This window comes from Drosophila melanogaster, chromosome 2L (assembly GCF_000001215.4).
Source record: "Drosophila melanogaster chromosome 2L".
In the NCBI taxonomy this organism is placed as follows: Eukaryota; Metazoa; Arthropoda; class Insecta; order Diptera; family Drosophilidae; genus Drosophila; species Drosophila melanogaster.
Window position 1 is genome coordinate 17,033,374 of NT_033779.5, and position 1,044,145 is coordinate 18,077,518.

The 1,044,145-nt window shown below is 39.9% G+C and overlaps 67 protein-coding genes, 35 long non-coding RNA genes, 3 other non-coding genes and 1 pseudogene across 185 annotated transcripts, besides 24 other annotated features; 55 read left to right on the forward strand and 51 right to left on the reverse strand.

Moving 5' to 3' along the window:
* Positions 1–9,107: 9,107 nt before the first annotated feature.
* lncRNA:CR43802 (long non-coding RNA:CR43802) lies at positions 9,108–9,792 on the reverse strand. 2 transcript variants are annotated; one of them, NR_073794.1, is made up of 2 exons: positions 9,671–9,792; positions 9,108–9,564 (listed from the first exon to the last, which is right to left on the reverse strand). It is a non-coding gene; the product is annotated as a long non-coding RNA:CR43802 (long non-coding RNA). The 2 variants fall into 2 exon arrangements; NR_073795.1 differs by having other exon boundaries at positions 9,108–9,792.
* Positions 9,793–13,787: 3,995 nt separating this feature from the next.
* On the reverse strand, positions 13,788–14,908 carry CG15136 (uncharacterized protein). 2 transcript variants are annotated; one of them, NM_001273595.1, is made up of 3 exons: positions 14,756–14,908; positions 14,398–14,692; positions 13,788–14,236 (listed from the first exon to the last, which is right to left on the reverse strand). In NM_001273595.1, the coding sequence occupies exons 2-3, from the start codon at positions 14,606–14,608 to the stop codon at positions 13,875–13,877; spliced, it is 573 nt and encodes a 190-aa protein (NP_001260524.1). In that variant the 5' UTR covers positions 14,609–14,692; positions 14,756–14,908; the 3' UTR covers positions 13,788–13,874. The 2 variants fall into 2 exon arrangements, with proteins under 2 accessions (NP_001260524.1, NP_609827.1); NM_135983.2 differs by lacking the exon at positions 14,756–14,908 and having other exon boundaries at positions 14,398–14,695.
* A 37,368-nt stretch (positions 14,909–52,276) lies between these two features.
* On the forward strand, positions 52,277–53,046 carry lncRNA:CR43819 (long non-coding RNA:CR43819). 2 transcript variants are annotated; one of them, NR_124320.1, is made up of 2 exons: positions 52,277–52,439; positions 52,491–53,046. It is a non-coding gene; the product is annotated as a long non-coding RNA:CR43819 (long non-coding RNA). The 2 variants fall into 2 exon arrangements; NR_073796.1 differs by having other exon boundaries at positions 52,491–52,797.
* Positions 53,047–54,267: 1,221 nt separating this feature from the next.
* On the forward strand, positions 54,268–55,813 carry CG12620 (uncharacterized protein). 2 transcript variants are annotated; one of them, NM_001273596.1, is made up of 1 exon: positions 54,268–55,813. In NM_001273596.1, the coding sequence occupies exon 1, from the start codon at positions 54,352–54,354 to the stop codon at positions 55,213–55,215; it is 864 nt and encodes a 287-aa protein (NP_001260525.1). In that variant the 5' UTR covers positions 54,268–54,351; the 3' UTR covers positions 55,216–55,813. The 2 variants fall into 2 exon arrangements, with proteins under 2 accessions (NP_001260525.1, NP_609828.2); NM_135984.2 differs by having other exon boundaries at positions 54,268–55,451.
* Positions 55,814–71,771: 15,958 nt separating this feature from the next.
* Positions 71,772–72,314, forward strand: lncRNA:CR45448 (long non-coding RNA:CR45448). Its single transcript, NR_124321.1, has one exon. It is a non-coding gene; the product is annotated as a long non-coding RNA:CR45448 (long non-coding RNA).
* Positions 72,315–89,933: 17,619 nt separating this feature from the next.
* Positions 89,934–92,588, reverse strand: CG31784 (uncharacterized protein). The gene is made up of 3 exons (NM_165203.2): positions 90,772–92,588; positions 90,613–90,709; positions 89,934–90,481 (listed from the first exon to the last, which is right to left on the reverse strand). Exons 1-3 carry the CDS (start codon positions 92,500–92,502, stop codon positions 90,018–90,020), a joined length of 2,292 nt encoding a protein of 763 aa, NP_724035.2. The 5' UTR covers positions 92,503–92,588; the 3' UTR covers positions 89,934–90,017.
* A 5,062-nt stretch (positions 92,589–97,650) lies between these two features.
* On the forward strand, positions 97,651–139,745 carry CG34106 (uncharacterized protein). Of its 2 annotated transcripts, NM_001299079.1 has the most exons (7): positions 97,651–98,251; positions 100,110–100,443; positions 125,169–125,377; positions 128,488–128,623; positions 136,441–136,703; positions 136,764–136,887; positions 136,956–139,745. In NM_001299079.1, the coding sequence occupies exon 7, from the start codon at positions 138,107–138,109 to the stop codon at positions 138,473–138,475; it is 369 nt and encodes a 122-aa protein (NP_001286008.1). In that variant the 5' UTR covers positions 97,651–98,251; positions 100,110–100,443; positions 125,169–125,377; positions 128,488–128,623; positions 136,441–136,703; positions 136,764–136,887; positions 136,956–138,106; the 3' UTR covers positions 138,476–139,745. The 2 variants fall into 2 exon arrangements, with proteins under 2 accessions (NP_001286008.1, NP_001036365.1); NM_001042900.2 differs by lacking the exons at positions 97,651–98,251; positions 100,110–100,443; positions 125,169–125,377; ... (1 more) ...; positions 136,441–136,703; positions 136,764–136,887 and having other exon boundaries at positions 138,039–138,594.
* beat-IIIa (beaten path IIIa) lies at positions 97,651–139,745 on the forward strand. 2 transcript variants are annotated; one of them, NM_135985.6, is made up of 7 exons: positions 97,651–98,251; positions 100,110–100,443; positions 125,169–125,377; positions 128,488–128,623; positions 136,441–136,703; positions 136,764–136,887; positions 136,956–139,745. In NM_135985.6, exons 2-7 carry the CDS (start codon positions 100,245–100,247, stop codon positions 137,054–137,056), a joined length of 1,032 nt encoding a protein of 343 aa, NP_609829.5. In that variant the 5' UTR covers positions 97,651–98,251; positions 100,110–100,244; the 3' UTR covers positions 137,057–139,745. The 2 variants fall into 2 exon arrangements, with proteins under 2 accessions (NP_609829.5, NP_001188828.1); NM_001201899.2 differs by having other exon boundaries at positions 97,651–97,852; positions 136,956–137,144.
* Positions 111,012–118,626: a mobile genetic element.
* Positions 134,245–134,430: a mobile genetic element.
* Positions 139,746–140,107: 362 nt separating the features above from the next.
* On the forward strand, positions 140,108–140,732 carry CG34169 (uncharacterized protein). The gene has a single exon (NM_001103700.2). It carries the CDS (start codon positions 140,224–140,226, stop codon positions 140,596–140,598), a length of 375 nt encoding a protein of 124 aa, NP_001097170.1. The 5' UTR covers positions 140,108–140,223; the 3' UTR covers positions 140,599–140,732.
* Positions 140,733–141,920: 1,188 nt separating this feature from the next.
* Positions 141,921–141,981: a mobile genetic element.
* Positions 141,982–142,389: 408 nt separating this feature from the next.
* On the forward strand, positions 142,390–143,012 carry CR44394 (annotated as a pseudogene).
* Positions 143,013–143,244: 232 nt separating this feature from the next.
* Positions 143,245–144,548, forward strand: Gr36a (Gustatory receptor 36a; the record flags this gene model as incomplete). Its single annotated transcript, NM_165205.2, has 3 exons — positions 143,245–143,512; positions 143,584–144,338; positions 144,396–144,548. The coding sequence occupies 3 exons, from the start codon at positions 143,245–143,247 to the stop codon at positions 144,546–144,548; spliced, it is 1,176 nt and encodes a 391-aa protein (NP_724038.2).
* An 850-nt stretch (positions 144,549–145,398) lies between these two features.
* Gr36b (Gustatory receptor 36b) lies at positions 145,399–146,691 on the forward strand (the record flags this gene model as incomplete). The annotated part of the gene is made up of 3 exons (NM_165206.1): positions 145,399–145,675; positions 145,726–146,480; positions 146,539–146,691. The coding sequence occupies exons 1-3, from the start codon at positions 145,408–145,410 to the stop codon at positions 146,689–146,691; spliced, it is 1,176 nt and encodes a 391-aa protein (NP_724039.1). The 5' UTR covers positions 145,399–145,407.
* A 273-nt stretch (positions 146,692–146,964) lies between these two features.
* On the forward strand, positions 146,965–148,259 carry Gr36c (Gustatory receptor 36c; the record flags this gene model as incomplete). Its single annotated transcript, NM_165207.1, has 3 exons — positions 146,965–147,232; positions 147,299–148,050; positions 148,107–148,259. The coding sequence occupies 3 exons, from the start codon at positions 146,965–146,967 to the stop codon at positions 148,257–148,259; spliced, it is 1,173 nt and encodes a 390-aa protein (NP_724040.1).
* Positions 148,260–148,564: 305 nt separating this feature from the next.
* Grl36a (Gustatory receptor-like 36a) lies at positions 148,565–150,281 on the forward strand (the record flags this gene model as incomplete). Its single annotated transcript, NM_165208.1, has 3 exons — positions 148,565–149,218; positions 149,652–150,062; positions 150,114–150,281. The coding sequence occupies 3 exons, from the start codon at positions 148,565–148,567 to the stop codon at positions 150,279–150,281; spliced, it is 1,233 nt and encodes a 410-aa protein (NP_724041.1).
* A 3,982-nt stretch (positions 150,282–154,263) lies between these two features.
* On the reverse strand, positions 154,264–227,361 carry beat-IIIc (beaten path IIIc). 2 transcript variants are annotated; one of them, NM_135986.3, is made up of 7 exons: positions 226,977–227,361; positions 218,136–218,242; positions 163,502–163,713; positions 160,152–160,287; positions 157,461–157,726; positions 156,924–157,059; positions 154,264–156,857 (listed from the first exon to the last, which is right to left on the reverse strand). In NM_135986.3, the coding sequence occupies exons 2-7, from the start codon at positions 218,188–218,190 to the stop codon at positions 156,577–156,579; spliced, it is 1,086 nt and encodes a 361-aa protein (NP_609830.2). In that variant the 5' UTR covers positions 218,191–218,242; positions 226,977–227,361; the 3' UTR covers positions 154,264–156,576. The 2 variants fall into 2 exon arrangements, with proteins under 2 accessions (NP_609830.2, NP_724042.1); NM_165209.2 differs by having other exon boundaries at positions 156,457–157,059.
* Positions 165,844–167,249: a mobile genetic element.
* lncRNA:CR44396 (long non-coding RNA:CR44396) lies at positions 212,483–213,244 on the reverse strand. The gene has a single exon (NR_124322.1). It is a non-coding gene; the product is annotated as a long non-coding RNA:CR44396 (long non-coding RNA).
* lncRNA:CR44395 (long non-coding RNA:CR44395) lies at positions 213,788–214,283 on the forward strand. The gene has a single exon (NR_124323.1). It is a non-coding gene; the product is annotated as a long non-coding RNA:CR44395 (long non-coding RNA).
* Positions 227,362–239,889: 12,528 nt separating the features above from the next.
* Positions 239,890–244,588: a mobile genetic element.
* A 2,273-nt stretch (positions 244,589–246,861) lies between these two features.
* Positions 246,862–247,163, forward strand: lncRNA:CR45729 (long non-coding RNA:CR45729). Its single transcript, NR_124324.1, has one exon. It is a non-coding gene; the product is annotated as a long non-coding RNA:CR45729 (long non-coding RNA).
* A 5,703-nt stretch (positions 247,164–252,866) lies between these two features.
* Positions 252,867–254,290, forward strand: CG15140 (uncharacterized protein). Its single transcript, NM_001103701.3, has 3 exons — positions 252,867–252,984; positions 253,040–253,192; positions 253,296–254,290. Exons 1-3 carry the CDS (start codon positions 252,921–252,923, stop codon positions 254,084–254,086), a joined length of 1,008 nt encoding a protein of 335 aa, NP_001097171.2. The 5' UTR covers positions 252,867–252,920; the 3' UTR covers positions 254,087–254,290.
* A 3,411-nt stretch (positions 254,291–257,701) lies between these two features.
* CG6380 (uncharacterized protein) lies at positions 257,702–258,829 on the reverse strand. 2 transcript variants are annotated; one of them, NM_001299080.1, is made up of 1 exon: positions 257,702–258,829. In NM_001299080.1, the coding sequence occupies exon 1, from the start codon at positions 258,733–258,735 to the stop codon at positions 257,854–257,856; it is 882 nt and encodes a 293-aa protein (NP_001286009.1). In that variant the 5' UTR covers positions 258,736–258,829; the 3' UTR covers positions 257,702–257,853. The 2 variants fall into 2 exon arrangements, with proteins under 2 accessions (NP_001286009.1, NP_609833.1); NM_135989.2 differs by having other exon boundaries at positions 257,761–258,829.
* A 19,265-nt stretch (positions 258,830–278,094) lies between these two features.
* Positions 278,095–278,447, reverse strand: CG34170 (uncharacterized protein). Of its 2 annotated transcripts, none has more exons than NM_001299081.1 (1): positions 278,095–278,447. In NM_001299081.1, exon 1 carries the CDS (start codon positions 278,384–278,386, stop codon positions 278,198–278,200), a length of 189 nt encoding a protein of 62 aa, NP_001286010.1. In that variant the 5' UTR covers positions 278,387–278,447; the 3' UTR covers positions 278,095–278,197. The 2 variants fall into 2 exon arrangements, with proteins under 2 accessions (NP_001286010.1, NP_001097172.1); NM_001103702.1 differs by having other exon boundaries at positions 278,134–278,447.
* A 7,256-nt stretch (positions 278,448–285,703) lies between these two features.
* Positions 285,704–285,935, reverse strand: lncRNA:CR45696 (long non-coding RNA:CR45696). Its single transcript, NR_124325.1, has one exon. It is a non-coding gene; the product is annotated as a long non-coding RNA:CR45696 (long non-coding RNA).
* Positions 285,936–286,876: 941 nt separating this feature from the next.
* On the reverse strand, positions 286,877–287,339 carry CG45691 (uncharacterized protein). The gene has a single exon (NM_001299082.1). The coding sequence runs from the start codon at positions 287,155–287,157 to the stop codon at positions 286,945–286,947; it is 213 nt and encodes a 70-aa protein (NP_001286011.1). The 5' UTR covers positions 287,158–287,339; the 3' UTR covers positions 286,877–286,944.
* Positions 287,340–302,229: 14,890 nt separating this feature from the next.
* Positions 302,230–303,335: a mobile genetic element.
* A 17,021-nt stretch (positions 303,336–320,356) lies between these two features.
* On the reverse strand, positions 320,357–321,295 carry lncRNA:CR43239 (long non-coding RNA:CR43239). Of its 3 annotated transcripts, none has more exons than NR_124326.1 (2): positions 321,150–321,295; positions 320,357–321,079 (listed from the first exon to the last, which is right to left on the reverse strand). It is a non-coding gene; the product is annotated as a long non-coding RNA:CR43239 (long non-coding RNA). The 3 variants fall into 3 exon arrangements; NR_124327.1 differs by having other exon boundaries at positions 320,482–321,079; NR_047983.1 differs by having other exon boundaries at positions 320,530–321,079; positions 321,145–321,295.
* Positions 321,296–321,503: 208 nt separating this feature from the next.
* Positions 321,504–322,150, forward strand: lncRNA:CR44345 (long non-coding RNA:CR44345). The gene has a single exon (NR_124328.1). It is a non-coding gene; the product is annotated as a long non-coding RNA:CR44345 (long non-coding RNA).
* Positions 322,151–327,665: 5,515 nt separating this feature from the next.
* On the forward strand, positions 327,666–328,138 carry lncRNA:CR44346 (long non-coding RNA:CR44346). Its single transcript, NR_124329.1, has 2 exons — positions 327,666–327,691; positions 327,751–328,138. It is a non-coding gene; the product is annotated as a long non-coding RNA:CR44346 (long non-coding RNA).
* A 235-nt stretch (positions 328,139–328,373) lies between these two features.
* Positions 328,374–328,767: a mobile genetic element.
* Positions 328,768–330,122: 1,355 nt separating this feature from the next.
* On the forward strand, positions 330,123–330,978 carry CG31804 (uncharacterized protein). Its single transcript, NM_165211.2, has one exon. It carries the CDS (start codon positions 330,224–330,226, stop codon positions 330,860–330,862), a length of 639 nt encoding a protein of 212 aa, NP_724045.1. The 5' UTR covers positions 330,123–330,223; the 3' UTR covers positions 330,863–330,978.
* A 3,159-nt stretch (positions 330,979–334,137) lies between these two features.
* Positions 334,138–350,742, reverse strand: Lrch (Leucine-rich-repeats and calponin homology domain protein). Of its 3 annotated transcripts, NM_135990.3 has the most exons (8): positions 350,097–350,742; positions 340,858–341,375; positions 340,206–340,783; positions 339,532–340,144; positions 339,335–339,472; positions 339,192–339,269; positions 337,470–338,447; positions 334,138–335,015 (listed from the first exon to the last, which is right to left on the reverse strand). In NM_135990.3, the coding sequence occupies exons 1-8, from the start codon at positions 350,407–350,409 to the stop codon at positions 334,824–334,826; spliced, it is 3,408 nt and encodes a 1,135-aa protein (NP_609834.2). In that variant the 5' UTR covers positions 350,410–350,742; the 3' UTR covers positions 334,138–334,823. The 3 variants fall into 3 exon arrangements, with proteins under 3 accessions (NP_609834.2, NP_724046.1, NP_001286012.1); NM_165212.2 differs by lacking the exon at positions 337,470–338,447; NM_001299083.1 differs by lacking the exon at positions 334,138–335,015 and having other exon boundaries at positions 335,369–338,447.
* Positions 350,743–351,326: 584 nt separating this feature from the next.
* Positions 351,327–376,325, forward strand: CLIP-190 (Cytoplasmic linker protein 190). Of its 15 annotated transcripts, none has more exons than NM_165213.5 (17): positions 351,327–351,466; positions 352,071–352,122; positions 352,188–352,522; positions 361,057–361,119; positions 367,023–367,178; positions 367,239–367,454; positions 367,520–367,685; positions 367,740–367,917; positions 368,146–368,208; positions 369,002–369,112; positions 371,357–371,467; positions 371,983–372,049; positions 372,112–373,568; positions 373,623–375,452; positions 375,520–375,650; positions 375,718–375,926; positions 375,986–376,325. In NM_165213.5, the coding sequence occupies exons 3-17, from the start codon at positions 352,258–352,260 to the stop codon at positions 376,030–376,032; spliced, it is 5,070 nt and encodes a 1,689-aa protein (NP_724047.2). In that variant the 5' UTR covers positions 351,327–351,466; positions 352,071–352,122; positions 352,188–352,257; the 3' UTR covers positions 376,033–376,325. The 15 variants fall into 15 exon arrangements, with proteins under 15 accessions (NP_724047.2, NP_001137833.2, NP_001368962.1 ...); NM_165214.2 differs by lacking the exons at positions 351,327–351,466; positions 352,071–352,122; positions 352,188–352,522 and adding exons at positions 355,968–356,157; positions 365,224–365,343; positions 365,481–365,522 and having other exon boundaries at positions 368,143–368,208; NM_001382176.1 differs by lacking the exon at positions 351,327–351,466 and having other exon boundaries at positions 351,642–352,122; positions 368,143–368,208; positions 369,002–369,427.
* Polr2J (RNA polymerase II subunit J) lies at positions 376,325–377,033 on the reverse strand. Its single transcript, NM_135992.4, has 4 exons — positions 376,879–377,033; positions 376,715–376,804; positions 376,483–376,657; positions 376,325–376,420 (listed from the first exon to the last, which is right to left on the reverse strand). Exons 1-4 carry the CDS (start codon positions 376,929–376,931, stop codon positions 376,385–376,387), a joined length of 354 nt encoding a protein of 117 aa, NP_609836.1. The 5' UTR covers positions 376,932–377,033; the 3' UTR covers positions 376,325–376,384.
* A 234-nt stretch (positions 377,034–377,267) lies between these two features.
* Positions 377,268–380,126, forward strand: CG15141 (uncharacterized protein). The gene is made up of 2 exons (NM_135993.4): positions 377,268–378,245; positions 379,422–380,126. Exons 1-2 carry the CDS (start codon positions 377,408–377,410, stop codon positions 379,796–379,798), a joined length of 1,215 nt encoding a protein of 404 aa, NP_609837.1. The 5' UTR covers positions 377,268–377,407; the 3' UTR covers positions 379,799–380,126.
* On the reverse strand, positions 378,276–379,260 carry Rsph9 (Radial spoke head protein 9). The gene is made up of 2 exons (NM_165215.1): positions 378,867–379,260; positions 378,276–378,810 (listed from the first exon to the last, which is right to left on the reverse strand). The coding sequence occupies exons 1-2, from the start codon at positions 379,212–379,214 to the stop codon at positions 378,313–378,315; spliced, it is 846 nt and encodes a 281-aa protein (NP_724049.1). The 5' UTR covers positions 379,215–379,260; the 3' UTR covers positions 378,276–378,312.
* On the reverse strand, positions 379,875–399,788 carry Dif (Dorsal-related immunity factor). 4 transcript variants are annotated; one of them, NM_001169528.1, is made up of 7 exons: positions 399,485–399,788; positions 386,693–386,740; positions 385,115–385,705; positions 384,619–385,001; positions 384,198–384,273; positions 381,908–382,015; positions 379,875–380,959 (listed from the first exon to the last, which is right to left on the reverse strand). In NM_001169528.1, the coding sequence occupies exons 2-7, from the start codon at positions 386,718–386,720 to the stop codon at positions 380,142–380,144; spliced, it is 2,004 nt and encodes a 667-aa protein (NP_001162999.1). In that variant the 5' UTR covers positions 386,721–386,740; positions 399,485–399,788; the 3' UTR covers positions 379,875–380,141. The 4 variants fall into 4 exon arrangements, with proteins under 4 accessions (NP_001162999.1, NP_724050.1, NP_523589.2 ...); NM_165216.3 differs by lacking the exon at positions 399,485–399,788 and adding an exon at positions 394,635–394,826; NM_078865.4 differs by lacking the exon at positions 399,485–399,788 and adding an exon at positions 394,283–394,826.
* lncRNA:CR44409 (long non-coding RNA:CR44409) lies at positions 396,333–396,784 on the forward strand. Its single transcript, NR_124330.1, has one exon. It is a non-coding gene; the product is annotated as a long non-coding RNA:CR44409 (long non-coding RNA).
* Positions 398,698–398,745: a mobile genetic element.
* Positions 399,789–400,488: 700 nt separating the features above from the next.
* On the forward strand, positions 400,489–402,427 carry CG5043 (uncharacterized protein). The gene is made up of 4 exons (NM_135994.2): positions 400,489–400,761; positions 400,825–401,371; positions 401,430–401,896; positions 401,957–402,427. The coding sequence occupies exons 1-4, from the start codon at positions 400,601–400,603 to the stop codon at positions 402,279–402,281; spliced, it is 1,500 nt and encodes a 499-aa protein (NP_609838.1). The 5' UTR covers positions 400,489–400,600; the 3' UTR covers positions 402,282–402,427.
* Positions 402,428–402,517: 90 nt separating this feature from the next.
* On the reverse strand, positions 402,518–403,227 carry CG33928 (uncharacterized protein; the record flags this gene model as incomplete). The annotated part of the gene is made up of 4 exons (NM_001032105.1): positions 402,518–402,673; positions 402,733–402,897; positions 402,954–403,112; positions 403,165–403,227. 4 exons carry the CDS (start codon positions 403,225–403,227, stop codon positions 402,518–402,520), a joined length of 543 nt encoding a protein of 180 aa, NP_001027276.1.
* A 229-nt stretch (positions 403,228–403,456) lies between these two features.
* Positions 403,457–416,991, reverse strand: dl (dorsal). 6 transcript variants are annotated; one of them, NM_165217.3, is made up of 10 exons: positions 416,847–416,991; positions 415,923–415,995; positions 409,279–409,632; positions 409,031–409,209; positions 408,567–408,961; positions 408,428–408,506; positions 405,817–405,924; positions 404,777–404,839; positions 404,046–404,644; positions 403,457–403,950 (listed from the first exon to the last, which is right to left on the reverse strand). In NM_165217.3, the coding sequence occupies exons 3-10, from the start codon at positions 409,611–409,613 to the stop codon at positions 403,675–403,677; spliced, it is 2,034 nt and encodes a 677-aa protein (NP_724052.1). In that variant the 5' UTR covers positions 409,614–409,632; positions 415,923–415,995; positions 416,847–416,991; the 3' UTR covers positions 403,457–403,674. The 6 variants fall into 6 exon arrangements, with proteins under 6 accessions (NP_724052.1, NP_724053.1, NP_001163001.1 ...); NM_165218.3 differs by having other exon boundaries at positions 416,503–416,991; NM_001169530.1 differs by lacking the exons at positions 415,923–415,995; positions 416,847–416,991 and adding an exon at positions 414,905–415,137.
* Positions 416,992–417,120: 129 nt separating this feature from the next.
* lncRNA:CR46204 (long non-coding RNA:CR46204) lies at positions 417,121–419,011 on the forward strand. Its single transcript, NR_133085.1, has one exon. It is a non-coding gene; the product is annotated as a long non-coding RNA:CR46204 (long non-coding RNA).
* Positions 419,012–419,550: 539 nt separating this feature from the next.
* Positions 419,551–425,402, forward strand: CG5050 (uncharacterized protein). 2 transcript variants are annotated; one of them, NM_135995.4, is made up of 4 exons: positions 419,551–420,064; positions 420,142–420,351; positions 420,511–420,800; positions 425,103–425,402. In NM_135995.4, the coding sequence occupies exons 1-4, from the start codon at positions 419,852–419,854 to the stop codon at positions 425,371–425,373; spliced, it is 984 nt and encodes a 327-aa protein (NP_609839.2). In that variant the 5' UTR covers positions 419,551–419,851; the 3' UTR covers positions 425,374–425,402. The 2 variants fall into 2 exon arrangements, with proteins under 2 accessions (NP_609839.2, NP_001246056.1); NM_001259127.2 differs by having other exon boundaries at positions 419,726–420,064.
* SPH93 (Serine protease homolog 93) lies at positions 420,890–422,550 on the reverse strand. The gene is made up of 2 exons (NM_135996.4): positions 422,353–422,550; positions 420,890–422,278 (listed from the first exon to the last, which is right to left on the reverse strand). Exons 1-2 carry the CDS (start codon positions 422,521–422,523, stop codon positions 420,965–420,967), a joined length of 1,485 nt encoding a protein of 494 aa, NP_609840.1. The 5' UTR covers positions 422,524–422,550; the 3' UTR covers positions 420,890–420,964.
* On the reverse strand, positions 423,297–424,671 carry CG18563 (uncharacterized protein). Its single transcript, NM_135997.3, has 3 exons — positions 424,497–424,671; positions 424,383–424,433; positions 423,297–424,321 (listed from the first exon to the last, which is right to left on the reverse strand). The coding sequence occupies exons 1-3, from the start codon at positions 424,650–424,652 to the stop codon at positions 423,389–423,391; spliced, it is 1,140 nt and encodes a 379-aa protein (NP_609841.2). The 5' UTR covers positions 424,653–424,671; the 3' UTR covers positions 423,297–423,388.
* Positions 424,798–425,008: a mobile genetic element.
* An 829-nt stretch (positions 425,403–426,231) lies between the features above and the next one.
* BicD (Bicaudal D) lies at positions 426,232–439,842 on the reverse strand. Of its 4 annotated transcripts, none has more exons than NM_165220.3 (8): positions 438,724–439,842; positions 430,817–431,182; positions 430,615–430,752; positions 429,659–430,509; positions 429,365–429,582; positions 429,056–429,310; positions 428,795–428,969; positions 427,444–428,470 (listed from the first exon to the last, which is right to left on the reverse strand). In NM_165220.3, the coding sequence occupies exons 1-8, from the start codon at positions 438,949–438,951 to the stop codon at positions 428,353–428,355; spliced, it is 2,349 nt and encodes a 782-aa protein (NP_724056.1). In that variant the 5' UTR covers positions 438,952–439,842; the 3' UTR covers positions 427,444–428,352. The 4 variants fall into 3 exon arrangements, with proteins under 4 accessions (NP_001260530.1, NP_724056.1, NP_001260531.1 ...); NM_001273601.1 differs by having other exon boundaries at positions 426,232–428,470; NM_001259128.2 differs by having other exon boundaries at positions 428,025–428,470; positions 428,658–428,969.
* Sgt (small glutamine-rich tetratricopeptide containing protein) lies at positions 438,230–441,400 on the forward strand. 2 transcript variants are annotated; one of them, NM_001259129.2, is made up of 2 exons: positions 438,230–438,479; positions 440,188–441,400. In NM_001259129.2, exon 2 carries the CDS (start codon positions 440,215–440,217, stop codon positions 441,208–441,210), a length of 996 nt encoding a protein of 331 aa, NP_001246058.1. In that variant the 5' UTR covers positions 438,230–438,479; positions 440,188–440,214; the 3' UTR covers positions 441,211–441,400. The 2 variants fall into 2 exon arrangements, with proteins under 2 accessions (NP_001246058.1, NP_609842.1); NM_135998.3 differs by lacking the exon at positions 438,230–438,479 and having other exon boundaries at positions 440,117–441,400.
* A 138-nt stretch (positions 441,401–441,538) lies between these two features.
* cass (cassowary) lies at positions 441,539–444,515 on the reverse strand. Its single transcript, NM_058106.5, has 7 exons — positions 444,276–444,515; positions 444,026–444,187; positions 443,320–443,853; positions 443,044–443,244; positions 442,786–442,988; positions 442,537–442,723; positions 441,539–442,469 (listed from the first exon to the last, which is right to left on the reverse strand). The coding sequence occupies exons 1-7, from the start codon at positions 444,342–444,344 to the stop codon at positions 442,215–442,217; spliced, it is 1,611 nt and encodes a 536-aa protein (NP_477454.1). The 5' UTR covers positions 444,345–444,515; the 3' UTR covers positions 441,539–442,214.
* A 553-nt stretch (positions 444,516–445,068) lies between these two features.
* fws (four way stop) lies at positions 445,069–447,656 on the reverse strand. Of its 5 annotated transcripts, none has more exons than NM_001259130.2 (4): positions 447,600–447,656; positions 446,923–447,546; positions 445,799–446,869; positions 445,069–445,740 (listed from the first exon to the last, which is right to left on the reverse strand). In NM_001259130.2, exons 2-4 carry the CDS (start codon positions 447,526–447,528, stop codon positions 445,162–445,164), a joined length of 2,256 nt encoding a protein of 751 aa, NP_001246059.1. In that variant the 5' UTR covers positions 447,529–447,546; positions 447,600–447,656; the 3' UTR covers positions 445,069–445,161. The 5 variants fall into 5 exon arrangements, with proteins under 5 accessions (NP_001246059.1, NP_724058.1, NP_001286015.1 ...); NM_165221.3 differs by having other exon boundaries at positions 447,596–447,656; NM_001299086.1 differs by having other exon boundaries at positions 447,596–447,626.
* A 201-nt stretch (positions 447,657–447,857) lies between these two features.
* On the forward strand, positions 447,858–448,664 carry Lamtor3 (Late endosomal/lysosomal adaptor, MAPK and MTOR activator 3). 2 transcript variants are annotated; one of them, NM_001259133.2, is made up of 2 exons: positions 447,858–448,004; positions 448,083–448,664. In NM_001259133.2, the coding sequence occupies exons 1-2, from the start codon at positions 447,961–447,963 to the stop codon at positions 448,411–448,413; spliced, it is 375 nt and encodes a 124-aa protein (NP_001246062.1). In that variant the 5' UTR covers positions 447,858–447,960; the 3' UTR covers positions 448,414–448,664. The 2 variants fall into 2 exon arrangements, with proteins under 2 accessions (NP_001246062.1, NP_609843.1); NM_135999.4 differs by having other exon boundaries at positions 448,083–448,483.
* On the reverse strand, positions 448,615–450,934 carry GCS2beta (Glucosidase 2 beta subunit). Of its 2 annotated transcripts, none has more exons than NM_136000.3 (2): positions 449,783–450,934; positions 448,615–449,717 (listed from the first exon to the last, which is right to left on the reverse strand). In NM_136000.3, the coding sequence occupies exons 1-2, from the start codon at positions 450,783–450,785 to the stop codon at positions 449,074–449,076; spliced, it is 1,647 nt and encodes a 548-aa protein (NP_609844.1). In that variant the 5' UTR covers positions 450,786–450,934; the 3' UTR covers positions 448,615–449,073. The 2 variants fall into 2 exon arrangements, with proteins under 2 accessions (NP_609844.1, NP_001246063.1); NM_001259134.2 differs by having other exon boundaries at positions 448,825–449,717.
* Positions 450,935–451,127: 193 nt separating this feature from the next.
* On the forward strand, positions 451,128–452,251 carry CG5131 (uncharacterized protein). The gene is made up of 2 exons (NM_136001.2): positions 451,128–451,855; positions 451,929–452,251. The coding sequence occupies exons 1-2, from the start codon at positions 451,205–451,207 to the stop codon at positions 452,127–452,129; spliced, it is 852 nt and encodes a 283-aa protein (NP_609845.1). The 5' UTR covers positions 451,128–451,204; the 3' UTR covers positions 452,130–452,251.
* Positions 452,252–452,383: 132 nt separating this feature from the next.
* Positions 452,384–452,992, forward strand: CG43221 (uncharacterized protein). Its single transcript, NM_001347767.1, has 3 exons — positions 452,384–452,478; positions 452,589–452,846; positions 452,924–452,992. The coding sequence occupies exons 1-2, from the start codon at positions 452,418–452,420 to the stop codon at positions 452,630–452,632; spliced, it is 105 nt and encodes a 34-aa protein (NP_001334741.1). The 5' UTR covers positions 452,384–452,417; the 3' UTR covers positions 452,633–452,846; positions 452,924–452,992.
* CG43645 (uncharacterized protein) lies at positions 452,384–452,992 on the forward strand. The gene is made up of 3 exons (NM_001347768.1): positions 452,384–452,478; positions 452,589–452,846; positions 452,924–452,992. Exons 2-3 carry the CDS (start codon positions 452,780–452,782, stop codon positions 452,965–452,967), a joined length of 111 nt encoding a protein of 36 aa, NP_001334742.1. The 5' UTR covers positions 452,384–452,478; positions 452,589–452,779; the 3' UTR covers positions 452,968–452,992.
* A 198-nt stretch (positions 452,993–453,190) lies between these two features.
* On the forward strand, positions 453,191–453,428 carry CG43220 (uncharacterized protein). The gene is made up of 2 exons (NM_001273604.2): positions 453,191–453,281; positions 453,357–453,428. Exons 1-2 carry the CDS (start codon positions 453,224–453,226, stop codon positions 453,404–453,406), a joined length of 108 nt encoding a protein of 35 aa, NP_001260533.1. The 5' UTR covers positions 453,191–453,223; the 3' UTR covers positions 453,407–453,428.
* Positions 453,429–453,432: 4 nt separating this feature from the next.
* Positions 453,433–463,835, reverse strand: qua (quail). Of its 3 annotated transcripts, none has more exons than NM_165222.2 (7): positions 463,362–463,835; positions 456,320–456,529; positions 456,058–456,260; positions 455,084–455,996; positions 454,029–455,027; positions 453,767–453,964; positions 453,433–453,701 (listed from the first exon to the last, which is right to left on the reverse strand). In NM_165222.2, the coding sequence occupies exons 1-7, from the start codon at positions 463,386–463,388 to the stop codon at positions 453,588–453,590; spliced, it is 2,664 nt and encodes an 887-aa protein (NP_724060.1). In that variant the 5' UTR covers positions 463,389–463,835; the 3' UTR covers positions 453,433–453,587. The 3 variants fall into 3 exon arrangements, with proteins under 3 accessions (NP_724060.1, NP_724061.1, NP_001246066.1); NM_165223.3 differs by lacking the exon at positions 463,362–463,835 and adding an exon at positions 458,429–458,942; NM_001259137.2 differs by lacking the exon at positions 463,362–463,835 and adding an exon at positions 458,429–458,942 and having other exon boundaries at positions 455,084–456,008.
* On the forward strand, positions 463,638–464,324 carry asRNA:CR45715 (antisense RNA:CR45715). The gene has a single exon (NR_124331.1).
* A 296-nt stretch (positions 464,325–464,620) lies between these two features.
* Positions 464,621–465,448, reverse strand: CG15142 (uncharacterized protein). Its single transcript, NM_136002.3, has 2 exons — positions 465,002–465,448; positions 464,621–464,946 (listed from the first exon to the last, which is right to left on the reverse strand). The coding sequence occupies exons 1-2, from the start codon at positions 465,387–465,389 to the stop codon at positions 464,714–464,716; spliced, it is 621 nt and encodes a 206-aa protein (NP_609846.1). The 5' UTR covers positions 465,390–465,448; the 3' UTR covers positions 464,621–464,713.
* Positions 465,449–465,894: 446 nt separating this feature from the next.
* On the reverse strand, positions 465,895–467,733 carry mEFTs (mitochondrial translation elongation factor Ts). Its single transcript, NM_136003.5, has 3 exons — positions 467,119–467,733; positions 466,662–466,910; positions 465,895–466,556 (listed from the first exon to the last, which is right to left on the reverse strand). Exons 1-3 carry the CDS (start codon positions 467,293–467,295, stop codon positions 466,026–466,028), a joined length of 957 nt encoding a protein of 318 aa, NP_609847.1. The 5' UTR covers positions 467,296–467,733; the 3' UTR covers positions 465,895–466,025.
* A 294-nt stretch (positions 467,734–468,027) lies between these two features.
* Dhc36C (Dynein heavy chain at 36C) lies at positions 468,028–492,142 on the forward strand. Of its 2 annotated transcripts, none has more exons than NM_001382179.1 (23): positions 468,028–468,626; positions 468,689–468,913; positions 470,607–470,769; positions 470,871–471,104; positions 471,168–472,747; positions 472,812–472,934; positions 473,208–473,361; positions 473,502–474,797; positions 474,857–475,303; positions 475,371–475,484; positions 475,553–477,066; positions 477,189–477,975; positions 478,053–478,235; positions 478,450–478,796; positions 478,862–479,701; positions 479,768–480,133; positions 483,174–483,461; positions 483,530–483,945; positions 484,004–484,182; positions 485,196–486,572; positions 486,869–487,241; positions 491,358–491,509; positions 491,575–492,142. In NM_001382179.1, the coding sequence occupies exons 1-23, from the start codon at positions 468,094–468,096 to the stop codon at positions 492,079–492,081; spliced, it is 12,198 nt and encodes a 4,065-aa protein (NP_001369131.1). In that variant the 5' UTR covers positions 468,028–468,093; the 3' UTR covers positions 492,082–492,142. The 2 variants fall into 2 exon arrangements, with proteins under 2 accessions (NP_001369131.1, NP_523591.2); NM_078867.4 differs by having other exon boundaries at positions 486,992–487,241.
* Positions 487,289–487,363: a mobile genetic element.
* Positions 487,519–491,176, reverse strand: CG15143 (uncharacterized protein). Its single transcript, NM_136004.2, has 3 exons — positions 490,956–491,176; positions 490,634–490,871; positions 487,519–490,572 (listed from the first exon to the last, which is right to left on the reverse strand). The coding sequence occupies exons 1-3, from the start codon at positions 491,146–491,148 to the stop codon at positions 487,545–487,547; spliced, it is 3,459 nt and encodes a 1,152-aa protein (NP_609848.1). The 5' UTR covers positions 491,149–491,176; the 3' UTR covers positions 487,519–487,544.
* Positions 492,143–492,211: 69 nt separating the features above from the next.
* Positions 492,212–495,749, reverse strand: CG15144 (uncharacterized protein). The gene is made up of 4 exons (NM_136005.4): positions 495,346–495,749; positions 495,186–495,293; positions 494,885–495,119; positions 492,212–494,826 (listed from the first exon to the last, which is right to left on the reverse strand). The coding sequence occupies exons 1-4, from the start codon at positions 495,620–495,622 to the stop codon at positions 492,330–492,332; spliced, it is 3,117 nt and encodes a 1,038-aa protein (NP_609849.2). The 5' UTR covers positions 495,623–495,749; the 3' UTR covers positions 492,212–492,329.
* Positions 495,750–495,937: 188 nt separating this feature from the next.
* On the reverse strand, positions 495,938–498,861 carry CG15145 (uncharacterized protein; the record flags this gene model as incomplete). Its single annotated transcript, NM_136006.3, has 3 exons — positions 495,938–498,260; positions 498,333–498,570; positions 498,636–498,861. 3 exons carry the CDS (start codon positions 498,859–498,861, stop codon positions 496,094–496,096), a joined length of 2,631 nt encoding a protein of 876 aa, NP_609850.2. The 3' UTR covers positions 495,938–496,093.
* A 9,619-nt stretch (positions 498,862–508,480) lies between these two features.
* lncRNA:CR43304 (long non-coding RNA:CR43304) lies at positions 508,481–509,010 on the forward strand. The gene is made up of 2 exons (NR_047984.1): positions 508,481–508,561; positions 508,623–509,010. It is a non-coding gene; the product is annotated as a long non-coding RNA:CR43304 (long non-coding RNA).
* Positions 509,011–513,811: 4,801 nt separating this feature from the next.
* lncRNA:CR45697 (long non-coding RNA:CR45697) lies at positions 513,812–514,476 on the forward strand. The gene has a single exon (NR_124332.1). It is a non-coding gene; the product is annotated as a long non-coding RNA:CR45697 (long non-coding RNA).
* A 6,504-nt stretch (positions 514,477–520,980) lies between these two features.
* Positions 520,981–522,392, reverse strand: CG7094 (uncharacterized protein). The gene has a single exon (NM_136007.3). It carries the CDS (start codon positions 522,236–522,238, stop codon positions 521,066–521,068), a length of 1,173 nt encoding a protein of 390 aa, NP_609851.2. The 5' UTR covers positions 522,239–522,392; the 3' UTR covers positions 520,981–521,065.
* A 227-nt stretch (positions 522,393–522,619) lies between these two features.
* Positions 522,620–522,672: a mobile genetic element.
* A 4,767-nt stretch (positions 522,673–527,439) lies between these two features.
* Positions 527,440–533,178, forward strand: lncRNA:CR45919 (long non-coding RNA:CR45919). 2 transcript variants are annotated; one of them, NR_133086.1, is made up of 1 exon: positions 527,440–533,178. It is a non-coding gene; the product is annotated as a long non-coding RNA:CR45919 (long non-coding RNA). The 2 variants fall into 2 exon arrangements; NR_133087.1 differs by having other exon boundaries at positions 532,734–533,178.
* On the forward strand, positions 532,997–533,096 carry mir-124 (mir-124 stem loop). The gene has a single exon (NR_047985.1). It is a non-coding gene; the product is annotated as a mir-124 precursor RNA (primary transcript).
* Positions 533,179–534,129: 951 nt separating the features above from the next.
* Positions 534,130–534,192: a mobile genetic element.
* Positions 534,193–541,236: 7,044 nt separating this feature from the next.
* Positions 541,237–541,329, forward strand: mir-287 (mir-287 stem loop). The gene has a single exon (NR_047987.1). It is a non-coding gene; the product is annotated as a mir-287 precursor RNA (primary transcript).
* A 449-nt stretch (positions 541,330–541,778) lies between these two features.
* Positions 541,779–542,117, reverse strand: lncRNA:CR45358 (long non-coding RNA:CR45358). The gene has a single exon (NR_124333.1). It is a non-coding gene; the product is annotated as a long non-coding RNA:CR45358 (long non-coding RNA).
* A 3,987-nt stretch (positions 542,118–546,104) lies between these two features.
* Positions 546,105–546,633, forward strand: lncRNA:CR45698 (long non-coding RNA:CR45698). The gene has a single exon (NR_124334.1). It is a non-coding gene; the product is annotated as a long non-coding RNA:CR45698 (long non-coding RNA).
* Positions 546,634–550,535: 3,902 nt separating this feature from the next.
* Positions 550,536–551,095, forward strand: lncRNA:CR45111 (long non-coding RNA:CR45111). Its single transcript, NR_124335.1, has one exon. It is a non-coding gene; the product is annotated as a long non-coding RNA:CR45111 (long non-coding RNA).
* Positions 551,096–551,351: 256 nt separating this feature from the next.
* On the reverse strand, positions 551,352–551,722 carry lncRNA:CR45112 (long non-coding RNA:CR45112). The gene has a single exon (NR_124336.1). It is a non-coding gene; the product is annotated as a long non-coding RNA:CR45112 (long non-coding RNA).
* A 3,107-nt stretch (positions 551,723–554,829) lies between these two features.
* Positions 554,830–555,347, reverse strand: lncRNA:CR44411 (long non-coding RNA:CR44411). 2 transcript variants are annotated; one of them, NR_124337.1, is made up of 1 exon: positions 554,830–555,297. It is a non-coding gene; the product is annotated as a long non-coding RNA:CR44411 (long non-coding RNA). The 2 variants fall into 2 exon arrangements; NR_124338.1 differs by having other exon boundaries at positions 555,059–555,347.
* Positions 555,348–555,810: 463 nt separating this feature from the next.
* Oli (Olig family) lies at positions 555,811–557,894 on the forward strand. 4 transcript variants are annotated; one of them, NM_001299088.1, is made up of 3 exons: positions 555,811–556,206; positions 556,839–557,438; positions 557,499–557,894. In NM_001299088.1, the coding sequence occupies exons 2-3, from the start codon at positions 556,867–556,869 to the stop codon at positions 557,623–557,625; spliced, it is 699 nt and encodes a 232-aa protein (NP_001286017.1). In that variant the 5' UTR covers positions 555,811–556,206; positions 556,839–556,866; the 3' UTR covers positions 557,626–557,894. The 4 variants fall into 4 exon arrangements, with proteins under 4 accessions (NP_001286017.1, NP_001188830.1, NP_523592.1 ...); NM_001201901.2 differs by having other exon boundaries at positions 556,029–556,206; NM_078868.3 differs by having other exon boundaries at positions 556,029–557,438.
* On the reverse strand, positions 556,098–556,327 carry lncRNA:CR44410 (long non-coding RNA:CR44410). Its single transcript, NR_124339.1, has one exon. It is a non-coding gene; the product is annotated as a long non-coding RNA:CR44410 (long non-coding RNA).
* Positions 557,895–557,941: 47 nt separating the features above from the next.
* On the reverse strand, positions 557,942–558,926 carry CG6870 (uncharacterized protein). 2 transcript variants are annotated; one of them, NM_001299089.1, is made up of 1 exon: positions 557,942–558,926. In NM_001299089.1, exon 1 carries the CDS (start codon positions 558,736–558,738, stop codon positions 558,325–558,327), a length of 414 nt encoding a protein of 137 aa, NP_001286018.1. In that variant the 5' UTR covers positions 558,739–558,926; the 3' UTR covers positions 557,942–558,324. The 2 variants fall into 2 exon arrangements, with proteins under 2 accessions (NP_001286018.1, NP_609852.1); NM_136008.4 differs by having other exon boundaries at positions 558,075–558,926.
* Positions 558,887–571,014, forward strand: Sytalpha (Synaptotagmin alpha). 4 transcript variants are annotated; one of them, NM_001201903.1, is made up of 6 exons: positions 558,887–558,960; positions 567,568–567,775; positions 568,080–568,470; positions 568,539–568,773; positions 568,833–569,330; positions 569,743–570,267. In NM_001201903.1, the coding sequence occupies exons 1-6, from the start codon at positions 558,951–558,953 to the stop codon at positions 569,913–569,915; spliced, it is 1,515 nt and encodes a 504-aa protein (NP_001188832.1). In that variant the 5' UTR covers positions 558,887–558,950; the 3' UTR covers positions 569,916–570,267. The 4 variants fall into 4 exon arrangements, with proteins under 4 accessions (NP_001188832.1, NP_609853.1, NP_001286019.1 ...); NM_136009.2 differs by lacking the exon at positions 558,887–558,960 and adding an exon at positions 559,491–559,670; NM_001299090.1 differs by lacking the exon at positions 558,887–558,960 and adding an exon at positions 561,292–561,623 and having other exon boundaries at positions 569,743–571,014.
* A 2,077-nt stretch (positions 571,015–573,091) lies between these two features.
* lncRNA:CR44412 (long non-coding RNA:CR44412) lies at positions 573,092–573,887 on the reverse strand. The gene has a single exon (NR_124340.1). It is a non-coding gene; the product is annotated as a long non-coding RNA:CR44412 (long non-coding RNA).
* A 17,837-nt stretch (positions 573,888–591,724) lies between these two features.
* lncRNA:CR44413 (long non-coding RNA:CR44413) lies at positions 591,725–592,317 on the reverse strand. Its single transcript, NR_124341.1, has one exon. It is a non-coding gene; the product is annotated as a long non-coding RNA:CR44413 (long non-coding RNA).
* A 55-nt stretch (positions 592,318–592,372) lies between these two features.
* Positions 592,373–593,008, reverse strand: CG15147 (uncharacterized protein). The gene has a single exon (NM_136010.3). The coding sequence runs from the start codon at positions 592,843–592,845 to the stop codon at positions 592,405–592,407; it is 441 nt and encodes a 146-aa protein (NP_609854.1). The 5' UTR covers positions 592,846–593,008; the 3' UTR covers positions 592,373–592,404.
* Positions 593,009–594,485: 1,477 nt separating this feature from the next.
* On the forward strand, positions 594,486–595,016 carry CG43054 (uncharacterized protein). The gene has a single exon (NM_001259139.1). The coding sequence runs from the start codon at positions 594,528–594,530 to the stop codon at positions 594,936–594,938; it is 411 nt and encodes a 136-aa protein (NP_001246068.1). The 5' UTR covers positions 594,486–594,527; the 3' UTR covers positions 594,939–595,016.
* A 16,058-nt stretch (positions 595,017–611,074) lies between these two features.
* On the reverse strand, positions 611,075–611,471 carry lncRNA:CR45699 (long non-coding RNA:CR45699). Its single transcript, NR_124342.1, has one exon. It is a non-coding gene; the product is annotated as a long non-coding RNA:CR45699 (long non-coding RNA).
* Positions 611,472–613,679: 2,208 nt separating this feature from the next.
* Positions 613,680–744,967, reverse strand: CadN (Cadherin-N). Of its 12 annotated transcripts, NM_165227.3 has the most exons (24): positions 744,842–744,967; positions 744,053–744,426; positions 727,919–727,982; positions 704,591–706,340; positions 687,281–687,731; positions 686,552–686,768; positions 685,543–686,328; positions 684,721–684,954; positions 684,470–684,661; positions 680,933–681,123; positions 677,847–678,036; positions 676,066–676,248; positions 674,661–674,847; positions 634,594–634,737; positions 634,329–634,444; positions 633,239–633,403; positions 630,714–630,851; positions 627,583–628,906; positions 623,940–626,241; positions 623,690–623,860; positions 622,296–622,537; positions 617,906–618,118; positions 617,610–617,780; positions 613,680–617,132 (listed from the first exon to the last, which is right to left on the reverse strand). In NM_165227.3, exons 4-24 carry the CDS (start codon positions 706,143–706,145, stop codon positions 617,011–617,013), a joined length of 9,294 nt encoding a protein of 3,097 aa, NP_724071.1. In that variant the 5' UTR covers positions 706,146–706,340; positions 727,919–727,982; positions 744,053–744,426; positions 744,842–744,967; the 3' UTR covers positions 613,680–617,010. The 12 variants fall into 12 exon arrangements, with proteins under 12 accessions (NP_724071.1, NP_001027280.1, NP_001027278.1 ...); NM_001032109.3 differs by lacking the exons at positions 633,239–633,403; positions 680,933–681,123; positions 727,919–727,982; positions 744,053–744,426; positions 744,842–744,967 and adding exons at positions 632,006–632,167; positions 682,350–682,540; positions 683,305–683,316; positions 718,566–718,973; NM_001032107.3 differs by lacking the exons at positions 622,296–622,537; positions 680,933–681,123; positions 727,919–727,982; positions 744,053–744,426; positions 744,842–744,967 and adding exons at positions 619,294–619,532; positions 682,350–682,540; positions 683,305–683,316; positions 718,566–718,973.
* Positions 654,169–658,876: a mobile genetic element.
* On the forward strand, positions 671,308–672,769 carry CG43231 (uncharacterized protein). The gene is made up of 4 exons (NM_001259140.2): positions 671,308–671,537; positions 671,600–671,829; positions 671,889–672,460; positions 672,622–672,769. The coding sequence occupies exons 1-2, from the start codon at positions 671,469–671,471 to the stop codon at positions 671,696–671,698; spliced, it is 168 nt and encodes a 55-aa protein (NP_001246069.1). The 5' UTR covers positions 671,308–671,468; the 3' UTR covers positions 671,699–671,829; positions 671,889–672,460; positions 672,622–672,769.
* Positions 694,531–695,936: a mobile genetic element.
* A 5,285-nt stretch (positions 744,968–750,252) lies between the features above and the next one.
* Positions 750,253–750,337: a mobile genetic element.
* Positions 750,338–753,597: 3,260 nt separating this feature from the next.
* CadN2 (Cadherin-N2) lies at positions 753,598–841,874 on the reverse strand. Of its 2 annotated transcripts, NM_136011.4 has the most exons (15): positions 841,855–841,874; positions 830,564–831,312; positions 794,048–794,510; positions 782,201–782,344; positions 777,450–777,565; positions 775,865–776,029; positions 772,995–773,132; positions 769,704–770,124; positions 768,324–769,232; positions 763,975–766,300; positions 763,380–763,550; positions 761,100–761,341; positions 755,962–756,183; positions 755,710–755,883; positions 753,598–755,251 (listed from the first exon to the last, which is right to left on the reverse strand). In NM_136011.4, the coding sequence occupies exons 3-15, from the start codon at positions 794,097–794,099 to the stop codon at positions 754,932–754,934; spliced, it is 5,400 nt and encodes a 1,799-aa protein (NP_609855.3). In that variant the 5' UTR covers positions 794,100–794,510; positions 830,564–831,312; positions 841,855–841,874; the 3' UTR covers positions 753,598–754,931. The 2 variants fall into 2 exon arrangements, with proteins under 2 accessions (NP_609855.3, NP_001036368.2); NM_001042903.4 differs by lacking the exons at positions 830,564–831,312; positions 841,855–841,874 and adding an exon at positions 810,161–810,235.
* On the forward strand, positions 759,039–760,321 carry lncRNA:CR43419 (long non-coding RNA:CR43419). Its single transcript, NR_047989.1, has one exon. It is a non-coding gene; the product is annotated as a long non-coding RNA:CR43419 (long non-coding RNA).
* CG42830 (uncharacterized protein) lies at positions 778,580–779,299 on the reverse strand. Its single transcript, NM_001201905.2, has one exon. It carries the CDS (start codon positions 779,229–779,231, stop codon positions 778,668–778,670), a length of 564 nt encoding a protein of 187 aa, NP_001188834.1. The 5' UTR covers positions 779,232–779,299; the 3' UTR covers positions 778,580–778,667.
* Positions 786,605–791,749: a mobile genetic element.
* Positions 841,875–860,438: 18,564 nt separating the features above from the next.
* Positions 860,439–861,361, forward strand: lncRNA:CR43420 (long non-coding RNA:CR43420). Its single transcript, NR_047990.1, has one exon. It is a non-coding gene; the product is annotated as a long non-coding RNA:CR43420 (long non-coding RNA).
* Positions 861,362–868,433: 7,072 nt separating this feature from the next.
* lncRNA:CR45332 (long non-coding RNA:CR45332) lies at positions 868,434–869,318 on the reverse strand. The gene has a single exon (NR_124343.1). It is a non-coding gene; the product is annotated as a long non-coding RNA:CR45332 (long non-coding RNA).
* Positions 869,319–869,404: 86 nt separating this feature from the next.
* Positions 869,405–869,700, reverse strand: lncRNA:CR45333 (long non-coding RNA:CR45333). Its single transcript, NR_124344.1, has one exon. It is a non-coding gene; the product is annotated as a long non-coding RNA:CR45333 (long non-coding RNA).
* An 8,938-nt stretch (positions 869,701–878,638) lies between these two features.
* Positions 878,639–880,761: a mobile genetic element.
* Positions 880,762–880,991: 230 nt separating this feature from the next.
* On the reverse strand, positions 880,992–881,650 carry CG43271 (uncharacterized protein). 4 transcript variants are annotated; one of them, NM_001259141.2, is made up of 2 exons: positions 881,578–881,650; positions 881,120–881,395 (listed from the first exon to the last, which is right to left on the reverse strand). In NM_001259141.2, the coding sequence occupies exon 2, from the start codon at positions 881,296–881,298 to the stop codon at positions 881,179–881,181; it is 120 nt and encodes a 39-aa protein (NP_001246070.1). In that variant the 5' UTR covers positions 881,299–881,395; positions 881,578–881,650; the 3' UTR covers positions 881,120–881,178. The 4 variants fall into 4 exon arrangements, with proteins under 4 accessions (NP_001286020.1, NP_001246070.1, NP_001246071.1 ...); NM_001259142.2 differs by having other exon boundaries at positions 881,120–881,425; NM_001259143.2 differs by having other exon boundaries at positions 881,120–881,462.
* A 3,528-nt stretch (positions 881,651–885,178) lies between these two features.
* On the reverse strand, positions 885,179–885,758 carry lncRNA:CR43274 (long non-coding RNA:CR43274). The gene is made up of 2 exons (NR_047991.1): positions 885,739–885,758; positions 885,179–885,677 (listed from the first exon to the last, which is right to left on the reverse strand). It is a non-coding gene; the product is annotated as a long non-coding RNA:CR43274 (long non-coding RNA).
* A 5,196-nt stretch (positions 885,759–890,954) lies between these two features.
* Positions 890,955–890,999: a mobile genetic element.
* A 14,646-nt stretch (positions 891,000–905,645) lies between these two features.
* On the reverse strand, positions 905,646–906,342 carry lncRNA:CR44399 (long non-coding RNA:CR44399). Its single transcript, NR_124345.1, has 2 exons — positions 906,108–906,342; positions 905,646–905,972 (listed from the first exon to the last, which is right to left on the reverse strand). It is a non-coding gene; the product is annotated as a long non-coding RNA:CR44399 (long non-coding RNA).
* A 1,605-nt stretch (positions 906,343–907,947) lies between these two features.
* Positions 907,948–908,055: a mobile genetic element.
* A 6,718-nt stretch (positions 908,056–914,773) lies between these two features.
* lncRNA:CR44398 (long non-coding RNA:CR44398) lies at positions 914,774–918,367 on the reverse strand. Its single transcript, NR_124346.1, has 2 exons — positions 918,248–918,367; positions 914,774–915,474 (listed from the first exon to the last, which is right to left on the reverse strand). It is a non-coding gene; the product is annotated as a long non-coding RNA:CR44398 (long non-coding RNA).
* On the reverse strand, positions 916,742–918,367 carry lncRNA:CR44397 (long non-coding RNA:CR44397). The gene is made up of 2 exons (NR_124347.1): positions 918,248–918,367; positions 916,742–917,681 (listed from the first exon to the last, which is right to left on the reverse strand). It is a non-coding gene; the product is annotated as a long non-coding RNA:CR44397 (long non-coding RNA).
* A 263-nt stretch (positions 918,368–918,630) lies between these two features.
* Positions 918,631–920,036: a mobile genetic element.
* Positions 920,037–929,251: 9,215 nt separating this feature from the next.
* Positions 929,252–949,099, reverse strand: btv (beethoven; the record flags this gene model as incomplete). Its single annotated transcript, NM_001042904.4, has 25 exons — positions 929,252–929,643; positions 930,771–931,076; positions 931,136–932,514; positions 932,576–933,876; positions 933,942–935,271; positions 935,344–935,799; positions 936,301–936,403; positions 936,463–936,576; positions 936,792–936,908; positions 936,984–937,911; positions 937,969–938,103; positions 938,165–938,290; positions 941,626–942,515; positions 942,790–942,972; positions 943,190–943,873; positions 943,944–944,210; positions 944,273–944,489; positions 944,547–946,456; positions 946,510–946,933; positions 947,000–947,528; positions 947,581–948,041; positions 948,094–948,223; positions 948,305–948,389; positions 948,676–948,992; positions 949,063–949,099. The coding sequence occupies 25 exons, from the start codon at positions 949,097–949,099 to the stop codon at positions 929,362–929,364; spliced, it is 12,711 nt and encodes a 4,236-aa protein (NP_001036369.3). The 3' UTR covers positions 929,252–929,361.
* On the forward strand, positions 930,006–941,495 carry CG5674 (uncharacterized protein). 4 transcript variants are annotated; one of them, NM_136012.5, is made up of 4 exons: positions 930,006–930,232; positions 935,999–936,145; positions 938,499–938,630; positions 938,890–941,495. In NM_136012.5, the coding sequence occupies exons 1-4, from the start codon at positions 930,173–930,175 to the stop codon at positions 940,018–940,020; spliced, it is 1,470 nt and encodes a 489-aa protein (NP_609856.4). In that variant the 5' UTR covers positions 930,006–930,172; the 3' UTR covers positions 940,021–941,495. The 4 variants fall into 4 exon arrangements, with proteins under 4 accessions (NP_609856.4, NP_724077.1, NP_001286021.1 ...); NM_165232.2 differs by having other exon boundaries at positions 938,499–941,495; NM_001299092.1 differs by lacking the exon at positions 938,499–938,630.
* Positions 940,261–940,726: a mobile genetic element.
* Positions 949,100–953,025: 3,926 nt separating the features above from the next.
* On the forward strand, positions 953,026–955,246 carry CG5681 (uncharacterized protein). Its single transcript, NM_136014.3, has 2 exons — positions 953,026–953,091; positions 953,145–955,246. Exon 2 carries the CDS (start codon positions 953,155–953,157, stop codon positions 954,760–954,762), a length of 1,608 nt encoding a protein of 535 aa, NP_609858.1. The 5' UTR covers positions 953,026–953,091; positions 953,145–953,154; the 3' UTR covers positions 954,763–955,246.
* Positions 955,247–957,044: 1,798 nt separating this feature from the next.
* Prosbeta5R2 (Proteasome beta5 subunit-related 2) lies at positions 957,045–958,578 on the forward strand. Of its 2 annotated transcripts, none has more exons than NM_001299093.1 (1): positions 957,045–958,578. In NM_001299093.1, exon 1 carries the CDS (start codon positions 957,126–957,128, stop codon positions 957,963–957,965), a length of 840 nt encoding a protein of 279 aa, NP_001286022.1. In that variant the 5' UTR covers positions 957,045–957,125; the 3' UTR covers positions 957,966–958,578. The 2 variants fall into 2 exon arrangements, with proteins under 2 accessions (NP_001286022.1, NP_724081.1); NM_165234.3 differs by having other exon boundaries at positions 957,045–958,126.
* Positions 958,579–960,165: 1,587 nt separating this feature from the next.
* On the reverse strand, positions 960,166–960,910 carry lncRNA:CR44767 (long non-coding RNA:CR44767). Its single transcript, NR_124348.1, has one exon. It is a non-coding gene; the product is annotated as a long non-coding RNA:CR44767 (long non-coding RNA).
* Positions 960,911–966,430: 5,520 nt separating this feature from the next.
* Positions 966,431–966,501: a mobile genetic element.
* Positions 966,502–969,473: 2,972 nt separating this feature from the next.
* lncRNA:CR44604 (long non-coding RNA:CR44604) lies at positions 969,474–969,710 on the forward strand. The gene has a single exon (NR_124349.1). It is a non-coding gene; the product is annotated as a long non-coding RNA:CR44604 (long non-coding RNA).
* A 284-nt stretch (positions 969,711–969,994) lies between these two features.
* Positions 969,995–970,243, forward strand: lncRNA:CR44605 (long non-coding RNA:CR44605). The gene has a single exon (NR_124350.1). It is a non-coding gene; the product is annotated as a long non-coding RNA:CR44605 (long non-coding RNA).
* Positions 970,244–973,253: 3,010 nt separating this feature from the next.
* Positions 973,254–973,843, forward strand: CG5693 (uncharacterized protein). The gene has a single exon (NM_144325.3). The coding sequence runs from the start codon at positions 973,410–973,412 to the stop codon at positions 973,626–973,628; it is 219 nt and encodes a 72-aa protein (NP_652582.1). The 5' UTR covers positions 973,254–973,409; the 3' UTR covers positions 973,629–973,843.
* Positions 973,844–973,986: 143 nt separating this feature from the next.
* On the forward strand, positions 973,987–974,469 carry CG42659 (uncharacterized protein). The gene is made up of 2 exons (NM_001201906.2): positions 973,987–974,120; positions 974,175–974,469. Exon 2 carries the CDS (start codon positions 974,195–974,197, stop codon positions 974,342–974,344), a length of 150 nt encoding a protein of 49 aa, NP_001188835.1. The 5' UTR covers positions 973,987–974,120; positions 974,175–974,194; the 3' UTR covers positions 974,345–974,469.
* Positions 974,470–974,561: 92 nt separating this feature from the next.
* CG42634 (uncharacterized protein) lies at positions 974,562–975,589 on the forward strand. Its single transcript, NM_001169531.1, has one exon. It carries the CDS (start codon positions 974,621–974,623, stop codon positions 974,963–974,965), a length of 345 nt encoding a protein of 114 aa, NP_001163002.1. The 5' UTR covers positions 974,562–974,620; the 3' UTR covers positions 974,966–975,589.
* CG42635 (uncharacterized protein) lies at positions 974,562–975,589 on the forward strand. Of its 2 annotated transcripts, none has more exons than NM_136015.2 (1): positions 974,562–975,589. In NM_136015.2, exon 1 carries the CDS (start codon positions 975,055–975,057, stop codon positions 975,451–975,453), a length of 399 nt encoding a protein of 132 aa, NP_609859.2. In that variant the 5' UTR covers positions 974,562–975,054; the 3' UTR covers positions 975,454–975,589. The 2 variants fall into 2 exon arrangements, with proteins under 2 accessions (NP_609859.2, NP_001286023.1); NM_001299094.1 differs by having other exon boundaries at positions 974,953–975,589.
* Positions 975,580–976,321, forward strand: CG31740 (uncharacterized protein). Its single transcript, NM_165235.3, has 2 exons — positions 975,580–975,725; positions 975,862–976,321. Exon 2 carries the CDS (start codon positions 975,935–975,937, stop codon positions 976,118–976,120), a length of 186 nt encoding a protein of 61 aa, NP_724084.1. The 5' UTR covers positions 975,580–975,725; positions 975,862–975,934; the 3' UTR covers positions 976,121–976,321.
* elfless lies at positions 976,270–978,102 on the reverse strand. 2 transcript variants are annotated; one of them, NM_001169532.1, is made up of 4 exons: positions 977,890–978,102; positions 977,705–977,833; positions 977,561–977,638; positions 976,270–977,492 (listed from the first exon to the last, which is right to left on the reverse strand). In NM_001169532.1, exons 1-4 carry the CDS (start codon positions 978,001–978,003, stop codon positions 977,124–977,126), a joined length of 690 nt encoding a protein of 229 aa, NP_001163003.1. In that variant the 5' UTR covers positions 978,004–978,102; the 3' UTR covers positions 976,270–977,123. The 2 variants fall into 2 exon arrangements, with proteins under 2 accessions (NP_001163003.1, NP_609860.2); NM_136016.4 differs by having other exon boundaries at positions 976,537–977,492.
* Positions 978,103–978,371: 269 nt separating this feature from the next.
* Positions 978,372–978,772: a mobile genetic element.
* Positions 978,773–979,006: 234 nt separating this feature from the next.
* rdo (reduced ocelli) lies at positions 979,007–1,036,873 on the forward strand. 2 transcript variants are annotated; one of them, NM_001299095.1, is made up of 15 exons: positions 979,007–979,659; positions 993,582–993,628; positions 1,000,391–1,000,411; positions 1,018,088–1,018,220; positions 1,028,989–1,029,189; positions 1,030,432–1,030,559; positions 1,031,261–1,031,404; positions 1,031,479–1,031,583; positions 1,031,655–1,031,781; positions 1,031,887–1,032,083; positions 1,032,154–1,032,357; positions 1,033,403–1,033,549; positions 1,033,694–1,033,856; positions 1,034,268–1,034,399; positions 1,035,428–1,036,873. In NM_001299095.1, exons 4-15 carry the CDS (start codon positions 1,018,088–1,018,090, stop codon positions 1,036,018–1,036,020), a joined length of 2,274 nt encoding a protein of 757 aa, NP_001286024.1. In that variant the 5' UTR covers positions 979,007–979,659; positions 993,582–993,628; positions 1,000,391–1,000,411; the 3' UTR covers positions 1,036,021–1,036,873. The 2 variants fall into 2 exon arrangements, with proteins under 2 accessions (NP_001286024.1, NP_609861.1); NM_136017.3 differs by having other exon boundaries at positions 1,032,202–1,032,357.
* Positions 1,018,558–1,027,646: a mobile genetic element.
* Positions 1,036,874–1,044,145: the final 7,272 nt, after the last annotated feature.

Here is a 1,044,145-nt window from a genome sequence, read left to right on the forward strand (position 1 = left end):
AGAAATGCAACATTGTTTTAATCTCTTTCGCATTTAACGCAAATTGCTTAGCATTAAGGCGCTTGCCAGAAACACCCGCAAAAGAGGAAAAGGAAAGCGAAAGAAGAAAATTCGTGGAAAAGCGAGCAAACGCTTGAGGTTTTCCGAGCTCGTTTTTGGCTTAGACAGACAACGAGTGCAATAATTCGAATTTAAGTATTTTTTATGATCTGCACAGCTTGTATTCCCTCTCTGTCTGTCCGCTATTCAATTGTAGCTTATCTCCATCCTTTTCTCTGCCCCTGTTTTGTGCAGCTCTTTGCATATGCAGATTTTCCCACTGTATGTACTTTTCCCATGTGTCCGTGCAAGGGCGAGCAAGGACTTTTGTTACGGGTTAATCAGTTGGGTTTGATGACACGCATTTGCGGTGTCCAAAATGGAAATGAAAACTTTGTCCTTGGAGTTGTGGGCATTTAAGGGATTATTCGAAATTATGATGCGCTTGAACTGTCTTAGCTCAGCTTATGCAGTGTGATGAAAGAGGCAAACAATTCGAAAAATACTTTAAGGCTTATATGTAAGCGGCTGACCTGATTTCATATACCTAAAAAAAGATATATAAGATATATAAGAATAACAATTCCAAATGCGTAATCCGTTTCACATGGATTTTAAAAACTGTATCAACTGGGGAAAGTCTTTTAGCAGCGTGCACTGAAACATTTAACAATGTTCAAACATGCCCGCACTCATATTTTAAGCTTTTGCATTCCCCCATAAATTCCAACATTTTTAGTAGCTATTTTACTCATCTACCGCTCTTAGTTTTTGCGTTTTTTTTTTTTTTTTGTTCAAGAATTTTTCTTTTTAATTTGTCTGAAGCGCGCTCGCGTTCGCTCACACGCAACTAACCTCGTTAAGCAAGTTGAGCTGGCGAAATGCCACCTGCCCACCTGCCACACTTTCACCTGCCTGCAAATGCCGCATGCCACACACCTGTCCTGACTCTTAGCTGAGCTGCCACTTGCAAGTTGCTTTCCTTACGTCGTTTAGCACTAGTGTGGTAAATATGGGCGCTTTCTAGCCAAGTTCGAGGACATTTATAGCCAAATAAGTAAATTTAAAAAGTTATTTCTAAAAACAGTTATATTTATGTATTTATTTAATGAAAATATTTAATGTCTCGAATCCAATTCCTCAGTTTCTCCCTACTTTAAACTCATACGGCTATTTCTTCTTTATTATCTGTGCATATTATTTATATACAAGTTGGACTTGGCTATTTCTTGGCACCACTGTTGTGTAAACCTTGGCATTAACACTTTGTCATGTTTGCCCAATGCTCTCTGAACCCACTCTAAACCCATGACCTCGGTTTCTGTCTCGAAGGGGGCTTACAGAATGCGTGCGAATTTGGATGGCAGGCACCAATTAGTGTTGGCCATAATGCTGCTTCTAAGCGAAAATGAAGGGAAAGATTTGATATAACTTAAGGCGGCCGTCTTTGATTTCGTTAAGGTTGATGGATTTCCTGCTATTCCGCATTGGTTTTGTGCTCCACAAAATATTTATTTATACATTTATTGCTTGGCACAGCAATCAATTGCTGTGGCCAAGAATAAATAAAGCTTAATTGCGTAGGAGTCGCACACAAAAAGAGGGGAATGGAAAGGGAAAAGGATTTGGCATGCGGGCACACATCGAAAACCATTTAAAGGTTATCCCGGGCATTATTTTATCAAAGGGAATTAACACGCATAACAACAACAGGGAGAGCGCAAGATCGACAGCACTGCTTTTGTTCCCTTATCAACGATTGCAGCAGTAAAAACCGCGCAGAAACACTTTGAAAAATCTATAGAAGAACTCAAGAATATAAGCCAAATTAAACGAATGTTTATGGGTTTTGCTATAAGTTTCTAAGAATATCTATTCACAAATGCGCATTGAAGTCGCTTGCAGGCTTTTGTTTAACAAAAATATATGTTCACTACTAAATGTTTGGCTTGATAGTTAAAGCTTCAATTTTTTTTACAGTGCAGCGAGGTCGCCCGCATTGCGTGTATGTGCAGTAAACGCAGCGTGGGCTTCGAAGCCCCGAGCCAAAGCCCCTAGAGTGGGGTCTGCAATAAAAGCTGAAATAAATATTTACCTTCCCACCCCTATTTTCACGCCCCCTTTTGCGTTCGATGGGTAACTGTGTACCTGTCATGGTGCTGCTTTAGGTAAATGGATTTGTCTAGATTAAACACCTTGTTGTTTTGGCTTAGAAAGAATCCGAAACTACGCGAATGACCAAAACGGGGATTGAAGCTTTCACGCAGATATAAAACAAACACAAATCAGGTTGATAAGGGTCAAATGGTCAAAGGTCGTAAGATTCTTGGGACTAGTCTGCTTAACTTTTTCTTTTCAGTGTAACATTCCAAAACAACAATAAATTACCAAAAACAGCAGAATTTTTCATGATTTCAAGTTTTTTTTTTTAAATAACGTATACGCCACGTTGGACAGACCAACCTTGAAGCCTAAAATTTAAAACGAATATTTTCCCATTCCTTTATATTCTTCTGTCTACATTCATTCCCAGTTATTTTATTTGCATTACTCATACGCCCCGTGAGACAAGTGCCAATCTGCAGTCAATTTGCAACAATTTTTCATGTCTCAGCCATTTTTTCTAAGTTTAGATCATACTTAAGTTGTCATAAGCAGATGCCTCCGCCCCCAAACCAGAGGCGTGGCCATCAAGGCCATTGGGCATGTGATATGTGGATATCCTTGTTTCGGTCTCTCGGTCTCCGGCTCCGCTACAAATTGATCATAATCTGTAAGCCATTTATCTTGCCAACACAAGCATCGGGAATGGATCTGAGTTTCGGAGGGGATGGCTTCCGGGGGGATTGACAGCGGCGGCTCAAGATGAATGACCAGAGATGCTCATCGCACGATTGGGCAGCAGCATCGTCGCCATGAATGACACCGTCGGAATAGATGGCTTTGTTTGAGCAGATGAATTGCCTGGCGCACACCCAGTCTGTTCTGCAGCCCCATACCCCTACCTTTTCCAAATATATATAAGTCCTCTTTTGACCCACCAAACCGATTTGTTTCGGGTGTTTTGGTTTTTTGTTTAGTTTATGGTTTGTTGCGGCAATGTGCTAATTTAGCAATTTGTTTATCGATTTTGTTTTTGGCTTGCTTGGTGATTCACAGTGTTAAGTGGCCAATAATCAAAATCACTTAAGCCAATGTGTTTGGATTGTTGGAGCCTAACACAGATGATGCTATAGCAAGCCAAAAGCAGGAAAATCTGATTTAAAGTGGACTACAAATAAGAAATAATAATAATAACTACAAATAATGGGAGCTAGTAACTAAAAAATATTACAAAAATACCGATACATGGACATGATTCTTTGTTTATAGAATTCAAATTAAACATTTCGTTGCAAAGGAAATCTGAAATAACTTTTTCATTTCTTTGTTATTTGTTAAGCAAATATGCATCTATGTTTGTTCATTGGCCATTGTTCTATGAAATCATATGCCAATTAGTTTATGGAAAAGGAGCATGTAGGAAAAATAACCACTATCACACATACATTACGAAAAATCAGCAGATGAAATAAAGTCATTATTCCACAACATTTACTGCAATTTGCGTTGTTTTTCGACTGCGGCACGTGTTGGTTATGCCATTCCGGATTGCCAAAGGTTAACCAGCATGTCGCATGTCGCTCTTGGATGCCGCATTTTCCCTATTTTGCCATTTGCGATTTGCCACTTAAAGTCACAGCTCCTTGACCCGATCACACCCCGGGCCACATTTGTGCGACACAAATTTCTTGCACAAGAAAACAAAGTAATACGGACAGAGGGTGGTGGCCTGAATCACGGGGGGCAATCGTTTTATGAGCACGCCATGCACATATTGATCAAGTGACAGGCTGGCTGAGTGACAAGCAAACTGGGTCTCCTATGCTTATTATGCAAATATGCAGGCCAAATTGATTTGCTGCGGAGGAGGCGGATCAAAAATGGGGGCGGTTACTACTCGCAACTGTGTCAGCAGGATGGAAAACAAAACGCGGCGTATGCGCAATTTCTCTCAACAACAAAACTCACCGCAAAATGTATGCAAATATCTGACATATACATGGAAGGAAGACAGAAGGCATACGCCATACGCCACGTAAACAATATAGCGAAGTGCTAGGCGCAAAATTGAAAAGAAATTGAAAATATATTATATAAAAGCGCACATATATTTGCAGATAAATCGCACAGCCAGCGGGCATCACCTGAGTGAATATGTGCGGGCTGCGAAATCTCAGATTAAACTAATTTTTGGCTTGTTGCTTTGGCGCCCGCTTCTGAAGTTGCCTTTGAATATTTAATAAGCCCAGGAAGGAAGATGCCAGCCAACGAAAGAAACAACACAGGAAGTGAAATGTAAAACAGTGGGCGCCACATGGAAAACACTGTGGGCAACAAAAACGGACAGTATTTTAGTGCATACTCTACATTTTCGGGCTATGATAGAATAGGTATTGCGAAAGCATAAATGAGTTTGATCTCAATGATGTATTTTTACAGTTTTTGTGTTTATGTAAGCAGCCCAAACGGAAAATGTGAAAATAGCTCACAGAAAACACTTCCTTTCCCAGCGAAATAACCAAAAAATTCCGCAACCCAGTTTAGAATTTTTTGACCAAACTTCAAAGAGAAAATGCTCAACCGAAAATTTGTAGAGCACACCACACACTCCCACTCGATTGTCCTGAGGGAAATATGAATGAACTCGGCGGAAAAGCGGAAAAACCAAAGAGAACCAAGGTGAATACTACTTCCACTTCCAGTCCGTAGCCGTGGGTCTCTTTTAGCCATGGCCATGGCCTCTCGCCCGGCTGGAATTTTCATGGCCATAAAGGGACCTCGTTTTGTACACGAAAATAATTTGTTCACAAATTATTGAACGCACAAAACGAGTACAGTGCGTTTCGGGAGTCTATTGGCGTTTGTTATTTCACATATAAGTAATATTAATTTTATATTAAGTTTAAGGTTATTGCATTATATTATTATTTTATTTTTTTTTTAATATATTGTTTAAGCATTTTATCAGTCAAATATATATTTTTAAACAGTTGCAACCATAAGGTCTGCGTTAAAATCGTTTGTCAGTTAGCTAAAAAATAATAATGAAAATGAAAGAAAAACCAAGGCACAAGTGTGGCCTAAAACTAGAGCCGCACAGACACTTTTTCGATTAGAAGTTTTTGTCGCCGCTTCGAAATAGAAATAAAGTTGGGCGGGCAGCCATTGTGCCCCGCCCCTGGCCAGCAACCGATGTCCTGTCTTCTGTCCGTCTCCAAGTCCGTGTCCTGTGACCACCTACACAATTTCAACTTAATGACACAACAATCACGAATGCCATAAAACATTTTCCATACCAACGTTATATATGTACCATATATGTGGACGTGTGCGTCCACATATATCAGTCCACATATGTACGTATATATTTCGGGTTTTCAAAACTATTTTCGCTGAATGCCGATCGAAACGCAGAGAAATTTTTGCTGCTGCTTTTAAGGTTGTTACTCTCGAATGGGATACCTAAACAAAATGATTACAAAAAATCACAGCAAATATTACAATTACATTGAAATTCTTAATATGTATAGATCTTTTAAAGCATCTTGTGTAAAGTACACTTACTGTACTTAAAATGTGCTTCATAAAAAAGAAATTGGCAATTAATGGGTAATTTATTTGTTTAAAATTATTATTATATCATAGACTTTTATTATATGCCAGGGGATTAATTTTGAGATGTTTTCATATTCGAATCTAAAAACCGGCAATACAGACTGCCTTGTTTAGATTTTTAGCTTTGTTCAGCCTCTGGGCCCCCGCAAAAGTTTTTCTATTATATTCAAATTAAACTTTGTCGCTACCTGTCGGAATTGTTTTGCTGGCCCGGGTCAAATTTGTTTTATTGCAAAGCGAACAAAATGTTGCACACGTTAGATATTTGATGGCCGTCTGCCTCTAATGGGACTTGTTGGCCGTGACTTGTGGCACGTTCCATCATTAAATTCAGAAAACGGGCCTGCTCTCTTAAAAGCGTCATTAATACGTGGCCACAGCCAGTTCAGGCGCACTTCCTAGCCATTTATTTTGTTCATTTAATAATAAATTTTCTCTGCACCTGAGCTGGGTAGTCCGAGTCCAGAGCAAGGACTTGGTGCGCCTTGTGCATTTTAGCAAGTTATCAAGCTCTTGACTGTAATTCTATTTATTGCTTGCATTTGCCATGCCAAGCACTTCTCGGCCACGAGAAGAAAAGTCCTGGCAAAGGCCTGGTTCGGCTGGCATAAATGCGCTACTCAGTCGGGCATCTTGGGGACTCGAATGCCAGTTAACATTCTCCAGAGATCTATGCGCTGAAAATAAAATAATGAAGATAGAAATGTTCGCGCACGGCAAGTAGCAAAATACCTTGCTCGGAATATAGGTCTCTGCATAGCTATCGAGCTTAGAGAATTATTTTAGGAACTTTTAATTTTAAATATAACATTTTATATGAGAAATGTTTACCTGTCCGCAAAACCATCAAACCTTTCTCCGTTAGCACACGTTAGCACGTGCAGTAAATACCAAGTAGTATTTCACATTTTCGAACACTTCCTAGAATGTTTACTGCCCTTTTCGGGGACATCTGTAGGAGATATTCGCTGTTGGCCAAGTCTTTATGTTGAGCCCAAGGCCAAGAAGCCGCAGACTGCTAATGTGGCCATTGCAGCTGCTGCAGCTGCAATTTTAACGGCCTTTTCCTCTAATTTCTCTGCAGTTGGCCATTTTCCGGGTGCGGGCTTAGCACTTGCGCTTTTCTGGGTGGTAAACTGGTGAGGGAAAAACCGGGGGAAATGGAATGGAAACATAGACATAGACGACTGGCAGCGTCAGAAGTTTATTTAGTTGGCGAGGCGATGCCTCTTCTCCACTCTCACAGAGTTACACTGACAGCCGTCGTCCATATTTCTTATTGATTTATCTGTTAATTAAAATTCTTAGCACGTAACTGGGTGTGTATGGGTGGGGCTGTGGCCCACGGATATGCTTCTATATACATACTATATACATACAGCATGTACAGTGCCACACCACCCTCAGTTACGAATACAGATGCAGACAGGCAACACGAAATGCATTTCAACTGCTTGTCTTCAAATTGCAATGCCAATGTCTCTGCATCTGTATGGGTGCCGCTGTCTCAGTTTGTGCGTTTCTGTGTGGGTGAGTAAGACATACGGGTTGCCTTTTAATTTGATCAAATCCACCCATACCACACATACAGGAATAAACGTGGTGCTGAGGGGTATTTCGGGTGCGCTGTCGTCGCATTTTATTTGATTGATTTCTCAAAAACACAAGCCCAGCCAGCGCAACAATAAATAACTTTGCTACACAACTTTCATTTGCTGACAATGCAATGTTGTCAATCCCAAAAATAAGTGCAAAAACTAAGTCTTGTTTGACCAGCCGCATTGCTATATACCCTACTATTTGTAAAAGAATTTTTAATAACAAGATAAAGATAACGCTGGAGTATGTGTTACCCAAAGTTAGATCCTGTATTAACACCCTACACGCTTATTATTACCGAATGATTGTAACCACTTTTTTCTGAAACCACTTTCGCTGTGGGTCCTCCCTACTCCAGTAAACTCTCCTAGATAACTATCGACTCCTTCCTCTGCCAGACATTCCTGGGCACTCGCCGCTGGATGTGTAAAGAGCTATCTATGGCCGCATCATCTACGGGCGAGTTGCTACCAAACGGTGACACAGACAGGCAGACGACAGAGACATAAGCATATTACAATATTACACTGTCACCGGAAATGGCTTTAACGGCAACAACAACCAAATACAGATGGAAAAAAAGCCAGGGAAAACTAGGGGGGAAATAAAAGAAAAGGCAAGCAGATTGTATGCGACAAATGGGAGATAATGTAGCTGGTGAGTGGGGACCTCGAGATGTGGGATGGCATGGGATATGGTTTGAGATCTGGGACCTGAACCGAAACCAAACCAAACCAAAACGAAACGAAACGATACGAAAGACGGTCTATGTCTGAGTGGCATTATTTTAACATTTTATGCTGGCACAACGAAAATCTGACAGTTGACTAGCGCAGAAAATATGCTCACAGGGATACACGAACTTACACACACTTGTGTACATGTTTGTTGTAATATGGAAAGAAGCGGAGAAAAATTGCTGCCGGAAACGGGGACGCAAAAGTGTTAAGCGAAGCCCAGAAGCATGAGGAGGAATTCCTTTTGTGCCCCGGCGTTGATATTCAATCAGCGGCACTCATATATTCATCATCACCATGAGCTATCCCCACAGTCCCATTCCCAAACATATATACACATATCCACATACATCTCTGCAGGGACGATCCACCTAGGCTGTCATAATTGACAAACCAGCTCACGTAGTGAATCAGTGATGAATGTTTTTATGCTTATTGTTGAGTTCACTGAGCGAAATGAGTTGTTTGTCTGTCCGTCCGTCCGTCCGTCAGTGTGCTCACGTATGTGTAAATGGGTGGGCATTAGCTCGCTTCAGCAGGTGGGCGGAGTGGGTGATGGGCGTGGCTGAGGGTTGAACTAACAGCACGTGCTGCCCTTACACTGCGGAAAGGGGAGCATTCTCGCACACATGCAATGAGGGGAAGTCCATATGGGCTGTATTCCGAACAGGCTTACAAATTACTTAGTTTCCGATATTTCTAAATATGGCGAAATGATAATTAGCGGAAAATATTCTACAATCAATAAAAAAACCATAGTGAGCTAGAAACTTTTTTAAAAATTTAATTTCCGTTATTTTCATAATATTCTGAACACTTAATTAATTCTTAGTACAAACTTTAATGCCAATGTCCTTAACGATTTACAAGTTTCGAGTACAAGTCTGCCATAATCACCCACTTAATTTCGATTCGTTCCATGGCATAAAATTACCCTCTCAAATTATGGAACCGCGACCGAAATAAATTATGGCTAATTTAAAATATTTTTATTTTATTTATTTTTTTTTTTTTGACTGACTCAAGGGCTTCAAAGCAACCGAGGAAATAAAAACCGCAGAGTGAATGCCAGGGCTGCAGCCACAAAAACTCACAGGCCAATGAAATGCAATGCAATGGTGTGGTTGTTGAATTTCGCATTTGGCCAAAAGGCAATGGAAATTATTAACATTCATAGATGAATGACAGTCATTGGCTGCGGTTCGAGTTTCACTGGGTTTCGGGGAGTCGCAATAAATTAGGTTGATTGCTGTGGGGATTCGCAAATGTACGGGCAAAGTGCAATGGTTAAGCCCTCTGGATTCCTGGCGGGTGATTTTCCTCCTCTTTTTTTTTGCACCAGGAAATTGTTTGTTTTGCGGTCACTTGAATTTCTCAAAAAGCGAATCAACTCTTTGGGTGTTTGATTACCAGTGTGAGCCGCCAGGCCATCATCAATTATTCGGCGAGAACGTCATCAGCGGCGTCGGGCCTTGAGGATATATACAAGAGGAGCAGGACAACGGGCAGCTCACCGAAGGCGAGCAACAATTGCAATAATTAGCGAATGATTTAAAACCGTCAGTAATCATCATTACCGTTGTCGTCGCGGTTGTCGTCTCCTTTTCCCGCTTTCCACACTTGAAAACACAAAATGATAGTTCAGTATTATAACATTTTTTTGGATAACAAAAACAAGATTTTAAACAAACTTTTTAAAATGTAATTCGAAGAATAAGAAGTCAGTAAAAATATATCAATTAAATTACGTAACTTTAAAACATTGCTCAGACATATAGCACAAGGTATCTGTGCTACTACAATGGTTTTATTTTTGTTATTCCAAACCAGATTTTTAACTGATTTTTTTTCAGTGTATTTTGATTAACAAAGAACGAGGACAGGTCATTCCGAACTGAACCGAGTCGAACAAACCGCTGACGACCGCAGGCATTTCATTTTAGCTCGTGAAATTTTCAAGTGAAAATTTCGTTTGCGGCTCGCACTAATGACGATAAATTGCGTCGCCATCGCACAGGGCACTATAAATAAGTTTTGCTCGGCAAGGCCCGACTTTTGACCCCGATTTAGGCCAAAAACGGGACAGGTGCACCCCATCAAGAAACGGTTTAAAAATGCTGCGCAATGCGTTCCTGCTTTCCAACTGGATGTAATTTCAATTTATCACATTTCAAGAGGAAGGGAACTTAACCATTGGTCAAAGGAGTATATCGTAGTATATAGTATATCATAGAGTGCAGGTAGATTTGGATAAACCCTTTTTGATATATTGTCGAGAGAAGCATGGTTGTGAACTAAAGGCTTTTTCAGATTGTTTCATAGTAGATAATATTTGCTATTCTAAAGTGGTGTTTGAAAAATAGCAGTATAGCTTTCGTATGCGTCAACTATTACAATATATTTTGGTCTGTCAACCTGTTGCCAAAATTCTGAAATGTCAGCTCGCCCACGATATGAAATATGTGTACATGTGTGTGTGAGGTGAAAAGTAGAAAACTGAGAACAGTTGAGTGGAAATTGCACAGTTGAGAAAAGTTGGGAACATCGATAATATATTTCATATTGGAAAACCAAGAGCAACGCACCCGATAGGAAAAACTTGGTAAATACTAAAACTCGCTGCCTGGAACCCTTTACGCACATCCACACCAACTAGACCGCAAGCACAGATATACAGATGAGGTCAAGCGATTAGGAATGCCGAAATTAATATAATTGATCCAAATGTTTATATGTCTTCAAGTAAATTTGGAGAAAAGCAGCTAGAAATGTGCAATGCTGACTAACAAATTTTTTTTTAAGTATTTTAAGTAAATGTGTGCTTTATAACAGACATGGATAGACTAGAACCCTTAGAATGTTAACCCTACTTTTGAGTTCTATTCTTTCGACTTCAGCTGTCCCTACGTGTATCCATGAAATTCAAACAAATGGCAAAGTTAAATTTGAAAATAATAGAAAAACTTTCCGCAGTCACTCTGGCAAGCGGCAACAACAATAGCAATAACAGCAGTAAAAGCAACAACGAACAAACAATAACAATAATGCAACTAAAATGAAACTATTTCGAGTGAAATAAATCTGTTAGAATGTGCAAAACTCCACTGCCAGCGCATTGCGGCTTGCATTTTTCGAAACGGACTCCAAACCGGAGATGTTTGCAGGGGGTGGCGATGGGTGGTGGGGTGGAAGTCCTCATGGGAGCCAAAGGGGGCGTGGCAGCAGCAACTGGAAGTGGAATCATTTTTATTGCCAAACGTGTTTGTTGCTCAATTTAACTAAAAGTGCTGCCAACTAAAAGAGAGAGGTGGATAAAGGAGTAGAGTGGCAAAAGTGAAAAAGGACCGAGGGAAAAGTCCCTTCGAAAACAGGCAGGAAAAGTATCCTACAAAATCTGTTGGGCTTGTGAGGCAAATAAGCCTTGAAAAACTATCGATTATCTAAGAATGTAATGCTGTGTACATATAATCCCAATTTTTATTATCTTGACAAATAGTTTATTAATATTAAAAATCTTATTTAAACCAGTTCGATCGATTTTTGGTAATAAATTATTTTTAAGGTATATTGTTTGAATTCAAATGGCCTAAGATACCTAAAAATCACACAGGATACTTAGCCAATACTAAAAACTGCAAGACAAGACAAACTTTTGTTGGTCATTGAACTGATTGCCATTTTAGCCGTTGCCATATCGTGGCATAAATATCACAAAATGAATTTATTTATAGGTGCATAAAGACAACCCGACTGTGTGCACTGCACTTATGTGTGGATATTTATTGCAGGCATTGTTTGCCCATATTCCTGTGTTGTCTATTTATTTGCCGCCTTCCGTTTTGTCATTGTGTTTATTTGGGACTTTCTTTTTCTGGCCCAATCCGTTCTGTTTTGTTTTGGTGATTTGAAATCGATGCATAAATAATGGTTTATGCCAGCGGCTTTGGTTTCTCCTGATTTTAACATTTCATGAGAGTCCCATACCGTGCGTTACGCAATGGGAATGTTATTATATATAATGTTTATCATATATAATGAAAAATAAATAAGTGAACACTACAATTTCTTGAATCGTAATATTCTTGTTGCAAAGTACTTATATTTTCGAAACGTACTGTCCTTCAGACGACGATAAGGGCGGAAAATCACAGAAATATGACAAACTTTTTCAATTGCACAATATACGGGCATAAATTTTATGCAATAAATAGCAACCTAAAACAAGCCAACAAAAAGGCTCGGAAAAAAGGACAAAGTTGCAGTCGAAAACGGGCTAAAACAAAAGATTGCCAAATCAACAATCAGGCAAAAGGGCGCGAAAGATCGTGAAAAGTTTTAGCCGCTTTCGTGACGTTTGCCAATTGCTGAATTCTCGATTCCAATGACAATCGCCCCAGGGCGAAACAACAACAACGGGGAGAGTAATAGTGGCAAAAACAAGGTGATGGCACGCCCACTTAGCCAGCTGCCAGTTCAACGCGCCCAAAAAGGGCAAAAGGAGCGAACGGGTTTCGTCGCTTACGTGACTTGTTTCATAAACAAACAGAAGGCGCAGAAAATTGGCACAAAATTGCCAAGCGAATCCTTGCCAAAGGACCAAAAATTGGGGGGCCCAGGTGTATGGTCCGGCACCTCCATTCGACTCCTTTTGCTCACATGTCCCGCTGACATTGAGCGGCGTGAAAGTTTCGCCCATGGAGAAGCTCCATTGGCAATTTGGCACTTTTGCATACGAGTTGGTAATTGTTTCCGCCAAGCATTTGTGCAGCTGCAGATGGGACTGCACTGCGTGTCCTTTTCGCCGCGCTTATCATTCAAAAGTCGTGGGCAGCTGCGTTATCCGTGGCTCGGGACATCAGACATCGGGGTACGGACAGCTCTAAATGAGACATTGCAAGGACACGAAAGTTTTCTCATTACTAGACACACACTCCAGCACCCAAACGCCTTATGAGTTTTCCTTCCTTATCCAAAAATTGAGTAAAACTAAAATAATCAAGAAACGAAAAAAATGAAAAGTTGTCGCCACTTTGCTAACAGACAATGCAAAAGTGTGCAGTCTAAGAAAATGTTCGAACTTTATTTGGACGAGTAAAAAAACGCTAGTTTAAATGAAAATTTAATTTGCATAGCCACTCGTATTTGAAAGTGAAGGTGTTTTTTAAATTCCACATGTTATTTTATTGAGTTTAAAAATTAGTTATTTAAGCCCGTACTATTTTCAGTGGTAGTTAAATCTGAAGGCAGTCCTGCTGCCATGCTACCCATAGACAGGTGAATCAAGCTTTCAGCTGCCATCCAGCGAGGAGAATTCTGCGTGCGGCAAAAGTTTTCATGCATATTCAACATCATTAGAAAGTCAGGACAAAGTAGCTGAAGGCAGAAAGGCAAGAGCCTTCGTGGAAAGTAAAACAAACCCGTTTAGGGCGCTAAAATGTAGGCTATAAATTATGTCATAGGTATAGTCGACCTTTCTCCACGGAGCTTCCTTTCTTCCAGTCTGCCGTAAGTGGGCTTGAAAGGAGTGCATTTAGAAAGTTCTGAAAAGCGTCTTAATTGCAACGACGTTGGAAAATACCTGTAGAATTTAATTCTTCGCGCTGGAAGCGTATTAAATTCAGAAAAAATGTAATTACTTACTAAAAGGGAAATCCCTTATAAGCACCTATGGTATAGGAAAAAAATACACAAATTGAGAGAGTAAGGAAGCAATTTACTGAGTTGCATGTAGGTGTGAAAACAAATGGAAAATAAATATATAAATTTGCCATTCCGTGGGACCTACATGACCAGACAGCACTTTTTGGCCGGTCTGGCGGAGTGGCGATTCTGAAAGCCATTCCTTTTTTCCTCATCTAAAGGTTCCTCCACATCACCCACAGTTTCGCGAACTTCCATTGCCTGGCTAACTGATGTGCTTCCTAGCTTGGGATCATAGGACTCGGCTCCGATATTCATGGCCTGGACTTCGTCAAACTCCAGTTCGCCAACCTCCTCCTCGCCAGGATCCAGGCTGTAAACGAAACCCGGATGGCGCAGACCCTGCTGCTGCTGGATGCTGGCCTCACGCCAGATGGACTCGTAACGGGGCTCGTAGCATATGTCCTCCGAGGTTGCCGTACTCCACCGGGTGTACGTAGATACTGCATGGGTATTAAATTTATAAATCCATCAGGAAATTAAAAAGAAATAAATAAATGCACAATACTAAAAACCTATGCAAGTCAAAGCATAATATATATAAAGGGCTTCAAAATACAATATATATTGTTTTAAATAAACATTATTTCCTTTCCGTACTTACACTCATCAAATAGCTTTTTGGCCACCTGGCTGGCCTTGAAGTCGGGCACAAACACAGGTGCGTTGGGGTTTAGGCGTCGGTCCAGCGGTCGGCTAACGACGGGGGGCGTGTCGCCCGCGGCGGGCGGAGGGCAGCTGCCAGGAGTCGAATGGGCGTCACCCACTTCCCCTGCAAGTTCGCTGGTCGATGCGGTGGCGGTGTCCTTCAACATGGTCAGCAGAGCACTTAACACTTGAATAGTTTTTCAAATCTACATTTGAGTTCCGGCCGGACGATTTCAAGTAGCTTTTCTATTCTGCTTAAATGCTCAGTTGACAATTATGGCAGGGCAAACTACCTGATTATTTGATTTTCTTACCGGTATTCAGTGCCAAATATTAATGAATGACCAAAGACAGCCGCTTCCAAAATATTTTGCCAAAACTTTGGTATTGGCCGATTTTTGCTATGAGGGTGTTTATCTCTCAACGTTTGTCTTCACGAAGTAATTTGTGTTCCTACTATTTTTAATGCTTGGCCTTTGAAATTTAATTGGATAAGTAATGAAAAGTCAACTACGATTAAAGCTACACTATTATTTACATACACAATTTATGATTGCAGAACGTACAACTCAATTAAATAGAAAACTATTTCAAAAAAAGTAAGTTAACCATGCTCCTTTGTCCCGATTCCTTGTAATTTCTTTGAAATGTCAAAGGTTATTTACCTCCATTCAATTTCTGTTAGATTGTTATTTTGAGGATTTATGGGTTTATCCATCTTATTGGGGCTTAACCCGAAAACTGCTTCAAATCCATGCATGCCATAATTCGATTTCATAAATTTGATTCCACTTTCAACTGTCATGTTTGCTCCGCTTTTCTCGTTGCAAATAAAGTTTGACTTTTAATTAAATGGCCGAACTTACAATAATTTTAATAAGCCGTATAAATAAATTATAACAAATTTCACACAAAGTGAGATAAAATTGCCTAAAACTCATCCTGACATTCCATCTTGCTGGTGCGTGTGTGTCAAATTTAATTTTGTGAATACCGCAAATTGACAAATATTTTCGTTTGGCCAACAAGAAGAAGACCAAAAGCACCCAGCACTCTAATTCAATCTGGCTGGTGTATTTTAATTGATTTGCGCTAAAATTTATTGATTTCATTTTGTCAACAGTTGTTGCCAGATGAACCGCAAAGAACGCCTGAAAACCTCAGACCCATTCACCCATTCAGCCATTTGCCCAACTTGAGCTCATTATGGCAGCTTCAGCCCCCTTGGAACCCAATATTTGCATTCATTTTGTGTGTGTGCTAATTTGCATGTGCGAGTGTGTTAAAACATAAATTAGTTGACTCTGCCGACACACCCACACAATCGAATAAAATAAAGAGAAAGGGGTTAGAGAAAGTTTCAACCGAGAACCGAGAATTTATTGCCAATTCATTGCATTCGCGCTGCTGTATCGAGCGATTTCGCTAACCGAACAAATAGCGGTTTTAACTGTTTTTAGTTAATTGCGCAAATTACTTGCGCTAATTTATTGGCCATTTTGTGGAATAGACAAGGTTTTTCAGCTTATAGGTTTAGTCCGACTAATTTGTTAGTTTCTGAAGGGATGTTTTTTTTTTTTTTGACTTCTTATTCTATACATTTTGTGTAAAAAAATACCATGTAGTTCTTCCTGTTTCAATAACACTATTAAGCCATTTGACAATTATCTTCGACAGTCATAAATCCGTTAAATTAAATAAAAGGCCAAAGTTTATTTAGCTACTCAATCAGGGACACAAACAACACTCAAATTGTTGGACAGTTTCAGATTCAAATGGCAAGCGGTGGTCGAAGGGCAAAGTAAATAGATGAAACGAAGTCTTCGCACTTTTGTAAAGTTGCTGCTCAGTGTTGGCGTATTTCCCTTGAAGGAGTAACGTATCATATCTTTTATTCAGCTTTGAATGAAGAAGTCATGTCAGAATATGCCTCAGATATAAACCGTTAATATAAAAACGAATAATATTAAATTGTATTATATTACATTATATTATTTGTGAAGGGAAAGTAGCCAAGATGACAGCTCTGGTCGCTCAGCAGTCAGTCAGTCACCCACTTGGTCAGTCACATGGGCTGCACATTCAAGTGTCACTGATTTGAGGATAAGCACTTCACAGGCAACTTGATAGCCCCCCAATCCGGACCCCCTCCATATATATATGTATATACATATATCTTTGTGTATGTATGTATGCTGTAGTGGCATTGGAGCGGTTGTGCCGTGTTCCGACGGGTTGCTTGGTTGCCTGGCCAGTCAGCCGTGGTCGGGAAATATCACAGCAGTACTCTCTCTCATTCGAGGGCCACTCGTGCAAAGCGAACTAATTTGAATGTATAAAATCAGCAGCACTGCCGGGAAGCCCCACAGGGACAGACATACATATCCGCAATAATATATATAAAGGGACAGCAGATAGACAAACTGACTGACTAACTGACTGGTCGAATGACTGGCCATGGAGAGTGATGAAAACAAAGGCCATCATTAAGCGTTCCATCTTTGAGCGGCTTTAATTGATGTGCGTTAAATCGTTGACAAACTTGATTAGGAAGGCCAAAAGGGGTTATTTTTTTATTTGTTAAATTGCATAAATAAATTTCATTAGGCTGTAAGTGTCTTGAGCTCAATTATGAAATAGAAATTCGTTTTTATACCAATTATACTGCAAATAGCTTTTCTTCTGTGTGAACAATTTCTTGGAAACTAACATTTAAACGAATTGAACGTACTATTAGAAATGAAATATTGAATATTATTTAGGTTTTTTTGTCATGCATCCAAATATAGTCTAGACTCTCATATTTGCTTTTAACCCTTTACCCACGTTTTCCCTAGATGTTCATTTGGTCCGTTAGACCCGCTTTTCCGACTTCCCATATTTTTTATCGCCCGCCTAAGCAAACACACATAGACAAGGTGTCCAAATTACTGCCGGTTGTTGGTGTAGTCTTGCCACATGTTTTTGCTGTTGCAGCAGGGTTGCTGGTGTCGTTGCTTGGTGTCAGTGTTGCCACCTTGTTGGCGAAAGCAACTGCAAAAACAAGAAAAGCTAGAAAAGTCTCTATAACCGAAGCAGAAACCACTCTTACCTAAAAAAAAACTAATTTTAAAAACGGCACTATAAACTTTGGAAAATATTAAAAAGAAGGTTTAAAACAATTATACATATATTTAAATCACTTTAAAGGCTATTAAAATGAAGATGGCTTTAAAAGATTAAAACTCCTGCTGTTAGGGTATAGGAAGAGAAAACAGCGACTCAAACAGTTGCAAATGTTGCATTTGCATGCATGGCCAGTCGGCAGCAAATTTCACCTGTCCCCTTGCACTCCTCTTCACACCCCAAACCATCGTCCTGGCCACATCCATCGGCTGGCCAGTTCGGGTGAGCGTTGTCGTTGCCATTTAGACAAGTGACATATGTGCCAGGCACAGGTGAAAGGGGCCGGAGAAAGGGGAGAAAGCGAACGAGAGAGACAGCTCATGCAACATGCAAAATAGTGTGTCAGAAAGGAAAGCCGACTCGTCTCTGTTTGCCCCCCGGACAGGCCACACGCCCCTTCTCACCTTCTCGCCACCCACCCAGATCTCCTGCATCCTGCAGAGAGGGAAAGGATGTCGCCGTCTCCATATGAGAATAGTGCCTGCAGTCCCGTATCAGAAAGCTTCCTAGTAAGTTTGCTCCCATATGAAGTTAGTCTTAATGATCTGCTATTGATCAAATTACAAAACTACTTCATAACTAGTTTGAATTTCTGTTTCAGTTTGAGTTGATTATTAAATAAAGGTATCCTTCTAAGGAGATGGCATGGATATCTACGTTACTTCGGCTTTCAGGCACTAGGATTAAAATATATATATATAAAAAACTTTAAAGATGTAAATGTGGGCTTAACAGTTTAGTATATATTTAATACATTTTTTTGCAATGCCACTGAGGAAAGTTGACGCTTTGGCAGTGTGCAAATTGCAGGAAGTAACGTACGCCAAACAAACAGGGCGACAAACAAACAAACGAGCAAAACTAAACAACAAACTCGTGTGCGAATCTTTAGTTTCGCCTCGTTTCTGTGTGAGAGTGTGGGCTTTTTTCGCAGCTGTTGGTCCTTGTTTTTGACACAGTTCAGGGGAGCAGTCAGCGTTATATTCGTGTCTTTCTTTTTGCCATTTTGCACTCTGCTCTGTTGTTGGCTTCCGCTTTTAGTTGCAATTAAACAAGCCAGTGCACCGCACAGACAGAAAGGCAGAAATGCAGAAGGACATCGCTCATCAGTGCAATGTCCAATTTGCATGCATCGCTCCCTGGTTCCTTCACTTCGCCAAAGCCATACGGGTTGTATCCCTCTGAATCTCTTGTTGTAACTCACAATCAGATGCACGAGCTGTACGGGAAAAGGGAGCTGAAGTGGCTTAAATTGAATAAAAATGATGGTGGGACCTAGTAAAATCACTTTAAAGTTTACTTTAAGATTTTTGCAGTCTAAGAAAGGAACTTGAGCTAGATAAATATGCTCTATTTCCATTGCATAATTGGTTTTCAAATATTTTTTTATTATTATAATAAATATGTTTCATTTTACAAGCTAATAATGAAATTATCTGAATTCTTTAATTTACACTCATAACTATATTTATTACACATTCATACTCACATCCTTTCATCGCTTTCAGATACTTAAGTTCCTAAATATTTCAGCAAGGTATTTTTTTGACAAATTTTAACTGAACCAATGAATGGTACTTGCACTCAGTGCTCTGATAATTGAATGATTATCAATTACGCCGTTCAGCCACCGATATTAAAACTCAATCAAAATTTGACATACGTCGATTAGCGCCCGGCTCAGCAGTTATAGCTTTTATCGACACTCCCCGAACTTTTTCCCAAAGAAAAAACCGTGAACAGTAAATATTTACCTATAAACATTTTTTAAGCGTTTTATGTTTGAACAGCAGTTGCCATGACAAAATGTATGCAAGCCTTTATGCATATACATGTGGGTAAAAAGTCAAGGCGTAGCCGGGACGCATTTCTTCTTTTTCTCCCTGGTGCGACAAAAATTAAATTAAACATTTTTTATGCCTTCGATCCGCTGGGGTATCCTGCGGCGTTTCGGGGCAAATAAATTTCTGTATCGCATGACATATGCATCAAGGTGGAGGTTTGGGGCCGCTCCTGTCGCAGCTGTCAATAAGTGCGTCGAGTTGACGTTAAAAATCAGGCATTAAAATATGCCGTTAAAAATGCAGATACATTTCCAACGGAACGGAAAGCGGACTTGGGGTCCCTGCCCCCTTTGTTAATGCACTTCATAAGCCACAGCTGCTAGTGATGCGGTGCCACTTGCATATGGCAAGTGAATTTAATGCCGTACAAAGCAAACTTTGTATCGATTTCGGGCACCCACACTATATGGTCCATGCACCTTAGCCTTCGAATTTCACAAGCCCTTGCTGCCAAAAGTTTTGGCTTGAATTTAATTTGTTGTAAAGTTTCGGATGAGCAGAAAGATGAGATCTGGGGGTACCGAAACGTACACGATAGGGTCTTCAAATGTGTGCATAAATACGTATATATATAAACGAGGGCGGATCCCTCAGAAATAAGTGGGGAATATTATAAAGTATAAGCCAATATTTAGCCTTACAAGCCTTTACAAAAAAGGCTACGAATATAGCAAAGTCTATAACCTTTATCAGGGAATTTCCCATTCATTTTGTTAATTTTTACTTATTTGCATCGGAAGAAAATATATTAATGCAAGGCCAAATAACCGATCACAAACTTCTAGTACAGCCACCCTCTTTGATCTTTCTATATGAGGAGAGCAACTTCAATTTGGGCAGCGCTAAGTTTGTGGAAAGGCGGGGCAAAAGTTTTTAAATAGTTACACAAACTGCAAAACGCTTTTCATTTTGCGTTCGGGATGGCAAAACGGATTTACGGAGCATTTGGACCAAGCATTTTGGCCGCTGCCATTGCACTTGGATTTCGATTTGGGTGCACAAAAGTACACAGAAGTTTTATGAAAGAAAATGAAATGAAAATCCGGTTGCAATCCCTCAAAGCTTCGTAAACTAAGAAAATCTTTAGTTTTTGGCTTTAAGCTTGCGGCAACAATTAAATGGGAATAAGCTGAAAAGAAAATACGATTTCCGGCTTGGAATCCTTTGACAAAACACTTTCTGGAAGCACAGAAAACAGGGAAAATCAATTTGGAACTGTGAGGGATTTTCCACTCCGAAATTGTTTCAAACAGGTTCACTCCTCAGGAAACCCATATCGTGATAAGGGCGAGCCACAAAAATTAATAAAATAATAATTAGATGTGTCAAAGTTTTCCGAAAGTAATTAATTATAATTATATAGACAAAACTTGTCCAAATCATAAATACACACATGGCAGCCCATTCTCTCTATTCTTCATAGAAGTACAGTGGTACTTAGCTAAAGAAAGTTTCTAAATTTATACTAGTTTAAAGCGAAACACGCTATTAATCGATATGTTAAGTAAGTTAAAATAATTTGTATTGGGTTTCTAACCACATGCCAGCTTAAAATAGTAATGGAACCTTTTCCAGAAAATAGCGTATTCTTATCTCCGAATTTTTTTTATGGTCGAGAAAAGCAATTTATACGTGTCTCTATATTTGTAAAAAAATATCTTGGCAAATTCATTAGAAAAAATCTAAAACTGTTCCAAACCAAACGCGTATTGTATATACCCTCTTTGTTAGCTATATAAGAAAGCCATTATTCTCGGTATTACAAAAACGTTTCTTACTCACACTCTTCTTTTGGGTCACCCAACCAATCTATCAGTTAATAAAAATATGACAGCAGTGAGGTAAGGGATAGTGTGGAAAGGTTGATCCCTAGGAGCAGATTGAAAAATAATAAATCATAAGAAACAAATTCAGGACACCGGTGGCAAACCGAAACTTAAAGCCAGGACATAAAGAGCACCTGTGTGGGTGTCTGTGTCTCCTGCGAACAGCAGCTGGCAACAATTCGCTACGTGCCTCTCGTGCTCGTCCTGTAAACTATTATCCTCGCCCAAAAAATTTATAACAAAAGTGAAGCCAAGGGGAAAACGATGGGAAGAGTCAGTGGAGGACTTTGTTCTGTTCATGTGTGTGCCAAATGAGTTTAATCACCTTGCTGAAAGTTGAAGAAGATACGAGAAAAAGGGATTTACAGGGAAACACGACTAAAAAGAAATTATGATTTGTTAGTCAAACGATATCACTTGTTCCTTATATTAAACACGATTAGTTAGTACTATTACTCAGTAAATAAAACTGTTCGGCAGAGAAAACTCTGAAAAAAATATACATTAATTTATTTGTGAGCTTTCACTGTACTTGCATCCTCTTACGAGCATTTCCTTCAAAAGATAGTTGACATACTTTCTGAAGGCGTTGTAATTGAAGTGTTGCTTAAACAAAAGCTAAAACTTAAATTGCTGCGAAATTGTCTGTGCCAAGATGCTCCACCGCCCTCCCCCGTGGAAAACGGCTAACGTTAGCCTTTTTTAGAAGTTTCTTTTTCGTTAGTTCTTGGCTGCCACTCGAGTTGGTGGCCCGACTCCAAAGGATCAGCAGGATATGGAGCCGGAGTTGGAGGAGCAACATTTATGGCGTCGGATCGCTGCTTAACTGTTCCGAGTGCCACTTGACTGACGCAATGCTTTGACCAAGTAGCGGGTGACAAGCCAAGCGCCTTTGTGGCTGTCACCCCTTCCACCGTGCACCACCTCCTTTTTTTGGCGGAGCTGCCTTCAACTCCACACATAAGTGCACTTCCATGGCGCCACAGAGACTGCAACAAAGTTGCTTTTGCCACGAATGCGACAGTGGTTGCAAATTCGAGCTCAGTTGCTCGCTAGAGAACTTCAGCCGGTGACCTTGAGTGGGTGCTTAAGGTGCCAGCTGAAGAGCTTATTTCATAAGGAGGTTTTTTTCTCGAGTGCCTTATGTATAATATATAAATAGTTAAAAAGACTTAAGCCACGCCATCTCTAATGGAAACCTTGCTTGTATAATATTTAAGCTACTGATCCATTTTCTTAGGAGGTGACATTTTACTTCTCAACTTTCAGCATACAAAGAAATTCCTTAAGGCTCAGGCACACTACTGAATCTTCAGTTGAATATAAACATAAAAATAAATAACTAATAGTTTGCAACCACTATGCAGCGGCTGAGTCTTCTCCCACGACATCGACGATGGGCACTTTGTCAAAATGTTTCCCCCTCCCTTTTGCTGTTTGCCAAATTAAATCTAAACCATCGGCCACAAAAGCGCAACATCTCAGCCAACTTGAACGATTGGAGCAGTGGGTTCGTGCTATTTGGACGGCTGGAACGACCCATTCGCACAAGTGTGTACAGTTGTGCTCGCAGACAACTATCGATTGGCCTGGCTTAAAGGCGCAGATGTAGCCAAGTCAAAGATGCCAGGGGTGGAAAAATAAGAAAAAATAAACTTTTGCTAATACAATAATAAAAAGTTACTACGTGCAGTGTTGCAGGAAGCTGGAAAGACAGAATGGGAGTGAGTTGGGAAAACCAAGCAAAAATAATATAAAAAATTTAAGTAAAAACTTTTCTCCTCTTTCACACTCGCTGAGAAGTTGGCAGAAACTTTTACTTAACGTTAACCTTAAAGGTGGGAACAGCGGGCGACAGTAGGCGTGGCGGATTAGTGTTGCCACGACACTGATTAGATTTATCAGCCAGTCGAGTTGCACATAATGAACGGCAGTGGCAAAGGGGGTTGGCAGGCATCTGCAGCAACTTATGCAAAAATCCAGTGCAACAATCAAAATTCAATCAGACAGCGACACCGCAACAGTTGCCACCACTTGCGGCAGCAACAGTTGTCAATTGCCAGTGGCACATGGCGGCACCCGAGGCGTATGCGTAATGTGCGCACGGAGAAAATATATCGCCAACTTACTTCAACTCAAATTTTAAAAAATTACATTTTTTCAGCCGCCTGAAAATAATTAAATATTATAAGCCTAAAGAAATAAAAGAATATTAGCTTTTATATATAACGAGGTCAACTTAGTTGAGCTTAATAAAAATATTAATAACAAAATATTTTTTATTTAAAAGTATAGCAATTTCTTTAAGTGTTTCTATGGACGAGCTCAATGCAGTAGTTACATGACAGCGAAACATGGACAGTAATGAGTGGAAAACAGCAGTGAGTGGCAGCGGCTGATGTTTGTTATTGGATTAGGGCAGAAAACTGGCACAAGAATTGCGTTTCTCTGTCGAAATCGAAGGGGAATCCATAAATGGGGTCCGAAAGTCATATGTATGGTCTTACTTTAACCGACATTCCATTACACACATCTGCAATCAAAATGCAAAGGCCTTACTGCCCTCCTTTTTACAATATCTCACAAATATCACGCGTCCAAATCATAAATGAGCCATAAATAACACATTGCCATCTAAAGTCGTAAACACATACAGAACAAACAGAAGATGTGTTGGCAGAAAAGTCAGTATGTGATTTAAAGAAACATAGCCATTCGAATACCCTGCGATGTTTAAGGGATATATTTAACTAACAATACTTTTTTTCATCAATTTCTTTTTTAAGATTTATTTGATTACTAAATTTAATGATACTAAATTATATTGATATTATATTTAAAAAAAAAAAACGAATACTAATTTTTCTCTTTTAAGAAGATTTAATACATTTTTGTTCAGAATTCTTTCTCTAGTGCAGATGTACCCCAACATTTTTCAAATGAATGTATATGCATACAGCGTTACTTATGACCGGGACCAATACGTTTATAGATGACGAAGCTGGCTGAAACGTGCTTGAAACACTGTTGTATCTTTGGTTTCTGCATATGTTTTGCGATGTTTTTCCTCTCCAGGCGATTTTTAAACTCCACACCCTTCAGACATACCCGAGCATCCCCTTGAAAGCTTTGCTTTTGTTGTTTTCTGGCACAGCACAGGCAGTTGCTTGTTGATAAAATTTAATCATATTACACATATTTCGCTCTTTACGGTCTGTTACCCCAATATGGCCCCTGGTTTTTTGGGGGTTGCATGTTGGCCCATGCATGCTGGAAGTATTTACTCTTGTTTACAGTTGTGCACGCCGACGAGAATGGCCAAAAATATCAAATTTAAAATTAATGCCTTAAGGATATTATTCATAAAATTCGTGTGAGTGATGTGGAACACGGAGAGTGAGAGGTACATACGCTAAAAATAGCAAAACTGCTGCATGGCTTAACGAATAATAACGAATCTTTTTCGCTTTCTCCACTAACAATTTCTCTTCATATTTGTACATGTATATTTTCCCCAAACCAGCCTTTTCGCCACCACTGTTGTAATTGCCCTGCGGCATTTGGCGGGTTGAAGTCTTGCCAGCAACCGCAAGAGTTTATTGTATGCTATAAATTTAATGCAACAAACCATTTGACCGAGGCAAACCCAAGCTGACAATGGGAGAAAGGAAAAGGAAGGCAACGGAGGATGGTGTAATAAATAAAATCAAAAGCTTCAATGCTAACATAATTTTAGTTACTAAAATATAGATCTAAAATTTAAAGTAGTAAAACGTTTTGTTAAATAAATAGCATTTATAATTCATTGAATCTTGTTCTATCCTATGCCAATCTTATTTTGTGACTATAGATCGAAAATTTAAAGTAGTAATGCGTTTTGTTGAATAAATAGCATTTCTAATTTATTGAATTTTTTTCTATGCTATGTCAATCTTATTTTGTGACTACAGGTAATAATTTATAGCGTCGACTATTACATACCACTTCCTATGTTAATGTAAAGCACGATGCACATAACGCACAATAAAGGCGACGGATAATGTCGACTATCATTACCCCGTACCCTGATAGTTATGTGCATATTTCGCATAAGGAGAGCCTATGTCCAAACTCTATCCTAACCCAAACCAATTTATAAACTGCTCGCACACACTCATATTTTGCCCACCTGCCAAAAATTTCTTTGGGGACAGGCCAGGCGATCGGTTTAATACCTTCACCTTCTTTCGTGTTGAGGTGCTAATTTATTTTGGTCGCGTGTGCGTCTCAAAACTCTTGGGAGCAAAGAACCAGGTAAATGGAAAAGGACCAAAGCACCAAAGGACTTAGAAGCTTTTCTGCTAATTATGAAAATGGATGCGACGGAACTTCTACTTCAGCTCGAAAAAACTGTGATGAGTTGAATGATTGTATTGCAATCATGGAATCGCAAAGGTCAGAGGACATCATCTGCTAACAACACAAATTTCGAATTAATTAAATTCTTTGCCCTCATTTTCCACTATCATGGCAATTTATAATTTCATCGACTGTTTTGCGTACAGATTTTTAATTGCTAAATATTTGCAGCTTGCGTACATAATTTGTTATATATTAACTGCGAACAAAGAAAAGTGGAGTGGGTGTAAGGGTCGAGAAAATAATGAGCGAAATATTTGGAAAATGCAAATTAATTATGCTAGACATGTATTTGTTTAAGTTATCTAATTAGACTCGAACGCAATTCATTTTCAATTGTTTTGTCGACATTTGCATTCGAATATTTATGGTAAAACTCATTTAATTTAATATACTACAAATTGCCAGCTTTTTTGGCCATTTTGTTGTGTGCTCTCCTGTGTGATTAAGAGGATTAGCATTTTTTTGGTTTGACAATTAGATAAATTAAAAAACGATTTTACAAAAATTCTATTGAAAAGTAGGTTTGTTGCTTGATCTAATAGTACTGCAAATCGTATTTTAATAACGAATTTGTTAAGCAAAACATTTTTTATAAAGGTCATAAATATATAAAGCGCACTTCAATTACTAAACTGTATTTAAATTTAATTGATTACCCTCTCAGAATACACACTTTTCATTGCCATCCCGATTTTCCCATCTAATTAGCATTTGTTTAAGTTTAAATTCAAATTTGGACTTTGCCGCTGCAGAAAAATTGGCCAGACCCATAAATTTAATTAGTTTGAGCCACGCTCACTGCGGTCTGGAGGTCAGAGGCAGCAGGCTTTTGGCCAAGCAGATGGCAGAGTCACGGCCACGGAAGAGGAGCCACATGCATACACGTTCGCTGTGCCGAAACTTTGCCAAATTAGCTCAAAGTTCAAACATTTTCCAGGACAAGGAGAAAGAGGGTGCCAGCAGCAAGCTGGCCAAACAAAAAAAAAAAAAAAAAAAAACAAGCAAACACCAAGTCAATTATTAAAAATAATTACTTTAGCCCAAGTTCCTATAGCGAAATTTTCATATTTTTAAACTTCATTTTTATATTTTGTTACTTTCTTCTCTGAAAAGTCTGGAGTGCGTTAAAGCTTTTGTAAATAGGAAGCCATCGAATTCTACTGGGAATGTCATTATTCGTTAAAGTCATCTACCCTGTAAAAACATATTTTTTTACCGGTTACTGAATTAATTCAATATTTAAAATTTCGTAATTTATTTTCTAAATTAAAGGGTAAATTCTGGTTGGTACTTTTTAAGGAGTATCACTGTTCTGTTGTCTTCAGAAGTTTTTGTATTTTTTTTTCGAATCTAAGCTTTTGCGGCTTGGGCTCATTTTAGCTCAAAAAGTGTCCAAAACGAGTGGCATTCAAAATACGAAATACCTTAAAACACGGTCAGCCCGTCGGCCACACCCACTCCATCCCCTTCCCACCCACTGGCGCCACGCCCACTCCGGCAAAAAGGCAGACAACTTACGCCATTTGTTATTTATAAAAGATTAAACCGCAAAAAAGCCAAAGGGGAAGCCATGGAGGGGAGATGGCGGTGGTAGCAAATATATAGAGACCCTGTTGGATGGTAATTACACTGGAGAAAAACTAAGACACAGCGGGCCTTACCTACTGAATTAAGCTGTAGACTGTAAATCATCTGATGAAAAAGTATAACAGTTTATCTTTCTCTTATTTAAATATAATTAAAATTTCGGATTTTTGTTACTAACTCTGTTTTACCTGCTTGTTTTCACCAGTGTGTAGAATCGTTTTATCTGTTTCATGTGCTTGCCAACCGCAAAAGGCGATGACCAAAAGGAAAAAGAAAGCGAAATTATAATAATATTTAACTAAATATGCCTACTGTTGGTGGTATGGTCGGCGGGCCACTTGATTGTGCTCTTCTGTGTGTGTGTGTGTGTGTGTTTGGCTTTATTTATGGCCGCGTCCCTAATTGAATTGCAGTTTATTTGAGCCCCAGAGCAGCGAGCTACTTGAACAAAAGCGCTGGCCCGCCGCCCTGGCCACAATTTTTTAATTAACTTTCTGCGCGACCGAAAGGTAATTTCTGCTCCTGTTTGAGTGTATATGTAGTGGACCAAAATGATTTATACGAAACAATTATCAGTTTAAATGGCGTATTGAAATTTCTGCACAAAAGTTCCACCACCTGAAAAGTGCCCTGGCATCGGGCTTTAATTTTATTATGCCGTCCAAGCTAACGAGATTAAAAAGTTTTGCCAACGCCTGTCACAGCTGCTGGGGAAATGGGCCTGGCTGGGGAAAATCAGTTGGAAAAGTGTGTGTGCGAAAGCGGGAAAATTCAGAGGGCTAACTCAAAGTGTTTGCGATAGTTGCAGCTGAGAGCTAAGAGCTGCAAGCTGCGTTGCATTAGACGTGAAACTGCGGGAGGGGTGGTTAAAAACTTGTTGCTGAAATGAAATGGCAACGGCCATTAGCAAAAGTTGCCAAAGGAGGAGTGCACTTTCCGCGCCCGCAGCCACAATAAATCAAAGTTGAAATATGCAAACATCCCATGCAAATCAAATAAAAGCCAAAGCCACGCAAATAAAAGACAAGCGCCAGCCGAACTAATAGAAAACCCAGGACCCAATTCGATTGCAGCTGCCAACCCAAAAAAAAAAAAAAAACCAAGTGGATCTAGTGTGGCACAAAAACCGAAGGAAAACGTATGTATATATCCATGTATATTTCGGGAAAGTAAAAACAAGAAGCGGTCCATAAAAACGCCCACGCTGCGGCGGTGGGCGTGGTCGGCAGCAATCGGCGTAAAAGGCGGGAATGCGCGGGATGAAGAAATCAATTTGGTTTGATATCATACTCAAATTAAAGCAAATTGCGATTGGGACTTTGATTTCGATCTGTGCTCTCTGAATGTTGCAGTTGATGTTTAAATATCCCAATGTGCCGAACGAAAAAAGTATATGTTTATGCTACTGTTGGAATGTTCACAGTGGAAAGTAAATGTAAATACATTTAAAGTGTTTGTACATTTGGGAAACCGAAAACAAATCGCTTCCTCTGACTCCCCTTCTCATTTTTCATTTATGATCATCATTTATTGATAGTTTTTCCCATCAATTGCAACTAATAGTTATCCTCAAAGCAACATCAATTTCAATCCGAATTGAATGGCGGAAAAGTGCTGCCAAAATTTGTGAAAAAATGTAGGACAAATAAATGCTCACTGCGGTCAACTAAAACATGCAAATGGAATGGGAATATGTAAGGGGAAAACTAAAGCTGTATCCCATATCCTAGTCGTGTTTATTTTATGATACAATATTAAAGCAAAGTTTGTGAACATTATGTGTGTATGTGCATTCGCAAAATTAAATGCCATAAAATGCACCAGACGAGAGGAGCTGCAGCGGCACAGACATGTGCAGATTGGGGGGCCACCAACATATTTTAGCGACAAAACAATTAAAACTGCATGCTGAGCGAACTGCGAGAGGCATCTGCCTTTGGCCGCCCACCCCGCATCCGGGGGCGAAATGAGCAGTTTCCGCCTGGCAGGGGGCGTGGCCGGGGCTGACACAAAAAAAGTAATCGAAAAATTAGAATTTAATATTAATATTTCGAAGGAGCTGAAAGAAATATGTATGTAAGTGTTAAATAAATATTTTTATAATGCCTAGGTATAGATTATTTAAAACAACTAAGTGGAATAAAAATTGTATTGTAATATATAATATGTTTTCACTGCGTTACTTCTGGTTAGACTTAAGTCCCTCGTGAAATATTTAATTTGCATAGTCTCTCAACTTTTTCTCGCAGTGCAGGACAGTGGGTAGGGCAGATGCAGCTTTGGCACGGAGTGTCACGTTTGCGAGCCATAAATTTCGCATTATTGCGCGCGTATCCGTGCATAGATTTTCATGCACATTTGCTTAATAAAACCCAGACTCCCGCCATTTCCAACCACCCACAAATCCGCACGAAAGCTAAACAAAAAACACCAAAATCCAACTGAAAAAAAAGTGTAAATCAAACGAGTGCCAGCGCACCAGCGAGCGAGGCCAACGACGACAAAAACAAAATTTTGATGGCCCACATGGCGTATGCTTAACCACATCCGACTACACACTTCCGCGCATTTGGCGCTGGCCCTGAAAACCGCCACCGCTCTGGATTGCTAACAAATGACTCAACGGGGCTGCGCCCTGGGATGAAAGGGGTGTCCTTTTTTGGGTCTGCGGGGGCGGATGCCGTCCTGATTGCATATACATACGTACATAACATATTAGTAGTGACTCATTTCGCATGCCCATTTATAATCCCTCCGAGAGGTTGTTCCAATTTCCAGTTGTGGCAAGTGCGGGTTAAAGAAAAGCGATTAAAAAGGCACTCAAGCTTCACTTAATTTCTTTAGTGTTTTTTTCAATACTTCATATTGAATTTTGCAATAAAATGCAATAACAAACAATTAACTATTAATACTTACGCTATGAAAACAATAGCTATGAAAATAATAGCTCAAATTAATTTAATGTTTGAAATATTTAAAAAATTTTTTATTTTTAATAACCTTTATTTTTAAAATAAGTTTAAAAATTGTATTAGGTATTTGGCTTTAGATACTCAACTTCTTGTTTGTACGATGAGAAGAGGTTGCAGCGCATGACGCCGCCACATTAAATCACCACATCAGCACTTGGATTTTCCGAGTGCAGCTGGTCAACATATTCAAGTTGAAAACAAATTAAGTAGGCTTAGAACGGGAAGCTGCCAGCGGAGTGTTCTGTTCTGTGTTCTGTGTCAGCTGCGGTCAAAGAGCGCCCATTAGTAGACCGCCAAAAATGAAATCTATACGTGCGACGCCTTTGATTAGACGCGACTCAAACGCAGGACGCAGGACGGCAGAGGACATGTAGTTTTATGCCTCTCCATTGAAACCCTACACCCAGAATAGAGTCCTGGCTCCCGATGCCTTGGCTCAAACACATGAGAGCTCAGCACTTCAAAGGGTTGGTAATCACATGACCCTCGGGCATCGGCTTTTGTCTCCACAACCGTCCGCGAGATACACTGAAAAACAAAGTTGAACTAATTATTTATCTAAATGTAAACATTTATAATTATCAGCATACTTTAAAAAACAGTCGTCAAAATTCCAACTATTTTAATTATCTTTTTACCAGAATTTGTGTGAACTTGCTTCTTGGAAGCCCTGTTTGCAAAACAGTTTTTGACAGTGCACCCCGTTGTACGTGTAATTGGTGCAAGTAGGCTGCCATCGGGCATTCGGGGCATGCACCTAAGGGCCACGTAAGCTCTGCAACACAGATACTCACGCACGAGGTCGCATCCAGCCGGTGGCCATTGTGAGTTCTGTTGTCGGCGACATGTTTTCTTTATGCATCGGAGTTGCTGTCGACGGGAATGGAGCTGGAATGCCGTCCATCCATTAAGCCAAATGCTCACTTCATTGGCACGCAGACGAGGCGAATGGGAAACAATCAATGCTGCGATTGAACTGGAAGTTGGGCAATTTCTCACTATTTGCCACATTTTTGGCAGTCTAAAACCAGTGAAATATTCTTAGAAAATATCTATTTATAATGATCAAATTATTTCTTACATGAATAGTTTGTTTAGAAAAGAAACCCATTCTTGCGGATGTGAAAATGTAAATACATTTGGAAAATTTCTTAAGTAATTGCCGATCATCAAACATCTTGTTCTGTAACGATTTATTCTGAAAACAATTTATATATGCATCTCTTTTCTTTTTGATGCAAACTGTCTGGAAACTTTCGACAATCATGACAAAAGTTAAAAATTCCCAAAGTAAACCAAACATTTTCTCAATTGTTGATAAAGTTCCGAAAAATAGTTGGGAAAGCAGGCCGTAAAAATGGCCAATGGAAATTTGTCCGGCAGCGAGAAAGATAGAAATATGGGCGAACAATTTTAAATATTGGCGAGGCCCGCAGCTAATAGTTCCCTAATGGCGGCAACTTTGTGCCACCCCCAAGGTCAACTACATGCGCCAGATAACCCTCGAAAAATCTGAGCAAAAAGCGCCGCATTTTTTTCTATTACTTTTTGGCCGGAATATGCTGACACTTGCAGTCGCGTCCAGCGATGGCTGCCAGCAACAATTTTTAGTTTATCACACGTGCCAAATTGTGCGGCCACCTCCTGCGGCGACGGGAGCGGCAGAAGGATAAGCAGAGGAAGAGCGGCCCCAGGACGACAAACGTGCAGCGGTATACGTGAGCAAGAGCTACGAAGGGGGTCGACCCCAAAAACTGTTGGCCAGCTCTCAGCGGTACTGAGAAAAAACCTGTTTCTAATAAGTTATTAACAAGATTATTTAGAATAGTTATAAGGAAATTGGTAAATTGAAATGCACTCGTACTTTTATTCGATATATACATAATTATTTTTTATTTAAAATTTATTTCATTTAATATGTTAATTTTATATCGAAATAAACAAGTCACAATTTTTCCAGGTGCACCACCCGATCAGAACGCATTTCCACTTTTGATTTATGCAGCGGAGTTCAATGCAAAAAGTCAACTTTTGCTTGGCCTGGTGTGGCCATAAAGAACATAATTTATGTCGCTCACTGATGGCTTTCCATGCGCTTAGGAGTTGAGTGCTTCTATGGGGTGTTGGCTCTCACACTCGGCGCTCCCCCCTGCCATACAAATCCCCTTTCCAAACCCCATCCCCATCCCCATCCCTATTCCATCCCCTAGTGCCCCCATCCGTGTCTTCCATTCTGGCAATTGAATCGCTGGACCCCAAAGCAGGCACAAAGCGAATTGACCGGAAACGGGCCTAATTGACTCGACTTTTTCTGTTCTTTTCAACGGTTCTTTTATTTGGGAAATTGAAGTGCATTAGCCTATGTCCTTAGAGTTATTATTACAATGGACGATGACTTCAATTTGATTGGGACCATATTTTAGTCATACTCTAAACGTATCAAGGTTGTTGAACCATAACCAGAGATAGCAAGTCAATAAGTTGTGTTGTATGAAATAAATAAATAAAATAAAATGGGGCACGTCATCAGGTATTTAACAGTTACATTTAGATTTTAAGTTTTATTTTTGTATAAAATTTTTATGGGAATTCGTATGCACTTCTTGTAGGTGATTTTATTAGCCAACAATCGACAGAGCAGGTAATTTTATGAGCCAATAGGCGACAGAGCATTGCCGATTTCACTGTTGAAATTCATTTCACATTTGCGCTATTCTTGTGGTGGGTAAGTTATTCTTTGAGACGAGTTTCTGTTTTTGTTGTTACCTTTTTATTTAGCCATTTTCATTGTTATGCGATTTTGTGGGCCATATTATTGTTAAGGTTGCAGCTTGACGGGTTGCCCTAGCATCCTGCCATCGTCGTCGCCCATCTTCGTTTATGTAATTTAATTCAATGTACCGTTTCAAATTGAATCTGTGAAAAGCTGCGCAAAGAAAAATAAGCTTCACAACGGACTAACGGAAATTTCCATTAGCCGAGGAAAAGCAAAGTATCACAAAAGCCAAAAGCCCGAGATGGAAGTCAGGTGCAGGTCGTGTCTCCCCCTTGTGGCATCCGATTTAATTGAGCAGCGGACGGGAAATATATTTCATTTTTTCCGATTCCAGGTAATGGGAAAGTGGAGATGGATCCTTAAAGGATGTTTAAATCTTTTATTTGTCTTCAATATCCATCGTTGTTTTGCGCCAGTCCTTGCGTAAAGACATTTATATCTATGTGTATTATGAATGTAAAAAAAATATATATAGAAATTCAGAAACGATACAAAATATGGAGTATAAAAATTTAAATGACTCCCTAAATAAAAATACCATTAGAGTCACACACAATTTTCTCACCAATTGAGAGGAACCAGACACACACATGCTCAGGAAGCACTTAAAACTAAAACTGAACTGAGGGAAATTAATTGCAATAAACGTGGCGAAGAAGTTTTCGGCGAACGAGGAGGAGTAGCTGAGGATACCGGAGCATGAGAAGCCGTTTTGCCGGCAGGACGACTTGGTCGAAACTAATGAAGTGTCGCAATGGGATAATTAAGCTTTTAATCGCCGTGTCTGCAGCGGTGTTAGTGGGTGGCTAATTCCATCTGAGCCACCAGCCAAGAGCCATGAGCCATAATCTTTGAGCCATGAAATTCGGGAGAGCGTGCTAACGCTCTTAGTTTGGGCAGTGTAATTAGTGTTTTATGATCGATTTGTGTTCACACATGAAACCATAATTCAATTTGGCCCCACTTTAAAATGCTTAATGGCTGTGCGTCAAGTGGGCTTACAGTTAATTCTTGTTCCTTTTTGTGAGCGAAACTTGTGTGCTAGCGATTGTAAGTTTTTGTGGCCCAGGCGGCTGAGAGCCAAGTTAAACAGTTGGCCAAACAAACAGGCGGCCAAAATACACAAATACTGACACAGCCCAACACACTGGAAAATTTGCAGAACAGGAAAAACAACTTCTTTTAACAAGTTCAAGACTCCAGGAACCATGTACCAGGAACCAGCGCCATCGCCCTTAATTCGTGAGCAGGGCCAAAGTCTCTTTGCCAAGATAAACAGAAGAGGGGAAGACTCGATTGCATCGGGGATTTGGAACTGAGGATCGGGAAAGTGGCAGCAAAAGACTCCACAGAAAGCTGCCGGTGAGTGGTTATAGTAAAAACCGCAACGAAAAGCTTTGATCACAAAGGAAACTAATCAAAAAGTGCAATAAATACCAAAACGCAACAAGATACTCTAATATAGAGGAGTTCTTTACTCTGAAATTAGGAGTGCCAGGGAGAAATTCTAAATTCTTTTGGCATTCATTTGAAATTGCCACGAAAAAAAAAAAAAAAAATAGTGCGTCTGCTTCTATAAAATCATTCTTAATTTTAACCAATCTTTTATGTAGTTTCCCGTGATCTTAAATATGATCTTTCCCGTTTTTAAAATAGAAGATAAGACGAACATGGTCAGATCGACTGCAAGTTGCATACTCTTAAACGAATTAAGTATACACTTTTACTCAGTATGGGCCACAGTACACGGCACCCCGCATGTTAAACAACGGCTCACGGAATTCCCTGACAATTCTAACCCATAATAAATCTTTAAATAAATCTTTTACATTCTTTGTCATCGCAAAAGCAGTTCTCTGTAAGAGTTCACGCACTACAATAGAAAGAGAAGCATACCAAGCCACACAAATAAACATGGGTTCAGGCTTGAAGGACATAAAGCTTATTGTTTTGCTTGGCTTAAAACTGAAATGTTGATATAAATTAATTAATCTCAAAAGGGGTCACATGGTCACAATATACAGAGAGTTTAGTGTCTTGGGAACAAATGTGCTGGATACCGAAATGAAAATTAATAGAGCAAAAGTTTTTAACAATTTGTACAAATTTGCAACTGAATTTTTGGCATGCTCCTCAGAGACATTAAAATGGCAATAAATATTTCAATTGCCTATTAAACGATAACAATTAATTTCTTAAGCAAAATATGGATATTTATCCACTTTGCTTAAATTGTTTGCATTTAATTTATCACATATTTTTAAAAATTTCTTGAAATTTAAATAGGAAAATTTACACAAACGGTCGGTAAGGACAAATGGTCGCGATTGATATGCTACTAATTAAGAGAATTTAAGCAAGATCTTGTTCCTAGGAGAAGAACATCAATTTTAAAGCTCGATTTATCTATTATAATTTATTGGATAAATTGTAATTCTACACTGTGCCTTATATAGTTTACTAACCTATCGCGAACCTGATATCCTGCCAACTAATTGGTGAAATGGTCTTTAAAACTTGTGAATAATTTAATTGTTGGTGAAACGCGACGTTGATGCGACAATGGGTTATCCAGAAACAATAGCAGCACATCAGTCGTCTCTTTCTAAGCGACTGTGTACTCAATAAACAAAATACACCATGGCAAATGGACCCTAATATATGCAATTAAAACACAACATTTTGGGCTTATTATGCGCACAGCACTCCCTCGTGTCTATATTACTCACCACCTCATCTCAATATTCATTGGCCAGCCACCAACAATGGGTATTATTTAACGTGACCCATGTTGTTACTGCTGCCTGTTTGCCAACTGTGGCCAAATCAATTAAAAATTACGTATACGCACTGCAAATATTTGAAAGGGTCTGCCGCTTATTTGCACAGGCACACACAATTTCCAGATTTGCACAGAATTTGGCGACGAATAAGTCCAGCCGTAGGCGGGTATTTAAATAATCAGAAAAGGGACACGGTGAAATATATTTATTTATAAAATTATATATACAATTTAAGTGTGAAAAGTATAATAACACACCATGGCATTTGATTAAATCCCATTTAATCAATTCTGGCAAGATTACTCTCGTGCGGCAATATATTTTATGTCAATTAAAAAGCAGCATATTTGGCAGATTTCGGTTGCTTTCCCATGATTTTTTATATGGTGCATTAAATACGTGTAAATATTTTCACTAGCCATCAACTGAAATAAACTCTTCTTAGCTAGAAGCAAGTGCATAAATGCCAGGAAAAACTGCTGAAAAAATACAGAACTTTGCCAACAGCAACAATCGCGAAAGGTGTGTGGGAGTTTGTTTGTTTCCGTGAATGTCACAACTTTCTGATGTCTGAGTAGAACTGCGATTGCAACTGTGACTGTGTGTGTGTGTCTATCTCAGAAGGTTTTTCCTACTCATCTGCATCTCCTGCGACTTTCCCGTCCGTCTCATTTTCCTTGCTGACACAAAAGTTTAAAGCAAATATGCAATGCGCTTGCCAAGCCAAGCCGTGCTTCGTGGTATGCAGCAAACATCAACAACATTTTCCCGCTTTCCATGAGAAGCGGGAACAACGGAAAAATACCGCCCCCTGCTGAAAAAACAAGCAAATGAAAATGGAAATTAGGGAGCAGAGAATGCAGATGCACTACGCAGCAGTTTAACTTAATTTGTTGACGCTGTTCATTCTTTTCTTGGCGAAATCGGTAAAGAATTAATCAAGTCAAGTTTCGCACACTCAAGTAAGGTATTAAGGTGTATATTCTTTGGGAAACACCTAGCAAATCTGTAAAGCAGACATTTGGGTAGTAATCAAATAACGTAAATTATAGAATTTTTTAGTAGCCTATATTATGTATAGTATTTTATTTGTATTTTATTTGTATATTATATGTATATTATTTGGGGTGGTACTTAAGAAAACAAACCTGATAATATGATAAGCCAAAAAATGTGATCTTTATTACATAATTAGCATGAGTCAAAATATATGACTTTCCAATAGTTTTTTTTTTTTTCAACAGCAATGAATTAGGTATTACAATTTTCTTCCCGAATGGAAACAATTTTGTAAGCCCCTCTTAAAAATGAACTACTACATTTGTAGGGTATTTGACTAAAACTGAGAATGAACTTGTGCATTTATCTTGACGCCAGACGCCAGAGCAGTCAAGTTTGGCTGGCTGATTGCAGCCGCAGAGCAGCTCGCAGTGGGAAAATGCCGGATACGGGGAGTGTGGGCGCTAAGATATATGTGCGTGCGTATGTGTGTGGGATGGAAAGCGTGGGAAATGGCAGCGAACGAATGGCAAAGTCTTGCAATATTTTCTGTGACATTTATATCTCACCCGCCAGGACTCGCTGGCATTTAAAAATTTATGCAATAAAGTTTGTCCGGCATGTGTGTGTATGTGTGTGGATGTATGCGAATACTTTTTAGACTTTTGGCTAAGAGATTTTCGACACTTTGCCATGGTCAACTTTGCTGAAGGTCAAGTTAAGCGAGAGAGGAACCAAGGAAAAGTCTTCGAATTTCTTAATTATTTCGAACGAAAAGATGGTGGTCGGGGCGCGGAGGGCAGGTACTGGCCATTTGGCTGGCCTGCCAAATAAATCAGCCAAGCACTTGACAGACGCACTGAAGTTACTAATTTAATTTACATTTTTAATTTATTTTTGCGCTGAGCTTTTCTTTTGCCTCGCTGGTTCTGGCTCTAGCTGTTCCCCTGATTCTTTTCCCGTCAAGTGAATAAGTAATGAATTTACAACTTCTTGAGAATTCTCAAATTAAAAACAATAAGACAAGTACACCGATTGCGTATACAAATGGCACCGACTATGGAAGCGACGAGAAAGTAGGAACAGGTGCTGGTTTTGCATATAGATTTCGGGCGAATGACTAATTAAAAACGGTTGGGGGCGTGGCACAGTTAGTCAGCACAAACACAAAACAGGCAGGAATTGAATTAAGAAGAATGCACTTGCGAAAAAATTTCCCAGAATATAAGCATGTTTGATGAATTGGTGAATAACTATTTGGACTACAAAGTGAAATACATATTTTTGTTATATATTTACAAGAATTTAATCAGATTCTAGGTCAAGCATTTCTTATTTATATTGAGTGGGATAATAAACAAACATTTTTCTAGATCTTAAACTTCCATATACGAGGACATTGCCCCTTGTTCTTATTCTTCGGCCTGCGCTTCTCCTCTTGTTGTTTTTGGACAATCATTGCTGATGTCCTTCCCTTTCCCACTAACCTTTTCGTCCTCGGTCACTGTCATTTGCACCTCTTACACTTTACACTTGCAAAAATGTCGGCCACAGAGCTTCATGCATATGCAAATTGCATTTGCTCGGCACACGGTCGCTGACTCTTTCACACACACACACAATAGTCGTCCTTCTCTCTACCCACATCTCATCGCAGTTTGCTCCTGTCCAAAGTGCAGCTGAGATTGAGGCAAGGTCCACCTGACTTGATCAGTGCAAGAGCAAGGCTCGTGTTTTCAACTCCCCATCTTTTCTGCTTTTTCTTTCATCTTCCTGCGACCCAGAAATTCGCACTAAAATGGTCCAGCTCCCTTCAGTTGGAAGTCAATTTCAGTTAGTCGCAAACATTGGCTATGGGACTTGCCAAGGATTTCAAATGAAGAAATTAACAGTAAAATAAGCACCTCAGTTATTAGACTACTATAAGCAGTTCTCTTCCAGAATAAGTAAATATCACGCATACGTCATGTTGTACAGATTGCAATCAATTAGAACAACAGAACTCCCTTGACCCACACGTTTCAATTCTCTTTCCGCCTCGTTAATGAAATGGGTCACTTGACCTTGCTTTCGACATTTCAACGGCCTGAAGAAAAAAAAAAACAGAATTTTCCTAAAAAAACAAAACCCCTGATACTTGTTAAACAGTTTTTGATTGCAGCCAACTCCATGAAAGTAAAGAATCCAAAGTTAGATGAAGGCAAAACACTGCGTAAAATCAGAGAGCATAAAAATTAACTTTGTTAAGAAAGTGCGGTAATTTTTTGCTGAAATGTCCATTGGGCAGAGTTCAGCAAAAAGGTTTATGAAAAACACTTCAGTTAAGGGTATGGCATAACAAAAAGGGAGGCCACAAGGAAAAAATACACAAAATGAAAATTAAACGATGTTTAAAATTACTTTCTCATCAAACTCTTTACGCACTCGTGGGTTCTGAGTGGGAAGTAGGTGTTCTGTCCATGATTCTGTTTTACCTTCATTATGCACCTCAGACAAATTTTTTCCACCTTCTATAGGTCGGCTTCAGTAACCATTTTTGAACTTTTCGAACAGTTTAAAGTAGGCTAAAAATGATAAAATGAATATGAATAGTTACGTTGCGATTACCGCTCAACTATAGCTTGCTGGGAAATCTTATATTATTACAGATTAGTTTGAATTCTTATTTTTCTTTTCTGTAATTCTTCACAATTATCACTTTCATTTACATATCATAGGTAGCCGCTGACCCCGCGTTTAAATCAAATTATGGTACTTGACTGTGTGTCTTTCTCTCCATTTCCTTTGTGGGTCTTTATTTGCTTTTGTTAAATTAAATTTTTTAATTAAGCTGCGTTTCTGGGGTTGCGCTGGGCTTCTGTGCTTTCTTTTTTTTTTGTCATTCGGTGTTATTTTATTGGGACCGTCGACATTAAAATGTTAATGAAGCCGCATTAACATATGACGGTCATAAAAAGGTATTAGCTTGGACAAACACACGGTGACGCACACACACACACACAGCCATATGAGCTCATGCAGCTAGTGCAGAAATGTGAGGGGAGGGGCGGAACACACCTGAATTTAACAGCAACTACCCGCTGACCGCTTGATCCTGCCCAAGTCCTTTCCCGCTGACTTTCACAGTCCTGTCATTCTCTGTCCCTTCGCCAGCTGCTTTCGTCCTTCGTTCCGCCTTGTGCTGCATAATCCCCTTAAATGGACACGTTAAAAAATCAACTGCAACATTTTAAGCGAAATAAATCATTTTAAAGAAGGGGGAAGTCTTACCTAAATATATTTAAAGCCCGTCTAAATGTACATACCAATCAAATAACATTGTTAATCAATATAGGTTGTGTGGAATTTTTTTTCCAGTGGACAAGCACACAGGGTGCTGGATAAGAGGGGGTGGAGCCCAGGGTGCCATTGAGTTTAGGACCCGCACACATGCTGACAGACCCCACTTACAGTCCGATGGTGGCCAAATGGCATAAAGTTGAAATAAAAGTTGACTGGCTGCGGCTGCTCCAGAATTTGGACCTGGAGCTAAAGCTGAAGCTGGAACCTGGCGGTGTATCTGCTGGATATCCCACCTTGGCATTAGCATAACCATTGCCATTTCGGGTGATGGGAAATCGCAGTGTTTTTGGGCTCTGGCAAATGTCACCGCAATAGTTGCAAGTCTCGCTTTGCTGTTGGGTCCTTTTTGGGGATCAGCGTTGTCAGGACAACGATCAGGGTCGAGATGCTCTTAAGTGACCGAGACCCAGCCGTGAACATGAAAGCGGTCTTATCTTCAGAAATTACAAAGGATTAAAAAGGGGGACGATAAAAAGTTATGGTTTTAGAAGTTGTCAAATAAAATTCAATTTAATTTCCCTCCAAATATAATCCTGAGATTGCTATTCTTAGCTTTCAAATTCCAAATAAGATTATTAGCTCTGATCTATGTGATGACAAACAAAACAAACAATGTAAAAATCCAGGGATGATTTTCTTATATTTAATGATTTCTTTTGCAAACTTTTTCTCAATTATAAGGTATTTTTAAAGTGCCTTAGAGATTCTAAAAATCACACATGCTTTGTTATTTTCGCATTTGCTCCTCTAGTTGGGCAAGTTAATTTGTGGTTTTTGCTAAGCCCGAAAATTCTTCGCATATTTGAGTAAGAAGTTGCACCAAAAGAAAAGCGGCTGTAAAAATTTTGTTTATTTTTCCCTCACTAGCATTTATATTTATACGCACATAAATTTCGCTGCTCCTGGCAGAGCTTACATTTTTATGCATGGTAAATGCCGGGCCAAAACGTCGCTAATAAGTTGGCCCAGATCGGGACAAAGCCGTCGTATATATTCCATCCAAAACTATTCCGCCCATATACAAACTCTGCGAAATACCCATCGCACACATTTCACGCATTTTGATATGCAAACAAAATGCACTGAATAAAGCAGCCGCACATGGCACAAAAGGTTGGCCAACAAAAACTCCACTGGTGAAATGCAAAAAACAGGTGGGGTAGGTAACAAAATAAAAAACGTATAGAACGAATGGTAAAAACCGTCGAAATTTGCACGTGAACACAAAGAAGCAATTTAACAAAAAGCAAATGGCAAATAGTACAGCAGCAACTGCAAAAATGCACTCAGAGAAAAATGTGAATAAAACATAACAAGATTTCTAGTAAGCAGACCAAAATAAAGATTTACATACAATATATTATTTTTCTTCTTTCATAATTTTTGATTAAATTATAGATATACAATTTACCTATTTTATTTCATTTAATTTATTTAATAAAGTTAGTAGTTTTTATAAATTTCTCCGTCTGTCAGCAGGTGCAACAGGATGGCTTCCATAATGCATAAAGTGCACATGAGTTGGGGAGTCTACGTCCCTCACTTCTGTCTCTGAGTTGTTTATTAAAAGTATAAACAAAAGACTCTCGCAGGGAGCAACAAAAGGCTGAGCTTGGCTTGTGTTGTTACTTTTTAGTGCAAACTGCATAATTTATAAATGTGTTCCACGGCTGATGGATGGATAAAAGTAAGGCATCGCATCAGTATGTTGTGATATTTGCACGAAGGCATTGCATAGAAATATGCAAATATTGGGAAACTTGTTAGCAGACTGTTTCAAAGAATATGGCCACCGAAGCGTATATTGTGTAGTCCTTTACTTAGAGTATTTTGAAGGGTCTTTTATTATTTTATTTCAAAATAATTCTCCTTTGCTTTTAATTTATTTTAGGGCCCTATAATGAACACTGTAAAGCGCACTGCACCGATCAACACCCACAAAAGCAATTAATTTCCTCCTTTTCTCGTATACCGCAAAGTGAAACTTGTGCAGTTTGTCAACAGAAAGCCGAACGCAATCCCAGTAACTGGGGAAGATGACGTCGCAGGGAAAGGAATAACAAACAATATTTTGCAATAAACAAGTAAAATCAATTTCCCTTACTAGAGCAGGCAATCAAGCTACGAGATCACGCGACACGAACACGCTTATTAACCCACGGTGCCCTTTATTTTTCATTTACCACCAATTTCCCAACGTTGGTGGTCGGGACATTTTATGCACGCTTTATAGGTAGAAAAAATGGAAAAATCATTGTCACCTGATAAAGCAGCTCTGAGAAAATACCAATTCGATCGGTAATGAGACTTCAGCTCACTTGTTGCCAGCTTTCTATCTGTACGCAGCTATTATGTGACTTCTCCGCCTTTCCTTACGCTCATTAGCCAAAAGAATTCATTAAATGAAAAAAACACTGACAACTGCCAGATTCAAATAATAATATAAAAGAGGGGAGATAAAAAGGCAAAAGCCAAGTGACACAGAAGCGACGGCAACAAATTAAAAGCCATAAAAGGCATCAAATTATGTGACGCACTTCTGGGTGTTGCCACAAGCGGAAAAGCTGGTAGTGGGCAGAATGGGTGGTGGAGTGGAGGTCGGAAGGTGGAGAAGGGGAAGGCCAAGCCAAGGCAGCCTATTTGTTAACCCCAGCGTGCCGGCAAACAAAGTTTTTCAATTTCAGACGCATAATAAGGCGACACAAAGAGGCACAACGGAGGATGGGATCAAAAAAAAAAAAAGTAGAGGAAGCGCTTACATTGAATGAGTAACACATCTTAGTAGAAGTATAACTACCCTTGCGGTAATCATTTGTTGATGTGCATACAAAAAACTAAAATGTAAATTCAGAGACAAATATCTTTTCGAAGTAACTTAAGTAGGGAAGAATTTTGAACTTATTTTCGATTACATTTTTTATATTAAAATCTATTTGAAGCCCAAGGACCTTCTCTAAGGGTAGAACGACCAAAAGGACAAGGTAGACTGGTACAAGGGCATAGCGAGTGCCGTCGTCGTCTCAGAGGAAAATGAAATTATGAATGTGCGTTTGGCAACAACCGCACCCCAGACACCCACGCAGACCGACCTCACCTGGCGCACGCCACCCACTTCCACCCTCCTGGTACCTGACTCCCTACGCCCGCCCATCCAACCATTCCAGCCCCACCGGTGTGGGGTGTGCTCATTTTTCTGTCAAGGTGTCATAAATGACGCGACGTTGGCGGTACCGCCATTGCCATCGCATGCGTGTAAGTAAAATAAATGAGGCTCGGCACAAAGGCATCAGCAGCGATGGAAAACTGAGGGGGGCTGGCAACAGCCGAGTGGAACAAAAGCTAAATGAATGACACAAACCACAGAGCAACAGTGCCAAAAAAGAACGGCTACCGTGGTAATTAAATAGGCACAGAAATACCCTCTAAAATTAAGTCAAAATTATACGCAAAATTCTAAAGAGACTAGTGCACCTACGTTTTCAAATAACATTTTAATTCAATAATAAACAGATAATAATGCCCTAATTTATAAATCATTATTGAAAAACTATTTATGAACAGTAAACATGTATTTTTAATTGGTTGTATTTAGTAGTCTAATTAATTGGTTAATTAAACTCTTGTTCGTAAATAAATCTTTCCTATTCCCATAGCACACTCCATTGCACTGAATTACTGGGTACGAAATATCAGGTATTATGCCAGAAAGGTCATGGCGTACTGCCATTTTATTTATGACATTATTTGCATACGCTCAAATGTACGCCAAACATTTTTCAAGTCCAAAATAAAATAAGTAAATTTAATTAAAAAGATTTTTGTTCGTTTTGCGCTGTTGCAATTTAAACATGACATGGATTTGGCAGGCCAAAAATAACCAAAAGCCAAGGATGATCCTGATTTGGGTATATATTTTTGGCATGCGATGATTGACTCTGTAGATTTTATGAATGAAATTAGGCCCCATTTCGCACATTGAAAGTATATCAAATTTTTATGAATTAACCTACAAAATTACCTACCTACGTAGCAAGCGCAGTAAACAAGTCTGAAGAATCTTAACTGCGTATTTGTTATTCAAAATTATCGTCCATATGCCCGAACTCATCTCCTTCGGAAAACCCTTCAAAAAGCAGACAGCGAACGATGCTCGAAAAGAAATCCAATTTAATGACTGTGAAGCAGCCCCTGCGGAATCTTCAGGAACCCCACTCAATCGATGGACACCCGTTGCACGATGACTTGTGCTGGTAGGTGATGCACTGAAAAAAATCATTACTTACAAGTATTTGCGCGCTTACTTCTACAGTACAATCAGTACAACTTTACGAAATCCTACAATATAATCATTTTCTTTTATTAAAATATTTATAAGCTGAATTATTCAATTTTTTTGAGTGCGAAAACATTTTTTAAGTTCTGCCCGCCCTTTCCATTTGGAATTCAAAGTCCGCGTCTTTGTTTTCATTGTGGCTGTCACTTTGGACGCGGAGCCACGTTAATGGCAAGTGTAAAATGCTTTAAGCCAAGACCAAGACCTCCATCACCAAAGGAAAACGGAAGGACACAGTGAAAAGTGGCAAAGCAGACCGACGTGAAGCGTCGTTGGGAGCAAAAAAGAGTTTAATTAACACGAAAATGGTTTCAATTACATAAAATTACGTTTCCTTGCAGTGATGTTGCCATTGTAGTGGTCCCTTTCCTTGCCTTTCTCCGCCTTTCTCCACCCGGCGTAAATGAGCTAAGGGCAATGCAGTGGGTGTGGATCTGTGGGGCGGGGGCGAAGTGGGGGCGTGGCCCAGTTGATTTGGGCACGGAGATTTATTGGGCGTCAGTTGAGCAAATTAGTCGAAATTGTCAGTTAAGGCAGTTGAAAAAGTTGCGACTGGTGGACTTTCAGCGGAGTTTTACGATGGTGGACGTAAAGTTCTTATCGAACGGGAAAATCTTGGACAGGGAAGGACATGAATTCTTAATATAATTATTTTTAATTAAATATAATATTTTTAAATATTTTTCTTTCGATATAAGCACGCATTCAAATCTCTAAAAAGTTTACATTTTCTAACAAACTTTAATGCTTGTACGCTTTAATCTGGCAAAGCACTTCGTCCGACATTCAATTCGACTGGAATTTTTTCCTGCTCGTTATCTGAAAAATTCCGGGTCGTGGTCTGTTTGCCATTATTGACACATTAATCAAACAATGGACAAGTACTTTCAATTTATTTTCCGCCATCATTTTAAAGCGCTTCCACTCGCCAAACAAAGCACAGACATTCCCGGCGAGAGTTCAGAGCTCTTCGGTGACCTCGGCCTATGACAGAATGGAGGGCAGGATCCGAGGGGCTGGAGCTGGAGCGGAGGTTGGGGCTGCCCTTTCTGCAGATTAGCTATCATTATAAATATTGACCGACTGACTGGAGGGACAGGACGGACTGCAGACACGACACTGGGATCGACGCATTGCATACGACAAATTAGGTTGATTGCTTGGAGTCCAAGTACCTGCCCCTGTCAGCATTTCAATTAAGCCGTGCTCTCTGCGCTCTACTTTTTTCTTTACTTAATTTGATTCATCTATTTTGATAGCCGGCCTGAAGTGGGTGGAATGAAGGTATCGCGAGTGCGGCGGAGCCCGGCATTTGTGTGCGATTTGGGTTTGCATATTTTAGCGCTATTTCTGTCGCATAACTTAACCGAGGCGGTGTGTGCAAAAATAGCAACAAATGCCACATACTTTTGGCTTAATAGTCATAAATTTCCTTTGTTCCATTTCTTGTGCCTAGGAGCGAGCCGTAAACTCCGGATCTCCTTTCTGTTGTTGGTTTGCCCTGCTCTGACCCCAAAAAACAGAAGAGGGAATATTTCTGCGTTCCACAGCTGATTTTATACAGCAAGTAAGTCGGGTAGCGTAATTCTAATAGGACATTTTTAAGGTAGTCCATGCTATTTTTATAAGCTAGGTATAATTTGAGGCTTCATAGTTTGTTTTGTTAAATAAAAGGTTCGCATCAATAATTAGATTTTATCAATAATATATTTATACATTTTTTGTAATCCCTTAATTTATAGAAACGATTTCTAAGCATATAGTAAAGACGTTCGTAAGTGCCCTTTTAAGTGTATTTTTTTTTACTCCCCTAGTCATTTACATTTAGTTGACTTTTGTTTGCGCTCGACAAAAATTTAACGCCACATATTTTATATGTGAACATTCATCACATTGCATTGCAATTGAATTTGCATTTTTCCAGGACCAAAACACGCCATTCCATTTCCACCCCTAATAAAACACACTCATGAACACATTTATTAGAGGGCAGCCCCGAAATGTAGGCAATGGTTTTTGCATTTACATTCTAATCAGCTATTAAACTACAATTATTTAGTACAACAAAAAGAAAAGCTTGGGAGTACACACATAGCTTCCCGTGCAAGCCATAAATTAAATCACTGCGTTCTGACCTCGGGGGCGTGTGTAATTGATTTTGAATGGACACGCCCCCTGGTCGAAGTTACGGTTCCCGCCCACTCCGGTTCACAGCTAGTTCAACAAGTTTTCAATTGAAATTGCTGTTAAATATTGATCTCTATTTACTTGTTTTGCGTACTGCAACAGTTTGTTTAGCTAATGGATCGTTTACCTTTTAAAGGTCGACGGAAATCATCATTTAAATGAAATAGCTTTACTGGCAAATAAATGTAAGCTCAAAAAAGATATTCCCTCTCATTTAGTTTCAATTAAGCATGGAGCTTTATATAAACAATATAGAAGTGTGGTAGGCCTTTGAGATAACTTTCCTTTTAGTTGCTTTTACAAAAATTATTTATGTCTTCCATCAAAGCAAAAATAATTATTTTAATTTCATTCAGGAACTGCAGTATTTCAACTAGTTTATATAAAATAGGATGTTTAAATGGCCCCTGGTTTGTGTAATATATGTTTTATGTTTTGTTATAATATTTTAATTGGGTCACTGCATATTTTTTCCTTCATAATTTTTGTAAAGTATCTGAGCTAAAAAACTCACTTAATTATGAAAATTAACAATTAATTGTCTGCATATTAAATTGTTTTTGCTCTAAGCTCACAGAAATAATTGGCCTAGCTTCAATGCGTGCCATGGAGATCAAGTGACCCGGACAAACACACGCCGGAGGATTTTCACGGAGGCGGGGAAAAATTCCTTAGCGCTTTGTCTCCCATCGGACATTCTCGTGGGCATTTAAATTTTGTGAAGCAGCCATAAATTATGCGCTTTATCAGCGATAAAAGTAAATACAGTTGTTGCTACAAACACGCCTATTGGGAGGCGGCAGGCTTACCTGTCTTGCCTGGCCCGCCCCCCTACAAATCCCCACCCGGGAGGACCCCACCTGCCCTTAGCTTTCCCTATTGGGTCAACTGTCCCCTGGAATGCGTATATAAAGCATGGGGAAACGATATTCTTCGGGCTTCCACTCTGAAATACCCTACAATGATTTTAATGAAACCGGAATTGTTTATTTCTAAAACATGATCTACTCAGTTGTTAACTTTTCCTTAGTAAAAGCCAATGAAAATGTTGCTCTTTTCTAACAGCAAAACTTCCTAAAACCTCTTGAATATGTAGTTAATTTTAGCATATTCGTTTGTAGCTCTTTAGAAATGTCCAGGGTACGAAAAGCGAGAGTGCCAGTTGAACCGTCGACATATAAATGAATAATTCAAAGTGTCCTGCAACGGTGTCCTGTGTCGAGCGTAATGCGTAAAGCACGCAAAAGATTACACATACCAGGGCGCCGCATAGTGTGCGTGCGTATCGGTGTGAGTGCGTATCCGAGCGTGTGAGTGTGTGAGTGTAGTTAAGGCTTTATCTGAGGGGTGCCAAACCAGAGACACCCTACAAAGGCAACAACAGCATGCGACAAATATTTAACATTGGCATATTTTTCACACACACACACAAACGCACCAGGAGCGGTATCCGAACAAAAGGCCTTCGGCCCACCTCACGCCCATCGTCGTCTGCCTCCTCACACGCCCCACCTGGCTTATGCATGTTTTATCTTGCCCACGTGGAATTTGCGTGCGTTTAAACGTTTTCGATAAGGTTTCGCTTTTAACCCGCAGACGTTGCCCCAGCCTCGAATTCACCCCCCGCACACACACACACATACACACCGAAAGCTTGACTTGTTTATGCCCTTGTGTATGTGTGTGTGACTGCAGCCCGGTAGGTGTGAGTGTGTGTCTGGCATATTTGTATATGCGTGTTAAGACCTCGGCTGATAAAAATGCCTTTGGTTAAGCATTTTCACCCTTTGACCCCTTGGGGTAGGCATGCATAACATACAATCCCGAGCCCAATGGCAAAATATTTTCCTTGGTGGGGCATTGGAGCATTAAAGATTTTCAAAAGATTTCCCGCATTTTATGGGGTTAAGCGGTGGCAATTGACATGGAACGTTCACCTTAAAGCATTTTTAAACATTTCATTAATATACTATTACTACTTAGCAAGTAGTGAAACAAACGAACTGTTTAATACAGATTGCGGATTATTCTGCTATGTTAAAAATGTTAACCATCTGAATTTAGTACTTGCCTTTTTCCTGCAGTGTAAAACTATTTTTCTTGACTTGACTTACCCGAGGCATTTAACATTTATCAATCCCTCTTTAACAATACTTTTAAAATACCATAAAACAAAGGCCGTGTACACCCAATTTTATTTTAAACTTTAAATAAATCCCCACGAAAATATGGCCCCCAAAATGTACACAGCCTGGAGGAGCGCCATAAAGCGGGTTAAGCAATTGCTATCGACATGGAGCGTCTGCAGTGGAGTTTCCGCGATTGCCCCCCCCTTTTTCGGAAAGTCGTATCGCACATCGGGATCAGGGGCTGGGCAGCGCTGGCTTCGTGTTATTAAACGCGGATTAAGTGGCGGACCCGGGACCCGGGACCTGAACCGCACCGAAACCACAACCAGAAAACCGACCAGACGACCCCGGCCAGACTCCGTGGCTTGCATGTGCATAAATTATAATGCGACGCTTCCTGCCAAATACGCCCCTCTTTTCTGAATGGGACTGCGCACTCCATCTCCATCGCCATCGCCATTGGAATCGCCAACGCCATCGCCATCGCCATCGCGTCCTCCGTCTCCAACTCCATCCGCAGGCTCTGCTTACTTTTACATAGTCCAATTTATCGTTACTTTGTTTGGCACACAATTTTATGCTTAATATGTGATGGCGGCACTCGCATATGGGGCTCTACACTAAAAAAAAAATGCCTAAACGCACATATACAATGATGAACATTTTCATGAATGTAATCATATATAATATGCTTAATTAGCACCTACTGCTTAAATTTAAAGATATATTTGAGGATACAAACAGAAGAGGCATTATAAATGCATTTCTTTCTGCATAGCGCAGTCTACATCAAAGCTGCTGCCATGGCTCATTCCTGCTCCTCGCTCTGGTCACGGCTTCTCCTATCGAAGCACATGCAATATTTAAATTGCAGTCATGGCCGTAGCTACTCCATATCCATAACCGTATCTGGAGCTGGGTATCTGGTATCTGGTGTGTGCCACCCATCTGAACCAAACTCGTATCGCTCCCCGTCCGTTGACATGGCCAACGGCCCTGGCATTGATCGGAACCCAGAAAAGGGCCCCGAACCATGCAGAGTCACAACTGCATAAATTTACCACCGACTTTGCAGTTATCATAAGGAAAATGTGCAGGAAAACGTCATCTGCATGCCATTCTCACAAATAAGTAGCTGACTGGAAGTGCAAAACTATATATACAGAAACTGTTTCTAAAAAAATGTCAAAGCTTATGGAAAAAATATTTTATACATTTCCTAGTTTATTCCGCAGACTGATTTTGTTTATAAGAAATTGAAATGATTTTAGCAAGGCTATATTGTCTTCACATTTAATATAAACATTGGTTCAGTGAGAATCGGCAAGTGCCAAAAACACTTTGCTGCAACTTCTGCCGCCTGCATTTGAAAACTAATTTAACGTAATGAAAAGCCAATCGGATGATCAACAAGCAAATATAAATACGTTGTAGACTAGATGGTTTTTCACTTTGCCGACTCAGTTTGCACTGAGTTTGCACGAAAATGGCACTTCAGCCGAAGGACGAAGGATGACCAAGCTCTTCAGTGGTCAAACAATTGATTCATGCTATTGAAGTTGCATAAATTTGGGACTGAAGCTTCGCTTCGCATCCATTCGGTTCGATTCAATTTCCCCCTGGCAGTTGCATGTCACAAACGCTAAAACAACATGCACTTAAAAAAGCCAGGATATCTTCCTCAGTCCCCTGACAACCCCTTCTAATGGACGTCGGTCTGTGTGTGTGTGTGTGTTTGTTTTGTTGAGAAAATAAACAAAATGCTTGTTGATATTTTGTGGCAGCCAATGAAGCAAACAACTTTCTGTCCATCCGTTTGTCTTGTGTGTGTCCATAGCATCCGTTGGCCTGCAGCGGAATCGGTAAAATCAACAAGACCCCGGATCCACAGCAAAATGGGATGGAGCATGGATAGGTTGGTCGCTTCATTCTAAAAGCTGCTTCCATTTGCCGCATAATTGCAAACAAAAGCGGAAAATATGTGTGCCAATCGGTCGAGATCGAGCTCACAGTTCACAGCTCAATTTCAAGTAGAATTCGAGCTGAACAGTGATATCTAATTTCACTTGCCACCTTTATGAACCTCAAGCCTCAAACACTCCGCTCCAAAGTAACCGATGAAGTATTCAAAAATTACATTGTCTCAGGTGGCAATTCACTTGAAGAACAGTGGGATCAAGGCACAGAATAAGCAAATAATATTTAAGTATCATTTATTTACACTCGCATTCTTTAAAAGTCTAGGGAAATTTATATAGAAAAAGATAGTTCTAATGATAAAGCAACCAAATTACTGAAAGGACTTTTCTCAACCCTTGGAAGTTTTGGATATCCCAGGAAACCCAGAAACATTGTACCCACATCAAAGATGTTGAGTCCCCGCCAGATTGAAACCCTTACCAAGTGTTCCACATCCAATTGCCACCATTGTTGGCGACAGATTTTAGCCGCTTGTTAGTGGCTAACAGTGCCGTACACAAATACACACACCGAGAGCTGGGTTAGCATCGAATCCTTGTCACATGCTGGGCTACACCTTGAACCCGGAGACCCGCGTGCGATGGATATTTTTCTGCGGCATTTTCCGATTTTCCCGCTTTTCCAACAAAGCATCGTTTACGGGAGCAACCGCAGCGCCGGCACAAGGTAACCTGCACACACATCCCGACCGTATAAACCATATAAATAAACAAAGCTCTGGCCGTCGTTCATCGTCCGGCGTCCCTACGCACTTTGTCGTGGAGCGAGAAACGAGAGGCAACTGTCGAAACTGTCAGGATGTCAAATAAGCGACAGTGGGTGGCAGACAGCAGGAAGTGCGGTGGCTCCGAGTCCAAACCCAACGCAGTGCAGAGGAGAGTAGTACAGGACCAGAACCAGAACCAGAGGCGGTATCAGGATCAGCAGAAGGACCACAACCACCCTAGGCATATTTATTGGAAATCTGAAACAGCTCGGGTGTCGACACTGCGAGAAATAAGTTACTTCTTTTCACTATAAAACCGATTTTGTATGCTTTGCTTATGTGGGATTCTTCACACAGCTTATTGGCTTAAATTATATAAATGCAGGAATAATTAGTCATTTTTACTTTGTTTATATATTTGCTAAATGTTTTTACTATGAATAATGTCGTTAATTAAGTTTCTTCATAAAATGGATAGTAAAATATTCTTAAAATAATTCTCCAAGTGCTCCTCTTACACCCACTCCAGTGGCGAACACTCCTGACCATGTATCCGTGTCCGGCATCGGGCACGAAGAATTTGTTACATGAAATTGTTAACGGGCTGAAGCCGATGCCTCGACTCGACTGCGTTTGATGCCTTTTGCTGATATATGGCCAACCTTTGACATCCTTTAAACGAGCAACATGATGCTCTAGATTATGGCCAGGAGATTGGCCCGACTTTTCCCCGTTGACTCCTCGGTTTGCCCGGATTGTCTCACTTGGGCGATACGTCAATGTGACAGTTTGATAATTTATTTTGTTCAAATTTTGTTTTTCCTTCGCTGGGGAAAAGAGCGCTTAAATAAGTTATCAACGTGGACCGACGGCCATGTAAATGGCAGCACGTAAATGAATGAAATTATTTTGCAACAAATTAAGGCAAATTTATGCGTCAAGGCGACAGGACAGGGGATTCGAGATGGGTAAGGGAGATGGGATCCTGGAAGCCTTGTAACAGGAAACACAATCCACAGGCGAACAAACAAAAGCGAAAACGGAACAGCACGAGGCGAAACGAAACGAAACGAAACCAACAAACAAACAAACAATGAAACGAAAAACGACAGCCTCGAAGAGTGAAAAGCGACGAGTTTTCCTTCACCGAAATCTGAGCAAGGCTTTGTGCAACAAAGTGAAGAACCCGGCTGCCCCTTTTCCGCATTTACAAATCCCCCCACCCCTTTAACGGGTCTAACTGCGTCCGCTCTGCACTTGTACACATCCTGACATACACATATATATTTTTTATTTCCCAGCCAAGTGAGGCTGGAATCAAATGTCAATAGAGAGTACATTTCATTCGGTCGGGTGACTGGGTTTTTCTGCCCAGCGCCACCCACTTTTCAGTTCCCCGCATTGTAGCTGTCACAGTGTTTGTTTGCGGATTTGAAGCTTTTCCTCTTTGCAACGCGCTTTTTTGCCACGCCTGCCGTTGTCCTTTATCGAAGGAGCGGCTTGAGTATTACGAACTGAATGCAACACCTCGATATTCTCGATACCTTATTTAATCTCATCGGCATTATCAAAATGAATCCACTTATCTGCTTTCATACTTTTTGGAATATTAATATAGTTTCTTGTATTTAAGAAATAAAATGTGTCAATCAATGTATTGCTTTTCTTAAAGAAATTTTTCCAATTTAATTTATATTTTTTTGGGAAATCGTCACCTAGAGCATTTCGAGTTCGTGTGGCCTTCCTCAAGGATCTCTAATCTGCTTTCTGGTTCGGATTCTGGTTTTATTTCCGGGCATCCTCCGATGCTGTCCGCCCCTTTGCCCGCCCACCGACTAGATGCTTTGGACTTGCTTTTTATTTGCACGGAAATGTATAATTTTTCCGAGTCAAATGTAAATACTTTTAGCGTATTTTTGTGGGATTCATCGCCTTGAATTTTTTGTGACTGGGGGCCTGGGGCGTGGCACATGCAAATGACACGCCTGATGCTGCGTAAATAATTTTAGCGCTCTCTCTTTTGGCATAAAATGCTAAATAAACATTTTATTCTTGGCAGAATTCCTTCTTCGAATGTGGGTCAAATGGAGTGTCCATAAAAGGCGCTTTTATCCCAAAACCAGATGCCGAAAATACAGTTTAATTGTATGCATATTGGCTGCGGTTCCGTTTGAGTTGGTGGAAACGTCACGTTTCAACAGCTCAATTTTCGGTTTTGCGATACGCGAAGAAACTTTTGCAATCCAATTAAATTCATCGCAAGTCGAAATCTCGTTTTGACAATTTATGCATCCTTGTGAGACGCCACAGGCATATTTATTCCCATCGATGGCTAGACAATGACGCCTGCGGTCCAATAAATAACCGTCCTTTTGACACAATCGAAATTGGCTCGCAAACAAATTTCTTTTGTCGAGATATCGCCCTTTTTTTTGTGCCCACTCGCACCAGAGGTTAAACACTTAACCCGCGTTGTGGGAAAAATGTGACATCAAATTATGGAACGTAGGCAAATCGCGGCCGTTATCAAAAAATGTAGTAGCCATGGTAGCCAGACTGAAGTCCACGATATGGTTTGATTAAGCGAAGTCGTGGGGTAAATTTACAAGAAAAAAACGAAACGCAAATGAGAGCGTCAAATATATTAAGGCATTTGCATTGGAAGTATTATATTATTTTTCTAATGATCATGATTAAAATGAATTACTGAATTTTTTCCGATATAAGGCTAAGCTAGTTAACATAGATTAAAACATCAAAGCTAACACATCTAGTTCAGTCTGGGCAGAAATAAAACTTAAACGTATAAACATTTTATATATCCCAAAAATAAGAAGTAGAACCTAAAAAAAAAAAACAAACACATTTTGTCTTATAACCATGACGACTAAAAGAACAAGGTTCGATAAAATGAACCTGGGAGTACCCGTTCACTCGGACCCCTATGAAGTGGAAAATGAATCGGCCTCGTCAATAAAAAGAGAAACCGGCGAGAAGGTCATGTCTCATAAGGAGCTAATGGAAAAACTGCATAAGGAGGTGAAGCTCACGACGCCGGACTTCTTCGCCCATGATCCATCCTGCAGCTCGGACGACTCCGAAGATTTCGAATTCCTGGAGACTATCAAAGAGCGAGCCAGACGCATATCCTTCGTACGACGCCGAAAGCTGCACTACACTGAGTTCTCAACGGTCGAGTTGGCCAGGCGTCTGATCCGCGAGGAGTTCACAGAGTCATCGGAGAGTCAACTAAGCGTGGATGATGAACATATCTCCGAGATCGCCGAAGAGGAGTGTCCGCCCTGCGGCACAGACTCCGACGACTTACTTCCGTACTTCCAATACGATCGGGCTACAGACCAATCGATGATTTCCGACGACAGTCTGCCAAAGGAGGATCCCGAGCCCGGATTCCATCCCGCCCATCATTGCTATAATAAGCTTATAAGCCAGACTCCTGATCCGCCGATAGTGTACGTTCCCGCGGAACCAGAACCGCAACCGGAACCGCAACCGGAACCGCCAGTGGAACCGCGACCGGAACCGGAACCAGAACCAGAACCGGAAACAGTACTACCACCAACTGCTCCGGAAGTCATTGATAAAACAGCTCCAGAAGAAGAAAAACACACTAGGGTCCTTGACCGTGGCGAAAATATTGACCTAAAGAATTTGAGCGCCATACAGAAAAACATAAGTTCGAGTGTGAAAAAACATACTGGTCAAAAAACGCGAAATTTATAAACTTAAATTGATTGATGCAATTGATGTATATGGGATCCCATTTCTCATTGTGCATTAGATTAGTGTTGCCTAAATTAAGAAAATGTTTCGTTGGCTGGAAATCAAAATCCAATCCGTATAGCCCAAATGCTGCGAATGTTTTTACTTCATATTCCAGAAGTTATATAAGGCTTTATTTTAATCGTAAAGTCAAATAAACCCATATTCGTAAATGCATACAAGCTAATGTAGACACCAAATAACCGTAATCGCCTCTGATCTCAAATGACTCCATCAACGCTCTCTTTCCCCAGCGCAGCTTTAAAAATATAGTTTTCTCGACCCGGAGACCGCACAATTATTTGGGCCATAAAGGACAAAACCCGCACTAGCGCACACATGAAGGGACGGAGGACATTCAAAGGGATAACTAAGTGTGCACGATAATGACGCCTAACGGGTTCCATTCTTCTCCTTGCTTTTTTTTGCGTGGGTGGATACTAGGAAGATGAGACAATAAGGAGCTAGAAGGACAATGTGCTGAAATTATTTCAAAAGTCTTTGTGTGCGATGAAATTCCGTAAAATACAGCCATTTTGTATTGGCCTTTTAATTTAATAAAATTATTACTCTTAGGGATAATATGGATTGGTTTTAAGTTTACTTTCTGTAATATGTAATTAATATTTAGTTAGTTCAATTCATAAACAAGAATTATGGTATTTTCATTCATCACAATAATTGTCAAGCAAGTGCCGATTTCAATTCTTTTGTTTGTTTTCAGATCTGTATGAGCTCAACTTACATTACAATATTTCATTTATTATCCATACCCATTTTTTTCATTTATGCAAGCCAACATGGCTTTGTAGCCTGTGCGTGTAAATGTTTTTGATTCTTTTAAAATATTTTAATTACGGAAGTTTACACATACTATTTCTTTCTTTTGTTTTCTTTTTTGTGTCGGTCATGTTTTCCCTTTCGATACCGGTCATTGTTTTGTTTAATTTTTGTATACACGTTAAATATGTATAGTGATAAGAATTGTGCAAGTTTTGTTTGAAAAAACTGCCACGTCCGTCGGTAACTCTCTTACCTCCATGAGCTAAAAAACAATTTACAGCCTACACTTTTGAAAACCGAGTCAATTACTCTCCAATTATATTCGATATCGGATAGGCGAAGAGCCACAGTATCTTGTTTTCTCTGGACATGTTAAACCTAACTTAAATTTTAAGAGATGCAATATAAATATAAGTTTAACATCAAATTTAATGCCGATATATAACTTCAAATCTAGCAGTATCTTGTGTGGCACATCACTTTGGTGGTGTAGCAATTAAATTCGTCGGACTTAATAGCGTTTTCATTTAAGTAATCTTCAACAATTTCAACCCAGACGTTCTCGATTTTTGGCCAATTTGGCGTTCCTTTCGGCCATGAAATGGAAATAAATATCACGTCATACGATCTGCAGCAAAATCGTCATTCGCCTAATGAAGACTTTGTTGTCTATGAAGGCTAAAGCTGGAAATGTCTAGACATTCTCGGTTGCTTGAACCCCTCAGCTGTGGATGCAGTCCCAGCTGCTGCCCGTCTGGAGTTAAAAAACAAGTCGAAGAGATTGTAATCCCTACTTTAGTATACTACAGCACTTTTATGACATTTAATTGCCGTTTGCTTTTAGTCCACACACACGCTTCTTTTCTCGAAAGTTTGTTTTTAAAAGGGATACAAGGCTAAATAAGTATTGAAAAGCGAGTGCAGCTGACCTTTCCTTAAATTGACCTTAAATTGAAGCAAGCAATTCTCTATTAAGTGATGTGAAGAGAATCCTGTAACTTGGCACACCTCAAACAAACCAAATTAAAATTAAATGTATTTTAGGTCATCGCAATGTGCTGAAATTAATCTTTAGCATGGCAATTTGGTTAATTTTTTATGGGGCCCACAAAGTGACACGTCATGCCGGCAAATCAAGCGAAGTGGTCTGCAAGTGCCTGGTCCTAATCATCATCCAAACATTGTGGCCAGTCATCGTGACTTATGTCAACCCGTTCAAGTGTGTCCCTGCTAGAGTCCTTGCATGTACATGCCTCGTGTAGCAAGGATACAAAGCAATTGTTCACCGCAATCGGCGGCATTTGGAGTGCTTTAGACTTAATGTGCGTCGAGGGGAGCCAACTGCAATCGGCATTCGTCGATGGCAATCGAAGTTTCTAGCGATAGGTGATCGGTAATCAAGGATGGAATGAGTTCCCATGACTGTTTTGCATTTGAAGTGGCTTCATGTTGCTTTGTTGCTCTAGATAGAACTGCTTAGTAATTCAATTAAATGCCTAATTAATATTAAGTATTTTTGCGGCTTTGTAACACATTTATTTGAATTTACGACTTCCATTTTTTTTAGTTTTTTATTAAATTTATATGTAATGATATCATAAGCGGTAGACCAAATCCCCCAAATGCCACCTTGATTGATTGAGTGATTGATTGACCTTATTTGTAAGCACTCATGGGACAGTTTACCCTTTTGACCAACTGCCATCGAGCGTGAAGCTGTCAAAACGTGGCTATGGAACGGAGCGGACGGTATCCATAAAATATGGCTTAAAGCCAGGCATCACGTGCCATGAGTGTTGACCCCAAAAGAAAACCGAAAATCATAACTCAATGTCGGGCTAACCAAGTGCAAAGCGCGAAATTAGTTTACACTTGAACTCGTACAGTCCGCCCACCTGGTTTTCCTTTTGCACTTTTTCGACTCCACACCCACGGCTTTCCACCAGCTCTCGTCGGCCTTCTTTTTGCTGCAGTGGCAGTTGCAGTGGCAGTGGCAGTCGCAGTCGCAGTCGCATTCGTGTTCATGCATAAACAAAATGGCTGCTGCAACAACCGGAAACTGACAGCAAACGACATTTGCGATATGCATCATATGTCTCCCAGCTTTTCCGCCCGACCCACCCCCTGTTTTTCCGCTGTCATTTTCGTTGATGCGGGGGCTGGGGGGTCGGCTACTTGGCATATTTCTGTCGTGTCATTGTTCCTTGTGCGTCTTTTTGTGCAGCTGCTCCGGCTCATGCCCCTTGTTTTTCCCAGCGAACACCCCTTTTACCCAGCCCAACTCTTCACTGTCTGCGACTGTTAGCCTTGCAGGTGCAATTATGACGGCGGGCATCGCATCGGTGTCTCTGTCTTTCGTGGAAAACAGCCAGTGGGCGATGGGGTGAAAAAACAGTGGGCTGTATGTTGTTGGCGAGGGGGTGTGTATGACAGTGTCAGCGACACATAAACATTATATCATCAGGCAACTTTTTGTAACTGTCATAAAATTCCAGCAACAGCAAACAGGGATGGCCTCTCACAGCTCATCAGTCAACTGCCTGTATACCCTTACAGTTTTAGTAAAATTCGGTTGAATATAGAATCTTTGATGCAATAATAGCAAGTTGCATTCAATTGTGACTCTACTCATATGGAAATAATATTCATTTAAATTTAAACGGAGGGCATTTCTTAGATTTCCATGAATTTTGTAAGGTAATTATTTAATGAGTTGTTTATACTTTCTTACATTTTTTTCTATGCTCATGCATAAGTATATTGACTTTAAAAGCTTTCGTTGGTGTTAATAGTAAAGGGCTCGTAATTTTTAAAACCATTCACATGCTTACTATATCCAAATGGGAAGAGAAATTTGAACAAGTTTGAAACAAATGAATGTTGAGTGAAACAGAAACAACGTCAAGAAAAGCAGAGCAGATATCCTGATTCAGCTAAGAATACAGGAATTACTTGACAGAAGCTAAAACAATTTTTATTTTAAAATTTTTTACTCATTTGAAATGTTAATTAACATAACGCAAGATTTGGATTCATTTGAACTAACATCTTAACTATATCTAACTAACTAACTACTTATATCTAAAAATTTTAAAATTTAAAAACCTTTAAGCTAGTGACTACTGTACGGTGGAAACTTGTGCCCCTGTTGTTCCAATTTCTGTAGCTTCTTTTGACGTTCCACTGCTTCTGTTTCTGCATTTCCGGCTGCTGTCGCTGCTGTTGCTGCTGCTGCTGCTGCTGCTAAGCCGGCGTAGTAAATCCTTAAACACCATACCGCCCAACAAGCCCTACGCCCCCCCCCCTCCCCATCCACTACATGTCATGGCTCTAATGAGCTGTATGTGTGTGAATGTGTTCGAGAATGTTGCATTGTTGTTGACGTTTCAGCTGGCATATGATGCTTGTTAGTGAGTTTTTCTCATTGCTGTTGTGCTTCTTGCGCTGGTTGCCCCTTTCCATGGGCCAGTGTGTGATGCTCCGGTCTGGGTTGAAATATTTTCATGAGTTTTGACAGTAATGTGTCGCAATGGCTGTCGCACTGTCTTGTTGCAGCGCCATCTAGCGACGGAATGTCCGGAAAGAGAATGCAACAAAAAAGTCACATAGAGGATGTTTCCATTTTCAATTTGTTTACTCTGATACAAATAAATTATTGAAACATACAAATAACACAAATGATGTAAATAGTGTGTTAGAAATTTTGAAAATTACGGAGTTTGAAAGCCCGTTCCAACTTTATGCTTCAACTATTTTGAAAACGGCGAATGCTGGAACACCATTATGGGGGCTAGCAAAGGCAGAGTAAAATGGAGGTGATTGTGACATTAGAGGGGGCAAAAAGACTGGGCCATGTTGGAATACCGCTGCCGTCGCGAGTGTTTAAGCGTTGATTACACTTTCGTGTTTGGGCGTTGCTTGTCACTTGTCTCTTGCTCCTGTACAAGTTACTCAGCTCCATTGTTTTTCCGGCTGTTGTTGCTCTAGTTGGTAGTTGTTCATTTGCCACATCTGTCTGCATTTGCATGTTGGTTGTGCTCAACGAGATTGTCGCCTCCTTCGTCCTCCTCCAGCTGCGTTTTTCATCCATATGCAGGCGGAAGTGTATACATGTGTACGCCTGCATGTTTTATGACTTTTATGTTAAATAAAGTATAAGTGCACGTATTGATATTTTATGAATATATTTGTTAAGATTCTTTACAATTGTAGCAAACTTATAGGAAGTATTTGTGCATACATCTAAATTTAATCAGTCTTTAATTAACTCAAAAATTTTTAATGTTCAACTATGCACAAAAGTTGTATATTTGATATGTAAATAATAATTACAAACTAAACTGGCTTCCGATTCAATAGTTGAAGGAAATGAACTAGTTTCGGTTTTTTGCTTATTTAATTATACGAATAACGTCACTAGCAAACGCAGAGAAACCATTCAAAGCTTAGGAGAATGAAATGGTTAAAGTTTAATTAATAGTCTGAAACCAACATAGATCAAATTGAAATTTAGTTTTATTATTAAGAATATGATTGAAAAAATTTAATTGTCTATAATCGCTCGGCTTTGTAATATATACACATAGTTTTTTTTTTTAATTCCCAAAAGACAGAATAAAATAATTAAATCGTGTATGCTTAAAGGGATGCAATAAATACATCAACAATTCATGATTATTTGATATAAATAATTGCATTTTGTTATGTGCCAAATTAAAATGAAATGCCATCATCATTTCTGATGGCATGTCAAATGTTGGGCATTAAGTTTTCAACCGAACCAAACCGAACTCCCTCGACGAGAACGACTGGCTGACTGACTGGTGGGCCACAAATCTTGCGTCAGCGTCTGGTGTTGATTGCCACAATGGGTATTCTGCAGCCTAGGACTCAGACTCGGATTCACATTCGGATCCACACCCACCACATGCCCACTGTGCAGGAGAGAGAAACAGTCGGAACAGGCGATATTTCATGTACATGCCATATATCAATGTCACTTTACTTTGGCAAACAGTTTCAGTTAATACACAATCAATGTACCAATGTGTTATCAATAATAAATTGCTGGCGATTTATCAGTCAATGCAGCAAGGAAAACAACAACATCAGGCAGGAGTTACTCTACCAAAAGCGAATAGTTCAATTCTAGCCAAAGTCTTAACTTAACAGGGGAGATAACGGCCAAATTCACACGGAGGTTGATTTTAATGCCATCGAACGGGCGATACCCATGAATTTGTCTCCGAAATGTAAGTACAAAATGCAAGATTTTTCTTATAAATAATAAAATGGTGCTTCATCCAAATATCCTTGTATAATTTGCTAATAGTAGTTCGCTGATAAACCTTTAGGTTTTATCAATATTCAGAGGGTCGGATAAATATATTCATGTATTTATCTCCTAAGATTTTTTTCTCTTAGTGGGTGAATCAAGCGATTCAGCCGAGATATACGATATTCCTCTGAGAATGTGGGGAAAAATATGGTGAGTCCAAGGGGAACTTTGCCCATCCCATCCTCCCATCCTCGTCTCTCAACCGCTGGCCACACACGAAAGTCAAACATAAATCGCTCTACCATTCCCATTACTTCGCTTACTCCATCTCAACTCCGCCTGCTCTCCTTTACTCCTTGTAAAAATTATGGCCTTACGTGTGTGTGCAGAGAAAAACATAAAGGTTTAAAAACATATGGTTCTTTATATTGCTACAAATTTATAATTGAAATATTCCAAGTTAATTGTATTTTTATTGCACAAATTTGTTTTATTATTTAAACAATAAATGTGAGGTAATTAAAAGTATTTATTCATTGTTAAAAGCACGTTTAAAACTTGAACTGCTCACACCATTTATGCCCACCCGATTTCAAGACGTTGTGTGCATATCTTCAATTCTAATTTTTTTTTGCCAGTGTTTTTGTGTGTGCAAGTTATGCGCAGCATGCAAAACTGTGCACGTGCTCGGATGAAGTGTATAAATGTGCTGGTGGCGAATGGTCCCTTGCCAGCCGGTGGAAAATGCTCCCAGCCCCGCCCTCTTTTCCACACCGCCATCGCCATCGCCCTTTTCCGCCTCCGTTGGTTGACTGCTTCACCGTTCCTTCGACAATGCGAGTCATGCGGTGGACTCATATCGGATGACAATTAGGCCCTGGTCATCAATTCCAAGTGCACAAGCGATAAATCTTTGGTAATTTGTATCTGTATGTGTGGCTCTTCATCTCCCTGTCTCCCTCTAAAGGGAAAGCGACGTATGTGTGTGTGAGTGTGGGCTATGGCTATGGCAGGTTAAGTGCCGGCAACTCTGACTAAATGTGGTTTACCAAAAATGGAAATATTCGTTCTCGTTGGCGGTCTAATTGAAATTTTTTCCCATTTATGGTTTTTATAAATTTTGTTCTGGGAACAAATTGGCGGTCGACTCGAATAATGAAAGTTCACTTTATCATAGCTATTTGGTAACACTTTAGGAAGCCACAGATTCACCATAAAAATCTCCCTAAATTTGTGCGACTATTCTAAATGAAAATGTATATATTTCACAAAAATGTGTTTTAAATCACTAAAGGGTGTAACTGGTGTTGAAAGTTGTTGAAACACATAAAATGCATCTAAGAATGACAGCCCAGAGAGTTAAGAATTAAAGAATCAAGATTATGTTGCTATCACTGTCAACTGAGAATGCCACTCGAGAATTGATGACAATCTAATTTGGTGCCATTGCAACATTTGGCACTGTGTGAATATTTTATCTGTCTCTTTACAGACGGCCAGCCACAAAGCTTTAATTTAAATAATTAATAAATTATAATGCTGGTCCGGCTGAGTGACTGCTCCCTGTTGGGAGCGGAAGCCGGCTAAAAGTTTCTCATTAAACAAATATTTTCACAGCAGTTAAAATTTATGTTGCCAGCTAGACGCAAACACTGGGTAAATATATGTGGAAAATTTATGCGACGTTGGCCAGGCCAAACTGCAGCGGGTGCAGTGCAGTGTAAACAGGGGCGCTGTGGAGGCGGGAAGGGGCTTAGGACAAGGACATGCCAAAGGACACACATACACATAATGCAAACATGTGACTTCCGCATGCGGTGCAAACACTTACGCACACTCCACCCCCGGTGCATTCATAAAGTTGCTCCCATAGTTGTTAACAACTCGAGCCAGTCTGTGGATGTCCTTGTGTCCTTTCCAACCGCTTGTAGCTGGGCTTGTATGGCCAGGACCCCCTGGAAACCCTTTCAGCCCACACCCTTTTGCCAGCGGATGAGTTTGGGGTTAAAGCAGCATAATGTGAAATAACTTATTGCCCTTAAAATGTCATTTATGTCAACGGTAAGATAAGTTACCCATACGCACTGTAGGCCCGCACACCCCAGACACACACACACACTCACTCACTTCCGTTTTGTGTTATTCTCTCCGCCTGGCGGGCTTCTGACAACAATTAAAGTCAACAGGAAATGTGACACATTTACTTTTGGTAATATAATATTTTCAATTATTTAGCATAAGTGCATTGCACATCATACACATCATACACATCTTCACAATGTCTACGCTTTGGCTACCATTTAAGAAAGTTTATTAGGCTGCGTAAGAAGATGGTAATACATAATAAAAAAAAAATGTAATTTAATTGGCGACATCTTTGGCTTACATTATTTTAGTTATAATATGAGATATTATACAGTAAACTAATTTAATTTAATAATTATTAAGATACAACTTTTAGTTAAATGCCTTTTCAATATATTTTTATTTTTTTATATATATATTTTCATTTGTTACATATTAATAAAGTTATATTATAATTATTAGTTATATTATTATATATTAATTAAGTTAGCTAAAATATTATTTATATATAAATTGTCCTTTTCAAGAGCATTTTAATGTGCGGCTTTTGTTGAACAAGTTTTCTTCTTGTTGCTTGAAATTCAACACATGTTTTGTGTTTTACCATTCGAAATATCCTGCGGCATTTTCCAAAAACTAATTAGCTGCCTTGTTACAGCTTCACTCACAAACACATTCGAACAATAACAAGATTTTCCGTTCTCCTCAACGTCGACATACTGCATTCTGTGCTGAGTGCGGTTTCCATTTTCATAGCATTACACAATTTGCTGTTCGTGTCTGTGTATGTGTAAAGGCCAGTTACGCTTTCATGAGCACAATGAACCATTTTATTCAAGTGTAAAGTATCGACTGTTATCAAATAATACGTATTTCATTGCAATTTTCTCATTTATTTATTCATTAATTGACCTTATTATTTTTCTAGTTCAATCAAAATTCTTGTCTATATTTATGAAGGTTATTAGGTTCATATGGTGAAATGTTGTTTGCTTGTTCTCATTGACATTGCTCTATGATTCACAGCAATCTGATAATAAGTTTATATGAACACACTAAACTACCAATATATGTAGATGCTTATCAGCCATTTAACCCAATAGAATTCTAAGCACGCAAATCCCACACACTCATTTAAATATCCAAAAAGTATAACAAATACAGCGAAAAGCAACAAAACCATTCACGCATTTTGCCAAACTAGAAAATCATCAAAAAAAAAAAAAAAAAAAAAAATTAAACCCAAACACATTACCCACAATTAGGTGGGATAGAAAACGAGGGTTTTGGTGTCTAGGTATACGGTGTCTAAACACATGTAAAATGCGCTCAGGAAGCGACATTGATAGAGGCAATTAACAGCTCGACACGCCATATTTCCTGTATGAATACGAATATTTATTCCAGCCACGGAAGAGTCGGGGTACTGTAAAAATTAGTTTGTTGTTTCATAATACAAAGACAGTGATTTAAATTAGCAATAATTGAGCAAAGTCATATAAGTTTATTTGTCTTATACGCTCAATGTGCATACTTATTGTATGCAAATATTTCTTTTAATTACATATCTGTCAATATGTTACAGCAAATGTTTTCAGTGCAGGAAAGCGAACGTCGACAGAACAAATACCAAAAATTTGGACACATAATTAAAAATACAAAAGCATAAAGAGAGGCCAGGAAGCGGCCTGCTAATGGCTGTCGATGGCGATTAATTTATTGTTATTGCTTAGGTAAACAAAAGGCGCCAGAATCGAAATTACAGACCATCCTTGGCGAGGGGCCATATTATTAGTAAACCAAATGCATAGCCATAAATTACCGCTCAGCGAGATGGCCGAATGAATCTTGAGAGCAAAAACTTGGACCACAAAGTCAGATATGTAATGAAAATCGCTTGGTTGTAGCTGCCGAATGTAGATGGGACAGGACGAGGTCCTTGTGGTTCAGCCATAGACTGGCCAGGCGTGCGTGGCCGCGCCCAAAAAAATAGCGCTATGAATTGCTCGTGCGGTCGCATATTTTATTTGGTCAGTTCTCCCCGACTCCATTTCAATCAGCATCCGAAGAGTGCTTGCTTAATATTTTATTTCGATTTTCATATCCGTCTGGGCTGCGGGCTTCGTATGTTTGAAATCAGCTTAAACCTAAGAAGAAACATTGGAATTGGTATTAATGAAAACGATTAAGTGCATTTCAAATCCTTCCACTTAACACAGATTTTGAGTAATCTGTAATTTATTTAAGCGTGTATTGTCTGAAGCTCTGACCAATGCTTTCACTTACTTATAGCATTAAGCTATTGTCCCAACTCCTTTCCTTCCCAGAACAACCAACAATCGCCCTAAAGCGTGCCTCTTTCGAAAAAGCCATCTATTTTCTTAGCTTACTTCGATTACTATGGAGTGGAGTTCCAGGGAAAATGTGGGTGTGGATGTGTGTGTGTGTTTGTGTCCAAGGTGTTTTAATTAATTAGCTTTTTGTTTTTATGCCGGCGCTCTCTTGCTGTGTTGCTTCACCTCCTCGATAGCGTTTTTACGACAATGCGCGACTAATTTGTGTAAATTAAATTTATCGACCAGAAAATGCCACAGCAGCCGGATTCCCCTCAGCCATTTTCCTACCCCTTTTCCAACGAACCACTCTCACTTAAATTAATCATACGCAGTGGGGTCCGGAACGCAATGCAGCTGAAATTTGGGTCAGCTTTCTTCTTCCCCTGGCTTTGAATTCGTTTTTGGCTTTTTTCGACCCGATTTTCGTTTGTTTTGTTCTCTGATGTTTTCGATTTCCATCCGGGGTGCGTTAAGCATACGCAATGTGGTGCGGCTGCAGTTGAAGCTGACCTGCTCATCATGCGCCCCGCCCCTCCGCCACTCTACCAAGTGTTGGCCATTTAATGGCCGAAACCGTAAACAGGCAGACTTACGAAATAGCCTGGCAAGTGCCCACTAAAGCCGAACTTCTTTTTATTCTCACCTTTTGCTGGGCCTGGCCCCATGCCAGAATGGCCCCCCACTTTATTGCCCCTTCCCCGGACACTCATGCACTTTCATTAAGTTTAATTAAATTCTCACTTTGTAAATGTCAATGCACAAAAACACATAGAACTACGAGCGAAGGACTTTCCACAGGCCGCTGGAAGGTGTTCTTTCGAAATGAAAACGAATAGATGATTCTCTGGAATAATTGTTTAATATATTCCAAATTTTTTAATATAGAGCTAAAGAAGTTTTCACGATAGCTATTTAAAAAGACTAGTTAACAAATGAAGTAGGAAGAATAGATTCACGTGCAACATAATAAAAAACTTATACGCTTGGTGGGGTGTCGTTCAGGGATGATACTATTTTAAGTTTTCAATATGATATATATGTAATAACCTATACACCTCTATTACCCTGCATTTACTTTGCGACAAGCTGAGAAAATTTATAGCCCTCGAGCATGGCGACAAAAATCTTTCGCCAAGCGGGCACAAATAACAACACGTTGTGGATTTTTATTCAGTTTTCGTACTGCCGCTCTGTGCTTTTTTGCGTTATTTTTGGTTCATTTTGCAGACATTGTTGGCTTTTAATTTGGCCAGCACGCAAAGGCAACAAAAGGTAACGGCTAACGGCTTATTATGCAACAAAAGTTTTCTATTTCGGTTGGTACTTCTAGCCGGTTCTCTCGTCATTCGCTTTGCTTTATTAATTTTTGCGTATTTTTCATGGGAATTTTCACAGGCAGCCAAAGGCCAAATAAATTCAAGTCAAAAATTCTGCCATAAACTTAATCATAAATAATTCAAAATAAACTTGGGCAGCGTTTTCAATGTGTGTGTGTGTGTGAGTATTTTCGTGCTAGGATATTAACCCCAATTGCGCTTGGCACTTGCCGGGTTGCCCCGAGCTGTTTTCCCATTTCACTGCCCTCCTGCTTTTCCTCCACTTATTTTTTTAAGTGTTTTCTTTAAGCGCCATAATCAGGCGCAGCGGGCAAAAGGAGAGCAATGTGGAGAATGCGCGGTACAGAGAACACGCAAATATGCAAATATATATGCCACATACATGTGTGTGCGAGTCCTGGAGTTTTCGTTGTATGTGTGGGGTATAAATTTAGCGGAATGTTTGAGCTTCTTCTATGTTTTTGGTTCCGCTTCTTCTGCTCCTTAAGCTGCTTAGAAGGCCGCCAAGGGGCTAAGCAAACAACAAGCTTCGACTACTCGCACGATACCCTGTGATGCGGCGGGAATAAGAGGGCTTGCTAAGCTGAAAGGTGAACAAATAACAATTTCATCTCTAAAATATTTTGATCTCTTATGCTGGTTTTTCAGTTACACTTCAGATGGTAATTTTCAGTTGGGCATTGATTTTTTATGACTTACATTTTGTAATGTGTATGTTTATATTTTAGCTCTCCAATTAAAAGGAAAACTTTTCCATTTGTTGTATTGGGTATTCTCTCTTCTTGAGACCTTAACTTAGCAGGCATTTTCATGTACTTCTTGCTTAGCATGCCCGCCTGCACGTTGTATTTTTTCTTGACTGGTTGGTGTATTGTATTCTGAGTTGTATTTTCGGCCTATGCATGTTTAAAATTTTATGTTTGCCAATGTGTTTGGCATAAAAGCGCGCCCTCCTTGAGCCGTGAAGTCAGTGTGTCTTGTTGTCTATGCCAATGTTTGGCACCATGTGGCATGCGGCAACATGCGCCGTGCATATAAATTCCCGATCAGCTGGCTGGCACTTTTTGGTGAATTCTTTAAATTCTTGAGTTTCTTTTTTGATTTGATTTTTGTTAAAATTTTATCGCTGTAATTAATACCTGACTAATTTAATGCGGTCATAAGCTTTGATCTCGCTGTGACCTTTGCCCAGTAAAATGTCTTAAAACTGTCAACGCACTCTGACCAGCAAATGCCCGAATTATGATGTCAACTTGGGAGTCAACACACACAGCAAAAAGCGACACATGTGAAACATTCAGACCTTTGACAATCCCTAACCACCCACGGAAACACCCAGCCACACGTTCATTAATCATTACCAAAAGCTGAGCAATGTTGTCGTCGTTGGCCTCAAATTTAGCTTGGTATAATTGTCATGCATGCCGCATAAGGACTCAAGAGAGGAGACAAGGACTCCGGCAGGACGAAAAAATGTATTTTATTTCGTGTTAAATTATAAATATAAAAAATATAAATGTTAAAAATAAATACTTTTATGATATGTGTGGGAGAGTGCGTGGGCCTAAATGTTAGTTCTGATGAGGCCAATGAACCATTTTTTGTTCGTTTGCAATTTCGCAGAACAGCAAATACCTTCATGATTAAACTTAAATATTTATTTGAGTGGCTCCCAATAATGGGAATGTGAAACACTCAACGTGCTGTGTAAAAATAGTTTTTTTTTTTTTTTCAATTGTAATATTTTATTAAAAAAAGTAGTAGAAAAATTGTAGTGAGCTTACAACCAGTAATTTTAGATGGTAAGTAAAGAAAAGAAAATTTCAATTGAGCTTGGATCATTTTTTTATATTATAATAAAAATAATAATAATGGTCAGAAAAATATGTATCAATTTGCTTTATATTAGCGGGTAAATTATTTGCCCGCTCAATAAAAAAACCTCGCAATTGGCCTGGTTTATTCACATTGTTCTCCAAGGCCGCTTAAATCAGCCTCGAATAAGCCCAATCGACACTCCAATCGAGACTAAAGGAAAGTCGAAGTTTAAAATCCGAAATGTGCTCACAAAGTCGGAGAAACGAGGTAAAACGAGAGCAAAGCCGAGGCAGAGAGAGACCCAATTCGGGACGTATTCTCTCTCCAAGCCGCTCTCCTTTTTCTCTAGAGAAGCTTTTGGTATTGGAACACGCTTAGTTGAGACAAGCGGCAATGAAACGCGACTCTGCTCCGATTATCGCGACTCTTCCTTAATAATCGCTTTGCCAAAAACCAAACTTCCTTCGGTTTTTATATTTCAGTTGCTGCACTAAAAAACACATATATCATATCAATAGAGATTTTGGATTTATAAAACATCTAAAGAAATATGCGCTTTATTTTATAGGCCAGCTTAGAGTAGAATTTAAATTATGTAATTATTTACTGCCTTTCATTATTTAGTATACTCAAAAGTATTTTATTGTTTCAAAGATTGTATTTTTTAAACTTAAAATGTATTCAAACGTTTAACATTTCTGTACCTTATCGCTATTATATTAAAGTGTTTAAATACTATTAATTTAAAATATGTACCTTGTTGTCAAAAATTTGGATTTGAAATTGGGATTTGGAAGTTTCGAACTTGGGATTTTACGATTTTCTTAAGAAAATATGAATTATTTTCAGTGTTCTGCAGCACGGCAGGTAACCAGGCTAAGTCTTCGTTTTTTGGCCCAGAAATATATTCACTTAATGCACGCCCGTGTCCGTTTTGCTTGATGCGCCACGTTCTCAGTTGGCTGCCCCAAAAAACCTCTTCCCCTCGACAAACATTTTTTGGGATTGTGCAGTGTATTTGTGTTTGTTTGTGTGTGTGTGTGTGTGTTCTGACGGTACCGTTAACGCGTGACTTCGAGTGCCCTTAATGCTGTAAATGAATATTTAATGTTAAAAGCACTTGTCGAAAATGCAGCAGTAACGATGCCAGCAGTAGTAGCCTCAGCAGTAGGACCAACAACTGCAGCCAGGCTTGGTTAACAGGAAAAGGGGAGGAAAAATGGGAGGAAAACGGCGGGAAAATAGGGGAAAATGGGCGGGGAATGGTCGGAAGAGGGGTGCGGGAACTGGGGTCCTTGTGTGCCGCTTCACTTAACGAGCAAGTTGATTTTAAATTGTTTTTGCAATTGGAGCATGCGATTAAATATAAATAGTGGCAGTCCAGTCCGGACCAACTTTAAAGGCCCCTTTTGCAAATTACCCTTAACTTTGACTGGCCCTCTATTCCGCTGTCTTTTTCCCGCTTTTCCAAGGCCCTTGGCCGGCTGACATAAATAATGTCGGGTAGGCCCAGAATGGGCTCTGTTTCTTGATAGTGCTCAGAAAAAAATTGTAAACAATTTTATACAAAACAAAAGAATATTTCCCATTTCGTTATAAAGCACTTAGATGTTCTGAATGAATACATTCGTTCAAAAATTCCTGCTTTATTTCTCAATTTCAAATATGTTCTAGTAAATAGCAATCACATAAATATTTAAAAAAGATTTTCAATTTATTTTATTTAAATCGAATAGAGAGTTTGGTTTTGTCCTAAGTTTCTTGCATTGTCTATTGTGCTTTTGACCCTAGTCCAATCGAATTTCTGAGTGTAGCTCTGCCACTTAACGTTGTTTGAGACTAATGTTTATAAACCGCTTAATTATTCACTTGGCCTTTTCAACCCGCCGTCGTTTTTCACCCCGCATTTTCATACTTTTCCCTTGTTTTGCCGGTGCGTGAGTCAGTCTCTGTCTTGGGTTGCCTCGTGGCACGCAAAACAAATTGACACAAAGGCTCAGATTTTGCGGTGTTAAGTCGAGGCCGCATAAATCACGGTACTCTGGTAGTCTCAGCCCTTGTATTTTTCCTTAAGCAGTTCTGCTCTATATTTCATAATTTTCCCCAGCCCATGGCTCATGTCTTTTTTGGGCTAATGAAAAATTCGCAGCTGAAAGGGCACTCATTTAGGCCGATATAAATAAAGCTAAGGGAAATTAGTGGTAGAAAGAGGGGAAAAAGGGTGCGGGCTAAGTGTCTGGCATTAAAGTTATCAGTTCACCCTCGTTTTGCTTCTCGCAATGATAACCATGGCTGCTTAGTTGCAAAGCAGGCTATGAAAATTTTAGAGAAATATAAATGGCGTCCTGGGAAGGATATCCGGTAATGTTCTCAGTTTTGCTCCTAAGGACGCTTACATAATTTCCATTTCACCCATCTATTAGTACTACGGAGAACTATCCCATTTCAAACACAAACGTGAGACTCCTTGCCTCTTCCCATACACTCCTTTCCACTGTCCTGCGAACAATCTCAGCACTTTCGAAGAGCTCTCCTCCTGCCGGAGGTTCTTCACATCATAACGGGTCTCATGCTCGGCTGCAAATTCGCAATTGTAAATGCAACACGCACGCGGCCAATTGGCAGCATGTCAACTCAACTCAAGCTCAGCTCAGCTTGAGTTAAAATTTATTTGTTACAACAGGAGGAGAGTTGATATAATGGCCATGGGGATACACTCTGAAAATTCTATCGGAGCTTGGAATCCAAATAGAAATGCATATACATATGCATACCAGCATTACAATAAAAGCCTCTCAGCATCCGTATAGTATTTTGTGTTAAATTACTATCAATGTTAAATTGAGCAAATAGCTACAAGCAAGCTGTGGGATCTAGAAAATTTAATTATAAAATGTTTGGGTTTCTAAAACACGTTATATAATTTTATTCCAAATTGGTGATTGTGGTTTCCGAGGCACAGCTTCAACTTGGAGTGTGGCGCCATCCCGTCAGTCATTGTGTGGTAGACTAAATATAAACTGCACTCCAAATGACGGGGCAACTTCTGTCTCCGCTCGCATATGTGTGTGCGTTCCATTTTGCCTCGCTGTCAGCGCAATTGCTGTCATTGCACTTAACGCACTTGCGCCCATTCAGGGGCGGTTGGCTAGGAGGGGGTCGTCAGAATACTGGGTGCCAGACGGGGGAGGCAGCATCCTCATCCAGCGGCAACTGGCTGCAATTATGGCGTCTCAATGCGTTTTGTGCGTGGCTTCGGCAGTGAGACTGGAAGCCTGCCGCTGCATATTTGCAGCACCAGACGAACTAAGAGCAGAGTAGAAAAATACACTGAACAAAATGCGGTTCTGCAAACCAAGTACATAAATTTTATTAAGACTGTGGAAAATATTGATCTCTAAGCACGATCTATATCCTAAGCTTTGACTTAATAAAAATGCGAATTCTTCAGACTTAAATAGTTCCTTTTTGTATTATAAAATACTATTATAAATATACTTATGACTATCTTAACTTACAATTGTCATAGACATAGATCGCCTTATACGGCTGGCTTTCGGTGTAAAAGGAGAGTGAGAATGAGAGGTTAAAGCGGAATGCGAGAGAGGATAGCACTTTGTGGAAGGGAGATCGACGCAGGGACAATGGCGGACAAAAGCGTTTTGCCCAGACACAAAAGCTTTGAATGCCCACGGGGCAGCCATTAGCCTAATAATGCCATGCACCAACACACATGCAGAAGGACTGCCACTCGCATGCACACGACACCCACACAAAGGTACAGTGGTAGAAAATATAATCATGATGGTTTCTAAAATATACTGTAAATAAAAAAAATGTTATCTTCTTTCTCTGTATAGTTTAGGTATAAAACTATAAGTTTAATGTTTATAACATTTTTATATTTAAACTAAATAAGCCTAAATTACTGATTATGTTATCAAAAATTCACCTTTATACTATATTTACGCACTATTCAATTTGTTACAACATTTGTGTTGCACTGTGTGGTGTGTGTGGCAAGTTGACACTGCGTGCATAGGCGAGTGGCCAGGGCTGTCACGTGTGCAGCATGGCCACAATAACAACACCGGCAATGCCACAATAGTTGCAACAAACAGTCGGCTGTGAGTGGAAGTGAGAGGGCATGAAAGCATAGAGGGAGATAGACGCATGGACAGACAGACAGCGTGATGAACGTCGCCTCAGCTTCGTTACAATTAACATAAATAATAGCAAAGTGGTCGCTTGCTGTCGCTGTTCTCGTTATTCCCTTTGTTGCTGCTGAAAAGTGGAAATATATTTTTCACTTTTCATTTCTAATTATGACGCCGGGGACATGCCCCAAATGCCACAAACAAAATGTTTTGTATTCAGCATTTTGTAGTGCGGCCACAGAGTGAAAGGTGCGTTAAATTTGTTAAATGGATATTCATGGTAATTACTTTCGATAAACTCCTTGTTTTGTGGCTCTGCATAGCCCTGATAAAATTGTAAACAATTTAGTGTACAAACTTTTATTTAATCTATAGGAAAAATGTGGAAAAGTTACATTTCTCATCTATAGGTACTTGTTTTAAAAAATATTTAATAGCATTCTCTATCAATTTGGTTTTATCGTGCTAATTAACAAATTATCATTCTAATATATTAGTTAATTTTCAATGCTGCTCAACTTATATAAAAAATATTACAACCATGAAAATTATTTTGGAAACTATGAAATAAAGTAGGTTTTTTTAATTCTTACGCTGTTTACAATGTGACATCAATTTTTTTACTCTTTTCGATTTCGATTTCGGGGGCTACCTAATCTTAAAGCCAATCTGGATTGCCCCGCCGAGGAATTCTCCTCGAAAGCCGACCAAGAAACATTTTCGTCGGCAAACTGTCAAACTCCCTTTGAAGCCCGGCAGCAGTCAAAAGCTTTACTGCTTCTCCTCCCGAAGTGCCCCCGCGAACCATCCATTCCGCACCCATCCCTCAAAATGTGTGTGGCAACGTATGGTGGAAGCATTTTGTGGCATTCCGTTGCTGATGCAGTAACAGCAGCTTACGTTACGTATACGCAACGTCTGAGGTTTGGCAATAAAATTGCACATTGTTGTGCTTAACTTGTTGTTGCTGCTGTGGAAATTCCAACCATTGCTAGATTTATACGTTCCAGTCCGCTTAAGTGGTAGTCAGACATTGGTTTTAGGGTCCAGCTCCCTCCCTTTTCGTTATTTTGTCCCCTGAATAAGACGGCTTTATAAGTCTAGACGGGATGGAGTTGGGTGAGCTTGGTGACATTCAAATGCCGAGTTAAATTTGCAGCCAGCTGCCAAGATTTATGCGGACTGGCATCTTCTACCGAATTCCCCAAGTACCCATACCTACCAGGGTCAAGCATAGTTTTTGGGGCAGAGAGAGAAAAACGCAAACTTTCTGCCAACATTTCCTGCACATAAAATAAAAAAACATAAAATTCAGCTGTCTTGTGCTATATATATTTATATATATAAATTTTTCTTTCGGCCAGATTATTGAGCAAGTTTTCTGGTATTTTGAGCACAACTTATGGTGCAAAAATTGAATTGAATTGGGTACTCGGGCACAGGCTCAAGAGCAGAAACAGGACCCGACCGGAGTTCCTCGTGCCAACTTCCTACTAACAGCAAAATTGGGGAAAAGGAAGTCGCAGACCGTGCAAACCAAAACTTTTCTGCTTTTACACTCAACTTCCTTTCCACACACAAAATTTGTTTAATTAAAATTTTTGTGCAAAATCTGTAAATTGTTTTTGGTTCGTTTCGTTTGCTCATCGCTTTCACCCGCCAGCCACCCTCTGCCTTTTCCTTTCCATAAAAAAAATAGTTTTTACATTACATAAAATTATTGCCGCCAACCATGAAAATTGCTTAATTGCATAAGACTGGGAAATGGAGCTAAGGATTGTTTTGCAACTATTTACTTACTGACACTGCAAGTGTTTCAGTTATAATTAGAATGAAACCAAGCCTGATAGCCTAAGAACTCGTCTTAAACGTTCCCCTTGATTATACAAGTTCATCACGCATATTATATTTGGATCACATTTAAAATTTAAAGTTGTACCTTCATAAGTTTTTTTTTTTAAATTTTAAAACTTTATTGGAATATTCTGTATATGTTTTAAGATAAATGTTTCTTCCTTAAAAGGGTCATTTATAGTTATATTCAATTTCCAATTCCACACCTTTGCCGTTTGTTTATATGTAAATTTGACATCCTTTATCATCAATTATTCACTAATCCGCACATAATATACCCGTAGTTGTACAATTGTGACACGAACTGTCAACAGTCTTTGTTATTTCCCCCGGACAGTTCACCGAATACCACAGAAAATCCATCAATTTATTATGCGAAACGTGGGAGAATTGCTAGATGTAGATGTGGAAACTATCCGCAAAATTCCCCCGAAAATTGACAACGCACAAAATTATTCAAGTCAATGAACAATTTAATTTATCATTAATATAAAATCCGACAAAAGCGTGGATCCAACGAGAGGGGAAGTGTCGCCCTGGCGTGCTGCCATCGCATGGCACTTGAGCCAAACTCATATATCATCTTCTCTGGGATCTGCTAGCGAATGACAGGAAACCGAACCGCTCCGAAGGAAGCTGAATTGAACTGGAGCCGACCTGACCCCGACTCGCATTTTGCTCTGGCTCGTCGACCATTTTTCTAATATGTTTGATTTTACTTTCAAATGGGTAACATCCCCTGTTAACCACCCTCCGCATCCTACCCCCACTGACCGCAAAACTTGCTGGCATCAGCAGCATACACTTAAAGAAATATGTTAAGAACTCAATATGGCTTCATTACATTTGTTACTAAGTTATGAGATTTGTTGTTCACGATAGTCAATTAAATTATGTTAATTGGGTTAAATTTTTTTGATTGTAGAATATATGTTATTATAGCAACATTTTTCTATTATACAAGTAGAAAAATTAAGCGATATGGTAAACTTTTCATATCTAACTTAAATATAATTTTTATTTATAAAGAAGTGTTCTCTGTGCAAGAGATGCCGAGCAGCCAGGAGAAGTCCGACCATTAATACTCAATTGGCTGTGCTTCCCGTGTGGATTGTGGTCGTGGTTGTAACCTCACATCCGCTGGTCTGGCTCCGCACAATCCCCGATGGCCAGGAAGGTCCTCCTATCTATTCTGTGGTATACTCTGCTGCATTGGCTGCCGTCGTCATCTTTGTCGTCTTGTGCTGACACTTGAATTGAATCGAAATTGGTTATTAGCAATTCTTACAAGAATCCCAACGAGCAACGGGAGAAATGCAGAGAAATCATGAGGTAGTGGGCGAATCAGATGAGGAACGATGCTGGCCGGCTTGCTTTACTGCTTTTCTGCCTTCCTGCTTGGCCGAATCACTTGAAAAGCGAATATGTTGACAAAAATGAAATTGGACAAGTTCGTAGGAAGGTGTGCGGTTACGCCCAGGTGAGATTTGCCCTATTTCAAGAGACTTTAAAGATGATAGATAAACTAATTTATTTTTCAACAAATACAGGATATTTTTAGAGATTTGTACAGATACAAAGTTATTATTTTCGACTAAGTTTATAGTCTCAACAAGCGCAGTGCAATCATAACTAATCTGGATCACAAGTCTGTATAAATCCCTACGATTCAGGACAACACTTACTAAGATGCCATTAATGTATATATAAAGAGAGACATGTGCGGACGGATGTGGACGTGTGTGTTTCTGCTACGCAATATTTATTTGCCACCTCATTTTTTATGGCCGCAAGCTCAGTGCGAGATGGCGAACAAAGCCTGCCAATGGCAAGTCAACTTCTGCCAGTTTGATAGCCGCTCCGTGTCAATGCAAACAATGCAGTGGATAACACCGCGCAGGAGCAGGGGGCGTGGCCGGAAAGCCGGAAAGGGGGCGGTGGCAGGATAACAGGAAGCATCGAACAGAGAGCGGACATATCAATGGTTATTTGGGGGCAAAATGAAATCGTTTCTGCGAATATGTACATTGGCATAGCTATGATCACGGATTTAATAAAATCTTAAAAGAAATGAATGTGTTTGAGTAAAAAGTTGTTGTTTACATAAATTTAAAAATTGTGTTGTCAAAAAATGTTAGAAAATAATATTTATACTCAAAGTACAAGATAAAAGTACATCTATATTTTATGTTTTGTGGATCACATAAACTCAAGTTTAGAATTTGTTGTATTCCCTAAGTAACTAGTTGCTATTTTTTTGAACACCGGTGTAGGTGTGCCAGTTGCGTTTCCGTGGAATGGCAGCTATGTTTACGATTCGATCGCATTCACACACGATTTTGATTTTGATTTGTTTGCAGAAAACTGGAGAGAGTGCATTCGCTCGGAATATCTAAGTTTTGTCGGCTTCGAGTTCCACAGACGAGGCTCCTGCTTCTGGCTCAGTGGGTTCCTGCTGATGCTCGCACAAAAGCCAGCTACGAATCGCATGCTTTATGCATAAATAAACAAATCACTGAAATCAAAAACATTGGAAATGACTTCAAAACTCAGCTCAATGTGCATCCAAGGACGAGTATGCGTTCGTATTCGCATTCGCATCGAAATGCAGTCGTTAGCCATGTTTGCTCAACGTTTTTCTCGCTTTCTTATTCTACTTTTGATATGTTACCACTTCCTGCTATTTATTTTGCTTCCTTTTGAGCGATTTAATTTTGCTAACTACAGGTATAGTGTGTTAAAAAAATTAGTGTACAATTCAGAAAGCAGTCCAAATATTTATAATATAATATAAGACCAAATGCAAACCTCATGCATACAAACTTGCATATTTAGCTCATTATTATTGTCGGGTTTGCATAATTATACGCATTCGAGATCACAGACGTCATAAAATTATTAGCACTTTCAACGGGTGCAGTCTGTAATTGGAAACTCATGTTAATGACTTTCACTCTTTCGCCAAAGCCAAATGAAGGTTATGCTTTGGCCTTCCGCCCATTACTTCCATTTACCCCCTTTCCATAGCCTTACCACTTACATATATCCATGCATATTCATGGGGCCGACTCACATACGGCCCAAACGAAGTTGGCCCAATCATCATCCAATTAGAACTGTAAAATTATACTAATTACAACTTTGAAATTAGAAATATGCAAATCACAGGGGCGCTCCCTTCGTCTCTGTTATGTCTAGAGCAGAGCTTGGCATGATTAAAAATTTCATCAAAAGCGTATAATTCTTGGTGTATGACCGAGCGAATGTCCGTGAGAGCTGCATATATTTGCTTAAATTATATTGACATCCGACGGTCGTCGTGCAAGGATACGGATACGTCTGCAAGACTCCTGATAAGTGAGCAAACCCAAAGCGAAGGCCATCAAAAAGTATGCGCTTGGAGAATCAGCCAAGCGGACTCACATACGGCCACTGAGGGAGGGCCATACTCGTGAAAGCCAAGCCAAGACCGTAATGCATAAATTATGACTGAGAGATGGCGCACAAGTTGCAAACTATAGTATATCATTATAAAAGCCAAATGAGATCCAATTTTTGAAAGCTACCAACATTTGTTTAAGCAAGAACTGTCCTCAAATTCGAATAGTCCATATACTGTACTCTATATGCAATACTCCTACTTTCAAAAGCGAAATTTGAATGAATTAAAACTAAATACTGAAACTTGGTGCTCTATACTAAATGTCGTGCAACTTTTCCTGTTCGAGATATTATCAATAATCAAAGGCAATCACTGAAGATACATATGAAAACAATTAGTTAAAAACTGTTCACATAAATTTTTAAACGTTTAGTAGTCAAACTTAAAAATATGTAGTTGACGTATAATATAAATTTAAAAGGATCTGCGTTTGGCAGTTCCAGAAAAAAGAGTTTGAAAAATATTGAGGAAAAGGTTAAGCTTAATGATAATTGTTCACTAATTGTAATGCATTTTAGCCAGCTGCACTCCAAGGGTCACCTTTGAATTACTCCTTAGACACTGTATGATGTGAGTAGTTCTGAAGATGTTATCCTCAAAAGGCTTCCATTTTCCTTTTTGGCCTGACAATTTCCATCTAAGCATTTCTTGATCATTTTCCAATTGACAGCCCGCAGCTGTTGCGCCGGCGTTTCCTGGCTGCCTGTTTTCGAATTGTCGAATTAAAAAGGAAAAATGTTGAATTTGATTAGCGAAGCGTTAAAGAAAAAGACACACAGTCCCGAAAGGAAAAAAGGAGGCAGCTAAGAAGGCCAAAGATAATGAGCCAGTGTTGAGGCGTCGTTTAAGCGAAACTTTTCGCCCTCCGTTTTTCCTCTGTACTCAAGCCGAACTAACGGCAGTTGTCAGGACTCCAGGGATTCGAATTCGCAAATGGTCAGGGATTCCGTAAATGTGTTAAAAAAACACATATAGTCAATAATATATATTTATGAATTTTATCTTATCTTATCTAATAAACTTTTGGGTACATAGTATATTCTTATTCATTTTTAGGGATAACAAAACATTTGTTTTAAACGATGAAAAAAGGTTAATACGTTTTGACCCATCCCTGGTCAAATAGTTAGTCAGCCGAGCAAGAGGCATCTCCCATTGGCAGTTACACACTGAGTACATGAGCAACTGCAGCTGCTATTCCGGCCACGCCCCAAAGGGCTTCGAAAAAAGAGGGAATATGGAATGAGTAGTTCGCTTCTTTAGTGGATAATTTTGTAATTATTTAACTTAATGGAAAACAAACTTAATTTTCAGCAGCGGCGAAGAAAGGAGGGCTTATAGAAAAAGTTAGCCAAATATAAAACACCAGTTCAACCCTGCACGTGATACAACCCTGTGCGGGATGAGACGACCTGCCAACTTGTTGTAAATGAAAACTATACTTTATTCGATTAGTTGGCTTGAGTGCTAGGAGTTTATTCAGCCGAAAGACAGCAGAAGACTGGCATGTTTTGTGCTTATCCCGAATGAACGAATTAAGCTGTTATTCTGTTTCACTATTTGTCTGCTGGTCAGTCGGAGGCTATGGCTAATTGACGGGCCCTAAAAGAATCGGTTAAGAAGCGGCAGGCGGAGCTATCGAAAAGTGCAACTCTTGCCAGCCAACTTATTGCGCAAAGTTCAAAGGTTGCCATAATGAAAAGCGAACGGAAAATTGATAATCCCCTTGCCCTTTCATAACCCCCAGGACGTTCTAGAGCGGATAAAGTTTTGCGTGCTGTCTGAGATCTTTGGTTATTAAGTGCTGCAAAAGTTCCCAGCCCCGAAAATGATAATTGGGCATTGAGAAGAAAGCCCCCCAAGATCCCCCGAACTCCACTGTCGAAAGCTGCATAATTAACACAAAATAATGATAAAGTTCATGGCGAGCCGCGCTTTTCCCAATCGCAACCCATTCAATTAAGTAAGTGTTCCCTTCTCAAGTTTCTGCGCGGCGAGAGATTTACAGCAAAACTTGGTGGGAGTTGCATTTTCTGTGGCTAACTGAAGTCGCGATTGGATTGCAGGCAGTTTGGACGGCATCCGCATTCTGGATAGCTCTTTTGGCAGTTTTCATCCTGATGGGTTTTCGGTTTATTGTGCCAGGGGGGCAGTGATGGCGGTACAATGGACCACTGAACGGAAATTGTTCAATAATCAGCTTTGGCCAGCTTAAGCCATTTGAAAATGTGCCTGTGGGGGGAAATATCCCAGGATGCCATCATGCAGTGAGAAATGTGTGGATGTGAGGTCGATAATATTTTGGTAAGAACATTTCAAATTTTTATCATCTACAAAAAAATATATTCCTTACAGACTATATATTTATTTGAATTTGTTCTGTAAATAAATAGAATATTTTATTTTTTCCAAGAAATCTATATTTTGCACGGACTTTATTTTTAATTCTTGCCTACTGAGTAAATTACAAACTTATAATTAAATCCCAGAATTAAATCTTAAAACAATACAATGCCGAAACCGCAATGGGCGAAAATCCAATTAAGACGTAGGTAAACAGAAATGCAAATGTTGGATATATTGGACAAAAAGAGGTAAGAACGAGCAAAGACAAAAGTATGTTTACAAGAAAATGGGCAAAATAAGTTCCCGCTTTTCCATATTTGCACTCATTTGTTCTTGCATATATTTATTTAGTCGATGGCAATTAAAGTCGCGCTTTGCAAATTAAATGAAACCATTTGCGCTCATTTCAAGCAGAATAAAATAATGCAAACTCTAATTTATACGAAACTGCGCGTATGCCAAACTGCGACCTCCTTTCAGCACTTGTTTTTCTTATTTTTCGTTAATTTAGCTTGCCTTTTTTTGTGTAGCCATTTTTTATTTTAGTTGACTTCTACTTTTTAAAATCAAAGCGAGCAAGCGCGGGCTAGGGTCGGGGCCAGTCCATTCCATTTTCAACTAAATAAATAAAAAGTGAATTTTTAATTAAAAGTTAAGTGGCAACTCATTTAAATTAATGTTGACTCAAGCGTCATAGCAAAACAGTTGGAGAGTCAAGCGTTGAAAATGGGGAAAGTGCGGGAATTCCAGGCGTTGGGTGGATGGTTCAAACAAAAAAAAAAAAAGGAAGAAAAATGCAAGGGGTTGAGGACGTCGGTTCCGCTCCTTAATAAGCATTATGCACCACAGGACCTTGACTGGAAAAACGCAAAGAAAGCTACAGAAGAAGGCAATACGCAATGAAGCAGTTAATGTAACACTGAACCCATTTTGAGGGATATTATAAATAATTTAACCACATAACTGCAGTGAAAATTATTTTAATATGTTACTTTTTGAAATAAAGAGTATCAGCAGTGAAATTACACGTTTATATATGTTAAATACCTAGAGTATTTATTGCACAATCGATTTAAGTAATTCACTGCCCCCTTTGAATCGAAATATTTAAGCTCCGGAACGATGTCCTCCCATGATTAGGAATCAGAGATTATAGAGACTCTAATGCCGACTGAAAATTGCTGCAAATTTGTTTGATGATCATGTGTTAATTTTGACTGCCAGACATGGCCAATTAATTACAATTGATGCCTCGAACACACACAGGTGCAGCTGGGAACGCTGGCCGGGTTGTCAGAAGTTGTCAACTCACTGTCCACGCATATTAAATTTGTTTGCCGAGGTTTATTGAACTGTTTGTCACCCGGGTACGGGTCCACTTGGACTACCGACTGCTCCCCAATTGCAATTGATGTATTTACGTCCGTTTGCAATTTGCTACGTGTGCATGGAATATAGATTTTGCACCCAAATTGTTCCAACGATGGATGCAGTCAACCGATTTCGGTTCCGAGCCGAATCCCAGACTCAGCCATTCACTCATTTTGGAAGTAAAGTCCCATTGCGTGCACTGAGATCCATTTTGGATTGTAAATTTTAATAATTTATATATTTAAATAGATTTTATATTCACTGTTGGTGCATCACAGTACTGGCTATATAAAGGCTAATTTTAGTGTTACTTATCAGCTCAAAAATAATGTCGGTACTGTAAAGATAAGTAATTGAAAAAATTGATTAAAAATTTATTTTAGTTCTTTGTAATAAACATGTCGGTTTCAATGAAGTAGTAAAGTGGCTGTTTAGCAACGAGGTTGCTATGAAGTAATAATTATTTACTTTATTTTTAAAACATACCTGACAACATGTTTTGAGGTTTTTTCACTGTTCAATCGAAGCACTATTTTCATATACGTGTACGTATTAGCAATTTGGTAGTTTGGGAGTTCGATGGCCCCTTCTATAAATTTCTTCTACCAGCTTGTTGTATTGGTTTAATTTCATCATCAAACCATCTGGTGCATTTAAATTTTCCCACCTTCCCAGCACTTTTCCCTCCGGCTGCCTGTGTGCTTTGGAGAGAGTTTCCCCAGCTCAGTCAATATTATTGATCAGGCGTCAAATTTTGGGAGGTTGAGTCAGAGTCGGTTGCACACACAAATTGTGGCAAATTTTCATAGTTCGGTCTATCCGCACAATACACTCCCCGTGGGTGCTGCAAGTATAGGAAAATGAGGAGCAGCCATTAGCAGGAATAGCTATCCTCCTCGATGAGAGACGTACGAGCAATTAGCATTGGCCGGGAGTCGAAGAAATCAATGCCAAGCGGTATTGATAGGGTTTCCAGTGGGGCTTTGCTGCAGATGATGATGATGAATTTAAAGCTCTTATTTGCTTTGGCAGAGGACATTGTATAGATGTTTTACACATTTCAGCTGAACGTTTTTCCAGTAATTTACAAAAAACTATTTTTTTGGAAAGGTCAGTGCCTTAAAAACTTACAAGTATCTACAAAATTTGTATGTAGGGAAAGCTCTGCCAGGCCAACTTCTATTACTCATTTATCATCGTGCTAACGAACTACATATTTGGAAAAACTAAAGCCACCCCAGTCGATACCAGAATACTTGAGAGCCGACGATTTTGTTGGACTTTCTATTGCGTAGTGGTAGTAAAAATGAGTTGCCATTTTTTTGCTCTATTAATTTTTGTTGCCTATAACTAGTCGAGCCCCGAGGCCTGAGCCCAAAGCCTTAAAGCCTGTAAAATTTAATTGGAGGAAAGTGAAACGGGGCAGAGGAAAACGGCGGAAGTAGAGAGTGGGGAATAGAAATAAAGTGAGGCATGCTAGACCACTTCCGCACGCACACACAGACGCTAGGGGAATTCGCCATGGCGCTTATTAATAAAACAGCAAATAGCAGAAAGAAACAGACTATAAAGTTCCATTATAGTGCGGAATATATAGTGCCTTAAGTACTCTTTGAATATGTATTCAGATGAACTGAGATTATTATACTATATATAAACAATCATTCCACTTAGCTTGTTTCATTTTTATTTTATTAATTTTTATAACGATATTTAATATATAAATTACATTTTTCTTTTGCATCATTAAAATATTAGACCGGAAAGAAACCTTTTAATTGATCTTGTATTATTTATACGAATTTTAAAAATGTATATTACACATTTTAAGGAATGCTTTTTTTCATTCTGTTGCTCCATTTCTTTTTCATTAATTAAAATGTGCTCTAAGGATTTAAAAAATTGAAAAAAATGTAAGCACTATGCAAAAAAAAAAAGAAGCCGTAGAAAGAAGAGCGAAAAAAGAATAAGCGTAATGTTCTGCGGCATTTTCATATAAGCCATATTTTCAATAACCGAGAGGAGAAAGCAGCGCAAACTGACAAAGTTTCTTGTGCTTTTCGCAACTTTCTTCTGCTCATCCCGCCCACTTTTCCGCCTCCCTTCCCTTTTTCCTTTTGCGAATGCCTTTTGCTGTTCGCCTTGGTTTTCCTATTATTTGCGCATTTTATTTCCATTGAACATTTCATTGACACTTTGACAGCAGCATTGACATTTGCGTGACTCGGGTGATTAGAATATGCGCCTTCCAGCTTGCTTTCTCCCCCAATTTCACTCCAATTGGCTGTTTATTTTGGCCTTCGTTCTTATTATGCTCGACTTAGTTTTCATTGCTGCGCCATAAAATTGCTAGCAAAATTAGAGTGTGCAATTAATTTTATTTCTTCTGCATTGAAAGTAAGTCAGTTTAGAAGTGTTAAAATTGCTTAAAAAATGTTGGGCACCAATTTTAAAGAGTTGTTAAATTATAAAAATATAGTTTTGCCTCCTACTCATATAAAAAGCTTATATTAAGAAAGGGTTTCCAATTATGAAAAATAAAATGTTGTTGGTTTCGGTTACATTTTTGAACCAGAAAAGTTCTTAACTCTTACAGGATGCGCTTATACTCTCCGGGACGACAGATAAAAGTATTCGTTTGCAGGAAATGTTTAAAAAATGTCTTTATTCAGTGCAGAAATCTTTTAGTTGGCTATTACGAGGAAATAATCCATTTATGTTTTGGCAGGATCAAATTTATGAAAACACGGATCTTTTAAAAATGTTGCATTCATAAGTTAACATATGGCTCGCTGCTCCACACATATTTTTAGATGTGCTTTATTAAAGGGCTAATTTATTTTGTTTTCAAAATAAAAAGAAACTCTACAATTTCTTAAGAAAATTTTTACCTGATTGATTTATCGTCGAATGCCTGCACCTCTTTGCACATGTGCACTTCTCGCATTGTGGCAAGGAATTTATTTGGCTTGCAATGCGAATCGCTTTTCTTGTCGCATCGTGTCTGCTGGCTAATGCATGCACATCTATATAACCGAGAATATACGAAAAGCGATCCAACCTGTGCCCGAGATAAACGACTGTTGCTTAAAGCCCTTGATGTGACAATTTTCATACTTGATAGCCCGTTCGGTTTATCTTTTCCCCGAATTCTGCAGGATATTTGCTGTTGTCGAAGGTAAAAGTTTTTGCATTTCACTAGCAGTTTTAAATTTAGACTTTCCTCACGGTTATGGCAGCAACTTTGGCACTTAGAACAGCGTTCCAAAAAACGTGTTCTTGCCAGCTTATTTTATTTTTTTCCACAGAAAAATGTGCTTCTAAAATCGCTTATACTCTAAGTCAGATTTCATCTGTTGCTGTTTATTTATTTTTCCAGCTTATTTATTTTTTTCACAGAAAAATGTGCTTCCAGAATCGCTTATTCTCTAATTCAGCTTTCAAATCAATAATTTTCCAGATCGAAATAATGACCAATACAGCGGACAACGGTTAGAAACGCATTTATATCAAACTTTTTCAATGTTAATTATTAATTATTTCATATCCTAGTTATTCAAAAATGAAAACTTAGCTGCACCTTAATAAGTGTAACTAAAATTTAAGCATTGGCTTGTCCAGTAGTGTCAACTGATAAGCTGCCTATTTGAATTCCCATCAAGTAATTGCTGAGCACCCTACAAAGTTGAATGCTTCCAGATGTGTCATGAACCCAAGAACTGTCATTACTCCACCACCCCATAGCTAATCCACTGACATAACCCACCATCTACCATCCATCTATCCATCGACCCGTCATTCGAGCCATTCATCCGGACACCCATCCATGAGATCCATCTCTTGTTAGCTCTAAACACAATTGAATGACAGACAAAAGACATTGGTAGAATGCAGTTTGAATATTACGTATACGCCACGTGGTCCCCCTGACATAGTGACTGACTGTTCGTCTGCTTTTGCACTTTAGTTTTTTGCCGCCATTCCGCCATTATTTTCTTTATCGTACAAAGCCTCAGGCATTTAATTGAACAAGTGAGCACTTTATTAAAATGTCACTCAACTGAGTTTAGTGCGATATATGTAAAAACTAAAGGTGGAATGAGGTGAGCATAGGATGGCGATGGTGCCAAAGGACGAGTGCGGCAATGGACGTCGACGTGGTCTGTGCAAATTTCATTACAGTGGTGTCAGGCCTTTTGACAGCCAGTTTCACCTACATTTAGCGCAGTCCTGGCAACAGCAAATAATGACGAAAATTTCGAATTTCGGCTACTCTAAATAATATTGCTTCAATAAGTCGTAAATTAGTAAACTTAGCAAGTTGTTGGTAAAAAAAGTTTATAACTAACAAGTAAAGTAAATCAATAGTATTATATCTGTTTTAACAAACATTTGTATATAGAGTATAGTGTATAATATAAAATAATACCACAGATATATGGCTTAATCTCGTTATTAATTTTAACCATGAACCTATAAATACAATTTTATTGACAACAGTGAAGAAATGCTACCGTTGCCAAGATGAAAAACAAAAATGTTGTTTTTTTATATGCACCTCGTTAGAAATAATATACCCTCTATGCTCACCTATTACCACGTATAAAAAACTACATAAACAGCAACAATAACAGGAACGGGAGCAGTTGCAGTCACGGATGCCGCAGTCGACTGCATTTAGCGTATGCATATTTAATATTTCCCATGCAAGTTGCAAGTTGCAAGTTTCAAGCGAAACGAAACGAAACAACAACCGAAACTCCAGAAACTCTCCAGCCAAAGCCAAGGAAAAAAATGATGAAAAAAAGGGTTGCGAACTGGAGTTGGAAAAAAAGGGAACACAGCTCATACTCGTATATCATTTGACCCTGCTGTAGAAGTTGCCCCCATATCCTTCTACCCCGTTTCCCGCTAACAAGAGGCAAACAACAGGAAAACCAAAAGAGTGAAAGAGCGAAAAAAAGTTTTGAAATGAAAAAGCAGTCAGCATATGAAATGAGTTTATTACTCAAAATGCTCCGCTCCGTGTTTATATGTGTGTGCTAGAGGGTTTGTGCGGCACGCTTTAAGTGGCATGCACCACGAGGTGGCCATTGGGGGCGTGGCAGCCAAAAGAAAGGGCTGACGTTCTTCCTCGTCCTGCTGACGAAGCCACCGCGAGCTACAGGCAATAGTTAGCTAGATTTATTTATAAATAATTTCTAAGCATAAATCGCTGCGCAGCTTAATCAAATTTGCAACTGACAGTGAGTGGCAAAGGTTTATGACTACGTCACCAAATCCTTGTGAAAGTTGGTATAAAGAACTTTATGTTTTTTATTACAGTTTTTAGTAGTACAGAAAAGCAATTGTAATTGTAATGTTTGTTTATAAGTTAACTCTACTTAGTGTACGTATAATTTGTAATGGTATTGAAGGGAGGGTCTCCATTAGCATTCCATTTTCATTAATATTACCATTCCTTCTTTTTAGTGTTTCAATTTCCCACGCATTGTAACCATTCTACCCTGTTTCCCCTACTCCTGTAACTCTCTCTATAGCGAAAACACTTACAGCAGGATAATCATCTGCATTTCGCTGTCAGGAAGGGATATGCAGCGCAAGGGAAATGCTCCAAAAATACCTAAATGCGTTAATTGAGCGCGACATTTGCTGAAACTACAGCATTATATAATGCAAAGCAGAAACGCCAATGGCGGATGCGTTGGCAGCGGATGTAGAGCAGCGGAAATTGGCTTATAGATGCCGGGCCATAGATATGTAGCTATTTAGCCCCGCCTTCCGTTCCACCAAATTGCGGATTGAAGAGGCACATTCCTACTTGCATCGCATATGTCCAACATAAATGCATTTGTGTGTCATCCTGTTAGTGTGTGAGTGTGCCGCTGAGTACCTCAAATTGCTTTCAGTGGGCAAAAGTATGCCGCCGTCAAGATTATGCAGAGGGTCAATCGAAAAGTTGCGAAAACAAAATAGAAAACTATTGTAAAATCGGCAAAAACAATTTAGGAGAATTTAAAAGACATATAAATTTAATTTTTGTAATAAGTTCTTAATTATGTGATACACGCGAATCAATTATTAATGTTTTCAATTTTAAATAAGCAAGCATTTGCATTTTTCAAAAAACTTTTTTTTTCTTAATTATTCATCGAATTGACGGACACAAATAAATGTCTTAGTCTCCTGTCTTGTTTTTCAACGATTTCCCTAAGCGCATTAGCTTTAGTTTCTAGAATTTTTTCTTAGCTTCCACTTGGCCGGCGAGGCCAAAGTTGGTTTTACCAAAGGAGCAAAGTGGTAAAAAATGGAAAAAAAAAATTGGCAGAAGGTCGCTTCTCTGCATTAGCTGGTCTGCAAGCGGCTCAAGTGCAAAATCGAATTTAGCTAACGAAATTTCATCTGGCTTGCCAAGAATGCCGTTCCATCCTTCTTGAACTATTCCACCTTACGTGTGCAAGTCCCTTTAACTCTTTAGCCCGTACGAGTCCGTCTAAAAAAATCCAACTTTTCTAACCCCTCTTAACAGCAGCCGACGATGGCGATAAGCGCTTGGAACATGCGTGCTAAAAACACACATAAGGACACCCTTACCAAAATCTATGCACTAAAAATATTTCAAATTCTACAGCTCTGCTAAAAAAACCTTATGATAACTTTGTACGTCATCATTAAAATCTTCATAAAATTAAAATACAAATGGGAAATACTATATATGAGATTACAATAAACAGGACATGTGAATCTATCAGACAACATTTCTCCCAGTGTAAGCATGCACCTGTGTTCCCCTAATGTTGGTTACAAAATCAAAAAAAAAAAATCTAAACTGAAGGAAGGTTTTGGGTGGGAGATGGGGAGCCATGGGCCAGAGCTGCTTAGTTCGGGGTCAAAGGGTGCTGCAAATTCAGCTGGAGCAGCAGCATCAGCACCTTTGCCATTAACCCAACTCGGTTGGTTTTGGTTCGGTTTTTGCTGGGTGCTGGTGCTTCCTCTTTTTTGCTATTAGTTTTCGCCACATGTTTGTGTGCGCCTGCAGCACCACCCCACCGAAAGACCCCCACTCGACAACCTTGCCTCGAACATACCTGTTCGTTTTTTGTTTTAAGTGCAACATGAAATGTGCATACCAAGGAGCAGGCCAAACCAGACACGGACTTCAGCCTGGACAGACTCCGAGAATCCCCTTTTCCCAACCTAATCCCTTCTACCTCCACGCACCACCTTGCCCCACCAGACGCCTCCTGCCCCATCCAACGGCTCATCTGCGTTTTGCTTGGCTCATCCTTAGATGCTACTTCCAATTCACCACTGACTAATACACTCCCAGTGGTTGCACCTATAGATATACGGCTGTGTGGCGACTATGTATCCAATGTTTTCGTAGTTTTGTTGTAGGGCCCAGAAACTAAGATATATGGCAGCTGCCAAAAGATGCAAAACATGGCTTTACCTTACATATGTTTTATACAGTGCTCCACAAAACTTTCTAAGCCCCAAGCTTGATACTCTAAACACCCAACATAAATTTATGCATATTGTATTCATCTTATAAGTTTGCCAAATAGTTATGTACGAATTTGACTGCAGAGTATTGTATTTAACTAGATGAAAATTAAGTAAAATGCTTGAATACTTTTTAGCACTACTTTTCATGACAGCAGGCTGAACATGTCCTGCTGCGTGGCTTCGTATGCACCATTTAGCGAAAAGGGAATTGAGGTCCTGCGCATGTATCTCTGACAGCTGCTGGAAGTGAATTCCCCTGCAAATTAAAACCGCCAACAGTTAAATTTGGCGATATCAGAATAGTTGTGAAGTATGAAAGTCCGCACTAATCAAGCTTGACTTTCCAGAACTTTACGTCGAACTATGAGTCGTTAGGCATTTATTGTGTATATATCTTATGTATTATAAATGAACCTTAACAAATAAAGAAATTGACCCTAGAATATGCTACCTTCTTATTACACTGAGGCTCTTGTTACTTAGCCGACTTAAGGACATGGAGGCAAGACTCAGTTTGGTTCTGAGTGACGTGCTTATCGTTTTGATATGGGTGTCCACCTCTGATAACCTTTCCTCGAGGCGAAGGTGTTCGTGGCGGAGCTTCCTGACCACCAATCGCTTGCTCTGCAAATGATTCACGGTTGCATCGTAGTCCAGCAACAAATCCGGATAATGCATCAAACAGCCGGCTCTTTTAAGTTTGAGTATCTTTTTCTTCACCCACTCGTGCTTTACCATTTCCCTGTAATGACGAGCTCTGAGGTCCTTTTCAAGCTTTTGCTGCGTTCTTAGCTTTGATTTCATATTATTCAGCAGTTCCTCGTTTATTTTCTTCTTGTTCTTCAAGTGGGCTAACGCATGGACGTCATAGGTTTTGCGGTCGCGAAACCGCTTAAGTTCTAATTCCTTTTCTATAAATACAAAAATAAATTACCGAGTATCTTATAACATAAATTATGTATCTTCAATTAAGGATAAAATATTTTGTAAAAGCGATCAATGCAAAAATAGATTAAATTCTAAATGATGTAAAAAGACTTACCTTTAATTTTAAGCCTCAGAGCGTTGTTTCGGGCTTGATTAGAAATATATTCAAGGACACGGAGGCCATCTCCAAGATTTTCCAATTTTTCGGATTTCTAATATGATGAAAAGAATATAGTGCCAAAAAAATAAATACAAAAACAAGATAAGCTCTTACGTTTTTTAGGGCCTGCAAACGATGCTGAACAAAAAGCAATTCCTTTCGTACGTCGGATGTTTCATCGCGAGTCTTGTTCATTTTTTTGAGGAGGTCATTCACGACAATTGTTATGCGATCAAGGCCTTCCTTGCAAAGAGTTTCCCTGACCTTCGCTTCAAATTTGGCTATTATCTGGGCATCCAAAGCACGGGCTTCTTCCTCCTTCTCGATTAAAGTGTTGACTTGTTTAACACTTAACTTTTCAGTCAGCTGCACTTGCTCCAAACGATTATCAAGCTCTACCAGAGCAGACATCAGCCTTTCGCGGTTAATCGTGTCGATTTGCTTGTCCTCGCTAACTAAGGAAAACTCCTTACGCCTTACATAGTAATCTGCGACGCTCCTCTCGAGAGCCTGATTGCGATGCATTTCATATTGATAGTCGATAACCAGTAGATACAGCTCCTCCAGCATTTTTTCTTTGTCTAGCAGTCGCCTCAATCGGACGGAAGTTCTTTCGTCATACTTGACCACTTCATTTATTAATCCGGTGAGGAATTGCTCAACCATCGCTACATTAGTCATATGAATCTCATTAAATAAATCCGATGTGGAAGCGTCCAAGATTGTCGACCTAATCTGGATGCTAAGTAAATGGCCACTTATATCATTATCTTGGCTTTCTTCTGGCACAATATCATTATAGATTTCCTCGTCAGTTTCGATTAAAGATTCGCTACTGATCTCTAGACTGTGTGTTTTTTGGTCTAAATTTTCGGTGTACTCATCCTCCACTTGGAGATCCGCGAAAGAGTCCGGTTCTTTCTGATCTCTGTCATTCTTGACCGCTGGTAAAACTTTTTCCTTCTCTTTGATCAACTGTATACTTTCAACACTTTCACTAGCAGAGAGGTTGTTTATATCAGGTAGACTACCAAATATTTCCAAAAACCTTATTCTTTCAGATTGTTTCTTATCCTCCGGATCTTCGACATCACTTTCTTGGTCCGATACAGTAAACTCTTTTTCAGTTTCGAATTCCGATAAAATACTAGTTAACCCTTTTTTTGAATCAGAATCCGAAGTGGTGTTAAAATATATTGAACTTAAGGACTCTGATGATTCGACAATCTGCACCTGCACATTGTGAGAATCTGCCAGGGAATTCTGTACTATTTCAGCTATTTTAGGCTTCTTAGGTTTTAAAAGAAATATTCTATGAGCACCCCAGAATCCACTTTTGTTTGCGGGTAGCATATTACTGCTCGTCCTGGTTCTAGATCTTCGCGAACTTGTGGAAGTTCTGGATAGAACGGAGGTGTTCGATCCCATGGACATTACACTCGACCGATTTCCAGGAGAGTCAAAAAGGTAATTTCTAGAGAAACGGTCACGGAAAAAGAATTTCCGTGACGTTTCTTTGGAGCTTACCAAAGATTTCTGGCTCTTTGCGATCGTTGGTAAAATGGCCTGGGATGGAACCGCCTGTTGAGGCTTTTTAGCCACTTTACGTGGTTTATTTTCAACCGTTGTCTTTGTAATCCTTTGAGGTTTTGATTTTTTTTGCTGTCTTAATACTTCTTTGGTTACATCTTTAGACTCTTTTTTTGCGACTAAGGTCTCCTCGGTTTTTTCCTTCATAGCGATATCATAACCAATCCAGACAGTTGATCCGATTCTCGATGTTGGTTCGTTGTCTGTGGAAAATGCCGATGCCCGTGAAAATGAGGTTCTTTGAATTATACTCATGGTGGGGTTAATAACAAAGCTCAAAATAAAACAAGGAAACGAGAAAGAACTACAAAATAAATACTGGAAAAAAAAAACGAGAACTTCGACGCAACGAAAACGAAAGTGTTTGATATTTAGATAAAAGGCATCTTAAAAAAATTAAAACGGTTCATAACTTAACGATTGGATCATACCATTTTGCACTGCACCTTTTAATCCAAACAGAATCCATGACATCATATCTGTTTCGAATGGATGGGCGGAAAAGGAAAGGCATATGCAAGTTATTCCTTTTTTGGCTGACTATCGTGTTACCCACTTTTACCCCCGAGGAAGCTGCATGTTGTTGGTTAATATCATCACTCATGTATGCCGCATACTAAAGAGAATTTATCATGTCTGTTGCTGCCCCTGCTGCCCCTACTGCTGCTGTTGATGCAGCCATAAAAAATAGAAAAAACTAGTGAGAAGGACTCGGAAGTACAGGCCGGCCTGGATAAGGGACCCGCGGGGATCAAGGTTCCAGGCTTTTGGGCTTTCGTCTGCATTGCTTAGCTACGAGCTGTGGCGCCTGGCATTGTCGCTCAAGTGTTTCGGCAAACTGGCTTGCCTTCTGTAAGGCAAGCTGTGCCGAGAGTAAGGTGGCAAGCAGTTTCAGGACTGAAGGGAGCGGTCTGAAGGATATCTGTCTCTATAGGGGATGGGGTAGCAAGTTGTCGTTGGATCCTGACAGACTAGCCTTATTGAGCAGGGAGTAAAGTGGAAAGATTGTCCACGGATAAAATGAACAAATATTTTCAATCATAAATATAGTGATGGTCATATTTTGCTAATCGAATTATTGACACGTACGCAGAGTACCCTTTATATATAATATTTTTACTTACCAACGGTAGGTAATTAAAATTAGTTTTCATGGTATTTTGCACCACTTACAAAAATTATATTTGTACCATATATAAAAAAATGTACAGTTCTTTTAGAATATGAAGTGGAAAAAAGTAATTAGTTGATTAAGTTGTATTGCTCTGTAGAGTACTTTCAATTCGCCGCCTTTTTTTATGCCTTAGTTTAGTTTGATGTTGCTGCCACGGCTGCTGAATATTCGCAAATTCGTTTACGTTTACCTAGTCACCTCCCCTTTTTACCTTTTCCCTCCGGGCGACCACCATCAGCTAAGTAGATTTGGGCTACCTGCATGCAGCTATGCTGCAGCGTTTAAGTGGGTATATAGTATATTCCTTTTTTTCCTTCGTGGTGCGGGAGGGAAATGGGTTTTCGGTGCTCTTCTCTTTTCCCAGGACTTCTGGCAAATTGCCTAAAACTTTCTTTATATTTGATGTAATGAATTCCAGCGAAAAAGAGAGGCAGCTAGATTTGCGATTGCCAGAAAGAGTGGACCAGAAAAAGTAGCAAGGACGAAAATGTGATGGAAAGCAGAAAAAACACAACGGCGGCCAAAACAGAGTGTTGCATACATTGCGTATGCGTAATGTGTTACAGATACTCCACATACGCCACGATGTCTGGGCGTGTGTGCGAGTTCCGTTTCCGCAATTAAAATGTTGATTACATGAAGTACGACTGCCGCTTGTTTGTTTCCCTTGTGCCACGCCCCCATTTTACCCATCCGATGCTGTGGGAGCCACAAAGGAAAACGGAAATTATGTGTAGATGCGGGCGTTGGCGCTTAGCTGAGCTTTTCATTCGGCATTAACAACGCAGTGGTAAAATGGCAGCGGTGAAGGCAGCCACAATAAGCAGCGACCATAAATTGCAAACATTTGGCTTTTTTGCGATAAGCAATCCGTTGGCAAAAGGAAGGGGGAGCAGCGAGTTTAATGACCTACCTAGATTACTAAAGCCCAGATAAGCGATAAGTGGGAATACACTACAGTCAAAACATGGAATGTCTTAAAATACCAAAAAGTGCCCTTACACGAAGCCTTCAATTAGGAAGTTTTATTATTGAATTTAATGCTGGAGACTGCTCGCGAGACAACACATAATTGAATAATTTAGTTTGTTTCGATTTATTAGCTTGATTGCTCTTGATTCAAAATTAGTGAATAAAGAACGAATTTTATTTCTATAATATATTGTAGGTAAGAACAGAAGTCTGAATGCAGCATGTTTACTCTTCTCAACATAAAAAAAGAAGACTGCTGCTATGGCTGAAAATAGCACGCTTTACACCGTAATTAAATCAATCATACGACCTGTTGGTAAAGAGGCCAAGACAGAAACAGAAGTGAAAGGAGCAGCCGAAAAAAAAGCGGGGAGGCAACTGGCGTGACGAAGGTAACGCCCCCGAATACACCTGGAGAAATTCCCGCCCCAGAGCCCCCTGCCCGGCCAACGAACACCTTGCTTAGCATAAATGAATATTTATAATTCAAACGCCTTTTGCCCATACTTTTTCCTTCTGTATGCAAAACAGCGGCGGCGACTGAAGATCCGCAAAGTGCTTTTTTCGAAGACTGGAATACGAAAGAGGGAGACAGGGTGTAAGAGTGTAAGGGGGAGAGAAAAGAATAATTTTTTATGAATATTTATTTGTTTTTACAAAATCGAAGTTATGCATTTGCTGCTCGCTCTTTTCTTTTGCTGGAAATAATGCTCTGTTGGACACGTACCCTGCCCCGAAGTGGCATCAAAGTTTTCCCAGCTTCGACTGCTGAAAGGTGCGTAAGACAATTTAATTTATTTGATGCATTAAAGCAGAAATATTAACGCTATAAATCAATGAGTACAAAAGTTTTTCCCCTCCTTTTTTTCTCGTTCTCTTGCTGTTCTTGTTTAAGTGTATTTCGTATTAATTTATGAGTGTGCCCTTAACCCTACCCCCAACCCCATATTCACTCCCTTTGGGCCAGGCCGAAAACATTTCTTTTGCGCGAATTTTTTATGACAGCTGCGCGTAAAGTTATCACACGTAAATTCAGCTTGGTGGAGAGAGCCTACTTTAAAGGCCATCAATGGGTAACAATACAATACGACAGTTTCGTATTGATAAATACCTTTAAGGTAAGATATACAGTTCAGCTAATAAGAAGAACTGAATTTTAATTGGCTCTCTTTGGGTTTACTTCAAATCAAGAATCTCCCCTCTTGACTCGTTTCATTTACGATTTCACTCGAAATCCAATCTACACGCTCTTGTTGAGAAAAGATGAGAACATAAAATCTAGCAATATGAAATATTAGCAAATAACTTAAAGTGCATTTAGAGACTTCTATATTTCTCTTAGTGCTTTTATTGGTTGGAGGATTTGCTATGCAGGCCACAAATGTTTCTGACTGGGAATGGAATCTCCTTTAGGGCTACCTAAGCTAGACTGAACCATTAGCTAAGCACACAGAGAGGAGAGCTAAATACTCCTTCTAGCCCCTTAACCCTCTCGTAGCGTTGTCCCATTTGAAAGCCACATAAGCTTAAAAATTTCAAGTGCTGCACCGATTTCAACCCGGCACAGAAATGAAGTGAAATGCCACTGTCCCGGAGAGAGTTTCCAGTTGGAATAGAAGCTGTAGTACCAGGCAAATGCAGACAAAAAAATATCTAGTTACTAAAGGAGTTAAACTTGAGTTTGTGTATATGGTATTACTTTTAGTTTTCATAGTATTCATACATTAAATTAAAGTAATGCAGTGGTAGTCAAAATCCATCACGCGTTACTCAATGTAGGGAAGGTTAAGTAGGAGGAAAAATGTATTTAACATTTTAAAGTTATAGGGATTGCTGTAAATGTCCTTGCGTCATATTAATAAAACTGCACCACAGTAGCTACTTCGAACTCCATACTATACTTGTGTTCAAAAACTCTGTGCCGTCAACCAGTACTGGTTGTATTCGCTCTAACTAACCTAGTATAACTTTTTACTGTACGACAAACGCGTATAAAAGTACTTGAAATAAATAGAAAACTGATAAATTTAAACTTGTTTCTTATATGCAACTTTTCTAAGTGTTTTAAGGTCAACATTTGCATGTGGAAGGGCGGAAGGGCAGGAAACTCAAAGGAAGGAAGCTCGTCGGAAAACCAGGGTTAAACCTTTAAAAGGTCTACAGTTTGTAATGTTCTTAACGCACTTTTAAATTTGTCATGCAAAACGAAACTTTAACTCGATTAATGCGCAAAAAGTTCAATTATTTGCATTATTTTTCATTTTCAATTTGAATTCCATTTTTGCTCATTGTCATTGCTGGTGGGCAAACAAAAGTCGCTCATTTAACCCGAATCCCCTCGTTCAGTTGTGTGCATCGCATAGATAAAGTCATATATCAGGGATAATTTTAAAAACCCTTTCGCACCACCCCCCTCCCCCTGCTCTGACGTCATCAGTTGGAGTTTGGCTTTCTGGTCTGTTGGTTCATTAAATATTGTGATAATTTTTCATATTTATTTTTAAGTGGTTTACAGTGACAGTGAAATTTACATTTTATTTCATTAAGCAAAGCGCCATTTATATTTGATTCTCGGGCCAACTCTCATTTGAGCTTATACATTCGCATTTATTTATTTGCATATACAATTTTATTTGTCCTTCGTTTAATGGCGTTTAATTGAGCACCAGAAAACAATGTGCAAATTAATTGCATTGCCTCGCTAGCCTTGAAATTTGGTTAAGTCAATAGTGCGTGGGAACAACGACACGAGGTTACGAGCTTGAAATAAATTTTCATTCCGAAATTAATAATGTTCTCAGCATTTATTGTATTTATATATTTCGATAGCTTATTAAAATTCTATCAATTATAAACTGAAGTATTATTAGTAATTATTCGAAAAAACATGATTTGTATAAGTAGCCCTGAAACTAAAATAGCTAACAGCATTTCGTATACTAGGAAAATCCCCGTAAGGTTCGCAATAATTGTGGCAGACTGTATGCGGTGTTGGCTAAATGTTATGCTATTGTAAGCCATAAATGTTTCAGCACATTTCCCTATGTATGCCATACCACACATTCTAATAATTTATAGGAAAGTTTCGATGTTAAAAACACGCCACTGTTATCTGAAACAATTGGAAATGGTACAAACAAGCATAAGGAGAGAGCAGGAGAGCAAAACGAGCTTTTTCTCTTGCGCTTTGCTACGTCGAAGGACATTCCCCCAAGAAGCTTCCAGTGCTGGCCAAGTGAGGGCGCCACCCGCGTGTTAGGCACTGTGAGCATGAGTTTTTTTTAGTCGCTATTTCAACTTTGAAGTGAACGCACGTCATTTTTGTCGCGCGCGTTGTTACAATCCCCTCTTTGTGAAGGAGCCAAACGAAACCCGAAACTGAAAACTGAGCCAATCGAATAACACGCACACTTTCAAATTTTGTGCATGTGCGTGTGCGAGAGCGAGCGGTCACTAAAAGTAATAACGTGTTTACAAAAAAGTAGGAATGCCCCGTAATACTCTCAAATAAAAACGAAAGAGTGCAAGTGTGGCGGCAATAATAACAAAAACGTATTCAATGAAAATGTGAGCAAGTGCAGGTCGTGGAAATGAAAAATCTTTGAGCCCCCGCTCGAAATGCCGCATTTGTTGCGTGCCGAAAACATTTGTCAGGCATTTGTTGTTATTGCTGGGAAAACTGAGAAAACTGTTGCGGTTGCGGTTAATTAAAACGCGAAAAGTGGAACACAAGGAGTAATCATCTGGCGACCCCAAAACTAACAAAAATTAAAAATAGTCGAGCCAACCGAAAAAGTGGAGAAACCAAAAACTGAACCTTGTAAGAGCGAGGCCTTAGCTTTTTCATCGTCAGTTTTTGTAGTTGGTTTGCCATTCCTTTAAATAAAAAAGTAAACAGTTTGGTTTTATGGTATTAAGTGAGCATTTTTTTTTTTAGAAATATTATGATAGATGTATGAAGGAAGGTTACATTCCCAAACAACTTTTGTATATAAAAAAAAACGTTCTAGCAAAACATTATTTTTGTAACAATAGCTAAAAACTGAAAAATGTAGTATACAAAGTAATTAAGTTGAATGACTGACATGATCTGATTTGTTTTGCATTCCAGCATACAGTCTATGTAATTATTAAAGCGGTATCCTTAAAGACGTAAGACCGAAACACGGCGGCTTTATTTTCCTGATTCGGGCCAAGAACTTCAACTTAAAAACTCGACACCATAAATTTCACATTCAGCCAGAGAGCATTTTAATCTTTAATTATATTTTGTATTTTTTTTTTTCACTTTTTGCCGCTATTGCCATCTCCCTTGTTTAGCTTCTACTTCAATTTAGGCTAATTATGTTGCTTGGGCGTGTTGGAATAGATATAGTGTCCTGTATATAAGGCGGGGTCCTGACCATTTATTCAGTACTGCCTGCTTTTGGGCGTCCCACTTTCCAGAGTTGTTGGTTCTGTGGGTGTACGCGATTTTATTGTTGCTGTAATTTAAACAACAGCTGCTGATGTTGTTGCTTTATTATCTGCACCTGACTTGTTGGCTATTTATTTGTGTTTATCCAGCCATTGTTGGCTTTAAACAAAGTGAAATGCCAAAAAAAGGGAATTAATCGGAAAAAATTGAATATTATTGCTATCTGTCGTGGAATGACAGTATATTTATAAATATTTGTTAATTGTTCGTGCTGTCACTGGATTTGCAAATGCCCATAAATCATTTCCAGCATTCGTGTAATGTGGGCGTGTGTAATTTCTAAAAGTACGTGTTTTATTGACTTTTAATGAGAAATACCAAATGGATCGAGAAGTTAAAAAATATATTTTCATAGTTTATTTTGTTGAAAGGGAACTTTACAAAGACTTCAAACGTCATTTAAAATGTTTCTAATCTCATGTTTTTAATTTCATAGATGCATGTTGAAATGTTTTTCATTATTGCACTGATCACAATTCAAATCTGGTTGCCCGCATGTTATTGAACCTTAATTGCTGTCATAAATAAAATAACAATTTGGAAACGAATAACCCTATTACCAATAAATTTCGATTTAACGTATGTTTGAGATGAGGCCATAATTTTGCCAATCTTGACATATGAGTTGTTCCCAGTGGCTCGACCCCAATCCGCAACCAAATTCCTGGTATTTCATTTAATAAACAGCGCCTAACTAGCTTATGATAATTGCACAGCTAGCTGCGCGTGCTTAGTTTGGATTATAAATAAGTATCGTGGTTAGGCACTTGAAGGATTGTGGCTTACTAAAATTAAAGCAATTGGCATATTGTATGTCACCGTTTAAATGAAAAAAAAAGGCGACCTTTTAGTGAATTTCCAACGCCGCTTTTGCTGTTAGTCACCATCTTCAATTGCCTGGCAAGCGTTTTCCTGACGCTCTAAATCAACCAAAGGGTTAAGGAGCGAGCGGCAACTGGATTTTGAATTTATGTGGCAAGGTCTTTCCTTCGTTTTCCGCTTTTCCACGCTTTTTCCGCCGCAGAACCGAGAAAAGGCTGCTGTGTAATTAATCTTTTCCCAAAATGCTTGAAAATTTATGTCTTTAACTTGACTGCAGTGCCGCTCTATATGATGGAAGCAGCAAAATGGGGCGGGGAGCCTCAGGTCCTTTAATAGTTTTTGCCTTTAACTTGCCCGTTGTTTTTGTTCGCGTCGCGATTAAAAGTGATTAATAGCCAACATTTTATTACCGCACAGAGGCAGCAGTATAGGGGGTGCCCCAAAACAACAACTTAATGTCCAAATGAAATAAGTGAAAATTTCACACCGAAATTAATAAAGACATTAGTGCGTGTGGGCGTGGCTCATTTGGGGCATTTAACGGAAGCCAAGATGTGTGCGGAGGATCCATTCACCCAGCACCAGCTGCCGCACCACCATAAAACCGAGCACCACCAATGCCACCAACAGCTGCGAATGAATATGGAGCAACAGGACGGAACTCCAGGAGCGAGAAAATCGGCCACAGCAAGGACGGCGGCTACGAGTTTGCAGATCTGGTATATCCTACATGTGATACTAGTCCTAATCGGTGAGTTATAAATCTCCCTCCCTATATGTATGCATATACAAAAGGTTCTTTTGGGCACCATTTAAAATGGGTCATAATTAATGCCAGGCCGGGGATGTGGGCATCTTTTTTGCATTTATCTAAAAATTCTGGGGGATTTATCTAAGCACAAATGGCAAAAGTGTTCCTTAGTCGGCATTAATTTATAGATGGGATCTAATTAAACAAGTGTACCCCTGAGTTCCAGTAAAGGGATTTCTTCTGCTTGCCAGCAGGGAAAGTATTTAATATTGCAATTTTACGGGTAAGTTCTGGTCACACATTTTTTTGTCAAATCTAATTAAAAGCTAATTTAAGTAATCAAAAAAACTCTTTTACCAAACAAAGAAATTAACAAAGAAATTTTCTCTTTATTCCATTTACTTCTCAAGAACTTTCAAGTGAAGTAACAAATATCTTAAATGTTTCCCCAGCATTTCTCAGAAAATCTGACGCCAAACAAGAAGTTTACGCATTTCATACTCAAACATTTTTACAGAATTCTTTGTGTGGACGGAAATCCAGCTCCCTCAAAACAAATTCCTGGGAAAATCCCAAGAAAAACAATCAACAAATTGAAAGCCAAAGACCAAAACAATCGAACAAGTCCATTGGCGAAAGACAAAAGCGGCGACAATAACAAATTGGAGCACGCAGACGGAATAGAAATTAATAAATTTGCCAAGAAGTCCCCACTCAGGATTACTTGTTTGTTATTAGAGGGGACCTCGGAATTCTATTATTTTTACTCTACAAACATAATATTTACAATCCAGAGCTAGGTATTTGTAATTTGAAAAAATGCTTGCCTTAAAAATATTTGTTAAATAAATTGCATCATATTTGTCAGTACTATTTCTAGGATGAAATATTTATATTATGAAATATATACAGCCATACACATGTTTTGAAGAGTAATATTTCTTGTATATATTTTTTATCTTTATTACTTTCAATCATCTGTGGCGCTGCTTTTGTCGCATTTTTCGAGTTCAAGCCAGTTAAGTTGACATTTCCGGCAGGGCAGAAACGTGATGGGGTTTCTAATAGGGGTGGCGTAAAAGTAGAGGGGCGAAAAAGTGAGTGGAAAGACTGTAACTGTCTTTTCATTATTTTCAAATCATATCACAAAGGGCAGAGCACAAAGATGGGAATGCTGAGCAGCGGAAACGGATATGGAGCCAAGTGAATGCTTGCACACCAGCGGGGATCCTTGCAGGTCCTGCGGCTCTCCCTATATCCGCCTCTTTCCCTATCCTGGCTCTCTGCCTTCCCCTGTGTGGGTGCGTTGGCTTAATTCAATGTCTCATTTGCATACATTAAAATGTCACATTTTACATGTCGTTTGAGCGTCTCGCCTTAAGCCTAACAGCAGTAACAGCATCCGCAGCAGAAGCCAACGTCAGTTAGCGTTAAGGATACTCCCTGGGAGCCTAAGAGCCATCCTGGCATCGGGAAATCCAAAGGCGCCACCCACCGCCCACTCCTACACATAAACTACATTAGCAATCGGAGCAGCCGAAGGCAGCCATGTAAAAATGGCTTAACGCGCAAATCTTTCAACTAAACATTAATCCTAATGGTTTTCAATTTTGTTGCGCCTTCTGTGGCAAGTCAAGTTCGCGTCTCCTTATTTGCCAGTCTGTTTTTTCTTTTCATTTTTTTTTTTTTTTTGTTTTGTATTTTACTCAACCCATACCTACTACTTTTCATTTTTGGCGCTCTGACTTCGACTCTGGTTGTGGGTCCTGCTTTGCATGTTAATACGCTCTTTGATATTGCCGAGCAGCGCCTGCAGCCTGATTGCTTCTGACAGCGTCCCCCGAAAACGCCCACCACCCCCAGGCTAACTGTAAATATGAAATTCGTTTAAATTTCATTGGAAACTCAGCTCGTTCCCATTGAATTTAGCGAAAATAATGACCGAACTCAAATAAAAAAGCTCCACCTGCTTTAGCTCTCCTACTTATTATATTGATACATCCACATATATCTATAGATATCCCTATGCCGGCCACCCCCTCATTAGAGGGTAACACAATTTCGCATTAATCAAGTCGAGCCCACGTAGAAATCGCCCTTGACTCAGTACACACAAAATAAAGAGAAAAAATCAACAGGGGTCTAAATAATGATACGAAGGACGTGGGTCTCTCCCTCTCTTTTATATGTATATTTCCTGGCAATCGATGTCGATTTAATTTTTTTAAGGAACATTTTTCAAATATCATATCATTCGTGAAAAGCTTCACAAGTTTGATTAACAAACTCTGATTAGTTCTGAGAAAAAAATATCAAAGTAAGAATGCCGGCATAGATTTTGCATGCCCATATAAGTATGCTATATAATTTTCTCTCTTTAACTTAGTACCAAACACTGCAGTGCACTGGTTTCATATGCTGATGCTAATTTTTTAAAAGATATTCAACATTTAATAAGTATTTCAAGGTCCAATGTTCATATATGCAAAAAATATACCATGCGGATAATGCATATGTGGGCATTACGGCCTACGTAAGGACACACTTATATCTCTGTGGTGTACATAGCCCCTCGTCCATACACTGCCATTAAATTGTTGCCGGCAAGCTGAGCATAAGCTCAAGTATGCTTAAATGTATGTTTAAATAAAACTGTGTCGCCGCAATGGCCAAAGCGACTGAGTCTCTGTGTGGCTAAGTGTTTTTTCCCCCACTTTGTGTTTGCTTTGATTATTCACACACGCACACTCCGATTGTTGCAATAGATGGGAAACATATACAGTCACATTCGTATCAATGTCCTGTGTTTGCGAGACAAAAACATTTTGAGCCACTAAGCTTTTGTTGAAGTTTATCTCTGCATTTGGGCAATTGATGAAAGCTCCTCGATTGTTTCTATTTTCTTTGCTCATTGTTGTTTTTTCACTTTCGTTTATTGACGTTGACATAAGCAGCAGGTGCCCAGCATTCAAATAAATCAGAGGGGTAGTGCAAACTGTAATCCGAAAGCATCCGTACATATTTCATGGCACTTTTCGTTGACATGACAGCATTTTTTTTTGGAACAAATTGCATAAAATGTGTTTGGTGTCTCATTTAAAAGCACTAAACGTAAATATTAAATTCGTCATGGATCTAAATTACCGTATTTTCCAGAGTATCGTTTTCGGCTCGTTCCTAGCTGATCAGTTTCACAAAAAGGAAAACTCGACTGAAATCCAATAGGTACCATTGTTATTGAAATTCTATTGATAATTAGTTGTTAGATAACTAAATATACTTTACCTCTACATTTTCTGAAATTCAATACTTAATATGGACAACATTTTGTGATTTCAATAAAATAAAATCTCTAAAAGGCAAAAAAAAAAACTCAGGACAAAGCAAACAGTTTGGGACCCAGTTTTTCGGTTCAGTTCGGTTCAATTTGGTCCGATCCGCTCAGAAAACGCCCCCTAACCAAATTGAAACAAAATAAAAGTGCCCGGAGTTGACTTTTTTTGGCATTTTGTGTGTGTCTTTATTGAAATCATTAGAGCGCGGAGAGAGAACAAAAAGTGTATATATATTTGGGATACGGTAGGACTTTGGCATTAATGTCTGACGAGGCTCAGACGAACGACCGACAGACGCCTATTAATCATGCAGACTTTACGTTCCATTAAGCAGTCAAGGACTAGAATTTAGGGGGGTATGAAGAAATAAGACAGAAGAAGATGGAAATGTGTGAGGGATTTCCCAAAAAATGTTAGAAGCATTATTTCTCGACTTGGTCGGATTACGTTTGGGTCAAACCAGAAACATGCCTAAATAAACTGTCTAAATTACCAGGGTCAAAGGCATCATGATACCCTCTAATCCATGAAGAATTGAAACGTTCGCCATAAAGTTATATTAAAATTTTTGAAAGAAATAAATAAATTTCTTAAATATTTATTTTTAATGATGTTTAATTGTAAGTACTTATGCGTCGTTTTAGCATAATAGATGACTTTATATATTCTACTTAATTAAAATATTTTATAGTATTTTATAAGAATAATTGCATTCTTTTAAATCCTCTCCCTGAAAGAGATTTACCCCTTCATCGTCGGAACTCAATATCCTGCACCTCTGTCTTCTCAATTTTCCACCCAACTGATGGGGAACGTGTAAAGGTTTAAAGTGTGGGCAACTGGAGGGAAAAAGTAGACAGAAAAACGGAAAAGCGCAAACATTGCGCAGCAAACAAAGTCAGTGGCCATTTGCTTGTTCTGCTCCCAACTCCTGGCTCCTAATGGCCAAAATATTGTATTACAACAAATTGTGCATCTGGCCCGTAAATAAAAAGAGCAAGCCAAAACGGGCCGAAAACACCCTTTAAAACGGACCTCGAAACGGTCCTTGTGGTCCTCCCCTCTGGCTCCTCATCATCAGCTGCTGCTGCTAACGATATGGAAAATTTATCAAAAAATCTAAGGGGCCGGCAACAACATGACACCGTCTGACCGTTCGTCCAGGCATAAAATAATCAGCACAGTCAAGGATCCACAGGATGGGTGCGGGAAATTGGGAGGAAATTGTGCGGAGGGCGTAGGAAAAGGCAAATGTTGGGCTAAAAGGCTTTCCAGGTTAGACCTCGTGGCAACAACCTCAATCTCATGGGCGTTGATGGCCAGCAAATTGATTTTGATTCGCAGTCAGAAATTATCAAATGTGCAAATCGAGTGGAGAAATCTGTGTGAGGCATTGGGATCAGGAATGGAAGATTAATAAGGATACAATGTCTGATAAGGGTCCAAAATCAAGAGCATAAAGTGTTGTGTGGCAGATAAAATTTCTCCCATTTTTTTTTTTTTTAATTTTTACATTTAATTTATGGCACGGGCAACAATAAGTCTTACTGAACGTTTTTAAATTCCTTTTGTCTAAAATTTAATTCAAACGCTTTCGCATAAAAATATTTTTAGTTTAGTTAGCCTTATTTTTAATGTACCAGTGGTATTGCATATGTCAATAATGAAATTTAATAAAAAAAAAGGTTAATAAGATATTTCCGTGGTGAGTTTAAACCTTAACTGTATGCATTTGTTTTACACATCCAAGCTCCTTGACCTTCTGACTATTTTTAAATGTTATATGCACTCTGCGGAAGAAAGCACTTGATTAGGAGAAAGAGCAGGCAACCGAAAGTAAAGGCTTGGGACTTTCGGACGGAGAGAGTGTGGGTGTGTGAGTAAATAAGACGCTCACACCCACAATCAAAGCTTCGGCTGAGTCGTGTAAGCCGCTCACCAAAGCGTAAAGACAATTCAATCGATGGCAAATACCCATACAATCACACTCTTGGTAAGTTCCCTGCTCACATTGGACCAAAGTGTTTGAAATATTTTCACTTGTGTCATTTCCTCGAACACATTCCCACGGAAGTTTAGGGATGGGCTCGTGTCTGGCCAAGGAAACATTACTTACATGTGCCTGCAACTCGAGCTGATTTATTCACGCATCGCTTGCCACGCCCCCCGCCTGTCACGCGCCCATCGCTGCCAAGACGCTCTCGAGAATGGCCATGGAAAATGGCAAATGGCAAATGGCAGCTCAAAGTTGGTTTTTCGCTCTACTTTGTGGTGGCGGCTCAAGGATGTGTTGTGAAAGTGGTCATTATAATAATTTCATTAAATTTTATAAAATCATATAATGAATATTGTATAATGAACTGTAGGCTGACAATAACAATATACTATATAATACGCATGCTAACTGCTCAGATATAAATTTAAGTCAGGGTATTTGTTTGTCTATGTCCTGGCTCATCTCTCCTCGGATCTTTTCCTGTGTTAGGTGCCTGCAGTGGATTTTTGGCACTCACTGTGCAGCGCAAATAGAGCGGAAAAATTCCGCCTCCGGTGGCTGCTTTGCTTTCGCCATTGCCCGTCTCGCTGTTTCCAAAGTGAAAGTTGCAGGGGAAAGTTTGCCATTTGAGTGGACCAGAGAGTACTGAGCCCTCGTAATTTATTTGGGCCGCTGGTAATCAATGCCTCCACTGAGTGTGCGGATGGGTTAAGCTTATCGCATCCGCTTTTGGGTCTGCTCCGTGGTCTTCAAGTTGTAAAGTGGCCAAAAAAGGACGAATAGAGGGAGTGGGGGCGGTTGAGAGACAGATTTATGGGCGCCAGTTGAAAGGTCACTGCAAATGGTCGATTTGTGGCCCTTACTACCACGGCTTTCCAACAGAATTTATGACGAACATGCTGCAACATCCTGTTAACATACCCATTTGCATATCCACATGCACATGAGCACATTCGCTGGTCTCCTGCAAAAGAAAAAGCGAAAGAGTAGCGTCACATCCATAACAATAAAGTCGCATTAGCAGCTGGGCCAGCTACAAAACAATGCTAGCCGAAATGGTTAGCTAAATTATAACCATCATATTAATGGTTATTTTCTTTTTATTTTTCTCTGCCGCACAAAACCGAGAGCTCAGCACAAAAATCGCCGCACAAATGATGCTCAAGATGGCCAACAGCAATAACAGCATGACAAAAAATGCTTAGATTGTCAGGACAAGTACTTTCGGCATCGGCCATAGTGGTCTTTAGATGTGCTTTTTGCCAGCTTTGAACTTACATTATTGTTACTATTTAATGATACCTAAATATTATTATTATTTAATATTACTATTAAGGTTGAGACAAGTAAATAGAATTAAATTTTTTGTATGGTCGCAGCTTGATTCTACTTTGTTATTACCAGCACATAATTGAAAGTAATACTTCGCTTATCAATAAAATTTAACTGCTATCCAGCTGCATATGTGCCCTCTGGCCTGTGGGTAGGGTATTCATAAATTTATATCAAAATGCGCAGCACTTGTGTGCAGTTGTCGCCGCCACAAAGTAAAGAGAAAAGCTGGGAAAAGCGCATAATGGTGGGGAAAAGCGGTGAAAAGCGGGGAAAAGCGGGGAAACTGCCAATGGCCTCAATGAGCGTTTGAGTGTGTGTATGTGTGCTAAAGTGCAGGCGAGTGAGTGGGCATGCAGCTGCTTTCATTATGACAGGAAAATTTCGCATCCACTTTCCCTGCTCCTGCTTAACTTTCCTTTTCTACTTTTTGCGCGACTCCCAGAGTCGGCGCTTTTTGCTGCTTTTGCTGCTTTGTGCATATCATAAAATTTTAATTGAATTCTGACATTTTACCATGCGGGAATGGGAGTAGAGATTACACCGAACTTTACAGCTGTCAATAACTTTGATGTCGCCGAAAGTCTCTTTGCTCTCTTTTATTTATTACACGCCCGCAGATGCCCCGTTTCGTTATATTCGGTGGAAAATGGGCGAACTACTTTTCGGCTTTTGGCGTTGTTAACATTTCATTTCTGCCGCATTTCATTTCGCCTGCGATGCGTTTTATGAATTCAGTTATTCCGTTGGCTGCATATTCAATTTTTTATTCGCTTTCCCACCGCAGCTTGGCATCTCCTTTATCCGCTCAAACCGCCCCTTGGCTTTTCCTGGATTAATTTGGCTCTGTTGGAGGAAAAAAGAAAGCAACATTTCCCTGACACTTTTAATGCAATTTTAATATGCGCGCGCAGCTTTATAAAATATTCAATATTCCCAGTCTTTTCAGAGTCTGCTCTCTTTGCTGGTTAAAAGTTAATTACCATCCATATTTATTTGTTCTGTACTTAATAAATTCAATGAATGGAAAAAAAAACGCGAATTTCCATTTAGTTAAAAAGTCTCAAAGAGGTCGAATATTTAAATTAAATTCAATCTTCGAATGCAAATTGAAAATCTATGAAATTCTCTCTCATTAAGATGATGATTAAAAAAATTAATAAAAAATTGCTTCGCAGAAGCTGGTTGCTGATATTGTCGAAAATATCTTTTAAAACAATCAGATATCTCTTCAGATCCATTTGTGAAACCCATACACACATACCATCCATTAATATAAATATATATTTTAGTATGCATTTGGCGGCTAATTAAAATAACGCAATGAAAGAAAGGACACTCGAACTCCAGAAGAAGTGATATCAAAATGTAAAATAAAAGCAAAGTAAAGGAAACAAAAATCATAAAAACAATAACCAAAAGTAATCAAAAAGTGGAGCACTTTACTTTTGTTTGTCCTTACCACACAGGGAAAATAAAGTGGGGTAACAAAAAGGGGGGCGTCCGTCCTGGCAGATGTTTTTATAGCTCATAAATTCGTAAGATGCTGTGCGGAATTGCCAAGAAGCGGAGAAAGCGTCTAAAACCATGGCGAAAAGGACGAAACGGGCCACAAAACATCAGAATTCATTGGCCTCTGCCAAGTTTTGTTTATCCTTTCGCTGCCTTGGCATATAAACGCTTCCTCTGCCTTGGCTTTCCCCAGCCAAATCAATACAAAATTGATGAATACAAATGATCATAAAAAACAATAAAAGGCAATGCCAAAAAGCAGCTGTATCTTACAGGGTGGCTGGTCCTGTCCTGATTTGGTTATAAAAATCCCAGCCACGTATTTGCTCTGTTCTGCTTTCGTTGCCAACAATGTGGGCGGAAATTGGGACTGGAGCGAATCGAAGGTTTCCAGATAGATGCACTTTCGATTATTCATATAAGACTCCATATAATGACAATCAGCCACTCATTTGAAATTAATTTCGCGGAATAAATCAGCAACTCAAAGATGAGTGAGAGAAAAACACGCTGAAAATTTGGGTGGATAACGACTTTAACTTGAGCTTCTCGCTTGTCTGCAATTGGCATCTATGGCAACTCTCGTGGAGAATCCGAGAAATGGAAAGGTCTCGGAAAAGGGAGCCACATTCAACCTGCTTGATTTCAAACGTATCGTTATCTAAAAGAATAAAAAAGTATAGTATATAGGGACACAACTCTCATACACAAGCAAAAATTTACTCCTGCGTACAAAATTATAATTTTCTGCAGTCGAAATCATTAATTATCATAATTAATATAAACATAAACAAATCTTTCAAAACGCGTAGCATTCGGTACTGCAACTTACAACATAAATTAAACATAAAAGCAAACTTTCTTATTTGCAATGTTTCTGATAAGGAATTTCTTTTTCAAGTGTTGCCACAAGAGAAAGTAACCGAGTGATAGCAAATATATGCATAAACACAAACACCATCCCGAAAATCAAACACACACAACTCACAGATGTCTATGGCGGGAAATTGATTTCAATCAATCACGTGTTGTGATTACTTTGCTAGCAAGCGATTCCCATCTGTAAAGGCCATTAGCAATAATTTACTTAAGGGCTTCAAGGCAGTCGAAGGCACAAGTGTCAACTGGTTAATAGAAGGCTTTTGTGGTCGGAATTTTTGCGGATCGGTTCTGTGGTTAAAAGTAAAGAGCTTATATTAAAGAGCTTCCATATGACGCTAAAAGAAATTTATGCTTCTAAAATTATTTCATTTTTTGGTTCTTATTAAACTTATTAAACTGCAGAGTGCTAATGACCTGACCCTTTTCTCTATTGATTCCCTATTCCTTTTTCAGATGCAGATGCAATTTCATAACTCCCCTGTTCCCTCTTTTCAACTGGCTTCTTTGTTGGCGCTTCCATTCCTTTTTATGATAAATTGATTGATATTTGAATTTAATGATAAGCTTTCTGCGAGACGATGAGAAATCAAAAAGGGGAAAGGAACCCAGACGACCAGTTGGCAATTCAATTTTCCTGGCCTTCATTTTTCAACTTCAACGACAGTGGCAGCCGCGTGTCTGTGGCTCCTGCCTCATGGCTTGCGGAATATGCAAATTCTTTGCCACAATTTTCCCCAGCACTTTTTGTTTTTATCCTGTTGCTGTTGTCGAAGTCGTCTTTGATAAGCAAACTTTTGCACTGATAATGATATTTTTATAGTGCGTTGACGAGCTCGAAAAGCATTAGAAGAAAAGGCCTGAGCTATTTGATGTTAGGGCTAAAATTCAAAACAGGAACACCAACGCCTGAGAGAGATGTATTATAAATAACTGTGTATAATTTTGTTGCTTTGCGTTTAACTATATGTAATTTCTAAACCAGGCCGAATATAGGCAAAGTACCTTTTTTGTCGCCGTATCAGGACGCTGAAAAAACTATCGACCATTTGCAGCCATACCGACGATTTGCAATCGATTTATAGGCCAATTTGCATAATCATTAACTTCACATGCCGCCACACAAACACACATGCAACATCCACACACTTTGTGCCAATAACTTTTACTTACACAAACAGCGACGTCGAAAAAAAAGAAGGTTGGCATACAATTTTGCTTGAATTTTTTATGTGAAATTGATTTTCCCTAACGCATTGCGGCTGCTTACCCCCATTTGTTCCCTCTGCCACGCCTCTTCAACTTGCGCCCCAGTCGATCTCCGCCCACATTTGGATATGTCATGTATACTTACCTTTATCGGTTGATTTTTTCAGAAGTCGAAGTCTGCTTAGAAATTTTTTGGAATAAGAAAAGTTGTGTGGAACTGCAGGTATATAAAAATTCATTTCAAATTGATTTAAACATAAAGGTTAGATATAAGCATATTTATACATATACATATATATAATACAAGTTAACGCAAGTTCCACTTGCATCAGGGTTCTCGGCACTCGCTGCCGCATACCTCACCTTGATATGACAACCAACATGCTGTGGTTCTCCAAATAATAGTCAAGATAGTTAAGAGGGTTCGAGTTTACGATTAGCTTTATTTTAAGATTCAGTTCGCGATCTGCTAGCGGTTCCGTTATGTGTCCGTTCGACACTGGGGCCTCTTCTCCCGCCCCGCTGCTTTTATATCCGCTTCCCCCGTTGACCCCTCACCCTGAGTGCGACCAACGGCACTTGTTCCGAATGCACACATACACAAACATGTTCCTAGACAGGCCCCGAGTCGCCTGCTGACGGGGCCCGAAAACACGAGAGCCGAGCGCTGGTGAGTCCTGACGAAGATCGCAAGAAGAGGGTTCGTAACTTACACGAACATGTTACTAGACAGGCCCCGAGTCGCCTGCTGACGGGGCCCGAAAACACGAGAGCCGAGCGCTGGTGAGTCCTGACGAAGAGCGCAAGAAGAGGGTTCTTAACTCCTCCCCCCTCAAGATCTGCGTCCCGCAGATTAGTGAGCCTTGTTCAGCTCGGTTTGGCCCAATGCTTCTAAGTTTGCGGCAATCTCGCGGACATCGGGCATGCCTTTGGTGGACATCAGCTTCTTCCATAGGAAATAAAAGCCTAGGAATATGCAGATTGCGAGTGCCGCCTCGGTGAGAAGAGAGGCTAGTAGCTCACTCGCCATGTTGGACATCTTTTCCAAATTCTTCATGCTCACGTCGTGGACGTATTCCAGAGAAAGTTGAAAGTTGCTGGCCGTTATGTGGCTCAACACGGCCGGCATCGCCATTAGATGACTGACCGAGTAACTGGAATAGTTTTGACCGTTGACCATTATCGTCTCATTGTCGAATTGGATGATAAAGGAGCCGATCAGGTCGTAGTTCTCTGCAGCCGTTCTTAGAGTTCCGTTGAAGTTGGTCAGGAGGAGCATTCCATCGTCGACTTGCTTAACCACTCGTTGGTTACTTCAGTAGCCGAGGGATACAGCTAGCCTCCTCCAGTTTTTGCAGTTCCTCGAAGCCGTCGCTTGCGCGGCCAAGACGGCGTTCCAATCAGCAGCATCTGGAGATCCAGCTACCCATTTCCAAGCCGACCCCAGCCAGTCCAGTGAGCGGGATTTGCGCCGCATGCAGAAATCGCGCTTACAAAAAGACAATTCGTAAATATCTGGTCGTCTAAGTTGTTCTAAGACTACGTAGTGTGTGGGGGTACGGTACATTTTGTGTACTTATATTTTTATTTTTTTATATTTCTTATTTCTTATTTCTTATAATCTGTATTTTTTTATATTATTTTTTTTATAGTTTTTTTTGTATTTCTTTTTGTATTTCTTAACTCATTTTTTTTTTTTTTTTTTTTTTTTTTTTTTTTTTTATTAATGTTTTTTTTATATAGGGTATGCATGGGTGGAATATTTCATTAGCTGCCACAACGTACTTTTATTACTTTCGTTATTCTTTTTCGCGTTTCTTTTTTAAATGTGAAAGCCACGTCTCAATTTCTTAGATCAGATTTGTGGAAAATTTTTCCTGATCTGGTTTTAACTGTTACCTTGTTGTCTTCCTGTACCTTTTCGCATCTGAACCTCGCTTTTTCCTTTGTTTTTATTTGCTTATTTGCAACAAAAACTTCATCTCCCGGCCCATAAGACTTTGGCTCGTCCCTATTTTTATTCCGAGCCATATTACCTCTAATTTGCTTATACTCAATTAAGCCCTTGATGTCCTCTAAAGTCTGCCGCCGGAAATCTGTCAGACCCTGATAGTTTACCCTTGACGAGCGGTCGAAAAAAACGTCTGCTGGTTTTCGATTCGTTACCGAGTGAACGGAAGTGTTGTAGCGGTCCACTGCTATGTGTACCAGCTCAACGGGTTTGAAGGTAGGGAGCTCATCTTTAAGGCAACGATAAATTTCTAGGAACGTAGAGTGGAATCTCTCGACTTGACCATTTACTTCGCTCTTCTGGGTTGGAGCATAATACAGATCGATATCTAGAGACCGAAGATAGTTGAGCACTGTGGGGCATAACAACCCTCGCTCGTTATCCGAAACCAAGACCTTAGGGGCGGTGAAGTAATGTAGGGCCTCCACCAAAGTTTCTCGCAAATGCACAGATGCTTTTGACTGCAGATGGAAAAGTTTGGCAAACTTGCTAAATTTGTCAATACAACTTAGGTATAACCTTTTTTCGAGCGCAAAAATGTCGATGTGAAGTATTTCACATGGGTAGTTAGGAATTGGCGTAGGTTGTAGGTTTGGTTTGTTAGGGTGTCTCTCGTACTTGTAGAGTTTGCAACACTGACATGAGGAAGTTTGCAGACGGATCGTACTGGACATTCGCGGGAAATAATATTTTTCTAAAAGTTGGAGACGAATCTCCGTAGGGCCCCTATGTGCTCTACGGTGTTCTTTTTCAATTATTTCACAAATTTCCTCTGCGCCAGACACGTCCGCCACTAGGCGCTGCGTTATCCGAATTTTGTATAAAAGAAAATTCGCTAAGCAGATGGACTGAAAGCGTTGCAAATGTGCTTCCGGGATTTTGACGCCGTTAATTATTACAGGTCGTAGACACGATTGTAACGAGTTGGTTAAATCGGCAAGTGATCCGTCTTTGAGAGGAATCAGATGGCGAGTATAACCTGGGAACGGGTGCTCGCATAAGTATTTTGACCTGGTTGTGTCAAAAATGAGTTGATTCTTGAAAACGTTGATTGGAGATTCAACGTGGGGAATCAATCGTGAACTGTCATGTAAAGCGCTATGGGCAGTAGCCAAAGACTGCATGTCATCCTCGGGATTAGCATCTAAATCGGTGCTCAACTGGTTAAGCTGAGGCGGAATGCGTGAAAGCGCGTCAGCCACCACATTAGATTTCCCAGGCTTGTAGATGAGTTCGCAGTTGTATTCCTCTATACGAGCCTTCCAGCGTTTTAGCTTCGCATTGAAATTTCTGTTGCCTAGGGCAAACGTTAGAGGTTGATGGTCAGTATATACTTTAATAGTACCAGCGCCATATAAGTAAGCCCGAAGATTGTCCAATGACCAAATTATCGCGAGCATTTCCTTTTCGATAGTAGCGTAGTTTTCCTCCGTCTTATTTAATGAACGGGAAATGTACGCTATCGGCCTATCTCTACCCTGGTCGTCCTGTGAGAGGACAGCTCCGATGGCCCAGTTAGAAGCGTCCGTGGTTAGATGGAAAGGTTTAGTGAAACATGGGAACGCCAGTATTTCAGAAGAACAGAGAATTGATTTTAAATCATTAAAAGACTGTAGGGCCGTCTCGTCTAATGTAATTGGCACTTTGCTTGATTGTGAAGACTTTATATTAGCGTACAATCCACGCGTCAAGTTTGTAAGGGGCTTTGCTACCTTCGCATAGTCCTGAATGAACTTCCTGTAGTACGAGGTCATGCCTAGAAATCTTTTTAACTCCTTAACAGAGGTCGGAGGAGGCATTTCGCTAATCGCTCTGACCTTTTTCGGATCTGCCTTAATGCCATCGGCCGTGACGATATATCCTAAAAATCCTACCTGCGTGTCTAAAAAATGCGACTTCTCAAGGTTCACTTGGAGGTTAGCTTTTGATAAACTCGCTAATACCAATCGGAGATTTTTCCAGTGTGTGTCATAATCTTCACTGAAGACGATGATATCGTCAATATAAACGTAGCAGACCTTGCCAATATGCTCGCGCAAAATATCATCGATCATTCTTTGGAAGATTGCAGGTGCATTCTTCAAACCGAATGGTAGACGGAGGAACTCGTACTTTCCATTTAGAGTAGAGAAAGCTGTCTTTGGAATGTCGCTTTCCTTCATGTGGATTTGATGGAATCCAGAAGTCAAATCTAGGGTGGTAAAGTATTTGGCATTGCCAAGGCTGGCTAGCGTAGCGTTTATATCTGGGATGGGGTAAGTGTCGGGTATGGTGACGGTATTTAACCGCTTGAAATCGACTACCATGCGATATTGTTTTTCTCCGTTTGGTTTAGGTTTCTTCGGGACTATCCAGATAGGGGAATTGTAAGGGCTATTAGAGGGTCGAATTATACCGTCCTGCAGCAGTTCATCGATTTGACGTTCGACTTCTCCGCGCATGTTGACTGGGTAAGGATAACTTTTAGCATAGATCGGGTCTTGTGTGTTTGTCCGGATTTCAGCCTTGACGGCCGTCTCCACGGACATTCCAGATAAGGGGGGCTCGAAGATGCGGGGAAATTCCCCGAGAAGGGAATTCAAAATTTCTTGTGTACCATCTGGGTGTTCGGCGGCGAGTAGCGGGTTAACGTTTATTGAAGCTCTCGCCAAAAGAGGGATTTTAATTCCTGGGGTTATTATCAAACAATTGTTTTTCCTATCCACTATGGCTTTTAAGTCTTTGAGAGTATCGTCGCCAATGATACCATCAAAGGAATGTAAATTCGGTAGTACGAAAAAGGTAATATCCGAGTCGTTCCCTAGTGGTTTGAAGAATTTACCAACTAGGCGGTGCGTTATCATGATGTTACCCGCAGCGGACAGTACGGAGAAGGGTTTACGGACTGTGGTACACCCGGCTGCAAGTCTTCGGCTAATAAAGTTTTTGTTCGCCCCCGTGTCGATCAAAAACTTCAGCCTTTCTCCCCTCTCCGTAGCATACTCTAAGTACGGTACACTGGAGAGGCGTTGGTCATAAAATTTGCCCCTCCCTCAGTCTCAAGGTTATGTGGAGCATCTGTAACTCCTTCCACGTTTTTCTGCGGAGGATAATTGTTGCTTCTCTCGACAGCTTGAGACTCGTCATCATAGTAACCCTCGTGTGAACGTCCTTGGTTATCTCCACTAGCCGCCGGGGCTAGCGGGGGTGGTGCCAATTCCATGTGGTACAATCTTTGTGCCTTTTGGAATGGGTTGTTTCCTTCGGACATTCTCTTAATACCGGAGCCTTCTTCCTGGCGACCACTGTATCCTGATTGGTAAGATTGACCCGACCGATTGGATTCCATTTTTATGGCCTGTCTAGGACCCTGAGTTCTGTAGGAGTTTTGCGAAAATCTGCCTGAACCAGGAGAAAAAGGGGTTCGGAACGGTGGCCTGGCCTGATGTTGATATGGGCCTGCGAATCTTGGGGCACCTGACGGTTGATAGTTCTGAGCTGTGAAATTTCTTGACATTACATTCTGCAATCCCATACAAAAAGAGTAAGCCTCTGGTAGATTCTTCGGGCTGCGGACAAGTAAGTGTTTGGAACAATCTCTCCCCACTCCTCGGATAAAAACATCCAAAGCCTTGTCTCTATAGGTTTCTATCAAAGCGTTGACTACTTCACGAGGGTGGTTTCTGGCCTTCAAGTTATTTAAGATCAACGAGAGATGGCCATTAACGTCCATATAGAACCTATCTAGTGGTCTAGAACCTTGGCACATAGCGCCAAGCTCATGCTCAAGCGTACGTAAGTCTCGTTTGTCTGCGTAATGCAGCGCCAAGACTCGTTTTATGTCGTCCCAATCGTCGTCTTGGACGCCATAGGCCGCCAAGGCCATGTCGGCGTGTCCCCTTATTTTCTGTCTAATATGCAAGACAATTGCCCTATACAGGGGTCTGGTTTTAATCAAGTCATATTCGGTCAGTATTGACTGTGCCCTGTTTATCCAAGACAGGTAAGCCTCCTGCCGTCCTTCGAACGCCTGCAGTTCTTTGACGCAGTCAGGGAGGACCGATATCTCTCTCAGCTCATACTCGGTGCGTGCGCGCACCAGGGGTTGCGGTTGGTCGACCGTAGGGTCAGCGTTCCCGCGCTCCTGTTCTAAAATAGCCAACCTATCATTATTTTTCTTAATATCTTCCTTAATGCCTGTCACCACGTTGGTCAGGGCATTGAGGGACTCGCTAAGAGCACGCAGGGTCTCTTCCATTTTGATTTTTAGTTTGCGTTGGAAAGATGCAGGAAGCTTTCAAGGCAACAGAATTCGTTATTACTTTACGGAAATGTGAGACAACGGTTTTAACCCGATAAAAAAGAATATCTGTTCTTCTTTGCTTTTTCTTTATTTCTCTAAATTTAGCAAATATGGCAATAAAGTTTAATGAAATATTTCACTCACCCTTGTATGCTCTTTATTAGTTTTCGTCGTTTAGGTTGTACCCCTACAGCATGAATATTCTATTGGGATAAGTAAAAAAAGGTGAATTAGTGTATTGTAGAGAATTTTTATTCATTTCGTTTCGGGAAATTGGGGAAATTGTACTATACTTGTTTTCCTTTGAATTGTGGTGTTGTGCATGTGTTTATACAATTTTTGTGCGCTATTCCATTTTGCAATATTTTTTCCTTGCGTGCGTGCTGTTACAGTTTTTTATTGATGACCTCTAATTTATTTCGGCACTGGGCACGGTGGTTCCGTAGTATCCCTTTTGGCTGGTTGCCTACTAAGGTACGGCCGCCACACAACTTGTTGGGCGGTTTTTTTTTTTTGGGTGCATTCCACACCACTTAACGTATCCAACAAGCTGCCACACACCACCTTATCACTCTGGGCGCTCATATTACTCGTACTGCCGCAGGTAAACTGCTGCAATGGTTAATTATTGGTTTATTATACACAATCTTTTGCACTCGCGAATTGGCAAGGAGAGAAAAAAAAAATTTTCCCACAAGCCGTACCGCCGCAGTGGGTTGATCGTGTTTTAATTATGTTATAGGTATCGTACAACTTTTGCGCTCGGCATGGGCGACGTGGCGTCCTCCGGTAGCGGGTCGTTGTTTTATTAATTTAAATTAGGTCTTGGCGCAACATAGGTTTACATTTTTATTTTAGAAATTTTACACCTTTTATTGAATTATGCAATATTTGTTGCGCCCCGGGATGGGCGTAGTTCCCCCCGGCAGCGGGTAATTGCTATTTTATCATTTTATACACAGCTCACGCAGCACTTCTTTTTCATTTATGGATTTCAGATCTTAATCTGACTTATGCACACCACCACTATTTTTACGCACAAATTTCCACAATTTTTTCGTATCACTTTTATCGGCCGGACATTGCCGGTCCCTGTTCGGGCGCCAGTTAACGCAAGTTCCACTTGCATCAGGGTTCTCGGCACTCGCTGCCGCATACCTCACCTTGATATGACAACCAACATGCTGTGGTTCTCCAAATAATAGTCAAGATAGTTAAGAGGGTTCGAGTTTACGATTAGCTTTATTTTAAGATTCAGTTCGCGATCTGCTAGCGGTTCCGTTATGTGTCCGTTCGACACTGGGGCCTCTTCTCCCGCCCCGCTGCTTTTATATCCGCTTCCCCCGTTGACCCCTCACCCTGAGTGCGACCAACGGCACTTGTTCCGAATGCACACATACACAAACATGTTCCTAGACAGGCCCCGAGTCGCCTGCTGACGGGGCCCGAAAACACGAGAGCCGAGCGCTGGTGAGTCCTGACGAAGATCGCAAGAAGAGGGTTCGTAACTTACACGAACATGTTACTAGACAGGCCCCGAGTCGCCTGCTGACGGGGCCCGAAAACACGAGAGCCGAGCGCTGGTGAGTCCTGACGAAGAGCGCAAGAAGAGGGTTCTTAACTTACATATATGCATATATTTATTTCAATCGCGTTGTGTGGAAATCGATTTTTCCAAGTGATATCCCAAGAAAACAAGACACAACCGTTTGAAAAGAGAAAGTTTGTCATAAATTCCTATACTTTCACCTGACTACGAAAATTGCTTAAACTCGTGATGGTCAAAGTCCGTTTTGGCCTCATTAAAGCGCCTCCGGTCAGAGCCGGGCCACTGAATTATTTATAATACTCTCGACCGGTCCAAGACGTCGTATATCCCTTGGCATGGTAATATGCCACGGCCAAATTGTCTTTATAGTATATATATACACCTCCCTCTGAGGTGAGTGTCCGTCCCCTGGGGCTGGTCGGCGAAAGTTGAATAGGAAGTTCCTCAAATTATGCCAGAAGCAGTCAGAAATACAAAAAAAGGGAAGGAAAGTAAAGAAAATTGGTTGGTAGGAAGCGTGCTTATGGCCTTTTATTTTAAATTCTCTGCTATATGTTCGGGCACATATTCTATGGCCGTCTGGAAGCTAATATTTTAGCTCAACTTTCGGCCGCTGCCTCAAGGCATAGGAAATTTTTTCGGTGCTATTCGAAAGAAGCTTGAATTGGGAGCGGTAATCAAATATTAATGTGGCTAGGAAGGAAGTCCAAGAAGGATGTGCAATAAGTGGGACGTATGTTAATTGAGGCTCAGTGGTGAAATTTGCAAGAGTGTGATGGTCCAACTTTTTGAATAAATAATGACAAGTTGCATACACGATGATCAATTAGGAGGGAAATTCTGAAATTATTTAAGCAAACTGTAAAACATCTAGTTGAAAAAAAACCAGCGAATAATTATGTTATAACACTTATGTATCTTTAATGTAATTAATATATGCGTAAGCTGTTTAGTATTCACCCCTTAAAGAACTTAAACCGATTTTCATCTTATGTTACTCGCGAGCCCTGTCTTGTTCTCCTTGACTGCATAATTCATATGGCAAAGGGACGGGGCCAAAGGAAAAGTTGCCTTGGCTGTTAGTTGGCTCAAAGAACCAGGCACTTGGCATCGCCTTAAGCCGTCTTTTCAGCGCCGCAAATTGCATTTAGCGCATTAATTTGACGCCTTCGCTGCGCCTCGGGACTACGGAGCAGTTAACCCCGCCACCCATTTAATTATAACCCCAGATGATCTAGGTCCTGCTTCTCTGAGCATTGTTTCCTTTTCATTTGGGCCAGAGGCTAGGCCACCGCCCAATTGAAATATTACCATTTGATAAGTAAGTGAGCTCCGGGGATATGTCAGGGTTGCCAATTCTGCTTCTTTTTCGGCAATGTTAAAAAAATGTTATCGGAAAATGAACTGTAAAAAATGTATTTTAATCAATTGGCTTAATTCTTTCATTATTATTAATGCAAACATTTTATAAATATTGTTTCTAACAAAATAAGAAATATTTCATGAATAGCCTTTCATGGATGCCAAATTTTGCAACATGGTTTATAAATTTTAAGGTATTCAGTTAATATCTTTGAATATTGTTCATAATTTTGGCATTCATTGCCTTCGCATACTTCTCATATCCAACGCGACTTCCGTTGGCTGGCTTTTGGTCCTCGCTCCGCGAGCTTTGATGTCTTGCGGTTGCTTTTCCGCCCCGGAAAATCTCCCACGGGAAAGGGGCCGGGGCACCCTGACCCCAAGCCAAGCGCGGAAATTGTGCGCCGCAATCTCTTAAGACCGGCGACAAATATACCTGGCCTGGCATCGGAGGAGGTTTGGGATTTTGGGGCGGGGAGCCGGAGCTTTAGGCATTACCATGATTTAACATCAACTTCTGGGCTTTTGTCGTCTACTCTCGGATGTCTGCGGGTTAAACGATGCGAGTGAACTCAGGTAGAAGAGGACACGCCGCTCGTAAATAATTAATCTGGCCGCAAAGTGCGATTATCAAAGTGTTGGAAAAATGTTAAATAGCTCCCCAGGGCAGCGATGCGGCCGACAACATTAAAATGTGGCGAAAGTTTGGCCCGAAGCACTCGAAAAATATTTTTGAACCATGAAAAAGATTTACAGAAAATCAATGACAATCGTGCAAACTTGTTAATGAAATTAAATGTAATTTTAAATTATATGCACAATTACGTTCAATATGTATCAACTGCTTAGTTATATCTGATTCAAAGAATCCACATTTATTTTCCTAACTTTCTAAATCGGAGTGTATCCTTGTCAGTCGCGTCTTTCAGGACATTTGCCCGCTGACCACTAAACTTGGAGTTCTTGATATTTTTTGACTGCTCCAGTTGATGTTTTTCAATTATGCAAATAAAGGGATTAATTTGTAGCGCAAAAGGGACGTTGTGTGGGTGGGAATGGTAGACACTGGAAATTGTTTTAAAGAATGCGCCAGGCGCTGATAAAAGTTTGTCTCACGCCGCCTCCTTCCATTTTCTTTCGCCCGAGATACCAAACTGTGCGACAACTATAAAAATTTCAATTACGAAAAAGGGATACAGACTTTTCTCAAGGATGAACACCAAAAGGAAGGTGGAGGTGGAAGTATGGGGTTGTCAGGAACAACTTCCAAAATTGACTTCATTAAAGTCGAAACAATTTTTGGGCTTGTGTAATGTGAAAAAAAAGGGTATTATGTTCTGCAACCAGTATGATGTGCACCTAGCTGGTATGGTGTTTTATCAAACTAAGGCTTTATGAGTATACTTCGATTTCAAAGATTTGAAAACTTTTTCTAGGTGAAAAGGCTTATTCAGTGAAACATGAATGCAATGCTGCGCTTCATTTAATTTTATTTCCCTTCAAACTTGGTTGGTGTCAATTTCAGCTTCGTGATATTGTATTTTTTGAGGGCTGTTGTGTTTCTGGCTGCCTAACATTTGTTTTACCCCTTTTAGCCCCCACTTTATTTGCTGTTTCAATTGTCAGTTGAGCTGGAAGTGGCTGTTGAGTATTAGGTCTAAATGGGGAATTGCTAAAATTCCGGCGAAAAGGGGACGAAACGCCATCAAGGAACTCTTTATGGTGATATGGTGAGAATGGCGGAGTTGGAACCCTGAAAAAAGAGGGGTTATGTTGTGGGGGCGTTGCACAAATTAAACCCGAATGAAAATTAAACGATGCATGAAATTACTTTCCTTCTTTTTTAACTTTTCTTCCTGCTGTGTTCGTTGTCGTAGGCAAATTTTCTACTACTCCCCTTAATTTTCCCTCCCGCTCGTTTGCCTTTCTTCGACTTTAGCTTTAGCTTTTGGCTTTTGACTTTGAGTGGATCGGGTTCTTTCTTCCATTTTGCACACGCAGTGGCGTAGCTATGGGGCTTTACAGCAATGCATCCTTGAAGAATCTAAAGACCTTTGTATAAATGCCGAATAATTTTGGATGTCCATGTATTTTGATTTTCAGTACACAACTTCCCTACAATTTAATTTTAATTAGTATAAGTTCTTTAAACCCTTTTCTTTACTAAATCCCCAGTTAGACACTGAGCTTCACTTCGTTTCGAGTTTCCTTGCCGTTCTGTTGGCTTTTTTAATTTTTAATGTGCAGTCAGTTGTTGTTTCTGTAGTCTGCAGTAGAAAAAAGGACACACTCCATTTACGCAAAGGGTCCTGCACCGCCAGTGCCAAAAAGAGAGGGCTGGAAGGCAGAGAGAGTAACAAAGAGGGTGGAATGTCCCAGGCCAATTTGCAAAGTCAAATGCCAGTCAACTGCAATTAAGGCGCTAAAACCGCAAGGCGTATTCCAACAGGACATGGGTGAGCCGGTCTTAAATTACCAGGATCATGCATTGTACTTTGTACATATAGAAATTTTAAATTTAAATTATACTTGTTAAAATAATGCCAATTGGTCTTCAAGATTTTTATGCAGTAAGCTTAAAACATCGTATATATAATTATCAAATATTATTGTATTAAATATGCATTTATGTTTCATAAAATTGTATAATTTGCTTAAGATTCTAATCCATTCGCTGGAATACTTCAATCGTAAAGTTACTTTGTAAAATATTCTGAAACCTTAAAATGTATACGACAGTGCTTTGCTTCCTCTTGTACACTGACACAAATCCTTAGCTTATTAGCACATTTTATGGCACCATCTACTCCATTTATTCGCCTTTTTCTGCTGTTGGGTTAACAAAAATATGCCGACACGGAAATGAATTTATAATGCATGATGTTTGTTGTTCCTGCCGATTTGTATTTGGGGCTATAAAATATTCGAGCCCAAAAAAGAGCGGACTGCATGTGCGCTTTTGTGTGTCTGTGTGCCTGTGGAACAGCAAAAAGGCAAACAACTAACTCATTTTGTGGCTGCCGTCGCCGCCTCTTCTTTCCTTTATGCCAATTGTCTGCCACCAACACACGGACACCCATACATACGCACACACTATAAGGGCAACACACACGTGCAAGCAAACAAGCTCAAAGCATTCAACGTATTTTTTATTGAAGGCGCGGCTGCGATTTTGATTCCGATTGCAAATCCGCTGCTCTCTCTTTTTGCGTTCCCTTACTTTGTCTCTTTCTGTGCACTGGGAAAAATGTCAGTCTTGTCTCCTGGTTTTGAAGAAGCATGTATCCTCTGAATAGTAAATCAAATGCTCTATATAGAACGCAAACAAAGTGGTAACTTCTTTAGATCAGATTAGAAAAAAGTTATCAAAAATAGTTTTAAGAATGCATATAAGAAGCTTGTTTTGTGCCTAGCATACCTGACATAATGGCCAGGTAAGATTACACATACGCCCTGGTGTCAGATTTGACTTGAATAATAATTTCAGATTTGGCACCTATTTTTTGGAGTGTCTTGCTGCCCTACTTGTCCACATTGTTCAATACTACAGATGCCACTGTGCCAATGTCTCTGTGTGCATGACCTCCGGCTCGGGTTTTTGCGTTGGGCGTCTGACAGCTCAATATATTCGCCATTTGTCGCTGTGAAAACCACACACTCTGTCTCCCCCTTAGGTGATGTTTCCTGCTCCCCTCACAAGTTGTCATAGAAAGGTGGCACGCTGAGTGCCGCAAAACTGTTGAACGATGCCATAGACAAGAGGATCTCCTGAACTAGCGACACCCACCATCACAAAATATCCAGAAATAAACAAATATAACAATGAAAAATATTATTTAAAAATATTCATAATGCATAATAGAATTTCAAACAATTTTTCTATGCATTTCTTTGAGTAAAGTAAAAATTATACGTAAATCCATCATATTTATCACAAGAGTCCGCCGTTTTCGTCCTTAAATTCGCATTTACTGGTTCGCCAATTTAACTGATCGTGCAAGCTACACATTTCCGTGTAGTAATTCATTGGCCTTATCAGGTAACCACTGTACCTCTAGTTCCTTGCGCATGAGTCCCTTTCCGTTCCTTTCCTATCCGTAACTTTCCCTTCGCTTATTCGTGATGTTGTTGTTGGAGCGGCGAATGCAGGAAAATCAATTTCGTTCTCCATTTGCAGTTGGCAATTTGCATAATAAGGTCGTTTGGCGCAATTTGCATGTGAATGTGATAAATTCAATGGCGGCGCTGCACGTTACACCGCACACACCCACACACATGCATATACATATGCGTCTGAGGAGTAGTGTCTGTGCTGGTGTGCGTGAGTATTTGTTTTTCCCGCTTTCCCACAGAAAGAACTCACTTTTTCACGTTTGACGTTTGGAAAAATGAAAAGTGTAGCGGTATATTAAATAAGTGGGCGTGACCCCACCCACACAGCTGCAAATGTAACGGTTAGCGTCCTGGCGCGGTTACGGGTACCGCTAGACCTTCGGGGACTCACCGAAAAGCCGCCAAAATGTCGCCAAAGGCAAATATGGGGATATGTGCCAGGTTCTGCTGTTTGTGATTTAAAAGCTTTTGGCTCTGTTTGGGTTTGATTACCCTTCTTCGGGGTATAATTCTTTTTTCGCCGAGCAAAGGTGTTTTAAATAAAAAAAAAATTAAATATCGCCAAAGCTAAACTAATAAACCAAACGGGTTATTTTCTTTTTTAATCAAATAAATTAAATCATTTATAGATACAAATCCTAAAATATGATTATTTAAGAGCAATCCCTAGATCTCTAGACGTAAAACAAGATTAAATGGATTTTTGTGTTTTGAAAAATGGCAAATTATGCATGTAGGGTATGGAAATTCCACTTGCAAATGCCATTTTACTGGGACTTTTGAGTTTTTGGCGCATGTATTTTAGTTTCGCCTTACACGTGAGTTGTGGACTGCAGTGACGTGCACTGGATTTCCCCGGGATCTAGTAGCCGGAGTCCAGCAGGGCAAGTACAAATTCATATGAGAGGGCTGCAAAAGGTTTTTTGTGTTTGCCTTCTGGCCATTTTGGTGGAAAAATATGGCCAGCTGGAATCATAACAGTTGAAATATGAAAGTGGGTTAGGGCATACGAATTAAGGGGATAACTTTGGTGCACTTGCAGTTGAGAATGCGAATGGAAATGGCATCATCTCGGGGGAATCCATTAAAAATAATTTCACCACACTAACATTCGTTTCTATTTCTTTCAAAAACGCTAATTGCAGACATTAGCAGCTCGCTGACAATGACCGAGGTGAAGATACCCAATCACATAATGCGCCTGAAGAGCGCCACTCTGGGCTGCCGTTACGCCCTCGACGGGGAGTCCTTGTACTCGGTGAAGTGGTATAAGGACGGGCACGAGATCTACCGCTATGTGCCACGCGATAAGCCCCCCGGACAGTCCTTCCCCCTGCCCGGAGTCAACATCGATGTAAGTCCACCGCAACAGGATATTGAAAATAAATTTCTTATTTGCTGATACAAAAAAAAAAATTAAATACACTAAAACTTAATTTTATTAAGGTTTTTAAAGCTTTTGAACTTCACTGCAATTAAAGGCAACATTATCGTTTTATTGTAATGCAATATCTTTATTTATTTATTTATTTAAGTGCCATATGAAGACGCTTTTATCAATCATATAAAGATACTTTAAATATTTCAAATTTAAGACTTTTAGATTTTAGTTTCTAGACAACTGCTTATTCTGCTGAATTCGTAAGGTCACATTTGCCACAAAACAATATAATAACATGGAAGAAGTTTTTCTCCCAGTGCGTATTGAAAACAGCAACAGGTGTTGCTTATCTAAAAAAAAAGGAAGCGGAAAAATTTAATTTAAAATTTTATTACACTTTATGGCGCTGATTTTGTGGAGGGAGGGGCTGTTGCTTTGAATTTAGTGTTACGACCCGATCATAATGATTATTTCAAAACATGTAATTGCCACAATGGCGAGGGAAGCTCTTTCTGCGCTTTTCGCAAGATTTCCACCCGCTTTCGCTCCCCTGTTTTCATTCTGCTTGTTGCTGATTACGTCTTCGCTGGAATGAAAATTGCTGCCACGTAGTTTTGCCATTTAACTTTAATTTAATGTGTATGTAACCTTCCTTAGTTTCCCATAAAAATGTGTGTCTGGTTGGGTTGTTTTCTGCCCCGCCAACCATCCATTTTCAGTTCCCCTTCCTAGCCAAGCTAAGGTCACGTGTTGGTCTGCTTGCCTTGCGATCGAAAAGGTTAACGGAAATCACTTAAAGCTGTCAATATAGCAGACAAAGTTGATATCCCTTTGCTGGCCCTCTTAACTTCGTGCGGCTCTAATAATAATAATTTGCCAAAAGCACTTAAGTGCGTCTACTCTGTAAGACGAGCAGTCAAAGCAAAATGAGTCTAAGAAATTGCGAGAGCACTGTGGAAAAAATGGTATTGTTATCGAAAAATCTTTCATAATTGATTAATACTATAAAGATAATACGAATTTTGCATACTATGTGCAGAGCATATCCATACTATAAATTCTTTGAAGTCATAACTTCTGCTTCTTATTTTAAGAAAGCTATTATTCTCTCAGTGCGTAGAGAAGCAAATCCCGTCAATTGTCGAGGCTAACGTGGCGTATGAGCAATGTGCCAGCGTGTTTTATGGCCTGTGTGCGTGTGGCCAAGCGGCTGGAAAGGGAAAATCGGAAAATTCAAGTAAATGGGGCAAGGAGAGGGAAAGGAAGCTAAAGAAAAACGCTAGCTAAGGGAGACTCCTTTAGTGGAAGCATAATGCGTAATGCGGCATAATTTTCTTTTGGTTTCAATGCCTGCATTTCGTCGCCGCCCTCTCGAAAAGGGTTGAAGGTCGAGTTGAGTGGAGGGAAATGATTAGAACAGAAGACGGGCTCTCTGGGCTATAATAATGATTGTTGTGGTATGGCTGGGAAAAGAGCTTGATAAGCATTTTCATGTGAGCTTTCGTTGTACTGAATAAAGTAATTACTTTATTTTATGAAGGATCTCTGTTGGAAATATAACCATAGGCTTGCAACCTTTTATAGTAGTAGTACTTTATATTAGGGATAGCTCAATTATCATTTTCCTGTCAGAAATCGCTAAGTATTTTAAAGAGTTTTCCCATAATGTCCTATTATTTAGTATAAAGACGTTATGCAAAAGACTTTTTACATTACAAAAATACTTGGTCCAATGTAAATATGTTTTTTTCTATGGTAGCATCTTCTCTGTTATTCAAACTTGGTCCCTCATTTATTTGTTGGCCACTTCAATCAGGGCACATAAACAAGGTTAGGGCCCTGATTCTTTTTAGCCAAACCAAATTTGGAATTACAAATAACAACTTCAATCTGCAGTCATGAGCGAAACGGCGTCGACGAGAAAGCAATAAAGGGAGACTGCAATTTGAATTGCGGTAAGATTTGGTTTTTTGGCTAGCACTGCCATTCCTCCCACCACAACTTTTCCCAACCCCCTTTACGGTCCTGTGGAAAACGACCCCCTGAGCTAAATTTTTCTAGGGGGTGCTGACAACTTGAGCGTGGCGAAAGAATTGGCAAAAAGACGAAGACGCAGCTGAAGAATGGGTAGAAGAATCGGCTTAAGTACTGCCAAGAAGGCAACAAACAAAAGCCAGTCCACAGTCATTGTAGAGGACCAAAGGGCCAGCCATGGGTTAAGGGAGGTGGGGTGGTGCTGGGACAGCTGAAAACAAGCAACAAACCAAAAATAATGTTGAACGTGACTTTTGTGATTGTTTACGCCGGTGAAAAGGAGTGGAGTGGGTGGAAGGAATTGTGACCGGGAAAAGCACAAAGCGAGAGCAAAGAATTTTCATAAAAATTTGCTCGAATCAAATGAAACTTTCTTCCCGCATGTGTGTGCGATAATAAAAGTGCAACTTAAAGAACTTGACTTGACTGCAATTGTTGCCCTGGGAAAATGAAAAAGCCAGTACAGGAAAAACTGTGCGAGTGACTTTTACAACATACCGCCCTCGCATGCGTATCTTCTATCTTTTATTCAGGCCCTTGTGCGATTGTTTCTAGATATTTCATTTTCATTTGCTTGTTTGGTTTTTCGGTCTTGGCTCTTCCGACTTTTTGGTTTATGACTTTTGCTTTCCTTTTGCTTGGCGTTTTCTTGCGTTGCGGCCCTTGAGAAAATTACATTTTTCACCCACAGTGTAGCTAAACTAATAATAAACTGCCTTTCCCATCATCAATCTTCATTTTGCCTAGAATTTGTGAATGTTAAAAATCATCCATAGAAAAATCTTCAACTCTAATTGCGTTTGATTTTATGTCGATTCATTGCCATGTAATTTATCTCGTTTGGGTGTTTAGCTGAAAAACAAACTGAATTTAATGCCGTTTGCATTAAAGTTCTTGCTTTATTTGAGAGATACTGAAAAATGTAGCGCACGAATTGATGATGTCTTTTTTGGGGCTATGAAGTATATTCGCAATTATTTAATTCAAGCACCCATATTTTTTCAACGTCCGAATACTTACGGAAATCCATATTCCTTTCTTTCTTATAGCTGCGTAACTCCTCGGACACCCAGATTCTCCTGCGCCGCGTTACCCTCCAGAGTTCCGGACTTTATCGGTGCGAGGTGTCCGGCGAGGCGCCCGCATTCAACACCGTATCCGAGTCGGAGACCATGACCGTTGTGGGTGAGTTTAACATAAGGGCGCTGCATAAATGCTGGTGGAATGCGAATGCAAATTATCGGGGAGGGGGTATTCAAAAGGCGAGGCACTTGGACATCGGGCGACAGCAGAAAATTTAATTAAAATGCTAATAGTGCCGGGCAGCAAACAATGTTGTGAATGACAGTGGCAAGTGATGCGGCATCAGAAGTTGCAGGGAGCAGAATGCTGGATGCTGAGTTATCCCGAAAGTGCAACATAATTGCTGGGAGTGGATAAAGAGCGGAGATGCCCGAGGCCAGCCGACAAGGATTGACAGCGGCAAGTTAAAGGATAACGGCCAAGGACTCCTGCTTCTGTCACCGGGCTGAAAAACTCGATGCGAGGCAAAACCATTTAAGAGCGCACGCAAGGCAGCCGAAATCTGAGGCTGCTGAATGTAAATTGCATGCAGGTTGTCAGCTCCCTGTCAAGCAGTCTTTGATGGCCTTCCCCCTTTTATAAAAACCAGTGCCACACAAGAATACCCATTTTCATATGGGGAGTGTTATATTGAGGTGAAAGGCAAAGTGGCAAGACAGACCCGTCTCGAATTGGATACTTAAGCAGATGCCTTTTAAAGATGGAGAAAAATACTTCAGCTTTAAGAACCCGATTTAAAAATATTATGTCTTAAAATTCTTTTGTTTAAGCGATTTAAAACCAACTTAAAGAAAAAATAGTAAAGCTTTGGAATTTTGTGGGACTCTGAGACCTTCAATGCCGCGATTTTGCAAAGCTTTATAGAATTAATATTTTTATACCAAAATTAATTACCTTTAGGAAAATATAAATTTAAATAAAAATTAACATTTGAAAGTATTGCATCAAAATAATTCTATTGTAAATCTAATAAAAGCAAATACCATACTGGCTTAGTTTCTCAAATAACTCGTTCTTGAGGTTGCATTAATCATCTTAATGAAATTAAATTCCATGCGCTTCCCCACGACACCTTAAAGCGACTGCCTCCTGCAGGTGGTGCAGATCCTGATGGTGTTTCACCTGGTCGAGGTTGCAGCACGCCGGTCTCCGGTCGCTAGTCTCCACTCTCCAGTTTCAGTCGCAGTCCGTAAATGGAATTCATGCAACATGGCAATGCGTTGCAAATGGCATTGTCGAGTCGTCTCAACTCCCAGGCTCCTTGTAAACTCACTCACTTTTCTCTTGTTCGCTGCTTTTTAAAGGATTTCATCCTGCACTTGTTTCTTTTCGCTTTTCTTCTCATTTCGCCTTGGCAACCCTAGACTCTTCGTAGTCCTGCTCCTGTCCCCATTTCCACACTTGGTTTTTTTGTGCCTCCACACTCTTAATACAACTGCATAATCTAAGCAAACAATTGAAATAGAATTTTTGCAGTCGCAGTCGACGTCGACGCAGTGCCAACAAAAGGCGCACATGTGTGTACAGTGAAGGGGCGTGGTCATGGGCTGAAGTGGGCGGAGCCCGGGTGCCATTGTCATCGCATTTTTGAAGTAAAATTATGTTTTCATGTCCGACTTCCAAGTGGGTAAAAACGGGACTAAGACAAAGGCGCCATCTGGCGGAGGCTGGCTTGCAGAAAAAGATCGTTTATCCTATCACCATTTACATATGTGAAGGATAACGAGTACACTCCAGAAAAGAGTATAAAGTCATACTTTTTTTCAAATAAATCATATTTTTTGATATCATAAAAACTTTGCATTATATTTTTCCGAGAATGTCCTTTTTGTTTGTTAAAGGTTGTATAGGCCCTTAAATGTTTAGTTGAATGGATATTCGGCAAGATTTTTTTCTCCGCACTTGCCCTCTTAAGCTCATACTTTGTCTCACTCCACATCCAATTCATGAAAGTTTTCACACAACCCAATCAAGTTTGCCGAACGCGCCTGAAGTTAATCACAAATTTATAAACTCATAAAAGAATCAAACGGTTATCAGTATGGGCAGCACCAGAAGCAGTGACTAAGCATGGGAATCCCCTTGGGGACACCGAAGCACAACCACCGAAATCATCAATGGAAGCCGCCATCCTCGGGGCAGGAACCTGCATTAACTTATGGCAGCAAGAAGCAGGACATCGCCAAGAAAGGCGACCACGCCCTCGCCCACTCTAAGCACATTTCATGCTGATTTTCCTTTGGGCTATTCCCTTAGCTCACTCTCGAAATCCCCTCACATCTGCCCTTTTCCTTCTTATTTCAGAAGACGCATTGGAATGCCGGGGAAATGGGAAATGGTTTTGCATATTAAACAATGTGTCTGGGCAGCCAAATTGAACGATATTCGAACCGAAGTTATAAAAGAAAAGCACAAAAAAATATAGGGCACAAAGAAAGTGGGATGCACAAATCTAGAGGAGTACAGTGGTCATTGGTTACTCGAAAATCTGGAATACGTAGAATATCGAATGAAACAATTTAGTAATCCAAGCTTATTCCACGTTTATAATAAGTATATTAAAATAAACATTTTTTTCATTGGTACTTTCATTTCATTTAAGCCGTCGAATTATTTTATAAAAGTCAACTGTGGAGTTGCACATCGAAATAAAATAAGGAAGAACACAGTATTAGGTGGCAGTATGGATGAATGAGTCTGGTTGAGTGGGATGTAGCCTCATCATCGAGAACTGTGTCAGCAGCATCATAGAAAGGGAGTTCAGGGAAGTAGGAGTAAGAGGTTGCGAAGAGGGATTTTTGTCCTGCTAATGCAAGTGAGCCATGAAATATGCTCCAGTGAAAGCCGATTTTTCCCGAAGGGAGTTGACAATGTTAATTTGGCGATCGTAAAGCGTCAGCGAAAGCATTTCAGTTCAAGTATGAGGATGATGTATAAAGTTCAAGCTTACTCCGTTTCAAAGTTTGGTTTTGTTTAATTTGCTACATTTAAACTTGTTTTTCTAAGGCAATAAACATAAACGATTTTAAAGATATTACTAAAATAGAATTGAGATATTCAGAAATTAGGCCTTAACTTTTAGAAACTGTGTGTGCCCTAAACTGTAATGAGCTCCTTGCCTTTGGCCTCTTTTGGATAATTTACAGCTCATTAGGGTGACCAGGCCAAGGAGCAATAATAAATATTATGGCAGAGTGCCGCCCCCAGCTTCCTGCGCCACAAAGTTCGCTCATAGCTCATAAAAATCACATTTAACTTTGCTTGCCAGTGGGAGGTTGCCTGCGATTGTAAGTAAAGGGTCTTGTTCCAGGACCTTTATGCAGGCAATTGCTTTTTTATATTGTAAAATCGATAAGCGATCACATTATGTGTATGTCTGTGCATGAAAGTGTCCGAGAAGAAGGGGTCTCCGAAAAAAAAGGGAAAAGGAAGAGGAGCGAAGGAACTCAGCGGGAAAAGTGAGTTATATGTGTGTTTGTCCTTTAAAGTGCACTTAACCATAAATTCAGAAACAGGATGAGGACCCAGAGAGACACCCAGGACATCGTGCGGAGAGAGCAGGACATCTGCGAAGCGTTGAGAGCCTTGCGTGCTCATTAATTATAAAACAACGCGAGATACGCAACAAATGCACTCGGACAAGAAACTCGTTTATTTAAGCTTGTACCAAAATAAAATTTAACAAAAGCATGTTTAGGTTATCGGAATAAGTCATTTAAATATTGCAGTTGAGCATTGAACTCGTATTCGTACATAGTAATATAACAAAAATAAGATAAGAACGTTTCGATGACGAACTCCGAATTTTTTCAAGTGTATAAACACACATAACGAGGAATCGGAGAGTCCGATGCAGATGAGGATACGGAAGAGCCGCGGAAGTAACGGTAACTGTAATGTTGTCTTAACTCAAACATGCCGCAACTGAACCGAAGGATCCAGCTGAAAGGGAAAAGGACTCGACTCGTATCGTGCATTAAAAATCGTTGCCATATGCAAAATTAAAGATAACAAACGAGAAATGTCACGGGAGTAACGGGAATCGGAGGGAATGGGAATGGACGGAATGAAACGGAGCATGAAGTGGTTGGGACAAGGGAAATGAAACGGATGTGCAGTGGGAAGTGGCACGAAGAACTCGAGTTCCGAATGAAGTTCAGCCGCGTTATCCTTTAAATTCAGAGACTCACGTACATTTTTCCTATTTTTAAGAACATAAACACGTTTTCTGACTTCTATAATTAAACACAAGATTTACACAATCAATCTTCAAATCAATCTTCATTAATTTAATAAATGCTAAAGAAAATATTAATAGTTTACTGAGGCTAAGGACATGTGAATAAAAGAAATCCCATTTATATTTTACCAAGACGTCATGAATACCGCTGTACCTTGGAATGACTATTTCGCATAATTTTATTGCACATATATTTACATATAATTTTATAAAGGACCACTGTGACCTGCATCTCCATTGAATTTATTTAATATAATGAAGTGTAAATCATTTCGGAAAATGTTTATTAAAATTTTCAAGATGGAGATAAGCTCAAAGAAATGCCAAAAAATTGAGATTTTAGAACAAGCTCTAAAGAAGAGAGAAAAAAACACTTAAGCGAAATGCTCAACATGTGCATAATCCACACTAACACACACCCCACAGCAATGGGTCCTTTGCAAATGGAGCAGGTGAATGCCTAGAGGGGTGCCACTGCATGCCAGCCCCTCGTCCTCACAATCCTCATTGCCAAAATCCCAACCACCTGACCTGGCTTATCACCTGCTAAGAAGAAGCTGCCAAGTGCGCTTCGAGCGAAAAGGAGGGGCGGTTTCAGGTGGTCGGTTGGTTGGCTGGTAACAAAAAATATACCGCAGCGTATTAAAAGAAGACCCCCAACTGAGCAGGAAAGTCATGCAAAAAAAACCTAGATAGACACCCACTTACAGTGCTCACTGTAGTTGCTTCCATTGCTCTGAATATGCTTACTCTTCTCTGACATGGGAAACATTATTTACGAAGAATTTGGAACACATAATGAAACTATTTGTACATTTTCACTATCTATACATTTGCATTAATCGCTTGCCTTTTCTTAATAATTGCGTGTAATTCACCCTTTATGTTAAACACAACCTAATATTTTAATAAAATATTGAAGGGTATTTTAAAATGTACTTCCCAAATCTAGAAAATGGCTATTTTTGCTGTGACTATTCTAGGTATTTGTTGTTGCTGCTGGGGAAGTGCTTTAGACACTTATTTTCTTGTTTTTTTTTTTACCGACCACTGCACAAAAGGTGTCCTCCGCACTATTTTTTCCCACCACTCTCCTTTTGCGGCAACAGAAACTGCTTAGTCATAGGAAAATACCGAAAATATACTTGAAGCATGTGGCTATTCGACATTCGGCCATTTCCCTTTTAGCTTTTAGTTTTCGGCTTATTGCAGGTCCTGTGACCTGAGGGTTTTCCTCCCCATCTGCACACATTTCTCCTCATCTGGCTGGATTGCCCCCAGTTTGCCCTCCTCCTTTTGTGTGTCCTTTATCGTTGCGTGCTAAGTCTGGCCAAAATAAATTGCCAACTCATACAGACATACGTGTCCTTTTTTCCACGAACCTCTCTCTTTCCACGGTTTTGTCTCCATAGATTTATGCCGCAATATAAAATTTAAGTGCGACAATATGGCGATGACTTAAAAAATGCTCACATAATATATACAGTATAATTCGCTTAGCTGCATCGATAGTTAGCTGCATCGGCAAGATATCTGCATTATTTTTCCATTTTTTTGTGTGAATAGAAAATAGAAAATAGAAAAAAAAAAATTAAGTTAGCTGCATTTTTAAGTTACCTGCATCGAGGCATTGTGCAAAGTACTCGAGGCAGCTAAGCGAATTATACTGTATAAACAATTATCCCAACATAACCCCAAATACAAGCAGGTGACCTGAGATTTAAAGCAAGGCAATGCAACGAGTTTCGGTAGCAAATATATTTGGGAGGTAATAAATATCTGGCTAAGATAAAGTTGAATTTATTCAGTCATCCATTAATTTAGGTTCGGATTTTCTTTTTTGGCAGGTCAAAATAAATTGAAGAATTTCGGGCAGTTCTCTGTTGGCAGGCCAATTCTTGTGTTTAAATTCAAATTATTACACTGTTTACATACTACACAAAAGTAATTCTTTAAATGCATAGAAAACATCAAATAAAAACAAGAAGTAAACTAGTTTTATGTCATTGTTTTTGTCGACTGCAGCTGCTCTCTAGGAAAGAATGAAACCATGAAATTATATTTTCAATCTGTCCGAATGCGTTTATCAAAAATACATTTCTCCAAGCTGGATTTACAGACTTCACCAAAGCTGGCCTTTATAGGTTCCTTCTATCCTTCCCATACCAACTATTACCCCATTCTTCTCCAGAAAGTCAGTTGCTTGGAGAAAATTAAGTTTACATGGGAGAGAGCAGAGCCAAAGCAAAGTAAACTTCACTTTATAAATTACAAATAAGCAAACGGGAGAGGGAAATGCAATCCCGAAAAAAGGACAACCTGACCAGGACGCATACACTGAGAATATATATTATAATCTCATTGAAAGCAAAACTAACTCCAAGTACTTAATTGATTTTTGCCTAAAACTGGTTAGGATGGCTTATTAGTTTCACGTTTTATTATTTATATCTCAAGCCAAAATATTATTCTTCTTAGGTAACTAAAACATATATATTCGATTGCATTTTACTATTCCAAGTGCAAGAACTTATTCAAACTGGACATAACAAAAAACAAACACAGCCGACAATTCGCAGAGAAAATTAATTTTTTGGAAACCATTAAAAATTAATTCTCTTTCATGAGTTACATACTCACTTACTAAAGCCGCAATGTTATGAGGAAGAAAATTCCCCTTCTCAATTTTTCTGGTTTTTGGCATGAACGAATATTTTTAATGCATACAGAAAACACTCGAGTTAGATGAGGATGAGGTTTGCAGATATAGGGGACATGGGCAGCTCCTAAGGAGGAGCCCTGATTCTACTCCTGTTCCCACTTGACTTGGTTTTTATTTCTGTACACGTTATGTGAAGAAGGATAAAACAGACAGAGTGAGTTGTAAAAGACAATGGATAGGGTTGATGTTGTAGTTTCGTACAAACCTATAGGTATTCAGGCAGATTTAGATGTAATTTAACAAATTGCTTTTGACTTTGGATTTATGTGAACATCTCAAATGATGTCTGAGCTTAAAATGTTGTTTCTAATCTTGAATTCTTTCGTTTTTATTTTTGGCAATGATTTCTTTTGTATCTTTGGTTTGACTGGGAAGTAGGCCCAAAGACGATATTAATACATGATGGACATAGGCCCTGCCCCAAAACCATCACCATTACAAAAAGACCCTCAAATACACTTACATGGGCAGGAAGAAAATTGCATCAAACACTTGCACACACATGGCCAAATAAACTTTGAATAAGCATTTCGTATGCCCAAAACGAAAGTTCTTTCTCTTATTCAGCTTTGTTATGGGCACCATCTTCCCTCCCAATTTCACATCTAGCCGCACTCGCCTGGCGAAAATCTGCACATAAATCTTGGAAATGCCTTGCCAGCCTCCATGAGGAAAGTACCCTCGCCACCGTACTCCCTAATTTTACTTTTGGGGCAGTGGGGCAAATAAGCGATGCTGCATATAAAATAATAAAAGGGTGGGAGGATGTGGATGGGAAAGTGGAGAACGTGGCCAGAAATACCCAGCTACCCAGTTCTATATAAACATCTTAGACAAATATTATAAAAATTGTACATATAAATGCGATTTGAATTCATTTCCGAATAAAGTCATAATAGATTGTATAAACATTTGTATACTGTGCCACAAATACTGAATATTCTTTTGCCATTTCAGTGACCCCCAACCACGGACCGAAAATAACAGGTGGCCAGCCGCGCTACCAAATTGGAGACATCGTTCGGGTTAACTGCACCTCATCGCCGTCCAAGCCCGTCTGTCACCTCAGTTGGCTAATAAATGGGGAACCGGTGCAAAAGACACACCTTCGGCAATACGACAAGGTGGTGGTGAATCGAGATGGGTTGGAGATGGCTCGCTTGGGGCTGGAGTTCCGGGTGAGGTCCTTCCACTTTAAGCACGGCGACATGAAGTTAAAGGTAGATTGCAATAAAATTTGGATGAATGTCTTGCACTAATCGTATTCCATTTTTCCGCAGTGCGTGGCCAAGATCAGCTCACTGTATCTGCAAAGCAACGAGGAGAGTGTGGAAAGCGATCGCCAGCATCGGGCCCCGGCATTGGAATCTCGGGAGACGGTAGCAGCCAAGTCCAGCACGATTGGTATATCCACAAATATTAAATATACGTTTTTTTTTAAGGAACGCCTAGCTAATATTTTGTATTTTCAGCTGCCGCCTGTTCAAAACTGCCATCAAGCCTGATTGTCTCACTGCCTCCTGTTCTCCTGCTGCTGCTGTTTCAAAATTGGAACTGGCCACGAAATAGTTAACTCTTTCAAAATTAGGATCTCAAAAACTGAAGCCCATTAACTAGCAGAGCCGTTCGTAAAAGCAGACATATCCTACGCCAAAAACTTTAAGACAGAAACCAAAGGATTAATTTATATAATAACCTTTGGTTTAATTCAAAATTCAATCGATGTATGTGTGCATGAACAAGGGGATACATATATGTATTACCTAATTAAGAGCCAGATATTACACTTGAATATCGAAATGGTAACTACTTAACGCGAGCATTTAAGCAGAGGCTAAGAAATTGTAAATAATTATTCGTAGTATTAGGCAATTGTATGTAGTTTTAAGAAATTGTTGTTTAGGCAAATCATTCGTTGATCTTATGTGATATTTTCTTCATTTTGAAAGCGATAGGAAGTAAAACCGTGTAGAAAATGATTTTCATTCAACGTATTTGATTTAATTTTGAAAATCCTTTATCCAATCCAATTTATCATCCATTTCGGGCATATCAAAAGCAACAAAACATTTCGATTGTAAAAAACATATTCGCACTTTGATCTACATACCAAGACAAGTCTACAACTTAACCCAACACAATTTTTCATTAACTTAAGATTTTAAGCAAATGTAAGAAAATTGTAAAGCAAAAAGTCTAAACTTTATAGAATTAAAACAATGAAAACCCAAAGTAATATCAGCCAGAAAGTAATGTAAGCTAAGACTAAGCAAAAACTTGCATTTGCATTCCAAAAATTCCTCAAAGAGAAAGATTATGAATAAGTATTTTCATCAGAAAGCTGTAAATAGCCAGACAAGAAGCCAAGGATTGCACAAGTTAAAAACTTTAAAATTTGGCAGAAGTCCTGATATAAGCGTGTATGTAACTGAATGTAATCAGTTTAATCAGTGCCAAGCTGAGAAATGTCAATGGGGTCATTTCAAAATTCAACTTATAAAATATTGTAGGAAACGAAACTATGCCTGATTGTTTTTAATCATTCCTGAGAACAGTTTGCGTCTCACACACACCGTTTCGTTAGTTTGTTAAAAAAGAACTTACACATCCTAGTTTAAGTCAGATGTATGACCAGGTGATATTCACAGCTGAACTCTTGCACCACAGAACTGTGGGCAGCCAAATCGAGGAGACACGGCGCCATTGGGAGGAGCGGTGCTCTTGGTTTCCGGCTGCCCAAAGGAATATGGCATCAAGGTGTTCAGAAATTTACAAGGAGAGTCTTGAAAAATACGGCAACGATTACTACGAGTTCTATGCCAATAGGAATCGTCTGAAGGAAGAACACAGAGTTAATACCAAGTCTTATAAACGTCGGGAAAGAAGAAGGTCCCACAGGCCAATGGACCACTTAAAAGACTATAGGGTGTCACCAACTTCAAACGGGGAGTACGGAAGTGTTCGGCCAATGCTTCTCCTTCAATGGCTTTAGAAAACTGAAAGCATAAAATTTTAAAGTTTGAAAAAATAGTATGATAGTATAAATAAACATGTAAGCAACCTTACGGAGATAAGGTGTATTGACCTTAAATAAAACAAACTGTAGAAAAGAAAAATGAAAAGATTTCAGCTATGTTTTCAGTAACTGACATTGGTTATTTTTAAATATTCAATTGTATTATGCCTAGATTTCAATTTCAATTTCAAGGAGTCTTTTAAAATTAAATTCTCTTTTAAAAAAGTAGAAACGCCACTTTAAAACGTTTTAAAGGTAAACGAAGGCATTTTCCTTTAAACACATTTATAAAAAGACCAAAATCATGTAGGACAATTTTTGCGTTTGCGAAAAAATGAAATAAAAAACAGTTGAGGCTAGTCATTCTCTCCAATGAGTATCATTATATTTTCCCCTTGAGAAATTAGCCGCTTGCATGATACAAATCCGTTGGCTTATGCTAATTTGGCTCAAACTGAGTCAGAGTTCCCCAAAGTCTGATATCAAGCAGTTTGTGGCGAAATAAAAAGGTGGAAATTGTCGGAGACATGCAAAATGCGAAAACGCGCAACAAACCGCAATCGAATGCATTCAAGTCCAAACAGAGTAACCAAGCAGCTAACAAAAGGCCAAAAGCAGTTCATGACTCATGCGATGACTGGGGTTTCCATATGGTAAGGAACATTGCATGTCTGCCGGACTCACCTGGGCGTGAGAAATGCAATCCAATGGCTCATTTGCATACAAAGCCGTTCGATTGTGGGCCAAAGGCACAGAGGCGATGGCTACAAATGGCCCACAAACAGCTGCTGGTCTGCCCCGAAAATTTATCTCAGACATCTCAGCTTGGCATTGATCGACTGGCAAGGGGCGTAAACCCCATACAACTTAGCCAAAATGAATGTTTCTTGTACATAGCCAGCGATGTTTGAACTCAAGTTTACTTAGGATCTAAGCGAAAGAAATCCTCGGCAACTCTGTAAGCTAATCTACATCTAAATCTAAGCAAATCTTGTGCGTGTTGTAAATTCAAAAATAAAACATAACTAAATCAAACCAAGAGGCGGAAAAAATCCTTGTCGGTTTTAGCTAAGTAAAAAAAAAACTAACCTTCCTTCATTAACCTTCATCAATGAACTTTGTTAATACTTTAGTTTACCATTTATTTGTAAGTATTGGAAAATCAAATGTTTGACAAAGAAAGTAAAAACAAGATAGTTTGTAAAACTGAACATGAAAATGAAAAATAAATTAAGTCCAGAAAAGCAAGCAAAATGAAGCGTCTTTTTATTAATTGCGATCGCATTTCCGTTTCTGGTTAGCATTTTATCAAATTTGTATGCCTATCGCGACTTTAACATAAAATACGTCCAAATCAAAGGATTAATATTCCATTAAAATTAAATATAGGACCCTTAAGTTTGGTTAAATGAACATTTATTTAATTATGTGTGTAAGTTTATTTTCTTGATCTAATTTTTTACAATTATTGCTTGCTTTAATAGACAATAACATATTTTAGATATTTTGTTAAGTACTGGAATCAGACGTCATAAAGAATTTGTGGATACTAGACTACTAGTTTGACCTTCGAAACAAAACAGGCCTTTATTTGCCTGTCTGTTTTGTATTTAATCCTTTTCCATAAGCTAGATCATAAAATGTCTTGCTAAAAACTAAAAAGTGTATATTTTTAATGGTTATATTATCCCCTTCATTCTGAGTTGACTTTTTTCTAATCGAAGATGAAAGAGTACAGTGAGGTGATTTTTGTGGATCAGCTAAAGCACTTCCGCGTTGTGGCCAGTCAAATTGATAAGACTCGCATTACCTGGGAGAAAAATAGCGCCTGGTTTGCAGATGCCCAAAGGGAGAATTACTCCCGATACGCGTCCATTTACGCCGAAAGTAGGGAAACATACGGAGATAAAATGTATGGATACTACGCCAGGAGAAACCGTCTTCGATCAGAGTACTCTGTCAAGTCCGAGGCGGCGACACGCCAAGAAATCCGTTACGAAAATGAATCCATGGCCCACTTGAAAGATTATAAGTACTCCGAGACGACCAATGGCGAATATGGCAGGGTGCGCCCATCGGCATTATTTTTCTGTTTCTAAATTAGTTTCGAGTTACGGGTTATATGTTCTATTTAAAAATCTGTAAAATCCATTTCAAAACTATTCCACCTTTTTCCACCTTTGTAAATAAGTCCGTCTTAAATATTGAAATATAATTGTATATCTTTAGCTACATACTTCGCAGAACATTAAAATGTCTTGGGTACATCTTTTCTACACCTGTTGATATAACTTCATCTGAAATTGTCGAAGTGTCTCTAAAATTTATGGATCAAACATTTAGGCATTTAACAACTATAGACACTAAAAATTGCAGTAAGCCAATGGATAACCATGGAAATGGCATTGCAGAGAGGGGAATTTGCGAAGGGTTTGTGGCGTGTTTTAAATTAATTTTATATACGATTTGCCCGTCCCAGGACGGCACTTTGGCGGAACTGCCAAGCACTTGGCTCGTAAATTGGTAATGTTTGTAAGCCCGGTTTTATGGGTCGGCGGTGGGCCAGACTGTTTACCATAATTACCTGTTTATAATTAATTAAAATGCAATAAGCGTAAATTTGATAAAAGTGCCACGCACATGCTTACGCTGCAGCTGTAATTGGGGGAGAGTATTATTTTCGTACAAATACGCCTTAAATTAAAAAATAATTTGATGGGTGATATTTACACGTCCACGTAATAAGAGAATGTGTTAAAAGTTCAGTTAGATTATTTTCCAGTAGAAGAATTATAACTATCGCAAAGTTATTGTTATTCAGAATTGAAAGTTAAATTTTCAAGTGTTTAAATTTAAATAAGATTAAAACAATCAACTAAATTACAATCGAATAGATAACTCGCATTAATGGGGGGGTCGGACTGAATGAATAAATTAACAAAGGGCCGGCTCTTCTAAATAAGTTTAGTTCTAAACCGCTTGAATATGCAGCATAAACACATTGGCTAATGTAATTACCATTTCATTGTGTGTTTGTTGCTTTTCTCCCTCACGATGCACGCTTATTGACCATGAATAACGAAGGGATATGCAACACGAACTGCACTAACGCCACTCGTTTACCCTTTTCAACCCACCGGATACCATGATTCATTGCGTGAGTGTGCATAGGTAGGTGTGAGGCTAAAGTGCAGCTACTTTTGATTTATGACACCAATACTTGAAAGGGCTATGACACATCCTTGCTCCTAGGTGGAGCTGTTATGGTGGGTTTTATATGTTCAAAACATTACGGTTTTCTGATAATGCAATACATTTCTAAAATATTTGTTGAAATGTTACTGTAACCGTCTTTCAATTGGATGCTTGGGAATACATCAAAATTCAATCAGATGCATATTATTTATTTATTTATTACCAGTGGCAAAAAGTTGTTTGCCAAATCGATAGACATTTACAAGACTAATACCAAAATATAAAAATATCCAAATTATTTTTTATTTTTATAAATATATTCAAATATTTTTCAATTTTTTTTTTAAATTTGTTAAAGTAGGCGTGGCAACAATTAATTACTATACTATATAAAGAACAAGAATATATATACTTCATAGGCTTTGAGTACCTTAACCCATAACAAACTTTATAGGCTATTAAGAATAGTTGTTTCATTAAAGGTCAAAATACTGTTAGCCTAAAATACGTTTCCATCAATGCCATTACATTATCCCAAATAGAGAACTAATAGATGATGGAAGAGGAAACAATACGGACTTTCTATAAAAAATGGAAAGCGCGACTGCTTAAGTGGTCTTCTTTGGTCTGCGCTGTAGTATTTTATATGTACCGTAAGACTTTCGATTACTTTAAATACTTTTTTTTTATTTTAGATATACGTACAGGAGTGGAACCCTTCTTCAGATTCTTCAACAGTTAAATCTATATTCAAGGATTGGCATTGTTTACCGGGGCATGCAGCTACTTTGGCTGCCGTTGGCAAGTGTTATTTTCTCCGACATTTTGATGCTAGTGACAAATTGGGCATTTGTCATATGATGTTTCCTATTCGATAACTTTGCCGAGGGAGGCGATTGTAATTGGAAATATGGAATACCCGTTACCGCCGCCCAGGCCACGTAATTACTTATTTTGTTTCTTGGTCTGTGTAACGATTGATTGGCTCTACAGCAGTGCTTTCTTAGATTGCAACTTCTGAATCTAAGCTTAAAGGGCCAAGATCAGCTGGATCAGACCTTCGCATGGGATGTAAATAATCTGGTGGGTGTGGAACAAAGTGTCTTACTCTATTTATATACTCCTTCCACCACAGCAAACTTACTTTGATCTCCAATCGTGGACCCAGCCGATCAGGAATCAGATTATAAGCGTTAACCAGGAATGCGGATGTTCGTTTGTACTTGACTTCTTTTTTTGCGCACTTCTAAACGCCCTGGGCTGTGTGCAGTATAGAATATCCATGAACATTCATTCGTTCTACTTCTTATACAACATACCTTAAACTGATATAGAACACGTATTTGGCTCTAAAAAAAATTTAAAAATTTACTAAAACACCTTCGGACCGAACTTACTCAGACAATGTGAAATGGAGCCTTATAGCACCACATTTTGTGAAAGCTCAATATATCAAGGATATCAGCAGTAATAAGTATTTGTCTACGTCAGTATATTAAATTAATTAGCCTTGGTGAAACCGAAATAGAGAATTATTTCAGTTAACGGAAATGTTTGACTGGGTCGGTTTGTTGTTAAAGGTACTCTACTACTATGGGCAGATCATTGGACTTATCAACTTCGAAATTGACTGGCAAAGAGGTCGTGTCGTTGCAGCCCAAAGAGGCATTCTTTTCGCAATCGCAATTAACGTCTTAATTTGCATGGTGCTGCTTTTGCAAATATCCAAGAAATTCAATCTCGATGTGTACTTCGGTAGGGCTAACCAGCTGCATCAATATGTGATCATCGTGATGGTCTCACTGAGGATGGCTTCAGGTCGCGAAACTCATTACACTATATTTATAGAACCACCTATTTAAGATTTTTTAATTGACATTTTTTTTTAGGAATTTCTGCAATTCTCAACAGATGGCGTCAGCGAGCACAACTAATGCGCCTTGTTGAATGTGTACTTCGGCTATTTCTGAAAAAACCGCATGTAAAGCAAATGTCCCGATGGGCAATTCTGGTAAAGTTCTCTGTAGGTGTCGTCAGCAATTTCCTACAAATGGCCATCTCTATGGAATCATTGGATCGCTTGGGGTTCAACGAATTCGTGGGAATGGCTTCGGATTTCTGGATGTCGGCCATTATAAATATGGCCATATCACAACACTATTTGGTAATACTTTTCGTTCGAGCCTATTACCATTTGCTCAAGACAGAGGTGCGGCAGGCGATCCATGAAAGCCAAATGTTAAGTGAGATTTACCCACGGAGAGCGGCTTTCATGACCAAGTGTTGTTACTTGGCTGATCGAATAGATAATATAGCAAAACTTCAGAATCAACTGCAATCGATTGTGACCCAGTTGAACCAAGTGTTTGGCATCCAAGGGATAATGGTTTATGGCGGATACTATATATTCTCAGTAGCTACAACTTACATAACGTACAGTTTAGCTATAAATGGTATAGAAGAACTGCACTTGAGTGTCAGAGCAGCGGCACTGGTATTTAGTTGGTTTTTATTCTACTACACGAGTGCAATACTAAATCTGTTTGTTATGCTCAAACTCTTCGATGATCACAAGGAGATGGAACGGATACTAGAAGAGAGAACTCTGTTTACTTCCGCCTTGGATGTCCGCTTGGAGCAATCCGTAAGTTTCTATCCGACTATAACCGAATTGAAGTATCGAGATCTCGTACTTTCACAGTTTGAAAGCATTCAATTGCAGCTAATTAGAAACCCGTTGAAAATTGAAGTATTGGATATATTTACCATTACTCGCAGTTCATCTGCTGCCATGATTGGATCTATAATAACGAATTCGATATTTCTTATTCAATACGATATGGAATATTTTTAAAAAATGTTAAAAAAAGTAAAATAATAAAAAATTGATTTTGTGGTTGGTTTATTCCGTTTCTCAGCCAGTGAAAAGTGCGAACGAGAAATTTCAAGATTTTATTAGTAATCGCTAGAAATTGGAAAAAAAAACAATAAAATGAAAAAATAATACGAAAAAATTCAAACGTTTGGGTGTCCTAGTTTTGGGTGTCCTAGTTTGGTTTGCGGGCGTTAGAAGGGGAGTGACAAAGTATTCTTAGCAAAACATATAAAGCACCGAAAATATATTCACAACATATTCTAAGCGTGGAAGGCGGCTAGTGGGCATTAAAAAGGGCGTGGGAACATCTGTAATCAGCATACATAATCTCAACTTTCTAAGCTTTATAGATCCTGAGATCAAGGCCTTGATACGGACTGACGGACGGACGGACGGACATGACCAGATCGACTCAGCCTGATCCTGATTTAGGATAATTCATAGGCTTGCACATCTAGTATGCCATTGCATTCTACGAGTAACGGGAATAGAAACAAAACACTTTTAAGCTCTTATAGTGCCCGAGATCAAAAACATCATACGGATCAATGGACAAGGCTGCTGGTTGCGATCACGAAGATATATAAGTTACAGTGCTACAAGTTACATAATTTTTAACGAACCTAGTAGAAACTGGGATAAAAATATACAAAAATCAAGTTAAATAATCCTATTGTATTTCACCAAAATGTTTGCACGTTTTGTCCATTACCTGTTTTTTATTTGTGTACGCCTCGTTGACAATCTGAACTCAAAATCTGAACTAGATATCAGATTATTGTTGTTATAGACATAAGCTAATTAACATGCTTGCCAACTGTCGACTCAGTTTTACGAAATGGTCGATTGGGTCGTGTTGTTGCTGAAGGCAGTCCACATATACTGCTACTTGATAGGATTAAGTAACTTTGAGTTCGATTGCCGAACAGGACGCGTATTTAAATCAAGGCGATGTACTATCTACGCCTTCATGGCCAACATCTTTATTTTGATTACAATAATTTATAATTTTACCGCTCATGGTGATACCAATTTACTTTTTCAAAGCGCAAATAAGCTGCATGAATATGTTATCATCATAATGTCCGGCCTCAAGATCGTGGCGGGTAAAATTCTATAAAATTTCTGTTCTCAAGACTGATTATATATTTTTTAGGGCTCATTACGGTGCTTAATAGATGGCTTCAGCGTGGCCAAATGATGCAGCTAGTTAAAGACGTTATCCGTCTATATATGATCAATCCGCAGTTAAAGAGTATGATTCGCTGGGGAATTCTATTGAAAGCTTTCATTAGTTTTGCAATAGAGCTCCTTCAAGTGACACTCTCCGTGGATGCATTGGACCGCCAAGGAACAGCGGAAATGATGGGCTTGCTTGTAAAATTATGCGTTTCGTTCATTATGAATTTGGCCATATCACAGCATTTTTTGGTAATACTTTTAATTCGGGCACAATATCGGATTATGAACGCAAAGCTGCGAATGGTGATCGAGGAAAGCAGGAGGTTGAGTTTCCTGCAGCTCCGAAATGGAGCTTTTATGACGAGATGCTGCTATCTATCTGATCAGTTGGAAGATATAGGTGAGGTTCAGAGCCAACTACAATCGATGGTGGGTCAACTTGATGAGGTATTTGGCATGCAAGGGCTTATGGCTTATAGTGAGTACTACCTATCCATTGTGGGTACATCTTACATGTCGTATAGCATTTATAAATATGGCCCGCATAATCTGAAACTATCAGCTAAGACCTCGATCATTGTCTGCATTTTGATAACCCTATTTTACCTTGATGCCTTGGTCAACTGCAACAATATGCTACGTGTGTTGGACCATCACAAGGATTTTTTGGGTCTATTGGAGGAACGAACTGTGTTTGCTTCCAGCTTGGACATTCGACTGGAGGAATCCGTAAGCTATAATCCAATATGTTAACAATTTTTTGAAATATACACTTACTACCTTTCAGTTTGAAAGTCTACAGTTGCAACTAGCTCGAAACCCATTAAAAATTAATGTAATGGGTATGTTCCCTATCACGCGTGGCTCAACTGCGGCTATGTGTGCTTCTGTTATAGTGAATTCGATATTTCTAATTCAATTTGACATGGAATTCTTTTGAGTGGAATATTATTTAAGACATTTTGACATTGGGCTTAATTCTGGAGCTATCTTTACAATTAATCGCGTAGTATAAAAATATCATGTTTGTTTGCAAATATAAAGAATATTTCCATATTATCTGACCTTTATCATATAATTACTCTGTTTGGTTCAACCAGTCTGTCCAATCTTATCAGAATATCTCTTTCGAAATGAGTATATTACGCTTGGAGTTAAATTATTTCCACATCAAGGCAAACCACATTGTGGACACTTTCAGTTCGTAAAAATAATGGACTTGGAAAGTTTTTTGTTGGGAGCGGTTTACTACTATGGACTCTTCATCGGTCTCAGTAACTTTGAGTTCGACTGGAACACAGGACGTGTATTTACAAAAAAATGGAGTACTTTGTACGCAATTGCGTTGGATTCTTGTATATTTGCACTATATATTTATCACTGGACCGGAAACACAAACATTGTTAATGCAATTTTCGGCAGAGCAAACATGTTGCACGAATATGTTGTCGCCATATTGACCGGACTTAGAATTGTTACTGGTAGCAAAAAACGAATTCAAAAATCCGTTGGATAATTTAAGTGATTAATTCCCGTTGTATTTGTAGGCCTTTTCACACTGATTCTCAGATGGTACCAGCGTTGCAAGATGATGGATTTGGCGTCAAAAGTGGTCCGAATGTATGTAGCTAGGCCGCAGGTAAGGAGAATGTCTCGCTGGGGCATTCTCACCAAGTTTATTTTTGGTTCTATCACCGATGGCCTCCAAATGGCCATGGTCTTGAGTGCAATGGGGAGTGTGGACTCTCAATTCTACCTGGGACTGGGCTTGCAGTACTGGATGTTTGTCATTCTCAACATGGCTATGATGCAGCAACACATGATAATGCTTTTCGTTCGGACACAGTTCCAGCTCATTAATACGGAACTGCGTCAGGTGATCGATGAAGCCAAGGATCTGCTCTTAAGTCCCCGGCATCAGGGAGTTTTCATGACCAAGTGTTGTTCGTTGGCGGATCAGATAGAGAATATAGCAAGAATTCAGAGCCAACTGCAGACGATTATGAACCAAATGGAAGAAGTATTCGGCATTCAGGGGGCCATGACCTATGGGGGCTACTACTTGTCCTCGGTTGGCACCTGTTACTTGGCATATAGTATCCTCAAGCATGGCTATGAGAATTTGAGCATGACACTGAGTACTGTAATCCTGGCGTACTCTTGGTGTTTTTTTTACTACCTTGATGGTATGCTCAATTTATCGGTCATGCTCCACGTACAGGATGACTACTGGGAAATGCTACAAATACTCGGGAAGCGGACAATATTCGTTGGCTTGGATGTCCGCCTCGAAGAAGCCGTGAGTACATGAAGTTGTAGATTTTGATTTTTATAACAAAGATTTCTTACCGACAGTTTGAGAACCTTAATTTGCAGTTGATACGAAATCCGTTAAAAATAACGGTTGTTAAGTTATATGATGTAACTCGCAGCAATACAATGGCCATGTTCGGAAACCTGATTACGCATTCAATTTTTTTAATTCAGTATGATATTGAACATTTTTAAGTTAGTCATTCATTTAATTCACAACAATGTAAATGAATGTTTACAATATTTTTCTTCGTTAAAAAACAAAGCTTATTGAAGATATTGAATACGTTGTATTAACTGTACTGTTAACAATATAGAAGCAGACATTAGTTGATTATATTTTCAAGTAATGGTTGCTAGTTGATTGGTGATATGAGTAAAGCGAATATATTGAGGTTGGGTAATTACACGGTCATAACTTCCAGTTCTCACTCCACTCACTCCCACTGACAGCCATTATGAATCAACCGGGCACATAGGACTCATTCAGTGGTTCTATAATGCCAGAGAAGAAGGGTCACGAAATCCCTTTGAGAAATTCCCGTAAAAAGTGGCTATCCCATCTTTTACGATGGTCAGTATCCTCTATTTGCTGGATCTCATATATCATTTATCGCGGCGTGGTGGTTGGGCAAATGAAGTTCGATCCGAGAAATAGAAAAATGATCATACACCCTCGGAATATTTGGACCAAGCGGATTTCTCTGCTCCTTAAAATATTGGCAATGTTATGGGATTATTATTTCATTCAATATTTATGTAGCGCGATTCTTCCGATATTTTCAAACAAATCAGAAAGGTTTTTTAATAATCTGATAGAGGCAATTGCAGTTCAACTATCGCTTTGGAATACCGCTCGCCTATATTCTTGGCTGAATAGCCTATCCTGGAATCGCTCATTTGTGGATCGCGTGAATGACGTAATCCGGTTGAACGGTCATTTAAAATCAATTCTCGGACCACTATCCTTGGATAGTATCTCGCTGTTGATCCTTTACGTAGTGCATTTGCAATTTACTGTGCTGCAGACGATTAATCATCCTTATATGATACCGATGGTAAACACCCTGCTGCTGGGGTTAATTTGCAATGTCTATGTGGCTTACCAAATGCTTCTGCTATCTTGGATAGCTGCTATCAATAATTTTTTAAAGGTAAGAAAAAACCATAGCCACAATAAAGATTTATACCCGTTACTCAAAGAATAAAAGCGTATACTATATTTGAATGTATGTTACATGAGGAAAGATGCATTTCCGACCCTATATCGTATATAAACATACATACTATATACTTTCTTTTTGAGGATTACTAGCGGTGTCGATTTGCCAATGCTCGTCTGTCTGTCTGTCTATCTGTCCGTATGTCTGTCCTTCTGCCCGTTGTCCGTCTGTCTATCTAACCGTATGACGCTGTGATCTCGGGATCTAAAACACTAGGAAGTTGAGATTAAGCAGACTCTATTGAAGCACGATTGTTTAAAAACGCCGTGTGCTTGTTGCTTGTTATATTTTTAATTTAAAATTGGTAAATCGACTGTAGCAGACTATCCTGTTTCTGTCTATGATTTATGATTTATGATTGCAGTACTCCCAACCGGAGCAGCAGCCAAACAGAAAGCAGCGAAAGAACCTCCTTCGGCTGCTGCGGATCTATGCAAAAATCAGTAATGTCCACCAGGATATCAAAGTGCTCTGGCTTCCAGTGGCAAGCATGCTCTTCTCGAACATTGTTGAGCTAGTGCGAAATTGGTCATACATTATCGAATGGATATTTTTCCACCGCCGTAAAACTGTGATGCAGAAATGGAGCTTTATTTTCTGGAAATATCTGGGCGGCGGACTTGCCCCTTTGTTGAGGATGCTACTAATTGGTCTTTGTAATGACCGTTTGGTTCAAATGCAGGATTTTCTCAATTTACAGCTTCTGATAATCGATCTGAGACATACAAAATTTAAGCAGTTGGATGGGAACTTTGTCAGTCAGTTCAAAAGTCTGGTAAGTGTACATTAAAGGATCTTCTTAAAAATCTACAGCCCTTTGTTGCAGCAAACCTGTTTTGATCTTCAATTAAGAGCACAACCCATTAGGAATCAAATTATGAGTCTGAATCAGGAGTGCGGATGTCCTTTCGCACTGGATTTCTTCTTCTGTACCGTGCTAAATTCCATTAGCTGCGTTCAGTATAAAATGGCAAATGAAATTAATAACGACTGAAGTGAAATGAACAGAGAAATGTAAAGGTTTGCTTATAAATAATTGATAAACAAAACTGGCAAACTAGTTAAGTAAGTTTTATAAATTATATGAATGTCGAAACATTCAATTCCATACACAGACACAAATGAAAAAATGTCAAATTAAATTGTTACAGCACACAATTGTATTTGCCACAAATTGCCTTTGGCTAAAATAGAGTAATTTAATTTGAATGTGATTTATATTTCACTACGAATGACAATCAAATAATGTATTGTTGAAACGGAGAGAATGGTGACTTTAATTTATATTTTGGCGTTTCGATGCGATACGAACTAACCAGACTGGCTGCCAATGTCAGGAAAAGTTTGCCATTTTCCATTGCGCTGGTTCTTTTTTTCGAATTTCATTTGTTTGAGCTTGAGCTGTGGCCAGCGCACATAAATTTCAATTAACATAAATTTAATGCCAGCACACAAAGTTTGGCCAACAAACTCGGCCAGCAGGGAGAGCATTTTCAATTATTGTCTGGTGCATAAAAGTTAGCTTTTGCAGCCCTCAACCCTCCGAAAATAGAGTCTCCTGTTTTCAACCCAGCAAGTGCAGCTTTTCCGGATCTAATGCACTTGACTTCTAAGTGAGGTTAAAGGGGTGGGCGGGGCACGCCTCGTTAAGCCGCATATAGCAAATGGTCAGAGGCAAAGCAAATTGCTGAAAGGCGCTTATGCAAAGCGATCAAAATGCGAGGCGACATAAACACAAGACGAGAGGAGAAAATCCAACCCCGAGGCAGTAAAACCAATTTGAAATTGTTATTTTAAGCGAGAGTAAATCGCAAAGAAAGGATTCAGTGTGGGTTGAGGTCGTAAAAAATCAAATATCGGCAAAGTCTTAGGATGGCGTCAACCATTTGCGGTTAGATAAGCAAAGGCTGGCAACTTTTCCTTTGTTTAGATATATGAAAATTGCCAAAACACATCGCTCCACCTCTTCTCCGGTTGGCCATAAAAATTCCAGGTAACGAAATGTATCCTGATTAAATCAGCGCATGTGCGGGTCTTCTGTTTTAAGGTTCGATTTTGAGAGTTGGGTCCGGCTGCAAATCTTTGGAAGCCAATAAAAATGGCCAACATAATGAGCCAAGCAAGTGCCAAGTCGATAAAATGTAAATTGGAAGAACTGATTTTATGGGCGGCATGATTTTTTGGGTTACGCATGCAGATTTTTTTTTTTTTTGGAAGGGTATGGAATAAGTGTTAAAGACTTTAAAGCCTGTAATTGCTATCGGATGCTCAGGTTGTTAAAATAGCTAGATCCCAAATAATCACCGATTTTAGTCACTTGAAGTATTATTAAATTGTTGACCATATTAAAGACGCAATGCCATGCAGAAATATCAATACTTTTCTGCTGTTTCCTGAATTTGCTGGAATTTTCACCAACACGTAACTGCAATGACACGAAATCATTTCCATTTGCCCGGACAAAACGGCTTTTAATGGCACGAACCGGGGAACATCTAAGGTCTACTGCCGCCTGTATGCCAGAAGTGTAGAAATGCTGGCCAGAATCTATATAATTTACGGCCCCGGCAATCCCGAATGATGTGCCAGAAATTGCAGGCAGCACAACGGACTGGCCAAAACAGCAACTGACGGAAAGGCAGCAATTTTTTATTTATTTTTATGAGTAATTTGTTCGTTGCCACGCATTTTTATGGCAATGCAGGAAATATGATTGTAGCCAATGCCGTTCCGTCTATGGCTTTATTGTGTTTTTCGCATTTCAGGAGCGGATTTCTATTGTGGAAGTTTTTCGATACAAGCTGTACGCTACCAAATGGCAAAAGGAATATTTATTGTGTAAAGAGCACAATAATAATAATTTGTATATATTTTTTTCCACAAAGTTTTCAGCAAATCTGTTAGTGTCAGTTTAAGGCCACAAGTGTTGACTTTTAAAATTCCTGGCCATACTTTACTGCCCCCTGGCGCACCTGAAAGATGCGTAAAGGCCAAGAGCCAAGGTGTGTGGGGCGACGCAAGAGATGAAAACAGAGTAAACAAAAGGCAATTACGCAACAGTGGCAAGGACAATGACGATGCCAACCCATGCTAGAGAGGACAGATAAGCTGCACCAGCAACGCAAATACCAAGGACAACAAAACCAGGGACAGCCACACCAATGGACAGCTGTTGAAGTGGCACGTAATCTGGCAATGGGGCGTGGCCAATGGACAGTGGCAGACACTTTTATTGCAAATCATTTCAAAAGCTGCAAATGCTAACAACACTACAAGACGACAACTCCGAATGGCAACAAATAATGGCAGCCGGCAACATGACATTGTGTGATGATTGTGGCCCCCCATTTTACCCTCAGTTTCCTCGAGCTGCATGGAAAGCGATTCAAGGTGCAATCATCCTGTCTGTCTGCCACTGACAATTCAAGTCGATAGGGTAATGGATAAACCATTTCGAGATCTTTGGTATGGATTGAAAATGATTTAATGGGTTTTTCGCACTGATTGGATTGGTTTGATTTCAGAGAGGTCACATTAGCGCTTAAACTAAAACAACAAAAACAATAAAAAAAAAGAGGCAAATTTGTATCTTATATTTCCAATACATTTTTTTCCTAACTGGGGTAAATCTTGTCAAAGGCCCCGTCTAGAAAATTTCTTCCCCAGCCAAATGTCTCTCAAGCTCACACCCCAAATGGCATATTCCTTCCAATTGAACGAGCCCAATTAAACTTTCGGGCATATCGGCATCAGTTTTTAACAGCTTTCCTCGCCCACTTGAGTAACTCTCCGCCCCCCATTTGAATGAGCAGCTTAACTTATCATTGTGTGTGTGTGTGTGGGGGGGGGGGGCGACAGGTGAGAGGAGGCAATCGAAAAGTTTACCTGTGCCGCAAATTGATGCCTTCTTATCTGTGCGAAATCAAACATGAAACTTTTAAGCCTCAGACAATTGGCCTTAATATGCCAGAAGTATCTTCCAGATAACTGGCGATGACATCAAGAACTACAGATTAAGTGGGTCTGGAATAATGGCTACCGAAATAGGGAATTAGCTTGGGTGTATTAGCATTTCCCGGAAAATCTTCATGCTGTTTTCATTAGATCGCAAATCTGATTTATGTGACATTTGATGGCAAATATACCAGGTGGGCACATTTGCGGCCATTTGTCGGCTAGCTAATAAATCTGCTCAGTCCTTTTATCCAGCATCGTACATCCGCAACACTTATAATTTGTTTGGCTTTGTCCTCGGTATTTATCAAATGTTCTTATTTCGTTGGCAGCTTATTAGTGAAGTCCGGCGAGGAAAAAGCTAAGGTGCGACTTACGGCTAAGTCCGTAGATATTTTCTACTTATTGTGCTGCTTCGTTCGTGCTGTGCTTTGGGTTTTTTTTTTTTGTTTGGGTTGGTACCGTTTTATGCGAAAGTTGTTTGAATAGGTTTCCGAAATTTAAGAAAAGGTATTTCTTATTTTCACGTGATTTTAAAGATTTCGTAGACAATTTTAGACAATCTTCTTAAATTAACACCTTGTTTAAACTATATACAAATACAAATACTACGCATTCCTGGGACTGTCTATTTTTTGGCATTTCTATTATTTTGGTAACTGCTCTTATTTTACTGCTAAATGTTTTGTGCCCTGTTCGCTCTTCCGGTCTCGATTACTTTTTTATTTGTCGTTGGAGGTTGTTGTCACGTTCGGCGAGAACATTTTCACGTATTTGAAATATTTTCTTAAAATTACCCAGTTTTCTTTGTGTTGCATCTAACCAAAATAAAAGGAAAAACTGAAAGTATCTTCCTACAATGCGATAGGGTAACTTGTCCTGGGTTTGCGAAATAATTGAAGCTGACTTAATTTGGAAGGACAAATTCCGTGTGAACTAAAAATACTAAGTGTGTGAACTTACTGATAGTATCCATTCTTAAATTATAGACAATTTAATGCGATTGAAAACAAAGATTATTTGTGATTTTGAAACAAATATGTTTTATTAATGAATTTCCACTCGTTTACTTCACAATTCTTCGTTCAGTTTTTGATCGCATGCGAGTAATTTCGCAAATTGAATGAGGCTTAAAGATATTTACAGAGACGTCTGCCCTTTGTCTGGCATTTAAATTCAGTTGAAGTTACTTTATGGCATTTGATTTGAGTTGAGTTGTAAATAATTCCTATTTGCTTACATGGCAGCTTTAAGGTTTGAATTGTTTACGGTTTCACATAGAGTTTATCGTATAGAGTTGAATGCATTTTGCTTTTTATTTTCTTGCCTTTTAATACATCTAAAAGTTGTTATTTAAATACACAAATAATTTACACTTACAATTACCACACATTTATTTTTTTTTTTTTGTGTTTCGAATTAACGTTAATGCAATTTATAGTTTTTTTTTTTAGTACTTTTGCATTGTTTTCATCTTTTTTATGCTTAGTAGTTTTCTTGTTAATTGCTATTAATGGCATCGATATTAAATAAGATTTAAAAATCAGTTACAGTTGACAACAATGCAGATTCTGTATATGTGTGTTTAATGTATACTATATCTATATTTTAATCCCCATTCGCACACACATTCACCAATGCAGGCCCCCACAATTGTACTCAATTACCATTTGAATGTTCGCTCATCGATATTTAAATGTGTAATTTATATATTTTTATCTTTTGTTTTTCGCTTATAATTAAAATTGGCTCTGGCTTTTGTTTTCTTTCGTTCCATGATTTTGTGTTGCTGCTGCTGACGTCTTAACTCTAATTTAGTTAGCTCGTAATCATATTTACACACAGAATTTATGGACATCAAAGGGCAAAAAAGTATGGATTCCATGGACAAATCGCCTTTATATTTACACAATAAAATCCAATACATTTCATTTCATTTCATTTGATTTCGTTTCATTTCACTTAATTTCACTTACGAATTGAGTTCAACTATGTTTTTAAGGCTTCATCACAATCAGTTTGCTATTGTTTAAATTTGCGTTCATTACTCATGCTCCTTTGACTCTTGCTATTGTTTTTAATATTTGGCTAACTAAACGGTTTACATTTCCTCTGGATGATGGCTAAGTCGAACCCGGAATGTTATTAGTTTTATTTTCAAAAAGGATCAAACACACACAGAAGCACGCACGCGTTTTAGTTAATACCCATTAAGACTTTGGCAATTCATATAAATGTACGATATGTTTTTGTTAGTTTTAAGACTTTTCCAACAGTCACCAAGTTGTAATTCCTAACTTTGATTAGTTTTTCTCTCTTTTCTTTAATTTTTTTGTTTAATTTAAAATTAAGTGCTTTTTGGTTTGTTTTTTTGTGATTCCTTATCGGTAGCATTCATTACGTTTATCTAATTACAATTTTACATTGTTTAATGCATGCTCAACGAACAACGAAATTTTATAGACAAATCATCTAATCAAAGAAGACATTTAGGTTGTTTCGGTTGAATTCGAGTGACAGTTATACACTGCGTAACGAAAGTATAGCGCGTTGAAATTATTTTATCATACACTAAACATACGGTCAGATATCAAAAATTTAATTTAATTGGTATATAAGTTTATATTAACAATTTATTTGTTTCCATATTATTCAGACATGCCAAATGAAGTTCACATACTTTCGTAACGCACTGTATACTTCACAAAATATTCACCATGTGTTTTGCTTAAAATTCCCCTTCATCATCGCTTAGCTAAAACAATCTTAACGATATTTTTCCTACATATTAATTTATGGTTACTCATATTTTTATATTCTGTTAAACTCGTATTTTGCCTTGACCAACTTTTATGGAAGGATTTTCCATTCACTTTTGCTCTGTTCCTTTCGTGTGATATTTAAATTCTGTTTTGTGTGTGAATGAGCTTAACCATTAATAACATACAATACAGATACATAAATATATATATTAAACATTAACTATTTACAGTTGGATTTTTCATTCGACACAGGCTTTAACATTCCTAAGAGAGTTAAAACATTAGCACGCTTTTTCATATACAATTTTTCTCATTCTCAGACAAGTAAATGTAATTTATTCTCTAGATAGGGTTTGTTTCAAATTAAATTCATGAAAGCTTTTGTTAACGGCATAAAGAAATTAGCTGCATTTCTTTCGTTTTGCTTGAATTACTTTTTTTTTTTTTTTTTTTGTTCATTTCCTGTTTTTGATTCTCAGTGAGTTTCTTTATTTTCTATGCAAAGCGAAGACGGAAAAATCGGTGAAAAGTGTGTGTTGTGGAGGGAAATAGCCGCCTTGTGGCTTAATGCAGCTACCGTGCAGTCAATGCAATTTTCTCCAGCTGCGTTGCGGATTTTCCGTGACTCGTCCTGCGATTTTCCTCCTTGCGGCCAGCCAGCAACTCTCTCGCCTGCTGAGTTTCTTTCGTTATCCCAATCCCTCCAGGCGCTGTCCGATCCATGGATATTTTATCTGTATCTATATCTCTCGTGATTCCCTGCGCCAGGGTTGCCATCACCATCACCGCCAGCGCCACCGGAAGGAGGACGAGTGGCGTGATTGGTGTGGAGGGCGCTGAAGCCGTGGAACTGGCTGCATTTGGTTGGACGAACAAGAGCGATAAGATTTTGGTCACAAATAATTCCCGGTAAGACGTACCTTGGACGGGATCGGCGCGTGAGTTGCTGGCGTAGACCGTTTCCCGGGACTCGAGCACCGGCGCCTTCTGCGGCCGGTCGCCCTCCACGGACTCCTCGTTGCACCTCCAGTACACGGTCGACAATTCGGCTATGCACTGCAAGATCCAACAGATTTGAGGTTAGCTAGCTGAGAGTACGAAACACTATCGAACTTGCGTAACTCCAAAACAGTCAAAATCAATCTAACGAACTTTTGGTTTTACCTTCGAACGGAAACTAATATTTAATGCACACGGGACATAAAAATAATATTTTTTGGTAGAAAAACCTTTTAAAAACTAAAATTAAAGTTTTAGTATTTCACTGTAATCAAGAAAATATATATATAAAAATAGAATAAATTATAATACGACTTTTTTAACTGTGCACATCGAAAATGTAATATCACCATTTGTAAGTTTACATAATCTACCCGAACCAAATTCTACATTGTTTTTGAGACTGTTTTGAGGCACAAGAGTCCGACAGTTGAGTTTAGTTAAGTTGTTCAACTCACCTTTAGTTTCATGTTGCCTTTGCGAAAGTGTTTCTGTTCCACCCGGAATTGAAGGCCCAGCACAGAAGTTTCTAGACCATCTCGTCCCGATACAATTGTGTCGTATTTGCGGAGTTTCTGCTGCTCAACTGGCTCTCCATTCACTTGCCAGGATAGTTTCACAGCAGGCTTGGAACGTCCTGCGGTGCAATTAACCCGAACATAGTCTCCGATTTGGTAACGCGGTCGTCCACCGCTGATTTTCGGTGATCCTTCGTCCGGAAGATCTAAAAATCGAATGGAAATATGAGAAAAACTTCAGTTTTATAGCTGCCAACGAAACGGAAATTTCATTTACGGCCGCAGACCTTTGGCGGTGACTGTGGCTAGCGAGAGATTGTAACTGAATTTTGCAATAAACCTAAGCCACCACAGAAACAACAAGGGAACAGGGACCGCTGCAAAGGGACAACAAACTCAACGGAGCGCAGCCGGAAATTCAATAAAAGTTCCAGCCGTTGATGCACTGACGGACTTTGGATAAAATTGCAAACGGGAAAACAAAAAGCCAAATGCAATGAAATCAAGGAAACCAATAAACACTGTCTAGCCAAAGTGTCAACACTCTGCAAAAGTGATGAAAAATAATTATGGGTACATTTCAAATTTACTGGATAGTAAAAATTTAATTATTTGTAAAACATACGGTTTAAATTCAAACAACATGAAGAAATAATTTGATGATTTTAGAAATATTATTATTACTTAATATTATTACTGAGACAGCACAGTTTCCCGCTACTTTTTATCACCGTACACCCAAAACAAATCAAAGTCTGACCGAGCAGTTAAAATGGCCCTAAAAAGATCCCTGAGAATCTCTATGGATCTCCGGGCTCTGCAAAACGGAAACGGAAATGGTTTCGACTTGTTGTTGTTTGCCAAAGGGGCCCCGAAAAAGGCATCTGTGGGCGAGTTCCTGAATGCCGTGGTGTGGCTGCCGATGGTGGGCGGTGAGTTGTGAGTTGTGAGCCGTGGCATATGCCCAGCCCGTTCTGCTGCCGAAGCTTTTAAAAACTTTGATTGAAAGCCAAACAGAGCCAGCCGGGATGGGACCGCAGTATGAGCAGAAGCAGCAACAAAACATCCGAAAGCCAGAAACAAAAGCACAACAAAAGCCCTCGTTTAGAACAAAGACAGAGTCCACGTTAAACAATAAAAGGGAGACAGCCATTGCAAAAAAAGGGGGTGGTGCGAGGGTGAGGGGGCGTGTTGACACGCCCACGCAAAAGTTTTATAATTGAACAAACGAAATGTCAACGCCAGTTCAAAGCGCTCCCCATTGCAAGTGTAGTGATGAGTGGGTGTAGTACACTGGCAAAAAATTGTACACACAAAATGAGAAGCCAACCTAAATTTAATGTTTACATCTATCAGAAAAGTTTGAAAGTTGATGCTCGCATTATCTTCTTAACAACTAATTAGGTAACCATCTACCGTTTCTGAGATATAATTTATTTATAGAATTTATTTATAGAATATATATGATGGTTTTTCATAGGAGTGTATTTCAAACATTGCCATTGCTGTTAATTAACTATAGTTTTATACATAGATGTGTCGCCGATATAACAATTCTTGGTAAACAAAGCAGTGAAAACTATTTTCTGTGCAAAATGTGGGTCGATGGATGATAATAACGCGCACCTTAAAGTTCCGGCTTCACTTGACGTTTTGTTTGCGCATTCAGTTTTGCGGCGGCGTCTTGATAACATTTTTGGCATTGCCCTGCAGGAATTTTGGCCAAGACAAGAGCCACAGGAGCCAGAGACAGACAACCTCCAAAATTGAGTTAAACCGTTAAGCTTTGGCAAGTTTTGCCCGGGGTGAAAGTGGGAGTCCGGATGAAGTTCAGTAAGCTTATTTGGCATTAGAAGCATGAAATCAAATGAAGCCTGTCAAATGCACTGCAAATGCTTTTGACTAAGTAAACACAATTCCGATTGAATAAAGCTGATTGGGCCAGGCTGCTGGAATCAGTTGGAGTTACCAATTTAGTTAGGGGGTAAGTAAATGAACGAGGCCAAGGCCAAGCTTAGGACATTTGGGTGACGATTAATGGGGTTAGTGTATTTACCTGATCAGATTCCTTGCTTAAAGGGAAACTTTTTGCAGGAATGCTGGGAAAAGTTTTAGCAATGTCCCATTTTAGTCCGTTTGCTCAGTTGAATTTTATTATTTAAATTTTACTTGTAATTTCTGAAAGCTTTTTAATTAGTCTTTTTCTTTCCCTGCACTAACCTTATAGTCATTTTTGCAGTTAATAAATTCTTCAAATTCACCTCGGTGCTTGAGTGTATATGTGTTCAATAGGTTGGGAGCACATAATATAAGATGTCTGAAAAAGTCAAGACGCCCCTCAGACCATGGGCTAAGAACCGAATTGTGCTCGTAAAGGGTTAATACTGTCATCCTGTGACAAGTTCCAAGAGTAAAAGTCAAAGTCAACGTCAGTTGGCCACCGACAGGACCCCGTTTCCCACTTTTAGCCACAGCATCTGGACCACCAGCAGTCAGCGCCAAATGGCCGCAATTTCTAATTAGAGTTATAAGTTTTCGCCCGACGCCCAGCTAGCCATATACATGTATATGTACTACACTACTCTGGGTGGAAAAGCAACTGGAGAATATATATATATATATGCTACTTACACGCAACAATCATGTCGCCGTGCTCGGTGACCGTTTGGAAGGAGGGTGCCTCACCAGAAACTTCGCACCGGAAGCGGCCCGCCGACTGCAGATTGACGTTGCGCAGCGTAACAATCGCGTCGCTCGAGTTGTGTAACTGCAATTAAAAACGAGAGCAGAAAATAACGGTCAGAAGTTGGGAAAATATCGGATGGGAAAGTAGTTTTTGGCAAATATCGTATGCTCTTTGCACTGCAATCTGCAGAATAGGTTAATATATATCGCCTAAAATGAAGACACAGGAAAACAAAACATTTCTTACTGCCTAAAACAATCAAATATAATTGTTTATATTATTTTTTATAAAAAAAACTTTGAAATACTTATAGATTTCACTATTTGTTTGTAAAAATAAATCTATTTAATAATTCTATAGGTAGAGTAGGGTATTAAGAATAGAGTATATGGGGAAAGACTTTGTTGAATCGAGAGAAATTGTTGAATGATGGGGACGCTGGTTAAAATTAATGTAACGAAAAGTGGGAAAAAGTTGCAGCTGCCCCGCACAAACCCCCCTTTCAGTGGAGCTCTGGGCGTTGTCATTGGCAGTTTCAATACCATCAGCCAGAGGCGTTGGTGAAGGGGGTTTGTCAAGAGTGAGGGGCTCCTGCAGCCACTTTGGACGTTAAATTAACGTAATTGCTTTTGAAAATTGCCGCAGCTTCGCTTGATTTCAAGCTGGCCCTCGTTTTCTTGCCCTTCTTGTTCCTTGTTTTTTCGTAAATGCCTTTTAAATGTCCGAGATGTCCAAGCCTCTCGTGCACCTTAAGAAATAGGGTTCCTCGAAGGGTCAGCGCTGAATGTCAGACCGAAAAAGGGTTAGGCAAATATTTCACTTGAACTTAAAGCCATTAAATCCGGGTCTAAATGTGAGCGAGGCTATGGGGGAGGGATAAGGAGATCAGCTGCGTGTTGTTTAACCCCAGGAAACCCCACATCACCCACACTTTGTTATCTGGCCAAGCAGAAAAGTGCACTTTGTTATCTTTTATTGCGCATTCTTTGCCGGCCCGACCCCTCCTCCATGTTGTTTTAACCTAATTTATAGTTTACCACACAAACACACGGATATGCCAGAGAGTTGAGCTCAGGTAAACTGCACGTCTAAGTCCTAAGTTGGCCGGAGTAACAGCCAACTATTGGCCAACTGCAATAAAACAAGCTAAAACAGCAGCAGAAGACCCCTTGCGCACACATATATCTCCCCGCCGCAGTCACTCAAATCGATTATGCTAAAACAATATCCAGCAAATGGAGCTGGAGCACACACAACCGCTTCAATTGGTTATCGCTAACTGGCATCTTCTGTGAGTCCCATCGTAGTCCCCCTCTTCTGCAACATCAAAAAGTTTACCGCCAAGCGGCGAAAAGAACAGCGCACAGTGGGGTGCGCTGGTAAATTGAGTGCTAGAAATACTGTGTCTATTAAGAGGTGATAAAGAAATTCGGAGTTCTCATTTAATTAGTAGTATAGAGCCTCAAAGTCCTTAAGCACATTTTAATTGAATTACTGCGTTTTAAAAAATAAGTATTTTTTAGCTATATTTTAACACGCTAAAAGGCACCCAAGAATTCCCATAAATGTCACTATTATCTCTGCTTCGATTCCACCATAATTTTCCCAAATTTGGATTGAAATCCAACCCAACTTCTTCGCCCTTTCATTCGTTTAGACCGCAATATTTCTCTAATCCACTGTAGTGCCGAACGGAAATCGTTTAGTGGTAATGTGTAGCGTGGATCGCAGAGTGTGGAATTTTCTGCGGCGAGGGCAACGCGCTTTATGGACACTCCGTCGACCACGCCCTCTACCGGCAGCAAACGCAAAAGCGCAACTTGAAATATTTATTGCACTTAACGAGCGACAGGGTCTGGACTGTGTGGTAAGGGGGGTGCATGCATGGGAAAGCAGATTTCACTTTTTCGGTGGCCAACTAGAGGAAAATGCGGGAAAATGTGAAATCCTATGGCAAGGAAAAGCGAGCGTGGCATGTCGAATGTAACCATCAACTGACTGCGATTGTCTGCTCACGTGCTTATCCGAAACTCGTTTCTCCACCCCTAGCACCCACTCATCCAATTTCACCCACAGCATACCCTGCTCTGCATTTCCAGGGGGCTTGGGGGGGCCTCTGTGGGTTAACGTCTAGTGCATTGTTACGTGCCAAAGTTTTAGTGGCTAAAATAATGGAGCAACGCCTGAAGAAGTGCCCTACACTCATTCTATTTTTGCGGTCGATTAAACAGTTCGATCTGCGAATGTTTTATCTAACTTGGCATATGTTTGACAAGCTATCTGTATCTGCTTCCAGAGCTCTTAACTGGGCTTCAAGCGTTTCACGATGCTCAAGTGAAATAGAATTCGTAATGCCGTGGACGAAGAAAATTCAGGGCAAATTTGACTAAAACTTCGTTATATCTTGGGAATTGTATGTACCTAGGATATATGTTATATGTTTTTAGGTAGTTTGACAGCATAAAGTACAGAATACCACGCAGATAACTGAAGGCGAAGTTTTGGCATTGAAAAGTTTTTAAACTACTATCGTGTGTTATGTATAATAATCTTAAAGAACTGAACTTTAGGCGGTTTCTAAACATCGCTGTCATTTCAGTTTCGTGTTATTCACCAATTTCGGCTTATTTCAGAGCTATCTGCGCACGTTATGTAATTAGTTTAAAAGGTCTTTATTTCATTAATCCGTAAATACTTTTAAATTCTCTCATTTTCTATTTTCATTTCAAGACCAAGAACAGGCCCAGTTCCCTGCCTTACTATTCAAGCCGAAAACCAAGTGTAGAACTTCTTTTGTCCCTTAGTTCTTCTCCCAAAGTTTTTGCACTGGAGATATCGCATTGTCTAAAGAGACAAGGACTCCTATACTTTCCTTTCGCCAAATCACCTTTGCCACAGCACGAAACAATTTCCCAAACATTGCGGAAAAAATAGATGTGATGTACACAGGAAAAAAAAGAGGGAATAGGGTTAAAAAAATTGGATATAATGTGTTTTTTTAAGAATATTAAAATTGAGTGGTAAAGGAGAAAACGTAAATATAAAAAATGTTTAAGTGATGGCACGAGTTAATTAATTATTTCAAGTGTGTGTAACTAGACTTTCTGCGCATGTGAAGCTATAGAAAAAAAGAGAAAAGCTGGCTGCTGACTGCATTGTTCTTTCGGCAGCAACCACAAAAGTATGCAACGCTGTTTGTAATGTTTAGTTTTAGTACGACACCAACACCAACAGCATCAGAAACTTTGTTTAGTTCGTTTCCCCAGTAATAATAGGATATATACGGAGTACTCACATCGACGTTAACACCAGGCAGCAGGAACGTTTGGGCAGGCGGCATATCCCTCGGCACATAGCGGTAGAACTCGTTGCCATCCTTGTACCATTTCACGGAGTAGAGGGCCTCGCCATCCAGATCGTAAAGACACTCCAACTGCGCCGCGGTACCCTTAATCACGTACATCGGAATGCGAACCTCGGTCAGTCTCAGCCCAGCAACGCGGAAATCTGCGATAAAATAAATGAAAGGAAAGCAAACGAATTAAGGCGGAGTTAAAACAAAGATTGGCACGAGGTACCGGGTATATGGGAATGGGTGAGGTATACGTAGTGTATAAAATATCATTTGGCTTAATGCTTATCACAAACATATACTTTTTTACATTGCTAATTAATAATGATTTTTTGGGGCACATTCTTAATTAAATGTCTTCTGGAGTAGAGTAGAGTATATCTTCATGAAATTCTTGCTGATAGAGTACATCACATAACATCTTTCGGATTCGTTGAAAAAGTCAGTATAAGTAAACCTTTTAAATATGTTTTTTGCAGGTGCTTAAAAACTTTAATTGACGGTGGCATGCGAACGGAGGACGCCTGATTGATTTATGTAGCTGGAAATTTTTAATTAATTACCAAAGTTTATTTTCACTGGAGCCCGTGTCAACTGACCAGCAAAATGACCGATGGACGCACCCCAAACCCTTTGGTGCATAATGTATACTTTATATAATTTATAAAAAACATTTTACCCATTTTATCGGAAACTCTTCGTTCGTTTAATTTGTTAAAGTGCTTTGCAACAGAGTGGTTACGTGCTGTAAATTATATTATACATATTAATAAGTCAATGCGTTGACAGGAAATGATGTTTTGCTATGGCGACAGGATTGAGATTCATTCATTCATTTATAGTTGGGCAGACAGAAAACTTCTGTGGCGCACTGTGGTTTTGTCCACATCGCCCGACGACTTATGTATTTCGGGTCTTGTAGCATTTTATGGCAAACTTGTTTATTGTCAATATTGACAATGATACAAACTCAATCACTGTGGGTGGGGCAGAGATACACAGTGTTGGAATATATGGGATATATACACACTCACGCCCACCCACTCTCTTCGACGGGTCCCACATTATTACTACACCCGAGGCAGACTTTTGCAGCCCACAGTTTTCCTTGCCTTTTCTCCAATCGTTGCACATTACAAGTGTAATAAAATGTGAGAGGATATTATTGTCCACACAGGCAAGGGAAAGCCAAGACCTTCACTAGTCCATATCAATCTCAATGACAACATCTGTATCTATATCCTTATCTTTATCTATACTCATGGCTATGACTGGCAATTGTTGTCGCTCAGATGAGTTGCCTTGAGTTGAGTGCATCGTCATATATATATAGAATAGAAACACTTTTCGAGCTAAAATATGATGAGAGACACTTTGACAACAAGTTTTTCACTGATTTTCAATTAACTTATGGATGAGCTATTCAAACTGATGGAATTAGAAGAAGGAAGGAAGGCGAAATATCAATCTACAAATAGGATCTGTATAAAGCAAAGAATTGAAAGTGAAGATAAAAAGTCAAAAAGAGTCGGAAAAAACAGTGCAGAAATTATAATTCTAAATTATTTAACAAACTAATGGTTTTTTTTATTAAATTCAGAAAAGTTCAGCTGGGTTTTATAAATGTTTATATGATAGAGATAAGGTTCATTATAAAAGAATACATAAATTGCTTACATTAAAGAGGAAGAACAAACTTACCAACAGGATTGCCAATGAACATAAATGGCGAACCTGCCAGGATATTCAAAGTCGAGTATGTACGGCAATATAAATGTGTACTTGTAACCATGGAAATACAAACACCCACAGGTGAGAGAATACAGAGTACTTAAAGCAGCCACTTGCAGCAAGTACTTTGCCACAATTTGCAGGAAAAGTTGCAACAAATGACATTCTGCTTTGGAGAGAAAGAGTGGCAAGACGAAGGAGAAAAGGGATGTAGGGGCCAAAGGACATTAATGAGACTGCACGGGTGAAGTTTTTGGTAGAGATTCTCTCCGCAAGCACCATGTCCTCTATGAGAAATAAACTCCTTTGCTGGCCAGCATCCAAAACAAAGAAAAATGCGCATGAGGAAAAGGTAAAATAAATACAGAAGCGCAGAATAAACAGAAAAACTTTTTATTTGATTTTCCAGGGAATTTAGGTTACAAGCTCCCCATCTTCGTGCTCTGCTCTCATTAATTCTGCTTAAGAGTCGAACACCAAATGGAACTGTGACGCAAAAGCAGTGGCATTGCCAAAAAATGTACTACAGTCATGTCCCTAGAAAGTATTAGTACCAGAGAACTGCAGCCCGCCACTCGCACTCTACGTCCACCCGATAAACACTCGGTACTCTAGGCACCCCGTTTTTTTTGACACCCTACTTGCGGCAACACAAAATACTCGAGTGTTTTACCGACGTTGTGTTTTTGTTACGAGTAAAAAAACCACCCGAGGCCTGCTGCGCAAGAGCCGTATGGGTGAGTGGACGCACAGTCAACGATCGGCCGCAGGTCATTTTTTGTATGCGGGCTGCAGTTCTCTGGTCATTTTTTGTACGCCTAAAATTTGTATGGGTGGAAGCGTGACGGGTATAAGAAATGAAGGGTAAAAGGGAATACCCAAGAAAATTTTTGTGCTCATGTCTTTGCTCTTTGATGGACTCAATGGGTGCCTCCCATTTCAAACACATAAAGTAATTGCAATTAAAGACGGCATTTGTTGATTTTTACGTTTTTTAATGTCTCAATCTAAATAATAAAAACATAGTGGGCTTAAAAAGTATCTATTAAATATAAGGACTTAATGTTGTTGGATCAGGTAGTAAGTCATCGACGTCTACCTGTTCCCCATAGATAGCGCCGATTTGTAGGAAAAACTTCACCAAATTTTTAAATCCGGCTCCGGTTACTGCAGAAAACGGCCGACAATCTTGGACAACCCATTGGGTGCATTTTTCAATAGCTACTTTCTTGTCGTTTTCCGAAACAATTTTTAATTCCGTTGGTCGTCTTAATGTTAGACAACATTTATGGCGGGATAAATTGGAGGTGTTTTTGTGTAAAAATTTGAGCACTTTCTGGCATTGCCTGCAGAACAGCCATCCGTCCAGAACAGTTTCATCTTCCTTTAAAATGTCACATAAAATGCTCCAAATAACACTTTTTCCTTTATGTTTATTGGCAACTGAGTATGTTCCATTGTTAATTTTATTTTTAACGAAATCAGCCGCTTCTGCCATTATTGTGACCTTTTCCTTTGGCTTCCAAATAATACTGAATCCTAACAAGCTAGTAATTGCATCGTAAAAAACAAAAAAGGGGCAATTAACAGCCGAGACACTGGACCAAAGACACAAGAACTCAACAATCATTATGTATGGCGCCATTTGACTCGACTACCTACGAGACCACTCGAGTATTTTTGGAAACACCCGAGTATTTTTGGAAACACCCATGTGTTTAACGGTATACCCACAAGTGTTTTTCTCACTCATCCCTTTTTAGGCACTGTGTGAGCGGCACCCGCGACGCAAAACACCGTATTGATTCGGGTGCGCACACAACGGGGTGTCTTGTCTGCATGTTCAGATTTATACTGTGTGTTTGTAAGTACCCGCGATGTGCGTGGCGAGTAGCACCCGCACACAAAATTGTAGGGTGTGAGTCGAGTGGTAAAAAAGTGCCACCCTTGCAGTTCTCTGATTAGTACCACAAAGGGTGTATATTTAAATTTCTTAGGGTAACATTAATAATAAAGTTAATTTACTTAGGGTCTACCTTTAATTTGACATTAGTCCTAAAATATATGAACAATTCTGGTTTTTTATATTTTTTTTTAGATAAAATAAATAATCATTTGTTGGTAATTTTCTGAGTAGCTTTGAAATAAAATCCTATATTTTGAGTCGAGCGAAACTGATTGCTTCTTAACGATCAGAAATTCGAATGAGATTTTGGACAATATAAACTCATGTTAAATCGTAGTATATTTCGAGGTACTACTGTAACCATCAGAAGGCGCACCCGAACAGCTGAAGCATCAATAGAGGTAGCAGCAGTTTCAGCAAAAGTTTCGCTTTTGGGTAATTTTAGTAACTTTGTCATTTGGGCGCCTTGACACACTCACCAACCCACTTAATATACGCTAACACAGGCACACCCATACACACACTTCACGTGCAGAATGTCAACAGAGCACACAATAGCTGTTCTCGCATCCTTTGGTTCTTGCCGGAGTTGAAGTTCGGGTTTGAGTGAAATTAATATGCTCAGGCTGAGACCTTTGCCAAGTCAAAAATCAATTTCCCGTTCACTCACACTTTCAGAAAAATATCCAAGGCGCAAATAAAATTCTGCAAAATTTCTTCAATAATTCCTTAATAAATAGTGTAGCAAATATTTATTGAAATTTTCAAGTAATTTTGAATTTCACCTAAAATGCTAGATATATCATTTTTTGACTGTGCATTGGCTTGGGAAAAAGTGAATTTCGTTCACTTTTGCTGTTGCTGCCTTTTCTTCTGTCAACTTTTTCTGTGGGCGACAAAAGTTTCCTTTCATACTTCATTGGGGTTAAGTGATTAAATTTGCAAAGGACACAAAAATACCCAGAAATATTCGTATTCGCTGTAACTAAAGGAGGGAGCCAAAGCCAAATGGGGAATAGAAAGAAGAGTAAACTTTCTCACATATGACACGAGAATATATGCGGGATCTACCTCCTCTCATATGAATCCTTTCCAAATATTATAGTATGCCACGCGTGCATAGTTCCCAACAAGTCGAAACTTTTAATGGCAAATGGTTTCACACTGCGCGTTTAATGGTCCGTGGAGTAGGGTGAAACATCGATATTAACGTTCAAGTAAGTAAAAAGAAATAGAAATATATTAGTGAACACATTATTCAATGCCACTTTATTGTTAAACACCAAAGTAACCGTTCCTGCCCACTGTGGATGTTAATAGGCGACAAATCATGTTCGATTCCGTTTCGCCTGTGGGAATACTCTCCAAAATGTCCAAAGCTCATCTGTTGCTGCAGCGCCCCCTGGCGGTGCTTGTTTAAGCTGTCATCGGTGTCGTTGGTCCTGAATTTTTGCGTGATGGGCGGGGAGCTCCATGGCTTGGGGCAGGTCCCTGTATCCGTATCGTTACACTATTGCCGGACATCTTTAATCTTTGGCAAAAAGTTAGCATCGTTAGGGAGATGGCCTTTTTCTAAGGTCGAGCCCCTTTTTCCTCCTATTTGTCTGTTTTACCCTGTATTCCCTGGTCTTCTCTCTCCCTATCTCCTAGCCTGCAGGATACCCCTCTTTTTTTTGGGACCTCGGGGCCGGTTCAGGCTTAATATCCGCTGCCAACGCCATTGTTGTTGCTGCTCTTTGGTTTATTAGTAGTTCGTGCCAGGACACCAAGGATGCCAGGACGCCAGGATACCAGGGCAGTAGATGAACATGGCCGGCAGCCGAAGCTGTTTGCCTATGTAAATGTCTGCACATGACTCGGGACTGTGGACCATCCTCATCCGCATTCTCATCCTGCCAGCCAGGACAAACAATGGCAGTGCGTGTGCATGGTCCTGGCTCGACTCCTTCGGCTTGCACACTGTGGCCAGTGCCCGAGGTAGCAATATTTGCTTTCTCCGCTCTCATCATTTGCATATAATGGCTCTGTAAAAGTTCATAAGGATCTGGCCAGGATACGGCGTTCGGTGATGCGGGGCCATGCCTGCAATTCGATTGCGGAATTTAATAAAAACCCGTTGCAGGCCATGCATTCCCTGGGATTGAAAAATACTACATAGAAGCTCTGCCATAGCAGGAATATACATTTGGCCAGCATAATCTAAACTAACTGAGCCAAACTGAATTGAGAAAGTGTTGAAAGGAAACCATAGCCATTTTTACGGCACAAATATTTTGACCAGCTCAGATTCTGAATAAGCCAAGCTATCTGTTTCTGGCCCCTCTGGGATGGGCAAATATTCGCGATTCCCGTTTCGGCTGACTTTAATGTGCCTGAAGCCGAGGGGCGGCAACTGGCTTGGGGGCGTGCCAGGCAGCGCAACAATTACTTCAGCCCTCCCCAGGGCAACATCAAAAACAGGGTGGGGCTGGGGAAAAAAAACGGCTGAGCGGAAAATTGTATGGAAAATGGAAAGAAAACAAGGCGAAATGATGATTAGGGAAGGGGACTGGGCAACTGGACCCGGAAGTGGGTTTGGGACTCCGCAGGGCCTCGGTGCAAATGGAGGTTAAACTGGACCGTAACTGTAAGGTGCCCTCTCCACCAAATATTCAACCTGCCCCTCAGCTGCATAAATATTAAATTGCTGAGACAATAAGATAAGAATACGGCCTGGACTTGATTTGGGCCAGGGAATATAAGAAAAGGGGCGTGCCATTCTATATCTATAATTTCGCAGGAGGGATGGCTTTTAAATTTGTGTGCAATTTTGCTGGCATGCGATTTTTGCGGTTCATCGAAGGGAAAAGCTATAGAAGCACTAATTGGCTTTGGATTCTATTGATTTTTTAATTATAATTTAATTTTCGCTAGGACAAGCCGTTTCTTCAATTTTACACATTACACATTAATTTTCCGTTGTACAATTTCTTGCATTTCTATTATCATTATTATATTTTGCTTCTTCCAAAAAAATCCAATCTTATGTTTCCTATTTTTCTTATATTTTTTTGGTATGGGTAATCCCTTTCCCTATGATCATTTTCATGAGCATCATCCTCCGTGAATATCAATAAACCCAGAGCGTGGACCAGCTATATATTCGTGCCTTTGTCCATATTTATCGATAAACCATGATTTACGCTCATTATTTGCTTTAGCCACCGACACACAGACACTAAGGACGAGTCTATGTGCAATTGTGTCGGTGCTAAGCAATTTTCTCACACATCAATGCCAACAGCAACTGAATGAGTAGAAGCAACTGAATCAACAAGGGGTACAACAACTGAAACGGCCAACAGGGGCGTCATTTGAGTAACGCCATTATATTCATTAGCAGCACACACAATCACATTTCGGTACACTGCAAAAAATTGCTATTATAAGGGTGTGATATTTTTTAAGATTAAATAAACTATGTAACCATGAATTAGACAACAAGTAGGCATATGAAAAAAAAAACTTGTAATCCACCTGAGAGTAAGCAACAGTTTTTCTTTCTCTGCAGCCAGAGGCTCAGTAACCAAATTGTTGCTATTGTCATGCATTGCACATTTCTCTTTCTATATGCCATTTTAGCTTCCTTCCATTGAAGCGATTATACTTATACATATGTGTGGGTGAGCTGGTTTTTCTTTCCTTTGGCTGTGTTTATTTTGGGGTCTTTCCTCCCACCGCCATCACCGAATTTTCCATCTATCCTTCTCAGTTGCTGAAGTTTGTTTGCTCCACTGTGTTTTCTTTTTGTTGCTGCTGTTGTTGTGTTATTTTCGCTGACTGGCGTCAGTAATTTGCTCCTTATTGAGATGTTTGTTTATTTACCGAGCAATTTGTATTCATTGTGTGGCTCAAAGGGCGTGGGAAGGGGGGTCCAAGGGGCGCTGTATCAGCCAAGTTTACGATGTGCTTCTGTGTTGGCCTTGGTAAGTTATAGTTTCCGCAACTCATTTGGCCGCTTCAGTTGGTTGGAATTGATTTTTATGCCGCCATCAGCTGGTCGGCAGTCCGTTGGCGTTCTTTTGGCCAATTTAATTGTTTATTTTGGTGGTTTTCTCTTTGCGGAGAGAAAGATTAAGCCTGACCATTAGCTTAGCTGAGTTAATTTATTTGCAATTAGTGGGATTTTTTTCAGGCCCTCAAAGGATGAGCATTTGGTTTGGTGTGTTGCCTTTGAATCTGTTCCAGGGATTTATAAACAGTTACCTTAAACTCATGATAACCATCTTTTTATTTTGCCACCCCTGCGCTCCCTCTTAATTTATATACAAATGAGCTCTGGGGCTTAAGCTAAGCCAAAAGTTTTCACTTGAAATTGTCCAACAAAAATGGTTGCAACTCTATGTAATATGCAATTCGCATAATACAACACCCGAAACTTTTGCTGCACTTGAACTTTGGGCTGTGTGTGAGAGGGACAGCTACCGGGTGGCCGAAAGAGAGGCGTATACAGGTGTGGTACGAAAGGGGCAGAGTTGCACACGTCGCCTCTGGGCCGAAACTGAAACATTTTGCTAATGGAGCTTAAAATTTATGTAAGCTATTGTCGAGCTCTAGCCCGGCATGCCCCGATTGCAACTCCCTCTCGCCCATCGTCCATGTCATGCATGCATAAGTGCAGTGGAGCAGTGATGGGTTGATGTTCAAAGGGGGTCAGCAAAAACATATTGCATACTTTTGTGCATGCAAGCTGAAAATTAAAAGCGCTTACGTTGGCACAAAAAACAGGAGGGAAAAGCCAAGGAACAGGATGAAACCGAATAACGACAAACGAGAAGCAAATGAAACGAATATGCGTAGCCAATGCACAACCTACCCACCCCACCCTATTCACAACCCCTTGCCGGAAAATGAAGCTGTCTGGAAATGCGATTTCCCACTACCAACCGCTATTCTCCCTCATCAAGGAAACCGCAGTGACTGCGAAAAAAGGAATTTATAATTCGCGGTTATTAATGACGAGCTCCAAGTCGAGCCACAGGGAATTACAGTCATCACTCGCTAACTGAATCGAATTAAAAAAATTGCTGTCTTGCGTTATGTGTTAATTCGAATAACATATTGGTAACAAATCTATATTAAATTGTGTAACTGTGTTTTATTTAGCGAATAAATAACTAAAATTAATTTTAATTCGTTTTAGAAATCACATAATTTTGAAATTACAAAGATGTAATTTATTTTTGTGAAAACTCTTCTACGGTTTTAGGATTATATCCGTTATAATGAGGCTATGCAGCAATCTAGAAAGGAAAACTGAGAAGGGTGAAACAGACTTATAACAGCTTTTGACTTTTGTCTGCTTCTCTGGCATTTTTTGTTTTTCTTACGACTTTTGGCACGAACTGCAGCTGCTGATGCTGATGATACTGATGCTGATGACGATGCTGACGATAATGTCCCCGATTTGCCACATGAATACAAATACAACAAAGGAGCCGTGGAGACACTGAGCTCACCCCAGTTCTCTATAGGGACAGGAATAATTTAGTGCTTTGGTGGATAAATGTTTCAGTTAAAATTTAGCAATTCGTTGCAGATTCAAGTGAAAACCCAAGCGGGTATGAGTCCAGAGGGCAGCAGCCCGAATCCAGGGAAATTGCTGAATTTTTTATCCCGCTCTTCCACTCAAACACACACACACAATCAAAGCTGGAATCACACAAATACAAAGGATGGCCGGAGTTATCCCTTCATTCCGCTTTTTTCTCGCTACTTGGAGTAATTACTCTCCGGATCCTGCTTAAGCCATTTGTTTGACTTGAAATTTATCAGGATATCGCCTGGGCCCTTACTAAAATGCACAAAAATGTTGTATCTTATTTCAGTGGAGAGTGGAATTAAACGAGGAAGCCAAAGAAAAAGCAACAATTATTAATCTATAGAAATCGACTGGCTGGCAGTTCGAAATTGGCCGAACACTGGACAATAAAGTTGTGAGAAAACCTTTTGTAGAAAGTGAAACTAATATAACTTTAAAGCATATAAGCCTAATTTATATACTTATAATTTGAATTCGTCATATCAATTAGTCACACCTTATGAGTAAATACATCTTTCTAATTTAGCCACAAAGTACCTAAAGCACATTCCATAAAATCTATGTTGTTCACAATGGAATAGCGTACTCCAATCAGATTCGGGGATTCAACTGGATGCGACTGGAATTCCTGTTGCTCAGTGTAAGGAAAGGGCATTTGCGGTAACCCCAAGGCCCCAGATAGCCATCAGGATTCGGTAAATCGGAGGCGGGGCCATCGAGGAAGTGCGTCTTGTCGCTGGCTGCTTATTGAGGCTTAGATCCGATTTGCCAAAAGACAAGCCGCCCATGAAATTGTTTGTTTATTGAAAAATGATTATAAGGGGAGCCACAAAAGGACACAATCGGCGAAGGAGGGGGTTTTACCAAAAGGAGGATTTGTGTAAGAGCCACAGACAAGAAACCGATACCAAAACAGAGAACAAAGGCAACAGTAGCAGGAGTCACAGCAAAAAACAAGCAATCGGTACAGTGAGCGAATAAATAACAAGTAAATGAAATTTAAAGTACCTACGTTCGGTTTTACAAAGTTTGTAGTATATGTATCTTAATAATTAATTTTCTGCAGATTCAAGAAATATGTAAAATATTATCTATATATGGATTTAGCTAATATTAAGTAATGTTTGAAAAAATGTAAATGGGTTGTGGACTATTTTTCAAAAAGATTTATTCGCAAGCCGAAACAGTGCTCAATATCATTATGTTTTTAATAACCATGAATGTAGTTAATAAATATTTCTTGCAGTGCACGATGTCGGGTGGCTGACAAGCGATGCGATTAAGCGATAACCCGACAGCGAACCTTAAGCCGCCAAATGGTCTGTGAATGTTGGAATGCTGCCCAAGTCCCCGATTTCCGAGCTCCCCCTGGATGCTCAGTCCTACGTTTTCTTGACTGTGGGCTTTTGTCGGCTTTTGGGGCATATTATCATTTTTGAAATCAATCTGTTTACAAGGCATAAAAGTGTATGCCTACAGATGTAGTATGTATATTTCACTCTCATTCTCTTGCTCTCTGATTGTATTCTGATTGCTTTGTCGCTGTTTGAAAAATCGCTTGTTGATTTTTCCATTTCGTCCTTAGAATCTTTCTTTTTTTTTTTGCCTCTTTTCCCACTTTATCTGTGGCACTATAAATTTGTTTTTATTTTCAGCTGATGAGTGGTTTATGTGTGTGCGTGCTAGCGAGAGTATCTGTGCGAATGAGTCGAGTGCTTGTGCCACAAAAGGCGGCGACTGTTGCTGTTTGTGTGCATTGATTGAGTGCATTGAGTTGTTGAAGTTTGTTGCCAACAGTTTTCCCCGACCGTGCCTCATCCCCTTGTCCCCTCATAAACAACTGTTGGCCAAAAAAGTTTTCTGCCTTTTTGCGGTTTTGTGATATGGCCAACAAACAAAAGCACGCACAAATAGGAAAAACTGAAATCGAGGAAAGTGGGAAAAAATGTTGACAACAGATTGCATTGGTCCATGTTTAAATGGTTCAAAAAGGCTACAAAAGCTGGGTGGGAAAAGCGTGTGCGAAAAAAGAAGGCTCCGCGGAAAAAAAAGGACAAATTTCTGCCTGTTGAACAAGGGTTGGTATATAAGTTGCCCTACAAAACAACAAAGCTTTTCTGCCTAACAATGATATAGGAACGTAAAAGTGATCACACGAAAAAAAATGGTAAATAGAATTATGAAAAAAAATATAAATTTTGGAAAAAGGATATCGTTTTTCCCCTCTTCCTCTTCAGACGGAGATGAAAAATATTTGCAAAATTGCCCAATAAGATAAATTCCTTTTTTATATTTTTTAGCTGCTAAATGTGCTTAAATTTGTCTAATATGAATATTTTTCAAATTATTTGAAGTCAGGGAAACACGTTGAGATATAAGCAGCAACTGTGAGGAAAACACACCCAATGCCATAAAGCACAAAGGTCACACCCGATTGCAATGCACCTTGCCCACACACTCCACCACAATTTGCATCAAAAGTTCAAAAGTCGTGAAAAGGAAAACCCTAAAGGGAGAAGACTGTCGGACATTAAGGAATATGCGGCGCCAAGGGTCTACGATTACCGCAACCCAACCCTGAGCCCCAGTCCGCCGACACCCTTTGTCGTCATGAAATGACAGTTGCTCACCTCCTGACTAATTGTATTAGATAAATTGTGAAACCTTAATCATGTAGACGCCTCCGTCTTTACTTGGCTTTCGTCCAATACCCCCGATTCCTGTCATCAAGAAAGTGCAGTGGGAAATAAATGTATGTATATGTGGCCACGTTCACTACGTATGGGGAAAAGCGAGGGAACAGGCTGAGTGACATTGCTCCCCTGAGGTCTTTTGGTTGAAAATTTGCCGTGTGCATTGAAAATTATACGTCTTCGGGGCTCATCCTTCCCATTCTCGGGCGGAGTAATCTTCTTGAGCTGTACAAATATGGAATTTTAGCAATGGGTGAATACTTTTAGAGCCCAGTGTAGAGCCTTCGATAAATACATAAATATAAGCTTTAAGTTCAAATCTTACAAAATACGAATACAGATTACATTTTAGTTACTATTAGTCTTTTTAGATTTATAATTGATACAACAAATTCATTAAGGGGTATCAAAGGATTCATTTTGTATAACTTATTCCCCCAGACCTCTTTGCTTTAAGCTTGTCTTGGTTTTATATTGCAGTCGTCTTGCCTTTGTCTTTGGTCCCATTTCCCACCTGCCCTCTGCCACGCCCCTTCTCCTTTTCCACCCATGCTGTGGGCTTTATTCAATTTCAAGTTTCACTTTACTGCTCTCTTCTCCCCATTTCGCTTTGGTTTTGTTCTGGGTTTGTCTTTTCCTGTTTTATATTTAACTTCTCGGTTTACCTTTTTTCTTATTTAATTAATTTCACTGCCTGTCTGAATGTGTGAGTGGGCGCTGAGTGGTCCTGTGTGGGTAGCAGTGTGTTGGACAGGACCAAAGGCCCTTTGGCCTATGACTGAGAATCCGTGCTGCGGGACAAAAAAATGAATTGTATTTGAGCTACCTTTATTTCTCACTGCCGCTCTGCAGCGTCCCTTTTTTTGGTCGCTCTTTAATGTTTTTATTGTGCATAGTTGGTAATTGAAACTTTCTTCCTCACCCTTAAACATAAGATTTAATTTTAATTATGAAATAATATTGTCATATAATATTATGCAAATTTTGAGTTGCTTTTTGTTTGTTTGTAACTACCCTCATTTATCATTAATCGTCAGTAGTTTCGCTCGGGGTATTCAAGTTTATCAAATGTTACTGCAAAAATCCCATAAATTATGCAAATTTTTAATGATCATCAGGGGAAGGATTAGGCGAGGTGGGGGAAAGCCTTTTCACTGCCAATTAGAGAGTGTCTCAAGGCTTCCAGCTGTCGCAGCTATGTGGCAGTCGACATCCGCCCACCATTTTGGCCCACAATTAAAACATAAAAGTCACTCATACGTCATGTAGGCGGCCTGCCCATCAGTCTACTTGCTGTGTGCTCGTGTGGGTGTGTTTTGTGAGCGTTTATGGCATTTGTGCACAGCAGGGACTCCTGCTGATATGCCACCACCCCACTTTTCCGGTCCGCCCTCATCAGTAAACTGCGGTTACAGGCGTAACAGAAATTGTTGCCTACTTTTGTGGGCCGCTCAACGTGGAAAATACAAACAAACAAATAACGCAACAAACGTCGAATGCAAATAGAGAGAGAGGAACGTCCCACAACATAATTTATGGGCGTTTGTCCCGCTAAAATATTCGCTAACATTTTGTTTGGCACATCAAATTACAAGAAATTTATGTACATGCAAAACATTATAGTTAAAAATAAATGATTTTTGTGTTTAGCTTGCTAGAAATGTTCAATTGGTGGCATTTTAATTAACCTTTCAATTGTTTATGCATCTAATGGTTTGACATTGATGCATTTGTTATTTGTTAATCTTTCGCTGAAAATGTGTTGTTTAAATGGAAAGCTTAAAAAAAATTATGAATCAAAATTGGTGTTTGGCCACTAATTTATTTTAAATTCATTCATAAAATAACGAGCCAGCACTTGACGTTTAAATTTAATTTGAACATTAGTTATTTCTCTTTCAATAATGAAGTTAACAATACAAATTCGAAGTACTTCCGGTTTTGAACAAAACTCCATTTGTTATGATTTAATTTATTATTCCATTTGAATTCAATTTGTGTATAAAACATCTAATTAATTAACACAAAACATATTTTCGCGTATTAGATAGATATCAGCTATTATAGTTTTTAATCTGGAACTATTTTGTGCAGCTTAAAAATATATTATTAAATTTTATTTTTACCAGCTTCGGTCAATTTCAATTATCCATTTGTGTTTTGTGGGTTTTTAATGCATAATTTATACTTCATTCCCATGGTGCCTGTCCCACATTACGATATTTTATTTATATGCCAGAATTTTTCCCCATTTTTGTTTGTTTTGCTGTAATAGCAGCACACGCATGTCCTCTTTCCGTTTTTTAACCCCTCTCACCATTTTTGTTTGCTTTAGCCTTACAACGAAATATAATTTGCGCATTTCTCCTCCGTCTCGCCCCGCTTTTTTTTTTTTTTGTACTCCTGGAGGAGCGACAACTTCTTTCACTTCCGCTATGCGACGGCACTTTTCCTTGGGAAACGGAGAGCGGTGCAGTGTGTGTTTTACTATGTAAATGTGTGAAATTGCTACGCGTCGTATGAAAATTCCCACATGAGGCGCCACACGAGACTCGGCAGCCAGTTCGTTCCCTTTCGCTCGCTCTGTTTGCCTTTTGTTATTATTATTTCCCTTAGCCTTCAACCTTTTCACCTCCTAGCGTGGGAGTCGCTGAGTGGAAAGCCTCTCTGCACTTTAAAAAAAGGGGTATTTCAAATAATAATGTTTAGTTTAAGGTATCCAACCTCATATCAAATAATTTAATAAAAAGTTTTGCCTCACATATAAAAATTTTAAAAATATTCCAACGCTTTGATTTCTTTAAATATAATAAAGTCGTTATGACCTTGATTTCAAAAGAAAAGTTTCACTGCCATTATTCAGTACTTTAAGAAATTTTCGTTTTTAATTTTATTTTGCCGTGTAGCGTCGTTAGTTTTATTTCATATTTTTTGTCCTTCTTGTTCTTTACTTTATGATTATTATTGTTGGCGCTGCTTTTGCACAGAAGTAAATATGAACGTCTCGCCTCGGGCTAAATATGTTGTAACTATAAAAATGCTCGTTGTTGTCTCACTGGTGCTGTTGCTGTTGTTTGTGTGTGAATTATTACTAAGGCAAACTTTTAGCAGTCACTGTGCCAAGGGGGTAAACATCGAAATGCGTTTAAGTCGACTGCACGTTGGCCCGGGGTTTCCCAGATCTTAACTCCTTTTCTGGATTATTTTTCCCTTTCGTCTTCGAGTCGAGTCCCTTATTTAGTGCATTCTGCTGTTGCTTCGCTTTGAGACCCTTCGCTCCTTACTTAAACTAAAGGCTCCCTTTTCTGATCCTGTTCTCCGTGAGAGAAGTCTAAGCGGTTTAGGTTGCAACTGTGGCATTCAAATGAAAGCTGACAGCTCGCGACGAGTCAAAGTTCAACAGACTGGGACGGGGTGGGCGGTGAGTAGTTTGTGGGCGGGGCACATTTGTTTGCTCTTACATTACAGCGGAGCGCACAAAAGATGGAAGCAAACAGACACTGCAAATCCCTCAGGAGAATCGCACTCTGAGCTCAGCCACGCCCACTTGATATCCTAAAAACAAGGGCGACAGTGTCTCAAATACTTCTCTAAGAATTTACCCAATGCATGTGTCGGTGTCTACGTTTGTGTTTGCGCGCGTGTGTGTGTGGGTAAAGCAACATCAGCTCATCAAGTGTCTAAAAGAGAGCATAGTGAAGTGGGAAGGCTAAAAAAAAGGAAAATGGGAAATATAAAGGAAAAGAAAAGCGAACTGGGAGCTCAAAACGCTGCAGGGCGGCATGAAAATGTTCAAGTGTGTAAAATGTTGAAATTGCATAATATTTTTTCACACACACTCTCGTAAAAACAAACGAAGGGATAGACAAGGATCTGGCTGCCTTATTGTCGCCAGACGCTTATCGGGTTAAGAAAAGTAATACCATCGTGGCTTATTCGGGGCACTTGAGCTGACTGATACCCTTGAAAAAGTGTAAGCCAAAAAATAGGGAACTTTACATACTTCGAGGAATTTCGAGATTCTTAAATACAAAACCAAATATACATACCCAAGAAGTTGTATTTATAAAGATTTGATTTATATAACTGACAACTTCCTCAGAATGTATTCTAAGCATTTACCTATTTATGTGTTACTATTATGTAGAATGTATTAGCATTATTAAACATTTTTTAAATTAAAAATTTTATCAAATAAAAGTACGACTGTTGTTCCCTCCTTTAGAACTAAATTAAGCTGAAATTATTTTGAATAAATTCTTTAAAAGGTAATAGGATTAACCAGTATACCCCACTCTCCTGTTAGTGACAATAACTGACTGAGGCGAAAGCAAAACAACTTGCCAGTTTCAAGAACCGCTGCGAGCTGTGCGACATAATCAGACGACATCGTCAAAGGGGTGGGGAAAGGGTTGATGGGGGGCTGGAAAATTGTTCGTAGGGGGGCAAAATTGAGGGGCAGCTGAAGCTGAAGAGCAAAATTGCAGTAAAAAAGGCAACTCAAGTGCGCAGCCCTTAAATGAGGAAAGTTTAATGCTTTCATAAGCACAACAAATCCTAAAACAAACCCCTCTAACCCGCTTTTAACTCCTCCTACCACCACACCTCTGAGCAAAGCTACCAGCTTCGACTTTTTTATACAGAGAACCGACCAAGTGAAAAATAGACGAACACTGCGTGGCGCCTTTTTCCTGGCATATCTCGCCGTTTTATGAGCCAGCTCTATTCTTCTCGCCCCATCTCTTTCCCTAACTTCCCTCTCACTGCCACCACTAAGATTTTTGATGCGGCTGCTGCAGGTATAAAAATCAAGAGTTTGTTGTCTTTGGCTGCGGGGCAATAATTTTCCCTCCATTTCTTGCATTTCTTGCCTCCATCGAGACCAGCCCCTTCCTTCTTATATTACCCCTAGCCATCGCCTTCATCCTTTCGCAATGAAAGTGCACAAGTTTTGCGCTTAATGGGTCATTTGTCTTTTTTTATAGGATTTACGAGCGCATTTCTGGGGGCGCCCAGGTAATGGTATTAGTACCAGAATTAGGCAGGAAAATTTCTAAGGGCATACAGGACCTGGTTTTCTGCACATCATTCAATTCATTATGGCACTGTGTATTCCAATTAATGGCATACTTTTTGGCTGGACGGGAAATTCGGCGGAACAATTGTGATTTAATGTGGATAAAAACGCGAACTAGAACAATTTCTATTTGCTTTTGGTTTTTTGCTTATAATTAATGTTCTATCAAAAATTAAAAATAAATGGCTGGAGATTTCAAAAATGAAAATATGTTGCGCAAAGTGCCTAAAGCATTTGATAGCAATTAGCAACTAATTTATGGGGTGATCTTAATTTATTTCAATGATTTTTTAATTTTGGCAAACATCTAAATTTAATCCTTTCCTCGTGCCACGGTTATATTTCATTCATTTCAATTTAGGGGCAATCCACAGAGAAGAATATGCATGCCGAAGCGTTTTAAGCCAAATCAATTAGAATGCACAGCTCGTCCACCTAGCCACAAACAATTTGGCCACGCCTAATGACCAAAAAGGCGTGGCATGGGCGTTGGGTGGCTGCAGGTGGTGGATTCCCACCCCCGCAACCACAATTAAACGCACGCAAATGGCGAGCCACACACATAAAACAAAAAAATTGCTGAGCAGAAATTATGGTCTTAAGTAAAAATTAAAGGCGAGCTTAACGAGCTCTCCACCTATAATTTTTTTTTCTGGCGAAGCTGGAAAATTGATGCAGCTGACAGCAGAAGAAGAAGAAACAGCCGAAGAGCGCCATTAAAATGCAGGAGATGGAAAAGTTGGCGGAAGGAAAAGCGAGGAAGACCGAAGTGGATATTAAAAGTACACGCAGCAAAGAGCAAACGAAATAATCATAATTTCAGCTAATAAATTTTATATATTGCCCCCTTGCTTTACCCCTCGAAAAATGACCAACGCCACGTAGGGATACACTGTACATATATATAATGTATATCCTGCTGAATCGGCTCGATTGCTGCCGCTTGTGTGGTCATAAAACTTGAAGAGTTTTTCCTTTACTTTATCACGTGTGTAAAAGTCTAAGCTGACAAAGGAGCTAAGTGAAAAGCAGAAATTAAAATTTAAGCATTTCCTTTGGTCTTGCTGCTACAAAATTAACTGTCATGAAAAAACTCTGAGGGGAAAACAAAATTGTTCGGTAAAGCTATTCAAACACGGAAAAGACCCGACTTCAAGATACTCTATATTCAATCAAAAGGATTGCTAGGGGTTTGAAATTGTTAGACACAACTAATTAATATTAAATTTCTCGTTTTATTTCCCTTTATAAGCTGACTCGGCATTAGAGTCCTTCAGTTGTCGTTGTGTCTGTGTTGATATCTATGTGTAGTGCCAAGGTATTGGTGCCTATGCACGTCGGTGTGCGTTTTGCCTTGGTGCACGCCAAAATGCAAAATGTTACGTTTCATAAATTCCGCTGCTTTAATTACAAAATTTGACTTTGGCTGCTGCTGTTGCTGTTGCAGGGATCCCCCGGCTCCATCTCCTGTCCTGCAGCAGAGCGGTGAATCCCACGCACACAGGGCCGCCAGAGGAGGTGAAAGTGGGGACTCCTGGGGGCTAGAGACTCCTCGGCACTTGGCTGGGCATTCACTCTAACGGCATGTAATTAGTGTGGCTCTATTAAAAGGCACCGCCTGTGCAGCAGCAGGAGCAGCTAAAAGGAGGAATATACTAGGTTTTTGCTTCGTTTCATGGAAATTAGTGTTTTAATGTATGCTAAATGCGGCCATTATCCTGTCATGTCCTTAGCCAGCAACTCTCAACAACAATTGGCTAGCAGATCCAATGACATTAGGGATTCAAGTCCCAGCAACATAATACATCCAACCGATGGGCCCTCGTTTCTGCCTTACTAAGGCAGCATTAATCCCAGCTAACTCATTATAAATAGTTTTCAATTAGCAGGTACTTCTCTCTCTCTCTCTCTCTCTCTCTCTCTTTCTCGAAAAGCAATTGCCTGGTAATTGACTTTGGTAGGCGTGGCCATTTCTAATTAACCGGACTATTGTTGGGTGGCCAATTGCCATTGATAAGGCCGCCAAAGTCAAGAGTCACCGCATCTTGCGGCAGAAGCCCACAACTCAATGTGGTAACCAGCGCGCCAGTTGTGGTTTGTGAACTAAATACAAGTATTTGTTGTTGTTTTACGACGAATTACTACTACTAATTAGTAGTTAAAAAATATTAATGGTTAAGGTTAATGTTTAACTAAACGACAGCTTAAATAAATGGTTCGCAGTTTTATTTGCACAAACTCCTATGTGCTTCTGTTGATTCTTCATAGAATTGAAATTTAAGAATATTTTTATTCGTCACCCAATTTAATAAAATAAATTCAATGATTATGCAAATAAGTCTATATATAAGCTTATGTTTTTTCGTTGAATTGCTTAATCCCCTGAAAATCTCAATAGAATTCCCGTTGAATGTCAATGCGCATTGCAAATTCACTGAATTCCGAATTATCTCACAGTCTGATGCTCTATGACTATGTCACAAAAGAATTTTTTCTCTTATTTTATGCCAATGTATGACAAGTTGCAAGTGCGCAACAAGCTGCAACAATTGGAATAGCATCCCAGGGAGGATTTCTCCGAGGACTCCGAGGGGGAAATTGTTGTCTCAATGCATCCCACGGAACAGGATGAAAATGGGGGACAGGCTGTCTGAGCTTGGAAGATGCCCAACTGGCGATAAGCTAGAAAAATCAAGAGGAAAAGCCGGAAAAGCGTACAGCTTGGTGGCGGTTGGGCTAAATGAAATATTTATGGAAATGGCCAAAGCAGGAGCGAATGAGGAATGTGTGTGTCCACAGCCAAATAGAGATATCCACTGCAGTGTGCACAGTCCCCTCTTTATGGGCATTGCCTTGCCACACAGATGCGGCCACAACAAAATAGCGAGCAGAAATTTTATTTATGAGCCAAAAGTGCCAAACGGAATTATGGACACTTGGCAGACTGCTTCTGAGCCGAAGCAATTGGCCAATAGCTGTCAATATTTAAATGCGAGGGGGGCGGAGAAATAGACTGTTGAGTGGGCTCCACTCAGCTAAAAGAGTTTAGAAAAATTATTTATTTGGATTTAATTTAAAAAAATGGCTTAATGAAAATGCAAAATTAATGAAAGTCAAGGTGATTCGTTTTCAAGCTGATTCCTGCGGAATATAGCGTTGTGTGCCCATGATATGCTTACTTCATTTTTGTCAGTGGACTATAATGCAGTTGCGACCCTGACTCTGCCTCTGATTTAGACTGCGTCTCCTTTGCTCGACTTCTCCGCACTTCTCGGTTCGCCGTTTTCAAGTCTCCGTCTTTTATGCTCCGTTTGACTGCCTCGCTGTCTGTTGCAGATAAGATACACTGCACACCCAGATACACACGCACACACACACACATTCGGATTTGGGGGCAACTGCGTTCCCTAAGTAGCAAAAACTTCAGCTCGGATCATTTCCAGCTACTTCATTCATTACGGGAAAAATACATATTTTTTGCGCTGTCTTTTGTCAGTTTAAGAATATACTGTGTGAAGGGGAGGAACGGGAGAGCTCGGGGCTGCGATATTCCTTTTCTTTTTTTTTTGGTAGGGAATCAATTTTAATTGATTTATGGCTCAGAGTGTTTTTTCGACTTGGGTCAGAGTCAAGTGCTTGGCACCGAAACGGGCACTGCAACTGTGGCTCCTTGATTGACAGGCTTCTCTGTGGGGTCTCGCGGTGATCTGAACCACCACTGACGCACTTTCTCAGTCCCAGAAACCCCCTTGAAAACCCCCCTTTTCGGACACCCTTGACAGCTGGCTTCTACCGGAGATTAGTGACGCATAAAGTTGCATCTTAATTGCACTTGAGCATTACGGGTGTTGATACTTGACCTAGGAGGGAAGTCGGAAAAATATATTGTGAGTTTCAGAGATATCAGCAAGAGCCTTAAGTGCTCGTTGCTGAGTATCTCTTAAGTTCGAAAGTGTAAAGACCCCATTGTGATAAGGAATTTGAGAATGTTCTGTGCTATGATCAATAGAATAGAGCGTGCTGTTATTTTCGAAAATATTTGTTCATATGTGTAGAAAAGCTATATACGCATGCGAACACATCACCAACACACAAATTCCAAGGAGGGATTTTTAGGAAGAAATGCCAAGAATGGAGAACTACAATAATTCCTTGTACTTAGTTAGCAAATCTCTCCGCCTGGCCTTCACTATAGCCACATCTTTCTTTTTCCAGCACAGTAGTATGCCATTTGGATCCACAACCTTCCATATTCGAGGTGGATAAAAAAAAACAACTGGAAGTAGAAAAAGGCATGGAGCCAAGAAAAGTCCGACATTTCGTCGCATGTTAACTTTGTTGACAACACAAATTAACACTCATAAAAGTTCTTCTCAGCCAACGAGAATTTATATGAATACTTTTTGTTCAAAACAACAATAAAGAAAAGGATGAAAAAAAGGGGGGAAAGTGGAAAAGGCGTTGCAGTTCTTGCACTTTCCTACATTGCAATTTCGTCTAATTGACGCATTTCGTGGCCTGACAAGCATCCACAAGATACTTGTACACAGACACACACACTGGCACGCAACTTGATTTGGGAAATGCTGGAAAAACTAGGCGATAAAGGGGTAGATGTGAGGGGAGAGGGCGATATGGAGGCTGGTTAGCGGTCATGCTGGCAACTGTAATTGAAAATGTCTTACGCTTGTCGAACCGCAAGACAGAATACGCATACAAACACACACAAAACGGAACGGATAAACACGGATACGAGAACACACACACAATAATACACTTACACAAACACAGATGCACGTACTTTGCTCAGCTATTTTTAGCTTTTCTTGTGAGCTAAAAAGGAAAAAAAACTAAAATGGAACGGATTAAGGGCTCTGAGATAGGAATTAAGGTACCTAGTGTTTTACTCGAGTCAAATAAGAATGAAAACTATTTCTGTCATTTTCGACTATAATTACATAGTTTTAATTAAGTGTTCTAGGGCCAAATTTTTTACTTTCTAGATAAACTTCATTATTTTTTTCCAAGTAAGTGAAGTATCGCTTTATTAAAATTTGGTTTCTTGAAACATCATACCCCAAATATGTGGAAAAATATTAATTGAATTGAGTTTTGTATGGTCAGTATAATCTTTGAAAGACCGATACTACCTAGCAAAATTACAAAGCCGCCTACGAGGGTACCAAATAAGCCCCGAAAAAGCAACTAGCTCTGCGTCGACGAAGTAAAATCGCTGGAAGAGGCGAAAATGAGCGTCGAGCTTCAAAATGACAGGACAGAGAGGCGGAGAAAAAGAGGAATCCCTTCCGCACGCCACGCGCAGTGTTGCCAACTTGTTTATCTGTCGACTGCACATAGCCTCCGGAAAACCGAAACCGAAGGAAAAAAGTTGGAATTTGGGAAGACCCATGATGACCCGAACACGGACTCTCCGTCGCATCGTAATTGCCCCATGGTAAGAGACAATCCCAGGACAGAATCAGAAGCGGATACCCAGGAGCAGCTTTGGCAACTTCATTTGCACCGATCCTAAGCCACCAGGAATTCCCACATCCTCCCCATACCATTTCGCCCAGTCACGTCATTTTGATGTCTGCAACAGTTTCTTCCTCCATTTTCCTGCCAGTTTGGGATGCAACTGGCTTCAGAGATGAGGTCAACTAGTTGACACTTTTTGCGCCTTCGCCTTGTGGCGTGTTTTGTGGCAATTTCCTGAATTAGACAAGCGGCATCCAGGGGCCTTCAGATGGAAAGGGAATCCAGGCCATCTTGACAGACTTGAGACCGTGCAAATATGCGGAACAGTCAAGCCAAGGCACCAAATTGATTTCTATCTTAATAAAGTTGAAACGCAACACAAAAATGCCAAGAAAAAATGAATTAAATGGGCGTCAAAGGCGAGACAAATACGCAAGAGAAGCCAAGCAGTTCATCAGTTAATAAATTCTTCTTTGAATTAACTTAATGGCTGCACCTCCAATTTTGTTTTATTATACCATGGTGGCTAATTCGAAGAAAAACATCTAATCATAAATCAACACAATTCTTCAAAATTTATGCTACCCTTTAGTCGACCTGTTTGTATAAAGATCAAAATAGAAACTAAGTACTTGATTTGCAATCATAATCAATAGTATTATCATGGAATCTATTTAGTCGCTTTTTTATTTCCTCGTCATTTTTCCATTTGTTTTGTTATTGTTGATATATATACATATATAGTAAATGATAAACTTTCATCTAGGGTAGCTTTAGGTCAACATCCTACTAGCTCAAGTTCTCTAAATTTCTTCCATTGAATTTCATAATTTATTATTAATTGGTTTTGGGCTCTGACCGACAATAGGAATTCATGGGGGAGTTACATGACCAACGAAACCAGTTCAATGAACATTTCAATTAACAGGAACAATTGGAACGAGAAAGGCCAGGGCAAACAAGAGGAACATATTGATCAAATCACAATCAAAAGCAAATAAAAATCGAAATTGCACATAAAATTTGATGCAATTTTATGGCCCAAAATGAAAGTCCCAGAGGAAATAGGAATGAGGAATCCAGAGATTGGAATTATTGTTGCGTGTGAAAATGAAACAATGAAATGACCGCAAAAGGGACTAAATCGGGGAAGGGAGTCCGAACAGAATTGACATTTACGCTAAATTCGAAATGGGAAAATGCGGTGGGGGTAACAGCGAACAGGAAACAGGGAATGTTCAGAATTGTGGGCGTCCAAAACAAACACTGTATTATAGTTTGTAATCGTTTTTCGATTTAATAGCCGAAGTCCCTAGCTCGCAATGGGAACTGGGAATTGCAGACGGCAGACAGGAACATAGACGACCAGGGTTGCCAACTTCATTTGCAGGGGGGCTGTCGTGGGGGTGGCAAATAGTGGTGGTAAACAGAAATGTCTGTTGCATGAGACAGTCAAAAAACATGATGGTTGGTAAGCGCCCATTGATTGAAAATGGAAATACCCTTACAATGTTCATGTCAAGAATAAAAAATAATAACGGAGCTACATTTTTATTATTTGTAAGTATGAGAAATTTAATTTTCTTATAGAATATAAGTGAAATTAAATCTTCCAATTGATTTTTTGGATAAGGAGTGCCAATAAAAATGCCCCCAAAGTTGGAAGAATTCTCTTAATCTTCAGTGTGCGAAGGGTATACCAATGGTTTTTACCTTCCCCCCAGCAGTGTGTACAGTTGACATCCTTTGGGCCAGAAAAGCTCTTCGGGGGATTCCCATTTTGGGCCTTAAATGAGTTTGCGTCCCCAGTGTGTTTGTGTGGGTGGGATTGGTAAGAGATTGTATGTGACTGTATGTGTGTATGGTGGAGGTCTAACAAGGTCCGCACGCTAATGTATTTCACGCTCGGGTGGCCATCGTTCAAAGTGGACAAACGGGGGCCTACTACTGCAATAAGAGGAGGACGGACTGTCAGCCCAAATAAAGAGAGCAATTAAAGCGTATTGACCATGAGGAATTTATAATTGAAACACAAAAGCGAAAGCCAAATAAGTTAGAGCCCAAATCCGCTCGGAAGGTCAGCAAATTAAGGGAAATCGGAGAGGGTCCGAATTTGATCTGCCTCTGGCCTTCCCACCCATAGTGTCATCTTCGCCCTCAGGGTCACGTGTTTGCTGTATCAAGTCCGACATCAAATGTGTTTCGGTTATGGTCATTTCACCCACCCTCTAATCTCTGGACAACCCCTGACCTGTGACCCCTGACCCCTCAATAGAGCCGTTAATGCCTTTGAAACAGATGTTTTCAATTCGAATTCGATTCCATTCTTTTGTTTTCTTTCAGGCTACTTCCACATCAGCAGCTGTGGGAGGTTTGCAACTGGACGATACTTCTGTGGGGGAAATTTCGGGAAACTAATAGTGAATTACTGCATGCGAGGGATGATTTAATAAAATATTTAAAGCTACAAACAAAATTTGACAAATACAGAATTTCTACATGTGGAAAGATAAGTATTAAATGTTACGCTCCAGATTAAAAAAGTTCTTAACCTGATATCATGTTCTTATGATAAATAAAAACATAGCATATATAAATTCATAATCTTATTAATTTATTTACTATATCTGTAATTTAAATGATTCGAAATATTGAGAAAATTAACATTTCCTATAATTTATTTAATGTACATTATACAGCCTGCATCGTTATCCCAAGGAGTCACAGCCAACAAAACTGCTCAAGCAAACGAAGGCAAACCAATATTAGAGATATATGCATCTATAATTGCTCAATTCAAAGCCAAACATTCGGGTTCAAGCTAGGCAGCTGTTTGTTTGTATACGGTCCCAGCACGAGACACCTGGTGAACTCGGCCAGGTAGCAGGTAGCTGGTAGCTGGTAAGCAATATCAATAAACTAGGTCCTTTCGGGCACATCCAGCTGAGGAAAGCGGGACTGATAAACAGGCAGACGACGAGGGGCCACGTGCTGATTAATTCATTAAGGATTAATGATCAGCACATGGGAAACAGGCTCGATGCAGGACATCTATTGAGGAACAGCTGACTGCTGGCGGGCATATGCGAAGCTCCCAAATTGTGTAATGGCCAGTCAAATTGTTATTTTATGTGGCATCATCATAATAAGCGCATTACCACGAAGGCAAAGGGAATATTGTCTGTGCATTTAAGGATATACATTAGCAGTGGCACACACGTCACAAAATTCCCAGAGCAGTCATATGGAAAACTACGCACGTCCAACTGGGCAAAAGGAAAGAGGAAAGGAAGGATTCTCACAGGTCCCAGTTGTAGCTGTCATTGAGACGATGCCTTGGGGACATTGAACCCTACTTGTGCTGCTCGGCTTCCTGGAAAATCCTATTTTTTGGCTTAGTGTTGCCAAAATTACAACTCACAGTTTAGATAAATTCGTATTTTCTTCCTCTACCCCTAAGATAATATATAGTTAGCTGGAAAATATCTAGGTTAACAGAATTTTTGAGTAACTTGGTCGGGACGCGTGCCGAGAGTTCCCAGGCTCAAAGGTGCAGACGCGTGTGTTTCAACTGAAAATAGATTCCTGGATATATTTCAAGAGCGAAGGCGAACTTCGACCCTTCGCCAGTCGAGCATCAAAAATTATAAACATTTTTTAAAACACTTGCCAGGGAATTTATAGCCCCAGCTACGTGATGCGGTCACGCATCAATTTTCTAGTAGCTTCATCATCCTTGCGACGACAGTTTCCATTTAATAAACTTTCCTTGTGTCAGTTTCAATAAGGGCGGTCAAAGTTCACGTCAAGTTTGAGGGGTCAAATTGAATCGCATACATATATACCAAAGCGATTGCGTTTAACTGGACCGATGAGTACGAGTAGTTACTATGTATATAAAGACAATATTTTAGATTCCCCTACCTTTAAGAAGGTACAACCATTTTCCTGCAGTTTACTTTAAAAACGTTTGTGGATTATTTATACGCATAGTACTATAAACTTAACTCCATCTGCCTATTTTATTATTAGATTGCTTAATGCCGGTCAACAGAACTCTCCACAGATTACACGTCATTACACGGAATCGATGGCTCAGAATGGATCACGGGACCCGCTCAGGTTTATTTACATTAAAACATCATCAACATGTTTATATCAACATCAAACTCATTTTACGCATCACCAAACTTTGCGTAATCCTTTGATCCTATAAGGCGCCCGGCACCCACGAAAAAGGTCGGAAAACAAAATCAGTTCCAATCCGAATCCAAAAGGCCCATGTGGCGTCCAAGTACTAGGGGCGGGGCTGGCTGAAAAAGGGTTTCATATGTCCCGACGACCTCCGGTTGTTGTCACAAATCCGAAATAAATCAGTTAACTTCCCGAGTCAAGGGCTTGTTAATTTGAAATTTATACGAAAAACAATTTAAGCATTCCAAGCGAAAATGTTGCCCCGAAATTGGATATGAATCCCTGTCTATCGCCCTTGCTATTTTGCTATTGGATGGGTCCTTGTGTGTGACCTTGAGTGGTGTAAAGTGTTGGGATAGGTCTCTACAACTGAGTGGAATCTGGTTCGCAGACTAAAATGTAAGGTGCGGAAAATGTTCTTAAAATGTGTAGAATTTTTCGGGTTGAATTGGTTTATTAATGATAAAGATCAAAGTTAAGAAATTTAGGTAGATACAAATATCTAAACTTATGATTTGAGTCCTAATAAGCTTTTCGCTAAGGAAAATTTCCAGATATTTCCAGATATTAAGTATCAAGCTAACTAGATACCGCAATTGTAGGAAAACTTCTTGGTGATTAAGGCAAATACATATATTTAGGCCACACACCACATACTCAACTAAATTCTCCGAAAAATGTCAAACTTTTGCTCAACCATTTATCTATGGTATTGCACTTTGAGAAAATGTTGTATTTTGCCAAACTTCCACACATTTCCCTAATGAACCGACCCCAAACCCTTGGCTACAAATATTTGTCTTCGAGATACCAGACGCACATACTCCTACATGATTTGACATTCTGTGGAGACGAAGTTTCGAGGCACCTGGATGTGACTGGAGCCACAAAACTGAGCAAACTTGACAGTTTCAATTAGCCCAACCATCTCTTTCTGGCTTTCAGTGGTGCCGTAAGGATTCCGCAGTCTCATTACGAAATATTTAATCATATTTCAAGGCAGGGAATGCTCAAACAATGCAAACAAATGTGCAAAACCACAGCCATCAGATGCACCAGATGCAGGGATTCGGGGATGCAAGGATACATGGTTACAGATGCAGGGAAACACGGATACAATGGAATGATTCGAGTGTATTTGCCAGTTGGCAATAATATCAAATTGCACTCGACTTGCTTTCCCTGAGGAAAGTGTATCCAGGGGATACACAAATATCCTGCAAATGCCAGCAAATGTGCAAACATCCCCGCCTCAGCCTTCTCTCTATCCCTTGGCAAACGTTATCCAAGACTTTTTGCAGCCGGGTTAAGTTCTTCCCACTTCAACGTATATATGTATATTTCTAGGACCATTCTCCTCTTGGCTCAGCATTTTTACTCCACACGAGCCACTCGTGTTGACAAAGTTTGTTTCTTGTTATTTGATATGCTGCGCGGTTATTTGATAATAACAGCTGTCTGCGGAGGCGGCAAGGGGGCGAGGCAATCGGTGTAGGGATCCTCCTGAGTAGCTGTCCCATAATATCAATCGAAGTCCTGCTGATGAGGCATTCAATTGTTTGCCAACTGATTGTGCGACTGACTTTGAGTACGGAAATTCCATGCTAAAATGGAAATGGGAATGGTGGTTTTCAGAGTTGTGAGGATGAAAAACCGAGAAAATGTAATTCACTTTTGTCTTTGACTGAAACTACCAACCCGAATGAAGTCTTAAAGCCTTATTATCACGCTCACTAATTTCGTTAAACCAATCATATTTAAGCATCGCTTTTCTTTCATTATTTACTTAACTCTTTATAATTTTAATTCAAGATAGAGTAAAATTGTTTCTGTTCTTTAAAAGATGACATTTAATAAGTATATCATCATAAAGTGCGACGGCGATGAGTTTTGAAAAACAGTGTCACTCCGGTTTGTAACTTATATCAGATCAGTTTTAATAGCGTCTTAACTTTGCATTGAATTTAACATTCCGTTTTCTGTCAATTAAATTCAATTGAAATTAAATTAATTTTGAATCTTCGCCTTTCGACATTTTCCACATTTCGCCAAAACTCAAAGTCGGTGCAGGAGAGAGAGCCACTTAAGCCCCAATTTAGACCAAATACAGAACCGAATGACGGGCAAAGGCACTGCTCTGACCAAAATCAATAGGTCTGGGCAAGAGCTTGACTTGTCTTAACCACCATAAGATATATCCATTGATGTCCGATGACCGGCAACAAACTTCGTTCTGGTTCACAGTGAAAGGCAAATCTCATTTGCACTTTCTGTTTTGCTACTGTCGCAACATTAGAAATGCATTTGGGTGGTTTGGTATGTAAATAATTCATGGCTACCATAGGCCAACATACATATGTGCCGTCAGCTTAGCATATATGTCTGGGGACAGTGAAGTCTCCACCAGGTGGACAGTTGAGGTGACTAGATCAATCATTTGTTGGTCGACTTCAAGTTGAAATGTACATAAATAAATTCGATTATTAAGCTGATGGGATTAATCCGAAACCATTAAATATTGTTTATAAGATCGTGTTTCTATGCCATCCATATTAGAGCTATGTAAACTTATACATATATGAACATATTAAATTAAAAATTAAAAAAAATATATTTTTTTCTGAGTTCACCTCTGTTTTCACTTTTCATTTCTCCAGTTCACTCTTCGCCCCCTAACATTTTCCTCTTCGCCACTCAATGTTCTTTCTTTCTGCCATCGATTGACATAGTTCCACTTCTAATGGATTTTTTCACGCCAACGACAACGACACAGTTGTTCACAGGGCACAAAGAAGTTGAGTGTTTTCCCTGTTTACCTTATTTCGGAAGATGGTAGAAGTCGATGGGTGGGTGGGTGTTTGGAAAAGTTCTCGGCGACTTACCTGAAAAACAAAGAAAAGTGAAAGAATAAGAGAAATGTTGATTAAAGTTGCAGCTAAGCTCAAAGTTAGAAATTACATTTAAAGTTCGAGATTAAGTTGAAGCTCTTTTCATTATACATTGAGTGGGTTAATTGTGAAGGAAATCTAAAATAAGTTAGATATAACTTCATTTTATTAACCAAACTATATATTATATGTATCAGTAAGCTGTGGTTTCTTTTTCAGTAATATATTCGAATTTATTTCGGAGAAACAAATATTTAATGAACCCCAATTATCATGGATTGCCACAAGGGCATCTTTTTAAGCTCTTCTTCAACAATTTTCTATTTGTGTCTTTGAGTGACGTTTAGAACAGAACACTGATATATTTATGGCCTAGTTGAAATGAAAAAGTCATATTTTAAGAACAGGGACTTATCAGCGATGGCTGATTTCTAATTGGAAATGAAACACAGATAGGAATACTTAGGTACGGAAAGTCTAGTTTATCGCAGCTGTAATCTGTCAGATGGAGAAGTCAGTTGGGGTCGCCCCAAGATGGTTTAGTCGTTGTAAGAAATGCACTTGGCCATCTAAGAGTTCCCCTAGTTGCTTCTCGTGTTTTGTTATTAAACCCGACAGTTTTATTTGTCGGCAGCACGCCCATCTCGTTTCCGAAGAGTTGGGATGCTCTTTCCATACTTATGACACTTTTTCCAGTACGTACATATATTTTATTTTACATTTTCCCCGCTCCCTTTTCGCTTTTGACACATGTCATGTGTACGCCACGCCCTCAGGGTAAAAGGAGGGGGGTTCGGGATGCTTCCGATGCACAAGTGTGCAAGACAATTGATTTTTTGTTGTCTGCCCTCAAATCTATAAAAATAAGCTCCGATTTCACTTCCCGGGAAAGGGGGAAAGTGCATGGCGGGAAAAACAGCACGGTGGTTGCTCGGAAAAGGGGGAAAAGTGTTGAAAATTGAGTTGAAGTGTTTTCGGTCGGGATTTTGACATTGGCATTTGCAGAGCGATCAATTTTTCAGTAGTTGTTTTCCGAAAGACCTTAGTAAAAGAGAAAGTAATGGATGTATAATATTTATCAAAATTAAAATTCTATAAATTTCTACAAATGTGGTTTGTTCTTAGTTATAGTGAATGCTGTCACTGAGAGATTTTCTTTTCTTAATCAGGAAAACAGGGAGTAAGTGCATCAGTTGGGATCTACACCCACTTTCAAAGACCATTCCCCGCCACTTAGACTCTTCGAATCCCCCTTGTTTTTATTGTCAGTTTTATGAGGCAAGTCGGACGCCTCTGGGAGGCTGCCGTAGTTTTTAAATGCTCTCACCGATCAACGGTTAATGCCGCCGGGAAAATTGGGGGAAACTTTTGAGAGGTGCCGCACTTTTCTCACCTTGCCGATTCATTTCGTTTCATTTGGGGTTTTTCCCCGTTCCGTTTTCCTCTGGTTCTTCATTCCCATTTTTTTTATTTTTTTTGGGTCACTTGCGGCCCTTTGCCTATTAACTTTTTGTGGTCGACGACATCCGTTGAACGTTGACAAAATTAGAAATACGTGGGCGGAGCTTGACTTGGTGTCAAATGAATTAATAACATAAAGATGTCAAAGCTTAATTATCATAAATAGGCAAATGACAACAAATATTAGACGATCCATTTGTTGCTCCTAATTTGAAAATGCAAAAATGGAGATGCTCCTGGCCCAAGTTACATGCCTAATTATATATCTGTATATTTCGATATATCTTTTAATGGCTGCTCATTAGTTGAAATTGGCTTGACACTAATTCGCTGGCGTGGCAATCAAATTTATGAAATTACAACGCCTCTCTTTCTATCGCCCATTTTCCCCTCGCTTTTCCGCTCGCTGGATTTCTAATTAATTTGTTGGCGTTGCCATGAATTAATTAATAATGTGAAATCAAATGACGCTGATTGTTGTTTTTTGGTTCAGGCTTTAGAAGGTGTAACAAATCGAAATGGCTATATTTTTTTTGTGGCATTTATTCGCTTTAGTGAAGGGGCAAATGATGGGATTTTCTTTTTGTGTGGTTATCAATAACAAAATAAATAAATTCAATTGGACTTAAATGGTTGTTTTGTCACTTTTGCTAATGGTGAGCTTTTTTATAATGCACATTTTGCTTTCCACTTGCGCTTTTTATATGGAACTATACTCTATTCTGAATATTTTATTTATAGGAGCTAAGTCCCATTGCATTATTAGCTTAATTTTTGTATTTTCCCTTTTCCATTAAATTGAGCATCAAATCGAAAAAATTACGAAGCGAAAAGTTTGTTAGTTTTATTTTGATGTGTCCGCCCCTAGGGCTTAATCATTAAAATTCACTTTGCGCCTGCTTTAATATCAAATCTTCGGAACCGTAACGAAAACTGGAACTGTGGATCTGAAGGGGTGGTGTTATAGTAGTTGAGCATATGCTGGCTGCTCGGGGAGAATTATGTGGCGCAAAATAATAAAAGAAGAAACTAACGCAGGCAAATTTATGCGTTGTGAAAAGTTTTTTCCTTTGCAGTTGGCTGCCAGAAGACACAGCATACTTATGGCACCCAGTGTCCAGCCTTTAAATGGAGTTTTTACTTATTTTTCGGTTTTTTCTTTTTTTTTTTTTTTGGAGGCCCGGCAAATACATTTTTTTCGGCCCCACTCTGCCTTTTATTCTCGACTTTTCCCCTTCTCCGTGGCAAAATGAGGCGCAACGAAGCGTATGACAAACAGATTTTTCTCAAACACAAATCTGTGCGCTGAAAAGAAAAGCAAGGAAAAGAAAAGAAAAGGCGCTGGCGAAGGCAAGAAAAAGTGTAGGAATTTCCATAAAATTAGAATAACAGCAGCCGGAGCTGCGAAGTCGGCAGAGGCAGCGGCAGTGATTCTTTACCGCCGACGGACAGTCCCAAAATTTATGAGCAGCTCCAAAAAAGAAAATATGCAAGGACCAAAAACAAGAACGAGAACGAAAAATGTGCACGGCCTAGAAAAACGCACTGCTAAAAAGTCATACAAGAATTAATATGACTATAAATTTCTTAGCTTATAATTCATTAAATTTATTATGATATAAAGCAAATAGTTGCATTACAGGCAATAGGCATTACCATTTAACCCGCATTTAGTCGCTGATATTTCCATAAATTAATGCATTCTTTTCCAGATTTCCATAATAAATGTCGGCATTCAAAACGTTTTGTCTTATTTGTTTGTAACGAAGTTAATACAACTAAGACTTAAACGCTTTTAAAACTCTTTATCCGAGTTCAAACTTTTTTTCCAGTGCAGCCACACTAGCAGCGATGTAAAAAACCAAGCGCAACGCCGAAAGAGACAAGAAAATTGTGTAAAAAATAATTGAAGTCGAATCTGCGACAGATTTTACACACGCACGACTGTTGAAAAATCGGGGTGGCCAGGAGTTTGCTGGGTGGCAAATAAAATATTAGGGAAAAGACAAAACCCTTTTTTGTCATCCGCCAACCCCGCCCCCTGCCAGTTCTAGTAGTTCTGTCCCCGGAGGATTTTTTTATTCGCGGAATGCTGAATTTTTTATTTTTCAATTTGTTCAGCGCCAAGTTCTGTGGGAGAGCTTACGGTAAGTAATTTATCTTGACAGTGGCGGCTCAGTCGAGTCCTTGTGTGTACGCTTTTGTCCAGGGGAAAATCATTTTTTATTAAATTAATTTACCTAATTGCATTTTTGGCAAGGATATTTACAAAACTATATTTCTGACTTTATTTAGTTTTCAGCGAAAAAATATAACATCTATTACCAATTAGGTCCGCAACTTGTAAGAACTATCTTTGAATACAATTTAGGCAGAATTAGTTTTAAACGCAAAATATTTAATTTAATTTTTCAAACATATCTCAAACACTTATTTTTGATTATTTTCCAATAAACAAGTCATATTTTCGGTGCGATCCTTAACTGTATTGCTTATATTGCATTCCGCTATTTGACACTTAAGCACAGCACAATTTTTCCTCACCACGCAGTTTTTCACTCCGTTTCCGACTCTACTTTTTTTTTGGTTATTTTATTTAAAAGCCTTTTTGTTATAGTGCTATGTTGCTTGTGGAATTTGTTGGTGATATTTGCTGTGGTCTAGCTATTTCCCACCGCTCTATCTTTTCTTTTTGCGCGCAATTGGAATTACAAATTTTTTATTACTTTGCCAGCGACACTTTTTCAGGTTTTTTAGTTGTGGGTTTCTACGAGTGTGTGTGTGTGTTTTTTCATAAATCTCCAAATTGAGATTTATGTTAGTTTTGCATATTTTAGCCATGTCCGTGAGCGGTTAGCAGCGCCCGCAAAAGGACGAAGCCAGAAGCTTTAAAACTTTTAGTTTTTCGCTGTGAGGTGAAGTGGAAGGGGATTAATAAATTAGTTTGCGGTCGAATTGTCGCTCTTCTGGCCTTAACTTTTTGATTGCCTTTGGCGGTTAGCTGACAGATGGCCAGCAATTAGTTGTTTTGGGAGTCCAAAGTGGTTTCCATTGTGCAGTGCGAATTTTAAGTTGAATAACTTTGAGGAAATTTGTCAATTGAGTATGAATTGCTCCAGTTAGAAAATGTTGTATTTGAATTTTGATATATCGATTTTTTAACTATTATAGGTGTACTTCGTAATCATGCCAATAAAACAAATTGCTAAAGCTCTGGAACGATTTCCACAAGATGATTTAGACATTCAAACTGTTTTCAATATTTATGCAAAGCTTAATCCACTGTCAGAACTTGAGCTCATCGCATAAACATAAGTATTTCTATCGGGACACGCCCACTCCGCTGGCAAATCCATAAAATCCTCCAAAAGCTACCAGATGTTTTCCTGACGCAATGGAAATTCGAGGCAGAGGAAACTGCGGAGCGAGAGGCCTAATAATCTGTACGATTTGCCTTTTCGCCTTTTGCCAAGAGATTTATTACCGCCTCGTTGCGGATAAGAGAAGTGCAAAGACGGACTGAGATGGGGGACTGTATAAGATGAATATACGACTTGGACACTTGTCTCCTTGTTTATGAATTTCTGGTGTCGCATCCACTGCAATGAAGTCATTTTGGGACACTTCTGTTTTGGGCTGCTGCCGTCTCTGCTGATTTGGATATTTATCATTATTTCTTTTATGACGCCATGTGATACAATATTTATGTGCTGCGAGGGCTGGCCAAAGAGTTATGGCCGGCATTTGACATTGACACTATTGCATATATTATGGGGGACTCAGGCAGATTCAACCCTTTGTCAATTACTAGGGAGAAAAATCCAATCTCATTATGAGCTGTCAGTTGGGCAGGCCAATCAACGATGCCATTTGGATCTAATTTGATGAGAAGCCCACAATCAGTTATCTCCCCGCTCCCAACCGCCTGATTGATTTAAATAATATGGGAAGGAAAGTACGTTGGCTGGCATAAGACAGCTTGACAAATCTGTTGGAAGCTCGGAAAACTATTAGCATACGGGGGCTTACATATGTGAGCGGTCCCTCGATAAGAACCCCTCTCAGCCGGCTCAGCCAGAGGCCCCCCAAGGCGCTGACAAAAAAAAGTTTCAGACAAGTTAATCATTTGCGGGATATTATCAATCCATTTTGGGGTTTTACCCAAACGTTTTTCACTACCCTCAAATAACGACGGGGGATAAATGAAATTGTGATTCAATTTGTTTGGCGCTTAAGTAATTTGATGAATAAAAGGTTTTGCATGCCTGTCATAAATTTGCGAGGGATTGTGTTTTTTTAATATATATCATTAATGTGTTTCCGCCTAAGCTTCAATCTTTACAAATGTATTTATGTACCATCAATAAATTTAAAGAGTGAAAGTATTAAAATATTTATATTCATAAGGTATATTAGAGTATCTGCACTTTAGGGTGGTAAATCTAGGATAGTCTTACCCGTGCGTTTGTTTTATCCGAACTCCCCCCGATCCTTTCTCATCTCGGCAGATGGAATTCGGATTAGTTTGTAGTTTCCCTCTGCGTGTGTGGGATTTGGGCACATCATTACAGAAAACTCCCAGGCGTAAGCTGGGACTCGTGCTTGGGACCGACCTTTCTTGCAATATGCGGTGTATATTTTGGGGGTGAATAAAATTCAGGGGAGCCAAGAGCGAAAGAGGGAGGCTGCTACTACGGCAACCATAATAAAGCTTATAACACTTTGCATTTACTACACTAATGCAAATACAATAGAACGATGTGAGCAATGTCCATATGAGGATGAGGTTCACTTAAAGAAAGTAGCTCCCGAAAATGGAAACTAGGTCAATAATGTTACTTTGGAGTAAAATTAGTTAATTCCAAGCGCAGAATTACCTATCTATTATTTTTATGACACAATTCTTCCATTTTAGTATTCAATCAAATAGTTTAGCCCAACCTGTTGACCATTTCGCGCAGTGTACGCGCATTGAGCGTGTGCTTTGCATCCCATTTCGACTTCAATTATGCCCACATATGTCGGTTGAGGCACAAAATTTGTTTAAGCTTCACTATGGGATTAAAATTTGCAACTCAACGAATAGGGCGCAGGATCATGGCTATGGCTGGGAACCGGGACCCGGGCAAGGATCCAGCTCCACGACCAAGGTCCAGGACCCCTGACTGTGCCCGTGTGTGTGTGGGTGTGTTGGCTTAGATAGCTTCGCTTGGCTTGGGCCATTTGGTTACTGCGGTCTTGGAAGTTTACTGCGGCTGACTCTGTGGCCCAGTGCTGGGTTAATAGCCGGTATTAGGCTGTGGGATTTCCTTCAAGAACCTACTGGCCCCATGCAATGCGAATTGAACTCATTACGGCTAAAGGGGATTGAGATTGGCTTATTGTTCTCGTCCAGATCGAGTAACAGGTAACAATTCATGTCAAATTAACAGAAATAGTTTCTGGGATATGAAATGTACCTCGAAGACTTTAAAATGCAAAATTATACTGCTGTGTTAAGAAATGATTTTAAATAACATAAAGGAATTATCTTTACTTTTATACCAAGAGATATAAAGTATTTATTTGGTGCAATACTAAACAAATATGCAACTACCATGATACCCATTTTTTTTTTAGCTTTTTAGTGTTTTAAAACTAACAAACCTTTCTTATTTTTGTTTTCTCTCTTTGCCTTTTCCAATTTCTGCCACATGAATTATAATGTGATTTGAATTTGCCGCCGTATGCTTGGCACTTTTTGTTTAACCCCCTCGAAGCCCCTTTAACCCCTTTAGGCAACATTTTGTGCTGATTTCACACTTTAAGCCTTTGCCACAGTGTGGCACTCAACAAGATGATTTATGGCTGGCAAACGAGAGAACCAGAAACGGGAAAAGAACGCCGGTTCGCAAAAGTATGCAACATAAAAAAATAGGTTATAAGTGGGTGAAAGTGTAGTGACAAAGGGTGAGGAGAGGGTGTGTGCACAGAGAGAAATTTACCTTCTTATTTCATTTAAAATAAAAAACAAACATTAATGTATTTGTCTGATTGTTGGTAGTCTATCTTAGGCAAAATCTTCTTCATATTGTAGTTTTTTACACTTGGAATGGAAGCACAATATATTCGTATTAAAAAGGAATTTGTTGTGCAGAAGTCGGCGGAATGTCGACTGCAAGTCACTTAAAAATGGCTCAGCAAAAGGTGAAACACACACAGCTGCGGACATTGCCGAAATGCACTTAAAATGCAAGAAAGAAAAGCAGAGTGAATGCAACAGCAGCAAGCAGGGAAACAAGCAGAAACAGCAGAGCAAACAGCATCAGCAGGAAAAACAACAAAAATTAAAGCAGCATGGGAATAAAGGAAAGGAAAAGAGGAGACACGAGAAAATTGGTATAAAAAAAGCAGCAGCATCAACACATCTGCAAAACGGCTGTAAGATCCCTACTACCCGCTTCACAACAGTGACAGCTAAAAAAAACAGCAACAAGGCCAGGGGAATTTATAAAAAAAATCAAAAATGCATTCCGGAAAAGAAAGAATGCCCCGTAAAGAAGGAGATAGAATTTGCCACCTCAACCGTGGCAGCACTAAAATAAAACAATCTATGCAGGTAGGAGAATATAAATTACTTTAAAAACTTTAACTTGAAGGCGCCCAAGCTAGACTCGAGACATATACACAAAGATGGGCATATATATACTCCGCACAAGTGATATTCGAAAGGTGTATGTGTGTGCGGGGGAGTTTGGAGTGCCATAAGCAAACACTTTCCAGTGCATTTAAAGTGCGGCACAAACAGCAACAGCAGCTACTTCAGCACTCGCTCGGCTTTTCCGACTTTTCCGACCAAGCCGTGTGCCGTTAGGCCCAGACACCCACTTCATTCGCCCATTGTCCGCCCGCCACGCCCCCTCTTGGCACTTACAGCGCTTGTTGCCAATAATATTTACACTAAAAAGTGTGCAACACTTTTACAAAAGGATAGAAAAATATTGCAACTGAGAAAAGTGCAACAGTTTTCTGTCGTAGACAGAAAAGAGAAAATACGGGCCACGAGAAGTAGACAAAAATTGCGGAAACGGATTCCGGCTGTGCCAAGTTTTGTGCTCGAGCAACAGTTAGCAACATTTTGTGCCTAAATATTTTCCAGCTAAAAGATTCCGGAAAAGCTGTTACTATCTTCATGGCACACCCACTAAAACCCTGATGCTGTTGCTGTTGAAAAACTCTCTCCTCCGCAAAGCTGGCTAATTTTGGGACCTAATTTGTGTCATCCTGTTTGTAAAAGTTCAGTATCCCTCTGCCTATAACCCTCTCTCTTTCACTTCATGTATCTTCGTCTCTATCTGGTTGAGTTGGTTTTCTGCCTCATGTGGTGAGCCAGTGGATAATTCGCAGTTGTGTATGGAAATGGAAATGAAAGCCAGTTGAGGGAAGACAGTAATTATCCCATCTACTGGTAAGTAAGAGATCCGGATAGGATTTAAGGAGGTTTGATTAGCTTTTAATACCTTCCGGTTATCTGTAACAATAGTTTCGAATTCTACTAAGGTCAAACAGTATCTTCATCATTTAGTATAAGTGTTTTTAGATACTTACATTCGTATTAAATTACGAAACAATTGAATAATTTAAACATCTTAATTGTATAAATGATTTAGTGACTAACCGAAATTCCTTATTGCCTTTTTTTCGTTTTTACTCCCCTCAAATAGTAGTATGTTTTCCATTTTATCTCTTTATAAAACAACTGACATGTGTGCTTTACTTTTCGCAAATATCATTCGTTTATTTTGATATATGTTTGCAATATGACTTGCTTCGATTTCATGGCAACTCAAAGCCAAAATAAAAGAAACCTCACATTTTTCACACGCCATTCGTTTTCAATAAGTTGCAACTCCCGGAATTAGGGAAGCCCGAAAACATTGATGCACATGTGCGTAGGAAAATACATTTTTTTGTATATGAATGTAAATAAATACGAGCATAAAGCCCAACTGGAAAGTCACGCTGACTTTCGCTAACCCAACGAAAAAAAGTTTGTGTAATGCGAGGCGTAAATTGTTCGCAGTCAGCTATGAATATCCAACATTCTCCCGCCATTTTTTTCTTTTTCTTTACGATCCCTCTGCTAACGAATTGAACTACCAGACAACTCCACCTTTTTCGCGTTTCGGATTCCGGAGCAGCCTCAACAGATTGCGGCAACTTTGTGACGTTGCGAAAAGGCAAAAAATAAAGATCCAAATGGGGCAAAAAAAAAAAAAAAATTGAATGCTCGAAAAACCCCAAGGAAGGTGAAAAAGTTGAGGAAATATAAGTAAAGCATTCGCCCATATAGGTTGGCGCTGAGCTTCATGTGTGCGGGAAGATGTTGGCTACTATAAAAATTACTTTGTTTGCCAGCAGCATCTCCTTCGTCGTGCAATTTTATTGAGCCTCGAACAGTGGATGCCAAAAGTTTGCAAGGACAGCGCCGTGCTGGAAATCTCAGTCAGTTTGGGACCGACCGAGATTTCTCAGTTGTATTGGGCTAGTTTGCCATATTATTTTTTCCTCTTTATTGCCCCATGTATACTTATATGTGAGTATATAAACCAAAATCGTAAAAGTGATTTTGTGACGATTCAGCGATTTTTCGGTACAGGTTCTAGTACAGTCGTCTTTGCTGGCAAATGGGGATGGGGTCTTGTTAGTGAAGAGAAATGGTTCAACTACCGCCAGGTGATTGAAGAGAAATGGAGCTTTTGGGGATCGCAGGGAATGTTTTTCGGGACTCGAATAGTTTGGCTTAAAGAGTTGCCAGTGGGAGAGATATTGCGGTCATAAAGCTGAGATTGTTTCAGTTGCTATCTTTTCGATATTTCGACGTGAATGTGATGGGGATAATCTTAAGGAGTGGGGTAACGCAATTGCTACACGCAAAATTTCTATTTATTTTACAAAACTCAAGTTTTTTCGTTTGTAAAAAGCTCTCTGAAATGCTTGTATTAATGCTCAGTTTTTGCTAAAATCATGACACGTTCAGTGCCCATTTGGTTGCATTTTTCTCTGACTCTGTATTTCCTTCCTTGCAACACACATCTGACCTTGACTGGTTTCATTTCAGTTCACTTTTGCCATTTGACTGCACCACGGTCGTCTAATTAACCCATTCGGGGTTAAGTCAACTTCAATTTAACCCAACCCAGCTCTGGTGCTCCCCCGTTTTTTAAACTTTCCCTCTTTCTCTCAATTTGTTTTTTTACTTTTTGCTTGCCTTGGGTCATGGCACATATGTTTTTAATTATAACTTCTGCACTCACTGCTCGTCGAACCAACTCAGACATTGCTGAATTCCCCTTGTTTGGCTCACACTTTTTTATGGCTTCTGAGCCAAGGGGCTTTGTTCCACATTTTACTCTTTCTCCGGACTTTTTCTGCGTCCTTTCTTTGGGGCTGCTATAATTTTTTGCAAATTTATGTTGCATTACATTCACAACAAACGAGACATTTTATAGCAGATCATCAATCAATTTGTCAGCTTTTCTGGGGAAGTCTTTTGCCCGCTCTCCCGATCAGGGTCTGGACCACGCCCCACATGTGATTAAGCATTTGGGCCCGGCAGCCATCCGAACATAAACCTATTTATAATACGGCCGGGAACCGGGAACAGCAGCCGGAATATACTATAAAATATAATTTTATGGCAGTGAAAACCACAGGCGCCTCGGGCCAAAAAAGAACCAACAAAAACCTTGGATGAATGGTGGTAGAAAAATACGGGAGCAGTACGCTGCAGTTGCCATGCGTTGGCAAACTTTTGCCACATTAATTTTAGCCGCAAAAAATACGTCTCGTTGACGGAGTCTGTGAATGTTGCCGCTGTGCATGTTGCATGCTGCATGCTGCATGTTGCCGCCTTGACAAAGGCAAATAAAGCGAGTTGCTGCTGCTGCCACAGAATGAAGACAAATGGCAGCCTGCTGAAAGCTGTGTAAAGTGTGTGCCGAGTGTAATTAGACAAACATTTGGTCGGGCCAAGAGCGAGGCCAATTGCTAATTGCCTCAATCAACAAAAGTTTCTATATTTACGCCAGAGACAAAGTTGACAAAAATTGTTTTTTAATATGAGCGCTGGCAACTAAGAACATGCAAACAAGCTCGAAAAATAATTAGTAAGTTAAATTTGACTCCCTTCGCAGTATAATGAGATGAATATTGTGATGTATCTTCTATATAAATACATGAATTTTATTTGAAAGTCCCATTGCTTATTTTACCTCACACGGATTGTCTGTCCTTTAATGCGTTTACAAATATATTGTTTACATTTTTTTCTGTGTACTGAAAATTGCACACTTGCCGCCTTCCGCGTTTTCATGCTGCTGATCATTTTTGTCGCATTCTGCGTTAATGACAACCGACAAGCGACGAAGCGCGGCTGTTTCTAATTGTTTTAGCACTCCCGTCGGCTGGAAAAGCGGGGAAAATTAGAAGGAAATTGGAGTGCAGCAGCTATTGTTAATGGATATTTGGCCCGTCTGCGGCCGGGCAAGTTCAATTTTTCGGTAAAGTGTTAATTACACCAGGCAACGACAAATTTTGAAAGATTCCTCCGTGCCAGCTGACAAATCATTTGTTGCGGCCTGGACATTCCGGGGGTAAGTCATTTGATGTCCAGAGACTGCGGTTTTAGCCACCCCAGACCTGCGACATTTGACAAATGTGGACCAGACACGGCCAGAGAAATTTGGTGAGAATTAAGCCACAGGGAACAGCGGGGCAAAATTATTGGGGAAATGGGGTGAAAATGCTCTCGATGAGGAAGCAATGAAAATTCTCGACTTGCTCTCGGCGGCCCAATTTAATTGCTGTTGGCGAAGTGGATGCTGATGAGCTTGACGCTTATTTCTTGTTGCCAGAGTGCTAATGCTGTTTATGTTGCTGATTTTCCTGCAACAGTTGTTACTGCCATGTTCGTTGTTAGTGACTGCCACCTAATGCATAGAGAAATATTTCTGCAGCTTTGGCAAATAAAAGTGCCTGTCTATAACCTTATAAATATTTTCAAGAACCAAATTAATTGTAGTTTATCTTCCGATTTAACTTTTATGCTGGTGAACATTCATATTTCATAAAAAATTCATAATAACTCAGTTTCTTTTTGTGTTATTATAATTTTAGTTGTTAATAAATTCGTTTAACCAATTCCTGAGTTTGTTCATATAATAGTGAACAAATATTGCAGATAGTTGCTCAATATTTACGTCCGTCACAGCTCATTCATCCATAACCATCCAGTGACAGATACTTATATAAGATACATAGCGCATTTGATCACACTTGCAGCATGGCTATTCACTCAACAGCAGGCAGGCAGCTTGGAGTGGCCTTAAATCGTAGTCACGTTGCCAGCATTGTGATAATTGCGTCTAATAACTTTTGATGGCTGTAATTAATCCCCAGTGGCGACCCGCCTCTGACCTCCGTTCCCAATCCATCACGCCACCAAAGGATGTCAACGATGCGGAGGAGGAGCAGCAGCAGGAGCAGCACATCATCATCTCGGGCGATTCTGTCAGCCATGAAATTGACACGTCTTTGGTATTAAGTGGCACATTGAATAGTCCAAATTAATACCCGTGCTTCATGGTTGTTATACGCGTTGTTCAACCGTGTTGTTCAATAGCAGGTCCGGTCAATACACTTAGTTAGCGTCAGCAAGTGAAAACCACGAATGGGATTATACTTCGGTTTCTTTAGAAGAGAGCTAATACCCTAGACTGAGTTCATTGAATAATTCAATGTACATTCACATAGACAGTCCTAAGCTACAGATACTTAAAATCAAAATAACATTTTAAGCAATTGTATATATATTTGCCAACCCACACCGTTATACCTGAGTTATTTACACAGAAGAAACGCTAGAAATAGTCCATAAAATGGTTTATCTTTCAGCGATATCTTTTCCATGCGATTTCGAAAGAACAAAAGATCTTCAAAGACTCCTGGCTATTCTTTCGCCATTGTCTTGTAATTTCTGCACTTTCCAAAGCAATTAAATCGAGGGCGCAACCCTCTCGAGGGGGCGGGGCACAACAGACGACTAGGTGGGTGGGTGGTTCCTTCATCTGGGCTAGAGAAATGAACATAAAGTGAGCAAATGTGCCATAAATTAAAACTAAATGCCGACCGACGCTGTCAAAGGCAGAAAAACGTGAAGACGAGCGGCGACTGCAGTCGCAGTTAAGATTAACGCACACACGCATCCGCCACGCCCACAGAGGGGCGTTGACACCCACACACATACGGTTAGATATACACCCATACAGAGGAAGTCTCATAGATGTCAAGCATTGGTCGCAATGATTTACGGTTTCGCATAGGGGAAAATTGCGCATACGACGCGTTGCCGCCACTAAGAATTTGTTTGTCCATTTTTTTCGCTTTTACTCTCTGCTGCTGTTCGCTCATAAATTCTACGCAGGAAAAGTATTTCAATGCAAACGAGAGTTGACGTTTCAAAAAAGAATTCGCTTCCTAGAATACCCTTTAAGCTTATCTAGAAATTGTTGTTTTTATAAGGCACAAGAGATAATATTTTGCATACCATCTAGTTTTACATTTCATTCAGCTATTTGTTGTTATATTTCCCAATCTTTAAAATAATAAGCTTCCATTGAAATAGATGAAAATTCTGCTTATTATCACTTTTGGAGAGTACAAGATGAAGATACATTGTTCTTTGCAATTAAATTCAGCCTACGTGAAAAACTCTGACGCTCTGGGTGGTCGGCTCTGCATCTTTGTGGCACTTTTTGGTGGCGACACTTGGCAGACATTTGGTCATTTGTTGGCACAGCTTGTTGCAGGCTGCAAAGTGAGGAAAAGTACAGAAAAACCGGGCAGACGTTGGAAAAAAGTTTGCGCCACATCATCTTGTTAGCATTTTGTCAGCCGAGTTGTCACATTCGCTTTAGCGAGAGATCTTCAATGCTTCGTCCGCAACAAGTTGACAACAACTACAGTGAGGGAAACGCGGCTGAGAAGGGGCTGGAAAATGAGGAGGGAATTCGGTCGGGCCGTGGAGTCTTACGGTGCACTGGGTTTCCTTTGCACACTTTCACCCCTATCCCGCATGCACTTTACGCCTCACTTGACTTACATTCGGGGCAACGACAACCGGAGATGAAAACGCCTCCGCCTTGTATTTCCCTTTTAACCGCACCCTTTCAGAACCCCACCACCATCCCCTTCCGTCGTCGCGAAAAATCTTTAATTGTCGCGCAATTTTCCAGTTACTGCATTTGTCGCTTCGCCCGCTTCTCACACTTGCCATGTGCCCTCCTTAAAATTGCCAAGGAATCCATGTATTCATTCATTTGTCCAACGTTATGCACAGTGGGCTAGACTGCACAAATATCGAACTAAAGAATAATTTAAATGACATATTTTAAGACACGAATTACCATCTATTATTAACATGATTATTAGAAAAATGCCGTTATTTAATGTATGCTTCCCTACTTTTTACTCACATTCTATTGGACCTCTCCCGAAACTTAAACTTTTATTAATGCCTTATATCGCTTCTGCAATTAAATTCTCATAATATTTAAATATATTTTATGGCCTCTAATCACTGTTGGGCCATTGGCTGAGTTTAATTTTATGCTCTGCCATAAAGATTGTGGCAATCACCTGGCATTTTTCACGATCTTCATAGGGGGATGCTTAGAATTAATTGGAACTAAAATTCTGAAGAAAATTCCAAAGAGAATATAAAAGCCAGGGCCATATTTTTAAATAATTCCGCATAAATTCCAGTGATCCACTGTGCCCATTCAGTCAACCATTCATTCATTCATTCATTCTTGGTTCCCATTCGGGATTCTCATCTTTCGCAACTTGTCCCTCGCTTTCTGCTGGTTGCTTTCATTTGGGGCGCCACTTTCCGATGCAAGTGATATGCCTCCTGACCCCCAGAGCACGCCCTCTTTGTGGCCACGCCCACTGCAACTACCAATTAGGTGGGCAGAAGATGGTTGCAGTTTCAATTAAGAGAATTAATTGCGTGTGCGGCAGTCAGTTTGAAGAGTCTCTAAAAAGAGAAAAACTGTCGAAGAATGAGAACTCCCGGCTGGTTGGTCTAGATAAGTGACACTTATCTAAATACATATTTACCTGTCTACTGGATAGAGTGGGCAAGGAAATATTTCGCTCGAGGAGGAAAAACTTTGTATGCAGCCCGCATATTGTCAAAAGCGGAAATTGCAGGAAGCTGCAGATTTTTATCGATGCCAGTTGACAGGCGCCAGTAGCAGCACTCGAAGGAAGTTTAGCTGAGCACTATGTATACAATCCACCCAAAGCACCACCTGCTCCACCCACTGGGTATGGGAAAAGTCAGAAGAACTTTCCCAACCATTGCTTCCGTTCATTTTCAGACGTTGTGACGAAACCGGAACAAAAAAGTCCAAGAGAATTCCAATTAGGGAAGATCAAAGATCCAGAAATCAGAAAATACCACCAGCATAAACACAGGCAAATTATCGAGGGAAAAGCCAAGCGTGGGGTACACTATAGAAAACCCATTAAATTTAGTCAATCGATAAACGAAGTCACAAGTTTTTCATCATCAATGGTGCAACCAAGTGGCAGCCGAAAAAAACAATTCCTAAAAAGCCTTGCGCCATAAAAAATACACTTTACGATCCTCACGCAAACTATAAAGCTAAAACAGCAGACAGAGATAGCATCGCAACACGAAAGAGATGGCGATATACACACACATAGGTGGCCAGAGCAGCGACGCATTGCGAGTGTCAATGGTGATGTAAAGTGTCACTTAAAACGCGCTCAATATTTGATGGCCCGAAGACAAAATTGAGCCACCTCCGCAATGCAAATGAAGAAGAGATACGGTTAGGTTAAAAGTTGGTTCGGAACACTTTTTCCTACTGATTTCCTCCGCTTTTGGACAGTTGCAGTAAAAGCTTAAAGTCATTATCAAACTAAACGCAAATGTTGAAAAATTTTGGATTTTGTATTACATTTAAAACCGATTTTCCATGAAATACAGTGAATATAGCTAAGTTCATTGTGCAAATCGTAACCACACCGCACGCATACTTCACTTACAAAGTGGAAGACCTCCACCATGCCATCGATTCCCAGGAAAGCTAAGAAAAACCCTTTAAAAGATCTTCGGGCGAACAACGTGAACGCATTATAAAAATGTTTTACGATGCTGAACCCAAAACGGGCGAGCTGAAGAACAAAACAACAGAATAAATGCTGAAAAGCGAAGCGGAGCGAGTTTTATTATGTCGTCGAACGTTGGCGAGATAAGGTCAGTTTTCGGGGGCGGGGTGGAGAAGTGGTGGACAGGGGAAAGGGGATTGGTTGGGGAATTGAAGTAATGGGGCGGGGGGACTGGGGCCAAAGAGCAGGAGCCCAGTGGATTGACCGCTTTGCATGTCGCGCGCTGCATTAAGCGAAACCGAAAACAAAGCGATGACAGCAGTACGGAAAAGTAGGGGAATGAATAGTGCACTGGAAAAAATCAGGTAATTAACAAAGGCTTATAACAAAGCAATAGATAACTTCCATGATCTCTTTAAAATAAACTTTAAATGGGTATCATATATGAGTGGAATCAATTATGGTAGTTCAATTTACTCAGTGATAGAATGGATAATATTAATAATAATAATATTTATTGGTATTTGAATTACTCTCAGTGTATTGTGAGCAAGGGGCTGGAGAACTTAGTGGAGAAACGTTGTTAAGGGACGGAACGCAGTGCTGAGAATCGAGGAGCGACGTCTGGACATGAGCGCCAACATGAATCGCTGACGGCGACAGCTTAATGGATATGGATATGTGGTATATGGATGTGTATTCCATGTAGATCTGCCGCCTCTCAGATACTAAAAAAATAAGTGAAAATACGCGAGCTTAGTTCTACTCTATAAGCCTTCGATTTCATTGGGATGGCGAAGAAAGAGAGTTCTTAAGTTGGGTCGGCTTAAAGTAACATTCCGATATTGGTAATACATATTAGAACACCACTTAAAGCGCCACAAAATAGTATTCAAGTTTAATAAAAGCACCAAAAACAATATTATACATTCATAAATACCCATAAATACATTTGGGATTTTGGTTATGCAAAAATGACTTCATAAATATTGCAGAATGCATATGCATGCAATGGCGAAATATTGGACAGAATTTTTATTCAAATATTGCAACATTTTTTAGTCAAATTAAACAAATGTATAGAATATATTATCCCCTTCATGTGTATCAATATTGACGTTTGATTTTCAACGCAAAATCAAATTGCTTGAATGCTAAATAGTTTTTCCCCATCGCTATTTAGGATAAATTATTATTTGGATATTTATTGGGAAGTATTTATACATGAGTACTTCTTTATTAGAGGGTATTTAACCAGTGTTATGCGCACAACATTCTCCACGCTAAACCCTTTCTATTTCGTTGGTATTTTTATATTTTTTGCCCGCTCCCTATATATTTCAATTCCATTATCAAGTTTAATGCTCGGACCAGCGGTTTACTTAGCGGTTGGCCAGACGAAAATAAAAACATAGAGCCAAAGGTCTCCCGCCGGCGATGACCTTTTCAGAAGATATCGAACTCCAGGGGTCTTTTTCCACCAGCCCGTATGTGAGGCGCCGTCCAGAGCATTTTCCATGTTGTTGTTTCAGTTGCTTGTTGGGCAATTCAATTGAATGTTTGCGGCTGGACGACAACTGGCAACTCATCAAAGCCACGTCATCGTCCTTTTTTTCATTTTTGCAGAGGAGGCCGCAGGGGTTGGAGAGTGTCCACGATTTAACGATGGCTGATCATATGCAACAGCGGCAGCACATCGCATCGCATCGCCAATGAGCAAGTAAAAATAACAATAAACAGCAGACTTTCAACAGCAACTTCCACAGTGGCAAATTGAGTTGTTTGTTGTTGTTTTTTTTTTTTTTTTTTTTTTTTTTGTTGTTCGGTTGTTTTTACTCAATTTTGTTTGTATTTTCACATTAAGAATGCGACGCAGCTGTTGAAGAAGGTTAATTGTTGTTCTTGCCGCCGACGTTGTCATCGATATTGATTATGATATTTTTTAATGGAAGGCTGAAAGATGAAAGGCCCCAAGAGATGAAAGAAACTTCATCGCGATTGGGGCACACAATAACGCAGCGACATGTGTGTGTGTGAGTGTGTGCGAACATTTAATTACCCGGTTAAAAAATATTAAAATATTGATAAATCAAGCGCACAAATTGCTTAACGTATGCAATCAAGGCGAGGACAAAAGGCGAATGGATAAGATTTCTGCAATGAACATTGACATAATTTTCAATTAACTTTATCAAAACTTTTTGATAATCCTGATGAGTTATGTTCCGTATTTAAGCCCAATTGCATTTTTTCTTCATACCTTTAATAAAGTCTAAACAAGTTTTTGAGCTTGAAAATGATTTTACAATTTGCTGCAACTTAATTACGGCAGGAAAATGAAAACAAAATAGCTCAGCTAGCTATTTTGATAAATTGTATTTACTTATTGTCCTTTTCGGGCGCTTTTAACAGCTTTACATTCACTGGAAATGTGGCACAACCAGGTTGCGCCGCATGCCACGCCCCCTGCCCAGGGCAGCCGCCCACCGCCAGCCATTCCATTGATGCCCACCGTAAGTGCACAACAATTCGCTGGCCAACAACTTTGAACAACAGCGCCCACAACTGGCACACTCACACAAAGGCGGCGATAACAACGATAACATTTTAGCACATAAATTACAAATGCATGAAAAATTTTATATCCGTGTTGTGCACTTTTGGTTTTAGTTTTTTTTTTTTATTTGTCTTTTAACCTTTTTGTCCAGGTTTCCTTTTTCATTGTTTTTGCTTTTAGGTTTCTGCTTTTGGCGGTAAACGCAACGAATGTTGCTGCTGCCATTTATGTTGCTGTTGTGCCAGCAACATGCAACGCTTGCCGGCAGTCGGGCAAAAGTTGGACAGATATCGCACATACATCCATGTACGAGTATACATATGCACCTGGATCTGGAATGGGATTGAGGTTCACCCAGAATTGTCCGCAAAAGGTGGCGGCAAAGGTGCAGTGCGGTCAATGCGTTATTTGCAATTCATTGCTGCCATGGGAATCCGAATGCGAAAAAGCAGGAAGGTGGTGGGTGGCGAAGCAGACGGAGCTAGCCAAACGACAGAGGAGCGCACCGTTCATGGTCCGCTTTCAGCTTTATGGCTTAATTTTTGGGGCTGCCGCTCCTGCTGTTGCTTTGCTATTGCAGTGCTCCTTGTGCCACACATTTCGCAGGCAATTTAAATGCTAATCAATTTGGCGCGTTTAACGCTCCGCCAGCAACATGGCAATCTGCCCCACATGCCAGCAAATCCAATCCAGCCACCCACCACATCGAAACACAGCATTGCACACAATTCAAACAAACAAGTCGCCAGAATTATGAAAGGCAGCGAATTTTGCACAGGGCCCAAAGCAGCAGCCAAATGAAATAATAATCACTGGCTAGGGAAATAAATATGGACTGGGAATGGAAAAAGGCCAGAGACGCGAAAATTGCACTGGAGCAGGAAAATCTTGGGCACTAAATTATAGTTCATTCAATAATTTCGTTAGTTTGATCAGAAATACAAATACAAATTTCAACTAATTCCAAAAAAAATTTAATTTAAATCTGAGTAATATATTTTTCAAACTAACCATAGCCTTCTGTGTCTGTGTTTGCTTTTTCTAAACCCCACCAGAAAACACAACCGGAAAAGCATAGAGAGTGGGAAAATAGTGCCAACTGGACAGAGAAAAGTTATGAGCGATGTGCAGGCTGAAAAAATGCAACACGTAGCATTTGAATAAAATGTGCGAGTAAAAATTTGGCCCACTAGAGAGCGGTGTATTTTTTGATAAGCGGAACGAGTGTGGAAGCTATAGATAACGGACTCAAAAAAAAAAATATAGAACAAACTTTTGATTTATGGCTGCGGTTCGGAGATTTGTAGATGCAAACATAAACCGAAATCGAAATCAGTAGTACACTCCAAAGCGAGCACTGATTGTTGTAAAAATTACAAAACAAATTAAAAAAGTATTTGAAAATCCGGAATCTATTGTATCCCCCGTGAAAATGTTGTCAATGATTTTGAAAATCAGCGTGCCTCTAAGAAAAAGTTTTAATATAAATGATATAAAAAGACCAGCAGCAGATGGAGTAAAGTAATAGAAAAAAAACAGAACCAAGATAAGATAAAATTTCATTATGTCGATTTTGTGGATTTTTCTATGTAAAGAGAAAACTGTTGGGGGAAAAAATGGCGAAAAAATGTGGAAAAATAGGAAGCTCGAATGGCTGCAAGTGGCTCAAAAAGTGCCTCAAGATGTGGCAACATTGGTCCAGGACAGCAGTTACTTTGCATCTTTTAAGCACTGCTACTCGGACGGGACACAAGGATAAAAAAGCAATGTCAGTGGGAAGATTGAAGGTAAAGGGATAAAGAAGTTTTCATTGGTTTCGGCTGCGGGCTGATGCAGCTGAAGCAGCTTCAGGTATTCGCTCATCCTTTTTATCCAGGCTCATCAAAATCATTCATTTGCATGAAGCCAAATTGCCAAGCTGGAAGCCAGGAATTGAGTTGAGCTGATAAGGATTTTTATGGAATGTTAGAGATGCCTTTAAAGATTATGATACGAGGGCATACGATTTATGAGATATTTAAAAGAAATAGCTTGGATTTCTTAAGTCAAGATCTTTAAAGTCTCAAAAAGTTCAGTAGAGTTAAAATTATTTTTGTTTTTCACTATTTTTTCGTGAATTTTATATTTTCTAGTTTATACACTCAACTGATATGATTCCTAATAAAAATGTCATTAAAGTGTCTAATAATTCTTTTGAAGTTGATGAATTGTGTCGGCAGATTATAGAATTTTATTGGAGACCTTTGTCATAGTTATAATCTCGGGAAGTACATAATAATTACAACATTTTATTGGATTTCTGTGCCGTAAAATGTTGTTCGGTGGTATTAGAAATATGATTCAAAAAGCTAATCTAAAAGGTTTCCTTTTGAAAAACTGTTAGGCAAAGGAGAGTTTTCTTGAAGATCTTTCCCCGTGTTTAATTTGCCAACCCGAGTCCTGATTTCGCCACCCCTTTCTTCACATTCTAAACCCCAACCGCTCACAAACCACAAAAACCCCCTTGGGTTTATCCGCTTTAAATTTGTGTTTATCTGGGCACACGACTCGATTAATTTCTGTGTGGTTGGTGAGAGGGGAGAGGGCTGAGGAAAGGACTAAGGCGGCCGGGCGTGTATTTAATTGCCAAGGACAATTAAAAACAATTTTGCAGGCACAAAAGAGTTGGCGATAAATTTAATTGGCCCGCTACCGTTACGCCCATTGATTATTTTTGGTGCGGTGGGCGTGGCAGAGCACCAAGGAGCACTTTTCACACCTAGTGACAAGGTGTTCAGGGTTGCCATCGGGCTGCCCAAAGAAATCGGGTGGATGTAGATGTGGCTGAGTTCTTCTGTTTGGTTTTCCGCTGGAATGGGCGGCAATTTATGCGGCTGTCAGTTGCAGGGGCAGCTTGGATTTTTATTGGCACCCGGCACGCAGCCAGAACTTCCTCTCAAGTAATTGCATCGAGCACATAAATCAATTGAATTGCATTTTCATGCGACAAGTTTGGCCAACCCTCGATTGTCTGCAAGTGAAGTGAAAGCCAAAAGTACTAGTTTTCCTCCAGGGCCTGCCTCTCATCTTTTTTAGCTGGCCCTCGAGCGTGGCGTAATCAATTGAAATAGCATGCAATGCGTCACTGGCAGAACCAAAGCCCCACCAAGTTCGATTCCAAATCGAAGTCAACCCCCTTTAGAAATGTGTGGATTATACTCCCTTGTTTTCGATGGGACACGTAGAAAGATTATCGTCGACTTCGTTTATGGCTTATCAAATTAAATGATTAATGTTTCCCTATGTTTCCTCCTTCGCTGGAAAATGTCATCAACAGTTTCCAGCTTGGCTTTTTCAATTTTATTTCTTTTCTTGGAGTTAAAATGTTTTTCGTGTTGTGGTTGTCAGTTTGGTTTAACTTTCTTTCAACATTTTATTGAGAAAGTTTTGTTTGTGGCGACCTTTATGCTTAGTCTAGATTTGTGGCTGGCAAAATTGTTTCCAAGTATTTAGTGTCAATAAGATCCAAGGAATTAAAACTAACCGAAGGTGTCGTGTTTATTGGAAGTGCTCTTGGTTGGCAGTTTTGATTGCTGGATTATCTTGTGAACGCAGTTGGAAACTCTTCTTCTCTCCCCATTTGCTGCATGTCATTTTATATCTATTATATTAGGAGCCATATCGTTTCCACTTAAATTCATTAATTTGTCAGTCACTGGGTCAATTTACTATATATAAATATATTTTTTCCTTTACTCCACATTATCCCTTTCACTCTCATCATCCAATCATGGTTTCACTGCTCCTGCGACGCACTCAAAATTCTCAAAATTCCATCAGCTAAAGTTCCCACTATCCGCCCATCTCATGATCCACACACACACACAGACACACACGCACAAACACACACATCACATTAATCAGTCAGGATGGACAGTGGGACGGACAGGCGAATACGCACTCAAAAGTATAACTCATCAGGGCACAAATTACAAAGACAAACGATGACTGACAACCGCAAGGCTTTTTCGGCTCCCGAACGGATGGGTGGGGAGTTTGGTCGGGGTCACCACTTAGCACCCACAATCCACAGAGATGCAGCTGAAGTCGTGGGGGCAGGGGCAGGGGCATGGTCCGAGGGGCAGGGACACGAGCGTTTTTGTTAATTAAACAAATGCCGCAGTGACATGTGCACATCACGAGCGATGTGATGACTTTGCCGGGGTTTTGGTTTGGGCCGCTGCGGTTTATGCATCTGCATTCGTGATGGTGGTATGCATGTGCACCATATAGGGTCGGAAAGTCGGATAGTTGGGTGTTTGGGTGGTTTGGCTGGCTTGGATGGCTTGGGTGGCTTGGATGGCTTGGGTGGCTCGGTGGTGCTGAATACAGTACCCACTGACAATTCCGCTTGACAAAAGCGCACACAAATAACGGAGGAAAACAGGCGACATCGCTGACAATGGCTCCGCATGCAATTTAATTTATTTCAATTGCAACGGAATTATTACGACAGACGACAAAGTGCCGTCGCAGAGCAATTTACCCAGAATCCCTGGGTGTTCCACTCCTTCGTTTCACCCAGCTTTAGCCCAAATACGCAGCTTCTTTATCGCTTTTTTAGAGAATTGTTAATAAACAAATTCATGTGCGAAGAAAGTAAGCGCAGTCAGCGTCGATTTCAATTAAACAGACTCGTGGCTCCCGTTGCCCACTCAAGCTGATAATGACCACAGTGGCGTTGGGTGGGGATTTATGAGTGGGGTCTTATGGCTTTTTGAGCCAAAAAAACTAACACAGCTTTAGAACTTCGTTTAATTCGGCCCCCAATGGGAAGCAGCTTAATGAGTGTTGTTAAATATCAATTTTAGCTAGCAAATTCCAAAGTTATTGTTATATCACTTTAAAAAATATATGAAAATAATAACAAGTGTTTCTAACAATTAAGTGTTTTCAGTGTTTACTTTAACTATAAGCTAATATTAATTTATTTTAAATAAAGAATTATCATAAATTACTTTAGTATGCGATAAATCGTGATAAATATATCGTGATATGATTGCGTGATATTTGCTTCGTATAAACTCATCATGTAAAGCTAATGATTGATTAGTTGTACATATATTTTTATAGAAGCCCCTTTTCATATCTTAACTTTGATCAATTTCAGTGTACTCAAACTCATCGTAACGTACCCATTTAAGACACCCAATTCCCGCTGCCAATTCCCAACTGCAATTTTGCAATTCCGACCCATCGTGGGTGGTACGGGGCATTCAGTTTCGCCATTGTTGATATCGTTGTTGTTGCTGAGGCAACAAAACACTTTTATTTTTTGTGTTGTTATTGCAGTTTTTGTTGTTGTTTTGCTTGGCCAGTTTCAAGTGTAAATTAATTTATGAGGCACGCCATGGAGCCGGCGCCCGAGTTGCGGTCACCGACGGCCCCCTCAAAACCGCCCATGAACGTTGGTGAGGGGGGCGGTTAGTGGGGAAATGTCAGGCCGAGTGTGAAATTTCATATTTGAATACTCGCCAAAACGTTGACAAATGAAGTCTGCATAATTGGCTAACATTTGGTCACGGAGTTTGAGTGCCTTTTATGAATTTGAATACACGCTAGAAATAATCTGATTTATTGGCATGGAAGTCAGACAGATATATTCATTTTTGCTTATGGTGAATTAGAAGAGAAGTAGTATAGTAACTTCCATATTGTATTCCTACTTTAGCAATGTAAGCATGTTTAAGTTTAATACGTTGTTAAAGCAGGAATGTGGAATTATTTTAGAAACCCATGTTTTTAGTGTAGCTATGAAACAAACGGATACAATTTGCGTTGATTTAACTCACCTTTCAGTGTGCCGATGAAAAACAGAGCGGCCAGCAAACTGAGATGGCCAAACATGTTGATTGTTGGCGGATTTATGTTTCGAATGGCTTCCTGCTCCTTCTGATATCTGCAATGGTAGAAGATGAAAAAAGGAATGAATATGTAAATAATCATTTATTGCAGCAGACGCGCCCGTGAGCCAGTCGCTATAAGTGACAGCAATTTGTTTGATTGTTTGGTCTGCATAATAGAGATATTTCTGTGAGAGTAGGGGGTTTCGAGTAGGGGGCCCAACCCTGGAAAAAAAACAGAAAAAAACAAGTACGGAAGAACGCCAGATGTCACCTGTGATCAGTTACCTGTTACCTGTAACCAGTCACCGGTTCACTGTCATCATTCAAATGTCATTTTCCTAAAGGGGGCGGGCCACAAATTGCCGATTGACACGCCACCTGACGCTAATCAAAACTACACATGCACTTTTGGGGGCCAGGGGCCTTCGGTTCGTTTTCCCCCTCCCCGCAGCAATTAAGCTTGGTTTTGTGTTTTGGGCCTGCTAAATTTTCATTACTGTGGCCATTGTCTGACCCAGGAACTGGGGGAATTTGAATTCGATTTGGAGCCATTGGTAAGCCCACGTTCTCCACACAATTCCCCTTTTCCAATCGCTCGATGATTGTCATCGTAGGTGTGACTAATTGTTGGTCATTTATCTTCTTTGCTTTCTTCTCGAATTTGATTTTTTCTGTGTTCCTCTGGCCTCTTTGTTTTTCGGTTTTCCATGGAAGTCATGAATAATTTCCGTTCTAAATGGAAAGGCTGGGCTTTTCCTTTCTTCCCGTCTTCTTGTGTGTCTCTAATTGATAGATAATTGAAGGTCTTGGTGGGCAAAGGCGAGGACTGATCAATTGGCTGTATATAAGGCACCAGATGAATGAATCCCCCTGCTTGAGTGATGTATAAGATGGACTTAAGTTGATCATGCATGGTAATTTCATCGATGGGATGATGTCACTTCGGGATTGATTGGCTACGTAGTCTTTAAAAGGCTTTAATGGATATATGAGTAAACACTGATTTGGTTTTCTAAATCATATTTTTTTTCTACAAAAGGTTGGTATTTTGTGGGCAGATAGAATATTATTGTCATTTTTCTGAGTTAAGTTTAAAATTTGCAAATCGATCACTTTCGATTAAAATATAATCTTATAATTAAAATTGAAACATTTAACTATAAATTGATTTAGTTATCAATTCATAAAATAACACATTTTTGGACAATTTATTAAATTGTATGCAGACAACCAATCTATGTATACCTTCAAATACGTTGCAATGTGTCATGTGCTACCAAAGAGATATCTAAAATCTGTGACACCAAGTTTCATATATAAATCTCATGTGGGTCACTAAAACTTTTTGATTGACAAATGCAGAAGACATTTATGGTGCGGATAGAATAAAATCAAATAAATTAGAGCCTCGAATGACTGTCAGAAAATTGTTTGCATGCAGATGTAAGCTTGGGCAATTCCACCAAAGTGAACTCCAACTAGAATCTGACTATCCGGTCTGTAATGTGACTTGCATATCCGTGTATCTTTTGTATCCTTCTATCTGGGTTCCCCTTATCCGCTTCCTTTGTATCTGTTCGCTGCCACCGTAAACAAGTCGGCAAAGACCGACTGCCATGGGCAACCGCCCCGCCCCCAATGGCAGGTGGACTTCCCGCCCCCCTAGACAGGTGCACAAAACGGAGCCCTAACATAGTCACACACGTCTCATTTTCCCTTCGCTTTTCGCTCCTGCTTATACACATATACATATATATATCTTTTTTCGGTTGCTGGCAAACTAATTTCAAAGCAAATGCGATACTGTCGCAAGTGACTGAGACCACTCCCCAGCCTGTTGTTGGGTTTCCTCCGGTGGTTCAGGTGGTTCAGGTGGCTCAAGTTGGGAGTGGTGCTTGTATGTCACTCTGTCAGCGATACCCTTACTCAGATGAGTCCTTGGTGACCTCAAGTGTTGGTAAAAGTCGAGGTTAGATTCTTATTCGTAGGGGGTTTGATATAAAAATGGTATGTGCGAACAAATTGTTTAAATATTTGTCTGAATCATTTAGTTTTGACAGGTAAAGCATTCAACATTTATGTTTATTTTGTATGAAACATAATTCTTGTTGTAAATTTATGTGTATAAACTCGTCGTTATATTTTTTCAGTGAACTGGAACAGAAGTCTAATCACAAAAAGGGATCTTTAACTTTAAGACACTCATGTGCTTTCATTTGTGTCTGCTCATTTACGTAATTTTCCCATAAAGTGGCGAAAAGTGTAATCGAAGGAATGAGTAGAAAGTATTGCTCGGGAAAATAAAATGGCTCAACTGCACTAACAATCAGTAATTAGATTGCAAAATGTATGGGCAAAAATAAAATTGGAATTTTTTTTCAATGGAAAAATCATTTGAAAGCAGAAAAAAGGGAAATGTATACATTTCCTTGTGACAAATGCTCATTACGGTCGAAGCTCGAAATAAGACAAAAGGAAACTCCCTACTACTCGGAAAATAGACGAATCATACTCGACAACTTTCGCTTTTTCTCTATCGAGGTTTGCACCAGCTCCGAGACCTTTGCACCAGAATTGTGTGAAAATTCTATGGAAAATGAAAAGTTACCTTATTCTCCACCCCTGCCATTTTGCCCTTGGCTATGGAAAATTGAAAAGTTATCAATTACCGTTCCATTTTGAGTGATTGAGTCTCCCAATATACGCCCACTTTGAAATGAAAGTCTAGCATATGCCAAAAATGCTTTGTTTTTCTCGGTTTTCCTCCGCCCATCTTACATTTTCCGAGCTTCTTTGGCTCAGGTTACAATTTCATGGCCCAGGGCGAATGGAGGTAATTGAATTTTGGTTTTTGGCCAAGCGGCTGATAAAGTGGGGATGACGAATAATGTTCAAATTACCAAACGAAAAAAAAATTCCTTAGCTGGATTAAGGTAGTAATTATTTGAGGTTATTGCTAGCTAAGAGTCAAAATCGTAGAATACTGTTGATTTGAATACGCTTTTGTTAACTAATTATATTTACTCATATATATTTATTATATATTTATATATATATTATATTTTGGTAACTTTTCGTAGTACTGAAAGATCTGAAAGATGCATCTTTATAACTTGCAACAAATCAAATCCAAAGCCAAATGCTAATACAAATTATCCCAAAACAGGGGCACTTAATTCGATTCACCCACTGAACCACTTGACATGATTGAAGTCAGATCAAATTGCCCAAATAAAAACCAACATAATTACGATGATGGGAATTAATTAAAAAGTTCGTACAATAAATCCCAAAAATTATTTATATCGATAGGGAAACGCAAGAATTCCATTGCGAGGCCAAATAAAGAGGAATGTGTTTTTTAGAATCTATTATGTTTGTGTGGGAGGGCCACTTGCCGCGTTGCCAAATCGATTTCAAAACTTCATAAACAACCCGGGCAAAGAATCCCCCTTCGGCAAGATTTGAGAAATCTACGCTCGACCAATAAACTGAAAACAACAAAATCAGCGCCACAGAGAATCCAAATTCATAAACAACAAAGCTGCAGTTTGTGCGCCTTAATTTGTTTATTTTGTGCTAAAGAGCAACACGCATCGAGTGCCATAAAAAATCAACAGGCAGCATTAAACAAAAAAACGCGTAGTGGCAGGGGCAAACTTACAGAATTTATAAACTGTGCAAACTATGGCCGAGAGGCGGCCATAAAAAAGGCAAAAACGGAGTCGAAAGGGAATATTTATGCAAACGTCAATTGGGCTGCAATTGAATTGAGCCACGAGGCATGGCGCATAAGGAATGAAACATGAGGCACGAGGCACGTACTTTCAGATGCCTCATCGAAAAGCGGGATCTGTGAAATACCCATTGCGAAAAGAGTTGTTCTGGGTATGGTTTGTTTTAGTGAACATCTAACCATTTATGAACATGTTGATATGGAAAAAATAGCGATCTAATTTATCTAATTTTAATTATTGCAACGTTTTCATATATCACAAATTGTATTGATATCAATCTATCAAAAATGAAGGCATCTAAAAAATACATTTATACGTTTACCTATGTTTAGCTGTTAAAAAATGAATGCCTTTATGTTTTAAATTGCGTTTATTATATGTACTTTGGGTAAAAACTAACCCTGCCTTTGTGATACCAAATTGCATATAATTAAAACTAGCCAATAAATGTCACCATTCACATTGTTTGTCGTTGAATGTAGCAATTTTAATTGCCTGCTAATTTCCAACACAGAGCATTTCCAATTCGTTCGATGAGCTTTCGTTTGTATCTTTTATTAGATACTCCTCCGTCTGCCCTCTAAATTGATATACAAGTCAGACAACGTGACGTATGAGTGATGATGCGTGTGCGTCTCCTTTGCACCGCCCCCTCATCACCACCCACCATGTAAACATTCAATTCGATGGTAGCAGCATATGATTGCCATATTTGCCATAGCGCCAGTTCCGAAAAGTGTTCGATAAATGGGAAATTAGGTTGCAACGACGCCGGCGCCAATTCAAAAAAAAAAAAATTTTAAAAATACAATCGGAAAACGAAAAGAGTTTTCACTGGCACTTGTTTATGGCCGTAGAAACCACTTGAGGCTGTTTGGAAAATCCCCCCTTTTCTCCCACCCCTTGCCTCCTTTAATAGCCAGCGTTTGATTGACTGACGAGCGAACGAGTTGAATGATTGCCTGCTGCACATATTGATTTGCATCTACTGGATCGCCCATTTGCCGTAATTTGCCTTACACAATGCCATAATTTATTTGATTGATATGCCATATATGCGCACAGTGTATATGTGTCATCTCTCCACATATATATCGCATGAATTTTAAAATTATTTGCCTTGGCTTCTCGCCATTTGTTTGCCGCTAATTTGACTGTCAATCAATCGGTGAATGCAAAAGTTTTTTCTGGGCCATATAAATATTTTTCCGTTTGTAAATTCGCTATATATAAATACACAATTCCCCATTTGTTCGGTAAAATTTGCCGACGTTCATTGTTTGATTTCAGTTATGTTCAGCATACAGATTGGGACTTAAAATCAATATTATTTTCTGGCATTAAGCAAATAATACTTTTAATTTTTTTATCTCTCTTTACATGAAATGGATCACTTTGTTTTAGGCATTGTTTGCCTATCAATTATTCATACATATGATAATATTTTTTAACGCTTCGTACTATGTCAAGTGCTTAAAGTCTAAAAGTGAGAATCAATGGAAATTAATGAAAATTTGCAAAATTCAGATAAAAGCTTTTGAAAATCAACCTAACTTTCTTGTTTTATTTAGAATACGTAAAAAATCATAAGTCATTTTCAATCAATTCCGGACCGCCCACTTTATGCATACATTTTTCATTACATTTCAGAGTTGTATATTTTTAATAAATTCTATAACCGATTTCCATGGAGAGTAGAGGGCTCAAATTAATTGTGAGACATTCGAGAGCAGGAGTCAATTTCCAAACAAATTTTACCGAAGAAGCCAAAACAATGATTTTATTTAACTTGGGCCCTGGCCATCTCAATTGGGAATATGCCATAAATTTACAGAAAAATGGAAAACAGGACAGGAAAAATACGATTTAACTGTGAAAAATTTATATTTGTGTGTGTCTTCACTTTTTGGCCCGTAGCACAGTCGTCATCATCATCGCCTTGGCCATCATTTATTCATGACAATTTTGCTTCTCTCAGCTGCATCCTAGAAATACGTAGTGAAAACGGAGTCACAACTATGCCGGTTGCTTTTAGGTGAATTTTCCTGCAAATGAAAAACCCACTCATCGATAATGCAGACGAAAAACCGCAGCGAAACAGGGGTTGAGGAAATGTAAAGCAATTTTCATCCCATAACTGAGTAAGGAATATGCCTTTATTTTTTGGCCAGACAAGCACAGTTGGAGTTTGGTTTTTGGGGCAGAGATTCCCATTCTGAAGCCCAAAAAAAGCGTATTTTCCATAACTTCAGCTAGTTGACAGGGGGAAGCCCAAAATTTAAACTGTGCAAATGAGTTGGCCACAAAATGTCAGTTACAGACACCTCACCAAACTTTTTTCCCCTTTTACGAACCGCAAACGCGACGAAATTTTTGGGGGAAGAAAACGCATAGAAGGAGTTGGTTAACGTTTTCTTTTCCCCCCATCGTGCAAATAAAATCAATCAATTTTCGGTCTGGCAAGTGGCAGTAGCAACCAGTGGAAGCAGCGGCAAAGCAGTTTTCTAAGTGCTCTTCCGACACCGAAATCTATTTGCCAAGGTGATGACAAAAAGTGTGGAGACAGGGAGTGGAAAATGGGAAAAGTATTGCTGATGGCGACGACTGGTTATATGTTCTTTAGGAGATCCGTAGAAAAGCAGGATGCGCTCAAATTATTAGTTAAATAGTGCTAAAGGTGATTGTTGAACAATTGGGAACAACCAAAAATTTGGCTATCGGTTTACACCACTTTATTAATCCTTTTGTAAATTAACTAAAACATTTCAAAATATTTTTCTTTAAGTTACTTGAATACTTTGTATTTACTGAAATACAACATTACTATGATCTTTATATGTGCTTACGTATTTGGTTCATTAACTAGAATATACTTTTCTGTGCTCACATCGATAATTTACTGTATTCAAACTGTTCCCATTGAGACGATACTCCTTAATAAGTCATCGATTTCCATGGCAGTCGATACAGACCCACTTTCGAGTACGGTTCCGTAATTAATAGAATCAACTGGAGAGCAAACCCTCAAGTGTTGAATGATTTAGCAGGCCCTTCCCCCGCCTCTATCTGATTTCACCAGCGGAAAGCGGCGTTGAATTTTCATTAACAAAAACCGCAATGGGAATGGGAACACAGAGTTTTCGAGCCCTGTGTCGATTTCTGTGTAATGCCCGAAAATAAAAATCAATCAACACGTTCGCTTAATAGACCATCGACTCTGTGCTCAGATGTAAATGTATCTGCAAGATACATCTTCGAGTATAAGTATTGCACAAAGACAAATTGCTTTTGTCTCTAATTTTAACACGACTTTGACGGGCTCTTCTTCTCTCAACTTTGCCTTAATTTGTTTGCCGTGGGAGTGGAAAAATGTTCACACGGTTAAGATTTTTTTTTTTGTCTTTAATTTTGTCTATGTTTTGCTTGAGTTCGGTCTGGAATTGATTGGCGCACGTTTTGCGCGTGGCTAAGCAAAAAAGGGAAAACATAAATAAATACAAAGGAAAACTTTACTCAATAAGCAAAAAACCAGCGAGAGTACAAGTACACAAATTTTTTATGGGGGCTCCTCACGAAAAATGCATTTCGAAAAATTTCACATTTACATTTGGGGTTTTTCACCGCTCTGCTTTATCTTCTTCGGGTTCAATCTTTATTGAATGTCTGCCCGGCGTCTCCAACTTCTTATATTTTTTGGAGGCAACAGCACTTTGTGGGTGCTTAAAACAGCTGACAGGCCCCACTGACAGATTGATGTATGTTGATTCTCCCTTCTGCCGGCTCCCTGCCTCTGGTGAATATTTTCCACACTCTTAATGAAAATATTTCTGTTTGTGCTATTTTCATTTGACTTTGCGGCCTGTTCGAAGATTTATGTCTTTGGCGGGATTTTCGCCCGTCTTTAACCTGAGTTAATTTTTATTGGGGAGGCTAATAGGACACGCACCTAAGTCGTTGACGTTTGGGCCTCATTTGACATATTTTCTCTTAGACAGAGTGTTTTACACATTTCGGATTTGCTTAACTAAGGAAAAGGTCAATATCGGCATTAAAGCATTTAAATGAAAGCCAAGCGAAGTGATCGACATCTTAGGACTAGTACCAATTTTGCATCTATGGGAAACTTCAAGGGAAGGATCCAAAGATGCCCTTTGGGAAAAATAATACTTTTGACTGACTGCATCGATATATTTAATACATAGAAACAGCGTGGATAATAATAATAATCCAATATTATCAGTTTCTCAGATACCAGCAGCACCTATTATTTTACTTGACTTCATAGCAGTCGAAATTGTATTATTAGGTGTCTCTGGAGTGTTATATTTATACGAATAGATTATTAATTTTCACTTAATTTTATTTAGTATTTTTTAAGTATCTGTTAATATTTCAACCTTTAACTTTTCCCTAAGCAAATATATTTTTGTTACTCTCAAACCTATATAAAGAACATTCTCATATGATCAACAAAGCCTTTGTTAATCAACAGTTTAAAGAAATATTCCAATCAGTTTCGAAACTTAAGCCTCCGATTTATAGAACAATCTTAAGCTAAACTTCCCCTCAGATTAAACCGTTTAGACAGTTGTAAATTTATTCAAATCCATTGACAGTTGCATGATATATTCCCGCCAAGGATTTTGCCAATTTTAAACCCATTTTCCGCCGCACCCAAAAGGCAAAGCAAAACTGGATGAACGCATAAACAAATATGCCAAAAACATAGTAAAAAAATTGTGTGCAAAATCTCGCGCGCTTTCGGAAAAATAAACAAAGCTAAAGGAAAACCCACAAAAAATGATTTGGATCCATTTGCTGACCCAAAAAAAGGAGCGCAAAAAGGATAGCCTCTGGAGGTGGAGATTGCCGGTAGCTTGAGGGGGCGTGGCAGTCACCCAGATGGTGGGTTTTATTGTTTATCTTAGTGAGAAAATATTTGTTTATTTGCACAAAGACTCCTTTTTTGTTGTTCACTTATTTTACGTTTTGCATAAATATTTTTACATTCCGAAATTGGTATTGTTTTATTTCGTCGTGCTGCACTTACTTTATATGACTTTTTTGAAAGCCTCTGATTTTTCTTCCTTTTCAAGATGCCGATTAAGTTAAACACCTTTATCTCGATCACTTGGTTTTGTTTTACTGCTGTTTTCCCGCTGTTTATCAGCTGCTTTCGATCATATTTCGTTTGAAAACATCTTGGAAACGATTTTTTTAAATTCCAACTGTTAAACTTATGCACTTTTCAATCCACTAATCCACGAGTGGTGGACTTAGGGGGTTTTGTGGGGTTTCTTTGCTTTGTTGTTAAATTTTTTTGTTGACCGGTCACACGCACTCTCACACACAGATGACACTCAGGGCAACAGTACCGTTAATCCAAGCGTCCGTGACCTGCGATCCGTTACAATGCTCGCGTCGAAATAGACTAAACGTATCTTTCAGATACATTCGCTTTCCGTTTTTCGTGTCCAGACGAAACCGTTCGTGTCGTGGGACCGAAGTTGCGACGATGCCCGCCGACAGCACACGAAGTAGCGCCCTCTTGTGGATTTTATGTGTAACCTCAGTCTTATACGGCTTAACAGTGTTCTAACAGCACAAATTCGATGCAAAATTTCTGAAGAGGAGAATCAAACAGAAACATGCAATATCTTCGCATGGAACACGTTCAGGTTTGAATCAAACTAGGGAGAAAAACAACGAATTATCAAAGTATTTGATTTTTATGGTTCTATATATTTAATTTTGATATATTTATATTGGAATCGGAAATGGAAAAGAACTAACATCAAATAATTCGACGAAATAAACAAATTCGATTTTACTTTAATTAGTGGAATGATGTAAATAAATAAATGAACATATGTTTATAGAGAAAAAAATATTTCTTACTTTTGAACGTAGCATTGAATTAAATCGATTTATGCCTCTCGATGCGTACTTTAAGGTGGAATATGGAAATCCTGCATCACCGGCCAGAACAGCTCCAAATATTGAAATCCTTGCTTTCGCATTTTCAATCCAAATTCTACTAAGCTACTCCTCCGCCAAATAGCATTGAAATACAATGAAATTTGTTTTTGGAAGATTCTGAATTTTTGTATAGTTCCAGTTCTTGGAAACCTGATCAAATGTCGGCAAAATGTGGGTGGTTAGTTAATCAGTTAGCAAATAAACCAGTGCCAACTTGGCACAAAAACCAGTCAGTTGACAGTGTCAGTTATAATATCTACCTACTTCAAAAACGTGTGGGTAGACGCAGGGCAGGGATAATGAGAAAATTATGATACGATTGACTTTGATGAATCTTTGAGTATAAGCCGGTAATGAATATGTATATACTGAACAAAAATTTGTTAAACTATACAAGCAATACATTAACTTTTATTCACATTCAATTTCAAATTAGTCGTATATATAGGGAAATTTTTCTTATGTTGACTAATTGTTTAACGAAAAGGATACCAGTCTTGCTACAAGTCCGATCGATCAAGCATGAACATGACCGACAAAATATTTGTCCTGCCGTTTTATGACCTCACTGATAAACAGGTAGTCCTTATGGGTTGTTTAAGAAACACGCACAGCACTAGGTAGAAATGCAGATGTTCTTATTTACTTACAAACAAAACAATGAATACGAAAAGCGATAAAAGCGAGTCTTTCAAGAAAAAGTACTCTTTTAAAAACGAAGTGACAAAAAGATATTTTTATTAATTGATAAATAAAGCGTAGTTTATAAATATTATAAATATATATAAATTATTTGTACAGAATAGGGGATAAACATCTTACATTTCTTACTTAGTTCAAGTTCCTACAAGAATGAAAATCCAACGCTGGTGCATAAACTCAGCCACTTAATGAAGCACCTTCGCAACCGGTGCCCCAAGAACCGAGGCGATTGCCATCTTGCCCCCGAATTCCCCATTGAGACATGCCGCAAGAAAATCTCCTGACCATATCTACTTATAATGTAAATAGCGGCACGCCCATAAAACAATTTGCCCCGTCTTACAAATAACCCTAGCAAAAGGCAGCAACAAATTTAACATTTAATTGTATTAACAGGCCCAGACATACAAGAAAGGGAGGGGCATATATAAATATCTAAGGGGCATGGGTAATCCCAGGCAAAACCAAATCCGGACGCGTGTCCAGTTTGTTGTTGTTTGCTTAGACAGTTTAGGGCCCGCACAAAGGGCCAATACAAAAAGGGGCTATAAGGCTAAGAAAACAAGCCGAGAAGGCCGAGATTGGAACAGGAAGGAGAGATAGGGAGGGGGAGGAGTTTCCCGCTTTGATTGATGATTTTATGACATTGTTTACTCGAGTGATGATGAGAAGAGTAAGCAGATAGCCGGCCATACCATCCTTTGTGTCCTTTCAAGACGGTGTCGAGTGAGGCTCGCTCCTCGGACCCTCCTAATAATTTCCCCAGCCCCCACGACACTCTCTCCCGCTTTTATGGTCCTTCCCCGGAATGCTATCAATCTTTTGCTTATTAGGGATAATATTACAATTACTTGTAAGTGAGATAAGCCCCAGGGCAGCCGAGAGTCCTTAGTCGGAGCTGGGACTCGGATTTATCCGGGCTCGCCTCGGGTTAAGTGCTCAAGTGGTCTCGCTTTGATCTCGGGATGTGTGCGATTGTGTTGTGTAAACAGATATCAGTTCAAGTGAAGAAGTCAAATGATTGACAAGACGAGTAGGAAAAGATCTTCAAAAGGAATAGTGCTCTCTTCGTGGAAGAACGGATTCGAGGCGCCTGGGGTGACTGTTCTGAAAGAAACATGCCGCCACCTAGACTCAAATTCATTGAATTTCAAAATTGAAAACTACATTTTTTAGAACTTCAATATTTAATACATATACAAATGCTAAATATTTTTATTCATAGTATTTGGTTTTAAAGTTGCTTATATTATAACTACATCTTGAGCTTGTTCTTTATATTATTAACTTTCATAATTAGTTCCTCTTTGCCACTGATCTTTTGTTTTTTTCCACCACCTTTCCTCGGCATCTTTTAAACTACAGAAAGTAAGCTGCCAGAACCTTTGCGACTCCTCTCACCTGTCTCATCTCAGCTCAACCTGTTTCAATTTAGTCATAAACTCGGGCGCACACATATACCTGCAGTCAGGAACACCCGCAGGTTTCAGTTGGGCGCTGTGTTTTGTGTTCCGTCGGTTTGGTCAGGAAGCCAGCTGGTTCCATGGTCACTACACTACGCCGCCGCATGTCCTTTATCCTTTTGTCCTGGCCTGCTTTGATGATAAATTAGACAGCGGGATGTGGGACAAGGGAGGGGCAGACAGCATTTGCGGCTCTTTAGTTGGCCTCACTGGCGTTTACCTTTCTTTCGCCTTTCTTCTCCTGGATCCCCTTCATTTTTTATTGCTTTATTATGGTCTTCCAGTCGGAGTCCGGTCTCTTTCTAAGGACCTCTTTGCCAGTTGATGTGTGTTTGTGCCTGAGCAGAAGTAACGGAGCCGATGAGTGGTTACATCACCAGCTAATGGCTCTCTAACTGTCCGGGGAATTTGTCAGCCTTCTTCTTTCGGACATCTGATTTAATTCAATTAAACATTTAAACTTAAATAAATAGTATTTGACCCAACCAGTATAATAAAATGTTGTCGAAGACCACCGCAACCAGTGCTACCTAAGCTTAATTTGTTAAATAATAATTGAAACATAAAAACAGCAACATTAAATAGTATTTCAGTGGCACGTTTAAATGCAAGTAAGATCAAATAAAAGCATTATATTTCTCGCATTTTAAAGGACTGCCGGCAAGTGATCCACACGACACGTGTCATGGAAGAAGAGCCCCGTAGACGAATTCCCCGTTTATTCTCGATTTCAGCTGCTCTCTTCCCTTGGCAATAAAGAAAAAATAGATCAGCCTTGAACCTAGGAACAATAAAAATTAAACCACGTATTCGATTCGTGCCAGGACTTATTCGCCCCGAAAAGGGGATGGATTTGGTATTTGAACACATGTCAAGCTGTCAATGTTTATCTATTTGGGGAAGGTGCCTATCTCTTCTGTCGCACTTTCAACTCTCCACGTGAAGTGGCAGCCGTGAATTGAGGATTATCGGGCGTCTTCTTGATTTATGGTCAGGCAAACACACACCGAATGTACCAAAATTCGAGTCAAAATGTGATTGAAAACTGATAAGCCACACAGGATTGCCTTTGGGGGAGTGACTTGGAAGGGGGCGGGCGCTTCAGAGGTGCAATGGGGGCATAAAGTGGGTGTTAAAGGGTTGCAAAGGGGGTTATTAGTGTAACTGTCAGCTGGGCGAAAGTGTTGAGTGCACGTCCATCAAACTTGGTCTGCGGTCAGTGGACTGGGATTGGCATTGGGTATTTCACAGGAAGGCACTGCGAAGCTCCTGGAGTTTGTCATGTCCAGTTGAGACTGTACATAGACAAAAAGACTAACTAATCGTTAGTTCACTTCTCTGTGACAGAAGAATCATGCTACAGATTTTAGCTCAATTAATCGTCAAATTTACAACTAATAAAAGTAAATAGTTGCAATAATGCTTTAATTAAGATTATTATATTATTTTGATTTTCATCTGGAATCGAAAAATGTCTACAACATTTTCATTACTTAATTTGAAATGTTGATGAACAGAGATATAATAGTTCGAGATAGAATTCCAAATAAGTGATTAATAGTTGAGCTTGATGGATTTTCTGTGTAGCAGTGTTTGATCGGTGCAGAATATGACATTTTCCAGTGCACCATGTGGGTAAGCAATGCTGATGCCTTAATTTACCACTAATTTGTGCTTATCTCGCCGCATTCCCCTGACGACTTAGTGCCACATGCTACGCCCGACTTGGGCGGCACTTGGAGCTGCAGCAGAGGTATGGGAACGGGGGTTCCTTGGGGAAGCTCCACTTGCAACCGATGCAAATCGCTTTCGCAACGCCTGTTTATGGGAAATTGCACTCGGGTGAGCAGTCTGGAGGCCGACCGACCAAGCTACAATTCTGAAACTGGACTTCTCTCAAGCATTTATCGAGGCTAAGGAATTTGGGTATTTCTGAGAACCGAATAGGCTTTGGGACAACTTGGAACTATTCCTAACACGCAGATCTTAAAAACTGCCTTTAAATACATATTAACAGTTTAAAGACTTCTTATTAAATATGTAATTAATTTTCCCTCAAGTGGGAACTTAACTTAAATATAATTAAACATGTATCATTCATGTTAGCGCAAATATTCCCATTTTAATTCATGAGCCAGATTTGAAATAATAGCGAGGTAACAAACAAAACATAAGCCAGTTCCACTTAGGGGAACCGTTTGCAAACACTTAAACGTATTTGAGGCATTAAGTGCCTTTGTTTAGTTTTCCGAATAAGCCTTTTAATCAACTTTATTAATATTAATAAGCCGGAGAGCAGGCAACACGGAGAGGCGAGAAACAATGCTAAAACATTCGTCAACAATTATACAATTACACTCCAGGCCAAATTGGCCGGAGAGAAGCTGAGGAACGGAGCTCTTAATGGTAATTCACTTAAATAATCATTAGTCAAACCATTTCAGGGGCCAGCCAGAAGAACCCTTTCTCCGGCAACCGCAAAAAGTGGAATAATGTGGGGAATAATGTATTCTTTTTGTTCGTCTTGTTGTTTTGCCTCTTATTTATAGCTCGAAACTCGGCCTGGAATTGTATTTTATGCTTTCGGGGTTGATTGCTGGTCCAGAGCTTTGGTTTTGTGTAAGGTTCGGGCCTTGAATTCTGGCCACTTCAATTGAAATTCAAGTGCTCACTTCATTTCCACTTAATTTTTGACGCTGCGACGCGTTGGACTCAATCAAAATAATAAAAACAACAGCGGTTTCCCTGAGGAATAACAGGCAACCCGCTTCCTTTGGACCGGATCCTTTTCATGATTTTTAAAGTTTTTGAAAATATACTTCTGGCATACGAGCTAGCTTTCTAAAAGAAAATTAAAATATTTACCACATACAACATATGTATAAATATATATATATATTTATATGTGTGTATAGTTCTAAATTACCGCATTTAGGGGAAGCATGCATGTCATATTCCATTTGGGTGCAGCTCGTATCACAAAACCAAGTTGCATTCGATTCGCCATGAGTAAGTAAACACTTTTTCCTCAATTTTCTTAGGGCAGCAATTATTCAATTATTTCAAAAGCCATAACCACCCCAGAAAACCCCAACAAAGGCGCTTTTGTTCTCATTATCATCAACATTGGACTCGTGCTGATTCCTGGCCGTCCAGACAAACACTTTTCCTTTCCTTGATTGTGTGCATTCGCCACTCTCAAGGACACGGACACATACTCACACTCGTGTGGGCTGACTAACCACAGACACGCCCACAGCTGTAGCCGCCCCTCCTCCAGTTTTCCATTTTCCAGGGCCAAAGGCACGCGACAGACCAAATGACTCAGCAATTGTAAAGTTCAACAAACCTGGGGGATTGACCATAAAACTATAAAAACATAAAAACCAAACGAGAATAAAAAAAAAACACTGTGAGGAATGGAAAAGCAGGAATCTAAATAGTGGCAAGCATGCATTGGGAATTGACATTTATGACCCGGCATAAAAACCATATTTGTGCCGACCTGACCATGTGTTGTGTGGGCCAGCTTGGCTTTCGGCCTGGCTTGATACCTCGTCCTGGTCACGCGTCTGTCTGAGTTTTCCTCCCCTTGGTTTCTTGCTCAGCGCGCTGGATGTGGATGACTACCGTCGGCGAAAGTGAAAAATTTGCCCAGGAACTAGCATATAAATGAGGTCAACATTCGAATTCGCATCACCCTGGAAAAAGTGTTAGGCAAGAACAAAATAGTATCGTCTTGTCGAATCATTTTGTTAAGACTTAAATAAAAAATTCAGTATGATTATAGTTATAAAAAATCCAGTTTTAAGATCAAACATATCTTAAATATTTAAATTATTTTAAAATTTATTTAGATAAAAACAATTTTTTGAACCATATTTGATATACCCAAAAATTGTAAGTATTAGGTATCTCGAGAAACTACAACACAATTCATATTTAAGCAGGACAGTACACAATGAAGCTGAACTGAAAAAAAAGAACTCGGACTGCAAATTGTGTGAGTGATAAAAAGAGGGTGCGAGTGAGAGGAGAGTATTGTGGAAGTGGGAAAGGGCATATGACGTGCCGACAGGGTGTGTTATGTCTCTGTGTACCCCCACTCCCTGCCATCTCCCACACTCCTTTTCCTCTTGTACTGTTGCCATGGCATTGCAGACTTAATTAATTTCAGCACGCAAAAAGCTGCAACTGCCACTCAAAAGTTATTCATTATAATTCAAATGATTCATGACAACAAAATGCACAAATTGAACCATAATTTTTTCTCGACTTCTCTCATTGTGGTTTTCACTTGGGGTGTAAGTGCATAAAAGGTGAGTAAACTAAATTAGCAGATAATGTTCAGCATTGAGTATATAACACAACATGTAACTATAAATTAAACACACATTTTCTATTCATCCAAGAAAAGTTAAGGATTTTGAATACAAGTGTTAAAGCAAAACTCAATAACTGTCCTCAAGTAAAATGATATACCAGTCTTTGGCGATCATTTTCATCCATCATTTCGTATTACACAACATGTGCAAAATTACAATATATAAAAAAAAACACCAAACTAAAAGCGTAGCAAGGGGTAGCACATTTTTACGGTAATTTAGTGCAAAGGCTTGACCAGACCCAAACCAAAAAAAAATATATGAAAAGGTGTTCAACACCCGACATTTGTTCAGCTTCGGTAGCGACGGCAGCTGCCACTGAAATTAAATCCTCCAATCAATTTAAAACTCAACGAAAATAAGAGAGAAAAAGTTAAATCCACGAGGGTAACCGGTTCTTATGCAAAGCAGCTTGCATGTCGACGAGTCCAAGGGATCCCCTTTTCGCTTCCTCACTCTCTTTTCCCGGAGACCAGTCCCCAGTCCCCAGTCCCCAGTCTCCAGACTTCAGTCCCCATGTCTCTGTCTCTGGTGCAGCAAAAAGGTGTTTGTGTGCCGACAACGGCAACAATAAAAACCAATCATGGCCAACAACAAGCTGAACAACAATTGCCAACAGGCGACGGAATACATTTGTGCACCTGATGATCCGTGGCCAAGACGCGTGCCAAATGTGACAACAAAGGATGTGAATGCACATCGATGGTTGTCTGCTGAACGAGGGGGGAGGAAGGCAATCCCATGAAGGAGGTAGTAAAGAGCACCCCCCTCACAGAAAGGGGTATGTGCAACATATGTCTGGTGGAAATCGAAAGTCGAACCCTCGGTAGCAGGTTTTCCCACTCCTTGACAGGAATATATAAAGGCAATAAAACCCCACCAAACTAGTGGCTGATGATTATTGCTCATGGGGTGCTACAGATTTGAATGCATTTTCAGACTATCACAGAACTTTGAGTGTTGCAGATAAGTACTGCAAAAAAAGTTGAAGAAACTAGTCGGTAGCTGTGTTCTGCACTGAAAAAGCTGAGATATATAATTATATGCGTTAAGGGATGCCTTTAAAAGTATGTACTCTATAAAGTATATATATTCTTGATCAGAATTATTAGATTCGATATGAACTCGGGAACTATAAAACTAGGGCCACGCCCACCAGCCGCTAATATTTTTTGTGTTTTATATTTGTCTTGCCGAACCAATATCTCTATGATGTGTTTGTTTTAGCATTGCAAAATATATTTCCATTTTATTTCCATTTTAATATAATTACTGTCGATTGACAGCTTATTTGCTAGAATAATTGCTTCCATTTAAGAAAAAGTCGATTTAAATCAAGCGTATGTATATATTGAATTTGTACGCAGTTATGAATTATGAACTCGTTATAATAACAAGGTTTTTTTTTTGCCTAAACGGTTCTAATTTACATTTATGGACTGAACGACCCATCTTCTAAAAATATGTAACCGAAATATACAAAACTAATTATCGTTTAGTTTTATCTTAACAAATTTTATGAAAATGTTTATAGCACTAATTGCTAATCAGTACACCCTTATAAAAATAATAGTGCAAAAATATTTTCAATTTGTGCCAGTTAATTACAAATATTTTTTTTATTTGTTTTTGTTATGGTTATGACAATATACGAAATTAATTAATCTGTTTGGTTTTCAATTAATTGCGTGTGCTACCTTTTGGCGGCTCACCTGGCAACTGTAATAATATTAAAATACATTACGCATTCACGGCTAGCAGCGATTCGTAGTGAAAAGTTTGCAACATTAACGAACCATTAACAAGTTGAGGCCAATAAATTTTTATTATGGCCAATTAAAAGCAAATAAAATCGGCAACAAGACGGTATAAAAAATGGGCACAAATGCCCAACAAATTTCGATTAGTCGAGCGGGGCGAGAACTTAAGTCCGTGTGTGTGTGCTTTGGTTTTTGTCGTGTAGTAGGCCACGCCCACTTGCCCCATCCCTCCACCATACCCACAACATCGTCCCAATATCCCCTCTCATCAACTCCACTTACACATTTGCGCCGCAAAATGTTGCCACTGTTCGCCGTTGCAGCACGTTGCATTGATTTATTGCGGCTGAATTAGAAGTCAGCAGATAACGAGCCACGAGCGGCCCGCCGGAGGAAGAGGAAGAGGAGCGGCGGTCCAGAGCGGACGGTGGTGGTCTAAGAAGAGGCAGGGGCGGCCGTATCAGCGGACGGAGCAGCCGAGGCACTGCCATTGTTCTAGATACAAAATAGGCGGCAGTTTTGGAACTGGACACCATGGGACCGACAGTCCAAAGTGTGATAAAAACGGCATAAAAAAAAATTAAAATAAAATGCAGTAGCGAGAAAGTTAATATTATGTTAAAAAAAATACTAGTAATTTGAAAATAAAAAAAAAAAAACAAGTTAAATAAAACAATGATAATTGAGAAGGAAATTTTAAACCTACAATAATTGAAAGCTTCTTTCTAATTATATTACACCAATATTACACACGCGATTTATCAGAAAGTTTTTTAATTAAATTAATTACACGTGTAATTCTATATGCATGTTAGTTATGTCATGTTTATTCTTTTCCCATGATAATTTTTCATGAAATGGACAAACAGAAATCCTAGGCAAGCTGAATTAGCTGATCTAGATTTTAGTTTCGAACTTATAAATATTGTAGTATAGTTAGGTAGTTGGAAACAAAGTTTTAAGATTTAATAATAATATGTACGATCGCTTTTCTCTACACATGTCTCGAAAAAGACTCCACACTTACCTGAACTAAATAGCAAAAACAAAAAAAAAAAAGAATTTAGTCCTATAGTTTTTAGCCAACCCACACCGAATCACACCCATGGTTTTTGACCCGGGACTAGACTCTCTGGCATCGTTGGCCCGAAGCAACTTAATACGCACGCGTAATCGTATATTTATTTAAATTTATTGCCGCCAGCTAGAAATTTAGCTACCGTGGAGCTCCAACTCTCTCTCTCTGTCTTTTTGGAAATTGGTGAAGGGGGAAAAGTGGGGGAAATTGTGAAGTTAAGGGAGATCGTTGGCCACTAAAGTGAATTTCTTTTGTGCGCTCTCGACGCGTCTACGTGCAGCATAAGAAATATTCAATTAATCACACTTTATGGTTTAGTTGAACATTTGTTGCAATTTTTCTTGCTTTGCTCTTGACGCTTTATTACAATTGTTATTTGCCCCTGGCTGCTTGACCCCTTGTGTTTCTTGTTCTGACCATGTTTCCAACTTGTAAGCAATTAAATTGGTGAGTATGTGAGGACCAAAGGATGGGATTGTGAGCATGACTTTCAGCTTTGCTTAATTAATTGCACTCAGCTCTAAAGCTTCAGCTCCTACACAGTATCCTCTGCTCGGAGTCCTCCTGTCTCATTCTCATGTCCACTTTGGTATTTATTCTGCTCGGTTTTAAGACATTAAGCATTTGCGAGAAATACGATTAGAGCTACTTGGCCAAAAGCGAGGGCTTGGAGTGTGTGGACTGCGTGTGGATGGCATTCTGATTCGCAATGAAGTTGGCAACACTATTTTTTGCACTTCCTAATAGCAATTGAATCGATTGCACGATTTAAGAGCAACTGCAAAAAGTATATTTGATTAATATCAAAGTTTCTAAGCTTCCCATAATTGTTCTTCCATGTTTTCCACGAAATGAAAGCACTTTTTTTCCCCCGCTTCTTAGGCTGTCATAAATAAGGTATTTTAATAAGCCTCAATCGAACAATGAAATATCGAAGTTTCCATTTGCTCAAAGTCTGATTATGCAGCCAAGTAGCAGGAGATGTGGGCTAACTGAGTGCCTCAACATTTCCGAACCGAGGGCTTGTAAAACTGTCGCGTGAATCACGCTAACGTGCTAATTTCCCTCTTTTTCGCCAGCTGCCCAAGTCCCTTTTCCAAGCCCCCGGATGAATTGCACAATTTTCGTGCGGTTTGCTATATGTTTCTATAATTTTTTGCGGGTGCTGCCAGACCGCGCCTAATTAGGCCCCGCTAATGGCAACAGTCGCGCAGTCTCAGCTGCAAGTCACGAATCGCCTATTTAGGCCCAATAGCCTCCTGTCCAATTCATTCCCCTTCATTTCCCCACTCAGTCTGAGTTGGCAGATTTTTGCCGCCCCATAATGTTTGATTTGCATGAAATTCGATCAAGAAAAAAATGGACAAAAAAAAGAAAGTGAGAAAAGAAATTTTCTGGCAAAAGTAAACACAACAATACACAAATTTACAGGGTTGTGTAAATGACAATGTATGCATTAAAAAAATTCTAAAATTATTAGGAAAATATTTACTGAAATATTTTTGAATACATTGCCATTTTAACAAATAAGAAATTGCGCTTACACAGCTTTAACGTTTATCATTCCACACCTCCTATTTCCTTGTGTGAATGGGAAATATTATGCTTGTTTTATCGAGTTTACTGAACAATGAATTGTTGAAATCGCTTTATGAAATATGCATTCTGATTAATATTGATGGGCGTTAGCCAAAGTTCGAGGGATAAGGCAAAGGAATTTTGCTTTTATTATAATGGAAAATTCCAAATAAATGCACAGCAAATGGAATCGAAAAACGCTTTGAATTAGTTTTACTGGTTAATAAATCAAATATTAAACAGAAGAATATTTACAAAAGCAGTAATGTACTATTTCTACATAATTGACTTTAATTCAAATATTTTGTTAATGTTGAAATCAGGATAGCAATGAAGCTGCCACATTTTCCTTTATCTCCCCGACATTTTCCATTGTTGATTGACATTAAACCAATTTTGTGCGCATATTGATATGTTTATTGACAAACTGTGGAAACTGATGTGATGTGTACGGAATTTTTTCGTTAAGAATTTTACCCTTCAATTTTACCCTTGCGTTTGGGAGCTTGCGAGGATCTTATATTGTAATAAACTAAATGTTCAAATATTCATTTTTGTTCGAGCTTTTGATATTCATAAGGCGTATTAAATCTGTATGCTAGCGGTATAAACAAATGCTCATTTAAGGAGTTTATAAAAATAATCAAAATGTATTGTATATTAAACATATGTTAATTTTAAAATTTTCTTTAATTATTTCTTTTATTGTTAGGATATATATAGTACCTATTTTTAAAGCCCATGTACTTCCTGGAAACTGTGTTTAAGCGGATTAAAGGGTGTTAAGTGGTTCCGCATTCCTGAATCCATGCCTCCTTGTTTATTTGTGGCAACCTGGCTTCGATTGCGATGGAGTCAAGGCAGACTGAATAAATCAAATTACCGGGGGGAATGCTGGCAGCATTGGATCGGTCTTTTAATTGCGCAACAAACATTTACAATTGTTGCCTGTCTTGACTTAACCAATGCCGAAACTGGGAGGTGAAATTTCAGTCTGGCAAAGAGATATTTTTTTTTTTTTTTTTTTTTTTTTTTTATTTTACTTTGCTTTTATTTATTGAATCTTCTTGTATAAGAACTAACAATAAGTTTAAAAATCTTAACTATAACAAGTATTTTTTGAACAGTTGTATTATTTTTCCAACTGTTCTATGTTTAAACGGCCCTAATAATTTATTCGCTGGGTTGGTAGGTCCTTTCGCCGGAGACGGGAACGGCTGCTGAGCTGGATTAGACCTCGCGCTAGGTGGTTGGGGTGCGTGTGAAGCTTGCTATGGTATTTTTCCTTAAGTTCCGTGATTGCGTTGGTAACTGATGGGATATTTAAGTCTCTTTGGATGTTTTCACTCCGAACGTACCACGGTGCCCCAGTGATGGTTCTCAGAATCTTTGATTGTGCTCGCTGAATGATGTCAATATTGCTGTTGCTGGCATTGCCCCATAACTGTGAGCCATAGGTCCAGATTGGTTTCAATATAGAATTGTAGAGCAAGACCTTGTGATCTAGGCTGAGCGGAGAACCAGAGTTGATGAGCCAGTGTAAGTTGTTGGCTTTGAGTTTAAGTTGGGTTTTTTTGGCTTCAATGTGCCTGCGCCATGTGAGTCTTCTGTCTAGGTGTACTCCTAGGTACGTTACCTCGTCTGCTTTCGGGAGTGGTATGCTGTTCAACAAGAGCGGAGGACAGTCTTGTCTGTTTAGCGTAAACGTCACGTGCTTGCATTTTTGCTCGTTTACTTTTATTCGCCAGTCAGAGAGCCACTTCTCAATGTCGATGAGGTACAGTGCCAACTGTGCTGTAGCTTGGATAGGGGACCTTGAACGGCTAAGGATAGCTGTATCGTCGGCAAATGTGGATACCGTTAAGCGACTATTTGTAGGGATGTCGGCTGTATAGATGAGGTATAAGGTTGGCCCAAGAACGCTGCCTTGGGGGACTCCAGCCTCAATTGTATGAACAGTGGAAGTGGCAGTGTTGCACCGCACTGCAAACTTTCTGTCATAGAGGTAAGACTTTAGAAGTTTGTGTGTGCTTTCGGGTAGGGATGTTTTAATTTTAAACATTAGGCCGTCGAGCCAGACTTTGTCGAATGCTTGGGATACGTCTAAAAATACTGCTGTACAGTATTCGCGATATTCAAATGCAGTTCTTATTTCCGTTGTAATACGATTCACCTGTTCAATGGTTCCGTGGCTTTCGCGAAATCCAAATTGGTGGGCTGGGATTATATTGTGGTATATCAGATGTTGATTAAGTCGGATCAGCAGGCATTTTTCGAATAGTTTCGAAATGCATGAGAGTAGACTTATTGGTCTGTAAGATGAAGCAACTGTGTGGTTCTTACCAGGCTTTGGAATCATTATGATCTTCATCATCTTCCATCGTTGTGGAAAGTAACCAAGTTTGGTGATGGCATTAAAGAGCTTGGTTATGTAGCGAACTGCAGAATGTGGCAGCTGGATGATCATTTCCGGTGTTATAAGGTCGTAGCCGGGGGATTTTTTCGGGCTGAGATTGTCTTTGATTATTTTAGTTATTTCTTTAGGACGAAACACAATTGGGGTGTGTTGCTGATGGCGGTTTACGGGATAGGACGGTAGCGCGAATGTGCTAGTAGCCTGGTTTGGCGTGAACACATTTTGTAGGTGAGCGGCAAATGTGTTGGCTCTGTCTTCATCACTACGGGCCCAGCCACCTGATGAATTCCTTATCGGCAAAACGGTTTCAGTCGGTGGGCGAAGAGTTGAGTGGGCTCGCCACAGTGACTTTTGTTTTGTGCCTGTTGGTGTGAGTTGCTCTATGTATCGGCGCTGATCGTCGTCCTCTTCTTGTTTCAGAGCGTTGGCCAGTTTCCGTGTGGCTACTTTTAGCTTTTGTTTTGCAGTTGGGGATCTGGAAGATTGCCATTCTCTGCGTAAGCGACGTTTTACGTGGACGAGTTGCTCGATTTGTACGTTGGTCTTTTTTGAATTAATTGTATTATTTGTTATTTTGGGTGTTGCAGTAAGAGCTGCTGCAGTAAGGATGGATTGCAATGCACACGTGCAGCTCTCTATATCAGATTCAGTATTGAGTTTTGGGCTTAGCTCAATATGTGAACTTATATATTTTTTATACCTGAGCCAGTTTGTTTTGCTAGAGGTCAATCTGGTTGGTGGTTTCACGTTTTCTGCGTATCGGCGGAGGTGAATTAGTACAGGCGAGTGATCAGATGAGAGATCCGGCAGACATTCAGCTTTAACCAAACTGCGGGAAATATTTTTCGTAACTGCGAAGTCGATCAGGTCTGGCAGCTTATTGAGGTCTGATGGCCAGTATGTAGGACTCCCGGGGGAAACATGGTCAAGTTTATTAGTGGCTTTTATTATCGTCTTATAAAGCTGTTTTCCTTTTGGGTTCACAAGTCGCGATCCCCAGTGAGTATGTTTAGCGTTGTAGTCGCCTGCTGCAATGAAGTGTGGCCCTAGTGCTTGGAAGAAATCCAGGAATTGAGCTTCTAATACTGTGAAACGGGGGGGGCAGTATACGGCCGCTAGTGTAAGGAGAGTGTTGTCATCCAGCTGAATGTTGATAGATGTGGCCTGAAGATGATTTTCCGCAAATTCTTTGTAAAAGTGGTGCTTCATACGGTTCCTTATGAGTATGGCGGTGCCACCGTGTGCTTTTCCGTCGGGATGATTTGTACCGTAGAAATGGTAGTCTCTTATTTGAAAATTGTATTTGCTTGTGAGATGAGTTTCCGAAAGAAGCATTACGTCGATATGCTTCTCATGTAGGAATTGAGCTAGCTCAAGTTTGCGCTGTGAGACGCCATTGGCGTTCCACGTAGCTATGCGTAAGGTAGCCATTATTTATTTGATTGTTGGGCTACAAGCATTTGTATCAAAAGGTTTTGATTACGCATCATGTCTTGAATGGTGGTCTTCATAAATGTCATAAATTCCATCATGCTCTGTTGTAAGGCTTGCATCATAGCTTCAGTTTTTGTTTCCTGCTGCGCAGCTGGGTGATAGTTTTGTTGTGTGTCTAATTTTGTGTGCACTTCATGTGGAGTTCGGGAGTTTTGGGTTGGAGGCGTCATACCTGATTTTAAAACGTTAGCAAATGTTGTCTTGTTAGTGTTGAATGTAGGCCAGGGAGCGAAACTAGCTGCTTTCGAGAAAATTACTTCAGGATTTGTCTCTGATGGTATCAGGGTAGCTGATCCTTGGTGTGCCCGCGCCGTGTTCATTCTTTTGTGAAGACGGATTTTCAGCTCTTTGTAGATTGGACAGCCTCTGTAGTTTGCTGTGTGATTGCCCCCGCAGTTATTACATTTTTTCTCGCATGCATTTTCTTTGTTAATTTGACACTGTTTGGAGTCGTGGAGATCTCCACAGACTACGCACACCGGGCGAAGTGTACAATATGACCTCGTGTGGCCATACTCTTGGCAGTTTGTACATTGTACAGGAGCGTTGCGTTTGTGCGGCTCTTCTACCGTGATCCTACGGTGCAAAAGGAGCTGGAGTTTGTAAATTGGGTGAACCTCGTTTTTTCTAGGAGGCTTGTTTTCTGGTTCAAGCTCAATCTTGAAGAGTGGTTGGGGCTGCCTGTTTCTGTTTTTGATATTGAACACGTTTTTGGCGTAAAATCCCTTTTCCTTTAGCGCCTCAGTTATCTCTTCGGGCGTAACATCAGACTCAATGCCCTTCAGGACTACTTGCAGGCCCTTGCTGCTTTTAAGCTGGTAGGTGTAGAAGCCTATTTTTTGTGCGGTAAAATAGTTTGTGACTTTTCTGTAGTCGTCCTCCGTTTTCGTCTGAAGTTTGATTTCGTTGATAGAACCTCTTACGAGGGGAGTTATATGAAAGCTATCTTTCCCAATAAGGCCAATCAAAGTAGTTACAAGACGGCTTGTGCTCTTCTCGCGGATGTATATTGGCGGAGGCTTTGTTTTCTTCGGTTCGATATCAACGGATCCCAGCGGCACGTCCTCAGCGGTATCTACCAGCAAGGCAAATCTGTTGGTATTTGCAGGGGCTACATTTTTGATCAAGGTAGAGTTATCGCGTGTATTTTTCGGCTTGTTTCCCAAATCTGAATTTTCCGGGCTGAGCTTTCGCTTTATTGTAATGTAGCGGTCCATTCCAGTCTGCCAGGTCGACCCAGCTTTTTTGTTTACGTTTTCGTTTTGTTTTGCTGGCAGTGCAGCAGTACCGTTTATTGCTAGCGGTTTTGCTTTCGCTGACTTAGTCAGACCGTGAGCGGGTGCAGCCGATGACGAGGCAGAGCGGGCTGCCGGTCCCTCTCCAGCTGTTGTTGTTGGAGGTAGCGGGGCTTCTGTCGGAGCCAATAGAGCGGGAGAGCAGGAGCGCGCTCTTTCTTGATTTGTTGGTAGAAGAAGGTTTCCTGGGCTATGGGTTATTGACCGCTCGATGTCTGCGTTTGGGATTGTCGGTGAGACGTAGGAGAAGTACGCGTTGTTGCGCTGAATTGAGAGTCGGCGTTCGTCATGCTCGCGCTGACGCTGGGCGCGAGTGTCATTCTGACTCATAGTTTTATTATTTAAGATAACAATTCACTATGTATTTAAGCGATCTTGCATCGCATAGAGCGTCTCTTTCGCTTTCAGATTTTTTATTTAGTTTATTTTATTTGGCGTTCACTTCACTCAAAACAACCGATTTTGTGCGGAGCACGATAAAAACGTCTTCACACGTCGGCGATCGAATTTATATCAAAGAGAGCAAAGAGATATGAAAAAGCCAAATGGCCAGACGCCGCATAAATTGCCATGAAGTGCAAAAGTTAAGGCTCATTAATCATAAATTTTAAGGCCTTCCGCTCGCTCCTGAAGCTGCGTGGGTGGTTTTCTGGTGGGTTGAGTGGGTGCAAAAAAAAAAAAAAAGACAGAGGGAACTGTAAATTGTTTGGTATTAGTATGCGATTCTCCTTTCCCTCAGTAGTCTGAATCCTCCATTTCCCTCATCATATGCCAGACTTTTCCGTTGTCAGAGGCTCAGCGCTTTTAAGGATTAACATGTAAGTGGCAGAAAAAGTTAGCACAATGAATGTAAATAAATAAAATAATTGATGGCCTGCTGGAAGTAAGGGTTACGCAGATATATCTGCTAACAGATGGATCTATAAATAAGAGAAATGTGTGTAAGAAAGTGAAATATTAAGGGAGCTTTTTATAGGTTTAACTTTTGTTCGGTGATGCATCATACAACACGACAGGTAATAAACCAATCAACACAAAAATATACCTTAAGAATTGGAGTAGGATCAACTCTACTACTATTCTTCCTATTTGCTTACACTGGACAACTCCCTCATCATTAAATACTTCAGACCCCTTATTAAGCTATTCATTTCAAACGCATTCCTTTTTGCACTTCAATTTTCTAGTAAATGAATTGTAGATTAAAGGAATGTCAACATTCTTTGGGTTTATATTTCATATCGTGGGGCCTAAGGGAGTGGCGCGGATGGGATGGGCGTGTTCAAATTGAGTAACTTCATCAACTTTCTCTTTCCATCAAAGGCAACCCAGGCCGAGCTCGCACAGCGGGAACTCTAACCACTCGAAAGGACCCACTCACCCACACACATCCACACTTTTTACATGGCTTATTTAGCATAATTACAGTCCATTACCTGGTCACGCTGTCCCACTCTAAAGTTTCCTGGCCCCCACCTCGTCCTCGAGGGTTAGGCAAATTGCCGGCAGGCAGGGTTTCGGCCAGAGGTGCCATATGTTGTCAAATGGAAGTGGCATGCTGACCAAAATGGCCAGCCGACACCACCAAGCCCTCGGCCAGCGCCCCTGGGCGCACTTTTTTACGTTGGGAAAATGTAAATTTAATGAGAGAGTCGCAGCATTGCAACGGAGAAATATTTAGCAAACATTATTTACATCAAAATGCGGCAACAGCTGCCACAAACAGCCAAAAGCGAGGAGGCGGAAGTGGGATGGTTGCAAGTGAAATGCAGGGAACGGAATTCAATATAGGGGCGTGCTCGAAATTAATCACGAACAGGAGAATTATGAAATGTGTGTCCCATAAACTAAAAGAGTCTACTGCACCAAATGTTGTTAGAGAAAAAATAAAGCATTAAATATTTGTAAGCAATTTTGTTGACAATAACTTTTATAAAGAAAGAAAAACGCGCAACAAATATTTAACAAAATTTAATTTATCATTTATTTTTTCCACGGCCACGCACCCTTTTAACCACTCACAATAACTCAATTGGCAGCCTGATATTTGCTCAAAGTCAACTGCGGTCAGTTGGTCAATCAAAGGGTCAAATGCTCACATCACTGGTCAAGTTGGTCTAGCGTTTGACATTGGCTATGCTTTTTAGCCAGTTTAATTAAAATGCAAGTAGGCAATTTATATACACTTCGGGTGCCGCGCAGGACCAAAATAGAAGGGAAAACAAACTGGGGAATCGGTTGGGATGGAGTGGAAAAACGGAGTGGCAAACGAGGAAAAGAAGGGGGACAACTGTGTGCGGCCATTAGGCCGGGTCTTTTTGATTTATGTTTTTACACGCTTAAATGAACTGTGGGCTCCAGAGCTCTCGGCTCTCGCCACTCGACCAATCCTCCCCATGGAAAATTTTTGCACATGAATGAGTTAAACTTTCCAAAGCACAAAAAAAAACAAAATAAAAATGGAAAGCTTGTTTAAAAGCGGAAAATATTTTTGCACCAAAGATGGAAGCGATTAAAGATTCGTTTGCCATCCAATTTGCCCAATAATCCCATCGAATTGGCCAGAAGAGAGGGTTAAGAGGGTTATGGTGGTTTTTAAAATAAAATCGTATAACACATATTGCTTTAAAATGGCAGTTCGTCCTATCGATTCGCGTAATAAACCCGATAAGTATATACAAATTCCAAGGCTAAAACACTTAACTTAAAATAATCCAAACGTCTTTTTATAATTCGAAGGCTACATAAGTCGAGCAATAAAGCAGACGTTACCCATGCGATTGATGTCATTTAAAACTCCTTGGCCAAGCCATCCAAACGAAGTGAAATACACGATTATTTATTCGGCATTTTTGTGTTTTGTTTTTCTTTTCTTTTCACCCTCAGCACGCAACTGCTGCCTGACCTCTGACCTCCACCCACTCCCAAATCGAATAGGAATCGATCGATTCAGGGGAGAAACGCAGCGAAACGAGCCAAAATGCATTGTCAAACTATCGAATTCTTAAATTGCAACTGACAATCAAGTCACGTGCAGCACACTAAACTAAGGCACGGAAACACAAAAAAAGTGGTTGGTGATGCATTTAGAAATGGGATTTTTAGGGGATGTATTGACCTCTGAATAAATTCCATTTGTACGAAATTCTTTGAAAAGTGAAATATACTTGTTAAATAAAGATTTACATTATTACAAAATAGTAAAAGACGATAATAGTACATTAATTCCTAAATTATTAGTTTTAATAATGCACGCATATGCTTCTGCTATAAATTATATGTGCTATATATGTGTTATAACACAAATTATATGAAAGGTATACGTGCGTTAACTTTTTGTGGAAATAATGAATTTTGTATTTACCTAATCAACTTTGTTGATTGCGGGGCATTCAAAATGGGTTCGCTTGACCAAAAAGCAAACAAACAAAAACGACACGAAGCCAACAGAGCGAAAAAACACTTCCAAGGGCAGCGAAGCCACTTTCATTTTGCGGCTGAGTAAAGTTTCCAATTTGCACTGAGATATTTAAACTCTAATTAAAATGCAGAAACGCTGGCCCAGGAAGTAGGGGAAGCCAGCAGGCTGCACTCATTCTTATTTAGATAAACAACTTTAACTCAATTTGCAGCAGCTGCCCCGAAAAAATATTTACACAGGTCTAATTGAATTTTCAATTAAGACACGCTGCAAATGCCTGGCGAAAACTTAGCAAAAAGTCGAAAAAAAGTCCCGAGAAAATGAAAACGAATCCCGAAGCTAGCCAAATGAGGCATACAACAAATATTAAGCATACGCCGTGTGCAACCGCAAAAGCACCAAGAGAGAGAGAGAAAAAAAGGAGCGAGGATGTAGAACCAGTAAAGGAAATCCATTAGCCAAAATGTGCAAATATAAAAGCGAGGATCTCCGGTTGCATAGCTACCTATTTGAGCCTAGGCGCAAATGAAACCAACGACATGCAAATAAACAAGTTCCCTACACATACTCCTGCCGAAAAAATATGTAGTATCCAAAAAATAACCAAACAAAAAAGAATATGGGGGGTAGAAAAATGAAAGCCCGACGAAGCAAAATGCGCCATCAACAGTCAGATTTGCATGTCGCTGCTGGAGGGAAGGGGTTTTGGTAGGGGTCCCTGTGGGGGCGGTGGTGTACAGTGTGAAAGGCTTGAAGTGGAGTGGTGCGGCGGTGGATCAGTGGGTGCTGCCGAGTTGCGCACCATTTTGTAGCTAAAGAGAGAAAATTTAAAATAAAATAAAATTCGGATTTATAGGAATATTTATTATTTTTAAAATGTATTTGGCGTGAAAAGGATATAGTTAAAAGATAATGTTCTGGATGGACAAGAAAACAAAAATATATTATATTAAAATTGTACTTTAGATAAAAATTATTTCGAAAATATTTTTCATCCAACTTATACTCTCGCAAACAAATAAACCTTAGTAAAAAAGAAACTTGCGATTCTGAGCGCATAGGAAACAGGTTCGTAGTATATCCTTTCTTGCTAAGCTATAAAGTAGCTGAAAATGCAGCATCCTGCGAGAACACACACACGGGGCTAGCCATAGAAGTTTACAAGTGCGAAATTGCATTTCATGAAAGTGTCCTTGGCTTTACTATGAGAACACACATTGGTTCTTTTTCTACGTTCGTATTTTGTTTGTTGTTGTTTAACTTTTTGTTGGAGGTGATTCACTCTCTTTTTTTCCTGTGCAGCCTTAGTCGCCGCCAACGCTTTTTAAATTCACTTATTCAAATTTCTTTTAGGCGACCATACACACACACACACACACACACACACACACACAGACAGAGATGCCCACAAACACGGTCGCAGGAAGAGGCACATGCATTGTTTGGACATGTCACGTGCATAACGAATTTGTTACCGAAATCTGTTTTTGATTTAGTGAACAGCTTGCACTTTTTCAGCGCTCCTTCCTTGCCATCGTTTTTGCGCTCTGACATTTTTTGTGTTGATCTGAGAACTTGAAATAAATTGAATTTGTCAGAACTCAGCCTGGAGGCGGCGCAAAAAGGTGCACTATTATTGATGATTTGTGGACGGTGGAAGTTAGCCCCTAGACGGGACAACTATGTTGCAACAATATTTGAATATTAAAATGTCTAAGCATTTTGTATAATATTAAAATGTGCAATGTCAATTTATATATAGATTATTTAAAATCTTAAAAAGTATGAAAAATTATGCAAAAAGTATGCAAAAGACTTGTATACCCTTAACTCGAAAAGTAAAAGGGTATAATAGATTCATTGCAAAGCATGCAATATGTTTAAAAAAGCGATACAACTATTCTTGATTTGGATTAATAGGCGATTCAATCTGGCCAAGTAGCTCTGTCCGTCCGTATTTCCGTCTGTCTATCCGTATGAATGCAGGGAATGTGGTAACTATAAAAACTATATTAGACATGCAGGCATCATTGACGAACACATTTTTCATTCTTTGTTTTATTATTTGCCTTTCAAATTCCTATCAATATTCTAACAAAATTTTGGAATCTCCGTCATTCACCGATGAACTGAATTAAAGCATTCTGTCCATATATGTAGGTGTGTAACGTGTGTAAAGGACGCTACCATAAGTTGTGAGAAGAATTATTTAATTGATATCTCATTAAAAAATAATTTTATACAAATTTCAATCAATCAAATGAAATATATATACATTTTCCGTCTTTTAAGTCTACAGATAAATACATAATTTTAAGCTTTATATTTACAACTCATTTTATTGAAGGGTACTTATAATTCTTTTTAAGCCGTATTTGTAAAGGAAAACGTTGAAAAAACTTTCCCGCATTAATGGCTTGTCCAAAACTGCTTAACTGGTAATCAAGAGCTTTTGGACGAAAACTTTTTTGGCTTGAATCAAATCAGCATTTTTGGCGGTCTGATTAATGTGCTTGTGTCCAGAAATCAATCAATTCGTCGAACAAAGTTCGCCCACTCGTTTGCTTAGATTTTTATTACCTTCTCTGACGATCTGTGCCTTTAATTTCTGGCTTCTTCTCCCATTTTGCGTAGAGTGGAGTGTAAATGCGGCACGAGTGGACCTAATTAACACGTCCATACATCAATCATCTGGCCAGCGAAGGCAGAAGAGTTCAGCGATGCGGATTATTGTGCGTAAATTACTCAGCTGGTCCGGCAATTTGGGCGATGGGTGGCGGCGATGGGTGGAAAAAAGGGGGGTGCGGACACGTGACCTTTGCCCCGGGCTTTAAGCTCGCTTTAAGTTTTTCGCCAACGTCATTGTCGTGGTCTGTCATGTTAAGTTTCCTTTTGGCTTGAAAACTTGTTCCCATGCTAAACTGTCAGTTTGCATTTTGTTGCACGCAGCATTGGATGGTTTTTGGGGGAAGGGGTGGTGGCAGTTCATAGGGGGGCGTCTAAATGGTAGGGGCGTGGCAGCGTGATGGGGTCAGCCCGAAGCTGCTGCTGCGTCGCTTATAAATGACATGACATCAAAGCGTAACAAGCGGCACTAAATCTAAACGATGCACGCATACATGTACAACGCTCAGATTGATACACTGGAAATAAAAGTTATTGTATTTAAATTTTTAATGCATATTCATATTTAAATATTTACTGGAAAGGGAACAGTAACCACTACTCTTTATGCAAAAGAATCTGAGAAAAACAAATATAAATTAGTTTATAGAAATATGCAATGCCATCATTTAACTCTTAATTAATGTGTAAAGAATTTTTCTGATTAAGTGGCTTTGGATACTGATATTTCCAAGTGCACGACTTTCACACGAGCACAGACGCACACTCGCAGACGGACAGCTGTCGAGCTGTTAAGTCTCCGGCGGACAGAAAGGATGAGTCCGCCCGGTTTGCTGGCAAAAGGGGGTGTGGTCGAGCGACTATTTTGTGCGGCTGCTTTGGGTTCTGGCTTTAGTGGCTTGTTGTGTTTTATTTTTTTCTGTTTTAAATTGGCGCGAAAAATTAATGAAACTGAATTCAAATTTTTTGCTTCCGCCCAGGGAGTTTGATATTTTTTGTCACACCAAAAATACATCAAAAAAATAAATTATCACATATGAAGTACATATTAAGCTTAAACAGAACTATCACAAAAAACAAATGAAGAAACAAAAACATCGATGAGCGCCGTTTTTCAGGTAAAAATTGAAATTTTAACGCCATAAAATCAATAAAAATATTTCCGCCAATAACCTTTTGCCAGCCAAACACAAATAATTCGTGTTTATATTTGTTTTAGTCAACGCGCATAAATTTAATGGGAAGCACTTGAACGAAAAATGGCTTAAATTATGGCTGTTTTATATAAAGTGTCAGGTTTGCTCTCTGTATCGTATACGTATGTGTTTTATGTCCTTTTGTAGCTTAACTCGTTTTCATCAGAGAGCTGCGCAAACAAACGTTGACCAGCATGACTGGAATTTTGGTTTGAAAAATTCTTTTGCAGCGAACAGAATGTTTGAAAACAAAAAGTGTAATAAAATGTATTGGGAAAAGGGGGAAAACAAAACCATTCTATGACCAGGTCCACTCAGTCAGCAATGGTTTGTGTTGAAGAGAAAATCAAATATTGTAGAATAATGAAAGTATTTTCGAATCTGTACGTGTTTGTTTTTTTTATTCAATTGTTCGTTAAACTTGTTTCAGAATCCCCTTTTTCTGCATTGCATTGCCTTTCAAAGGGTTACATTTATCTTTATATTATCCGTTACATTACATTTTTTTAAATAGTTGCCAAAACAAAAGCCAGCAGAACTTTTTAATGCGTTTTTTAATGGAAAATAAAACCCTTTTACACCATGCCAATTACCAATGTTATTATTACTATACACAAATATATACTTAACAGAAATAAAATAAAATTTTGAAGAAGAATACTAATTTCTTGAAGAAAATTATAAACAATGTCGACTGCAGTAACTTAGCTTCCGCATTCCTTCAAGTGAAAGTTTTAACGCGCAGTTCCGGTTCAAGTTGTGAATTATAACACCATTGTGGGACAGATATATATATATATTTAAGGATGATGTATACATTCTTGGGGCTGCAAACTTTTTCAACTGGGCAAAAAGTTGAGGCCGTGCTATACCAAAGTAGTTTAGCCATGGGATTTTGGCACTTCTTGTAGCCAGGAAATGTTTACATATGCGCATAAAGATGCAGCTACATATTCCACACTTTTCTTTTTTTTTTAACATTTCGTGAACTAAACTTTTCCGACATCCATGGAAGATACCCAAGTGTCGGAGGCCAGAATAAAACTTTGTTTCATTTGTTATGCTCGTAAATTGTGGACTGTGAGGCCATGGAAATCTCATTTTCGCTAAGTAGGCAGTTGACATTGCAGGAAAGCATATCTAGTACGATATGTTTGAGAACAAAAGAGAACACCATAGACGACACGACTTTCAAATACCTTTCAAATAAGTTTTTAAATTCACCCGGACATGACCAGATCAACTCAGTTAGTGGTCCAGATCCAGAAAATATCCCAACACTTAAAAAGTCATTACCCATGAATTGCTTCAATAATGTATTAGTTGTGTTTTATTTAATGCTATATTTTAATAAGCAATTTTAGAAGCTAATGAAATATGTATCCATAAAATTCAATTAATATTCCGTGACTATCAGAAAACGTGGCTCAATTAATCAGTAGCATTAATTTAAAACGGCTTAATGTTTTCATTTGGTAAATTTATTTTAACAGAATCAATTAGTAAGCCTTTTCATGCATGCTGGTCACAAATGTATAAAAATGAGGGAGCTTTTGAAGCTGAGTTCAAAAGAAAAGTTTAAGTGGAAAGACAAAGTCGAAAATGGCGCAACTTTTTAGTATATGCCTACTAATAGCAACAGTGGTCAATGTTCACGGATTTTCGAGTAAATATTTAAAAATAAAAAGCCCGCATTGGATTATTTTTTGTTATTCAAACAGAATACGGACGTGACTGCCGGGATATTTTATGTGCTCCTGGTCAGAAGTGTATTATATCCAGAGATCCCTGTTCAGGATCAAATAAACTTGAAAATACTCAATGCGGGAAGTATCCCACTTGTGTAATGCACAACCATTACTCCTCTACTTCAGGTTCGTATTTTATCCCCATTCAAGAACGAGTATCTTCATCATAACGATGATCACATATATTTAATGTTATTAATAAGTTATTGTGATGTAAATTTTCTTGAAGGTGAAACCCTGGAGCGTGGAAAACGTCAGGCTAACCAGCAAGGATATGGAATGGGTGGCAGTGGAATGGGACGGCCCAATGGAATGAATAACGGAGGAAACGGTGGTAATGGAATGGGTGGTCAATATGGAAACGGAATGGGTGGACAGAACAGAAATGGAATGGGTGGTCAGTATGGGAACGGAATGGGTGGACAGAATGGAAATGGTATGGGTGGCAATGGAATGAGAGGAAACGGAATGGGTCCAGGTGGAATGGGCGGTCGAGGAGGGAACGGCAATGGAATGGGACAAGGAGGAATGGGTGGTAATGGAATGGGTTCCGGTGGTATGGGCGGAAATGGAATGGGTGGAAACGGTATGGGTGGAAACGGTATGGGTGGAAACGGTATGGGTGGTAATGGAATGGGTCCAGGTGGGATGGGAGGAAACGGAATGGGTGGTAATGGACTGGGTCCAGGTGGGATGGGAGGAAACGGAATGGGTCCTGGAGGAATGGGTGGTAATGGAATGGGAGGACAGGGCGGCTATAACGGTCGATGGGGACAAAACGGAATGGGTGGACCAAATGGAATGGGAGGTCGCAATGGAATGGGTAGGCCAAATGGAATGGGTGGACCACCCGGTGGGCAAAATGGAATGGGTGGACCACCTGGTGGTCCAAACGGAATGGGACCAGGCAACTGGCAAGGCAATAACAATTGGGGAAATGGAAATAATGGGAATGGTAGTAACCGATATGGGGGCAATAGCTACAGCACTACACCTACAACAACAACGGATGGCTGGTAACCAGAAACATGCACCGAGGAGAATGGGATATACATATATTCCTATGGTGTACTTTTATTTAGTTTTATTGTATTCCTTTTCAATGTAATAAATTGAGTTATGCAATTAGCGGAATTTAAATTTTTAATTATACATGGTAATTCAAAGAAAATATTGTCGCAGGCACACACATTATTTCTCATTACACCAACACATAAGCCATTTAAATTGACATTTTTAAGATTCCATTGTATTTAGCTTTAAAAACCCAGTTTTTAAATGTTTAACAGGCTTGCTTCTTTTCACCCCTAAACGCTTTAAATAATCATTGATTCCAATTTGTAGATAATTTGTGCGAAAATATTAAAATATTCATGCGTGCTTGAAAGATAATTATGTATTAAACATGAAAGAGGAGTGACGAAGCTGGGGTTAAATTTTCCACAGCTGCGGTATTTTAAGCAAACAAGTCACGCCAATCCTTTAGGAAGGGGGACAGCTGGCTTTCTAATAGATTGCCTTATCCTTTAATTGATTACGAATAAAAACAAACAGAGAAAGACAGAAAGTAGTAGGGGAAAACAGGACTAAAAGGACATTTTTCCGGTTCTTATCCTGACTACGTGCTCGCTCTTTGCCTGCGTGCATTTCCATATTTGTTTAGGCGAAGTAGGAAAAAAAAGGTGACCTGCGTGGCCGTGACCTCTAGCTCGTGACACCCCCATTCTAAATCCTTACCCACTCCGAAGTCCTTTCAGTTTTTTGTTTGACCAGGTGCACCAAAAAAAAAAACAACAAATTTAAAACTACATAAATCTTTATTAGCTTTTCCAGCTAGTTTGGTGGAAAAAGAGAAAATTTGAGAGGCAATCAATTAAACAGTGTCACTTGCTGGCCACATTTGCAACACTATATTTACATGACAGAGACAGGGAGAAAAGAAAACTAAAGGGAGAGCCAAAATCCAGCTCCTAATGATGATACGCCGTATCTAAAAAAAAAAATCCGGACCACTTTCTGCTGGCTTTTAACCCGTTGATGTTTTTAAATCGTTCTTATAGCAGTGTAAGTATCTAAATAAGAAAATAAATATTATAATAATGCATAGTTTCAGTCATAATAACAAGGCCCAATTTGCCTTAAAGCTTAAGAAGTCAGGCCATCCATTAATTCAATAAACCGCAGCAAAAGTGGTTTTAAACAGCTATGAGCTACGATGATTGATGCATCAATAAAGTGGCAACCAGAACCCCTCCTTACAGTATATACCCCATTCATTTAGCCATCTAAGCTGCTTTGTTGTCTCCTCTCGAAAATCCATTGGCATTCAATTTTCAAGGCTGCTGCCATGGGTTAACGTTGGCCATCGCCAGGCAATCCATTTATTCCTCGGCCGAGGATGTGCTCGGTGTTCAGTGCTTGGTGCTCTGGGTGCCAGCGATGGGCCATTTTATAATTTATCAAAATGAAAATTGATGCCCCAGCGAAGCAAGTGCAGCTCAATCCCCATTTTCCCTGGCAAAAAAGCCCATCCCCCTGGGATTTTCTTGCGTGCTGCACTTGCAACGTGAGATGACGGAATGAGGATTGTGTACGGAATGGAGAAAGGAGCGCAGCGGAGATGCCGCATGCCACACGAAATGCCATCGCAAATAGCGAAAATGCTTTCGCAAATATTTAGCCGAACTTTTTTAGCGACACGCGTTCAGGTCGAGGTCTGTCTGTAAAGTGGGCAGCTGCTTTAAAGCAGCTCCTTTTTCTTGGCCTCACTTTTCAACCAGTTTCAGTGTTTTTTTTAATGCCCTGTAGCTTCGTGGGTTGAATAGTTTCGGTTAAGTGAAATGATTTCAAAAATGATTCTTTACGTTAAATTTGTATTATTATATGTAAAATAAATACGATTCATCTTAAGATCACTGCTTTTAACTGAACTTAAAAGGACCTAATCTCTAAAATGTAATCATTTACGTGTATGGTTAGAATTTGTACAGTAAAATATTCCAAAAATTTGATTAAGTTGTATTGTAAAATTGTTAGGGAATCTTGTCGCTTATATAGCTTCATCTGCCAGCCAACTTGCAAAATATATATGTATGTATATTCCTTTTTTCTTGGCCACCAGCATTTATGCCAGTTAAGTTGTTGGCCAGTTCGTGACTGCTGGCGGCCTTTATTTGCGCTTGCATTTTCATTTGTGAGTGTAAATAGCATTAAAAATAATTTTCCGGCTTAAAAACGCTCCACACGAACGGAACAGCCAGAAGTGGCAAGGAAGGAGAAAGTGGTCGAAAGGAGGAAAGATAGAGAAGAAAGGGAGCGAAGGAGAGCTGACAGCCGGACGGGCTTATGCACTTAATGAAATGTACACGGCAATTGTTACGGAGACCAAGCCGGAGACGGAGATGCCAAGAAGAACCGGACTGGAGAGTCCGGAGAAGATGGAAAAACGGACGGAGACAGAGATGCTGCGACCATCAATTGCAGCCAACTTAAATTTCACTTCGGACATCACTTCTGACCAAATGGCAAGTTCGCATTAAATGGCTTCACGGGGCTAACGATGCTGCCAACGGGTTAAGCCATCCATGTTGTTTGTCCAATTTAAGTGTTTTTCGGTTTAAATCCACTTAAAAGCCTTGAGTTAAGGATCAACAATTAAATGTCTTGCAAATGGAAAGCTTCGCTGAAGGTGGGAAAATAATGGGCGCTTTCCTTAATGGTAAATGCATTTAATAAATTGTCAATATTGAAATAAGTTCTCAAATGGTACAATACAATTGTACAGCCATAGTTTACATATTGACAGAGAAATGCCTAATCTGTGCTAAGACCAAACATCTCTAAATAAAATGCTTGACCTTAACGTTTAAGTTTTATTTACAAGATCAACGTTACTTAACGTATTTGCCTTTACTCATTTTCTTCTCCGAAAGTATTTGCAAATAAATCTAATTGAAATCTATTCAATGATAACATGGCCCCATAAATATTCATGACACTTCCCCCAACCACCATCCGGTTTTGTGTTGTCCTTTCATTTGCAAGCGAATTGACCGAAGCTTAATAATAATAAAACTGAACTGCTACGGCATTTAATGGCTAAATTAAACATTTTGCATAATTATTTCAAGTGATTCTGCAGTTGTAATATCCGAGGAATTATCTTAAAGGGCAGAAATCAGTTTTCTTCACAATTGGAATGGCCAGAGCATGAAATCAGAATGAAAGCGATTGGCCGGAAGGAAAACTCTTCGGTTGCCTAGACTGTCAAAAGGAATTTTCAATCACAAAACAAAATGCCAAAATAAGTTAAACTCTGGCTGTGTATCCTTGTATCTAGCTTCGGCCGAATGATGATTACCGTTAGGACATTGCGTAATTAAATATTCCCCAGACCAGTGAACTTTCGGAAGCAAAGTATTAATAGATGGGGAGCAAATGAAGGTTAGTGGGTTAATCATATCAACATCTCAGCAATTAGCCTGGCCAGTGGTACTTAGAATTTTCCTATAATTTCCTTAGCAACTTAGACGAGGCACGAACAGGAGTGGAATGACCGAAAGTTATTGGACACAATTTTTGTGATTGAGTAATTAAAGATATTTATCCTTGAGTAAAAACCATTAGGCAACATTTGTTAAAAGCTTCTTCTACAAAAGAGTGTAGATAGATGTAGTGTAATAGATACTTTCTGTCAAATGCATACACAAGTTTTAATCCCCAATGGTTTGTTATAATTACAAGTTTCTTTAATATAACTTTGCAATTTTTAACACTACTGAATGATTTCAGCGGGTCTCTTTCTTAGAAGTGCCAGGACGATTATCAGGGTTGGATTTACATATACGAGCAGGAGTAGGCTTCTCGGACGTTATTTTCAGTGAACTCTTGTGTTCATGTAGATTTTGGGTTTGAGTCGGAACAACCGAAGGGTATGGGACGCGAGGCTCGCGACTTGGTTCATCATCGTTGACCGATGGCATTCGATGCAAGTGCGTTAAAGAGGCCAATTCTTCCGGCTCTGCTTTGCTAAAGAGCTCGGCCTTCAGTTTTTGGTAGCAGTGATGGCTGGGGGAGAAACCTGGTTCAGGCTCAGAATGATCTGATATCCTGTATTCGGATTGACTTTCAGAATATGAGTATTTTGTTTGCGTCAAGTTGCTTGCTTCGCCGTCGAGTTGATTGTTTTCACTGCACGCTTCACAAGATTCCATTCCCCCTTCGCAGTGAATATTAAACTCTGAACTGGTCAACTCGGCAAACTCGTCGGCTATAAGACGTCGAGCCAGTGGAACCGAATAGAACTCCTTGTAATGCACTTTTCGCCGCCTCTCAAACTCCATTCTACGCACTTTTTCCTCTACAGACTCGGGAAAGTCCTCATCCGCCGAGGATTCTTCTGAGTCTCCTTCGATGCCAAATGCCGGCATTTCTGACTTTGATGTGTGTCTCAACTTTTCGATCAGGGCATTTGTATCCAACTCCTTTGGCAAATCCTCCTCAAAGACGAAGGGTGTCTTTGGTTCGTCGATGATCATGTGGCCGTAGTCCTTACCAGCCGGGTGGAACGTGGCCAGTATGTTGACCTCATCAAATTTGGCTGCCTTCAGGCTAAATTGCGCACTATTGTTTCCCGACTTCAGGATGCCCTTTACTTGGTCCCCATCCATTCTTGTTTGTAGCTATGTGTAGTTTTGGCCTTTGAAAGGAACTAATTACCGAACTAAAATGTATTAGTGTAAACTTGTGTGTGCCCTATATGGCTTATAATATTTAACTGATAAAATACATTGTCATCGTCAAAAAATATATAAAAATCGTGGGCTCCTTTTCTTGGAAGATTATTGTATAACTTCATTACATTCGCGTACAATTTTTTATTTTATTTTTAATTTATTATCATAAATCTCTCTATGAACTCTGCACTCAAATTACTCTGTTTAACATTTTAAATTGGGATCTAATTATGTAGTAGAAGGTATGCCTGCTTCAAGTCACATATTATCTTCTTATATTCGATTTTAAAATTACTTTATTTATTGTTACCATACATATTAAATTTGTATGTTTACGTATGTTGTTTAAATGCTGCTTAGTGGAGTTTCAAATTCATTGTTACTCCATCATTATTCTCTGGTAAATTAAGCCAAACATGTTTATTAATTATAAATTAAGTCCTTGTCTCCGTATCGAGCAAATACCCAACCCCTAATCTCGGATAATACCAAATCTCCGATCAGACTGTGGACGGATTCACTTTCAAAATATCAAGTGGTTTTCCTGCTGCAATCTCGAAGTAATCCCTGTTGCCATTGCTACTGTTGTTTTTGTGTTGAGGATGTCAAGAACTCGATGTGTTTGTGTGTGGATGAATGTATTCGGTACTCCAATCGAGATACTTCATAATCCGCGGGAGCAGTTTCCAATCGCAGCCATCGAAACCACAAAGTAAACTCATTTTGACGTGTTCAAAATGGGGTTTTGCCGCCCGTTGGATGGAATGATAGGGGGTTTTGTAAAGCGGAGTCAGAGCAAGGCTTCATTATTGATGCGCCATAGTGGAGTTTTTGTTATTGATGTAAACATATTCATCACAAACATGTTACCTCCGATACGGACGAAAACGTGGAAAATGGGGGAAGTGGGGGCGGTAAATCAAGTGATGATAAGAGGCGTGGGGCAACCAATGCAGTTGTGGCAGTTGCAGTTCGCTCTGTGGCAGCTGCCACTTCAAATAACTTCACTGCACACCGTTTTTCCCGCTTTCTCCCGCTTTTCCAAAGGGAAAAGTGAGGGAGTGCCGCATGTGAAGAGGGGCTAGAGGTCACGGAGCGCTGTATTGGGAATTGATTGCAGCACATTATTTCACAATTTTGCCAGCAAATAAACAAGCCTTTGCCGGAGTACGTTCAGATACGAGCCCAGACACCGCGAGAAAAAATGCGTAAAAATATTAAAGCACGATGCCTTTAATATTTTTATATTAATATTAATATATTTTAAGGGGAGAGACAATATTATCAGTTTCCGTTTATCTGATGGAATGACTAATTAGGTATATATTATTCAAAATGTATATTACTAAAAATTATAAGCTAAATCCGTTTTCTCGCTGTGTAGATCCCCGATACGCTTGCACGCATGTGACGAGCGGATGCTTATAAGCACAGTGGATGCGACAAAACAGCAGCATAAAAGTGACGATGACGAGGATATGTCCTCCTTCACTTGTTCCTCCACGCGATGATGACGTTGCGATGTTGTGTCCTGTTGCGAGGTGAAGATGATGATGATCATCAACATCATGATGATGGAGATATAGGCGATGCCGGCAAACAGTCAACAACTGTTTTTCAGCTGCAGTTTTCCTGCCATGTTTGATTGCCTCTCTGTCGGAGACGAAATGCGATGTTGATGCGGCTAGGAAATTTTTCCTTCGATTTACGAAATTGCAGTTGCCCCGATTGCATTTCTTATGTGCATCAATCGCAACAATGTGCAGTGCCGGCAGGATGTGTGCATTGCGTATCCGCAACTGTGTATCTGTGTTCGAGTGTCTGCGTATATGTGTGTGTATCCGAGTATCTGAGTATCCGTATCCGAGGCTCTGTCTGTGCAAATTCTACGTGCAACGCGCCGCATACATATGCGCATAAATAACAGCTGTGAGGTGAGAAAATCGAACGTGGGCAAGGAGCCTTCCTTGCATCCACATATCAACAGGATTTTATGGCAAAATCATAAATTTTCCTCGACTCTTTCGGCTCTCGTCTTCCGCTATGCAATGCAACATCCGTTTCCGCAAGAAGTTGCATCGAAACGCCCCACACATTCGGCATACAGTGAACTATGAAAAGGCTAGCCGTCTTTGTCTTTTTTCCTCAACTGTACAGTCAATCTTGGATTGAGAAATTACACGGTACTTAAAATATAAATGTTTTGACACTATAAGTAAAATTTATAAACATATTTGTTGCATCAGTAAATCAAATTTGAATGCATTTGAAGGTTATTGAATGCAAAGGTTATTGCAGACCTTGATTGCGTGAAAAGAAATATTATTTATTTGGACTACTTTTAAACTTTCCACATATTTTTGAGCTATTCCAAATTTACAAGCCATTAATAATTATGTTTACTCTCAGGTCTTTTGGAAGATTCCACCTAATCCCTTCCCGCATTCTCACATCGCTTTTATTAATGACAGGATCCTTTACGTGTCCATCGATGAGATCTACCACTGTATTCCAATTGGAAGCGCAAACGGTTATGCATATTTATTAAAAACTGTCTGCTGCGATTAAAAGCCAATCAGACCAATTGCAAATTCCTTTTATTGGCCTACCACCCCTCCCTCTTTATTCATTTCGGTCTCTATCCCCCACACTCCCCCCAACAGGCTGTACTTTATAAATATTTAAAATTTAATTTTTGCATTTCCACACACACAGCCCAGTGCCTATCTCTTTTTCTCCCACTCAGTGTACGCTTGAATGTTGGTTTTGCAGTTTGGGTCTTTGGACCTGTACAATTGTGGAATGCAAGGTATACACAACTTGTGAAAATAACAAATTGGTAAATGTATAATATCTTAAATTTAGCATTGCCTACGAATGAATTATTATTTACATTCTCTTAAAACCACAAACCACATATATATATATATATATATATTATAGATAATCTTTAACAATGCCTAACAGCTTAGTCCCCGCAGTTGGTTGTGAGGAACCAGATAGTCGTTAAAGTCTACACATAATTTTTGCAGTAAGATTAAAATGAGTTCACCCTCTACCCCCTTCCGATCCCACTTACTGCCTTTGCCTGCGTTGCAATCGAAGCGTGAAACGTTCCAAAAGGCAAACACGTTGAGCGCAAATGTACCGCGTTTCCCTTTTGAGCCACCACCCACTGCTCCACCCACTGCACCACCCTCCAAAGAACTCACAGCCAAAACCAAACCAATACCAGGATCACCTGCAATACCGTTGTGTTTGCCTGCCTGCAAGTGTGTGTGTGTATGTGTGTGCTGGCAGTTAGCTAGAGCTTGACAGCTTGGCAAACAGTTAAATAAAGTTGGCATCTCTATACCGAAATCCTCCCCAAACCCGTTCTTCTCCCCTTTTAGTGTGTTAGCCTGATTATTATACTCTACACATCGGAGAGAGTGTTTTCCATTTGGCTATCGAGTTAGTTTGGGATTCAATTTGACTTCCATTGAAAGGGGCCAAAGTTGAATTCGGCTACAGTCTTCATTGACGCAAATGAAATTTTCTTTTCGGAACAATGAGAAAAATTCAAAAGTGCATAAGGTTTTTGTTGCACAAAATATGCTTTCGTTAAAAGTTTGACTCTTCAGCTTCTTTCTTGTTTGCATTATGATATTGGTAATTGAAATAGGAAATATTATTGAAAAAAAACAAACTGATTATTTCCTATCTCATGTAACATACGTAGTGGACTTAGTATCTCCCGTGTGCTAATTTGATTTGGTTTTGACAACATTGATAAGCTTACCAAAATAGTTGTTTTTTTACATGGTTAAGCTGAACTGAAATTCAATTAAAATGGTGTAAACAACGTCATGGGAACCAACAGCATTTGATGAGCTAATGATCAATGAACTATATTGAAAAAAGTATATTAATTAGCTGCAGCCAAAAAAAGTTTAATTGACGTTATCTTTAAATAGTTTGTGAGTGCAGCGAATAAAGTTACTCAGAATCCATATACGTTACCTTGCTGACTGGTTCAATTAATTTTGTAATATTTTTACACACACTCTCCAAGAATGCACAACCAACTTAATTATCAGGCACTTCTCGGTAATATTACAATTTCATGACAATGACACAATGGGGCAGCTAATGAATATGAATTACACGAGTTTCATTCCTTTGGCCCGTTGGCCCCTTTCCCTGAATTTGTTTGTCCAAGGAGCAAACACGAAGGCAGCGACAAGAGCAGCAACAAACAAAGACACAAACAAACAACAAGCCGAACAAGACAACTGCAAACAAACACCGAGCTGATTGTGCGACAAACAGAGAGGTGGATAGTCGCCCAGAAAGAGACGGTCACAGACTTACCCACTTATGTGAGGCAGGAAAACTTATGCGACAAAGTTTCACCTACCCACCAAAGTCTGCTGTCCTTTTACATAAACTTCATGGTACTTTCTGCGAGTTACTTCACTGTCTTCTCTCCCGACTTACACACACTCGCGTTTTGTCCTCGAACCGAAGCAAACTTCATGGCACAAAACTCACATAAATTACATGCGCACAAGCAGAAGTCACCAAATGTCAAATGCAGCAAAAGCAACAAAAAAAATGGAATACGCACCAACAAAAAATAAAACCTAAATTGCAGGCAAGCTGCAGATGAAAGGGAATAAGCGCATTGCACTTTAAGAAATTAACCAAGCATATGTATTTGGAGTAACTACAGTTTTAGGTTAATAATTTAACCAAATGAAATTTATATTTAAATAAAATATATCTTTATGAAATCAATCAGAGAAAAGTTATTAGTTTGTTTTTAATAACATTTAGAGGTGTTTAAAAGTACGTAGTACAAAAATGACTGATCTTAAAAGATATTGTAACATACTTTTATACCCTATTAATAATTAAGAAAATAAACTTTTATTACAATCATAAAACTGGTTCCTATTTAAGAAAATTTCATGTTCCCACAAATAAAAGCAAGAAAATTGGTTTAATCTGAAATTGTTTTTATTTTTTACCAATTTTTTAGGAAATTCTTTTAAATAAAATATACAAGTAATCCTTACAGTAGAGTCATTGCCATCCGCCAAGGTCCAGGCAAACTTTCTGCTAAAGGAAATGCGGCCAATTTGTTGACGCTGCACTTCTTCCCTTTTGGAAAACCCCCTTTTCCACCCATTTTCCGCTATCGCGGCCTTCAAACCTGACAGTCGCCGTGGGCGCTGCAAAAATGAATAGAAAAATGACAGCAAAAAAGGAAAATATGACCAAACGAAAAGCGAATCATCGCGCAACAATATAAAACGTTAACTATGATTTATGACACAGGCAAAGGTTCCATCTCGAAATTGCCCTCTTTTTGTTATGGAAAGTTTAAATATTGGAAATATTTTTTTGTTCGAGTAAGGATTATATGGCACACATTAAATGTAGGAAAACAAATTATATCGTTTATCATGGGTAAAAATTGTTTCTTAATGGATGTAAATTGTGTGATTTTTAGGGCACTTCATTTTTTCAAATAAATTTGTGTGTATATTTATTCTTGGCCAAGACTTCTATCAGAGTCGATCTGTCCATCGTACGTCTACATTTCGTGACCATTCAAATCTAGAAACTTAGTCATAGTTTTGTTGTTTTAGATAAAACAAAAAATGGAAATAGTTTGTTTGAAATGTATAATTACTAAGAGTTACTGGGAATGCCGAAGCTAGCACCCTTTAATGTTAAAACTTTCTTAATTTGTCAGCACGTTTTGATGTTTCAATGGAAATGCTCATTGCCACTATTAGTATTTGCATCCATTATTTCGATAATCGAAAGCTGTTTTCCGATGGATGGACTTGACTTCTCCATTTACTGTTATCCATTTACCATCAAAATTAAAATCGGCAAGTTGATTGGCATTGGCAAAAAGGAAAGGAGCACTAGATGCCTTCGATGCTCATCTCAAATGCCTATTTTTTGGTCCATGTAATGAAACACTCAGGATGGAATGTGGTCGGAATGAATGGCCCAGAGTTAGGGTTCTGGCTGAAATGAAAAATCATGCAAATGAGTTTAGGAGCAAAATGGCTAGCGGCCGAAAAGCAAACCAAACGAGATGGAGTGTTGGGTTGGATGTTGAGATGCACTCGCGTATCTCTTTAAAAGCCCCATCTAGTCCTCAATGTTGGAAATAATGGTATCGAAAAAGAGATTCAATTCACAATTTACGTTTATCTATGGGTCGACACTTTAGATGCCCTGTTGATGCATTTATAAAAAGTGATAAGGAATATAATAATATTTTGTTAAATAATGTACATAGCGAGCTTTGTCTTAAGCTGGCACTTATAATGTTGGAAGAAGTTGAATTCCCTAAATTTATAATTAGGCTCTTAATTAAGACACTCTTAAACTAAAACCGAAAAACGTTAAAAAGGAGCAAGAGTTGGCATAGATAAGCCAAAGGGAGTAACTTTATGAAGACGAGGAAATAACCAATTATGAGCAGAACGTTGGAGCCGAAAATGTGAACTCAAATGCTCTGCAACTGGGCGTGCGAATGCAATTTACTTACCACGGCAAAAAGATTCGACCAAAGACGGGGGAAATGGTTGGTTAACTGACGAACTATCTCCGGCCAGATTTGCAGTCAGAATCCTTGCAGATGCCTGCACTTCAACGGCTTTTTGGTAGTCAAACAGAAGCCTGGGGCTGATTTTCTTCCATCTCTTTTACTTTCTCCACTGCTTTCGCCTTCTTTCTTTGTCGTAGGAAAGTTTAACAAGAGTTGGCCACAACAATTGTAATTAAAACCAACGCAAAGTCAAAGCAGATAAATATCTTCCTTAAAACAACAAATTTATTAAAGTGGACTAGTTTAGGAAGAATTTACTTGTCATTTTCCTAGGTCGCGAGTTTTGACTGAAAATTTTGAATATTTTAACTAACTCAAAAGATTAATTTAAAGTGGCTTTTAGAAGCTCAGCACGTATATTTTGTGTTTTATTAACATTATAATTCCATGCACATTGTGAACTCATTGTCTATAATTACTGCATCAAATGAACTTAAAACCGCCATTTTTAAAAGTGTGGTTGTATAAAGCTTTAACTGTTGCTAGATGTTTTTTTTTTCCGGAATTATAACCACTTCACCAATCCCTGTTCCTACTTTTCATCCTGGCACCTTCGGTAACCCCGACTAACCTTATGGAATGACCAACTGGGGAGCTGCCATAATACAATTTATACGACAACACTTTAGTGCAAAGTTTATGCCCAGTGTTTACAACGTGCCATAAAAGCCGGACAATGCGTGGTCCAAAAGGGGGTGGTGAAAGTGGGCTGAAAGAGGCGTGAGAGAGGGATGAAAGAGCGGTGAAAGGTGTTGATTTTGGAGGGGGGAAATATATGGTGGTTAGTTGGGCGCGTAACAAGTGCAGTTCGTATAAGTGGTGCGGTTCGGAATAGGAGTTCATTGCCATTCTGGGTTAATTTTCCCTTCTCACCATCTTGCCATCTCATTCTGCAACACTTGCACCATCTCTTTCCCCCAACCGCCTGCCGTCCTGCTGACGGCCATTGATGCCCTCTTGTTTGTCGCCTGAAATTGGCAGCTACTAAAAACGAAGTAATAAACTAACTCCAGCACACATACTCTGTGGATTTTTGCGGCTAAATACGGTTATGGCTTATGGGATATGGTCCACCCCAAATAATAACAAATATGGGGATTTTACAACACCAACCCCGATCCCCGCCGACGAGTCGTTTTTAATGCTTCTGACAAGTGTGCGTTGTCATTGTGTGTGAATCGGGATTAAACTTCGTCTGGGGATTATTTAAACACATATAGTCCGAGCTGAAATAAACTGAACTGATTTTCAGTCTAGCCAAAAGTTAGACAGGCTATTAAATGTAAGCAAAAGTTGGCAAAGAGGATCATCTGGGTGCACTTTGGGATCAATTAATCTGTTTGTGAGTTGTTAAACAGGTGTTTTTTTAATTCATATAAAATAATTTTTGAACTTACAAATGGCTTAAACTTGACAGTAACAACCTTTCATATAAAATTAAAAAATGAAAAAATTGGCAGTTATAAAGTTAATTTGATGAGTGTTAAAACATTTGGTAGGAGATTTAACTATACAAGCTTTGTCTTTTTGGAAGGAATTCTTTTATTAATCCATATTAAATTTAAATTTTGGATTGAAGCAAGTGAAGCTAATAGTTTAACATGAGGAAGGAAGGAAACAAAACAATTTAAAACATGTATGTATGGAATAAATAGAATACAACCACAGAAGAATTTCAAACGAATGCGAAATCTCACAGATCTTTTTTTAGGGATAAGAATATCACTTCATAGTGATAGATGGGTGGTTTTCCCACATTTCCACCCACACGAACTGAAGCTAATTGAGATGACAAACGCCAAACACATCGCTCCATCAGGGAGCCAGTGCAGCGAGTTAGAAATTGCTCTACTGCTTTTCCAATTTCTGGCTTTTCCTGCTTTTTGGCTTTTCGCTGCGCTGTCTTTGCTCGACTTGAGTTCCACATTTCGGGACCTCTTTTCCATTTTCTCGTCCAATGGTGGTTCGTGGTCGTCCTGAAAAGTTCTTGAACGGAAACGGACTCCGAGGGAGTGGCAGCCTCATCGCGAGTGACTCGATTTCCACTTGAGTAAACATTAACGTGCCGGACGCTCCATTGAAATTCAAGCGAGCAATTCATTTCCACTTAATTTTCAACGCTCTTTTTTTACGAAATTTATTCTTTTTTCTTCTTGTCTGGCTATTCCTTTCGGGCTTCCTGATTTTTGTCATTTCCCTTTTGGACTCTGTTGGTTTTTTTAAGCTTGTTCTTCTTTTTTTTTTTTTGAACGAAATGTGTCGCAAATTAGTCTGAAGTGTCTCTCCAAAGGCAAATTTATGAAAACTTTGAGGGGCAAATCGTGTAATTTGTGGCACTCTGAGTGGTCAAATTGAAATCAATTAAATGCGGTCCGGCACGTGTCAGTTTTAAGATTTGATTAGCTTCCGTTTCGGTTAGCGTTTCGATTAAAATTAATGGGCTTCGAAAGGAAAACTCGATTGCCACATTTTCTCTGAGTATAACATAAATTTTCCGGCCCCAATTAAGAACGGCTGGGGGCTAGAACGTATCAATTATTTGCTTGAGCAAACGATTACACGAAGCATCTGTGGAATACATTTTCCCATTGAGCACTGTTTTTCTAGCTGATGTTCCAGCAATTGTTGGGCGACAAATAGCTAATTAAATTTCTTCTTTAAGGCCCAGGGCTAGTTTGCTTCTTTGGTCTAATTGTCACCTGGCCGAGCCAATTGATTAATTGGAGTCTGAAAATTAGCAAGCCTAAAGCGACCGCAGGCCCTTTTAGTAGGCTCTTGGTTTGATTACATTTTCAATTTTCGGTGAAATTAACAAATCATTTGAGCGGCTCTTGAGGCCTTGTAATGGTTGGATAGTGGTTAAATGTTAATTTCCATTTTAAAGGAAGGGGGAAATCATTGCTAAGTAAACGAAGGTGATTAGAAACTCTAATGTTTGTCTACAAAACAAGTTGATTATGATTATATGGATTGTGTTTCTGAAGCTCTTAAGAGCAATCCCGTGTCTTAATTTACAAAGTTTGCTTTCAACTGAATTATTTATATTACCATTTAGCAAGTATGTAAATCCTTTGCTATTCCTTTCGGATAATAACAATTCCATCAACCTAATTATTTTCAAAGCTGGCAGAACTGAGAGAATTTTCGCACTATATTTTGAGCTAACTTTTGACCACCAAAATTTTAGAAGGAAAAGGGGACAGCTATTTCCAAAAGCAGCCGGCACTTTGAAATGCTTTTGAAAATGGGCTCGAAAAACTTTTGATTTACTGTAGGTAAATGTTATTGTAGCCTGCCGCAGCTGCCACTGAAGTTCTGACGATGTTGCTGCTTTTGCTGTTGTTATTTAGCAAAACTTTTCACTGCAAGTTGAGTTAATTTGTATTCTCAACTCAATTGCAAAAGTTTAACCGAGCAAAAGATTTATAAAGTTTATATGCAATAACAAGTCAAAAGGCTTTGGCAGTGTGGAAAATCACTAGCAGTTGGAAAAGCGCCACCAGTAACTGCAGAATACGAGTTCCTGGCGAAAAACAATAAACAAAGATGACTGGCGTTGCCGATTCGGGTGCAATAAGTTTTCCCGCAATAGAGATGAACACATCAAAGGATCAAGGAAATTCATGGAAATCCAACCGAACGTAATGACCCACTGAATACTTATCACGTATAAATATTGTTGGACAGCAAAAGATCTGAGAAAAAACAGCTTTAATTAATCGAAAATAAAATATTTCATGTATATTTTTAAAATGTTAAGCGTGTAAATATTTTCTTTTGTTTTTTACTTTACTGACATTTTACATTTACATTTTAAAAATAAACTATTCGAAAATAGGTGGTACAGCAAGTGAACAGTTCAGCTAATACTACCCCACTTATTGTCTGCCAAAAGGCCAAGAAGCAACGAACAGAGAAAGCTAGTAAAAGGACGGCAAGCTGGAGGCATTTGCAATCAGCTTTTGATAAGCAGCAAATGGCCAGTCAAATGATAACGAGTCCGATTCCCATTTCCAATCGATGCTACCACTCCTCCACTCAGGACGACATAATAACCGAGCTCGATTGGAGGCAGAAAAAGTAGCAGACGATTCGCCGTCGGTTGACTTTTATGCCACTTACTGCACCCGAAGGACGATGCAAAATGAAGGAAAGGGAACGGGAGGGCAGTGAAAGGCAGCAAAATTAGTTTGGCCTGCGGCTAAAAAGTCAATTTTCATAACAATTTCCGACTCTCATAATGAAGCTTCGGTTTTTGTTGTCGATTTTACTGCGCCAAAGAGGCAGCGAGATAGAAGGAAGTGCGGCGGGAAAACAACCATGGAAAATAGAGTTCTATTTTAGGTTCGATTATCCTGTGCATTAAAACAAAACAACACGGAACTTAATAAGTAGGCAACTAACGTAACATGAATTTACGGAATGCCTAAAAGTAATGGTTCCAGTTTAAAATATATAATCATAATCTAATTTAAGCCCTAAAAAGGAATAATTATTTTACTATTGTCCCACTTTCACATTAAATGCAAATCGCACCATATGTTAAAGCCAAAATCCTTGTTGTTCCACGATTTTGTTCCATGAATTATTTTCCAGTTCCTCATTTGTTTCGCCCATTATTCAAATACAGGGGCGTGGCACTGAGCTCTCCTTGATTTAACGTGCAGCTGCGACTACTGTCACAAGGTTTTCCACGCTAGTTTTTCACTATTTACACGCTTTTTTTGTTTGCTACGCTGCCTTTATAAAATATGCATTTGCAGCATTATTAAAAATGGAAGGCGCATTGTTAGGGTTCCTGTTTGTGTAGGTGGCATTGAAACGGTGAAGAAAAGTTTGCAGTTGCAATTTTGCTGGCGGCACACGCGGCGTATGGGTAATGTCGGCTCTGCATATGCATAAAAGATTTGGACCCGTTCGAAATTGCTGCAGCATAATTTCGCATAAATTCCGTTGACATTTTTTAATCTATGTTGAAAGTTTTCGTACATATCCGCTCGTTGTCCCGTATATATGTATTTATTTCTCCATTTGCATAAATCCCAATTGCATTGCACTTTTGCCTTCTTCGGTGTCTCAATGGCCAAATAAAATATCTTCGCTTTCGCCGCTTGGCTCTTAAGATGCTCAGCTGGCTGCACTTTAGCCCCAGCCAACAACTCCTTCTCTGGCTCTCAGGATTCATAAAATGTGTATGAAGCGTGCAAAATGTTTTAAATTTATTACAATAAGACGAGCTGGAGTCGCGTCTCTGGGTCGTGGAACGCAAATGCGACATAAAACGCTAAAAGATAAAGCAAACTTAGCCAAGAAGCACGGCGGAAATCCGGAATGAGAAGGAAATTCGCAATGCTCTAAAATAAATAAGGCAGCTAAATAGGATAATTCTTAATGTGCATACCGAATGGAATGAGATAGTTTCATGTTTTCATGTTAAAACTTTTAACCACTGTAAACTACAAATGATTTTAACTTGTTTAAAAAGTAAAATATTTAAAATATATTTTTTTAATCCATGCATTTATAATTTCGTTCGATTCGCATTAGTGGTGAAATGAATTAATTAGTATATCATTCACTGCGTTATGTTTAATCATACAGCACTATACTCTCCTTCCTCCATTTTACTTTTAAAAGAGTATTGAGAATTCATGAACGATGATAATATAAAATAAACTGAGGGCAGATAGCTATTCCGATTGGGTCTGGCCACTTTTTATGCGCTCCTTAAAGTGCGTCGTATAAAAATGACGACGCATGGAGGAATGTGTGTGCACAGGTGACCCAAACCGTTCCGCCATCTACCTTAACCCAACACGACCTTTCTCTGTCCTCTTCAACGGTGCTGAATGCAATGCGAGTGACAACACTCGAGGCAAGTTGGGGAAAGTGGGCGTGGAGAGTGGGCGGTGGGGTCACGTGAAGGTGGAAACTGATACATGTCGCTTGTTCTGCGTTTATGGGCCAAAGGCAAAAGTGCGTGAGTGGATGTGAGTATGTACAGGGGTCACTATAGTATAAGGAAATACCATGATCATTTAGGCAAGAATGGGAAAAACGATATGGAAACATTGCCAAACCCAAATGAAAGCGGTAAATATTATAAATATGCTATAAATACATATTTAACTTAACATTGTAAGACATTGCCAAACAATTAACACTTAAAACCTTTAATTTATAAATAAAATGAATTAAGTACACATCGAACAGTTCTTATTTCGAGAAATTACTGTTGCTCATATTTCGGTTTCCATCGTGTTCGTTGTTTTATTTGCCAGTTTTCTCTGCGTCTGTTCATCAGCGGCAAGTCCGCAATGCCTCAACTTTCCATCTGCACGTTCCTCCCTTCAAACGCATTTATTACAATGCTTTTGGGCCACTTTTTTCCGGCCTTTTAACTGAAAAATTGGCACGGCGCATCGCCTGGCATGCAAAGCAGCCGTTTCGTTTTTTTTTCTTTATTTAGCCACCCAGTTTTTCTCCCGTTTCTTTGTTGTGCCGCTGCTCCTGGCATTGTCAGTTGGCCACGCGCTCATCCTGACATGGCTCAAAAGTCGAGGGCTGAGTGTGGTGTGGTCGTGGGTCGTGGGTCCCGTCGCCGGCAGTGATGTGGTCTGCTTAGCAGCACCGAAATACTCATCGGAATGCCACAAATCAGCCCAACATTTCAATAAGGCACCCTACATGCTCCTCTTAAAGATAACCTAAAATATTGTTAAGAAATAACTTGGACTCTTGGAGCTTGCATTAAAAACGTATTATCGTTATTTTCATTAACATTAAGTACGCTTTAAGGTCAATCTCAGATTCTATTAGGTTTAATCGTAGGGCATTTGTATTGTTTATCATCGAAGCATGTCCGCTTGACCACTCACTTTCACTCTCGAATGCTCATTGAAGTGTGTTCAAAATCAATTAATGGCATGTCTTGTTGCTCAAAGTTTGGTTTTGGCCAGAGGCAAAGATTCACGCATGGCTTCGGATTGTGTCAAGTGCAAAGCAAACAAAACTTCAGCCAGCGACCCAAAAAGGGGCAAATCAATTTCCTCATCCTTCGGTGCTCTGATTTCCATTCCCTTTGATAATGAGATCAAAACATCCAATATACAAATAGTTCATTCGGTTCAGGTTAGGTCAATATTTGACTCGTTTTCAGCCACAACATACAACACAATATTTCATGCCGCAGCGCTCGAATGGACCTTGGACTTTTCCCTTTTTTTAATTTTTTTTTTTTTTTTTGGAAAGGACTTCTCCAACTCCTCTGGCACTGTTCTGTTGTTTGCCTTGGTTCACTGAGTAGCCGCAGAAATTTCATTAAGTTCATCTTGCTGCCAGTGTATGGATGACAAAGGGAATGGGTTAAATGGAAGCCAAAGCGACCCCGAAAAATATGCAAAACTGCAAAGGAAGGCGGAGTCTCCGGAAATATATTGTATCCCCAGGGAAGCCGAACTGCAGCTTTGTCGAGTTGCAAGATGGAGATGCCACACTGAGGGTATTAAGTGAGATAGAGTTCTCTTAAAGAATTTTAGTTCGGAATGTTTTTAATATGTTTAATAAACAGCGAAACATTAAATATACCAAGAAAATATAATAGAGTTTTGAGTACTCATAAGGTTTGGTACTCCAGGCTCAAAAGCATTTCCAGGAAACTTTCTTGTCGTGTTCTTTGGGATCTTCTTCGAAATTCCTTTAATATCCCTAAGTCCGCTCAAGTGTCCCGGAAACTCGCGACGCACTCATTAAACATGCCGAACCCGAAACGGATTCGCAGCAGAATCTGAATCCGGCTCTCAAATGCGGCCAACTGTTGCTGGAACTCAGCTGGGGACTTGCTGCAGTGACAGGTCGCACTTTTGGACCAATTATACGGTTTGTTAACACACAAAACAGGCAAAATGTAATTACACTTTCTGCATTCAGGGAGCGGAGCAAGAAAGCCGATGCCGCCTTTCGAAATCCGATTTAATATTGTTAACTGTGTGCAAAACTTTGTCGTTTCATTTTGGCAATTTCACTTGGAGCCTTGAATGCACGCAACAAGATACGACTATGCAAATGTCGGAGACGTTTGGCAAATGCAAATTGCAATAGCAGCCCCTACTAATGCAATTCCGCGCACTTCGCCCCTCCCAGGCATCCGAATACCCCTCAACATAAAGCCGCTTTAATACCCTCCAACTAATGAGCCTACATTAAGGAAATTCGAGAACGCAGCAATTTCGGAGGTGACACCTGCTGCGGATACACTGTGCAAATAAGAAGTGAAGTAAAGTTATGATGTAAACATTGGTATAAGATCAAATATATTGATTATTTATGTACAACGATATACTATAAATGTAGTTTTATTTGGTATATTTATAAAACTACAAAAATATTTCGAATACATATGTAATTTATTATCGCTCCTTGAATAAAAGTAACTTACAATATATGCTTTCGTGTGGCAGTCGAAGACAGCTTGGCGTAGGAGAGCATTGCAGTTTGTCACGTAATTTATTAAAATGCTATACACACATAAACGGAGGGGGCGTGGTCGCTGGGGAGGGGCGGCAGATTGAGCTTAGAGGGACAATTGGCGTAATCATCGTTATGTCATCGTCATAATCAGCGATGCCATTGTATATGCCTCGCCAGCAGCTCATTGATTTGCAATTATGGAACGTGCTACATTTGGGAAGGCGGTACGGATATCGCCCCAATCCTTCCGATGGAAAGGGGTTTGCCACCGACCCCCTCTCATTGCGGTTTAATTTAAATCCGAATTGCGCATTATTCGGCAATAAAACCATTAAATTGGTCGCTTTTGTTTAAGTAATCAAATTAAATTGCTTTGGCGGCTTTACAGGTGGTATACGTATTTTGCCTTAATCTCTTAAACTAGCATTAAAAGTTGCACTAGATTTGAAAGTTGAGTCTACGAAGCAAATATATATATTTTCAATAAAAAGTCATTAATACATAATTTTTTTAAAAATGTTTATTTTACAACATTTTGTTAAAGATATGACCCCCAAAGCCTCAACTTTAATGCCATGAATTCGTTTTGCTTTCCGTGGCTTTTTGTCGCCATATTACAATGCTTAATTTTATTGCTCGCTTTTATTGTTGTAATTTTGTGAAATCTTCGCCTGTTCTCAGCTTCTTTCGCTGCTGCTGCTTTCTTATGTTAAAAAACTTTTGCAATTGTGTGCGACTTGCTATCTGCGTCGCCATTGTTGTGTCTGTGTGTGCGGTTATAAAAATTAGCCTCATTTTGTTTGGCTTTTGTGCTCTTCTTACCATTTCAAGGAACGCGGGGGGTGGCCCTGCAGTAAATCAAAAGTTGAAAATTATAATAAAGTCACTTTTGCTCTTGCTATATCATGTGCCACCTCCCGAAAACCATAGCTACCCCCGCCCATTCTATCTCCATCTGTCTCTGCTCAAGTTTTATCAAGTTCAGTTGCAGCAGAAGCCACAAAAAACTTATTTTCTCGTGCTGGTGTGGCTAATAAAAAGCCAAAACAATTTAGATTAACTGTAAATTGTGTTATTTTGTTTAGCCAGTGAGTGGATTTGTAGTCCTGGTTGCTGTAGCTGTTCGTAATGCTCGTTTGAGCTGGTAATTTGTGACTGCCCCGAGAAGTAGGCAACACTTTTGAAAGCCCTGCCAAAAAGGAAGTCCATTCACAAAACTCCAGGCTGTAAACGCTAAAAATCAGCTTGCAAAGGGGCGTGGTGGCTACCAGCAGCTGCCATTGGGATAAATTATGCTTGAATAATTACAAGAAACATGAACAAGCTAATTTTTAATGGGTCGAATAATATGAATCGAGCGAAATGCACAGAGGCTTGCTACAAAAATAAGTTACTCAGATAAACCCAATCAAAATATGTTCTGTTTAATATTTACTTAAATTCATTTATGATCGACTATAATCGAGCAATTTTTAAAAAGTATTGAGAGAAACAATTATAATTAACGTAGCTTTCATTACCAAACTCTTTAAGCGACCCTTGGTAGTTTTGCATTGGAAAACAGAGGACTTGACTTCCGTAAATTTCTTGGGCTTCCTCCTCCGAGTCTCCGAATCGCTCGTCCTGTGACATTTGACTTGCTTTCGGGGCTGCTTCTTTGTCTACGAAATCGGTTGAAATGGCCACTCAATGCGCTCTGTTAATTTTGCTTCACAAATGAAACTGGGACTGTGGGCAAGGGCTTAGGCCGAGCTATCACTAAATGCGCTTGAATTATTTATAAAAGGCATATTCATGAGCACTGGCGCACTACCAGCAAGGTAAGTGGGTGACTGTGAATCCATGGGATTGGGAATGGGAATGGGCATGGAACCTGGGGAAACGGAAATGTTAACTAGTTTGAGCAGAAGCGAAGCTGCTTGACAATGGCATTAGAATGTCGAAAAGTTTTAGCCCGGCAACCGCTTACTCACTCAATTAGCACGGTCAGTTCTCCAGCTTTTTATGCAAATCTCTGTGGGTGGCAAAATTCGTAATGGGGGCGTGGCAATGAGAGCCATTAGATGGTACATCAACTGTACATTAACTTGTCTGTTTTTGTTTCATTAGCAAGGACAGCAAAAGGCGAACACTTGGAAAAAATAGGCCCTGTGAATCAAATTCTTCCATTTATTTTATTTAATTTATAGTTGCTTAAATTTTATTGAGACTAAATCGTAACTAAGCTAAGTAAATGCTTGCCTATAAATATTTAAATTGTAAATGTATCTACATTAAGCTTTATATATAAAAGATAAATCCGAATTTCAATAAAAAATTAAAAAGTATTTTTTAACTTTACTTACGAGCTATTTCAAATTTAATTATAAAATCATGTACATTTTGAGACCTATCTCTTTCCTAGTGTAGGTGACTTTGGAGGACTGGCCCATATCCTGCGGCTTCTTAAGTCCCACGTCCTGGCAGCTTGACAGCGGCAGCATCAACTGAAGTTGCAACAGCAGGAGGCGACCACAAGCCTTTAACAATGGCCGGCTAGGACCAAAGGCGAAACCGAGGCAGAAATAATAGGGGACAAGGCGGAATTGCGAGAATGTTATTTGGCTTTTGCATATGGAACGAATGATGATGGCACTTTCAGTGGATTGCCTGAATATCGAGTGCGTATGAAAGATGAAACGCACGAGGCAAAAAGGAGCAATAAAATAACAAGAAATATGGCCAATCGATGAATAGTGGTAGGTGCACTAAAAGTGCAAGGTAAACAACCAAAGAAAAGGATACACGAACGAAGAGAGTGAAAAGGTAGATCAACTTGCAATATCCATAGGAAAAATTTAATTCTTTAAAAGAGTTTTTAATTAAAAGTCACCGCTTATTAAAGAAGTGTGCCTAAATATTTTTCATCACGATTTACTGTTTCATATTTACTGTTTCAAATATACCTAAACGTAATTTGTTAATCACTTAACAAACGAGTGGTATTTTAACCCAAACGCTTCGGTGCAATATGACATTTCTGGCGGGCATCACTTAATCCCCACTGAACATCCCCTGAATTTCCGCCCACCACCCACTTTTTGGCTTTGTGCTTTGCAAATATTTGTTTATGCATCGCTACCTTGACTTCGCTTTTCCCACTCCGCTACATATGTATGCATTTTCCTCCGTACAGTTGTGCATGAAATGTTTAAATACGTTGAGTCCCTAAATCAGGTCACAAATATAAAACATTAGATTACGAATGGGATTTTACAACTGGAAGTTAAATCCCTAAAATAATTCAAATTATAAATAAATTGATGGTTAAAGCGCATCTTCTTATTACATACTAATTGAACTATAATTATATAGTATAATTGTTATAATTTTATAACAAATACTTTAATTTTAGGCCGTGCTGTACTTGTTTGTCATAATCAAATACACTTCCACGTTGGCAAAGGGAGGACCATAAAAGTTAAGTAAATATATAAACACGATTCGGTTTACGCCTGCCTGCCCGTCAGCCTCTTTATTATTGTTGGTTGTTGAATGTTGTTGCTGGTGATGTTATTGATATACGTGAACATATATATATATATATATATATATCAATATATCAATACATATCTGTGCCGCACACACGTAAATCAAAATGTTTGTAAGTTGAGTAAACAACATTGGAAATCAGTTATGTTGTACTGCATTATAAACTACCCAATAAATGACCCCCGTGACTTTTAACGCCAGTGCACTTTGTCTGTAGATTCGAAAAACGTGAATTTCCATTTTCTTTTTTATGCGCTGAACTTTTTTTGTAATTTTTACGATAAATTGCGCGTGAATGATGCATAAATCAAACGAAGTTGAGGCATTTTATATACGAGAGTGTATATGAGCTCTGTCAAATGTATCGACCGAGTAAAAATTTACATAGCATCCGTTTTGGGTCCATCAAGCAGTGATAAATATGTAGGTGCATGGTAATAAGAGCCGGCAGAAAAATATGCACATGCATTTTTAACAACGATTTAAGGATGAATTTCATGAAAATCGAGCTTGATGAATAAAAATATCAATTTGGATTGACGGAATTACGGGATTTCATTTGAGAGACAACTCAAAGAGCTTTGTATGTGAAGGAGAGCTCATAAAGAATATATAACACGCTAATGAATGCATTACACAACTTTTTTTTTGGATCCAACTTTAATCTTTAATGGAATAAAAGGGTTTTTTTTAACAAAATCAAAAGATTTATGTGTACTTTTTTTTAAATTACTTTTTATTTATGACACATTTATGTAGAATTGTCCACATTTAGGGGGATTATGACGTCGGATCTATTCGCTCCCGATTTATATGAAAGTAGGCGAGAAAAATTATGAAGACGGCCAATCCGACGAGTCCGCACCAGAAGCCAAAGGATCCGCAATTGAATCCATCCCGGTATACCTCGCAAATGTCCCCGCCAACAATCAGATTCAGCTTATCCTTAACGCCAGGTGATCCAGCCATGGAATATTTTTCCGGCTCCCCAAATTTAAGCCACAAATTTTGAAGTTTTTCTAAAGGCCGAGAGTAATGTGTGGGCCACAGGCTCCTGGGATTAGGATTCGTGTACGCCGTGCCTCATCGGAAAAGTACGCTAACAATGATGAATCATCATGGAGGGCAACAGGATATGCCTGCAACGTAATTGAATTTAGTGCTAATGATGGCATTGACGATAGCACATAATATTCGGCATTAATTCAAGCAGACATTAATTGATTGATTATTTGATTGCATTATTGTCAATATCACAATTGCAATTTGGTCGCTCCGCTTCAACGGGTCGTCCTGTGTATCTGTATCCTGGGTGTCCGTCGAGCGCGACACATTCGCGAAATTGAATGTTTGTCATCAGGCCAACAACATTGATAATAATAATTTAGCACAATTTACACGATGACAGCCATAATTAATCGATGCAATCGTGCCTTCAAATAGCAGTTGAAACGGGGCTTATTATGGGCACTGGAAATAAAAACGAACTGGTGTATATACTTAAATTGTTTGCATAAAAAACAACAAAAATTTACATTTAACGTAATATTTCGGGAAATTATAAAAGAGCTTCTCAAAATAATTATTTTAGTTACCATTGTATTCGCAGGACACCGCAAATTGTTTGTAATAAAGATTTCACCTGAAGTCCATTCATTTTCATGTTAATTCACTGGCCTTCCTGTAGCAGGTGAATATTTGACTTAAGAGCCGGATAAAACTTGCGTTTTGCTAAAGAAAAGACGAGGGAAATATTTAATTTACATTTAACTTTCTGCCGCCCCTTTCCACTCAGCAATTATGTGGCCCGAGGAGATTCTAAGCGAAATTTTGTGCGCCCTGCAATTATACAAAAATTCTTCTTGGTCTCGTTTCTTTCTCGTATTGCATTATTCATGGGCAGGGGCTAAGCAAATTAAAAGCCAGCTTCCCAGCCCAGCTGGCCAAATAATTGTTTGAAGTTCGCTCTTGGCCTGGCCTGTAATCTGCCGCAGTTTTGGCCACTAATTTCGCCCTGAGACAAAACCGCCTACCGAAAAGAGTACTCCGCAAGCACTAAGCTCAATTGAAATTGCTTCTGGGATAGGGAGGCAAGAAGGAAGACTGCTCGAAATGCCGTAGAGTAATTGAAATATTGGCAGCGAGCTCAACTCGTAAATTATGCACTCGAATCCAAGCATAAAAAAAAAAAAAAAACGAGGGAATACTCACAACAGTTCGCTGTGTAAACTAAAGATAGGGAAAGAGCCAACTTTCCTGAGATTCCCTTTAATTTATAATTTATCAGTTTTGTGCTTTTGAAGCTGTTTTTGGCTGCCCAACAAGAAAACTTTGATTGCGGTAATTAGCAAATTGTGCAACTCTCTCAAGGTCCACTCCCCCTTTTACCTCTTCTACCTGGAAGGCAACAAAATGGTGGTACAAAGTTTGAGTGAAAATGTATATGTTAAACTGCATTACAACATTTAATTAAATATTTAACTAAAAGGGGCAAGTTGTTGGAAATTTTGTATGCGTAAAAGTGTGCTACGAATTACAACAATTACATTTACAAAACCTTTGTAATTGACTTTTTATCAATGCTTTACATATCCCATATATTATAAGCAAACTAGCTTCTTAAACTACCTTTTTATTTTCAGTTGTGTAGTGGGAGTTCAACTAAAGTTGTGTGAAAAGGGTAAGCCGGGTAAACCAATTTGCTCAGGGTCCCTAACATATCTGCCAGAATATATGTATATCGCACAATGAAATTGCCTATGTGGCAATATAGTTTCCTGCCATATATGTATGTAGCTACTGCAGCAGGGAACATCAATTTTGTTTCCCTCCGCCCGGCTTTTATTATTGTTACTTCGAGGCTGCCACAATCCGATGCCCAACCCCTGCTGCGTTTTTGCCAGGTAAAAACCTAAGCTAAGCAAACATACAAAAAAGTGTTAGTATGCTCAACGCGACTTTCGCCACCACATAACCACATACCCCACCCAGTCCCATCGTTCTGGCCATCACAAAATGTCCTTTTAGCAAAGGACATATACACACATGCGTATGTAAAAATTTTCGACGTGATGTAAATTTCTATTGAATGCTGAATGGGCAGAAAAAATAGCTTTAATGGTCTTTTGGCCAGCCAAAGCGAATAGGAGATCCGGCATATAGGATCCCGGACAAAAGACCAGGAACCGAGGGCCATCAGAATGGTCGACATTTGAATGAATTGTCGTTGAAATCGGTTGACCAGGTGATACCGTGCGGTTGGGCACCCAATACTGTTCTACATATGCCAACTGTTTGACTGCCTGATTATTTGCTGAATAATAACCAGGAATCAAACTGAAAGCTTGCAGTTTGAGATGAGGTGAGAAATACAAGGATGGGATTTGGCAAGCCAATAAAGATACGTTTACTGATTGCCTAATATAATTTCAAAGTCTAAATCGCTTTGTCGGGGGAGTGAATTTATAAGTTTATACCCTTGAAAGCAAATACAAATTTAATTTACTATAAACGTTATTTCATCGATTTAAATTTTACATTTGAGGTACAACAATCCCATTTAAATAATAACCCATATTATTCTGTTTATCTCAGCCTTTTAATTGATACTATACACATAACAAACACTTCAAAAATGGTTTTCGTTTCTGAAACACTGCCATAATACCATTCAAAATAAGTGCATTAGGCATTCAACCAAGTTAAATGGTGAACAAAAACACATGTCGGCAAATCTATCAATGCCAAAACAGACCAATCAATTTATCCGATTTTCCCGCCGACACTTTCCCCATTTCCATCACTCAAAAAGCACTTTAAACCATTTACGTTTCGTCATAATTGCAAATTCCGTTATCAGATCATCACGAATAAACACAGACACTGGCACACAGGAAACATGACCTTTATCAAATCAAACTTAATTCCCATGAAATACGCATCAGCTGCGTGCAACATCGTTGACCTTGCGCCCCATGCAAATCAGCATAAAACTGAAAGCCAGTGAAAATTCCACACAATAACAGGACAAATAAATCGAGAGATAGAGCAAAAAATAAAACACAGCGTGACATGTCATTATTGGGACTTTGACAGGCAAATTCCAAAATTCAAATATTCCAAATCGATGCGATTGGGAGGGCGAACATTGTGGGATCAGTGTCCGTGTGTATTTTGTGGAACTCGGCGAAAATATTTGAATATGTATGGTGAATTGTACTTTTGCATAATTTGGCATGTAAAACATCTACAACAACAATTCGAAGCTAGATGAAAAACGTGCTGTTGGGTCAGAGGGAAAATTATGGAAATATTGCATCATGTGCCGTATGCCTGGAAAATTGTGCGGCTTTTCTATTTTGATTGCAGTTGATTGTTGTTTCAAACATAATACCCTGGTGATTGTGCCTCCCATCGAGCATCGAGTGTTTTCACTCTTTTTCTGCAAAATAGAATTTCGAACTGCATGAACTGTAGAGCTAATAAGTTAGCGGAAGTCAGGCTCTCTAAATTTCATTTAAATTATTCAAACATTATATATTATTCAATTTTAGGTATCAAACATTTTTAACAATTCCTTTTAAGCAATTGCCCTCGAATATCGAGACTGATACGGGGTTTGCTTAGACATCTTGTATTGTGGCTGCACCATAATTATGTATACATGCATGTAAAATAAGAAGTAATACCAAATATGGATTGCACTCATGCAGCAAAGGTTCGGTTTTTTACCTGCCCCACGGCGAGCTCGTTGTTTATGTTTTGGTGTCAGGGAGCAAAGTGCAGTTGCTTGTGTATGCAAATATGCCAAGTTTAGAATGCGATTTCGAGTGCCCGAGCATTATGGCCCATAGCCATAAATGCATGTAATGGTCACTTAAATACAACCAAATATTTCTCTTACTAACGTGCAGTGCTTCCAAGAAATGTAACTATAGTAATACAATTTACGTAAATTGTATTGTTATTGTTTAGCTCCTTTAGCCCTACGCATATGAAACGCACCTTCAATGCCTTTTTACCTTAGCTTGTTGTCAGCTTGCTTACACATTTATCTTGTGCAAACATTTTGTTGTCATATTTATTTATCAACAAGCACCTGAATGCGGCAAACTTCTTTGGCGACGTCTCAAAACAGCGTAACAGAATATAATTCCATTCTCCTTAAAATTTATGTCAGCTGAGATACATACAATACATATGTACTGCGCATATAAGAAAATGTGGAAAATCGGAATGTAATCTCCAGAAAAGTATGTTCGCTTTTGCACAAAATTTAAGGTGAACATACTGGCTTAAAGTTGTCTTCAGGCTTTTGTTTATTTCAATAAAAAAGCAATTTATAAAACCAGGTTCGCGTGATCTGCGACTGAAATTCCCGTTTCCCACCAGCCGCCTACCTGAGTTATGCAAATATCTATGCCGCAACCGAAAAGTGCGTCTGTCATATGGGTCATAAAAGACACTTTTTATTGCTCATTCGACAATATGGCTGCACCCAGGACTCTCCTTTTTTGATGCCAAATCTAAATAATTTGGCAATTTCGTGCTGATTTTATTACAAGCCACAAAAGGGCAGACATTAAATGGTACCTAAAAAATGATAGCCAGCCAAGAACGCAAGTTCCAACGAAGACGTGTCACGGCGATAAGGTTTGATTAAAAATGTCCCATGTCATACATGGCGTATGAGCAATCTTTATCAAGTGCAGGGCAAACAAAAAGTACATTATGTACATTCGTTTAATTAACTTATCTGTCCCCCCTAAAATGCATATTTAGAATAAAGATTTTCTCCGAAATCTCAAGAATTATTTGAAATATTACTTATATAGAAATTAAACAGTTTTCAAGCAAAGCTACAAGAAATTTAATGTCTACGCTAAGTGAAATCCAAATTATTTTGTACAAGCTAGATGTTATAGACACTTTATTTGCTCTTCATTAAAATCAAGCCTGAGTTAAGCATTTTTAAAAGGCTTTTTAACGAAAAAAACTTAACATTTTCATTTTATTGCAGATAAAAATAAATGCTAGAACGTGTTCATAAATTAATTTTATCTCTTCCAGGGAGACATTTCAAGTGACTTTTCATCCTGCACTTCTTTTATTTTGTATCCAAAACTTTTCCCCATCCGGCTGATTAAACTTTGCTACTGCACTTCACTGAAGTGCAAGACAAGATGGAAGAAAAACTGCATGCGGTTGACTTAATTGCAGACATAAATTTATGCCGGTGGGCTACACGAATACCTGGGGCAAAAGACTATAACTTTTTCGGAAAGAAGGAAAATTAAATTTTTAGCAACTGCAACTTTGTTGTGGAAAATTGTTTAATTTGTATGCCATTTAACTAGCAAGGTTCAAACAAATTGAATGCACAAAAGAACATTTTTCAATGATATTTCTTTTTAATTATAAAATAACTTTTAGAAATGTTTTTTTGTTTGGGCCAACAGGCTGGACAGGAATAACAAGTGGCATTGTTACTGCACTCTGTATCTCTGTATCTGGTCGCAATTGATGGCCATGCCGTGTAATTAGCCACAAATTGTTTAGGCCCAGTTGAACAGGACACATTTACTGAACGGAGAAGGGATACATACATGGAGACGGTGATAAGAGAGAGGATGGAGGCGGGAAATGACACGAATGGAGCGGAAACCGAAATTTGTGTGCGCAAAACCAAAAGATGACACAATTTTGGGTTCCACTAAAGTGCTTTGGCTTGGGCATGTATTTTTCGTATCAGAGATGAGCATGTTACATTAACTATTGTACAAAAATCGAAGAGTTAAAGAAAAAGCATTTAATGATTGGGTATTTATGTTATAAAACTGAAAATATTAAAGACATAAATAACAATCACGAGTATTATTTTATGTCGTGAGTCTTCGCTCACGTGGTCAACTCTAGAGTGCATGTTAATCCTCTTCCCCCTTCTCAGTTTGTCCCAGCCCTCGTTTTAGCCACCTATCTACCGCCGCAATGAAGTAGGCTGCCCATGTCCTGGCAAATTAAAATAAAATTTCTGTCCCATTTTTATTTGGTCGGTTCTTTCGGGCTTAGTCTGACCAACAAAATAATTTTTGCGTGTGTGTTTGGGACTTGCAACTTGTCGCCGCAAAATGAATTGAACTTTTATGGCTAATGACGTTGCACGTTGCAAGCGGCATGCTGCATGGCACACGTGTCGTATAGGCAATTACATAACATTTTCCGGGGACTTGTCCAACTTGTAATGCAGAGCGCTACTCCATCGAAGGGAAAAAGTGCAGAAGAAGAGCTGGAAGTGGCAACACATTTTGAGTTTCCACATTTGGGAATAGAAAATAAAAAACTTTTTTTACGAAATGTTTTTTAATATTTAAATATTTAAATTACACAATTTCTTTAAATATAATCTATAATTGAAATATCAGTTCGGATTAACAATCAAAATAGGTTTTATACCACCCATTTTGAGCATAAAACTTGGACCTTTATATTTGCTTTTCGGTTCACAAAACTGTTACGAGATTAAAATTTTGCACATGACTCTGATATTATATTAAACATAAAACAATTTTTGGTATCCAATGAAAATATTTTTGGTCTTCTGCCCTGGCTGGGAAGTGGAGGAAAAATTGCTAATAAATTGCATTGAAATGTTGCGCATACGCAACGTGGCACAAGCGAAAGACAAACAAGTTTGCTCTTCGGCCACATCCTTGCGTCCTTCGTCCTGTCTGTCTCTCTGTGTGCGTAACAGGTGCAGTGTGAACAGCAGAAGATGGAGAGGAGATAGAAACTGAGTTTTGTTGCCGTCTCGACTGCTGCTGCTTTTGCTGTTGATGCTGCCACAACTCAATTTATTTCAACATGTACTTTTGCAACAATGAATTTCACTTTAGTTGCTAATGGATTTCTCATAGAAGGCAGTCGGGTTGCAGTAGTAGTAGCTGTATACTGAAAGAAATAAATTCATTTGTTAAGTTAAGTTAAATAAGAAGTGAAATATTTTGTAAATTAGATTATAAGTAAAATTTTACGAATTGTAGAATTGGAATACGAAAAGTTCTTTTAAAATATTTTACATATACACGAATACAAAAATATAATTATTTTTCTTATTTAAAATTCTTTAATTTTAAGCAAATTAACTTATTGTATAACCAACTATAAGTAATAAGTAATATTAAGTAATAAATGGAGTGATATAAAAGCATTTTTCGAATGATACTTTAAAACTTGTATTTAGAAATAAAATAAGGAAAACATGCTGAAAATCATGATCTTAATAAAAATAAAATTCTTTTTAACGGTGGCTTTTTCCCTCAGTGTGTTGCGTGGTTGTGTTAATATCAGTAGTTGTGCCCGTTTGCCGCCCCGTAAGGTTAAATTTTTTTCGGGTCAGCTGCTAAGGAACTGCGTCGAGTCCTTGTCCTTTCGCTCCTGTCTTCGGTGTCCTTGTGTCTGCGGTAATGCATTTTGTTTGCTCGGCTGCAGCAACGCACCCACAATGACAAATGAAAGTTGACGCACTGCCTTATTGAGACAAACGAGGAGGGACTATAAAAAGGACGACGAGTATACATAAGTGCTGCCTTTTCTGCTCTGGCTATAATCATGCAAATTACCGAAAGGTTGCCACAAAATAAGCACTTTCTCAATCCTGCAGTAGAGTAATTAGAAATGCACCGACGGAATAAGAATGGGCCCAGAGGCAAGACTGCTTTCACCAATTTCTTGTCTATTTTTTTTCTTTCGCCGGCAGGAGAACACTTAATTAATTTTCTTTTAAATTACATTTGCCTGGACACTTGTATCAACATTGTCCTGCCATTGTCCTGCCATTGTCCTGCCCACGACTGATGCTCATTTCGAAGCCGCCAGACCGGCATTCAATTCATTGTTGACTCGATAGAGTAAACTCAGCTCCAGCTCTTGTTTCTGGTCTTATTTCGTTGCTGAAACAGCAACAATTGCATTTGCATAGACTGGCAGGACATTGTTCTTGCAGCTAAGGACACTTGAAGTTGTCTTAGTTTCTGTTTCAGGCTCTCTGCCAATTGCCCGAAAATTCAGTTAACAATTGCGTATTACATGGCTGGCAATTTCGAAAGCATCGGTTTGGGTTAAGTTAAGAAAGGATTGTAAATTCAGCTGGAAAAATAAATGTTTCCAATAGGCTTTGGAGGACTTTAAATACAAATCGTTTGAATTTTAGTTAAATTGATTGCACTAAGGATAAAGAACTCCTTAATTCAGCGATATATTATGTATTGATTTTTCTTATACTAAATAAAAATTTATCAATGGCTTTAGTTGACTTTACTAACCTACTTTTTTGTACTGACTGATCTGCCTTGTTAGCCTCAAGTGTGTCGTAGTATCTTATAATTTCTAATCTTATTCCTGTAATTTGCCCAATCATTAAACGCTTATAGTCCATACTTAAGTGAATTAATAGCGCACTCACTGCAAAACTCTCTCACCCTCAGCTGCATTTAATTTTCACCCATTTTGGGAGACAATTTCAGTGCATTTCACTGCGGGATATTCATCAGACCGCAGTTTCCGCTTGTTGCTCTCCAGGTGATTTCCCCTCCATTCCGGTCTCTTACCGTTGTTGTTGTTGTTGTTGCTTGTGTGTGGCAGGAACCACTTTTGCCGTTGCTGTTATTGTTGTAGCTGTTCTTGCTATTGCTATTGCCATTGCTATTGCTGGTTGGTGGCGACTCCTTAGTTACACATGACATGTGTCAGGTGCAATCAAATACGGTTTCAAAGCTTAAACGCTTTTGGCGCAATGCGTGAGAATTTCAAACGGTTTTCGGTTGCCACAGGAGCAGCCATTGCCTCACGTGTCCCAAATTGTAGGCTCGCAGGGCCATCTCCTCGTATCCCCCGTATTCCAGTCCAATATTTACTTTTGTGGCATTGCTTACTAATTGAATTTATGTACAAAATTTCGAAACAAAAGTTTGTTTGCCTCAAAGGAGGCGAAATGTGGCGAAAGGAGGTTTGTATAAGGTGGGATTTCGAAGAAAAGGCAACACATGTGTGCGATTGAAATCAGTTTTGGCAGTCGCTGCCTTACCATCCCTCCCATTTCCTTGCCACATTTTCACAGCTTCTCTTTGGGGTTTCCCCATTCTACCAAGGACATTTTAAAACAATTTGTTCGCTTAATTTCGAGACATGTAAAGTTTTTTAATTGTGGACAAATTGGCAACAATTTCAAGGGAGCAAAAAGAGAATGCCACAGAGACAAATTTAACTCGACCATTAATTACTCAGTAATATCCAACACATATAAATATTATCTTTAATTAAATACTTAGGGAAAATATGCCCCAAAAATTGCTAAGCACATTGGAATAAAGATAACCATATATTTTATTTTATGTCATCCTTTTACATTTCTTTTCAAACGTGCGTGAAAATCATATACCCCACAGATTTTACACAGAAAGCCGACATTGGAAAGTCGTTGCCAAATTCGGCGTCACATGTTGCACTTCTCAGCCTGCCATAATTGCTCCTAATTGAAATGCGAAACCCGCCACGAAACTGAAGAGAAATGCCAGGCATTCAATTCGAGGCAAAGTTCCCCAATTTGCTTGCAATTATTCAAAGGACTCATGTGTCTTAATATAAATTTATGTTCAAGCGTTGCAACCGAGAAAAATACTAATTTGCACTTGGGAAATGTGAGCAATGTGTGGGTGAGAAAAACCGCAATGGGGAGGTATGTCCTTGTGTTAAATGGGATTTTTATGCAACACCAAGCTGACCACAAGATGCTGCTCACACACACACACACACACTCCCTCACACAGATTGTGGCTTCAACACACGACTCCTGGAGGATTCTATTGCCGTAAAGCTCATTATGGACTCGAGGAAATTGCATCTAACGCTTAATTAATGCTCGGCTTACAACATGCGTCAGCAGACATCAAAAGCATTATTTTCCGGCTGACATTGTTATGGTTCTAAGTTTCCATTGCACTCCACCCCGCCGAGCCCCTTCACTTTCCATGTTTACCCCACTTGCCAATTGTAAACAGAGTCTAGAGTCAACTTTTGTGGCTTGACGTGTTTGCGAGTGCGTTAGATTAAGCTCGACTGAAGCTGGGAAAAGAGCAAAACAAATATGAACAGGGAGTTGGGTAACTGCAAAATAAATTGCAGTTTTGAAAGTGGAATAGTTCTCTAGCTGGAAATAAATTAGCATTACCAAGACCAATTCTATAAGGGAATCCGTAAAACTGAATAGGAAAGTAAATAAGAATGCTTTCAAGCTAATGGTTGATTTTCACTTAAGAATATCATTATCATTATTATTATATCTGAATACCTTTTGAACAAGGCACAAATAGTTTAAAAAAATATTTCAAACATATGAACAAATTGCCATTCCACAATTTACGTTCTAAGAAATCAGCAATACCTTTATCCTCTGACATGAAGTCATATATTAAGACTATTACTAGTTCCTACATTACTGTGTGGACGTAAGGTTTATCCAAGTTGAAATGTCCTTGCAGTGTCCTCATGCTGATGCTGATGATGATGACGATGACTTGGACTTGACTGCAGTGACTTGGCGATGGCTTCTGGGCCTCACTTCCACTTAAACTTAGCGGTGAAGTCGGCCTCGCAAGTGAAAACCCTATGGAAATTGTGTTTTGGGTGCTTTGCGGGGCGGTAAGGAGCTCGGGGGATCCATGTTAAGTGTGTCATTGAGGCAAGGGATTGGTCTGAAATGAGAGGACGAGTTGAACAGAGCATGTCCTTGCCGTCGCATGAACTTTTAATTTACAGCTGCGCCTCTTCTTTTTTTTTCCCTTTTTCCTCGTTGATTTAATTTATTATGCAAATGTTTGCGCGGGCAAGACATCGAGTTGCTCTCGCTTGCCTTTTTTTCATATCATCATAATTTAAGGAGAGAGCTACCGAAAAAATGTAGGCAAACAACTTCTTAGTTATACTCTAAAATTTGCAAGCATGATTTTGTACAATATTATTAGAACTAGCGTTTAAGCTATTATGATAGATTCTAACTTAAAAATCCTAAAGCTATGTTTATAAATCTATCTATATTTTAATAGGTAAAATATGCATTGCAAAACATAAACAAAAGTTTTCATTTGCATTTAATTATAAAATGTTGTCTAGCTATTATACCCTTTAGAAGGGTAACCAAAGCTGGCGCCTAAGTGAGCGCCACAACAAATGACGGCAATGTCAAAATTTTCTCACCTCGATTTTTCATCTCATTTAGAGCAGCCGTAAGACGAAGACATGTGTGTGCTCACTTGTGTTTGTGTTCGGGTTTATCAGTCACATAATGCCAGCATGCTGACATCATAACTTATAACTTGATAAATAACTATATGTGTTATCCCTCTTATCCCTTTTTCGGGAGCTCCCTTTGCAGACAAATGACTTGACTGAAAGCGAGACCCTGAAAATGAAGGGGGTGGAAATGGGGGGTTGAAAAATATTTATCCCTCTGTCATTGTGTGTGTGTTAAGTTTATCTCCATCTTTTTTTGTCTGGAGCGTTTTTCAGCTTCTTTTTCTGTTTGATATTCAGTCACGAGGCTCCATCATTTTTTATGCCCATTTGTTGATTCTTCGTTTTTATCTTTAGTTTCGTAATTACTTGGATAATATTTTGGTGCATACCGAAATATTTAAAAACGGCTCAAGTAATTGTAAGTGTCAGTATAACAATGCAGTATTTCAGTTAAAGATAAATATTTCCTCACATTATTTAAACTGCTCAGTTAAATTTTCCTGCGCTCGTTGATGCGTGGTGGGAAAGTTCAGAGCCAGACAACGTGACGTATGATCGTTGGCATGATATGTGGCCACAATGAACTCAACCTTGCCTTTTCAACGCCCACTCCAATCCCGTTCCACGGCCTTTTTGCTCGCTCTCCACCCATCAGCGGCACATGCCACGAATGTGAATAAAATATTGAAAAATATTTTACACATCAGCTTTGGACATGGCCGAGCTAAAAACAGGTTGCACATGCAGTTAAGGTCCTCATGCATCCTTCAACACAAACAAACGGCCAACACGTACACATACTCCTGTTTTCCTTCTTCAACGTGTATGAGTGCTTGTGAAGGATTCTATGTAATTCAAACACAGTGCATTATATCAGTTTTAAATGGGCGAGTACCTTCAAATGGATACGATTAGCTCAATTGAAGCAGAAGCAAAATATAGCACAATAAATATTTAATACATATATATCCAAATATTGTTTAAGCTATACTGGACTATCCGAAAGCTGGCAAAGAAATATGAACAATATTATTTTCGTAATGTGAAAATAGTCCATTTGAGACCGAGTGAAAGTCTTCTGGCTGAATTCTGGTAGCCAAGTTTAAATGAGCCCTGGGCCGAGATTTGACCTGGCCAACTTTTAATCCGTCTGATATAAGTGACTCGGGCGGAAAACAATGCACTACGTAGTTATAAAATATGCAGAAACATTAAAATGTTTTTTCACTACTCTTCGAGGGTAGTGGGAACTAATGAAATGAGTTAGTTATGCTCGGGGATTGTGCATTTTCCGAGCATTTTTCATAATTGCCCGTTTCAAAGGCAAATGAAAATTGCCAAACAACAGGAAAGTTTTCCCTTAACCCCAATGGATATTGCGATACTTTCAATAGACGTAGTAAAAAGGGGGCGGCAAAATAAACAGTATTAAAAAGTTTCCATTCTAGTTCAGTCACTGGCTCGCACTCTTTCTCTTAATGGAATCCACTTAAATGTGTTTTCCAATTAAAAAACTTTTTTCCTACACTTGAACATTTTCGAGCATGTGCGAAAATCTTTTATGCGAATTGCATTCGGCATAAGGCAACAGTCAGGGAAAGAGAGAAGGGGTGGCAAAAACGAGAAGTCCGCCACAGAAACCTAATGAAAAGTGATTACAAACATGATAGATAAATGCTGACTTGCCACAGCAGACCGAGACTACTCGGTGTTCGCCTCCATTCAACACTCCATTTCGCCGGGACTTTTTCCTCTCCAGTTCAGTTTCTTGAGCAGAACATCTTTCGGCTTGGCATTTGCCACTAAATGGTCAAATAAACTTTTTGGCACTGCTATCGCTGTAATGAACTTCTTAAGAGCTTTTCCCTTCTACCCCTCTCTCTCTCTCACTCTCTGCCATTGTCGTTCGCCCCTATCTGGCTTTAAACTTAATGAAAATCCATTAAAAAGTCCCACATTGTTGTGGCATCGCCCGGAATTATCTTACTTTCGTGAGTCTGCCTCTCTATCGCTTCTCCGATTCTCCCAGCATTTCTCTTCTCGGTGTCGCGCACGTGCTCAACGTGACGTATGCGTAATGTGCTTCTGCATGACTTGAGTTGTGCGCTAGTGGTTTCTTTTACCTTGCAGCGGGCCATTTGCCAACCATCCACCGAAAATTGCAGCCAAATAAGCCAAATGGCTGAACAGGTTCAAGGCGAAAGCAGATTAATCGTAAAAAATAGATCAAGAAAACAAGAAGAGATTTACGAGTGGGTCCAAAATCATTTGAAGGCGTAAACGCTGAAAGTCAAAAGCAATATCAAAGGACCCAATATTAAAATGTTTTTTATTGTTTGATTATTCTTAGAAGCATAACTTTAAGGCAAAGTATATTATTAAGGAATCTGTATATTTTACAAGGACACCATTTTCGACCTTTCAACAAATTTTCTGGCCAAAGTATCATAAAGCCAACGGGAAGCTCGGAAATGCTCCAAGTGAATATTGAATATATGTCCAAATGCTTGAAAGGCAATACCGCCATTTTTTTACGCACCATTTCAATATTTTCGAGCAGACTTTAGGGGCTTTCAGTTACACACTTCTCCTCGCACACCCTTAAAAACCTTTTGCACAGATTCAAGGATCAAAAACAAAGGGCGAATCATTCACTTTGAAGCTGCTGTAAGCACCCTGAAGTGTCCTTTTCGTCGGCCATTTCACCGGAATCGTTTTCCCAAGGTATGAGATTTAAATCAATGAAACACACATAAAACCAATAAAAAACTTTAAAGCCCTAAAAATGTCAAATGCATTTGGTATCCAACGTATGAAATATGAAATTGTTTTTCCCAGGACAAGAAGATTGGAAAAAGGCAAACAAGCAGTCGTAAGCTGCAATTTATTGAAAAAAAGGACACAGCAAGTTGTATGTCTTGCAGTGAATTTAGCTCATTTTTAACTTTTGGGTCAATACATTGATAAATATTTCGTATTTGTCGAGTAAATATTGGCCAGATTTCCGAACAAGGTAAAAGCTGATATCGCATAAATTTCGTAACTTTTGTTTAACTTTTGCAAGAGCCCTCTCAAGCTGCTCAAGGACTTTAAGAGAAGTACAAACTTCGAAATGGCAATCTCGTTTAGTTCGTATCTTCTGGCCCTCATAACGATGGCAAACATGCCACCTTGCCATCACTCCCCTATACTCAATCTCATTTCGGCATAATCGAACCGCTTGCCAGGTATATCCCCTCCATCGCTCTGTCAATATTGATGCTGATGCATTGCCAAATACCGCTGAAGATGTCGCTAAACTGTTGCACTCAAGGTAATCGAGGCGAGGGGCTCGGAAAGTTAAGCGAGACAAGCGGAAATGACAAACAGTGCAGCGGACAAGGACACCAATGCAACTTGCATGCCAAAAGCATACCCAAACCAACCTGGCGTCGAAGGACACTGCCCGAAATGGACTGAGACGTAAAATGAGTGGAGATGGAAATATTCACCATGTTAAAGTAAAAAGGAGAAGCTGACAGCGAGTAATTCAAAACTGGCTTATATAAAGGTGATACTTATGACCAAACCTAAGCGCCCTATATATACATATTTGTATATAACCATATAGTAACTCGACTTTACCTGCTTCCTCTTAGTAACAAAATACCCTCACATTTTTGTCAGTGCTTCCATTCAACTGACACTTGGATCCTTTGCTGCACAGTGTAGTTTCGTTTGGCCTGCGCAACCTGACCCCAAAGACATTGCCAAAGGGTAGCTACGCCGCAGCCCCATGGCGCCAATGCTCCACCCATTGAAGGGACACCCCGTCGCGGAACCGCAGAATCTGCTCTTCCTTGGCTAACCTGAGACAGGTACAACACTCACAGCTGCAAACACAAAACATCCACACTCAGGCACACAGGAGGCTCAAGAGTTTCAGGTAAATTTACTTTAATCACTGTTAAGTGCAAAGGGTGGGTGATGGGTAGAAGGGGTGGTGAGGTGGGGGTGGTCGGAAGCGGGCAGCGAAGAGAGCAAAACACTTCAAAGAACGGACTGGCTTTTGTGTTATGGTAATTACTGGTGTCACAGCAACAACAACAACAACAACAGCAAAAGCGAAAAATTCACACAGAAAAAAAGTACCTGCCCGCTTTTATTTTAATTAAGTTGAATATAATTTGCACGTCGCTAAAACAAAAAGAATGGATAACATTTGTAGTTACAGAATCAGAATTTCGATACCAATATTATGTTTTCTTGAACAACAAACTTTCTTTAGATTAAACGCGTAATTCAATTAACTGAAATCAAGTGGACAAAAAGCTTTTCTGCAATACCAGCAATTGTTTTCGTATGAAGAAATTAACAACCAATATGAGTGAGTTTTAGCTCTGTGTACAGCAGCAACAGCTATGGAAAAAGTCACAGCTTTGAGTGCACACTCGTATATCCTTTGAGCGGCTTCCTGCGTACCCATGCGACGAACGCCGTCCCTTTCCCGCCAGCCCCTAAGCCATCCATCCTCACCTTAGCTTGAAATTAAAAACCAACAGTGGCCAAGGCCCAGTGGAAAGTGGAAAGTCTCAGTGCCCGCTTAACCTACAATAACAAGCAAAGTCTTGTTGACATTTTCCCCATAATTACCCGTGCGCAAAGTGAAACCAAATTGTTGATTTTATTTTGCATTATGGGAGTCGTTTTTTTTTTTTGCCATCGTCATCCGCATTTTAAATTATATGCCAGGGAGCTTACTGCAGTTCTTTGATAGCTAAAAGCTGCTGAAACTTCATTTATTCTGTTTGTCACCGAGGAATTTGACATTGGTTCGGGCCTCACAAGAGCTCCAGAATTTAACATAGATTGGGGTTTCACATGATTGCTGGTTTAACATTACTGTTAAACATTAACATTACTGTTTAACATTACCTGTTGCAGGCCCGTAACATTGCCTGGAATGTCTTACCCCTAAGAAGAGTTCATTCTGTGGAAGTTACAGGGGTTGTTCCGGCTGTAAGCTAGCAGGGAATGTTGTCACAGGTTCTCCTCTTAATCGGACTTCTGTTAGGCCTCCTTCTGTTAATTTAGCAGATGTCCTTTACAATAATGAAGGGAGGAGATGCAACCTCATTGCCATACTGTTGACATTTATGTCCCCTTCTCCCTGCTAAAACAATTTCATACGTTTTTATTTTGACTTCATATTCTAAATAAATAATAAACACTTTTTCAATATATCCATTCTTGAATTAAAGCAACTTAGCAACAATTAAATATTACCCTTAATTCAGCAGACAAGATTTTTGTACACTTTGTTAAACGATTTTATTTATGGAGTCCAAATTATTAAATTAATCAGCCGTAACAATAGACACCCTTATTTGCAGTAATTTTAATTAATTAATAAAAATGAACTGTAAAGTGTTCTATTTTAGACTGAAATGAAAATTCCCCAAAAACCAGGATAATAAAAGTATAACATGTACAATAGAGCATAGTGGTATAAGCCACTGCTAGCGGAAATGCATTTAAAAATTATACGAAGAGGCGGCAATGAAGGTGGGTACGTGTGTGTTACGCACAGAAACCCCAAACGGATCAGGAAAAACAGATGGGAAAGGTGGTGGAGCGTCATGAGTGGTATCCTACCAAGGGTGGACCACCCGCTGCCGTATCCATATTTGCATAATGGCTGTGCTGTTTCAAAAACTTGCTAAACACTCTTGATAGACAAGATAAAACACAGTGCTTGCCATTTTTGCGCATAATTTATGTTGGGCGGAGCATTCTCGGCAGGACGTCGGAAGAAGAAGCTGTGCATTTTTCACCTTCTCCGTGGGCGGCTCTTTTATGCGGGCGTGTCGTAGGATTCCGACTCCATGCAATGATTTCACTTATTTTAATTAGTTCAACATTTTCCAGCTGCGAGATTTTTGCGGCTTACACGTGGAACTGCCTCATTGTGCACTGGTCCTCGGCATTAATTAAGTGTACGAATTTTCGGGATAATCATCACCCTTTGCATACATCTCATATATGGGATTCCGCTTGCTTGGTAAGTGACACTAGGCGTTTTGAGCCCAAGCATCTGGTATGAACTTCAATAAATTAGTAGCTTATACTAAAATGTTTCGTTGAGCATATTAAATCAGCAAATAATATTTACTTTGTATTGAAAAGAAACAATAATTAAACTGGCAATTTTTCAAATATTTCTGGTAGCTCTTTAATAATTAATCTTCGATTAATTGCTGGTTCTATTAACCAATTGTATAAATTACACACGTAATAAAAAATGCCAAAGAATGAGAAAGAAAAGAATTGATATTATAAATAAATGTTGTTTGACCGCTTAAAAAAAACCATTTAAAAGGCTGCAAAACTTGAAACGCACAGGAATAACTTTCGATAAGTTTGGTTATTCGCCTGTTTGATTTTGATTTTATTTGGCATTATTCTGTGTCAAGTTCATTTCACAGCCATGTTTCTATGCACGCCGAACAATGAAGGCGAGGGCATATTTATTTTGATTGAAAAATAAATTGAATTGATGAATTTATTATGAAAGCATAGACGGGCGACACAATGGCATTGGCAACGCTTCCTAGTCCCAGTCCTTACCATCCCACGCACTCTGCTGCCACTGGCAGGCATCTCCAATTTGGTGCAGTGAAAATTTACAATATTATTTCACCCCTCCAGCCATGCCGAAACTCCTCCCTTTGACACTTGCACAAAGCAAACTTAAAATTTGATGATTTCTCGTTTGTCGCCGCTCTTGGCTCTATTCAAGCCGAAGTAAGGCCAATGAATATTTACTTTAAGCGCCTTATACGATGCTTTTTATATGCAGATTTGTGTTTACAAGCCCGCCCAGCCGAATAAACATTGAGCCACTTGTACAACACGTGTAATTCCATCGAGTTTATTTGCCTAATCACAAATTCAATATGGCAAAGTGTATTGGAACAAATGCGAAGTGCTAAACATATTTTTTGGCCAAAATGTCTTCTCACTTATGTTTATCGCATTAATGACAAAAGCTGTCGCCTTGGGTAATTGGTTTTCGAATTTGAAAGTAGGCCATTTTAGAAAGTGTTTTATAAGTCTGGTGAGTTTATAATTGGCAGTCATATAAAACCAATCTCAAGAAACTTTTTTATTAGCTGCGAATGCACTAAAACAGCAAGCTTCGATATTATTGAATTTTTGGAATTTTATACTCTGGCCTTCTGCATATATTGACCAACTCAATGACCTGCAGCTACTACAAAATGTTGCAGTTCAAAAGGCTACAACAGCTGCAACAATAATAACAATATCAAGTGTGCGTACTTTATGACTTGACCTGAACCAGTTGTTGACATTTTGTAGTCTGCACACTAACCATGCAAACTATAAATATATATATAAAATATTTGCAAGGGAATGCTATTTAAAGTAACTGAAAGAACTAAATGGATATGCAATAATTTATAGCCATCGAGTGTAAAATACCTACATAAACCTAAGCTTATATGTATTCTTTTTGTTCCCTTTTTTTATTTTTTAGTGGTCTTGAACAAAGTCCTTTCATCTGGTCAATGTTAATAGTCACTTTTATTTCAGCTGAAGCATTTGTTTATGCATGAATTTTCCGAATCTTTCTTAGCCCTGTGTAAGTCTCTGATTTTGCCTTACTTTTGAGTAAATAATTGTTGTGGTTAAGTGAATTAAAATTGCTCCGGCCATTTTCGTATTTACAGAAGCGAAATAAAGTATTTGAAAATTGTGCTCTTCCGTTTTGTGTTTGCATTTTAAACTGTTAACTTTGATCCTTGAACTATGCTGAAGGAACTACAAGAATCCAGCAACAATGATGCAACTAAAACGTGTTTGTTGTAATAACATTTGTGCTTCCTTTTTCTCCATTTGGCCAGACGGCTTTTGTTGCCTTTGCTGGTTGCAGCAGCTTTGTTGATGTTGAATTTTGCAGGGAAAATGCGCTTAAAATCTTTACTTATGGTTTCCCAAGGCAAACACACAGACTTCCAAGGAGACAGTAAAAATCTCAGCAGGGGGAGACTGAAAATTGTTATAGAGCGGTCGGGGCGTTGTTCAAAATGTGCAAAAAGGGTGGTGAGCAAACACATATTGCGCATATGCCATGTTAACCGAAAGCTTGGCTCCATTGTCAACAGCTGTTTGCTGTCTTAGTCCTGGTCACGGCTCCCCTGATCCTCTGTCTTCCCTCTCTTTCTCCGGCCGTTCAACCTCTCTGTCGCTCTGTGCGCTCCTCTATCTCTCTAGCTCTTTCTGTCCAAGTTTTTAATGACAAATGACATGAGCTGTGGACGGTCTCTGGCTTCTCTATTAGACTCGAGCCCAGATTACACTGTAAGCAATAGTAATTACTTCGTATTATTTTTTTAAAAAATTCGATGATTCCATATCTAAAAATTTGTAGCAAATAAATATTTAATTTTTAATTTGTATACATTTTTATGTTTTTCTCAGTGTAGATACGTTCTGCACAGATTCTCCCATCTTTCTCTTCGTCATTGCTTGCATTGCTCTTTCCTGCTTCCATATGCATAGATGAATAACCTTCCCTCAACCCGCAAAAAAAATGTAATGAAACATAAGAGACAACAACAACAACAGCAGCAGCAAGTTTTGAAGATGTCTTGTCCTGCATCCTGCATGTGTGTGAGTGCGGTCCTGTGACAGTATGCATAAATTGTCTAGAGGAAGACAGCTGAGATTGATTTGCAGGCGACAGTTGCTAGTTGCTGCTGCTGTTGCTGCTGCTAATGTTGATGTTTTCCCTGACGTTGTTGCTGCACCCATGTTGCAGTTGCTAATGCTGATACACACAGAAAAAATTGATGACAAATTCAATAACACCATTTTTAGTGGCGGAAACATTGCTTTATACATTATGTCACATTACAAGCAAATTAATTTTTAAGTAATTTGTCATTAAAAAGATTAAGGTTTTAACATATAATTGACACCTACAAGAAACATATTTTTTTCATTAAAATTTAAACACTTCTATGTTATAGAAAAACCTCAAAAGAATATATTGTAAGCAAACAATATTGCAATCATATTTAATAAATTTATATATACATTTATTTAGGTTCCCTTTTGAAATTTCTTTGAATACAAAACAGTTTGGCCTCAAATTCATTGTTCATTTAATTACTCCTTTTTTGCTGTGGTCCGCTTGTTGTTATTCTAGCACACTTCCCGCATCCCTTGACCAACATTGAAATTAGAAAATTTAAATTCACATGCTTTCCATTGCCGCCTGAAAATGTTTTCATTTCATTTTATTCATTTTTCACTCAAGTTATTTTAAGCAACAAGAAACAAGCGAAGCCGTAAAAGAAAGTCGAAATTTGCATTTGCCAAGCAATTTCAATGGAATTTAACTTGGACAAGATATGAGAGAAAAATGGGAATAAAATTGATTAAATTGTCTGCAGTTTAGCCAGTAAATTCAATAGACACCCCAGCCCGTTTGCCTTCACACTATCAGCCGGGGAAATTATTAAAAAACGATTTTGTGGCAAGAGCTACGGGGCGGGGTTGTAAATAGGGCTCTTGCCACATCGTTGGTTTTTATGGTTTCGCGCACGCACAGAACTTTTGCGAAAACAGGCAGCACCACCAATCGCAAAAGGAGCAACAAGACCCACACCAAAGCCAGTTACTACCAGCAAACAACATCGGCAACTTTCTCTCTTCGAAAGTTCCCAGCTTAGTTAGTAGGAAATGTTCATTATGTTCGGTAATCATTGGTAACGAGGGGAGCCATTTGTTGTTCTCATGAAATAAAATGAAATACATTGAAACAAATGTAGAATGTATTATTTTTGTTAATATAGTTTCTAGATTATATTTCAATTTTTAGTTTATTATATATATTGTTTATATATATAGCATATTATATTAACTGCTACACTTGTACAATTATTCCAATATTTTGTACATTGCAGTATTTGCATCTGAACGTCAGCAACATTCTGCACACCGGCTGCATTAGGGGCAGCAATTGCATTTGAGGTTTCAGCCATTATTCTGAAACACCAACAGAAAACTTTTAACCAAACTTTCGGAGTAGGCCACACCGAACCGCAGGCTTTCCCAATTCAATTGGTGGTTAAAGACTGAACAGCCGAACGAATATGCAGGCGAGCCAAATCAGAGAATGAAAATGCCTTTCATGCGGTGCAGGACTAACGAGAGGAGGGGATAATAAACCCAGGCCGAGTGCCACATTAAGTGGCACATAATTGCTTAATCTCTGCGGCTCTTACACGACATTGTAATAATTTATTTGACAACACCCGTCCGCCCCCCAACCCTTTTCGGGTAGCCCAGAGACACGAAAATTAAAACGAAAATTTTTCAGAGCCGAGACAACGACGACAACGTCAAGGCAAATTATGCAGTCAGCATGTCCCCGGGCAGGACTGTAAAAAGGGGTTAACAATACAACAATTTTCATTCCACTTTTTCTCTTTTTTTGGTGAGGGTCAGTAGAGGATTTATGGTTAGCCCAGAAGCGGCTGCTAGTCGGCATGAATCAGAATTCAGCTGTGGGGCCAGGTCTCTAGCCAACAGGGACTAGAGTTTGCAGTTTCGAGTTCACATTTTTGTGCAATTTTTGTGAGGATAACTTAAGCCGGTCGAACTGAAACATTGAGTATACGTAATATATGCAAAAGGAGTGCTAACGAGAAATCATCGTTGTTCAAAAACGTATTGACCATATCGAGCAATGTCTAAAAGTTTCCTTAGCCATTGAGACTGATGAATAAGTTTCTAATTAAATTATTAATTAACCAAATGTGCCAGTTTTCAGCGACGTGTTGAGTGTCAATTTTAGGACTTATCACTAATTACGTCTGCTTCTTTAAAAGGAAACAATAACACAAGTGCATTTCTATGTCATCTACATACATGGACATCGAAGTGAGTCTATTTACACCTAATCAATGTAATATTGAAATGAAGTTGACACACACGGGTGCACTGCACACACATTGACATAGAAATAGGATGTCTTGAGTTTGCTGTTACCTCTGTTTATGAAAGTGCACTTGTGTGCGTTTGCGTTACTTACAAATATGCTGCATAATTGCGGGCGCATTTGGAAGATTAATGGATTTTAATTAGAAAACGACCAAATAGGCAGCCGGAATCTTTGGCATTGGCGACCATAAATTTACCAGCTCATGATTGATTGATTGACCAATGCTTGCTCTATTATCATAATATTAAATAATCTGTATCTGGTGCCGAACATTACTGGCCATTTAAATTCCGGCTTTTGGTTTAATGATAGCAAGCGACTGCATTGGGTTGGTTTTTAATATCGGCTGTCTTGCTTTTGAGTTGTTTACCTTCCCCATATCCATTGCTCTTCCTTATTCCATCATTTAATTACAAAATCAAAAGCTGTCAACACATACACTGAAAGTATATTGAAATTTAAATTTATTTGAATTTAATTTGCCAAGCGATAAAACATGACTTACACCGTTAATGATATTCAAATATAATTATATTTTAATTTTCGAGTAACATTTATCTTGCTAAGGTCACTAGGGTCTTAACACAATATTTTCTGCAGTGTAACCCCAACGACGGTATTCTTTTGAACGAATTTTCCGATGCTCTGCGTGTGACAGGCGGATGCCTAAGGCGTTTATCTATGTAACATGATGATATCGCTTTTTTGCCTTTTCCCGCTTTTGACGTGGGCGTGGCACAGACACCCACACACGCAAATTTACACACGCACACTTAGCAAGTGCCGACAGGAGTATAAAATATTCAACCAACGCTGCCGTTGCACTTTTGATATATCGTTTCGAGTATGTGTCGCGTTTATTTACACAAACCGAACTTCCAACGGAGTCGGAAAAGTTTCGGAAACCCGACACAAAAAGCAGCAGCGAAAAAGTGGCTAAAAACCATGTTCATATTTTCAATATGATGTCATGTCAATAACAGTTACCAGTATATTACCACTCACTGCTTTTTTTTTATTTTTACCACCCACTTTTCCCACACACCAGCGTCTGCATACCTGAAAATATCAAAGGCATGGAGAAATTGATGTTATATTAAGTTCCCAGGAGCTTAAAACGTGGATCCTCCTGCAATGCGCTTCCAATTGAGGGAATGTCTGCTGCAAGATAGCAACCAGGACGAGAACGAGTTGCAATTCTTTTAGACTTGATGAGCTCAGGGAATTTTCTTCAGGGAATGAACAGGTTTGTTGCCTAATTATCGAGTAAATCCAGCTAAAAATAAATTACAGAAAATCGTTAACTATGATTTGAATTACTTGTAAATGCATAAAACTAATTAAAAACCAAATCAAATTGGCGTCGGCAAAGTAACGGCAGCTTAGCTCCCAGAAGTCAAGGGTTTGCGTTTCTATTCTTAAGAATATATTTTTAATTACCCATTAAAATTATATCTGATTTGATAAATAAATCATAGAAATGTTTTCTATGTAAAGATATGATATGTAAAAGCAAAGACACTAGAATAACAAGATGCGTAACGGCCATACATTGGTTTGGCACTATGCAGCCACTTTTTTGGTGACGGCCAAAATTGCTCTCTTTCTGCTCGCTCACGCTGAGAACATAAGAAATCTAAAAATAGAATTTGCTTGCTTGTGTGAGTAAAAACAAGAGACGAGAACGCGTATATGTGTGCGTGTTGTGCTAGAAGACGATTTTCGGGCCGAAATCAATTCTGATCAAAGAAATGAATTTACATTGTACATATTAGAGTAGTTTTTTGCCAATTTCGTAGCAATATGATGAAATAAAATAATTTTTAAAAATTCGCGCCCTTCTTATTATAATTTTAAAGCTGTTTAAATTTGTTTGTTAAAATCGCCGCTCGAATTATCTACCGTTTACACATTTATATTTATGTTTAATTCTAATTTGTCCCTCATCTGACAATTTTTTAAAAGCTAAATATTTTTTTTGAAACACTTTTAATGTTAATGTTACATCATATTAAGTCAAATGATTTAATAAATATACTAAATAATTAAATATGATAACTGTTTATTGCAAAAGTAATATCAAAGACACTAGAATTATTCTAGTTTCTTTGCTTTGGTCATATTTTGAGGCACGAAGTGCGGACACAAGCACTCAACAATCATTGCCTTATTAATTTTTCACACGTCGCAAGATGAATACTCTAATGAGAAATATTCTTATATAAAGTCATTTTTGAAATTTATTTTTGTGATAATATGTACATAGATTTGGCTATTTCTAACCTATTTTCAAATAATAATAACGTTAAGGCAATGCAAAACAAGAATTTTTCGCATGGTGCCAATTGATCAAAAATAATATAGATTTAAAGTCTAAGAACTTCTACGGTGAAGGGCATATTTTGTCAAATTTACAATGCATGAGCATACGTGTGCACACATAAAGTTGTCTGCTATCACTGTATGCGTAGAAAAGAGCGGTTCGCTGTAGCGCTCTTCGCTCTCTCGCTCTCTAACAAAAATTCGAGAGAGCCTGGAGCCACCTCTAGAGCCACGGCCAAAAAATTGTGTGCCAAAAAATCGTATGGCGTTACGCATCTTGTTATTCTAGTGTCTTTGGTAAAAGTATAGATGTGCAACTAAAACCCTTTTTTTTTGAGCCCAAGTCGGCAATCAACTGAATGGGAAGAAAAAAGCGCCCATCAAGAAGTGTTTGAAAAGTTGATCAAAAGCAGCAGACTTGCTTACCGTTAGGACCTCCAATAGAGTTTTGCACCTTACCAACGATTACTTGTTGTATTTTTCACAAACGCACCGTTTGCCAAAGGACCGCCGTTTGTCAGCCACAAAGTGGGAAACGCTACAAGCGCCAAATATTTCACAAACACCAACGAACACCAAAGAAAGGCACAAGTGAGAATCCAGTTGCTGGAACTTACATAGTTACAGTAAAAAAAAAAGAAGAAAAAAGATAATAAACATATAATTATTGTAAAGTTTATTGACTGAGATATATTTATTCTTAGAAAAAGTGTACATATGGAACCATATTATTGCCCAACTTAAAACAATGTTCTTCAGCATAGCCATCGTACAATTTTTCGTGATTTGATAGTAGTGTAGGCTTGTTTATTTGCATCGCCCAAACAGTTCGTTTCAAGGCTAGCCAACGGGAAAACTAGAGAAGCGGGGGATGCAAGATTTTCCTTTTTTTTGGACGGCAGCCAAAAGAAAAGCGCAACACAAATACGCATATCAAATTTCTTACCAGCGCAAACAGCAAACGGAGAAAAGCGTAGAGCCGAAGCGAGAGAGAAAGTGTGTAAATGCAGGACATTTCGAAAAAAAAATGGAGGAGCTCACACACACGAACACACACGAGTTGCATTTAAATGTGTTTGTGTGTGTCCGCACTCAAAGGACTTTTGACTTTGCGTGCAACTGAGCATATGAGCGTGATTTCTGCATTTGAGCTTTGCTGGGCATAAACGAAAGTGTGGCAAGGGGATTCAAAGGATGCCCAGGGCCTGACTGTCCAGTTTGGATTCATCTCCGCTTTCCTCGCCCCTTGACTATGCCACTCTTTTCCGGGCAGCAGAAAAAAGCCTGCTGAAATTTCAAGCACTTCAGCATACACAGAGAGAAAATATCTTTGTTGTGGGTTTGATTTGAGGTATTTACCTCAAATATCTATTTATAAATTCCACTGAATAAATTTATAGTATATTTTTAGACTTATTTTAAATGAATTGTATTTAAATTAACATTGTATTAAATACAACCTATTAATAGTACAATAAATGCTATATGTATTAAAAGCAATTCAACATTTTTAATTGAATATCAGACAGTAAAAAATATAGAAAAAAGTAGTTGGAACACCTCTGATTCCAGGACGTGAGCGTTTGGCGTAGTCTTACACAAAGATTTACGTACAAAATGTTGACACAAAGTGCGTCAAAGTGGAATTGCATTTCGTATGTAACTTGAGTATGCTCTTTTGTTAACACGATGACGATGCTGATGATTTGGGTGATGATGAAAAAGATGATGATGCTGCGCCACGCCCATGCATTTTCCACTTGTCAGCCTCCTCTACCAACGTCCCAAATTACGGGAATTTTTAACAAGGCATAACTCTGGGCCACACACACAGTCGCCCAAGTGGTTTCCCTGATTCTCAAAATACTGTTGACTGTTGCATCGGTCGGTGCAAATATCAAACGACATTTTTGCACTCAAAAGTGTTGAGAAAAAATGCAAAGAAATTCCAATTGTCCGAATGCCAAACACATGCCAATTTCATGCAAGGAAAATTATGAATAAAATTTGCAACCCAGCTTAACAAGTTTTTAGGTGTATTGTGTTTAAAATAAAGTTTTTTAAGAATTATTTTATTTAAATTGTCGGATATCAATAACAAAAAGTGGAAAATTATTTAAATAGTTTTTTTTAATTTAGCCGTTTAAAGTGTTGTTTACATTCCTTAGAAGAGAAATAAAGAATTTCCTCTTATGGCTTATTCTATTATTGGCTTGAATAACTAAAAAAAAAATATATGTACAAAAAAAAATACAAAATCTCCCTCCTCCCATTAAATACTTAAACATTTCGCCGTGATAAATGCATCTGAAATAATGCGCTGGTCTAGACTATCCTTCAAGCTTAAGCCCAGAATTCTCCACCTACTCTCTCTCTTTCCACTTCCACTTCCACTTTCGTCCTTGTTTGTGCATTAACCCTTGGACTTAGCAGACTCCTTTAGACACCTTGGAAGTTTTTACCTTTTTTCCTTTCTGTGTGTGTATGTTTGTATAGAGAAGGCGACGTAATTACGGCAAACGGACGCCCAGGGGCACCGCCCACTCCTATTGCGCACCCACTCTTACATTTTTCAGCACTTAAGTGGCCTTAAACACCTGCTGATGCTGCTTGTTGCAGGTGCAACATTGTTGCAGTTGTTAGTTGTGTCATGTCCTCTGTAGTTTCTGTCCTGCTTGTAGCAGCCATTAGTGCTGCACCTAAACACAAAGCAAGGGTACTTCTTATTAAAAAAAAATTAAGCATGTTTTTATTCTTTAAAAAGTTAGCAAAAAGTATTTTATTACTTCTCACATGAGAGTTATTCAAAGTATGGTTTCCAAATTTATTTATGAAAACTGCTTAAGCTTAATCAATTTAGTTCTCTAACCCTCAGTATCATTGCTTTGATGGATATTTGTTTTCAGTGCAGTTAAAATCCAAAGCGAACTCTACGTGACCATAAATAAAATTGACAAATGTGGTTTGGGTTTTTTTCTAGTTGTAGGTTGGTAATATTTCCTGGATTGCCAACCGCATTTCGTGCGAAATTCGCTAAATTAAGTTTGCTTTCGCTGACAAAAAAATTATTATGCAAATCGTGGAGTGGAATATTTTAGCAAATTATGTATTCTATATCGCGATTAGCTTGAGGCAAACTCAATTAGTTTAAATGCAAATCGCTCGAAAGGCGAAAGACGTCGAAATCGGAAAAGAAAAGTCGTACGAAGATAATGATTGGATTATCATTTTCATTATCGTCCCTTTTTTTGGTTCTTAAGAGCGAAGTGAGTGGAATTTTTGATTTCGCCGGCGGCAGCCAGTTGTAAGTACATTCGATAATCGCACAGCTTTTGTTTAAAAGCTTACATAACATTTAATTTGATTGCTGCATACGCTCAGACGCTCAAACGGCCATGAAAACATATTGAGCAGCAGCAACAAAAGGCAGCAATAGCCTCCATAAAAGGCGGGTTTATTAGCTTCCATACAAACACATTCGTAGTGGGAGTTTTGAGTGGGTGGAAAATCTGGGGAGGAACTGAGGCGGACGGAGAACCTCCGGCAATACAACAAACGGCAGGAAACAAAGTGGCCTAAAAGCACATCAGCCAACAGAAGCAGGCACTCGAACTGGAACTCGTTCAGGTGACAAAAGTTTCATAGTTTTAAAGTATCATGTCTTTTGCCTTAAAGAGATCTAGATCGAGATTACCAAAATCACAAAGATACATTTATTTTATTCTATAAGAAAATAAATTGTTAAAACTCTGACAAATAGTATTTGAGATAATTGCGATTAAGCCGTTTATTAAAAAAAATATTATGATAAAAAATATGAAATATATTTTTGCCACCTTTTGTTGGCTGTACGACAATCCAACGCATGAACGACAATCAAATACTTGCGCATACATACCCACACACATGCGCCACACACACACACGCAGATAGGTATAAGCACATACAATTCAATTTCCTCAAAATGCTGTATTTATTATTTCCTCATTGCATTTGGCGATGACGTCGGTGGAGTTGGTCCGTAAATCGGAACAGTTAAGCAACCGAGACGTTAAATCGGGGGAATGCGGCTAACAGAGGAGCTCACACATGCACAGCTGGGGTCAAAATATAAGTTACTTGACTTGATTTTAGGTAATTATATTAAGTACTTTTATAAATTAATAGGACGAAATATCCGTTGTAAATTAGCATAACTTAAAAATGTAATATTTCAAACAGTCCTACATTTCTCCACCGAATTCACCTCAGCTGTATTTATGAAATTTGACAATATTGTTGGCATACAAAAGGCAACATCCGCGCAGGTAAGGAAGACAGACATAGTCTGTGGGCGAAGTAAAAGGGGCAGGGGGCGGGGTGACTGGCAGAAGCAAGATCCTGTGTGCAAGGCTTTCATGCTTTAAACAATGCGATAAAATGGTATTAGTCACGTTAAATTGAATTTATTTAAGCGCGCTTTTAGGCGCACCAGCGGACAAGGCTCTTTTAAGCTCCCTGTCTCGCTCTCACCCCCTTTCGCTATCTCGCTCCCTCGCTTTCCTTACGGCTCTGTGTGTGTGCGCTTGTTTTGTATTTGTATGCGAGAGTTAAGCCTCATTGTCAGCATATCCTTTGAGTGTTTTATGTTGCAGCAGAGCTTGCTGGCTTCAATTGCTACCTGAGCTTATCTCACCGTGGTGCTATCTCCCTTTGCCTGTATCCGCCGCCCTCTCACTCTTTCCACCTCTCTATTAAATACGAAAATTATGCAAATTATGCGGCCTTATTAGATTTATTTGTGGCTTTCACAAATACCTGTGCATGTGTGAGCGTTGGCTTTTTTCCGCTTTTCACTGTTTTAAGTAACTCCCACAGGGATATACATGTAGTGTTTGCGGGAAAAATGAGAGAGAGAGGCCAAATAATAGGCGTGTTGGTCGAAAGAGAGGGGAGACAGGGCGCGAAAGAGACGGCGTGTGTTCGCTGGCTATTGGGGAGCCGGGAAATGATTTACGCGCTCCGACTGCGACCAACAACGCTTATGAGACAGTGAATTATGACTGCCGGTGGCGGTGACATTCTTTTGTGGGCGTGGCGGGTGGTGGGCGGAAAAGAGAGGTTAAAGAAGACTTTAACTATTTAATACTTTCTCTTAAATGCCTCTATAAGTAAATTCCGGTAGGCATTAACCAGATGACTTTAACTATTTAATACGAAAATATTAATTTAAATGTTTCCGTTTTTTTGTTTTTAAATAACGTTAGTGTTGAACAATATATATATAGTACGTCGAATTTTTTATGACTTTTAAGCCATGTTAACTGATCAATTTTCCTTGACGAAAAATTTTGGTAACTTGAATACTATTCCCAGCTAAGTTTCAAATTCCTTGACTTCCACTCGCATCTATGCAAATAATTCTCTCGGAATGCAAGCGGCTCCGACAAAGAAACATCCCAAATGTAAATCCCACAAAAAAAATGTGTGTTGATCAAGTGCAAATGCCCAACACAGCCACTAAACCATTGCAACACATATGTATGCACATGTGCGTATTGGAGAGCGGAAAATGCAATTGAATGGGGGGCGAAAAACGGAAACAACAGTAAAAAAGGATTAAACCATGTTGTAATTGTTTTGGTCTGCATCGGCTTTAGTATCTGTCTCTTTCTGGTCAGCCCTTCCCTCTCTATCTCGCACTCTGTCTGTTGGGTGCACAGTTGCTCTTGCATAAATATTTAAAATTTAATTGAAATTGCGTTTGCTGTGTGCCATCGAGGCGGACTGTTGGATTTCGGGTTTTGGGGTTCGCTGAAGATCAAAAGACAAGCGTTTGGCAGTTGTGGAAATCAACGCCCGAGAGCTAGTCATACACTGAGGGAAATAGGACGGTTTTCCGTCCCCTGGAGCGCCCAAAACTGTAGACGAGGGGTGGAGATATCCCCTTATAGTCGCTGCTAGCAACGAATCGACCTTGTTTACGGGTGTCCGGACTCTTCCAAAAACACACCGCCACCGATGGTTCTACAGTGATAACTTTACAGAAAAAAATAAAAAACTAAAAATTCATTAAAACAAATTTACCTTGTTTAAATAGAATAGTAAAAATTTGGCTATTGCCTTTATGTAAGTTGTTAACAAATCTAATAAAAATTGTAACTTCTATTGAGCTATCAAGGCAGTAATATTTAATGAAAACAACGTTTTTCCGAATGCTTTAATTTTCGCACTGCCAAGCTTAACCTTTACCGCCCAAATGCGCTTCCTTTTCGGCGAAAGGCAAAGGCAAAGGCAAACGAAGTCCTGCATGCTAGATACTGCGACACACAGTGCGTATGCGTTATACGGCTTGTTATTTATCTGCAGCCCATTGCTCTCGAGGCCATCGTTGCCGTCGCAGGCACTCCGATGCCAATAAACAGGACCTAAAGAGACGGGGTCCATGATGTCCAAATGGTGGCGGGGGCGTGGTTGTGCGGCGGCACTCAAGGGCGTTTAATTGAATGTACGTGACATGGCACGAGCCCTGAATGGATCGGCATCGAATGGAATGCCGCCGTAGACACATTAACAGTGGCAGTGTGTCTGACCCACCTTGACATCGTTCCATTGTTGCTGCAGTGCAGGTTGCCCGCTGCAGGTTGCTGGTCGGCAACCAGCTGTGCATGTTGCATGTTGCTGCTGTGCCTGCTCCATCTGCCGGCCATAAATCAATGCAAATTACACTTGCCAATGCTCAGGACGCCTTTGCATTTTCTCCTTACCAGCTTTGTGTCGTCCCTCGATGCTTAACACATGCTTCTACGGGAAGCTGGCGGTTTAACGAGATGATACTGGGCTGTAATTATGTTGTAAGTCAAGGAGCGCATAATAAAAGTACGATTCAATCGGTTGAACATGTTAAAACTTTTAAAATTTCTTAAATATAATAAAAATATTTTAAATTTTTGAAGAATATGGTAGATTTTAAAAGTAAAATAAGCAAGAGCAACTTATATTATTGTAATATAATTTTAAACTTAAAAATGTAAATACTTCGAGTACTAAAAAATTGGTCAATTTTGATGGTCGACGCACTTCCTATGTTAATTTTTCATCACAACTCGCACAGTTTTGCATTTTAATCACTCACTCAAAGAATGCTTACAATGATATAATCTTTTCGGTGGCCCCTGTGCGTCCTTGGACTCCCTTTGCATATATATGTGTGCATATGCTGATGCAAATATGCTGTTCCATGGGTTGTGTGTGTTTGTGTGTGTGTGTGCGAGTGCAATTCCCATGCATGTTCAACATGATTAATTTCTGTAATAACTCGATTGGAATCACGCGCCAGCAGCAACTTTTCCATCACGCATTCCACCAACATATACATACCCACTCACATACCAATCCAACGTTTACATTTGTATGCAGATATAGAGATATATGTGCATGTCCCTAGTGGCCACATCCACGTCCCGTTTTTCGACGAATACGTGAGGACGATCGCAGGTCATGGTCATGACCATAAAGTGTTTCCCAAGGATTACTGGGGAATAGATTTCTTTGGTTTTATCATAATAAAAAAAACTAGATAAACTAGATGCTTAAGTAAGTATATTAAAGTTCACGGATAACTAACAAAATAAGCAGACTTAAATCCTAATAAGTTTTAAGTTACAATCTTTATAGGTTTTGGATTTTTTGTTCATAGCTTTGCATTTATAAATAATAAATTAATAAATAATCAATGAATATTTTCAAGACTAGCCAAAAGGGAATATTTCCGACATGTATGCCAATTTTTCTACTACGCCCCTGAAGAACGAGACTGTGCTCCTTTACTCTACACTTTGGCGGCATTTAGTATTTGACTGCAGCCAGTCAAGCGAGCAGGGTTGGGGGATGGAACCCCATCCCCCAGGGGGGGATTGGTCGCCCATGCTCTAGTTAAGTAATTTGCATCCACATCGAGAAGCCCCTTTTGCCAGGAATCAGCCTCCCACCCATCATGCAGTTCAATAAGTTTTAATGCACTTAATTAATTCCCTGTGCGCTGGAGAGAGACAGAGAAGCGAAGTGCGAAGGAGACAGCAACGTTTGCCATTTCAAATTGGATTTGAAAAATATATATATTTTTTTGCTCTTGCTGGAGTTTGTCAACAACATTAGCATTCCTTGCACTCAGATCAACTCCACCACTCAGTCTGTTTACCTAATTTAAGTTATTCTAATTCAATTAGTTCATCGTCTAATTAATCGCATTCGTCAGGGTTGCCATCCTTCAATTTATATTTCTCTTCCTCGCTTTCAAGTCAAATGGAAAATGCAATTTAGTTGGGTAAATATGATGGAAAGGATGCATGTTGTAGATCCAGACGATTGCCGGATGTTTGTTCAGCGCGTAAAGCATGTGAAAAAGCAGTGGAGATGATTGAGGAATATGATAATACCTTAATTACATTTCAGATACTATTTGCTTAAAACGTAGTGAATAGTTTCAGCGCTACTATGTGAGCGCTTGATAATTAAAAAATGGAAGCAAAATGGAAGTCTCCAATTGATTTTGGGTATTTAAAAATTATAATAATTACTTTTGAATAAAGCTTCAACTCAAACCATTCGAAAGATATGCGTAAATTTTTCAAGTTTTGTATTCAATTAAAAAAGGTATCTATAAAATATGTATATTCTCCCCGTTCAGCAGGAGCGGAAAATGAATGTTTGCCTGTCATTGCCTTATTTCCACCACAGACGGAAATGACCAGTGGCAAATAAGGGACGCGGATGAGTCTGGCCAAATCTCTTCGTGCAATTCAATTCCCCGAGCTTTCCCGGCCCGGCTTTGCTTAAATTAAAAGCAAAGTCAGACTCGACTGCGAGTACAAATTGCAGGAGAAGCGTTTATTTGTCATAGGATTTGGCCGGCCAGCCAAGCAGCGACCAAAAGCGGAGTGGCAGGAAAAGCGGCGAAAATATAGAAAAAGGGGGAAAATCGGAACGGCAGCAAAGCAACAATACAAACACAGAGCATTGACAGGCACACCGAAAGGAATATCGCGAAAAAAGGTGACCCGCTGGGTGGCAGGTGGGTGGTTGGTGGCTGGTCGGAAAACCCGATATCCCGCCATGGCCACAGCGGTTAGCAGTGGCGATGACTTAACGGATTTTCAATCTCAGTCGCTGCTCCCCCATTTCCCCCGACATTTCTGCTCGCCTTCGCAGGACTCAGCGCCAGCTGAGGTTGGCCAACAGGTCAGCAGAGTGTTTAGGGTGAATGCGGAATTGGTAACAGTTTAGGTTGTATTCAGAGCATCTCATGATATTTAAGCAGTAAATTTGAAAATAATATTTTCACTATTCGTATGTAGAATAATTAATTACCAAAATTATTTTTTACTGCAGAATATTACAATTCTTTCAAAAATATCTTATTCGAACATTTAAGGTATAGTTTTAAAATTAGCTATTCTGTGCACCTTATATTACAAGGTATTTCAGAGCCTTAACGTGGAATGAATCTTGATCGGCCACCGTTACTGTAACGGTTACGGCTGCTGGCCACTTTGCAGCCGATATTTATATTTATTTTATTTTCTTTACTACCCGGCTCCTCCGCTGGGCCAGTCCACCCTTTTTGTTGTATTTACACTGGACAGCGCTTGTTTGTTTGTTTGTTTGTTTGTCTGCTCGTCTGTCGCTTTCTCTGTTTACTGGCAACTTTTACTACGGATGGGTGGAGAGATGGACAGTGGGTGCCGACGGGGTGTTACATCCGCAATGCATTTCCTTGCGGAGTTAAAATAAATTGCGAATAGTAAAAACCACCAATAAATTGTCATTTCCGTAAGAGGGATATTACATTTTTTAAATTTATGAGCTTGTGTGGACTTTTAACAGCAACCAAAAAAAAAAGTACTATAATAAAATAAAAACAGGGGAAAAAGTCAGTGTAACCAATGTTTGCATGTCCAGAGTTTTCAGTGGCTCCGAAAAGTTAAATCGAAACGGATGTTGCGAAAAAATAATGGCAATAACTTTCAACCTTTTTCCGCTCGAACTTCAATTGGCGAAAACTTCAATCCGCCGAAATTCTAATTAACTGATAAACAAAAAGTTGTCTGCGTGACCAGCCCACCAGCCAATCCTTAGGACTGGCCTTTGGCCTCCGGGGAAAATGGAATATTATTCATATCAATTGACATTGTGCAAATTGCCAAAAAAGCTGCTGCAGACAGCGCGGATCAGACGCTGAAAAAAGGTTCGACAACATGGCGTATGTGTTATATGCAACAAACACAGAGCGGAAAAACCGACTGCAACCATAACAAATTATAATAAAGTTTATCGATTAATGTGTAAAACAAGGGGCAACCACTTACCATCCCACTATCATTTTCCGCCCCCGTCGTCCGCAATCGAAAATGGCATAGTCATGTAATAATTTTCCATATGCTCCCCTCCCACATTTGACTTTCCAGCGCAAATTCCCCTCCTCTGACCGACAAGCGGTTTTCATGGCAAATTTATGTTTGACCAACATAATTTTTTTTTTTTTGCTTGGCAAGCAATCGATAAACGGTAAAAGGTCACTTTAGATTTTTAATGATTTTGTATACATGCTGCAAAGTCATTATGTAGATCAAATTAAAATGCAAATATCCTTTAGTTTTTTCATGGGAAATTTTAGAATATCAGAAATTGTAAATTTTAAACATGATAAATGAATTTATTTGTTAATGTTGCCCTCGCCATATTTAAAGCAAATAAATTGTTATCTTTGTAAACCAAGTTTCTGGTTTTATTAAAGAGTTACTTCTCTAACTAAGTGCTATAACTATTTTCAATTCTTAAATTTTAAATAAACCTAAATTTAAAGGGAAAAGGTATTTCGATCACCTAAAAAATATTTCCCGTTTCTGTTTTGTGTACTTTCTGCGGTTTTTGCAGCAATTTTCATTTTGACATCTCTTTTGCCCCAAAACCCACTTTCCCACCTTCTTTTTTTCGATGCAAAACTCGTAGATTATTATTTGTACATTTACCAATGCAAGGCGTGTGTGCTTGTGTGTGTGTGCAGGTTATTTGTGTGCTCTGTAGTTGTTGTTGTTTGTGTTATTGCCGTTGCGGGTTGGCAATTTGCATGTGGTTATGCGCAAATTTCATTGTTAAGCGCCGAAGCCAAAGCCATGCAAAGGGCAATTGCAGCAGCTCAGTTGAGAGCAGGTGTTCGCACGCAGGACAAACAAACGGCTAAAAGGACTGACGGCAACAAAAAAAACGAATGCATAAAAAAATTGTCCCCGGCGAAGGACAAATACTCTAGGGAAAATAATAATTTTTAATGAAAGAAAAGGATTTTGAAGCAATCAAATACAACTAAATAACATTCCCACTTGAGAGTCAAGTAATATGCACTACCGCAAATATGTAATACATACTTTAGTTATATTTTGTTTTTAAAAGTATTGAGAGCAATAATAACATTTTTAGCTTTCATCATTATTTTATTATATTATTATTTGAGCACTTTATTATCATTTTATGTGACCACGTATATCTGTTTCATAATAAGCTCATTCTGTGTGTGTTTATTTTTAATTTTATTAAATTAATTAACTCACTATTAACATAGCATGCAGAAAGTCAAATTTCGATTTTAAATCGACACACAAGTTTTGAACCAAACAAACAGCTAGTAGCAAGAGGCTAAAGCCTCGGAAAACTAATGAAAAACTACCGGTTTTCATTTGCAATAAGCTGTGGCGACGAATCCGCACTTTTTCCATATTTACGATAAGTTTTCGGAGTTGCAGCTCCAGTTTCAGCCAAATCTATGCTCCCACCACTCGAAATATGAATATTCATTCTGCAATTTGTGCATTAGTGTTGGCTGTAGGTGTTTTTGTAGTACTAGCTGTTGGTATTGCAGCTGTGGTAATTAGGTGCTAATGTTTGCCGTGTAGCGGGAGGGAGGGAGAGAGGAAGAGTATGCAATAGGAGAGGGAGATGGCCATACAGTGCATGTAATTGGATGCGTCAGATTGCAAGCTAATTATAGGCAATGCAAATACAAATACCGGCAAACCGCCGAAACTCATCCGATTAAACACGTACTTCCACCACCCCACGATGCTTCCCATAGCTTCAAGGCAGTTAGGGATGTTCCTTTTTTTTTTTGGAAGGTGTATATATTTATATCCAAACTAATAGCTGGTTATAAATCTGGCAGCGCGGACCGCCTTAAGCCAAAGAATAAAAGCATAAAAGTTTTCACGATAAATTTCACAAACAAACACCTGAGATACATCATTAGATTAAACGCAAAAGATACCACGAAATGAAAACAGGCGGGAAAAGGAAGACACAAAGAGGTTGGCTCGAAAAATCACAAGGGGGATGAGATTAGCTTTTCCGTACAGTGGTTCACGAGACACAAATTTTTAAATAATTATTCATCATTTTCAAAGTTAACTAATATAAATTTCTTCCAAAAATATATTGAATAAATCAAATTCCCATATGGTTGTCACTTCTATTCAATTTTCTATTTTGATTTTAAATTAAATTGGTTTTCTCAACAGTCATATGATCCGCAAAATTGTTAAAACCAATTCTTAACTATTTTAGATATTTAATCATTATTTGTATTGTTTTTTCTAAGTCCATTAGCGAGATCACTGCTAGAGATTTACCTGTAAGTTTTCCATACCCGCGATACAGCTCCTGTTTTTCCTACCACAATTTTCCACTGCGACCTGGCAAGCTCATTAGTGAAAAATTACTTTGCGGTGACTTATGTCATTTTGCATGAATTTGTATTTGTGCTTTTGTTTCTCGCAGCTCCCGTGCTATTTTTGTTGGCTTTTACGCTGTGGCTGTTTTGCATTTGTGGCTTGCGGTTGGTCTTGGCAAAGAAATGGTTGGCCATGAATCATCATCTGCATCATTTGGCCGACAAAGACACCGAGAGACACTGAGACGACAGTGAGGGGCAAATCCTTTGCCGGATTTTAAAGACAGCCAATTTTACCCCTCGGTTACGTGCTGCAATTGCAAGGATGTCAAGCAAGGCTTTGTGTGACTTTTGGCATGCAAATCATTGAATGAAATGCCAAACGCTCGGAGATTTCCCACTCATACTTTTTTTTTCAACCATATAAAATGTAAATTTAATGAAGCCCGTAAATACGCCGACATACGCGTCATGAAATATTATTAACGCTGATGTTGCTGTTGCGGCTGGTAATTAAAAAATTGCTCATACGTCACGTGAGCCAATCTCTCTTGTTTTAATGTTTTTTCATAAATGTTACGCATACGTTGCACCATGGGTGGCTGAAGTCAGCACTCAAATGTCAACAGTAAATGGTGAAATTTAATAAAACACAAAAATGAGCAGCCACCAGAATGAAAAATTAAAAATTATAAAACACCCTGCGGACGCAGGCGAAAAAATTGTATTTATATTTCATCAGGCATTTAAACACTTTTACGGAGTGTCAAATCTTTCTGTTGACGCTTTAAGCCGGAGGACTTAAAATCCTGTGCAGATAAGATAAAAAATCTCGTTAATTTGTTGCGTTACTTGGTCATATTTATCTATAAAATAAATATGTTTCTATATCAGTGAATGACCCAAAAGCGTTCTCTTAAAACGAGTAAAGCCCTCAAATATGTATATATTATTTTTATTGCTTTCTATTCGTAACAGAATTATAAAAAAATTAATTTAAGAATTTAAGGCTCTTTAAACTAGTTTTATGGAGTCAGTTTCAAATCAATTGTAGACTTTTTAAAACAATTCATTGTTGAGTACTCACTTATGTACATATGTATATATTATAGGCCAATTTAATTCTGCAATAATTCTGGTTTTCGCAAAGCAAAACTCTGCAATTGACATTTTTGCGTTTGGGATCGGGTTAAATAAATTAAATTGTTACATGATAATCGCAGAAAAATAAAACAAATAAATTGAGATAGAGATAAAAACAAGAATTGCCAGACCAAACGTTACATCAATGAGGAATTTCAGTGTGTGCAAATTAAATTAAAATGCCAGCGCGCAAAATGCTGGCAAAAGAAATGTATTTTCTTGTTAGTTTTTTGCTGTTGTTATTTGATATGTGAGTGAGTGTGCGAGTGTGGTTACTGGTTTGGCCAGCAGATGGGTATGAAAAAAAATAGAGGAGCAGTACTGAAAATGGCAGTAGGAGTGGCAATAGTAGCCGCGGCACGCTTCATATTGCTCACGCGCTTCGCTTCGCTTCTATTGAAGCAAAGGACGAAGGACGAGCTCTCCTTTTGCCACCCAAGCCCTTCCCCTTCAGTATTTTCATCAGCGCAGCGAGCACACCGCGTTGTCATTTATCAAAAAAGCTAAAAGAATATATTTGCATTCTGAAATATGGCATTTTTATGCATTGGTGTGTTGCATTTTGCAAAACGGCAACAACATCCAGCATCCCTTCGTCCTTCCAGAATGAAAAAATTTCATATGAAATACGAATTCATAAGGCGAGAAATACGTGTGTGCCTGTGTTAGTTTGCGGTGAGCGTTGTGTATACGCCACGTTGCTCGCAATTTATTCAGACATTCACTTACATATAACCACATAAACACACACTCACACCCACACACTCGTTACATCAACGCACACCAACACAATCTCATACATTTGCTTAATACTCGCCGGAAAGAAAGTTTTGCCTTAAGTGCATTGGCCAGTCCTTCGCAAAACTGATGACTGACTGAGATGCGAACTCTGAAATGTTCTATGGCAACAAATTTGATGGCGTGATCTTCTGTGCGTTTTGCAAGTATAATTATGAAACATACTTATATAATGATCTTTAACTAAGGATTCTCGATTGCATTTCATTTCCTTCGGCCATTCATACAATATATCTTTTTTATCAGTACACATAAAATAATGTTATAACAACATGAATTTTCTGAATCATTTATATTAAAAGACTTAACATTTTGTTTATTCTAATAGATTTTCCTTGTCATTTATTATCATTAAGAAACAATTGTGACTTCCCAGCAACAAAAACATTTGCCTTAACAAGTTGCTGAGCATAAATTAACATTGGACAGCCAACTAGTTCAATGCGATTGTAGATGAAGCTGTTCCACAAAATATTCCCCCAGCCACGGATAAAGACAGAAATGGCTGGCATAAAATACAAAGCTTAATGCTTTAATAAAATGCCTCATGGGCTTACATATTCGCACACATGTTATTCAATTGCCAGCAGGCGGAAGGAGATCCTCTGGCTACGCCAACAAATTAAGCATTGACTACCGCTACAACTACAGTGTCCTGCGAAAGAGATGGATGCTGGACGCAAGAAAGGGACAGCGAAATGGAGCACATGGAGCACATGAAGCACGGCCAGCGGCACATGCAGCAGCACTTTAAGCACAGGTCGGACTTAACACCCCCCAACCACTCGTCTGAGTTCTTCTTGCCCAACTCCGGCCCGTAACCAACCACCTGCCAAAGTTACATTTTACTTGGCCAACTGTATTTCCAGTGGCCACCCGATACCCAGCAGGCGAAAAGTATGCCACATAGTTTTTCCAACATAATTTAAGCAATGAAAATGTACTGCATTATGCAAATAATAAAAAGGATGATGATTAATATATTTGTTATTATATTTTTTTATAGAAAGGATTAGTTTCCAAACTATTTTATATCTTCACACTTTATTAATATATTATTCCGATTTTATGTAATGTCTATTCATATTTATTAATAAGCTTACTATTATATCTATATATTACAAAATAGAAACTTTAAGGCGCCCATTACTTTTCCCAACCAATATTTTTCCCGTTTACTACTTTATGCTTGTTCGTTTTCCCTTCTACTTTACTCTTGGCATCTGCTGGGCAATACTTTTTTCCGATGTTTACTAATTAACCGAAACATGCGCTCCTTGTAGTTACGCCTTACTTTGCCACTTCCCTTTGTTTCGCCCACATGAGCAAGTGTTAGTGCGTGTCCTGAAATGTGCACATGTATGTATGTGTGCGTGGCATTGATGAAAGGCCTGGCCAAAATTCCAGCATCGGCTCTGTGTCTGTATTATTTTGCAATTAAGAATCTTCGCCTCAAAGCAACGCCCATATTCTTTTGGCTTAACAGAAAAGAAAAAAAGGAGCAGGGAAATCCAAAAGGAAGCAGCCATTTATTGGCTTTAAGGCTTTTGGCCGACTGGCATTACTCATTTCGCAGTCGATGTTTTCCTCTATATAGGTTTTGTCCGGCAAACACTTTAATTGCAAATTTCTCGTTGCGCATACGCCCCGTGTGTCCGCTGTTAATGAGCTGATAATGAATTTATTAAATTTACTACTCGTTTGCATTTTATAGTCCAGTCGATAGATAAATTAACTGTTCGTTTGCATTTTTTGTGGCGTTTGCTACTATTGTAATGAGCCAGCGAAATTATTTATTTATTATTTATGCAGAGACGAGCCATGTAAATTAATCCGAGTGTTGGTTCACATTTCGCCATATACAGGATGTTAATTTATGCACTTTGTTTAATAACTTTAATGGTGCTATAAAGAAGGGAACAGCAAATTTGTGCGATCCATAAATCATTGCCATTTACACGAATGGACAACCCGCTGCACAAAGGCAAAAAGAAAACGATATATATGTTTCAAGAGCTAAAACACTTATGTACATCAAGCTAAATTATCAATGCACTCTGCGAGATTTTAAAATTAAATAAAATGGGTAGGCATCTTTTTGTATCTACTATTAAAAACGGGAAATTCTGATGTGAGAAACTCAAAGCACAATATATATAATATATAAACAACGATACAAACAAAATAATTGTATATAGGATTGTATATTATATTTTATTGCCCATCAATATACGCTAATCTACAGCCTGGTTGTGGTTTTCCGGCTCGGGCATTCAATACATAAAATAAAATATGAGCAAAGCATTAAATGAAATACAAATTAGGTGAATTTATATTGATTTATTTATATGCATATATATGTATGTACTATTTCTGCACACTTTTAACTTTTAATCCGGTGTATTTTACCAGACCTGCGTTATGCCACAAAATTTGTAAGCATTTAATGCTAATTAATTTTAAATGCAATTAACTGCAGTGCTTGATTTGTTACTAACTGCATTTTTTATAGAAATAACAACATTTATACATCAAATTATATTATAAATAAATATGCATTTTAATTGCCGTTTTATTTGGCCTAGCTTAAAGCGCAACAATTAACGGCGTGATGTGCATTGATACTCATCTTTCTGGCCTCAAATGGCAGTTAAAATGTTGATTTGATTGGTTCAGTGAACTGTAACGTGATGTTTGTGGCCAAATAGTTGTGGCCTTTTATTCTGAATTGATACATTTGTTTATGCAGAGGTGAAACAAATTGTGAATATATATCGTGATTGAGATATCTGCAGGCGTCTTATTAAAATATCTTGATCGAGCACTTGGATTGACAAGGTAGTCGAACTTAAATATATTTCTTGATTTATTGTTTACTTCACATTACAAATTATGCGATTATTTCTATCATACAAAAAACCAACAGACAGGAAATAAATATTAAATGACGACAAGTGTTATGGGCAGCAATCTCCAAACCCGGCACAACGTGGATCACACATTCCAAAGGTCGTTGAAATTCTTGCAAGTATTGCTAGAATCCAAAAAGAGCTTCGGTGGGTCTCCATAATTTTGAAACCTAATATGAACTGATTTTTTGATAAGACACTACAATTTATAAAAAAAGTGTACTTCGTATTCAAAGGCAATTACGATTTTTAGCATATCTAACCGGAACAATTAATTTCGCTTGACTTATAGTTTAAGTATTTCAAAACTTAACCGGCGTGTCTGAATCGAATTGGTATAGTCATTTTAGTAAAGTTACGATGTTCAAATACTCAAGAGCAGCAAAGTGAAAACAAATTGCCAAAAGAGGGCAATTAACTTATTTATTGTTTCCATTTAACAGGTTCTCCCTGTGCACAGACATGATCTTACATAATCCTTAAAAAGAAGGCTAAAAAAAGGCATAAATATTAAAAAAATTAGAATTGAAAAAAAATGAATGAATGAAAAAGTTACCTCACAATGTTAAACATTTTTATGTAGACAAAGGAGAGGAAATGTGCATTGGCTTGCAATGATTAAAAATATTGCGAAAGTGGCAAGAAAAAAGGAGGACCTCTTAATAGACCACATTTTTTTATGTTAATAGCTAAAAACGCGATGATATACACTTGAATCACGAATGGGAAACATATACCAAGGCTACAGTATTTATAGATGACACAATGAACTAATTGATGTGTTTCAAAATGTAATCGAGACCGGCAAGGCGTTTCAAATTTTATAATAACATGGTTGAACTTTTAAAAAAATCCACTTTAAAGTATTTTTTTTTTTTTGTAGCTTAAAATTAAAAATTAAAAAGACATTTGGCGTATGCCTTGCATTCGTGTACATTGTTAAGATTACGACTACTATCGATTTGCGATTGAATTTTAATTCCATTCTGTGGCTTTATTAATCAGAGTATGTTGTTTTAACGTCACACACACACTACCACAAAAGGGCATTATGTCCATTGTTGGGCAAATATATAGACAATGGGCAAATGCCCTTGTTCAAGGTATCAACCTTATCTGCAGCATAATAATAAGCAGCAACCCACTCCAATTCGTTCTGCGTTTATTATTTATTTATTTAAAAATTTCCGCCTAGTCTCCGCTACGCTATACGCTCTATTCAGGGCTCTCTTTGTGGTCCAACCTTTTTAGCCACTTTCGTTTTAATGTAATCAAATGAACGTGCCTCGCATTATTCTGCTGCCAATAAATTTCACGAGGCAAATAGATGAGGATTGGATACCGGTCCCCCATGCTTGTTGGATACTACTTTTCGGGGGTCTTTTCCACCCACGGGATTTCAGCGTCCTGCATTGCGAAATGGTAGTGAGAATAATAGTAATACATACTGGATTCCAACGATAAAGTAATTTTTTTAATTTTGATTAAATGACATTGAAAAAATACGACCTCATTTTTATAGATTAAAAAGCAATTATTTCAATGTATTCAATAAAGCCACTAAAACATTGTTCATTTCTAAGTGTGAACATATTAAATCAGGTAATATTAAATGAGTTGGTCAATGCCTTGTTTCCCCATCTTACGAAAACTTAAGTGTTCCTAAGCTAATAATTTCAGAACTATTTTTCTCAGTGAATATTCCCCCGACTCTTGGCCAACTCCCACGAACAATAACAATGAGCTAGCTTCGATTCTCAGTTGCTGTTGTGGAAACGCCTTTTCTTTTGGCCAACGTGTAAAATTGAAAAATTCTCTCAAGTAGCCGGCAACAGGGGAAAGAAAAGAAAACCGCAGGGTCCTCGAAAAGGTCAGGCGGTGGGGAGTAGTGGGTGGTAGGGTGTCCTGGGAGGAGGTGGTCGCCTCTTATATAATTGAAAGGGACAACACGTCGAGTCGAGGCTATTAGGTTCGCTTTCTGCGCCGCTGCTGCGCCCTTTATCATTGCTCTTGAGACTCGGCGGCTAATGGATTTCAGTTCCACTCCCTCCAGATACAGAGAGATATTGTATTTATGTATGTACTTTTTTTTGGTCTTTATGTATTTATGTATTTATTTTCACTTACAGTCCAAGTACTCGAAACGGCAAAGTAAACAATACCAAACAACATTTCAATTCACATATCCGTAGAGCGGTTCAACGGCTTCCCCTAAAAGCACACCTCACCGCCCTCTAAACTGTAGTGAACTGGTCATGGTAAATATGCAAAATAGCTGAGAGGGAAATATTTCTATTATTTATTAACTCACACTCCCTCTATTTGCATTCGTCTGTCCCTAACACCGATAAGGGAACTAAGAGAGGTGAAGGCACAACGAAGCGTACGAAATGTGTTTAGAGGAAGTTTCCATTTTTTTTTTTGTGATTTTTCCTCTTTTGTATATTTTTCATATTTTACACTTAGCCAGAGTCGAGAGACAGGATCAAGCTGTGTCCCTTTCGTGCCACTCGATGCGCTATAGGCAATTTTGTGGGGCATCCAAAAACTTGTAAAATTAAATTATACGCTTACACATTCCGATTTTACATCATCACAAATTATACAAGTTACAAAGTATGGTCCAGCAAGAGAATATCTTATCATCAGGCCTTTCATCTAGCCAAACAGTCGTATACGCAATATGCATTTTTTCCACTCTAATAATCTCAAAAAATAATATAATAAAATAAAACTAGGTTTTATCTAGACATTTCCAATTTTTTTAATTATAATATATATATTAATAATAAATATTATAACTTAATGATAGCATTTGACTGGAAGAAGTGGCTTACTTAAAAAATCGCTTTTAAATCCTTTTCCAACAATACCCACAATATAATGAAAATCTAAAGTTTAAAATCTTTTTCTTTAGATGCAAAAAAGTGTGCTAGAAAAACGGAAATGCCGCGCTCACGCACACACTCAAAGAAAAAGATTGAGCAGAAAGTAAGAGTGTGTGCGTGCAACAACATTGTAGAGCAGCTTCCATTTTTGTGTTTAGAACTCTCAATTGAATCTTGATGCACGTGCCCTGGAACAGAGCCCAAATATAATTCCGGGGCGGACATTGCGATGGCATCGCATTCTCGGCATCCCCGGTCCCAAAGGATACAGGGTACTTTCTCCATGCCTTTGCCACACGCATCCCAATTTATTGGATGGAGCAAGGGGACGGTGGAATGCCGAGGGGGTTGGCAATGGCCCAATGGGTTTTTCTTGTTCTTGTTTCATTCATAATAATTTTTATTATGGGTCATCGGCCATTTGTTTAACGCTATCCACATGCGAAGAAAGGGTGTTCTGGTGGTTAAGTGGCTACAGCCCCAGGGCTCAGGCCCATTTCATTCAGTCCATCTATTAGAGAAAATGTATCCTGGGTGCGTTTTCACATTTTTTCTCCTCTTTTGCTGTTCTTCAATGTTTTTATTTTCTTTATTTTGCATATTTTCATATTATTTGTTTTATTTATGGGTCCATGACTCTGATAAATGGCCGCAACTTCATCCTTCGTCCTGCCCACCTATCAACGTGTTGATGTGATTTCTTTTCTTCACTGGATACCCCTTAAAGTTTGTCCACGTTGGTTTGCCAATCTCGAGACATGGCATAAAAAACTCACAGAGATTTCTTTAGTTACCTTAAATTTAATAGTCATCAACAATTTGATAACTAACTTTATTTTAGGGAACGTATTTTGAATGACAGTTTCTTGTTTGATTACTTATAAAACCAATCATTAGATATAGGTAAAAACACAGAGTATCATAACTTTGATCCTGTTGATCCATTCGTCCATTTTATCTACGTTTTTTTTTCTCCAAAAATTATTTAAATTTCTTATGCAGGCCCTCGTACAAAAAGTGATAGACGGAATGGAACAGGATACAAAGAAGGGTGAGAAGTACATGTGGGTCGGCGGTAGCAAATTGATAGATGTGCTGTCCGTCCGTTTCGAGGACCCAAAAGTGGCAGCTGCTCGTTGTCTACACAAGAATTATGATGGCTAATAACAGGTCTAAGTGGTTGCTCTACGGTGTTCCATCAAAAATCGCATACAGCTGCTAACCGAAAAATGCAATTGATTCGACAGTTGGTGATGGTTTTTGGCCATGGGATAAATCAAATATGAGAGTGCAGTGCACAAATGAGTGAGCCATATGATTTATCGTGCTTGAAGCGATGGATCGCTGTTTACATTTTGCCGTAGATTACTTTTGGTCAGACGCAATTAAATTGAGCTTGATCCAGCATCAGAGCGAGGGCCCCAGTTTATATCAGGTTATTTATTTATTTTTTTTTGTTGGTTGATTGTTCTGGGTGCAGATGTCAGGACATCCTGGTTTTGCTCCTCTCGTTGCAGAGATTCCACCCCTTTTGCATCCTGCCATGGTTCATCACGCTCGGCTACGTTTTCATTTTGGTTCAGTGTGCAGCGCAAAACTTTTCCCTATGACAAAGTTTGTATCTGCGGATGCTCCTATCCTAACAGCCTTTCGTTGCGAGTGTTTTATTTAATTTCCAGCACGCGGCCATTCGCAATTGCAATTCAAATTCACATTGCAACGGAATTTTCGAGGGGCGACGTGGGCGTTGTAATTCGGCGGCGTGGAGGAGTGTGGGCGTGGCTGGGGTTTTGGCTTACTAACTTCCTCCTCAATTTTTGGTCCATCAAAGCCACTGACGGAGCTGAAATTGAATAGCTGTCGTGGGTTTTTGGAAAGCAGTTTGGTTTTTAGTTAAGCGCAGCTTCTAATAAATTACTTTATTGATTGATTGAGTTAAAGGGTGTAGCAAGCATAGCTAAGAAATATTAAATTCCGAAAGAAATTCATAAAATAAGTGGGGATAAAATGCAACAAACTTAACTTTAACTTCTCAGATTTTTTTTAAATAGTAAGCTAAAAAGTAAATTTCAAAAATAGAAAGAATACCAGTATGACCAGATCGTCTAGCATATATTTTTGCGTCATAGGGTTGACAACTCTTTTTCCAACCTATTACTTATAAGCCAAAAACGCTCCACGTTGGGCGCCACTTGTTTACATTTATCCGTTCAGTGTGCTGATGGTAAACCATTCGGATAACTATTTGTTTAGTAGCACGTCAAACTGGTACGCCAAAGGTTATGTATGACCTAATTGATTTTATCCAAAATAGGCTAACAATTTCTGTTGAATATGTAATTATGTGGTTTTATTTTAACTGACTCGCAACCGCTTCGCTTAGGCAATTTGCAATTGTCTAGCTGAGCGACAGGCGGCAATTAAACGTAGCCGTGCCCCAGGCGTAGAAGCAAAATGAAAATGTACCAAGTAAAATGGAGAGGATTGTTTAGCGGAAAGTTGTCAGCGCTTTGAAGCATTATCATCGTGTCTTGTCTTCTCCTGTGGCAATTCCATTGAATGTCCGCAGTCAGCCCACAATCTGTTTGTCTATATATACCTGATGATACTCCGCTTTTCGCATCCATTCGGGAAACTCCATGAACATTTTCCCCCACTCATACCCAACTGCAGTGTGTATGTGTATGTGTGTGCGTGCTGGCAAATATGCCCTGAGTCTGTTTGCTCTTGTTGCGCTTTAATTTATGCCATCCAGCAGCAGTAGAAACAGCTCCTGTGGATGCACTCTACTGTTTTCCACCAGTTTTTTTCCTCTTTCCCCTCAAAACCTTCCTCAGTTTGTCTGTTTGGTGAAGCAAAACCTATTTTCTTTGCAGCTGATTGCATTTTATAGCATTGCAACCTGTCAGACTAACAGCTTCAAACTCTCGACTCCTTTGGCCCAGGAATTTTCAGCTACACAACACAACACCCGATCCCCCCTTCTTTTTGGCCAGTATCGCCAGCCGTGCTCTATGAATTTTTTAGCACCCCTCGCGTGCTGCTGAAAGAGCAAAAAAAAAGAGGCGAAAGACCAGGCGGGTCAGGCAGTAAAATAAATAAAAGTTTATTTAGCGTAAAACCTGCAGTTTCGGTACACTTAACTAAAAATAAAATTAATCACTTGTATAGTAAAATTCGATGACATGTTCATAGTTAAGTTAAGAAATCCGAGAAATAGCAAAGCATTTAATGTAAGACCCCGCTTTGTATTTGAACAGCTTACTTAAATCCCGCAAATAAGTGTTATACTAAATTAAACTTAAATATTTGTGATATTTTACTGATTGAAAAATAATCTTTAAAAGTTTATATCAAACTTAAGTAGCCAGATCCTAACACATTGTATTTAAATCCATTATCCGAATTGCCACACGCTTTTTGTGTGCACCTAAGCATTTATTTGAAATGTATATTTGCTCACCTGGCTTCGGCAGACTCCAAATTTATAGGCACAACTCGCGTAACGATTCGTGTGGCAGTTTTTCCGCTTTTAGCCATAATTTGGCTTCTATTGTTTTAGACCTGCGGCCACTTTTTCTGACACGAATTTGTATTTCTTTTTTAACCCGTCACCCTCTGAATTCACCCTCTTTGTGTGCCAAGTGGCGTTATGCGATTCAAGTTGCGTTTAATAGTTAATGCAAAGCTTTTAAGCACCCAACAGCAGTCAACAACAACATGGCAAAAAAATACAAAAATAAATAGAGGAAAAATAGGAAAAACTAGTGGGCGAAACTCAAAGTTTCCTATACCCTTGAATTGGTTTGTAACGAGTTTAAGAAGGTGGGAAGAATCGTTTTAATTTGTTTAATAAAATACGTTAATTGACTAATAGTACAATCGTAATAAGCAAAAAAAAAAAGAGCTTTTAACCATAAGAAGCTTACACGTACTTATATGCATTGTAATTTAAGCGTCTTTGTTTTTAGTTCAGTTCACTACATTAAGCGTAATAGTAAGTAAGTGCCCCCTAATTTTTATTTTCTCGCTATATGTACATTACTAATACTTCTCTACGGCTTTTTATAATGCCCATATACCCGCTTCTTTTCACCTTTTATCGCTCAACTGGCTCTAACTGTTGGAATTAAATTTTTAGGATTTTCGTTTGCAGACTGGGAGTGGGAAATTCTCGTCGTTTTGCACTGCAACAAGGCGAAACAAGTGCGGCATGTAATTACATTAGCTTTTATTTCTATTATGCGCTCATAACGTATTTTTTATTAATGCAGCGTTCCATTAAAGAAATTAATGGCGAACAAAAAATAAGGGTGCTGCAAGCTGGACCTGGCGAGAAAATCGAAAAGAGGGCTTGGGTGGGTAATTAAAAATGATCGGAAAGTTGAGCCAACATAATGATGTGCTTAGCACAAGTAGAGTGCAGCTGCCCGGTTGCCAGTTCCGTGCCCATTGCCCAGTGAAAATGATTTGCTCATTGGGCAGAAGAGATGACGATGACCCAACAAGTTGTTGAGTGCTCAAGGACCTGTGCCAATATTTGGGTCAACAAGTTGGAGCTCACATCTGGAGTACACAAAAGCAATAAAAATGGGGCAAGAACTAAAGGTGAACAAGGATAGATGAGGTGCATTTGAACTACATATATGTATGCTCTAGTGCAAAGTACACACACTTATTCACAATATAACTCATATTTGTACACCTTTAAAGTAATAATATACAGCTGGCGTTATTAAACAAATTTAAATAGCGTAAAGTTTCAGTACAAATGCAGGTTAATTAAGATTGCCCATCCTATTCAAGTTAAAAATAAATTTAAAAGCTTAGCTTTAGTTCAACTTCTCTATTATTGTAATGCTTCATAGTTCAACACTTTAGCAATTGAATATAAATCAAAAGAGAATTCTATAGTCAAGTTCCCCGACTACCAGATACCCGTTACTCAGCTAGTGAGAATGCGTGGTGGTGGCAAAATGTTTTCTGCAAATCGACAGAAAATTAGTTAGTTTTGGGCGGTTTTAGGGAGTTAGAGTGGGTGTGGCCAAAAGTTTTTTTGACTAGATCGACTCGGCTATTGATATTGATCAAGAATACCTTTTATATATATATATATAAAATATATATATATATATATATATATAACATATATATATATATATATATATATATATACAATTATACATATACATATATTATGTATATATACATATATATGTACTTTAAAAAATCGGAAACGATTCCTTTTGCCTGTTACATACTTTTCAACGAATCTTTGAGTAAGGGATATAATGACCCTACGAAAACTATATCTTTAGCATTTAATTTATTTTTCATAACCCACAATATGCAGTCGCCCCACTGCAGCAAAACCAGAAAAAATCAAAGCTGAAAAAACACTAAAGAATATTTAAGCGGAATCTGCAATGGACCTACCATTATTATACACCAAAAAAATCCATTTCTTTTAATAGACAATATTCGCCTCGCACATTGATATTCAAAAATTTTTTATAAACTGGGCGAAGTTTATTAAAAAAAGGATGATGGCAATCCCCCTTTTCTGAGTGTCGCCGGGTGGCCAGCCAATATTTTATTCATTTCATTTTGACATAAACTGTGAAAAGTGCGGTGATAGAAAGAATTGTTCAATTTTTAGTTATTGTAAACGATCGGCCAAGTGTAAAAATGGTTTTCAGTTCGACTTTGAGTTTATTAAAATTTCTTGTCCGTCGCATTTCACTATTGTTATGAAACGTCGAAGTTTTGCAAGCGAACGAGTGCGAAAACAGAAATTTTAGATATTTTCCATTGATAATTAAAGAAACCGACTGAAGCTGAAAATTGACTGCGAAATGGAAAACTGATTTTAGATTGGAAATTAAAAAAAATCTTAAGAATCAAATACTTTAGTTATTGAAAACAATTTAAAGGGCTCATGATGGATTATAGAGCACTTACAACTAACTAATACAACAAAAATCATTTATGTTTGTGTCTTAAATTTGTCTATATAATATATATTATATAGCTTCATATACATATGTCATAGGAACACATCCCTGAATATTGATGCTCATTGATTAATCGGATAAATTAACAAAAAATATACTTTCTCAACTGCTTTTAAGTTAATTTCGTCCTAAACACTCTTCCTAATCAGCCTTACTAACTAAATAAGCTTCTTATTGGCAGACAGATATTTCGAGGAAATTGGTATATAGGTATATATAGGCGATGCTGTAGTTGGCAGCTTGAAACTTGGCCCAAAGCAACTTGGCCCGTCAAAAGTTTTTAGGCGGAGCATCAATGCTATCGTCATTTTGCTTTGACTGCGCACATGATTATTACACGCGCTCATACACACTCTTTCACCCACATACACATATACACATACATATACCGTTTATACCCACACACTGACAGATAAACACATGCAAACTTTGGGCCAAAAAACTTGCCGCAAAAAGTTTTTAAGTAAACGGAGGGAGGAAAGGCGTAGAGGGTACGAAAAAATTAAACTAAAAACCAAACTTTAACTTAATGAAAATGCAATATTTGCGAGGGTTGTGGGTGGCCAAACTTTTCCTGCCTGCTGGCAATTTATGCACCAACGTAGGCCAAGTCAAGAAAATCAAAAAGAAATCAAGTTTCACTCTTCAGTGTCCCTGATTTATTCCATACACAATCAAAATCTGAAGTGTAGTAAGATTTTCAAAAGGGCGAAAAAGGCAAATTCTCTTGATTATGGCAGAAAAAAATAGTTCGAACGATGGACAGTACTTCCTTCAATCGAAACATTTTATCGATTTTAGACAGAACGAAACGGACACAGTGGATTCGGCTATGGATGTAGCTACCAGGCAAAGTGCATCCACCAAAAAGAAGATACATATCCACCAAGGACTAGGATCTAGAAAAACGTCAAAGAATATTAAACGGAAAATGTCGAAAGCTAGTCAAGACCTGAAAAGAACTTCTAAAACTGCCGCGAAACCACAGAAGCAAAGGTTATCACAGAGTTTTAAAAAAAGAAATATTCCGGAAAAAAAATTTGACAAGTTCCCGCAGGCGGGAGTTTCCCGAAAGCAGGATGGCAAATTCCGAACCATAACTATCAAAAAGGAAGCACAATGTCGTCTGCGAACTGCCTTAAAATTACTGGATATCCTTGAAGGGAAATATGATGACAGTGATAGAGAATGTTCGTTGGATTCTAAATCCTTACATGGTTCAGTAAAAAGAAATACCCGTCGATTGCAGACTATGCAGGATCTCCCACCCAGGGATTTCTTTGGTCTTTGCAGGGATTGCCGATCACGATGCAGAAATTGTGGCAGACGTCCTTCGGCTGTCCTTATGGCAAGACGTAAAAGATATTCATAAGGAAAATTAAGACTTTGATATGTCACAAAATGAATGATAAGCCCGTAGAAGTCGTATCTCTAAATTTGGTTGTCCTAATAAGTTTATAGCAAATATATAGCTTTTCCCTACAAAGTAACACAATTATATTCTTGAGTCAGCCAAAATAGTTGCTACACACTAGGAAGAGAATTTCGCATCTTTTGTGTCATCCCCAAACACACAGATACTTTTTATGCGTCTCACAGCAAACAGTTTCTTTTTCGTAGAGACTTGTCTAGGGGAGTTGGAAAAAAGGGCGCCGGGATAATCCAAATCTCATTACGCGCAAGTCGTACTTAAGATTAAAAATAATTATTTCAATTTCTGTGCCAGGCCATCGTCACGTAGTCGCACAGGTGGGTGCTTGGAGGGCGGTTGGTGAGAGCGGTCGGGAAAAAAAGTGAAAATTCAATTAGAATGCGCCAACTTCATGTGAACAGGCAGCCAGGCGAGTCTAACTGTCTGGCTATGGAGACGGCGTCCCTCTGTCTGGCAGCCTTCCCAAAATGCAGTGGCGGCATGTTTTATTACAGGTGGGTGCCGCAGTGGGTGGAAAATGGGGTGGAAAGTGGTGTGGAAAGTGGGGCGGAGTGGGTGGTGCTGGTTGTAGAAGAGCGGTAAGGCAGAGATCCACCATCGCGTAATCCTTTTGCCAGCCTGCGAGCAACCACAATAATTTGATTTTACTTTGCTTTAACTTCATGAAAAAGTTTCAAGTTTTTTTGCCACACACACACATACACACACTCACACCTCTGCCTGCTGCTTCTGATAAAGTTTTTAATTTTGCAGCTGAAACTCATTTAGCGCAACGAAAGTGCGAAACTGCGCCGGCATCAGAGGATGATACGTGTTTTAGGATCGTCTGCTGCATATTTAATGGGGTCTGCGTATCCCCCAAAAAAGGCATTTTAAAGACCCCCTCTTACACACAAACCTATATATATATTATATATATTATTTTTTGTATTATTTAAATTTTGCCTACACTCTGGCCCAAGGCGTAATGAAAGCCAGAAAATCAACTGAGTTGGAACTTTGGCCAAACAAATTTTAGCATGAAATTGCTACACGAACCGGATAAATACACAATCTACAAAAATTCATCTTCATTATAATGCCTGGTGGGGATGGAGTGGTTTGGAATGCATTTAAATAGGGCATAGTCAAGTGAAAATTCGGCGGCTATTAGGCCACAAACAAATTAAAATTGTTATATACTCTTGGTATGAATAAAATTAAAGGATTAAACTTTGCAATGATTTCGAATAATTAAATTATAGCTGAATATACATTTCAAAAGTGTATTAAGTGTAAATCAATGTAGGAGCTATATTTACATAGCTTACATACTCATCTGGCTTGGATTTTCAGTGTTTCATTGTAATATTTTCTGGCAACTAAATTAATAATTAAAAGTATATTTTGTGGATAGGAACAATCAAATTTCTTTGGTTTGTTTTCTTCAACCTAATTTCCAAAAATCATTTCGAATCGAATGAGTACAAATCCACATCAAACACTCTAAATTGTCATTTGGCAAAAGCTGTCGTCGTGATTGCGTTTTCTAGTTTACTTTTGATTGAATCCAAGTTCAATTCGTGGTGCTACTGAATTCCTGGTCAAAAGGAAATCGTTTTTCGGAACACAATAGTCGAAAAGCTATCCCTTGGCCAAGGTAAAATATTTTCTGATTGCTAAAAACAATGAAATGCAATTTTTTTCGCCCACAAAAAGAACAGCCAAACATTTCTACCCCTCGTCTTGGTCTTTCGAAAAGCAATTCTATTTGATGCGGTGGTAAAAGTGTTTGAATTTGAATTAATAGGATTAGAACGAAATGACTTTCAATGGGGGTAAATATATTAAAGTGCTTTTTGCCATCGAATTGAATGCAAATGTTGATTCTGTTTCGTTTCTCAAAAGGGCTGTGAGCAAACGCACAAGAATACACTCAGCTGACAGAGTTGATATAGGAGCAATCAGATTAGTTGGCTAAAAAATATTTCCGCATGTAGCAGCAGCAGTGGAAGTCATTTTAATTATCTCAATTCCCCAGGGCGCAGTTCAACTAATTGCCCTCTCCTGAGGCGTTATTCCAGCGGAGGGGTTGTGGAGTTGTTCAGATGTCACAATTAAACTATGGCCCCAGCCGAGGGACACCAAAAATTCCGCCCATAGCACTGAAAGAATTTTTGAAAAATAATTACTTTAGTTCTGGTTATAAAACGAAAGTTATTTTACATATTCGCATATTAATATGTTCATATTAAGAGCCACATGTATTGCCATATTATCATAAATTAATGTTTAAAATCAATGAAAAGAGCAATAAATTAAAAGAATTAAAACACCAGAAAAAACAATGGTTGTTAATTGATTTTGTTATTGAAGCTATTGATTGACATTTTAGGCCTAAAATAGATAAAGTTTTTTCTAAGTGCACCGCCACACTTTTGGGCCGCTTTGTTCCTTTGCCTTATCAGTGGCTCAAAATGGCAAAAACTGCCGGAGTGCCCCTAATAGGAAACCACAAAAAAAGTCCTGAACCAACTGAAGTTCGGAAGAAGGCGCGTGTTGTTTTGTCATGGAAAAAATTAGGCATTCCGTGCGAAATGTAGATACGAGATAATCATTTTAATAAATTTCACAGTGATAAATGACTCGACTTCCCCACTTTCTCTTGCCCACGTCCTTTTATTTGTCCTGTGCCCTTGCTCCTTGCCGTAGGCGTAAATTAGTAATAGGTGCTACTTAGGTTATGTCCTGACTAATTGATGAGACACAAACATCTGAAAACTTCAGATACATAACTACATACACACAAGCATTAAGCTATCGCACTCAACCATTACTAAATAATTTAAAAAAATAAAATGCTTGCATACAAAAGTGTTACCATTATTTAAAAACTACTTTATCGGAGAACGTTTTTTTCATCCATAGTTCTGCAGTTAACTTTGCCAACATTTCACTTACCAAAATGACTGCCATTGGAGCAGCTGCTAAACAAAACTGGCGGATGTGTCGAGTGTTTTTAATTTTCGCTTGAGCGGTTTTGGTTCCGCTTATAGCTCCCAACCCCCAAAAAGTCAATTGTTTGTTTGGCGCATTATGCAAATTATGAAACTACAAAAGAAAACTTTCAGGATTTTTACGCCATTTTTTTGTTGGGCCCCAGCTGTTGACATTTGCTGCCAATTTTCGGTGAGCAGGCAAGCAAAAATATTTCCCCAGATTAAAAGAAAATAGTTCTTACGTATGACAATTTTCCTCCGCTTTATTTGATATATGTTTATATAGTATTTGTATATTCCAAGACTTAGGGGTCTAGTACAATTCGATTCGTATCGTAGAAATGATGCAGCGCCGGTAGAAAATGTTTACCACAGTTAATCGTAGATCTACATCTAAGCTACATAATAAATATGCCATAATAATAATTCGATAAATATCTAAATATTTGGATGTTCATATGTGATTCATACTTAAAACAGTATTCAATATGCAACTAATCGCTAGTCGTAATTTTGGCCCGATATTTCGCTCGTATGGGTGTGATGGGAAAAGTTTAACAAAAAACTAGCTGACGATTGTAGCACATACATAATTAAATCTAAACAATTGCACAAAACAAAAACTCGCATAAATAACTTGTGACTTGTGTGATTTGATTCGATATATGTTCGATTGTTTTGTGATCTATGTATTTTGGTTTCTTTAAGTGTTCCTTGTGAGTGTTGTTGTGTATTTACATAAATGAACTACGAACCTAGAAAAATGAGTGAGATATAAGTATTAACAAATCATACATTTGGCATGTATTTTATGTAAGTGTGTATATGGCGGCCATTAGGAAACCCATTTTGCCAACTCATCCAGATATGAGCGGAATATCCTAGAGTTCCGATTCAACATCCATGTCCTGTTTCCACCGATTTTAGGCCAATGGCGTTGGCGACATTGTGGCACGTGTCGTTCTGGTAGGCGACTTGGTGGGCGTGGCTGCTCCACTGCTGTTGCCACTGCCGCAGCCACCATTTCCATGAAGCCGGAAAAGCTCACCCACCGTAATGGCCACTTGGACGGCACCTTTACCCTCCAGCACGTCGGCAGCGCAGCAAATTAGATTCTACAAAAATAAGATTTACACAAATACATTAAGTTTTCATTGTGTGGTTGAGAAAATTTTGGAAATCCTCCTTTGTATTTTGGGAACAGGCGTTTAGCACAGAAAGTGTTATTACTTCACTACGGAAGTAATTTTCATTGAATGATTCTATTCGAAGTATATAACTTTGTGTTAATAAAACCCAACCGTATTTTAAAGTTTTAATTTAATCCGAAAAATTTAAAAATAAAGTTTCCTAAAGTACTGGTACTCCACAGTTTGTAAGCAACTGCATCATGTTTCGGACAAATAATTAGTTGGTTTGAGTCTTGGCTCAGACACAATTGTTATAAAACTGTAAACGTTTAGTTTTTGGTATATTTGTCGTATATTTTGCTCTTTGATTTCACTTGTATATATAGCGCTTATTTGACATTTTGTGCTTAAATTTAAATGCAACGGGGTTCATTTTCATTTGGTTTGGAAGTATGCGAATGGAATATTCCACTGACAAATGTTGACAAAAAGTTTTGGCTTTAATTTGCATTTTGGAGATTTCTTATATATTTTTAGGTATATATGCATGTTAAATACGTGTTGATTTTCATAAAAAATGTATGACTGATTACAGCTGCCTCAATGCTTTGTCTTCCCTTCAATAATTTTGTTAGACAAAATATATATTTCTGATTTTAGACGCTAGATAAATATATATGTTTATCTTTTACTTCTGAGTGTTGGAGATTGTGTTTCTTTTAGAAATTTGATTAGATTTCATTTTTCATCGTTTAAGTACAATAGTATGCCTAAATTAATAAACTATTAATAATGTTAGGAATGTTGTTAGCACATTATGATGTTGGGTCATGTGTGATCTTGGTTGCAAATTAAATTGATAGAGAAAAGCGTCGTTTTAGTTGAAAAATTATTGCTTTTTAGAAGGAGAGATTGTAATAGATCATTTGGGCAGACAAGACTGTCGCCGCTCTTCATTCAAAGGCACTGTTTTGTGATTATTATTTATATTTAAGTGGTCGTTTCTATATGAAAGTGTGCGCATTTAAATTGATTCAGAAAAGAAAGTTATGTTTGGTGATGCAGTTTTAAAATATTCACATATTTATGTATTTTGACACAATTATTTTGTTATATATTAAAAACAATGCTGCAATGCACTTGACAAAATAGACTTTTCTCTAACTTCTCTCTGGTCAAACGAATCCTTTTCAAACGGCTACATTGGTTGGCTATAGTTTTATGTCTTCATTTATAACTGCTACAACTATTTTGAGTGTCCCTGCTTCAAGTAAAACCACACAGCTTCACCTTCCTCCAGTAGCTCCATCCTTACACTTACTACAAGAGTTAGCTGTCCATCAAACTGTAACAAGTCTCTTTCCTGCTCTTCATCCTAATCTTCAAACTGGTACATGTATATCGTATCTTTTCTATCTCTACCATAATTGATTTTCTTTATAAATAGAACTTAAATCGATTCAGTTTCGTTGTAACTTAGGTCAATCATACTTTGAATGGTTTGCACAAATTTAGTGAAATGAAGCGCATTGTTAAGTGTTTTTGTTTTCAGTTCAGCACGTTTTGAGGCGTGGCTAAGCAAATGTAAATTTCGAAATTGTTTCTTTAATTCTAAATCCAATTTAGAGTTCAATAGCTTGTACATGAACTAGGAATATGTGGTTACTCGGGGGGTATTTATAAATCGGCTCTATTTCAATTATTTTCTACAGGTATGCACAATCGAAGTCGTTGAAAGGTAGCTTTGCTTATAGTCGAGTTATATGTAGGTGATATAAAAATAAATATGTACTTATGAAATGCTAAATATAGTTCAATTTGTAGTATACATATAAATAATATAAATATGATATATATATTAATGTTTAGTCCGGAGATTATTATAAAATCTATTAAATTAAAACAGTCATTATTAGTCATAGTCATCATAGTCATAAAGTATTTGTGAATGTTACTTATTTTCATTAAAATAGTTTTGAATGTAAAACATAAATATAGAAAAGGTTTTTTTTGAAAGGAACTTTGGGTTTAAACGCAAAAGGAGCATTTGTAATTTCTGGAACTTATATTTGAACTATTCAATAAGAATATATTTTATATATGATTGTGCACACCCTTAAATAATCATACAGAAATAGGAGCCAAATATTGATTTGAAGTCTTTGCGTTTCCTCTCATTAAATGCCTCAATGTGTTCTGCTTGTCTTTTGGGGAATTTCAATTTCTTAGGCTAAAAATTAGGTATCGAATGTTTCATAAATATGGGACGTAATCCTAAGCAGTAAACAAAAGCAGCCTCAAGAACTCACTACCCAGTGGAAAAGCGCAAAAGCAGCTCTCTTAACTCTATTGTTTTTAGATCTTAACTCTACTGGCAAACCAAGGCGATAATAAAATCAAGCTGTACTATATAGACTAGCCAGGCAGCGGGAAAAATACCAGCCAGAGGAAGGTGGCGATGAAAACGCATGACAGGATCACTGTCAATGTATGGGAATCGTGCTTTAATATCGAAGATCCAGCTTCGTTGGTTTTTGCTTTTATTTTCTGCTCAAGCTCGAGTTCCTTGGTTTTCTCCTTCGGCAAATAGATGCTGAAGACCTCCAGCTTTGGTTTTCCACTCTTCTGCTGTTCGAAGAACTCGATCCGCTTGCTGATGGCTTCCTTGGTCGCGTTGCCCAGTGCGGCTGCATCCTTCAAGTCCTCTGATTTTGGCTGGTAAGGGTCCTCCTCTTGCTTTTCGTCTATTATTTGATAATGGCCCGCCGGTCCTGCGGCGGCCACATCGTGCTCATTCTCCACAATCGTATGCAACATTCTATTGTTATTATTGCCCTGAAAGTTATGCTGACCATGGGCACTTAGCAGATTGTGTTTTATTTTTTCATATGTCTTTTGCTTCGCCTTCAGCAGCATTTGACCCACTGTCGCTAGTTGCTGCTGCCGCTTGCCTATATCATCATCACGATCCTCAACCCCATCATCATTTTCAGCCCTCGGCAGGCCATTCTCATACAAAACGTGCTCTAGCTGCTGCTGTTGCTGCTGCAACAGCAACATCTGTTCTTGCTGTTGGCTGCAGGTAGTTGGCTCACTGAATTGCTCTTGCTCGAAGTGTTGCTGCTCCAGCTGAAGCTGAAGATGATGATGAAGCTGCTGATGATACGGATTTTCATCCATGGCAATCAGAGCGGACACTGTGCGCAGTAGGGCCAATGCATTGGGCACTCTATTAATATGGTTGCTGCTGCTGTTGCAATCGTCGCTGCATTGCAGGTGGCTGCTGTCATTGCTGCGGCTGATGCTGCCATCATCTTGGACATAAACATCAGCATCATAGTCATCGTCAGCACGTGGCAATTGTGGTTGTTGCGGTTCAATTTGTGGCACAACATCTTCGCAGGAGCAAATCAACTCCTGCAACCAACACCAATAACAGATGCATCAGTTTCTTGTTTGTATTCTTGGGTATTTTATGTGGGTGTATGTGTTTGTGTGTGTTTTTGTGTGTGTTGGGGTTCAATTACACTTAAATCTAAACTAAAGTTGTCTAGGACAAAAAGCGAATGGAAAGCACTCAGGATATTAAAGCATTCAACCAACGCCACCTTGAACCATTAAGCTAAACCATAACTTGAACTACAGAAGAAACATATTCAGAGTACAGTGCATTTTGAGTGAATTAAAAAAGATTAACTTTAATTTCAGTCAATTTCAACACGAGTATTTCAATAAATTGTCTACAACAAGAAAGGAAGCAAACTTCGGCTGGTCGAATAGAAACCTTGAATGATCTAAGGCTATTATTTTGAATTAATCCCTAAATTTGTATCAATTAGAAAACAATCTGATCACAAACATCGAAGGTAAATTTTTTTACATTTACTTTTCGATTAATTCTATAATTTTATATTATATAGTGATCCGATCACACTCATTCCGACCCATATTCTACCTTAAATAGAAAAACGACTGCAATACTATGAGACTAGTGCGCGTAAAAACGAACAGACAGACAGATTTGATTTCTGCAGGGTATAAAAGTATTTTTTAATAATAATTTATTTAACTCCCTTTCGAGATATTTAAATTATCTCCTTTGACTTTCACATTTCAAAATGCACTATACTTCTATGACAGAAAACAAAATGTTCTACGCACCTCATCTACGCCAATGCGTCGACACGCCTCCAGAAAGTTATCCACATTCCGCCGGCACCTGGCCATTGTCAACTTATTCTAAAATGCAGAAAACACAATAAATATTAATATAAAAACCTAAAAGGAAATCCGATAACACTTACGACACCGGGAGATGGCACATGAATGCTGGCCACTGATCGCGGACGCACATAGTTGGCCAAATGACACAGTATAACCCCATCCGTCAGAGCAGAGGCAATATCCACAGGCAACGTCATCTTGAGACGCGTCTCAATGATCTGTACAAGCAGCAAGGTAAACTATCTTTCTGATTTCCAAAAATTCTGCCCACACTTACAGTTCTCAGCTGTGACATCAACTCAGTCTCCTCCCTTTGGCGATCAAACTCCCGGCGCATGGTGAAGCTCAGCTTCTCCGCGGGGATGTCATGGTTCCAGGTCACCGAACGATGCGTCTTTACTGTGCCAAGTTTGGTGGTTGAGCTGACTGGGGATTTAATGGTGGTGCTACTGACTATTCCCACTGTTGTTTGGACTCCTCCACCATTGGACGTATTAAATTTGCTTGTGCCATTCTTCATGGGACTCTGTGGCTTAACGTAGCCCAAACAATCCGATGAATTTGCGGAGCGAATGTCGGATGTGGATGCTGGCTTTATTTCTGTAATCCGAGAGGGAATCACCTTCTGGATGGGTTTCTTTGGTATAACAACATCATCGACTCCATTTCCGTTCGCGCTTCCATTTCCATTCCCATTGTGACCAATTTGGTTGCTATTCTGTTTCATAATAGACTTTGGCAGTGTGTTCGAGGAAGATCCGTTTGAAATGCTCGGCGGTGACGGAGAAAGATCCTCGTCGTCATTGGGACTGTGGTTGGCATTCGGATGCTTTTGCTTATAGACGCTGATCTCCTGGTTGCGCTGCTGCTTAAGGGCCTCCTTGTACTCCCTGTTATTCGTAAAGAAATTCGTAAATTAAAAATGGATGAGCACAATTGCAGTGTACTTACTTGTAGGTCTGAATATTGCCAAGACCTTTTCCGGATCTTCCATTGGCGTGGTGAACAGTGCGCTCCTGGTGGTCCAGCATTATGTCATCGTCCTGATCTGGCGACGATCCATTACTGGAGCTATTCGAGTGTGCATAGCTTAACTTGCAGGGCGATGCTGTGGGACTCAAGGTGAGACTCTCATCCACAATGGTGCTAGTGCTGGAGGTAAGGGATGCGTCCATTAGATCCGCTTGCGAATGAACCGCACTTGGCAGCGTCCTGGGCAAAGTGGCTGCTGTCGAATTGGAAACACAATGCAGCGGTGAATCCGTTTTCGATTTAGTAGGAGCATCGTGCGACCAGCGCTTGTCCAAACCATCGCTGGTGTTGTAACCCGAGTCGACTTGATGCCTCCGCTGGTTGTTAGTGCTGCCAGTGGTGCTAGCTTCAAGAACATTGCCGCTGGAATTATGTCGAGGAGCTCTTCGCAATGTGGTGTACCCATCGTAGTTGCCACCTGACCGGGATCCCTTCTCGTCCTTGGTGGCCTGCGTTTCCAAAAACTTGAACACGTGCACCAGGCCGCGCATGCATAGCTGTAAGGTATGAAGCAAAGGTAATTTTTAAGAATATGTATTATATATGCATAAGAATTATAATATAAACTTACGCTTGCTGGAGGCGAGGTCAGAGGATTGTTCTCTAGCTGAAGCTCTACCAAAGTGCTCATGTGACGAATCTCGAGAGGCAGGCTAGCGATCTTGTTGTTGCTCACGTCCAGTGATATCAAACTCAAACAGGTAAGCTCTCTGGGCAGATACAGCAAGTGATTGCTTCTCAACGAGAGCGAGCGCAGGGATCTTAGCTCACCCAGACGAGCGGGTAGATTGGCCAACTGATTATACGAAGCATCCAGATCGGTCAGTGTCTGATCCAATCGACCCAGTTCATCTGGTAACGAAGTCAATCGATTGTTGGAAACCAGCAGAACCTGAAGAGGCAGGAAACAAATCTCGCGTGGCAGCGAGGACAACTGATTGCTGCGCAAATCTAAATAGGTCAACGATGATAGCTGCTTCACCGATTCCGGAATGCTGCGAATCGTATTGTGATACAGTAGCAGGGTCTCTAGGAAGGCAAACGTAGTCACTTCCTCGGGCAGCTCGGCAAATCTATTCCGGGAAAGATCTGTAAATGGAAGAAGCAGAGGGCATATATTAATTTGAATCCAGCTGAGGGATGTGGAGTGAACCCGAACCCTTGTTCCATTTGACACGCACTTCCATTTCCATTTGCACTCCACGCCACAGTGGAGCGCCTGACCTCAATCTGCCGGCAATTTGATTCGCCCCATTCCAGCCAACAGGAAGAGTAATGCTAATAAGGCCGCGTTACTCGACTTTCGAATGCCCTCTGGTGTATTCGATTTATTTATATTGTTTTATGGAATTAGATCAAATAATAACTAATCAAAAGAAAGAAGCGCACAGAGATTTGTTTTGTCCTTGGGGAATGTCGAAGATTTGGAAATCCCAGCATACCCTTTGGCATACCGGAGAGAATTTCAAAAAGTGGGCAAGTGCGTTCGGAGTGGGCAATTAATTTACTAAATGAATTTGCATGCAAAATGAGCGCAAACAGCACGAAAACTGCGACTTTGTGGGGGAGCGGTTATGAATAAATCAACCAAAAAAGAAGGAAAATGAAAAATACTGCGGCGGACAGGCAGGAGGTGAAATATATGTGTTAATTTTTAATTCAATTTACATTTTACATTAATATTTGTTGTGCTTAAAATGACGATTGTCGCCTTAATCAAATTACAAATTGGATTTTAATAATTTAAAAGACAACGTTAAATTGTGAACAAAGAAATGATAAATTGGGCAGATCGGTATAAGTGTTTTCTTCTTTTTGAAATATATGGATCTCAAGGATAATTCTTATATTTGGGTTTCTACACCCGGACGATAGAGTTTAGTTCGTGTTCCTTTAAATTTTGCGGCTGCTTGTCTCAGTCGCATACACGTTATGCTTGGGATATTTATTATCAATATGATCCGATATTGCCAATATCCCATATGAGGCCACTTGTTTTGAAGTTAGTTCCAAGAAAATTCAGTTTGTTAGGGGAACGAGATAGATTTCGATTAGCGGATGTAGTGCGTTTATTCCGAACCAGCTGGCCCACGATGGCATCCATTAGACAAAACTAGAAGGCAGCGGAGGAGATTGGGCAGATAGATCAGAAGGCTGTTGGTAAATAGCCCCATACAGGTCTATAAAATTTTTGATGTTACTTTCAATTACAACAAGGCATATTCAAATGGTAGAAATTCAGTATGTAAATTTGAATAATGCGGCCTGTCTGCTGGTCTACACTTCACCTTCTTCAAGTAGTTAAAGTACTTGGCAAACAGTGCGTATGAAGTTGGTGAATTTTAATAGCCATATCGTAAAAATTAACGACCCGCGGACCAGTCTGCCATTACCTCCTCACCTTCCTTCGGGCGCATTTTACGCAACTTGCCAAAAACACAGTGGAAACCAGAAATGAGCAACCAAAACTGGCTAGCCTGAATAAGTGACTGAATGATTGACTGACTGAATAACTGACTGCGGACTGGCGACAGCTGCGAACTGATTTACGCACGGGGGGAGTCACTGAGACTAGACATTGTAGACTATGCACATATATCTTCCTGCGAACAAAGGCGCTGAATGAATGGGAACTTGACTTCGGTAGCATCTAGACATTAACCTGCCACATGGAGAGCTCCTACTGCTGTTGCATACAATATGAGCTCACAGTGATGCAACAGTTCTACACTAACAGAAAAGGTAAACTTAAGAACTTTAAATTATGTGTGTCTTCTAAATGATTTAATGCAGATTCTCGATTAAGAAAACAACGTAGATTTGCAGCACTAAATTAAAAACTATAACATATATACTATAACATACATATATAGTTAGAAAGTTACATCTAGAAAAGAGTTGCATTGCCACTTCTTGCCACATATTTTCTACGAGTGCATTATCCTTTTTGTGTTGCATCCTGTTAAGTTGAATAAACCCTTGCCGGCCAATGACGTCGGGGTGGGATGGCTTGGGTTGAAAAGTTGTTCGAGGATGCGGAAATTGGATTTCCCTGATGCGGAGGCATCAATTTAGGACGAAATGGGACACCAGGACCGACTTTGTACTTTGAACCTGCGGGCCCGTGACGAAGATATTTTTTATCTCGAGCGACACCTGCTCAATTCTGCTTTCACTGGCAATTTTCCAAGAGTTTCCACTCTATTTCCCCGCTCATTCCCCCCTTTTTTTTCTGGCCCCAGCTGGCTTTTGGCCAACTTCAACGCAATGCGACAGGCGAAAATTTGTCTTTTACGTCTCGCACAATAAATCAAATTGTTTGACACGCCGAAAAAATGCAAAGTGCCATCATTGTTTTGTTTGCCTCTCTTAATACTCGCGTTACTTTTTAATTTTCATTTTTATTTGCCCGCCTGAGGCTCACCAAACCATAATGTCATAAATACTGCAGAAATTGTCCTCGGACCACGCAGGCATTTCATCCAACCTAAAAAAAAAATAGGGTGCGCCTGGGGATTCGAAACAAACATGGATTCGAGCAACGCCCAAAGTCAACTTTGCCAACTTCGGCGCACGCATGGCAATGGAGCAATTTGATGATGTAAGTGGAGCAGGGAACGTCTCGGTTATGACGCTCCTTGGAGGTAATGGGGATTCAAGCAATTGCATTTGCATAAATTCCTCTAGAAAACTGAATAAGCGCGTGGAAATTAAAGGTAAATGACAGCAATGTCGATTTAGTCATTTCTTAGTTCAGACCACCCATATTGAACTGCCTATTTTCATACATACGTAGCAGCTGATTGTTGCAATATATTTACAGTTTTATGATTGAAGGGATTAGGCCATAAAATGATAGATATGAGGATAAAGATATGGTATATGGTATACGGTATCAGTTTGATAAGGAACCTACTTTGATAAGCTTTGTTAAATGATATTTCAATATTTCAAAAACCTATCAAGAGGATCGATGAGTGTGGATTTCTAAAAATAAGTAATATAAATATAATTTCTTGCTACTGAAACTCTCAACCTTAAAAGTTCATATCCAAACATACCCCGGAGCTGGTAAAAAAGTTTATACCACACAAAAATAACCCCCCATGTGGCAGACATTGAGTGGCATTTCCATTTTGAAGGGCGTGGGCCCAAACCGGAAGAAGCAAAAAATTAAATTGATGGCGCTCCAACTGTATTGGCAAATGGAGCTTTATATCGTTGCCCTCAGCTGTTTCGTTTTTGGTAACGTTTTGGTCTAGCCATGTGGGCGGCGGATTCTCCACCAGGCTAGAATGGACCTGGAGCACGTTACCCATACCGTCGCTACTTTATTTGGCTTGCGTGGTATTTTATTTTGACTTTGCCGAATATGAATATGTATATGGATGTGGAAGCCTCTGCATGTCTGTACATTGATATTGACTGACCATTATGAAAACGAAGGGGCACAAACGGGCACAGTGGATTCTATTGATGGATTTATTGAAATTAATTTGTCTGAGTGTTATTGCTAAATTGGTGGGCCTTAAGTGGGGCGATGGGAATATGAATCATTATGCATAGGGCAGGAGAAAATTATTGGGTGCTCTGCAAACATATGCTGGAACAGGAAGCAAACTATATATATTTACATAACTGGGAGCCACACATAAATGCTGATAAGCCACTAAACCAATATTCACATTCCTTAAACTTTTTTTTTATCGCATAACATTTTCCCAGAATCAAAACATAGGCAATTCTTTTAGACTCGAAACCCCAAACGAGCCACTTAGCAATAAAGTTTTGTTTATTTATATTACACTCTGTGGAATTGTATTGAAAACCACTTGAGAAGCACTCTCATATATAGGGCAATGTCCCAACTATGTATGTGCGCACATCGAACTAATCAAAAAAAATAATATGGAAAATCGCATTGGGCTCTTGCCCCATCGATTGATTACTTTTTGATATTGAAAGCTGGAAGCACTCAAAACACAGATACACACATGTTTAGATAGATAGATACCGATTTTAATTCCCAACACAAACACACACGCCTACTTCCCTAGAAAATTGTGTTCTGTTCCACTTTGTTTATTTTAGACACTGCAATTTCGCGCAGCATTTCTTCTTCATCGCCGGTCTGTTCTTTATGCCCATTTAATCACAGAGCAAACATTGGAAATCTGTGTTGGCCAAGTGTAAACATCCAGGAAAACAAATATTTAACAAATATTTGGAAGCAGCTATGAATTCGTTGTTTTTCTTGCTGCTGCTGATTAATGTTTTTCTTCCAAATTCAAAGTGTAACAGCTGTGTTTTTCTAAGTCACAAACAAACAAGGGAATAAAAGGTTTTCCTCACAGTATTACCTCGTACGTAAAAGACTCTTGATATTTTGACATTTTATTTTTTACCATTTTGATTGAGCACATTTAACATACTAAATATGGGTTTTCGGTAATTATAAAATATTCCCAATAGATATAGCTAATAATCCATTACAGCGCGTGCCCACTGTAAGCAATGCTTGTAATCAGATCTATCTTTTGTTCTCTTAGATTCTCTTTTATGAGCGCGTGCTGTGCACAGCAATTAAGAAACTAGAAACGTTGGCCCGTCGCCTGTTAAATAATGCTTACATTTATAAATTAATGGAAATGACTCAATGCATAATTCGCGGTTATCTGTGTCAAGTTTGTACTGCCCTCAATTTGCTAAGATATGTACATAGATGCATACATATATATAAATAAATACGAACATATACATACAGCTACATAAGTCGTTCAACTGCAGATAAGCAAGCGTGGAGACAAGCAAATTGCATTTATCGCTGAAATAATAATGTTATTTTTAAACCGCAATAAGCAGAATGAGGGTGCATTTAAAAATGGATATAATATAAGGGGTACGTCGTGATCCATATGCAATGGCCAGGAATTGTGTATGTACACATGTAGTTTCTATTCATTGAATAATTTGTTTACCAAGAAGCTTTCAACGAGGCATAATATTAGTGTGGGAAAGCCAATTCCAAAATATTCCCAGTAACTTTTGGCACTTTCCACCTAAAATACGAAATATTTCTGTGGGAAGGTTGCCTTTGAAATGAAGATAGTGTTTTTTGATCAATAGTCAGTAATACATTTCCTTTGACATATCAATTTCTTGGGTATTTATTTCAGAACCGATTTTCTGGGAAGTACTTTATCATGATACCATCGCTAAGTCCGATGATTTTTTTTATGTTTTCCTTTCTGCATTGTGCATGCAAGCCATGAACCGTGCAGTTTGACAGCCACTGAAGATAAGCGACGTGCTGCGGCGGTCACATTTCCTCTTTTGTCTGCTGCAGACGGAGAATAAATAGCAATAAAAGTACAAAAAACCAGACTAGCTGTCTTTTTATGCTCCATCATATTTACAATGCAAACAACAAATATACGCGTCGGATACACACGACAAAAGCATTTCCCCTCGCTCTATAAGTTTGCTGTTGTTTTGTTTGCCGGTACTTTGACTTCCCCAAACAGAAAAGATTTCTTGTTCTCGGTCACTTGGCAGACGTTTTGTTCAGTCTGGAAAAAAGAGTATTGTGACTAAAAGAAAATGCAATCCAAGTGTATACTAAAAAAGCTTATGAACCCCTGCTTGCTATTAATGATATGAATTATTGTTTTGACGTAAAATATGAACCTCTCAATTTCGTAACAGTTACCAGGCTGCAATTACAGTTTTGTTATTAAATAAATAAATATTATTAAAAATTCAAACTTTGCCAGAGCTTAATATTGTTTATCGGTATTTTTAAACAAATCGAAGCTAAATGGACAAGTAAGGAAACGAAACTGCTTTTTTATAGTATGACACTGTGGATCCACTTAGTAACGATGGACACCAGGGGATTCCTTTTTTTGTGACAAATTGATCCAAAAGATTCTAAACGGCCTTTTTATGGCTATAAAATATCCAAGGGAGCGCCACTGTTAAACCGCTCAGTAACGAAGGACACCAGACGATCATTGCTGCTACATTTCCATACATATATATATATTTATTTTGAGTGAGTTTGTTATATTCTGAAACAGTTTTCGCTAAACTCCCTGTTTATGGCTATAAAAAGTCCAAGTGGGCAGCACCTTTGTCAGCTGCTGATTCCTAAGCCGGCGCCAACTTTGCGGTCTGCGCAGCTGCTGTTGCTGCTGCGAGTTGAAGTTGCTGCTGCATGTTGCTGCCGCTGCTGCTGCTGTTGCTACCTTCTTGCATTTGCTTGGGCTTCTCTTCTCACAATTTCTGCTGAGGCCAGCTGCAATTTTGTACCCGTTTTGCGCTTTTTCCTTCTCGATGCAATTACTTTAAACAATTTCCTGCTGTTGATTTTTCGCTTCACTCGATTGACTCTTTCTTGTGCCGTCCTTTGTCTAGGTTTTTGTTTATGGTTCTGTTTGATTTGCGTGACACGCGTGTTAATTAAACGCCCCAAAGGAATGCACAAAAGTGTGGCTACCTCCCACCCACACCGCAACAACAAATGATTTTAGGAAATGCTGACAGGCGCCTGCCCATTCCCCTTAATTTCATGCCATTTCGGGGGTTGCAAATGGCATGCGTGCAAATAAAGAAAAAAGAAAAATGGTCGGTGTATACACCCCCCCCCCCTCCCACATTTTTTCTGTTTCAGTTTCTTTGACTTTCTTTTGCTTTAGAATCATCGATTTCTTGGAAACTCGAAACCCTTGTGGTTGCAAGCCATTAAGGCTAAGAGCCGTTGCCACCTCTTAAAGTCCACCGCCCCCACTTGCGAAAACCCTTCGCCGAGGGTGGCTTCATTGTTCTCGAAGAGGCAATTTGTAGAGGTTCTTCGCTAGGGTGTATTTACAAATATTTTCCCCAAAGATTAACCCCTAACGAGAGGTTCAGCGTATCTCAATATTCCCCCTGTTTTCTATTTTCCACATGTCCATTCACACCAAAAATCCAGCATTTTAATTAGTAATTAGTCACGCCTTCGCAGTCGATGACTCAATTGCTGGTGAGAAAACGCATGAAACTTATTCGAAAATGAACGAAAAACCGGAAGCTCGTTGGCTCTCCATGTGGGGAAGGGTTTTCCAAAGAAGAAGGGATCGTTTCCCCATTTCGAACAAATAGCGCGTGGCCATAAGTCACGGATTGTCACAGCTTAATTCGAAAATCAAGTCACGTAGGCGGAAAACGGGGAGCGGAGTGGATTGGAAGGAAATTAAAAATATGTTTCCTAGGTTAGGGGGAGATTAAGTTTTATCTCTTTAAACACTTCTAGTATCCTAAATTTAATTGAAACCTTCCGAAATTTGTTACGTACTCTTTTCAATATCGAAGTGCATTGTTCAATTCAGTTTCATTAATTAGTCAATTTATGTTTGCTTTATAAAAATGTAATTTTAATTGAATTAATGGTAGACAAACTGAGAATTTTGTTTATTTTTGTTGCTCTTCAATTCCGGTATTATCCATCATCCAAGGCACTGGCTAAGTGGAATTTTTATTGAATTCTTTCCCTATTCTTTTACCAAATTAGTTTTCAATTTATGACACAATTTATTTTTATCTCTCTTCCACGGCAATTAATCTTCGCAGTCCAAAAATAAAAAGTTTCCTTCTATTCCAGACATTTCCACCGAAAATACATCAAAATACAGTGCGTCCTCTGAAAGGTGACATTCCACGTTCATAATAAGTCTTAAAATTAATAATAACATCTCATAGTTGGAATTTACTTTGTGTAAGTAATTAAAAGAAATAAACTAAAATAATTTTGTAGTTTATAATCTGTCTCGTTTCAATGAACATAATCTTCGATCTGTGAAGTATTGTTAGATGGAAAATTGCCATATCTCGCTTTTTCAGCGATTAGAATGACAACTAACCTTATCTACGTATCCTTTCGCCTTTCAGAGCGTTTACTGTATGTGTATACAACAAACACAAGTGAAAATCGATGAGAGACATGTCCCGTTGTGAGAACATCTGTTCGAGGGTAGCAGCAGCTGTGAGAGGGGGCGGGGTCCTGCGAGAGGGCGGTGAATTTTCTGGGTGGGTATTTCCCATTTACTATTTCTCCGCTGGTGCATATTTTTTGGTCCTAACAAAAACGAAAGTTGGTTGAACTTCGACAAAATTTTCGTGCCGGCTGCGGCGAAAATAAAAATAAATAAGGATAACACGAATAGTGCAAAGTGGCGAAGAGCGAATAACGGCGGTAATTATTGTCCTTGAGCGCAGTCCGAAAAGGGAGAGAATGGGAGAGCCGCAGAGAGAAAGAGCAGCTGATGGGAGGACAGAAAAGGAGGAAAAGGATGAACCTCCGACGGCTGCTGCAAATTATTGATTTTCAAGCAACAAAAGGAAAATTCGCCACTGCAATGGAGATGGAAAAACTTCGTTAGCTCACCGGCAACAAACCTCCTTTGCTTAAATGCCGCACCCTAAAGGTATACACATACGCCAAACATTTTCGATAAGCAACTAATTTAATTGCTTTATCAGTACTTGTACATATGTAAACTCTACTTTTACTTTTTCTGACGTCAAAAGAAAACTTTATAACTAACAATTTTCTAATCAACTTTAATACCATTTAACTTTGTAATATAAAAATGTATGCTTTTTCCAATAAAATGTTATTAACTTCGTACATTAAGTATTATTAAGAACAGTTTAAACTTTACTTAGGAAGTAATGAAAACCCAATTTTTTCCGGAGCTACGAAACCGGCTTGAAGAACACCTTTTCTTTGTTCTCCCTTACGAATATACACTATACAATAGCGGTACGCACCTGCGATGACAGTGTCGGTAAGTGAGTACTTCGTTCCAGTCCTGGGAAAGTCCTTCAGCTTGCGATTGGTCAGGATCAGTTCGCCGCTGAAGTGCGCTTCTTCCAGGATTCTTTCCAGGGAGCGCGTCAGCTGGGAATGACTAAGCAGGGCAGACGAGGTGGAGGAGGAGGTGTTTCCAGCGTGGCCTATTCCAGATCCCGATCCTGTTCCAGATCCTGGAAGGGAAGCCGACCCGCTGCCGATGGCGCTGCCAGCGGCGCTGCCGACGCCGACTGCGACGCTATGTAGGCGTTGGTAAACCGTTGCTGCCATTTCCCGTGTAGGCGTGGCGACACTTCCACACACTTGCACACACACACGCACGCGCTAAACTATCACACCGATAAGGAAACGGAGTGAAGTGCCGAAAGAAACCGAAACTGGAAACTAAATTTGCTCTATTGAAACGCACGCATCTCGATTATTTTTCATTTAGTGTACGTCTTCTTGGCTCATTGATAAGATTTCTCGGAATTGGATTTTCCTTTTGCGGCTTCCTTCTTGCTTCCTCTTCTTTGCCTCCTCGCACACACGCGCACTCACACACGCACAAGCTCACGCAGCAGACGAGCGACAGTGCACAACGAAAATCGAAAAACAACTGAATCGGTTTATGGGATGCTACTTGGGCAGCGCTGGAAACGTTGCTGTTAGTTTAAAATCGGCGTGCCTTTGAGTACTATCGATAAAATACCACAGTGCGCCGATGATACACTGGCTCCATTTTTATCGCAATTCGAAATGTCAACAATCTTACATTTTATAATGTAATGTAATGTTTGTTTATTCAGAATGATCTACCGTTTAGCATTTGCCCCTTCAAATTTAGGGCATTATTAGATTACTGAGTCGTTATTACACCGAAACATTTCATATAACTACTTAAAGAAAAAATGAACAAATGACCAGGTAACCTGGTATTGGAACCCGGCAATAAACTGGTTGAATATTAAAAAACCATGTTAGACTAAATTATAAATTCGTTAATTTGTCAGTTGTGTGGGCTCAGATCACAAATCTGAATAAGCTCAGCGACGCTTCCATTATTGGTGACATAATTTCATATTTTACATATTTATATTCACGAATAAATATTCGCCAATTTCCTACAGGGTGTTTTTGTATGACCGCATTACTCTAAAAATACCTCGGGAAAATATAGCCGCAACTATCGATTGGCGCGCTGCACTGGAGCTGTGCTACCATCGCTAACTCAGTGCAACAACAAAATTCCAACGCAACGCCAACTAAGTGCAAAAAAAATCTAAAATTTGTGTAAAATTGTAAAATCCCAATCGCGTATATTTCTAAATCGTATTCGCACAGCACAGTATGTAAAGCACTCCAGTTTATTTAAGTACTGTGTGTGTGTGCGGTAAACACACACCAATAAGAGTGCGTTTTCGCGTCCCTTTTCCCACCCTCTTCTAATGGTTCCCTCTTCTATAACTGTGTCAAATCAGCAGCAACAATAAAATATAGAACAGAGCTACAGCGTGCGTGTGTGTGTGTGTGAAATGCACAAATTGATAAGCAATTTGATTCAATTTAATCTTGTTTAAGTCTGATGAATATCAGCGCAAGCAGCCCAACACAAAATTATAAATAAAAAGTTACGAATTTATATAAATAGAATACCCTTGAGTGATTTTGTTAGTCGCATAAAATTAATTCAATACATATTTGTGTTCCGCATTTTTTGAAAATATAACGAAGTTCTGGCCAACGAGAGCAACAACAAAAAGCGGTCTTGTTTGTTTTTCAAGCTCAACGAAAAAAAGAAGAAAAGAAATCTGCTCTCAGTCAGCTGTTTTAAAGCAGCCGCCTAAGTGCGAGTGAGATAGCTGCCTGCGCGCCAAAATAAAGCAACAACAAAAGTGGAACAGTGGTTCAAAACCTAGCTAAAAATAAAAAAAATCCATTTATTTTTGTAGCAAAAATATAAAATAAAAGCAAATTAAGCGAATTATACATATATTTGTTAAGGTAAGTGATCAGCATTCCATTTATTTTACCAAAAATTATTCTTTTGCACTTGTTTTTCCCCCAAGTTTTTTAAATCGTTTACTTTTAATACGCGTGTGTCCTAATAAGTGAAGATTATTAAGAATAAAGTAAAAAATGAGTGATGATACGAGCGCTTCGGGCGGGACAAGTGCCCCTTTTCCATCGCCAGTTACTGCGGACCCGGAACCAGGAGCCACTGCCTCCAAATTACCGGGTCCCATCAGATCCAATATTCCCACGCCCGCTACTTCTGGTACCGGAATCCCGCAGCCCAGCAAAATGAAGGCACCATCTAGTTTTGGATCGACGGGTTCTGTTTCCAAAATCGGAAGACCGTGCTGCAATCACACAACTCCCAAATCCGGTCCACCACCAAGAGGTAAGTCTAATCGCATTGTGCAACAACGCAAACCAGTTAGTATTATTGCTCAAAGCAAATATGTTACTAAGAGCAGTATTTTTGAAAGTAGTTAAAGGTCTTAATTATCCCCTGGGTTTAATTATCATCCATTTTACAAGCTAGAATTTAAAGCAAGATGAAATTAAAACACATCTGAACACCAATGGGAATTCAACCAGAGCCCCTTTGAAAATCTTGTCAGTGCATTGTCACATACATATTAACATCTTAACAAAGAACATTAATTTCACAATTCAAGAAAAGGGGTTTTTACCGATTTCCACTTTTATACGCGAGTTCTTCACTTATAAAACAGTTGGAAGAAGTCTGATAATTGAATTGCTCTCCGGAAAATATCGCAGTAAAATATGTTTCAATAGTATAGCCCACCACTATACTATCACCAAGTACTCATGAAGGTTAATATTAAAAAATGTACCCACATTCAAATGGGAAAACAGAAACCCAAAAAGAATGGTGAGTTTAAATAATGCACTTTTAAGTTTGACATTGTAAAGGGGTCATTTCATCAAGTTTACTTACTCTCTACCCTCAATACCCGAGATTTGACTACTTTTGTGTTTGCATCTTTGGCTCAAGCAAGTCAAGCATCCGCCTACATATATATATGTGCACCCACAAGATGTAGATTGCTGTATACTATAAGCGAATGCAATGATCTAATGGAAACGATGACAGACCCACTCACTTGCTAAATATATACATACATATACGCTGACCCCACCCCATTTGAGTGCACTTTTTGCACTACATTGAACTTGCAATTATTTCGGCGAGAACTCGCGTAGTTAGTGTAAATTCTTCTCTAAAGAGAAACCATTAATAATTCCCAGCGTCAACTGTTTCGTTTGGTAAACAAATGCTTCACTTCTTTCAATTATTTAATCGTTTTGAAACACCAACGCACAATTCAAAAATAAACAAAACAAATTGCCGCCCACTCTTAACTCTCGATCATAATTATAGAGCTGCCCCGAAAAGTGTTTTTGGTAAGGAGAATTATGGCCAATTAGGCAAGTGCTGCTACCATTTAATTGATCCGCCCAATGTGGCTCATTTCAGGCACGTAACCGCACCGCAGTCGTCAACATACGACGACCCACTGGCCCATATAGCAAACGATCTGCCAAACGATCCATGGATCGATTGACGGGTTTTCTATTTCGCCGGCACACACGTTCCATATCCGATTGACAGTCGCAATGCAACCGCAAAATCGTAGAAATTTATTCCCTGTAAATTTACCCAAAAACACAAAAATTTGTAATGTTTAGGGTTACAGAAAAAACTGAGTCACGAGGTGTATTTAATTTGCATCCATAGAAATAGTTTACACGGCGCTATGTGCACTGTGATCATTTAGATTATCACTTTGTATTAGATTGGTTTTGTAACTAGTTTGTTTGCCCATTTATACATTATTTTTAAAATCGTTTATTGGTCGTTTATTGCACATAATTATTAAACCTATTTCAGAAATTAAGCTGTTTGCTTGGCTCAATGAAAGTCCAGTTTGTTTTGATAGCTCCGAATTTTTTGCTTTAGTACATTTAAATTTCTACGCTGATTTGTTTCAAATACGCCAGTGTTGATCGCCATATCAAAGAGATTATTCCGCATTTTGCCAATTATTAACGAAAACGAAGTGATATACCGCATGTCCCAAATAGTTGAACTACTTTAGTCAATTAGTAGTTTATGCGACGCGCTGCTTAAAACCAAATCCGTTCCAAGCGCCTGAGCGCCTTGATCCGCTGCCCAGATCAGCTTTCTAAAATCTCTCCTAGCATTCTGGAACGGACTGTTTGACTATCTGCCAAGAGACCCGTCATTTGGCCCGCCATACTCAATGCCAAAAGTCTGCGAAAATCTACTCAGCTCAAATGCGACCGAGAAAACCTGGCGACCGGCCGGCAATCTATCTCTACGTCGTCGTTCCCTAATTGAATTTGTTCTGGCGATGACACAGAAAACGTACTCAAAACGTATCTTCTAGCTTGTTCGTGAGCTCAGATCTTTTGAGGTGTTTTTGCGCTGCGCATTTGATGCCGGGTTCCGTTCTCAGTCGATCTGATATGAAAATTGCGGTCGTGGTGCTCGTGGATGAGCTTATGTCACTTTTATTGGTTTCGATCGGAAACAAAAGTGAAGTGAGCCTCTCTCCCACCCATAAAAACGGAAAGCTCATTTGTCTTCGCATTAAGATTGAATCGAAAACGCGTTCGGGATTGACGTCCAATGGATGAGCATCGTCTGGCGGGGGATTACTCCATTCGATTCTAGATTGAGCCCAGTTCTGTTTACATCACCGACTCCGTGGGAGAGTCAATATTGATGTTATGATTAACCACTTTTTGTCTCACTTATTTGACTTCACATCATTAAGTCGTTGAAATCTTTATAATTGAAGACACGTGTTGCATATTTAAGCTGAAAACGTCTCGGGTTTCAGCCAACAGAAAACAGTATCTTCTCTTAAAAGGAATATATATACATATTCGATTTGATAAGTTATGTATTTGTTATAGTTTAGAAAATTTTATTAAATACGTGTTTCAATATTTCAATGCGCTTTTTTGTGCATTGTCTTAAAAGCTGATTCATAGATGAATCTAAAGATAATTGATTCTGATTAACTGGCATTTAGTCTCTGGAATTCATTGTTACAATCTCGTCAAGCAATTCTTAAATTGTTTTCCTACGTGTAAACTTTATATATAATTAGACACAACCCGGCGTTTAAAAACTTTATCGAATCTTTCAATAGCCACTTCAAACATCTTTAAAGAAAAAATAATAATTTTCCAAAACTTACATACTTTTTTATAATAAATTTCACTGCTTATAAATATTTATATTTTATGAAATATATAAGGTCACATAAGATTTCTTCCAAGTCGAAATCCAAAACATATTTGCCTATTAATTATTGAATACAACAAGAACATATTTTTTAGAGTTTTCAAAGCCAATATGGATTGTTAAAAAAACCCAAAAAGTGAAATTCCATTTTTTCGAACTCTTGCTTAGTTATTTTCATGCATTTACTGCACTTGTGATTAGAGTGCTAAAAACCATTGAGCGATCGATCCATATGGTATCGAAGAAAGGGAAAATAAAATTGCAGCCATGTGGCAATTCTTTGTTTGCCGGATTAACTCACTTTGCGTGTCCGTGCAAAAGTCGAAAATAAAAACATTTTTTTACGGCTCTTATTTTTACGCGACGTTTATTCAATAAAAACACCGAGAGTGCGGAGCTATTGCCACAGTGTCTGCTATTAAACTCTGGCCAACAAAGCTTCGGCACCGGATTGGCAATCGGCTTCGCCGCTCTCTCGCTGCGAAAAAAAAGTATCTCAAAGTTTGCGCTGACTTCGCTTCGCGATTGGCTCTCGACGTTCAGTTACTTGAACGACTTTTCGCGAGGCGGACGTGTTTCAGACGCGGAATTGCAACTCAGATGGCAACCAATTGAACTTGATCGGCTCTATACTATAGCTTATATAGTGAACACGCAAACGAAATTGAAAATCCAAAATAGAAGCCAACTTTAACAGAGAGACTTACTTATTGTTATACAACTCACAAAAGGTGATTTGGTGTGCCAGCAAATTACGAATGTCGTTATTTAAATTGGAAATTTCCAATTAAAATATAAGGCTTTTAAAAAAGAACTGTAAAGGCATAAGTTATGTGAACCTTTTTCTACGTCCTTGTCGATGCCCTAAAAGGATTCGAGTTTACTGCAGTGCAAGATATTTTTGGAAACTTTTCGTTTTTCATATTTCTGGCGACAGCCTTTGACCTTGGCTTGGTCTGGTTGATAACCAATTGTTAATCAAATTTATTCTTTTGTTCCTATGTGAAACTTTGCTTTGGTTGTGGCCTCATAAATATTTATTTAATTTCGTGTCTTAGACAAACCTAGAAATTTTCCAATTTTTTTGTTTAATGTGGTTTTATTGAGTTTAAAGATAAGATACAGCGTTAATTGATATCTCTGTTCTAAATTATAACATGCTTAGATCCTTATCATTTAACCGATTTTGTTGGGCTTGGCCCATTTATGACTGCACAATTTAATGACAGCGATATTTCGGTCAATGAATAGTTTTATTCCTGTTTTGGACTAGATTTTATCAGAAAGCCTTGGTTTTTTAAATATAATAGGTGTATTTAAAGCGCATAAAAATAAAACTTGATAATTATCAGAAGAAACGACTTCAAAGGCTGGGTGTGGGCCTTGGCATTTGTACTTTTGGGCCTTTCCATTAGCCATTGCCGGTGTACTGAGATCGTAGCTAATTACGGATTTTCCGCTGGCATCCGCATTTTCCTGTTTGCAAGTACTTACATAAGTAAATTGACGCACAAAAACTTGTAAATGGGCTGTGAGCACGTGTCCCCAACCTCTCTCTCATTGAAATGTCGGCTAAATCGCCGAGATAACCTTAAGGCATTCTATATCTCCGATATCTACGATAAACTCTAAGCGACAACAAAAGTTTATTTGCCGAAACGGCAATAACAAAGTTCGGTTGCGGATTGTATTGAAAAGTTGCGGTTAACCGCTAATTAGATATACAAATTTGCTATTGCTGATTCGTATTTTGACTGAAAGAGACACAAACGTTGATCGGTCTAAAAATACGTACATATATATGCGAAATGGAATGACTTTCACAGCGGCAATATTTGCATATTGCCTAAGACTTTGATTTTTAGTGCAATTTGCTTTTTTTTTCTGTGTTTGTTTGTGGTTTTTGGGGCTCGGCGTTGACGTCTTATTGCCAAATCTACTGGGCTTCCACTGGCGGCCAACACCATATGCAAATTTCAATTTTTTTATTTAGTTGTCTGCAGCTAACTTTCTTTCCGTTTTGTGGCTTTCTTTTCACTGCCACGTTCCGTTCGTATAACGCACATTTTGTCGCTCAATTGTTTGAGTCATTTTGGACCAGGCCAAGTTGCTTGCTGTCATTTGCCTTGGCATTGTTATTGCTAACTGGTATTTTATCAGCTGTTATTATTATTTTGGTTCTGTTGTTGATAAGGAGAACACATTTTTATTTTGGATTCCATTCACACTTCCACTGACTGCGACATTGCCAGCCCAAAACTCTTCAACTTTTGCTGTTGCCACGCTATCTTTGAATTAGAACTGACCGGTGAGATTCTCACATTATTTCGCTAGGTAGTGAAATTGTTACTCATTTAAGATGTTGATTTTTCCCGAAATAAGAGAGAATCAAGATGCCAGTTATCTTGCTGGAATGTGTACTTGAAAATGGAGGAATTTGAGCTAAAATCTGATTACCATATCTGTTAAAGATATTTTTTTAGAATGATTAGGGCTTGAAAAAATATGAATACGTTTACCCATATATTTTTTATATTCAATATTTCTTTTTCATATTCATCTGTAAAAATTTGTATATAGCTTATTATTTGTAATACTCAGCATTTGTAGGTAAATAAATATGGATAGTAAATAAAGCATCTTATACAGTTTAAACGTAAAAGCTGATTATTAGTAAATTTTAAAAAAGTTTCGCGGCTGCTGCTGCTTACACAAATGGAATGCAAATATGGAGACTTTGTATTTAGAACCAGATATTCACATAAAGATTACACAATCCACCTGCAAAAACTTGTGGGCGTGTGGGAGCGATGTCATAAAGCCTTTTGAAGGCATCACCTTGACAGACTGATCATCCCATCTGTCAAACTGGGATACATACCCATATCTTTATATATTTAACACTAACTTCCGAACACATTCTATATACTTTTATATATTTGCTGTGGATCCCGCCACCGGCAATAATGATCTGTCGTCATTCAACTCAATTTAGTCGGTTTGTTTACACAATTTTATTGTTGCCGTTTGTTATATTTGATTTGATATTTATATATATATATGCTTTTGAAGCTCCCCAATGAGCTCAGCTTGGTATTTGTTCTAGAACTATTGGCATAGACAGGGCAACCTTTCGTGGGTGGTATATGTGGCGTATGAGTAATGCGCGATGCTGTATGATCACGTATACGCACCTTTGCGCCCAGCTAATTTGCATTGCACTTTGTATGACACTCATTTAGGAGCATTTAATTGCGGTAAATTTTCCCCGCCTAATTGCGTTTCACACGCCTCGAAAATGATTTTTTTTTATTTATTGTTTCGCCGGTTTTCTTTGCTTTTCCGCTGGCGGCACCTTTTATTTTTATTTTCACTGACTTCGCCGGCAATTAAATTACCGTTTCTTTGACTAAACACAAATCGGTAATGAAAAGAGAAAAAATTGGAAAAGGTGTAACCACCTTTGGTTAATTAATTTTTATGGTCCGCACCCGGTTTCTTTTTTTCGATTATGAAATGATATTTCATTTTGCACCTGTTTTGCTTGAAAATCTTTTCAAATGATTTATTGTCACAACTGAGTGAACCAAAGTCTTTCTGTGGCTTTTCGTGTAAACAAACCCATTATTGCCTTCATTTCTGTTTCGCTATTTTTTTTTTTTCGTTAGCTTAGTTTTGGCCAGCATATTTGTTTGTTTTCTTTGTTGAGATACTTTTCTGCGTCTAATGAATTTACGGACTACAATATTTTCGTAAGCTTAATGGAAGTGTTCATTAAGAAATGTGAATGGACCATAGAACGTAATTTGTTTTTTTTTTCTAAGGAATTACAATTTTAACAAACTAAGGAATACATCTTTTAACATTTCCTTCTTTGATCATATATTCCTGGTTTGATCAAATAGCTGCCCAAATGCTTAACAAATAAAAATTAAACAACAATTTTAATCACTTTTTCCTCATTTTTGTGGCTATTTTTTGTGTTCACCATTTTTGCCCATTGTTTTGCTTACACTTCAGTGCTTTTAATTATTTCGTTTGCAATAAAAGAACAGCAAAAGCAAAAGTCAAATAAATTAACACGTCACTTACACAATTCTCGGACCGAACACTTAAGTCTCGCTTGGAATAGCCTCAAGTGCTAAGTTAAAATGTTCAACAGAAATGCGTACTTTAATATATTTTTTTGTAGTAAACAATTTAATGATTTTTGCTCAAGGGCCTTAAATGTATAAATGAGGTATAGAGAATTAGGAGAAAACGTTTTCGTATCCTGAAATCTTAAGATTTGTGCTCAAAATATAAACAAATACTAACTAAAGTAAAAAAAAAAATCAATACCAACTCCACGATAGCCAAATTGAGTTGATGGATGATGGGCTCTCCTTTAATTATGACATTAATGTCCATTTTGAACTTTTAAATACAGTTATGAATTGCGACACGCCCACTTGTTTAGTTTTGCGATCGAGCGATCCATCGATATAAATTCCAATCGGAATTATGCGTGGGTTGCACAACCGCAATATTTTATGGCAACTGACCAAATACAAACCAAATTACTTTCAGCATTCTTCGCAGTGGCTCTTTAGCCATAAGTTTCTGAAGAGTCTCTTTTATATTTTTAAAAAAGCAAACAAACAATAATTAAGTTGTTTTTGCTGCTTATCTCAAGATCGACAACACACGCGTCCGTTGGAATATTAATTATTCACAAATAAAACATAAAAACTCTCAAGTTGCTTATTTGCCTAACTTACCTCGTTAGGTGGTTAATTATGGGTATGCTAAATAAATATTAATTGCAGGTGGAAAAGTCAAATGTCATATCGAGTTTGAAATTCTGTCTTTTCTTTTTTTTTTTGTAGGTCATTAAGTAGTGTCTAGTTTCGTTCTCTCAAAGGAACTTGTTTCTTCTTTTAGATTTTGCATAATATTGATGGATTGCTTTTGGTAAAATGCAAATTTATGTTGCTGAAACGTCTTCAAGTTGTGTTGCCGAGGGAAATTCTATAAAATCAATTTTATATTCATTGAGTATTGTGGATCAGGACTGCGCGTCTAACTTGACGACTTTGATGACATATTTATAGCAAACTCTTTATTTATTTAGACGTTTAAAACCAATTTATTTAAAAATCAAATTTATGTTTATACCCGTATAAACGAATTTTTAATTCGTCAGAAATGCCACAAAAGAGTGAAAAATGTTGTAGATAACTGAAGATATTTGAGTCTGCGGAAACGGTTTGCAAAGCTGCCTATAAGTTTTATTTTTTCGAAGCCATTCCGAGAAAACCTTCACCGAACACTCTCCCAGTTATCTAATCTCTTTAAAATGAAATAAGACTTTGTTCGGGGTGGGGAGGTTGGTCTGCCAGAGCGACCCATAGCTAATTGCCACTTTGCACTTTACATTTTCTTTTGCCTTTTATTTTACACATATTTTGTTGGCTAAGCTGAGCTTTCTTGGCCCGTTACCATGGCCTGAATTCGCTCGGCTTAGCCCTTAGCTGTAATTATAATTTAATTTTAAGTTAATATTTTGTGTGCTGTTTAATTTGTCATGCTCACTTTGCGTTCCTTGCGCTTGTTTTTTTCTTTTTTTATGTTTTTCATTTTATTTTTAGAAGCCACCAGCATGAGTCGTGAAAGCGATGACAATTTAAGTTCGATCAATTCGGCTTATACAGGTAAATATGTTTTTACGTTTCACTTATATTTTTTCTTATGCATTCATTTGTTATTTTAACTTGGCTACTGCTCAATGCGTTTCATTTAATCTCTTCCCATGACATTATTAATTTACAATTAATATTCAATTAATTGCTTGTTGATGTGGGGGCGAAATTAACACATCTGTGCGAACACCTTTTTGGGCATAACATTAATCGTATCGGAATTTGATGAAAATTGCTTGCAAGACTTAACGACGTCATAACAATATCGATGAATTTTATATTTTATATAAACTAAACAATTTAAAACACATTAACACGTGAAAAATTCGAAACAGTACAGTATTCTGAAGAAAGTACCTATGAACGAGTTATACTTTTAGGCTAAAACGAACTGAATATATTATATTATATCTATAACCTAGTTGAAGCACACTTTATAAATGGAACTGTATACCTCTAGACATAATAATAATAATATATCTTATCAGACGTGTTTATTTATATCGACCCAGTAATCATTTCCTTTTAATTGACATTTCGAATACCTCAATGTAGTTTGTGTTAACCCTGAAAAACACACTGTTCCTTCCTCCCATCACTTTTGGTTCAGTGATCTCCCAACGAACAACAGGCATTTCATTGCCTTATCTACTTGTGTATGCAACATCTTCCCTCAGATAGTGAAAATGTCAAGTCAAGTCTCACGATCTCTGACAGCTCACAGATAGTATCTATTTACCAATCAAAGACATATCAAACCGTCAACCGTAATCAGTCATAATTTTAATCGTTTCTTACCTTAGCCGTAGGCCAACTTCATTAGGCTTAAGTCGTCTTTGTAGTTCCTGTGCTCATTGGAATGTTCATTCAACTGTTTGCCCTTCTGCCACATGTGTTTTTATTGTTTCGCATTCGAAACACGTTCTAAACTTAAACAAATTTTAATTGTAATGCGAAATACGCGACTCGACCAGACGCCCAACCGGATTTTTTTTTTTTTTGGGTATTTACTATATAGTATATGGTATACATCTATAATTAATAATATATGGGACACGCCTTTAAGCGATCAGCTCGATTAGCTCACGTAAGCATCTTCATCTGGAAAACCAGTTTTCTATTTGGTGAAATTCTAGTTTGTCGCACAAAGATTCCTGTTGAAAACATTTAGCATTTAAAGTAATGACAATTAAATATTCAGATATATGCATTGTCGATGCAATTATTGTGTGCCCAGAACAATGAGCAAAAATTAATTTAATTGAGATAAAAAATGTTAGAGCAGGCACAGTAGCCACATTTTAGCGCGAATGTATAACAATTGGAATATGTGAATACACTAATTTAAGATGCCAGGAAGTACAAAGATACAATCAGTGCTTTTAAGTAAATTACTTTCAGACACACCCCTGAATAAATGTTGTATTTATAAACGTGCTATATTTACCCAGATTGCTTCGCTCACTGTAAGCTTCACTGTAACCACTCGTGCAGTTCAGTGGAAATGTTAGTTCAGCCCACAGTGATCAGGACTTAGAGATCGCCAATCAGCAGCTAATAATCGGTTTTCGTCGGCATTTTCCACAGAGACTCGCAGATGGATTTGCATCTAACATGCCGAAAAGTCATGTAAGTCATGCGCAGTCCGAGTTGTGGGGTTGTGAAAAACTACTCGACATGTGGGTAGCCAAAGCTGCAGGAAAACTGGCAGAAATTGGTTAAAAAGCAGTAAAATATATATAAATATATATTTAGCTAGGAAATAAACTGAATTCAAAGAACATTCAGGCTTACCTTAAGGAAGCTTTAATAGATAGTTTTAGTTACAATTTTCAGCGTGAGTAGCAAACTTTTATTGCCGTGCAAAAACCCACATTATAGCCACTTACGAATCGCTCAGAACTGCATTGCAACCTACACAGGGAGCTATTATCGATGAGGATGGCGGTGCACGGAGCTGCACAGTTTAGTTTAATTAAATGTTGTTTAATCATCTCAGAAGATAATGTGCTATTGACATGACCAGCACTGTTGGCTCTGTTGGCTGATTTATCGCCGGTCAGCGCGCGATCGATCCGCCATAAATGGCTGGCGAAATATTTGTTTTCGATTTCAACGTATCTCCCTGGCTGCTTCATTTTGGCCAGAATCGTGAGCAAAGTGGGTCGCAGCCAGGCCCGGGTTGCCTTTTGGCCAAGTCAAGTCAACTATTGACGGCGCCACACTCCACTTGGCGTTGGCCGGGTGAGCGGTGCTCTTTGATGATTCATCTGTCAGATACATGAGTTCATTAGCAGCACTGACACTGAATGTCAACTGCAAGGAAATTGTTTGTCATCTAGGTGCGTGCGTATTTTTAGAATGACGACTTTTCACAGTTAAATGTTGCAAATTAAGTGCGGCGGGGGAAAGGTGTTTCAATTAGCGAAGGTAAAGTCAAGACTGATTTATTGCCTGGCATTGGTTGCTTGTTTTTCCAGCCATTACATAAAATACGAACACAGAACATCAAAGCCAGTGTTAAGTGAAAGTTTGCAAAATAATTGTTAAAAACAAAAAAGGGAACCACTCACCAAAATACACAACAACAAACTGTTACAACGCCCAATTGTGATAATTAAAAAAAAAAAGTTGTTACGAGCATGTAGGATACGGAAAATACTACCGTCATGATAATAGCAAATAATAACAAATTGTCTTGCACGATCGGCGAACGGTAGCGAATGCCAGCGTATATCTGTCAGATACAATATACTCACAATTGAACCTTGAAGCCGTCTGGTCTGGCCAACTCATGTCATGTCACGGCTGGGCCAACGCAATCGGTTGATTAGCCAAAAGCAGTGGCCCACGAGATATAAAGCCGGTACGAAGTCTTCTTCAACACACTCGTACTCAAGCAGAGCATATCTGGCGTAGATTACAAGTGAAGAAAAATTAAAAAAAAAAAGAAAAGGGGAAAATAAACGCAATTTCAACTGGCAAAAACACAATTAACTACACGACGTAGACACGCTGGGGTTTTCATAGCGCACAACTGAAGATGACGCTAGTGCACAGGAAAAAAAAATTGGAATTATTAAAGTTGAAATATAGTGAAATACCTTACTACATAGACATAATATAAAATTAAACTTTCATGTTATTAGTTTGCCAATTGCTTTTTTTTCTGTGCATTAAAAAGTAAGCGGAAACCGAGTTCGTGCAATTGATAAATTGAAATCTTTTCTCGATCTCCTTCCTTTTCGGCAGCATTTCTTTTGTCCGCTGCAATTGTGTTTTTAAATCCGCTGCTGTCTGTCATTCAATGGCTTTGAAAACGTTACCAAACTGTCGACAATTTAATTGATTTATGCTCTTATAGCTCTTTCTCGTGCAGTTTTGCCAAAAGTATGAATTGATTTTGAAAGTTGCTGTGAAAAGAGGCACAATAAGTTACACATCAATATCAATAAAGAATTGGACACAGACAATTTAGGGAAAGAAAGAAAGGGATTTTTAAGAGATTTTTACAATGGTTTATTTATTCCTAAAATGAATTTATGGCACGTCATGTTAGCTTTTTTCTCGTAATTTAAAATAAAAAACGTAAATTGAGGTAACTTTTTATTTGGAGAAATTTTATTAACGTGTTTTATAAAAATCATATAGCAAGCACACGCCAAACTCTTTCTCTCTACTCAAGCCATACTTATAGATACATACATATATTTCGAGCTTAATAACATCTCAGATTACCGTTCGCCTTTTTTTTGTGCTGGCATCTAACCTTTACCACAACTGCTTGCGGCCAAGATCTTATTAAAGACAAGAAACCTTAGCACACAAGCTGCCAAAAAACTTTCACAACCCAAAACAGCAAATTGGGCTTAACACAAATGCGCTAATTTTTAACCAATATTTATATATATCTATATATATATACATAATATACATATATAACAAAAGGGGAAATGTCAGGAAAAACTTGCTGCACAGCTTGCTCAGTTAACACCCACAAAACACAGCGAAATGCTAAACAATTGCAATGCATTTTATGGAAATTCGGGGCGACTTCGTGTAAAGATGTATATGTATGTACATTTTTGTATATCTACAAACCCGTCCTGTCTATAGATCTCTATCAAGAGACTGTCAGGCGCTTTACGCGATCTTCGCTCTCACCCACACCCGACTGGGATCGCTTTTCGCCCGCTAGACGCTCGCTAAAATCGGAGGCTGGAAGTCGCGCATCTTGTAAGTTATTAGCCCGCCATCGCCATTGTGCCAGTCGCATGTATCTTTAAATGGTATTTCGTATCTGTATCTGTATCTGTATATTTTCTGTTTGTTTGTTTTGCTTTCGTTACTGCTTGTTGTTTTCCAACGCCAAGATGATTATTATCTAGAAGCCACTGGGCGGCGTCGCAGCTCAGGTAAGCATTCGCTACGATTGTGAGTGGACATAAATGCAACGCACAGGATTTTGTAACGGGGGAACTTTGTGGCAAATCATGTTTTATAACTAATTTATTCTTTTTTTTTTTTTTTTGTTTACGTGTACTGCAAATATCTTTGCTGTGTCTTGTATCTGCAGAGCGTGTCTGGTTCTAGCCATTTGCGCAGGTGGCTGGCTTTTATGCATCTAGGCCAGTTGCTCGCTCCTTAAATAGTCATTCTGCAGAAACGTTAAGAGCGCAACTTTATGGCCAAACTGTCGAAATAATTCCCATGCAGATGGCATATATCTCGGCATCTTCGGTAGCTCCAAGTATTGTCAAACTAACAAGGCCTAATGAGCCACTGCAAACGTGTTTAAGTTTACCTCTCACTGTGGGCGTAATTGCGCCTCTAATGAGCCATTGCTGTGACAATATTTACACTGAATTAATGTATCAAGTCAAGGTCTTTATAGGGTTAACTATGCGCATTTTGTTTAATGGTTGCCAAATTAAATTGGCCAAGTTTGTAGATTAATGAATTTGGGGCAAAATCGTTACGCTTTTAATGCTAATCAAATTGATGAGGAAACGTAATCCGTGAAAAATATGAAAAATTATTTAAGTAAATGGGGAACATTTTGAACAAGATTTGCTTAGCTTATTACTTTTTGGGCTTATGTTAATTTTAGTGAAGGGATTTGATTGGGGAAAGGTAAATTAAGATAAAATATTGTCTATTAGTTATATATAAAGTAAAAAATGAATAGAATGGCACGTGTTTTGTAACACCCAGTTGTTTTGTTTTTCTTTTTAAATGTTAAACATGATATGCAATTGACATTTAAAATAAAACACCAATTTATTTTACATGAACTGAAGTGTAATGTCACTGAAATGCAGTTTGAGTTCATTTTCAGCAACGGCAATGGGAAAATTATGAGCAAGTTGCCATATCTAATAGATGTGGGTGGATGCAGTCAACAGCAAAATGAAATTAACTGACACGACAGCCAAACTTGGCAAAATGTTGTTATGACTTCACTGAGCTGCATGCAAGTTTTATTTAGCTTTTTAATCCGCTTGTTTCCTGTAATTTTCCACTTAATGGTTTTCCCTCAGACACAGTAAATATAAATGGGTAATTTAAAAGTGAAATCGGAGAGAATTCATTGCCACTTATAGCATAGAAGTGGAATATCGAACAGCTTGCAAATGTCAAGTTTACAATGCTAAAATCCGTCTAAATAATTTATATTCATTATGCGGGGGATCGTTCTCAATGGTTTTCCATTGAGCAGGCGATATGCAAATATGCCAAATGACATCATACCCAAGTGGAACACAGATAAAAAATGAACTGTATTGGAGAGATAAATGAAAACGCAGTCTAGCCAATTTTAGGATTTTTTTTTTAGACAGTATTTTGATTGATGACTTAACAGTTGATACTAATGGGACCCCCCAACTTGATATTATTGCTTTCCCATCGAACAGATAACAGCAGCGCCGTGCTGACAGCAAACACAGAGCAGTTCATCATTGGACAGCGGGTTTGGCTGGGTGGCACTCGTCCCGGACAGATTGCCTTCATTGGAGACACACACTTTGCTGCTGGCGAATGGGCGGGTGTTGTCCTTGACGAGCCTAATGGTAAGAATGGTCCTTACTCTCTCTCTTAAAGGCCCTATTAAAAGTCTATGCTTTTGCTAGGTAAAAACGATGGCTGTGTGTCGGGCAAAAGGTACTTCCAGTGCGAGCCGAAACGAGGCATTTTCTCACGCCTCACACGTCTTACCACATATCCCTTGGCCGGAGCCCAGACTCCGACCTCTCCATTGGCCAAAAGCTCCCCAGACAGATCGCGCACAGTTTCTCCAACTGCGAGTATTCGCAGCTCTATGCTTCGCAGTCCCGGCATTGGAGGCAGTAAGTTATTGGATCTACGAAATGGATGAAGTGCACAATCTCTACAAAAACTTGTCTATTTTTAGAGAATGGAATGGCTGTGGGCGATCGTGTGATTGTCTCTTCTGGATTTGGTAGTCGTCCTGGTATCTTACGCTATTTGGGAGAGACACAGTTTGCTCCCGGCAACTGGTGCGGTGTGGAATTGGATGAGCCTAGCGGCAAAAACGATGGAACTGTCGATGATATCAGGTATACCCATGAAAATTTATGAGATCCAAGTGCGCTGATCCATCCCCATTGCAGATACTTTGAGTGCAAGCCCAAGTACGGGGTGTTTGTACCTATTGCGAAGGTTTCACTGTCGCCGTCGTCCAAGAAAACGCGTCTTTCCAGGACCGGATCAAGGGAGTCGCTCACCTCGATTGGCACCATGAACAGCATCGCCACCACGGCCACGTCGCGCATGCGCATGAATGCTCAGGTATAAGCGGTGACCTCGAAAGGATCACCCTCACCACCCAGTTCTCCCACAGAAAGAACACCCACAGTACCTTAAAAAAAAAAAGCAAACACAAATACCGTTTAAAGTTCTGGTTCTGTTCTTTGTTAATTTTTATATTTTACCCATTAACCTACCTGTTACTTTTTATTTGAGCCCTTTTACTAACGCGTTCCACATCTAATCGCAAATCCCTTCCGTTCCTAGCAGCGCAAGTCGAGCACGCCCGTTAAGCCAATTTTAGCGACGCCGAAAAGCCAATTTTCCATGCAGGTATGCTAACTCATCTACAAGATCCACAAATAAATTGTATGGTATTCGCTGTTGGTTTTTCCTTTTCGCTCTTAAAAACTATTCGTTTGCCGAGCTGTAGTCGCTGTTAGCAAACCCAATCCATTAACGTTAAAATTTTGCAAAATATTGTACGCAGAATTAATGGTTTGGCTATTAAATTAGGTTAAACAAAAAATGTATAAAGATTTTGACGTTAATGGATCTGTGCCCTCTTCTGTATAATTGTGGTTTAACCCTTAGTTTGTAAGCATTTAACTAACATAATACACACTAACCCACACAAAACACAACACAAAAGACACACCCCAAAAACAAAAAAAAACTCCCACCAAAACAAACTATGTAAATTAATAATAAATTTATGCCTATTAAGTCTCAATGCATTTTATTATGTCATGTGTTTGAGTTGGTTTATATATATCACAATGTACAATAAAAATATTTAAATACTTCCTGCACGCTTTCGCTGTTCAAGTGTTGATTGTTCAATGTTTTTGTTAAATTTGCTTCTATTTGCATGTGTGTGCGTTCGCTGTCGCCGGTAGAAGGTAAAGCAACAATAAATTAATGAGTGTTTTTGCAACCAGCCCCGCACCCTATACACCTGTACTACATACACCCACACTATATATGTATCCGAATCTGTATCTATATCGTCTCGTATCTCTCTACTTCTTGTGTATCGTTATTTGTGTGCCTAGGCATTTCATAAAAGCTTGCTTTGTCCTCTCTGTGCTCTGTTTATTTTTTGGTCGATCGATCGACATTGTAGGATCTGCTGCGCGAGAAGCAACAACATGTGGAGAAGCTGATGGTGGAGCGCGACCTGGACCGCGAGGATGCCCAGAACCAGGCGCTGCAGCTGCAGAAGAACATCAACGAGGTAATTATCTTCACCGACACCATGTACGCACCGCTGCCCTATGCGGACAGATCGCGACCCTATCGACCCTCCAAGAAGTCGAGGGTTAAGGTTCCACAGCAACAACACATTTGGGTGCCCACCACCCTGAGCAGCAGCATTACCACCAGTACCAGTACTAGACCAACCATAGCAGCAGCAACAGCAGCAGCAGCAGCAGCAGCAGCATGCAACAGACAGCCCCTGCAGCAGCAGCAACAGCCGCATCTGCATCAGAAGCAGCAGCAGGCCAAGCCAAAGAAAGTTTGGTTTTGCGATAAAAAGAAACTCTTTCCAGTTGGCTGACTTCGCGGCTGATTCGGGCCCAGTTTGCAATGTTTGCTCATTCATTTGTGCAGTTTCGGTTTCGATTAATTGTGTTTTGTTTTTGTTTGATTTTATTTTTGCATTGCACCCGCGCTCTGGCTGTTTACAAAACAAACACACACAACCATTTTCTCGTTTTCACACAGCTGTTTTTTTTTATGATTTTACCCATCATTGTCTTGTGTTTATTTGTTGTTGATTTAACTCAAACTCATCTAATTTTTGGCACGTTACGTTTTATGTTTTGTTCTTTAACCACAGTGAAGACACTCAACTCATTCCCAATTGCCAGTCATTTTCCCAAATTGATTCATCAAATTAACTTGAAACGCTGAGAAGAGTACAAATTTCATAAGTTTAACTAGGCATGAAAGGTTTTGGGGGTTCAACAGCATTTAACTCGGTCAAAATTTAAAATAACAATGGGTTAAGGTTATTGCTGATATGTATACAAACGAAATTGATTTTACATCAACTTGTATACATACATTTTATAATAATTATTATTCTTTTTGCATTTTGTGCTGGCGCAAAATTTTTTATTTACCAATAACTTGCATCTGCGAAGATTGAATATGCATAAGATAACAAAATAAGTTTTCATGGGTTCATCTCAGTTCAGATACACAGATTTCTACACTTAAATTATCATATACGCAATCTCGAAATTACAGCAAGAAAAACGCAAAAACAACCTATTGTTAATTATTTGCATTCTTAATTATATACGTTAGCACTTTTGCACTGTTTGCTTATCCGCACAGTGCGTTTGGAGAAAAAAAGCTAGCGCACACAATTATACCCTATTATTGTTTCCTAAATTTGAAGAAGGGACTGTTTACTTTTATGTGCTTTTCGCAACCGCTTTGGGGCTTTTCTAGAAGACGACTGTCTTGTGGGATGATTGAGTTTTGTGCTTTCTGTTTGGTTTTGTTTTCAATAAATTGTTTGTGTTTATATTTATATGCGGATACGTGTTAGACTTTTCTATTTGTCGAGCGCACTTTGAGTTTGAGTGTTAAATTAGCAACAAAATTATCACCTGAAATTCCCGGTCCCAGCCACACCAAATCCATATTTTCCTGCCTTTCTCATCCACTGATCAAGCTATCCATCCTTTTTAACGCAAAACCAAAAAGATAATCTGACTACCAATTTGAACAAAATTAGGCTGGTCCTTAAGAGTTGAAATTCTGTTTGCACAAGACTATTTTTGTATGATTCTTATAGCAAATACTGATCGAAGCGGATCGCTGGAGACGCCTGATAGCGAGACACAGCATAAAGGTATCCGATCTGCGACGCGAGTTCCGCGGCTGGTCCGGAAAACACGAGAGTCACTGCATCCTGCACAGTGTCCTCACACCGCTGCGCATCAAGTAGAAATCCGGATGAGAGGAATGGGCGACCATAGTGCTCAAAACTATTCGATTCGACGATTTTTGAATTACATTTCTTTGCACCGAGAAAGGAACCACTGAAGACAAAGTTGAAGTCTGCACAGCGTTTTAAGCTGATACAACCAAATAAAGAATTAAAGATCTTTAAAATAATGAAAAAAGGAAACCATAAAAAAAAACGAAAGCCAATCGAAAAACCAAAACGAATAAAGTTAACTTAAATGGTTTGATTGGCGTAAAAATATCAAAAACGAAATTAAAAAGATAAAAAAAACGGTTAATGGAAAAGTTGACTGACAATTTTCGATTCTTTTGACGAAAGCGAATTTTTCTTGCTGTTGGTTTAGTTATTACGATATACACTTAAATACTATATATATGAAGAAAAATACACTAACAATATGCAAAACATTTTTACAATCTCCCAATGTTGTTTTATTTATGGTTTTAACTTGCGTGCTAATTTCCTTTCCTATTTCTTTGACCCCTCGATCCTCAGCTAAAAGCAAGAATCGTTGAATTGGAGTCGGCATTGGACAATGAACGAAAGAAAACTGAAGAATTGCAGTGCTCCATAGACGAAGCCCAGTTTTGTGGCGATGAATTGAATGTAAGGACAAACAGAAGTCGTGTCTGGAAATGTACATTGTTGGGTTAAAAAGTTGATGTTCGATAGAATTTTTAGTTTACTATATTTGCTCTTATTAAAGTTTAGCTTGATATATTTGTTAATATTGAGAATCGTTAAACTGATTGTTAAATTCTGAAATCAACAAGGAAAAATCTCAAACTAAGCTTATCGTTCGTTTTAATGCGTTTTTCAAGCTATTGCATTTGCTGGATCCAAAAGTATGCTATATAAATATTGACTTTTGTAAGCGAAAAACAAACTCTAAAAATTATTGCATGCGGCTCAGTATTACTGAGTATTAATACAATAGAATATGACGAACTAGTCAATAAAATATTTAATATTCCAATTAAAATATAATATGTTACTGTTATTAAATGGAAAACGCATATATCTTCCGGGAAATAAATGAATAGAGCAAGTCAATGTACATTTCCATGCACTGAGAATAAAACTAGGCCCCCTATACTAATAATATAATTCCTATATAATAGGCTCAGTCACAGGTTTACAAGGAAAAAATCCATGATCTGGAGTCAAAAATCACAAAACTGGTGTCCGGTAAGGAATAACAATTAAAATTCCAAGTGAAAATGCTTAATACCTTGATGCATCCTCCTTAGCCACGCCAAGCCTACAAAGTATACTACCGCCCGATCTACCTTCAGACGATGGTGCTTTGCAGGAGGAAATCGCCAAGCTGCAGGAAAAGATGACCATTCAGCAGAAGGAGGTTGAATCTCGGATTGCGGAACAGCTGGAGGAGGAGCAGCGGTTGAGGGAAAATGTAAAGTACCTTAATGAGCAAATCGCCACTCTACAGTCCGAGTTGGTGTCCAAAGATGAGGCCCTGGAGAAATTCTCCCTCTCGGAATGTGGCATCGAGAATCTCCGAAGGGAACTCGAACTTCTCAAGGAGGAGAACGAAAAGCAAGCTCAGGAGGCTCAGGCTGAGTTCACCCGAAAACTAGCCGAAAAATCCGTAGAGGTGTTAAGATTAAGCTCTGAATTGCAAAACTTGAAGGCAACATCCGATTCCCTGGAAAGCGAAAGGGTTAACAAAACCGACGAATGTGAAATTCTTCAAACCGAAGTACGAATGCGGGATGAGCAAATCAGAGAGCTAAACCAACAACTCGATGAGGTTACCACACAACTAAATGTACAAAAAGCGGATAGTTCTGCTCTGGATGATATGCTTCGATTGCAAAAGGAGGGTACTGAAGAAAAATCTACTCTTTTAGAGAAAACCGAAAAGGAGCTAGTTCAAAGCAAAGAACAAGCTGCGAAAACTCTAAATGATAAGGAACAACTTGAAAAACAGATATCAGATTTAAAGCAATTGGCGGAACAAGAAAAACTAGTCAGGGAAATGACTGAAAATGCAATCAATCAAATACAACTAGAAAAAGAATCCATAGAACAGCAATTGGCTTTAAAACAAAACGAACTTGAGGACTTCCAAAAGAAACAGTCAGAATCGGAAGTTCATCTTCAGGAAATCAAAGCTCAGAACACGCAGAAGGATTTTGAATTAGTTGAATCTGGTGAGTCCCTTAAAAAACTGCAACAGCAATTGGAGCAGAAAACTTTGGGTCATGAAAAACTGCAAGCTGCTTTGGAAGAACTAAAGAAAGAAAAGGAAACGATCATAAAGGAAAAGGAGCAGGAGCTCCAGCAGCTCCAAAGCAAGTCAGCTGAATCCGAAAGTGCTTTAAAAGTCGTACAAGTACAACTAGAGCAACTCCAGCAACAGGCTGCCGCATCTGGAGAAGAGGGATCCAAAACTGTGGCCAAATTGCACGATGAGATTAGTCAGCTTAAGTCCCAAGCTGAAGAAACTCAGTCCGAGTTAAAATCCACCCAATCCAACTTGGAAGCCAAAAGCAAACAATTGGAGGCAGCAAATGGCAGCCTAGAAGAGGAAGCCAAGAAGTCAGGCCATCTGCTGGAACAGATTACCAAACTTAAATCTGAAGTAGGGGAGACGCAGGCAGCTCTCAGTTCATGTCATACGGATGTGGAATCCAAAACTAAGCAACTTGAAGCCGCAAATGCAGCTCTGGAGAAGGTCAACAAGGTAAGTCTGTGAAATAAACGACGATATAGTTATTGTCATTCTTTAATTAAACAGGAATACGCGGAATCCCGAGCGGAGGCTTCTGATCTGCAAGATAAGGTGAAGGAGATCACCGATACGCTACATGCTGAGCTTCAAGCTGAACGATCGTCCTCCAGTGCTCTCCATACTAAGCTGTCCAAGTTCTCGGATGAAATAGCTACCGGCCACAAGGAACTGACCAGCAAAGCCGATGCCTGGAGCCAGGAGATGCTGCAAAAAGAGAAGGAACTACAGGAGCTGCGACAGCAACTTCAAGATAGTCAAGACTCTCAAACAAAGCTGAAAGCAGAGGGAGAGCGGAAAGAAAAGTCTTTCGAGGAATCTATAAAGAATCTTCAGGAAGAAGTCACTAAGGCCAAGACGGAGAATCTAGAGCTAAGCACTGGCACACAGACGACCATAAAGGACCTGCAGGAGCGACTGGAAATCACCAATGCTGAGCTCCAGCACAAGGAAAAAATGGCAAGCGAAGATGCGCAGAAGATTGCCGACCTTAAGACCCTTGTGGAAGCCATCCAGGTGGCTAATGCCAATATATCAGCTACAAATGCGGAGCTCTCCACTGTATTGGAAGTTCTTCAGGCGGAGAAGAGTGAAACAAATCACATATTCGAGCTCTTTGAAATGGAAGCCGATATGAACTCAGAGCGGTTGATCGAAAAAGTTACTGGGATTAAGGAGGAACTAAAGGAAACCCATCTGCAACTGGATGAGCGACAGAAAAAGTTCGAGGAGTTGGAGGAGAAATTGAAGCAAGCTCAGCAAAGTGAACAAAAGTTGCAACAGGAGTCTCAGACTTCCAAGGAGAAACTTACGGAAATACAACAATCCTTGCAAGAACTCCAAGATTCTGTAAAGCAAAAGGAAGAACTTGTCCAGAACTTGGAAGAAAAGGTTAGGGAAAGCAGTTCCATCATAGAAGCGCAGAACACGAAACTAAATGAAAGCAATGTTCAGTTGGAAAACAAAACTTCTTGTTTAAAGGAAACCCAAGATCAATTGCTAGAGTCACAGAAGAAGGAGAAACAATTGCAGGAAGAGGCTGCCAAACTTTCCGGTGAGCTGCAGCAAGTGCAAGAGGCCAATGGAGACATAAAGGATTCCCTAGTAAAAGTAGAGGAACTAGTAAAGGTGTTGGAGGAAAAACTCCAAGCAGCCACCTCCCAGTTGGATGCCCAACAAGCCACAAATAAGGAACTCCAGGAGTTGCTGGTTAAATCTCAAGAAAACGAGGGAAATCTGCAAGGAGAATCTTTGGCAGTCACTGAGAAACTACAACAACTGGAGCAAGCAAATGGGGAGCTTAAGGAGGCTCTGTGTCAAAAAGAGAATGGCCTTAAAGAACTTCAGGGCAAACTTGATGAAAGTAATACTGTATTAGAAAGTCAAAAGAAGAGCCACAACGAAATTCAGGATAAGTTAGAACAGGCCCAGCAAAAGGAGAGGACTCTTCAAGAGGAAACATCCAAGTTGGCGGAGCAACTGAGCCAATTAAAGCAGGCTAATGAAGAGCTCCAGAAATCCCTTCAGCAAAAGCAGTTACTTTTGGAAAAGGGTAATGAATTCGACACCCAGCTGGCAGAATATCAGAAAGTCATTGATGAGATGGATGATGCGGCTTCCGTTAAATCCGCGCTGCTGGAACAGCTACAAAATAGAGTTGCGGAACTGGAGACCGCACTCCGTCAAGCCAACGATGCCCAAAAGACTGCTTATCTGGAGACTAAGGAACTGAGGCGCCAGCTGGAATCGCTGGAACTGGAGAAGTCGAGGGAGGTTCTGAGCCTAAAGGCTCAGATGAATGGTGCGAGCAGTAGGTCCGGAAAGGGTGATGAAGTGGAGGTGGGTTTCTTTTTTTTAAGCTAATATTTTATATATTTTGCAAACAATGGGCCTTGTCAATTTCCAGTCACTGGACATCGAAACCAGTCTTGCCAAGATTAACTTCCTGAACTCAATTATTGCTGACATGCAGCAGAAGAATGATGCACTCAAGGCAAAGGTGCAGACCCTTGAAACCTTGCCAATGGATTTCACCAAGTGAGTTAAATTCTTTTTCATCTCGGTCGAAGCATTTTCGTTCATAAATGTATATAATATATTTAAGACCTCATGCCTTCGATGCCCTGACAAAGCGGAAACCGGCTCCCAGACTTTTCTGCGACATCTGCGATGAGTTTGATCAGCACGATACGGAGGATTGTCCAATCCAGGGAAGCGAAGATCAAGACTACTCCACACCGTCATCCGAGTCCAACAACAACGAGAAGGAGCGGAAGCTGCCGGCACCCAGGAAATACTGTGATTCCTGCGAGGGTGAGTAAAATAAAATATCAAATTTTACTGACATTTAACAATGTTTTTCCCAATTACAGTTTTTGGCCACGATACGAGCGAATGTGCCGATGATGAAACCTATTAGTTAGCTCTAGTTAAATTCTATTATTTCCATTTTACTTTGTTTTAGACTCTATAGCATAACCATATTGCGAGATCTATCAGATGAGATACTTTTACCTCAGCAGAGCTTCACTCAATCACACAAAGAAATTTCTCTACTTAAAATTGTGATCTTGCGTTATGCACACATCCATGGATAGTAGTCTATTTTAAATTGTTTTTATTTATTGAATGCGATTCGTGGCAAACACACAATCGGTTGTTTTCGTAATTTTTGAGTGTAAACATAGTGTAAAAAATAAAATCAAGAACGTGGAAGAAGAAGCTTTTATTGGGTTTTCATAAGACTAAGGAATTAATTGGTAATTATATGATTAATCGCCGCCCTCCTTCTTCTCCTTGATGGCGTCCTGAAATCAGAGAAACATGGATATTAAAGAAATGTTTCGAGGACGTTTTGTGCAGGTAATACTTTGAAACGCTCTTCGAAGAGAGATAATTCTGCTAGAAGATCGGTTATGGCGTTCATGAATGCTTCCTGCGGAGAATAATCGGCCGTAGTCTGGATGCGGATGACGAACTTGTGCTCCAGAGGATGCGGAACCTTGTAGCCGGCAAACAGAACATTGGGATCCTTCAGCAGTTGGCTGCAGGCAAGAATGCAAATTTAATGTGTAATCAGACGGGCTTGTTGGCCAACATACTTGCGGATCATGTTGCCCAGCGTGTGATCCTCTTTGTTTATGGTGAATATAGCCGCATTGGTCACTTTGGTGTCCAGTTCCTTGATGATTCTGCAGCCGCGCCATAACAAACATAAAAACGGGTTAAAGGTGGTCATTCGGAGTAGTCTGTTTTCTTTACTCACTTTTTCTCGCCTTCATAGAGCAGAAATGACTCAAAGGTAGGTGGTGCGTTCATTTTGATGTCTTACTTTTCGTTAGTTACTGCAAAACTTATAAATTGTTTATTAAAATCAGCAGCACGCTCAGCAAAATTCTCCGGTACAGTGTTGACTAACGCCCAAGTGCAACACAAGCTAAAGTAGCTATATCTAGCAAAAAGTAGCTAGAACGCCTAGCTAATTTATTTTAGTATTTTATAAATCATTTTTAATGTGAGCATCTATTAAATAAAATAAAACTTGTACTTTGAATTTGAAAATAATTTAATTTGCTTATGTTTTTTGGTCATTAAATAAATAGCTTAATCACTTCTTGCAACCAACACTGGCAGCCGATACCTATCGCATAGACAAGCTGTTGTGGGCCATCCCTAGGTTTCGGTGGTTGAATTATTTGCAAATTTTTATCCAATCGCGCCAAACGCTGCGCATTCCGCCACTTTCGAGAAACTGACACGAAGCCAAGCTAAAAATACATTATTAAACAGCTGACATGAGCGAGTCGAATGCCACAGATGGTGTCCACGAGGTTGAGGAGTCCAATCCGCTGGAGCAGTCGACCATTACGATGCTAGATGTCCTGGAACAGGAAAAGGAGCTGGAGGACGAGTACGCCGCAGTGCTGGGCGCCTCCGATGAGAAGTCGTGCACTTACGCCAAGGGCCCCATCGGCCGACAGGCTCTGTACTCGTGCCTCACTTGTTGCCCCGAGGCGCGCGAGGATCTGGACAAGGCCGCAGGAGTCTGCTTGGCCTGCTCCTATCGCTGTCACGAGCACCACGAACTGGTGGAGCTCTATACTAAGCGGAATTTCCGCTGCGATTGTCCCACCCAGCGTCTGGGCAAGTGCTCCCTGAACCCACAAGTCGAGGGCGTTCAACCACGTAACGTGGGCAATCTGTATAACCAGAACTTCCAGGGGCTGTACTGCAAGTGCAAGCGACCCTATCCCGATCCCGATCGCACCGTTGAGGAGGTTATGCTGCAGTGCGCCATCTGCGAGGACTGGTTCCACTTGCCGCACATGAAAGCGCCCGGCGCCAGCGACAAGTGGCTGGATGTCTGCAGCGAAATGATTTGCGATGGCTGCATGGATGCCAAACCCTTCCTAAAGGACTACACTGGATTAGCCCTGCAGCCTGTGCTAGAAGATGCGAAGGAGGACAAGCCGGAGGCTGACGATAGCCAGCTGAAGAACGAGTTGGACCGCAGCATCTGCGATATCATGAAAGTTCCTGAAGGTGAATCTCAGCCAGACGAAGGCGAACCCAGCCAGAAGCGCGCCAAACTGGACGATTGTCGTCGGCCCAAACCAACCAAGGAGCATCAGGGTGAGTAAATTAATATAGATATACATGCGTATGCTCAAAAAAAAAACATATTTATGCAAAAGCAACCTTAATACATGAAAAGCAAGTCAAAGTTCTTCTTGCCATCGCCCAAGTAAAGGAAACCATGCTTGTGGGAGTTGATTTTGTGAAAGAATGTCATGCCCAACCAAAGGCACGACTTGATTATTACCAAACCCTCGTTCCGTTGCATATTCAGGGCAAAAGCCTGACACAGTGGTATTACGCAGTCAATGGTGTCCAGAAAGTCAATAGCATAGTTATAGTCGCTCCTCTTGGCCAAATTGACTTTGAGATCATTGCGGGGCAGGCGATAGAGCTGGTAATATGATTGGTTGTCGATCTGCAAGTCATTCAGTCCACGAAACATCTGGTTGGGTATAACACGACCATCGGTCATCTTGTAAAAGGCTCCGCGTGGGCAAATGGCACACTCCTCTGTTATAATAAACACAATGGCTGCCAGCCGTTCCTCCTCCTTAAGCTTGACCACTTCAGGGCGGCTGATACCAGCCACCTGATTGCCTACGATGTCAAAAGTGGGGTCCTGTGTGCGTACAATATCAGAAAAACCACCACCACATTTACGTACTATCAACTCACCAGCTTAACGTAGGTCATCAGGCTGGGATCTCCTATAAATGGCTCCCTTGCCAATATAGTCGCCTGAAATATCTTGGGGCTCTGTACGAACGGCAGCAACTGCCATTGGAACTGGTCCAGACTGTAGAAATACTTGCGATCCTTGAGACAGTCATTAGTGTAGCCAAAGGCAATGTAGTAATCGTTCTTGGTGGCCGTAATGCGACCCCAAAGATACATGCCCGTAAAACGATTGTCATTTTGTAAAGCGATCAGCGAGTTTTCAATCAAGATGCGCTGCTCCGGCGACAGCTTCATGCCGCAGTACATTAGGCAGTCGAGGCCCTCGGTGAAGAACTCCAAATTCATGACGAAAGTATCTTAGCAATTTATATGTGAAGTGTTGAAATAAAATATGGATTTAAGTGCTGAGAGTATTTGAAAGAAAACTCAGAACCGTAAAAAAAAATATGTTAGCGGAATGGATTTTTAATTACATGGCATGCATAAATCAGCACAAACTCTTTGAACTGCCAATTTCCCCCATTTATTCATCTCTACCCTTTCTCTTTCAAGGAGCTGCTTTCTGGACAAATGACTGGCGAAAATCACTCTGTCAGTGCTCCGAATGCCTGTCGCTTTACAAGGAACTTGCCGTGGAGTTTCTGCTGGATGTCGAGGATTCGGCTAAGACGTACGAGGAGCGCGGCATGAAGCGGGCTGAAGAGAATTCCAGTTATGAGCAAGGAATCCGGGCACTGGCCTCCATTGACCGGACACAGCAAATCGATGCGATTACCGAATACAATCGCATGAAGGACAAGCTAAAGGAATACCTGCAGGCATTCGCCGCCAGCAAGAAGGTAGTGACCGAGGAGGATATCAATCGGTTCTTTGCCGGCATGCGCAATGAGAACAATGCCAACCTGGGTCAGCCCTATTTCTGTCGCTAAACAGTTAGCACTCTATATTACTCTAGTATTACCCACATTCCCCCATGAAAGCGAAACATACATACATACATCATGTAAATTCTAAAGTTATATTTTATTTAAACAATAATCATTTTCAATTCACTTTTGTCAATAACGAAAAGTCGTAACAAGGCATCGGGCAATGAGATTCGCATTTCCCTCATTAAATTTATGTACATTGCGGTAAAATAGAATTATATAAGACAGGTTTTGTGTTGAAGTTCATTTTGGATTGAGACCTTTTTACATGTAGCTCTAATTGGTTAATTTCCGATATATTTTATGAAATATATGTACACTAGTATTTAGCAAAGTTTGTTGTTCATTTGAATGGCTGAATTCCCAAGCTATTGAGTTCTGCCTCAATGTCCTGGATAAGTTCGCTGGTGTCAATGGGCGCCATGCCTATGCTGCTGGAAATTAGATCACTAAACGATTGGGTGGGTTCATCTGCTGGAGGTTGCTGCTCCTGTGGCTGCTGTTGCTGTTGGTACTGCGACTGTTCTGGATGGGATTGGGCCAGATATGGAATGGACTCTGGCTGCAATTGCGGCAGGAACTGCTGAGTCTGTTGATATACCTGTTTAATGCCAAAATTTCCTTGTGGCGGTATGCTTATGGCACTCATTTTCTGACTTAAAAAGTCATTGTTATTGTTATTAATTAGTACATTGTTGTTATTATTGATTGGTGTCATAGAGCCACCACTGAAATGGGTAGGACTACAGCCGTTTACCGGAAAGTTTGAATTCTCCGGCAGATACATATGGTTATTCCTCTGTCCGATTTGAAACGGCGGAATGCTATCCACTGTACTGCAATTGGACGAAGGCGATGCGAAATTCCCATTAAATGTGAAGTTTGTGGCATCTGGCAAATAAAGATGAGTTTGATTTTGCCCCATTTGCATCGGCGGAATACTATCCACTGTACTGCAGTTGGATCGAGGCGAAGCGAAATTGCGTTCCACTGATGGACACTGGCTACTCTGGCTATCCACATCCATGAATCCATTCTCCATCTTGATATCCTGCACAAAATTGGGACTTCCGCCGGGAAACATCAAAGGCATACCAGGCGACACCTGTGTCTGCGGTGTTGTGGTCGCAATTTGTGGCTTGGAAAATATCGTATACTGGCCTAGAAAATAAATAAAAAGTTGTTAGCCTTGTGTTTCCAGTATTAACGAGAAAAGCGTTTCAAAACTTAAAATGCTTTTATTAAGATAAGCATAATTAAGATAAAACTCAGGTAAAACTAAAGCAATTTGCGAGAACTCAAAAGGGACAACAGCAGCAAGCCACAACATCAACCTGCCTTGGCAGTATCAACTTACATTATTTGATGTCCAACTTTGGTGGCAAAAATGGAGTTTGATGGAAACTAGACAAAAATTGGAAGGGTAGACACATTTTCGGTTGTCCGAATACTTAAAGATACCCTTGCCATTCAAACCTTTTGCTTATTTTAATAAACTTTTTTAGAGATTGGTGATCTAATAACTTTTAATTAATAAGATGAAAAATTGAAGTCGCAGCAAAAGTTTTTTAAAGTTTAAATAGTACGTATAAAATAATATAAATATTATTAAATATAATTTATTGTTAACGGACGAATATAATCGCTAGTTAAACATTTAACTATAACATTATTTTTTGATTTCTTTACAGGCAAGAGCATTTTAAAATTTTAAGAAATTGCAAAATAGTTCAATGCCACGACTTTTACGAAAATCTTTTATTCATTAATATTGAATACAATAAGAACGGGTGAAACAAACATTTTTCTATTCGAACGGTCTATATATTCATTAATGGGGTTCTTCGACTACAACGTTACATTTCCCAACAATTCTGGGACGGACAACAACTTTATCCATTGGTCCACAAGGTATTCAATCCTGTACTATCAATAGTGAATTTTCAGCAAACATTTTTGCTAGTCAATATAAATAACACCATCGAGTGATGAGTTTGTGTATTTTTGTGTGGTTAATGAGTTTTTCTAGGAACTGCACAGATGAAATGCTTCTATAAAGAAACCCAGTCCCGGCACCAGTATAAATGCGGAAAATTCGTGAAAACTTACTGGAGGTTTTAACCTGCTTGGATGGATGTAAATTGGTGCTCATGAGACTGCGCTTTAGGCTTTCAACTGTTTTTTGGGCAACACGGCGATTGTGTTTGGTTAGGAGTTCTACAAAGATATTTAAATTTTATGTCGATTAAAAAAAGATACGTATACAATTGAATTTGGTGAGCGATCGATCTCAGGGGTTCTTAGCTAGAAATTTGTGTAATCATTATAATTAATACTGAAACAAAAAGACGACTAGAAAAGTTTAATTTGTTGGTGCAGTTGTGTGTTTTGCTGTTAAGCACTAACTAATGCTAGGGTTTTGGTTAACTGATTCGATTATAAATCCGCACATTTAAGAAAATATCTCGTTATCCCATTTTGTCTTCAAATCAGTTATCCGTAACCCAATTCATCTACTCCAAGCCATTTGCCTCCGCCAGCCGCCGTGCTATTTCATCCGCACTCAAAAAATCGGTCGTATCCACTCCACCAGTTGCTGCTCCACCTTCGCCGCACTCCCCGCCAAATGGTGGTTCCGGACTTTTGCTGGTGTACAAAGCAAAGTGTTCCGCCTCGGAGAGATCCACACTGGGATCCAGCACAACACCATAGGCTCCCTCGCACAGATTCTTGATGCTCTGCCTGTCGGCGATGGCAATCAATTCCATATTGCCGTCACTTATGGGAATATCCGCCAGTTGCAGAGTGCTCAGGGTCTTCCTATCCAGCGGTCGACCGTAACTAAGGGTGCTGGCATTCGAGTAGCTCTCCGGTCGTAGCAAACTGTTCTCGCTATCGCCTCCCTTCAATGGTATGTGAATAACATCCGCATCCAGGTGGGCAGGTCTTTTACCCGATACACTGCTCGAACTACGACCGACTGGCTTGCCATTTCGACCCTCACTTTTTCCCAGTGGCTGCATCGATCTTGTGGAGCTGCGATTGGGATCTCCCAGGGAAAAGTGCGCAACGCTTGGTTCCCTACTGCCGGTGGGTGTTGTGGCTTTCGATCCCCCTGGTAGTTGCTTATTGGGGCTGCCACCAGGTGTCAGAGATTCTTCGTCATCCGTCTTGCTCCTTCGGCGAGAAAAGAATCTCGAGAAGAATCCCTGACGCTTCTTTGGCGAAGCACTGGGCGTCGGTTGCCTTTTGGTGGGACTTTGATCAGGGGTTCGCATTATAATTATAGGCGAAGGTGTAGTTCTATTGGAGCTTAGGCTGCCGTTTCGCGAGCGGCTCACAGAAATTGAATCACTGACAGCACTCAGATCCTGGGAGTTTCTCTGCGGTTTCGGTGGTAAGGGAGGTAATCTCTGATCTGAAACTGGGGAAGGAGTTCGAGGTGGCAATGGCAGGGGCGGTGAGGCTGGGGGCGTGGCTGGTGTCTGAGCAGCGTTCACTTTGATCCTGGGAGCTGGTGGATTTGTCAGCACCACCAGTTCGTCATCATCTAGCTGACCAAACGGATTGGTGGGTGGATAAATGGGGGCTGCTTGTTTGCTTTCTTTGGGCAATCCTATGTCTATGGGATTATTAAAGGCTATTTGTAGGCTCGTATATGTGGCTGTCTCATCGAAGTTTTCATCTAAATCCATAGAGGCCTGGGCACTGGCTGAAACCATTTCCGGTTCTTTTTCATTTTCCGGTAGCTCTTTCACGGCCGGATTCTCGAGGGTATCCCTGCGAGAACCATTGGCCAAAAGACCGTGGGCTTCCTCGTCCAACTGGTTCGTTATGGTCGTATTGGCTGTCAAGCTGCTGACATTGGTAAATGCTGTTTGGGCCGTGCTATTCGATAGGGATTGCGTGTCCCCGTTCTCCACCGTCAGGCTATCCGTTCTCTCGAACTCGCTGCTCTTCATCCACTCGGTGATTGTTTCCACATTGGACAGGGGTCGCGATTGCAGCTGCGGATGCTGCAGAATCTCCTCCATCGGCGTGGACGTCTGGGTGCAGTCATCGGCCAGTTGGGGCAACAATTGCGGAACCTCCAGCTCTATTTCCATATCTGGTTCGTTATCGTTATCCGTGTACTCGGTGACAGTGCCACCATCCATTTCGTGCGATTCACCCCTCTGACGCATTTGCATTTTCTTGACGGCTATCTCGAATTCGTTGAGAGTTCCCGAACTCTGTTGGTCATCGGATGAAACCGTGTTATTATCCTCCTCCAGATCCATCGGTGGGCACGAGTATTTCGTGGCCGTCGTTTCGCTGTCTAGGGAAAGGATCTGCTGGAACACGTCCAGTTCCTGGCGGCGTTTCAACTTTCGCTGTAGCCGGGCAAAGGTTACTGTACCTGGATTCGGGTAGTACTCGAACGGCAGTGGGGCACTCGTCGCTCCATCCGAGGGTCTCACTAGTTTCAGCTCCACCTGGAAGGGGGGAAAAAGTGGAGTTAGTTCTATTTCATTCGTGCAAAAAATTTAAACTCGGAAAATTAATGTTTTCGGAAGTACAAGTATTCGATTAATGGTACTTAGAGCGCAAATGCTATTTTCAGTTTATTTTACGTTATTAAATTTGTTTTTTTTTTATTGTAACCATTGATACATATGGAAAATCCGTTGTGTGCAGCATCGAGAAGTGCTCTATTTTATTCATTAATTGCACTTTTTAAATTGCCGCTCGACATGCACATGTCAATTCAGTCACTTTTAGATAACAGAGATAAGTTTAAATAAAGTATTGAAATTATTTATTTAAAAAACTGAACTCACATTAACACTTTGTGTGATCTCGGTGTTCCTGTAGCGCGGCGTCTTAAAAGCTATGGCCATCTGTTTGAACACGTCCGTGGGTTGGAACTCTGCGTTGGCGAACCACGTCTCCCGTCCATCCTTGTCCGTCTCATAGAATCGCACCTCGATGTCGTCCTTGGCAATCTTCTCGCACAGCATGATGATCTCGTCGCCGCCGTTCGCAGTGGCCGCGCAACTGCACAGCCGGGTGATGGTCAGTTCGCTGCTCTTGCCGTAAATCGGTGAGGATACGATGGGATCCAGGGGCACTTTTGAGTTGCCCACTGTGATGAAGGCCTGGTAGCAGAGGCGCAACTCATACCGATTGATCTTGTCGATCTGGTCCTTGTGATCGAATTTGGCTGAAAGGAAAGTATAGTTACTAAAATAATAGTAGGAACTATTATAGTTTGAATTGCAGGAGGTATCATATAGTTTTAACATCCTTAAGTAAAGTGTTAATAAGATGACTCACCATTGAAGGGATCGATGTTTCTCCTTTCCCTCTCCACCAGCGAGTCGCGCATCTCCAGCTTCTTGGCGCACTGTATGCCCACTTTTTGGAGCACCAGCCGCCGCTCCTCTGGCGGCAATTTCTTTTGGTAGATGCCCGACTTGCAGGCATCCGCCTCCTCCTTGCTGACCAGCCAGTGGGGATGCTGGCGGAAGGGCTCGTCGCTCGTCACACAGGAGACCACGATGATGACGGGTCCATCGTAGTTGCACACTTCGATGGTGGGAAAGGTCTTGCCCGTTTCCGAGCTGGAGTTCATGCCCGGAATCGAACCGGCGGTGCGACCCTCGCATTTGTAGCGAAAGCGGATTATATTGCTTGTCGGCTCCTCCACGATACGCAGGTGGGGACCACTTCTTGCACTTGGCTCGGGCAGATTCTGATTCATATTCTGATTCTGCAGGTGGAGCGGAATGTGCGACGGCATTACCGGCAGGGAAGTCGACTGCGATAATATGTGATGTGCAGCACCGCCTCCGCCAACAGCTCCTGCCACACTGCCTCCGCCGGTGGCGCCACCATTCAACTCCATGCTGGCATTGATAATTTCCTCTGAGGAAGGTAAGTATTAAGCAGAAATCAATAAGTCAGCGTGCCAGAAACAATTTAGCTTAGGCTAAGGAAGAGAACTAGGGAAAAGCGAGCTCCAAACGCCCTCCAAGATTAAATAGAGTGCCCGTGCATACCAATTTGCTCAGACAACCAGGTAACCACCCTTCTTAGGAAAGTACAATTTGATGTTAAATATTTTAAATAAATGTTGTATCATGAAAATTGAATTTTCTTTTTAGATTGGTATATCTTTAAGATTGATATTAAAAAAATTAAAATTGATATTATATCATATTTACTACAAGTAAGTAAAGTTTTATGCCTGGTTTTTGTCAAGAAAGTATTATGAATGGTAAATACCGCTCAGAATACTACAAATTCTTAAAGTGCTTCGAAAACTGAACTATTACAAGTTTTTATTCGTCTATCCGAGAAAACATAATTTACCCTGCTGAATCGAAATGGAAAAGTGAAATTGCGGATAATTTGTATCCATCAGATACGCATGTATGAGGGGCATTAGGTTGCCATTGTTCATTGCGGAAGGGTGATGGCTCGAAGGCTTCCTTCTTCCATTTCAATTCAACTTTGTTTTTGCCAGATGTCGACTATGCGATGACGAGGTCTGACGTCAAAACTTGCGCAGCTATTTGCTAGTCTTATTATGCCACTTTTTCGATATTTGTTGTTGCTGCTGCTGGCGTTTTATTCCGATGGCAACAGCAACACCAAAGTATCTATAGCCAGGCCCAGAGCAATAACAATATTCAATTAGCCACTAAAAATTCCCCACAAATCTGATGCTTTCTGGATGGGCTAATTAGGCGCATTGTCGATTGACTTATGCCCACAGATTATTCATTACCCCGAGCTCTTGCTCTATATTTTTTTTAACCCATAATGGGAATTAAGGGGGCTCTAGATGGGGCTAGGGTAATATTAATTGGGGTTAGTATGTGCCATCAATTTATGGGTGTTTGTACATACGTATATCGCCGAAAGCCTCCTCAAACATTGGATTACACAGTTGATTGCCTGAAAAATAAAGCAGTGTGATAGATTGTCATTAACTTTTGCATTAAGCTGTTGTATGTACATACATATATATATAATGATAGATTATATTACATACATAGCATTTGCTTTGCCTGTACAATATATTCTGATGGATTTTTCAATTTGACATATTCAATCATCGTCTATGTTTTACAAGCATTGTCAAAATATATACATCATCACATTTTAGCTATCACATATGTGAGGAATAAATCATTATTTACGGAAAAGATTACTAAAGGTATAATTATCTCTTCAATCATTTTAATTTGAGATGTGACGCCGCCTAGATTAAGTTGCTAATCTTAATTCCGTTTATTCCACTTGTGTTAAGTAGGTACTTATAGTTTATTGAGGTGGGCGAACGCCCAAAACTTTAGCAAGAACTCAAAGTACACTGGGATTTTCAAAATCCATCCTTGATCTGATTTATTGAGCAGAAAAACCCCATTTCCATCGGCCAAGTTATTATCGGTGTGATTTTTTCTTTACCAGGTTGTGACCGATAAGAAAATCTGTGGCGGCTTGGTGATAATCAACAAAAGGTGTTACTGGAAATCTCTCAGTATACCTTTGGGTTGCTTATTGGTGATAACCCTATCAAAAGGTATACAAGTTTACTTCCAGGAAAATTAATAGAGCCATCTAGGCCTTGTGTTCCGGTTATCAATTTAGCCGATTTTGTTTTCGATTTGATTTAACCAATTCTTGTATTTAATTAAGTTTTTAAGGGATGTATTCCACATTAAATTCTCTTCTTACAAAAATACTATTTTTACGTTACTTATTGCTAAAAAAAAACTTAATTTGTATTATGTATTTGTATTATGTATCTTCACTTAAGAGCATAAACTTATATAATCAGTTGTATGGACCTTGTAAGCTCAGAGTCCTTGGCTTATAATGAAGTCAAGCATATGTCTTTACCACTAACGATTTCCCTTAGCCTTCGTCCTTTTTTATGTAGGTATGTGTTCAAAAAACAGCTACTGTCGCATCGATCAAGGTTATCATTGTTAGTCGCTTGTTGGGGATAATAACAATGTCGGTGTAATGTGTATTTAATAGCCGTAGACTATAAAAAGGCCAAACAAGTCATTCTCTGAGACACATTTTCCCAATTTCGCTCTACATTCCGGCACTGCAGTCAACACATGCCGAAAGTATTTTGCATTTTCTGCACATAACTCAACTTTTCAACAAAAGAAGAACACACACTCGAGCACTGAGAGATAAAATCCAGCAAGAAGTCATCGCTTGGGACAGCCTATTTGTCTGAATGCCAAACATTGGCGTCGAGCACACAAGCATACGAAAACACTGCGCGAAAAAAAAGGAATTTAAGGAATTTAATTTATTAAAAATTAAACACTAAATCAAGCCACGAAAAACTTTTAAAAGGCGAACACAAGTTTTTAAAGAATAAAATTTTCTAAAAAAGTTATAAAGATTTTATATAATAGTGGTGGGATTAAGAACTTAAATTAATAATTTAAATAGGAATATATGTTCCTAATCATCAAGGTTTTATTAAGAAAAATTTTAATTACTTGTTGTTCATTGTTTTGAACACTTAGTTATTTTGTTCAGTGCAGGCACCTATACAAAGACATTCGCACACACGTGGGGGCTTGATAAATTTGCATATGTTAATTTTGTTTACATTTATAGCCTTGCAAAAACAATTTGTCCGCCACTGGATTTGCCTTTGTTGTTGCTGTCATTGTGTTGTTTTTTTTTTGTCTGTTTTGGTTCTTTTGCAATTCACACCACTTGCTTACACTCACACTTCCACAAGGAGGGCATGTCCTCTAAATTTGTTTACGAACCGCATGACGCTTTATAGGTCCACCCTCTCCACCCCCTGAAAAAAAACCCACTTCCCCGCCCCAGGACGGTCAACCCCCTTCACGTGTGTCGAACATCTAAGCTGAGTAATAAGCAAATGCGGCCACAAGAAAAATAATATTGAGCCTTTTAAGTAAAGATAAAGTAAATTTGTATATTATTTGTACAAATACGCGTTTCTATATGCTAAAAAGGATTTCTCATATGCTTAAGCCCTAATGAAAGAACAAGTTAGGCAGTAAGGATTTACTTTGTTACAAAAAGAATACTCTAGGTGTTTAATTTTAAAGCACAGAAATTGTATTAGAACTCTTTTTTAAATATATTTTCTAATTTGGGTATCGCAACTTTTTTCTTCAGTGTAGCAGACGACGTGGGGCAAATGACATCAGGAAACTTTTAAGTATTTGGCGCTAGCTGCGGCTTAACTGCCACTGACAGCAGCAGCATCGCTTTTACCCAACTCGCTAATCTCTCTTACACACAGCATTACACACACCACCATACAAGCGGCAACAGGACGAGCATTAAGGATGTCCTGGCGTGAAGGGGTGATTGGGGTCATTTCAGCGGTACCGTTTAAATTTTTATGCAAAAGGGGTGGCAAAAAGCTAAACCGTATCGATTGTCCTGCTTATGGGCATAAATAATAAAGGAACTCAAGTGTGACACACGCAATTTGAACGTAAAATTGGCTTTTCCAAGAAACTTTTAAATTCATTAAATATAGGGCATATAGTAAAGTATGGATAACAATCAGGAGCAATTTATTCATTAAGCCCCATTCCAAAACTTAATCCTGACAGTCATTAGTGGCCTGAGGGTAAAGTGTTCCTAAAATAGCAAAACAGGCTAATGGGGAAGCTAATTGACTTAGATCCGGCGCAAAGGAAATAAATATAGAATTTTAAGTCTACCAATTAGTCCTTTAAACAAAGATTTTGTCAAAAGCGGTCTGTATAGATGAGTATATTGGGCTTTATTTTATTGGAAAGATTGTAAAAATAACTTTTCAAGAGATTTCTACATTCTCTTCGATTGTAGCATATTTATTTTTCCTTTTTTCATTCTTAATCAATCTTCGAAAAATGTAAATATTTCAAACATCAATATTCTTAAAGCGTTTTTGCCTTGCTCTTTGGATTTGTTTTTTAGATTTCATTAAGTGCCACAAACGCAAAAAGCTTTCCAAAGCGCCTAATTGCTTGGTTCATCTCCTCAGGACCTTCGCCCACCATTTTTCTCGTCTAGCTTCAAGTTTCTTCTTCAATTTGGGAAAATCTTAAGCTGAATAATACTTTAAGACAGCCGGGGCTACCAACTCTCAACGAGAAAAAGAAAAAAAAACCGCTACGCACAAATTTAATTCGCATTTAGGCTCAAGTGAGGTGGACGGGGCTGAACGTGGAGGGTTGGAAAAATTCTGGTGGCATAAATCAGAGCTACAAATTGATGCATAAATAAAGCGAACAAGAAAGGATGTCGCCAGCCGAATAAAAAGTGAGCAAGGTAAAAGAAATTGTTAATTAAATGTTGTCAAAAATAGACGTCATCGGGAATGAAAATGTCGGTTTTGAGTTACGATAGAATCGCTGGATCGTCGTCTATCTATCTGAAAAGTAATGATGGCAATGTGACACACTCACACACACACACATATTTCAGTAGCTAGAACCTTGTCACGTGCCCAATCGATTGGAAAATCGCGTTCTGAACCGAAAATAAACACACAGCTAAATAGGAGAATATAATGGAATGGGTGGCACTGGGGGAGTGCTTTTGCCGGAATATGATGAGATGGGATGGCTAGAATCCCAAAAACTCGCACACACACACAGACACACACACGACATTCACTCACCGATGGCCTAATCACACCCAGTCGCACACACAAAATTCAACATCAAACGCAGACAACTGGCCCCAATCCATCCCCAAGATTCAACCATTTGGCACCTCAAGTACGCAGGCTGACATGTGTGCCTGCCTGGTCCTGCCGTTGTCCTGAGTGCCTTGCATTATATTCGGTATGTGCACAAAAAATTAAATTCAAATAAAAACTTTCTCCACAGCACCAATTTTGCCTGTCGTCGTCGAAAATGAAAAAAACGAAGAGAAGGCAAACGTCCCCAACCCCGGAAAATCAATAAGCGCTGGAAATTATGATTTTCCTCTAGTTCTTTGACAGTGTCCTTCACTTGGGCCATGCCCCCGCTGTCATTTGCAGGAAATCCATTTGGCTTTCTATATGCACGGCATATATAAATAACTAATGTTTGTTTACTCCTAGATCCGAAGTTTACTGAGGTCACAATCGATTGAATTTGTTTGCTAACGCAAACAACATTTTAGATGGCTATGCTATTTATATGACACTTGTTCAGGTGTAAAACAATATTTACTGCAAAGTATGCAAATCTTATTTGATATAAATCAGATATTTTAAAACTTATTATGACCTCAAAAACACATAGTAAATGTATAGGTTGTTATTTTTATATGATTTTGGAGAACTTCAGCGAATATTTGGCTAGTTTCTATCGTAATATAATTTTCGGCTTAACATAATCGAATTCTTAGAAATTCTTTTTCTTCTTATTCTTATAGCTCCATAATCTTTTATACAAAAATTGATTTTAGTACGCAGCTTAAATCGCTTCCAGTTTAATGAAGGCACGCTAACCAATGGCTAAGCTTCTTTTGCTGATAAGCTTATCAATAAGTAATTCCCAGCTAATTATGAATCAAATTCGACTAAGTTAGGAGCTAAAAGTTCGAAGCTTTGAATGGGAATAAAACGATATTTGTCACATTTGACAGCAATTATGAAGAAAATAAGTAAATAGTACAACGACGAAAACGATAAACACGAAATAATATATAATCTCCGACGGTGTCAACTTTTATTAGGGCAATTTTGAATGGTCGAATGCTCGAATCGTTTGCTATTTTTATTTTGTGTGCCGTGTTACTTGAAAAATCATAATGTATAAAACTAATTAAAAGGTAATTAATTCGGTTACATCTAGGTTGGCTTCGCTCATCACCACCCATTTGCAGTCAAAAGTTAAATTGTACAGCCAATCGATTTTCATTGCCTTTCAAGCAAATCAAAGGAAACATTTTTGCAGTCAAGTAAATAATGCCCGAGCACCCCAAAAACATTCCCAGAATGCCGAGCCAGACCACATCGCACCAGACCTCATTTACCCAAGCGTTGGAGCCATTTCCATTCTAATGGCCAAGACAAATCGTTCGTACGTACATTCGCTTTCAGCCAAGAAAAACGACCGACACGCGATGGCCGAAAATTGGAGGAAACCGCAGCATTTAATTATTTTGCTATAAAACTTTTCACGATTCAATCAATTCAGATTCGGTACAACATGGCGTATGCGTAATGGGATTCAGCTATATTTTTCCCCGCATTGTTTGTAAAATTGTGTGGTGGCGTGAATTGTTTGTAGAACTTGGGCTTTGGTTGGCGATGTAAATGTGAATGACAGATCATTTTAAAGTTTAGTTGGTTTTTGTTCATGCGGAAAATGAAAAGAAATATATATAAGGTATAGTACTCAATCTCACGCCGGGTTATCAGGGAGACTAGAATATAAAGCCCCGCTGGGATTTTCTTCTTGCTGATTAAAGTTCAAGTCTTATCAGTTAATTGAAATAAGTTCAAAGCAATTGCATTTGCTCTCTTGGGTTTTCCGAAAAAGTGTACAAGTATTCAATAAACTGATCAAGCTGAATTGACTCTTGAAAACAAACATAATTAGTATAAGTTTGTTATATTATTTTACAGTAAAAATAGTTTTGAATCGATTACTGGTGGGTGAAAATACTATAGCTTACATGAAGCTTCTCATTGTGTATTCTTTAAATTTTAATTTAAATTTTAATTTAAAGAATAAGTAATTCAAAGGTTTCTGATAATTCTTAGCAACATATATTTAACCAGCTCTATCCAGAGTTCATCGTTTTGACCGTTTCTCAATTGTTTACCAATTAGACTTGCACCCTACACACAAATGTGTGTACAGGCTGTGACCTTCCTTCTCCCGCTGGCATTTAATTTACAATAACTTTCAATTCGGAAACAAGTCTGCTTAATACAATTGGCAAAGTTATAGCTAGACTGCGACTTTATACTGTATGTAAGCAATCGCACACACATGGACCAAAAGGTGTGAAAAGTGCGGACTTTGTTTGTGTTTTATTTTCTACAATTACCGAAAACAATTCCGCTGCCGTTGGCATCATCGGTTCATCGCCCAATACAAGTTAGATAGCTGCTGGCTGGGAGCAGATAAATCGATATTTGAGTAAGTTTTGACCATGACTGTTCCATTTCATTCTATTTTTATGGATTCCGAAACGGCCAAATGGCCGAATGTTTTGCGTGCGGATAAGGCAAAAGTCTTAAAGACTTTATGCCATTTCGTGTCTTTCGATTGCAGTTTCAGTTCCACGGTTCAGGTTGTATATTCCTTTGATTACAAATGAAATAAACGAAATCTTCCAGATGCCACCGCAAATTTTTATAAACTTTTGCCGTGCCGATTTCAGTTGTAAAAATATTTACATTTTGTTAATATAAATATTTGCATTTGCTTCGATTTTTTTTTTTTTGACCATTGAATTCCTCTTCTTTTTGGCTCCTCTTGAGCAGATTTTCTTTCACATTTGGAAAGTTATTTAAAGACTAACTGAGTAGCTATATTCTTCCAATTTTTTATATCAACGCCTAAATTATTTCCAATACAACAGCTTGAAATGTGAAAACGTCACAAACAGCTTTGGCACTATAATTTTGAGATAAGAGTTATAATGTTTATAATTGCATACATTATTGCTCTTGGGAGGAAATGTCTACTCTAGGGTGCAGTTCCGGCATATGTTATGTGCAAATGTACAAATCTGAACCAGTATGTTAATGATTTTTCGTAGTCGACCAATAAAACAAGAAAGAAACACTGGGACTACTAGTAAATGTCGTACTGAGTGTTATTCTCTTTTAATAAATCGCAGTCAACCGCCTTTCTTGTTTTCATTTGCATATATTATACGCCTGTTGGGTTGCAAAACTGCAGTTACACTAGCAGAAATATATATTTGCTGATAAGCAAAAACATACCATATTTTAATAAATATTTACGAAGTATTGCACAAAGTCTATATTTAATGTATTGATATAGCTATGCCTATAATCTTTCGGGTGTTTAGGTTCAAATCAAACAGGAAGTAGATTAAAGAAGTCACAAAAATATTTAAAATATTTCCCGCATGGACAAAAAAAACAAAATAAAAATAATACACTAAAAATTAAAATTTTTTGTCGTTTTTTTTTGCGATTACGCAGTCTAGTGAACCCGGCCGTATTCCCGTTTTTCACTTCACTATTAATAAATACAAATTTCATTACACGTGGCATTAGATAAGTAATTGCCCGCATCGGAAAATTGTGTACTTATTTATGTATCTGGGATTAAAATTTATGAATTCCGCCGAGTTGCTGGCACGTAGTTTTTTGCAGTGCCATTGCAATCGAACCTGACACGGGAAGCTGTCTGTACCTAAGTTTCTAAAGCCGCCTTCTGGACCGGGGACTTTACAAACTACGCCTTAAGCTAGCTAGCTGACTATAGTTTCAGAAAATTTATTATAGCTAACCTTTTATGGTGTAGTAGGTAGGCTGCTTTAAATGCTTGATTAAATTTGGATTCTCGATCCGAATGCACTGGGTCAGACAGAAATCGAATTAGCTCTTTGTTGTGTTGACACGTGTAATTGATTAAATTTGTCTTTTATGATTGACTGGTTTTCGGTTTATGTGTCGGACTTATCGCGCGCGACTCACAAAAGGCGCGCCAAAAAAATTATGAAGAAATTGAAAACAAAAACAAAAGTTGCTCCCACAAGCGACGTTGTTGCTCCGCTCATGTATTTTACTTTTGAGTTTTGTTTAATTTTTGCTATTGACACTGCAGCCGCCTGTTTAGAGCGGACATTGATTTATACACACATCTGTAGTTTACGTTGTAGTTGTCGTGCTTCGTATAATTAACCAATACACTGGCAGCTATATAGTCGCGTGCGACTTGCACAATATGCGTTATATGTACATCTATATGTATATATATATGTATGGATATCTATGTGTGAACAAGTCGGCGCTTCACGTCCGTCGGCGGCCAAGTTCAGATTGAAACTGAGCGGTTCGCTTCACACTCGGCTGCAAGAGAGCTTCGGAATGGCTTCGATAGCTCAGGCTCCATTCTCAGCTGTTCGCTCTCTGCGATCGCATGCATTCGGTTCGTATACTTGATACGTATACGTGATACGTATACGTGATAAAAAGTTACCGCTGCTGATATGATGGTTGCTGATCGCAACTGACGGAGGGTGCCAATATCTGTTTTTATTTTCGAAACTGCTTCACTTTTCCTTTATTTATTTTCATTTCCGTTGTGCGTACTCAATGTTTCGTTCTCTCTAATGTATTTGTGTTCAAGTGCGTTCCTATGACGCCATCGAGCAGAAAAAATGGTTATAGATTTTTAAGTGGATTTGGAAAAGTGTTGAGATTTTTATAACGCTCTGCAGGTGTTCCAATTTCGATTTTCGGCTATAAGTAAACATTGATTCCCTTACAAAAAAATGTGTACTTTTTGCTGGGAATGAAAATTTATTGTTATGAATGGTTTGGAAATATCATAAAAATTCAAAATACCTAAGATGTTATTTCACATGAACTCTTTTCTCATTAAAAATTCGTTTAAAATAGTGCACAGGTTTCTGGACAAATCAAGATCAAAGGTTTATTATAAGATCAGATAGGAGGAAAAGTTTTTCTTTATGTGAATCATTCGCCATTCTGGAATGAGAAGCCGAAAAAAATCGACAACTATTAGCCAGATGCATAACAATAGATCTATTTATCTAATATAGGTATGACAGCTGAATGTTTTTATTGATTTTCCCAGGAATTGACAGACCTGAAACGAGTTCGACCCTCGGCAAATGTAAATTATAAAATCCATACAACGTTGCTAATTCACGCCAACAAAATTCCCAAATGAGACCGAAAAAAGATTCGCCAACGTCTAAGGTCGAACTGAGTTATTAACTCAATTTTTGGCTTCTGTTCCATAGACAGATTTTAGTCATTGAAATAAACACAAGTGCAGACCAAACACGTAGGGGAAAAATATTTGCAGTTAACATTGCCAATCGGGTGGAAATATTTCATTATTGTTGTGCATGAATGAAAATAGTATAATTTATTTCTGCTAGCCCACGAAAATTTCGAACTAAAAACACAGTTTTCATGTAGCGTGGGCTCGTCTGCGGACAAAATGCATTTTGGGAGCAAATTTCCCGGCCGCAATTTACATCTATATAGGATTGCAACAAAGCCAAGAATACCTCAGGACGTGCAAAAATAAACTAAACTATTTCAGCTCTGGGGTTTGAGAAATTTTAAGTTAGGAAAACAGATATTTATTTATTTAGCAATTTATTGAGCAAATATGAATATTTAGATATAGATGAAAATATAGTACGACAATTTGTATAACTTTTTGAACATGTTATTATCAAATTTACAATTGTAATCCACACTTTTATTCTATTATTTTAAAATTTCTTGCTCTTTATGGCTAGGGATCACTGTAGAAGGATTTTAGTTGCGATTGTGCTTTTAGCCATACATGTATGACAAATGCCCCATGACGTAGTAGCCACTTTCAGTAAACATATCAGACGTCACAGAAATCTCCAACTCTTTATTAAGCTCCCCGAAGAAGAAGAGAAGAAAAAAAGGGGGAGAAGTCAAAGACTCTACCCCCGCCCAAACAACTCCCCCTGCAATTCTGGCACATTTGCGCTTCAAGGTCACGCGCGTGAGCGGGAACGAGAGGGAGAGAGAGAGCGAGGAAGAGAGAATGCAGAAAAACAAAGCCAAGCCCCAAAGAAATCGTGGAAGGGGGTGGAAGGGGGCGAAGGGGGCTTGACGGCGGAGCGCATAGTTGAGCAACCACTTGTTGTTGCTGCCGCTTTTATTGCTCCTCTTCAGCCAGCGCCAGTTTAAGGCCACCAAATATGCACTGGGAGAAACAAATAGCACATACATCTTAACAAAAAACACTTAAAGATTATAGATTTCTGGATATTAAATGGCCTATTGAATTAAGTGACAAATAATATCTAAAGTGGATTTTGTTGCATTTGTTGGTTTAGTATTTTATTAAAATATTAATTTTAACATTTTCTTTAAAGGCATATTTTATCAGATGCCTGAAGCATGTAAATTTAAAAAAAATAATTTATTATAAGGTGAATAGTGTTAAAAAATGCGAAATAGAAAACAGATCTACAGCTTTTTCACAGTGATTGAATTAAGTCGAAAGGTCTGCGCCGCCCTCAAAAGAGGTAAAGAAACAAAGCGCGTAGTGCATTAACATTCAAGACATTCGGCTGACGAATAATGGTGATAAGCAAAGGAAGGGGACGAAGGGGAGCCGTATCAATAACACGAACAGCCAAGTTACCGACGAACTCGAAATGTTTGAGTAGCAGAAAAGCCATGATACAAAAAAATGACTCAGCCTAGTTCAGCGAATTCAAATGCTCTTCTGCAGTCAATATATACTTGCTAAATTGCACTAAATTCTATAATGACGAGTTATATATTTGATAAGGTACTTTGATATATATATAAAGCAAACAAACAAAAGCGAATAAAAGAGAGGTAGATTTAATTGCTAGAAATGTATATCTACGGTCAGTAATAAGACACTTAATTAAAGTGTAATTTCCTTTTCTAAAACCCACTATTTTGAAAAGCTTGGCGGAAAGAAAACACTCTACGAATTGGCAAAACTTTTGCGAAGCATAAGAGAAGAAAACGTTAAGCTATAACAAAAAACCTGTCCGTCTGCCTTGTCTTTGGCTTTTGGCTTTGCAGCACTTGATTGGCTTTTGGATTCCCCGAATCGTCGATGAATCATCGCCTCACCTATATACATACATACGTATACGTAATTTCTGCGGCTCACCAAACACAATTGTGCCGCTCGCACACAATCACTTTCAATTGGGGCCTTATTTGTGTGTTTGTGTGTGTGTGTTTGGGTGTTTGCCCATGCGGAAATCTGCTGAGAGGAAAGCGCTGGGAGAGCTCCACCGAGATCATCTGCTCCGGAGAGTGGGAAATTTTGGATTGCCATTCCAGTTCCCAGTCCACTCACTCTGCCTCACCGCATTACATAATTGGTAACTGCAGGAGTTGTTTACAAGGCGATGGAGTTCCGCATGCAATGTGCAGATTTTGTTACCAATCAGGGGTATGCTGTTTCTTGCAGGTGCAAGAGAAGTAAAGTAAATTTGTAAAAAAAAATTTAAGCATAACTTTATTAAACGAAAATATATATTTTTGTTGTTTAAGCTAGGTACTATACAATGTTATTAGTCTTTTTTGAGTTCAATTGTTAGTACATAAATTTTTTATTGAACATGATATCTCTTTCTTAGCATTTCGAGATTTCTTGACTTGGTTAAATAAATTTCTCCCTGTGCACGCATCTTTTTGGTAACCATATCAAGGTTGTCTGATCCCAAGTCTCGAACTCCATCATTTCACCAGTTTAGGTAATGCAAACACAAATGGCGAGATACACTACTTTTTTGTTGTTTTAGTCTTTTACGGAATGAAGAACAACACCATCTTCAGAAAAACAACAAGAGAGAGAGCAAACACTGTTAATTAATTAATGTGTCAGCGTTTAATAAAGCAAGAGTCGTGTGGTCTCGATGTGGATTAAAACATATTGCCATTTTCAATGGAGCAGAAACTGAAAGCGAATCCTCAATTGCAAATGCAATTGTTAAGTCTTATAGAATTTGCTTTTGTGCATGGCTGCTTACTTTTTTGCGGTCCAGGAATGTGAATTTATTGTTCAAAGGTCAGCTCTGTGGCTTTGGAATAGACATTTTGTAAACGCCCCTCATTTTTCAAAAAATTAAATTACATCCTTTAATAGAATGCTAGATAACAAAAATGACATTGATGCAATAACACGGTATAACCAAACCAATGTATGGCCGTTACGCATCTTGTTATTCTAGTGTCTTTGGTATAACACTTTCAATCAGAAACAGGTGGAAACAGGTCGTTTACTTTGTACATTTTTAAGTGTTCAACATAAAAAAAAAATCAATAATAATATCCAATAATACAACCTCATATTTTAAAATGAAACATATTTTATAATTCAATTTATTTATTTACCTTAAATATTAAATTTTTTCCGTGTTGGAATTCAACGCTAGAACATAAAAAATGCACTGCATACAAGCTAAATTACACAAATGCTAGTTTCTCGGTAGTATTATCTATTTATAGGCTAATCGATTTAAAATGTTAGAACGGCAGTTAAAACGTTTTACTTTTAAACTCTTAATAATGCATTTAATTTCCTAGAATTGGACAACGAGAATTCTCGGAAACAGAGGCGCGCGCCGTTTCGATAAAATTGATCCCAGTTAACACGTCAGTATCTTAATATTGGCTTTAATAGTGTGCCAGACTAAGCCGCAAAACAGGTCACTAGTAAATGACGCTGATTTGGTAAACGATCAAATGATGATTTAATATTTGTAATCAAGTAACTTTTTCCCCAAGACGTAAGCACCTGGGAACCAAGATCAAAACTGAGTAAGATCCCGGGAGACCTGTTTGGGCTTTAATGGGTCCGCTGGGATAAACCCAATTTCATTGATGTTCTGGCTTAGGCGAATACGCTCTTAATTATTTATAAACAAAACGGAATTTTGTAATCGAACAGCGCTAGATTATTTATAGCCAAAACTCACCTAAATCAGAATTTCCAGACGTGGCAATAATTCAATATGCTTTGTTTGATTTTCGATATTTACTTGAGACTTTCGAATTTTTATGTTCGTTTGGAATATTTCGCACGTTCACACAGCTACACTTTGAGCACTTTAAATGATATTTTTTTTCAGCTGAATTTATTTAGATTAAATATTCAATGGTTTTGTATTTCGCTTTTAATTGGACGTTACTTTTTCGAAATCGTATTTGTTGGTCGAATTTTTCGAGGTGGATTTTTTGAGGAGGCGAAGAACCGTTTGCCAGCAGCGCCGAACAGTTAATGAAGCCGCCGACGCCTTGGCCACCACGCAGAGTAGCCTTTCGCCCACCACCCCCCCCCTGCATTACCGCCATCGAACCACCCAGCCACCCCAAAAAGCCAAAAACAACAGCGTACCAAGTTGTCGTAGGGCCGAAAGCTTTTTCTGCCTGCGCACATGCCGCCCAGTGGTGGGTTTTTCAACAAAAAAAAAAGCTTTTCGTGGTGAACTCGGTTCGAACGCACATTTGGCGCGAAACGTAGCGGAAACTGTGGCCCCAGGGAAAATGAGCCGCAAAATGAGAAGGCGGAAGCCGCTACCGCATCATTTTCCTTACAATGTGTGAGAACCAAACCGGATGTGCTAACTTAGTGGTCGGGGGACCTCTCAGCAGGATATCGTTTGCCTTTGAAGCCAATACTTATTTGCTGGACCGAAATTTCCGCTATGACATTACAAATGAATGGTTATATTTTTAGAGAAAATCTTAATGTAATAAGTAAATATAGATTATTATTTTTTTCACAGTGCATCGGAATTGAATTGACTAATAAGTATTTTGCAAATATGATTATATAATGAAAATTAGGAATTTTGTTTATGTAATATATTTTCTAGGCATATCCGTAAAACTTTTGTTCAAAGCGAAACATAAAGAACAATATGTATACTAACTTTAAGTAGGCACATCTATTGACTTCATCAGATGCTTCGAGTGCTTCTATAGCTTGAAATCAGTTTTCCTATTGACTTCTATTCGTCTTGAGCAATATACAAAAGTTCTTGTCAGCTTCATCGTTTCTTTACAAGTTAAAAAATTTTATTTTTCTCAGTATGTTTCCGAAAAGTCCACGAATTCGCCAGGTCAACCAGGCTGGTTTGACCAGAATCCCTCAGAAGGGATCGCCCAGAACCCTTTACTCCAAATCACTTCTTTCTGCACAGGCAAAGAAGCGCCGCATTTTGGGACAGCGGAACTTGAAGAAGGATAATGCGTGAGTGAAGAAATTTATGATTTTCACTTTTTTTGCGTTTATCAGTGTGTAAATCGCTATTAGCTCAGTAGACAAAAACAAGCAACAGTTGCAAAAAATACCCGAGACGGGCCTACTCACACCCTCCTCCTCGGACAACTCCTTGACCACCACAGGGTCTAGCTCTGGCCAATCTAGCTGTTCGGCTATGGCAAAGACCAGTTTGCTCCGAGAGCCCACCTCCTTGACCCCCTATTTGACTCTCAAGCGTCAGCAGACCTCGACATTGATTAATTTTCGGGTGCGCAAATCGCTTTCTCAAATGGATTTCAAGGAGGCGCGTCGCACGGGAAACTATCAGTTGGTGGCCCATGTGGGATCGCCCAGAAAGTCTGTTCAGCAAATGTCGCAGAAAGTCGATGGCGATTTGGGATTGGAGGCCAATATGGCCAAGTTGCTGCTTCAGGACAATGCACTAATTGAAGGTGAGATGAGCTTTGTGGTTGGTCCAGATCAGGATGCCCGAGTGGCCAGCTTGAGAATCTTTAACACCATTATGCTACACGCTTGGCGCAGGAGGCGGGAGGAGGTTCGTCAGCTGACCGATCAGGTGGAGGACTACAAGAAAAGTGTATGATACTTAATGTTTTTAAATTGAAAATCTCTTTACTTAAGTCCTGATCCTGCAGTTGGTTAAAAATCGCAACCAATTGCATGTCTACAATTCGCTCTTCTCCGTGGAGAAGCGTCGCAATGAAACCTTAAATGATCAGCTTAGGCAGTCCTATCGCGAAAATGCTCAGACGAAACTCTCCTACGAGGAACTAAATGCCGTGCTGGTGCAGATCAGAAACGAAAAGGAGAAGCTTGCCGAAGAGGTGGCAACCAAGGATCGGGATATTGAGAATCTCCAGGAAATGCAGCAGCAACTGAAGAGCGAACTCTTTCAGGTGCATGGCCAACAGGGACAGCAGCTTGAGGAGTTGACCCGGTTGCAGCGCGAGTACCAGGAGAGCCAAACCGCTCAGGATGAACTGCTCCGCCAACTGAATCTGCTCCGAATCGAACTGGCCCTTAAGAGTGACTTTGTTGACCAGTTACGCGACAGCTTGGCCAAAGTGCAGGATCTCAAGCGGGGATCTGATGAGCAGTTCAGGTGAGGAGAGCTTATATCCTAATTGGGGTTTCATAATTACCTAAGAATCGAATCCATTAGCAAATTGCTTGAACAAACGTTAAAACTAGAGCAAGCGATCGCAGAAAAGGAGGAGCAACTGGTTACCCTCCAGAATTGCTTGGCCGCCACCTTGGGCCAAAGGATTCGCCAATGCTTCGCCCAAAGTCAGGCCTATCAGCATGCCACCTATCGCATGCTGCACTTTGTAGCCCACTATATGCTACCAGGTACTCCGCCTCCAGGACCTTCGCTTCCAGGAGCCGTTAACAGGCTGAAGGGCTTTTTTGTACGCGGCTCGCAAAATGAATTGAACAATGAAGATAGTTTTAAAGATCTGCAGGAGGGCGACAAAGGCAAAGATTAGGAAAAATGCACCTAAAAGTTATTTTTATTTTGTTGTTTATTGTTCATATTTTTTGTTTAGACTTGCAATTTTTCTTTGTGATTTATATTGCTCCTTAAATCATTTTTGATTGTATTGTTCGAAATATGAAATAAATAATATTTAATAAAAAACATAAATAATATACATATAACATATACATATATTACATATAATATAAAATTAAAAACACAATTCATACCGTTTATTTTATTACATTACGTAAACGAGAAGTGGACTCTAACAATGGCTCGATTTTTGCCATTTGTAAACCAGTTGCTATTGAATACATAATCGCCCTCGGGAAGCGGTACGTATTTAGTAAACTGTTGGTTTACAAAGTGGGTGGGCAGCTTATCCACAATAATGTCGTGCTGAAAAATATCTCAGAAATTGGTTAAGATCAATATTACTTACATTCGAAAATGCTTACTGTATAGGGACAAGAATGGTTGATGTTTGAGTAGGGTTTAAATAAGGCAAAGAGAAATAAAACCATGGGATTTCCGACATTTGCGACCATCTTGCAGCCATCAAAGGTAAAATTTTGGTTAAAGGGCATTAGACCATTTGATCGCTTGTGCAACCCCAGATTCACCTAAAAGTGGTACTCATTTATTAAAATGGTTGGCATACAAAATGTCTATATCGCACCGTAAAATGATGTACTGGTATCTTATAAAGCCGAACCTTGACCGATAGGTATTTGTAAGTGCGATTCGTAGCCTTTAGAAAGCAATATTCAAAATCACTGAATTTTTTGTCCATCGAAGTACATTTTATATTGGTAAATTCGATACGACTACTTTCCACCTTAAAAACAAAACAATTAGGCAAGCTTTTGTGCACTGTTAATTGCACTTACCAAATGCATTTGAAAAAACATAAAATATATAACACCTGCTATCGTGATGCACTGGAAATTCATCTTAGCCTACGTTCCAGATTTCACAACGGCGTCGATACGAGTTTTAGGTAGAACTGAAACTAACTACTTTGCTCAAAGCCAATAAACATTTATTATGACAAAGGCTAATTAAAATTCAATTATATGCGCGGCATCATTATTAACCGATTTAAATAAATTCGCTGATTAGTGTGGATCTTTATAACAGTATTAACAAAAAAAATTTAATTTGCAATAAGATCGATTAATTGTTGTACTTTCTGCTAAAACGATTAATTTATTCATATTTAAAAAACCTTACTTCCTACAAAAACACATTACATTTCGCCTTAAGACTAGTTATTACAGCACTAAACAATCATTTAGACGACGACCAGGTCGGTTAGATTTAATTATACAACATTATCATATCATCATCCTACTGACTCCTCCGTTCTTGCTCTGCTCTGGTTCGTTGTGAAAAAGGTATTACGTGGATATGGACAGGTTCGATATCTGCAGATCTTCCGAATTGAGGCGCAGTATCTGCTGATCCTCTGAGTTTATGTGCACCAACTGCCCGCTATCGAAGCTAAGCAGATTGCTGAGCGTTGGCCCATTATTATCCGCTTGATTGCCAGCGGTATTATTATTGTTATTATTGTTATTAAGGTTGGCATTGTTGTTGGTGGGCGCAGTATTGTCGTACTGCTGCTGCTGCTGCTGCTGAAGCTGCTGCTGCTGATGAAGCGTATGCTGATTGTGCTGCAAGATGGAAGGTTTCATGTTCAGAAATAGTCATATTTTTTTTCTTTTTTGTTCCAAGTATTTCAAAATTGATATCTTGCTTCTTAACCCACCAGATGATTTGTGGTCAGGTTCCACTGCAGATTGTTGGCGTTGCCAGGACCTCCGCCCGATGTCAGCAGGTTGTGCATGGTGAAGGGATTGTTGAGATTGCTGAGATTATTGCTATTGCCGTTGGCAGGTGCTGCTCCTGTCGCAGTTGCTGCCGCTGCTGCAACAGCTGCCGCCGAGAATTTACTTTCCCAGCTATTGCCGCCAGGATTGCCAAAGGGATTGGCATGAAATTGCAAGGACTGTTGCTGTTGCTGCTGCTGCTGCTGCTGCTGCTGTTGGTGTTGCTGCTGGTGCTGATGCTGGTGCTGTTGCTGCTGCTGCTGATGCTGCTGCTGCTGGGCAAGGACCTGCTGGGCAAACGGATTGTAGTTGCTCCCCAGATCAGTTGCTCCATATTGCTGCTGTTGCTGTTGCTGCTGTGGATGGTTGGGCGACATCAGTTGCTGCTGGCCATTGGTGGGCGTGACCGCGGAGGCCATGTTGTAGGGCGAGGGCGTGCTGTTGTGGTTGTAGTTGCTCGATGGCGACAGCGGCTGCGGCGAGGGTGTGAGCTCAGGAGGCGCCCGATAAGAAAGCCCAAAGGGTTGTGGCGAGGTATCTACAAAGCGAAGCGAGCCGTTTTTAATAATAATCAGTCGAAATTCCATTTACACTTTTAAAGTAGGCCATTTGATGTTTATGGAAGTTTTAACTAGGTTTTTTTTTTGTAGTTTTAGTGTATAAAACTCACCTCTTGGTTCCGTTTTAATGGGCGGTATGTTTTGTGTATTCCAGCAATTCATGTTAGTTTGTCCTACAATAAAACCAGCAATCAAAAATAAAAAGTTAACAAATCAAGCAGAACGTGTAAAGCAAACAATATAAAAACCAAAGATTGAAGTAAACCATAAAAGATTAGATAGTATTTAGATTCGTTAGTGCGGCGTACAGATTAAAAACTCTGCCTGGGCAATGGGAAACAATTAAAAATATCGCTGTTTTTGATAAAAACTAAATAAGCAAAATAATAAAATGTAATCATGCATATAAATTTCCGAAATAAAACAAAAAAGGTCAAAGACTGAAATGAACTGTTTTGAACTCCGATAAAGACTTACTCAGAACTGTAAACTCTTCTTGGAAGTAAGAAATCCTAGAGCAAAACTTACTTCAACCTATAAACAGTTCCTTTTTAATAAAATAAACTTTACTTTTTTTTTTTGAATTTTTCTTGATTTTTTTTTTTTGTTTTATTAAGCTACAATATTTTATACAAAATATTTTTACCAAACTCTTAATTTTTCGTATATAAAAATATCAAATATTCTTCGCATGTAAACGAGTAGAAAAGCGACAAAAATTTCATATTGATTTCGAATCAATCTCTCATTTTCTTGACTATAATTTCGACTAATCATGTAAATCAATATATAAATATAGTGGGGACATTACCCCCCTTTACGTAGATTTCATGGTGTTCTGGGTGAGTGGATTTGTGCATTGATTGAGTGCTTTCTAATAGTTTCTAAAAGAGTCTATTCGAGTAATACGTCATCGGGGGCGATGATTTGTTAAGTAGTCTTTGGTATACCGAAGAAAACATCAAATATATATGATGCTATTTGACTAGGTAGGATTCAGTTAGATGTCTAGCATCCATCTCAAAACAAAGTATGTGTACCCAAGTGGATTCAAACACATGGGAAAAAATCGACTCAAAGTCGCGACAGACACAATAGAGGATAGAGAAGACCGACACCAGTTTGGGAAAAATCTCAACAGTCAACTTACTGCCATCCTGGTGGTCATTCTGCAATTGCTGTTTCTGCTGCTGCTGGAGCAGCAGGTGCATGGGATCACCGCCAGTCTTCTGACGTTTCCGCCTCAAGTGCGCTGGATCTATAAGACAAAATATACACACCGTGTTGTAGGTACATATGATCGGGTTTTCGGTTTCAATTTAAACAATATATTCGATTCCATTGGGAAATCTTACGCTACTCTGAAAATTGAGTGATTTCGCTTAAATACAATAGTTAGGTTGGCCCCTTCAAATGGGCCACCTGGACAACAAACAAATCATTGGGTTTGACCCATTTCTTTGGGGTCTTTTGCCTGGTATCACTTACAAATTATTTTGGGGATACTTTTAGCACAATTATTAATTATAAAACAAATACAAATTCATTAAGGTACTGAAGACATTGCGCTCCAGCCGGCCTTACAACAAGTGGACAATTTGTGGCGCCAGAGTTAATGGAAACAGATTCCGAGAAATACAATGCAATTTCCACTGGCTTGAAGCCAACTTGCTTCGTTATTGGGTTTCGTTCGAGGATTTTCCTCGGTTCGTTTGCCTATAAAGAATATAAACAATCAAATCAACAAATCTAGATGCCATTTGCCGCAGCCAATCGCTTGGCCACCTCATCCGGCGTTAAAATCTCGCCAGCATCCACGGGAGCATAGTAGGCGGAGGTCTCGTCAAATTCACTGGCCGCCGCAAGTGGCGGAATACTCGTGTACAGGGCAAAGTGCTCGGCCTCGGTCAGATCCAAATTGGGGTCCAGTTGGACATTGAAGTGACCCTCTATGGAGCTGACCAAATTGTGTAGACTTTGTCGATCGGCAATGGCAACCAGTTCCATTCCGCCCTCACTAATTGGTATGTCAGCCAGCTGTAGTGCAGATGCAGTGCGTCTATCCAACCCAGCTCCCACCGAAATCGTACTGGATTGGGAGTAGCCCTCGGTTCGCTGTTGCTGTGGCAAACTATTGACACTGTCACCTTTCAGCGGTATATGCACCACATCAGCATTCAGGTAGGCGGGTCTCTTTCCGGAAACACTGCTCACACTCCTGCCCACGGGCTTGGTCAGCTTTGATCCTGGTTTCTTGGCCTTGACAGGACTGGATTTGGCAGGCGCTGGATTCGAGATGAACGGGGCAGCTGACTTGGAGGAGCGCAGCGATGCCCTCATCGGGTCTTGCATGTTAAAGTGACCTATACTTGGCTCCCTGCTATTTGCCTTGGAATCCAATATAGAGCTGTTCTCCTGCCCCTGGGCCAAATCTGGTTTGCTCTTGCGGCGCGAAAAAAGCTTCGAAAAGAATCCCGGCTTCTTCTGCCTGGGCAGTGTATTAAAGTTCGGGTTCTTTGGAGCAGGTGGGAGTCTTTTGTTTAGAGGAGACTCGCCTGTAGATGGCTTGGTCTGAACCGTATTGGCCTCGATTGATCGATTCTCAGCATTGCTGTCCTGCTTTCGAATTCTTTTCGGTGGCAATGGGGGCAACTTATCCTCTTCTGGTGGATATTGAATTGTTAGAATTGCCGGCGGGACTGGAGGAACTGGTCGCATCGGAGTCTCCGGCTTGCGGGCCTGAGAGTTCACCTCGACGGGATCGTAATGCTGATGGGCATCTTCGGGAGCGCATTGCGACATGGGCGGAGTTGGAGGCATTATATCATCCATGGGTATGAGGACGGGATTCTTGAAGGCAATCTGTAAGCTTGTGTAGGTGGCAGCGTCATCGAAGCTATCCTCCACCTGCAGCGGCGCACGACCCTGAAGTCCCGCCAACTCATTTTGTATGGTATTCTTGTACGTATCCCTCTGAACTTTGAAGTCCGTGTATATCTCATCCAGTTCGGCCACGGTCTCAAGGAGTTCGTCAAGGGTCTTATCTGCCTTGGATATCTCAAGGGCGGAGTCCAAAACATCTGCCTCAGCAGTGGGACTGGGCTCATGGACTTGCTGTTCAATCTCACTGGACTTCATCCACTCGGTGATCTTATCGTTGGCCGTCAAAGGACGTGGCTCCAACTGCTGACCCAAATCCAGTTGCTCCAGTTCTCGTACCTTTTCATCGATAATGGTGTCAATCTCTTTTTCCTGCTCGGATCGCAGGCGATGGGCCTCGGCTTCTGCATGGGCATCCGCCGCCTCCATGTCCTCGGGAATATGATCTGAGGTGTGATCGGGCAAGTGATCTATAGCCTGATCGAACGATTGCTGCGCTGGTAGTTCCTGATCCTGTTGCATCGGTTCTTCGAGCTGAAAAGATTGCTGCTGTTCTAGTTGTTGTAAATATTGTTCCTGCTGTAATGATTGCTCTTGTGTATATTGCTCTTGTTGCAATGATTGCTCTTGAGTATATTGCTCCTGTTGCACTGACTGCTCTTGCTCAAGAGCTGGCTCTGATTGCTGAGATTCCTCATGATTAAATTCCATTTCCGAAGGTATCTCACGTTGCACATCTATTTTCGGTGTATCCAAATCGATAACCTCAATCGTTGGCGGCTGCACTTCCCGTTTGGCGTCCAACCTGAGGATCTGCTGAAAGAGATCTTCGTCCGGCTTCCGCTTGAGGTGCCGATGAAGATTCCAGAATGTATGTTTACCTGAGTCCATTGGCACGTACTCGAAGGGCAGGGCCTCGCTGGTAACTCCATCCGAGGGACGTCGCAGTTGAATAAAAACCTAATGGAACATAGTTTCTTTTAAGAGCTGAGGAATCCTTCTTGATAAGCTTTAACGCACCTTGGCGGGCTCTGTGATGTCCAGGGTATGATAGCGCGGCGTCTTAAAGGTAATGGCAGTCTGCTTGTGGACATCCGTGTGCTGGAAGTCACCAAAGGCCTCCCAAACACTCTGGCCATTCTTCTCCTCAAAGAATCGCACGGAGATGTCCTCCTTGGCCACCTTCTCGCAGAGCAGGATGATCTGGGTGTTGCCGAAAACGGTGGCCGAGCAGCTACACAGCCGGCAGATGACCAGGTCGGACATGGCCTTCTTATCGAAGATGGGCTCCGAAACTACCGGCGGCAGTGGCGAGGTGAATCGACCCTTCTGCTCGCTCTCCATGAATACTTGAAAGCACAATCGCACCGAATTCAGATCTATGCTCGAGGGCTGGAAACGATGCGAAAAGCCAGCTAAAGAAAGCAAATGCAAAGGGTTAAACTTTAAGGCTAACAATTTTTGTGTTGTACAAGACCACCTACTCTTAAACGGATCCACACGGATCTCCTCGCGCGCCTTGAGCGCCGCCTCAATGTCCTTCTTTTTGACACACTGGATACCCAAGTTACTGAACACCGCTCGCATTGTCTCACTGTTGATCTCCAGTGTACAGACGCCCTTCTTGCAGCCCTCCTTGCCAACTAAATTGTGGGGATGAGGACTGAAATGGGAAAGGGAACACAATTATTTAATTATTTTATACCTACATATATATGTATCCTTAACTCACCGATATGGCGTATCCTTTGTGACGCAGGAGACAACAACTACGGCGCGTCCCTTGTAGCCCACAATTTCGATTGTCGGATAGGTCTTGTTCTCCGGCGTAGAGTTCACGCCCGGAATGGATCCCGCCGAGCGTCCCTCGCACTCGTAGCGAAACCTTAGCGCCTTTCCTGCCGGTTGTTCGGTGATCTTTACGTAGGGCTTCTTTCGCACATTTTTCGTGGACTGTGCCAATTGCTGCTGCTGCTGGGCGGGCAGGCCGTTGTAGTTGAGGCTCTGTTGGCCATCAACTGCTGGACCCTGCCCAGGAGCGGCTCCATTGTTCTGGTTCGGAAACATTACGTGGCCAAAATATTATCTAAAAATTAAATAAGAGTAGCATACGTTAGAAATGTAATATTTTTATAAATAATAGATAAGTATTTTAACTAGATTCATTGCAAAGAATAAGAATATATATTCTTGATAAGATATAGTTGATCTCTGACAAGTGGCCGGCTGTTTGTCTGTAAATGGAATGGAACTCAGGAACTATCAATGTCGACTCTTGTTTCGCTTTTTAATCGTTGTTTTGCCAATTCTTATTGATATTTCAAATAAATTTGAAAATTTCTGGCTCGCTTAGGAACAAGTTTTTAAATATATGGTCTTCGTTAATCGTGAGCATACAATATCAACATGTGTTTCAAGATCTCACACTAACTTTTCTTATGGGATCAACAGAATTCCTCATTTTAGAAATAAAAATATTAATGCAAAGATTTGCATTTATTGTTGTTGAAATTTTGGTAATACTTCTGTGAATTAATGCATATATTGCTTTTGAGTTGATGTAATCCACTAGAATAGACACTTTTGTTACAAAGCCAGTGCCGTCTGATTTAAAGTTATGGCCAATGGCAAACGAGGAACAATTCCTTGGCAAGCAGCAAATCGAAGGCCCCCAGACACGACAAACGATGACGACGCCGATCGAAAATAAAGCCTCCAAGACTCGTGCAGTGTGATCTGCTATATAAGTAAGATTCTCCTGACCACAGGCTATGACGAACCGAACCGTAAAACGTCTGGCAGCTAACGGAAAAGGTGGAAAACTCTCCCGCAGACCCGTCTTTTCAGCGTGGGTGGTCCGTATTGCCGTCTGCGATAGATGGCATTAATTACAATATTTTAGGGGTCATTAGAAAAATTGTATATTTTCATAATTCTCATCGGCATGTGATGCATGTGCAGTGGGTGCGTTTTTGCGATATGTTTTTCATTTTGGCCGGGTCCGGCCCCGGTCTGGTCCGGTGTAGTCCGGCTAAAGGTCCGGACGCCTTGTTTAAAAATAACATTTTGCGTAACGCGGCCACAAAGCGACAAAAACTCTGCCTCCCCATATATATCAGGTGGTATATATAGGTGTATATATATCGATACATATACATAGATCGCCTCGCAGACTGGCCTCCCCGGAGCTGGGATGGCATTATATTTTGTTTTATTTTTCGCAAGATTGGAGCAATTCAAACAAAACATTTTATCAATGATGCCGCGGCGAATTGTCAACGAAACGAGTCGTCGTTCAGTCGGGTCGATCATTTCAATACGCACTAAGTTCTACTAGATATATATATGAAGACTAAGTTGCTGTGTGACCTCAGAGTTTGTTCTCTGATCATGTCTAGACATTGGTCTGCCGTTGACAAAAGACGTCAATGGCTAAAAAAAAAAAAAAAAAAGAACTAATGCCCGTGCATTGGTCCCAACCAAACTTGGCTGATTTGTCGGGGGAAAAAGGAGAGGAAGCCAGGAAACGTGTGCCAATTCTGTTGATACATACAAGTATATGGAAATTTAGGAAACTTATATGCCTTACACGAAAAAATATGACCGAAGATTGATACCATAAAAAAAGATTTCGTTTTCGTGCCATAAACATCATTGTCATCAAGATTAAAATAATATTATCATTAGCAGTTTAATCTTTAAAATGAACACAAACTTAAATTCAAACAAATGATAAACATAGTCGATAGCAGTGATTCATTCCTAGTGCGATTAATAATATATCTATAATATATAATATATTTAAAAGATCGTAGTTTTTCTTAAGACTTCGTCTTACTTTCCTTTGCATTTGTTTTAGCTTATCAAAATATATACGTATTCCATTCACATCTGTTTTATTTCTAGAGGAATTTGGTCTACCAATCGAAGTTTCGCAGCTGCCAAAGGCTTTTTGTGCGTCAACTAGAAATACATATTTTCCTTATAAATCATGTCCAATGGAGGGACAGTGGTCAAAATTACATATTCAATGGACACAGCAGCAAACCGATAAACTTTATACAAGATATAGTATAAGAAATGAGGACATTTTCCACGCGCCGTTATTTCACAAATTAGCTTTGCCTTGAAAATCAATTGTTGAGGACAAAAACCAATCAGCGTGCACAAAAATATTGGGGTAGTATTACGTCATGAAATAATTTCAGTTTTGGCGAATATGAAAAGCTAGTTGGACAGAAGCCAGCAAATGTAATACAAATGCAATCCAGTTCATATAAATATTACACATGCGTATTTATCTTTGTTTCATTTATGAGAATTGATCACCTTTCAGTTATCACGGCCAAACTTTGATGGTAAAAACTTCACCACACAGATAAGATCGCAAATTTTCGGATATTAACTAAGTTTTATTATTTATTAATTCTAATGTTGACAACACAAGTTGATTAATTTACGAGTTGTTTATAATTTATAGTTTATAACTATATGATCCGTTTTTTATTGTAGATGGTAGCTTTGGTTTTTAAACTGAGCACCTATGTATATATTCGTATCTATAGGTGCTACCGAGAGAAATGTTCTTGTAGAACCGATCAAACACACGCGGAAAACGTCTTGAGTACTCGCCAAATGTCTGAACACTGAACTGAGAAAATGTTTTTGAGAAGAAACACAGAATTCTTTATGCACGCCTGCCTGGCAAAAGTTTTCTCGTCGAGCTTTCTGCTATTTTTATTTTCACTAATATTTTAAAAATGTATTTTCTTAACATTTTTTTTGCTTGTGTATGGATGTGTATTTGTATCTTGTCATGAATTTATGGCTTTTGCTTGCAAGGAATTTTCTCTTTCGACGAGCAAGTTGTCCCCATTTTTGAGCAAAAAAATACTCAGACTTCCTTTACTACGTAGCACGTCGCAAGAAAATGGAAATTCAAACTTAATTTCCGATGTCAATAAACTTTAGCTGGCAATTGTGTAAACAAATTGAAATTATTGAGATTGGACTCGAGTTTTATTGACTCGTAGGCAATTGAATCTAATGTTAATAAAAGGTTGCTACTTTGTACTACAATACAATGTAAAATATGTACAATAATGAATTTGTTAACTTTGTGCTTATATTTGCCGGGTGATAAATTCGAGCAATTAAAATTTAAAACAAAAAACTAATCAAAATCGGCAATTTCCTAGAACATAACATTGTCACTTTTTCCAATTGACTATGTGTTGGCCCCAACAAAATGAGTCACCTTTCATTAAGTGGAAATAACCGAATCGCACAAAATGCGCCCAATCTAATCAAAAGATGCAAAGGTAGCTAAAAATTAACATAAAATGCATTAGCAGAGGATTGTTTGTTTTTGCAGTGAATATAAACACACATTATACAAGTACATTTGTTTGTGTATCTATAGTAGGCATTTGGTTTTAGGCTTTGGCATTTCCGTTTCAATATCCACGGCAAAAACGAAAGGAAAATTCGCCACTTGTCACCGTTCAATCTGCCTTGAGCACTTGGCGCCAGTTGAGAAAGCTCTCTAATGAGTTTGCAAAACCCAATTATACGATCTATGCTGGGCAGAGGATATATAGGATATATGTTAATATGAAGATATGCCTCTGCCAGAATGAATGGATTGCATTATATTCGTACCCAGAGATTTTTGAAAACAAAATATCTCGATTTTGACTGGGACACGAATTTCCACGAAACACAATGAGTCACAAAACAAATTTCTTGCTATGTATGTATATTGAAATATATTGAAATATGCAAGGAATTCGCTCGTGTGCCACCCACTGTTTGGCAAGAATCATTCACTAACTACGTGACTTTCTCATTGAGAACAAGGTATGGAACTGAACGAGAATAGGTCAGTTACCCTGAAAATTAAATCTAATATTTTGAGGATATCAAAATACTGGAAATTCCCATAGTTTCAATCGATTAACCAATTTAATATGTCATTCAAAGGCTAACAAGAATTATACTGCCACCGAATTTAATTGCAATACACTATTTACGATGGTTTCATCCGCAGCTATATTGAGATTAGAACCATTTGCAACCACACAAATTTGCCACCGTTTATTCCCGTCAGATAGAACCTGCGGCATTCAGACTGATAACGCTCAGGTGTTGAGCGTAGAAAATCCGAAAAAAAAACTCAAAGATAACCAAAAGTAAGATAAGAATATAAAAATAAATCTAAATGACGATGGCCTGAGAATGTATCGATAGATGGTTTTTGGTTTAAGTGTTTTGCAGGGGAGTTATATTGGAATTTCCTATGGTTTTGCCCTTCGTTTGCTCAAAACAATAAATAATTTATTTGATTAGCTATTAATTTTCACCATGTCTTGCAAAAATCCACACGATAAATTCAAAAGAAAAAAGTCTATGCTGTTAAGCCATAAAATGAATTAATAAAATAACGTTCTACTCGTTCAACGATAACTACTTTTGGCGAAAAATAAAAAAAAAAGGTAAGTAAACAAAATAAAATGAACATTTCGTTTCGATCATTTAACATGCTAATTTTATGCAATTTCCAATAGCAAAGACACACAGAAAAAAGTTCTTTTGGCGCCAGCACCACAAATTAAGATTAAGATCAACATCAAAGCATCAGAAGCAGCCAAAAATTCCTCAGTGAAACGGGTTCCGCAAAAAAAAAAAAAACAAGAACTCCAGACAGACAAATGTTTTTTAACGATCGTTGGCGTCAAGCAATTTACAGCTCAAATAAAAATAAATAACCGATATGCTGACAAATCGATGGAACTAGTTGCCAAAAGCTATGTTTTGTATCGTATGAATACAAGTCCATTATCCTTATTTTCCACACCAAACAATGTTTGTTAAATTAGCCGATCAGGGATTATTGTGCACATGTGACTTCCGGCAAAAATGCAGATACATATCTTATCCGTATCTCCAATTATAACGGCCACGATCTTTCTTATCGAGTGGTTTAAATGATATTCGCCTAAAATAGAATCCCTATTGATTGATGATTTGCATAGCGGAGGGCCTTACCCACAGCCAGATCGTGTATCAATCATGACTCGGATTTAGCATACGGGGAAACTACCAGTAGATATAACCAATATTATCTATTGACTTGGCCTTAGATCTCTGTTAGCACACAAATCTCTACTCGAGCTTTGTAAATCGCCGATGACTTGCTGGAAACGAGTTGAGCGATTTTAGCGCTTTGATTTTCTTTGGTCCCGGAGACGAGAGTCTGATGTTATGAGTCAGCACACGGTTTGCATTTAACTTGGTTGCACTTTTCGAGTTTACACCGTATTAGCAGCTAAAAGCATTTCTTCATTCTTCATAATTACCTGCGAATCAAACCAAGAACCAGTGAACACTCATGACGAATTCGGTTTCACTTTTTGCTTTTATTTGGGCCACAAAACGCACACTAACCGCAGTTTGTTCTTTCAAAATGGTACTTTTCAAATTATTACTTAAAAATAATATCGAACCGTTAGGGAATTTTAAAAATATTTAATAAAAATAAAAGAATGTTAGCGCAAACACGACCGCAGGCGCATCGAGTCGATCTTAGAATGAAACAATTGAAAACCTCTCCGGCGTATTTGAGTGGCAGCAAAAAATAAATAAATACAAGGGGCAAAAGCTTTTCCACGAGCCCCACCCCCTCTGGGCCCCACGGCCCCCCTCGCCCACCCACGTGCCCGTAAGAAACTTTCATTTATGGCGACGTCGAAAAGCCACTGCGACTGCGCTGCCATGTACACAGGTGTTTCGGTTGTATTATTTAAGTTTATCGTTTGCATTCACCGTAGATTATTTAATACGCAGGTGGATAATTGCCACCCAAAAAACACAACAACAACAACTGCGGTTACACTACAAAGGATTGAATACGTTCTAATAGTTTTTTTTTAACATCTTAACTATTATTTGTCATGCAGAAATTGTGAGCTATTACAAATCTTAGCATCCAGGAATTTTAAACATTGTCAAAATGTTAAAACTATTTAGGATGAAAAATATTAATATGCGAGAAAAGTGACCAGTCTTGGTTTATCAAACCTTAAAAGTGTGAATAATGGTTGATAAATCACGATGTTGTTGCTGTAAACATTGTTCCGAAACGATAAGGCGTCCAATGACTCAATAAGGTTATATTTTTAATATGTTTAATGCAAGATGCGTTTCTTTGTAATGACATTTTGCGTCTTTGGAAGCAATAGTTGTGTACATATTTATTAAAATATCAAGACCCTTCTCGCAAAACGCAGCCATTAGGATTTTCCACCGCACTTTATTAATCCGTGCAATCAATGTTCAGAATCAATAAATTAAGCTAGGCTCTATAGGGGGACTCACCTAAGTCAAGGAGTGATCTGAAATCTCGCTTATATGCATTGATATCACTGGGTTTGCTAAGTAAATCGGACACCTGAAATTCAACGCGAACCAATTAGTACACTTTTATGTACATTATTTGTTAAGTTTCTTATTGTGTTAATTGGAAAATTAGTCCGTTGCACAGCGAGCTAAATAAGCCATTTATTTATAGTTGAGAAATATGGCGCTTTTTTCATGTTAATGTTAACACATACACAAGCACGCACGGCAGGAACCGGTTTATTTATTATTTTTTATATATAAATAATTTATTCTTCCCTCCCTTTCTCACTCACTCTCTCTCTCTCTCTCTTTCTGATTCTTCTTATTTTATTCTTTTTTAACTTTTGCGCGCGCACAAAGCGGGTGCGATAATATCGATAATAACGACAAAAACAACGGATGGGGGAGAACAGTTCGAACAGAAACTAATGAAAAGTTAAGAAATCGAAGTCCGAAGAAAGAGAGAGTGGGCAAAGAGCGCGAGAGAGCGCGTGACGTCGATTTTTTCTAGGGAATTCCGGGCTTTATGCTTATGCGATCATCGACGTACGACTACCTTTTGTTTTTGTTTTTCGATTTATTCGATTTATAATTTAGGGTAATTTGTTATCGCGCTCTGCCCTCCATTTTCTTTGGTTATTCTTGCGATGTTTGTGGTTAAAGTGTCGATGTGCCGTGTAATCTAATCGGTAAACGTTCAGTTTTAATAGAAATTATCAATACGTGCGCCGAGTTTTTTATTTTTGTTTTTTCCTCCGTTATATTGGTGGGTCTCTTTTTTTTGTCACTCGTAATACGAAAAAGCAAGTGAAACTTGCTTAGAGCTCAATTGAATTTATGCGTTTTTATGCAGCTCTTTTACTTTTCGTTTTATTTTTATCTACTGGTATTTCAACCTGCCTTCGAGCTCCAGAAGAGCGAAAGAGAGCGGAAGCTTAAAGCACAGCGAAAAAGGTAAATAAGGCACAATTTGGAGGTGGAGATAAAATACCCGTAACACACGCACTACCAACCGATCTCGACGCCCGCGATTTGAACACTAACTGCCCACCAAGAAGAAACAGGCGAGCCAAACTTTCAATACCGTATGCGCCACTGAAAAATACCGCAAAACTTGCAGATCGCGAAGCTTTCAACGGAGTTAAGTAGTCGGCCCCAAGCTCTGCTCTTTGCAGTCTCGACTTAAGCTCAGAAGAGAGACAATCCGAAGAGCCTAGCTTGGCGAAGAGTGCGAGATCAGCATGTGCTGAGTCACGTACGATTGAAGTTTTCCACTTGCGACTTATAGCTTACAGATGTCCACATCTTCCACAAATCCGAGTTTCGAGGAATACGCGATGATTGCATAAAGGCGAAACAATATATACATACATATAATATAAATGTTTTTATCTGACTGATACCGATTAGTAGGAATGCAGGCCAGTTGTTTCTTTCAAAAGCTTTTAAAATGTGTCACCTTTTAAATCTATAACACGTATTATATTGAAGGAATACCTAATTAATTGAAAATGCATATCTTTTTATTAGGAGCATCCCAAAGGAATCGGAAAATATAAATATTTTGTTTTTCTTAAATATTGAGAATTCAACTGTATGGTAACCAATCATCAAGAATTCGATTTTCAATGTGAGATTCGTTTAAATAGCCGAATATTCCAACTATATATGCATATTTACGAAAAGTAAAATATAAATGGAAAAAATAACTTCCGTCATTTATCTCAGTGTCTTTCACATGTGACTCATCTCCACGAGCGACTGCCTCCGAAAAGCTTTTTCAGCTTTTATGAATGAAACAGCACGGTGAGCACTAACTATCTGTGTGTGTGGCTGCGAGCTATCCATTTAAGACCCCACTCCCACCCATGCGGTTGGGGGGTCTGAATCAGCGTACGATTCCTGGAAAAAGGATAATATCCTGCGCCGGCATTTGTTGTGGCATTAATTTCCACTGCGGCAGAGTCTCAATGCCGTGACTCACTTGCTTCGTGCTCAGCATTCCGGAGCAGCTTTCACTTTCCGGGCGGAGGACCTCTGACATTCAAGACGGCTTGTTACGCGGAATTTGATAATATTGCTGATTCACCTTCTGGGGAAATGGGGGTCAGTACAGTTGATAATTGAATACATCGCTTAAAAAGTGGTCGCACGTTAGATAAGGATTTTTATGTTTTGGGTTTTTCAGCTAATTAAACCAAATTATTAAATATGAACGATGAATAGAAAATATAATTGTCACATTATTTGGAAAACGAAATATTATCAGTTTGAAATACATGCGAAAGAACCAGGTAGTATTTTTATAATTTCATGACAAAATTACAAATAAGTACTAAATGTTCCTATTTTATTACTGTGAAAAATTTATAAGTAAATAAGAATAAAAATAATATTAATTAAAGTTGGATGGTCGGTGACACAAAATCCACATGCTTAAGTTCTTCCCAATACTACGTACATATGCATAAAAAAGGACTTTCCGCCATTATCGTAAATCGTTATCAAAACCACACTGGCACGAAGGTCATGCCACCTGGTAAACATACATACATACATAAGTGCACGTGAGCTAAGCGCAAATAAATAGGAATTATGTCAAATGTTAGTATTGAAATTCCACATCAATTGCCATCGCCGCCCGTGGAATTGGAGTGGGGGAATTGCGGGACTAAGTCAACTCGCAATGTCTTGATGGCACGAACGTAGAACAACAACCCGGTTAATGGAGTCCAGACATCGATCAAACAATGGTGAATGGAGAAGCTCCCACTCCCACAAGGCCGGCAACCAATTGCAGCGGGTTTTCCACGAAAATCACGCGATATTCGTCCAGTCCCGCGAGGTAATTTTTAATGGATCCTGCCCCCTTATAAGCTGACACGTGCTGGGGCAGTCATTTTCATGTACATACACATATGTACATTTGCACCCCGTGTATACGACATTATTGATTTTTTCCGGTTGTCGGACTTTCGCCTTAAACTCTTTGAACTTCCTGTGGCACGTGTCCTTGACAGCGGTGGGGCAACTAACCCAACAATGTTGTCGGTGTCCCATTCAATGTGAAGGTAAGAGCGAAGTTGCTACTTACCCCCATAGCTACATGCTAAGTCACTAAAATTTCTTTCAGTGTACAGCTAACCACGCCCCTGCCCCAAGGTCCTTGCTCAAGTTGTGGCAGCCAGTTCGTCTGGTATTTCAGTCAATGAGTTGCATAAGCAAATCGACGATTTTAAAAGAGCCATCAGCGATTTACAAAACAACGTAAAAAATAATTCTTTAAAAATGATTGTACACAACAAGTCTATATGTACATATGTATGTACATACATAGATGTGTGTGCAAGATCTATATAATTAAAAAAACAAACACATAACAAGCTAATAAAACAATATATTTTTCCTCATTAAAAATTGATTGATAAAGACACAGTTCCAGGAAATCTGTGCATATACTCCATTAAAAGCTATTTACATTTTATTTTACGAGAATAAGAGAATTTCAAGTAATTAAGTTTAATAATTAAATAGGAATAAGGGTATTTTATAAGTGAAAGGGTATTTCAAGGACAGTATTGCTTTCGACACAGTAGGGCAACCTGAAAATCCTTGAGAACCATTCGAGTGTGCGTGCAAATCGCCAGTTAACCCCTGATGTCCTTGGCCGATTCCACGTATTTGTTGCGAAAAAAGCAAGGAAAGCTAAAGATTTAACTTTTATACACTGAGGTAGCGTTGATTAAAACTTCATTATATTTCCAGCCTTTTTTCGAAGTGGCAAACTATTCAGTAGGGAATGTAAGGCCAATTTTCGTATATTTTTTAATTTGGTATAGCAAACGCAAACGCTATACAAGAAAATTTAAGTTTTTTTTTTAACACTTTAATACACGGCTGAATTAATGGATAGACAAGGTGTTCATAATAGCTATGGGTCAATAGCGAAAGACGCAATAGATGAGCAACGGATGGTGCTATCGATGCCACAACTGTCCATCCAGAGGAAATCCGTTACAAGCATGAAGTTATTCACCATGGTGGTGTTGCACTCGTGGCGCCAACGCCGAAAGGAGGTTCGTGAACTCAAAGAGATGGTGCAACACCTCCAGGATAGCGTTAGTATTGATGGTTTTAACAATTTGTTTATACGAATTATACGTATAGGATTATGTTACTCACCACTTTCTTCCAGTCCATGAAGACCAAAAACGAACTGCACGTATGTGGCACATTGATGCGTGTGGAGGAAAAACGAAACAGGGAACTTCAAATAAAGCTTAAGCTATCGACGATGAGCATTGACCAAGTAAGGTCCTCCTGTGAATCTCTTGTCAACTCGGTCCGTGACCTCACAACAGAGAAAAGGCGATTGGAAACCGATTTGGAACAGCGCTTGCAGGAGGTTAGTAGAATTATTTAGGATTATATGAAAGTACTAAACGAATTCATTTTTCCTTCAACTTAATTAATAAGTATCACTTCTTCATACTAACAAGCATACTTTTTGCAGCTGTGTCTATATTATTATAGAAAATTGATATAAATGTTTCCTAATTTGCAGTACAATGAGCTGGAGGAAGTATCTGACAAAACCAAACGGCTGCTCTTCAGCGCCTACGTGGAACAATCTAGCCTGCAAAAGCAACTAGCTGAGGAGCAGCGTACGACGCAGAGATTGCAGGCGGAAAAGGACCAGCTAATCCAGGAAGTGATACTGGCGGAGGGCAGAGATAACAAGTACCGCCAGGTGCGGGAATGGTACCAGCGTGTACTGCACAAAAAGGAGGTGTGCATTTACAACCTGGGAAGGAGATTGCATATGCTGGAGGAGCAACTGTTTGACATTAATGAGTAAGATTATTTATGCTCATGCTCATTATCGTTATACTTTCCCATCTGTATAACGAATAACACAGCACTATTACAATAACAATTTCTTTGCATTACTGTGCACTTTAATGTACACTTTTAAGCGCTTTTATCATTTATTGCATCATGTCGTTCCTTTTGACATATCACCCACTCCTGTAATCGAAGGGCAGCAGCTTCTCGGTAATCCAATTTGTAAACTTGGACACCTCCGTATATATGGCCGGAATGCCCTCCTGCCCGCACCCAACGCCCCAGTTTACTATTCCAGCCTGCTCGTACACACCAGAGTTCTCCCCTCCGATTGAACAGAATAGGGCCGATCCTCCATCACCGGTGCAGGTATCGCGGCCTAACTCGCCTCCGGCGCAAATGATGTTCTTGGGCAGCTCAAATTTAGCGCCCAACCTGGTCGACCTCAAGAACTTCTCGCAAACATTTCGATTTACCACGAGCAACTGAACTTTCTTCAGGACGGTGGAGTATCGTTGATCCTCGTATCTCATTTTTCCCCAACCGGCCACCGTGCAACGACGTCCTGCGAACGATTTATTTGGTGTAGGCAAACAGATAGTTCTGATGTGATCATTCAGTTTGAAGGGCGAATTTAGGAAAAGTAACGCCAAGTTGTTGGCACCTGATTTGAAGTCAAATCCTTCATGGATTACTGCCCTTTCAACTTCGCGCTGCTCAGACAAAAATATCTCTCGATCGGATTTTAAGTCCCAATCGCCGGCCCTGACCACAAGTTCGGTTTCGATTGTAATTACCCGGTGAGCTACTGTTAGAACGACATTTGGTTGAATCAGGGATCCGCCAGCCAAGTACTGTCCATTGTGAAAAATAGCAACAGCCCAGGGATATTGAGCTGGTCGTGCTTGATCAATGGTTATTCCTTCTACCATTTGCAAGCCATTTGCGTTGCTCATGCCGCAACTTGGTGACAAAAGCTCTGAGCTTCCAACATTGGTAGTCGGGTTCCCTCCGTTGTTTGTTGGATTTCCAAAATTGGTAGTCGGGTTCCCTCCGTTGTTTGTTGGATTTCCAACGTTGGTTGTTGGATACCCACCGTTGTTTGCTGGATACCCACCGTTGTTTGCTGGATACCCACCGTTGTTTACTGGATACCCACCGTTGTTTACTGGATACCCACCGTTGTTTGATGGATACCCACCGTTGTTTGATGGATACCCACCGTTGTTTACTGGATACCCACCGTTGTTTACTGGATACCCACCGTTGGGTGTTGTATACCCGCCGTTGTTCGGTTCGGTTGCTGGATTCCTTTCGTTGTTGGTTGGACGCCCACTGAAGTCGTTGATTTCCTTTACTTGTGACTCAATGGTATTTGGGCGATCTCTAGTGAGTTCGCGTGTAGGCGATAGTTGTGCATTTATTCCGTTTACTCCAACCTTATCATCTTCGGGGCCATTTGGTTCAATTAAAACCGTACCTCCAGGCTTTTATCCGTCATAGAAAATTTGCACTTAGTCAAGCTAACAATAAATCGCATTCAACAATTGTATAAGCTTACCTTTCGTAGAACTGCACAGCAAATTTTGGTATTGCCGCAATTACTGGAGCGGTAATCAAATGTTGGTTCCTCATACAAACAAAAATTCCGGGTAACGCAAGTATGTCGACAGGCATTGCCCATAAGGACACTTGCTAAGAGTAGAGTTCCGATTGCCCAACAATGCTTCATGTTTGCTTCAGAAAACTGAGTGAACGAACGGCTGGCAGTGGGTATCATTATATTTCTTTGCTGAGCAGCTTAAAAGCTTATCAGCCGACAAAGATGTATTCGAAGTACATATGTACATGTACATATGTACATGCATATGCACATAAATTGTGTTATTCCCAAAGATTGCACAGAAAACGCTTAAGTTAAGAGATTGCGAAAGAGATATTTCCGAATTCTTTGGAAATATCCATTAAAGTTTTCAAAAAAAATGTTCAGATTAATTAAACTGGTAACGATCATTCCCAGGACTATACATATATATCTCACAGGATTTGATACGCTTAATTCTAGCTGTTACATACCTTTTAACTAATCGAGTTATGTATCTACCCTTTACCTTTTCGAGTAACGTGACCTGTATAACACGTAATAAAGTTTCAATATAAAAAAAATTTTTTTTTTATGTACGCATATATAAAAAAAAAACATAAAGAGGAAAGAACTACAAATATGCGTACAAAAGAATTATCATCTGAAATATGTACACATTTATATACATAACACTGACCTTAGGATGCATGGATTATCGCCGAGTGAAATGCCTATTTTTTTTCCAATTTGGGATTTTCCTAGCCACTGTCGATTTGTACTATTTTTCCTATTTTTTTGTAAATATTTAAAGCTATATAAATGCAACGCTATATATTCAGCTGAATATTATGGACATCGATTTAAAAATCTTTGCTAATATCGTCTCAAAAACCTTTTTTAATGAAAAAATTTTTAAATTTGATTTTGATTAAAAATTCATTTATTTTGTATATTTATACAATAATGCATAATCACAATCTTAATGAAGAATTGATGTAATAATCTTTAAGCGTTAGCCAAAGTATGCTATCCTATTATAAATCCAACTTCTGAACATTGCCACATTGGTGTAGATTCCCGGGAGGTCCAATCCACACCCCATGCCCCAGGCGACGATCCCAGCCTGCTCGAAGACGTGTGGATTCTCATCTCCGAGGGAGCAGAACAATGCATAACCTCCACCGCCAAAGCAGAAATCCCGGTTTATTTCACTTCGGGCGCAAATCAGACTCGGATGAAGATCAAAATTCCTGCCCAAAGTTGTATTTCTAAACTGAGCCACGCATGTCGTTCTGTCCAACACGGTTAACTCTAATTTCTTTATAATTCTCATACGGCTTTGATCATGGGAACTCACCAAGTCCCAACCGGCAACCGTACAGCGACGTCCCTCGAACGACGCTTGTCGGCTTGGCAACGTCAATACTCCAATGCGATCGTTTAGCACGAACGGTGTTTTTACGAAAATAAGAGCCACATTATTAATACCCGACTGAAAAATGAATCCTTCATGTCTCACAATCCTTTCAACAACGCGCTCCTCATACTGAATGGGTTCATTTGTTGTGTTCATGACAAACTCGCCGGCCCTAACCACAATTCTATCTTCATTCATTTTGTTCATTGTGTTGTGGGCTGCCGTTAGGATCACTTTTGGACTAATTAGTGAGCCGCCGGTCAAGTAAACTTCTTCGTAAAATAGGGCTACCACCCAGGAATATAGACCAGTCGTATTGCACCTGCCTCCTGGCTGTGTCCGTTCAGTTGGCTTTGGTTGCTCAGCTTGCGCACCATCATTTGTTGGGGCGCCCGATCCTTTAAGTGGCCAATAAGTAATGGGTACATCAGGTTCCGTAGAAACATTGTTTTGGGGCTCACTTGAGACTGTTGGTCTCGTTGGAAAATAGATAAAGGTTGGTATGTTTTCCTCTTCTGTAGAAGATGACTGAAAAGTTGAAAATTTAATATTAAACAGATTCAATTGCAATTTAAAATAATAAGCATACTGCAGACTCAGAATCGGATTCCTCATTCGGTCCGCTAGGGATATAAGGACTCTGCAAATTATGAAATATTAATTCCAAATCTGCGTACAGGGATTCTAATCAAAATATATACACCTTTATGATAATGTCACAACAGACGTGATTAAATGGGCAACTATTTAGTTTTCGACTTAGTATTAAGCACTTCTCCATAGGGACACAATACCTACAGGCTTCGCCCGAAAGGACGCAGAATAAAAGAATAGCTGCTGTGGCCACGATCGATCCCATGTTTGCTCGGGATGATTAAATTGACTGAGAGATAGAGCAAGCTTTCCGATGCTTTAGTACACTTTATATTATATTAAGTCTTATCAGTTACAAAAAAAAAAAAAAACAATATGTGAAAAGGAATTTCTGTAAACATTTTTCGAAATTTTTTCATAATTTTATAAGTCTTGTAAATTTTTATCGATTTGCAAAAAAAAAGCTTTTTGCCACGCCCAATCTAACGAGATTTCGCCGCCGAAATCTAAATTTTTTCTCATTTTATTCCCAGAATAATGATGAACTTTCGCATTCGCATTCACATTAGCTGAGTAACGGGTATCTGATACTCGGGGAACTCGACTGTAGCATTCTCTCTTGTTATATTTTTATCGTTTTGTTTAAATTATATGCTATAATTATATGCTTATATGCTATAGGCTAATCTAATTCTTATTCACTTTCCTACTTAAGGCACACTGGAGAATTGGAACAATTGCGTGAGAGTGCTCAACAAATGTCGAACGAAATCACAGAGTTGCGCCAGGAGATCAACCGAAATCGCAACGGTGTCTTCGGTGATTCCTGCTGTCGCCTCGGACTCGGACGCCTCCACGACCATGTGATTGCGCCCTTTCAAGGCAACCATATCTGGATAAAACTTCGACGCTATTCCTTTAACGTGATATATTTGTTTGCTTTGTATCTGCTGCCTGGAATGTCTCTCAAATATCGTCAAAACTAAACCTAATTAAATAAACTTTCTATAAAAATATTTTCAAACAGTTACCAAATTAATGTAATCCCCAATAATCCCCCAATAATTCCCCTATTATGGGGGAAGAGTCACAGTGCTGTTTGCGTTGGAATCGTTTGTGGTTTTCTGAAACCTATGTTAACATGCAAATGACTATTGTTAACTTGCTTAACTTTTTTTTTTTTAGTGTAATGATAAGGTAAGCCTATGGTGGGTGTTTGTAGAGCTTGACACAGAACTTTAAAACATATTTTAGTCATTGCAACTGGGTCTTTAAGGTTCTACTTAAAGGAAATCAGCTAGAAATTTACAAATTATAAATTAAGAACTTTAAAAGTAATAGAGAGATAACTTTTCCCTAACAAATGCGTAAATAATTAAATAATATATAAATAATAAATAACAAACAGAAATTGAATACGCTATCAATGCCTTTTTTATAGGCTTATTAAACTTTGGCTTTAGCAATTTTTGGAACGTCAATTAATATTGATAAGCTAAACAAAAAAATGTATAAGGTCGTTTCTGGGTATTGGTATTGGGTAGGCTAACACTAGAATATTAGAATACTAATATATTTTATACTCTTATTGTTAAATAAAATAGTTGGTGGCCTAAAAGAACACCTACTATACATATACATAAGATATATTAAGACGTCACTTTGAACGGCAGTCCACGTAGTAACGAAGCGCACCAGGAGTGTACGAAGGCTTTGATGGTAAAATCATAGTGATACACGAATCGAAAGATTGTTTTTTTTTTTACCTTTTTAAGAAGAGTTTTTGTTTCATTTTATATATAACGCAGATTCCAAAAAATAACATTAAGAAAACAATCTAAGCTCATATTTGCTAGTTTGTTTATTTTCACATATTTTGCAATGAGTATTTTGTATAATTTATATATATTTCTGGGCTATCCCTTGCACACTCGGTTGCATTTTTCATATGTCCACAGTTACCACATGCAAAGTTATTGCAGTTTGCCGGCATTTTATCATAAAACTTACATTAAATATCCTTCAAATCTTAAATTCAATTGCTTCACTATTACACTCATTCGTAATCCATCGTTTGGGAAATAGAAAACTATTTGCTTTGCTTCCACTTTACTTCGTTTCTGGCTATCCATAATCTCTAATTGAAATACTCTAGTCTCGAGTTAATTTTATGATTTATGTAGTACGCATATTGGCTATCAATACTTTGGCTTGTTGGATCGATGTATGAGTTGAATGTGATTCTCGGACTTTTGCTTGGACACGAAACTTAAAGTGAGTTGTTTCATTCGTTCGTTATTGGTTCAGTGAGTTGCGTAAATAGACTTTGTATTTTTCATTTGTTCGCAAAAAGGGACGGTAAAAATTACAATAAAATCATTTGAAATATGTATGCAACTTGTTTTGTTCGCTTGCTTCTTTCTCATTCGAAATATCAACTGACTTCAATGTGTATATAAATATATTTACAATTAATTAGATCCTCGCTTTTCTGGCGCGTTGCATACTTTTGTATAGGCAACTCCAAAGAGTTAATATGTGAATGCAATGAATGGACGTAGTGTGTATCAGTATGTGTGTCTCAGTGTTTATTTAAATATAAATTCAATTTAATGGCTCGGTAATTTACACAATATACGATCTTGTATATATAAAAATTTCATGTAGAATAATATCGATATTTTCCGATTGACAACGAAAACATCAAGAACCCAAAACGATGCAACCAGGTTTTTAGGTTTTAGGCTTTTTTGAGGGTGGATTAATTTAAAAACTACTACCGAAAGTGCTCTGGCTGATATCTCTACCTTTTATGTTCAATTAGCTACTATAATAATATCCTTTAAACTTTAACGCTATTCTTGCTATTCTTATGTTGGTTAAGCTGCTGGTAATCACCATAGTTATTTAATTCTGGTTTAAACATATCATCAAAGCAAAAATAATGATTTCTCTGCGGGTTAAACGTAATGTAATGTTAAATGTAAATGTAAGTGTAAAAATTGAACGGAAATCCGCCCATAAATTTTATAAATAAAAAGAAACTAAAGTATTTTCTTGCTCAATTTTGTTGCGTTGCAATTTATTAATTGTATTAAATAATAATGCACAAATCATAAGTTATGTTTGCAATTAATGCTAAATAAGACGCAAAAACTTAGTTTTTCTCAATTGCAAATTATAATTAATTACCTACAATTTCTTCATTTCATGGCGACCAAATGCCGCTCAATAAATACAAAAATCTTCATCATCTATCTGAATCGTCTTTGAGACGTAGCCTGGTGCTACTTTAGGTTCAATGGCTGCAAGCCATGCGGGTAATATACATTTCGAGCAAAAATCTGATGACTTGATTTTTACGTACATATTTGTTGGCCAATTAGCTTAAACTGGACCTTGGAAAAATACTTTTAATTATCGGGTTGGCCAATTAATGCATGTTTCAGTTGCCAATATCAATACCATCTGTTCAACATCAATTTGTGTATCTTTTTAGTTTGTCAATTTATTCGCTTGCGCACAGCGTTGTTAACAAAAATCAAAAAATCATCGCGACAAAATTCAGATCAAACCAATCAGGCGTCTTTAAGACAAGTACGCCATTGGTGTATAGAAAAATACGATGCTTTACGTTATTGTTTAATCTTCCTTAAAGTTTTTCTTTTTTGTTTTTAATTAAATTAAATGGACGTTTAAGTAACTAACCGTTAATAACCGTTTGTTGCTCCCTTGCCTAACACAAAACTTTCATCTAACTAAACTTTCAATAAATACAAGTACAATACAAACAAACATAGTTATAGTAGTTGGATACAGCTGGGATATAGCTTCGTTCTCAAATACGTTCGCAGTATATCATGTGGTTTTGGGAATCTCTCATTTCCGCAGGAACTCCAACGACTTTACAACTTAAGCAAAGTATAAACCAAAGCTAGAAGTTTACGCTGCACGCTGATCTTATGTTAGAATGGATTGGCGTTACTGCTTGCTGGATTCCTGCTCGAAGGTCTCGTGCTGAAGGAGGACTTGCCGCTCGTGCCACGCTGGGCTGGCATCGGCCGACGGACGTGACGCATTTCGCTGTTGGGAGTGAATACAGGACATTTGTTAGTTGTTAATTGGGAACATACATTTAATAATTTAAGCTAGATCAAATTAAAATATTAATCAGCGCACAACGGTTTCTCTTGGGGTTAGGCGGATTCCAGCAGCATGTTAGCAGGCGAGCGTGCATGCAACAAAATTTCTGCCACTTGCAGGGGCTTACCAATTGCTGGATTCTTAAGGAAGTTTCAGGGGAAAACAAGGATATTGGGTGCCCTAATCAATAAAAGGATGTATGTGTTTTTGCTTGTCACTACGAGTGGTGATGCAGCTGACGTTTAACGACCCAAGTGCACCCACCGGTCCATTTCCATCTCCTCGAGTCGCTGAGTGAGTGCCAGCTTCTGCTGGACAGCCAAGCGCAACAGCTGATTTAGAGTCTTTTTCTCCTCCTCTGCTGCCTCCAATTGGCGGTTGAGATCGTCCACCTGGGTCACATACTCCTCGCATCGAGCGGCGAACATGGCACGCAGGCCTACAAAAATTGGCAATCATTGTAAGTATATATAAATCATTTCGCATAGAAGACTATAGTGGCCAAACTATCTCTCAGATACTTACTTGAGAATGTGGCAGCATCCTCCTTAAGAAGCCTGAGCTCATTACGTAGCTTGGACATGGTGTCGCTGACAATGATCTTCTCGTTCTCATACTTGGACTTGAGATTGGTCAGTGCCACCTCAGCGGTTTGCTTGTTTGACTTGAGCACGTTGCGCAGAGTTCCAATCTGCTCGCGCTTCACGGACAGCAAACTCTTCAACTTGACTATCTGCTCCTGCAGTTCCTCCATCTCCTCTGTGTTAACCTTCTCCAGTGCTGAAATATATCCAATTTAATAGAAATTTCGATAGCTTTAAAGCAACCACTTACCGTCGCCACCCTCGGAGCGGATTTTGTGTTTATTCATATCAATGGTATGCTCAACAGCCGTCTTCAGATACTTGATCTGATCACTGACTGTATCCACGTACTTCTTAATTTCCACGGAATCCGCCAACCCTTGCAGATCCTCGACGATCTGGGGCTTGGCAATAAAGACATCCGATTTGAATTGCGACTGGATGGCAGTCAAAGAATCGTTTTCGAAGCTGGAAATGGTTAGGTTAAAAGTTCAACAATAAGTCATATTATAAGTTAAAAAGATTTTATATCCATTTCACTTGCCTCATGTCATCGGTCTTATGATCGAGCAGAACACGCGTCGGTGTCTCTCCGTTGACTGTGCAAACTAGGTGATACAGCTGCGCCAGATCGTCGCTTAAGGCCACCAATGTACTGCGAGCTGAGCCCAGACTTTGGCCAGCGTTTTGCGAGATGTGCGTAAGAGTTTGAACATCGCTCTGCAGGTCCAGTGACTTTTGTTCCGTAGCAAGAAGCTTGTTCTTAAGGTTGGTCACCTCGTTGCGCAGCGTAGTGGTGGCGTCCGTATAGTTGAGTCCCTTCTGAAGTTCAGCAATGTCAGTCTTAAGGCCATCGATCTCCTTGGCGGAGAGCGTAAACCAGTTGGCGTACTGCGAGATTAACGCTCGCAGCTGCTGCTCCAGTTCATCCTTCTTCTGGCCACCTTCCTTGCCCTGCTCCTTCACATCGATCTGCTTCTTTAGCTGGACTAGAGCATCGACATGGGCCGCAAGAAGAGCCAGACGAGACATAAAGTTCTGCAGCTCGTTTTGTGACTTGTCCAGACTCGTCTGAGCTTCCCTTAAATTCGCCGTCAGATGAGTCTTCTCACTTTCCATGCTCTCCAACTGCTTCTCCAGTTTCTTTAGTTCGTTCAGATGAATCTCCGAAAAGAGATCACATTTGGTGCCGTCAGGAGATTTAAGTTCGGTGCTCAGGTCAGCCTCCAGACGCTTAAGAGCCAGATTTTCCTCCTCACCGTCCGAGTTGTTGCTGGCGTTGTCTTCCATGTTGCTGCGTATGCTGTAGGCGAGGTTGCTGATGTGGTACATAGACTCACGGTTCAAGTGGCCATCCAGTTCCTTCTTCAATGCATATTTCGCCTCACGTTCACCCTATTATATAAGCAAATTAAATATTTTAGAGAATCTAATGTTTACAGGAGAGTTTTTGGAGAGGTAAAATATATTATTTATCTATTTCTATTGAAGTATATTTACCTGTAAGGTCTCTAGCGCTTCCTCCATTTGTTTTTCGGCAATTTTTTTAAGATTGGCGAGCTCATCGACCTGTTGATTCAACAGCTCAACTTCTTCAGTGAGACGACGGATCTCGTGTTTGGCACCTTCAAATTCCACCTGGAAAGTGTAGGCAAATTGTCATAGGAAACTTTGAACCAACTGTGTTGTATTCAGACTGTACCTGTGAGCTGCGCAGGCTGGAGACCTGCTTTTGCAGCGATATGTTCTCCTCCTCCAGCTCCGAGTATTCGCTAAGCATACGCGTCTCCCGGAACTTAAGGTCCTTCAGCTCGGACTTGAGGCGTAGGCGATCCGCCTCGCTGTCGCTCTTGTCCCGCCCAAAATCCGAGTTCTCCTGCAGCATCCTATCGCGCTCATTGCGAACCCTTTCCAACTCATGGCGCAGTTGCTTAAGCTCGTTCTCCAGATCAAATATCTGGAGGTTGAGCGATGTCTCCCTAGCTGCGGATTCGTTCAGCAGAGCGTCCTCCTGCTCGATGCCCGTCTTGTTGGTCACTTTCTGTGAGGTTTGAAACTTGGTCAGCGCCTGGAAAAATCAAAAAAAAAAAAAAATAGTGGGAGTCCATTTGAGTAACTGTGCGGAAAGCAAAGTAATCATAAAAGTTTCCTGCCTGCCCACCGAATGCCGGCGATTTTATTGCAGTCATTTGCATGCCCCACAACACAAGGGTAGAAATTTGGGGGCGTTGGCCACTGGGGAAGCGCACCAGTCTGCCTGCCCTGCATTTCATTACGTTTTTTTTTTTTTATTAAATTCCCTATCTGAGATGCTCTTGCTAAAGGTATGACCGGACTGAGAAGTGTAATATAAATTGATTTATTTTTAATTATAAAATTACATTATGTTCAATATATCTTAAATATTTAATTCATATTTCGTTTTTTATCCTTCGTTTAGATATCCTTGTTAGTCCAGATGCGCCACTGGGAATAGGAGATGCCTTAGTCCGCAATTATTGGATTTTGTTAATTGCGACTGTCTCGCTGTGGGTCGTGTTATAACCGCCCAAGAGCGCATAAAGGTTAACGGCGACCAGGGGCACACCCAGGATTATGAGCCTGCGAAGGTAAACACGAATACAGAATGTTTATGGGGCCGGCGGACCAAGCCCTTAACTGGTCGCTGGAGACCGTGTCCATATGGACAGTCGGGCGTGGTGAAGTGGTTCGTGGGGGTATATAATCCTGTGGCGGCTTTAATTGAAATCTCAACCCCTAACGATGCCGCCGCTCGTCCGGATTTTATTTTGAATGGCGTCCATTTGGAGTACGTGCTTCGCAAGTTCTAGCATCATCATCATTATCAAAACTGTGCCCAAACGTAAGTCTCAAGTGGCACGAGTGGAATGACCACGATTCACGGATTTCGCCAAACGGAAACTGCATCAAGTCCTGGGAAAAACTTTCTTTTGGCGTAACTCTCTAAATGCCGTGTAATTAGCAAGCAGGCGGCAAACAAACTAGTCTCAGTTTCCACGCCGCATCCTTAACCCCTTGATAAGCTACCGAGTTCCCATCTCCTCTTTTCATTTCTCTTCCCCTTCCCTTCCATTACCCCTTCACTCTTTTCGGTTCTAGCCATATAATTATCGTTGTGCGACGTCAGTCGCCTTTCTTGTTGTTTTTGCAATCTCAATTTGACAATCACACACCCACAAAGTAAACCCAAAAACCCCGCATTCAACCCACTTTGAGCCAAGTGCATTTCGTTAATTAGTGTAATCCGAAGAAGAAGAGCGAGTAGGGGAGGGGGGAGGGGTGGAGGGGATTGGGAAGCGGATGGGCTGTATTACAAGAGAAAGCAAACAAAAGGCCAAGGCGGTTCCAAAGCCTCGGATGGAATTTCAGCTGCCTAAAGCTGTCACACATTCATGCAACTAAATTGCAAGGCGCCTCTTAAATTAGAAAGAGACGGCCAAGCAGAGGTGGAGGGAGACGGGACGAGAGATGCAGTGCAGCGTGTGATAATCATGATTGGTTATTGAAAAAGTGTTAAGACGAAGATACTTTTGTATTAACTTTATTTAGTTCAGCTAAATTTCTTTCAGTGCCATAGTTTACCTAGTGACGCCATCTATCGGGCATGGGCCGACAACAAATGACGGCATAAACTTTATGCAAATTAGAAAAGATTTTTAATTAACTTGCGTAAATATTAACACAGTTCACAGAGGCCAGACAAGAGCAGAGCAACCGCACGCCACTTGGCATAGGCCAGACACCGGGTCTGCTCCTCCTGCCCTCCTCCTCTTCTCTCAGTCATCCCCCATCTGAGCAACCAACCCCACTTTGTATCTGGTGGATTGCTGCACAGTGGGTATGTGGTTGCGATTAGAATGAAAGAGGAGTGTCCGTTCAAATAGCCTACGTACACACAAAAAAATGAATGTTAAAAATGAAAAAATCATGAATTTTTGAATAAATCGTAACTATTCATTTAAAAACACATATAACCATGTAACACCCGTCTCTACATATTACATAAACATCCAAACTATATACCAACAATTATCACGGATAAGTTTTTTCCAGTGCATGTGCGGATACAGATGGCCTCCTCGCAGCAGCAAAAGCAGCTGTTGCCATCAGTTCTCCGGATGACTGCAATGGAACTCCTCCTGGTCGGGGCCACTAAAAATAGAGCAGATTGCCCACATTATGGCGCCGATGAGCTGAATTTTGGAGCGCACTGTGTGTGTGTGGTGTGTGAGAGCACTTAGGTGGCAGGACCACAGTATAAACAACAACAGCACCAACGAGACGTCGAGGGGCGAGACTATAACAATTTCCTCCTGGTCACAAATGTGGGTGGCTCGGTCGGGATTCCCGCTGTTTACTCCCCAATGCTGATAAAGTATGCCATGAATGACTGAACAGATTGTGTCGAGCGGGGGCGAGATGGATGGGCGACACCACGCCCAGTTCGTTAAATGGCAGCTTCACTCTCATGGAACGCAGGCGAATTTAAATGTGAAAAAGCCTGCAAATGCAGTAATAACCGATTTGCACAGCGGACAAAAGCTGGGCTAAAGGTTTAGGATTTTTGTTGAATAAAATTAACAAAATGATTTGTTGAATTTCTAAGTATCAATGATAGTGAAAATTAATTGAAATACGCAAAAGCCTTCGCTGTATAAATATTTCTCAATGACTTCAAGTTCTTTAAACTAACAACCTAGTGTGACCTATTTTTTTTTTGCAGTGCACCCCTTTTTGTAGGCTGTGCGCAATTTTGAACACAACGCACATGCAAACAATGAGAGCCCAAAAAAAATAGAGAATGGGAAATGGAAAATGGAAAATGTGAGAACGGCGCATTTGTAGCCATCATGTCAATGCACGAGCTTGACACTCGGTCTGAATTTGAAATGTCGCCTAAATCGACAAAGAAACGGCGGCCAGAAAAACGACGAAAACTGCAGGCGGAAAATGGGAAAACCTGTGTGCGTGCAAATGCTGATGCTGCGAAAATTTTGCAGCCAAGGGAACTCAAATTACGCTCTTAACGAAATGGGAATGCCCGAATATGCCGGTTTTCAAGGGGTAAAAAACAAGGAAAGCTGCAAAAAATACCCCTTATGAATTTCACACTAACAAGATGCAAAGGAAATCTAGTTAAAAGCAATGGCACCCGCGAGTGTGCTAACAATAAAACTGAATTTGGAAAAGAGGTTTTTTAAATAGAAATTTAAAGTTTAAATTCCAAGTTCCTCGGTGTCACTTTTAAGTGTGTATATACTTTATCTCAGTTCAATGATAATGACTTGATTATATTCTTTTGTAATAAGCAAATAACCGATTATTACAAAAAGCTGAATATTAAAATCAATAAATATCATTAAGTAAAAAGCATAAGTATTTAAGAATAAACGTAAACGAAAAATAAGCAGCGTTCAAAAGTAACCAGATGAAATATTCCACAAAAAGTAGACTGACTACATAATAACGTGCTTCGAACATCATCAGGAAATGCGAAATGGACGCAGCGGGCCATGGGAAATCCTTGAAAGCGCGGAACTATAAAAAGGCATAATAACCATTTGCTCCTGCTGCGAGTATCTGTGCCTGTGTTGTTGCATAATATACACAGTGTGCATACATACTTATATCCTGGGCAAATTTCTCAAGCGCATTTAAGAGCCAATAGTAAGTCAGTGCAGAGCTTTCCACGACGTGTTGATGGCGGCGACGGTTCATCCTTTTTGCGAGCTCATTGCATCTGGCAGTGCTCCAATTCCCCGCAGAGCCTTTGGCTGGGGCCAAAAAGTTTACGCAAATAAATTGCAGCGTCATTATGCAGCAGGACGAGAATGCTGCGCTGGAAAACTGCAATTGTCACAACAGTTTTACCCTTGCATCCGTGCCCAGATTTTCGCTCATCATCATCATCATCATCGTCCTCGACGACGTCGTCGTCAGAAAAGTACAAGTCTGTGTGTGCATTTACATTTTCATTGCTGGCAATTCATTGGGGAAAATCGGAGGAGGAGCCATTGCGGAAAAGCGGGCGGAGATGGCCTCAGTTGGCGGGAAATACAACACTTTTTTCCCCACTCATTTCCCTTCAGCCAGGCCAGACGACAGCGACGGAAACATGTTTTGTCAGTGCTCAAGCGGCGCATTTAACCCTTGCCAGCCCCGCTTAACCCATTCGTTGCGACCCCGGCCGCCATTGTGGCTATTGCAGTTGCTCCTGTCCGGGAGTTGCCGCTCCTCCTCCTCCGCTGACTGCCAGTTTGATTGCCATAGAATTGCAATTTGCGCCAAAAGAACAGAGCATCAGTGTCAAATCATTGTACATATTTTCTTTTTTTTTTTTGTGTGTTTCTTGCTCATACCCACTCCGTTTCCTCTGGGCGCTGGCTTTCATGTTGCCGCTACGATTCTAATTGTTATTGTCTAGCTTGGATTTGAAAAGGATAAAGGGCATTTGGCAGGACTCACAAGACCGTAAATTAGGAAGGCATTTGGGCAAAGTGTCGGAGGAGGATTTAGATTACTCCTTTGATTATCGTAATGATGCAAAAGGTAAACATTTGTCTGCTTTACATTATATATTTCCAACTGATTTAATTCTTATTGAATTAATTATATTCTACCAAAAGAATTCATAAATTTTTAAGACCATTCAACAAACTTTAACAAGTTTTGTAAAAAACTCGGTCCAACCGCAAACAAAAACCTGAACAAATAATGCCATTAATTATTAAATTTGTGTTAAAAACTTTTTGGGGCGGAAAGTAGCAAAGTCAGGCCAGCCGCAGCAGAATGCCAAACTACGCTGCGCTCTGGAATGTGACCAACGGACGACGGGATGTCCTTGGCGGTGGCGCCATGTGAGCCATGATATATGGCCACCACCCGCACCCAAAAACCCATTCACATGCGCCCACAAAACAGGACACATCGTCCATATTACGTGGCGTACACGTGTTGTTTCCACTGCATCGTTCGTCGCTCGTTTTATGGCCCTTGTTTCGGTGCCTTTTAATTGCCGCAGTTACAATCGCCCGAACAACAACGTGTTTTCCCGCCCCATCCACATCCACATCCACATCCATTTCCACATCCAGCTAACTGAATAAATTGCCAAATGCGGCTGACAGTTTCGACCGTCCGACGTCTCGAAAACTGGGTAAATATTTGTATTGCGGTCCTGCAGTTGCAATTGCCAATTTGCAGTCACAGTGATGGCAACGAAATTAGCACTTCCCTAATTGGACTTACCAGCAGATTGCATTAATTCTGGTTTTAAAATCCAGGATACTCCATGCAAATACATAACACATTTACCCTTTAATTTAGGAGTAATAATAAAAGTAAAGAAGATGGCATCGACTACCTTTTAAAGGATATCTCATATATCTCATTCGATGAACCAAGTTCTTAACCATATTATAAGAAACCATCCTCTTAGCTACCTATAAATAAACCCCCTAAACATGACTTCAGTTTAATCGAAATTCTATTGCATTAAAACGCAGTCGATGGGAAAATTTTTTGCGCCTGGGGCTCTTTGGAAAATACCCAGTTAATTTCAGTAAGCTAATTTCCAACCCAAGACGGAAACTTGGCCCTCCTTCGCTGCCGTCTGCCCGCTGATTTATGTCACTTTATGCTGGGGTCGCCCGAGGCAGATATCTTGATTGCAAGTGGAAATATGTCGCCCAGTCTCCACATAGCTTCCTTTAAACCTCACCCCTTTTTTTACACTTTTGTGGGGACACAGAAAATGCCCGCAGTGACGTGGTCGTCGACGTTGCTATTATTTTTTTTGTAATTTTTAAGCATCCATTATAAATGTGTGTGTGTGGGTGGAGGGTTCTTTTGGCCTCGCACTCATTTTTTTATTTGTGTTCTCGTAAAAGTTCAGTTGAGTTCAAATCCAACAAGCTGGAAACTATCAAGCTACGTTACAAGTGCACTGCCACCTGTCCAACAATTAATTGGCAGGCTTTTTGTTCGAAGCGCATAAAAATGCATGCGCATATACGTATTACGCACATACATATGCCCATTTGTAAAAAAGGTGTTACCGCCTGCATTGTGTGTGTGCGTGTGTGCAGGTGTTAACGCCCCCGTAGGATTTTAATTCCAGCTAACTTTTGTTAGCCCCATGGTTAATGGAACTTTAATTGCACTGTTTGCTAATTGGGGATACTTAAAGAATATGAACTATATGTTTACACCAAAATCAAATCTAAAAATAACAAATGATTTTGTTAATTTGCGTAATACAGTAAACATGTGTATAATTGTTCTGATCTTTATTTAACCAGTTGTATTTACTGTATGCTTTATTTACCCTTCTCCAACAAAATCGGCCTAAACCAACGTTTTCTTTTGGCAACAAGCAAAACAAACCAAAAAGGAAGCTTGTTGGGACACCAGTCGGAAAAAGCCAAAGCACGAAATGATAATAGACGGCTGAATGAGTATAGACTGCTTCCCCCATTTGATTTTTACCGAGGAAAGGACACAACTTTTCCCTGCCGTCTGGTAATGCAGTTCAGAGCCCGACAATCCACGGCCTGTGAAAATTCCAGAGGAAATGCCAGGCGATGACGAGGACTAATTGGAAAGGAAGGTTGGTGGTAAGAAGAAAAGGAGGAGTTGGATGTGGAAGTGGAGGTAGTTGGGCACTGAATAAAGGTGCAAAATGAAATGGCAAGAGTAGATTGGCCGTGCTGCAATCGGCCAACTGAAAGCTGAGATAATTTTTATAGGCCAAAACAATGTTTATGCCAAATTGAGCGTGATCAGTGGAGACAAGATAAAGATAAAAAAACAAAGAAAACATAATTTTGAAACAATGAAATAATTCTGCCAGCCAAATGCATTTTAAATGTTTAAGTGTTTTCAATCAAATCAAATGAGAATGCTATAGTGTTAACTTTAAAGATCGCTTTATGATTTGAACAACACATATCATCTAGGATCACTAGAATAATGGCATCGCATGGCTTTTTTTGGCCTTTATACTGACGGACAGAAGGACACTTGGCTAGCGATTATGATCTATGATAAACATACATAAATACTTTTTGCGGTCGTAAAGGCTTTCTTTCAGCTGTTAAGTTGTGTTTTTCATTTTTTAGTTTATTTATTGTTTTGTTTAGCGGACTGAATAGTATCTTCAATCGACCCAAGCGGTTCCACTGTATTTAAAGGTATACAAAACAACAGCACGTGACCATATGGCCAAGCCAGTTTCCGATTTCATGATCAGAGAGCGAATCCCAATTATTTCTGCTAGACCAGACCAGACGGACTTTGCAGAGCGATAGGTAGACTCGCCGAAAGAGAGTCAAACTGGCCAACAGGTGAGCGAGTTAGTTTGCCAGCAAGACAAATTGTTGGCCGTTGTGGAAAGGTTTTCTCTGTCTAAATATGTAGGTGTGTGTGCCCCAAGGTGTGTGTGAGTACGCGAGTGGGCCAGCTGGGCGATAAGCGGCGACTGCTTGGAAACAGATCGAAAAACATAGCAACAGAGGGGGCCAAATTGGCGGGTTACTATATAACCCATTGGAGCATTTAAAAACTGCGAAGAATTGTAGGCAAACTTACCTCCTGTGTGATGTCCAGTTCGTGGCGCGTGTTGTCGTAGAGCGTCTCCAGTTCCTCGCACTTCTGCTGCAGGGCGGACTTCTCCTCCAGCAGGGACAGTCCGTACTGGGCGGACTGGGCGCTGGCGGAGGACACCTGGTCCAGTTCGCGCGTGAGGCGCTCCACCTCCATTTGCAGGTCTTGCACGGATTGGTCCGCCGATGGGCCGTTGTTGCTGGCGCTGGACATGATGATGGATGGATGGTGTCCTTAGTGGTCGGGGGAGGGGGTGATGGTGTGGGTGTTGGTGGACGGTACAGCTGCCCGTGGGCAGGTGAATCTCCTCGTTGTTGCTGTTGATGCTTCTATCCTGGGCGGAATCTTTTCGATACAATTTTATGTTTTGGAGGGAAATCGATAGAAGTCGATTTGTATATGCCGCACTGTTTTGTTGTACTTCAGTGCTTTTTTTAAAATAATTTTTTTTATCGAAACCCCACACTCACACAACTCCACTCGCGGTGTGCTTTTTGCGTGTGTGTGCGTGCGTTTCACCTTTTCTCTTTTCCGTTTGAATGCGAACGTGTGTGTGTGTGTGTGGAATGGTATCGCTGCGGGTTTTCTCCTCTCTTCACTCACCGCGCTAAATTAGTAAATTAAACAGCGCTTAATGGCCAATTAACCGTGGGCTTTTAACGGCAAATAATTCTGCACTATATTTATATATGCCTGTAAGTCACACACACACACCAGCGCACTGCCGTACGCACACATAGGCGCGTATAAAACAGTTGGCAGCAGAAACTGAAAACGCAGCGCAGGAAGTTGTTTCAATTAACTCGAAAAGAAACAGCCGAAATGACATCACACAATTTCCCCTTTCCTTTCGTTCGCTGGCAAAGTGGGAGTTTTTCCCATTTTCCCTGCACTTTCCCCGTTCGCACGACTGCTCTTCGCGTATTCTCGTTATCCGTTGCACAATTGCGGCGTAGACGGCTAAATGCGGTATATATCAGGCCCAATCGCTGCGGTCGTCGATGGAGTCGAAATTTTCAAGCAAGTGCAAAAACAAAATTTTGTCCGCAATCACGTCGATTCTTGGCAATGTTTGTGACGGAATTTCAGTGCGACCGCAGGCAAAACTTTCGATAATGCGGAGAGGTGTGGAGAAAAGCGTTAAGAATGCGCTTAGCTCGGACCCAAACCTCGCGTTGGTAATAATAATCGCGTTTCCACTACTAAGGGTATGATTTTATTTAAAATGCTTGAAGCAACAGATTTATTTTTATATAAAAATATATAATATAAATATAATTTAAGCTGAAACCAAAGTTTGTAAACAGCGTCAGCATTTCCCATACTATCAGAATGTTCGATATATGTCTCAAAAGTTATCGGGCCATGTAGCACATCGATACTCGATTTTATATTCACATTTCGCCTAATCACATTTACTTTTCAACTTGTCTGTCGATCGAAATTAAGCGAACAGAAATCTAAAGCATAACCAAAATGCCGGACGCAGTGCAGCAGAGTTTCGTGCGTAGCTTCATTGACTACCTGAAGAAGCAGGGGGACGTGATGTCGCCGGACCAGACCGAAAGCATCGAGGTGGCGATCCAGTGCCTGCAGGCGGCCTTTGACTTGGGCGATGATGTGGAGGCAGCGCCGGCTGCGGCTGGTGAGGAGCAGGCCACCACACAGAGCAGCAGCACTGCGAGCGCACCGGACGATGATGCGGTGGCCAGCGGAAGTGCTGGTATCGGCGCCGCCGCCGCCGCCGTTCCCAATAACATTGACATGTTCGAGCTCTTCCAGTCGCTGTATACAGAACGCAATCCGGAATCCCTGGCCCTGGCCGAATCCATCAAGAACGAGGGCAACCGGCTGATGAAGGAGAACAAGTACAATGAAGCACTGCTGCAGTACAATCGTGCCATCGCCTTCGATCCCAAGAATCCGATCTTCTACTGCAATCGGGCTGCGGCCCACATCCGGCTGGGTGAGAACGAACGCGCCGTAACCGATTGCAAGTCCGCCCTGGTGTACAACAACAACTACAGCAAGGCGTACTGCCGCCTGGGCGTGGCGTACTCCAACATGGGCAATTTCGAGAAGGCGGAACAGGCCTACGCCAAGGCCATCGAGCTGGAACCGGACAACGAGGTGTACAAGAGCAACCTGGAAGCGGCCAGAAACGCCAGGAACCAGCCGCCCCAAACGGGGCGATTAAGGGAAGACCTAATCAACATGCTGTCCCAGCCAATGGTTAGGAATTTGTTCAACAACGCCGAGATCGACGTGGAGCAGCTGCTGTCGATGCTTCAGAATCCAATGATCATGAACACCATTCGCCAGCAGTTCGGCGGCGGCAATGCCCCGACCCTGCCCAATGACATGGTGCAAATGATCTATAACATGACCAGCCAATTGACTGGCTTTCCCAATTCGAACGCAAATCCTGGCAATGAACAGCAGCCGGGCAATCAGCCACCACCGAGCACCTAGAAGTGGATAGAATCCCGATCCCCGATCCCTGCCTGGATCGGCGGCACACAGATTAAGTTGTTAAGCTGAAACTATAAATGTATTTATAATGTTTAAATGGCTTCTATTACGCATACATACATACATACATATACATTTTTATCCAATGGAAATAAATAAATGACCGTGCAAATTGCCGCTGTTCCAATCGAATTTTCAATGAATATTAAATATATATATTATAATGCCTCATATATTTTTCTAGTTGCCCGTCGTTAACAAAATTAAACAAGTATATCACACAGTGCATGTAATTTAATGTTGCTTTTATTGAATTCAAGAAATGTATGCTAGGGGTTTTTTTTTTGCTGATTTGCATCTCTAAATGGTACAATTGTTAATTTGATATTACATGTCAAATAAAAACTAATGGGTTTAAAACAAATGCCGATCTGTCGCAAACAGTTTGTCGCTTGAAAATCATTATCTTCAAAGCGGTCAACTTGAAAGTAGGTTTTATATTGATATTCGTTCACTTGGTTATTGGTATAATCTTATATTTATGCGTTTGACAGAATTGAAGGTAAAAACAGGAGTGATATAAATTTCAAACAATGCCAGCGCCTTTCTTTTGGGAAATGTATGAAAAGAAGGCGTGGCGTGTTTTGGAAAATTGCACAAGTACTTTAGCGAAAACAAATGTTATAACGAAAATAATAAAAGCAATGCGTGAGTGTATGAGTAAAATGGATGTAAAAATGTTGCATTTAATTTCCATGAAAATATGTTGCGCTGAAAGGAGACAAAGGGGAGAAAGTTAAATGAAAATTGCACGGAATACTCACCACTTTCGTTTTGTTTCCTTTAAAATTGCTTGGCTGCAGCATCGCAACAGTTGTGTTTATTCTGCTCGCATCCAATATCTTGTTTTTGTTTTTTTTTTTTTTGTATGTCTACGGACTAGGGACAAACCATTCAAGTGAAGTGTTCTTTGCTGCTCTTCTGCCTCACGATTGATTCTTTACTTAGTACTTGTTGAATCGCCTGTTTCTGTAGCCTCCACCGCTGCCGCCACCGCCGCCGCCGCCACGTTGTCTCGTGCGATTGTTGTTTCCGTAGCTCTGGTTGACCTTGTTGGAGTATTTTCCAGATGGCGGCGAGTAAAACTTCTGATCGTTGGATGGCCGCGATTTCTTCTCTGGCTCCTGATCCTTATCCTTGCCGTTAGCAGCGGCTTTCTCCCCAAAAGTGATGGGTGCATGACGCTTGCCCAGCTTGTTCTGAACGCACAAGAATATTGCATTGTTTATAAATATATCAGCTGTAAGAGATAACTTGTGTGCTTACATTTTTTGGCACAATCCAGGAGAGCACAATGTCATGTTTGAATATGGGCGGTGAATGAAATAGATCCCGGATCAGAATGTTGATGTTTGATGTCGTCTTCAGTGCCGTCTGCTTCAGTTGGTTCTCCTCCGTTTTGAGCTCCTCTCCCGTCTTGCCTTTGAGCGACTCCTCCAGTTTCTTAATATAACTACAAGGCAAGTATTATAAAATAAATTATGTAAACAGAATAAAATTTTTGCAAGAACCTACCCCTGTGTTCCCCTTGCAAGATATTGCAATCTAGCTCGAAAGTCTTTTAGTTTCTCTGCATCCTCGACGAAACTTAAACTATTTGGATGATTTTTTCCAAGAGTGTGCAATGCGTACAGTAAGCACTCGGCGTGCGAAAACTGAAACGAGGGCGGTGTATCTCCCAGATCCTCGTCACTCAGCTTTGGCAAAGGCATGTATTCCTGGAAATTGTTTACATGTTATTCGCTCAATTTCGAATGTACCAAGTACACTTACCAGCAATACATTGTAGACTGCATTAATCCGTTCGCTGGCATTGTCCAGCTTGTCTGTGTTGGTTATCATCTCGGCGAATACCTTTAGTAATCTAAGTTGGATTTGATCTTGCGAAACTGCAGTGGCGATCATGTTCCAGGTCTTGATGGGCAACAGTTTATCGCAAACGTGAGCCACGAAGGCCGTGGATTTGATGGTTTTCTATAGGAATGGCAAGAGATTCGATTTAAATGCTCGCCAGGGGTTCGATTTCATGTGCAGCTATTGGAAACTTACCGAAAAGTAAGGAGCCGCAGCAGAGGCGCACTGAATGAATCGCTCCACCACCTCGTCGTCGACGGCTATGATGTCCGCGTCTGTGTTATTTAGCTCCGCCTGCTCCGTGGCCAGCTTGACGAGCTCGGCGTGTCCCGTGATGGTGCTTCCCAGTTTGGTGGCTCCCAGAATTGTCATGCACAGATGAAACTCATCGGCAGTGACATCCTGCAAAGCCTTTTTGATCTCCTCCACGATATAGTCCTCGATTTCCTTGGTAATAACTGTGGGACCCATGGTCAGCAGCTTGGTGGCAATGAACTTGAGGCAGCGCTCCCTTGTCGTTTCATCCCCAGTGGAGATTTGCTGAAACAATCCGGCGATGGAGCTCTTGGTGTCCAATTTTATGATGGCCAGCAGTGAGTTGTTGACCTGCTGGAGTTCTGTGGGATCGTCCAGGATTAACAGCTGGGCCAGAGTATCACCCACTCGGATGGTAGCATCTGCGTTTCCCTGGCACAGTTTCGGCAGATCTTTGATGGCCTGGCGGCGGATCTACAAGGATGATAAAGATATTTAGTTTGTGGAATATGTGGGATATCTTAAGCTGTCAAGATACGGAGCAGGATTACAGGGGATTTCGATTTATTTACACACATCAGCTGCATACAGGCCAAAAATTCCGAGCCTATTGTATCAGCTGGGTAACTTTATGGCACCCACTCACCTGTGTGTCGTCATCCTCGCACAAATCAAACTGCGCGTCTATGGCTGTGTCGGCCAAATCCGGAAAGTGTTTGAAGAAGTTACCAATGAACTGCGATGCCAGGCGCTTCTCCTTCGACGTGCCCTTCACGGCCTTGAGTATCTCTTTATATTCATCCACATGCTGCAATTCGAAAAAAACATGCATATATATATTAGACCATGTATCATATACCGTTTTTTTTTCGGCACGTTTTGCAATGGCGGCATACTTCGGATATTTTATCGCCCGCCTCGGACAGAATCTCGTAGCATTTGTACAGTCGCTCTATGTTGTCCATCTTCTTGGCCAGTGGTACGCACTATATTTGCAGAGGTTTCAAGCGTCTATAGTTTACTTTACACAGTTTTCGTTGCAGTTAAATTGGATGACAGCGTTTCTCAAATGAGAGTTTTTCACGTTGCAAACAAAATGGTGAGCACGGGGGAGTGACCAGATCTCGAGACAGTAAAAACCCAGATGGATATCGATATACCGTTGGGAAAAATTTGTACTACCGTTATTCAGAATACACATCGATAGTTAGAACAAGTTATTAGTACCGTTATTCTGAATACGCATCGATAGTTTAAAAAAGTTATTACTACCGTTGTTTTGAATGCCTATTTCAAATCGATATAAATGTGAAAAATATATAAATACCGATATTCCGGAGGAACTATTTCCAAACGATGTAGTGATATATTTTTATTTGAAATCCTCTTAATGTTAATGACGAATAAGTAAGAATTATTCTTTTAATACGAAACATCTTCCAAAATGTGTCTTTTGAGTAAGTACCAGTATCATTTATATTAACCATGGAATTCCATTTATTCATATAGCGCCAGCCAAAACTGCCTACCAAAATTAATTTAATCAAATGACAATATGACACAACCTCGCATAATTTCAATTTTAAGCCTCTAGCCTCAAGTTCTCACTGCTATCATTATTCCACTCAATAAGTTATTCTAAGAAACTCATTAGCTTCATTTAGCGGAAGGAACTGAGTACAATGATTTAATAGAAGGATGCCATGCATATGTTTATTCCAAACATATTCGTGCTCTTACATACATACATACATAGTTCTAGATACATAATACATTAGACATTTATGGAAGTGCCTTTAAGGCCTGTTCAAAATAATCTACCATCATGGGGTAAACTTCGTCGTACTGCTGAATGTTCTTTCGCCTGGCATTGTCCCGATACCGTTGCAGTGCCCCCGAGATCAGCTCTAGTTTCTCCCGTTCAGCCGTGTGCCCATCCAGCCATTCGATCAGCCGCTCATTGGACCAGTTGGCCGTCGTGTGTGGCGACTGCAGATCTGCTCCAGCGTGTCCGAAGAGCAGCAACAGCACTATGTAACTGGGCACTAGAGAGTCCTCGCCGATTGTCTGCTTGACCAGCTCCTCGGCCGTTTGGACGATCAGCAAGGACATGGCTCTTAGCAGACGCGACGGCTTTCCCAGCTCGGCGAGATTTGGGCAAAGAGGTTTCAACGCCTGTTCCATGTGTTGACAGTCTTGCTTCAAACGCTGCCTTCCGCAGGAGCTTAAAGGTCGCAGAATGCACACATTGTGCAGGAAGAGCTCAATGCAACGTTTGGCCAACTCGTGTCCGCACTTTTTCGTCATCTGCTTGTCATCGAACAGGGCGATGTGATGCGACCAGGATCGGTTGACGAACTCCTAATAGTTTGATTGAGACATATGACTAGCCAAGTATTACATTCAAATTCCCACCCACCTGCAGTTCCTTCATGTACATCGACGGACCTGTGGTAGACATCCTCTCCGAATTCAATCCCGGCTCCCTGTGCATACTCAATACAATGATGCTAATGGTCGTGATAATCGACTCCATTATCTGCTGTAGAATGGTGCCGATCAGTAAATCAGCCTGTTCCAAGGATCGGGATATAATCTCCCTAGCTGTTCCCGGTGTCTTTTCAAAGTGCACATGAAGATCACTGAGCATGCGACGCACTGAATCCTTATAGTAGAACAGAACATTCGCCAGCTGGGTGTTTTGCTGCTGCTGCAGATTGGGCAGATCCACGACCTGCTTGGAATCAGCTCCCAGCTTGATTTGAGCCTCTAGTTTTGTGCACAACTCTTTTCCACAGGCCGCAAATACATTTGCTATGGCATTCGTGAGACGGGAATCGATCAAAGCAGCACTGAGCTCCGTTGATGCCACACGAATAAAGTTGTCCACCGTTTCGTTGCCGGGCAAATCGACTCCCGCCAGACATGCCTTAAAGTTGGCAGCACACTTGCTAACGTAACCCACTTCCAGGGGAGCAAATAGTTCGTTGTCAAACTGAAACTCGCCATGCAGACGCTGCTCCAAGCCACGAGCGGAGGTCAGGAGCTTTGAGAGCCCCTCCTGAAGGGTCTGCGTAACATGCTGGGGGCATTCGTCAAAGGATTTTCGCAGGAGCTGCTGCACCTGCTGCCAAAAACGCTGCGGAATGCACTGATCCGATGATTCTGATGTATAGCCAAACTGGTTGATCTGCTCGAGAGCCGTTTTCAGCAGCTTGATTTGCGTGCAAGTCTCAAAAAGTTCATCATAGAGCAGCCAATGAAGAGACTTCCAGAACTTGGCACGGAAGTTTTGAGTGGTTGTCAACTGGGGAGTTTTTCCTGGTCCCCTCGAGGGAGCAGGTTTGCTCACATTGTGCGTCGGGGACTTGTTCAGCACAGATATATCGTTGCCAGCAAAGCACTCTTTCAGAGATTGCTCCATGTCGGCAATAAAGGTGGCCAATAGGTTATCCAGCGATTTTTCCAGCGTATTGAAATTCATAAAGATCTAAGGAATAAGAACTCTTAGGTATATGCTAGAAAAATGTTTGTTATATCCACCTTCAAGGCATTAACCACTTGGTTTTCATTGCGCTCCTGGAGCCCAGTGACCAACTGCATCTGCGTGAGGTTCCTTATCTTCTGAGCAGAGCTGATCACATAAGCTCGCTCCTGCTGGATAAAATCAATGTCCTTTAGCTCCTTATCTTCGATGAGTTGGCCCAACTCAAAGTGGATTTCGGCCAGGCGTAGGACATCCTTGGTCGCTTTTAGTTTGGCCGTGAGGCTCAGCAATGTTCCAGCCGAGCGGAGTAGGTGACTGACATCGTGCAGACGCCCTAGCACTTGCGTTTGGTTCTCCACCTGCTGGTACTGCGTGTCCACCTGGTTCTTCAGCCGGTGCCCAGTTTCCCTGACCCGCTGCACATCCTCGGCGAGCGCGTTTAAAGCCGCATCGAAGCGCCCAGCGTGGGTGGCCTGCTGCAGTAGAGCTCCGTGCTTGTCGCGCACCTGCTGGTGCAGCTCCTCCTTCGTGTTCTGCAGTTGCTTGGACAGCTCCTGGATTTGCTGGCCAATGGTCAGGTGCGACATGGATGCGGTAAAGTCATTATCATCCGAATCCGCTGCGTTTGGGGTCTTTGTCGCTACCGGGTCTCCAGTCACCATGATGCAGAAGGTTTTAATCTATGGTAATACGAATTATAAGCTGGTATTACACTTTTATTTCCATTACTTGCAGCAATTTTACGTATTGCAAACAAACTGTTTTTCCACGCAACCAAAAACAGGCTGTAATCGATAAATTTCCAGTTGAGCGGGGATTGAATTTTTTGAAGGGGTTTCTAAAAAACTATATAAAGTATTGCGTGATAGCTTAATAATATAATATTTAAATAATAATGTTAAAAACTAGCCGCATCCTTTTTCCGCTTGCTGAAAATATTTTACTTCGACCGCCGACTACGCCCCTGCCACATGAACTTATCGATAACTTGAGGCAGCTGTTGCTCACTTTGTTTTGTGTAAATAATTGGATGCGGAGAAAAACGTATTATTATTGCCATACCTTCTCTAGTCTTTCGCTTTAACAAATTTTCCATGTCGGACGACATCAAGAAGTATTTAGACGGCCTGCTGCAAAAGTAAATATTCCACAGGAAAGGCTGTTCCCAATATGATTAACTTATAATTTTTCCCCCATTCCCCGATTTACACAAAAGGGTCAGCGGGCTGTACGTTATTCAGATTACGGATCGCGACGGAGTGCCCCTCCTGCGGGTTAGCCAGGAGAAGAACGTGGACTTCGCCCTGATGCCCTCGTTCATACCCACATTCACCACCGCCTGCGATCAGGCCAGCAAACTGGGATTGGGCAGAAACAAGACCATCATCTCCATGTACTCCAATTACCAGGTGGTCCAGATGAACAAGCTGCCGCTCATCCTGACCTTTGTGGGCGCGGAGAACTGTAACACGGGACACATTCTCGCACTGGAGCACCAGGTCGATGGCTATTTGGAGGACATTAAACAGGCTGTCACCGAGGCCTAAAGTTAGTCTACCTTGTAATATGCATATTTTTAATATTTACTAAATGTTTATACATACATACTTTATTGAGAACAGAATGAGTTTTTAAAAATCTCAACTCACCATTGTACTATTCCGGGAATTTATTTCATATCCTGCGAAGGGTGATCTCAAAGATGAACAAAGTTCCGAGTCCTCCGTTTTGGCAACAATATCAAATATGCAAACTATTGACACTTTATTTAAAATGAAAAATTCTTGCTGCCTAAAATGTGTACATTCAATTAAATTTCTTCATATAGTTTCTCAATTATAATATACTTTTCCCTATACCTTGAAATCGTCTGTGCTCAAGTATCACGAAAGTAAAATATTTGTATGTTTGAGCTCAAGGAAACCGACTTTAAATCAACATTTTCATTCAGTGATGTTATCTGTTTTAAAAATACTAGGTGTTTACACTTTATTCAGAATGAAACTTGATGTACTTTTTGCTTAAATGCATATACTGAGTTAATTAGCTACAATTCTTGATGGTTTTCCTGCTGCAGTTTGGGAATGATCTCGACAAAATTGATATTCTCCTTTAAAACTAAAATACAATCCCCAAATCTCTGGTCTACGCATGCCAAGCATTCACATTTCTCTGCGGCTCATCCTCATCGTCGATTGTTGAACATTTCAGAGTTCGTCGTGCAGATTCTCCGATTCGGACTGGAAAGCTTCGCTGTCGCAGGCGGCGGGAGTTTCGAATTCAAAGTAGTATTCACAGCGATTGGGCTCGCTGACGGCAGTGATTTTGGGTTCCAGGGCACAACTAATGTTGATGATGGCCGAACGGTTTGGACCATTCCAGCAGGCAGCACCATTGGTGTACTTTTGTTGGGAATATTGCTTTGGCTCTCCACTCCATTTGTCCCAGCGACCCAGCGTGGTTTCAGGCCCACCGCTCCTCGACTTCTGGGAGGCCCGATCGAAGGGACAAAGGGTGTACACATACTCCCGATCTTCGAAATTGTAGCACTGGCCATCGTGCACGGCCCACTCCTCGGTCAGGCCGTAGCCCTTGTTGTTCTGGTCGTCGATCTCGTTAACCTCCTGCTGAATCTCGCGCAGGCTGCGCTCCACTTCCTCGAGAGCATTTCGCGCCTCATTGGCCTGCTGGATCAAACGCTGCGTCTCCGGATCGTAGTTAGGTGGCGTGGCTTCTTCCGCATCCGGAGAGGCTTCGCCAACGCCCACATCGGGTTCCTCATCATCGTACTGATCCTCCTCACCCTCTTCGTCGGCTTCAATATCATCATCGCCGGCGAGTTCAGCTTGTTCTGGAATAGGAAGAAAAAGAAATCAGAACTCAAAGAGTAAGAAATAGTATTCCTATTATCATTACCTTCGCTTAGCTTTGGTGGAGTGGGCTGGATCGACTCGGTGGTGACCTCTGGCTGCTGGGCAACTTCCTCCGGCTGCGGCGGCTGGAACAGACCCTCGGCCAGCATTTGCAGAGACTTAATACGCGGCCAGGCCAGCGTTACGAAAGCATCTAGATCCACTCGTTCGCGCTCGTCCAGGAAGTACTTGGCCTCCTCCACAGTTACCACGCCGTTGCGATCTCTGTCCAGATTCATGTCGACCATCAGTTCGGTAACTTCGACGAAGCCATCTTTGTTGGTGTCGTAGCGCACAAAGGTGAGCGTGGCCTCTTGGCGCATCTGTTGCGGCTCCCGCTCCGCCTGTGCGGTGTCAGCATCCACCTCGCGCTGTTGCTCCTTAAAGATTTCAATGGCTTCTGCCTCTAGAGCCTCAGCGGTTTGCTTGAGCTGCTCCTTTTCGGCGCGCAGCAGTTCCTGTTCCTTGCGTCGTTGATCTAGCTCAAGGCGGCGCGCCTCTCGCTCGGCCCTCATCTGCTTGCCACGGGTAATCATCTCCTGTCGCCGCTCAGCTCCACGTTTGTGCAGCTCCGCTGCATTCCGCCTTTGGACAGCCGCCGCTGCTCCGAGTTCCAAGCAGGTATTCGGGCAACCGACCGTCTCTGACTCGTCACTGCCATCGCAGCAGTCACAGATGCCGTCCTGCACCTGCGAACTGGGTATATTTACCGGCTGGTGGCCTTTGTTCACACAATGGAACTGGCCCTGCGGACAGGCCGCAGTGCCAGGTTCATCGCTTCCATCCGCACAGTCGCAGTAATCGTCGTTGATGTGGGAGAAGGGTATGGTGCGGCTGCCATCCAAGCAGGTCCAACTGTTTTCGCCCGCCCGAGGTTGGTACAGTGAAGCCTTGGCCAGCGGAACACCCAGCGGACGTGGAACTTCGCTGGCAGAGCCTACGTTGGTGGCCACCAGGGCCAGCAGGAGCGGTATTAGCAGCACTTGGCTAAGTTGCAAGCTTTGCATTTTGGCTGTGCTCAGTACTACTCCTAATTAATCTTCTAATTTGAGTTGCCTCCCGAGTGCTGTAAATCTTACGTGGAATTTGCTATGGTTTTTTACGAATCGTAAAATGCCGGTGCAGCACTATCGATGGCAATAGAGACAACTATCGATAGCAACGGGCAGTGGCGGGATTTGAAATGGCCGAAGGGATTTCGTTTGTATGACCGACACGGGGAAATTGGTTTGCTTATTTTAATTTGATTAAATTCCTTGAAAATTTCACGTATTATGTTATGATGCAGAATTACTTTCGCGCTGGTTTTTAGCACCTGACCACTGCACTGCTGACCAACTGTCTTTTCGGCAGTGTGGCAACGCTGCCAAATCAGCTGCCGGTTTGTTATTTAACAAAAGTGGAGGATCATAGAGCCCATAAAATAATGGAGTTCCTGACTAAAGTGTGGGCCAAAGAGGCAACAGCGCCCGAGGCAATAGAAGCCATCACCGGCGCAGCGCAAGAAAAACAAAATGCAAAGACTGAAAAAGCATCTGCCAGTAAGGAGACGAGCACCGAAGAAACCACCACTGCTCAAAAGGATTGGGGCTACGACCTTTATCCGGAGCGAAGGGGCGAAACCTTCAAGCCCAAATGGACACGAGTCCTGTTCGGCTTGGAGGGGCAGGAGAACATTGATCGTTTCAAGTGCGAGGAGAATGTGTACTGGTGTGTCAAAAATGGTCCGCTGGTCAAACTGATGATGGGAGCACTGAAAAGTTCCGGTTGTCCCATCGATCTGCGCCGACACATCTCATGCGAGGTGTGCGACCCCACAGTCACCGGCGGTTACGATCCCAAGCTCAACCAGATCGTGGTCTGCCAGAATATGGCCAGGAACAAGAGCATGGTCCATGGAGTGCTAACGCACGAGATGATTCACATGTTCGACTACTGCAATAACGACATGGACTTCCGCAACGTGGACCACCTGGCCTGCACAGAGATCAGGGCGGCAAACCTGGCGCATTGCTCCTTCTTGAGCGCCATGTTCCAAGGAGATGCCTCGCCATTTAATGTCAAGGAAGCGCATCAGGTGGCTTTCTTATATATTTTTATTAACCAAATGCTTAAGAAACTGAATCCAAATCTATTCTTCTTTTTTTCAGAACTGCGTCAAGTCCAAAGCCCTAGCTTCCGTGCTCGCTGTTCGCAATATTAGCAAAGCAGATGCCGTCGCTGCTGTGGAACGTGTCTTTCCCAAATGCTATGCAGACTTGGAGCCCATTGGCCGGAGAATCCGTCGCAATTCCACGGACCAGCAGAAGGCTTACATGGAGGCACCCATGTATGGCTATGATGTATATTAAATTGCTTTATATATGCCTTTTCTTTTTTAAGTACCCACCCCCACACAATGTTAAATAAAACTATGTTTTAAGCTCGGGACATTTTGAATGTCACACGGCCAGACGGTTTTATATTTAAACCTAATCGCTTGGTTATTTATTAAATTATGTACGATTAGCCATGAAATGTATCAAGTTCATGAGATAAATTCAATTAGTACTATATACCCAGCAGCTAAAACGTATATAAAACATGCTGTTAAGACTGATGCTTTTAGTTTAAGTTGCAAGAGCAGCAGGAGCAAAGGCATGGAGGATTGTGAAATAATTGGAATGATATTCGAAATCATTGGGGATATGCTGTTTGGCAGTAAGTGGGAGGACATGGGAGAAGTGGAGCTGGATAAGTAGTAAAAAAAAAGCGGACATTATAGTCAATTTATCAATAAATAAAGAGGAAATCACTTCATATTATTGCAGGTGATACCTCATCAGATGATGATTACGATGAGTCGAGCACCTAGATTATTATTATTTTAATAATCCGCGAACCTAATAGAAGTTATCAAATGGATTAATCCAAATAAACCATACAAAGTATAATTAACCTTTGAAATAATGCTATAAATACAAAACGAAAATTGTGAAACTACCAAAGTACAACCAACAATATGGACTGTTGTGAGCTGCCGGAAATATTTTTGAGCTTCCTCAACGACCTTTTCTTCTCAGACATAAGTAATGAATTTGTAATGCTATCAAAACAGGGCTTTTTAATCATATTACTATTTTATTTTCATTTTTTGTTTGTAAAGCTGATGCGGAGTACTTGGGCGATTATTACGACAACTACAATTGAAATAGACCAGCGATCGTGAGCAAATAAAAAATTTGATATGAGCATTTACCTTTAAAAGCTTTTCAATACACAAATGTGTACTCGTATATTTGTCCCATTTCTGACCCAGATCATGCAATCATTTCTGATTCGAATTAAGTCCGAATTGGTTGAGCGTTTTTGGTCATGGCTCATTAAAGGGGTCTGGGTCAAAACCGATCTCGAGCGGTAATGTCATTGTACTTCGTTACAAAACGCTGACAACACCGGATCGAAAATGTTTTGGGATCTGCTTGGTGGAATTTTCGAGTTTCTTTTCGGGCTCTTGTTTCCTAGTAAGTTTCGTAGTGACTCAATATTAACTTCAATGGCCATGTATTTACCTATTATTTACCTATTTTTGCCACCAGGTTCTGGTAGTGGGGATGAGCCAGACTCCGAGGAGGTCGAAACCACTTGATGGCCTACATATAAGTTAATATATTTATATTTCATGTTTTTGCTTTATTATATCTACGTAAAATGTGTATGTTTAACATAAATTGCTTCAACAGTTACTACCTCTTCATAGTATTCATTGTGTTGCAATTGAGGATATGTACAGTGCGCACTCGTTACACGCATTTCAACATGTTTATAATCTAAAAAAGCTTGAATTGCTTTTTCAGCTCCATTTTCTTCCATTTCGGCAGCTCGTCAAATTCATAAAAGGACATATTAAACACTGACACAAAATCATCGTGTGTTAGGTGAACCTGCGGTTGGAAAACAGCGTTTTAAAAAAAGGAGATATTCGCATTCTATGTTTAGTTGAACCCACCTCCCTCTTGAGCGGATTAATATCTGGTGGCAGCATATCCATTTCCTGGATGAGCACGGTTAATGGATACTTTTTGTGACCATCAAAGTCCTTCTGTCTGTTGTTCAGGATTAGAGCCGATCCTTCGCTTGCGAAGCAACAATTGCTGGTCACTTTATTTCCCAGATCCTTGCGCATTTTCTCGTAGGAATGGAAGTTCTAAAGTTATACAAAATAAGTTGGTTAACATTTGAAATCTTGGAGCCCTTTTGTTATGGATTACCTTGCCGTAATCGTTTTGCCAGGACTCGAAGAATCCCTTGAAAACATTTGGCTCCTGAAACTGCCTGACCACGGCCAACGCTGTCGCTGATCTGCGTCCGAATGGAGCATTTTGGACATAACTTTGGGCAATCGCTGTGTAGCGTTCCTGGTTTGGGGCCTGCGATCCCAGCCAGACGTAGGTGAGGCTCCCAGTGTCCAGAATATAGGTGCAATCCGAACTGAGATCCTGCTGATCGAATCCGAGAATCTCCTCGTATCTCAGCGAACTCTGTTGCCACCATACCAGAAATAGTTGTACAGGAGGTCTCGGTTTACTCGGAACACTGGTGTTTAGGTAACAATTATTGCTGAGAGTGGGTGAAATGTTACCACCATTGGAGCTACCATTGCACATGCTGCCGGCGCCACTGCTGCTACTGGTGCTGCTGGAACATGAGTTCCCATTTCCGTTGATCACTAGAGTTTGGTTGAAGTACATGGCCACCGATTGCCAGAACTCCTTACTTTCCTTGCCTTCGAGGACCAGAGAGTTTTCCCCCATCAGAGCTCCCACTGCTTTGGCCATCTCGCGGGCATCTCCCGTGCTACTTTGCCCGCACCACACCCAAACATGATTCGTTTTGATCACATAGCAATCTTTGGAGCTGATCGATGACAGATGTGTCTCCTCCACAGCCTTGGCATTGTAGCTAGCATCGCCATAAACTTTCAGCAGAAAGGTGTCCAGCAAGGCATTGGAGTTACCATTGTAAGGCATCTCGGTACGCTGACCGCGCCTGATAATAAGTTTTCCCTCGAAGATCTGAAGGAAGTGCGGTGGTTCATCGAACTCATAGAGCTGTACAAACATTCCAGGCTCCTTGAGCCCATCAAAACTGGCCTTGGCGAACTTGTCCGCCCGGGAAATGGACTCTACAGAGGCCTCCGAACCATTCCACTGGTAGATGATTGTTTTAATGCCAACGGAGGCCAAATCTGCGGGAACAACGGTGGCGCACTGAAGATGAAGTGAATTTATTGGATTGTACACAGAACTTAAGCTTATTATCTTACCTGCACGCTGTACTTGACCACGAAACTGGCATTGGTGGTGAACACAACCGTTTTTGAGATGGGCACCTCTTGCACCTGATCTCCGAAGACACGATAGATTACTCTTTCACCCCTGCCATCATCAACGAGCTGTGTATCTGCAGCCATTTTAGGGCGTTCGCATAGGGAATGGGCATCTAGCTTTCCAAACTTTGTGGACACTGGCTTATGTCCCCTGGTGTTCTCCTGCCAAACATTTAACCAGTTGGCAAAGAGACGCTTAAACTCCACGGGCTCGTGACCCTCGAGGACACGCACCACCAACGTATTATCCGGATATTTCTTCTTTTTAACAAAAGCTCTCCCATTTCCCATGGCAGAAAGGGCATCTGCCTGCGGTGCCTGGCCTCCTACCCACAACCAAATACTCTGGCCGTAGTTGTCCAGTAAATAGACTCCATGGGCATCGCTTAGATCATCTTTTGCTGGCATGCCCACATCCAATTGATCCAGGTGCAGCCTTCCCCGTTGATTGCACTTATAGATGCGGAACTTATTGCTATTGTAGTCGGCGTATTCGCTGACCAACTGACTGGCCTGACAGACCATGCGTTTCTTTAGCGGAAGCATGGTGTTCCACAGCTCCTTGTGCTCCTGGGACATGGCCTGCTCATATCCATCATCGACTATAGTGATTGGCGATCCACTGCAGTGCTTTTGGACCCAGTCGAGGGCACTTCGTCGTTCAATTCCTGAACTGGAGCGCCCTATCCAGACGTAGGTAAGATTATCCGTTTGCAGGACCATTACGTAATCCGAGTTAAAGTGCGACCAATCGATGGTGGCCACCTCAATGGATCGCAACCATTTGCGGGCGTACAATTGAAAAAGTCGTGGCCTCTGGGGCGCGCTTATTAGTGCTCCCGATCGAACACTGAAACGAAATCTGTATTATTTCCCTTCCCAGCGAGAGAGAACAGAGAACTTTAACTCACTCGTAACCCTTCTTGAAATACGAAAGGAATCTCGCACTCTCCAGATTCTGGGTCTCTCGGTAAATAGAGGATATGTTTCCCAGATACGAGTCCAGCTCCTGGATTTTATGAACAACATTGGATCGATTCTGCTCGCTAACATTCTTGCCCAGCCAGTAGTGGATATATCGCTCAAGACTCACATTCGGCTTCTGTTCGCGTGTCTGTAAACATGAGCATTAGTTAAAACCTTGCTGAAACACAAGCCAAACCAACTACTTACGATGGTTTCGTGATTGGCATAATGCCCCGACAAACTTGCTGCATAGATAATGTAGGCGCAGCTATCGTAGAAGGTGCCATAATGTGATCTTTGTACCGCCTCCAGGCGATCCTCGTCTATCTTCCAAATCGCAAAGGTAATCGCATGTTTAGCCACCTTCCGAAATGTGGCATCCACCTTTAAGTCCGGAATGGTGTTGGGACGGATCTCCTTAAATATGTAAATATGTAAATAAGATTTTTAGATCGTTCAATTGAATTTAATGCTATTTAATGGTATATTATGATGTTACGTATTCTATTTAATATGTTATGAAGGGAACACAGTCGTATGATGATTTAATTTACTAATTTAGTCCGAAAATAGAGTTCAAAATTACATGGGAAAAAGACACTCCTTTTCTTGGCTACTTTTCTCGATTTTCCTGAGATTATGCACTTCAACTTAAAGGCACGCAACTCGAACCAATCGAATAAGTCAGGTTTATTAAACGAAATTTCATGTGCAATTACCATTCAGTGCTCCCGTTTTCACTGCAAGTTGGTGACAATGTCACAATCAGGTTGCATGAACAGCACTTGCCACGACATTGAACACCTTTCAAACGATCGCCAATTGTTGCTGTCATGAGACACTTGAGACACAACGCCAAGGATAAAGAAATTGCTCAAAACTAGCAAAAGAAAAATGAAAACCAGAAACCCCAAACCCGAACCCGTCTGCAGAAGTGCTCTGCATCCGATTGGAGGAGGCGCAAGTGATAGTGAAAACCAAAAGTGAACAGGGGCGGGCCGTGAACCACATCCAACCACATCACGTTGGTGGTGCAGCCAGTTTTTGTTGGCCGCCGTCGAACATTAGGTTTTTATTTATTTATGGAACGCAGCAAAGTGGAAAGTGGTTGCATATACGCATACAATAGGCACAGACGCACTGCATCTTCATCTTCATCTTCATTTCAATCGTGATCTCGGCTAGCGGTTTGGGGTCAATAGGCAGGCTGCCTCTTTGGCTAATTAATGTTTTGACATCGGAGTCTGGTGTGCCGCGTTTCATTTGTGATTACATGGTGGCGTGCTCAGTGACCAAAGACGAGTTCATGCTTCGCCTGGCAGCGTTTGCTACTCCCACCAAATGACATTTCATGGAAATCACAATAGTTAATGACTGCCTTTTACTGGGTCTGCTCATAAATAAGCAATGCATAAAATGCGCTGCACACACCACATAACATAAAAGCATTTTAATTGTCGCCTGCGCGAATGGTGAAATAACTCGGATTACTTTAACTGGGCGCTTGGGTTAACCAGGTTTTCCAGCTCTCTGGCTCCATCATGATTGATTGATCTTCGCTGCCGACAGCTAAACTACATTTGTCATGCTCTCTCACAAAAAGTCAATTTTCTCTGTCAAGCGCTTAGCAAATTATAACATTTTTTTTTAAACTTTGTTTTCAGCAGAGACTTTCACAGCCGCCAATTATCAGCATTAATCTAAGCGAAAGCTGATCGCCGAAATGTTCTGAATAGAATGTTAAAAATAATTTCAGATACCCATCTATCTTAAGACAGCTATTGTGTTAAATTTTTACTTTCCTTGCGGTAAGGCTATTAACTTGATGGATGATGCTCAAAAGTTTAATTGCTGGCCATCGATGGTTTTAAACATTTGAAGAATTTGGACCACACTTACTTTTACTGCACAAGGTATGAAAATTTAGAAGTTCATTTGGAAATCGAACCCTTTTTTTTTTACTTAAGGAAGAAGTATTGAGTATTACAAGGAATTATACATTAATTTTAAATTTGCCGCAAGTGATTTGCCCAATTGATTTAATCAAATAAAAGACTGTCAATTTCCTTGCGAAAATCTTTATTAATTTCCCCCCTAATAATGGTGTCAACAAATCTCTTACAAGACCTGGGCAAACACCATCGTCAGGCGCTAAAATTGATTGTAATTGATAAACAAATAATTGCCAGCTCGTAATTAACAGCTGAAACTTGCTAAATAAACTTGTATAGGCTGGCCAAGATACTGGTAAATATAGGAGAGCTGATGGGAGAGATTCGAGACGCGAAATATGCATAATGAAAAGCCTGTAGTTACCGTTTCTTTTGGTGACAGCGATAGCTCCATGTGCGCGGATGTATCTGTATCTGAAAGATACAGCACAGCTGCCTTGAACTAGTTTTGATTTGTCTCCCCCTCCCCACAAAACCGATGGCAATTCCGATGGAAGCCGGCAGCAGCGCAGCTCAAAGTGAAATCCTTGCGAGTTTTCGTTTTGCCAGCGCTTTTGAAAAGCGAATGTCGCTGCCGCACACTCACTTCAAAAACACACACGCAGCAGCGTTTTGAGAGCGATCGGTTCGCTCAAAAAATCACGATACATAAAATTCGAAAAAAATTTTGAATGGGGGTGTTGATATCCCAAAAAACGTAGCCAAAATAGAGGCGAAACTGAAAGTTAAGCCAAATGCTAGCCTGGATTCGATTCAATTCGATTCGTTTTCGTTTTAACAGACACTCGCGATTCGCGTTCTTTTTTTTCCACAGCAGATTTTCCCGAGTCTCTTGCGAAGCGTCTTTGCCAGCAGAAAGCCAACTGCAGACTGGCCGCCTCGAAATGCCGCGCTCCAAGTTTATGGCCAGGCCAGCTTTGGTGTATCGCTGTACAACAGCTTCGAGCCAAATGAGCAAGTGGGAAGCACCACCAGCGACTGACTGTGTGACTCAGAAATGAATGAAAATTATCAGTTAGATTGTCGGTTTTCCTCTCCACAACCTTTCAGTTTCCAACCGAACTGGCTGAGAAAAGCAGAAAGCGCAGCGCACTTTGTTGCGGTTTCTTGGCCGTTTCCTTAACTTGGCCTGGCTCATGCTCTTGGTCTTGGGCCAACGAAACTCTGAGCTCTGAGTTCTGGGCTAAAGGCTAAGGGGAACAGGCTGGCAAACGGGGTCTAAACAAATTCTTACGGGGTGTTTGCTAATTCCTTCTATTAGCTCTCTGCGGATTAACAATTGCTTGTGTGAGCGAGTTTTGCTGGCTCCATCAGCTAATGGCAGGAGTTTGATATCAAAGGGTTTCAGAAATGTGTTGAAAAATCATAAGTGAAATTGCTAGTTCATTCATTTATGTTTGCATTTTTGCATAAAGCTTGAACTTTATTCAAAAATATGTGAACTATAGCATTAAAGTTCGTTAAGGAATATGTAAGTATGCATTAAATGCGTAAAAAACCTTTTTAGAACTAGTAACATTCGATGCTCCATTAATAGAGCATTGATTCTTCTACCAGGTGAACTCCACTTCATCGTTTTGTATCCAGAAACTGACTCCACACTTTCTGCTGCACCGACATTCTCCGCAGGCAATCAAGCACAAACAGTGGAGCTCGGCTGGCGGGGAAGTACTTATGTCCACATCGGTGTTGTACATTCCATCGATTTGCATCTCTCGGGTTTCCTACGGCTTTTGTCAACCGAGCTGACGCGCTCGACTGGCTTGAGTCCTCACTTTTATGATTTATGTTTGGAGATTGGCAGACGGTCATTTGATGGCCATAATTAACACGACTGGAGGGCGATTTTGGGGATCGAGGATGGGGTGTACCAACTGCGCCGGAGAAATGTGGTTAAATTATTTCGGGGGAACAATTTGGCAGCGATTTGTTTAGCAATTCAGAGCCGAGTTTCGACTCAATTAAGTCGAAAATGTCTTGTGTATGACTCGGTAATGAGTCGAAATGGTTTTCCAGTGTGTTCCAAAGCGTGAATGACACTAATGGGTCTGGCCCAGAGAACCGTGTATCTGTGTATCTTTGTAGCTTTGTATCTTCGTATCTGCGTATCCACATATCCACGTATCCGCATCTTGGCAAGACAATGCGATGCCTTTCAAAACCAACCAAAAAACACAACTCTCTTTGCTAGCCATGTTTCATGTTTCCATGATGTTTTTTCCCCAACTCTGGCCAACTCAAAACTCTGACAAGTTCAATCAACCGTTGAGGTTGAGGCGTGAACTGGGGAAATGGCGAGAAACATAACTAAAAAATGAAAGCAATTGTATATGAAAATGTAAATTGTAAATGCAAAGCATTTTTTTTTGTATACAGCTGAAAATGTGCGACTTTTAGCATGATGAAAAATTGCAATTTACGATTTATGATAATTACACACGTCAACCCGCAACAAGACGAACGACCAGGCCAATTGACTTTTCCTTTTAAGCCGAAAAAAAGGCAGCAAACCATTTGATTGTTGTTTGCCTCTCTCATTGTTGCGAGAAACACATTAAGACCATTTTGTGGCCACACGCGACATTTACGTAAAGTCTGGAAAAGCGTCTGAAAAGCGCCACAATAATGCAACATCGACTTGTGGCATTTTCATTTTCCGCAACTGCCAACGGGAAACGGCCAGCCGGCAAAGTACCGCTTTTGAATCTTATTTTTTTTTTATTTTTTCTCTCATTGTTTTCCAATGTTTTCCTCTAGCGGTGATTGTGCCAATGGATCTTTGCTCTTTTCCAGCCTTTTCATTAGCCAATTCTGAAGATGGCCAAGGAATGGCAAGCATGCTGCTGTCAGTGGCCACTCGATCTTCGGGCTAAAAGCAGACCACATTAATTGCCAGCCGCTCCAGATCCAGATTCTGGTCTAGATTCAGGTCCCAGACAGACTCCTCTCAATGGGGGGAATCTCCACTGGCAGTTTGAGGCATGATCGATGTATTGTTAAGTGGAGGTGGGTTGGAAATATTATGCCATATATCACTGACGAAAAACGATTTTTACATGACATTTTAAATATATACCCGACACTTGATAAAGACATAAAAAACGTATAACTTAACATAACTCACACATAACGGGATGGCTAGCAACTGAACAATTAAAAGTTGTATCTATACAAGTTACAGCATTTATTTTCTGTATTTTAATAGATACTTATAGTTAAGCTTAAAGGAAATAACTTATATTAACCATATTTCTTTATAATTTCTTTATAATTACAGATTTCAAACAAGATAAATAGAATATACATATATTTTTAAAATTATTTTTAGGCCAAATTAGCTTACGTTGCGCGATAGACAAGTAAATCAAGATGTTTAGCAAAGAAATACCTAATTAAAGTAAAGCTATGTTAAGGATTTATATTTCCAGGAAAAGAAGATCGTTGCAACAACGCTCTTTTTAATTGGACTTCTTGCCACCTGTAGCCTTTTATGAGGCCAAACACGTCGGCAGATCGGATGGCAAAATCCGAATATCAATAACAATAACAGGTGTTTTGACTGGCTGGCAGTGCTTTTGATTTAGCATTAATAAATGGTTAATTAGCTGCGATAGGCGGGAACAAAGCTGGAGACCACAAATCATAATAGTTTTGAAAGGCGTTCGATCTTTGGATTGAAATCGAATTGGATTTTCCACAGCCGCATTCGAGTTATGCTGCGCTTTTCACGAAGTAGCTACCGCAAATGTTGTTTTCCAGTTTTTTTTGTCGTTTTTGTTTCCCCGCTTTTTGTTTGCCACTCGAAACCGCAATTTGGTATTGTAGGCTTCCCACGCCAAAAAAATAAAATAAAAAAAAAGTTAAGTGTGGGTGAATTAAGCACGAAGAGTTCAAAAATAATTTCTTCATTCAAATCGTAGGAAGTGAAAAGTTGGACAACAATTGCGCTGGAAGCTGAGCATTTTGGGAGTCATAAGCAAATAAATCCAGCCTAACGGTTACTTAACTGTTACTTAACATGCAATTAACCCTCAGTTAAAAACTGAATAATGCAAATATAACCAGATTCGGTTCGGGTTCAGCTGCGCTGAGATAATATATTTAACAAAAAAAAAAAAAAATAACACAAAGATACAGAAACACAAACACAGCAGATGTGCTGCAATAACTTTCTAACTAAGGGGTCATTCGTCTTAATTATCACACGACGACTGGGAAAAGCGTTTGCATGGAAATTCATTAGGCAGGCCCTTAAAAGATAGCCGGGCTATAATCATAATCTGTAGCACTGAACCAACCACTGTCCATCGGCCAAGACCAAGATTCAAAACAAAATTAGTGGGGAAAAAGCCATAAAAAACATAAAGAAAGCTGCGGACGGGTTGGGCCACCAGTTGCGTAGAAATTCTTCCCACCTTTATGGGTTTGTTTGGCTTTATATGTAGATGCTGCTTCTTCGGTTTCGTGCTAATGCGTCGTTGTTCTCCCAAGATCTCGTTTCTGTTCTGACATTTGATCACCGGAAGCTATCTTCAAGCATCGCCAGAAGCCCGCTTAATTACGCATAATCTCTTTTGGGGTCACCACATCTCGGGGTCTCCAGCTGGGCGCCACGAATGAATCCATTTTCGTTGTGCATTTCATTAGTCTTGGTCCGAATCCATTTGAAATTGGTTTACCATTTCCCGTATAACATTTTCTTTGTTTGGAGTGCGACGTTTAGACACGTATTTTGTGTGCCGCTTGTCTTTCGAAGATATGGTAAATTGGTATCCAATATCCATCGTCTCGAATTGAACGGAAAGTGAAGATACACGAAGTGTGCTCTTAATTATCTGTTTGTCCCAGCTCACTTTTATTCTTGGAACAGTAGTGAATCTGCAATTAATTGATTCGAAGATGCAAGGTCGGGAGTGCTGAGCTCTTATCAGAGACATTACCTTGATAGACTTGATAACACCTGTGGCATGTTGATGCAATAATTAATATGAATTTAATGCGTAAGAAGATGTCGAATGATTTAAGGATAAATTCATTTTAGCACGATCAAGTTATCAATTTGGCTTAAAGTTCACTTCCTTATCCTCGTGCACCCTTTGAGTTACCACTGTACTTCAAGTTAGCACTAAATATCCTTTGTATGTACATATGTATGTAGATTTGATTACCTAACTTTAATCGATTTCAGCTTCAGCTGCATATGCATCTCGCCAGCGCAGATTTCTGCCGCAAAGCGCTTAATTAATTATTTCGCGCCATAAAATGTGGCAACACCTATTTAATTAATTTGCACTCACCTGCTTGATGAAATTAAACGGCGGCATTTTTGTGGTCCAATTTGCGGCTGCGCTACAATGCAAATTAGAGTATTCGCTTGTTTCTTTTTTGTGTAGAAATGGAATGGGGCAGGTGCAATTGTTGTTGCAACTCCAAAAGCAAACAATCTAATTAACTTTTTCGCACTTCGCGGACTATTTGTTGTGTTTATGGCTGTCACCTTTTTGGCATTCGCTTTGTTTGGCCGCCTTTTTTTGCAATTCGCTTTCGCGCGCTTCTTCGCACAGTTTACCGTTAGTGGGAAAAAGAGAGCGCCACACAAGTGATAACGCGTCTTTTGGCACTGCAACTTTATTTGCGCACTTTCCAAACAAATTAACCCGAATTAACGTCAAGCGGAAGTCAAACAAAAGGATATAGTCGTGCGATCCGCTCGCTGATCGGTGGCATTAACGTCTAACTTAACCCGTGAAAAGTCGACTGGCGACTGAACGTGAAAAACTTCAATTGAAGCGCTCCGATCGCAGTTACATACATGCATACATACGTACTTAAGTGTAACATACAGACATACACATGTACATGTACTTGCTATGTATGTATGCTTCTCTGCCGACGTCGGTGAATGTGACCCTTTCGAGTTCCACTTTGACCATGGCCAACATTTGAAAGGGTATGCTCGACCATTGGGTCGGCTTAATTATAAATATGTACGTAGGTAACAATTATAAGTGTTTGTACACCAACGGAATGAGAAAGAGTTGGATAATTACAGTTGCCAGGCATTAGTTGCAAATTCCAGATGTGGAAAGTGCATGTCTGCAAAATAATAAATACTGACTAACAGGTTTGAATTGGTAGGAATTTCAATCATCAACGGAAATGTTATACAAATTTTAACTTACATGTGTGCATAACACATTCTTTAAAAACAATAAGAATACTTACATAGTAAATATACATACGTGCAAAGGGATGAACATAGGAACATAGATATTTAAAAAAGTGATGTACGAATGTGCATCAGATCATTGGTAAGTACCCCATTTCGTATGAGTTCAATAATTGATTAAACCAATTACAGGATATCAACAGTTGGTTAGCATTCTCCACATCCATGTGGACAAGTTTCGCGCTTCGCTGCTCGCTTGTGTCAGAATGCCGGCTACTACTATCGCCGTCACATGGCCATAGTATTTGGCTATTCCAAAACCATCGCCCCACCATCATAGTCGTACCCATAAACAGCGAGGCTTCCCAGAACTCCCCGATGGCTTTTGTTATTCTAGTCTTTTATTGTCGTGGCACTCGCAATCCCGGAGAGGTGTCGTTAACAATGCAGAGATGTACATACGTACATATGCACATGACGTCACACTTGGCCTGGGGCACCCTGGAAGTCAGTCTGATCGGTCTCCTCCTCTGCCTGCTGCAGGAGCTGAAGACACTGGCGCACCTTCAGCCTGGCATGGGCTATATCGCGCTGCATGCGCTCCTTGGGTGCCCTTAAACCCGCCATCGTGGTCGGCACATTGGTGCGCATTTCCCCCAGGACATTGAGTAGATCGGAGTACTTGTCCACTATGTTGGCGTTCTCATCGAGACCTGCAAAGTGTGGGGTCTTAACCACTACTATTGTTACATTTATCAATTTGCTTACCTATAGATGTGCCAAACAGATCGGAGTCGATGCCAAAACCACCTCCTCCTCCGTTTGCCGCCGACATTATTTGCAACTGGGCCTGCATGTACTTGGTGTACTCCAGTTTGGCCATCACCTCCTTGTACTCGTTGGCGTAGGCAAGTGCGGCGCTGTTTGTCTGCTGCCTGTTGCGCAGCATCATCGCTGCATTCGCAGTGGAGCTACTGCCAGCAGAAGCGGCTCCACTCACCCTCGTTATCTCCACTTGTGGCACATGCGTCTTGATTGCTAGCTCCTGGTTGGTGTCCATTGCTGGCTCCTCGTCCGCCTTGGGGCGCGATGGCACGGCCGTGACGGTTATGTCGCTGTACCTGGAGCGGAAGGATTCAATGTCCAGGTAGTCCATTTTGGCGATTGAATCTCTAACGACGATCGATGGTTGATAATGAAAGGGATTTATTTGACAGGCCTACTTAGTAGCTAATATTTCAGTGCTGCAAATTTCTTAGGGCTGGAAAACCATTTCTTCTATTTTGATTTTCCTCCCTGGCCAAATCTACTCGTACTCCCATTTCCTTAACATGAGCCCCAAGCAAGTGGCATACCCAACCCTCACTTGGTTTTTGCCTTTGCCCCCAAAGCTAAAAACCTTTCTTTTTGCTCTTTCTTTTGGGCTATCGCATGACCAAGTGGGTAATTACGGGAAGCAGAACAAAAAAACACGTTTGTAAACAGTTCATTCTGCTGGCGTTGTCCATTCGCCCGTTCTTCCCGCGGGTTCCACTGCTTCAGCGACCGGAAGCCGCTCAAGCGTGCTTCCCGTTCTGCGCAGGCGCATTCTCCTTGGTCACCCCAATTTTTTGCCATGACTCATGGGGTATGGCGTATTCAAATAAGAGAGGTGGAGATCTGATCGTAATGGTTGTTTTACTTGTTTTACATGCAAATTTTGACCAGAACATTGTCCAGAATTTCGGTTTTAACAATCTTCAGCTGTTGTGCTAATAACAATTTAGTGTTCTAGACTCTGCTTAATGGCTAGTTAATTGCTGCTCTGGTGCTGCGAGCGAATGATCGCCTCCAGGCTGCGTTCCGTGTGCTCTCCGCACTCGAAGCGATGGTAGTCGACGATCTCGCAGTTGTGCTCCTGCAAAGCCTCGCCCACCGTCTTGTCCGCATCGAGCAGATACTCCTGGTGAATCAGGCACGTCTCATCGTCCTTGTTCTCCGCCGGCTTGTCCTTGTCATATTCGCCGATCTTTGTCGGCTTCATGCCCACGATTTGCTGGCAAATGCTCTTGTGAAACTCAAAGTCCAGCAGGGGGTGCGTGGATCGGTAGGCTACGATCGCTCCGTACTTGCCCACCTGGGTGATGCCTTCCGTGGTGCCCACATTGGTGGGTGCGGGATGGGCGTAGCCCACCAGCTTCAGGTCGTTGTTAGCCTTAAAGCACAATGCGCGCCGGATGGTGGCATTCTCCCCGATGGCGCCGATCAGCAGAGCCAGGTGGTCGCCCAACGTGCGTCCCTCCTCCGTGCGCAAGTTTCTGAGGGCGTCCGCATCAAAGCCAAGCTGAAAGGATATGCACATTCTTTAATTAGCAATTTCTTTAGGAATGGATGCAAAACCGGTTCTGATCCAAATATTGTGTACATTTCCCATAAAAATCTCGCTCACCTTCCACAGATCTCCATCGAAGTCCGTCAAGTCCGTGTATTGCAGACACATGCAGGCGACGTGGTCAACGAACCGCTTGAAGGTATCGTTCCTGGCTACGAAATCCGTCTCGCAATTCAGCTCGACCATGGCGCCCCGGTTTCCGCGGATGAGCACTCCAATCAGACCATGTGCAGTGGCTCGATCTGCGACCTTGGTGGCCTTCGACCAGCCGAGGGTCTGGGCCTGCTCGTGCAGCCACTTTTCAGCCTGCAAGAGCGAGATGATGGCAAGGTGAGTTGATTAGCACAGATGTGTTTTGATCACAAAGGAGTTTGCATGCGGTGCAGCTATATATATTACATAATAATATAGAAAAATCAGCAATTTTTCAAAATGTAGAGATCCCCATTTCGTGCTCTTTGTAATGGAAAGCTCACTGCACCGCTTGCAATAAAACTATTAGCCAACTACCCACCAATCCGACGTCGTTGTTGTGCTTCTCCAGCGCCTTCTTGCAATTGGCGAAGGTGTATCCGGTTTTCTTCCTCAGCGCCGCCAGGGCACTCTTCTCCAGGCCACCGGATCCGCCAGAGCCGGCATAAAGCTGCCGCGTGGAGTGAAGTGCGCGTGTGAAAAACCTTTGTAGCAGCATTTTTCCAAAAAATTTCCGAAATTTACTGGGAGGCCAAAATGATTTCTAGCGTGATTTGTGTGCGAATTGAATTGTTGCTCTTTGCCTGCTGTCAAGGGCAACTCGCCGGCTTGTTTGTTTTTCCGTTTTCCGACCTGTCGCTATGTAGTAGTTGCCCGGAAAATCAATTCATTCTAAACAACGGAAAAGCCTGTGTGAGATTTGCATTTGTTTTCAACTCCTTCGTATGTTCGCTTCGGTTCAAGAAAAATTAATCGCGTTGCGGCGCGAATAAATCCAAAGCGAGTGTGGTGCCTCGATAGGTGAACGACTGGTAAGCGTCGATAGTTTAGTTTTCGGCTTTTCTGTGTGCTTAATTCGAGCAATTAATTTTGAAACTGAAAATTTTGACAATTTTCCGTGTTGCACAATTCGGCTGTTAGGGATGGCAAAAAAGCCGGTAGGGCGCGTGTGCGGAGAACAGCTGTTGCGAAGCGACTATCGATAGTGGCGACGCTATCGTTGGCCAAATGACGTTTAGTGGATGTTACAACCTATTACCGGTTACAACCGATTCGAAATGGATTGAAACCAAATATTTAAAACTTAAACCTAATAAATAGTTTTTTTTTTAATTCTGGCGCACGTAGTTATTTTCTTAATTAATATTTTAGTGTTTTTTTTTACTTTAAATAGTACTTTGATTAATAACTCGGCGGGATACAATCGTTTTATGTTTCAAAAACAATTATTGAAAACAATTTTCATTTTCTGTAGTCACATTTTGATTCGAACGTTGAACCGATTTCAGGCTTCAACATGCAGGGCAGACAGAATCCGAATCGGGAGTTCAGCATCCCCAGCTTCACGTCCATATGCGGCGGTCGCCGCCTATGCGAGAAGTCGAAGATGCTGTACACGCGACCCAAGCCGGATGTGCTGCAGAGCATCCTGCAGTCAAAGGCCAATCCGGAGTACAAGTCGCGTCGCCTGTGGTACGAACTGAACATGCCGGAATGCGCCAGCTCCCTGCTGGACGGCAAGATGAAATCCGACCTGCCGGACAACATACTCTGCGCGAAGAAACAGCAGAAGAAACGCCAGAAGAAGCGTGAGAGCGGCGTGGCCAAGGCCAACTACATGACCATGCGACTGGAGCGGGAGCACTTCCGCCGCAAGCTGGTGGAGCTCATCCTGCACATGGACGACGACCAGGATCCCGAGCTGGCCGCCCAGTGCGCCGTACCCTTTCCCGACCAGGAGGAGCGCGAGATTCTGCGATATTACTATTACATCAAGCATGGCATTGACACCATTCACGTGTCGCCGTTGAGCAAGAAGATCCTCAAGAGGTGCGTTCCACTGAACACTTTCAAATGTATCTGCTTTTTTGCTAACTGCTTTCCGTCTGCAGGATAACCGATCTTGTGCCACCACTGCTCTACAAGTGGCAGACGGCACTCAATGAAAACATAGCCGAAGTCCGGGCGGACTACGTGTTCGCCATGAAGAAGGCCGTTGTGGACTTCGTCCTGCGGCACACGGTCCTCGATCGCCTAACCAAGGAGGGCGTGGGTGGCAAATACGACACCGCCGAGCGGCGGGAGGTGCAATCCATGACGAACTTTTGGCGCTATCGGTGAGTCTCCATGATGCTAATGTCAAATTCGATAAAAGTCTTCGATTTCTATTCGATAAATGGCAAATGAAACTTTTGATCCGTTAAAAGTGTATAATCCAGGCAGAATATAGAAACATTTTTCACGTTTTTCGTTAGCTTTTTCTATGCAAAAAAAAAAAAGAAAAAAATACAGCAATGCAGATGAAATTGCAACTTCTCTTAAGCCAAATGGATTTTGAGAGGCAAAATCAGAGTAGCGTAATTGATATTGAAATGCATGCGTTGTTTGGTTCGACAAAGTTGAAAAACCAATGCAAGCGAAGGGCGGGAATTTAAAGTTAGAAACTTCCGAGCGTGTGGGAAATTCAAATTTTTTAATTAAAATAAATTACACCCGCACCAAGTGCCACGTAAATTGTGCGCATTGTAAAAAGGGAGGCAGGCGGCAGGCAGGCAGGCAAAAAAAAAAAAAAATGGGTAAAAGAAAAAGTTGCTATAATTGAATGCGAGTGTGTTGTGTGTAACTTGCCTGTAACCGCCAGCAACGCATTTGGCGCAAAAAAAGCGTGCAATTGACATGCAATTACGCCCAACCAAACTGGATCACGCCCCCACATATGGACTTTTATATTCACGGATGCCTTGGCTTTATTGCGGATTAAAAAAACGAAATGAATTGCCCTTTGAGTCGACCGCGCGCGAAATCTTATGAAAATAACTGACAAAGTTGTCTTGCCAGGGGGGGTGGGGGGTGAAAGGCGTTAAGAAAATAAGGAAAATAACGAAAATAACGAAAGTCGTGCGACATTATTAAAAGCTTCTTGCGATTGGGGGGAAAACGCGAGAAATCGCTTTGCGGCGTGCCAAAAACTTTTTAACCGCACTTTTTGAACTACAATGCCGCGGAAATGGAAAAGTGGAAAAGGCTGTGTGTGGAAATGGAAGCAACAGAAAGTTAAGTCCTCCTGTGTATTGGTTTGACATTTGATGAGCAACAGCATCTCCAGCAGCTGGAGAAGATTTGGGTGGCTCGACATAAATTTGCAAAAAGGATATGCTTAAAAATGAATTGTACTTGTTTGTGGCATCAACAAGGGAGTTTCGCGATTTTGGGGCCACCATCTCGTTCTGTCTATTGTGGAAAACATCCAACAACTTGGGTTATCTGCTGCAAAGTTGAACAATGGACCCATTAGCGGGCATGATTGATCTCCAATTTATCACGGAAGTTATCACTTTGTAGTATATAATTGGGATGAATACGTTGCTGTTCGCTGCACTTAATACATTTGAAAATGTTTTAGTTTAAAGGCGATTTTGGTATTTCAATCTACCTTCTTCATCACGTCTTTTTTGGTTCCAAACTGGGTCGAAGGAGCATCCATCGATGTACAGGTCCGCGTGAGGTTTGCTAATTTATTGCCTTCGAGCATTTGGCATCATTAAGAAGGGCCTTTGGATGCTTTTTGTGATTCGGGGATTCGATGGTTGGGTGGTTAGGTGGTTGCCCGCTGGGTGCTCCTGTGGCTGGGCGGTTGCGGTTGCCTGCACTGTTTAATGGGCTGTGACGGAATAGCTGGAGTGAAAAGTTTCCCTTGGTCTCGAGATAATTTGCATAAAAAGACGGTACTAACTGTGGTCGCCATCGCCTCATCTCCATCTTTATACCCATACCCATACCCATACCCATGGCATACAATTTATCCCGCAGCTACGACGAGAACCGCAATGTCCTGATGAAGACGCTCTTTTGCATACATCGAAGTGTGGCCAGCATCTTGGAGCTGTGGAGCATGAAATATAAGGATAAGTCCCTCATCGACAGCAAGGAGTTGGCCAAAGTCGAGAGTCCCTTTTCATTATTCACATTTGTGGTAAGATTAATTTATTGGGCTTATCGAGTAGTTCATTTTTGAATATAGTCTTTGGTTATTAATATATTTAATATATATCTGCGTATTTTACTCCTTATCAGTACTTGTGCGGTTCCCATATCGATAATGGAAAGACTCTGCTGGAGGAGAGCTGGTATGGTGAGATACACTCCTCATTGCTGAAGGCTAGCAAACGTGGACAGCTTCCGGACATTCGGCGTTTTACTCTGGTTAAACGATTCTTTAACTGCGTGGCCGCTTTGATGACTCAACAACTGGAGGACATATGCATCAGGAGTCTGAAGGAGTACGCCGACTTTATATGCGATTATGGGGTGAGAATTGTGAATGGTAAACATTAAGAAAAAGTCAAATAATACTCAAAATATCTTATCTAGCACTCGAATCCCGGATTTGAGATTTCTGTGATGCTGGCCGACGAAGACACCATACAATTCAATCCCAGCTTCTCGAAAGTCCAGAGTGAATTGCTTCGTGTCATCGATTCGATCATGCTGAGCATACAAATGCTGCCCCGCATCGAGAGCAAACTATATACCGATCTAATCGTCTCGAAGAAGATCTTCCTCACACCCACAGTGCCCGAAAGTATTGTTCAGGAGACGAAGAATCGGATATGCGCCATGTTGGAGGAGCAGCGCATCGGTCCAGAGCTGCGACTGCAGGACTTTGATCCATTCATTGATCTAATCAATGGAAGCGATGCTGAGCGGGTGGGAAACTTCATGGAAAGTGATGCCACCTTCGAACAGTATGCGGATATGGTGTACGAGTACAAGGAGAAGGAGGATCGCATTGCCAAGGAGGTGTGGGCTGTCATCCGGATGGGTTTCTACGAGTTTCACAGGGATAAGTTCATCACACATCTGGAGAGCTTGTGCAGGCAGTTGCAGTTGGATTTGCTGGCTAGAATGGTGACCGATCAACAGGCTAGGATCACTCGATTGGGCAAAGAGTACGATGCCATTGCTAAGAAGGCCCTAACTGTGCCCAAGGACACGGCCGAATTGATGCAACTGAAGGCCTATGTGGTTCATGCCGAAGAGAATCTAGTGCCAGAGATGGAGGCGAGATTGAAAGTGAATATGAGCGAAATTCTCTGGCTTATGGATCATACTTTGTACTCCCCGCTGGAGATCAAGAACAACAGTAACTCCTTTCAGTGGTATCTGAAGCTTCCGTCCATTTTCGAGCAACATCGTGCGATTATTGCCGAGAAGGTGATCGAGTACCAGGAACTGCTCAAAAAACGCATCGAGCTCTTCCGACGCGAACTGCAAAATTACTACGAACAGGTGCAAACGTACGACACGTGGGGCGACATTAAGCAGCTTTCTAGGTACAAGAAGCGGGCTGGGGTGCTGGATCAGAGATTAGTGCAGGCCATGGAAACGATTGATCAAATTAATGAAGAGGAAACGTCCTATGGCTGGGATCTATCCCAGTATCCCATGAGAAAGAAAGCCCATGACCAGCTTAAGCCGTATAAAACACTTTTCGATGCAGGACAGGACTTCATGGACAAGTGGGACCTGTGGATGCATTCTCAAGTGGGCTCCTTCGATCCCGACGAGATCGATGGCGATGTGTCCAACTTCTATCGCATCATCCAGAAACTAGATAAACAGATGGGCGATCATCCCATTACGATGCAGCTAATTCAGGATGTCAAGGCGCAAATCGAAGCCTTCCGCGAGCACATGCCCATTATAAATACGCTGGGCAATCCAGGCATGAAGGCACGTCATTGGGAGCTGGTATCCGAGATTATTGGCTTCCCCATTAAGGTGTCGCCCGAACTGACGCTGGAGAAGATTATCGAGTACCAGCTGGACGAGTATGTGCCCAAGTTCGAGGCCATCTCGGAGAGCGCCACCAAGGAGAACAATTTGGAGAGGGCAATGGCCAAGATGGTCAACGAGTGGGAAGGTGTAGAGTTCTCCATTTCGCCATACAGGTGAGTAGCATTTACCTTTCTGCCAGGTGGGGGATACGGCCTATAATTGAAATGCCACCCGCAGGGATTCCGGCACATTCAAACTGGCTGCCGTGGATGACATCCAAATACTGCTGGACGATCAAATCATCAAGACGCAGACGATGAAGAGTTCACCCTACATCAAACCGTTCGAGGCGGACATTATGTAAGTGAATCGATTTGGGTAGTCATCTGAAAAAATTTAAGGCTTTGACGGATTCCGGGAAAGTTTATTTACTTTTATGTCCAAAGGCAGAGGAAAATTTGCCTTCCACTCGTATTTGCTATTTCTCAAAAAACGACTTCAAATTCATTTGTTTACCGCAGTAGAGTAATAAGGATTCGGGTTGTTACGTATTTTTGTTTCACCTCTTTGTTGAACCGTCAGTGTCAGCGGCAGACGAGCCACACGTCGCTAATCTTTGTTGTCCCTTTGCAGCAAGTGGGAGGCCAAGCTCATGCTGCTCCAGGAGATCCTGGACGAGTGGCTGCGCGTGCAGGCCACCTGGATGTATCTGGAGCCCATCTTCAGCAGTCCTGACATACAGCAGCAGATGCCAGAGGAGGGCCGGCGTTTCAGTGCCGTGGATAAGGTGAGTTTGCCACAACTCACTTCCTTTGACATTGCTGAAAAAGAGGAAAAGTGGGTTGTAGTTAAATTTTGTTGTTTCGCCACGAATTTTCATTAGATTATAATATTTAAGCAATGATAATTAATCCCTTTATTTTACAGATTTGGAAAGAGCTAATGAAGCAAGTGTCGCAGGATCCCAAAGTTATGGTTGTGGTGCAAATCGACAAGATGAATGACAAGCTGAAGAAGGCGTACAGTCTGCTGGAGGTAATTCAGAAGGGTCTGAACGCCTACCTGGAGAAGAAACGTCTCTACTTCCCAAGATTCTTCTTCCTCTCCAACGACGAACTACTGGAGATCCTGTCGGAGACAAAGGATCCGACTCGTGTGCAAATACACTTGAAGAAGTGTTTCGAAGGCATTGCCACGCTAAATTTTACCGAGGAGCTGGACGTGACAGCGATGAGATCCTCCGAGCGTGAGGAAGTCACTTTGGTGGACGTTATCTCGACCTCCAAGGCACGCGGACAGGTGGAGAAGTGGCTGCTGGAACTAGAGATCGATATGAAGAAGAGCGTTCACCACAAAGTGTCAGAGGCGTTCTACAGTTACTTGAAGATGTTGCGTCATGTTTGGGTGCTAACCTGGCCGGGCCAGTGCGTTCAGTCCATCTCGCTCACGTACTGGACTCTGGAAATCACCGAGTGTTTCGAGAGCGAGGAGCCTAAGGAGAATCTGGCCAAGTATCTGCAGAAATGCGTCTTGCAGATCAACAAGATTGTGGATTTGGTGCGTGGCGACCTTAATACCCAGAATCGTATCACATTGGGCGCCCTGGTAGTGTTGGATGTCCATGCCCGTGACGTCCTGGCCGAAATTGTGGCTAATCAAGTTGAAGATCTGCAAGATTTCCAGTGGCTATGTCAATTGCGCTACTATTGGGAGGATAATAATCTGGATACGAGGATGATAAACTGCTCGTTGCCGTATGGCTATGAATATTTGGGAAACACCCCACGACTGGTGGTTACTCCACTCACAGATCGTTGCTATCGTACCCTGTTCGCTGCCTTGAATCTGCATTTGGGTGGTGCGCCTGAAGGTCCTGCCGGCACTGGCAAAACGGAGACCACCAAGGATCTGGCCAAGGCTGTTGCCAAACAATGTGTGGTATTTAATTGTTCGGATGGTTTGGATTACCTCGCTTTGGGTAAGTTCTTTAAGGGGCTGGCATCTTGCGGTGCATGGTCCTGCTTCGATGAGTTCAACCGAATCGATCTGGAGGTGCTCTCTGTGGTGGCACAGCAGATCTTGACCATTCAGCGTGGCATCAACTCGGGCAGCCCCACGTTGGTCTTCGAAGGCACCACTTTGACACTGGATCCTACTTGTGCTGTGTTCATTACCATGAATCCTGGTTACGCCGGACGTTCTGAGTTGCCCGATAACCTCAAGGTAAGACTTTAGATTTCAACTTATCACTTTTATATAACTAACATATTGTGGCGTTCTAGGCTCTCTTCCGTTCGGTGGCCATGATGGTGCCGGATTATGCCCTGATCTCGGAGATTGAGCTGTACTCTTATGGTTTCCTGACCGCCAAACCGCTGTCCGTTAAGATTGTGGCCACATATCGCCTGTGTTCCGAGCAGTTGAGTACACAGTGCCACTACGATTATGGCATGAGAGCCGTAAAGTCGGTGCTGAAAGCAGCCGGTGCTTTGAAACTTCGCTATCGGGATGAGAACGAGGATATCCTGGTGTTGCGCTCCATTAAGGATGTAAATTTGCCCAAGTTTCTTAACCAGGATATTCCCCTGTTCCAGGGCATCACCTCTGATCTGTTTCCTGGAACAGTTTTGCCGGAAGCGGACTACGTACTATTCAATAAATGTACACAGATGGCTTGTGAAAGACAAAATAAGCAGTGCACTCCATTTGTGCTGGAGAAGGTGCAACAGGTGCGTAATTCAGTCAATTGGACAATCCATTGAAGATCCACCACTTATATCGGTGTTATGCCTTTAGTTGTATGAGATGATAGTGGTGCGGCATGGTCTTATGTTGGTGGGTTATCCATTTGGGGGCAAGACAACCACATATCGCGTCCTAGCGGAGGCCTTGGAGTGTATGGAGAAAACGGTTCGTTAGTACATTTCACGTTTGATTTGGGGAAACATTAACTATTTTAATTCTATTTATGTCTCAAGGATGGTTCCGAAAACAAAGCTATTTACACGGTGATAAACCCAAAGGCCATTACAATGGGTCAGCTGTATGGGCAATTTGATGCAGTGTCCCACGAGTGGAGTGATGGAATCCTGGCGGTGAACTATCGTATCTTTGCTATATCAGATTCACCAGATCGGAAGTGGCTCATTTTCGATGGTCCAGTTGATGCGATTTGGATCGAAAACATGAATACCGTGCTGGATGACAATAAGAAATTGTGTCTGATGTCCGGTGAGATTATCCAGCTATCAAATACCACAAACTTGGTGTTTGAACCCATGGACTTGGAGGTGGCCTCGCCAGCTACGGTCTCGCGCTGTGGAATGATCTATCTGGAGCCCAGTTCGTTGGGTTGGGAGCCCTTAGTGGCCTCTTGGAAGAATACTCTTCCCGCGGCCTTCCATACGGTCAGCAAGCAACTGATATCGATGCTCATCTCTCGGTTTTGTCCTATTCTCTTGTTTATTCTGCGCAAAAGTCTAAAGGAAATTGCACCCACCTCGGATGCGAATCTGATGGTCAGCCTAATGAACTTCTTTGAGTGTTTTATAGATGACTTTCGGGATGAGAAGTATGTGGCTAATGTTTCCGACTTGGATTTTCGAGCCCAAACGGAGGGAATATTCCTATTCTCGTGTATTTGGTCGCTTGGCGGTTCATTGGATGCGGACAGCAGGGAGAAGTTCAATATAATATTTAGAGCATTGATGGAGAAGACATTCCCACAGAGTCTATATGATACGTATGGCGTGCCCGAGGATCTTTATGTGGAGTCCTTGGCCAAGCCATTCATATTCCCAATTCCCAAACAAGGATCCGTGTTCGATTATAGGTATATAAAGGAGGGAAAAGGCAAATGGAAACCCTGGCAGGATGATGTTAACTCCGCTCCACCGATTCCACGAGATATACCTGTCAATCAGATAATCATCCAGACCAACGAAAGTGTCCGCATCGGAGCTGTTTTAGACTTGCTTAATCGTCACGGAAAGCCCATTATGTTGGTGGGTCCAACCGGAACTGGCAAAAGTGTCTATGTGATCGATTATATGCTCAAGAAGATGGACTTATCCTTTTACAAACCCTTGCTGATCAGCTTTTCTGCGCAGACATCCGCTAATCAAACGCAGGACATTATCATGTCCAAGCTGGACAAGCGTCGCAAAGGAGTCTTTGGTCCACCTCTCAACAGCCGTTTTGTGATCTTCGTGGATGATGTCTCGATGCCGCTGAAGGAGAACTACGGAGCCCAGCCACCAATTGAACTCTTGCGAATGATGCTCGATCACATGATGTGGTACGATCGCAAGAACATCGTGCCCATGAAGCTAATCGACTTGCAGATGATCGTGGCGATGGGACCTCCATCGACCGGCAACACGGTGACTCCTCGTTTCCAACGCTTCTTCAACGTGATATCCATTGATGATTTTAACAATGATATATTGAATACCATCTTCAGTAAGATTGTGCTGTGGCATCTGGACACGAGGTAAGATGGGTGTATAAACAACAATTGTCTGTCCGATTAATGAATTTTAAACTTCGGTGTCCGAAGTTCTCGTCTTAAAATATATCCTTTAATCCATTTTCCCTCAACTCAAACCAACCCAGGGGCTTTTCCAAGGAGTTCGATCCTTGTATTGACGAGATCGTAGGCGCCACCCTGACCATATACAATGACGCCAAATTGAATCTGCTCCCCACACCGGCTAAATCCCACTATCTCTTCAATCTGCGCGATTTCTCGAGGGTTATACAGGGTGTCCTGCTGTCCGTTCCCGAAGCAACTGAAGATGTCAACTCCATGAGGCGACTGTGGGTGCACGAGGTGTTGAGAGTGTATGGGGATCGATTGGTTGAAGATGCCGATCGCAGCTGGCTGTTTGAGAATATCTGCAGCACGGTGAAATCGTGCTTCAATACGGACCCCTCTCGCCTCTTCGGTCGCCTTGTGGAGAAGGACAAATCCCTGCAGGAGTCCGATTTCCGTCAGTTGATCTACTGTGACTTTACCAATCCCAAGGCGGATACCAAGAACTATGTGGAGGTGCAGGACCTGGAGGAGTTGCGCCGTGTGGTGGAGGCATATCTGGTGGAGTACAACAACATGTCGAAGAAACCCATGAATCTGGTGCTTTTCCGTTTCGCCATCGAGCATTTGTCGCGCATATGCCGCATCATAAAGCAGCCGAGGAGTCATGCTCTACTCATCGGGGTTGGTGGCTCCGGACGCCAGAGCTTGACTCGATTGGCTTCGCATATATGCGACTATGAGCTGTTCCAGGTGGAAATCACGCGATTGTATGGGCCGTACGAGTACCACGAGGACATCAAGGCGATCCTACGCAAAATTGGGGCATCCGAGATGCACGGCGTTTTCCTCTTTACGGACGTTCAGGTGGGGAACCGCAATTGGCAAATCCGACTGTGTCCTGGGCTTTCCTTGGTCTCGCTAACTCTTTTAGACTCTTACAGATCAAAGATGAATCCTTCCTGGAGGACATTAGCAATTTACTGAACTCCGGTGAGGTGCCCAATCTCTTCACCAACGAGGAGAAGATCGAGGTGCAGGAGAAGATGGCCCAAATCGACAAGCAGAGAGATAAGGCCGTACAGACGGATGGCAGTCCAGTGGCGCTGTTTAACTTTTTTGTCACGGTGGGGTCTTCTGACAAAATCTACATAACCTTTCTATTCCACCCATTACTTATTTTATCTTTGAGAAAAGTTTTCAAAGCTCCAAAATTAGATCTGTGTTATTGGTGCAACGAAAACTAACATAATATTGAGTAGTTCTTCATTTCCATTGCGCAATTCTTTATCATTGTGACTCACATCGACTAATAAGTTATAATTTTTCCTGCTAATACAGACTTGTAAGGATCAGCTACATATTGTATTGGCCATGTCCCCTATTGGAGATGCGTTGCGAAACCGCATACGAAAATTCCCCTCGATCGTCAATTGCTGCACTATTGATTGGTTCCAGTCCTGGCCAGAGGATGCACTACTGGCCGTCTCGACACGCTTCCTGGCCAGCGAGGATCTCACCGCCCTGGAGCGTCGCACAGCCATTGACATGTGCATGGAATTCCACACGTCAACTCAAGAGCTTTCCGCAAAGTTTTTCTCAAGACTGCATCGGTACAACTATGTGACCCCCACTTCGTATCTGGAGTTGATCCAGACCTTTAAGGCACTGCTCAGTCAAAAGAGAAAGTGAGTGTGAATGTGGGGGGAGGGGTATTATCATATATTATTCATGAAATTCATATTCGCTTTAGCAACATTACAAATAATCGGAATCGCTACTTGACCGGCATTTCCCAGCTAGACATTGCTGCCCAGCAAGTCGCTGTGATGCAGGAGCAACTGATCGCCTTGGAGCCCAAATTGAAGGAAGCCTCAGAGATCGTGGCTGAACAGGTGGCCAAGGTGACGGCCGATAGCAAACTGGCGGAGGAGCAGCGTGAAATTGTGAAGCTCGATGAGAGCGCGGCCAAGGAGCAGGCTGCTGTAGCCCAAGAGATCAAGGACGAATGCGACGCCAAGCTGGGAGAAGCGCTGCCCATTCTGGAATCTGCTTTGGCCGCTTTAAATACTCTAACCACAGCGGATATTGCGGTGGTCAAGACCATGAAGAGTCCACCAATTGGTGTAAGGATTGTCATGGAGGCGGTTTGCATCCTCAAGGACGTGAAGCCCGATAAGGTGCCGAATCCAAGTGGCTTGGGCACCGTGGAGGACTACTGGGGTCCCTCGAAGCGTGTTCTCAGCGATATGAAGTTCCTGGACAGTCTGCTCAATTTCGACAAGGATAACATTCCGGTCGAGGTGATGAAGAAGTTGGCGCAACGCATACTCAGCAACGAAGCCTTTGATCCCGATAAGATTAAGAGCGCGTCCACGGCTTGCGAAGGTCTGTGCCGTTGGGTTATTGCGCTGACCAAGTACGATGTGGTGGCCAAGATTGTGGCGCCCAAGAAATTGGCTTTGGCCGAGGCCGAGGCCACCTATAATGCGGCCATGAAGACGCTCAACGAAAAACTGGCCATGTTGGCCAAAGTGGAGGCCAACCTGGCCGCCATCCAGAAGATTCTCGACGAGCAGCTGCGGCAATATGGGTAAGTCTAACATTGATTTAGTTATGCTAGTTATGTGTAAGCCACTGGTTAACTTACACCTTTTAGCATTTTGCTGGCGGAGCACGAGGCTTGCACCAAAAAGCTCCAGCGAGCACAGGAGCTCATCTCTGGCTTGGGTGGCGAAAGGACCCGTTGGTCTGAGACGGCCAAAATGCTGCAGGCCAGCTTTAAGAGTGTAACCGGCGACGTTCTCATCTCATCTGGCGTGGTTTCCTATCTGGGCCCCTTCACCATCGACTTTCGGGTGGATCAGATTCGCAAGTGGGTGACCAAGTGCCTTAATTTCGGCGTAACATGCACAGCTGATTTCCAATTGGCCGTCGTCCTCGGCGAACCTGTCGAAATACGATTCTGGAACATATGCGGTCTGCCAACGGATGCGTTCTCCATTGAGAGTGCGATTATGATGAAGTGAGTATAAATATTTGAATAATTTAAATTTAAAACTTTTGATTTACACTCATCAATCATAAAGCGTAACTTTCAAGGTGAGCTTGCTTTTGGATAGATATGTATTTGAAAATCTATAGCTAAAATTTGTATCCAAGTGCCACTATAACCACAAGCTATGGCAACAGCTGGCAAGGGCCACTTGGTAAATCCCCCGTGGTGATCGCTAAGCCAGCTATCGCATCAATTAAACAACCTGACACGGTAATTATAGTCCTGCCTCCTGCACGTCAGCGGCACAGAAGTTCCGAGTCCACGAACGGCTTCTGTATTTCTTTTTCGTTTTCTAATTACAAAACATGAAACGTTAGAATTCACGCGTATTAGGAAAATTAAAGATACGCCTCGTGCGGACGCGGGTGGAGGATGTGAGAACGGCACCGGATGCTGCACAGGACCGCGAACTGGAACGGAATCGGGTGCGGGGGTGGGGGGGATTCGGGAGTGGAGGTTTCGGGAATGGGTATGAAAACAGTAGCAGTGGGGGTAGGTGTTTAGGTGGAAAAGGGGGAGGGCTGCATGCGCGCATTAAGCAGCGTACCCGCATGTGGCTAAAAGGACTCGTTGCCAGGACACGCCATCTCGGTGGTGGTGGTGGCTGCTGTGCCAGCCAAAGGTACAAAGGGCACAATAAACCGAGATGGTATGCACTGCAAAAAACGATACTAGATGCGTCTTTATTTTCATTTTATTCAATTCAATTTGAAAGAATTAACACGTTTTATTATATATCATTTCATTTGATCATTTAATTGAGCCAATAGAAAAGTTTATTACTTTTTTTATCTCCAATATCTGGCTTTTAAAAGTTATTTTTTTCCGTGTACAGTGGGGAGGGGGCAGGGAGGCTGGCAGGCAGAATTTTCATGTTTGATGCGTGTATTACGCATCTGGTGAGTTTCTCGGAGGTCAGGGAACGGGCCACATGCCACTCAACGACGCTCCTTTCGATTTAATAAAGGAAATTCCTGGCCGCTATCCACGAAAGTGTTCAAAGTAATTTGGAGCATGCCCGAAAATACCTGAGGGTCCCTGGGTTTCCTCGAAGGGAGTGGCATATGCGGGCAGCAAGGAGGGTAACTCCAGCATTCAGCATCCAGAATCTAGATTCTAGAATCGCCTTGTATAAGCAATTGATTAATGTGCGCCCAGAGCGGATTAGGTTTAATTTCTATACAGCCGGAGGGGTAGCTGCGATGCTATGCGATGGCTTTCAACGATTGCACATCCTTGGGGATTTGTTCTCTAGTTTCTGGGCCTTTGTCTATCCCGTCTGTCTATATAGACGAATTTGTATTTGCACTTGGCAAATATCCGGAGAGCCACCCTGTTGGCTGGAATATCCTGTTGTCCTTACTATTAACATTCATTTGCCTAATATTTCGGGTGACACGTAGCACATATGGTGACCTCCGCACCATTCTCGCATCCTTTCGAGCATCGTAAAATGCGATGGCTGTGTATTGGGTATCAGGTGTATCAGCCATGTTTTCCATTTCGGCCAGCGGGTTTTTAGGATACTGTGAAACTTGAGGGCCGTGCCTTTGATTAAATAATGTTAATTTGAAAAAGGCAAAACAATTTGTAGAAGAACGTCCATTTTGAGACCCTTTGGGTGCTTGAATTTTAAGTAATGGTAAAGAGTTGGGGGCGGGCATGTTTTACGTTAAATAGTTGCAAATAAGATGAATCGAATTGAGCTTAATATTAAGTGGTTTCAGCTTGAAAAAGAATGAATATAAGACAATATAAACGATTTTGTAGATCGCTAAAAGATTTGCGCTTTTCATTTTGTCACCAAATCTCTATCCAAATCCCCAAACTCCATTTACCAGACTCTCAACCGGCTTACAATGCAAGTTGTGTTGCATTTTTAACAGTTTTCCAACTATTTGCCGGGAAATTTTCGCTTTTATTTTGGGACAGAAACTTGTATCGCTTCCAATCCCAGCTCTTTATTCCTCCCTGGCGATGCGCTTTGAACTTTAACCGGGTATTCACATGGACGACCACCGACTACCACCGTGCTCCCACAGACTCCATGGCGTTTCTATTGTATTCCGTGTCCTGGCTGGCACATCGCGTGGAATGCGCTGTTCGAAAAAAAAATTGGTGGCGCTTTTATTTTTGCTTTTGGATTTTTGGATACATGTGCCGACTGTGGCGACGGCGAAGGCATATTGGTCTTTTGTTTTTCCATCAAATATTTTTCATTCATCAAGTTTTCAATTTACAAAAATGTTCATTCATTCGCACGAGCAATTTGTATTCGGTGTGAATTTGTCATGTGTTGGCTGCTCCTGCTGCAACTTTTTCCTGTTTTTCCCGCTTCTTCTCTATTTTTCCTTGTGTCCCGTTTTCCACTTCCATGTATTTTTCCACTCTGGCTGTGAGTTATCGCATCAGTTAAATGTGTATATGTATGTATGTATGTATGTAACCGGCACACCCAACAGCCGCAATCGAAGTATACATACATGTATATTTATTTGAATCAGGGGCTTAGTCAGCGAAATTTATGCGCTTTATGTGAAATTTGGTTATAATAACCCTTATTGAAAACTTTAGAACTAGAAGATGAATTCATTCGTTCAACAATATTATATAATATTTAAAAAATCTATTCTTTATAAGTGGAAAAGAGGAGATCCCTTTTTCCAGGGACTCTGCCCAAAGTCCTTTTGTGATATAGTTCTGTTTGTGGCTTAACGTTCGCATGATGTATTGGCATGATTGAAGCCAGAGGTTTTGCTCCCATTTCAAACCCACAAAGCGCACATATACCACCGAGTAATGCGAGCAGAAAATATATATACATATTTCTTTAGCATTATTTACGCTTATGAATTATTGACGTAAATATTGAATGTGTATTTCTGTGGTATTTTATTTTTTAATATTCCAACTCCAACTAACTGATGAGCTTGTTGCGGTGACAAATTGTTTGCTTTGTTTCGCTTAAAGTTCGTATGATAAGCAAGCTGATTGAAATGATTTGCAGAAACGCTCGTCGTTGGCCCCTGATGATTGACCCACAAGGACAGGCGAACAAATGGATCAAGAACTATGAGAAGAACAACAAACTCTGCGTGATTCGGCTCAATCAAGCGGATTACACACGTGTCATGGAGAATGCCATACAGTTTGGTCTGCCGGTGTTATTGGAAAACATTGGCGAGGAATTGGATCCCGTCTTGGAGTCGGTGCTCCAAAAGACGCTTTTCAAGCAGGGCGGAGCGCTCTGCATAAAACTGGGCGACTCTGTTATTGAGTATAATCATAGCTTCAGGTCAGTACCATTTTAAGTTGATAGAAATTGAAATTGAAGATTTTACCGAGTAAATTGTCTTGTTACAGATTCTATATGACAACTAAACTGAGAAATCCACACTATCTGCCCGAGGTGGCGGTTAAGGTTACCTTGCTGAACTTTATGATCACCACTCAGGGATTACAGGATCAATTGTTGGGCATTACGGTGGCTAGGGAACGACCTGATTTGGAGGCGGAGAAGAATAACCTGATAGTCCAGGGTGCCGATAACAAACGGATGTTGAAGGAGACTGAAGACCAGATTCTGGAAGTACTCTCATCGGCTGAGAATATTCTGGAGGACGAGACTGCCGTTCAGATTCTGAGCTCAGCCAAGGCATTGGCGAATGATATTAGTGAGAAGCAGGTCATCACAGAGGCCACCGAAAAGCAGATCGATATCGCACGATTAAGTTACGTGCCTATAGCCGAGCACTCAACTATATTGTTCTTTACTATAGGTGAGACATTTTATTCATTCATTCTGTTCTGCTAGTACAACCATGTTTTTTTTCACAGTGGAACTGGCCAACATCGATCCCATGTACCAGTACAGTCTGGTTTGGTTCGTCAACCTGTACATGTCATCCATTGATAATACGGAGAAAGTGGACGACATAGCGGCGCGTTTGTTGGATCTGCGAAATCACTTCACCTACAGCCTCTATGTCAACATTTGTCGCAGTCTCTTCGAGCGTGTGAGTGCCCATTGGATTAACGCAATTATCGTCCGATTATTCATCCGCTGTCCAGTTACCTGGACCTTTAGCCTCGTTAGTCCCGTAATTGCGCATAATCTGATAATGTGACATTTGAAGCGTGGTCCTTTGCGTTTCATTTGCTTTGTGGCTGAGCATCCTGCTCAGCTTGACTTGGCTTGGCTTGACTTGACTTGACTGCTTTAAAAATAATATTTAAGCATTATTGCTCCACAACTACACGGTACTGTGATGCCACTTCAGCGGACAATGCAGTTGAAGCAGTTGTCGTAACTGAAAACTGTGTGCTTACTGTGGATAGACTTCATAAAATTCTCAGGGAAAAATATTTGAACAAATTAACATATATTTATGAATAATTAGCATCAAATCAAATTTAAATCGAGAAGGAATTTTCTCCAGTGATATCACCAGTTTTCAATGTGTGTACGTTTCTTTTCGATTCGTTTAAAGCCACTGTGCAGCTGCTTGAATAATGTTATTACATTGCTGGTGCAATCAAAGGATGTGCCTAGCCAAAGGAAGCTGGGGCAAAAGGGAAATAGTAATCCAAACAAGTTTCTAGCTAGCTTTATGCTGTTTTCAGTCAATTATGCCATGGCCTTTGCCCGTCCCTTAACCTTTGCCATCGCCTCCTGTGGCGAACCTTCCATCAGGTAACCTTTGATCCCCAGCTTTTAATTTTCTTGCGCACAAATAAAAAAAACCAAGTGAATTGCCATCGCAGCAGCTTGGCCTCGGAAATGCTTTGATTTTGGCGGGCAACCTTTCCGTGTAACCCATTTAATGTGAAATTGAGCCTCTAAGCCCTGACCCTGAAAGATCCCAATCACATTACATCGGCTTTTTGTCCCTTACCCAATTATACATTTAGAGAAAACTATTAGTACTTCTGACTTCCATGAAAATCCATTCCTTACATTAGAAATATTATTAGTTAGATAACATTTTAATTTCCGAGTGTAACGAAATGTTTTCCACTTTGAACACAGGATAAGCTGCTGTTTTCGCTCATATTGAACATCAACATGATGAAGCACGACAATCGGATTGACAATGCCGAATGGATGTTTCTGCTGACTGGAGGCGTTGGCTTGGAGAATCCGTATAAGAATCCAACCACCTGGCTGGGCGTCCAGAATTGGGATGAGCTCTGTCGCCTGACCAATTTGACCAATTTTAAGGGCCTACGCGAGGACTTCAATGAAAATTCGGCTCAATGGAAACCATTCTTTGATTCGAAGTCGCCGCAGGATAATAAGGACATACCAAAGTCCTGGGACAACCGAGTGAGCGTATTTCAGAAACTTTTGCTACTCCGCGTCTTTCGGCCGGATAAACTGGTTCCGGCTGTGTTAAATTTTGTAAGCGGAGAACTGGGTGAACGATTTGTGGACCCGCCTCAATTCGATTTGATGGCTTCGTTTGCTGACTCCCATTGCTGTGTGCCCTTGATATTTATATTGACCCCTGGCTCGGATCCGACGGCCACACTCCTAAAGTTTGCCGAGGATCAGGGCTTCGGCACGAATCGATTGTTCTCGCTGTCCTTGGGTCAGGGTCAGGGCCCCATTGCCATGAAGATGATAGATGAAGGCGTCAAAATGGGTAATTGGGTGGTGTTGCAAAATTGCCATCTGGCAGCTAGTTTCATGCCCTTGCTGGAGAAGATCTGCGAGAACCTCTTGCCAGATGCAACGCATCCAGACTTCAGGCTGTGGCTCACCTCATATCCGGCGGATCACTTTCCGGTTGTGGTCCTGCAGAATGGCATTAAGATGACCAATGAACCGCCAAAGGGCTTGCGATCCAACATTCTGCGCTCGATGATCAGTGATCCGATCAGCGATCCGGAGTGGTATGAGTCCTGCACACAGCCAAGGATCTTCAAGCAGCTGATATACTCGCTGTGCTTCTTCCATGCGGTTATTCAGGAGAGAAGATACTTTGGACCGATCGGCTGGAATATTCCCTACGAGTTCAACGAAACTGATCTCAGGATATCCCTGATGCAACTGAGGATGTTCCTCAACCAATACGAGACTGTTAACTATGATGCGTTGCGATATTTGACGGGCGAGTGCAATTACGGAGGACGAGTTACGGATGACTGGGATCGTCGCACGCTGAAAACCATTCTAGATAAGTTTTATTGTCCCGCTGTTATAGATTTAGAGACCCCATACTATCTAGATGAAACGGGTCTGTACTATGTGCCGGTGTTCAAGGAGGTGGATTTGTATCTAAACTTCACGAGAGATCTGCCACAGATCTCGGCTCCTGCCATTTTCGGATTCCATGCCAACGCGGACATCATGAAGGACCAAAAGGAGACAGACATGTTACTATCACACACTCTGCTCACGCAGGTGAGTACAACAATTTTGGTGGTGGAGAAACAGAATTTTGGCTTGTGTATAGTTTTGCTAATTGTTATTCTGAATGTTGAATATTTTTGCTTTGTATTTGCCTGCTTCGCTTTAAAAGGAACGTTGGGTAAGTCATTTTAGAGTTAAACGAAATACATAGAATAATCGGTACGCTTTTGTTGTTACACTTTGCCCAGGACCTCTATGATCGACGCGTAAGTACTGGCTAGTCCTAAATGCTTTAACATTTCAAACAGCTACTTTAATATTCCCTTGTTTGACACGCTGCGCTTTAGAAATTGGAGAAAAAACAAAGGGTTTATGTAGAAACGCTTAGTAGACGCTTTCCAGAAAACCTTTCCCTACCCACTTATCCCACCTGTCCTCCCTTCCTTGCCCTGTACCAAATGTCCTTGAAGGATACTAGTGCCTCCTCAGATGACAGTGGTGGTTCCAAGGCACTAACTCCCGAAGAGGTTGTCACAAATGTGGCAACCGATATTCTGGACAAGTTGCCAAAGCTATTCGACCGCGATGCGGCCCTGCTAAAGTATCCCACTCTCTACCACCAAAGCATGAACACGGTGCTCGTTCAGGAGATGGTGCGCTTTAATGTCCTGCTGAACACGATCCGAACTAGCCTTATCACGCTGCGAAAGGGAATCAAGGGTGAGTAAGCCATTTTATTTATGATACCCTTGCAGATATCGTAATGATTTTTCTATCGATATGCCAAACAAAAATTTCAACTAGCTATATAATGGGTATCTGATAGTCGAAGAACTCGACTACTTTTTGTTTTTATTTTCATCAAAACTTTATAAAGTACCCCTATCGTTCCTACTAATACATTTCAGATAAATCATTATACAATTACACCGAAATAAATCAAAATATACATTTATTTTGGCAATTTGTTTATGACAGATTGTTCACTTCTAAGATTCTCTTTTCAGCACACATTTTTAGTTTTTATTCAGATTCTGGTACAATATTATCTATGTTCTCAGCGGTTTTGTCCTTAATTTGGATATGGTTCTTGCTCACGGAGCCAATATATCTTTCCTCAACTTCATATTGATCGGTTATGGATTTATTTCTAGGCCTTTTAGAAGAATGCGATCCTTTCTCAGATTTAATCGGTTCGACTGTTGAATTTCTGACCCCCGACGAACGTACGGGTGGGATAAAGGACTCCCGTTCTGGCCAGAGCAAAAGTTCGGATCCCGGTTCGTCTTCGAGATCCGGTCCGAGTTCGGCATCCAGTCCGAGTTCGGCTTCCGGTCTGTTTAGAGGCTCAAGATTGAACTCGACTACCGAGCGCATTTCCCTAGACGTTTCCTTTTCTTGGTCTAAATCGTTTGTTGTTGTGTTTGTATCGTTGGTTATTATACTACTAGTACCCAAGGAAGTGGTGGGTATTACATTCTCAGAAACTAATTCAGTAACCGGCTTTAATTCAACTGAAGGGGAGTCTCTAGTTTTCGCTTCACCAGGAGATGGGGTGGTTAAGCTTTCTAATTTTAATGGAGATGAATCCAGTGGTTTTAAATTCTCTTCTTCTGGTTGCTTATCGTGCGATTCAGATGCTGATGAAATCCTCGTCCTCAATTCCATTGTCGACAGAATTTTATGAAATGATACCTTCGGCGAGTCTATATCAGTCCCTGTAATTTCAGAAAACTCTGAAGCTGGCAATTCAAATTTTTCTTCCTCGTCATTATCTATCGGAAGTTTTGATACATCAACGTTAGAATTTTTTTCTTCCTCACTGGGAAGCATTACTCTATAGCCCCTGCCGACAAATGATCCCAATTTTGAGGCATGCGAAACATCGAGAGTGCTTCTAAGACTGAACAAATCACTTGGTGTCGTCGTTGGAAGTGGCATTGGATTGAATATTTGAGATCTTAGAAATATGTCGCTGTCAGATGGTATTTCACCCGCCAGGGGATTATCAAAGTTTTGTAAATTTCTTGTAATATTGTCTTCTTTGCGTTTTCTTAATATGTTTAACAACTGTTTTTTTTCAAATTCTGATCCTGGCTGTGAGGTAGCATTTTCGGTATGAAAGTTTTCCATCTCGCGTATATTGTCCATGTGATGAATGTAATTATGAGAGACAGTAGGGCAGAGCTCGATTAGTTGTGATGGCCTCACGGCTGGAGGATTTTCAGACTTGTCAAATATGCCTGCGAACACGTCGTCAAATAGATCATTATAGTTTTCGTTAACAATACGCTCATTTTCTTGAAGCCAACGATCGCCAGGAACTGCCTGTCGTATGATCTTTCTTATGATGGCATGAGCTTCGCGCCAGGAAGTTTTTTGTGGGGTTTCACTTTCGCTGTCAGTGGACATCAGATACAAATCGTTGTCGATTAGGCGATCTATGAGATCACTCGTTAAAGTACATCCTATATCAAACGGATCTAGTTCATTCCACACCTTTGGGAAAATCACATCCTCCAATACGTACTGGGCGATCAGGGAATTCTCGTAGCGCTGCAGAATATTGTTCATATTCGGTGAAATCATGTCATTCAACATTATTCGTAGTGGCACATAGGTAAGGGGGTTTTGGATCAACTTAAAGCTCTCTAGCCATCGCAATATATCCGCATCGATCTTTTTGGCCAATTCACTCACTGTCTCGCCAGCAAGGCCATCGGCCATGCCGTACATATCAGAGCTCAGAATGTTGGCAAAATACTTATTGGAGATCTCATTGTTGACCACATTGCAATGTTGGAAAAGCTCCTCGTACAACAATCTCAATTCGTTCTCCTTCTGTCGCAGACCGGCTTCGGCGGCCTCGCGTCTCCAGCGTTCCTTTTGGGCCATAATCGAGAAGAAGTGAAGCCTTCGCAGCTCCGAAAGTCGGGTCATCTCCTCCGAGAGGAACTGCATCACCCAACCCACGTAGGTGCCCTCATAAATGTTCAACATGTGCTCCATTTCTTCGCGCTTCCTGTCGTTCTTCAAATGCGATAGTGTGGTCTCTGAGACTTTGTTCGTCCCCGGCTTTGCGTGTGGTGAAAAGGATCCGTAAGCTCGCGATTTACGATATTCCTCATCAGAATCGCTCCTTTCGTACAAGTCAGTTAGATAGGCCAGGGTTATTTGGGATGCCGCTCTACCCAATTCGGGTTTTCTTCGCCGTACTAGACATTTTGGTTCTTCTCTCTCCGCATTGGCCTGTGTTCTTAGGCCTTTCAGAGATTCGAAGAGCTTTTGTAGATTGTCTTCCTTGCAGAAGTTCCGCTCATATTCCTTGTCATACTTTTTGGGCTTGGACCAATCCTTAAGCTTTCTAAACGGACATTTGAAGTCGGTATTGTTGATTCGCTTCTCTAAGTCATCGATTCTCATATCGAAGGCTTTTTGTGCTGTTTTGGACACAAAGTTGCGACGCGCCGGATCCACGCCGTATCTTAAAAGCGGAGCGTAGAACTCCGAGCTGGGTGATCCCAACGCGTACATGGGACTTTGCTTCTCCCACCTTCGCGGATTCTTCGTAAGTTGGAACTCCATTCGGCGCATTCCCCGTTGGAACTCGATCTCGTTTTTTCGCAAACCCGCCTGACGTCGCTTCTCGATTCGCTCGCAGGCTGTTTCGATTCGAGTCTTTGAAGCGGTGTGCATCTCCTTCTCCCGCTTATCAAACATTTTAATCACGATCTGGAGACGCATCATCTGGCACTCTTGAATGTCCTCCTCACGCTGTATCCACTGCTCCCATTCAATGGCCTCCAAAATCTCCTTGAGCTCTGTTTTTATCGCCACTTTCCTGGCGTCTTGAAGTAGGTTTTTGAAGTGAATCTTTAGGGCATCACTAAAGGCCCATCGTTTCCTGGCGCGTTCCAGAATCTCAACTTCATGGAGTCCCGGTCGATTTGCTACTGGGAATATAGATGGCAGGGAAAACAGTTCCAAGGTTTCAACGCTGTTTGCTTCAAAAATCTCCGGCAAATAAGCCATTGTCTGCGCAGAGGATTCTCTAACAAATACGTATAGTTATATTAAATTATAAATTAGTATTTAGTTCACTTGGAGTTTACCTGTAAAGCGTCTGCGTGATCTTATTCTTAAACGGTCGTGCGTCCTTGTTCTTAGCAAAGAAATCACATTTGTGCCTTAAATCCTTTTTCGTCACTACCCTGGGGCTCATCTTGACCTCATGGGTGTTCACTGTAGTATCTTGTTCGGTAAGAAATCGGTATCCCGGAGCTTTGAACTGACACTCGCTGTCGGTGCGAGGCAATTTTCCAACATTGCGCTGTGCTGGGTCATTCTCACCTAGAAAAAGGATCATCAAATTATTGAAAGTAATACTTGTGTTATACCTTTTCAATCCAATTTCAATTTCTTAACATTAAATACCTCCTGTGATCCGCAGATCTACCGAGCTGTTGATCAGACAAGATGATAGGCCACGTTCAGTAAGATTTTCAGATTTGGAAGTGCTCTTTTTCCGTTTGATATTATCCTCTTTTTGTCTCGGTGATTGTAACCTGTCCTCCTGAAGAATCCTAAACTTAACATGCCTATCGAGTCGTGTATTGTGTTTGGACATTGTGTTTTTTTTTATATTTTTATATTTTGTATAAGTGTAGTTTTTATGTGGGTTTTGATGAGTATTGTGTCAGCAAATGGGTTTCATATTTAATTAATTTTGAATTCTAATTTCAGTGGGCTACTAAGTTAACTTATTCATATTAAGTATTAGTATGATTGTTTATTAAATACTTGTGTATTATTAAAAAATTAACTTTTCACCAACAGGTTTGGTTGTAATGTCTCCTGCTGTTGAGGCCGTTTACAAGTCCGTCCTAATAGCCAAAATACCTGCAATGTGGGCTGGAAAATCGTACCCAAGTCTAAAGCCATTGGGCAGTTATGTGACCGATTTTTTGCGCCGCCTTGAGTTTTTGCAGGTAAGTGATATGGAAAGTACGCAGCAATACAAAATAAAAAAACATGTTTTTAACTTTTATTGTAGCACTGGTTTGATCATGGAGCTCCTTCCACCTTTTGGCTATCTGGATTTTTTTTCACTCAGGCCTTTTTAACCGGTGCCCAGCAGAACTATGCGCGAAAGTATGTCATATCCATAGATCTTCTGGCCTTCGATTACGAAGTTCTCACGGTGGAAGAGCCGCAAAGGCAGGGATTATCGGGACCCGAGGATGGCGTCTTTGTGTATGGCATTTTCCTAGAGGGTGCACGATGGGATCGCACTGGAAAGTATCTAGCCGAGTCCCGGCCAAGGGAACTGTTTGATACGATGCCATTGATTTGGCTAAAACCGCTCAAGCGCGTCGATCTGCCGGAGCGTCATAACTATCTGTGTCCCATGTACAAGACTGCCGAACGTCGAGGAGTATTGTCCACCACTGGTCATAGTACCAACTTTGTGGTGGCCATGTTGCTACTCTGCAATCCGAATACTCCAGTCTCACATTGGATTATTCGCGGCACGGCTTTGTTGTGCCAGCTGAGTTTCTAGGGATTGTACATTACTTTCGATTGAACTAAATATATTTTTTAAGGTCTGCTTGAGGCTCATTAAGTAAGAAATATTTTGAAGAGGTGTCACTTGAAAATCACTTCCCCAAAAACATGCGAGCTAAATAAATATATTTTACCACTATTATTATTTGGTATTATTTTCAATAATAATTTTTTTTTATGTATGCGTATGAAAGTAACGAAAAGCTCCGTTGCCCAGGAAATTGAAAGATGGAATTTGAAAATTTATCTGAATTTAAAGACCTGCGATTCTTTGGTGGAGTAAACCACGACCTCTTCGGCCATATCGGTATGCTCTTCCTCAAATTCTTCGCCAATTATGGATTCTAAGTCGTCAGATTCCCTTCCCGAATTTTCAGATACATTCTCTTGTTCTGGTTCTGCATCTTCAACTTTTTCCTGGTCTACGTTGATGAATTCATTGAAATTGTCCGATCTAACTTCTTCGTCTTTACTTTCAAAGGCCTCCTCTTCGGCTGAAGGCGAACGCTGAATAATCGAGGAACCTCGCAGATCTTTTAGATTATTGTCGTACTCGGTAATATCAACAGTACTTATGATGGAACATAATTCAGGCTCTGGCACCGGAGACACACTGTTAAGGAGTTCCGCATTTTGGAGCACTTCGTTTTTGATATAGTCGTCAAATAATTCGTATTCATTTGCAGACATCTTCACTTTCTCCCCAGTTCTCTCCAACTTTTTGGTTATCTTATCTTCTTTAATTTTTTTAATGAGCGATAGGAATTGCATTCGTAGAATATTAGCATTCTCCAATGACTCCGATTGGGACGACTCCAACTTTTCCAAAGGAACTCTACTTGGAATCTCGTGAGGGAGGAAGGCATACGATTTACTTGCACAAAGGTGCAAAAGTTCGGTGCCCCGAACTGGTTCCGGATTTTCGATGCCAAATAGGATCTGGGCAAACACATCGTCAAACAGGCTGCTAAAGGTTTCGGTGACAATCCTCTCGTTTTCCTCCTTCCAGCGTCTACCCGGAACAGCTTGGCGAATGAGCTTTCGTATGATGGCATGGGACTCTGTCCAGGAGGCTCCATGTCCAGAATCGCTTTCGCTGTCCGATGAGAACAAAAACAGATCGTTGTCAATAAGGCGATCGATCAGATCACTGGTCAAAGTGCTGGCAATATCGAATGGCTCGAGTTCCTGCCACAAATTGTAGAAGATCACGTCCTCTACAATGTACTGGACAATCAGGGATGTCTCGTAGCGCCGTAGCGTAGCGCCCATATCCGGTGAGACCATGTCCTGCAGCATGAGACGAAGTGGGGTGAAATTGAGTGGATTCTGGATCAGTTTGAAGGACTCCAGCCACCTCTCTATGTCCGCATCGATTTGCTTAGCCAGCTCGGTAATAGTTTCGGCTGTCTCCTCCTCCACCATGTTGCCCACATCGGTGGTCAATATGGTGTCGGCATATTTCTCAGCAATCTCACTGTGCACTGAATTTGTAAACTGAAACATCTCCTCGTAGAGCATTCTCATGCAGTTCTCCTTCTGCCTCAATCCCGCTTCCGCTGCTTCACGGCGCCAGCGCTCCTTTTGTGCCAGGATGCAAAAGAAGTGCAGCTTGCGCTGCTCCTTCAATCGTTGCATTTCATCTGCCAGGAACTGCATCATTGTGCCAACATAACTGCCTTCGTATGAGCATATCAGTGTCTCCAAATATTCGCGCCTAATGACAGAGCCCCTAACTAACTTCTCAGCTCTTTGTGGGGCCATTTTTTTGATTGTTGTCTTGGTGCTACGTAATCCCTCGGAAAGTTCCACAAAGCGTGATTTGCGAGCTTGCCAATTGTAGTTGCGATATGAATCGGTGGAACTGGAACTAGATGTGCGATGCTCAATTCGCAATCGTGTCTTCAGGCACTGCGGTGGCTCCTTTGCCATGTCGGCCTGCGTTCTCAATGTCTTCAAGGACTCGTACAGCCTTTGGAGATTGCCATCATTGCAGAAGTTGCGTTCATACTCTCTATCGTACTCCTTGGGCTTGGACCACTCCTTCAGCTTGCTGAAGGGGCACTGCACATTGCGCATGTTCACCCGCTTTTCCAGTTCATCGATCCTCATGTCGAATGCTTTGCGTCCAGTGTTGGATTCAAAGCATCTTCGGGCTGGATCAACACCATACCTTATCAGTGGGCCGTAGAACTCGGAGCACGGTGATCCAAGTGCCTGCATGGGGCTCTGTTTCTCCCACTTTCGAGCGGTTTTAGCCAACTGAATGTTGTTGCGTCGCATTCCCCGCTGGTATTCAATTTCGTTCTTGCGCAGACCATCCTGCCGACGCTTTTCTATTTGCTGTACGGACTTTTCAATTCGAGCCTTGGAGGCGTTGTGCATTTCCTTCTCTCTTTTGTCAAACATCTTGATCACGATTTCCAGGCGCATCATCTGGCACTGCTGTATGTCCTCCTCGCGCTGTATCCACTGCTCCCATTCGAAGGCTTCCAGAATCTCCTTGTACTGCGTTTTGATAGACACTTCCCTCGCCTCACAAAGAAGTCGTTTAAAGTTATCCTTCAGTGCCTTACTGAATTTCCATCGTCGACGGGCCCGCTCCAAAAACTCCACCTCATGCAATCCCGGTGGCTTGTCGCCTGGCAGCAATTTGGCCAGTGTATAAAGCTCAAAAGTTTCCGACTTGTCCTTGTTCAGTATTTCAGGTAAAAAGGCCAAAGTCTGCGCAGAAGATTCCCTAAATACGACAAGTTGATATTATATGGGTTCAGTGATCTTTCCTTTCTTTGTGCTACCTATAGAGGGTTTGTGTCGCCTCATCCTTGAATGGTCGATTGTCCACATATTTCGGAAAGAAGTCGCACTTGTTCTTCAACTCCTTTCTTATAGGCTTTGCGTTCAGCTTGACTTCCTGAGTGGTAAAATCCGAATGGGGTTTCTGCAGAAAAAAGATTCCGGGCTCGTTGAACTTGCACTCGCTGTCGGTTCGTGGTAATTTGCCAACATCTCGCGCCGCTGGATTATTTGTACCTGGACATTTTTTAAATATAATCGTTTTTACTAAAAAAAAGGCAATCTTATTCAGGATAAACCCACCAGCCGATAATCGAGAGTCTTGGCATTTTGTGCATGACGTCTTCAAATGGCTTTTGCTGTCGGTTCGATGGAGTTTTTCCGCCGTAATCTCTGTTGGGTTGTTGGCTCCTGGAAAAACGGATGTCTAATAAACGACCACTTTATATCCGGGTGTACCCACCGCTGGCTAATCGGGTATCCGAGGACCTGGTGATCAAACAGGACGTTAGGCCCTGACCAATATTCTGCTCGTTATCCTTGTTTCTGGTCGACTCCCCAATACTCCTCTGTTTGCCATGGGTAAATGTGACACGTTTTTTTTGCTTTAAAGTGTCCTCTTTTTTAACCGTAGGTGGCTTTAGTACTGTCGTCGAACTAATGGGCATGAGCTCCCTATTTTCGCGTATGAACTGTAGTATTCTTTCCCTGCGCAATCGTTTTTCCTTTGCCGAGGGCATTTTTACCTTATGTTGTGTTTGAATATCTCTTTAATATCTTTTTGTATTTTTTTTTTTGTGTGCCTAGGGTTTTTGTTAGAAGAGTGCTTAGTTTTTTAGTTATATAAGTAGCTTACTATGTTAAACTAACCAGCTTGTCCTTATGCCCGAGCCCTATTGGATTGTCGGTAAGTCGGTCAATCTGGAGCAAATATTATTCGCCAGGCAACCAATTTGCTGCTAGGGAGCCACTTTGTTTGTTGGCCAATCGATAGGCGGCTCATAAGAACTAGTTGTAAAATCGGAAATCAAATCAAATCGCAATCTATAAGATGTACATATGGCCCGATATTTATTAAAAATATACATAACGTAGATGGTTGTAAGACAAATTACAAAAAAATATGAGCCTATCTTATTATAAGCTAAAGTTCCTTATTTTCCTTTGTTTTTCTTCTGTAAAATTCTGAATATTTTCATGATATCCATTAGTTATTCCTGGGATGAACTTTGACTCTTACAATCTGGTAACCATGGCCAAGGATCGTCTTCGGCGTCGGAATCTGTTCCAATAAACTTCGATGCCAAAGAATTTTGTGGACTTCCTTTGTAGATTTCATCTGAGAAGAAACCCTTAACTGTGCTACTACTATTTTTTCTTTCAAGGCTTAACAATTGTCTTTTAATTATCTTCGTACTGGGATCGTAACTGAAATCAGATTCAGTTTGTGGTAGTTGTTGCCAAACACCTTTTTCCAATCGAAAATTGGCGCTGCTGGTAAGGTTTTCATGCGAATATGCTCGATGCACCACAACTGGCTCAATTCTTGATGGCGCTTCAAATTTTTGCAAAATTTCATCAAATACACTGTCCAGCAGATCAATATAGTTTTCATAAACTATTCGTTCGGCTTCTTCCTTCCAACGTCTGCCAGGCACCGATTGTCGAATAAGTTTTCGAATTATGGCATGAGCTTCGTACCAGCCAGTTTTCTGTGGCGTTTCGCTTTCACTATCCGATGAGAACAAATACAGATCGTTGTCGATGAGTCGATCGATAAGATCGCTAGTCAGTGTGCTGGATATATCAAAGGGTTCGAGTGCCTTCCAAATTCCATCAAAGACCACATCTTCCACTATGTACTGCACAATCATGGTAGCCTCATAACGCTGCAGAGCAGCATTCAGATCCGGACAGACCATGTCGTGCAGCATCAATCGAAGTGGAATATAGTTGAGGGGATTTTGTATCAGCTTGAAACTCTCGAGCCATCGTTCGATGTCCATATCAATTTGCTTGGCCATTTCCGTGACCGCTTCCGCCGCCTCGTTGGCAGCCATATAACCCAGATCGTCGGTCAGAATGCTGTGCACATACTGATCACTGACATCGGTGCTAACCGCATTTGTATACTGGAACATCTCCTCGTAGAGCAGCCTAATGCTGTTCTCCTTCTGCCTCAGGCCCGCCTCGGCTGCTTCAAGTTGCCAGCGTTTTTTACTCGCCAATAGGGAGAAGAAGTGCAGACGGCGTTGCTCCTTCAGGCGATTCATTTCGTCGGTGAGGAACTGCATCATGTAACCAATCATACTGCCTTCGTAGGCCAAAATCATGCTTTTCAGGTCGTTTTTCTGCACATCCCTGGCAAGTTTTTGGGCGTACTCGGAACTTAGCTGATTTTTCTGTTCTTGAACAGCTTTCTGTTGTGTGGGTCTTGACGTTGATCGTGCGGTGTACGCATTTCTCTCATAGAGATTGGTATAGCTTTTAGGTTGTACCAGTGACATCCTGGACCGTAGGTTTGGTGTATGTTTAAATAGTAATTTAAGACAATCGGGCTTGGGCTGCTGCCCTCCATCGGTGACTCTTAGTGTCCTCAGCAAATGGTAGAGCTCATCCAGATGCTCCTCATTGCAGAAACGATTCTCTATTTCAGCGATCCGTTGCTTGGGCTGCGACCATTGCTTCAATTTGGCGAATGGACACTCAATTATTTGCATATTAATTTGCTTTTCAAGCTCGTCGATTCTCATGTTAAATGCGCGTGTATTAGTGACCGAGTTGAAGTTTCGACGGTTTGGATCCACTCCGTATCTCATGGGTGGCGCATAGAAATCGGAGCAAGGCGATCCCAGGGAGTACATGGGTTTCTGCTTCTGCCACTTTATCGAGGTCTTGGCCAACTGTTTGCTAATGCGGCGCATACCACGCTGATACTCGATTTCATTCTTACGCAATGCCTCCTTTCGCCGCTTCTCGATCAGTTCGCATCCTTGTTCAATACGCGTCTTGGAGGCGGCATGCATTTCCCTCTCCCTCTTATCGAACATCTTGATCACGATCTCTAGCCGCATCATCTGGCACTCCTGGATCCTCTCCTCTCGCTCCATCCAGTGCTCCCATTCGAAAGCTTCCGTCATGGTCTTGTACTGATTAAAGTCAAGCTTCTGGCCATGACGTCGTTGCTGGTTAATCTTCAACTTCAGTGCATCCAAGAATTTATGACGCCTACGAGCCCGCTCGAAAACTTCCACTTCGTACAGACCCGGAGGCTTATCGCCCGGCAGAACCGAGGGCAGTATGAACAGTTCTAGGGTACGGGCTTCATCATCATCATAGATTTCTGGCAAATAGGCCAAGGTCTGCGCCGAGGATTCCCTAGGGATAGGTTTGAGTAATACCATCTTTATATATATATATATATATATATATATACTTAAATTTCTTTACCTATATAGCGTCTGAGTGGTTTCATCCTTGAATGGCGACGGGTCCATATATTTCGGAAAGTAATCGCATTTATTCTTCAATTCTAACCGTTTCGGCTTGGTGGGCTTTAGGTAAACTTCCTGGCAGCTGATGTTTGCATTTCGTCCTTTTAGAAAAAATACACCCGGTGCATTAAATTGGCATTCGTCATCGTCGCGTGGCTGCTTTCCAGTTCTTCGGACAACAGGGTTATTCTCGCCTTAGAAAATACAAATTTTCCAGCTTTTAAAAAAATAAATGTTCCTAAAAACAACAGACACTCACCGGCTGCCAATCGCTGATCCTGTAAAGAAGTTGCAATTATACATGATTTGAGATTCTTTTTCGTATATCCTGTCTCATTTTGAAGTGATTTCTTTTGAATAGCAGGAGTTTTTTTCTTTGGGACTTCAACAGGCTGGCATTCTCGATTTTCTTGAAGAAACTTAAGTATCCGTTCCGTTCGTTCCGCCGCTAAAATCTTTTCTTTGGCCAGCTTACGTTTTCGCATTTTCAAAGTGCATACTTTGTTGAAATTGATTTCTCATTTAGGAGTAGTTTGTGTAGCCTACTGTTGCTCACATTCATTAGACTTCATTTACTTTATGAAACCCATATAATTATTTATTTTATTTTGCTTAAAATTGCCTTATTCCTTAATGGGATTAACTCATCAATATCAATTTGAGTCATTGAAATAGTCCGAAAATTTCCCCTCGGTCTGAAGTCCGGGTTAGAAATCGAGGGCAATGGTAAGATTTATACAAATGACCCCAAATGGGTTAGCTTCCTTAAAACCTGACCCACCACCTCGACAGGACGTTAATCATTTATTATCCGACATGTCTGTGATTATTTAGCTTTTTGTCTTGGCCCGGCTATAACTCATTTTCTTTGCAGGCTTTAAATTTTTTAAGTCATTGAAAATGGTTCTTGCATCGCCCGATTTTCCCCCCGCCGAGGGCGCAACTAATTTTGTGTAATAATTTATGAGCGAAGTTTGCTCGGGGCTCGGGTAGAAGAAAATACTTTTCGATAAGAAGTGCTTTTGACGATTAAGCGCAACACTTGAGCAAGTTGTGAGGCGTAAATTGTTGTTTTTTCAGTCCCAGCTCGAGGGCTTTAAACATTGATGGTTCTTTTGTGGGCAATTTAGGACTATTCTTGTTTTGGCGAAAGTTTCTCGGAAAGGCGAAAGGCACATATTTGGGGGAATCGTTTGAAAACTTGACCCATTTTGTCAGCTTCGCAGATTGCCAACTTTTAATTGGCATCAATTTTTATCAAGTCCGGAACCGATGTTCGCTCAGCGGTGCAATTGCGAACTCATGTTCGAGCTTAGGAGGCACATTAATTATGGCTTGAAAACCTCATCTCCGTCCGCCTGCACTTCGCCATTAATTACCTTTACTAAGCATTTGGGCCATTTATCAGACTCGGCTCTGTTCTGATTTTCCTGCTCGGTACAGGGTATCACGGCACTCTTCGTCGCCTGCGTGACCCCATCAAAAATAATGATCCTAATTAGGCAACAAAAGCTTTTTCGGCAAACACTTGAGCCGATTAGTGCCAATGTCTGAATCTGGCAACCCTCCTTTTGTGTTACACGTATTTTAAAAGGACACTCGCAACTACGTCAACTTTAAAAAATGTATTCATGACGAATAAGACAGTTTTTAGGTACTTATGTGCATATTTATTTGTATAATCATATGCAAAAGAATGACACATTTACCAAAACAAGCTGTAATGGAAGTCCACTTAACAGGGCAAAATAGACACTAAGTCAAACGCAGCAGATTCCATTTTATAACAATTTCGAATTATAAAAGAACTCAGTTCAATGATAACAAGGTGTAAAGAAGATAAATTGATTTAGTAATTTTATAAAATACGAAAGATAAATTTTTATGAAAGTAAACTTTGAAGTACTCCTTTTATTGCAAATAAGCCTGCAAGTCCTTTGATGCGAAGAGCCTTTGGAAGGAGCAGCAGTCTATCATCGGTTTCCTTTGTTGGCTAACTCTTCTAGCCGAACTTTTTTCCAAAGTTCATTAAAATCGAAGAGGAAAGAAACCCTGCAATCTCTGGCTAACTAAAATTAGTTCTACGCTTGCTTTTCTCCATTTTCACTCGCTTCTGGAAAGGAGGAGCTTTTCTATTTTCATTTTTCAAATAATGCGTATTTATGAGTAAACAATGAAATTATATTTACTCTTGCTGTGTCAATATTTGCATGCAATTAATTTTCCCATCCTCGGCGGCAGCAGCATAAGCAGGGTGCCCACCAGCCATCATAAACCATGACGAGCGAGCAGTGAAAAATCAAAACCAAACGAAGCATGGAGCGAGGGCAAAGTGCCGTAACGTGTGCAGAGAGCCGCACTTTTCCGGGATCCTGGAAAATTCTAACCCACCCCACCACTCGCACTCACAGCCACACCCACAACCTCACACCCACAGTGTCCTTGCTGTTGGGTCTGCCGCAATTTACTTTAAAAGTATTGCTAACGAAGGAATCGAAGACGAGTGGCTTGGCATCGACTTTGTTTTTTGTTGCTTCTGTTATTTTCGTATCCTGACGCTGATGATGGGCGATGATAACGAGATGCTCCGCTAAAGTTTGCCAAGTTTGTGGCATCTCCTCCTTTTGGCGCATCCTTTGTGGCGGCTCCGGAAAGTTCGGGCTAATGCCAGCCACATTTTGCTTTCCCTTAAAAAACTTCGTTTGCATGCTTTCGACTTTTTTAATTAAATCTTCGGGCAGAAGACAAATAGAATTGGCCAAAGTGCGGCTGAATATTGAGAAATGTTGGCAGAAACCACCACCATCGCCAGTCAGAACCAAGGAAACAGTGAACTCCTTCCAAAAAATGAAGCCATTAAACTATATCCAACTCGTTTCGCTTAATGGCCAGGCCGTTTAAATTTCCAGGCCTCGTCGGAAAAGAACAACAAGAAAAGGGATCTCAGGGATTCTCTTGGCTTCATTTTATGTTATCAAAAATATTTTCAGGCACTTAAATTAATTTATAGCTCAACGGCCTGCCCTTAAAAGACTAAATATCAATATATTTCCTTTTGCTACGGTTCTCTTATCAGAAGCGCAACAATGGGAGTTTAAATATCAATCAAAATTACTGAGGCATTTCTGATCTTAGATGTGGATTAGTATATGTTTATGAATGTCCTGCAGCGCATTGATTGGAATTCTGTTTTATCTTCATTAATTTCAATTTAATTCGAGCTTTTTACACGGTTACATCCGCCCAATGTAAAACTCGTTTTCACTACACCCCTGTTTTTGCCTAAATTAATGTTCTCAGCGCAAAAAATTGTAAATCAATATTTATTGTAATGCCCGTTGCGTGTGTATGCCTTCAGCTTAATGGGTATTTCGATAATTTGTTGTATTAAAGAAAAGTGAAAATTCCAAGAACTTAAATGTGCAAGAAAATGTCATAATAAATAATAGCATAATTAGTTCTAAGTTTGAATGTCAAACTCTGAAAATATGTCGTTTAAAACAACACATTTTATGTTATCCCAGGAAAGTGATTCAAACTTAAGGGTATACAATATTCGACCCATATCCGGTTAATCCCTAGATATTGCCTTATATTGTGGTTTTTTGGGATGTTGGCTTTTGTGGTGTTTTGCCCTTCGCGCGTATGTCGTAAAATTTATGACTCGAAATGTTTTGGCATTACTTTCGGGCGGTATATCTGCGCCAAGGTGGGCGTCTCGTTAGGCGTGGCATCTGGTGGGGGGCGGGCCAGCCCCTTCCTTGCATTTTACTCTCGATATGGGACGGGCATAAAAAACAGCGACCATATTTATATATGAAAATTTGTTTAGATTTATGCAGAGAAATTTGCATTTTTTATGCTTGTGCTGCTGTTCTGAATTGTTTTGGGTATAGAAGGGATTTGGATTTGAGTATTCCATCGGCCATATTGTCGGTGTGCCATTTATCAACTACTTCGCTTCGCAGGCAACTTTTTGGGGCCAAACATAAAATTGCACTTATGCAGGCAGCACCAGCAGCAGCGAAGCAACCAATCTAACCATAACCAACCAGCCATAACCAAAGCCCAGCCAAGTGCATGTGGGCTGCTCCCCCTAATCCCAGATCCTTTTTCGTCCTTTTGCAGAAAAACTATTCTCGCATTCGGAGCGCACATCTTGAGTTGCTTGGTTGGTTGGTTGGTTGGTTGGTTGGTTGGGTATTTGTGTGTGTTTTCGGCCGGGGAGAATAGTTGGCGGCAACTTCCCAACCCCAAAGTCTGAAAACCACATAAATTGCTTTAGCACCAAAGGGATTTGTGTCAAAATCAGACCAAAACAGCCAGCTCAAAGACAAGAAGCCTTCACTCCGCTTATCCGGAGTGCTGTCTATAAGAAAAAGTGCCCATGGATTTATGATGAAGCCGCTATTCCCTTCATAAGGCTTGGCAGATTTTAGTGTGGACTGAAATACCCCTGAGATTGTGATAGTCCCATTGAAATTTATAATTTGAAAAAGTAGTTTTTAACACACTTAAGTAAAAACGTTCTGTTGATTTTCGATTGTAAAGTGCTGTGTTGGATTAAAACTAGGGTAAGTTAAATTAGGAAATGTTGTTTTATTGAGTCAGGTTTTATTTAATCGACGTTATTTGTACTAAGCATGCATATCGATGATTTTCCCAGGTCGCATAACCTTTAATCCATTTTTCAACAAAAAACATGTTCGTTATCCTTATTTTCGCCAACTCATCCAACTTCATTTGAAATGTATGAGACCCTCGCTAATGGCATCGCCGAAAAAGGGAATTCATGGCAAAGTTTTGCCTTAATTTTAAGCATTTGCTGTTGCTACTCCAGCCAGAAAGTTTTTCCACTTCAATGAGCGAAGGCAGAAAAAGCGGCACACACATATGTGCGAATATCCTGGATGAACATGCATGTTCATATATATAAACATATATATATATATATATATATATATATATATATATAGGGCTTTTGCGGCTGTGCACGCCCTAGCAAATCAGCTTACAACTTAAATTGAGGCACTTTCGTTTAGCTTCACTTTGCATGGTCGGTTCATTGCCGCATATCCTTGAGTGGTTCGGAGGCCTTTTTGGCAAAGGCGGCAGGATGTGGAGATGTGAAGTTGTGGAGTTGAAAGGAAGCAAACAAACCGCCGGTGGCACAATTTAGTTCCTCAGGGAAAAGCTAAAGTTTTCCCCCTGTTGTTGCGTTTCGTTTTTCTCCATTTGTGCAAGAGAACTTTTCACTTGCTCTATTTACCAGGATATTTCCTTTCTGACCACCCCATGTGTACATGTGTGTATAAGTATTAGAAATAAATCAAGGGATTTTTGGGATTTCGGTTTTTTGCTATGCTTCGCTTCGTTCGTTGATTTCTGTATGCCCTTTCCATCGCTTTTCCGACCAGATCTCAGGTTTTTCCCAGCGGGGCATTAGTTTGGAAAATTGTTTTGACCACCGCAGGCAGGCCTAGGCAACATCTTGCTGTGTTTTTCTTTGGTGGTCAAAGCTGTTACACAAATACCATGCAATTACAGGCGCTTTTTCTTGAAACGTCAAAGCAATTTTATTTACTCAACAATTAAATGAAAGTTGGCTTTACATTTTCACAGTTGATTGCCGCTTTCAACTACTACTTCAATTGGTACGTTATAGTCTATTCATATAAATGTTTCTGCAACTGTTACAGATCTATTCCATTACGAAAATAATTAGAAGCATTGGCTTGTTCGAGCAAATTGAATAGAACAATTTGGGCAACGACTAGTTTCTGTTAGTAGTAATTAAATATATTTAATTAAACATACCCATTTGATATGCCTTTAATGTACTCAAATTAATTTGGGAAAAGCACATGTTTCCTCCCCAGCAAAGTGCATCCAAACTGACTAAACATATTAGCCAGAATGAAATTCCTTAGCACAACATTTCCAACATTTCCAAATCGTGAACCACCAGTGCATTAAACTAATTACAGGACTCGAAATGGCGAAATAAGGGACAAGCATACCAGTGCTGTGTTAACTATCGAATTGATTTGATCCGATCGAATGTGACTTTGGTGTTTTGTGTTAATTAAAGCAACATTTGGCGCTAGTTTGCCCCATGCTTAATCAACCGAAAAGCCAAGAGAACCGAACCAGAGAACCAGAGCTTCTGTGCATTATTGATAATTTGCCGAATGTCAAGGCATGTCTAATTAGCGGATGTGGGGTGATGTGGGATCGTAATTGTGGGGGCGGTGCTCTGCAGCTTGTCTTTGATGTTTGCGGAATGTTCTTTGACAAATGTGGTTAATTAAATGTACTCACATTTTACCAGGATTATTTCAAACAGTTCAACTCGTCGCCGCTGCTTGTGCGGGAATGAGCGGGAAAATTGTTTTGTTTGTTTTTATCATATCAGCAAAAACAAAGTGTGACAGATACCAGCAGAAAAAATACTACTGTTCAAACTTATGAAATTAATGAAAAACAGTAGCATTTCAATGCTTGCCATTGCAAAGGACATTGTGGGTGCTTTGGAGCGTAAAATTCAGTACGGGAAAGGGATAATTGCGCACATTTCAAAATGAATTACTGACAGTACGAAATATGAGTACTTTTTGCCCGAGGGCGTGGTCGCTGAACATGTATTACAAATTGAAATCTAATTCGCGAAATATTTAGCTGGAATGAACAATGGTTAGCGGCGTCCAAATTAATTAGTTGGTAATTAAATCCGTGCCTGACCAACACATTGGCCCGAAACTCGGACTGAAAATAAACGCTTTCGTGGCCAACGATGCGTATGCACGATAAGTGTGCCGAAATGTTTTAAATGTTGACAAGCACAACAAATTAATAAATTTATCTCACTATCGAATGGCAAAGATCTCTATATTCAAAGAAGTTGTAAGTTTTATTTATAATGATTAATGAATTACAACATTATTTACTAATTAAGCTAGCAATTTGCGAACTAATCAAGCCATAATGGCTTGAATCAATGACAGTTAAATAAAAGTTGTGTTTAATTACAAAGCTACTTCGATTAGTGGTTTTTCAAACGCATGAAATTGCGCAGCCAAATGGAATAGATGGAAAAATCGAATTTAATTCGCTTGACTTGGTCAACCGAAAATGCCGAAAATTAAGTCATATGTTTCAGTTCCCACCTATTGAACCCATTTGTAGCCGCTCGCCATGGCCATTAAGCCCTCACACCAGCGGATGAAATCAAATTAAATGAAAATTTTTAGCTATGCCTCGCTCGCTTCTAATGCCAGCAGACAAACGAAATGGAATAAATCAAATATGTCCGTGGACCATCGTCCACTCGACCAGAGCCGCCGAATGCTGTTCAAATCAAACGGACTGTCGGCCAGCATTTGACATTTAATTAAATAAGGATCGCAGTTGGTCCTGGTGAATTGAGGATATACATATACATATATATGTATATATATATATAGATTTTGAGGTGCGGCGGGAAGAGTAAGTGCATAACTTTTCCACCTACATTTTGGAGCATGTTGGCCCTTTTTGTTTATTTGCTCAACTTTTTTCATTTATTTGCCATGCTGGTCACAGCTGCGTGAGTGCGCACTTCCTTGGTAATATTTTTTGCCCTTTTCCCCCGCTTTTTTTTCTTTCCTCCCCAGGTTGCTTGTGCTTTGTGACAGCTCATAAAATGTGAGCGACACGCATTAAAAGTGTATGCCCCTCAGTGTGGCGAGGGTGTTCCAAGGATTTGACACTGAGGAATGGCCTTTGGGGGACTCCAGCTCCTGCTCCTACTCCTCGTCCAGGTCCTGGGCTGCCACTGCTGGCCGGGGCAATATTATGATGAGCCTGCAAAGAGCAATATGAAAATGAGGAAAAGCAGTGCACACTGGCGCCGCGGGCCTCGAGCACAAAAAAGGTCCTGGTCTTGGCGAAAGATATGTCCTAATAATCAGAAAGCCTGGGGCCAACGACTAATGCCGCCTGTAAAAGCGAATTGAGCGCACTAAATAGTCCAGGCATTTATTTAATTGAAATCTGTGCCGGGGCCCCCAATTTAATGTTGACTCATGTATCACGGCGACCAGGCGGGGATATTAAATTTGCACAGGATTATCTAAATATGGCAGCAGGAAACAAGAGGCCTTAAGGATGACCTTAAAGCCATGCCGGGAATTTAAGATAACATAACAATTACATGCAATTTGGATCTGTACGCACTCATTTCCAGAATTTCCCGCCATTTTCGAGCATCCGGACTTTATTTTATATTAATTATCGCTTTATTGAAAGACGGGATTTTTGGTGTTTTATTTTTATTTCATTCACATTTGTATGGCATGTCCTGGCAGCCATTTTGTGCGCAATTAAATTGCGTAAGCGTTTATTGCTCCCGGGCGTATATGGATTTTATTCGTGTGTTATGCTTTCAGCGAATTTATTTTTATTTTTAATTGGTTTCGTTGCTGTTGGATTTGTACTTTGTGTTTTTATTTCGGACCCATAATGAGCCGGTTGCCATGCAGCATTAATGAGCATTGCGCTCACACTCCGATTAAGAGGGCATTTTCGCCGCACAGCCATCCATCCGGCCATCGAAGAACTGGTTTAAATGAAGTGTTGCTTCATTAAATATGAAAATTAATGCAATTTATTTTGATTAAATATTCATTCCGTTGCAATTCCTAAAAGTTATCCAATACTCGGGTGCATCCATGTATAAACATATTATCCATAATGTCGGCAATCATTTGCGAAGTATGATTTGCCTACGCAAGCGGAAAGACATTTGAGTCAAGATCATTAAAAATATATTTTACGTAGGTGTACAAAAAACAGAGTTTGAATTCTGCGGCGTACTCATGTAACTCTAAAAAATGTTGCCAGCCTTGAATACATTTAATCTTTTCAAAGAGAAAAATATAAATAGTACTCGATTATTTCGATTGATTTTAGTGCTACGATAAGTAGTGCTCTTAATTTTTCCCTTTATTGTGTGCCAGGATTGTATATAAATTTATGCAAATACTTTCAATAAAATAACTTTGTCATGTAAATTTTTTGGGCACCACCAAAAGTTGACTTTTTACCATTTTTTTGTTTGACACATTAATCAAAGGCCAGCGCGGTGGGGAAAGCTCTGAACACAAAAAAAAAATTGGATCCCTTCTTAAAGCTGTGACCATGTCCAATTGCCCAGTTTCCAAGGAAACTGTTTTATTGAGAAGCATATAAAAAGTGTCCCTTTGACGCGGCACAAAAGGCCAGGGGCTGCGGCAGAGAATCGAGGAATGAGTCTGATCCCCGGACCCAATCGAGTAATCCAAGCCCTATTAAGGCCCACGGCGATGTGACTGACTATATGTATGTATGTATGTATCTGACAACTGTCACCAGTTCGATTCGTGCCATCGCCACCCCCCTGCCAACCAAAGTAGCAGCATTATCATCAACTGCAGGAGGCTGGCAACCCCTTTTTGATTTTTTCGTTGTCTATCAACCCGTGCTGGTTGCACAACCCCCGCCAGATTATGAAATGCAAAACTAGATTTCGAAAACTTGCTTTTATGTTTATGTTTAAATTTAAGTCCTCCTCGGCTCGAGATAATAACAAAAGCGGGATTTAAATTTTTTTTGCTTTTTTTTTCGGCCAAGGCTGGCCCTTTAATGCCCCGAAGTTACCCGGGTAGCTATAATGGTGCTGTACCCGTACCACACGCTTTATGTGCTCAACTTGTGGTCCCGGTTGGGTGCTGCAAATAATATGGTGATTCCGATGATGCTGCTCGCTGTGTAATTTGCCTTTAGCTGCAGAGATTCTGTTTAAAGCGTGGACAAGTTACAGTGGAACAAATGTCGGATATAATGGATCGAATGGGTGCAAGAAGTATTTGTGAGCAATGTTTGTTATCATAAAAGCAATACAATATTTAATATAGCCTCCAAGTTGGTCGGCAAAAGGTGATTATGTAAATTAAATTAACATTTTCAAAACAGTAATATTGTATTAAATAAGCTGTCTCTGTTTCTTTTTGCCACTGTAGACTGCAATCCACACTCCAGAACCTAATTAAATTCAGTTCACAGTCTCGTTATGCTTCGCCTCGCCTGTCGTTTCAAATTTCCTCTAGTGCTTTTCCTCTATTCAATATATTATTTTGTATTCTGGTTAGTTGATATTTCAGGGCGTGGGTAAGTTTCATATGCAGCTGCTGCAGCCACCTTACAATTCCTCACAATCTTTGCTCTTCAGCTGGCTTCGTCGTGGTGAGGAAAAGCTAAGAAAAAGGGAACCTTTTTTAAAAGGTATTCCAGTGCAGACCACACTTATAATAATGCTGTGGACTGAAGTAACATAGTAAAAACAAGAGATACCGCTATTCCCACCGTGGTTTCCATGTACCGCCGTGTCCCTAGATGTCCTGCCGTGTCCTGCCGTTATGTCCCACCGTGTACCGTCATATCCCGCTGGGTCGCGCCATGTACCGCCTTGTCCCGCCTAGTATTTCGCCTTGTGTTCCGCGTGGTGTCCCCTTTTTAACGAATCTAGTAAACCCTTTTACTCTATGTGAAATTCAAATTTTGTCTAGAATTTATAAATACAAAATTGGATTGTGCGAATTTCTAAAGTTCTGAATGCTAAGAAAGTGCAGTTTCTTGTTGCCTTTAACTCTTTTTTACAGCTTATATTTATTAATAAATTTTTACTTAACAACGAACTGCAAACATTCGAAGTGTTGTTTCTACCAATTGCCCGAAAGTAAGCAGAGATAATTTTTTACCGTGCTAGCGGAGCGAGTGGTAATGCAGGCACCCACACACATCCTGCTGGGGGTCGTGGCCCTGGACCGAAAGCAAGGTGCCACCCGCTGCCCAGCACCACCTCCCACCCCCAAACCCTCAGCGCCCAACCTCCAACTCAGTCACCCCCGCTGCTCCTTCGGCTGTAATCACGTTGCTGCACAACGTCGACGTTTACTTTTTGACTGCCAGAGGCAATTGCTTTATTAAGAGTTTCTGCTCTACTTGATACAAGGAACCCGTCCTCACCCCAAAATCCATCCAGCTACCCCCCTTGCCAAACCGTCAGCAGCCCGCCTCTTCTTACACATTTGCACCCTGCAAATGGCTGTCTGTTTGTGCCACAGTCGCTGTGTGTGCGTGTGTGTGTGCGTTGGTAGGGCTTAATCTTACTTAGTTAACTTTAAATTAAATCTTGATATTCACATATCGTTGCCTCAGCCTTCAACCTTCAGCCCGTTCTGCACCCTTGTGATATCCTTTTTGTGGGTGGTGGTGGTACAACATGGCGTTGTTTTAATGTGCACATGCCGCTGCACTTGTGTATGCGTATGTATGTGTGTGCATGCGTATGTGTGTCTGCTGTTTGTGTGATGCCAATTTTAATGTGGTCTCGGGTTCGGGTTCACCCTTCGCAGTCCAAAAACTGACGGGGGCGCTCGGCCAACTCATGTTTTTGCCATCAGGCAGACAATTTCACATTTTACTTCATTTTATTTCACTTTTTTTCACTTTTTTTACAATACATGTGGGCATTATGAGTGCGCTAGAGCAGGTTTCGAGTGGGTGTGTGTGTGTGAGCGCGAGGAGCGGTAACCATAGAAATTTTATTTAATATTTTTTTAATGAGCATGCTAAAAATTTAATACATTTTCGCACAGGCGGCGTCTGTTCCGTTTTCACCATTTTTCGCTACACTTTCTTCACATTTTAAGGGGTAGTTGAGGGATGATGGAATAGTCAATACGTTTGCCTAATGCAATATATGCTAGGTTATGGCGTTGCATTTATTGTAACCAAAAACAAAGCATGGCTAATAAACCACTTAATTTACGAACTATTATAATTAGGGTATTTAACGATCGAGTGTTCCGATTTGCCATCGTGTTACTTTATTTTAATTTGTATTTTTGGGTTTTGCATTTTTATTACATTCTCGTATTGCCTGCATACTTTCCTATGGATGCCTGCGTGGATTCGGGACCGAGGTTTTTGGGGTTTCTGGTTAATGTAAAGTTTTGGCCCAGCAATTTTCGTTCGCTGGCATGTCAGTTATTTAAATATATATTCTTTTGCCCGGTATTCCCCAAAAACTAAAGGCTGCACGAGAAAACTTGAATTAAACAATGTGTGGAAATATAAATTGGTTGTGTTTGAGTGGGGGAAAATATTACGTGGGGGTGCAGTGAAAGCGAACATAATTATTTATTCTGTGAGGAGAAGAGTAAACTTTATGGTAATTATATTAGGGTTACTCGTTTGGAGTATCTGCCACTGCAAATACGAATCTAGCTAATGAATAATCAGAAATTGTAGGTTGCTTAAAATGATGATATGTGGTGCGTGGAGTTCACTGAAAATATTTGAAGATTTCATTGTGGAGTGTGTTCAATTTGAAAAGCTGAATTGGGTGGTTAAGGTCTGTAGGTATATATTGTCAATTTATTTAAGTCCCTTAAAACTTCTCCGTTAGATTAGGTTATTTAATTATTAAGTACTCAGAAAATTTGTAGCTCGTCAAATGCAAGAAAATTAAGTTGTAAATGACTCCTGCGACTTTTCAGATGCCTTAAATTGATTTATTCGGCTCTTTTGTTCGATTTCTCATCTGCCTGTCAATTGGCTCCTGAATTTTCCATTTTTCTTTTGAATTGATGGCTTGGAATAGGAATAGGGAATGTCTCGCTCGATTGTGCTAAGCTCGTTAGATTGCTGTCAGCCTGCGATATGTACACTTTCAGCTTAATGCCAGCATCTAACACATGCATTACATTAAAACCATTTAATTGACACATCGATGGGGGCGTGACGATATAGAAAAGCAGCAAGTAACACCTACAGAGGACCATTGTTAACATCGACGGCGCTCCCTGCTTCTTATCCTATTTTTCCTGAAAGTTGAAAGCAATTTCTTCAATGGCAGCAAATTTGTTGCCAACAATTTGAAACGCTCATTTGCTGAGGCATTCAGAGACCTCATTTGAAGCTGCTGCAAGTGAAAGCAGGGAAAAGCTAAGGAAAAGGGAAAACGGAAAATGGAAAATAGAAGAACTGAACCTGTAGTGAAACGTAATGCAATGGCAATCGGAATCGGAATGCGAATGGGTGTGGGTTTGGATGTGGGAAGTGTAACGGAATGAGTCACGTAGCAAAAACATTGCTGCTCACTGTGAAAAAAATATAATGAATACTATTTAATAGTGACAAATTTCCATTGTTTTTTTAATTACAAAGAAAATAATTCTTAAAATATAAATATAATATAAAAGAGTTTATTTTGAGGCTTTAGTGTTTACTTCAGACTAAGTGTAAACATATTGTAATTGTAAAAATTGGAAAATTAAAAATCCATATAGCCTGTTTTCTTTACTGTGCAGCCAGCACAGCCAACCCACCTATTGACGCCTCTAGTGGCTGTGCAATTTCTTGTAAAAGTGCTCAATGAATCGAAATTAATTAGTAAGGGAAGCTGAAGCAAACCAACAAAGCAAACGAAGGACCCACAAGTAGAAAAAAAATCACAGAAAGCTTCAACAAATTGTAACCTGAAGGAAACTGACTAGAAGGACGAAAAATTAAGATTTCCTTTTTATTATAACCATTTTTGCCGTTGCCCCCATTTCCATCTCCGCACGCATAGCGTTTCTACACATTTCTTCCTTAAGTTGGCTTTTCTCGATTTCGTTTTTGGGTCTGGTTTGAGGACATTTTACACATTGCCAGCGCTTTGAAGTGTGAAAATTTAATTAAATTCAGCTGGCGAAGGACAAAAAAAAAAAAAAAATAGAATTAGCGGTGGGGCAGAAAGAAATAAACTAGGCGACAACACAATTTCCAACGAGACGAGGGTGCTGCGTGTGCTAGAAATTCGCACTTAATTAGAAATGCGATTACCGGGTCTTAGCTGACTTCTGCACTCTTTCCCGGTTGGCACTTTTTTTCTAAGTAAATTAAATTCTTGCGCCCCATTTGGGACACATAAATTTTGCTGGCCATGAAGTTTGGCAGTAGCCGTTTATTATGTATAGCACTTAACGCCGATATACAAATAAATATGTTTTTATTATTTTGGCTGGGAAAGTTAAGCCAAAGAGTGTGGAAATGGAATCTATATATGTATGTGTGCACCAAAATTTACAATAATAAACTTGAAAACAAAAATAGCTAATAAATATAAATAATAAAGTTCTTTCACTTTCTTTTTATATAATATTACCTATTAAGAGCGAATTTATTTAATTTTAAAAACAGGATATCTATAACTTATAACTGACAAAGGACTGAAAACTGAAAAGACTGTAACTGTAAAGAGATCAAAGTTTCGGTGTTTTACTAAAAATTGTTATTATTCCGTAGACTTCCGTTTTTTTGTTTTTAGTAAATAATTATTTCGTATGTATAATATTTATTATGTATGCCTTCAAAAGTTAGCTTCCTAGCTTTGTTTTAATTTTATGTTGTCTTTTTTAAACTGACCATATTGTACCGCCAAACTACTATTAAATATGTGCCCAAATGGGTCCGCAAGGCAAGTCTAAAACTCATGTTTATTTGCATACTTTAACGAGATTTTTCATCGCATTTGGCTAGTTTCAACTTTTCTGTTAATTCTTTGCCATATTTACAGTCAACAACAATTATTGTCAATGGCTGACCAACATCCTGCGTAGCATAAAAAATTTCCACTCGACTGCCTTCGAGGGTTTCCGTTTCGTAGCTGTTATTACTTCCATACCAGCTTGTGGTATTTTCTTATCCTGGCCCAAAAGTGAGGGACGAAAAGCTTGCTGCTGGACGGGAATGGCAAAAGTTATTCGGCAGCAATCTAAATTACTAATGCCACTAACTAGCGAAGTCGGTTGGGTACTTCATATGGAACGGCCGGAGTTTGGGTCGCCATCTTCATCTCCTCCAGGGCCCTTAGGCAATGGCCAAGAGGCACTTATTTTTATTAACTTTTTGGCAACCAAGTGCACTTGAAAGTCGGTTGTTTTGCTGGGTATGTGTGTGGGTACTTTTCCAACTGGCTGTTGCCATGTGTACTTCGTCTCCTTGGACCGGCAGCTTTTTGTTCTGGATTCTTGCTTGGCCAAAATAAGTGTAAATTGTAAATATTTTTTTTAAATACGTAAGTGAGCTTCTCTTAGAAACGAAAATTTGAAATGGGATTACATTGATAGCTAACGAAAGATGAATTTTGGTTTTTATTTCCATCAATTTTTGGCAAGCGAAAAATTTCATATCGTTCATGTGGCATTTAAAGATGCCTACATAAGCAAAATTTTACTGCTGCAAAACCAAAATTGTGTCTCATATCGATGAAACTTTTTGGCTGACTTATGCAGAAAGTTACCTGAGTCATCAGGTAACCTCAACTGTGATGCTCACTGAAAAGGCAGATGATTGCTTTGATTCGGTTTAGAATAGAGGGTATATCACTTCCTTTCTGTCATGTGACAATTTCATATTTTGAACGAAATTTATATTTCGTTTAGAACATTACGTTTTCAAATATTTCAAGCAATTAAGGAAATTACAAGAATGTAATTAAAAATTCTATACATATTCTCTTTAAATATAGGTAAAAGTTGTTTAACTTTATTGGAATATTTCTGTGGCTTTCTGTGAATTGAAAGTCACCTGTTCTTTTTCGATCGCAATATTGGAATAAAATTGTCAAAAAATACTCTGTGCGTTTGGACGAGAAGTGCAGGCAGATGGGAACAGAAAGCTCGTAGGACATGGTCTCCATTTGCTATCGCCCCCATTTGTGTGTTTTTCACCGCCCACTCTTTTGGCAATTCGACTGGCAAAAAGCTGAAATTGAAAACTCAAAGTACATGGAACGGTATTGCCATTATGGGCGCCACTGACATGCATATGTGCGGAAAATGTTCAAACATTTTGTTGCCCGTTTTCATGGAGAGTGGAGCTGTAGAAGGATGCCATATTCGGCTGGCAAGCAAACATTCAATTAAAGCATACTTTTGAACGCCACAAAATGGCGTCGCAGCTTTTCACGCTGCACCATGGGGCCAACCACCACTTTCGTTATTATAAACAACATTATAAACAAGTTCAGCTTCAAGAATATACAGATTAAAATTTACAAATTTAGTCTTTTTAATATATTTCTTGCGTGTTTACTACTATAACTAAAATTGGAACTTATAGCCTACCCTTTTTGTAGGAACTACTATGTACTACTGATTCGTAAGGCTATGTGAATATTATTAATTTAATCAAGCTGCAGTTGTTGTTTTCTTTTTTAAGTTCTTTTAATTCTTGAATAAAAATTAAATAGTCTATCTATATAGGTTTGAAAATACAATTCATTTTAAAACTGCAGTCCAAACGTTAAAGCCTGACTATAGTTCCTTTAACCTTGTAGACTGGTGTTCTGTTAACAACTACTACAACATATTTGATTAACGTTTCGGCTATCTATTATTTTTGGTCCCATAGTGCACGGTTGCTGTTTTGTAGGGACAACTCGCTTGCTATAAATTCACGCTTTGTAGTAACTCTTTTATTCTATTACTCTAAGCAAAGAAACTGTTGTATTGACTGGCATGGAATGACTAAGTTGATATTTCCATTTAATTACTGCGATGTATTTATAAAACCAGTTTAAAAAGATTTGACTTAAGCTTGGAGCCCAATTTCAGCTCGTGCATATAATAATTATCATTTTTCTGCTGGATTTTTTTCTTCTACCCTACTTCTATGAATTTAAAAATATTTTAAGTAGGTCCTTGAAAGAAACAGTGCCAGTATACTATAGTATACGAGCTTTTGTTGTTACGTATTAGCTGTAGCTTTTTTTTGTTGGTAGGGCATTATAACTTCATTGTTAGAAGAACTTATTTTGGGTCTCTATCAGTGCAATGGAAGCAGAAAAACAAGTAGAAAATATAAGCCACTCATAGGTGAAGACTTGTTTGGGTTTGTCTGCGCATCAGCTTGTGTTTTGTGCACTTCAAAAAGTATAATATATTAAATATAATTATACAAAAATCTTATGAAGCTTAAAAACATAGGTATACAAACCTAACATATTTATCATGTTGTATGTAAATGATGATCAAAGAAAACATATTTTTCTTTAAAAGAATGCAACGAATTTTCCTTTCTGTGTGCATGTGGGAAAGTGTTTACATTCTGTTGTTGCAGTTGCCACTAATAGTTGTGGAGGTCGTACAACATTGTTGCTGCTGTGTCTTGGGCCGGCACTTCGATCAAAGTTGGTTAGCAACTGGAATCGGCTTGGCTTTGCTTTGCCGTTTAGTTTTCGCACTGCTCCTGAATCCGAATCTGTATCTGTGTGAGGCGGCTCACCATGCTTGTGTGCTTGCCATGGCGGAAACTTGCCAGGCAATTTCCGCTTTAAGTACCATTAAATTCGTATTCGTTTTAATGAGCTCTCAACATGATGCCCCCTTCGGCGGAACGTCTCTATATTTTTCAGACAGACAGACAGTCAGTCAGTCAGTCATCCGCATTCGCATCCTCATCTGGGCCATCGTTTAATGACATTCGATTCGTGTGTACCATGCCTGCACCATGCTGAGTCTGCTCTTTGTTTAGACAGCATGAGACTGTTTCGGAATCCCCTTTGCTTTACGACCACTTTGATGGGCTTTTCGTTTAATTTCGCACAATTTTCGACCAGTCAACGGTGAAATCTGCTTAAGGTGCACGCCACGTTGTGTTTTTGCGTGGGGATAGCTCAGTGCGCAACAGTATTGAATATCGAGGGGAGCAATGTATTTTAAGATGAAACGGTTATCATTAGAAATGAATAAAATGAATATGAACGAATGAAATGAAAGAAAATGAATATACCTAGGGTCTTTACAAATATCACTTTTATTTATTTACAAATATAATTCACCTAGTTTATGTTTTCAGTGTGCAGGTGAGCCGCAAATCGATTATTTAGCAAATACCTCATGAGTACAGAACGACACAATAGCTGTGGGTAAACCAATTAATTTTCATGTCTTGGCCACGTCTTAACATTGCGCATACGCCGCGTTACACATAATTACTTTGCTTTTACTCGCAAAATACCCGATAAATAATTCAGAGCGCATGTGAAACTAAAAACAGGAAACATAGCAAGTTCAGATTCCCAACAAAGAACCTGAATCGCAGAAGTTCGGTTCGTGCTTGCGACTTATCTGGCCAAATGGATTATGCTGCAGCATTTTTGGTGCAGCTCAAAGCAGGCTGAGTGGTAGTTTCGCCCACTTTTTGAAAATCCCCATCTATTAGTGCCAGTAAAAGCAATTATTTGAGTGGAAACTTCGGGGCTACCGCTGAAAGTTAAGAGCAACTCCAACAACTGCGGCGGCTGGCTTGCTTTTGGCTTGGCATTATCTCTCCTTGCCGTTTCGTGTATTTAGTTAATGCTGAATATAGGAGTAAGTGCTGCTAAAGTAGGGCTGGCACAGCAACTTTACAACCTGCTCTATGGCTTTGAACTTAACCAGTTCACTGGTGATGCTAATGGCTTACCTTTGCGGATGCGGTTGACGGAAGCTTTGTCAAATGGATTAGTTTCTGCAATTTTTCAGCTCAACACTTTGGTCGGATTAAGTTGTATGGGAGACAAGGCTATCCATGATGGCCGAGCAACTGATTTCTAATGGACATTCACCGACAACGGACATAATTCGCTCATATATTAAAGGGGATTTTTGCGGGCTTGATAAGCTCGTTTGTGTGGGCTGTAAAATATTTATTAAGCGACAAGCAATAAAGTAAAATTAATGGGTATTCTTTAAATATGTTGTGATTTTAAATTTGTATTTAAATGGAAGTCAAATATTAATTTTACTGAATCTGTTTGCTGTATACACGTTTATTAAATTGTTGATAGTGGAACGGAATGAATTGGAGCTTTCCTTTTTTTTTAGCATATGTTGTAGGAGACTACCGGACTATTAGAAACCCCATTTTATGAAAGGCGGTCGATTAAAATAATATTAAATGCATTCATAATTGACCAGTGCTTAGTTCAGCATACCAGAAGTGAATATAGATGGCGCCACAGCAAAGAAATCAGCTGTTGAAAACAGCTGTTGCACGCACAAAAAAAGTTTATCTACAATGAAAAGTTTTTCCCTTGACACAAATATTTTAATTTCTTTTGAACCAAAGCGTTTTTCCTCATTCTGCAAAATGAGTTTTACTGAGTGTGGTTTGTATTATTTGTTTGTGACTGCCAAAACTAACAAAAAATCGTCTTGTCACCTTAATACCGTCAAAATGTAAGTCATCTTACTAATATATTTTTCTGATAAAATGAATGCAGCAGAACGTATTCATGAAATAGATAGATGAATTTTGTGCGATTTTGGGAGAACATACATTCTTTAATTCAGAGTAATGTCAGCTAAAAGGTAGTTAAACAAGGCTGTTGCTGAATTGTTTCATTAATGTGTTAGTTTTGCGGTTATTATATGTAAAATAATTTAATATGCAATCAATAGGAAATAATCTATACGAGAACATTTATTTTTTGCATGGACCAGAAAAAGCTATCGAAATAGAAAATTCGCTATACAAAATTAGTTGATTAAATATATTAAGAATAATAAATATATAAGAACGGTGACATACCTACATTTTTTAGTAACACAAAAGATATGTGCTCGTGTTGGACAGTAAAATGGATTAGTTTAATTTTAGAATTTGGTTAACAGAGGGTAGGCAGAAATCTGGCAACTCTGGCCTAAAAACAGTATTCCCAACGCAGTGAAGAGAATGGGCTTTTGTGGGTCAATGACAATCTTCTTCTTAAAGCTGTTTTCCGTGTATAAAAGTATATTGTGTCAAAACACAGCGAAACCACATTCTGGAAGCTTTGGTTGTAAGAAAAGCCTAGGCCACGTGTAACGAGAGCGACACCAATTAATAGTCCAGGTATGGTGGCCTATTGGCCACGATTGTGAACACCTTAAGCGGTAGTGTGTACATCTGGAATTTTGACAGCTACCGTAGGTATTCACAAGCCGGGTCCTTAACACATCGCTTATAATACTTTTAATTTAGGTCATTTAGAAACGTAAACCAGAGGTCAGAATTTGAACACCATCAGGCACACGCAGACTCCATACCTGAGTTGCATTCACACTTTAAATAATCTCCTACAGTACGTTGTAAACCAACGTGGGAAGGCCTTCATCACAGTTACAACGACAGGGTGAGTGCATAATGTGTTAGCCTTGATATTGGTTACCGATAAGTGCAAGACAAGACATATCTTAAATTTGAACCTCATAAGTAACAATGAGACGGTTATTCAGATTAGAGTTAATTGATTGGTCATCTAATTCGATTGTTTAAGCTAAATTTCTAAACTTTAAATTTTTTAAGTAAATACTGAAGTACGGCCCGCTTAAGTAGCCATGATACAAAAAAGAACAAAGTAAAAGAGATCATAGACTAGAATTGTAAGTTTACTAGTATGCACCCAGAAATTGAATGGTATACACAAGTAGGTGTTGCGGAAGATTTGTTTAATTAAACATGAATTTTTTACGTTTTGAACATTAACATAGTGTCTATGATATTATGAAGTAGTGACGGATAAATGTCTCCTTCATAGCACAAAAGGGTAATCTTATCATGTTTGGGAGCTCTCACATAGACATTCGCACCGAAGGGCTCATATGTAGGGTGGGTTAAGACGCGATTTCTACGAACAACATCGTATTAGAAGCGCAGATAGGGAGCAATATCAATTTTAAGTCTCTATTCAAATTACGCTCCCCACTTTAAAAAATATTAGGCAAGAATTTCCTATATGTATCGTGTAGGTGCCCATTGCTAATTTTTGAACGAAGGTCGTCCGGCCATCCGAAGGAAACGAGGATCATCAGGGAATAGCTCCGAGAAGTAAGTTAAGTTCTTACTCAGGAGAAGCGAGGAAATGTGTGGCACATTACAGTGTCCAACATTTAAGCTCACATTTCTCATGACTTTTGCAATTTCGAGTCCAGGCAATTTATATTCCATAGACGGCATACCCATTCCCAACTATTTGCCTTTCAAGTGCAAAACGCTGGAAATTGTCACATCGAATTGGACAAACTTTGAGCAGGCGAATGGCATTCACGTAGACACATTCACTCGGCAAATTAAATAAACACCTCTTTTAGCATTCATACAACGAAATGTGCAATTACATTACCGACTAGGAGTATCGTTTTGTCCCGGAAAGGTGTGGCAGCTGCCTGGTCTCCTGGCTTTGAAATTTCCATAACATTCGGTTCACCTGTCGGTGAAGCAATTTATCATATGCTGACATGCCAACTGTCACTGTCAGAATACGCGAAAGGTATCGGAAATGAAACGGAGGAAAGTCAAGGAACCAGCCACAATGTCTGGCATTTTGTCCTCCACTCGCCACTTGTCGAATGGCTTTATTAGCCACGTTGTCCGGGATTTTTAACTATTTCCCCATTGGTATTTGCAATATTCCATGTTTCGCAACGCGCTGTATACTTCCATTTTTCCTTTATCTACTGTTTGTCATGTCAACTATGCACCCAGCTCAAGACAACACTTAATTATGTTTTCTGTTTCTCTGAAAACTTTCGCAACATGAGAAAATCGGAGGATGAGAGCAAAAAAATTACTCCAAATGGCAAAATGATTCCGGCGCTGTTTTCTCCTTTTGCTGCTGCATCATAAATTATTGAAGTTGCCAGTCTGTCATAGCCATGTAGTTATATTTCCGTCCCTCTTCATTTCCAGCTGCCTTCTCTTTCGTCTCCTCTATCTCCATCTCTGTCTCAGTTCTGCAGCTGAGAATTTAATTTGCACCAGGTGCCAAGTCGCGACCCCGTCTTTAAGCAAAGCCATCGTAGCAAGAATATATAGAAAATAAAACGAAACTTTTCCACTTATTTTTGCTGCCACAAAAACGGACAAGAGAGGAAACTAATAAAATGCTTTTTTTTCTTTGCGGTTTCCACTACTATAAAATTTATTTTGTTTTCGCATAACTCGAGCATGTTTTCCCCACTTTTCTGTCCGCCACTCAATAAATAAGTAGCGTAAATAAACCCACCTCCTTTTTGGCCAGCTTTTCTCGAGAGGTAAAAAACTTTCGGTTGGCAGCTTTGTCCCGTTTACATGACAATTTGACAGTTTATTAAGTTTCCAGAGTCTTGTCAGCGGAAAAGGGTAGGGTTTTCCATCCTAATGGAAAACTTAGAATGGAGTGGAGCTCTCCCAGGACACCGAAGTAAGCCATGAACTATTCAATTGACTCGAGTGTCTAAGGGGTATTTCATAAAGCGTTGATTGCCACATAATTACGTTCAAGGGTAAAATCCATAAGTGGAGTGTCGCAAATTGCGCGATTGTAAAACTTTGTGTTTCTTGATTGGTTTTTACCTGCACGGCTATTTTTATATCTGGGAAAAGCCAAAAGATGTAGCGAAATAAAAAAGTTTGGTCATGACAAGTATAAAGTGCTGAGACCATTCAATACTTAATTGTAATTTATTGAAAAAATACCTGAAATGGGGAAAGGTTCAATTTTGGAAATAAACCAAAATAAAACCACTACAAGTGGGGTTTTTAAAAGATTTATTTGCGAAATAAAACCACTCCAACATGAAGTAGTAAACTTTAAAATGGAAATAATTTTGTTATATGTTACTTTCGCTTGCTAATGCCTCCATCGCCAATGCGATCATATCGGTTTGTTAGATGTCCATTAGAGCACTTTGCCTGTTGGGTGGAAGTTTTGTGCAGTCGATCCAGCTCCAAATCCTTGTGCCGCTCCTTGTCCCGCTGAGGCTCACAACCCCGTTCCCCATCCCGTTTGCGGACCTCTTCTCGTTCCGATTCCAGAATCTGTTCCCTGCTGCGGCAGATTTGATCCTTTTGCTGCTGCAAGGCAGTCCAGTCATATATATAGTCGTAATGATGATTCAGTGAGCGGAAAAGTATGCGGAATATCTGGCGAAGATAAGTGTGATCCGGCGGCTCCTTGAAACCAAGATTCCTGACATAGGTCATAAGCAGGCAAAATTCGGAGGGAAATCCTTTGCAGAGCTGAGCGATCGTGACGCTTGTCTTTTTCTCCAATATCTTCTCGTACTTTTGCTTCTTGTTGGCGGCCGTAATACCCTGCCAGGGTAACTTTCCCAGATTGAAGTACATCAAACAATAGGACATGGACTCCATGTCATCCCGACGGGATTGCTCAACGCCTATCTGTGCATTTATAGAGGCATAGCGAACAGTACCAGTTAGATTCCGATCCGTGCGGTATGGTATATGAATCTCTGACTCTATGTCCTTGTATCTCTTGGACAGGCCAAAATCGATGAGGTACAGCTTGTTGCAGTGGCGATCCAGACCCATTAGGAAGTTATCTGGTTTAATGTCACGATGAATGAACCCACGTTCGTGGACACACTCAATTCGCATTAGCAGCTGGTCTGTCAACATGAGTACGGTCTTCAGCGAGAATCGGCGTTTGCAGAGGTTAAAAAGTTCTTCTAGGGAAGGACCTAATAGGTCCATAACCATGGCATTATAGTTCTTCTCGCATCCATAATGAAGTAGAGTCGGGAAGCCCGGACAGCGGGCCAGCTGTTCGTACACTTTCGCCTCGTATATCAGCTGCGGGTACTTGGCATCGTTCTTCTCCACCTTAATGGCCACCTCGGATCCATCCGTGATGCTTAGTCCGAGATATATATCGCCGAAGGACCCGGACCCAATGGGCTTTACCAGCCGATATTTTCCCCCGATCAACAGCTTCTCCAGATGAAGAGATGCATTACGAACTTTCCCATTTGTTGCTTCTTGTTTTGCCATTGTTATGGCTTTCAGATTCTCGCCTCAATGTCTTCTCTGAAGTATTTTTGGAGCCCTGTGAGACTTATCTTTATTAATTTTCTTTGAGAACTGTACTACGATTTTGACATTTAAGGCATTTTGTGACTTTACTGCCTTGGACAAAATTTGCTGTTCGATATTTTATCCAGCCACTCTGACTAAATAGTAAAAGCCACACTTAAAAAAGTACCAGAAAATAACGACAGAACGAATACAGTTTGGCAGGAAAATTTAAAATCAAACATTTTTTAAATGTGTTGGCGTGACAAATTATGAGCGGATGTTATAGTGGGCGTTTTAACATTCTGACCATTGAAGAATAAAGAATCTGCAGCTTAGTCCTCCACTTTTCGACGACCACGATGTTCACACGATCAGACCTACTCGGCTATATCCTGATCAAGAATATATATACTCTATGCTTCAAATAAATTATACCCTTTTGATCTTTAAGTAATTGGCAAAAAGATTGTAAAATATATAAACATTTGCCACTATCTGAGTGCATTTTGACCTTCGATAAAGATATACATAACTTATGAAGAATACAATTTACTCACTGCATGTACCGAACGAACAAATTTCTTACTAAAAAATGGAATCAACAGCTTAATTCGGAAATTAAATATGAAATGTGGTAATGTAAAATTTAATATATAAAAGCGCCATCATTTTAATGGAACTAAGCTGGATATAAATATGAAAGTAGATCATTAGCTTAGCAGTTTGGGGAGAGAAAGAAAGATAGAAGTATGGTAGAGAGTCCATGCAGAGAGTGAAAATTAAGCGCTACTAAATGTAAATAAACAATGAACAAACACACGCAAAATAAAGCATTTACAAAGCCGCTTACAATCAACATAATGATCCTGATGGTGATGATGATGATGGTGATGATGATGGTGATGGTGATGGTGTCTCTGAAGTGTTTGTGTTGGTGGTGGTGGTAGTGTGGGTGGGTGGGTTTGGGTATGTGTGAGTAAAGACAATGCCCGGACCGAACAAAGCAACTTAAATGCAGCTGTGTGTGTATGTGTTTGGGCAGGTGCATTAAATGCTATTACCGCTGCTCCTCTTCTCAACCCATTCCATTTCGCCTCAAAGGCAGAAGCACCTTTCACTTGGCAACGTCCATTGTTAATAATTTTGAAGACAAAAGGCCACACTAAAACAATAACTAAGCACGCATTAAGTAGTAAGTAAGTAGATGACAATGCCCTGGAACCAACAACATCAAGTGGGTGGTGGGGTGGTGTCTCACTCTGGCGCAAGATGAGTAAAACAGGATTGGGCTGAATGGCCAAAGAAGTTAGTTACGTGCGCACAAAAGTGCTTTTGCCCAAAAATGTAGGAAATAGACATAAAAGCCAAAACGAAGCAGCACAAGTACCAAGAAGCTGCTGCAAACGACGAAGACGTGGCAGCAAATAAAATAAAACAAATATAATGAGATTTCGTGCACCGGCTAGAGCAGCAGCCAAATAGCACTCGCAAAAATAAAATAAACAAATAGTAAATAGTTTATGAAGGCATAAAGTACAAATTAAAACTGTATAAGATATTGGTAAGACTAAGATATTTTCAACCTCTTTTAACAGCGAAAAAGAGAAGGATCATGGTGTTTAATATTTATAATAATATTTCATTTGTACTTATTTATTTCGTTTTTTAGCTAAATAATTAATTCACTTATTTTTCTGAATATGAGATAATATAATGTGCGTGTTTCAATTACTATTGTTATTTAAAGACAAACTTTCCCCTGAATTTAACATCGAAAATAACACAGATTTTTAAGTTGATAAAATCGTACAACAAACAGAACGAAAGCATGTACACAAATGCATAATATAGGTTTTCTCGCAGTGGTGAAAAGCATAGCATACTTATCAGCGCAGGCAGCAGCGCAAAGATGGCGTCGCCCGCTATCTTTTGCCCGTCTTCTTTGGCGAGCGTCTTTGTGTGCGTTGGCTCACGCTCACAACAACAACTAAATTTATTTTAGTTTTAACTATTTGCCCGGGACAAACGGCGAAAAAGCTACGCCAAAAGTAATGCGTTGTCGTTGCATCTGTAACTGTGCCTGTGTGTTTCGGGCCAAAGTATTTGACACACACAAACAAAGCTTGCTCACACATACGCAGACACATTTTCACTTTTCACAAAACGTAGGGTACAAAAGCCGGCTGAGGACAAAGGATATTATAAATTACATACCAAGTTTTCTCTTTTTTATCCTGTTTTTTTTATTCTTTCGGCCTCGTCGCCTATCCGTGTGTGTGTGTGTGAGTTTAGTGGGTGTGTGTAATTTGGTGTGTTATTGTTGCTGTTTCTGTTGTTGCCGTTTTACACTGGTTTCCATTTTTTGTCGTCGCCCGTCCACCGCTCGTCGTGTTATTATAATTTTAGCAGTTTATTTTCTCTTAATTCCATTTCTCTGTTTATGTGCTTACACACTTGTTCAACTTAAATATAGCCTAGTGCAGGGTGTTCTTGTTATCCATTGAACATTCTTCAATTAATCATTTTTCATGTCAACCGTTTGTAAATGTAATAAAACATTTTCTTATAATTATTTTAATTGCATTTATATTGTACAAGATTATAATATATATATATATGATATGCTGTATAAAGAATTATTACTTCATATGAATTTTTGAAATGAAAAGCTTAACAAATTTAAAGCCATACATTGAATAATAAGGTTTCCTATTTTTTGTTTGTGTTGCTGAAAAACACCCTGTTTTCTAGCAATCAAACAAGGGCAGCAGCAACACCAACAACAACAGCAGCAGCAGCAACAACAATGTGAAGCACAAAAAAGTGGTTACCCCGCACAGTCAAAAGTCTGCTCGTCTGGACAGATTGGACGGACATTATTGCTGCTGCTCGCGTCGCTGCCGCAGTCGCTGTCGCAGTTGGCGCAGTAGCAGCAGTCGAGGATGTTGCTGCTGGCAGCGACTGTACCAAACGTAGTACGCAAACAACACTCACACAGATGCCGAGAGCAGAGAGTTTTGTATGTACAGACGTGCAATACATACAGATGGCGATGGCGGCATATGGCAACATTCCACGCGCTCACTCAATGCCGCTCTGCAGCATCAAAAGCACAGCGGGAACAGCAACAACAGCTGTGGCAGCAGCAACAGGAACAACAGCGACATCAACAGCGGGGCAACATTTGGGGAAGCAGCAATTGCAGCAACAATAACGGACAAAGTACAACAAAAGAGGAAGTCAAATCTTTAATAAATTAACTAGAACTTTAACAAGAGCAGAAGCCATAACAGCAATAAATGATAGCAGCCGCAATAACAGCGAAAACGTCGGCATAGAATATTTCCCAGCAGCAACATTATCATAAACAAATATGAACAACAAAAAGATACCTAAAGCAGCATCAACAACAGCAATGTTAGCAGCAACAGAAACAACAGCGAAACAAACATCAAAGAGAACAGCAAAAGCAACTGAAAAAGAGCAACAAAAGAGGAAATTCAATGGAAATCTTTGGGAAAACCAAAAACAATCTATATCAGTAAAAACATTTAATACAGCAGCTACATCGAAATAAAAAATCCTTAACGTCTACAACTTTTGCAAGAACACCCGCAATAACAGCTGCAACAGAAGCAACGTCAGCAATGTAAAGCAACAACTACACCGGCGACATCAGCAGCAAGAGCAACAACAACAGCTAAGCTAACAGGCCAGTGAATTTTCATACATTTTCGGGAACCACCACCACACACACACAGCTGAAGCAACAACAGCACCACCCCGTCAACCCTCCCCCCCCCTCCAATTCCATCCTCACAGAAAATCAGTTTTATTTTTTTGTGCTTCCAGAAGTGGGGTTGGTTTTCCTGTGGTACGTCCCAGAGGCACAGCCGCAGCCTCTGTCGGGACTATAAAAAGGGATTTTTATTATGCTGCTGCCGTAGCTTTTGCTTTTGCTTTTCTGTTGCTCTTGCTGCTGCTGCTGCTGCTGTTTGTGTGTTGATGCTGCTGCTGTTATCTCTGTTGGCAGAGTTTTCTCTCACCTTGGTGTTTGTAGGTAAAAGCCAGAGATACCAGAGTAACTTTCCTCCAGCTTCGCACGAGTGTCTGTATGTATAGTATGTGTGCATATAGTTAAAGCGCTCCTTTTTGAGTGCTTGTTTGGTTTAAGTTTGTTGTTTAAGCTGCGGTTTTTGAAGAGGTTGAAATACACTTTAGTGGGATTTTTAAAATAAGTTATATAAGGGAGAGGGTGTGAAAGTTTTATCGTTAGATAGATTATGTTTGAAAGATTCATTTTCAAAAAAGCAGAAGAAAACATTGCCTAGTCGAAATATTGTTAAAATCCTAACAATTTTATTGCTAATTAATATTTACAATTTTTAAATGATCGAAATTCCTACATTAATACTTCGATTTAAGAGAGAATGACTTTCGATCCCAAAATTGACAATCCCTTTATCATACAAGTCTGTTAGAATTCCATTAGGCTTTTTTCCATTTCGCCAGTATTCCGAAAACCCAATAAATCTATTTTATTCGACTTTCAAAAATAGTAAAAGAAAGCTATAAAAGTGCCCTTCTGTCGATTTCCCTTTAAAATAACACACTCGAAATATTTGAGTCAGTCTCGATTGAAGGAAGCTTCCACTCAAATCTAAAGCCGGCAGCAACAGTCTGCTTGTGTATGTACATGCACGTCTCACACAGATACAGACACACACACACAGAGCGTTGGCCAGCATCAGGAGGAGTACATAAGTATCTATGTAATAAAGAGTACCAGGCCCAGGATGAGGCCCAGGATGGCAGAGCTTGCCAGTGCCACCACCCCTCGGAAAACAGGACACTATTGGGATTAAGTCGACGGCGGCAGCGGTACACTGGGCGTGTGTGTGTGTGAGTTTGGGCTTGAGTGTGTGAGTGAACAGGATGCTGCGAGCGTATTTTGTATTATTTTGTTTTTGCCTTTTGCCATTTTGTACATAAATCACCAGCAGCGAACTGAGGCTGCGAGCTGCGGACTGAGAACGCCAGGATGCTGCTGCGCAGCTGCTGCTCTGCTCTGCTCGCAGGATACGTCTGTGTGTGTGCGGTGTGGGTAACAGTGTGAGTGCGAATGTGCCGCCATTTGGAATTTTTCGAAATTGGGGTTCGCTACAACAAACGCATTTCGTAGTAGACGTTTAGGCGTCAACTAGTGCGCTTGGTGCTGCGCTTACACGTAAAGCACGCTCTGCTGAGGAGAACGCTGAATTTGAATCTTCAGAGGCCCAGGCTGAGACTGAGTCCTGCCAGGACCTCCTACACCACTAAACAACGACGGCGACAGCGACCAACTAACACCCAAACGTCGAGACCCACACTCAACAGTAAAGCTTAATTTAAACAAAGACCATTAAATACATATTTCAAGTGACAGACTTGCATTTCGACAGCCACACTATTTTTTAAAAGATCCTAACATAATCTATAGAATTCAACGATACAAAAAGTGATAATGGTGTGCCAAAAATTCAAAATAAATTGATATAAAAGTGTCGAGGCCCAATGCCAAAATATGGAAATGGCCAAGAGCTCTCTCTGCTAAATAACTAAATCAGTAATTGATTTTAATGCGTTTTTCGAAAATGTGCGCGTTATATAAAATATTTCCATGGGTATGTACTTGATGTTGTAATGGAATATACGTCTTCTATGTAATGAAAATTTTTGATGTGTCCTTTGATGTCAATGTCGTTGTTATTTTCGTTATTGTCGTTGTTAAATATTGTCCGAAGCAAAGCAACAAAAATATCAGACCCTTTGACCACGATAAAGAGTAATGATGATATTGAGTGAGTATGAACGATATTTTATATAAGTCAATTACAATTAGACTAGTTTTAAGTTCTAGAAGATAAGTTTTTAAGTTTAATTTTAATTGACAAACCAAAATATTAACTTCAATTGGCAAAGAATCTCAATTTATTAATCGTCTTTAAGCACACGATTTTTCTGATAAAAATGAGTTTCCGCAAAGGTCAACAAGGTTATCTAACCGTTCGTAATGTTTGTAGTCACGTAGCTACCTTCAGAGAATTCTTATATAATAATAATAGGGGTTCTCGGAATGGAGATCTCTAATGACCCAAAGAAAAAAAGTTTCTTGATCAAACGAAATTTGCTGCTGGAATTACAAATCAAATGTTGTCCAAGCGGCTGGGAAAGAAATCAAGTATACGTCCAAGGGAAAACAGCAGAAACGGAAAAGTGCAAACAGAAAAGTTTCAACGAGCTGAATTTGTACAACTCATCAAATATTCCTTAGCCGGGGCCTGTGTGGGCGTGTGTTGAAACTACGGCAACTACAGGGCCAGCAAGGACAGCGCCCAGCACAGAGGACATCGGCAACGCCGAGTCCTTCTGTTTCGAGGGAATGAAAGGTTGCCAGTGGGGAGCGGGCAGCATGTCGTAAAATCGAGTTCATCGTGAATTCGAAACGAGAAGCCACAAACAGCAGGCAACCCTGCGAATCTCAAGCACTCGCAGGATGCTGGCTATCCTTGCAAACACTCACACACACACACACACACACACAAAGTACTCCCACATACACCAACAGACCGACTCACACACCAACACACTGAAGCGAGTGTCATGCGTCGTACGCGATGTCAAGGACCGCACCCAAAAAACTTTTTTCTCGCAACGCGAATTTCTGACGAGCTCTGAGCTCTGATGGACGGATGGATGGGTTTTGGGTGCCGCCAATGCCAATGATTTGTAGGAGCAGCTTCTCCTTTCGCGGAGTGTGCACTGAACGAAATTGTGGTTCAAAGTCGGAGGGTTTAAGATTTTCAAAAGTATTTTCATATACACTCATTTATTCAAATAGGAATTGGACTAATTCTGTGAATTTCAATGTGATGATGAAAGGAAAGTGATTAATTTAAAATGAATATTTTTATTAGAGATTTCACATATAAGATTTAGACAAGTTAATTAATAGGAAGTGATAAAATACATAATTTTTAGGATACAATGGTGAAGGGTTAAAAATTAAGTTCAACAAAGAAATTATTTGTTAGGGATTTCTATATTATACAAATTTGTATAAATATATTTTTTATGCTTTAATAGTGTGGTGTTTTTAAACGATATGCTTAAATTATTTTGATGAAATTAAATAATGTTTTAATAATATATACATATTAGTATATAATTTGAAGGTACATTCCCGATTTTTGTAGTGCATACGCGAGTATTATTCGGCAAGTTACGTTAGTTAGCGGAAGGAAACAACATTTTGATGTGTCTCACAGCCTTCGTCTGCGAAGCCAAGGAATTTTGTTCTTTCCATAAAAACACAAGAGTGAATAAAATGCGAGATTCCCGTGTTTTATTATCCTGCGCACACTTTATTCAGCCGGCTCTTCGTTATCTCTTACGCTCGGCTAGCGTACAAATATGTTCTGGCTACGTTTTTTGCTCGTTTTTCCGACTCTTCAGGGGAAGCTGGTTTTTACGAGTGCCTAGCCATCACGGGTTCATTCGCGCTGCTTTTTTGTCCAATTCGTTTTTGGTTGTCTGCACTTGTTAGGACCTAGCTTTGTGCGTGTACAGCAAATGGCTTTCATGCACTTTTTGTCAGGTAGAAAATAGTTCTATTCAGTTCGCTTTGAGCAAAAAGTTCTTCAAGTCCTTCCATGTTTTGGCTTTTTGTAAGCTTAAAGATGGGAAAAAGTCCAGAGGACAGATGGGTTTTTGAAAAAAAATATGACAAGATTTAAAATACACGTGGGTATCTTAAACAAGCTTTCGAGTTTTGTAATATTTTAGATTAGATATTTGTTGCGAGAAAATCACTACTAAATAAATAGTATTTCAAATAATTGCGCTACAATAAGAAAAGTCTTACCTTAAGTAGTCGCCACATTTGTTTCTGTAGCGGTTTGTGTTTCTTTACCTTATTTTCACAAAATCGATCATCACTTTATTGTGGAGCATTAAATTAGTCGTGCAAATATTTACATATAATGAATTGCTTAAAATAAGGGCAAGAAAAAATCTATAAGATAAGCGCTATGACCTCTAACACTTTCATCCTTTCGCACGGCAAACAAGCTGGCTGACATGTGAACATCCTTTCCTTTAGACATTGCTCCTCTGGGTGTCCTGCTGCCTGTCTGAGGCAATAAAAGCCAGAAGAGGACGCAAAGCAGAAGCGAAACCATTGACATTAAAATCATGCATAAGTGCTCATATGGCGGCAATGCGACAGTGATGATGCCACCAGGAACTACAACAAAGGGGGCTAATTGCCAGGCATTGAAATAAAGTGACAGTGGGGCAGACAGTGAAAGAGAAAAGGGAGCCGCTTTAAAAATGCCATAAAAACCCATTGGGAGAATAGTCCTTTCCTTATCGACGATTAAAAAAGGCAAACATAGAACACATACTTTTAGAGCAAAATAATCAAGGATATGTATTTTTAAAATTATTTTAATATTTTACTAAACGAATAATACAGTAAATCATAATTCCAACTTTAAGTTATGGAGATTTTTTTTATGAATATACAACAAACCTGGTTTGAAATTTTTAAAGTCAAAACGGAGCTTACCTTAGAGAAGAATTTTAAAATGTTTGAAACTCTAAATTATTTAAAACAAATAATATATCTTCGTTAGTTCTTATTAAAATATAAATACCTTTAAGCTGATTTAATAAATTAATATGTACTAAATTTAATCCCAATTTATATGTATAAGTCTTGCATAACATAAATATAGCAAAAACCCGTTATGAGAAATCTATGATCTCATCGTTCGCGTCGCTGGGTTATTGCCATTACATATGCATATTTTATTTTTGTATCTTTTGTATCTTGCCCAATGAAGCGAATTCTAGGGCGGCTGGCAATCGATAAATGCCATCAAAAAAATATGAAATGCCGCTGACAGACGAAGCGAATAACTTAAATAGCTACAGCGAGGACATAGGGTAAAATCTATGAAGCCAAGGCTGCTGGGAGTTTGTCAGCTGTTTTAATTTCCATTCATTGGCACGAAGGCAGCTGGCTGACACTTTCCACAGCTGATTGCATGCAATTTTCATTGTCGCCGCTTTGGGCGCCAAATGCGATGCAGGAAAAACGCTCAGGGGCAGATTTTCCCTCAACCTATTGTCCCTTCAATGTGAATGTGTGTCACGGGCCACGGGGTCCACCGTTTTCTTTACGGCCGCCTATTCAGCTTGCTGTTTGCCGATCAGCTGCTGCAAGACAACAATGCACACAATGCCGCTTTATTTTCCATCCCCATCCCCATTTTCCACTCCAGCCGCCTTCTGTCCTCTGTGCGATTTTCCTCTGTTGTGCATTTTCCAGATGCAACCGGGATTTCTATCGGTCTGTGTGACTGATTCGCCGTTTCGGTGTGTGTGAGAGCGTTTGAAAAAGGGATATCGATCGGAAAAGCGATTACACTTTGATTTATAGCTGATTAATTATTCACAAATGTGACTAATATGGCTGAATAAATAATATATTCAGCAAATTGTTTGAGAATAAAAAAAGTAGTATTTTTTAAGAACTCATTATACTTAAAAGGAGTGGGAAACCAGAACTAGGTATATCAATATTTTTGTAACGAACACAATTCATCATACGCAAATTTTCATCTATAAAAGATTTATATACCACATTAATTTTATAGTATAGTATTTCGATACAGATATTAAAGTATTAGGCAATGACATTCATAAGAACATTAATATATTATTTGAATATATAATGTAGTACAAAAAGTAGCTATTTTGTTATCTTACCATAAGGACCATATACCATATCAGATTAATTATAATTCGCATAGAGTAAGCTTAAATTTCGTTTAATATCCAAACCACCAATTTAGCTTTATCAATGTATTACAATCAGCTCAAAACCAACTTAACGGCAGCCCAACAATATGAGACTGTAAACATAATGACATCGCGGCATCCGCGGGCTCAATCACCTTTGACGCTGTACAGCTGCCACCATTGGTGGCGAGGGGTAAATCACGGTTCGCATTCGATGAGGAGACGGGCGCATAAACAGGATATAAAAAGTGCATTGGCAGCGCTATAAAAAAAAAAAACAGAACGCAAAAGGATACACACGACTCCCATTCAGATACGCACACAGATGAACATAATCGTAAAATCAGCAAGGATAACAAATATGCCAGGCAATCGGTGAATGAAACCCACTGGCAGCTGGCCCGCCAGGACGAGAACGCAAATTGAGCTAAAACCGGATTTCTGGCCTAAACTCAGAGAGCGAAAGAGAGCGAGCGTGAGTCTGTGATCTCCCTGGAAGAGGATCGCGAGCGTGATCCTGTTACCGTTCATCCCCTAAATGTGCCCTACACTTTCCATCCCGAACGTGAGTACTTAAGGACATGCCCGGTATCGGGGTTCTTGTATCGCAGCGCATTCGCCAATCCGGGCAGTTCGATCGCGACTTTGGTGCCGCACGGATCACCATTCTGGGTGATTTCAAATATTAAAGTTTGAAATAGAAGAAAAAAAACATTTAAAAGGAAGATCGTGAGAGTTCAAACCGGTTCGGTTCTCGGTTTCACTTTCGTTCGGTGACCTCATGCGGCTTCGATTCGGTCAAGGATATTCTCGCCATTGGATATTATCGCAACTTCAGTGAGTTTCGTTGTTACATTGCATAACGACATAAAGCCCAAGTGTCCTTCGTCATTTGGTACGTTTTTCTCCTGGTATCCACTGTAGGCCTATATGTATTTCCACCATAAGGCACGCGGTGAATGCCAAGAGCGAACGCAGTTCTACAAATTACTCATACCCAATAATAGACAGAAAGTGTTTAAAAGCCTGAAATCATAATAGACAAATTTGAAATAATAAAGAAATTTGCGAAAAGTGTTTAAAATTACTTATGTGGAATCATTGTAACCAACAAAAAACACATACTTTTGTAATATTTACTAAATAGAAAGATTATTTTAAAATTTTCAACTAATATATATAAAAATGTATTTTCAAAATTGTAAGTGCTAAACCGTAAAAGCTTTCAAAACCTACATAACAAATTTTACACGAACAAAAATTGTAAATATTAAAAGGAATAAAATGTATCGCTACTAACTTATAAATGTTAGATTTTTAATTCCCACTCGGTTAACAAGAGAAATAACTTTCATAAGGTACTTATGCTGAAAATCACAAGTTAGTTAAGTATAAGAAATAATGTAAATATGAACCATCAAAGTAAAGAGGAGGAGAACTTTTCCTTTTTCCTTCTTCAGTTGTTATAAATTAGATGGCTTAAAATCCCAAACGCCCCATCCAAGGTAAGAGCTTTTCTTGCCGTAGATTTATTATTAAATCGCTGGCATAACTTAGAGGATGGCGTCTAAAAAATGCGAGGAAGCTCAGCCAAGCAAGCGAGCGAAGCGAGATTAAAATTTCTTTAGCGGAAATTAATTTAACGTCAGCTACATGCAAAATCCGTCGCACAAATATGCATTAGACGGGGCTTAGTGCAGCTGGCAGGACAACGAGATGGGATGAGAATCTACGACCGTGCTAGGACAACCCCAGGTGGGAGAAGGCGTGGCACATCCGCCCATATTTACACCCACCTGCCACCCATAAAGTGAACGAATGACGCTGTCAAGCTTCTAAGTTGTCAAAGGAATGAGCAGCCAAGAAGGAGCAGCACAGTTGGTAAGTAGGAAGGGCGCTTCAAACTTCCAGGGCGTTTCGTACTTAAAGTGCACACAACTAAGCGCAAGATACAAAATATTTAGAATTATAAATCTTGTCAATAATCCAAAGCTTGGCAAAAAAAAAAACCGAAAAACTGATTAAAAAAAGATATTACTATATTGGAGTTCATCGACTATCGGATACCCGTTAATAAGCTAGTGAAAGATGTGCATAACTTTATAAAGATTATAATACCCTTTTCGAGTTTGGATGCTGTTATATTTACTTTTAATGAATTTTATACAGGAATGGGGGCGACCAAGTTTTGCTTAGCATATTTATAGAAATATGTTTTGTCATAGCGAGAGAAACGGACAAGACATATAATAAAACTAATGAAAAAGAAATCAGTATTTTTCATATCCTGATCAAGATTATATATTTTATAGGGCGTAAGCTTCTGTCTAACTACTACATACTTTATAACGAATCTGGTATACCCTTTTACTTCACGATTTACGCGTATAAAAAGTAAAAACAACAATCTAAAGCGCTGCGACTTAGTAAGTGATAGGTGGAATGGGTTTAGAAGTCTTGCAAAAGTTTTACTTAGTTACACATACGAGGCCACACCCACACGCATACAGACTAATGCACACACACGCATCAGTGCAATTTGTTCCCTTCCTTGCGCTTTTCTACGCGCTTCTCAGATTCGCATATCCTTGCATAAATACACTGACTTCGTTGTTATCAGTCTTGGCACGATTTCGATTTACTTTTAAGGGCCTCTTAAGAATTCGGTATTAAAAGCAAGTTATCTTTGTAGTAAAGTTACAATATTTATAATTGCACATTTTGCATTACGTCTACCTATCAAAAATTGTAAAAATCAAAATATATAAGACAATTTAAGAGCTTAAATAATGAGCTGAGCTTAAATTGGTTCGAGTCCAAAGATTACAACAGTAATTATTTTTATATATTTAAATTCGTACTTCGTTCTTCTAAGCCACATACATTTGAAAATTATTAATTTGGATTTGGTGTGTTCGTTTTTTTCTAACTTTAAGAATTTCTCGTAGTGTTTGTTTTTCCACCCACACAGATGCTACAACACACAAAAATAGGTGTACATGTGTGTGTCTGTGTGACTGCTTGCCTGAGGGATTTATGCAGTAGTCGTTGCTGTTTTTGCTTTTCCTTGGGCCTTACCGCTTTGGCATGCAAATTTGTTTGCATGGAAATGAAGGCTGACTCGCATTTCGCATTTCACTTCTCGGCTCCCCGGTCTCCGGTTTAGTTCTCAGTTTACAGATTCCAGTCCTGGCTCCTTCCGCTCCTTTTCAGAGGCAGGACTCGCTGAGCACTCGGGCGTATGCGTTCCATTTCGCATATGCATAAAATGCTCCAGCATTTGGGAGTTTGCAGAGTTTTCTGTTTGTTTTTTGGTCCCCGGGCAACTCGACTGGCTCCTTTGTGTCTCTGGGATCCAGTGGCAGCTTTAGCTTATGCTGATCCACATGGGTTGCTCTCTTTTTGGGGTTGTGAAAACGCAATAACCGTTCAATGTAGATTACGCACTGGATCCCCAGAGCAAGCTAAGTTCATAAACTGACAATCGATCGAAACGAATGGAAAAGAACAAAAAATATGAATATTCTAGAATAAATTAAGAACTCATTCTTAAAATCGCCTAGTTTTGAATACATATAGAGAGATTTTATGTGTTTTTATTGAAAACCTTTAGCTTAACTCTAGTTTCGTACGAAATTTGCAGCCGTTCTCCTTTTATCTTAATGAACGGCTTCTGGTTGCGTCAAATCACTTTGCGAACAATTGCACGTCGATAAGTTGTTCCACACAAACTTTGCAAGTTGCACTCATGGAAAATTTTCGACAGCTAACTATGGAGGAGGATTTCTCAACCAATTTTCCCTCCTGCCTGCTGGTTATGTATGCTTTAACCCACCCACGCCCCAAGGCAACCACATTTTGATTGGCATTTGCATAAGCAGTTCAATGCATTTCCATTGCGGCCCAGAATGGTTTAGGATCTGACTTCCTCCACGGCGGTTGGAGTGCCCTAACCAATGGCATTTTGGAGCATATGTGGTGCTGTGTGCAGTGTTTGCATAGTCCTGGTATCCCTGCACACATAGTTATTGCCGTTTATGAATACGGAGACCATTTGATTTGGCCATGCATGAAAATGCACACTCATAAGAGCGGAAATTGAAAATATATAAATTTTGCACACAGGCGCATAAGGGCCACTGGATATTGCATTTTCTGGCTGTGAAAAATATACCATTTCGACGTGCCTATAATTAAGATGGCTTACAAGTGAATGGGAGCGGCCGGATATTCCTTTTGATATGTCTGCCAAGACCGGGCCGAATTATGAAGAGTTTTTGAAATAAATTCTCGATTGAATCGAATGAGCGTGCATCAAATGAAAATGGAAATTGCAATGGGCGGATTCCTTTGATGTAGCTCAATAATTTCCTTACAAAATAAATCGCATATTTGCATAAGAGAAAATTTACATTTTCCGCCTGTCTCTGGCAAACGATTGAATTTCATCCATTAATACGAAATAGGATGAGTGAAGTTAACACATATACATATGTGTAGCTTCAAAGAAAGTAATTTGGCATATTAATATTAATTTTCATGGCTTTTGGCTAAGTAGATATTCCAATTAAAACTAATTGAATTCTGCCGTGGATAAATGGATAAGATATATTCAAGGCAATCAAATTGAGAGGAAAGCCGAATCAAAATTTAAGCCGCATGCATGTGTGGCATGTGCGGCTCAAAACAATAAACCCAGAAAAGCCCGTGCCGAAAAATAAATCATAAAAGTTCCGTTCTTGCCATTAAAAGTAGTCGAATAAAAGCAGAACTGCAAGCTAAGCTAAAAAGGCTTACGACTTTGTTCTGCCCAATGTCAGACCAGCAACACCAAAATGTATCTCGTAACCCCTCGCAAAAATCTAATAACACGGGGGGCATAAGAGGAATTTCGCACACATTTTCCGAGTAACAAGCTGCGTTTCCCATTACTCTACAATAAATCTGTGCATGCAATGAAATGTAACACGAGATATTGAATCCTGCAGTGGGGGGGGCCAAAGGGCAAAAGGACTCTCTGAGCTGCTCCTGCTGCCGTAGAGATAAAGAAAAGTGGCAGCAAATGCGGAAGAATAATGCGACAGCACGAACAACAGGCGTGTGGTGTTGGCATGGGTTTCGGGTGGCTGGCTTACAATGGCGGAAAATATAGGAAAATGCTCGGAATATATAGGCTGGAGGCACACCCAGATTCCACTTTCCAGAGCCCAAAGACAATGCAACGCCCGCAACATGGAAAGGCAACAATTGCAATGCAGCATCTAATATTTTATGCGTAAGAGCAATTCAGCTCTCCATCCATAAGCGAATGGATGTGGAACACTCGGGCATACTCTTCCCCAGATTCGTATTGTTTTACTTCTTCTTTGGATTGCTACTGGATTTGCAATCCATTAATATTTGCATATTAAAACCACGCGGTTTCGGCAAGACAAAATACTCAAGGCGGATATGTACATATGTAAAATGTCAAATTTGAGGAATTTTTAGTCGAAATGACTTTCAAATGTATGTTAGAAAGTGGCAGACAGGATGCTTTCAAGTAGGCGGATTTTATAAGTATTTGCTACAGCTTCTGCATCATTAAGTTAATATCCAAATTCGTAACCAATGTCATATAATACAAAATTATTTTGTATATCATAAGTATATTCTCGTACGTAAATATCATAAAAACAAACTTAATTCTGAAGAGCAGTCGCTTGATTATGTATTGCCTTCTGTCCAGTCTAGAATTTCTTTTAAAAACCCAATAAGAGTATGTCCTGTATGTATGCCACATATGCCACTCCTTTTATTTGCAACAACAATTTCTTCTTAACATGATTGTGCAAGTTTCCATTAAGGGAATTAGTTGCAAAATAATAAAAGCGGCCAGGACACAGTCTTCGAATGCCACAACGTGAACACACCCAATAAAGGATGCTTCGCTCTTCCATATAAAAATGTCTATATATGCCAGTGGATGTGTGCTTGCTTGGCTGATTTATAGAAGGTGACAGATGTGGGCACCGAGTGATAACAAGCTTTTCCCTCTTTCGGCACAAAATTCTATCCATTGCTTGCTAGACAAAGGCAGCCACTGGAAAAATGCCTTTAGTTTGGTGTTGGAAATTTTCCTCTTTACCACTCAGTGGGAATAAAAAGACAGCCACGGAGAACGGCGAACGGGGAATGGGGCTAAAATGCTGAAAAGGGGGCCAAAAAGAATTGGCCCCGGCTGTCGGCTCTCGGTTCGCTTTTATAGTAACAGCTGCAACTGACGGGCATGAAAAGTGGTTTTTGGAGCGCGCAAATACTAGAAAATGTTGGCAACGCCTTGGCCACGGACTGCTAAAAATATATAGAAAAAGAAAAGTGCCGAAGAGTGTGGAAATATTTTTCACAGTTCTACTATAAATTAAAGCAATGACGCCAACGCCGACATCGTCTTTCACATGTGACTGGCTCCCTCGGTCTGGGCGCTAAAGTTCATACCGAAATTTATTTTTATTTTATTATCAGCGGAAGTCCGTTGGGAAAAATAAAAAACTGATAGACCGCATGTGTAAGTGAAGTATAACCAAAAAGTTATTTTTTTTTTCAAAAACTTCCCATTTATTTTCTTAACTCTTTATCTTACTATGAAGTTATTTAAAACCTGAAAATGTTCACAATTTTGGTGCATTTTTAAAAGTTAATTTAACATGTCATAGAGCTGATCATGGTTTATTAATAAACATGTATATGTTGGTTCAGAAAGCCTTTATGATTTTAATGATTATCATATATCTGCTAATTTTCTTAATACCTAGATTGGCTATCACTTCGTATAAATATCTTCAGTGATTTTGCAAAATGCAATCATTGCTAGTGCCGTTATCGTATTCCAAACAGAAAACTCATTAGCTTATTACTACTAAGTCTCAAGTATCAATATTTAAAGCGAGCTTCATTTTACATTTATGTACGAATCAGTCTTCGTTGGATTTCTCATCATTATAGTAATAAGTACCTCGTTTACGCTCTCTGTTGACAAACTAATTTGCTTTATAATAGTGTACACAATTGTTTTAAAGTTCTCTTACCCGTCCCATAAATATTTTCCAATCAATTTGCCAGAGAGCGCAGCAGAAAATTTCAGGAAAAACTTTTACAACAACCATAAATTGACCAAATGTTGTAGAATTGGCTCTGCAGGCAACAATTTAATTTATTAAAATTGGCCAACTAACTGCCACAACTAGGCTGCAGTTTTTCTAAAAGTGCTGCGGCGGAAATTCAACAATTTCAATTTTATTAATTGCCTTTCAAAAACACGCAAAACCATTGGAAAAATAATTTAATTTAATGAAAGGGCCGAGCCCAGCAATAAAACCATACGAAAATGGCATTTAAAGAGTGAACAATGAAACGCTTATTTTTCATTTACAAATCATTAAAAAAAAGAGACAGAGACATGGCAATTAAATTCAGTGAAGCTTAATGAGGCTGTTGGAATGGATTCACTACCAATATCACATGGCAGGCACAGCAGCAGCTGAAAAGCAAAACGAATTTTCCTGCGAAAAATTGGCAACGTTGCATTTCCATTTTCGTATCCTTGGGGTGGTGGCCCTGTTGATTTCATTTCATTTAGTCGACTCAATGCAGCTTTTTGTCGTTGCATTTGGCTGTCTGAACATTTGTTGTTTGCCGTTCTATATGTGCATTTTACACTCAAGAAATGGATGGTCTTACTTTCAGAGTAGCAATGGCAGAATTTCTGATGAACTATTATGTGTATATTAACTTATTAAAATATTCGTCAAGCGAAGAAATAAATCATTGAACATTAATCTTTTATAATAAATACGTTTTTAATTCTTTAGAATTTAAAACGTATTTTAAGCCTGGTTTTTTTAAGTGTATAAATTCGTTTCTTGTTTTTCGTCGCTTTTGTTGTTTTCGCGCCACACCAACGCGAAAACGTTACGCGCAATGGCCACAACAATGGCGGCCATCGCGTTGCGATTTAAGTGCCTTTGTATTGGTGTTTCCAATGGCGTCTGGCCGGCCATTAGTATGCCAGAAACAACGACCGCATCGAGCGGTGTTCTCACACCTTCACAGCCACGGCACACACACAAACACAGGCAGAGATACAGATCGATTGGCGGAGCAACATGTCTGTGGAAAATTATTTATAAATAAATCGGAATGCTTCTAAATTATTAATTGCTCATTGGGAATCAATCCATCTGATAACATATATATTCCACTTTTTTGTATTTCCAACGAATATATACAGACAGCTAATCTGCGTGTTACTGATTTCATCACTTCGAAATTCATGAAAATAATTCTTTACTTGTTACTCATTCATAGATTGCCCAAATAAATATGCAGCGTAATATGAAAAACATGGCAAGGAAATGAATTGCAATCAAAGCTGCAGGACAAATGGAAATCATAAAAAATTACTGGGAAATAAAAACAACTTTCATTTATCAATTTAGCAGAATTTTGCTTTGACCTCATTTTATAATCTTATTGTTGCTACCACTTAAAGAAAGTCATCAGCCCTTTACCGCAACTTATACACTGATGTTCGCTCTTTTTACCAGCAATGAAACACGCTGGCAGAAGCATCATTATCTTGGCCATAATAAATCGCTCGGCATCAGCATGCTGCAAACGTATTTCCGTGGGGATGTCCCGGACCTGACCAGCAGCAGTTAGATAGATGGCTGTGATGGACCATCGCAGTCCTGGAGTGGAAACGGTCCAAACAATGGTTCGACTTGACCAAGTGGCTTTGCCGAGAAATCGAAACAGGACAAGAGGCAAACATCATGCCAAAGTGGACAAAAAAAAAGCCAAAATGAAAGAGAATTCAAATGCCCAAAACGACGAGAAGAAAGACTCAGAGAGCGGTGTATGAACCCCAAAACCCTTGGGGTTCGCTGCTCCTCCATTGTGCCACCCCGACCCACATTTTTTTTTTGGCATTCACATCCCCCGCCACTCACCAGTGGTAGCAAAAAAAAAAAACCGGCAAAAAGCAACAACCGGTAAAATCGAATGTTCACTTTGCACACAGACACACAGATACCCAGTCCCTAATGGCTCACTCCCACACAATGTATGTATGTAAGCCCACTCACAGAGGACGCCGGGGATGTATGGGTGTGTAGGGTCTGAAATTTTGCACACATTTACAATAATTGTAAATGTGTTGAAAATCGTTTGCACGACTGTGAGCAAAACACGTCGGAGAAGAAATTACTCTCTCGCTGTGTACGTGTGTGTGGGTTAGTGTATGCCTGTATTTGCTCATTTGTTAAGGGGAAATGGCCTTTGTCTGTCTTCAGCTGGTGTGTGCGGGTGTGTGGGTGTGCTTGGGGACCTGTGTGTGTGTCCGTTGGCCGTGAGCGCAGCCATGTTTTTTCCAGCAAGGCAAATGGCGCAGGCGCCATTGCTTACACTGGCAGAAATTTTATAAAGTGTTTTGTAGTATATTTTAAAAAGGGGAATTGCAGATTCTGATTAGTAATAAGTCCATTGCCATTTCCATTCCATTTATCATAAAATTTGTATTATTTTTATAATAAGAATACTAATAGATAAACTTAAATTTTCATATAATAATATAATTTAAACTACATCCACAAATATTTTAATGTATAAAACATTTAATTTGTCCCTTACGATTGCATACGTTTATAAAGAGAATTAAATACATTTTATTTCATTTTTACATTTATATAGAATTTGTCTTATCGGAAATCTTCAATCCCTCTTCTTCTATTTTGCAACTAATCAAACTTTAAATCTTGTTTGGCACTTGAGCTCTTCAGTTCCCAGGTCGACTGAAATGTTACTTTTTCCAACAGTTTTGCCAACTTGCACGAGGCAGGGCGAACAATGTTGAAGCCGGCAACCACTTGAGAGTCGCCCAGGACCCATGACAGGATAATGGAAAGGATAGGATAGGATAGGATTGGATGTAGAGGTGTACCTGGCAACGGCAACGGCGAGACATCTCTGCGGCGGGCTGTACATGGCAACGGCTTTTATAGCCCTCACAGCCACGGCTCAAACCCCACTTGTCGGTCTGCGCACAACATGGCGTATGGGCAACGCACACAAATGCTCTCGTTGGCATGGCAACCTTGACTACCTGGTGCTCATGCCCTGGCAGCTTAACCTCATCAGTCTCTCCGGTCTGCGGTCGCAGCTGCAAATATGCCGCATCCACCTACGAGTCCTTGAGTCCTTTTTGGGATGCTTTTGCTGACGCTGATGTTGTTCCTGCTGCTCCTGCTGCCATTTGCCATTTTTCGTTTTCGTGTGCAGACTTTGGGTTTTAATGGATCGATGAGTGCTCTGCTGGCTGGTTGGCTTGCTTGTGGCATGTCATCCTTTTTATTTTTTTTGGAGTCCAAAAAGTTTTCTTTGCCGCGGGATGGCTTCTTATGTGCTAAATTTTGTTTGCCTTTACCCATAGTATATAGCAACATTATGTATGTACGTAAATAGGAGGCCCGTTGACAGGCATTTGTTTATTAGATTTTCTTGGGTGCCAAGATGCGGTCAGGTAACAATTTTGTAGGTTAGCTGGTTACCAAAGCTTCGAGTGGCTTAGCCAAGATTTAAATCGACAGTATGATAGCGCTTATTTGAACTGTGCAATTTTCACTTGAATGGCTCAGCAAATAGAATCTATTTTAAAATTGAGATTCATTTGTTTGTCCTTTGCTTAAGCAGGGCAAACATGCAACAGAATAAATAAGCCTGGTCAAGAATACAAAAGATTCTATCCAGTACATTTTGGCCCTGACATGTGCATGCAGTTAGTTCTAGTCTCAGACTACTTTTCCCTTCTTATTGGACATGCAAACACGCACACAGCTGTGTGTGTAGTAAGTTTATGCTCTTTATTGCAAAAATATTTATTCAGTAAGTTTCTGTTCATATATCTGTTGGCTCGCTGTTTGCCGTTTGAACTATATGGCAGAAGTATTTTTAATATGCGCAAATAAATATTGAACTATGAGCAACAAGGCAGGACTCGGACAGCTGGCGTTTGTGAGATGCAAAGATACAAGGAATATCAAATTTGCTTGCTCTGAGGATTTATGCGACGGGGAAAAAAAGAGAATGGCTTAGTAGTTGGGCGTTGTGAAGGTATATAATAAAGCTTAAATAGTGTACGCCAAGAGCAATTATTTTGTTCTTGGAAACAAAATATTTTTACTTAAGCTCTTTAATATATTTACATAATATAATAATATAAAACTATTTCGACAATCGTATATTTTTGAGCACTCGTTATTAAACGTTATAAAATTCTCTTGAAACTGCTATTATACTCATACTGAAAATGAGAAATTGGCAGCTCTAGTCAGAACCTAATTAGAAAACGTTCTCTCTTTAACACGAAAAACTTTTGTGCTGAACTAAAAGCGCCAATTGACGGCAACATTTTCAATTTGTCTAACGAGTTGGTGCGGGCCAAAAGTTTTGCCCATAAGCCAGCCCACATGTGGCAAGGCTGCTTTCCCAACGTCACAAAGCCATCAAATGCATAAAGGCTTAGCGGCCGGGAGTTTTTACCCCACATGCTGCATCCTTTACTAATGGAAAACAATTTCCGAACATTGCGAATTTTGCGCGCTAATGAAGTGCGGCAGTCGCCCCACCAATACGCCAATATTTCAGCCCAGCAATTAAAAAAGAATATTTTCATAAACAATTATTAATTTCCATAGCTTGTTTTTGCTTTTTTTTTTTTGGCTGTCGTTTCTCAATGATGCTTTGTACTCTGACTGCATATAAATTGGCTTAATTCGCAGAAAATGGCAGAGCTGAATCACAACAGCCCGAAGACCAGGAATCCCATCTGCAGCATCGGCACATCGCCATCATCATCATCTGCTGCTATTGCTGCTGCTGCTGCTGTTGCTGCTGCTGTTGCTACTGTTGCTGGTGCAGCAGCAACATCTACGTTGACAACAGCGACAACAAGAACAATGGCTGGGGAAATATATGTGGGATGTGTCGAGAAAAACTTTGCAAATGAATAATCCACAATTGTGTGTCGGAGCACAAATTGCTATTGTTGCTTGCAGCCAGTCAAGAAATGAATCTGCATGAGTTCAGCACAAACAAGTCGAAAATGAAAGTACTCTAAAGTACTTAAAAACAGAAGGTTCAAATTCTTTAAAACACAAAAAAGAGAGCTGAAGAACTTGAATCTTCGTAATTAATGTGTTTACTTAAATGAAACAATTTGCAATTGAAATCTTATTCAATGAGTGGGAAGTACGTATAAATACTTATTCAAGAATTTGTTGAATATTGAGGCAATTGCTACTGTATTTGTTCATCTGTCATTCTGCTTCAAAAATACCACCATACCGCATTGAAGTTATTCAGTGATAGACATGCATTGTTATTGTTTTTGCAACTGGCATGCTCAAGTGGAAAAAAGCATTGCGTATACGCCCGAGTGCACTTGGCAATAATAATTTGAGCTACCATGGCAGACAAATACACAGAATAGATGGACAGACTGACAGCAGGTAGGTGGCACACACATAGGTGGTGAGCACATTTCATCAGCAGTCCGTACTGCGACATAAATCACCAATGGCTAAACAACTACTTCTACGCACACCCACAACAAAAGTGCACTTAAAAAAAAGAAGAAAGTGAAACCTTTTGAAAAAGAGACATACGAATTGATGAAACAATGCCTTATTTTATTTACTTACTGCAATATTCTGCAGTTTTCCTTGTAGTTTAAATTTATAATAAGCAGATCATTTACAAAAGTAGTTGTAATTTTTTCCTGTGAACGGTACATACTCTAAGCTAAATCGCCGTCATGGCAACTCAGAAGATGGAAGATATACATATGCAGCTCAGGGATAGATGGGCGGACCTCTTTGTTGAGTGACTGCTGCTAAGCTCGAGGCTTTTGCTGCGTTTATTGCCAAGGCGAAGGTGCGGTCGGAAGTAGCCACCCCTCGGCTTTTGGCCAACTGCTGTGTCCTTTGTATGCGAACATCCTCGCACACGTTCGCGTCAATCAATAAATAAATGCGAGCATGGACATGCAAATCCTCAGGCTGTACAGGCTTTCCTCCAAGTTGGCAATTGTAAAATGGCATTAGGACTAAGCCTCTCAGCTAGATGGACTTCTCAATTTTATCCTTCTGCTGTTAATGCGTTTCAGGTAAATTAGTTGCCTTGGAGGTCAGGATATTGTGCGTTGAGCTGCCGCACATTGTTTGTAAGTTACGCAAGGATACCCTTTTTAATAACTTGTCTTTAGAATGCGTGAACAAAGCCTGATTGATTTTGCTTGGTTACGAGATTCAATAGGATTTGGCCAAACTAAATTTCCGAATTGTGAGAAGCAGAACAAAAGCAATTTCTTTTGAGTTTATTAAGATAAGCAAAGTTTATTACAGCAGTTTAAGAAACTGCTTAGATGTCGAAAGTGAACATGATTTAAGACTTTGCCAATTCTCGAAAACAAACACAACTGAACATCTGTTAAAAAAAGATTTTAACTTCAAGTATATTTCTCAGACACCTCCAGCAACAATTATGTATATAAATTTTCCAATTACGAAAACTTTTTCAATTTAATACCAATATAAAGGAGAAACTTCTCTTCAATAGTTCTTGCCAACTGTTTGTTGTCAGAAAATCATAAAATCAAATGCTGCCCGATCGAGGCACAACTTTCGCGAAAGAAAAATACAATTTGGAAATTTTATTACACACTTTCCATTCTGTCAGTTTGTGCGGAGAGCTGCGACAGCAGCCGGCGAAGTCCTTTGCCTGCAAATATCATATCGTAAAATGGAAATGAAATTAAACGCTGAACATTATTTATGACGCTGTGCATATCGAATGGCCAAAGGACGAGCGGCGGCTGCCGCCGCTGCTCCAGATGCACCCTTTATTATTGGAAATGGAACGCACCACCTTGGCCGCGAGCTACGTGCAGGGATTCGAGAGGAATTTACTTTGTTTTCCATTTACATTCGCCTGGCACTTTGTTCGCTTGTTCATTTTTTCACTATTATTTTGTGTCTAATTTGCATATCGTCCGCGCTTCCTGATTCTGATCCTGACATGCGCCGCCGTGCCATTATCTACGTCCCTGGGAAAGGGCCATCCCTCGTCCTGACAGCCTCCACCGAAATTTGTTGCCTTACGAAAGACTCGCCGTTCTATGTGCATCTGCATCGCTGCACCGCGTCCTTCTGCTCTTACTGCTTCATTTAAAGTTTATTCGGCAACTTCAAGTGAAAAGTTAAGTCAACTTTTTGGTCCGCCCCAGCGGCCCGCTTCGAATTGGAGAAGAACACAAAATGCCATTTCCGTTTCCGGTAACTTTTGCCCCAAGAACAAAGCCAAAGATGAAGTAAGAAATGTTTTACAGGGGACTACGTTATAAAACGAGAGTTTGATACTCTGAAAGAACATAATTTTTTAATATGTAAATATATGTATAATACCATAGTTAGTTTTTTAACCATGAAGCTTTTTAAAATAATAGCGAAATTAACACGCTTATTTAGATTAAACAAAACTCGCACATGTACATATTATCTTCCATAAAAAGTTTTCACTTAAATTAGCATAAGAACATAATTAATTTAACTTTTTATTATGGTTACAATGGTTACATAGCTCATATGTAATTGTGCTGATTGTATATTATTTAGTTCTTCATATTTTTTTAATCCAAAGCATTTAAATTAATATTTGGAAAATAAACAAATAATAAGCTGAATTAACCCTTTTACGTAGGAGTCGAAATAGTTGGCGTACTCAAAGAAGGGGAATCATACTAAATATTGCCCCAAAATTCCATTCAAACAAAGCCCCACCCTTTCGCTCCATAAATTCCACTCAAATAATATTTGCGATTGTTGTGGAGCTCATTAGTAGCTTGTAGGAACAGACAGGACAACTAAAAGCTATGGGCGTGCAAGTGCGGCAAAGGAACAACCGGAAGCTGTGGGCGAGATGCCACGCCCAGGATATCCAGGAAAGACTTTGTACTTCATCCACACGTGCGAGCAACTCGGGATCAAGTTGGGACCTGGCATTAAGCGCTCTCCTGGGCGCCCAATCCCAGCCCACTCCACACCTGTTGTGCGTGAGTCGACGGGACTTTGAGTTTGGAGGGGCGGCTTAACTTATGACTGCTGAAAAAGTTGCCTCGCTACATAAATTAAATTAGAAGTTGCCCGTGAGGACGTGTGGATCCGATATTACGTTTATGCTGCGACATTCATGAGTTCGTAAAGTGCCATATTGGGAAAAATGTTTAAAATAGTTGCTTACAGTAAACTCAGGTTTATTTGTTAGTGAAAATAAAAACAAATGCGCTTTTAAACCTCTCCTTTTTATTTTAAAATAATTTTCTCGCATAAACATTGAGTATTGGATTCTTTCCTTTTTTATTTTTTTGTTACGAGACTGCTTCTTGCGGTTGACATTCATTTGTGGAAATTTATGTTAATTAGAATTGAATTTCGACGCATGCAAAGTTTCGGTGCTCGACATCGTCGCTCGTTCCTCATTTGATTCAATTTATCTGGGCCTGTCAAAGAACGACAAAGGAAAAAGGACTCAAGTGCGCGGAGGTGTCCTTTTGCAAAACTTATTTTTCTTCTCTTTTTTCTTTCTGACGTTGGTATTATGTCGTCATTCCAGAGTTTCTTTTGCTCGAACGTCAAAAAGTTTCCACAGGGTTTTCATATTTTGCGGTTGTGTCGTAATGATTTGTGGAATTTCTTTATTATACGAATATTTTGCACTTCGGCTGTTTGGCTTTTGTGGCTTGTTATATCCATCAGTTAGATACAAAGCCAGATTTGTATTTTTAGCAGAATTGTCAATTTGGAGTGTCAGTTAATAAGCCTCATTTGTGAAAACAGTTGCACCACATTCGAAGGCATCAACCACCTTAAGGAAATGCAAACGAGACAAGCATAAAATTCCCAACATCAAGTTGCAGTCTTCGAATGAGGAGATCTTTGATACGGACATACAGATCGCCAATTTCTCTGGAGGAGGTGGTTACCTGGAACATATACCATAAGGACGATCACCAGCCAACAGAGGATGACCTTGTTTAAGCTCATCCTGGCTGCCGATTGCCTAAAAGTCAGGGGAACATATTTCAGCTCATCCTGGCTGCCAACTAAAAAGTGCCCTCATCCACTTTGTTGTCGGCCTTTCACTGGACCAAAATTGAGTTCAAACGGCTGGCGTTAGCAAAAAAGGCGAAGACTTTCCGTATTTTAGCTTAACTTAAACACAACTTGCCTTGTCATCATAATCGACAATATTTTTGATTGGTGGCAAATAAACCATTTAAAACGACTAAAACTTTTATGTACTTAAATCCGAGAATGAAATAAAAAACGAAATAGATTTTTGCTTTGCTATCAAATGTTAAGGAAGTGGTACAAGTTAAGATCCTTTAAGGCCTACTTCAGATTTTGAAATTCACTTGAAATTGTAAAATATTCTACCCCTCGTTAAAGTCGCTTCCTGTTTTAATTTGCTGCATATTCTAAAATGTAAATGGCGTTGGGTGAACTTACAATGCAACATTTTCGTTGTATTTTTTCCCACTTTTGCAGTTACAATATTTTTCTCATTCATTTTTTCTACTACTACAACTACTATTTTTCCAAAGCATAATCAGTGGAGGGGCTACAAACAAACTGAGTGAACCGGGAAAGCATACAGATGAAGAATGTACATAAAAAAAAAGACTAGAGAGTAGACGCTCAACGCCGAGAAGAACCCAACTTCGCTTGTGCGCATAATTTTCCTGAACGCTCCCGGCTCCGCTTTTCTCGGCTTTTCTCCGATGCCGGACCTGCAGGAAATGGCAGCTATTAGCATTTGACTGCTTCACTGATGATGTTAACGATGCCAGCCAGCGACCAAAAGTCCATCTCTCTCCAACCGACCGAAAGTCCGGAGTCCTGGGACACGAATATGGCATGGTATGGGTGTACAGAATGCTATATGCACATAAAGTTTTAAGTCCGAGCGGAATGGGGAAGTGGAAATTCGAGGAGCAGGACAAAGTCGTCGCCGGTCGGCAGGCAGCATTTATATTTATTATTGCACATTTTATGCGCTCGACTGCACAATAAAATAAATGAGAATCATTCAAAATGCAAAAATGGAACCCAAGAAATTGCGCATTTATGCCGAAATTATTTTGATGTCTTCCCCTTAACTCTGGGCGAAATGAAATGGAGGGCCAAAGCGACTCATGCCTCATGTGGCCAAATAATTGCTGACGTGACACATTTAACTAGACCAAGATGGATTCCCTTAATGATCTCCCAGGGAGGCGGCACGTAAGCGGATGCAATCAAAATTCCATTTGGCGAAGCGCCGAGAAACGCACAATCAGTCATTAACAGTATTCCACCACACCTCCGCTATCCAAACAAAAAATAACAAAAAAAAAAAAAAAACAAGAAAGAAAAGCGAAAACTAAACAAAATTTGAGGCGGCTCCGTCCGTCAGGAACACACGTACATTCAATTCAATTGAAGATGTGACTGATGCTGGACTACAACCGAGGGGATTTGCTGCACTGAGCGGAAATGTTGGCTAAAATATGCAATCTGAGCTAATGAAGTGAAGTGAAGTGTGAGTGAATACTACTCATGTCATGTTAGATTAACTTATAATCGTAATGTATATTACTACCTCGAATGCCTTTTAATGTACTTTCATTCCCAATACTGGTGATCTTTTCAATTTTTTTTTAAGTGTAACGACTCTACTGGGCTCTGGCAGTTTGAGTAGCTCTGGTGGTTACTAGCTTCCGTCCAGCGAAGCGGCCCAGTTCCACCCCACGTCTAATCAACGTCAGCGCAACAATTTGTTATGAATCCCTGGCTCAGCCGCTGTCACATCGACGCTCTGCTGCACGCTGGCCATTAATGGATGTCGTGGGTGTAGCACAGTCTGATGCTAAGGCGTCCTGATTAAAGGATATCGGAGCTTGAAGCTGCCAGTATCGAAAAGCAATTTGGAGTAGATTTAGCTTTGACCAACACAGCCAAATATGTATGTCCTATAATTCGAACAACTTGAACGAAAAATTGTTACATATATTTCCCATTTTAAACTGAATTCAAAGTGCTACCCTGCATTTCAACAAAAAATCTTTGATTCTAAACAATAAAATCAGCAAAATATAAACTGCATAAATTTTTAGAAGATCAAGTTATAAACAACAACAAACAAGTGTAAGCCAGATTTTTATTTCAAGTGCAATCCAACTTTTCGACCGGCGGCAGGATCTCATTTGAAAAATATTCCCATGGGAAAGCAGGAGGCTCGAAATTCAGCTGGGAATCGAATTTCCCCCGGCCGTGCATTATTCAATATCTCGGCACAGAAATCAGCCGGCGATGCACACCTCTTCCGAATTGGGAAGTCTGGCCTAATCGCAGTGCTGTGCTGAAAGCATTAGGAACAAGGACACATCATTAGAGCCGGCCCAGCCATTTGCTGCAGACTGTCATCCCACAGTCGAGCAGCATCCACCCAGCAAACAAGGACAACAGCCGGGAGGAGTGCATAATTCATCAAAATCAGCAACAGGAACGGAATCGAACAAAAGTTGACTCTCCCAAGGACGGGGTGATGGAAATCGTGCCGGGGGTGTACATAAGTGTACTATATCGAATGGCTTCTGCCGTTACCTGGACTACGATTGTAATTGCAGGCCATGGCTGCCTTTTGGTTAGGGGCATAATCAAAAATGCGTGTGCACCACTCGGCCGAACGACGCATAATCCCAAATCGCACCGAGGGGCATCAGCAACATCGGCTTTAGTACACTTTGAAAAATAGCTAGCTAATTAATTCAAATTAATTGATAAAGCTAACGGAACTTGAAGTCCTTCTTGCGAAAGAAGGAAGCTACTAAACGATACAGAAGGTACACGTTATAATGTTTCGGAAATAGAGAATATAATAGTATTCCTTTTCAATCTGAAATAGCCCATGTGACTTTGGTATACACATTATATTATATTATAATATATTATATTATAAACTAAGTTTATATAAAGCCTTTATATAAGTATGATGTTACTTACTTTTATTATATTCTTTTGTTATTATATATCATATAACTTTATTAAATAGTATTAATTTGTATATAACATGCAAAAATATGGACTTGAAGACACCTGTAAATTGTTTTATTTAATGATTATGATTTATGATTTCTATTTGTGTAGTCCAGAGACCCTGAGGTGACTCAGCTGACATTTATCGAGCTGTACTTGGGCATTGTTGGGTCCATCCAGACTGCGTCTCCTCCTACTGATCCACCCACGGACCATCGTCCTTCGTCCTGTGCCCTCGGCCCTCGCATCAAAGTTGTGCCCTTTGTTTTCGCCTGGTTCCCGGTTGCGTGGTCCTTTCTGTGTCCTGTGCGTGGTGGTCCGGGCCTGCGATTTTTTTTGTGTTTTTGTTCCATCCTGTTTCTGCTTTTGGTGTTCGGTTTGGACTCGAGCTCTTCTTTTTCGACTTCCACACGGCCACCCTGCTCCCTTTTTGTTTGTGTAACATTCCATATCCATTTGCAACAACGCGCGCAAAACAACAAAAAAAAAGAGAAGCGAACAGAATAAAGAACCGAAGGGAAACCGACAAACAACCCCTTTTCCACCCTTGGGGGTGGTGCCGAATCCTCAGACTCGTCCTCCGCCCCAGCATCAGCAGCATTTTAATTCGAATTGGTATTGCTCCGGCACTGTTATTGTTGTTTTGTAGCTGGCTTACCACCCCAATCCCCTCTCTCTGGAAAAGTCCTGGGTTCAGGTTCACCCTCGCTGTTTGGTTTCCATTTGATGCTGATAAATTGTAAGTACGCCTGGGTGGGCAGCGGGGTGTTAAGGATTCGCACTGCGGAGGAAGTTGCATACATCGCATAATTTGATAAAATATTGCACGCTTCGCCCTTTGTCTGAAATTATTATTATTTCGCTTCTTTTTTTATTTTTGGTTGTACGCAGAGCGCATATGATGGGCATTAGATGTAATCAATAAGAGCTCGACGCAATCCATTCAGTTCGGCTAATGGATGAGAAATCCTATCAAAGTGGCGAAATCAAATTCTGTGCGTTACAGTTTCCTTTTTTCCGAGCCACGTTTTGTGTGCAAATCGGTAATAATTTAGAGTGTGATGGCTTTCACGGGAATTACATTAAAACAAAGCGAACCGCACAGTATTTTGGGATTTATTCCAAAGCGGTATACTTTTGTAGAACCTATACTAAGAATCTGTGGGTAACTTGCATCAATATGAACAATTAAAGATGAAAATCTGAGCAAGTTACGTCTAAGGTTAGAAAATCATGGACTTTTATCAATTTTTGCACACAAAGCCGACATCAAATCTTTCCTTTTCTGACATACCAATAAAACAAAATCTTCCAATTGCTTTTTGTATTTTGCCTTTGTTAGCTTAAATGGGCCAAGTTTATCTTGGCTTGAAGAACTTGCGGCAAATGGCAAATGGCGAAAGGGCATCAAGCCTGTCAAGCCGGAAATGAGCGATAAATATATCTTCATTCGCTTCTTATTTTGAACGCAAGTCGGCAGCGATTTCCCCAGCGTACAATTGGCACATTTTTTGTATTTCGTTGACGTCTGCCAATAAAAGTAACAAAATAAAATATGGCACTGCCAGGAGTGCGTTCGTGTGTGTGCGTGTGTGTGTGACTGTGGCCTGGGGATCGGAAGTGCTACCTTGAAAACGATACGCTGGGGAATCATTAGGCGAACCGTCATGGCTGCCATAAATATTGCCAATATAACGAAAGCACATCGATAATAAGGTTAGGAAGCCATGCTCGTATATCCAGGAATCAACTGAATCTCCGAAGAGAGGACAAGCCAGGGCGGAGGGCAGAAAAAGCCTCTTCATAAATGTGCCCAATTGGTTTTTCAACAATAAAATGCTAATGATTGATTCACATTGCCCCATGGAGTGCCGTTAGTTCGAGCCAAGGCCCCACAGAGCCAAGGATTCTATGGTTTTGTCTAATTTGCGCATACCCAAACATTAAATTGGGGTTTTCAGGCTTTTGCATTTGTAATTTTGCCTGACGAAAAAGTCAGGGTTGTAAGTTGTCTAAAGCTCGAATGAAAGATACCTTAAAACTAAAGTTCAAAAGCATTTTCCATGATATTTACTGTGATATATTAAAAAACTGCATTAATAGTTAAAAAGTACATTGAATAATTTAATAAAATTAGTTAACAGCGTCACAAAATGAATAGAGCCACTTATGTCCATACCCGCGGTGGCTTAGTTCGAGGGTCATCCATTAACCCATGACAACCCTTTGACGGATCACGAGGTACGAGCCAAAAAATCCCTGGGCTGGCCATTTACAATTGGTCCGCAGTGCGGAACCTAAGCTAATGATGACTGGCATGCACAAATGTACAAATCTTAATTATGCAAATCACGGTCGCGCATAAATTATGCAAATTATAATGAAATTCCTCATTGCCTTTGCCGGACCTGGGATCCGGGAACCCGGATACGGAACAGCGACAAATGCCCATATATATGTATATGGATTGATAAAAATGTGGCCATAAAATGAAAAAACCGAAAATTTAAATTTCGGCTGGCCCGGGGTTGAAAAGTCGAAATGATTGTGTTGGCCGTAGCTGAAGCGCCGTAAATTGCAATGTAAATGCTGCATATATAAACTGAATTAGTCCCAGAACAATTACAACAAGGGAGAGTGCACTGCGATTGCAAATATACCCGATTCCGATCCCGAGCCCGAAACCCAAAAAAAAAAAAAACTCTCACAATCACGCAGCAAATGGTGCATTGCCTAGAGGGGCTGTCCAGATTCCGGATTTCATTGAAAATAATGGCATACGGTGACTGCTGCCCCGAACATCTGACACAATAATTTTCCCTACGAAAGGAGGGAAGCGCAAACAAAGGCCAAATGGAAAAGTTGCCAGCGCAAATTATTAAATTTATCATGCGCGAAGTCATTAGGTCTGTCGCCCGTGCTCGTAGTTTGACTTATTCTAAGGACTAAACGACTGCAGGCAGCTCCACGCACACACACTCCGCCACTTATACATAAATGTCCTGCGAGGCCCGAAGTGTGGAAAGTCATTAGTGGGCATTGCAGTTGACAGGAGGATGGAGATGCTGGCTTTGGATAATAAACATCTGCTTTAGCTATGGAACTTGTAAAATAACAAAGTTTATAACTTTAAAAGAGGCATCTTCGAAAAATTATTTCAAATTTTGACTTAACAATTTACAAGTCGATAAAAAAAAGAATGTTCACAGATTTTTTCGATTAAATTTTATTATTAAAAAAATTCTCTATTGATTGATTTTAAATATTTATCAGAGCAGCACTAACAAAGAATCTTCATCGGACGACTTTTTAAAAAAATGTTTGATTTTCATGATAATTTTGTTAGGTTGTCATTTAAACAGCGGATTTCTAAATATTTCAAAAAATATTTCAATTGAAAAACACTCTTATAATACTCTTAATTGAAAAATGTGTCCTTTTATATTTAAATTAATAAAAATATACCCACACCCAAAGATTGCTTAAAACTAATAAATACAATCAAATAAATAAATATGTGGCCTAGATCTGCCTAGCACTTCCTATCATTTTCCATACCTTTTTCTAGCTTATGCCTTTGCCAACGAAAATATTTGGCATGTGCCATTTATGGCATTGTTCCAGCTTTGAACAATGCGATACCATAATTTCCAGGCAACTCGCAAACGCACAAACTCGCTCACGTAGAGAATGCCATGCAGATGCGGCATCCTCTGAGCTATGCTGTATATGGGCATATAGGCGAAATACTAGGATGCACGGGCTATGGACGGCTATTCGTGGTCCTTGTTCCTCGTTCAACCCCCTAGGACAGGAATCCAGGACTGGCCAGGCGGCCCAGGATCAGCAGGCAGTGAGCATGTGATTAGATTCAGTTTCAATGGAAATTGAAATCACAGACAAAGGAGCGGACCCGGCGGATTCAGGGTGCGAGGGGTGGTGATGGGCCATCAGGGTTGAAAAGGAGCGAAGCGATAAAAATCCTGAACAACAAGAAAAGTGAATTTTCGGACAGGCAGGGCAAAGGCATTAAAAACTTCATACACTTGTAAAAAATTTGACTGCACTAAATAATATTCAACAATTAAATGCAACTTTGAGAGATAACAAAAGTTTTTGGTTTTCGTTACAATCAAGTGTGGTTATAGTTAATTATTACTTAACCAATTGAAAAATGCAGACTTTTATTTAATATACAAAATAATGATTAATAATGAATAGATTATTAATTAGTATGATTTTATACCATTTTTAAATGCAAATATGTAATTGTTAACTTTTCAATAGCAGATTAGATTTATGTTAGAAATTATTATTATTTTGTGTAGGGTATATCTGATGCTATATGTTATGTTTCAAAAAGGTTTCGATCATTAGTAATCATTTTTTTTTCTTAGTGCTGAAACTGTGACTCATTCACCTTTGTGAGTATTGGTAATAATCGTGCTGTATGTATTGGTGTGGATGCTGCATTATGCGAAGCCCAACCACTAAACGTCAACCACCGGCGTCGACACCCGACCCACATTTTATATAGTGGCTCATAATATTCCTTCTGCAGAAAGAGATTAACACCAAACGGCGACGGTGGCGTCGGTGGCAAAAAGTTTATAATCATCCTCGCTGACAGAGCGAAAGAGACGGGCGATTGGAAAGCATAGGCGGAGGCAGGGAGAGAGAGAGAGAGAGTGAGCGGAGAAAATCGGAAAATCGTTATGCGACTACTATAACCCACCACAAAATCGCGGTCGTCTCTGTTGTTGCCGGGCACCTCACACTCGCGCATCGATTCCGATTGCGATTCAGGATCTGAATTTTTTGCCTGGTTTGTGGTGCGTGCGATTTTTAAAAATGTTTAAATCCGCAATTTCTTTCTCCGTGCTCTGTGCTCTTCGTCCCCTTCGTACACCGGCGAACTTGTGATTTGTGGTTAATTTAAATTAATAATCTTTTAAGTGTGTCATGAATTAACTGCAAGTTAAATAAAGTGCTGCGTCGATTTTGCATATTTTATAATCCATTTCGTTGGGTTAATAATTGCCAAATTTATTATTTATATATATTGACGTATAATTTTAAAGTTTATTGTTTTCTGAAGTGCTGCGCTCCTAAATAAATTTAATGCCGCTAAAATTGTATTCGCCATGAAACATCATATTAAACCATCCCTTAAATTGGACTACTACACAGCGCCACCTATGAAAAGCTTTGATAAGCTTATATTCATCTTGTTAATCTGACTACCGCGTAATATTTTGGCTTTGAATTTCCGAAAGGCTTAACGATTATTTTGCTTTAATTAAATTTAAGGAATACCTGACAGACGTTTGCAATTTGTTAAACCATTTCGGGTTAAAACACAAAACAGATGCTCCACCTATAAAAAGCTTTGCTAACCTATTAAATACATAAAATTCCGACAGATGGCGCTACCGAACAGCTGAGCATACGAGTATTCACCCCTATTTTTTAGTTTTCTTATGCAACCCTGCATCATAATAACTTTGATTTGCAAGGACTACCCTAAAAGATTACACATCCCTTCAACCTTTTTTTCACAGCTGGAAAAGTCCCATAAAATACAAAAAAATGGATCCCTCGAATCTTGCTTTTGGTTTTCCCGGTCTCCCCAACCACGGACACATGCCAATACCTCCTACAGCCAATATGCTTGGTGGCCAGCATCCAGCACCCACCGCCAGCCCACCACAAAGCGTCCCCGGCCGTCGGACGCCACTTGGATCGGTTGGTCTGGGTGGTTTCTATGCCCAGGGAATGGGCATGTCCCAGCAGCCACCGACGGATGAGAACAAACCAGGGCCCAGTGCTCCGGAGAAGCCATTGAGTCCCACGGCCGCCGCCATCGCAGCCATTGCCATCAGTGGTGGCACCACCACGGTGGCCGTGTCCAGTGGTGGCGCCAGCGGAAGTGGCTCCAACAGTGGCAAGCAGAAAAACCGCCAGGGAAAGACGGTAAGGCTGAACATAAATGCCCGGGAACGACGAAGGATGCACGATTTGAATGATGCCCTTGATGAGCTGAGAAGTGTGATTCCCTATGCCCATTCGCCTTCTGTGCGAAAGCTGTCGAAAATAGCCACCTTGCTGCTGGCTAAGAACTACATTCTGATGCAGCAAAATGCTCTCGAGGAGTTGAGAAGGTAACGTAGTTCATTACCACGCTCAATAGGAATTATTAACATATATGCTTTTACTTTTAGACTTTTGGCCTATATACAAAGCACCACGGGAGCAGCGCCACTGGATTTGGGTGCATTTCCGGCGGCTGCCAAGTTGCAGGCTCTTCTTCAAGGACCTCACAACGAACCACCGACTAGCAGCAGTTAAATAGGAGTGGGGGCCACCATAAACTATGGTTCAACTGATAAGCAATCCATTAATGAGCAATACTTTTAAGTCAATTGGAAAGCAAATGCCAAATACTTGTGTACTAGTCAGACGAAAGGAGGTTGATAAGGAGCCTCTTATCAGAGCAGCCAAGTGAAAATCTGTTCAGTGATATTTATTTTTGTCATAAGCATTTCTTATTTATGCATTTACCCAATGTCAACCAATATGTGTAAGATGAATATTACCGAATAAAGTATTATTGAAGTAGAAAGTATGTCGTTGGAAAAGGGTTTGGTCATTTAGGTTTACCCATCAGCACTGATAGAAGCCTGTCATTTTTCAGAATCATCAAACAAACAAACAAAATAAGAGTTTCAAATACTCAAACACGCCCAACCCAACCAACCATTTATAGTCATCAGATAACAAACATCAAAGAGCACAATCAAATTTAAAATAATATAATCTTAGATCCGTTTCAAGTCTTGGCAAAAATATTTAACATATAAATATACATACATAGTTGTCTGTATGGTTTTTGATGATTAAGCAAAAGCCGTTTAGCGGAATTCGAAATAAGCGGATTACAACTAGAAAACTAGTCGATGAATACTCTAAAAATATATATATATATAGACATATACGACATGGAGGACGGCGGCGAAGGCGATCGGTGCAAAATCGGCTGGCATTATATTATTCCGGTATGCCCAGGGACAAAACCTTGTTTTTGCCAGTGCGAAAAATGTGCTGCTTGGTGGGCAGTTGACCGATCAAGAAATCCTTCATCATTTCGATGGCATCCCCCGAGTGTCCTGTGCCATGGAAGGCGATGGTGGCATCTCGCCCTGCGTGATCCATAATGACGTCGTCGCCGCCGGGATGATCCCTTAGAAAGTGTGTCACATCGTAGACCCTATCGTAGATTACCACCCAGCAATCGTCGAAGCTGTCGTGCTGGGCCACCTCCTCCAATGCGATCTCCGGCAGATCTTCCAGTTTTAAACGTTCCTTTTTGCTTGGTACAACGACCACCTGATTACTGGACTTTCCATGTCCCAAGGGCACAATTCTCAGCGATTGCAAGAGGTTCGTCAACGCGGATGACATGTTGTAAGTATGCAATTACTTTCACTTTTACTAATATTTGATACAACGATTTGTAATGCCGCCCGATCACTTCAGACAGCCGGCAATCGATTCAAGTTGAGTTCTGCTTGGTCGGCTTCAGTTCCAGTTTTACTTGGGGTCTTGAGTGTCTTTCGTGTGCAGCCACCGGTACTGGAGTGTCATTCATGCCTTGGATTGTAATCGTTTTATAAATGACAACACGTGAGTCGATCGATGGAGCCGACAGCATGGTGATAAGACTTCGTGTCCAGAGAAGCGAAGCTCTTATAGATCGGTTTCTATATAATATATAATTATATATATATATATACATATATGTATGTTCAACCGAACTGGTTTGCATCTACATATGTTCATGGGAGGGCTAGGCATTGCACTGAGATTGCGAGATTTTGCAATAATGTTTTGTGGTCACTCGTACTCATATGAGTCAATTTCCGAATATGCTCGTAAAGACGAGCATAAATTATATATTTCTCTGTTAATCGGATTGCTCAGTGAGCTAATTACTTGCTACCTTATAAATTTAATGGGCCAGCAATTATTAAAAGGGAGACATTTAACGCGCCTATCAGCATTACAATTGATTTATTGGCACAAGTCAAACGTGCATCGGGCGAATCAATTACGTCTACTCGAACCGTTTGATCGCCAGTCATTAAGGCAATCAAAATAAATTTTGGGTTAATAGCCTGGAGTTATTTACTTTTAATACTTAAATGCGTTTTAAGTTTGCCAAAAATCACGATTTGTGTCAAGCCACGTTTGTTCTAAATTCTAATGGGAACAGAGATAATGACTTCAATATTATCGCTCACTACAACTTTGAACTTGAAATTGGAATGGATTCGGAAATTATGCCACGCTTTTGAACTATTTGAACCATGGGAATGATTTTAATTTTACATGGAGTGAGTACGTTTAATCAATAATTATTACGAAACTAAAGATCTGATGAAATTATTCAGACTATTTAATTTCCCATTTATTAAATTCCAGACAGAACGCCATTCACTAATTCTGTACATTGTATTGTATAAATAGAAAATATTGCAAAGCTAAGGAAATAGTTCAAACTACGCAATATAAAACATAAATATTATTCAAGTAAAAACAACAAGAAATTATTTCTAAATAATAACTTTTAAGACGTCACGATTCAATTGTTATTGATCATTTATTATTTTCAATTGAGTTCAAGTTTGATGTGTGGTTTTAACAAGATTTGGTAATCTAATATGCTAGCATCTCAGTGTTAAGATCAGCATTATCACGTTAAGTAATTAACCGCAAAAATATTCAAAGTCGTAACTGAACGAGCTCTTTAAATGGGCTAAACCATTTGACTTTGACTTTGAGGTTTACATGAACTAGGTGTATCCATATTAAATATCTATTGATGGTTAGAAAAAGCCTGCGAATAGCATTGCTAATAAAAGGCAGAATATATTTCAGTTCTAAGAGGTTATCATTCTAAGTGTGCGTGATTGCGTACATTTTTGAAAAAAACGCGAATCTTTCTTCGACAAGAATATTTGAATAATTGCCTAGTGTTATCAGAGTAGTCTAGAAATATGTAGGGGAAGAGATTATAATTTAGTTCTGGCGATTTTTTGCAAAAATGTTAAGATAAGGCTGAATAAGTACTAAGTACTTTCAAAACCATTGTCAAGTCCACGGACGGAATTAAAAGTGACTATTCATTGGTCTTTTCTTGTATTTGTATTTAAAGTTTATTAGCTATATCACTTCTAAAATAAGAATAAATCAAAGTTCAACGAAGTCCGAATATTATAAGTTATATTTTCTTTTTTACCATAATCAAATTTTGGCAAAACAGGGAAAAGAAGCAATACAAATATTTAAATAGATAACGACAAGAATTGCAATTCATTATAAATAAATACAATAAATATTTAAAAAGTATTATATAAATAAATCAACAGTCAGGATTATATGCATGTTTCTTAAGTAAACACAATGATTCTGAAAATAATATTATATGAGTCGTACAAATTTATATATTTCTTTTCATATATAGAAATAGGTGGCAACGCCCAATGTAACGGAAATGCTAAAAAGCTTCTTGAAAACATAAGCTTTTGGGAAAGGTTAACCGATTCGGATTTCGCGGGCTTTTTTCTAAAATTGGCCAGCTGTTGCTCTTTGGGAAGCTTTTGTATAAAAAAAGGCTTTTCCTTCCGGTAGTTGGATTACTTTTTGGCTAAAACGGGTGGCCAATATTTAATTATTACTTCCTTATATTGGTATATTAAGTATGCAAATAAATTTTATTTCGAAAGACACTTTTTTAAACTAGGGATTTTAACGGACATTTCCGTCAGGGACTCGAAGTTTCCCATTTGCATTTGTGTGGTGTTTCCATCAGCCCATCTGTGTTTTGGGTGCGAAAGTGTGAGTGTGATGGAACATGACATCGGGTAACTGCGTGTAATTTTTGGTGAACAACAACACAGTCGAGTTTCAGCAACGCTCTGGCCAAGTTGTTAAGGCGCGTGAATAAAAAAAAAAGCGAAAATTCAACCGCTTCCAGTTATCTCTTTACTTGGCTAAATTTATTTGATGTAATTGACCAATGTGAGCAGGGGATTATTGAGTTAAAAATTAATAAAAGCCCGCTAATACGGAAATTGCTTCGAAAACTCGTTAACAACACGCACAATATGCATGCCACTGTGTAGAGCAAATTGCGCATACGCCACGTTGAACTGTCGTATTCGTATTCGTATTCGGGATTTCGTAAACATATTGTTGCGGTAAATTGCATGCAGCAATTTCAATAAGAAAATTGTTTGCACAGTTTTTGTTCGGCTTTGTGTCACCGATTTGCAAATATTTAAGGGGTAAGTGCTGACACAGCTGTTTGATCCATGTGAACTCAATTTGCATACAAATTCGATGTTATAATCTGCGAAAATAGTTAAGTCACGTTTCGAAAACAAGCCATTCAATATTTAATGGTTTTTACTTGCTTTGAAGTCAACTGAAATCTTCATTGAACAATGGTTTCGTCGAGCGAATGTAATACGAACTTGTTGAACCAGTAAATTGATTTTCTAGACCAAAAAGAAAGTGTAAGCTGGCAAACTTTTATTGTTAAAGTTTAGCGAATGTATTTTCCTTTGTAAATTGCCTTGTAAAAAGTTCTGTCCAAGGTTCTGAAGAAATACTTTGAGTGAAATAGTTTAATAATGCAACATAAATTGAGGGGAGTTTTCGATCTTTTCCAATTCTCACAGGAGTTGCCAGACAAAACTATAGTCATTTCCTAAAAGTTTACTTCAATACGTTCGCTTATTATTGTAAAAGGAAAAATTTTAATTTCCTTGTGCCGCACTTTGCTTTTAAAGTCCCTTCCATTTTACATTTTAGCGGAACCTTAAATACGATAGGCTCATAAAAGCATGGCATAATAAGTAATATGATATCAGAAAATGATCCACATCCTTTGATCCCAATCAGATTTGTAGAAAATTGTTTGCTTTGGAAAATGAGCTAACCTCTCGAGCATTCACCGCGCCAGAAATGATTGCTGATTGAAACGATTGCATTGCGTATACGCCACGTGGAACACGTTGTGCATTCGGCGTGATAAATTCCTTCAAAGCATTGGTATTTTAATGTAATTAGTTCACAGCGTTTGTAAAACGTACTCCAAACATGTACGGGATCCTTTTCTCAATTTGCCCTATTCCGTTTGAAAAGACTGTGAGAATTTCGTTCGGAATTCCTCAGCCGCGGGCTGTTTAACCTGGTGGAGAAGCCAGGACACGTTGGCCACGCTGGCAGCCACTCAAACACAACAACCATGTCCTTGAAACATCCGTGTGTGGCCGTGACTCTCGACCTCCATTCCGTAGCCGAATCGAGCGACCTTCGTCATATATATTCTCTGCCTGGAATATTGCGTGTCAGTCAGTCAACAGGCTGCACTAAAGAAATGCATTTATTATAGACATCTCTGGGTGCCGTAAAGCCATGAATATTTATCCCATGTCCGAAGATTGATGCATTTTTAATGCAAAAACGTCGCCAGAAGCCACAGGAAAAATTGACGAGGCCATAAAGAAGCTCACAGCCAGCCATGTTTGTTAACTTGTTGAGTTATTGGCAGCTCTTTAGCCTGTGACCCACCACCATTGGTTCCTTTATGTACCCACATTGGCAGCCGAGCAGGTTTCCCTTTGTTCCAAACCCAAGTATTAATATCACACTTATTATTTCCGTAGCCCACGCCAGGACATGTTTCTTCTTTTATTTTTCTTTTTTTTGCCATCCGAAGAGCGCATGTAAACATTTTCCGTTGTTTACTTCTTGGGCATTTTCAGCGTTTTAATGAGCGTTTTATTGTTTATTTTTATGCTACCGCCCTTAGACTGGAGGCGCATAACTTTGGGTCACTTTATTAAATTGCTGTTTATCTTGCTTTCGCCAGTTTCTCTCTTATATTTTTTATTTTCAATATTTTCTGTGTCCCGCCGGTCGGATCCCATGGTTTAATGGCCTGTGGCGAATTGACATATGGTTGTTGATTTTAATGGGATCTTTTATTCCACTTTTATCGCATATAGCTTTGGCTTTGGCGTGTTTTTAAATGAGAGTGAAAGGATTGGCAGGATTCTGCTGCTGAATGACTTACACATGCTATCTATAGTTGATCTTTGACTTTTAAAATGTCATGTAGTAGTAGAGCAACCTTTTTTTTGCTTATACACTTATTGAATGTGCATTAGCATCAACAACATTAACATCACAGCAACTATGCTGTGACTTTCGGCTTAAATTTCACTTTTAAATATGTGTATCATAAGAATTCGGTTAGTTTTAGAAATCGAGGCAAACTAATCATTATTTTCTCTAATCGAAACTTTGCAAAAGGAATAAAACTCTAGTATCAAGTTATTTTCTCTTCTCAAGAAGTTTATTAATCATTTTATGCCTTCGCCCGGGTTCCTTGGCAATTCTCAGCTGCTTATAGTACATCCCTTTTATCCCCGCCATAAGCTATAAATATTCATTGATGGCTAATTAGCAGGGACGGCGATGGGGTCAGCATCCAATTGCCCTGTTGATCCCATTGACATTGAGGACCACAACTGGCGATGCCATTGGCGGCAGATAATCAACTCGAATAACAAAAACAGACGCGTTACGGGCACTCAAAGGGGGCAACACGAAGATGATAATGATGTTGCCGATGTGGACAAACTAGCGCCTCGAATGTGTCATTATGGCGCGTATTACAAATTGCTGATGCCTGATTATTGACGGGCAGGACCTCCGGATCCTGGAGGACATTGTGGCCCTCGTGCCGTGTATATTAGTTTAGCTTGTGCTGCTTGTTTATGCAAACCGAAGGTTTTTCATCTGTTGCTCCAGGGACCGTATATAAACTGCACTGGATGTTTTGAAACGAAATGAAACTTCCACGCAGGTGAGGAAGGACACGAGCTAATGGATTCCAGGTCTGCCGGAGCCTTCATAAGCTTGGTTATGCAACTGGGCAGAGTTTATAAAACACAAACAGACAAAATCAATAAGAGAAAGTGAAAGTTGCTAAAAAATAACATTGCAAAAAAGTCCATATCTTAAATAAAATATACAGATAACTTTCATTTATGTCAACTTGCATTATTTTGCATAGAATTGCCTAGCTTCTGGCGGCTTATGTTTTCCTATTTTTTTTTTTAGAAAAATAATTAAATTGCAGTTCCTTTTCCACGATTGCCTGTTGCCATATTTTTTCTGAGTGCAATTGTTTGCAATTGCCATTGTTTTGTCCTAGTCTCCTTTGTCTAGTGCAATCCAGGATAGCAGCAACACGCGCATTCTCGTGGATGCGATGTCGTAATCTAATTACTGTTGCCAGGGACAGGTGTGCAACCAGTTCCCGGCCAATGTTTCCGCAATGCTCTACGACAGGATAAGCCAAACAATGGCTGAGGAAGGCCGGAAGGATAAAAGGATAGGGGCAAAGTACTTCCGGAAGTCAAAGGAAATGAATGTTTAGCTTATAAAATGAGCTGGTTTGTGCAAGTTTAGCTACTTCCGCTAAATCAAAACATTTTGCCATGTGAACAGGCGTAAGATTTTTTAGTACGAAGTAAAATGACTTGCTCTTTTCTTTATTTTAAAGAGTCTTTTTCAACAAAAAATATCTTTATGAGGGACTTATCCCTAGCAAACTCCCCTGGCAACAGAATAATAGGGTGTTTGCCTTGCTGACTACTGCAATTGTCCACATTCTTTGCAAAAGCAGCAGGGCGTGGATTTGAACTGGCAGCTGGGGCCATTCCTCGAGCTTTTGAGTCACAAAACACTTCATTAGACTAATGAGCATAATTTGCCATAATTGCGCAATTCAAAGGCACTGCGACCGTTGAAAGGCATCTTAATCTATTATTTTTTTTTTTTTAGCGCGAATGATGAAATTGCTAACCAAAGCTGGGTGAAATCACGGGAATGAGCTGGCCCACACACCCACCGTTTTCCCATGCATTCAATGAACCATTCAGCTGGTTTTATCGATTAGATAAACTTAATTTTAGTCGCTCGGTCCACACATTAGGGGACTTGGAGGGACGCGTTTCTGGCCTTGACTTTGCTGCGACGCAAACAAAATCGCAGGCGGAAGTAGTGCGGTCTTATCTAGGGGTTCCAGCGAAAAGTGAAAATGTGCACGATAATGCCGCAAAATGATTTACAAAGCCAACCGAATACCAAAACCAGACAGTCGGGCCAAAAGGGGGCCTAAGCGCGGTTTTTGTATTAAAATTTATGACAGGAGCAATAAATCCCTATGCCCACAGGCCCACACACGTGTGAAAGATGCATGTGGGCAAATACCAGGCCCAGTAAACCGGCGGCAGATTTTTTAAAATACCCTTTTTAGGGCACTTAGCTAACATAAGCTATAAAAATGGATTCGCGAAATAATTCGCCTATTCCAAACACAGCTTTTGAGTTTTAATTTTTCTAAATGATTTAAAGGACTGACTGACTGAGACTTAAGTATTATTTGACAATCTTTTCATTTCTTAACCTTTTTTGGAATTTATTGTACAATATCACAAAACCCGTTTTAAGTAAGGGTAGGACATTTTGAGCGAGCTGCGAGTGTCAGGATATGACCTGACATTCACATCCTGACACTCGCGCAGGCGGCACAGAAGGACACCTCGACTGACTGAATATTCTGACTGATGATGTGGGGTGCGGCAGTGCGATCTGCTCAATTTGACATTGATTGGGTTATGTGTGATTTACAAAAGCGAGGAGTCGCCTATGTGGAAAAACGGCAGGTGATATCAGCTGGCTGGCATTTTGCCATATTTCTCGGTGGATTTAGGGGCGATTGACTGGGAAATTGATTTCACTGGAAATGTCTACACAAAGCGCTTAAATGCTACTCCACGAATTTCAGCTAATTTACAGCACTGTCTACTGCCATTCCAGCTTCCAGCTTCGCAACTGTCAAAGTTTAAATTAAAACTAATTTCATAAATTTTCCAAACAGCCACATTAAGGCCCAAGCACACTTGTTTGCACATAAGGGCACATAAATCATTTTCCGCAGATTTTCCAAGTAACTAAGAGATAGAAGAAGGGAAACAGGGAATTGAACCCGCATACACACCTCATGCAATTGCCATAAAAGAAACCGTAGACCCAAAACAAAAGTTAGACGTAAATAAATAATGAGCGAAAAGTAAATTTGCAGAAATTGGACAGAAAAAGCGGTGAGGGTGAGGAACGAAAAGGGTCAGAGGTATGGAATGAAACGCAGGACTCATCCAAAGGTGGCTTTCAAATATAAATATACTAATTAATTAACAAGTCTCGGCTATACATTTTTGCTTTTTCAACAGACAACACTTCATCTTGTTGGCAGTTCTCTGCGCTCTTTACATTATTTGTACACAGAAAATTCTTATGATAATATCGAAAAATACAAATTTTCTTTTAAAATTGGAACATAATTGCACAATTTATAATTGTAACTTTATATACTATTTGGCTGAAATTCCTTAAAATATTTCTGGTTTTATTGTAAGGATTTTTTCTTTTTAATTCCATTATGATGATTAGGTAACTCTTTGACTTAGTGTCATTTTCAGATCTCATGTCTGCATCTCTACTTTAATGAATTAAAGAATAAACAGTTTTCTTCCTTTTTACGTCTAATAAACCTTTAGAAAAAGCGCAACTATAAAACTGTTTAGTGCTGAAGGAGGTTTAGCGACGTACATTCTACGTCAGTTTTTTGTTTTAAGTGTGTGTGTAATTTGGCGGATTTTGTAGAACTTCTTGGGATGAGGGTCACCTGGCAGTTTGCTCGGTTAATTGCGAACTAACCGAGGAAGAGCCGCCTTTATGGCAATTTTGTGTGGTTGCGGTCGGAGAAAGACAAAGCACGGCACCTCAATTAGCCTCCTGGTGGATCCTTGAAGCTGGTGGGTAGCTGTGGGCACGTGCCGGTGGTCAGGATTCTGCGGTGCCGATGCCCCACAAGCAGCACCACCTTAAGCCGGTCAATTAATAACCCACAAAGCCAGGGACCGGAGAAGATGAATGTCGAACGTGGGGCCCCAAGCTTTGATTTATTTATGAGACACACATCCCGAGGTCCAGACTTGCTAATGAATGTTTTATGGGTAGATTGGGTATCATTAGGCAGGTGGAGAGATGACAACGCGGGGTCAGGCCGAGTAATTGACCCGCATTACCATCTCATATGTTTTGGAGTAAGCAGAGACTATATTCATTCACATTACTTCTTCATTCCAGATTCACTCTCAGCCGGAGAAATGGACATTGTCATACGTGAGGAGGACATTTCTTTGGCCCAAATTGGCGTCTATGCCTCTGTGTCCTTTCTCGTTGTTTCTGCAGTTGGGGCAGCGCTGTATACCACCTGCTCAAAACGCTATCGCCTGAACTGGTTCGAACAAAATCTCCTGGAGTCCGCCAACGAAAAGGATGAAGATCAGCAAAGGTGAGTGTCCAATGAAATTGATGAGGGAGCTTGCTTAAATGCTTACTGTATAGGAAAATCTTAAATAATACAAATGAAAAGAGAAAGGCTAAAACAATTCTTACTCTCAGCAAAAATGTATTTTGGTGGTGTTGCGTTTTCTTTTCTTTTATATTATTTTTCTCTTCACCCAAAGGAATACTTTAATTTGGAAAAAATTCGTTTGACAAACCTACTTAAAAGCTGTTCCAGCATCAGTTCGTGTTGTAGGGGCACCCTTGGTGGTACTAACCTTTAAAAAATTGTTTTCGTTTCGCCCAAACAGGGAGGCTTTGGTTGCCGGTGCCGTGGGCTACAATGTGGACAACGTGAACGAGGTACCGCGTGGGAAATACAGCAGCGGAAATGCCGGTAACCTCAGCCCCACCTCTCTGAAAAGCGAGGACAATGACCCGGCCTTTTGGGTGCCGGCTTCAGTCACCTCCACGGCAGCCATCCAGCAACAAGTGTCCAATACCACCGAGGAGTCCGCACCGCCAACATCACCCACCGGGAGCCTGAAGTCAAACACCTTGTCCTACTGTTCCACCACCTCCGTGCCAATCGCGAGATCTGATAAGCATGTGGTCCTTGCTATGCATCCGAGCCGTCCCAGAGTTTCCTCTATGAACGCCAAGCTGGATCACACCAAAATCGACATGACCTTGTATAGAAGTGTGAGTGAAGAGGACTTTCTCATTTTAAAATCATGTATTTTATGTTTTTTATTTTTATTATTTGTTAGCATTCTCAGCCGAAGACTATCAATCCAGTTTCACTCAACGAAGTTCGGGGTAATTTGCATGTGAGTCTTGGCTACGATCCAGTTGGAGGATTGCTAAATGTTCGACTCCTGGAGGCCCAGAATCTGCAACCGAGGCAATTTAGTGGAACTGCCGACCCATATGCCAAAGTCCGCTTGCTGCCGGATAAAAAGAACTTTTGGCAGACGCGTATACACAAGAGGACCCTGAATCCAGGTAAATGCTTTAAAATATTTGTATTGGGATTTTACGTTAACATCCAAGCCCCTTCGCAGTTTTCGACGAGCAGTTTGTTTTTGAGGTAACAGCCGGAGTAATTGACAAGCGTACTGTGGAAATTTTACTATACGACTTTGATGCTTATTCCCGGCACGTTTGCATCGGAGGAAGTAAGCTACATTTGGCCAACTTGGATCTCAGCGAGCAATTGAAGTTGTGGACTCCTCTTAGTTCTGCCTCGGCCCAAGATATGAAGGTGGATTTGGGCGATATAATGGTGTCCCTAGCCTATTTGCCATCAGCGGAGCGTTTGATGGTCGTCCTTATCAAGGCACGAAACCTGCGGATTGTCGACGATGCCCGGAACTCCTCGGACCCTTATGTAAAGGTAACCCTCCTCGGTCCCGGTGGCAAAAAGATAAAGAAACGCAAGACGGGCGTTCAAAGGGGCACCCTGAACCCAGTCTATAATGAGGCTCTTGCTTTCGATGTGGCCAAGGAGACTTTAAAAAACTGTGTACTAGAATTCACCGTAGTCCACGATGGCCTATTGGGTAAGCAGAGTTTTTACAATCGTTGTATGTTTGTTTTTTCCATTTACCTGGCTGTTAATTGTTTTACTTTATTGATTTTTTTTTAATTATTTCGTTTTACTTTATTTTTATTGTCTATTTAGTTGCCTTTAATTTGGTTTAAGTTTCTTCGACTCTAAAATTGTTTCCTATCTTGTTGGATTGCTTATAGAATAATGTTATTATGTATCATATTTTATTATAATGATTTTTTCTTCAAAAAATGTTTGAAATCAGTTTACAGTTTCCTAAATTCAAACTTCATATCATTGTAGAATTGGCCTTAATATTTCAACACTGTATTTTTAAACAAAAATTAATAGAATATCTTTTATGGATATATAATATTATAATATATTGCAATTTTAGTTAAGAATAAATATTTTTTTTGCAGGATCAAGTGAAATATTAGGACGAACTCTCATTGGAAACTCTCCGGAAGTACGCACCGAGGAAAAAATATTTTTTGAAGAAGTTTTTCGTGCCAAAAATGCTACGGCTCAATGGGTTCCACTGCAAGAACCGGCAAACAATTTGGCCACATCGGCCAAAAGTTCAAAGAACTAGAGTTTTGTATTATTGTAAAGGTATTTTTTTCAGTATTTCCACAGATGTCATCCTTATTTCTAAGGATGTGTGTGTACTCGGTTGCAGGCGATAAAAAAATACCAAAATATCCTTTTGCCTTGTGTCTCAAAAGAGACATCGATGGTGGCTGTCTTGGATGCGTGTAGAAATGTGAATGAAGTGAATATCCAAACCTTTTTTGTGTTAGCACTGTCATGTTAATAACATTTAAAGATTCTGTAATGCGAAAGAACGAGCCACTTATTAAAACAAGAAATTATATATATTATTCTGTGTATATATACGCTTTAACGATCGGAAGATAATATATTTAAAACTTCGTCAACTTTTCTCCGATCGAGCTTTTGCAATTAACTCTCAAAAATAAACGAATGAACCAAATACCGAATGTGGAAATTGGGAAACCGTTTTTAAAATACTTAAAGCATTATGAAAAGTGTAATGGTCCTTTCTTTATATTCGCGTAAGCTACTCCTATTATTGTGAATATAGCGGCACAAGTATATCATATATATAATGTATAACAAGAACTTGGCAACTTGTTAATCAAAAAATTTAATGAAATAAGGGAACTTGCAGGGATACGTAATAAGAAGGATATAGAGCTGAAACAAAATGTCACAATAAGTGACAAATAGTTTCAAACGAGGTCAAATATAACTCAATGAATGTGCTTTGTACGGTATCAATTAAAAAAGAAAATATATATTTAATATACATTTTATGTGTCAGAAATGTCAAGATGTACCTAAAATAAAAATTATTACCTTGAGCAAATTACCGAAACAATATAGAACGCAAGTGATGATTTTTTAAATATTTGATTTTATTTTAAGTTACGAAATGGTTTCAGGGCACAGAGGGCACAAAAATAATAGAATTCTAGTTTTTTTCTCACATTATAAGAATTTGTTGTATATTATAAAGATGCACAGCAAGTATAAAAATTTGTAGCCAAAAAACAGGATTCTTATATGCATTAATATTAATGTAGTGATTATAGTAACTTTTGTCTATATAGTAGATTTAGTTTAAAGGCACTATGTATTTCATAATCGCAAAATACCTATACTTATCCATGTGAAATAAAGTTCTTAGATCTTAGAAAATAAATTTGTTTTTCTTTGCTATTGAACCTTAGATTTGGGCTACATTCAGTGCACGTTGGGGTTAATTATCAAACTTTCCCCTGACCAAACGTAAATTAATTTCAGGCATCAACTTCAAACGCTAGAGGTTTCCATTTCTGTGGAACGAAACCAAAGAAATCCCTTTCCCCATTTACCCTTTTTCGTGGACATTGAGCCTTAAATTTTTTGGTGGGCGAAGCGAACTTGTTGGCCAAGTTGGCGTGCAAAAAAGAAAAGTTTCCGGCAAACCCGTTAACTAATTTTCTAAAATTGACTGATAAATCCGCCGGGAGCTACGACGGGCAACGCTACATTGGCTGTTAAAGCAGCCATGCAGGACATGCCCCAGGTCCTGCGAACTGTTGCAGCTCCCGTCTGTGTCTGTATAAGTTCACCGTAAATTTCCTTTTCAATCAAAATGTGCTTTCATTCAATTTGAAAGGTAGTGGCGGGCATAAGTAGCCCTAACCATGTCGACGGGGGTGTGGAAAACCGAAGGAAAAGCTACAAAGGCATCGATGAGCGGGTGCCAGAAATTGGTGGCGTTGGAAGGGAATCGAGATGGTTTGGTGCATATAAAGAAAAATTGGAGGATTTGTAAAATAATATTAATATTTTATTAGAGCCTTACGCACCTAGATATATAAATCCAAATTAAATATTTGAAATATTAATTTTTGAAAGTGACCAGCTTAATAACTTTTTTTAGCAATGATATGGCAATTTTTTAAAAATGTTCGCAATATTTTTGACAGTGATAATCTAAGTTCTGCTAAACGACACCGTGCATATTCGTCTTGGTTTCTAAAAAAGTCCACAACTACATAACGAAGGAAACCCGAAAGCGATTCAAACCCAAACTGACCGATAGTCGATTCAAAATGGACTCAAAGATAAAAGCGGTAAACAGGGCAAGGATAGATAAATTATTTGCTTGCCATTTCCCTATGTGTTCAAACTTTTCCCACTTCCCAGTTTTCCTTAAAGTTTCTTCAATCGGTTACAATGCTCTTTTAAGTTGTGGCCAAGGTTGTTGGTTAAATTGGTTAAAATGGAAACTAATCGAAAAGAATTTGAAAATATTTAATTGAAATGGAGCTACTAAGATCTATTGGTAAATAGGCCCAATATGATACCTTTTCATATAAAATATCAAAAGGTATAAAGGAATTAAAAATATTTTCCTGCATTACTTTCAATTAGATTGCAGTTTTGAAATATTTTAACAGTATGCGCTGTAATCTCTGTCGAACTTTTTGCATGTGCAACGTTTGTTTTTGTTTTATATGTGAATCAATGTCGGAGGATCGAATTCTGTTCTCATAACGCATTCGCTTTACAATGCATATCAGATTATGTACATATCTGATTTATTGATGGACTCTGTCTGCCAATTGTCGCTACTTGTGAAATTTTTCACTCTATTCGCTTGCAATCGCAATCGGATTCCTTTCGAGCAGCAGCTATCAATTTTTCACCGATAATGCTTCGCATCAAAGTCAGTTGGCAATAAACTGGAAATGCGACTAACGAGTAAATTTAATTTTTAATTTCGTCGCACTCTTTGTCTATCTCAATGCCATTTGGTCTCTGCATCATTTCGCTTTTATTTGCTACTGCATTCCCAGTCGCCTTTTCCCCCTCCACAGTCATGAGTCCTCGGTTCTGGCCAGTTTCAAAAGCTTGTCAGCGGAAAACGTAAACTAACGACAATTTCGTTTTCTTATTTACACAATCAATTTCGTGCTTTTGTGATCCACGGGCGAGGGCAGGCCGGAGTGAAGAAGAAGAACCACAGCGAGTCCTTCTGCAAGATCTCCTTGCACATCCTTCTTGCCGAGCGACATTGCGTGTGAATGTGAATACACATCCGCCATATCTCTGGACTTTCCTCTGCAATACTCTTACAAATGGGGTGTACTGACTACTGCATAGATAATAATTCTGCATTTCGAAAACTTATATCTACTATAAATACATCTAATGCTAGTACTACATGCTAATATAAATATAAATGCGTTTTTTCTTAGTTGAAAAATGTTATTTTCGGTTTCATTTGTCCTATAAATCAAATTAAATCCTTTTTTTATCAGTTCTGATCTTTGGAGGGTATCTCATCCTCAACGCCTAAAGGGCATCCAAAACTGCGACCCATCGATCAGGAATTCTCTTTTTGTTTTCTGGACTCGGCACTCCCGTTGTATCCTTAAGTTTCATTGCCGTCTAGCTTTAGATTCGGCAGTGGCTATGGCAATGGCGTGGCACTACCTACAACTAGCTACTGTTGCTTTGCTCTTGCTGCTGCCGTTAGTGCCGCGAGGGAAATTGTCGTCAAAGTGGAAAAAATGTCACATTGTTGTTCTAGCCGTCATGGAGATGAGGGTGGGCATTGGGTGGCTTGGGTGGTTTGGGTGTTTTGGAGCCAGTCCCAGACTTGCCACACGTTGCATGTGTGTTGCAGTGGCAGTAATAGTTCTAGTTTCGTTTTGCTTTCCTTTCGATGGTCCCTTCTTCCGCTTATCCACCTCTTTCTTTTCCTCTCCTCTCCTTTATTTTCATTTTTTTTATCCTCCTTTTGATGTTGACCGCATTCGTTGGATCGTTTCGCTGGCTGAGTTCGCTTTTTGGGGGTCTGCCTTTATTGTTTATGCAACTGTCAGCAGTTTTCGCTTCTCGTTCGACCCAAGTTTTTCCAATCTCCTACTCAGCCCCGCCCCCTGGCAGATTTCCCTGGCTATAAACGAGTGTGTGTTGGTTGGTGTATGTAGGTGTTTGCTTTGTATCTCTGTGCGACTTCCATATTTGTTGTCATTTCGAATTGTTTCAATGACTTTTGACAGCGAGCAGATTAGCTCGGCGACGCCTTCGCCGAATTTTCCACCAATAGCCAACCCGTTTTTCAATAGTCGGGGGAAATCAGAGGTGTATATTAGGATCATTCTTCAATGCAATGGAGAAAAAGCTCAGCGTATTGAGATTTAATGGATTTCGTGGGATCACCTTATATAAGTTTTTCTTGCTCTTAGATTGATTGAAATGGATAGCTATTTAATGGGTTGTTTTATAAAGGAGCAACCGTAAAACTTATTTGAGACACTTATTTGTTTTATAAAGGAGCAACCGTAAAACTTATTTGAGACACGAGGAACATGAATTTATATGCTGTGTATGCTTAAAATCTACAAGTTAATGCGTGAAAATATTTCTAATACTAAGCTTCCTATGCAATAAACTCAGTCTTCTTATAGCACAAGTCTATTTATATTTCCGCTACCATTTCGGGCACCAATTTGCCGCAAAACCAAAGGGGGAACATTCCGGTAACAGTTGCGAAATAAACCAATTATAAAAAAGCCATTTCGCAGTGTGCACGCAAGCTTAAACTAAAAAGCACCGATACGAAATTAAATTAATTATTTTCAGCTAAGCAATGTCACATGCGGTGGCTCGATGCGGCCCATCAATAAACAAAATTTATGGAAACCGCCGACACGGTAGCCTAGGGGTATTGGGTACAGCAAAAAGATGAACAAAGCCAATTAAAGATGGACCCCAGCCCCATTAAATGGGGTCCAAAACAATGTCCCTGGCGAGCCTGGCGAAAGCCGAACCGAAATTTCAGCCACCCAATCAGCATATTTAAATTGTGTTGTGTTTGGTGATTGAAATGCATGAAGTACGACAACGTAAATAGGACAACGCACCACCAGTTAGAAGGACAGCACACACATCGAACTGTTCGAAGGACACATTGGCAAACATGAATTTTTACCATGTCGGTGACTCTGCGGCTGCGGGTTTCACCCGAAAGCTCCTTGCCCTGCCTCCTTTACGGATTCTCCGTTTTCCATCTCCCGATGGCGACAACATCCACACTTTAATGGCCAACAGCGCTCTCAAATCGGTTGCCATTCCACTGCACAGTGGCAAGCACTGGCTATCCGTTCTAAATATTGCACATATATTCAAATCAGCTATCTATCAAGCATTCCATTTAAACGGAGGCCATGAAAACTCTCATGACGGCGGACATTGTTATGCAAGAAAAGTCAAATAAATGTGTACTACTCCTACTACATTTAAGAACGCACCTTGGGGACCACCTATATATTTCTCTCCGTGTATCTATACTCATTCCGGTTCCGATTCCCATTGCCATTGCCGTTCCGATTTCGATTCCGATTCGTCGTCGTCAGAGATCGATGCTGGTCAGCAGTTTCGTTTTGATTGTGCGATTTTCTACTTTGCTGTGCATTTTTCCTTTCATTCATGCTGTTTTCCTCCATTTTTCCGCTTTTTTCCCACCGCTATTTCCGGATGCGCATTTCTTTTTATCTTGTGTTGCATTTCCAGCGGTCAGCCGCTGTAGAACTCTAATTGCTCGGCAGTGGCCAACACATGCGAAGGTGGCCTATCCATTTTTTAGATGCGCTCAAATCGCTGGAATATTGTTTTTCGCTGGTTTTTTTTTTACGCGCGACTCTGACGAGCCAGGGACACTGCGGTAAAAATAAGTCCCTGCAGAAAGTCGGCGTGGGCACTTAAAGCCATCCATTCTTAATTGGAATTTAGGCGAAAAACCGTAAATATTATTGTCGTGGGCCCGGAAGGAAATCTGGCTATTATGAAAGGACCGCACGTTTTCAATTCGGACGCCAGTCTGCACTGTTCGAGTGCAGATATTGGAGCTTCGAGTGGTTTATGGCAGGAATCGTGCGGATACAACAGAGTCGAAAATTGCCCCTGGCAGGATGCACATGGTTCAATGGAGGACCATCAGGGTTCTACGAGAGTGCCGCAATAGGATTTGAAGCGGATGTGGCGGCATCGCATATCAAACGCGATATATATACATTTATAGGCCGTCTTCTGAAGCCATGTGCTACGTTTTTTTTTTTTTTACCACAGTAAGTTAATAAGACATCCAAAACAAAACTGTAACAGTACAAAACTCTCAGAAATATTGAGGTTTAAGGTGTAGATCGAGAAGAATTAGTATTTGCAATTCATATTTCAAGGAATCCTTACTTAAAATTCCTTGAAAGTCTAGAAATTTAATTGCATGAATATGCACCTATATATGTAATTATAATGATCGTTATGTACGCCCATCTTGTTGTTCTGATTAGTGGTACACAACACAACGGCATTTCGAGCAGAAGCTGAAATCATTGTCACATTCGCCTGACGACACGCCCCTCAAAAGTGAAGTGGGCGGTGGGTGTTTGGGCGTAGGACATCCAGAGAACATTTGTAGTTTGCATTTTGCAGATGTGATGTGGATGGCCAGGCAGAAGCAAACATGCCAAGTCGCAGCGCTGGAAATCTTAACGTGATTTAAGCCACGAAACGGGTGAAAGGAATGAAATGAGGAGGATTGCGGCGGGGCTAAAAGGAGGTGCTGCGGCTGACAGAGAACGATGGAGGAGCAAGCGAAGTAAGGAGCACGAAGGAATGGCATTTGGTGGCCACTCAATTGGCACGTCATGGGGCCAAAAGAGGAGGGAAAGTGACAGGATCGCTTGCCTACCAATACACTACAAATGTGGCTGACACAGCTTGTTCCGTTGAGATATACTTTGTATCTTTTAATAAGGATATAAAAAAAAATTAACTAAACTTATATTCCTTATGAGTGTCATTTTAATTTTGTTAGAATATATGAAGAGAATCGATTAAACTATATTTTTTATTTATTATCACTACCTCTTATCTTTTGATTTTTTGGGGACTGCTTCTTTTTATCGGTGTACTTGCTTGACTTCATTCTGATGTTTTGACAATGGCTCTGCTGCTGATGTGGGGTGTTGCCGTTGCAGTTGCTGCTGCTGCTGCTGCTGCAGTTGCAATTGCTGTTGCCGTGGTAGCTGCCGTCTCGAATCGCAGCCAAACGGACTCAGTACCCTAATCAGCAGCAGCCATGCAATACCGCTCTGACTTTGATGCACTCACTATTTATGTGCATACCCATGAAGGGGGCGAATTGCCACGCCCCCCCAGGCAACAACCGTCCTGCCTTTAGATCGGCACTCCTTGGAAATTGCACGTGACACAAATAGGTAATTGCACTTTGGGCAAAAGTGTGACACGCAGACATCATTCAATGGAGATCAAGGAGCGGTGCGGATAATGTGGACAGCGGTGCTCCGGTTGCGGCTCCTGCTCCTGACACTCCGGCAGGCAATATGTTTTCTTTAGCGAGGAAAAGCACTCAATTGTCCGATGGATTTCCCATTTTCCGAGCCAAGCACTCCAGTCCCGAGCTGAAGAAGATTAGGCCTTGGCTGTGTAATCAAGTATAAATGCATGTCTATGTTAAGTTGCTCTTAAAGTTTGTCAAGCGCTTCACGAACGTAAATAGTTTTGGCACAGGGAATTGGAATTTAATCAAGTCATTTATTAAATTTTAATATAATATTTCCCGACAAATATTTCTTTCATTAAACTTGCTAAGTAGGTCAGGTCAGGTGTAGTTTAATTCCACTGGAATTTGGGATGCACAAAGTTTAAAGTTGTTCGACAACTGTGGTCAAGTTATGAAACATTCACTCAATAATTCACTGAAACACAAGCCAATTGCATTAAATCCGCTATTAGCTGTTGCACACAAACAATACACCTCGGTGCACGTTCAATGTCAAAGTTATGCAATCCTCCGCAAATCCTTCCACCCATCTGCACATAGCCCCACCAGAGTGTTCCTTCCTTATCGTAATTTAGCCACCTGCCGCACCTGTCGCCACGCATTTTCCCTCGGCCTTGTCACCGAATTGTTCCAGTTTGTTATCAGGCCGACTCTTGCACATTTGGGCGGGCCAACACCTAATACAACCCAAAATGGCCAAAACAGGCGCCTACACAATGGCACAATGGCACTGCGATTTGTGTTTAACAATTTGTAGTTCGTGTTTTGCTTGTCGCCGCAAGCGTTGCTGATTTCACTTATCGCGCCTCGCCCACGCGGAAATTCCCGTGAAAACAAGCAAATACATTGGCCAAACACTTGCAAAATTATTTTCACAATTTTGGTACTGTTTCTATAACTGTCCAGTACCTAAATACGAACGAAGATGCTTCGAATTTTCACCTTAAAAATATTAAGAAAGTAATTGTTACAAAATTACAAAGAAATATGACTTTTTAGAAATACTTATAGAAATTATAACTGAATTTTTGCTTACTGTTTCTTATACACTCTTAGTTTTACCTGTAATTATTTTTTTTTATTAATTTATTTATAATTAATTTTATATTTTTTCGACTGCAGAGAACAATAACAGAAAGGACGGTTGACATGGCTACTGTAGTCACAGTTCAAAATGCGTTCAAAACGTCAATGTTGCTGTTGCATTTACTGGGCGCACTTTTTGGGTGTGATATTTATAATAAATATTTGCTAGCCAAGGGTGATGTGCCGCTCTATTATTATCTGATGTATCAATATTGAAACATTTATTGAAATTAAAACAATTTGAAGAAAAACATGAAAGAATGCTGTTGTAGAATTTCTCTAATAACAGATACCCATGTTGTCAAAATATTGTTTGCATATGTAAAAAAACTGAAAAGGAAAAATAAATAAAAATCAAAACAATTTTCAAAAGTGTTAGCAGTTTTGGGCGTCCTGTGACGAAATGTTCTGAAATGAAATTGAGCTTTTTTTAAGTATCTACAATATGTATGCATAGGAAAAACATTCTAGCTCTTGTAGTTCGCAAAGAGACTAAAACACATGGCCAGATTGAATCGAGTAGTTTTACTATGCAAACAACGGATATAATGAGTATCTTTTTAATACGCTTCTTCTTGAATTGAATTATAACTATACTATACTACTTTAACTTCTGACTTTCACAAGACACAGGCACCGCATTCCAACAGCTGTATGTTATTTTTTAATTTCAAGCTTAGTTGAAACTTGCTGTTTGCACTCATATTTGCAAATAATAACTTTGGGCCCACGTTTCAAAGGACGGCTCTTAATTGCATACGCTGCAAGGAAAACAGCGCGGAAATGTGGAAATGGTTTGATTAGGCGTGCCCCGGGCGCTGCAATCTTCCGCAGCTTGATTAATAAATGTCGCGCTTTTGTGGCCCGTCGACAAATATTGCCGGATTGGGCCAAAATCACCAGCAAGCCACCCAAATGCCCGCCCAGCCACCAAACCCAACCACAGCAGCAGCCAGCGATTTCCTGTCAATAAGCCTTGTCAGCAACATGAAATTAACGCTATTCAAGCCTGGAGGGCGCCATGCAAGGAATTCTTTCACATTGCGACAAATGTCTGGCTGCTGAATCCGAATTCTCGACTCTGACACTTTCAATCAGTCCGCCAAGGATTCCCATTCCCGTTCGCACTCCCCCCTCTGACAACCATGGTGGGAATGCCAATGCCGCTCAATAAATGTCATTACATTGTCAAGTGCATATTAGCGCCATAATTGAACGGCGTGAGCAGAATTTTCCCCGCCACTCTGCGCAACTTGAGGAAATAAAGAAAAGTGTAGTTATAAATGTGAAAGAGTTCTCTTTATGGTGAAGTAACTAACAACTAAGAAACGGGAAGAAACTCACTTCACTTTCTTTTACTTTCAGATAATATTTCTGTTAATGTACTAAAGATAAAGAAAAACTTTACAGACTTTGAAAGATTAGTTTTAAAGTGAAAACAAATTATTAAATTACCTTTAATAAGATGTAATTAGAGCAAGTAATCAAATTGTGAACTTAAGTAGGATCTTTTATTTTCATTAATTTATATCATTTGTATGAAAGTATTCATTGTTTCCTATAAATTCCAATCATATTAGTTAACTTATTGAAATATTAAAACTTTATTATGTCCAAAGGTGTTGTTATTGACACCTAATTAATGAAAACGCGAGTACACGGGCGTTTAGCCAATTTGAAATCAAAGCAGTTGAAGCCCCGACTAATTAACTGAAATTCACAAAGTAAAGACCATGGCAAATATAAGCAAACCACTTGTTTGACTTTTGCAAATTAATTATTTAATTTAAAGTAAACATTTTGAAAGTACACAACTGAGTAGACAAGGCCAATTAAAATTGGCCGGAAAGTGACTGGCAGACGGTGTGCGATGGAAACAGCAAAAAAAAAAAAAAAAAAAAAACAGTCAAAAACAAAATGTTTGCGCAAACGAATTGTAAAACAGAATATGAGCAAATTTGCCATCAGCAACTTAAGACAGAATTTTTATGCGAGAAATGAGCGCAAACAATGTGCGTTGTCCATTTCCTCTGGTCTGGTCTGGTCTGGTTGGCCGGAATTCTCGCATTTTCCGGCTGAACGCTTGCAGACCAAAACTGAATTTATAAACCAAAAATGCATGATAGCCGAAGCCCCCCGTTTCCCCTCTCCCACGCTTGTCTGCGGCTTTTGCGGCTGTTGTGGCGACGTCCTAGCCACAGCAACAACAAAACGGCAAAAAACGAGATAGAGCAACTAAAGCCACCAGAATTATCATTACGGCGGCAAAAATCTCTTGGCAGTTTTCCGGACTTTCACGCTGCCATCCGTTTTATTTCACATTTGCCGTTTTGCGGGAGCTCAATTTTTTCAATTTTTAGTTTATTCCGAGGCGAACGATAAAATTGGGTGGGCGTGGCCTCTGGCCAGTAAAAAAACAAAAAAAAAAAAAAAAAGACTGAAATACGCCCAAAATTATTAGTCGAGCTCTCATCTTTTTCGCGTCTTCTCCACCGGCTTGTGTTTTATGGCCCACTCGCCAAGAGCCAACTGAATGCGGGTAACTGAACTTGCAGCTGGCCGAGGATGGGAAATTCATTTAGCGAATTAAATCGATGGGAAAATACGCTATTCCAAAGTTTTTGCGTTGCCAACGAAATACTTTCGTCTTTTTTTTTTTTGAAAAAGTCATTCACTTGTATGTATGGAAGTTTTTGATTTAGTTAAAGTAGAAATGTTTGGCTAATTATAATCGTCATCTTAAGCTGTTGCTGCGACGTAAATGCATCGAAAAATACTCTTTCCATTCGTGGATACAACAATTTCTCATTGCACTGGAATTTATGGCTATCGGCCGCCGAGGCTAGCAAACATTGAACGAGAAAAAATGTTTTGCCAAGCAAACAAAACAGAGCACATGGAATCATAACTTGGCATCATTATACTAGGGGAAGAAATGGGCGGACCCCCCCGATATATGTACATACATAGATATATATATCCAGGCAGTTGTGAGCTCTTGAACTTATAGTGCACTGTGTTGCCTTTTTTCGAATGTTTTGCCTTTTTCGTTGCCGTCTTGTTGTAGTACTGCAGATTTATGTTTTATGACCAAAAAGTGTCTACCATTTTGGGCTAGAGATGGTGATGGAGAGTGTTCTAGGAGTCTGGCTGGCCGCAAAAAAAATGCAAAAGTAACTCATGTCCAGGCTGATGGAAAAATGCGAGAAGGAACTCTTGAGAGTAAACGATTGGTCATTCATAGGCATTTATACAAGTTCAAGTAAGAGCAGAAATGTACACGAATTTTTTTCTAATCTCAGTCGTGTATATTATTAGACATACCTTTCGTGTCAACCAAAATTTTGATTGGATGATGAAATACACAAAATTTGTGTTCTTTATCTCTTGGAATTGCAATAACCGCTTACAGTTGTAAGCGAATTAAGCCTTAATCATCTTATTGGTTTCAAAATAAACACTCTCTACCTTTCATTTCCAGAGCCTTTTCCCTTTCAAAATCACCTTACCACTTTGACTTTGAGTGTGATTTTGCTTGGCGTTTTCGTGTGCTCCCCCTTTCGGAAATGCTACTGCCATTCCATTTAAATACGCATATCATTTGTACTGCCATAAGAGGAATGTTCCTTCTCATTCTCAGTGAACGAGCCCCACATTCACGTTCCCGTTCCCCAGTTACCAAATGAGCTTAAGCTAACAGGGTTTTGTGGATTTTCCAGCATTACGGCCTGGCATGTAATCGTATAGCAGGCGAAGGGTGCGTGGCTAAGTAGCCTCCCAGCCACCCACCACCCACAGCCCATCGCCCATCGCCCACATGTGTTGTGACTGTCTCGTCTGCTTTTGAGAGCCTGTGAAAATTGCTAAAGTATTGCTAAACTCATTTCCTAATGTCAATGGGAGGCGAAGAGATTGAGTGGGTAATAAAGAGTGAAAGCGAATTTGAAATGCTCTTTAACGAAGTGTTGCGTTTTGAACTAAGCAACTTTTATTTGTCTATAATTTAGTTACAATATTGCTATACATTTACAAATAATAATCCTAGTTCAATAATTATATTCAGTAATAAGTATTAATAAAGTTAGAGTGTTTAAGTTTGTGGCACAGTAATAAGAGATGGAGTTTCGAGTAAGGACACCCTTTGCATATCCCTGATTTATATGCGGATCTCGCCGGGAGCGCCTTGCATCTGCATGTTTTCGATTATTTGTTTGCCTCAAATGTGTTTATTGGTCTCGGCACATAATAAAATTATTTATTGCAGTATAAAAAGTATAAAATGAGAGGAAAATACAAATGCCCGTAATCATTTTTCGCTGAGGCATCTACGTGTCGCTGCTCATGTTCCTTTTCAATTTGCATTCGCATGTTGCCCCATAAATACATAAAAGCCATGCCAAACAAAATAAATAAAATTAAAATAAAAATTTATAAAAGCAAGTGTGCCGGGGCGTGGCAAAGGGGAAGTTCAGGATTTACTTTACACATGTGTGTGTGTGTGTGTGTGTGTGTGAATTGCGATGGGTGGTTTTATTGTTTATCAATATAAAGCTCGTAAAATACCTGAACGGAGCAGCAAACCTGGCTGAATGTGCCTGTGTGTTTGTTAGAGATGAGCGATTTATGTGGCAAAGGTTATTCCGGAGGAGCAAAAATGGGGAGACATGTTATAAAGTGAGATCACTAGGAGATTATCTGATTATGCGAGTAAGATTGCTTACGGATTTGCTGCTTATTGAACTCATAAAGTGTGATATTGTTAAATATATACTCTTGTTATCCAATTTTATTATTACTTGAGTATGTTTTGGTTTAAGGCACAGTTAAAAGTATGGCCTGTATATTTATACGGATTATGTTCTAAAACAACATTCTTTTGCTTAAGAGACTTTTTAGGAAATCCCAACAACTTTCTTAATTTAGTTAGGCTTGCATTATGTATTACTATCAAATTTTTCCCAAGTGTGACTTTCATGAAATGTATTAATCCTTGTTCGTCCCCTTTACATAATTGAAAAATTTCTAATGGCCTTTTCAGGTTTATTGGGCACATACGTCGTTGAATATGTAAAAGCCAGCTCAAAAAGTCGGCCTAAAGAGAATAAGACGCTTTTATACACTTGCAATCCATGAATATACCCCTTTGGGTTCTTTCGGTTGGCTTTGGGCCATGCGTTATGCTCATTTGACGCTGCCAGCGACTGTTGCTGTTTTGTTTGGCCTGCCTCTGAAATATAGTTACACAAAATGTTGTTGCATACTTTTGCGGCAAGGAGTCGGGAAAGTCCTTTGTTTCCCGGCTCGCTCCGTCACATTTCGCCGAGTGTGTGTGCGTTATAATTCTAGTTTATGCCTGGGGGCGTCATTCACATAAAGTGCTTATGCGTCTATGTCGCTTTGTCATTTGCCTCCCACTCGGTCTACTTTGGTGTAAATAATATTAGCACTAAACAGACGACAACAGTGGAGAGCCGGGGGATACCAGCTCACTGGTATGCATATGCAGGAGCACCCGGATCCATTCCATTGCCATGAGAGACCCCGTCGGAAGATGACGGGCCATGACGGACCATGGCTGGGGATCTAAGTACATATAGCCCCGGAGCAATAAACTTTTCATTAGCAAGTCAGTTTGTTGTTTGCTGTGACAAAAGGCTTTAAATGGTACAGTAGCGACTCGATATAGTTATCGGGGATTTTGCTTTATAGTGCCATATAGTTTAAAAATATATTGCTGCATATGTTTAGACATCTTATATCTAAATAATAAAGAAGATAAATATTGGCAAATTTATTCGACAAAAAATTAAAAATATTTATTAATTATTTAGATTATGAATCGTTGAATGGCTGGTACTTTAAAATGTTTTTGGATACATGAAAATTATAATTGGCTAACTTCTACTGTGCTTAAGTGCGAAACTCTTGCCACGCAGCAGCGACATAAATTTGTCAAAGGTTTTTGCCCTGCTCCTTTTTATGCGATGCAGCGCAGGGACTATAATTGTTTTATGTTCTTTTCGTTTTTACTGTCCGCAAATAACTATTACCGCGCAAATGGAGTGTGCCTAGGCAGAAAGTAGGCGTGGCATCGTGATATGTTTACTGAAATTTTAGGCTCTACAGTAAAGGAGAAACTTGGCTTTAAATGTTATGGAAAACCACAATAAAACAGAGACTTTGCCGGAATTGTTGAAATTAGTTGAAGGACTAAGCTAATTACCAACTGCCTTTTCGTGTTGAAAACAGTTTTCCTCCAGTTTCCCCTCCGATTTCCGTTTCCTCGATTTCCTCTGCTATCTGGGCAAAGCACTCTTCAGATCATTTGAATAAGCTCTAGTCAAGTCGCGAAAATTTGCAATGCTAACCCATGTAGGTTTGCCAACCCAAACAAGAATGTATTCCACAGTGGGGTGATAATTGGTTTTTGGAAAAACGTGAGTTTACAGAAAATATAGTAAACAAGTTTTTTTTAGATACCAAGAATATTTTTATATGACCTCGTACTTTTTTAACCTATTCGATTGCCACTTTGTTAATATGTTCATACTATAAATGGATCATTATTAACTGTAATCCTTTTTATTTAAAATTATAAAGCTTTATGCCAATAAATAGACTTAAAGTCAATTTTTCCAAAGAATAAATTTAAACAATCCAGAGAAAAAAAAAACAAATCAAATTGCATAATCCGAACCACTGTTCACAGACATATGCAAATGTATATGCAAATACAGAAAGAGCACACGCAACTCATTTTTTTCGCTTTTCCAATCCTTTTTTTGCCTTTTGTTAGGAATTTTTTTTTTGCTCTTGTCGTAGTTCGATTAAATTTTTTTGGCTTCGTTTGATTGCGCAAACATTATGGATTTTGTTATGCATGCGGATCGAAATGGATGGGGGAGTTCAGGATGTGCAAAACTCTCTCTAATGCCGATGATGATTGTGTTGTTGGTCGCTGCGTAGTCCTTGTTGCAAATTCAACAAATTTCTCATCTCGTGTCGATTGCGAAAATTTCACCGAAAACGTCAGGTAAGTTTTACCTTTTCATTCATTTTCCAGCTCTCTTGATTTACGCAGCATACGAGAGCAGAAGTTTTGCAATCGGGATAATAAGCTTTTCCATTTTACTAATTAGCTGGCGAATTCAAGTGATTTTCACTGGGCAGATTAGGTCGGGCTCCAAGGTTATAAGCTGCATTTGGAGGGCCTGCAACTCAATCTCACCGAAAGATGGTAAGTAATTTGCAGCAAGATCTGTACTTAATTTCACTTTGGCTAATGGGGGCTGAAGTCAGGGGCGCCTGTCCAGGGTTAACCTGCCTCAAAGAGGCCTCGACCAACTCAGAGACTCGACAATCCGCCATCCTCGTAACATTTTATGTCGCATAGTTTTCCCACACACACACACATAGAGAGACACCCACTTACTCTTGCATATATGCATAAAGGTGGGTGTGTGTGTTATGTGGAAGGCATCTCAAATGGCGTCTCATTGTTGTTGCTCTCGTGTTTTGCCCTTGTCGCGATTGCTAAAATCAAAAAAGGGACGAAAAGCAGGATAGGCGGCCTACTTAATACTCTTTTATTGTCTAACAACATTTTCTTGGTTTAACGGATTGTTCTTTTCATTATAACGTACAGGAACTTATGCTTCTAGGACCGAATTGTGTTTGTCGATGTAAACTAATATTATTGGCACCCACATAAAAGGAAGTTTCGAAACAAAAAGAGTATAAGTTGAAATCAGGAGCTGCGAGGTATTTTTCCGTTTTTTTTGGTTACCACAAACATTCCAAAGGCATCGTCACGACTTGCTCTTGTTCTTGTCGCTGCTCAGAGTGCCATTGCCATTTTATGAATAATTCATATCCACACATAGAACCACCAGTAAGGTGGTGTGGCAGTCAAAAAAAAAGGAGAGGCAACCACACGCATTCATTTTCATATTGACACTCGTAGCGGCAGGCATTGAGTCCTCCAAATCCAGGCGCGGCACCCTCGGTGGCAGATCCTCGTCAACGATTTTGGCGACATCATTGTCTCCTGGTTGTGTGTCCTTTGTCTACGCCCAGCCTACACCCCGGCCCTTGTTTAGGTTGTCATTCTTAAAGCCTGGCCAGAAAAAATGCCAATGGAAGTCAAGAAAAAGGGACAAAACCACTGAAAACAAACTTTCAATCTAGAAAAGGCGTCTACAGAAAAAAAAAGGAAAATGGGACAAAGGCTCTAATCCAACTTGCAATATTTATATTGTTAATTAATTATTTATTCTTTATTAAGTTAAAATAACCAAATAATAACCTGTATTTTTAAGTTACCCAGGAAAGGCTTTATTTATGCCAGCCGTGTGGTATCCTATTTTTTCGCCAGTGTTTTGGTCCTTCATCTTGTTTGGTCATCAGCGATGGCTTCATTAGACACTCTCACTCACTTACAATCACTTACAGTCATGCCACGTCCTCCACTTCGCCCATATTGAAGTTGTTTCTTTTGTTTTGCACTTGCATATCCGTCCGGCATGGGCATCCTTTTTATCCTGCTTCTGCTCCTGCTCGCACCCCTGCTGTTTGCTTACTGCTTTTCCTCACTGCTTCGCCTTGGGCAAAAGTGATGCTAATCGGCAATTGGCCGCGGCGTCGTTATGTGGCTGCCGGTAACTGTTTTTGTTGCCACTATCGCTGGCCGTATCTTGCTGCCAAATTCGCTGATTCACGTAATTTGCCGCGACTGCAGCAGCGACAACGGCCAAAAGCCACGGCCAACAACCAAAGCCAAAGCCGTAGCCAATGTGTTGTCTCTCCCGCCACTATACACTACAAAACCTAGCCGGAAAAGTGCAGGAAAAGTGGATTAGGCTTGTGCACGAAAGTTGTTTTTCCGCAGGTTTCTCCCATTAAGAGTATCATACATTCGTTGCTATTTTCCAGCCATTTGCTGCCATTGTTTTGCAGCTAAATGAATCTTAAACAGCAACGTGAGCAACACACAGATACGAAAAGCTAACACACACATCCACTCAGCAGCGGGTTTAAAGTATCTTTTTCTTCTATTGTTTCTGGGTTTTCCTCGTACTTTTCATTGGGACTCCCTTTGTTGTTGGCTTTTTGCTTAGATCTTCGATGACTGAGCTGAATTCATAATCTGTTTCTCTGGCTTGGGAATTTGGGACGGTTTGTTGGCCAGGAAGTGACAATAAAAAGGTGCAGCAATATAATCGCCAAATCATATTTAAGATTAAGTCATTATCGGGACAATGGCAGACCGTGATTGAAATATAATTAAATCAGGACTGGAGTCTATGGGAAAAACAGGATTTATTAGTCGGTCTTTCCTTCACAATTAAATGAAAACCCATAAAAAACATTCGAGTTAGGCTAAACTTTAAAAATTACTATAAAAACTAGAGAAGATAATATCATTAAAATCCCAAGTTGCTTACTTTTGCTTTATGCATAATCTATCTTGAAACATTTCAATGCAAATGTGTGTTGCAAACCGGAAAAACTCCGGGCGAAAACAAATGATTTATGGCATCACGTGCTTTGGTCTTGTATTTGTTTTCAACAAAAATTACTGACCTATGGCCAAGTAATGGAAAAACGAACCTTATGTTGTGATGTTAAGAAGTTGAAGCTGCCGAGATATGTTAAAACTAACAGTGAAAGAGCTGGGAGAACTCTTAAAATTACTAACAGCTAACTAACAGTTAAAAGAAAGAGAATCGTGGCTAACAGAGCATGCTCTTTGGGAATTTTACTCTTTGGAAACAATGTTATCCCTCTTCATTTTTAAGGCTGTTAAGTCTGCACTGTTGGCGGTACAAGAGTGTTAGGCTAATGGCCAAAATGCAGCATAAATCACAGAAGTCGAGGATGTCGACAGCAATGCGGTTGCATTGCGATGCCACCGCCTCCCACAAGCCACCACCCACTGAAACTGCCCCAAATGTGCATTTAAACTAGCAAGGGAGCCACCCCACACCACACACACACTTTGTTCGCACAACTGCAATGTCATTTCTATGCACAATGAATGCATAAATCATTAACAAGCGCTCTTCGCTCGCCGCAAAATAATAACAATAATGCTAAAAACTGCAACGAAACCGCTGCAGCCACAATGCCCATGTGGAGGCAACCCAATCAGCACTAAGCCACTTCCCCTTCCACTTCCACATCCGCATCATCGCCAAAAACAAAAAACACCGCCCCTTTGGAGGTTGCATGTGCAACCAATTACAGTCGTTTCCGGCAATCAGTTTTTAGCGCCTGAAATTTCGCATCCACGCGGGTCCTGCAAGCCGAGTATAGTTGTAATCACTTTTGAAATTTCAAATTTCAATTCGATTCTCGCCGCAGCATCGATGCCGTCACGCCCCCGAGTTGAGCACTTAAAATTTATGTTGCCATCCATAGATCATGACGGAATGACACTTGGACAGGACCAGTTGTAGTTGTTGTCGTTGTCATATTTGTGCGTGTGTTTGTGGCGAATCCTTTGGGGAATCGGATAGCCCGACATTTGGAACAGCGATAAAGGATTGACATTGGGATTGCTCGAAATATATGGCTCTGCTTTTTAAAACAACCATTTGGCTGCTCACGAAGTGGCTCAATAGCAGATATCAATTTACATTATGGCTCATATTACACAAAGGCTAAATTAGTAAACACAATTTAAAATTGTATTTATTGCTATATTGGCTAACCCGTTTTGCATTTATACGATTTTCATCTAATTAGGTTGATAGCCAAAAACTATGATAGTTACAATACAGTTCAATGAACTTTGTCGTAAATAAATATTTTCATATTCAAATAATTCAATTTACAGAATTTACATTTTAATATTAAATTTATAAAAGTTGATCAAATTCGGATTGCATTTTTTCCGCATCAATATAAGTAAATATTTATATTGCGCTGCTGGCACAACCTCCACTTTAAGCTGAGCGATTCCAATTTAAGGACATCACCCTGGGAATTCGATGCCGATGCATCTCAATATGTCTTGGCCATCAGAAAAAGCCTCACGGTTGACTGCCAGAGATTGCGAAACTTGTCAGTCGGTCAGCAGTGTTCGAGTGACCTTTTCGATTCGCTCACCTTGGCCGCGCCCAACCACCCATTTTTGGTCTGGAAAAATGTCAAAATTGGTATTTGCATTCTGGGCATATGGCGAATTCCTGGCTGCTTTTAATTGAAATCGAAATTGACTTTGCGGCGACTTTCTGTTCGGTTATTTTTTATTTGAAACACTTGATGGTTCAAATAATGGATGCCAGTATTACGAAAGATTTAAAACAACGCTGACTAAAGCGGAATTATAATCGCGGTCAAAGTGCGGCATGTATCAACGCTAACTCTCTTAATTAAGCCAGTGGACTGCCAACAATTCTGATTATTGTTATCGGAACACCATCAAAATCCCCCGAATATTGCACAATGCAAACATCGCGCAACAGACAAAATCTGACGCACAAAAAAAAAAATTGTATGAAATTCAATGCCAATTAGCCAGCTCACAACTTTCCCTCTTTGTGCAGTCGCTTAAAAATATTTGGCATCTATAAATTGTATTCTATTGCTGAAAACCGTTTCCGTTGTTCAAAATGCGATCAATTTGTATTGTGCTATTTTCCGTCATACATTAATGAATATGAAAGAAAAATAAATTAACTTTTTAAAACGGATTGAGTGATTGACCTGAATTTGAAAATATAAGTACTTATTTAATTAAGTGAGTGTTTTGGGGCTTGAACGTTCTCTAGCTTAATTAAATGCCTGGAATGGTATGCTGTGTAAATTCTTGCAAGGATTGATCTGTATGACGTCAAAGAAAAATGATAACCAACAAGGGTTTTCCAAATTGATTAATGGGGTCAGTTGAAAATTGCGCATGCAGTGCAACAAAATTGAAAAGGAGAAACGTCTAAGCCAGAAACCAATCACTTATCATTTGTTGCAGCTGCAAAAAGTGTTGAGCACTAATTGAATGTCATCAGGACCATCGACAATGTCAATTTGAAATATTATTAAAATCATTTTACATGCACTTTGCACTTTTTCCATGCAAAATCTAGGGAGCTGCTGTCCAAGAAGCGTAGCAAAGGCTCTTAGCTGACTGGCAAAATGTGCGTAAACAGCATAAAGCTCGCCTTCCTCTCATTCTTTCTATTAAATTTCGTTTTTTTATTCATTTTTTACACTTCTATTTCAAATATTTGCAGTAGAAGCAAAAATGTAAATGACACCAAGTATATTAAAACAGCGAAAAAGGAGTGTCAATAAAAAAAAAGACAGTTGCGATAAATGAAATCCGATTTACTGACATTGAATTATCTCTCTTGAATTTATCTCATAAGTATGGCATCATCATAAGTTAAAGCTCAAACTTTAAGGAGAACGTGATTCTCTGGCTCTCAAAAATCCTGCAGACTCCTACAAAGTCAGCATCATTTTTTTTTTTTTTTTGGCAGCAGCTTTGGCAGCCAGACACCAACAAAATGCGCCATTTGTGTTAACTATACTGACACTGAAACCGAAAGCCAAAAATGCTAAAACAAAAGAATGTAAGAGAGAAAGTCAACCGCCAACAAAGAAAAGCAACTCCAGAGACGCTTTACTTATAATGAAGTTCATTTACTTTGGAGGAAAATGGAAAATAAAAAGGGCACACACAAACGATTTAGTTTCATGTTCCGTTGGCTGGCGGAAGGAAAAGCTGCGAGCACCATATACTACTACTGGTGCAATGCCTTCGCGGCCTTTGCTGTTTGCTATTGTTTTAGCTGTTGTTGGTTGCAAGATTAATATGCTGCCGTTTTCCACTACTTATGCTGCCTTTCAGGACCAGGCCGGCACGTCCTGTCAGGACTCACACACGAAGTGGCGAACAGTGAAGGTTGGCGTTGTTCGGATCGACGATACTTACAGAAATTGATATTCAATTTTCTGAAATGTTCAATAGCATATTTTTAACCAAAGTTAATAGCTAATAGCTAATTGCATCGATTCGATTACAACCTTGTTTCGTAGAAAGTTTGCTTAACTTTATCGCATCGTGCGTGCATCTATTTAGGATGAAGGTCACTATGCTGACCTCCGAAAATGCTGAACTTTTCGAGAACATTATAATTTTTGTTTAAAAATAAATTTGTTTTTTTTAAGAGTTTTTTAAATATATAAGTAATGTACGCTTAGTACATTTCTATGGACACACATATTTTTGATGCCACTGTAGCTGCGTATCCTTCGGCGACTGTGTGTGCTTCCTAGTTAAATGAGTATGCGTGTGCTGCTAGTGTGTATGTGTATGTGTGTGTGAGTGCATACAATGCGTATGCTGAAAACTTAAGTCACGAAAGCAGACGCTCTGGCAAAGGCGATCCGTCAGGCTGCGAAATACTTTGGCAACGAAAATATTATACAACTACTACAAGGGTAGGGATTTATTGTGCTTTTTTCCCTTGAAATGCACCGCCCCTGCTACCTTTTAATGTCCTTTCCCCTTGCCATCCGTTCACAGCAGACCTCTATCGCCCACTGTGTGCTCACCGAGATGCAATGAAGCCGAAATGCAGCACTCAACTTGAGCTCCTGTCGCTCCTTCAAAGATCCCTGCAACGAGGCGAAAATCTTAACTGGCAACTCCCCCGGCGAAAATGAGCAGGAAATGTGCAAAGGGGGTGGGGGGTGGGGTTCGAAGGTCCTTCGGTGCCTCCTGCAATTTTCATTTGCATCTTCTGGCGCTGCCATAACTGCCGCCTGTACGCAGTTACACATCACACTTTAGTTCCGCCAAGTGGATTTTCCTCCGGCGCAGAGTTTGTCTTTTCATTAGTTTCGGGGTTTATTGTTATCTTTGGTGCCTGCCTAGAAACGAAATTCACTTGGCTGCAGATTTTGCAGATTAACCAAAAAATGAGCGGGATAATGAAGCCTGACCTTTCGGTGGTCTTTTGTCTTTTACATTAACTTTAATTTTACTTTAGATTTGGGCTTAAAGGGCTATTTTAAGCTATGACTGCTTTGTTTGCTGAATTAAAATGAATAATACAATTCAAGATCTTGCAAGTGTGTTGGTTTATTATTGTAATATTTACTAGGTATTATTTAACACATTTTTTATAGTCCTCGTCCTTGGTCGACTGCCTTCGTTGTGCCGCAAATTGGTTAGCATCCGCCGATGTGATTCCTTGTGCGGATCCCTCAGTTTGAGGGCGAAACAAACTGGGGTGAGAATGTCGTCCACATGGGGAACCTTCGATGCACTGGGCATCCGCCTTAGTCCAGTCCATACACTTTGACGGGCCGTGGAATCATCGGTTGGTTGCGGAGCAATAGCAACCTCAAAGGATCCATCTTCGGGCGGGCCTTTGTCGTTGATCCTTAGCTGGAGCTTAACCCTTGGCTGAATGGCCCTCAGAGCCTCCGCCAGCGAAGAATGGAGGTGCAGGGCTCGCTTGCGATAAGTTTGACGATAACGGCAGTGGTCAATGTAGAGCACCGGCTGGAGTGGATCCAGTGGCCTTTTGTCGGGCATCTCTGGGAGGCAGATGGACACAGGTAAACAGGTGGAAATCTTGGGCGGACCACAGACCACGGACTTCAGCGAGCAGCAGGCATGGCAGGATGTGGGAGACAATCCCGGTCGAGGAGCTGAATCTGGGGTTCAGAGGTTTGACACAATTCTCCTGGGCAGCTTCAAGCCTCCAGCTTATCGGCGACCAGATAACCTGGCCGATGGAGGATATGGGGCGCCCTCATAAATCAAATAAAAGAGCGTATCTGACAAATAAATCTTCGAGGACGAAGCAGGCTCGCAAAAAGAACATGCAAATGCGCATGAAATATGCAAAAGCCGCAAGCCTTAAAATAAATACAAAAATTAAATCAACCAACAGAGCTATACAGTGGTCTTTAGATAGAGGTAACAAGACACGAAATGAGATATACAAAGTACATAAGAGTTATTTCCGATCAAAAGTGAAAGCTATATTCATACAGAATGACAAAAAGTGGGCATTCATCTATGTACGAGTATCATGCAATTTGCGAGAATGTGTTTCAAGAGAAAGTGCATTCTATGGCAAATGCAATGTGATGAGTAATTAATTTGAAAAGTGGACAAAAAATCCGTAATTTTCTAGTAATTACTGTACGTCTAGTATATTGTCCAGTTTTTGCTGACATTTTGACCTGCGGCGACGTGAAAAAAAGAAAATAAAGAAGATTTTTTCTGCAAAATTTACCAGGCTAAAGAGTAAAGAGCAGAGCATGCCAAACGCACAGGCACGGCCAAATAGAATACAGCGCACAAAAAGGAAGCCAAATGAAAAAAGGAAAATGTATATTTTAATAAACCGAACACAAAGCAGCGTAGGAAAAGTCGAGCGCCTCATTTCCCAGCACCACCCACTGAGCCACAGCCACCGAGTGTCGAGCCAGCGGCAAGGTTAGCCAGTTCATTCATTCGGTCTTATTCACAGTTATTGAAAGTAGAGCAGCGCCGCTGCTTCTCGAATAATATGGAAATAAATAAATGTAAGTCCCGGCCACATGATAATAACCAAGGGTTAGAGGTCGGAACGTGAGCCACCGACCCACAGCCGATGACAGTTGACAGACGACGAACACGACGACTACGACTTGAATCCAAATTCGAATCCCGCCGCAAATCCCTGGGAAAATATATTCACCATGTCTTGGGGTTTGGGGTCTTGGATACGGCTCTTCTGCTCCCTCTGATTGGATCAACATACTTAGTTTGTGTTGGCAAAATACCCAACAAATAGTCATGGGAATGCCCTCGACTTTCGCTTTAAGTTGCTCAGGTAGTTTATCGCAAACATTTGCCTTCGCCTTTCAATTTTGGGCTTAGTGAATGTCAAGAAATTTAAAACTCAAGATTTATGGGAGCTTACTCGAATTCTATTTCTAAAGGGGTCAAATGGTATTACATAAAAAAGGCTTAGTATAAAAAAGATTAAGATTGGATGCATATTGGTATGTATTATATTAAAAAAAGGCTTACTATTAAAAGGATTAAGATTGGGTGCATATTAGTATGTATGCATGTTTTTATGGATTCAGCATCAGTTAAGTCAAAGCTATTACCACTCAGATAAATAAAAAAAAAAATAACAAAGCACCAATTGTCACTGATAAATTCATCGACATTGGAAATCAAATTTATTTTTGTACTTCTAAAAATACTGAGACGAAATGAATTGGTTCAATAATATATGCGAGGAAAGTCGCTTAAAGTTTTTTCCCAATCTTCAAACAGTCAAAGCTAAGCGTAAATACGAAATTGGCCTGATGAGCGCAGATGAGTGCTATAGTTTCATAAAGAAAAACCTGAAGTCCAGAAATGTTGTAGAAGAAGAAATGTTGTGGAAAGTCCCCATAATTCTTGTGTGTATCGGCTGCATAATAGTCATACTATTTGCATTTTGTTTCGCATTTCAGTGTGTGATAACAAAGGTAAAGACCGCCAAAGTGCCAAAGCGTTTCGATTTCGACATTTGTGAAGCTGAAAAACCAAAAGCCCAACCAATCCACAAGGCCAGCCAAATTGATCACCCAAAGAAAGGAACAAATTGCTGTACTTGTTTAAAATCAAATCTACTTTGAAGTTGTGTTAACTGAATTTTCTATATATATGTATATAAAAATTATAATTATAATTATATATGAAGTCTAGTTATATGCAAGAAATATGTTTTTTCTTTTTTAAATCAAAATGTAATTTCTTCTGACTAGAATTCATTAAATATTTCCTTTATTGTGATTAATTTACCTGGCAAGTCATCGATAAATTTCTTATATTTTCAGCTGTCACACTCATTATGATAATTGCTGCCCCTTTGGCCAGGACGCCCAAAGTGAGCAACTTTCCGCTCGTCAGCTGAACTTATAGATGGCCGAGTAATCTGGCCAGTGGCCTCGCCCCATTTGTCAATGCTCGTGGTGGTGCAACTCCTGCAATTGCCACAGGGCTGTGGCATGGCCTTCAACCTTCAGCTTTACTTATTCATTTTCGGCTGGGATTTTCTTTGGCCCCTGCTTTTTTCCAGCTTGCCACAAATTGGCCAATGCGTTTGTTCGGGCAGCCAGAAGTTGCCGGGGATTAAAAAACGCTTTGCATGCCAGCGGCAAAAAGATTGGGCGTAGAAGGGGGCGGGAATTGAACTAGGGCGGTGTGGCAAGTGAAATGCGTATAAGAATTTGTGAAAATTATTTTCGCCGCACGGCTGGCCGAGGCTTGATTAAATTTCTGAACAAACGAGTCCGGCGGGCATAAAACGAATCCGCATTATTTATAAAATATTCGCCAAATAAATGAGTTTCCATTGATACACAAACATAGATGGCCGCTCATCGGGGGATTTCCCCAGCGTACCAGATATATACTATATATATATATATATATACTCTCCAATTTAGTCTTGGTTGTATTTTATTTATTTCAATTATGAAAAGTTTCTGCCGCCGGCGTGTTGCCCGAAAGAATGCCCTCAGAATAAAAAAGGAAGGAAAAGCGAAAAGCAAAGTCTCAAATGGGATTTTTTCCTTTAAATTCACTTAAGCCCTCCCTCTAGTATCTGCTTTTATATTTTGCTCGCATTTTATTTGAGCGGACGTGGGGTAAACAAACATTAACTGCTCAATTGTTTTCAACGCGCTGCTTTGTCCTGAATTGATGAGCTTTAAATTGTTCGGCCATCGCCACCAACCACCGCACGCCACCTGCTTCTTAATAATCCCCACTTCGCCCGGTTTTATTGCCCCACCCCGACGCCCTCTCCATTGCCGCAATTTATTCATAATCAAGAGAATTAGCCTAATTGGTATGTCAGTCGAATCACCCAAGGCGTTTATTTAGTTTTATAGGCGTTCTAGAGCTTTTTTTCGTTTGAAACATTCTCTTTCATAATTAAGTTATTAAAAATTAAACATTTTTTAAAGTTCAAATTTGGGAAGAAGTTGACTGATTTTTATTACGAATTTCTTAATAGATGTAATTAAGTAAATCTCTCAAACCGCTTCAGCAGGGAAAATCTATTGTGGGAACATCACTCGCAGTATTTTTTAATGCTTTCTGCCCAGTAACCAGAACAATGTATTCCATTAGCCTCTGTTATATTTGCTTGGGGCTTTTGCACTCGTTGTCTTCAACAGGTAAAGCGTTTTTACGCTTTATTTTCCGTCTGCTGCCTTGTATTCATAATTAAATATTTTCCTTTCAATTTTCATAAAACTTTAAGTGCCTAGCATTCCCCTTTTTTCGCCGCCTCATTGTTATTATTAAAGAGTGTTGTTTATCTTTAATTAGCAGTTTGTTCATGGCTTTCGCGCAAGAGTGGGGCTGACTTAATGGCCAATTGTAATGGCCGGGGAATGGTTTTGAGTGGAGGAGATATCTATCTGCCTGTGATATGATTAAATGCCTTATTATTGCATTGAATTATCGCACAGATGCAGCCATTAGAAGTTAACGTTTGGCCAGCGGGTACTATTGCTTGCGGTTAATCACCGACCAGACCAAACCACAAGCTCTATAGAATTTTACTTTGGTTTCAGGTCAAGTCATCCACCAACAACTGAGGTCAGCATTTTGCGGACAGAAATTCTAAACACGTCCGCCAAAACTATGTATTCTTGTCGGTTGTGTGATCAATGGCAGAACTATTTACACTTTAATGTGGAAAGTCATGGAAGAAACATTTTAAAATTGCATGTATCAACAAGTAGGGCGTATGTATTGACTTTCTCCGAAGGCGATAATGTGCAGCCACATTTCGACCAAACACAATTAGAATAAATATTATTAAACGTTCACTAAAGTTTGCGCATAAATCCGGTTAACATCCGATTTGGGCCACAGTTGATGTTGGCCTGCCCATGTTTTTCGTGGCAGTTCCAACATTTTATTAGTTTGCCACTCGGTCTCATCTTGTTTTTCTGACGTATTTTTCCTTGCCTTTGGCAGATGCGTCCTTGTTTGCCAGCGCTCTAGTGATTTTAGTTTGAATTTTACGTGCCCATCAAAATGATTATGGGCACGCACACAGTGGGGAAAGCCCCAGTGCCGAACCGACACACTACCATACAGATTTCGGTTCCATCTTGTTAAGGTATTCATGCACTTCATTAGGAGCCTCGTGTATCGTGTATCTGTGTATCTATTGGGTTGCACGTAGCATTCTGTTGGGTGAGTGTGCGCATCATATGTAGCTGTGTGCGGTTGTCGCCTGGGACACTGATGTTTACCGCTCGGCAAAGTCGTTTTAATTAAAGTTTGTGCAGGCATTGAAATTATGTACCATTACACTTTTATGCATATTCAGCTGTGTGCGACAGTGATGTCACTCCTTACGCATATGAAGAAGTTAGGATACGAGTAAACAAATTACTAATACGTTGTGGTTCAGGGCAAAAAGTTAGGATCTTACATCGAAATAATATATGTAGAATATACAGATCGACGGCCTACAATATATGTAAAATGAAATTTATTTAATAATTATTGGTTTTCAACATGAACTCAGAGTATATTATTTACAAATTAAGAAGGAAAGATGTATAAATTGTTGTAATATCTAAATGTTCTATGAACTTGCTAGTTGCTGTGATTATGGAGCGTAGGTAAATGTTACTGGAAGAATCGAGTGTGAGTGACATCGAGTTCAAACCACAAAGTTTCGGTCGTTCGTGGATGTTGTGTTGCTGTTATCGGTTTTGCCTACCGAGAAATTAGTTGTATAGTTTCGCTGCGCATTAAGCCGATTAAAAGTTTTCCTATCAACAGTATTGTAATTGCAACAAGTTGCTTAAATTTCATTTTTGGTGCGAGGCGAGAATGCTTAATGAAGTGACGGCAATGTGAATGCATTTATGAGAGAAAAAGTGTGTTTATATTAGTCCCTTAATTAAACAGAACTGGTATGCTTTGAAGGGTCATATTAAATTGACTCAACTCATAAAACAAATAAATTTCGAAAATAAATAAAATTTTATTGGACCTCAATTCTTTATTTCAGAAATGCTGCGAAGCTATTTATACACATTTTGGGAATTACATAAAATATCATTTAAGCTTGTACATCATTTAGCTTAAACCTTGAGAAACACTTACAACAATTGTTTCATTTGCCCAGACACTTTTCCATTTTTATGGATTTCCCTAGGCGACCGTTTTCGACATTGAACTTTCTGCTATTGCGAAAAATACCAAATAATTGTCGAATTTCCAGAAAACTTCTTGACTTCAAATTGAAGGTAAGTGCGGAAATGAAGATTTCCTTTACTCAAATCGATGGGGAATATACTCAACATGAAATGCGGCAGACCGCTGCAACCGAACAAAAGTGTGGAAAATCCGGTCCGAAAACAATTGGCGGAAAAATGTCAAAAACCACATCGATTGTGGAGACAGGGGACGAAAGGTGGGGCTTTCTGCACGCTGTGGCAGGACAATTCCAGTTTGTAGTTTGCATTTATGCCGTTCCGACGGCCGTTGGCATTGGTAATAACCCCAAGTAAATTCCAATGCAGGAAATGCACAGAAATGCATAAATTCACCCACGCACACAGACGCAAAACAGAACAAACGACGAGAATTTGCAATTGCATTATAATTTGTTGTTGGCCAGACGGCGCGCTATTGTTGCATGTTGCACTTGCCCAGAAAAGTATGCAACATGCCGATGACAAAAGCCTGTGTCCTGCGTGTGTGCCTCCACATTGGCTTGCTGTTTTTGGCTTTTGGGCTGCTCTGCGATAGCATTATTAATGCATAACTCTGGCTGCTGTGGCACCGGGGAATTCCCGCATTCACTGCCACTGCTACCACTGCCACACCCCTCTTTTACCACCCTGTGTTAATTAGCCCGTTGCTGTTTGGACAGCCCTGCAGGCAAAGAGCTGATATATGCCCCAAAAGTTGCACTCACAATAGCACTGAAGAAGTGTAATTAAGGCCATCGGCGATTGAGATACGAATCATTCGCTGTAAGTACGCACTGTATGGCCATTAGGGATTTCAGAACGCAGTCTATGACTGCACAGAGAGAACTCAAGGACAACTAGATAGTGATAGAAACTATATGTGTAAGTTTAAGATAAGCTCAACTTACCACTTAAAGAGGAAAATTTAATGTCTAAACATGAATTTGTGGCATTGCTTTAAGTCAAGTGCTCAGTTTTTCGGCTTTCTCTTTCACTAACATCCTTTCTAGTCCTTGCCAGCACACAAACACACACACACACACACACACATGCCCCTTTCGTGGAACGTGCTGGAGTAATTGTGTTTGTGGGACAGGCGCGGAGCATAAAAGTACAATTTATATGCTCAAATGACTTTATGATGCAACCCGGCAACGCAAAATCCTGGCGAAAAACCAGTAGCAAAGTGTTGAAAAACAACATCAGCCGCAACAACAAGGGCAAACTCTGAGCACGTGAATTGTTTACATGTGATAGAGATTAATCCATCAACACAAAAAGTGGTAGCTGCCACAAGAAGATGGCGACGAAGCCGTAGACAAGTCCTCTCAACGGGAGGTCCTGGGAATTTCAAGAACTGCACAGGGTACAAAAGAGCGCACCGAAGAAAACTCAATTAAAGGCTTTCACGGTTACCCTTAATTATGGCTATCGTAAAGGAAAACTTAATCAACAACCTCGTCGTCTTTTTTAATAAAGCATTTTTTTAGCACCCACATTTATTTCGCATATTTTTCTGTTTGGCACATGCAAATGCTGGCATTCAGTTGTGGCTCATCATAAACACAAGTATTCATGGCTCTGCGGTCCGAAAAAGTCAAAGTTCACTTAAGGTCCTTGAGCGCTTCTGTGTATCTCCACCGACAATTCTATTTTTTCGTTAAGATACTTTAGCTTTAAGTGCGGTTGGATTATACAAACTTTTTGTTTAAATGTATTTTTCGCCAACTCGGTTCACTTAACTTTATTAAGTAATGTTTATTAAAAAAATTATGAGAATTATCGTAAATAAATAAAGTACTATGTATGACGTTCGTACAATTTAAATTTGTGCTTAAAATGAATGTTTCATCATTAGTATATTACTCCTTTTTAATAGGGCATACAATTAGTTAGCAATAAAAGTCCGTAACGTGGGTTTTTCGTTTGAACTTTTATATATTTTTTTTTAACTGCGGTAATTCAACTTTACATGGATTTTCCCATTTTCAGATTTATTAGTTGAAGCTGGGAGTTTAAAACCAGGAAAATAACATCATTTTTTCTAAGCCGGTTTATGCATATGTGAAAGATATGTAAATTCGAGACGAATGCACAGAGGTTCAGTAGTAGTTGGTCGACGAGTTTTTTTCCTGCTAACCATGAATATTCAGTTTGCGTTAAAACCAACTGGCAGAGTGCTTTAAAACAAAACCCAATGTAATATTTTAAAGAGATGGTTTGAGGACAGAACTAGGCCCACGAACGATTTAACCGCATAATTTGCAATGACAAACGAGGTCGCTCCGAGTGCGCACAATTACACAGACATCGTTGAGTAGTTGGGCGGATGCACTGAAAAAAATTAAAGTTATACCTCCACATTTGTCTATAAATTGGTTTATTTTCTAGCAATGAAAGGCAATGTCACCGATGTTACGAGTAAAAATGGATTGCAAATATAGTGTAGGACAATTTGAATGCCCAAAGAAATTGTTTTCAACTTCCCCTTGTACATTACAAAATATATAGAATGCTTTTTTTTCAGTGAGCTGAACAGTGGGAGTGTGTGGTTAAGGTCGACCTTTGGACAACCGCCCGACAAGCGGCGACGGATGAACCTCTTGTCCTTCTGTCCGTGGAGGAAACACAAGCTCACAGATGCCGACGCAGACAAATGACAAGCAAGACACAGTGAGTCGCAAAAGTACGCCTCTTGTCCGGGGACTTGAGCTAGTTAACCCGCAGATAGTGGGCGAAGGGCGGTGGGCGTGCCCCATGGGTCACAACCTTTGTTATGTGACCTGTGAGCACAATCAACACGGCAGTGGGCATTATATTCACAATCAATATGCGCAATTGAACGCGCATGATTGTTGTGATTTGTGATGCTCTGTTGAACAGCAGGTATCCTGCCCTAGTATCCTTGGTCATCAGAATGGAAAAATTCCAGTTCAATCCAATTATTTCAAGCCAGTTGCATATAAATGCTCATTCACAGCAGGTGTGTGCTAACCATGTTTGATATGGTTGGTTTTTGACTAACTTAATATTAATAATGCATTGTTCGGCATAAAATATAGTGAAGAGATGCTATACAAAGAATAAATTTGTAATCATTAAATAAATTTAATAGGTGCTCGGTATATTTTCAAACGGGAAAGGGATCAACACCTTTCTGTTAACACCATCTTCAACATGTTTTGGTGTGGCAATTAAAGAGCTGGAACAGTGTAACAATATTTCACCCAATGGCTTAACCCTTGCCCTTTCATCGCCAACGCGGCATCCACGAAATTCGTTATCCATGAACTGCAAGCCGTCAAGAGTGTCAACAAAATGTTTCGAGTACGCTGCTCATGATAAATGATCCCCAGCTCCAGAAGCGTTTCCACTGCTCCTGGCAGACTACTCGCCGTTTAATCTGCACGTCAGCAAACTTCTGACAAGTTACATATCACAGGACTCAGAACACAGGGCAACAGTTGGTTCAAGTTCACCAGGAAGGCAACCGAGCAGCCTGACTTCAGCTTAAAGTTGCGAAGCACAAACTAAATGTTTGCCCAGCTGGATGCTAATTCTGAAGCCTAAAAGGTAATTGAACGGAGGCCGACAAAATATGCACGATGTTGCAAATGGCCAGAAGAGGCCAAGAGGTCAACCATCCACTTGAGCTTCGAACTTGATGGTCGAAAAGAGTTGGGCCATGGCAATACAAAGAGGACTAGGGCTTTGAAAGTTTTAACTTTTGGCCGCAGTGTAGCTTGCGGCACACACACACACACAGAGTGAATGGTATTTTTTATTAGATTTGCCGTCAGTCTGGAGGCTCTGGAGCCTTAGCCGGAATTTATCAAATTTTACGCAAGTAACTTTTGGGTTTTTCGTTTTTCTCCTCGGCTTGGGTTTGGTTGGTAACGTAAATATGCCTTTGTGTTAACTAAGCTGAAAATACAAAAAGGGTGCAAAAGGGGATAGCTCAGTGACGTTGCGGGAATGCACTTGCGAATATCGAGTGCCAATCTAGACGACGTCGACAACGACGGCTGCACACATAATGCAACCCAAACACACAGAATGAATATATATACCAGGCACCTCGATGACGTGAAAAGTAGCAAAGCAGTCGGCAAATTTTAACGAAAGTTTTCCAGCACACGCTCCGCAATAACATGAAACTGAAGTTGTTGCATATAGTATAACATACAATTTATACATTTTAAAGATACTAGCAAATTTCATTTATTTATTTTAGAAGTAATATAATTTAAGGGAGCCTCGACCCATTGTTTTAAATAACAAGAATTCAATTTTATTTATTTTTCAGTACATTCCAATTAGTTGCACATCGTTTCATGTGTTATTGCACACATTAATTAACTTCAAATAGAAATAAAATTGCACAGGGGAGCACTAAATCTTTCCCCACTGTAGCATTGCAGCGTGCAACGCTCAACAGCCAATAGAATGCACCAGTCAGCTGCAGGATCAAATACCAACCTTTCCGGAAAGCATCACACTCGCCACCCTTGGCCGCACTTGGGTTGCAAAAATATTTTTCTATAATAGTTTTTGGAGTATCAAACTCGGCAGCTAATGCGAAAAGTTTGCTACAAAGATTGCAACAAAAGGCGTGGCCAGAATGCAGAAGGTCGAGAATGCAATTGGGGGAGTTTCCCTTTTGAGCTGGGTCGTGGAAATTGGGGGGGTTAATGACGAGTTCTTTTCCCATTCCGCCCAGCTGAAAGTGCCAGCAACTTTGTGGCGAAGCAACTGATTTGCATACCTTTAGATGCTAAAAGCTTTTCGCCGGGCCACACAAACACACTCGAGGACACCTGTTGGCATTGGAAGAACGCCTTCGTGGCCGTTGCGTTATTCAAATGCTTGGCCAAATGTCAAATGTGCAATTCATTTGAAGGGAAAGAGAGAGAAAAAGGACATGGTAAATAAAATGGCGGGCTAAAAAGAAAAGTTTTCCTTCTCCACTTTGGCACTATTAAAGTGCAACAAATAATTTGATATGCAGCCAGATGGGGCAAAGTTGCAACATTTATTTAGTTAGTTAAGCGTGTGCCTCGCGTCCTTCTTATTTATTTCCCCACTCCCTCCCTTCCCCCCTTCCCCCCTTCCGGCACCACCACTCGCATCGCATTCTCGTAAATCAGTAAAATTTATTGCGAAAGCTACAGCAAAAGGCGCGCACATGTTGTCCAATTTAATGTTTGCGCAATTTTTCGACGGAATTTTACAAAACATATTTCAGTTTAGTTTGCGCTCACGTTTCCCTCAATATAATTTATTTGCAAATCTAACGCGCAGATATAGTGCAGATAGAAAACAAATGAAATTGTAGTAAGTTGAAATTATAAATTGAGATGCAATGTCACACAGAAAGAAATAAACCATTCAAACTGAGTTATATTCCGATCAAAAGATAGTCCTGAGTCTTAAAGGTTGAAAAATTCTCAAAAGTATTTTCTATTGCTATTATGCATTAACATAAAAGACAGCTCTAGTCGAATAGCTAGACAATCAGATACCCGTTAAATGCAATCATGTAAGGGAGATGAAGATATGCAAGTAACAAAGCGAGTACATTATAAAGTGCACAGGAGCTCCACCTCATTCATTTCATATCATTTTTTTCCAGTTCAGATATATAAAAGGGCATAATAATAATTATAATAAATTATTTAATTGTAAAAACCTACAGGTGGACATTAATATTTTTGGAGTGTACATTGCAATTCGCAACATTTTCAATTGGAAATGCCAATGCTATGTGTGTAAACAATATGTAAGGTTCTCCTATGGATATTGATTGGAATTTGATTTTTAATGACAAATCAACAAAACTAAATGAGAAAACAAATTATTCTACGTAGACAAGTTTTTTAATATATTAAGGAATTCAAATAAATAGCTGTGATTAGAATGCAGCCATTGAAATCCCAGCCATTTAAAACTTTGCCATGCACTTCTCCCCTTTTTGGGGAAAAATCAGAAAACTTTCTTAAACTTTTCTTGCCGAGCCCTTTCAATTTGTCCCCCAACACACGTCTAAATTATAACACCATTTGGGTAATTACACTTTTTGAGTGTTTTAGCTTTGCCAAAAACGTGAAACGGATATTACCAACTTCGTTGCACTCCCCCTTTAGGAAATGTTTTCGGCGACAAAACAAATTAAAACTCCATAAAAGTGGATACATATTTTATGCTGTTGCTGCTGGTGCCGCCCGTTGTTATTGTTATTATGCTCGTTATTTGAACAAATGTTTTTGCAATATAAAGCCTGGCGGTGGAACATTTCGTGTGTGCCTTCCAACAACGCCTGGGAAAAGTTAATGTAGCAGCTAAAATGAAATCTAATAAAATAACGACAGCACCAGCCACTAATAATACGAAAAGCGCTGGATAGAGGGGAACCGGTGCAGAAATGGCCAAACAAGTGTTAAAATGTTTTCAAATTAGTTTTCGCCTATGGAACAGAAAGCAACAATAGCACCAGGAGCTAAAACGCAACTGTGGCTCATTTTGTGCCAAAATCCTTTCGGATGCAAAGCCCGTTCTCTGCGCCGCTATCTTTCCTTGTTGTGGTATAGGTGCCTGTGTCTATTCCAGTGGTACAGAACTAATTAAATTCGTTATTAATTTATTGCCGTATTTTCCACAGTTGTTGCCAGACTGTCGTTAACCCATTCCTCGTATGTGTTGACATTAAAAAGCAAGAGGACATAATGTGGCCATGGAAAAACAAGTGGAGTTTCGAATAAGGTTAAACGAGGTGTTACTGTTGGGGAGACTATATTTTAAAAAAAATTGCGGTTGGCTCTAAGGGAGGCTATATTTTTAATAAGCTTTAAACCATTTCATATTTATTATATAAAATTAAATGTTTACCACATCATTTCTAAGTGACGATTTTAGCATCAGCTGTTTCAGAGGTTTTAAAACAATGTTCGTATCTTCTAGCTGCGTTAAGGTTTTGTCGAAGCCTTGAATTGTGTTTCAAATACTAATTAGTTTTTCAAATTTGATTTTCATTTTTTCTACCTATTACTCCCGAGTAGAAGGTTATATCAGATTTGTGAGAAATTTGTAACAGGTAGATGAGAGAGGTTTCGGACCCTATAAAATATATATATTCTCTTGACACAAGCCTAGTTGTTCTGCCCATGTAAGTTTGTCCTCATTCTTTCCGATAGTCTGTCTGTAAGTTTGTCAGTCTGTATTTTTCATTAATATCTTAGTCTTCTTCGCCTTCACACTTGCCGGGTAAGGGGTATCTGGTAGTCGCAATACTTTAATATCTCGTGTTATTTGACTAAAATTCTGTTCCATCCTTTTGGTGGCAAAACCTTAACGAAAGTAAGCTTTTGGATTCCCCCACCACCCGGAGTCCAAAGAGCGTAAAGGAGTTATTCCTAAAAACAATAAAATACAAGCAGAGCAGTTGAACAAACTATAAGTAATCAGTTGGCCAGACGAAGAGATTCACCGAGTAGTTGGGTCGATAGGATGAAGGAGGAGAACCACAATTTAGCATTCACCTGCTGCTTTTATTTCCGTTTCCGTTCTGCGGTAACTGCTTCTTATTGATTTCTGCTCCTGCTGCGGCTGCGGCTGCTTCTGCTGCTGCCTTTGCCCCACCGAAAATGCTCCTGCCACTTTCTGCAGCACATGTTGTGCGAATTGAAATAGTTATGACAGGCCACGTGGCGTATGCGCAACGAGCGACGCAAAAATTACCATATAAATGGATTACAGAATATGGAAGCACGGGGGCGGGGGTTTGGAAATAGAGTGCGGCGGATAGGATGCAGAAAAAAAAACGAAATAACACCGAGCAAAACGCCGCAAACGTTTTTCCAATTTGCCAAACGGAAATCATTTTCTTATTAAAGTTGCAGCCCGTTTGCAGGCGAACTGAATCAGCCGCCTCAACTACCAATAACCAGCGTCATCATCGTCGACAGTTTTGTGGCTGATTAGCTTCGAGACTCTTTGCCACATTAGCGCCACTTTTACTGTCAACTCAAAAGGAATTATGACCCTGGCAGGCGGAACCGGCAAGTTTTCCCAGCGAGCTGCGGAAATTGCACACTAAATGACAAGCCAAGTATTTATGATTATGCCTTTTGCTCAAAGGATTGGAGGGCGAACAAGTAGACTCTTCTCTGGCAAAGACAGGATCATGAAATATTAGTTGGGGCGAAATGCTCTCTTTTGGTTGGCTATAAACCTAAATTGTCTGAGAACTGAATGTCAGTGCATATAGGCAATATAATTCGATTTGCATCGGAAGTGTACGGCAATGAGATATACGACTTTACTTTTCATCAATTCTAATGTACGGATAAGTAGGGTAATATTAAGCAAGATATAAGGCATCGAAAAAAGACTGTATATTTTGAAATGGCAATAAAAAGTTAAAGAAATTCTATAAACTGCTTCGTAAATGCAAAGCCCTGAAATTGTTGTAGAACCTAGATTATGAGTTCCCCTCCGTTTCTATTAAAGCCACTTGGAATAAAATTTCTTTCAATTAAATGTAGTTAAAGAAGCAAACACATACACATTAAGGCCGGCACGTACTCTTAATGACTTGGCCAAGTGCAGTTGTAGCAGCAGCACATATTGAACTAAAACAGCAACAACAAAGCTAGTTCGGCGGGAGAAAATAGGAAAATGTTGGGGAAATGGCGGAGAAAAGGCGGCCACTTGTTCGAAAGTGCAGTATAAATTCCGACTGCAAATGTTGCCGAGTGCGGACGCCACTGACCTGACCCGTTTCACACGCCAAATTGCATCGCTGCACACACGAAAAGCGCGGCGAGGGGGTCGGAAAAGCTAAGTGGAAGGGGCGTGATAAGCGGGTGGGAAAACGAGGAAAGCGGGTGCTGGAGCGCCCAGGGGTCAGCTGGCCGCTCACAAACTCATTTTTCAGCATTAAAAGCACATGGATTTCATGGTGCATATCCTTTTCCACCTTTGCAGCCATTGTGTCATTGTGTGCGGCTGACTTCCGCGTCTTTTTGGCAGTCAACTTCTCCGTGCACAATTAAATCGCCTCGCAATTATTATTTCCCCGTAGTAACTTCTCTTCCCTGTTAATGAAATTTACGTGATTTTTATGGAGTGCAAAGCGCGAGGCGGCTTGGTGTAAAAGGGCAAACACATAAAAGGATATCATACATCAGAAGCTCAAGTTTTCGTCTCCTTCGATGGGCGCAAATGTCACGTGTTTCCTGTCACGGAAGCGTGGGTGAATCGCATCCAACATCGGCAGGTGACATGCGCCCCAGTGGACAGGTAAATATTTGCTTCCAAATGAGATTACGACATTTGGTTGGAAAGTGGGAAAAGGGCTACAGGAAAAGGAAAAAAGAGTAAGTCATAAAAAAATGATAAATATTAATCTTAAATGTCCTACAAAATATAAAATAATTTTAAAGAAACTTTTACTTTACTTTATTCACCAAGATCAATTAATGAAAATAATCACTTTAATCTTTCATTCTTCCCGTTCCATTGCGAAACTTAATCCCTTAGCACTTCTGCCATTTCTCGGCCATCACAACAGGGAATTCAGATGATTCGTAATATTTTTCGCTTCTTATGCTAATGAGAAAACTGCCTTTTTAAATTACGAAACATAAAGAAAACAGAAACCGTACATATATATGAGCATATAATTTAAAAAGGGGGAGAAAATTCAGACAGCAATAAACTTTTGTTGCTGCAATCCATTTACCGACCCGGTTTGCCATATAGCCAAGATATATGAATACGACTGCCGGGCAGTTATGGGGCTACTCAGAGCGAGTCCCTTTGGCCATGGCTACTTTATGGAAATTAATCAGCGCAATTATGACTCGGCAGTAATGCAATTTGCGAAATGAGAAGCGATACAGTGGCGCACAAAAGCGAAAAAAAAAACTATTAAAGCAGAAGCAAAAGCCAATGAAATTGAAAGATACGCAGGTGTTGGTATAAGGTTTTAAATTTAAGTGCTGTATATAAAGGGCCTTCATCGCATACATGGCGATAATCGATAACCAACGAAAAATATTAATTTTATTTTCCAGAGTCCACCTTTGAAGGGACGCTTGGCATATCCTTTTGCCACCGCGTCCATTTAGCATAAATACGCAATGACAACTTGCGCACACAGAAATTTCAGTAAAATTGGCTTCCTTGGCTTGCGAGTATGTTTGGATGGGCGAGAGAAACAAATTTCACTTCGTTTATTTGCAGACAAAGGAAATTCTGAAATGGTTCTTTATATATAAAATTTTGTTTAATTTAATAATTGAATCTTTAACTTTAAATAGTTTAATGAAATATTTTTACAATCAAGAGCTATTGTACTTACTGTTGAATATTTGATGACCAATGCTTAATACTTCGTATTGTAATTTGGATTAACTTTTATTATAATTTTTTTTCGATGCCTGGACGCGCTCTTCTGGCCTCGAAAAGTGAGGCATTTATTATGTCCTTTCGGTCGCTCGGACCCCGTCAAAAGGCCTGCCAAAGAGTTTATCAGCAAGGAGCGTAACGCAGTGGGTTTTCTTCCTTGCCGGTTCCCCTTTTTTTTTCGTCCTTTTTAGCCCCGATTCCGATTCGCAGACTTTCCACCTCGCTTTCCCTTGTTCCAACTCTTCCGTTGCCCATTGATACTGTATACTGATTGCACTTGGTGTTGCCGTTGCAACTCCTGTTGTTGGTTCGGTCGTTCTCGCCTTTGGGGCTTTACTGTACGCGCTTAAGGCTAACGCAGACATATGCAACGGTCCCCGGATCCAGGAGCCAGAATGCAGGACCCACTGCTCTGGCAGTCTTTCATTAAAATTTGTTCGCTGTTGGCTTTTATTAAATGAATATCCATCCACCGCCCGACGGGGGGAAAATCTCTTCCGCAAATGGAAAGCAATCAGAAAATGTTACCGTTGTCTGAGCACATACATTTAAATTACTCGAAAGGGTTGAGCGTGGGGACATTGTGCTGAAAATTACTCAAAGTGAAAAGAAACGTGATCTCCAGTGTGGGGGTGGCTGTTTTTCTTAAGGTTCTTATTGCTATTATTTGTTTCGCAGAACCTCTTAATGGATTCCGATATTGACAGGAATTCAAGGCAATTTCCCGTCGCAACAGGGACTATGGAAATCCATTAAAATCTGATTTTGGCTTCGCTAAGTGGCTGCATTATTAAATGGCATAATCTCTATTACGTGGGTAAGATAATAAGAGCTTACTGCACCGACAATCTTCTTAGAAAGGATATTAGTTTCGGTGAAAAGCTGTGTGGTGAAATGGAGTGATGAGTTGCACCAGCATATTTAATGGAAATACTTTTATTATGACACCAAAGAAGTCTCAACGGGGCTTTGGTACATCTTTACAAACAGTCAATATAAACAATTTAAATCAAGAGAACATTATTATGAATAGAGTTATCTTACTCCGGTATAACAACTCAAATTTCAATTTGCATAGTGCAGCTCTAGAATGCCTAGCTTTATCCTATGCCTACTGCAATGCGGCTATAAGGGCTTAGTCGGTATTGAGCCATCACTTAATATATACTAATAAACTAATCCCTTGTCCAAGACACCGATTCCGTTAACCGTTCTAGACAACAGCAGTCAGAGGCATTAAATGTTGACCCGGACACCGGGGAGACCATCAATTTAAATAAGTGGATGTGTGGGATGTGTGACCCAAAGCTGTAGGAACCAAAGATACCAATTAATTTCTGAAATGGCGGTTAACCGCCTGACATGCTGATCTCTGTCTGTTTGAGTTGGAGAAATCTCAGCCGGAGCCTTGGTTTTTGTGCCCCCGATTTGTTTTATTCCCTAATGCAATTAAAACAAGCTTAAGCCCGCCTCTTTCGGCTCAATTAGATGGCTCACAGACGTGCTCGACGACAGTTTATGCAAATTTCCACAGCAGGACCGAACAATCAACATTTTTGGCGGTCCACTCAAGAGCTGTAGTCTGCCTGCGAGCCCAAGTATTTGCGTATGGCCAAACAGGATATTTCTCATTCGTGCCACGATGGAATCCGAAGGCTTTCCCACATTCATTAAGTAATTTGTAGCCACAAAATTTAATATGTTTCTAAAGCGATCCGCCCTCTTTATTTAATGCTTGTCAACCAGCGTCCGTTGTCCCTTTTTCTTTATAACTTTTTTTCCTGCCGTAGTTGGGCAACCCTTTTGACCTTTGATTGACTGACAAGTTGACCCTAACGACCAACCGCAAGAGGTCATGGTGTGCAGAAATGCTGGGACAATCAAATTGAGCCCGATTAGGATTTAAATTGCTTAACTTTTCCAGCGTTTCATTTTCTGAGCCCACGCATTTTCAGGGTATTTCGAGTATTTCCGTGACGTATTCTTAAACATATTCTTATGTACTTTGGCAGTCAAAAAAAGTGATGATATATTTAATTTTTAAATAAAATATTATTTCTCATAGAATGCATGTGTAATTTTGAATATTAATTTAGTTTAATACACTGTGTTAAGGTAAATGCCATTTTTTGCCACCTATTAAAGAAAATTGTTAATTTTTTGTTGTGTACACATATTGCTAAACATTTTTTGAAATCTATTCTCAGCCATCTGGCCTGGAGCTGTCAGCTACTGCTTTCACTTTCACCATTTGCATGTGTTGATTTTCGCTTTTGGGCTAAAACATGTTCGGCTTTCCCCTTACTGCTTTCGTTTTTCTGGGTTTTTCGTTCAAGATTTTCCGGTGTGTCAGGAGATTTGTACGAGTTGCGCTGGCTGCTTTTTCCGCAGTTTGACTTTGTTGTCTTGGAGCGATTCATTTCATTTGCGAACGGCAAATTGTGCGTGTTGACTGTAGGAAATGAATGTCATCCATGTGACATGTTGGCAAAATATTGAAATATGTGGGCGGCACGAAACAAAGTCGGAATCTGGGCCCGGTTCAAATATACATATGTAGATGACATGTGCTTATCTAGTGCGCATATTTACTGCATGCTTTCGGGCGCAAAATCGCATTTGAAAATGCCTTTATTTGGTATTCCTCTTTGAAGTGCAAATATGATAAGTATCATTCGGCATGAATGAGATTAAATCAGTGGCCAAATATCCGCAAATGCGATTCATATGTCTCGCTGGTGTACCAATTTAAAAGCTTACCCATCACTCGCTTGCTAAATTCCATTCAAAGCTGCCCAGAGCGATTTCATAAACTGCAGCACTTATCTAAAAAATACCGGCATTTTGGCCGCCTTCGCTGTTTTACTATAGTAGGCAGCCAAAATCGGAAAATTCTCGCCCTTAACAACCTACCATAAAAGAGACCCCACACACAAAACCGAGCGCCGAAAGCCCAAAGCGGAAACTGAAACTGAAACGTTCAGCGGGCTCATCAAACTGTTTTTTTCAGCTCAAAATCAATACAAAGTGCACAACAAAAATTTATAAAACATGCATTAACTATATGCACGTTCTTGAATGACTTGCGTTGGTAAAACTATATTGAAAAAAGGAAAATGGCTAGAGATACAATTTTTGCATAAATAATTATTTCCCTTGAACTATATGAATTTTGTGTTATAATTTGACCAGAATTGTGTCCTCGAAATTAATTTAAGACTTTTAAATCTTTAAATATCTACTCTGCGTATTGGATATTTTTTCAAGTGTTTTCTAGAAAGGCCATAACCAGAAGTTTTTACTGCAAATGAGCCAGAGCAACATGCCCTTGCAGAAGGGAGGAAAAATCCGAAACGAAATGGAAAGTTCGATAGTATGAGGGTCGTGGAGCAACAAGCGAAACTTATTAGATGAGATAAACGAGCGGCTCTTGTCAGCGCGAAATTCATAAATTTCACAGCCCAAAAACAAAACCCATAAGTACCAGTGAGTGGGGGGTGAAAACAAACAAAACCGAAAGCTTGACAATGAAATTGGACGGGAGACATTTTGTTCGAACTGTGGAAAAAGTAGGGGGAATTGCGATGGAAAGGGTTGGCCAATAAATCGACAGCTGCAAAGAGACGGCTAAACAAATTGTTTAGCTAAAAATAGTCCGCACAAATTGTGGCTTATAAATTGTGCTCAAAGTGAATGTTTGCATATACAATCTCTCCTTGCCACTCGCACCACTTGGCGTATGCGCAATTTGTTTTGGCGCCTTAAACAATTGTTGGAACGTGCCAAGAGCCGGCAAAAAGGGCAAGACAAATGTTCAACAGGGAGCAATAATATTGGAAATTTGATGCCGCACTGGAAAATGTTGGGAAAGAAAATCTGCTGCCCTCCCTCCCTCCACATATATTTGCCTTTGTGGTTTTCGTTCGCTTCTGTGGATAGCAAAAAAAGGAAATTGTATTCGGGGCCAAAAGCAAAGGCCAAATCCATTTACAAAACGTACCGTCTTTCTTTGCTAAATCAGAGAAGGGATGTTCGTCTGTATATTCTTTTCTCGGGAAAAGTGTTTCCTTCTATTGTGCGCTTTGTGTTTATAGTTACTGCTGGTTAAGTTTGCTGATAGCGATAGTGTGTTAGCAGACGAAGGACACACATCCAGGCCAAATAAGGATATACTCTGATCCTGAGAGTGTCTGCCCGCGGCTTCGAGCTTGTCTGTCTCAACATTTACATTGACGTAATATTAGTTTCATTTGTAACAATGCAATATGTAATATACAAATAAACAAATAGCACTGTTAGTCAGAGATACCTGGAAATTGGAAAGGCCATTGTGGTATTAAGATAACAAAGGATTACTGTCTAAGAGGCACAAACATATTTACATTTGCTTCAAGGGAACTTAAAATGCCCAAGCCAAGAGTTCAAATTTATGCGAATGAAGATGTCTTTAGGAGTAAAGCATACATAAATCATTTTTATAGAATTATTAGTTGTATTTTATAAAAAGGGGACAAAATTAACTCTTTAGTATTTAAGAAACCACTAACGAGCCAATCTATTTCTTGGGTTTGGCAATTTATAAATATAAATCAACCGAAATGAAATAAGTCATTCTGAACAAATACATTTCATTTAAAATAGGCGACGAATAAAAGTTTGTTTTGTTGAAGGTCTTCAACAGCATTGCCCCCAGCTTATTTTACCATACATTTAATAAATACACAATACACCATTTTTCTTTCCATATAACGTTACAGATTCTTTATTTATTTTTTATTCCTTCTTTTTGTTTGCTTTCCACTTTTCTTTTTGTGTGTTTTTTGCTTTTATAATAATTCCTCGTTTAATATAATTGCATTTCTTGATGTTGTCTATGAGTGAGTGTGTATATGTCAATGTGTTTGTGTGTGTGTATGTCGTGTATAGGTTTCTTAACTAAATATTTTCCCCATTTTCCTCAAGTGGAGCGTGATTAGCTTACAAGTTTTCACGCCTTTTCTCTGTCGCTTACTTAATTAGCATTTTTATCATTTTCGATACTGACACAATTGATTTGTTAGTTTTTCCAGCAGTTTGCTATGCTCTTGTTTTATCATTATTACTCGTAATTTATTCATAATTTCTTTTTTTAATACTAGTTTCCGTTTGCATTTTCTTTTTTGTGTATATTAAAGGGATTTTACATAGTAATGTACTTATATGCAAATTTATCTAAAACTGCATTCAAATCGGTTTTTTTTTTTGTTTTCTGCCTTCGCATTTTCATTTGTTTTAGTATGTGTATCTGTTTTGCATTTTATTAGACTGAACGGGATTTACGATTCATAGAGGAGATTCGGTTTTTGTTAGCCGCTTGTTTTCGGGTTGGTAAAAAATGCATACATTATAAATACATAGTTATCAAATAGTATGATTCTTGCATCGCATGTATGGGTCTGTCTAACTGTCAGTCTGTCGGCGTGTTCATTTGTGTTTGTTGTAAATGTATTTCGCATTATATATGTATGTGTCTGTGCATTATTCAGTATATAGTATATGTTTCTAACTTACGTTACAAAATATATAACAAATATGTGTAAATGAGTATATAATTCACTTGCCATTCTACTAATTTGGTTTTTGTTCTGTGTGTGTTCTTTTCCAGCTGGTATAAATATAAAATATCGCCCGGTTCTTTTGTTTGCTGTTTATCTGAATGTCTACAATTTAAAATGTTTGCATTGTTTAATGTTTGTTTTGTGGTTGTTTGAGATTTTTTTCGTTTCCGTTGGCTGTTCGACCTATACATATATAAATGCAAAATTTATTCATAGTCAGATGCGTCAGCAAGAAGGCCAAATGAAAAGTTCAGAGCGCTAAAGAAAAGCGAAAGCGAAAAATGAACGGTTCGTTGAATTAACCTCACGAGTCCCTGCGAAACTAAACCCTAATTTTGGCAGTGTTCTGTGTGTTTCTCAATCTGCGGCCATGCTGTACCGTACCGCACTGTACTGCACTAAGCAGGCAAATCATGCAAAATGGCTTCGTTTATTCGTAAATGGCTACTTCGAGTTAAGGTTCGATTTAACAATTAATGTGCTTTAAAATTTCTATGAATTTTCTCAAACAAGTACAGCAGAGAAGTGTATTATTATTTATTTCGCTGTATGGTTTAACAATTACGTTAAAATCTTTGCACTTTTCAATAGTCAACTTTTGTTGCAGTTTTGTTAGATTTTTCTCCGTTTCCATTCGTTATATGTATATGGTAGGTTTTTCTTAAGTAGTCTTCATAAACTTTCTTCTGTGGTAGTAGGGAATAAATCGAATACCAAAAATTGTGTCGTGTTTTTTGTCTGCTAAAGTCTGTAAAATTAAGAAACTAAAAATAATAGGATCGTATTCGCGGCCATGCTACCTAGAAAACTGTATGAACTAGGCAGATTTTATATATATTTCTTGCTATGTACTTACGGTTCTCTACAATCTGTTATAGGGAAACTGCGTTTCTGGCTTAGTTTTTCTGGCTGACTGTTGCAAATTTAATCAAACACACGAATTCAACTTAAAAAACAACATTTATTATGTGTGGGTCTATGCAACAACAAATGAAGAATAATAAAAATTTGCGACCACTGTCGATCGACTAAGGTTTCAGCAAACAAATGACAAAAAAAGATGAATCTGCAAAATGCTTGCTTTGTTGTGTGGAAAAAGTTTGTGTTTAAATGCAGTTAGTTTTGGGTTTATGTATATGGAGGATTTTATTTGTTTTTATTTCAATGTATTTTTTCTCTGTAGTTGAAATGACTTAATATTATTTTAGGTTTTGCTACCAATTTGATTTGGTTTAATATTGTTGTATCTGTGTGTTTCTTTGTATACGTGCTAAAACTAATAATATATACAATGTAAAATACTTTTCCATTTTTTCATCATTAATATATATCATTTGTTTTCTTTTGAAGTATTCATTTTAATTATATCAATTGCGCTAAGTTCATCTAAAGGTAATTTTTCGTTTTCTTATTTTTTTTTTTACTTTTTCTTTTACTCTTTTGCTTGATTCGCTTTTATGAAGTTTTAGCATAGGTTTTCTGCTTTAGAATATTTTTTAGGAGTACTTTCTTCCTGGAATTTGGCCAGGTTTTGCCGATTGTGGTTTACTTTAATTGAATCATACACAATGTGACAAATTGCGAAACGCCCGTGGGTTGCAGTTAAAAATTTCGTAATGCTTTATATGTTAATATATATATATGTATATATATGTTTCGTGTTTTTAATGTATGTATATACTTGTTATGATGGAACGAAAACAGTCTTTGGGTATTCCTTTATATAAGTTTTAATTCTGTTTAATCGTAATCCTTAAAAAGTAATGCGAAATAAAAATTGTTTAACTTAACGTATCCATAAATTAAAGGCGTTGAGAATTGTTCTGGCTTAACCACTAAATGACTCTCACATGCGTCACAAACTTATAAACATAAAATGCCTAAAATAATAATTACAACTTAAAATAATATGCACAATAAATCGGTTTGAGAATTAAAGTTATAAATTCATAAGCGCTCCTAAACTAAACTTTGGTATGCTCTCTCCTACATCATACAAATCTCTATCCTCAATTTTTAGTTTTATTTCGTTCATAACTTGCCCCGCAAAAAATGCTGGAAAAAGTGCGACCGTAACCGTTTTCGGTTTACCGGTTGCCCTAACAACTAAATCTCATTATCGTAATTGTTTAAATTTAAATGCTGATGAAATATTTTTACAAATGTCATTTTACGTGTCATAATATGTGTTTGATTTCACTTCCACTTCCCTTCCCCTATTTTAGTTTTCTAGTTCTTAGTTTCCATTTACGTAGAGAGTTCTGCCAACTTCAGCATTGAGATGCTTCTTTGGTTGCGCTTTCTTTGTGTGTGTGTGAGTTTCCCTCGGGAGTGGGGCTTCATTTCGTTTTAAATGCAACTTTGTATCTACTAACAGTTTTTAGTTTGTTCATCTAGGTATCCGCATCGGATTTGGATTCGGTCTCTCCCTTCTCCCCACTCTATTCCTCATCACTGCTCGCTCCACCAGCTTACAATTCTAGTTCGGTATTGTGGGGATTGGGCGCCTCGGGTCCATACATGTTGGCCAGCTTGTCGAAGCGCGGCCCCCAGGCTCCGAGGTAGTCATACTCCTGCTGCTCGTCATCAGTTCCTGCAAAAATTACGAATATTCACACACACAAAAATCCATGTTTAGTCTAAGCATTCTAGCAAATGTTGCAGATTATTGTTTTTTAACATTCTTAACATTTCTCTAAGACCATGGCAAGTATTATTGTTTAGGACTTTGGATATTAAAAAAAAAAAAATTTAACTCAATTAAGTATTCTTTTCCACAGTGTAGTCAAAATCGAAGAGTGAACAGCCATTTTTGGTTTCATATTTCTCCTAGATCTACACCCAATATTCAGCTGTATCTGAGAAACGCTGGCCTGGAAATGTCAAAAAGTTGATGAGTAAACAACGAACCGAGCGCTCTAGCTTTCAGCTGCTCGTTTGAGTGCTTTTCTACTTATTAGTAGCCTACTTTTTGGGGCTTCTCAGGCTTTTCGGTTCTAGTTTCGTGACTAAACGGCTGCATAATGGGTGCAAAAACTAGTCTTAAAGTAAAATATTTTTGCAGGCCTACCTGAAGCCAACGAGCTGAGCGATCCAGCTGTGCTGCCGCCGCCCTCGTACGCGTAGTTCCTCAAGTCGTCGAAAGGTGGCGCATTTGGATCACCATCGGCGCGCTTTTTATGCTCCTCGATGAACATGCCCACATTGGGCTCCTGACCTGGCATTAAGGTCATGACGGGATCTGAAAAAAGGAGGCGTTAAAAATAAAACCATTATTCAACTTAATATTCGAAATTTTTAAATGCTCTTAAAAATTTTTTAATTGTAATTTAAAGTGTGGAGGGGAAACCATTCACGTAAACTTACACATAATTGGCATTTTCATGGGCGCCAGCTCAGGTGGCATTGGCCCTCCAATTGGTATCTGCAGAGGTGTGATATCAAAGGCCGTCATATCATCCTCGCCGCCTCCCTCGTCGTCATAGTTGATGATATTCTCGCGCACATCGTCATCGGGACCCGGATATTTGATATGCGCTTCACGGCGACGATTGTATACGACGAACACCAAGACGAGTACTGCGAATAGTTAAAATTCAACAATATTAAAATGCAATTTCCCCTCAAATAGTGCCCTCCTTCTGTATGCAACAACAACTCCTTCGGTTTACAAGGTGCATCATACAACGCTTAATTTAACATGCAGAACAATTTCAGTTATACTTCTCTTCGACGGCGGAAAAGCGGGTCCAAGCATTTTCGTGCGCTATCAGCTGGCAGAAAAATTCTTAATTAAATTGTATAACCAGAGCGGAATAGAGCAGAAACACGGAAAAAAAGAATAGGGAAAACGAAACGAAAAGAAACCTAAAACAATATTGCCAACATTGTCCCAGTTTTCTGGTCAACAGCAAATCAAGCTGCAGACGACTTGAATCCGCTGTCTTCTATAGTATTTCTAATTTGGCCAGCGCGCTTTTCAGCATATTGCGAAACGCAGACAGCATCTGTTGCACGGGAAAACCCTGGGAAAACAAAAAGTTTTTGGGCATTTCGAGTCGTAGAAACTGCCGCCACAACTTGAAGTTGACGTTAAGTAATTTGCTGCGGCTTCTTCGTTCCTAGAAAGTTGGATTTTTTCTGTTTTTCTTGCCTTTCGCCAGCTGGCCAGCATGTAATTGCAATTATTGCGTTAGTCAAATACGCATTCGCAATGCCGAAATATTATTCTTTTCCAACAATGTTTAATTTATACTTGGATTCTTTTGCAGTCACGCCCCAATCGATATGCAAAAATATTTCGCTGACCATCCAATAAACTTTAATTGAAAGAAGGACTTTTGTTGTGTTATTTAATTTACGGAAATGACTTTTGACATGTTTGCTTGCTGGGATCCGTCGTTTCCGGTCATTGCAGATTGCTGATTGTAAGACTTAATTAATTTTATGGCTTACGCGCAATGCCATCAATATTTAAAGGACAGATACACGTCTGATCAAACTTTTAATTGGCACAAGAAAACCAAAGAAATCGAATGAGCTAAAGTGCAATATTAATGTAAATACTGCCTTGGATACGTGTTATATAATAAATAAAATATTAGGTAATTATTTCATGCAATTGATATATTGAATAGTTATTCGGTAGTTTAAGTTTTACCACTCTCTTGAGCTATTCAAGCCTTAAAAGTTCGATTTAATTCAGCAATTCGTTGGTTCCACACCTCTTTTTTAGTTCCTCAGTATGTACTTACGTATCAGAGTGCCCAGGCAGAGCGCCAGGGCGACAATAAAATCACGGGATGGCGTCAATACACCGGAGGCCAATAACTCCAGTTCGCAATGCATGCCGGTGAAGCCCATGGGGCAATGGCACTCGTACTTCTTTGGAGGATGATGATCGCGACAGCGACCCCCGTTGCGGCAGGGGAACAGTAGGCACTCGTTGTCGTTGACACAGGTGCTGCCCGAGCTTTTGTAGCCCGCCGGACAGCTGCAGGACGAGCCCCGAAAAAGTTACGTATACGAGTGGTTGGTTGGTCGGTTGTTTTGGTGGATGTGGGGTGTACAGGATGTGTGGGTGTGTCGAGTGTGTTGAAAAAATAAAAGAAATTATTTAAAATTTGTTTCCATCATGCTGGAGTGTGATGTGTGGGTGTGTCTTGGATAAAGTTCCTCCATATTGTCACACTGAGAAAAATAAACGTCCTAGAATCAGGAATTAAAGCTAAAATAATTTTCAAAGCTCCCAATAATTACTGCTACTCTTACATTTCCAACTTTTTGATGCAAGTAATACAAAAATTTTAGGGGTTTTTCATACAATCTATGGAACATTATTCCTGATTTTAGATGTTAATATTTTCTCAGTGCTTACTTGTTTTCTTGTTCGTTTCAATAGTTTTGAGAAAAGTGTGAAAAACTGTCAAAAAGTCTTTTTAAACGTTCGTTGCAACTTTACCATTTTTCCTATTTTTTCGTAGTAGCTATTATTTTACGCTTTGTGAGTTTTTAGTTCAGTTTTTGGTCGTGTTACAAACTTTTTGCATTTGCATTTCGCATGGCCCTTCATCGAGTTCCCCATCCTAACACGCATTTTAAGTGCTGTTTTTTACAATTTTTGTTTCCCTTTATGATTATTATGTAACAGATTTTGTTTCCCTGGTTGGAATTGAATAAAGTTTTACTCTAGCTGCATTCTTGGCATAAGTTGAATTTCATTTTATTTTGTCTCACATTTTGTTGTTGTTTTTTTTTTTTATCTCAGTCCTTAAGTTTGTTTTGATTAGTTTTGGGAAACGCACTCACACTCGATCTTCCAGAAGCAGAGGGATAAAAACTTTGCAGTGTCACTTGTTTTTGTGAATTGAGGTGTGAAATTGCCAAGGGAGATTTCTAGGACTCAAGGCTGCAGTAATTGAGATGCATGGGAAATTTTCTATGTTTTGTTTCGCAAAAATTCTAAATCTCTGACCCTAAAAAATGGGTCTTGTACAATTTCAGCTAAATAAAGATCACCGTAATTTAACTAAATTCTTAGTTTTGCTACTTGTTTAAAACTCCCATCTATCAATCTGCAATGGACATTTTACTTCGATCAGAATAGAAAGGAATCGAAAATTTGTTTACACTTCGGTTTCTTTTCTTCACAGCTCCTATAAAATTCATGGCTATTGGGCGACTTTTTTGCAAGCACCATTGAATACTTTTCAAATACAGACTGTAGTCACTTTTGATATATTGATTATTGGCAAACGCCATTGCTTAACCATTGAATGCTGCACAGCGGGACAGCAGAAAAAAAGGAGCAAACAAGTTAAAAGGCGAGGATAGAGTAAATACCTCAAAAGCAGCAAGAAACTTTCACACTAAATCAACGCCAGTTGAAAAGTTAAGTCAGGGATAGTTTTTTCCAACTCTTGGCTGCTCCTCGTAGCCTTCGATTGCTCCCAAGTGCACAGTTTAAGCCCATCAGTAGTGAGTAAGGTACTTGATAATTTCTACGAAATTTTCGTCTATGAAGTTTGCCATATTTTACGTCATTTAGTTTCAGCTGATGTTGGAACGGGCACGAAATAATTTCCGCGGTTGCTTGCTTTTGAAACGTTAAGCAAAGTTGGCATATAAATGGAGCTGAGCTATAAGCCTGAAACTGGCATTTTTCTGGCTGTTTACACACGTAGCCGGCATTTAACGTAAGAAGTCGAGAAGTAGGGGGCGAAATAAAGCAAATGCAAACGTAGTAAATCCTCGCGAGGCATTGCCGAAATGGAACTGGCAGCTTCTTAGTGCCACTTTCCAACCTGCTCCTTTGAGCTGTCTGATCATCCTGTCCTCCCAAGTCTGTATTTATCTGTTTTTTTTTTTTTTTTGTATATAGACTCGTATAAGGTGGGCGGATTTCGAGCATCGTGATTTCTCGAAATGCCAAAGCTAACAACTGCAATTGCTCTTGCTCGGTTTTGGGTGGCTTGCCCTTGTCTCCTCATGGACAACTTGTATCTCTGACTGCACATTTGTTAACTTACCTGAAGGGCATTTCAGGTCTTGTTCATTCTCTTGGCTGAGTGCATTTTGAAAAGTGTGTGGGGCGAATAGTTGGCAGAGTGTAGCGCAAAAACTAAATGGACAGTGTACTTTATAGAGACGGCGTCCAAATGAAATACTCGTGCTTGGCAAGAAGTAAGTCACAAATTCATTAAATATTCGGTACATACATACCTTCATTTAGTTACATAAAATATTTACACACACAAACAGAGGGAATAATACTAGGCATATTGAGTGGAAGGCTGAACGGAAAACGTGCCAAAAACAAATATTCAGAATGGTATGGAAATGAAATCATAGTTTGATGAATATGGAAATGCCTTTTTGAATGGGTTAAATGTGAGCGGATATATTGAAAGCCATGTGCCAAATATATAAATTTTCATTAAAGGTAAATTCGGTGATCCGTGATTTTGATGCCGAATGATTGGATTTATAAATGATAGAGCATGAGATGATCAAATAAAACCAAAGTGCATAGGGGCCTTTGAAATGTCGAATTGATGGTAAAATGAAATGGAATTTGCATGAAATTGACTGCGACTAGCTAATTAACTTTGAAAAACGTAACAACATAGACACTAAAACGCTAAGCATTCGCTAAAGCACTAATTGCTTGATTATAACTAAAAGTTGTTGTCGCATATTTCGAGTATATATTTCGATTTTGTGGAGGAAATTTTTTTTTCTATGGTTCGATGCTCACTCAGTATGATCAAAAGGCAGACCAAAATCGCCGCCAGGGCGCCCATGCTGAGTTTTAAGGTCTGACCCTCCTGCACCAGTTCGCAATTCTCGCCCCAAAATCCATCTGGACATATGCAACGATATCGGAGTCGGGGCTCGAGATTGATGCATGTGGCACCGTTCATGCAGGGCATATCGAGGCATTCGTTGCGATCCATACAGCCCTTGGAATCGGGTGACATAATGCGTCCTTCGCCGCAACTAGTTCGATTCGAGTTTTAATTACCATTATTTTAAAATTATTTATTCGAAATTGAGTTATTCGGATAAATGGGAAAAGAAATTGGGCAACCGAAAATTCAAGTATCGAATGGATGTTCCAATTGAGTGATGGATAATTAACACATTTGAGACAGGTCCACGTTATGTCAGATAATTATGCGCAATGTTTACCTAATAATATTTATTTATGTTTTTTTTTTTTGCACCGCAAATGCTTATGAAATATCAAAAACGACAGATTCGATCCTTAATGTGTAATAGAGCTCTCCGGAAAGAGAACAAACTTCCTACAGTATACTGTTGACCACTTAAAAAAGTAATTTTAAAATCCCTAGTGACTTCTCTGACTTCTCCCAACGGGCGTGTTTTTCCCTATTTAACACTGATTGATTTGCCCTGACCAAAAGCTTGAAGCCAACAAGTATGAAGTGTGTTGTGTGTGTGTTTAAGAAAGATAAGCAAAGTAGTTGTACCTGTGCTAAGCATGTTGCTGTTGCTCTGTGTGTGTAGGAAAACAAAAGCGTGAATATGTACATACAAGGACCATTGCAAGCCGGACAAATGCTCTTTGCTCCCGGATCTGGATTCTCGAACCGACTTTAACTCGAAGTCAAAGCGAAATCGGAAACGTAAGCCTAAGCCGATTGATTTGTCACGCAACGTTTAGTGCCAATCACTAACTGACTTTTGTGCCATGTGTGTGGTGTTCAACGGGTGTGGTGGTGTTCAACTGAATCTCCGGCACGAGGTCCTTTGACGAGCAGTTTCAGCAAGCTTTTTTCCGGACTCTGCTCCTCCTACCGTGTATTCTCCTATTTTTTGTGCACCCCCTTTAATTGATTAAGCCTATCAAATGTAAGCCCTGCGCTTGCTTATCAAAAGCTGGCGATTTGTTTTCCTTTTTGCAACTTTTTTGTGGTATTGGTTTTGGGGTTTTTCTTATCGCCATTTTGGCTTACGGGAAATTTGAGGTTCTACCCTTTTTTGTTGGTTTGTAAATGTTATGTGAAAGTACAGTCCGAACGGTCAATTTATTTAAATGGTATGAATTTTTCTTTTTTTGATTGATGAGAAACGAAAAGCAGTGGGTGGATTTCATAAGATGAAATGGTAAGCTGATAAGAAACTTACGTGCACTCGTAGACATTCCACAGGTCTACGCACTCGAACGGATCGGGGCAAATCACGTTGGAGCATGGTTTATTCGAAGGACAACCCTTCTCCAGATTCCTGGCCATGGTAGCCTGTCCCCACTGAGTACCATTCATCGCCGGTGGCAATGGCAGGTGTTTGCCTTCGAGACTGTAAATAGATAATAGTAAGGTGGAAGAAGCAATTAATTAGGAATCAATTTACTTTTCTGATTAATAAGGACACTCACCGTATATCATCGAGACAGCTCTTTTGGTAATCGGCGTACACTTCAAAGGTTCTCACTCCGGTGTATTCAGCTTTGCCGCCCGCATAGACACCCTCTTGCTTGTCCACCAACAGCCACTGATGTCCCACGAACTCAAAGGTCTCGTTATAACGACGACCCTCTCCACCATCCAATTCCAGGGTAGCAGCTGAGCCATATCGATTTACCTTCACCACATGCCATTGGCCATCGTTTACTACTATGGCATTTAGCCAGAGATCCTTTTCTTCAGTGCGCAGAGAGTTCAGATTGTAACGGAAGTGCAGATGACCATCCTTGATCTCAAGGATTCCGTATTCCCGATTGTGCTGATCGCTAACTCGGAAAAGTTCGCCGTACTCCTCTCTTGTCCGGAATCTTAGCTGGACTTGCGTGCTGAATCGATCGGGCTCGAAACTCAGAGCATATTTAACATAACTCTGGGCCTTGAAGGTAGTGGGTATTGTAGGGATATTACAGGCCGGACCTGTCCATCCTGGTCGACAATGGCAACGAGCTTCGGACAAGGATCCAACACAATTTCCGTGCTCCCAGCAGCGAGCTGTGGTTTCAGTTTGAGCACAAACTTCCTCGGTTTGAGGACAACCCGCGACGCTATTTCTCGACAATCCAGGATGGGCCAGATCATAGAGTTTTGAGTTATGCACCAAATTTCTGATGCAGCCATCAAATCCCTTGGCCGTGGGCATATAGTGCCAGAAGTACAGACTCTGATCGAACTGTTCCCGATATAGGCCACCCACTTGCAGAGGAGCATTAACGTTGAGGTACTCATTAAATGGCGGAATTTGTCCTCTCGCCTGGCAGGACATGTCATCGAATTCCGGCGGAGTGCCATCCTCCATTTCGGCAATCTCTGCTGATTTGCAAAAGTCGACAACCATACGAATGCTTTCGGTATCCCAAAACAGATCGATTCTATGCCATTCACCGTCGTCCAAAGTCTTCTTCGTCTTCACCCTCAGCTCCAAAGTTCCCGAACCAAAGTCGATAAGCAGTCTAGGATAACCTCGCTCCAATTCCAGGGCAATGAAATCTGAGATGAGCGTCTCATCTCGTTCTGGAGGAACAATTGGACCGTTGTAGATGATTAAGCCGTCGGGTTTTCGGGTAATAAACTCCAGACTTAAATGCGATTCATCGCACATTTCCAAGGGAGGATACCAGGCCCAACCGTTTCCACGGAAACTGCGAGTGGTTTGCTGACACCTGGGTCCCGTGTATCCCACAGGACACGAGCAGTGAGGACCAAATCTGGTGTCCACACAGCGACCACCATTATGACAGGGTGTGGTTCGACAGGATTCTGGTTTGGTGAAATTGCGAGCACCACAAGTACAGTCAGCAATGGTATCCACACGAACACCGACCAAGGCAGTTTTGTTGGCGTTAACCATATAGGGCAGAGGACTGATTTCCAGCGAGTTTGTGCAACTGCCCTCGCACATTTGGTTCTCATACAGACACTCATCGATGCCCACCATGGTGATATTAATGCCCACATCCTTTTCGATCTCCTCGCGGTGCATCAGTACAATTCCATTTAGCCTAACTGGTTTATAGTAAGGAGATCCATGTGCGGAAAACCTAACGTCCGTTAGAGGCGGATGTTTCCTCTTCAATTGCACACTGAATATATCCACATTTTCCCTTTCAGTGTTTAGCAAGTCAGCCAGCTTATCCCTAAAACGATCCATCTTCGAGCGGCTCATGCTTTGGGTTCTGTAGTTCCAGACTCGAATAAAGTCCTCATCCGAAATGCCTGATAGACGTACGGATCCCGAGTTTACAACAGCTTCATGGGGAATTTCTCTCACTGTAACCGTAACATTGGCTGGTATATCGGTTTGAGTGTGCTTCCTATCGTAGACCTTGAACCTGAGATGATAGCGTCCTTCACGAGTTCCTGCTCGCATCGTTACCATGCCGGAATCTTCATCCAACTTGAATCTTGGATGCTCCATGGCCTCCCAATAGAACTTCTTGTCGGGCAGATCCCAATCATCCAAATCGTAGACATAGACCCGTCCAATCGGAGTGTCTGGCGATTGTCCTTGGTAGTTGTAAACGAAGATGTCCTTAGATCCTGGCTGCATTTTGTTGTCGTTCACGTCGCCAATTATGACGGTCAGAGTACTAGTTCCAGTCATTGCCGGGGAACCATGGTCTTTGATTACAATAGGAATCATATATTCCTTTTGCTGCTCGCGATCGAAGGATCTTAGGGACGATATCACAGCCATGCCATCACCGTTGGCACCCTCTGTAAATTGCAAGTAAATTTATAATGGATTAGAATAGATATCCTTAAGTCCTCCTTTCTGCATTGAAAGGCTCCAAGGAAAGACCTTCCTAAAAAAGTGTATCTACAGGTGAATAAACTACCAATTCTCGGTCATATAAGTGCCTAAGGCCCAGTCCAAATCCAGTTGATATTCAGGACTTCAAAGGCATTTGCCAGTTAGCCGTGAGCTCTGACAACTAACCAACCCAAAAACTAAGCTCTTTTATTAGCCAGCACGTTTTCCCTTCCACCTGATTGCAGATGCAACTTGTGCAATAGCCCATTTGTTGTAATTACGCCTTTGAGCCAACAAGTGTTAGGTCTGGACGTCCGGAGGAAAGTAAACTATTGCCCCGGAGGGGAAAAACCCCAAGAGAACCGGCGGAGAACGCACAGTTGAAATGTATTTTTAAAGACACTCCATGGTGTGTTTTTAGGCAAATTGTATGCAAATAGGAGTCTGGAAAAGCCTTCTGCTCCCCTGGCCAACCAACGTTTGCATAAAGTCACAGAATCGTAGTTGTCCGGACTCCACGAAAGCCCCAAACATGCCTGCCCCTTCCACTTCCCAGCTGAGGCTTCCGAATTGGATTGCCACCCACACAAATTGTGAATGCTGGGCCACTTTTTTTGCTCTTCACTTCTTGGCTTTGCGAAGGGAGCTGCGATGCATACATATGGAGTTTGGATTTTACGGCAGACTCTGCATGGTGTAATTTCATTGAAAACTTGTGCATTTGCCATTTTATTTGGCGCCCAGGTGGGTGAATCTTCTGCGTTTGCCTTGCTTATATTATTTAAATTTTCATGTGCGATGCGGTTTACGGTTTCCGTTCTATGGCCAAAGATTCCTGGCTATTCATTTCGGACTTCCTCTACGAGGTAATTGCATTTGTATGCCATTGTTAGCTTTCAGTGACACCGACCACAACCCTCTTCCGTTCCGCTCAATACTTGGCAAGAAAAATTCAATACAGGCACACACAAAAAATACAAAAATAACTAAGAGTGTTACGCTGGTGCATTGTTTATGCTTTGACCCAAATGTTTGGCTAACTTTTTCATTGAGGATGGGAAAGTTTTGGTCTGTAACTATTTTTAGGTCCCTACCACCTCTTCATGTTGAGTATGTGCCGCAATTTACATGTAATTGGTTGCAATTTGGAAGTCAGATAGAAGCGAAGTATTATTTCGGCTAAAAGAGCACATTAATTTGAATGAATTTATTACTTAGGTTATGAAAACTTCATTGCCCATTGGTAAGCTAAAGTGTCCTGATAAGATTTGCTTTAAGTAATTGTATATATAAGAAATACTCACTTTGATCCTGTTCCACCTTGAAGGAAGCTCGGATGATGTCATCTGCACTGGGGTCCAAACGGAACTGGAATGGCGGGCCATTGCTCTTGGAGCGATCGTCATCATCGGTGGCCAGGATTTCAACCACTTTACGTGGAGGAACATGCTCGGGCAGAACCGGCCTGTAATCCTTGAGGAATTTGGGAGCATTGTCGTTGATATCCTGGACGATGACTGTTAGTGTGGCAGTGGCGGTTTTCGGCGGAGAACCATCGTCGATGGCCAGGATCTTAACTTGGTGACGAGGAACTACTTCGCGGTCCAGCGAACGTTGAATGGTAACTGAACCATTCTGGTTAATGGCAAACTGGCGCTGACGGTCCGAAGATCGATCGATCGAATAGGATACCTTACTCTTGCCACCCTGATCCGGATCGGTTGCCTTGAACTTTTCGAGTTCGGTGCCAACTTTCGTGTCCTCGAATACAGAAACCTCCACATTGGCCCGTTCGAAATGCGGCTTATTGTCGTTGATGTCCCTCAGTTTTACCACAACCCAGGAGTAGGCCACGTGGTATTTGTCATTGTCGTTGTCCTCGCCCTTATCGTTCACTTGGATGCGGAAACGGAAGCCATTGCTCTGCAGCTGATCCTCGTAGTCCAGGGGCTGTACGATTTTCAGCGAACCAGTACCGTCGTTATTCCGCACCATGGTGAACTTATCGGCGCCATAGCCACTGTTGTCGATAACTTTGTACTGGAACTTGTTCGTCTCGTCTTCATCGTGTACGGTAACGGTTAAAATGGGCATTTCCGGCAAGGCCGTACCATCCGTTTCGTCCACTTCCGTAAACCATTCGTCCTTCGTAAACTGCGGCGGCATATCGTTGATGTCCTTAACCCGTATAGAGGCCGTCCCCGTCCCCTTTAACCCCCCGCCATCCATCGCCACAACTTGTATAGAATAATCCGGAGTTCTCTCGCGATCCAAACAGCAAACGGCGGTCTTTATCACACCCGTATCGGGTTCGATTTCAAAAATGGGGGAGCCCGTCTCCTCCTCAATCACGTTCTTTTCGATGGAGTACACCAGCCGCGCATTGGAACCCTCATTGGGATCGTCATAGTCCACGGCTGTCATGGTCATCACAACCATGCCGGCGGTTCCGTTCTCAGTCACGTTGCCAAAGTATACGCCCTGTGGGAAAATGGGGGCATTATCGTTGATATCCTTCAGATTGACCTGGACATCCGCATATCCCACGAGTCCTTCGCCGCCCTCGTCCTGGGCGAATACAGTGAAACGCCATTGGGGGCGTCCATTGGGTTGATCGCGATCCAGAGGCTATAAAGGCATCGAAATAAAAGTGTGAGCTAAAGTGTAAAGCGCTGTTATGGGTTAAAATACGCAGGGGGCTTTGCGTAATTTTAGCTGTCATAAACGCAAGACCGATTAACATCGGGCGGGGCGAGCATAACATTGTTGTGGGTTAAGAGTTACACCATCTTTAACCCATGAAATTATCCCTTTACACAATGTTGGGGAAGCCACAAAAAAGGGATGGGAAGCCTGTACCTGTCCCTGATGTTGATTGTGACTTTGATATGCATTCACAGCAGCCTGAGTGATGGGTTTCGGTCCCACCTGGGTCCCATCCTAAGCCCCCACAACGCCCATCCTACCCTCACATACGTATGCAAATAATAAAATGCGCAAGCGATTTTAATCAGTACTTTGTATCTGTTGGCTGCAGGCAACCCTTGGATATTGCCCCAAACTCTTGTTAGCAAATCGCAGCCCCACGACCCCTTAAAACTCCAACATCGTTAACCCCCGACGACATGTGACAGGCACAGCGGACCGACAACAAGAGGAGTCTTTCATGGTGCTGACATTGGATTTGTCGTAAAAAAAAAAATTTGTGTACGAGGCGCCAACAACAAAAAACGGTGTGTATAAATAATTGTGTTGATGGATTACACCGTAGGATACTCTGGAGAAATATGCTAAAGCCTATGTGGAACAGGATAAGAGATAAAAGTGCATTCACCATAAGGTTACCTACTCAAATGCGATGAAGGACACGTTTTCATATTTTTATTTATTTTATTTGGTTACCAAAACGCTTTCAGGTTTGACTAAAATCCAGAGCAACCTAAAATTCTCCGAAAATACCCCTTAAGTGCGGAATAAAAGAAAAATATGTACACATAATCCCTGCGTAGTCATCGCTTTAATTTGCATGACAAATTTGCCAACATTGTTATGACATATTCAATTTAAGGGATTAGTTGTGAGTGGGTCACATCCTGTGGACTCCGATCCGCACCCCAGCAAAAAAAAAAAAATGCGGTACAGCTGTTTGGTATCCCTTATCAAGTTCTCCTCCCGCCACTTTTATAAAATTGTATTCACGTCGAGAGAGATAGTCCTTGGACTAAAATGGCCGAATTCGTGCGGCACGAATGTTATTCGTTTAATTTTATTTTTAGCTGGACGCATGGGAATTTCATTTAATTTGACTTTGGCGTTTTTGGGACTACACTAGAGTTAAGTGAAATTTTCCAACTCGCATGTGGCGAGGGATTTTCAATTGTGATTTGGTAATTAGTTTCCATTTTCTTTCAATTGGTGCGGCTTTTAGTGGGCCATTTCAAGAGCAGCAGCACCTGGACGCAGAGTAAATTGTTCAGTGCCTTTTCATTTCAAATGAATTATTTATTTCGTTTTAAAATCTGCGAGACCTTCAGGGTCATCAGTCAATTCCTCCGCCTCGAGGAATCCATTTAAGCAATTTATTTAATAGTGCAATGAGACTCCCTGCCTTCGTCCACTAACTGCAACTTAAATGTGAAATAATGAGCACGTAGACAGATTCGAACGTTTGCATTTTGTGGGAATTGCGATTGATTCGAAAGCGGGCTTAAGTGCACATTGATGGGGCTTAATCAGCGAGAGCATATTTCGGAATTTCACCATTATTTTCCGTTTCAGACCAGCTGCGGCCTTGGCCAACATGGATTTTTAAATACCGCATTTTATTTATATATTTATTATGCATGCGAGCATTTTTTCACAGCGGCCATTGGCAATTTGTTAATGCTTAAATTAAGAGCCAAGCACTGCGGCATTGTTTTCGCTGATGACTTACCTTTAGTACGAATATTTCGCCGGTGGTGCGGTTGATGTCGAATTTGCTATTGGCTGGATTATCCGGATCAATGCCCTGGCCCGTGAGGAAGTACACGATGTTCTGGGGACGATCCTTGTCGCCATCTGTGGCCGTAACCTGTTCATTCAGCGCGGCAAATAAATACACATATTAATTATTGATTGTTGGTAAAGTGGAGAAAAAAAATTGAAAAACGTTAAGTAAACAAGCAAAAAGACCGAATTAAGTAGTACAGAAATAAGATAAACATGCCATGCAAAAACTACTTAAAAACAAAACTATTTATGCTTTGGTTAGTTTAGATGAGTGTGATTTGTAAGTGCGTTTATTTTTCCCACTTTTCAGCCGTAGTTTTCAATGGTATTTATTTACTTTAATTACCATTCTGACTTTTTTAGCCGCTTTTCAATGGATTATGATTTGTTTGCATAGTGCTTTCAGGTATTAAGTTTGGTCAGTGAAAAATATTGTTGTTAGAAGTGAGTGAGCGAGCACAAAATCAATGGTAAATAAAATATTAAAATATTATTTGCGTATGGTTAGTAAAATGTAAATACAAACAAAGAAAGAAAAGTGCTGACTGATTGATTTTAATTCCCTTTGTTGGCTCTAAGCGCCAACTATGTCCATTTTAATTAAATTAGTTGGGCGCCAGCTAGCCACAAGTGAAACGTGGTAAAACCACAACAGAAAATCTGAGCGGGTCAAGCTTAATCGTGCAAATGTGTGGCATTAATACTTAAAGAGCATATTGAATTTAATTAGCAGCTTTTGGTAGCAAACAGAAATGGCTAATGGAAAGCACATATGTGCGATAAATAAAATACGAAAAGTTTGCGCCATATTTACGAATGCTATTAAAGACCGCAGGGAATATTTTAGTAACAGAATCAATTTTTCGTTAAAGTCCACCCCACCCACTACTAATTGTTCTGCTTGCATTTCAAATGCCAGGCTATGCACCTTTAATGGTGCACCTCAATGCCCAGTGGAATTCCCGTTTCAATTTATACAATTACCGCTGAATGGGTTTTAATAAATTCGAATACTACACCTTGCTCGCGGAGATTATTCATTATGTTTACGTATTATTATGGCTGGTTTACACAAAGTTTACATGGCAAATGAGACTGAATGAGATTTCGGGTTGTTGGGTTAAATTAATTGTTACGTGGTGGAGGAGCGGCTTTGTTTGTTTGCCTTATGCTATATATTTCGTGTTCGGTATGATTTTATGTACAGGACTCGGAAATGGTAAATAATATAGCGACCTGCATAATGGTAAAGGGCGTGTTGGTCATTCCCTCGTCGAGAGTTCGCTCATAGGATGTCTGCGGGAATTGCGGTGGAAGATCGTTGACGTCGCGCACATTTATGACGATTGTTGTTTGATTTTCATTCAAACTGTCCGAGGCAACCAATTTCAGTTCGTACTTTATGCAAACATTAAATAAAATATATGGCCAACGGAAAATTGGTGCAGGGAAGAGAACAAAAACAAAAAATGGTAAAAACAACGAAATTAAACAATAAATATAAAATGCACATAAATTACGAAGAGAACATAAAAGTATTGATTAAAATCATATGAAAGCTCGCTGTTCAATTTACAAGTGGGCAAGATGAATCCAGCGAATATCTTGTAAGCGGGTTTCCACTCTTGACTTGATGGCTTATTTGCATATTTCACGTTCAATGGCTCGCTTGCTTACTCATTAAATGGCGATAAATTAATTGACTTTTTCAATTATGCATTAAAAAGTGCATAGCAGTTTGAAGGTGTGTATGTTAATCGACACGTTTCCAAGTCATCTTCAATTTTAAACATAATTTATCGTAGCCCGCTTAATGATAAATCAATAGTATTACCATACTTTTTCTGCAAACCGCAATTTAAATGTTTTATGTGTGCGCACTTGGTAAATAAATTTTATACGTTTTTTATAGGCCACATTTTACAGGCCATGTCCACTTGAAAATGGACAGCATTTTTTAATTGTTCAATTACTTTTCGTCATATTTTTTCACCGGCCCTAAATCAATCGAAAAAGCGGGGAATGGAACAACATGCAAATGGCTTCAAATATGTGGCATTCTTTTGAACTTAAAAAATATATTGGTTTGTCAATGTAAAAACTTTTAAAATGAACCAACATAAATTTGAGTTCATTAATATTGCAAAGCAGTAAATGCCTTTAACATGTCAACAATTTGTTGTGTAAAAAGAGGTGAAAATGGTTTTTAGGCTTTTCACATCATTAAAATAAATATTGGCAGGAATAATTACTAGGAACTAGGAAATATTTTGGCCCAAAAGCACTTCACTCTAACATTCTATGTGTATCTTTTGTGCAATAAAGTGTGGATCAGGCAGTTTTCGGGACGGGGAACAACTTGAAAACGAAAACTCAACACATGCAATAAAATCTAGCTGAATAAAAACTCTACTGAACAAAACAAAAGTTGTGAGCTAGTTTCGTATTCATTTTGTTTCATTCATTGACCTGCAAGACGCGTTTGGGCAAATTACGATCGTCCTCTTCGGTAATCTGGGTGCGATAAGTGGGTCGCTCAAAAACGGGGGGATTATCGTTAACATCCTTGACGTGGATTATCACGGTGGTGTAGTTCTCCTTCAAATTGTCGGAGGCGGCCAAACGGAGTTCATACTGAACGCACAGAGAAAAACGTATTATTTATACTCATCGAATGGAATTTCAATACCTAAGATATTAGATCTTTTTAACGAGTGTTTCAGCTCTTTCAAGGCTGTGCACCTAACTCTTATGAATTGTATATTTAAGTATGTCACTATTTATTATTTTATGCATTTTCTACTTAATATTAAACTTCATTCTTTAAATAAATGGAAATATTTGCATGCTTCGTTGGAGAAAGTTTCCCTAGTCGCGTTTCAATTAAAGACACGAAAATTGAATGGCTGACTGAGTTTGCACTTGGCCAATTGTTCGAATTGCAATTCAATTAATGGTTGGCCATCCACTTTCTTGCCTTTGGTATTTGTCTTTTCGACAGCAGCTCGTGTAACAAAACTTGTTTGAACTTTTAAATATTTAAGCAGCCTCGCGGTGTGCGAAGCGTGTAAATTGAAATTCAAAGGGAGAGCGAGTTTCTTAATGAATTTTATAGTTGGTCCAGATTAGAATGGCCTTAATGCTCGGTTGGCCAGTGAAATGGAGTTCTCTTGTGGGTTTTCTAGGGATCTTTCTTCTACTTTCTTCATGGACACTTCAATTGACTCTTTAATCTTTTTCCTCTTTTTCTGTTTTTAAGTAAAATCTACCCTTGAAGTTTAAGAAAAAAATTTTTGTACTTCGGGAATGTTATATTGTAATCCCTGCTTGGCCCTATGTATTCTCTCAGCTTTCCAATGACATAAACAAATCTCACAGTTGACTAAGCCCGCAACGCTTATGTCGTAAATATATCTGAGCTGCGAAAGAACGTTTGTCGATTACAGAGGAGTCCTCTACGGGCTTCCACTTTGCATTTTTCATTTTTTGTAAACGCGCGGTTTCTGTGTTTCCATTTTTTTCTTGCTTTTTTTTTCTTTTTTTTTGGTTTTTTACTTACCCGGCGTCGAGTTTCGTAATCTAAAGCGCCAGCTACATAAATGGCACCCGTCATATTTTTAACCGCAAAAGCGCCGCCAATGTTGCCGCTTGTAATTTCATAGCGGATACGTGAGGCTGTGGGCGAAGGACGAAGGACGAATTCGGGAAAAGAAGGAGAATAGGGACAGAGAAAAATGTGTGTGTAAGATAATAATTGCGGAATTTTTGGAAGCATTTTTTTTTTTTTTTTTTTTTTTGAGCATCCAGAGGGGCCCTCTACTTACACTCGTCGTGATCCTTGGCCGTTACAGTGAGCACTGTGTGTTGAATGTCCTCGTTCTCGTCCACTTCGGCCTCGTACAGCGATTTGTCGAAATAAGGCGGGTTATCGTTTTTATCGGCGATGCCAATGCGTATGAATTTGGTGACTGTTAATGGGCAAAGGGGCGGAAAAAACACCATTTCGCTCGGTTAAATTTCTCGTTTTCAATTTGACACTCAAGACCGGTTGGTACTTCGCAATTATCACGTACTAGACACAATGAGGAAAACTTTTCCTCTGCCAGACAGGGCAACAATTTGACGCCTCTCATTGGGGCGACGAACAATTTGTTTGTCTTTTATTTAAGGCTATATTCCCTATTTTCCTTGCTTCTTATGCGTGGGAGATTCAAACGCGTTTCGCATACTAAGCAGCTGGGGATATTTTGAACTTCCGATTTTTATTTGCATGTGCGATGATGTAATTTATTTGATATTCATGGATTTTACTGTTGATCACAGAATTGAGTAAGCAGTAATGCGGTCGCAAATGAATTCAAGCGAAATTTTATATTCAGCCCATTTAAGCCTCTTGTCTTGAGTACTCAATCGCATAATTAACTATTATTACCTCTGGTAATGTTAGACAACACCTATTGTAGCTGCTAAAATTGCTACGAATTCACCCAAATTAAATTCAAATTGCCCCAAAAAGACCTCTCATTCTGCTCGAGTTGAGTCCAAGTATTCAGGTGATTGAATATGCCATGGCGGGTAAATAGAACAAGGAAAACTCCAAGTGGAGTACAATATTTGTGGGCGGAGGGATGGACAAACAAAGCCAGTGACAATGAGACATATCAGTGAGCAGAGATGTCAGGCAGGCAGTAAATTACATATATCATTTATAATTGCAGCAATAACAATGCTGAACAGAGCCAGTGCGTTTTAATTAAATAAATGCAAAGACCATTGGACCAAAGGAAAACCTGAAGAGTACACACAAATCTATGGCAACAGATGCGACCAAACTTTGCCGCTTAACAGCCCATTTAGAACTTGAGAACTGCACAGTGGGAATTTGGGATAACATTTAAATTCAATTATGATTCCACAGGGAATATTAAATTTTAATATTAATATGCATACATTTTTATATCTGCAGATATAATCTTTAAAGTGTGTCTATGACGATTTCGATGAAATGTTTAATCAAACTTTTAATCAAACTTTTAATCAAACTTTGTGATATTTTCTCTCAGTTCAATGGCAGCTCGACACAAATGTTTCTGTTTATCAATTTACTTAGCAATCCTGAGAAGGACAACAGTGGAAAACTTTCTCTTGTGCCTGCGTTGTTTGTGTTTCGGTTTATAATTTAGCTGCCTTGACTGGGCACTATCTGTGTGCAAGAATTATGCACATTTGCTGGCGCTGCAGGTTGACAACTCCCATTGCAGTCGGGCTCACATGGCGTATGTGTGATAAGTTCCTTGCCCTGCATGCAATCCAACCGTGGCGCTTAAATTAGCAAATGTTTGTGACCAATTTTGAATTAAATTTATTGCAAAACATTGCTAATTGCCAACTCGGCTGTGGCTTGCTTTCTATGTGACGACATTTTAATTAAAACTTGGCAAAATCCTGTTGCTAGGCTGGCATTAAATGCAAATAATATCCAGCGTATTTATCAACATTTATGCTTTTGTCAAAGACCTTGCATTTGCCAGATGAAAATTTTTGTATTCCCATTTTTGTGTGTTCTGAAAACTCAAAGGGGTTTTGTTATACCCACGCTGGATTTTACTAATTAACCAAGATGCGTTATTAAAAATAATGACATTCAAAGCGATATTGTATAATAATGCTTCGAAACCAGAAATTGAGTTTTTTTGTCCCCAATTGTGGCACTTTCATATAATTAATAAGTGGTATGTTATTAGCAGGACATCTAAAAGTTTAGTTTGTAAAAATCCTTCAAATTTTACAAAGACTTTCCTCGCAGTAATTTCTGACTGACTTTATAACGCCAAAAATCAATTTACCTGTATGCAGATGAGGTGAGTTTCCGCTGAACAATAATATACACAATAAATATATAAAAATTTCACATTGCCTCATATATATTTTTGACGCAGATTTTTTCCGCATGCCATCCACTTCTTTGAGTTCTTCGTGCACGGATAAATGAAATTTTATGAGTTTTTATTAAGCACATTGCCGGGATGTGTGGAATTTAAAGCGCAATATAAGCGAAATATAATGTACGGGGTTAAACATTTTACAATAAAGAAAATACCCGGGGCAAAGTCAAAAGTTAACCCAATTTGGAAAGCTTTTATCCTTTCGCCTTTATCGGCTTACGAGGCGAAGCCCAGCCCTTGAAATACTTTATCTATTTATCTAACACCAATTTTATTGCATTCTTCAACCCGACCGCACTCCCATAAACTAACTCGAAATCAAATAGAAGATATCCCATTGAGCTTTCCAGCTTTCTGACACACATTCGCCCACTGACACACAACGAATTTGATGGTGAATTGTGTGTGCAATGTTTGGACAGCTGTTGGGGATTCCCCTTTGGGCTGTGGAGAGGTTGCGGGCTCCTTTTTCTCCAGGATCTCGAGTCCTTTGTGCAGCCTTGCGAGTTGACATTGAAGCAATTTGGGTTAACTGCAGCCGAGTGGCGAAATCAAAGTCATCTTTATCACATATTTAACTCGAGCAAAATGTGTCACATTCGCTTTCTCTTTACCGAATAAATAGTGTTCAATAAATACGGATATTTCTTCTCCTTTTTTTTGCGCCCGAAAAGCTGCCACGCTTAGCTGCACAAATGCCACATGCCACGCCCCCCTCCAATTCGAGTGTCATAAATTTATGCGCTATTTTCGCTTGTTCAGGCATTCCGCCATCCAAACATATTTATATATGTATATGCACTACGTGATGTGGCACAATGTCAAAATCAAAGACGCCATATTTTTCCCCAGCTTTCCTTAACAGTTTTCCTTTGCATCCCATTCCATTTTTTCGCTCTGCTCTTCTTTGGCGAGGCAAAGTTTATCGACGAGTTTCGCACTTGAATGAATTTTAACGATATTAAACAGCGAAAAGAAAAAAAGAAAATAAACAATTACAGGAGTCGGGAAAAATACTCGTATGAGGATTCCCTCAGCATCGGGACTTTAAGTTGTCTTGCCGGTTTAAGATATAGTTCAATTTTAATCAAACTCACGAAAAATGAGGCTATTTTGGTTTCAATTTCACTTTTACTGTATCACTTTCATTGCTTACTTAAGGTAAAAACTAATTGGCCGATGCAGTTTTCTCTTGCCCATTTCATTTTATGATCGCCGCCGTTGCAAGTGCAACACAATGTACGATATAAAAGGAAATCACTGACCATCCGCATCCGCTTGTGTGGTATGGGCCATTAATGGCGCTTAATGTGGCCAGGCTATAAAGAGAAGCTAACTGCATGTCCGAAGCTAATGCCAGCGAAGGGGAAACTGTGGCATCTAAATTGTTGCAAAAATATTTTATTGCAATTCTTAAGCCCCAGCTCGTAAAAACTTGTTCAACTGCATTTTGTCGCTTGGCTGCTGGTGGTTCTGTTGATTTTTTTATGATTGTGGTCTGTCTGTCAGTTTTCCTGTCTGCCCCACTGACTGGCAGCTGTTCCCTGCTGTTCGTCCTTCGTCCTTGGATTCAAAAAAGATGTATAAATATAAATGCACCACATGCGAGGTCTTCAACAATGTTTCTGCGGTTCAGTCGGATATTTGTGGGCCTGCCTGTGTCATGTGTATATGATTGTCCTGTTTGTGGTTATTGAGGTTTTTCTTTCGCACATCACCGAATTTTGTGTGTTCACACTTTTTCCAATTATCGACTAATTTGCGCCACCGAAAAGATTCCAGTGGGCACTTTTTAATTAGTTTAAATGCCAGTCAGGCACAGCCGCAAAAAAGCCATTAAAATCAATTGACAGGGAAGGCCGGGAAACACCTACTCCGGTACCCGAAAAGTCAACAAGAAAATGCTGTCACGTACTAACAGCAAATTTATGAACCCAAAATTTGGCAGGACATTAATTGATAAAGAATAATAAGAAGTGTATATATTGGGCCCAGGTGGATGATAAATTGTCCCGTTAAAAATCCCCTTCACATTTTCTTTAAGAAATTGAAACACGAAACTGAATACAAAATAGCAATGGGCGATCAAAATAACATTTTGGACAGCCCAACGATGCTGGCGACAAGAGGCAAACGAGTTTTCCTGGGGGCTTGTTGCGGTTTTTGTGGCCAGCAGAAGGAAAGTGAGAATAAGAAACATTTCTCCCTTTGCTGATGACAGTTGGCCCAAAGATGGGGCCAGAATCGTGTACCCGCCTCCGGAACAGTTGTCATTGCAGTTGTATCTGCTGCATACGATTGTACAATTACCAAATGGCCATAATTCTGTTCTGACCAAAAACTAGTGACCCTGTTCTTGCACTTGACTTGTTTATGCTGGTCTCAGTCTCCAGCGAATTTATGCGGACAACAGTAGCAGCTTTTGCATAATGAATGACCAAAATGGGTTGGCCATTTGGGGGACCAGTATGGGGCCCTCACAATTGCCAGTTGTCGCCACTCGAGCGGGATTCGTTTTCAGTTTCGACATCGCAAATTGACTGCCAGAAAACTTCGCCCAGCTGTCAATAGAGTTTAAGAAAAATCAGCTAGAACTTTTCAACACTCTGGCGAAATGTTATTAAATATAAAAACCTTTTAGGATCGTTATTATTAACGATAGATATATTTTCATAAAGGCGGGGTTAGAATTAAACATCTTTAAATCCAAAATAAAAAATATTTTTAAATCCCAAATTCACTTTTAGAAAACCCATATCAATGTTAAAGTGTAACATATTCCTTAGGTATTTTTCTTATTTAAGGCTAAAAACGGTTCTTCTTTAAAAGTAATATTCCCAGTGTTCTGGCAAAGCAGCTCTCAAGTGTCGCTAAACTACGTCAAGTGGACAAAGTGCTATATCACCGGAAACTTGCCATTGCACCTGCTGCCTTTTTGGGCCAAGGGACGACTAATCATCCTGAAAGGACAGCGGCGGAAAGTTGCGGCCCTCTTGTCATAGTTTAAATTATGTGCGCAACTTTGGCCAAACTTTTAATAGCATCCACAGCTTGCCAATCGAACGGTGTAAACATGTCGAGCATTTTAGCCCGTTCCCTCCATTACGGCATATGCTCAATAATTGGCTACACTATCCCTCAAAAACGGGTACGGAAAAGCGAATAGTTGGCCGAAATGCGTGCCTCGCATTCGGAAGTCTCTTTCCGAGGTAAATGAGTTTTCCACCGCATCGCAGTGAAGCATTAAATTGTATCTCTCGAGCGAAACTTTCAACGCAACTGTCCAAGAATATTCCAGAGTTTTCATCAAGTATTCCAAGTAAAAGCGACAGGTGGACGCGGCCAGACGAAATAAACCAATTTAAGTTTCTGGCCACGATGAATACTTTAAAGGCTGTCAATTCCCAGACAATGAACCCAGAGCTCTAGAGCGGGCGAGATGGGGAAAAGTGGCCAACAAATTAGGAGCTCATTAATAAAAATTACTGGCCTGGCTCTTTGTCAAGCCAATGTTGCAGCTCTTCAGCATTCTCTCGAGACTCAATGGCGAATGTCTGTCGGCAATGACAGACACCAATAACATCAGTAGCATCTCAGACGGCATGGTATTGTATACACAAATGGAGATAATTATCCTGCTCGAACGGCCATTAGGGATCGAGTGGCTGGCAATGCTAAGGACGGCATTCAGCGTTTGATAAACTCAAATTAATTACATTGATTTATGCAATTCCAGGCATGCGAGACCAGAGTCACGCGTGACTTATCGACACTTGTCGCTGGAGTGACACGTAGCTTGGAATTTTTGCAGAAATAAGGCAGGACGAAGGACGCAGGACTCCGGCATCAATCAATTTTTTGCAGCAATTTATCAAACTATTTCGCTGCGATACGATTTAAATTGTTGCCTAGTTTTGCGGCGGCACGTCCGCAAATTGCTTATTTTACTCTAGACGTTTTCTCTGTATTTATGTGACCCGAGTGCGCTGCTATTGTCCTGAATGCATACACTCGTCAAAAATAATTGCATTTATTGTTATTGAAGCTAGATCTTTAGTTGGATTTTTTGATAAATTCATTTCAACTGTGTGTGATTGTATTATAATATTTGCTGAACACAAATAATGAATTTTATACATAACTACTGTTTTTCAGTATACAATTTGATAATCTTCAACTTTCTTCAAGTGCACGCTTATATTTACTTCACTTTTTGCGAAAAATCACATCAACAATGTCGTGCGCATGTTTTGTCAATAATATTTTCCATTTGATTGATGTTCTTGCCATAAAAACCATTGAAATGTGCTTCACATGGAGATCGAATATGGCAGGGGTGAAGCCATCGATGGGGAAACATCGGTGTACATATATAAAGGATATCCTATGCGGGATGTTGGATGCAGGATGTGTGCGGAGTGTTCATAAAACGTCTCCAGACTTTGGTCCTGTCTGTGCGGCACTGTTACTTTCCACTAGCAGCTGGTGCTGCGAATGAACAATGTTTTGGCTTTTATGGTCGCAAATTCATTGTTGTTGCGACGAAGGCTTCGCCTGTATCTACATCGGCCAACTATAAATATTGTTTATGTCCCTTGCGGTCGGAGCCGAATTACACAATGTTTGTTGCGTCTACAATTTCTGGTGTTTATGTTAGTTCGCCACCTAAGCATAAAATTGTACTAAAGGTTGGGCTTACGTGCAGTTATCCAAAAAGCTGATATCAAAAAAAATTTCAAACAAATCGAACTGCAAAAGAGCTTAAAAGCTATGCATGGCACCTGTTTAACCTTTATTTGAGCTATCGAACATTAGACATAAGGGTTCTCCGTGTGAGTCAACTGTTTTTTTGCCACTCAAATCCAAAATCAAATATGCAATCCCCAAATAGAAGAATATTCATTTCGTATGAATATGGCAAACAATTCCAATGACACGCCAAAATTCCTTTGCAACGGAAGCATGGCTTATCTGGGGCACACGGATTTATAGATATTATATTTCTCTATTCATCTACCTATTCCCATTCCTATTCCCATTTCTATTTTGTTTCAAATATGTGCAATGAACTTATTTGTGTAACAGAAACAATGGGGCACATAGAGCTAAAATGCTAGTTAGTCGGCTCCAAAATATTTGTTTTTCATATTTGATCTCACTTGCTCTTGTTGGGCTTATATATTTCATTGGCAGTTTTGGTCGCGGAAATGGAAATGTAAGATATGTATGTAGAACTATGTTCAGATTTCCATTTCCATCCGTTGACCGTTCAGTTTTGCGTAAAAATTAAAGTGTCAGCATCGGGTAGTGTACCACCTGGCGTATGCGCAATGTTTTCCGAATTCGGTCCTTACTGTGTGTGTTATATTTTCCTTTTGGCCAGAACACAAATATACTTGCTATCTTTGTGTGTGAGTGTGGACCACAACAGTCATGCATATTTTTTTTAGGAATTCTGTATTCCTTGCAACTATCGGTAGTTCGTTTCCATTGTGTTTTATTGACCCTAGCACATGAAAGTTTCCGGCTTTCCTTCACTTCCCTTTACATTCCTTGTTTTCTTTATAAGCAGCTTAAAGTTGAAGGGGATTGCACATAAAGTTAACTTCCCCGAACTTTAGCGTCAAAGTAATTAAAGTTTCTGCTCGATGCGGTCAAACGAAGTACCAACCTTACCTTAGTGCGGTTTTTATAGAGGAGTTGCGATGGGAAGTGCTTTTAGTTTACCTGCAATCAAACGTAAGAACGGGAAATTAGATTCAGTTACAGATCAAATAGTAAGAATAGAATCAATAGCTTACGATTATAATTGATGTTCTCTTTAAATAACTAAAATCTAAGCCAGGCAAGGCTAAGGATAAAGATATCAACATCTGCATCTGCATATTTGCATATTGGGATATTCATATTTCCTCAGCCTATTTCAATTACGTGCAACATCTTATATAAGCTTATATATAATTTTAATTTTTATATATAATATTTCCCTTCCTTGGGATTTCTATCCAAAAACTAAGTACAGACGAAGCTGTGTTAATTCAGGACCTTTACATTGGGTGTAATTACAGGTCAACTTGTATAAAATGCACTTTAGTGAAATGAATTTCCATTACGTGCCTATGAATAACATAAAACATTTTTGTTCAACATCAGGAAGTCTGCGCTTGACATTAGACACTCTTTGTGGTGTTAGATTGTTCGCTTTTGTATCGTAAATTAAATTTTCCGCAACATAAAAGCTGTCCCAAATCAGGTTTTTTATTCACACATTTGTTTCAATTATCAGGTACTGGTTTTCTTTCCTATTTCGTTTTCCAACTCGTCATGTTAAGTAAATCAGAAGCAAAGCTGAGATTATTCCAGAGTTGCATAATCTGAGCTTGACGTGAGCGACAATGCCAACAATGGTAACAAAAGTGACAATGAAAAGCAGGAAAGCGGGAAATTCCACTGCCAGGATAAGACAGGATGGAAAAAAGTGCTGCGTAATCAGATTAAAAGTGCGAAAAAGGAAAAGAGCTTTGGCTTTGTAAGAACGATTTCTGATTCACCTTTTCCACCGCTTAAGTCTGGGTTTGTTTGTTATGTGACCCAATTAGTTCGGACTGAGGAATTGGGTTTTCACTAACGTCTATGTTTGCTGCAAGTTGCGCGGCAACATTTATGGTGTGCCTGGGGACCATTTGCCATTTTCAACTGTATTTCATTAACTTTTATTTGTTTTAATTATCGCCTCAAAAATAAATAGAAAACAACGCTCATTTTCATTTAACCGGAATGGCCAACAGAAGATAGCGAGAGTAGCGTGAACGAGACGGACGTCTACTGTGTCGCTAAGCCAGCTTCATCCTAAGCAACAACAAAAAAGGGCAAAAAAATATAAAGCTAGCGAAATAGCATAAAATATTGTAGAACAGCGCTCTCTGTTGCATTTTAATTACATTTGCATAAGATGCAGCTTATCTGCCCCTTGCCATGCTTCGTTGCAGTTTTCAGTTTGCGCAAGGCGGGAGCACTAAAACCATTCGATATATATAAAGTCTGTTTCCTCTGACTATTTAATGTCCTTTAAACTAAAGCGTGGAAAATTAGGATAACAGATTTTTTGTACAAATTTTAGGCAACATTAGGAATGCTATATATAAGAGTGTCTAGGAGTATGACATTAAAATATTTTGTTGCATGCTTTTACGAACTTTTAATATAATTACACTTTGTTTACGTATTTCTACATTTAAAATTGTAATCTACTTAGTGCTGAATATTTTTCTTCAAATGAGCAAAAATATGTTCTCCCACTCACTTAATTACGTCCAAAAAATGCCAAAAGTGCCCAATGTGTTTTCTGCCCCTTCAAAAGTGACCAATCCCAACACTCAAAACAACGAGTGCCATCCTCTCATGCCATCATCATCAGCAGCCGCATTGTCATTTGGTGACAGTTTGTTCAAACAATTTGCGCAAAAAACTCTGAGCATTTAGCAAATACCCAGGCAGTGAAGAGAAACAAAAAAAAAATATCAAAATAGTTGCTGCATTGTGGGAATGTGGCTGCACAAAATTCTCGGAAAAACAACTGGCAACAAAAAATTATATAAATAAAAGCGAGTCAACAATCTCGCAACACGCTGCAAGTGGCAGTGCACATTTTTATCAACATTTCGCACGCACATGAATGTGGGCGGGGCACGTCTCACTGATTAATTGCAGTTTGGTTTTAAGAATTGTTACTGGTTAGCTCTATAGAAATAATATTCCTTGTAAATTTGCTCTAAGGTTTTAATAAACACTTATGTCTTAAGCTGAAATTAAATCTCCAAAACATCTTTTCTATGTGGCCTTTGCTTTGTGCCTTGTGCACTGTTCAGTTTAGTGGATTAAAGTCTGAATTAAGACCAAGGCCCATCCATCCCTCAATTCTTTCATTCATGCCACTCGCTATTTACCTTACGTGTTCACATTTAGTTCATTTGTTTGTGCAGCTTCCACTCAATATGTTCGAGAAGCCGTTACTGTTGTGGCTTATTTCATTATCCCAGCCCCCAGCCCCACAGGACCCAGTCCAAACAGGCCATGGGTTTTTCCTGCTGATAGTGCACAAGGACTATAGGAGAGAAAAGAAAGCCATCGAAGGAAGGTGGATTGTGGACGGTGGCTCGGGCCAAGTCAGCTCGACTTGATTTGGCTTTTGGGTGCGTGTTTGCTGAAGCTGACCTCAATGTCCTGACTTCGGCCAACTGTGTTCGTGTAGCAATCAGTGAACGGCTGGAGAATTTACTGCCCAATGTGCTGGTAAAATCACAGGCGGTTCAATAAAATATACACGTGAATGTGCCTGCCGGGCTTTTCATACCCAATCCTTTGCTTTGCTTGTCCTTGGCAAAAGCTTTTTGCTAATTTGTTGCCAGTTGGCCAGGTTTTTAAAGCAGCTGGCCAACTGCTGATAATAATTTTCTCACCCCAGCCCAGCGCTAAATTGGCTAAAATAAAGGAAGCTCAATTTTCGTACACAGCAAACTCAATTAGCTCTTCAGCTATTTTGATTGCAAACTTTTATGAGTTATGGGACTCAATTGTGGGTCACAAAAACAAGTAGAAATAGAAGTAAGACTTGGAAGACAGGACAAAGGCTGCATGGAGGTCAAAAGTTAAACGAGAGTCGAGGACGTGTCCGTGGGTGTGCGATAAAACGAAGATGATGCTGCTCCCAACAATTGCACTCTTGGCATTGTGACTGCCAGGAAGTCGGGAAGCCAAGGACAATAAGCACTCCTACCATTATAGTGGTAATAATAGAGAAAAGTAAGCAATGCTGCTTGGCAAATGGAGCTTGTGTTTGCTTTCAGACAAAAGGAAACGGAATTAGAGCCAGGGCAGTCTTATTCGAGTTAATCAATAAAAGGAAAGAATACATTTGACCAAATGTGTACTGTATTAAATTTAGGCATTTTGTAAATTTAAGAAATTATTGTAATAATAAAAAGCTTTCGTATAGCTTAAACTAGTGCTGATTGAAGCATTTAAGCACTAGTTCTAAACCAATGAACTGCAAAACAAGAAATGCTTCGGGCCTCGCCACGTATGCGTTATATGAATTTCAGAGACACGTGCTTGGGCTTATCTAAGAAAACTTTTGGCACAGCTTTTTTTATTGTCTGCCTCGCAACAAGAGCTCCCTGGCTTCCCACGTTTTCTCCCTTGCCGTGGTCGCAGGACATTCAGCAGGACATTTATACTTGTTATGAGGCCGGTGCTAAGGGGACTCCAATCCAAGTGGCAACACTTGAGCTCAATTGTCTGAACGCTGACAATGCGAACTAGCTGGAGTCGCGGGGAGGGGCACACACAAAAGGATAACGGCAGGGAACATTTTTGTTTAGCTTTTGCTAAACACTTTAAGGACTTCTTCCATCACCTGCACTCTCAATTAAATCATCATCTAGAAGTCAAAGTTTTTTTTGAGGAAAATCAAACTCGACAGGAATCAAAGGCCTCGGGACAGAGTTCAACTTTGGTTGAGGCCATAAAATTTTGCAGCCACACAAGTTTTGCAGTATCTGGCATTTTATGGCATTTGTGGCAAAAGTTTTTGTTTTTCCTTTGCTTTGCAATTGGTATTTGGTTGCTTGTATCAGCATTTATGGTATTTCAATTTGTTTTGTTAGTGATTTTATTAGTTTGTTTTTTTCGTATTCATTTTATGATTATTTTTATATTTTTCAATAAGAGGTAGGAGTTTTAATTTTTTTTTGAGCGAAAACAATTTAGCATTTTTTTAATTAAAGTTCTTCAATGTTTGTAGATAAAAGATATATTTTTAGTTGGATTTTTAGCCCGCTTATTTAGTTTAAAAAAAAAAAGTTATCTGAGCTCGTGAAATAAATTACTTTTCACCGAGCGAGACTGTTGAAAAAGTCAACTTTTGCTCGTTTTAATTAGTTTGCATATACGCAACTATTCTTAGTCAACATTCGTCCTCGACACACGCAGCGTATGCGCAATGCGAAATCCACAATTGCATAATGACTTAATTAAAGTTTTCCCACTAACTAACACCGACGCAGCCACGCTCAGATAATTAATGCAAAATCTTTAACACGCATTAACAATTCCAAGTTTGTCGGCGCATAATAATCAACTCAAGTTGTGGAAAAACTTTGCCGTTTATTATCATCATCGCCAGGTAAAAGCATATTGCACACACAGATTGCAATGCATCTTAATGAGCGCTGAGCAGGTAAGTTGGCCAAAAAAAAAACAAACAAGAAGATGGGGAGATGCCTTAAAGGTAGCCAAGATGAGGAAGTACATGCCCTCAAGTCCACTGAACCAGAAAGATTCCCTCTGAACTTCTCAGTTCGTTTCTCGATTCTTGATTCTCAGTTCACTTCTAAGCGGCTTTAAGTTGGCGTGAAAATTGTTGAGGCAAGTTTCGAGAAGTTTTCTTTTCTCCGTTTTTGGAGCAGTTGCTTTGATCAATTAGGGGAAGCGAGAGGGCGAGAAAGGGTCTGTCTATATAAAATAAAATTTGTGGGTGAAAGGTGGGCTAGATATTTTGGTCTCTGGCAAGTGTTTCCCTCACCGCTGGGATAACGAGATTTTTTCGCCTATTTTTCTTGTATTTTCCTGCGCCTGTTTTAATGTGATAAAGGTCGCCATGTGACAGCTGGTCGAGCTAATAAAGTTTCGCACAGATTGCGTTCTCAAAAAATGTGAAGAATTGTTAGAGTAGTAAGTGAGTGAAATGGGAGATACCCTTGGCATATGGTCATGATAATTAATGCGGACATTTTACAGAACTGATAAGTTGTATAGTAATCCACTGTTTTCTCAATGTTCAACAAGAATATTGTCCTATTATATCTAACTTAAGTTTTTGAATTTGTATTAATAACTCTTTTAGGTTTGTGCAATTGAGCACAGGGTAAACAGGTTGCCAGATAAAATAATATGCGACGCAAAAGTTCAATACACGCTACAGCTTATCTCTTCACCTTTCTATCAAGACCCTCGTTGGTCCACCCTGCAGTTGACATTACCTTTTTTTACCTGTCACAAACAAAAAACTTTATAGAGGGTGATAATTGTCAAATTATCGCACAAAACACCCAACAAGGAGCAGAATCATGCGTTGAATGAGTGGAGAAAGCCATCTCTGTCGGGGCAATCTAGTAGCGTCGACTAATTGTAATGCATTTTTCAATTTTACCAACCTCCCAAGCACACACATGGCGAAAAGCTCGAGTTTTCACCAGGCTCTGATGGATGATGCACACTCGCCGTTGTCATTCATCACAGAAGTCGGAAATGGAAACGCGTTTTCTGCGGTCAAAGTTGGACTTTTCCACATGTCTCCCAAACAAGATTTTGAGGATGAGTTGTGTGTGAATTGACATCAACGCGATGGAAAATTTAAAAGGGGCAAATGCTATAATGACTGTTTTGAAGTCCTTGTGTTTCTCAATCAGTCGAAAATGTTCAAATTAGGCCATTGGAGTGAATTGAGTGACCTTTAATGTTGGACAACCTGATTCATCTGATAGCATAGCTTTGCCCATTTAAATTAATAGCATTGTGCTTTTTGATGTTGGGCCACAGCTATTTACATATTGTTTTTCACATCCTAGTCAAAAACTAAATCTAATTACAGCTGCCGCATTTGAGAAAGGTACCCCATTCTGTGGGTGATTGCTATTCCGTCCAGAGCGGTGGTAATTGATGCTTAGTGTGTGGGTCAAGGGTTAAAGGTTGTTTGCTGATTGCAAATGTTTCAAATGGAAAATAGCTTCAATAGAAACTGTGTTTGTAACTTGTGCACAAAACTTACATTTGATGATTTTACCTTACATTTTGATAGACATTTAATTTCGGTAATTTTGATTATTCCGAAAGAAAAAATTGAAAGACTACTTTTATTTTCAATTCGCAAATCGACCTCTTAAGCATCCATATTCTAGACTGCCTTTGTATTTCCCTTTACTGTTCAGTGGCATTTGCGTACCACTTTTACTGCCCCATTTTATTCTGCAATATTCAGCATTCTGCTGCTACTTCTCGCTGTCTGCATATAGTTTTCCAATTAGGCGAAACAGTACAAAAAATGGCAACTGGGAGGTTAAATTGTCATTTTTTTCCAGCTTGTCATCTTTTCGGGCAAAAACAAAACAATAATTGAGATGACAGTGGGGAGGAAATTGGAGAAAGGGAACTTGGAGTATCCATGGCCTGCTTAAGATATTCAAGGCGCACTCATTTGCACATTTCCGTTCCGCTTTTTTCGTTTAGCGGAAGTGCCGCATACGCCATGTTGCCAAACACAGACTGCGACGGCAATAAGTGCACTGCAAGAAATTAGTGGCTCGTGAAAATATTTAAAACCCGGAACATATTTATTTTTCATTGCTATTGCCGATGGGTTTCTACCATTTATTGCCAATTGAATAAGTATTTCTTGTTGTGTATTTGTCCTCCCCGTTTGATAAAGTGCAACGCTGACAATTTTGCGCTTTAAGTGAACGAGGTATTGCAGCCCAAAACTCATTGCACATTGCGCCAACTTGTCGCCGGATGCGAATTTATGCGTATTCAGCTAAGGAAAGGCACCAAAAAAGTACAGAGGAATACAGCAAAGAGATCGTCTTGCAATTGCATTTTGTACGCTTTACTTTTTTCATGCTTTCAGCTGATTTCTGTCCGCCTTTTTGCAGCAAATTAATTGCGTAGACAGCAGACAGGAAACTGAGAAACTACTGGAAGAAATCTGCAAGACACTTTTTCATTTGGCATCTAAATTATTGTTTGCGTTTCTTAATTGAAAATTAAGAAAAGTTTCCCAAAGGTGTGGAGCATCTGTTTGTTTCCCCAGCGAAAATAAACTTTACTTTCCCCATATAAAGTATAGTTTTTCTGCTAACTATTAAACTGCTTTAAAAGTTATGCACCTCCCCGGAGAGAATGTCTCACGCTCGAATTCTTTCCGCCGAAAGCAATTTATCCTATTTGAAATGGAATGTCATAATATATATATATATACTCAAATGTCCTGTGGGAATGCTTGACAGCTGCCCAGACAGCAAATACAGCAGCACAAGAAAACCCTTGATTTATTGTCAACGGAAAGAGTTCAACAATAAGTTATTCAATAGGACCTTACCCCACAGAAACATAAATCAAACAATTTTATAATGCGCATAATAATAAATCGCACGAAATGTATAAAATGTAATTAATAACTGGCCACTTCCGCTCCTTAAAGCCGATTGGGGTTAAAATGGCAACCCCTGCGATTAAAGTAGGGGTTTTAACTCGCCCTCTGGGGCTTAAATTCTGATTGACGGCGATTGATTGAACTAAACACCAAAACTGCATTATGGCCAGTTTGAAAAAATTATTATTTAATATTTAATTACAATCTATGAGTACTCTCTTCAATAAATACCAATGGATGCTTTGCATTTTATTGCACCTCCAATTGAATGATAAATTATGGGTCCTATTAAAATGTTAGGCAAATAGGCAAGCAATTTGGTCACAATATCGAATATTATTTCAAAAATATTTTACTGGCAGTGTGCACAAATTTTCAAAATTCGATTGGCAAGCTGATAAATCGTCAGCAGTCTTCGTGTACAGTTCTGTTACATTTTCACTGAAATGAAAACTCAATTGACTGCATTATCGAGGGGGCTTTGCCCCGCACACCTGTGAAGATCAAGCGATTTCCCATTGTGCAGGTGCATATGTTTTTTCTTTCAAATCGCACACAGTCATTCAATTGTGATTCCGCATTCAGATTTCAGTTAGGTTACTGATTCCCATTCTGATTGCCCAGCAAAGGCAAATAAATTTACGTGCCGACTCAAAGGCTCAAATGCCAATTGAAAATTGACTGACAAATGTGTGCTTGTGTATTTGTTGTTCGGCTGCCATCAGGGTCTTAAGCGATTTGTTTGGCAAATAGTAACGGGTAAGGGCACTCCAGCTGGCAGCCACCCAACATCAGCAATTCCTTTGGAGTCCGACCTTGCGCCTTCCTCCATAAAATGGTACTTTAAATCAGTCTGTCACCTAATTCACTTTGTTACTTGTTTAAGTCAATATGTAAGACTGTGCTAATGATTATTTAAATCGTTCATAATTCACCCTAATTAGCTACCGCTGCCGGTGGCAAGAGTGAAAAAGCCAACATAGAACTCGATCCATCATAAGCTCAGAGCTTTAATTGTGATATAGCGAATTGTTGGAATCAAAGTGGTTAAGTAATTAAAAGTGCTTCGCTAACCAAAGACGACTGTGTTAGGAACGAAGATGAAGAAGATGTGCTCTTAATCAAGAGTCTTCTCTTTTGCAACGCCATTAAAAAGTCATAAAACTGTTATACAAATTTTATAGGGAAGCTAAGTGCCTTAAAGTCGAAAGGAGTCGAAAGTCTGAAACAAAATTGGGATATTTTCCTACAACAATTTGTGCTTTCAAGGCACTTTTTACGTATACATACTGTATACATAAGGTCTAAAAAAATCCTTTAAACATAACCTGGAAAGCAAAAGGATTTTTTTCTATAATGAATATTATATATTTGTCCGAAAGTCCTTATAGTATAAGACAAGCTTGTGTGGTACAAGAACGAAGTTGAAAACGAAAGCTAAAAGCTTTTTAGGTACACAAGTGGCTTTTCTAGAAATATGGTACTTCGATATATGTATAAGATGAAACTTAAAGCATTATTATAGTAATGCATCCATAATTTTCTATAAATATGAAGGGAAAGGTGAACACAAACATTATACAAATGCAATATAAGTCCTGAAAGCTTTCAGGAGAGCTTTCATCTTAACTTATACGTATAAGTTTGCTTAACGAAAGAGTTGGTTTTTGTTGTGGTTTTATAGCACAAGCTGATTTTTAAAACGGCTGTGTAGAGATTTTCTTAAGTTGTGTTTAAAATCTCTAGACCAAAAGAGAAGTAAAAATTGGTTTAGTTTGGATTTTAGTTTAAATTTATTTAGTTTAGAATTGTATTTAATTTGTTATTTTAAAAGTAAATATTGAAATTGTATGTCCCATTTGAAATCCCCTCATAATTATTTTCAGGTAAACGACACTTAAGTACATAGCTCTGACCAGCTGCTAATTTGAAATAATTTCTTCGGTGATATACTTTATAAACCTAAGCCCACGTGGAAACTTTGCCTCGCTTTGGCCAAACTTTATTGCTACCAAGTAAGTAGGAAATATTCGAGTTCGTTCAGCTCATTACGCTGGCCAGCATACTTCGGAAATTGAGCTTCAGCTGTTGCCAAAAACGCGTATTTCCTTACATTGTTAGATGCAAAGAATCTGCTTTGCTTTTATACGCACATATTTTAAAGTTTTATAACCAAAGCGAAGCACTTAAATGCAGCCATCAAAGGCACAGGACCCTGTGGCTGCCCCGCATCCTGATAGAGATATTTTGGCTGCTTTGACCTCTGCTGATGATGATATTGATGGCAAAATTGGCAAGTTAGATGAGCACGAGAAGTTCGCCATAAACACTCGAGCTGTCAAATGTTTATATGCATGATAAAATCATAAAAAGATGTGACGCTGCTTATTAAATGCACACCGCAAAAACTGCTGATCATCTGCCAAGCAAAGGCGGGATTTTTGAGTATGTATTTTGTGTATTCGGAAAAATCCCTAATGAAATTGAGCGCGAAACTATTTGGACGGGCAAAGTTCATTTATGATGAATGAAGAAATCTAGTTTAGTTAGAAGGAGAAGGGCGTCAGCTAAGCTTTCTCGAAGGACTTTAAAAAGTTAATAAACCCCCTAAGGACTAAATTGATATAAAGCGAAACTGAGTAATTACAGCATGATTTCTTTTTATTGCTTTTGAATATTAATTAACCATTGCTGCTTTTTCGATTATGTCGATTATGTCCTATTCTTGTAAGACCCTAACCAATTATTTGAGAACCCTTGATAATGTCACATTTTCGCTCCGAAATTGGCCCAATTTCAAGTACCCGATTTAATTCAATTTGTTGTTTGGGGTGGCCGGGATCGGGAGGGCGTGTTTGAATCGCCAAAAACTTTTTGACATTCGCATAATTTATGTAGCACAATTTGTTCCGAAGCTGGTCCGCTACATGCGATCGCATTGTTTGCCAGGGCAACATATTGCAGCAAAAAGTGCCCGGCCATAAACAATGGCCAACAACCCACACACACACGCATGGCCACGGCCATAAGCTGACCCCTAAATGCAGACAACGGAATACACTTGAAATCATAAATAACCGTCAGTGCTGTGCTGTTGCTACGGTCGCCCGCATAAGTTAAAACCACTCATACGCCCCGTTGGTCCCGGACACCTGCCAAAAACAAAATTTAAATAAATTCACTTGTCAAATATATCGTACATAATTTCGAGTGCATTTTAAATCAATCGCATGTGTTACTCTGCGCCACGCCCACCAAACGCCCACTCGCCTGTCTGCCAGATACTGTGCGCGTATAAATGTGTGTGTGGTCGCATAAAAATAAAGTCGGGGCAAAAAAAGGGGATCTGAGTGGCAACCACTTGCTTGTTCGATATTTATGACAAATGTGGCCATTATAGCAGAGCAAAAAAATATGGCTTAAAAGGTGTTACAGAAATGACTAATAACTGTAGAGGTGCTTAAAAAAGCTTACTTTTTGACATATTTACCAGAAATTTTAAAGCCCTACTTATATCAGTCGAACATATTTATTTAATTTTATTTGCCTCAGTGTAAAGGGCACGGGGGCGTTTGAGGGAAGGCGTGGTCTTGTGCGAGAGTCGCCACGACTGTTTGAGATTAATGGCGCGTTTAAATGCTTCACGTGTGAAAAAAAATCTATAAAACTTGCATACCAAGGGACAACCTTCGGTGGCTTCTGCACAGGTGAGGGCACAACCGACCCTCCCCACTCCCCGTATTCTGGCTTGTGCCGGCCCCTATTTTCCACCCACCAGCCCCCTTCATCGGTGTGTTTGTGTGCGCGTGTTTTTGACACTTTAACTGCGCTTCCACTTGGAGCATAACTTGCGTCACGCTTGTTATTGCTGTTGGTCTTGTTGTTGTCGCGACGGCTGGCATAGTACTATTGTTGCTGGTTTTGTTGTTGCTGCTACTGCAGCTTGTTGGCTGTCATTTTGCGTTTATTTCAGCCAGGTTGTAAATGGCAGGAATGTCATTGTTCAGGCGCATGCCACCTGTCCCCCTTTCATCGGGTGATTGTATGCATTTAGTTTTAGCAAAAGGCGTTAAGTGCGTAAAACAAGACGATTGCCTTGGAAATCAATCACTTTACGTGTCTATACCTAAGCCGGATATCCAAATTCTGTGAATATTTTACGATTTTGCTTTAAAATTAATATGTTTTAAGTACTTACAACATAATTGAATGCACTTTGCCAAGGCTAAGCGTTACATACCTGAAAGAATGAATTCACAATTCGATCGCCGACGTGTGAAGACGTTTTTATCGTGCTCCGCACAAAATCGGTTGTTTTGAGTGAAGTGAACGCCAAATAAAATAAACTAAATAAAAAAATCTGAAAGCGAAAGAGACGCTCCATGCGATGCAAGATCGCTTAAATACATAGTGAATTGTTATCTTAAATAATAAAACTATGAGTCAGAATGACACTCGCGCCCAGCGTCAGCGCGAGCATGACGAACGCCGACTCTCAATTCAGCGCAACAACGCGTACTTCTCCTACGTCTCACCGACAATCCCAAACGCAGACATCGAGCGGTCAATAACCCATAGCCCAGGAAACCTTCTTCTACCAACAAATCAAGAAAGAGCGCGCTCCTGCTCTCCCGCTCTATTGGCTCCAACAGAAGCCCCGCTACCTCCAACAACAACAGCTGGAGAGGGACCGGCAGCCCGCTCTGCCTCGTCATCGGCTGCACCCGCTCACGGTCTGACTAAGTCAGCGAAAGCAAAACCGCTAGCAATAAACGGTACTGCTGCACTGCCAGCAAAACAAAACGAAAACGTAAACAAAAAAGCTGGGTCGACCTGGCAGACTGGAATGGACCGCTACATTACAATAAAGCGAAAGCTCAGCCCGGAAAATTCAGATTTGGGAAACAAGCCGAAAAATACACGCGACAACTCTACCTTGATCAAAAATGTAGCCCCTGCAAATACCAACAGATTTGCCTTGCTGGTAGATACCGCTGAGGACGTGCCGCTGGGATCCGTTGATATCGAACCGAAGAAAACAAAGCCTCCGCCAATATACATCCGCGAGAAGAGCACAAGCCGTCTTGTAAATACTTTGATTGGCCTTATTGGGAAAGATAGCTTTCATATAATTCCCCTCGTAAGAGGTACTATCAACGAAATCAAACTTCAGACGAAAACGGAGGACGACTACAGAAAAGTCACAAACTATTTTACCGCACAAAAAATAGGCTTCTACACCTACCAGCTTAAAAGCAGCAAGGGCCTGCAAGTAGTCCTGAAGGGCATTGAGTCTGATGTTACGCCCGAAGAGATAACTGAGGCGCTAAAGGAAAAGGGATTTTACGCCAAAAACGTGTTCAATATCAAAAACAGAAACAGGCAGCCCCAACCACTCTTCAAGATTGAGCTTGAACCAGAAAACAAGCCTCCTAGAAAAAACGAGGTTCACCCAATTTACAAACTCCAGCTCCTTTTGCACCGTAGGATCACGGTAGAAGAGCCGCACAAACGCAACGCTCCTGTACAATGTACAAACTGCCAAGAGTATGGCCACACGAGGTCATATTGTACACTTCGCCCGGTGTGCGTAGTCTGTGGAGATCTCCACGACTCCAAACAGTGTCAAATTAACAAAGAAAATGCATGCGAGAAAAAATGCAATAACTGTGGGGGCAATCACACAGCAAACTACAGAGGCTGTCCAATCTACAAAGAGCTGAAAATCCGTCTTCACAAAAGAATGAACACGGCGCGGGCACACCAAGGATCAGCTACCCTGATACCATCAGAGACAAATCCTGAAGTAATTTTCTCGAAAGCAGCTAGTTTCGCTCCCTGGCCTACATTCAACACTAACAAGACAACATTTGCTAACGTTTTAAAATCAGGTATGACGCCTCCAACCCAAAACTCCCGAACTCCACATGAAGTGCACACAAAATTAGACACACAACAAAACTATCACCCAGCTGCGCAGCAGGAAACAAAAACTGAAGCTATGATGCAAGCCTTACAACAGAGCATGATGGAATTTATGACATTTATGAAGACCACCATTCAAGACATGATGCGTAATCAAAACCTTTTGATACAAATGCTTGTAGCCCAACAATCAAATAAATAATGGCTACCTTACGCATAGCTACGTGGAACGCCAATGGCGTCTCACAGCGCAAACTTGAGCTAGCTCAATTCCTACATGAGAAGCATATCGACGTAATGCTTCTTTCGGAAACTCATCTCACAAGCAAATACAATTTTCAAATAAGAGACTACCATTTCTACGGTACAAATCATCCCGACGGAAAAGCACACGGTGGCACCGCCATACTCATAAGGAACCGTATGAAGCACCACTTTTACAAAGAATTTGCGGAAAATCATCTTCAGGCCACATCTATCAACATTCAGCTGGATGACAACACTCTCCTTACACTAGCGGCCGTATACTGCCCCCCCCGTTTCACAGTATTAGAAGCTCAATTCCTGGATTTCTTCCAAGCACTAGGGCCACACTTCATTGCAGCAGGCGACTACAACGCTAAACATACTCACTGGGGATCGCGACTTGTGAACCCAAAAGGAAAACAGCTTTATAAGACGATAATAAAAGCCACTAATAAACTTGACCATGTTTCCCCCGGGAGTCCTACATACTGGCCATCAGACCTCAATAAGCTGCCAGACCTGATCGACTTCGCAGTTACGAAAAATATTTCCCGCAGTTTGGTTAAAGCTGAATGTCTGCCGGATCTCTCATCTGATCACTCGCCTGTACTAATTCACCTCCGCCGATACGCAGAAAACGTGAAACCACCAACCAGATTGACCTCTAGCAAAACAAACTGGCTCAGGTATAAAAAATATATAAGTTCACATATTGAGCTAAGCCCAAAACTCAATACTGAATCTGATATAGAGAGCTGCACGTGTGCATTGCAATCCATCCTTACTGCAGCAGCTCTTACTGCAACACCCAAAATAACAAATAATACAATTAATTCAAAAAAGACCAACGTACAAATCGAGCAACTCGTCCACGTAAAACGTCGCTTACGCAGAGAATGGCAATCTTCCAGATCCCCAACTGCAAAACAAAAGCTAAAAGTAGCCACACGGAAACTGGCCAACGCTCTGAAACAAGAAGAGGACGACGATCAGCGCCGATACATAGAGCAACTCACACCAACAGGCACAAAACAAAAGTCACTGTGGCGAGCCCACACAACTCTTCGCCCACCGACTGAAACCGTTTTGCCGATAAGGAATTCATCAGGTGGCTGGGCCCGTAGTGATGAAGACAGAGCCAACACATTTGCCGCTCACCTACAAAATGTGTTCACGCCAAACCAGGCTACTAGCACATTCGCGCTACCGTCCTATCCCGTAAACCGCCATCAGCAACACACCCCAATTGTGTTTCGTCCTAAAGAAATAACTAAAATAATCAAAGACAATCTCAACCCGAAAAAATCCCCCGGCTACGACCTTATAACACCGGAAATGATCATCCAGCTGCCACATTCTGCAGTTCGCTACATAACCAAGCTCTTTAATGCCATCACCAAACTTGGTTACTTTCCACAACGATGGAAGATGATGAAGATCATAATGATTCCAAAGCCTGGTAAGAACCACACAGTCGCTTCATCTTACAGACCAATAAGTCTACTCTCATGCATTTCGAAACTATTCGAAAAATGCCTGCTGATCCGACTTAATCAACATCTGATATACCACAATATAATCCCAGCCCACCAATTTGGATTTCGCGAAAGCCACGGAACCATTGAACAGGTGAATCGTATTACAACGGAAATAAGAACTGCATTTGAATATCGCGAATACTGTACAGCAGTATTTTTAGACGTATCCCAAGCATTCGACAAAGTCTGGCTCGACGGCCTAATGTTTAAAATTAAAACATCCCTACCCGAAAGCACACACAAACTTCTAAAGTCTTACCTCTATGACAGAAAGTTTGCAGTGCGGTGCAACACTGCCACTTCCACTGTTCATACAATTGAGGCTGGAGTCCCCCAAGGCAGCGTTCTTGGGCCAACCTTATACCTCATCTATACAGCCGACATCCCTACAAATAGTCGCTTAACGGTATCCACATTTGCCGACGATACAGCTATCCTTAGCCGTTCAAGGTCCCCTATCCAAGCTACAGCACAGTTGGCACTGTACCTCATCGACATTGAGAAGTGGCTCTCTGACTGGCGAATAAAAGTAAACGAGCAAAAATGCAAGCACGTGACGTTTACGCTAAACAGACAAGACTGTCCTCCGCTCTTGTTGAACAGCATACCACTCCCGAAAGCAGACGAGGTAACGTACCTAGGAGTACACCTAGACAGAAGACTCACATGGCGCAGGCACATTGAAGCCAAAAAAACCCAACTTAAACTCAAAGCCAACAACTTACACTGGCTCATCAACTCTGGTTCTCCGCTCAGCCTAGATCACAAGGTCTTGCTCTACAATTCTATATTGAAACCAATCTGGACCTATGGCTCACAGTTATGGGGCAATGCCAGCAACAGCAATATTGACATCATTCAGCGAGCACAATCAAAGATTCTGAGAACCATCACTGGGGCACCGTGGTACGTTCGGAGTGAAAACATCCAAAGAGACTTAAATATCCCATCAGTTACCAACGCAATCACGGAACTTAAGGAAAAATACCATAGCAAGCTTCACACGCACCCCAACCACCTAGCGCGAGGTCTAATCCAGCTCAGCAGCCGTTCCCGTCTCCGGCGAAAGGACCTACCAACCCAGCGAATAAATTATTAGGGCCGTTTAAACATAGAACAGTTGGAAAAATAATACAACTGTTCAAAAAATACTTGTTATAGTTAAGATTTTTAAACTTATTGTTAGTTCTTATACAAGAAGATTCAATAAATAAAAGCAAAGTAAAATAAAAAAAAAAAAAAAAAAAAAAAAAAAAATTTGCAGTCGAAACTAATTTGTATGCTTCGACAAGAACTGTATTCAGTTAACGAACTTAGCATAAGATGTCATCGCTCTGTCATCCTCTGAAATCAGCCAACTGTATTGGTGGAGGGCATTGAAGGGGCTTGGCGAAAAGTTGGTGATAAATCGGCTTACAGGGGAGTATGGACGCATGGCCATGGCATTTATTGACTCTGATGTTGCTGCTGCATTTCGGACTAAGCCAATAAGCATTTGAGCAAAGTGAAATAAAAGTAGGAAAAGGCTAATGCCATGTCTTAGCCTTCAGCGACCCCGCCCCTTGTTGCACTCGAATTTACTTGGGTATTTGCCTTGGGCCCACACACACTTTCCTCGGCTTTCCCGGCTTTCCCCAGCTTTCACGGCATCTGTCGTCACGTTTTAGCGCTTTAGTAGCTGCAATTTGTTGGAGCGTGCGGCCGGGCCAAGTGCACACATGCATGTGCAAATAACTTTTTACGGTAATGCAAATGAATGCCAATTTACGAGCCGAGACATTCCCAACATTCAACCAACCAACCTCCTTGCCTGCCAATCGCATTTGTCAAGCCAATTTGCAACTGCCGAGGTGACAACTCAATGAATCTCCGCCGATCCTAGTGCAAGTTGGTGAAGTTACTGGCTTAGAAACTCGCAAGGCGGAGGTTTCGAGTTATTCAGAAACAAAGTGTCCTATTTAAAGCAGCTCCATATCCTTGATTTCAATGGGAACAAATGCAATTCCTAAATTATTAGCTAGGCCCTTTAATATGAGTTTAATATAGAGTGCACTACTAATTTCCTTTTCATTCTCTTAAACGTCAAAAAGTTCAACGTGAGCATGCAAAATTTAATTTTCTAAAAATTCGGAAGCTGTACACGCTGAGGAAAATAAAAGTTAAGGGGAATTGCTTCCGCATTCATAGAAAAAATAAAGCCAATAACAAATTCCTTTTTCGGTACGAAAATTGTTTCATAGGTGCGCCAGCACGGTAAAGTTTTTAGCAAAATGAAAAAATCACATGTACAAAACGGAAAACAAAAGACGGCCACGTATGGCGCAATCATTTATGCAGCGCTTTGTGAAAGGCATTTCCACGGAAATTTCACAGCTTCAATAGAAATGAGGCTATCCCTTTGTCGTGACATTTGACTGGCAAATTATAAAAGCTTAGACAATGTGAACAATAAGCCCGAGCACTTTCCGTTTCGGCCCCCAAATACCATTGCCCACACGCTGACCACGCCCAAATGGCTTCTGTGTGTGTCCATTTCCATTTTGAAGTCGTCTTTGAGTGTGTAAGTGTGTGATTGTGTGTCCTTTGTCTGTTCCAAGCATTATAAAACAATTTGTTGTTTTGACACCAACATGCCGAGATAACCCTTACCCTCACTGCCTTCTTCCCACGACCATTCCAATTATTTAACCGCAGCTGACCCCACCTGAACCCTTTTGCCCGCACTGACACACACAAACTCGCCTATTGTTTGCTCATTGCGAGACAGGATTTCGCTTTGCTTCCATTTTGTTTGCGGCTGCCATTGGTATTTGTTTATTAGCGCCAGTGTGTGTGCCTTGTTTGCCTTGGGTTTACTTTTTATATGAAGTGGCGCCGTGTGGAGCAGCACTCCATGGCAGCACTTAAGTCCTGTTTATTTATTGTGCCGACAGGCTTTAAAACGTTTTAAAATAGGCTCTACCTAAACACTAATTGATGGATTAAATATACCACTGCGGGGCCATTGCAATTTTGTTGGTTATTAAATGCAATGACGTTCTATATGAAATTTGAAGAAACCGTGATTAGATTAAACTGAAAGCTTAGTAAAAACCACAGGCTTTGGAATTAATACTTTTCCTTTACTGGGTGTAATTTAATAGCACCTTTTCAAAAATTGAAAAATATGCTAAACTTGCTCATGGAATTTGAAAAATGTAAATTAACAAATTCCTTGCAGCGAAAAGTTTGTGCTGTAATTTATCCGTATTAAAATTTCACGTTTAATCCTGCCACACATACACGCACAGGCATCCTTTGGCGCCCCCGCAAAATTTATGAAGCATACTTGCAGGCGTCACACACACACACAAGCCCTGCGAGTAAGCGCATTGGATTACGATCAACAATTGAAGTTTCCCGTAAGCCCAGCCATACCTAAGCTTATTACACGCGGAAAAAGGAGAAAGACAAAATTTGTTTATGAACACAATTAGAGGCGGCGACAAGACCACCCTATATTAGCCCTTTTTTAATTAATTTTCAGCATTCCTTTTTTGTACACTTGTTTGTTTTATTTATGTCAAAATTATTCGGGCGCCAAATTGTTGTTTGCCGCGACTCGGTAAAATCAAATTATGAAAATGCAAACACATTTTCAATTAGTCAAATTGAAAGTTTTCGCCGAAGACAAAAGTTCACGAAACTTTAACGAATTAAAGGGAAAGTACTGCTAGGACGCATCGGACGTGAGGGCGCAGCCCTTTATTGCCTTTTCAACTCGCAGGGAAGGAAAAACGCGTCCAAGAAATTGCAACTAAAACGCAGTCATGCTGCGCAGGATAATCCAAAGGATAATCCATGCGGCGCACTAAAGGGAGCACTGAAAAAATCATACAAAAGGGGTCCAACAACGCACGAAGCCCGGCTACCTCTCCTCCAATTTTTTTTTTAGCAGTCCACACATGTTCAATTTTATGCTAACAAAGCTTTTTTTATTGGGAGCTCCTCGAAATGTGGGCGTAGCCCCTAGATCGACGGCAATTTCGCGGCCTTTGTGATGCCAATGTGTGTATGTTTTTTTTTTTCAGAAGCTTTACAGCCGAAAAATTGAAATGAATTTGCAGCATCGCAGCACGAGTGAATGCATTTTTAAGCCTGACTTTTTTATTAAGTTTTTGCCAGCCCTTCAATGTAAACATATTGATGATGATGCCGCAAAAGCCGAAGCTTATGTTTGCTTTCATCAGTTTGATCAGTATTGGAAAGCTAAGGTCAAAAAAAACCTTTTGAATTAATACCCAGTCAAGCCAAATTATTTTTCGCTCAGCTTAACTTGATATTTAACTGCTATTTTTTGGTGTAAAACTGCATAAATCGTTTTGAAAGTGAATAATAAGAGCGGGGCACACTTTAAATAGAATTAATGTATATCATGAAAGCGAAATTGTAAACATTCTTCAATAAAACAATTTGAATATGTTATGAGCGTTATATGAGCAATAATCAGTGAAGAAAAGAAAAAAGGATGACTGCGTTATTGTGTTAAGCTGGCATTTTAAAGAAATTGTCTTTGTATATTGAATATCAATGCAATTGAAAACCTTTAAATAAAGGCGACCTAAACCGTACGAGTAACGGAGCTGAACATTGTAAAATAAATAATTACCACTGGAAGTTTTCCTATTTCCTGAATAACAGTCGATTTGGACGAGGATAAAACTTCCGGCGGAGCCAAAAACCTGTTTACCTATTTGCCAGGATAATCGAGCTGCAGTCCTTCCCACTTTTTCCCCACTGAGTGGCATGTGATTAGGCCAACTTATATGCGCATAGAAGGCCGCGAGCCAAGTGGAGCACAATTTGCATATATATCTTTATGAGCGGGATCCAAAAGAGTAACCAAGCTGGAAAAATAACAACACAGCCCCTGACCCTTCCAAAACAGAAAAAATACAAAATATATACGAACGCAACAATTTTTCGGCGTGGCTGCTGATGTTTTATTTTTTATGCAAATTTTGTTGCATATGAGAAATGGGCAGAAAATGGGCGAGGGGTACAAAATCATCATACAGTATGTGAAGGACGAAATGTGCAAAAACTTTAATAAAAGACTATGTCGGTGGGGGCTCGCTGAGGGCTCCAACCATAAATTTGTGGAGCAGGGTGCGACGTGGCTCTTCAAACAAAGCAACACTCAACGTCGCTGCTTCCCAACGAAATAATTTCAGTAGTAGCAAAAACTGGTTGGATAAAATGGGTTGAGGATTTTCGGGTAGCTTGCATATTAAAAGTCAGAAGTGTTGAGCTGTTGAAAGGGTTGAAGCGGGAAGGGAGTTCCACCTTCTTCTGCCTTGTTGCATGCCACATGAAAAATTTGCGTTGACAACAATGCGACAACATGTCGTGGCTGGTCCCCCAGCCCAAAAAGGTAGCTATTGCCTTTTAGCCCAGCTTAAATTAGTTAATATTAATCATTTTGCATGTTTGTGGGGGACAGCTTTCTGCATGCGAAACGCTTATGCGTCCTGGAAAATGGAAAGGTAACCGAAGTGAGTTTTAAGCAAGCTCTCTGTACATTGCATTTGAAAGCTTCTAGAAAGAAATAAAAGTATTTAAGCAACTTCTGGGCAAAACCTGCTCCAAATAAGAATGTTACGCATAATTGCTTTGATTTATTTGACTAGTTTCTTTTGTTTCTTTTTTTTCTTTTTGCACACGGCTTCTTGGTCTGCAACTTTGTGCCAAATAAATCAAAAATGGCAATAAAATCATTTCCACTGCAGTTGCAAAAAAAAAGGACGAACCCCGTAAGAACTTTCAATTGCTAATTGCCATTTTGCTCCAGAGCTTTTCTTTAGTTTCATCGAGTAATTTTTCTCGAGCTGAACTTTTAAATTATTTGGCTGTACAAAGTTTTGGAGCCGTTTATAATTTAAGAACTCACTCTGGAATAAATCAAACCAAAACCACCTCGAGCCTTCAAAAAAAAAAAACCCGATCGCTGTTTTGTAATTAAAATCGTGTATCTAAAGTTGTGATGAAAACCACATGTGATGACAGCTGCTGACAAATAAACACAAGCGATAAACAGCAATCAAGCAGGATGTACGCCATATTTCGCAGTTGCCTTTGATTCAATTAAATTTGCATTATGGTGGGCGTTGGAACAATTAAATTCATTAGAGTTAATTACAGCCGCAATTAAGAGGACATTTTCATAACTAATTGGGGGTAATAAAAACAAACAACAGTCAACTGAAAGACAAGTATTTTTATAATGTACTCGCTCTGGTTTTCTTTGTTTGTTTCACTTTTTAAATGAACAAGAAAACATTTGCATAAAAGGCGAATGAAAAAGAAACAATTTTATTCCCCTTCCTGTCATTTTCCATGATCATATGAAATCATTTCTGTGCAGGCGCTTTTAAGAAATATTATGTACTCATTTTTTAATAAGCCAAAAAGAGGAGGCTGAACCAATTTGAATTTGGCTTTTTACATGTCATAGGTGAATGATTACCATAAAAAAAAAATCATTTTAATCATATCTTTATCTTTATCTATTACGATAAATTTGGTTTCGATCTTAATTTAAGTGACACACCAAATACGCGATTCGAGTCTAAATCAGCTTACTGTGCACAAGCTGAGTGCCAAGAAAAAATGCCGACACAGCCAGAAAAAATGTGGAGCAATTATAAAAGTGGCAAACAACAGGAAAAAGTACGAAAAAATAAAATGAAAGGAGGAAAAGCGTCTAGCCTTGTTGCGACTTTTGTTTTGCTTCGTTAGCCGGTTTTCCTTGGCGGTTTTCCGCGGCACAAGTTTAAGTGGATTTTCATAATTTACGCGCTCTGCGCTCGGTGAAGAATCATAAATTATTGCCCACAACCGAGAAATGGCAGCCACGCCCCTTTTCCCTTGCTGTAACAATTGTATTTAATTGTAAGTAAAATATGTGAAAAGTTTGTGTTGTCTTTTCATTTTTTTGTGGCACTGCTAGGCAGCCGAATCGAGTGTTTGGAAACTTTTGAAGTCTCTTGAGTGGGTGGAATTTATCCATTCAAAAACCGCCCAACGTCTTTTCCAGCCCCACCTCTAAAAGTCAGCGACATGTTGTTTTCATGTGATTTCCCCCTGTCAGCAGCAGCTGCGACTGTATGTGTGTCGTCTGGCTTTTTGTTTTGCTTTCATGATGATGATTTTCCAGCTTGTGATTCCTATGTTTGCCTTTCGTCAACGTTTATGACAATATATCAGGGGAAGATCCATCTCCATCTCCATTTCCATTTCTATTCCCATTGCCATTTCCACTTCCATTGCTGGAGAACTTGGTCTACTTTATGCTTTTATTGGCTACATGAAAATATTCCTCACCCCCCCTTATTTTCTTTTTGCTTTAGCCTTGCCGCCGCAATTGTCAGCCACAGAAGTTATGAAGTATTTTTTCTGTTTTTTTTTTTTTTTTAGTGCTAGCCGAAGAAGAAGTGAGGAAATCGAGCGACATGTTGCCATAAAGTTTTTAATTAAATTGTTAGATTTTACATCGACACTTTTTTCAGTTGTTGCTGCTGAATGACAAGCAAATTGAGCTCCTTGTGCGCAAAAACAAACATGGCCTAGTCGAAAGTACTAATTTAGTTGGATATTTGCTGAAATTTACTCTTCTATCAGAAGCCATGACTTCGACATATGCTTTGGCACGAAAATAGCCAAATGCTATTGCTTATTGAGTGACATATTTTAGAGCATTTTAAAATCGTTTCCAGTCTCTTATTTTATATCCTCACAACCTATGCTTTTTCACAATTTTTATGGCACGCACATTGGCAGCTTGGTTGTCAAAGACTTTGTTAGCAAAAGGCCACAGAACCTTTGGCCAGTTCTGACCTCTGCCGATAAATGTGCGAAATGTGCACGCTCCGGTAATATTTTTACCGCCCACAAAAGGTGGCCAAAGTGGGCGGGGAATGGTGGACCCAAAAGGGAGAGCAAGTTGGCTGCAAGTCTCATGATAAAGTTGACACTTTATGCGTTTGGCCAGAGACGACAGCCTTAGGGCAGAAAATGCAAAAAGCCATGCAGGAAAATGCAGAAAATTCACATGCGAACATTCAAAGTTTTGATTTTGTTTGAAAAGTTGAAGTGATTCTGAAATAAAGAACACGGAATACTTTAACCACAATCAGAAATATTTAATGTGACCACATTTTATATTTCCCTTGAATGTTTTGACTCATTTGATTCATTAAATAAATCCCGGCTTTATATACTTTTCTATCCTTATCCCATTCAAAACAGGTCCCAACCCACTTGTACATTTGATGTGATTTTTTTGGACAAAAAATCAATTACATTTTTTTTGGTACATGCGGCGTATACGCAATATTTGTTGCTGACCTAGATTTGTTGGCTGCAAATTTACTACATGTGAAGTGAAATTTTTGTGGCCCAAAATCAGACTATGCAACCAAGTTGGGTTATTTAAATCGCAAACATGTGTACGGGTAACCGCTCGCCCACTTTCCGCATTTGGTATGTTTTTTTTTTCTGTTCGTTTTTTACATATTTGTTGTCGTACTTGCAGTTCTAATTACCCCTATATAAATATATTCATATGTGTATGCATGTACATATAGAGTCTGACCAACCAAAATTCGTGTTTATGTTATAATTTGGTTTTTAGCACTTTGCCAAATTAATGAATATTTGAACGGCTATTTGAAATTCTATTGGCGTTCAGTGTTTCGTATCGTGTGCTGTTGAGCGGAAAATGTAAAACTAAAACTGATTTTAATTGATCTCAATTTGTTTTCAAATTGTTAATATAAATAAATCTGATTGATTTGGCGCATTCAAGTGCTTAAACAAATTTCCTATTTATATTTTTTCAACCATCAATGCACTTTCAGCGCGGAAATAAGCAATTTTTCCGACTTTGTGTGCACTTTATTTTCGTGCTTCTCATCACACTGTTTCAACAAAACCCGCTTGCTCAATAATTTCGAGTGCACGCGTGTTCAAATGAATTGCATTGGATAATTGAATGCATGAATGACTGACTGGTTGATTGACTGGCTGGCTTGATTGAGAGCTGTTCTGTGCAGAATGCCACGAATTTTTTCCCACCGATATATATACGTAAAGGGCGGTTCCATGCCTTTGGGGTTAGGCATTGCAACGTGGCGGAGCGACAATCGCAACGCCTTTCAATCAAACGATGCACACAAATTCCCAAACAAACCGACATCCAGCCACGCCCACATCCGGCGCCCCCACGACCTGTCACTGCACGTGACAAATGCCGACAAACGACATTCGTATTCCTTCTCCGCCATTCCGTGTGTCTCTTTCGGGGCTTTCAATATTACAGCCAGAAGGGTTAAAAGCCAGCTACCTGAAGTTGTTTGTGCCCCACTAATTTGCCAGATGTTTCCTTTTATGCACTTGCATCTGACATTCTGACAAACAGCTTTTTCGCGGCCAAAATGTTGTCCTACCCAAAATAAAGAAGTCCTACCTACCTCTTGCTTGCTGAACTGCATGGGCTGAATAACTTAAAAAAAATAGCTTTTTAATGTTTATGAAGGTATGCAGTATATGCATTTTCCACTGACAATGAATATTTGCATGATTTTCGACGCCTTTATAAATGATTTTGAGTTTTATGAAACCAGAAGAGCTACCTGTCTAGCTTGGCTTTCGATGATTAATTTACGAAAAATTTCCTTAATTCTCATAAGCTAGGTAATCATTAATGCTATGGAATCGGGAAATAAATCAGTTGGGCAAGCTTTTCCTCTCGACAAATTTGATTGGTTGAAAAACTGGCGCCAACAAGTAGATTTCCATCAAAGGGAGAGCTGCCCACGGCTGAACAGGAAGAGGAAAAATGCTTTCCCTACCCGAATTTCACCCCAAAATTGCTGTCATTAATCATTCGGCTTGAAAAAGGTGCCAAGCTGCGTGGATGTGACGTTAATCTTCAGAGGAAATATTGGTCAAAACGAGAACGAGACCCTCTGCAAGCATTCTGGCAGTATTAACCTTATTTTCTGCTACCATTTCGAAGCTCAATGGTCTCGGACTTTCGTAAACAATTAAAGTTGTCTGCGTGGGCGTGGCACTTTTGTTGTATGGTCGCTCCTACTGACTTTTGACACGTGTCATTTACGTTTGAAAGCGTCGACGCAACGACAACAACGATGTCAACGTGAAAGGAGGTGAATGACAAGGCCAGTTAATGGCCATTTGGCCACAAGCAAATACCGAGCATGGTTTCTTGGCCAGATGCAAACACCTGAACATTGTGGTAATTAAAATAATTCCTTACTAGAATGTTAATTAAACAATGTTCGTGTCGTTTCGAAATATTTAAATTTAAATGAGCTGCAAAGTGTTCAAGCCGAATTTAAATTTCCTCTAAAAAGGTATATCCTACGACCTTCTTATTCCAGTTTTTACATTCACTCCACATGAAATAGGACTCCATTGACCTTACATTCTTATAGATTTTTTCTTTTCAGCACAGGTGAGCTGTCTCATCAGAAAACGCTTAGGCAGCAAACTAAATCCCTCCCCATATCCTTCGCTCCTGGCTAGCGTTATGCCAAATGGGCAGTTCTTCCTCCACTCCCGGTAATTTATTTGCACTTTGATAGCAACAAGATGCATGCAGTGGTGCGGTGGCAAAATGGGGTGGTGGAAATTTGTGGAGTCGAGGGTGTGAAACGCTGCACTTATAAATCACCGAATGGAGCAGAAGATTCTGCGGAGCTTTCGCTGCTGTTGTGGCCTGCGACTGCGACTAAGCAGTTTATTGAAAAGTGGACCCAAAGTGCGGCGCCATAAATATCAGCTCAAGTGGGCGTGGGCACGCCCACAATTGCATGCGCCCGCTTGTGTTCTAAAAGCAGCTTTAAGGTTAAAATCTCCAGAATAAAATCATAATAACATATTTCTACCTTTGGACATAGACTACCTAAGACTTAATTTTATCATTTATCTTAAACTTCATAAATTGGCAATCACACCAAAATGGAATGCCACTTTCTAGCCTATGGGTGTCAAGGTCATGGCGAATTGCATTAAAATTGCTCATCAAATAACACTCGGCACTCCCATTCAACAGATTCGCATTTTTGATGGCAGCATCCTTACTCAATGAGTTGCATTTCATGCATTCGCTTCGATGGCTGCTCAACATGTTCAGAAGCGTCCTCGAAAAACGCCATGAACAGCAGTGGCAGGATGTTAAGAGTCCTTCCCCATTCACACGAACACTAGCACGCACACAGAGGCAGCTGGGTGGTTGATCAGGTTCAAAGACCTGCCAAAAGCCGGCTATGTTAAAAGTATTTCAAAGAGTGCCCGCATATGGCGTTTACATGGGTTCCACATCGAAATAGAGAGAAAGTTTCGCAAGAGAGAGAAAACTTCGAAAAAGATACTGTATGCTTACATACTGCATTAACAGAGGAACGCAAATTTGGACCTAACATCTCCCTCGTACTTTTTAATATCCGTTAGTGCACTGTAAGCTGATGGAAAGTTAAAAAAAGTTTTTCCGAATCGAAAGAAATGTTATGGGAATTACTAAAAAAATATTTTTAAATTATTTTAATTTCTGCCAAATGCTAATTGAAATAAACAAACATTCTGTTAATAAAATTTTTCTGGAGAATGTGGATCATATTCTTTGTCCAAAGTCCTGTCATGTAAAGCGTACATCTGTTCTCTTGTTCTGTAAATATTCCCCTTCATGTTCGAAATTCGGTCTGCTAATGTTTTCGAATGTTATGTATGGTTTCTCTCCTCAAACTGTGGATCCTAAAGCGGAGCTCGAGGACTGTTATTTTACGACGCTTAACTTTATTTTCTCATCTCTGCGTGTGGATTTCAACCTCATTTTTCCTATAGCGAGAGTTTCGTGCTTTTCACTGCGTAACCTCCTTTAATTTTTTTGCGTAGGTTCGGCAACTTTTTGCTATCTTTTGTTGCCGCCGCTGCTCTCGAGTCGCAAAAGTTGTTGACAGGCATCTCGACGCAGCTCAGCTTGAAATAGTTTGCATGAAATTAAAATAATCTCTAAGATTTATTGCTCTAGAAAGCGCAATTGACTCCAGTCGGCGAAAACTTGCTGCTCGGTGTCTATTTTTGGGCCATTGTTGGCAAGTGTTGAATATGCTGGCAGCAACTTTAAGGCGATTTATGCAAATTAAAGAGTGAGAAGGGAGGGAAAATTCAACTAGTTCCCCTTGTTTATCGGTGGCTAACCAGAAAAACGTAGCAAATTGGCCCAAGTGCCGGGAGCTTTGTTTTATGGTCGAAAAGTACATATTTGCGTTTACTTTGCACTGCTCCCCCTGTTCCCTTCTGTTTTCTACTTTATTTTAGCGTTTCCCTTCGGAAAGACTTTTCTCAGAGGAAAGAGATTTCTCAAGACGTTGTCAGCTCTTCAATGGTAAATGCAGCTGCCACTTTGGCCAACTTGTTGTTGACTTGTTGCCACTCTGACCGCTCGGAAGGAAAAGCGGAAATGAAGTTGGCAATGCGGAAATGCCATTTTTCATGATTTCTCCTAGACACACACATACACACACACGTTCTTGTCAGAGAGATATATATTCGAATGGGGCTTGCCGTCTTTTTTGTCTTCCACTTCATCTCTCGCTTCCTTCGGTTTGCTCCTGACAAATTGTTTGGCATTGCTGGGCTAATATTAACAGTGCATAACTACTCCACGAAGGCCAACTACATCTGGGTACATACATACACACATAGTACTAAACTGTCTGGTTATCGTCGTTGCCTTTTATCTAATTGGGAGGATTTATGGACTGGGAATGCCAAGCAAAATGCCAAGTCGCATTTAAAAGTTAGCTTTCTGACATACAAGACTTAAATATATTTCCATTACATACCACAAAAATCACAATATATCAGTCATTTTCACTAACGACTGTGCAAAGTTCCATTTACGTACCTGCAAAGAAGAGAGAGAAAAAAATGAAAATCTATTATTAACAAACAGATTCAATTTACAGCAAATATCGGTGGTCATCGCCGACTATTTTTAATGTCTTTAACCGAGAGGACGTAGTTCAAGCATCGATCATAAATGATGGAGTGCGGCAATCAAGATAAATGGTTCCGTCGAGTGCCGGAGGAGCCATGGGCAAAAGAAATTCCCGACTCGACGGCCATTTATTGTTCCATTCTCGATGACATCACTGCGTATGCGCAATGTGCGACGAGACGAGTTTAAAGTGGCACAAAAAAAATGAAAACAAAAATTAAACAAACTATTTACAAATTGTTGGACCTTTCAGAGGAAGTCATAAATTGAATGCATGGCATAAAAGCATTATCGAATATTTAGAGCAAAGTTCCCAACTACTTCTTTGCTAAAATTGCTGTTCGCCGGCAGATGGGCGGTAATATTCGGTGGGAGTGGCCCTATTTTATGGTCTCGAACATTTTTTACGAGCACTTATTTCCGCCCCAGAAATTAGACAACTGCTTGGGAGGCGTTTATGCCCGAAAGGGTGTTGTATCCCAATAAGCTGAGTCTTTGCTCTCTTCTATTTTCTCTGAATTTATGATGTGTGTAACAATTGGGCCATTGCTAAGGTTGCCCTCGGCCATCCACTCGAGTATGTCATGCAAATTCTGCTTATTTTATCTAATACGATTTTTACGAGAATGAAACGAGGTAAGGATTAAACTGCTCCCGGCAGTGGCTCAATTTTTGAGCCCCTGGATAAATAATAATTTCCGTCGGGGTTGTTTTTCCTGAATAACTCTTTCACGCTGCCCAGTGTTGCTTAAAATTTAACTTTCCGACATTTGTCATGTTTTGTTTGTCTGGTGTTTTGGTTTCCCTGTTGGCGCATTTATTCCCCAGAAAGCCAAAGGATGTGGTACGTGCGGAGAGGTTGCTAAGCCTAAAAGTATGCATAACTAAAAAGAGCACGTTTCACAGATAACCAAACAGCAATGGGGGAAGAAAGAGCAAGAAAGCAACGGACAAAACAAGACATCGGTAACTGGGTACACAAGGAAAAAGCTTAAAAACAATTAAATTAAAATGTTGAATGCACCACGCTGTTATAAAAACAGCTGTATTATTCTGAATGAATTCATTCATCCTACGGATTAAATGTATGTTGTCGAACACTTCTTAACACCTTTGGAAATGATTTTCAGATCCTGGTGGGATTATCTACATATTTTTTTGACACCGTACATTTCTAATCCATTATTTTTTCCAGTGCCTTTGTATCTGTGTGATTTTCGGTTTGCCCGATTGTGTGCGTGTGGGATAACAGATATGTTTGCTGTTTAGGCAAATGATTTTTCGCTTCGGGTCTGTTTGCCAATGGAGCGGAAAATGCAAGCCGAAACGCAGCTGTGGCAAAATTGTTGGCATTTAAATGGGTCACAAGGTCGAAGGCAGGATAAAAGGAGCACTGCTCAAAGCCAAACAATAACAAAGGCCAAATAAAATGAGTTGCCCAGCACTAATGCAAAACGGAATTCAGGGAAATAGTACAATAGGCGAGGAGGAAAACTCCGCCATCGTGGAAAACGAAATTGCACACAAATGCAGTCAAAGCACCGCAGAAACTTCAATGCACAATAAATGCGAAAGGAAGAACCAAATGCAAATATCAACAAACTATAATGCAGAAAAGGAATGTTCTCAGCAAAACCAATGTGAAGCGCCAAGAGTGACAGGCAAATTGAACAAAAGGCACAGCTATGCAAAGGAAAATCTCAGACATCAAAAGGAGGTACGAAGGAATACATCAATCCTCAATCATCAAGAAATAAATATTTTTGAGTAAGTCGAGTTTATTTTTAACCTCATAGAGGTTTTTATTTAATCACTGGTCACAGTTACAAATAAGATTCATTGACATTTTAGCTTGAAACTTTATTTTTTAAACGTGATTAGTAGTGTATAACCAACTCCCCTGTCAACGACTTTTGATTATTTTCCAGCTTCCGAGTCATTTCAATGCTATGAATGAAACGCAACCAGTGATGCCTGAAACTTACTCAATTTCATATGTAAATACGTGCAAAGAAGATACTCCTGCAAAAACCTGCCACAGATTTACAAATTCAACTTTCAGCTGCTAGCTAAAATAAAATTTTATATACCACCCACAATAAAAAATACATATATATTTGTTGGCGATGCCACGTAAAAACAAATATGGCAACGTCAATTAAAAACAATAAATAAAGTCCGAAAACTTTTGCATTGCTGAAAATGAAAACGAAACCGATGTCGAAAACAAAAAAATTGGAAACGGAAAACAAATCATCGCACGGTACAGGCTTTTAACAATAGTTTATTGCCTCTTCTCTAAACAAGATCCCAGCCAGCAAAGCCTGTTTGTTTTGGCTAGGGAAATTGCAAAGCCACAAGCTGTTGCCAAAACCTGGCCCCAAAAATGAGCCGCCGGAAAAGCGCCCAGCCTCCTGAAAACCCCAAAAACCTTGCCGCAACTTTTTCGCTCAACATGAATATCAATATTTGTAAGCAACTGTGGTAATTTACGTATATATCACGTATATATCTGTGCCGCTTTCCCTTCCCCGAACAGGCAAGGAAACTTTTTAATTTTCGTTTTCATGACCAAAAGCCCCTGTCTTCCTTCGCGCTCATGTTGATTGCACGTCACTTTCAATGTGGCCCGCTAGCGAGTCTATTTTTTCGCCGTTTCCATTTACCACGAGCTTATGCACGGCCTAGTGACGTATTAAACAATTGAAAAGCATTTTCACAGACCGCCGCAGTACAACAAAAAATACGGCAACATATAAAAAACCGTGATGGCCATGAGTATGGGGGTGCGGAGAAATTGATTGCCATTTCAGGGGCAATTTTTAATGAACAGCAAATAACAATGCTGCCAAGGCTTAGCCATTGAAATGTGTAATAAATGAGAAAAAGGAACCACTGCTACAATCCACAAGTTGCAAATCAAATTTGGAAAATTAGATGTTTGACAAGCGCTTAATTGTTCATTTCATGAAGCGGCAAAATGCATTTATTTTTGATGTGGGATGTTGACAACTTTGTATTGGTATTTTTGTTGAAATTTTGGCATACTACAAGGCCAGATTAAAAGGTATTTGTCAAACGTAGTCAATGAATAAATGGTTGGTATTTCAACAATTTAATCCAGGTCGATTTATTCTGCTTTCCAGCAAAGTAATTCTTTAAATCACATCTAATTCCTTTACGATTCGATTCCCCTGACATCCAGGCCTCTGTTCTAGTCTCGTCAACAATCCGCACCTACGTCAAATATTTTTCCAACCAGCTTAACCATTCAAACTCAGGATGCCCGGCTGACGAAAACGTTTTTGATGTCCGCCACGCCAAATGTGGCAAATGCCTGGCCAACATTCCGCATACATAAAATGCCCCAAATGCACTCGACTAAGCACACTCGCCCACGCACACAGTCACAGTCACCCACTGACACACAGGACCGACCACCCATACAGCCGTATTTACTCACTCATACCAACAGGCTAGTAAATATTTGCTAAGCGAATTCGCTTCTGGTTTTTGGGGAATTTTGAGTCAAATTTATTTGCTGCCATTTGTAGCGAATTTGGATGACACTCAAGAACTCAACAATTTGTTTCTAAACTACATTATGCGTTTTGCAATCTTGGAGCGATAAAAGTTAGCCACTTTGCATAAATATTAAGTTTCAAATAAGATACTGAATTGGACTTCGTTTCGAATGTTCAAGACTCGCTTGTATCCAAGTAGCGATTCTGTCTCTTGTGACATCAAATTCGAAATGTATGTTTCTGATATATATTCGTAATACGAGCTGCTTTTAAAGAAATACACGAAAACCATTTTTTGATAACTTATTTTTAGTATAATACTGTTTATGAAACATTTTTAACTGCCCAGCTTACAGTTACTGTCAAAAGTGACCGCATTTTGAATTTTTTCGGTTTTCGGATATAAAAAATAGCTCCGAAAATGTTTAATTTGTATTGCTCACCTGAATTGGGTCCATTGCTGTTGGGTCGAGCAGAGGGGGCTCCATCCCGAGCCTCCACTTCGAGGGCATAGGCGCCTTTCTTCTCCCTGTCGAATACGGTTTTCGTGAAGATCTCCCCACTTTGCAGATTGATTTCGAAGAATTCCTTGCCCTCGTTTCGCGGCGAATCCACAATGTAGTAGTAGACCTGAAAGGGCGAAAAGCACATAGGGATTCTGGCTTATTTCTGCTCGATACTCTGGCTAATTAAAACATGGATTTGATAGCAACACGCATAACATCAAAAGAAGGCAAATTAGGAATTTAACTCGGGTGGCCAAAGTGGGGAAGTGAGAGAATATAATTACTGCTTCGGACTTTAAAGAGAGACGATAATGATAATCAAATCCCGAGACCGTTTTGGGGGAAAAGCGGGCTATAAATGAAAACGCTAATTAGTGCGGACATTTCGCGCGTACATGCAAATTACTTGGCTTGAGGACACAAATTGTGGCTGGCTGAAGACTAAAATAAAATAAAAAAAAAAAAAAACAAAGAATGGCCAGCGCCAAAGTGCCATATTATTATAATCGCAAAAGGGGCTTGAGGGCTCTGTCTGAAAGAACCGACCCATCTCCACCACCCTTTCATCACAAAAAGAAATCACCCTGCGGTTGTCCGCGTTCTGCATTCTGCATTAGTTTTTTTCACAACGCCCTCCTTATTCGTGGACTTTCACCAAGGGCTTAGCACACACTTGGAAGGCGTGCAAAAATGTTAACTCTTTGACATTTATTACCCAGCTGCCAGCTGATGGCCAAATGGACGAAGGACGTGGTCAGCGGGAAGCAGAAAACAATTACAAAAGCGTAAAAGGGTTCGTAACAGCAGGGTGATACAAATTAAGGGGGGGAACTAAAGAACTCTAGGTGGGTCAGAAAGTGAGTGAAACATGAAGACGACGCTGGAAATGGCAATTTAAAGGGATTTATGAAGGCTTCTTTGAAGGAATTTCAAGATAAAGGCTCTTGAGAGGGTGCTGATTTTGTGGAACTACCGAATTTTAAATTATAAATTAAACAGCTTGAAATTCAAGGTTAAAGCTGAATGCAGGTGATTGCATTTCCGCGCTACAAATTAAAATTTAACATTTTTATAACTTATAATAGTATATAGGGTATATAGGGTAACACTCTACTGCTTTTTAACTGAGTTTCAGTATAACCAGTCTTCGATTGAAACAATCTTCTCTTGACGACTCCGTAATCGTATCTCATCCACTTTTTATTTGGATTTTTCCGCCAGCCATTTCGTTCCTTTTTATTGTTCCCTTTAATTTGCTATCGCAATCGTCTGGCATTTCCGTCGATTTGACCCGATTTCCCTCCATTTCGACCACCCCCTGTGAAATGGTTCTGATGCTCACCTGATTATTTGGAAATGTGCCATCCTTGTCGATGGCGTTCACTTGTGTCACTTTGGTGCCAATCGGTTCGCCCTCGAGCACCGTTTCCTGTTCGCGTTCGGTGAATAAAGGTATTTCATCATTAACATCCTCGAGCATTATGTACACGGTCGCTTCCGAAGCCAATTGTTGGGCCCCGTTGTTCTGTAAAGAGAAGTGCGGGTGAGAAAGTGGGAAAACCAATTTAAAAAGGGTATATATTTGATTTTTCATAACTTTTTTCCCGATCGGTTGAGTGTTTGCTTTTTAATTAAGCAATAAAGTCTGCTTAATGAGTTTTGCTGCTCGCTTTTGCTTTTGACAAAATATTTTTGTTTTAATTTGCACTTTACCTCGGCTGATAAAAAATGATTAAAATTCTTTAATGTTGTCGAATAAAATTATTTACAAGTTGAAATTGTTATTTGTGTTGATGAGTATCTATGGGATGTGTCGGTTTCACCCTTTGCCAGATGATTGATTACACACTTGCCATCAATCAATGGAAGAAATTGAACTGGCAACTTGTCATTTATTAGTTGTTTTCAGGCCAGATTGCCGATTGGTCCAGCTAACATTCCTGCTTATGACGTCTATTTGCGCAATATTTGCCATTCACATTCCGGCATTACGTTATTAATCAATGCATATGAAATCGATATACATATGTGCAAACACATGTTTACACTAATGTGAACAGCAGTGGGGATCCTGATGGAGCAGAGTGCCAATATGAATTATTTATTTTGCGTTTATTCCATTTTCTTGGGTAAACACGAGCAGTAATTAGACTTGTTATTGACCAAGTTTGGGTCTTGGCTGCAGAACTTTGATGAGTTGCAAGAAAATCTTTAAGCCAATGCACTATATTTTTGGTATATTAAATTATTTCCTGCTTAATATAGTTTAGCTGTTTAATGTAAGCATAATTGCGATTTTACATTATTCAAGAATTTTAGCACCAACCGCAGGTTAAACAAAAAATATATTTGACATATTCCCCAACCGCAATAACGATAGAACGTGAATTAAAAATTAATACGAATGTATTGTCAAACTAATATGCGGAAATATGTATATTCACGGCTTCCCCGAAACCGCAAACTATTTTCGAAATTCATTTAGAAGCTCGTATTCCTGTCCATCGGGACCATTAGCTTTTAGTGGGTCATTTGCAGGCAATGAAGCTAAAGCCCAGTGATATTTAATTACCTGCACATCGAGTGCAAAATGGTGCAAATGCCCTTTGCAATTGCATTTTTATAACATTTCATTAGGCTGCGGTTGCCAGCGGAATATCCATTAATATTTCAGCAGGCGGTTTGTTTAGTCTGGCACACAGTTTGTCCTTTGCTGAATGGCCAAACTAATGAGGAAATGCTGAAACTTGACATTGATTGGGAATGCACTTGATTACCGTTGAGTCGCGAACTGCCATTCAGTCAGACAGTCACTTCGTCGGACCGCCGCCCCGTCACTCAATCAGTTAGTTTCTAATGAATTCGAAACGAACCAGAGCTCGCATTTGCATTTTCCGGCAAGGAAATTCGCGCAAGTAATTAAAACTTTTCAAATCAAATAATTACAAACGTATTTGGAAGTCATTCTCAAATACAAAAGTCAAATACATGTCTAATTGGGCCTAAGACCGACTCGAAAACTTTCGACTGCCGACTGAAAATTGTGCAAACATTTACCAACTTTAAATTGAATTTCCTTGGGGTTTCTGCTTCTTTGCAAATTTTGCATGTGGACAAACTTACCTCAACACGTATGGTTAAATTGTATTCCTTGATACTCTCGTAGTCCAGCGGATGATTTACTTTTATATCGGCCCAAGTGTCGCCATTGTCCGGTCTTTGTTGCAAGTAAAACGTGTGAAACTTGTTCGTTTGAGCCGTTGACCCGGGCATCAGTCGATAAAAAACTGTGGGATTGCCTTCGATACCCGAACTGCAGACGTTGAGGCCAAGGATCAAGTGTAAAGTGTTTATTGCATTAGTAAAAGGGCATTGACAATATCGTAAGTACGTTGTTAGATACTTGCTACATGAAATTATGTTTATACTACAAATTAAATGGTTAATATATATTAAGTTTATCAAAAATCAATTGGTTAAATGTTGAAAAGAGCAAGAGAAGGACTTGGAATTGAAAAAATACCCTCCTTTCTCTTGCTCTCAAAAATACATTCATACATTCATACACTCAAAAAATTGCCGCTGTTTGAGGCACATGCGACATTGCAAAATACAAAAAGATGACGCATGAATGCAACTTTTGCTCTTAACTATGTGCAGTAAAAATTTGCGTTGTGTGCATTAAAAAATCGTACACAACAGAATTTCTTGAAGCGTCTTTTGTGCGATTGATAAGGTGAAAACCGAAAAAAACGAACCGAATCTTAAGCAAATGGCCTCAAAAGTCTAATTGCCATTTGACTGTTTTAGGAATGGGTTCGGCATTTGATAATGAAAATCAAATTAGGCGCAAAAAAGAGCAAAGTATATACGCAATGTGTATATGAAAAAAATATATATTTTATTTGAACATGGACAACATTTGCAGCTGACAGGAAAAAAGCCTTAAGAACGGGTCTTAAGAATAAATGAAAACTGTCAGGACTGCGCAAAATGTTGCCAAGGACAAAAAAACGACACAAAAATTATTGTTGCGAACAAAAAAATTCATGGCGGAATGGTGGGTGGGAAAATGGTTGGGAAGTTTGTGGATTGCATGAAATTTTCTTGGAGGTTTCGTATTGTTTTGTAGTTGTTCTGTGATTGGATGGTGTGAATCGATTTTAATTTTATTAATTGTGTTGGTAAACCCAAAATAAAGAAAGTGTTTCAAAATGATGTACTTATTTGCTTCTGTACACTGAGCACATAACGTAAATGTTGTAGGTTGTTTGCAGTTTGCTTAAAGCCTAAACTAGTTCCTATTGGCTTAAAAGAAGTATGTTAAATGATAGGATTATAATCAACATTTCTATCTAAGAGATCTCTATAGATATATATGCGTCTTATGCCCTCGACCTTGTTGCGTTTGTTCCTTGAGCCCTTAAGGACTCGCGGCGCCCAAGAACAAGCACAATTATGATGATATACGCGCACACTGGGGAGTCCTTCAACCAGCCCTCCCCCAAACACTTAAACCCTCTCCTAATGGGGCCCAATGTATATATACATATTGTTAACAAATTTCTGTGCTGGGACATGACCAGATAATTGCGAAGAAGAAAACTCAGGATGAGAATGCTTTTTATTCGAAATTTAAACACATAAAGAACAGAGGCGAGAACAGAAAACAGAAAGCAGAACCCAAGCACGTTTAATAGATTGTAATTTCCTTAATATTGCGCTGCGAACAGAAATGAGGTGTACTTAAGGGCACTAAACTAACGCTAAACAGCAGATACAGATACAGATTCAGAATCAGGCTCAGGTGTGTGCAGGTGCGTATGTGCAGTGTTTTCACTTTACTGTACTATACTCTATTTACGTTTGTTTTTATTTGTTTTCATTTGTTTTTATTTTTAACGTGTCCTTTCGGCTTAAGTGCATTTGCTTTCAGTGCGGCAAGATAGACGGAAAAGTGCATGGTAAAAAATGGGATTGGATAATATAAAAACTGACTCGGACTGACGCATAATTAAAATGCCAGTGCCATGTGGCTGGTTTGCCACGAAGATAAAACGGTGCCCGCGGAGATGCAAAGCAGAAAAGTAGTGTCGCGGGGGTCAAAAGTCATTAAAGTCCGTTGCTTGAAGTTTTTTAATTGCAATTATAAAAAACAAAACTTTGTTTAAAATAAACTTTCCATTTTTTCACAACCTCATTTTACTCTTCAGCAGGCGACTTGTGTATTTTATTTTTTGCCCCCCGGCTTCCACTAAGTGGCAGGTAATTGAAACTGACCCAGCTCATCATGCGGCAAAGGTTGGCGACAAAGCCGACTTGTGTGCCATTCGAAGTTTATGCAGCACTTTCATCTGGTCAAGAAGAAAAAAGTCTCATTTTTTCACAGAGCAAAGGTTTAAGAGTTTCATACCCAGGACCAGATTTTTTTAGGAAAAGGTTTCATACAAATTTTTCATATAAAAACATTAGAAAATGTATCTTCTATGTTTTTTACAAAACGTTAATGCTATTTTTCCTAGGTCCTAAACTAAGATTACCCTTTGAAAAATATGAAATTGGGTATTTTCGGTGAAAGCTGTGTATGATTCAGAAAACTTTTCCAAGACATAAAAAATTCATACTTTAGTATAAGTGCAGTGCCATATTTTAAACAGTATTTTTTTATTTTTTCTGGGGGCTTAATATACCTGCTTCTCACTACATTTTTAGTGTAATAAAAATTAATTCTTCTTAAAAAATTGTTTATATATAATTAAAAATATATATATGTGCTTTTTAATATACATGTGTGACTTGTGCAGTTTTGGCATATATTTGGTGTATATTTCACTGGTGCAGTTTGAGTGCTTTATATAAATGATGGGGCTCTATGGGAAGAGATGATATTGGGGAGGGAAACTAGTTGGACGACCACATAAAATAACTATAGACCAAAAGAAGGTGTTAATGAGTTTTGTTATTCAAAAACACTTTCTTGAGGTCAATTCAATAGCTAATAAACATCTATAGCAAACATTCAGAACACACAGAAATTATTGCAAGACATGACACCAATAACCAATAATATATGACAAAAAAAAAAAAAAACATCTAGAATCATGGTAAGAAAAAAATGCAGTTCTTAAAATTGAACTAAGCAAAATTGAATGTATTTTGATTTGATTTTTTTTTTAAGATAAACTTTTTTGCACGAAAAATGAACAGACCTGGCTTTGATCGAGACGACTTTGCCGCCAACGGGCATATTTTCCTTGACATAAATGGGCCCATAGACAGTATGATCCCAGACGGGCGGATTATTTGCACGATCGACCACATCGATTTGTACTTCGACAGTACGCGATAATGGCGGATAGCCCTTGTCTTGGGCCATGGCCTCTAACTTGTATGTCTCGCGCTGTATTTTATATACATTTCACGATCAATATTATCAAAAATCGTTTGGGTTTGTTATCAAAATCAAGCAAGGCGATGCAAAAATGACAGTCGCGTCGATATTGGTTGGTAAATACGACATTTGTTCAGGAAAAAGGCAAAAAACAAAATGATATAATATAGTTGGAACCTTTTATGTAAAGAAGTTCTAAAAATGATGTAGTTATAATAGTAGATTTTTGGTTAAAACTCAAAAATAAATTGTAAACCAACACCGCAATTAAATAAGTTATAAATTAATCGAAAAACGGGAAAGGAAAACATTTTAAGATTACGGTCTTTATAAAAAGTATTTCAAATGCAGTGCAGAATATTTTGTAAAGTCTCGACCCTAGCCTTCGAAAAAAAATGTTTAATTATTTAAATAAATATTTATAGCTTTAAAATGAAAATGTCAACTAAATATTTAATATAAGAAACTGATATTGGGTTTTGTGCATTTAATAAGTACAATTTTCATAGCATACTTTACACAGTTTGCTGCGGTTTTTATTCTTTTCGCTTTCGACTATTGCTTTTTAACATTTTTGAACACTTTGTGTAGTTACCTTGCTCCACTAGCTTACGACTAAACTGCAACCTTGTTTTGCTTATGATATATGGCGCATGTCTAAGCAGGGTATTTTCCAAATGAAAACCAACACCAAAAATTTCATTACGATTCTCACAATTCCAGGCATTAATTCATGTAGGGGTTTTGAGTCTTTTTAGGGAAATCACAGATCCAATGGGTGATGTGTTTTGTTTAGTATATAGAGAAAGAAATAAGACTCGGCAAAATCCAAAAAGATTCTGAGGAGCAACCATATTTAAAAAACGAATTGCTCGATTCAAAATCAAATACACACCAGCAACAAAAGATTGAAGGATTTTGAATTTTTGCACTTCCATTTTCGATTCGGTTTCACAGATTGGTCAGGACTTTTGGTTGCTGCATTCGGTGAGAGCTTTACGATATGCCAAAAAAAAAGGGATTTGCATTCCAAAGCTCACGTAACAGTGAATAGACCGTATGTTCAAAATACTTGAAAGCTTAATGCTAGGTTTAGGTTAGCCGATTGTTATTCCGCTGGTTCAAAAAAATGTTATCTAGACTATGTTAAAGGAGACCGACAGCTGTTAGACTCGCAAGTTAGGTTTAGTTTTAGTTTTAATGTTAGGTTGTGAGTTCTCATTGGCTATACAAACCTTGCCTTAACCGATGTTACAACCGTACCCACAGTGACATTCTCGCGTATGTGAATCGGCCCGTAAATGCTCTTATCCCAAATGGGTGGCTTATTATTCCGATCGACGACATCTAACTCAACATCGACATCGGCTGCCGAGGCGGGAGTGCCCTTATCGGAGGCACTAACCCTCAATCGATAACGGTCACGCTGTTGAATGATTTGATTGAGTGGGTGAATTTTGATTGAAGCAGTACAGAACAGTTAGGGCGAAAATGTTAGCGTCAACAGCACAACGGGAGTTAACATTGCAAGGAGTAGTCGAGAACCGAACCCAAAGTGTTAGCACTGGTTACGTTTTGGTTTGTGTACTGAGTTTACGTTACGATTACGTATTTGATGGCATCGTTGTTCAAATCGAAGGTGTTACAGAAATCTCTTAGGTTTGAAGGATCCGCCTTAACTAATGACCAATATAATCCTATTATCTGAATATATTGATGCTTGTAATTGCTTTCTACTTGTTGTGGAATAATAAATCACAATAATTTTACTGTATAATTTTAGAGAGCATTGAATGGCTTCAAAACCGAAGGATTTCTTTGGCACCTCCAACTGTTTAAATTAAATCCAATGATTTTAGAAGTATAAGAAAAATTAACACAAGATATAAATAAAATATATATGCGATTTGTAACATTTGGGATGGGAAAGGATACGTTTATAAGTAATAATAGTGTTTCAAGGATCGGTGGATCGGTTCACATAAATGGGTGGATTCTTTTGACGAGACTATTATTTGCATTATTCTGAGTTACCCTACGATGAAATGAGTCCTAAATTCACAACTATTTACATTTAATAAAATGCAACCTGTTCCTCGAGTTAGTTTCGATTTTTTATGTTAGCTTACAGTTTTGGTTTTTTAACTGCTTAAAGGGGTTAGCACAGTAACAGTAATTGCATTTACTTACTGGATAACAACCCTAAATTGTTGATATATTTTTTCAGTACCATTATATTGGATATGTAAAGATAAATTAAAATATAAACTATTAAAATGCCTAAATCGTATTCCCTCTCAAATGGTTAGTTAACAAATAAAAAGCAAATAAAAATGTAAAGTGCATTTAAAATAAGAATATAAAAGTAAATGTTTCCTATCAAAATCCTGTACAAATTAGGCCACATTTCGCATGGGCATGCAAAACTAAATGTTCTTCAAAAATCCATTTAAACATTGGTTTCAAAAATATAATAGCTATAGCATAAATACTTAAGCTTTCAGCAAGAGACGTTCAAAAAATTGCATAGTCTCGACAAAAAGTTTTTTTTATTTTGCTTTGGGATTTGTTGGGAAGATATTTGGGTATAAAATAAAGAGAGGCAATACAAAATTATGCTGTTTTGAAAGTTCAACTAAATTCAAAATATTTAATGGATAAAACCATTAAAATAGGTTCCAACGATGCTCAAAAATATTCGTGATCGTTTCGGGGTATGCGCTTTTATTATATACATTTTTCTTAAACCTATAAACCTGTCACCAAAAATAGCTGAACTGTTATAAGCATTTTCATACCAACTTCTCTCCCTTAGTTTTTTTTTTCTTGTTTTGTGTTAGTTTTGATTTGTTTCAAAAAATGTTAAAAATCAATTCGCTCTTTGGCATCTGCACTCGGTAAGCTTTTGTTTTTCGCCAATTTTACGCACTATAAACTAAACAAAACAATTTGAATAAACTAAAAATATTATTTTGTATTTTATTTTTATAGACGCAGATCTCCATCGATGTGGCAAAAAACTTGCATCGCTGCATATCAGGCTCTATTGTACCTACGACTTTTTGCGGTCTTGTAAGTTATTGAAATACAAATTAAAAGAAAGGTGCAGTTTGAAAAGAAATCAAAAGCAAAAAGATAACATATACAGATATAGATACAAGCCGCTTGAGCTGTCTGAACTTGGTAGATGCTAAGCATCTGTCACTGAATAAGTTAGTAAAACAAAAAGTTTCGTTTTTTGAAAATAAGAACTTTAAATTAAAATAATAAGACTTGGTTAGTAGGGACATGGCAAACTCATAATTGGGGTAATCGATTCATAAGTTCATAGGCTAAATGAAAAGCGAACACTTACGTCAAGCGGCTTCTTGAGTACAATCCAACCGGACTCAGCCTGAATCTCAAAGTATTCCAGATCGTTGGGATTGAAGGGAGCAGTCAGGCTGTATACTATAGCTCCATTGTTATCGGCATCTTCATCGGAGGCAGAGACACGAAGGATGTTTGTGCCAATGCTGGCATCCTGCTTTACATTCTCCACGTATTTCTAGAAAATCCGTGAATGTGTAATACATTTTAGGACTGATCGTTTTTTTTATGACTCACCTGTCGATCGAACAGTGGCGGATTATCGTTTACATCTGTGATTTCCACGGTGAAGGAGCAGACACCCTCTAGACTGGGATCACCCTGATCGGTGGCCTTAACTGTGACGGACACGAACTTGCCATCATCTCCCTCGCGATCGAATACCTTGTTGGTGGACACCTCTCCGGTCTCCTCGTCCACCGTGAACTTTGTGCCTTTCTGATTTGGTTGCTGAACAATTGAGTATTTCACCTGTCGAAAAACATGCAAAATGGTTTAGTGATTGATTACTATTAAAGCTGCCGAGGCACTCGACCTCCACACACGACATGCACTAAGCAGTGCATTGAACTTGGTAGGCACGAAAAGAAAATTATGGCTAAATCTCGTCATGAAATCACCCTATCGCTTCCACACACATGCAGTTAATTCAATTAGGTGTGGGTAATCATGTTTGCGTTGGCCTCAAAACACAAATAACGTATAATTAATCAGGTTTGGTGACCGAAAGGGGAATGTAATTAGGGAAAGGATAATCAAAAGAGGTATTAAAGTGGGGATTGCTATTACAAGTATATAGTATATGCATCTAAATTAGTTAATCCGAAAATGAGTGGAAGTTTTCCAGTGCTTAATCGATATTAAAAGCAGTTGATATCACCTGTGGGGTTTTGTTGTATGAAATATTATGAAAATTATATACATACACACATTTAGAAATGTTATCTAGTGAAATGTTTCAATGCATTCTTGTGTTGTCTTATTCTTGATGTCTTCATACAACAAAATATTTTAGCTACAATTTTCCCTAGGAAACAATGCGGGCATTATATTATTTACCTGTCCATTCACACCCTTATCCTCGTCGGTGGCCACAACCTTAATGACAGGACTTCCATTAGGAGCTCCTTCCTCGACTTTCGGATAATAGGTACTGCAGTCCTTGAACACTGGCTTATTATCGTTGACGTCGGTGATGAATACCACGACCACAGCAGTTGAGGTGTGGATAGTTTGGTCTCCATTCACACAACAAGATCCATCGTCCATGGCGGTGACGTTCAGCTCGTACTTGTCCTTGTCCAGGGATATGGCCTTATTATGCAGTCGGATAACACCGGTTATGTCCTCGATGACAAACTGACCCGATGAAGTGCCGCCGCCCACGAATCCAAACCGCACGTTATCACCGTCCTTGTCGGAGGCTACCACAGTGGTAACCAAAGTGTTTGGCCCGGCATTCTCATCCACATTGGGGGTATACACTTGCTGGGAGAACTTGGGCTCCTCATCGTTCTTGTTTTTGGTGTAAACTCGAACTGTAGCCACTCCCGATTTGGGCGGTTCACCCTTGTCCTTGGCAGTCACTATGAACTCATAATAGGCATTGTTGTTGTCCGCATCCAGTTGCTTGTTGTTCACGATGATTCCGTTCGAGTCCACGGCGAAATGATCATCGGATACTAAATATTCGATTTCCGCATTTGATCCGGAATCGGAGTCCATGGCTTTAACGCGAAGTATGCTTGTTCCCAGCGGAATGTCCTCGTCCACATTGTGCGCCTGGTAGTCGGGCAGCTCGAACTTCGGCGCGTTATCATTCACATCCGTAACGCGAATGGTGAGCTGAAAAATAATGTAAGTTAGTTTTTGAATTCTATATTTAAAGATTTTACTACTTAAAAGATTTTTATATGCTTTTTAATACCTCCGGCTTATGTCATTAAATTTTATTTAAATAACTAAGGCCAACTTTAAGCTCCTTTCACAGGAAATATGTATGATAAAGCTTTTCTTCTCAATCTTTTCTGCGACTTAACCCATCGAAAAGAATATGTCATTTACTCACATCAACGGAGGTTGAAAATCCTCCCGAATCCTCGGTGGCTGTCACAATCAGCGAGTACACGTGCGGCTGTCGCAGATCCTCAAAGTCCAACTCCTTGGCCAACTTGACAATACCCGACGTGGGTCCGATGTTGAAGGTGCCGGCTCCTTGGCCCTGGGCCTTCAAAGTATAGCGAATTTCGCGGTCTGCGAACGACTTGGCCTTAATCGAAATGATGCTGAAAGGATACGGATACGAAAAAGTTAGCAAAGGGAAATTTAAAATTTGCTTGCATATTTTATGTCCATCCACAGACCAAACCAAGCTCTGTGTGTGTGCTTGTCACTCGCACCACTGCCTTTTGACAGTTGTTTTCCCAGCGGAATTTCAATGAGCACAAGCCCACATACACAGATCAGGTCCTACACACGCACACTCCCACATGGCCGTCTAGTTCACATTGTTATGCATAACTTTTATTGGCAGCACAAGGAAATTTGCATGCACTTGTCCAAAAAATGCCAACGAAACAGCTTGCTCTGTTCGTTCCTTTAATTTACGTGTATTTTTTTAAAAACCTTTAAAGTTTTCTAATATTTGTGGTATCATTTAAATGATTTCAGTCCAAATGGATGAAATTTAAATGTCTTTAGAGCATAATTTAAATTTGTTTTATTGTGATTTTTCATAGTGTTCCTATTAGCATTTTATGGGCACTGCGGTATACTTTCCTACTTTTTTTAGACTTACTCTGAATCCTTTTTCTGGTTTTCCGGGATCTCGGCTTCATAGCTGGGCATATAGAACTGCGGTGCTCGTTTGCCGCCCACGATTGAAAGTCGCTCCTCGGGAGTACTCTGAAACCTGCGATCATCGACCTTTCCGTTTTGATCCTCGGCCTTCACATACAGCACATACTCCATGTCCAGTTGGAAGAGATCCGTGCCCCTGGTCCGCACGACACCAGAACGCTCGTCCACCTCGAAACGTCCACCAGTCCGATCGCGAACGATGAAGTAGTGGATATTGTGATCCGTATCGGGATCTCGGGCCTGGAGGGTGAACACTGGAGTGTTGGGTGGTGCATTCAGCTGAACCACCGCCTGCATGGGCAGTGGCCGGTTGATGAAATAGGGGGGCTCGTCGTTCACATCCTTCACCAGGATTATCACACGCTGGTTGTCCGTGTACTTAATGCCAGCTGAAACACACACACGGAAAATTTGTGAAAGGGAAGCATGAGACATTTTTTGTGTTCTCTGTTGGTTTGTTTGGGTTTTGGCTTTTTCGGGCGGTTGCCGAAACTTTTGCCTTTTGTTATTTCAACTAATGGATAGTAAGTAAGGGGGAAGCCCCCTTTTGCAATTTAAGACTGTCGGGTTTCGGTTGAGCCATTGAAATGCAATCAGCCGGAAAAGCAGTCTCAAGGCAAGGCCAAAGCCTGGCACACACGGGTTTCGCTCTAAGGCCGCACTAAAGTGTTGAAATGATTATTATATTTAAATTTAGGAAATATGTTAGACACTACAACTACAATTTAACTGACAAACTTAGACCATTTGTCAGTTGAGTAATTTATTATCCAACATTTACATATAACAAGTTATATTTCTCTTAGCAAGCTTTCGCATCTAACAAGTTACTTATTTGAATTCCTTCAGCTAACGAAATGCCTCAACTTTTAATTTCCACTAAACATGCACACAACAAAATGGTTAAAGCTGAAAGAAATCAATAAAAGGCCAAGAAGGACGGAGGCACAGAAGTAATGCAGGGACGCAATTTTTTTTCATTGTACTACCTTGTGCAAAAAATGTCTGCACCGGAAAATTCCAATCATGTTGTTGGGCTCCTCCCTATTTTTGCTTTTTTTTTTTTTTTTTTTTTTTGGTTAGGACAAACAAGAAGCGGTAAACGAGGGGAACCCCAAGCAGACGGACGCTTATTAGAGGCGTGTGTATTTTTTTTCGCAGCTGGGGGGAAAGTGTGGGTGGTGGTAGGTTGGCTGAAGTAGCGGGCAAATAAAGCAGACGATTTACCTGCCCCCTTAAACAACACAGACAAATTCAAGCGATACATAAAAAGTGGCAGCGAGAAGAAATACAAAGGAATGGAAGCGAAAAAGAAGTGAACCAAAATAAGGGTGAAGCATGTGTAATTTCTCAAGAGCAGCAAAGTGAATTGTAAACAGGTAGCAGAGGCTAACCCTTAACCCGTGTAAGCAAATATTGCAATTGAAACAAAGACGCAAAGACGCAAGGCGGCGAAGAGTTGGCCAAAAAAGAAAACGCTGGAAATAAACAGCATTTTCGCTCAACAGATGCACAGAAATTGCATGAAAAACTTTTTACCCATCGCATAGGGAAAATTCAACGGATCCGGGTGGAAAAGTGAGAGGGCACAACTTGGCAAAGTTATTTTCTGATTCTTGCCAACTTTTGTTATTTTCCTGCCAGCTTGGCATTGTAACGCTTTTCTATGGCTTATTGTGCTAGTGCCAAGCAGGTAAAAAATCACAAAAAAATAATGCCATTTTCCACACACATATATAACTTGAAATTTAAATAATACGAAGCGAGTTTTATTGTTATGACTGTGTGTGAGCGGTACTAATGTGCATTGGGTTCCTTCATGAGGCACGAGCAGCAGCCAACATGGCGGATTTCCGTGGCGACAATGCACACGATGGCTTGGAAAATGGTCGGTGGAAAGCGGGGAAAATGCCTTTTGTAGTCTGGCAATAGAATGTGAATGTGCGGCTGGATTAAAATGCGAAGCAAGAGCAAGATGGATTTTCATTATGTTCGGCGCTGCAATGAGCACGAACAAATGTGATTTGTGATTAAGTTCTCACGGGGAAAGTAAAAAAATCGTCACTATTTGAAGCACTTTCAAGAACTGTTGTCGTTGAGCACATTCATTAAGAGTGAAGGTTTTATGTATTCCAGAGTTTCTAAATAATCATTCATTATTCCACCCTTACTAACGATATTGCTTAGTATATGCATACATATTCAAGTTTAAAAGTTTCAAAAACACATATGTGAATATTGTAAAATGTTGCATCTCACTTTTAGACCTTAGTAACATTTGTAATCAAATCATAATCTACCCTTTAGTTCAGCGCGTGCTTCCTGCTCAAGGCATTTTTAGTGAAGTATCCTACAATTTACACCCGGAACATGTAGTAATAACGAGCCATCATCTTTGCCACTTAGCCTGCGCACATTCGTTTCAATTTAATGAAACTCCTTGGCGCTTCCCCTAAAACACTTTCATCGCTTCCTCAATGCGAGTACCTATATGGGTGTAGCCTTCTCTTATCAAAAATGCCATAAGTATACCCGCACACATGCACATTAAGTGACTGTCACACGCGCTGCGAACTGGGGGATAGATCCTTGAGGAGTCAAAACCATGCAGCTACTATAATACTCGTAATCACTGCCAAGGGATGGCGTTTCCCCACCCCAACGTACTCCCTTCGCAGTCATAGCCATAGCCATTGTCATCATAAGCTAGCCAGGGGGATGCAGTGCCAGGATCCCAAGGAGATGCGATTAAAGGGGGTTGGGATGCATGCAAACAGGGGCGTAGCTCAGGGGGGCAGTCAGAGGTTAGCACTAAATGAAACACCCAAAAGCAGACGGCAAAGATTTTGTACCGCCTTTGTCTCCATTCCCGTTTGCATTGCACTTCAGACGCGCTTCGGTAGTATAACGAAAAAAAAAAAAAACGTGCAAAAATGGTGGATAACATATTCTGAATAACAGGATAACTAGCCTTTGATAGGCGAATTTCTATTACCCTTACAGACAATTATGTACCGAGTACTGACACAAATTTGCTACCTTCTAGTCTTACTGTGCTGCTAAAATAAACTCTATTCTATGTTTTAGCTAATGAATTCCATTATGTAACAGAGCGATTTATTTAGATTAAATAATGTATTTTTTAATGTATTGCGTATGCACTGTGAAGGCTGAAGAAAATGATAGGCAAAGTGCCACGAGGTTAAAGTTTCTAACAACTGAAAACTGCTGCGGTAGCACCTATACTCCTCTCTTTCTTCCTAAGTCACTTCATCTCTTTCCCTTTTCGAGGAGTGCAGGAACAAAACAAAAGTCCAGAAGAAAAGTGCGAGACTGTCGTCGTGGATAGAACAAACAAAGCTGCTTATTGTTTCAATGGATTAAGTGGAAGGCGGCCAAAGTGAGAGAAGCTGCACTGAGCGAAAAATGGTTAGCTCGTGGAGCTCAAGCCAAAGGGAAAGAGACACAAAAGGCAGCTGCTCAACACAGCTCAGACGATTTTCAGGGGATGTGGCTCAGCCTCGGTGGTGCCATCTTCAAGTGGGTGCCAGCTTGAATCTTCCAAGTTCCATCCACTTCTAACCGCCACCCCAAGATACCACCACATTTTCCATTGCGGAAGCAAACGAATCTGTGAGATGAGCGAATAAAAATTGAATTTGTTAGGCAAATTGACATGTGAAACTTGTGCTACGTGCTGCATTAACGTCATTTTCCTCTATGCAAATATAATTTGAGAGTTTACGTTTCGTGGAATTACTTTTGATACGTCCTTTGGCGGATAATGTGGTGTTATTGTATTCTGCACGCTAATGATTTATGATTTCAATTATTATTATATAAATTCATCCTTTTATGTCCCGTCAATCACTAATCAAATTCATAATTTTTCGCTACCAATAATGAAAACATCGAGAAAGAACAACGCATCAACCACTCGCAAAATGTTCTCAATTTTTCACCGCAATTTAACGGCAACTTAGCCTTTATGGCATTGGTAAGGGGACCCAGACCCACCTTTATGACACCCCCGCGAAGCCCGAAAGCAGAACGATTTACACCCCACCGTGTTCGACATAATCAAGAGGGTCAAAATGCGGTTCAGTTTGGCTCGGTTCGTGGCTCTCGGCTTGATTAAAATGCAGTCAAGTCGAAACTTTATTCTTTGGACCAAGACTCAGGTACGCGAGTTCCAAATGAATTTCTTCATTTTTCGCTGCGGTTTGAATGGCAAAACTTGGCACGCTGGAGTCAAGGGTCGTGGATAAGAACGTGCTGGAAATACAAGCACAATGTTGAGCAGCAGTTTTCCCCCGAAATATTTTTATGGCTGCTGTAATATTTCCCCTTTACCAAGGGCCAAGAGCCCCATGTTTTTTATGACCATCCTTTGGCCATGGGCTTAATGAAGCTGTTAACAATGGATTCCGGGGGTTTTGAGCAAGAATGTAGAAAAAGCCATGGCCAAATATTGAACATACGTATTGATTGAAGCTAATTCGGATTGAAGTTTCTCTTTTCTGCTCCGCTATGATTGCACTAGAGGAAAGTAGCAGAGACCCGAGGAAACGGTAACGGGGGGAAGTATAATCGAATCTGAGAGTTTGGGCAAGCTCATGGGATTCTGGGACCCACTGCAACTGATGGAAAAGAAGTTGAAGTTGAGGAAATGAATCAAAAGAAAAACTTTTGCCAAATAATGAACTACAACGAAATGTTCTTGTTTTGTTTCTTTTTGAAAAATCGTTTGTGATGAATAACCTCTCATCTGGCAGGGGAAAAGAAAGGGGAAAGAAGATATTAAGTACATTTCATTGTAGTTACAAAGTCAGAAATGGATTGAATAGTTAAGTTTGAAATTTTATTCCTTTAAAAGAAAACAAAGTAAATAACTACCAAGATTTTCTTTAAGAACCTGATTTTTCCCGATGAATGACATACTTGCAGTCATTACAAAATTTGTCTCTGCGAATTGCAAGCTAAGAAGCGTAACTTATGGCATATCCATCCATGAGATGCAGCCTCCGCGGGGAGTCCTCAATTTGAGATGACGCTATTGAGTTACTTAACAGCCAAGCAAATGAGTTAACACCTGGACAGGTAGAACTAAGAGTGTGCCACTGCAACGGAAACTTGCGAGGAATCTGAGGTGTGACAACGAGTTTGCCTGTCGTTGGCGTTTGTTGGAGGATGGAAACTGGGGGGGGGGGGGGAAAACTGCCTGCTTTCGAATGCAAAGATATGCAAGACTGCAGAAAATGAGAAAAAATAGAGAGGACGGAAAAGAGGTCCCGCCTGTGGCTCTTTATCTGCTGTGCCTCGTTGCAGGCAACAAATTGGCAGTTGCAGATAAAGATAATGTTATGACTTCTGTTGCCACCGAACATAAAAACCAGCACTTTATCAGGTGTCATATTTCCCGCGCTGCTTCTGATAAATAAACTTGGCAATTTAGATGCACAGTCCTATGTGGACACATTAAACGGGGCGAAATGCCATTTGACAAGCTTAGGCGAAGACACATGGCCCCTCTTCGCTTTTCGCCAACCATCGCAGACACTTTAATTGCCAATTTCAGCAAAGAAGAAGGATGGGCAAAAAAATATAACCAACATTAATAAATTAATTTGCACGCACTGGCAAAGAAGGCGAGCGATGAGCGCCACGACTCAATTAAAATGCTCGTAATCAACTTGGACCTATGGCGCATATACGACACGACTTAAGGGAAATGAATGAAAAGGAGGCTAAGCTAATGACGCTTTTATACGGAATGACATTCTTTGGATATACAACTTAGCTTATAACTAACTGATTTTAACGTATCATATAAGTCACCAAATGATTTATATCCGTTGGCAGAATTCACTTAAAATTTCAATTATCTTTTCTTGCTGGCAAATCCGCTCGGAAATCTTCATCGATTAGGCTGGCTTAAAGCTAATCAAACTAGATAGCGATTTAGCCGCACTTCTCCTTTGTTCCACCTGACTATTCACCATTCTTTTCACCCAGAAACTCTTTTGCATACACAAACACACTCTGAAGCCCGAGCAAATGAAGCGAAATTGCGCACATGGCGGACATTAAGCGAAAATTAATGAAATTTTCCGATGGCGCCTCGCCTCCAGTGTAGACGCAGTTTAGCCGAGCTTTATCACCGGGTTCTAGGTGTTCCGGGTGTTCCTGTTCTCCTGTTCTCCTGAACGAGCTTCATCCAATCCGTTGTTATCCGGGGGCTGTCGTGAGCTTGATTGAGTTTGATGGCGATTGTGCTGCGCCAACTGCGCTGCCTTGATTGCAATTTCAGCCATGATGTTACCCACCCCGATAGCCAAAGGCGTCAAGTCACGCCCCCCTGCATACCAATCAGGTGGAGATTGTGGCGGTGGGGAGCGGGCAGGGGCTGGTAGCGGTTAGGTTCGGAGGTTGCAGGTTTTCCCCCATCTCAGGTGGCAGTCAGTCATTTAAGGCCTCTGGCAGTGGCACGAGACATTAGTTTTTCCCACCTCCGCTGCTCCTTTTGCATGCTCTTAGCTAAGCACAGGACTTTGGCTTTTGATTGATGAGCAAGCCAAGCAGAAGTTGACTTTAAGTTACCAACATAAATTTCACTTTGGTTTGAGGCAGTCGGCTGCCAACTAAGTGACATAGAAATGCACTGAACTGTGGGCATCGCCGATAAAATAATGTGAGGTGCACAGATAGAAATTATATAGGGCATCGAAGCCACTGATATCTTAACTAAAATCATTGAAATATGTTCTCTAAGCTTAAATAAACTTGAGTCTTTAAAACAACACTTATAGGGGTGTCTAAATGATTTCGACTTTGTTATTGATAGTATTTTATAGGATACTTTTCAATTTCGTTGTATTCTTGTGATTCCCGATACAAATACTCGACTATTCTTTGAGTGTACAAAATATGAAAAATATTCTTCCTCAATTTCATTGATTTGAATCATGCCAGTCCCCCAGAGGTGCATAAATCAAAAACTCCACGCCACTTCATTAGGATTTCTCCCCACGTTTTCATCACTCCTGCACCCCTAAAAGTTCAACCCGGGAAAAATTATAGTTTGGGTCATAACCATTACCGCATTTAATATGCATTTTTATGAGCCTTACTTTCCAATAATAATAAGCAGCGGCTAAAGCGGGATGCCATAAGAAATAATGTGCCCACCAGAGAACTGCAAGGGTGGCACTTTTTTACCACTCGACTCACACCCTACAATTTTGTGTGCGGGTGCTACTCGCCACGCACATCGCGGGTACTTACAAACACACAGTATAAATCTGAACATGCAGACAAGACACCCCGTTGTGTGCGCACCCGAATCAATACGGTGTTTTGCGTCGCGGGTGCCGCTCACACAGTGCCTAAAAAGGGATGAGTGAGAAAAACACTTGTGGGTATACCGTTAAACACATGGGTGTTTCCAAAAATACTCGGGTGTTTCCAAAAATACTCGAGTGGTCTCGTAGGTAGTCGAGTCAAATGGCGCCATACATAATGATTGTTGAGTTCTTGTGTCTTTGGTCCAGTGTCTCGGCTGTTAATTGCCCCTTTTTTGTTTTTTACGATGCAATTACTAGCTTGTTAGGATTCAGTATTATTTGGAAGCCAAAGGAAAAGGTCACAATAATGGCAGAAGCGGCTGATTTCGTTAAAAATAAAATTAACAATGGAACATACTCAGTTGCCAATAAACATAAAGGAAAAAGTGTTATTTGGAGCATTTTATGTGACATTTTAAAGGAAGATGAAACTGTTCTGGACGGATGGCTGTTCTGCAGGCAATGCCAGAAAGTGCTCAAATTTTTACACAAAAACACCTCCAATTTATCCCGCCATAAATGTTGTCTAACATTAAGACGACCAACGGAATTAAAAATTGTTTCGGAAAACGACAAGAAAGTAGCTATTGAAAAATGCACCCAATGGGTTGTCCAAGATTGTCGGCCGTTTTCTGCAGTAACCGGAGCCGGATTTAAAAATTTGGTGAAGTTTTTCCTACAAATCGGCGCTATCTATGGGGAACAGGTAGACGTCGATGACTTACTACCTGATCCAACAACATTAAGTCCTTATATTTAATAGATACTTTTTAAGCCCACTATGTTTTTATTATTTAGATTGAGACATTAAAAAACGTAAAAATCAACAAATGCCGTCTTTAATTGCAATTACTTTATGTGTTTGAAATGGGAGGCACCCATTGAGTCCATCAAAGAGCAAAGACATGAGCACAAAAATTTTCTTGGGTATTCCCTTTTACCCTTCATTTCTTATACCCGTCACGCTTCCACCCATACAAATTTTAGGCGTACAAAAAATGACCAGAGAACTGCAGCCCGCATACAAAAAATGACCTGCGGCCGATCGTTGACTGTGCGTCCACTCACCCATACGGCTCTTGCGCAGCAGGCCTCGGGTGGTTTTTTTACTCGTAACAAAAACACAACGTCGGTAAAACACTCGAGTATTTTGTGTTGCCGCAAGTAGGGTGTCAAAAAAAACGGGGTGCCTAGAGTACCGAGTGTTTATCGGGTGGACGTAGAGTGCGAGTGGCGGGCTGCAGTTCTCTGGTGCCCACACACACACACACTCACAAAAAGAGAAAGCACTCTCAGATAAGGAGCGCGCACAAAAGTATGCTATGAAAACCGTAATCATAATCGTAAAGCTTAGCATGTATATATTCTGGATCCTACTGATTTGTGTTTCGCATGTGCGGCATACCAAAAAACGAGAATAGAAAGGAAATCTCTGCCTGAAATCGAGCCACTGGAAATTGCTCAAATTAAATGCAAATACCGAAAAATATTTAAATGTTTCAGCGCATTAAGCTATGTAAATTGTTGTCGTTGCCGCTGTCCGGGGACTGACACGCACTTTCCATTCAATAAAACTGCAACCACACAATGGCACATCAATTTACACAGACTCTCGCACTGAGAGGGCGCCGATAAAATGGGATGTGGGGCTGGCAAGTGTCCAGATCACACAACAACATCTGGCATGTTGTCATTAAAGGCCAGGCCAAATAACCCCCCCAAAAAACAGGGGAACTTTCAAGGGGATGGCCTAGAGCACCCTGTGTAACATGTAACATCAGTAAATGAATTAAAAACATATAATTTTTTATATTACATATTTTTACTATGTAGGTGGTATATTTTTTTTAATATTTATATGTAATATTTTTATTAAGAAAATAATCATTATAAAAATTTTTAAAAGGGGACTCTAATCAACATCCCTTCTGCATTACGTTTGGTAATGGTTTATTGCCAGCTTACAATGAAAGCCAAATTGAATCTCAACACCTCTATTAGTTCGCCAGTGTTTGCCGTACAGGAAACATGCTCTTTTCATTGGATTTTCATCCAAGCCAAACCACACACAGAGTATCAACAATGTCGAGCGTTAAATGAATGGCAGTTGGACCACCTCTACGAGCGCGAGCATTTTGCATTTTAATGAGTAAACACAGTGCCGGGCAAAATGGGGGTAACTAAGGGGCATGGCTGCCCCATGGTAGAGGGGGCAGGATCGCTGGTGTGAATACCGCAACGCTGCATATGCAAAGTGTGATTGGTCCGAAAAAAAAGGAGAACAGAAAAATAGTGGTATGGCGAGCAAGGACTTTCCTTCTGTTACCCCACTTTCAATACGAATTTCTGGTGTTTTTCCAAGAATTTTTTTTAACAGCTGCCCAGCTGGGGAGTTTAGAGGACTACGATTTTCCGCGAACAATTTGTATTTGCAATGTGAAAACAAAATGGCCACTGAACACGGCCAATCCGCAGGACATTTCCCCAATCTGTCCCCTTTTTGGCACACCTGCTGTTTGATTTGTGTTTTTCTCACTCGAAAAATGGTCTCTGGTTTTTCTCTTTTCGTTTTCATCAAATAGCCAATGCGGTTAACAGTGAAAAACTCTGTGCTAAATATGCTTTTCTGTTGTTTTCCCGCTGCTCTTATTTAAGTCACACAATTTACGCTACCAAAAAGTGAACGGGGAGGAAAATTATTTATTTCGCTTGGACAAGCAAGTGTTTATTGATTTAGCTCAGTAAAAGTTTGTTCAGCGATTTTTATCTGTATAAACATTCAGAAGCCTACGTCTGCATAAATACCGTAATAAAAGATACTAGATTGTGTTCAAATCATTTAATATGTCCCTTAATTTTATTACATTTTTTTTAATGTTCATCACGAATTATGCAACATGCGATAAAAAAAGCTTTACTCAACCATATGAAAAATTAATCATTTTTATTAATGTGATTCTTTGTTGCTTTATGCATCATTATAATGTGACAAATGCGTGTGGCTTTGATGATGACCAAAACATGTGTTTAAAAGCGTGTTAAATATTTATATATCTTAGTCTGACATCTGACGTCAATGTCGATGCGTTTGGCTAATTTAGTTAGAGCTTGGCCATAATCAAATTCAATGACATGTGAAATTTTCACGGATCAGTTCACGCCAAACCGAACGATATCGCCTACTCAAGTGTGAAGATTTTGTGCGTTAACTTTTCATCAGCCAGCGAGCTAGCGATTATTATTGCGGATAACAACTTCATCGCTCTTGGTCCTGCTAATTGGACCGTGACGTGTGTGCTCACAACGCCCACAAAAACACAAATCACAGACTGGCAACTGTGATAAATAACTGCCGCAAGAAACCGTCAAGCCACAGGCCAATTGTACTAGTGTATTTCCAACGACCCCCGATCCATATACCACCACCCACCCACCATATACGTTACCCCGTTTTTCCCATTTTTGCAATGCAAATCGAGTTGCCTGCCACGCACAGAATGAAGTCTCCGAACTGTGGACTCCGGACTACGGCCTCGTGTGCTTACGGGTTCCGTGTACGGATACGGGTTCCCATTGCGCCGTGCTTGGTATATTGTAATAAACGCAATTTGTATCATGAATTATTACTGCGGCGAACTGGCCGCACGAATGTGCGGACTCAACTCAGCAAAACCCAGAGCAGAACCCAAGTTCAGCGGGATTTGGGACACAGAAACACTCTACAGATAGCCCAAAATAACATTAAATTGGATAGTTAAGCATAAATACATGCATGTAGTAAAGCATAACTTAGGGCAAGTAAACTGTAGCTAGAAATATATTTTATGGGGTAAATGAATTTTGGTTTATAAGGCTAAAAGGCTTCAAATGCATCCAGAAACTCATATACCTCTCCGAAACAATTTAACATTTTCTGCAAACCTAACGAGAGCTAAGTACAGCAGTCCGGCAAATGACGTTAGTTCGAGCAAACTTGGTTGAAAAGTATAAAATTGCTGTGCCAACAAATTGGGAACAAAATTCACGGAAAAAAATACATGAATTAAAAAGGATCCAGGGCTAAGATACAGTATTGAAATACATTTTCAGCGCGTACTATGCTTCAGTACTTTCGCCACAAATAGTTTTTTATTAACTTGCCGGACTGGCAGTCAATAATTTTTAATGCATAGAATAAAATTCGCTGCCGCCATTTTATAGAAATAGTTGAGAAGTGATGAAACTAAGCCAATCTGGGAAAGATTGAAAGCCAAACTTTAGCCGGCTATCGGCAGAGCTTAAAGTTGATTTTATGAATCCGAATCAATAATCCCCCAGGCTTGTACAACAATAAAGTCAGAGCTCAGCAAATTTTTTGGCGTTGTCAAACATTTGTGCTCAAGTTTTCCTATAAAGTATCTATATGCTTTCGTACATATATAAATCTTGCTTTATCGGAGGGTGGATTCTTGGCTTCCAGGCTTCGACTTCCTCGGCTTGTTTACTTTTGTGCTTTTCGCAGCCGTCGTCTCTGTTTACTTCGTACTTATTATTCCATTTGTCGTTTAGTTTTCTAAGGGCTTTTCTTCCTGTTTTGACTGCCCAAATGGGGCGCCATTACTTATGCCCTGGACGCCATTATATTTCTCTGTGTGTGTTTCTTATTGCAGTCGCAGTCGCCAAAAGCTAAAAACACAAAACAAACAAAATAAGCCGCGTTCGGAATGCTTCCTTCTTTTTTGGACGCAGTGCGCATCCATCTTTGCCGAAATTTCCCATTTTCCCATCCGTCTGCCGCCATGGCAACATGGTCGCAATAGACGCCATTTTGTTGCCACATCTCTTGGTGGAAATCTGTATCTGTATTCGTGGCTCCATGTATGCGAGGCCTCCACGGTTATGCTCCTTTGCACTGTAGCCTGCCCCTAGGCGTTTTTGCCCCCCGTTTCTGCCGTTCGCTCCCCGTCTGCCTCAGTTTGGGATTCTGTTTCTGATTCGGATCCGAGTTCGGTTCCGGTTGCTGTCGCTGGCCATTACCATTTATTTCGATGTTCCTGTCACTTGTCTACTCCGATTATATGTTAATTCGAAACTTTTTTTTTTGCCTTTCGCGAAAGTTCAGCGTTTATTGAACTCTGGCAAGTGAAAAGAATCAAGGCACAGTATTTTAAGCCACTTTAAAATGCCCAAACAAACTCACAGTTAATTGACAGATTAAAATAAGAAAAAAAGCTCGCAAAATATAAATGATTCCCATTCGTGCATATCAATTTTACAAAACAAACAAAAAGAGTAATGGTCAAGATGAGTTATGCGTTCATTTTCCTTGTATAAATAACTAATTAATGAACTTTAAATAAAAACTTTTATTCTTAAAAAACAAATAACACCTAAGCACATTAAGTGGAAATACAATATATGAGAAACAATATTTCCACTCAGCACGATTTGTACGTATAAATTTATGTCAATTATGATGTACAGCAAAATCAAGAAATTGTATACTTTTTAATCAATCTGATTTTTTGTTGCTTTAGATCAAAGTCCATTGAACATGGTTTTGTCCAGTTGCACCGTACACGATTTTTCAATATTTATTGTAAGTTTTCCTATGTCAGTCAAAATGCAAATAAAGTTGGTAAATTGATTTTGCTTGTTCAGATGCTTGTCAAAATAAAAATGTGGCCTAATAAATATAAGCAAATTTAGTAGGAACAAGGAAAATCAAAAAGGTCAAGCGGTCGTGTAACATGTGGAAATTTGATCAACAAAAGTGACCTTTTATCATTTCCGAAAAATGTCCAAAGACATCCGCAAAAACGGAAAGAGCCATTCGAATGGATTTCCAATTAGACAGAAGCGAATCAACTCGCATGGGAAAGTATGAGATTTGTATTCGCATTGTTTTAACGCAATGTCAAGTGAGTTAAAAGGGAAAGGTTTGAACACGCGGTGTTTAAAATGACATTATCGCAAAACCTATTATATATTCACCCTGCTCAGCTGTCATATTGAAAAGTCTTTGCCAGGCATCCTGCATCCACCATAGAAAATTTATATAGCGTCACTTTTCCAGCATTTTCTCCTAAACTTTCTTTTCCATATCCCCTCGCCGGCACTTGGAATTTAGGCCAAAACACTTTTGAAGCTTGCAACATGGCGCAGATGTGGGTTGCAAGTTTACAAATTTCCAAGAGCTGAAGAATCGTGGTAAGTTACACGAAATGTGTGATGGGTAAGGATGATAACATTTAGCAAGTTATGTATTTGCTCATTATTACCATACATTAAAAATTATAAGGTGATTCAATCTAAAATAATTGATCAAAATCACCTGACTGACTGAAAGTTGACATATAAAATCGGTGTATCCCCCTCCATATGACATTTTCTACATAATTGATGTAAAATGTGCATAATTTATATTAAAATTAAATCGGAGCACAGTGAATTCATTAATGATTCACCGTACAGATGACAGCACTCACCGTAAACCCAATTTAAATAATTTCCATTACGGGAATAGTTTCTCACTCACTGAAAGCCTAGACTTGCATATAAAACATGAAATTAATGCTTAATTAAGCAACTTTCCACCTACAATGTGCAGTAGGTGAGTGTGTGTGCTTGTACATCTAAACTCGATTATTTCTCCAAAGAACAAGTACTAAGAAGTTTTCCTCGACGTAAACTTAAATTCTGATTTTCATAATTTATACACAAGCCAGCCCGAGGATATGCTACAATTTGCGCAGCATTTATCCAGGGCTGCTCCCTCTTAGGGTTGCCCTGCTCTCTTTTGTTTTATGACAGCCAGATGGAGTTTACGACCCAGAGCTGCGTAAAGTTTTCATATGGGGCAAGAGTCCAGGTATGACATCGCAACGGAAGTTTATATCGCAATAAAAGTTGTCAATTGCGAATAGTTGGGAATTGCGAATGGAGTCAAAGGCCGCATCTTCAAGATTGGCTCTTGGAAACTGCACCTGAGATCTCGCGGAGTTCAGCATTGATTGTGTAGTTTACACGGCAGCAACTCTACTTATACACTTTAAAAGTCTATGGAAGAATAATAACTAAAAAACCATATAGCCAATATTACAGGATTTTGGTTGCAGGTGTTTGAAATCTATGAAAGCTATTTATGTATTTTTTATAGTTTCCTTATTTTTACACTTATTCTGTTTTCATTGCAGTGCATAAATTTGATGCCTTTTCCCTGTTACCTCATTTTCTTGTGCATGTGCTTGTGTCGGAATGTCAAAGCCTTTGTTCCACCCTTTTGCCAGTGAAGTATAGCCCCCTCATCCTTTGGAGAGCTATTCCAATGCAAAAAGGACTGCATGCATTTTTGGACAGAACAATGCGCTTGGAAATTTCTAAAACAAACACACTCGCTAGCCCTGTCCCTTTCTATGCCAAAATACCTCCCTTTCTGTCATATATTCTATGTCAAATCGTGCGTATTTATTCACGGAGGGTAGAGTCAAAACTCATATTGGTTTTTTTTGGCTTTTTGGGGTGAGACAAGGAGAATTCTAATTGTTACGAGCGTTTTCCTGTTGGACCTGTCGTCACTCCTGAGCAGAAAATAAACCCAACAACCCAACCCTTAGTTAGAGAAGTTCTCATTTCTGCCAGTCCTTGTTCTCAATTTCTCCCAGTTTCGGAGGCGCATGCTCGACAATTTGTTCAATTTTCATTTGTTTCAGGTTTTGGCATTTCACGTTCCACAGATGTTGCTCTCGCTATATGTTTTTACATCTCTTTCGCCCCTTCTCCCCTCTCTAGCACACGTTCTGCCCCTCTCTTTTCCCCTTTCACAACCATCTCTTTTACGCCTTTGAATAACCGCATGTGTATTGGCGTAGCATTTTAAATGAATGAAAAATATTGTCGTAAATTTCGTGTTCACTTATGCTGCTTCTCCTCTCTTTTTGCTTCTTGTCCTTTTGGCTGGTGCAATGCTTGGTTAAGTGTTTTACATAGTAGAGTTTTCCGCTTTGCCTTCGCTTACCATTAGCCAAGCCCATATGTGCATCCTAGAATTTTCCGTGTATCTCCTCCTTGCCGCCGTACGCTCATAAATTAACTCAAGGATTCTCGGATCTAATGGAGAGCCTAGATATACTCGAAGAGTTCCATGAAATCTCGAATGTCTTGGCTAAACGCTTGAGATACTAAGCATTAGTTCAAGTGGCATAGGCAGCAGTCAAGTGATAATTTCATATAGATTTCATCAAGTGACTTGTTTACCTGATATTTGTTGGGAAAGAAGACGTAATTTGTGTTTCTATTGTGCTTTACGTTATAATTTTCAATAATTACCGACTTTTTCGTATCAAATTTAATGCCTTTTAATAGTTAAAAATACACTTTTGATAGATTAATCAGTATTGCGAAGTAGCATGCACTTTTGTCCGGGCAATCGAAGGACATTTTCCAGAGAAATGGAAAAGCCTGTGATAATGTGTGAAGGCAAACAGCGTAAATGAAAATCACTCAAACAAAAAGCAGATGCGATAGCGAATGAGAGACAGTTGCAGTTGCAAAATTTATGGAAACTGTTAATTGACTGACAGTTGAACAGTCAAAGGGGGTTGAGGGGTCACCAATCGCTGGCCGAAGTCCCAACCACGCACACAATGCGGAAAAACTGCACGGCAAAAGTTTTCCTTTTTTGTGACCATATCCCGATGTAAATGAAACAAGTGTGCGGGTGTGGAGTTCACTGAATATATTTCAACATTTCATGAACTCGTACACTGGTTGGAAAACCAACTTGGACATTCAGAGGGAAAGCTGTCAGTTGTCTGAACTTTTCATTCGACTCCTGTCAAAAGTTGGGCGCAGAAATGGGGAGGGAAAGTGTGGTTTTCGGGTTTTCCTGGATTGAGGACCAACAGTAATCCTAACTTGCTTTACAGCTGCTCAGTTGATGCCTGAATGGATTCTGGGTAGCTGTGGGTTCAATATTTGCTTATTGAGCCTCGCTTCAAATTACATTCAGTGCAGTACGATGTGTTCGACAAAACGAAGCATAACTTTCAAAGTTTAAGATTCAAAGTATTCATTCAGGTAGAAGTATATTCCTCAATATAATTAAATTTATTTTCTGTCTCAGCTATACCTTAATTTTAAAATGTATGTCCTTTTTTTACTGTGTAAAAACTACTCTCCGTTGTATCGACCGTAAATGCTTTCCATGTCAACCAAATATTTGAAAAGCAATTTTATAGCAACAAAAGATGAAGCAAAGGAAAACAAGGACAAAAATTGAAAGGCAGTCAGCACTTTTCCTGTGATCTACGTTTAATTGTGGAAATTGTGTTTTCATGCTCAGCTCAAAAGGTCGAATAAAATCGCTTTCAGATGGCTTATGTCGCCTTGGCTAATCAAAGTGAAACTCGATTGACATGGATTGTGCTATATTAAAATTTTAGACAAAGCACAAGTCTATAGATATGAAATTTACATACATTCCAAGATATTAACACTGTTTTTCAAGAATTAATTAGTACCAAGAAAGTGCATTTACCCACTAGAAATAATCTTTGTTTTATCTATTGAGCCTCAAGCAAATTCAATTAGGACAGCCTGTTCGACATTATATATGTACTTCTTAATTGCCTAACCCAAATGTTCATAATCCGATTAATTTATCGGCAATACTTTGCGAACGCATTTATTTTTCAAAAACGCTAACGAATATAATTATGCCTAAACAGCTGAACAATTTCGTGTGCTAATATGCAAGATTAAATGGACTGTGGGTCGTTTAATAAATCACTGTGCAAATACAGTAAATGCTCGCTAATTGCATTCGGAATGAAGATTTCGAATTTGAAAACTGTCATAGATCCCAACCATAAATTAAGTATGTGAACCTACATTAAATATAATGGAAAAAAAAGACATTCACTCACCATTGTGTCCCATATTTGTGATGATGACCCAAAAATCGATAGTCTTCTCTGGTCCCAACTCCTCGTAGTCCCACTTCTTTTTAACTCGCACAGCTCCGTTTGTTTCCACCGTCACCCAGGGATTATCATCCCGGATCTTGAATGTTTCCTTATCGGTCTCCTTTTCCAACTGGAACACCGATTTTCCCTCAGTGTCTCCATCAGCTTCGGTGAACTCAATCCTCTTGGTGGGTCGAACAGCTCGTGTGACACGTCTTTTCTCTCGATGATGTGAGTGATTGTTGATGTCATCGTGTTCCAGATGTTGCATTATAAATGAAACTGGTTCGGCGGCCAAAAATTCCAATAGAACCTTCGCGGGTTTTGCGCTCACCAAACTCGGGTACCTTAGATCGTGGGCTATCACCTCGATAAGAAGTTCATTTGAAGTGGGCTCTCCAGCCAGCATTATTTCGCCAGTTTGGGGTACAATAATGACAACATTACTGGGCGACTTTAGCCGATAGGCAATCTTGTCACCATCAGCATCGGTGGCCTCAACTTTTCCCATGATCGCAAATCGCTGATATGTCACACTACTGTTGCTTTCCATACTTGCAGATTTCTGTCCAGCGATGGCGAACTTGTAGTCCAGGGACTTGAAAATCGGTCTATTGTCGTTTTCATCCAACACGGTGATTTGTATTTTGGAAACTGTCCTGTCTAAACCATCGACATCTGATGCTTCCACGGACAGGTCATAGTGAGCCCTCTCCTCTCGATCCAGCGGACGATTGGTGACCAGCCAAACACCGGATTCGTCATCGCCATTAATCACCAAGGACTTGGCACTTATTTGAATGTTCTTGTTGGCCTTACGTTCCTGCAGGGCGAATGCATCATCCACGTTGCCGTCAATAATGGTGTACCGAACCTTTTTGGGTGTGGCCAGTTCTTCGTCCAGGATGGAACCGCTGAAGGCCTGCATCAGGGGCACTCCTCTCACCCTGGTACCCGCCGGTTGATTCTCCCTAACTTCACCACTGGCATCGAGTAGGGATCCAGAAAATCGCAGCATATCATTGCGGTGCATCACAAACAGCTGCAGATTGTGGGTATTGGTGGCATTGGGCGTTTGTTCAACAACCACCAACTGAACCGGACGATTGACAAGCGGGGAAATATCCGCCGTGGTCATCACCACACCATCTTCCAGTACGGTGAAGTACTTGGAGTAGTCCGTGTCCAACATGTGATAGGCAGCTGCACCAGAGTGGGAGCTACCGTTTATCTTTACAGGATGGGTTTTGAACTTTTTGATACTGAATCCAGGATAGGTATCGTGTGGCAGGACCAAGGACATTTCACTGTGATGCGACAACGAGGACTTTTCCACATCCCCGGGACTGCCGGCCAGCATGCGAGCCGCATTTTCCGCCGAAAGACCAGCAAATGTGGTCTCCTCTATGGCCAAAATAAATGGAAGGGATATCAAGAATATCGCGCAGGTGCATATATTAAATCGGTTGGTTATATAACGTTGCCTGAGCTGATTCAGGCAACGTCGTGCCGCCATTTTGCCGCGGCACTTTCTGATCCTGTTTGGTATTAACACCTTTTTTTGCGACTTTCCCTTTTCAATGTGCTCACTCTTCAATTGTTGACTTTACTATTAACACTTGACTTATTCATGGGTAAATTCCTTTGTCCAGTCTACCTTCTCCACTGCTGATCAATACATTTTTGTTTGTTTTCCTGTGGGAGGCGCAAACTGCAAATAAAGCGGGTAGAGACGAAAATTGATTTGGTGGTTAGTGGCGGTTCTCGGTACAGGTAAATATTTATGGGCATTGTGTAAAGTTTATGGGTCATTGGAGGTGAATAATTCATAGGCCAGGTGAATACATTATATTGGTGCTGCCCTGTGAGGGTTGATCAAGTATGCAGGAAAGTTTGTTTTATTGAGCTGCATATTCGCGGGCTATAAAGTATAAATATTTGATTGAGGTATAATTAAAGAACCCTGGAAAATACTTTTATTTCATAACAGGAGGCATGGTTTTATTCACTCAGAAAGCAGGTTATTAAATATTAACATTATGTAATTATATAAAAAAATATATAATCAATAAAATGGAATGGAATTTCTGCAGCACAGCATGTACTAAACAGTTACTAAAGTCATTGTCATTGTTAGCGAAAATATTTAAAATTCTTTTCAACGCTTCGATGGTAATTAAACGTTACGACGTTAGAGCAAAAGGGATTCCAATTTTCGAGGCTATATCATCATCATTACATCGCTGACATCAGCTGAGCCCGAGAAAATTGTCAACTTTTCACTTTTTAATTGCTGTGTGGCAGGCAGGCAAGCACCAGACTTCCAAAGAACTAAGAAAATGTTGCACAAAGGGAAAACTTTTACATGGTAATAGTAAAAGTATTTAATATTCCAGCTATTTTGGCAGGCCGAGAGGGAAAACAGGGCGAAGAATGGCAACATTGTCACAGTCTGTTCCAGTCAAGGACTTTTCCCAGGATGTGGGATTTTCGGTTAGTTTTTGATGTTCCCCCGACATGCTCTACATAACGCCTCGGCAATTGCATTGTCCTAGGCTCTAGGTAGTTGCAGGACTCTTGCATTTCCACCCCCCCAAAATATGTGCCACACATGGCTGGCCTTGAAAACTTCAATTTCATTGAGAAAATTATTTTAATTACCCCGTGTGCAACACGCCATACCGTCGACCCTGTTCCCTTAATCCGACAATGGCACGCACCCTGTAATTTCGCTACCTAAAGTTGGGTAAGTCGGAAAAAGGTTCTTTCCCATTTAACAATTTTTCCAACAGCTGCGCAGGCGCCACTGACTTTATTGGACCGATTGCTGTTCATCCCGAATGTGTTGACAATTGTTTTATTTGCTTTTTACGCGTTCCTATCAACGAGGAGGATTTCTGGTCTAACAATTGTCGGGTTGACAAGGAGTGGGGGCTATACATAGATTGCTAATGATCTTATAACTAGCCTGACTTATTATTGGGTGTGACCGGAATTCGATGACAAATGATTGCATGGGTGACTCCTAATGACTAATGAAAAATGAAGCTACACGTGTGTAACACTGCTCGAATTATATTATTACTGTTGAAATGAAAAATACCATTGTTTGCGAAAAGCATACCATTCGAAATGGTAAGAAATTCATGTATCGATTTCCGCCTGATTTATTCGAAATGGAACAGAGGCTCTTACTAATTTTAATCGGCCCCAAAACCCGAGTCACATATGTATAATTCTCACCTCTTTCGCTTATCTTTCTTTCGGCATCTTAATTGCAATTAGCTATGAAAATGTCGCCGGCAGCCGATTCAGATAATAAAACGAAAACTATAGGCTGACTATCTGTGAGATCTGCTAATCAGTTGACGAAGCTGACTACCAAACAAATTATAGGAGCTGTGTGCATTTGCATAACTTGCTTCTGCCGCTAATAAACCCATAGTTTCGGGGGTAACAAGCTCCGAGATATAAGCCAAATAAATCATTTACAATTTGTATGGCAAAAAAAATAAACGATTTTCTACTAGGCTTCCAACTGAATCATTTCTTGGCCTTTCCTAATTCCATTGGCGGCAGCTTTTCTGCGTGTTAAAATTCATTTAAAATGACCCAGTCTGCGATTAATCAAAACACAGTTCTGTTTTTGTCTCTTCAAAAAGGTTGGCTTCGTCTTTTTATTTTTCATAGTGCCACTTAATTAAAAGCGAAGATAAAATGCGATACAATATGGTGAATAAAACGTCCCTATGCATAGCTCTACATTTCGGCATAAATGAATATTTGATGCTGGAATTCCGTGTGTTTTATATTTATATATTCAACCATTGGATTGATTGATGCGTCATGGCAGCCAAAGGGCACGCAGGAGAAAAAGTAAATGAAATGCATACGAATTGGGAAGCTACAATGATATTTAGGTTGATGGAAATGTATCTTTCAGTTTGACATAAAGTTTAGTTAAAGTGAAATCAATCTGGCTTACTTTTCAGCAAGCAGTGATAGCATTTCACAGAATGTTGGGACACGCCCCCACAGAGCATCACATTGGGCTTTCCCCACATTAAACTCATTTAAAATCGATTAAATATCAATGCTAGGAGACCACCTGCCGTGTGTTAACCCGAAAAGAACTTGAGTGTGAATATGTATCTTCGAGGAGTCAGCCCAGAAATGTATTCAAGCTCAAGGCGTTGCCGGTTTATTGTTTATTAGATTTTTAACTGCTGGCAGCAGTTTTTAACAAGTTTCAGTAGCGAAGCTCGTAAAAGATCAGCGCAGCTGAATAAATTACCCACTATTGAGGCCGTCCTAAAATTTCCTGGATTGAATGCCAACCAAATGTTGGCTAACGAAGCTTTAATTGTCTACCATATATATATTTGTCGTGGTCTTTTTCTGGCTCTTTGTCACTGGAATGGTTTATTGATTTCTCCTTTGCATATTACCCAATGGCATGCAATTAAAATTCACATTTTCATATTTTATTTGCCCACTCCTCACCCGCACAAACAAAAGTGACCGTCGTATTGGATCTGATGATTTCTTTGACGCTTTCCACTCTGTTTTATTACCAAAAAGTCATTTTGGTGGGCTGTTTGTTTTGAGCATTAACGTGACGCACATTATGAGTTGAGCTGCTCGAAATGCTTCGGTCAAATAATGGGTATTAAATGATTTTTAATGGCCAATACATGTAATGAATTAAAGGAGAAAGTATTTGGAATAGGGAAAATTGAAGTGAGAGTTTACCCAGTCTCGTCCGTTATTTAAAACTGCCCTCATATTTCCCAGAATATTATTACCATTAACAACTCGTTTCCCTAATCATGGTCAAAAAACGGTGATCCTAAACTCCAAAAAATATGAAATTATACATTTTTTTTTACCACGAACTGCGGGCAACCCCCAGAACATTAGGCAAATGAAAAACTAAACGGGGTTCTAAACAAAAGCCAGTTCTAAACAGAACATGATGAAGGGCTCGTTCCAAAGTCCTCATGTGCAAGTCCACTTTATCAAAGGCGACGAGACATATTCGGTTTGAGTTGAATTTTTTTGTATTATTGTGGCACCAAAGCGCGTGGCACTCGACACACAACAATGGCCAACAAATCTGCCCTGCCAGGTAGAATTTGGAATGCGAATAGAATCAAAGACAGAGGGGTGAACGAACACACTTCCGATTTTCAGGACCGTCGAGGAGGGTCGAAAATCAGGTTTGTCCCTCCTCTTAATGTATCCGGCTACGGCAACTGAATGGATGACAGGACAGGAGCGAGCAAAGTGCTTCATCAAATATGAAATAGGCCATTCCGGCAGGGGAAAACGAATGGGAACGCCAACCAAAAATTGTCATCCGCATAAGAGACCCTTCTCCCCTTTTTGGGTGACAATGAAAAATTGAGCAGACAATGATTAATTGGACCGGCGATCGGTTGTTTTGCTATTTAAATTAAGGCCAAGCCGAAAAATATCCCATACGAGCGTAATCAAAAAGATGAAAATTCCCGTGAAATCGACCGAAACTCATTATATCGCAGAGAGTCCTGCGAGTATTTATGGCCTGTCAACACTTTCGCAAGAAGACCGGCGAGCGGAAAATGACTTCGGCATGCAAATATCACATTCGCTGCGGTATCTGGTCCGCAGGCTATTGTCTCAGACCGAGTCATAAATAAAGTCATTACGCACTCGTCTCTGGCGTATGTTGGTTTTCTTAAACCTCTCCTCTCTTTTTTTTTTTTTTGCCATGCGCCAAAAGACGTTTGCATGCGATCCGAATATTTGCATATCACAAGAAGACCGCTCGCAAGAAGCGCAAACAAACGGTAGCCAGGTAAGAAGGAAAAACTGGAAAAATGCAGGAGTGAAGGAAGGTGTGCTCACACTCCAGTTAAGAGCAACCTGATACTCCTCCTCCGATGTCTGGCAACAAATTATGTGTTAACACATGGGCATGCCTTGGTAACACGCCTCCTCGAGAACTCAAGACACCAGACCACAGACCTCAAGACTGGTTGGTCAGCTGCGCTGCTAACTGGAATTAGCGATAATGATAACTCAGGTAGCTGATCACAAAACGTCCGTCAGAGGGAAAGGGTGGGAATGGGCTGGGCTCAAATGATGATAGCTGCGATGCGTGGCAAGCTTAAGATGTTGGATAATCATAGCTAAAGTGCTTGCACTGGCAAAAAACTTGAAAGCTTACAAACTAACATTCTAAAATATATTTTATAAAATACTTACTTAAATATGGATAAGAAATGATTCATTTTTAAGTACTGGCTAATCGAAGACAAATAATAACATCAGATAATTAGCAGGCCCAATAGCCGGCGACCGCAGCAAAACCAAATTCCCAAAGAAAACAAATCGAATTTTCCCGTATTTACAATAGTTTGCTACGCCGACCAGAACAATTGGCCATTATAATGTCATTAGCTGGCACCCCAAAGGCATAAGAAAATTTCGCTTGTCCGCCTTTCTGTCGTGTAATAACAATTTTAGTCGATCAAAAGTGCCTTTGCCTTCGCATCGTTTCGAATATTGCCGAAGCTTTTAAGAAATTAAATGTAGGACCTGCAGTTTCTGCCTGCAAGGAAGAGGTAGAAGGTAGCCCTGGTCTTTGTTCCAGGAATCCACTGGGGAGAAATTAACTTTTTATGCGCCCTCCTGCAAACGAACGCCTGGAAGGTGTTGAATAGAGGTAACGCCTTAATTAAATTTCCAGACTTTTGTCTGGCTTTCTGTGGCTGCGAGGAATATTTTGCGTGCACAAAGCGAATTCTTCGATGTGCCATTAAATGGGCAAAAACGAGGGAGGGGGATGTGGATTTGCAGGTCTTCAGACCGGCAATTGTTGATTACTTTTATTTCGAAAAGGCGATTAAGCAATTTCGTGTGGTTAAATTAATGTAGCGCTCTGCATGCAATGGATACGGCCTCAATAGTTAGCCAAGTTAATACCCTATCAGAATTTTCAGAATTTAAAGCTCTGAAGTACATTTTTAGAGTTGCATAAACCAACACAGCAAATAACATTTTTGCAGCCTGCCTGATAGAAGCATTTTAAACACTGATGCATGTTTCAATCCGATTTGTGTACCGAACTTTTAGTACACCTATCCGCAACTTTTCCTGTTCAAGTTCGCAAACAGGCTTTCGGAAATATTTCAGCCACCGAGTAATGTTCAACAATGGAAATGAATTAAGCATGAAATGTGCCAAAAACTTATGAGTAAGGAAGCAACTGAAACACGCTCGAGCAACAAGAAGAACTGTTGGCTGGCACAATGCCAACTGCAAAATCTACAAAACCATGACAGTCTGACTAAAAAGGGGAAGTACCGCACCTCCACAGTGAAGTCCCCACCCCGCCGGCCAACACATTCATCACCTTCCGCTGCACTTCCGGCGTCATCGCCAGCGCAAAAAGTGCAATGCACTAAAATTGAATTAAACCAAAAACAAATAGAAGCTAGAGTTGCAAAAAGGAAAACAAAACCCAGCGAAATACAAAACAAACAATGTGAAACGTAAAATGCAATCGATGAGGGGGGAAAATGAAACAAAATCAATGCAAAGGTGAGGGGAGCGTCGGTACAGTGACCGTCATAAGTGAGAGGACGTTCAACTTGGCCGATCACTGAGCGAATTACCAATCGCATAATGAATATGTTTACAACATTATTACAACTATATTTCATGATTTTCAAAACATTAATAGGAAATTGGAAATAAAAGGTTAATTGATGCTTTTCTACTTAAGATATCTACATTTTTTGGTGGCAATATTAAACTCACTTCTAGATTTTCTTTTTGCAACATGGGGTGGTTGCAGATGTGTGTGTATTTAAAAGTATGCAGAATATAGCATCAAGGTTAAATATTTGCATTGCTTTCCTGTCGCACGGATTCGCACCCGTGTATAATTGTCGTTTATTTTATGGAATCGCCTGCGCGATGTGTGTGTGTGCCACATTCCAAAGCCCAACAACCTCGAACACTAATTAAATTGAGACACAATCCGGGGCATAAATGGGCAAATGGGCAAATGGGCAAATGGGGACGGGAATTAATTGGAAAGCGTTTCCAATCCGCTAAAACAATAAGAGCGTGGTGTAAATGTTTTAAAGCGTCCCAAGTGGGAATAAATACGGCAATTGGAACACCTAAATAAATATCTGATGCGAGAAAAACGCCCCAGGGAATATGCGAGGAGAGGATTATGTGGTTATCGATTGAAAAGGTGTGTCCAAGGGGAAAATTTAAAATAAACAGCCTACGTTGCAAAAAGCAATGTTGTTTCAGTCAGCGCGTAAACTATCATGAAATATGAAAAAATTATAAAAAGTTGGCATGTCAAACGAATAAATTACAATGCCCAATTCATTGTGTGCGCTTTAATACTTTAAAATATGATGTTTGCGTTTACTCGGGGATCTTTATATATTCAATCTAAATTACTATGAATTACCCATAAATATTGAATTTTTTAATATATTTTCGAAATGTTCTGAGCCATTTTTTTAGCATTAACATTACTGAACGGACGCAGAGATTGACCTAAACAATTATCCCTCTCCCAAACTGTTTTTCGATTTCAGTCAAAGAAATGATAATTTCGTATACTCGGGACAAAAAATCTGTTCCTGCTGATCAACTATACTCTCGAATTTTCAATACATAGTTTTATATTTTTTTTAACAATGAAGTGTATTTTTAAGAGCTTATAGTTTTTGATTGTAGAGATAAGCCCAAACGTTTTTCACCTATCCCGAGCTGTCCATCGATTTCCGTTGTCTGGTGCTTTCCACAACTCCAATCTATATCTTTTCCCTTTCTCCATCCTTTCCCTTTGTTCCTTCACGTATTTGTGCGCAGTCACGTTGTTGCTGTCGCATATCGTCTTATTCTCTCCTTTTGTCGCTGCTGCTGCGGCTGCCCCGAATAAATTTTACATTTTTATAGCGCCCAGTCTAGCATGTGAGTTCCCCTGGTTTCTGCATGTGAAGTGTGGATCACCCCTCGTTCGCACACATCTGCATTTTTTGTATTCCTGCAGATTTGTCACAAGTATTGCCGCACACGCCACTCCGTTTCCACATTTTTTTTTTTTTGCCATTTGTCGTCACCACCCTCAGCTGCCCACCCCCGGAAAGTCTGTTCTATTCCGCTCATGCACTTAGAGAAAAGTATGTTATTATATTTCTATAAAAACTATAAGAACATTACGTTTGAAGAGAATTTGTATCTGTGAGATAGACTTACTTTATCTTGATAGAACTTATCTTGAGAAGACTCTTCTGAAATACTTCCATTCTCTTATTATTAGTTGTATTTACTACACTTTCGAAAGGAACTTAATTTGTTTACTGATAAATTTATGAACATAATTAGTAAAGAATCTTTTTTGAGTGCGCTCATGCTTTGTGCAATAAAAAGGATACGATGCGCGAGCGCACACACATAAATATCCCAGGCACACACACTCGCACTCACACACGCATACACTAACACACTCGCAAACGATGCCGGAACTGTTGTCAAAGGAGGAAGTGGATGGCCGCAGGGGAGGAAAACAAGAGGGGGGTTGGGGACTCATTCAGCGGACGGAGAAGAACCGCAGCAACCGGCAAAGAGGGCAATCACCCGACCCGAGACATCGGATCACAGACTGTATATGATTCCTGCTCGGGGTTGCAATTCCTATTGATTTTCCATTGTTTTTGCTGCCGCCGCTGCAGTGCGGCAAAAAGTTGCCAGAGAAGATTTAGGAGCTCTTCCCAGTTTTTGGTTAAATGCAACCCCTTCCATGGATTTCTTTTCAACTGCCACCCGCAGCTGTGGCTTCATCTCCAATTTGTTGCAAGTGCCACTTGGCAAAAAATAAACTAACCCAATGCAACCCGACATCGCATTTGACACAGTATGCAGATTAGCATCTAATGCCCCCTCAATATTTTCCGTACTATACAGAGATCTCTCTGCAGCTCTCCACTTAAGATTGATTGATTGTCAAGTGGGTTGGGATGGATGGAGTGGGGGTGGTTGTTCTGACCCCGCTGGTTGCTTCGCCCGCGTCACAGTTCCGGAGCAAATGCAATTATTCAGAATACGAGTTGGTATAAGCTTATTAGAGTTATAAGCTTAGTCCTCAGAGAGTTGAAGGATGGCAGAGTAGGCCAGATACTTGATATCTGACAGATAGGTTATTTGTTCGAGTTATGGCGGGGAAAGGGGAAGAGATATGTATTCTTATTATTTGCAGATTTTTGCATTCTTTGCTCTCGTCAGTCGGGGGATAAAATCCAAAACCTGAACAAAAGAATCTTAGCAAATATAACTTAACTACACTTGAGCAAACACAATTGATCCCATAAATATTCAGAAACATGAAACGGAACTTTACTTTACGCATAATTCTCCTTGTTCGTTGCGTATTATTACAGTTTTTTTTATATATTTGATACAACATTTTAAAATTACTCGCTGGCCCTCTGGGTGTCTGCATTTAATTGCTGTTGCCAGCTAATAAATTTTAATTGTCCTCAATTAGCAACGGAATGCAGCGGAAAATATGAGCAACAAGAGCCAGAAGGGAAACCGGGGTTGCTACTCTTTTATGCGAAGCCTTCGCTTGCATTTAAACAAATTTTCCCTCGGTCGGAAGTTGTTTGCATTTTTTTTTTAATGTGGCCTGAAAATTCCATTAGAAATGACATATTCTGCCCATATTCCACTCAAACGAAGACAGTAAGGCTCAATTGAAGAAGAGGCCCAGGCACACAGAATGCTGCACATTTGGCGAGGGCAAAGGGAATATTTCCAAGTGGCAACCGGACTGCCCAAGTTTTGACCCTTCCTCCGCCTCTCAGTCATCGTCATCATCATAAGTCTCACACATGCTGCTCACATGTTCTGGACGAGACGAATGCATTAAGCAGAAATTTCATTCATAAAGATTTCATTTCATTTCGTTTTCACCCCGACTCAAAGAGACCACAAGGCGTTGGCCTGGACCAGCAAAAATAAGTGCAAGAAGAGCCCAAACCGTAGGAGATTTATTGCACAGGGGCGTAGGTAGCGCCTTTCGAGAGGGTCATAAAAACCAGATGGAATTGGTCAGGGTTAACACAAGTATTTACTTATATTAAATTTATTAACTAATACCTATGGTTTCTCAAGTTTATTTAGTAACTATGCAGGGTAATACGTATTAAAACGAAATGGGAAGAATGCATAGGTAACTTGAAACGGGTAACGGAAGAATTCAAACTCAGTTACCTCATAAAGGCAAAAGCTACACCAAAGTCTGACCATCCATCCCCTTAACTGAGCCCCTGTGCGGAGCATCTCAAAGGAGACAGCCTCAAATTAAAATTCGAGCAGCGTCAACAAAAATATAATAAATGGGAAATTGTTTAAATATTTGCCACACACGAATGCGAGGCATGCAAATTCATTGAGCGCTTGAAATTCTCAATTTAGCAATTCGCTTTGCTGCAACTCAAAGAATGCAAACATGGGGCATCAAGGAAATTATTATTGTTGTGTACCTTGAATTTTGCAGAGGACGTGCTTTACGAACGCAAAAAAATTAATTGAAAATGTTCCACGCAAAGGAAGTTGCCAATCTTGGAACTTGCTTTGTTTATGCTCTTTTTTGTTACTTTGCATAAGCTGAAGTCGTTGTTTTGCTTTCAATTTGACCGCAAAGCAATCTCAATCAATCTCAATAGTTATTGACCAGCCAGGCGGCCCCCCCGTCGAATATCCCATATCCACCTACCTAAGACTCCAATATTTCACGTGCTCTTTTCGCTTCTCGCGCCGCCGTCGCCATCGATCAATGAATCTTCGACGGCGGCGCGTTCCGACCGCAATAAGTCAAATACGAGGCCAGCGAGCTTCATTATGTTCAAAAGCCCAACCGCAGAAGGGAGCCAACCTCTTCGGGCCAATATAGCCACAGCCACTACAAAAGACATAGCATCGCAGCAACAAAATACGACTCGTCTCGGGCCCAAAAGGCAAGAACAATGCAGCGCAGATAAGTCAATTATATTGACTTGGCCAAGAACTCAACTCTTCGGGGCTGCCTGTCTGGGGCTTTTAAGGTGGCAAGCAGCTTTTTGCTGCTCCTCTCACAATTCCCACAGTCGAAAGTCAACGTCGCCGTCTCAGCGTCTTCAGATACTTTTTTACTTTTTGCCTTTGGCCTGAACCAAGGCGATAACATCAACGCCGTCAATGGCAAAGTGGCAAGCAGTGGGCTAAAATCGTTCGAATGCGCTTTTGTATATTTTCAATATATATATATATTTATATATTTTTTCTGAGAAGTAACATAAAAATGTAAAAGCAGAATATATTTAGTAAAAGCACACCAATAACTTTTTTATAAATAAATAAATATTTAAACTTTTAGTCCACGGTTCGATAATTCCGTTGAACCGCCTTTGCCACACTTTGCTCACAAAATATCTTTTGACCAGACGGTGTTTTATTATTATCCCGACCGGCACGTAGATTTATACTCATATTTATTTTTTTTGCTGTTATTTAATTTTTCCTGAATTGTGTAGCATCTTCGACCGCTTTCAGTTTTTGGTCTTGGGTCTTTCCGTTGGAACGTCAAGAGTGTAGACGCCATTTACTGATTACATTATTGCTCGCAAATTGCTAGATTATAGTTTGCTTGTTGCTGCAAATTATTGCTGCTATTATTGACTGACAAATTATAGTTATTAGTTTTTCATCTTTTTCAATAAAATGGAAATACTCAAGTGTGGGCAATTTTGCACTTAATATGTGAGAAAGGTTCGCTGAAGGGAGATTGAAGTTGGATTTGGCAGTAAAATAAAATTATTGTAACAATTGGAACAATAAATACAATCGGAAAAATATTGAATACCATTCCATTATATTCTCTAAAGGAAAAATCTAGTTTCTTACAAGAGAATCTCACTATTATAGGCATATTTTATTTTTCCAACACCTAACACCATTTACCATCTGACAGATAGAGTATTTCATGTCTGTTCGCCGAGTCTCTAATGCTTTTGATTCGCACTTTGTTACTTTTTTCCTACCCATCGCGACAAAGCAAACATGAAAGCAGAGACCAGGAAACCGGCAAGAAGTTCGCAGTGAAAGCAAAGTGCCGAGGAACAAGTGCAGTCCACATGGCGGCAATCGCTCTTGGATTCTCTCAGAGTTTCCGAAGAGCTGGCTGAAAATCTGCAAAGCCCAGAGAGAGTTTTCACACTCTCTCCACATCTCTCGGCGAAAAACCAACCCCCCGACGAAATACTAAACTCACTGTGCAGAGTCCTGCCAATTTTCCTACTGGGAAACTATGCTGGAGTACTACGAGTTCGTATTTTTGCTGATAAGCGGCCGCCGCTGTTTTCCTTTTTCCGTTTTGTGGGGGCAGAAGGGGCTGAACATAATTGTAGCTCCGTCGGAGAGAGGGGAACAAGGATTCAATCGATTTTTCATGCTCCCCAAAAAACAGAGCGGGAGCTCGGGCCAAAAAGAAACTGCTGCATACGCACAGGGGCAAAAGAGCTTCTCGGGCTGGGGCTCCTCTCTCTCTGTATTGGTGTGGTGCTGCTGTGAGTGTGTGTGGTGGCGTGTATGTATATGTCTAAGGTGTGTTAACCTCAACTGCTCCAGCACACACACAGCTCAGCAATGAATCCAAAATCTAAAGGGATTCTTTAAAAAACGCCACAAAAAAAGTTTTTTTTTTCGTTTGCAATCGCCTTTCTCTTTATGATTAAAAGTGGTTATCCAGCAATTTCTATAAGTTCCGTACAAATTTACGGACAACACATTTTTCACTCATTTCTCCTTTCTTGTTTGACACGAGATTTTCTTATATAAAAACTATAAATTTATGTACAACTTTTCGTAGACCTTTGCTTACTTTAAGTTCTTTGCGATATTTTCCAAATTCCTTTTCCGTTACGCTTCGTTATAAACGTCAGCTTCTAATCCCAGTTATTGATTTTATCGAGTGCTTGTGTTTTTACAACAATAATCTCTTTCGGGACTGAATACCCGGTTAGTTTCACGTATTATTTGATTTTAGTTTCCATCAACACTTATGCACTCACACACACACTTGGATATATCTTATATATATATTTTATTCCTTTTCGCATTTGTTGTATATCCTTTGTTAAATTTCCTTTTATTCAGATTTATGGGGGGGAAGTAAAGAATTTTGTATTAGCTCTCTTAATGGGCTTTTTTCCAAATTTATTTAAATTATTTTCGCTGTGCCCATTTCGCACACACGCACACACATGCACTGTAACACGCGACGCGAGACACGCACACAGACACAGCAAACGTATAGAATTTTTCACTGCGCCTATGTATTCGAGGGGTGGTGGGCGGTAGCTATGCTATGTGCTATATTGGTGTGTGTCTCTGTATATCCTTTGGCGCGGACCGAACCGATATTCAAAAGACTGGAGACACCGCCGTCGTTGTCGTCCTTCCACGAGCAACTCAATCGACACAATGAGCTCAGAGCATATTGGAAAAGTCCTCAGAGCGCGATGTCTAGGCCAACCGAGTTTTCCACCACCAAAAAGCATGTGAAAGCAGCTCTGCAGAGAGCACAAATTCTCCTGTTTAGTGAGTGGGCGCAGAGAGAGAGAGAGAGAAAGTTATTTCACAGCAGAGAGGGAAAATGGTTGAAAAACCAACAGAGAGCAGGGAAAACAGCGGAACATTCTCCACAAGGAAAACTCTCAGTGTGACTCTACCAAATCATATGTTTTGCATCCCATCGAAAACTCTGCGCCTACAGATTCCATCTCCTCTGCAACCGCAGTTGGAACTTCCTGGCTTCCTACGTTTCGTTTATAGCTAACCTCTGGACCAACTTTTCCCCGGCTCTCTCCGTTTTCCGACCCATGGCCAATAGGTGTTGCTGTTTATCTGTATTTGTGTAATATCCTGTAGTTTCATGAGTTTCCGTTTCACTCTCTACGTGCGTATTGTTTTTTTTTACACATTCACGAGGATATTTTTTTGGCAAGCGATGCTCGGACTTAATAAGTTTGCGGGTATGGTTTTTGTATAGGTTTTTATAAGGGTTTTGTAGTGTAAAGTAATTTGAGTAGGAGGCTTAAATGCATGAGAAGGCTTACAGGCAGATATGAAGTAGGCGATTAAGCTGGATTTGTACATAGATGCTAAGTGAAAAACTGCCACAGAAGTTGCAAAAGTTTGCGGTGATTTGTATAATTTGGATATGATTGCCTAATAAATATTACAAAAATATCAAAAGGATAAGTGTTTTTATCTATATTAGTATTTATATACCAACCGAAATCTTTAATATATTCAAGAGCTAGGATGTGATTATGTGTGAAGAATCTTGTGATTCGCAAAACAAAAAATTGACCTTTGAATGATGATTTTATTTAAATGGAATTTTAATTGTTTTCAATTCAACAAATTAAATTGATACAATCATTAATAGGTTATGAAGAAATAGTTTCTGTTAAGAGTAATTTCATTTGTATATTCCTTTGTTTCCTATACGAAAACTATTGCAATCTGAATCAGGTACCGTATCAAATCAAATTCATTCTTCCGCTCAACAGTTTCCGAAAATTTCCGCCCACTTCCCCTAAAAACTCGCGACACACCCAAATTTAAGGAGCCAACATAAAAATAAAGTCATCTAGAGTAAATCAAAAAGGCATGAAGCAAATGCCAGGCAAGAGTCATAAATACTCATTTTGCATGAATGAGAAAATAAAATGAAATTTGCATTTGACTGCACACTACGGCGACGAAATTATTTGCCAGCAATATACGGTTATTTAAGGTTGCGCCCGACAGTTATGCACACAATAAACGCCCTGAAGTTCGTATAGAACGCAACAGGAAGTTGGCCAAAAGCGAAGAAAACAAAAAATATTCAAGAAAAACAAAAAACTTAAGAAAGAGGAAGGAAGCACGCAAAATGCGCGCCATATGATCGTGGGGGAAAGGGGGAAGCCCTGAGAGCCGCGAAATGGGAACACGTCAAGTGGGAAATGCGGGAAAAACGAAGAAGTGCCCCCGAAAATGTCCTTTTCGGTCTTGGAGAGTCTGCGTTGTTTACAACTCACGCACACAGCGACAGTCTAACACACACACACAAATGCAAGGCAGAGTGACCTCACGTTACCGTTACGCGCTTCCAATCGGAATTACATTTCACACAAAAGCCGGAGCTACAATTTCAAAACACACCGAACGCGAAGCCAGCAAACGGAATTCTGAGTGGAACCTTTGAGATATTTTATCCAAGGAGCGGTCGCGGAACGCAGCGGAAACGGAACACAGCCCCTACCAAAACGAGAGAGAAGGTGCGAGAGAGCGAGACAGAGAAGGGGTGAACAATTTCGCAGACATTTGGCAATTGCATTTCTTGGACTGGAGAGGCTAGAATGGGGATAACGAAACCCCGGATTAGGTGGTCCCCACGAATTTCTGTAATTAAGCAGCCAGTAATGCGTAAAACGGGTTGGGGTGAAAAGTGTGGAAAATGGGCGGGAAAACTGGGCGAACAGGGCCAAAAAGGCAGCACAAGCAAAAAGGGGTTGGGCCAGTTTTAATTTCAAATTCAAAAAGAAGGCCAATTAATTAGGCAGGAGGGTCGGATTTAAAGCGACTGCTGGAAAAGCCCGAAAAGATGGCGAGATGATGACGGTGATGGTGATTCTGTTGACGATGCCTTTGACAGGTGGCCCGGGTGGGTGGAAAATGGGCTTAAGTCTCAGTGGCTGGATACCTTACACGAAATGTGCGTTAAAAGTTTTGATCCAAGTGCGGGAAAAGCTTGGTTTCGACGGAATCCCAAACAACTGTTTGGGTTTTCCAAAAGGGGGAATGCCAGGAAAAAGGCAGTTTGACCGTGTTTTATTTCAAAGAATTTTATTCAATCACTTTTTGCTTTTATAGGAGTAAGAAATGTATTGACATGAAAGAATCCTATTTTATAACTACCTATTCCTCTAGTTCTTTCAGCAATCTGTCTTGAAGTTACTTAACTTTTCATGTTTTTTACTAGAGTTTAAGGGGCCAAAAATACTTTCAATGGATTAGCAATTCTTTCTGGTCATAAATCCCCGTCTAGACACTTTTTGATTTTTTTCCAAGCCAAAAAACTTTGCCAGCCCTCTCTCTAAACAATACATTTATCCATTGCGGACCCAGCGTGGTACCCATCAACTTTTAATTTTGTTTCATTTTTTCGCAATTTCTTTTTATTTTCTGTATTCATATTTAGAGGCGCTATGCATTCGCTGAATATTTTCAACAAATTTCATATTCATAGCGCGTTGAGTTGTTTTTATCGGAGGGATGGCAAACAACGCAAACAACAAATCTAACCGAAAATGTTTACATTGACGGGGGCTTCATACCAACAAAACTGTTGGATTTTTCGCCACTCTTGCTGCGTTCCTTGGGCATAATTTCACTCATTAAAATTCCATAAATCGAGGCGAAAAGCGGCAACATCGTATAATTGCTTTTCACTCCTGATTGCATCGCGTGCTCGATAAGAATTGATTGGATTGCATCGGATTGAAAGCGAGCCGCATCTCACCTTGCGCCAATTAAAAGGTTCTCAAGTTGTCTCGTGTCTCTGGTGTTCCGAGGGATATCATCCCCAGCTCTCTACATCCTCTGGATTGCCGGTCCCAACATTTGGCCACACATTGCCGGCACATGTTTGCTTTATGAGTTATTCCCCTGGAAATTTTTGAAAAACAAAGATGAGCATATGGGCAGCAAAAGTGAGACGCCCTCGCCCTCATAAAAGGTTGAATTTCGGTTGGATCAGTTGACCTCTCGACGGGAATGGGAACGGGGATTGTAAAATGACAAAGGCCACGCATGCGCACACGCTCTGGCTTTTTTTTTTTAATTTTTATTATTTTGACTCTATCAGAAAGTGCTTAATCCCGCTCATCCATATGAGAAACATGTCCGGGTGTGTAATGATGATGACATTATTGGCTGTGCCGCGACCAGCATCTTTTTGTGCGGTTGCGGCTATAAATGTAATTATAGGGCCTGGGATCAGGAACCCCAAAATAAAAACAGAACCCAAGCTCAGTGATCAATGCCGCAGTAGTTTGTCTTTCGTCAACATCTGCCACTTCGCTTCTCCAGTCGCCACTACTCGTAGTGCATTTTTGTGTCGCAACAATTTTAGTTTTAAGTCGCACTGTTGTGACATTTGCTTCATTTGTCAGCGCTTCATTAGTCACCAAAGGACCTGCCCGGACGCTCCCTGACACTCGATATGTGTCCATATCAATGAATTTGTCCCTAATTTATGTTCTTTCAACGACACCTAAGGGAAGAGGCAATTAGATCGCGTGGGATACTACAAAAAAATGCATATCGAACTTATCGAAGGGGATGAATTTGTATAGGGACATACATATTGGCAAGTTGGAGATAAAACTTTGGAATGCGGGAAATATATTAAGGCTATATAAACGTGGAAGTGAAGATGATTATATTTGTATAAGCGAAAAGAGGATATATTTAAAATGGTTCATTTTAGAAGGTTACCACATATTGATTAATTTATTGTACAATACAATATATTAAAAGAACGGTTTATCCCCCAACATTCTCGAGTAATGCATTGTTTTCAACATTTTGCTGCAACTCACTTGTCATTCTGTGTGGCTTCAGCCTTTCAACTTTGCATTAAAACATTTATCTTCATTTTGCGCAAACAACTCACAGCCGCATTATCCCCCATACTTTGTGTTCACCCATGATGGGTGAGCCTGTTACCAGTTGAGACACATTTCTGACCAGTCCAACGGTGGCGGCTGACATGGCCCGAATCCCTGTATCTCATCTCAACGCCAAGGACCACGCTCAGCGTCCTGAAAATCAGCAGACCTTCATCATCAACTACTCCAAGAAGTAAGCCAGTGATGCCAAATGGATGAATAAAGAATAAAGCTAATCAATCGCAACAAAAAGCTAAAAGTAAATATATTATAATAAGTTAAAAAAAAAATTCAAATTCTTGTATGTGTAAATAAACATTTTAGCAATTGGTATTCAAGTCAAAAATAATTGAATATTTATATTTAATTATAGATAGATTTTAGTAATTTTAAGACAACAAACACAAGCAAGAAAGTATCAGTCATCACTGGTGCAGGACATGCGGACATCCTGCTGATTCCACAGCACTTCGTGGCCCATTCCTGTGGCTTAACACTCAACTCGAGTCACGTACACGTCCTGCAATTTCCTCGCACCCCGCGTTCTTCTCTTGACATGAGCGGGACCATGAGTTCGGGTCCTCAAAGTGGGGGATCTTGACTGTTTGGCTCTTTTGTCACAGTTTTGGTGGACGTTTCGCTCAAGTGCTGCAATTTGATGGCACATTTCGTTAATGCCACTCTCATTAGTTGTTTATAGGAATTTCGCTGTAGAGTATTTTATTCGATTGCCTACGATCTTTAAGGCTCCCGTTTGCAATGACACCACTATATATTAAAATGTCGGGTCATAAAAACAAGGAATTCGAAATTTTAATAAAAAATTTTGCTCATATAAATAAATTGAGAAGGAACATTTTTGATAGCAAAAATGGGAAAGTTACGCTAACAAAATTTGATTTTAACGAACTTGTTTAAATGAAAAGCAAATATAAGCTGCATAAAACGAGCATTTATTCCCCTAATTTTGCAATGAATAAGTACAAGTGCACCTCATGATGCATTACTTCCCACTTTTAGGGTAATAAAAATATCATAAAATTCGCGAAGCTATCTTGCCCGAAGTTGAGTTCAAGGCTTGTTCGCTCTCTGTTCCCCTTTTCACATTTTCCTCTTCATTTCCAGCTTGTCTGTTAAATTTTGCACAAATGCCAAAGTTTACACGCATCAGCAAAAGCTTCTGAACAGGAAGCCGGGGGATATAAAAACGGGTGAGAAGAACTTTAAAGAAATCCAAATAAAAGCAATGCAATATCCAAAGTTTTCTTTGCCAATTTTTCCTGCTTTTATTTCCCGGACTCTTACATACACCATGCTGCGAGCGCATTAAGCAATTTTTCAAAGCACTTTCCACAGACATTCAGGGCCATCTCCCAGACATTCACAGATTTCCCCAAGATGGGTGTCTGTTTTTGGGGGTCCATTGGGAGCGACACTAACAAATAACAACAACTGATATGTCTGGCATTGATGGAGAAAGCAGCCTTCGAAGAGCAGCCAAATAGAATTTTAGAAATGTGGAAATGAAATTATAATTACAAAACGCCTTTTGTCACTGCCAACTTTGTTAATTAAAACTCAATGGCGGGTCCTGCGAATGCCAGAGGGAAAATTATGAAAACAAATTGCGAGCAACATGCTCATGGGAAAATTATGTCAATGTACACTGCAAAACTAATTTGGCAACCAGGCAGCAGCACAGCCGACTGAACTTTGGGCCAAGTGGAGGCACACGGATGCCGAAGTGTTGTTCCCAAGGTTTCCATGGCCTATCGCTAACACTTATCCTCTATCCCCGAACACGAACCCGAACTCGAATCCAAATCCAAATCCAGAGCACAACTAACTCATAAAGCCAAGTGCAACTTTTACAGTTTTCTAACCAGGACGAGAAAACAAAAACCATAACCAAACTGCTGCGTTGTGGGAAAACTTTCTTAATAGATTTTTGCTTCGGATAAACTTTTCCAATACAACAAAAGCAACGTATAATATATATATATAAGAAATAGAAGAATAAAGCAAGCCATCCAAACAGGAAGAAGTCTCTTTCCTTATTCCACTCCTAACTCAACCCCTAACGATGAGTTTCTGTCGGTATTCGAATCGTATTGTGGCCATCTTTTTGCTAAATTCAGTTTAGCTGTGGAAATTGATTTTCATCTTTGGCCAGCATCTTGAGTTTGTATTGCGGCTTAGTTCAAGTTTTCCAAAGCCTTGATTTGGGTGGGGAAAAGTGGCAACAAGGCCCGTCCTAATGCCAGGCCTATTGTTTACACATCATATTACATTATGGAGCATTATATATAAATGGTAATCAAATTGGTTTTGCTCAAGGGCCAGACACTCAAGTGTTGGTAAAGTTGGTATAAAGTTTACGAAGTGTGAGCTGATAGGAAATTTACTAAATATAATCTCCCAAAGGATGTTAGTGAAAACTAGGTTTTTTCAGGACACGACTATTATTCACGTTACTCATAGAGTAAAAGTGTACACCAGATTCGTTAATTCAGATAAAATATAGCTTATCCAACTCATAAAGTATACATATATCTGTCAGTATGAACGTAAACTCATTTAACTAGTCTTAAAAGTGTAAGTATATATTTTATTTATCTACATAGAAAAACTTATGAAAACTACATAACAAAGCACTTTTCAATCGAACCTTCATTAAGAGATTAAAACATAATAATATTAATACATAAATTAATACATATCTTCAACTTAAATGAATAAAGGTCATTTTATAGTCGCGTTACTTGAGTATTCTCTCGTGTTCTACCTTCTAGTGTTGACTAAGGCCATTTAAAGACTGCGTGTAAATCAAATGCAAAGCTGTGCTTTCCACACAGCTTTTCGCTTTCAACATTAAGCCCTAGGCATTTTCGCTTCACTGTCATCCACTTTTGAGTTCCCTTTTTTCTGTAATTCCCAACCATAAATCCTTCCCTCTAGTAAGAAGTTAATCTTCATTTTCCTGCTGCCCCTTCTATTAAAAAGCCATGCATCAATGTGACCGACAAGTGAGAGGTATACCACTGCAAAAACCTAAGGCACTGGGAGTTACTAGTGGTTTTTGTTCATCCCCTCCTGTCAGGGCCTCATAAACTCAATTAGAATGAACGAGCTGGCAAAAGCACTAGCTAAAGTAGGGGCACCCACATGCAGATGCAGATGCGGAACGCAGACTAGCAGTTATAGATACATTTTACTGCTGGAATGTCGTTGCAAAGTCCTGGCAAGGTTAATCAACAGAAATACAACACTCATAATTAGAGGGGAAAACAAGATGTGGGAAGTACGGAATAACTAGGGATGCAAACAGAGTTGTCATGCTGCTTAATGTCAAGTAAATTCAAAAAGAGAAATACATATAGAATGGTTATTCTATCGTTAGATAAAAACATATAAATAAATATATAAAAAAGTATAATAATTTTGTTAAGGGACTTATTACTGCTTAAAAAAAAGGGAACAACCTTTTATTTTCCTTCATTTTTTTTTATTTCGAATGAAAAAAGTTGTAGTCAACACTAAAAACCAGCGAGGGGAATTGCAGCTTGTGGTTGACAACTTTTGATTAGGCAGGAAGACGTTTCTTGTTCCCTTTTCTCTGCGTTTTGTTTGCGCTCCATTTAATAATTTAATGGCTGCAAATTTGTTGCAATTGCAGGCGATCCTGTGGGAAGTTTCACTCGCTCTTCGCACTGCCGGAAATGAGTTCTTGATGGCATTGGCAGGGGCTTTAGGACCACCCAGAACCGAAAGTTTCAAGTGTCTGGTTCACTCTGCTAATTAAGCTGTGCCCACTTCTATGCTTCAGTTTTGGTTTCCGCATGCGAAAACCCCATTAGAGTGGACCAAAAACCCAAAACAAATTAGAGCTGCGACACTTGAGCACACTGCAGCCCCCAAATATTTGTGAACTGCCCACTTTTTGCTGTTTTCAATGTCAGACAATGCGCACGTCCGCTTTGTCTGTTGGTAATTTATGTGTCTGCCGTTCATCTGGGGTGAAACAACAGGAGATATACCACTTCCACTTCCTCGTTGCGTTGCTGCGTTATTTAACCATTTTAATTTACTGTCTGTCCGTTTTTTACTTTTGCAATTAGTTTTTGCGGCGGGGCATAAGCCCATTGCAATATTGCTCAATAAATACTGCATTGATCATAAACGAATTGGAAAGTTTTTTGTTTCGGCCATTAGTTCGGCGAATACATTTCGTTGGTCGATTGTCATTCACATTCGGTTTTGTTCTATTGCTTTTTGTTTGCTTATTTATTGTTAAACGATACGAATTTGCGGAGCAGAAACGGGAATACTTTATGTATGCTAAATTTAAGTTCCATGTTGCGGAGATAATGCAGATAGTACAGTATTGGCAGTGTTAAATATGTTTAACTAAAAAAATAAATACAACTACGTTTACATTTTAAACTCCAAATTGGACTCTCCAATATAAAAATATAATTTAAAATACTAAGATATTTGGTAAGATACTCACAATATTGTTGGCCACCAAAAAAAGCATAAACAGTTGTTACATATTTCACAGGAATGTTACAGATCTGAAATAAAAAACATGAATATTGCGTTATTTAAACTGAATGGGGCAATAAATTACTATTTTACGTTTTAATGACATTTAAATAAACTCTTTGTTACTTTAAATGTACAGTCCTTACAGCTTTATTACTAACACAATGGCCCATCAATAATACCTCAATTTGCCCTTAAATGTTTCAATATTATTGGGATTGCATCAACTCTGGTCAGTGTCAGAAGCCCATGCAAGTAGATTTCAAATGCCAAGGACATGGCTGATAGGTTCTTAGCCAAAGGCCAGAAGCCAAAAATCTGTGAAAATGTCAGAGTTAAGAGAAGTCAACTGGTCAATAGAAAGGGAAGGGCAAACAGGAAGCGAACCAGACCACTGGATGGGACTTTGGTCAGTGGAACAACAGAGCAATAACAAGTATTAACTAGGATTGACTTGCCATAGAGACCAGCAACTAGAAGTACTGGCCAGCAATAAAATGGTTGTTAGCACAACAAACACCGACACATGAAGAGAATCGAAAAAGGACATCAGTTCAATATATGTAAAGTGCTGAACAAAAACTATTTAGCAAGCTTTTATGCAGCCATACAGAGAGTATATGCGAAATTGAGACGACGAGGAGGTACAAGTGAATAAATAATTAATAACTTTGGCGGAGCAAATTGCCAAAAATTCAACACACAGAAAAATGGAAACACAAGAGCGACTACACGAGAGCGTTTATTATTTTCCCCCCTCACTTGTGGAAAAGTTTTAGCCCTCCGCAAAATGAGAAAAGCGGAGGAAAAGCCAGGCATTAGCCAAAAGTTTCCAGAGTTTATTTTATTCAATCTATATAGAGGATGAGAGAATGGAGCACGGAGGATTTATTTAAGTGGATTTAAATGCGCTTTGAGACTCGGAGAAGATTCAAAAGATTCACATTTCATTTGTTCGCTTGCATATTGAAAGTTCCGATCCAAATGCTTTTAATTACAGCAATACAAAACAAAGAAAAAATGACTATAATGGCGAAATACTCTATTAAGCCTTTGGACTTAGTTTAAAGTGAGGTTCCCTTAATTTAGGAAAAAAAAGGTATGCAGCAGCTGCTGTAACTAAAAGTTCGCAGCGGAAGTTGTTGATTTCAAGATGGGTTTTAAATAATTAAGTGCAGTCTAATTGGTTTCCAGTGTATCGCCTGAACTTAAAGTTATCTTCAGGGTAGCCTGGCTTAATTTCTCATCTGGACCTTTTTCTGGTCAAGTTCATTTGATTATCTAAATGATGGTAATTAAAATTAATTTGCATTCGGCTTCCTACAAGCTCGCGCAACACATTGCCCGTTAAATGGGGAAAATTAAAAGTAAATTGAAAGTGAAATTAATTGCAGGCCTGGGTGGTGCTCAAAGTCAAGTGGAGTTCATCAGAGAAACATGTGTATGTTGTTATACAGTTGAGGTCAAAATAAAAGTAGCGTTAGCTCAGTGTTTATAATTTAAGCGACACGAATTCTATGGAAGTATTCAGAAAATATAACTACAAAATAAGTCAAACTTCACTACATCGCTGATACGCATTAAAACCAATTAAAGAGACTACGACTTTATTTTTTACTTCATTTAGGATTATATTCTGTAGATAGCTATTGACTTAAGCATTACTGTATTCACGCTTAAAGTTCTTATCCCAGTTGCATTTAGCCGTCAGTAAATATTTAATGAAAGCATCGTTTCTTTCGTTGGTCTGGCGAACAATCGATGGGCCGAAGTGTGTTGGGTGCCCTGCAACATTCGCCTCATCATTTATCAATTCCATTTCAGTTAGATTGGATGGTATCATTTTTCTTTGCTCACAGATTTCGCACGCCCCTTTTCCATTCATTCCAGTCACTCAGCCAGCCAGTTAGTTTGAGTTTGTTGGCCAGTCAGTAGTCAGTAGCCTGCAGTCGGCGAAGTGACTGGGTTTTGGATTTCCGCTGCCTGCGACACTTGACACGAACCCAAGCCCAGTCCCCAACGTTCATCCATTCAATCACTCAGTTAGTCAGTCGGGCATTCACTCATTCATTCGGGCATTCGAACAAAGGAGATGCCTCTGGTCAGCCAACTGTTGACATTGCTAAATGAATGAACCCTAGTTAAGTTACAAAATTGCATGAAAAAAGAGGGAAGCGCACACAGGAAGGGAAAGTTTGCTGTCAGTTGCGATGAGTTTTTGCATGCCCTTTCTGGGCGCCCTGGAAATAGGTTTTCAAAGTTGAGTTGATGCAAATGATGTAATATTATCTAAAAAATATAACTAACAAAAAATAGTATCAAGTTCGTTCTTCTTTTTTATAAAACTAAAAGGTTAGAAAAATCGCTTTTAAAGTAAGGATTTGAGAAATATATACCACTCCATTGCCCGTGGTGATAAGAAGTAAACAAAGATGACAGGCGGACAGGTAAAAGGAAGATGGCTGAAAGGGACACAGCCGAGTGCAAATCAAATGCATTAAGCGCAACGGTAACCGAGAATACTCGAGTATCAACCATTCCATTTATCCATTTAGCGTTGAAAAAACTGCTGTTTCCCTCCACTCAGTTGCCTTTGTTTTTTTTTAGTTTTGGTTTTTGGTTTTGGCCCGGCACTTTGCACGTACCTGCAGTTGGAAACAAAAACCTTGAATGGGGGGCTGCAGCAGCGCAGATCCCATAAAAATGAAAATGGCCAAGGAAGTTGGAGATGGCAATTTAATTTCGACCGCAGCCAACACGAACATGAACCATGGTGGGAGAAAATCCAAGCCGAAGGAGACTAATGTAGGAGTTTTCCCGAGGAAACGGCGACCGAATTGATGGGTGGATATGCATTCTAACGACCCCATTTGGTAACCCTTGGCCCCAGTGCCCCAACTTTATTTGTTTGTGCTACATACCGACAGCCCTCCCCCCTGTCACATGTGCGTCCGATTTATCACTGAATCGCATTTTAACCACAGGATATTTGATCTTGTGCCATTTGACATAAGTCTTGGCCAGCCAGCTCCCAACAGCTTCCAGCTGCAAGTTGGGCACACATTTCCCCATTTCCACATTTCCACGTTTCCCCAGGGGGAGTTGGCCCGTTCGTATGTTTGTTTGTTTGCACCCTCGAAAATCAATAAACTGATAAACATATTGCATTGTGCGCTCGGAGTGGGTAAATTGAATCGAATCCCGTGCGGTCAGCTTACGGAACAAAGTGATCAAAGCCAGACTGGGTATCGAATGAAAACTAATTTTAAATTAATAGGGAAAGTTGAACAGCAAATCGATTGGGCAAGGCCATTAAATGGTGGGTAAAACAAAAATATTTGCACATTATTGGCTTAATTTCGGGGATTATCGTTCAGAGGAAAATATTTAAATCAAGGAAAAGGCTTCGAAAATGCTATATTTATTATGGTTTATTTTTAACAATTGATAGAGTATAATTAAAACGAAAAATTTGTGATATAAGCCAGCACAATGCTGATGCACAAAAAGATTCATATGGAATATGTTTTTGGTGGCACATAATCCTTAACATCTGAATATTTTATGTGTTTAAAGTATTACAAAATATATTGAGGCACCGCATTTGAATTCGTACTGGTAAAAGATGTATAATATGTATAATATATGTATATGTCTGTTATAACCTAAATAATGTGTCCCAATCTAAATTGTCTCAATTAATTAACTCAATTCAATTTGCTCAAGATGTACGCACTCAAATTAGTTTAATAAAATTAAAGTCAATTTAAGTGAATCTCCTTAACATGCTTGCAGGGGAAAGGGGTTAAAAAAACAACATGAAAAGCTTTCCAAGCATCTTATTTTAAAAATAAGATACGACTCTTACACAAATGCCAAGAAAATCAGGAAGGAGTCTCCTTTGATTATTTACCTTTGTTATTAGATCGCTAGCCTTTGGATGTTTGTGCCCAGCTGATAAAACAAAGCCAAACGTTTACTATAATAAAATATAATGATTATGATGTGGAGTGTAATCAGGGAAAATATCAATGATTCAATCCATGACAAGTGTTTGCGGGTCGAACCCAATTTGTTGCTTGTTTTGACATCATCAGTGGCATTTCGCATCCCATTCCATCCATACCCATCAGCATCATTATCGTTGGGCTGCCGCTAGAATTTTTATGAGAAAAGTGGCCCCATAATCATTATGTATGAGTGCCATTTACCCCCCACTTCCACCATTTCCAACATTACCACCGCCCCACCCACAGCTCTTCAGTAAGCATCCAAGCAAGACAATCATTATCTTTTGCCGCCCATCGAGAATCGAGCGCACTCCCCACTTTCGTCCTCTTTCAGTGCCAGCAAAGGGGGGGAACTATTTTCTCTGTTTTTCTCCCCTGATCAGCATTTGATAAAGTAATTTGTCAATAAAACTAAGGACGAACGGTTCACTTTAACAAGATATTGTCCAGACTGACAAAGATTAAGAGACTCGATAAAATGTATTTTTTTACACTTTACACATTTTCTCCTTGAAAGCCAAATATTTTTAAATAGTCACTGGAAAATGAAAAATTAAATTATTCATTCCCTCAAGGCGAATTGATTAATCATATAAAATGTTAATATTTCATTAATAACTTTTTCATTGACTGCTTTCCTGAATTTAAAAGCCCCCCGAGAATTTTCGTTTATTAACATTATGGCTGCCCTGTCATTATAAATTTAAAAAATACATTAAAGCTACAGGCATTGGCCGATGTTAACTCTTTGAGGCCCGCATGGTCAATGTTGTGTGTAAATTAGTGGTTAAGCAAATATTTGCTGCACAAAATAAGCAAATTATATATATTTATGTAGCCACATTAACAATTAATTACAGTTGCCATGCCAAGAGTTTGATGATGATGATAACATGGGCCATACGCCCCGTTGAATGCGGCTAATAAAATTTAAATATTGATTTATTTCCCTCGAGCCGCCCGCCCTTCGGTCATTTTTATGCCTTGTTCTTTCTTGTGGCTATTTTATGGCTATAGTTTGGGTTTAAGCTGAAAAATGGTACGAACAGGAGGAGTTTTCGTGTGTAAATCAGCATAAATCCTGTGGTTTAATTTGCTTACTGAATTGGGTCATTAGGGATGGTTTTACAGTGCCATTAAAAGCAGAAAGTAACCTTAACGACTTGGGCAACTAGGTTAAAGCGGCTTACCAACTCCAAAGGCGAACAGAATCAAAAAAAAAACCTGTGTATTTAAACGATTAACGCAAAGGTTCTCAGCTGCAATTGAAAAGGAACTTGTTAAGTATTCTCACACATGATCATCAATTAGAATGCCTGCAGTCATAAGCAAATTTGCGTACATCATCATTTATCATATGGAGCACAAATGCCTTTCTCCGCCCTCGAAAAACCCCCAGCTGTGACCATTGTGTGAGTGGTTTGCTCCATTTATGCCAGAGAGCCTCATAAACAAAAACTTTTGTATAAATAAATAAGGAAGTGAAGAGGATTTCCCCAAACGATTTCTCATGAATTGGAGTGACAGAAATGATCGAAATAATTCTACCGAACTTGTGCATAAATAATATTGAAGTAGCTGCTCAAAAAACTTTTTTTGTTACCATTTACTGTGACTTCTGTCGTTTATAATAATGATAGCGATGATGTCGGCATTTTTTGTACCGACTTCCGTAAAAGGGAAAAAATCAAAACAACTAGCATACAAAATGATTCCTTGGGCTGCTTTTACGTCATTTATCATTTCACTGATGTGTTATATTTCATCATTGGTACGTCTTCGGGAACTACAAATACCTCCTTTATAAGGATTTCACACGGTGAATATGCATTTTAAATCAGTTATTCATTTTTTTTAGATACAGGCACCATACATAAAATTAAAAATATTTTTAATGGTATTAGGATTTGGAACATCCATCGACACAACGAATATCCGATCAATCAACGGAACGCCATTTCATGCTCTGATTTTTCCACCCATACTCTAGTTTATTTTTAATTAATTTCGCTTTTGATTTATTATAAACATATGCTTATCTGTTGCAAATAAGCCCATATATCTTTTTACCATATTATTAATCAGTCATTTATGCTCCAAATGTCTGGCAGAGACGCCTGGGCTTGGCCAAATAAATCGCAGGGATTTCAAACTCATTCCGCACATATTAATTAACAGTCTGAAGAAGTCCATTGTCATAAAATGCTCAGACATGCAAGCAATTTGTATTACGCTTTGGGTGATTTTGGAATGGTAAATGCCTCGCCCTACAGAATTTTATTGCCTGGGCGCGAAGTTTGTTAACCTTCTATAGATAAAAAAAAACCCTTTTTTGCTGGAAGGGGAAAGTTTACTTTCTGCCGGAAGTTGTTTTCAACTCTGGGCTTGGCCAGACCCATTCTCCGTTCTGGCGCTTCTCTAAGCCATTTGTTTTCGAGGTGGCAAGGCACACAGATTAGCAGATTTATGCGAAGATTTTGCACTTGTTAAATGCTCGGTTTAGGCGCTTGTGTTTTCTTTCAGCCCTACATCAGTGTATTTTAATTAAAATTTGTCCCTTTTCAAGTGCGGTTTTCATTAATTGAATTAAAATATTAACATGATTAATAATTAATAAAGCAAAAACGGGCTTGTTCTGCTTTTTCTACCAGCTGTATTAGCGAATGAATCAACAAGCCATTAAGCTGTACTATTAATTTCATTCAACTTTATCCTAGATTGTAATTTACTGGAAAATCTGAAATTCAACGCTTTCTACTTTCCCATGATTTGTTTCTCAGATTAATCCGAGACCCTGATAATATTTGCCTCCATTTTAATTTGTAATTTTTAATCATTTTTCCTTGAGATAAGGTTCACATTTATCCATTACCAACGGACTTTCGATCGAAATTGGTTTTGATACGCTTCCACTCGTCATTATCAGAGGAGGCTGCGCCCCGACATACACAAACTTATCGAACAACTATAGATCATGGGCTTAATGGCAGCTCAGAGATATCGAAGAAATTGAACGGAATTTGAAAATATTTATCATGCTGTATTAATCAATTTCATATGCCTCAAAAAAAGTGGGATCGGGTCGGGCAACGGGGATTGTCTAATAAAAAGCTGTCTAGCATTTGATAAACGCGACCGATAACAAAACGACACACGGAAGGTTTGCAGCACCCGCACGAGATGAGTTCAAAAAAAAATAAATATATTTTTGGGGCAGAGGCAACTTCAGCGGCTTCTTTGCCTTTTTTTCGGTTGATTTTCTTTCCTTTCTTTCTCGGCCAAACATATCGGTTAGGCACGCTAACCGAACGAACCCGAAATGTGTGGGGAAACGGGGCCAAACCCAAAATGAAAACAGTGGATACAAAAACAGCGGTCCGAAAAAATTTCAAAAAGTCATCATTAACCATTAGGGACGTCATCGATTCAATTCGACGGGGTCGATGTCGTGGTTGGTGCACCTAATTAATTGTTAATTAATTAACATAGATACAATGTGCGTTGTGTGTTTGGCAATGGCCGAAGCCAAACATTTTCACGGCGGCTGCTGTTTTTGTCATAATTTTTTCTCAGTTCTCCTTCTTTGTTTTTTGTAAAACGCATTCAACACGCACTGGCGCCGAACAAATTCAAATTCCCCAACAAAATGTCGAACAAAACGCAGCGAAAGAAACAAATATAGAAATACATTTGCGTGAGCCACCTTTTGTTTTGGCCCAAAGTAAAGAAAAAAAACGTCACTACCAGCGGACGGACGCTGCACGCGACCAAAACAGCAAATTAAATACCCACAAAAATCCAAAAACAACGGCCGGCGGTCGCTTGACCACAACAAAAATACGGCCCAAGGGGACCGGATCCCATATCAACGGCCAAAAATTATTTGGGGTCACTTTTTCTGTCGGCCAAATGGAGTGTTTGGTCAAGTGATGAGCAAATTAGCTGAAATTGAGCCGGTGGGCAGTTAAATTAAAAAATGCTTTGGGTGGAAAGAGGGTTCGACAGGTGACTGCTTGAAATGTGTGTCAATACTTTCAGTGGATGAGTTTTAGTGATGATAAACATTTATTCGGTTTTCTGTCAGATAAAATTGCTGTCTGATTTGAATATTAATAAATATCCTTATGAAGAAGGCGAAAATTTGTATCTAGTTATATTATTAAGGAGTATTTTAAAACTCTTGTATACGAAAGCAAAGAGAGTCTATTATCAGCGGTAATAAAAAATAAATATTTTTTATGTGCACGCATTTTTTCTCCAAGTGCTTCTTCACTTAATTTGCTATTAGACATAACTGTGTAATTAATTCTGGCTCAAATTACATTCACACTACGGCGTTACCTCTTAAAAACAGAGATTGCTCACTCATTACTCAAACCAACTTCCTCAATCCCGAATGAGGCAAAAACTGTATCATTAAGATCATTAGTACAAAAACAATCCGTATGAGTTTGTACATAAAGTCATTGAAGTACATGCAACATCAGAGTATGAGGCACGCAACATTCAAATCAGAGCCAAAAACCAGTTTAAACATTATACATAGACACATTTTTAATTGAATTAAATGATTCTACGAGGAAAACTACAGCTAAACTCGATACAGTCAAACAGTCCTGTTGACTTACTTGTAAGTAAGAAGTTTTAGTTTTCAAAAATTTTAAGCAAATTTACGTGTTCCCATAACTGTAAGTATGGCCAGAACTAGACGCTAAAATCAAAAGCCATCACCGCAATGACGTTGATTTCCACGATATCCAACAGATACATGTGCGGCCAAGATACATATACATGTGTGCGAGTATCTTTTGTGTCCATTCAGGGGACTGGCCCCTCTTACCTATCTAGTTATTATTGAAATTAAATTACCCTTAATTGAATCTGAAATGGTCAATAAAATCGCATGCCGACAACTATTTCGTTTCGGGCTTTGATAGGCTCCGCCATCGGCAATCCCTAACGTTGCCTCAATTTGTATTGGGTATTTCTTTTTTTTTTTAATTTGCATATGCATGGCAAAAATTTCATTTTTGTTTTGTTATCGTTTACAATTTGTTTCCCCTTTTCTTCGGGGCACGGTTGTTTATTTAAACAAAATGCAAATTGAATTAATTGTTGTTATTTCTCTTAGATCGGTTATCGCTTAACGTAGCAATTTGTCTTTGTCTGCGATAGTTGGTGATATAAATCTTTAAATTGCCGCATTTTTGGGTTAACTGGATGTGGAGGTGAAGACAAAACGGTTTATTCCGGTTTTTTGAAATTAGTTTTAGGTAAGTAAAAAGGTTACCATAGGTAATTGACTCTTGTGCTTACTGGCTTAGTCAATCTCAACACAAAATAGTAAGCTTTCTACCAGCAGTCTATTTAATTTTGTATATAAATAGCACAAGCGAAATAATCGATACTCTCATGCAATTAATGGCCACTCGGATACTTAAGCAGCATTCTAGAAATTTTTCCGTACTTGATAAAGTTTTTCTATCTTGTCGGATCTGTTTTATTTTTATTCGCTTCTTGGAAGCTATCGCTCCATAAGTTCTTGAGCTACTTCAACCACTTTTGATTCCAATGGATTTCTCGTGGCTTCTAAGAGCAGAATCGTTCTTTATTGTAGACGAATAGGACTGAACGCTTATAGCTCTAATTACCTAATTGATCGATCTATTTCTCTGGCCCTCTGTCACACTTTTTTACGTCGGCTTAGTGTCTTCCGATAATTGCCCGACTCGTTAGGCAACTAATTCCACTTCAATTTCCATTTAAGCACTTAGGAAAATGCCCGTTTCGTGCTTTTCACATGAACAATTGACGGCAGAGTGAGGAAGATCAGTCAGAGTCAAGCTGACAGCGCAAATCAAAGCCAAATCAAATCAGCGACAAGTCAAAAGCTAATTAACTGAAAAACGCGCGCAAAGATTGACTAAGAAAGCAGTTCAACGCAACTTCTCGTCGGCCAAGACTGATGATCGTGGCGAGTCAAAAGTAAATTACATGCGAACATGAAAGGTGCATATAAAACATGCCAAACAAATAAAGCTCGGCTCTGGCAAACGAACAAACAAACAAACAACCTACAAGCAGCCAACAACAACACAGCAATGACATTAAGCATTTAGCCAAGGAGAATCAGCGAATTGATGATCAGTCAGTGATCTGTGTTGGCCCCAATGGAGGCTCGATTGGGTGCTCCAAGTGGTGGTTGCTGTGGTTCCTCATGTTATTATGTATGCCAAACAAAGTCACAACAAGTTGACGACATGAAAAGAGGCTCGGATAAATAAATAAATGGCCAGGACCATGAGATCGAATCGGAACGTAGGATCGTTCGATCCCATAGATCGACCGACCAGCTCCACTTGGCCATAGTACATCTGTGCTGCATAGTTTGGCGTGCCTTCAATCAGGCGGAATGCTTGACTGCACAGGGAGAAACAATTTTGCAAATCATGCCGTTAAACATAAATATTATAGAAATATTATCAATTAATGCCCAGGTTCAAGATTATTTCCCATTAACAAAATATGTTTAAAAAAAGTTTACAGGTAAGTTTATTCCTATATAAAACACAACTTTCATAGACTTTATTTCTAACATAACATGGGCATGTTCTTGAAGTAATTTCTATAATTTCAATTCTATTAAGCTAGTAATAAAGTTAAGCCCTATAATTTAAACAAAGATGTACATTTAGAGTCCTTTACCGCATTTGTCCACTTTGTGACCGTAATTTGAGTGTATAATTTTGCTAGTGCTTCCCAGGAAACTGTTTAGCGTTTTTAAAGTGCTCTCCTGGCACAAAACATGTCTGAGATCTTTTGACCATAAATCCAAACGCAGTCGAGCGGGAGGAAGACAATTTAAAAATTGTCTAAGTCGAAGGCAGTGCAGCGTAGAGTTCCTCTTTCCAATGCAGAGGTAAAAAGTACCCACAGCATCAGCTTCAGCTTCAACTGCGATTCCAGTCCAGCCATAAAAGGTCACACACAGCATTCTGGCCAAACACTTGTGAACCCGTTTAGCCTTGGCCCGTTTTGGGCGTCTGGGGCTGGTAATTGCCCCAAGATTTATTTGCACGCCCCCTCCGAATGGCGGATTCTGTGCTCTCGGTTTTAGACTCTGGCAAAAAGCATTCTTTACCGGTCTGTGTCTCTTTTGGGCACAGATAACTAACTTGCCACAACTTGCCAGCTCTTCGGGCCAAAACTCGAGCGTGACTAGTCCTTTTCCCTCTTACCAATGGCCATAAAGAAGAAAAAAGATTCTCACGAGCCGGGCCTCTCAAATTGGTTGACAAACTAGCCGGGCCTGCTCATATGTTCCAGTCCATTTGCATATATCCGCTGCAAATCCATGCCTTCCTACCTTTCGGCCTAAGTAATTGCTTTTGTGGCACGTCTTTAATATGTTTATTGGCCCATGGAGATGGAGATGGAGGAGTCGAGCGAACGTGCAGCACCTCGGGGGGACTTTTCGACTCGATAAGGGGGACATTAAGTGGTAGCCAAATCAGTTTATGCTCCCGCCACCGAGTTCCTCCCAAGATCCCCATCCCCATCCGCATCCCCATCCTCATCCTCACCGGCTATTCATAAGTCGTGGCGAATTAGCTCTGGCATTGACTTTGGCATCTCCGATTGTGAGAGAATGCCCAAGGAGGTGCGGGTTTGAATAGATCTCGGCTTTTGGGATTATTGAAATATTCTACGAGAAATTTCCGAATAATTGTAGGCATTATATTGGGTGAATTGAATGGCAAAGTGCAGGGTCTCTGATTTTGAATGGGTAATTAAGTGTTGGCTTACACATAATTATTTGCGGTTAAGCCAATAATTGTTTAGTTTCTAGCTAAAATGCAGATATGCTTGTGAGCTGGGATTAGGTTGAATGAATATGAAATGAAAATTTATAAAATGTTTGTATCAGCATAATGTTCAAAGCTGATGTTTATTTTTTTCACAACCTTTATGTAAACATCAGTTCGTTTTTGATGTTGATACGCAACCTTCGCTGTTCACATTTCCAGATGATTTTCGCAGTTCTTTCGACACAACCCGCTTAATGAACTCGAAAACACATTTTAGCATGAGACCGAGCCTTGCTGAAAAAAGTTTCGAATAAATAAACAGCCACATCCTCTTTCGAGTGGCCGAGGGCTAAGATGGGGAGCCAACCCCTTTGGCTGAACTTAATTAAAGTCGGCAAAAGACGCCTGCAAAAATTATGAATTCAGTTGATTTATAAGTAGAGCAAATGCAAAAAAAATTCGAGGGACAAGTGACAATCGGCGACAATTCCTCATCCTCGCAGAACGAGGGGAGAACTCAAGCTGCGGCAGCTCAACGTGATGAGCAATTGTGCAGAAAAAGTTTACATGGCCGCCGTAGGGGGGTAAGACTGTACACGGGGGGCAGACATTGACATGAACTGCCAGCTAATCGACGGCGAAATAAAAAACAAAAACGTGAGCCCGAGTTGGAAGCCACTTCGGAGATGCTCCGACAAGGCGACCCATTTGTTGTTTTCACTTGTGCACCATTTCACAGACACTTCACTTGCCATTCCAGTGGGATGCGGAGGGGTCGAAGTGCCCCAGAGTTCAGGGCAGTAGACTCCAGCGGGGGCGAAGAAAGCGGGGTTACAGGGGCACGACATATAGGGGCTTATGTTTAGAATACCCTATAAAACGGAAGACATTTTAACATCTCACCCCAACTTGCTATTATGCCTCAAATATGTTTACGACTAATAAATTTAAGTGAATAATTTCAGTTTGGTTTCATTTTAAATTTATAATTATTCAAATTAGACAGCCATTTATTTATAATTCAAAATAACTGCGTTAACTCCTATAATACATGAAGATTATAATAAAATTATTTAAAAAGCTCATCCAGTAACTAACTTTCATATCAGTAAGTAAAGCTATTATAGATTATGCATGCAGACATGAACTTCTCAGAAGCAAAAGCCATTCAGTTAAAGTTTATCGGAAATATAAAACTTAGCCTAATTTATGCTCGTTCACGTAAAGAGTATCTGACAGTTCGCCTACGTTTGCCACCTGCTTTTGCTTTTGCTTAGGACTCGGATTTGTTTTAGTTTAGCTGTCGCACCGCCTCCAAAGAACATTAAACGTGCATGTAAGGCAATAACTACTATTACGACTAAGACTGCGACTATGGCCCGAGTTTTTGTCTCCGTCTATGCGGCTTTTTGTCTGCAGCTTCCTGCTAGTTTTCCTCCTCTATTTCCACAAAGATCTCGAGGTGAAGCTGGAGAGCTGAGCTCAAGATGAAGTTGAGGCTGAAGCCAAAGCTGGAACTGCCGCTAACGATGTATTTATGCCAAACGACAAACTGTGGGAACAAATAAAAATTTAGCAAATGCCAGACACTGAAAGACAGCGAAAGAGGGACTGGAACATAAGAAGATGGGGCATTGAGAATCATCCGATTGTGGGTTGCAATATAGTACAGTATCTGATGTGAAATATACGTAATCTGAAGATGCTTTTCGGTTCCATTTTGGAATAAAGACAGCTGGAACCTTGCGGAAGAAGTTATCGCGACCATTAATGTCAAAAATAGCAAACTGTCAATATTGTTAAACTATCTATAGTGCAATACTTTAAGTTATCTTGTCTACCACTTGTTCTCCCCCATTTTCGCTTACTTGACATTTGGATTGCATTCTGTATTGAATAGACTTAAAAACTTTTGAAAGACGCCTCTGGCAAACGTATTTTATCGAAGGCATATTTCCCACTGTCATTTGTTGGTGCTGTTTTCTACGAAAAAAGGTTGTATAAAATTCAACCCACAAATCGCTCGTCACGTTTTTCGCGCGCATCTTCATCATCGTCTTCCGCTATCCAGCTTTTCAGATCCAGCTTTATTTCGTATATCATTCCATTTCGGTTAACCATTTTCGCCGTATTTTTCGTCTGTCAATTCCAGAGACAGTAATCCAAAATACAGCAACGCAAGTGCTCGAATCTCGAATGCCCTTGCCATTAAATAATGCCATTCGCATTGAAAAGAAAAACTGTCAATGGAGAGACAGTTTAAGCCGAAATGATACAACTATGTAGCGGATTAAAAAACGTATTCTCTCGTGACACCCGATTATTATTGCTATTGCCAATTATGTCTTCCATTGAAGTACTGTTAAGAATCACAAGAATATTGCTCAATTTAAGACTAAATTAAAAATAAATTCTTGAATTTTTAATAGTTTCTTTCTTATATTGCGATTAACTGAAAGATGACAACCACTAGCTCCTTCAAACTGCGAGCCTAGCCAATTTAACCCATTTTAAAGCCGCGAAAATACAATTCGAGCCAAGTGTATAACAACAAACACGATTTTTGCCTTGGCAAAAGGTTAAATTCCTCGATTGCCTCTCGAGCATTAAGCTGGCAAATGCAAACACCGAAAAACGCTTTTCATTTTACGAGTTACAGCTTCTTCAAAGCTCCTCCCAATTTTTTACCATATCCACCCAATTTGCGCTGGGAAACATTTTCCTGTTTTTGCTGGCCATAATAGTAATAGCAAATTGCGGCAATTGCATTCATCATTAGGCGCCACTTTTTGGGCCTGGGCTTAGATAAAAGGTGCTCTTAGCCCAGTGGACTCCCCCTCATAAATGATGTTTTTATGAACGAGCTCACATTCTTGCAATTTGCGCCGAGCGTCGGATTGAGTCAGTGATTTGTTGCAGTTATCAGCATTTTTCATTTTCAAAAGCGCTCGCGATCTGTTAACAGAGACACATCATCAACAAGGAGGTACTCGGAATGGAATGGCTAAGTGCACTGAGAAAAATTATGAGCAAGTTCAATTGGGACACAAATAATAGCCACACAAGCATATATTCATTTCAAGTCTCAGAAAACCATATTTTGAAAAAATTGATAAAGTACACAACATTTTCTATAGTTCTATAATTGAAATGATGTCAGAAAATTATGAAATAATATAATAAAATATTATTTGAATATGTATCTAAAAGAACAATTAAGAAATTGAGCTTTAGATAGTTTGAGTTTCAGGCATTCATCATAACCCTAATATTTTTAGTACATTTAGCACCTTGATGTTATTTGATTTCATACATATATATCATATTGCGTAGGTGTTTCGTATTGTTTTCCGTGTAGCTAAGGGGCCTTGCCACGCCCCTTTCGAGCTGCCTCCCACGCACTGAGTGTGTGTGTGTGCAAGTGGGTGCCATAAGTCAGATTTATGTGTGCAAAATATTTGCTGGGGTTTCGGCTTGTCCCTATGCACTTTACCCTTCTCCAAGGCGGTGGGCGTAGGGGCGTGGGGGCGTGGCAGAGCCTAGTTTTACTGTTATGCTGCTGGCGCTGATGTCTAATATGATTTGTGGGCCTTGTTAAAAAGTTTCCCTCCAAGGCGTTGTTTGTTATTGTCTCTGGTTGAACGTGGCCAGAAGTTGACATTCCAGTGACTGTCAAAAGAAAAATAGCTACTAAGCTAAGGAATGCATCAAGTTGGAGATTTTGTTTCACGGATAAAGTTTCTTTTTCGAGCAAAAGAAATTGTAGATGTGTGTGACAAAAAGATTTGAATTAAAGTGATGAATACGGAAAAGTGACAGAAATGCTGACAGCAAAAAACAAATATAATCTAACACATTATTTAAATTTATTAACAGAAATGGAAAATGTAAATGATGAGTTAATATTAATATGCCTTAAGCCCACAAAATATAACACTATATTTCAAAATAAGTCTATCACATCTGCATTCCATCCCATTTAATCTGGATAGCACACCAGAAATATAGTAAAAGTATCTGCAAGAGTAGCCTGTAGCCATTTGACTTGAAACGAACTGTTAAAACATTAAGCCAAATTACTGAAATTACATCAAAGAAGATAAAATCTTCGAAAGTACAGAAAAAGAAGACGAAAACTGGGAGATTGTAGCCATTAAATAAAAGATACTTTTACGCCGACGAGCAACCGAGAAGATTGCACAGGCGGCGAAAATATTTCACAACAAATGCATAAATCACAATTTGTTTGCCGGTATTGAAGATATCTGATGGAATGCTTACCGCCAAGGGAAATAATCCAATCCAAAAAATTGAAGGCGGCTATAAAAAAGCACAACGAATATACAAACACTTCGAATTTCCGAATTTTATTTATCTCTTGATTTCGAGTCGCTGCTCAATCGCTGTGGCATTCAAATGCATTTCACTTGCGGGCGCCCAAAATAAACACTTCATTATTAGAAACACATGCAACGCACTTTTAGCAGGGGGCAAATCTCCAAAGGGCTGGTCTTATTTCAGTTCTTATTATTTTCGGTTGTATGTATTGCATGGGCCCGCCTTGAGGGCGAATATTTAAAAATATACAATATTTTTTTTCCTTCTCTATTTTCTCACATCACTGCACTTTAGCATTCTGCTGCTCTTGTTTTCCTCTGTCGATTTTTGCACACGCAACGGAAATGCTAGGGAGAGATGCAAATGTACGGTAACGGGATTGGGGCTCCAAAATGAAAAGGAAAACGCACTGCGCTCCAAAAATAGATTTAAAGGCAATCGAAAATGGGGAAACTTTAACGTAAGCAAACGGCGCAAACACACCGGGAATAATGCTTAAGATTAATTTTATTATTCATCTAATAAAGAAAGTACTATACAAACATATGTTGAAATTCTTAAAAATGCAAAACTAACACTTTAATAATTATATTAATTTTAATTTTATGTATATTTAATTTTATGTGTATTTATGTAAGTAACAAGTTATATTTGGCTTTCCTTCTCACTCCGCAACCCCAATTTATGCCCACATTTTGTGTACATCCGCGACCGTTCCTCAATTTTCCGCACCTTCTTTGTTTAACTCCTTCGTCAACACACTATTATTTTTTTTAAACAGCATGCACTTTTCACGCGCTCTCCCGCCAATAAAAGCAGCTTTTCCGACCGCTTTTCCGTCTTCACCGAAGCTTCCCGCTCGCGTGTTCAAATCGAACTGAAAAGCGAGGAATAAAAACAAATGATCCGATGCTGATCCGCTCTGCTCGTATCTTCTGCCTCGGAAGAGCGTCTAGGTTGTTATTCTTGTTTTGTGCGCTCCATCGCGAGACAGAAAGAGATGGATGGACGAAGAAAGAAGGGGAGCGCTGACGGGAGCGAGTTCATCCGTGGTGCCGGTAAAATGAATGCTTTTGTTTATGTTTTGAATGAACACCCGGCTTTTGCATATACACTAGAAAAAATATTAGGGAACTCTGTAGGTTATTATGACGAATATACTTGAAAGAAAACGATATTTGAAGGTGTCAGGAGTGGAAGTGGCCAATTGGTAATCCCGAAAACCGACTCCCAATTAGTAAAATAATTTAGATATTAGGGCCTCCAAAACAGTATATTGAATACTACATATAAAATCGGTTATATTAAAAGACCTCTAATATGCACGTTTTTTCTACGTACCATCTTTTCTATATTATATTCACGATATCCTTATCTGAATGAATACTGAATGAATATGAACATCGACTTATCCATAAACTATAGAATCCAGAAAGTTGAGAATAAAGCATTCCCATTCTAGTGAGGCCTTCTCAACAAAAGTTTATCCAAGCCATTGAAATGATTACTTAAATATACTTTGGGGTTAACCAAATTTCTAGGTGATCAGCTTAGATATTCTACGAATTTGTTTAATTATGTTTGCACATTTTTGATGATTACCGTGGAAGCGAGCTCAAATTGGTTTCGAATGATCTGCTGATCCCATAAATCAAACTTTTCTATGTTTGTTCTCACGCTGAACTTATAAGACCGGACTTGGCACCGTTATCTAAACGTAAGCAACCTTGAAACATTTGCGCTACTATGCGGTCAGCTGTTGGTCATTAGCCACATGATGAGGCGAAAACGAGGCTATTAAAAAACGCTTGGGTAAAAAGCTGTCACATCGAAATGTGCAAGTGAAGATGACAGAGAGGGCAGATCCCGAAGGAAAGAGACAGCCGCCCATCGGCAAGTGCACTAAAATGCAGCAGTGTTTTCACAATGAAGTGACCCACAGACAACGAATGTCATGCATGAGGAGGAACCAGTTTTCCAGTTCGAAAATGTGTGACAAATATGAAAGGCGATCGACGCTGAGATATTGATGTTGGGCAACAACAAAAGTCGGGATCCAGATATATATATTTAGTCGTCTGTAGTCGACGAGACAAAGCCGCCGACAGGCAGAAAGCTCTTAGATAATCATCTCTTTGAAATCGCTGACAAAGCAAGCGCAAAATGGTAAAATAAAATGTTGGCAACGGAGGGGGAAATGAAAACAAATAAATAAGAATTCCTTTCAAGCGTAACGGAAGTCGTTGAGAGCTAAATGGTCAACGGGCCAGTGGGCAATGATTAAGAACGGGCTAACAAGCTGTCACCGGATGCTTAAGTCGGCTAAGTTGAGGGGCTTATAGCCGAAATTCGAGAAGCACTTCCATGTAGACTTCATTTTGAATGTCTATTTCTCGAAGTGTTAGCACATTATTTACATCTCAGAAAAGATCTTAGATGTGTTGAACTATCGATTCGAGCAAATTATTATGAATTATGATTATAGGTATATTTTATCAAAGGAAAACGGTTACTTCTTAATGAATATAATTCCTACTGTAGCTTAAAAGTTTTATTAAAATTTTCAGAATATTTAAATAAGTATGCAAGATATAAAAACACAACATTGCTTATTTAATACGAACACAGCGTTCTGGTTTCGTTTCGTTTTTCGACTAATTTTCTATTAATATTAAACATATACCAAATCCGCGCCTCTATCCAAATAATTAGACATATTTATGTGTTCATAAATATCTCAGATATGATTCCACTTTTTCCCAATTCTTTGGCTCCGTTAAAATATATTTCTTTCAATCCAGTTTTGCTTTGGCTCAAATCAAACCTTCGGCAGCTTTTAATTAAAATGCGATAAAAGTGAGAAAATTCGTTGCGGTTTGTCTAAATGGGCACCCAAAAAAGGCAATCAAACGCCCAAAATGAAAAAAGAAACCTCGATGGTGTATAAATATGTGAGTGTGTCGATAGGGGAAAATCAACGATTTCTTATCCCGCTTTTGGTGCGCACTTATTTATGTAAATCTTGTCGCCCTCAACGGAAAGCCGTCGTCCCAGTGGGCAAACATCTAAAATGCATTTGTGGAGCAAACGGAGTCCGATTAACAAAAAAAAACATAGGAGAAAAACCCAATCGCAGGCAATCCAATTCGAATCCAAGCCAATCCGATTCCGATGGCCACTCGAGACGTCGTTGGCAAAAGCCTATTGAATAATTTTCGATTTGATTTTCGTTACAGATGCTGTTTGAATACCCCCTTGCCGCACCTACTCTTCCCCATTCGATTCATGACTTATTCACTTGATTTTACTTGATTTTCCACTTTATGACGGACTATGTGCCAATGTTGGCCAAAACCCCTAAAAGGAGGCAAAATGTATTGAATTACTGCGAAGATTTTATTTACCATTTGGCTGTGATAAATGGTCTGCTAGATGTATTTTTTTACTACCAGATCATTAATCAATGCAATATTTGCTTATTGTTCGCTGAAAGTTTAAGATGGATTTGAAAATGTAATAAGAAAAGATACATAATCTGAACTCCATGCCACACACTAACTTTACACCTTATCCTCATTGTATGTGTTGAATTAAAAGGGAGCTTAATTTTTAATCTTTCCCAAGACTCGCTTACTCATCGCCATTTTTGTAAGCCAGTGGAATGTAATTAATTTTTTAAGCGCTGCACGTTTTTCGTTGAAACAATCAAAAGATATTGACTTTAAAATGAGGATGCGCATATTACCCTGTTTACAGACCTGTTTTAAAACCAGCTAAGAAAAATGAGAAGGTGGCGTCCAAAAAAGGCATAAAACCGCCAAACACAGCACGTGATAAACGCACTTTGCAGGTAATACCATTTACAAAATGATGAATTAACACACTGGTAAAAAAAGGAGCAATAGAAAATATATGTAAATATGTGGATAGCTTTAGAAAACCTTAAGATAGAACAATACCTTCTCCTTCTCAACAATATTTTGTAATACGCATCAATCACGACAAGTTTACACAAATCTGCAAAACGTTTTCCCACACCTTCGGTGGACAGCATTAGCAAAATCAACCGATTTATGACAAAAAACTCACCGAAGAACAACAAAAATATATTGCTACAACAACCATAAAAACCATAAAAAGCAGCAACAACAAGCGCAACGGCAGCAACATAAGAGGCCGCAGCAGCAACAATGCCACGCTTTTCAAAGTGCTCCCAAGTTGCCAAGTTGGAGACCCCCTCCAATGGCTGAGTACCACCAGTTGCCCCCATGACCACACCGAAATTTGTGTGAGAGCCGTTTAGAATCGCGGTTATGGGGAGAATCGAAACGCGAGGAGGAGTTCAGTTAATAAACTTCTGGCTGGGCCGAAAACTTGGTCTAAACGCGGCGAGAAAGTTGAGGAGCGCGGAGAAATTAGTTGGAAAGACGTGCGTAAGGTGTGTTGCGGACAGTTCCGCTTCAAGCCCGAAAACCAGGGGATCGAATGCGGTTCGGTCCCGGGATACAGTCAGTCAGTCAGTCAGTTAGCCCGTCGTCTCTGGACTTTACACTGAGAGAAATTGGACGACGCAAATATCAATCAATTTGATCAAATTAATATGATATTTTTATAATATAACATCAATTATCCCAGAATTTATACTTTCAATTCGTGTTCGTTTCATGAATGAATATTGAATTTGAACATATTATATGTTTGAAAAGCATGGATATCTAACTAACAAAGTATGTGAAATATTTTTCAGTGGCCCTCCGTTCGTCATTCATTAAAACTGACGCGTCCTCTTCCAAACACAAAAGTTTTTGACAAAACGGGCAAGAAAATATGGCTGCAAAAAACTGAAATGCTTTCGCCTGCATTTTGGCCACGAGTCCGATAAAAGTGTCAGTTCCAAAAGTTTGTTCAAACGCAGGAGCATCTGGCCAACAGCAACAACTAAAATTAAAAGGGTATTTAGGCGGGGGAGGTGGGGAAAATGGAAAAGGGGACCAGAGTTTCATGGCTTTTCCCATGGAATTTGTGCGAGACAAATGGATGGAATGTGCAAGGAGGTCAACTGACTAGCCTTGATTGGACCAAAGTTTCCTCGACTAGGTGAAAATATTAGCAAGTATCCCGTTTATATTTCATTTCAAGTTCGTCTAAAATTTTTAGCGATGTTGGTCTGGCACATTTCATTATTTTATTAGAGTTTATATTATAAGCTAATATAAACTATTCTAGCTCAAGTCAAAAAATATCGGCATGATTACATATGTAGATATATTATCTATTAACCTCTTAAGATAGAATTCTAGGTGATAATAGTAAGATAGATTAGGAAGCACTTCAACTATTTAATAAAACTATCAACTATCCTTTAATAAAAAGGACCTAACTTCCTGAAGACTTAGGATGCAGCTTTCTTGTTTTCAGCTTAAAGCCATGTTGAAAAACGATTGAAATGTGAAACCCCTTTAAGAGTTTCAAGGGAGCCCTATCCACAAAAAAAGCATCAAGAACGAACGGCATTTGCCGGTCATTTGGCAAAGGTCAACGACAAGCCATCACAGAAAAGCATAAAACTCAAACACTTTATCCAGAGCTGAACCGAAAATATTCGGAAAAAATCGGTTAACACATATTAAAATAAGCTTAAAGCTGCTTGTTAGAGATGTCTATTTTAATTATTAACAAATTGTACGTTGATTAAAAACATCATTAATTAAATATGTATCGGGGCATATGCCAACTTGCAGCCACTTCTCTTCGACACGAAATTATCGCCATTTTTCAGTTGTCATTAAAAACGAGTTTCAACACTCGACAGTTTGAAGTTAGGTATGAGAGGGGTTTACTCGATTTGTATAGTGATTTATACTTGCAATTAAAATAATATTGTATATATTTCGTGTCCATTTGAACTCGGTTTTTGTAACTTCATAGTAAAAATTCATAGTTATTAGTTGACTGCTTGGTTTATAGAACTTTAAACAATTAAACAAAATATAAACACGTTTGTGCCCTTAAAAGTAGAGTAAGAGTTGTATTAGATTAGTAAAAACTTTGTAAAAGTAGAAAGAAACTTTTTCGTCCTTATAGAGTCTAATTTGTTTGTCCATATGACTTTAAACTAGATTTAAAACTTTTTCTTGCCAATTTCTATCGACATTTCAAACAAATTTCGACGCCCGCTGAGTAAGGGGTATCTGATAGTCGAGGAAATAAAATATAGCGTTCTCTTTTGCTTTAATTTATCGTTTATATTTTTAATTACAGCAATATACAGAAGACTAACGATGTCTAGTTGTGTCTATTTCAATTCAAAATATGAAAATGGTATTTAATTGAATGCTGATATAAAAGCGTATCAAAGCCTCGACTCACGAATGAATTATTTACATTTCACAGTTTTTTACCTTCTTGTTTCCTTTTTAAGCTTCTGCCTGTCAACGCCGCGGCGACAATTTAGTAATTTAAATTGATTTATGCAACTAGAAATAAATAAAACTGCCATCACACACCGCCGTCGGCCTCCTTCTTTGCTGTTCGCTGTGGGCCACGCTAATTAAATTTAATTTCCCACTGATTAAACGTATTTATTTCGATGTTTTCGACCATTCTGGTAGTTTTGACAGCTCGGCCAGGTATTTCTCTTCCACGTTGAATTATTAATTGGATGATTGATTGTTACACTCGACGTGTGGTCCATGGCAGCTCCCCTCGAATTTCTGCGCTTCGTTTGTTTCGCATTAGCAGCAAGTGAAGTCCGAAGAACAACTCCGTGGGGAGCTAACTACTCGATGAGGAAGCAGCCTTATTTTTTTTTATTTATTTGCCGGCCTATTTGGGCGTGAGAATCGCTTTTTTCTGGCCTCTTTCCCGGCTTTTTGCCGCTTCTTAAACAATTGTTGTCTTCAATGAAGTGGCTTGATTGGCTTCGGTGTCCGCGGTGTCAATATTAATGTAGTTTGTTGCTACGAAGAGAAATTGTTGTGTTGGCGTTATTTTGAAGTCTAAGATCGCTAACTTGCTGCATACTTTAAAAAAATTGGGCAGAAAATAATTTGAATGGGTTATTTTTGTGTTCGAATTTTGGTACACAAATATTATACTCCGGAAAATAACTAAGTAAAATTATTGGACAAACAACCTTAAAGAATAGAACTGACAAATATTTTCGAAATTGGTGAAATTTTGTTTGTAGACTTTTAATTTTTTTATTCAATATGAGTAATGTCACTTATCCTTTTAAAAAATTTTATTTCGCATTAAGTTGTAATGTTGCCAGATGATCAGAGATTGAAACTGTTGTATGCAACTGTATGACACATAGGTGGCGCTGAAGCCAATTAAGTAGTGGCACCAACGGTCAAGCGCAGTGTGTTCATAATAGATATGTTATACAGATGGCGCCACGAATTTGATGACTGTCAAAAGCTAAATGCGATGAGGAAAGTAAATATGAAAAAATGTATTCAATTTTTTAACATTAAATGATTATTCCATATTTCCATTTTTGAATTGACTTATGTCTTACCTATTTACGTTTCAATAAATGTTCTAACGTGTAATTGAGCTTCAATGTGCAATGTGCTTATTTATTCTGAATTTCGGCAAATATTCATTTGGAAGCTCACTAACTGTGCTGCGCATTTTCGTCGGCCATTATTGTTGGCCAAATGACGAGGTAAATACCTTTAATGCATTCGCTCAAAGTCCAAAGTTAACATCCCGCTCAACCAATATTCAATTAAAAATAATAACAACATCCAGGCTAATGTTCTCGGCTATTTTCGTTAAGTAATGGCCAGCGAATGCAAATGGAATGAAAATTTTCAAATGCTCAACAAAGAGGATGTCGTTGGTGAGGGGAGGCATTCTCGCCAGTTTGCGGGCTAAAAGGTAATCCACAAATATTTTCAGATGCGAACAAATTGGGGCCAAAAATAATTAAGCAAATTGCATGATATTTATTAATAATTTATTCTCTACAGCGCGGAATATGCAAGTTCATGCGGCAAATCAGGCGAAAATCAATGTAATTAGCATTCATTTTGGATACAAATAATGCAGTTGCGCTTCCGTTCCGCTTCATATTCCAATTATTTGCATAATATCCTGAAGTGTAGATTTTTAAACTAAAATCGTCCTTAATTGGTTTAAAAGAATGTTGAGAAATACATATGTTGTTTAAAAATAGAATGCTAACGAAAACGATGAACCTTTTTCTTTTTGTAGAACGTATGAAGATTCAAACGTTAATGCCACTAATTTACCAATAATAATTTGTTGCTAAACGTTTTTGATAAATCCGTTTCTATATTGCAGTGTAGTACAACTAATTGAACATGCAACAATCTGGATTTTACACCGTTCATCATGAAATCCTCGTTATTGATTGTATTTGATAATTAGTTACTCTACTAATGGGCACTTAAAGCATCGATAGATATTATATTTCACTATTGTTCCTTTGAATTTGAAACTGGATAGGTGCAAAGTGGCCATCTGCCTTTCTTTCCCCTTTGTTGCTTAAATAAGCAGGCTTAGTTGCTGGAAATGAGATTTAAACTTTACCCAAATTAGCCGGTAAATTGTGTTTACATCCACAAGTCCTGTTTGCGCATCTGTGTTGTACTATTGTTGATGCCTCGGGCTGCAAATTCCGCTCGAGAAGAACCTTGGTGTTAATGCAACTAATTAGCTCGTTTCCAGGCAGCTCACATCCCTGCACTGTGTTACACATTCTATATTTCAATAATAACTCATTTAGAGCAAATAAAGGTCACAGTAAGTTTAACCTAAAGAACCAAACTTTACTTCTGGCAGAGTTATCCCATCCCAGTAATCACTGTAGTGAGTAAAACACGATTTTTAACTTACTTACAGCGATTTTTAAAACTGTCAAAATAAACCATCAATTTATCCAGCCATAAGGAAAGCCAACTGGGATAGCGGAGGAGTAAGGATATTTGAGTGCTGGTGACCATATTTCATATCGATGGCTCAGCCTGGCTAATTTATTATGCAACGTGAAGTGTTTCCACCGCCATCCCCCCGTGGAAAATCTATGGCTGGGGAACAAAATAGAAGAGGAGGGCAGGCGACCTGAACCGAAAAATTTCAAAGGTCACTGCTCAACATTTTTTACGGCCTAGAAGAGATTGCCCCCAAAACTGGCGGAGGTTCATCCAGTTGGCTGACAGCTTCTGGTTTTCTGTAAGAGGCAATGCATGTTGCCCTGTCAAACGCTCCGTTGAACTTTGCCTTTCGGAGGAGGCGCCCAAAGTGGCTTCCTTTCTGCGGCTTCCATTTGGACACCTTTGCCGGGACTTAGCGGCGCGTTTAGGACACCAAATGCCGCAATGTCTGGGCCGGAAGTGGAGGCACCAAGCATCATTAGGCAGTGTCAACAAGCGGATTGCCGGATTGGCTGGCATCCAGAAATCCTGGCGAGAAGTGCAAGCGATATTGGCATGGAAATTAGGCTGTACATGGAGCTTGATACACATATTTTTTTGGGGCTTTATTGATTTTTAAAAAATTATGCTTAAATGCTAGCTACTAACAAATTGTCCATTAACTAACGTAAATGTAATTAACCATTTGCTTCGTTTATGACTCATATTACAATATTATTATTAATATTTTCATTTTCCGTACGGTTGTGTAGTTGCTAGTAAATGCAGAAATATGAAATTGGTTTGATCAACACTCGTATTTGGTTTCGGCTTCCGTTTCCCGGTAATTAAATATAGGTTTAATTGTTGTTAATTAGTCTATTAGTTGTTCTGTTTTATTTTTTTGTTTCGTTTTCATTTCTATGCTATAATAGCCATTAATTTATTCGTAGAATTACAGAAGTGAATATGTACAAAATTATGTTACAGTAGAGCTTCCCCCATTTACCTTAAATTTTCACCCAAGTTAGTTATGATTTTCGTACTTTTATTAAATTTCCTCCTCGTTCTGCAAGCTTTTGTGGCTGCGTGGGTTCGGTCGCAGCTTTCAGCGCTGCTTTCCCAGCCCGACTTTCCCGGTTTTCAGATGCCACCTGGCTCCTGGCTCCTGTTGGCAATCGGGCACGTTCCCCAGTCGGCGGCACACAAATGTTGCACTGCTCCACATTTTCTGGGAGTTGGCCGAATTCCGGTTTAGTTTGGTTCAACTTACGTGCTAGAGAGTTAACGGCGTATTTATAGTACATGGTCTTTAACTAATGTATATCAAGTTTTATAAACTCTTTTTCATTGTAGTATGCTTAATGTACTCATATAATATATTTCGTAGAACTATTCATTGATTTCTCAGTTGGTTCAGTTGAATGTCATCGAGATGATGATCCTTGAAAGGAAGACACAGAAAGATGTTCGAAAGAAGGTGGACAGGGAAAGTTATACGCTAACGCGTTGTAGTGGATTCTTAAAGTTTTCAAAACTTTGTGGATACACTATAAATAAGTTAATTTATCAATTAATCATCTTTAACCGTTTAACAAATACACACAGTTATCAATAGTGAAACTTAACAGAGCGGATAATTTTCATTACTTTTTTCCCGATTAATTGGTAAAAAGGTAACAGAACGAACTCAACAGAGGAGTTTGAGCAAAATAGTAAATTAAGTGTCTCTGCTCCGAAAATGAGCTATAAACATATATGTGAGAAACATCTAAAACCTTAAGTTAGTCTTAAATTCCACAGTTAGCCACATGTACATACATTTAATCCTAACCAGACACACGAACACACAAAACACCTGTCTCGGTTTGAGGATTTCCCCCATCATCGTGCTTACAGCTGAAACATCATTTTAACTACAACTTAACTATTTATTTTTATAATACAACTTTGTCGACCTCGGGCAGTGGCATCAACCCACTGCTACCACCGCCGCCTCCAGGACCTGCTCCACTTCCCGTTGCGACGACGGCAAGGACATTGCCTGGAATCCCAGATCCACCTCCCGTGCCACCGCCTCCCAACGGCGATGATGATGAGGCTCCAGGTCCAGGTCCATCTCCAGATCCTCCTCCGCCATCCGACGGCAGCTGGCTGCTGGCTTTCGCCTTATCGTGCACGTACATGGCGGCCAGGGCATTGAAACGTGGACCCCAGTTCTGTAGATAGTTAAAGTCTTGATTCTCATCATCGGTGCCTGGAATTGCACAGGGGAGAGCGAGCAGTGAGTTTAAGCGATTTCTGCGGAAGGTGGGGCAAAGGATGTGTCGGAAATGGCCGTAAAATTACGATATTTGATTGAACCCCGAAATCTAATTCGTACTCAAGGTGATTTTAGATAATTTAAATGCAGACGGGAGTCAAGGGACAATTTCGGTTTAACATTTATGCCAAGGTAGAACATTCACGAAAAATGGTTCGTACTACAAGCTCAGAAAGCTAGTGGAAAAAATCATTTATTTAACCGAGTTTTCTCTTTAAAAAATTAAAATATAAAAATCTTCGTTTCAATACAAGAACGTGGTGTAATTTGCAATTAAAGTAAGGGAGTTCCATGAACTTGAATTCTTGAGTTTCGACCTTTCCAGTTTAAAATGCTCGAAATGTTTTCTCTGGATTTACTTAAAGTGCTAAAAAAATATGAGATGTCCTTACCGGAGGCTAGCGAACTCAGTGACTCGGCGATGCTGCCGCTGCCCTCGAAGGTGAAGTTCCGCAGGTCGTCGAAGGGCGGTGCGTTGTTGTCCTTGTCGATGCGCTGCTTCCGTTCCTCCATCAGATAGGCCACGTTCAGTTCCTGGCCAGGTGGCAGCAGCGTCATCACGGGATCTAAGTGCAAACAACCGCCCAATTACTTGGCCATGTCCCAGCCGGGATTCGGGCACTCTCTGTGCCCCGTTTACTCACAGATTATGGGCATCTTGCAGGCGGCGATGTCCGGCGGTCCTCCCTGTGCGCTGATTGGTATTTGCAGTGGCGTAATGTCGAAGGCCGTCATGTCGTCCTCGCCGCCACCCTCGTCCTCGTAGCTGATGACCGTCTCGCGGACATCCTTCTCGGGTCCGGAGCGCTTCTTCTTCTTGGTCGTCTTGCGTTTGCGACTATATAGCACGAAGATCAGTGCGAGAACTGCAAGGTAGGTGGAGAACATAGGTTAATTGCAAGATTCTTAATGCGAAAGTTATATTTTACTTTTAATATAACTAGAAATTAAATGGAGTTTATGCGTTAGTCAGTTAACTAAGTTTAATGAGTTAAATCTTAGAATTTATAAAGTCTAAATATAAGAATTTTGTCCAATATACAATTCAACTTCGAGCTGCGTAGTTATATTATCATTCCTCGTAGTTTCTTTTATTTGCCTCATCTTAAATAAATACTTTTGAACACCATCTACTCTTGTTTTTCTCCTGTTTGCCTTTTTTTGTTTTATGTTTTCCTTTTTTTGCAACAAAAAAATTAACTGGAATTGTGCAACAAAAACCTAAAGAAAGAATGGTAGTCTGTTGGGTGTCTGTGAACTGTCAGTGCCACAACAACAGCTTCATTTTCATTTAATGAAGGTAATTAAATGTACGAAAAATGTTTGTCTGTTTTTGCTTTCGCGTTCCCACACTTCAGCTTTATGCAGAAAATAAAAAAAGCACGCTTAAACTTTATGAATATGAAAGGTTGGGAAGCTTTTGTAACCATCCCAAACTTTACATGAACATTTATAAAAAATATTTTTAACTGGAAAGCAAGCTGGCTTCGGCCAGCCGAAGTTTATATACCCTTGCAATAATGCGAACTTCATGATATAAAATATGTAATTTTTTTGATTTTTAATAAATTTTGCAACTGTTATTATACAAGCTTTATTATATAGTGGAAATGATATATTGTCTAATAACAGACACATACCGAACTAAAGCTCTTCATAATTAAAACCAACGAAGGGTTAATTTTTTCATTTTCTATTTATATTATATTTTTTGTCACTATTTAATTGACTGACTGAAATCAATATACCACTGCAAGTGCGTTAAAAGGATGACAGCTCTAGGTTGGATTAAATTAATTAAACAATAAAAGGTTTCGTTTTAAATGAAATTTAGCGGCCCTTAATAAGATTGGGTTCCCGGAATAGTGAAAACAAATAAAGCATCTGACATTTAAGCTTATAATGATCCCAAGGCCTCATTCAGTGCTATCAATTACAGGAAATCAACTCGGCAGTAGAGAAATGCTTTATGCTCTTTTCTTATAAATGAACTTTGTTCCTGTCTCTGCGAAAGTCAGCTGGCAGTTATTGCAACTAATGAATCCGCTTAGCCCAAAAGAAATGCAGCGGCATTAAAAACCAAAAAAAAAAAAAAACGGGCTTGGGCAATCCGAAGGAAACATCCTTGGCGGGCTTGTCATTTTGGAGAAGTCGTGCCAGAGTTTTAATTATTTTTACTTAGCTGTTTGCTTAACCCCTCTGTGCCGGAGCCCAGTTAATATTCCTGTCAACTGAAGCGCAAATGATAAAATGCAAGTCTACGAGTGAGTTTCTCTTTTTGCGGTCGTCTTTATATACTCTTGCAGGGGGAATTTGGATTTCAGTCAGAAACTTGCAATGCACTGAAGGAGACATTCTCGTATATATATTTCTGATCAGTATCAAGAGCAGAGTCGTTTTTCCGTCCGTCTGTTCAATTCTAAGCGAACTAGCGCCTAAGTTTTAAATCTGTCTACGTGAAACTTTCCCAAAAGTCTCCTTTCTATTGAAAGTCGAAACATGATGAATCGGTAATATGTATAATTTTGGATATATGCAAATAAATTGAAAATAATAAAAAAGAAATCGTACTTTCGATGTATTTGATATACAAGGAATTAACGGTAAGGGAATAAAAGCTACGACTTGCGGAAGCTACCATCGTTTCATGTTTTTTGTATTTCTTCTGAGCAAAAGTCCTGTTTACTCGACAAACAGAAGGAGAGTGCTCGCCAGTTTCCGAGAATATGTTGCAGTGGCTGAGTGGAGGGAACTTATTAATAACTTTATGCTACTTAAGCAAACTAAAGTATAAAGGCAAACGCAGAAAGGACACCGAATTTAACAAGTTTTCATGCTACAACGACTCGGAGTCACTCGAAATGTGCATTTGGAATGCGAATGTTTTTGGCCGACTTGTAATCCGCTTAGCTGCAAATGACTGTCAAAGTGGGGAGCCACTATGTTATCCATCCATCGGAACTCCCACTACCATACACCCCGATTCAAGTCGTTCTGTGTCTCTGGGTGCTGGAAAGTTTAATGCAACAATTACAGCATAAAGTTGCAACAGCAGCAGGACGCAAAACCCAAAGCCGCAACCGAGTACCGAATTGAACCGAAAATAGTTTACTACCAGTTCTTGGCCATGGCTTGAAGTGCATTAAATTTGTCTCTGGCCGCAGAAAGGAGCGACAAAACTTTCTAAATTATCTTGCCGCACAAGTTTTGCTATTAATGTGCCACCCCATCCAGAAAGAGCCAACAGAAATCTTCGATAATTCGTCCAAAAGCGAAGCAAACCAAATCTGTTTTCGAAACTTTCGCAAATCAGAGAAAATTTCATAAACTTTGATCATGAGCCAGGACAATTTTTACTTGTTTTGGCAGCGGTGGATATAAATTCGCAGTTAAGTGAAGGGAACTAAGAGCAGGATGAAACAAAAAACGTCCACCTGTTTTCAGAATTTAATTTCTCTTTGTAGACCCAGCAGCAATTAGAAACACAATTAAATTGGTACGCCAACGTTAAAACGTGCTAAATAAATATTTTTTTGCCCAGAGGAAAGTTGTGAATTTAATTTCCCGTCGAAACGTGCTGCCAAATTCAACTGCTCAACAAAGCACTAAACTTAATTATCAAGCTGACCGATCTGCTCCTTTAATTTGAACCAAAAATACCTTATGAAAGCCCATTTTAAAGGTTGCAGTTTGGCATATAGATGGCACAGTGTTTTGCTAAGCAGGCCAGGGCCAACTGTTCATTCATCAACCTTTAATCAACATTACCTCCGACAAGAAAAATAAAACAAGAGCAAGAGCCCGAAAAAGTGCTGCACAACAGCCGGAGGAGATGGCAGAGGGGAGCAGCATCGTCTAACCTACATAAAAACTAGCAAAAACAAAGCCAAAAATATCCTGCAAGATGAACAAAAGCCTTGGGAGGACCGAAAGCTCTTTAACGGCCTTTGTTTGCACTTAACTGTAAAAGGACCAAGGACCGGGTAATATCTTGTTGCTGCCCGGCCTGAACTTGCTGACCAGGTCAGCTCATCATGCTTGTAGTTCAGTTCCCCAGTACTTGCTCCACTCGGACACTTGAAACTTTATGCTAAAATACAGTTCAGCGATTCACAGATTACACTGGAGCATCCTTAGCTCCTGCGCACGGACAGGACATGAAAAAGCGTCGACTGTAAATAATGCTGGATAATTATTTAGTTTGTTTTACCACCACCCACCCCTGCACTCCCAAACTCCCACAACACCGGAAGACCGGAACTTTACGCCACTTTACGGCGAATCAAAACAAACTGGGCAGGACAGGACTGCGGCTGTCAGATTTTATGTCTTCGGCTCCTCAGATATTTTCACATCATAAAGAAAAAAAAAAAATGGAAAGGACGCGCAGATGAAAGTACTTCTGTGCGACGGCTCGCCGTTTATTTATTGCGCCTATTTTGCGGTTTAGCGGTTTTATGGCCACTTTAGGCCTTTGTTTTCCCGCCCGCAGCGAACCGTGTAATTATCTGCCTTAGCAGCGACTAATTAGCTCGGCCCTGGCCTTTTGTTGTTGCCACGATTGTACCCAGCTGCAACTTTGGCGCAAGTACTCATTAAAGTTGGCCCAAACGCGGCCGGATAAATCAGCGTCACTTTTAAATGTGGCCCAAAGTAAATGGCCTACGGCGTTTGCCAGAATTCACGGAAATATATGTGTAGATAAAAGCCATCCGAAACAGGGCCCACAGTGTGGCGCTAATTGAAAATCCCTTCAAATCCCAGACGAGCTGGCGAAACGAAAATAGATTGTCGTGCATTGCGTACGAGAAAACGCATTTGCATTGGCCTGCGAAATGCGGAGTGGCAAAAATAACCGAATGGCCAAAGCCACTTAACGCTCGTTCGCAAAATCCATTAAGTGCCCCGAGTTTTGTTGAAATTTTATTATATTCTCTGCGATTTTTTCAAGCAATAAAATGGTCCTAATTGGCTTAGGCAGCGATTAAAAGCCAGCTAAGAATTATAGTTTTTATTTTTTTTTTTCGCTACGCTTAGGCTAAAATAGTCATTTAATTAATAGGATTAATGGAGTTGTAATTGCAAAAAATTGAAAATTAAATAAATAGATTATTTTTATTGATAATGTTGTTTATTTTTTTTGTAGCTTTGGACAACAATTAATGTTTATCTGTTAAAATAGGGCTTATAAATGGAAAATAGCATTTACGTCTTGAAATTTCCTAGAAAATTTGTACGAGCTCCGCAGGCAACACGAAACTTTCCTGCACTTTTTGCCAAGCTTAATTAGCCACTATGCAAATATTTCCATGCTCCCTTTTTGTCAGCTAAACCAACAAATTGCCCCTGTCTGGGCATAAAAAAGTGTTGCAAAAATAAAGCAACGAATACAAGATTTGTTGCCACTTTATGTTGTTGAAAATGCATGGCTGCCTCCCATGTTAACCCCTTCCTTTTTTTATTTTTTTAGCCTCACTCGGCCACGACTGTCCAAACAGATGTCAGTGCCGTTGTATTTTTTTTCGGTTCTTGTTTTTTTTTTTTTGGAATAAGGGCTTCCCCCAGCAAATTGCATTAACAGGGAAGAAGGGTGTGGGTTTTTGGGTTGGAGGCCAAGCAAAAATGTTGCTGCTTAAGCCGCTTAATTGTCACACATGAATGGGGAAAAATTCGGCGAGCCGCTTAGCGACTCAGTGGGTGGGGCTTTGGGGTAGCAGGGTGCATTTAGTCTTCACTTGCGGTCACACTTCACCCCTCACCCCTCACCCATCACTCTACTTACTCAGTATGATAATCAGGCAAACGAATATGGCCCCCAGGGCGCCCATGCTCAGCTTCAGGCGCTGTCCCTCCTGCACCAGCTCGCAGTTTTCGCCCCAGTAGCCCTCCGGGCAAATGCATCGGTACCGCAGCCGGGGCTCCAGATTGATGCAGGTGGCTCCGTTCAGACATGGCAGGTCCAGGCACTCGTTGCGGTCCACACATCCCTTGGTGTCCGAGGACATGATGCGACCCTCGCTGCAACTGAAACGACAAATTCGGCGAACGGGAGAGTTATTACGAATTCAGAGGCGATTACTGCAACGGAGGGCAAAACGTATGCCACAAAGATTTCCCTCCTTCTTTTTCCACACTCTCGGCTAAATAACAAAACACTAGGATGGGATGGAAAATGTATGCTGTCGCTACTTTTTTCTCCGATTTCCAAAAGTCAAACATTCTAAACACAGAATTAACAATGATTTTATAAAATAAACAAATTAAATATTTTTTTTTACCACATTTTCAATTAAAAATATTTGTAGTACTAAGAATGAGTAAACATATGTGTATTTTAAGTCAGTAAAATTTAAAAATAATTGTTTATGTGTATAAAAAAAAAGAATTTAATTCAGGCTTTCGAAATTTTCGAAAGCGGAACATTGTAAAGTGCGCCTTTGTTCTGCGCATCTCTCCCCGAAATAAAACTTTTTATTTTCACACAAAGTTGTGCAACCAAGGGATAGAATAATTTCCCCCATGAGCGGGGCCCTCTCAAATATTTTCCAAAGCGCATTAAGGGCGTGAAGTTTTGGTTGGACTGAAATCCCTGGACAACTCAGCGATGGGGAAATTAAAGCTTTAAGCGCGCAGAGGAGAATGCACCCCTCGCACACATTGTGCACATTTAAATTGAAGTCATTTCGTATTCCAATTGAGGACAGCTCCTTGTCCGACATCTTAGTGTCCTGAGTGAGTGACACAAATTCCAGCAGAGCACTGCGTGAACTGCTGCCCACAACTGGCAACGAAATTGAGGCTAAAGTAAGCATAATTTATGACACGTCGCCACCTGAAGGCGAAGCGTGTGACACTATTTAAATTTCATCGTTTCACCTAAAAAATCAAAAATAAAAGACCGCAAGGATGCTATCCTGGCGAACACGTGTTAAAAAGCAGCAGGCCCAGATGTTCCCGTTCCCGAAAGCAAATGGAGCGAGAAGCTCACAGCTGGGGTGCTTAGTCTTCTCCACCGAATGGCGGCGGAGGAGCGAACAGGACATGATGCAGTGCCAGATTGAGTGTCCTCGCCGCTGTCGTCGGCTCTCAAATGGAGTCACTCCGCAAAACTAATGATGTGGAAAATGTGCTCTGCTCTCGGCGAGGGAACTGCCACTTTCATCGCCACATCCACTTGCTCCCACACCTCTAACGCCACTGCGACCCATCACCGATGAGGTGTTGCGGAGCAGAAGCTCCAGGATCACGAGTCGTGCCCCAGATTTCCGACCAACCCACCAGCCGGGTAGATGGGAAAATTTCCATGTGCAAACACTCGGAAAATACACATTTTTTCAAACAATATAGTCGAAGCGAGCTCAATGAACATGATGGCAAGATTTTTTAAGCTTAGGAACTAGGATACTTTGATAGAAAGAACTTCTACAAAATATTGAACTTATGCCGTAGAAGACATGACTAAAAACTAAAGTCATTCATCTTCTTTCTCAGTTATTAAATTAGTTTCTTATTAATTTTGTATTTACTCACTATCTTTTCTATACTTTCGTTTTTTTTTGTGTCTCAATTTTTCTCAGTGCATATTTCCATTTCTTGCGGTGCCTGAGTTGCATGAGCGAAGGCAGACAGACAGGCAATGACAATTGATATTATTTGTTTTGCATTCGAAGTCAATTTGCTGTTTGGCATTGTCTGTGTGCCTGCAGTAGGAAAATGGCAGGGAGTCTTACTCGGAAATAAATAGATATGCATATAGCACTCCAGGTTGCTTTTACCCTAATGGCGTTCAATACCCAAAGTTATGTTTCCCTTGCTTAGGACTCACAAGTCAAAGTCAAACAAAACCAAAAGTCTGCAAGGTAATTAGGTAAATTCGATCTACTATTGTCCAATAAATAGTTATTCTATTTGTAATTGATATTGCTGCGATTTAATTACTACTTTTGGCCTGCCTTCAAAGGCGAACAAAGGTAACTATGATTAAATTGGAAGCCCAATAAATTACTGTGCACCGTTCACAAAGCGAATGCCCAGGATGTGCAACTGAAAGGTCTATACTTACGTGCACTCGTATTCGTTCCACAAGTCGACGCAGTCAAAGGGATCGGGACAGATGACATTCGAGCACGGCCTGTTCGAGGGGCAGTTGCGCTCCAGGTTGCGGGCCATCGTCGCCTGGCCCCATTGGGTGCCATTCATGGCGGGCGGCAGGGGCAAGTGCTTTCCATCCAGCCTGTTGTTGGTCGGGAGAGGGGAAAAATGGGAAAACTACGCATGAATGCCGGCAATCGATGGGCTATAAAACTGTGTCCTTTTCCTTTATCTTTGGTTAACAGATGTTAAGATGCTAAGGAGTACCATATATTTATTGGATTCCTATTCATGTGTGCTTCTTTTTATCTTGCTTTAAGTGCATACCACTTCGTTCTTAGTTTAAACACTTTTACTTTACAAGTTGTGTTCAAATTCGAAATAGTCTGTATATTTTTTATTTTCTTGTTACTTGTTTTCTACTCTTAAATTGGCTTTTTTTCTAAACATTTTTAATTCATTTCATTGAATTCATTTTCTTTTCATCGAAAAGACATATTTTGTATTACCCCTTTGGAGAGTGTATCTCTGCTACGCAATTGGCTCTAATCAGCATTTGAGCTTACCTGATGTCGTCCAAGCAGCTTCTCTGGAAATCGGACTGCACCTCAAAGGTCTTGATTCCCGTATACTCGGCCTTGCCGCCCGCATAAACACCCTCCTGCTTGTCGATGGTCAGCCACTGATGCCCTGTGAAGTGAAAGGACTCGTTGTAGCGCCGCGACTCCCCGCCATCCAGTTCCATTAGAGCTGCCGATCCATATCGACTAATGCGAATCACATGCCATTGGCCATCGTTCACTGCGATTGCGGTTAGGGTGAGCAGCTGCTCCTCGTTTCTCATGGAGTTCAGATTATAGCGGAACTGCAGGTGGCCTCTTCGAAGTTCCAGTATGGCGTACTCCCTGTGGTGTTGATCACTAACCCGGAAAAGTTCGCCTCCCTGCTCTCGAGTTCGAAATCTCAGCTGCAACTGGGTGGAAAATCTGTCGGGCTCAAAGCTGAGGGCGAATTTCACATAGCTCTGGGCCTTGAAAGTCGTCGGAATGGTGGGTACATTACAGCCAGGACCCATCCAACCCGGCTGGCAATGGCACTTGGCCTGAACCAAGCTGGCCACACAGTTTCCATGCTCCCAACAACGAGCTGTGTGCTCGGTTTTCAGGCAAACTTCGTCGGTCTGCGGACAGGCGGGAAAACTATTCCTGGCCAAAGCCGGAAAAGCCAAATCATAGTGCTCTGAGTTGTGGATAACGTTGCGTATACAACCATCAAAGCCCTTGGAGCTGAAGGCATACTGCCAATTGTAAAGGGTTTGATCGAAGTGCTGTCTATAGAGTCCGCCCAACTGAAGGGGTTGATTTAGATTTAGGGACTCAGCAAATGGCGGAATTTGTCCTCTCGCCTGACAGGCGTTATCATCGAATTCCGGCGGAGTGCCATCCTCCATTTCGGAGACCAAGGCAGTGCGACAAAAGTCCACAACCATCCGGACATTTTCGGTATCCCAAAAAATATCCAATCGATGCCAGACCCCATCATCCAGCGTTTTCTTGGTCTTTACCCTCAACTCCAAAGTTCCCGAGCCGAAATCGATGAGTAGACGCGGATAGCCCTGTTCCAGTTCGAGAGCTATAAAGTCGCTGATCACGGTTTCCTCTGGCTTTGGTGGGACAATGGGTCCATTGTAGAGTATCAAGCCGTCTGCAACGCGAGTGATGAATTCCAAGCTGAGATGGGATTCCTGGCAGAGTTGTAATGGAGGATACCAGGCCCAGCCATTGCCGCGAAAACTTCTCGTGGATTGCTGACATCGCGGGCCATTGTACCCCACCGGACAGGCCACGCATTTCGGACCATTTCGGGTTTCCACACACCGACCGCCATTATAACAAAGGTGGGTCCTGCAATTGTGATCCTGGTGGGTGAAGTTCCTCGCCCGGCAAACACATTGAGCACTAATGTCCAAACGAACGCCCACCAAAGCAGTGCGATTTACACTAACCGTATAGGGTTTTTTGCCCAACTCAACTTTGGAGGTACAGGAATTGGAGCCACACTTCCCTTTACCTTCATGCAAGCACTCATTTATATTGACCATGGTGATGTTCAGGCCCACGTCTTTTTCAATCTCCTCACGATGCATTTGGACCACACCATTTAGGCGGACTGCTTTGAAATACGGTTGCTGAGTAGCAGATCGAGCTGCAAAGTGGACATCGGTTAGGGGATAAGGAGAACCTTCCTTAAGTTGCACACTGAATACGTCGACATTGTCTCTATCGGTGTACAATAATTCGGCCAGCTTGTTGCGAAATCTCTCTAGCTTGGAGGGCTCTACTTGATTCTTAACCGGGTTCCAAGTTCTAACGAAATCCTCATCGGTTATGTGAGACAACCTCATTGAACCAGCTTGCTGAACGGCCTCTGCTGTTATGTCGCGCACTGTAACGCTGAGATTGGCAGGAATATCCTCCTGACCATGCTCACGATCGTAGACCTTGAACCGCAACTGATAGCGACCTCTTCTCGTTCCCGCTCTCATGGTTAAAATACCAGTATCCGTATCCAGTTTAAATCTTTGGTGCTCCTGAACCTCCCAGTAGTACTTCTTATCCGGCACATCCCAGTCATCGGGATCATTGACATAGACCCTGCCAATCGGCGTATCCTGCGACTGTCCTTGGTAGTTATATACCAATACGGATTTGCTGCCGGGCTGCATTTTATTATCATTTACATCGCCAATGGTAACGGTTAGAGTACTGGTGCCCGTCATGGCAGGAGCTCCATTATCCTTGATCTCAATGGGAATGGCATAGCTCTTTTGCGCCTCGCGATCAAAGGGACGGAGGGATGAAATGATGGCCACCCCATTTTCATTGTCACCTCCTGAAATGATAATTTAAATTAATTGTGTTTTTAGTAGCAAGAAAAGTTATGAAAGCCTAACTAAATTGATGGGTATAAATTGCGTGGGAGTTGAAGATTAAAGCGAATCAGTTTTCAAAATTCGACAGATCGGAAACCGCGTTTCTGCTCCACTGCATTTCCCAAACTAACCAGAAAACGCCAAAATCAAACAACTTGCAATTCAAAACTGAACCACTTTTGCAATTTTCCCTCCGCTCTTCGGCACTCCATTCAATTCGATTCATTCGAGGCAATCGCCACACAATCAAAGTCAAAATCAAACGCTAAGCCAAACAGTGTTTGCATAGTAATGGTGATTGAATTATGTTCCAGACAATCAGCATCATCAGCATTGTTTGTGCCACAAAGTTAGTAACCAAAAAACAGAAAAAAAAAACACAGTAAAAGCCAACTGAGAGATAGAGAAATTGGTCGAAATGTGCCATAGAATCAGAGAAACTGAAAGCGATGGAACTGTGGACAGAACTCAGCCTCGAGGCTTCATCTCGGTTGGTGCAGTTGACCATGTTTGGGCGGCTTTGTTTCCATTGCGATTTGGTGTTTTCCCTTCATGGGTTTTCCCTAAGGTAGGAGTATATGCACGAATCTGAAGTTCTAACCTAATACTTGTATTATAGTTTTTAAAATTTTTTCTATGCTTATCTTAAGCCTAATACGCACATGAATGGAAAAAGCCACGAAGTAAATTGAATCTGTGTGCAAATTTCGTGTACAAATATTTTTTTTTATAATATTCTTAAAAGGTTTTGTTTCCAGTCAAACCGAAAATTTTTAACGTAGGCTTTAGTCGGGCATTTTATTAAAACAAAAGATTTAATTCTCGGAATTAATTCCGAGAAAGGCTTGAGATTTCGTTTTAGTCTGGATTATGAAGCAGGCTTATTTTCCTTTTCGTTTCAATCTAAACTTCCTTTACTCTAGGAATTCCTTGACGGAATAAGAAATTAAGGAAAAAATGGCCAGCACTAAATTATTTTTATAAATGAATAGATATGGCTTAGTGTATTCATTAAGTCAGGTTGACACAGAAAGCAACTCTCACAATCTTGATTTTAAATTTTTTTCTCTGCTCTCCTCTTTTGTAAAATGGAAATTGCCCTATACTTTTTGTGAAGCCATTATTGGGAGTTATTTGAAACAAAAACCCGAGTCCTGAACAAAAAACATTAAAAAAAAAAGGAAAACAAGAGCACCCCAATAAAATCGATCAAATGAAAGAAAATTTGAGGTGTCACTTGAATGCTGTCGCTGACATTGACAGCAAGTTTTTCAATTTTCTCGACCAGTTTTTCTGCTTTGCCAGTTTGAATTTCAGGGCACATTTCATTTTGGTATCTGTGTGTCCCTCTACTTTAGGAACCTTTCTCATTGATTTGTTTTTATTAGTATTTTTTTTTTTTATTTTTTGCTGACCTGGCACGTGTTTGAGTTTCAAGAGTGTCTCTCCAATAAACGATTTGACCCAAAAGCCTTTGGGTTGTTTAAGTATATAATTGATTTTCAGATGCTGAATTAATTATTGGTCCATAAACAAATGCAAACTCTAAATAAATAAAAAATTAGGCTGCCTATTCGCTTGATATTAATTTGCATAATTACTTAAATGAGATGCGTAATTGGTATAAATTGCAGCAACATATCTCATTGAATACATTTTTAATCAGGCATATGCATTAAATATACGCTGTACTTTGTATTGTAATTTTTCAAGTGCTAGCGATTATTTCCCATTCGATTTTTTGTGGCGCTAACTCGACAGATGTTGGGCTTAGTGAGCGTTTAAATATTTTTTGCATCATTAATGATGCAAAGCGATTTGCCCTAGGCTATCTTAAATACACGTGCTATTAAATTCACATTTAACCGTTGTTTTTTATTACAGCCAGAAGTTTTAGTTTGCCATTCGGCATTTTAAATAATCAAAAAAAAAAATGTCGTTTATTTTATCTATATTATCTACAATATGTTTTCAAGTACTTACTTCGGTCATACTCCACTTTAAAGCCCGCTTTTATTTCATCGCTGGCCAAAGGATCCAATCGAAAGGTAAAGGGTCCTCCGTTGCCCCTTAGTCGATCATCGGGATCCTTGGCTGCCACCTCAAGAATTTTTTTACCAGACACATTCTCAGGCAAAGTGGGCTTATAGTCCTGGGCAAAAGTCGGCGCGTTATCATTGACATCCTTGACTATCACGGTTAGAGTTGCGGTTGCAGTTCGAGCAGGACTGCCATCGTCAATGGCTAAAATCTGAATATGGTGTCGATCCTGAGTTTCCCGATCCAAAGGTCTTTGTATGCTCACTGCTCCTCTATCACTAATGGCAAATTGTCTTTTACGATTTGTGGAACGAACTATTTTGTATGCTACTTTGGAGTGACCGCCCTGGTCGGCATCCGTGGCCTTAAATTGCTCGAGAATGGTTCCCACTTTCGTATCCTCATAGATAGAGACCTCTATATGCTCCCGATCGAATTTTGGCACATTGTCGTTAATATCTCGCAGCTTCACCACCACCCACGAATAGGCCACATGGTACTTGTCACTTCCACCGGGTCCATCGTCGCCTTTATCGTTGACCTGAATGCGGAACCGGAATCCACTACTTTGCAGCGGATCCTCGTAGTCCAGGGGTTGTATGATTTTCAACGAGCCCGTTCCATCGCCATTGCGAACCATCGCAAATTTATCCGCCCCGAAACCACTGTTTGGCACCACCTTGTATTGGAACGTGTTCGTTTCGTCCTCATCCTGAACCGTCACCGTGAGAATGGGCGTCTCTGGGATGTAAGTGCCATTCGTTTCGTCCACCTCCGTAACCCACTCGTCCTTGGTGAACTGCGGCGGCATGTCGTTGAGGTCCTTGACGCGAATGGAGGCGGTGCCAGTACCTGCGAAATTGGACAGCAAACAAGTCGGACGAAGTGCGTCAGTTGGGCGTCAATAACAGATAGATGCAGTGGGAGACAAATGGGCAAATTACTGGGGAACATTTGATAAACTTTGCAGTATTTGGTAAATTGATGGTCTGAAGGATGAGTTATGGTTAACTCCATGGTTAACTCCATACATAGCTACCTATTCCTTACTAAATTTAATTCGTAATCTATTTTTCAACCAAACTAGTCTGTATTTAATATCCTTAAGTGCCAATATAGTCTTATTTGTCTAAAAGCTGGTATCGTGTTTCCAAGTCCTTTGGATTTTTGGATTCAGACATCTTATAAGTATCGGATAAGGTTTAAGCTAATCAATAAATGCTGTCCTCTGGTCATTCAACACTTCTGAGAACTGATACCAAGACCCAAAGCAGCAAGTCTAATCACCCGGCCACGTGACCCAAATGTGTGTAAACCACTCACCTTTAAGTCCACCGCCGTCCATGGCCACCACCTGAATCGAGTAGTCGGGCGTTCGCTCCCTGTCCAGACAACAGACAGCCGTTTTGATGAGTCCCGTCTCCGGCTCGATTTCAAAGATGGGCGCCCCCGTCTCCTCCTCGATGACGTTCTTCTCAATCGAGTAGATTAGCTTGGCATTGGTGCTCTCGTTGGGATCGTCGTAGTCGACGGCGGACATGGTCATCACCGAACTGCCGGCGGTGCCGTTCTCGGTCACGTTACCAAAGTAGATGCCCTGCGGAAACTGCGGCGCATTGTCGTTGATGTCCTTTAGGTTCACCTGGATGTCCGCATAGCCTACCAGCCCCTCGCCACCCTCGTCCTGGGCAAATACTGTAAAGCGCCACTGTGGCCTCCCATTGGGCTGATCTCGGTCCAGGGGCTGTGGAATGGAAGTACACACGAATTATTTATTAACTAGATTTGGAAATAAGTATTCGAAGTCCAAAAATTATCGTATATGTATGTTCCTTTTCAAACCTTATTTTCTCCACATTTTTTTTTAATTTGTTTAATGGATAAAGTTTATTGGTATATGCAATATTTTAACTTACTTAAGGCTAACCGATTTCTTCGACTGTATCGAAAGGAGATTTGATTTGGCAGCTGTTTGTTTGTTTGCAAATTATTTTATGCCCCTTGGTAAATTGTAACTGAGCCACAGTCGGAGACCCTGGAAACCCTTGAGCCGTTGGCCATCGCTTGTTGTTTGCTCCTAATCTGGCTTTGGTGGCTTTGCGATTGTAGGTGGTCTTACGCACAGAAGTCTGTTATTAGATTTCTCATTAAATGAGTTATCCACACGAAATTGCATTGCCAATGACGAAATAAAAGCCATCCATTCGATGAAAATTCCCTTCAGCATTCGTTTGTTGTGCGTTGCTTGTGTGTGCGAGTGTTTTGGCCCTGTCAACCTTTTGGTCTTGGCCTGGATTTGGCCCCTATTCAAATTACCCTTAAACATTGCTTACTCAGCTAATGCATATAGAACACACTTGAAATGTATTCAATGTGCTAGTATGTGTGGTCGGTTTGAAGGACAATTTGCTTTTACGATGAATTAATTCTGTAGTCTTATTGAAGTAAATGAAAGCTAAGACTTGTATTTATTCTAAGGACACAAGAAAATCTTCATATGTTATTTCTACAAGCATATTTAGGTGGTCAAAAAGCTCATAGAAGGAGGGAGAGCATACTTGTAAGTAAATCGATTGTAACGTCTTGTGATGTTAAATGTACTATATACATTTGCAATCGTGATGCTTTAGCCCTTCAGATTTATTTTTAAGTAATGCGTATGCTGGTCAATAAATCTATTTTGATTTGATTTTGTCCTTTATTCTATGTGACCCAGATTTCACTTCACTTTTTTAGTAGCTAACCAGACAACGCATTTGATTGACATTCTCTCAGCTGTCGGCAAATAAACTTTAAAACCCAGCTCGCTCAATTAAAACAGGAAAAAATTGGCTTTACTGCCACGTGACACGTAATGCAATCGCAATTACAAATTAAAAGCCGTCAGCCAGTCGGCGGCAAGTGCCATCCGCCAATCGAAGGACCTCGGATCCCTCCAAACTGAACTCTTTTTATTCCAAGCCCATTTTGCCGCTTGATTTTACACACAATTTTATGCCAGCCAACCGCGCACCAATAACGAACGACGAACGTCATTTACATGTGGTCGGTTGTAGAGCGTCAAAACCGCAAATGCCACATGCTGTCGCTGCCCCGCCCTCTGCCGCCTACCGCCCACCACCCACCGCCCACCGCCCATTACCCACTAGCCCACTTTAACCCTATCGCATCAGTGAACTGCTCCATCCGCCAGCAATAAAACAAATAAAGCGAACCGCCAGCGGCAACATTTGAACATTTTATGCAGAATGCGAATCGGAGTGGGGTTTTTTGCGGCTCGTACTTTGAACGGCTTCGGGATGCCCAATAGTGTTGGCAACTATTTTCCAGCTAAAAGTTTGTCTTTAAAATAAATCAATATAAGTAATCAGTTAAATGTTTGGCTATTTTAAGCTATTGGCTATTTTGCTGATTATGTTACCTACTAGACTGTTCTTTCATGTTAAGATAAGAATAAGGATAATATAAGAATTGAACACCAAGTCATAATCTAGAACATATTGGCATAGCGATTGTGCTTCTGACTTATTTAAAATGACATGATTAAAATTATCTCAAAGTTTTAAGGCATTTTAATTATTTTACAGCGGCCAATTAAATGTAGTTATTTTATTAGAGCTTACACCACAACTTAAGGTTAGCAACACTAAAAGGATGCGTTTCGCGCCACTTTGACTCGTTTGTTTTTATGGTCTTTGTCTGAAATTAATTGGAGTCTATGTATCTGACAACCGACGGTGGCAGTTTTTTGCATCTAAATGACATTACTTTTTGTTCGTTCATGCACCATTGGGTGTGGTATTTGTGTGTATGCCTGGTGTGTGCGGTCTGACACAGTTTTAAATTAATCATACGCCACCGAACCGCGTGGAGAGCTTTATAATTTACAAAAGTCGCACAACCCAGCGTGGTAGGGGATGACAACAATTGAAAAGCGAGGAAGAGTGGTAAATATTGAAAACGTTTCAATCTTTTCGCGAGTGCCCAGTGAAAAAAAAAACTTTAAAGGCCTGCCAGATCGCTTAACGCTTATTGTGAGTTTCTATTTGGTCATTTACATTCGAATTTAAAGAAGCTTAAAGCCTAAAATGTGGATCCTGTTCCAAAATGTATGTTCGAATGCAAATGTTTTAAAAAAAAACCATTAAATGTGTTATGTTTCCCTGAACTTGGTCAAAACTCTCCCTTTTGTGACGGCAAAGATTACAATGTCATTCCACGAGCATTTATTGTTAGGGTATATTCAGTTTCATATCGTTGCGACCCCACTCATTTTTTTTAGGCGTTCACTCGTCACACAATATAAACTGCGCCATTGTGCGAGCGTAAACTGTGGCTCAATTGTAAACGGCCAAGGGGAAGCCCCTATCAAAAAAAAAAGTAGCCTCCCGGGGCTTATGGAGTACGTAGCCCCCAGAATGGTCACAAAGGAAAAAGTTATTTCCCCGTTTTTGTTCCTGCTTTTTTCGATTTGCGCGCCATTTGCACGGTTTGCTGTTAACGGGGCCGTCGCGAAATTTTAACTGGCTTTTATTACGCTCGTTTTACGAGGGGACTCTCGAAATTGGAATCTGTTTAAAAAACGACCCGTGAGGTGAACGGGCGCTCACTTACCTTGAGAACAAAAATATCGCCCGTCGTGCGATTTATATCAAATTTACTATTCGCTGGATTATCAGGGTCGATGCCCTGACCAGTCAGGAAATATACAATATTTATTGGTCTATCTACATCGCCATCGGTGGCTGTGACCTGTAATGAAATGGAAAATGAATAGGGAACGGTTAGTAACAAGAACTGCATTATACGGTGGGGATAGGGATTCAGATTCGGTGGAATTCCGAACTGGACGCTGCTTATAAAATTGGTGGCTATAAATCAAATATGCAAATGAGCCAAATGCTTTAAATGTCCAATAAAGGGCAACGTGAAAGTCAAATCGGGGAAAGTCCGGTGGGGGGGCTGGAAAATCTGGACGGTGGGCGTGGTAGGTGTTTTTCTTTTAGCCCGTCAGATTGCTTGTAAATTTATGCTCCGATTTTTTGCTCCACTATTTTTTGCACATTTTTTTTGGACTCTCTTCCGATGGCAGCAAAATATTTTCTGACAAAAAAGGAATGAAATGCTAATATAACCGAGATTTATGTAATTATTCAATCGGATTTCGGTTTATTCTCTCGTCTTATTGTTTTATTTTTATTTTGTTTCGTTTTCGCTTTGTGATTGGTAAATTAAATCAGCATTTAGGACCATTTTCTTGGAATAATTGATCATAGGCAAAATGGGTATCGACTTTGATTGGGTCTTCTAGGGGATTGAGCAATTGAATAAAATCAACTAAATGGAATAGTACTAAAAAGCTTTCCAAGTCTATAGCAACACTAATGCACTCAAAAATTCCTTAAGAATTTTAATTGCCTCAGTCTATTTAGAAATAATAGGTATTAAAATCAAGTGACTGCATTTTCCTTGGCCGTTTACATGTACAAGGAAACTTTACAACTTCTTGTAATCGCTTCTAAACAACAAGCAGGAAAGCAAGCTAAGGATTATGGATTCAAGAAGTACACTCGAAGAATTTATGTTATGTGAGCAGCTAATGCAATTAAAATATTGCATTTCTCAAGTTAAAAATCCCCTTAAAAAGGCAAAAAGAGCTTGCAAAACCAACGTATTCAAATCACTAACTTTTCTCTCTGCGGAGCAAATGCAAGCTTTTTACCTATGGGAAGAACAACAGGATTGTAGATCCTTCAAACAGTTGTCGTGTCAATTAAAAGCAATAATTGCCTTGTTCAGCTTGAATCTTATCTCTCTGCCTTTGTCGTGTGCTAAGTGGAGTATCTGGGTGGATTGTCTGTGCGAATTGTGGAAACAAAGCCAAAGTTATGCATGTGTGCAACCCATTTTCTATTATAATGAAAGAAAACCGAGTTTCAGTTGCATTACAACCAAATTGTAGCAATATCCAATGGGTCCTTGGCCCATTAAATCATCGTCACGTGTTAAGTGCCTGCCATTTCCACCCGTTCCCATTTTCAGCTCCCATCCGCTGCACATTCACAATGCGACAATTTACGTTAAATGTTCAACACAATTTGATATGACAAAAGAGTTGTCTACGTGCCATCATTGTGCCCATTATTACTGCCCCGCCCATTTCGGACGCGGAAGCGATCCTTTGAGCAGCGTGCGCCATTGTCCTTTCGCCAGGACGCAACCACAAGCCCACACATCCCTTTCCACGCGCCGCCTACACTTATGGGCGTAATTGAAATGCCTTGCCAGCCAAAACTCAAACACAGAATCCTCGCCAGAGCTGCGCTTTATATAAAAAATATTTGCATTTCTTTTTTTTAAGCACAGAAATCAATTTGAGTCCAAAGGTGTCGGCGACAGCAAACGCATTCCATTCACCTTGTATCTGTGCAACTGCCGCATATTCATATGTATGTAGTATATGTACGCTGTACGCAAAAAACATATACATATCCTCCATAATGGGAACTGCCGTGACAATGCTCCTCCGGTCGCACTTTGGCCCGCCATAAATGTGTAATTAAAAATTCGCCTTGTTTTTCATCGTTTCTTGTTTATTGGTTTGGGCATGACCGCTGAGCTGTGCAATTTTAATTTGTATTTAATGTTAAAGAAATATGGAAAAGTTGGCATTAATGAAATGCTCTTGAAAATAAGTGCGGGTAATAAATCATTCAAATGTCACTATCTGTTATTAATAAATCTGCCTTAATAAAAATAATTAAATATCTCCGAACGTAATAAACTAGGCAACGGCAATCTATTGAATCATTTATGTTGATTGTATTTGACCATCTTTGATTTATTTGCTTGAAAAAAAAAAACATCATAGAACTTAACTTTAGATAAGGCCTCACAAATTTCGTCATTTTACTCATTCGATAATCTAAAAGTGTCGCATTATTTTATGCACCCGTTAGAGTGTATTCAAATGTTGATGTGACCATAAACTCGACTCTCTGCTCACTGGCCTTTATGTTGGTAAATGATGGCTTGAATAAAAGTCGCTTGTGAAAATATGTGTGTGAGTGGTCTGTGTGCGTACTCATGAAGTTGATGTATATGTATTTGCGCTTGTGTACGCACTTTACTGCCGCAGCGAAACTATCACGTTGTTATTAATGAATGAGTATTTATGCATATTTACGGCTGAATTTCCCCACGCGAGTGCAGAGTTTTCTGCCAACCTTTTCCCCGCCTTTATTCCTTTTTCTCAGTTACTATTTGTTCGCCACTTGAGTTTCCCAGCCTATTGTGTTTGCGCTCGGTCTGTTTTTCTTTTCCTCATTTTTTATTGCTCAGTTTTTTGGCACTTTATGCAAATTTAACGTATTGAATGTATGGCTTACGCAGCCACTGGTATTTATATTTAAATTGCGTTAAGTCGATAAGGCGATAAGTGTTGCCCTGAAAAGTAGGCAATGGTTTTTCGCCTGAAAACTAACCTGCAGAATGCGTTTGGGCAGATTGCGATCGTCTTCCTCAGTGATTTGTGTACGATATGTTTGACGATCGAATACCGGTGGATTATCGTTGACATCGCGAACGTTGATCACAACGGTGGTGTAGTTATTTTTGCGATTGCGAGTTGCCTCCAGGCGCAGTTCATACTGATGAAGATAAAAGATTTCAATTAAATAATTATTAAAATATTGTAGCACAACAGTGATAATGCTTATATTTTATTTGAAATTTAGAAATTATTATTTCCCCATTTTAACATTATAAAGCTTACGTCAAGCCAGGCATAAATAAATAAGGAATTTATTCATTTAAATGAAATTCAAATGTCACTAGCTGAAACGTTTCAATAGCTAAAAATACATTTATGGTTCTATGGACACATCTCGTAAAATAAGATGGTAGGCAATGACCATCAGCAAAACTCAATTATTTCAATTACCAGGCTGCCACTGTTGTGTTGAAATTTGAACAACAAAAGCCAAATTCGCATCAATGGTCTGCGAAGTTTTTATTTCCACGGGTAAAACAAAACAAAGTGAAAAGAAGGAGTACCAAATACGAAATTGGCAACACATGTTCCGGGTGCTGTGGCTGGTTGTTTTGGCCGTTGTGGCACTGCCACTGCTTGTTGCATGGCTGGATATTGACAGCTACACGGATTTTCAGTCCTGTTTGGGGTGCCAAAACAAGTTGCGTATAGGTGATGACTATGCGGGGCATGGTGCTTGCTGATTTCTATGTGTTACTGCCTTTCTTCCACAAAGAAAAATTCTTCAATAGTAATTTTCATACTTCAATCTAACCAATATATTAATGTCCATATATAAATGTTTTACACAAATGTAGTGCACAAGCACTAAAAACCTTGTTCAGCTGCTTATAAATCTACATAAATTAATAATATTTGACCTTTTCTTTGGTATCCATTTTGTTTCGATTGGATTTCTTTTCGGAAGCAGCAAGAACCCATTACTGATTTTCTCAGTGATAGATCAGTGCGTTAGCAATCACGTTAAAAATGCGCAATGGGAAATGTAACGCCAGCTGTCTATATATATCCTCTGTACCCGAGAAGTTTTTTGAGATAGAAACGCTACATGTAAGCGAATTTTCCGTTTTTTCTGGATTAATTTTTTTATACGCCTTGACTTGCCTGGTCGAAAGTTTGGCGAACCCCCTGAAAAGTTTTGTATAGTTTTACATATTTTCCTTTTTTGTTGTCCATCGCCAAAGCGGAAAAATACATAAATTATGCATGCAACAGAAAGTTAGGACCTAGTAGAAGAAACTAGGACTAAGAAAAATGTGCACCAACTTATAGACAAGTGGATACACAAACCAAAACAATGTGGCATCAATAAATCATTGGAATAATTTTTTAAGTAACAAAATTCTTGTAAATCCTACTAAAAGGTATATTTAACTTTTCAAGTTACTTAGTTTGTGTTACTAAAGTAAGACCCTAAGTCTGTTAAACTTATTGCATTTTTCCCAGCTTAGACTAGTTTTGTAGCAAAAACCAGACTTTCAGCAGTTGTGGAAGTCCCAGAGTAGTCGACTACTTACCCTTGGCCTCGTTTCGTAGTCAAGTGGACTTGCCACGTAAATGACACCGGTGGTGTTCTGTACGGCAAATGCATTGCCTATGTTACCGCCTGTGATCTGGTATCGAATATTCGTCGCTGCAAAGAGATAATGAGAGCGTGGCGTTAAAAAAAAAATTAAATTTAACTGTAGCGAGTAATTCAATTGGTGTACAAAGTACTCGCGGAGCACTCGGCGTATGCGTAATGAAAATTAATCCAATTTAAGTAAAATAAGATTCTGAATACTTAATAGGATCGGCAGTCGAAAGAGCTGCGTTGATGAAATTTTGTAAAGAATTAAGTTTGTGGTTTGGGTATTTGCAAAAATTTATTTAATTCATTATTAATGGATAATTTTTTAAGTTATCGAATGGGTATGTATCAATTTCGTTTGGAGAATTTGAAGAGCCTACAAAAAGGAAGCTTTCAACCAAATTTAGACTGAATTAAGATAAAAAAAACAATGAACAATGTCAAAGAGAAACAAAATGGCACCCACGGAGGTAGCTGAAATAATTAAGTTCATTAAAAAACATTTTCCCCCACGAGAGTCAGCACAAGGACATGGCCCCAATGTTTCATAAGAATGCCAGGCACAACAAGATGCCATATAATTTACTTATTTCATGTTTAAACAGCCTGCAAAAGTGTTGTCTTTGCTGGCAGAATATGGAAACGCTCTCATATGTGACAACCAGGACACGTCTGGTGGTAGAATGAGGGGTGCAGTGGGGAAAAGTGTGGAAAACAGGAGTCGGGGCTGACGTTGCCACATTGTCTGTGCATTTATGCGGAAATGTGAAAGGCAAACATTAGCGTAAATTAGCGACGCGTAAATCGCTTAACCTGCTCGACTCGCTGAGCGGGGGAAGGGAACTGGAACTGGATGAGCAGGATGTCAGGAAGCTGGAGTTTTGAGGCATTAAAAGTTGCCCACTTTTGCTGTTTGTGGGCCATAATAGCTTTCTGTGCAATTAAGGAATTAGTTGGAGAGCTGATCAGTGAGTTTCCGTGAGATTTTTAAACAGATTTCTACACTAATTTAAACCATTTAAGATATTTTCCTATAACAGCCATATATACTCGTATATACAGTAAAAAAAACAATTTATAAGCGAAGAGATATTCTTTTATTCTTGCTAAACTCACATAAACAATTTTCGAAACAAGTTAATAAGACAATAATACAACAAACTGTCTAAGACAAATAACTAGCCCTATGTTCACATTCTCGCTGCAATTGGTCGTGGTTGAACTTGATGAATGTATCATACTGCTCTGCCATTTTTTGAGTCAATGCTATTTCATATTCCAGTACTACCCGATCTTCGCATTGTTTCATCATTTCGCAGCACATTAATTTCAATTGCTGATAGGTAAACAAATCTCGGTTATCTTCAGTTTCTGGTTTGGCCACATGAATCTCTGATTTTGGGCGACATTCCTCCGAATCACTAAAGTCACTATCAAGCAATACTGGCAGTCCCATCAAAAAATCTATCGGGACCTCTGGCTCGTGAATTGTTTTCGACTTCTTTTTTATGATATGCTTTCGTGAATGTTTTGCGGGAAATATATCAGGCGAGTTATCCTCCCAAGGAAACGATCGCTTCCGCGAAATGCTATTGACGCCTGGAATACTTTGGCGGGACCATTTTGTTAACATCTTCTCGATGCAGTTGCTCCCACATCGTTTTGTCGAATTGATATGCTGAGATTCCTCATCCAAAGTTAGTAAACGCTTTCGAGTTATGTGACTCATGTTAATATTTTGGCTATTAATTTTTTTTTCGATTTGTTCTGTTCACTTCCAATTCGACAGGCAAACTGCCATGCTTACTGTGGTCTGTGGTAAAATAATTTTCAAAATATACTTACGTTAGAAAATCCAATCCAAAATTACATTTAACCAGTGTTATATTTAAACAAAAACTTCTCTGGCCGCCCTCTCTTGAAACATTGATTATATATTCTGTTTAGAATATATGAAATGTCTCCCCCAAAAACCTATTTGTTTTTGTTTTTAAATTTTTTCAAACCATAGACTATAACAACAACGTGAACATCAGGAGTAGCTCAGGCGAGTCGTGTTAAGTAGTCCCCAGTCTTAGACAATGACATTTACAATTTACGATGTCATGACGCCATTTTTAAATCACTGATAATGATAATAAATTAATATACAGACACCAGAGACCCAGGCTCACATGGGAGCAGAAAAGGCAGTAAAAGTATCCCTGCTCGTCCTTCGCAAGCTTTGCGATGTTGTTTGTGTACTTATTTAGCATGAAAAGTCATTTTAAAAAGTGGAGGGAACAACATTCTCGCTTTTTACCATGGTTTTTTGATCTTTCTAGGTCTTCGTGTGCTCATTTTTTGTTCTTTCCTTTTTATTTGAAGGTTGGGGTGTCGGATAAGTGTTTTTATGGCACACACTGAAAGGTTGTGCGACTCCTTGTTTCCCCTCCAGCCGCCAGCCACCAGCCAGGGTCTTTAAAAACGAGTCCTTAAAGTGATGGGGAAGCCAGGGAAATAAATGAGTTTCGTTTGGCCGCCTAGAACTCTTCGAACTGGTTCGAATGTGACAACATTTGTTCAACACATGGCAACCACTCGCGCACATTCAAATAAATAATCTTTTCGCTCATAAATTCGCAATGTGGCACGCAATGGCACAAAAGTTTTACAGCTCCATTCGTATTTCCAAGTTGACACAAACATGGCAACGCAAGGAGTCGCATAAGAGATTTGTCCTGACCCTGTTTTGTTGGTCTCAGCCTTCAATTCATATTCTATGCGACTCACACACACAGCTAAAATCCTCTTCCTTCAGCGAGTAGTTCAAAAATTTCGTGTGCCCATTTATTTTTCCGTTCGCCGGCTCTGTTTCCCTTTGCTAGAGGGATTACACTTGGCTCCGTTGCTGTGGCAGTAGATACCTTTGAATTTAAATTCCAACATCTAAATATATAAGTTACGCATAGTATTTTATATTATGTGAATATTTCGGTAATTAAAAAACACAAATATAACAAAGCATTAATGTTTTCTTTTCAAGTTGATTTGTACTTGAATGATACAATAGAATTTAGTTCTGAATTTTATTCAGTAACCGGTAGGTATAACAATTACATTGTAATCTCTAGAATTTATTTCTTCTAGATATAAATACAATACCATGTATTTTGCATGCTAAACATGGATTTGTATCAGTGTGCTTTTGTTGTTTCTGCTCTGGTTTTTTCCAATTCGGGTTAATGCCTTTTTCGCAGTCGTCGCGACGGCGACAACAAGGACTCGCAGTCTTCTCGGATGTCCTTTGAGAGCTGTTGCTGTTGTGGAGACTGATTCAAGTAAAGACAAAGTTCTACCCACGAGTTTGCCTCTGCCGTCGGTAGGGAAAAAGTTGTTAAACGCTTTCAATGAGATTTTGAATGTTTTTCGTGCTGCAAATCGTATCTGCCGCAGACGAAGAACTTTCCCCGTCCCTCGCCGTATTAACAATAATAATTTCCGCATGGGAATCAATAGACAGATATACAAATACTCATATTAGATGCTCACTTGCTCTCCACTTGTGTTTGTCTTTGTATTTTATGGATTTATGCATGACTATGAGCTGTATCTTCTCCCATGTATCTTTCGCCTTACTGAGCTTTTATATTTTTGTAATGTTTCGTAAATATTTGCGGTACATGGCCGATGCCTAATAATATTTGACAATGGCTGCACATACAAACAAACATTGCTATGTATTAAAATAAATAAATGTTGTAAATGTCTATTATGACTGCGAGGAAGGGGCAAATATTCTGAAACGCCTGCTTAATATTTATGCATAAATTTTCTGTGGCTCCATGAGGGAAATTGCCCAATTGGTTTCTGCCAAATGTTTATGACGTTCCCCTATGCACGAGTATTTTTTCGTATAATTTTTTGTGGCCTAAGGAAGGAAGGAAGTCATAGGATTCATGACTCAAGCCAACTGAAAATGTCGCAGTCGCATGAATTGACAATATCAAGCAACCAATTATTCTCCAATAACTGCCGTTTTGCTTTTACTTTAGATTGCGATAAATGAGAAGGTAAATAGATTACGGACTTTAGCTATTTATATAAAAATATTTACTTTCTTGCCTTATTTATTTACTTTATATATGTTGAAAAGTTGATTATTTCACAATTTACGTGAAATGCTGCATTTGACTTGCTATAATTTACAGAGTGAATCAGTGGTTCCGGAAATAAAGAAATAATGCCTCAATTGAGCGTATCAAGTATTTTAATTTTAACCAAAATGTTGTTAAATTGAAAATGTAATGAGACAAACCAATAAAGGCAATGATTGCCGTGCTCTGAATAAATTACTAGTTTCATGTCCTTAATTGCTCGAATAATTCCTGCATATATCCTGTATATATATGTAGCCAAAGCTCACTGACATTCTTGATGGACTTTCTCCCTGAAGCAGCTGTCTACGTCTTAATGTCTTTCAAATGCAAATCGTTGGACATGATATGAGCGTATGGCCCCCGGTCAATTACAATTAAAGAAACACTTAATGAAATCAATTGGTAGTTTATGCAATATATATTCTTTTGCTCAGGCGATTAAGTACGAATATCGTCGCTCGAGCAAAAATCTAATTTCAATAGAAGGACAAATTCACATTAAGCCCGATGAAGGGACGGTTTATTGTTTATGTGTAGTGATTGGATTGTTGTTACTCACACTCATTGTGATCCTTGGCGTTGACAGTGAGGACAGTGCTCTGCAAGTCGGCATTTTCATCGATTTCAGTTTCGTACAGAAATCTATCGAAATACGGCGGTGAATCGTTTTTGTCGGCAATACCAATGCGTACAAATTTTGTAACTGCAAATGAGAAAGAAAAAGAAAGCCAGCCATGATATAGATACTCATACTGTATAAATAGATTGCTCGGTTGCATGCTCTTAGTGTATGAAATGCCAATAAGCAGCATTAATTATGGCAAATTTATTGATTGACAAATTGCGCGCGTGCCTCTTTTGCGGTCGAGAAAGTCGTATACATATTCGTTTATGTTCGAAACGTGGCAGGCATAAAAGAGGGTAGTACTCCCACCCCACACATACGTATATCACCAAATTTACTATACACCGAAAATAACTGGGCTGAGCTATAAATTCGATACTACTAAAAATGGAAGCAAACATAATAAAGTTTAAAAAAATTGTATAGCAACTATTAGGTATATTGGAAAAGCCTAATATGAAAAAAAAGTATGCAACAAAAAATAAGTTTAGATGATACATTTTCGTTGAATACTTTGTTTTGGTGCACAATTTTTTGATTTTCCAAATTTCTCAGCTTGTATGATAAACTGTTGGCATGTTATCCCCTTGCTAAAGCAGATAAAGCCTCAGTCAAATATACTGATCCTAAAAATATGTGCGCAACTAAAAGCCAGCAGAAATCACAAAACAATCTACTCAAAGTGAAAAGTTTGTGTCCCCCTTTTCCAGTCGAAAGCAAAATAAGTTTTCACAAAGTGCACTGCGAATTGAGGGATTTTCCGGCTCTCCCTTCGGCAAACGCAGCTACGTTTGTTTGCCTCACTTTATTTGCTTATTTCCTGCTAATGTCTTGCCAAACAAAACTTTCTGGATAGTTGTGTAGTTTAGTTTTCGGAACGGGAACGTGCGTTAATGAGTTTTATTCGACTAGGAGAGCTCAAGGCAAATACGGAAGCAAATTGCACTTCACAAATAAGCGTGGATTTTAGCAATCCCCATAGTGAAAGTTTTTAAACTTTGGTTTGCTTGACAATTGTTTCCTGAAAAATATGAATTTCATGTAAAAGTCGGGTCATTAACAACGGAATGCTTTCAAGCTCTTAAGTTTTCCCTAAATAATTAAGTTCCATTTTATTAGACTACTAAAATATTTTCAAGATGCGTCTAACTAACAAAGTGGTTTAAGCGTTCAATTTTCCCAAGAGCCTGAGAATGACTTGAAAGGTCCGCCTTGTTTTTGTATTGGTTCCCAAATGCCGGAAGCAATAATCTGTTTTTACAAAAAACACGAAATGCTTGCACAACTTGGGCATAAATATGAGAACGATAAAATGTATACATTCACCAAGAATAAATGCCCGTTAACAGCCAGAGCAGCCAGAGTGAACAGCCAGTCCCACAACATAAAAGAGCAGAGCTGCAGTATGGAGATGGAAGAATTAAAATGGCCAGCAGGCGCACGTTGCGTATACGAAATATTGAAAAGACGACAGTTGCCGGGGCAATCCTTTCGGCTGCAAAAGCATTCTCTGGAATGCACTCAACATTTGTGGTCTTTAATAGTTTTTAAAGCTGCTTTCGAAATTTTCAAGTTTCAGCAAGAAATGTACGTTTTCGCAAGAGTGCAAGTTATTTATCCATTGCGCAAACAAAAAGCACATATGGGCAGGGTCCTTGAGATGTTACGTTATATTTTTTACGCTTGTTTTGCAGATGACATAAATTGAAAATACAATTTTTGGTGGCCAAGCGGAAGTGTTGAGCAAACTTTCGATATTTGACTTGCCTAAACGCTGCATTACAGAATCTGTTGAACGTTTAATTTGTTTTGGCTTTGTTTGTTTTGCAAGTAACTTAATTGAATTTTGTCAAAAGTTGCGGGACTAAGAAGTTTGAGAAACCAATTAAATATTCGACGGGAAATTTGAAATGCAATGAGCTTTCACCCTTTTTCTGTGAAGTGTGTTTATGGCAGTGCTCCTCACACACGTCATTCATTCGTTTGAATGCTCAAGTCAAACTTGAAATTCTTTTCATGGAAATAAAAATAAAAAACTGAATGAACTCCTCGCCTTTCAGCTCTTTTATACTCAAGTATGGGCTAAGACAAATAGAATCTAATTTAGAATTTAGTTCTTTGCTTTACTTAGGTTGCAGGTAAGTCTAGCTATTACGTGTTAGTCTTTCTTTGGCCCAGAAAATGAAAGGAAATGAGAAATGAGCAAAATAAATACACACACACTCACACATTTGTTTGTTTTTTTTTTTTTGGGCATCAGCCCAGGCCAAAGGCTCGTATAAATAAGACCCTAAAAAGAAGGAAAAGCGAGTTGAGTGGAAAGCGTTTAGGAAGAAAACTCCAAGGACCCCAATGCGTGTTGCTACAATATACTGAATAAATACAAACACACACGCAAACACGATGAGCAAACATTTCTGGCAGTTGAAATTGCATTTCGCAGTGTTTTTTCCCTTCGCCCCCAGGTATCTTGACTTAATTTTTTTGGCACTCACGCATTATGGCTCAGTAAACGAAAGCGGTTGCCTGCAAATGGACTGCAACTAAAATAACATCGGCAAAAATATATCTTACGTCAAAAGAATGTTCATATCAGTGGTTCAGGGACAACTTAATTTCCTAATTTACTACGATGTTTTGTTTGTGTTAAGCTTGTTAGCTTATGCTAAACTTTATTAGTATGAAATCTAGTACCTTATTAAATATTTAAGCTAATTATAAAATCAAAAGGTCACATTAACTATTAAATAAGAAAATTTGTCTCATAACCAATATCAAGCTTGATCAACAAGCGATGGATGTTTAGTCAGATCAGATTTACTCAAGATATTTTTCTAGTCCCATCATATCTGTATTATCTTTGCATTATCACATTTCTTAGCCCCTTGATGTGCCGCGTAGAAAAGCAATGCTTGGTGTTTGGTTAAAGTGGCTGCCTTTTTGTTGGCGTTAAATTGAGCAGCAAAGTGGGCTGCGCCCAAGTCATCAGCCAGGTAGTATGTTTTCGCTTTTCCGCTTTTCGTCCCTTTCTCCACACTTTCCCCGCATTTTTCCATCGCTTGGCAAAGGGGCAGTCAAAAGGGCTCACTTTAAGCTATTAACGTGCAGGCGGAGGCGTGAGGAGTAAGGGGCGTGGCAGAGGGCAGTGGCAGGTGAGCTGCCGTCAGCTATTTATGGTCGCATAACTGGCACACTAACAAGCCCAGCCACGCCCCCTGCCGCATCACCGCCCACCTGCTGGTGAGCCATATGTCAGTCCATGAATGACTGGCAGCTGGCACTATTTTTGTTTTTTTTCTCTCTCTCTCTTTCGCAATCCCGTAAACATTTCTCTATTTTATATGCTGCTTTAGAATTCTTTTTTGTTTTTTCCTTTTTTTTTTGGTTTTTTGTTCAGCAAAGCAAAAGAAATAAAAATGGGGAGAAGGGAAAATGTGTGCAAAGTGGCGTCAAATGTCAGAGCTGTTCAAATCAGCCATGGAAAACACACAGATACACAGACGCAGACTTTCGCAAAGTCAGAAATAGTCAAAGTAGTTTTTGTGAAGCAAAAAAGGAAGCTACATTTTTCAGAAGGCAACAAAGCGCATCACATTAAAACTGGCAGGAAGTTGGGGGAAATGTGGGGCTCTTTCCCTTTGACAACTGAAAGCTTATCCCTTTTTTTAGGGTGGTATCTTTGGACGCCAATCCTTGCATTTGTATTTAATACAAGCTTTTCGATACATCAATTTTTCATATTTTTAGATGGATTTAAGGAAGTTATTGAATCTATTTTAATCTATAATTGAATCTATCTTGCAATAATTTCTGTAATTTCCAAACTTCACAACTCATCAAAAATTCGGGTAATTTAACTGATTAAGATTCAGCCACAAACATCAAAGTATGTTGGCATACAAAGAAAACCGAAATTGTCTTATTGGTGACCGAGAGGGCGTACTTTATGCCCTTTGGCATGGTTTACTTTGGTGGAAAATCTAGTTAAACAAACGCCCTCAAAGTTATGCCGCAAATAAATAAATTACATGTTTTAATTTGCTAATTAGTTTTCAGGGCAAATCGTTTGACAACAAAACAAACAGACAGATAAATAAACACGACCGAAAATGTGCAGAAGTAGAGTGCGAATAAATAACCATAATGTTTTTGCGGCAATATTTTAATCCTCTAGGCGTTTAACGGAGCTTAGTTAACACACACAAACAGCCACGTAAAACAACGCGTAATAAATTTGCAGCAAGTTTATGATAATCTTATGTTGTGTTTACTCATGTACGTTAGATTAAGTTTTCCCCTTAGTTTTCTGTGTAATATGCAAAAAAAGTTTTTGGTTATTGTTGTAATTTATAATTTATATTTCCTTTCTTAATAAATAAATAAATAGTCAAGTTTATGTTTGAGTTTTATGATTTATATTTTAAGTTATTTCAACTGCAACACCAGCACCACGACCTACTCACAGCAAAAACGTACAAGAAGGAAAGAAGGAATAAAAAGAGTGGTATTCTCTTACAATATGTTTTATGGCATAAAAGGTGTGGCCATTCATATCAAATATAAAGTAGTGTTGTTTAACGTTATTTTTGTAGGTTGAATAGTATATTCCAACACGCCCCCTCAAAAATAACGTCTATAATTAAAAACATAACAATAATATTCATTAGTAACTATCAAATGTGGGTGGTGTGCATTCTGGGAAGTGTTAACTGATCCAGCATTTGCTGCGAGGATACGGGGAAAACCCAGAAAAACCCGATCAGATCATTGTAACAAAATATGTTTACAGGAATTTAAATTTGAAAAATATATATAAAAAATTTCATTCAGCATTCGATTGGTCGTCTTGCAGCAAACCCAATTTGTCTCGTAACTCCACAAATCTCGCAGCAGGCAACGGTTTTGTAAATATGTCAGCCAGTTGATTCTCTGTAGGAATATACTCAAGACAAATCACATTATTCTGAACTTGCTCTCTGGCAAAATGATATTTAATATCAATATGTTTAGCTCGTTTATGACATGAGGGATTGTTTGCTATGCTAATACAGCCTTGATTGTCTTCGTAAATTTTAATGGGGTTTTCTAGTTTAATGTTAATACTAGTTAATAAGAATTTAAGCCATAGAGCTTCTCTCACGGCTTCAAATAGGGCCATATACTCAGCTTCAGTTGATGAGGCTGCTACTGAGTTCTGTCTCTTTGTATTCCAACAAATGAGATTAAAATCAAACATTTTGAATAAATACCCTGTTGTACTTTTTCTATCAATTTCACTACCAGCCCAATCAGAATCCACATAACCAATAATTTTATTTTCAAATGCCAAGTTCTTTTTAAAAATCAATTTCATATCGATAGTGCCCTTCAAATATCTAAGAACTCTTTTTAAGTTCTGCCATAATTCGGAGTTATTTTTGCTACTATATCTGCTCAAGATATTTACTGCAGTAGTTAAATCTGGGCGTGTACAAAGCATTATGTACATTAAACATCCTATGAGGCTACGGCATGGGGTATTGCAGTCTTCATCTGAATTAAGTAATTCATAATTTATTTTACTAGGTAAAGGAGTACTAACTGCATTACAATTTTCCATGTTAAATTTACTTAAAATTTTTTTAACATATGCAGATTGGCTTAAATAGATTTTATCTTCCTGCATCTCTATCCTAATTCCAATAAAATGTTTTATTTCATTTAGGTCAGTCATCCTAAACTTTTCCATTAAATACCTTTTGAAGTTATTCATTCTTGTCATATCTCCTGTAGCTATAACCACATCATCTACATATAATAATACATATATGTTTTCATTGATGTTACCTTTGTCTAAAATATATATACAGCGATCAACTGAAGAGTTTACAAACTCACACTCTTTCAATGCTTGCTCAAATACTTCAAACCAGCATCTAGCCGCTTGCTTGAGTCCGTAAATTGCCTTATTCAATTTACACACATTGTCACTATTACACGATATACCTTGAGGAAGTCTCATATAAATTTCCTCTTTTAACGTGCCATTTAAGAAAGCTGTTTTTACATCCATTTGATGGACTTTCAAGTTATACTGTATTACTAATGACAATATAAATCGGAAACTTGAAATTCTAGCTACAGGAGCAAATGTCTCTTCATAGTCTATTTGGTATTTTTGAGTGAATCCTCGTGCAACCAATCTAGCTTTGTATCTAATTGGATTTCCAAGTTCATTATATTTAACAGAAAATACCCATCTGCTATCTACAATATTTTTGTTTTCAGGCCTTTTTGTAATTGTCCAAGTATTATTAATTTTATGAGCATTTAACTCTGTATTGATGGCTTCTTCCCAAGAAGATTTATCATCCCTATATTGAATTTCATCAAATGAATTTGGGACATCGTTAAATATAGTGTGAGCATTTAGAACAACTTTATTTAGACTATTATCCTCTTCATTATAGGATATCTGAGGCTTAGTCTTTAATCTCTCACTTCTTCTATTAATAATTTCTATGCCATCATTTTTAGTTGGATTATCAATTCCAATTTCTTTTAAGTGCTCTGCTGTTTCACTTTCCCTACTCTCATTCGGGTTGCCTGATCCCTTACTTTCATTCAGGTGATCATCTCGCTTTCTTTTCTTACTCTCATTCAGAAAATATTTATTACTTTCCTTACTATCTTTCAGGAATTGTATGTTGTCGCATTCCTTACTCTCATTCGGGAATTCTGTTTGTATTATTTTCCTACTGTCATTCGGAAAATTTTTATTTTCACTTTCCTTACTATCTTTCAGGAATTGTATGTTGTCGCATTCCTTACTCTCATTCGGGAACTCTGTTTGTATTATTTTCCTACTGTCATTCGGAAAATTTTTATTTTCACTTTCCTTACTATCTTTCAGGAACACTGTTTCAAATTTAACAGCTCTAGAATTAACCATATTGGTTTCATCGACAACAACATCTCTTGCGACAATAAATTTTTCATTTACAGCATCCCACAACTTAAAACCATTGGGTTCATAGCCCACAAAAATACTTTTAAATGATTTATCATCAAACTTTCCTTGTTTGTTTTTAATATGCACATAAACAGTTGCACCAAACACTCTCAAATGTTTTAAGTATGGCTTCTTATTGTGCCACATCTCATATGGGGTCTTTGAACTATCAACAAGTGCTCTACTAGGAATTCTGTTGATTAAATAAGTAGCAGTTAATACTGCTTCGCCCCAAAAGCTTTTATCTAGCTTTGCACCACTAACCATGGTTCGAGCTTTTTCCGTAATGGTTCTTATCATTCTCTCAGAAACACCATTTAACTGAGGTGTATGTGGCACTGTTAAGTGATAAGAAATTCCTTTCTTAACACAAAATTGTCTCATCTCATTTGACAAGTATTCTCTACCATTGTCAATGTATAAGTACACAACCTTTAAATTAAAATGAGCTTCACTCTTGGCTACAAAATCTTGAAACATGCTAAACACATCAGATTTATATTTAATTAAATAAGTTACACAATAATGTGTAAACTGATCAACAAAGATCACAAAATAATTTTTATCATCTAAAGTAACTGGAGTAATAGGCCCACAGACATCTGAGTGTACTACAAAAAGTGGTCTTTTAATATGGGTCTTATCTTTCAATTGTTTAAAAGGAAGTCTTGCCTGTTTACCATTTAAACAGGGTTCACAAATTTCACATGATAACTCTAAGTTGTTTAGAAGACTTTGATCACTAAACATATTCTTTCGTTTTATTTCTAATAATTTGCCATCGCTTATATGGCCAAACCTCTCATGCCATAAACGAAAATTATTTTTATGCTTAGCATTTATAGAATATGCTTGAAAATTGATCACAGGTACATTGTTTAACATACCTGAATTTTTGACAACCATTAACCCATTTTTCGAAATGGTTACACCGCTTTTGTCAAATTCGATCGACATTCCTGCCTCTTGGAGACGCTTTACGGACATCAAATTACCAGCAGCTTCCTTACAAAAGAGTACATCCTCCAGTGTAATCTCATGGTCATTCCGTAGTCGGACAATACCACGCTTAGTGGCATAAATAAATTCGCCTTGCTTGGCCACTGCAATCTTAAGTGGAGGCACAACCTCCACACTGTCGGTATACAGCGACTCATCATTTATAAGATGGTCACTAGCACCAGAATCAAGGACAAACCCGCAGTTGTCCATCACTGAAGTATTATTCACTTCTTTTACCATAAACGCAATGCCGTGTGATGTTGCAGTTTGAACTTGTTTTTCATTTTCTTTATTTTTATTATTTAATATTCTTTTATAATGGAAACAATCTTTTTTAATGTGGCCTTCTCTGCCACAGTGGTGACACTTGACTTTATACTTTGAATTTCCCTTGAATATTTTCTTTGGTTTAGTTACCCGATTTTTAAACAAATTATTTTTATAAGTGTTATTATTGTTGTGCACGATCGCGTTCATAACTTTCTTGCTTGTATCGTTGTGGTCATTTTTAATTTTAATTTCTTGATCCAGCAATCTATTTTTCACAAACGCCAATGTCAAATTTTCTTCAGATAATGTCTCTATCGCTGTAATAATTCCATCGTAACACGAAGGCAATGTGATCAGTAGATGAGAAATTTTATCCATCTCTTCTATTTTTGCACCAGCTGCCAACAATTCACTTATAAGTTCGTCAAAAATATGAAAATGGCTTAATAGTGACATCTCACTCGATAGCTTCAGAGAAAGCAAACGTTTTCGCAGCGCCAGTTGCGACGCCAAACTTTTTCGTTCATAAACGGCGTCCAAATTCTCAAGAATCTGACGCGCCGTAATGTCGCTTGTTGCGAAATTTAAAAACGAGTCGCTTAGGTACTCTATTATTGTACTTTTTGCACAACGCTCTGCCTTTTTCCAGGAGTCATCTACCTCGTTAGGCATTAAACCATCAACTACTTTAAGCACATCTTGCTCGGCTAAAAGAGCCCTAATTCTAAATTTCCAAATCGCGTACTTCTCGCCATCAAACGGCTTAATATTACGTTTAGCCTTGTCCATTTTTCACTCAAATTCTGAGAAGGAAATAATTTCACAAGAATGTGAAAAAAAAAAACTATTTCACAAGAATGTGAAAAAATGCTATTTCACAATTTATTTTCACAATCTTTAATTCACAATTTAATTGTTTATTAGGCATGGACTGGGCCCATAACCTGTTGTAATTTATAATTTATATTTCCTTTCTTAATAAATAAATAAATAGTCAAGTTTATGTTTGAGTTTTATGATTTATATTTTAAGTTATTTCAACTGCAACACCAGCACCACGACCTACTCACAGCAAAAACGTACAAGAAGGAAAGAAGGAATAAAAAGAGTGGTATTCTCTTACAATATGTTTTATGGCATAAAAGGTGTGGCCATTCATATCAAATATAAAGTAGTGTTGTTTAACGTTATTTTTGTAGGTTGAATAGTATATTCCAACAGTTATCCTAACTAAAACAAATATTGACTGAGATCGATGGCGCGGCGTGAAGGCCAGAAAATACCACCCAATTGTGCGTGTAAAAGTTATTATTAGTTTAATGCCCCAAGTGTTGGCAGGCGGAAGAGGAAGTATGTTAACAGTGCGTATGCGTGATATGCCATGTGGCAAAAGTTTAAACTGCCTGACAGTTTTTACACGCCAATTATGTTGATGTATGATGAAAGCCAAGGGTTCGGCTTTGTTGCCTTGCGTTTGTCAGTTGAGAATTTGCATAATGGCAACTCATTTGACTTCTGACATAAGTGATTGGGACGCGGGAGTTTTATAATTAGTTTTACCATTAATTTATTGCTGCCGTCAACGTTCTGTGATCTTGCACACAACTGCTGCTGACACTTTACATTCGGTATAAATGTTTCCATAAATAATACACAATAAATAATTAGTACAACGAATTGTAAATCGATAATACCATAAAATTTTAAATGGCAAAAACAAACATGATATATTATTCTATCTTTTGGCTCAACATTTATTGGGTTAGCTATTAGGCACATCCATTTTGACCCCTTGCTGTGTAAGCATTAAAACAAATCTCACAAGGGATACCCTTTGCACAGACTCATCTCCATCTAAAACAAAGTACAATTAAATCCGTTAAATGAACTCGTTGAATCCCACGAAATTCAAATAATACCCTTGGACCCAGCCGACCATGTATTCAATTCTCATTTTTTGTATCCAGTAACGTGCAGCTCATTAACTTTGATGATGGCCAGCTCGAATTTTTTCGGGCCCTTTGGCTTGGGCCTCTTTGTTGTGCTGAAATTTCAATTAAAACCGGGTCCAAGAGCGCGGAATATTTGTATTCATTAGCCGGCCCGATGATGATGATCATCGTTACCGACATCCGATGCCGGAAGTGACCTGCACTTCAGCTTTATCCCCTGTGCTTTTCGCGAGTTAACCAACACACAAAAAATTGTTAATTAAACTTATGAAATGTTTAGAAGATTTTTTTTTGCCATTCACCTCCTGCATTGCGTAGCGCATTAAAATTCCTGTGAGTTTCCTTTCAGCAAGGACTAATTAAAAAGTGTGCGCGGCGGACAGTGACAAACAAAGCGACAAACATCAAAACAAAATAGTCCGTAAAAGCAGGGGGGAAAAGTGTAGACAGTTCGGTGTACCGATATAAAAAAAATATGGCGCTATTCCCAGACCCCCACCACAACTCTGATGAGTTGACAAATATTTTGCCAGTCATAATGAGTTCTCGGGCAGGAGGACAGGAGGACAAGGTGAGGTGGAGACCTTGTTTATGGGCCTCGTTTTCATCGCTCTCATCGCCGCTGTTCATTAAGAAACAGGACGGTCCACCGCGGTGAACCGGCGTGTTAATTACAACCCACATCCGACGAGGGGGTGGTTTTCACTGGGCTGTGATGACAGGGTTAATGGTGGAACAGCACCAAAAGCCGCAATTAAAAAGCTGGTTCGCAGAATTGCACTTTTATCTGTGAAGATGTGTTGCGTATACGACATGTGTGCCGTGTCACGGCTTGTGTGCGTCGATATTAAAAGTCATTCTAATCAGGAATTAATTTAAGGTTTCGATTGAGTCTGGAAACTCGTACCTTAAATAACGGGTGGGAGTGTAGTCTGTCTATCTAATTTAAATTTCCTGGCCTAAAACAAGATTATGACACTATCAACTACCTCTTTTGAAAACGAAAGTCTCTATACTTTAAGTAAACCTAATTATGAATTTGTTACATTTATTTACATCTATTAAATATATTTTCCCTCAGAAGGTAAGTAGCGTACATATAAGTTCACTAGTTGAATGAATGTTTGTTGGAGCTATTATTTTAAGATTCAAGACATTTTTGTTTATGTAAAACATAGCAAAAACATAACAAAAAATGATTGTGTTTTATTTCTAGCTATTTGTCTGCCGTAGTGTTGGCTACATTCCTCATTACGTCGAGAGGGAATCAACTAAGAAAATTGCGCCGGAAAGTGCCGGGAAACATAAATGCATATTTAAGACCAGGGGCAGACACATCCCCGGAGGCGTCGTTAGCCAGGATCCCTCACGTATACACGTGTAGACCCAGAATCTCAGACTCCTTCACTCTCGCCTCCGCAACAAATTACACTTCATGAAATTTTCACAAGACCATTTACATTGCCATAACAACGCCGGTACGCATGGGTAAGTAATCATGTGCACTTATAAGTAGCTACACAAAGTTCTCAGTTAGAGGGTATTCAAATGGCCGTACACACTTACCCAAATAGGTGCTATTTGTCAAAACCCAAAAGATTTTTAATGGATCGACCATAACTACGCAGTTTCAATGGCAGCAGAAGCTATTTCGGCGGATGTAAGTGAACGAACTGCTGAATGTCGCAAAGCGCTGAGCAATTAATTTGCGTCGATTTGGCTGGCCAGCTGTGTTTTCCTTTCGTTCTTCTGCAGCGACACCTTTCCGCAATTTCCTGTGATTAAAATGATAAGTTTGCCTGTGCCAGCTCGCGATTCTCGAGCTCTCCGGTTTTGCCGCTCCCTTTGTTGATTTGCACTAGTTTTAATGAGTTGCTGCGGTGGTTGTTGCCTTTGAGGTATTTATCCAATTTGCGCTGTGCACTTTTATGGCGTTCACACAAATCAAAATGCTGCGCGTGTTTCATAGTAGTTGGCATTAATATTTCGTTTGTACAACTCAAGCTATCATTTTGCACTCAGCGACTAGCTAGAAGCACAAGCCACAAAAAATATTTTACATAAATTAAAAATTTCACATCGCGCCGCGACCTTGAACGAAATTGTTTGAGCTTATCAAAATTTTTAAGCGGAGTTTTGAAGCTTTCTTCTTGTTTATTAAACTGGTTAAATTTGTCCTTGGCATGGCAATTAAAATTGTTCGTTTATTTAAGTCAGCAACAATGTCTCGCACACACACATTTCGCCATTATCCCCATGGCCAACATAATCCGTAGCTATTAAAAGCTTGACACATTGTCAAAAACTCTAAGCAAGCTTTTCCAGCAGTTGTGGTCGTTTTCGTGGCCACTTAATTAGATTTGGTTAACATAAAGTTTTGTTTCCCAAAAATATGGAAGTAACTTTTAATGATTGACAAGGATGGGTGAGGTTAACTAGTTACGTAAAGAATAATGATAATTATGATTTTGATAACATTATTATGGGTCCTAAGAACTTGAAAAGTTGTATGATTATGATTGATTGACAGGTCAAGCTAAGTTTCCCATTGAATCAGTGAATGAAGAAATTCATCATAAGGAACTTAAGAAAGGCAAACATTATTATATGCAACATTTTTTTGGTTCATGGTATATATTAATTACATTTATAAACTAGAGTGTTGCATGAATCTGTATTATTTGCATAATACCCGAGGTTAATTCTATACAAAGTAAGCGGTTAATCCCATAAAAAGTTGCTCATTACTTTTATTGCAACAGATTTGTTATTTAGAGGTCCAAGCTGCTGCCAAGGATATGCTCTAGTTTCGGTAGAGCTCCAGGCGAGGTAGCGCCTAAGTCTTAGCAATTAGAATTGCCAAACTTGCCTAGGAAATTCTCAAACGCTGCTCAAACAGTTGGCCATTAGCTAACTTGGGCCTAGACCAAACAAAAGCCGTCCAAGGCGGGCCAATTAACGCAGCTAAAGCTGCCCAAAATCCGCCCAAGGAGCTTTTTAGTCCTGGCCACAGCCTTGACCTTTATCCTTAGGCGTGGACAGGCTCCTAAATATTTAATTGTTTATGCTATAAGGGGTAATGGCGAAGCCTCGTTTTACCGCCCCACCTCCCCCAAAATGTACTTTAACAATTTGGCCCACTTGGGAAGGGACTTTTAATGGACAGCTGGCCGGCGGAGAAGCATCCACTTCTGCGTTGCGAAACGATTAAAGCCAAGGCAAAGTAATTAGTGACTCAATTGCTTCGCTCTGGCGCCGAGCACCGCATACAAATAGCCTGCTTGGACTTTGATGGGCTATTGGTGGTTTTGTCATAAGCCCGTAAGCCGGCAAAAGCTAGCCAAATCAATTGCCAGCCAACTGGCACGCTCAAATATGAATAAAAATATAGAGCAGGCACTGGGAAAAATTTAATATTACCATCAAAAGGAAAAATACATATTATATTAAATATTATGGGAACAATGTACATCAGATTTACGAGTTAGGTTAAATCCCTAAAAAATATTCCTGAGACTTAAGTTTCTTTTTGTTCGCATCGCCCATATTATCCCGATTTCACAGCGATTTGCTGAGCACCAACCAAGCTGGGTAAAAATTGAGGTCAGGGAAATTAGCGTCAGACTTGCCGTCTTTAAGTCATTTTGCCGGCTCTATAATCCGCCTTTAACGCAATTTATGCAAATTTATGCAAGCTCCTGCTCAAACGGCAGCTGCTGCCTTGCATCGAATAAAACGGGAGATGGAAAATTGAAGTCGGCAAACAAGAGTTTTTCTTGTTTTCGGCCGGCTGTCTTATGCTCCTTTGCCTGCCAAAAAGTTAAACATGCTCATTTCTTAACTTTTCTTTCAAACGGACCGAAGAAAAGAAAGCCTCAATGCAGCACAAATTTCGAAATTGCACTTTTCCGGCCCAAGATGAAGTCGGCCAAAGCAGAAAAGAAAAATAACGAAGAGGAAGTGGGTAAAACTGTTGCCCAGCCCCGCCGGAAATACAAAAGCATAAACTTTCCGGCCAAAACTAACCGCACACTCATCCGGGCGACGGGGCAGCATGAGGGGTATACTTCAGTCGAGTGTCCCGGGCCGACATTTGAAAGCGCCAAAATATAAAGCGCAAAATGTGGCGGAAGTTTAATGAATATAAACTTGCCCGATCCCACAAGCCTCCGCCGAAGACGGTGGATTTTGTGGCCAGGGGAAGGAAGCCAGCCAAGTAAATTAGCAGAGTTCACTTGCAAGAAAGTGGCAGAAGCAACGAAAGAAATGTGATATCTACCAAATGGATGTGGAATGACAAGTTTATGGAGACCACAAGAAATCAACTCGTTTATTTATGAAAACCAGCTGCCACAACTTGTCGACCACCTGCTGAGTTGAGAAGAAATGCCGACAGTTGGTGTTTGAAAAAGCCACATTTTAAAGCACGACATTGCAAAAGAAAAACAACGAAATCGGTGCAAACGCACATATAGCTTAATAAAATACATGTGCAAAATTAAAAAAGATTAAGACGGCCAAAGTTACAATCCATTCTTATTTTGTGTAAAAGCTTAACTTTTAATAACTGAACATCGATGAGGGATAATGAAGCTGACATTATTATTTGTATTCAAATATTTTCCTTTTTATGTTTTGTTTAAACACTTGTACAAGAAAAATGTAATTAAAATGAACATAACTAATTACTTTCTATCTATTTAATTTAAATGTTATTTTCCAAGTGAAAACATTACAATCACAATGGCTTTCCACAAGAGGGACTTAATCCAGCGAATTAAGCATTGTTTAATGCAACACAAAGTGCATTTGATTGTCGCAATTGAAAAGTTTTCCTAAAAATTAAAACATGTATGTGTCTACGCAGCTCCAGGGGATGATCTAAGGAATTAGCAGATAGAACTCAAGTTTCAAAACGCTTTTGCATTCTGGGGACCCCCGACAAATTTGTTGCTTTTATTGCTCTTGTTGTTGTAAGAGTTGGTGCTGTCGAATGCTGTTTGTTGTTGGCCAAACAAATGGCAAAAGTTTTCGCTTTGTTTTCACAATTGTTGACGTGCAATTCAAATGAGTTAACAACGCAAAAAGTGAGTGACCCACATAGCCACGCCAAAGCCAAAGCCAAAGCCAACATCTGGCGAACCAAGTTAAAATAAAAAAAAAGCGGAGGAGCGGAATAATAAAAAATAAAAACGCATAAAGGAAGTAAAAAAAAACAACAACATATAAATGGAAAAACATGAAAACTTGAAGTTGTAAAAACACCGAAGCCAGAACAAGCAGGCAACATATGTATGTCCTTATTGTTGTTGATGCTGTTCACAGTTGCAGAACAACAAAGTGAATGAAGGCGGTCGGCAGATGGAAAAGTGCCTGCACGGTGCGGGGGAAACAATTATAAGCAGCGTTTCCGGGGAAAACCCCAGCCAGCAGATTGCTGCCTGTTGCAGACAAACAACCATTCCATCCACTCGAGTGTTTGCACGCTCGCCGACGAGCAGCTCCCAGCAAAATTGCATCCTTAAAGAGCAACTTGGCAAGCGCATCAAATGCGCTTAACAATTCAATTAGCGAGACACTGTAAGACGGATTTGGGTTGGTGGGCGGGTTGATTTTCGGTGGATGGTGAAACTGCTCAGGAAAATGGGACTTTGGCTCAAGTTTCCCGGGCTGGCAAACAAATGAAGCAGCAAATATGCGCACACGAAATAATCAATCGTTCCCGGGCCAGCGGAACCCAAATAAAATGTAATTAATTACAGCTTGGTTTCTTTGTTTTGTGGTGGCCAACTTTTGCAGTTGGTCCCGACTCCCAACTCCCTCGGCATTCATTTAAGATGTAGAGCTGCAGCTGAAGACATCCGACCGCAGGGAACAGGAAGCAGAAACTCAGCAACTCAGAAACTCTTGTTCCAGTAGTTCTCCGCCTGACGTTTGGCATAAGCAATTCCTGGGTTTAAAGGATTTTCCGCCACCACCTTCGTCAGGGCATCCTGTTGAAAGCTGCAATTTGTAGAGTAGCTGAGGGCCCGCCTTGTTAATTTGTCTTAAACTTTCGCCCGCAGTGGATATTGAGTTGGGATCGGTCAAGACTCTGAATTATTCTGAACTCTGCATAGATGGGTTACCAAACTATCTCAGAAATTTCACCAAATTTTAATTAGTTGCAAGTATGATAAAAATCTTATGTTTACAGACTTGTTAAATTTGTACACCTGATGTGATGTGCTTTGAATTCGGAGAGCTATCTATTGAAGATTTCTCAGAAACGGAATTCCATTTAAGATCAATAAAGTGCCATTCAAGCAGCCAAGCAACACTGTACATCTGTAGGTCGGTTTAGTGAGCCATAATCGTCTTATTATAAAGATACTCTATTGCGGCAGACGTGTCATGTTGTCATGGATATACAACAATCGACAGTTGGTGACTAATAAAAAGAAATACCATAAAAGCAGCAATACGACCGCCGTTTATATGTGTTTCAGTGTGGCGAAAGGACAATTGCTATGCTGGCGGAGCACTCGGGGACGAAATAACTAACCGCAAGTGAAGGGCACACAAACGGAAACAGAACACCAGTGGAGCAAAGGAGCCAAGGATTCAAGGATCCAAGGAGCCCAGAAGCCCAGCTGCAAAGCTGGAAGTGTGAAAATAACATTTTAGCTTTTGTTGGCTCGTGACAGGCTCACGAGATCCCTGGGTCCTTAGTTTCGCCACTTTCATCCGCCTGTCCGATGTCAGTCAGCAGGACTCTTGTTGCTCGCGCCAGGAATATGCTGTACATGCGTGTGCTTGTGTGTGTGTGTGTGTGTGCTCCTTGAATGGGCTGCGTAAATGCGAAATCGACGTGTTTTCGGGCGTTGAGTATTTATGTGCTTTTATTTTGTCAACATTTCGTTTTTGGCCAAATGAAAATAAATTCAAATGATTTATTTACGAGCATTTGATTTATTTGATTTCCAGCATTTGGTTTTTTCCTCTGCAGTGCAATCGCTTCACCGCTCCACCGAAAATAAAATAGCACCACCAGCCACACCCTTTGCACATGCAATTTGTTTTCTATTTGCTCGGACTCAGTTTTGGGGTGGCGCTGTTTGAAATGCCCCGGAATTTATTTTATGCGGAATGTTTATTTGATTTGCGCCGGATTTTTTCTTTTTTGCAGTTTCATTTTCAGTGCGACAGTCAATAAAAATTTCAGTGTATATTTTATTCCCATACCCACACCCACATCCATACAGCCAAACACACACGCTTACGTTACTTGGTGTTATAGCGTTATAGTTCGTTCAGTCAAATGGCAGAAAAAGTATTGCTTTTTTTGATGGGATTAGAGTGACGGAGGACTAATTCGAAACCGGATTAAGAGCCGGGCAATAATGCTTTGAAATACTAGAAAATATTTGGATTCTAGCAGATCGAAAGTAAGCGCGATGGGAGATAAATTGATTTTATTTGCGGCATTTTCAGTTCTTAAACTTTTCATTTGGGGCATTCTCAAGGCCAGGGTGTCAGAAAAGTTTCAGTGGAAATAGAACCTCATCAATTTTCAAGGCTTTTATTGGCTCTATTTATTTGCTTTGCCGGGGCCAGAAAGAAAAACTAAAAACGACCGGGAAAAAGTTTTTTTTTGCTTGGCCAATTCTATTTGGTATTATTTATCTAATGGCATTTGTCGACGGGCATAAAAATAAATAAATATATATCTGGCCAGACCAGACACACGCCCCCAGCTCAAGTGTTTATGATATTTTGATTTTATTTCATGTGAAAGTTTTGCGCAAACTTTGGCCATCCCACAACGCCCATTCTCGTCAACGTGCATTGATAATAATGACGCGCCCCTTACTTTTCTTCCCTACGATTTTGTCATGTGACATAAACATTTTGTTCGCACGACTTTTGTTAGTGGCGCAATAAAAACGCCTCGCCCGGCACTTTTGTCCAAAAACTTTCTTTTATTAAGATTAAAAATGACAAAGGCGCAATATTAGGGGAGTTCACGCTCCTTGGCGACCCGCTGATAAGCGTCAAAGACACTCGCTTCTGGTACTGCCTTTTGCCAAAAGACAAACTCATTTTCGCTTTCGCATTCAAGTGGGTGTCACGCATAAATTTCATAAATGTAAGCCTCATTATTTCTGCCTGCCATTTTGCGGCTGACGGAATCGCGAGACGGAAGGCGAGAAGCTAAAGACGCATCAGCCACGCCTACATTTTCCTCATTTTCCCAACTTCCCAGCCCTTTGTCACGTGCCGAAAAACTTTCGTATACCCTCTCACTCGAACGGAGGATCTGGAACTCATCTAAATGGCGCAATTGTGCGGGTCTCATGTGGAATTATTATTTTCTACTTAGGGATGGCGGGTGCGGCGAATAAATGATGCGGAAAATCTTCTTAAAAAGGGGTGATTTTGCTAAAGTATTTAGAAAAAAAATATAAATGCTGAAATTGGTAACCCTAAGACCCTAAGTAGAATATTTTATGAAAATTATAACATAATTAATTAAATTATACCTGCAATAGGAACAAGGAGCTTGAATGAATGAATTTCAAAGGTCAGTAACATTGTGCTTATATATCCTTGAAACTCTCTATATTATTATTATGCTAGGAATTTGCTATTTTGGGAATTTGCCCAATTGGTGCCAATGTCCTTTCCAATCCACTCAACTCCGAGGAGTTTCGGTAGCCCATTACTCAATTCGAAGATCGCACTTCTGGAGCGCTTGCGAAATGCTCGAGAATCCAGGGCTTCCATCATCGATGGCATCGCGAGTCGGACAGACAGCTAAAGTGACATCAATCAGGGCGTCCGACCACGCCCCTAATGTGTTCACAGCACACACTCAAGCACTCACGCACACGGACACAGACGCATGAGCTATAGCTATACCGTTATCAGCAGCGGAGCATGTAATGCCGATGCCAAAGAGAGTTTGCTGTTGTTTGCTCGTTATGTCGGCGCTTGAGCCCGGTACCACGTGGCGTATGAGTGCTCGCCATGGCAATTGATTGACGACAGGGTGGCAAAGTAAATCAATTATTGTGGAACAAAAGTTTCGCATTATATTGCCTTGACAAATTGCTGTTTGTTACCCAAGCAATCGAGCATTTGGATCATTAAAAAGTTGCCCGGGCCACAAAAGGATTGGGATTTCATGCTCAACAAGAAAAACACAATAACTAACTTGACTTCTTTTTCCGGGGCATAATCTTGGTTGGAACATCAAATTGCCGTCGCAATGTAAACAAAATTCTGTTGTTAATATATTCGTTGAGATAGATCAATAAGCTAGATACTTGGCTGGCCCCTTGGACCAAAAGGGGCTCTTTTACAACCGGACCTCATTTTGCATTATGGCCCGCAGATTTATTTCGCTCTACAAAACTGTCCCATAAATATGCAAATTTCGCTTCCTAAACAAAAAGATATACAAATAATTCTCGCAAGGAAACAGAAAGAGATGGCCCAAAGTATGTGAATAAATAAAAGACTGAGAACTCATAAAACTGCATTATTGGGCTCTTGAGAGGGAAAGTGGGGCTCAGAAAATGAATCACTGCGAAAAGTGAAGCAGGTAAAGCTGACCGCAAATCACTTAAACTTTAGCGGAAACTCATTAGTTTCACTTGGCATTTTCCCACTGCATTGCTTGGCTGGAAAGTGCACAGCCATCTGAGCCAAGAATGATTTCTATTGTTTCAGTTTTAAGTGCGCGCAACTTTTCCAGTCAGTCGAGGGCTCTCGGAATCGATGGAAATTAATTAAATTGCACGTCTGTAGTAGATTAAAGATAGCTGACTAAATGCAGTTGATTTCGTATTTATTTTCCACTCCATTTTGCACTCTCTTTCAGTGTCTTTCTCGTTGTGAAAAGCCAATTAATGGCCGTTTTATAGCCCTGAGAAACAAGCTGTTGGCACTGAGGTGTTATTATTTGCACTGCCTTTAACTAAACTTACTTTTATTATTTTATTGGACCCACTCTCCCTTTCCGTTTTGCTCGTTTTATGGACGAACTGCAAGGACGTGCCTTTAGCGCGGCTTGCCAAGGCTAATATAACAAAGAATTTGTCTTGAGGACATGCCATCATTTGGGCCAATGATTACATTATGCGATAATGTAGCTCCATAAAAGGCTGCAGGGTGACAAACAGATAGTGCTCAGAAAAGGGCGGTGGGCGGTACCATTTCGTTTGCCGTAATAAGCTGTAAAAGTGCCACATACAGTTGACCTGATTTTGCCATCACATTCCTTTCTGTGCGCATCCTTGTTGCTCCTGCTTGCCCTCGTCTCCTTAGCTTAATCCAACTTTAAAATTATACACTAACGATTCACACATACAGCTGGGAAATCGGCGGTGGAGCCGGAAAAGCGAAGCCGCGGGGAGTAAGAGGCGCCAGCAGAGCAAGGATTAAGTTTGAAGCACTGAACCGTGCAGGAACCTAATGCAGGATCCTGTGCACTCGTCCTTGCATTGGCTACAATCACACACTCCCCGCTCACAGTGCACGGTGAAAAATGGGAAGGAGCTGGGAAGAGCACTGCTTGTACCAGATACATTCAGCAAAAATACGACATCATAATTATTCATTCTTTTAGGAAGTAATTGCTGCATCGTTAAAAGGGCTTAATCTTAACAAATTGTACTTTAAAATCAATATTTTAATCAATTCTTAACAATACAAAGAAAATGAGTAAGGAGAAACATTAGAGTTATCTAATGAAATTCACAAATAGTTTCTTTCGGTGTATTTTTGTGGCCGTTCCTATTAACTTTTTCTGCCCATATTCCAGACTTTCCTCTTGAGGACATGGGTGTGTGGAAAAGTCCTTTCCGCTGTTGCGCCTTAGTTAGCTCCTGGACAAAAAAGTGGCAGCGCAAAAAACTCGCAATTAAAATGGAAAAATAAAATTTGCGAAAGGTTGAGATGTCATCCAGTTGTTTGTCAGATGCTGCATAATAATCCCCAAGTCATCTGTCATGCCCTTTGGGTTCCTTGGCTGGTAAATATTTACGAATTTCTTTAAATTTATTCGCGAACTTCTCACACTCATAGGAAGAATTCAGCTCAATCGTTGCGAGCTTCTTAAATTACCAGAGGGTAATCTGACCAGAATGCAGTACTAATTAAATTTATAAGAATTAATTTGTCAGCAATTTGCGCAGCCAGACAAAAGTGCCAAAACGTTGCCAGTGGCAACAGTCAACCAAAATAAAAGAAAAGAAAAAGTATTATTCTCGAGAAGAAGTGGCGGACTGAAAAAATATGACGCAAGTAATAAAGAGAGCAGCAACTGACTTAATTAGCAGCGGGCTGCGTTTGGGGGCCTTTTCCGGATTTCCCGCCAGAGCTGTTTTTCCTTTAAAAAGAAATGTGGATAAGTTTGCTGTTTTAAAGAAAGAATTAAGAGGCCAAACAACACGGAGCCGAAGCAGTGACAATAATTTGAACATGTCTCAAGTTGATCATTAGCATATTTCATAGGCAGGCACGCCTAAACAGGACACAATTTTCCCCAATGCTTTTCCTTTTTTCCTTTGCCTGCTGTCAAGCCGGTGGAAATCTCCCTGCCAGCTGCTTTTGCTGCACATCGACATCTTTGACGCGCCAAAAATGCACTCAGCCGTGTGACCCATTTCCCCAACTTTTTCTCCCCCCCGACTCCATGATTTTTCGATGCCTGGGAAAATGCTGCTGCAACTGCCTTGCATTTTATCCTTGCTAGTTTTGATATTTCCCGGGGATGCATTTCACTGCTTACTACCTAGAGTAACAAAATCTGCTCCGTAGTTACCATAAAATGATTTGATGAACGAGTTCTATGCACAATTCGGAATTGCCGAAGGTTTTTTTTTTTTTTTGTGTTTCCTGCTAAAGTTGGCCAAGTCATAAGTTTTGAAATTTCATTTTTCCAGGTTTAAAGGTAGCTTAAAGTTCGTGCACCAAAAAAACTTGAAAAGAATGTCATAAGTACACAAGATTACTTTTAAGAAGTTAGCCAAAGTTCAAAGACCAGCTGGTAGACCAAGTCAAAGGCGGGAAGTATTGTGTTTGAATTTGAGCAACCACAAGTGTGATTAAAAGATTTCTAGCGGGTAGACTTGGGTAGTACATCTCTAGGAATTTAAGACTGTCAGCGCATTTAATTCGCATTTAATTTATGCAGAATGTCTGAAGAAGAGTTTCATGTACCTATAATTTTAATGCCTAATCTCTGATACACTTAATACACCCGGCAGGTTCTTAGCAAAGGTATCCTTTACTGGCTTTCACTCAATTAACATTCGGCCTATTTGGGAAAATCTCGTCACGTCTTGCTTTTCTTATGAAACATAATAAAGGCCGTCACGTTTTATTTGCCTTTCCCTGCGGTCTTCAGAATTATTGTTGAAAGGATAAACCTAGCGAAAATGTTGCCGTTTGAAGAGTAAGGCTTTTGCCTTGCTTTACTTGTAATATTTTCTTTATTTGCTGTGTTAATACACTTGAACTGGTGAGGAGGAGAAAGTCCACTCCACTCGCCGCCTCTATCTGTTTGCCACGCCCCATATGCATAGCCCACTTTTGTCCGAGCAGTTGACTCAGCTGCCCAACTGTGTGGACTCCGGTTGAGTTTCCTGAATGCACAGCACCTTGCTCCAGCCCGTCCATTTAGTCGGTGTTTTCTCACTCCCAACGGCTGGTAACATACCAATTAATTTTTATTTATTTTAATGCTGCCCCGTTTTCCTTGGGGGCATGGCACAATTCCTGGTTTTCAGTTGCGAGTTCCAGTTTCTGTTGCAAATTTATGCATTACTTGCATTTTATTGACCCACTTCTCTCTATCCATTTCGTTTTTATTTTCCAGTTGCATGACGACAACGAGGAAGAGGTTGAAATTAAATTTTATTTTAGCAACTTTATTTTTGGGTTCACCGGAAAACAAAGTGAGCAATTTTTACGTTACACAGAAAAACTTTCATTTGCCTTCCTTCCCTTTTTTATATGTAATATTTGCAATAGATGCTTGAGCAAAGTTCAGTGGCAAAGTTTTAGCAACAACACGAAGTTAAGCAACTTTTAAAATCTTTACGTATATGTTTATGTACAAAGTGCAATTTGAATAGCTTAAATTTCAGCTGTGAAAATTGAATGTATCTGCTTTCGCTCTGCTCTGTGGCTTAAAAGTTAATTAGAAATGTTTTTTGAGTTTAAGGGATGAATTTGTTACAGGCAGGCGGTGCTTAATGGGCTGTCAGGTTGAGGAATTTGATTGTCTGTAGAAAACCAGCGCAACAGATGGGTTCTTTTAAGACATTTTAATAATTACATGTGTGAATTAACAAATTATCTCGCCTTAATAACTTGCTTAGCACCACTAATTGTGGTTATATTTAAATATGAACATTTTTCTGGTGTTTTTTAACTAGGTGCACTTTGCATGAAGTTAATTTTACTTAAATTGCCTCTGCCCAATGTTATATTTATTTCGGTACTTTTTCAAAACAATTGAGAACTATTTTCGCCAAAAATTAACCCCCATTAAAGTTTAAATATCCTACTGGACATTGCTCGTTACGAGATGTAAAGTTGAAAACTCAAGTGGGTTTAGGATTTTTTTTGGCCAGGTGCTCGAAGCCAAAGCAAAGCGTTCGAGTGGCAAAAAATAAGTTAGCCCGAGTTATAAAGTTATCCATTCCCTGGCAGGTCAGTGGGTGGAAATATCCGCAGGGGGCGTGGCAGGACGAAGGTTACGCTCGAAGTGCGCTGAAGTGGGCGTGGTTATTTAATTAGGCTGCTCCTGCCGCTGCCACAGTGAATTTCATTAAATTGTTGTCATGTAGCGTCGCTCGTTTATTTGCGCTGCTCAAACATTTCCGAATAAATTAGCTAGCCTTTATCAAGTGAGTGGAAATTTTGCATTGCATCTGTGTCTGGTAGAAATTTAATGAAAAGTGTTCCACATATCTATTGTTGCTAAACTGAGTCAGAAAGAAAAACCTGCAGTTCTTCTCTTGTTGCATGCAAATTTCATGATGGGATTTATACGTTTTTCTTCCCTTGACCACATCGATTTCTTTTAGAAGTCTCCCTTCTTGAACTTTTAATGTCGCTTGATGGTTGCAAAAAGAATAAGAGATTTTTCTGAGGGTGCTGCTCAAATTGTGCTTCATCTTATATTTTTTTCTGCTGTTCAAAATTTCATGAACCTTTTACTTTTGCTTTGTTACTTCGCGAATCGGCTTATTTCAATGCTTTCAACTTTACTTTCCCTTTCTGGCTATTAGGAATAGTACTCAGAATTGTTTGATCAATTTGATTGAGCCAATTTGTTTTACCTTAAGTTTACCTTTATAGACTTATATTTACTTTTAGGCTTATATAAATATTTATAGTTGTAACTTTAAAGAATTGTCTGCGAAAGAACAAGTTATCTGCTTTAATGTCATGCTGTTTATGACAGTTTTGATATTTTTCAAAAATGCCCATGGAAAGTGGTTTTGATGAAGCGTAACCACTTTAGTTTAAATTGATTGGCGGCTGGCAGTAGCCGTCGACCACAAAATGTATGTGCTCATTGATAGCATTCCGCTGCCGTTTTGAGGCAATTTGGACATTGGGGCATCCGGCTCGAATTCGCTGAGGTGTGAAGCCTGCAAATGTTATTGGGGCACGTTCGCGGATCGGCTCGTGAGCAATTAGATGCAATAAATCACAGCTGCTTATCTGGCTGTGAGCTGCGGGTCCCTGATTCGATTTCCCGTCGCTGGCTGCGAATCTGGTCCTTTCGGTGGCCCAGGGCCTCGGATTCGGCGGGGGCTACCAAATTGCTCACATGGCTGACTGCCGTTGTAGCCCCTCCCTTCAGACCCATTTCAATTCCCGCCCACATATCGGGAGACATTTGGCGGAATCGCAGACCCGCGGCTTTTGGCTTGTGTAATGGCTCGATTTCACATCCCCGGGATATATGGCCAATTTCTGTCGCAGCGCTGGGAGTTGCAACTATTTTATCTTCCGCTCAACAGAGCCGGCAAATATAATAATTTTATTTTATTGCTGCACTTTCGTTGGGTTTTTTGGGTTGGGCTATAAACAGTGAGGGTGGGATGAGTGCTAAAACTCAAAAACATATTGACTGCAATTTTTCTTCAGTTCAAAGCAATACTTTATACGGCAAATAAGCAAAGGACATTCTTATAAAGTACTAATTTAAGTTAATGTCCTTTTGGTTCTTATGTGAGATAAATATACTGCGACCTGGATATTCTTAATACTTATTGCGATTAACATCAGTTTCTTATCATTGATGCATTGCCCAAATTTATCATCAACTTTTGGGCTGAACCATTAATCCCCATCTTCGAATGCAGAACAGCCCACCGAGTAAGAGGAAGCAAGCAGTTCAAGGACCTTCGACAAGATTGAAGGCAATCAGGGCGATTTATGGCTGTTGGCTTTGGATTACCGTATGATTTCGCTGAGAGTGAAATTTGGTCCCGAGGCGGACAAGTTATCCGGGCCGCAGCACAATTGCTTCCCTAACCTGGCTTAACGATTTCTGAGCCCGCTTCCATTATGCGGACAATGCTGACACACGTACCCTAATCATAATGCCAAGCATCGCTTTTTATGTGATGGCATGTAGGGCTCAGCTCGAGTCCCGAAAGCCACAAAAAATAATGACACCGCAGACTCACTTACGGCAAATGAACCCCAGATGATAAATTAAGAGCGGCAAACATTTCACTTGCAGCCGGTGAATCGGAAGTGAGAGTTCAAGTGAAAGCCAGGTGAAAGTCGAGGTGTGAAATAGCCGAGATTCGGAGCACTTTCGACGGGCACTCTGGCTTTGGTAACGTTTATGGCGATATAAACCCGGCACATGTAGTGCCATTTAATTAGAAGGGATAAATGCAAAAATCGTGTCTACAACTCAAATCAATTAGAAGGGCAGCAAGGAAGTGGGCCAGGAGGAGGATATTCATCCGGTTTATGGCTTGATTTATGCAACTAATTAGCAAAAGCATAATTTCGGAAATATTATTATTTTATTAAGTTACACATTATGCGAAATGTGATTAGGGCAGCAGGATAATAGCAACGATGACAGGGGTACATGGCCAACCGAATGCTGTATATCCAGGACACTAATTATGCTGCTGCATAAATCATATTGTCCGTGAATCAGGATGGAAGCATCCTAATATTCACGCATGCATGCCATACGGTTTGGGGTTAGTTGGGCTTAAGCCCATCAGCCATAAATGTCAATTATGGCTTAGTTTGCGAAGCTCCTGCTTCACTTCACCGTAAAGTGTTGATTGATAATTTGATTGATTGATTAATTGCCAGCTTGATCGTTATTTTTGTTTTTTCCAGCACTGATTTTCAGGCTCGTCCTCTGATGATGATGTCATAAATTGAGATTAATCATGTTTCTGATGGGCATCCATTTTTTCGGGATTGACACTGTGTGTACATAACATGAATGCCTCATAAGCCGCTTAGTGTTTTTAGATTTGTGGCCCGAATGCGATGTGGTGATATTGCTGCTGTACTGTCCATAATTGTTTGCGTTATGCGCGCAATTAGTTATACATATATTAAATATATTCGAGTGCAGTCGTATAGATTTGTTTGAGTTGGCATTGAAACGGATTTGTTTATCTATCAGTTCATTATGCAAGAGAGCTTATTGACATAGATAGCCCATTTTATGACGGGCGGTGGTTTGAAATCCACACCATCGAAGTCACACATTTTAGATATAATTAACACGATGTTTATGGATTTGTTGTCGGTGTCATTGCGCCACAATTAATGGTGATTTAGGCGATGACAAACTCAAAACTAATAATCGAAAATCTTGTTTGTATTCATAAATAGGAACATTCGTATATTTAATGAATATACACATGATCTAGTTATTAGCACAGAAATTGCTGTTAGGTTGGGTAAAGCCTAATTTTTTGTATCGGTTTTCCATTATGTTCATTGGTCATTGAATATCAAAACCGAATTTGGGCTAATATAGTGTACTCGGTAAGTGTGTTATACCATTGATATTGTATTAAACATATATTTTAAAACGCTTTTACGGTGCCGACCATCAACAGTTTAATTATTCTTGTTTTATTCCCCGTTGCTTTCGCAAATTGTAGCGCACTCGTGCAGCGTGCCATTAGTTTTATTACTTTTAATTAAATTCCTGATTACACACAAATATTTTATTCCACGTGAGCGCACCGCGAAAGTTTTGCGAATTCTTTTTCAAAACTTTTCACACCATTTTGCCGCGAAAAAGCACTGCTTAATTATTGTGAACGTGCGTGTAAATTCCACAGATAGTTTGACACCATTCTTTAACCATTCGAGTTAATTGATTCCATATTCCATTAATCATTACAAGAGCACGCGGCTGGGATGGATTTTAATTAAAGCAGACACACGCACGCAACGATTGTGATAAACTGGCATTTAAACGATGCCACATTCTAGCGCGGATATTTCAATTTAATTCCTTTCATTATTATTTCGACTAAAATTGATTGCCGTGGAAATTTGTGCGTTATCAGCGCGGCGCGAGTAAATTCTCGGCTATCATATCACATTAAAATAATTTATCTTCCGTTTTTATTTCTGTTGAAGGAACTGCTGCCAAGCAAGGAGCCACTTTACATTTGGGTGTAATTTTTCATGCTTTTCACAACTCAGCCACTCGGAAAGCGCACACACATATTTTATCGGGCTCTCGGATGCCGAAGAACACGCACACCGCCGTCAACAACTCAAAATGTACTGAAAATGTGTCCTGCGACTTCGGTGTCGGGATGCTGCAGTGTACAGAGTCCTCTCTGTACAGTAGCATTTACAGTGGCACTTACTGCTATTCAAAGGACCTTTCCTAATGTGATAACAAGCGATTGTGGGAGAGGCCTCAGTAGGTTAGTAGGTTGCCAGTAGCCGGCTTTCGCCAATGAAAGGACATTTTCTCTTGCCGGTCGCCATTGCTAGTTAACAGCACGGACGCAGAAGCATTCGCTCTGTTAACTCAACAAGTCAGGATAACCATGTTGGCATGACCCCAAAAGTGGGCAATATTTTTTTTATAAAAGTTACGCATTTACTGTTTGCCCTGCTTAAAAATCTTAAAAAATATAACATTTTGCTGAGTAAATGCACCGTTATTACTTTTAAGTACTGATAATATTACCATTCATTCCTATGAAAATCAAAAGACTTCCTGTCCAGTTGCTCTTTGAAAAACTATAAGCCTTAACAGCTATGTTATTTTTTTCAACAGAGTGCCTCTCTTAAATTCGCACCAGCTTACAGAATAAGTCCATTTCATTTTTCATAACGTTAAGTTCTCTTTTTATCCCAACATAAGTCGCTTTCTCTTTCCATGTTAAGCTACTTCCGACAATTGTCAAAGGCGAAAACAAGGATAAATCCGAATAGATGGCTAATTAAATTACCTGGGTACACCTTAATCACATTGAAAGCGATCAGAAATTGCGAAGCATTTTCAATTAATGCTGCACCTGACACTAGTCAACGGCATTTTTGGGGCTAAACTGGCAGTTGAAGCATTACATTTCGCAACTTGGGCAATGTCACCATAACTCATGGTGCTGTATGTGCGGCTGAGAGGATGAACATGTGTACGTGTGTGTAGCGATTGTTGCATAATTTAAGTGCCTCCCAACAAAAATAAGAGACCAAGGAAATATGAAAAAAATGGACGAAAAAAAAACGAGGAAAGTTGGAAAATGATTTAAGCCGTTCCGGAGTCAGAGTGCGGCCATGAGTGTATGTGTGTGTGTAAATCCGTGTGCGAGTGGCTAGGTGCATATATGTGGGTATGCGGACATGTGCGGGTGGCAGGACCATTACTTTGTATTTAATAAAACAATGTTGTCGACGCCCCAACCTGAGTGTTCGCCCCTGTCAAAGGCATTATCCCTGAACCCGAGTATCGCCTGTTGAAAAATCTCGAAACCCTCTACGGAGTGACGAAAAAATTCTGCAACTTATTTATTTAATTTCCACGCTCCCCTTTGTTTATTTGCATTGCGAATTTGGCTTTATGTTATAATGCAAGCAAAAAGTGCAAGTTGCATGTTTTGTAAATATTTTTTCACCTTACTCGCGATTGTGTAAATGCCATTCAAGGATTTCCATTCACTTACCAAAAAAAAAATCATAGATAAACATATTTTATTATCACAATTTAAGCATTAATTAAGGTATGAAAATAACGTATTTTTATTTAAAACTTGAACAGGCATAATGCTGTTAAATAAACAACATTTGCTCACATATTGCGTAATCTGACCACCTATATGAATATATTTTATATATTATGTTCAAAAGACCATAGAAACTTGATTTAAGCGAATACGATTTATTATTACGCCAAATACCCAACAGTCCACCTTGCTGAATTAATCCCTGATTCTGATATATATCCAAAACGCTTTCGGTGATGCCATTCAAGATGCCTACCAGGCATCTTCGACAAGGCAGTTAGAGTTATATTATGCATTTCCGCAGTGCATTTATGGACGTAGCTGATTTAGCCCCAAAATATGCAAAATATGCCTGTCTGCCTCGCATTTGGCTGCCAGGCCAAACATCTTCAGTTACTCAAGACGCAACAAAATGCTCTCCGAACGCATCCCCTCAAGTCTGGCCAAAACCGCAGAAATGCATTAACCCCCAGAAAAGCCATCGTGGGGGCTGGGCCAGTGCCTTCGCCAATGTTTGTGGATGTTGACTAAATTCGTAGAAGAGAGCGGGCTAATATCAAACGGAAGTGCCAAACACAGACACACACACAAACACACACAGAATCCAGCCCCTTTGGCTTCAGCACTTCACTCTCTGGGCCATCTTTCTTCGGTTGGCAACATCAGAGCTCCGCCTGCACTTGGCCTCGGTTTCCGTACACATTTGAACGTTTGAGAAATGCATGTGGAAAATGCCAGCCACTGACTGCATTTGTAACTGCAACCAGTTGGAGACTGCCGACAGAGTTGTGTGCACTATTCAAAATATATATGCACTTGCCTTAAGTCCTCTCAAATATCATGTCCTCTTATATTTCGGAGATACAAACTCATTACAACTACTACACAATTTTAATATCAACCACATATGAATCCTTTTATATATATTCCCTTTAGTAATACTTCAGATATATTGTAAATAATAAACAAAATGCTATTTGCATTAACTTTAATAATGTGCATACCAAAAATAATATTTCAATTTCTCTGCCATATTTCTCTAGGTGTATATTTTTAAGGAGCTGCGTGTGCATCCTTGCGAGTGTGTTCGGCTAAGCGGCGCATTTCCTGGCCTGTGCCATCAACTAAATAGCATTCATTTACGTTGATTTATGCAGACTAAGGAAACCGAAGAGGCTGGAGAGCCGTAGAAGGAGCGATCTTTTTGTGGGGAATATTTATGCCCCAAAATGACACTTTAAAGTTGCAATAAAAACTGTGTCGTTGCTTCGCAGCCCCCTTTTGTTATTTATAGTTGGCAGTCCACGATGTAATTACTTTTTCAACACGCACGTGATGATGAGGCAGTTCCCCAATGGAGCACTCAACCCTCGGGTCAAAAAGGCAATGGCTGCATTAGTGGTCGGGTTCGTCGTTGTCAATTGCCAACTGCAATTGATAAATTGGCAATGGAGACGCGCTTCCCCATTTCCTCCTCATTTTCCAGCGAACTTATTCTTCGCCTGCTCCTTTTTCTGGCATTGACAGTTCAATGTGCTCACTGATGCGCAAATATCAACTCCAATACACACTCTCGGTAGTCTTTCAGCACCGCTCCCCGATATGACCGCCACCTCTTTTTTTCCCCATTTTCCAGCTTTCCCATTTTCACTGCGCTTTTTATGGCAGTTCGTGACCGAGTTGTAGTCTCTTCAAACTAGTTTTTCAGAGCAACGTACATATATATATATATATTATATAGTTCGCCCCATCCGATATTTCAGTTTTGTCTTTTCCGCGTGTTCCTTGAAATTGAATTAGTGGCAATGGCGGTTGGGATTCCTAATCTTCGAATGGTTTCAGAAGGTTGCCAAGTAATGGATGCGATAATTTGTTAAGGTTTCATTTGCTCGAATCTCTTGCAGCACTTGGCCCCCATTTATTTTAAGTTCATTGGGGAAGTCAACATAAAAATCGACTGGATTACTTCATTAAAGGTTAAGGTTTTGAACTTTATTTAAACAGCAAGAAAGGACAGTTGCTTCCGTATTTTACTAATTAAAGTCTGTATGTCAGTAAAAAAATGTCCTAAAATATCCGAATTGCATTGATTAAGATAGTTTCGAATAATAGACTGGTAAACATGGAAACGAACATGGAAATAAGTGCAGATAGAGAGACGAAGAGTGCTATAAACGAAACGATTTATTTAGATTGATATCGGGTAACTTATATGCTGCAGAATTTACCGACTTCCTTTGAGCTGTTGTTTATAAATAAATTTGATTAAAAAAAACATATTTAGAAGGCAATATACTCTGCCCGACTGGCTGCATGAAAACTGAGGCCACAAAAGTGCGCATATAAAAATCTCATAAATTGAAATAAATAAGAAAAATAACAATTTCAACGCAACATACACACAAGCACATTGGGGTCATAAAAATAGGGGAACCCCAAGCAACGTTTCTCCTGCAGACCTTGTTGTAATATTCATAACTCTTTTCAAATGTGGTCAAGTGCTGGGCTAGTGTGTGTGCACTGGGATGTGCTGTCCTTTCGCCCAGATTCGACAGCTCTTGATATTGCTGGCTCTGGTAGTCGGGGAATCTGGGGATCTGACCAGGAGCAGAATGGCAATAACTACAGTTGAGCGAGCTTAGCTCGCTTTTGAGTCTAAGCCGGCTGAACCGACCTGACTTGAGTTGGGCTTGGCACATTTTATTAAAAACGAGATGGACGACGGAATAAAGTCCGAAAAATTTCCACAACAAAATGCAGTTTTCTTTTTCTTTTCCTCTTTGCATTGCATTTTTCTGCAGAAATGAAGTCCACGTTTGGTTGCCAGGACCCTCTTGCTTTGTGACTTGTATTTTTATTACATTTCCCCCGCTTTTACCGTCATGTCTGTTTCATTGTCTGGCGATTTATGGATTTTATTTGGCCACTTTTTACCCCATTGTTGGCATTTGTCGCCTTTTCTACGTTTTGTTGGGTTATTGCAAATGCTGTGTGCTGCCAGGCCATCATTTATACATAATACATATGTACATATACATGCATGTGCTTATTTATATGAATTGAAACTCCAGCAATGTTTTCGCACTTGGCAACACATCGAGTTAGAGAGCTGAGGAGGCTTGGTTCCATTGTTTATTGGCCATGAAATGGAGACATTATGGTCAACACACACCCAGCTCCTGGTCGCCCGAATTGGCGTACTTCTTGGAAGCGCGTCAATGACATTAACCCACTTCAAAAGCTGTCTGCAAGGCTTTGTAGTAAAATTCTAATTAAATTCACACTTAGCCGACCCCACAAGCATTCCCCACACATGTTCACTGACCATTTGTGTGATGCCACAGAGTTGAAATGGAAGAATGTCTGAAAGCGGGTCGAATCCCTTTAATGAAACCGCACACAATTCGGCCACAATTTTAGTTTTCTCACAAAGGACCCGATGAACGACTATAAGCCGAGGATAACAAACGTTGATAAGATGCTTGAAAGTAATTACAACGCATATTAAGTATTTATAAAACAATAAAACGTTTAGACTAAAGCGACTAGAGGGATGAAGGAGATACCCAAGCGCACAAAGCTAAGAAGCAATTATTTTTAAACTCAGTTGGGTGGAATTGTTTGAAAAACTTTTAGGCTCGCTGGGCCACGTAAAATACAGAGAATACAGAAGAGTGTAAACGGATATAAGACGATACAAAATAATAAAATGTTGTCTTGCGCCTGGCTACATCGTAAAAAAAAGCCAAGACATAAATAGGGACAAGGAAAAAAGTGTGGGAGAGGCGCCAAGAGGAAAACGTGGGCGGGAAAACAATACTTGCTGCTTGGGGAGCCAAAAATAATTTTAACGAAAACTTGTGTTTTGTGTTTTGTGCACCTAAAAAGTTGTCTACGATTTTCAGAACACTTATATTCCTTTTGCAGTAAATGTGTGTGTGTGTATCAAACGATTAGTGCAGGACTTTCGAAAGTTTCTGCGGCTTTGCGAGAGTCTGGAAAAGGGACACTTGAAGCTCCACTGGTTGTCCTTTTAACGATGCCGCGAAGAGAAAAGTTTTGTGCAAATAGTTTATGGCTATTGCAGTGAAAATACATGGTATAAACGTTGGCCCAAGTGAGCTGGAATGGTTCAAATGATTTTAATTGTTATTGTCAACATTAATTGGAGTGGGCGGAAAGTTTTTAATGGCCCAAAGATAATGTGTGCCCAACGAATATTATGAAAATTTACGCAGACATATAAGGAGGCTTAGAAACTCACATGAATACAGGACACAGTATTCAGCGAGTCAGAATCCTTTTAGCTAGGTCCTTCTATGGGAAACCTTTCTAATTAGCTGCAAAATATAATTCTCATTATAAAGACGTTAACAAAAATATTTTTCCGCCCGAAATGAATAAAAACCCATTCCGTTTTATGCCGCAAATATCTTGTCAAATTCAAAGCGATAAAATATGTGTATTTCTCAAAAAGGATTTACCAAAAAAAAAAAAAAAAAAACAAGAGCAGACAATAATGAGAGACATATACAAGAGGGAGGACCGAAAAATCCCCGAAAAAACGCGCAGTGAAATACGATAATTATGCGACATTTAGCAGTTTAGCGACAGGAGCAGCCAGGACATTCGGCCATTCAAGGAGCTTAATGGCTCTGGGAAGCCTGCTCCCCGTGTCGAAAGAGTGAAAGCGAAAGTAAAAAGGGTAACAACATTGGAAAAACGAGGCGAAAAAAAAAGGAAAACACGCAGCGGAAATTACAAGGGCCGCCAGTTGGCAGCGGCACAAAAAAAGGCTACGACAAGGGCCACAAATGCAAAATGAAATCGAATGCGCTGGGAGTAAATGTGTCAAGGGGCGGGAATGGGTTAACGTTAATGTGTATGTGGAAGTGCGTCGCTCGGTTGGTGGGTTAAAGTTTTAAAACTCGTTAGTATGCACAACGAAACGAAAAATCAACAATTTCTATTTTGATTATATTTTTACCACTGTGCCCGAATAGTTTTGGGCTCGTTCCTCCGACGCCGTTGGCATTAAATGGCATATTGCTTTTAGTTGTAGCGTTTGCGTTTTAGAACCATTGGCAAACAAATTCTACAACTCGAAATAAACCTTTTGTGGTCATAAATATGAAATAAAATCGTAGTCCAAAAGAAAACCTATCAAAAAATGTTACATTTCATACGCAGAATTGCTATTTTATTTAAAGCCAGAATATATTAAGAGTATTAATTAGTTATAGCGTATTCCAATTGATTTTGATATTGATTTCATTTGGCGGATACCCTCTTAACGTTATATAGTTTTGTGAGGTATCCGCGTTTCGAATTCTAGCCTTTCAGACCCTTTTAGCCAACGGGCTCTCCTAAAAACCTAACCAGGCATATTTAATAAGCATTTAAATGAGCAAAGTTGAGGGCCCGAAAAAGTTTTGAAGCCCGATTCTATAAATGTATGTGTTTACCCCGGCGTATGCGTGATTTCCTGGCAAAAAAAAAACCATTTCAACGACCAATAGTTCCACTTTTACCTCGAGGCAAATGAGTCTGCCATAAAATTAAAAGAGCTTTCCCCAAAAATGTTTCATGTGCCGTATGCGAATCATCGGTACCATTTGCCTCACATGACAGACAGATTTCGGTTAATGGCCATGCCCATAAAATGGATTTAAAGCCATTTTTTGCGGTCTACTGAAAATCTGCTGACCAGGCCGGCGACCTCAAAGCTAAATTAATGACAAAGCTTAAGTTGTTTCCTCCAAAATGCAGCCACAAATTGCTCAACATAATTCAGAATGTATAATGGTTTTTTTTTTTTTTTGTTTGGAATTTATAAATTTACAAATCTGGGCATTAGTGCCGGAAGGCCAACCTCAGATAGATAAAATGTAAATTCAATAAGCAAAGTAAGCTTAAAAGAGGGCTTTAAAATGCTTTAGTTTCGCTGATTTCAATGAATTATTAAAATCTGTGGTCCACCTTTTCGGCCTTTTTGTCCTCTTTGCCATGCATGTAGGTCAAATTGGGCCCGCTTGGCTGCCTGCTGAAATTTCAGCCATTTTGCAAGTCAACTAAGCGGCAAAGGAAAGTCACTCAGGAAGGATGTTTTGCTGAAACGAAGGTGGCTTTCACTCCTGCCAACCCAGGAGATCCCTTGCCTCCTGTTTTTCTGTTGGCCTTTGTTTGCCGAAAGAGCTGCAAGAATAATTGCTGGAGCCGCAATTTTCGTCGTACTAAAAGTTCAGTTTATTTTCCAGGCGAAAGTTGCAAAAATGTTTGCGGTCAGATTTCGGCAACATTTGCTGGGGGAAGTAAATTTGTCGGAAGCTGGTATGAAATAGTGAACTATCATCCACCATAATCGGGCTTAATCAGAGTTACTACTTCATTTGGATAAGTCCACAAAGGTGAAAGCCACCGTTTAAAAGTCCTTACAGAGGGTACAAAAATGTGTAATTTGTTTGCTCATGTTTGGCTTATGATGATGGCGTGAGTAATTGAAAATGAATATTTACTTAAAATTGAAAAAAAAAATAAATAATGACACAAAGAGATTATTTACTTCTTTACTTTCTTAGTGCAACCGTAAATCTTATGCATGGCAATATTGTATACATAAATATGTACATATTATAAATAATTGCACTTAGTTATTGTTTTGAGTGCAGCAGAGAAATCACTTTCGTCGTATAACTAATTCGTGCATTTACTTGCTGCACAGCCTCGGGAAAGTTTTCCCTTGCATTTCTGAGCTGTCGCTGGCATGAGATCTGGTCTCCGGCTCCTGGCTCCTGGCTTTTGGTTCCCTGTCGGTTTATCTGGCTCACCTGGTTACTTTGGTCCCGCATGCTTGCATATGCATAAGTCAGAGGGTCCGTCTGAGTGACATGGCCAAAGAGTCGTTTAACTACCACTGCGACTGGCAGCGTATGCGCAATCTGCTAAGCTAGTCTTCGGGTATTAACCTATTTCCACGTAAGCACATTACACATCGCAAGCTGTGACTCTTGCCATTAAGCCACCAACAGTGCAAATAATTTAATATCTGATTTATGCGAGATGCACACAGAGCGACTTAAGTCGTGAATTCCTCGAAGCCGGTAATAATTGATGACGGCAGCTCCCAAGTTTCAGCCCGATTATGCGGATTCCGTGGCTTTGAATGCCTTGATTAGCATGCCGAAAGTTTTGGACGAATGGCATTTGTTGACAGCCTTGTGAAATGCCCTTGTGGCTACTTTTCAGCCATCGACACTTCGCTGAACTTTTATTGCCATTGCAGCTGCCACAGGAGATATGAATATTTCACACAATTTATTGAACTTTCAGCCAGTTGCAGCCTTTGAACCCGTCAAATTATTGCCAATTATTCATTTGACTCGATAGCTGAGTTTGATTTGTGGCTAGGTGCACTCAGAAAAAGGAAATATATATTTGTTAGTAGAATATTCTGTTAGTTATTTTTTTTCTTTTTATATAATATATTATCCGAATAATATTTAAATAAATTGTATCCTGAAAAGTCATATATTTTAACTATATTAAATTAAAGTCGTAAAAATATTCAAATTTATTCTACCTTGTCCAGTGGCTTTATGGGCTTATAAGCTTCAATTTAAAGTTCTTTGAAATGTTTGATTTATCCAGCAACAAAATAGAGGGAAAACAAAAAAGAATGTCGAGAAATTGCATTTACGCGGTTCGTTAGACCAACAAACAGAGAAAAGAAACCAGGCAAACGGCTCAAAGGCCAAACCAAGTTGGTCCAAAAGGCAAATCCGGGTCGAAGCGGGTCGTGTTGGGTTGCTCTTGGCCAGAAGCACAAAATTGCAGCCAAAGATTTTCGAGTGGCGGCTGCAGAGCAGCAGTTCCAGAATTATGCTACAAATTTATGAGACGACATAAATTTTGCAATGTTTGTTTTGGCTACACACACACTCTGGCTCCCTTGCTCGGTACAAAAACAAACCCAAATATCTAAAGCACACACATACACGGAGAGAAAAAAGCAGTGGCAGCCTTAACCCATCCCACACAGCTGGGGGCCGCAATGGTCGTGCACTATGATGAATGTCATGCGGTGAAATTTTAAGCCAGTAGAAAAACCAACGCCTGCATGCAAGGGAGGCAAAAAAGTGGGATGGAGCTGGAAAATGGAAAAAGGGAAAAGCGAAAAAGGGTGGATATAGGGGGTGTGGCGTATAAACCATCGCCTCGTCATTCTAAAATTGAAAAATGCATGCAACTGTTTTGAAGGTTGCCTTTTGCATTGGCAATGGGCGTCTTTCTTGCGAATTTTACATGTCCCATTTTTTGGCGCTCTTTCTCACTCTTTCGGAATTTTGCCCAGCTTTTCCCTTTGCTTTTCGCAACCCACCCAACTCCCTCCACATCCATCTGCCTTTCTCACCAGTGTCCTGACAGCCAGCGACCTCCAAGCGCCGGCAAATAGACAGGCATGTAAATTACTGGCACATGTGCGTTAGGGGCATCTGCCACGCCCATCGGCATTATCCCGTTGACCCCAAAAAGTACAGAAATTTGTATATGGTTCGCCCGATCTACACGTCCTGCATTGATGCAGTCCACGTCCACTTCAAGTGCTCTCCAGCTGAAGTGGGTTTTCACTTTTTTCGTCATTTTTTTAGAGGTCTTTAATCTGAACGGGGAAAACACTTAGAATGGGGAGAAGGATGGGGTTTGGGTTTTGTTCTGCTGTTTTCCCATTAAGAGGATTTATTGGGAGTTGTTAGCGCACTTCAACGCTACAAAAAATCAAGAGTAACACAAAAATAATAATAGATGCTTAAAACTAATTAAAACACCATTGAGGGATTATAAATTTGGTGAAACAAACATATAGAAAACTTACTACTGTGCATAATAATTAGACTAAGCTATTACACGTCGATCCGCTTAATGAGTTGTCCTTCAAGGAGCTGGAAGAACCTTTTTGCCAGCCACCTGTCATTCCATTTAAAATGTCAGGTGGATTTTTTTATTTTGTTCGCTACTAAACCGCTCGTTGTGGTGGTCAATGACAGGAAAATCTCCGATGCAGAACCCAAAAACTTCGCTTCCGTTTATACCCAAAAATTTCTGGCCCGTTGTACCCCGGCTTTCTGTGCCAAATTGCTGGCGTGTCGGAGCGGGCAACACGTCACATGCATAAATGCAGTTTTTATGCCCCAGCTTAGTCCAAAAATGTTGCCCCTTCTCGAACCACCTATGAATGTCATTCTGCAACCAAAGGCAGTGCAACAGTTTGTGTTGTTGCCGGTCTTCTGGATGTTGTTGTCGTTGCATTTGTTGCTATTGCTGTTGCTGTTGCCGTTGTTGGCATTGCAGCTGAAGTTACTGTCATGTCAGCTCTGGCCGAGTAGAACGATATTTTAGCCGGATGTGTGCCTGGGCAGGATGGCTGGCACATAGCTTTTATGTCTATAATTTCTGCAACGAGGCATGTATGCACTCGTTGTTATTGTTGTCAACATGTTGTCCACCAACAACGGAACAGAACAGCACCGCATACACAGAAAGCAGTTCGGATGGTAATGGACTTGGCTGCGATCACTTAGGAAACACTGACAAAAAATATGTTCAAAACAATACGATTCTCGAAAATATCTTGAGAAGACTTTTAAGAAATTCCTCTCGTTTTATAAAGCAAAACAGATGCCTTATTGTTAGCAGAAATCAATAAATTTACATAACATCTTATGATTTTTGGCTATTCAAGTCTTTACGAACACTTTCCCTTCCTTTCCCCAAAAAATTCTCTTAGTGCTCGAGCTGCAGAAAGAGCGACCACACTGTCAACATAAAACACATTTAACATGCTATAAACTCGCCAGTGCAGCACTGGCAAACATTAAAAGCAGCCATGGGCTGGGATTCTGTGCAGAATTCGATTGCGGAGGCATAATTGAAAAGTTAATTTCGAGAGCTCTAAATTTCAATTAACTTTACCGAGCTGGAGTTGGATGCGAAAATGTGGCAGGCGATATGATGGAAAAAAGCCGTAGAGGCAGCATGTTCAAGCCTTGGGCTGATATTGCACGGTCACAGACATGCACTTAGCATTGAAATGCGTTTTCCTAATGACAATAGCACTGGGCTCTGGAACGAGTGTAACTATTACAAAATGGCCAAAGATGCGGTCAATACGCCAATGCCTGAAGGGGTAAGCCACTCCCAGGTAGATTGTCAACTGTCCAACGCATTAACATGTCCTGTCTGACCATCTATTTTCTGTACAAATCAACCTACAAAAGACAGGGGACTGCCCACACAAATAAGTAGGAACAATGCCCAGTTCAGAACGAAGATAAATGCCAATGGAATGAATCCTCATATGAATGATGCGAAAGAACGAGTACAGTTGGCCACAGAGTGCACTATTCCAGGGTTACCAGGGTTTGCACGGCAACACACTAACTGCATGAGTGAGTGCGTTAATATGCGACACTCGAATAAACCAGATTGGACATATTCTAGCAATGTTTAAATAAATTCAATGCTGTACACAGATATTTAAAGATATTTAAGGCTAGTTAAGATGATATTAATATAAATAGTATCTTATTAATTATTTAAAACAACTGAAACTTATTTTTTGAGTGCACTCCGCTCGCATCTATTCTTTTCCGTACAAATGAATTGTTGTTTATTTGTCTCTTGCGCACGCACACTCTGACAAATTGCTGCTGTATATTTCAAGACATTTAGCCGTTCCGCGTTTATGCAACAGTGAATTGAAATAAAGGACTCTGCTTCCTCATAGACGGTGGCTGTGGTGTGCGGGTGCAGTGAACCCAGGAAACTCGGCCACAATTCGCCATTTCTGGGCTCAAAGCGTAATCCGCAGGAGACCAAATTCGATTTGCCAGTGCCAAAGGATTTCACCCAGCTTGACACACGCTCGTCAAGGCAAATATCCTGGCAGGCGGCGCTTTGTGACATCGTTTGCATGCCGAACATGAATTTCAAAGATTTCGCCGCCGCAGCTGACACTCGTTAGCAGCTAAAGACGACCTTGATAGGGAAAAGGGGGCTGCCCTTCCCTCGAGAAAAACGTGACAAATTGTGAGAAAAAGTGTCTGCGCTTTTTATACCTTTTCATCGATCTATGATAATGAGGTGCATAAATTGCCATAAACCATGGCCCTAAAATTGCACTATTTATTATCGAAAATACCAAATGAAGCGCCTAATCAGGCACGCTTTTCAAATGCAGCGAAATTATGTAAATATGCAGTGAAAAAATCAAATGTGACGTGCAACACGGGCAAAAACTCGCCACTGGCATGTAGGGGGCATAGCAAATTTAGAAAATATGTATGCTAATATTTTGATGGACAAACATGGTAAGGGCATAAATAATCCCCTAAATTTCAGTCAAGCTGGTGATACGGGTTACGTTTTTCTTCTTATTAGATAGAGGGGATAACTGCGTTTGCTATTATTTTAACATTTAGACAGCCAAAAACAACATTAATATTATTAATGTATATTATTGTGCCAAATGTTAAGCGAATTTACGCTTTTAATATGTAATGTATTATAAGCTTACTTAAGCTCACAAATTTATGAAGGGTTGCTTAAATTAAAACATTTTCATAAAGAAAAAGGAATAGTCATCATTGTATTTCATTCATATTGAGACTTAAATTTAATGTTAAATTGGATTTAATTTGCCTGCAATCTCTTAATCTTGACCAATAATGCTCGCATTTATGCTGTCTTATCAACTTGTTGACCCCCGAAGGGAATTCAATTATGCAAGAATAATGAAAACTTGGCCCCAACGGTGGCAAGCCGCAAGTAAATGAAGAAGCATAGGAATCTTCACCAGGGACGAGAGCCAAAGGATCCACCTTCTTGTGTCAAAGGAAGCCGCTGCCAGAAGCGCACAAAAAAACACCAGCGAACACCAACTTTGCGTACTGGAATTTCTAATACGCTTGCGAACTGCTTGGCTTTCAAGCTGAAGACAGTTTAACTTTAACTTTTGCTAAACAAAGGCGAGGGAAACTTTTTCAGCAAGCATCAACTTTACATGAAAATTAAATAAGTGCCAGCTAAATACTCGAGGGCTTGTGGGGAAGTAGACAAGGGAAAGGAAATGAAGTGGGAGTTACCAAAGCAAGAAGGAACACAAATTTATTCAAAAATTAAATTCAATAATTGGTTATAAAAGTATTCTAGTATGTTATGATATCAACATTCTGATCTAGTTAACAAACAAATATTTAATTGCATTAATAAGCTAGTGATTGTTCTCAACCTTTTTGACTTCTATCAATATTTCTACAATTTAAATTCTCCGTGCATCAAGAAGCACGCTCCGAGAATAGACCAGTCCAAAGAATACGGCAAAAATAGAAAGCACCGGATGTGGTTCAGCCAAAGGAAGTCATCTGCCACTTCCTCCGCAGAGGACAAGCAGGTAGAAGAACATGGACATCCTGAAGCTACGGCGGTAGCAATAAAATCCTTTGCAGTTACTTTGACAGCTGCTACTTGTCATATTCCGAATTTTGATTTGGGCCATGCATAAATATTTATTTAATTTTAACACCCTTAGCCAGGGGCTATTTTAATATCAAAGACAAATGTTGCCGCCCGAGAAGCAAGTTAATTCACAGTTTATATGCCACTGCACGCTGCCACCAAGAAAGTGGCAGGAAAGATCTTAATCAGCAACTATTTTTGGGGTCCTGACAAATTCGTGTCGCCTGCCTGGACATTTATCATCGTTTAGGCGTCTGTATATATGACCCGACTTATTTTAGTGTGCGTGCGCCTTGTCACAATCAAAAACTCTTGCAATCATTACGGCATATTCCAACAAAGCTCGGGATCTCTAGCTGGTTTTTAAACTTCATTTTCATTCAGAGAAGTCAGCAAGTTGCCGGCAAGTTTTGCTTCCGCTTGGCTATACCAGCTTCCAGCTGCAACTTTTCTCTGCCAGTTCGCCATTGTCTTCCCGCCCACGACTTTCCCACAGTTTTCCCCTCATCTCTCCAGCCGATTCCCTTGTTCTCGGAGTCTTTGTGGCAGCTGCAAATTGTCGCATTAAAGTTTTGCATTACGCCCTGTTTGCCGGCTGAACTATGACACTTTACTTTGAATCGATTCATTTCAATTTAATGTCACTGCAAATTATGCCTGCGTCGAATTAATCAATCAATTGTCTGGGAAATATGATGCGGAATTCTGCTGTGAATTTCCTTAGTGAATGTGTTAAATACCAAGAGATATGGGCTGTTTCGAAATTAACCAGCATTGTAGCCAATTACTGAAATTTTACTTTTGTAATTAGTCCTACTATTCCTATCTATATTTCATAGAGCAGAAAGCATCTGAGATTGCTTTGCGGTTTCGAAAAGTAGAGATACAAATATGGTGCTACCCACATGCTAGGGAGAGGAGTAAACCGCTTCGATGGCCAGAAAGTCAGGAAACTGAAGATAAACTGCCAAGTGCACGGATTCCTCAACAGGATATAAAGCACTTTAATTAACTTGCGGACGCGAGGCATTCCGAAAAGTTTCCGGGCATCAACTTTGAACCGCAAGGTAGTTTATTTTGCAGGGATTGCGGTGGGGTCGCAGCTTCAAGCAGTTGGAATGCATTTGGCCACTTACCGCATTATAGGACCAATAAGGATACGCAGGTATGTGCCCTGAGAAGGCTGCTCTTTTCACCGGCGCAATTAATTTCTTTGAACATATTTTGGTACAACCGCCAGCTCGCTCATCTGCGGTCCTTGGTTTCGGCTTGAATTCTGCCTTTGGTCCTGAGTTATGCACGTGGTTAATTCGGAAAAGGTACATATATTTAATTAAGTTGTGTTAGGAAAGTAAAAAGAATCCCTACGGTCGGCATTCCTGGGTCCTGTGAAAATATTGTCTCCCCTAACTGAGGAGTCCATAATGCATGGACAAACATTCAAACATGAGAGTCCGGGCAGCTGACTTGCCAAAGTATGCAAACAATTTTTATCAAAACAGAAACTTAAATAAAGCAAACAAATTGATGTGACCCATACTTCGAATATAACAAGGTTCTCAACTCTCACCCCAAAAAAAAAAAAAAAAAAATGATCAAAACGGGGCACGACAGACAAAACAGAAAATGGTCCAGTATCTCTGGCCCAGAGCACAATTTATTGGCTCGGCATTCATTCATCAGCAGGACGAACTCATCAGACTGTAATAATTTGCTATCAGAGAGTGTCACGAACAGGGTGCCTGGGGGTATATGGGGGTTTTATGGGGCTTTCGTAGGGCGAGTGCGGGGGCTGGTTGAGTAGTGGCAACTAAAGGCTACGTGGAGGGATCGTGGTAGGGAAAATATTGGTTGTGGGTGTCGGTATGGGTGGGTGTTGGGGTGAGTTTAGCAGTCAAAGTAAAATTGAATAAAGGCACGAACGACACAAAAGTGGTGGGATGGTGTGGGCAGCGATTCCTATCCAAATAAGCAATCTGGGGAGGGTCAAAGTCATCTTGGAAATACTCTAGAAGAGGATTTTAAGTTTCCAATATGCAAAGAAGGGCTTAGATATTTTTGGAAAAATAGTCAACCCTTTATTAGGTCTTAAAACTAAGCGAAACCGTAGAACGGTTATTTTTTGTTTTCAAAGGATACTTTAGCTTTTTCAAATTAAAATGCAAGCTTCACTTTTAAACGTATACTAATAATATCCAGTGTGACCTTGCATCAAATGAATTCAACATAGAACATCTTATTTAGTGTGGCCTTTTCGCGCAGAGAAAAATTCAATTAAATTCAAGTGATCTAAGCAGCCCTAGTAATTTGATTATTTTCTCAGCTCCTTTGCTCTCGACTTTCCAAATAACCTTGCAAAAAAAAAAAAAACGATGCAAGAGGGCCAAAAATGGGAGGAACCGGACGAGAAATGGGACAAAACGGGCGTTGGGGGAGGATGTGCAATGGCAGTGTAATGTCAAGTGTGCGGAAGCATAAAACAAACTCCTAACGGGTTAGCTAGCAACTCTTTTTTCACTTTCTCTCCCTTTCACCGTACTCCGTTCTTCGTTCGAATGTGTGCGTGATGGTGTATGTCCGCATGTATTTGTATTTGTCTATGTCAAGTGTCAACATTTACTTCGTGACAACACAAATTGTGGCTGTGGCCATTTTAGCACCCGCAACAACTGCTCGTGTGAGTATAAGTGTGAGTGGAAAAGCCACAAGTGTTGTCCCTTCTCGGGATCGTAGCTCGCCTCTTTTTCCCAAAATGTTGCTGCCTTGTTTGTAGCTTGGGCTTGAGATTTTTCATTTTAGATGCGGTCGCTAACTTGCCACGCATTGGCCCCACTCTGTTTCCCTTGCTCCCTTGCTCCACCATACCGCTCTCTTTGTGCATTGCAAATGAAGCCACAATAATAAAAACCCCAGGCTCTCATGTGAATACACAGGGAATATGTGGGTCCACATTTGAAATGAGCTAATATTTATACACGTAACATAATTTCCCAGCCACACAATCGATGTTTTCCTGTTCGTCCTATAAGAAAATTTGCGGTTTGCTTATTGTCTAGCTCTTCGTCAAGGATCTGTGAATCCCATAATGTTTTAATATTGTTTATACTTGGGAATTTTTTGCACTGTTCAGCACGCACACACGAGTGTGGAGTGTGTTTGTGGCTTTGCCAGACTGCAACAACCTACAAATTATAGTTTTAAGCTGGCTTTCCCCTCCGGTTGTAGTTTGTCCTCCCAGTCAGATCCACAGTCGCACTTGTAGTAGCTGCTCTTATCTTCGGTGCTAACATTCTGAATGGTTTTGCGGGTTAGTTGGCACGGCTTCGTCCTCTTGCCCCTCTGATGTCGCTTCTGTCGCATCGTAATTTCTAATTTGTTTGTATTATTGCCGCATTTCTCTCCGACCTTCTTGCCTTATGAGTTTGTCTCTATTACGGATGACATTTCTGACGTCTAAATTGAATAATGCTGTTTAAGTGCGACGTGCGAATGTGAAGTTTTGAGCTCACTTGACATTTTTTCGATGTTTCATTTATTTTCAATGGAGTGTTGCTTGGTATCTAGTCACCTTAACAATTAATTACTATTTGATTTCCAAATGACTATCAAGATTAACTTTCGTTCTATTTTTCTCTTAAGCTTCCGATATAACAGTTATAGTTATGCTATAAATGAGAGAATACTCTGTAATAACTCCCTTTCAAATTAATAGTGGGATTTAGTTTAGTTTACTTTGCTGCTTAAGTGTAATATTCCGAAAATCTGTTGTACACATAAGTTCGTGCGAAAGCTTTCTGGTGGTGCTAAAATGTCCTTAGACAACTATGTAAGCCCATCTCGCAACTCGACTATTGTCTGTCTTATACCGTTTGGATTATGGACATGAAAGTACCTATGATAAGCAACACTCCATATCTAGCCACTCATTGCTTTAAGTTGTCTATAAAATATTTGCCATAAAGCATTTTCATCACATAATATAAGTACCACAGGCACCATAAAAGCTCTTCGAAAAGAGTTCTGGATTTTGCTTTGCTAACCGATGTAAAAGCTTTTATAAGACATAACCATCCTTCGTTGAGTCCTGCCATAAAGCTTTTATGGAGAGTTTAACTTGATTTTCTCCACAGCTTACTTGCCTTTTTATATTTTACATATTTAAAAAAAAAAATTCAAGAATGGATTAGAAAATTAATGTCTAAAAATAGAATATCTAAAAAAATTGTTATCTTTCATTTTACCAGAAATGCCGCAATTATCACCATGTTATATTTTCAGGGCGTTCGAAGTAGGCTAAAACCTCCTTCTTTTCGTCTACCCTTGTGCCTTTTTTAAATATTTCTTTCCGAGTTAACCACACGTCTGGACCACAAAGGCTCCCATTCGGTTTGCAAGAGTCAGATCCTGGCCATATGTTCACTTGAATAAGTCTGCTGGCCGAGTTGTTTGTGCAATTCGCAGTGATTATGTTTTGGCAATTGCCAGAAAACCTTTATACATTATAAAACAGTTTGGTTTGCCAGTTTGTAAAGTCGTCCAGTCAAAGTTTAATTGTTGAGGTTTCTGTTTGCGTCTGACATTTGTGTTTTTCGACCTCGCCCGCTTTGAAACTTAACTTGCATATATATGAGAATTTTTATGAGCCACTCATTAAGTATTTGGTGCAAAAGTTTCAGCAGTTTTATTTCTGCATTACTCCAATTTTTTTTCCGCTGACGGCGTGTGGTCAGCCAAAGTAAGTCTCAAGTGCAGTTGACTTTTAATTGGGGTCGAAATCAGTGGTGACGGCGTAATTATGCAATGGAATTTCTGGCAGCGAGATTACTTTTTTTTCTCATGCAAATTTTAGTATGCGCAATTTAGAGTAACTGCCGAGATGTCAAAGCTTAAGGCCGGCTTATCTGTCTGTTGTATATGTATGTTCATATACTCGGCTAAGAAAGTGACTTGGATGTCCGCCGCAAGCGGTTGCAATTTATAAGAACTTATCGATGCCATCAATCACCTTAACGCACATGGTCCTTACCTCGAGCTAAACTGCAGAGTCTGGTCTAGATAAATAACTTTATTAAGTGCAGCAAGTCCTCATGTCAAAGTTCCAAACTTGAGGGAAAAATGCAATTGCTTCGGCAGCGGGATGCGGGTCGCAAATTGAAATTGAACTTGAATCGAGCGGCAAGGGCTTTGTGCTCGATATTAATCAAAGTTGATTGCCTGTTAATATGGCGAAGCGATTGGATGGCAATCACAGCCAAAAGTTTCAACCAAACGCTTAAAATTAATTTTCAATTGGGGTACGATTGAACTATGTAAATTCGAATTGGTATATCAGCCGAAAGATGCTTTAAGTGCTGACGCAAATGTAATGTAAATGACAATCCAGAAAGATAATTAATAAAAACATGCTCTTCGATTTCCCAAATAAACATGAACAATTCACTAGCAATTGCATATTAAAATGTTCGTCGGTGAATTTCAAGACCGCTGAGCATCTGGCACTTTTCCAGCCAGTTCTGCACGCAATCTTCTGTTTTCTAATAAACTACAAAAATACAAATTAACAAAACGCCGCAGATTCGCCCCAGAGATGCAGCTTCATAATTAAAAAGCTCTCTGGCTGCCCTGGAGGAGAGTCTACTCTCGTGGGTTAACCCTCAACAACTTTAACTCGGAAGAAAGTAGGTGAAAGTACTATTTAAACCAGCCTTGCTGAAATGCTCACGAAGAGGCGGGGTGGCAAAAAAAATTGTTCCACTCGCCGGGAAAGAACTCTTTGGCCAAGTTAAATATGAACGGAAAAAGAGGAAAGGCGAAGGAAAAATAAAAAACAGAAATATGAGAGCCGCAACTTTTAACCCTTTATTCAAAAGGGTTGCCTATCTCCTGTTTTTTGTGCCTTGCCCTCACTGAGGGCAGTAGTAAATTTGGGAAGCATTTCGAAGGGGTGAAATGTTTTAGGCTTCTTTACTTATACAAATATAATCCTTAAGCCGGATCCTCTTTTCTTAGAGTATTTTTTCTATCATTATTATCCATTTCATTGTATAAAGCGCGTTAAAAGTTGGAATATAGCTTGTTTTCACTGCTTGTCTGTTATACGCTTTGCGAAATTTCTTGAAATTCTTAAATAAAGTCTAGGTTGTGTTTTGTATCCTAATATTCGCATTTTACAAATAATTCTAATAAACTTTCTTTCAATGTCCTTTTGGTCAATTATTTTTCAAGTGCAGTTTAATTTGGGTCTGCAAAAGTTATCAGCGAGGCTGGTCAAGTTTTCGTTTTCATCAAGCATAAAATAACACGGACTGGCACTTACCAATTAACAAAAGTTTCCAAATATGCATTTGAATGTCGAATGCGGTTGAGTCCATTCAAATTAGAAGCAGGCGATTTAAAAGCCCCGCCACTCGCCAGCCGGTTTTCTCCCCTTTCTCTATCTCTATCTCTCTCCGTATCGCGCTCAGTCTCAGTCCGTCTCTTTTGCTCGAAGGATTCTGCAGTCCGTATCCTTGATGTTCCACAGGATCTTAGGCTCGGAAAGGCTGTCGATGGATGCGCTCAGCAGTTGGGATTTGTTGTCGCCACGGCGTAGGCAGCAGCATCTTGTCCGAAACTTTTTGATTTTAATTGTTGCATTCGCCTCGACTGCCTCTCCTGCTTTTCCAGATTTTCCCGCTTTCAGCGCCTTCCCTGCTTTCTCGTTCCTCTCCGAATAACAGAGGCAATTAAACTTTCAGTTCTTTTGGTCGGGGTTGGCAATCGTGCAGTAAATGACTGACCCCGTTCGGATTTATCCCGTCTGTGTCCTTTGGTTATCGCCGTAGTATCTCTCCCTGTCACTTCTCCACTTCCTGTTGGCTAGCTGCAATTTTATGCAATTTTCTGGGGCAATTTGAGGACTCAGTCTCCGTTGTTTCTCGCCTTGCTTGCTTGGCCTGGACTTTAAGTTATTTTTGCTGTTGGTTTTGTGTTTTGTGTTTGGGGAATCGGACAGTTTTTAACTGGATTTGTCAATTATTGCGATTTTGTGCTTCCCATTGAATCCAGCTTAAGTTGTTGCCAGCCCTGCAAAAGAGTAAAAGGAAGAAACATGAAGATTAGATTTGCGTATTCGGGTACACAAAAGCAGGACAAGAAGATACAAGTGCTTTAAGTATCCTTGGAGTAGAGATGAGATCAAAAATTAAACAATCTTTCTCTCTTCGTCTCTGAAAAAGGCTGGAGTATAATCAATTAAATTGACCTGATAAATTTAATATATACAATTTGAATAACTCTTTATTTTGTAATTTAAATAAAAGAAAGTGGCCGGCTTAACAAGATCACACTTTCTGGCATTTAAATTCTGCCCAGCTTCGATGATTAATAATAAAAGCAGTCAAAGGACAGCATAGTACAAATTATTGGCATAATAAATATTGTACAGGAGAAAATAACAACATACGAGAGGAGACACGAGGCGAGACCAACTGAAATATTAAGTGCGATTAAAAATGCAATAAATGCGGAGCACATAAAAGCGAAATTGAATAATTGTGTGACACATTTTTTCAACCATATTTAAAACACGATGTGCATATTTGCAAGCCAAACAGGCAAAAGAGCAAATGAGTTAAACAGTAGCCTTTTCATAATTAAAATATTAAATAAAGCCGGCAAATGTGCTCCCAGCTCACCGAAGTCACGCAAATAAAACAGGAGAGCTTTATTTCCGTTTATTGTTGCCATTTTGGCTCCGTTTATGTGCCATTATGACTCATTACCCCAAAGGAAACAACTTTATGGACTCCAAATTTCGAACCTAAAAGTTTCAGTAGTAAGATCTCTTTTTTTTTATCACCTCGATGATCCAAAATCCGTTGCTTCGATTAAAATAATCCTTGCGAACTGGATAACGATGGTTGTGTTAATAAAAGGAATCACTTTTCAATAAACTTTCTCCCATTGCATTTGAGTTTGGTCCTGTTTAATTCTTTTTTTTTTTTTTGAGCTTGTCTCTTTTGTGGCATGAATCACTTTTTTCGACGTTTTGTTTTCTAGCAACCACAAACGACAATACGGCGGCCTGTGTGTGTGATTTCCCAGTTTGCATGTGTGGAATGGCTCACACACACTCACGCACTCGCTGAGAAAGACTGCTATTTAATTTATGAAGTAGAGCGCGTAAAAATTGTGCATTGTGGCGTTTTCACAATGAGCAGAGTGCGAAGGGGAATGGATAAAACAGAGACTTATCTTGCACTCCATGCACGCTTCTCCATTTTTCCTCATTTTCCAGCTATTTCTTTTTTTGTGAGCTTGGCACAACAAAAGACAGTTTAGAAATCGCTGAAGGGTCGCAGACCGACATTGTCATTATGTTTCGGAATAGATGCAAATGCTGTCAGTTATTATGTCAAGTGTTTGTCGTTTTAAGGGGGCTTACTCTCAACTGTGCTTTGTACAATACATGGAATAAAGGGGGCGAACCTAAGAAGTAATCGACCAATGTGGTAAGATATTTACATTAATATATGAAAAGGATAGAGGAAGTTTGGTTTAAACTGCATTCTTTGGTAGTCTGGCTAATTCCCAAGTCTTTCGGTGCAAGCTAAACTCTTTAGGCAAATTTATCCGGCAATCACATAGACCATTTATCAAATAGTCGTACTTTTCCCATCCCTACGATTTAGAGACGCAAACTTTTCTTGCAACACACACCCACTGACACTTTTGGCAAAACTTTCATCGAACTGGTAGCAATTTAACACCATTTTATGCAGGCGTGAGATGGGCGAAAGTTAATCTCCTGCTATAAATCACAAGTTATTAATGCTCAACGTGTTCGCTATAGTGCTCAATTTCCCAGAGGAAGCTGCTGCATCATCGTGATTAGCATCAACTGCGACCTTATTGGCGTCTCATCACCATAGAATCTAGTTAGTTGCCTAATTAGTGGCAAGCTCTATTTAACCCAAATTTCAACAGCTTACTTAAGTTGGGTGAACTTTACTTGCAGCCATATAAAAAGAACTTGTTCATAATTACTCACGAAAACAAAGTTTTCTTGGGTAAGTTAATAATGTTGTATATATTTAACAATTCTTAGTGTTTGTTGACCATACTGACTCAGAGTTAAAATGCTAAAATAAACCGCAATCAGGCAGCTCATCCGAAAGCGTGTTGATTGAGCTCATCAACAGTTGGAAATCAATGCCAGAACCTTACAATTCACTATCCGGATGGTGAGTGCCTCAAATTTTCACATGGGACGAACTAAACTTGCACTTCATTCGGACAATTGACATGACCACTGACACGTGTAAGCCATGGCACGCGCTTTTCGAATTCCACGTATCATCTCCATGCGGTTCATATATATATATATATATATACATATACACACATTTTTGGATCGACAGGAGCTGGGAAAAAACGGACTAGACTACGATGTGGAGCAGCATCTCATGTTTCTGCGAAAGACATGACGATGTCATTGTCATTGGACAACCAGGCCAAAACTCCAGCGTCACGTCACGTCAACGAAACCAGTGCCAAACGCAAAGCAGAATCCAAATGCGACTACAGATTAAGGCGGGGAATGGGGCCGGATGGAGGGGGCGTGCCATCAGATAAGGGGGCGTGGCAAGGACTCCAGACAGATTCGAGGAACAAGGGGACAAAGCATGAGTTATGGCCAGATATGACGACTGTGCTCAACAATTTCTCTCCATGATTCTTTATGATTGTGGTGCCGGGTGGTTTCTAAGTGGGTGGTGCTGCGGTGCCTTGATGCAATAGTCACTCTCTGTTCAGCACATGGGAAGCATTTTTTACGAGCGACATATGTTGGTTCAAGTCGCCTAAGAAAATATACTCTATAAATATAATACAATGTATAAAGCAAAAACTAGAGATAAGCTTCAGTTATACATGATATTGTTTTATTTTTTAGACACTAACAGACTAAAGGTAAGATTTGAATTTAGTTCTTTAAAGCTATATTGAATGATTTTCAATACTTCTATTATACATTTAATAAATATTACTTCTATTGACAATCCTCAGTGGGTTGTTCCGAACTTTTTCCCTCATTTTTCGCAGGCAGCTGCTGTTGATTTCCTTGTGACATGTGCTTAATCCAATTTCCAATGCAATTGTCGCCACTGTGATATGCCAAAACTGTGGGGATGATGCAACTCACGAGGACACCCCTTCATGTTTTCCAAAAACGCAACTATCCTGCTCTCGTGCGTGGCAAAGGGACTCCGTTGTGGCTTGACAGTGTGGGGCAAAGTTTTTATGTTCTTGCCATTTCCCCGGGCAACGCCCCGACTATTTTGGCCCTATAAATGCGAGTTGTACAACTAGATGATGGACAACCATTCGACTCTGTTCACAGCGGTTGTCCGGTAATTGTCGAAAAATTTCGAACCAATGCCCTGATATCGCACATGGATGAACACAAGTCAGATGGATAATTATGACCACGGAGCAATATGCCCGAAAAACAAATGACAGGTGCGGACTCTGACTAAGAATAGTTGAGCATAGTTGTGATTGGGAGCAGCGGAAACTCGATGTGTTGTCCGGCTAAATGCAGAACGAATTAAACAAATCTACGATGTCTGTCAACCATTTTGGTTGCTATGTTTCGTTTGCCTTTAGTCTTTATCATTTTTGCTAGCTACACTGGAGGGAAAACCCATGTTAAGGAATCTGAATGTAAAATGTATGTAGGCTCCCGGCATTAGACATCTAAGAATATTCTTGGGAGCAATGCTTGCAAGGTACTGCAGTAAGAGCAAATGCTTTACAAATTCACTACAGAATTTTGCCCAGTGCAAGACCATGGGTATCTAACGATTGAGCGTGGTCGAGCAATTTGAAAGCTCAATCATGTTGCAGCAGCTGTTCGTGCGAGTGGCCAAAATGCTGAAATGCCGAAAAACCGAAACGCGTGTCCTCCTGTTTTAGGGGTTTTCAGGCCCATCCCCACCACTATCCATCGCTCACACTCACACATGAGCAAATTATGTAAATGACATTAATCCTTATGGCGCACAATAGTTTAACGGTTCGGCGCTTTATTGTCACGTCCCAAAGGAGAGGCAGCATCAACAATGCCAAACTCCGGCAGTCCGAATGCCATTCGACCGAACTGGACCCGTAGTCCAGAGTCCTCAGTCCGTAGTCCTGAGTCCGTTGTCCGGACTTTTAATGCCCACGTGCTGGGGGATTGCGTGTTCCTCTTTTCCGACATCGACTCGTTTGGCCCCCCAAATGACAGCAAACTTTTTCCTTGTTAATTGCGAAATCACTTGGTGGAACAAAAACGAGCATTTCCCCTATATATACGGACTCACCAAGGACTCACCCACTGCACAGCTTACATAATCAATTACGTGATCAACGTGATAACCTTCCTCTTGATTTGATTTATGCCCTGGTACTTGTATCTCAAGATTCACTCGAAGGAGTCTGCGATACGGCCTGAGTTAGGGAAATACTCTGGGCTTTGACTTTAATTAATTATGGATTTTTTATGGAAAAGCCAAGAGATTGTATCTGCTCTCGATCAGATAAGAACTAGTAAATAAACTTTAGGGTTTAGAGAAAAATACAATATAAGCAATGCAAAAATACACCATATAATGAACAAAGTATAAATGGTGAAACAATAAATTTCTATGTAATTCGCCTAGCTTTTATGTTCCTAGCGTTTCACGCATCGCCATTCAATTTATTATTAATTACCGAACAGCATTTTACACTCTGGTCATAATATATCATATTGATTGCATGTTGACTCAAGTATCGCCGTCCAAATAGAGTGAAAATGCAATGTGTGTTCCGAGTCCGAGCATTTAACTGCTGGTTATTAAAAATTAAGTGCTTTTAAGGGCGAAAGAGGTATAGCTAGTTGATTGTTATAAAAACGCGAGCAATACAATCGAACATTAAGGGTCAAATAAAGACCGCAATAATCGCCGAAGAAATGTGAGGGAAAATTGCTTGCAATTACACCTGAAAGAAGAAAAAAAAAAATAAAAGGAAACCAGCTGGTGGTGCTAATGTCTGACCATTTTCCAAAGTGCTTTTCCCCGCGCTCTGCCAACCCGTCGAGTGTGTTCCCCACACTTCATTGGTTTTTTCGCTGCTCGATTAATTTGTCCGTCGCCTAATTAGAATAATACAACTAATGTGGCCGGATCATGACACCCCAAACACCCCATCCCCACCTCCTTTCACATGCGCATAATTAGCTGAAGCACTCTGAGTCACCCCCGTCCTCTATACATATCATTAACCTTCGAGCCGCATAAAATCATGATGTATAAAAAGTGGAGGAAACCTTGGCGGAAAGGAGGAAAATCACAGTTTCGTTTTATGTACTCGCTCGCATTAATGTGCGTTTCTGGGAGGGACTGAAAGTGGGCGGCTGCCCTCGGGAACTGGGGGCTTGGATGAGTGCTATCCATGGATGGTTGTTCCATGGAGTACTGGTTTATTAATTCGCTGGAAACATGCAATCGCATTGTTTACGAAGAGCTCCATGTTGGTATTAGCCAAAAGAAGCAGCCGAAACTGCGAAATTATGGCCAGCCAAATATGTCCAAATTGCTTACAGGATAATGTCCTGCAGCGAATCACTATGGAAATGCTAAAGCTTAAAGCCTTGGATTTACTTTTATAAATTGTTGTGCTAACTTCTTGCTCATGATCCTTAATCGTGATTTAGCTGACATTATGGGTGGCTACCAAGTCAAAGAGCTTTTCATGGAATGTGTCACACACAATTCTCCTTGCAATTATTACCATGAAGCAAGTGCAGTTATTGCTCAACTTGCAATCCCCTAATGCTAGAGTCAACATCACAGCATCCCTGTCATTGCCACTTAAGTGCCTTTGGTGACTTCTGGCCGACAGCACTTCGGCCCTTTCACAGTGGAATTTCTTTAAATATTTAAAGAGCAATCGACTGCCCTGGGATCTCAATCAGTGCTCGAGAGGCACAAGAGCGAGAAATTAAACATGCAGCTCGTTCATTTTTGGGTCACTCAATTAAATGAGTGCATCTTGAAGAGCACTTGGCAAGGTAAGTTCTTCGGCTCCTGGAAAAGCGAGTCCTGGCTATTCCCTGCAAGTCCTGGCCAGTCCGCCAACTAAATCGATTGCTGCTCACTGTTCGATGCTGAATGCTCGTTGTGCAAGTCGCAGTCGATGGGATGTCTTTGTTGTTGGCCCGGTCAAGTTGGCTTTTGATTAAAAGGACATTGGAAAATAAAGTAGAGCAAAGTATGTGCTAAACTTTGTTCAAGTACGAGCAAGAAAGACAGTCAATGGAAAAGAATTCCCAAGCCCAGCCAACGTACTCAGGAGGTATGTAATTGTTAAGTGCTCATTAGAAATGCTCCAGACAGGGATGAGGTTGCATGGGTGTTTTTGCCGGGCGCCCTCTCCTCCTGGCCAAGTGCATTTTCAATTAAGGAGAGCCAAATATTTTGGCTGCACTTTGGGCGAAGGAGCCAATAAACTGTTGAATTTACGGCAGGTCCAAATAGCTTTTCGCTCATTTATCCATTCAGCCCGTCGGTATATCCTAGGGCAGCTCAACGCCTTTTCAGGAGAATCTCCCCTGCGATTTAGTTCAAACATTTTTGCAGATCCGATTGCAGTTGCGTGCTCCTCTTTTCTATTTTGATGGTCATAATTGTTTTCACTTTCCCGAAATGCTAAATTTAAAACGTCAATGCTGAATTAATTGCAGTTCAATTCTTTAATTATATGGTCTTTAATTTCATATTCAAAACTAATTAGTTAATTTGAAATCCTACCTTTGTTACTGTTTATGCTATACCTTATAATACCATCAAATTGAAAACATATTTTGAATATGCACCTAATTAAAGCTTGATTGGAAGTATCTATCCAGCAGGTAACACTGGAATACAATTTTTGTGAAATAATATTGTTATTATAACAAGTCTTTAGTTCGAAGTTCCTTTAACCAAGTTCCTTCAATTTCCAATGCCTTCTGATTCCTTGTACAGCCGCAAGCCCCTCAGAGTTCAAGAGCTCGGTTCAATCTCTTGCATCGCCAAGTTCTTGCCACTTTGAAGCTTACGTTTTGGAACAAATTGAATTGCTATTAGGCACTCTGGGCCACAATTTGCAACAGCAGGAACAACAACTGCCAGTCGACCAGGGGAACAAGTGATGTGTGGCAACCGCATTAGGGCATCTTCCAGTCAGCAACGGTTTTGCCGCCTGATCCTGCACTCCCTTTGCTGCTCCTTTTTCCTGGCCAGGATGCTCCTTTTTGCATTCACAGTTGGATGGCGATGCTTGGAACTTTTACCACTCGAGTACATTTTGTTTTTGCAGCCGATTAACAGTCAAAAGAGGGCAACAGTCGGCTAAAAACTAAGACGTTGCAGATTGTTGCCGGCGAATTTCCTCTTTCAGCACTCACAGAAAATTTTTTGTATAGAAATTACACTTCCCAAATAACAAGGAGATTGAAGAAAAAGCATCTTACCAATTTAACTATATAAATCTTGGCTTCAAGGATTCTAAGTAACTGATCATTTCTATACAATTTATTTATATTCTCATTTACCTTTTTGTAATTCCGATAAAACATTTCTTGAGTGCATTTGATTCTCCCCTTTTTGTTGCACATTCTCCCTCATGCAAAGCCGACCGCAATATTATCCAACTTGAGAAATGGAGCAAGCAAGACGCATATTGACTTCTCTGTTAGCCAGATTGTTTCGGTCCTGGTCGGAAAAGTGTTATCCTGCTCTCGGAGCCCTTGCCTTGTGACTATAATATTTGATTTTTACTATCACTTGGCATTGTTATGCGAGTTGTGTGGGTTGCGGCTCGTGGGAACTCGAAGGAGATTACAATGGGCATCAGCATAATGTGCCGTACGGTCTGCCGTACTAAATTGATTTTTTCAACAATTTCCGCAGTTATGTGGCATTAAAATTTTCACTTGCCTCAATTTTAGTTCTTAACCTACTTTACACACAAGTTGGCTGGGAAAACTTAACAACAGGAAGAAGCTGATAGCAGAAAATAACGCACACACGGTATCAAACTGGCAGCAAACAGTTTTGAGTTACAGCGGAAGGTGTAGGTTCAAAGCTCTGAGAGAAAGATTACGCGGGTGGGAGAATGTAACGGGAAGAATGTCAGTGGTTAAGGTGGAAAATGGGTGGAAAACTGTTTTGAGAGCATGGCAAAAACTTCAACTTATGCCTGCCCTTGCACATTTTCATTATGAACATTATGCATGTGTTTGGACACAGCTAAAATTCCATCAGTGGAAAGAAGTCAGGCCGAATTCTTAAATACGCTCTTTAATCGAAAAAGTAATGTGTTTTAACAAAGTACTTCATTTTGATGCAGCTCTTTTAAAGCATGTTATATGCAGATTATATTAACACAAAGTTCATTTCTTTGCTTTTAGAAGATAGACAAGGAATCCTGTCAAGAATTTCATCTCTAAAAAGATGTCATCACCTTGTAATGATTTTGTGAGCGACAATCATTGCGGTGTATTTGCGCGAACTTATAAAAATTCTTCGTAAAAGTCACGGAAAATCCCTTCTTTTGCTGATATGCGTATAACAGAAAAGTTTAAGGAATTTGCCCTGTGTGCGCTGAACAGAAGTTTTACAAACAAAAATAAAAGAACTTTCGGTAGGAAATTCGTCTTCTTGTTGACGTGAAAGTAATTTTCTGCACATGACAAGTTATGCTAAGTACGAGAAGAGCTCAGGTTTGTAACAAGATATGCTTTTGTTGCCCTTTCACATCCGCAAATATTATTTAAGTTTTGTTACATCTTATTTAGGTAAAATGCTAGTCAGTTAAATTAACTAAATAATTGAAGTACAGAAATTGCCGGACGGCAGACAGGAAAAACTTTTTACATGTCAAAAAGCTGAAAATAATTCGCACACATACACGGCAAAAAATGAAGCGTGTTCGGGTTCAAAGTAAAGAAATCTGAAAAGTTACCGATGTGCAACATTGTAAATTGAAATAGTTTTCTGCAATGCCATAGTGGAAAAATCGTACCCATCTTACAGTTGTGTTTTATTTTTTTCTTTTTAATTAAACTAAGCTTACAAGCGTAAAGTTATTGTGTCACACATCTGGGGTGTGGAGGGTACTTTTCTTACTGGGCTGAAGAGTAAGCAAAAGTCATTTAAACTTTCGTATGCCTGGTCAGCCATGACTTAGCATGCATATCTCATACTCAGGACTGGAAACCCTTTCCTATACAGAAACTTTTTCGATATTTCAAATGCAGCGAGTGCGAGATGGAAAGGAAGGATAAAGAAAGGGGCTGCCAGCCTGTAGACAATAACTTTGCAAAATCCAATTACGAGAGCTGAATGTGTTTGGTGTGCCTTTATTTTACTTTTCGGTAGGTTTTTCTGCAGCCTGCATATTAAATTAGCCAGCAAATTGAGTGAGCCCTGCAACCTCTGACCTTTTTTCCTGGCCCACACCTTAATTCTGAGGCTTGTGCTGCCAATTCGAAATCAAATTTTCTTTATGGCCGGTTCAGTTTTACCGAATCAGGTCGAAGGGATGTCTGAATCACTAATAAACAAGTTAACAATGCAGGAAAGCAGGCCATGCCAGATATTGCGTATACGCAATGTCTTACGTGTGCGTGCTTCGGGGAGAAGTCTGTCGGTGCTGGCCCCCTCTGTCGTCGGGGTTAATTTCATTTGTCAATATGAAAGCGCAAAAGTGATTTACTTAAGTGTAAACTCATTTTCCACTCAACAGCAGAACAATAACAGCATTGCACTTTGTTTGTTTGTGTGCTGTTGCAAGTGTCGCAATATTCCTGCCACACACCGGCAGCAACAAAAACAACAATGTCCCAGCGCTTTTCACCTTAACAACATAATGGCAATCAACTGATGGAAATGACGCAGCCACAGCTTCCAGGAAGGATTCGAGTGGCTGGCGAAGGGAATTGAAATTGGCTTGGCTGGAGTGGAGCGTAGTTGGCGAATGGCGAATGGCAAACGTTGTTGCCCCTTCTTGCCCATTATTCATTTAAACCTGGGGATTGAGAAAAAAGTGTTGCATTGCCGCACAATCGACAAATAAGCCCAAGGCAATGTGTATTCTTTCGCAGCACCCGATTCCGGGATTTTCCCTTTAGCTTCCTCTGCAATTGAGATATTCATCCACACCCACAACGTCTGCGGCTTTCAATTTGTTTGCAATTTAGATGTGTATATTCTGTGCCAGCAAAAGGTTGCCCTTCCAGCTTTCTTGGAAATTTGTAAGTTAGATAAAATTGCTTTTGATAGACAAATGCAGAATGTGTGTGTTTCTGGATTGTAAGTCTTTATTTTTTATTGAATTGCCCAGATTTGCGCTGAGATAACAATCAACCAGGCCGACGGCAATTGTTCAAAGTATTTATGGGTGCTGAATTTGAATTGCTTGGCAGAAGACGATTGGTTTTAACAATGCGAGGAGACTCCAAGACATTTTCATAAATAAATTAAAAGAGATTGTCTGAATGGGAATTATTAAACGAGCTCATTTTGTTGTAAAAACAATTGGGAGATTTTTACGTACCATTTTGATTGCTGACAGGAAGTATTCGAATAAAATTCGAGTTCTGTAAATAAAAAAAGGAAATGGTTATTAAGTAAATCGTTCCAGGTTCCAGGTACTTATATTAGCATTGAAACGTATTTATTATTCCGTTTGCTAAGACACAACTCTGTTTTTCTCCACACATAATTTATTCGCTTGTCAGCTCTACATCATTACTTATAGATATATTCATTCTAGCTTCTCTTACTTCGAACGTTTCCTTTAAATCGCAATCGACAGCGTTCGTCTAATGAAATTTCGGCCAATGTATACCTTAAATCTTAAATTTTAATGTCACAACACATTTTCCCGTTTCTGTTTTCTGTTCTGTTTTTGTTGTTTGCTGGCAGTTACACCATGATTGCCAGACATTGCTGTTGCTTACCATTTCAGATTACGGCCAGAGTTTAGTTGGCGCATAGGGCTTTTCCCTTCTAGCTGACACATGCCTACAAGCTTATTTATAATAAAAAATCATACATGAGCGCACAGACAATGAGACAATAGACGAGAATCGTTGGTACAAGCGGAAATGGGGGCGGATGGGGAGTGGCAGGACACGGGGAAACCGGAAAAAAAACACACAAACAAGAAAAAAAAACGGCACGAAAAATGCTGGTTTGGGGGAAAATGTGGAAATGAGAGGCGGCTCGGCTCTGTTGGGAAACTTGTGCTTTTCCTGCTCTTCCTGGGAATTTTCAGAGCCGTCATTAACTGTTATGCGTGCGTCTGTGTGAGTGTGTGTGCGAGTAGGTGGGAGGTAGGGAGTTATATAATACAGGGACTCATACAAACACACCTCATCTAACCATTCATTGACATCATTTGGCATGGCAGATAACATTCAGCCAAGTGCACAAATGCACTGAGAAACATATAATTTACAATTGGGTAAATTATTTATAAAAATAATACACATTTACACATAAAATAAATTATAAATTCAATATAATATACTATATTGTACATTATTTTATAAAAGTTGTCTTAAGCATATGGAATAGGTATTTTTTCCAAATGTAGTGTATAACAGCGAGATTTCCCAGATGGGTCAGTGGGCGTGGTGTGTGGGGTAGGTCGTGCAGGACGGAGGCGGAAGAAATCCTGCCACCTTTACCAAGTCGCCGAGCACAACCTAACAATGTAATGAAATTTTCGAAGTATCTATGATGATTTGCGGTTGCCATGATTGCTGGCCAGAAGACGCTAGAACCCGTCCCAGTTGCACCCATCCCTTTCCTTCGGTCGCCCCCTACTCGTGTCCTTGTTTCACACATCCTGCCAGGCTTGTAGGCTGACTTGCCCCTTGGTTTCCTGGCTGACAAAGCCAAGTGACCGAAGTCACACTTTGGGCTGCCTCTTGGTAACTCGGCCGCGTTGATTCCTTTGCGGCGCCCTTTGTATGTGTGACGCACATAAGTATGTGCGTGTGCTACTACATTAAGCTTTGAACATTGATTTTGATGATATGGAATTTAAAATCATAAATTGCTACTGCTCGTAGGTTATATTTTTCAGCAGAAAATGCTATGCGGGTAAATTCCCAAGAAACCATGCTGTAATAAATTCGATTTGGGAATATCTACTGCAAGCTCCAATGTCGGCAAGCTTTACTTCATTGTCTTGCAAACTATAATTTTAATTAAATTGTAACCCGAAATTAAATTATATTCAGTGCAAATAATCCTGGTGCCGCTATCTTTACAAATCATCTATGGTGTTTATGATACAAATTTAATTGAGACAATTGTTTGCGGACTTCCATGGTTATTAATTCTTTAAGAGATTGGTCCAAATAAATGACGAGGAAACATTAATAGCATTTGTAATTACCCATAGTCTTTAATATTTCCAAAAATGACAATACAAATCGGAAATAGACTACACTACCCACTACGTGGATAATGGCGTTTATGATGTGGAAGACAGGAAAAAGCATCCAACAGGCACTGTAATCTGAAATGTGTTTGTAATGGAATTTCATTACTCAACAATCATCAAACTTTTTTTCTCGTCGTTGTGCATTTGCGATATTTACTTCACTAGCCAAGCCTCGAAATGGGCGTAAATTTAAACTGACAGCAGACAATAATTGTATTATTTATGGTGATGACGATGGCGCACAAGTGTGGCACGAGATTTTACTCAACTCACTACCATTCTGGCTTCCCAAAAGTTGTAAGGGAATTATTGTGAAATTTGTGGGAAATATAACGAATATGCGCATTCGCAATGCAATGAGTCTGGGTGTATGAAAATGTCTGAGAGTTTTGTCGCATGCAAACATAAATTTTTGTGTGCCATGCAAAATAACGTAATAACATTAAATATGCAAATGCCTTTTGTCAGCCATTGCATTTGCACATGACAAACAGTGGAAAATGGGGGTGTGGTCGGGGCCCAGGGCCTGGTGCACACATTTACTTGTATTTGTATTCATTCATGATGATTGCAGAAGGAATGAAATGGCGGAAAAGCTGGAAAAAGTGTGGAACGGGACAAGCCGGCAGAGCCATCGACTTCATCACACATTTTGCAATTTGCATAAAGTTAAAATGATGCACATTTGTGTTTTCCTACGACAATTTGCCTTTTATTGATTTTCTTTGATTTCCTTCACTCAGATCGCACAGTCAAGGCCTCGCACTTCTCTTCCCGCTGGCTGTTCCGAATTTTCTCCATTTCCCACGCAATTTCCATGCCCAAGGAGCTCTCTCGCTCTCTTCAAGGGTCTCCGACGATTCTACATGTGTTTAGAATGACGTTGAGTGCTGCTATGCAAACATTTTCTAACGAACACTTAGTGCAAATAGATTCGAGGGCTGCCAGCTCATGTGAAGTCTCCCATTCCGCATTTTCCATTTTGCCCACTTGCACACTCACTTGCCACGGCATTGTAGCCAAGTCTTCTCGGGTTTCTTAGCCTTCTTTTTTATTGCTTGCCAATTACTTCTTATTTTATACTGCAGCTGCATCAGCATGGAGTCTTTCAATTTCATTAAAATTCCAAACAATTACATTTAAGCTGACACTATGCCAGTGCCCGGGATTTTATTTACATGTGAGCCAATCAATTTCTATGGGCTTTACACAGCGAAAAATCTGTGTGACAGTGGTGACAATTTACGCATTTAAAAATTCCTATTGTCATTTGTAAAACATATATTATAATCCTAATGATGACTTCACTCTTTCCACAAGAAACATAATTTGATCAACTTTTTGGATTCTTTAAAAACTTAATTCTTTAAAAGACTTAATAGCTCTGCCAACTGTGTTGGGCAATTAAAAATGCCAATTTCGCGCTCTCGAAGCTCTTTGAAGTTTGGCAGGACTCAGTCACTTCCGCGCCGGCTTCCTCCGCTGTGGACGGAAACTTGTCCCAATGGGTTGCCGGGAAAGTTTGCCATATCACCAAGAGCCACATCAATTGACTGGCTGTCCGCCCAAGCATTTTCCGCATTTTCGCATTTTGCCACTGGCAACTGCTACACATATTGGTCAATAAAGTGCGCTCAAAATATTTGTCACAACTTGTGCACTTTACCTATCACACAAGCTGAAGTTTGGGCTTGGTACCGCGCTCTTCCCTCTGAGATTTGTTGATAATTTTTGGCTAAATTTGTCGAGAATGTTTCGGTTCCATGGAGACCCTCTCTGCTCATTCAACACACTTCTTACCGCACGACCTATGCAGTTTTGTAGCTGGTGTTGCAACTCGTACTTCTGTGGCAAACTTTTAATTGATTCAATCGCCTGTGCAAATTTTTGGTTTTGACACAGGCAAAAAATTTTCTGGACATTTAAAAAATGTAAGCCATATTTTGAGACAATTTTCTTGTAGTAAAATAATCTGACATGAGCTTGATAAAGTACAATTTTTACTCATGATTTTTACTAAGTATAATACATAAAATAAATGAATTTCTTTTAAAAACCTATTTAAAAAAAAAAAATATTTTGTTTTAAACTTTTTTTTTCTGCGCACTATCCAGTTTACTGCTAAGCATTGTCGCATTTCCCGGGGTGAATGTTACTGGAAGTGGAGGCCACCACTCGCCATGGGAGCTCCCAAATTTGTGCGTGCTGCTCCCGGCGTGCTTGTGAAATTAGTTAGAGGATTAAATTTGTACTTAATAGGATTTCTCATTAGGTGGCGGTTCAGGATCGAACCGGAATATTTGCTCGATACACACAGGCACCGCCAAACACGCAGCACCCTTTCCATCCTTTTTACCCTCTGTCCATTAGCTTTGAGCCGCACAAATGCCAGAATTCACTACTCGGGGGAAACAGTAGTTAAGTGGCAAAATGTATGCAAAACAGCGTGTTTTGGGAAAGCTCATTAGTTTTGGACTTTAGTAGTAATGGTTGATAGTTGAAGTGTACACAACTTGAACTTTGCTGAGAGATTGGGAAACGCCTTGGATGTCCAACAACAAAACTCAATTTGCCATGTGCTAACGAGTTTTTGATTTCCACCAATTTTTGTACCAATTTGAAAAGTACCAAAGTTTGTCAGCATTTCTTACACTTCATTCAATTTTCTCATTTGTTTCGTCGAAGCATTTGGGGTTTAAATGCAATTTTCAATCGCAGCCCATTTCACTTCTAAGCCACCAACGCATCCACATTTCAACGCCCAAGCCGCGAATACGCATTCACAATTAACCACTTGGCAAGCCATAAATTTAACGCGCACACACACACACACACACATGTAGGCACTGGAAAAACCGCAGTGGGTCAGTTCACATACACATTCGGCAGAGCGGAAACCAAATCATTAGCTAGAAAAATTGACCAGGCCAACACAAGAAGGGTGGTGAGGAGGGGAGACGAACCGGACTTTTATTGAATTTTTCGTTGCTACCAACTTTTGGTGGAAAAACACAGGATTTGATGCCACGGGGGCTGAATAAATTTCCATCAACTGCATTTTGCAGTTTCGGATGTCCCGGCAGTTAAGCGACCACATCCGCCAGAGGCCAAACCAAAATAATTATGTAACCAGCAAAATATTTCTGACCATATGCCCCATCCTGCTATTCAAAGTTCCGGCCACACAATGTAAGCAAACTCGCCAGATTTTTAATTTGTTATCTGTTTGTTCTGCCTCCCGTTTGCGCGTGTGTGTGTTTTTATATTTCCGTAAAATGTTGTCAGCGCTGTGATTTTATATTTATTATATATATATATATATATTTATTATATATATTTATACATTGCCCGAAAAGGATCGAAAACAATTATCGCAAGCTGTGACAACAGTCAAAATTAATGATTTTTGCAAATCGATTTTCGATGTATATTAAGTTTCCCAACAGCAATGATATTAGTTTATGATAAAATGGTATAAGTATGTTCCACTTAGGAATGTCTTCTCTGAGCTAAATATTTTCTTGTCTTTTTGCATATAGACCCCACTCCCGCATTACTAGTGCCTTAAAGTGCCTCACAACTATGCAAAGTACCCGTATATGGGGCGAAGGTTTAAAGTCTCTAAGCATTCACAACTGACCGTATCAGTGATTATTAATGAGTAGGCCATAAAGATCTTCTCGATTCAGTGTTTGGCCAAGTGCGAAGGCGATAATCAACTGCAAGTGCGCAGTAAAAACAACAGGCAGTCCAACTGGACGGCAATCAACGATTCGGTGCTGATTAAAATCGCAACCATCTCTGCTGTGAGGGTGAAAATTAAAACCAGAGCGGTGGGGAAAATCGAAGGAAGGCGGGATGGGAAACAAGAGAGCAAACGGCTAAGATAACTGAACAGCAAGTCATGACCATATCATCGATGCAGGCACCATAGAAAACAATTGCAATTGCTGCGAGTGCGAGGACAATGGTCAGTGCGGGCGGATTCAAAAATGGAAAGGGGGTTGGGGTTTCAAAGTGACAAAGGGGAATTTCGAGCCCGCTGGCGACGGGAAAAACCAGCATCGCTACCATGTGGGCACCGTTAAGCGCCGAATTTATGCTTTGCCCAGCAGCAGAAGCTGCAAGCAGCCGATAGCCAACTCGGCCCCCTTTATCAGTTGCACTGCCATAAGTATCGCACAAAAGGCATAAGTGCTGGCGTGCCAAATGGCAAGGGGAGTGGGGTGTTGTGGACACAGTAGCGGACAGTTTATATTGCCCCGTCGACTGTCGCAAGCCGTTTGCACCAAACTCCCTTTGACAGGCATCGATTTCATTCAAAAGCAGGTGCACCCTCTAAAGGGACACTGAGAGCCGTATTTTTCAAGTGGCAAAAATATACTTACAAAGAGAAAAGTGATACCAATCACAGTTTATTTTCATATCTATTTTTTATTGTTGTTAAAAACTGTGTTCTTTTAAATCATTTAAATTGGTATGCTTAAAGACACACATCAATATCCTTCAGTTATAAAATAGCTGCAGGTTGAAAAATCCAGCTGCAGAGCATCAGTTCACCTGGCATGAAAAACAAATATTTCCATGGGCTACACTTATTACGAGAAATTCCCGCCAGCCATGCATATAGGAAAATGCCTTCCCCGCTTTTCACAGCATAAAGCAGAGTATGAGTTATGTGTTGCGCAATTAACATTTGTAATGCTGGCGCACCAGACATTTTCCCGCATTCTATTATTTTCGGTCCCTGGCAGAGCACTTAAAATTAAAAATTACAATTACATTTAACTTGGCAGACAGAAGCGAAAATTTTGCAGCTCTGCGCCAGATGCCCCCATCCCGAAATCGTCCCCCAAGATGTGGCGGCGATACTTTATTTGCCACTCCGGTTGGCAGAAAGTTGCCAGTTGGCAAAAGCCAAGAAATGAAGACGCCGAACAATACACAGGACATGGGACACAGGTTTTCCATTTGCCATCTCGCCCTGTTTTTCTCGTTCGCGGGCAGGAAACAAAAAATACGAAATTCATTAAGTGGCAAATAGACGCATTATGTTTAGTTGTTTTTACCGTTCTCTTTGGCAGAAAACTTTTGATTTGCTTTAAATGCATTTTTACAGCAGCCCTTTAAAGACAGTTGGTTAAGGAATATTGGTCATTAAACCTCAATGGACCATTGACCACAAACTTTTAATTGAATAAATTTCCCGAGTATATATATGTATATACTTTTATGCGAAATTTTCCACAAAATGCAGCGTTAGTGGAATTTTCCATGTAGCCAGACGACTGCACTGCAGAGCTAGGGGGAAATTTTGAAAATGCCTCGCTGTCATCGACAACAACGGAAATTGAACTAATTATGTATTAGTTTGGCTCCAGGCGGAAAATTTGCGTTACGATGCGGATGAAATTGGCTTTTCAAATGTCGCCCGCCGCTGATTTGCGAATATAAATCGAGGATGCGATGGGCAACCGAAAATGGTTTCCAAAAAGTTGTCCTTTTAAAATGCATTCGATTAGATTGGCTCAATTGAAAATCAAATGGGAAATCAATGGGCAGGATTTGATTTGGATGGGAACATTTTTCAGCTTCATTTAGCTAAAATAGGCCATCCCTTCCGCTTGTGCCAATTTATTCAGTCCTTGTAGTGGCCGCAATCCCTATGTACACAATAATAGATAGCCAACAGCCTATTGTCCCAATAAATAATAGGATGAAAATCGTTGGCACTTGAGGTATATAAACATACACTTCACACCGATGGCCTTGGCAAACAAATCACTTAGGGATGCGGTGTCTCGAGTTCATGAGACTCCATAAAAATAAGCCATTCGCGTCTGGTGCACATAAGTATGTATATGTATGAGTGAGTAGGTCGTATATTATAAGTAGACGGCACATTTAGCACACATTAATAAAACCGCAGTAACGTGCGACGAACAAAGGGAAAAATCGCCACAAATGGGAAAAAATTGGCAAAAAGAATATAAGTATGCCCAGGATCGGCAGAGAAAAATGTTCGACACACGCAGACAGACACTCGCAGCAGCAACAATCACTCATCATAATGATGCTCAGACATCGAGGATAGAGTTTTGGATGAGGCGGAGTAAATTAATTGAATTCATTATCCCTGATAGATGCATGTGTATTTATAAGCGTGTGCCAGAAATTGGCATTTAATCAAATGTCCACAGTATGTGCTTATGTTCCTGGCAAGAATTTAATGGGCCAAATGAACGGAATCATGAGCTGCCTCTGTTTGCTGCAAAACTTGCTTAAGACGGCGCAAGTAATCTGATTATATTCGGATTTCCTTTCAGCAAACAATTATTGAAAATTATATTGATCAAATAAGTGATGCAACTAATTGACTTTCGATTATAGGAGTCCAAGATGAGAAAATGTTTATTGAATGTTTGACCAAGAATGAGTTTAATGTTTCAAATAATACATTGATCGATAAAATCATTGACATATGGTTAATTAAAATAGTAGAATTTTTGAAGGCTACAACACAATCTGAAGTACGAACATACATCAGAATTAATTGGAACTTAAATTTAGTCAAAATGTGACAATTGATATAATATAGCAAGCATAGTGTGAAAAAATCCTGTTTTCGTTTTTTGAGATCACAGAAAATGTAATCTTAGTGTACACCAGTTATTGGCCAACATATAGTTTGCTTATTAATTTCATAAAATTAAAATTGTGATTTGAAATTTAAGCATTTAATAGGTATTTCGGAAGCCTTTTATTGTGGATTATAAAAACAATTAAATTTCTAGTTCGCTTCGAAGCAAATTGAAAAAAAAATGATATTATGGTTATATTTGTTCAATCCAATCGTTTAACTTTGATAGGGAGCCACAGCACTCAATCAATAAATTTATCCAGCTTTTGGGGACTTCAATGTGTTTGCCATTCCGCCCACGACAGTTTGGTTTGTTGTTTCATATCAAACGTGTATATATGGTATTTGTATTTTATATGTATATATACCGTGGATATCCGTTCAATTCAGCCAGTCGTTTGCGAGATACACGCAGCATTATTATTGTTGTTACAAAATATTTCCAATGAATATTAAATGTGGGTGCAATTTTAATTTGATTCACCGCCTCGATTTTGTTTTTTATATGCCATTCGCGTGCGCCTTTCCATTCTTTTTATCATTACAAATAAATTACAATAAATATTGTTTTTGGGAGCCGTCAAACATACGTGTGTGTAAAACACGTCCTCACTAGTGTGTATTGGTGAGGAAGTAAATGTTCCTTGCTTCTTAATTAAGGAAAACGCTTGTCAGGGGCATTTCAAAAATGCAGTTTCGAGGCGTAATACATGCAATATATTCTGTCACTTTGATTCCGATTGGTAATTGTAAAAGGGCTTTAACAATATTTATCCCGGCCATATAATGATGGAGTATTATTCGGGCATACGGTTGAAATTCCATTTACTGCGCGGCTTTTAAGCTTATTCTCTGGATATTTCCCTTTTCTTTGTTTTCTTCTTTCGAAAAATTGGTAAAGATGAAATTTAATTAATGTCAATTTTACATTTCCTGCACTTACAATCATTATAGCCACTTATTTTGCGAATTTTCCCATTCATTCACCAAATTATCTTTAATAAATGGCGGACGCAAGGATTGAATGAAACGAAGCTTCAGCTCAATGTGGAATTAAATATGCGTTGATATGACACTCATTGCTAGACCTTTCAATTTCACGTGGTAAACTGCTACTTCACCTGTAACGAATGCATGCCGCACTTGTGCGGGCTGGTTCGCTATTAGGACTCATAAATAAGACAGACGATCTCCTGGTTGGCTCTTTCGCTATTCCTCGAGTGGCAGACGTGACAGCCATTTAAGCATTTTGCTGCCTGGCATTGTGGAGACGTTAATGGGTGAGCGTGGATGTGGGTGCAGCACCGGCGGCACTTCAATTAATTAATTGCAATTTGCAAGACGCTGAGCGCTGCAGACAACGTTGGCCATTAAATGCGTTTAGCTGCAGCGGCTGTCAAATGACGTTCTTCTTCTTCCACAGGCAGCATTGTGTAAGGTGCCAGCATGGCGTATACTTGATGCTCCTTTCCGTGCACCGTATGCTCGCATACATGAAGTATACGCCCCGAATGTTGACGTGTTATTAACACCGCGTGAATCCAGCAGATGTCGTCATGGCCATTATGCATCCATGCTACGCTGTGCCACGCATAAATAAATGATGCTGATACCGCTGCTGATGCCTCGAATAAGATTCAGCAACATGCACGACCGGATTGGCGGAACCCCGGTGGTTGTAGGCGGCGGCAGCAAGAGGATTATGCATCTGGTGAGATTTCTGCTGCACTGTGATGTATGCGTGTCTCGTGTAGAGATATTGAGATGGAGCCTGGCAAATGGCAGGTGTAATTCCCTGTGCAAGTACTCCAGCCAGCCAATCGATGGAGTTAAGTGCCCTAATTAGATTTCTATTCTCATATTGTATTGCTGTCTTCTGAATTAAGCCCATTAACAAAGTTCAATCAAAGCGGACTATAAATATCTCCCAATCAGAAGGTATTGTTGTTTTTTTTTTTAAACTATATGATGTGCAATATACACCTAATTCTTTTTAACACACAATTAGTTTTCGAAATTAAACTAATATAAATAATTAAATGTTTGCCAACGGAAGTAACTGAATATAGGAAGCACATGATGTTGGCTATACATTTTCTAAATTTCCGACGAGTTCAAAGATCCATTAAATTTAACCCTAATTACCGCAAATCGCCCGCAACTAATTTAATAATAGCAACAAACCATAAGGGAGGTTGGATTGAGGGCCACCGTTGGATGTTTGGTAAATGCTGAATGGGAGTGGCAGCTGCATAAACTGGCCTCAATGGCCATTAAAAACTTCTCGTAGTTGGTATACAGTCCCCCCTCAGATCCCATCCTATGGATGTACGTATATTTGCGGCAAATTGACGGTTTCATTCTCGGGCAAGAGAGAAAACTTTCTGGCCAGGCACTCAAAATGGCTCGAAAGTCTCGACAACAATACGCTCGGAGGCGGGAGAATGCGGTTAGCGTGCCGAGGAGGAAAACACTTTATAGGAACCACTCGTAACCTCAAAGCGCAGACGGCATAAAACAATTGAACGTGAATCGTTTGACGCTAAGTCAGGCCGGAGTACCATAAAAAATTAAGTGACACTCAAACGGAGACACTGGGCGGCAGTGATTAATTGGCCCTCAGCCGGCGAATTCAGCAGCATCATTAAAACTTGGTCCCACAACCAACATGCTGTCAATGTTGTCATCTTCATTTGGCATTATGATAATAATTGGGCCACGAACCGGGCCATCGGGACAGCAGGTCCTGTCAAGTGTTCAGGTCGGGACCAAGAAATGCCAAAAGTTAGGCCCTCGTCTGTCACGGGGGTAATATTTTCGAGCTGGTACGACTTTTCGCAAATTGATGGCGTTAGTTGGCGCTCATGAATACGTCAGAGAACAAATACGCATAAAATGGCCACTTGATTATTGGGGCTCTTCGAAAAGTTTAATGAAATTTATATACAAAACGGACAGCATGATGAATGAAGTTGTCTTTAAGGATGAAAATGTACGAGTGCTTGTGTCCTGGCCAAAATTTGAAACACGTGCCGGCGAAGAGGGTTGCGTAAATGTCTAAACCGGATTGCAGGTTAAGAGAAGATAGTATTTTTGAAGAGGGTTTGAGGTAGTCAACTAACGCATAAAAGCATATTTCTGATTTTTTTTATGGGAAGTAAATTCAATTTACTTAATTAAGAGTTGATTATGTTCAGCAAAATTGTAATTATTTAAATTAAATCAGTGATAGGGGCTTTGTAAATCAAAAGTGTTTTCAAGTGTTTTCAAAATATAGCTACCTTATAGCTTAATAATAATAACTTTTACTACATGCATACATGTTAAGGTTAAAGTTACTCACATTTATAAGTTTTGGAGACAAAGGGTCATTGGAAAACTGAAATTTAAAAGATAATTTAAACATTAATATGAGTTTCAATTAATAACAGTAAGTAAGTTCACAGTCGATGTAAGAGTTACTTTGTTGAATATTTAAACTGTTTTTGTTTCAACTTTCTGAAATTCAATCATTATTCACCCATTTTTTGTAAATCATACAATTTGCATAGGGCAATTCATTATTCAGCCACCCACTCCGCTATAATAAACACATGTCAAAAATCGAATAATAAATCACAGGGCGCCAGAATCATCCTACTTATTGCATAATTTATTTTCTAAGCTCGATGCTCTTTTGTTTTTCCCTTCCTATTTCCATAATTTCATTCCCTATTCTCTTTTCCTGAGCATATTGCGCCAATTTTGAGCTTATCATAAGTTGCCCACTTTTTTCGTCGAATGTTTCGATTTGCTTGTGCGCTTGATTAAATTTGCACTCAAATTTTCAAAGCTTCATTAATCATCTGTTTGAGGGGGGATTTGATGGGGTGTTAAATCGGCTGATAGGGCGCGGAAAAAAACTAAAACTTTTGCCGGAAACTTTGTTGTAGTTGGTGGAGCCCGTGCAGTTGGCATTGCCAATAATAAAATTTACGCTCCCTTCACAGCAGGTCAGTGAAAAAATTATGAGTTTTCTCAGCGATTTGCCAGTTTTGCAGGTCAGCGGAAATATCAAAATGGGAAGGGAAGAATCTGAATCCATTGAAAATTAAATTAATAAGGAGTAAGGACAAAACTGTTAAAAAGAACTCTGCTTCCGACACCTTCCAACCAAATCGAATGAATACTAAACAAGGACTAGACATATTATTACATTATTAACTGACATACTAGGCGTAAAGTACTGCAGAAGACTTAAATTATTACATTCAACTGGATAAGTGCATTTCGAGTAAATGAAAGTGGTAAATTCAGCTTGGCCACGTCCAAAAGCACAAAGGCCTTCATTTATTCATCATCAAAATGGCGGTCGCGATGGCTAAGACAAAGGCCTCTGTGGAGCCGCTGCCTTCAGTAATTCTTCCGCATATTTCCCAACCCTTTTTCTTCTTTTATCTCAGAGTTATTTGTTTCGCTAAGTCGAAGAAAGGATTTGGGGAGGCTACACTTGAAAAACCGAAGCTGGACTTCCAAGTATATATTTGTATTTGTGAGAATGCCCAGAAGTAGGCAACAACTCATTTAGAGACCTTGAAAAAGTCCGAAGAACAACTGCATACTTAACTTAATCATTTGAACCGATCGATGTTTACTTAGCGAGCTTTAGCATGTTATCCAAGAGATACAAATTTCATGTTTGGCTAAGCAAAGCGATTTCTCGCAGTTGCGTCATAAAATATAACAGCAAGAACCGCAGTGACCAGGAACCGCAATGCTCCGAGTGCCTCGAAGCTGTATGAAAGTGTAATCTGCGGGGCGGTGGTGGGTGGTGAAATTGAGAGAAAGCGGAGAACGAGTTTCCCTTGTTCATTTAGCAGTCAAACGGAGTTTGCCAGTGTGGAGACATGCCTGTCTCCGCTGGGTTTCCGTTTCCTGTGCCATCTGCAAATTTCATGGCAATATATTTTTGCTGGTTGTGCGAAGAAAATATCCAGCGAGCGAGTGAGGGAGAAGGAGCTCCAACTTTACCATCATCAGTCATTTTGTCTAAAAGAATATATTGCAATTAAAAGCAGAAAATATGCTTTTACACTGGCCAACAGAGCTATAAGTTTGCCGCTCATCCAGCACCACATCCTCTGGCCGGGAAATTTTCCCCTTTTTATTTATGAAGCGCAACACTTTGGAAACCGCCCACTGCATTTCGGACTGCAAAAACTTTGGGTGGGAGGCTCGGAGAGTCCCTTTCTTTCCGGTTTTCTTCTCCATCTTGTTGCCACTGCTGATGTTTTACTATCCAGCCAAGAGCAGCAAATTAAAATTGCTTCATTCTGGCCCTTCAAGTACGCTGTAAGTCACGCCTTGTTATGGCCGCAGCCGGACCTTCAATGGATAAATGGACGGATTTGTTAGTTGGTTGGTCGGTTGGATGGTCGGATACTGGGTTCCTAGATGGAAACTGCTGCTGATGCTGCTCGGTGGGCAGTTTTCAGCTCGACACTTTATAAATTATGCGGATGGCGGTGGCGTGAACTTTAATGAAATTTCCATCTCCTAACTAGAACAAAATTAATTTTGAGCTGAATCGGGCATATGATTTTAAAGAGGAGCCAATTCGCGTGCTTGAAATATTTTGAAAAATGTTTTAATGTAAATAAAGTTTACGTATACACTGAAGAGAACTGCCCGCAGTAGGACTAGCAATACAGTCAACTTACTGTGCCTAATACTTTTAGCAATTTGTGCATAATCTTAAAGAAAACTGAAAAAGTCAAAACAACAAGCTGGCGGAACTCTAATTAAATAAGTTGTAACAATTCTATTCAGTAGTTCAAGTTTATTAGTTCTCCCGTTCACCTTTATACCAAAGCGTCACCTTCACGATTCAGAACTTGTGAGAGTTCAGTAAAAACTTGTCTCAACCTTTTCACCAGTCTGAAAACTAGCAACAAGAATTTGATTACTTTTCATTTCGCAATTCGAGGTGCAGTTTGTGCAGCTTAAGCCATCCGCATCCAATTCCGGGGAGATATTCTCAAATGCTCCATTTCCATTTCCATCTCGCTGTTATCTGGTCACTCCTCGACTGGAAGCTGCATTTTCATAAGCAAAAACTTTAACTGAGCAGCTGAATTTTTCATTAGAAAACTTTTTTATGCACTGAGAGGCACAGGGGACACCTGGCGGTAGATGCGATGGAAAATCCGGAGGAAATGACAGCTTGAAAGTCATTTGCCGCTCGAGCAAAATGTGTGTAGCAAATGCTTAAAAAGCATTCGGGGGACTGCGGAACAAAAGACCGCGACTTAAACGTGTGTGGATGCTCTGGCAATTTTATAAAAGCCAAAATTTTCAGGCCTCATCCACCCATTCTTCGTTCGTGTCATTTGCCACACTTTTTACTCAAGACAATGAGTGTCATCACGGAGGCATCAAGTGTTCATAAGACCACACATCCTGAATTCCTGATGAGTTTTTTTTTTCACCCACCAGCAACCCTTCTCCAGAAACACTCCCTTCTCATGAAAATTTTATTTATATGCCGCAGCCTCATGAAGAGTTCAAAATTTTGGCAGACAAGATTGAATCTTAATACGAAAATGTGGTGCTCAAAAAGCAAAAGCTTTAGCTTTTGAAAGAGTACACGAAATAGTATGGTACAGTATAGTATATCGGCAGCTATCAGTGTTTACTTAAAGATAGAACTTCCGAAGTTTATAGAATCTAAAAACCTATCATCATCCTTCCTGTGCTAGAATATCTAAGAAAGCGAGTAGGTCAGGTTTATTGTGATATATTTAATGTAACGCCCCATTCACTGTGCTACTAAAAATTGGTTGATGTGAAAATATCAATCAAACGCAGCTGCTTGCTTAAAGTGTAAAAACAATTTGGACAAACAAGGAAAATTACTTTTAAAGCCCCGACTCAGAGACACATGTAGCACTTACTTTCGCATAATCCCCCCAAACTGAAAGTCAGAGAAGGGAACTCTCAAAGAGAATTTAAAGACAACCTGACATATGGGACTGCTGAGCTAAACAAATCACATCAGAACAAATAAAATCCAGCACAAAGGCAACCGCCAGCAAATAGACAGACGCAGACAATGTCTGCGCTCTGACATGGCCGTTAAGTAATTCCATATTTTATTTGCCAAAATAGAAAGGATTCGAAAAGAGGGAAGGATTCCGAGGGCGCACACAACTTTGAGTGTTTGCTGGAAAAGTCTTACACATTTGTTTGCCGCATTCGCACGTGAAGGCGTCCAAGCAAGTATGTAGAAAAAGAAAAGGATTTCGGAAAACTTGTTTAAAGGGATTGCAATAAAGTGCCTGGCATATTGGGATTTGTCCCTTTTCCGTCGTCTATTTTTTACCTGCAAATATTTGGCATCTCCCAAATGAAAAGATTTCTTCGCCACATGCCAATAATGCCCTTAACCCTTTTCCGTTCCCCTGTCATCCGTCACTCGTTTTATGTGCAATTCCCTCAAGTGCTTTATTTGGCAACAAAAAATGTTTGGAGTCCGCTGTTACCACTGCTCACAACATCGTTAACTCTTATGCCTTTTTTAAACTGTTGCATATAATTTATTGTAACTAAAAGTTGTGACCTTTTTTTGGCCTACCGAAAAATAAGTCAGGGATTTCATTTCTTTGGCCCTCGAATTTTGCTGGTCTCTCGTGGGCAATTTTATATAGGGTCTTTGTGCATGTTTATTTTTCGGTGAGCTTAAGATTTCGGCCTCGAAAACATTCGACTGTCAGCAGTGACTTTGGTTGGGATTAAAGCCGACATTAAGCTGTGATTAGTAGCTGACTTTACTTTGACGTTTTTATTTGCCATCCTCTCACAACTTTGTTCATTTTGCCTATCGAATTGATAATAGAAAAACTGTCATAATGGCCTGCTGCTTCTGAATTAAATGACATTTAAAAGGGTTAAATAAATGTTGAATAAAATATGATGAGCTAACCAGCAACCACGCGCATAATTTCAGGAAAATATACCACATATTCACACGTATTGCTTTCGTTTCCAATGAATCGTGAAAAGTATAAGGCTATTTGTTTGTTTTTACAAGTACAGCATATTTTTAAACCACTTACAGTGCTTAAATCGTTGGAGAAAAATTAAAAACTTGCTTCGCAGCAACAAAATTCTTTAATGAGCAAGAGCCCCTGAGAAGACCCTCAACGACTTACGCATAATTAAAATATCTAATTAGAAATAATTACATTATAGCGGCAGACAGTGAAAAAATGTTGAAAGTGATGGTAAGCGAAAGCGAATTGTCAGGACATCATAATGAGAGCGTCGACTCGCCACAATGGCAAAATTGTTGACATTAATTAAAATGTCATTTAAATGAAATATATAACAGTGCGGAATTTCACTCTATTAAGGCGGTACTCCAGCCTGCTTCATTCTTGCCTCTTCCACTCCACATAAATGGAACAAAAAGGACACGATGTTGGGGCAACGAACCGAAGGAGGACAAGATTTCGAGAAAAGGAGTCCTTCGCAAAGCAAAAAGGTCCAAAGGGATACCGAATGTGAAAGAAAAGGAATATTAAGGAGGAGAATGCATGGGAAAAACTCTCCATTAGGGTAATGAACAAGTTAACAGGCGCATTTTTCTCATTGCTATCTGTTTTTTTTTTTTTTTTATTGCCGCCATGGGATGCAAAGAGCACAGAAGCAATTTTCTTGTCCCCGTGCCCGAGTTTAAATTTTTAATTTGACTTGTGTTCTTAGGCCGGACGTCGCGAAGGCCGAACAAAAGACCGGTCAAAGTCAATATGAAAATGTCGACAAATAATTATAAGTAAATTAATGAAAATTGAACAAGCCAAAGAGGAAAGGCCAAAGTCAATGGAGTGTGCGAAATTGTTGGCAATTTGTTGTCGAGCAAATAGCTTCATGGTCATTATGCTGGCGACTCATTTGCAAATGGCCAAGATTCATACTGCCGCTGAACTCTGCCCCAATGACTTGGCATCAAAATGGCTGCTTTGTTTATTCAGCCCGCTCGACTCGTCTCGCCAAAAAGAGGCCAAAGCTCTTTGAGCTGATTCAGCGCAAAAAGATTAATGATTCGACTATGGATCCGCTGCTGGATGGTAAACATTTTCCACTTCCTTCCCGACGGCGGGATTTTTTCTCTTCGTCCGGCTCTGTCTGAGACTTTAGTCGCCTTTGACTTTCATCCAATAAAATGAAATTAAATAAATTTTTGAGCCAAATCTTATTTGCGTATTGTCAGCTTTGTCATCGTCAATGGACCTGCGTCCTTCTTGCTGTTCGATACTTTATTTATGCGGCCCGAGTGACTTTTATTTATGGCAATTGTTGGCGAACATTTTCTAAGCCATTTACCCTCGGACTTTATGCTCGTCTTTTGGCCATATTATCGAGTGGATGATTGGAAAGATTTCCATTTTTATTTTGACTTAAGACCAGAGAACTAAAAAATTTAAAAATTTACATCTGCTTAAATTATTTAGGAAACTTCCACAAAAGTCTTCTAATGCTAGCAAACTCGAAGCCCACTTTGCATGTAACATAAATATTAACTTTCTTTAATATGTTTAATATAAGAGGGACTTAACATTTTATACACCGCTTTATTTAACTGCACAGAAAAATTATTTTAACTTTTCCAAAAAAATGAGAAGAATAAGCTCTCCTTGTTTTGCAATACTTTGCAACTAAATTTGCCTGAAACGCATACTTCAAAAATAAAAAGTGCCTTCCATATATTGCTAATATTGTTTGGGAATCCCCTATCCCACAGAAGAGCATACTTCGTGATTGGGGCGTGGTAGTTACAAGAATTCATCATGTATTCATCATCATCGAAAATATTTTTCAGGACCATGGAAACGGGATTGATAGGAGTGCAGATTTTAATGTTGTTTGGTCCGATGGACACAGTTATGAAGAATATGATTCTGTTGAAAGGGCGAATGAAAACTGTTTGGCCTGCTGCCAAGGTAAGCAAACATGTAGGTATATTAAAAACTGTGCCTTATTCCAATCTCAATTGAAAGTGAATCAAAAAGTCGCAATACACATTTAAAATCGCAGATAGTCAAGAAATAGAGAAAAATTAAAATGTTTTTTTTTTATAAAACATTTTGTGGCGCTTAGCGCAAAATAACTTATCAGTATCCTTTTATTGTATATTAGAAACCATTTCATCAAACACAATATAAAGGAAATGTTTAAAAACAGCATAAAAGAGTAGCTTGTGCCTTTTTCAAAACCCAGAATTGGGAATACAAATGTTTCTTAAATTTCCCGAAGAACAGTCAATACTCCCCAACTGTAAGCGCTGTCGAGTGTAAAGCCCACACACCCTGCTACCTTAATGGAATTCAATTTTTTACGACGATTTTGGCAAAACCACAAAGGGTAGATGGGGCTACAAGTGGAGCTGCATTTGATTGCTTGGTGAAGCATCCAGAGCAGGAGGAAACCGCAATCACAACGCCTCAAGTCGTCGTTTGCTGGTAATACAAACGACAATTACAACTTGGCTTCTAACGAACGTACAAACAGATGGACCGCAATCGCAGGAGGGGATAAAGGATTCGACTGGGGACGACACGAGAGCGTACTAAAAGCAAATCTGTGCGGTTAAACGCAAGTGTCAGCTGTCATTTTTGTGGAAAGAATTCCGGCAAAAAGTGCCAAGAAGCATGAAAAAAAAGCGCAGTCACACACACACAGCACGGAGTGAATATGCAAAGGCAATAATTCTTGGAGCAAGTGTAACAAGAAAATAAGCGCAGTGGTAGTGGCAATGGCAATGGAAATGGAAATGCTGAGCAGAATCGTCGTAATGAAAGCTGGGCTGCAGTCAAGGGATGTCAGCATCTGTACTGAAGAGCTATAAAAAAGTCCTGTTTCTTTGTAGTGGACCATGGGAAAAAGGAGGGAGTGAAAGATGTACATAAATTGCTTATATACTCCCACACTTTAATATTGTTTAAACTAATACTTTTTTAAGTTACATTTTTTCTATAAGTGTGCTTAATTTTGTGATTTATATTTATTCTAAGTTGTAAAATAAGACATTTCTCTAGGTGTAAAAGAAGAGATGGTGCAACGATGAGCAAAAGAAGTGCGTGTGCTTGAAGCCTGGCAAAGAAGGAATACGGATTTGCAAAAGGCCCGAAGATAGATGGCCATTTACTCTCTTTTTTTGGTCTACCTTAGATTACGTTGCTCGATAAGAAATAGTTCATGGTCGAGGGGGTGGGTTAAAAGCAAAGGATATAGCAGCTGTTACGTAACAATCCAGAATAAGCGCATTTTGTTTAAGCTAATTGAAGGCAACTTTGTATGCCAATCGACAAATAAGTACTCCACCCAGAACACTGGTAAAGACCTAGAAAACGGAAATTACAGAGCATTTATAGTTGTAAACTTAAAATCTATTAAAAGCTTAAAATAATATTTCTTAGGAATTTACATGGATATATTTTTCGCTGAGGTTTTTTTTTTTTGTTTCTTAGAAAAGTAGAGTTACCAATTTAGCTTTAGAGAGGCTTCTTGTTTCTCGGCACGAGTAAGCCCACCTTAAGCAGCTCCACATGAGAATCTAGTGGGCACAACTGTCGGGGACATTTTCAAGAGTATTAGGGGCCAAATCCACTGGCTAGCAAATGATCAACCATAGACAAAAGCTGACGTACGACAACGGGCTGCCTTGTGTCCTCGAAGAGTAGGATACACTGCCGCCCCCGCTGCCTACCATTCACCATCTCTAATGCCTGCAAATCGCCTGATTATGGGCTTTAAGCCGGGCAGCCACATATATCGCCATACAGCCGGACCAGCAGGACAAGCAAGTTGTTGACGGAAAATGGGAACTGGACAGTGGACACGAGTGGCCGGCTCCTTGGCCATCATGTTGAGTTGTGTTGCTCAGCAGGATTTGCATGGCATTGCAGCGTTCTTTGGCTTTTTGTTTTTTAGCCCGGGTTTTTTTTTTCTTCTATTGAAAGGCTCCGTGCTGCGACTTGGCGCCAGCCCATGCACAAATCTCTGCCGACCATGTGTACACTGAGAGAAATGTATCTTCGCTCATTGCTAATGAAAACGATTCTTGATTCGATTTAGTCCTTTCGAAGAGCAAATAAATATAGTTATTACTTTTATAACAATGCTGATAGTAGAATAAGAATGTCATGTGAAATAAAGAGGCATAAAGTTTGATGTATCGCCGAGAAAACTTTTATTTTTCTGTGTAGAATACATGCATGCCACTGTGCTTTTCTTTTTGTGTGTGTGTGCACTAAAATCATAGTCATGTCCATGAATATCCTTAACTGATTACATGCAAGAGAGCTTATAAAAACAAGGATACCGCCCGGCGACAATGACACAACAGCTGCTCGGAATGCAGGCTAATATCCTTGGCCCTGGATCCTCCTTGTGCCCCTGGGTCTCGACTTGACTTGGGTCTAAAATGTTGTGCATTCCAAGGCAACTGCAGGGCTATCTTGAGCCAGTTGAAAAATAAATAGCTATGGCTGAATGGCCAAGATGCTAGAAGGCAGAATATAAACAAAAAACTAAAATAAATGTGTTCTTTTGCAATCAATAAAATATATGGTGAGCACTAGAGGGAACTTTCAAGAGAAAAAATTTACATTCCACCACATACCATTTGTTTAACAATTAGGTTTAATATTAGAATAAACTAAACATGAACATATTATAAATATTCATTAAGTTAATTTCATCTGTATAATAGGAGTTAATTGGAAATAGTTCGAAATCATAAATAAATATGGCCTTTCATCAATCAGTGAAAATATATTTGTTGTTATTGATTGAGGCAAATTAATGACCTCTCGAGAGCATCCTGGCGTCTCTAGAGGACCTTCTCGCATGGCATTGTGCCCATATCCAGTGAATGCGCATAAGATAGCCCCAACCAAACCACTGTGCCCACAATTACGCGCTCTTAATGAACGGCAATTGGGCGACCACAACAAGTTGAAAATTATGCCCCGGAATGGAATGGCCGATGACAGCAATGAATGACTGCCATTGACAGGTGGAAGTGGCATTGGAAGTGCGTCTCGGTTGCCCCTTGGACCGTCACTTTAAATGCCCCGGGCACTTTTGCCCACTTTCACCGAGGAGCCAGTCTTTGAGCGCCATAATGCAGCCAATTAATTATTTGGCCGGACTTCTGCCGCAGGCGAATCGACTGACAGCTGGGCATATTATTATGGTTCCCAGCCACATAAGGCATATGTCCTTCGCCCACCCAGTCCACCACAGTCCCATCTTCCGCATCCTTGTCGCACTGCGTGATTTATATTTTTAATATGGATTGCTTTCATTATGCATCCTTCACAATTTACCCCGCTGCTGGCGCTTCCCGCTGGCCCAGCGCATTTCCCTTTGCCGGTGGTCAGTAATTGTAATTTCTGTTGTTTAAAAATTTATGGCCATCAATGGGCCCCCGGAGCTGCAGTGCAGTAAGCGACATATATCCAGTTATGCGAATATATATGTGCATATCCGCACGCAGTGTCAAGTGGGTGCAAAAGTAACGCAAAAATAATTGCACTCCCCTCCTTTGGTAGAACGAGAAAATTGAAATTGTACTCGGGGTAGGTGCATATCCTTGCCCACAAGATGGCCAGCATACAGGAAAGAAAACTATATGTATTAAGTGCACGAAAGAGACAGTTCATTGCGTCGAATGACCCCTCTCATACGAACAATTTTCGGCCAGAGAAAATTGTTGATTTCAGCACATGCCCGGTATTAATTAAGAGTGGAGCATCGGTGGAGACCGGAGCTGAAACCAGGCCACTACGGTCTTAATCCTGTAACTTAATGTTCGTGGCAGTCGTCCAAAGGGGACGACCTGTCAAAGTTATTCAGTCCTGGGCCGATTCTCTCACCGGATAAGCCGTTAGCAGTTAACATCATTAGACGTTGGCCGGAAACTTTCTTCGTGGCAAAATCAAAATAAATAAAATCGCATGATAAAAATGAAGTGCGCAAAGTTTGCGACGTGATAACTATGTGTGCGGGGGATTTCCAGGCAACTCCTACGAAATTCACAGAAAGGGCCAAAAGTATCGACACACTTAACTATGTGCGACAGGTGAGAATGGAAAAGGGAAAAACAAAAATCTCAATAAATTGGCAGTAAGCGCTAAGCAGACAATTACTTGGGGATTAGCGTCATTCTTGGGGAAAACTTGTTAGGGATCGGAAAACGAGTGAGAGTCCAAAGTGGTTATGCCCGCTGGGGGAATTATGAAGGCACTTTCCCACTGAACCAAAAAAAAAATTATTGAGTACCAGGAAATTGATTTTTACCTATTTTATTTAGTTGATAAAAATTAAGCCTTGTAATATTTTGTCAAAGCGACTTGCTTATGTTAGGGGACCGTGAGAAAGCTTCTGAATAGAGAAATTATTTAACTTATTTAACCCATTTTTCCTTCGTAAGACCAGTTCATGCGAGAAAAGCAAGAAAATATATTTTCCTTTGCCCGGTTTTTTTTCGTTTTACCGAAAAATCTTCTCAAATACAATCAAGAAAAAATTTCAAAAATAAAACAAATTGTAGAATGAATTCAATAGGTTTATTCCCAAATAATATTGAATGCTCAAAAGCCTGCCGGTAAAGCAAGTGAGTCCAACCGAAAATAATATATAAACATTATATTTATCTGCAAGTCCCGACCGATGTCTGGAAGAAAAAACACCAAAGGTAATTCAATTATTTTTGCGTACTCACTGCACTCGACCATTATAAATGCATTCTATTCCGAATCAAGGAAGGCCCGCTCTCTTGAGAAACCTCGGGTCAAGTCTTCACATTTAAACCCATTCCTTATACTTTTTTCGTTCAGAAAGAGACTATTTTCGCCTTTATCTCGGCCATGACATGATTTATATTCAGCTATTTTACTTGGTATGCACACGAGTGGAATATGCGAGTATCTGTTCAAAAAAGGAGCTGGGATGCTGCAGTCTGCGAGTAAGCCAAAACACAAAGCTTGCCGGCGTTTCACCTATTCGCAGGCATACAACAATACTATAAACTTGGATGCTCTGTGGTCGCATAAACTTTGCGAGTGCACAAAGTCCGTATTATTTAAAATATGCATAAATTGGACTTTAAAATTTACCCAGCCAGGCACACAAGCTTACACCTGCGGCGAATGCAGGCTTATGCATTATACATATACATATATGCAACAAGAACACAAGTCCTGATATTCAAAACATCGATGAGGTTAACATCATTCCGCCTGCAGCGGCGAGTTTGTTGTCTTTTATTATGTCAGTCAGGTATAATGAGTTACTGATGATGTTAGCTAAAACATAAACTTATTTGGGAGTATGTCTTATGTCTTGCACATAATAGAAAATTGAGTTCTAGTTGGAAAAAAACGTTTTAACAAAAGTACACATTTATAAAGCACAGAGTATTCGAGTCACAGTCTAATTACACGTTTAAAAAGAAGACTGAAAATTATAAGCAATTGGAAATCTTGGTTGGTTTTTTGATGACGTTTAAATAATTCCACTTTCTTCAGTTCTTTTTAGCCAGTCTTTATCCTCAAGCCGAATTAGCTTAGAACAGCTTACTTTGGCTGATCAAAAAAAAACATCCTTCTAGTAATTACGGTTTTGCATACCAAAGCTTTAACTACTTTTGGGTAATTAAACAATGCCCGTAAAGTTTATTAATTCTTTTGTCGCTCTCTTTTTTCCCAACGTCAATTGGTGCACAGTCAAAGTTATGCTACCACTTTTTCTGCCCACTTGCCACCTGTCTCTGCAGTCACGTGTTTTTGGCTGTGACGCGATAAAAAGCAAAAAATTGCAAAAAGCACACATCTAGTGTAATGTGAGATTCAAGCACAACTTTTCGGTGGGCATCACCAACGCAAATACACAAACAAACTCGGAAAATACCCAAAGGGCTGCAGTTGGGTTATTTTTGTTTTCCTTTTCCTCAAGAGAGATTTTGGCATGTGGCATATGGCAAAATATATATAAAGGTATGTGACAACGCAAAACTTTATGGCAGGTGGGCTGGTTTTGGTGGGTGGTTGGTGGATATGTCGGGATTTTAACGAGAATAACAAAAGTTTCATCTGCTCACTAATCCATTTGCTTGCCCCGCACGCGTTAAATGCATTAAGTTTTCCGCTGAAAGTTTTCTCTGAATGTGGCTGCTTTCGCTTCCGCCTGGGATTTTTTTTTATAATTGAATTGTATGGCAGCAGGCCCTTTGTTTGCACTTGAAACTACTCGTATTTGCACACTACTTGGCTCGATGCGCCATCCTGCTTGCATGCTCTCCCCTCTCGCTCTCTCTCTTTGCCTATCTGCTTCATGTGGAAAAATCTAATTACTTGGCTGCTGTTTAACTAACTCGGCGTAGCAGCACTCAGACAGCTTCCCTTCCGTGTTTATTTTGTTTGTTTTTATTGCCGGCGAACGTGGCGTATGCGTAATATATGCACGTTGGGCCTACGTGGCGTATGGATCCTCCCCGGTGATACATTAAGTGCTTATAATTGGAACGAACGAATGCGCCTAGTAACTTATGATGTTTACACATGACTTACAAATTGTTTACGTCGTTCGAATTTTAGCATTATACATAGGCATTAGGCCCCGATAAAGCTGCCAAACACCCTTAGTTGGCGGAGCTGTGGTCTTGATAATGGCCATGGGGTAGCTCCTGCTACGTCTGCTCCTATTACTGCATGCCTCGGCATACCTCACCGTATTTGTCATGCACTTGGGCACGTCGCAGTTTGTGGCAAGAAAAGGGTGACAATGGGATCGCGGTGGGCAAATGCAGCTGTGACTGTTAGTGCAACAAGCCGTCGCTTAGTTAGACTTAAAATGATAATCTTAACAGAGGAGAAGCCCTGGTATTGCATGTAATGAAAATCTCCTCTTTTTCATTTAAGAAAGTATGTTTGTATGGTATGTATGTAGGTAACTTTGTTATCAGCATTTAATAAGCAATCAGTCCAGTTTCTAAGAAAGAACAATGTGCAATTTAAAGAACGACGTTATAAAAGACACAAAGCCTATCTGCTGTGGTTAATCACGAAGGAATATTCATAGTGGCCATTGGCGGAATTAAGTTTAAAATTCATGGCCTACAATTATAAAGAATACAATGTGACATTTGGCTTTTAAACGACAAGCGCCAATGAAAACTTATGCCGGGGGGCGGGTAGTAAGTGTTTTGAAAAATGTCAAAACATTTTAAGCTACATTTAAATTAATTATAGGATAGTTTTGATGGGTTCTTTTTTGGTTGCCAGGGAAACTCGCGGCAGCTCCGAGCTGGAAAATTAATTACACGCAATAGCAACACAAAGTCCTCCTCGACTGATGGAGACTTGCTTGCTATTTCGTCCCCAAAATCAACATTCAAAGTAAACTTTGACAACCAAGATTGGGGGAGGTAAGAATAGAAAAAGGAGGAAAAACTCAGAAAACGCGCGGGGTGTAGGTGATCAGGAGATGGTGCAGAGGGTGGGATGGTTGTCAAGTGTTCTGTTTACTTTACTTTTATCAACATTAGAAATCAATTAATTTCGCTTTATATGCCAAAGGGAAATCAATGAAAATCACATTAAATGTGACTGACTTTCTTTCCGCTCGAGACTTTTATTTTGTTGTTTTTCCAAATTAATTCAGCATCAATAAGTTTTGCAATCAATGAATAATTTATTAACCAGTGAACTAGGAGTTTACGTTTTATCCTTCCGCAAAAGTTTTCTTTTGTATTAAATTGAACTGCATTTCAATGTGTATATGTGGATGAGCCGGGAATTACGAACAACTCAATATCACAAATTGGATCAATTGATAAAGTTCAATCAGTGGTCACCTGCAGGTTATTTATACCTGTTTCGTGGTTGAATAGTCAATTAATTTCAAATAAAAAACGGACTTTGTTATTTTGCTCAATTTTCATTGCCGCCTGAATCGAACGAGAAATAAATGCAATTATTGCGAGTCTAAGCTTACCAGCTGAATTATTTTTTTCTGCGTACTCCCAATGGTAATCCGAGCTGGCCGATTGTTTATGCCATGTATTTAATTAAAGCATTTATTTCATCCGCACTGTCACAGTCACACACACATGGAAACACACATAGACAGATATACGCTTTTTTACTTCGTGGCTTTAAATGTTTCAAAAGCCTAAATTATGTAAGCATTCTCTTATATTTATGACGAGATTATTTATATTGCCTATTATTTTAATGCATGCTCAATTAGGCGACACCAACACAAAAACGCGACTGCACAGAGTTATACAATTTTGTAAGAGCACTTTAATGCATTTATATATTCTAATAATGGCAGCTTGCCGTTTAAAACATTGCAATTTGATATTTGTTTTATTTTATGTGCATTCCGGCACTGTGTTGTCAATACAATTTCCGCTGCTTCTTGCCATTTGCACTTTGATCAAACTGCTATATTTCGCGATTAACATGGATTTAGGTCAAATGAATCTCGATTAAATGAAGTTTTTATCAGTGATTTAATAAGCATATGTTATTCCTGTTTACTTTATCTAATTTGGATTAATTTGAATCAGTTGCATTGCATTGAAAATGAATTATGAATTATGCACAATTCTATTATAAACTTTTTTTGTCACCGTTTACTGTTCACTGATGGATTCTGAATTTTTTTTTGCGACACTGGTGTGATATTTTGTTTTTGTGTCATCCGATTTTTTATTTAATCGCAAACTTTTACAGTGTTCGCTTCGTTTGACAGAAACAATATTTATGCTTTTTATGTATTTCACTCTGAGACTCTTTGATTTTCAATTATTATATATTTGATTTTGATTTCATTTAGTATTGATGTAAATTTTGATTTTTAGTAGAAGTTAGCCTATTAATTTAATTTTACCGCGGGATGCTGATATATTTTCTTAGCCACACCTTAGGCTAATTAGCAACTCGTTTTGCCACCTTGAATATATAAATATATTTATATATATGTAATAAACACACCAAAACTATGGCAACAAGTCAAGCACTTAACACACACTTTATTGGCCCTTTCTGCTCTCCTCGGCCCGTTTTGACTCGATTTCGACTGACAGGACTGTCAATTATGGACAATCGACTCAGCACCACTTGCGGAAAAATAGGCAATGTGCCGGTTAATCACGACGAATTCACGCGATTTTCAGTGAAAGACACTGGGCTCCCAACGAAAGTCGAGGATAATGTGTGTTGTGCTCGGTAACAGCAACGCCGCTTGACTGAATTTTCTGGGATGCTGCCGTCGTTGGCCATTCCGAATAATTTCTTGGTCAATGTTAACAGTTGAGGCCCGAAGTTCGAATTGTTTGTGGATCGCATACAGCACTGCGCATGTCCTTAAAAATATTCCTCTCTCTCGAACTTTTTTGTTCGGCTGACACACTTTTCGCATTCATATTGCTGTAGGTTAGTGCCTCGTCGTCGCCTTAAAGCCAGTGATTCGAAGGCCCAAGCCCAGTGCGTTAATTAATATGCCTGGCACCTTTGGCTCCAGACTCATTTCAGGCCCTGGCTCTGGACTTAGCGTGGCATAAATGATTTATATCGTGTTGCCACAAGTTTTCATTCATCTTTAATTTGGGCCCAAGCCCCGAAAGCCCTTGAGAACCCCGCATGCACGCACGTCTCGCCACATTAAACTGCAGGTCAGTGTGATTTGGCCATTTGTCTGGGCATTTCTCGCACTTGGTGGGCAAGGGTTATGGTATGGCGTTCCCCTACGGACAACTGCAAATTCATTTATGTTAATTTCGCTTGGTTAGACTTCTTGGCCGCAAAAACCTGGGTTGGTTTTGGGCCGGCAGACACATTAACCATGGCCTCTGGGCTTGCCAGTTTTATGGACTCCCGTCTGTCAACACACAACGTTGCGTATGCGTTATTTTAATGAGGTTTTTCCTCTGCCATGAGGATTAGTTTTATGATTGGGCATATTAGTCACCAGACTCTGAGTGTGCTTGTTTGCACCATGAAATGCTTAATTATGCGTACATCGTATTTCTCGGCATAAAATATGTAGCAGTGCCAATTGGACAGACAAGTTGGTTGGGATAAGGAAGTCAAGGTGATTTCGTTTGAAATACAAAAGTTCTGGTCATCCATACCTAATATTATTATCAGGAATATGGCGATCTGTCTAATTAGTAACTTTAGATTCCAAATGAGTTTAAACAGATTAATTCCGGTGCTATGCCAACAATAATCCCTTTGAGCATCTAAAACCTTTTGCAGTGCAAGAATCTCTATTAACTTTCATTACCGAGAAAAAGCTTAGTGGAAATTATTCCGATCCATTTCGCAGTACTTCACCAATGGTGAATGCTGAAATGCGCATTCATAACTCAAAATGGCTAACTAATTTACGTCAGGCTTATTATCTCTCCGGTGGCAACGTGTTGCCTGGCCCACCCAAGGACCTCTCACAATAGCGACGTCCTTTAGAATCGTTGCCGCTTGGGCCCAGTCGCAAATACGTTATATAGTGGGGAGGTGGGTATCCTCAAAATACGAGCAACTGGAGAGTTCGAGGTGGTAATGCCAGAAAGCACGTGTGCGCCAAATGCATTCACCTCGCCATGAGCACAGACACTCGCAAAAAGACAGACAGCCAGACACAACTGCAGATTCAGATACAGAAGTGCACAGACAGTGCCGCTATGCCATTCTGCATTTATACATGTCATGCGATTGTCTGAGTCTGCGAAGGGGGGCGTGGCAGGCGACAATAGTTGCCAGAAAGGCGAACAAGTCCCCAACGTCAGAGATGAAGGTAGCATGCTCCTAGTTTTGCTTGCGTTAGAAATGCCATAATGAATATCTATATTCAGCCTTTTTAGGGAAGCACAATAGAAAATCTGTAAGTAGAAAATTCTATCTTCAACTAGCTTCTTATTTTCACTTAATATTCTACGAGTGCTCCTGTGACCCCATTCCGTCTAAGGAACTTCTTGAGTTCCTATCATTCTAACACAACAGTTTTTTTTTTTTATTTCCTATTCACTTTTATATATTATTTAAAGAGTAAGTAATTGCTGCATAAATAAGTACAGATTAATACAGCTTTTATAATTTATATTATTCAAGTATGTATAGATACATAAAAAAAATAACAAATTTAAGTTATTTGAATTTTCTACGCGAGCGAGTCAGGTGGGATGATCTTCGCTACCCATATCGCCTTCTTTTAAATTAAATCTGGTTGAATATGCAAATGGTTAGCTTGACTATGGATAACATCTCTAGGTTTATTAACATTTCAGAGGCGGCTTCAAGCTATAGCATTCGCGTTATTCCCGTTTTACTTATACGCAGCGAGGACTAGAAATCCCCCACTTCCGTTGCAGCATCTTAGCATAAAAAGTTGCAGCAGTCGTGGAGCCAGAATAGCATACACCATTCACCTGGCCCGTTGCCATGCGCTCGTGCAGGTGTTTTGTCAATGCCGCAGACGCCATTGGGACGAGCTGTGCCAAAAAGGATAAGGTTCATCCTCGCCAGACTCGTACTCCCAATCGCGATGTTCTTGGCTTTATTTACACTTGAGCGAGTTGTTGCGCATTTGCAAGACTACGACGTGGACGCGTGGATTCGCAGACTTGGAGCCACACAAATGAGTGTTTTGGGCGCCAGGCTACAATGACAAACGCGTTGGCCCAAAACAATGTCGACCAAAAATGACGGCGTCAACGCCATCGCACCCGTTGTCTTGATGAAAAGGTGAAAACATCTGGGGCTGCGTCAAATGAGTTGCCATTTGATTTTCAATGGCATCTGTCTGCCGCCAAGTCCGCGACATGTCGCGTGATTTGAATTGAAGATGCTATCGCAAATGTGCATTAATTTGTCAGGGCTTTGGCAAATGTGCATGCTAAACCCAAATTTGTCTGCGACAGCAGTCAAATGCGTGAGTAATGAGTGAGTGAGGGGAGTTGAGCCGCATTCGTTCGGTGATTGCGAATTGTATCTGGCCGAGTGATTAGTAGGCGAATCCACTTGACACATGAGAATCTTTTGAGATGTGACACGAGATCAAAGGCGATGTTGAGAAATAGAGATTTAAAGAAAGTGTGGTGTCATTCGAATGTTTCTTAAGATAGCTAGGTACACACTTTCAATGAACACGTGACCAATTTTCTTCTATAAATTATTGCATATTCAGTTCTGCAGCATTCGTTCAGTACTATTACAGTACAGTACTATTTGGTGTTTTTAAAGCGTATCATTACCAGAAGCATTTCACACTAAAAACATGAGTTTATGACCCGTAAAAGTTATATCATGTCTTCCCTTTTCGCCCATTATCTAATTTTTATTTTCAATTTTTGCGTGCCCTTTAATTCTGCAAATTTTCCTTTTGCACTTCAGCAGGCAATAAAAATATTTTAATGCAACATTTTTCTCTTGTTCTCCGCCTCTCATTTTACGGCTGCCCATTAAAAGGGCTGCAGAGTACGTGAATAAAAAAAAAAAAGAAGAAACTGAACAAAAAACCCACACAATATATCAAAAAGGTACAAAAACGACGGTCGAAACATCTCTAATTTTTTGGAAATGTTCTGCTGCTGAAGTTTTTCAGTTTGACCAGGCCCAGAGCATCCGTGGAGCACACGTAAATGGCGAACGTGGCCATAAACTAATTGAATATTTTAGGGCATTATCTATGCCATTTATTGTTTGAGTTTCGCCTGGCTGGGTTTCATTTGCAGCAGGGGCCCGGAAATCGGACTTGGAGCAGGAGCAGTCCAAACGGAAAAGGACCCCTAACGAAATCAGGGCTGGCTCCTGATTTTATTTATTTATTTATTCGACTCCCTCTTTTACTACTTTTGGTCCGCTTTAGTTCCGTTCCATGTCGTTTTACGCTCCTGGTAATCTGTTTGAGTTTTGTTTTTTCTCGTGAATAATTTTTTCCGCCACACATTTGCCCGGCCCCAGGTTAAACCTAAGTAATATGATACCATTCAGTTTTCGCTCCTTCTTTTATTCCCCTCCGCTTTCTTCTATTATGCTTTCATCGTCTAGTAAAAGGACTTTAGTCACCTTGCTTCCTTTTTTGCGGTTTGATATTGGTTTTATCAATTGTTTAATTTTCTTTGATTTCATAATTTCTTCTGACTTCTCATAATTTCTTCTTCTGTAGGACTAGTTTCAATGAAACATGTAAAAAAAAGGTATAATTAAATATTCCGAAAAATAATTATCAGAATTACAACATAATAGTTCATTTTAAGTTAAGTAAATTAAGTAAATCATTCGATGGAATACAATATCACTATATTAAACATACGTATGTGTTATTTTCAAAAAAGTTAAACGATTCCTCAAAAATAACATGGAATCCCAAGTGTAAACAAGAAGTCATTTAAAGCGATTGCCGTTAACTGGCTTTTATTTCCAAGCGCAAAATGTGGCCCAATGACATTGCAAAAGGCTCAGAGCCTTTCGACTCGGGCAACTGGGAATGGCAAAGGACAAATGTTGCTGCAACTTTGCGCGGAATGATAAAAATGGCAAAGGCTGCTGTTTGGGCCAACGGCAGTTGCAGTGCAAGCGAAAAAATTGGCCAGCAGAAGGGCACAAAAATCAGTGAATAAGTTTTTTTTTTTTTGTCGTTCAGGCAAGTTACCAAAAAGCAGCGCCAAAAATTGTGCTACAAAAATTGCATTTAAGGTATGCAATAAAATGCCATGCATATTTGGCTCTTGCTGTGCTTTTTGCACTCGTCTGCGAACAAAGGGCCGTTGGCCCAGGGAGAAAGGAACGGAAAAGTCCATTGAGGCACAAAATAAGATTATTAACATTGTTAAAGCGAACGAGAGCAGGAAGCTTGGGGTCTGGGGCCTTCGACTCGGGTGCTCAAATAGGCAAGCCAGCTGATGATTGGCTTTGGGCAGGACAACAGGCGGATGCTTCTTTTTTGGCCATCAGCTTGTTATTCTGTTCGGTCGAGGCTCGTCTTCAACACCAAAATGCGGAAACTGTAAACTGCAAAAAATTTATTTAAGGAAGCTTTCAACGGCCGCACTAAGAGTTACAATAACAACTGCACTGGGAGGACCAAAAATGGAAAATGGCAAACAATTTAAGAAAACCATTTGTTGGCTAAGCCCTGAGGGTGGCCAAAATGAAATGCTATACGGCTTAAGAGCAAGCACCGTAGCTCATATTCCCTTCATAAACCCATACACCCTTTAGGATGCTTTTCAAATGCACAAACATATCTCATGTACTATCGTTGCATTTAAATAAAATTCGGCAAATAGAAAGCTGAGACTTTGTTTGTAAGTAGCTTCTCTTATTCTAAATTTAATAAGCTTATTTTATTTTTATAAAGTTTTAAATATTGGAGCATCCGAACTTCAAAAGGGCTCGTTTTAAGGCCACTTTCCAGACTGTACATTACATTATTATACAAGTTTTTAGCAGCTTAAATACCCCTTGTTAGAGTAGAACTTTCCCAGCAGCCTGAAATAAAATGGCAAGGAGTGAGGCAAGAAAATGTCAAACTAACAACATTTTAAGGCAACACCCAGAGTTGACTTTCGGTCGTGGATTTGGTATGGTACTGGTCCAAAGACTGAGACTGAGTCTGAGACTGTGGTCCTGGGTCAGGGCAACTGATAACTTCCGGGAAGCAAAAACATCATAAACAGCCACTTGGCACAATGAAATGGCTTTCTCTCGGCCTTTCCCCTTTTAGCCCAGCTCCTGGATGCTTCTTTTCCTGCCGAAGGACTCGACTTGGTCTATGCAAAAGCTGCCAACATGATGGATGGAGAGCGAAAGGCTTGCACTGGCCGGTTTTGATGATGGTTCGCTGGCTGCCTCTCTTGCTACCATAAATCGTGAGGGAGCCGGGCGAAAGACATATGTCTAAGTAGTATCATCTTTGTGCATGTACCTTTAAATCTTCTGGTTTTACGCTCAATATGCTTGAGCTTGCCACCATTCCCTCCATATTCTCCATTGTCATGGCCCCGAACCGGGTTCATTTGTTAGTGTCGCCACTGCACTTGGCTGCGGCTTCCCCGTACTTAGGGTAAGTCCGACATATCCTTTTAGCAGGAGATCCTGTCCCCGCCCTCCACACACTTACACACAGGACACACACTCCATCTAACATGGTTGGCAGGGCCACATCATCCGTTCTACTAAGCCCACAATGACCCAGTGATTTAGCCAGTTTGCAGAGGCTGCTTAATTATTTTAGACCATTAGTCCTAATCTCGTCATTGAGTGGATAGCCCATGTATTATATTGATTTTTAAGCTTATCTTCTGCACAATCCATTCGCAGCGCTTTAATATACATTTAAAACTGAAGAGATTAAAAGCCTTAACTAAATATTTATTTATTTATTAATTGATTTGACTTATTCCCTATTTTACATATTAATGGAATTTTGAAATGAAGTTAAAATCTTAATACCGCGTGAATCTGAACTTCGGCAAAAAGTTACCATTTTTTCTCCGATTTGCCCATACTGCTGGCCTTTAAGTTCTGAGTCCTTTGAGTTTTCCTTTGAGCCTTTGAGGATGCCTTGTCTCCGGCTCTGGTATCCAATTTATATCGGATGTATCTGCTTGTTACACATTGAAATCCAATTAATGTAAATAAATACAAGAAACAAGCAGCAACCAGCATCCAGCCAGAGGAAATAAAGCAAACAAGTGAGTGTGTGCGTGGTTTCCTTTATCTAAAATTTTTTTGTGGATGTCAAAGGAGGGCAATGCAGGGGCAGCTGGGACCACATATGTGTGCCCTCAATGCAATTAACGTTACTTTTGTGCGGCGTCCACTTTTGGGGCAAAGGTTTCGCCCATTTTCCTCCTCGACCATCACGGCTGTTCCCCCTCCTCTGTTTGCTAATGTTTAAGCCAAGTAAAGCACGTTAATCTGTTGCAATGTGGCCAACACACTCCCGCACTAATACAATTTGCTTGGCCATTTCATTCGTTTCTTTCAGCTTTCTTGTTGTTATCCCCCGGTTTTTTTCCTTTGCACATTTGACAGGACGAATGGCAGCAGAAAACGGCAGCCGTTAAGCAGTTTCGCCTCGTTTCTCATTGCAGCGTAAGATTTGTTTGTTTCTCTACCGTCAGACACCGGATGTTTGCTCTGTTTTCTCGGAAAAGTGAGTTTTTGTTCCAAGAGCTCCACGCATATGTGCGTTTGCAGTTGATTTTCCGGAGAGCCAAAAATTTGACTACTTCATTACGTTTATTTGACTCAACTATAGAAAAGTATCTCCGAAAAACAGGTGGTGTATAAAGGATATCATATCTTAATCCTTGCACATTAAATATATATTATTAAATCAAATGAATTCTGTTGTGCTCCTATTTAGTTTATTTCAGTTGGTAAAAATCAGAAACGTACAAAATCTATGATTCGAATTTACATAATATTGTATGTATAATATTGTATATTGTATGCTCTTATTAGTTATTATCAATCCAACAGCCCTTGCAAAAAAAGCTGTACTATTCTTTCTTTATGCGAATCCTTGTAATTTTCCAAAGCCTAAATGTCTATGCTACACTGACTTATAAAGAGAATTTCAAAGGCGACTCCCACCGAAATTTCCATGATTTTTGTTTTCGTGTTTTGCGCACTTTCCCGGCTGGCAAGTGAAATTGCTAACGGAATTAGCGCACCATCAGCCATGCAATGTTGGCTCTGGTTCCTGTTTCTGATTCTGATTCTGATTCTTCTCCGTATCCAGGCTGCCGTTTCTGTTGCTGATTCTACGTCGGAGTCTAAATCGGATTCGTATTCGGATCCCGATTGCTCTGCAGCTGGAGTGTCCTGTCCCTGTTTGGGCTTCCTTCTGAGTATTTTTTCCTCCCTTTCTGCTTTGTTTATTTCACGCTGGTCGTGCTGCTTTCCTTACAATTTCATTTGTCTGTACGGCTATATTTTATCTCTCTTTTCCCTCGCTGAATAGCTGATCCTTGGCGCGGTGCTTTAAAATCTTCATGCATATTTAAATGTTATGTGGGCATTGGCCAATGTACTTTTCTGAGAGCTAAAACGATATGTGCAGATGGCATAATTGATTAGATGTGAAGTGCTTATAACCACTGTGGTTGCTTTAGTGGCTTTTCGCGGGTGGTGCTGCGATGTGGTTGGAGCGGCTAAAAAAGCCATTGTTGAGCACCATGTTGGATTAAAAGGCGCTTTAAGCAGCAGCTGAGTTTAAGGATTTCTCACTGCCTGTCAAACGGAGTGGTCTTTACTGTAGACAGGCTTGTGCAAATGGAATTTTTTGAATGCCCTGGGCTTATTTGCCTGTGAATGTTCTTTTTAATGTGGATTATATTAAAATGGGAAAACACGTGCATTCTCTGAAAATGTAATAAATTGTGTAATGAGTATTTGATTTAATTACAATAAATTAAACAATTGAAACTAAAGTTTCAAGGCCACTTTTCTTTCATATTTAATTTCTTTTCAAGCCCAGAACAGTCTTTAAATAAAAGAAAAATTTTAATTTAATTTCGCGACTTTGCCTTGTCAAATTAAATGAATAGGTATTTTATAGCCCAATCGCATGTCCTTCTGATCCTGTCTTATTTTTCGCGTTTGCTTTGGGTTTGCATCACATCCCGCGAACTGTTTGTCATTTTGCAGTGGCATGACACAAGGAAAGCGACGCCAAGGACATCCGAAATGGTTTTCCAAGCCCATCCCTATCGCTCACCATATGAGCCAAGTGAGCGACAGGACAGTGGTGGTGGCGTCCTGGCCCATTTCTTTGCCATGGTTTTGGTCCATTCCCCATGACTGTCTGACTGTCCAGCTTTAGTTTGAGCCGAGCTGCTTGTTATGCATGCTCTGATGAAAGACGGGTTCCATTTTTTCCCACTAGCTCCCTTCCTGATGTTTTGTTTTGGGCCTGGCTCCAGCTTACAACAATGTTGGTTTGTAGTTCCTGGGTGTTGTTGGCAATCAAAAGCGTGTTTGGCCAACAGCTGGCATGCGCCATTCATTCATTCTACGTAGCAGGGGGACAGGCGACTGCAATCATTTTTATTAATTTTACCCAAAAGGGAATTTATGTTGCCGCCCGAACTCGAGGTTGTCCTCTTGGTCATTAGTTATGTGGCCAACAGGGAACGGAGCTCATAAAAGTTCTGGCCACCAGGCCCATATACATATACAGTATAATTCGCTTAGCTGCCTCGAGTACTTTGCACAATGCCTCGATGCAGGTAACTTAAAAATGCAGCTAACTTAATTTTTTTTTTTTAAGGAAAAATAAAGAATTTATTTCTTTATAACAATGTTAAACATAAAAGGAACTGATAATTTCATTCTTAATGATAAGTAAGATCGACATATAAATTTAAGTGATGGTGAATTGATTAAAACACTTTTTAAAACTAACTTAAAAATAGTCAGTAATTTTTTTTTGCAATACAGCTGAGTTTATATGTAAATTAAACAGCTTGTCTTCCATAGAATTCAAGTTTTGCAAAAACTCATCATTATTGTTTCGCATAAAAATGGACTTTAAAGCCTTAATTGCTGCAAACCCATCCTTAAAAGTAGGACGCTCAGTATCGTCCACATCTTCATCACTATGGCTTTCTTCGTTATCGCTGGTTTTTGCATCTTGAACTAAAGAGCGCACGATTTCATCATCATCTAATTGACCATGGCAAGCCTCATCTGCATCAACATTGGCATATTCATTCCAATTAATATTCGATACAATGTCAACTTCTACGCATTGTTTGTCTTTTTCAGCAATGGTGTCTTCATTTTCAAAACTGAACTTAAATCCAGCCTGAAAATAATAAATTCGTTATTTGAGATACATATCAATAATAATCCCATCTTACCTTTTTAAAACAATTCTGAATAGTTAACATTTTAACATTCTTCCATCCTTGGTTGACAAAATATAGAGCATCCAATAACGATAATGATTTTAAAAATTCCACAGTAGATTTACCACAATTAACAGCAATGAGCTGCTGTTTGACCAAAATACGCCTATACTCTAATTTGAATGAGTGGATAATACCTTGGTCCAGAGGTTGAAGTAGAGCCGTTGTGTTTGGTGGCATGAAGCACAATTTTATGTTTTCGAAGTCCTTGACAGTCGTGTGACTAGTTGCATTGTCGATGAAGAGTAAAATCTTTCGATTTTGCTTTTTCATTTCTTCGTCAAATCCTGTCATTATTTTTCGCCAGAGATCCTTAGTCATCCAGGCCTTCTTATTTGCATAGTACGGAATGGGCACATTAGCATTCTTGAAGAATCGTGGCGATTTAGATCTGCCGATTACAAAAGTTTTTTTGTATGTCCCAGTTGCATTGCATATAAACAGCAAAGTAAGTCTCACTCTCTGAGATTTCTGGCCATTTAATTGCTTTCCACAAGTAAAAAATGTCGCATTCGGCATTGCTTTATAAAAGAGTGCAGTTTCGTCAGCGTTAAAAATGTCTTCTGGGTTATAACCTTTAAGCAATCCTGGCAAAATATCATTTTTGTACTCATTTGCTGATACGGAATCATTTGTAGCAGTTTCGCCGTGTATTTTGCCATACTTTATATTGTGGCGCTTGCGCCAGCGCCAAAGCCAGCTGGCGTCAGGTTCAAAGGCGTCGTTAAATTTTTGGCAAAATTCTTTCGCTTTTGCTAATATGACGTGCCGGTCAAGAATTACGTTCTTTGATTCCTGCTGTCCGAACCAAATGTATAAGGCTTCTTCTACTAAGTCGTGCGCTCCTTTTCTTTGACGCTTTCTTTTTAAACCTGACGCGGCCACAGCTTCATGAATTTCATTTGTTTTTTGTAAAATGCGGTTGACTGTGGATCTGTCGCATTTGAACTTGGCACAAATTTCCTTTTTGTCCACTTTGTTGGTCACTAACTCGATTATTTGAAGCTTTTCCTTTAGTGTTAGTCCAACGACACGCTTTGTTTTACCCATTTTAATAACTTTGTGTCATAAGAAACAAAAACACAAAAATCACGATCAAAGCAAAAACAAAAACGGACATGCGCAGATACTGAAACGAGTTGGCATTCTTGCCATCTTTTAGATATGCAAAAATGATTCATAGATGGCGCAGCTAACTTTGATGATATTCATTGAAATTGGCAAAAAAAACAGCTGATATGATGCACTTAAGTTAAAAAGGCTGTTATCTGCGATGCAGCAAACGTATGAATTTTCGTACAAATTTTCTATTCACACAAAAAAATGGAAAAATAATGCAGATATCTTGCCGATGCAGCTAACTATCGATGCAGCTAAGCGAATTATACTGTATATATGTATGCAGATCGCTGCCTGCACTAATTGGATATTTTAATTACATTTGGCAATAAACGAAGCATCAGTCGAAATGGTCAAATAATAACTGCTCAACTACGGATAGAAACCCAGGAGAGCTCTAGTTGTGGTCTACTTAAGTCTTCATTCATACACTGACGGAAAAAAATGTTGAGAGTTATATTCTCAAGGGTAATTTTGTGCTTTCATCATTTTTCGTGAGTTACAAAATAGTTTGTGATTCATATACATTTATTTTATGCTTATCCTTAACAGGACGATTATATTACCATATGTATTTTACCCATTATTTTAATCTAGTCGCCGTGAAGAATTTTACAGTCATATAAAGTATTTCTCGGATTTTTAATATAATTCCCCATATGGTACATTGCTCTGTAATTCGAAACGTTTATTTTCCCTCAGTGAAATATCCGCCATGTAATTTGTTTGCATAATAACAGTTTGCCATCATCGCATTGCCATTGTTGCTGTCGTGGGTGATGGTTGTTGCCGGCTCATCTGTCTGCATATTTCAGGAGCTGCTCAGTTGCTCAGCTGCTTGAATTCACAGGACACCGCCATCACCACACTGGGAACCGGTCCAGAAAAGGAGCCGAATTGGCTGCCTGTGCGAAGGATAGCCGAAGATTGATTGCCTTATGAATGCGAATGGATATGCATATTAAATGAAATCTAGAAATATTACGCTAGAAAATGTCACATTTTTATTTGTCTACCATGCAAAGCTTCAAATCTGTTTATATTTGGATTAAATCTGAAGTCAACATTTCGTAGAACACAATATTACCTTTTGAGAGGGATGTTAGCGCCTCGTCCTGTGACACTTTGTAGTGCTGAAAAAGTCGAATGACACCATCACCAACGACTACTACAAATGCACATTAAAAAGCAAAAAGCAACAATAACAAGCTGGCTGGAAAAAAAAAATGAAAAAACGGACAAACAGAGGAATATGCTCCCACCACTGGAGCATATTCCTTGTTGTTATGAGGAAAAAATGCTGGGGAGCAGAGTCGTTAAAACCAAATGTGCTGATTTCCTTAGTATTCTCCCGTTCATCTGCTTCCCCTTCGCCTATATGGCAAAGCTCTAGCTATGAATCTAGCCCGGGGTTCCCCCAAAAACAGACAGAAACGCTAAACTTTTTGTATGAAAATTCATTTCGGTCCCTGTATTTTCCTACGCTTTTAGTCCTAATGGCCATAAGTGGGCATATTTTGAACACAATCCACAGCTGGTTTTGCTTTATACGAGTACGAAAACTCGAAAGCTGTTTCCTGTAGATTTTGGTAATTATTTGTAAAACGATACCACGAATCAGAATATTACCCTCTTAAGAATACCTGATAAACACAATTAATACCTTTGAGAACTAAAATCATTTATAATTCAAAGTCTGCATAAGTTATTAAATATTTCAGAAAATAAAATATATTTATATTAAAAGAGCAAAACACTCCTCTTTCAGAATTAGTTTTCCTAAAATAACGGTAATAAATGGCAGCTCGAATTCAATACCCATAAATCACGCTGAATTATGTTCGCACTAAACTAGAACTCCCGAAACATATTTACGATTTCCAAACTTGCTGACTCTCCAGTTGCTTCCTTCTTCTGTAATTGCCAATAAGTTAATATATAGACTGGTCGTACTCTGGCAAAAAAAAAAGGAATTACGCTTATCGCCGTAATCGACCCCAAAGAAAACACTCGACACTGGCCAAATTACACGCAACAACAACGGGCGGATTTTCATTTAAGTGCCATAAAATCAAGAGACCAAAAATTATCTGCAGCTTAAATAAATTTGGCAGAAAAGCATAAAAAGCGGACCGCGTAAGGCTAAATAAAGAAGAAAACACCTGAGAGAGAAATGGAAAAAGTTCCCTGGCAGCCCATCTTTCAAATTTAATGTCTAATTTAAATGTTGTAAATACCAGCTGTGTGTGTGTGTGTGTGTGTGTGCGTCTGCTCATCGGACTTTGTTATGCAAATGACTTGCGTTGGCCGGGAAATTCCGGGAAATTCACACAGTAAACACCATGGTCGAGGGGGGCGAAGTCGGAAGCGTCTCTGGTCAAAAGGCCGAATTGAGTTTGCCGTTCCACTTGCAAATTCCGCAGCACCGCCCTTGTAAATATCATTAACGTGATTTTAAAACCGTCTCATAAAACTGCCAAACGGCTAGGAGAAAGCCCTCTGGAGTGTCGGAAATTTGCTTTTAATTTCTGCACCGGACCTGGCCACCGCTTCCAAATGCCCTTTCGGTTAATGCAGATTTCCGCGTTTTGCTCTTATTTCGCTCTTTTCATAAAGCCGCACACCTGAACTTTATGTTCTTGATTTATGAAAAGACAATAGGATGCTGTTTTCTGCAAGTTTGGGACTAACTCAATGGCACTTTATTGCGAGACAATAGTAGTCAAAAGGAAAATTTAATAATGGAAGCCAAAGAAAAATAGAACTACATTATTAAAATTTCTTTAAATAATAAAAAAACAATTTTAATGTTTTTTTTTTTAATTCTTATCTTTTTTTACTCATATATACGACTAAATACTTTACAGTCAAACTAATTCGTTGGTTGTAGCTGTTTTGCGTTACTTGTAGATACTCATGACTTTATAAAGTAAAAAGTTGTTCTAACATAAATATATTCAATATCCCTCCCTCCTTTCCATTTCAAATTCATTGATTTTCGGCAAGATTGTAAGAATAGCAAATATTCATACTCGACAGAGCAAATCAAATTATATAAGAAGATCAAATGCGCATCCAGAATCAAAGTGGTCTAAATTTGGTCGTGACATTTCCCTAATGGCGCTGCGGAAATTAGCTTAATTTTTAATGCGGAATGTCTCAATCTAAGAGCTTAGGGTGACAAGAGAATATAATCGAAATAGCACAACAAAAATGTGTAAAGTGTCTTTGATAAATGTTTCTTTGGTGAAAACCAGCCACGTACTTGACATACTTGGAAAATTTAACTAATTGAATTTGGGGCGAACGAACATTAATTAGCCACCGGAAACCAAAGCCAGCGGAAAATTGGCCAACTAAAGTTCTTGGCAAATCGCGACATCAAAGTGTGCTTTAAACTGATATAAACCATTTCAAAAGCCGTGGCAAATTTCCTGCATAATTAACGGAGAGCATTTAAATTACATTACATTAAGTGCTGCCGGTGTAAGAGTTCGCCAATCTTTCAACCGCCGCGTGTCTCCAAATTGTGGGCACAAACGAATTTCCCTATTAAAATTACGTGCAGCTGTTCCACACCGCCGTCCCCGTTTTCCCAGGACACTGGTGCCAGGACCTGGCGAAAAACCAAAACACAGACCAGACATTGGCTAGCCCTTAATTCAACAATTTTACGCAATTGTCACAGCCAGCGTATTTAACGGGGGGCGTTGTTGTTGAAGTGTAAAACGTGACCCCCTGAAATTTAATGCCCAAATATGTATTTTGTCTCGGCAACAAGGACACGAACCTGGCAAGGGGCACTTGGAGCATTTGAATGCCAACTTTTCCCATATTTCATTTGCTTCTAATTAACTTAATTTACTTGCTGGCCAACGTAAACGAGGCTCTTGCTACTATTCCACATGTGAGCAAAGACAAAGTAGCAAGTTTTGTCCTTTCAATTATGAAATGAGCAAAACAAAGTTGTCGGAAAGTTAATTAGCCTAATACGAAGAAGGTGAATTATAAAATGTTTTATTGTCGACTGCAGGGAAATGAAACATCTGCTAAATGAGAACTCGGAGTTCTTCCAAAGTGGAAAACTAGTTAATTTGGGGAAAATATTAGAATATGTAAGACTAGCCCCCTAAAATGCAAGGACTCTATAAACACAAGGTTTTTTGACTCGAGCTTTTTGAGTCGATTACTTTAATGCCGCTTAATGAAATCCATTGCGAATTATAGTTTATATTTTTTTTCATTGCTTAAATATTTCCAATTAAACACGCCCAATCAAAGTGAAACTTTTGTTTGCGGGCTCTCTGTTTGCGCATATGGTATTAAAAATAAATTGTGATACCTCAACGAGACGCTGATATTCAATTTGCTTAATGCGCTTTTCAGCTTAAGCGCAATTATATTCAATTTGCCAGGAATATTACTCGCAATCCGATAAGCCCAATGAAAAGTGACAAAGGTGCTACCGGACGGCGAACGAAAAAATTGATAGGAAAAACTGAGATGGGGAAATCGTGACCTATGCGAGGCCAACTTGTCAGCCATCTCCGGGTTTCCTGGCACAGATTTACCGACCCCCTTCCACACTATCTGTCCCTTTTATCACTCCTCGCTCCGCCAACTGCCACAATAAATAAACAATGCGAACAAAAGAAATCCAATAACAAATTTTTAAACAAGTGTTAACGCTACCTGAGCCGCGTCATCGTCGCGATGGAAATGGGAAAAACAAAAGCATTAACAATTTGCAAAAAAAAAAACAGAAACCAAAGAGGGAAATGCGGCGTTTTAAATGTGGAAATGGAAAAATGCATGTACATAAAGAGCCAGTCCAACTGACCCCAGAACCAGAGAGCCGTACAGCCATAGAGCCCGGGATAAGCCTCTGGCCGGGATCGCGAATACGTCGGACTGTTCAGCCGCAGTTTGGTGGGATGGCATGTTGAACCTGGGCATTGTGGTCGGCTCTGCGTTTCTGCCACGGCGTTAAGTGCTAGCCAAAAAATATGCAAACAAAGCCACGTTTTCCCACCGATCCGGCCACCACTGCAATGTCCCTCTGTCGTGCGTGAGTTCGAGTGCGTGGAATAATATTTGACTACAGCACAGGGCAATAAATACTGTGTGCCGAAGTGCTGGAACACCAGGTAAATAAGCCACTCTGATGCCCCCACTGTTTTGGAGGCTCTGTTGGTAAAGGAAAGTAAGTTTGAGTATGTTAAATGGTGACTGCTTGAAGATTCAATACAATCGAAATGTTACACTGGAAGTTACTATATAGTAGCAGCTTGATTAAATGGAACTCAAGGAAAAGTAAACTTGATCCGAAAAAACGTTAAATGACATGCAAACATTACTTTAAATGTAAATATTTATTTATTCGAATTTCGGAGTGTTTAAGCCATTGCAGTGCACTATTGTGTACTCGAAAGTGTTGGTGAAACGTGCATGTCTGCAACATTTATTCCTCTCGGTTCACAGTTGCAAACATTCGTGGGTCTATATTAATGAAAAAAATGTATGACTTTCTCGCTTGGGGGGTTCCCCTTGAATTTATTCACAGCGGAAATTTCTTTCGCTTTTCTTTTTGTCAGCAGTTTTATTTCGAGCAGCCTTTTATTCTTTCGGTGGCAAAAGCCTTTTCAGCTAATTAGCTGGTATCAGCTGCAAAAAGTCTTGAAAGTTTTTGTCCCTTACTAAAGCGCACAAAATGTAAAAACTGTCTGCAACCACTTGCCACATCAGACATCGTAAAATTAATTTAGGTGACAAAAAGAAATAGGAGCGAGCAATAACAGTTTGATTTAGTGGTCGAGAGCTGCCAAAGTCATTAAATTTAGAAAGAGATCGCCACTCACACACACACACATACACATGCGTGGTGCACAAAAACTTTCAGCTGCAGAAATAATTGTTCCATTCTCGTTCTGTCATAAAAAATAACACTAAAAATAGCACGAGAAAAAAATTAAAAACAAAGCGCAAGGCGAAAAAATTGAAGGCGAAAACGCGCGAAATTTATGGGGCATCTTTGCGCAGTAACACGCACGCATATAACCCGCCATTACCACTACACATACACACAGAGACTGGCACAGACACAATCGCACTCACACACTAATACATTGACAGCGTGAGAAGAGAAAGTGCTTCTAACAGTACTTTGTTTTAGTTTAGGGCACAATGGCCGCCATTGCCATAGCCGGCCACACTTCAGTCAATAAAACGCAGGCAACAACATAAAATGAGTGGAACAATGGCGCCGGCAGGAGGAAAATCTGTTATAAGGGGCGTTAGCGAAAAGGGATTTCCCGCCTTTCATACTAGGCTGTTCTTGGATAACCCCGAAACAAGCCGAACCCCCCCTCAAAGTTTGACCAAGGAACTTTTGTTCACTTTTCTATCGGTATCCGCACTTAGTTGCAGCTAATGGCTTAGAGGGTCTTTGGGGGCGGGGGAGTGGCACTTGCCCAGAATCAATCATCAAGTTTAAACGCATTACACCGAGCGTTAAGCGATAAGCAGCTTTGTTGCATTTGCTGACCTGCTTCTTCCTGCTGCAAGCAGCTATATCTCAGACTCACATGGCTTTGCGTCTCGCTTCTCATCACCAACTTGAGATATTTTATTGTGCTGCACTGCAGAAAACATTACGTTTAAAATAGCCAATATAAGCTATTTAATAATATTTAAGTGAAAACTATCTTTTTTAAGAAACCTCACAAATAAAATATATGACAGCGGGTTTTATGTCTTGTTTTGTTTTTTGTTTTTTTTTTGTTTTATTATTATTTTGTTTATTATAAATTAAAGTTTTCCCAAAGTGTGTACTCCTCGGAAATAGATATATAAATACAGCAAGCAAGACTGAAGCAATAATACGCTTGCCTTGCCTCGTCTTTCTCTGAGTCGTTTATGTAGTAAGGCCAGTGAGATATATAGATATATACCCATACTATCCTTCGGCAGGATTTACAATGCCAGCAGCAGGAAATCAGCAGAAAAGCAGAAACGCAGACTTGTCTCTATTTTCCAATTGCTGGGGAGCCCGAAAGTGCTCGATTGGAACAATTGCCCAAGGGGATGTGATCAGAGGGCGGGCCTGGGAAATTGAGTTAGATACAGGTGCAATGCAATTACTAACCTAAAATAAAAGGGCAACAGGATACATGGCAGAGTGTCGGCCAGGACTCTATTTGAATTCGGCGCTCTTCAATCACACCGATATACCTTTTGTAAAACCATATATTCGCTCATGTTTGCTGCAAATATTATAGCTGCAATCTAATTGGTCATGGGAAAGCCCTAGAAGCGAGTTCTACGAAACCGGAGTGGTGCTTGCTGCCACATTCCTGTTGGCCTGTTCCGCCTGCCTCTGTGCGGTTGGAAAACTATTTATTTAGTTGGTCATTTTGTTGCTATTTGTACATGTAATAGACACACACAGAAAGTGTTATATGTATATACAGTATGTACCAGATATGGGGCCCGCTCTCCAACTATGTCTCCTATCTCGCTGTTTCTGTCACCAGAGAGACGCACATCCGGTTAGATCTATAAATTTCCTGTAACTGTATCGCTGTCCGTGTGTGAGCAAAAGTATCTGTGCGAGTCTATGGGAATGCGAGCGCATTTATTTATTGTTGGCGCTTACTCGCCAGGCCAAAAAAGTGTGGGCAGCAGAGGGAAAACAATGAAAAAGAAATACGAAAAATGATATAAAAATGTTAGTGGGCCACAACACTGACATCCGATAGGGCTTTCCCTGTGTAGACAGGCGGGTTATATGTGTGAGTGCACTGCAAGAAAACATATGCCAACTTTGAATCGAATTTGGCATTTTGGTTGAAGCTCGATTCAGTATTTAAATGTTATATATATACAATAAAACCAACACTAACAATATCTTCTGAATAAAGTAATATTTTTAGAGACATATATAAGTAGTTGACAAAACATTATATTTTCTTTATGTGCACCTTTATGAGTGTGGGTATAACGATTATTGAAAAAATGGGTGGGAAAAGGAAAAAGAAGCCAAATGAACGAACGCAATGCGCAGCGGATATCAAAGTGCGATTTATTTTTATTAGTTCCGGATGTCAATGTGCGGGAAATTGAGAAATTAGAAAATATTATACAAGTCCTTGGCTTGTTAACGCTCACCTAAATGCCAACACATGCACACACATACAGATGTGCACGTAGATTTATTATTGTATTGGCGCACCGCTCCCATTTTACGAGTGTGTTTCATTTAATGCACGACTTTTATGTGCCCACTCGATACTGCCCTAACCTTTGACCCGGTCACGCCAGTGCGATTATTACGTATAATTTGTGGAAGGAGTCAGCTAATCGTGGCTCAGTTAATTGGCGTACATATATAGAAGGTTGATTTGTTTGATTTGACATCTAATGGAAAAAATTAAATTTTTAATTGCATTCTAAAAGGTTATAAAATTATTAATTACTTAAATATGGGCGACCAAATTTATTATATTTGTAAAATGGTAAATAGTGAAATATGGATTTATAATAGCGCTCAAATATTTTAATAATTTTTAATAAATTAATAAGTACGTGATAGTCAAGAAACTGAAATGCATATTATTAAAATGTATTTAAAACTGTATAAATTGGTGCAACAAGTTTCTTTTAAGTCTTCTTTTGTAAGTCTATAATTCAAGTGGATTTAAAGTACCATTCATCAGTATTAACGAATAGGGTTATTCCACTTTACATTCATCGATAGGTTTTTGCGATTGTCTAATTACAAAATTGCCTCCAGGGACAATTGAATGTCGTTTGCCCCTTGCTGAATATCCATTGCCCAGTTAACAATTGCATCGATTCGTTGTTATGTACTTGTGTGTGTGTTTGTTTGGGGTGTGGTATTCAAATTTATTCAAAACCATTTTATTCAAATCGCAAAAAACTAATTCGAAGCACGTACGACTGGTACAACACGCGTTTGCTAATAAAAAGCAACGTTTGCCCTCTTATTTCTGGGAATCTGTGTTGGGAGGCCAGTAAATTTTATATGTATATGCTTTGTTTATATTTGTAGTTTAGTTTTTGCCAACGATTCACAATGGGCACTCGATTTCTGTGCAATAGCTAACGAGAGTATTTTCTTTACTGTGCGAAATTATATCGTTTCTGCCGCCACATGGCTGGGGTGTTTGCCTATTTGTGTGCACTGCATCCATGTTTTTGCATGTACATTTTATCCATTGATAGTATTGGCTAAGGGCGATTGTTGTAATTATGTTTAATTTTATTGCCACCCACTGGAATATATATTTTGTGGTAATTAATTGGGCTGCTTCCTTGGGTTTTTGGTTATTCGTTAATTGCCGAGGGTATTAAGAGAAGTATAACAGGCAAACCAAATAGAGTTACAGCATTGTGTTAATAATATTTCTTCTGTGCGGGAGAACTATAGCATTAAATTATTAAATAAATTAATTTCTCGAAATGAAATTACTATAATATTTTCTTGTTAATCGCACTATTATTGTATTACGTTCAAATAGTATGTGGTTTTTTCCAACAATTTTCTTCTGAACTTAAAATTGTTTTGTGTAGCAAAGGACATTTAGGACATCAATGGATGTTTGCCTTAAAGTGGCCACGCCCACCCACTCCTATTGATTTGTAAGGGGCGGTGCAATAGGGTGAAAAAAACTAGTAAAGGCATCCGAAAACCAACGTACCCATACTGGACCACTGACCCTATAGACCATAGTTGCCAAACAAGGCTGGCATTTCCCCACATTTTCCTTTTTTTTTTGCCAGTAATTGAAGCAATAGAGGCCGCTTCGCCCTCGCATGGGAAACGCTATCAATATTGGCCTGCGAACACTTTTTAAATGAACGCCAACAGATGCAGATGGCGATGTCTGTGTTGGGCGGCATGGCGTTCTTCTGTTTATCAATTTTCCCTGGGAAAATGGTCGGCCTATCTAAACGACAGACCGCAGTCGGGAAATTCGCTGTCAAGTTGCCACTGCAGGTCACAATTCAATACTGTCAAATTGAAAATCGATTTGGACACGATCCCCGCAGATCTGCCGTCAGTTTGGAAACACAACCAAAAACTTATTTTCAGCAATTAGTGCGCCAAGCATAAACAGAAGCTCTGCCCAAAAAGTGCTCCTAATTGGTATCCAACTAAGAGTGGGATTTTAAAAATACTCGGAGGCCAAATGTTGTTGGAGCTTCCCCTGACTGCTTTCAATAACAAAGAATAAATTTTCAATGTTCAAAATACATAAATAAGTAAGGCGTTAAAAAGCTTTTACATTAAATATGCATGAGAGTTGGCATAATTAAATTATGCAAAGGCTGCGGCCGCGTGCCAAAACTGGTAATATTCTAATTTAACAACTGGCAAATGTTCAATAGGCGTTTCCTTGGTCCACTACGGGAAAATGTTTACGGAAAATAAACAAAAACACCAGAGAACGCTATAGTCGATTTCTCGACTAGCAATTACCCCTTATTTTAGAGGAGTGAGGAAAATTTCATCAGTTTGTTACCATAGCGGAATAATTTGGCAAGAAAAATAGTAAAATCTAATTTAATTCGATATTTAATAGCTATAGTTCTTGAGATAACATCGTGCAGAAGAACAGAATTATGGACAGGCGAGCGGAATGACGGAAATTATAATTTCATCTACCTTTTACATACTTTTTTATGACTCCAATAGTACCACTTTCCTCTACGACTAACGAGTACAATTATTTAAGTACAAGTATTATTTCGATATAAAGAAAATAAAAGTTTAAAATTAGATTATCACTTACTTGCCTTAACCCAAAATTTTACATAAAATTGAAAAAATAATGATTGGTACTTGTAAAAATGTAATGAAAAGTTTCAAAGCAAATCTCTAGTGTCCACAGTGGCCGCCGACCGAGAAGTTACCTTTAGATTTTAAAGCCCCATTCTAAAAAAAGAGGCTTTTTCACTTTCATCACTTTAAGTGGAAAGTGGAAAAAATGCCAAAAATGGCCAAAGGAAGAAGTGGGCGCAAACAGGAATTATGAGTTTCATAAAGGCAATGCGCCAAAGAGCCCGCTGCGGACCATCGTAAGTCAAAGAACCTGACATCAATTCCGAGCTGCATGAATGAATGCACTAATAGCACTCAGAAGTGCGATGGGAAATCCCCAACTTGGCAGGGCACTTAGGCGAAATTGAAGAAAGCTCAAATTATTCGCGACACTTCAAGAATTTATGCCAAAAACTTGGGTCAATAATTTTTGCAGCTCCCACTGAGTCGGGAAATTAAATTTCCCCCAAGCGGAGACGAATCATTTTACAGAGATAGTCCTGCAAATCTATTGTATGTCCAACCCAGCACATTTGTCAGTTGGCCCGCTGTCCCTGCCACTGCAACTCCATGGAAAGCTAGCATTTGACAACCAACCGAAGGCAAACAAACACAAGCTAACTAAATGTACTGTGAAAATTATTATCAGTTTTCATTGCTTTTTAAATATAATATTCATATATAATGTTGCACTTTATTTTGACCTTATAAAGCACACACTTCGAATTTTATTTAAATCTTGTTTTTGGAAGTAAGAAATGACATTTAGGTCATCACAAACCCACATCATCCCACAAAAACAAACCTTTTAAACGATATACAAAATTTGTTTTGAACATTATTTTATGCGAAAGCACATTTTTCTTCGTGTAAAAGAGATAGCAAAGGATTGAGCGACAGACAGCAGTTGGCTTGGCGAAAATATTTCCAAATAAAACGGTCGCAATTCGTCGGAAGTAAGCCAACTCTGCACAACTCACTTCGGGAGTGTCGAGCTATCCGGGGAAACGCATTAAACTAAGCACTACTTTAAGATGTGACCTGCATCCCGCTGAATTTGTATGCAATTCTCGTTCCTACATCGCCTTTTGTTTCGTTTCGCACTTTCAGCTTTCGTCCCGGTCATTGCCAGTCGTCATTCTGCACTTTGAATGCATAATTCCCGTAATCCGGTTATATGATAAGCAGAAATATCTAAAAGCCAACACGAAGGCAAAGCTCCTTTTACGGCCAGATAAGATAATAACAGATGGATTAAATAAGTAAAAAGAATTTGAAATCTTAAAATAAATTCGAACAAAGGAAAATATTGGCATGTATTTTTTATAAAGCCACGTCAGCTTAAAAATAAGTGCTGACTTTTGTTGTTAGGCCACACATAAATTCATTGCTTATGGCCAGCTACTTTCAGGCCTACTCTGATTTAAGCCTTTTCCTTTCCACAACATTTAAAGCTACCTTTAATAGTCGTTTTAAGCCAGCACAGCGAACTGCAAATGAAGCTAATTTAAAATCAATTGCGAACAATAGCCGGATCTTAACCACAAAACAGACGCTCAGACACCCGCCGCCCACACTTTCCACTAAATTGGTTAACCATTGTTTGGGCCATGTCCTGTTTTCTGGCCTGAGGCAACATCTCCGGCAAACATCTCCCCAATCCATTCGGTCAAATAGAAGATGGGGAGGGGAGGGCGATGTGAAGCAGAATGGCTATGACTCTCATAACACCGGAAAAGCCAGAAAATTCCAGGGCCTTGCTCGCTCGGCCGCGCTTCGTTTATGTAAAAACAAACTGGGTTCCCGGACTCTGGGGCTTCTAAGTGACGAAATATCAGAGAACTCAAAAACGGGTTGTCAGCCCAAGAGGAGGACATCTCGTACCAATGTCAATGGACAGATCTAATGAGTGTGGTACAGGGACTAGGGGTATGTTCATTGAGATGGGACCCATTCAACTGTCGCTTTCGTGGAGCCACTCGGAGGATTGCACTTGAGAAAAATTGTGGTAAGTAAACATAAAATATATATTACTATTTCAATTTTAAGACGCAATATTGCCCAACTTTGTTGGTAACATGAAAGTGAATGTGCAGTGTGAGAGACTGCACTTCACTTTTCTTTCATCTAAAGTCCTTGCCACTTAATCAACTCTTAAAGTAACTAGTTTTAAAGTAAGTTAAGTTTTAATTACTTCATAAATGGGAATTCATATTGGAAACGAGTTAAGTTAAGTTAACAACTCTTTTCTGCGTGTGCCTGCTGTTGCTGATAGACAGCCGGGATGAGCTTCAAATCGAGCGTGAATTCTTTTTTGGCTCTTGCCTGTTGGCGGGCTTTCCTCTCGAAACAAAGCGAGCGAAAATGTCAGATAAATTTTTCAAGGGGAGTATACTCGATTTCTCCCACAGCTCCGCTGGCAGTCATTCAAACTTCAGTAGCAGATCCAATGCGGTAGTGTGTATGTACATACTAGTACATACGTGTGTATAGCTGCGTTTTAATTAAGATGCCTGCACAAAACAAGTGTTGATGCTTCCAATTAGATGTAGTTACAATTAAACAAGCACAGAAGGCATTTGTCAGCGGCAAACAGTAGTTACAATAAAATATGCAATTATTTTTGGGAAAATGCTTGACTGACGCATTTGCACAATAATCGTAACGATAATTGCGTTGAAAGCCAGGCTAAATATGTTGAGACAACACCGCAAAATATGCAAGAAATCTCTGGAGTTATTTTATACAAAAATCTGGCAGTCTTGTGTCTCTGATGAGTTGCCTTTAATTATACTTTATGGAAATGTGCAAACTATTCTAACTGCTCATGACAAGTCATACAAACAAGCACACACGTGTAAAGCAATTTTGAGAATTTTATAAAAAAAAAAATATTTTTTCCATACACTTTTGCAATGCCAGGTGTTAGTTTGACCAACTCGTTGCCAAATGCAAATTTTCAGTATAGATGCTGACACATTTTTCAATACGACTCCCATTGGGCTTCTCACACAGCAGACATTTCTCTCAATCTCTATGCATTCATCTCGAAATTTTGTTATTTTTTGTTTGATGCCACTGGAACATAATGCTTAGCCTTTTATTTAAGGTAGAAAAGGTAAACGTTATTATTATTAGCTAGAGAGGAATTATGTTTCCTGAAATTTGAGTTCTGTGCATTTCTTTTTCGGGTTTGTAATCATGTTTTCTTACTGGAGGTAAGCCAAAAAAATATTTAATAATATGAATGAATATTAAATTTATATGAAATGGACTTATTTTATGGAAGACTAACAACACTTTTGTTACTACAACAGATTCCCCTGAAAACACGCTAGCCATGTTCGGTTGTTGGCAACATTTTTGTGCTAAAAGTTTTTCGATTTTCCGATTTGCACAGATTGCACATTTCATTTACCTTTTGCGGCTTGCTCGGGGGAGTTTCATCCGAAAAAGATTTTGTTATTTAATCTGGGTGGGAAAACATTTTATTTGGTATGTTAAAGCCAAAAATGAAATTGCATAACATTTGCGTACCACAAGTCAAAGAAATCCGTGCTCAACTTTTTGTGTTTATTTATATGGGCAAACTTTCGCAAATCAAAAGCAAATATTGTTTAAAGATTTCGAAGTATTTCATTATTTCGGGGAGGCGAAAACATAATCAAGAAACGCATTCAATATGTGTTCAAACGTAAACGTTTTTACAATTGTTGGCAATGTCCTTTTGTATAGCGAGCAAATGTTCAAAATTTAAATGGTGTAAATCTTGCACAAACAATTGTTAAACTATTTTATTTGTTTCCCAGAGCTCGCATGTAGATAGTGGTTAATAGTTTTGTCTTAAATAACAGGCAATCCATCAGAACTATCAATAGATCTTTTTAAAGAATGGGCCATTTTTAACGAAAAGTTAAGCTAAATATTTCCCAAAACTTTGGCTTGTCACTTATGGTGCGTGACATGATGCAAAAAGTTGTGACAGTTGCCAGGGTTGCCACCGCCAAGTGGAAGGCAGCGGCAAGCTCCGTTAACGCCTCGACACTTTTGTCGAACGCAAACTGTCAGATAACGATGACGATGCCAATGATGTTGATGCCTTTTTCGGCAGCACGGTGCGTGGCTGTTTAAAACGCTGTTTACGACTCCGTAAGCGTGCGAGTATGTCTGTGTTAAATTGGATTCGAGTGACAATTGACAAAGGGGAGGCAAAGTTTCGGGGACCTTTGAACCCATCGAAAGTTGTCAATCAGAGGGCAAACTTCACAGCCTTCTCGACGACGGCAGCAACAACATAATCAACAGATTCGGGCTGAGCAGCTTCTGTTGACAGTCGCGATAATGATGTCAAGCGTGTTGTACTTAACAAACGCCACTTGAACGCATCGTAACGTATCGTTGGATCGGAACTGGGGCACCACATGACACCACCGATTAACGCAGGGTTCGATGGCAAAATGAAAGGCAACTTTTTGCCGGCATCGATGCTGAAAATTGAAAATTAAACGACACCTTCCCAGTGCAGAGTCATCGGGCACTGATTTATGCTTTTTAACCTGTTGACTATTTATGTTTGGTCATCAATGTTGTGGGAGGGATAATCTGTAAATTGCACTGAAGAGAAATAAAAACACTATTAAATATTAGTTCAAATTTAAACAGTCATGTATTTAATTTTTATTGAAGGCATGACATCTGAGATTTGCTTAAGAATTATTGCACTGACCAATACATTTGTTTGGCTAGATGTTCGATTAAATTTTTTATTTCTTAAATTGATACTCCGCTTGAAACGTTTCCAGCCTTTTCAAACAGGGCCAGTCTAATGACCATAACATCGCTATGTATTCAAGTCTGTAAACTTATTCATGAGCTTTGTCTTTGAAATGTGGAATTCTGAAACTTTTATAGACCCTTCTCTGCCAGCAAACTTAAGAAAAATCTCGCTTTATGCATTCATGAAGGGCATAAACAGAGGAGAGTACAACAAGAAAACGAACATAGTGATAAACATTTGGCAGACATTATCAAACAGATGTTGCCACCTCGAGACAAAAAAAAATATAGAAAAAAGGAACTCACAACGAAGACGTGCCTGCCGAGATCCCCGATGATTACCTGAACCGGAATAAAACAGTCTGAGACTGGAGAGCATAAAAAGCAAAGTCAAAAGGTATTCAGAACCCAAGAATTGGCAGCATATGTGGCTGAAGCACCCGGCCATTTATTGACACAAGATTGTCAAAAGCTACCTTTCACAGAAGGCTGGAACACGTTCTTGGCTCCTACCGACATCAATTCAATTAAAATGGAGCACTTAATTTTATGCCAAGTTCGGCGCACCCAAAACTCAACCCTCAAGTTTCAGGTCGATGGCAAATCAGAAGCCAAGGTAGGGAACAGCTTGCTCGCCTTGGTTTAAACGTTTATGCGGAACCAGAGAATATTCAGATATGTATGCTGATTTTAAATAAAAATCAAATTATTTATTTTAGTCCCAAAAATTGTAGCTGTTCCTTATTTTATTCGAACTAATTCTTTGGTTTTAAAAAAATACCTGGAGTATTCATTAGCCTATGATTTTTCGAGTAACATATTTTTAAGTGTTTCCTGCAAATTGCTGAAATTTTATTTCATATCTATATATATTTTATATTTGTTTTGGAAAAAATTTGGCGTATAATCCACTTTGATATGCCAGTGTATCCCGTATCCTGGAGAGCTCTTCGTGAGCTTGTGCCGTGCATGCGATATGAGTCAATAATATTGTAACAGCTGTCTGTTCCTCCGTAACCTCTTTTCACCCCGCCCAACTGCTGCCAATTTCAAATGGAAATTTAAATGTACCCAAGGCAAACCAAGGTACGCGCACAAACACACGGCACACGCATATTCCCGTGGGGAAAATCGCATGGTGGGTGAGCGGGTGGGTGGCATGCAAAATGGCTGATAATCAAAAGTACCGTTCACTATTTGACAGTTGATTTGGCAGGAAACGAATGCATCACAATGAGGCGGTCGCGGCGAAAGTTCCTGATGAACTCTTCGCCAGCAGCTCTTTGACCTGGGCCAACGCGTCGTATACTCAATGCTTTAGCTGTTCACTCGATTCTGTTGAAAAGGGGAAAGCGAATAATATTTATAGCAAAAAATATTTTAATTTAAATTTAAACTTCTAAAACTAAGAGTGAACGTCACCTAACATGATGATATTTTTTAGAAAAAAACAACATGTCATAAGCACTTATATTTTGCCAAGTGACACTTACACATACAAGAATTATAAATCAAATAAAATCCATAAAATTGCGCCATGTATTTAATCACACATTCGTGAAAAGTTCATTATTTATAAAGCCTGTATTTATATAACAAGCAATGGAAAAAAACGAGCTCATCAGTTTATTAAATACTTAATTTATTTTCACATTTGGACTCATTCGAATTTAGTTATCTGTGCCCGCTGGCAAAAACTGAAAACCAAATGCCGTTTGGCAGACACACATACACAGGCGGCAAAACAGAGAGAGACGGCCGTAGAGTAGACGAAAGAGACAGAGGCTCTTGGATTGAGTATATGAAAAAACCATTTAACTTTGTGCACTCGCAGGCAAAACACACCGCACACATAAAACATAGACAAACACAGACGCACACAGACTCACGCAAACGCATGACAAAATGTGAATTCGAGTCCTGGCCCCCAGAAGCTCGATGATGCAAGGCCGAAAGGTCTATGCCACAGAGGAATGATCCTGATAATCCGATAAAATAGATAAATCGCTTTAATATTCCTAATGTTTGGGGGGCAAATGATACAAATAATTAAACTTTAAGAATAACTATTTATCATTTTAGACCAATAGAAAAGTACAAAGATATGACATTTTTATTTGATGTTGGTCAATAATTAAATAATGTGATTAAATACATAAAATTTTATATTTTTACAAAGCATTTAGAGCATTTTAAATTCGTTGTGAAGCCCACTTTTTAATTTTGTCGACCATTTTTTTTGTTATGCATTACGCCTTTGTCGCTTTGCTAAGCTACCGAAACTACTTTTGTCTGTTTTTTCACTCGGTTTTGGTCTCACCGCAGCCGAGAGTGAGGAGGAAAACTCTGAGAAAAATGTGTTGTTTCGCACAGCAATTATACGTTAAAAGAACAACGCTTAAGATACCAAGAGCCAACAGGAAAACACAGGACAATTTATTTTGTGTGTGCGTGTGCACATTTTCGGTTAAAATAGGAGATAAATAGGGATAAAACTGACTGGAAAGAAAACGACAAGCAGCAGGAATTTCCTCTTAATTGGCCCAAATTAAAATTAAAAGCTGCATAAAGTTGAATTGAATATGAAGAGCGGCTCCAACTCTTCCAGGATTCGGGATCCAAACTGTTATTACTCTACTGATGCTGCAGTATAATTGTCTGACCCACCGCTGAAGTTGGCCTTTCTTCCCAAAAGTATGTAGTAATTATTGCTGTTGCCATTTTACTTGTATTTTTAATTGCCCTGTATTGTGGCGTCCGTAAAGTTTTGTCGCTAATTTGTTGAGCCATTTGTACGCAAACTCCGGAACCGGAAATGAACTCACACACACAGACAATCTGGCGCGTTTAGTGCCAAGAAATTGAATCGAATTTACGGCGACCATGTGAATAAAAGTTGACTTTAGCATGCGCTTTCACTGCCACACCCAAAAAAAAAAAGTGGCGAGTACAAGTTTAATGACTTTTGTGTGGACTTATTGCCAACGCCAACGGCTGCTTTCAACCGCAGACGGGACATGCGATTGGTGCAAGGACTCCAGTGAAAGTTGTCCGGATATCGGGACAACTGTGCTCAAAGGAAAACTATGCCAACGGATGCTCTGCAAAATGAAGAAATTGTTTTGAGCCGTTTGACAAAGCGGCAAGATACAAATAGGAATATCAAGATGTGAACAGTTTGCCAATGGGTTGACTAAGAATAATAAACTCGAAACCAAAAATATACATAGGGGCTCAGGAATCACGTTGAAATTTAAATAGCGCCTGATAATTGCATTTAATGTTACTAGTAACATAAACAAAAAAGTCAGCATATGTTTGTATTTCATTTCATTTCATTTTTACTATTGTCTTAATTTTATTCAGATCCATCTAGACGTCTGCAACCGGCGGCTATTCGGCTTGATTAAAAATACAGGCAGAGGAAAACACAAAAATAGTTGCTCATACGCAACGTAAGCCCCAAAACAACTTTAAGCTTAAGCTATGTATATTATTTTTAATTTCCCCATGCAAACAAGGAGTGAAGATAAATCGAAGCTTAAAACAAAGGGATGGAAAGTAAAGTCAATGCCAATCAGAATGTCAAAGTGCAACTGCTAAATCAATGGCATGGAAGGGTGCGCTAGACGGCTGCTAGCGAAATGAAAAAACTAACCAAGCAGCAAATGCGGCAAATAGGATTAAATCCAATCTTATGCAGTCCTGGCAGGCGGGGCTATAGGTATTAACAAATATGTGGGCTTCGGCACGGAAAAAGGTGTGCGCCCGAACAAAAGGAGACAGACTGAAACGTATGCCACCACGACTGGCAGGAATTCCCAGTTAACGAAGCATGAAGTGGAGCTGGAGCCCAAAGCGGTACGCCGGATAAAGGAATTCAATCGAAGCTACCAAGTTGACAGCGTGGAGCGTGGCAAATATTTAGGAAGATACGAGTCGAGCGAGGCGACAGGAAACCGAAACCTAAACCGAAACCAAACCAAACCCAATCGCAGACCAAAGTGCAAATATTGCCCGGGAAACGCTTGGCTGTTTGATTTTCACAGTCATGAGATTATCATCAGAAAACCATTAGAATTTTTATTGAATTCCGCACGCATATCGCGACCAGTCGACGCTTACGCAACAAGACGACGCAGCACAAGCTGTCACCATTGCGAAATAGCGATGGACCCAGGCTAAAAAATAGATGATAAAGATAATCCGTAAGAGTAAGAGTGTCTAAGTCGCATTCTTGTGGTTTATTTTTTAATGCAAAATTGAATTTAAATAATACAAATACTAACAATTATTACTTCTAAAAATTCAAATGCTTGGAAGATAGGATATTATTTCCAATGTCAACGAACCAATAATGCTGCTTTAACCCGCTTGTAAATTGTAAAGACTTGATCCTGATTATCCTTTATGAGGACTGTCAGCTTTCGCTCACGCACTCCTCGCTATTACAAATATATACACACTGTGAACGCTTTCCATTTCCCTTCGCCAATATTGACACCCACCAGACAACAACAACAGGCCCGCAATGAATAATGTGCCTGTGTATGTGTGTGTGTGTACACACATATACATAAGTGCTACGGAATGAAGTTGGGCAGTGAAATTTTGTGGGAGAACAGGACATTCTGAGGATTCCAACACTTTCACGCGCATTTTCGTTAATCATCTGGATTAGTTGCCGAAAACAAAACTTCCGGCCGGCAACAGTATTGTTATTGGATTTGGATTGACTTTGTGCGAGGCATTTCAATTAAATCCCCATGGTGAGCAACTGCGAGTTTGACTGTCAGACACCGGCTGGTTAATCTTTTATAATTAAACAGACTTAGCCGCACCGGAATCAGGGCTCGGGGTCAGAGATCGGGCCTTTGACTTGTTAGCATAATTACGCATTAATACCGTACATTCTCATTCGCAGACTAATGCAAATAGATTGCCCACGTGGACACTTGCGCAATTTACTGTGCTTACATTTAAACCTAATTGAAATTTAGTTGGCCTCTTGGTTCGAAGGCATCTGGATCCGGAAACTGGGTTCCAGGCTTACTGGAGCCCGCAAATGCACTTGTTTACGTCAATCGGGGCTTTTGTCGTTGATTAATTACATTATGTATGGAAGACAATCAGTGTTGTCGTCTCGTACTTGGTCACAACTTAATTAAGACATAGTGCACTACTGACAAAACGGCCGATAAGCAATCATATTTGTTAACCAAAAAGGTAGAGCGAAACATCCAATAATTAAACTTTACTGGGTTGATCAGCTAAAGAAAGCAAATATAAATACAATAAATATACGCCTCACAATAGTTTAGTATTAGTTTACATGTCATTTACAAGAATCTTCTCAAGCAAATAAATTTGCAGTTCAAATACAACCTTATTACTGACTCGTTGAGTGCTTAAGTCTTTGCTGATGTCATAGGTGCCCTTTGAAATTTTAATTTATTAAAAGTCTAAGCTCAGCACGTCTATTTAAACTGCCATAATTTTTGTGGTTCAAATGTTTCATGCAGCTAATGCCACAAGCGACAACCAGACGACAGCATGGAATTTTATGTCCTTTATATTTATGGAACATTTACCTCGCAAATGCGAAAACACTCTCCAAGTTCGATGACACCCAAAAGCCAACCAAGATGCACAGAGCTGCAATAACTCTTTGAAATGCATGAGTACACAGGAATACTTATATATACTGGGATATAAATATGTACAGATGAACAACAGACTCGAGGACTGCCTTGTGGAAGAGCTCTCGAATTGGCAACAAAATTACCCATACTAATTCAAGGGGCTTACCCCAAAAAAAAAAAAAATAAAATGAAAAGAAATGAGAGGAAATGGTAAAATTGCCAAAGTGTAAGCAAAATATATGCATTAAATTTAATCTAGTTCGGGGGTAGAAAATACTTGAATCCTGTGGAAATGGCACGCATCAATAGAGTTTTCACTTGAGCATCGCCAGCATTTTGCAGCTCTCTGTTGCCTTTTCTCTGGGCTGGAATATTTATTATCGTACCGATATGCGTAATAACTTGGCAATAAAAATAAATCTCGTCCCAATGCTATAAATATAAAAACATCATCACAAATGCCTAATAAATAATAACGTGTATGAATGGAAATGTTTGGATTTCAAATTCATTTCCCGCCTCCCAGTCCCGAAATTAAAATAAACAAAAAGCCAGGAAAAATTGAGGGCAGAGCAATCATCATGGACCAATGCCGAGCCATGTTTATTGAGCGAAAATCTCCAATTGAAGGCACAGAAATTTTGCCGCTAATATGAATATTGTCGTGAAACGGAAATGAACAAATGTTTTGACTGCTCTCCCCGGAAATTTTCCCCCTTATGCTTCGGCAATGAAGCATGAGAAATTTCATGAGGGAAAAACGCAGGGAAAATGGTGGGCAAATGCCGGGGTAAATGTATTTTTTGTTGATTGCCTCGCCTCGAATCGCACTCGCTTTTCTTCCGCTTTTACGCCAGGATATTGATAGCCTTGATCGGTGGGCGTGGCAAGGACTTTGGCAGGACCCAGGGCAGCGGAACTTCAATTTCATTTGATGCAGAAAAATTGCTGGCAATACGTAAGTGCTCAATGGAAAATGAAATAAATAAACGCTTCGATGCGTATTTTGGATCCCCAGAAATCGAGAAATAGAAAGTATCGAAGAATATTCCTCATTTTTGCTTTCTCCTTATGAGCTGCTTTATTTTCATTTAGACAAATTGGGAAAAATTGATTCGTTTTGAAATAATAAGACTATTTCTCACTACTTGCCTTGCATTTGAAAGTACTGAAAACGAAAAGAGAGGCAGCAAATGAAAGTTTAAAATGATTTCTTCTTTAGTCTTTTAAAAAATGTATAGAGCATGTCATTCAATTGAACAAAAATATAATGGATTCAATGGATTCAATATGTTTGGTAGTGATAATTAGCTAAAGGAGATTTACTTCGGTTGAGGTAAACCAGCGCTGCCACACCAACAGCCCGAATTATCTTGTGAGTTTTTAATATAATGCAAATTTCACCCATAACTAAACAAAAACAAGAACAAGGACCAAGGACTAGACGCAAACACATGTCATCGCACGCCCAGATTGAACAGATTTAACAGGCGACGACATAATGCCTGAGACTGCCGGTCGCATTTACAAAATATGTACAAGTAAATATACACGATATTGTTTGCGTAGCTAGTGTTTAGAAAAGGGAATATTCGTGTTTGTCTTCTCGTCACATGTGCTCTTGAGCTCTTGAGAAATTAATTTGCAGTGGCAACATTATTCGAATATGAGGCGGGGGAGAGCCCACAAATATTCAAAATACGGGCCCAGCAGACTTAAGTCCCTGGCCAACAGCCTGGGACCTTGATAAGCCGCCGACATGTAGATGACGTGACTGGCATTAGCACGATATGTAACCCAAAACAAACAGCCGATCGCACGTATGTACATATATATGAAGGCCTCTTGAAAGCCATAATTGAAATGTATTTTCAGCAGCTTAATTGGCACATTTTCCCCTGCTTATTGCGCCAGAGATGTAATCACTTGGAATCACATTAATTAGGTGGTAAAAACTTTTCGGACCACTAAATTCCAGTCATTTGTCAAGCAATCCGAGTATATACTTCCGCTCTTCATTTAATGCACATATTTGATAGGACCCCAGAGGTGTTTATTATTAGCGACAGGAGAATAACGGGCGGATGAGTAATATCATGCGGCATTCCTCCTCATTACTCATACGCGTCGTTGGCTGCCGAACACTTTGGGCATCTTAAGAGGCCACTAAAAGGCAAAAGTCATAAATGCGAAACAAAAAATTGAAGGAAAATAAGGAAAAGCAAATGAAAGTCAAAGAAATAAGTGAAAATGGTGTAGAGTGGCAGACAAATGAAATAAACTACAGGCCAAAGCGTAAAAGGTGCAGCTTTCGAGGGTGAAGGGTGCTAAGGCCTGTCCGTGTGCTGTGTTGTGGGTGGTGGGTGGCCCAAGTGGGCGGGCTAAGTAAAGCAACAATTATGCCTAAGAGGCAGACAGTCGTCAGTCGTCGACTTTAATAACACTTAAGTAAGGAGAAGGCAGCGTAAAGAGCGGGGTTACGAAATAAAAAGGCAGGAGCGAAAGAAAAGTCGGTGATGGATTGTTGCTAATTTATATATACATACATATATATATATATATATATATATATATTTGTACGGTTCCAGTTGTACACACGACACATGTTGTGCACGCGAACTGTATCCTTTGTGCGACTGCCACATTTTTTATACTTTGTCGCACTTTTTGAGGCGTGAAAAAGTGGCGAGGGGCGAAAATAAACACTCGTTGGCGAACATGTAACAATTGCAAAAAAGTTCTTGCGGCTTAAAAAGCACCAGGGAGAGTTGGATTTAACTTGTATTTTAAATATATTGTAACTTACTAACCATTGAGCGTCATACTTATATATGTACGCTAACAAATTTTCTGTAGCTGAATTAAAGCAATTTGGTTCAACTAGTACATTAATTTGATTGAGATCAAAATTGACTGACCAAAAATTATTATATTTTACTAATTATATCATATTTGCTTGTGTTCAATATTTTGTTTTTATTTTCAATTTTTATAAATTATAATCTACTCAATTAAAGTTGCACAGAGAATAGTAATAATAATCCGGATCTCTAGTGCTAAATAACAAAATTAGGCGTGATCTCTAGAAGTTTTGGTTTTTTTAACATCTTAGAAGCTGAAGTAGATGAGGGGAAACCATTCATATATCGCCTATATAGAAACACGCCCCATTAGATCCCCCAATGCGCAAAAATCCGGAAAAACTCGCTAATCTTGTCTGCTTCAATGAGCTGTTGGTGTTTTTTTTTTTTTTGCTGCTCCGGGGCGTGTTCCTCCCATTTGAGATGGTTGTTTTTCTTGCAGCGCGCCTTGGGGAAATTAGTTTTGTGCGGTTTTCCTTACCCTGCCACGCCTCATTTCTATTAGGAATTTTACTACTTCCTGCCGACACCCCTCACATTTACACCGACACAGAGACGGGTAGCCATAAACTTCATTTCCGCTTCCTGCGTGTGTGCCTTTTTTACATTTGCATTTACTTTTGTTTTATGGAAATTTCACACCATTTATTTGCCGCAAGTGCGAACCGGAAGCATTATACTTTGCTAGCTTTTTCGGTTATGGGTTTGGTTGTAATTTCTCTACACCAACGCGTGGTTTGGTTTGATGCATTTATAATAAATTAACTGGCATGGCGGGATTTTGTGCTAATTTACCCAAAGGTTTAGTAAAACTTTTTCAATCGTAAATTTTGGAAAAATTTAAATTTATACGAAATAAGCTGAAATATGAAATATATTCCCGTTCATTTATTTGAATTCGCACATATTCCTCTTATAGACAGTGGCAAACGGAAACGAAAAGAAAACACATATTTTATTGCAAGCTTATTCCTAAGCTTTTTTGGGACGCAGTTTATTATTAGACAAACATCAGCACACAAAAACAAATGTTCAGACGCCATGGGATGCTCATTTCTTATAGCATCCTCCACAGTCGCATAAAAAGAAGTCTGCCTGGGAAAATTTGAGGAATTTTCTATGAAATATTTTCCAGCATTCGTTGCTGCTGCAATTGGCCGGCACCGAATGTCGCCAACCAACGAGGACGGGAGGGTAGCTGAAGCTGCGGAACATATTTGAAAACACGTAGCAAACATCAAACAAATTGCGGCGGAATCCTTTTAGCCGAGCTCCTTTCAACGACAAACAGCAGCGTCTGCTGGCGCTTCCGGTTTGCTTTGCGTTATGGCAGGACATCCGTTCCGCCACCTCACTCTCTCTAGCTCACCCAAAAAAAAAATAAAAAAAAAGCAAAATTAATTCAAGCGCCAAAAGTGGCGCGTTGATAACTTTCAAGTTGCCCGCCAGCCAAATGCTCACACCGGCACTTGACATCCCTGCGATTCTTATTTACCCAATTCCACGAATGCCACACGCAGTCCTTTAGTTCCCTGCAAAGCCATTCAGCCAGAAATTCGGCAGTAGCCAAAAAATTTGTATCCCCTATGCCCCGTAAAGCAGGCCACATGCTGCAAGAATCAGACCTTGGTTGTCTGTCGTCCGGGCCATGGATCCACATGTGTTTTTGCCCAGACCGACCTGGGAGGTCAAGAGCTCGTCGAAAGTTCAATGTGATTCAGCGCTTTTGAGTGCTGTCCCCGTAATATAATCAATTAAATGAGAAACATTTTTGATGGAATATTAAATTAATTCTTTTTGGGACAATTTTTTTTTGTTATAAAACTGGGCTTTTAAATTATTTCATACATTTTGTCACTGGAATGCATATATTTAAATCCACAAGAAATAAATCCGCACGAAACAACATATTTATAAGTACATTTTCCAAATGTTGAGTAAAATATTTGTTAAATTATTTGATTAATTCATTCATTATCACTTATTTTCTACAGCGAAAGTTTATGCAAAACGACCTTACTATTTCTGCGAAATCAATTTGACCACAGATGAACACAAAGAGAATTTAAAATGTTTTCAATAGTTTTGTTTTCATTTCAATAATATAATCTGCATACAAAGAAAACCAGCGTGGCAAAAAATTCCGTAAAGATCTCAATAACGAGTGAATAAAACGGAGGCCAAAAAGTGGTACGTATAATGAAATCATAACCATACACGAATAGAATCATTTGGTGGTCCATAAAAAATGCACATACCATAAGAGGAAATCCAAAGCAAAGGACACTTTTTCCCATGGTCAATATGTACGTATGTGGGTGAGCTGAATTATCCCGAAATGAGCTTCAATGCCAAAACACCCCTATGCGCTTGCCAATAACTCAAACTACCAGGACGAGTAACTACAAAAAAAAAATTTTATCTGCCACGGAGCGGCATTTACATAAAACCGATTTCTGGCAAGGTCCTGGCATAACCAAAAAACAGAAAAAAATGGCAAACTATAGCAAATGGAAAACTTACTGGGAGGTTTATGCTGAAAATTTTAAATTAACTTTCTGATGGCTGAGGCACTCAACTGAACAAGCACATATGACAAGCCGCTTACCCCTGCTTGTGAGTCCTGCCAGAATCCTGTTCCTTCCTGCGCGTCGTGCTGCCACTTAATTAAGGACATTGCTCCCTTGGCCCAAGGCATGCAAATGAAGAGCGTGGCTGGGCGTAAAAAAATCATTTTCTATTAGCAAGCAAACAATTTTAGCGCCGCAGTGTAATAAAATTTCTCGGAGTGGCGGACTAGTGGGGAAATAGCGACAGCCCTCTCACTTATCAAGGCTGATAAAAAGCAATAACGGAAAAATACTTCGCCACCCACAGGAGCTGAAGCTGCAGCTTTTCGCACCCAACAAGAGTAAGTAAAATCAGGCCAAAATGGGCAAGGCAAAGTGAATTTTTCGAACAGACACACACACACTCACCCACACACAATCGCATTCACCCCGCTTACACACAAAGAGCGTTTAGTATGGAAATTAAATTTGCATAAATAAACGTCGACATGGGAAAGCGACAACGACAGGCATTTGTTGTAGTAGTAGTGCTGGAGGGAAAAGCTCTCTAGCAGCCAGGACAATGACAGGACAACAGCCAGGACTGCCGGCTGAATAGTGCCAGATATGGGGGAACTGCTCTCCAAGCCAAAGAAATCTCAAATATGTGTTCGAGTTGTGCATAAACAAAATTAAATACAAAGCAGTAAAAGGGGTTGATGGGCAACCGCAACAAAAGCAGCCAGAGTACGTACAATCAAAATAAATATCAACAAAATAAAGTATAAAAAGAGGAAACTATACCATCGATTTTCCTCGACTATCAGATACCTGTTATTTGCCCAGTGGGAGTACGTGGGATAGTTTAGCAGAATTTTTTGCCATATCTGTAGAAATTGGAAAAAACGTACAAACTCTAAATACTTGTTTCGTCTTTGTTTCTACAAGCAGCTTGCTATCTATGTTCATTTAAAATTTAAATGCAAGAAGAGTGTAACAGAGGATAACGTCCTCTTTGATGGATGAAGGGTATTACCTACAAAATTCTTTAAAAATATTTTCAAAAAGACGGACTTGAGTTATTTCATACTAAGAATATTAGGTTACCAACACATTGTAGACCATGTTGGAGAAATTAAAATATCTGTTTAAGTTTAAAAATTCAATACCAATTTACCACACGCATTTCTCTGTCGTTTTGGACTCAACAAGTTGGTAATAAATATTCATGGAGCAAATGCGTAATTATAATCAACCAGAAGATGCCGACACTTTTTCTTTGCAATTATGCAAAATTAATCAAGTCAAATGTATTCGGCATTAATAAGCCATAAACAAAGCGGCTTTGTTTTGGTGACATGTGTTTTACCACATTCTCATTAGACTGAGTTTTCTGTGGGTGGGACAACGCCTTCGTTAAGTTAATTTCGACGGACAAACAGGGGGCAACACAAAGTGCAATACAGCACTAATTTCACCCAGCTTAAAGTCTTCATTATTTACAATGTCGCCAAAAAATTGAGCCAACACCAGCCGCAAGGCCGTTGCAAACATTACTCAAGCTTAATGGGGATGATAGAAAGTTCGGGCTTGGAATGAAGGGTGGTGAGGGTGGCAAAAGGAGCTCGGTTCTCCTGCGGCACACCTTGACATATTTTCCTTTGGACCTCCCGAGACCTGGTGTGGGAACAATAAATAAACTAAGCCAGCGCCAAAGAAGCCACAGAATCTACACTAAAATCTGCAAACAAATGACAAACAGGAGCAGCAGCCAGAGACAACTAAACAACAAACCAAACAAAACCACTGGGCGACAACGGAAAGGACCAAAAGCTCCACCGTGTCCTGTCCTAAATTCCCGGAGAGGGAAAGTGTAAAACGCGGGGGGACCGGAGTTTTGGCAATTTCCACTAGACAAAACTTGGCCAGCACAAGCTTTAAGAATAATAAAGGTTGTTCCGAGACGTCTATTCGCAATATATTGTATATACTAATGCAAATAGTAATGATTTTTACAAATAACTAGGAGATAAACTAAAAAACAGAAACATATTAATCATTCCACAGCCTATAATATATACTACTTTTTTTCAATTTCAGCACAACAAATTAAACAAAAACTAGTCTTTTTATTCTGCTAATATTCACATCCGCCCACAAATGATTCATTGTTTTTCTTTCAGTTCCGTAGATAATGGTCTTTCTAATAAATCACAAATATATATGTAAAAAAATTTATTGGTAATTTAAATAATAATATTATCTAACAAATTATTTCTATATTTCTTAACGGATGGAGATTGTCCTAAAGTCGTACCTAGCAGATTAAGATTGCAATAAAATCCAGAAAACAGGTGGGAGTTCACCTTTGAAAATAGATCGATCCCCCACAATAGTAAAATCTGGCAAATATATCGCTGAATTCGCATTTTGGAATTTGAACAACCTTTTCTCTTCCAGGCCTCCCAAATGATATTTATGTAAATGACTTGCGGCGGGTGGGGACCTTCCCGGAAACTTCTGCCTTATGTAACTGCCCCTTGACTCCCGCTGTGTGTCTGTACTTGTAGTAAGCGTTTAGCAAATATAACAAACAACCTGCGCATATATAGATACTCGGCAGGTGAATGCGTGTGAGTGTGGCATGCAAATAGAGCAACACAATTGCTCAGATTACTGTCCATAGGCAAGAAGACGTTGTTGTTGCTTGACTTGCCAATAATTCGCCATGTTAGGTGTGTCTGTTTGTGTGGCCTGCGGGATTAGCCGAAAGTCTGGGACAGGTGTAATTTGAAGTGGCTCTGATTCGCATCGATTTGGCAGAGGCGGAGGCAACCAGCAGGCAGCCACTTAGGTTTCAAATCCAATTTCGTAGGCCGAAAGTCTCAAAACAACCTCGTGTCTCATGTTTTATTCAGGACATTGATCGCTTTGTATGGTTTCGCCAAAACCACCACACATATCAAGATTTCATGTGTGTACAACACTCTCGCTCTTGAATTCCATTCATTATGGATTAAAACTGAAAAGGCAAATTCGCAGAGTCATTTATGTGTTTAATTAATCATCCAAATTGACTCCAAGCTCTCAACTTTTTTTGTTCCATATTATTTGCCATTTTCGCTATTGTTTGCGTGCCAATTAGTGATCGAAAAAATTTAATTGTAAGCATTGCCGAGGTGCTGGAGTTGGTTTTTGCACACATGCAAGATTAATTGCCAATTACCAGGTTCTATGTGTGTTCAATAACTTAATGAGGCATTTCCAGCAATTAACTTTTGTTCTCCTCTGCTCTTCATTAACACAATTTAAGATTGTTATTACTTTTTAATTTTCCATTAGCCTGCCTAAAATGATCATGCCCTCTTCAACTTGCAATAAGCCATATATAGAGTGTGTAACCATTGCTAGCTTCAACTTATAACCACCATACTTGTAACAAAGTACCCACATGGAGCACTTCAAATTAAAATCAAATATTCGTAAAGTTGACCAAGTTCAAGTGATGACTGTAAAACTACCATAATGTCAATCAAAATGCTGATGGGCCACATGTTGCCGCTGCAGAGAAAAGGGAAAATCTGTTAAGTTCGAAAGGAGAAACGCTTTCGAAAGGATAACATTTCTATGTGGCAACAGAAGGGGCGCTTACAAATACTTTTCGAAAATCTGCTTTCTAAGCTAAAAACTCAAACATAGAATCCACATGGGTCCCACTCTGACCACTGTTAAACGGCCATTCTGTGACCACAAATGTCTCTCGGCGGTGACATGTTAATTTCGAGGGAAACTTATTACAACTTGAGTGTGTGGCACCGGGGGGAGATTTTTTTGGTTGCAACGAAGCTGGCTTCTCTTTGATTTACGCCAACCATCAAGCTCTAATTTCAGGCAAGAGGCTAATTCTTGGAAAATTGGATTTGGCCGGCAGAAGTAGGGAAAGGAAATTCGGCGTCCCCAAAAAATAGTACGTTTGATTTTTAAAGAGTCTTTAAAGATGGTTGGGAAAAATTCAATAAATTTCCAATTACTCGAAAGCCATATAAGGTGCACGAAATCGCTTTAACCGTACAATTTATTGCTTTTGGCTCTGTTTTTTCCGTCAAATATTTGTTACACACCCACCCATCGTGTCGTAAGAAAAAGGCCAAAAAGTGTTTTATAAACCTTCAATTGCTGTCAATTTATTGACAACATGTCGCCGCAACTTCCTTTTCACTCAAACCCTTCAGGCGGCCAAAAAATAAAGAAACGCAAGTAGTCGGGGGGCGGAGATGTGGAAAAGTACAGGAGGTGAAGACAAAAGGGCTGTGACCGAAATTTGTTTGCCAGCCTTGGGCTGAAAATATGACGAAGACGATTTTGGCCTGCCTTTATACTTTTATATTTTCCGCTCGTGCTTCTGTACTCCCGCATCGTTGTTTTTGCTTGAACCTGTGTGAGAAATGTGAACAATTTACAACAGAAATTGCTTTGTGTGCATTTGGCTGACTCGTCGTATACGCAATCAACGCGCGATTCCTGAAAGCATCGATAGCTACAACAACGCCACGGAATCTTTTGGTGCCAGGTGATTTGGAGTTGCTATGGACCCAGCTTTGAATGGAATGTAATACGAATAGGTGGTTTCTCTTTAAAAAGAATATATGTCTCATACTCAAACAAGCAAAACTAATTATAATGGAAATAAACAATAGAATTGAGCTTCTTCTCCAAGTTCTTTTAACACATAAATAGTATAAAAGCTTAGTTTTTTTATAAATAATGTTTTCCTCAAAAACTTTGTTGGTTAAAGCATACTAAAAACATCTATTTTTCTTGGCGATTCATTTTATATGTCTGGGCAATGCCAAAAATTTTTGAAACAGTTTTTATATTGGCTGTCATATAGCCCGCCTCACAGGGCGTATGGAAAAAAGGGAAAACAAATGTTATATTTTACATTTCAATTGTTTTTTATGATTGCGACCAAAGTGCACACGTACAACGCTTGACAATTCTCGCTGGCTGTCTCCTCAGTTGCCCGCGTATTTGAATTTGTTTCTGTTGCTGTTGTTCTTGTCAGCCGGTTGTCAATTTGGATGCCGTGCGTGTAAATTGCACAGCAGCTGCTCGATTGACAGATCCTGTCCATGTATTGGTCGGGTGGCAGTTGTGTGCGTGCTATCAGCGTTTTTCTTGATTTTATGGGGCATTGCGCCGAAATTGAAAGTGAAAAATGCCTTTCAGGTGCTTAAGTGATGAAGTGCCAATTGTATCTCCTTTACCCCTGATTGTGTGTTTCAGTATGTTTCGCCCGTTTCCATATTGATTTCCTGTAAATTATTATTTTTTTCATCGTTTCCTGTTTACTTCGACGGGCGAAAATTTGCGTGCAAGTTGCCCCAAAAAGTAGGCAACAAAATTTTATGGTTTCCGGCATATGTGGGTTAGGCATGAAATGCATGTTAATGCATAATGGAGGATGATATTAAATTGCTATTTATACTTTTGTGCTTAACTTTGTACATTGTTATTACGTAACGGAATATCTCCAAGCGCTGGCTGAAAATCGATAAGCAATAATTCATGATAACATAATTACAGTACGATAAAGCGTATTGCATTTATTAAAAACGATATGAATTGTGTTCTATAGCGACCCAAAATCATAAGAACTCCATAATATTTCAAAGACGCTCTTTGCACATCATCTTGACAGTCACTTTGCACAACGATTTTATTTCCAGCATTTCCAACAACTCACTTATGCCACTCAAATCAGGCAACATAAAAATGTAAATTAAACTGCAAAGCTTAAGCAGCTGAGAAGAGCAGTGGAATTATAGACATTATCCAGCCGGCAATCATAAGATATTGCAACAAGAGAACAGAGGACCAACTCCCAAATGTACAGTTACGTCTTCAGAGCCAACTACTAAATTAAGAAACCCGGCCATAAAGCACCGGCCCACAATAGATGAAGAAGCTTGAGAGAAGCGGGAAAAGCCGAGCGAATGGCAGCGGCAACAAACAATTTTACAACTTTAGGCTCGCGCATACATAAAAATAAATTTCATATTTACATAGAGAAACTTTTAGGTTGCCAACCAGTGAACAACAAAATAAAAAATGTAACTGAAATCAAAATAAAAACCGCAAGAAAAAATTCCCCATCCCATTGCTGAAGTGGCAACAAACATTAAGAGCGGCAACATTTGCATATTCCGTATATTTGGCTTTTGCCTTAATTTGTTTGCACATATAAGCACACTCCCACGCACACACACACAATCTCAACAAAGTGACTTTGCATGTTTAACAGCTCAGCAGATAAGGATCCAGTAGAAGCAGGACCTTCGCCGAATCTCGATTCAGTTCAAACAAGCTTAGGCAAATATTTGAATATGATTAAATTTGTCTGGAATTAATTCATTGTATTCTATGAATCGCTTGAATTTAAAGAGAATCAATTATAAACGAAAATAATATACATTTAAAAGTGTTCTCTAATCGATATTCAGTACTTGCTCTGTACCTATTTCAAATTAATAAATAATGTCTTAGTGCCTAATTATGCAAAATATAATTCTGGTATAACTAATTCATTCTATAGTTCAACAGAGCACTTTGAATGACAACGAAAGACATGAAAGGCTGAACGAATTTAATCGCACAAAACATTAAAATTGAATATTTTCATCATTAGAACTCAGCACAATTATTTAGCTGTCCCAAGATAACTCCTCTATAAATAAATATCGCAACGAAAATGTGGAAAATTTATGGTGAGCCACATGGCGTGGAGATCGGGCCCAAACTGTTGTTGGTAACCAAGCATTAGGGCTAACGATGCATTGCGATGCTTGTGTGTGGGTGGGTATTTGTATCTGTATCTGTAACTGTGTGAGCCATGTTTGCTGATGCCTATTCCCAGTGCACCATTTGGCCCAGTGCTGGTTGGTTGATTTGCTTACGCCGCCAGACGCAGTCAAAAGTATATTTAGACGGGGAAATAGAGGGGAGCTTTTTTTCACAGTCATTTGGGCACATAACAATCTTTCCTTTTTTTTCGCTCGCAGGACCTCTTCTTCTCTCGCAGTGGCCATAAATATTCTGGCATTGTTTTGCTTTATTATTTTTATTGTTATTGTTTCCCCCAACAGTGTTTGGCTCTTCACAATTTATGTTGATTATTTTTATGGCGCGGTCGCTTGGTGGCCAGTCAGTCCGTCGTATCAAAAACAGGAAACTAAAGCCCGGCAATATGTCAATATATGGCATAGTCTGGCCCGTTGTTTGGTTTTTGTGTTTAACGTTTAACATGACAAATGGCCACGCCCCCTGGCTTAACGCTTGTGTTGTCAATGAATGGCAATTTATACCCATACATACTTAAAATCGCAAAGAAAGGAGCGTGCGATAACAACATGGTTGAAAAAGTTATGGAAAATGTTTAGAAAGCGCCACGTACCACGCCAGTTGGAATAAGTTAAATAATCAAAGCACACGGATTGAGAGGAATCAAAACGTGATTTTTACACAAACTTTGAATATTTCGACGATATGAAATTTAAGAAACCACTATCACTTTTTTTTAGTTTTCTAATTAACTTTAATATCATTATCATTTGAGATTATTTTGACAAACATAGTTGGCCTTCCCAGGACTTCATGGGTACGTACAGATGTACTTCTCAGTTTTGAAACAAACTATTTCTGCATAAATTATAGTAATAATTACGCAGTCTGGCTTCAGCCCAGATGACACATTAACGGCCATCCGCACACAATTCTGAGGTTAAGCCAGAGTTCCAGAAACAGGCATGTGGGCGATGCCATCATGGTTGGCTGCGCACCAAGTTCTGTCTGAGCCAGGACTTACCAAGTGGCTTAACCACCAGTAGCCCAGCCACCCACTGTCCTCCGATTTCGGGAGACCTCAAAACTCGTTGACTCCTTGGTGGCCCCCATGCTGATTCTTTGTGTTGGATTCAGGCTCGTGCTATTTTAGTAGCTGGCTATTAATATTTTACTTTATCCTCGATGTTTGTTTGCTTGTTTGTTTGCCTGGCTGACGCCCTTTTATTGTCGTTGTTGTCATCGTTGTCGCCGTCTTCCCTGCCATTAATACGCTTAGCATGGGTAACATGATAAGCTAACAAGTGTGTTTGTCTAGGTTTTGACTTGATTTTAATGTGGTTTGCCATCGCTGATGCTTCGCACCACTTGAAAAGCTTTTGGCCTTGACTTGGTTTCTTCTCAAGCGGTTTTGTCAAGATTACCTTGATTTAGTATACCCCCCCTTTGGCACCACACGAATACTGGGGGCATCTGAAAGAGCAGAAGGGAGTTTATGAGCTGCAAAAAGCATACGTAAAAGCAAAATTTATCCAAATCGGTTGTGTAAAAATTCATTACACTACAATCAATCTGGAGCAACATAAAGTTTTATTAAAGTGCATTTTCAAAATCTCGAACTGGTAACTTGTTTCACAAATTCCTGTTCATAGCGTACTCAAAACTGAGTTTAATTCAATTTGTCCGCTAATGTTTTTTGTTGCGGTGCCTCACAATGGCAGTGGCCGAAATTAATTGCAGTTCATTACAGCCATTACAAAACTACAGACCGCACATGGAAAATCAATTAAAAGCAGCGTTAGATAACAAAACATTTGCATGGCGACCGCAAATCGCTGCCGCAGAAATATAACACAAAAACATTTTCAAATTCGCTACCAAACACCAAAATAGCAGCCCGACAAACCAATGTGGGGAATCCAACGGTGATCGTGTCAATATTGGCCAACTTCTGTGGACCGCCAATTGGCTCGAATGGATGATACTTCGAGTGGGAATAAGAATTTATTAGAAATAACTCGCAGTATTAGATTATTATGTGAGAAGAAATACTTTTGTATCTGCACTGGAGATTATGTAAGAAATGAAAACACGATGACTTCCCCATTTTAAGTCACTGCCAGCAATGAAATATATATTTGCAGTGCCTTGTTTACAACTCGCATTTGCACTTGTTTGACTTTGGGGTAGTAATATACATATTCCAAATACACGCAAGTACTTGCGAGTAATCCGTTCGTGTGCAGGTGCACTTGCTCCAAGTAGGGATAGAGATTATCCCCAGACGCAGACACATGGCAAACAAATGGAGAACAGTGGAGAACACAGCAGCCAAAATGAATAAAAAGGGCAAACAACGGATGGGACAAATTTGCATTTGATGCGCGTTTTCCGCACCCAGAAAAACACCCACAGATACAGACCTCGGTTGGGCAAAAAGCAAATAAACAAATAAAATCCCTCAACAATATACATAAAATATCGACGGCAGTCTGTGAACTCAACGTGCATCTGGAGTGCATAAAAATTGCATTGAACAAAAAATTCAGCCGGCAAACAAGGAAAGTGTTTTTAAACTTTTAAAAGTCACAGAGGACCAACATGAAATATTTACTTCGATGAGAAACAAAATTAAAAATATGTAGATTAAGCATAGCGAGAGAGAGAAAAACATGGTGATTATGCCTTTAACTATTCAGCGCAATCTCATGGTTGAGAGCCACAATGAAAAATCAACTTTAAGCATTTTTTGATCCTTCCAAACCAGTTCTGTCAAAACCAGTTAAGAAATTCCCATTTAATTGCCTTTGTATCACCTGTGAATTAATTCAGACGCAATTAGTTCAGATGGCCGATATGTTTCTACGGTTTCTGCAGTGCGCCATCAGTTTGTTGCAGTCCAATTCAACTTCCCCTGGGTGATGCGTGCCAAACATTCAACTCATGATGGGGATTGCAAATGATTTCAGCATCTGTGGCTGATCCGACCGACTGGGAGCGGCATTCGTCAGCAGATGCAAGGACACCTGAGACTGACACACTTTCTCTTTAAGCCAGTTGCAAAAGCGAGATATTCGTAGGATTAAGAGCCGTAATCCAACGCCTCCGCCTGCTGCAATCCGGTTCTGTTGGGACGCTTCGCCCTTGCAGCCATAACCACCAACCCAACAGTCCACTTGTGCATCGGAGCGTTTTGCCAGCGACTTAACAACATTTTGCATTCTGTCCACTGTCAGCGGGCGTTGTTGCCTCACCTTCTTGCCTCGCCGAACTGGCTTTCACCAGCCCCAACTCAACTCCCACACCTCATTTTCCCCCGTTTTCCCACCACGAGTCCTGCCAGTGCAACGGCTGTCGTTGTTTCCGTTTCCATCGCCGGGGAGGAACATTTTGCGTAATCTTGTTAGATAATTACCGTGTAGGGACCGTGCGGTTTCCTATCCGTGTGAGCCACCCTCCCAGTTGCACGTGTATGGGTGTAGGCCAGGTCGGTAGGCCGTTTCAATTGCCCAGCCCTCTTCGCTGCCAAACGCTTCAGATACTCAACAGTCGACCCAATTTTAGGGTACAAATCTAAATGACTGTGACGGGGGAACGACCGGTACGGTCTGTTCTGGATATTCTTGGCCAATCAAATGGCTTATGAGATTTCAAATTTATTCAGGCTCAAATGGATTCAACTGGTAAAAAGAAAGAATCGCAGTTCATCTATTTTTAAACTATAATAGGAGTGTGCATTAGATTTTCAATGTACATTAAAATTTTGTGAAATCACTTAAACCAATTATGGAGCAATATTCAAAGCCAATAGTCAACACTCTAATGCAATAACAAATTTAAAGCCATATAAGTACGATATGGAGGGAAATAAGTGTGACTTGAATGAGTGGATTGCAGGAAACTGGCGACTTAATGATGTAAATGCGTTTATGCTCGATCAAGTGGAAAACAATTATCACAATTATGAAAAAAATGGAATTTAAAAATAAAAGTATTCAAGCGATGGTCGGGCACTAAATTTATTAACTTTTTTTTCACACCGAATTATTCTCTCTTCTTTGCCTTCGGCCTATTTTCCACTTTTACTTTTTGCGCTGGCAATTTACATAATACAAATTGCAATTATCTTTAATGCGCTTAAGTTGAGAAACTGACTGGTCAATTAATATGAACTAATTAAATATTGGATTGTCTTTTTTTTTAAGCCTCATTTTATTAACCTTATATAAGTTACTTGTCATCTTACCGGGTTCGTAAAATTATGCGTCCCAAGAACGAGCTTCCAGAATAAATATACAAGATGCAGTGCCAAAATATAAATAAAAAACGAAAAATATTAGCATTTTAATTTTGATGAATTTTAGAGCTAAGCCAGCCAGGACTTTCATTCCAAAATACTTTCATATTCAATTCTTAAAATTGCCGCCCATTTCACTTGTAATTAATTCATTAAAATCAGTTTTTAGCTCTTAAAGTTCGTAAATCATATTTGGAGTGCACCGAACTATTGTTGTTATACCCATTAAGCAAACGGTAACTGGCTATACTAGATGTGTTGTAAGAGGTGGTTCTTTAACAAGCACACGTTCCGATAATATCTGTCAAATGCACAAATACTTAAATATGTACCAGAGAACTGCAGCCCGCCACTCGCACTCTACGTCCACCCGATAAACACTCGGTACTCTAGGCACCCCGTTTTTTTTGACACCCTACTTGCGGCAACACAAAATACTCGAGTGTTTTACCGACGTTGTGTTTTTGTTACGAGTAAAAAAACCACCCGAGGCCTGCTGCGCAAGAGCCGTATGGGTGAGTGGACGCACAGTCAACGATCGGCCGCAGGTCATTTTTTGTATGCGGGCTGCAGTTCTCTGGTCATTTTTTGTACGCCTAAAATTTGTATGGGTGGAAGCGTGACGGGTATAAGAAATGAAGGGTAAAAGGGAATACCCAAGAAAATTTTTGTGCTCATGTCTTTGCTCTTTGATGGACTCAATGGGTGCCTCCCATTTCAAACACATAAAGTAATTGCAATTAAAGACGGCATTTGTTGATTTTTACGTTTTTTAATGTCTCAATCTAAATAATAAAAACATAGTGGGCTTAAAAAGTATCTATTAAATATAAGGACTTAATGTTGTTGGATCAGGTAGTAAGTCATCGACGTCTACCTGTTCCCCATAGATAGCGCCGATTTGTAGGAAAAACTTCACCAAATTTTTAAATCCGGCTCCGGTTACTGCAGAAAACGGCCGACAATCTTGGACAACCCATTGGGTGCATTTTTCAATAGCTACTTTCTTGTCGTTTTCCGAAACAATTTTTAATTCCGTTGGTCGTCTTAATGTTAGACAACATTTATGGCGGGATAAATTGGAGGTGTTTTTGTGTAAAAATTTGAGCACTTTCTGGCATTGCCTGCAGAACAGCCATCCGTCCAGAACAGTTTCATCTTCCTTTAAAATGTCACATAAAATGCTCCAAATAACACTTTTTCCTTTATGTTTATTGGCAACTGAGTATGTTCCATTGTTAATTTTATTTTTAACGAAATCAGCCGCTTCTGCCATTATTGTGACCTTTTCCTTTGGCTTCCAAATAATACTGAATCCTAACAAGCTAGTAATTGCATCGTAAAAAACAAAAAAGGGGCAATTAACAGCCGAGACACTGGACCAAAGACACAAGAACTCAACAATCATTATGTATGGCGCCATTTGACTCGACTACCTACGAGACCACTCGAGTATTTTTGGAAACACCCGAGTATTTTTGGAAACACCCATGTGTTTAACGGTATACCCACAAGTGTTTTTCTCACTCATCCCTTTTTAGGCACTGTGTGAGCGGCACCCGCGACGCAAAACACCGTATTGATTCGGGTGCGCACACAACGGGGTGTCTTGTCTGCATGTTCAGATTTATACTGTGTGTTTGTAAGTACCCGCGATGTGCGTGGCGAGTAGCACCCGCACACAAAATTGTAGGGTGTGAGTCGAGTGGTAAAAAAGTGCCACCCTTGCAGTTCTCTGATATGTACATTGTTCCATTTTGCATGGATACATGCCAACATTTATTTGGTAGAAATTAGCAATTAATATAGCCTCCGCTAGGTGGAGCCACTGTATCATCTCGTAACAGTTGCTATCTCCATCTTCCTCGGGTATCTAGTAGTCGAGATAGCCTACTTCTGACTTGCCTTACTTACAATTCCAGCTAGTCAGATGAAACTTCTTATTTGCTTATATTTACAATTTTAATAGTTTTTCAATTTTTCATTGAGTTTGTCTGACTTTTCTCCCGCTACTCCTCCGCTCCCCTTGCCCAATGGAACTTTTTGATGAACAACAAGCAGGAAGCGCCTGTAGGGAGATGGATGCCGCCAGCCGGGCCGCATAAATATTTTAGATTTTCCACGCTTTTCCACACTTTGTTGCTGTCGCAGGGAGCGGTATGGCACGGGCGTGGTTGAGAGGGATCTGTCATGGCAAAGGGTTGAACCAGCTGGCAGTTGCATTTTTCCAAGGCCTATTCTGGCAACTGGATTGTTGCCCGTTCTGGCCGTGTCGCTTCTGCCTAGTTGGCCAAACTTGGCAGCAGGCAACTGCAATGTTGACGCTGCTGTTGCAACAGCAATGCGGTGGGTAAAATGGGAGGATCCGGCCAGGATAAAGGGTCCTGTAAAAATGCCCAAGCTGCGGATTGCAGCACAGAGCGAAATGTGTTGAAAGGCGAGGCTCTTTAATTGCTTTATATTATAGAACAAGTTGACCCACAGTTAGTTTCAGTTATTTTTACAGCTCTTTATATAAACATCTTGTTTTATTTTAGTACAGATATATGAAAATATAAAGTTATTTACTGTGCTCACAACATCTTTTTTTATATTGGTTTATTCCGTAACCAGGGGCCCTTCTGACACATGGCATGGGTCTTGGTATTAATTTGCTGCCTGCGCCAAAAGTGCTTAATAAATATTTTAATTAAGAAGAAGCCCAGGCCGCCCGGGTCAAAGCCTGTTGTGCAGGATGCCCAGGACACACAGGATGCACAGAATGCGGTGGATCAGATTCAAGTGCCTTGCAGGTCTTGAGGGCTCGAGGCCAAATTGGTATATGCAGCCTAATGACACACGCACAGGCTTTGATGGATAAATGATATTACATGAATATGTAAGTCAAGGCAGGTGAAAGGATATGAAATGCGGAGCTGGAAAAGAAAGTATCCTGTCTGCAAACTTTTACTCGATCATAAATATATGGGCACAAATATTAAATTGTGAAATAACTTAATTAGCTTAAAATACAAGCTGTGTGGCCACTTGGAGATATCTGCACTTATTGGAGTTTTCAATTAATTATAAAAGTCATAAAGCCAGCTTTAAATTTGCGAAATTAGTTTTGCACATGGCCCAAAAAGTTTCAAATTTATTTTCTGGCAATATATTAAGCGCAGTGTTAATCAAGAAACTTTGCTAAATTGTAGAAAATGTTATTTTAATTAATCAAATTTCTTAAATATTTTTTTTAGTCAAACGATTAAATCTGAAACGAAAGTTTATTCCGAAAGTTGGCCAAAAACTGCGCAAAGTTCAAGTTGAGTCAAAAATTGCATAAACTCATTTGTATAATGCACACGCTCTGCCATCCAATCCCGGGTCCCCCCACCCCAACGTCCCTAGTTTTTCCCGATTTTCCTCTGTCTTTTGTGTGTGAGTGTGTCCCGCTCATCTGCATATGCAGCGATGGAAGCGCTGAAAACTATGACTCGAAAATGTGACCTGCTGGATGCGCAGTCGGGAAAATGGGAGACGGGAAAATTTGCAAGCGGGAGTTTAGGGGGTCGGAGTGGCATGGCCTGGCCTTGGGCGACATTTAGCACTCGCCACGTAGCCTGGCCGCCACGCCCATCCACTTGGCCGCCCCATCTTCCAAACTTGGCCCGGAACATGGCGGAGCTTAACTGTGACACATTTTACACATAATTTTCAACACCTAAATCCGCAAGTTAGTGCCAACCATCAGATTTTGCACACGTTAACGCAAACATAAAGCGTCGGATCTCGGATTTTCGACTGTGCGGCGGAACAGGAGCAGGACCCAAAAAGGATGCGCAGCTGGACCAACCAGTTGGATGAATTTTAAAGCTTTCACGATGTTCGAGTCACGAATAAAAAATGAAGCACCAAATGCACTACTTTTAGTGCGTCCGAAAAGAAAGGAAAATGGAGTGAACATTCAAAGCAGATCGACCTTAGCTCGAAAACAATCTGTCTTCGCGCCGAAACTTTCGCTGGACAGGACATCAAAAGGGCTCTGAGAAGGCAAAGAAGAATGTAAGATGAATAAAACAAGCTAGTTTGAATTCAAATTTAATGTAAAATTATTAGCCAGTCTAAAGCTGTGACTTAGGTTCTTTTGAAAGTTTGACTTATTCTGGCCCATCACTATTTAACAAATATATTATATATCAACGGGATTTCCAAGCATTTTGACCAAATTCCTATCTATTTACATTTAGAAATTCCCATAATAAATATAACGTATTCATTACTCAAACTGCAATGCCAACAAACGTGAAATAATGCTTAATAAATTTTGAAATTGCCATGTAAAGCATTATACATTTGCACAGAAGAACACTCAGTGGGCATATTATGATTTATCAACATGGGAACACGGCCCTGCAAATGTTGAGCACATCTGGCTATATGATTTACATATCAAGCCGACCGTCAACTCCGATGTTGTTTGTCTTGTTGCTCCCAAAGTTGTTGACCGTCCATCACGTGACGTTGCCTGTTTGTTTTAAGCAAAAGTTTACATTGCCAGGACGCAGGAAAGGAGAAAACTGGGGAACACCATATCCTGCTCCTGCAACTTGAAGTGGAAATTAATAAAAACAAAAATGTTTTTAGCCAGCTGGACACAATAACATAAAAATACTGAGGAAAATTAATATGCAACTTTTGATGTATGCTGCATGCAGCATATGTTGCATGTTAATGCAAATGTATGAAAATAGTTTATGTCTATTTTTCTATGAAACGGCTTTAAAAGGGGGTTTTCAAAAATTTCAATACATTTGTTTTAGCTTGCTATGCTAATTTACAAGTGAAACTCATTTCTGTGATTTCCAGGAAAGTCATCTAGGCTTATGAGGGTCCGTTCATGTATCTGAATAAGTAGTCAATAAGAAAAGTACTCCGACCAATTGCCGCCCCCAAAAGGCGAGGAAACATGAAAAATCTCAGCATTTTGTGAACCAACAACAAACGGCTTTTATACAAAAAACCACTCGGAATAAGCCTCCAACCCCCCAGCTCGACCTCAACCCCATGACCCCGAACAAAGTCGGTTGGCCTGGGTTGGAATGAAGATAAAATGCCCCTGAGGAATCGGGCAACAGTTTGTAAAAGTTTTCAATAAGCTTCTGGTATATCGAAGCAGTTTGTGGATGCGCAGCGGAAATGCATAAACATTTATAAGAATTTCCTTTGAAAGCATGTTAAACATAATTTCGTGCCGAAGGACAGGATGGCAGAGGCTTTCATGGGAAATGTGACAAGAGAAATCAATTGAAGTTACTTGTAAATGAATTTCGTCTCGAAATTTTCAAGTTGTGCGGAACAAGTTTGCTTAATTTGTGTAATGAAGAAATCCCAGAGAAGTTTGCTATCAGCTTCGGAGAAATGTAAAATGAAACTTTGAGAATAAAATTTGCTTAGAAGAATATTTACAAGTTAACAGGCAAAAAGTATTGTTTTAAACAGTAATTATAAGGTTCAGTTGATTTGATAAAGAATATTTTAAAAAAGGTACATACAAAACAATGCCTATCGATTAACATATATATGTATATATATAAACTTTTTTTTTGCTTTAAACTTGGCTCATTTATAATTTATAATTCACAGTTTTTCCTTTTTTACCAGCTTAAAATGTGTTTGGATAATTCCAAGCCATTTAAAGTTAATTCGTTTGCATTTATCCAACCATTAAGTGGGCACCAAAAACAAATGCAAACGAATCGTCATCCCAGGAGGATTTCCCTTACCTAGTGTCTCCATAACTCAATGGGAACCTATTGGATCACAGCAAATTAACATGCATATATCTGGCCAATGCGATGCGATGCGACTCGATCTGATGTGATGGAGGAGCTCGTGCAGAGCCCACAAGGACACATGTCGCCCCATGGAGAGCCCCAGCCTGCCAGTCCTGTGAATCAGAACAGGACTCTTGTGCCGTTTGGCATACGAAATAAGCACAAACAAATTCGATAACAAATGGTTTGGAATCAAGACAACAACAATGCAGGGGCTATATACCATATATTTATACAGCAGGAGGTGGGCAAAGAGCGAAGGACGCTGGTGAGTTTAGGAACAAATGACATATTGTCGGGTGCAGAAAAATCCTGGAGAATGGGAGACAACATATGGTTAGCCTGATGTGACTTTCAGTTCGTTTTTGTTTGTGTTTAACGTAAATATAAAATTTATTATCCAGCGAAGCGCATAAATTAGCCAAACAAGAAATCAGAAGCAGACGCAAATTGAGACCAAAACCCACACATCCCCACTGAGCTCGACTTGATGATGATAACAAATGAAATCAAATAGGTGGAATGTGGGATATGGAAGCCATATGAAGGGGACCAACGGATCCCAAAGCAAACATCATTAATTGTGGAGAGTTCACAATTTGGATTAATGAACTATCAAATGCGGTTCTCAATTTACGATGCGCTGAAACTGTCTTTGTGGAGTATATATGAGTGGCTTTTAGTCAGTATACATATCGAATAAAACGCATTGTTTAAACAACTTTAAATGTTTTTCTTTCCGCATGGGAAAATTCAGTTAATAATTTTGTCCACAAAAAGGTACCATTCAACCTATAGTGCAGTGCTGTTTTAATAAAAATTAAATCATTTTTCTAAAATAGTCCTTTTAATTTAATGTTAACGTTTACACGTTTATACATTTACATAATACGCACTATTGATACCCTGTACTTTATTGATACCCTGTACTGGAACATCCCTCAAGAACATGGTGAAATGAAAGCAGCAAAGCCATCTTTTTCGAGAGTGCACTCTAGCTCCACCTACCGGCAGTCTAAAAGTTAAGGAAGTAAGATTCCCACCCACATTAATATTGATTATCTTTAGTTGTTTAAAACTCCCTTAGTAAATATCAAATTTCGCATCGAAATAAGCCCTCTGGGCCATTGATATCATTAGATTCACACTTAATCATGAGCAGGCTAATTAGATGTCTTGCGTTTGGCGCATACAAGTGTTAATTTTCCCAAAACAAAGCACACGCTCGCAGTCGGTTAATTAACACATTTTCGCAGATTTCACAGTTTTCGCAGCCTTTCCCGGAACACTTTGTTCTTAGCAGGACAGCAAAAAGGGGCAAAGCAGCATGCAAAACCTGGGGGCAACGTGGCTTTTGATGTGTTCCGACCATAACTTTGCGGCCCAAAGTCGCTGCCAAGGCTAAGGACCTCCCTGTATGCAAAGTCCCTTGAAAAAAAGTAGCTGCAAATTCCCAGCAAAATCCATGGCAACATGACCAGCAGGCAGCGGTAACGAAAAGTTTTTGGACAAACCGGGCCGAAAACTTTCAAGATTCACAACTGCAACACTTGAAGTGTGTTGAAAGTGCACGCACACTCGCCTAATCCCGCTCACAGATACTCCACACACACAAACACCCATTGCGCACATCCTGCATATCCTGCCTGTTTACCAAATGAGTTTTGTGCTAGTTTGTTTAATGCCTGGGGCCGCAAAATTTATGACGACATGCGGAAGGGGTACCAGCAAGGGGATGGAGTCCTATCTATCCGGAGAGTTTCTTGGTGTAATGGACAGATAACTGTTGCCTAATTGTTCTGACATTCATACGCAGTGAGGGTGGCAGTCATAAAAGTTTCATTCCATTAAATTCGTTCTCGATTCATGTAGTTTTGTTTTAACTCTGAAGGTTTGGGGCTACTCAATGCAGCTTGATCAATTGGAAAACTAATTAGAATTTGACCTCAGGGGCAGCAAAAAATTATAGTTTGGTTAAAAGTGTAAAATGAGGTTTAACATATTAAACTTTATATGTATATATATATATATATATGTAAATCCTAATATAACACGATTGTTCTGCGCAAGCAATAATTCTGCAAACTTAATGATTGCGTAATTTATTCCGGTATTTTTAGATTAATTTCGGATTTCCGAAACGTTAAATCAATTAATTAATTAATTCAATTAAATTTTGACTGTCATTGGCAGCTCCGCATGTCCTAGTTTATTGAGCTTTATTTTTTGGAACTCCAACACCCATGAAAGGCGGTGCACCTGTTGCCTGGACTACGGTGACACCGAGTTCCAGCACACGTGGGACATAAATTCCATTTCATTTAGCTCTTAATTCAATTTTATTTGTCACATTCTGCTCGCGCCATCCACCGTGGATTTAAGGGGGTTCGTTCGGGGCGACGCAATTATCGAATGCACCACGTAAATTAACCCAGAAACGTTTCCATGCATAAAATGCCAAAAATTTAACTAAAATTATGCACATTTGTTCGGCAGAGGGAGGAGGAAGAGGAGGGGAGCATAAAGAGACCAAAAGCAACGGCCTTTTGAATAGGACTTCCCAACTCCCCGGCTGGAATGCATAAAACGCTGATTGCAGCGTGTTTCACCCGCGTTTTACCCTTTTTATTCCAGCGAACGTGACTGAATTTACACGCAAATAAATACAAAACTATGGTAAGAGCAGCTACTGCAACAAGAAAAACGGCTCCATAGTTAAGCAAAAGACAAAAAAAAATCGGCAAAGAAGTGCAAGTGCCCGAATACAAATATGAAATGCGGCTGCCGAAACAAAAATGCTATTTATTTGCCAACCCAATGCTAAAAACGAAAAAAAAAAAAATTTCTATCACGTTCAAAATGTGCAAAAAGAGAGAGCGACAGCAGCGTCCGCCAGGTGGCGCTAGTCAGCGAGCGGCAAAACGGAACCGGAAATGCCGCCGCTGACAGCGAAGCCTGTTTAAAAACGAAGGAAAGTCACAGCTGCCATCGCGTTATCTGCATTTTGTTGACTCTACATCCTTTCACCGCTGCCCTCTCGCCTTTATCTCCGCATTATGCATGAAATATTCTCTATCTTTCGTTTTTCCTCTGGCCTGTAGCAAAGGTGAGATAAATCGGGATTACCCTCAAATAGAGAGGAGTGAATGTATCAAAAGGCAGGGAAGACAGAAGACGCTAAAGCTTTTCTTATTGAAATAAAAAAAGGGGGGAACTTTGCCATAGAGCACTAAACTTTATTGTCAAATTCCATTGAAACTTCAAAGTGTACATAACATTTTAATAATATTACTTTTGCACGCCTTTATATTGCGAAACTAAAAAACTAAAAGAAAAGTGAGAGAAACAGCTTAGACTTTATTTTATCTGTGAAAGAGGTACAACCAAATAAAATCTGGACACATGCAAAATGTACCAAAACCAACAGATTTATCAATACATGTATTCAAAAATAGCATACTACTTCTTATAATTTCCATTTCTGTCTCATTGACCAGTTTTGTTTCCAAATAGTCATAAAATCAAGTAAGCTCCTCAAAGGAGCACCCAATAAATGGAGTAAGTGGTATTCAAGTGAATGGTAAAGGGGAATTGCCATTTAAATGGCATCCCGGGTCCGGAAGAGGAGCCAAAGTCAAAGAAGACTCACTGACAAAGGGCAAAGCCCAGCTGCAAAGTCAAAAGTGCGGCATGAGTGCAAACTGATTAATCACATTTGGTGGGCTTACATTTATGGCAGATGTGGGGACATATTCGTGTGTATGTACCAGGAAATGGGCGGCAAACACATGCAGATGTCACATTAGCCTTATACTTTAATTAATTTCTAATCCCAGCTCATTGAAGGCGGCTGCAATTAGATGGCGACGCCGTTGCTTGTAGGCTGGCAAGGATTACAAGGATGTGGCCGCTTGGCCCCGACATTTGTCAAACACTAAACACTGAAGAAGCCAAAGGAGGATATCAATTTGTGCATTTGAGTGTAAAGTACGGATTCGCCTGCCCATCAACTGCAAATTAGACATTCAAAATTTAATCGGCAATGCAAGTTTTTGGGGATTTTGGGGCGGGCACATAATTAAGCTGCAACTTTGTGGGGATTATTCAATGCGAATTGGAATCAACCAAAACCACAAGCTTTTAACATTAAATGCGATGAACTATTTGGTTAAGTTGGTAATCCAGCATTGCGGCGGGTGAAATAGTTTAAGGGCCTCATTAATGTGGTTGCGGCTTGGGAATATTTTGGAAATTGATCTTTATGTAGCCTAAATGCATAAGAAGGAGGTCTTTAAACTGTTCTTCCTTGTAGCTAATTGGATTTGAAGTTCGGAGCGGAGTTTATGTATCTTTTGATATACACATTCACTTTATATCCTTACTCAATTACCTTTTCAGCCTTATCGCGCTGCCTAATTCCTTAATCCGCAACTAAATTTCCATTTGAAGCGTAATAAATTATTTATTCTCAATAGCCGACAGCACAACAAGTTGGGAAAGGCGTACAACAAAATCTGAGAAGTCTGCATAGCTAAATTTGCAAAATGTGTTAACAAACTGCCACGCCCACCGATACGAGGCACTGTGATTTGTGCGGAGGGCAATTTATATGCCACAGAAGCCGGCTGCCACGCCCCCTTCTCGGTACCGGGAGGCACTTTACACTCAAATTGTGTTAATTTGCATATTGGAAACTTTTGCCTAATTGAACATAATGCCACTTAATTAAAGTTAAGACAAGTTTTTGACGGTAAAATGGTTTTGGGCCTGGGGGATGTCGGGGATGTCTTGGCAACTAAAAGTATGCCCGACATTTATGGCAGTTTGTTGTTGAAATTTACGGCAATTAGTTTAATATGAGCAGATTATGAGGGACACAGGACGCAATAAAATCCCTTCGGCGGTGGCAAATTAATTTTTAGGGGCATCCCCGAATAAACACAGACACTGAGACATATGGAAATCAATTAGCTCTTCAGAGTCTAAGTCCTCGCCTTAAATGTTTAATGGCCCATTTTTATGTTTGCCTTTGGCTGCCTAATTGTTAGTTGTTTAAATATTTACTTAGAATTAGTTGGGACCCAAATGACAGCGTGTCAAGGGTAGGAAACTAATGTTAAAAGAGTTTCGTTTGGTTTTTATTTAATATTTGCGAAGGTGAATTGCTATTCAAGTGTCAGTCCAACACATTCTTCGCTTCTCTACATATATATTTGAAATATATTGGTATAAAATAATATTGAGTGGTGTTTAATAATCTTCGACTATTAGCGCTGTTCCGGCCAAGAGAATTTGTTCCGCAGTTCCGGTCACAATATCAACATTTAGGTGGCAAATCAATTTGTCGCGACTGCTCCGAGAATATAATGGGAGTTTGGGCTTCGATTCAGCATTTTGCGTGGAATATAGCGAATTTTTGCCGTATTTTGAGGAACTAGTAGTCGTATGACTGACATTTTGTACTTCGTCTTTTATTTTGTACTTGATGTAGAAGGGGTTCGATTTTCCCATTCCACTCTGGGCGCCATCAATCTGTAATGGAAAATGAATAGTGCCAAGTTTAGTTACTAATGAAATACTTAGATATATTCCACATTACATATATTCACAATTGCTAAAAACAAAAAAAAAGGCGAAAAGCGGGTAGATGATTTGCAAAGTTTATTCTCCAAGTCCTAAAATGTATATACAAAAAAATAGTTATTTGTTTTTTTACAGTGTTAGTTCTAGCAGGTACACCCATCAGGGCATAGCGGATGCACTCCCCATAGTCAGCTTCCAAACCGATTATCGATTGGCATCGAATACGTAGATATACAAACGAGAAGGGAAAGTAAAATGTAAGTTTGTGCTCAGAACTGCTTATCGATAGGCATCGGACAAGGTGCCATCTCTAATTCCCCCTCTTGTACCGGAATGTCAATCAAATGAAAACAAAAAAAGCGGCGTGAGAAAACTGAAAAGAACGGGCATCCAGTGCACATTTCAAGCTTAATTTCGATGCATTGAACGGCGGCGGCGCACCGAAAACAGGAGGCGCAGGATTACGGATACGGAAGCTATGGAAACGGCCAGAATGGAGACGGCGATGGAGACACATTTTATGGCCAAAATGGGGAAGGTGAGGAACAAAGACAAGAAGCAAACGGGCAAGAGGGAGAGAAGATGTCATCAGTCTTCGTCCCAAAAGATAAATAAGTATCTTTTGGGATTTTGGATTGGGGGAATCAATTTGGACTATGGATGTATGCATATCTACTATCCAGGTAATCCGTAACAGAGTATTGTTACTGTTACTACTACTACGTGTGCATCCAATTGTATCTGATATAGCAACCTGGCAAAATGTATCCCAAAATTATTTCTCAATGTTTATTGTATTTACTGTAACGCTTCTCGAGGGCTTATGATATTTAATGGTTATCCCCAACTTAACCAATGCGCCATCTACCGCGAATATTATAGTTATGGCAATTTCTTGGCTGATTATCCTGCGATTAGTTAAATTTCCTTTTATGGCTTCGAAATATATTCTTAGTCGCTAAAGAAGAAGACATAGAAGACATAACCCCTTGAATCATGAGTAAGTGGCTTGCTGAATTTGATTTCACAACTTGATGTCAAAACATTATCGGTTAAAGATACTAATTCTTACTCACCTTTAGCGGCGCCAGCTTGAGTATTATGTCCGAAGAATCACTTTCCAAGTTTGAGGAGCCGCAAGTTTGCAACTCCAGGCGTTCGGTGGAAACTGCCAGTTTTCGAGACTGCAGCAGCTTTAAACAGGACAACAGGTTCTCACAGTTAAACACCTGGACGAAATTGATATCCTCTACAAAATCCAGATGCATTTGCTCCCGGAATCGAAGTTCGGCAGCCTGGGCTCGAACGATTAGGGCTCTTAAAAAGTCCACGGCACTGTTGCTGCCAGGTCCAGGCCATAGTTTAAGCCAACTGGCAGGAATCTATGAATTTCAGTTTATTATGCATTTTCAAGTTACGTTACTGTACCCCAGTTTCTTACCTGCTGTTCTGCCAGAGTTCTCAGAGTGCTGCCATCCACCTCCTGCGACTCCTTAAGCCAGGCATGCATCTGCGACAAAGTCTGGTGAACTATGCCGTAGAGATCCGCCCCTAGTTTCAGTTCAGCCAGCACAAAAAGTGCCCAGGGAGATTCACCCACATCAGTTTTTGCCTCCTTCATAGTCTGGATTATGGTACACGAAGCCGCCAACTTTCTCCATAGATTCAGTAGGGGTTTAATTTGCTGTTCCAGCTTCTGACGACCAGTGAGCTGATCGTTTCCCTTAGACTCTCCTGCTCCTCCAGAATCCTTAGCCAAGCCTCTTCCGTAATGCAATCCCCTGAGTTCCTTTATCACTCTTTTGGCCTGTTCAATTTCGCGTTGCTGTTGTGCCTGATTGGCCAAACCATACATACTGGGCTCATCTGTGTCAGGAAGTTTCTCCAATGCAGCGTAGTAGTCCTGCAGTTGACCGCTAGTTGGTATGGATAGAGATAATCCAAGAGGTGACCAACGATTGCTTAAGACGTCCGCTGAACAAAACTGGTTCAGATAGGTTGTGAGTATCTCCAGATCCCTCTGATTATTTACTCTTCCGCCATAAGCGAGGGCTTCACTGAGACGTTGCATCAGCAACCAATCGCATTTTCCTGAATTAAGTTGCTGATCCATCATTCTTAGGATACCCAGAGCCGCTTTTAGATCTGCCTCACCGAATTCATAGTATTTTGACCAACCTTGTGGTATAAACTGTCGCCTTTGTTGAAGCACAGCTGTTAGGACAAAATAAACCAGTCTCATCTTGAGGCTCTTTGGTTGGTTTTTAAGCTTTTGATCCTGTTCAGCAGCGAAGTTCTGGAGCAAACGCATCACAATCTGCTTTAGTCCCTTAGGCTGCTCATAACGTACTTTAAGGCATTTATAAATGGCAGCTTCGGAAAATCCCTCGGTTGATTCGCACAATAGCCACAATCGAAAGTCTTTCGATTTTTGAATTTCACTTAATTCCCTTTCCATTTGAGTTAGAAATTCCGGCACCAAATGGACATTCTTAACGCATAACCAGTGGCCATCTATGGCAGCCTGACGCATTTCGGAGAGAACTCTTTTCTCAACACCTTTTCCAATAGCCATTTCTCTATACTTTTGATTGGCCCACTTTCTCAATTCAGTTGTTGGATCATTTTCCGCATGACTAACCATCAAAATCGGGCGATCACAGCTGCTCTGCTGCAGCAACTGCTCCACAGAAGGTTGGGTGGAGGCATCTGGGGAAATTCCCAGCAGATCGCTACTCACTTTTCGCAGTTGGTGAAGCATCAAGTCGGGTCGGAAAATCTGAGCAATAAGCACACGCTGGAAGCTGGACCCCAACGCAGCTGTAAGTTCGAAAATAAATCTGAATAAGATGAAATTAACTAAATTATTTCTACAACTTACGTAGCACATCATCCGCTTGAGCCTCAATGAATCCGCGCCAGATATAGTCCTTCTCCAACTGGAGCTTGCTTCGCAAATCTGGGAACAATTGGAGTAACATAGCCAGCTTTAATTGCGCTTCCTTGGGCATGCAGTCGGGCAGTTTTCCAAGCTGACTTAGCACCATACTGCCATCAGAACTACCCATGAAATTGTTCACAAACAGCTCCCACTCCTTGGGGTTTAATCTATCGGGATATGCCTGATGACAAACCCACAAGGATAAGGATAGCTGGCTATCTCTAGAAGTAGCTCTAGCTAAATTCATATAAACACTTCGTACAAGACAATCATAGACCTTGGACTCATCTCGTTGACTTTTGGAAAGAGCCCCCAAAAATAGTTCAATGTAAACAAGAGGGGATAATTCATAGCCCTGGATGAGGCCTGCATAAAATGTTGCTGCCCTGGAACTAAGTTCTCTCAAGGAACCAAACTGAGCTAGTAAAGTATCCCTAATTTGTCCACTCTGCTTAAGGGCCTCATCTATTTGGGTACTGCCTTGTTTGATTTCGTTTAAGCTTTCCAAAAGCTGCTCGTTCTTCAGAATGTCGCCCTCTGATTTCGATAGTTGCTCCAGTAGTTTATCTTGCATTTCCATTCGCTGCTTCAGAAGATGTCCTTCTTTTTGTAGCAACTCTATCCTTTGCTGCTCCAACTCGCCATTTTTTAAGACAATGGCTTTGGACATTAATTGATCGGCTAAGCCAGCTGCTGTGACAGTGAATTTCAGAACATTAAGTTGACTTCTTTGCTCTTCTGGCAAATCCAAACGATGCGATTTGCTTATCAAAACCAACTGGAAACTCTCGTGAAGATCCACCAACTTTGAGCCTATGGCAAGTTGCCGCTTATTGAACCTCACAAAAACATGACCCTGCAGAAGTTGTAGAACAGGAGGTCGTAGTTGTTCGCAATCAGTGACCAAAAGAGTCTTTCCAAAACGAACAGCAAGCTCTAGCTGATAGGGCAGCCTGTCGTTTCCGTGTGTGGTCAACTCGCATGGTCTTCCACTTCCTTTGAGATGGGCCATTAACCACGCGGCAGCTGTTTGTGTGGGATCCAGAAGCAATGGAATTGGACAGGCTCCATAGGGCAGAGAAAGCATTTCCCTGAGTAGGGCAGCGCTCTCAATGATTTGGGCATCCCGCGCCAATCCCTGACTCTCCCAAATAATCTGTTGCTGCTCCGTGAGCAGTGATCCCCGGAGATCGAAATCGGAGGGTAAATGAAAATCTGCCGCCAGACGTTTGAGGGAGGAGCTGTGAGTAAGAGAACATAATAACATCTAAAAGTTAAAGGAGATAAAAGCTCGCCGTTAACTTACCATCTCTGTTCCAGGCCTAAGCCCGCACAGTAATTGATAGCTATGGCTATTAATAGAGTCTTTGCGTCCAGTGTTTTGTGGGCCTTTTTGAGCTCCGTCAACTGAAGGCTCCAGGTGGTGTATTCTGCACTAAGTTTTTCCACCAACAGCTCTGCAGCCTGCAAGGTTCCACTTGCCTCTTGGAGTTTCAGCTCCAGAACTGCTGCTTCTTGTGTGTACGTCTGCAATTTGGCCGACAACTGCTTGACTCGCTTATCCACATCATCCAGTCCGCTGGCCAACTCTTGCATTTCATCCTCAGCTGCATTGAGATTTTTCTGCAATTCATTCTGTTCCCTTTCGAGGGGCTTGATGCTCTGGATCACCCTGGAATAACGTACACTAGCCTGTACCCAAGCAGCCAAAGGAGCAGCTGCTGCAGAAGCGCGCTTGGCGTTTTTGGCCTCGTATGAATCGCCTTTGGCCAGGAGCAGCCTTTCAACAGCTTCACAATTTTCGGGACTAATCCGAGCTGGATCCAAAGATCGGATGTCCTCCTTAACACCTCTCTTGGCGAGAAAAGTCTTCATGCTGTTCCATGAAGTATCTCGGATGCCCATTAGTCGGAGGACGCCCTCCAAAATATCCCTTACAGCTTCCGGTGGAGCTCTCAGGGATCTGATTTCTGATAAGGCTTCCGATTTGATTTGGCCCACTGCGTTACTGGCCTCAGCCAAAATTGGTTCTACTTCTGCCAGTTCCTGTTGGATTTCCTTTTGTCGAATCTTTAATTGCTCGCTGCTCTTTTGTGTTTGTTGTTTGAGTTCCAACATGCTGGACTTCTGTTCATTGGCATTTCGCATCGTGAAGGAAATCATCTCTAGTGCTTCGTTGGCTAGTTGTCGCTTTTCACCCAAAGCCTGTTCCTGAGCTGCTGCATTTGATTTGAGGGTATCAACCAAGGCGTGGGCAGAGGCCAATTTATCAACTCCCATTTGCAATTTGCCCAATCTCTGATCGATTTCATTGGCTGCATTGTTATACATGTGGAAGTACGTACGGATAAGTTGGTAATATCTTTGCGACGTTTCCTCTGAAGGCAGTTCATCTGATATATCTGCAAAGTGACTGCAAGTCGGTACCTTGCCACGTCCACTTCCTCCGCCAGCAATCGACTCATTTAGCAACTCAATAAATTGTTTGGGCAGAATGGCAATAGTTTCTCGGGATTCTCCTCTCACATAGAGCAAATCCATCTGACGATGCAAAGCAGGAAAATTGTTGAAGTAGTCCTGCACCTTGGCACTATTGGGATCCAAGACTATAATAATGTGGAGATAGTCACGGGCACCTTAAAAGGGATTATATTGCAATCACATCTAGAACAGGGTATTTCAATTGAAGTGCTGAAGAATGTACTTACGCTTTAGAAAGTATGTTCCCATGGATTCCTGGTATCCCTCGAGCTGTGCCGCCTGTTTTAGAGTGCTCGCCACCGTCTCCAGATCATCGCCAAAAAGCTCTAGGATCTCACTTCCTTCGAGTAGAGCTTCGATGGGTTTCAATATATCGGGAACATAACTTAGCCAACATTGCTCTATCAGCAGATAACTCATTTGCTGCTCCAGGGCAGCCGTCTGCATTGCCACTTTAAGGTCATTGTAGAAGTCGGTGAGATCGTAGGACGGTCCTCCTTGCAGAGTAACCACCTTGGCCTCCTGAAAAGTTGCGGCTGTGAATATGGCATCCAGATGACGTCCACCAGATTGCCCCAAAATGAGCATGTGGGCATCGGTTCGTGATAGAACCCGTGTTATTCGAGCTACGTGACTTAAAAGTTCCTCCGTAATGGGTGCCGTGATGCTGTAGTTTTCGGTATCTAACGGAGTTAAAACACAATGGTTTTCTGTAGCTCAGCCATTCATAATGCAATTTTAGTTAGAAGCTTTAATATTTAACAGAACAAATGTTGTATTTCTAAGCTCTCTTATTAGACATACTTGACGTTGAATTGCTGCTAAATTACTTTTTGTATAGAACTGATTCTCAGACGAATTGCGATGATTCTGTACTTTCAGTGGATGACCCCTGAGGAGGAGGCGCGTCAAAAGTTCATCATGAGGGAGCGGGACCGCGAGCGGAAACGGATCAAGCGCATGAATCCCGAGTACAGGCAGATGGAACGAGAGCGGGATCGGTTCCGCAAGCTGACACCCAGGCCCAGTGTAGTTATCCCCGATTAACCCAAACTATCACCCATTTCCTCCTCTTGTCTTGAAACCGTGGAATTACCAGCAGGCAACTCCAACTGATGCGTGAGCAGAACTTAGGCTAACAATCTCTAGATAACAAGCAAGGATATCAAATAATTTGTACTCACTGCAAATAGTAACCTGCCGTTGAACCTCTTCCATCCATTCGTCATGGGTTAGACAGTGTAGATGACCCCGCGACTTTGGAGATTTAGGCACGAAAAAGACCTTCTGAATGAATTCAGTGAATTAGCTTGATTTTCATTTGGCGAAATCCAACTGTGACTTACCTCCTTGCCATAGTATTTGCGCATCGTTTGCTTAAGTATGCCCTCGAATTGCTGGACATGCTCTTCGCTAATCAATCTGTCGCGAAACATGCCTAATAGCTCGCAGTACAGAGCCTGAAAGCGGACAGAAGTTTTCAATCTCATTAGCCTTAAACTGAGAAAAATGTTTTATGTGAAGAAATGTTCGGACTATAAATGTTCTAGTTTAAGTTTGATAGATACAAGTAGTAAGATTTCAGATTTAAAAGCCTTAATCAACTTCTAGGAGTTTACAAAATAATGTATTTTAATGAATTAGTTTTTTCTGTTTTTCTCACTACAAAACATACCTCATTAAAATCACTGGCAGGATAAAAGACAAGGGCATCCAGCAGCTTCATGATGCATTTGGGGCTGAACTGGTAGTGTGCCTGTCTGCCTCCCACGTTGGTGAACGTCGCTTGCAGCTAAAAGAGGGCAAAGTCAATTAGCAGGTCCTGCGATGATGAATTCCCAAATGGATAGAAAGTGGGGGTGCAAACCTTCTCAAAGCAGTCCATTAGACTCTCGCTGACGTGCTGCAAATTGACCCCGGACCTTCCTCGATTTTCCGATCCCCTGAAGTGCTCTTCCAAAAGAGGTTCCAATCGCCGCTGGACGATTTCTAGCATGTCCTGGCTGGTGGGTCGGGAAACTCGCACAAACTGATTGATGGCAAAGTAGCGCGGTGCGATTTTGCCGGTGTTTCCGCCAATAGAGGCGCATAATTGCAGACCGCTTACACCAATCCATTCAAGGTTTTCGGCGTAAAAGCCTCCTCGTTGAGCTAGTTGGAATAGCAGTTCCACAACTTCGCAAGCTCCCCAGGAATCCTGCTGGCAGAGGTCCAAGTTCTTCATGAAGAGCACCAGTCTCGCTTGCTTTGGTCGGTACTCTCTTCCCTTGATTCCACTCACTGTGACGCAGTGCGTCTTCAATGTGTGCAAAATATACCTAGGAGTCAGTTGAGTAGAGCAATTGATGGTGGCCAACTGATAGCCAGAGTTCTCCAGCACGGCTCTTTGAAGGAGCAGGGTTTTGCCCGACCCACTTGGACCAATGAGCATAAAGGGCGGTAATCGAGTGCCCTGAGTTTTCAGCAGGGTTTCTAAAATGTCCAAATAGGATTTCATGTACGATGTTATTATTAGCTGCGATCCTTTTTCTGGTGTCTCTATTGCATCCACCGCATATTGCTCTAACGAATTTCTGCTGCTTTCATAGTGAGTCAATTCAGCGTAGTTAGGATTGGCCACATAAAGATTCGCGTGTTTTAGAATCAGTTGGGCAAACTCCCGCTGTCGATCGTTGGGCATGTAACCGAAAAGTGCTCGAAGAGTGGCTGCTCCATATTCCTCTAAAGACTGAGTACCATGAAGTTGAAGTAGCAGGGAGCGCAGAAGGTGGGCCCGATTTATACCAGGCAGATGACTGCAGAAAATGCTAATTTGTAACTCAAGAATTTTTAATATGAACTGAGCAACTCACGTCAATAAAAGTTGGCTTTCGATCCAGTTCACAGCATATTGGAAGTTGCCGTCCACGTAACTTTGCAATAGGTCGCCATAGGGTTCTTTTGACAGCTCATGTTTAAGAATCCCATCAGCCGGATAGTAGTCGTAACTATCATATATCGGCAAAGAAATTACAAACAGTTCTTCATAAGTTAAAAATCAAAACCCACCTCATATTGACAATACCCATTCTTGAAATCGTTGCTGGTGACGCATGCCTCACATCATCTGTTTCGAAAATAAAGTTAACATTGCTCCCGAACTGAATCCTCCAACCCGATGGCAAAGTTAGTAGCCTGCGGGACAAAAATTTTAATTCAAGAAGTTAGTTTCATGTGGATTGCCCTGGTTTCAAGACAAAATGAGAGGAGATCATACTATCGCATAAGACCACGCTTAGCCACACAAGAACACTGCCCGAGATTCAGATTCAGACTCAGATCGAGACACGACCCCTTCTGCTGACTGCCGTTTGCCAACCAACCACTCTCTCTGTAATTTCAGCTGATGACCCCCGAGGAGGAGGCCCGCCACAAGTTCATCATGCGGGAGCGGGATCGCGAGAGGAAGCGGATCAAGCGCCTCAATCCCGAGTACCGGCGAATGGAACGCGAGCGCGATCGATTCCGCAAGAAGGCACGACGTGCTAACGTAGCATTTTTCCAATATTCTATATTATCTATAAACATAATCCCACACTCGAACACTCGATTCACACGACACACACACACACACTCACATGGCTTGAGAGATTAGGGGGTAGGGGCTTAGAAGATCCCAGGACCGTTGACACTTCTTGAACCCTCCAAACCAGACAAACTCCCACAGTTTCTGTGACCTAAAACACTATGCTTTAATATGTTTTCCCCCATTCTGTTTCTGTATGCGCCTACAGTTGACCCCCGATGAGGAGCTGCGACTGAAAATGATCCAAAGGGAGCGGGATCGAGAAAGGAAACGAATCAAGCGAATGAATCCGGAGTACAGAAGGCTGGAGCAGGAACGTGACAGGGATAGGAAAAAGGCTCGTAGGGCCAACGAGGCCTTCAGGCAGCTGGAAAAGCTAAGGGATAAGATCCGAAAGGATCGAAAGAAGGGCTTGCTTGTCACGGATCCGACGCAGCTGCCGCCGGAATTCGCAGCCATGATACCGCCAGTGCCTGTGGTTAAGCCCGAAGTAGGTGTGTCACCAGCCCCGCCCCCAGGCCAGCAGCAACCCACGCCACAGCTGCAGCAACAGCAGCAGCAACAGTTGCAGCAACACCAGCAGGTGCCACAGCAACAGCAGCAGCATCAGCAGCCTCCGCCCACGCATCTGCAGGAGCAGCAGTTGAGTCACCAGCTCGCGCATCAGCGGAACCGAATGATGTCTAGCCAACTCACCCAACTGGCCACGCCCCCCGCCCATGCCTCGCACCTACAGCAGCTGAATAAGTTGCAGCAACTCTACCCGCCACGCAGCTTTGGCCACCCCGCTTTACCTATCGCTGGTGTGACGCTGATGCCGCAGCTTTGTCATCCCATCCTGCATCAGAACCTCAGCGCTACTCTGTATGCAGGTCCACCGAATGGCATCAAGCAGGAGTATGGACAGGATATCTCCGCCTCGGCTATGGCTGCTGCGCAGGCGGCGGCACTGGCCTCGCTGAGGAATCCGCAACAGCAGCAGCAACAGGATGATTCAGAAATGGTCATTAGTCTCGAACCGGAGATAGTTCTCCAGACAGGTCCCGATGTAAATCCCGCCCAGCCACCTCCGCAGCAACAGCATCTTTTCAGCGCCCATCAGCACCAGCAGCAGCAACAGCAGCAGCAGCAGCAGCAACATCATCTGCAGCAGCAACAGCACTGCAACATGTTCCAGCATATGGCCCCTCAGGCGCACATGCAACACATGCGCTCACTGCCGCCTCCGCCGCCGCCCCCCTCGCTGACCTTGCCACCCCTGCCGCCCCCGCCACCTACAACTCACCAGCAACAACAGCAACCTGCGCCGCCACAGCAACTGCAACATGCTCCGCAGTGAGCGATTCTCGCCTGTAGTTCTAAGCTCAACCCTCTAGCCAGCTAAACGCATCCGAAAGTTTGAGGGCACACACACCTGGAGTTGTGATCGAATTAGCTATGTGATTTACAATTCCATTTGCCTAAATGTATTACGTTGCCATAATTGCTCGAGTACGAAATGGTATTTGTAATTACAAATCTAACAAGCATTCAAGCAGAGAGCTATGTGGTGCTGAAAATGCAATAGAAACTATTCTTATTATACCCGTTACTCGTAGAGTAAAAAGGTATACTAGAATCGTTTAAAAGTATGTAACAGGCGTTTTCGACCATATAAAGTATATATATTATTGATCAGGATCAATTGCCGAGTTATCTGACCATGTCCGTCTGTCCGCATTAACGTCGAGATCTGAGGAACTATAAAAGCTAAAAAGTTGAGATTCAGCACACACATTCTAGGGATATTTTTGGATATTTTTCCATAATTTTTCATTAGTCTTGTAAATGTCTATCGATTTGACAAAAAACCTTTTTCCCACGCCCACTCTAACGGCGCCGAACCTTTCACGCCCACACTTTTAAACAATTTGTAATTTTTTTCTCATTTTATCCCTCCCAATACCTAACGATATCCTAGAAAAATTATATTTCGCGTTCGCATTCACACTAGCTGAGTAATGGGTATCTGATAGTCGGGAAACTCGACTATTTCATTCTCTCTTGTTTTTTTTTTAAGAAATTTTTACTTCCAAAGTGAAACTTGTTAGGTTATTTTTTAGTGTAGAAAGGGAATTATTTTTCTCAAAACAATTCAGTTTTATCAATAGGACACAGCAAATCTTCCCTACTTTTTGTTCGAATTATATGCAAAAACAATTGCCATTTTAAATCCTATTTACATTGTCGTCAAAAATAGTTTATTTTGTATCTTTGGACTAAAAACACATTGTGATAAAATGCACCATGAGCTTTAGAGCAGGTGCCAAAACATAAAATTTTCCTGTAATTCCTCATTCATTTTAGGTTGGTAGATTATTGGTTTTCCTACAACGACTCTTATTCCTATTTTGTCACAACTCCAATAGATGTGTGCCAAGACCTCATACGCACACACTCGCACTGAAACACACCCATGTTTATTTTAAAGTATGTTAAGTAGACGCCATTTTAAAAATGCCGATACGTATTATGTTGCGTTACGCAATCCGCATTACGTTTCTTAAGTGCTTAAGGGCTTCCCCGTCATAACTTTTTATGTCGTCATCGTTTCAAGCATTTCTCTGTTTTTTAGATATGTACGTATATTGTTTAGCTAAGTGATAGGAGACACAATACTTGCAAGTTTAGGATGATACGATCTACAATACGAATTAACGATAACTGTATACCTATATGATATAATGATATAGTATGGCCAGCCGCAAAATAATTATTACGAATTTATGCGCAGAAAAGAGCAAAATATAAACAGCAAGCGATTGCTGAAAATGGAATTCAGTTGTTTATGAAGTGACTTCATGGATATAGGATATTTTTCAAGTCTAAATTATGCGTATGCCTAGAATCTATTTCCTCAAACAGTTGTGTGAATGTTGAAAAAGTGGGGATTAAATGCACTTACTTGTTATCGTCCAACACCGAGTTCAGTGCCTCTATCCATTCGGGATCGATGCTGCCGTCGCAAACGATCCATGAGTGGACTTGAGATGACTCCTGATTGACCGCCACCGCTGTGTGGGTCAGTACTCCGTCCTGCCACTGACGAGTATCGGCATCCAGGCGTCCCAGCAATTGAATTCGACTCATTGACTTTGGACTGATGGTGTGCACTTTTAGCTGGGTTCCACACAGAGCCTGTTTAAGGAGGGATATGATGGTAGACTTGCCACATCCTGGCGGTCCCACCAACACCACTCCCATCCGTTTTTGCAGCTGCTCGTGCAGTTGCAAGGCTTTTTCAATTTGCCTTTCGCTTCGACAGAGCCCCAATTGCGCAAAGGCGGCGGATAGAGATTGATGGAGCTGAGTTTCTGGCGCCGGCGAGCTGCCAATCTCGGGGAAAACATTCCGTAGCAGCATCTCAAATCTATTGACATCGTGGGGGGCTAGCTTGGACATTGTGGATGAACGCAGACAACGAACTACCACCGACATCTCGAAGTTAGCGCTGGACTGGTTGTTATCCTCGCTGGTTAATTGATCCCTCAAACCTTCTCCGCATACCATGAGCACCGTCTTCAGCTCGCGCAGTCCCCAGTCGTAATGCCGCTGGGCAGACAGCATCTTGCCGCTCAGTTCAAACAACTCCACGATGCGAGATGCGATGGCGGATGCCTCCGTAAAGCCCTCGACGAACAGCATAACCCGGGCGATTTCACCTGGTTCCGGCTGCTGCATAACAATGGGTCGGAAAAGAGCCTGGATGTTTCCGGGCAGCTTTTGGCGACCACCATACTCAGCTCCGGCGGGATTAAGAGTAACGAAGATCCCACAGTGCTGGTTCAGTTGTATCTGAGAAAGGGTAAAGATAAATATTTTTAATAATGCTAACATGGTAGGTAAATATGGTGTGGTTACGTCTATAAATATGACATGATTACCGACTTTTAACAGATAGCAGCTTTAACTTTATTTATATTTTATAAATTAAGTATAAGGAAGATCTATGTTTTTAGAAACTATGAAACTACCCACTCAAACAAGAGCCAAACCAACCAACCAATCAAGCCATAATTCCTGTCACACCAATTTCAACTTCGACCCTTCCATAACTCATCCTGCTCACCTGCCGCTCGCCAATCTGGACGCTGTTGGCCCGCTCCTTCAGGGCACTCTGGATGGGCTGGATAAGCATGGAGATGGACGACAGAGTGGCCTCCTGCAGCCGGTTGAACTCGTCAAAGCAGCCCCACGCCCCGCAGCGCGCCAGGCCGGTGAGGATGAGGCTCATCGACTCGGTGTCCACATTCTGCAAACAATCCATGGCATAATGATGTATAGCAGGGGAATTACCATGCACTCGGCAAAAATGTGGGTGTACATTTTTCTTTTGGTAAAAAACTTACATTGCGGTAAGTTTTTTTTTTCAATATTTCAAATTTAAAGCAAGCTTTAACACAAGCCGCTTGCCATTATTTTAAAAGTTAAAACATACACTCGTAAATCTCTGGTGTAGCCCCACTCACCTCGTCGCAATTGAAAACCAACACCAAGCGGCCCAGCATGGCCCCGAGGGCCTTGACGCACTCCGTCTTTCCTGTGCCAGCCGGGCCAAAGGGATTACCGCCCAGGCCCATGTGCATCGCCTGCGTGAGGATGAGATAGCAGCGGTGGGTGAGCCGTGTGTGGACGAGCTTACTGGCCTGCCCCAGGAACTCGTAGGCGTATTCAAATTCGGCATAAACCATGCGGACGCAAACTTGTCGATTGGCATTAACTTCGCCCGATGTGCCGCCCTTTTTTCCCAGGTAATATCTGAGTTGACACAGCCAATGCCAATCGCTGGTGTGCACCACATTGTGTTTCTGGAGCTGCTCTGTTACACCGGAGTAGTGCACCAAGTCCAGAAGAAGGGCTCTAAGTTTGAGGCTGATCAGCGTTCCGTTTTCGGACTTGTTTTTCAGGGCAGCGAGGTGGGTGATTTCGTCCTTTAACTGCTGCTTTAGTTTTCCCAAGGACATGCTTCCAATGGCCTGCTCCGCTTGACGGGTGAAGTGAAGGGCTCTGGCTGTGGCCAACACCTGGCTGGCATACTTTTTCAGGATTTTCTCGTCGAGATTATCACTTCCGCCGGTGGTGCCGGTGTAGCACTCGTAAATTTGATCTCTCAGAGTATCCTGAACCACAGTCACCAGTTGATTCAACCACCGCTGCAAATAATAAATTTAAGTACATATACTTAAATATTAAATTATTATCGTTTTTGGCCAAGCGACTCACCTCGATGTCGCCCTTCATCTCGACGGGCTGACTTAACTTGAGCTCATCGCCCTCAGCACTGTGCACGGATGTAATACTGTACTGATTGACATCGGAGGATGTGGCTGGATTAGGGCCCACCTGGCGGATGCTGAGACTGTGGCAACCGGGGAACAGTTTACGGATGTGCCGCTGGATGACCTCCGCATCCTTGCTGGCCTGTCCGAGGAGCTCGAGTAGATCATCATCGCCGAGAAAGTAGAACCGGGGAAAGGAGTTGCGTTTATCCTGCGTAGAGGATTATGCATTATGATGGATGAGCTATTTGTGGGATTGCGTAAGCCACTCACTGTTATATAGCTCATCAAGTTCTGCTGGCACCTGGCCAGTTGGGTCTCCAGTGCATTGACAATGGTGGTGATGTTGTTTATCTTCGTCAACGAAGTGACGCGCGGATCCATCTCGATTTCTCGCATAACGAAACGAAAGTCCTTGTCGATGCGTTTGAATAGTGCCTGCTCATGTTGCAGGGTTCCAGATCCAAAGACTGGTTCCAAATAAACCCAACTAGAACACATAGGAATTTGATAGCATGATTATTTAAAGGATCATGACGTGACTTACCGTCTCTGAGAATGATTTAAGCTACTTAGCAGGGCATCCAGCGTGTTTAGGCGACTCTCCCAGAGTTCAGCCTGATCCGAGAAGCTTTCAAAGGCAGCTGAGTTATTGGCTGATTGCAAAAGGGACTGATTGTCCCCTATCTTGTTGAGAACCTCTTGGTAGTCCTTAATCAAAGAGACACTCTGACCGGAGGCATCTGTCCTAGTGATCAATTTCAATTGGGCCGTGACTGACCACTGATCGAGTTCAATCAGAGCCTGCCTGACAATCTGTTCACTCGACGCCTGTCGGACTATACTACTGATCTCTTGAGCAGCCGATTGAAGGACATCAAAGTCCTGTAGGATGTCCTGGAGGAGTATAGAATGCAGTGGTTTGGTTTCCTTGTGATTGAGGAGCTGAAATATCCTAGCCCAGTGGCGTTCGCTCAAGGATTCGGATTGCAGTTGCTGCAAAATAGGTAGGGCCGATTGAAGCTGCTCCACCTGTTGCCGGATTCTCTTCGAGGGCAAATCAATCGAGGCATGAACCGATCCCTCCCATTTGCCAATAAATTCGTTCAGGACATAAGGACGTCGCCTGTAGATTGCCCATTCCTCATGAAGAACTGGCTGCAGTTCAGTGAGAAAACTGTCGTAGACCTGCCACTGTTTCGATTGCTTCTCCATTTGCTCTTCGATTTCTGTGAAGGGGGTAAGCATCTCTGCTGGAAATTCCATGTTAAATTTGGAACACTCCTCCAACAGTTGGGTCTTCTTCTCCTGCAATTGTTGCCAATGGAGTCTGCGCTCCTTGAAAACGTCCAGAGTGGAGTGCTCGTTGGCCTCCAGTTCGGATATTGTGGACTCCCATCTAAGTAGGAATTTCTCAGCCTCGTTCTTAAGATTTTGAAGTTGTGTCTCGGCCTGGTTTTTGATCATATCCACTTGTCGCTGGAGGATCACCGCATGATTCTCGAGCAGAGGCTGCAACTGTTCCCATTGCAGCAGGATTCCCGACAGAGCTGTGACCCTTTCCTTGCACCAGCCCCCCAGACAGGAATCCTTTGCTCGCACCGCCTCCAACGTTTTCTCGATCTGCGGCAATTTACTCATTATCTTCTCGTACTTCATTCCCGATTGACTAATGCTACCCTCATCCATGGGCACATTTTGCAGGAACTGCAGGGCACTCTGTAGGAATTCCTGGATTAAACTCACATCCGTCAAAATGGCAGTTCGCAGGCTATTCGCCAGAGACTCCCAATACCGTCTGCTTATATATTCTATATCCGATCTCAAGGGCAGGACATTGATCACTATGCAATCGATGGATTCCTCTGCCTGCTGAAGCTTCGCCAACTGTTGACTGAAATGTTTGCAGGATCTGAAGTTACGATCCCAGTCCCCGGCCTCGTTTAAGTGAATCCCACAGAGCTGATCCACATCCACACATCCCAAGGCAATCCAGGGCAACCAAATGGTCTTGAAGTCCTGCAACTTGTCGAACAATTCAGCAGCCCTTTGGTAAAGTGGTCCAAAATGGTGGCGGTTTACAGTGACCATGGATTTGAAAAGCTCTTGGCTGTGTTCAGATAGTCCGTGGAAATTACAAGGTCTCTCTATGAAGCGCCTGAGCTGACTAAAGTACAACTCCCGAATTTCCTCTTCCGGTGGACTGAAGACCAGTTCTCTCTGTCGCAAGACGAGCTTTACATGTATGTCTGGTAGCTTGTTGTTCATGTCGAGCAACCCCAAGATGTACTGATATTCCAAAACTTTGTACAACTGGTGATCCCAGTGCAGCTTGAAGGCATCCAAGTGGGTGTATCCTTGACGCTCCAAAGTGGCCACCAGTTCACGGAGATGACGCAGTTCGTCCTTCCAAATTTGGTTTTGTGTAAACAGATCGGTGGACATAAGTTTCAAAACCTATAAAAAAAAACGGTATTAAGAGAGGATGTTTTATGTTATTATAAACCTACCGATCTCTTGGCCTGTTCGTGATATCCCACTAGAAGCGTATTATCCGAGGACAGTTTAGAAACGGCAGCCTGTAGAATATCCACATATCGCTGAACGGAGGACTCGTCCTGCCAGGCGACCGTTTCGCTTTGGACCAAACGTTGCAGCTCCAGGGCATTCTTCAACATAATGGGCCGTTGGCAGGGGATCATCCGATCGCCGATCGTGTTATGAAAAGTTGCGATCTGCTGCAATCGGCGAGCATAGCACATATATTTGGCTGCATGAGTGGCAGCTGCTCGCAGTTCGAGGGGAACATTGTAGCCTAGATTCTCAAATTCGCGCACATCTTGGCAGAAAGTCACCAGCTTGGGATTGAAGGTTACTCGCATCAGTTGACGACCCTCTTTTTCAAACTTCACCACGGCCTGATCGTCACGAAGTCTAAAATGATAGTGAATCAATTCTGGCTTCTGGACCATTCGCGATTAACCAAATTGAGGGACCCACCTTAGCTCACCGCTTTTGACAGCAGTGGAGCACTGTCCTGACCAGATCTCGAAGTTAGTACGTAACAGGGATTCGGTTTCCTCCTTGATTTCCTGCACTGCCTTGTTGATCTTGTCAAAACCCTCCCGTCCACTTATCAAATGGCTAACCTTCTCGATCTCCTGGATCTGATGTTGAACCACCTTCAACCAGCGGCACTCGTTACATATCACTGACAGATGACCAGTATCCGGTTCCATATTTGAATCCACCATCGCCTTGCGTAGATCCTGCAAAAGGATGTGCAGCGATTGCAAAAACTGCTCCCGTTCGATGGTCAACAGTTCCAGGACAGCAGGTCTCTGGATAAGAGTTTCGTATTTGGAGAAGATGAAGATCACCTGCCGTGGATTACTCAGGTGGTTATGCAACTGTCTCTTGAGCGCAGCGGCAATTCGCTCGTCAATTGGCTGAAGGACCTGTTCAAAGTGCTGGAGAGCCTTGTGCCATTTATTCTGCCCCAACGAGGATGTGTCAAAGATATTAAATTCTAAAAAACATAAGATTATAATACGGAATCGAAATGTTTAATTAAAACCTACCCGTGAAAGGTGCCTGTTCCTGAAACATTTCCTGCAGCTCGGTATCTTCGAGCAAGGTGGCAATCTGTTTGTAAAGCTGTTTGATGCTCCGGATCTCGCTAAGACGCTCTTTAAATTGTTGTCCTCGCTTGGGCACATGCGAATCTCCAAGCCACGGGTGCTTTACGTAGTTTGGCCAAAATAGGCGAGTGAGGGAATCGCAGAGCTGGATCCACGCGTCCACAGTGTCGATGCTCTGACTCATAAGATTGTTAACATGACTGGAATTCAGGCTCCATACGTCTTCGGCCAGCAATTGTGTAAGGCAGACCTCCAATAGTCGCTTGCCAATGATGTCCAAGAGGTCTGCCATCCGCTGCTGGGGATAGTTGTAAGGAAGCCGCCACAATTCGTCCAGATTGGTGTGGGCATGGTCGAGAAACTCCTCAATAGTGCCACTTGGATTGGCCCCGTCAATGGTGCTGCAATGGCACTCTTGAACACATTTCATTGGGACCTTAGATTCATTATTACCTGATTTGTTTTTCCATATTTTCCAAAACACCAATAAACACTTGCGCAGCCTCGCGGTCTAATCGAGAACTTGACTTTTGGCCAAGTTTCTGCTGCCAATATTTGATCTCGTTTCGCAGACTCGTTATGCCTGGAGAGACAAAAAACAAATCAATTTAAGGTCTTTTTCTCCTAATTTCTTCACCTAAATTGCTTGCTTTAAGAAACCTACCGCTCTGTGGTAATCCCAAGCTGGAACCCAAGTTCTGGTGCAAGTTCTCCAGAATGCCGCTCAACTCGGGCCCATATTCGCTGCGCTGAAGAAATATTTAAATATTAGAGAGTAAGGCTGAGGTCACGATGAACATAAAGCTATTGGAAAAAAGAAATTGGATGGGAGGCCAGGGCAAAGTATAATTGACAAAATGAAATTGCATACTGAATTGAATTATGCCCAAATGCGATTAAGATTGTAGAGAGCGAAATGGAGAGCAGGCCAAGTTAAGCCGAGTGAGGGAATTAGCCAGGCAGAATATTACACCAGACTGCACTATAAAACACTGGCGAACACACATCATCATTGCATCCAGACTCTAGACTTACCCGGGCTGAGTTGGCAGAGGGCGAGAATACCCGAGAAACGGAATTGTAAATGGACTTGACCATGCCCCCTTCTAGTGTTAAAATGCCCAGCAGGGGCTCACTGCCATCCTCCTTGCGATGATGCCCCACCTGCGGCACCTTGTAGAAGAGCAGGCAGAGTTCCTCATTGGGAATGCGATGGTGGAATCGGATTCTGCCATCGGATCTGCTATGCACCGCCGAGATAACCGTCAGCTCCTCCTGTTCCAAAAACTCCAGAATCATGGCCGTCTGCTCATCCAGTTCCGAGCCCGGTAAACGGGCGGAAAAGTATTCGACTGAGGAAATGCGATAGTAAAGAAATAGATTCTATGCCAGTTGAAGTGGTTTAAACACTCCATTGCTCACCGGAAGTATTTATTATAAATTTTGTGCGCTGGGTCATTTTAAATTGGGTTTTCAGTCTTCAGCGCGTTCTGTTAACTTTCAGTTTTCACCGAAACTCTTTCACTTTTTCCAAAGCCTAACTATTTGTTATTCTTTTCGGTTGCCCTAGGCAACTCGTTCAATGTTGCCCAGGGGTGGTGAGTTTTACACTGCAGAAAGATTCACACGTAAAATATTAAAATACTATTACAACAATAGTAAGAAAAGAATGCACGCTAAATGTATTTTTAAGAACGAACTATATTTGCATTTCTGTAAATACATTATTGATGAAAATAATTGGCCGAGTCCAACTTTGCCATGCCTGTCTGTCCGTACCTCTGTCCGTATGAACTTCGAAAGGCCACATTTCTAGTTCTAGTGTCTAGTGTCTAGTTTTCTTCAGTGCACTGGTTTCTGTTACTAAGGATGTTGTTGTGTTTTTCTCCTCGCACCTGTTGTTTTTCTTTGGCCATGCGACACGTGCTGCAGTTGTCATGGGTCTTTTGTGGGGAGGGGAAGGGGATGTTAGGTGCTTTGCACTAGCTCCTGCCTAGTTCTCATGCATCCCCTGGCATTACCTCAATCCACTCGGGGCGGCTGCTAATGAAACGGAGCACAGGACTGGCCGGCTGCACTAAAAATGCCTCAGTAGGTTTATATCATTTGAATGCCCATTAATTGAATTGTGCGGGCGTGCTCAAATGCCATTTCCCAGACAACCAGGACGAAAATGGGGATGGACTCACAACTCAGGACATGTCCAGATTCGACAGGAGTCAACCCTGGGACTGTGGAAACCTGCGACAGCTCAACATTCGGTATTAGAATCAGTTTGAGGTGGGAGTATGTCACAACAAGGATCTCGAATTTTACTCAAAAAAACTTAACTTTTTGCAATAAAGAATCGAAACGATTAAACTTACTTCGAGTATGACCCAATAAATTTCTACTTGCAGAGGCAAGTAAGCAATATTTTATTACTTTGTATTATGGGTGTTACTTTTGATAATATTTCTGTTAAAGCATTTTTAAAAATTGCACCATTGTTTAATAGTCTAATCTCGATTGTATATCAATTTATTAAACATTCAATTGTCGGCCATTTATTTTCTTTATCCTCTTTTCTACTTGGGCCAAAGTTCTATAGATTCTAATCGCATTTTCGGTGAGCTGGGGATCCAAGTTGGGCCTAAACTTTTCGAATTGGTGCACAACTTAGTTAGGCCAACTAACTCCGTAAACTATGAGCTAGGCTACCGCACATCCCAGGCGAAGGCATAACCTGCTCAGTGCCGAAGGGATGTTCCACGCAAATTTAATAACCGATGCAGTCTGGGTGGTTTGGGTGCTACTCCGGATACCGGGTGGTTCTCAGGAAAAGCCAAGCATCAAGCGCTTAAGCTGTCTGCATGTGTTTGAAGCTGAAAGCGCCGAAATGTTTGCCAGCTTCTTCCTTTCATCATTCCCTTCACTTTTTCGACTCTCTTTTCTTTGGAAGTAAACTTAGTTTCAGGGAAAAGTGCATGAAAACCCTATTTTTCTGTTCAGAATAGTACTCCTTTTTGTGGAAATCCCATGCTGTTACATTTGTCAACACTTGAAATTCTGTTACAGAATTCAGTATTTAAGCAACTGTATGATTCGTTTGTCTTTTAACATTACATTTCCATTTAATAAGATAATTTTCTTTTCTTTAACGTTATATTTCTATTTCTATATAATGAAAGACTAACTTTAGGTATGAGGAGTGGTTAAGATCATTCCGAATTTATGATCTGCAGATCGTTTGAGCTTAAGCTACATATAAGAAATCACAGAACAAGCCCTTTAATTGGACATTTCATTGAATGGGAACGACTATTGCATGATAAATACCCAAAAGTGGGCACTAAATTTACCCAATGCTGATTTCGGCTCGTGTCTTTGGGTTGATTTAACCTAATAGTCGTGATGGTTTCTGGCTGATGGCGATTTATGGTCTTGAGGGATTTTTATGCGGCTCCCAGGGTTGCCAACTACTCGCTCTACTGTATTCGATAATATTTTATGTGTTTCTGTTTTTTTATTGCCTGCGATTACGAGACAGTTTTCTTTTCGGGACTTGGCACAAATCTACTGACAAAGACAATGGAGGAATTTCCTTTGGCGGATGTGGCAATTTAAGTGCTGGTTTGGCCAGGAATTTATGGTTTATGGATTTTGTCAAATTACAAGTTATTCTAGCCATCCTTTGCGAGCAACCTTTTGTCTATAGACTGTCAACACATTGTAGGCTTTTGCATTCGAGCGAGTAAGGAAATGGGAAGAATGCCTAGCATGTGCTTGTGTTTCTTGAGGCTCTTTGCATTGAAATTGCTCTCTGATGTTCCATACATTGTTTATTTGTTTACTTGCCTTATTTTATTGTTTGCTACCATAAAAGCATATCAATGTGCAAATTTTTATCGCCTAGCAGCTGGGCAACCATAAAGTGGAAATTATATCGAAGATTATGATTGTTATGGGCCCTACAACATCGAATTTATGAATGTCCAACGTAATAAATAAATATAAATTGAAAGCAGGAGAACGTGTATCTGTTGGTGGTAGGCAAATTGCCAATAAAAAGGCGTTAGCTTTTGATACTTGTGGAGAATTATACGGTGTTTCAAATTATGGTGAGTGTTTTGAATGACTCAAAATGTTCTGTCTTGCCAAAACTCAAAAATCAATCACAAAATACTTGCCATAAGATTGAATTAATCCATCTTAAACTTTCTGATTTCCGAGTTTTCCATTTTCAAAAACTTTCGGTTAATTGCACAAATGGCAAGCAATAGATATTTGAGCATTTGAGCTGATTTCCAAATACGTCGCCCCCAAACAATTCCAAATCCAATGGAAAATAAACCGGAAAGAGAATTGGAAACTAATTGGGGTGGAGTGGAGTTCGATGTTTTTGAAAAGAAATCAGGTAAAATTGCCAAGTGATTGTTTATGTTTGTGGGTGCTTGTGCGTCTGTAAACAATGAATATGCATGACTTGCCATGAACAGCCACACATGCAACAACAGAAATCGAGAAACAGGAAAGGCAACTTCAATTTGCGAAAGTGATATTCTGGTCGGAAGAAAAAAGGAGCAAAATGCCAGCGAGCATTAGAAAGAGATGGCTGGCACACTTCTTGATTGACATGCATAACGTTGATTAATTAATGCCGTCGATATGCCGATGACAGATGCTGTATTTCCTCCGCTCGAGCGGAAATAGAACTAAGTCGAGTTTCCTGGCTCTACTATCTTCGGCAGGAAAGTGAAGAGCGGCTTAACCCGTTTCATTTGCGAGATGTTTGCCATTCAGTTTACACAAATGAGAGTTTTTCGATTGAGGAATGCATTTCGAGTCCTTGCATCTTCACGAGGGTCTTCAGCCGTATAATCCGGCAATTAGTAAATGTCAAATTCCATGCTCTCATTGAAAGTCAAAATTTACAGCCTGCGAATCGCAGTTATATATTATCGGGCGGTCCAAGGAGACGGCCCCTGTAAATATGCAACGGAAATGGCAGCTACGCATGTGATTATGTTTCCTCTGTCTCCGAAGAGCGCATATATGTGCAGGAAGATGTTAACATTCATGTGCTACATACAAACTCGCCTGTAAGCGAGGCTAAGTCCTTGGCTTGATTAAAAGCCTTGTTCTGGCGATGAATTGTTGCCGCATACTTTGGAGCGTTCTTGTGGAACATACCTCGTATTTAAAGGTGGGCAAACTATCAAGTTTCTGATACCGTGGTGGAGATGTTAAAGTTCAGAAGTTTTTCACAAGTTGTCTATTGGAATTCATACGTGATGATAAGTTTGTATACTTATCGATAAGTGTTAAGTAGGCCTTTTTCCAAATTTCAAACATATACAAAAAAAAAAAAACAAACAGATAAGCATTTGAGTTGTACGTTTAACAAGCAAGTTGAAGTGCTCAGTCAAGATTTATAGCCTATCAGAACATATTTAATTCGAGAAAAAAAAGGTATATTTGGTAAGAAATATCAATACCAATGAATTTTAAAGTGTATTTTACAGCCAGAATAAGATGAATCTAACCTTGAAATCAGAAAAGGAGTCAAGTGCTAGCACTGCAGATAAAGTCTCGAAGCTCTACAGCGAGATAGCAAATATGAAAAGGGACTATGATGACTGGGCGAAAATTATGGAAAAGAGCCACTTAAAAGAACAAAACGAGATTAAGCTTTGGGAAAGGGCTATTGAAAAAGTTAAAGAAACGGTGAAAGACAACAGTGCCGAGACAACTTTTGATGTCAGGAATGACGAAAATGATATTTTTTTGACTATCGCGTACACGCCCACCCAATCAAAGTGCATAGAAATAAAAAACAGCGGCCACCTGATGAGCTTCACATTGCCCGACGCCTTGGAGTGGATTCAGATGAATATTGCAGGTCTAAAAGGATCAATAAAGAAAATCGTCCTTGATCAGTATTATGTGAATTCTCAACAAGAAATACTTCTCTGGACGCAAAAATATTTGAACAAAAAGGAAACAGCACTACCTCAAATCGCAATAGGAACTGAGGGACAGACCGAAATGAATGGTAATATGGTAAAGGCACGTGAAGGCCTTGCGGAACTTGTGAATCATAGCGAACCGGACTTAAATGCATTTATGCTGAAAGCAGAAGAGGACAGTGCTTTAATAAAAAACTTGACAGATGAAGTTCTTGATATGCTAAGTAAGCTTATAAGCTTTAATTCTGAAGTCTTGACAGATACAATAGTTGATGGTATTAGAAAAGAAATCGATGAGCTCTTGGAAAGACTTGGAGAAGGAAACAATACAGCTGAGACAGCCAAATACCCAACCAGCAACCAAAGAACTGGGAATTCTCCGAAAATGATCGCTCCTACTAAACATATTTCGAAAAATAAATACCACACTAAACATAACATCAAAGGTATGGAAAACGAATTGCCTACACTAGATACAAACAAAAAAGAACCGATGATGGTCGATTTGATGGATATAAGAAAGATTAAAGTCAAACTGATTGAATATAAAGCAAATGAAACCGGTGGCACTAAAAATGGATTAGCTGAAAAACAATCGAACCTTAGCAAATTAAGTGACATTCACCTAGCTGACAAATTTCCAGATCAAGTTAACTCGATCGAAAGTATTACAAATAAAATCGAATCGAATGCAAATGATAGCAATGAAATTAACCATAGGCAGGATTATTCCCTTCATATAAATTTTTTTATAAATTCTGCACAAAAGGTAACCATTTCTAGTATTGATTTAGAGAGAAAAGAAAACACTGTAGCAGCTGAAGATGAAACATCTGGAACACAACCTATTAAAATCAGTACAGAAAATGAATCAGGTGGCCATAAACTCAATTCAGAGCAAAATTCCAATAGCATTAAACGTCGATTCCAATTTCCGAAAGATTTACATGGGACCCAATCATTAGAGTTTGATTTAAAGGAATGTCTAGATCAATACACGAGTGGAGGTATGAAAGCTGCACCAGAAAAAATGATGAAACATAATGAATCCTCTGAACGGATGTCCAAGTCAAAATGTGAAAATGACTTGGTTTCCTGTCCTCCTTTTAAGAATATTTCATTTGACTTCAACGAAAACAAAGGAAAGATGAGAAACATTTTAGGACCATGTTGATCTGAGCGCAAGTCATTAAAAAAAAAAACTCCATTTATTAAAAATAATATGAAAACTAATCATGGTGCAGGGGATACAATTATAAAAGATAATCCCGACGCTTTACCAGACTATACATTTGGAAACACTGTGAATGAGAAAAACTGTACAGAAAGCCCACCAAAGAGTATTTCTAAAAATGAAAATAGTAGTACCATTAAAATAGAAATTGAGTCCGGGACAGAAAAAAAAATCCTGTACTTCGGATACACCTTTAGCGATGATTACAATCCACGTGTGCCATGATGTTACAAATTTCGATAATTCTTTTGATTTATCTGCGACTGATGATATGAAATCTATAATAACCAAAAACAAAACCTCGGGGCAAAATATGAAATAATATAATGACCATTCCGTTACGGAAGTAGAAATCAATATGCTTATATTCTTTATAAATTTATAATTTTGTACAATCCCCATAATGATGCTTTTATAATATTGTAAATTATAACACTAATATTTCTTAAAATTCGTTATACATAGATTATTTTAGAAGATTAATATTATTAAACGTTATATTTTTCTTTTGGATGAAATGAATATTATGAAAACTACCAAATATTCAATATATGCGTCACAACAAATAATTCTTCAATAAATATAATTTAAAAAAATTATATTTTCCAAGTGTTTTACCTAATTGATTGAATTTGTTTGTATTTCTTCTGCTGCCACATGCTGAGAAAGAATAGGTCCTTCTCTCCAAGTCCAAAATGTCACCGTCCCAAATGAATAATTAAACATAATTAGCTCTCATTAAACAGGGTACTTCCCCCGGAGCTGGCCAAAACCGAATACAAAACGCAGCTTCGACACACACGGTTGGCCAGCTGAGGGGCATTCTGGCCAAATCAAAGCGAATCAGCCCAGTTCGGTGAGGTCGGGGTCCGAAGTGGGATGTTGTGACCCCAATAAGTCAACTGCAATACATAAATTTCGACACAGCAGCCGGCTTGGATCAGGTGGGCAGTCCCAAACCCAAATACAAACCCAATTCGGAGGACTAGACCAAGTGTTTGCCATTTCGACTTTGGCAAATAAACCAGAGAATCGCTGAGGAAGGGGATAAACGGTGCGGAGCATTGCTGTGTTTAAGGAATTCCTGATTGACAATGTGGTCTTCATAGGGGTCCACCCACTTTTGTCGCCATTGCCGTTGGTCAAGAGCAAATTTGGCAATACAACAAAACGCCTTTAACCTTTGACAGGCCGCACACATTTGAGCACACAGTTGAGCGTTTTGTGGTCCTACGGTCAGGTCGAACATTAAAATTGATTACCCCAACAATTTGGTTAATGGATGACTCTGGGATTTTCGAGGTCTCAGGAGTTTTAAAAAAAATTAAGTTTCATAAGATACGAAGATACGATTTGTTGGAAACTGGTGGCATAACAAACAAAATCATTTTTTAAAAACAACAAAGACCTCTTTACTTTCATTTATTTTTCGATTATTTCGATTAATTAATATCTGGTCCATTGATATACTTTTATATGCTTATTATGTTATACATCCACTTTCCTTATCCACTACACTAGAAAGGGAAACATCTCACTGAAATCAATATGCCCTCTGCAAGGGTATAAAAATCAACCATATTTTCAGTATAAATATTTATATTGATATTTTCCTATTACGTCATGTTTACATTTAATGAGTATAAATTTAATTCCTACCTTAAGATTTAATATGTTCTTACATTTGGTGACGTTTCCTCTTCAACGCCGAATATCTCATAATCCGCATTGGCAGCCATTTAACATATGTTTAAGCCATGAAAATTAATATAAACGACAATTTCCGCATCGCCTCAAGCGTTTATATATAACCGCCGTCAAATGCTAATCGTGTAATCCTTTTTAAATGATTGCACATACAAACGGATATTAATATCATAAACAATTCACACATCCAACTACACAACATTCACACGCCGTGTAATTCTGTTTATTGCTTGAGGTTATTTAATATTCAATTTTCGGCTTCCATTTCTTGGTCATATCCTGGGAACCTCATAAAATGCGAAAACTCATAAAACCCATGGCTAACATATTTTTAATCTGCACATGGGTAAATGCTGCCAAAACCGACCGAAAAAAATACAATCTAGCAGCATGAATTTATCACGAGAATATTGTAAATACAAAATTGTTGGCGTGCTTTTTATTGAGTTCCGCTTAGGTGGTGGCGCAAATATATTGCTGGATATTTTTTTTAAACTTCATAGGTGCCAGGAAAGATCAGTCAGATATAAAAGATTTCAACATACTTAAAGTATAACCAACAACATTTAAACTTCAAATATAACCATTTGTACAACATGGCCCTGGAAAGTATTTGTGGTATGGATAAGCTGCCATTTATGAAGAGCTTTGGATATCGCACCTCGAAGCAGACAATTGAAGAAATCAGAGTCGCATCGAGTAACATGGATAATCCCCTCGCCATAATGGCTCCGCCATATGAAAATCCACGGGAAAGTGTGAAAAAACTGAATGCGCTAAGTGAAGTGCAGATAGATTTTGACCACGGAACCACCACGGTGGGTTTTGTTTACCAAGGTGGCATCATTTTGTGTGTGGATTCCAGAGCCACGTCGGGAAAGTTAATTGGATCTCAGAGCATACATAAGGTCGTACAGGTCAACCAGTACATAATGGGTACCACTGCAGGTGGTGCAGCGGATTGCACATACTGGGATCGAGCTTTGACCAGGGAGTGCCGACTGCACGAGCTCCGCTATAAGGAGCGACTTCCAGTCCAATCTGCTGCCAAATATATCTCCAACGTGGCTGCGGAATACAAGGGAATGGGTCTCTGCATGGGAATGATGCTGGCCGGTTGGTCGCCCGAAGGACCCAGTTTGGTATACGTGGACTCCAACGGCCTGCGGATCCATGGAAAGCTTTTCGCCGTGGGCAGTGGAGCCCCCAATGCCCTGGGAATTTTGGACTCTGACTACCGGTTGGATCTCAGTGATAACGAGGCCTACGACCTGGCCTTCCTTGCAGTATATCATGCTACCATGACAGATATCTTTTCAGGCGGTGTGGTGAGACTATATCACATGGATCAAGGAAACTGGAGGAATGTGGCCAATAAAGACTGCCAGGAACTGCATGAACAGTACTCAGGTGTGGGAAATCAACAAACTCCCTAAGTTCTGCACTTCATTTGGTTAGAGCGTTAAAGGTTTGTACTACGTTATCCATTTTCCGAATGAGTGAGTGACGGGAAACGAAAACACCACTTTTAGAACAAACATCTGCGTTTTACCAAATTAAGACCATCAAATAAATGCTGTTGACTTATTTATTTTCTAATTTGCGTACACGTTTTTAATTAGTGCGCCTTTTGTTTACTTAAATTTTCACTCAATTTTAACGCGCTTGAAAAACTCCAACCCTTACGACCATGAAAATTGCTAGTCGCTAATCATTTTGCGCTAAATTAAGTGCCCTAATGGAATGTTTAGATTTTTTCAACTTTTTTATTGCTGACATGCAAGGTTGGGTCTCGCCCCCAAAGAGGAGAACATTAAATAAGTAAATTGCCTCCTTTCTGGACATTGGCACAACAATTAAGTTGGCATTTAAGTCGAATAAAGGACAGGAGCAGAGACCAAAAAGAGTTAACAAAAGTCCCTGCATAAATCAATGGCAACAGCATTATTTGGGCATAGAAGGCGTGGAGTAAAAAAAAAAAGGTTCAAATACTTGAATTTTTCCCGCTTCATGCTTTTGACCCGGCCAACAGCAGCAATAATAAACAAGAAAGTGTGAAATAAGGCCAAATGGACATTCAAATTTGTATGTCCAACACGAGAAACCGGCAGCAGGAAAAGTACGGAAAAATGCAGGCACAGCAATAAAACGCGGCGAGTGCTTTTAATTTGAAATGCTGCGAGGATTGGACCAAAAGTCCCTGAAACTCTTTATTTCTTTTCTTTCTCTTTCGATTTCCTTTCAAGATATTTGGGATTGGAACGGTGATCTGTGGAGGAAGGGAGCGCTTATAACGCTTGTGTGGATTACAAATCCCACCGGTGCGATAAAATGGTTTATTTGCAAAAGTTCTCTGCATAAAAATACATAACTATATAAATCAAATTTAAATACCCTCGTTAGCCAGTGCTACATGAAATTGAAAAATAAATATTTGCTTGGCCACAAGAACGAAGTATAACAATACACGTTTGAGGCGTTTTGTTCATTTTAATAACCAGAAAAAGCTTGTATAACTTTTAATGAACCCAAGTTTTTATTTCGCTCTGAAAAAATAGGTAATCTTTAACTTTAAATGAGATTTGAAAAATAAACTCACTTCTGTCGCATAGCCTTTAAAAACTTAATGGTCAATAAGTTATTTTCTAATTTTTTTAGATAAAAGCATGAGAATTACTTTTCTGAGTGTGGTGATGCACACTTGGTAACCTAATTAGTATCTTACCTGAAAAGGCCGTTTATCATTATCCTGAAAGGACTGAAAGGCAGATACCGGCTAAACTATAAACTCCGCTGGTCGTGTTTTATGTGCCCGGGCCGTAATAAATGTTGTCATTCGGTTTTTTTTTGCTCCCCTTCCAGCTTCCTAACCCGTTTTGAAACAAGCAATAAATGTCAGCGGCTCGGGTGAACTGGGCATAAACTACAATGGCCGGCGGATACGTTATTTAACACTTGCATAAACGGACATGACCTGAGATATCTCCAGCTCTCGCCGGATGTGTGGGTTATAAAAAGCGAAGCTATTCGAAAGAATGGTCCGGAGATGCCCGAGAATGGGAGCACGTGGGCACCTCGTTATTTCTATGGGGTGCAATCAAATCGAGTCCAGGTACAGATCCTAAGTTCTAAAAAAGTTGAAACAAAAGAAATTTGCAGCACTCTAAAAATTGTATAGCCTGAACAAGAGTTTGTGTGCAATTTTAACATTTTCCTTTCTTTTTGCACAAATATATATGTGTGTGTGGAAATAGGATTGAAACTCACTTTGAAATTCATCCCTCAGTCACTTTAATCTATTTTCCATTTCCTTTTCTAAGCCTAATGACATTGGATCTTCACGTTTACTATGCTGCAAATGTGACTCTTAAATCGAAGCAAGCCTCGACGACACTAAGCCATTGGATTAGAGGACTCGTTGAGTGACTTGGTGACTGAAGTGCGAAAACCAAAGCGTTGCATTGAACAAAATTGGGGTCATATATATCTTTATTCATTTTAAATATTCTCCAAGTCATATTTCTTTTAAATGAAATTTCCATGCATTTACACTGATTACTGAAATGAAATATGTTTGTATATATATTGTCTGAGCTTAAATGTACAAACTTGTTTCAGTGTGCCACCGTCACCAATACTTGACACGCCCCCAAAAACTCGGCGCCTCCAGCTGCAAGAGCATAAAAAAATATTATGTCAATAGATAAAAGTCAAAGTGGAGACGACGACAGTGGATAGCAAACAGCAAGCATTGGCCAAATGTCGCGTGTTCAATTGTGTTGGCCCAGCCTGTTCGGGCTTCCCGGCCAGCACCACCCAGTGATTTCCAACCCACCGACCCACACCACCCACTGTCAGTGTTTATTTTATTGATGTCGCTGCCGCTGACTTTGCCTGTGCAACTGGAGGCAAAGGAAACCATGACAAAGTCGTCAGCGGTGGAAAATGTGGGGGAAAACTGGGTGAAAGATGGTGGATTCAGGAATGGCTAGGGGGCGGGCCAAAGGGCAGCGGTTCCCTTCTTGTTTTACGACCAACGAAGCGGCCATAATTGTGCATTCACAGTCACATTCATAGGCACATTCGCATTCACTTGCTTATTATAGGCGCTGAGAAATGGCTGTGGCTAGGATGGATTCTCTTGGCCACCGCCTCCTCCCCCCTGCCCGGGATTTTCCCGATTCCCTGGTAATTTGCAAGTGATTTATGGGGCCTCCTGCCTGGGGGGAAGCTGTACCCAAAAGCTGGCCACCGGAGGCAACAATTTCCATTTGGCGTTCGCTCCCTGTTTGAAACACTTGATTAGCGGCGATGATTGAACGGTTATTCGTAAATTGAAAGCAGTGTTCTTTGATGGCTGCGAAGATCCTTTGAGCTGGAGGATGTAATTTGGAAGCAGTTTTATAGGTAAAACTAGAGGTGAAAGAACGTAACGAATGGTGTCAGTGCTCAAGAACGTAGAGCTTGTTTTAAAGTAGCTCACCAGTTATCAAGCCGCTTTAAAACTCCAATTAAGTTTATCCCACACTGGCCTACTTTGGACTTTATATGGTACACATAGAATTTTATATTTTCTGATTTATTAGCCCCTGCCAACCGCAGGCGATGCCGCCACTCAGCCACTCTCCGCAAACCGTAATTTGTGTTAGCCCAAAAACACGAATAAAAAACACAGACCCCAACACACAGCAGATACACGGCCAAATGACAGCTGCAAAAAATATTATAAATATAAATATTTTCGGAGCAGGAGCACATGCAATCTTGTGCAATTTTCACGCTGCAAGCGAACAAAGGGGAGTGCATCCTAACGCAATCCCGAGAAGGAACCCACCCAAAAAAGACAGCCCAGAAAACCAACCCGAGCTGTCAGCGCAAACAGTTGCAAACAGACATGAAGATTATGGTACGTAGGGGGATTCCCAGGGCAGTCGTTACAATGTAGTTACATATAACTGCCAACTGTATGTGTACTATAGTATAGGAGTATAGAGTGATTTCCAGATCCTCACGTTTTTCGTTTGTTTGCCGGAGAGGCAAATTTGGTAATTCTGTTCGTAGCACACTCAAAATAATTTTCTCTTTCGAAAGGGGATAAAAAAAAAAGAACAGGAAACTTTCCGGGCTCTTGGCAAAACTTATTTTGCTGTAAGTTGAGAAATTTATTGAGCTTGCCGTTAAGCACTTAAAGTTGGGCTACGGCAAACAATTTTGATATGAGCATTGAGCTTGAGTTTTGCATTTTCCACATGCTTAAACGTAAACAAATTTGTCACTTAGCTGTATGAATAATCTTCGATTGAAATTGGTTTTCAATTGGAGAAAAGATGCTTCAGGGGTTTTATTTGGAATCTGCTCCAAGGTGCTGATAAATTGAATTTCAATTGTTGCTCAAGGATTCGGTTTAACGGCTTTTCTCATTAAACACGTTGCACTTTCTGATTACCGATTCAATTTTAGCCAGGTCACTTTACCTTAAGAACATAAATCCTGACAGCTTGAGGATGTTTCCATTCTTCAGACGCCACCAAGACGCAAAAAGGCCCTAAGCTGTCAACTTTAGCATATTTCGCGTTTTTTTATTCATCCTACTTGGCCAGCTTTTCCTTTGTCTTTTTATTTCTTTGCCTGACTCTATGCCACAGCACTGATTGTTGTGAAAAACTCGCCTAAGCTACTGGAAAATCGCAAATTTATGTTAATTTTACGTAGACATTATTGTAAATGATGAGCACTGAGAGGAAATTAAATGAAATAAAATGAAATCTTCTGACAATGATACTTTTTGGTCTGCTGAGATTTTTCCCATTCACCTATGACTGGTTTCCATTTTAAAGGTCAGTTCGGCGATTATTCAGAGACCCCTTTTACAAATCACCGAAAGTCGAAAAGCTGCCATTGGAATCCACTTAAGAAAAGGACCTGCCACCGAGCCAAAGGATACACGGACATGGAAATAGGATTTCAACTACATTTTATACACGTATATGTATTTCTTCAGTAGTTTTATCTGGTTTGGTTCACACATTTCATTTGATTTCCCTGAATGGGTGAAAATAAACGCAAAATTTGATAGATGTTCTGGCTGGGCAAATGTGGCGCATTTTCGATTTTCCTTGGCGCAGTACTTTTTACACCATTTTTATGCTCTCGGAAAAGTTTGTTTGTCCGGCTGTCGGTTTGTTTATACTTCACTATCTCTTGGCTCCCCCCCATCCTTTGGCCTGTCTATTTATTTATTTTCCAAATAAATGCTCGCTCCTTCGCCGTTTCCGTTTTCTTCCCTCGCACTCGTTGAACTCTCAAGGATTGAATTGAATTAAATGGAACAAAGTTTGCTCGCCTCCAACTGCAGCGTTTAGATAAGGTTGGTCTGCGGAAGTCGGGGGCCTTCGGATCGCATATATAAACGCTCCAATATTTGAGCGATGCATTCGGATTTTTGTCGATTTATTATGCCAAGTCAATGAAGGGCACGCCGGCAGCCCAATTGATGATTGCAATGCGATTGAAGCAAAAAAGATTGTGTTCTCAAGTGCCCATTCAAAGTTAGACCACTTTAAAGGTGAAATTTACATATTGCCTTAATGAATATTTTTAATCATTATGCTTGATCGGAACTAAGCTCATTGTTATAATATATTTAAATATTTTATGATAAATTTCCCATGTATCTTTAAAAATCACATTTTGTTTCATGCAGTTTTTTCGGCCTGGAAATTCGTTGGCACACTACTGAATTCGAGCCCAGCAAAGTGTTTGCTCCTTTCGATTAAACACTTTCTCCGGGGAGAGCGCTTTCTCCATGCATCCGTCCTTTTGTCTGTCTGCTTGTCCGTCTGTCAGTTTGCGCGTCTTCCGTTTTCCGTGCGCACTGCTCTGCTCCTGGCATTGGCAATGCCATTGCCAGGACATCCTGCTACCGCTCCTCATTGGGTAAGCACACAATTACCTGAGCGTGGTGGGCCATGATTTGCATTGCACTTGAATTATTTCCGTTTGCAATGCTTTACGTTGCCGCAGCGGGAAAAGTGGAAAAGCGGTGGGAAAAGCGCCGGCCCACATATGCATAATTTCATGCTCACTACCGTTACGTGGGTCTCATTTAGTTTGCCTTAAACGCTGTTATGGTTTCCCCTCAACATTTTCCGCTTTCTCTCCGTTTTTCCAGCTATTTTTTCGCTGTCTCTATTATGGCAATATCTCCTTGGGTGCAACGTGTTCGCCGCCAGAAAGTGTGCAATGCAGCTGAGCTGGCGCTTTGTATGCAGATTACCTGCATTTGGGGCTGAAGTTGGTGTAGCTCTAATGAGGGTAGAAAAAAATCTCATAAAAAAGAATAAAGCAAACTGAGTCCAAAAAAAATACTGGGGATACGGGAAAAGGTCCCTGGCCTCGTGCGTACATGTACATGCTAAATTTATGCGCAATGAAGAGTGAAAAGCAATAAGCTCTGCCAAGTTGTGCATGAAAGGGAAATTGGCATTGAAATGGGCCCGTTGGCAACCCGTCGATTTGGGCTGGTATTATCGCACAATATGTTTATTGGAATTTTGGCGGCGAATATCGGGCCAACTTATGCAAAACCTCTTTTTTTTAGCCTAAAGTCGACATCCGAAGTTCGGATTCCGAACATTTAAAAACGAAGACTTAATTATAAGTTGCTAAATTTCATATTTAAGTGAGCTCAAGATTCTCACCAACTCTGCTTTATAATATTCAAACGGAGTATGGCATTTGGTACTGCTTAAAAAAATATATATCATGATTTTATTTTTTATAAAATATTAACTTCATATATATTTCGGTTGGCTGCTCTCGGTCCTTAATAGATAAATTTATATTGTTTTTATCTTTGTATTGCTATAGAGGCAATAATTAGTTTGAAGCCAATTTGAGCATTAAGCCCACTTTGTGGACGAAATATCTGACCACATACTAATTAGCAGAGCCTTTTAATTAAACACTTGCATTTGGATAAAACTCTGTGCGTTTTCTACTATTGTGCATGGCAAACGAGGTTGCCTTTTTATAATCAACACGAACGCTTCATTAGCTATGGGGTTAGAAATCCGCACAAATACGCCAGGTACATATGGATTTTAGGCATAGTCATAGACAGAGACGACGTGTTTGCATTCGAGTGGTTGCGGTTTTTAATTAGTTTTGATTTTGATTTCGATTCGGGCCTTCTGCAGTCAACAGTGCACGTCCTCAAACGTAGAGAGTCCTTTTATGGCAATGAGCCGCGAATTGGACACTTGGCCATTTGATTGCGGTCCTTTTGGGCCGGGCTCCTTATTTGCAAAAGAGCCCTCTTTTTAATTAAAATTATTAAAGTAAACAGCACAGTTTGCACTACGGAATGGTGCTGCTTTGATTATTTTATTTTTATTTAATTTTTATGGACAACCGACGCCTGGAAGTAGGCTGCAATAAGCCATAAATATATATGAACTAGGCTCAAGCTGAAGCCGAGCAAACTATAATTAGTACGTAAGCATGGTTATTTTTTGACATTTAGTTAGTTACTTTCTAATGTCTGTGTGTTTCGCTGTTTGTTGGCAGCACAATCTGGCCAAGTTTCTTTGGCCTTGACCTGGAAATCCACTACAAGCGGAGGCTGTCCATAAATAGTTTTTGTTGATTAGTGACCCTGGACGGAGGGCTCGAATTGGTTTTTAAAAATGCAAAGGTCGAAACTGTCGGTGTGGCTTTTTAATTATTCTCCGACATAAACTGACAAGCGCATTTCCCACTCTCGGGCAGCCAGAAACCCTTAATGGCATGTTGCCTTTCGAGAGCGGTGGAAAATCGCATGTTGCGGTAATTAATATTCCTGCCTGCAAAATATTTATATTCGCACGCAACGCCAGGCGGTCACTCAGTCAGTATTCCTTTCAGTATTTCAGTCTTGAAAAGAAACAATTACCTCACTGCAACGTTCAGTGAGTGGCAATTATAAGTTGTTCGTGTCTGTTAATTAAATGTGTCCAGCAAAGACATTTAATAGGCTTCAGTTATTTACAAAGGCACAACATGGCGTATACGCGATCAAGGAGGAGGCTTAAGCGAAGTCCTGCCAGAAGCTTAAACACACAATTTCCCCATCAAGCATGGCTTTTATGTGCTGAAAAAATTGAACCAATCGAAATATTCGATTATTTCTCCGCTTGGCCAGCCTTAATATAATTTCCTTCTGTGAGTAAGCAAAGATTAATTAAGTGCCTCGTTCGCTGTTTGCATTTCCTCATCGAAAGTGTGAAATTTCGCGCCCATGTCAGGTGTTGATGGCGGGTCTTCAGTTGATCGGCGGACAAACAAACGCTAATTAGGCATTAAGTCGAAGCTGGCAATTAATCAGCTCAAAAGTGTCCATAAAAGCAAAACGTTTAAGTGTTACCCCCAAGTGTCAGACGCAAAGTTTTCCCCACCACCCACCAGGTTTCTTCTTATTTTTCACACCCGCAGCCGACACGCGGTTTTCCGGCTTCTGTTGAGGTGGGCGCTGTGAAAATGGGAAACTCACGTGGGAAGTAGCTAAAAACTAAACAACAGGCTTTAATGGCAGTCGTTTGCCAGACATCCCAACTTACCAGGCAAGCCACAAAAGCGAGGGTTGCCTATGGGATATGTGGGTTACTGTACTGTTTAATGGGCTTACAAATTATTAAAGAATAAAGAACATTAATTACTATAGTGAAACATTCGTTTTCAACCATTTATGCTACGATAGTATATATTTTTTTTATCGGAATACCAGTATGATCGGTTTTAGGAAACTAAGAAAGCATACAGCCTTCAAATCGCATTAAGCATTATCCCAAATTAGAATTTAGAGTATTTTCTTATTTTTCTGGCCAACGGCTAAAGATATTAAAAAATAACTTTCGAATTTCTTTTCCGCACTCTTACTAGCTGACTAAAGGGTAATCTGACAGTCGTCAAACTCGGCTATAGCGTTTTTTTCTTGTTTTTTTTTTTTTACATTAAAAAAAAAAAGTACTTTGAAAATATTTGTTCTATCTATCTAGACCAAATTTTGAAGTCGGCCCTCTCTATATATGCAGCTGTTGCATTGTAAATATTTGCATACGTGTTGCAAAATTAGTTAAATAAGCATTTATTGTTGCCCTACACTAAGCTGCTTGCAACGTTTGTGGCGCTACAACATTTGAATTACTTTTAATGTTTGCTCCGCCGGGAAGTTCGCGTCTTCCACTATTAACAAAAAGGTAATTTCCCAGCAAATTGACATAAAAGACTGTGTGCGGGGTAAAAGTTTGCCTGCTAAACTTGTGTTGTTTAATTTTTCGGGGACCAACACGCCCGCACACCGAGCAATTCGCAGAGACAACATCAAAATTTATGTAAATGAAAATTGCATTGCATAAGCCCGCCAACGTAACGTATACGCAGCGTGTGCAGCCAGAACCATTTTGCACGTAGTATTAGCGTCGCGCTTTCATTATTTGTGCCATCCTTTAAGGCCCGGTCCCCAGCATCGAGCCATTAAGCCAACCTTCCGCCATATTGCCCAAGGTATATATAGTGTATATGGTGCAGATGTATATAGCAGTGTAGGTCTATGGCAGCTTTTGCGGCACTTTTCCCTTAGTTTTCTTTATTGGTTTCTTGGGCCATGCAGCCGAAACTTTCAACAAGTTTGGCTCGTGGCGGTCTAAAGGGTTCACTTCTCTTCTCTTAGTGACAAAATTTTCAACTGGATGTCATCTACTTTAATAGTCACCAAATAGGAAAGGCCCAACATGTTAGGTTAGTTTTAGTGGCGTGGGCGGAAACCGTTTTCTATCGTTTTGGTTTATTGGATCCATAACCTAAAATCCATAACCATGCATAAATTGCTCTCTTATTGTACTGAAAATATTTTAATTGGTTCTGCTCTGTTCGAAAAAATATAAAATAATTTCCACTGATAAATAAGTGATGATTATAATCTATTACTTTCTCCTACTTGTATGCAATTATAAGCAACAAACACTCGATAATTGCTGGCCATTAAAGCTGGTATTTAAGCTGGAATCCATTGAGGGCCTGAACTATGCTTGCCAATTATCCAACCACGAAGGGTGGTTGTCCGGCTGGGGAAACCACTTAATAAGCCCGCCAACTGGCCAGTGCTGCCCCATTTTCCACTTTCCCATTCCGATTCGCGTTCCCAGATCGCTGACAACTGTCCGAGAACGGGGGATTGTATCAAATATACAAGTAAATTGCTTCATTTTCGAATTTCTGTCATTGCCGACGTGCTCTCTCTTTCGTTCTCATATATGTTTGAAAATCTATTCGTGCCACGAATTTCATTTTCAACTTGGCAGCTGCACTGTTTGTTGTTGCCGAAGTGAGACGTGCAACGGCTGCCAGGCAACTTATTAAAAATGTCTGCAGTGGCAGCAAAATGGAACTCAAATATAAATACAAGTAGTACTTATATATAGAAAAAATACTGATGAAAACTGCAGACAGAAGAAAATTATTTGCCACAAAACTTGCTGAGCCGTGAGCTCATGTCGTGCCACATAATTGTCCAAGGAGAGTGCGACAGTAAAAGTGCTTTGATTTCCGACATTGAATTAGCTGCACGCCTCTTTAATTACCACTGGCAAATCCTTCAATTACTAAATATCTTGGAAAGCCTCATTAACAAGTGGGAAATAAGTGGGAATTGCACTGCGTATGCTTACAAAAAAAAGAATACATCAAACTTAATTAATCTCACACTTTTGAAAGCAAATAACAAATATTTCATTTTGTGTATTATATAACTATCAGCTTGTTTATTTATTAAACAAAGTTTAAACGCCAAACTGACTTTTTTTGCTTCTGCTTTGTACGACTAAAATATATCATATTTTGTTTGCCCAGCGTAATTAATGTTTGTAGAAACGGTGTTATGCAGACATTTAATCGGTAATGTGTGCACATTAGCATTTTATTTTTTCTCACTGTACGAGCTTTGGAAAATTGAATCTTACGTAATGCCATATAAATCGAGCCACCTTCATATAAAATTCACTTACAACAGCAGCCAGTGGCAAAGAAAGAATTGCAATCGAAATTACTTTTAGCTCTCGAACGAGAAATGCAATTTGCATTCAGGGCGGCTGAAAATGTGGGTGCGGCCAAGGGGCCCCATATGATGGGGTGATGGGGCATACACGACTGTCGATGCATCATCAGAGCTCAAGTATCTGAACTTCCCGGGCTACTGTGAATTGCGGAGCCCCTCCTCCATCAATTATGCTGCGAATTTCTTCATTACAATTATCTCGTTGTGCTCTTGGGCCGCCTTTCGCATTGTTTCCCTTCCAACGTCATTGCAGCAGCAGCACTCGTGTGTGGAGGACTCTTCACTTCTTCGTTCTCTTATTTTTTCCTGATGAGCAAGTGATACGGCAGAGTCCCTGGGAAATTGGTTTTAATTTTGCCACTTGACGTGGCCGGCACTTGTCGTGGCATTGACTCCCATTCACCACCCCCCCCCCCCCCCCTCCCATTACATCCTTTTCCTCGGGTGTCAATGTCTCGGCTCTCGATTTCAGGTGAGCCCGATTTAATGAATGAAGATTACAGGGGCCATGCATTGGCTCAGATTTATGCGTAATGATATTCAAACAGGTTATTTATTGACTTAAGTCTTGAGTCTTTGGTTTCAGCTTCAGCTTTGGCTGACTCTATTTGCTTTTCTCGGCAAACAACTGGATAATTAAAGCATCAAATGCAGACAAGCCAGTTCCGCGGGAATAAAAATGTTACGATTCTTACGACTCACAAGAAAAATGATCTAGAATTAGTCTGACATTATGGCGTTTTGACTGCAATTTGTGCTGCTTTATTATTAAAAATTATTATTTAGTTATTTTAGAATATTTTTCTTTTCATTCTATCTTTCCAAAATTTAACTTTAGCACAAATTTGCTCAGTTTACTTGTCAGCCGAATGCACCCTGGGTCAAGGGGTATTAACAATGACCAAGTCCGATCCAGAGATAGAACACACAAGCGCCGTCACACTTGAGCAGCAGAACCAGAGCTCCAAGACACTCGGACGGACGGAGATCTCGACAGGAGACGAACGACGAACAGGTGTTCCAACTTATTCATTAAAAGCAAAAAGGAAACAGACAGCGGCAGGCAGGAGAATATAGAAAACAGCTTCAAGTGGGGACGGAACCTGACCGAACACCCCGTTTCCCTTAAAGTCTCAAGTTGACACTGAAAGCCCACATTTCTTTTAAATTAAAGGTAATTCTAAAGAGCAAACTTTTATGAAGCAACATTTTTAATATTATAAAGAAAGTAAATAGAATAATTTTGGTTTTTCCCAATGACAATATTCTTTTTTCTAACATCTCTCGAAATATGTAACTTTGAATAATTCTTTTCCAGTGTATCCTTGTTGGCTCAAAGTTTTTCGCCTCCTTCAGTCGCTTCTTCAGCTGGTTAAGATTGTGGTCGACACGCAATTGCGGCAATTCGAAGTTGGATGCGCTCCGCGGGGCCAGCGAACCGAGGCAAAAGCCAAGCTAAACGCTTAGAAGCCCCTCTCCACCAGTTGCTCCTCTTGCTACCCCAGGAACTCACATCCGCCGCAGTATGGAGGCAAGTTTCTTGCGGCAGCGACAACTGGCAACCTGCCACTTGTGACTGGCAAGCAGCAACTTTGGAGCACTGAGAAAACTAGAGATAGACTAGTAAAGAATTGTTCTATAAATTTAATTAATTTTTAAATTTATTAAATACGCCTTAAAACTGATCTAGCTTTGTATTAAATGGATTTTTATGTATAGATGTTCTATATCCAGTTATGTATAGAAGAGAGCAGATTTTTGCAGTGCATCAACTGGCAAATTCAACTGGCTGCATCGACTGAAACCGAAGCCGGTTTCGGGTGTGTTAACTTTCTATGCCCGGTAGCGCTGATTGCCAAGACAACGACAGCCCAATTCATTCAGCGGTCTCGCCTTTCAGCGGCAGCAGCTGCTCGAGGTTCTTTGGGCCACTTCCTCGCCTTTGTAACCGCCTTTGTCCACTTGTCCAATTGCTTTGCATGGCCAGAATCTGGAATTTCTGCAGGCTATTCCAGTTCGATTTATCATGGGCAAAGTTATGATCGCTTAAGTGCCGTCGTTTAGGGTTCCTGTTTTAGCCTCTGCAATTGCTCCTCATAAATTCTTCCCGTGACAACACTAATTGCAACTTGCTAGATGTAATAAGAGGCTGGGAATAATTTTAGCTACTTATACAGCCATAAATCCAGTTGGCTTTCGAAGATCTAGATTTCGTATCCATGGATATTTTGCCGGATTAACATATAAGAATTCATGCCCAAGCCAGTCTGTTTTTAAGAGTATACAATAAAGTTTGAAACCTCATTTTTTGGATAGCATAAGCAAAACTCAATTGTAATGAGCTTAGACAAATCCGTCAACCGAACCCAAAATGTTATTCATTTAAACTTCATTCCGGTAACCACAAAACTATAAATTTATTAATTGTTCTTCAGTTCACACTTTCCGCGACCATCGAAAACATATCAGTGGACAATCGTATTTGACAGCCCATAATTGCTGGCAAATTAGAATTATTTATTCAGCAAAACCATTTCTGATTGCCATCCGTTTAGAGTTTGTAATTCATAATCGATGTTTGGTACGCTCCGCGCATAAAACCGAAATAAAACCACAAAATAATAGACACAACTATGTATGTTCAGTATGAACAGATCGTTTCCATGTTTTGGCTGTGACGGAAGTCTGGCCCCATCGCATAGGAACCCAAAATATATACACACAGACCGCGCAACTCTTTCAAAAAGAGGCCATAAATATTGTTCATTTGTAAATAAATGGCTAACGAAAAAGAAGAAAAACTACGAGTAGTGAAAATCCAACAACTCACAGAGCATATAAAACATGGTTCATGTTCATTTCCAGCACTTGGTTTTCTATTTCCAAGCCAAACACTCTATGGTGTTCCATGTCGCTGCGTGGGTGCTCATTTTTTATTGCAGTATCATCTTCCGGTCACTTTGTCAGGCCTCCAATACATTTCTCAAACAGTAACGACGGCACAAGTGTGCCTACTTGGGTTCGAACTTGAGTTATTAAAAACAGAAACGGAATCCAAGAAGTAATAGAACTACGTCCGACAAACGGAAGTCGGATAGACAATGTCGCAGTGTGGATGGGTTCTATCTAAGGGTTACACTGAGAGTTATGTGTTGTTACAGGAGCTTCTCATTCGAATCTCTTAATAATTAATTGATTTTGCACATTAGTTTCAAACTATTAGTCTATAGAACTGAGCAATAAAATGAGTAAGCTAATATATTTAACTTCATTGGTTATGCAGGAATTGGGTTCTTCTGCTTATGCCACTTAAAAGCAGTTCGCGTGACTGCACTTAGTTCAGTGGCACTAGAGTCCGTTTGCTCGGAGTGACCGGTCCCAAAACCACCAAGTGAACCGTCCCCCTAGCACTCCGCCCCAACACCCACTTACCGCCCATTTCCCCACCCACCTACACACGCAGTCGACGCACCGCGTTACGCTTTGAATATAAATTACACAAATAGTGCACACGACTTTGATGGCTGCAGCCGGCGACATTGAAAGCCGACAACGCTGCACAGTGGGTCGAATCCGAAAAATTATTTATATTTTAATGATAATGATAAGCTTAAAGTGTTGACTAAAATTATGCTATCTACCTCAATCATAAACATCACTATTTTCGATTTATCACATCCAATTTAATTAAAATAAACCCTTTTCGGTCTTTTTGTCGGTATTTTGTGTGCTTGAACAATGCATGTGAAACTTTTATACTTTCCAAGCTGAAAGCCCACAAATTAACCCAAGTCAAAGCACTTCGGTTCAAACTCTTTGGGTCACTGCAAAGACCACAGTGCAGATGAGCTGCCAGGAGCGCTGGTCATATCACCATGGCCCTTTGATGCTAATGACTCTGCCATCGCCTTAAAACCGGGGGATAAGCATCGATGGGGGCTCACAACGCTCCGAACTTAGCGGGCAATCAAAAACCGTGCTGAGGCAAATTGGCATGCGTGATGTAGATGAATGGAGATGCAGCCAGATGCAGCTAGATGCAGTGGCCAGGGGGAAATGGCGATGGATGGAGTTTCTGGGCGGGGGCAGAGGTACATATGTGGGACAAGTGATTTCCGCATCGCTTTCTGGATCGCAGCGAGCGGCTGCGTTGATTGATTGATTAATTGACAAAGGAATTGCCGTTAGTTTTCCATTCGCATTTACATTTGCATATCTAATTTATGAACGGCCAAGTCTTGTCCGGCCGTATGTAGTTCATTGTGTTAGCTATGCAAATGCTGTACTTCCGCTGCGAGCGTCTGCCCAAAGCAGCTTAATTATTCATTAATTTCAACTTAAATTCCATATTTGTGCCTGCAGCCATTTGTGGCCCAGTTTCGATGGCCTGCAGTTGCAGTTATCTTTCCGCTGGCTTTTGTCACCATAAAACTGAAGTGTTGCCCGATTATGAAATAATTATAAGCGTTCTGCACGCACTAACCGGTGATTTTAAGGGCGATTGGACTTTGATTCGGATTTTGGGAGATAGAGTTCAATGTGGGAGCTATTCGCATCGATTCTAGTACGAAATTAACTAGCTTTGTTTAGAGATTTGCGCAACTCGGGCATCTAGTTACCCGTTCCATTGTGTTTCAATACCCATGGAAATGAGAACATTTATGAGCCTCACTCGGCCCGAAAATTGCACCCAGTTAGCATCTATGTAAATTCACAAAATCTATAAAGTGGGACCCAATTTGCCACTGCCATCTGCCTCGACCTTCGTTTTCAGTGGAGGTGCTGCAGCATGCCTTGCATATTTAATCCGGGCTACATTGGACCCGATCCGCCCTGCTGTGACCCCGATTGCTTGGAGGAGGGCCACTGCACGGTTCCGGAGTGCGGAGTTTGCCCGGAGTCCCAACTACCCCGATGCAATCCCGCCCCACAATCCAACAAGGACGCGGCGAAGCAACCACTGGACCAGAAAGCCCAAAAAGAACCGAAGCTCCGGGAACAGAAGTAGTGGGGAAAAAGGCAAAGCTGCAAAAATGAACCAGGAGTCCTTTGGAGATGTGCTGAACACACAACCTTGTTGTGTGTTGCTAATATCTTCAAACATCTTGAGCTAAACCCATTTAGCTCATCATCTCCTGGGCATCGAACCGTCATATTGTAACATTATATTTCAAAAAAATTAATAATAATAATAAATAAATAAAATGAATATCTATAAATAATAAAAACAATAATAATATATATTAACCTCAAATTACCAGCTCTTTTCTATTTTAGCACAAAATAACTGTGGATAAAAAATACAGATAAAATTAATTCATTTTCTTATGATCTATCTAAAATGAAGTCAAATAAATTTAAACCAGCATTCTTGATTTAAATGTCAACAAAATAACACATAAGCGTACATACGCATTTTCTTCATTCAAATTTCAAGCACGAAACGTGTTGTTCTGGTCAAACATTTGTTTAAATTTCTCATTTTTCTCTTCCATTTCCGGTGAGTTTCGAAAGAGAAAATGTGGGAGATGTATTTATAAAATAAGATTTGCAGACTTCTTTCGAGTGCTGAAAATGGTTTACTTAAGTCGTCCTTGGACTCCGGCCATAAACCCTTTCTACATTGGCCCCTATCCGAGATGCGCAGTATGTCCGTGCAACTTCGACATTTACAAAGGATACACCCCCGGTGGCTGGCACAGTCGTTGCTATAGCAGCTATTGACGAGACGAGTACCTGTATAAAATGCAAGAATAACGGCGGGAACAAATATAGTTGAACTTTGAAACTGCACACCAATTAGCCTCGCACACATCTATGTAGAGAAATAATAAAATTGATTCATCGTCACCAAACTGTTGAATATTGCTGGGGAAATAATATAAATATTCCAATCGAAATGGCTTAGATTTCAAATTAGAACTCCTGGGAATTTTAGTTTATCAGGTCGCAAATTGTGTGAAAATAGTTTTCTAAATTCAAAATTCAAGTCTCTTGGTCATGTCCTCGTCTGTGGATCACGTGGTACACCACGTACTGGCCCCAATGGCAATCAACGTCCTCGATCGCGTGGTGCCAGTAATCCGCCAATTGGTGATCATCATGCATCAGGCATTTCTGGTTGATCACCATGTGTCGGAGCCCGTGATCGATGTATCCGGCATGATTCAGCCCGTTCGTAAAATAGTCTTGATTGTAAACGATTCAACGCCGGAGCACCATGTCGACCAGGAGCAGGTGGTCAGTTCGGATGACATTAACTACCTGATAAATGAAATTTCGCGAAGTATCCGAAACTTGGCCCGTTCGACCTATAATACCATCTCGGCGATGGCTGGAGAGTAGCCCTAGAATTATTTGTCATCGTGGTCGATCGAAAAATCCGACATCGACCCTCCTGATCCTCCAGAAGATCCTGCTCCTTTGCCCAAGATATGGAAATGGTTCACACGGCCATCGGAGTTGCGGGCATAGTGGCCCTGTTTATGGTAGTTTCCCGTTCGTTAACTGAAGTGGGTGGCAGGGTGTTAAACCAAACCCGTGATCCGATCGCTGACCTTGTGAGGCGCGGTGGTCCAGTGGCGGATCAGCTGTCCGCCGTCGAGGGCGAAACTCCTCTAGTAGAGGGCGATCGCATGGATGGCGCCTGCTCCGTGGTACAAAGTATTGGAGGCAAGGCATGTGCCTTTGTAGGACCATTGCTTCCTAAGTTTGGCAGTGAACATAATTCCGAGGGCTCCTCCAAGGAAGACGAAAAGGATAAAAAGGACTCGGAACCGGTAGTAGTAAAACCTGAAACACCGCCAGCGGCAGAATTAACCGAAGAGGAGTAGGATCTAGTCAGCAACTATGTCGAATAGAAAGCAAAAAAAAGGAAATTTTTAGTTTTCTCTAGTTGGCCTTGGAAATAAACTTCACTCATCTTGTGGGCTTTGTGGGATTCGAAACCTAGAGAGCTCATTCATTTTGAACAGCTTGGACTGAACACATCTCTTTCGTAAAATAAAACACAAAAAAAAACAATATGAAAAATTGAACAAAAATTCTAAATTCGTAGCCAAGGATTAACTTCAACGTATTTCTTCAGCAGGAAAAAAAATCCCAGGTACGTTCTAGTTCGTTAAAATTGAATAAAAAAGTTATACAATTTAAAAATTGTAAAATTGCTTTGTTCCCTATAGTAATTTTTAAATATTTGGTAATGTTTTGTTAATAACAAACCCCGTTTTGAATGGTTGCAGCCGTACCTTTTGAGCCCCTCCTGCAGATTTTAGAAGAGATTCCAGTGTCCTTTACCAAATCCAAACTTTCAAGATGGTTCTGATGCTTTGCTGCAGCTTCGATCCCTTCTACGTTGGACCCTGCCCACCCGGCTGCCTGGCTCCTTTGATGGGAGGAACTCCCTATTGCGGATGTGGTCCCTGTGGAGGTTGCTGTAGTCCTTGCTGTGGTCCATGTGGTCCTTGTGGTGGCTGCAGCTCGTGTCCTTGCGGCTGGTGAAGCGCCCGCTATCATAGGCATTAATACGGCAGCAAGCGGTAACAAGTCAATTTAAAGATCAACCTTCTGGAAAAGACTGCTGGAGAAATATGTTGCTGTTCGAATTCCTTTTTGCCTTGGCCGGGGCTAAACCAACTAAGCTCTCGTATACATAAAGAATTTTTATTATAAGCTGTTCAGTAATAAAATGAATTAAAGTACAAAAGGAACTGCTTTGTGATATATCTCAACACCGAATAGATCCAACCTGGCAAGTGGATTACGTCAATGTAAACGTGGATGGCCAGCCTCCAGTTAAGGATGCAAATGTTGTCCTAGGTCTTGCCTAGAACAGCTGTTTGGGGCATCAGGTTTATTGCGCAGTCGCGATTCGAACGCGCAACTCGAACAAAAACATAGAATGTAGAGCATTGTGTCAGGTCAAAGGTTGTTGGGGTAGGGATGGAACACCCCCTTCTATTATTCAATCTTTGAATGAAAATGAAACTGAATCTCCAATGCCTCCTGATGCCATGTTGTGTTTTGGATAAGCGCGATTTACAGGGCCGTGTCTGAGGTGTCCCTGAGTTTTTCTGAGGTGGTGATTCCACTTCATTTACATTCATGTGTGTGTGTGAGCTGGCCATTTCACTCTTATTTTGGCATCACTTGCTTTGTTTTTCCGCGGAATTTATTGCGGTAGGTCGGAATTTTCATTGCTTGCCTTCCATTTTTCCGGGGTTTCCTGCAAGTATGCGAGTGTGTCCTTGCGCCATGTTTTATGGCCAAAGTTGTCTGTCTTGTATTTGAGTTTTAGTTTCTCAGCTGAAAGTTTTCGATTGCATTGTGTTTCTTGAGTATGTTGCCTGGGATAAGATTTTGTTTGCGTTGTTATAATGGAGCAACAGTTTCTTTAGGTGTGAATATTGTGTTACGGTCTTTCGAAAGTATATGCCACAAGTCTATTTGTGGTATTTAAAACCGTGGTATTTTTAGTTTAGTATGCTTTCTGCCATATCACGTCTTACAAGAAAATACGATGGAATTCGGGCTCATCCACTCCGCACAATGGGCATACCCTGCCAGTGTCGACAGCTCTCTTAATGCACGCTTTGCAGAAAACGTGGCCACAATTGGTGGACACTGGTAGCTTCTCGCGGACATCTTCCAGGCACACAGGGCAGTTGTAGGGCAAGACAGATTTCTTGGACTCCTCGTCATCTGATTTGATCCGTTTGTTGGGAGGAGAATCCTCGTTTGAATCTGAGGATTCTGTATGTCCCATTGGTGTTGATGATTCGGTGGAGCTCATACTGCTATCGAAGCTAATGCTGGTCGATGAGCTTTCACTATCACTGGAACTAGACGACTCTGAGTCGCTGGAATACTCCAACTGCACAACAAAGTTAAAGCTATTAAAACCTATGGATTCCGGATCGAGATGAACGAACAAGAACTTACCAGGAATGGGGTTCTGTCGATAGATCTGCTGCTGCTTGAGGAGTCCGAGTCTCCGTAATACTCATTTGGATTCCGCTCCTATTAAATGATGTTGTAATGTAACCAATGGATTCTGGGTGGGACCTGGCTAGAACAATAACTTACAGAGGAACCGCTGAGTAAGCGGGATCTTAATCCGGAGGGCGCGAGTACGGGAGTGGGCCCGGTGTTATGGATTCGCTGTGATACTCCAGAATTATTCGAGGTCCTGAAGTTTTCCATTTGAAGTCCCACCTATTCCATAAAGTGTATTATCAATAGATTTCAGAGCTGGGTGAACATGAACTTACCAGGTAACTGAGGCGAGAGCTCAAATGTGAACGGTTTCTGGAAAAGGGTAAGGAAATAACCCTAGTGTTCTGCTCCCATTCAGTAGAAGAGTCTGAGTCGCTGGAATCACCCATTTGAAATCGCACCTGTTTTTGCAGTTTTAATACTACCAATGAATTCTGCCTTGGAACTTACAACTTTTTACAAATTCAGTTGAACCCGTTTCCTTGCTTTTTATTTGCAAATTTACAAGAAAGCTGTTTGAACATATGTCAAAAAATCTTGAAAGTTCCAGGACACAATACCAGTATTTTAAGTGCCAAAGGTCACACTGCGATAAAAAGTACCATTTCAACGCGCCAACAATCATTGTCCGATTTCCATGATTTCCAAATTGGATATTTGCTTAGGATTGTCACCCTAAGAAGTACTATTTATACCAGGTACTCGTGGAGTAAAAGGGTACACTAGATTCGTTGAAACAAATAGAAGGAATTTCCATTTAATTAAGATACAAAACCGAGTAGATCTGGCTATGTTCGCCTGTCTTGCCGGCCGTATGAAAGAATCATAGGAACTATAAAAGCAAGAAGGTTGTGATTAAGCGGACAGATTCTAGAGACATAGACGCAGCACAGATTTTTTGGCCCTGTTGCCACGCCCACTCTAACGACAAACCGCCCAAATCAAATTTGTTTATAATTTTATTAGTCTTGTTAATTCTTATCGATTAGACACAAAACTTTTTGCCATGCCCACTCTAACGCCCAGACTTTAGAACAATTTTTAAATGTTTTCACATTCATCGATATCCCAGAAAAATGATCGAATTTCGCGTTCGTATTCCCACTAGCTGAGTAAGGGGCATCTAAAAGTTAGGGAACTCGACTATAGCATTCTCTCATGTTTGTATCTTAAATGGTTAACATAAAATTAAAAAATATGCTAACAGAAGTAACTCCCTACAACGAAAGAAATTCAAAGATCGAAAGTCCGGACTCAACAACATAGAATTCCCGAAGTCACACACGAACTTGCAACATGTTGCAAGTGCCGCTCGGACTGTCTCGAGCCGTTGGAAGCTCCAGCCGCGTTCTCGACTTCCGATTTAACTTTCAGCGCGCTTTCGGCCGACTTCAGTGTACGTTTGGCTCGCGCAGAGTGCGGATTGCAGTTCGATTCGGCTTAATCAGCCCAGTGATTTTAGCGTATTTCATCCGTAGGATTGCTCTGCCGCAGATCTGGCCGATAAGACTTGGCAACACATCAGGACCCAATCCTGGAGGCCCTAACCGTAATTAAATTATCGGGCGAGTTAATTGGCAGCCCGAGAGTTGCGAAAGTCGTAATGACGGTGCCATTCATCTGGCATTTAGCTTGATTCCCGTTCGCCGATCGCTTTGCCGTGCTAAAGTCTGTAATATTTGGTTAGTGCGGGTTGCCAAAAAGTTAAACAGAACAGAAAGTACGGTTCATTTGCTAAATACACGGGACCATTCAAATATCCCGACACAATTTAAGAGTGTGTGTGGGCGTGTGTTTGTGTATGTGCGCTCAGTGAGTGAGATGTGTGGCAAGTTTCATTTATTGGCAGCCAGCAACTGATTTGAATATTCACTCGCACACTCATACCCGAAAGGATCTGCGCTGCCAAAATACTAGACCAGATTGTGGCTCCTGTGTCGCCCGTGCATAAGTGTGTGTGCAGTATGATTTATAGGTCCTGCAGCAGGCGTGATGTAAAGTGACAATTTCTGGTAATTTTCGATTTACATGCCGTTGTGCATTGGGTAAGTTTGACGAAGGATCCCTGGATTTTGTTTACTTTGTTTTTATAACATTACCTGGAATTAATTTTATGCGTAATTTATTGCTGCGAAAAAGAGAAGAAAGAGGTCAAACCTGATTCAGTACCTTCCATAATAATAACTTTATAATATATCATTTGATAATAAATTTCAAACTGTTATTTTTGGGAAGAAAAGGGTTGGATGGGGCAGACTTATTATATTTATTTTTAAATTTCCACGTGTCATGTTAAAAAACTATGGATGGAAAACCATATTTATTTGCTCAAAATGAATAAATTTACCTTATCTTATCCTTGTCTATTTTTTTTTTGTATTTAATTTCCATATTTAAAGTTATAAAAATATGATCTAAATGTTAATAAATATGAATTTACATGATTCTATACAGTTCTACCAAAGTACAACTACCAAAAGCATTTTATAAATCGATTGAAAAACGTTCCCATTGGCCACGCATATTGTTGTTTATCTTTATATTTCCAAGGCACACGAGTAGTTACCTCTGAGCTAAGATTGATTTACACCTGCTCGGATGTCTTGCCAATCAGAAACCGCAAGACAAACACTACCTGCGCACTCGCGAACATATCAGATCGCGTATACTTCCGCTCTTAGAGGGTTTCGCTTAAAACGGTTTCCGCGAAAAAATTAACTTTCCTAGAATCTGAAAATACGTCCCTGAATAGCTGAGTAGAATAAATCAATGAGTAATTACAGAAGTGTTATTGATTTTGGGCTCCTTTCTCTCGAGCATAAATTAGAGCCAATAAATATCGCGACATTAGGGAAATTTTATCGGTTTCGGATGGCCGAAGATTATATTAATGGGTGCCATTAATATTTAATCCTCGACAACAGGTTTCACCAGCGTTAAGGACACAGAGAACGCCAAAGAAATAAAACCATCCATCCCATTATTTGGCAGAAGGAGAATTGGAAACTTTTGCAAACAGCACCTGTGTCTAAGGAATTTTTAATAAAATCTCCTGAAAAAGTGGTAAACTCAACAAAGCCATTCGTCATGCTCAAGTAACTTGGGTTTTAGACTTTTGGGGTTTTTCCCTTTCGCATGCTTTTTCTTGCTGGTCAGCGAACCAGTTTGGCATCATAATTATGCAACCAGGCATGCAGCTGAGGACACTGTCGGCTGCCAAAGGGTTGAAAGGAACCCTTTCTTTCTTTATACATTTAAATTTGGGTCACTTACGGCCGAAGCAAATTGTAATTAAAATATGAATTTTCCATGCAGCCATATAACAATTCACTTTTAATTTTAATCATTAAATCCCAAAAAAAAAAAAAAAACACTTTTATTTTGAACAAAGCGCAACTCTTTTTTCACTTTTGCGACGGCCTTGACGGACTTAAAGAGTCCTGACTGTGGAAAATAATCATCATCAGCCGCAGGATTTCAAACCACCATCATTATCGTCTGCTGGTCTGGTTTGCATAATTTCATACATAAACTGTCGCTTTTTGTGCGCATAATCTGCAGCTTTTAAACAAAAAAAAAAAAAAAATAGGCAAAAAATATTAAATAAAACGCAGTGTCGGCGGAAAGGTGTCATATACTCCAAAAATTGGGTGTTCTAAATGTTCGAGAAATGAAGCGCTGAAAAGTTGGTCGCGTTACGCATCCGCCATGTTGCGCGGCGCCAAGTGGTGAGGATTACGCCGGGGTTCCCATATACTTAATGACATGCAGCTGCTGTTTTACTTGCGGTTTCTCCCTGGAGCCCCCAGGAACCTTTAGTAAATTTTGCTGTCTTGTCCCCCTCCGGACTAACTTATGAATTTTAAGGTGATTTCCATGTCGCAGGACCAAGTTCAGGAAACTTTGGATTGGGGGTCCTTTGGGAATATGGGATGAGTGCCACGTCACATCGGGGACTTGTCAGCAAAGGGTTGATCGCATCATAAATCAAACGAACTGTTAGCCCAGTTCGCAATCAAAATCATTCTGCGGTCTGCAGCATTTGTTCCTCAGAATGTGGTAATTAATCATCGAAAGTAATTGGTTTTCTGTTTTGATTTGACATTTGAAAAATTGCAGCTGTGACAATTCAATCCCAGTTCCAGTTTATTTGCCTAGCGCCATTTACTTCGCTGGTTTTTCAGTGCAAAATGCTGCAAAATAAACGCAAAAGTTTATTATACTTTGGTTTTTGCCGAAGTGAAATGGTGACCTATGCAAATTTATGAATGCAAATTAAATATAAACGAACGCATAAATGCGGCTTAAAAATATTGCCACGCAATATTGGCAAACAATGGGATTAACTGGACAAAAAATGGTAGGGAGTGTCCTTGAAGTCCATGTTTTTTAGCACGGGTATTCATAGGCTAAATTGCCAATATGGCCGCAACTCTGGCTTTAACGGAATTATGTCGCTAATTTAATGATGGCAAATGTATTGTTTTGTCGTTGGCCCCACTGAGATTGGTTTATGGGCGCAACCGTTTATACAACTTTGCAAACAAACCAAATAAACTCAGAAATTAAACTAAGACGCAAATAAAGTTTGTGAGGCACAGTCGCGATGTTGGCACTTAAAACTTCTTGAATGCCAATCATACCCCAGCGAATTTCTCGACAATAAAAAATTATTTAAAAATCGTTAAAGTTTTTAAAGGGAATTATGCCCCAAAGAAGCCGAAATACTCTAAGCTGTGTGCTCCGTTTTGGTTGTGTGGCACTTCAAAAGAAATAAAACGAAGACACAAAAATATCCCCACCAAAATACACACAAATTCTCGGTCTTCGGTGACTTTGTTTTGTTTGCCAAGTCTGAAAGTGGCTCTCGTGGTCCGTATTTGTGTTTTGTTTCAGCTTTTTCGGTGATGAGAGCCCCACTGCTAACTCAATAACACAATTTATGGTATTTTTTCAAGTGGCGTCCTCGTCGGGAACAGAAGCATCGCACATCGCATGTGTTTGCTTTCATATTGAAGTTTATTTTACAGTTTTATGATCATGAAATAAGAGGGGAATTAAAGAGTTGATGATTTAAATGCGTTTAATAACGCTACCATCACAGCAAACTCTGTTATTGCATTTTGAATCAGAAAGATTTTTTAGTTAGTTTAAGATGCAATTAAAACTAATTTCCATTCGGTTATTTTTTATTTTTTTTTTTTAATTTCAGACATTTTCAGGAAACAAATTATTTTACCCAGGATATCTCGTATTCGAATGGAAATCACAATCTTTATGCCGTTGCCACCACGTGCTTCTTATATTTTACTTCTCAATTAAATACCACTTTGTTTGGAATAAATGCGCATTTTTGTTGCTGCTGCACATAAATATTTATGCGGGACTTAATCAAAGAAAAATGTTGGGACTGAGGCTTAGGCCAGCTGTGGTCCTTTCAGCATTTAGTCCTTTTCATTACGTCTGTTCTATTTGCGCCAGATCAACTCATTTCTGTTTATTTAAACATTAAATGTGCTTACATTTGATTAGCAGCCCGAGAGCTTAATTCCATATCAATGTACTGGCAGAGAGCTCTTTTTTCGGCTGAAAACCATATAAAATTTATGTGTTTGCCTTGCTTTTAATTTGTTTGCATTTTTATATTATTTATTTTCGCCTGGCTTGTGTAAATTTCTCTTTTTGGTTTTGAGCTCATTACATTTCCTTTCGGGTTATGGGAGCTGTCTTTTATGTGGCCAGTCGCATTAAAATGCATGAAATGCGCAATTAAAAACGAGGACAAAGTCTCTTTGAAGATGGCAGCGGGATATCATTTCCTTTTAATTAAATATGTAAGGGCATTTCACATTTAAGCACATATCGATGCTTAATTAAAAGCACTTTGTGTGTTCAGTCCATTACGCAAAAAAAAAGGTTTCATAATTTGATGAAAGGGGTGCTTGGGATCCAGCTCCCTTTTTGTTTGTGTATATTTTAAAGAGCCACTGCCACCGGGATATCTGCTGTCCGGGCATTTTTCCGCGGCTCAGCAATGACAAGTGGCACTGAACTTGTTGTCAGCTCGTTGTCCAAATGACAAATGGGTGCATTTGCCTCTTGCCGAGCGGCATCGCCATCGATATGGCATCGAAGTCGCGCCGCGCGGCAATAAAAATAAACTGTTTCGGCAACGAATCCGAAAACAAATCTCCTTTCCCCCAATCCTTGGAACTTGGGACCACACACCACGACGCAATGGGCAATCGAGTGTAAAAGTATGCGAATAGCTTGGCATTTTTATTTATATTCCGCGACCCGCCAAAAATTGTCAACATGGATCAATGTGGGGCCAAACTTTCAACTGGCTTTGTCATTGGTTTGTAGCCCGGTTATGTAAGCGTTGCTAAATAAACATAAAAAACACTGTATTGTAGCTTAAAGTATCATATTTCCCCTCATATTTATAATATTATCATCTGGATTATCGCCGGCATTCGCGTGTGAGTGTGTGTGCGAAATCAGGCGCTCAGAAATTGTGTTTCCAGTTCATTTCGCCGGCTATGAGGTTAAATGGATCAGGAACATAACAATTGCAGACATAATTGAGCCGTTAAAGAGGGTGTAGATGGGCAAATGGCATAGGCTTAGCTAACCCGCGCTTAAACGTTGCCATATGTAATGTCAACTTTGTTGGGAGTTGCAAAAAACTCTCCCATGTGTATTTTGCACGGAAACTAACCAATTTAAATCTCATTGGTTGGATAAAAGTATACAATGCATTTTATGAATTTTTGTAAATTTTATAAACCATTAAAAAATGTTTTTTTGCGCTGTACGGAATTAGGACTATGGGTGACGTTCAATCCCATACAAAAAAAAAAAGTATTATATAGAGCATTTCTAAGCCATTACATATTACATATATTACATATAAAAAAGGTTTCATCTTTTCTAGTTCACAACATTTTATTTTATTCTCGTATTATGCATGCGCATATACTTTATTCAACTCTTATATCTCTTTGTTCAACGTGGGTGTTTGCCAAATGTTTTCACTCCCGAATGCTGTATGTGGTGTCCGCGAATCCGTGTTTTACCAGCTGCTCGGTATTCAACTAAAAAGAGTCGTTTGCTGAATTTTCCCCCGAGGTCAGATATTTTAGGGATGCACCAAGTTAATTACAATGCCAAGTGTTCGCACAAAAAGCGAGACCAAAAAAGGATTCACCTACGTGATTACTCCTATATCAAGCATACGCAGAGTGTTCCCCGGCGATAGCGGAAAAACCCAGTCGTGCTGCACTAATTGCTTGACAACATTTCGCCACACATGAGACAACAATAAAATTAAAACAACTCAAAGGGATAGCTGTGCAGCGGACAACAGAAATATTATAGAACTCAATTTGCTAATTGCTATCAAAATAATGAAGTCTGCTTGCCGGTTGGGGTTCTTTCCTGATTGCAACCATCAAGTATCATTCGAGTAATTTGGAGTGCACTTGGCGAGCGGTTCTTCTGCTCGTTTCGGTGCCACTTGGGGTTGCCCCTTGTTGAGTTTTGCGAACTTGGCCATTTTTCAGCCCATTCTAGCTATTTTTAAACTGTTCGAATTATTGATATTTTTAATGTATATATGGCCCCAAAAAGGTAAATCAATAAAGTTTCTTTTGTAATATAAAACTAAGATGCATAAAAGTTATATATTACATATAATACTTATTTGTGTAACTGGATTTTTAGTCTACAAAGCTTCATTTGTTTTCTTAAAATGCAACATTTAGCATCACTGACTGCGATGTCTTACAGCTACATATAAAGAAAAAAATTACGAAGAAACAAAAGACTAGTTGAACGGGTGAAAAGACGATGGAGGCAAAGTTTGTTGCTCACGAGTCAAACAAATAAAAGTTCAGCTTCAGTTCAGTGGAAAGTTCAACCCATCCCTACGATTCTTGAGGTGTTTTGGCAGAACTTTTTGTTCTCTGCATGCGCTGCTATTCCACAATGCTCCCTCTCCGTAGAAGAAACTTTTCAGTTATCCTTGCTTATTCTTCGTCCATTTATGTCTTGTTAGTAGTTTTATATGCTCCGCTCTATATTTACTTATTTTTTCCTAGCAACTTTTCTAAACTGCTTGCTAACTAAGCTTTATTTTGTTTGCCGAGCATCCCAGTGGGAGGAAGCCTTCAAGCGCTTCCACTGCCAAGCGGTTAACCCGTTCCTAATTAATTTCCACTACTCAACAAAACTGGGCTTTGTTTGCGGAAGTTGGAAGTTGGCAGTGAAGGATATATTTCACCGCGTGTTTCAGTGAAGAGTGTAGGGTGCACTTGTGGCAGGAAAAATAATTAACTTGGCGTACTTACATTGTGATCGTGGTTTTGTTGAACTTTAATCTAAAGCCCATGACAGGAAATGGATTATAGTTCTGTTCAAAAATATTATAGCCCAGCAAAATACACAAAATTATTTATAAATATGCATTAGATTCAATTGCTGAAATTATAAACTAACATAAAGTATTCGAAAACATTGTCACCCAACAATTTTATAGCAAGCATTTTAATTTGTTAATAAAACAAATACTATTTCGGTGGCATAGACATTTTTCCTTCGTCTGTACATCTGAAGTAAATGAGCCACATTAACTTTTCCTGTTTGGGAAGCTCGTAAAAAGTGTACCCCCGAAAATCACATGTAAATTGAATGTCAGCCGGTTGCCGACGCCTGCTAATTTGATCTAAATTCACGCACTCATTTACTTAAAATATGCGTAATGACAATTTGATTAGGGTAATTTGATGTTGATCTTCAGCGGCGCGTTGCCAAATCCAGAACATCGTCGGAAATTCAGCAAGGATATCAAGGACAACAAGGCTGAGTGTCGTGTAATCATTTTGGAGGCAATTTGGTGATGGTTGTGAGCCGTTTATGTTAAATTAATATGCAGAAACAACGGCAGCTAGGCAAATTGCGGCAATAAATTAGATGCTGACTGGAATGAAAATGAAAATGTTTCCATCGGCTCGTTTCAGCCGCAAGAAGTGAACGGAAAGTTGTCTCCAACTTATGAACAATTTTCTTGGATCCCGTTCCAAATTCCAACAAAAGTTACACGTTTAATGCGAAAACTCTTTTCGTACTTTGAATAATTGCACGTTTTTGGGAGCCTATTCGGTGGCCAAAAATTTAACTGCCTTGAATGTCCTGCGGCTGCCGCTGCCTACGTGTCCTGGCGTCTTAAGAAGTCAGACCCAAATCAGTTTGCCAGTTGGCCCACGAAAAATATCGTCTGGCTACCTAATTTTCATTAAGACATTTTTCACCCACAAACCACCCTCGAAGTTATTCAATTTCAGTTTCCAACCCGACTCGTGCTAAATTTGGCAAGAATTTTTCATGTCCTTAATTTGGTTCAGTAAATATTACATGCACTTGGCTGGCAAGGAGAAAAGACAGAGTAAATTAACAGCTGAAATTGAATTAATTACGTGGTACATTAGGCTGTATATCTATCAAGTGTACGTATCTCTGAAGTATTTAAGCCAACATGAAAAACTATACACGCACTGCGATATTTAAGAAAACCAAAGGAGAAAAATAATAATTAGCATTAAATTTAGAAAAGATTTGAACAACTTTTTGAAAACTGGCGAGTGCTTTTGTATTCCCATATTTCCTCAGGTCATTTTTTCCAAACATTTCTATGCAGTCACCATATGCGTTAACATTTTTAGCTTATTTATTTAGGGACTTATAATCATGTAAAACTAATAGACTTCTTCTTTCTGTGGAATCCAGTAAAAATCACACTTTGGCTACCGTGAAATCCCACAAACATGAACCATGCAAAAAACCGGAGAAAGCCACAAAGGACCCAAGAATTTTCCAGCCCAGACGAAAACTCAAAAAACACAATACATTTTATAAAGTATACACACACTCACTCAGGCATTCTTGATGTGTGTGTGTGTGTGTGTGTGAGTGCGCATTGTTACAAATGGCGAACTGAAAATACAATTTGAGGCAAGTGTAGCGAAAATATTGTGGTAAATACTTTAAATTTAATGCAAGTGCCGGCAGAGGAAAAGCCAGCTCCTTGTTGTATTTGTTAACTGAGGTGTGAGGAAATGAATAAAGTGAGAAAGAGAGAGGTGGCTGGAAAAGCGTCTTTTCACCCAGAAGTGTTTCGGCAATATTTTCATAATTAATGGCACGTGCACTGAGTGGACGAGTCCATCAAGGATATAATTACAATTTGAGGTGTAACGTGCCAACAATGTGGTCAGCACAATTAAATATAAATAAAGCCTGGTCGGTCGCAATGTGTGTAGCCCCGATTGCGGTTATTAAACAAAAGGCTTTTGCCATCACTGAGCTATTTCTTTGGTGTGGTTTGCCCAGGAGATTAGGCTCAGATTGATGGGAAATTGACTAAAACAAGGATTTCCTACTAAGAGTCCTCTAAGAAAGTAAAGAGCAAAAACTCAAAAATAAAGTAAATATTAAGTCATAGGTACCGCTTGGTCTTCAGATACATTATTAATCTGCCGTTAACATTTTTCTTTCGAAAACTTTTCGCTTTTAATTCCGCCTAAGCTTTAAGCAATTACAATACAGAATTATGAAAATTTCATAATTTGCTTAAATGGCCAGCAACATTTAGAGGGGATACTTCCCACTCGCCACCAAAAAATTCCTCCCACAAACCGCAGAAAAAAAAAACGGAAAAACAAAAACGTCCGGAGCAACCGCAAGGACGAAAGTAGGGAGCAAAGAAGGAGGTCCTGCCATCGCTTATCTATGGGCATAAGCTATGAAGTCTGGGGCCAGAAGCTGCTCAGCATTAAAACGTGTTCAGTGTCACGTTGGACAAGTTCCCTTTCCCATTCCTCGTCTTTTACTCGCCTTAAAGCCAGATTGGGAGTATTTAAAATGGCAAAATAAAATGTTAACGTGCTAAAGGGAATACATTAACACATATTCACAATTAAGGACTTTTTGCGGAGCGCACAGGCGAGGCTCCCCAATGCACTTACGAGCAATGGACTGACTGACATCCAGATAGACACTCAAAGGCGGCATCCCAGGATCCAATTCACTCCAAGGCCAGTTCATACAAAATTAAACACGAGTGGAGAGAAATCTCATGTTCCGGCTTCCGTAATGCACGGTCGAAGAACTGACCGCAAATATCGGACCCAATCCCGATACGACACCGGAAGAAAAAATTTGTATTAATAAGATGTGTATTAATTTCTGAATATATATGTTTTATATCGAAGTAAGTTAGCTACTTAACCCATTGTTAAGAAATATGTTCGGCCCCACTTATTATAAACTTATAAACTATTTAAATAATATATCGAGCTAAAGCATAATGTTGATAAATGATATTCTAAACATTTAGTATGAGAAGCAATTCATTTTAATGAGTTGGATTCTGAAATCAGTTCAGTAGATCTCATGTTTTCTGTGCACTTCTGAGGGCGATGAGGCGTATATGAGGGGCTGTCAGGCAAGGAGTCTGCCCAACTGGGCCACAAAACCTTTATGGCTGCCCATACACACACTGGCATACCGAAGTGTGCGGGTGCAATGTGTGTGTGCATGTGGCTCTGCGTGTGTATGGGTGCTTGTGGCTCTCAAGTGCAGCAGGGACATACTTGGCTAGCCTTCCCTGGAATCGTGGCTAAGCTAAAACCTCACAGAAGTCCTCTTCGTAACTTCGGCCTGCCCCTTTACGCATTGTTAATTTTTTATGGTCCAAACGAAAATTTTCACTCAAGATTTATGAGGCAGCCGACAAAGTGCTCGAGTGCACAACACCAAGCCGGAAAATTTCGACCAGGAAAACGAAACTGTGCTATACCAAAGTTAATGCGAATTAGGCACTGCAGTAGGCTAGACTAGTCTGCGAATTTCGGCTGAAAGAGTTTCAGGCTTAATTTCATAAAATTGTATTCCTAAGCAAGTGCTTAAGCTACAAATTCTCATATTTAAATGCTTTTTAGCCGACTACAATAAATGGCATTTAATTTTTTAATTATTGCTGTGCCAAATATTTACGTGCCCTAAATCATTTTGCGGCATCGCTGTCCTTGAGTCCTTGGCAACACTTCAAAAATTTAATTCTTTGGACATTTTTGGCCGCGTTGTTTGCCATCCTTTGCTCACCGCACTCACCGCAAGTGCTAAATTTCCAAGGAACCCGTACAGAAGGAAAACAGAATTTGCCAGGAACTGAATTCAATTAATGCTGAAAATCGTTGGCGCTGAGGAGACCAAAAATCAAAGATGGCCATATATTTGATGTGGGGACCACACGAAATATCGATTAGCCGACCCGTTGACCACAAAAGTTTACCGACAGACGAGTTTTGGTACAATATTTATGTAGACCAAATCGCATCTAAGCCATTCATTTCAGTTAGTTAGCACTTTCTAATTAATTTGTGACCCAAATATACCGACAGTTTTTGGCTCGATCTCGTTGATATTTTCCCTTCGACTGCTTTTGCTGGCATCCAGAGTGCTGGCAAAAATCTGCATAGAATGACAAAAAGTATTGAATCTGATTTATGGAAAGTGAGTTGTGGCCGAGATGTGCTAACATTTTCGCAACAGTTGAAATATTCAATCAATTTCTGTTTAAGGCTTTTGCTGTCTGGCTGCGGAGTAATCCATAACACGCATCGATCGAAGGGTCCTTTCTAAATATTAGCAACTTTTTGCTGCGAAAAATTGCCCGGTGTTTTGGAGTTGCGAAAGGTGTAAAACACCACTCCGCAATGGATCTGTCTAACCTTTTCAATTACTAATTTTAATTATCCCAGCCGTGGGCAAAATTCCACTGTGCTGGACTAGAACAGACAGAAAATGCACAAAACTTCTGGCTCGCAGACCTCTGTGGTGCATATTCACATTCACAGTTGGATTTTGTTCGATTGTTTGTTTGCGGAAATTGAGCGCTGAATTTTGGGGAAACTTCTATTTGGGTCACACAAACAAGCAAGCAAATTGGTTTGGGAGTCATTTGTAATAGATACCATATATCAAAATTGAATTTCATTGGAAGTCGCTGATTAGCATTTGATTTGCATATTTGCCCGGCACTCCGTAAATTCACCAGTTTCAGTTTTTTATAGCGCTTGAAAGCGCATATTTAATTAAATACCTAATAGTTCGTTAAAAATCTATATTAGTCGAATAAAACAAACAAGGCAAATGGTTTATTAAACGGCATTATCATTTGGCTGTCATTCAATTTGCATATCGTTGTTATCTATATCTAATGGTAAATTTTTATAAAAGGCAGAATTATCTAAATATTTTAAATGGGTAATTTATTTGTTATTTTTATTTGGCTCTATTTCTGTTTTAAAGAAAATAGTTCACAATGAAATTATTTAAATCTAGATTATAAATAAGCTTTTAATAACTTCATTGTGACTTATTTTCTGATTCGAAAGACTCAAAATATGCAATTTTTAATAGCTGGTAAGATTAATTTGACCCAGTTTCGTTATATTGCTAATTTTGACTAATAATGCATACGGTGTTCTTTGGTGAACTTTTTCGATTTTGTTTGTTTTTGAGTCCACAACATATTTGCACAATCTCGAAAATCAATTTCAATTTCAGACTATTAGCGTCTCCGATAGAAAGTGCCTAGTGAGAGGCAAAGAAAAGTTTTGTTTTCACGCCTCGGCATTAAAAGGAAACAGTTGGCCCAAAAATAAGCAAGAAAGAATCACCAAAAGTTTTCAAGTTTTGTCTGCAGTGCCCCCATTCTTGCTTTTTGCTCCTGGCCTTTATTTTTCAGTTTTTCCCAGCGTAGCCATTTTTCAACTTTGACTGTTTTTTTGTGGTATCTTTGTTTGTTTGTTTGGCGGCGAAAAATTAAAGAAAAATAGTAGCTAATGAAATAGAAATAAGCGAGCGTTGATACCAAAACTCGAAATGTGGCCAACATATGTGAGTTCTTCGTTCTTATGATAAGTACACTTAATCGGCTTCGAGTGCAACTTCTGCTGCAGAAACTTTTAAACTGCTCGACAATTAGTCACAAAAGTATTTGAAATGCAGAAATATTTTGAGTAAAGCGAAGCTTTCAATTTGCTAAAGTAATCCCTGTAGTACTACAATATTTGCACCAACTTTTTGTGGCACAGACCCTTCGGACGTTTCGCTTTTAAGATTTTAAATAAAATCTCTAATCTGGTTAAAACTTTTGACCACATAAGTATGCGGCAGTTTTGACTTTTGCATTTCGTCCCAAAAACCACAAGTCGCCCTCCATTCGCTCTCCCAGTACGCACTGTTATTTAATTTAATTAAAAATATCTCTTTCCGAGCTTCCTGTTTGCCAAAAAGTTTGCACTGCCTGGTGAAAAAAATATGACTAACGATGTGCCGGAGTGGGCCACGCCCTCATTCAGGGGCGGCAGACACGCCCCACTTCTAAGTCCTCTAAGCCAACTAACAGGAATCCTGGAGGACGGACTCACAGTATCCACGTGCCATCGCCCGCTTTTGTTGTTGCCACAGTGGGTCATGTGGGTCAAGTGGTTAGTTGGTCAAGTGGAGTGCAGTGGGGGTCCCATGGTCCGATGGTGCTATGGTGTGGTCTCCGTTGTCCTGGCACCAGTTAAGTGGCTTTTAATGAAAGTTAGCATACGTTTAAATGCAACTTGTTGTCGGGAGTCATGTTGCGGAGGCCGGAACTCAAATCAACGAGCAATTTCAACTAGACCAAATTGAAAGACAGTGGCTTGAGCGAGCCGCTAGAAAATTAAAAGGCACTTGCCAGGTGCATTACGTTTAGATCCTAACTATAATTGTCTTGGCACTGAGGTGGCCGCTTCCGGCTTTTTATTTATTTTTAATTTATTGTGCCCAATTTATGATCAAAGGGAAGGTCGTCCATTCTATTCGCGTCCTTTGCACTGCATTTTTTCAATATACAATACTTATATTCAGCTCTTTTGTTTATTCTGTAACCTTCGCTTTGTTTATGCGAGCTGTAAGCTTTGCTTTGGCTTTTCGTGCTTTTTGCGGCACTTTTTTACTTCATTTCCTGACCCCCGTGCTTCCTGATCGGAATTCTGTATTTCCGGTACGTCCATTACGAATTTTAAATGGAATTCAGCGTTTTTGTGTCCCTGTATCTTTTTGCCTTAATTTTTGGCAACAGTGCACAGTATTTTGCAACTTTGATGTCCTGAAAAAGATGAATACAACTAACGTTTGCAGACAAATTGATCCGATTATTTAAAAGTTATTTTAAGAGCTCAAAACGAAAATTTTTCTTACAAATTTTCAGTATAATTTTAAATAAATCATAAGAATTAAAAAATGTGGTTAGCAAAATTTTGGTAATATCTTTAAAAAATAAGCTATTATTTTTCCATATGAACAATAGATAGCAATGAACTATTTTTCATGACCATTGATAGTCTCCCCCAATTCATTCGTTACCTTCTTCCAAATTAATTTGTTTGAATTTGGCATCTTTACACCACATTTAATAAACCAGGCAGATTGCTATCTGCAACATTTGTCTTTCCTCCACCGTTGTGGTCAGGGTTTTCCGGCTTTTCCGCTCCCTTTTCCCCAGAGACACCAAATTCCCTACAGACATTTGGGGCTGCTTAGCATGCCTGTCGCCTAGCCTCAACGCTCAGTGATTTTAATTAACATTTCTGATTTTGCGGCTCACCATGACCCCACCTCAAACTTTCCGAGTGTATGTATATATGTATGTGTGTCTTTATTAGCACACCTGTGTACTGGTTACACGCCGATCCTTTTCCCACGTGATTTTGGCCTTAACTTTGCCAGCACAACTAATTGAATTGCTACTTGCTTAATTAAGTAGAGAGATAACTTGCCCCTGATTAAGATTTTGTCAACATTAAATACGCTTAATTCGCCTTGATTAATGCATATTAATCAACATATATTCAACTTTGTATTGCAGACAGACGACGACCAAGTTGAAAGTTCAATAAACCCACACAGAAGAGGGTAAGTTTGTGTCGCAAATATTTGATTTTCCCCAACTTGTTTTGACTTTCGTGACAGATTTCAGTGCTTTGACAGTTGCACTCATTCTGTGCCATTTATCATACTATCATACAACTATCATAGAAAAAAAAATAATTCCCTTTTCATAAATTTATTTCGCAACATCCATGCCAACTTCAATGCAACTGTGTTTCGTTGGGGGAAAATATTTGTAATGAAAGCTGCCAAGTATATCGGTCCCCCAAAATTGCCAAAGGCACGATGGCAAGGAAGTAGACGGGCCAATGGAGGCTTATTTAACAATATGCTGACCATGTTTCAAAGGCGGAAAATTCGATATGTGAAGGAATGAAAGAAATGCGAACTGAAATCCAATATCTAAGCCCAAAATGACTGCAAGCTAAAACTACGACTGCCAACGTATTTTTCCTTAAGGCCCAAACTTAAAGTATGCAGCATGTCATATGATTTTGTTTTTTTAAATATTGAGAAAATCAGTTAAACTGGGATATTAGGGATGATATATTAAATATCCTATGTATGACTCACAGTATCGTCCCTACAAATATACCCCAGTCGAGGTGTTTACCCATCCTGTCTTCGCCCACTGCCTAACTAACTAACTGATGAAGTTGATAATGATAAAGAGGCAAGATAAGAATCGCCTGGGAAATGCCTTGAAATGAATGGCACTGGCACAAAAGGAGAAGATGGAAGCAGAAGCATTAATTATTAAGAGAAAATTTCATGCATGTGCATGAGGAAGCGGAGTATCCTTCTGAGTCCCTTTTCTATCAGCCCTCGCCGTCTCCGTAATTAATTTGATTTCATACATTCGGGCCAAGGAAATGCAAAAGGGCGCAACACAAGTCGAGTTTAATAATTTGAAAGGCAGCGGAAGAAAAAAACCAATTACGCCAGCCCTGCACATTCTTAATTTCCCAGAAAAATGAGTACTGATACCCGGCCAATGAACCCGGTTTTTTAAGCGAGACAACAGTCCTGGGAACTCTGTTGTCCTGCCAGTTTTTCTTTCTACCGTACAGCCGTGTCGACATTGGTAATAAAGCGCTCACTTGCATTTGTCCAGGATGTTGAGTGCCCCTGTGTGTGTGTGTGTGTGTGTGTGTGTGTGTGTGTGTGTGAGTGTGAGTGGGGCTGTATGTCTGAGTTCGTGTGAGAGGGCCAAGTGTGGCTGTGTGCGTTGGCTCGAATGAGGTTAAGAGCTTAATGAGTGCTGACAAGGCAACCTGTAGTTGACATATGACATTTTTATGTGCCCCGAAGCCTTCGCAACAAGGGTTTCCTATTAATACACATCCTTCTCACAGCTCCCAAGATGAATCCTTTTTGGTCCACAAGCACCTGCCCCAAGGTAAATGCTAAGGTTTTGACTTAATTAGTGCTAAGAGTTACCCTCGTTTTTATATGCTAGTTGCTTGGGAAAATGAGTAGAAAATGTGGCACAGTTTCGGTCATTTAACTCGGGTATTTTGGGTGGAATGACTGAGAAACAATAAGTTAGGTCAGTTATTTATGTGTGCGAGTGCTGTGGAATGTCGTTTATATAGTATCGATGCCATTCTGGAATTGAGAGAATCTTAAGGAGAAGGCTGTGCATTCAGGAAGTTAACAGTGTGGCCAAATCGACTGCTTAGGAACACATGAACCATTATATTGGGACTTATATATATAGTTTTTCTGCGCAAAACATACATGTATGTACTTCTCCCCGAGTGGATTGATTGACTCTTCTGTGTTATTCAGCTTGATTTTATTTGCCTCGCAGGCTCTCGCCTGACAATTAGTCAGAACAAGTCAACAAGTTATGCAGCCTGCATTGCCGCCCTAGTCAAACAACACGCAAACAGCACACATGCCGCATAAGCCACTATTTCGCTCCCTATATCCCTCTATCTGCTATTTGGCCATGTTGGGTGACCACTGGACCATTTTGTAGTTGGCCACGTTGTTTGGCATTGTTAACCACTCGTGGCCATTGTTTATTTGACTGCTGTTACCGTTGTTGATATTGCAAGCTGATGACATTAATTGTTACATTTCCAGTTTGCCCGTCGTTTGCGCTTTTAACGCCTGGCTGGCCACCAAGTTTTGGCTTACCCTCTCATCAAGGGACTTTCATCTTCTACGTACTTGTTTTTATTTTTTTGTTGCCGGAGATGGCATATCAGTTTCGTTAACGCGCTCTTGATTTATTAGCCCGACTTGGCAGCCCGCGGGCAACATTAGTTTTTACGACGAAGGGGAAACCTGTGCCAAGTTAGACAGCTTTAATTAAATTTTAATTAATTATTCATAATACCGTCGTCGGTAGTCGAGGAGAGGGTGCTTCATGTGCTGCCGAAAATGTAGAGCCAAAAGGGTGTTGCATATTTCACGACCTTACAGGGGTGTGCCAGCCACTTACTGGATGAATAAATGCTAAGGCATTTGAAAGCTTAAAGATGTGGAAATATTGCAAGCCGCGAATTACTGGAACTTTACACCCGCACACCACCAAAACATTTGGAATGAGGAAAGTGGAGATTTTTAGTTGAAATGGTAAAAAAAAAGATACGAACCTAACGTATATTAAAACCAGAGTGAACTACATAGCTGGGAATACAACACTGTGGGTGATGGGGGACGATTTTTTTCTTAAGTCACCAAGTAATCTATTAATTGCATGGAAATTAACCTTGACTTGGTTTCGCTTCAGCAGATAAATTAAGAAATGCAATTGCTGGCCACTAATTAAGTGCCAAGTGTTCGAGTTCAAAAGCCATGTAAACGCACTGAACATCCCGCCGCACTTGAGCAAATCATTTGACAGACAACCGGCTGCGCCAGCAAAAAATGGAAAAAAATGTACAGGGAGTACAATGAAATCAGCAAAAACAGCAACGTACTCACGCAACATCAACAAGTTCATTAAAAAAGTTAGCACAAAAGCAGCAGAAAAAAGGCAAAAGATCGGCGATTGATGCTCAAGCGAACGGAACCCCACAAATGTAACGCTTCACCAGAACTTGGCAAAATCGTAGTTTTTTCCGACTACCCCGACTATACTCTGTTATCTGCAGTAGTCCCTGAATGTTTCAACATTGTGTTCACCTTCAAAGCGAAGGGAACAGCGGAAATGATGCGGCTCATTTGTGTGCTACCACAAAATGGTGGTGGCACAGAGGAAGTGGAATAAATGCAGTGATTAAGGGGAGGACAGTTGGTTAACGCTTCCAATTAGAAAAATTCTGTCGGAGAATAAAGGGTTCTAAATAAAGTTGCAAGTCAAAGGAATTGACTTTCTGGAGCACTGGAGTTCATTTAAATAAAAGGTATAATTTTCCATTTGACCAAACTAGAATCCCAATAGGACAGTCTTTAAAAATATCATTAGGTAATACTTAATTGAACAGTAAAATGCTGTTCCAATACACTATAATATTCAGCTAGCGAAATGCACCAAGCTTATCCAGTTTGTACGTCATAAAGAAACAGCTATCAATGCAATATCCTGTGCATTTACCAATTGTGGGAACACCTTCATAAGGAACCCTTTTTTTGCCCTTTCAATACGGAAATCGTCTCACATGGAGTAACCCCAATCGAAGTGGCTTCGAATGGCTTTTCTGGGGGTGTTCGACGAAACCGGAAATGACTGTGCAATTGAATTGTGCGAAATAACAGGGTTCGAGTGCAAAGTAAACCTGCTGGAAGCACTTCCCGTATGCACATTTTGTTGCACCTTAATGGCGCCAGCCAAGTGTGTCGATGTCCGAGGTCCAAATTCCGCAGGGAAAGGGAAAATGGGAAAGTGAAACCGTGAAAAGTTCAGTCCGACATTTGCCCTTTGTTATGCACATGCATTGTTAACAGAGGGATGAATCCGCCGACCAACCTGCTCCTCGCTTTCCCGGAAGTTTGTGGTGGGAAATTTCATTTATGCTGACACTTGACTTGACTTGCCCTGCTAGTTCGGCTCTTCCTTTCGCTGTTTGTTTCCTCGCCCCTTTTTTATTCGAGGGGCAGGGCTTAATTTGCTGCAAATAAATAATGAAAACAGACGTTGAGCTGGCCAGTTCGATTTGGCCTTGGCGCCCAATGAAGTTTGTATTGTGTTCGAGTTGTGCACTTTTTCCATTTCCTCCTCCAGTCGGAAGGGTTTCACTGAGAAAAAATATTTACTTTGGATAGTGTCACAAAAAAAAAAAAAATGTTTTTGCTGAATTCTGCTACTATCGCATATAATATTCCTGTTTCGTTAGTCTTTGATTTTATTCGAGATAAACTAATTCAATTATAAAGCTCCTCCACACAGAGAGTACGTTATAAAGTGAATGTCTTAAAAATAAATGACATACATTTTGTGACAGTGCACGGACACTGGACCGGAAACGTGTCGACTGAGCAGCAGTCGGATGTCCAGAAGAAAAAGGAAAAGTGCCGAGTGGAAAGGAGCCAAGCAGATAGCGCTTTTCCTTCGAGCACTGTTTTCCCCTCGTCACTAACCTTGACTTGGTTTGCTCTTCACAGTTCGGTGTGACAATTTAATTGTTTTGTAATTGTTTAGACTTTACACAGAGCCCTGATTTATGGGCGAATTGATTGGTGGTCAAGTACCCACCCGCCTTTGATTGACGGCCAGTGAGTGACCCAAAAGCTGGGCTCATAAAAGTTTCGCAATGTTGACTCGAAAGCAGCAATCGAATAGAATTGACAGAGGCCAAAACATATTAAATGTGCAGGAGATAAATATTTGTATTCTGACATATACGCGCTTGTTGATCGGATAATAAACTAAATTAGTTATGCATGCATATCTCTGAAAGCTAATCGAAAATACCTTTCACTGTGCATTATTTTCAGGCCTATTTGGCTAGCCATAAATCCCCATTGAAATGTGGGTTAATGTGTGCTTCAGAGTTGGCCTTTTAATTCCTCTTTTGTCCCGGCCATAAATCTCCTCTCGGACGGGCAGGAAATGCAAGTGCAACATTTGTCTAGCCAACTTTTAGCCTACCTCTCGTAGAAACGCTACTGTGTTGTCAATTTGGCTTTTTCATAGCTTAACCGGCGGGTCGCTAATTTTAAAAATACGCAAATATATTCTTATATTCGTTTCTTTTAAAACTTTGGAACGATCCAAATATAAATAAAGTAATTTCAACATTAATCTAATTTTGCTCCATATACACCAAATGAATAATTTAGCTTTAGTAAGCCACATCTATTTTCCAACACTAGTCTACAAACTCACGATTCAGTAAGCGAAGTGGTGGGAAAGTTTTGTAAATGATTGCAGTGCGTGTAATTGGCTGGCAGGGAGTAAGCTTTAAGACCAACTTCAGCAGCAGGATGCCACCCACCTTGCACAAAAGTTGCCTGCCGTTAGTTGCTCAAATGAAGTTAGCAAAACTGATTAACTCTCGGCAGCTTGGCTTGATTCTCTCCTCGAGCTCTTGGCCCGGAGTCCTTAGCCTAGAATACTGGCTTCCTAATTGAATTTTCCCAGTGCAGTGCATCGTCCAATAAAAATTAAACTCGCATCCCTCCTTCTGCTTAACGATAGTTTGTGCAGCGGCGGCATTTTGATGACTGTCATAATTTTAATGGAATGCTTGCTGCATTTGCAGCTGCATTAAAGCCCAATTGCATTTCGTCAGACGGCCCTTGGTGGTGACCTTAGCCAGAGGTGTCAGCATAAATCTTTATAGCCAGCCACGCCCTCTTCTAGCCTTCAACTAGCTTGCTATTAAATCCTCAGTGTGGTTACTATAGCCAAGGGCTGTCGCTTGATGCGTCACTGTCGTTGTGATGCCATTTTAACCCTGCGTTTTAGTTTGGTTCTAGTTTTAGTGAAGGCCATTTATTCTGGCACGCCCTCTGGCGGCTATACGAAGTGAAGCCACGCCCTCAAAGGGAGAATCACACTGGGCAGTCAGTTAGTCGCACGGCTAATTTTCCCATGATAACTGGCTTTAAAACACATGTCAGGGGTCTTAAAATGAAACAAAACCATATGCTTTTTTTTGAAAGCAAATAAAATGTGCTAAAAATTTTCACCTATTTAGAAAATAGCGACACAAAAACTGCCTAAAAGTATACCATATCTTCAATTTCACTATGTACGGTAGTCCGCGTAGTAACGCAGCGCACCTGGAGATTTTGCAAAAGCCAACTACTTTGTATGCAAACATGATATTAATATTTCGTATTCTATCTATTAAATTTATAAAAAAAAAACTATTCCACACTTACCAATAATAACTAAAGAAAGAAGGATTTACTCTTTTTTATTGGTAATTGGAAAATTATCTTTCCATGCCTCAAGTATGCCAAAATTAGATGTATCCCCAAAAGCCTTAGCAAACAAATTCCTTCCGTACTACGAAATCCGTAGCTCGTATGTCATTGGAATTAATGTTTCTTTTATACATGCATGTCCCACTCACTCGGTGACACTTTTCCGTAGGCTGTTTAAGCTCTACTATATTTAGTAAAGGTTACACGGCTGAAAAGATTGACATTTGCCATTGAAATTAAGGCGTTGTCAAGGTGAAACTGCTCTCTCACTGGCCTTAGAATGTAAATGTTGTATGTTATGTATGCCAAGATCCCTGAAGCATCACTTGAGCATTGGGCCAAGTGGACTCACTTTGAAATATAAAAATGTTTTCTACGCAGAGCTCTCTTGCTAATTGAAATAAGGCCAACGTGCCTGGAAACAAGTTTATTAATGAGTGCTTTTCTTTTTCTTTGCAGGACATCGTAACTATAGCAAAGGTGAGTATTTGGATATGGAATAAATATGAAATTAGTTTTGTATCAATAGGTAAACTTTGTTCAGCTGATTAGCACTTACTATATAATTATATTAGGACTATAGTCCTGTCCTATGGCATTATGTTTCATATTTTTTCATCTCCTGGATACAATGAGATGGCATCTTTACAAAGAAGAGTCTTTATGCTCTAATTTACGCATTCTCTATCTCGTTTAATTAGAAGCTAAATTGAGCGTCTTGCTGTTCAAGCCAAAGACCAATTAGTGTCAATAATCAGAAAAGATTTTTCGCCCGCCTTTGCCTCTCTGATCCACTTTCGTCGCAATTATTCTTCAATTTTTGAAATTGAACGCACTTTTGATGGCCCCATAAAACGGAACATAAAATTCCATAAATACCGTCTGCTCCGCATGAATTTCTTCGCGAAATGGAAATATGCCATTTAAGAAAACATTTTCTAAAAATCCATTTTTCGCTCTCTGTGTTTTTACTTGATTAATTTTGTGGCTATAAAGGTATTTCCTTTGGGAAAATAAAAACGGATCAAAAAGGTAGCGCTTTCTCGTGGCTTCTGCGAATTGTAACAAAATCAAATTATACGAATTTGCATTTAGTGGGCGAATAAATGTCCGGAGAAGTAGGCAGGAAAAGTTTTTCCTACACGAATACATTTGCAGCCAGCTGGAAAAGACTTCTGCCGAAGATGATGATGATGGCTTTTTCTTTGTATATAATTTTCTTTCCCAACTAAATTAAAAAGTTTTTCGGGGCATCGGCATTCGATTATAATGAGCTTGTCATGCTGGTTGACGACCTGGATAAGAGGGATATACGAATCTGATATTTTTCTAATATCGTGGTTGCCAATACACAACCATATTCATGAGTCTCAAATGAGTTGTGCAACAGCTTTTAATGCCCACATCCGAAAGGCAACCGTATCATATATTTCAACTGTACGTTTGCACTGTTTGATTAATGCGAGTGTGTGGAAAACTCAGCGGCAAATAATGAAATATGACTGGCTGCCACAAACAGAGTTTTCTCTAAAAACAACTAAACGACTTAAATCGAGTTACACGCAGATGGAGTGGCCTGCGATTGGGTGGTCTGAGCTGGGAATATAAAATTCTATGAATTTGTACGTACATCATTTGAAAATCGTAAAACTTGCAAGTGTTTGCCGTATGTATGTATATATAAAGTCGGTGTGTGCTGACTGGGAGCTGTCATAAACAGGACGAAAAGGTAAGTTGTCTGCGCGTTTTCACTGCCGACGAGTCCTGTTTTTAGTATTTTTTTATTCCTTTGTAAAGAGCAGACGCACATACACAGCCACAAAGGCGCATCTTTATGTAATTATAATGCCCTGGCAAAATGCTGATGATCCTGCAAGTGCTGTTGATGATGATTACTAAGTTATTTGCCCAAGTTTATGGGTGTGCAAAATGCAAAGGATTTTATACGCACCCGGGCCATGTGCACAAATTAATAATCTCCACTCGGGCAAATTAAATTTACATTGAAATGTCGCTGGCGGCGCTTCTGAGCATTTCGAAGCTTGGCTTAAATTTGATGCGTGTGTAGGGTATAAAACTATTTGGAAGCCCAGGGAATGCAGCTGAAAACAAATAATATTTGGCTACAAAATCAATACTGGGGTTAAACGGCAAGTTGACACGTAATGACATCATGCCACTAGCTAATGAACGTCAGGCACTATATACGAACAATGTACGTACATATCGCCCCCTTTCAACTTTCACCTATCTGTCAGTCACTCTCGGTCCGTCTGTCAGTCATGGAAACGAATAAAAAAGCTTTTATTGTAATCCGCAATGTCAAAATGCTGCAGCGGATGTTTAGCCAAATGTGCGGACATGGTTGAACTCGTGGGAAAGCGTGCTCCTCTCCCCGAAGAGGATATACATATACATATATACATGTATGTACCTGAGCCTTATCGCATGCTACGCAGTTATTTTGGGAACAAGACCGAAATTCTGCCTGCTAAACTATAAAATTTAACCTTCGACACCGACCCAACCCGAAACGAAAAAATGGTTTAAGGTCTATTGATTATCCATTGATAAATGGTTGACATTTTTTGCCTCGGCGAGAGTGACTGTGCCACTTCAGGTTAAATAGTTTAGAAATGTCTGCCGCATTAAAAAACAATTTCCGCTAAATCACTTTCTTGGCTAGCAGGAAGGAACAGGGAGGAAGTCATCTCAGACCTGACTTGAGAAGAAATTTTCCTGTGCAGAAATTTTCCAGCGTAAAAGAAAGTATGACAGTAAGCCACACGCCTTATGTAACAAATCAAGTGCCAGAGGGTTCATACTCCTCAGGTTTTGCGAATGCTTTATGTAACTTGAAGGCGCAGTGTAAAGCTTATTGATTTTCAGCGCACTAACACGTGGGAAATGCGAAAATAAAGAAAGAAATTTTCGTGGGTGTATTAAACTCATTGAAAAGTTTGCAAGCTACAGAAATATGATATTTGTTTATTTTATCTAATTTGAGAAAATATTTTCTGGATTTACTTTTCTTGTAGTTCATTCAACTGTCTGCTAGACCGCAAGCTTCGGCTCACCCTGCGGCAAGAAAACAGCAGCATAAAAATCTCAAAGAAATATTAATAAAAGATGAGCGACATTAGTGTCTTGGTTTCGTTCCCTCCCATTACAGTTTCCAGCATCTCCACAGTTTTTTAGGATTTTTTGTAAATGTCCAACCCAAAACCGTAAAACGAAGGAGAAAACAACATTTTTACTACTTCCTTTTATTTTTTTTGCTTTTTCGGCCAGCGTCTCTAACCTCGAGCATTCTGTTGACCTTTTTCGAAGCTGTTTGGCTTTGGATTTAGCCATGTCATAAATTTGTAACACTTTTGCGGGGACCCAGACAAGATGACGAGCAGTGTTGTGGAAGGACGAGTCGGGAACAGGACAAAGGAAAGTGCCACCAGAAGTCAGTGATGTCGTTTTAGGTGTCGTTTCAGACAGTTTAAAATTTGGTATTTTAGTTAAGTATCCAAACTTTTTCGGTATGTTGTCTAAAAATTGTGAATAAAAACCTATATTCGAGTAGAGAAAATTATTCAAGTTATAGAAGTGCATAGAGGCTGGAAAATTTCGTAGGATTCCCTTGAAATGTTGCAACCATTTTAGCCATATTTGCGCTCTAAGTAATGACAACTCTATTTGGCGGCAATATCCCTGCGAGAGCAGAAAGGCAAACAACAAAATCCGAAACTTGGCCTCCGGCACACAATTTGTCACACATACAGGGCACATAAATTAAATATACACACGAGTCGGAGATGACTGGACTTTTGGTTTTGGTTTCAGTTTCGGTTTCGGTTTCAGATTCGCATTCAGTTCTTGTGACGTTACTTTGGCCTGGTTTTTTTGGTTGGAGCATAGTTTGCTGGACCATTTGATTAATAAATTGTTTAGAACACAAACTTACTGACTTGTGGCTAATAAAATATGAATGCTAAAACTTTGCGGGCGGCAGCATCAAAGGCCAGACATGAGTCGCAAATTAGTCATGCGCATATATGGCGAGTAATTTATGTTTACGTTGATGTATGTAGCCCAGAGGCAGTCACATTTAACCCCAGTTAGCATTAGTAAGTTGCCCCATATGCTTTTCAGGCGAATTTCCATAACGGAACGAGGCTTGTGTGTTGGAAAACCCAGCATGGGCATTTCCTTTTGGCCTGCACTGCGTATGCGTAATTTGATTTTTCGTTCCTTTTCCGTTTCGGCAATGATTTTTATGCCCTTACACATTTGTCGCTTAAAAAAAAAAACGGAAAAAAGCTCTCATCCCTTTGTTTTTTGTTTGGGTCGCCTTTTTGATTACATCTCAATCAATTGGTGGCAGTTTTATGTTTGCACATTTCAACATCTTTCGGCTCTTCAAATGTTCATTTTTACGATGCCTGCGGTGATTCTGGTTGCCCCATGAAAATTTGTAAGCATTTCGAGTCCTTTCCTCTTTTTCCAACGTACCCTCAATGTATTGCATTACTTTTGTGTGAGTGTAAAAGTTTGTTTATTTCGAATTACCATTTTATTGTATTGTTGGGATGTCTTCGAACTTTATAAAAATATTTAAAATTGATTTTAAACTTTTTTACGTCTTGAATACAATTAAATGAGTTTGAAAGGACATAACCTTAAATTGGAAGAAGTTAACTAAAAAGTAATCAACTGGCTACCGTGGAAAGTAAACCATGCAAACTTAAAGAGCTGTTTAATAATTCTGTTTGAAATGCGTCCATTTTATTTGGTTGCCAAAAAATAAAAAGAACGCAAACAAAATAGAGCCTTGAGGGCCGGCGTTTGCCAGAATACAATTCCATTTTGTTTAGCAATCCTCCTCCCCTGCTTTACGGGGGGCAGAAAGCTCAGTGATCTGCAAAAAAGGGCCAAGTTATTTTATAAAATTATTTTTCATCTAGCAGAAGGCACGGACAGGGCCCAGAGCCCAGTGAGTCGAGTGGCAGCATAATTTTCATTCAATTTCGCTCATTCGTTCAGCGTTTTGACCAGGTCACCGGAGTGCCTTTCCGGCGGCTGTTGACGATGGTATGCATCCATGGCTATTTGCCATCATTTGTGTGTTTATCCACTTAGAAATGAAGCGATTTGATTTCCCGGCAAATGAGCCATTTTCTGCAATCAGTTTGCATTGGCCGGCCCAACTGTCTCATCCCACAGCTCAGGATTTACTTGTAGCTTGAAGCTTCATTAAATCGCGTTGTGGTCGCCCTGTTATCCGCATCTCACTTTTACTGGAAGTGCACTTTTAGCACAAATTTCCTTTTCTTGTTGGCATCAGCTTCCTTTTGTTCTCGGGCAGTCAGCAAGGATGAGGTTGATGAGACGACAAGGACGTGGACGAGGAGCGAGGCTGCCGCAGGCCTGGTCGTTCCACTTTGCCAGCGCTAAAGTGTTAAATCGCATAATTATGTCTCTCAAGGCGCGAACTTCACTAAACTGCAAAGTTATTCCGCGGCTGGCTCTGGCATCATTTATTCTTCGCACTTTCCTTTACAGCTAAGCTCACCAAGTGAATGAATGGCACACTTTTATACAATAGGAAGAAACATTTTAAACAATTGGTAGCCTTCAATTAAGTGTACAATTTTTGCACTCAGTATCCAAAAGTCGACCCCATTTCCTTTGCTGTTTTTCCGGCTTTCACATGCTGCAAGTTCCTTTGTACTGGAGCTCTTTTATTTTCTTTCCACTTTAGCATACTATGCGAATTTTCTTGCACTCTGAGGCATTTTCCTTTGGCCATGTGTTTGCTTTGTCATCCGAGGCTCAAGCTCGACTTAATTATATTTTAAGTTGACTGCTTACATTAATACTCGCACAGTAAAAAGGAACTGAAAAATAAAAATGGTTTTTCCCCAACACTCGCTGAGAAAGCAAAAGTTTTGGCCCAAAGCCTAATGACTAAATTGAGAGCAACTTTGCCAGAGTTCTCAGCACACATTAAAGGCAAATAATTTGCATACCCAACCCGACAGCCAACAACTCGAAAGTATTTCACTAACTATTTGAGTGGCGGAGGCGGAAAAATAAAAGCAAAAACGGGCTTTAATTGTGCGATCCCGGGGTCCTGTGCGAGAGAAATGGCTTGTAATAAATCTCGGCGTCCACTCACGGAAAATGGGGCCAGGCGGGAAAATGCGAGTATCCTTAAAGATAAGGCCCACTACTGGCGCTTATCTGGGCGTGAATGCCATGATGCCAAATCCCTTGTCGGCAATTCGAAACATTTAAACATTGAGTCGTCGACTGAGCTTGAGAATCTCACAGCTTTTAGTCCTGGAAACGAACGGTGGGGTGTGCCCTTATTGGGCCACTTGTTATGGCCAACATGGCCAGCGGCTAATCTATAAAAAACCAACTCCCACATATGCGTATGCCAGCACAGAGAAAAAAAATCGTGGCCATTTTGTATCATTACAGCTAAATAAATGAATAAGAAAGTAAAAACATAGTAATAACAATAACTAATTTTTTTAAATTTTTTTAGCATATAAAGAAAATTAAAATAATAATAATATAAAAATAACAATGCTTTTGATATTAATTTGTGGGCCACAAAGTGTTTTGCTGTATATTGTTTTCGATATGTTTTTCTTTGAGTGATAGTGTGGCAAAGCGGGCGGAAGAAGTATCTTGACAGCCTATTGCTTCAAGACTGTTGCGTTGGCCGGAAAGATAAATTCTCGCTACTTGATTTTGATTCCCAGCAACAGTACATTAGACGTATTAACTTGAAACAGTCTCGACATAAAGGTATTGTGCGACATGTGTCGTCTGTCTTTCAGTCAGGCAATTGCTTTTGTGCTGACATTTAAATTGTCGACACCGCACTTAGCCAATTTTTTGCACTATCAACTCACAAATATTAACTTTCAATTACCAGATGACAAAATCAGGTTCTGCCGCAGCTCACCCGTGCGTGTGGGCGAAAATGTCTCTGAACGTAAATGGTTTACGATGTGACAACATCAAAAGGAAGCCCAATAAGGATATCCAATATTTGACGGAATGGAATCGCTAATGCTTTCAAAGCTAATTGATTGAAGGACTCATAAAACCACAGCTGAATGTCCGCTTCAAGGACTTTGTGGTTTCCCTTACACAATAACGACGGAGGAAACATCTAATCATACACACTTGACAGATTATTTAGTCTGGCAAGTGGCTTCTAATGCATAATCAAATATGCGTTACTTTGCTTTAACGATTTGCCAAAACAAACAGTTGGGCCAATGAATATTTTTGGATTTAAAGGAATAAATTGCCAATCTTTTGGCATTCTTTGTAGATTTTATGAAACAAGAACACACTTTCTTGTTCTGCTTCGTCAATCCTTGGACTGCCGTGTACAATTATATATTTTAATACATCAAAGATTCACGTTCCCTTATAAAACTGGTATATTGCATGAATTTGCTTATCAAAGCGCAATTGACACATTATTTTTATAGTCTGACAAGTGGCTTTTAATGTCTAATCAAATATGGAACCAGCGATAGAGAGCGGCAACCCCGTTGCATTCCGCCTGAGCAAATAGTACGGCCCACGAGGCGTATGCGCAATGCACAAACGTCAAAGTAAATTTTGCGAAATTCCGCTTGAATTGCGCACTGATGATGACAACGAACGAGAATAGTAGTGGAAAGTGGAGGAGAAGCACGACGACTCTGCGTTGGGCTAAGAAAAACTTGAAAAGTGGGTTGACGGTGGGGAAAAGCGGGAAATGGAGCACGAAAAAAGTCCTGTCTGCCTCGGTTACAACGCAAATCGGTAAATTGCAAAAACATGTTGCCATCCTTGGCGTGAGCGAGAGGCTCCCTGATTGTGTTTGGGCTGCCAGTGTTCCCGTGCCCGTTGAATGACTGATGAATGATCTGAAGTGCAGGGCCCCCGAGTGTAAGACTTTGAGTATATGAGTTTACGTCGACGCTGGAAAGCAAGAAAAGCATGCAAACAATGCCGTTAAAAGAGAAAAAAAGGGCGGTGAAGGGTGGAAAACTGGTGAGCGGAAAATGAGCAGTGACAGGGGCAGAGAGACAGGGCTCATCCCATCCTTGGAGATGGAGATAGAGACAGTGAGCGAGTCCTCCGTCATGGATTCCTCACGTGCTTTTACTTCCAAGACTCTGGCATCCCTTTTTGCTAATTAGAAAATATTGGCCAGTAGCTTTTCAGGTGAAAAATGAGTCAGTTGCATCTTGAAGCAAGAAATTTAGAGAGTAATACAGATTTGTCACAGTAAAAGTAATTAATTTACAACAGTTTTAAACCATTTTTCTTTAATATTAATTAAAGTAGACAAATAAAAGGGAAACACATTTGACAAAGAATATATAAGGAGCTTAATCAAAATACATCCAAAACTGTGACTATTGATCAATGACAAAAAGAGAGTCGACTAAACAATATATTCCTAAATAGTAAAAAATATATACATTTCGCTTAATCTGTTATCGATGAGGTTTTCGTGGTTTTTTATTATCTCTCCAGGCATTGCCAATTTTAAACTGTGCCACATTTATCACATACTCCCACACTGACCCACACTGGTGTGCCAAGCATCTCATAAATAATTTCATTTCTGGCGGCGACTAAATTGAATTTTTAATCATTATGCGAACAGCAACCCCATCGCTCGCCCCATTCCTCATAAAACGAGAGTGTGTGCGAGTGAGCCATAAAACGAAATTACACGCATATATCAGAGCATTTTGGCTCAAGGAATCTGCACAGCGAAAATGGAGGAAAAAACGTTGGCAAAGACTAGAAATGTAGTTTTTAATTAAAACGAGCAGCTAGTTAATGGGCCAGTTTACAGCCAGTGCTGTTAACACTTTCTCCCCCAGTTTCTGAGATTTTCTTTGAGCAACAAGCTTAGGCGACTGAGCGGTTTAAAGACGCTTTAACTGGATTCCAGATGAAATGGGAAGGGATTGAGGATCCCGGGGTGCGGTTGTTGCCATTCCGTCGCGCATCTGAGATTGCAGTAGCCAAAAGCGAGATGAACAATGGCGGCGGGGATTTCCCATCTAAGCTCAAAAGCTTTAAATGCGCACTTTGACACAGACGCACGCTCGCAATGGGGAAAACGTAGAAGAGCAGACACCAGCATTATTGGCACACCGCAGGCACCACATGGCGTATGAGCAACGCGCTGCCATCCGCTGCCATTTACCATTCGCCATTCGCCATTCGCCATTTACCATTTACCATTTACCATTCACCAGGCCTTCGGGGCCGGCTTATCTGTCCAGCTGCACAACGACTAATAAATGTGTGTAAATTAGTTATCAAAGCCAGCGGATGCGGGAGAAAAGGGTCCTGCGCTTAATCATAACCTAGCATTAATTAATACGATTTTCCTGATGTCCGCATTACGTCTGCCAGCTTAGAGTTGAATAGTTTTTTCAGTACTGCGATCGAACGTTAAGTGCGCCCAAAAGAAATAATACGGAAAACACGTGTCACGTTGTGCTTATAGACCACTCGATGACCTCATTAAATTGATTATTACTCATCTAAATAAAAATGTATTTATAGCTTAAATAAACAATAATAATAATGTAACATTTTATTAAATGTATTAAAAAATTCCTCCTAAATAGGTTCAAATGGCGTCCATTGGCCAAACTTATTATTAATTGATTGATTATTAATTAAAATGAAATTAATTAAATCATCTACGGCATTTTCAAGCACTTGTGAATGCTATTGAAAATTGTATTTTTGTCCGACTCTTTCCCGTTAAAGCGAGGCCATTAATCATTTTGTTGGCGTTAATTTTTTCATTCTGAAATGCCACAAATGACGCAGGGTTCCTGCTCTTTATTCTCGGTCTGTCACAATTCGGTTCAATCGCGAGTGCTTGTCAAAATGCTCATTAATTCATTGAACTTTGGGTGTCCACCCCGTACCCAAAAACTAAGCGAGCATTATTGGGTGTATGGGGAAAATTTTCCTTAAATTTGCATTCATCAATTTGCTACCCCACTTGCTGTCCTGGCTTATTATTTCAATCAATTGCGGAAGGATGGACTGAAGAGCAGGGCAAAGCAGTAGATTCAGTGAACCGATGATGACCTGTTTTTTGTCATCCCACTGCCCTTCGTTTCGCCCTGCGTTTGGCATTTTGTTCGAATTGACGTGAAAAGAAAATATGTTTTCCCTTCTCCGGTTTCCAGTGGCTCCTGTAAATGCCTGCGTTAATTTATCAGTGGCAAACATTTTGCAATGGTAAGCAGTACTTCGCCCGTTTCAGAGACCAAAAAGGAGGCCAAGGATCCTTGGACTGTGTCGTCGTTTAATATTTATAACAAAAGCTGAAGGCCACTCGGACGCATTTAACTTCTGCCAAAGGGGGACGTCTCCGAGCGGCATTTTAATTACATTTTCCGATTGCCAGGACCTCAAACCGCTTTCTTGCCGTTCAAATATTTGCCGCATAACATTTTTACGAGGCATTTTTCCATTAAGATTTTTCGTTACCATTTACCCCTTTTTTCCGGACGTGTGTGTGTGTGTGTGCGTGTGTCGCATTGTATTGACTTTTAAGCACATCAACCGCAAATACCGCATCGGATATATAGGAAAACTCAATCAAACTGTTAATCGACTTGTGGCCCATCGCCAGGAGCCCACTCCCTTCACAGGATCTCAGTCGTGCGTGGGCTGAGCAGCCACCCTTCACCCCTTTTGATTGTTTTTCCATGAATTTTCAACCATAAAATGTCAATAATATGTTTGCTCTCGGCACTCCCAACCGCTGCCCTCCGCATCGCAAAATTCCGTATGTGTTTGTTCTGCTTTTGAGGCCTCGTGGTCTCCATTTCATTCAGCATCCAGGAGCCATCAACTCTCGGCAATCGACCTGTTCAGTGTCAATAGGCAATAATAAATATTGAAACGTGTGGCGATGAAATGGAACAGCTTCATTTGCTTTGAGTGGGTCGCAGGATGGGTCAAGATAGGCCCTGATTTGATGGAGTTTAAACAAGTCAATTCCATTAAGAGCCGCAGATTGAAATGGTGATGGCAATTTTGTATAAAGGAATAGGATTTTTTATAACAACTGTCTTGGCCAGTAGCCATGTTGAGATATTTTTGAGGATTTATTAATTGCATCAGCGGAATGTTATATTTTCATTGTTGAATTTGTATTTATGTACCCTGGCACTTAAAAGCATTAATATTAAAATATATTTTTGATGCAAATTAAAGTAACCAAATATGGTTACTATTCTTACATTTTAAAGTTTACAATTTTACCCACAAAATAATATCAAATCTAAAAAAAACTTTTCACAAGCGCGGAATATGATTTGATATTCAGCTCCACCTTTGATTAGAGTTCCTAGTGTCCACTATCAATATTCATTAACATTTTAGTCTCGAATTAGGCCCTGACACTAACAGTTTTATTTTTGTCCCAAATGCTTCTGACTTAGAAATGCCTGTGACAGGCATACCATGTTCGACATTCTCAATTGTCCTTGGAGCTAAGAATGACTTTCCACCCACGAATCGAAAGCTATTTGACTCAACCATTAAGAGCCAACGCCAGAAGTCTCCGATGTCGGTTTCCAGATCATCAAGAGCCATCCAACTTAAAGTCTGTGATTTAATTGGAGTGACTCAAATAAGTTAAATTAGACGAATCTAATAAAGAGGCATGTGTCGCATGTGCGGCAAAGAGATAGAGGACTTAGCCTGTGGACCAAGCGCACAAGCCTGCTCCTTTTGTGTCCTTTTGCAGGACCTGCCACAATGAGCTGGCATGTGTGTGTGTGTGAGAGTGTTGTTCTTGTGGGGAGCGGTGGCCAAATGAACAAGCGGAAACAATTAGCGTTGTAGCATTATATTTGTAACGTGCCGTTTGAGAATCTCTCCCCCCGGTATTCCGTTCCGTAATTAAGAGTCTCATTAAAAAATGATAAATTTAAATGGAAACATCTTCTGCCCGGGCTGCCGTTGCCCCCACGGCTTTTGTGCATCCGCAGACAGTCTCGAGTGCTCTTCAAGAATCTGGGCTCCGTAGTATAATTGAAAAAATACTTTGCGAAATTTAAAGCCGGCGAAAAGTTGCTCCACGGAAACTCAAATAGAACAGGGAAATACCTAAGGATTGAAACTCCTTTGTAATCGACAAATTGGCGCCTTTGCCCAGTGCAGAGCTGACAAATCAAAAACTTTTGCCAAAGGTCCAACTTTATTTTGTTGTGCAGGATAGAAAAGAGAAAGTTTCAGCATTTTGGTTTGCCGAAATCCAATGACATTTTCTCCACCGCAAACGAAAATGTATACCATTTACGGAATTACCTGTTAAAGCTCATTCGGCCCGCTGGCAATTGAATAAAAATAAATTCCGCATTGTGTTCACTGTCAGCTTAAGTGGAATTAAAGTGCATTTAAAATTAAAGCTCCTCCTGCCGCACATAAAGTTCGTTTAAATCAGTGAGTTGTGAGTCCAGGTGCCTGGATAATTAAAAGTTAAACGAGCTGAAGGAAGAACATTTGAGGCGAGCCCTTAATTCAATCAACTCGCTATTAGTACGCCATAATCCTGTGCCTCGTGCACTGCGAATTTCTTCTGCATTTCTGCAGCATTTGCAATTCAATTAAGGTGAGGCTGAAAGCAGGCCAAAAACAATGCACTCACGCGGCGTGAAGCGTTAAAAATGCAATCAGAGTCAAACAAAGCGCACAAAAGGAGCCGTAACTGTGACCATGACCAGGCTTCATGTACGAACTAAAGCCGGACAGGTACCACGACTCTTTATCCACTGCTCCCTTTTAGGTTTTTTTTTTTTTTTTTTTTTTGTCTTTTTGTATCCACCTGAAAGAAAACCGCGGCCAAGACGATGACGACGTCGCTTGGCTCCGCTGAAAGTTAATATCTTGCAACGCTTGGCCAAGTGAAACATAACACAGTGTGTCCGTAAGTGGAAGTGAAGGGTTCTTAAAGCCCCAAGTTGTGTTAAAAGACGGCTAAGAGAAGCTGACCACACGCAGCTGCTGAGTTTTGGGATGGTGAAAGGTAAATGGAATCATCGGAAATGCTCCTTAATGCCGCCGAAGATCAATAAGGGCGAAGAACTAATTGGCATCAATATCTCAGGGAGGGAAGAAGAAATAATTGCACTGAAAAAAGTACCAACAGCCAATTTAAATAATTAATACAAATATAGCTGAATTAGGTTATTTATAAACCTTATGAACGTAGCATGTAAAGTTAATTATATTAATCCTTTGAGCTACATTTTGCAAATTGAGGAAATTGATTTCATTTAACTTAATTTAGCTTGTGGTTGTGTAAACCAGAATCCTTTTTTTCGAGTGCACTTTTCTGCTGTCAATATCGGTGGTCAAGGTGTGTGCGTGTGTGGGTGCGAGGGTGCCAGAGTAAGCGGACACTAATCCCTGTTTTAGGCATCATTGCCTCAAAAGATTGCTGCTCATTTGCCGTGCCTAATTGGCCAATGTCAGCTTAATGTCGCCCCCTCCGCTTTAGCTTTCGGCCCCCTCTCCCCAACTTACTTCGTCTGCTCCGCACTTCCGCCTAGAGCACAAAGATACACACATACACGACATACACATATACATACTCACACATGCACACAAAGGAACACCGTCTGTGGGCTCTGTGGGTGTGGCCGAAACTAATCGCATTGACCAAATGACCCAAAAAACAAGCGACAAAATCTGCAGCTGATTGTACACACCCAGAGGTTATCCTGGCAATTTTATATAAATTTACTCGTGTCCACACAAGGGCAATTACATGAAAATTCTCACATTTGAGTGTGAAAATAAATCAAGGAAAATACGTTATTTTTGTAGGAAAGTGGCAACGAAGACCGAGGACGCGGAGGACGTGCCATTGGCTTGTAAAGAACAATTACACGTGTGTGAGGTGGTGCTCTCTCTCATTCCCAATCCAAATACGCCCAGATACAGATGTATCCCAGTGTATCCATAAACGGCAATTTGGTTTTCTCATGTAAATCCCGTAGAAGGTCACCAAGCGGTCGACGTGGCTTAAAGCTCTTCAGCGGTTTTCTGGGCTTAGCTTTATGGGCGAGCGGCATGCGATGTGCTTGGCCAACGTACAGCACGTGGCCAATTCCGAATCCAGGTCCAGGTCCTGTTCCTCATCCTGATCCCTCTCCAAGGACATGGCACACTCCTCGCTCTCATGCACCGCACGTCCTGCAACTAATCGCTCAAGTCTTTCATGCCCTCGGCAGGCTGGCAGGAGGCAGGCAGCCAGGAACACTTTCGTGACCATGCAGCATCGTGTCTATCATCGTGCCGGAGCTGCTCCTCCGTGGCCTGGTACACTGCGCAGAAATATGAGTCTACAATTTTAATTTTATTGACAAATACTCGGATTTAAGGCTATGCAATCCTTAAAGTATACAATATAATAGGTACAGAAATCTAATATTTTTAGGTTTTCTTTTAAAAAGCGCTTTTTTGTTAAACAATTTTGCCAAGTGTATTCCAGCTGGACATAATCACGCAGCGCCATCGCCACTTTGCTCAATCCCGGCAGCTTACTTGGTAGTCGCGAACCTCGAATTTGCGGCTGGAAATTGATAAGAATGTTTGTTCCATTCGCCACACGTAAGGATTCCAAATGGCTTAATTTGCTGAGCAAAACGAAAGTGCTAAATATTCAAGTGCTGTACTTTAAGGATTAACTGAGCTTGAAATATTCCTTTAACCCTTGCCTTGAGTCCCTCTTCTTTGAAGTGAAGTAAATATCCAAAGTATGGCAACAAATGGCTGCCATATGAAACTGCAATTGAATACAATTTTTTAAATAAAATTTCCGGCAAATCAACAGTTTTTGCTAAGTAAATCACACAGCATTTCCACGCAGTACCGCGCAAATGATAGCCATAATTTTAAAGCCGACGCCAATAAAAAAGAAAAAAATAAACGTATAAGAGTCATAAATTAAATGTCAGTTCCGAATATCAGAAACTGATGCATGAAATACACGCGGGCTTTAAAATAATTTGGTGGCGCGTTCAACAAAAGGTTCGGTCAAAAAACACAATAATAAAAAACAAATCTTCGTTCGGAAATATATATTATATTGTAATATAATTTCTCGAGCGTAAATCTAATTTATCAATTTATGTGAGCGGGAAGGAAAAAAAACTTTTGGCAAGGCCAGCCGACAAAAAACCCCGCCAAACGGAGTCCGGAATTTATTTTGTTTGCGGCTGTGACCTGCGATTTTTGGCCTTCATTGCCAACTCGACGGTCCTGTTCGTGTATACATGTATTTGCAGAAAACGTGTCCGGGTCCTTGCAGTAATTGGCAATAAATGTGTTCATGAATTTTAATGCTGCCCTCGTCGGTCAGCGAAAGGCGCAAATCGGCCACGCCCGCCATCGGGCATAATTCATAATGTTATGCCAGATGCTTATTTTTTGGTTTCGCTTCATGGGCCCCTTAGCATCTTTTCGGGAATTTAACGTAATTTGATTTCGCTCCCTTGGCAAGAATTGAGATTTATTTGGTTTTGAACTTAACCGGCTTTTTGGGCTCATCCCCGCCCTCATTTGAGTAAATTTAATACCATTCAGTTGGCCGGCAAATGAGAGTTTATTGTGTGTGTAATTTGAGAGAAAGGAATGTTCCAACCACTTCCGTTTTGGCTTAGGCTCAGTGTTTCTGGGCTGAGTTGCCTTTGATTTATCATATTCAATTACAAAAGTAGCGAACGTATTAAATGCCACATCCGGCGCTGTACCAAGAGGCGTATGAGTAATTTTCTGCCCAGCCCTTTTCCCATTTTATCCATCTTTGCCTGTTATTCCAGCCTTCTGTTTGTCTTCCGAAGTGGGCAGCGAGCCAAACAAATTTGCCAATGTTTAAATAGCAAACGGTTTTCCCTGCTGAAAGCCGATATCAACATCTACTTAGGATTCCGCCTTCACCTCCGCGAACCACAACTTTTCGCCACTCGACCACTTCGCGTGCGCCATCTGCAGTCGGCGCAAAGTTGGCCAAAAGTCCTAGTGGAGCGTGTAGGACGTCAGCTGCTTTTAGGGTATTTGTTGCTCTGCTCCGGAGTGCGTGGACCCAGTTCCCAGTTTGTGGGCCAACTAGTCAGACAGATGCTGATTTTTGGGCCATCCATCTTTAAACGAATCCGGTTCGCCGAGAACAGAGTGATTAAGTTTTGGTTTTTGACTGTGAGGAACTTTTCCTTGCATTTAATTTTAACTTCTGATAATGCTTTGGATTATGGTTTTCAGAGTATGCTGCCCGCTTTCCTAGTAAGTTTTAAAATCATGTAATATATTTAAAATACCGTATATTCCAGTTAACAACTTGAATTCTGCTCAGTCTATCGCTCGGCAATCTTTATGGACTAAAAAGCCATATAACACAAAAATGCGATTAAATTTTTATTTGTGATCCCTTAATCCACAACAATATTTCCCAGGTGTGACACACAATTTGAATTTAAATTTCCGCCTTGAGGAACTCGCGTGCAAAAAGAATTTATATTCGGCTAGGGCGCCACTTGCACTGCGTATTTCACGAAACTTCTACATTTTTGAATGCATTTTTGGGAACTTTATTGTGAGTAATGTGCCATGTTAAATTGGGTGTGAGTGTGCGAATAAAGAGCGCAGAGTGTGCTCCTTTGGTACGTTTCGCCGACTTGAGTGCAAAAAACTGTCCTGACGCCAAAGTTGCGGCGGAGGCTGTCGCAATTTTTCACTTTTACCGCACCAACTTTGCGGGAATATTACTCAGCCGGGCCCAGAGGCAATATCCTGACAACAAATCCGGCAAGCACAATGCATAAGGTGCCTACTATGAGCCGGCAACTGTCAAGTTGCCGGCTGCCAGACAACTCTTTCTTTGCTTTCCTCCATCGCAGCCCGTCGCATCCGGCAAAGGCACTACTGCGATCCAGGCAAATATGTAAAATGAAAAGTATGCTGCGCATAAATCCTTGTGCTTTCGCGTGTCCCAGGCAAACGTCTGCAAGGAAAAGCCGACGCGTCCAAGCCGAAAATTCCCTGAGCTGAAATTTAATTTTCCAATGCAATCGCAAGTCGTGGCCTTTAAGCAAATTGGAAATGCTTTACACGGCACACGGAAAGAAAACTATCTCTTCTTATGATATAACCTGTACAATATGGACCCACAATATATGGGGAAACCTAAATAACTGTTAACTCCTTTAATTTGAGTTCATAATTTGATATTATTTTATAAATAAAAATCGAAATGTTCGAAGAAAAAAGTCGTCTCCGCATTTATTTCTGTGCAGTTTAGTTTCTCGACGCATTTCCCGCTGTAATCTTTGATTTTCAGTTTGTTTTTTCTGTTGTTTTGCAACCACAATGTGCTGCGGCTAATTTATGCAGCACGTTGGACGGTTAGACTGCATCGGGACCACAGGACCAGCGCCACAGTTTATCGCTGGCCACGGCGCGCTTGTGTCCTAGTGTCCTGCTGCTGGCGACCACAAATCACCGAGGTCAACACGGCGTATACGCAACGCACACACCCCAACCAAACACACACACACACGCCGAGGCAAACAAAACGAAAGTATGTAACAAAACCACTGAAAAAAAATATAGTATAGTGCAAAAACAACTGGCGGAGCAGCTGAAACCATGTCAACATGTGACACCACGTTGATTTCAATTTGAATGGGTCTGCGGTGGCTGTTAGGTGGAGTATGTGGCTGCGTGGTTTTATATATAGATTAGCAGCTGCGGCAATTGAAAGCAGAAAGGGCAGAGGTGAAACCGTGAACTAGTTCAGCAAGTCGTTCAATCAACGAGCAATGTAATTGGATTAGGGATAATTAGAGGAATGTTTTAGGATTCGTTCGGGCTTAATCGAAGGTTTTAAAAGCTTCTGAAAAAAACCCGGCGAAAGCGTTTTATATAATCATTGTAAAATTTAAATCGCATCTCGATCAAAATGTTTCTGAACTTTCTAGCTATTAGCATAAAAAAGCCAACATTAATTGCATTTACTAACCACAGACTGAGATACTGAACTAAATCCATTTTATTCTTCTCCCTCTCCGTCCTGCGGATTGTCCTTGACAGATGCTCTTCAAGTGGCTCCTGTTCAGCCTGTGCATAATGCCGGCCATGTTCAGCAATACGAAGAGGAAATGCCCCACTGAATGCCAATGCAGCATGGACGACTTGGATCGTTATCAGGCCATCTGCACAAAAGGTAAGTGGCGCAATAAATGCAAAAGGCGGAACCGATACGGGTGTGGGAAAGGCGGAAAAACCCCACTTAATGCTCGGAAATTATGCAAGAATGAAGGGAGCGAGGTTGTCTTGAGTACCGATAAGGTGTTCTCTGCTGGATACTATCATAATTACACATCCAGCAGCGATGCGAAAATTCCATGCTCACACGCAATCTGCGGATGTGGGGGATTCCCCCGGACATTACTTTTAAAGCTCGCCATTTATTTCCCTTAAATGTCTGACAATTTCAATTTGTTCAACTGTCATTTGCCGTCGTCGCTGTGGCTGGGGAATTTTTTACTTCGATTTCCCCCTGTTCACACATGAACACGAATATATTTAAAGACTTACAATTTTGGGCTCCGTTCATATCTTATGTAAATGAATCGAGAGCGATAAATTATATTTAGGATTTTGTTATCTAAGGCGACATGGGTGCATTGCTCAAAAACATGTAATTTAAGTGCACACTACATGAGTCAGTCACTTGAGATCGTTCCCCGCCTCCTAAAATAGTCCCTTAGTGGGAGACCACAGATAAGGTCCTCGCCGCTCAAGATAGGCAGATGTGCCCGAGCGTGGGACCTCGATAAGGCGGGGACTATTTACTTAGGCCTCTGCGTAGGCCATTTACTTTAAGATGCGATTCTCATGTCACCTATTTAAACCGAAGATATTTCCAAATAAAATCAGTTTCTTACAAAAACTCAACGAGTAAAGTCTTCTTATTTGGGATTTTACATTTGGTCAATCGAGCCTTTAATCGACTCTGCAGTTTCCCCCTACCAAAGGTAAGGAACTCAGAGAAAGGCCAGCTCCTTTAAGCATCTTACAGCTAAAGGTAGCAAAAATAAGTGACTCTTGTTTCCCCCTACCAAAGGTAAGGAACAGAGTATAAATATAAAAAGCAAAAGATACAAAAGAATCTTTTATGTTTTAAAACAAGCACCTTATAGTCTATAGCTAAAGGTTGCTTTGTGTACCATTATAAATTGTGGTAAGGCGTGCTTGAGGCCATACATCAGCAATTGTGAAATTAAAAAGTGCATAACAAAAGTGCCTTATAAATGCTCTAATAGCATTAAATCAGCTCATAAATAGAGTGCAGTGTATATGCCATAAGAGCATAAATTAAATAAAAAGTGCCTGAAAACAGTGCCTTATAAATGCTCTAATAGCATTAAATCAGCTCATAAATAGAGTGCAGTGTATATGCCAAAAGAGCATAAATGCCGAAATAAATGGCTAAAAAACAAAAAATCTGACTGGACTACAAAAATAATAAAACGTGCCAAAAAAAAAAAAAAAAATCATCTTTAAACATCGACGGAGCCTTAAAGAAGAGAAGGAAGTCAAATTCAAAGGAGCCTCTACCAGCAGCAGAAGCAGCAACAACAGCAGCAGCAGAAGCAGCAACAGCAGTAGCAACAGCAGCAACAACAGCAGCAACAGCAGCAGCAACAACAACGACATCAGCTAAGTCAAAACAAGAATTTTCTGTTTATCCAAACACACATATATATATAAATACATATAAAATACATATACACGTACTATATATATTAAGAAATTACAAAAAATTTTCAAAATGATGTCAGAAAAGACTATTCAATTCCTTAAGAAGCAGTCCGAAATTATTTTGGAAATTAGAAAGTTGGAAGTAAAACCAACATTAACAGATGTAGAAATTCTAAAATTAAATGAGCTTCAAAAATGTTTCATTGCTAATCATAGCAATTTGTTAAAGATCGGCGTTGTCGATCATGAATATTTTAACGCGAAGCAGTATGATTTAATAATGATGGTGTTAGAAAAAATTAAAAATAAAAATGAAAAAATTAAGGGCGAGTCGGTAGAAAACACTTTCCCTAAATCAAACACTGTCCCTAAATCAAACCCTCCCCCTACATTAAACCTTGAAATGCGTGGTCACCCTGAAAAAGAGGGTATAGCACAAAACAACGCTTTAAAAGTAGAGCAGGCATTTCGTAATAATGTTGGCCAATTTCGAGTATATCTAGAAGATACGTCTAAACTAATAGACAGTAGTCCAGATTTCCTTAAAATAAGGAAAAATAAAATTGAATTTTTATGGCATAAAATAGATAACCTGATTGAACAGGTGAATAGTCATTTTGAGAGTTCGCTATTCGAAGAAGAAATTAGCGAACTTGAATTTGACAAACAAAATATTCTTACAGCCATTAATAGTCGACTCAGTGGCACAATAAATAAAGCTGAAATGTCGACGGTTGTTAAGGCGGAGGAGTTACCAACCCTGCCTAAAATACAGATTCCCACCTTCTTTGGTGATTCCAAAGAATGGGATCTTTTTAATGAACTCTTTACAGAGCTCATACATGTGAGAGAGGATCTCAGTCCTTCTCTCAAATTTAATTATCTAAAGTCAGCATTAAAAGGAGAAGCCAGAAATGTGGTTACTCATTTACTGCTCGGCTCTGGAGAAAATTATGAAGCCACTTGGGAGTTTTTGACCAAGCGATATGAGAATAAAAGAAACATATTCTCAGATCATATGAATAGGCTTATGGATATGCCAAATTTAAATTTAGAATCCAATAAGCAAATAAAGACATTTATTGACACGATTAACGAGTCAATTTATATTATAAAATTAAAGGCACAATTACCAGAAGATGTGGATGCAATTTTCGCTCACATAATTCTTCGGAAATTCAATAAAGAATCACTCAATTTATATGAAAGCCATGTTAAAAAGACAAAAGAAATACAGGCACTTTCTGATGTCATGGACTTTTTAGAGCAAAGGCTCAATTCTATATCATCATTCTCACAGGAAGTAAAACCTGTAAAGAAAATGATTAATAATAACAAGAATAAAAATTATAGTGACAATTGTGCATATTGCAAACTACCAGGGCATTATTTAATTCAATGCCATAAATTTAAAATAATGAATCCAGCAGAACGGTCTGACTGGGTAAGAAAAAATGGGATTTGCCTAAGATGTCTGAGGCATCCGTTTGGTAAAAAATGTATAAGCGAGCAGCTTTGTTCGACTTGTCGTAAACCTCACCACACGTTACTTCACTTTGCAGGTCATAATCCAGAAAAAGTGAATACGTGTAGAACAACAGGTCAAGCCTTGTTGGCCACGGCCTTGATTCAAGTAAAGTCGAGGTATGGAGGCTTTGAACAATTAAGAGCATTGATTGATAGTGGCTCTCAAAGCACAATTATTTCAGAAGAGTCTGCACAGATTCTAAAATTGAAAAAATTTCGGTCTCATACTGAAATAAGTGGAGTATCTTCCACAGGAACGTGCATCTCCAAGCACAAAGCGGTTATTTCGATAAGAAATTCTCCGAAAAATTTAGAAATTGAAGCAATTATTCTCCCAAAACTTATGAAGGCACTTCCAGTCAACACGATTAATGTTGATCAGAAAAAATGGAAGAACTTTAAATTAGCCGACCCCGATTTTAATAAACCGGGTCGCATTGATTTAATCATTGGAGCAGACGTATATACTCACATTCTGCAAAATGGAGTTATAAAAATAGACGGTCTCCTTGGGCAAAAAACTGATTTCGGGTGGATAGTTTCTGGATGTAAAAAATCCAAAGGAAAAGAAACCATTGTAGCCACAACAATAGAAATAAAAGAGTTAGATCGCTACTGGGAAGTGGAAGAAGAAGAAAAAGATGATATCGAGTCTGAAATCTGTGAAAATAAATTTATCAAAACGACAAAAAAAGATTCAGATGGGCGATACATTGTGTCAATTCCATTCAAGGAGGATGTCACCTTAGGAGATTCAAAGAAACAAGCGATAGCTCGTTACATGAATCTGGAGAAAAAACTAAAAAGAAATGAAAAACTTAAGGTTGACTACACTAAATTCATGAATGAATACATGGATTTAGGACACATGATTGAAGTGAGTGATGAAGGCAAATATTTTTTACCGCACCAGGCAGTGATTAGAGATTCAAGCCTTACGACCAAATTGAGAGTAGTTTTTGATGCTTCAGCAAAAACTACGAATAACAAAAGTTTGAACGACATAATGTGGGTTGGGCCACGAGTTCAAAAAGATATTTTTGACATTATTATTAAATGGAGAAAATGGGAATTTGTTGTTTCGGCAGACATTGAAAAGATGTACCGACAAATTAAAATAGATAATAATGATCAAAAATATCAATATATTTTATGGAGAAATTCTCCAAAAGAAAAAATTAAAACATATAAATTAACCACAGTCACTTACGGAACTGCATCTGCACCATATTTGGCTACCAGGGTTCTGGTAGATATTGCAGATAAATGTAAAAACCAAGTTATTAGTGCAATAATTAGGAATGATTTCTATATGGATGACCTAATGACTGGAGCTGATTCGGTAGAAGAAGCTAATAAATTAATAACATTAATTCCCCATGAATTGCAGAAAGTTGGATTCAACTTAAGGAAATGGATTTCCAACAATTCCAAAATATTAACCACTGTGGAGGACACAGGGGACAATAAGGTTCTCAATATTATCGAAAATGAATGTGTTAAAACTTTAGGACTAAAATGGGAACCTCAAAAGGATTTATTTAAGTTCAGCGTAAATTGTAATGATGAATCAAAAAATATAAATAAGCGCGTTGTGTTATCAACGCTAGCAAAAATATTTGATCCGTTAGGATGGTTGGCACCAGTCACGGTTTCAGGAAAACTTTTTATTCAAAAACTTTGGATAAATAAAAGTGAATGGGATCAGGAATTATCCATAGAAGATAAAAATTATTGGGAAAAATATAAAGAAAATTTATTATTGTTAGAGAATATTCGAATCCCAAGGTGGATTAATTCAAACAGTTCTTCAGTCATTCAGATTCACGGATTTGCGGACGCCTCCGAAAAAGCATATGCTGCAGTAGTCTATGCTAAAGTAGGACCTCATGTTAATATAATAGCTAGCAAAAGTAGAGTCAACCCTATAAAAAATAGGAAGACAATTCCCAAACTCGAGCTGTGTGCAGCTCACCTGCTTAGTGAATTAATCCAAAGACTAAAAGGATCAATTGACAATATAATGGAGATCTATGCTTGGAGTGATTCCACGATTACCTTAGCATGGATTAACAGTGGTCAAAGTAAGATCAAATTTATAAAAAGAAGAACGGATGACATTCGGAAATTAAAAAATACTGAATGGAATCATGTTAAGTCAGAGGATAATCCAGCAGATTTAGCATCCAGGGGAGTGGATTCTAACCAGTTGATCAACTGTGATTTTTGGTGGAAAGGTCCGAAATGGCTAGCAGACCCAAAAGAACTTTGGCCTCGGCAGCAGTCTGTAGAAGAACCTGTCTTAATAAATACGGTATTAAATGACAAAATAGATGATCCTATTTACGAATTAATAGAAAGGTATTCCAGTATAGAAAAACTTATACGTATAATAGCATACATAAATAGATTCGTGCAGATGAAAACAAGAAATAAAGCCTATTCATCAATTATTTCAGTAAAGGAGATAAGAATAGCGGAAACAGTTGTTATTAAGAAACAACAAGAATACCAGTTTAGGCAAGAGATAAAGTGCCTTAAAATCAAAAAGGAAATCAAGACAAATAATAAAATATTGTCATTGAATCCATTTTTGGACAAGGATGGGGTTCTAAGAGTTGGAGGAAGATTGCAAAATTCCAATGCAGAATTTAATGTTAAACATCCAATCATTTTAGAAAAATGCCACCTAACAAGCTTATTAATAAAAAATGCTCATAAGGAAACATTGCATGGAGGGATAAACCTAATGCGAAACTATATCCAAAGAAAGTATTGGATTTTCGGGTTGAAAAATTCGTTGAAAAAGTATTTAAGAGAATGTGTAACGTGTGCAAGGTATAAACAAAATACAGCTCAGCAAATAATGGGTAACTTGCCAAAATATAGAGTGACGATGACATTCCCGTTTCTTAATACTGGAATAGATTACGCAGGTCCTTATTATGTTAAATGTTCAAAAAATCGTGGCCAAAAAACATTTAAAGGATACGTTGCTGTATTCGTTTGCATGGCCACCAAAGCCATACACTTAGAAATGGTAAGCGATCTAACTTCAGACGCATTTTTAGCAGCACTCAGAAGATTTATTGCTAGACGGGGAAAATGTTCCAATATCTATTCAGACAACGGAACAAATTTTGTAGGAGCTGCAAGAAAATTAGATCAAGAGTTATTTAATGCAATACAAGAAAATATAACGATTGCAGCGCAGCTTGAAAAGGACAGGATTGATTGGCATTTTATTCCCCCGGCAGGACCTCACTTCGGAGGTATTTGGGAAGCTGGAGTTAAGTCAATGAAATACCATTTAAAGCGTATAATCGGCGACACTATTTTGACTTACGAAGAAATGTCAACTCTTTTATGTCAAATAGAAGCATGCTTAAATTCAAGGCCATTATACACTATAGTTAGTGAGAAGGACCAACAAGAAGTTTTAACACCAGGTCATTTTTTAATTGGAAGACCACCTTTAGAAATAGTCGAACCAATGGAAGATGAAAAAATCGGAAATTTGGATAGGTGGAGACTTATCCAAAAAATGAAGAAAGATTTCTGGGTTAAGTGGAAAAGTGAATATTTGCATACGCTCCAGCAAAGGAATAAATGGAAAAAGGAAATTCCTAATATAGAAGAAGGGCAAATAGTTTTATTAAAGGATGAGAATTGTCATCCTGCAAGATGGCCTTTAGGAAAGGTGGAAAAGGTGCATAAGGGGAATGATGATAAGGTCCGAGTGGCTAAAGTAAAGATGCAGGAAGGATATATCACTAGACCCATTACTAAAATTTGTCCCTTGGAAGGAATAAAGTCTGTTGACAAAAATGAGGCTGACCAAGAGCCAAAAAGACGAACTAGAGCGACATCGGGAATGTCCAAGATCGGAATCATTATGGCAATGTTGTTGTTTGTGTTAAGTTGTCAAGTTTCTAGCGCATTACCTAAAGATATAGCACCAAGATATTCTATAGACAAAATAAATAAAACCTCAGCAATATATCTAGACCCGCTAGGAGATGTTGAGATTGTGAGTACTTCTTGGAATTTGGTTATCTATTATAAAATGGATCCATATTTTAAAATGTTAACAAAGGGTAATGCGCTTATACAAAGTATGAGGAAAGTTTGCGAAAGACTTCATAGCTTTGAAGAGCAATGTAGTCTAGTCTTAGATAATATGCAAAGTCAGTTATCGGAACTTGAAGAAAACAATAAATTGTTTATGATACAGTCTAGATCTAGAAGCAAGCGTGCTCCTTTCGAATTTATGGGTTCCTTGTATCATATTTTATTTGGTATAATGGATGAAGATGATAGAGAGCAATTAGAAGAAAATATGAAGAATTTGTTAGATAACCAGAACAACCTTGATAAACTAATTCAAAAACAAACATCTGTGGTTGATTCAACTTCTAATCTATTAAAGAGAACAACAGAAGATGTTAACTCCAATTTTAGAAGTATGCAAATAAGAATTGAGAACATGACAGAAGTTCTTAAAGAAAATTATTATGTTTATAAGGAATCAATAAAATTCTTTATGATTACGAAACAGCTACACTCATTGATTGAAGAAGGCGAAAAAATTCAAGCAGGCATTATAAGCCTGTTGATTGATATTAATCACGGTAGGCTAAATACAAATATTCTCAGGCCAAATCAGCTTAAAAAAGAAATTGCCAAAATTCAGCAGAGTCTTTCGGAGAACCTAGTAATTCCAGGAAAACGGTCAGGTACGGAACTTAAGGAGGTGTATACACTGTTAACAGCCAGGGGTTTATTCATCGACGATAAATTGATCATTAGTGCAAAAGTGCCTCTGTTTAGCAGGCATCCATCCAAATTGTTCAGGCTTATTCCGGTGCCAATTCGAAATGAAGATCGGATAATAATGGTGCATACAACGTCTGAATATTTAATTTATAATTTTGAGATAGATTCCTATCACATAATGACGGAAGCCACATTAAATCAATGTCAGAAATGGCAACTAAATAAGAGAATATGCAAAGGAAGTTGGCCCTGGAATTCAGCGAATGATAATGCATGTGAGATTCAGCCTCTAAAGCCAGATAAAGCGGCGAACTGCATCTATAAAACAGTAGTCGACTCTAAAAGTTACTGGGTAGAGTTAGAAAAGAAAAGTAGTTGGTTGTTTAAGGTTCCTGCGAATTCAAAAGTCCGTCTGCAATGTACTGGCTCTCAAATTGAATTGTTTGACTTGCCTCAGCAAGGAGTTTTAAGCATTGCGCCATATTGTACGGCAAGAACCGACGATAAAATTCTAGTTGCCCACCATAACATTCAGTCCGAAAGTGAAGAATTATTATCAACACCTTATATAGGAGAAGTTAGTGAAGCGCCGAAGATTATTTGGGATCCGCTGAAACTATCAATATTAAATCATACTGAGGAATTTGAACGATTGAATAATGAAATTAAATTTATGAAAGAGAACCATCAAAAATTGAAAGATTTACATTTCCATCATATTTCCGGACATGCTGGATTAATTATTGCTTTAATACTAATGATAGTATTAATAATATATTTCATACGGAAATGTGCTGTGCAACAAAGAATGCAAGCAATAACCTTTGCAGGTCCGTTGCCAGTACTATAAATATCAATAGTAAATAAACAATAAAATAATATAACAAATAAAAATATACAGTCCACTATATCGTTGTTTAATAGAAAATGTACTTCTACATAGAAAAAGCAAAATGTTTAAAATAAGTTAATTGAGTACAAATTGTTGAATTAAAAATAATATAAACCATAATTGTAATCCAATAAAATTAAAAGCCAGAAAAACTAGGCCCATTGAAATCTTAGTTGCAAAATAAATGAACATATATCAAATAAATACAGTCCACTACTGTTATAAATGCAACTAATATACTAATGTACATCTCAGCTTGCTGGCCCTTTGGCAGAATGTTCACACATGAACACGAATATATTTAAAGACTTACAATTTTGGGCTCCGTTCATATCTTATGTAAATGAATCGAGAGCGATAAATTATATTTAGGATTTTGTTATCTAAGGCGACATGGGTGCATTGCTCAAAAACATGTAATTTAAGTGCACACTACATGAGTCAGTCACTTGAGATCGTTCCCCGCCTCCTAAAATAGTCCCTTAGTGGGAGACCACAGATAAGGTCCTCGCCGCTCAAGATAGGCAGATGTGCCCGAGCGTGGGACCTCGATAAGGCGGGGACTATTTACTTAGGCCTCTGCGTAGGCCATTTACTTTAAGATGCGATTCTCATGTCACCTATTTAAACCGAAGATATTTCCAAATAAAATCAGTTTCTTACAAAAACTCAACGAGTAAAGTCTTCTTACCCCCACTAGCTCATCTGATGCTCTGCTTTTCGCCACCCCAAAAATCTATAATTTCAATTTAACGCTTGTTTGGACAGCACTCACATATAGTAAGTCCTCGAATTGCTTTGAATGCGATGCTTCTGTCGTTTTAATTTCATTTCAAAAACTGTTGGGCTTTTAATAATTGCACTGGCTTAGATCTGGCACCAGAAATGGAATTGAGAAAACGAAATTTGTATTTAATCGTGTTGAAATAAAGCCATGGGAAAAAGCTTGTTTGCATAAATCCAGGAAACTGTGAAGTCCTCAATTCTACAACTATAAGTGCCAGCTTGAAATTGTAAGTTTTTAAATCGAAGCCAAGGTACGTGGCTTCTTTAATTATGATTTTGCATAAAGTGTTATTCTATTTGGATTAAAAGAAATTGGTAAAATGCTTTAATGTACTTTTTAAGGGTACCCTTTAAAATGCCTGCTACAAAAACCTCGATAATAAATTCGACTAATTTTCTCTAAGCTGCAATTTGTTAGAATTTCCGCGGCTAAGCTAATGAGCAACCCTTATCTCTTATCCCAACAAAAAGCTCGCGAAAAAATGAGGAAAAATAAAAACAGAATAAGGACAACAAAATAAAACTGGGTGCGCGCGTTAAAATATGTTACAATCAGTGTTAATGCTCAGCATTTTTATGAAAATTCCCGCAGCGTGCTCAGCCAACATAAAACCGCTGCAGCAACAAGAACCCAACCCCCAACCACCAACCCCGTCGAATCCGAATACAATGAGGGCATTATAGTGCAACTTCGCCCCTTAGACATTCACATGCCCATAGAGCACGGCCATGGAAAATGCAAAATGCATAAAGCCCAGATCCGAAGCCCCACCGAAAAACACAATGAAACTGAGCGAAGAGTAAAAATTGTGCTGCATACAAATGCGATGTTAATGGCGACTGGGATCCGTTTGGCCAGTTGTATAGCACTCGCAGTTACTCGGCAAATTCTAAATAGATGACCGACATTGTTGGCATACAAAAATACAAGGTGGACTCCCCTGGATATGCACTTAATGATCTTGTTGGCCACGACAAGTACATTGAAGACATTAAAGATAATTCCGTAGTAAAGTAAATTATATTTTCAGAAAATAGTTACAGGCACGTAACGGAAAAATCTATAGGCAAATTTATATATTTAATTTAAATATTTCTCAGTTTTAAAGGGAAAGGCCGAGCACAGATCTCACTGCAAAGTCTGCCTAACTACTGCGGGGTTCATAAAATTAGTTCAAGTGTCCTTGACATAACCACTCGACCTCAACTACTCTTAACTGTTGTGGTTTTATTGTTTATTTTACAGGAGGCCTGAATTCACTGCTGTCGCCCAATGAGTTGGACGTCGATGTTAAAGTTATTATCATCCGTGGACCCAGGAATTCCATTACAATCGGTCCAGCGCTGCGGCAGTTCATGAAACTGGAGATACTCCGCATCACCGACTCCAATCTGCCGGCAATAGGCGCGGAGTCGTTTTGGGGCCTCAAATATCTGCGGATATTAGGTGAGTAATCAATGCCTTTACGATCGCCGAGGCTCTTAAATTCAGCCTGAACGTATAATTCCAAAAGGGGCAGCGATTTCAATTTAAGCAGCTGCGCGCTCTTAAAACCCCACTCGCTGATATGCAAATAATACGTAGCAATCGGAAGAAAAAGGAGCGGGTGGCATCACAGCGATGCGGTTGTCCTGCAGCCTCGTAAAATGCGAAACGCAAACGAAAAGGCAAATAAAGGAGCGGACGCGTCGCAAAACGTTAAATGAGCAGGCCGAAAAAGGACAGCGCAGGATAACGCTGATTTCAAAAAATTTTAAGTTGGGTCTTCCAAATTTATCATCAGTTTATGTTTAATTCCAAAGGTTGAAGAGCTTTTTTTGTTTATAAAATCATGAAGCAAATAAACTAAGATGCAAGGTTAAATAACAGCTTTAACTCTGTTCCTTTTTTTTACTGATTAAAAGTTAATTTTCTTTAAAATACTTAATCAGCAGAATCCTTTGTATAGAGTAATCGAGCTTAAAATCATTGTACGAAATCTACATAAAAGAGTAATGAAACTTCGCTTTCGGCCTGCCAAACGCCTGTTGTCTTGTCAATAAAATTGAAATTGATGCGCCAAACAGCAGAAAGCGCCCGAAAAATAAAAGAGGATTCGACTGGCGGCGGCAGAAAGCAAGTGTAAAGCCAAAGAAAGCAATGCCCCGATATCGTTGGGGCTTTAAACTTGTTTATTTGTGCTTTATGTGTGCCGTAGCGCCCCCTGCTGGCGGTTTACAGCCATGGTACTGCCCTCCAATTATTTACATGCTCGGATCTTATTTTTTTGGCTCGCCCCCCTCAGCCATTGGTGTTTCATTCGCTTGTCAGGAGTTTCACAAGCTACAAAAACCGAGTTGCACTGCAGTTAAGGATTTTTTCCGGTCTGCCAGCAAAGAGCAGCACGGAACAATTGGCGTTTCTTTTGGCTTGACTTTGCCTTTTCCTATTTCTATTTAAATTAATTTTAGCGAATGTTTAAGGGGCGTGGTCGCCTCTTGATTTTTGCTAGACAATGGGGCGTATGTGTAATGTGTTTTGGGTTTATTTAAGCTGCGTCAAAACACACGGAGAACTGAGCTGCTTTAATGCTTTATTTCTATTGTAGTAAGTCGTGTTAAATTGATTTTTTCATTCATAGCTTATCATATTGTTCTTTTGGTAGAGAACTGACAATAAAATCCAGGCCACCATGCATTTCTGTTGCAGATCTGTCCAAGAACAATATAACCAATATCACAGAGAACAACTTTCGAGGACAGGACAACCTACTGGAATTGGACTTATCGAAAAATAAAGTTTTACGCATGGCCAGTTCAACGTTTCGCCATTTGACGGTGAGTACACAACGAACTGTTGATTGATAGCCTTTTGTTTGCATCTGTCACTTTTGTCCGGGATTTAAAATTGAATATTATTATGTTATTCATATAGTTGTTTAATTACACCCAGAGAGAAAAGAGGGATTGCTCGTTCAGAGGGAAATTTTTATGCACATAGGAATTTTATGAATGTTCCGTAAATTTCATGAAAATCCTTTATAAACCAATAGTTTGTCAGTTTCAATCTCGAAGCTGATTGCATTTGGCCTTCGTGTAATAAATTGTGTGGCATTTTTAATAGCCTTGTTGCTACTGCAAATTTGTTGCCTACTTTTCGGGCCGAAAAAGAAGAAAATTCTACGTGCTTGAATTTAAGTTCTCCTGGTCCACTTTTCCCAATTTTCCCGGCAGCCGGCGGAAGTGCAAGTGCACAGAAGTTAGTTTCGTTGTCTTCAATGTGCTTTCGATTTTGTTTTGCACTGCGCCCTGGTGACTTCCTTTACCGCCTCACTTTTCCACTTTTCCGCTTTCCCACACCGCCCTCTGCCAGGAAAAGCCAGTGCAGCGTTTGCAACTTTTTTGGCAGTTTCCGGGACCCGGTAATATTTGCCTGATTTATGAATTATTAGCCGTAGCTGCAGTGCCTGATCATAAAACATTATTAATACAGTGCGTGCCGTAATAAACTTGGTAAATTGCTTCTCTTGCCCGAAAAGGATCTGCGTCGCCTTAATTTGGCCGACAACTCGATTGTGGAGCTCGTGCAGCGCAACTTCTTCATGCTAAGTAGACTCAAGTATCTGGACCTTAGCGGAAATCCGCTGCAGGATTTACAGCCGGATGTGTTTCGCGATGTGCCGGTGAGTTGTCTACAAATACAAATGTTTAAGTCTTTTGTTATGGCAGCGAAACTTGATGATTTGTTTTGTCGCAGGAACTCAAAGTGCTCAAGTGTCGCAATTGCCAGCTGAAAAAAATCAATCCGCAGATGTACAATTTATTGCCGCTTTTAAGCGAATTGGATTTGGGACGCAACGAGGTTTGTCTTGGCCACATTTATTCGTCCCTCCCAAAAAAGAGTTTTTCCAATTATTTTTCCCTTTCGTGCAGTTCAAGTTTCTCGACAAGGATGAATTCCGCGATGTGAAGAGACTGACCAAAGTTCTGTTGGATGGCAATCAATTGTCTGTGGTGGTGGACCAACTCTTTCGCATGCAGAAGAGTCTTAATCATCTGGGTGCGTCATTGACATTATACTCCCTCCGCGACGGTCTTTTAAAAACTCTAAATTGCTTTCTACTTGCCTTCCTTTTTATGGGCTCATTCGCTTGAACCACTTTAGATTTGTCGTACAATCGGTTGGCCAAAGTGCCCAATGACTCGTTTCTACAGCTGACCAACTTGACCTTCCTGGACTTGTCCTACAACAAACTGGTTCGTCTGGAGCCGCAGTCCATTAGAAGTTTGAGCAATCTGCTGACGCTCAACATAAGTGGCAACGTACTAATGGATCTTAGGGAGATGAGAGAAACCTTTGAGGTGAGATTGAATATTAAATTGTTACAGATTCAAATATTTATTACATATACTGAAAGATTTCATGCATAAGCCATTGATATATTATTTTTTTTTAACCTGTTCCAAACTATTTTTCCAGCTCATTCCCCAGCTTACACACCTGGCGATTGCGGATATGGGCACAATGCCCGTTGGTCTACTGCATCCCTTCAAGCAACTGAGATATCTCAATATCTCCGGCAATTCCTTGAACAACACGGCATTGGAGGTCATCGATCCGTGTCGAGAACTGGAGGTAAGTCACTCACAGTAGTTGCAGCACCTGGGTAATAATTCAGCCTGGAATGCCGCACACATTTGTCCCCGAGATCTATTGTCCTGCATCCTGGACTGTTGATTCCTGCTGGCCAATTTGTAGAATATTTCATTGTAAAGCATTGAGGGGAGATTGTGCAGCCAGGTACCATCACTGGAATTGAGGGTGGTGGAAGAGATATTTGCAGTTTTCGTTAGCGTTTGCCGTTTCTGTTTATACATTTCTGACAACGGGCCAAAGCCGTGGCTTTATTCCGTTTACCAGCCAGGAGGATTCATGTCCCATCCGTCTGTGTGTCACCCTGGTTTTTGTACGTGCCCCATGTCAGTCAGACCCACTTCTCTAGCTCCTTTTTTACGCCCCAATTTATATCCAGCCAACTGGTGTCCTTGCACTCTTCTTGCGGATTGTTTTCGGTGCCGTGCTGGGGATCCATTGTTGCCACAGTCCTGCCATCGAATTTTCTGTTATTGTTGCCGTTTTCTATGGCAAATGTATTGGGCAACAACAAGAGCTGCAGGAGCATCAACAGCCCGAGCAACAACAATCATTTTATAGCCATTAAGCCTTTCATTTTAATTGAATTTAATTGTGTATACACTTCACTCAAGCCATTTGGGTACTGTTATTGTGGCTGACCCAAAAATTACAAAATTGTTTTGCTTGATTCTCTGAGTCTTTTACACACGAAAAAATAATTTCCTCTCGTTGGGTAAACTTATTTACATATCAACAGGGATTTATTAAGGCATTAGGGATGCAATTTTTTGTTAACTCCGAATAATTCTTAATTCCAAATAATTATAATTTATAATATATAATTTAATGCAAAATAAAGCTCAGCTCAGAACTTATATTTCTGAGTGTTGCTATACGTGTTCCTAAGCTAATTGTCATTTAAACAGAAGAGTTTTCCAATAAAAATTAAACTTTTGTTTACCAACCACTCCCTTCTGTCCGTCCACTTGAAATGCACTTTTAATTGAACTTTTCTGGCCATTTTCCCGGCCCTTTTCACCAACAGTTTTTGGACTTATCTCGGAATCAATTACACGGCATCAGCGAGGACACGGTCCTCAGGATTCAAGGCATACGCAACGTGCGACTCGACAACAATCCTTTGATATGCGACGAGTGTCACATGGGGAAATTGATAAATGTCGTGCGCCAAGTAAGTGGAAATGCAGTTGCAAACAAAATAAACGCCATCGGCTGGGAAAATTCAATTTCAATTAGTTTTCGAAGTCGTTGCTGATTGATGACGACCATACAACACGACCATGAGTTGATTCACTTTCGGTTTCCCTCCTTGCAGCTGCAGTGGAAATGGGATACCTATCCCATTTGCTTTCTGCCGAAGAGTCTTCGAGGTGCAGAAATAAATAATTTGGATATCAACGGGCTGCACACGTGCTTGACTTTCATCACCGACGAGGAGCAAAATGCAGCCAGCACATCATATAACTTTCTTGAGCACGGTAAGGACATAATATAATAATGACATAATGCAGTCTACATATTTCATGGTATCAAATTATTTGCGACTGAAAGTGAATATGTAAATCATTGAGTTAGTCCTTTTATACGGATTATTTATACCCGTTACTTGTAAAGTATTAACAAATGCACAAATGATCAGAATCACTATTTTTTATATATTTGTAAAAAAGTTAAAATCAATTCAACTACCAACCGCTAGGTGGAGCTTTCGTTTACAGTCAGAAACAGTCGATTTGCATATCGCCATCTGCCCAGCAGGGAGTGCGAGTATCTGATAGCCGACTACAGACTTCTCTCTTGTTTTATCTTACATTTAATACACTAAAAAAAGTATTCCAAATGCAAATGCAGTTACGTTAACACTTAAATCTCTGTTAATTAACCGACAGGTGGTCTCAATACTCTGGCCATTCTGGGTGGCATCATCTTTGTGCTAATTGCCGTCATTATACTGTCCTTGGTTGCCTGCTTTTCGAAAAATCGGGCTCGCTACTACACGAGGGAGGACCATCTGAATGGCAGTAAGTACAGATTAGTACCTGAATTTAAATTTAATTGCAGTCCAGAGGATGAGGTGTCTTAAGCCCCGAACTACGGGCAAATTGCCAAATGCAGGCGCAGAAGTAAAAATGGGAAAAACGACATCCGGAAATTTATGTGCTGGATACTGGCACGCGCATGATTCACCAAATTAAAAATAAAGGAAAAAGTCGCCGCACTTAATTAATTACAAGAACGTGCTTCATTATGCCGAGCCCTTAGCTCCTCACTCCCAGCGTAATTGGGGAATAAATAAATTTCACACTGACCAAGTTCCGCCGGCGCTAATGTTTGTGCTCACCTGAAGTTGTCCTTGGGGCATCCGCCATTCAGCAGAACGTACTCGAGGGAAACCTTATCGAAAGAGAAAGGGGCAAGGGGGCCAGAGGGTCGGCAAAAAGAAAACAAAGCCAAACTTCTGAATTTACGCAATTGTAGCATTTCTGCACAAACAATAAAATGGCCTTAGAGCCTGTCGCCCTGCCACAACGAAAACTTTTGGCCGCACACAAAAATTCGATTCCCACGATAAACGGGCAGGGAAAACAGGGCAAAAAAAAAAACAGAAAAATTTCAGCTGACAGCAGGCAAAAACTGCTAGCACTACCCACACTTCCCACGGAGTTCTTAGAATTCAGAAAAATGTGCAAAACTATGATGCCGCCGAAGCCTTTCGCTGCCCCAGTTTGCACACAGGCACTCTAAAAAAATATTATTGAAATGAACAGAAAAGATAGACGTGAAAACTATTGAAACAGCTGGTCTCGGGAGTTATTTCACAATTGTGAATAGAAGCTTTGTTTCCTAAAGTATAAAATATTACGAACTTAAGGCTAAATTAAAAAATAAATAAATTAATTATTTACCTCATCGACCTTAAGTAAATAAGAATATTATTAAATATATAAGTACCAATTTCGATTTTTGAAGTGCATCTGGATGGGAACCGATATTCCATAGCTGGCTCTCATTTGTTTCTCCTTTCGTTCTTTTTATTCTGACTCCCCAGGCGAGAGCAAGTGCCTGGAAAAAAATCTGGAGGCGACCACGATTACAACGCTGGGCAATGGCAGCTCGCCCACCACGACGACCACGCTGACCCTGGCCACCTCCCCGGCGGCACCAAATGGTCCAAAGACGAATGGACAGGGCCTGAGCCTGAGTCCTGCCAATGGCAGCACGCCCGTTCACGGAATCTCCGACGACAAGGGCAAAGAAATCAACTTCACCTTTCCCGTGGATGATCGCGTCTGCACCATTGACGAACTGATGCCATCACCACCGCCGCCTCCGCAGCAGCATCCGCATCCGAATATGGGCAGCCTGATGTACAGTGTGTCGCACTCGCCGAACTCAGCTACAACTCTGGCAGCTGTGGCAGCGGCGGCGACTGTTATTCCGCCAGGAGCCCCCTCTCACTCGTCCATGCCCACGCCCACACCCACTCCTGCCGAGGCTGTGGTTGTGGTCCTGCCCCCGCCACCGCTACCACCACAACAGCACCACCACCAGATGGACGGCAGCTTGGCCAGCCTGCGGGAGGTGCAGCAGCAGCTGGTCCATCTGAGCAGCACGCTAGAGCCGCTGGTCAGCGTTAACTGACCCAGGGGCCCATCGGGAGCCACCGCGTCCTCATCAGCTACGAAGTTTGCCCAGCAAACAGTTGGCACGACACCGACGTAAGCCGCCGGAGAGTTGGATTTGCAGTGTGCAACGGGACGACGGGGCGTATAATTAATGGCCATGCGGGGTCACATTGAAGTGCAGTAATTAGGATTTGAGTTCGCAATTAAGTTCATTAATCACTCCAGACGATCATCATCAAATTTGGCCTTTCCCCGAAGGAATACGCCATTATTCCATACTGCCATTTTCACAATTAACGAACTTTACCAGTGTTTCACTAAGATACTTGTAACTTAATTTTAATGTTTTTTATATGCGCATCTGTATATAAAATTTGTCTACATTTAGGTAAAGTACACACGATTCATTTCGACACATTTCAAATGTGATAAAACCGAGCGTATTCTGTAAATAAGTATTAACGCAAGCGAACCATAAAAACTAAGGTGTTAAATGTGTAAGCGAAAAAATGATAAATTTGTATATTTGGCCAATGCGATTCAAAATTGAGCAGCCGCTGTTTGAGAATTTAAAAGTATACATTAATATAGCACGTAGTTAGTGGCATAGATTTCCAAGACACATACAAAACCTACAATATATAGAACTAGCATGTAAGGCATGTCAAAGTATATTGTTCAAACCCAAAACCAGCAGAAGTTGGCAATCATTTGAATGAAACCCAACTAGGAGCCCAAACGATTTTCGGTTCTCCCCTCGAATCAATAACAGAACTTGGCATTTTCACGTATCCTTAAGTCGGAAAATTGTATTTATTTTACACAGCAATAACCGTAATCCATAATAAAGTGTGACTGTTTATGAAACCAAAGGAGATACGTGTCATTCTTGAAACCAAAAATGGAATCCGCAAAAATGGTAAGGTCTTCTTGCGAGCAATTTATTTAATAAAAATTCACATTTACTGCACTGCACACTTGCATCATTTGCGGTTTTCCGTTCTTGGCCCTGCGCCACCCCATCTATCTTATCCCATTGTGTGGCATCTGAAATTATGTTGGTAACATGTCGCCGAGCATGTGCTGGCTTTTCCGTCCCCACCCCAACCCCATCCTTTCCCATTTTCCGCCCCTCCATTTTCCGCCGAGGCGAAGCAGCGCTTCCTAAGCGACCGCAAGGACGACACCAGGCTAAAACCAAACTCAACGCAAATGAAAATTGCTTCCGTTTCCGCGGTGGCTAGGATACGGCACTTGGATTGCTATTGTTGCTGATTGCATTGTGAACAAGCTGCCGCTGCATCCGTACGCTCTGATTTAGCCGAAAGAGCACGTTGGAACTGTAGATCCTTTTAAAAGTAATTGAAGTGGCAGTAAAATCGATTAATTTAGTCCAATTTTTGGCATAACATGTATGCATTTGGAAAATTCATTCGGTGAAATAGAAACTTGGCTTGGACTTAAAAATATGGAATGCCAAAAATAGCATGGCTAAAAATGCCATTTCTACTTTCGTTGCAAGATACTTTTAAGATACTTTGGTAGAATAAATTGAAAAGGCTAAAAGGCCGAAAAAATTTTGAATTGAATCAATGATAATGATATTGAGCTTTAATCCGAAAGTATACATTTTTCAAGCGAAACACTTTATTAATATTTTCTATGGTCAAGGAAGGAAGGAACTTGGTCGATAAGTTCCTAAAATGGTCTTGGCAATATTCAATTTAGGATTCCTTTAATAAACTCTTTACACAGTGTTTGGCATATCAAATGTGCTCAGCCAAGATGCAAACTGAGCTTATTGATCGCAAACCACTCGATGCATTATGCGGTGCTGTGAAAAATTGCTTACCATTTGTTTGCCGATTCATATATCTTAGAGACAATGTCCAGGCCGAGTCCATTTCCATATATTGGCCGGGAAAACATTTGAATTTATGCATAGGGCTTGTAAAAGCCCCTCCATTCCACGGGCAACCGGAGTTTCCACTCGTAAGGGCGACTGGAGCATTGAAAATGCATTTCAAATTGCACAGCAGTCGAGTGGCCAGGCGCATGCAAATTGAGCAGTGCGGTTGCAGCTCTCGAGATTGCACATCAATATTGCTACACTTGACACATTGGGAAGGGATGGAAGAGGAGGCAGAGGAAGCGTCCTTTCCGGTTCTGATTAACATTTGAAGTGAGCGATCCCTCCTTTGGATAGGCCATAGAAAAATCCTAAATTGCCACTGGAGATATTCGATTTGGACGGTATGAAGTTTGACCATTTTTCCATCTTTCTTAATTCGGTGCATCGGGGGCCCTTAAGCCCGAAGCAGCTGGCATTGCTCATACGCAGTGTGCACTCCGGTTTGGATATAAAAACTTTTACAACCACCCACTTACAAGCAATTGGCGAAGGAAAACGGCTCCCATCTGCTCGGCAACCATCAATTGATTTCCTACTTTAATGCACAGAAGCCCAGACTTCGACTTCCTCAGCTTTGTTCCCCGCTGCTGGAGGAGATATAAAATTTGTTCCGGCTCCTTGCTTTTTTATTACTTTTTCGTATGCCAGTGTGCAACAGTTGCGGTTCAATGTGTAAATTTAATCAGTCAGCTTACTCAACTTTGGTGCAGTGCAGCAAAGGAGGAGAGGAACCTTTGGATCCTTGGATCCTGCGCCTCTGTCTCAACCGGCTCCTTTTCTCCAGCCTTTCGCTTTATTGGTTTACTTAGCTTGAGTGCGGAAAAATGTCGAAATTAAATTAAATTTCAGCCAGGTTTACTAGCTTTCTTTAGCTGATCAGCGTGGCAAAATAATTGGTGTAGCTGGTATATGCTTCTTTTAAAATATAATCAGATTTAGATTTTTAAAACGTTATAACTTTTAATTGAAAAATATAAATTACCTTTTCAATTAATCCGTTTAAACTACTTGTTTGTCGCTTTCCTCTGAAGCCCATCAATCATTACTTCGTCCAGCTATTAAACTTTCGCCTCTCAGTCATGACAAATCGTTTGAACGCATTGACAGGCAATGTCTTCAGTTCGGGCAATGTCAAGGCACGCATTTGTCAGTACTAATTGCTTTTCAAAGCATTTGCAAAAGTTTCAAAGCAAAAACCATTAGGCTTTAACCTCTGACAGCAAGGAACAAAAACGAGGAGGATGCCGCTTGCATAGAGAGCGCAAATGAACAATTTGAATTGTCCACGGGGGCTCGGCATAAAAAAGAGGAAATAGAACCGGAGGGGTGCCGAGATTTCTGCAACGCTCCGACACGTGTGACAAGCTGAGAAATGTCAGAACACGAATTTTATTATGGCAGAACTGTTGCTGCTATGCAGAGGAAATGAATGTGGCAATAGCACAAAATGCATATATTTTCAAAAATATATTATTTTATTGCAAGAAACAGGTCTTATATGTACATCTTTATCCCATTAAAATAGATATGAGTAATGAATATATTCATTTAAAAAGCTCGTTATAACAAAAACTACGTAAACTTGACAGCCAATCCACGAACCAACTTTGAATAACTTCATTATTTAAATACATTTTTTTAAACTCCTAAAAATTATGTTTAGCAAAGATCCAAATTTTCTCGCTGTGTCTTAGCACTCCAGGGAGAAGAAAAAATAAATTCAAAATCGAAAAGTCTTTTTTGTGGTGAGCCCACATGCAAAACTATGCGCAGCAAACCGAACAGAAAAAGTATGGCTGGCTATGGAATGTGATGGCCCCAGGATTTATAGGGGGCTAAGGAGTTGGGGGTTAAATGGGGGGAAGAGACAGCAACTATGGCACAACCAATTAAATCGTCTCAAGTGGTCGAAGTTCAAGCCGACTTAAATAAAAGTATTGCCAAGTCTGGTGGCCATCAGTATAGAGGCCAACTTTCCTAGTCAGATAAACATAAAACTTACAAAACTCTACTTTAGTCAGATACATTTCTAGAAGAACCCAAAAACGATGAGACGTCAACATTTGGTTAGCTTTCGGAGGCAAAACATTTTGTTTGCCGAATGGCCAGCAATATATTTTCACTGGCAACGCGGCCAAAAGCGGTCCCTTGGGTGTTATTATAAAGTTTTTCAAATTCATAAATTTTTGTGGTGCAGATGAAATAATTTAAATGCCACACGTATAGCCCGAGCGCTCCTTAAGCTTTCGGCTAATTTGAGGGCTTTTGGTAAAGTTGGCTGTGTGGCAACTTTGGCCATTGGACATAATCGTTGTGGCATAAATCCATACGCTACCTGGTAAGTGAAAGGCATAAATATCCGATATGAGGTAAATATATCAAACAATGCTGTGGCTTCCATCTTCTCCTCTGGCCTTCGGTACTCTGGCATTTTTCACGCTTCAGGGAGAATTACCCGCTGTGCTGGCTTCTCAGATTTATGATGAGACAAAGTTGCGCGCGTGTGTGACTCCATTAAATCCCTTAATAGGATAATGTGGCTTACGGAAATAGGCAACGAAAAAACGTATATATTTTCAAATTTATTTGACACCCGCTGACAGCCTGAAACGCAAATTTAAACCGGCCAAAGAACTTTAAATAGAGAAGAAAACATTGGAAAGGGGGGAGGCTATGGCGCTGTGAATTTGTTTCATTCCGCTGAATGTGATTAATGAATATGAGAGCTCTGCACACAGAGTAGTCACAGCAGTGCTGGCAAATCATGGTTAAATCAGTAAAAATAGTGTTTAAACACGTAATGCAAGGATAAACACATCCTAGTGGCTGCAATTAATTTTTTAGTTTTAAGCGACAATCTCAAAATAATTCGAGTTGCTTAAAGCTCATCATATAAATTTAAACATTACCAATTTAACCCTTACCATGCCAAACATTGTTAAATGGAAATGTGAACATCAAAATTAAATATGAAGTTTCCATTTCACAAAAATAAATAAAAAGCGGGAACACTGTTGGCTCAAAAGCAGCCAAGCAGCCAGCACACAACCACTCCGCCCACTCGCACACGGAGTACAACGGCGCTGTGGCAACCCTAAACACGTGCTGGCTGCAAATATCGAGGACTACATGTTGTCGGGGCTCCATGGTACAACAATACGGATGAGCGAACTTAAGCACGCAGCTTTGTGTATTGAACATGTCATCGGCAAAATTTGTGTCAAAAACCCGACCGCAAATGCAGGACCTGAATGTTGGTGCTGAGGAGAGGGACATGTACAGGTGCCTCCATTGCAGCCAATGTTGTGTGCGGAGGCCAATGCCGTTTTCACAATATTTTCAGTTATGCTCCTACCCTTCAAACCATCCTCTATAACCCCCCTTTTCGCCACGTTGCCTGCCCATCTACTCTGTCGCCCCCTCACACCACAAGCCCCTGATACGGACTTGGGCTCGGACTTGGCCTGCTGCTATATGCGCTATATGCCATAAGCTATACATCAATTTAACAAGCAAGCATGCACCTGGGAAATTAGCCGGCAATAGTGGTATTTTTCGGACAACGCCAACAGCAGAGCTTATGAAACGTACATACGGAGCGAATTGGCTCGCTGGAAAGCATATTTTCGCACTTTCCGACCACTTTCTTTGCATCCGATGCACTCGGATGTCTTACCATTGCATTTATGGCGAATGATACGCCTCAGGGGATTTGCTGGTTTTGGTATTCCCAAATTGGTGCGGCTTATTTCTACTTAGCGTCTTTGTTATTTGTTATACATATTACCTATTCTTCGACAGAAAATACAAATACACAAGAGGCTTGTACTTAAAATCTAGTGTCCATCGAATATCCTAATATTATTCCTTTTTGCTTGATCGTTTCTTTGTGGTATTCATTGGGTTTCTTTATAGAATCATGTTTGCTGTATATCATTTCTTATAATATTCATTTCTTTATACATTTTACATGCTCTTTAAGGTGAAGACATCTTGAGATATTGATATATTTTAATGGGTTGTTGGTCAAAACAGTTTACCTGTCTATGAACCTAGTTCTCACTCAATTAAATACAACTGTTTAGCGAAGTAACTATAACTATAAACACATCGCCGATGCAGATGTCAAATCAATCAGGGTGCGCCGTCCTGAAACCCCGCAGGCAGTGCACCTGCAATCGACTGGCGTCAACAACAACGGCTACCTGTCCGCGATGCCAGGCATCGAAATCTTCAGACTTCATGGTTATATATATACATGGACATGGCGGTATATACGAAAATTCGTTCACCCACGATTAGTTGACGTTGGCGCACACACTGTTTCCGCGCCATTTGCTGTCACTTCGCCAGTTTGCACATCGTCAGACGGCGACGACATCGCTGCCAAGTCCGTTCATGCAGCACAGGACCTGTGTATTTCTCCAGTTTTTCCTACACTTTTTGTACGCCCGGGCAGAGGGTGCGACATGTCCTTCCTCTGGCTAATGGTAACTGGAAATGGCAGCAACTCGCGCCAAGGCTGGGCGCCAATTCTGTTTGCTTTTACTTTTCATAAGACAACAATTTCGGTTTCGCTACAATTTTCCGTGCTATTGGCCCTGATCGGGTTGATGAGTCGCCCACCACTCGCGGCCCACCGATATTTGGCCTAAAACTTTGTGGCTACCCGAGCGCACGTTTCAATGGCAGATGTCGGCCATGCATCAAGGTGTTTCGGGCCAAGTTACCACCTGAAGTTGTTGGCTCGCCTTCTCGTTTTAAAATGCGACACAGTAAAAAAGTCTTTGTTTTTAAATGGCTGGTAGAATGCATGTTATCTGTGTTTTATCTGTTTTTAAATATTCCTATTCAATTGGAAGCGCAAAAGTATGCTAAACTAAACTTTTTTTCTGATATAGCATACTTCTTTAAAGGTAAATAACAACAATAAAAGACAATTATAAATAAAAGATATTTATCTTGTTAATATAATATAATATTAATATATTAAACTAAGGTAAAATTTTCATGACTTAAAAAATAAAACTGTTTTTTAACCTATTTTATAGAGGTACAGTTTTAAGCTTATCGTTTTTCTTTGCAGTCTGATTGTGGCCAAAAGTCTGGCTCCAGTTGGCCGTCGATTTTGCCAAACGACAATTGCACTGCATTCGGTGCCTGTTCTGGGCTCTTGGCCAAACTCCGCAGTTTGGTCCATGGCAATCGCGCTGATTGTGCAATGCAATTTGGCCGTCGACTTTGTCTCGCCTTGGTTAGGCAATTGAATTGCCCAAATTAGCTCTCGAGTGGACTGAAAGAGAAGAATGGTGGCAAACTGCTTCCGTGGCTTTTTAAATCGCTCCTGCTTTAAGGGGAATCCGGAAATTGTAGAAGTCTGAAGAGGTACTCTCGAAAATGGGTCAATACCACCCACAGCTAGCTCAATTGCGCACAAATAATAAAGTCAACCTTTTGTGGTCGTTTGCAATTTTATTGTATTGCTATAATCTGCCATATAAAGGATGGTTCAACAGACCACATATGAATTTGAGATGGTGATGGGTTTTCAAAGTATCCGTGTGATAAAAACAAAGCTTAAATAGTTTTTGCTTTAAACGCGTTGCACTTTAAAGAAGTCCTTAGAAGGTCAGCCATGCACTCAATAATATAGCTTTGCATTGTATTTCTAGAAAAAATGTCCTCTTTTAAGACAAGTGCTCATATTTCTGATATGAGTTTAGACCTATAGACGGATTGAATGTAAAAACTCTGAACGCTTTTCTAACAGAATCTTAAGAACACCTCATTTAGTAACATATTGCCATTTTTCAGGACAACACCGTGGCCATGCCTCCCGGAAAGTTCACTTGTAATGTATTTAAATGAGAGACATGCCCATAACCAGCGCCGTTTTCCTACTGGCCCACACGTCGTGAGTGCAAAAGTTTTGCTATTATTAAGGGCCTCATTGTCGGTTTTGTTGGACCCTTGGCGACTGTCCGCCGACACTTTCCCGCACTTTCCCGCCACATTTTCACACACGAAAAGGGGGGATGTAGTTGGTGGAAAACTCCGCCCCACTTGCTCGACTGTCCGGTCCCCAACCACACAATAAAGAACAATATATTTCACACAACTTTGTTCATATTTTTAATGTCAGGAGTATAATTATTACGTTCATTGACTTTGTTAAGTAGCCTACTTTATGCTAATGTGATTTCATAGCACAAAATGGAAATGGCAAATG

What these genes read in the sequence shown, in the direction of transcription:
- CG31804 (NM_165211.2), top strand. Translation starts at nt 330,224, where the DNA reads ATGGCAGAAAAAAATAGTTCGAACGATGGACAGTACTTCCTTCAATCG.
- CG12620 (NM_001273596.1), top strand. Translation starts at nt 54,352, where the DNA reads ATGACGACTAAAAGAACAAGGTTCGATAAAATGAACCTGGGAGTACCC.
- CG43271 (NM_001299091.1), bottom strand. Translation starts at nt 881,298, where the DNA reads ATGCAGACAGATGAGCCGGCAACAACCATCACCCACGACAGCAACAAT.
- beat-IIIc (NM_165209.2), bottom strand. Translation starts at nt 218,190, where the DNA reads ATGTTTGGCCATCTCAGTTTGCTGGCCGCTCTGTTTTTCATCGGCACA. An exon ending in TTTCATCGGCACACTGAAAG is followed by an intron (nt 163,714 to 218,135) that starts GTGAGTTAAATC and finishes ATTTTATCGCAG; the next exon opens with ATTTCCGCGTTGCTGGGCTG. An exon ending in AAGGCAACATGAAACTAAAG is followed by an intron (nt 157,060 to 157,460) that starts GTGAGTTGAACA and finishes TGGATCTTGCAG; the next exon opens with TGCATAGCCGAATTGTCGAC.
- Rsph9 (NM_165215.1), bottom strand. Translation starts at nt 379,214, where the DNA reads ATGAATTTGGAGTTCTTCACCGAGGGCCTCGACTGCCTAATGTACTGC. An exon ending in TGATGACCTACGTTAAGCTG is followed by an intron (nt 378,811 to 378,866) that starts GTGAGTTGATAG and finishes GTACGCACACAG; the next exon opens with GACCCCACTTTTGACATCGT.
- Prosbeta5R2 (NM_001299093.1), top strand. Translation starts at nt 957,126, where the DNA reads ATGGCCCTGGAAAGTATTTGTGGTATGGATAAGCTGCCATTTATGAAG.
- CG6380 (NM_001299080.1), bottom strand. Translation starts at nt 258,735, where the DNA reads ATGGATGGGGACCAAGTAAAGGGCATCCTGAAGTCGGGAAACAATAGT.
- Oli (NM_001299088.1), top strand. Translation starts at nt 556,867, where the DNA reads ATGGATCCCTCGAATCTTGCTTTTGGTTTTCCCGGTCTCCCCAACCAC. An exon ending in GCTCTCGAGGAGTTGAGAAG is followed by an intron (nt 557,439 to 557,498) that starts GTAACGTAGTTC and finishes TTTTACTTTTAG; the next exon opens with ACTTTTGGCCTATATACAAA.
- BicD (NM_001273601.1), bottom strand. Translation starts at nt 438,951, where the DNA reads ATGTCCAGCGCCAGCAACAACGGCCCATCGGCGGACCAATCCGTGCAA. An exon ending in CCAGCCTGCGCAGCTCACAG is followed by an intron (nt 430,753 to 430,816) that starts GTACAGTCTGAA and finishes TACACTTTCCAG; the next exon opens with GTGGAATTTGAAGGTGCCAA. An exon ending in GAGGAGATGGAAATGGACCG is followed by an intron (nt 428,471 to 428,794) that starts GTGGGTGCACTT and finishes CACTCCCAACAG; the next exon opens with CGAAATGCGTCACGTCCGTC.
- mEFTs (NM_136003.5), bottom strand. Translation starts at nt 467,295, where the DNA reads ATGCTGCTACAAAGGTTTTTCACACGCGCACTTCACTCCACGCGGCAG. An exon ending in ACAACAACGACGTCGGATTG is followed by an intron (nt 466,911 to 467,118) that starts GTGGGTAGTTGG and finishes TCGCTCTTGCAG; the next exon opens with GCTGAAAAGTGGCTGCACGA. An exon ending in TCGATGGAGATCTGTGGAAG is followed by an intron (nt 466,557 to 466,661) that starts GTGAGCGAGATT and finishes ATATCCTTTCAG; the next exon opens with CTTGGCTTTGATGCGGACGC.
- fws (NM_001259130.2), bottom strand. Translation starts at nt 447,528, where the DNA reads ATGGTGACTGGAGACCCGGTAGCGACAAAGACCCCAAACGCAGCGGAT. An exon ending in AAGTGGTTAATGCCTTGAAG is followed by an intron (nt 446,870 to 446,922) that starts GTGGATATAACA and finishes CTTATTCCTTAG; the next exon opens with ATCTTTATGAATTTCAATAC. An exon ending in TGTACATGAAGGAACTGCAG is followed by an intron (nt 445,741 to 445,798) that starts GTGGGTGGGAAT and finishes TCAAACTATTAG; the next exon opens with GAGTTCGTCAACCGATCCTG.
- CG5043 (NM_135994.2), top strand. Translation starts at nt 400,601, where the DNA reads ATGTTTCCGAAAAGTCCACGAATTCGCCAGGTCAACCAGGCTGGTTTG. An exon ending in TGGAGGACTACAAGAAAAGT is followed by an intron (nt 401,372 to 401,429) that starts GTATGATACTTA and finishes CTGATCCTGCAG; the next exon opens with TTGGTTAAAAATCGCAACCA. An exon ending in GGATCTGATGAGCAGTTCAG is followed by an intron (nt 401,897 to 401,956) that starts GTGAGGAGAGCT and finishes CGAATCCATTAG; the next exon opens with CAAATTGCTTGAACAAACGT.
- CG5050 (NM_135995.4), top strand. Translation starts at nt 419,852, where the DNA reads ATGGATAGACAAGGTGTTCATAATAGCTATGGGTCAATAGCGAAAGAC. An exon ending in TGCAACACCTCCAGGATAGC is followed by an intron (nt 420,065 to 420,141) that starts GTTAGTATTGAT and finishes ACTTTCTTCCAG; the next exon opens with TCCATGAAGACCAAAAACGA. An exon ending in CAACTGTTTGACATTAATGA is followed by an intron (nt 420,801 to 425,102) that starts GTAAGATTATTT and finishes TTCCTACTTAAG; the next exon opens with GCACACTGGAGAATTGGAAC.
- CG31740 (NM_165235.3), top strand. Translation starts at nt 975,935, where the DNA reads ATGGTTCTGATGCTTTGCTGCAGCTTCGATCCCTTCTACGTTGGACCC.
- CG7094 (NM_136007.3), bottom strand. Translation starts at nt 522,238, where the DNA reads ATGGCAAAACAAGAAGCAACAAATGGGAAAGTTCGTAATGCATCTCTT.
- CG15142 (NM_136002.3), bottom strand. Translation starts at nt 465,389, where the DNA reads ATGGACTACCTGGACATTGAATCCTTCCGCTCCAGGTACAGCGACATA. An exon ending in TCTGTTTGGCACATCTATAG is followed by an intron (nt 464,947 to 465,001) that starts GTAAGCAAATTG and finishes CACACTTTGCAG; the next exon opens with GTCTCGATGAGAACGCCAAC.
- CG34169 (NM_001103700.2), top strand. Translation starts at nt 140,224, where the DNA reads ATGAAAGAGTACAGTGAGGTGATTTTTGTGGATCAGCTAAAGCACTTC.
- CG42659 (NM_001201906.2), top strand. Translation starts at nt 974,195, where the DNA reads ATGGTTTACTTAAGTCGTCCTTGGACTCCGGCCATAAACCCTTTCTAC.
- CG5681 (NM_136014.3), top strand. Translation starts at nt 953,155, where the DNA reads ATGAATCTAACCTTGAAATCAGAAAAGGAGTCAAGTGCTAGCACTGCA.
- Sgt (NM_001259129.2), top strand. Translation starts at nt 440,215, where the DNA reads ATGCCGGACGCAGTGCAGCAGAGTTTCGTGCGTAGCTTCATTGACTAC.
- CG6870 (NM_001299089.1), bottom strand. Translation starts at nt 558,738, where the DNA reads ATGTCATCCGCGTTGACGAACCTCTTGCAATCGCTGAGAATTGTGCCC.
- CadN2 (NM_136011.4), bottom strand. Translation starts at nt 794,099, where the DNA reads ATGGTCGATCCATTAAAAATCTTTTGGGTTTTGACAAATAGCACCTAT. An exon ending in CGCCAAGGATCACAATGAGT is followed by an intron (nt 777,566 to 782,200) that starts GTGAGTAACAAC and finishes ATCTCTTTGCAG; the next exon opens with CGACGAATATTCGATACCAG. An exon ending in GGACGGCGGTGGACTTAAAG is followed by an intron (nt 769,233 to 769,703) that starts GTGAGTGGTTTA and finishes CCAATTTCGCAG; the next exon opens with GTACTGGCACCGCCTCCATT.
- dl (NM_165219.2), bottom strand. Translation starts at nt 409,613, where the DNA reads ATGTTTCCGAACCAGAACAATGGAGCCGCTCCTGGGCAGGGTCCAGCA. An exon ending in ACAAAGGATACGCCATATCG is followed by an intron (nt 409,210 to 409,278) that starts GTGAGTTAAGGA and finishes TTCCCATTTCAG; the next exon opens with TCCTCATCCCCACAATTTAG. An exon ending in CCGTGTGGATCCGTTTAAGA is followed by an intron (nt 408,962 to 409,030) that starts GTAGGTGGTCTT and finishes TGCTTTCTTTAG; the next exon opens with CTGGCTTTTCGCATCGTTTC.
- qua (NM_001259137.2), bottom strand. Translation starts at nt 458,458, where the DNA reads ATGGAGCTATCGCTGTCACCAAAAGAAACG. An exon ending in CGCTGTCACCAAAAGAAACG is followed by an intron (nt 456,530 to 458,428) that starts GTAACTACAGGC and finishes TACATATTTAAG; the next exon opens with GAGATCCGTCCCAACACCAT. An exon ending in TTAATCCGCTCAAGAGGGAG is followed by an intron (nt 453,702 to 453,766) that starts GTGGGTTCAACT and finishes TTCCAACCGCAG; the next exon opens with GTTCACCTAACACACGATGA.
- CG45691 (NM_001299082.1), bottom strand. Translation starts at nt 287,157, where the DNA reads ATGTCATGTGTAACTAAGGAGTCGCCACCAACCAGCAATAGCAATGGC.
- CG31784 (NM_165203.2), bottom strand. Translation starts at nt 92,502, where the DNA reads ATGAGTATAATTCAAAGAACCTCATTTTCACGGGCATCGGCATTTTCC. An exon ending in GTTTGCAGGCCCTAAAAAAC is followed by an intron (nt 90,710 to 90,771) that starts GTAAGAGCTTAT and finishes TCATCATATTAG; the next exon opens with AAATCCGAAAAATTGGAAAA. An exon ending in TCTGAGGCTTAAAATTAAAG is followed by an intron (nt 90,482 to 90,612) that starts GTAAGTCTTTTT and finishes TTGTATTTATAG; the next exon opens with AAAAGGAATTAGAACTTAAG.
- CG15140 (NM_001103701.3), top strand. Translation starts at nt 252,921, where the DNA reads ATGGCGCAACTTTTTAGTATATGCCTACTAATAGCAACAGTGGTCAAT. An exon ending in CAATGTTCACGGATTTTCGA is followed by an intron (nt 252,985 to 253,039) that starts GTAAATATTTAA and finishes TTATTCAAACAG; the next exon opens with AATACGGACGTGACTGCCGG. An exon ending in CCATTACTCCTCTACTTCAG is followed by an intron (nt 253,193 to 253,295) that starts GTTCGTATTTTA and finishes ATTTTCTTGAAG; the next exon opens with GTGAAACCCTGGAGCGTGGA.
- CG15143 (NM_136004.2), bottom strand. Translation starts at nt 491,148, where the DNA reads ATGTCCAAACACAATACACGACTCGATAGGCATGTTAAGTTTAGGATT. An exon ending in AGATCTGCGGATCACAGGAG is followed by an intron (nt 490,872 to 490,955) that starts GTATTTAATGTT and finishes TCCTTTTTCTAG; the next exon opens with GTGAGAATGACCCAGCACAG. An exon ending in ATCACGCAGACGCTTTACAG is followed by an intron (nt 490,573 to 490,633) that starts GTAAACTCCAAG and finishes CGTATTTGTTAG; the next exon opens with AGAATCCTCTGCGCAGACAA.
- CG43231 (NM_001259140.2), top strand. Translation starts at nt 671,469, where the DNA reads ATGTTTTGTTTGTCTGGTGTTTTGGTTTCCCTGTTGGCGCATTTATTC. An exon ending in CCAGAAAGCCAAAGGATGTG is followed by an intron (nt 671,538 to 671,599) that starts GTACGTGCGGAG and finishes CACGTTTCACAG; the next exon opens with ATAACCAAACAGCAATGGGG.
- CLIP-190 (NM_001382176.1), top strand. Translation starts at nt 352,258, where the DNA reads ATGAGTGATGATACGAGCGCTTCGGGCGGGACAAGTGCCCCTTTTCCA. An exon ending in GATCAATTCGGCTTATACAG is followed by an intron (nt 361,120 to 367,022) that starts GTAAATATGTTT and finishes CCCATCGAACAG; the next exon opens with ATAACAGCAGCGCCGTGCTG. An exon ending in CAGTCCCGGCATTGGAGGCA is followed by an intron (nt 367,455 to 367,519) that starts GTAAGTTATTGG and finishes GTCTATTTTTAG; the next exon opens with AGAATGGAATGGCTGTGGGC.
- CG15136 (NM_001273595.1), bottom strand. Translation starts at nt 14,608, where the DNA reads ATGTTGAAGGACACCGCCACCGCATCGACCAGCGAACTTGCAGGGGAA. An exon ending in CAAAAAGCTATTTGATGAGT is followed by an intron (nt 14,237 to 14,397) that starts GTAAGTACGGAA and finishes ATACCCATGCAG; the next exon opens with TATCTACGTACACCCGGTGG.
- CG15144 (NM_136005.4), bottom strand. Translation starts at nt 495,622, where the DNA reads ATGCCCTCGGCAAAGGAAAAACGATTGCGCAGGGAAAGAATACTACAG. An exon ending in AGACTCTCGATTATCGGCTG is followed by an intron (nt 495,120 to 495,185) that starts GTGGGTTTATCC and finishes AAAAATGTCCAG; the next exon opens with GTACAAATAATCCAGCGGCG. An exon ending in GCGACACAAACCCTCTATAG is followed by an intron (nt 494,827 to 494,884) that starts GTAGCACAAAGA and finishes TGTCGTATTTAG; the next exon opens with GGAATCTTCTGCGCAGACTT.
- rdo (NM_001299095.1), top strand. Translation starts at nt 1,018,088, where the DNA reads ATGCTCTTCAAGTGGCTCCTGTTCAGCCTGTGCATAATGCCGGCCATG. An exon ending in ATGTGTTTCGCGATGTGCCG is followed by an intron (nt 1,031,405 to 1,031,478) that starts GTGAGTTGTCTA and finishes GTTTTGTCGCAG; the next exon opens with GAACTCAAAGTGCTCAAGTG. An exon ending in GAAGAGTCTTAATCATCTGG is followed by an intron (nt 1,031,782 to 1,031,886) that starts GTGCGTCATTGA and finishes GAACCACTTTAG; the next exon opens with ATTTGTCGTACAATCGGTTG.
- elfless (NM_001169532.1), bottom strand. Translation starts at nt 978,003, where the DNA reads ATGGGTGATTCCAGCGACTCAGACTCTTCTACTGAATGGGAGCAGAAC. An exon ending in GCTCTCGCCTCAGTTACCTG is followed by an intron (nt 977,834 to 977,889) that starts GTAAGTTCATGT and finishes TTTATGGAATAG; the next exon opens with GTGGGACTTCAAATGGAAAA. An exon ending in GCTTACTCAGCGGTTCCTCT is followed by an intron (nt 977,639 to 977,704) that starts GTAAGTTATTGT and finishes ATCATTTAATAG; the next exon opens with GAGCGGAATCCAAATGAGTA.
- CG43054 (NM_001259139.1), top strand. Translation starts at nt 594,528, where the DNA reads ATGAATTGGTTCAATAATATATGCGAGGAAAGTCGCTTAAAGTTTTTT.
- Sytalpha (NM_001201903.1), top strand. An exon ending in AAGGATGAAGATCAGCAAAG is followed by an intron (nt 567,776 to 568,079) that starts GTGAGTGTCCAA and finishes TCGCCCAAACAG; the next exon opens with GGAGGCTTTGGTTGCCGGTG. An exon ending in ACATGACCTTGTATAGAAGT is followed by an intron (nt 568,471 to 568,538) that starts GTGAGTGAAGAG and finishes ATTATTTGTTAG; the next exon opens with CATTCTCAGCCGAAGACTAT.
- CG5693 (NM_144325.3), top strand. Translation starts at nt 973,410, where the DNA reads ATGCCTTGCATATTTAATCCGGGCTACATTGGACCCGATCCGCCCTGC.
- CG18563 (NM_135997.3), bottom strand. Translation starts at nt 424,652, where the DNA reads ATGGGATCGATCGTGGCCACAGCAGCTATTCTTTTATTCTGCGTCCTT. An exon ending in GTTGTGACATTATCATAAAG is followed by an intron (nt 424,434 to 424,496) that starts GTGTATATATTT and finishes CATAATTTGCAG; the next exon opens with AGTCCTTATATCCCTAGCGG. An exon ending in AATCCGATTCTGAGTCTGCA is followed by an intron (nt 424,322 to 424,382) that starts GTATGCTTATTA and finishes TCAACTTTTCAG; the next exon opens with TCATCTTCTACAGAAGAGGA.
- Lamtor3 (NM_001259133.2), top strand. Translation starts at nt 447,961, where the DNA reads ATGTCGGACGACATCAAGAAGTATTTAGACGGCCTGCTGCAAAA. An exon ending in TTAGACGGCCTGCTGCAAAA is followed by an intron (nt 448,005 to 448,082) that starts GTAAATATTCCA and finishes TTTACACAAAAG; the next exon opens with GGTCAGCGGGCTGTACGTTA.
- CG15147 (NM_136010.3), bottom strand. Translation starts at nt 592,845, where the DNA reads ATGCCCGACAAAAGGCCACTGGATCCACTCCAGCCGGTGCTCTACATT.
- CadN (NM_001032106.2), bottom strand. Translation starts at nt 706,145, where the DNA reads ATGGCGGCACGACGTTGCCTGAATCAGCTCAGGCAACGTTATATAACC. An exon ending in ATTTAACCATACGTGTTGAG is followed by an intron (nt 676,249 to 677,846) that starts GTAAGTTTGTCC and finishes TTCTCTTTACAG; the next exon opens with AACAACGGGGCCCAACAATT. An exon ending in CAAGGTGGAACAGGATCAAA is followed by an intron (nt 626,242 to 627,582) that starts GTGAGTATTTCT and finishes TGCAATTTACAG; the next exon opens with AGGGTGCCAACGGTGATGGC.
- CG15141 (NM_135993.4), top strand. Translation starts at nt 377,408, where the DNA reads ATGAGCGAGTCGAATGCCACAGATGGTGTCCACGAGGTTGAGGAGTCC. An exon ending in ACCAACCAAGGAGCATCAGG is followed by an intron (nt 378,246 to 379,421) that starts GTGAGTAAATTA and finishes TTCTCTTTCAAG; the next exon opens with GAGCTGCTTTCTGGACAAAT.
- SPH93 (NM_135996.4), bottom strand. Translation starts at nt 422,523, where the DNA reads ATGAAGCATTGTTGGGCAATCGGAACTCTACTCTTAGCAAGTGTCCTT. An exon ending in GCTGTGCAGTTCTACGAAAG is followed by an intron (nt 422,279 to 422,352) that starts GTAAGCTTATAC and finishes GACGGATAAAAG; the next exon opens with CCTGGAGGTACGGTTTTAAT.
- Dhc36C (NM_001382179.1), top strand. Translation starts at nt 468,094, where the DNA reads ATGCAGGGCAGACAGAATCCGAATCGGGAGTTCAGCATCCCCAGCTTC. An exon ending in CTGTGGCATCTGGACACGAG is followed by an intron (nt 477,067 to 477,188) that starts GTAAGATGGGTG and finishes AAACCAACCCAG; the next exon opens with GGGCTTTTCCAAGGAGTTCG. An exon ending in GCTGCGAAAGGGAATCAAGG is followed by an intron (nt 487,242 to 491,357) that starts GTGAGTAAGCCA and finishes TTTCACCAACAG; the next exon opens with GTTTGGTTGTAATGTCTCCT.
- cass (NM_058106.5), bottom strand. Translation starts at nt 444,344, where the DNA reads ATGGACAACATAGAGCGACTGTACAAATGCTACGAGATTCTGTCCGAG. An exon ending in GCGAGGATGACGACACACAG is followed by an intron (nt 443,854 to 444,025) that starts GTGAGTGGGTGC and finishes TCATCCTTGTAG; the next exon opens with ATCCGCCGCCAGGCCATCAA. An exon ending in CTGCGGCTCCTTACTTTTCG is followed by an intron (nt 443,245 to 443,319) that starts GTAAGTTTCCAA and finishes CCATTCCTATAG; the next exon opens with AAAACCATCAAATCCACGGC.
- CG5131 (NM_136001.2), top strand. Translation starts at nt 451,205, where the DNA reads ATGGAGTTCCTGACTAAAGTGTGGGCCAAAGAGGCAACAGCGCCCGAG. An exon ending in ATGTCAAGGAAGCGCATCAG is followed by an intron (nt 451,856 to 451,928) that starts GTGGCTTTCTTA and finishes TCTTTTTTTCAG; the next exon opens with AACTGCGTCAAGTCCAAAGC.
- CG34170 (NM_001299081.1), bottom strand. Translation starts at nt 278,386, where the DNA reads ATGGCTGGATCACCTGGCGTTAAGGATAAGCTGAATCTGATTGTTGGC.
- CG5674 (NM_136012.5), top strand. Translation starts at nt 930,173, where the DNA reads ATGGAAACGGCCAGAATGGAGACGGCGATGGAGACACATTTTATGGCC. An exon ending in TTATGGCCAAAATGGGGAAG is followed by an intron (nt 930,233 to 935,998) that starts GTGAGGAACAAA and finishes CTGTACTTTCAG; the next exon opens with TGGATGACCCCTGAGGAGGA. An exon ending in GCGATCGATTCCGCAAGAAG is followed by an intron (nt 938,631 to 938,889) that starts GCACGACGTGCT and finishes ATGCGCCTACAG; the next exon opens with TTGACCCCCGATGAGGAGCT.
- Lrch (NM_135990.3), bottom strand. Translation starts at nt 350,409, where the DNA reads ATGGCAGCAACGGTTTACCAACGCCTACATAGCGTCGCAGTCGGCGTC. An exon ending in TGACCTCGCCTCCAGCAAGC is followed by an intron (nt 340,784 to 340,857) that starts GTAAGTTTATAT and finishes CATACCTTACAG; the next exon opens with CTATGCATGCGCGGCCTGGT. An exon ending in TCGCCACCTTCCTCTGGCTG is followed by an intron (nt 335,016 to 337,469) that starts GTATTTTTCCCG and finishes TTATTTTTGTAG; the next exon opens with AATCTAATTTGCTGCGCTGC.
- CG43220 (NM_001273604.2), top strand. Translation starts at nt 453,224, where the DNA reads ATGTTTTGGGATCTGCTTGGTGGAATTTTCGAGTTTCTTTTCGGGCTC. An exon ending in TTTCGGGCTCTTGTTTCCTA is followed by an intron (nt 453,282 to 453,356) that starts GTAAGTTTCGTA and finishes TTTTGCCACCAG; the next exon opens with GTTCTGGTAGTGGGGATGAG.
- Dif (NM_001169527.2), bottom strand. Translation starts at nt 386,720, where the DNA reads ATGTTTGAGGAGGCTTTCGGCGATATAC. An exon ending in GGAGGCTTTCGGCGATATAC is followed by an intron (nt 385,706 to 386,692) that starts GTATGTACAAAC and finishes TACCTTCCTCAG; the next exon opens with AGGAAATTATCAATGCCAGC. An exon ending in AGATCACACAAAGTGTTAAT is followed by an intron (nt 384,274 to 384,618) that starts GTGAGTTCAGTT and finishes CCCCCCTTCCAG; the next exon opens with GTGGAGCTGAAACTAGTGAG.
- Polr2J (NM_135992.4), bottom strand. Translation starts at nt 376,931, where the DNA reads ATGAACGCACCACCTACCTTTGAGTCATTTCTGCTCTATGAAGGCGAG. An exon ending in CTCTATGAAGGCGAGAAAAA is followed by an intron (nt 376,805 to 376,878) that starts GTGAGTAAAGAA and finishes GCGCGGCTGCAG; the next exon opens with AATCATCAAGGAACTGGACA. An exon ending in CTGGGCAACATGATCCGCAA is followed by an intron (nt 376,658 to 376,714) that starts GTATGTTGGCCA and finishes TCTTGCCTGCAG; the next exon opens with CCAACTGCTGAAGGATCCCA.
- CG42830 (NM_001201905.2), bottom strand. Translation starts at nt 779,231, where the DNA reads ATGAGTCACATAACTCGAAAGCGTTTACTAACTTTGGATGAGGAATCT.
- GCS2beta (NM_136000.3), bottom strand. Translation starts at nt 450,785, where the DNA reads ATGCAAAGCTTGCAACTTAGCCAAGTGCTGCTAATACCGCTCCTGCTG. An exon ending in TCCACCAAAGCTAAGCGAAG is followed by an intron (nt 449,718 to 449,782) that starts GTAATGATAATA and finishes TTCCTATTCCAG; the next exon opens with AACAAGCTGAACTCGCCGGC.